Source organism: Scophthalmus maximus, chromosome 2 (assembly GCF_022379125.1).
Source record: "Scophthalmus maximus strain ysfricsl-2021 chromosome 2, ASM2237912v1, whole genome shotgun sequence".
NCBI classification, from domain to species: domain Eukaryota; kingdom Metazoa; phylum Chordata; class Actinopteri; order Pleuronectiformes; family Scophthalmidae; genus Scophthalmus; species Scophthalmus maximus.
The window spans coordinates 28295001-29285000 of record NC_061516.1 but is presented as its reverse complement, the minus strand read 5'-3'; the positions used below and the strand labels follow the sequence as shown (position 1 = coordinate 29285000).

General features: G+C 43.8%; 28 protein-coding genes, 5 long non-coding RNA genes and 1 other non-coding gene across 75 annotated transcripts in view; 17 read left to right on the top strand and 17 right to left on the bottom strand.

Annotated features, from left to right (window-relative positions):
* Window positions 1-34230, top strand: part of sema4f (sema domain, immunoglobulin domain (Ig), transmembrane domain (TM) and short cytoplasmic domain, (semaphorin) 4F) — a 45898-nt gene extending 11668 nt beyond the window's left edge. For both annotated transcript variants that reach the window (XM_035624072.2, XM_035624071.2), the window contains exons 2-15: window positions 24765-24910; window positions 25598-25657; window positions 29394-29492; window positions 29685-29796; window positions 29910-30029; window positions 30144-30298; window positions 30392-30573; window positions 30873-31014; window positions 31127-31340; window positions 31531-31640; window positions 31757-31908; window positions 32126-32181; window positions 32366-32556; window positions 32690-34230. In XM_035624072.2, the coding sequence (XP_035479965.2) occupies window positions 24765-24910; window positions 25598-25657; window positions 29394-29492; window positions 29685-29796; window positions 29910-30029; window positions 30144-30298; window positions 30392-30573; window positions 30873-31014; window positions 31127-31340; window positions 31531-31640; window positions 31757-31908; window positions 32126-32181; window positions 32366-32556; window positions 32690-33412 (2462 nt within the window). In that variant the 3' untranslated portion in view covers window positions 33413-34230. The remainder of the gene's footprint in view (window positions 1-24764; window positions 24911-25597; window positions 25658-29393; window positions 29493-29684; window positions 29797-29909; window positions 30030-30143; window positions 30299-30391; window positions 30574-30872; window positions 31015-31126; window positions 31341-31530; window positions 31641-31756; window positions 31909-32125; window positions 32182-32365; window positions 32557-32689) is intronic.
* A 5395-nt stretch (window positions 34231-39625) lies between these two features.
* On the top strand, window positions 39626-46579 carry tm4sf5 (transmembrane 4 L six family member 5). The gene is made up of 5 exons (XM_035624073.2): window positions 39626-40059; window positions 41101-41181; window positions 41659-41801; window positions 44704-44896; window positions 45336-46579. Exons 1-5 carry the CDS (start codon window positions 39886-39888, stop codon window positions 45351-45353), a joined length of 609 nt encoding a protein of 202 aa, XP_035479966.1. The 5' UTR covers window positions 39626-39885; the 3' UTR covers window positions 45354-46579.
* A 462-nt stretch (window positions 46580-47041) lies between these two features.
* LOC118300029 lies at window positions 47042-49677 on the bottom strand. Its single transcript, XR_004790036.1, has 2 exons — window positions 48585-49677; window positions 47042-47363 (listed from the first exon to the last, which is right to left on the bottom strand). It is a non-coding gene; the product is annotated as an uncharacterized LOC118300029 (long non-coding RNA).
* A 1-nt stretch (window position 49678) lies between these two features.
* Window positions 49679-54284, bottom strand: LOC118300028. 2 transcript variants are annotated; one of them, XR_004790035.2, is made up of 4 exons: window positions 54143-54284; window positions 53182-53255; window positions 50076-50208; window positions 49685-49737 (listed from the first exon to the last, which is right to left on the bottom strand). It is a non-coding gene; the product is annotated as an uncharacterized LOC118300028 (long non-coding RNA). The 2 variants fall into 2 exon arrangements; XR_004790034.1 differs by lacking the exon at window positions 53182-53255 and having other exon boundaries at window positions 49679-49737.
* A 2949-nt stretch (window positions 54285-57233) lies between these two features.
* Window positions 57234-64662, top strand: syt4 (synaptotagmin IV). The gene is made up of 5 exons (XM_035626999.2): window positions 57234-57623; window positions 58918-59537; window positions 59697-60020; window positions 62831-62951; window positions 63373-64662. Exons 1-5 carry the CDS (start codon window positions 57590-57592, stop codon window positions 63690-63692), a joined length of 1419 nt encoding a protein of 472 aa, XP_035482892.2. The 5' UTR covers window positions 57234-57589; the 3' UTR covers window positions 63693-64662.
* Window positions 64663-78768: 14106 nt separating this feature from the next.
* Window positions 78769-97783, top strand: si:dkey-183c6.7 (urea transporter 2). 5 transcript variants are annotated; one of them, XR_004790176.2, is made up of 9 exons: window positions 78769-78980; window positions 79390-79579; window positions 80212-80340; window positions 82288-82477; window positions 86333-86480; window positions 93380-93514; window positions 93764-93878; window positions 93973-94022; window positions 94309-94400. XR_004790176.2 is itself a non-coding variant. In XM_035625754.2 (9 exons), the coding sequence occupies exons 1-8, from the start codon at window positions 78854-78856 to the stop codon at window positions 94489-94491; spliced, it is 1152 nt and encodes a 383-aa protein (XP_035481647.1). In that variant the 5' UTR covers window positions 78769-78853; the 3' UTR covers window position 94492; window positions 97645-97783. The 5 variants fall into 5 exon arrangements, 4 of the variants coding, with proteins under 4 accessions (XP_035481647.1, XP_035481646.1, XP_035481645.1 ...); XM_035625754.2 differs by lacking the exon at window positions 93764-93878 and adding an exon at window positions 97645-97783 and having other exon boundaries at window positions 94309-94492; XM_035625753.2 differs by lacking the exon at window positions 93764-93878 and adding an exon at window positions 94650-95296 and having other exon boundaries at window positions 94309-94492.
* si:dkey-183c6.8 (protein O-GlcNAcase) lies at window positions 95561-113089 on the bottom strand. The gene is made up of 18 exons (XM_035625741.2): window positions 112610-113089; window positions 111802-112073; window positions 110314-110365; window positions 106980-107077; window positions 106638-106768; window positions 106350-106521; window positions 106156-106254; window positions 105552-105821; window positions 103320-103406; window positions 102653-103083; window positions 102328-102502; window positions 101552-101608; window positions 101059-101144; window positions 100823-100927; window positions 100219-100310; window positions 99520-99709; window positions 98248-98407; window positions 95561-97772 (listed from the first exon to the last, which is right to left on the bottom strand). Exons 2-18 carry the CDS (start codon window positions 111839-111841, stop codon window positions 97636-97638), a joined length of 2382 nt encoding a protein of 793 aa, XP_035481634.1. The 5' UTR covers window positions 111842-112073; window positions 112610-113089; the 3' UTR covers window positions 95561-97635.
* btr33 (bloodthirsty-related gene family, member 33) lies at window positions 112575-118418 on the top strand. Of its 3 annotated transcripts, XM_047329823.1 has the most exons (10): window positions 112575-112712; window positions 114996-115112; window positions 115665-116237; window positions 116347-116442; window positions 116580-116813; window positions 116984-117131; window positions 117282-117308; window positions 117581-117726; window positions 117834-117984; window positions 118171-118418. In XM_047329823.1, the coding sequence occupies exons 1-10, from the start codon at window positions 112623-112625 to the stop codon at window positions 118263-118265; spliced, it is 1677 nt and encodes a 558-aa protein (XP_047185779.1). In that variant the 5' UTR covers window positions 112575-112622; the 3' UTR covers window positions 118266-118418. The 3 variants fall into 3 exon arrangements, with proteins under 3 accessions (XP_047185779.1, XP_035481637.2, XP_035481638.2); XM_035625744.2 differs by having other exon boundaries at window positions 112580-112712; window positions 117834-118418; XM_035625745.2 differs by lacking the exon at window positions 114996-115112 and having other exon boundaries at window positions 112581-112712; window positions 117834-118418.
* A 145-nt stretch (window positions 118419-118563) lies between these two features.
* On the top strand, window positions 118564-129726 carry rpgrip1 (RPGR interacting protein 1). Of its 2 annotated transcripts, none has more exons than XM_035625740.2 (30): window positions 118564-118947; window positions 119463-119657; window positions 119998-120051; window positions 120270-120387; window positions 120524-120729; window positions 120847-120949; window positions 121244-121381; window positions 121609-121714; window positions 121844-121867; window positions 121970-122116; window positions 122245-122318; window positions 122575-122795; window positions 122961-123067; window positions 123194-123244; window positions 123332-123511; window positions 123610-123727; window positions 123919-124082; window positions 124188-124533; window positions 124747-124907; window positions 125051-125283; window positions 125411-125526; window positions 125782-125990; window positions 126724-126920; window positions 127096-127174; window positions 127336-127393; window positions 127631-127725; window positions 128225-128414; window positions 128489-128573; window positions 128688-128815; window positions 129393-129726. In XM_035625740.2, exons 2-30 carry the CDS (start codon window positions 119570-119572, stop codon window positions 129641-129643), a joined length of 4047 nt encoding a protein of 1348 aa, XP_035481633.2. In that variant the 5' UTR covers window positions 118564-118947; window positions 119463-119569; the 3' UTR covers window positions 129644-129726. The 2 variants fall into 2 exon arrangements, with proteins under 2 accessions (XP_035481633.2, XP_047185760.1); XM_047329804.1 differs by having other exon boundaries at window positions 121241-121381; window positions 129393-129725.
* Window positions 127188-128176, bottom strand: LOC124849754. The gene is made up of 3 exons (XR_007030277.1): window positions 128055-128176; window positions 127624-127705; window positions 127188-127356 (listed from the first exon to the last, which is right to left on the bottom strand). It is a non-coding gene; the product is annotated as an uncharacterized LOC124849754 (long non-coding RNA).
* A 733-nt stretch (window positions 129727-130459) lies between the features above and the next one.
* Window positions 130460-136564, top strand: fam113 (family with sequence similarity 113). Of its 4 annotated transcripts, none has more exons than XM_035625749.2 (9): window positions 130460-130538; window positions 130911-130992; window positions 131576-131655; window positions 131922-132154; window positions 133245-133395; window positions 133852-134098; window positions 135327-135383; window positions 135606-135740; window positions 135847-136563. In XM_035625749.2, exons 1-9 carry the CDS (start codon window positions 130515-130517, stop codon window positions 136023-136025), a joined length of 1188 nt encoding a protein of 395 aa, XP_035481642.1. In that variant the 5' UTR covers window positions 130460-130514; the 3' UTR covers window positions 136026-136563. The 4 variants fall into 4 exon arrangements, with proteins under 4 accessions (XP_035481642.1, XP_035481641.2, XP_035481644.1 ...); XM_035625748.2 differs by having other exon boundaries at window positions 130500-130641; window positions 135847-136564; XM_035625751.2 differs by lacking the exon at window positions 130460-130538 and adding an exon at window positions 130545-130721 and having other exon boundaries at window positions 135847-136564.
* Window positions 136565-136782: 218 nt separating this feature from the next.
* Window positions 136783-149596, bottom strand: LOC118301254 (dynactin subunit 1). 11 transcript variants are annotated; one of them, XM_035626560.2, is made up of 32 exons: window positions 149458-149596; window positions 147528-147593; window positions 147211-147405; window positions 146991-147072; window positions 146853-146884; window positions 146621-146641; window positions 145987-146010; window positions 145082-145165; window positions 144421-144573; window positions 144179-144202; window positions 143508-143705; window positions 143100-143304; window positions 142934-143012; window positions 142395-142554; window positions 142177-142281; window positions 141708-141899; window positions 141493-141609; window positions 141218-141370; window positions 140968-141128; window positions 140632-140800; window positions 140289-140357; window positions 139959-140171; window positions 139590-139751; window positions 139262-139393; window positions 139016-139141; window positions 138783-138925; window positions 138514-138680; window positions 138129-138250; window positions 137848-138043; window positions 137670-137743; window positions 137489-137578; window positions 136783-137368 (listed from the first exon to the last, which is right to left on the bottom strand). In XM_035626560.2, the coding sequence occupies exons 2-32, from the start codon at window positions 147567-147569 to the stop codon at window positions 137231-137233; spliced, it is 3828 nt and encodes a 1275-aa protein (XP_035482453.2). In that variant the 5' UTR covers window positions 147570-147593; window positions 149458-149596; the 3' UTR covers window positions 136783-137230. The 11 variants fall into 11 exon arrangements, with proteins under 11 accessions (XP_035482453.2, XP_035482449.2, XP_035482450.2 ...); XM_035626556.2 differs by lacking the exon at window positions 149458-149596 and adding an exon at window positions 148503-148619; XM_035626557.2 differs by lacking the exon at window positions 149458-149596 and adding an exon at window positions 148503-148619 and having other exon boundaries at window positions 138129-138247.
* Window positions 149597-150487: 891 nt separating this feature from the next.
* On the top strand, window positions 150488-167937 carry tdrd7b (tudor domain containing 7 b). Of its 5 annotated transcripts, none has more exons than XM_035626550.2 (22): window positions 150488-150627; window positions 152219-152425; window positions 152613-152757; window positions 153984-154093; window positions 154345-154378; window positions 155282-155489; window positions 159041-159123; window positions 159447-159655; window positions 159997-160365; window positions 160468-160775; window positions 160856-161048; window positions 161323-161434; window positions 161543-161745; window positions 161828-161962; window positions 163504-163587; window positions 163737-163871; window positions 164033-164143; window positions 164247-164395; window positions 164499-164731; window positions 164880-165063; window positions 165241-165401; window positions 166076-167937. In XM_035626550.2, the coding sequence occupies exons 2-22, from the start codon at window positions 152219-152221 to the stop codon at window positions 166294-166296; spliced, it is 3594 nt and encodes a 1197-aa protein (XP_035482443.2). In that variant the 5' UTR covers window positions 150488-150627; the 3' UTR covers window positions 166297-167937. The 5 variants fall into 5 exon arrangements, with proteins under 5 accessions (XP_035482443.2, XP_035482444.2, XP_035482445.2 ...); XM_035626552.2 differs by lacking the exon at window positions 150488-150627 and adding an exon at window positions 150932-150999; XM_035626551.2 differs by lacking the exons at window positions 153984-154093; window positions 154345-154378.
* A 79-nt stretch (window positions 167938-168016) lies between these two features.
* si:cabz01076231.1 (calcium-binding protein 2) lies at window positions 168017-172409 on the bottom strand. Of its 2 annotated transcripts, XM_035626572.2 has the most exons (9): window positions 172289-172382; window positions 171329-171342; window positions 171046-171111; window positions 170622-170742; window positions 169792-169822; window positions 169204-169347; window positions 168896-169005; window positions 168446-168593; window positions 168017-168299 (listed from the first exon to the last, which is right to left on the bottom strand). In XM_035626572.2, the coding sequence occupies exons 3-9, from the start codon at window positions 171108-171110 to the stop codon at window positions 168271-168273; spliced, it is 648 nt and encodes a 215-aa protein (XP_035482465.1). In that variant the 5' UTR covers window position 171111; window positions 171329-171342; window positions 172289-172382; the 3' UTR covers window positions 168017-168270. The 2 variants fall into 2 exon arrangements, with proteins under 2 accessions (XP_035482465.1, XP_035482466.1); XM_035626573.2 differs by lacking the exon at window positions 171329-171342 and having other exon boundaries at window positions 172289-172409.
* Window positions 172410-172499: 90 nt separating this feature from the next.
* Window positions 172500-189175, top strand: LOC118301257. Of its 3 annotated transcripts, none has more exons than XR_004790272.2 (9): window positions 172500-172638; window positions 175243-175553; window positions 177340-177461; window positions 178189-178398; window positions 186309-186377; window positions 186454-186496; window positions 187606-187721; window positions 187826-188010; window positions 188387-189175. It is a non-coding gene; the product is annotated as an uncharacterized LOC118301257 (long non-coding RNA). The 3 variants fall into 3 exon arrangements; XR_004790270.2 differs by having other exon boundaries at window positions 187606-187727; XR_004790271.2 differs by lacking the exon at window positions 172500-172638 and adding an exon at window positions 172755-172882 and having other exon boundaries at window positions 187606-187727.
* On the top strand, window positions 173809-173972 carry LOC118301660. The gene has a single exon (XR_004790350.1). It is a non-coding gene; the product is annotated as a U1 spliceosomal RNA (small nuclear RNA).
* tmem88b (transmembrane protein 88 b) lies at window positions 174898-181530 on the bottom strand. The gene is made up of 3 exons (XM_035626568.2): window positions 180982-181530; window positions 178184-178597; window positions 174898-175501 (listed from the first exon to the last, which is right to left on the bottom strand). The coding sequence occupies exons 2-3, from the start codon at window positions 178589-178591 to the stop codon at window positions 175217-175219; spliced, it is 693 nt and encodes a 230-aa protein (XP_035482461.1). The 5' UTR covers window positions 178592-178597; window positions 180982-181530; the 3' UTR covers window positions 174898-175216.
* On the bottom strand, window positions 184759-279922 carry kdm6ba (lysine (K)-specific demethylase 6B, a). Of its 2 annotated transcripts, none has more exons than XM_035626549.2 (27): window positions 279703-279922; window positions 276484-276682; window positions 276083-276124; window positions 243545-243611; window positions 212301-212362; window positions 198776-198862; window positions 196727-196846; window positions 196280-196403; window positions 196027-196116; window positions 195626-195905; window positions 195433-195510; window positions 195044-195217; window positions 194736-194915; window positions 193919-194446; window positions 190279-193787; window positions 189992-190118; window positions 189689-189794; window positions 189391-189596; window positions 189186-189289; window positions 189025-189093; window positions 188587-188735; window positions 188378-188492; window positions 187839-188026; window positions 187591-187732; window positions 187332-187458; window positions 186513-186683; window positions 184759-186374 (listed from the first exon to the last, which is right to left on the bottom strand). In XM_035626549.2, exons 8-27 carry the CDS (start codon window positions 196396-196398, stop codon window positions 186351-186353), a joined length of 6486 nt encoding a protein of 2161 aa, XP_035482442.2. In that variant the 5' UTR covers window positions 196399-196403; window positions 196727-196846; window positions 198776-198862; window positions 212301-212362; window positions 243545-243611; window positions 276083-276124; window positions 276484-276682; window positions 279703-279922; the 3' UTR covers window positions 184759-186350. The 2 variants fall into 2 exon arrangements, with proteins under 2 accessions (XP_035482442.2, XP_047186414.1); XM_047330458.1 differs by having other exon boundaries at window positions 194727-194915; window positions 279703-279921.
* Window positions 279923-282471: 2549 nt separating this feature from the next.
* On the bottom strand, window positions 282472-342102 carry dnah2 (dynein, axonemal, heavy chain 2). 2 transcript variants are annotated; one of them, XM_047330456.1, is made up of 88 exons: window positions 341836-342102; window positions 339561-339617; window positions 339250-339414; window positions 338730-338964; window positions 338408-338518; window positions 338058-338296; window positions 337743-337934; window positions 337082-337239; window positions 336517-336604; window positions 334807-335012; window positions 334377-334506; window positions 333450-333632; window positions 333131-333345; window positions 332704-332850; window positions 331707-331863; window positions 330621-330730; window positions 330095-330224; window positions 329603-329791; window positions 328797-328941; window positions 328371-328563; window positions 327843-328043; window positions 326824-326980; window positions 326189-326363; window positions 324967-325130; window positions 324479-324640; window positions 324051-324154; window positions 322836-322992; window positions 322120-322202; window positions 320964-321144; window positions 320331-320469; window positions 319399-319616; window positions 318905-318997; window positions 318626-318751; window positions 318090-318200; window positions 317662-317904; window positions 317280-317383; window positions 316909-317098; window positions 316549-316729; window positions 316272-316399; window positions 315555-315707; window positions 315278-315403; window positions 312892-313110; window positions 312328-312445; window positions 311010-311146; window positions 310106-310243; window positions 308440-308598; window positions 308135-308287; window positions 307772-307863; window positions 307412-307607; window positions 305765-305989; window positions 305479-305583; window positions 304737-304925; window positions 304304-304389; window positions 303969-304099; window positions 303624-303773; window positions 302827-302994; window positions 302459-302619; window positions 301684-301823; window positions 300352-300484; window positions 299547-299686; window positions 299096-299306; window positions 298831-298947; window positions 298560-298701; window positions 298201-298370; window positions 297850-297966; window positions 297504-297668; window positions 297185-297307; window positions 296912-297060; window positions 296646-296712; window positions 295294-295444; window positions 295025-295173; window positions 294739-294872; window positions 293797-293941; window positions 293492-293691; window positions 293086-293212; window positions 292696-292882; window positions 292160-292308; window positions 291711-291894; window positions 291262-291452; window positions 290823-291014; window positions 290241-290425; window positions 289228-289462; window positions 288060-288211; window positions 287642-287756; window positions 284441-284617; window positions 283776-283850; window positions 282827-282977; window positions 282472-282705 (listed from the first exon to the last, which is right to left on the bottom strand). In XM_047330456.1, exons 1-88 carry the CDS (start codon window positions 342085-342087, stop codon window positions 282551-282553), a joined length of 13653 nt encoding a protein of 4550 aa, XP_047186412.1. In that variant the 5' UTR covers window positions 342088-342102; the 3' UTR covers window positions 282472-282550. The 2 variants fall into 2 exon arrangements, with proteins under 2 accessions (XP_047186412.1, XP_047186413.1); XM_047330457.1 differs by having other exon boundaries at window positions 317716-317904.
* Window positions 342103-348188: 6086 nt separating this feature from the next.
* LOC124849821 lies at window positions 348189-485859 on the bottom strand. 2 transcript variants are annotated; one of them, XR_007030395.1, is made up of 26 exons: window positions 484993-485859; window positions 482279-483416; window positions 478569-478798; window positions 475184-475322; window positions 474109-474251; window positions 469123-469256; window positions 465154-465261; window positions 457803-457979; window positions 448355-448469; window positions 437004-437251; window positions 435920-436065; window positions 429982-430060; window positions 427613-427762; window positions 398455-398607; window positions 394873-394998; window positions 379612-379720; window positions 378257-378285; window positions 366847-366973; window positions 366490-366588; window positions 365704-365812; window positions 360448-360555; window positions 354043-354361; window positions 351652-352377; window positions 351034-351309; window positions 350575-350632; window positions 348189-350485 (listed from the first exon to the last, which is right to left on the bottom strand). It is a non-coding gene; the product is annotated as an uncharacterized LOC124849821 (long non-coding RNA). The 2 variants fall into 2 exon arrangements; XR_007030396.1 differs by having other exon boundaries at window positions 348189-350632; window positions 351034-351185; window positions 352300-352377.
* Window positions 485860-487016: 1157 nt separating this feature from the next.
* serpinh2 (serine (or cysteine) peptidase inhibitor, clade H, member 2) lies at window positions 487017-591969 on the bottom strand. Of its 2 annotated transcripts, XM_035625392.2 has the most exons (7): window positions 591831-591969; window positions 588112-588287; window positions 524582-524649; window positions 504469-505124; window positions 499778-499870; window positions 499059-499291; window positions 487017-489466 (listed from the first exon to the last, which is right to left on the bottom strand). In XM_035625392.2, the coding sequence occupies exons 4-7, from the start codon at window positions 505115-505117 to the stop codon at window positions 489161-489163; spliced, it is 1281 nt and encodes a 426-aa protein (XP_035481285.2). In that variant the 5' UTR covers window positions 505118-505124; window positions 524582-524649; window positions 588112-588287; window positions 591831-591969; the 3' UTR covers window positions 487017-489160. The 2 variants fall into 2 exon arrangements, with proteins under 2 accessions (XP_035481285.2, XP_035481286.2); XM_035625393.2 differs by lacking the exons at window positions 524582-524649; window positions 588112-588287; window positions 591831-591969 and adding an exon at window positions 505585-506092.
* A 21005-nt stretch (window positions 591970-612974) lies between these two features.
* Window positions 612975-688966, bottom strand: efnb3b (ephrin-B3b). Its single transcript, XM_035626493.2, has 5 exons — window positions 687414-688966; window positions 649915-650204; window positions 622776-622868; window positions 620041-620100; window positions 612975-616141 (listed from the first exon to the last, which is right to left on the bottom strand). The coding sequence occupies exons 1-5, from the start codon at window positions 687554-687556 to the stop codon at window positions 615708-615710; spliced, it is 1020 nt and encodes a 339-aa protein (XP_035482386.1). The 5' UTR covers window positions 687557-688966; the 3' UTR covers window positions 612975-615707.
* Window positions 688967-698116: 9150 nt separating this feature from the next.
* On the bottom strand, window positions 698117-711157 carry wrap53 (WD repeat containing, antisense to TP53). 2 transcript variants are annotated; one of them, XM_035624313.2, is made up of 11 exons: window positions 710943-711157; window positions 710061-710514; window positions 709730-709925; window positions 707538-707663; window positions 707191-707299; window positions 706043-706131; window positions 703781-704004; window positions 702073-702284; window positions 701061-701164; window positions 700677-700820; window positions 698117-699785 (listed from the first exon to the last, which is right to left on the bottom strand). In XM_035624313.2, exons 2-11 carry the CDS (start codon window positions 710341-710343, stop codon window positions 699560-699562), a joined length of 1713 nt encoding a protein of 570 aa, XP_035480206.2. In that variant the 5' UTR covers window positions 710344-710514; window positions 710943-711157; the 3' UTR covers window positions 698117-699559. The 2 variants fall into 2 exon arrangements, with proteins under 2 accessions (XP_035480206.2, XP_035480207.2); XM_035624314.2 differs by having other exon boundaries at window positions 707538-707633.
* Window positions 711158-715281: 4124 nt separating this feature from the next.
* gigyf1a (GRB10 interacting GYF protein 1a) lies at window positions 715282-737245 on the bottom strand. 2 transcript variants are annotated; one of them, XM_035624311.2, is made up of 25 exons: window positions 736664-737245; window positions 732031-732641; window positions 731866-731929; window positions 729120-729249; window positions 728891-728986; window positions 728588-728705; window positions 726757-726865; window positions 726162-726367; window positions 725063-725292; window positions 724840-724960; window positions 724502-724681; window positions 723583-723737; window positions 723298-723466; window positions 722933-723156; window positions 721867-721967; window positions 721598-721698; window positions 721409-721482; window positions 721055-721186; window positions 720530-720745; window positions 720180-720400; window positions 719891-720048; window positions 719523-719686; window positions 718565-718609; window positions 717939-718083; window positions 715282-717027 (listed from the first exon to the last, which is right to left on the bottom strand). In XM_035624311.2, exons 3-25 carry the CDS (start codon window positions 731898-731900, stop codon window positions 716960-716962), a joined length of 3198 nt encoding a protein of 1065 aa, XP_035480204.1. In that variant the 5' UTR covers window positions 731901-731929; window positions 732031-732641; window positions 736664-737245; the 3' UTR covers window positions 715282-716959. The 2 variants fall into 2 exon arrangements, with proteins under 2 accessions (XP_035480204.1, XP_035480203.1); XM_035624310.2 differs by having other exon boundaries at window positions 721055-721195; window positions 736664-737241.
* si:dkey-85k7.11 (endonuclease domain-containing 1 protein) lies at window positions 736026-741996 on the top strand. Its single transcript, XM_035624312.2, has 3 exons — window positions 736026-736256; window positions 740093-740396; window positions 740997-741996. The coding sequence occupies exons 2-3, from the start codon at window positions 740103-740105 to the stop codon at window positions 741615-741617; spliced, it is 915 nt and encodes a 304-aa protein (XP_035480205.1). The 5' UTR covers window positions 736026-736256; window positions 740093-740102; the 3' UTR covers window positions 741618-741996.
* Window positions 741997-742056: 60 nt separating this feature from the next.
* LOC118301409 (endonuclease domain-containing 1 protein) lies at window positions 742057-743807 on the top strand. Its single transcript, XM_035626897.2, has 2 exons — window positions 742057-742668; window positions 742843-743807. Exons 1-2 carry the CDS (start codon window positions 742375-742377, stop codon window positions 743422-743424), a joined length of 876 nt encoding a protein of 291 aa, XP_035482790.1. The 5' UTR covers window positions 742057-742374; the 3' UTR covers window positions 743425-743807.
* Window positions 743808-744523: 716 nt separating this feature from the next.
* Window positions 744524-746171, top strand: si:dkey-85k7.10 (endonuclease domain-containing 1 protein). Its single transcript, XM_035626896.2, has 2 exons — window positions 744524-745036; window positions 745363-746171. The coding sequence occupies exons 1-2, from the start codon at window positions 744710-744712 to the stop codon at window positions 745942-745944; spliced, it is 909 nt and encodes a 302-aa protein (XP_035482789.1). The 5' UTR covers window positions 744524-744709; the 3' UTR covers window positions 745945-746171.
* Window positions 746172-746731: 560 nt separating this feature from the next.
* On the bottom strand, window positions 746732-748659 carry ufsp1 (UFM1-specific peptidase 1 (non-functional)). Of its 2 annotated transcripts, none has more exons than XM_035626898.2 (2): window positions 748516-748659; window positions 746732-747457 (listed from the first exon to the last, which is right to left on the bottom strand). In XM_035626898.2, exon 2 carries the CDS (start codon window positions 747420-747422, stop codon window positions 747003-747005), a length of 420 nt encoding a protein of 139 aa, XP_035482791.2. In that variant the 5' UTR covers window positions 747423-747457; window positions 748516-748659; the 3' UTR covers window positions 746732-747002. The 2 variants fall into 2 exon arrangements, with proteins under 2 accessions (XP_035482791.2, XP_047186418.1); XM_047330462.1 differs by lacking the exon at window positions 748516-748659 and adding an exon at window positions 747982-748184.
* A 56-nt stretch (window positions 748660-748715) lies between these two features.
* On the top strand, window positions 748716-750880 carry pop7 (POP7 homolog, ribonuclease P/MRP subunit). Of its 2 annotated transcripts, XM_035626902.2 has the most exons (3): window positions 748749-748867; window positions 749425-749489; window positions 749719-750880. In XM_035626902.2, exon 3 carries the CDS (start codon window positions 749808-749810, stop codon window positions 750252-750254), a length of 447 nt encoding a protein of 148 aa, XP_035482795.1. In that variant the 5' UTR covers window positions 748749-748867; window positions 749425-749489; window positions 749719-749807; the 3' UTR covers window positions 750255-750880. The 2 variants fall into 2 exon arrangements, with proteins under 2 accessions (XP_035482794.1, XP_035482795.1); XM_035626901.2 differs by lacking the exon at window positions 749425-749489 and having other exon boundaries at window positions 748716-748867.
* A 146-nt stretch (window positions 750881-751026) lies between these two features.
* epoa (erythropoietin a) lies at window positions 751027-768918 on the bottom strand. 2 transcript variants are annotated; one of them, XM_035626895.2, is made up of 12 exons: window positions 768473-768918; window positions 768132-768259; window positions 767923-768026; window positions 767612-767789; window positions 767234-767300; window positions 766894-766985; window positions 766665-766771; window positions 760912-761022; window positions 754148-754278; window positions 753937-754023; window positions 753568-753732; window positions 751027-752436 (listed from the first exon to the last, which is right to left on the bottom strand). In XM_035626895.2, the coding sequence occupies exons 1-12, from the start codon at window positions 768878-768880 to the stop codon at window positions 752284-752286; spliced, it is 1731 nt and encodes a 576-aa protein (XP_035482788.2). In that variant the 5' UTR covers window positions 768881-768918; the 3' UTR covers window positions 751027-752283. The 2 variants fall into 2 exon arrangements, with proteins under 2 accessions (XP_035482788.2, XP_035482787.2); XM_035626894.2 differs by having other exon boundaries at window positions 767234-767351; window positions 768473-768917.
* On the top strand, window positions 768912-777808 carry si:dkey-85k7.12 (up-regulator of cell proliferation). The gene is made up of 4 exons (XM_035626889.2): window positions 768912-769830; window positions 770556-770618; window positions 770741-770792; window positions 772610-777808. Exons 2-4 carry the CDS (start codon window positions 770613-770615, stop codon window positions 777325-777327), a joined length of 4776 nt encoding a protein of 1591 aa, XP_035482782.2. The 5' UTR covers window positions 768912-769830; window positions 770556-770612; the 3' UTR covers window positions 777328-777808.
* Window positions 777809-779162: 1354 nt separating this feature from the next.
* nlgn2a (neuroligin 2a) lies at window positions 779163-944428 on the bottom strand. Of its 4 annotated transcripts, XR_004790306.2 has the most exons (11): window positions 943712-944428; window positions 943405-943578; window positions 878382-879289; window positions 853828-853881; window positions 834086-834235; window positions 789705-789890; window positions 786205-786470; window positions 785658-785811; window positions 784459-784825; window positions 780815-784138; window positions 779163-780726 (listed from the first exon to the last, which is right to left on the bottom strand). XR_004790306.2 is itself a non-coding variant. In XM_035626890.2 (10 exons), the coding sequence occupies exons 3-10, from the start codon at window positions 878887-878889 to the stop codon at window positions 783304-783306; spliced, it is 2520 nt and encodes an 839-aa protein (XP_035482783.1). In that variant the 5' UTR covers window positions 878890-879289; window positions 943405-943578; window positions 943712-944428; the 3' UTR covers window positions 779163-783303. The 4 variants fall into 4 exon arrangements, 3 of the variants coding, with proteins under 3 accessions (XP_035482783.1, XP_035482786.1, XP_035482785.1); XM_035626890.2 differs by having other exon boundaries at window positions 779163-784138; XM_035626893.2 differs by lacking the exon at window positions 853828-853881 and having other exon boundaries at window positions 779163-784138.
* A 14034-nt stretch (window positions 944429-958462) lies between these two features.
* On the top strand, window positions 958463-961736 carry tmem256 (transmembrane protein 256). Its single transcript, XM_035626534.2, has 4 exons — window positions 958463-958642; window positions 959143-959180; window positions 960012-960092; window positions 961160-961736. The coding sequence occupies exons 1-4, from the start codon at window positions 958561-958563 to the stop codon at window positions 961301-961303; spliced, it is 345 nt and encodes a 114-aa protein (XP_035482427.1). The 5' UTR covers window positions 958463-958560; the 3' UTR covers window positions 961304-961736.
* Window positions 961737-968275: 6539 nt separating this feature from the next.
* Window positions 968276-988486, top strand: tmem102 (transmembrane protein 102). Its single transcript, XM_035625131.2, has 6 exons — window positions 968276-968711; window positions 970232-970446; window positions 981468-981809; window positions 983397-983590; window positions 983786-983998; window positions 984188-988486. The coding sequence occupies exons 2-6, from the start codon at window positions 970245-970247 to the stop codon at window positions 984785-984787; spliced, it is 1551 nt and encodes a 516-aa protein (XP_035481024.1). The 5' UTR covers window positions 968276-968711; window positions 970232-970244; the 3' UTR covers window positions 984788-988486.
* The last annotated feature ends 1514 nt before the right edge of the window (window positions 988487-990000 follow it).

The following is a 990000-nucleotide window of genomic DNA, read 5'->3' as shown; positions in this document are numbered from 1 at the left end:
CACAGCGGTCTGCATCTTGGGGGCAATCTCATCAGCTTAAGTGCTTTTATATAACGGCGCCCTTGTCCGCATGGGGCGGAGTGAAATCCCGGCAGTCCAGATTAGATTAATATCACGCTGACCCACACAAAGGCACAGAGGAAACGTACGCACATCATCAACATGGCAGACATATAAGTGCATATGGTCGCACAAATCAGAGAGATGCAAGAGACGTAAACATTGGTGTAGGGTTAGTGAACAGCTCTTCTTCACGTTTCCTCGCTGTACAAAGAAAAAAACCTGCTCTCCATCTTTATTGAATCCGTATTTTTTATATGGCTTGGGAAAAAAAGCCATTCTTTTGAAGCCGAATGAACCTTTTAAAACGAGGATTATCAGAAAAGGCATTTATTAAAATAGAAGGATGAATGTCTGTTTCCATACTTGCTCCATTCTCAGTTTAATATTGCTATAATTTGTAAGTTGACCATTTTAAAACTTCGCCTTGAGCTCTAAGAAATTGCGTGGGGGCATGTCATTACTATTTTATAGAATACATGATAATTTAGTAGCTGAGAAAAAAACATTAAGATGATGACTTGAAATTGAATAATTGTGTAATTGCAAGTATATAGTGTAGCCTGCTGTACAAGGTTGAATATCATATGTAAATGATCTTTACTGGATGAAATAGAAACTTTACATCTGTGACTTCCCGTTTACGGCCGTTTACTGACCTCACCTGTTGTTTCATTACTCTGCTGTTGAAATGCTGTGCGAAGGCAGGTTCCTTTCCATTTGCCCGTGCCCGCCATTTACACTCTGAAACTTGATTCAGGCTTAAACAACGCCCGCATCAATTTTAGTTCAGCAAATGAAGGTCTTCATTTATCAAACTAAGTGAGAATTAAAGAGACAGCAATCTGTTAATGGCACTGCTTGTGTGTGTTATTGTGCAGAGCCTGCACAAACAGGGAACTGAATGAAAGGCCTCAAGGCATTAACGCCACTAAGGGGTGATGCGGACTTATCCCCCTCAAACATATGGGTTAGGTCAAACCCCCTGTGTGTGTGTGTGTGTGTGTGTGTGTGTGTGTGCGCGCTTAAGAGGGAATTTAGGAGTGTGACATCTGCTAATAAGCTTGTAGTTCGGAACTGAATGTAATTTAATTTGATAGTTAGTTTCCTCAGACTTGTGTGTGTCTGCGCATGTGTTGTTGGTGTATGTGTGCTTATTATGACTGTCTGAGGGCGCGTATGTATGTCCTGGTCTCACACAGGCACACACCAAGCGTTGTGCTGACAGGATCTGTGTGTGTGTGCGCGCGGTGAGTGAGTGAGTGAGTGAGAGAGAACAGGTAGTCAGCCTTCGTCAGGTGACGAGTGAGTGAGTGAGTGAGTGAGTGAGTGAGTGAGTGAGTGAGAACAGGTAGTCAGCCTTCGTCAGGTGACGAGTGAGTGAGTGAGTGAGTGAGTGAGTGAGTGAGAACAGGTAGTCAGCCTTCGTCAGGTGACGTGGTTACACACATGTCAGAAAACTCACAACAATCGGCCGAGCTATAAGGTTTGTCGCGTCTCACAGATATGATTAGACTGATCATGTGTTATTTGCCTCAGGTCTTCAGAGCTGATGAATGATTCACATAATTAACGGCTTCTTTTAAAGAATCCCAAGGAGCTCTTATGTACATACCTGTGCAAACAGTCTCCTCAACGCCAAATAATGATCTGCACCGTCCTGTTTATGTTCTCGCCAGCGACTGACTTCAGTCATGTGAAGAAATTGATGTAAAAAGCAGAAAGGGCATTGTGGAAAACACATGTGATACAACGACCCTCTAAATTGTTTTATATCCTCATAATCCTCATAACATTTTTACACTTGAACCCGCAACAAAGAGTTAGAGACTAGATTCGATTCCCACTTGGGGATGCACCATGTTTTCCCATCATTTGGGGGCATTAATACCGTTATAGCCCTGCATATGGGTGGTGACGACCGCTGAAGGTGAAAAGCACGGCTGCGTTCATCTAGCTGTAAAGGCTCCGTTTCCATTAATAACCTCAATAAATGTCAGCGAACACAATGTAGAGAGAAGAGTTAGAGAGATGGGGCCAACATGCCAACTGAAGGTTGTACGTAACATGCACCAACTGAAATTAGCAGTTGAGCTGGTGCATGTTATGCACCGATTGCGTGAACACTTCAGATTTACAGATTTAATAGTTTTTCAAGCAGTGAGATAAGATAGGTTAAGATAAGATATACCTTTATTCGTCCCACAATGGGGAAATTCGAGCATTACAGCAGCAAAGTGGACAGAAGAATATATAAGAAATTTACAAAAAAGGGTTAGTATGTACAAAATTTTACAAAAAAATAACATTAAATAAAAGGTATATAAATACTATATACAGAGCAGGAGCAATAGTTGCACGTGGAATATTACAAATATAAAATATAAATATAGCACAGTTAGTTATTGCACTTTAAATGTATCCTTGAATTATTTCCTAGTGGTTGAGTAGGAAGGACACAGCAGGAAGTGTCCTGAGACAGTGTCCTGCATGGGGTGGGAGTCGTTGTCCATCACTGATGATAGCTCTGCTACCATCCTCCTCTCTCCCACCACCTGCACTGTGTCCAGGGCAAAGCTCAGCCCGGACTCAGAGCAAACCAAAGCTGGGCTGTAAATTGTTTGGGGACAGTAGACGGGGTCAGCTTTTGTTGGGAGATAAACCTCTTGCAATAAGCTCCTTGTTCTTGTGGTTGTTGTCAGCGTGGTCTTGTTCTGCCGCTTCTGTTTCTGTCAGTGCACAAGTGTACACTCCGGATCACGTAGAACCTCACACTGGAGGTTTGTTTGGTTAAGTCGCCCTGACTGCTTTGCCTTATTAATGGGCGGTGAGTTTGCATGTCACCATTGCTGCAGTTCAAACAGAGGCGCAGCTCAGAGATACAGGAAACGACTCAGAACAAGAGTGAGGCCACGCCGTTGTCAAATCAGTGTTTAAGGTGCAGAAGATCATTCGGTTCATTCGAAACGGTCGTTAGTCAGTCGTTACAGTGCAAACGTAGCAGAAAGTGGGTGACTCCCTGAGCAACAGCTCTGGTTTCATACAAACTGCATGTTTGTCAGAATGCGCAGCCACAGGCCGAGGAGCGCGTCCACCGCAAGTTCAACCCTGAAAAATGTGCCAGTCTAACAACTCAGCCGGGCAACTGATGCAATATTACAATATTTGAAGAGAAATAAAGGATTTCAAGCTCCAACGGATAGCGAGCTAAAGTAAGAATGAATTGTGGATTTGGTTAGGAGAGACATGGGGATGAGGGACACAGTGGCGAGAGAGTTAATGGACTAGTCAATTATTCACTCCTAACCTTTTTACCGTCTGTTATTTTAGTGGGTCGCTTTGTACGAGCTTGAGTTGGGTGCTGAAGTGTGTGTGTGTGTGTGTGTGCATGTGCGCCTTCACACATGCTTTATTATGAGTATTTGCATGCTGCTGTGTTCTAATGTAGGGTATGAAGAGTCCTTATGAACGCTACACAAAGGAGCGGGAAGCCCATGCTGTGAATTTCACACTGGCCTTGGTGTGATGCGTATTGTGCTCATGCTTTAAGTGTGATGTTTTACACTGGACACACATTATAGTGCATGTTCATGTGTTTCTCCTCAGGGTTTTTTGTCTTTAGGCCTTTGCTTATCTGCCTGTGTGTGTGTTAGCCGACGGCTTGTCACCGGGCCAACCCGACCATTGTGAAGCAGTCAGTGCCGTTCTATTGGCCTTGTAGCTATCAACCACTGATAAAGATGTCAAAAAGCATGCACGGCTAATGTTATGAAAATAGCTGGGTAGACTGGAGAGGAAACGGTCGGCAACAGGCCATTTATTTTAGACGTGGTCGGCTGAAAATGAATTCTGGGTCACGTCCTTACAGGAGCATTTAATCCTGTATTCATACGCTTGTCAGAGTATCCCCATCCTTGTTAAAATGCTTGTTACAATGTGAACACTGATGAAAACATAAAGTAGTTCTTCTCCAGTTAGCTGCAGAAGCGGATCAGCTGGTTGAGGTTCAACTACAAGCCTTTATATGAACAAAGCCTTCCTTGTTAGGTCACACGCGCGAACACATGCGCACGCACGCACGCACGCACGCACGCAGGCATAGAAGGATCTTGGCACTTGCCAGGAATGAGCTAAGGGTCATCAATCTTGCTTTGCTTTGGAGAAAGCTGACCAAATTCACCCTTACACACACACACACACACACACACACACACACACACACACTGAACTTTCTCTCAGTTGAAAGTGGCTCCTCCCACCAGGTGTGTGCGCACACACAGGTGAAAACACGAGTGTGCTCTAACGCGTGAAGAAATAGGCCCAGACTGGGTGGTGCAGCTGCTCCACTTGAATTCCGCCGATCTTCTCGCTCGTGCGAGTGTTTGCTCATCTGTATGCGTTTGTGTGTGTATGTAAGAGTGCGTTCGGCACAAACATATTAAAAAACGAATCCGACCTGCCAGCTGATTGTTTGGCTGCTGGACAGGGATTTCGAATGCGGGGAGCCTCTGCAGTGAACAAGAGGATTTGAGGTGTTTTAGTGATTATGAAGGCAGGGGGCACAGAAGATTAAAATAGTTTCCCTCTTACTGTTACTGCCGAAGTGAGGCTTTTATCTCATAAGCTCAGCTTTGTTTCAAAAACATTTTTTGTTATGTATTAAGGCTCTTCATTGGAACTTGATTGGTTTAGACACACAGCATTCTAATAAAATTGTGTAAATTAACTCGCAAAATAAACTAGTAGTAGAAGTATCAGAAGTAGGAGTACATGTACTAATAATGCAAAATATGTTCTTTTGGAGGATTAGATTTTTATTAATGTATATGCAGCATCTTAGAGTAACTTTTGTAAAGTTTACGTATCTAAAAACTGCTGCACTTGGAATAAAAACCAAAGTCGTACGTAAGAAGGTGGACTGATGCTGCAAACAAGTGGAGATAAAACGATGGCAGGGGTAGTTGTGGACATTGTGTCCATGGAAAGAAGCTTCGGGAATCAGGCGTAGAGAATGTTTTGTCATAACTGGAGGAAAAAGAAAGTGGATGGGGCGAGGGCAGGGAGTCAAGACGAGCCGTCGTGTCCTGTAGGCCGATGGCAACCTGATGGAGAGAAGAGTCTCTCTCTCTCTCTCTCTCTCTCTCCCTCCCTCCCTCGCTGTCTCTCCCTTTGGGTTTAATCAAGCAGACAGTTGGTTCGACCCGATCCGGGGGGGGGGGGGGGTTTCTCATCAGCGGGCATTAATCTGTGTGACAGGAGCCTATTAGGTGAGAGAGCGACCACCCCTGCTGCCTCACACAGTGGATGGGGCCAGCCCCTGTTAGAGAGACAGAGAGGTGGCTGAGAGGAAAGTCACAGTGAGGGGAGGGCGGAGGAAAGAGAGATGAGAGATTTAACTTCAAGAAACTACCTTTTATCCTCCATGGGAGATGAGAGAATCGGCCGAGGGCGAGGGACGTTATTTTTATTTGCGCCGACATGAAGGGAATTCAAAAGGACGAGAGCGCTCCACTGTCTTTATTCGGAGAGTCAACATTAATTAGACATCATAGCTGCGTGTTTTGTAAAGTATTTGCACAGCTTGTTATGTGTGTGTGTCTATTTTTGCTCCCCGACCTGACACACTGTCCTCACACAAGAATAACTGGTCTTTAGTGCCGATTATGTAACGACAGCAGCAGCTCTCCAGAGCTTTTGTTCCAGCACGGTGTCTTCTCAGGCGAAGGGAGGACGGAACGAGACTCATCCTTTTCAATACTTTATAAGGTCCTGACTCCCGCCTCTATTTTTTTCCTCCCGGCTGCAGTCGGATGAGCTCCCTTCACTCGTCCGGAGTTCTAGCTTGCACTTCTGCCGCAGACGGAAGATGAGGCGACGGCGGATCGCCTGCGGGGGCCAATTTTAACAGCGTCTGAACTGATTTATTCTCCGATATCTCCCTTCACAATGTCCTCTCACACTGTCCATAATCCAAATGGGAGACACCTTTCAGCTGGTGAAAAAGCTCACATGCTTACCTGGCTGCATTCTATTATTAGAGTCCCCTTACAGCTGTTAGCTTTACAAGTAAATGCTTTTTCCAAACTTATTTTTATGGAAATGTAAACCACTGATCCATTGCACTGGCCGAGCACTAAGAGTGTGAGCGCAGGTTTATGGGATCGAAAAAAATTATAATAAAAGCAGCACCACCAACAAGCTGAACTCAACACACACACATTAGCAGTGTGGTTGTAGAGCAGGTCAGGCAGGTGTGTGATTGGCAGGAAAGTGTGAGGGGGCGGATCGTACCTGGGGACACGGCTTCTCCATAACAGCCTGAAGGCAAGTGTGGAGTGTGTGTGTGTATGAGAGAGTCTTCCTCCTCGTCCTGGTGAATACGTTCTAGCTATCTCTGTGTGCACAGGATACTAGAGATGTGTGTGTTATTCTAGTTTTCAGTTTAATACATTTGTAATATCACAATGCAACTCTGCAGTTCCGCCTTTTCATTTTTCTTGAACTTCCTGGTTTACTAATCAGCCGCTCATTTGTGTCTTCTCCCTTCTTTTCTCTTTTCTTCTTGTTCCTATAGTGGATTTTGGGAGCTGTTTAGCATGGTAAACTATTGCGGTCAGCTTCGTCCAACCGCAGAAAACACAGCGAGGTTTGTGTTTGAGTGTGTGACCGTGTGCGCGTCGGCACCCCCCGCACTACAGAGCTGGATCGAACGCGTGTCAAGAGCAGCACAAAATGAGCAGCCAATGTTGCAAATGCCGTATTCATTCAAAATATGTCCATTTTTCCGCATTGGACTTCAGAGGACATGTCAGTCAGGCGGTGCAGACAGTTCAGCGATTCCCTTTCCTTTGCTTTTGGTTCAGTATTTTGGTTTCCCAACAGGTTCTGAGGACCTGTTCATAATCCAAAACCAGAACCTTAAACTTCTGCTTACTGACCTATTTCTGTAGCCACACGGCCTCCTGTGCATCAGATTTAGTTCTACTTCCTGTTGCATATGGAAATGAAATTGGTCAGTTTGGAAATTGGTCTGTTTGTTAGGGCTCCCCCTCACAACATGAACAGCAGAGTGAAGTTCATAAAGCATGGGAGACACACATATACACACATTTCCATACGCCCAGTTTTTGCATAAATCCATCTGAGAGCTTTTCCTGTACTACCAAGTGTGTGTGTGTGTGTGTGTGTGTGTGTGTGTGTGTGTGTACGAGTGTGTGTCTCTGTATGTGTGTCTCCATTGTATTGGAGATGGTGTCAGGAAGGAAAGCCCCGCCTCTTTATTTCCCCTTGTCGCCCAGAGTGACGATGACGTCACAGAGGAGCGTGGAGCTGCAGGGCATCGTGGGAAATGACCTTAAGACGGACGCACACACAAACACAATCACAACAGTGTCTGTGCATGCGTGCGTGCGTGCGTGCGTGCGTGCGTGTGTTAGACCCTAGAGAGAGGTAGAAAAACAAAAGGAGAAATATATGAAATCTGGTTAGGGAGCTGGACTCGTGAGGTGGGAATCTCATCTTCACACAGGGAGTATTCGACCCATGTCAGCAATTTGGCAATGTGTGTGTGTGTGTGTGTGTGTGGGAGAGAAGTGTTGAGGGGGTAGATAAATGGATGGAGGCAACCCCTCTGACATGATTAATGAGTAGACATGCTGTGTGAGCGTGCCAGGATTCTATTAACATTAACTGAAGCCCATGACGATAAACTCTGCTGTTGTGCACAGTGAGCACCATCGACTGTGCTCATCTATTGTAACTGATCCTCTCCATCTGTACGAGCCACATCTATGTGATAAATATACGCACAGATTTACCACCTCAGTTGTCATTGTGTCTCCGAAATGTCATAGTATTAAGATATGATTTTGTAATGACAGTGTGAATATACACAGCCACAGCCAGAGTGCTGTTTGCTTAGCATGGAGATAGGATGCAAAAATTTAACAAAATCCAGTTACCAGCATCTCAAGATGTGGTATTAAAGGGGCTTGTGTTCCAGATTCAATTTTGGGGTTATGTGCCCTGACCTCCCGGATTCGCTTCTCCAACCTCATGGTGATAACATGACACAGACACAGAAACAGTCCAGACCCCCGTTAGATTTCATTTGAGCTTTGTGTACAACAGGCTAGCTGTTTCTCAACGCTTAACTATGTGTCTCCTGGTTATGAAACAGCAAACATTTCTGAATTACAAGTGCATTTTCACTTATCTACTGCCAATAGAAGCATTTTCAAGCCTTGATAATGTGAATCAAGCAGAAGTTGAAGTTCCAGCAGGGCGATTGGATTTAACAAAATGTAGGTGAGATGTCTACAATTCAGTTTTTTCTATCAGAGTTATAAGGAATAGGATGAGATGAGCAGTGCGATACCATGGGATTGTATAAACCATTTGACTGCGGGGGAGGGCAGTAGTTTATGGGCCTCCCAGGTGAAACCCACCATGCATCCAACACATCCCTGTGTAAAGCGTGTGTGTTAGTATGTGGTCATTTGTGCTTTTCTCACTTCCACACAAGTGATATTTTTCTAAATGTCAAACCTACATTATCTGGACCCTGCAGGCGAATTCAGGATTGATTTTGCCTAACGTGTGTGCTTGCGTGCGTGCGTATGTATCACATCAGTATCTCTCATAGGAGAATAGGCTGAAGCAGACGTGTCCTAAAAGGGTGTTGGGGACAAGCAGCTAAGTGTCTGTGGTATCTTCCAGCTCTCGCTGTCACATTCTTGTCTCGGACTTACAAACATTTATCCAAGAATGGAGACAAATGCACATGCAGGCAATACATGACAAAAGCCCTCGTGCTCTTCATCCACCCACACGCGGGAGTGGAGAGTATTGACTTCTGGTCAGGCATTAATCATATGAGGAGGAGTGAAAGGTAATGTTAATCTAATGATTAATGGGATTAGTGAACATGTATGTATGTCGTCAGGCTTCAGTTCTTTGTTTTTAGCGATGTACAGTCGATACATGAGCGTTTGCCGCAGCAACCAAATGCAAGATGTTCCTCACTTTAGATTCTAAAAAGGGGATGGATCTTAAAAACATGAAGCTGCAAGCAGGAATAGGAGTTTAAGGGCTACAGCTAATGGTTTTTCAACACAGATTAAACGGTTGATTCTTTTCTTGAATAATTGTTAGGTCATGAAATTGTTTTCAGTTTACAGTCAAATAAGATAAAAGATGGGCCAAACTCCACTGGAGAAGAAACCATGTTCACCAGTGAAAAAAAAGAACTGATCTAGACAACAAAAAACAAACTGGTATCAGACAATTTTATTGATTTGCTGAATGGTCTTATTGATGAATCATTTCAGCTCGACAATAATTCACATTTGTGGAAGAAGAACTGGCACGTGTTTTGATGGGGCAAGAAAAAAATCCAGCTGAATGAAAAAGGGACATTATCAAAGACTCAATCTGTTGACTTTGGAAATGAGAGTGCAGTTGAACTTGAGGACATGCAACATGAAAGATATTGATGTACATTTATTTCTCAAGCAGGTGCCTCGTATCTTTTACAGTAGGAGGGGATTCACAGGAGACAACAAAAGCAGCAGATGAATGAGATATCCTGACATTGTGTCCATGGGCAAAGCCACAAAACTCTGGATCCTACAGTTCTCATAATATCATCTCTGGCTTTGTGTCTATAGTCTTACATTTGTATTATTCACAAAATCCTGATAGGCTCGTCTCTTATGTCACATGTTATGATGTCATTATTTTCCAATGATATTTTTTGCACAAAAAAATATATATATTTCTCAGGGTAAAACCTATATACTGGTGCATTTCTACTGTGGGAGGAATCAGTGGGTTTGTGACTGTCAAGCTTGGGAAGGTCACATCAATAGTGACACACAAAACCAATGAGAACAGAACAGTGTGAACATCAGCAGACTGGATGCGGACATCTAATCAAGATAAGGGACGAGTGTCAACAATAGGAAACATGGGATTGGTCCAACTCAATATGCAGAGTACAGAAAAAGTACAGACTGTGCCTCGACGTTACAGTAGAATTTCTCTTAAGTGAACTTGATCCTTACCACACAGAAACAGCCCCGTGTTACTCAACCCACCACTTGTTTCCTGTTATGTGAGCACGTCAGGAGCTGGCGTGACAACTTTTCCACTGAATCTCAACCAGCAGCCGCTCATCACATGCTGGAGCGGCAGCAGGCCTGGGAGCTGCCGCGCGGTGGCCACAAGATGGCTGAACTTTGTGTCACCCCTGATCCTGCATCACTTTAAATGTTCCACATAAACAGACTGACTCCCCCCCCCCCCCCATCTCTGTGTCAAAAAGCTCTAACTGCCTTTAACATCAGAGACGTAAGCTGAGGAAAGCATCATGCTTCATGTTTGCTCACGTGTCAGTGGAACTTAATGGTGTGTGCGCATGCAGACTGTGTGTGTGTGTGTGTGTGTGTGTGTGTATACACACACTCACTGACAGTGCAGTGAATCAGCACAAGAGCTTCAGCCTTGTGGAAATAACGCAGATCATTTATTTAACGTGGACCGGCTGGATTGAGTGTGTGTGTTCACGACGTGAGGCATTTCAAGGCTCACAGGCTCTCAATCTTAAATGTGTGTCTGACGCGCATGTATGTGCGTGTGCGTGTGCGTGTGCGTGTGCGTGTGTGTGTGTGTGTGTGTGTGTGTGTGTGTGTGTGTGTGTGTGTGTGTGTGTGTGTGTGTGTGTGTGTGTGTGTGTGTGTGTGTGTGTGTGTGTGTGTGTTATGTAAAAATGTGTTTCTCTCTCTCACCTGTCTAAGATTACCTTCTTTAGGACATAATGGCTCCATCAACGATAGCCATCACTGTCACATGCCATCTCCTTGGACCGGAAAACACTGGCACACATACACACAACGTGTGACTGACGTCTGTTGAAAAGGATCGTGCTGGTGCACACACACACTCTTGTGTTTTTTGAAAAAAAAATGTGTCTGTGGCTAACATATACAGTTTGCAGTTATTTCAACGTGTGCTATATCCTGGCAATGTTTTCAGTAATTGGTTGAGCTACTTGAAATTTGAAAAAAGTTTCTAGTTTCATCAATTGATGAGTTTGTCCTCAGGCTGCATCCTCACCAATACATTTTAGTTTTAAAACACAACGGAGTTTTCAACCCACTAAAACTGACATGTTTCGAAAACGCTGCTGCTCCTGTTTTAGTTTGAAATCTCTAGGGTTGCGTTCTGGTCTGGATGGGCAGAGACTTTTGGAAATGCTGATGTATGTAACCGCGTTCACAATCCTGATACGGTCTCATCAGTCACAACGTATTCTTCCCTGATTCGTCACGCTCCCGTCACATGACCCTTTGTCTGGAAGGAAACAAAGCGATCTGCGACAATCCCTGTGGGCACGCGCATGCCCAGTGTATGAGAATGATCATGTGTTATGTGCTTTCAGTAGTTTCACTGTGGACAGAGTTTATTTCTGATACGGTGCTGAAAACCCTTGTCTGGATTGAGATCATTTTCACTTTAAAACAAGGTGAAAAGGTTTTGAATGAAAAGATATTTGTGTAGAAGATGTGGTTAGTCGACGCTGGGGTTCAGTCTCAAATTCTGACAGTCCAAGCTTTGGGAACAGAGGTCTGGGTTCCGATGCTGTTAGACAAATCCAACCAGCACTTGACACAGCGAGGCTGCTGCAGGTCTGTCGCAGCGGCGATGCCTTTAACCATGGCGCGCCGTGTGTGATGAGACACATTTGAATGCGTTGGTCCCACGTGACTCTTGGTGATCTATTGTTTGTGACATACAATCGCACACGGACACACGCCCTCAAGTCTTCTAACGAATGTTTAATTCATGCGTGACTGTGTGTGTGTGTAAGAGGTGTGGCTCGGAAGGCATTCAACTCTACAACAAACCAGAGAGTTCCGAGATTCAGAACTTAGCTATACATACACCGACAGATGCTCATGCAGCTTCTGTTTTCTTCTGCCGCAAGGCATATTTGTTTTTTGCTTTTCTTCCCCTATCCCTCTCTCTCTCTCTCTCTTTTGAATATCGTGAATCTTGGAATACCTCCGGCCTGAACTTTTAATGTGTTTTTTTATTGCTTTAGTCGATGATTTACATGACAAAGGTCAGAGATTTTGGACTCTTGGAACTCCAACAGAAATGACATTTTTAAAGAGCGCCAGCTTTCCAGACGCATTTGAAGGCTGCGTCTCATTCATCTCCTGGAAAACTGACATTTTGGAAATGCAAACAACGCATCATTCATCCAGGCTGCACAGGACATTTACAGTAAAGCATTTTCAGTGCATTACTAAACAGGCTGGTCTCTTGTAGCCTCCCTCATGGGGGGGTGGTTATTGACGATTGATCATTATTTTCTATGACTCCTGGTTCCAGGATTTTAGTGTGTGAAAGTCAACCTGTCTGGATAAATAAGTGGATCAGGACTGATGGCTGGAACAGGGATGTGTGGTGCACATTGCTCCGTCTGCTTTTTCAGTTTGGGCTCTTGATCCTGAGAGTTGCCTGCAGGACAGATAAAGCTATCAGCTGGGCCGACACACAGGGACCAGTGGCACCCATTTCATATGAGCAGAGCACTTAACCTGTCGACCTTTACTGCTATATATCCCCTTCGACACACACACACACACACACACACACACACACACACACACACACTGAACCACCGCAGCCCTGTCTGTTGGCAGAAGCTCAGAAAATGGCCCCGGTTTCCCTGCAATGCTGCATCTGCCCACCTTGACCTTTCCATCTCTCTCTCCCTCTCAGGTCAGTGAGTTCAGGCCTTATTGTTTCATATGAAGAGAGAGAAGAAAACTAGACGGGAGAAAATCAAAGTCTTGATTGGTACAGAATTCTAGAAATATGTATCATGCACGTACATACAAAACTACCTTTTATTTGCTATTTTCATGAACAGCTTTTGACATGATTATATGAATATAGTGTGAATCAGTGCACTGGGGATCATTAATTATTTAAATATAGGATTTCCTCGCAACTATGGACCGTCATATTAGATGCTTCAAATAAATGGAACACAGACGTCCAGTTTGATAATTGGTGTCACCGCAGAGCAAAGACCTATCAGCACCTATTCATCCGTTCTTTCTGTTTGTGCCTCCTGACATCAGCTCGACAGCTGACTGGCTGCTGTCAGATACCAGCCTCCCCATCCCACAGATGCCTCCGTTTGATGACAGAGAAGTTGTATCAATTTGAGTGTTGTTGTTTTTTTTATCTAACCTTAATATATGATTATACCAAAAATAATGGTAGCACTTAAGGCACTATTGTGACCCATAACAGACCTTATTGCAATATATTTTTATCTGGTTGCAGTATGTCAAAATACTTTTTCACTGGTTATGTAGTGTTTTCTCATCACTACATTGATTCTCCACCCTCTCCATCTCCAAAATGACTGCCCCCCTCAACATACACACACAGACACACACACACACACACACACACACACACACACATTTGCTCTCCTTTACTTCCTTCCACTCTCCCACAACCTTTATTTATTCTGATTCCAGAATGCCTCTCCTCCTCTCGTTCTCTCTCACCCCCGTGGGGTTCCTCTTGTGCGATTGCTAAAAGTAATCTGCGCATGAACACACACACACACACACACACACACACACACACGTACAGTGAGGGAGTTGAGCTGCTAACAAATGCGATTTGAAGGTGCATCAAATCAGACTGCGATCCAGCTGACCTTGATCAAGCAGCCAAGTATGGAGGGAAAGAAGGATAGCAGGGAATAAAAGATAGAGGTGGAAAAATTGAAAGGAGAAGAGGAAGGGCTGAAATTTTGTTTTTCTCACCAGGAAGATTCCATTCCCCCCCCCCCACCCCCTCCCCCTCCCTCTCTCGATCTCTCACTTTCTGCCGCTATGTTTTGGAAACTGTCCATGTTTTTTATCATGTTGTTTGGTAAGACTGGCTTCTGCAGCTGCAAGAGCATCAACCATCCTCATACCAATACACACACACACACAGACACACACACACACACACACACAGACACACACACACACAGACACACACACACACACTCCAAAGTGTTATCAGTTCCTGTGGCGCGTAGAGTGTGTGAAAGGATCAGGCCGCGTGGAGAGAGGGGGTCACAGGTCAAAGAGGGTGTCATGTTCGTGTCAGTGTCTGGTGAGAACTGCCGGAGTGGAACTCTGAATGTAAATACACCGGCCGCCTCGCGGTGAGGTGCGCGTGCTCGCATGAATTTGGCTGTGACAGGCGGCAGCGGGGTGGCAGCCCGGACTCTGCAGTGCGGCGGGAGGCAGAGAGAATTTCTGGCAATGTGAGAGTCGCTCTGTGTCTCACTGACAATGCGCTCATTGTTCCGTGCACGGAATGAAACTGAAAGGAGAGGAGCAGAGGCCTTGGGCGCCGGGGGTGGCGCTGAGAGCTCCTGTCCCCGCTCGGGGCGCAGCTTCCCTGGGACACACAGTGCCAGTAGAGGCCCACGGATCTGTGAAGAGCACCACCTGCCGTACCTGGAGCACGGCCGGGCAGCAGAGAGAGAGAGAGAGAGAGAGAGAGAAAGATTTACACGCTCTGGTGGATAATAAGAAGCAATATTATAGTGTTGATAGACTTCTGAGGGTTGTTCAAACTGCTTGTAATTCACACTAAAACACTGAACTTGGGCACTTGATGAAGGCTTTAAGTATTTTATCCACCCCCCCCCCACATATGCACATCCCCTCATGGTCAGTCAGCTGCCAGTGGTTGGGTGCTTTGATCTGTGGTCTCTTGTCAGTTCAACACACTGGCGACTTTGTTCTGTTTTCGACAAGACACCCGTAGACATCGTGACAAAAAATGGGTGTGATGGAGGAACCAACGCCACATATCCATCATTCCCCCCCCCCCCCCCCCAGATGGGAGGTAGAGCTACTCATACTCATTTATTGTTTGCTTTTGGCCATTTGTCATTGATGTTTGAACTCTTCCCGCTTGCTCTTGACACCTCCACGCCCCACTCCTTTCCTCTCGACTCCTATTTCTTTGCTTCTGTCTGAGACACAATCACAGTGCTATTAATGACATGACCTTTAACCCCTCCCTCTTGCCTTGAAACACTAGTGAAGACTTGATGAGTAGGACAGAGGTAGGGAGGGGAGGTTGGGAAGAAAGGGCCGAAAAGGAAAAATGGGGAGATGATTATGAACCATCGCTGTGTTACGAGAGCAACTCCTCTCCTCTCCTCCCCCTCTCTCAGCCATGTAGGCCAGCAGGCCGCTGGTCTTTATCTTTTATTGATTTTCTCAGTTTCCCTTCCCTATTAGCCTCCATTACTATCTGGTCTACTAATGGACAAGCTGCTAGAACTTGCTCTCCATGTCTTCTTTTGTTCGGATACACATTTTTGTATCTTCCCTTCCCTTCTTTTTTGTCCTTCATTTTAGTAACATTAAGTGAACATGTGAGAGTCATCTTTGTGTGTGTGTGTGTGTGTCTGTGTGTGTGTGTGTGTGTGTGTGTGTGTGTGTGTGTGTGTGTGTGTGCGTGCGTGTGTGCGCACGTGCGTGGGGGTGAAAGGGAGTAAAACTGCTGGTTGGCTGTCATCGTCGGCACCAGGAAATCGGCTTTGTTAATTATTAAACTAGTGTGTTCCATTGAGGCCCGTCATGGGAAGTGACGCACAAATACACACACACACACACACATACACACTCATACTTAGTCATCATTTGACCTGTCAGTTACAAGCCCCTCAGTGATGGTATCACTGCTGTCATCAAAATGGGAGTGCCCGGTCTCTGCGGGTCTTTTTTATGACGCGGCCTGTGGCGACCAGTTTCAGTTAAAAACCCCGACTGTGATGGTTGTAATGTGGAAACGTACGGATTAAAACCAGAGCCACAGCATGACTGTGCGCATGCTGCATATGGGTTTTGGTCCTATTGATCCGGAACAGCGTGTCAACTCTGACCTTTGGCTTGTGACCGCCGGGGTCGTCAGTGACGCGCATGTGAAACTGGCCGGCTGTTGCTTCAGCACTCGCATGTGGAAACAGTCGCGAGTGTGCGAGCGAGAAGTGTGTGGTTTCTGCTGGTTTAAATGAAATAATGTGTGGGGGGTCTCCGTGTGGTCGTCTGAGCACCGGATACCCTTTTTTTTCCACATGCCCACATGCTCACATGCTCACATGCTCACATGCTCACATGCAATGGCGGTACACCAGCCTATATCCTGTGCAACGGTGTGTACTGGCCCAGAGCAGACACCCGCAAATCACATCAGGTGAAAAGCATGTGTGTGTGTGTGTGTGTGTGTGTGTGTGTGTGTGTGTGTGTGTGTGTGTGTGTGTGTGTGTGTGTGTGTGTGTGTGTGTGTGTGTGTGTGTGTGTGTGTGTGTGTGTGTGTGTGTGTGTGTGTGTGTGTGTGTGTGTGTGTGTGTGTGTGTGTGTGTGTGTGTGTGTGTGTTTCTGTTCCTGTGGTGTCAGCACCAGTGGGTTAATCTCACGGCAGTTGCTCTCGGCCCAGTTACCTCTCTCTCTCCCGCTGTCTGTCCATTTAACTCTGTTTCCTTCCCTCTCCTGTTGTCCGCTCTGCACCCCCCGGGGGAAACATCTGTAGCAACAATATTACACAAGTGAACACATCACACACGTGTCCGTTCAGTCAGACAAAGATAAAAACCTCTCTCCCGCTGTAAATTTGAAATTGACGTCGTAGCTCATTGCAAGCGCTGTCGCTGATTCCCGAGCCGGCTGCTTTAGGCCTTCAGCACCTTTGAGCGCTACCTGCGTGATAGATCCCTGTGGAGAGATTCTCTCTGTTCTATTCATCCCTCCACAGGGAGGTCAAATGTCAGGCTCAGCTATGGGAGAGCAGACCTAGCGATAGCTTTGCACTTGGCACGGCGGATGCTGCGGATTATGGAGTCCTTTAACTCTGGTCCGCCAATAAGGCATTACTTTATTACCAGCCACTTGGATACACTGTTTTCACCAGAGTACACCAAACATGGGGAAATACATCTTTGGCAATGAATGCATAGAGTTGAGTTGTAGGTACCAAGGATGGAGGCCATTTAAGTGAGGGTCATGAAATAATCAAAGGGAACAGAGTTTTAATTTTTCTTTGCAGTTTCTTAGTGTTTTGTCCTCTATGCGAAAAAATGAGACTGAGAACTGCTCATAATTCATGACTTTACTAATGGTTTCTTTTGCTCATATTCAGCCTCGTTGTTAGCGATAACAGGACGGTGTGTAGAATATAGGGGCCCTAGTGTGACAGATGTTGTGTCTGTTCCTGCTCCGTTTGGCTTTCAGAGACACGGACTGTTTAGTCTCCATCCACCAGCCAGAACCTAAACACAGTGAGGCAGGTGAGCACGTCCGTGTGACTGTGTATGAAATACAGTACGTGAATGTACTACACATGCATGTCACAAAGGTTTCCAAACAGATTCACTTACAGTTCTGTTGTGTTAACACTATTTTTTTTCCTGCATTGAAACATAATAATTTCATAATGGTTCAAAGATTTTATGTTTTTTGACAGACACATATTAATTGATTCAACACTAATTTCTCTCTGGCCTTCAGAGGTCAACACTGTGAATGTACTCAACATATATGAATATATTTAATGTATCTCCATCCGTCCTGCCTCTTGCCAAATACAACAAAGACCTGAAGGGCCCAGTATTCGTTTATAGTAAAAGATTGTTGAGCGTGTAGCATATTATGCAACAGGATTTATTGTACCTAGCAGTACAGTTTTACTGTAAGATAAAAAATAACAGGATTGCATCGTCTCAATGACTCATTCATACAAAAACTCTTTTACTCTCTGTCACACACACACGCACACACGCACACACACACAGACACTCGCAGGGTTTCATGTCCACACACCTCCTGTGTGAGGGCTGGTGAATTCTGCAGGCAACCAGCTTCTAAACCAACACACTGACACTCACAGCACACACACACACACACGCACGCGTGCGCATACATACACACGATAATCCTGCAGGGCATGGGCGAATTTAGGGCAAGCCTGATTAGTAGTGCTACTGCTTATCACCCAGAGCCAGAGAGAGAGAGAGAGAGAGAGAGAGAGAGAGAGAGAGAGGGAGAGGGAGAGGGAGAGGGAGAGAGAGAGAGAGAGAGAGAGAGAGAGAGAGAGAGAGAGAGAGAGAGAGAGAGAGAGAGAGAGAGAGAGAGAGAGAGAGAGAGAGAGAGAGGGAGGGAGGGAGGGAGGGAGGGAGGGAGGGAGGGAGGGAGGGAGGGAGAGAGGTTGGGGGTGGGAGAGAAATTGGGGAAGAAAAAAGGGTTAGTGGGAGGCTGGGAACTGGGAGAAGGGGGCGAGAGAATTGAAGGTAGAGCTATGTGGATTCACGCATAGGAATTTGTTTTTTTCGGTATCATCATTTATTCATCTGAATTCCTCCCAAAAATAAACACAACCACACTGGACTGCACACAGCCACACACCTGAGGAGCAAAAGCAGAGCAACAAAAAAAGACAGAGGACGATGAAGAGGGGCAGAGCCTTAAGCAAGGAAGTGGCCAATCAGCCTCCTCCTCCTCCCTGAGACCCTTCTCCCCTTCATCTGGTATCATTTCCTCTCTGATGCTTTCTGTCCCTCCTTCCTCCTGCATCTCCTCCAGTCCCACCCTCCTCTCCTCTATCAACCTTGGTTCTTTATGTCTGATAATCCCCCCACTTCCCCTCGGGACTTAAAAACTTTGTGTGTGCATGTGTGTTGATGCAGAACCTCAAAGGAGAGGCCAACATTGAGTGTGGGGGTCATTTGGCGTTTGTGATGTCTTTACCTCCGAGTGGAGAGGACGGTCGGCCACTCCCTCTGACGAGACACTCCTTATGCAGGGTTTATGAGCTGTGACTCATTACTTTCTTTATGCCTAAGCCCCCCCCCCCAACAACCCCCCGCTCGCAGAAGTGAGTTTTTTCTTTTTGTTACTTCACATGGATGTTTGAGCTTATGCCCTACACGGGATTTTTCTGATGCCTGCGTGACTCCGAGCTAATCCAGATCCAATGTTCAACTGACACAAGTTTGATGCGGAGCTGCCAGATTTAAAAACACGCTAACAATGAACTTTTCAGAGAAGTGAGCGACAACGCAACTTATATATATATATATTTGTATGGTCATAGATTCTGGATGAGAGAATAGATCTGTTATTTTAATAACTGTCGATGAAAAAACTGAACTTATATTGTATTTGCTTAGTATTGTTGTGTCTTAAAACATGTCTGGATGGTATCTTCAATAATAATTTATTAATGCTTCATAGATAAATGATAAGGTTTTGAGTTGTCAGATTGTAATGAAATATTTCCTTTGTTTTGTTTTTCACTCTTTAGTTCACCAGAACAATCACTACATTGGATCAAATTCCTGATAATGTATTAGCATTTATAAAAGCGAACTGAAGAATTACCAATATTTTTACATAAACAACAAAGCTTTCCATAATCCCTACAAATGCTCTGAGCTCCTAAAATGTTTGCACTTTAATGACATCAATTTAAAACCACCTCCACTTTTGTTAAACACAACCTTATGTGCTTAGGTCCTAAAAATCATGTGGTTCCTCAGTACCGTGTGAAATCAGCTCAGTCGCACACACACACACACACACACACACACACACACACACACACACTGGCACTTTGTCCTGATAGGTCAAACTGTTTTTGCATTTCGACGTTCATTTCAGGGGTGAAGTTGGTTGTATATTTTATCAAAGCTACCATAAAAGCTTTAAAAAATTATGGCAACTGACTCAATTTGCAGACACACTGGCTCACAGGCAGAGCTTCACTGTGGACCAGGCTTAGGGAAGGACCTTGCTACAAGGACTCTGATGTGTTGACATGCTCATTTGTGAGTTAAGAGGGACCTAGTTGTTCTTCATGGTACGTCTGTCTCGTATCCTGTCGTTTATTTGTTACATTACACCACGTTGTTGCATAGAATCTAGTGAGGTGGGTGCATCCATGTAAATTGAAACGAACCTGAAGTGTTAGAATGGAGCACAGGAGTCCAGTAATGGCCACGCTGTCTTAAGGGACAATGTGCTAAAAGCTGATTATTCCCTTAACCTGTGGAATACAATTCAGAGGAAACAGCAGCTGGACAAATGGCATTGAGTGGATGATTTGGTTATAGATGTGTGTCTCTGCAGAGTGCGTGGATCATGCAGCTGTGTCCTGTCTCACCATAGGGGTTCTGTGTGTGTGTGTGTGTGTGTGTGTGTGTGTGTGTGTGTGTAGGAGACTGTGGGGGCAGGAGCATGTGTGTGTGTGTGTGCCCTGTCTTTTCTCCTCATCCCGTCAGTTTTGATTGACAGAAGAAGGAGAGAGGTGTATAATTTATCACTTCCTGGTTGGTCCAAACCCACAATGCCCTGCAGCCAGAGACAAGGATGGTCCCCCAGAGCAAAAGCCGGTTTATTAAACCCTTAATGGACACACACACACACCCTCTGTTGGTCTCTCTCCATGGCTGCCTCTCAGTCATGTTTAATGTATAATGAATGAATGATTCATGGCAGGGGAGAGGATTTTGTATTTTAGGACTACTTATTCATTTATACTCACACCAGTCACTTTTTTTTAAAAATTATACCCGCCGTGCAATTTTTATTTCAGAATGCCTAAGGTCACCGGGGTTTTCCAGATTATAATTATCTGAATCATTTTGGACCGTTTTTTTTTTTTGAATGTGCATTTTCTCTACGTCTATTGTTCTGTCACACACAAACACTTAAATTCATGGCTGCTCTAATCCATATTTAAGTTAATAATTGATTAAATTGCTCTGTGTAATGTGAAAGGGGACTCTGCAGGGACTGTTGCAGGGAGTCATTTTGTTTTTTCCAACTCTCATTGTTTGAGTTTTCTGGTCTGCAACTTCACTGTTTTTGACCCCGATAAACCAAGTGCATATTACTTGGAGCAGACAGACAAAGTTAGTGACTGTGGTGAAGCCAGTGGAGCATTAAACCGCTAAAGAGGCAAATGCTGTATTTTCCTGAGGAGTCTTTAAAAGCGAAACAGTGCTTAAGGAGAGGGAACATTGAAAAAAAAAATAAAACTAAAATAGCACTAATGCTCCATTGTATTGGCTGGATGAGTAAATAGGCAACTGTTTGCTGATATATTTGCCACTTTATAAAGTAATGATATGTAATTGTTGCATTTACAGCTTGTTGTGCTGCCCCCATGTGTCCAAATAATCAATGAAGGCAGGTTTAATATAATAATAAGGATTTGACTTTAAGGATTGTTCCTTTGCCATTCAATGATAGGAAATTAAAAAATTTAGCCTAGGTCAACTGTGCTTTTCAAAGGCGAAGAGTCATTTTTAGGTTTGACCCTGGCTGAATCATTAAATCCATAAAAATATAAAAAGCTTTGTTGCAACTTGCAACACCACTCATACACCCACACACAAACACACGGACAAACACGCAAAGGAACACAGGCGGGAGGTGATATTTGATACATGGTGAGATGCAGGCTCCTGCTGTCAACAAGGAGGCCATCGACCCAACCCGCAGAGCATCCTCTCCTCCCCTGTGACACATGCCAACGCAAATGTATTCACCAAGTGCTTCTGACAAGCAGCTATGTTTGTCATCAAGGAGACGAAGAAAAAAGGAAAGAGGGTGATGTAAACTCGAAATTAATTGTTCTTGTTTTTCTGAGCCGTGCATCAGGCGCGTGCCCGGATGTGTAGGTTAAGAGGTGCATGAGTGTGTGTGCATGTGTGTGTGTGTGTGTGTGTGTGTGTGAATAGGGCAGATGGTGTAGCTCTAGGAATCATCTCTCTACATTAGGGTGCACAGCAGGTGGTGTCACTGTGTGAGTGCGTGCGTGCATGCGTGCGTGTTGTCATGTCCTACACAGCCGGGCGACGACCAGTTTGTAAGGACATCTCTCCAGACCTTGCCTTTGGCCCGTGTCAGTAACGCTCACGTCTGCTTTGCTGCACGTGTGTGTGTGTGTGTGTGTGTGTGTGTGTGTGTGTGTGTGTGTGTGTGTGTCTCAGTCCAGCGTGAGGGAAAACAGGCTGTAAAGTCGGTTTGCAGAAGTGACGGCTCTTGGTGATGTGAGGCTGCGGGGTGATGAAAGGACGGATGGATGACATAATGAGAAGTGACAGAAGTATAAAAAGAGGAAGAAGAGAGAACGAGACTAAGGGGTCTCTAATGTTTTCATCGCCTCCCGTCTCATCTCCTCTGCTCACTTTTGAAGTCAGCTTTGATCGACAGATTGAGGTGGAAAGGGTTCATTTCATTAGCTCTGGGTTTTTTTTGTGGGGGACGGATCCGAAACCGCAATCACTTTTAATCGAGGGCAACGCGGACACACCTCGCAGAAATGAACAGCAGCTTTATTGTATTTGAGAAACAGCAAAACAAATTCGACAGAGGCTGAATTTCAGGAAGTGGAGGTCCTCTGCGAGCAAATCAGAGCTCCCTTTGAGCGCTTCGACGACCTGAGGGCTTTCAGCGGAGCAGATGGCTTCTTAGTGAATGAGAGATGACATTCATGCGGAATGTTACAGCAAGCGGATGAGGGGAGGTGGAGAGACACTATCTATGATTTCCTTTACAGACACACAGTCAGTGTGTTGGGCCTCTTTTTTTCATTTTTTTTTCATTTCACTGAACAGCATGGCCGGCTCTAAGTGGAAAACCGTGTCCACGCCATGCCCCTGCCATTTTTATCAGAACATCCCTGACGCGGTACTCTGAGTCGCAGCCTCCACAAGAGGAACAGAGGATGATTGTACTGGTTTGAATCATTTAGCTGCCAAAGTGGAGGCCACGTGCCTGCAGAGTCCATTTATGTTCCTCCAAAGATTTTTCCCTTGAATGCAACTTGTGCAATGTATCGCGTTCCGACGGTGTTGGTTAGCCATCTTCCTTTTAGCAGTTAATCTCCCTGAGGTCGGACACATTGGTGTTGTTTAAATGCTGTTTCCTTCTTGTTACTGTACACGAAACCTCTCTTCTCTAACCTCTTCTCTGTTCTGCTGTTGACTGTTAGACTTCACCTTTACTACATTACGTAGAGGAGGGTGTGTCTGAGTTTTTGTATTTATCAAGCGCGATAAGACCTCAAGAGATGAAGATTAAAACGTTTTAAAAGGGAGCTGTGTAAGCAAACAAGGCGATATGTTTTCCTCTGCAAATGAAAGGTTGAATTTATAAGTAAAATACGCTCTTGCCCCATTTAACACACTCCAGGTTGTTTCTGTCATTGCCTTAGATGGTCTTATATGACCAGTAGCTCACTGTGGGTAATGCTGCGCTACATAAACGCCGACTGTCCTGAATCATCATAGTTCTGTCATTCACAACTGATTATGGACGCCCAGGAGTTCACGCTAGGAAGCGGTAAAAATTTTGATTTCAGGAAATAAAAAATCACGCAATCATTTAAATTGCTTTGCGGTAAAGTTGGAATTAGATTTGTATCTTGTATACAGTTGTGAGTCTACACTAATGTGGATGGAGGCTCTGTTATTGTCATTATTCATGTTACACAAATTGATTAGTTAAAAAGTAATGAGTAATATGTTTTCGTTTCTCTTTGTTGGTTGAATTAACATGGCAGGCTGCACACGTTGGCATTAGTGTTTATTCTAACCCATGATGAATTAATCGTTTGTCGTCTGTGCCGAGATTGAGTGTGTGTTTGATTCGGATGATGTGCAACTCGGGAACCAATCGCTGGTTCCACTTTCACTGTGTCTGTGAAATTTCTGGTCTCGCTCTAAGAAGGTCTGGCACACACACAGACACACACACAGACACACACACACACACGCACACACGCACACACATACACACAGACACACACACACACACACACACACACACACACAGACACCGACACACACACACACACACACACACACATACACACATACACACACATACACACATACACAGACACACACACACACACACACACACACACACATACACACATACACACACACACACACACGCACACACAATGGAAACACTTTTTGGGGTTTGATTCATGTGATAGTTTTTGAAATTGAAGCGATAAATAAATACTGCCGAGATTACACATCATGTAATATGTGAAAGTCCACTTAATTATTCATCCTAAATCATGATTGTGCATAATTCATTTTATTGTATTTCTACCCAGCAGTGGATTTGACTAAATGATTTAAAACAGAGGCATATGGAGAGAAATGTGCGAGGACTTTTCAGATTGATACATCTGGTGTTGGTTGTGGATATGATTGTAAAGAGAGAGGGGGAAAAGTCAAACAGAGTGAGAGAAAAAGGCGATAAAGAGATTGACTGAGGGATTAAAACGAGTTAATATGAAGCTGTGATTGTGTGAGAGGGCAGGGTGAAACGAGGGTTACTACCATCCCTTTGCCCCTCATCACTTCATCTCTTAAAACCTCTTGCTGGGAATGTGCTGTTTGCTTTTTTCTTATCCTGTCAACCATTTGTTCTCACATGCAGTGAACAGGTTAATCTCATCTCGACTGTTTTCTGAATCTGAAGGCCTCTTGCAGAATCCCCGCTGCCTCCTGTGATTGAAAGAAGCATCGCCTTACAAAAATAAATCTCACAACCTCCCTCTCTCATTTGTATTTTTCACAGACGTCATTCTGGATCCCAAGAAGTTTGGCGGCGTGAGCAACTTCAGCACATTTCTACTGGACCGCTCATCAGGCATGCTGTTCCTGGGGGCCAGGGATGCCATCGTGTCCGTGGACACCAATCGACTGGACAAGCCCCCTCGCAATGTAGGAGGACTGTGTGTGTGTGTGTGTTTCTGTAGAATGAGAGAGCGGGAGAAACAACTACGTCCTCCCATTAATAACAGCATTTCAGAAACAACGCATCCCATAAAAAAAAACCATCATGTGTGTCATATTTCACTACACAAGCTGAATTGTGTAAAACGGCGAGCTCCGAGGCAACAGGTGGTGCCACTTTAAACATAAACAGAGATGAAAATGTCCTTACGGTATTATCACTTGACTTTTGAATGATGTTTAGTCTTTAATACCTCCGCTTATGAGACTTGCCCCTTCTGCAGTGTCCCCCTGTCTTCTCTCTGTGTCCATGCATGAATACTTTTTGACCCGGGTGGAAGAGCTGGCGTACCAGCGAGTGACACGGTGCAAATTTAAAAAAGACATGAAGTGAATAAATCATGACATTCACAAAGCATTATTTGTCTCCCACACAAAAAGAATCTGTAGACTTCCTTTTACAATATAGTTATTGGGTCAGCCTGCGAAGTGATGTTTTCAGATGTTTAAAACGTCAGAGGCTAAGGACTCACACAGTGATCAGTCCTGAATGAATTCATCTAAAGAGCATAGATCTGAGCCACTGCTGTAATAACTCTGAACATTTACTACTAATCACCTGATGGACAAGCGACTATAACATAATAAAATAATAACAATTTTCTTTTGATCCAGATTACTTGGGACGTACCGGAGGAGAAGAGAAGGTCATGCGTGGCAAAGGGAAAGACAGAGGTGAGACCTTCTCCTTGTCACAATACAAATGGTTGTGTAACGTCCGTTTGACCAGTTAATGCCTTCACATGGAGTGGAGAGATTAACAGTATTTACCGTAGCTGTCTCTTCAAATGATCTCATTGTGATGAGTCTGTCCAGAAGCATCCAGGAAAATCCTGGAGAGCACAGCGACCGCTAAAATCACTGTGTTCACTCCCTGCAGGAAAGAGTTGTTTGACTTACACATTGAGCTTCTGTATTATGACTGTTAGAGTTTCAATATCTGGTTCCATTTTTGGATCAGTGACTATCGAATTATTTGCTGAAAGCTTACCTGACTTGATTGGACCATGTCCTGGAAAGATTCAGACGCTGTAAAAAGCATTAAATTCCCAACCCTACAGTTGTACAGTAATATTCCCCAATTTATCATGTTCAAATGGCTTCAGACATTTGAAACGTGTGATTCCACGGACCTATATTTTGTGCTGTGGCCCGCATTTGTGTGTGTGTGTGTGTGTGTGTGTGTGTGTGTGTGTGTGTGTGTGTGTGTGTGTGTGTGTGTGTGTGTGTGTGTGTGTGTGTGTGTGTGTGTGTGTGTGTGTGTGTGTGTGTGTGTGTGTGTGTGTGTGTGTGTGTGTGTGTGTGTGCGTGCGTGCGTGCGTGCGTGCGCGTGCGTGCGTGTGCGTGCGTGTGTGCGTGTGTGTCACAGCCCCTTGCTGTTGGGCATCGGATGGGAAGTTCTGGGACTTGTGCCAAGTTCTCATCAGGGGTGGGTGGGTGTGTGTTCTTGTCTACCTTTGTGCAGTGTGTGTGTGTGTGTGTGGTTGTGTGTGTGCGTGTAGACCTAAAGAGAGAAAGTGTAAGAGAGCATGTGAAGTCACAGATGTCCAGTAACCGTCTGTGGAAACTGATTAAATAGAGCGTAGTGTACACTCAAGCTGTACAGTGCATGTTACTGTTGCAACAACACAACAGGGTACAACTGCTTATAGTAAACTAACTTTACAATGGAGCTACATTTGTTGAGTAATGTCTAACTGAATCATTAGTTTGAACAATCTGATTAGTAGTACCAGGCTCAACTAGAGATTCAGCATCACAGTGCAGGGTCCTGAATTAATGTTAAGACCCGGTAATACACAGACATGCCTGGGAAATGCCGTCAGTCCAGGAAAATGAGGTCAAACCAAAAGCTAAACAAAGCCGGTGGACGGTCGGTGTGTTACGTTGAAGGGAAGCACAATTACTTTTGACCTATTTTATACATTCATCATCAGCGCAGTTTTCTCCTTTCCAGTGTTAAGGGGGGGGGGAGGGGGGACTGATAAAGGCAGGAAAGAGAGGGGTTGTTTTTTTTTCTGCTGAGGCACTGATTACAAGATTACATGTGAGTCAGAAGGATTAGGAAGAGGAGGGGGGGGGTTGGTGCAGAGAGACGGAAGGTAACAGGAAGGGGAAGAACGATAGACCGGGAGACATAGAGGGATGAGGAGCAAATGTGCAGGAGAGCAGAAAAGGATGATGGTATAGACTCAACAGGAAACCACCATGAAGCTGACTGAGAGAGACTGTTTTTCCTCCACAAACCTGTCCTCAAAGGGCCGGTACACACTCCTCTGCCGCAAACTTACCATGACAAAATTGCTAAATTCTAAATATCTGGAAGCTCCTTCATGTGATGATGACCGCCAGTCCTCTCGTATTCTGCTCACTGGGTTTTCATGGCTCTTTAGAGCGTCGGCACAGTGAAAATGAAATGAACGTGGTGAGTTTGTCTTGAAATCAATGCTGACTATTTGATGGGGTAGGATAGAGTTAAAGTTGAACCAAGATGATACAATGTGTGAAGAGAAAACACAGGGAAAAAAACAAAGTCTGATAGAAATAAGAACCTTTATCCTATGAAGTGCCATTTCAATTTGTATCACATCCTTCACAGGCCACACAAGATGATATATCATCGCAGGGTTCCGATCATAAAACTGGCAACTGTTTCCAATATCTTGTGCCATATCATTGATCCAATCTTTAACGGTTCCTCAAGACACACTGGAACAATTTGTCTTTTCTCTGTTTCTAGGAGAAGCAACAAGGTTTGTTCACAGTTTTTCCTTCCGGGTGAGGTTTCAGCTACATGGCCATAAACTTGCTCAACACAAAACCTCTCTGCATAACATTGTCTCTGTCAGAATGTGCATCCGCACTCCATTAAAGGGCATTTAGCTTAGCCAAGAGCATTTGTCCTCACCCCCCGTCTATCCGCCGGCAACCTATTCCTGTTAAAAGATGATAATGGAGGGATTCGTCCTCACAACTCGTCCAGCGGAGCTGCGTGACTTGAGCTGCACTGATGCTCAAGGTTGGCCTGGTTCATCACTGCGAGCTTCTCTTTCACGGCAAACCACGAATGTTTATTTTGTCCATTTCTCTTCTAGACATTCTGCATCTCTCTCCTTGACAGTTGCCGGGATGCTTGTCAGCAGTGACACGTAACAGCTACATGTTTCGTGTTTCATTCACCCTGGTCCTGATATGACAGGCATGCAGCCAGAAGGGAACACCCTGAAGGATACTTTTGTTGTCTATTTTAATGTTATTTTGTGTCATGAGGATGTTCCCCTCCCCGGGAGTAAAGCATGAGATAAAAGGGAAGACAAAACTCACACTTTGAACTCTCTGCAATGACATCAAATTTGCTAACAGAAGGTTTTATCATAAAAAAAAAAAAATCTAATGGAGTAATTATAACCAATTTGAAAATAGAATCAAATTGAATAGAATCAAACAGAGTAGAATAGAGCCATTCGACCCAGCCAGTGCCATAATGTTAATGAAGCTCATCAGCGAGAAAGAGGTTAATATGGGCCAATGAAATAGCTAATCCCATTGATACCAGCCAGAGCGCTCTCTCTCTCTCTCTCTCTCTCTCTCTCTCTCTCTCTCTCTCTCTCTCTCTCTCTCTCTCTCTCTCTCTCTCTCTCTCTCTCTCTCTCTGTGTCGGAGCTGTACCAGTGAGGGTTAGTGTGTGAGGGCTGGGGTGTGAGGGTTAGTGTGTGAGGGTTAGTGTGTGAGGGCTGGGGTGTGAGGGTTAGTGTGTGAGGGCTGGGGTGTAAGGGCTGGGGTGTGCGGCGGCAGGCGGCTGATTTGGGTGACATGATCTGGACATCGGAGAGGATCAGGTCCCTGGGGAGGAGGTGACTCATCCAGAGGATAGCACGCACAGTCTCACACACGCACACACAAGCTTACCAAAAACTGCCTGTGTCATGGTTTCATGGTAACTGGGGATGCAAAATGGGCGGGTGTTTCCATAGCAGGTGCAGACATGATACGCGTTTGTGAAAAGAGGCGAGATGAAAAGTGAACGGGGTTCATCGAATAACATCATCTATGGTGTGTATTTAAGAGATGGAAAATGCAGTCTTGGGTTTCTGATTACATGCCTGTGTGTGTGAGTTAGTATGGGTGGTCTCTGCTGATACCAGTTAGGGTCTCAAGTATCTCCACCAGCAGTGGGGGTCTCCAATTTCCAATCTGAATCATTCAGCGGTGTTCGGTCCTCTCCAGGTTTTTCTCCTAAATTTCACATAAACAAATTTTTTCCTGAGCCAGGGGCTAAGCAAGAAACAATCTCATGCAAAATGCAATACATGGAGACAAATAATAAACTGTTAAAAAAAGAAGAAGTTTGTATTCCACTTTCAACAGTTGAACCTTGATGTTATCTCTGGGTCTGTGTCCCCCCCTGCAGGTGGACTGCCATAACTACATCCGCCTGCTGGAGTTCCTGGAGGAGGGACGCATCTACGTGTGTGGCACCTATGCCTTCGACCCCCAGTGTGCCTTCCTGGTTAGTGAGTGTGTGTGTGTGTGTGTGTGTGTGTGTGTGTGTGTGCTTGTGTGTGCACGCACCTTTCAGACAACCAATGAATGCTTAACAATCTTAACTAAATGAGTAAACTGCTGTAACAGCTGCAGTCATTTCTTTGCCAATCCACTATTGCCCTCTAACTTCTCCTTCTCTTACCCTGTCATCCCGAAGGAGCTCTCCTCCTTCACCCTGGAGAAAACAGAGGACGGAGGAGTGAAGATGGAGACGGGGAAGGGCAAGTGTCCCTTTGAGCCCAGTCAGCACTACACAGCTGTTATGGCTGGTAAGTACCACGACTGGTGGTTCGTTGCCCGTTTTGTTCAGTTGTCAGCCTACCCCACACTGTTGTTTTCAGGCTGCTGTGATATTTCAACTTGCGCTGTTTAAAACTTGCAGGTGGTACCCTATACACCGCAGCCACCAGTAACTTCCTCGGAACGCTATTCGACATCTCCAGGGCAACAGGTCCTGAGCACGAGCGCATCCGAACTGAACGATCCATCAATTGGCTCAGTGGTGAGACACACAAGCACACTTTCACACACACTTGTACATCACCCATGTCCGCACATCGCTGGGTCATCATACTTTCCCACAGGAATGAATTGTGTGTGTGTGTGTGTGTTTCAGACCCGGAGTTCGTGAGCTCAGCCTTCATAGAGCAATCTGCAGACAGCAACCCGACCGGGGATGACGACAAGATCTACTTCTTCTTTACTGAGGTTGCCAAAGAGTACGACCTCTACACCAAAGTCAAGGTTCCGAGGGTGGCACGTGTCTGCAAGGTAACCCGCCGTTTTAATCCAAGGATTTATTCAATCGCCGTTGGCCTTGATTCAATTCCCAGTGGACTCATCTCTCTCGCCCTGTCTGCTCAGTCTGATGTGGGAGGGATGAAGACTCTGCAGCGGCGTTGGACCACCTTCCTCAAGGCCCAGCTAGTGTGCGAGGACAAACCCAGCGGTCAGCGCTACAACATCCTGACCGATGTTTTCACCATGCAGCACACACAGGGCGACCCCAGCAGCACACACTTCTATGGACTTTTCACCTCCCAGTGGTAAGCTGCAAGGAGCAGAAAAAGAAAATAAGGGTTGCATGTAAAGCGAGGGTAAGGATGCTCTGAATTCATGCTATGCAGTGAACGTCCAGTGGGGGGAATATAGTATAAACTCACTTTGAATTTGTCATCAACAGAAAAAGACTACTGATAATAAATCTCAAACTTGAAGTACTCTACTTTAATATTGATCATCTTGAGATGTGATTTCTTTACATCTTAACAACGTTTTTCTTTTTTTTCTCTCTCTAAAAAGCAACAACGTCAGTGCTAACCATTCTTTGTTCCTCGTTTCACAGGGAACGTGAGGAGTTGTCAGCGGTGTGTGTCTTCAGTTTGTCTGAGATCAGCAAAGCGATGGACGGCCCCTTTAAAGAGCTGAAGAAGACCTGCGAGACCTGGATCATGCCTGAACCTGTCCCCACTCCAAGGCCGGGCCAGGTACTAAACTTGTCTACTGCTTAGCTGCCATTTCTACTCACTATCTCACACAGTGCCTTCTGCTACGTTCAAAAATACGTAACATGTTCTCCCTCCCTCTGCATTGTGTCAGTGTTTGAACCATGCATTGAAGGCTGAAGGATTTGAGTCGTCCCTAAAACTCCCGGACAAGGTGCTGACGTTCGCGAGGGACCACCCTTTGATGGAGAACAGTGTTGCTGCAGCACCCCTGCTGGTCCGCAAGGGGATCAGATACACCAGGCTGGCTGTTACCCGGACAGGCAGCGCAGTGGAACCCCGAGGCGTGGTGCTGCACATCGGAACAGGTGAGGAGCCATGAGCAGCAGCTAGAGGGTTGTAGAGAGAGAAAAAACTGAACAGACGCGACTTTCTGGAAATCAGCCAGTTTTGTATGACCTTACTCAAATGATCTAAATGACATAAAATCGTATGAAACAAAAAGGGTTTTGATAAAGGTTGATGATGTACAGTGTCGTGTGTTTGTGTGTGTTGCAGATCGTGGGGAGCTCCACCAGGTGGAGGTAGTGGGCCAGAATGCCACCTTACTGCAGGAGATCCCTCTGTTCACCTCACACGAACCCATTAACAATATACTACTACACAAGGTAGGAGTACACGCATCCATGTACTATGACTTCACACACAGAGTCATTCACCTGCAGTGCCGGGGCATATCTGCTCCGTTGCTCAGTGTTTCTGTAATTGTTCCTTGTGTTTCCAGGGCCAGGCTCTGGTGGGCAGCCCTCTGTCTCTGGCTCGTATCCAGGCCGAAGGTTGCGCTCTGTATCCCAACTGTGAGGTGTGCGCCGGGGCCAGAGGACTGGGCTGTGTGTGGAGCACGAAGGAAGAAGCCTGCAGGGGCACAGCGGCAAAGTGAGCACTACAAGAACACCCCATTTTAAGATTATGTCGAGAAACTACCAGAAAAAAGACAGAGAGAGAGAGAAAAGTGATCACATGACACTTAATATGCTATCAATGGACTAATGGATTATTTGAGGAGATATAGGGAAAAGTGGGAACCCGGAAAGACCTCTTCCTAAAATGAGTTTTGATTCAAAAGTTTTAACGACATTCTGTGTGTTTGTAGGCCTGGTCCAGAAGATACGGTAGAGGATGCCTTGAAGAAATGTGATATAAAGGAAGGTAAGTGTACCCCATTGTTATATTTGAATCTGGCAATCACACACGATGTCAGTGTGGCAAGTGTTAAGTCCTTCATTGATTTCAAATAAGTGGGGGAAAAAACCCCTGATATAACTGCGAAGTCTGTGTCTCTGGCTCCTGTCATTCACCTCTCTGCCGTCTCCCTGCTCGCTCGCTCCTCCAGGCCGTTGCTCCCCTTCCATCAGGGAGCTGCAGGTTTCCATTGGTCTGCGCCTCCTGTTGCCATGCGTCCAGCTGTCTCCCAGGCCCTGTAGCTGGGAGCATCCTCTCCACAGACACACCAGGCAACATCACTCTGACCTGGAGGTGACTGTCACCGAAGAGACCCTGGGCAAATACATCTGCACATGCCAGGTACACAAGTAAAACCACTGATAGCACACATGTTGTTATTGTAAACACTTATCTTTGTCTAATTTTTACTGCACAGACGGCTCACTTAACAGTAAAACTTCAATATCTCTTTTGTTACTTCTCTTGAATCCAGGAGGTGGGACCAGGTATCAGAGACCACACCCCCTGTCGCAGGGCAGCCTATCAGCTGACACTAAAAGGCCCCGTTGTTGGAGGAAAAGTGGCCACAGCCGGAGGTCGGCACGTCATGGCTATCTATGTCCTTTTCTTCTGCGGGGGTCTCGTGTTGGGTGTGTTTCTCCTGTACTTCCTGACTCGGCGGCGCATCACTAGCCGCCAGGGCCACCAGTTGCCGGACAATTCGCTGTCTTCGGGGAAGGGGCGGGACTTACTCGGCTCCTCAGCCACTCCACAGTCCCCGAGCAGTGCCAGCTTGCTGTCTGAGGGATTCAGGCTGACCGAAAAGCGAAATGGGACAGCGACCACAACTACAACGACGACCCTCCTCAGCAACCAGGGTAATGGCAGTCACCATGGTAACAGTTACAGCGACAGCCTGATCCACAGCAACTCAAACAATGGCCACGGGAATGCCTTGTATGGCAACTCCACCACAAGTAGCAGTGGGCTGAAGTTTGCCTCCGAAATTTTGGCGGCAGACCTGCTGGCTGGAAGGACAGAGGAGAGGGTGAGGTCCAAGGGGGGAGAGAGGGAGTCAGCGGAGGGGGACGAGGTTGACGAAGGGCTGGGTGATGGGTTAGGAGAAGGAATCAGAGGACTAGAGGAGGAGCTTGCCAGCTTCCCCATGTTTAAATCACCGGCACCACTGGCTCGATGTGAAGAAAGTTCAATATGACAAGGTGATAAAAAGCAATTATTACTGATTACACCATTATGCATCCTCCAAATAAACTGAACACTGCTGGGAGAAATGCAAAATGGCTACTGCCAAATGCTTTTGAATGGGAGCCCTGGCATGAAGAGAGACTACAGAGATGTGAGAAAATATCTGGGAGTGTGGGAGAGACGAGAGAACTGTGAGATAGAAGGTGCACTACAGTGTCGGCTGGCATAGACTGCTTATTGAGAATATGAGTAAATGTATCGGATGTAAATAAAACTGTAAATATAAGCAGTCGGAGGTTGACCTGTGGACATCAATTCAGATGTCACAAAGAATCAAGGATGAAATGTCCACACGTGTGACCAAAAGCCATACTGTCTTTCCCCTCGGCGTCTGTTGTCGTTTGCTCTCTCGTAATTGGCACTTTGAATCTTTCAGCACCTCGGTCCGTCTCTCTGTATTTCTATTACTCTCTCTGACACGGCGCTCAGATCCCAGACCCCCAGGGGTCCAAAGGCACCAAAGGACTGCAGAGCCCCAGACTGCCCAGTCCGGGGCTTCAGACAAAGAGACGTCCCTCTCAGAGGCTAAAGAAGCATAACTTCAGTGACCACGAGCCGGGCGTGCTCCTGCATGAACTGCCACAGCCGTCAAGAGGAAACTGGCGGCCGCCCAGATGTGTCGCTGTCGATGAGACAGTAGGATGTGAAATGCATTCGCAGAAAGGACCTCGCCAGACACAACCACCTTGTTTGTGAGCGTGGATTTCAACTTAAAAAAATTATTGTTTTTGTCATGTTTGTTTTGTAATAAAGCCTAAAAAAAACCCAGTTGTTTTTAACATGGTGTCACTGTTCCCATTCGGATCTCGTCAAATCTCCTGCCTCTTTTGGATGGAGCAAAACTGTCAGCGAGTTGTTGAACCTGTTACGGTGTGATTGTCCTCACAGTGTGTGTGTGATTGTGTCTGTTACAAGGACCTAATGTATAAAACAGGTGGATTATATCTGAGTCCATTCACATGCACTTGCGGTTTAATTTTTGACTGCTGAGCATAGGAATATATAGGGAAAGGCCCTATGTGAGCTGCGCATAAATACCGGAAACAGCTGCTACTATTAATATTGTTATAGCTATAGCTCTATTATATTTGTGAGCCTAAGAGCTGCAGGTAGCGCCTGTTAGACTGTTTCCAGCCAACTAATCACATGCTGCCTGCAGAGTCATGGTTACTGTAAAACAAGATTCATATTGTGATATGTGTTGTGACTGAGTGGCAGACGGAGCAGTTCCTGTTGTGGTTGTGGAAAAGTTTTGAATTGGTGATTTGTAGCATAATCTGGATTGTGCCACCGGCTCAGAGTGGCAGCTCCTCTGAGGATGAAGACGTGAATGTAGATTGGACAAGAATTGTGGGTAATAGGAGAGGAGGGAGGAAGAGGAAGATCATCAGTTCAAGATCATCCCTCAACTGAAGACAAGATATGAAATATGGTCTGTAAGCCTGATGGCTTTAACAAATGGATTGAGGGCTTAAGTGTCACGAGATGGTAGTTTGTAATGTGCAAATGTGCTCAGCAAAGAAAGAGGTAGCAGAGGGAAGACTCCACTTGGAGAACTTTAGGAGGAGCTGAGGAAAATACTAAAAGGAGGAAAAGAAAGCATGAAAAAGTTGACAGTCCATCGGTATTGCTGGAATTCCAAGATGAAGTTCTCCCAGGGAAGTTGATGATTATATTATATGAGCTATAATCAGAGAGCTTATGTTCTTCCTCTCCATAGATATCATACATGTCAGGGGTATGGCCACGCTGCTACTGTGTGCAGGGGATGTATTTGTATTTGAATGTATTTGAGACAGGACGTGATGATGGTAAATCAAAATGTGGTCTTGAGGTAAAAAAAAAAAAGCTATGAAATCACACTTTTTTGCATTTTCAGAAATGGATTAAAGATTTCATAAATCTGAAACTATGTTTTAAAGAATCATTGACCTCCCTGTGACACTCTAGTCCAGATTCGGACTAGTCTAGTTGGTTTTCTGTTAGGGCCTGGTCCAATGTGCCCCATAGGGGAAAAAAGCAATGAAATCCCCCCTTTTTTTGGATTTTCACAAATAGAATAAATGTTTCACAGATGTGAAACCACCTTTTAAAGAATCTTTGGCCCCTCTGTGAAAATCTAGTCCAGATTTGACAAGTAAAATACTGAGGTCAGGTCACTCAGCATTGTGAGTTAAGTTCCCCCTTCCCCTGATATTAGTAATTGAGGACGTGGCAGACAAAGGAGATCTCTATCAAAGTAAAAATGTATCACGTGCTTGAAGTGAACGTCACTAGGAACTCATGAGTTATTTGCTGCAGCATTAATAAGTATCTTTTTTTGACACAGATATTGGGTCTTGTAAATCTCCCTCTGACTTATACATACTACCTCACCTGTCCCTGGCCGTAAGGTCATGCTTGGCCTTAAGGTCATGCTTGGCATTAAGGCACTCAAACACTCCATCCCACCCCTTCCTCTCTCCAATCTGTGACGCCCTGCTTGGCCGCACAGATCTGACTGGCTGCAGGAGTCCAAACTCCGGCCGAGCAGGGACCACTGGGGACGGAGATTGAGATTGGAGTGCTGCCACTGCACTTTTAATCACGTCGTCTGCTTTTCATATCCGCCTGGTCAGAAGGATCTGCCTGGCTGTAGCTGAGAAGGGGCCGCAGCAGGAGATGGAGGGTGGGCTGCGCTCTGTAAAAGTTCATCCACCACTGCCTGTCAATCACGTTGTGCCACTCCATCCCCTCAAATTGTCCCACATCGTCCGTCCCTGAAATTCCCTCAGCATGCAAAAACACCGCTTACATGTATGTTATGAAAAACGATTCATATTCTGTATGAGGATACAAACTGAGTGCTGATGGAAACCAGCACTCTTGATTTTAAGCAATTTTGCTGATAAAACTACTTCTAGCCGAATGAATGAATTGAATGAATGACGTGTTGAGTTTACGCATCTGTGGTCCTAATACTGTCACTGTAATAGTCCATAGAGGTTGTGTTAACAGTAAATTCTGAAACATAACTCTAACTACAATGGATTTTCGCCTTTTCTGCATTTGAAAATGACACTTTCAAACCTGTATGGAAGAAAATTTAAAAAAGATAAGCCACAAACATCTTACCTGTTGTGTTCAAGGACATTTCAGTGAGATACATTTAAAATTACCAACTAAAGTTAACTGAAATAGGATCTTTGCTAATCGCTGTCCTAATTGCAGTACGGTCATATTCCAGTCTTCCGGTGTCTCCAACGAGGAGGTTCCGCAGGTGAAGTGAGCAAAAGTCACCACATGTCCAAGGCTGTTCCATCGTCCCAAAGAAGGCCCGTGGCTCTGATGTCTTTGACGCAACAGTCGGCCTTATCCATAACCAAAATCATACTGTTCGCTGGTAACCATTATAATCACTATCAATGTCCCCTTGTATTCTCTGCCCACTAAAATACTGCTTATTCACTTAGTGGTTGGAATATGATATTGTACATTTTCCCCATTTTCAAGTAGTACTTGTAACTACTGCCGGAAAGTAATCTAATTATATATAATCATATATATTAGAAGTAAATGTTATTTGCTCAAAAATCCAGCTCCGTACAAAGGGACATGATCCAATTGTTTCTATACAAGGCTGAAACCAACAACTACAACAAGCAGAGTGCATTATCATCTTTATATCTATAAAACGGGACTAACAGAATCATTAGAAACCTACTGGCAATATGCTTCGCCGTGTGGCTCCCCCACCATTTGTCACGCAGTATGAAACATAAAATCATATTTAGCTCAACAGAGATCCAAGGATAAAATACAAATATGTGGCAATTCAAACTCTAATGAATAGATGACAGCTCATGACATTACAAACAACATACAAAGGAACGACTGCCATTACAGAGGAATATAAAAAAAAAGAGGATTTTATATTAAATTATCCTAATTTTCGCGGCGTTACAACGAAGTCACAAAGATAGATCCATCTATCGTTGGGTCAGGCAGGACTTCAGGAAAAAGGAAGCCAGACGACAGCAAAGCATCAAATTGAGTGATAGTTTATCATTTGGGCCCATTGGGAGAAGAATGTGTAATGTGTGTATCCAGAAGGCACGACGTTTATACAGAAGATCAGGATTTGCCCCCTCTTTGCTGCATGCAAACCTTGTCTAAACCAATACAAACTAAATTGGAACCATCACAATGGACCGCAACGGGATAATCCCGATCATTTCTGAGAGGACAATGTATATCAGATATACCACAACAGTAGATGTACAAGTGATCATACTTTTGTAAACCTTTTCCCTGTTTGCGGACGTAGAAAATATAATGGTCTTGGCAATTAAAATGATCTGCCACGTGCTAATCCCGATCCTTTCGGACCTTTCCTCCTGCCGCTTCATTTTGTGCCATTGTGCCCTCATTGACTTTAGCCACACTTCTCCCTAGTGGTGAGAGGCTCACAAAACAAGACCAAAAACAGACTCTGTTGAGCCGTGGTCCACTTCATACTCCCTGTTCCCTTGTGTCTCAGTCCAAGTCCAGATCAGATACAGTGGAAGCCCCCAGAAACCAACCAACTACTGCTATAGAACAAAAGCTACTCAGTTTAATTTATGGCAATCTGATTGAATACTAATCTGATTGAATGGAATTAACAATATGAACCGTGTGAGCATACCTGCAAACAAGATTTTTACACTAGGGCTATCCCTAAGCATCTTCTTCTTCCTTTGTATTAAACATCCCGTGGTCAGTTTTCTATTAGTTATCGTGGAGTGGCCTTGTACAATGAAAAAATATAAATTAAAAGGATTCTTCTGTCATTGTATAAAAAAAAAGACTTACAAATGCTCTGCCGCTTAATTGTTTGATTGAGAATGATAATACGCACTCTTGAAATCGGTTGAAAAGTTATTCGTACCGTAAATTTGTTGTATATTCTTCACTCTGTATTTTTTTTTCAGCTAACATATGTCCAATTTGATCTCGAACACTGACATATCTTATCTTATATATATCCTTTAGGTGTGGTTTCCACATAAGCCAGTACAGGTGTCTAACTCTACCACACCCTACACTTACTTGTACACACATACTTGTACATTTCATTTATGTATTTTGAATTTATGTTGTGTGAGATGATCTAAACTAATACTAAATTAAATGAAAACACTGGGTCTCTGCACAGGGCAGTCTCAGGTTTTGCATTATGTGAAAACGGACACTTGTGTCACACAAAAACAAACAATACAAACTACAGGGGAACTCAGTAGAGCACAATCCTACACATGATCGGCTAGTTCTGATAGTGTAAATATGAAAATAGGAAGTGGCCCGATAGCCAAAGTTATTTATTAGTCATAAAACATGGTCCTAAACAGTGGACACGGAAAACCAATGTAACGTACACTTCTCTCTTGACGTTGTATATCTGCTCAAGAGAAATACACTTAGTACAGTATTATATATAGCAACAGAAAAAAGGCCAGAAAGGCCTATATATATATACCTGATATTCCCTGAAAAATAAATCCCAAAATGTTGTAAAAAACCTCCTATGAAAGAAAGTGGAAATTTTTTTTGTCTTCCTGGATCTGTCCCTCTGTCCCGCACAGCTCGGTTTGTACCACTGGGGTTCACTTGTGCACTAATCGCAATGAGAAGTTCTCCAAAGCTCCGACACTGGATTCGCCAATCCTGGAGGGGTTTGTTTGTGGGGGTTTTTTCAACATTGATTTAGTGCACGGACTGTGTGTGCAGTGGGCCAAGCCCTCGCTTGTGTTTGAACAGGCCATAAATCGAACAAACAGAGCGGTATCATCATCATCATCAGCAGGTATCAAAGGGCAGAGGCGGAACACACACACGCCCCATCAGTTGAGCCGGTGTGTCTCGGAGGGCGGTTGACGTCATTCCTTCCCTCGCCCCGTCCATCCCGCCTGAACCCCAACACTGACCCTCACCCTAAAAAGGAATTCCAAGCCAAACCTTTGAGGCTCACCCGTCCTTCACTCTTGTCAAGGTTCATGTTTGTTTCGTTCATCTGTGAGAAATGAACGTCTTTCACATTAGGATAATACAATTGGGGGTTTTTCTTTACGGCCTGCGGGAGTTTGACCTTCATCTGAGGCCAGTGAGGAGATCTGCGGGCCTGACATCAGATGGCAGGCGGCCACACCGACACGTGGCCTTTGCTCCCTCTCTCCTCCCTGCTGTAACCGCCACCGCTCGTGTTTGACTTTCACTGTGCGCGAGGGAGAGCTGTCAGCAGTGAGCCTCTCGCTGTCGTTCGCCTCTCCTTTTCCCAGTCCCTGGGGGTTTCAACCACAGCTTTTGCTCACTTCCGTCCGACTTTGAGAAGAAAGGTGAGATACGCGGGGCGAGAGGCGAAAAGGGACAGGGAGCGGTGAATAGGAGAAGAAAAGGTAAAGAGCCATGTGTTGTACGGGGAAGTGCTCCCGCCTGGTGGGCCTGATCCTGCTGCCTTCGGCCTTCATCTGCATGATCGCCAACCTGCTGCTCTTCTTCCCCGATGGGAACACTCTGGAGAACGACCAGATCTCCCTGCAGGTCTGGCTCATGGGGGGGCTCATTGGAGGAGGCCTCTTTGTGAGTACTGGGTACTGATCTGTTCACAGTGGGGCTGGGTCTTTTATTGGGGTTTTCTGCCATTGATGTAATTGCTTGAGTTTTATCATGAGTATTATTATTGTTGTGGGATGTCTGCGTTTTATTGGATTCTTTTTTTATTCATCTAAAATAATTCTTGTGTGAATCTTTTGTTTTGGTTTGAACTCCTGCCCTGTCTTGGTTTTGACTTGTGCACTATACTTATTTGACAGCCAGATTCTTCTAGATACCTTTGTACCTGTGTCCGTGGTGGGTTCGGAAAAGCAGCAACGCACAAAACTTTATTTTAAATTCTAATCCAGAACATTAATTATCTATAATGAAAAAAAACTAAATATGAATAAATGTTTATGTGGACAATACTACTTAATATAGTGGTATAGTCATACAAGAAAACATCTTCACATTGAGGAATAAACTCAACCTAAGCAAGATAAAGATCAAAGTACATGAACTCAAGTACAGTTCCACTCGCCAAGTACTTTTCCTCGAGCATTCTGATTTTACTCATTCAAATTATATGTTTTTCAATACAATTCGGAGAGGAGGAGAACCTTTTGGGAAACACTGAGGGTTAAGTGATAAAAACATGGTCTCATCACCGAAGACAAACGCACAAAGACTTGATTGTGAGAGTTTCCACTCACACTATCTTGACATTCTTGGTTATGACAAGGGCAATAAATAATTCATAAATATTTAATCTTATAAATGGATCAGAGAGACCTTTGAGTCTGGTTGAAGGACACGTTTATTGCGGTGATATTATCCTTTGGAACAGCGACAGGTCGATTCGGTGTCTTTCCTTTCCCACCTCTATCTATCATGGATTCACAAATATTTGGTTAAAGAGATAAGACAGCACACACAGAGAGACACACACATGTTAATGCAAATGTGTCGATACATGTGTGCATTTATGTAGACACAAGCACAAACACACCAAACCTACACATTAAATGCTTTGGAGAAACTCAGGCACTCAAAATTAGCCACCATTTTATATTTTCAACTTTCCAGATGCTGTGCCCGAGCTGTTCGTCTATCAGGGCCGGGGGCAAGGGTTGCTGCGGGACGGGTTGCTGTGGCAACCGTTGCCGGGTGAGTAAAGTCATGCGGAATATTTAAATGTGTACATGGCGCTGTTGGGACTGGACTGATTAGGATGGGTGTTAAGAGGCAAAAGGTGGAGGAGATATCATATAAAGGAGCAAAGGACAAACTTGAATCGGGTGTATTTTATCAGCGGTACGCCATAAGGCTGGTGTACTGCTGTTATTAAAGGATTTACTGTTACCGTTCATCAGTGTACTTCCACATTTTAAATGAACTATTCAAAGTAATTAACTATGTCAAGTCAAGGTATTTGTGTTGCGCTTGTTGGTCACAATGGCAACCTCGGAGGGTTACACCAGAAAGAAAACATTAACAGGTGGAGAGAAAAATCAATAGGGACCCGGTTAAAGCTCCCAGTAAAGTGAACCCATTTTAACAGCTAATAGATAATAGTCCAGTAATGTCCATAGTCAGCGCAGGACAAGGCAGTAAAATAATGATCAAGCTTGTTCTCGTCTCCAGATGTTGAGCTCCGTGTTCTCCTCTGCTTTTGGCCTGGTCGGAGCAATCTACTGCACCAGTGTGGCCTCGGCAGGTTTGGCTATTGGACCCAAATGTCAGTTGGCCAATGGCCAATGGGAATACCCTTTCGAAAACCTCGGCACGTGAGTGTTCTTCACATCATCATGCTTCCAAATGCACTTTTCTGAATTCTGGAAGAGACACACACAAAAAAAACACTCCCCCATTGCAGTTCCTCATCTGCAATGTATCCGCTCATCTCTGTTACCTATGTGTTATCTTATCATCAGCTACAGCGGAGCAAAAAAGTCTGAGAGCACAAACCGGACCCCACTGTATGAGCAGCTTCCTTATTTTTATTTGAGAAGCAGAACAGCTTTAGTTCATCATTATAAAAAGCTAGATATGTAATATTCTTCAAGTCCGGTAGGTGGCAGGCCAGCCCGTTCTGCAATGAAGCTGGGAACTCCCACCTCACCTTGTCCTTGTCCGTAGACCTAATAATTGGAGGGGAAATATTTTCATATTGATAATGAAAAATGATTGTTGATTAGCAGCCATCTAAAAAAAGAACCCCATCTATTCAAGATTCAACACGAGATTCAAGATTCCTTTTATTGTCATTCAGCAAAACACAGAAATATGTGAAGCATGAATGAAATTAAGAAAATGGCTCCTTTAAAAACAGTTTTTGAAAAACAGGGTTATAAAATAGAGTTCTATGAATAAATATATATAATATATATATAAATATATATTATATATATTTATATATGTGTGTGTGTGTGTGTGTGTGTGTGTGTGTGTGTGTGTGTGTGTGCGTTTTTATATGTGTGTGTGTGTGTGTGTGTATGTGTGTGTATATATATATATATACATATATATATATATATATATATATATATATATATATATATAAGCCCAGGAAGATACATATCTGTATCGGCTTACATGTTTGACGATATGCTCCGATGTGATAACGTTTTTTCAGAACATATAATGCAGAAAAAGATGCTCCGGGTGATAAAGGGTGTAATTACGCAATTTGTCCAGCAGAGCGCGCTTCGACTCCATTGTTTCCATTATTCTGACAGCTGCGCACTGCGGACATGGTGTTAAGTCAGGGGTCTGCAAGCTTTACTATCAGAAGAGGCATTTTTCATATTTTCATCTGGAGCCGCAAAACCTATTTGACCCTTGAGATGAAGATAACGCAGCATAAAAAAGTGTTATATGTATAGTTAGAGTGTATCTGAAATAACTATAGTTTGTTCAGTTTTGTGAAACTATAGAACAAGAAAAAACTAAACTGTTGACATTTTATAGCTGTTTTGTACTGTAACAAAGGGAAACACCAAACTCTTATGAATAAAAGCACTGGCATGTGTAGGCCTCCTTTGAAATAAAACAGAGAACTATGCAGGCCCAACGCCGTTGAACGAGAGTCGTGACAACGGAAGTCCAAAATGTTTGCACGTCACATGACTCATTTAGACTTCAGATAGTTCCCGGAAGTTCTTGGCGCGCAATTCGAATCCATTATTCAGAGCGACAGAACTGCAGTTTTTAGCAATTAGTAATCAATAAATGTTTTGATTTACAATAAAGCCGACCGACATGCCTATGTAGTTACTCTATGTAGTTAGTCAATAAGTTTTCTGAAATCATAAATAATCATAAATTATAATCCACTAAAATGCTTTTAATGCGCATGTTGATTTGATCCAGATGTGCTGATAATGTACAATCGGATTATTTAAACGTCTTACCCTTCATGAGTGCAACACAGACATTGATCCATTCTGCTGCTACTCTGATGCGCTGCTGCTCACTTCCGGGAACTACTGATGGGCTCCATGATCCGACTGCTGATCGGAGATGTCGCTACTCTCTCTCTCTCAAGGGCTCTGTGCAGGCCCATATGAGTCCTTACCTTATTTGTGGAAAATTAATAAAACTCTTTTCTTTTTTGGGGATTTCTCCATGGTTAGATTACCGGGGGTCGGAAGTCATTCAGACTAGTAACTGTGTTTTTCTTAGTGGGACTGGGATGAGAGCTGAGGTTTTGAAGCATGATGGTACAACGTCTTGCCGCGGGGAGATGTTAAATATGTCTCTCAGGACATGAGGCAGCAGGTCCACGCACCCCTTGAGCAGGACCTGCAGCTTTCCGTGGGTTGATTTTCCTCAGGGTCCGTTGGTCAAGACTCAGCCCCTGGTCGTCGCCAAGTGGAGACGCTCTCATTGCTGGTGTGGTGTTCAGTGCTCCAAACCTGCCAAAGTCATTATTGAGATGATTGAGGAAGTCAGCACTGCTGGTGATATCATTTTGCATAAGATTGGACATTTTTCTTAATACTCTCAATGGACTTCACATCCATGTTGGCTTCAAAGCTATGTGTTAAGATAAAGTGTAACACATTGCATCATAGCTTACCCAACTGTCCAAAGCAGCAAACAACTGTAAACAAATGACCTTGAGTTAAATGTCCGGTAGTATTAAAAAGTAGGGTTGGCTGTGTTACTAACAGTCAGCTTCTCAAGGTCTCTCCGCGGAGTGAATGCCGGGCCTGCTCTTGTTTCATCTCTTTTTCCATCACTCCCCTTCTTTTTGCCTCTTCTTCTCTTGTAAGGTTGAGTTGTTTTTGTCAGTGTGGCTGTTCCACCATCTGCCGTTTCCACCGCTGGACACAGATACCAGGCAAACACTATATTCTCTGCCTTGTGTTGGTCACGCGCTGGGTGACACAGTTCCTTTGTGCCCCATTTCGAGTAGTCATCAGTCCATAAAAACTGCGTCCCGCCGGGACTTTAGGCCAAAAAGCCGGCACATGCTACAATACTCTCCTTTTTATTTCCCACTTTATTTCCCCCTCAACTCGTCGTATCTTTCCATTTCCGTCCTTAAAGACACGTTTCCTCGACCCAGTCATTGCAGCTTTTTCCTCGTGCACACCAAACTTAGCCTACTTCATACCTGTATCCCTCAGTGCTGTGGGCGTCCCGTGCAATGCGTGTGCCCTGACCGTCTGATCTCGCTTGCAGAGGTAACGGCAGCTACCTGGTAAACCAGACCCTGTGGACACTCTGCCAGTACCCTGCCAACGCCGTGATGTGGCACGTCGTCCTGTTCTCCATTCTGCTGGCCATGGGTACGCTGCAGCTGGTGCTCTGCGGCATCCAGGTGGTCAACGGCTGCTTGGGATGCATCTGCGGGGACTGCCGCGACAGCAAAGAGGTGGGCGAACAACTTCTGTACAACAATTAAAAAAAAACACAATTCCATTCTGAAATCCGTTTCTCAAGCTGAGATAGAAGAAGAGGAGAGCTCGCAATCCTTTTGCGTTTCTGAACCCCAGGTCATGAAATGTACACATATCGGTCCGGGTAGGTTATAATAAAAAAGGAAGCAATAACACTTTAAACAGTTGTATCAAACAGCGACACAGATCAAAAGGAAGTGCACTCCTTCAAACATAATCCGAAACACACTTAACCACATTGTGTGAATTTTTTTTACCTTGTAATGCCCTAAAAGTCAATATTGAAGTTGATTTAAGAAAAATTAATCTTTTTATATTCCGAAAAATACTCTCATATGGATAAAAGGATAAAAACATTATAATCACACGTTAGTAAGGGAATGAATTTAACGTGTGTCTTCTGTCCCGTTGCAGGATGAAGGTGGCTTGTGAAAAGTGAAGATCACCCTGCTGTAATCTGTGTTTGCAAGGGGCAGAGATTTAGCCTTGTTAAGCAGGTTGAGATTTTAGGTTGATACTCCGTTGATTCTTGTGTCTCTAACACAACCTTTATGAAACGTGTTCGAGCCTTACTCCATTATTGTGTGAATTTATATTCTTGCTGATGGTTTGTCTTTATTTCTCTCTTTGGTCGAATTGAAATAAGTATTGATCTGATAAGTTGCGTCCGTGTTGGGTTGGTTCAATAGGACTGATATGAATCAAACGTTAATTGTAAATCATTTGTTTGTTTTTGCTTTATAGACATTGATATACATATCAGGTGAATGTGATGACACAATAAGCACTGATGAATTTGAAAATGAAATTCTTTTGAATTATTTGCATTTTTTTTTTTAAAGAATAGAATTTATGTATCATGCGAGTAAAATTCCTCCGAGGTGGTTAAGACATATCAGTTCTGTCTGACCTTCAACATTAACCCCCCACCCCTTGTGAATTTCTCTCTCATTTTTATGGCTCCAACTGAGTTATAGACCACTTCTTATTATCCAGCTGAAGAACTTCTGCAGAACCGCTGACTGTGGCAAGACACAGACAACCGCTCACCGGTAACTCTTTCATTAATGAAAAACACGAAACACAAACCAACGTAAATGCAGTGTGGCACTGACCGGCTTCCGTCCCACTGCTCCTCGTTGAAAGTTGAACAGGCCCGATGAGTCCAAAGTGCATTCATTGAGTCCTTCAGTTGTTCACACAAAGTCCATTCCCATTCAAATATTGAAGGTCTTTACTTGGAATATGGAATTTACTTAGAAAGGTTGAATAATATAAATGACATTACCATTCAATCCATTGAATACAAAATATAATATCACATCAGAAACACTGCTTTTTTTTACATTAGTAGCTATTTTCCTAGCTTTTGCACATCAGACCAAAGGGAATTTTCACAGGGAAAGCATGAATGAACTAATGATATTTGAATTGCAAAGTACACAGATATAGCCTATTGAATCTCTCAACATTTCTTTAACACAGTAAATCCTGTGTCAAATTTGAAGCTTTCCACTGTAAATCGCCCATGACGATGACACCAAAAGAATTTTGCTGCCGGATGTGAAACCCAGTCCAAAGTAACTCGAATGTGTTTTTCACTGCATGGTTTATTCACAATATCCATATCTCCAATAAAAATGTGATTGGTGAAAATAGTTACTTTCTGTGAGATTGCAATTATTAAAAAATTGAAGAATACCTGTTAGGATTGAGAAAATATTGCACAGGTTATCTAGCAGAGTTTGACGGAAACACACCATTTGTATTGACTACTTGACTAACAAACTAAATTCCCTTGTCAAACCATGAGCGATAAAACAGTGATTTGTTTTTATTTAAGACATCCTTATTATTCCAGATTAAATAAAGGTATGACTAATTTAGTGCATGCAGAGATTTGGGTATATTGCAGAACATTTGTGCTGTATATTTTCATTATAATTAAGAATCGTGGTCTGTATAATGTGTTATATACAGTGTTTTGCATAGCTAAAGTCATGCAATGATCTGCTTCATAGACTGGATTCACATTTCATCATGGCTTTAAAAATGAGATGGCTGTGTAGGGGAAACTTCTGCACAAAAGGGTCGAAACCAACAAGCAGTTTGCAACTGCAGAGGAATCAGTGACGGGAGCAACAGCACCAGTTTTTAATGCACGAGAGCAAAGAGCCAATGGTTACAGTCATTGGACAGCAGTGTGGACAAACATGCACAAAGTGATGCTGGGTGAGATCTCCTCCTGAGAAGACTCGTCTTAACAGTTTCTCAGGGGAGGATAGACAAAATTCCACGACAAGTTACACCATCAGTAGGGCGATGCATGCATAGGTGTGGGCCAACAGTTGCTGCAAGTCAGTTGTCTGCATCACGCAGAAGGTTTTCCACACGAGGTGTTGTTTGTTCTCTGCTGCTGAAGTGAAACTTCTGTCTGGTACACTGCGGAAGTGAAACAGAGAGCAGCTGTCGGGTACATCATGTTCTCTGTTGTCGATGTTCAAATGGCAGATTTGTTTCAAACAAGCAACAGTTTTTCCTTTAGATGAATTTAAAAGAAACCCCTTGGAGGTTTCTGTCAATGCTAATATGATGTTTACACACCAAAAGGGCATTTAATTCTCTTTTTTCGAGGGGAAACTAGAAAGTAAACCGCTCTGCGTCGTGGAAATTCTTTGAGTTTCCCAGTGAGAAATGAATGTGTCACCAATCACATTGTCTTTGCAAGTTTATTCCTCAGTTGGGTCTAGAGAACATAGGTTCCCGGCTAGAAAGGACAGAGTCAGCACCCAGAAGTTGGTAACGGAGTCTGACCCTGCGTAGCTTCTGCAGCTGCATCTCAGAGGCAGACAGGATGTTGGGGGTTTCACAAATGCACATGATGAGAGGATGACTGTAGGTAAAAAGGACCGAATGGACCACCGGTGGGTGTCTCTTGTTGAGTATGATCTCTTGAAGAACACAGGTTGGGAAGGTTTTACACGTCCCATACATGGCTCATATGCAGTCGAACAGGCGACAGTCGCATGTTGGAATGTACTCACCATGTGCTCGAAGCTAAAAGGAAAACTGCATGTGAAGGCATACCAATGTTTAGGTTGAATATAGGCTTTTTTTAAAAATTACAACCACTGATGGTCAAGACACGGGTAGGTCTGAAATTAGAAAGGCAATAGTGGAATGTCAAACCAATCACAATGTGTGGGAAGAGGTCCAGGGGCGTGGAAAACCCCTGGACCAAAAGTATATAAACTGGAAGATCAGAATGTGTACTTCAGTCCACCCTGGGGTAACTCATGGTGCTTGTGTCCTATTTTGTGAAATAAACACCACTTGGCTCGAAGACCGTCTGCTTCACCTCTGATTTGTGACTCCGTCCGGGAGTTCTGTTTCTACCATAGTTAGCGAGCACCAGCACCGAACGGAGAACAGTAGTTTAGCCCACTACACTCTAAGATGCAGACGTGGATTGCTTATACATACGCAGATCAAATGTGCGCGCGCGCAATACAACTCAACAATGCGAGGACGGTAAACTGTACTACTGTAAGGACTCAACCTGATTATGGAAAGTGCCTTGAGATCACATATGTTGTGACTTGGCGATATACAAATAAAAATTGAATTTTTCCATTCATCAGATGACATAAAACCTTTATTTACCTGTTAGCGAGACTTTTTTTTTTCCGGCTCAGCTACTTTTTTTCTTGATGTGTGATGGATATTTGTTGCCCCCTTCAAAACTCATCACGGCGTTAAACCGACATTTATAATCTTGGAAATGTAGCGGTCAAAACGTGAGCCACTGCACGCGGCACCATGAGGGTGAGTTCAGACTAGCCTACTAGGTCCCTAGAGAAAAGGGTCGGAAAGATGCAGAGGAATAATGGCAGTTAATACTGGGTTATATATGTATATGTATATCAGATGATAATACATGTTTACCACTACAGAAAACACTACAGACGCACAAGTATCAGGGAGATAAAGTAACAATAAAAAGCGAGGGGGACACACCCTTCGACTGAAATTTGTGGCACTTTCATGTCCTTTATTGGTTTAAAGAAAAAGTATTCCTTGGAAATGAATGATGAGCAGTATTCTAAAAACAACAACAACAACAATAAGATAAAACCCCAGCAAGTGAAACAATCATAGATACATAAGTGATAACAATGTAAAAGATACACCAATGAAATACAACACCTTCACACCAGCACTCACACACCCGTGAGAGAAAAGAGTCCTTGTGTGTAACATGTCCCCACATATATGATGTGCTGCAGCAAAGCTTCGCCGTGCAAAAGCCAAGATATGTGAAAATAAAGCTCTTAAAACTGAAGCTCTAGAACAGGTACAGGTTTTACACACAGGCTACATACACGTAGGCCTCAGAGGGTCCGGCTGTAGCTTCACCATCCTCTCCATAAACCTTACACTTTCTTTCAGTTCCTCCCATTTCAATTCCAAATCATCCAACGTTTCGGCCATGTTCACAAATGAGCCTCTCACGCGACTGTCGGTTCTCTCCGTGTATCTCACCACACTTTCCAACTCAGATGCCGACAAGGTCGAATATTTTTTCAAACAGTTCAATTTGGCCATGTTTTCATTCAGTATCTTAAAGAGGCTTCGGCGTTGTGACTCAAGGTTTGCCTGTAGGGTATAAAATGTATGACAAGGGGTTTAAAATGTTGTGGTTGCAGTATTATTCTTTTCACAACTTTACAAGCAATTCAATAAAAGGGATTAAACAACTCGCCTTTCCAGATTCTATTAATTGCTTCTCTCTCCAGAGTTGCTCCTTCAGGATCCTCTGTGATTTAGGAGGCACAATAGATATACTGTCAAATTCTTTGGCATACAGTCATATCCTTTTGCAATAAAATGAACTTAAATTTCATCTTCTGTCCATCTTGTTTGTGCTGCCACATCACGCTGTATTACAAAATATCCCTTATCAATGAAAACTCCCACTGCTCCACTGAAAAACAAGCTGTTTTCAGACATGAACTGCGGAAAATGTCCAGAAATTTGAGTCCCCGACAGTTTCTCGCACACATCCTCTCCAGAAGATTTAAGGGAAGTGCCAGAACTTCGCTGCACGTCTATAAGCCACTTTAGACTCATGAAGGTCGCCGACGATGTATTTACCAGTTTCTCCTTCAGTTCGTTTGAGATTCCAGAGCCAAATAAGCACATCATGCAGAATGTTAAGCACAGGAGCCTGGTGCCTCTGGCCAAGGCTGCTGCTGCCATCACTGCTCTGGGAGAAGGTTTAATTCAACTGTGGGAACACAGGGAATGAAGTTTAATAATCATGTTTATATACTCTTGTAAATTATGATAGTTATCGTCTTTTTTCGTATTATAAGACAGGGCCCCACTCAAGGTTCATCTTATCTCACAAAACAAAGTTTTCCTGCCAAGGCCTTTTGAGCCCTCAGGCCCGCCGCCTGTGAAACAACACTTTGGTCATGCATCATGACATCCTTCAGTCAAAGACTGGAACAGGAAGTGTGTCAAGGCCGCGCGCCATGCCATCGGAACAAGATCGCTACACCACTCGGGAGCGGCAGCGGCAGACCATTTGCCCCCTTTAGATCTCGGCGTCGCCCTCCATCGTGCTCTGCTGCGCGCGTCAACCTGATGTGGCGTGGCTGTGAAACATGGATGGAATTATTTCTATTACATTCACCCTGTCTTCTTTTTCTATCGAGGAAAACTTATTTCGCGATAGTTATCTCTATCATTTTATCACCCAGCCCTAGCAGCGAGATCCTCCGCGTGACATTGGCACCTCAATGGCAGGCGTGTGGCGGGTGTCAGAGAGAATTCACTACCATCATGTTATGGCTACACGCTTGGTTTGAGTCTCAAAAAGAATTTATTTTCACTCTTACTGATTATTATTATTATACTTATTATCATACTTACGTTTGGTGAGGTTTAGGAAAGAAAAAACTGGGTGCAAATAGCATTGTTGGCTACTGACACATGGGTGCCTATAGCATTTGCCAAAAACAAAACACAATGGTGCATCAAAGTAGCTGCTAATAAACAAAACAATTATGGAGAGAAATTTAACCAAATCGGCAGACACAAATCAAATAATGACAAATCAATCTGCTTTTCTATATTTTGATTCCAGTATGAAGATACAGATATGGCTCTTCCAAGACAGACATTTAGGCCTACAGACAAAGACAATTATAAGATAAGATACGCCTTTATTGATCGCCAGAATGGAAATTCTGAGTGTCAGTGTTACACCCTGAAAAGGGGAGATGTGATTAATCTCACGACACGATGCTTTCGCTCTGGCAGCGTCATGGAGAATTGTGTTTTGATTCAAAAGGGTTTACAAAATAGTGCAATATATACATTGATACAGAGTTCTTCTGTAACATTGTTACAATTCTCTGATGTTCTCTCTGATAGATACACACAAAATAGCCTGTACTTCATAAAACTGTCTTGAACAAACAAACTTAAATGTACTTCTGATAGACGAAAACACATTATAAACAGTTGTACTTATATGTCTTTTCATGTTACATCTTTCTTTTATGCACATTTACTTCTAGAGCAAACACAAATGTATTGAACATTCTTCAAACTCGATCATCTCAGATGTATTATTATTATTATTATGATCTCTCATCAGTGTCATGCCGTGTGCCGCTGGGCAGCAGCATATTAACGTGCAGGTATCACGTGACCCCTTCGTCCTCCTCTCGGCCACTAGGGTGACCACACTGAACACGTGGAGCATCGAACTCTGTCAGTAATGCTTTTAAAACAGGTCACACTTATACAGAACAAAGCCAAAAGTATTCAACAATCACCATTGAATTTATACCAAAATGTGGTACCTGAAAAGGGGAGATGGGATTAACTTCACCACACGATGCTTTCTCTCTGGCAGCGTCATGGAGACCGAGCACAGACTATCGCACTACTAACTAATCAATCTGGAGTGACATCTCCAAAGACTGAACAAACAGATAACAGACCAATACTGTCGAACAGATAACACACTAATACTGTCAACCCTTGTGCAACATTTCTGCCTGTTTGGTCCATGTGATTTTAATACTCATGGAAATATGAATACTGTTTTGTCTATTAGAATCCATGATCAAATGATACTAAAACTCAATCTATCACATCAGTACATGCTCCTCGCCCTCGCCCCCCTTACTGCAAGCACTACATCGGATCAAAGCCCCAGGGGTTTCAGGAGTCAGGACATGCCACGAGCTGCCAATTATTTTTTAAAATTCAGAGATTCTATGAACAATGTAATTCTCAACGGAAGTAATACAACCAAGCCTTACGTGTCCAATGCCACACAACAAACACCCACAAAATTCTTATCTAAAGTTGGATTGTGGAACTGATTAAGTTGGCCTGACGTTTTACAAGGGTACAGGATATTTATTTAATAAACAAAGGAATTGCCCTGACAACACACTATGGGATTCTGTCACGACCGGCCATCTCCCGTACGTCAGTTTTGTTATTTTTGTTGAGCCAACCACGTCCAAATTTTTTTCAAATCTTTCATTCCTTTAATTTAATTAGGCCTACTTCTGCCAAGGAGGTTAGGATTTCGCCCGCTGCATTGCACATGTACCTTACTTTTTTTCTATTTGTACCACTGTTTTTAAAGTATCGGAAGCGGCAATCTTAATCTCGTTACTTTTAAATTGACGATAAAGATATACTACAACATTTACTTTAAATCTGTTCTGACGCCTCTCTGACACCTGCCACTGGGGGGCCAGTGCCACTCAGAAGATCTCGGCCCTGCTGTCTGCAATGTTCTTTACCTATTCCCCTGAGTTAAAGGGAAAGTTCAGTGATTTTGAAGTGCGGTTGTATGAGGTTGATAAGGTAACATATTGACTATGCATAAGTAACTCATATCACCCCACTTCAAAATCACTGAACTACCCCTTTAATATAGAGCTCGCTCTAGATCCAAACACGTTCTGAATACTGTGTGGGAGTAACTCATGATATGCTTTCTACATGAAAAGTACTACTCCCATTAAGTCACAAGTCGGTGTACTTGCAGCGTTATTACATTCCACATCTGACTGGTTATGTCAAAACTACAAGGCCAAAATAGATAACGGTCTGGGGGAAAAAAGAAGGCGAGGAGCAGCAGTGAAGTAGAAATTACAGATACGCAGGACATGTTAGAGGTTGAAGTTAAGTTTCCAGTTCAGTAACACAGGACATGCACACAGACCTTGTCTCCGGCCTCGCCTTTATCGCTGCGATGCCTCTGAAGAAAGCAGCTGTTTCTGCAGAAACTCGAATAACCTTCAAAAGTCAGGAAAAATACTCGGATAAGAAGTCCACCATGTATCACAGCCTGTGATTTCTGCAGAATACTGTTGTGTACGACACTTGACAACTGTTTCTACATGTCCTATGTGCACCTACCAGCTACCATGTCAAGATATCTGGTATGATGAGGCAGATGTGTACGTGTGTGGACAAACGTGTGACATCCCACGCTGCCAGTTTCGTAGATAGTGAGAACAAAAGAGCTGTACGCCCACATGTGCTGTGAACCACATCTCGAAATAAACGTCTCCCGCTGAAACTGCTCATCGGCTGCTTCGACTTGTCTTTCTGCAAACCTCCTGAAACCTGAAATTCCTTACATAATTGGACTTCTATGAACTACTGTCATAGTCCACTATATGTATACAGCTGACCAGCACAGTTTTGACACACTGCACATGTAAAAATCACACAGTCATTTTGATGAGCCCCATCTGAAATAACAAGGGGGACTTTGAACTGATATATTGTACACTTGACATAAAGGAGATATTCAAATCATAAGACAACTTAAACCGACCAGACGGACTGACAAACCACCGCCCGGGGCCTTGTGTTGTGTTCTGTATTGTGTTCTGTGTTGGGTTCTTTGTGCTCTGATCTGCCTTTTGTCTTTCGCATCAACATACAACACAGTACAGTGCAGTGGAATATCTGATTACAAGCTGAATGAGGTAAAAAAAAAAGAAAAAAAGTGAAATAAAATCTGGAAGCGAGGTGCCAAACCCTCCCGTGTATAAAGCTGAAAAGCCAGTGCTGTCTGAAGGGAAGTGTTTGAATTGAAGCTTGGAACCTGCGTATTTAAAAAAAAAAAAAGAAAAAGTAACACAGGAAAATTAAATGTTGCAAGTGACACGTACCTTTCGTCGATGAAATAGTGGACAAGATATAAAGTACATCTGAGGCAGTCTGTGTCTGTGTGAATGTGGAGATTAAAAGAAGGAGAACAAAACTTGACAAAAAAGAAAAGGAGGGGCTTGGCTCCAGGCCAAGTGTGTGTGTATGAGAGTCAGGGAGAAAACTCTGAAGAGCTGCGGCTCTCGCCTGAACAGGGGCGTACGAAAACCAAGCGGGGGCCAAACCAGAATAAATCAGTTTTAATAAAACATAAAAAATGAAACTATAGGCAATAAGTAAGATCATGTCAACAGAGTCCGTGCTTATGCAGAAAACATAAGCAGTGTTTAAGTAATTATTTAAGAGCCGTAGTAATCGAGTAGCAAATTCAACAAAGGGGTTTACAGCGTTGTGTTAATACATAGCGAGTAGTTGATTGGTTTCCCAGTGTTTTGGTGATACAAAGTGATTAGTGATTGTTTTACGGTGTTTTATTGATGCATAGTGATTAGTGATTGATCCACAGTGGGTTATTGATCCACAGGGTATAGCCTGACTCACAGTAGTTCATTGGGTAGTAGAAATTTGGGTTATTTGTTCCACAATATTGAACATCGAGGCATGGTGTAAGGGATTGAATTAATTATTAAAATTAATGGTGAATTAACAAATTGCAACCATATGGTTTGACAAATTGTCTTAAAAACGTAATTGAATAAATCCCAATTATAAGACATTACTTCCTGCTTCTTCAAGCTGCCAAAGAACGGACACGAATTAGAATAATAAGATCCTTAAGCAACCCAGGAAAATGAGTGTAACACCAGCAGCCATTGTGGAGACTAAGCACCCACAATGCATGAAATACATTCAAAGTGGACTAAGGGATTAGATCCCTCCTGGTCCAGGGAAGGCACGTTCGATGTAGGTGATTTGACACTAGAAATTATAAAAGTGTTCAAAAGCGAAGGTCAATAATAGAGAAAGAACGTGAGGGACAGATTGAATGATCTTAAAGACATGAAAACAGAATCAGACAGAAAATATCAACAACAGGAACTTCATAACGCCGCAGGCCTTCATCCACCTCTGACAGAAACTGTGAAGATAAATGGCGATTTTGAACTCATGGACATGATATTTAAAATGTCATGGTGTGATTTAACATGAATATATATAATTAAATGGGGGAAATGTTATGGAAAATTGTAACCTTTTCATGTATATGTGTACTTAGGCATTTGAACATCGACAACAGAGAACATGATGTACCAGACAGCTGCTCTCTGTTTCACTTCCGCAGTGTACCAGACAGAAGTTTCACTTCTGCAGTAGAGAACAAACAACACCTTTGTATGGAAAACCTTCTGTGTGATGCAGACAACTGACTTGCAGCAACTGTTGGCCCACACCTATGCATGCATCGCCCTACTGATGGTGTAACTTGCCGTGGAATTTTGTCTATCCTCCCCTGAGAATCTGTTAAGACGAGTCTTCTCAGGCACCAAGCGAGGTCGACCTGTCTGTGGCAGGCCACGACAATCATCGTGCAGCTGAAGTCTCTCTCTCTCCCAAGGTGTCATAGTCGCGGGGAGATGACGACATTACCCTGAACTAAATACACCACAGAGACCGGGAACAGGCAGATTGTCTTGGGGCACCATACACCGACCACCTTGTTTATCTGTGTAAACGAACCAGAAATCTCCTTGATATATACATTGAGCTCTTATCATAAATACTTCTGCTTGAGACGTCCACGGTCTCCGTCTCCCTGAATCAATTATTCCTTTTCATAACTGTCCTGCTCACTCCCCATTCTGCGGAGATCTCACCCAGCAACACGTTGTGCATGTTCTTTCATCACTTTGTGCATGTCCTCTTGCAAGATCAATAAAACCAATGCTTGTGCTCCAGATCGACAGACTGGGTCTTTATTGCACAGACAAACATAGATCATTTCCATCTCAACTTGAATTTCCATCATAACACACACACACACACACACACACACAAACACACACAAACACACTCCTTTGAGATTTATCGTATCCGAAGAACATTAAGTAAAACACACTAATCTAAAGGCCTCTCAGGTCGACCACATATGAAACAAAACATGTGACAAAGAAAGACTGTCATTGAGAGTTCTATTTCGCGGTTGGAGTTACTGATTATGAGCTTCATCTAGAATGAGTCCATACACAGAATGTGATGTCGGAGTCTGACATAGAGAGGGGCTAACACAGCCACTTTTTATATGCACAAGAGGCGGATGGTGTGACCTGGTTTAACCAGTAGAAGTGGTAATCGAAAAAAAATACATTCTTTACTATGGCCACTAGGGGTCCGTATTTCATCATATTAATGTTGTACCAATGGGTAATTCAGAACACTTATATTTTTTTTTTATTTTATTCAAGGGACAATGCAACAAGAATTGTCCCAAAATATTACAAACCCTTTTCTTCTCTTTTCCTTTTCTTTGTTTTTTTCTGTCCACTCCTTGTCTTTTAGCTGTGTTCGAGAACAGCGCAAAGAATTACTAACACTTTACACGTACACTGTCGGATGTTATACTGTATTTTGAAAACAATAAAACTGTTCTTAAACGTGATCATACTGGACAATGCAACTCGGGATACAGTGGTCCACGTGATGTCTGCAGGCAACATCCTCGAGCAGGATTGGCTTCAGTCACCTGTGAGCCTAAAATACTTTGAGTATGAACTGTGAAATGTATTCTACAGCAATGTGCAGGCGGAGGACTATTAAATGAAGTGGTCCTGGGGAACTGACCTGGTGTTCTGTTCCGTACCAGTCTGTATCAGACCAAAGCATCACTGCGTATCACTCCATTGGCCAAATTGCCACTGGACAGGACCATGGCAACACGCGCGCGCACAGAAAGGGACGCAAGGGACAGAGATGCCGACCCAGTCCCCCCCAGCAGTCAGTCAGGGAGATTGGCAGCAGCCTCGTTGTGCTGCTTCACCGGGGGTCCTGATTTCACGGACCGCCTACGTCACGACTGCGTCAGCACCGATGACCTCAGCGTTACCGGTACGGGAGGAGGGGGGGAGGGGGGAGAGGGGGGGGGGGGGAGAATAAGCAGGGTGTTGCCGCCCCTGAGACACACTCACGCATCGCAGAGCGTTACAGCAGCAGGGTGGGAACAGGGCGCCCCTCCATCTCTCTTAATCATCGAGCCTTTCGACCATTGACCCTCATCGGAGCCCGCCGACAACCTCACGGAGATACACCGCAGGGAGAGAGACAGACCGACGGGGAGAGAGAGAGACACCGACCGACGGGGAGAGAGAGAGACACAGACCGACGGAGAGAGAGAGAGACACAGACCGACGGAGAGAGAGAGAGACACCGACCGACGGAGAGAGAGAGAGACACAGACCGACGGAGAGAGAGAGAGAGAGAGAGCGCAGGACCGCGTCAGCACCTCGGACAGCGACATGGCGCCAGTGGCGGAGGACGGAGCTCAGCTCGGTGAGTCCCCCCCCCCCCCCCTGACCGACCTCCCATTGCCACATCCACCTGTCTGTTGTTGTTGTTGTTGTTGTTGTTGTGGTTGCTGCTGTTGCTGTTGTTGTTGCTGTTGCTGTTGCTGTTGCTGTTGTTGCCTTGAAAGTCAGGACATTAGGCTGAAATATTGCTGAATGGGAAGTAGAGATGACAGAGACGGTAAGAGTGATGTGATTTAAAATCATCCTGAGCTGACTGCCCCTCCCCAGTATTCACCAATGGATGAGAGGGGGGGGGAGAGGCATGTCTCTTCACATACGTTCGAGATGGATGATGCTACACCTTCAAATATCGCAGCAAAGCACGCTCAGAGAATACACACAAAGGCTTAGTGACATCTGGAGTAATACTGTAGAGAATACAACAAAGAAATATGTTGTAAACAAGGTGTCACCCACCCTGAATACCCCCCCCCCCCCCCCCCCCCCCCCCGAAAGGGTGTTAACCTGAGTGCTTTTCCACTGAGCCGCCCTCCTAACAGCAGGAAATGGTCTGCGTTTCCACCGATGAAACAGACCTATTAAGCTGCACAAGAAGGCGGCATTGCTGTTGTCGTCGAGTCACAGTTCAATGCCATGAAACAAAGAACTTAAGCATTCAGTGGCAGATATCCCTGTAATATGGCTCTGGCTACAGACAGGCTGGTTCCTGTCTGTACTGTGGTAAGGTATACAATGCTTTGCACAAAACATAATCTTTAAGAATCTATTTCGCTGTGGAAAATGTTGCTGGTTCTCAATTTTGCTTTTGTTTCCTTTTAAAAGTCTGTTCATCAGTCAAATAAGGCTTCCCTATCCTGCACTGCAGGTCTGCATATCATCGCCTGATTATGGTGATGCTCCTTGTCATTATCAAATTGAATGGAGCAAAAAGACAGTGGCGTACATCTGTTTCTCCATTTGTGCTAGACCTGTCATCCGAAAGTCAACCAGTCACTCGATGACGTTGTGCCGTTACTTACACCATCTGTTTCCTGATGAAATGCTGTGGCCATGCTTGGAACACAGAAGTGATGATTCTTCTCCAGGGTTGGACAGATTGATTGTTGTTCTCATCTCCATCTGAGTCAGGACTGCAGCCTGCGTCAGTCAGAAACACCAAACGGACTCAGCTGCGTCAACACAACAAAATCTCTTTAGACTGCAACATGAAGAACAGTTTTATGTGAGACTTTTTTTCCATGGGGGATGTAGTTAGATGTTTAATTAACATTATTTCCCCCCTCTTTCCCCCACCCACTCCCTCCCTCCCTCCACAGTGGCAGTGCCAGTAGGTGTAGCTGTGGTGAGCGTCTTTGGCCTTGTCTTCACTGTGTCAGCCTTTGCGTGGATCTGTTGCCAGCGTAAAAACACTAAATCCCAGAAGACACCGCCTTACAAGTTTGTTCACATGCTCAAAGGGGTCGACATCTACCCAGAGAGTCTCAGTGGCAAGAAGAAGTTTGCTGCACCGGCCAGCACAAAAACAAACGACAGCAGTAAAACCGATGTTAACGGAAACTGCCACACTGCGACACCGATGAGTCCGACCGGCACCAATAAACTGGCATCAAGTCCCAACGGTTCCAGATTGGCTCTCCATCTGGATCTGGAGAAACGGGATCTGAATGGCAACTTTACTACCAAACCATTTCACCACCACCACCAGAAGGTGCGGAGCTCCCCGGACCTTGAGCTGCCGTCTCCCCATGCAGGGTTCACCCAACATGGTTTAATGGACCACGGTGACCTCCCTTCACCATCCAGCACCCTCTCCAGTCAGGCGCCCACTCCAGCTGTGGACAAGCCCAACAGAGAGGAGAGGGAGAGTGGGTTAGGGACACTCCACTTCTCCCTGGAGTACCAGCCAGAGAAGAAGGCATTCATTGTCCACATCAAGGTACTGATTGTGTGTGTGTGTGTGTGTGTGTGTGTGTGTGTGTGTGTGTGTGTGTGTGTGTGTGGGTGTCTTTGCAATCTGTCTATTGATAGAAATTGAAATTGGCTCCCCACAGTCTTGAATAATTGATTGATTGGTTGATTTTACTTTCTAATCCAGGAAGCCCATGGGCTGAGCCCAACTGATGAACAGTCTATGACCTCTGACCCCTACATCAAGCTGACCCTGCTGCCAGAGAAAAAGCACCGCGTGAAGACCAGAGTCCTGCGGAAGACTCTGGACCCTGCCTTTGACGAGACCTTCAGCTTCTACGGGATCCCACTGGCCCGAGTGTCGGAGTTGGCCCTTCACTTCATGGTGCTCAGCTTTGACAGGTTCTCCCGGGATGAGGTCATTGGGGAGACCCTCGTCCCCTTGTCCGGGATTGACTTATCAGAGGGGCGTGTCCTGATGAGCCGAGAAATCATCAAGAAGAATGTTAAGGTAAGATTTTTTTTCATCAGATCCACTTAATGATTGTTTTGATAAGAACATCTCCAATAATAACATATCCATCAATGCAACATCAGCATCTGCATCTCAAGTTTCCAAATGAACTGCAACATGGCAGTTTAAAGGAAAGATATATAAACCAAAACTTTAATTACTGATTATAAAATCTGCATCTTAAATGAAAGTTACATTTTTTAATGTAATCTGTATGTCTGCAAATACCTCAAATTCACTTTCATTGTCGCTGTCTGTAGTTACGTTAAAAATTGTAAATATGAAATTAAGCCAAGTGGGAAAGCAGATAGGAAGTGTAGTTCTCTGTGGAGACAGAGGGAGATGTGTTCTCACACATGGATACTGAGGTCTGGGCTTGTGCTTAGTTGGAATGCTGTCAGTGTGAACCCATGGTTTTCCTTTTTTTTTGTTTAATATATATATCTTTTGAATTCTGAAACAACTATTTGTTCTGAAGTCCAGGAAATATGTCGTTTAGGTCTGCATGATCAGTGCATTTCAATAGCCAGCTTATATTGTTTTTTTTATTTAGTAATTTTATTAATTTCCAAACAGCATCTTATAATTGAAACAGTAATGCAGGATGTCTGACTCACATGGACATTTACATTCTGAGTAGTGTACAGAATATATGGAGTGATTTCCACACCATTATGGATCCGTGGGTTTGTGGTCAATAATCTTCTACTCCAGACTGACTGTTCCTGGCAACCGTGAGCACCACAGATGTACTGTTGCTCATTTTCAGTCAGACATCTTTCCTCTTAGAGGAATGCCATGTCACCATACCTGGGAGATCAAATCCCCACATGTACAATACTGTATATCCATTTTCTGTAAAGGCACTGGACTGAACTCAGATTGATTCTATGTCTGGTGAATTTAAATGATGGAGTGTAAGAAGATATCTACATCCTGTTTTTAAGGTCTTGGGTCGAGTATACAACAGCGCTCTATACACTGTTAATAGATGGTTTGGCTGAGCATTTGTCCATTTTCAAGTGGAATGTGAGAGAATATCAATGTAATTATAGGCGTGTGGGCTGATATTGTACTTTGCAGAGCTCTGCCAAAATTGAGGCTCTGTGCCTACCAGATGGAAGTGGATATGTTCATGTACATTTGTACCTTCCCCGGAGGAATATGAGATATCTGTTATTTGTATAAAGATCTCTGAGACGATGCAGTGCTGGGAAACATGGCTCCAGTTCATGGAAATATAAAAAGGTTGATTGCCTCTCCGCAGAAGTCCGTATTTTTATCATCAAGAGGACAATAATTCTGTTTCTCCCCACATATAGAATAACCATATTTTTTCAATTCCATTTCTCATTTGGGTCCCAGAAGAGAAAAATTGAATGAACCTCAGCTGTGGAGACGAATCTGTACTGCATTTTTGGGAAAGGGTTTTTGTGAATTAATCAATAGAACATTTGTTTCAGAATCCAGGGTTTGCAGAGGTTTTTTCTTTTAGGTTCTTTTATTGGATTGGATGTTGGCAGAGAACAAAAATACTTGACCTCTTTTAGTCAATTGCTGTGTATCGGCTGTATTGTATAGTCTCTTTATTCAAAGAGAAAGTCCTGACTAGCAAAAATGTAGTGCAAAGATTTTTTGCTGATGGTGTAGCAGAGTTCATATTGACACACTTGAATTAATGAATTGACTCTATTCAGTGTTATATCTGATTCTTTTTTTGCCTAATCTTCATGTGGTTATATGTATGAAATTTAGTTGCTCATTGGCTGAATTTTCTCACTATGTGACATCGCTGTTGTTCTCATGATTGGAGGCACCTCTTTGATAACAGGGTGGTGGCTCTCTTTGTCTGCATGGCATAGATTGTGTCCTAATGCTTTGTGCGAGAGAGAGAGAGAGAGAGAGAGAGACGGAGAGAAAGAGTTGAGTATGCATGTGAGCACGTAACACAATGAATTGATAGAAATTGTCACAAGCGGCGTCGTTTTTGACCAGTTTTCACTCTAGATGAAGATAAAAGCAATAAAATAAAGCAAAATATGGGCACTTATTCTACACAATAATAAATCTATACAATGTCCCCATGGGAGTGAAAGAGAAACACACTGGCAGCATATACGCATTATGTAGTTTCAGAGAGCAGAACATCGGGTCAGAGGTAGAAATCGTCAGGGTGCTATATTTCTCACTACCATGGCAACCCAGAAGCAGAGGCGTGATATCCTGTTAGATGTGATCGCAGTGTCAATTCTCTTAGGTGCGGACACAGGCGTGGACATGCATTGTGGAGCAGTTACACAGTGGAAGCTCTAATGCAGAGAAGAATTAGGGAGCCTCTCAATGATACACGTCTGTGCAAGTTAAGATATGAGAAACATTCACTATAAGCAGGTGGTGGTTATTTAGTTGACAACCATTTAATCATCAGCACCGACACCATTTCTCGTACGTCTGCATTTGTCATACAGCACTGTTGATAGGAAATACTTATTTGCTGTTTTTCATTGTAATGTAGATTCAGCAGTTTCCATAGGCTTGTTTAACCACGGATAAAATAAGTGTGTGTATGTGTGTGTGTGTGTGTGTGTGTGTGTGTGTGTGTGTGTGTGTGTGTGTGTGTGAGAGAAGAAATAGGTGTGGCTGTAGACAATGAGGATATAATGCAGTGATGACTACTCAGTTCTTATGGTTGGAACATCAACATGTTGAAGGGCAGCTGGGCAAGTGTGATCGCAAGACGATCTCTTATATGATTTTCATTTCCACTCTATTTTGCTCCCACTCCCCCATCCCCCGTCTCTCCACAGAAGTCCTCAGGCCGCGGCGAGTTGTTGCTCTCCCTGTGTTACCAGTCCACCACCAACACTCTTACTGTGGTCGTCCTCAAGGCTCGCCACCTGCCGAAGACTGAAAACAACGGACCCACAGGTACGTTTACTTTAAGCTGAACCTTTCATAGGGGATCAACACAGATGCACACGAATGCATGTGTGCACACACGTCATTCTCATAACAATAACCAGATGCGAGCAAAATTATTCTGCTCTTTCTGTCCCCAAATGACTTGGGGGTGCATAGTTGCTATAATGATGCCACCATACTGAAGTAATTTGATCAGGATGTGATAGAGAGTACTTAAGTGACAGCCCCACAAAGACAAAGTGTTTACATAACCAGCCTATTTTGTCCTCATTTCTATCATGCATCATTTCCGCTCTATCGATTACCGTATTGATCTGGCTTAGGAATAATATGCCACTCTGCAAACACTGCAGCGTTGGAAATTCAGCGTGCATTTTTCCCTCTGTCCTCACTTTCTTCATCTGCTCTTGTCATTCTTCTTCTCCAGATCCGTACGTCAAGGTGAACATGTACCACGGAAAGAAGCGTGTGTGCAAAAAGAAGACCCACGTGAAGAAGTGCTCCCCCAACCCAGTCTTCAATGAGCTCTTTGTCTTTGATCTGCCGTCCGACGAGGGCCTGAGGGACACCAGTGTGGAGCTGCTGCTACTGGACTCAGACACAGGCAACTCACGGAGCCCCAACACCGTCCTCGGGCGCCTGGTGCTGGGCACATTGGCAGCTGGCACTCCAGGCGAGCACTGGAGGGAGATCTGCGACCACCCGCGCCGCCAGATCGCCAAGTGGCATGCCATGTCGGAGGATTAGAACGCCAGGGTGTTGGTGGAGTCTGGTCTGGTGTCCATATCCTATCAGGCCCAACTACGAGAGGGATGGAATGAGGATGTGCAGGATTTATTGTCCTGCTAGCCAATACCCATTGGACTTTCAGTAAGGGTGGGTGGGAAACAAGGGGGAGGGGAATTTGATGTTTTGGGGAGGGCAATTTGACGTGATGTCATCATTCAATCAATCATTCAATTACTTATCTTTGAAGTTATTGGGGTTCATTAGGGAAGGCGGGGCAAGACAACGGGAACCCCATAGCTTGAATCAATCCCAAAGACTGTCACCTGAAATCACTTGGTAACATGCAACATCATCTCCATGGCAACAACCAATTGTCACGGTCACCATGTGCAGTGCAGAGCGTCTTAAATGTCACTATTATTCATCTTCTCTTCTTCTTCCCCTCCTTCTTCTTTTTCTTCTTCCTCTTCTCTTTCTTCAGCTCATGCTTCTATAAATAGTAACCTAGGCCATCGTATTAAAAAAACACACCAACAATACAATGCTGTAAAAATTGTTGATTATTACAGTTTATTTTATAATAACAATGCTTTCTTCATAAAGATGTAGATTGTTTTTATTTATGTTTTTGTTTTGTACTCCTTTGGTTGATTTGTTTAACACATTTTGTAAGTATAAGTGGTATTTCATATATCATTACAAGAAAGCCTAAATTAGGTGGTTTGAGTAAAAACTGGAATAGACTGAGTGCAGATGGGACAGTAACTGAGGATGCATTTCTGTGTGTTTCAATATGAGAGTGCTTGTGCTGACGCAACCGTGTGAGTGTGTGGGTGTGTGGATGTGGATGTTAGCTCTGAAAAGACGAGAACCACATAATGTTTACTGTTGGTGTTTTGTCCCCTTTACTGTGAGCACAAAGACAGCTGAAATGTAAATGTGTGTACCTTACTATAAAACATGGCAAGTTCTGAGAAAAAAAACGTAATTTGCTGTCTTATTTTCAAATGACTACATGTGACCTTTTTGTGTGTGTCTTCAGAAGTACACTATTACCACTGGAAACAAGTTGCAGCTAAAATATTCAAGTTCTGGACACCAAAATCTCAAAAGTTTAGAAGAGAATATCTACACTGCTGCCAGGCTGTTTAAGGAGTCTGGCTCATAAAAGCCTTTACCAGCAAACCTTTTATGAGACATATTTTTAAGCATATTTGAAATCAAAATATTAGAAATAAAATACATACCATTTCTTTAAGACTAATCTCACTCTTATTTCATTTGATCATTTTTAGATATTGTAACATCCCATCATGTCACTTTGCAGTTGCACTCTCCATGAGGTAAAAGCCTCTGAGGATAAAACAGCACAGTGTCTGAGCATTGACTCGCGTATGCATCCTCACCCCCTGCACACTGGGGATGACATCATCGGGCCCCTTTCCAGGTCTGATGATGTAATGACTGTCGAATGGCTAAGTGCTTAGGGATGAAGTCATCAGGTCTGAATTTGATATCAGCTAAGTGGTTCAGTGAGGGAGGGCAGCTGGCTCAGCATGATCACTCCCCCCGTTTCCTTCTCTCTTTCTACAGATCTTTTTATCACCCCTCTCCTTTTTCGGCCTCTGTCGCGGGCTCGCCCTTCGTTCCCCCCTTCCTCCAGTCTCTGGTCTTACACTGGCACTGTCATCCTTTGGAGCAATGAAATAGACCTGTGCAATGTGCAACGTCCCTCCCATCCGCCTATTCCTCGTCTCCTGCAGCAATCCAGTTGCGATTAAACCATTTAATTGGAATGAATTTGAAAGATGGTGGATCAGGGCACTTACGCCTTTCTGCATGCGCACGCGCACACGCACGACCTCCGACTTGTCACAACGTGGCGACGTTGCCCTGACGTTTTCGTTAGCATACAGACAGCACACACGGCTGGAGTAGGTGGCAACAGCACTTTGTGTCAAGTCCCCTTGTCAAGTTCTTCCTCAGCTGTTAGCTAGTTTAAGATGATTGGCTTTCTACCTCATGAATTCCATGTCTGATATAGACTCTAGTAAGTTGCAAATCGTTTCGCTGGAAATATTTGTTGCAATGTTCAGTCGAGGTCGTTCAACAATGTAAAAAGTCACTGGAGCATCACAAGGTGTACGATTACTGTCAAAAATAAAAAATAACCATGTAAGAATGTGCCCACATTATTTGAACAATGTGCGTACTACATGATGATTAAAGTCAGTGAGAAATATCACTGTGTGCCGAGAAATCCCTAACAGCATAGTCTTTTGCACAGTGATTTTTTTTTAATGAATTTCTGTTTGAAATCGTAACCAGTTTGCATCACTTAAGCAGCATTTTCAGATATGTTATCCATATTTAATAGTACCTCTTTTGCTCTGCCCCTTGCTCATTTACATGCACACTTATATGTGGCAACAAATTGTTTGTTTAATTTTCCATTGGACTTGCTGCTCCTGGTCTTACATGGAGCGTGGTATATATTGCAAATCAGACCTGTAGGCTTGAAGCACAATATTCCTCTCCTCTGAAGCTTTGAGAAAAGATCGATCTGCCGATGGAGGTGATGGAATGGGAGGCGGAGAGCTAGACTGGAGAAGAGGAGCGGGGAGTAGATAGATGGAGGGAGGAGGTGAGACAGGAGTTGGAGGGAGGTGTGGGGAGGAATGGCATAGTGCCATGCTGAGACAACAAGGAGAGAAGTGACAGGGGACTGAAAAGAAAAAAAAGAGGAGCAGGGAGAGAGTAAGTGTAGGGCATGGTGAGATGAGTCAGCAAATAGCCTGATGGGTGTGGGTTTTGCAAACAGATATCTATTTGGGTGTCCGTCATTTACTGATGCTGAATCAACAGCAAAGGGCTGGGCTGAAGAAGTTGAAAAAACACTAAATGCCTGAGAACTGAATCTGAAGACTTACACATGCCAACTATCCGATGACTTTTCACGATTTCCATCCATCCATTCATTCCTTCCTTGTCTACATTTATTTCTTCTCAAGGTTAAGGAGCATCACAGCTTATCGCATCATTGTGAGAGCCCCAGCCTGTCGCAGGGCCGATGCATATATAAACGGACAACAACCAGAGACACCAAATCACTTGACCTACATGTCTCAGGAGAAACCCAGCACCTTCGATCAGTCTCATGTGCATAATATTGAAATATTGTAACATTATACAGCATGATGTTTTTCTACCTCCACATTCCACATACGCTAATTTTCAGTTATACTGTATTTCGAAGGAAGATTTCAAGATATTTTCTTTATTCCTCAATGGGTGAAATTCTGCAACTCTTCCTTACTCTTAGGTTTTCCATCACCTTCTGTCAATGAACCTGACATTCATGATTCTGACCAAACATATTCTATCATTTTGTCTTTCAGACCTTCAGTTGCGCACACACCTCCTTCCCACCACTACCATGTGCTCCAGCTTGTTCTAGTGCATACATCTCAGAGTTTCCACCAGGCTTCACTTCATAACCAACGGTGTCTGATCTTCAGGTAGACCCTGTTCTTTCTTTTCGTATGGTCCGTCACTGTTAATGCATTTTACTGTTGTTAACCCGAGTACCTTCAAATTGACCTCTCCTTGATTTGAGGTCAAATGTAGAGCTGTAGTGACAGTGTATAAAAGCTCCTTTCTGTTAGCATTATTAACAGTGATGTATGCTACTAGAGATGAGCCATTCTACTTTGTCAGCGAGCCTCATTTTAAACTGTTGTCCGTGTAGAGAGATCTGTCCCCTCTGGACTGCGGGATGGAGAGGATGAGTCATCGTGGAAATGACCTTCACTCAGGCAGACAATTAAACAAGTTTCCCTGAGATCTTTACGTTTTGCACAAACGTGCGCGCACGCACACGCACACGCACACACACACACACACACACACACACATAGGGGTACATCCAGCACATTCGTATGCATATCTCATAATACACCGATCAGCCACAACATTAAAACCAGTTAGTGGTTTTTATGTTGTGGCTGATATTATTACAAACAATTTCCGTGCATGTTTCAAACAACCCTGATCTCAACTTTAACGTGGCGATTGCAATAAACTTCTGTTTCACACCACACACACACACACACACACACACACGCAAACTAATGACTTCATTTTAATGGGGATGGAAGGCTGCCTATTAGTCAGGTTGTGAGAGCAGAGCACAGAGAAATACATTAGTTCGGGGTTGAAACCATTAGGAGGGAAAAAGGCTTGCAGTGCATTTGTTGATGAGAGCAAACTGTGGCTGTTGGGGAGTTTCAGTAGCTACTTAAGTGATGAGACTAGAGCGTGTGGCAAACAGAATGTCGCTGCACAATAAAAAAAAACCTAGTTTTAGACTCTTTCTTTAACTTTTTTTTACCCCCACAACATTTAATTAGTCAGTCTGAGAAACCCTGAATGGAAGTGCTTCATTTGATTACACCATTAATCTGGGATAGGCAGCCATTGTGGAAGTCTGGAGGTCTGCAGACCTTCATTCCAAACAGCAGGCGGTCTCACTGATTAATAGCCCTGCAAGGAAGAACTACTACTGCCTTTTGAAATGAAAGTCTGCAGATTCCGGGCAGTCAATGCCCCATGACTGGCAACACAATCTATTCAACATAGAATATTCTTCTATCAATCTGCCATTTATATGCAAAATACATAAAGTATGTGCAGCTGTATAGCTGTTAAAAGTAATACTTAAAACCTTAAACCAAAAGCCAAAGTCAATATCTAAAATTCATATCAAGCATACATTTTCTTTGGTTTACAAACATCGTCCATTTGTCCACATCTTTCAAGGTCGGCCTTAGTTATGAGTGAGTCAGTAGGTGGCATAACATGGACGCTATTTGAAAAACAAGTGTTTTTTACATTAATATTCATATATAATAATAACAATATTACACTGGTGTCTGCTGTCTATAATGTTTCTACCATTTGACCTTACAGACATGTCTGGACCAGCCACTGGACTCATACAAAACATTCTGTAAGTCTCTGTTCAAAGGTGGGATTTTTAGATATTGGTATTATTATCGTAATTTTAACCAGGTGTGATGTGCAGCACTGTTAACAAATCTATCCAATACCTCTTATGCCTGTACGGTCATATCCAGACAAATTTTTATGTTAATAAATTGTATACTGCACTCGTTGGAGACACAATATGAAGCATTGCAACCAATGACAGATCGAGTAAATGACCCATCTGAGTTGCCATAGCAACAACATGAAGACAAGAGGTGTCTATCCTTGCGAGAGGCGGCAAAGGAGTCAGACAACAAGATACTGTTGGGTTTATGAGACAGAGCCTGTAAAGCTTCAGCCACCTGAGGACTGGAGTGAGTGTGTGTGTGTGTGTGTGTGTGTGTGTGTGTGTGTGTGTGTGTGTGTGTGTGTGTGTGTGTGTGTGTGTGTGTGTGTGTGTGATTTCAGCTTACGCACACAAACAAAAGGTTAAAAGCAGGCTCGCTGATCTCTTGCTCCGACATCACCTTTGCTGTCATGGCAACAGAGAGCTGTAGTGGTTCCAAGGTGGGAGGTCGGTGGAGAGCATGAGCTACCAAGGGAGAGGATAAGAAAGGGAGAAAGAGAATTGAAGGAGAAGCAGGATGAACCTCAGGCACGAGGCAGAAGATTGATGGAGCAGGGAAACAGAGGTGGGGTGCGAGAGACTGTGGGGGTGGAAAGCTCGCCCAGCCTGAGCGGTCTTGCTCTGCCGGCCTGGCGAGAAGGCTGCCTGAGATGATGGGCATGAAAGGAAAAGGTTGGAATGAGTGCACTGATAAATTCCTTATATCGTATTTGTGCTGAGATCTAAAACTAATCGAAAAACAGACGGGAAAGGTGAGAGGTAAATTTAAAAAATAAAAATGTCTTGGGTTCACCTCGTTTCTGTCTGTGTCTCTCTTCAGGGACCAGAGCTCATGGGACTCAAAAGGAGGTGTAAAGTCACCATCACAAAGCAAAAGCTCAGATGGCAAAATAGCCTTAAGGATGTAAACAGATTTGATGGATTGACCATTAAAGGCAGTTCTATGAGCTGTTTTAAATGCTGCGACAGCACTCCTGAGGATTGTTTAGCATGAAAGTAATCAGATTTCCAGAGAATAAATGATGGCAAATATATCAGTATTTGCTGTTTAAAAGCATTTTTATCAAACCCAAGTTAGAAACCGGACAAATTTCCCATCTGTGAGTTGTTCCCTGCAGTCACTGACAACTTTATCTGAGCCAAAATGTTTCTCCATATCTAATCCAAAGCACAGACATCTTTTCTGTGATTAGCCATCTTATCACAAAAAACAATAAATAAAGAGCATAAGCAGCAAACCTTCAGGGGGTTATAATAATACCTAAATCCTCTTGGCAAATATCAGTATTTTGTGTGAGACTGAATTGTCTAAGTGAGTCACATTCGTGACCTCAGTGTAATGGCCTTTTAAATGAATAGTGTTTCATTAAGGCTTTAAAGTAACCCTAACCCTAGTTTGTAGGATTGCTTGCAGCAGATGCATTCACCTGGCATCTTCATTGCAGTCCAAATATTTTACCAGACTTGGTGAAGTCTGGACTTCATTTGTGGGAGTGGTGGGGAGAGAAAGTTTCATGAAACAGGCAAAACGGTAGAGAATCTCTTCTTGTAGAAATAATGGTCAAAGTCACATAATTTATATTAGACCGTACAGGTGCTGATGATCAAAAACCCTGACCTGACCCACTGGTTTACCTCTCTTTATCTAATATTCACATACGTCAACTATCCAATCAACACAGTCTCAGTTTAGGCTTCTGATCTGCAGATGATTACTTTAATACCTGCAAGTTATGATGTGATCATGCTTACATATAGTCTTTACATTCTTTCAATTTGTCAAACAAGGGCTTCCTCACAATTTTATACGCAGCTTTCCAATTAGAATGATCCAATGATATGTCCAGATGAGAAATCGTGCAACATTTGGCTCTGGTCCTCAGTTAGAATGGATGACTGTAAAACATCCACAGCATGATCACGGATCTAATGCTACATTTGTTCCTCAGATTGAATCTCCAGTTTGACAGACTGTCATCGTCTTTATCGTCTTGTATCTCCTCAGCTGCTTGCGAAGACAGAGGGATGCTATGGCTAATGGTCTGCGGAGAGGAACAGGAGGACCAAAACGGTGACCGAATCTGAACATGTAGGTTCTCTGTGAGCGTGTGGGACTGCTGTGATTTGGTGTGATTGGTTTTAAAGCTGCCGATGAAGGCAGAGAGCAACTTCCTTTTGATCTCCCCCATACCACCGCCTCTACCCTCACTTCCTGCTCTCCCTCCATCCTCATCTCTCTCCTCCTCCTCCTCCTCCACGTTTCTTCGATTTTAATTTATCACTCTCATTCAGCCCCTCTCGGTGCAGTTCTCAGAACACATCCTCTCCTCTGCCTCACCGCATCATCTTTCAGATGCAGCTCTTGTTACCGCCCTTTGCTCCCTGCTCTCTCTGCCCTTCTCACCGCAGTCTTTGTGGTCGGTAGTGGCCTGCCATGGAGAGCCGTCAGTCACTCACAAACACACACACACACACACACACACACACACACACACACACACACACACACACACACACACACACACACAGAAATCATATATCCTCCATCAATCGCCACTCAACTCTCTTTCTTCTGTCCCTCCTAAGTGTTTCCCTGTTGTTTCCTCCTGAATCTCTGCTCGACTTAGATGGGGGAAACACTGACATCACTGACGTTAGCTTCTATAACATGACTCACTTGCCAAGGCACTGCATAGCATGCCAAGTGACAACATGGACGCACATGGACGCACACGTATAATCGCGATTGTCCACAATGACCTTAAAAACGTAACAGAGTACGATACCAATTATTGCAATCATGCAGATGCACGAGCACACACACACACACACACACACACACACACACGCACACACACACACACACAAATATATTCTGTCCATGTTTCAGGCTAAGCTCGGTATAATCACATGCTTAACCTTTTTGCTGTATGTAGCAGGGCAACTGCTCCTGGTATTATTGTGCTCTTCAAAGTGATTAGGGGGGTTTGAACATTTTTGCAGGTCAGATCAGATCGGGGAACACTTCAGTTCTCGAAAGACTCTTCGGGGTTCACTTGCTGCCAGGCCCACTGGATTACCAGTTGACGTTAAAGAGGCAGTTTGCATGCACAGTGCTGTGTGTGCTGCAACTCAATTAGCGTAACATTCAAAGTCAACAAGACCAAACTGAGGCACAAAGAGGCACATAACACCCTCACTAAAAATTATCTGTGAAGTTAGACAGCTCTTACTTGTGTTTTACTGAGACCCCCCCCCCCCCCCCCCCCCCCCAAAAGCTCAATCTGCATGTGTGTAAATTGAGGCTACAAATTAAAGCCAGTTTACGTCAGCAGAGGAAACCTGGATTTGAAGGGGTTAGTCTTGTCCGAAACCTCAGAGACAGGAATCTGCTGTGGGGTTTAGTGGGGGGTCAGTGCTGGTTCGTCTGGGGTGCGCATGATTGAGAGTGCAGGCATGTGCCGACTGGCATAGCAGAGACAGAGACAGACGGAGCGGCTGACACAATGTCCTAGTGTGAATGTGCTGATGCTGCATCCCAGAGGTGTTGAAATGACAGAAATCTGCATTTCCCTACTACATTAACATGCCGCAGACTGAACCCTGAGGATGCCGAGCAGCATTTCTCAACCTCGCTTTCCTGATGCAGCCGTGTACACAGTATTGAACTTTGAATTCAGCGTAATGAATGAGTTTCCCTCATGAATTTGCATAGGATCCAGCCTTGCATCTAACAAGAGGTGGAGGAGGGATGGTGAGTTTAAGGGCCGAGGTGTAGAGTCAGAAAGGCAGAGGCGGGTCTAATGATTTTCTGTGTCCACTGCAGCACAACCTACATGTTTCCTGGCACAGGAAGAGATTCACGAACACAGACAGCAAGCTGACAGACTCTCACTATCACACACGCACGCAGATTTGATCGTTAGAGCTTAGCCTTCCGTAATGATCACTTGTCTTCATCTGCTGCTGCTGCTGCTGCTGGTTAATTTGCTCAGCCGCTGGAGGGAAGATGGGAGCTTATCGACCGGCCTGACACAACAGTGTCACTCATCCCAACCCCACATCTCCCTGAGGGAGCAAAAGGTCACTGCAAGATTAAAACGTCTCCTCATTGTGTTCTCAAGGAACTGACATGGTCATCTATAATAAAGCAAGGTTATGATGTGATCATGCTTTTATAAACCAAATCATGATCTTTAGATCAGCATGAACAGCAGAGTTACATGCATCTGGAGAGCATGTTGCTTTTGAAATTTGAGATTTGCAGCGGAATGAGGATACGTGGGTAGATAAATTCCCAAATCCCAAATTTTCCCATTGTGGGACGAATAAAGGTGTGTCTTAACACAAGCTGACGTTGATCAAACATGTAACAGAGATCAGTTTGACTTCAATGAGGTCTTATCTTCAAGGGAGTACAAAATATATGTGGATGCTGAAAGTATATGGACCAAAAGTATCGGAAAAGGGTTTTCATTTTATTATGATATTAATTCGAAGGCTTGAGTTTACGAAGAAGTAACCAGAATGTGACATATCCTAATCGTGAAGACTATCAGGATATTTGTTGTGGGGTTTGGTTGTAGGAGCTGTGGCTACAGTTTAATTGTATTGGCAGTCCAATAGTTAGATCATACAGTGTGTATTGTATAAGAGCGTCTTTCTTTCTCTGGCAGGAAACTTAAATGAAAGAAATAGTTTTCTGAGTCAAGAACGTAGTCTCTCTAGCCAGACTCCACAATATTAAATTGTTTCCATTCAGCTTCATTTTTTCCGAAGCAGCTCTGAGGAAAGGCGATAAAAGGCTGATCTTGCACAGGGCCTTTTGGGGGAAAGCATCCCAAACTCCCTGTCAAGCTCTCACTGAAAACTGCTGTTTTCTCAGGCTGAGATCAAACCGCTGACATCAACTCAAAAAGAAAAAACTATTGTAAGATCAAGGACTTCATATCGTGGTGCTGAGCTTTGATGGGACTTATAAAAATGGCTGGTTATTTTTAACACAGCATAAACAGTTTAGACTGAGCAAAGTCTAAATTCCTAAGAGCTCAGATTGCAAATCTGCAAAAGTATTGTATTGTTATGATACCAGTAGTGGCCGTAGTGATTATGACAGGACTTTCACATTTGGGAACATTGTACGTTTCTTGTGTTAAGCCGATTGTCGAAACACTGATTCTTTTATCCAAGAGCATTCCACATCCGCATCTGAGCACTCGCGTGTGCGTGTTGCTTCAATGCTTGACAACGGGTCTGCCTGACGCTCGGTGCTGGTGCGATCGTCATAGCGACAACATCCAATCACAGCTTCCAACTCGGGCCACACAGCATAGCCACCTTCTTGCTAATGTTCTAGCTGTCCATGCAATGCTAAAGGGAAGTACACAGGAAATGAACTCTGCCTGCTCTCTCCAGGCTAATCCTGAAGTGTGATGTAAGGTAGGACCTGTATTTGGATTCATGATTTGATCGGCTAGCAACTGCACTTGTATATTTGCTTGAATGTGAATTGATTGGCGGTTCAGCAACGCCTGACGTGAATGATTTGAATGAGCGGCGTTTACGTTGAAGCCCCCAACGCGTATGTGTGCGTGCTCCATAACCATTATCTGATTTATAGTTAATCCTTGTAACCATGACGACAAAGGTTCGCTAAGCTTAGTAAAGTACTTATTTTAAACTGAACCACAAACCTTTTCATAAACCTTGAGTAGGTGTACCACCTTGACCTTGTGTTTATAATTGTTACCACTGAAAGTACGCCAAGTACACCTGCAGCAGGTAGGCTCCTAGAGGTCGTGTTATTGTTACCGTGACAACACAGGTCTGCAACTGTTAAAGTTGGTGTGCGTAACACAGGCAGGCCACTGCGTTGGAGAGGTTTTAATAAAGGAAAGCTTAACACAAAAGGTGCCTGGGATCAGGCGGGAAAAGAATAGTTAAATATTAAAGCAAATGCTGTAGGAGTGAGACTGACAGGGACAAAGGGGCAGACAGGGCAACGTTAACAGGACCAGGGCAGGGATAGTAACGTGTACACCTGCCACTTGCACGCTCCTACACGCCACATTATCCTCATGACAACTGCTGCTGGTACGCCATATTGGCCGTTTTGTACAGAGCGTCCAACATTAATGTCTGTCACTGGGGAGGTCAGAGTACCTCTGATTTTCAAGGACACGTTAAAAGAGATGGAAACTGAATCCACTCTGGCCACCCCTTGTGAGGGAATGCAGAGAGATCAACCTGAATATCTCTCTGGCTCTTTTTAAAATGTCAAAGATGGTAGATCCCCTTGTCTGGACCAGAACAGCATAGTTTATATTCATCCTACTTTTATTCACATTAAGGCTTTATCGCTGCCTTGCCTGAAAACAAAGATGCGAAGATCAAGCTGCCCTCTGCAGCTGGGGTTAAGTTGGTGAAGATTAGTTTGTGAAACAGGGAAGAAAGTTTCTGGTTCAATTTGACGGCTGTGATTTTGATCTAGGGAAGTGAATTGGAGCCTTGAATTAATGTTAACTTTGAATTTTGGGACAGAAACTATTTCAACACTACTTAAGTCAAAAACAGTAGTAGATTATTTCTCTGAGGGTCAAATTTTGTTGTCACATTTGTAATTATTTCCTTTCTAATCTTTAAAGCGCATTCCTCCCGTAAATCTACAAGTTGGTGGAAACACAAAATGGAATAGTTGTTTTCTTTTTTCTTTTGAAAACTACATTAATGTCAGTTCTTTTTGAGGCATCGTTAGAAACTGAATTATTATTACTGTATGGTTCAACAGGTTCGTGCCAATATAAAAGGGCCAGCTAATCCATGCAGCTATGCGCACCACACACAGCTGGAGCATCGCATCCCGCTGAGGAGCTCAGTCGTCTCAGGTGGTGAGTCATGATGAACACACATCAGTCACTCACCACCTCCATGCTGTCTGTTCTCTTTTTCCTCTCATGCCGTGTATCGTTTTGATTGGATTAGGTTTGGTTGTCCTCAATTCTGCACGGTCCAAACAAGGAAACAATGGTGGATGGAGAAGTACAGAGCGAGGGAGGGCTATATTTAAAAGCCTCCCCATAGTTTCCAAACCAGAATACATTTACTGTGGCTGTTGACTGTTCTGGGCTCCCACTGCAAGATGCACTCAGACTAAAACCAGACAAGGAATTATCTCGCTATTGATAGTTATTAGAAAAGCAATCAATTCCAAAAGGGTGCTGTTAGGTGCAAGGTTTCATGTTTGAAATATTTAAAGCCTGCATCTCAAGGTAGTACGACACTACCACCACACCTGAATCCGTATCAACCCACGCTGTCTGACTAGGTGAGGTCAGCCAGCACAAGATATGTGAGAAGATGAAGGAGGAAACTAGTGATTTAAAGGAATAGTGAGACGGTCACAAGGATGGATCACTCTCCATGGCAGCAGCAGGAATGATCCTTCCATCAGTCGCCCTCTCCCCTTTTCTACTCTCCAATGCTTTTCCTAATAGAGTGTGAAGACCCCTTACGATGATGTTCTTGCTCTTTGTGCGTGTGTGTGTGTGTGTGTGCACCACAAAAGGAAAAAACATCTATATCGTTGATCATTGCCTTGTTTTAGATTCAAGAATATGGTTTGTAAGATCAGGATGAGGATGCTGGTAGAGTAGAGGTAAACATAAAGCTTTAGAGCTGCAAACCTGTTTCCTTAAATATGAAATTGAAAATATGAACCTGAAAATATATATATATATATATATATACTTTTTTATGAACTACTGTGTCTTTGTGGTCAAGACAAAAACATACATAAAATCAAATGATATCCTCCTTTAAAAGTATGAGGTGACGCTCATGTATGCTTGTATGTTTGTATTTATATATATATATATATATATATATATATATACACATGTATATCTGTGTTCGTTAAAGTGGAGTCCAATCTTTGCAATTTAAGTCGGCCTATTTTACATTCTACATGTTTTTCAGCAGCTCACCTTGATACTGGTTTAATTATCAAGTACTATGTTGGTGAGACGAGTGTGCACGTCACAGTTTTCCTACTAACAGCGGCTTAGTGTTGCGATGTGTTTCGCAACAGGCGGGGGGAAGAGAGAGAGTGACTGAAAAAGAGGTAGAAAAAGAGCAATGACAGAAATGTCTATCACCATGGTAACAAGGGAAGATTATTGCCCATTTTCCTCTCTCCTCTCCTCTCCTCTCCTAGATAACACTGTAATCTCTGTTATCATTGTGTTTCATGGGTGCTCCTCTCTTGCACCTCCACTTTTAGTTATTCACTGTTTACACAGCTAGTCAATATTAGAATATTTTAAACCATCAGCCTTTTAGCATTGACTTCTGGGAAAACTCTGAAGTTAAGTACCGTGATGAAGAGTCCAGATGGGCTGTAATTTCTGCCACTCATTTGTGACGTGATCAGGGCCTCACGCTTCATTTGCTTTGGAGATTGGATTTCTTTTCTTCAGCAACTTGAGTAATTAGATATTTTAGTAGCTTTGCTGTGTTACTGTGACCTGCCTTAAGTGCTCACTTAAGTTTTTATTGTTATTGTGTTTTTTTATTTGCCTGCCTAAGGTTTATGGCATAATTCTTGCAAATAATATTGATCCCCGATGTTCTTTTGCTTCTTTTCTATCCTCTTATTCATGTTACTCAGTGGACATTTTTGTGACAGTAGATTGGTAGATTGCAATATTTAAAATCTGGTAACATGCATTAAATTCAACCAGTGTGTCACAAAATAAATGTCCTGGTTTAGCTCAGACATTCAGAATTAAAATGTGAGTGAGGCTTCATCCCCTGTGGTTTGTTCTTTGCATGGACAAGGTCCTGAGTTCCACCTGCAAAAACAAGGCTTCTGAACCCCTGCTGCATTTGCTCAGGCAGAGTGAAAAGTATTCTCCATGTGATGGTGTCCCACTGTTATCGCCTTCACTTGCTGCAATTTGCTAATGGATGTGCACCAACAGACATGCATGCACATAGACTTTGGGGAAGTGTGCGCACAGAAAAGCTTAACTTTTACAGTGTAAATGATATTGTATGTTATGTGTAATGGAAAAATTGTCTTAAGCAGAAGTCCTTACTACAGGAGCCCAATATATTGAGGAGACTGTTTGTTACACAGATCAACAAGTGATCCACTTGGGGTCCCAGAAAACCTCCCTATCCCAGTCAGAGTGATGTATGAAACTCATCAAACAGACAGAATGGCTCCATAGTATTTCCTCTGATAAAAGATTTCTTTCAACTGTAATCTAAGACTACGACGCCCAGAGGCAGCCTTCGGCTAACCATCGACTGTCCCGGCCTGCCAAAGATAAGATGACCTTGCATAGCGAACCAAACACTCATCTTCACAGTCTCACAGAGATGAGAGCGTTTCCTCAACAACAGGGATCATTCAGTGGGTTAGGTGTTGCTGCAAAACTGGAAGAAGGTGACTGCAAAAGGTATGGTTCCGGCTTATGTATCCATGCAAACACGTAAACGGCCTTTTCTGAACTTTCTTTCAGCTGTTCTTGAAATGAAAACAAAAATGGAAGAATATATTTATATATATATATATATAAGTCAGATGCAGTAAAACTGATGGCAACAGAGAATCTAAAGTAAAGTAAGCGGATCTCAGAAGTTATAGTATAATCTGCCGTCAACAATGTAATCCTCCTCTGCATCTCAAAGAAGGAAGAGCAGCACAGATAGCTGGTTTATACATTACACATCTTCGAAAATCTTGACAAGTGAAGGAAAGGCAAACATTCATGCTCTGGCAGCAATAAAAGGTGGCTGAAAGGCTGGAATGGACAAACAATGTGTTACCCGGTCCCCCTGTTAATACGTCACCCGCCTTAAGCCTCACCAGAGAGGGAGGGAGGGAGGGAGGGAGGGAAAGGGGAGCAGAGACGAATGAGAAGGAAACGGGTGAAGGGGAGGGGGCGGGGGGCAGAACAGCAGAACGTACTGGGGGAGTGAAAAGAACGAAAAAGCACCAACAAAATAAGTCCCAGTATCATTATACTTCATGTGACGGCGGCGTGTTGCGGCGGACTCTGCGATGCTGAGGGAAAGCAAACCAGAGGTGGAGGAGGCCAGCAGGAGTCGTGCCAGCCTCAGCCGCGCTGTGTGGGACGCTCTGCTGTTGTGCACTGGGGACATGGAGCACTTGGATGACTACGTGCAGGGTAGGAAGACTCCACACTGCCACGTCCTGAAAGTCTTTTCTTGTGTCTAGTCTTGAAATAGAAAATGGGTAATTTTTCCTTCTTTCCATAATATGATTGATGACACACATTTGTGAAAGTTCTCAAACACTGGACGTGGGTCAATCTGCTGTAAGCCCAGCAGTGAAGGCTGTTGGGTGTAACATATAAACATCCTTGAACTCCCCTCGGGATTCTCTGACAGAAGCCCTGAATTGGCACTAAGAAATCTGCCTGAATGAAAGTTTTGTGCTGCAGTTTACCTTTTTACTTTGACCTTTTATTTGAAAAAAAAACCAAACAACCAATAAATATTGATAGTCTCAGTAGGTTTTGAACAAATTGCCGTTCAGTGTTGTTGTCAGAGACTGTGTGTTCTCCCTGTCCTCAGACAAGTCATTTGTGCTGCAGCTGGCGGTGTGGGGCCTGAGAGGGGTGGCCCGGGTGACCCTAGCCAACAACCCGCTGACTGGCGCTCTCATCCTGGCTGCACTGTACTGGGCTTCCCCCTGGCAGGGCCTGCTGGGAACTCTGGGCGCCTTGGCCTCAACGCTAACAGCTGTTATCATGGGACAAGACAGGTGGCGGCCCATGAACAGCTACACAGAAATAATACCTGACTGAAGCAGATTCGGTCTGCTGAGTCAGTATTAAATCTCTTCTCGAAACATACTTTTATTTGATTTCTTTTGAACTGTATTTTTAAGGTTCCTATATTCCATTTGTTTTTAACATGTTCTCTTTTAAACCTAATGATTTGACTGTGCCTTTCTGAAGCACTTTGTAATCTTAACTTTGAAGTGCTCCAAAGATAAAGATTGTACAACATAAGCTCAGAATTACACATAGTTAATGACCATTAATAGCCTGTTGCTAAGAAGCACACCCTACAACACAAGTCTATTAGTTACAACTAAAGTTGATTGTGGCCTCTACTTTAGATGAATGAGAATTAAAGCTTCATGACGCATACCCCTGTGTGCACCCGCTCTCACCAACAAGCAATTTCTTATTCCTTATTCCCTGACAAGTTGAATATCTTTAGTGTGTCTCTGGGGCCTTTTCTCATTAAAACTGAACTGTTGCTTTCACAGGGGCCCATAACAAGCTATGATAGTTTCAGAAAGGAAATAAAAAAAATCTGTGTGTGTGTGTGTGTGTGTGTGTGTGTGTGTGTGTGTGTGTGTGTGTGTGTGTGTGTGTGTGTGTGTAGTGCTGAGGTGTCAGGAGGTCACCATGGTTGTAACGGCATGTTGGTGTCTCTGCTGATGGGAGTGTTTAGCTCGGCTGGAGACTGGTACTGGCGCCTGCTGCTTCCCGTCTGCCTCGGATCGGCTACCTGGTACACACACAAACACACACACACACACACACACACACACACACACACACACACACTCACACATTTCAACATATACCTGTGTTCATACATTCAAATAAGAGTCATAGATACTTTACAGCTACTGAGTTTAGTTGCGCAGAAACATCTTGAGGCGGCTTGACATGTGACTCCTGCTCGCATTAATGGAGGATATGAAGTGTTTTTCTGACTCTGCTTCACCCCTCCATATTTGTCTGCTCTTCTGTTTAGCCTGTTCTCCTGAGAGTCCTACAGACTGGGTAGTCACACACTTTGCAAAGGCATGTGGACGTTTTTAACATTTCAGGTTGAAGCATCATTACCTTCCTTTTTGTCAGACGTGAGGGTCAATGGCACAGCTAGTATCCCATTGAGCAAGTGTGAAGCAAATAAGGAACACACACGTGCTTACATACAGTGACTCAATGCCGTGTCTTTACCGTTTGCCTTTTTTTTACTTATACTGTAGCACAACAGTCATGGCAGGTCCTACAACTTCATCAAACTAAATGATCAAGTAGTCAATTTTACTAAGTAAATGACTTGAGCTGTGGCCCTTCAGGGCTCCAGATGGCGTTTTAAACAGTCGCCAACGTGACTCACTTTTTGATTTTGCGTCCTGTTTTTTTCTGCCAGTCGCCAATGGCGACCATCCAGACGCAATTATACAGTACATAGAAATAAATGATTAAAATAGAAATTGCCATATGTTTTGTTTGTGTTAAACTCCCGTCTCCTCCTGCATCTACCTGTCCCGCCTGAACGGCTTTGCTTCCGGTTTCACATACATTACGGTCGATCTGTAACGTTTCCAGCATGAACTCAGAGGAAGACAGAGGAGGAGAACGAAGGAAGCGGTTAGGAAACTGCAGCAAATAGAAAAAATAAGGCACCGCGATAAAAACTCCTGATCATGCAGCAGCACAAACAGCAGCCGCTCTTATGTTGGCTTCGCCACTGAAATCACATTTCATTTTACAACTTTGAAGTTGTATCATATGTGTTTTATTTAGGTTATTTCGATGTCATTTTGATCGACGGAGTTTTAATTTACAAGTTAAATGTAGCTGACCACATAGTTACCACATAACGTTGGCAATAAAAAGAAATGCGTAAACGAAAAGTGCAAGAATCAATAAGGTACATAAACATTTGTCAAATGGGCAAAAACAGCTTCAAGTGCAAATTTGAGGTTGGATTTTTTTTTTTTCATTTATGTATTTATAATAACATGATTGAAGCATATTTGTCATGGCACATACTGTGCAAAGAATACATTGTGCGCACTATGGGATGCAGGGCAGACGAAGGCAGGCAGTACAGAGGGGAAAAGAAAAGGTAAGGGAGACATTGTACTCTGACATCGATACATTTTGCCTCCTGAAAATTTCATTTGGCTTTTGTAGCCAATGGCTCCTAGACTTTGTCTGGAGCCCTACCCTTTCAAAAAGGCATTTCAACACGACAAAGATGGTTCATGTATTTGTTTTTCTGAATTTCTGCCACTAGAGTAAATCTTTTATTAGGTTTAGCCACAGAAACTGCATGATGTAGGTGAGGGAATGATTGCCATAATGATTTGATTGAAAACAAGATTAACTGTTGGTCAGAAGTGGGATGAAAATCATACATGTAAAGCATTTTTATGACAAATAACAAGTTTGGATCTCCAGAGGTTAAACGCTGTGATTTATTTATAGTATAGTTTTTCTCTTCAAATTAAAAAAAAATGAACACACTAATAACACTGAACGATATGAATAATACAATTGAACAAGAAACAATAAGAATCCCTCTCTCCTCTGAATGAACCAAAAGACACTTTTGCTCATGCAACACTTTTGTGTTAGAATATTTTATGTTAGGACCCCGTAGACACATTTCAAGACCATAACCAGTCCATCCATTCTTTTCTCCCCCTTTCGTCAGTGTCTTTGTGTCCAGTGGTCTCTCCTCTGTGTTGGCCCGCTGGGACTTGCCTGTCTCTGTGTTTCCCTTCAACATCATCATCATCCTCTACCTCCTTTGTGTGGGCCCAGACAATCTCGACTTTCCGCACCAGCCAGCTTTGCCACCAGGGGCGCTGGCGCCTAATAGCACCAAAGTCGTTGCAGTAGAGGTAAGAGAGCCTCTGAACAGTCAGTTACCTCCCCCAAGGAGGTTTGGTGATGTTTCGGTCTGTCTGTCTGTCTGTTTGTTTGTTAGCAGGATTACTCAAAAAGTAAAGGATGTGTTTGAATAAACATTTTATCAAAGATGGGTGTCTATATTTTGGGAGGGATCCGGATATTGTATATACATTTAATTCACTATACCTATATTCCAATCCAATATATGTGATGTATGTGGTGGTCAAATCATATGATCGCTTCATAAATGTGGTCATGTTCCCAACCTGAGAGACAAAAGTGGAAATGGGACAAACAAAGAAAAAAGACGGGTTTTATCAGATCAATATACTCATTTTGTTTTGTTGGGAGTTGCTTTAGGATGGAGTTTGTGGTGCTGTTGAACTCCTGCGTTAAACAGAGAGATTTAAAAGATTAAACTTTTAGACATGAATAATTCCCTGATTCAAAGTGAACCTGGGGTGTTGAACCTTGCCCAGAATTTCATAATAATAGTTGTGGCCGTTGGGTCCAGTGCAGCTCGAGGCCAACCAGATTGGATGGCTTCTTAAAATGCCTTATACCTTCCACACGTACTGACAGTTTAATGGTGCCAGGAGTCTGGTGTCAATATTAAGAAGCTGAAATATGCTGCCAAGGGCAGATGATGTCTATTTTTTATGAATTCACGATTTGCTAGTCCATTGGTCAGATTTTCAGCGTGCAATGGTGCAGAATTTTCACCAAAACCCAGTACACAGTACGACCCAATTTGCACTTAATATAATCTATGAAATTGTCTTATTGTTTTGCAGATTGCCCACTGCAGCAAAATATTTAAGATGGGGAGAAAGCAGAGGGGAAGGGGGAGTCTTAATATTTTCTTCTGTGAGTTTAACAGTTTTCTATTTATTTTATTCTACATAATAAAGTGATTGGATTGATCTGTTTATAAAAACTGCTTAGGCAACCGCGACACTTTATATTCTAACATTTTACATCCTGTTCACCAGGATGCCACACCTTTAAATCTCACCAGCATCTTGGGTTTTGGAATTTGATAACTGATGGCTTCAACGGCAAAAAAAACATTTTTTCAAATCATGTCTGTAAATTATTTTGTGGTGATTCTGCAGAAAGATGTTTGCACTGCGTCTCTTTTATCATAGATAGTTTGCCAAGTGCACTCAAGTACTGGGTATATAATGACGCAAGAATACAAACAGACAAAAACCAATCAGGCTCAAGGCCTGACTTGTCGTCTGTGCAGCTGCCATTTTGCAGCTCAGTCTCCAGGGTGAAGAAGCAAGTGATAGGAGCACAGTATGTACAAGATCAGCCAGCTATGACTCACCAGTAACTAAGCAACAGTCTCTGTTGGAGCTCCTGTTATGAAATTATAATCAGCTCATACTGTTTTAATTAACAATCATTCTGATGATTGAAACTCATTGCGGAGGAGCATCTATTGCTTTCGAGATGCCGTGTTCATTATGTTTTGTTTGTGATGGACACGGTAGCTCAGGTTCAGTGTCAGGCAGCTTTACAGGAAGCATGAGTTGAATCGGTATTTTTGCAGTCAGCTGTAACCTTTGTAAAACAAGGGAATAAAAAACAGCAAACAATAGCAATACGACCTTGGGGCCTAATTTCCTGTGCAGATGATTGGAACGCAAGCTGTCGCAGAGTGCACTTTGTTAAGAAAGTAGTTTTCCTTCACCTGTGAAATGCACTTGCCTTGAACTGCTTCTCACGAGATTTTGAGAAAGGAATCCAGACTCCCACCACCTGCTGCATTCGGCTAGGATCTCTGAGAGCCAGCTAGCATTTGAGTGCTCATTTTATTCTTCATGCCTTTGTTTAAAAATGGAAAAGCTCTATGTGACGAGTGTTCCGAAAAATTCCTTGTTAGCTTTTGTGTTCATGTATTGGCAACTTAGTTTCTATCAGCGTGACAAATTGTACCAACAACATTGTATTATTTCCATTACATGACACAAATTAAAGCTACATCAATGAATATTTTCAAATGAATGGCTCAGATAAATATGTGTATTGTGGAAGAGCTCATTCATAGTAGAGAGATATTACCCCAACTCTGTAATTCCCTTCAGGCCAACAGAGTTAAAAGGCAAGTGGATGTTGGACTTGCTAATGTTTCTCTGTCAGCTGGATGTGGAAATGTAAATAATTTTGTCAACATTGTCACCTCAACACACTGCTCCCAAGTGACCAACCAAATCAAGCATATTCTTTATGCATATAAGGAAAACAAACTGCCTTCTTGTGCTACATAGCTTCCCCCTAAAATGACCCTTTCCATGGAACTGTTTAGGTTATCTACTTACTCCCATTTTCTATCAGACTGTGTCTTGACCTTGACCTTGGTGTTGACCTTTCAAGGAACAAAATGAATAAAACATTAGAGCCATACATTCTGCTTAGTGGAGGCATCCACTGTTTATTTCATATTCCCTATTTACATTTCTATGTGTTTATTTTTGGATTTGGTAGTCCAGGCTGTATCTAATTACTAGCTACGTGGGTGGGAGCTACACGACCACATCTGAGGTGTCCCAGTGGTGTTTGATACATTCCACCTAACCACCATGCACCTAGTTTAGTTCCACCCAGGAACCAGTGCTGCTTCAAAGCTGAACGTATTCGTATATTTCTGATCGGCTGTGAAGTTTTTTAAAACTAGATTATCTACGCTGCCTAAACCCTCTCAGCGCAGTTAGGTGTCCTGAATATAGAGCTAATATTTACACTCTTCTCTGGCATCACGCCCTGTGGCATAGTATATCCGTAATGCTAAATAATTGCTTTCCACAAGTTTCAGCTCCCTCATCTCATTCTCTGTCCTATTTGTTTCTCTATTTCTGAGTCTCTCCCTCGTTTCCCTCCATCTGTCTGTCTCTAGCCTTCTTAATAATGCCTCCCGTTATAAATTTTTCCTTTGGTTTGTTATTTGCGAGATTTGAAACCTCTAAATCCTTCTTTTCATCTCTCTGATTCCCCTCTCCCCAGTCTCAATCCATCTCTCTTCTGTGCAAATCTCCTTTCTCCTTCACCCACTTTCTCCATCTTCCTCCATTACTCTGCCTTTTTGTCCATCTTTCTTCTCCTTCCTCATAGTTCAGTTTATAGTAAACAATTTTATTAGCACATTTTCAAAGGCATCATCAAAGATTTAAGTTAGTCCTTGTGAAACAATCTCACCGTCTCATTCTTCTCTTTCTCTTATTCTTTCTTTTAATGTCTTTCTTTTTCCACTTTTAAACCCATGTTCTTCTTTTTATCTCCTCCTTCCTCTTCCTCCACCCATCTTATTTTCCTCCTCCTTTCCTCCTGTCGTCTTTTCTATGGTTCTCTCTAGAGATGGGGATGACGTCAGTCCTATTTATATTTAATGTCTTCAGTGTTCCCTCTGCTGAGGATGGTGCTCTGGCTGCACTACCACATCACTCCCTTCACGGAAACAGAGTCACATGCACATGCACAAAGTGTGGCAGCGAAATCCGTGAACAACATCAATGACACAAATATGTTATAGTCATTGCGTCATTTTGAAATACAACAATACAGGACCCTATTTCTCTGAGATAGAGAATTTAGAACATAGATGTGATGCTAACCACCTCATTTTAGTGTTTATTAACAAATGAATACTAGTATGTGGTTGAGTTGTTACATGTCTTCACACTGTACGTAAAATGTAAGATGACATTTGTTAAATGCAGCCACACTAGGCTGTGGAAAATTTCCCAAAGGGAATATTTTCTTGTATCGCGTATGCAATATGCCTCATCATATTGTAAACAACTCCCCCGCCGTCTTCCAACTCCTGCTTTTTGACAATGCAGGTGATGCGTGGCATCCCTCTTGGTGTGGGTCAGATCTTTGCGTGTGCGGCGCTCGGGCCGTCCCTCCTCATCCTGGGAGCTGTTGCGCTCTACTCCCCGCTGCTGGCTGCCCATGCTCTGCTGGGATCAGCAGTTGGCTCGCTGGCTGGTGAGTCTCATTCTCTGTGCCTTTGTGCATCTGTGTGGGAGGAGTGTATGTTAGTGCAGTGGGGAATGTTACTGGATTTGCTATTGGATCATACATGGTAATGTAGTACACGCCAACACCTGGGTACATTTGAGTATTATCACACTGAGATTTTATCTAGTGTCTAATTATATCACACGTTTTTACTGCCAGAATTGCTCTGTATAACACTCATTACTTAAATGAGAAAGTGTATGAAAACAGTGACTGGTATACAATATCTTGTGTGGCTCTGGAGGGGCGTGAGTGTGAAGTGACAGACGTTGAAAGGCGTTGCTTTCACCATGCAGAAAAGAAAGATGGTTTTGGTTGCATAACGATCCAGGATCTTTAGCGCTTGCTTTCATAGCTGCACATGTCATTTTACATGTGCCAGTAGCATAATGCAGTGTCATAAACTCTTGTAAACAACATTCAAATTACAGTGTTTTTTATCAAGGTTAAAACCGGGGTAAGGGTTTATGAATACCAATGGCGATAACACAAAAATGTCAGCATCGCATATAATTATGAAAATGAAATCCTGTGGGCAGCTGCTCAGCTCCAAAAGACACACAACAATTGGCCAAGATGCTGCTAGCCACTGGCAGATAGAAACACAGGCCTGTGGCTATGTACACCTACTACATCTGCCTCTGTGTGACTATTAGGGGGGAGGGGGAGACTGCTGCTACACGTACTATACAGCCTCCCAAAAAATTGTTTTGTGTCTGTGTATAGCTGAGTCATACCGTACAAAAATGGAGGGGTGGGAGTGAGCTTGTACATGTACACACTTGCACAAAATCTTGGACCAATGCTAACAGAGGCAGACACACACACACACACACACTTCTGCTACAATAATGAAAAAAATGAGTGACAAAATGATCAAAGAAATGTGGTTTTAATGAGTTTGTGTAGGCAACAGAGCCGAAAGGAAACATCCTGCTGTCGCATGGCAACTAAATATATTAGAGGAAAGATACCAAATAGGGTTTCCATTGCTGCTACTTGTGCATTCTCTCCTCTCCTTCACCCCCTCCTCCACCCCTTCCTCGTGCAATCCTGTTTTTTCCATCTTCTTACCCACAGTTCAATTAAGAACGTAAGGAGATATTAATAGCCTACATTGAGCTTGACAAGGTCTGCCATCCATTTTTATTTCAACACCAGGGTTCCACCAAGAGCAATCCTCTTGAAATGTAACTTTTATCCTTTTTTATTTTAAGTACGGATGCCAGCGCATCAAACTAAGAGTTCAGGTGTAAATTATAAGATCTCTGAAGAATAATGTCAATATTCTGTATTATTTTTTTTAATTATTATTTATACTGTCAACAGATTCGATAAAAAGATCAAAACACGTGATGAATTGAACCTATACAATGTCTGATGAAGTTTATTCTTCTGTGCATTAAACGTTGCCCAGAAATGACTAAAATCACATGAAAAATTCCCATTTTTCCACTGTTGACATGGTCAGTCACTATGATGGACAACCAAATTATTGTTGACAATCATGTAAATTGTCTCGCTGTATAACCAATGGTGTTGTGCATTGACTTCCACACACAGGTGAACTTCATTGACTGACAAAGAGCCTGAGCTCTGCACTGCTCATTCACAGCATCCCCGTCACAGACCCACTCTCTCTCGACCCCTCTCTACGCACACGACTTACACACTTGGCTATCCATAAAAGCAGCTGCACTACTTACATCGATCTCAGACCTGAGAAGTTGAGTTCTGCTCACGTTTTACCGCACGGAGGGCAGGCAAAGCGAAGCAACGGAACCACAATGCAGTTTAGCAACGCACGACGTCAACCCATTCAAAGTGAATGAGCAGCGTTTCCATTGAAGCCTCCTGTAGAATCTTTTGTGACCGATGACTCAAGAAAGGAACAACAAGTTTGACTCTTCGTTAATGGCTGGATTTATTCATCCCGCGACAAATAGCCCAAGAATACAGGCAAAGCGAGCAATGCAGAAGGAGATCTGTGCTCTGTCCGTCCTTCGTTCAGCCCACCATTATAAAGGGCGGTATATATTCTACGCCCTTGGGCGGGTTTTGCCGTCCAAGGGCCTTGTCCTGCCCCCACCTGTCTAATCGGCAACTCTGAGCTCCTGGTCAGTCAAAAAAGGGCCTTATCTGTCCCGCGTCTTCTCAACTTCTTTCCAAGATGTGGTCAGTGTTATTACTCCACATTCCAAAGATTTATCTGTTACATAGGCATTGACCCCCAGAGTCCAAGATGTGTCCATTCCCTAAGGCCACTGTGATACCACAACACATATGGAATAAACATTTGTCCCTCACTCACAGACAGGGACATTACTACATCAACATTTCATACCCATACCTCCAATGTGTGTTTGTGTGTATGAGTCCCATGTTACAGAGACGACTTTGCCATGTATTCTGGTGAACCGGTTGCCCTGAATAAATGTTAATGCACTAACACACCCACGCACAGCGAGTGTGAAATAACGCTACAAAGTCATATTCAAAACTTAATAGTCTGACAGAGAACAAGAGGGGAGGAGAAGGATCAGTGTCATGAGACAAAGAAGAAAAGTTTCAGATGGAGAGAAGAAGTATAAAGAGCTGAGGAGGAAATATAGAGGGCGACGTTAACTGAACGAAAGTAGCACCTGAGAGAAAAGTAACAAAGAGAAAGAAGCTAGTGAATGCTACACAGATGAAAAGAGGAGTCGCAAAATAGTCAGGAGATCTTAAAATGTGTGGGTGTCTGTGTATTGAGACGACACCATGTTCTTAAAAACTTCCGACAAGAAGTCCTGCCCCCGGCTCTGTCTTTCATCTCCTCTCCCCCCCCCCCCCCCCCCCCCATGAAAAGCCCTTTGTATTTTCTTTCTTGTTCTCTCGCCTTTAATCCTTTCATTTTATCATCCTTCAAAAACTCATCATCATTCTTTTCACTTTCATCAGTCTCCCCGGTGCTTCTCCGTCAGTGCCGCTGAAATGCTGAATATGAAAAGTATGAATGAGAACATTCATACATTTATTCATTAGCGTGAGCATTAACTGACACGTCATTTTCATCATATCATCAGCAAATTTAATGTGATAATCGTCACCATCAATTTCCAACCACTAGGCCGCTGTTGCCATCATTGTTTTTCTTCACCATGAGCATTAGTCTCCCGTGTCATTATTGTCCTCGCCGTCTCATTCCTCCCCGAGGTGCCAGATGGGTTTAGAGACGCGTGGGTCCCTGACAGAAGGCAGGGGAAACCACTGTAGCTGTCTTTGAATAATCAGCTCCATCACCTGAACGCCTATAGTTTGTCTCTGAGAAGGAACAAGAATGAAGGGGAGATAGAGCGCAGCAGCACGAATCAGATTTAGAGCTGTCACTCAAACCTTTGTGGTGAAAACTGTTCCCATGGGCTGCATGTAGGCCAGAGCCTCTGCCTTCTGCTGCGTTCAGGTTGCAGGAGAATAATCGTAGAAACTGTTCAATGTGGGATGAAAAACCTGGGGGTGAGCCACAGTTTTACCCCCAGTTTGTCAAGTCAACTGGGTTTCAATGTACAACTCAAGGTTTTGTTAGGACAGTTATTTTCAAAAATGTACACTAAAAGTCTTTAGTTCGACCTGTGGGTGTTACATATGAGACTTCAAGAAGAGCTTATGTCTATTGTGGGTATGAAATGTTTATGCAGTGGTGTCCCTGCCTCTGAGTAAGGGAGAAATGTTTTTATCCCGTATGTTTTGTGGCACCACAATGACCTCGGGAACAGATCTTGGACCAGTGACCTACGTGTGGCTGTCGGGATGCCGTTCAAAATATTTGGTCAATCTGTCCATGACTTTGGCCCAAACTGAAATATCTATCGACTTGATTTTTTATACATTTTTGTTGTTTTAGTTATTCATGGTCCATAAAGGATGGATCTTACTGGCCTTAGTGATCCGCGTACATTTCCTCTAGCGCCACCGCGACGTTGTCCTCTGTGAAATGTCTCTAACTATTGGGTAAATTAAGTTGAACTAAAGTTCAGAACCTCAGAACAATTATTTTGGAAATATGAGAGTTCCTTAAGAACTAAATGAACCTAACATTAGTAGGATAACTGTTTTGCACACTTGATTAAAACCATTAGAAGCATTCACAAATAAATAGCTATAGAAATGTTGGCGTTAATACACACACAAAACAGGACTTTAATTACCAACTAATAACACTGGAAAAGATATAACGTTTGGCTCATTTCAGTTGTTCATTCCAACCTGTGACACTGTCCTCTGTTTAGTCTGCGGCCAGTCATTGTTGTGGGAGAGGAGCTATTGAGTTGACATGAGCTCTCTGACTCATTCTATCAGCATAAACTACACCCTACTGGTAGTGACACACACACACACTCACACACACACACACACACACACACACATACACCTGTACAGAAAATGGTTAAAAACAACAACAACAGTTGTGTGTGTTTTGGGGCCTCCCTCCCATATTGCCTTTTGTCTTCAATGACACCTTTATGTGAAGAGGTGTCAAGGAGACCAGAGGGGTGCGTTGAAGAAGAGAGGATGCAAATAATGGAACAAGGGAAGTACTGTGCGGTTGAAACAAAGGTGGAAGATAATGAAGTGTGGAAGGAGGAAGAGACGAGTGCAGAGGGAGCCAGAGGGGGTGGCTGTGAGAGAGGACAAATAAAAAGCGACTGGATGGCAGAGTTGCCCACACAGAGGGAGGAGGAGGAGGAGGCGGCAGCAGCACTGGGGTGTGGTCAGTCTGCCTCAGGACCAGACTTCTTATCTGCAGCCCACATTGCCTGGTAATGAGGAAATCAATCACAGCACAGCCTGAGGATAAGGTAACTTACAGGAGAGCTTCTGGAATTTACAGCTAATGCAGATGTAAATCCTGCGGTGTTAACACAATGGATGATGCGGGGGGGGGGGGGGGGCAGTGTGAAGGGAGTTCTTCTGTAAAATAATCTCAAAATTATGATATAAGACAGTCAGCAAAGTGGAGGTGACAATGCACACAGGTTAGGGAGAAAGGACAATTCCTTCCAATACACCCATTTCCACATTTAGCTGTCTGCATGTGTGTGTGTGTGTGTGTGTGTGTGTGTGTGTGTGTGTGTGTAAATATTACAGTATATAGGGAGAGCAGATGGGGAGATAGAGGGTCACTCTGCACTGCAGTCAGGCACCGTTCAGTAATTTTTTATGATATTACTCTTAGTCAAGAAGATAAAAATACCCAATTTCTGTTACAAGTTTCATGCTCCACAAACAAAAGTATGATCAGCGAAACGGCCAGTAAGCAGGTTTGAAGCCTGTTCCCCTCCACAGCTAAAGTGGCAATATATTATTAACCCAAGTGGGGCAAAAGGACTGATGCAGACACACACACACCGATGCAGGTTTTTCCCTTGCGACTTAGTGTGCAGTAAATGCAAAAAAATTGTCACAGAGTGACATTGCGGACTGAAGCCGTACCTGAAGTCACCAGTGTCCAGCTGAATGCAATTCAACTCTGCAATGCACCCCATCTTTGTGAAGTGTGCAGCGGGTGTTGTTGATGCGGTTGCTGTGCGAGGGAGGTGGCTGCATTTACACTGTCGAGCCACAGCAGGAGCAGCAGCAGCAGCCCGAGGGATGACAACATTGGGTGGTTCACACTGAAATACCTCAGCAACAATTTTGATGGAGTTTGTCCGGACGAGAGTTTTTTTTCTCTGTATCAGAAGTAATCTCCATCCACACTATATCGTAACCATTTGCATACACTGGGCATATGCATGCTGATGTTATCAGGAAGCGGATTGTCTACTCTGCAGTTGGTTGCTCAGAAACAGAAAAAAACTCACAACGAGAAACAGCAGCGGTGAAAAATAAGAGCAGGGATTTCTTTTCTTGGACAGATGACGAGGTGCTTCTCCGCTGGTTGCAAAGTCGAAAGAACCAGTCAAGAAGTGAATGCAGGTTACTGTGCGTTGTCTCAAACCTCTGTGTGTGGACGGTAGGTGTAAACGTAGCAGCTGTGATGCGTTTTAAAAACTAAAACGTAGTAATATGGATGCAGCCAAATGATTTGAAGCTTGTTGGCATTTGCAGCTGAACTCGGTAGCCTTTGTCTTCCTGATGTAAGTGAGACCTTATAGTTGTGGTCTGAAGGCCAGCAGAGGAAAGGTCAATGCCTCTGACCCTTCTGAGATTTATCTTGGTCATTAAAAGCTTCCTCTGCAGTCGTCAGCATCGCAGTGTGGTGTTTTGGTGGTGGTTTGCTGTGGCATTGACCCAGTGGTCATCCACCAACAGAGGGAAGGGATAGCAGGATTAGAACGTTTGTCATTGATCTCTTGCTATTAAGAATGTACAATGTCGTGTAACTCAAGCAAACTGGGATCTAGCTGGGTCTTTGTAATCCCTTTCCCCTTTGGTCCAGCCCTTCTTACCATCATGGCGTGACTACTGGTTTGACGGTTGATCTCAAACTGGACAAACCCTATCCCAGAAATATAACACTCAAAGTAGACAACTTAGCAACGGTTTCCCTGGTACACAGTATTCTGTAAACACTGTTACACAGGACTCAACAAGACCTGGAAATAACAGACAGACGTCTGGAGCAAGTATTGCCAATATCCTCCATGTTGGAGCAGGTATTCATATCCCTTCTGCGTAAGATTGGGGGAATTGGAAAGGAACATTCAAGAAATGTCCTCATTAGGTTGCACAGAAATGAAATACAGCACTGAAGGCAACTATACAACTGTATGTGTCTACCACCACCGTATGGATGATTCTAGTAATGCATGTGTGTGTGTGTGTGTGTGTGTGTGTGTGTGTGTGTGTGTGTGTGTGTGTGTGTGTGTGTGTGTGCGTGACAGGCTTATCCATGGCGGTGCATCATCATTCTCTGTACTCGGGTCTGTCTGGGTTTAATGGAGCTCTGGGCTGCATGTCTGTTGGAGGACTCTTCTTCACCTTCAACTGGAGGACCCACCTCTTGGCCATTACCAGTGGTAACAAAAAACAACAACAACAACAACAACAACAACAGCACAAACATAACCAGACGCACATGCTATCTGTTGTTCCAAGTGCGCAACGGCAATTTTAGTGATTCAACTGTGTAGTTTTCTTCGTAGTATACTTCATCATACTGATGATTTGATCATCATTTTCAGGTCTTTATCTTCAAAGCTTGCTTCAATTCATCCCGAATTCTTTCCTGTCTCCTTCTCCCCCTCTGCTTTCCCTCTTGACTTCAGACAAATTGACTAAAGTGTATGCACACACACTCACACACACAGTTGAAATTGCAGTTGGAGCACCATGGACATTAGCGCTGACATGTTTGGCAGGCTGCTAATCTGTTCACATTAGGTAAATTGGTCTTAATTTGATCTTTTTATTGTGTCTATTATGTGGACTAACTGCAAGATATATTGAGTGTAAATGGCTTCTCCTCTGCCTGCAGCCTTTCTCTCTGCATATGCGGACATCGCCCTGGGGAACCTGCTTGGAACTGTGAGTACACACTTTTAGATTTCATTTTAGCTTGAGCTTTGATTTGATTTTGTAGACTCTTGTTAGAATAGCATTGTTTGCAGAGCAATGTCAAGCTTACAGTTGACAAACACTGTGCACTTGTGACCATACACAACGTGATGTCCAGTCGATAAATACAGTATATACTGTATTGCCACACACACACACACACACACACACACACACAAACGATGTACTTGAACCCTTTGTGTCACTTTTCACTCCTTCTTATTCACTATTAAAAAAAAACTCTCTCCCTGCCTAGGTGGGTCTCCCAGCATGCAGTTGGGCAGCTACTCTTACAGCCACACTGATGCTGCTGCTGACCGGCAGTTTAGCGGCATACCGCATCCCCACTGGTCAAGTTATGGCCCCTGAACACAACCTGCACGCCTGCAGCCAACGGGCAGCTGGGAACACCACGGAAAGAGAACGAACTGTTGTGTAGTGTGAGGAGACAGACACACACACACACACACACACACACACACACACACACATAGCCATGTGATCATGATTACACGGACTAGCCTTAACCAGAACTACAAGTAACATACAGCCAAACCTTAATCTAACATTAAAATCACAATTAATTTGGTTTCACAGAATTTGCTCCACAACACATTTACAAGAAGCAATAGCCACACGATTGGGGTCTTTGTGAAAGGGGCTCCTGTGCATCCTAAGGTGCATCAAAAACACGATGCAGGCCGAGCTCGCTCCCACTCCCACGAAGCGCAATCACCCCGCTTGTAATGAACATGTTTGCATCAGAGGGAGAACTACCCTGCTGGACCGCTCCTGGATGACTTTCCAAAACTTCTGTCTCGAGCAGCAGCAGAATACACCCAGACACTGGTGGTGACGGTGTTCTATTGACTTGCAGAGACTGAGGAAGAGATGAATCTGAAGAGTCTGCGAAGACTGGGTGGTGAAGGGGAGGTGGACGGTGCGCGTGTTACAGCAAAGGCAGGGAGAGAATTCATAGAAGATATGGTGATAGGCTAACAAGGCAGGTGTGTAGCAATGCAATTGGATAGATGAGACCAGCTGATGAACAGCTGATTGCTACAACGACAACATGAATCTTGGAGCGCGCACAAGTGAGAGGAGAGGAGGCAGGATGAATGAGAATTCAACTTTGACTGAAGCTTGCATGAGAGTAGTCTTCTTGACTGAAATTATGCCAGAGCTATATTTATGTGTCAAATTGTTTAACTACCTGAGTTATTAAAGTGTGTGTTTCTGCATCAGTTTCAGTTGCATATTGTATTTCCTACTTGGAAAAAACAACCAACCAAGTTAAAGGGGAAAGAAAACATCTTTTAATTGGCATGAAATCAACAAGTCAGTTCGATAAAATCCTTCATCTTTAAAATGACAGTTTTACTGTTATCAATAGAAAAGACAATGAAATTTACAGTTATTAATTTTAACCTTCATTAGTCTGCATAGACACACTAAGTAACACTCTACTGTATTTCACTGTGAAACAAATGTACATGAACCTCAGTACAGGCAGACGACAAGTCATGTGTTTCTAAAATGGACGGAGTGGTCGGCTACTTAGGCCTAGAGTTTGAAGGCAACTCATTATTGTTATTATTATTGTTCTAATTATTATTTTAATGTTTTGTTTTTCAGTGCTTCATGTTGCCTGTGTGTAAAATTTTCGTATATTCCTCATCACCAGACCTATTTGCAAACACACACGTACCCACATACACACACATTTTTAAATTAGACTTTACCTCATGTGGTGTACTACCTGCTGTAACAAACAATGACATCTTGTCTAAAAGTTTTTTTTACATCATGCATTTCTATTTCAGTGCTTTAAGAATCTTTTTTTTTTAAATTATATATATACATAATTCTGGGACTAGACTCTTACCATGAACTACCTCACAGACAATGGTGATGAGGTCGGTAACAAGAAGAGACGTACAAAAGTGCCTTTCAGTCAGTGATTGGTAAAGCTTAATTTTAACCACAAATGGTGGTTGTCATTTTTTCAAGCTGCATTACAATTTTTTTTATAGAACATTCATAGTTCTACATACTTTCAGTTGAAGATCTGATTGTGAGTGCTGTTGTGCTTTTATCGTGTGTGTGTGTGTGTGTGTGTGTGCTTAATTTGTTTGTTTGGTTTGTAATAAAGGCAGAAGGACATACAGTAGCTGTTTTGAGTTGGTATATTTGGCTCACACACACACCATACAAATAAACATATAACATATTCACACTTGAAATGTATCTGACAACTGTGTGAATGTTGAATGAGGGAGATGTATTTATTATTATATCCAACTGAAACAAGTGTAAACTCCAGATAAGTGTGTATGTGTTTGTCTTTGTGTGTGTGTTTTTATGTATGTGTGTGTTTCATGTGTCTTATATGTCTGAATGATTGCTTTCATGCACAGAAATCTGAAAACTTCAATGATTTTTCTGTCTGTTTTCTAATGTGCATGCAGTTGCGTTTTGTCGCATTTTCTCCTAAAGACTTCATAGCTATGATGGACGAGAAAAGCCCAGTAACACATACTCATCAATATTACCACCTTAAAGCATTCCATTGAAATGATTTATGTTGGTGTCAGTGTCGGCACACGTTATCGTACACGCCATGTTTCGTTGATCATGCATGTAATCATTCATCCAAACTAAGCACTGAGTGTAAACAGTGACGTTGTGCCTGGGTCTGGTCTGGTGTCTGCAGACTATTTGGCCAACAGGACAGGAGCAAGAAAATAAATCAATCCTAACTTTTAAGAAAAAAATAAAGTAATTGTCTTTATGAAGCAGTGTTCTTCAGAAGTCTGCTTGAAGAAACAATTAGGAAAGCCCACATTCACTTTCTTGCAGAAAGTAAAATGAGAATTTTGTAGCCATTCTTATGTCTTTCAATGGTTTTTGTGTGTGTGTGTTTTTATGTATGTGTGTGTGTTTCATGTGTCTTATATGTCTGAATGATTGCTTTCATGCACAGAAAACAACCGCGCGCTGCGACTGGAAACGTCACTAGTAAGAGCGCTGACGGTGACTAAAACGTGAAGTTGTAGGTCAGAAAAACAAAACGATGAGCTGAAAGATGCTAAAATGCTCCATGGAGCTGAGGAGAGCTGCGGAGACAAAAACGATTTCTCTGTGGATTCACCTGGTCGCGGCAATCAACCCATTGCAAATGCCAAAATCCATGATCATAGCTATTTAAAAAGAAATTAAAATGATTGAAGATACATGTCGCACAGAGGGAACTTGGGTGCTGCTGTGTTCTCACTCTCTGCTCCCACATCAAATTAGACTCAGGCTCGTAATCCTCAGTCAGGGGCAGAATCCCAGAGGGATTAGCACAACTCTGCTGAAGGTTTACATTCAAGGCTTATTTTACGTTTTGTAAATCCCTCAGAAATATCTGGGTTCACCCCCATTATTGCAACTCAGACTCAAAGAAATCCAGGACTGTCCCATCAGAAAATGAAATAAAAACTTTTGGTTTGTGTAACTGCCTCTGTATCTACTGCAAGTGTCTTCACATATGTGTGTGTGTGTGTGTGTGTGTGTGTGTGTGTGTGTGTGTGTTTTATGTTCAGAGCAGCCTCCCCAGCACCACTCCCTCTCGGCTCCGGGCTTCTCCTCTGAGGATCTCAACGAAGCCCATCTTTGTCAAGAACTCCAGCCTCTGACGGTCTGTCGGCTGCACTTCACAGAACACACCCTGAGAACCTACACGCACGCACACACGCGCACACACACACACACACACACACACACACACACACACACACACACACACACACACACACACACACACACACACACACACACACACACACACACACACACACACACACACACACACACACACACACACACACACACACACGTTCATTAAAAGTTTCTTGCTTTCCAACTTCATCAAAAAAATACACAATATATACTTGTGTTCATACATTTAAATAAGAGATTCATAGATCCTTTACAACTACTGAGCTTAGTGGCGTGAACACATCTTTTGGCAGCATGACATGTGACTCCTGCTCGCATTGATGGAGGATATTAAGTGTTACTTTGACTCTGCTTCACCCTTCCATATTGATGCATGTGGACGTTTTTAACATTTCAGATTGTAACATCATTACCTTCCTTTTGTAGGAACACACACACGCTTACAAACAGTGACTCAATGTTCTGTCTTTACCGTTTGCCTTGAGTGCAGTGAGAAGGGCCGTGAGCAGGGTGCGGCTGACGCTGACGTCCACCAGCTCAGGCAGGGCGTCCAGTCGCAGCTGGGAGGGGAAGTGATAGAGAAGCGAGTCGGGGTACTCGCCCTGGTCTTCCTCCATCAGCTGGATCAGATCCTACACAGAGGACAACGGAGACACAAGCACGTATTCACACTGCGTTGCTGATGATGCGGTGGAACTTTGTCTTGTTGGTGCTTGTTTGAAGGAGAGTTGTGGAAACTCGCATTTGAGTGGATATAGCTATGTTGCTGCAGTTTCCTTCAGTGGCCACTAGATGATACTAATGAGCCATACTTGACCGACTGCACCATACAAACTCATTGGATCAGGGTACTTTCACGTTGCCAGGCAATGTAACACCAACAATGACTTTCAGACTTTCTCCATATTACTTTTATGTATACATTCAAGGCATTGTAACATCAACAGTCTCTGACACATTAACTGTGTTGACCCAAATTGCCTGTCTTTCCTTAATTTCTTTAAAGGTTTTCATTGCATTTGCATTACAGTTTTTAGGTGAGTAAAAGACACATAAGTGCAACTATATGACTAACAAAATACTCATAGTACTTTGTGTTTACTTCAAACACTGGTGTTATTTTCCTATGTGCAGTCAAGCAGGAACAGATGCCCTTCAGATACTTACTAACTCTGTTGCCATTTTGACTTCTGACAAACGATAAGTCCTTCAACTGTGAAGCTTGTTCACCTGTGGCTGCAGCGTGAACGACAGTCATCCAAAGTGGGACTGTCAGCGTGCACCATGACGCACAGAGTGGGCAGATAAATCCTCCCCGCGTGTCAGGGAGTGACTCGCCACCAGTTCCGTTTGGCTCTTTGCCTGAGATCACTGGACCGTTTGTCACGATGGACAACAGCAAAACTGTAACCAACGCTGCGTGTTGCATGTGCGTTATACCGCCCACGCTCAACTACAGTACTTTAATGTAAGGTGCTGTATATTCTGTATAAATGCGTAGTAATCCCTAATCCACCTGTGTGTGTTCCTGCCTCCCAGTAGGTTATTAAATAATCCATCACAGAGGGATCCAGATGGCCTGACTGCAGGTGCTTATATGTCTTTCAATTTGCGTGCATAACTTTACACGTGTGTTAGGTATGAGTGTCTTGTCTGTAAAATGACCAGACTCTTAAACTAAATAGTGGAGTTGAAAAAAGGGTGTTTAATGACTTCTTTGGCCCCTTCCACTCCTCACACTCACCTGTGTGTAGGATTGTGTGTTGCCTCCTTTGGGTGGGTATTTGTCCCTCATGGCAGGGATCCAGTTGGCCTGGCAACGCTTGGCAAACGAGCGGACATCTGAGATGCCCAACACACAGCCACACACACCCAGCTCATCCTCCAGGATGAAGCTATACTCGGGACAGAGCGCCAGGCACGGTCCAAGACATCTACATGTATGGAAATGAAAAGACGTTGCAACTTAAAAACTAGAATCACCGCCTTTTGGTTGTGTCTCCGCCAACCGGTCAAGTTGCAGTTTTACATTAATGTCTGCCCAGATTCATACAGTATATGTAAACAAGACTTTTAAGGAATTTAATAAAAGATATGATTAGATTACGTTTATTTTGTCATAAGGCTATGAATTCTGTGTTGTACGGTCACAGTGGCCTTTAACGACAAAATTCTAATCTGGGTCATCCCTGAGTCGAAGTGAACATTTGTACTTAGTACAAAGAAATTGCTTCACAGCCCTGCTGAGATATCCCGTTGATGAGAGTTGGATGGGTGGACAGACAACCCAAAAACATAATGCCTTTCAGCTCCAGCTGTCGTCAGTGCATAGCATGAAAATATGTGAGTATAGCGATCTAATGTGATATCTATGGTGGAAATGTTGTGAAATGCAGATGACTTTGCCTCACGCCTCCCCTTTTTCTCTCTCACAAACACCTACCGGTCTCCAACGACATCTGGGTGAGCAAAACTGGACTCTTGGCCACCCTGAGTCCTCAGGTGAAGTTGGCGGACCATCCGATACAACTCCAGCTGCACACACACACAAATATACGATCAGTTTGAGAGATTGCTGTGATTTCATGTCTCCGGTTACCCACACCACAGAGAGTCTTGAACAAAAATGTACAGGTGAATGAACTATCAGGGTCCTTTAAAAACTCAAGTTTAATTTTGCATAATTTTCCTGTATAAGGATCCTACTGTGTCGCTGACTCAAAAATCCATACATTTTCTATGACTTTCCATCATCGAGTCGGAGCGTCTGCATGACCTACAAATGTTCTTCCTCCCTGGATTTATGCTGGAACTGTTCAGTTGCCACAGGTGTGTGTGTGTGTGTGTCTGTGTCTGTGTCTGTGTGTGTGTGTGTGTGTGTGTGTGTGTGTGCACGTGTGTGTGTGTGTGCACGTGTGTGCGCGTGTGTGTGTGTGTGTGTGCACGTGTGTGTGTGTGTGTGTGTGTGTGTGTGTGCACGTGTGTGTGTGTGTGTGTGTGTGTGTGTGTGTGTGTGTGTGTGTGTGTGTGCGTGCGTGACTACACACCTTGTCCTTGTTGTGGTAGGGCCTGATGTTATAAAGACGAGAGGTAGGGAAGAGAGGAGGTGGGTGACTGAAGAGTTCACTGCTGCTGCCTATTGGGAGAAGCATCTACACACCACACAAAAACAAACACACCTACATGAGGGAGTTGTGAAACGATTGAACTACCAAGTCAATTATTTGACTTAGACATTTTGAAAAAGATCCATGGAAAATGACATTATCCAAACACGTCCTACCTGCACCTCCCCAGAAATGCCCCCTTTGAACGCCCATGGCTCTGACTCCACGCCCAGTAGGTCCGCTCCAGTGGTCTTCCCACACCCTATCACAGGCAAGAACCAATCAAAGACAATAAAATGCCTGGACAGTTATCAGCTGACATGGAAAATAATCACAGTTACACCTGCTTTATATATTTATGGCAGCATAAAATGTCAGTGTTTTACAGCATTACAGCTCTTTGAGAGATGTTGAAATGCTGAAATGATTCATTTTTTTCTTTAATGCTGCTGCCATAAATATTGGAATCATAACTGTTGGGTTGGTCCCCACTGCACAATTAACAATGGCAGCTCCACTGAGCTGAGAAATGACGACTGAATGTTGAGTGGCAATTTGTCGGGCCGGATTCACGAACTGAGGAAGACTTTGTGCAGCAGAGGCTACTTGCAGTTAGTTTATCCAGGCGACGACAAGGAGACAAAAAGTTTAAGGGTCACGACTACTCACAGTGGAAGCAGTTTCTCCAGGAGCCCAGGGTGGAGCTGTCACTCAACACTCGCCCATCTAAGACAGGGAAGTGAGTGGATGGGGCGGAGTGTATGGCGTCAAACAGTGATTAAGATGAGACGGCAACGCCGAACTAATCTACCTATCCTTTTACATATACTGCGTTTGTAAAGTATACTAAGTTGTGCTATAGTATACTATACTAAAATTCAGTATACTAAGCTATGACATACTAGGAGTAAAGTATAGTTAGTAGGTAGTGCAGTACTACTATAACTATAATAAGCTGTACTATGTTATACTATACTGTACATCCTATACTAAAATTCAGTATACTAAGCTATGACATACTAGGAGTAAAGTATAGTTAGAAGGTAGTACAGTACTACTATAACTATAATAAGCTGTACTATGTTATACTATACTGTACATCCTATACTAAAGTTCAGTATACTAAAGTATACTAGATGTTTAGTACAGGTAGTAGCTAGTATAGTATGACTGGTTAGCTATACCATTGTAAGCTGTGCTATGTTATACTGTGCAATACTAGAGCATTGTATATTGTAGTATACTAGTACTATACAAAATATTATAAAGTTCAGTATACTAAGCTATGATATACTATACTAAAGTATAATCGTAGTGTAGTAGGTAGAACCTAGTATAGTACGACTGGTTGGCTATACCATTCTTTATTATTATTAAACTATACCACACCCCAACACAGTATGCAGCAGGTTAGTACAGTAAAAGTATTGCAGTATGGTCCCTACCCAGCCAGCATATGAAGGCCTTTGCCACCAGAGCCGTGTTCCTCAGGTCCCACACATAAGGGTAAAGGTCATAGAGCACAGCTCTGTTGGCCCCACCCACCACGCTGCAGTGGAGCTGTGCTACGTCCTCACACAGAGACAGGAACCTGGAGGCCCGACCGCGCCACTCATCAACCTGGCGACATGCATACACGCACAGGACAAGGTAATAAGGACAATGCGATTGTGAATTTCGGGCCCTCACATACCGCATAAGTTTATGTTTGACTGAGAAAAGACCCCGATGTAAAGATGTCACATATGCTTCTGCAGAGCAGACACCAACCTTCAGAGGTGCCTTTTTGCTGTTGGCGCTGACAAGGTGGCAGTTTGATTTAAGCCAGGTCAGATCCTGGAGCAGTTTCTGGGCAGACGGGCCGTGTTCATGGGGAAGATAGTGAAGACCAACCAGCAGCCGCACCTGGGACTCACTTAGCAGGCCCTTCCCACCACACAGCGCCCGACCCTGGGCCTTCTGTCCTCGGCATCCCCCTGAGGGTGCACCAGGTCTGGATCCTGGAGGTTCGTGATTGCTTAGGCCAGGCTCCCTCTCCCCCTTAGTGGGTGATGACGGCGGTGAGCTAGAGTTCAGGGGGAAGACGGGGAGTTTGGCCACAGACGAAGTTCCTCTGAATGTAGAGGCCCCTTCAGATCTGTCAGGGGTTTTGCAGCGGGACTGAGCAGAGGAACGATGGTCTGCTCGTGTGCACTGCCGACCTAAAACAATTAAAAAAAAACATACAGTACATTGTTTTAAAACACAAATATAATACTGTGGTTAATAGACTTTTTGTATGGTTGTTTGCTTTGCTGTCAACGGTGCACTGAGAAAAAATGAAGGTATATATTGATTTCATTGGTCCGTTCAAAGATCATGAAAGTGACTGAGCAGCCGACGTGTTTGAGTTCCAAACACACAGGTACAAGCACAGATCCAAATCACAGTCTTTTACCTGCTTGCAGCGGTTGGTTGAGTTCCTCCATCCAATCGTGTAGTGCAGCAGACAGAGCTCTATCAGGACAGTAGTCAGACTCTTCATCTGGAGCAATTACAACATGTGGTTATTATATATGACGATACTAAATTACATTTATTCACACAATACAGAAAACCACTGTCATTGTCAGTCAAGGGGGCAAAACTACCCACACATACTTTTCTTCTAACTGCAATATTCATGCACAGGTATAAAAGAAGAAATGCACCTTTTTTCAGAACACAACTTATCTTGAGTTTGCTGTTTTTATGTTCAAGCTACAGTCAATGGATAAACCGAACTGTGAAAATAACACTTCACACAGTTTCCACAATGTTAAATACAGCACCACACAAAAAAAGAGCCCAGGAATGCAAGTCACGTAAACAAAGGCTGTTCAGAAAAGGAAAATGAATGATCATCTTAAAATGCTGAAGATAAAAGCACTATTGATTGATCGCCAACCTACAACCTCCTTGCTCCAGAGAGAGTGGTTCCCATCATCTTACAGAACATAGGACCCCTCTCCTCTGCTGCTCGCTCCAACCTTCGCAACTTAGGTGTAATCTTTGACCATTCAACACTATTTGACACCCATGTCAAGCAGCTGACCAGATCCTGTTACTCTCGCCTACGCAACATCAGCAAACTAAGATCCATAATCTCGAACATGGAACTTGAAATGCTCACACCTGCTTTCATCTCATCTCGCATCGACTACTGTAACGCTCTATTCTCCTCCCTCAGTATATCTTCTCTTGACCAACTTCAGGTCGTCCAAAATGCCGCCGCACGTTTGATAAGTAAGATAAACAGACGATCCCACATGACCCCGGTGCTCGAATCAATTCACTGGCTCCCTGTCCCATTCAGGATCCAGTTCAAAATTCTTACTCTCACCTACCAAGCTGTATATATCATATATATCTGAACTGCTGCACCCGTATAGTCAACCTCAATCCCTCAGATCAAACTTAATAACCTGCTTTCAGTTCCATACACTCGCCTTAAGACTCGTGGTGACCGAGCATTTGAATCAGGGGCCCCTAAGCTATGGAACACCCTACCAATCGGCCTACAGTCTGCTAGTTCCGTGACTTCTTGACTAGCTTTAAGGTAACTTGGTATGTAACAGCCCCATAATTTTATTTAATTATATTTTTTTATTTCTTTTTTTTATTTTCACTGCTTTTATTGTGTTCGGTAATTGTACAGTTTTTATTACTCGTATTACTATTGCTGTGTAGAGCACTTTGTGACTTGTGTCTGTGAAAAGCGCTATAGAAATAAACTTATTATTATTATTATTATTATAACTCTTCCTACTCCAGACAGTAGATGTTACTCTTGTTTTGTAGTATTTTTGTCAAATTTGAACCACACTAGAAATCAAAGTTAAATCCCGACCACACGAAAACACTGCATAAAGTAATTAGTTCTCATACTACCAACACTCTGTCCTCCTCCCTCTCGTGGAATCATTAAAATGTATTATTAAATTATTCCTCCATTTCCATCCACATCATGCCCTTCATCAGTTTTCTCCTCCCCTAACTGACAGCGGCTCTGCCTTGTTTCTCCGCTCTTCTCATTTCTTCCTTCATCACACAACACAATCACTCCTCCGTCGCCGTCTCTCCCTCCACTTAGTCTTCAGAAAAACATCACACGCCACAGTGGTTTCTCCTGCACTTTTCTTTCTTCTTTCTTGCTCTGACTGTATTTTCAAGTCTGTTTTACTGTCAGGGTAAATTAAATACAAAATAATATGAACCAAATGTCCAATTGAGGTTATGCAAGGGCTCCATCATTATAGAAGTCTGTCACAAAGTCTCACAGTATGCCGTACTTTAAACAATAGGATTGCACTTTTAACTGTTTCTGTCACTTCACTTTGAGAGAGGATGAAGATGAATGAAACTGGTGCAGCTCAATCACATCGAGAGGCTTTGTCCAGGACAACAGCTGGAGCTTTTAATCCTCCGAAGTTCATTTAGACGTTGAGTAATATTAGATACAAATTTCGTCTGGTGGTTAAAATTGTGTTTGCTGCCCAGCAACGCTGGCTTATTAAACATTTCTGCGGAAGCAACGAGACTAAATGTACATGGCTGTTGTCTGGCAGAGCCAATATTCCTTTATTAACTTGGGACATCTCCTGTCTCATACTCCCGCCTCCCATCTGCCTTCCTTCAGGGCCCCCCTCACCTTTCCTCTCCTCCTCCCCAGCTCTGTGCCAGCTCCCCAGCGTATGCAGCGGGATATAGTTGGCTTCAAACTCGCAGTTAGGGTTGAGCAACAGGCCCCTGAGGTGGCTCTTCAGCTGAGGCTCTCGGCCCTTGAAAGGCCCCAGGAAGAGACGCCTGGAGTCATAGTCATTGGCGTGCAGATTGTCCCAGATGAGCGGAGGGCGCTGCAGGACAGACTCCACCTCCGCCAGGCAGTCTGCAGACAGCTTCCTAGAGATGACCTTACTGCCTGTGGGACCAAGACGGGGGGGGAAGATTTTGAGATACAGGCAAATCTGCGAGAGACAACATCATGGAAGTACTTCTGTTTTCCTAATTCAGTTTCCTACAGTGAAAACCTTTCAGACAGTTGGGAAGACCCAGTCCATTACAAAAAGGTTGCAGATCTGAAGAAATAAAGGTCCAGGTACAGTATAAGACAACAATGCCAAAGTAGTTCAAAAGTTTGCCAGCTAGGTCGCAAAATTTGCCACGTGACATATTTTCCTCTGCCTTTATTTTGACATATTTTACTAATCAAGTTAACTTCATACTGACCAATTAACTTTGTATTCGTTTCTCACCTGTCCATATTACTGTGATGTTGTTCAGAAGGTCCTCTCCAACAGTCTGCAGGTAGGGAGACTTAGACACACTGGGAGAACACAGAGCACCACAGTATTCTATAGGGAGAGGGAGCGAGTCACATTTATTCATGAGGATTAATGAGCAGTTTTATGAAATCCTGTAGATCACACATTTCCGCCTCGAGTCCTACCTGTCGGGCAAAAGAGGAAGACGGGTGGTTCCCCCAGGAACCGATAAATCTCATTGGTTACATTGACCTGAGCATGGGCGAATGAAGAGAAGGCCTCACTGTCGGCCTGACACATGGAGTGATCGATGTCGTCAAACAGAATGGCAAAGGCCTGGCAACCCAGGTCTGATACCTAGAGAGAGCGAGAGAGAGAGGAGTTTATATATGAGAGATTGAAGAAACAGAGGGTCAAACCATGAAACGATTACATTTCAGTTGTATCGATTATCTTATTGCATGTTTAAATACCTGTCTCAGCTTGCGTTTGAGCAGTGTCAGGTCACAGGAAGAAGAGAAGACGATATCCTGACCAGGAGAGAGGGCGTAAACAAACCTCAGGCCTCGAGACTGGGCCTCCACTATGAGAGTACGCAACTGAACTGAGAGGAGAGAAAGAGTCTTGGATTTAAAATTCTAGGTGAGACAAAAATGAGACACTTTGGCATCAAATGAGCATAAAATGTAAAAAAAAAAAAATGTATTGCACTCCTATAACATTGTCAGACAAACAGTTTGTTAAAAATTTGCGTACACAGTTGGATGAATGCTCTGATACAAAGATGGACAAATGGGTGAACAGGATGTCCTTACCCTCCTCTTCAGGAGAGTAGACTTCTCTCCACAACAGTCTGTGCTTTAGGTCATCTTTGGGACCATACAGGTACGTGTTCAACCCCCAATGTTGCATCCTGGTGGACAAAGACGAGGACAAATTGCTAAATCTGTGAATCAGGAACACGATGTCTACAAAAAGACATTAAAAGATGGTTTTCAATTTCACATATCAAACTTTCATGTAATGACAACTCGATGCAAAAGACGCTTTGTTGAAATGAAGCTTTGGTTTCTTTTCTATTACAAAATCATTTCTTTATCAAGATCAAAGCAATATTCAATAATTTATTTGATTATAATTTTTTATTTCATTCATACATTTCACTTTTGAATCAACTACAGTTTTTTTTGTAGGAAAAAGTTATGAGAACCTGAGGGAGACAACAGCCTGGAAGGACTTTTGTTTTCCCTAATTCAATTTGCTAAATTGAAAACCTCTTGGAAAGTTGGAAGGAAGAACCAGTCCACCATGAAAAGATTGCAGATCCAAAGGAACCATTTACAAATGAAGCAAAGTAAACTCCAAGTGAAGTATAAGAAAAGAATGCCGAAGCAGTTTAAAGGTTTGCCAGCTGGGACACTAAATTTGCAATAGAATTTGCAACGTGACACATTTGACTAATCAAATGACAAGTGACAGAAGAAAGTGTGCATGTCTGTGTTACATTCTGCTTGATTTAAATAATATATCATTTGTTCTGTAAATATTTTTGTAAATATTATTTACTTTGATGCAAAGTAATTATATTACTTTGCATCAATTATATCACTTGTCAGGTTCGACTCCTGGAGAGGCAGTGAATGAATGAGGCAAGGGGGGAAAAAACAACAAGCAGCAAGAAAATAGATCCAGTGTATCGATCGTGGCGCTCCATGGCCAGTTCAGTTACAGGAAATGACCTCCTGAATTATAAATAGAGCATACTACTAGGAGTGAAACAACAGCTACATCAGCAAACACGCATGCACGCCCGCATGCACGCACGCACGCGCACACACACACACACACATACACACACACACACTCTCTCTTTCTCTTTTTCTGGACATGGACCAGGTCTTGTCTTTCGTGTCATTTATGGGAGGACTGTGTTCTCTCTTTCTCTCTCTGCTTCATTTCCTGGACAGATGGTATGTAAGTCGCATCCACACAAATTTTTCACACACACACACACACACACACACACACACACACACACACACACACAATATAATAATGTACTGTAGACACATCCACAGCCAGCACCACTCTTCCAAACTTATGCAACACTCAGTATATGAATTTTGCCTACACCCCACACTTGAGTCGAAAAAAGCAGATCTATAAATAAACCTGGAGCCCACACGCTCAGCTGCTGCCACACTAACAAAGTTTGGAAGTCCGATTCATCCTCGCAGCATCTTCATGAAGCAGCTGCATCTGTAGCGACAGACAACACGCACACTGAAGCGCACGTCTCGTGAAAAGGAAAACAAGTTTAGGGACATATTATAGTGACTTTATCCTGGTTAAAGACTGTATGTTGGATGTTATGATTGTATAAAATTATGATAATAGGAACAGAAATGCTGCAATGTAACGTTTTGATCTGTATATTTAAGAACAGAGGAGAGCATAAGGCAGAGGGAACATCTTATCTCTGGGGAGGACTCTGGGGAGGACGACTGTTACTATTGGCTGCGGAACTACAAAAGTGTGTCACAGTTCCCAACGGATTTATGAGGTTCCACTCGTAGATCAGTGTATCACCGAGAATTAATTGGTTCCTTTATAACATTAAGGTATAAACATGACTCAATGTTAATGCCTGCAGATGCTTTAAATGGCTCGTTGACTGAAATATCTCTTTGTACTTCCCTGTAGTTCACTGTGATGGAGATGCCTGTGAGCTGATTCAGGCTCAAAGAGTGCGTCTCCCTTTGTGAGCTGGTGAAACTGTTAATGGCAAATGCTGCAGCGGACTCAGTGAATAGCTTCCTTTGTGCTGTTGGGTCAAAGGACCCTGTTTGCTTTATACGTTGTCATGATGCTTCGGTGGCTGCACGGTGGTGTAGTGGTTAGCGCTGTCGCCTCACAGCAAGAAGACGTTAGGTTAATTGGAGACTCTAAATTGACCGTAGGTGTGAATATGAGAGTGAATGGTTGTTCGTCTCTGTATGTGGCCCTGCTATAGGCTGGCGACCTGTCCAGGGTGAACCCCGCCTCTTGCCCAATGTCAGCTGGGATTGGCTCTAGGCCCCCCACGACCCTTAAATGGATAAAGCGGTAGGTGATGGATGGATGGATGGATGATGCTTGGGTCCCATCTGCAAAAGAGAGTCCAGCCCTGAACCAGTACTGGTGAATAATCTGTGGCCAACACTGACTCAGCAGCTCCCTGGTGTGAAAGTCTCTACATGGAAAAAAAACAAAACAATGTTTTTGCTATGTAAAGGATATAAAGAGCTTGGAGCTCCGCGAAACTTAACTCACTAAATGGTTAAGTGGACACAATTCTCTACAAACTGTTTAAATAAATTATCTACAGTAGAGCTACAACAGTAAATCGATTAGTAATCGACTACTTAATTAATCGCCAACTGTTTTGATAATCGATTCATCGTCTCAAGTAGTTTCTATGAAAAATAAAGTCAAAATTCTCTGATTTCATCTTCTTAAATGTGAATGTTTTCTGGTTTCTTTGCCCCGCTATGACAGTGAACTGAATATCTTTGGTGTGAGGACAAAACAAAACATCATCTCAGGGTTTGGGGAAACACAATCATCATTTTTCACCATTTTATGGCAATTTTTGGACAAAACAACTAATCGATTAATCGAGAAAATAATCGACAGATTAATCGATAATGAAAAAGTCATAAGAATTCATTCTCTGGGCACCATGAAGCTCAGCACAAAATTTCAACACAATCTGCATCAATCAGATTGCTGTTCAGACACTTCCGTCTGGACCAAATTCAAACAATATCTATGGCATACTGTATTTGATCCTCTGTCTCTGCCCTTGCACCATGACAAAATCTGCCCCCTCCCTCGCCCCCTCCTGTCATCCATGGTCGAGCCACAGGGCTGAGGATGAGCCTGCCCTTTGCTATAGTGTCATTCTGTGTCAGTGATCTTTCTCCCTGCTCTGCCTGGTGCTGAAATAAACGTGTGCTCTGCGGACACAAAAGCATCCGCTCTGACAAATCTAACGATGACATGTGCACCTGTGGTCACACAACGCACATACAGAACAGTACAGTGCATGCAGGGTTGAAGACGAACGCCAGGTTTACTAACAGTTTATAAAAGTGGTGACAGACTTACCATTGGAAGAGGACTTTCCTCTGATCCATAGACCAAGGCCTGCCATAGAATCCTGGAGTGTAAAAATAACAATCACATGAGTGTAGACATGTCACATTACTGATGCAGTGGCTGAAGCTGCAAATCCCTCACATAAAATGACACCTTATTAACATCTCTTACAGTACTGATTAGTTCTACAAAGTCATGCAGGGGATCTGCTTCCATAAGTTACTATTATAAACCGTAATCCTTTTCTACATATGACATGGTAGGCAGGTACGTGTAAGCCCTGAATCAGATATGAATCTTTTACTCGAAATCTTATCTTTGCAGCAAATGTTAATTTCCCATACTTTTCATGTTCAGTTCAGACAGATATATGCATATTCACTGACGATGCACTTGAACAAAATGCATCCACCTTATTTTTGAATGGATAATAGATGCTCCGCGAAACAATGATGGCCTATACTAGCATTATGCCTTTTACAGTTCCATGTACTGTTTTTCAGTTCATATGCCGCTCTGGTGCATTTATGACATTACAGCTACTGTACTGTATGTATGGGCATATACGTAGAGCAAATGAGCTCTGCTCTCAGCTTATGTACTTGGTCACATGCCCTCTGTGTTTGGCAGAGACATTATTCATCTCCAGCTGCAGTCTTTGAGAAATAAGAGCCATCCCAGGGTCCTTCTCCCACCTTTGTGTTTTTGAATAAGTTAGCAGTGCAAGTGTGTGTGTGTCGTCAGTTTCTATTTCATTTTCGGCAGTAATTATTTTGTGTGTGCCGCTCTGTTATTATCTTGGCATTATTATTATTATCATTATTATTATTATTATCATCATCACTACTGCTAGTGTGGTCATTTTCCCCTCTTCACTACCACATCCAACATAATCATGTCCAATGTTAATACTCCGGAATGATATTTATTGAGGTCCTCAGATTGTCTTCTTCTTCTTCATGGTTTCCTCGCATTGTTTCATCATCATTGCAGCCTCCTTTATCACATCCTCTATTACAGTAGCGGTTTCCAACTACATTATCATCATTACTGCCATGTAATCCCAAAAACATCATCACAGCCTACAGTCACATCATCATCAGCATCAGCATCATCACAACCATCTTCACCTTGACGGTCATTATCATTCTCAACATCATCAAAGCATCTTTGTTTCCAATCATAATTCTATTCATCACCATTAGAATCATCATCATCATCTTCTTCTTCATCGTGCCTTCGAACCCAGACATTGCTGGATGCTTTTCAACGCCTGATCTCCACTTCAAGCCTGACTGATCACCACCACATCATTTCATTAAGACCTTTCCATCCGACCAACGTCAGGCTTCATGCACACATCAGCACTCCCACGCCCCTTCTTACAATAGGTGGCAAAACGGTGGGTTGCAAATGTAGGTCAGACGGTGGTATATTCAAAATCACTGCGAGGTAAGGTGGGGGGGGGGACACATGAGCAGACTGGAGGTTACGTACCTTCCACTACCCCACAAAGAAACGGATTCCTCTTCTCCATCCTGTCCTCAGCCCCCGCCGCCTCCGGTCGGCCCCTAAATGAGCGAGGGAAGACGAGATGCTCTCCCCGTCCGTCAGCCTAGATTCCGGGGATATTCTTCATGCTTCCCCTCGATCTGCCTCCTCCTCCTCCTCCTCTTCCTCTCACTCAAGTCCCTCTCCTTCGCTGGAGTTCTCGTGCTGCGTTCAGGTGCTCAGCGGAAACTCCCAATTGCGAGCACCGCAGCTGTAAACTGCGGGTACAATACGAACGAGTCATTTCTTTTGCCAGAGTTACTTCTCTTTGAGTTGTTGTTGTTGTTGTTGTTTTTCAACAACATTCTGCCAGAGATGTGCATATTTGTTGTTGCGAACTAAATTAAGAAAGCTCACATTTTTTAAAAGAAGGGTTCAAATTAGGTTTGAACTATAATAATAAATAGGGCAATAAAACAATACAGCGTGCTAGAATAAAGACACAACGTGTACATTTTAAAGACCTCTTATGAAATCATTGCGTTGCACGAATATTACTACAGCAGAAATCCTGTCAAAATCGCAAACCACCGTACTCCACAAAAAGCAATTTTGTGGAGTACGTTCCATACACAGACACATCGCTGCTATTTGGACACAGCAGGGAAAAGGCCCGGATGTAGCTCGTGTTGGTATTAACAAGGGCTGAGTTCCATTCATCTTGTATTAACAAGGGCTGAGTTCCATTCATCTTGGGCCTGGTGTTGTGCCCCGCTGCTTCGTGGGCCTGGCTCGCCTGGCTCGCCTGGCTCACCTGGAGCGGCATAATGGAACAGCGCCGACGGTGTGACGGGGGGAAATGGCGCCACGATGCAACTCAACGTCCTGGAGGAGGATTAAAACCTTCAGTTGTAAAGGTACAGCGTCGCCACGCACCTCCACCTGCACAGACCGTCCTCCTCGTGCCCTCCAAGTCGCGCTCCGTCACCAACTCCTTGGCTAAGGATCAGCTAATGGGTTTCCCCCAACTAGCTTAACATAGATGCTAACTTTGTGAGCTATTCAGTGGCGTACCTTGGTGTAGAGGAGTTACACGTAGTAGTTTCATTCTGTGTTAATAGAAACATTTTGAGTAATACAACTAATGTTGTTTTCTTTCTTTAATATGCATATTTCAAGGTTTTTCTTTGTCAAAGTTTGGCTTGATCTTATCCCATATTTGTACTCTGGATTTTAATTGGAATGTTTTTGGTTATGGATTGTTACTGTCCTATATTTACATTCAATGGGCATAGATTGTAAATATACTATAGGGAGCCATTGAAAAAGAAAAACTTATAAACTTAAATATGCATAATGAAGCAAAAATGCTCACTGATGAGGATGCAAAGGGATTTGCCCATCTTTTGCACAAAAAAACAGCTGTGAAAGTTGGGAGAGGATTTCACAGACACATGAGAGTCGGTGTGGTGTCAGTACATTTATAAGTGAGTGAGCTATTGAGAAAGAAAACCTTTAAAACAAATATATTGTTTTTTTATTCACTGTCATTCTGTATAATGGCAGTGGTTTCAATTTTTTATTTGTATAGCGCCAAATCACAACATACATTGTCTCAAGGCACTTTGCCTAGGTCAATACCATTGTGTGTAAACAGTGTCACAGCTCGTGTCAATCAGATTTGTTTTTGACATTCATGTGTCTAAAACCAAAAAGTTATTGATTTCAGATTTTTTCCGGTTGCCGTGAAGGCAACCGTGCTCTCTCTGGGTCTCATGCCATGCAAGATGGGCAAGGTGTGTGTGTGTGTGTGTGTGTGTGTGTGTGTGTGTGTGTGTGTGTGTGTGTGTGTGTGTGTGTGTGTGTGTGTGTGTGTGTGTGTGTGTGTGTGTGTGTGTGTGTGTGTGTGTGTGTGTGTGTGTGTGAGAGAGAGACACACACACAGAGAGACAGAGCACAGGAGTGAGTGGCTTGATAATCCCACTCTGACTTAATGTGTCACATTATGTAATGAATTCACTGCTATATTCATAATGCTTTCCAGAAAACCATTTCAAAAGCTGTCAGTATAATAAGCATAACTCTGCATCTTATGCTCAGGCCAATATACTAATCTGACCTACTTTCTGTCTGGTTTATTGTAGTATTGCGTTGAAGCACTTTTTTGTTAAGACCTGTTGCTGTTGAGGACTTAAAATTATTTTGTGGACTTTTTAATATTCAGTTTGGACTTGTTTTTTGGATTTGAATTTAAGTTCTTTGGAATTTCGGGTTTGTAATCTCCTTGTTTTGGGAAATTTGATTTGTACGTTTGGATTTTTGGATTTCTATTACAGTTGTTTGGATTTTTACCTTTTTAGTTCTTTTTAGTTTTAGTCTTTGGTCCCCTACTTGAGTTTTTCCTATTTGCAACTTGAGTTGTTTTTTTGTTTGGATCCCCTGCGTTTCTTTTTGCCTGACCATCTGCCTCAGACAAAAGACCATAAGCTTCTTTTTTAACTCACCTTTCTTTCTACCTGCATAGTCTGTGGTCTGCAATTTGGGTCCTGTTAACTTTAAAGCTCAACATTTTTAAACACAATTTAAACTTACAATGATATTGCGTTGTAATATTTGTGATTGTAGCCTAACAAATACATTTGAGAATCATTGAGAATATTGTAAGTAGGCCACTGTGTAAATCTGACTGTGAGCACCCCTTGCTGGAATTAAATTCAATTACAGTGGGTGAAATGATGGCAGGTCAGCCATCAGGTCTGGCCAATGAAACTGAGAAAAAGTTTTCAGTAAGTCCACAAAACAACCTTATGTGTTCGGCAACATGTGAGATTTTGAAAGAAAAAATTTACAGAGAACAGTTTTACTTAATGCACTGCACGTAGCTGATACAGTTGCAGGGATCAGTCTCTCAAAACCAATATGCATATTAAGATGCTTATCTAATGCTGGTCAAATCCTGTGTGCAAATACATACTGTGCATCGTGCTGTAATTTGTTTATGTCAGTATGAAATAAAGGAGTGCTGTCAGTGTCAAATGTGACTGGAGTTTATTCAGGTACTTCCTTGTTGTCGGTCAGTGCATTTCAAAGCAGCACACAGACCATACTATTTTACAATACAAAAAAAAGCTGGACAAAACAAACTGAGTAAAGGTAAGACTTTCTCCTCCCACCTCGGAAACACCATGTTGGTTATAAAGCTCCATGGGGGAATAAGTCCCAGAGGGAGTGGTAACAGCAAAACCAGGAGGACTTCGGCGCTATACCAGTGTTTGCCTTTGCTACCTCAGAGGTCAAGTTTCACGTTGAGCAACAAGGTAAGTGAAACAAATAGATGTTTAAGCCTTTTTATTAAACAAAAAACTGTTACTTCAGGGATGTTTCTGCTTTGTCTTGTGCCAGGCCATAGACGGTGGGGGGGTGTGTGTGTGTGTGTGTGTGGGGGGGGGGGGGGGTGGTATATAAGGGAGTCATTTTTGAAGCCATCTCCTTCTGGGGTGCGCAGTCATTCATCACAGACACACTCAGGTTGACGAATTACTCTGGGTGGAAAGTAGCATGCTTGTTAGTATTTGGATTTTGAAATGAAGCTTAGAGTTTCTGAGAGTGAATGAGAAGCTGAGTCATGACCATGCAACTGGACTTTGGCCACCGGGCTGCTGTGAATTGTTCAAAGTTAATGATAAAGTTCAGATGTTTCTTGCTGTCACACAACTACTTTTAGTGCCTGCATTAACGAGAAAAAGATATTCAGTGGTTATGCCTTTATATAATGTGATCGATAATGTTACCAAAATATATTTCCTCTTTGACTCAGAATGTAAATAATGATTCATTTCTCCTTCATAATCCGCTCATGTAATTCTCAGGTCATGGCTTCCCCCAGTGTTCTCCTGTCAGATGTGCAGTTCCAATGTTGCATCTGTCTGGATGTTTTCTCCGAGCCCGTCTCCATCCCCTGTGGTCACAGCTTCTGCTTCACGTGCATCACATCACACTGGGGTGAAAGCGTTGCCATCAGCTGTCCCAAATGTCAGGCGGCCTTCGAGGGCCGTCCGGAGCTTTGTGAGAACTATTTTGCCAAGGAAATGTCTGAGCAGATCCGAGTAAGAAGGCAGAATGGCATCATGTCAATCGTGGAAAAAAGCATATATTGTGATCCTTGTGTCGGGAAACAAGCAAAGGCCTTGAAGTCCTGCCTCGTGTGTCTGACCTCATATTGTGAGAGTCACCTGGAGCCTCACCTGAGAGTTGCCACCTTGAAGGCTCACAAGCTCATTGAACCTGTCACAATGCTGGAGAACAGGATGTGTAAAAGGCACAGTCGGCTCCTGGAGCTGTATTGCAGGAGCGACCAGAGGTGTGTGTGTGTGCTGTGCACCGAGAGCGACCACCGCTGTCACGACACCGTCCCAGTGGAGCGTGAGAGTCAGGAGAAGAAGGTGAGGTCCTGAACTCCTCATCATCATCACTGTGACATAATTGTGACTGTGGCAGTTTTTAGACGGGGATATCAGTTTTGCTTTTGATTCCTGTTGTTGGGACGTTCAGGCTCAGATGAAAAGGATCGAGGCGCATGTTCAGCAGATGATCCAGGACCGGCTGCAGAAAGTGGAGGAGATCAAACACTCAGTGGAGCTCAGCAAAGTTAGTTGACATAAGGTCACAGAAGAAATGAACTGGATGTTTTCTGTAAGACAACTGGGCAATTGTGACGCCCAATATGACTTTTGGACCCCATATGCAACAATGGACTTTAATTTGTCCTTATTCATTGTCTCCAGAAAAACTCAGAGAGGGACATCAAGGAAAGCGTGGCGGTCTTCTCTGCCCTGTTTCGTTCCATGGAGAGAATCCAGGCTGAGCTGGTGAAAATGATCCAGGAGAAGCAGACGGCAGCAGAACAGAGGGCAGCGAGGCTCTTCACAGAGCTGGAGCTGGAAATCACTGAGCTGGAGAGGAGGAGAAGTGAGATGGAGCAGCTTTCTCACTCTGGGGACCACCTCCATCTTCTGCAGGTCAGGATTCGACCCACCGCAGCATGATGGGCAGTCCGAGTAATTGTCATCATGAGCATGGACAAATATTAGGAGATTTTAGTTTGATCATTCCTCATTCATCTCCTGTCAAATTGTCTTGTCATCTCTGCTTTTAAGCCCATTCTATCTTATTTGACCTATCATGTCAGAGGTTTCCAGCTCTGAGTCTTCCTCCCTCCGCCAAAGCCTGCTCCGACGTCATTGTCCATTCACACACATGTTTGGGGGATGTAAGGAGAGCGCTGGCAAAGTCTGAGGAGCAGCTCCGGTTGGCTCTGAAAAAGCTTTCCATTCAAGGTCAGCTTGTAGAAATATTCCTCATTCCTCTGCGCCACAGGACCACACTCTGTAACAGCAGCAATTAAATACTCGCCGTCACCGATCACAGCTTGAATACATGAATGCTGTTTTTCTCATTTTGGTTCATATGTTCTAATTATCTCACAGAGCACGAGGAGATACAGCAGTGTGCGGGTATGTCTGACATCAGCAAATGATTTAATTTTATATTTATTGCTTAATGAATTTCCAGAACAGTTAATTCATTACCACAATCTAAGTGATGAATTGTTTCAGTTATAGTTTTGGTTTATTGATGGATTTATTTTGTCAGCCATAAAAACATAGCAAAATTTCACTTCATCCTTTCATAATTTGTCTGTGCACCTTGTTTACTGCGCATGATAGTTATATCGATGCAACTGGATATTACCTGTATTACCTTATAAACTGTGTCTGTCTACCAGTTGATGTTCATCTGGACCCGAGGACAGCCAACCCCTGGCTGGTACTGTCAGAGGATGGGAGACAGGTCTGTGATGGAGATGCTGAACAGAAACTGGTGGACGCACAGGAGCGTTTCGACACTGCACCATGTGTCCTCGCCACCCAGGTACATAAAGATGTGGCTCGGACGTGTTTGTCCCTGTTTGAATATAAGGCCTCTCTGTTTCACATTCTCAGGAATGACCAGTGATCTGACACGATCTTGCTGTACAGGGTTTCACCACAGGGAGGCACTACTGGGAGGTGGACGTGGGAGACAAGAGTGCGTGGGACTTGGGTGTAGCTCAGCAGTCAGTCAACAGGAAAGGTGTGGTGACCCTGTGCCCAGAGGACGGCTATTGGACTGTTTGCCTGAGGAAGGGCAGTGAGTACAGGGCATGTGCGGGAAAGGCAGAGCTGTTGTGTCTCTCTCAGAGGCCGCAGGTGGTTGGGGTGTTTGTGGATTATGAGGATGGGACGGTGTCCTTTTACGATGCAAAGGCCCAGTCACACATCTATTCCTTTAAACAGTTCCAGTTCACTGAGGCCATATTTCCATTTTTTAACCCAGAAATGAGTGACAGCGCCGACAACAAATCACCACTCATCATCCGTCCTGTCAGTGGAGTCGAAGGAAGCCGGGATTTAGATGCTGTAACCATATGATGTAAAATGTATATTCACTGTCTTGTTTTCATCCCAAGATTTTTCTATTTTAAACAATTTAAAACTGTTTGTGTCATCTGAAACACTGTCCCCCATAATCATTTGTACAGAGATATGATCCCTCCCTCAATAAACTTTTAATTGTTTAATTGGTATATGTCTCTCATCCAATTCCTTATTCGTCTTCCCTTTGTTCTCTTAAAAAGCACAAATCATAGACCTGCCCCTTTCAAATAATAACTGTTAGTTATTACAGGCCACAAGCTAGAACCTAGTGGTTGCTAATCAGATTAGCTAAGAGACAAGATTATCCTCAAGGCAGATGGGGAACTGAGACAGACTTCAAGATTGAGTCCTGGAAGAAGGAATTATGCACACTGCTGTTCACTCGCAGGTATGCATGCACACAAACACGCAATCACTGCAAGATAACTGAACACTGGTGTTAATTGCTGAATGAATTTCAACCAGGAAACATGTCAATAAAGGCAGAGCTAAGAAAGCCTGGGAAAGAAGAAGGAAGGAAGGGATGAAGAGGGATTAAAACTGATATCCTCCCTACACAGGGCGGAGACGCACACATGTAGAAAGCCTCCAGATTACAATGGACAACAGGATGAAGCAGCAACACTTCACACTTCTTTACTAGAGGTAAACTACTTTGGATGGCCAGCAAACAAGGGTAAGTAAAATATTAATTATTGTAGTTTTTTAGTGTTGGTGTGTCCCTAACCCATACTGTAGGAGTGAAAATCAAAATGTCCCACTGTCCAACCAGAATGAATCCTTCTGTTAATCACAGCCTAAATGTATATCAATGTAGGCCTTGAAACAGCTGATTATTAGCTGAAGATGTTATTAAATTTTATAGTAAAGCTAAAATTGTTGGGGTTGACATGTTTTCCTTGCTTGTACAAAATAAGACAAAGTGTGTGAGATATAATTGTATGCCATTTTGAGAGCTAAGTTTGAAAGCTCATCTCAGGGTGTGTGTGTGTAATTGAAAGCATTTCTTCCAGCACCACAGTGAAATAGATGATGAAAAATCATCCAAAAAAAAGTCACCATAAATCCAAAAACTAGGAAAGGAATGTTATTTTAAGGCTCCACGATTACCAAAACGTAATGCGTAAATTTGGTTTCTACGCTGTGCTTCCCTAACAATCTTCACCTCACACATTTTCATCCACATTCCAGTTTCACCTGAATGGAGGCCCGTGAACCAACGGTTGATATCAATTTGACCAATTTCCTGCTGTGACATGTCGACGACGGAAGCTTTCTGATTGGATGGAAGAGGTGTGATGTCATCTGTCATGGACGAGACAGCCGGGGATCTCCCAGTCAGAGATGTGGGACTGATGAGGGGTGGGCTCATGCCAACTGTCCCAGGTTTGTGTGTCAGGGTCTGTGCATGTGTGTTGTCTCAAATCATTAGAACATTTTAATATTCATCAGCACATGTAATGCAGAAGTTTTAGCAGAGTGAAACAGAGCCAATCATCTACTACATCTCTACATCCTCATCAAAGGTCGAGTGTTTTCTTACTGTAACTACAATTAGCTTTAGCTTTAAGGTTAAGATTAGGAATTGACATTAATGGTGAAAGTGGAGGTAAAGATTGGGGGGGTTCATTATTGTAAGTCTTTGTGATTTTTGCAACAGAGGTGCATTAGTTTACATTTGTAAATACAAGTTTTGGAGATGTCACCTTCCTGGCATTTCCCCCAGATACTCTTCGTGACGTGAAGCCATGGAAGAAGCATCATGTCATGAAGACAAAAGGTAAAAACCATGTTACAAAACTCCTCCTTTCAGATTTCAGCTCAGACTGTAGACGTTCCATAGAAGGAATAACAAAACACTGTTCCTAGTAAAATAGTTATTGTGTTGGGATCAATCACAAATAGAAAGAAAGGGCTATTCTTTATTTTTGGCTGCTCTCTCACTCTCTCTCTCTCTCTCTCTCTCTCTCTCTCTCTCTGTCTCTCTCTCTCCATCAGATCCTCAGCGCCTGTTCCGGTTTCCCAGAGAGCACCTTGAGGACCTGTGTCTGCGACTGCAGGAGGAGAACAGTCTGCTGAGGCAACACACACGAACACAGGAGCAGAGACTACGCAGGTAACACCCATTAATACAGAAACATCGGTGCACACCATGATGAATTAGTCCAGATATCTGGGCCAAGGAGGACAAATCCAGGGCTTCCCGTCATGATTGCAGCACTGGAATGTGTAATTTCTCCTCCTTGTCCCAGGGTGTCCACGAGACTAATGCGTCTTCGTCAGGCCCGTCCTGGGTCGGCTGGTGTGAAGGAGAGGGACATGGAGGACACCATACAGGAGCTGGAAGCGCATGTGGCGATGCTGGAGAGCCAGAAAGGGGTGCTACAGAACAAACTCAGCCTGGCCAAGCAGCACATCATGGACCTGGGGGGACGCACACCTTACAAGTTCAGCAAAGGTGTGTGTGCTGTGGGAAAAAAAATTAGGCCCAATGAATAGAGGCCAGGGTGACTATTGCTTTCTCTTCTATCTCTGACCTTCCTCCCCTCTCTTCTTCTTCTTTTCTTTTTGACAGGTAAAAGTATGGAAGTGGAGGGCGCAGTCAGGAGGGCAGCCCAGACAGCCCCTGCCCGATATGGCCCCATGATGGAAGACAACAGGGCAGAGATGGAGAGATTGTAAGTGTCTCGTGAGTAATGTATTGAATGACCAAAACAGAAATGCAAAAAAACTAATTCTGGAGGCACCATTTCTCAATATGACACTGATCTCTTCTACAACTAATTCTTAAAGAGACATTCTCTGCTCAGGTCTGTGAGTAAATATCTGCCAATGGATTGTTAAAATAACTAATAATAACTAATTTCAGAGAGTGATGGGCCTCAGACTGTTTTACTTCTGATCACACAAAAAATCACAAGAACAACCAATGATGCCTCCGCGTTGACCTCACCACCTCTCCCATCCAGCAGGTCCAGTGTGACAGAGCAGGTGAAGGTGGCAGAGCTGGAGCTCACTGCCCAGACCCTCAGAGACACACTGAGAGACAAAGAGAAGGAGATGGAGGGAACCGTTAAAGAGATGAGGAAGCAGCAGGCCGACAGACACAGGTTGCTACAGCAGAGATACTACTGCCAGTACCACTATACTATTCACCACTACTATTAATGTTACCGTTGCTGCTTTTCTTTCTGCACCTTCTCTACGCAACGAATGCGTTGTTGTGATCTTTCCAGCCGTAGCCGTTGTTATTGCAGCAACCGCTACAACGTCTTGTACAACCAACGTTGCGAATAAAATGTCACATTTTGGTCGTAACATGTTGTTTTCCTGTCAGAATAACTATCAGAGAGAATGTGGATCTGATTCGTCTACAAAATCAGCTTTCAAACAAGAGCACCACCCTGAGAGTTACGCAGGAGAAGTTCAACGACTTGCAAGAAGTAAGGTGGCCTTCCTGTCTGCCTTCTAGTCCGTACATTAGTCGTTTATTCTTCTTAATCTGTTGCTATTTATTAGTCCATAAAAGATAAACAGTTTTCTTTCTTTCTTTCTTTCTTTCTTTCTTTTAGGCATATGAGAATCAGCTAGAGGAGGTAAAAACCTTGGCACAAATTAATATTTTACTACACAAGTAAGGACTCGTAGATTGGTTACTGGTCATCTTTATTTTTGAGTGTGTGATGTTTTCACCCCAGAGTCAGAGGTCGCTGAAGGAAAGCCAGGGAGCTCTGCTGGAGAAAGTTGAGGAGCTCACTGAACAGCTGAAGCAGGAGAAACAGAGCGCGCTGGCACTGCAGGGACAACTTACCACTGCTGCCCTGTCTCTGCAGGGCCTGGACAAGGTACTGCGATGTGTATCTGCATGTATAGCCAATTAAGAGGCATGGAGAGATAAGAGCACAGATGAAAGAGATGGGCAGAGGTTTCATTCTAAAAGACAAGAGATCATGTAATATTCTTTTTCTTTCAGCTACAGGAGAGGATATCAGACCTGGAGGGGGAGAGGGACACAATAAAAGAAAACTACGACACTCTCCTAGAGAGGTAAGGGTTCAAGTTTTCTATCAAATCAATCCCTAAGATAAGGAAGATACCTTTGTATTTTGGCAGATTGAGATGAACATGCATGCGTGCATAAGACGACCATTTGGTTTGGTCTAACTGTCATGAATCATTGTCTCCATCTTAAAATGACATCATCAAATCAATATTTAAAAAGGGCAATATTAACAATATAGACCACAACACACTACATGCTGTTAAGATGTTTTTTTATAAACATGCCTCTTCTCTTTCCTAGTACTTTATCTGCCCAAAGCAACCCCGACGGCCATGTGGAAAAACGTAGCAAATTGGACCGGAATAGTGAGGACGTGGGGCAAAGCATCTGCAGGCTGGACATCCAGAGACTGGAAGAAATACTGCAAGCGGAGAGGGAGGAGAGAGACAGACTGGAGCGGGAGAAAGAGAAACTGAGACAAGAGAAGGAGATATTAGAAGAGCAAAGAGACCGAGAAAGAGGTCGGGGTCTCAGCATGGTGACGCGACTTCTGCTGCAGTTTGATCAAACAAACCAATTTGTCTTCTTGACAAAGAGGAAATAAATTCCCAACAGAGAAGTTTAGGACAACAAATACATGTACAATCACATTTATTCACCTTTGTATCCTGTGTCGTTTCCTGTAGGGTTTTCGGGGGTGACGCGAGACGAACGGGAGCATCTAGAACAGGAGGTTCTCCAGTACAGAGAGCAAGTCTCTGCTCTGCAGGACAGACTGGACTCTGTCACTAAGGTCAGAGAACTGAATAATAAACTCCTGAATAGATGTTCCACACATCAGCCTCTGATCTTCTCTGTGTTATCTTGCATTTGGCACGTATCCTGACACTGTTCATCCTCTCTTGTGCCTCTCTTTCAGGAGTTTGACATGAGTGCTGAGGATCTCAGTGAAACTCTTTTGCAGATCAAGGTTTGTTCTCTCTCTTTGTCCTCACTGTTTTAAATCACTGAATAATCTGCTTTTACATATTTTGCCACGGTCTCCTTCCACTCACAGGCATTTAGGATGCAGCAGGAGAGCAGGGAGGGTCTGAGTTTCCTCTGTGCCGACGGGAAGGTGGAGGATATGCCCCGTGAGCTGGTAAACATCCAGGCAACACATGCAGAGACTGTGCTGGAGTTACAGAAAACCAGAAACCTTCTACTGGTGGAGCACCAGATCAGTAAAGACCTGAAGGTAGAGTCTAAATATATATATAGTCAGCAAGAAGGTATTCTTCCAGATGCTAACAAGCACTTTCTCTTTTTTTTTTTCTTCCCTATTTCATCCCGAAGGAAGAGTTGAAAACAGTCGGTCAGAAGATTGAGAGAGAGAGGGAGGAGAGCAGGAAGAGGATGGCAGAGAAAGACAAGCTTTTATCCAAAAGAGCTCTTCAGATCAACACTTTGCAAGGTATGGACAACAGCAATAACAAAGACAAGATCACCCTATATCTTAAAAAAATTCTGTTATTTTACTGTTATGTTATCGATATGCAGGAAGTTTTTAATTCACAGTTTGATTAGAAAACACAACTAGGTAGTTAGCATTAGTGGGAGAAAAAAATGCACCCTCAAGAATATTTTTGTATTTGTGCTCAAAAGCCCAGTTGAAAGAGCTGGCATACAGCCCCAGGAACTACAATCGGACTATACCAGTACAGTACACCTGGCCAGCTGGAGATCAGGAGGTGGTACAGCTCATTGAAGACGACATGTGTTTTTCTCAGCTAAGGGGCGGGGAGTCGCTGCTGGAGATCCACCTCAAGGTGAAAACTCAGACCTTGTACCTGAACTAGATAGTTTTAATCCAGAATAATTCCGCTCAGGTCTCCCAGGATGCTGATATCTGTTTGTTTTTTTTGCACCTCCAGGCTGCAACATTCACCCCAGCAGGGCTTCGGGTTATGGGCAGGATCAGTGCAGGGGTGGACAGTGGTGAGGACATTGTGACTTTCTGCACCTACAGCCTGTTGGACTTTGAGGTGCATTCCACTCCTCTAGTGTCAGGCTGTCAGCCCAACTACGGCTTCACGTCACGCTATGCTCTAACAGCCCGCGACCTGGGCAGGCTGGGAGGTCAGGGGTCGAGGGTCAGAGTGGAGCTCCACCAAGCCTTAGGAGGGGTTCAGTTTGTGACTCATGGAAGTGGGCAGATGTCTCTCGTGGGCGCCATGGAGAGGAGAGGGGAGCGTATTAATGGGTGTGTCAACGTCACAGGTGAGGAGTTTTGGAAACTTTAACTGTATCACAGAATTTGATGCTTCTTCCCCTGCATACTGTTAACATCTCTTATATGCTGTAATAAGATGATGTAATATAATCTATAACTTACTAACCTACTTATGACCTGTGTTTGTGAATCTTTATTGATTTTAGAAATACAGGCATCCACTCATGTAAAAAAAATGTCTTTCTCTGTCTCTCATCAAGGCCCTGAAGCTGAAATTGTTGGTGTTGTGGATTTCTGGGTGCGCCTGTTCCCTGCTGCAGAGCCCATGGACACTGTCTCAGCCAAACCAGCTGAAAGGAGGACAGCAGCATGGAGGAGTCCTGTGCACATCTCTCATGGCTGGCAAGACAGCGGTTGTGAAGTAAGACAGAGACAACAAGTTCTAAATCTCAAACGGTATCTTGCAATACAAATGGTCTCTGTTATACTTTGCCCCAGTTTTTGAAATTTTTTCTTCGCGTACACAGGCCCTGTGTTAATGACATAATGTGTTTATCATGACAGGAGTTACATGACTACGGTGGAGGCATCCCCAATCAGTTGGTGGTTATGTTGGAGCGCTGCGTGGGCCTCGATGCTCGCTGGCCAGGACTACTTCCTGACGCCTACCTGACTTACAGGTTCTACGACCTGCCGCCTCACGTCTCTCAAACAGTCCAGTGCACGGCTGACCCGGTGTTCAATGATACCACCAGCTACCCTCTCGCGGTAACGGCTGATGTGTTGCACTACATGAGGTATAGTGTATATTTTTGGAGTTTAAGTTGCCTTTAATTGCAAAGTCTTGCCCCAAGATGTTACCAATAATTTATGGAATCACTGTTTGGCAAAATACTTAAGAGATTCCACTGCTCCTGTGCCCAGGTCTAGCAGTCTTTGGGTGTATGTGTTTGATGACAGCGATGAACAGATGCCACCAGCTTATCTGGCCAAGACCCCCATCCCACTGCGAACCCTGGCTACAGGCAGGGAGATCAGAGGTGAGGGAGAGAGAAAAATAGAATAGAATAAATACTTACCAGTATATGATTTCATATTCATCTCCATCCCTTACTTGAGTCAACTTATATAAAGGTGAAAGCCAATATTTAGTTTTATGGTCACATGATGTAACTGATCCTTCTTGAAATGAAATCCTCTGCATTTCAGAATAGGCACTTTAAAGAGCCAGAGTAGCTGCTCTCAAATGACTCAACTCAGTTTTTTTGTTCTAATGTTTCTCTCTGCCCTGCCAGGTGACTATGTTCTGAGGGATCCAGCCGGTGGACCTCGGGGCATGGTCAGGGTCATGATAAAATGGAGGTACCCCTTACAGACTCCGGTGGACGACTCGCTGGGTAGACAGGGGAGGCAGGACTCAAAAACAGAAAGCACTGGGAGGGAGGAGAGGAGGAGAGAGGAGGCTGAGGGGCCACAGAAGCCCATAGCAAAGCCCAGAGTGAAGGTAATTCTTAATTCTGCTGTGTCGATGATGGATGTATGATATGTATGAACTGATAATTAGCAATGACAACCTTAATCCCACCCTCTAAAGACAAATGTTTGTAAGAAGTGTTCAGTTTGCTGACATCAGGTCATGGGACAGGTGAGGAAGTCCTCAAATATGAATATGGATTTTTGGGGGCCAATGCCAATATCGATATTAGGGAGTACAAGATTCCTGATACCAATACATCGGCCGATATAAATATTTATTTAAATCTGTCAATGATTCTAAGATGTCGCTATCAAACCTTTATGACAAAGAAATGTAATTGAGGCTTGATATTTTAGTGGAACCATAAACTTTATCATAAAAAAAATAAGAATGACAAATACAACCAAATAAATAGAACTTGAATTAAGAAAATTTAAATACATTTAAAGGCTCATATCGGTTGGCGGAAAATATCGGTCGGGCTCTAAACATATCAGACAATATCGATATGTCTGTGAAAGGCTAATATCAGCCAATATTATCGTCCAACCAATATATCGGTCCGGCTCTAGTTTAAACATACCCTATGGCTGGATGTCTGCTTTTTTTTTTACCTACCAAAGCAGTGCAGAGAGAAACAAAAGCCTTGGTGGGATTTAAGAACCTATAATAGTTGTATATTCACTGCTGAACTGTGTTTTCTGTGAAAATGTGGTTTAATCTTCATTTTCTTATTGGCTCTTTATTCATCTCTTTGCAGCCTCAGCCTCCTCCTGGCAAACAGAAAAGCCCACAGAACATACGACCAGAGCTGAACACCCATGTGAAACCTCTGGACACACGTCAGTCAAAAGACAGAAAGAGATCCACCAGGAGGTCGCCTGACCTTCACCAGAGCTCAACCCATCTGAGACCCGAGCCAAGACTGACCACACCTTCACACGTGGCAGCTCGGACGTATGTTGTTGTTTTTTATTCCATGCCATTTCCTTGTTACCGTCATACTTTTTGGTGTTACGTTCCTAAACAGGAAGACAAACGAGGAAATAAGATCCCCACGCAGCCAACTGTGTTGTTCTTTTCTAGATAAATTAGGATTAAATAATCAGAATTTATTAAAAATCTTTTGAAGCTCTTCAGAGGGAACTTCTCCCAGACAATCGCTGGCCACTCTGTCGAGGGGAAGTTCTGCGAGCGATGCCAGGACTCAGGTAGGAGCTTGCTCACCGTCTCTCAAGGAGCCTTAAAACAACATCTGGTAGAGATGTGCTCCTGGAAAATATATATATGTTGTGAAAGGAGACTCAGGAGTAATTAGAAATTAGGCTACAGCATTTGCAAAACTGGCCGTTGTCTCGTTTCTTCTTCTCAGGACCTCCTCTCTGTGGATCAGCTGTCAGTGGATGAAGAGGAGGGAAGGAGGGAGAGTGGTAAATATTCAAATACACACAACAGACCTCTGATCACCTGCTTTATACATAAAACACATAATATATTAAACCATTTGACCTCAAATCCTTTACTAAATCCGGACATTATTTATACAAATAATGCATGGAAAACATATGAAGCTGTCACACACCGACATGACTTTAATTCTCAGCTCAGCCAGTCGAATTTAAAATGAAATATATCATGTTTTTCTTGTTTTTATTCTTACTACACAGCTGCTGCAGGAGACAGTGAAGCCCCTGATTCCTCAGAGTCAAGTTCCTCACAAAGCACCTTAATCATCATTCCACCTAAACGCAAAATAAGAAAGGTACAACTTTAAAAAATGAATTAACAATGGAGAAAAGAGGGAAAAGTTTGGCTTTCTTTTTATTGTTAGATCTATTATGAGTTTGACTTTTATAACTGGTCAAAATGTATGACATAAATAGATACGTCAATATAAAAAGATATATAAATATATGAGTCAGATGTCTGTTTTTCATTTGCTTCAGTTGAAACACATCAGATTAAACATTGTTATCTCTCCATCAGACACTGCTTTTTTCATAAATATTTTAAATATTCTTATTTTGTTGATGTTCTCTGTAATACGATACCTATTGCTCTACTGTCCGTCTTGGGAGAGGGATCCCTCACCTGTGTCTCTCCTTGAGGTTGCTGCATTGTCCCCCTGTTAGAAGCGTCTTTCTGTAGTTTTTCCTCACTCTCGTAGACGGTTAGGGACAGAGGATGTCGGACCTACAGATTGTTAAGCCCTATAATTGAGATTTCGGAATTATTATAAGCTTAATTTTACCGAGTTTCAGAGAGACAAGCTGAGAGTGGAGATTCTGTCCCTGACGTTTGAACCATCCTCACGCGTGGCACTGGACAAGTCGGTGCAGCGCGTGTATGTGGAATATCGGCTGCTGGGTGTCCCCATGGAGACGACAGAGACGCCCATGTCCCTTCGCAAACCCACAGAGGGGGAGGAGGTTCACTACAACTTTACACGAGGTGAGAGTTGGTGAGCTCTTTAAGTTTTCTTTTCATAGCTCCTTTATCTCAAATCTCTCTCTGGTCTGTCTCAGTGATCTACGTGGATGGTTCACAGTCTGCTCCACTCAGACAGTATCTTTATACCATGCTGGAGGGCACTGACCCCAACCAGGGCAGGTACTGTGGCATCATTTGTGTTTTTTTTGTGTAATTTCACTCGCTCTGTCCTCTTTCTTTATAGATGTGAGTAGAAGCGAATCACAGTATTTAAACAATGATCTGTCACGGCAGGTTACAGTTTACAGTAGTCAGTGAGCCGATGGACGACGATGAGGAGTGTGTGGACGTCGGACATGCATCTCTTGACCTCCAAGAACTGCTGCTCACAGGAAATAATGTTATTGAGCAACAAATTGACAGTAGGTATTATTTGTAGTGTGTGACATGTTGTGTGTGTGTTTTTTTTAGAACAAAAACGCAAAAATCCCACACCCTGTCCCTCACTTGAACTCACATTATTATCAACATTTCACTCCAGCTCTTCACTGGGAAAATTCCACTGCTTTTTTTGTTAATTATTTTTTCATCTTAAACACCTTTTGCTGAGACTTAAAGGCCTAAAAATAACTTTTACTGTAATCATGCAAAAAAGTGAAAGCTATGTTGGGTGAGTTTATTACATGCCATACTAAACTCCACTAAATTGAAATACCAAAATGTTCTCAAGCAATAGTGATTAACCTATGCGACCAGACAGATGACAGCACTTTCACCTATCCATGTCCATTATTTTGCATTCTATGATTATTGTATACTTGATTAGTAATGTAAAGTCATAAGCAGAATGATCTGACTAAGCAAACTGTAAACATAGGTAGAAGCAGTGATTTATGTTTACAGTTTTTACAATGTTGTGTATCATTGCACTACTTCAGATTCAGGCTGTGGCAGATAATGTGTAAAAACACTGAGCTCTGTGTGTCTGTTTCCCCACAGTTGTGAGTATGGATGAAGACAAGGAGGTGATAGGAAATCTGAAAGTGTCTCTAGAAGCAGCAAAAGCTCTGACGGGGATATACCAGGAGTTTCACCAGCAAGATGAGACAAAGGAGGAAGACAAGACAGAAGGAGAAGAAGAGGAGCTGGAGGAGGATGAGAAGGAGAAGAAGGAAGCGGACGAGCAAGAAGAAGTGACAGAAAAAGATCAGATAAAAGTGATCGATTATGACGATGACAGTGACTTTTAATGAGAGTGAAAAGAATGAGATGAACACATGATTGATATAAAGAATTGGTTTTGAAAGGTGGTTGTGGCTGTTCTTTTCAGTTTATTAGTTTATATGATGTCCAGTGCTTTTCATCTTCCAATTCATTCTGTACATTGTTATCATTTATCTCATTGACATTATCCTTCTGAGTATGCTTAGGAAAATGTGTTCCTGCATGGATGGCACTACTTTTTGCACCAAACAGAACAAATAACTCAAAACAGGTTTGTTAAATATTGATCTCCATTCATACAATTTAAATCTTAATCCTAAAATTGAGGGTCACCCAAGCATTGTTTGCTGTTGAGTTTATATACAAGGGCCAATTCTTTTTCAAAGGTGTTGTCTCTCTCTAAATGGTGTCCCCATGCCAAAGTGGTGCTAGACTGACGATGCTCTTTACTACTGCTAAATTGTTGCTATGTTATTTCAAGAGCTTGACAACAATATTTAGTTTTACCAAATCAAATCAGCACAAACCCAGCTATTATGATAAAATATATGGGCTTTTTGATGCAAGGGGGTCAAATTGACCCCAGTCACTTAAACCTCCAAAAGAGATTATTGATGAATGATAGTAATGATATGGTTTGGCACAGGCATGTTGTGTGTTATTGGGCTAGCTTTGGTTGACCATCGTGCTGGGGGTTTTATTGCTTTTCTGTTTTGTGACACTGACCTGGCAACCCCTACCTTTTGAAGTCCGCCCTGTTTTTGTGTGTGTGTGTGTGTGTGTGTGTGTTGTTTTTTTAATCCCCGCCCCTCTCGTTCTGCGCGCCCTTTAAAAAGTCCGACATTCCCCACAGTCAGTGAAGGCGTCACCTAAGTGGCTACACCTGTGCGTCGCGGGATGATGGCAGAGTCGAGGAAAACTGTGAGTCACAGCTCCGGTCGTCTGTCTGCAAAGAGAAATGATTTCAACTTTTAACCTGCTCCAGTTGTCAAACAACTTTTCAAGTAGAACCGGGGGCCAGTTGGTGAGGACCTGCATCCAAAAACTTTCAGACTAAAGGGGGGCGGGAAGAAGCAAATATCAGCTAAATAAGTTTGAAACGATGTGCGTAAGTAGGAATCTCCATCAGTTCAATTTGTGCCAAAATTTAACAAAAGTACACCAGAATTCAAGTCAACGCCAGGGTCAATTTGAGGAAGTTCATTAATATGCTAATGCTAACTGAGTATTTACAATTTGGGCCTCCCACTTCCGGAGAGTTTTCCATGAAGGAATGTCTGCTGTGATTCCCAGAGAGAGATGGTGAAGTGTGTGAGCCACCAGCAGGCCAGCCAGCTGCTCCACAACAAGTTCATCGTGGTGCTGGGAGACTCCAGTGAGTAACGTCCACCCTTTCATTCCGGGAGCCTGCCTGTGTTCCCACATTCTACGATTATTTTCAAAAATTAGGCCCTATGTTCCCACATTTCCTTTTTCATGAATTTGTATCAGATTTTATCCCCCTTTCTCCCAATTTGGTAGCCAATTACACCCAACCTATTATCCAGTAGCCCTAACCCTAATTTTGAAAATGTCCTAGAAATGTGGGACCATAGGGCCCTTTGGGACCATTGGGCTGTGGGACCATAGGGCCCTTTGGGACCATTGGGCTGTGGGACCATAGGGCCCTTTGGGACCATAGGGCCCTTTGGGAACATTGGGCTGTGGGACCATTGGGCTGTGGGACCATAGGGCTGACCCTTAATTCCAATACTGCTTGAACAGGTGTGCCTATAAAGGTTTGTTGCAAACGAGAATGCAATCCATGTCGTTTTAAAATGATTCCTCTTTGCTCTTGAATAAGCCGGACAGGGGTTTTCTTTTTGGGGGGGGCGGTTACATTGACTTTTTAACAGTCTGGTGAATTAATTTTGAACCTGTAGACTGCCTGTGATTGATTGCCACAATTTCCTCTTTAGTCCAGCGGTCTGTGTACAAGGACCTTGTTCTGCTGCTCCAGAAGGACAAACGTCTCACCTTTCAACAACTCCGGAGTAAGGCAAGGACCAACATTTACCACCCGGTTTACATGCTGAATAAAAAAAGAAGAGGAGAGTCCTGTAACTGAAAAAAATATGCAGTCCATAGGCATGACAAGAATGTTTTAGTTTAGCTATAATCTCAAAGAGCTCAGTGTAGCAACACTTTTTTTTTTTATATCACGAGACTGTTCTCAGTTGTTCACCTTTTTGATTTATTGATTTTTTTTTTTTTTCCCCTGAAATTGGATGTCTCTCTTCCTATTTGTCCCTGTTTTCTTTTCAGGGTGAGATGAGCTTCGAACGGGACTGCCTGGTAGAAGGGGGTTGTCTAAACCAAATGCACAACGGAACAGAGTACCGAGAGGTCCGGCAGTTTCAGTCCGCCCACCACCTGGTCCGCTTCTACTTCCTGACGCGCATCTACTCTAGCTACATGCAGAGCATCCTGGATGACTTCCGCCACGGCTTGAAACCAGATGTAGTCATTGTCAATTCCTGTGTTTGGGATATTTCAAGGTGCTTGAGCCATTCATTTGATAAATTGCAAAATATCACTTGTACATTAAGGAGCGTCTGTACAGTAGTTTAAGATGATGAGAGGTTGGGGGAAACTGCAGCAGTTTCCTGCTTTTATGCCAGTTGAGGTTGATACACATCATACATTACTTTGAAGACATAGAGAAATTTAACACAATCTCAAGTACTGATGCTGCCTTCACGTGCTAGTCGGAAGATCCTACATCCCATCTGTGAAGTTGCAGTTACGAGATGTCACGTTCAAGTGCTTTGCTTCGAATTGTGATGAAATGACTGATGTAAGGACTTTGAGCTAGCAGACTATAGTCAATTCTTCATGGATAGAATGATAAATGGCATTGGTTAAGTGTACATAGATTACGGAATTTCAAATTATGTACACAAGTCAAACTAATACTTGGATTGCGTACCATCCATTACTGAAGCCTCTTCTCTGCCATGTTAAAGGGTTCTGGTCACCCCAATTCGGGTGTCAAAATTATGTCTGAGTTTCCCACTCATAATTACGACTTGAGGGGGAATTCATGTGCAATCTCCATTCTGCAACTCGTATTTACCATAATTCCGATACCACGGGAAGGCAGCATTATCCTCAGTTCGTTGCTCTCTTTTGGTGTATCTATGGTAAATGGACTGTATTTATATAGCACTTTTCTAGTCTTATTGACCACCCATAGGCGCATTCATATAGTGATTCTATACACAGAGTTTTCTCTACCTCACATTCATTCACTACTGGCACAGCCGTCAGGGACAATTTATTAATGTTCAAGTATCTTGCCCATGGACGCTTCGGTAAGCGGACTCAAGTATCTGGGATCAATATTGTTAAAAAAAAATGTATTTACCTGAAGACATGATTTCGGAATTTTCTTGCACATGGAGAATATCTGATCCAATATGATTGGTACCTCCCATCATATAAAACTGCTTTTTACCATAACTTGAGGGTGGTGAACTAGCACTGTTTGAATTGGCAAAAACCTTGTTTCAGAGCGCAGTCGCTGAGGACAAAGCAAAGTGTAAATGTGTTTTGCCTGTATGTGAATATATGTGTTGGGGATTGTAGGTACAGTTCCACTTGGAAGGACGACTACAAGGAGAACTTATCTAGGTTCTTTGACAAGCTGAGTGGGATTCTTCCTGAGGAAACCCTGGTCCTATGGAGCCTCACCATGCCCTTAGCAGAGAGGATCAAGGGTGGTTTCTTGGTGCCTGAGGTATGTCATCGCAAAACACCAAGGTAGACATGGAAATATGGTGTTGTTGGGTCAATTTAGCACAGTCTGTCACAAAAGATCTTATCATACTGGGAATGTATACAGCATTGCTATGTTACCTCTACTGAGACGCTCAGTCCTTCAATCCACACTGACTTTAACCTCAGTAGTGTCATTGTCCTCAGAACGAGCTATTGAGTCAACAGCACCGCTCCTAAGGACCTGAAAGGACCAAAGGTGACGAACTTCACCAGGTTAACAGAGGATAATGACAGTAAAATGTTTGACAAAATGCTGTTTCACTGACAACTTTCTGGACGGCTGTTGATAACCCTCTGTCCATGCTATCGATGGTAACAACCTGACCCAATCTTTTTACTGCAAGAATGTTTCCTGGCAGATTTTTGGTGCGATTGCCCCATTAGTGCTTTGTCCTCTGTCCTTCTGTCGCCTCAGATTGAGCACAAGGCCCCAAACCTGCGTTACGACGTGATCGAAGCTAACTTCTACAGCGGCTCTCTGGCCGACGCCCTTGGGATCGATGTATTGGACCTCCACTTCCAGTTCCGCTTCGCCCTGCACCATCGCACTAACGATGGAGTCCACTGGAATGCCCTTGCCCACCGCAGGATGACCTCCCTGCTGTTACAGCATGCTGCACAGGCCTGGGGCGTCAAGTTGCCCTGTCCCCTGACTGCTGTTGGTGAGGAGGAAGACTCCGCGCGCGCACACAGGAATAGCAAAGTCAACGTGATGTCACAAAACCCCCTTTTTTTTTTTTGGTGTTTTTTTTCCATGAATGTGATATTTCCTACTTGAATGATTTCAAATTTGATTGTCATAGGTGAAAGGTCAAGGTCATTGTGACTTCAAAAGAATTATAATAATAATTATAATAAATTTCATTTATAGAGCGCTTTTCATTGCTAAAAGCAATCTCAAAGTGCTCAGGGTAGAAACAAGATGAGAAAAGAAAAAACAATGGTGGAAGAAAAAGTACCAAAATTTAGGGGAATGCTTGTTTAAAAAAGGTTTTCAGGCCCTTCTTAAAAGAGAGAGTGCTTTGTGGAGCCCTCAGGTGGTCTGGAAGGGAATTCCACAGGCGAGGAGCGGCTGAGCAGAAGGCTCGATCCCCCATGGTGCGCAGCCTGGTCCTGGAGGGGTGAAGGTTTTGTTTCCGGAGTGGAGGTTGGGTGAGGAGGTTTGTGGTGAGACTAGATCTTTGAGGTAGGGAGGGGCATTGCAATGGATGCACTGATAGGTGAGTAGGGAGATTTTGTAATCAATCCTGAAAGAGACAGGAAGCCAGTGGAGTGAGTGAAGGACGGGTGTGATGTGGCCATATTTTCGTCTCCTCATCAGGATCCTAGCGGCGCTGTTTTGGACGTATTGAAGCTTTTGAATGCTCTTGCCAGGAGTCCCGATGAGAGCGTTGCAGTTGTCCAGCCTTGAGGATTGATAGGCTAATCATCACAAAATACACTTTATTAATTATAAGCCTAGGCAGTAGAGCTGCAACAGTTAATCGCCAACTATTTTGATAATCGGTTCAAGTAGTTTTTATGAAAATAAAGTTAAAATTCTCTGATTTCAGCTTCTTAAATGTCAATTTTTTCTGGTTTCTTTGCTCGTCCTTGACAGTAAACTAAATATCTTGTGTTGACAAAACTTCTTGGGGTTTGGGGAAACACAACTGACATATTTCACCATTTAATGGACAAAACAACTAAACGATTAATCAAGAAAATATCCTACAGATTAATCGATTGTGAAAATAATTTTTAGTTGCAGCCCTACTAGACAGACATGGATGTAAACTGTTGTTAACTGGTTGTTGGAGGTATTTAAACTGCCTGTCAACTGATGGCCAGTATTGCTAGTTATTTATAATTTTTTATTAATTTGGGTTAACATGAGTTTGTTGTTTTCAGAACATACTGAGGTTACTGTTAAGCAGCCAGTCTATGGAAATGCTTCTTACCCTACAGGTAAGACATCACACTTAATATCACACTGATGGACAGTTTTTTGTTGATATTTGTGATACTCTATTGAACGTCTGCTCTTTTTTTTGAACAGGGTTCTTTAGACTTTCGAGTCACATTAAATTGCAGGCGGTGTGTCGAGTAGCCTACCTAACTACCACTGCCCTCCTCCCACCAACAATATCCCTTCCCCTCTCCCCTTCCACTGTCGTCTCTCTTTCACAGAGATGTGTCCAACCAATCGATATAACAAGGGGAGACCACATAACGATGAGACCACTGGAGGCTGCAGGCCTGCCCGCCGACCACAGCGTCCATTCCACAGACGCAAGTGTGAACAACATGGACGGGTTGGAAATGGTAAGTGTATAATACTGCAGCAGAAACATTTCTTTGTCATTTCAATACAGATATCTGTGGATCTGCTGATCTGGTAATTGAAGGTCTTTGTCATCATTTAATGCAGGTTACGACTACAGAGCTCACCACCACCAACACTACGTGCCCTACCATGAGCACCAACCCCACTTCGAGCCCTACCATGAGCACCATCATCAACACGTGATGCGTAGCCGACAGCACAGACACCACTACGCTCCATACTACAGACCAAATCCTTATGCCCATTTTGGCAATTACTACTGATGTTGTGTGTTATTTACTTCCATCTCCTGCATCATCCTGCAGGACGTTGACAGCAGTAGGAAGCAGTAAACCTCACCCTGCTCATTTCACATCTAGATTTGACTTCATTCTGTGATTGTCTTCAGTCATGACGCCAGTACAGTTTGATGGTACTGTTTGTTCTTTTGGCAAAAAATAGATTTTTAAAGGATTTTCCTTTACTTTTTAAAAATTCTGCACTTAAATACATATCAAGTGCTTTGTTCTATTAAAGCTAATGCTAAGATTTCAATAAAACGTTAGGCTTGTTTTAAAATTAATTGCCGACTATAAATTAACAATTCTTCTAATGTCCCATAGTTTTAAGCTTTTCCTTAAATGTGATCTGTTGGCTCAAACTAACAGTGTAATCCTGATGCATCTTGATAACATGTTCCTTGTTCCTGTTGTTATTATAACAAACTCATGCTTAATGATGCTGGAGGGAATGTCTTTCTACTTAATAAACTGGGGTCAGCAGCAGATTTAAGTGATTACTTTGGCATTATTTGATGACTCTAGCATGTAATCGTGTCACTAATATGTAGGTTGCTCACCAAGATCTTTGTAGCCTTCCACTGTAATCTTGTCCACATCTAAAGTTTTTGCTATTAGAATGAAAAGAAACAGGTTCAGTACCTTAAACTGTACATGATTCACCAACACCTCCACAACCACAGCTGGCAGTGGACCTTCATGTTCAGGCATGTCATAGGTCAAATGAACACTGACACATTCATGTTACTCTGACGTGAATGTCCTTATTTATTGTCTGAATTGGTACAAATAAATTGTTATACCAAGCTGCAGTTTGTGATGTAAGAGGGAAAAACTTGGTTATAAATATCTTTTATTACAAATACAAAGAGGAAACTAAATAGGTGTAAGTACAGTAAAAAGATTAGTTTTACCAATTCCCACATGCTTGGCAAAATTGGTGCATACAAACTGTTTCACTGATTTAAAAAAAGTCAGATCCACTTTGGACTTTATATTCAAACACCAGTCACTTGTATGTGGCCTGTGCCTTAGTCTTTATTAGTGCTCTCTTAACTTTTTCAACACTGGATATATTTTCCTGAGCATAGTGAAAAGCAAAAGGGGAAAATAGAGGAAAATGTTGAAGTCAAGTGGAAGCTGGAATGAAGATAAAGATTTTCTTGGCTGTGGGTCGATGGCATTCCCTCTTATGCCATGAGGAGGCAGTGCACCTGCTGCAGCTGCTGCTGTGATAGGACGAGGCGGTGAACCTGTTCCTGTCCGCGGGTGCATGGGAAGGAAACACGACCCACGAGCACAGTTCTTCCCTGCTTCTCTTCCTTGGCCTAAGAAACAACATGATATAATCTTATATGTGCAAGTGTGCCACTTCTTTTGAGCCATTTCTTTTCTTTCAAGTACTGAAAACACTGATAAGTCTTGTAACTGATGCCGAATGCTTTTACCTTGACAAAGGACGACACCGGGAAAGTGGCGAAGTCAGAGGACGCCTTTGCTCCACGCTGGTGTGTGACTACATGTTCAGTTACTTCTCCCTGAAACAGAAGTTTACAAATTGTTGGTTTGCCCGTTGCTGTTAACTTACGGTCAAGCTAAGGAGAAGAGGTTAAATTCTGAAGTCGTCACCTTGAGTTTGTCCAGGGCATCACTGAGGTTCTGCAGTCGAGCCGTCTGCTCCAGCAGCTGGGAACTGGCACTAACTGGAAGAATCACGAGAGGGGAAACAGATAGTGAAGCCAAACAGGCAGGAAAAAAAAAATTTAACTAGGTTTTACTACAGGTTAAAAAGTGTGCGCGCACACACCTGCTGTCTTCCCGGTGATGTCTACCACTTTAAACTCTGCACTCAGCTTGAGCAGCGTTGCCAGCAGTTGGTCAGTCCTGCGATAGATGCCAGTGTTCAGTCCCACCGGAGGCATGGAGCTTTCTTTGGACACTTGTGGCAGTTTGGGAGGGCAGAGTGGAGGCAGGGAGGCCAGCTGGGCTCTAATCTTCTCCGCCTGTGATTAAACATACTCTCGGTCAACATTACCAGGGTTCAGACAGCCAGCAAAGTACAACAGTACCAACATAAAACCAGCGTACCTTGAGTCTGTTGTTCTCATTCTTGAGGTGTTTGATGCCCAGTCTCTGAGCCTCAACCTGCTGCCTGAGGAGAGGGGAGTCCACCACCTCCAGTGGCCCTGCCATGGATGGAGCCAGACCTACTGGACAGAGGAAGGGAGAATGATGACGGTCTTTAAGTCCCTAGATTTGCCTCTGACATTTAGTGTCTTCTTCCTCCCCGAATTTATAGACAAATTTTGTCATTACCAACATCTGCTCACATTTACCATTCTTGCAGTAGTACATTACACGTTCTATAGGCAAAACATTACTTTATTATCAGCTGGTTGAAACTGCTTTTCAGTAAAATGCAAAATTTCAATCTGCTTGCAGAAAAAAAGTCTGTGACCACAGAGTAATTTACCTCCTGTGGATCCTTGAACAATGGAGGCAATCCCAGAGGCAGGTGGGCCTCTCAGTCCTTCGATGGTCATCTTTGATTGGTTATTGATGCGTTGTTTCAGCTCTGCCTTCTCTGCCTCCAGCTGGTCGATATCAGCCTGCAGGGCGTCCATTGTCTCCTCAAACTCCCTGAAGGGGAAGAGAAAAGTGGGAGGAAAATGAGAAGAGCGACTAAGAGAAAGATGAAAACTCTAATGTGTTAATGACATGTTTGCATCTCATGGTTGTTACTTTTCTTTCTTCTTCAGCAGGGCGAGATTCTCGTTGAGTTTGGTCTGAATCTTCTCCACCCGTTCATCTGCGTCTTTGGTGGAGGTGTCCAGCTTCTTCTCCAGCAGGCTCAGGCGGATGTTGGCCTCGCTCAGCTCCTCACCCTGGGACACACAGGTTTCTTGTAATTTCAAACTGGCATGCTTAGTAGCAAAACTTGATTTCTCATAGTAAAAGTTTTCTTCACTTGTTACCTTGATCTTGAGAGACTTCTTCAGCTCCTTGATGGCCGTCTCTCTGTCTTCTAGTTTAACTCCGAGACCCTCAGCATCGGTGATCTCAGCCCTGACGGTGGCTGCTCTCATCTCCACAGGAGGAGACTGAGGACGCGGGGAATATGATGGCAAATTGAAATGAATGTGAATTGGGAAGAAATAACAAAGGGCATAAATATGCTTGATTTCAGTGTCTGAATTATGTGATACAAAGCCTACAAATACCATGCCCTGAGGTTTGTCAGCATCATATTCTCCTTCCTGCATGGCCGTAGCCATCTTGTTCATGGTAGCAACGACGGAGCAGCAGGACTGACGCAGACACTCTGGGCCACTCAGGCCATGGGAGCCATATACCTTGGTGGGGGAGAAGAGGTCTTTAGATAAAAAGAAATGGAGATAAAAAACAACTATCCACATTAACTTGCCCCAAAGCTATGATAAATCATTTTAATTCCTAAAGCAAAATTTAGTGTTAAAACTGCTAGTTACTTTAATCATTCATTAACTCCCTACAGAGTGTTACCAAATGGCACATGATCATTCACAGTACCTGCTCCACAGCCTTGCAGGCAATATCCTCCAGTCTGAGAGCGTTGAGACCCTCCTGCTCTGCCAGCGGAGCAACCATCTGAGACCCCGCTGCAGCCAACTCCTGCAGCACGGCCACAACGCGAGTCAGCTGGCGCCTGCACTCTGTCAGCGACTCTGACACCTTCCAGATGAGACGAGACATGGCGGTCAAACATGTGCATTAGAAGAAAGTCAGAAACCAAAAGGACTGTGGGGTAAACTTCAATGGTTTGATAATAGAAATGCACAAAAGGAAACTTGCTCAGGTCAAAGCAGATTAAGCTCAAGCTTCATACACCCACTAACATATGTGCATGTTTTTGTTTTGTTTTTTCATGTTGACCCATACCTGTGGTCCAAAATTGAGAGCTGCGGGTACTCCGACCACATCTGTTCCAGGCATGCGACGGCGGATCTTCTTACAGAACTGTCGGATATCAGAGCAGGACGTGTCCAGGTCCTTCAGAAGCACAGCAAGGCCGGAGCTCTCCTGACCTGCAGTCAGGAACGCCCGCAGACGAGCGACCTCCACCCCCATACAGTCCAAGGCACCCTGGGTAAACTGCGGGTGAGAGTGTGGCATGGATGGAGTTAGGAAACCCTAATGTTAATGCTTTACTTTTCTTGGCAAATTTCCTCATCAGAAAAAGAAATCCACCACTGGAGAAGCTTCAAGTACCTTGATGTGGTCGGCCAGCTGCACGGTGCAGTCCTCGGTGTGATCTGCCAGATGGACGCTGTACAGTTGCTTGAAAACAAAACACCTGTGTTACAAATCTAATTTTTTAAGTTTACATTATGTATGCATTTAATGCTATTTACAGTGAATGGATAGGAAAGACTTTTCAAGTTATGCAGCTCCTATGTAAAAGCACAGATGTCCTATAGAAAAGAATATTATGGCAGTAACAAGTTGCAGACTAATGATTTGGTAATACTGTTAGCCTTAAGTGAAAGATAACAGAATTCTCTGTATTTTGGTAATCCTGCATGTTTAATGTAAAATCCCTAGTTTTTCTTACCTGATAGTACTTGATGGCCTTGGTCAAAGGTTCCACCTGCACGGTCTCATCTAGCTGATCTTTATGCAGCAGGTCGATGAAATAATCCAGGGAGCGCTCATGGAAATTCATTTCAGAGTAAAGTGTCCCCATGCGCTTAAAAACTTCTACGCTGCAGGTGTTCAGAGCCCTAGATCCACGGCAGGGAAGAGGGAAAAGAATAGACGGACCAAATGTTGTTAAACTGAATAAGGTTTATGTAATTACAGCAAGAGATTCTAGTTATTCAAGGCTATAAAACTATAGTACATTTGTTTTTATTTTTGGACACATAAGTGATGAAGCTGCAGTGCGTACTGTTCATATTTGTGCAGGGTGGCCTGCAGCAGGCTGAGGGAGTAAACCAGTCCCGTGGCAAAGCTACGCTGTTCTCCAGGAGGCCCTCTGAGCCCCGTCCCCTGCGTCACGTTCCCATTCAAGTCAAACTTCTCCTGGGCTTGTTTGCTGAGGAGCTCACCCTGCCAGATTGGAGGATACAGACACACCCAGTACATAAACGGACCATGACAAAAGGGATTCAAAAAAGTAGTGCTGCACAGCGCCGTACCTTGCAGATGAGCCTGGGGATGAGAAGAAGGACCAGTATGCAGTCATGATCTCCACCATGGCGGAGAAAGGAGTCTGGCATGAAGGAGGTGAGGAGGGACACCTGTCTGTTTGACTGGGCCACTTCCATTTTCCTCAGCTCCATCTCAATGGCCTGGAGACACAGATTTGTGTGTTTTTTTAAGTGAGAAAATGAAGAACAACGAACACACTGTTCTCAAAGGTTTAAAACTGATAAATTCCTCTCCGTCTTAATGCAGGCCTCTTGCCTCCTACCTTGGCGTATGCTTTGGTCTCTGCAAACTTGATCTTGAAGTCAAACAGATCTGCAGGTGGTTGCTGAACTTGTTCAGCATTGGCATTCTGCTGGCTGATCAGCTCTCTGTTGTCATCCTATGTACAGGAAAAAAAAGAAAAAAAAGCACATCCAGCTTTAGGTCGTCTACTTGCCCAACATGTGGGGCCAACTGTTTTGCCTTCTTTCCACCCACCTGCAGCCTCGTAGTGAGCTCCCTGTATTTGCTGATGGTGTGCTGGTAATCAGCGACAGTCTCCTGGGCAGCCTCCACCTTTTTTTCAGCCTCTCTGACCTTTGCGCCACTCAGGTCCAGCTGCTCTCTCAGCTCCATTTCAGTCTCCCTGCCATTCTCCTGGAGCTCGTCGTTCATCTCGTTGATCGACTCCTATTGGTGACCACACAAAAGCACAGACAAATTCTGTAAAGGATCGAAGGTTGTGACCACACTTTTCTTCCGGTTACTAACACTGTAATGTTTGGGATTTAGTAAATTACTCTAAGTAAGTACATAAATTAATGACATTAATTCTAGATCTATTTTTTTTTTTCGAAAATGGAAGACAAACTGAATCCTTTACTTTTAAAAACAAAATAATGGATAAATGTTAGAAACTTCTCACGTGTTAATATTGAAGATGAATTCTGAATGTGGCTGCACTCACCAAATCAGTGACTGTTTCTCTCAGCTCTCGGACTTTCTCCTCCAAGTCAAGGTTCCTCTCTGTTAGAGTCTCAACCATCTCCTCTGACCCCAGAGCAGCATCCACCTGGTAAAAGTACACACACAGACAAGCATATATATATATATGTAAAAATTCTGGAAAAAGTCAGAGTGAGCCCATATGAGAATACAGCAGACTCAGGCAATCCCTGACTTTACCTGCTCTTTCAGTTCATCGACAGTGGCCTCTGCCTGCGTGACTTCTTCCTGCAGTTTTTCCTTCTGAGTCCTCAGAGTCTCCAGCTCAGTGTTCTTCTTCTCCATCTGCTTCTGCAGCTTCACATGCTCCTGCTTCTCTGAAGAAGACAGGTCACGCATCCTGAGAAGGAAACAGGAAAACAGGAAAATCTACACATTTTTTTTCATTGGGTGCAGACCAAACTGCTGACAACTGCAACCCATGGGGTCATGAAAGTTACCTGTGAACTGCTGAACTATTCTGTACAGATATTTCACAACTACAGTTAACTGAAGGTTTTCTGGGGATACTGATTACTTAACATTATCATTAACATTACCTGTCCCCTCTCTCTGCTTGTTTCTGTTAAGGGATAAGGTGTGTACAGTTCTTACACCTTGAAATTAACATATCATGCACTATTAATGTTATCATAACTACAGTTAACATGCCAAGGCATATTTTTGTTTAATTTTTAGAATTTAAACAAAAGGAGAATTTTTCAAAACTTTTGACCAACCTGACCAGCGCCTCCTTCAGTCTGCCATTTTGCTCCTCCAGCTGTTTCACATGGTAACTTGAGGCAGCTCCATCTGAGCCTGCAAAAGAAAAAGAAAAGGCAACATGTTGAGGAAAAGCAATACATGGGAAAGAAGCCTTTTTGATTTAGTGAGTAGAGTATAAACCTTTCTCTGATATCTCATGTCTAAGGATCTCCAGGTCCATGGAGAGCTCCTCGACTTTCTCCTTCAGTGTGTCCACCTCCACTTGCAGCGACTCTGCTCGCTCCTCGGCCATCTCTTTGTCCAGTGTTGCCATCTCGATGGCATCCGCCGTGTCTGCCATCTCTTCCATGTAGCGGTCCTTGGCCTCCTGTGCCTCACGGGCTTCCTGGAATTTCAAAGTTACAAAATGAAGCTTTAGGAAGGTTTGCCTGACGACAGCAGATCTGCTCCTTTTATTCTCACACGTTTGAAGAAAGTAGCCATTTCATATTCTGCAAAATTGTTTGTCATAATATATTGTAAACACCATGGCAACACTGTAGTTTAGACTTCAATGATTCATTATTACTACTTAATTTCTCTTTGTACCTTCTTGACTTCTTTAAGTTGTTTCTGCAGATCAGTCTGCTGCTCCTGCATTTTGATCTTCCATTCCTGAAGCTGCTCCAGCTGGATCTTGTGTTTTTCCAGCTCCTTCAGTTTGGCCTTGTCCTCTGTCCTCTTCATCTTCAGTGTCTCCAGCTTCTCCTCCAGGTCTTTGACCTGAGCTCGCAGTGAATCCTCTTCCTGAAAACGTAGACGGGTTAGAGCAGGAGGGCACAACCAATCGATGAGGTAAAAGATGATCAATGTTCTACCTTTAGCAAGGACTTCATTTATTTCCCAAGATTTAATTTTGAGGGACTAAATAACAAAAAACAGTCGATCAAGGCCCACCACCAAAAACTCAGTAGATTATCAAAAAAAATAATTTCCTCAATGAAGTGATGTCAACCTCTGAATTAACGGCATCAAGAAACAATCATTAATGCACAATGTAGAGGATGAATCCATATCCTCCAAACACAACGGTTGAGTATTTCATTCAATGTGTCACAAAGTTAAACCATGCATCATCACCACAAAATCCACTGTGAGGAGATTATAAAACCATCAGGAATTATCGAGAAGATGTGCCGAGGGTCATTTAACCCACTCATGTTATGAGTTTGTTAGTAAACTCGTGCCAGTTATCACCAGCATGCATGTAGCCACTCTACCTGTTTGGAAATAGCAGGTTCCACCTGGTCAAACAATGATGACATGGATGAAATGGGACACGCTCATCATATGATTGAAAAATGAAATGCAGATGTGACATTCTGACAAAGCTGGGGGTACTGAAAATCAACCACATCTTTTGCTGTAGTGATGTTTAAATATTTTTTTATCATAGGTCTTTATTTGCATATTTTCCCCATTAGGCTACTTAAATGAGCTCCTCTGATTGTCAGTGAACTACCTTGCTCGGAGTAGCCGGGACTGGGGCTGCGGCTGGCGCAGGTGACCCGCTGGGCTGAGGCACGACAGGAGCTCCCAGTGCACCCTGGTGGGAGGACAGACCGACCTCACTGACATCACCAGACAGAGAGGACGAAAGGCTCTCACGAGATGCCTGTTGACAAAGGACGGCAAGGTTCACATGGTGTCAAGACGGGAGAATAGGGGAGATTGAGGAGGAGGAAAGTGTGAGTGAAGAGGTGAGTTAAAGCAGTGCAGTCTTACAAATGACACAGGCATCATTAATATGGTGTTAACTATAACGTCACAAGTCAGTTGACAAAACAAGAGCTTTTCCCACAGTGACCACACACCTTCAATGAACCCAGTGGAGGAGTGAATATCCCAGGCTAGGCTGCGCTGCTGTATTCATCCTACCGATCTTAGCCAATATGATAAAAATACAATAATGTATATTCCTGGATGAAACATTTCACCACCCCACCTTCCGCAGGAAATGTTCTCCAATAAGGTCAGAAAGACAAGAGTAAGAGTTTGGTGAACTGGTAGAGCCCTTTATCTGTGCAATGAAGGAGTAGAAAGTCCCCACGTTTTCTGTGACCAAACATTTCACCACTCCCTTTGAGGCGACAGGTGAAGTACTCGGTCATGACAGAGCGTACCATCAGCTGCAGGCTGGGGCGGCCGGTTGAACGTACCAAGAGGGAGGGGAGGGAGGTGGCAGGCGCCAGACGTGGCATGCTCCACTGCCAGTGTGAACATCAAGAGTGTTAACACTCAGCAGTTATTGCTTTTTTAAAACTCAGCTAGTGGTACTGTTTATTTATTCTACACAAACATTTCTGAGTCAGTGTTTTAATTATTCTCATATTATTAAATGTAATGTGTACAAAGGCACAACAATCACTTTCTCTACAAACATAACAATAAAGAAATAAAATACTCAAATTTTGTAACATTTTGATCGTAATATTAAATGAAAAGTACATTCTTATTCAAAGGGTTATGGAAAACAATGCACAATCTTTTTGTGGAAAATCTGATCAAATGCTGTTTATTTATTCAATAAATAAATGTAATTTACCTTTATCACGAATTACAAGTTACTAACGTCTAAACCAACGACTGCCTCTGCTAAATAATAAGAACGATATCATTTATGGCAGCTATCTCTTCAGGTGTATATCAGCTGAAAGAGGGAAGCCTACGCCTTCCAGCCGTGCAGCCACGATGAGTCTACTGCTACAGTGAAATCTTGCAAATGCAGGTCAACAAAACCTGACTGTGCAAAGGATCATCATTCAGAGGCAAAAGAGCTGAGAAAACGCTCACAATATACGCACATCATAACTGTAAACACAACATTATACTTGGTGAACTAATATAATCCTCATTTTATTCTCTAAGCATGTACTTCTTATCATACTAGTTGAAAATGTCCGGCTCAACTTACTCAAAGCCCTCAAAATGTTTTAAAGAGTGAGATTACAAAGCTTTTCAGAACTAACTACTGTTTTTAAATCATTGTGTATTGATGTCATTCTCTGTCCACTGTAGACAAGCTCACCTTGGCAGAGCGGCGGGTAGAAGACTGGAGAAGAGGAGGAGGTAAGTTGTAGGGAGAGGGATTGGCACAAATGCACAACAACACACACACACACACACACACACACACACACACACACGCACACACACACACACGATACGTGACCCAAGATAAGAGACAAGCAGCACATAAGAAGCATATACTCTGTTAGTTTATAACCACTGCTCATAGGTTTGATGGCTGCATGCACCATTTCACACTACTTAGTACTTAGTAGTTATTCTTCACGACTCAAGGCACAGGAGCAAATTCTGAATTCATGCAACAAAATCCAAACAGTGGCAAAACGTCACTGAATTGTGAGGCCCAATGGAATGACAAGGACACCGTCACGATGACCTTAAAATGGTCACAGTTTTGGTTTCTGGATGCTGGATGATTTCACCAGAATAAAAATGTAAGTAAAATGAAGCGAGGAAACAAAACATCAAAGTTTCGTGCACAAAAAAGAAAAAGAGAAAACCGTGACAATGACAGAAATAAAGGCCGTGCGGCAAGTGAAAAGGTGACTTAAATAAAAAAATGGGAGTTGGCACATTAGTATTATTAGCAACAACAGGGACAAAGAAAATATTTTCAATTTAAATATTACTACCTTCTTAACATTCATTGGTGTCTGCAAAAAGTATTCAGAAAAACACAAATGAAACATCAACCAAAAGGCAGAGGTAAAACAGAAAAGAATTTCTGAAAGGGCAGGCATTAGCCTCAAGTGTCCCAAAGGAATCCAACAACCATCAAAGCTGAGTCATGAAAACAAAACAAGATTATTACAGTGTGAAATAAAACAAAGGCAGTGGGTTGCAGGCGATGGTTGCCTACTGTACCTGTTTGGATGTTTTCGGAGTCTCAGCAATGTCTGGAGGAAACAAATTAAGAGATTATCATTTACAGTTATTAGTATTTACTTTGAGTTGCTAAATTCTTAAATATGAATTTCAGACACAACCGTGCTCAAGGCTCACCTTTTAGTTTAAGCATCTTGGCAGTGCCACTCTCAGGAGTATCTGGTGAGGTGGCACTGGAGCCCTCTTCCACCACCTGAATCTGTACACACAGACCAGAGGGGTGTGATCAGGACAACATGCATACAGCGGCAGAAGGAGAAACAAAAACATTTTCCTTTTACCCTCATGTGCACAACATATACTCACCACTGCATCTAAACATATTGATGTGACTAACCTGTGACTGTCTGACAAATATCCCATGATTTTCCTCACAGGTGAAGTAGCGTTTCCCCTGCACGGTGCCATCATTCTTGCCTTTAGGTTCATCTAGTATGACACCCACCCATTTCCCAGAGGCAAAGAGGGTGGCGCCGATGTAGGCAACAGTGCCACGCTGACCCTTCCCTGTCACCTCTACTGTAGAGCCAATCTGGGAGAAGAAAGAGGAAAAAGAAACTGTGAATCATTACACATTAATTGATAGAAATTAATATATTTCCATTTATTTATTCTCTTTTTGCTCTCCTGGGTCTGTATTGGAAAGTGACCTACCTTTGGAGGCTTGCTACTCTCCACCATTCCTCCGCTGCTCATTTTGCTGATCAGTGCGCTGGTCAGCTGACAAGGAAGGAGAAAGTAGAAGGACATTATTTACTAATGAAAATGAGGAGTGTGGGGGAGGAAGGTGAGGTCATCATCTACCAGAGAAGTTCATGTTTACATTTCATAATTTAGACATGATCTGTTTTCATCTTAATTAATATTGATTTAAGATATTAAGATAAGTAGGAGTGTGTATGAAAAGGTTTTTTTGCTAATATTGTCTATCAGACCGGCAAAATTCCAAAACAATGAGCATTGTTTTATGTGTTACAATACCCCATAATTCTAATAGCTCTCTGAATCTTTTGGTTCAGCTTTCACTGAACCACAAAGATTCAGTGAAAAGAGAGTCCTAAGGCCACAAAGCACAGAAACACATTCATGCACCCAGTCATATGTCTTGGACCACAACAGACCTCCTAATAAACAAGCCATGCTCACACAAAGATGCTCATTCAGGACAAACTAGGACTGTGGTAGAGTCTAATCCTTTAGTGGAACTGTGGGAACATGTGAATTCACGCTGACTCACAGTTTTTAACTACAGGGCAGAAAACTGCACAGAGAAGGTTTTATCAAAGCTCTGCGATAGAAGCTGTGACATAGGATTTAGTTAGTTATAAAGAAGCAAGAGATAGTTTTGCAGAATGCTCTAGAATAAATACAGTCCAAGATTAATGGGAACATAAGGACAGATATGTAATCTTCTATACATGTTAATCAAGGCTTGCCATGATTTCATTATTACACATTTTATCTGATGAAGCAAGGAGTAACCTACGCCCTTTCCATGGTGAGTTTAACAAAGCCTGACTTCTTACATTACAGTCGCATACCCCCTACTGATCAAACGCATGAATCAAAATGAGCATTGACGTACTAATTTTAAAACGTTATTTAATGTTTAGAGGCCGCGTTACTCACCCTGGGGGTATAAGAATGTCGCCTGTTCAAAGCCATAGTGAAAAAAATTGTACGATTTCACCTCCAGTACAAAGATATGATTCAAATGCTGCTTTTTCCTCTACTTTCACATTCCTCCCTCTATCTCCGGCAGAGACGAGGACAGACCATGAGTATGATTTTAAGGAGGGATCCTACTGGTCCATCACAAAGCGTCACAGCTGGTTTGATCTCCAAGAGAAGGGAGGGGGAATCTAGCTGCTGTGTCTCCCCACAAGAACGACACATGGACGTTAGCTGTACAGTTTACATGGAGCCACTTGTTCTGCACAAGCCTATGTATATACAGCTTAGTCGAGACGTAGTAACGTGTCATTTAATGACTGTCTTTCCCTTTCGTTGATTTATTTGTTGTCAGATCCATAACGTAACTTTTAAGGAATCAGCAAATGTCAACAATGAACATGGAACTACATCAAACAATCAAACTACAAGTTACCAGCTGACAAACAATGGCTAACGTTAGCTATTACGTCCTCGCTTGGTGTGGCCAGGAAATAATTACATTAGTTGTTTTTGTTCCGTCATAAAAACAAAAATAATATATAAATATATATACGGTAAGTCTGCCACCACAGGCTCCAACAGCTTCATGTCAAATGAAGATGGACAAAGCCCAATAGCGAGAGATTGGACATATACAGTCACTGCAATGAAGCTAGCTCGACTTGAACGCAAGATTCTGTTAAGTTAAAACAATACTGAGGACCAAACGCACGAAATGACTTTAAATCAACTTTGTTCAAGCTCTGCTTCGCCATGTAGGTTAAGCTTAACACCATCGTTGAGTCACCAGCCAGGTTAGCCTAGGGGCTAACGCCAACCACTGGCCAACCGGGCTTTCAACGTTAGCAAGAAAGCTAAAGTCAGAAAGAAACGTCCTGTTGAAAACTGCATTTCTGTAAATTTGTCTTACCTGGCATACACAGAGATTCCCTGTATTTATATAAACCTCATCGGGGTGCTCATGCAGACAAACAATAATCCTATGTTGTTGTTTTTTGCCAACCTAGCCGGGAAATCCACCAGTGTATTTCGTTTTTTTGACAGGTCACTTCCGGTTGCCTGCCTGACCAAATATAGGAGGGACAGGGGAACAGCGCTCCTAGTGGCTGCACGTACCAATACAGTTGTTGCCTTTCTTCCGCAGGTTTTAGCGATTTACTTTTTCTTTGCTACGTCTTCATGTAAAGTTGCCTTCTTCTGCCTCTTAAGGACCAAAGCTTGGGAGGTACATCAAGAGCTGTACAACAACAAGCTCATGCTGGCAAAACAAATTGAGTTTAAATTATACATGTACAATAAATGTGCAGGGAAACATGTATCAGCTGGAGGGTTTGAGTGTTGTGACAGACGTTTATGCTCAATAATCTATAAAGCACAGCACAGAGGGTGTCATTGGTGTTTCTAACATGACCAGACCTTCAGCAGTTAAGTAGTTGTTTATTTAAGTGAGATTTGAATTCAAAAGTTGATAAGGATGATTGGGCAATAACAGTGTCTAAAACAAGTGAGCCAATGGGAGGAAAGGGTCAAAGTAACACAATAAAATACCTAATCAATATTATCTAAGGTTGTTTAAACCAGCCTTTGTTTTAAAACTAATTATTTAACAGAAAAGTAATTTACTTTTACGGAGTGGAATAAGTTAGTGACAGACAATGCCTCATGTGAACATTTTTTTATATAGTTTATTGAGTGTATGTTGCCAAATAAAAAAAACAACACCATTTAATAAAAGTTAGGATATGCATAATTAAGGTTCCAGCTTCTTCCAGCTATATTTTTTTCTCTCTTGAATCATGTGAAAATGTAAGCCCAGAATACATTACCCCACAGAAGCAGTGGGGTAATGTCTCGCTGGGGTTGGACAGGAGATGTGTCCTCTGGATGCATATTGACGTGTAATCAACCGGGGGCCCACGCACTGTCGACCAATCAGGTGGCGGAGGAGAGGCTGAGTCTGAACCGGCTGGCAGACACACCGGGGACGGAGCTTCGGCCGCAGCCCAGTCCTGCGGCGGTGACAGCACTGGAAGCGCCTGGACCACGTCCGGACCTCGCCGTCCCGTCTGTTTGGAGCGAGGTATAAAGTTTCTAGAAGCTTTCAATCGAGCCTACGTGGACTTTTAAAGCACCCGCTCCTGGCAAAGTTTTGCCGGGTGGATATTTTTCACCCTCTTCCATACTCCCGGATAGGATGGCTCGAATATTTTCAAGATAGCTAGGATACTAAAATGTACTTCCGGTAGGGACTTTCAAAAAGAAGTGTTGTGTGACCGGTATGTATAGCAATATGCTTTCTGTGGTTTTATCATGAAGACAAAGTGGAACTGCTTCCGGTCTTTTGGTAGCGCGCCATCGCTAGCTTGACGAGCCACTGGCGCTGCGGTGGCAGCAGGATTTAACTCGATGTCGCGTGGGATCGTTTTGCCGAGAGGACACTCCATCGAGTCCGGTACTTCTGTGGGCGTTGGTTCATCTGTCCGGGCCATTTATTGACAGCTTGAGTCGGAAAAAGAAAAAGAAAAAAGGCGGCTGAACTTCATCCAAATAGTTTAGGGCCGGTGGAGGGTGTGGAGGCGAAGTGTGACGCGTGACGTCATTCATAGTTTCGTTTGTCCAAATCAACAAGTGGCACTAAACTCACCTCATGCTGAAGTATTGGCTTGTTTGTAAATCTGACAAGTAACTCAAAGCCTTCACAGATACTTATTGAAAGGAGACAATATTTAATGCTCCATAATAGTCAATGATGAGATGGACTTTTCCAGTAGCACTTTGAGATTGCTTCTAGCAATGAAAAGTGCTCTATAAATGAAATTTATTATTATTATTATTATTGTTATTATTATTATTATTATTATTATTATTATTCCTGTGTGGGATCAGGGCAGAGCACAAATACCAAACATTATTTCTGATATTGAAACAATGTTGTACTTAAAGAGTGTGGTCATAAAATTGGCCACCTGGTTTTAAAAACTGCAGTGTCCCACTGGACATATCTCTTTGCTTAAGGCTGATGCTGTTTGTAGGGAGCAGGTCTGCAGTCTGCCAGAATCCAGATCGTTTCATTACACCGAGCATATGTGCTGCAGCCTTCATCACACTCTCCTTTGTACTTTGCACTATTTTCACATTTCCCTGTAGGCCGTTTAGGAATAAAAACTGAAAGTGTTTCACTTTCAAGAAGTTTTAGAATATAAGTGGCTGTAGAAAGAAAAAACAGGAGCATCTTGAACTTGAAACACTGTCAAAAAAATGTCTCTCCAGGACGCTACAGTATTTGCTGCTGACTCAGGAATTTGGGAAAGCTAATTCACCAATAAATGCCAAATTATCAGACACATGAGTGGAACAGTAATTCATAATTAACTTTCATTTCCTGAGAAATCTTTTGTGTTCATCCTGCTCTCTGTAACATTATTTTATCATGACTGAAACACATTGTTTGCTTTGGAAAGCTGATCAACAGATAATTAGAAAAAACTTGCATAACCAGTAAGCCGTTGGCCCAAAGGCTGAACTCTTAGGTGCGCGTTGATGGAAGCTAACACTGGATTCTTTGCATTGTCTTCCTGTCGTTGCTGTTTTGTTTACATGCTTTATGTGAAGCCATTAGGAGTTTTGGTTTGTGAATTTGCTTGAATACTATGGAGCGTCTTCTTTTTCAGATGGCTGACGGGGAGCTGGTGAAGAAGGTGCTGCGGGCCATCCTCCAGGCCAACAAGGGTGGAGTGTCACTGTCACGTCTCCAGTCAGAGTACAAGGAGCTCAACGGAGAGCAGATACCACATAAACAAATGGGGCACAACCACCTGGACACTCTGCTAGCCAGCATGCCCTCTGTAGTCCGCATGGAGCGCAACCGCTCTGGAGAGGTGTGTGTGTGTGTTTCACTAGTGCCACAAAAAACTGTATTCTGTGTCCCAGAAAAGAAATTGTTCATGTAACTGAAAAAAAGAGACTGATGACATGGGTTGCATCAGTTCAGATGACATCAGATGACATCAGTTCCAGTTCCATCTTGACCATATTATATATTATTATTTCCCCTTTTCTCTTCAGATGGTTTATTTCGCCTCAGGGGCCAATGAGACGGCCCATGTAGCCAAGGTGGTGGCTCGCCAGCGCAGCTCCAAGAAGACGGGCCGACCCCACATGGTCAACACCCAGATGAGGGTCAAACCAGCGGCACCACTTGTCCTCAATGGTAAGACAACGTAAGAAAAGAGACGTCAGCATAAGTACAAGATGTTTTAGGGTGAGGATCGATGCTGATATACATGTGGTGTGACACAAAATGCCTCATGACCTCCTGTCGTAAGTCCGGATATCACTGTAATAATAGAAAGAAAAAGTAAAAAGAAAAATCTCATATAAGTGCATCTAAGAAAGCTCAATATTATTACAGTAAGGGTTTAAAATGTATCAATGGTTAGTCCCTGTGTATATAGTTGCATATAGCGCATTACTGGAATCAGCCTACATGTAAAAGCATCCATCAGGCATTTTAATTGAGAATGAAAACTCCTTGTTGTTTCTAAAACAACAAGGACCTCAAAGAAACTCAAATCCAGTGCCAGTGCCCTCAGTGGAAGCTACAGCCCTGTCCTGTTCGTTATTTTCTAAGAATCATCTCTTTTTGAAATGCTCAAAGGCCTGGATGTGCCACTGACAACATGTCCTTGCTCTATAAAATCCTTCCTGTCCGCATTTTCATGATGAAAGAGCAGTTTTGCTCTCTGTCCATTGTTTTTAAAATGTATGATTAACTAATTATTATGAACTATTATGCTGTATTTTTTTCATCATACATTTACTCACAGCAAAATATTAGAGTTGATACCAGTGTATCCCCAAGTACACTTTGGCATGGAACTATATATTTCTTCTGTTGCTTCTTTTTGAATACTTCCCAACCTTTTCCAGACTCCTCTTGGTGCTACAAGGCAGCTAGTGTGTGTGTGTGTGTGTGGGTGTGTGCGTGTCGATTCTGTGACAATGCAACATTAGCAAAATGCTGCATGTCTGACAGGATGTGGATGAATGACTGACCTGTTTTTGCTGTTGCTCTGTGGAGAACTGCAGTTTCTTTGGCACTAAGAATATCACACACACCCAAGCAGACGGATACACAATGTTCATGGCTGCTCGGGTATCAAGCTAATATGTGTTCAAAGATGTCAGCACGCACACACACACACACACACACACACACACACACACACACACACACACACACACACACACACACACATACACACACACACACGCACACATACGCATGCACACACCTCTAAACCTTTTTCCTCAATTTCTGATTTTATATACTCCATACAGTCTTGCACATATGCAAACATACAATCATACACACAGAAGCGTGTACAAAAAATTCCCCTGCAATGCACACACCTCCGTTTGACTGTGATGCTGCAGAGTATTCCCAGGGATTCGGAGGAGGATGCAGGGACGTGAGAGAGGGAGGAGAAGAGGAGAGAGGAGCACTGGAAGCAAGAGTCAATAAAAGGCAGTGGGATGGTGAACTGGTAAGGAGGGATGGGGTGGACAGATGACAGGGAAGGAGGGAGTCAGAAAGAGGGAGAGTGGGGTGGGGTGTTGAGATTTTAGCCTAATAGAGCCTACAGCAGTTGAGACTCAGCTGCAAGCGAAAAGCAGCTGATTCACAAATAAACCTCTCCCCCTTTCTCTCTCTCTCTCTCTCTCTCTCTCTCTCTCTGTCTCGCTCCCTCTCTCCCTCGCATGCTCTCCTCCACCGTCTGGGGATATTGATATTCAGGCAGAGACAGACCAGGGATTGTGTGTCCGAGCCGGTGAGGTGATGCTGTGTCTGCTCTGATGTGTGTGTATTTGTAAGTGTGTGAGTGCTTGTCCTCGCCTGTATATGCATGAGAATCGAGCTGCCTGTATGAATGTGTAACTGCTGTGTTTCCGTAACATGTGTGAGTCTCTGGAAGATTTGTCGAGTAATCAATTGATGGATTTGTGAACTGATCGACTGCCAGTAGCTCATAGGGTATATAGGGGAATTGCCTGTTTATGAGTTTTTAAGATGTAGACTGATGAACTGGCTTGTTGTTGTTTTGTCAGTGGAAAGATGTACTGAGATTCAACAAGAGGACAGGATGAGAAAGCAGGAGAAAGTTCTAGACCTTGCTGGGGGAAAAAGAGATGGAGAAAAGAGTAAATGTATAAAGGAAACAAAAGGAGGAAGAATGGGTGAAGAAGAAGAAGAAGAAGGGGGAGTGTGGAGTGGAAATGACTAAGGGATATGCACAACAAGGTATATTGGTGATGTCACAGTGGAGAAATGTGATGTCATCCTGTGCTTGAATGTAACAACAAAGCGATAAATGGCTGGACTGGTTTGTACTGTGTTAGGATAATTGCACTTTGACTTTTGGACTTTTTATTAGAGACAGTTACTATCACTCATGACAGTGAGTGTGCCATCTGTAATGTACAGCAATATTAATATTGTCATACAATGTAATATTTTGTTGTTGCTCCTTGCTGGCTCGCTAATTGGAGCTATGATGTAATTCACCACAGCCACTGTGTATACAGATATCTAAGATCTATCCACAATATGGCACAGTGCCTTTCAGACTGATACGCTGCTCTCTCTCAAAATCAGGTTAAACACTGGGTTTCCTTAAAGTCCATAGTTTTACTTGTCTTGTCCCCCCCCCCCCTCTCTGTCTCTCTCTATGCAGCCAAACCTCAAACCTCACTGAGGCAGCCGAACCACCGCGGGCGAGGTGGGGGTAGAGGAGGAGGCGGAGGCCGAGGGGCAGGACATGGAGACTTCAGACAAACCAGGGATATGAGGGATGGCCAGTCAGAGAGTAAGACTGGGGCACATCCGAACAAGATGTCCAATCAGAACACACCCAACAGGAGAGGGAACCCACCTGCAGAGAAGTGAGTGAGGGTTTAGAAGTAGATGGAGCTGGATACATGGGGAATTTAACAGAGTAGAGACCTATTTATATAAAATCTGATTTGAAACAATTTGTTTGATCAACTTTATACCGTTTTGTGTTGGACAAAAATGTATTCTCATTTTACAACAAAATATAGATCTTGCAAGTGCAAATTAATTTCTACAGGCTTTTAGTTTGAATAGACCAACTTCCGCTTAGTTCAATTAATTAGACTTGGCCTTTCCACAGTTTGGGGAATTTATGGTGCAATTATCCGTGGAAGTCACCAACCAGGTTCCCACACTGCTTTGGAAATCCAAGTAGAGGAATGTGCACATACTCAATTTCCTGTAGACTCACTGTGCAGTGCAACCTGCTTTCAAAAATAATTTCTTTGACAGACTAAGATGGTTAGTCAGATGATTGAACTGAAATATGTCTTTGGGGGTTATTATAGATTTAAGAGTGGAGAATTTCATATCTCTAAATGGGCTAAGTTGTCTTTGCCACACGTGTGGTTTTTTTCACCCCGGGAGCGGGTGGTGGTGATGGCCACTTGCAAAGAGATTTAGCCATTGTTGTGTTTACAATACAAGAGGGTACAATAACTCCCTCTGAGCAGCGCTGCTTGGCCAGGGCAGACTGTATAGAAGAGTAATAGATAGAAGCCATACATGAGTTAACATGACCACCACTAGCTCTTGGCAAGTAAAGTTTGATTCAGAACTTGCAATGTTCCTGCTAAATTTTTGCTAAAGATGAAGCTATGGTTGTGGCCACAACATGATTGGCTGTGCAGTAGATTTGTATTTCCGTTGCCTCTGACAGTTGCAGATATTTAAACATGGCGGGAAAGCGAAAGCGAAAGGACACATTGAAGTTATCAAGATGTAGGGATTAAAAAAAAAAATCAATATATTCTTCATTTTGATAGGTCATGGAAAGTTGCAACAAGTGCTATCCCTAACACAATTTAAGTTAAAGACAGTATAAATTCCTATTAAATCCATGTTATATTTGTAGAAGTCCGGGAGAAACATGACAGTACGCATGTGCAAGCAGTGAACCAATGAACGACCTCATCGTTATGGTGATGTCTGTACCGTGTTGTCGGCCTCAGACATACCTCTAACGATGGCTATGTAGCAATAGCAAAACTTACAAATAGCTATGTTATGTGTTTTTGCCATTCTGTTCCAACAACAGCCAAAAATCAGTTTTAATCTTTCTTTCTTTCTGCCTCCCCCTACTCTCCTCCCACCTGTGTAGCCTGACCTGAAACAGAATAGTTTGGTGAATGGCAGCCTGGTTGAACTTTGTTGGTTAGTTTATGAGAGCAAATGGCCTCTCTGCTGCGGCGGCTGCTTATTCAGCACAGAGCTGATGATGTACTCTCTAATTTATTCTGGTTCTCGCTGTCTTTCTTCCCTTCACTCTCTCTTCCTCTGTACAAAATTATAGTTCCTAAAATCAGTACTCATTCAAATGGTCTTTGTCTTAATACTGCAACTGTCATATACAGTGACGCTTGAATGAGTTTAACACCTGATTCATTGTTGTTAAAGAAGCTGTCCAATATTGCTTGAGATCATCTATTACAATTGCTTAAACAGTTAATCAAGATTTATTCAGCTCATTGACTCATTCTCCAACTTCCATCCATCCATGGCTCTCTTCGTCCGTCCGCTGTGAAAACAACTGACATCAGTCCTCTGTCTGTCGCCATGGGGGTCCAGTGGTCCACTGGCTCTCTGCAGCACAATGGGGCAACAGGGTGGGAAGCCTTGTGTGTTGGCAGTGGACACAAGCCCAGAGCAGGGGGGTTGTGAGCCCTTTTTAATCCCCGCTCTATTCTCTGGTAGATTAACGCTTCTAAACCGACACAGAGTGAATCAGCACATCTCTCTGCATCCCTCTAGAACTTCCATTGGACTGCTTGTGTTTGTGTGTGTGTGTGTGTGTGTGTGTGTGTGTTCGTGTGTGTTCGTGTGTGTTCGTGTGTGTCCGTGTGTGTCCGTGTGTTCGTGTGTGTTCGCCACTACGGGATGCCTGGCAGTGTAAGTGGTAAATTCAACAAAAGAAATGAGACAGCATCAGTGAATTACAACAACTAACTTCTATTAAAATAACAGCAGGGGAGACGTGTAGAGGAGGCTTGTCTGTGCCCGGATAGAAGAGCAAACGTTGGCTCCACTTCGGACTATTCAAGCCATAATACAGAAAAGTTGTTCACACTCAAATCAGTTTACTTTGGCAAACTTTTTACAATAATGGAAGCAATATTTTAGAAATAAAAGTGCAGCTTTCAGTGTAACAGGCTCCAGAAAACCACTACTTAAACTAACAGATGCTGGGTGTGCCAACTGTAATCTAATTCCATTCAGCTGCATTGAGTTACTTTTGTTCCCTCAAAGTTGCAACATGGAAAAATGCTAATTTGACGTCTGATAGAGAAATTCTTCTATGAATAATATCTAATAATATTACCATTTTGCCAATATATTTTTTTAACTTTGCAGTGGCACTGCAAATTGTGGAACACTAAAGTTATTGGTCATAGTTTAGAAAGATACAAATCTACTCGAGTGGCCCAACCAAAGCCCATAAATATCTGAGGAGAGACCAGAAGACGTCAGTTTAGAGACACTGCCCATCCAATCTGAGGGAGCTTGAGGGGATCAGTCAGGTATAATAGGGTTAATTGACCAAATCTGAGTGTGCAAAGCTCGTAGAGACTAATTATGATTCTACCATGTACAGAATTATGGGTCTGAATAATTTTTGATTCATAATGTATGTACTATTGATTGTAGATTGATGGACAAAAAAAAATTGCAATTCTATCCATTTACAATTAGATTTACAAAACAATAAAGTGTACAAGAAAGTGCTTCTCTTTTAATTTCCCTTGGTGAGCCAGACGTTGTGGTTGAAGAGATAGAGGGGAGATAATAGGCTTAATCAAGAGAGACGGTTGAAATGTTCAAACAAAGTTGTAACTGTATCATTTAGGTAACTGACCTGAACAACAGGTGTGTTAAGGATGGGAAGAAGAGGATATGGGAGGGCTGGCAGAGGTAGAAGATTGAGCTTTAAGATAAAACTACTGAAAAAGTAATTGTTATGAGTACGAAAAGAGCTGGATGTTTGACATAATATGGAGATCTTTCCCTGTAGTCTCAGGAGCACCTAATATAACACATACAGTGCAATGTAGTACCCAGTGTGCACTATCCCAATAACCATTGTTCTAAACCAATCAGGGTTGGAGACAGTTTGATTAATGGGCGTGGTTCTGAAAACAAAACCAAAACAATACTCTGAGTCATTTTAGAAGATTTCAGACTGTGCTTTGAATAATAAGAGATGAAGTAATGGTTTGAGATGCAGCAAAGAACAAGACCTAGCCAAGCCATAAACTTAGTATTTTCTTTAACTGTATGTCACTATATGGTATGGAGGTTCAGAAATTTGGGGAAAAAATGTGGTCCCAGTTTGTCTTCTTCTCATCCAGAGCCCTAAGAAAGAAATGTGCTCTATTTTGTCCAGGTCAGACAAGAGGATGACCCTGCCATCACGGTTTCACAAGGAGGTACAAGCTCACCTTTCCAGGAACCCCCCACAGACTGGTCGTAAGTAGGACAGGTTGCTTTTTTATTACTCTCTAAATACATTTTGTGTCGCCTGTTTTGTACCTCGAAATTAACAGAAATGTTGCCAAGACCTGTATGAACAATTAAGTGGTGACTAGATCCTCTAAGAGGAATATCTTGGGTTGGGAATATCCCTCACTATGGTTAGACATTATGATTTTCCATTAGGTTTTTCTTTATTGATTCAGATTGCGTACTCTCAAGACGCATGCTGTTGTTTTTTGGAGAAAAAACACACTGTGCAATCCAGTAGTTTCAGAGGCACACGTGTGAGTTATCTCTCTTATGTTTTGTTTCTCCAGCCCCCTTGAATCTGAATGAAAACCTCAGCTCGGGGAAAGGAAAGCCCTACAACCCTCAGCAGGTCCAGGGACGCATTAGGGAGATCCTGGGGAAGTACAGTAACGGGTTCTGGGTATCGAAGCTCCCTCAGATCTACAGAGAGCTGTACAAACAGGACCTGCCCACTGAAGCCATCAAAGACCTGGACACCTGGACTCACATATGCACTGTATTTATTTTTATACTTTACTCTACGCTTTTCTGTTGCCAAGTGATAATTGCAAATGATAAGTTTTGTGATAAATTGGTAAAAATTGAAATATTTAATTTTAAAATGAAATTTCACATGCAGTGTGTCCCCAAACACAATACTAGGTTATCTTCTACACTGACACAAATATTGTTTCAAGTTTGGATGAGAGGGCAAGAGAAAGAGAACATTTTGAAGCTCTCATGACCCAGGACAACAAATGTATACCAATTCTAAAAATGCATTATTGTAAACAACAATAACTTGTTTGTTGCCATGTATGGTCTTTTATAATGTGTCATTTCACTCTCCTGTTCTAGGTAGAGAAAACCTGCAGCAGCAACCCAACAGAGCTGCTCCTCTACCCTGCCAAGGACCCAACCAACACATCCACCCCTTCACCCATCCTTCGCCCAAACTCCACCACTGCCCCTGTCCCTGCTTCAAACGCCCCTACAGATAAACCCTTGCCTTCCCCTGCCCAACCGAGACCCCCCACCGCCCATCTGACTCGCTCTGGTTCTCACTCTCCTCCGTCTCCGCCATCGTCTTCCTCGTCCCCCAGCCCTCCTTCCTCCCCTGCCACCCTCAGCCCCGACCTGAGGCTGAAACTGGAAGAGCTGCTGGTGAAGTACTCCAACGGCCTGTGGGCACACGCGCTGCCAAAGCTCTTTCAGGACACCTACAAAGTCAGTAACACTTTAAAACACTATCATATACATGTCGTATCTTAATTTTGATGCAAGTTGCATTTAATATTTGTTTTATATTTAACTTTATTCATTTACAAGACCAAACTGCCCAGACATGTTCTGGAGAACCTTCACCTCCTTTCCGACATCTGCACTATTGACTACCCGATGCCCGACAACCCCAAGAGGGCCATCCTGTACAGGAGGAGCAGCACAGGAGATGGAGGAGGAGAGGATGAGAACTGCACCAGGAGGAATTCCTCGACCAGTGAAGAGGAGCTGAGGGTGAGGCAGGAGCTGGGGAGAAGGCTCAGTAACCAGGCGGTGCCTTCTCTGCAAATACCCAAAGAGGAGTACCCCTCTGTGCTGGTGGTGGAGGCCACCAACACCAATGGCGTTGTACTCAGGTAGGAGAGAACTGTGGGTATGAACGTGCTGCAAGATTTCACATATCCTAATTCTCTCACACTCCCTCGTCCTCTCTCAGGTACATTGGTGAGGGTTACTCCCAAGCCCAGGAGTCCATGGAGGATGAAATGAGGGAGTTTTATGGCCTGGACAAAAGCACTCTGCCTCCTTTGTCATCTCCATCCTCAGGCCAACTTGTTGCTGTCAGAGCGGAGGAGGAAGAGGAGATCCTGAGGGCGCAAGTCTGCGAGGTCGTGGCCGACAAGGTCAAGGTGAGAGAAAACTGAAAGTAAGCAAGGATACTGGTGATGGAAGATTCATTTTGCACAAATGAAAAGTAAATAGTGAGGATGAGAATGACTTTGACCAGATTTTGGAAAGGTTATGATGATTTACTCTCAAATTACTTCACAAGGTTGTTGTTGGTTGATTTTAAATCATATTATTTAGACAAAAAGCTGCAGGCATTTTATTTTATTTGAGTTGCCATCATTGGAAGAGAGGAAATAATTATGATCCCTGGGTTCTTTGCCTGTGGCTCTGTAGGTGTACTATGTGGATCACGGCTTCTCGGAGGCGATAAGTAAAACCAAAGTGTTTGAGCTTCACGAGAAGTTTTTCAAACTGCCTTTCCAGGCAACCAAGTGTAAACTAGCAGGTGAGTCTGAATCAGCACATCATCCGGCCAGACGCTTCTCCTGATTTCCTTTTGTCACGAACATTTGGTTTCTTGTTCAAATTGATGTAACCGTGTGGGTGTGTCCAGGTCTGGAGCCATTCTGTCAGGAGCCTGCAGTGCTGAAGAAGTTTGAGATGATGGCAAGTGGTAGGATCCTGCTGGCTGAGATCCTGGAGAGAGGGCAGATCCCTCTGTCCGTCCTGTACGACACGTCACAGGATGATGATGTCAACATCAACGCTGCCTGCATGAAAGCTTTGCGGGACAAGACGCTAGCAAGCCCGTTACAGGTACAGAAGACAAATGTGTGTGTACTGTACGCCTGTGTGAGCGCATACAGCACACTAACCTTCCATCAGTTGCTCTCCTCAGGTGAACAGCGCTTATATGAATGTGACTGTCAGCAGCGTCTGCTCAGACGGGACCATCTACTGTCAACTGCCCTCCAGAGGCCTCGCCAAGCTGAATGAAATACTGGAGAATATAGAGACATACTTCCACTCACAGGTTAGCACCATGCTACATTTGATCTCTGAATATATTGTGTAGATCAAAAACTTTTAAAAACCCATTAATGAGCTTCGCTGTTGCACTGGTTGACATGTTCCCTCATTAATACAAACATAGTCACTGTAGTTTAGATTGAGTACATCCCACAGCCCTGTCCTGCTGCTGTTAATACTCATTTGAGCACCAAATACTTATTAATCCGGAGCAGAAAGTAGTCGCCAATAAGTGCTCTATTTACTCTTATTTAACTTGTGAAACTAAAAAAAAGTGTTGAGGAAATAAAAAAAATATTTTTGAGCTTTAGGTCTTAAGTGGAATTCAGTGAGCCCAGCTGTGTGTGTCAGTGAGAGGTTTTTAAAACACCTGACAGCCCTTTTCATTGGCTTCTGTATTCTCTCGCCATTTTTTTCTTTCTTGTCAGCCTTTTTTTTTGTGTAGCTTCACATGGCAACCTTGCGTCAGGCGGTCCAGTAATTGCATCAGTGTCTATGTCTATTTATGTATAGTTATTTATATAGAATTGGTACATGGGGTGCACACAAATGTGTTGCGCACTCCTGACTGGAAATGAGATAAGAAAAGTATTTCCCCTCCTTCCCACGTGCTTATGCATCTGGAAAGAAGCTGTGTTTGTCCCAGCATGTATAGTCAGCCTGCATATTATCAGGAATTGAATGTAGTAAGCTCCCTGATTCATTTTAAAAGCCTTTTGAGAATGTTTTCTGTGTTGCTTTTGTCAGGCGGAGTTGTGGACAGATTGAGATTAGGTTGATAATCTGGAGTTAAGACATTGCCAAGCCACTTAATCTGTTGGCAGCACAGTGGAGCGGATGCTTTTTCTAGATGTCCCACTGCTGTCCTTTAAAGCTTGTAGCTGGAATCTCGATAACTCTTTACGTCAGTGTTTAGGTACAAACACAGCGTGGAGTCTGTTAATGTCTTTTACCAGCACCAGTGCCCAGGGCCAAGAGAAGGAGCACAGGCACCCGAAGGAGGCACTTTAAGTTTTAGGATACTCAAATTGAATCTTTGTGAAAGATCCAGGAAAAACACCAGTTCTGTGGATGGTAAAGATAATCTCTGGAGGATCTTCAACAAAAATCATATTCTTGTGTGCTTTAAACCTAGTAACACATTAAGTCAAAGACTGGTTCACCCCTAAAACCACACACCTTGTGGATAACTATGAAGTGGATGAATGAGAATCTCCACAGACTTGCTGCAGAGATAGGTCTATGGCATTGCCATTCATAATTCTGACATATGCTATCAACAACATTTCCAATTTCACCTAATTATAAATCTTAATTCATAGTAATAGCTGTGTACACCTGCAGTATACTGGGTGGACCTGTAGAGAATGTTGTGTGAGCTTTTACAGTATCATTTTTATTGCGGCCATAAAGCAGCAGTTACAAATTAGACTCAGTGACCTCACCAGCTCAGGGGAAATATGGCCAGACTTATCTGTGATGCCAACTCAGGTTTCTTGATGACACATGATGATGATATATTGTTCCATTTTTATTTTGTTCAAGGTAACATCAGAGTTCCTGGTATCCAGACCTTTTTGTGGGAAAATATGTATGTCTCGCTACAAAGGCAAATGGTCTCGTGTAGAGGTGAGACGCCACTGTCCCTGCAGTTCAGACTGTGAATTATTAAACATGTCCAATTATGGTTATTCTTAGCCTGAAAAAAGAAATAAAGTCACAAATGCATTTGCATCTGGTTCATTGAGCTGAGATCAAAATATTTTTTCTGTCTTTAGATCACCAACCTGCATGGCACCAGAGTGTTGGACATCCTGTTTATCGATGTAGGTGTCCAGGCATCTGTAGAGGTGTTTGAGCTGAGAGAGATCCCACCGCTATTCCTCCGTGACCTTATGGCGATCCCGCCACAGGTCAGCAGCTGAGTCTTTCATACACATTCATTGAAAAACCGCCAAGTTAAACCAATTATTCAAAGATTTTTATTTAATGTACTACTATAGTTGTGTGTAATTCCTCGCTTCCTGATACTGCACATCCTGTAACCAAATGACATCCAACAACCGGTGTTTAGGCTGTGAAGTGCTGTCTAGCAGACCTGAGTGTCAGTGTTGGATCCTGGACTCCAGATGTTGTCCAGTGGCTTCGAGAGAAAGTGCTCAACATCACTGACTGTAGCATGAAGGTAAACGTCTGTCAGCCCTTCTTAAAAATGGTTGCAGCTTCACTTCCTCTGTCTTCCTCTTACACACGTGTATTTCACATTAATCTTTTTGTTGCCCCCCAAGGTTGCGAAGGTGGATGAAACCAAGCGCTGCATCTACGTCCACTTGTTCACTGATAAGAACTTCCACGACACAGCCCGCAGCCTCAACTATCAGATGGCGCAGTCGGACCTGTTCAAACAGCAACCAGATGTTTTCCTGACCAGTCACAGGTTTCTGCTGCTTTTGTTTATCTTTTTTTCTGCTTCACTGTCTAGCTTCACTTTCTATCTATTACATTAAATCTCTTGTTTGTGTGGTAATTTCATTTCACAGCTCTGCTAAGATCTTCACAACCACTTCATCCTCTAAGACAAATAGTACGAGTGACTCCACTAATGGCAATACAACGTCAACTACTGTCCCAGCAAAGCCTAATCTGAGAAGGGCTCTACCAGGACCCAGAGGAGGTGGAGGAGGAAACACAACCAGCAACACTCCACAAGACACACCATCACCCCCCTCAACCTCTCTCCAGCTGCCACCACTACTAGAGCTGCCCCCAGCTGGTAATGATGATAGAAACTACTTATCATCGTGTAGTATCTAGTTTTTAATAGATAGTATTTTATATAAAAAAGCCACGTATGCATCAGTGCAATTCAGCAACAAAACACGTAAATTGAAAGAGGTTTAATTGAATCTTCTTCTTCTCAGGAAACAACATAGACGTATATGTATCAGTGGCGTGCCATCCAGGTCACTTTGTGCTGCAGCCCTGGAGAGATATGTACAAACTGGTGGTGTTGATGGGAGAAATGATTCTTTACTACAATAAAACCGAAGAGAAATCGCTCAACATCGAGAAGAATCAGATTTATGCTGCCAAAGTGGACAACAAGTGAGTGAAGGAATGTCATTTCATGAAAACAGTTGGCACAAGTGAAATTTTAATCAAAGCTGTTAAGTTTTGGAACAGACTAAATCCTGCTTTTGAACACTGAGACTTAGGCCTCAAAGCTAGAAAATAATGAATGTTTAGTAATGGTAACTACTCTTCCTCCTTTTCTTCTCTCAGCTGGCATCGTGTGTTAGTGAAGGGAGTTCTGACCAATGGCTTGGTGTCTGTCTATGAGTTGGACTATGGTAAACATGAGCTGGTGAGCTGCACCCAGCTCAGACCTCTGATCAAGGAGTTCAGACAGCTGCCGTTTCAGGGAATCACTGCTCAGCTGGCTGGTGAGTGGAGTCGAGCTACCAGAATACAGTCTGATGCTGTCACTAATGTCATACCCGAACCCTACTTTATTCCATGACGTTGTCCCAAGTGTCAAAACAATCTTATTAGTCAAAATTATGAATTATGTCACTTGTGGTTCTCTGAAGGTGTGAGGCACTAACCATGAATCTCAGCACCTCCTGGGTCGAGGATGAATGCAGTGCCATTCCCCATCTCTCTCACTTCTCTACCGACGCTCTCTGCTGATGAAACTAATATGCTATTTAAAAATTTAAATGGAAAATTAACAAATAAATGCTAATCATGATAAAAATACAAGGCTAACTAAACTTAACACTGCTTTGCTTACTTTTGAAGCAGCCTAGAAAAAAAAGTAGCATTTAATTGTATTTAATGTCAGTTAGACCTTATTATGCACTGACAGTGATAGCATCCTATGACATGCCATTTGTAAATGTCATATTACTACCATCTGATAATTAATCTAATAATAATCATAGAAGGTAATAAAGAAGCATATTCCCATTCTTCTACTTTCTGTTGCTTTTGAGGAAACGTATGTTTGCCTACTGTTTTCTTTTATGTAGTGCTGATATTAACATATCATCTTTGTCATTCATGTGAGAGTGAATTTGATCTCATAACTGAAGTTTTCCTCTGTCACCGCTCACAGGAGTGAAGCCGAGGCAGTGGTCAGAAGAAGCCTCCATCGTTTTCAGGAACCACGTGGAGAAGAAACCACTCGTGGCCCAGCTGGAGGCGCTACATGAAGCCACCAACCCGTGGGACAGAAAGTTGACAGTCTTCCTGGTCGACACGTCGCAGGAAGAAAGAGACATCTGGGTGCATGACATCATGGCTGAGTTTGCTGAGGAGATTACCAATGAGTTGTAGACAAAAGGAGATAGTCAACAAGTCTTACTGGTCAAGCAGTTGTCCTCTTGCGCAATGAAGACAACATGAGATGTGGACAGGTGAAATAGGAGAAGCTTATCCATATTTATCTATCTAACATTTAGGGAGACTAAAAGTAGAAGGAAGAAAAGAAGAAAGGAATGAAATCATGAAGGAGAAGTTAGAGAGGTTATGAGCAGAAGGGAAATTGGGAGGTTTTATAGTATGTTGAGACTGGCATTGACTAAAAGACAAGAAGTGTCGGCGTAGTAGCCACTTTCTTGTTGTTAGGGGCTGTACAGTGAAGGATGTCGTGATGTGATTCTTAGTGACTGCAGTGTGACCCTTGGATAATACACCATGCATGATGTTAAGTCCAAACTTGCTACAAAGACATTTACAGTTAAAATAAAAAGAAACTGTTAAGTCTATCCATTATGATTCACCATACATTCTTATAACATATGGTATGGGCTTAAATCCGAAGCAGCATCCTAAAGTAGCGTGAGCACCTTCAGTTTCAGTGTGTGTCATTCTGAGGACGCCTGTATACCTTCAACCCTGCTAATGTGAGCACCAAGCAAAGGGGACAAAATATTCCAATGTACTCACATGCAAGGAAAACTTTTATGCATTTGGATTTTATGCAATGTGATTGTCGTAACGTTTACAAAAGCTACAGAGCAGACATTTCCCCAAAGAGGGGGAGAGATTGACGAGTCAGTGAGTTATGGGAGATGGACAAAGGGAAAATTTGACCTTCTTGGTAATTGATGGGAAGTGTCTTGTTTTAGCAGTTTGGCCCTCTTTAGTACATCCATGCTGACACATATTCTGCTGTGCTTACTGGACAAGCAAGACAAAAGTTAATAGGGTTGTGTTATATAAAATTCAGATTTTAGTGGTGAATCCTGCACTGTCAATAAGTTGTGGTTTGGGATTTTCCAGTCGACTGAGAGACTGAACTGAAGGTTGAAAAAAGCATCACATTGGTTACATCGTAACTTCTTGTAAACAATATAAGTGTGACTTTTTCAAAATAATTTTTTGAAGAAAAAAACAAAACCACTAACATAACAGTAAAACCCAGGTCCTAGCTCATCCATCTCCTCTTCAACTGTGAAACACTGACGCAGTTACTTTCAGGCCATTATGGTTCTCTCCTTTCTTATTCCGTGACATCAGTACTCTCATTTCAGTAGATTTCATGTGCTGCATGTTGCAGATGTTTCTGAGTTGTGTGCACATTTGGTTTGATGTTATAATAAGAAGAAGATTAAGTTGCCAGACATTTTATGCTAGGAGATATTCAAATAGAAGATAATTTAACATTCTGCTCATGGCTGGTTAAAGTGACACCATCAAATGTTGGCCTGATGTGAGATTTTAATCTGAAATGTGACACAACCGCACCATGTTTTTGGATGTGAAATTGCTTCTCCAATTCTTTGACAATGAACTTGACAAAGCTCATAGCTGCATTGTTGTTAACAATTGAAAAGTGACATGAATTTAATTTATATTTAACTTATATTGGCTAGATGATAATTATTACGTTACCATCTCCATTTTCTTTAACATTGACCAGGAGGTAATAAAAGAGATGTTTTTTTGGAATAAAGTCTGTATGAAAGGTTTAAATGTTGTCAGTTCATTTTATTGTCTCTTGCACTGTCATTAAAGTGAGTGTCATGTTTTTGGTTTCAGTGAAAGACAAGACTGATTTTGATTTCTTTATTAAAATAGCAAAACATTTCAGTCTTATTTACATGATTTATAGGCAAAACATTCACCTACCGATGACAGCTTGAACTTTATTTTAAGCCGCACAGCATCATTCTCACTATTCAAGCAACCAAACACTGGTTACCAGAATGTGAATATTTGGTAAAGAGTTGTATTTTCTATCTGTGGAATGATTCAGAAGCGTTAGTGCATTCTGTCCTTGTGGTCACTGGTCAGTCTTTTCAGTAGCTAGCGAATGGAGAGCATCATTACGAACTCTGAAGGAAAGGAGAAAGCAAAGAAAGTTCAGTCAGCACTGAGTTTATCTGACTAAACTGCAGCCAGTGGTGTAGTAATAGTACATATATAAAATGTAATCCATAATATAATCAGCATTATGAAATGCTAAACTGCTGATTCCCACCTTCAAAGTCAATGTTTCCATCTGCGTTAATGTCCAGCTCCTTCAGGATCTCCTCCAGTTCTCCTTTCTTCAGCTTCTCTCCCAGCATTGTCTTGACTGCCTCCTTCATCTCATCCAGGTTGATCATTCCATCTCCATCCAGGTCAAACTTTCAAACAGATAGTGATGAAAATGTCACTGCAATGTAGATTTAAACATGCCTCGCAAATAACTTTTAGATTTTGATGGTCTTGCATGGAAGCTCGCTGGTCTGTGTACTCAAAGGATGACGCTAGAATTTAATTTGCCATAATCTATCTATTGAAAAAATAAAAAAGGACTGAGATTTAACCAGACTTAAGGTCTTCTTATATGTCCGCTCACATTGATAAAATGTACCTGACTGATCCTTTGCTTCAACTTGCCCTAATTTTAAAACTACAATAACCCTTTCACTGTTAACTGACTGACCTGTACAAAGGCAGATTGGAGCTCCTTGAGTCCCAGCATGTCAGCAGTCTCTCCCATCATTCTGGGTCCCATCAGTTCAATAAAGTCCTCAAAATCCATTAGTCCACCCACTGTGGAGAGGAAAGATGCCAGAGGTCCAGAAATGAAAAGAAAAAAAGGCTTCAACATTTAAAAAGAGCCAAACAAAAATGCATATGAGTGAACAAATGAAATATTTGATTTCCCCTTTTCATGTTATACTGAATATAACTGAATATTTTACAGCCACCATTTGGTCGTGCTCCATATTTTCAAAATGATTAGCTCACTTCTCATCTTAATCTGTTGTACAATCTCCAGCAGCTCCATTTCTGTGGGCATGTATCCCATCGTCCTCATGCATTCAGCAACATCCTTGTAGTTCAGGTAGCCATCTTGGTCGTAGTCAAACTCTTTGAAGGCCTCTTGCAGCTCTGTGAGCAAGGTAAGGGGATCGCAAAGGTCACATCTGTGATCCGAGTTTGTTCATCAGGACAAAATGGTTGAGGTGGCTTTTGTCATCTCGAATATCCCTATTCTAAAAAGATATATTTCAAAGTATAGCATAGCATAGGTGAATATCTTACATATTATGTCATAACTACTTTTATAAACTTCATAGAGTCTGGAGTTTCATGATGTGGAAAGAAATGGGCAATTTTAAGAGAGACTGGAATGATAAAAATAAAATAAAAACAAATTAAGTTTGGTTTGGTAGTTACATTAGCAATAAATTATCGTTGTACATGATTATGTCCTTGTTTATTGTAGCGTAAACATCATGGATGGTTTTAGGCCTCCAGATATGCAGCTATTAACATAATTGATGATTGTAATGTTATATGACATAAACATTGAGCTGTGGCAATGAGACTTACCATCTAACTCAGCCTGAGCCAATTCTCTGTCCTGCAGGAACAGCAATCACACACAATTTACTTTAATTTAATATAGTATAATTTAACATAATGATGAAATATCTTGACATCAAGTTTTAATGATTCTTATAGATTGAGTCTAACTAGTGTACACATTTAAATGTCAAAAGTATTTATTTGAATCACGCGACTCAATATGTGGACAAAATATGATAACAGGGAACGGAGGATAATCCTCTTGTACGCAGAGGAGAATCGCAGCTACTCTCACTCGTTTCGTGCAATACATACGTTCAATGAAGAAGCGGCACATTTTCAAGTTGAGTCTACCATGTAGTTCAGCAGAGCTCATCAACTGGATGAACCTAATGAAATGTGACATTCATCCCCAACTAATGAGCTGCTAATACTGTAGACACACCAGGCTTAACGGTAGCACCTCCAGGAAGATCAGGAACAAGACTATAAGCACACTGCCTGACTTCCACCACACTTCTGAGTGACTGCATTGTGGAGATCTATGCCTTCAGATCTCAATCACACAAATAGATCATCATAGAGATGTTTTGACATCTGCATGCTTCTCTCACTGTGTCTGTTATTAAAAGGATCAAGGTGATTTGAATTGTCAGTAAGGAAACGCATCATATTCAATTGTTTAAATTTTAGACTAGGGACGTGGGAAAGTAAAACAAGTTTCCCCACATTATTTGAACTGTCTAACTCTACAGCATCTTGTAGTTACAGTTTAAATGTGACAGCAGAGGAAAAGGATCCAGTTCAACTATACAGTACATGTAAATCACAAAATGTGGGTGTCAGCTACTTACCGCCCCAAAAACAGTGTGGAGTACAGAGTTATAGACTTTGTTCATACTCTCATTGTTTTTCTTGGACTTCTTTGATGATTTCTTGGGTGTATCAGAGACTGAACCTGTCAGGGAGTCTTTGCTAAAAAAACAAACAAACTATAAATTAGGAAATAAAACTATAATGCAAATTTGATATTATCTTGAAATTTTAGGTAACCTTGATTTTAATGTTGAAAATAGACTAATACCCCTAAAACTGAAGAATATTGTAACTTTTTTAGCCAGTGAGCAAGTGAACACACCGAGGGTCACACATTAAAAGGCTTACCAAAAGAACACTTTTGGGATATGGATGTAATACTTGCATTTCCAAAAAATGGCCATTGTGTCAAAAAGAGAAATACGGTGAAATTGTTGGGTGTCTGTGTGAGTCTAAATGTACCTGTCTGTTGAGACCACAGAGTTGACAGAGGTTGTGGAAGGGGTCCTTTCTCCTGCCTTAGGCATGCTGTGGATGAACAGAGGCACACACTGTGTATGCAAATCTTGTTTTCATCATGGCAAAGACATATTTCTGTAACTGCTTCTTTGGGTGGAAAAGACAGCGTGGCAAGAACATTTAAAGTATGTTTATAGAAAAACATTATTGGAAATCTTTCATTTACCAGCAAAAATACACAATTTTTCAAAATAAATCCCGTTACTAGTCACTGCAATTTGCTTACCTTAATTTCCTCTCCTAAATGGTGAGAAAAGAAAACAAGAAATTGAGCAGCCCAGCCCGTTATCCTCCGTGAGCAGTGCTTCTCTTGTGTTACGAACGCCTGCACACTATCCTGTCCGCTCTGTTTTTCTTTCTTCTCCTCTCTTGACCTTCTTCCATCAGAGAGGCTTAACAGGTAATTGCCTGGCTATGTTTGCAGCCAACGATTAGAAAGCAAAACGTGGAGCGGCGTTGTGCCTGACGTGACCTTTAAGAGGTTATGATCTTCCACTTGGTTCAAAGGTTGCCGCTTGGTTGGAAGCAAACTTGTTAATGTCTTTATTTGGAGGCTCTTGCAAATGCAACACAAGTTTTCCCATCAGCCCTTTGCACCTTGCAGACGTGTAAACAAAAAAATGTCAACAGTATTTCAAATTATGTCAGTCAACTTTATCAAACAATTGATGATTTATCAATCTCGATTTGTAGAGCATTACCATCTCTTGAATTTTTTGCGACCTCCACCCTTGACATCACCTTTCCTGATAAATGTGTTTGAATTATGATTTATGCTTGTTTTGAACATAAGACTTTAAAAAATCATTAATCATTTCAGGTAAGAATTCATCACTCCATTCAAAAAAAAAATTCCAATCAATTCTACTGCTCCAATTGATTACCTCCTCCCCTCATAGTACAGTAGATATCGTTCACTTACTTCTGCCAAGACCTGGTATTATTTATTCATATTAAATCTGCTTTGGGACCATATTTATGTACGTATCAAATTATTATTGTTGTCGTTGTTGTCTTAAAGTTTGTTGTTGAACCTGCATCTGGGTGATTATCATCATGATCATAACTGTTGTTGCTGTTGTTGTGTTCCTGTCTTTATCTTTCTCCTTGCACTTTTTGTTTCCCTACTCAATGTTTCCTTATGCACCAAAGCACCGAAGCAAATTTCTTATGTATGTAAACCTACTTGGCAATAAACACGATTCTGATTCCGACTCGGATTTTCCTCTTGAAGTTTGTTGTTCAACCTCCATCCGGGTACCTGGCCCTACGCACTGTCCGCGCGACGCACGTGAACGTTGCACTTGTTTAATTAACGGTTCCTCTCTCCGTCGCGTGGCCAATGGCCAACAGCGCTAACGCCTGGACGTTTTCTTGTTATTTGGTGTGTTTTTTTTAACCCAAACTCGTGTGGAATTTATCGAGCAGCGCTTGGGGAATACCCGTGACCATTTAGGCAACCCAACACTGGTTCGGTACAGAGTTTTATCTGGACTAATATGTCAATGGCGCACGTCGTCGACCGTCAACTGTGAGGTGAGTCTGCTGCGAAGAAACTCGACCGGAAACTTTCACCGACGTTGACACTTCAGACACAATTTGTCCGTTGTCGCGTTTTTTGCTGCCGTGACGTCACCCATTGCTTTGTGAACTGCCTCTTTTAGTTCAGCATTTTGACCAGCGCCATTTCACTTTTTTATTATTCAGTCAGGATGCTGTAGAATGGCGACTCTGGTTTCCCAGTGATCTGATTGGTCAGTAGTTGGACTGGCCGGTCCGCGTAAGTTGAAGACTTGAGAAGCTGGTTCTCTTCTAATTTACAAATCGCATCATGCTGCATTGAAGACTTGAAACTAGCTCATCAGAAGAAGGTTTTCTGACGTTACAAATCAAGTGAGAATTATTTTCCCATAGACTTCTACAGAAACGGACTTATTTTTTTGCAATCGATGGAGTCGCCCTCTGCTGGGGATTCCAGAAAATACAGGCTTAAGTCACTAACGCATTGGCTTCATTTTCCTGACCCGGTCCATTTTAATATACAGTCTATGAGTAACATTAGTCTGTGTCTCCTAAAGCAGTTGCTGGTGAATGGTGTGTTGGCAGGATTACAGGCTAATTCAGTGTTTGTTTGTATTCCACACTCCAGGCCCCTCTTGTGCTTCACAAAATGTGTAATTCGTGTGATTTCCCACCAGATGTCGCCATAGTTCCTGCTGTGTTTCTGTTGTCAGAGAGGTGGTGTGTTTCTTTACAATGGTTCCCCTGTAGTCGGTGTATCAAACTATACGCACTTGTCACCGTTTGTTATGTAGCATTTACAGCGAGTGATATTTGTAGTCTAAAACATTTAGGACGTTGTTGAACGCAAACGTCGATATGAAAACGGGACTTCCGGATGTAGAATATCACGTGACTCACACAGTGCGACTCAAAAGTCTGAAACCCTTTTCCGGACCGCTTCAATGGGAAAGTGGTCTCAGACTTTTGAGCTTCCGCTGTAAATAGTGCGACAAAGCATGATGGGAGAAATCTGTTAAATGTACGAACCACTCAAATTCCACGTTTTTGTTTCGAATTATACGACTGAGTTGCGGATTTTAAATTCTTTGACCGTCGTATTCAACATTGTACGGTATCACTGATCACCCTAAGTCTGACTCGTATGCGGCGGAACGACCTCCCCTCGCCTGCCGTGTACAACTCATACTTACCTGGCAGGGGAGATACCATGATCAAGAAGGTGGTTCACCCAGGGCGAGGCTCAGCCATTGCACTCCGGTTGTGCTGACCCCTGCGAATTCCCCAAATGTGGGAATCTCGACTGCATAATTTCTGGTAGTGGGGGACTGCGTTCGCGCTCTCCCCTGTATTCATGTAAATATAATCTGTCAATCAGACTCCTCCTATGTGGTTATGGCAGTGGGTATGGTGGTATCGGCGGAGTTCATTGTTCGTTAGTAATAGCTTGGTACTATTGATTGTATGGTATTATTAGTAGTTATAGTGATATAAGCATATAAAGGGATTTTTAGCATGTAGTGTTATGCACTGCATGTTCATGACATGATACTGCTGTCCCCTTTGCTGTCTGCATTGCCCATTCATTCAGTCAGGGATGATGGTTATAAGCAGCACTGTATGTGGGGTATTATAGGGGAGCAAACTATTTCTGCTAATGTTATTTAATCTGAAGTTGAAGTGCCTTCAGGGCTTCTTTCAATGGCTGCCTGCATTATTCATCACTGAAGACTCCTGGGATATTATTCTTTGCATTTCTACCTGCCTCATTAAAGAGTTTCTTTCCGATAAATACTGTAACTAAAATACATGAACATGCTTTGAGTGTTTGAATGGGGTCACAAGCCAAAAAGATTGACAACTACAGTACAGACTTATAATGTACATATTGTATTGAAAGGACTTAATTTAAAAACGTGTAATATACAATTTATGATACATGTTCGTTTTATGAGGACAGCCTGCTTTGTCCCAGTTTTTTAGTCTCATCTGTCATTCAATCTTTTGCCACTTGGGGGGGGAAGTTAACCCAAATTGAAGTTTTATCTGCTCAGTCACATGACTGGCTTAAGCTATATGCATTTTCTAAATTCCACTAATTATTTTTCAGACTTGAACTCTCCAGGGCCTTTTTCTGACAATGGTGACTGTGTAGAAAGCTGTGTAGTTTGTGTTTGTAGGCTCTTAACTGGGAACAGTCTTACATATTCCTTCCCTTTTCCTAGAAGTAGACTCATCCCATCACACCCCATGTTACTACAGGGCAGACATGACTGTAGCTGAATCCAAAAACTTTATTTATAAAAAAGGAAATAACACAAGAAATTGCTGTCACAGTTTGCTTTACGTACAAATACAATTATGTTTATCTAGTGTCAATATAACCCTTTCTGATGTGCTGTTTTCATTTTTTCTGGTTCCTTTGACTCATTAATTAAGAGTCCCTCTTACAGTAAATTGACATAAAAATACTCACAACACTTACATTTTTTCTGAACAGTCAATTATGTTGTTTTGACATGGGAGTAAGTTAATAGTAATTATATAACAATGTAACATCCACATCTTATTTTCTTCCCTGTTTTTTCCTCTCTCACACCCACACCTTTCCCTTGCCAGTGCCATCGGCTCCATCTCGGCCACCGCAGCAGCCAGTGCCCAGCCCACGGTGCTGCGCGGCTGGCAGGTTCTTGTACACAGCCCGGCTGTATGGGATGAAGCACAGGCCCAGCTGGAGGTGTCGGGCCAGGCGACAGTATGCAGCCAGTGCCAGGACCAGCAGAGGGGTCACTAAGAGGAATCCCACTACCAGTAGAGCCACGCAGCCTCCGTCAGTCAGCAGGTCTGAGCAATACGGGGTCGTCCCATGAGGGCGGACCTGCAGAGACAACAGGAGAAAGACGATGATGTCGAGAAACGTTTTTTCAGAGGTCAGTTTGTCAGTGTAAAACTTGTGTCAACATAGCTTCACTGAGAATAATTCTCTTTCAACAACGCTCCAATCTCACACACTTGCACACACTCAACCATGGAAGTTGCCCAGTTATCCCCCAGTCTGGTAGTAAAGACCTTGCTCAAGGGCTCCCCTGCAACAGTAATGAAGGCGTGTCAATAACTGTTTCCCTTTCCCCGCCCAAATTAATTTTACTCGTTCAAGTATCAAACATTACAGTCTCAAGCATTTTTTTGCAAATGAAAATGTGTTATTATCTTGTACTTACCAGTGCTTGGAAAAAAACAGATTTCTTTAAGGTCGAAGGTCAGGGGAAGCTTAAAAGCAAGTCAGCCTACAGCTGGCAGAGATTTAATTGTCTGACTTAGGGTAACTACTGTAATATACAAAAAATTATGATCTACCAGTAATGCAGGATAGAGATGATTTATACTTCTAATGGAGAAATATTGTATTTGCATTAATACATTGAGTTATCAAATTTATCAGTCAGGCAAAGTTTATGTTTGATTTATAACAGATTTTGCTTTTGAAGTTTTCCTGAGTTACGTTATTATATATAGATCATCAACTATTTAAATATTTGTGTGAAGTGCTGGGAATAACGATAAAGACAGGAGATGATGTTTACTGTGTGGTATGTGTGTATGAAGTGAGGACAGACGCCAGATGGTAGTTGTGTGTGTGTGTCTTACACTTGAATGCACAGAATAAGTATTGCACTTCAGACCAATTTTGTTTGAAAGTTTTAGCATCTTTTTCAAACCATCAATTCCATCACTGTGTCAAGTAGATTCAAAGACGCTGATCAGCATATGCTCTGCATGTCAAAGCACCGTCAGAGTACTTGTTGCTGAGCAGTTACTCTGGGGGAGTAGGAGAAGAGGTGGAGGGGTCAGGATTTGAGTGTGGGGGAGGAATGGGAGAGAGCAGGCCTGGCTCATGTTATCGCCCCATGAAGGATGAAGTGAACATTCGAATGCTTGAGGAAAGTGCAGGGAGTAAAAAAGGTTTGCAGGACTGAGGGAGCTCTGGAGGGAGAACAGTATAAATTACAGCAGAGTGCATGTTGACAAGATAATAGTTCCAAGATACAAAGTTATTATGTATCTTGAAAATTATTATGCATCTTTGAAATCTCTGATCACTAAGATAAATGTTCAATATGGATAAAGTTATTTTTGATTCATCAACTTTTCTGAGAAAAAATTGGAAATAGATATGTAGCTGATAGTTGACAGGAATGTCATACAGTTGTGAAAGGTCGGTAATTTGCAGATCTAATTTGCATAGTTTTTACAAGAGAACAGAACTTAAGTGAGGCTGTACTAATAGATGTGGAGTTACAGCTGGCCAGAAAGAAATACCAGCCGCAGAGAGAATGTAAAACATTAAGGGGGGAGGGAGGGAAAGGGTAAGCAAGCAAGGGAGATGTTTTAAACTGTAGAACATAATAAAAATTGAAGTGTAAAAGGAGAGGGCAAGGGAGATTTTGGGGTAGGAGTCGGAGACTCGCACAAGTATTCCCATGTTTGTTTGTACTTGGTGAGGCCTCGTCTATGTCTCTGGTTCTGAGCCAGTTTTTTTTGCTGGAAAAACCTCAGGAGTGTGTTTTTACTTGTAATGTTGCTGGTCCCAACATTACAAGTTAAATATGTAAAATGTCTGATCAATGTAGCCTGCTCAAGCTGAGGATCATTCTCGGCTTTTCCTCTCACCATTTTTCCCCTTTTTCATTTCTGCCCCTTTCTCGATGCTCCCAGGTCCTGGTTAATCCCCCTCTAAGCTGCTGTCACATGAGGTCTAACTGTGAGAGAGCAGGAGAACACAGAATCTTGATCTCTCTGGTCATTAAGGAGGTCCTCGGCCTACAAATATGCCATTGGTATGCATTAAAAGTCTTTGAACCATGATGACTTTCTGGGGTAGTCCAGGATAGTGCTTACTTGCCTATATTAGGTTGTTTTGTTTAGAGGTACATACACATTCATTAGATTTGTTACATACATTTTCTCCTTAAGTGCAATTTCCTATTTTGTCTCTTCTCAAACGTTCTTTTATCCCCAACTAGCTACCAAGTAATCTTAATAGTTTTTCATGTTTGGCTCCCTGGACTCCTGACCCTTTGCCTCCCTCCAGTTCATCCATCTGTCAACATCTGAGAAAACCTCAGACTTATCTGATTATGAAACCCCTCATCACTGACTGAGCCAAACCCCACCATCAGCCCCCTGGCAGAAATATTTCAAACTTTTGGATCAAAGTTATGAGATTATCTTGAAAAAGATGGATGTAGCGATCTCCCTGTTCCACCCCTCATTTGTTTAGATGTAGCAAATGTATGTGTAAACATTTATTCTGACTAACATATCACACTGCAAAGGGCACTGTGTAGGTTTTGAATGTCTGTTGGATATACACATTTTCCCCTCGCTGCTAGTCAAATAAAGGCTTATTAATCTTTTCTGAGAGCAAGATCAATTGGCCAGTTTTATACAAGTCTGAGGCAGTGTCTCAAAATAATTAAACTGAAAGTGAAGTATCAAAAACCATTTACATGCATAAATTCAACTCATCCACCCTCTCCCCTGCCTTCCCCTTTCTTACTGTAGAGTGGCAGAGGAAGCCAAACACCACCATGACAGTGGCTGGTGTCAGGATGGTACCAAACACCAGTCCAGCAAGGCAGGCGTTGATCGTGGCAATCAGCAGGTTCTGAGCTGTTACCAGTACTGAGCAGGCCCAGCAGTCCAGGGACCCCCTTAGCTCCAGAGGAGCGTCGCTGCACCTACCACCACTCTCTGCTGCCGAGTACGGAGGAGGTACGACCACACGTGAGGGTGTTTCTCTGCCTCCGCCTCCACCCACAGCAGTGGTGGAGGCCAGAGAGTGGGAGTGGTGGAGATGGTGGTGGTGGTTGGTGTGATGTTGGTGGTGGTGATGTGGCGGCAGTTCCTCAGACAGGTCCAAGGCCTGATGATGGGCCCCCTTCTCTAGAGTATCGCTCATAGTCATAGTAAACTGTGGGCAGAAAAATACAGTAAACGCTTTAGTGATATATAAGATGGAAATACTTTAAATCAATGAGAGGGTCAACAGAATGACCATTGGAGATGTTTTGAAACTGTCGATCAGTCCTAATTAGTGTGTTTGACTCCTTGCGGATAACACATTTGAAATGATTGTGGTTGCTACACAGCACTTTAAAGAGAGACCTTGAGGTCACGAAGAGTTTTTATCTGCCATGATTTAAGCCCTGTGTGGTGTAGTCTGGGAGGTGATGATTATCAGAGCTGATTGGCTAAAAGGAAAGGGCCAATAATTGCCCTGACTGGCTGGCATTAGTCTGTTTGTGTACAAGTTATCCGCACATGCAATGTTTGTATGTGTTGTCGTGCCAACATATTAGATTAGCTACAGATGATTTTAAAATTGTGCCACCACTCCTCACCTCAGAATTGAATATATATATATATATATATATGTAACGCTGAACTTGCACAGCCTTAGTACACAAGCTTAGTAGATTAATGTTTATTTTTTTTAAACTGTAAAACAATTAACACAGTACCGTTCTTCATCACATGTTAAAACAAAGCAATTCAAGTGATACTTAAGAAAGGTTGATTAAAAAGCAGTATATATTTTGTAATTTAATTTTTTTTCCCTCAAATATTGCCATCAGCCCAATAAAAATTCAAGTATCGCTATAATGTTAAGAAATGTCATAGACACACTTGATGATTAATTTAACAGTGTAGAAGTCTTCAATTTATAATGGAATTGTTACAAGTCATAACTTGGCCTTTGTGATATAAGGTAACATTTTCTGTTTGCATCATTAAACAATCTTAAGTCTATCACAGTTCATAATTTCATTGCCCTGTTCCTCCATGTATGGTCTGCTTTGATCCAGTCTCCTTTCATTTGCATTAGTTTTGTGCGATGACAGATTAGCAGCGATGTATAAAAGTCTGACATCACGTTGGTGTCACCATCAGTGGTTCACAGCTCTGTCTGGTACAGGATATCCTCACAGAGGGACAGAGTAACAGAGCCAGGTCAGCTGTCAGAAAACCTGCAGCAGTTAGAAAAATCCCTGTACAGATGACCTAGTCAACATGTCGGGGTTCCGTTTGACAACAAAAAAGACGGTGATGTGTGGTTTCATTGGTGAAATAATCTTTTAGTATCTATTAGGTAAATGTGCACTTGAAGTTGACATGGAATGACTTGACTGAGGAAGTAAAAATCATGTGATGCTTCTATTTTACACTCACTGAATATTGGCAACAGTGGAAGACATCATTTATGACGCTGTCCTGGGTGGGTTAAAGTAGTTTATTTTGTGTGTCTCCCCCCCCATTGTTGTCCCAAGTGTTATTGTAAGGTGGAAGGTCACACAGGAAGGACTGGCAGGAAAGTGTGTATGTGCGTGCATGCATGTGTTTGAGATGACTAATTGTGACCCGTACTGAAAATACAGTACATTCAGGTGCTCCACCCATTTTACTAACTGTTCTGGTCATTGTTTCATTTTTTTCCAGAAATTTTAAATCTGGAATGTTGTGCAGTGAAGTTAACATGGTTATATGAAGTTACCCAATACATCTTCTTGATTGATTTTTAACTCCTCTGTCATGGTTTGCATGTCTTCATGTTCATGCTCAACTAGTTCTCAAAGTGTTATTATCATGCTTGGGTTCCTATTGTCCCGTCATTCTATTATTCTGTTGTCTGAAACAAAGCAGCTGCGGTAATTCATTCTGTTTCTCACACTTCTTGGAGTTCTGACCCTTTAGACTTGTTTGGGAAAAAAGCCATCTGTCTTTATTGTGCATCTTATTCACTGTCATTTTATTTTTGTCTGACCTTGTCATTTTTGCGGTTTGTTTTGTTTTAGTTTTATTTCTATATTTGTCTTGCTTTGTTTTGTTTTAGTGTGATTTTAATATTGTTTGTTTTAATTGCTGTCGCTTTCTGTGTTGACCCCAAGAAGACTAGCGACCACTTTGTGGAAGATAATGGGGATCCAAATAAAGAATAACGAATTATCCACTGTATAAGTGCATGGTAATGTGTTAATGATCATCAGAGAAAATTCTGCTTTACTTCCCAACCGGACAGAGTTTAGTTTTAAATGGATAATGTCGTTTTTTTGTGTTATCTGTCCCTGCTTGTGTTTGTGTTTTATGGCTCCCTGTCTTGACCAGGACTCCCTAGCAAAAGAGATGTTGTATCTCAATGGGACCTTGGTTAAATAAAGGATGAATAAAATAAATTCATTCATTCTCTCATCAGAAATATTTTATAGCTTATGCTCATCAGTTGTGTAAAGATGTCTGATTGATCGAGTCAAAATAACATGAAACTGATTTGAAGGATGACGCTGTTCTTGTACTCACATTGTGCTGTGGGGCCCGGTGGACCTCTTGCTGCTCGTCCTCCAGGTTGTTGCTGCTTTTCTTACTTCTTCTCGAGTCCACTTCTGTCCAGTCAGTCCTCTGTGCACACGTTCTCCACTCACACTTCAATAAAGCTCTCCTGGTTTTCCCTTTATCCTTTCGGCTCTCGTCTCCTCTACCTATAAACAGGTTTACTTTTCCCCTCCTTTACTTGTGTGAACTTAAAAGAGCGTTAAGAGTGTTTTTGGAGCCGTATCTATTTAGTGCTGGTATGTTGGCTTCCTGCTGTCGGCTCTCCTGCTGCTGCTGCTTCTCGCCACTATCCAGAGTTGTCAGTGGAACTGATAGGGTCTCTGTTTTTTTCTCTCTTACACATGCAACATCAAGTTCCTTTTCTTCTGTGATGAAGTTGTGGCTGTAGATGTTCCTTCCTCAGCCACTGAAAACCATTCCACTCACAATTTCTGTGGTCTTTGTCTTAAGTATGTCAAACTCTGTTTAACCTCCTCTTTTTTACCCCCCTCCATCTAATTTGTGTCCACAGTGCTTTCTCTCTTTCCCTCCCTCCTCCCACACTCCCTTTATCCATCCCACTTTCTCTCCACCCACCAGGCTTATCAGCCCCCCTGGTTTTCTCCAACAACTCCTCTCAGCACATGTATTCCACCACTCCTATCCAAGACAAGTTATAACCTCTTTACCCAGTCCCTGTTGCAGTGGGGGCTGGGTGTTGCATGTTGGGGGTCAGAGAGAGGCGGCTTGTCTGATAAGTTGAGGTTCAGGAGAGTAGAAAATGAGGGGGAAGGGCAGCACAGACAGACATTGTGTGTTAAGAGTAGTAGAGAGGACATACAATGGTTTCTGAACTCATTATTCAAGTTGTTATTCCATTTTGTTATGTTTGGTTACATATGTGAAAGTGCTGACTTGTGGCTTTTATTCATCCTAACATTTTGAGAGTCTACAAAAAGTATACATGTAACATGGCTAAATAAAAATAGCTTATTGAATAAACAGGGGAAAAAAAAAAAAGTATAGAACCATATTTCTAAAATATTGTTTTACCTGTTACGTTCTCTTAATATTTGTCAGATAATCATGGCAAATTTGGTTACTTTGGACATTATTTAACCTAGATATAACATTATTGGAATTATTTAACCCAAACTGACACAAGTGAGAGGATTCTGGAAGAGGCCGTTTGAGCCAGTCAAGAAGTGTTTTTGTACTTGTTTTCCAAAAAACAAATACCAGGTAACACTCCCACAGCGAGTAGATAGGTGGGAACATGTCTTCTTCCTTGTTACAACATTTCTTATTTTATGTTATGACTGTAAATAATATTTATGTCCTGTTTATAATGGATGATTTAATTTTTGTAGCCCAGCCTACATTTGAGGACGGAGCCTGCCATAAATCTCCCCTAATCTCACTATCAAGACCCTACTGCCGTAGCAATCTCAGGCTTTTTTTTTTTTTTTTGCAGAGGGTAATAAGTGAGGATAATTTAAAATGTTCCCTTCATTCTTCAGCCCAAAGACAAAGTCCACACTGTTCCTCTGTTGTAAATACTTTCAGAAATCCTCTTCACTAGTTGTCTCTATGTATTTCTTTTGCCGGAAATTGATCCCATAGAATACAGAGTGTGAGGGGTTATTCCCTCTGGAAGATAATGTAGTTTATATTTCAATATTCCCAAAAATGTTCCCCCTGTGATTGACGTGAAAATGTCTTCCTATTGTCTGATCTGGTCTCTTTGTGTTAGTACATTAATAATAACCCTGACATTTTTATGCCTGATTTTATGATGTTTTTATGCCGAAAAATGGCAGGGGGTTTTTCCACATTTTATGCCATAATATACTGTGCCGTTTTTCATAATTTATGCCATACTATACTATGCCGTTTTCACATTTTATGCCATGATATACTATGACTTTTTTCACATATTATGCCATACTACACTGTCGTTTTTTTCCCCGCATTTTATGCCATACTCTACTATGCTGTTTTAACGCATTTTATGCCATACTATACTATGAGGTATTTAGCAGTTTATACACCATACTATACCATGCCGTTTTTATGCCTTCTTATATACTAAGACGTTCTTTCACATTTTTAGCCATACTAAATTACTATGCCGTTTTGTCACATTTTAGGCCATACTATGACATTTTTTTTATGGCAAAACATCATGTCTGATGGTTTTAGAATGTGGGGTTTTGGGCACAGTCTGAAGGCTAGCAGATGAGAAGTGCTTTTTAAATTGGTGATTTTCTATATCAGAGGTCAAACATCAGTAAAGTAAGATAAACAGATGACATCTTTACAGGAGACGTCAGTCTGCATTGTTTACCATGTATGATGACAAACATGCATTATCAGAAGATGAGGTTCAGATAAAAGTTGGATCCTCTGGAGTGCAGGATTAGAAATGTAAGATGAACTAAGAAGAACAAAGATTGAGGAAGAAGGTAATTGGTTAAATGATAAGAAAAGATCAGAGCACAAGTTAAATAATTAGTCTTGTCTGATCCTGATTTTCTACCCTTTTTCCTCTCCTTTGAGCTTGCAGTGTTTATTTACTCCCAGCCCTTCTTTGGTCCCTGTGCAGTCCTTTTCTTTTTTTTCAGACCCATGTGTTAAAACTAAACCGTTTTTTTCACCACAATATTCAGGCAGAAAAAAACAATACGTCTATATTTCTACATGTACCATGATAGTTTACAGTAAAGTTTGATATGTACTTATGTTTCATCACAACATCAGTCTTTGTGTTGCTGTTATGTCAGAAGAGTTCACATGGCCTCTCCCCCTGGGAAACCTTTGATTACAGATGAACTAGTTGGTACATAATCTTTCAACTCATGCTCCACAACAGCAGCACAGATAAACTCCAAAGTTTTGATGGTCATCATGATTACACCATGTGGTTGTGATTGGACTGCTGAAGTACTTTGTCTTTGCCGAGGGAAAGGCTCACATCTGTCACCTGACTAGCAGTGTGGATAGACAGACGGAAGGTGCTGGTCTTCCTTCCTATGTGGTTTGAAGCAGGATTTCCTTCAGTTTTTTTCCAGTAATCCTCGGTCCCTCTCCTGGGCTCGTGACCCCTAACTTGACCTGAGCATGCTTGTCACTTTGAATATAAATATTTAATGTTCTCAGCAATCAGGAAAGAATTAATCTGTTAATTGTCATACAGGCATTGAGCTTTTTTTTGTTTCTGTAAAACCATTCACCATCAAGAAAAGTATTTGTGATCCTGATTTGAATTATCATGAATGAAACTTAAGTCTGTACAGTCTAGTTACTGCTCCCAGCTATTTCCTGCTCTGCCATCTGTGAACTTCAGCTGCTTGTACAATCTCCTTCCTTAGTTTACCCTGGATGCTGGTGTCTAAATGGAAACTTTTCTATTGACTTGACCCTTATCTCACGCGTATCTAACAATAGCAAACTCAGCATTGAGGATACAAATGACAAAACGGTGCCAAACATTTGTCACATCTGATGGATATGACTTGTTATTGTAGAATTAGAGTTTAGCTGGAGTGTAAAGGTAGGCTGTAAGCTGACTGTTGGCGTCTGGGTGATGTGCTGTTGAGAAAAATCTTAAAGCAGCGAGTTGAGTTCAGGCCAACTTTGGTGCCTTTTGGAGAGGCTTTGCTCATATTGGCGTCTCTGACGCGAGGTGGATCTCCTTTTCTACTGATGTTGGTGGCAGATGAGATCTGAAGAAGCAGGGCAACAAAAATGCTGATGATTCACTTCTGGATTTATCAAAAAGCGTTTATTAATAGTCATAGTAATGTCACACAAATTCACAAGTGTTTAAGACATGTCTGGCTCAGTTTGGTGTGTGTGTCTGCAAGTATGTCTGTGAATTCTCTAAACAGTGCAGTTATAAATAAATGACCACAAAGAGAAGGAAAAGGTTAAGGTAATATTGCAACAGGAAAAATAGAATTCTCATTTTAAGAAGACAAACAGAAAAAAGGTTGTTCAAAGAGAACATTTAGCACCATCTATCCCGTTATCATATTTAACAGATATCATAAAATCATTAAAATCTTGTCTAAAAGCCCCCTACGTAATAAAAAAATTAACATTTCTCAAAACACTTTGGAAAAAGTTGTTTTGTTTTTTTCCTTAATGAGCATACAAACACAGCATTCCATTAGTCATCGTCTCTACATGAGCAGTGTGCCTATCATCTACAGGAAAGGTGGCGTTATATTCAAGATAAAGATATCATTTAATATATATCAGGAGAAAAACACAGGACTCGTGTGAGGCAAGCACCAAAGAAACAGCAGCCTCCACTCCTGCACACACACAACCCCCACATTTCAGTTCTTACAGAGCAATCGGTCACCATAAAAAATCGCAAACTTGTACAACCCTATCAAAAAAGGGAGAACATTGATATACAATAAATAGAGGAAACTTTTTAAATTAAATGTACAATGCCAAAAAGAAAAGGAAAAAATCCAGGAAATACTAAGTCTGCATATCGGAACAAAACAATCAGAGGTACAACACACAAACACCAGATGACAAGGAGTTTTTCTTTCTTTTTTAAAGAGATCAATAGTTCATAGAGAAATTTAAAAAAAAATGAACACAAAGACCTGATGATGTGTGACAACTGAATATTAATCTCCAAAGGGAAATAAAAGTATAATTGATAAAAACAAGATTTACAACACATACAAGAACAAAAATGAAATCCCCCCCAAACCACCGAAGTCGTTAAAACCCGTATGTTTTGAAGCATTCCAAACAATTTAACTTTTTAAAATTCTTAATGCTTTAGAAAAATGTTCATATCTTTTATTAGTATTTTTTTATTTTGTCTCTTTTCTAAATACAAGGCCAATGTGGTATATATCTAGGCTGATCTAGTTTAGAAAAACAACAATAAATTATTTAAAAAAAGACAGCACCCCACAAAAATTGCAAACGGCTTGTACAAATTTCAGTATTCAAGACGACAACAACAACAGAAAGAGTTTGTTGTGGTACTGACAGAAACACGCCATTGAAATCAACTACCCTCCACAGTTTCTTCAATGGCAGCACCAACTGCCCCCTGGTCCTCAACTTCAATGTTGCCAGGATTTCTGTTTCAAAGCACCATCTGAGAGTAAACTGGTATTTTGATTTATTGGCGGATTGGTTTTTCTTTTTGTAAACAGTGATGATAAGTAAACGTATTCAACTGGCTGTTCGGCAAGTACTAGCAGTAGTAAAGATGATCTTAAATAATGGATGGTTAGGTTGAAAACCAAAGTGAAACTGTGTCTTGTCCTGACTTGCAGGAGTTTTGGTTATGGCTGAGGAGATGCAGGAGGGGAGCTCTGTCACCGGGAGGAGGCGGCGGCAGCCTGGTAAGAACAATAAACAGAGGATAAATGTATTAATATATGACAGGAATAATTTCACTGACAGGTATTTTTGTTTCAGGTTAGAAATGAAACTGTGAACAAAAGCCTGAGGAGTGAAAGAGGTGAGTGTTTGCTCACCATGCTGAAGGAGTCGTATGTGCTCATGAGCTCCTCTATGCGGTACTGTTCCAGAACCACCACGTTGTTCAGGTTGGGGCTGCGCTGACGTGCGCAGTCCTCACAGTGAACCACGTACGTTTTCCTGCTGCTGGTCTCACTTGTCACAAACAACAAATCGAACACCTCCAACTGTGACGGGAGAAAAAGTAAACCAAACATTAGGTCTTCAGTTAAAGAGAGAAAATATCAAGAGCAAAATTACCATGTGTGCTTTTGTCTAACCTGTGTAACCAGCTATAGGAAAGTTGCATATTTTCATTTAGACTCATAAACAACTGCTTGGCAATGAAATGTTAGAAGCTGTAGCATAAATATTGATCATCTTATTTCAGTGTTTCCTTTAGAATGTTTGGGTCAGCAGCAGTAATGATAGCGACCATTCATGTTTTGTCAAGGTATGCAATGTCATCACAGATTTATTTCAACAGCTTTTATTATAAGTAGATTCACACGATCATTTTAGTAACAAAAGTAGTAAAAAGTGCCATAAAAACAATGAAGCATAGATGAGACCACTTTTAGTTACTAGGATATTGATGGGGAACTGACATGAGGATGAAAATTGTTGAAGGATGAAAAACAGTTCTCCCTTTAAAATACTCAGGGTAGGATTTATTGCAGGGATGTTATATTAAACTGTTGAGGCATGCTCTGCCAAGGCTGATTCCAAATTGTCTGGAATCAACACTACACTGCAGTAGATTGCCAATTTATTAGATACTATTTACTTAAAGCTACACATTCCTTAATATGGATGTTACACTGAGATCAACTTACATCACATTCGTTGCAGTAGTAGGCAGGCTCATCCTTGACCCGACTCTGATAGGAAATCTTCTTGCCGCCAGCCACCAGTTGGTCTCGTAGGATCTGGATGTGCTTCATTGACTGGAGCAGGCAGTGTCTGATGGGGGGTGGAGTGGAGAGCACTATTATTATTGGCAAAGACTAATGCCATAAAACATTAATTTTATATATTATTAGAGTTGTCTGGCACTGTGAATTAACAACTTCCTAAAAAACTGAGTAAACTCACTTGAGCATCTGGTAGGTGTCTGGGTCTGTGATCTTGACGGTGCGAGCCGCATTCCAGGACACATGAATCATGGGGACGATGGACTTCACCTTCTTGACTTCATTCCACTCGAACCTCTCCAGGGCCAGCTGGTACTGGTATGCTGCAGGAACACATGAAACGGTGTTGATGATGATAATAATAATATTGAGCTAAGCACCCTACTAATAATCCTCCGTCTGCATTGTGTCACTAGGTGGTGCACTCACCGTTAAGAGGGCCGACATTCCAGGCGATGTTGTTGCACCAGCCCACAGCCTGAACCCAGTGAACAGTTCCAGCATTGATCCAGACCAAGTCTCCAGGCCGCTGGATGAAGCGGTACACAGGGATGTTGGCCTTGTAGAGATCCTCCAGCACCGGCCACCAGGACCCCGTCAGGTAGTCCACTCCATGTCTGGAAACACAAGATGAAACAGTGGTCATTATTTGTATAAAGGTAATTAGGGCTGAACGATTTTGGGAAAATATCGAATTGGATTGCACACTGAAAGAAAGCGAGACCAGTGAATGAACACACTGTGACGGTGTAGTGAGGAGAATTGGTAGTGTTGCCCCGGGATGAACGACTTAATGTTTGCACAATACCTTCTTTTGTTTAACTCGTGTGTTGTTGGTGGGCATGACTGTCAGCAAAGTTTAAACCCTGGGTCAGATGAGCTGCATTACGCATTCTAATAAATGGCAGCCTTTTTGGAATTGAAAACGATTAATTATTCGTCCCTAAAGTAATGCTCCGCCTACTCACTTTTCACAGAAGTCGTTGATGGCCTGCCAGTAGTTCTCATGGACAGAGAACCACTCACAGTCTCCAGGACCGATGTTGATGTTCACAGAGCAGAAGTTATTATTCTCCTGGTGACCTGTTGAATGAAGACAGAACATCCTCAGTTGTAGTACGAGATTTGATTTTTGTTGTAGTTGAATGAAATCTTTATTACAGAAAAAGTCTCTTACCTGGTGTTCGGCTCCCTGGAACCTTCATGTAGAGCTGCACAGTGTTCATGCCTAAGATCGTATGTCCCACATGACTCAGCATGTTTCCACTGGATGCAACACGCATAAAAGCCGGCAGCTTCTGCAGCTCTTGAAGCTGGGACTTCCACCTGAGCAGAGACAATAGGGTTAACTCTATGAACATCCTGCCGTGTGGGGATATAACCACCAGAGGGCAAAGCAACATGTGGAGCGCTATTTAGTGAGTCTCAAACACTGTTAGGTCATGAGTGTATTTCTGTTATAAGAGCTATTTCCACAGGCACAATTTAAGTAATGAAAAGTGGGTAGAATTAACGGAACTCAGTATTTATGTTAGCTGATTGTCTGTCTTGTTCTGTATTACTTGTACTTTGACAATAAAGTAACAAAACTATTGTCTATGTTGAAGATACTCACCTCTTGGGATCAGACAGGTCAATGTTTGTTCCAAATTTAATGATCTTTCCTACTGGTTTCTGTTCACCACTGAGGAACAAAAAAAACCCATTGAAACATAACTTCAAGTCCCCAAACACAAGTGTAATAAAAGACGTTTGGCTATTGGAAACTGTCTTTACCTGGTACTTTCTTTAGAGCTGTCTTTCGTGGGAGAATCAGAACAGTTGGATAGCTTCTTCTCCTTCTCATCATCTTCCTCCTCCTCTTCACTACCTTTCTCCTCCTGAAAACAGAAATATACAAAAGGATACAGGTTACATGAATTGTGTTTAGAAATCGAAGTTGTAATGAGAACAATATCGGTTACTGGCAGGCGTAGTGTACCTGCAGACTCTCCTGGAAGCTGGAGGCCTGGTACTGGGCGTACTTGGCGATGGTGGTGTGGGAACGGCTGCTCTCACAGGGCCACGTCTGACCCGTCCCACTGGGGTCCCAGTTTTCATCAGCAGGCTGTTGCACCTGAGTCCTCACCTCCACCGCCTGCTCTGCATTGGCTTCCACCAGTGACTTAGTAGAAAACAGCCCCAGGTCTAAACACAATGAAAGGGAACATCAGGGATGTGCTCTTGTGACACAGCTAGAGTCACTTTGCTTCACTTACAGGGATTTACTATAAACTTACTTAGTCGTAGAGATCCAGCCAGGCCTCTGATGACGGTAACAGGGTTCTTAGGGTCTGTGCAGAACTGCAGCAGCACAGGGGAGAAGGCATCCCTCTTACTCTCCAACTGCAAAGGAGAAGAAACATGTCAGTGCGAAGTAACAAACTGTTTGACCTTGTTTTCTTCCTCCAGTGATTCTCCACAAGAGGCTACACTGGCATGTTTATGTAAATTGTCTGCACTGAACCGTAACTATTAATTCAACTGTATGTTCTGCTGCCTTATAGAGTCATTTAAGACATGTAATGCAAATAGTGACATACATAGATACTGGGTGTAGGGGGGTTGAGTTTCTCTCGCGGAATGGGCTCCTCTGAGGTCATGGTGGGCTTCACGGAGAAGGCTGGCAGCAGGAACGATTCTCTGAACTTCCCTTTGACTTTGGCCCCCCTGGAACAGGAAAGAGAACATTAACAGAAGAACACATAAAGGTGCAATGCACAGATGGCTGTTGCCATCTTGTGGATCATTTTACTCCAACACTATTCTGACATGGCAGTCTCACACTACGATATCCAAAATATAAAGTCTTCCTCCACAATGCACTTACTTGCAAGACCTGATGATTTCTCCGGCAGTGTTCTTGATGCTGATTTCTTCCAGGGGGATTCTCTTTTCCTCCACCTCAGAGGCGATGAACGTCTCCCTGTCGCCGCTCTCCACTTTAATCAGGCGGATCTTCAGCTCTTTGGGCGGCCCATCCGACAGTGCCTTCAATTTCAGGAAGTCCGTGCAACCTAACGAAGACCCAGACTCGGAGCCTTTTCTGTGCTCAGAGCTCCTTGAGGTCCACTCTGCAGGTTCCTCTTCGCTGGCGGAGCTGGTACCGGATGCTTCCTTGCGTTTCTTTTTATCCGTGTCGTAGTGACTCCGATTCTTCTCTGAGCCCTCTTTACTCTGGAGGTTGAGGTCACCAAGGATTCTCCGATCCTTCTCCTTATGGCTCTTGCCATCCTTGTGCCGTTTGTGACTGGAGCTGGAATGAGTGGAAGATGATGAGGAGGAGGAGGAGGAGGAAATCACCATCTCCTCTCTTTTTTCTCTATGCTTCTTCTTTTCTTTTCTATCTTCATGCTTTCTGCTGCTACTGTGGCTGTGACCATGCTTCCTCTTCTTCTCTCTATCCCTGTTTCTGTGTTCCTTGAATTTCTCAGGTTTGTTGCTCTCATCCAGTCTGACATGACTGTCAGGTTTGTCGAGGGACTTCTTGTTAGTAAGCGACTGCTGGCTGAGTATGACCTCACAGCTCTTACCCAACTCTGCCAGAGAAGACTCTGAGATGGTCGTCAGCTCTTCCTCCTCCTTGACCACTTTAATAGGCTTAATGGTAGGGGTCCTCTCCATTTTGATGGCGTTTATGATTTCCTCTGTTGTTTCTCTATTATCTCTCCAGATGTTGACGTCCTCTATTTTCAGTTTCTTGTCTTCCAGCAGAGGAGGAGAGGACTTCAGAGCTGGGACAGCTGGACTGAACGGTGGATTGGTTGAATCAGATGTGGGAGAAGAACTTTGCTGCTGACGGCAGATATCAGGTCCTAAAGACAGTGATGAGGAATATTTGACCCCGACCAAAGCAGATGGAGGTGGTCTCCCAAAGGGCCCACCTCGGTACGCATACTTCTGGCTCTCCAGGACCGTTGCTAAGGACTTGAACATGCTGTTTACGCCTGTTTGGTGGAGGTGGGGTCTCTGGGGTGGTGGAGAACAAGACGGAGTTTCAGAATCCTCTTCGTCATCGTCCTCATCAGCCTCACTTTTAGTCTGCTCAGGGAGGCCGTAGAGTTTAGCCAGGTCACTGTGGCGGTAGTTGGTGTTGCCTACTCCCATCCCCATGTCCATTGGGTGTTTGGAGACATTCAGAGAGGGTTTAGGATACTCCTCGTCCTCCTCGTTGAGAGAGGACGTCCGGCTGCAGGGGGATGCCAGGGAGCCTTGGCGGCTGAGCACAGGAGGACTAGCGTGGGGATTAGATCCAAAGTCTTCCTGGTTGGGCTGATGCTTAGTTGCTGGAACGAGGTCTGGGGCACACAGGTAGCTATTGATAGGCTGGACATTAGGAGAAAAGTTGTCCAGCAGGCCAGAGGAGCCGGTCTTCTCACTGTTATACATCTCCTCTTCCTTTTTGATAGACTCATCCAGCATGGCCATAATGTTTGCCAGACCATCGGGGAGCAGTGTGGACATCTCTGAGGGCTCCTCCTCAAACTGAGCGGTGTCGGAGTTGCTGCTGCTGGCGTTTACCAAACCACTTCCTGTCACCCGTTTGTGGAGAACTCCCCCCATGGAGCTGGAGGATAAAGGTGGTGGTGGAGGGTTTTCTCTGGGAAAAGCCTGATACAGTTTGGGGGGCTCTCTAAGTGCCATGGTGGGCAGAGGGTGATGGCTGCTGCCGTCTCTCTCCCTGGATGTGTCTTTGGATTGGTTGGGTGCGGCTTGCATTGCCGGTGGCTTGGTGGGGTACACCGGCTGGTTCATCCCTGAGGTATTGTGTGTTGATGAGGGACTGAATGTTGTTCCGCCATTGTTGCCCCACATCTCCCTCTGCCTCTGCTTTTCTCTGGCATACTCAGTCTGAGGAGTAAGAGGAGGCGGCCGCAGCCTTTCTACAGGAGTAGTGGTGGGGGGTGTCTGGCCAGATGGACAGGGTAGAACGCCACCACGGCTTAGCCAGGGGTACATGGGTGAGGCCTGGGAACTGGGGGGTGGTGGACCTGAATGAGGCGCTGCGACAGAAGAGAGGCGAGGTGGTGGGGGTGTGAGGGAAGAGTTGCTGGAGAGCAGTCTCTCCAGATTTTCAATAGCAGTCTGCTCTTTGCCTTTCGCACTGCATGCTTTCTGTTCCATCCTCTTTTTCTCCTCCAGTTCTCTTAGTTTTTTCTTTTCTTCCTCCTGCCTCTCCAGTTCTCTCTTCTTTCTCTCCTGCTCCAGCCTCTCCCGCTCTCTCCTCTTCCTTTCCCGCTCCTTGTTCTCCCATTCTTGCCTTTTCCTCTCCTCTTCCCGTCTCTCAAACTCTCTCTTTTTCCTCTCCTCCTCCTGCCTCTCCTCTTCTTGCCTCCTCTTTCTCTCTTGCTCCTGCCTCTCCCATTCTCTCCTTCTCCTCTCCTCTTCCTGTCTCTCCAGTTCTCTCTTTTTCCTTTCCTCCTTTTCCAGCTCTTTCCTCTTTCTCTCCTCCTCCTGCTTTAGTCTCATCTCCCACTCTTTCTTCCGCCTCTCCTCTTCTCTTACTTTTCTCTCTTGCTCCTCTCTCTTCCTCTTTTCCTCAGCTTGCATGTGTCCCTCTAGCTCAGCATCAAGCTTGTCTAGAGCCTCCTCGATGGATTGGGTTGGAGCTGGTGGATGATTCTGGGAATGAGAATACACCTGAGTCGAGGCAGAGTCTGGCTGATGACCTCGTCTGGAGGAGAGGAGGGCATTGGAGGGCTTAGGGGCAGAGTTGACAGTGGGGCGAGGAGGTGGATTTGTAACTCTGCTTGTTATTACACTGTCTCCTGACCTCTGGTGCCTTGAGGAGAAGAAAGATGATGAGGAAAATGCAGGACGCTGCTCCAGTTCAGCCTGAGGATAATAAGACATCTTGCCCTTCGTGGGCTGGGACTTGCTGGGTACCTGTTGTTGTGTTCTGGGCAGCCCCTGTGGGTGAAGCTGGTTGGCCATGGGAGCTTGACCTCTCTGAAAACCAGGTTGCAGCAGAGCATCAAGCTGAGAGTTGGAGCTAATGATGGCATTGGAGGAGGTACGGTGTACCGGCTCTCGTCCTCTCTGCCAACTGTTATTACTGCTGCCATTGATCACAGAGCAGCCAGCAGGGGGGGCTGTGGTTGCTGTGGCTTCACCAGCCATCGTTACGCCACTGGGGCTGCTGCTGTAGCCGCTGATAGAGCTGGAGGCCTGGGATCTGGGAATATTAGGGATAATGACGGGTGTTCGGGTGGAGCTGGTTTGGGGCAGGGGAGGACTTGTGTGATGGTGATGCTGCGAGGGAACCCGACTGTCCACGAGCTGATTGTGGTTTTGCTGGTGCGGAGGTAGCAGTCCTGGAGGCCTGTAGATGCCCGACTCCTGAACACGTACATACAGAACAATTGCAAATCACTTATAATGGCCGCTCAAATTTAAGACCTCAGAAGAAAAAAACCTTCTGCCCATTAAACAATATAAATATAAACATGGTATGAATGACTTGTACTCACCAGAGAGTGACTGCTGGGCCTGCCCTGGTATCTCCAGGCATCATGGGGCCCACTTCGCTGTTGCTGAGATACGGAGGTGCTGCTCGCAGGTGGAGGACCCTGGTGCCCCAGCCCTGGATGAGGCTGGAAGTGGCTGTAAGGCACACTGCTGCCGTTGCTGGTTGCAGAAGGGTTTGCTGGTGACGATTGGGCATGTAGGTGTTGATCTCTGTCCCCCCTGGTTGGGGTAGACACTGTGTAGGAGGTAGCTTGGCTGCCACCTTGGCCCCCAATGAGAGGGACCCTCTGGTTGTGAGGACCACGAGGTTCCACCGCCTGGCAGGGTGGTGCCAGCCCCAGTTTGGAGCCAGGGCTGGGGTAGGAGGAGTGAGGGGACTGATGGTTTACAGCCTGAGGTTGGAATGTGTCTTTCTGGAGCTGAGGAGCACATCCCTGGTTGTAGCTTCCGGGAGGGGAGTTTTGTGGAGGGGTGGAAGAGGCAGGAGCGGACTTTTGAGTGTAGCAACCCATTCTTTGTTTGTTGGCGTCCTGTTGAATCATAACAAAAGAGCAAAAAGGCAATTGAGGATTATCCGTGAAAGAAAAAGAACCAAAGAGACTGATCACTGCTGCACTTTACAAAACAGGGGATAGGAAATAATTAATGTGCTTGAATACTCTGTGAATCTCTGACAGCTAATAGAATCAATACATCATTTTTATGGCACTACTCAATCAAATTAGGGTTTTCCAATTGATTATGGTCAATAGTAAAATAATAACCCATGGCTACAAAAACTGAATATTCAATGAAGTGATATTTTCTTACTGTTCGGACCTGGAACTCCTGTGATGGTGGGTTCTTGCGGTCAGAGGTGTGGGGCTGCCAGGGGGTGTTGTCCTTGTGAAGGGGGTTCCAGAGGGCAGGTTTTGGAGGGAGGTGGTGGATTGATGACTGCTGTTGAGACAATAAAGACTGGCCAGGACCGGGGAAACGCTGCAGTCCAGGGTGGGATACCTGCACATGGAGTGGGCATTACGATATTTCGCATGACAAACAAACTTAACTGCAGGGACTTCCAACAGCTGAGGTTTTTAATAACCATTGGTATTAAAAGAAAAAATGTGTTTGTTCCAGTCCCATACCTGGTCCGAACTCCTTTTCCTCTTGCTGGGGCTGGGACAGTCCTCGGCAGCAGGAGGGTGGGGTGGTGGGTGCAGGGATGGCGGAGGAGTGTGCTGGATAACAGAGTGCTCTCCCAACGGAGGGCCCGGTCTTTTCAATTGACCTCCGAGCATCTTCCCTGGGTAGCCCCTCTGCTGTGAACAGATAAATTGAAGGATCAGTAAAATGGCAGTTGAAGACAACTAGAGCTACTCCTGCATAGTGAGTCCAAAACCATCCCTTCTAAAGCTCAGAGAGAGTGGTTGACTTTCATCTGTCTGGTTGAAGCACAACTGACAGCTAGAACATGGATTGTTCTGTGTGTACGCGTATGATGAAACATGATCGTAGCCAATTAGAGAGCTCTTACCTGGTGCACCTGAGCCCACATCTCATCTCCCAGCAGTGGTGGACCCCTGGGAACATGCTGCTCCTGAGGACCCCCAAACTAAAGCAAACAGCAAAGACAACATAGTGGGTGTGAATATTGTCATTTTTTTCATCCTTGAAAAACTCAAACTCTGGCACACAAGTCTGCCATGATGTGGCACTGTGTTCCTCACCTTCAGCAGTTGATTGGGCCTGGTGTGTGGAATATGTGAGTTGGGGGGAGGTCCGCCACCACCAGCATAGCCTCCACTATGAAGGCGAAGTGTGTGCTCATTGGGCAGGGGCACAACAGGATGTCCTTGAGGAGGGAGGTGAGATTCATACAGCTGGCCTAGTTGCTCCCACGCTCTGTGAGGAGGTGGAGGATGGAGATGGGGAGGCCTCTGCTGCTCCCTCTGCAGGCCTGGTAACATTGGCTGATGGAGCTCAAGCTTCTCACCTCCTCTCATGGGCCTGGACAGCCAAGAAAAGACAGAATGACCTCTAAATGACACAAGCTTCATCACAGCCTTTAAAAAAACCCACACGCTTTCTAAATGAAGGTCCATCACTGATGATTTTGAGCATGACTTACCCATTACTAAAGAATTTACTGGGGTGGTTCAGTCCGCCCAGAGGACCAGGAGGTAGATGGGGAAGGTGTTGGTTCATTCCAGGCGAACATCTGATGACGAACAGACACAATGCACACAGTTCAGTTAGGTGACATTTCTTCTCCATGGTTGTTACGAACATGTGAGCTTTAACTTCAGATGACAGATTCCACCTGATGGATTTAAGTTTACAAAGTTAAAAGTTTGTGTGTAGGTGTTGTCATGGCTACAGACCTGGCAGGTGGCTGCCAGGCGCGGCCGCCCACGGGAGCCCATGGTCCCCGGTGGAGTCCGTCCAGAGGGAAGGAATCCCGTGTGCCACGCCCGCCAAACTGCTCTACTGCGTGATGCATCCAGCCTGTGGATATTAGTAATAGAGTCATAAGTATTAATGCGCAAAAACATGGACATAATGAAGAGTAATATACTTGTGTGTTACATCTTAAGAAAAATATTTACAAGATCTAATCTTCTTCATAAAATTGTGTTTTAAAGATGCAGCATTTTAACAGACCTAATTTTGCAGGAAAACTCCATGAGGACTGACTTTATTACGAGTTAGCCCATTAAAATAACAGACTGTAGCCCGAGGTTTAACCAGACTTGGCAGTGTAATTACTTTTACTCTGACATTTCTGAGTGCTCCATAGTTAGAAGTTACACCAGAGTGCTCCTACTTACCAGAATAGCTGCGTCTGTGAAGCCCTCCACTGCAACACAGAGAGGGCCTCACTCCAACACTGAGAATATCTGTCCTGTCACACTGCTGTTTTCAGCACCAATAGTCCAAATGCCTATTGGCTGCAGACACACAGAAGAACAGGAGAGACACTGTGAGAACAAGTGAGAGAAGGACACACTGAAAAGTCACTTAAGGGCAGAGAGGGGAGGGTGTAAAGAGAATATAGGACAGGGGAGATCTTCATCTGCAGAGGAAAACTGAGTAAAACTCTCTTGCTCATTGATTTTCACTATTTAAAATTTCCGCTCACTCTGTTATAGTTCAGACATTTACCCAAGAAAAAATCAAGCAAGCAAAAATTGAATTCACTAATTTACATTGCTTCTTTGTCTGGAGCTGGCTGCTATGCATCAGTCAGCATGTAGGAGGCGCCAGTAAACCAGTTGGTACAGAATAGGATTATTACTGAGGCCCAGATGGCTCAATGGGGAGCTCACCTATGAGGAAAGACCTGGGGTTACTGTAATCCTTACCAGGGGCCTCCTGATAACAAGAGGGAAAGACAAAGAGTGAGAGGCCTTGGTCATGTGCCAAGTCACTGTGTGTTTGTGCACAAGAGTGTGTGGTGTTGGAAGCAATGCCAAGTGTGCAAGCTGCAGTCGTGTCAGACTTGTGCTTGTTTAGTGCATGTGAGAGAGAATAGTGTGCTCTCCTTTAAGTGGATGATTGTGTGTGTGTGTGTGTGTCCGATGGATACACTGAGGTTTAATCTCATTACGGCAGGCGTGATGGAGAGGGAGAGGGGGGCAGCAGCGACAGACGGTCTGAACAGGATGGAAGGATAGATTAAGGAGAAAAGATAGAGATGGAGAAGAGGGAAGGGATGGAGGGAGGTGGAGTGGAGTGGAGTGGAGACTCGGAATGGTGCCATGAAAACGCCCACACACCTTCCCACACAATCACATATAAACTGAGACGACACAAAGGAAACGGTAGCGATGAAAAGACATAAAAGAAGCTGAGAGATAAACTTGCTCCCCTCCCTGCTTTCTGACACACATACACACACACTCACACAAAAAGTGTCAAGATACAAAGAAGCCCATGTTTCAAAGTACCTCGATTCAAAAACGACAAACCTGACAAAACCTGAGAGGATGATTTGACAAATATTCACCACTTTGTAGAAGACTCAACAAGATCAAATCACTAAAAATCTTCTGTTAAATATCAGGCAGGAGCTCAACTATCCAAAAATTAGAATGGCACTCAATAGAGCTCATACCGCCACCAAGGCCCAACAGTCCCCAAACATTCAATCAAGCTGCACCAAATTACACTTTTACATTACACACACACACACACACACACGCACACTCGTACGTATACGTCTGTTTTGGATGTTTCATCAAGAGCCGTGCAATATTCCCTGGGAAATCAGTGGTATATCAAAAAAACACTCACACAATACAAAAGATAGAAGGTGCAAAGACACAAAGAATTCTATGTGAATCTATATTTGATTCATTTCAATATGGGAGTCTTAATTAAAAGTAACAACCCGTTCAATAAATTGAAGACCCAACTGTTCAGGAAGTGTAATGATAATACTTTCCAGCAAGTGAATAGTCAAGTGTAATGCATTGAGGGACAGTGCGCACACACAGCGTATGATTCATTTCTCTTTCTCAGCACAGCACTCTTCCACTGGTTTTCCCAAATTAGCTCTGGTCATACGCAGTCCTTCCACCCACCAGTTCCTCTCCTCTTCTTCCTCCCACCAACTCTGGATCTCTCCCTCTATTTAAAGCCCAGTAGGGGATATTTTGATCGCTGTATACTTTTAGCTCGCCAGAAGGGGTGCAATACAGTTACACCACACACACACACACACACACACACACACACACACACACACACACACACACACACACACACACACACACACACACTTTGCTATGTGAAGATAGGCTGGTGTTAACTGTCAAGACTGCACTCGACATGCTTCATGACAGACTGATACAAACGCGCTCTTATGCTGAACATACCTTTTGGAGAAGCACCGACTTATTGATTCACAGTTGTGTTTCGTCTCAGCTTCGGCTGTCAATCATCTCTCTGGGGTCTCCTCGACCCTGAAGACAGAGAAGACAAACACACTTCTGTCAAGCTGTCATTAGAACAACATGAGACCACACTAAGCATGATACTCAGAGATATGATCAAAACTGTCATCGACCTAACGTCTCAGAGCATATGATGTAAATCAAGGTGGGTGGTCTTTGATTTCAGAATATTCCAAAAGACAGTGAACCATCACCCCCCCCCCCCCCGGCTTCCCGACTTCTGGTGTCAAAGCAGTGGGTAAAACCTGAGGGTGACTCAGAGGCGAAGGTGTAAATAAGCAGGGAGGCCAACAAAATGCGGGGGTGGTTCCTTGTTCACTCACTCTCTCTTTCTCTTCTCACAGACACAATGGTGAGACTGACTATGAAGCATAACAGGCAAGCAGAGACACAAACAAGGCTGGTCTCACTCTAACAGGAAGAGCTGGACAGGCTAAGTCAACTATCATGTGAAAGAGGAGCGCTGCAGAAACATAGTAAAATAATAAAACATGGCATTATGGGAAAATAAGAGGGCTGAGAGTGTGACAGAATGAAAGGTTTGAAAAGACATAAAGAGGCCTGGCTGTGACTGCAGAGAGCAAACAGGGACACGCTGGTGAGGTTGTAATTACCACTTTTATAGAGGGTGTGTGTTTATGTCTGTTGTAACCAAATGGTCGTCCATCCAGCTGCTCTCCTGGCTATCATGTTGCTCACAGCCACTCCACCAGCACAGTGTGAGAAACTACTCTGAAACCAGATAGTGTACACAGATGGCAGACGGTGTTCCACACCAGCTCAGGTTCTATCAGATGATACCAAAGCCATGCGATGTGGTTATGTCAGCTACGAGTTAGGATTCATTGTACGAAAGGAGAAAACAGTCTCTGTGTGGGCATTACGCATTGCATTTTTGGGGGAAACCCCGCTGACTCAGCTCTCTGGAAGAGGGCTTACCCCAAACCGCGGCCCTAAACTCCGCCCTCCCGGGACACCACTGACACTCAGGTGACCGGGGGCGTGTTTCTGCACCATCCCAGATGTGACCACAGCGGTAACTTCTCGGACTTTTTGATATAATTTCTGCTTCCTTTGCAGCGCACTGCGTGTTTGTGTTTAGATAAGCAAACAGGATGTGATGATGAGCTACAGGGGGTTTCATGGCCGAGGGAGGAATCAACCTGCAAGTTCGAGAGATATGATGAGGCAAACTCTACAAAGACATTGATCACTTTCACACAAATATTCAGGTAGCAGTGTTGATAACTCCTGACCAAACTATCCTGAACACAAACTGCTCTTTCCCTTTACTGAACCCTAAAACCCACTGAGCACAATACAGTAATTGAATCTAGGTTAAGTGAAAATTAATTTAATGATATTAATGATAGCCTTTTTTTTTTTACTCAACACAACTAGTATATGTATCATTTATTACCAAACAGATGACTTAAATTCACTGTTATGTCAAAAATTCCCACGTGGTACATCTTTTTCACGTGAATTCCCCACATCAGAATCAGACATCAAAGAGTCTGGTTCCTGTCAATGGCCTTGTCGTCATAGTTATGCAAGTTGGTTATCGTCCTGGCAACAGCATCTATCAGCTGGGAGGCGGGGCCAAGCAGGAAGCTTTGGCAAGCAGACAAAGCCGTTCCAAATGTTGTCAACCACACCAACCAAGAGGCTAGAGAGAAAATAAAGGAGCTCTGCTGGATCCTCTGTGGCATTATACCAAGACACAGACACACACGCCAACACACAAAATAAATAAATCCACTATAATCCCACGTGACACACAAACCAAAGTCACAAGCTTGTGGCTCAAAGCAGGGAAGTCTGCACAGTATGTAACATGAGCCAGGGGAAACGAACGGTTGAAATTAAGACGTTCAAGTGACGTCCGTCTTGGTGCAGCACCCTCACCCTTCCCACCCAACCACTGGCCTGCACTGGTCCCCAGCCAGACAACCACACTGAGGCCGTCTGCAGAAAATAGACTGGACAGAAGAGAGGAGCCAGTGAGTGCGCACACTTCAAAAAATATCCATCTGTTTGTGCCAAAAATTCTAATTTCATTCCTGCCTTGTGAGACATGAAGAACCTGAAAATGCAGGCTTCTCTCATCCTGGTAGATTTTTCTATTTGCTGTAAGAAAAATAAAAAATAAAAAAGTAAGATTCAGCACCATGGTTTGAACCACAGTTATGTTTACTAATATAGCCTGGGGGAAAGAGCGATAAGACAGGTTGACAAGAAGACCGTTTAAACTGAGGGTTGGAGAGCCCATATGAACAATGACAGAGGATAGCGTGTGTTACTGTCCAAGTGAAGTGACTACAGAGCCTGTCTGATAAGAAATTACCAGTTAAGGCTGGGAGGAGTGGCAGAAAACAGACAAACGAGCAAGGAGAAGGTTCTGGCAGCGATGGGTTTCTGGCCGAGGATGACGGAAAAGGCCATGCATGGTCCGGCCTCTCTCTCTCTCTCTCTCTCTGTCTTGTTCTGTCCTCCCTCGCCCTCTCTAGTCCATTTGGCCATTACATAATCTATCCCAGATAGAGATCATGTTCGGGAGGAAACACCAAGCATTTGTCTCCCTCTCGTACACAGAGAGGAACAGCCAGCCCCTGCATCCGTCCGCCTCCACCTCGTTGCCAGGCTCCCTGTGTGTGTCCATGTATGCATGTGTTTATTTGTTTGTGTGCGCAAACGTCAGCGCATGCCGTTCCAAGACGGTGATGCGGAATAACTTCTTCCCATTCACATCCTTACGCACATCCGTGTACACACAAACACACTCTAGCCAGCACACACACAGGGCAGTGTAGGGCAGCCAAGGACACAGCAAGCAGACATTCTTCCTGCACACAAACACTGAAGCATCTGACCTGATGGACCATTATCTCCTGCTAGCACACTTCTCAACAACACCACCCTGCATCCTGGGGACAGAACGCTGACCTCACCCTTCACTCAGTTACACCCAGACAGTCTATGCTCAGCAGCAGCACTCCATCCATCCATAGCAGACGAGATAAAAGCTCCTACTTGTTTAACTGTGTCTCCTTCTGGCTTATATGTGCCCCCCCCCGGCATCACCACCTTGTCACCACCTCTTTTTCCACCCATGTTTTTATTCTTAAGGCCTGCTTTGGCTGCAAAACATTTCAACAAGATGAAACAGTGGATTTCCGGACCCTCAGTGACACGCCGACGAAAAACAGTTAGCCTACATTTCATCTGCTTGTGGAAAAAAAGACCAAAGGCGGAACAGCAGGGGGTGGGGGGCTGCTAGAAGAAAAAATAGAAAACATGAGGGCCCTTTTGTCTCGTGCAATCACCACCCTAACATCTGGGCTGTGACTGACAACACACCACTGGGTTTTGTGGTGCATCTCTTTCTCTCTTCTTTTCTCTCTCACACACACAGACAGACCTGCCCATCAGGGAGGCCTACTTCCTGTGGTTGTGACGACAGCTTCCTCTCCCTGAGCTCTGTTCCCCTTCTCTTCAACGTCACACACACACACACACGTGCATCTAATTGTGTGTGTGTGTGTGCGCGCGCCTTGGGAAATTGTTTTAAGGCTGTGGCTTCCTGTAGAAAAAAAAGGAACTGTATTTTGCTTTAGTGTCTATAAAAGCCTTTTGACTGTTAAAAACATTGAAGGGATCTTGTGTGACTAATATGAGTCTATGAAGATGTGAAACAAGAAGAGTCAATTCAGAAGTCTAACCCATTTCATTTATGGCTATGAAGACACACCTCAGACACAGTCATCTTGTGAGAGTCATGAGTTGGACCATAGTGCCGTTCACATGTCGCGTCAACAAAAACAAGAGTCAACTGACTTGAAAAGCCAGTCTGTTGGTTCTGACCTTGTGCAAAGCTTTGTTTCCTCTCTTTATTTAGCTTCTGGTAAAACTGAGTGTGTGTTTGTGTGTGTGATGAATAACTCTTCCTCTCAGCCACTCGGGCTCCCTGCTTCATTTCCACACTTTACATCTGTCTGGATTTCTCAACACTTTCGCTCACTTCAGCATCTGAATCCAGAGGTGTGTGTGTGTGTTCGGTGTGTGTGTGTGTGTAAGAGACAGAAAAAGAGAGTGAGTCAACACCTGGCTTGTGACTCTTGAGAAAGGAAAACAACAAATAAATCCCATCAAACTGGAAACCTTAGAGAACGTGGGCGTATCTTTGAGAAGTGAGAATGTCTTGAACATTGTCACTCTTGATTTCCACCCTTGAGCAACCTCAAAATCCCCAGAACATTACTCTCTGCTTCTCCGGTTGATTGTTTTTGATAACTCATCAAAAAAAAAAAAAAAGCTTTAAACAGAATAGATCATCACACGGCATCCTTTAATAGGAAAAGCTGCCTCAAGTGAAAATTCCCCCTCCCTCATACTGCCTCGTCTCTCGCCAAGTGCTTCTATTCCACATCCACCAACAAACACAACTAGCTCACAAATGTTCTTAACAAAATGAGAGACTCTGCTCCCTTGGTTACAGTTGCCAGAGGAACCAGTAGCGTCTTCACTAATAGTTCTGAAAGCTAAGCTAGAGAGGCAGAGACAGACATGGAAAGGAATTCATGATAGGACAGCATAGAAGATCACATAAGATCACTTTTATGTTTTCAACAGTCAAAAGCCTTTTGTAGACACTAAAACACAAAAAGGGGGCGAATGATGCACGTGGGCCTGCTTGCTAGCCAAGTCATCATTTCTTCTGCCAGCGTGGTCGAGGTGGGTAAAAGAAGTCACAGGAGGTGAAGGGAGGTAAAAACGGAAGGAAGAGCATTCTTTCCAGGGTGTAAGGGGGTGTTTAATTGTGTGTATGAATCACACATGCACGCACAAACAGCATGTAGGTTCATACACCTTCCTTCCACCGTGGCAGCATCATCAGGGGCAAAGAGCCAGAGACAGGAGAGGAACTGAGCTCGGAGGGCAAACTTTCCCTTCACTTGATTTAAACAGAAAGTAAACTCCCTCTTTGTCTGCAACCCAGGCATTTTCACTACGTATAAAGGAGTTTTTTTCTCCTGACATCATTGTTGATTCTCGGTTCCAAATGCTGCCAAGTTCTACGTTAGCTTATTTGCTAAGCTTATGGCTGCATCAACATCATTGGCTTCTGCTGTAAAAACTCTCAGTTAATTTATTCCTCTACTTCTGGATTAAATTATACCAATCTGTTTTGTCTTTCTGTTCTCAGTCCAAAACAGTGTCAACAGAACATGAAGACTGGCTGGTCCATAGAAACTACTGAGAAATAAGGACCATAACTTCATTCAAACATGTTACTGATTAATGGAACCGAATTAATGGTGTGTACGTTATTTTTATAGCTTTTTTGTAATTTCACCTTTCATTTTCAGTGATCATGAAAGTTTCATCACATTCTATGCCGCAGCATTACTGTTGTTATAAATAACCCTTTTCATATGGCGGACCTGAAAAGGGTTGGACCTGCGTCCTGTTTTTTGGCCCCTGGCCCCACACCAGGCAGTCTCACAGTGCCTGGTGGAATTCCACACTTGGTTGACTGAGTTTTTGCCCCTTCTCCCCGACTACACTCACCCTGTTTGGACAACCTTAGAGTGCAGTAGTGTTCCACAGGAGCCTACATAAACTAACAGGTATTTTACTGCACCACCGGGGGCAGACAATCAGAACTAAGCCCAGTTATGTCACAATAAAATCCGTTAGCACTGTTTTCAAAGAATAAATATGATGTACTTAATGTCAATCACATAAATGGAGGGGTATTGGAATTGCTATGATGGGGCTCCTTTAAAAATTCAGCATCTCTGCTCACCGGAGGTGATGGGAAATTCCTCAAAAGCTTTCCAACACGTGTGCCAGCTAACACGAAGCAGAAGTCGAGTTTTAACGCCTGATGTGTCGGGGTGTGTGGGGAGTGTCTGAGAAAACTGTCAGCAGGGCAGATGTTGTCCTAAACTCCCTTCTCTCCCCCCCCCTCTTGTTTTGTGCTGCTCTCTGGAGGAGAAACGACACCCTTTACTGGAAAGGCTGCAACAGTCAGACTAACAAATGTTAATCATGACATCCAATAGCTTCACCCACCTGCTTCCCTTTAAAAACACACATACATGTACATATTTGTTTCCTGTGAAAAAAAGTTGTCTTGAGTCAAAAGACACCCCCCCCCCCCCCGCACACAAAAAAAAAATGAATCAGATGGGACTGTCACACAGCCAAGACACACACACACACACACACACACCTTGTTTCAGCACGTTAACTGTATGATGAGTAAGCACTTTAAGCCAGCCTACTGACCCATTTCCCATGCCGGCCACACACATGAAGGAACAATCTTAATTAGATCACAGTAATTCTGAATTTGCTTAAGACACCCCTGGACAGCCCCCGTCCCAGCTACATGTGGTTACTGGGGGCTGGAGAAGTAGTGACACACACACACACACACACACACACACACACCTCTTGTGCTTGCTCAGGGGTTGTGACTCACTCGCTATTGTTGAGTTCGCCACCGTCATCTCTGCCTCCTGCAGTGTGAGTGTGTGTGTCACTTTAATATTCCTACATTTTCGTCATCGCTCATAGTAAAATGGGCGGCGATTGTTCATTCACACACACGCTCCTGTTGAGATCACGGGACGGGACGGGACGGGGGGGGGGGGGGGGGGGGGGGGGGTGGAGCGATTTGAAGCGTTGACTATTTTACAACCTCCGACATCAAACGACGGAGACAAAACGCGCCAGTTGATGCGAGTGGTCGTGAGGAACTTCAGAGGCTTCTTCTCTCTTCTCTTCGCGATCGCATGCCAGCACACTCGGCTCTTCCTGGCCATTTATTGCGGCCAATAAAGTCACCCCCCCCCCCGCCCCCCCGCCGGCCACAGATCCAACTGTTTGTCCGACGGCCGGTGGAAGCCGAGGCGACACCAGCTCCACCATCAACAGCCAGTAGTGATGTTCCGTCTCGACCCTCTGCGTTCCTCCAGAAACAGAGATGAGTGTGTGGTGCTCCCCAGGGCGAGGAGGGGGGTGAGCCGCCGCCAGCTGACTGGGGGGGGGGGGGGGGCACGTTGACCAAACAATACAATGTGGTCAGACTTCAGTGCACTGACTATCCCTGAAACCCACACCCAGAGAACAGCCCCCCCCCCCCCAAAAAAAGAAAACACCGCCCCTCCCCCCCGAAAAAGAGAGGTGATGCAAATCACTTCCTTTCAATCCGGCTCTTTGTATGTGGAAGGATTGACTGGGGGTGATGGGGGGTGGCAGCGATCCATTCACTTTGTACGGCGGCCGACCTCAGTGATCCCGCCCACCCCCCACTCCTACTCCAGCAGGCCCCCCCCCCCCCCCCCACACACACACAATGGAGTGAGATCTCCTCACACAGGCAGTTTTCTCTCCCTGTCCTTCAGCTCTCTCCCTTTTCTAGCCACGAGTTGAGTTTGACCAGACCAGGAGCGGGGGGGGGGGGGGGGGGGGGGGGGGGGGGGGGGGGCAGCAGGACGACTGGTTTGTACCGAGGAGCGTCGTCATAAGTCATTTGTGATGCGATCCGCACTGGGGCAGCACCTCGCGAGTATGGGGGTCGTTCGTTGTACCCATGAACCACTAACTCCCATTAAAGACAATCTACAGGAATGACTCTGATCCACGTGCATTGAATGACTAAACATGTCCGGTAAAGACGACCGGTGGTTGATGTGAGGAAAACAATTCGCCGAATTGAGACACACACACACACACACACACACACACACACACACGTGGAATTTAAAAGTCACCTGTGGTCGAGAAGAAGAAAAACCTCATCGATTACAGACGATCAGTCCATTCTCATAAGTCACTCATTGACCCGACAGCCTCGCTTGGACATTCAAACACAATACAAACAGCTGAACCACATCTGACGGTGTTCTCACTCTGTACGTCCACTTCATATTAAAACACAACCGAAACAAAGTCGCCTGGACGTTTGAATGCTCGCGGGTCCCGCGGCAGCCACTCACCGTTTCGTTCAAGTCTCTCGAAAATAAATAAGATAAAGAATAATAATTCCAAATTGAAATCTGCTGCCAGTCCGGTTCCTGGAGCTCCACGGCCGCCCTCACAGAGAGACTCCCGACGAGCCGGCGGAGCGGAGCGCAGCTCCAGCCCCAGTGATCCCGGAGTCTCTGTCGCTTCCTGTGTGCTCCGCGAACGGCTCGTTGCTCCGCGTCCCCTGCGTTCTCTAGTCCGCCTGCCTCCGGCGCGCCGCGACAGCCCGTCTCTCTGCGTGTCTCGGCGTCGAGCTCCTCTCGGCCCCCGGGTCTCCGCTCACAGAAGCAGCCAGACACGGAGCGTGTTGCGCCGAGCTCTGCTTTAAAGGGACAGAGCCGCGCGCGCACGCGCACAGCGGAGCAGGCGCACACTTGTGTGACGTCACCGCACGGCACCCGGAATCCCCTGACAGCGCAAACTGGCACCGAGTCCAAGTCCCGGTATCGGAGACGCCCCCTGCCTCCTCAATGCTTTTCTTCTCCCCCCACATCACACACTGTTTTAGGAAGACTCGTGACCGACTCCAGGAGAATATTTCCGTTTGCCCTTTTATTTTTGGACGAGGAAGAGTATGATGCCACTGTTATAGAGTTATCACAGTTTATCGCAAATCCATCTGCCACTAAATCTAGATATAGGCTGTAGAGGTGAGATATTATAAGCTCATGAAGAGGCCATGAACTAAAAACAATCTGTGGAGTGTGTCTTTGTGTGTGTTAATGCTGCATATACATATTGTATCACTACCTGATAATAACAAACAAAAATGTTTACACAGTTTGAAACAGCTATAAGTTAAACTATTCATATACCTAAATCAAAGTTTTCTTGGAAGATATTGAAAAAGCATTTGTCATATTATTGTTTTATTTTTCTTCCTGCTGTATCATCACATAACACGCTCTACACAGGCACTTTTATGGAATTTATGAGCTGTAACAAATGGCTTAATATAAGATTAATCAACAATTTACTCATGATTTATAGATCAGCTATTAGCCATTTTAAGTATAACTTTTAGGATTTGAAATATCAATGGAATTTGGCACAGATTCTCTCCTCAACCTTTCCCACAATATAGTGATCACATGGACCAAACAGTCAAAGGGAGTCTTCAAAACCTGCCTGGCCACCAAAAAGTTGGTCTAGTTCCTAATAAAGTGATTAGTTACAGCTTATAAACCATTTATAAAGGTGACTTATAAAAGAGAGGTATACATTAAAGACTACCCTGTTTTACTCTGTTCAGTTTAGTTGTTGAAATATAGACTTAGACTGTATAAATATACCATATATATAACCCACTGTGAGGTTTGTGTGTTGATTATACACAACATGTATATATACTACATGAACTTTATATAATGTTTATACACTGCAGTCTTGGTTAGGACTTAAGTTTGCATTATGGCTGCCTGGCATATCATCCGTACGTATGGAGTGTGTATGAAACATTCGGTATGCACATGAACGGTAGGGGAAGTCCAAGTCCACAGTTATGTCTGAAATATCTGAAATGTTACGTTCAATATGCAGCTGGTTGTCAACTTGAACGTGTGCTGACACAGCGAGTTCATCTCCGACCTAAGATCATTTTGAGAGTATACAGTGGATAGACAGATAGATCGATGAAGGCTGAACTATATCTAACTAACGTGTGTATTATTGCAATACAGCCCACAATGCTCAGCCTATGAATTAAAGCAGTTTTGAGGCTAATGATAGGTGACATTAACATGACTGAACACTGAAAAAGAAGAAATGTGTGCTTTGAGGCAGGCAGTTACGATCCTGAGTGAGGTAAACAAGGCTTTAAAATACACAAATGGGTCTCTGAGGCCGGAAACATTTGTTCCAGCTTTCCTCGCCAAAGTAACCATCCAGCACTCTGTAATAACGCCAAAGAGACGCACACACACACACACACACACACACACACTCAAACACACACACACACACACACACAAACACACACACACACGTACGTACGTACGTACGTACGTAGAGGTTATATTTAGAAAGCACTGCTCAGCAGGACAACAGGAGGCAAAATTAGCCAGCACAAGGAGGACAGGAGTGTGTCATGCATGATGCTGAGAAAATGACATAAGTATTCACACTTAATTTATGGTCACAAGGGTTCTTAAAACAACAACAACAACAAAAACAACAACAACACCATCAGAACATGAAACCTCTCTTTACCGCAGTACAAATCAGTGATGGTGATGCCATCAGCCTTTCACCATCTGTTCTCCACTCTCACATCACAGCACAGCACTCATAGAATAGTTTGAGACAGAAGGTTTTTTAAAAACTTGTGTGCGTAAGCAGTGCGGGGTAACAAGAGGTGTATGTGTGTTTGTGTGTGTGCATGCTAGCTTCAAACCCCTAATTGAATAAGTGCAAGGAATGTGTGATATGTACCACTAGGGTGGATCTAGAGTCTATTGTGAAGTGACAATGAATGTTCAATAATGTGTTTTGTGTTGAGGAGGAGGAGGGCTGCAGCATACAGTGGGGGTCTGTGACACTGCCATTGTATGTGGATGTTTTGTTTTTGTTTGTTAAAGGCTGTGTGGAGAAATCACCCGCGTGCTACGACAGATATGGTACACAGCGCTGTAGAGGGAGCTTAACTATAATGAACGCAAACATGGACACATGAACCAGGCTGCTTGCATTTCTAGGCAGACCACCTCAGAACTGCTAGAGCATGTCCATACATAGTACATTTCTCTCTGAATGGATTGAAGATGCCACAAACTGTCTAGATCATTAAATTCCAGATGATGTAATTAAATACTCAGGAAACCTGCACCGTTATTGTCATAATAATCTGTATGCATACGATTATCATATCAAATCAGCTGGAAAGACATTTTATAACACCATCTGGAAGCTATTACTTCCTGGATTGCTAGTTTTTAATCAGCTGCCGCAGAACTGTAAACTAGAGCATCCTTTATGAAGACTATATATTATCTGCTTCTAACTGATGCGTATATTTGTCCATTCTCCTTCTACAATGGTTTGTCATGTACAAAGACACTATTACTATTTATGTGAATGTTAAGTTGCTCATGCTGCTTGTTTTTGGCTTCTGTGTAGCCAGAAAGTTATTTTTAGTTTGCCATTCTACGCACATCATCTGAAGTCATATTGTATTTTAATATTGCTCCCAGTGAATGTGTGATTATTAAACCATATTTTCCACTAGGTGTGTTGTGAGTGTCTCTGTTGTCTAAGTGTCATGAGTGTGACTTTGCTCAGCTTTGTGTGTGTTGGTGTGTGTAACTGTAAGCTGTAAGGAGTGTGGTGGGAGACCATTAGCCCTGCCAAGTGATCAAGAGGAGGACTGCTGATTGATGTGGGTATGGGTGAGACTACACACTGTAACAACCCCCCCACACACACAGCTTTTTCAAGACTGTTTCTGTCAGGAATGTGCTGTACTGTATGTAATATAAGTCAGCACAATTTCTCTCCTTCCTCTCATACAACAAGGGAAGCCAGGGCATAGTTGGTCCCAGGGGTCCTAGACTTCTCTCTCTCTCTCTCTCTGTGTGTGTGTGTGTGTGTGTGTGTGTGTGTGTGTGTGTGAGAGAGAGAGAAGGGACAATGAGGGGAATTAAGATTTGTGAGGCACTGTGTGTTTAAGTTCTTATGGCACTTATTCATGGCTAGTGTGTGTGTGTGAGGAAGGGAGGCAGTCGTGTGTGCGTGTGTTGGTGGGGACTTTGTGTGTGTAATTAAAGAGTTCAGGGACAAGGATGGCTCAGTTCTCACACTCCAAATATATATATAGCAGCTCTCCCATGAGTACAAGCCCCAAAGATTCCTGTCATACCAGCCACACACACACACACACACACACACACACACACACACACACACACACACACTTAAAAAATAAACAGCACGAATACTGATGAGGTCCAGACAGAGCAACAGTAGAGGAAATAAGATGTGTGTGTGTTCTGCACTTGTAGGAGACTGTATTCCTGGTACAGATGGTGCTTCTCAGCCTGTAATATGTAGGATTGTGTGCGTGGGTGTGTGTGTGTGTGTGTGTGTGTGTGTGTGTGTGTGTGTGTGTGTGTGTGCGTGGCATACCGTGAGTCAGCCTTTTGGGTACACTGAGAGACCGTGAGACATGATAATAGTCACCTCCACGCACATACTCACACAGTGTCACACCACGAGGAGACAGTGAACCACACAGTCAGACAGACTGGCTTAGCACACCCACATATAGCAGCCATGTCGCCGGCTGAATGGTCTGCTACAGCCCTGATAATTAGGGCCCTTATTCAAGGAGAAGAGGGCCAATAGGGAACCCAGCTTTCCCTCTAGTTCCTCAAACAACTGCCTAATCCTGACTGTAGCTCTATGATAAGCTTAGTACCCCAGTCCTGTTTAAAATGCTAGCTATCCCAAAGTTATACAGTGAAAGTAAACCCAGCTTAGAGGGGCTTAAAAAGCTTGGATGGTTCTTATGAGTACATCATGTTTTCAGGAGATTTTCTAATTGATCAATTTTCCTCTTCAAAGGTGAAAGCATGATAAGCTAATTTGACTAAAACAGTAACAGTTATTTGTGAATTACATGCTCATCTAAACTAACATGGATGATTGTGGCATCTATTACTCTGTTAAGTAAATGGGGAAATCTAACACTAACCCATGCACAAAAACAGTCAGAGTAATTGGTGAACACTGGTTGCAAACAGAGAGTGCAAACAAATCATTGACCTTTTTTTACTCTAATGTGGCTTTGAAAAGCGAGCGGTTGAAAGGTTGATGTCTGACCCGGAGGCCTTGAAAGTACACAACTCCTTGAGGACTTACACAACACACAACTCTACACACAACTCTACACACACACACACACACACACACACACACACACACACACACACACACACACACACACACACACACACACACACACACACACACACACACACACACACACACACACACACACACACACACACACACACACACACACACACACACAATTCAAGTTGATTAGTGAGATAAGGATGTCAGAAAAACCCGTGCTCCTCTCACACCCATACTTTTAAAAACCTCTACCTTCATGAATCAGTGTGTACATAATGCACTCCCTCTGTTTAACTCCTACTCCGGTCTTACTCACTCTCTTTTGACACATCTCGTCCTACACCTCTACCTGTGTAACCTACTTACTGAACAATGGTGCTTGTTTCTACATATTATACCGCATTTACCTGTATGTACATTTGCGTTACGTATGAACACAAATACAATATAGTATATATGTGTAGGCAGAGTGCAGCATATTTGTGGATGAAAGAAATTTGTGAGACTCAAATCAGAGGAGATGAAGCTATATGAACTGCCAGCTAAAAGGGAGCCTTACCTGATGATCATGGGCAATGTAGTCCTTCTCTTTCAGCAGGCAACCATGACACCTCCCACCTCCTGAAACCACAATATGGAGGAACATCGGTCAGTCTCATAAGTCAGAGGTTGAATATACAACAGCGGGAGTCAGGAGCTTGACGCAACATTTAAAAGGAATCTGTTGCATTATTTGATCAACATTCACACACAAAGAACAATCTGTCACTAGAGACTGAAGTCAACATCAGGTCAGTGTACCCTTTTCTATTCATCTAAATTCAGATTGATAACAACGATCAGGCATTTTATTGAACCACTTGACCGAAATTGGACTACAGTCATGTTTGTTGGGAATCTTAAACAATATTATTTGCACCCTTTTTCATCTGTGGCCCTGTTCATACCTGGCATTGAAGTGAGTCCTGGTGATACATGATTTGAGAACCAACTGAATTGCTACAAACTTCTGGCTATACAGATGGCATCAGTTGAGTAAGCTGTCCTTCAGGACACATTCACATGCACACTGCTGAGAGAAAGTGTCCGGAACACCTCCAAATGTGGTCTTAGCAATGGAATCTGAATGATTCCTCAATGTGTCCTATGTGGTGCCCAGTTGTGATCCGATCATTCACATCATGTTAAAGCCAGGGGCGAACAGGACCGGAGACATTCCAGTGTGAGTTTAAGCCGCAGTCAGCAAGTCATTAGCACTTTAGTCAAGGGTTTAAAAAGACAAGACACAAAACATTCAGAGCTCAGAGCTTTCACTCGTTTCATCATGCATATGTGACGTCTGCTGACTGTTCTGTGGTCATGCTGTTGTCGATATGTCATTCGGTGTGGCTTATGAAACCACAAAGTGTGTGTCAGCCAAAATGCACAGCAGGGCCTGGACCAGCGCTTGTGGCCATCTGTGTGTGTGTGTTCCTCATGTGCCGCCTGTTCAGTGATTCACAGTGTCAGTGCTTGGCCACGTGACGTAGAACAGGTGGCACACGCACACACACACACACACACACACACACACACACACACACACACACACACACACACACACACACACACACACACACCTTAAGAACATATAGCACCTGTGGTGTGCTAAAACATTAAAGCAAGCATGGTTACACACAAAGCATCACATACACATAGCAGAAACAGCGAACAAGCCGAACAAATCATCACACACACTTTCTCTCACACACAAACAGAATATAACCTTTTAACAAATGCTTGTGTTTGACACTTGCTGCACCATAAATATTAGCACCTTTCTTGTCTTCCTCCACATACTTCACATATAACCTATCAACCTGTCTTCACCTCCGTCCTCCTTTGTTCCGTAAACTCCATGTGACCTTTGACACACATTGTGTCCACTTTGCTTTCAGTAACAAATCACAAACTGTATAGTTGGTCAAGTTCCTTTAAAAAAAAGTTAGTGTGGAATAGCAAAGTGAACAATCTGCCAGACATCTGCGAATGATTTTTCTCTCGATCTGATATTCTGCCGACAGGGTTGCAACATGGAGCGCATCTACACAGGGCAGCTTCAGATCATGTACACACACACAACCGATGCAGGATACAGAGCACTAAGGCAGGTTGCATGTGTATGTGTGAATGGTGTGTCAATATGAGGCAGATCTAGCTGGCTCAGCCTTCACCGATCTTGCAGCCTGGTGGTTAAGGCCTCCAACCTTTGAGCTCAAGGTCAAAGGTCACACCCCCTGAAGGGCCACAGCTGGTCACACTGTAAAGGAGTAAACCTGCTGTGTGTGTGTGTGTGTGTGTGTGTGTGTGTGTGGTATGTAGGTGGGTTAGAGAGAATGTCGGTGCATTTTGAGTAGGGCCACCTTCAAAGAAGGTACTGGAGGAAACTCAAAAACAATATTTCATGACACATTAACTAAATGTCACAAGATTTAACATAATCGTTTGACCTTGATCAATATCAGGACTGTGAGGAGAGAAAAGAGGGGGAGGGTTTAGATAAAGACAGTGAATGAGAGACCTTGAGAGGGGGAGGACTGCAGGGAGCACGACAAGGCATATAAGAGAATGACAAAATTAGAGGAATAGGTACATAAAGACAGAAATTATATTTGTAAAGAGCTAGGAAATGACAGATGAAGACAGAGACCTTGTGAGAGAGAACCTCAGGGAAATAATGAAAGGGTGAGCGGGAGAAAAAAGGGTACTGAAAGTGTTTATCTTCTGTATGTAAAGGTTAACCAGTGGGAGCATCTCTCTTTGACATTAACCAGCATACAGAGAGAGGGGGGCAGAGGGGTGGAGCAACAGAGACTCTGCTCAGAGGTAAAGAGCAGAGGAGATGAAGAGGTAGAGAGGGAAGGGTAGTGGAGGATGGATAAGAGGCCTTGGGCCACACAAAAGATGAAAAAAGAGAAAAAAGATATCTCAAGAGGGCTAAGGAGGGAGTGAAATCAAAGCAGGGTTGGTTTGACAGAGACAGATGGGGGGGAAAGGAGGAAAAAAAGAGAAATTAGTACTTGTGTTGTACAGAGTCATCTAAACTGCTACTAAGACTAAAAACACCATGTTAAAAGCAAAGGGCTCATTTGGAAAAGGGCACAGTGAAAATACAATCAGGAATTCGAATCTGAGCACTCGGTGAAAATGATGGTTCACCAGTCGCCAACATACCACAGAGTGGTTTTACAATACAAAGCAGAAAAAGATTTGACATCACCATGTAAAATAATGTTCACCACCATGACAGTCACAAAGTTTACAGCAGAAATATCCAGTTTACGTCACAAAGTTATCAATGCACCAATGTAAAAACAGTATTACACTCTCTGGGGCCAAGAGTGTGTGTGACAGACAGAGCTGGAGAGTGGTCTGGCAAGCCCTGCCAAGTCCACATACCTGTACATACACTGTACACAAACTTATGGACATATTATAAACCCATATCCACATGCTATACATGTGCAACTAAGAACACACACTTCTGTTGAGTTGCCGCAAAGGCAAATGAACAAATAAGTTCCTTTTTAACTGCATGCTGTCCATACTTAACCTAGTGCTTAGTAAAATCAGATTAACACATTCACTTTATGGCAAAACACACGTGTATGAGCCTGCATGGCGTGAGTACAATAGCCGCGCTTGGGCTGCTCCAGTCCTTAGTCACTAGTGATTCACTAGGTCTCTTCATGTCAGGGCAACAGGTTTCATACCTGTGCACATACACATGCACGCACGCCCACACACAATAGTGGCCTTCTGCACGAGTGGTGGTAAATGACAGGTTTTCTTCTTTATTGTCTTACAGTAGATTCACTGTCTGCCTGTGTGTCTCTTTGTGCCAGGGCCATTTGTCTGCTGTGCTGACTGATGTATTGTATTTTCAAAGGCAGTCACTCAGGACAGTTTAAATCCTTAAGTGAACTTTCAATAACGTCACTTGACATGTGGGGTGGCGGCGGCGTTAATTGCTGATCAGCAGGGCACAGATCAAGGCACAAGTCATGAACAAGGACTCTTGTTTTGGAATAACTTTCAATCTCCTTGGAATGCTGTCACACTGCCTCCTGAACTTGTGTCAAATCAGGATGCGGTTAGATGAGGACATTTGTACGAGGGCACTGTTTGACTCACAGAGTGGGGTGGTTACTTGCCTTATTGGCTCACTTTAGCCCAGTTTAGATCCCGGGAATTGCAGTGGATAATTTTGTTTCATTCGGCTGGTTTGTTAAAACTGTTCCGGCAACGGTTTATATATCTCCTCTTATCTAAACTGAAACCGTTATTAACACTTATCTGTCTTTGCAAATACTAACAGATCTGTTGGTATATCAAAACATATATATCTCAAACATCACCCCACTCAAGCCCAACGTAATGGATTCAAACTGGTAGGAGGACACATTATTTCTTTGTGAAAGCATGAGAGACGCAGTGAGTCTGCTCTCTGCCTGTAAACATACAGTACATGTGCATGTGAGGCCAGAGCTGGCAGAGCAACAAAGAGTGAGGAGGAGTGTCAGGTTGACTGCGGTCGGGACTGTTTGGCTCTGTGAACTTATGCCACATGGCTTTCGCGAAAGGTCATGGTAAAAACCACGCCTGGCTCACAAACCATCACACCCACCTCCAACTCCCACACGAGACAGACACACTTTAAGGACACAGGAAAATGACAAGCAGATAAAAAGGAGTGTGACAGACAGGCTAACCATCTACAGCCACAACACACACACACACACACACACACACACCCCCTGAGAATGTCTGAAAACCAGCAGTAGTGAGCACATAACCAGACAAATGGGAGGATAGAGAGAGAAGAAGGGAGAACAAGAATGTACAGTTGATAATAAATCGTGTCTAGACAGCAGCTAATGAAAACACACTGTGGCTGCTTCCAAAATCAAGACCTGAGAACATGATTGTGTGTGCGTGTGTGTGTGATGGTTGTTTAAGCAAACACCCGTGCTTGATGAATTAAACCCTTTTAACACTTGCCATGCGCTGTTTTCACCTCCATTTCCTTTCTCTCTTTCTCACTCACACACAAACCAAATCACAGCAGCCGAGCAGCTGATGACAGCGTTCAGAGTTGCAGCAGTTTGAACCAGGGGCTTCACATGGCTTTGTCGTCGAACTCTGAATCCCCGACTTGTCAACTTCCCAAAAACACACACCTGGGTGCTTAAAGTCTGTGCAGAACAGAAACATGTTGTTACGACAATCTTTACCTCATGGATGTAACACATACTCTATTACACTATTAAAACTGTAACTTGATTGCCAACAAAGGAACTCCTAAAATGCACATTATCTCGAGCTACCAGCACAATGCCGTCATCATGACATTTTGTAAATGCAAAATAGTCACTTTCAATTAGCAAACAGACCTGAAGAGACACGAGTTGTGCTGATCACTCAAGCTTATAACATGAAAGTTACACCATTGTCAGCAAAACAACCCAGGACTCTGAGAACTTTAGACTGCTTATTCTGATACACTCCAGGTAGGCAAAAACAACGTCAGACTGAGGAGGGGCGTGCTGTTAGCATGCCTAAACTCGCTTCACACATGCAAGCACACACACACACACACACACACACACACACACACACACACACACACACACACACACACACACACACACACACACACACACACACACACACACACACACACACACACACACACACACACACACACGTTTGCTGTCTGAGAAATGTAGCCTGCAGGCATCCCAACAAAATAAACACTTCAAATAAAAGGAGAAAAAAGGAAAGTGATCTCTTTGTTAAAAGGTGACAAGTGGTAGGACCCTGATAATGAGTCATAACAACAGTGAGTTCCTCACCTCTGAAAGAACTCGGTGTGTGTTGTTTTCTTGTGAGTGTGATAAATGCTGTAGGCTTTAGCCTCGAAAGCCTCTCTCACACGAATACTACAATCCTGAACGTTTATAGACATTACATGGAGGAGCTGTATGTGCTAGGGAAACTCAGTTAAACCACACACACTGAAGAGACTTTTCACTGCCAGCTCCAGAGTACAAATTCCGTGTAATGTCCGATTGGGCCGATGTGTGAATAGAGCAAGTCATTGTCTGGAGATTTCACAGCGAGCGAGTGGGCATGGTGATGACGTTTCTATTCTGCCTCCTGCACACTCTACCCAGGCTCCACCCATCCAGTACACCAGTAGGTGAGAACACGTCACACATGGACAATAACCGGTTGTGTCCAACATGTGTCAAAGGGCAACTCCTGACATTGTCTGGAGTTTAAGAGTGAAAACAGTGTTACACTTTCTGAGGCCAAGTGTGTGTGTGTAACAGAGTGGTCAGACAAGCCCTGCCAAGCCCACATACCTGTGCAGATGTTCTAAACTGTACTATCCAATTGCACAATGCCATTTAAGTTAACCGTCACATACCAAAAAGAGTGACTCAGGCCTTTATAATTACACTGCTGTGTGTTTGCTACGACAATGATTTCATACCTATTAGATATAAAAGGCTGAAAATGATAATGTCTTATTTGCAACCCGCCACATAGGTTGAGTTTAACAATGAGGACGTGTGTCAAAATGAAAGTGAGCTGAGGTGCTGCAAATTAAAGAGCAGTCGAGTGTGTTCATATAGGTCAGTGTGTTTGTGTGTTTGTGTGTGTGTGTGTGTTTGTGCGTGTGTGTGTGTGTGTGTGTGCGTGTGTAAGTGGATGTGTGCAACTGCATCTTCTGCATCTGCTCACAAAGACTTCTTTATCCGACTGTGACACACGTGATCGCCACATGGTGGCTAATACCATTTTCACAGGACCACACACACGCACACGCACACATACACGGGCATATGTACCAACACACTATGACAATCAGTCACAGGCAAGTAAGCACTCAACCCTATGATACCAAACCTCCTCCCCCCGGTCGTCCCTTGAGTGTGTATGGTAAGTCTCTTCCTATAGGCTGTGGTTGTGTGTGTCTCTCTGTATCAGAGTTTTGGTATTTAATAGGGAGGGAGGCCACCTGGCTCCACTCCAGCCGGACCCCACACTTCCTGAGCTAGGTGGGCACTACTGCGCACGCACGCACACGCACACACACACGCACACACACACACACACACACACACACACACACACACACACACACACACACACACACACACACATACAACAGACCTCAACACATGAATATACTGCACAGATACTACAGACAATAGGGTGTGTGTGTGTGTGTGTGTGTGTGTGTGTGTGTGTGTGTGTGTGTGTGTGTGTGTGTGTGTGATATCTATCAAAGTGGAACTGCCAGTACAAAGAAACTAAGTCAAGCAAGGAAACGGAAAGCAGAAAATGTGAGAAGCTCTGTAGAAATCTATTTCACGGTGTGGATGAGCATGACACACATGACACATCCTCTATCTCACCATGTGCACATAAATATAATTTTGTTCAGCTTTCAAACAATTTTACGTATCATTCTTAGCCACATTGGAAAAAAATGTGCCCCAATGATTTTTGACCATGCAGCCTTTCTACCTCATGTTATTCTATTGGACACCTTAGTGGAAACAAAGCAATTTGCACTCTTTACCATTGTCTGATTGTAATATTGATGATATAGGATTTAAATCTCATGCCACTGTTCAACGTAACATTGATCAGCTAAATGCCTGATCAATATGAAAAATTCCAGTGTTTAAAGGAGGTTGGAGTGTAAGAATATTTTGATGGCCAATGACCAGCTCTCTAGAGTCTAACAAAATTTTGCATAGTAGACATCGACATGAGAGCTGCTGATGTTAGCAGGGAGTGGTGTTGTGTGTGTGTTCATGGGTGTGTGCAACAATCAAAATGTTCCTCCACTGGTGATATGTTTTATACCAGCATGAAAAATGGACAACCAATTTTGGGTGCTGTCATGTAAAAAATAAATAATAAAAGAGAGAAATAATCAAAGCTGGCTATACCTATTGTAATGGTGAGTTTACTGTAGTGTGTGTGTGTCTCTGAAGTGTTTATATTAGCATACATAAAAATATAAAATTAAGTTGCCAAGGACTTCTTTCATTCGCAAATCTGTCAGCGCGGCCATGGAAATACTGTCAATCATGATGTAATTATTGCTTTAATCGTCCATATGAATTCCAGTGGAGTCTTATGAACAGAAACACACACACACACACTACATCTTGTTTTTTTATTTCAGGCGTGTGCTGTATGCATCCTTGTATTTTAAGTGTGTTCATGTGTGCATAACCATGTGTTGAAGACATGACTGTGTGTGTGTGTGTGTGTGTGTGTGTGTGTGTGTGTGTGTGTGTTTGTGTAATTGTGTGTCCTTGACCAGCTGCACAGGGCAGAGGAAATGAGGCGGAACTCAATCTGGTCCACACCTGTCTGTCTCTCTCTCTGGAGGGTGGAGCCTAGGGCCTCACACACACACACACACACACACACACACAAATGCACACACGCACGCACACACACACAAGCGCACACACGTGCACAAGCACATAGCTTCAAGTGTGAAAAGTGCTCTGTTCACATTCTGTATGAGCAGATAGATTATGCATGCCGCAGCCAGCTCAGGATCTTGGATCTATTAATGCATGCACCGAGACAGTTTTATGTTTGGGTACGCTTCATAAGGAAGAGGGAAGAAGGAGAAGCAGACAGCAGTGATGTGTGTGCTTTTTTGTGCTGCATGATGGGGTGAGGGCGAGTGGGATAAATTAAAAGCGTGACACACATTAAGTAAAGAGACGGAGAGGACGAAAGAAAAAGGCAAAGCAGGCAGAAGTGAGTGATGAGGTGGAGGGAGAGAAGATGAAGAGATCGGGGATGACAGTCTGAGCCACACAAGGCCAGAGAGGGAGGGAGAGAGAGAGAGAGGGTTGGGGGGGGGGGGGGGGGGGGGGGGGGGGGGAAATCACATGGGAGGGTGAGGAGGGGGGGTTACTCCGGGACGCTAGAACCCAGTGACATGACACAGATGCACTGTGCTACTGTGCAGAGAGCAAAGGGGATAGAGGGGTAGCGGAGGAGGGATATAGAGAAGAAGAAGAGGGGGATGGGTGTGTGAGAGATCACGGCCTCTGTGCTGTTTCCACACCATTATGTCGAGAAGATGATGGTTGGCACAGTGTGGAGATTGTGGAACATTAGAATAATTGCTGAACAGCTGGTAAAAAGGCTGCTAGGTTGTTTTTTTTTCAAAGAGCGAAGATCATATCACCCCTGTTATGGCCTCTGATCAATGGCCATCGTTTTATTCCAAGTCAGATTCCCCAGGAAAGGTTATTGTAACTGTTGCTAAATCCCATTAAAAGGGATGCATAAATTATACTTTCAACAGCTGCAAAAGACCTCTGTCCATGGACTGTACACTGCCTGTGTGAGGAACATGTTCATACATGTAAACCATATGTAGACAAGCATTACACAAACATTTTTTTTCTTTTTAACTCTAAAAACCCAGTTATAATAAGTTCATCTGTATTCTTTATATCATTCTTTTTTTGATTTACATGTATTTCTTTTAAATGTATGCACCTTTGATTGTTCATTTATTTACTTTGGCTTCTCAACCAGTTCAATTTGTAGTTCTCTTTGTTTTCGTTCTCATTAGTGAATGTAAATATGGCCACCAGACAGTCTTTTACAATGTGTGTCACTCGGTCAGATTTCGCAGGAAAATTGCTGGATTGTTTTACAGCAGAAATCAGAAGAAGGCGGTGTACAGGTAGAGAGTAAGCCTTTTTCAGTAGAAAAAATATTGCCTCCAACATGATTATTCTGTTATGTAAAGTGAAGAGAAAATCACAGTAGGAATAGGGGAGCAGAAGAAACAACATTCATCAACATCTTTGTGTGAAGGAAATGTTGACATAATGGTAGTATAACGGAAATTCTATGCTGCCAATCATCTCCACCATTACTATCATTGGTTAAAAGTATTTATACTGAAATAATTCAATGTGACAATGATGTTTAAAAATGCTTCATGAAACCAAATAATGTGAAACAGAGCCAGATGCACATATTTCAGCATAAAGAAAATCATATATGTCGTTTCACTGAATAACACATACACCCACGCAAAGGATTTCATTCAAAATTGCATGCAGAGGACCTCACAGCAGACAAATGTGTTTCCGTGCGCGCGCGCGCACGCACGCACATACACACACCCTTGTATTTCTTTTCACCACTGAATGTCAAACATTACCATACATATATGCATGCAGGCAGGCTATCAGGCTGCCAACATATAACATTACAGCTTTCCATCCATCCATCCATCCATCCCTTCACACTCTCCCCCATTCATCTCATCCCCTGCCTCCCTCTATCCCTCTTTTCACACCTGCCAGGCCTACAGCAAGGTCACACACCTCAATTACCCTGTGCGTGCACACGTGCGTACACACACATACAAACACACGCACACACACATGCACAAAGAGCCAGAGAGGGAGTGTGATGGGAGGGGAAGATAAGAAAGGAGGGGGCAAGAGCAGATTTCACGCTACCCTGAGCACTGGCTAGCATGCACCAGTGTTTGACATTTTATTTATGATGTGCAATGTTCAGTACCTGCCCTCTTCCTTTCTTCTCTATTTCCCTCTTTGTGTCTCTGTTTCAGACGACCACATCAGCTTTACTCTACATAACCAGTCTTCCACATGGAAGGTAACATAAGTGGCAGGATATTTAAAAAACGGTATTTAGCAGTATGATTATTATGAAACCTAACTGAAAAATTATTTTTTTCCTTAAAGGAAATACATTTTAAATGTCATGTTTCCATTTCAATATTTTTTTTAAAATGCGACCCCCCCCCAAACAATCACAACTTCCTGTAACAATGTAATGTGGGGGGTTGCTAAGAGACTCAATAATTAACAGCTGAACATCACTTATAGTCTGGGTATCATGCTGCATCATTGACACTAATGTGCCTTACAAATAACACCATGAATCCCAATGTACCTAATAGCCATATTAATGTACTACCGGAGAATGTGATCCTCCTATTAGGGCTTTTTGTGTGTGCAGGCGGCTGCTCTTCACCCGTGCAGCCACGGGAGGCAGCCAGCTGTGTTAACACTGTGGGATAATACAGTCGCCATATGGAAACAGAGTACAGGAGAAAGGCTGGATGCCTGGAAACTGCAAACACACTGCACAAACACCACCCAGTGCACGCTCAGCCCCGTGTTTCTGATCTACGGTTTGATTGGAAAACTTGAATCAAAGACCCAGAGGGACTCAGAGTTGGTCTGAGCCTGATCTGAGATCGGATTTCTGAGAGAATAATTTGTAGCACCGATGGTGGGAGGGTAGAGGGCTCCAGTTTGGGCTGTAACACTGGTTAGAACAACACTGCTCCAATATATTAAAAACACCTAAACACGTCAACCTCTGGCCATTAGCTGATGAGTGTAGGAGTTTTTAATGTCTTGACTGCCTTTTATTAAAGGCTATATACTCAACTCTCAAAGCCTCTTGGACACATGGACTTTTTTAATGCCTCAAGAATATATTCAGGGTCATTTTCCCCTTTTTTTAGAGTTTCTATATTTCTGCAGAATGAATATGGAGGAGGGAGAATAAATATGCAGTGACGGTAATCTGACAGAGAGGGGATCAAGTACACAAACCGTGATGCTTGTAATTCAACACGCAAGTGACAGAAATCCTGTGGGAGTCAGCCTGTCTCATGACCTCCTCCATCACCCTGCCCCACCCAACACACACACACACACACACACACACACACACACACACACACACACACACACACACACACACACACACACACACACACACACACACACACACACACACACACACACACACACACACACACACACACACACACACACACACACACCGTATCAGCACAGTACAGTATAGGCAGCTTCAAGAGTGTGTCCAGACATCTAACACTAGTCAAACAAAGGAAACAGAGAAAATCAATTACAACACTGATCCACTGATCCACCACACACACACACACACACACACACACACACACACACACACACACACACACACACACACACACACACACACACACACACACACACACACACACACACACACACACACACTCACTCACTCACTCACTCACTCACTCACTCACTCACTCACTCACTCACTCACTCACTCACTCACTCACTCACTCACTCACTCTTCTAATCTTTACAATCAAATCTGTGTGTGTGTGTGTGTGTGTGTGTGTGTGTGTGTGTGTGAGAGAGGTGTTTTTCTAGTTTTTTTGGACAGATTAAAGAAATTAAGGGTTAAGAGATGAGATGAACAAGTGAACAGAAGGAGGGAAAGGAGGATGAAAGACAGGAAAAGGGACAGACAGAAAGGAGAGAAGGCTGTGAACGGATATGGAAGGACATCGGAGAGAGGGGAGGGGGGAGGAGAGGGAGGGAGGGTGCAGACAGACCATGGAGGGCTTGACTCTTTGAGACAGATCATGTTACTGGTCTGGGGCAAACACACACACACTTACACATTTACACACTCAGAGCCATAAAGGTCACAGTGCACTCGCTGCCCTCCAGACACACTCATGCAGACACGGATATCCTCGTAAACACCACAAAACGACACTGTGATTTCTCACTCTCTTGCTTGTTTTCCACACACTGAACAGACCTGCCATTTAAACATATCCAAGACCAACACAATTGCACTTACAAAACAACATGCATGAAAATGCAATCAAAAGAAAGTGTTGAATATTACAATAGCCATATAAAATGTGCTAGTCATTATGCTCCAAATTTCAAAGCCTTCTTACCAAAAAGAATGACTCCTGTGAGCCTCATCTGTGACTTGTGACTCGCATATTAAGACCAATTGGAGCGAGAGGCACTGTGGGACACACATGCGCACACAAAAGCACAGTTATCACAGACGTTACACAAGTGAGAGGGGTCAGAGTTCAGTGTGGAACTGGGTTAAAGAGACAGTCGATGTAACACAGGGAAGGAAAGAAAGAAGGGAAGAGAGGGGAAAGCATGGAGAACAGGGAGTAAGAGAGGGAGGGCTTTGAAAGACAGAGAGTGGAAGAGGAGTGTAGACCTCTAACTAAATAATCTACAAAAAACTACTTCCCTGTCCTGTCTGATCAGTTCATTACAGCTGTCAGAGCCTCCAGACATGCAGTCCACACACACCTTCATCTTCCTCCTATTCCTCTCTTATTAACCCTCCATCTGCTCAGAAACATAATCGGTTTAATGCATTACTGTAAGTCTATCAGCTGGATCGATCAAGGTCATTATGGGGTCACACTCACGTCATGGTTGAAGTGTGTTGCATGTGTGTGCGTTTTTTGCATTTGTCATTAATGAACAACCACAGTCGCGTACTATCGGGTGAACTAAGCTGATAACTAGAGTCTGATGCAGAGTTTAATTTGTGTGTATTGCTGCTTTATCACAGACAAACACACACGATTCATTAGCTGTTTTTTTTGCGTTTGTTATGTCAAGGCGAGTCGGTCGACTGACTGTGGTTTTGTTTCGGGATGTAAATTGCCACAATATTTAGTCTCGATAATCTGATTAAATTTGAAAGAAGTGAAAGTACCATTAAAAAATGTCCCTGTAGAGTGAAAGCTTTGCTCGTACTACTGATCTCCATGAGCATCAACTCCCCCTGCAGTGTGATCTCACAGATGCTGAGAGCAAAAAATGGGAGAAACCTCAAGATTATTGTTTGATAATGAAACTTGAAAATCTAAGAATCCAAAAATATTTTTTTTTCATTTATTGTGGGATTATGATCAAGCTAAAACGAATTTCAGTCCAATGGGATGACTCAACTCAGACTCAAAGTTTACTGGCTTGACTACATCATGTGGTAATGAATTAAAAAAAAGAAAATCAAAATATTGAGATTAAATAAAATTCTGATTAATACACATCTTTATGAGTGCAACCCTGGAGTAAATAGACTCATATTAAAGTAGCAAAACCAGCGAGAGAAGACACAATTGAACACAGTCTGGTGTTTCAGTCTGGTAACATTAACACAAAAACCAAAACAGACCTGCAGGTAAACCCAAATCTCCGACAGACCCGGGGTCTGTACTACGAAGCAGGATTTGTGGTTATCGAGGAAACTTCCGGTTTAACTTTGGGGTTTTCTGTCCTACGAAGCTGGTTCTCTTATTAGCAGGGTAAATCACCACGGTATCTTATGCTGAACGGCTGAACTGCTCCGGAGCAGGTGAAGTTCGAGTAAAGAGATCACAGCCAGTCACCAGTCCAACTACTGACCAATCAGATCACTGGAAAACCAACGTAATCATTCTACAGGAGCCTGACCTAGACAAAAGAGTTTAGAGTAACGTTGGGCTAAGTCAAACCAGATAACCAAAACATATCCTGGGTATGTGGAATTCGCTTCGTAGTACAGGCCCCTGGACACACTGCCTGTGTCTACCTGCGAGTGGTTCAAGCTGGTGCACTCACTTCGCACACATTCCCCAAACTCTAATGCAGACACAGGCCACATTACTTGATGAGAAACATAATCAAATGGAGAGAAAACAGATGGGAACAACATAAAAGAGCAGAAATCTTCAAAAGGACTAAAGAGTGCAATTACAGAGTGCAGTAAAGACACAGGGCCAATTGTCCTGTGTTTGTGTAAATCTGTGTTTCTGCACTTCAGCAGCTGCTTCTGCCCAGTGAAACAGGACGATGAGCTTCAGTGCACATATCACTTACACAACAAGCAGCTGATAATGAATACAACCAATACAACAGAGGAAGAATCTCAGGGATCTCCATGCTTCATTAACAGGGAAATAAAGACGTACTTAAAACAGAAAAGAAGCAAAGACAGACTCAAGGAAAAGTTGCAATCATGGGAGGTTTTGAATTATGAAGAGAAACACCCACTCACTACAGGTTTTCAACCATAACACCAAACACACTTTCTCGTGTTTAACCCCGATAAACACTTGTCCTTCCACTTTCATCAAGAGCTATTAGGAATTCTCTCTCCTTCATTACAGAACTAGCACACATTATGCAAGAGACGCAATAAAGATACACACATTTCCACTGCTGACCTTCGCCAAACTGTGATAAAATCAAACACCTGTATCAGTCAGTCACAACCTGCGTGGCACAGAGGTTAGTCACATAATCTCTGTGTGTGTGTGTGTGTGTGTGTTAGAGATTGTCTTCAGTCAGGCCCCGTCCACAGCACAAAATATTTCAAAAATGATCTCACCCCCCATTTTCCTCAGCAGGGGGCCCTGAAACTTCTCTGTAATGATGAATTCATTGGAAAGACGCATCTAGCAGCAGAAACACTGTAGTATCTATTCCCAGCCTATACGTGGCGCTGTTTTCTGCCACAGAACTCCACCAAAAAAGAAGAAGAAGCCGAACAACAACAACAGTACGAAGATGGCGAGTGAGAAGGGAAAAGTAGACTCCTTTGTTTGGTCCGATTCTGAATGCGAACTGTACTCGCTGAGTGGCGAGTTCTGTGCTCCGTGGCTGTGCGTGTGTGGCGTGCAGCGCTGGCCGTAGCTCGCACTTTGCCGATTCTACTTGCTCTGTGGTCTCAGTGAGGAATCCTCACTCTGAGCAGTTGCCACGTGACAACTGTTTGGGTTCTCCCCTCTCCCCGGCCCTATGGAGTGACCGAGCAATAGTATATATTGCCCTAGGACCCAAGAAGAGTCAGCATCTGATGCAGCACCGTCACAAGCCTGTAGTCCGCCATTGTTGTTGTTGTAGATGCCGCGGACGAGGGGCGACGGTCGGGGGGGGGGGGGGGGGGGGGGGGGGGGGTATCTATCGTATGCGTATCTGGCATTCACACAAACTGAAATACACAAACGCAGGGGAGGAGATTAATCTTCTCCACCCTGGGACCTGGATTCAAAAGAGTGCGTTTTCAGGCAGCGAAAACTCCGGGTGCGTCTGGACGGGAGGCGCATACGTGCGAGACTTCCGCGTATTTACAACAAATTCGCATTCGTGTAGACAGGGCCTCAGTCTGCCAATCCCCCGTCTGTCCCTTGAAGTGACACAGCCTTTTTCTGACTGAGACAATTGGGAGCCATTACCTTAAATCAACAAAATCCATTCTATCCCATTCATACAAAGAAACTATTTGCACACTCAGCATGCTGCCTCTGCCAGTGGACGTAAGTGCGTGCGTGCGTGGACGTGTGTGTTTGTGTGTGTGTGTGTGTGTGTGTGAGCATACAAAATGTCTCAGCTTGGCTTTTTTTCTAACACTTTCAGACATCTCTTCATCTCTAGTTTTTTTTTTCTTTTCTCTCTTATTACTTTTTCATTCTCTTGTGTGCCTGCGACTGAAGCTCTGATCCAGACCAACCTGAATAAATAAGGAAGTCAGGCTGCAGCACGTGGACCTGACCCTCCACCAGGCCGCCAGGCCTCTGTCTTTCATCATGTCTCCATCTCTCTCTTTGTCTTACTCTCCGCTAATCATATGCAGCTCCTTCTCGTTTCTATGGTGGAAATTATCTCCAAAGCCAAAGCTAATCTGCCTGAGCCTTTTTACCCTGCATAATAGAATTAACCACCTAAGCCTTATCCCTCTGTGCCTTAACGAACTGTGCTTTTTTACAATAAAACTACAGTGTAGTCATAGATAAAGTTTCAGTCTACACCATTAAGCCAAAGAATAAAATGCAGCTCCTGTATTTATTTATGTATGTGTGAATATGTGCTGCCGTTAGCTCAGGAGCCTGGATACTAAAGGAATTAGGACAAATTCTGGCAAATATGCTCTCTGTCGTGCAAGAATAATACTGTTAGAACTTGCACCGATGTATATGCACTATCAAACACACCAGACTGCACCCTGGAAATGCTGTGGAGACAACACAAGGCCAGCTGGTACCACCCACTACATATACACAGTTCAGTTATGCTTCAGTAACTACTAATACTGAAACCTTCTGAAGTATTTCTTCACCACAAACCATCATCACTGTTCAACATACATCAAAACATGCATCACTCTGGACTCACGTGCACATTGTTCTCAATATTTTCTATAAAAACGCACTCTTTAAGGTTCTGGCCATAAATGTGTGAATGGATTTAACTCCTTGATGCGGTGCTGCCAGCGAGGAGAAAGTTAAGTTACCACCTTTGATAGAAAACTACATGGATAGACCTTCCAAAGATTAAAAGCATTTTTTCAGAAAAACCATAGAAAAACTGTGTCCACTCATTAGAAAAAGTTGTTGCCATAATTAAGAAGCATCTGAGTTGTTGATCACTTCAGTCACTTTGGACAAAAAAGACGAAACAGAGACCAAAACTGAAAATTCTTCAAAGATTTAAAAATATCTGTGCTGACTAGACAGTTTTTAACAAAAACCGTAGCACAAATCACTTCAATCAAAAATACACAAGTTCAGATGTAAAATCTTTTCGTGAACTACGTAGGTTCAATTGATATGAAATCTATTTACAGGAAAGTGTCTCAAATTATTACATTGACGTGAGTTGTTATTAGCCCGACTCCAGCCCCCTCTCTTCACAGACACAACCCAGTCATGGCGCCAGCCAGCTTCCCCTCACCTCCACCCCTGAACCTCTTCTCCTGCCTGTCTGCTCCTCTCTTTCGCCTCCCCCTTTCCCCCGTTTTTAAATACAAGGCAGCCCACCCCTCCCCCTCTCCCTCTCTTCTTTCTGTCTGCCTGCCTTTTTCTTCTCCAGGCAGCACACTCAATCAGCCTCCTCCTCCCCCTTGCCATCTCAGCCTCCATTCCAATGAATGCACAATCTCCCCCCTTCAGGAGTGGGAGGACTGCCCTGGGGCAGAGGAGGGGTAAAGAGGAGAGCAGTGCACATGCACATACAAATTCAATCACAAAAACACACTCCCCCTCTCTCCCCAACTCCTGTGTGTGAATGCATGTGTGTGTGTTTGTGTGCACATCTGCAGAGGCACAGGAGCACGGTGGGTGACAGACGGGAGTGGAAGGATTGGGTGGCGTCCTAATGGCTCTTAATGCAGGAAATGGCTTGTTGCTACACAGACAGCTCCAGAATCAACTGTCATTACAGGCAACATCCCCATATTTTACATGTATCAGCAAAACGCACACATTCGTTCACAGCTGGGTTGGGTCAACCCCTCCCCCAACTAATGACTATGCAAAAACTAAAGAGAAAAAAACAGCTAGAATAGAAAGTAATGGAATCTGTCTCCCCACATTAAAGATGCCATGACACTACATTTACCCCGTTTTGAACATTTTTATCACACATTAAATAGCTTTATAAAAATGGACGACACACAAAGTCTGACCTGACAATTGACATTTAAAGCAGTTAAGTTGCACAGTTACCTGAAGACAGTTTGGGAGATAATGAAAAGATCCACTTAGGGCATTTTTTTTCATATATATATCGTTTTTTGAAATTGAATGGAATAACATACATATTATAATTGTTGATTTGCTTGTGTTTTTGTATTTTGTTTGATATGCAGCTGTGTGGAACTAACTAAACTCACAAAGTTCACAATAAAAAATCCAGTTGCATTGATTTGTCAGTTCAATTACATAGATAATGTTGTGTAGTATAGCATGTTTGTTCACTGTACCTTGTTCCCTTCTAAACCAAAATACATGTCTATTCTGTTAAATCCTCTTAATCTGTGTTAAAAAATTGTTTTATTTATTATTAAATATACTATAAATTGTTCTATTTGATCTCATACAACTAGATTCTATTGCAAAATAATCCATCCAAGCATAATCTATTCTGCCATTCAATAATGTAATACATAATGCCATATGCTCCTGTTATACATTATCTTCTGTATCCAGTATGGGAACTAGCAGCACAGTATAAACAGATTAGCGCAGCATTAGTGCTGGTTGTGTCCTGTGTACAGTATTTCCTAATAGGGCAAGGCTATGTCAGTGAGCCTGCAGCTATGATGTATTCCAGTCCACAGCAGGCGACCCCGGCTGAACCGCGCCTGGCACACCACTACTGGATAATCGCAGCTGGACAGGAAGTGGTGGAGGAATAAAAAAAGAAAGAAAAAAGAGGGAAGAAATGTCAGAGAAGATGCTCTACTTCCGCTGGTAATAAACTAAAGAAAAGAGAGAAAGGAGGAAAATCCCCACGGGTAACAGGAAGGGTGGGGGCGGCAAAGGGAATAGTAACTGTGATTTTGCCGTGTGTGTGTGTGGAAGTTTGTGTGTGCGCATGTGCGGGCCGGGTGCTCACGTGTGTCTGTGGAGGAGTGCTGTTGGGATCGGTTTACACTAGTATGCGTGAGATGGCTTTCTAGTGAGCCTTTTATTCTAGGAATGTTTGTGTTGGTTTGAACACTGGGGGGGTTTAATTAGGACAGGGACCGGCACACACGCACACAAAAACACACAGGCACGCACACAGCGAGCAATACACACTCACGCATGTGCACAGTCACACACTGACACCAATATTAGCTCCAGGCAGACGCCGGCGCAAGTGTTGTATTTCTCACACACTCGCTCAGGGAGGAGCATGCGCACGCAACGCACGCACACACAACGCTGGATCCTATTAGTTCTTCACATCTGAGTAACACACACACACACACACACACACACACACACACACACACACACGCACACGCACAAGCACGCTACTATTAGCTTCTTACACACTGTATCAGTTAGTGTGTGTGTGTGTGTGTGTGTGTGTGTGTGCCTGTGCGTGCACCCGAGCGCAGAGGGGACCGGCATTCACTGATTAAAGCTGAGACAACAAAGTCACAAGACCCATGTTCAATAGAGTCACCTGCTTATTTCACGATGCAGAGATGAAGACAGGAGAGGTGGGCAGATGAGGAGGAAAAAATTAAGACAGAAAGCTTTTGTGCAAAGTGGCATTTAAGTCAGCGTGGAGTGAGGAGTGACGGTTGAAAGACAGAAAAGACATGAGGGGAAAAGAATGGAGGAGTGAAAATGGATAACACGACAGGAAACACAGAGGTAGAGAAGTAAAATGAACTACTTCAGTGTTTTGTTTTGTGCGCCGGGGGAACCAGCTGGCGGTGGAGTCATCAGGGGCATTTAAATCTCCCTGCTCCGACATGAACCACTGTTAGACTCTTCCTCACGGGGTTGTCACCGGTGTCCCAGTAAAAGGACAATTCGTTTAATTACAGAATATTCCCTTTCAGGTGAAGCACTGACAGTCACTATGTATAATGACTTGTGATAGAAGCTTTCAGTCTCTCCACCTTCCGTACACAATCATCCAGAAAGCTTTGTCCAAAAAGTGGCTCTGTAGTCTGGTGCTTGCCTATTTTGGGGAATCCTTCACAAGCAAAAGTTTAGGAAGCCCCGTGACATAAACATTCAAGACTGTCCACAAAGACAAGCACACATACACACACAGTCCCAGCTGGAGCACACAAGCTCCCTTTGTGCTGCATTCCTCACGCCTTTTAGCCTTAGCTTCAGCCTTTAGCTTAGCTCCTCTCCATCTGCACACATACACACACACATACACAGCAACTTTCTCCTGCTTTTGTCTGCAGAGCGGCAGCAGCGGAACAGCTGAAAGATTGTGGATAGGAAGCTTGTCTTACCGTGGCCAGGCTCAGGCTGACACAGGGTCGGCTCGGTGGAGTAAAATCCAAAGGAGGGTAGGTGGTTAAAGCGACAGCCAGCTCAGCAGATTCCCACTACCTTTCCTTTCCTGCCGCCTTGCCTTCCTGCCTGCGCTCCCAGCTTTGTACAGGCAAATTGCACAGGCTGCCTCCCCCCACCTCCTCAGCACACACACGCACCAAGCCAGCACACAAAACACACACTGCCCCTGAATATGACACTGTTGTCAAAAGCATGCAGCACTGTTGTTGTTGTTATTTATATATATTATGTGTGTGTTTTTTTTTAATCTTATTCTACAGCCTGCAAGGGGGGGAGGAAAAAAAGAGACCAAAATAGAAATCCTCTTTGTCTTTCTTCCTCTCTCCCTCTCTAGAAAAATAAAAGTGACTCTCCTTTTAGATCCTCTTCTCTCTGTTCCTCTTCCTCACTCTCTCTCTCTCTATATATTCTGTCTCGCTTTTCCCCCCACTCAGTAGTCAAACAAAGAAAGGAAAGGAACAGAGTGAGCGCACACACACACGCACACAAACATACACAACAGACATTTGCCTCTGCTTTCTCTCTCTCACACACACACACACACACACACACACACACACACACACACACACACACACACACACACACACACACACACACACACACACACACACACACACACACACACACACACACACACACACACACACACACACACACACACACACAGGCTCGGAGCCCAACCCCCCAGCCTGCCTCCCTCTGATTTTTTTTCACTCCCTGCCTTTCTCTAAACAGCACCTCCCCCCCTTTACACCCCCCACCCCCACCCCTCCCTCTGCCTGATCTGGCCTCGTTCTCATTCGTCTACCACTCCTCCCTCTCTCCTCCCTCCCTCCCTCTGTGTGTCAAACAGATGGGATTGGAGAGCAGAAGGAGCCTGTGTTCGCTCTCCACCTCGATATCTCTTCTTCGTTAGTGTGATGTAAGCCTGATGGAGAAATGCTTTGACCTACAGTGCACACACATTGGTGATAAAAAAAAAAAAAAGAATCAATACAGATGCAGATAACCTTCGATCAGGGATATAGAACTCTACAGCATGTGTTGTTGCGGAGATGTGAATTTACTACACCAACATCTTTGCACCAACAGATGTGTGATGCCGGTGACAAATCCAGAGCAAATGACCACTGGAAGAGTTAGTGACTCTTTTCCTTCATTTCCTGACTTTTGACAGCATGCGTTCAGTGTTTTGAAAGAATCTACTACATCTAATTTCTGTTGCGAATTAAAGCAATTACATGACCGCTTTACTGCCGTTTCCTCTGTGAACTCAGTTCTGTGACTTTTTTTTTGGATCAATTTTGAACCTTGAATAATCAGACAGTTTAAAGCATAGCATGATCGTCTAAACTACTTTTCTTGTAGGTAAAACCAAAAATGTGTACACCTAAAATAATCCCTCATTGCACGGAAAACAAACTGCATGTGTACAATTACTGAAAGAATGGCAGCACTGTTAAACCAGGAAGTTATTTAATGCATTATTAAATAACTTAATGCATTATTAACAGTTATGAATGTTTAAAATGGTCAGTTTAGGTTATCATTTCTTAATCTAATTGTCTGACATACTATGCAATACCCCTTTATTACTGTAAAAAGTTTGTGATTTTACTTTTTTTCCATAAGGAAATCACGTCGAGATCAATATAACTTATAAATTCAAACTCACACACACTCATCTTGGTGCAAAAAGGGGGGATTGTCTCCTTTTACTAAACAGATTAATGCAGTTAAGGCAAATGCAGTTGAAAACATGGTTAACACGAGCACTCAGAGCACAGTCCTCCGCCAAGGCTTAGCAATCGCCCACCTTTATACGGTTTCCCCCAAAACGTGCAATCCCATCTCCATCAGACCTGCATATTATTAAAATGTAATGCATTTGTGAAGATACTGGTGGAGAATCTTTCAAAAACATTCCTGGATCCCTAACAAAATGTAACCACATTTTACCATGACTGAGACATATCTTTAAAAAAAATGTCAGGCAATTACATTAGTAATCCTGCTAACAAACAGACACAACCAATCAAATAACAGCATTGAGGCCAGTGACTATGTCATAGTGGCTACACTATTTCATATCTCCTTTGCCAAAGTTGTATATTTGGCAAAGTTGTATATTACAGCAAAGCATAGGAAGAAAAAAACCTCTCTCCCTTTCCTTACACAGTAAAAAAACAAGAAATGTTCTTTACACGCCAACATCCAGAACTTTGATGCATGTCATAGCGTTGCGCTGGGAAAGTCAGTGTGTCCAACTGGGGTGTTGTGTTTCTATCACTGCCGATTGGGAGTGGAGCCGATAAATACCCGTGACTACTGCAGACTCATTTGACCCGAGAATAAATGCCAATTGTACCCTGTCCCAGTGAAGACAAAAGCCAGATGTTAGTGGGAGCTGTGGGTTTTTGTCCAGTGTGAACGGGGATTTAGCATGAAACTTCAAAACAACATAAAGGAAGTCTAACATCATATTTTGTTCAGAATACATTTCAGTGCTTTGTAGCTTATTGAACAGGTCAGTACAAAGTGTACAGTGAGCACAGTAACTTTTAATTCTACAGAGCTTACAGGCTGGGACAGTGGAACAAGTAGTGCCCACTTGTTGGCATGTTATACACACACACACACACTTGAGTGTCAGCCACGTGCAGGAAGATGGAATTCCAGAGAGGAGAGAAAAAGTACAGTCGGAAAGCCGGGAGGGAGAGGGAGAGGGAGGGTAAGGGGTGACGGTATGGAAAATACAGCATAGAGCCGCTGCACTCTCTGACCAGGGCATAGGCTGGAGGAAGTATAGGCTCTGCTAGTGCACTCATTGACTCCTATAGACTGCTCCCCCACTCTCTCCCTCCCCCTTTCTGTACAGAAGCCAGGGCAGCAGGAGACACGGCTCTCGGCTGCATGACCAGAACAGAGAGGTTACGGAGAAACACTGGATGTAAACCTGAAGACTTTCCATAAGATCAGCAGATGAGTATGTGCCAGTCGGGGCATGCACAGTTTCCAGATACAGATGTTGCATGCAGTATGTGTGTTGATGTGTGCATGCATAAACTAAAAGCTGCAATAGAAACTTATGCAGCTGTCAGATGTTAGCTCATAACCAACTCTAGTTTGTTTTATCTACAAACAAACTCAATCATAAAGCATGTTCTCTGCATAGTTTTTTTGCTTCTTTGTCCACGTTGTGCTGTTTATACTGATTAATAAACAGTTTGAAGGAAAATATTTCAGAAAATTTCCATTCAAGTGAATGGGAGAGTCGTCTCATACTTTTTGACCCAACTGTCAATAAACACACCCAGTAATAAACAATGCCTTCAAACTTTGACCTGTTCCTCACAGCCCTCAACCACAACACAGGTGTGCTAAAATCAACAGCAAAAGAGGTAGAGCCTTTCACACAAAGTAAATGAGTTTTGCAGAGAAGTGACCAATCAACGGAGGGGACCATCAGTCACTGATCCCGCCTCCAAAGTCTCACAACTCTACTTGTCGAGCACGCGTGTTGTGAAGTCGAGCGAGCGTGTTCAGCAGTTGCGAGTGAGTAGGGGAGGGGTTAAGTCCCGCGCGCGGAGCACAAATGCTCGCGAGCATGATTTTACACTCACGGATGCCATTCTGTGCGTGTGAAATGCTCCGTCGAGTGTGTTTTACGCTCTCCACGAGTTTTGAAACTTAACTAATGCTATAAACTTAACAAAGTTTAAGTATGGGAAGAATGACGGGAGTAATTTTACCTCCGGTACAGTAGGTGACGCTATGCCAACGTACAACTGGTCAAAAAAAGGCTTTTCTTCCGGTTGTATTTTGTCAAAATCACAACAACTTGGAAAGCGGGGAGAACATGGATGACTTTTTCAGCAGCGTACATCTCGTACATTTGAAATTGGTCTTCTTGGTAGGAATGTTACTTGCCATGGCAAAGTCATCCGGTTTAAAGGTAAACCTTGTGTTGTTGCTGTTGTTTTTGGCGCCGTTGCTTCCTGATCTCTTCTATTTCTGGGTAAAAAAAACACCACAGCGTAGTTACGGAGCATGTGAAGACACGTAACCTGAGCTTACCCTGGTTAAGGTGTATACATGCAAGAATACCCCGGTTACTAAAGGATTTATCTAGGTCTGTTAACCGGAGTATGAGAACTCAGATTTTAGCCGGGGTAAAACATGGCGTTTGAGAAACCAGGGTATTGCCTTAAACCGAATATAATCGGGTTTTTAAACTGCATGTAAACACACTGACTGAGTGGCTAAGCAGGGATAGATACCCAATATTATTGGAGTCTGGCCAACACCAACAAGGAACTGAAACATGACACCGACAGAGAATTTTACGTTACTACTGTGTCTCGATTTAGTCAATGTCCTGCTGCACCTACTGCATGATAACAGCATGGACACAAAACTTGACAGTGCAAACGTGCTATTCAGCATTAAGCCAAAAAATCTTTCATTTGCCAAACAATTGCTTGGACAAACTCCTCGATAAAACATCAAACCCAAGATTCAAGCATTGCAAAATGTTTCTTCAATGAATCCCCACTGGGCAACAAATGATTTTCCCCAGGTGAGGCGTGAACACACATCCTACCTTTGTAGATTACCAAGTACTCCATTAGAGTATATACACCAGACAATAGTTCTTGCATGTTTCATTTCTTATCAACCGCCTGGGGTGCTGGGTGAAGTGTAATGACACTGTAATTACAATTACAAGCCCACACACAGAGAACCCCTGCATGTAAAATCAAACCATGGATGGGGAACCTCTGACCTCTGGGCCGTATATGGCCTATGGGGAAATTCTTGAATACAAAATACAGAAAGTCAAAAATCTTCTTTTTTTCTGTGGTGGTCGCTTCTGGCTGTATGACTGTGGGGGCATTATGGAAAGCACACTGATAGCTGTTGCGTGTCATCGCTGACGAGCATTATGGCGACTGTCAAGAAAAGAAAAGTAGATGCTGAACGTCGAGCTTTCCAAGAGAAATGGTCAAACTATTATACATTTTTGTTGAAGTAAAAGACGTAGAAAAGCAGCAGAAAAATTACAATAAAACTATGGAAAGAGGAGACTGCGGTGGTGGCATCCTAGCTGAGGATATGGTGCAGATCAATGCTGTGGAGAACGTGGGTTTTTACACATCAATGTACACTTTGATGCATGGTTTGACTTTCCATAGCCTTTTATGCAATATTGTCTTTTTAATGGTGCAATTAGATCCACAGTCTGGAAAATCTGTCTGGATTTTCTCAATATTACATTTAGTAATTTGATGGAAAGAAAATCCGCAATTCAGGTTGAAAAACTCACCCTGAGACCAATGATGTGAATAAGACTTGGACAATTTGTCTGGTTAAATAGGGGTAAAAATCAAACAAAGGGTAGTAAAACAAGGTGAGTCGATAACGAGAGCAAGGAGCAGAAAAGGAAACCACCCAGGGAGGAGGAGAGAAGACCAGTCAGTATGGTGGTATATTACATAATTCTCTCACCATATTGATTTATTGCCTTGCTGATTTGGCCCCTAGCCAGCATGCAATAGCATTTGTAATATTTGAGTTGGAGCCTAGACTGGGGGGGGGGGGAGAGAGATAGGGGTAGATGTGACTGATAGAGAGGACAGCGAAAAAGAGGTAGAAACACAGAGAGGGTGAGTAATAGTCGGGAATTTTGGGATGTGGCCAAAGTGACAATGATAAAGAGAGTGGTGAGGGAGAAAGCAGCAATGGATAAAGAAAAGAGAGAGAGAGAGAGGGGAAACAAAGCATTAAAAAGAGCGTTTAATTGTGCAAGCAGGCCCGAGAAGATAGTGACAGATCGAGGGACCATGGGAGACAAAGGATGTGTGTCAGTGAGTGCACTGCAGGTTATACTAGTTGCTGTAATCTGTTATATAAGAGCCAGTGGCACCGGGCAGAACAGCCCAACACAATGGACATGCAGGAAAGACAGGGTTTACTGCAAACACAGTCTACACACACAGTATGTCTTCAAAGACCACAGTGAGAACAGAAAGTGCCTGTGGCCACATCTGCTGGATATAAACTACCGCAGCATTCACAGGTTGCTCTCTGGTTGTACATCCGCTCTCGCTGGCTAAATCCAAGAATACACATCTTCTCTCAGGTTTTGCTCTCCATCCACACTGAACAACTTGACAGTGCAGCTTCAACCAAAGTGCTAGTAGGATGGTCCAACAGCACCTGAAACCTTCTCCATGTGGATGTCACAACTGGGGTGGGCCTGGCGGTGGACAGCGCCGTCAAAGAAAGACTCACTGAAAGTATGCATGGTCATCCCCATTTGATCGATTATCGCTTCATGCCTCTCTTTGAGAGCAGGCTTTTCACGCCGCCTGCGTGTGTGACATTTTGCTTAACAAATTAATCGCACAATTTGCTGTTAATCGCATTTATTTTTCTTAAGACAAGTTTGTAATAATGGATATTTAAATGTAAAATGATGGATTTGATGTAGAATCAACACAAAGGAAGTATTTAAATTCAAATACTATTGTTTAATAGCCTCTTTTTTAACCTTTAGCATAGATTTTCTCCTGTGAACAACAGATTTCCAATAAAACCATCAAGGCCAAAGTGACTCAAAGAGGCCTTGCTAACATGTCCAGATATCTATCAGCTAAATATCTGGACACGTCGAGGAACCATCTCCTGTGTGAGCTGTGATGCGACAGACAGTGAGTGTGTCAACCTGGAAACCACAACAACACTCTTCACTCATATTCTCTGCCTTTCCGTGTTTCTGAAGAAAAACTTTGCGCAGACTATATGCGGGCCGGGTTTCTGTCATGTTGAGCATTTTCACTGCAACAGATGACGAGCGTAACCTCACAACACACAGAGCGTCCGCTCAAACAACTTCCTGTCTCTTTCAACATAAGAGTATCTTGCGACATATTTATCGCTTTTCTTTTTGGCATACATCGTGAAAGTGACATTTGCTGTTTCCCGTGTGTGTGGCTTTTCTCGCGTTATCGAGACAAAACGAACTTTAAACTCCTTAAACTCCTTCCTTGTCCGTATCAATCTTTAGCCAGGATGGCTAATGGATGACGGTTATGCAGCACACGTTGTCAGCTCGACAGGAAGTAAACAAAATGTGTCAATGGCGTAAAAAAAAATGTATGCGTTAAATAGTTAACAATTAACGTAAAGATGAACTCGTTAATGTTGACAGCACTAGCGTGAAGCGTCGTAGAAAACTTTACGACAAAACTTTCTATGGAATCAGACCCTCTCTGTGATCACTAATATTCGCAAACACTAGTCAAACACTTGACACAGGCTCCATGGTTGATTATTTTGTCACATAACTATGTGATAAATGGTGATTTGACCAAAGTACAGCAGCGCCAGTGTTATTCTCCTGGTTTGCAGGTAGCATTAATGACCGGTTATTAAATCAATATCTTTGCCCATTGACTTCTCTGATAACAGAAACAGAAAACTATTCACTCCTTGCCAGATGTTGGTTTTGATGCACAAACTTTCAGTTTCAATATCACAGTAGGACAAAAAAAACAGATTAAGTAGTTTTCCTATTGTGTGATGACCATGTTTACAAAAACAACCCAAAAAACCTCTGTGGGTGAACGTCATTCTCATGTGTGAACAGTATCTTCAGGTTAGTCGAACTTAAGTGAGACATTGTCATAGGTTCTGTTCACTTTATGATTTGAGGAGACATAGTCATAGGTTCTGTTCACTTTATGATTTGAGGAGACATTGTCATAGGTTCTGTTCACTTTATGATTTGAGGAGACATTGTCATAGGTGCTGTTCACTTTATAATTTGAGGAGACAGTGGCTGTGTCCGAAATCACCCACTCATTCACTACCCCCTAATCACTATAAAGGAAATTCGTTGTAGTGGGCTATATAGTCACTCACCAGCTACGATTTCGGACACTACTTGAGTAGCGATGGTAATTACGTTTTTGTCGCAGGATTATGACGTAACTACAATGATGCCGGGCGGTGGACGATCCTATTATATTTAAAATATTTATTTTACACTTGAATTAATACCTATTTATACCGCCGTCGTCTCGTCTCTTCCCTCCGCCGTTTATCAGCGCAGCGAGCGCAATGCATCATGGTATATTTTGCTCGGTTATTGACCATCGGTTGTCCACTACCTTTCATGATGCATTCTGGGATACATTCAGTGCACTATATAGGGTATATGAAATTTCACTAAGAATTCGGACACCACTACAAAACGGCGAAGGCACTATATGGTGCACTATATAGTAGTTAGGGGGTGATTTCGGACACAGCCAGTGTCATAGGTTCTGATCACTTCATGATTTGAGGAGACATAGTCATAGGTTCTGTTCACTTTATGATTTGAGGAGACATAGTCATAGGTTCTGTTCACTTTATGATTTGAGGAGACATAGTCATATGTTCTGTTCACTTTATGATTTGAGGAGACATAGTCATAGGTTCTGATCACTTTATGATTTGAGGAGACAGTCATAGGTTCTGTTCACTTTATGATTTGAGGAGACATAGTCATAGGTTCTGATCACTTTATGATTTGAGGAGACATAGTCATAGGTTCTGTTCACTTTATGATTTGAGGAGACAGTCATAGGTTCTGATCACTTTATGATTTGAGGAGACATAGTCATAGGTTCTGTTCACTTTATGATTTGAGGAGACATAGTCATAGGTTCTGTTCACTTTATGATTCGCTCCATACAGAGGAGCATCAGGGCCTCTCCTTTCTCCATCTCAATCCCTTCTTTCCTCTCTGGCACTTCCTCCTTGGTGTGACATCTCTCTTTCACTGCCTCACTCTCCATCTTTGGATGGACTACAGATGGATGAGGGGAAGGAAGCGGAGATAAAGGCAGAAAACTAGATTAATAGACTGAATGGAGCACAGAGAGGGAGAGGAACAGGGAAAAGATGCGGGAAAGAGAAATCGGGGTGAGAGAGGGAGGCTGAGCTAGAACAAGCTTTCCTTGTGCTACCGTGAATAATTTACTTTACACCCCGCCCCCCAGTCCACCCCAGTGTTTTTAAAGATATATTCAAGATATATTCTACTGAGGGGGGGTGGGGGGGTTGTGTGTGTGAGCTGATTAATTGTAAATTAATGTTTAACGAGGTACAGCTGTGTTCAATTAACACTGGTTTAGGCACTGTCTCTTCTAACACCCCCCCCCCCCCCATCACATATCATACCCTCCTCTTCCTTCTGCATTCAATTCTTCAAACAGTAAGTAGTACTCGAGAGAAAAACTGAGGCGGATGCATTGAAATTAAAAGCTGATTGGAGACAGCGCTATCTGATAATTCATTGGAACATCTGGGCTGTTGTGCCACACCATTTCTTTGCCTGGGGCAGTAAATACCTGAGGAAATTGAGATTTATTATCAGGACATCAAATGAATGAAGACGTTCTAAAATCTGAGGGCTCATTATAATAACATCTCTGTCCATTGAAACATTCAACAGCTACAGCTAATGAATGAAATCTTAATCACTAATCTGTAAACATTTTTAAAATCATTTTGTGACTTCTTTTCAGATTTTAGTTTTATTCACAGATTAAGTAATTCAATTATTTTATAGCTGTGTTTTGCTGCAGACTTCCTGTCAGTCCATCTGATGCCTCTGTAATGTGTTGGTTTAAACAACCATGGTTGTCTTGTCTGATATATAAAAGACTGTGTATTGTTTGCTGGTGTCTACAAAATGTCAAGGTGGTGAAGTTCTTTAATGTCAAACTGTTACTTCTCATTTGGAGCTGCCTGCACGGAGCAGTCCCCTGAGTAGCTTTAAAAATGTAACGCCACATGACATACATTTCATCAGTTCCAAGCACAAGCAGGGAGCATGTTGAGTGATGTTCGATGGATCCAACACAGACTGCTGGTGAACTCACTGGCACCGAGACATTTGAATTCTCCACCATGCTTCGATTTCCCCAGCTCCCACTGCAAAGACCCACAGGGCTCCCAAGTTTGATGCCTTCTTTTCCTCCTCCCTCTCACCCTCCTTTTTCTTTACCCTGCCTTATCTCTTTCTTCCCTCTGTTCATCTGATTCATCATCTGCCTGCACCCTCTCCCTCCCTCCCACCCCCCCGCTCTGTGCCTGTCTCTCTGTCCAGGAAACAGAAACATCACTGGTCTCAGTTCAGATTTGTTGCATTGTCTGTGGGAACAAGATTGCAGAACCTGTCTTACCTGACTAGTTCATGACTGCTGCACACAAAACACACACACACACACACACACTGATCTGTCATATGTAAATATGAGAGTGGTGGAGGGTGAGGACACAGAGAGTAACAAGGGACACAAAGTATTGTGTCTGTCTGGTGGAGCGAAAGCGTGTGTGTGCAGCCATGTGTGACTGCCATTCTGCATGTACTGCATGTATTTGTCTGTCTGTCTATTTTTTCTGTCTGGCTTTGATTAAAATATGATACCTCCACCCATCTGTTCACGAAGGAGAGTGAGTGAGAAGAAGGGAGGAGAGTTTGGAGAATGAATACCTGCCTATCACTCTCTTACCTGCTCCTCCTCTTCGTCTTTATCTGTTCTCTTTCTTTGTCCTTTACCTCCCTGCCTGTCTCCCTCTCTCTCCTCCTCTGCTTCCTTATCATGGTCTCCTCCTCTCCCTCCTGTCTGTCTCTGCTCTCCACCTCTCCTCCTTTCATCTTCAGATACAGGCAGAATGGAACTCGGCATCCTCTAAAGACCCAGCAGGTGTGCAGTGTGTCTAATTGTGCAAAAGTGTGTGTACATGTGTGTGTATGTAAAATGTGCTTTAAAGTCCTGCGCATGAGAGCTTTTTTCTCAGTCATTCTGCCTGTGCATGAAGCTGCTGTATGTGTGCTAGCTGTGTATTTGTGTGTGTGTTTAAGATATCTTGTTTCCTCAGGGGAATCCAGGCCCATTTTCACTGTCTGCTGTAGCCAACCAACTCAGCAGTGTATCGATAATCTATTAGGGTAGAAATACACACTCACACACACACACACACACACACACACACATTCTTCTTACCTGCCACTACTGTGCACAGTCCGGGAGAGTACTGACTGTGACCTGGTGGGCCAGACATCGTCTGCACCTGAAAAGCAAGCACACCACAGAAATAAGACATGATACACAAATACAGTACTTATAACACTTAAAAATACATCTGGCCATATTGGTTAGATGTCACAAGCCAGCAAACTCACAAATGTATGAAACTCTAAATCATACATATTGTGCTCAATAATACAAGGGAACATGTTTCCTTCAATCCCCTTTTCTGCCGCACTCCTCAAAAATACTAACAAATGACATTGAGGCAAAGTTGTTCAGGCATCATAATTCAGATTCAAATATATTTGTGTCAACAGTTACAATCAACCACCTTTGCAACAAATATGAACTAACACTTAAATGAGAAATAATGAGATCATTCTTCTTAATGTTTAGCCTGTAAACAGATATAGCACAAACACATACACAGAAGCAGAGTAAAACACAGGCAAAATTAAACCAACAACAAAGACAAGAAGACAGCAGGGCAGAATATATGAAAAGACATTTTAAAAATACACAAGATCTGATGTAAATCTCCCAGTACATATGAAAACACACACGTGAACAGAACCCGATATACTGACAATCCTCATGGAGTGATTGCAGCACATGCACCCACTGTTATTATATCCTCTGCCATCCAAAACTATACACAACACACACACTTGGACAAATATTGATGGACACGCAGAAATAACACACAGCCAGACAAAGTACATAAACAAGATACCCGCACCAGCATGATGTAAGAAGGCGCAATATCAGACATCACTATATTTAAAGCTAAAGCCTGTTTATCGACCAGTTAAGTAGGACAGGAGGAGCTAAGCCCCAAAGACGCTGCTTGTTTACAATAACACAGCCATAGACAGATAGTGTAGCAGCATCTTAAACACCATTCTGCTACCAACCTATATTTATTATAGTCACATGCACAACACCAACAGCTTTTTGTGCCATTTAAAGGGGTCAAGTTAAGTTAAGGATCAAGAAAGTTGTGGTAGGCAGAGATACGACATGCTAAAATATTGACAATCGATTATTTTTTTCTTTATTATTATGTGTTTTTTTAATACATTTCTCTGGTCTGATATCAGTTAGCTATCAAAGCATATTTCACTTTTGCACTATAATTTTTGGACTGACCGAGATGAGACGAAGAGATGATTGTTGATAAGTTAACAATACATTTCTAAAACACTTCTGATTGGTGAAACAGGATATTGGATTTTTGATACGTTATACTGACTAGAAACCAACCGATATATCGGTTGGCCGATATGAACCTTTCACAGACATATCGGTATATGTGGCTATGTTTACTGTTATGAAATATTTTATTGTACAGAATAAACAATGCAGAAAAAGATGTTGATCGGCCGATGTATTGGTATCAGAAATCTTGTACTCCCCAATAACAATATCGGCATCGTCCCCCAAAAAAATCTAGCCTGGCGCAGTCAGATTCGTACTCGAATGAGTATTAGTCTGGGACTTCTCGATTAATTTTCGATTTCCAAGAGGCGTTACCAATGGACGCAGAGCAAAATGCCACGAATCATGTGACATCTGTCGAGGGGCGAGAAAATGTCAACAGACTTGAGCAGTGAGGAGATGTCTGTGATGATGATTCTACAATGATTGTGATGAGTGTTGCCGTTTTTGTGTGAGAAATTTGAAAAATATCTTTTGCTGATATTAGGTGTTGTAATGCTGGGCCACAAAGCTACGGCAACTTAGCGGGGCATAACAGAGGTTACACACAACATATATATAACAGAAATACCCATGAAATGCATCACAAAATTCATTCTCTTCACAAACGCATTCCCCGTAATAATGAGAGCTACGGCCGCCCTGTAACATGTATAAACATACCCGGAAAATGTAAACAAAGGTCAGGACCAGTAGCTGCCCTACACAGGCTGCCAAAAAGGTGCCTGAGCAAATAATGACAACGTAGCTAAAAATAAAGGGGAATTTACAACAATATCGGGTACTTTTAGTCAAATGCTCGTTCATTAGCGGCAGCCTTGGTTGTTTACAAAAATCGCTTCTGTCCACGTCCTGGTATTAACCCCACCCATTATCAGATAATCGGTTGTGATTGGATGGGCAAGGTTTCTGCTGGAGAGAAATCACTTCCCAATGGAGGGGATCCAAACCGTTTTCTGGCAGAACAAATGAAATGAGCTCCCAGAATTCCTCTGGGTCCCAGGCTACCAAAAATCCATATCGGTCGGGCTCTTATACTGACCAAAGCTAATAAAAAACGCATTCTTACTGGCAGCACACTGCTACAGGCTAGTGTTGCTTCACTACCAACTAGGTGAGTATATAGCTTTAAGAAGACTCATTTTACATTGTATGTTTGGGTCCAACTGGCTGACGAAACATATCCGAGGTCCACAGGTAAACTAGTATCTAGAATCAGGGAGAACTTAACCTAAACAGTGGACTCTTCACTACGTAATTGTTTTTGGAAGAAATGTTGAGGAAAACCCCTACAGTACATATCCTCTTTCTACAAACTTACTCTGTCTGGAGGTTTACTACTGCAGACACAGTCCATCACTCCATAACTGCTGTAGCACACACACACACACACACACACACACACACACACACACACACACACACACACACACACACACACACACACACACACACACACACACACACACACACACACACACACACACACACACACACACACACACACACACACACACACACACACACACACACACACATTAATGTTGTATGGTTTGGTCAATTTAACTAAAATCAGTCAATAATGTCAAACCTCACAGCACAAAACTCAAGCAATCATTTCAGGTAAACCCTGAAATATTCCATCATCTACCATTTTCCTCTTCGGCTAATCCCTGGATTCCTGCCTTTTTGAATTCCTCCACAGATTATCCCTTCGCTTGAACCACTCCAGGGCCAAGGAGAGGGGGAGGAGGGGAACGACGAAGGGGAGGGGAGTCTTATTTTAAGACGCTGGGAGTCTGTGTGAATCGTGCTGGGCTTGCAGTTCCCCCTGCGGACATGTTTTGTGCATGTCGAGGAATGCACTCGCTCCATTACTCTATGTTGTAGCCCCCTCCTCCCATCCCCTGTCTTTCTCCTTTCCTTTTCCTCTTTTATCTCCCCTTTTTTGGGGGGGGGATAGAGGTATGTAGGTAGACACAGTCAGCTGGGCTGACTCGCAGCAGCTCCCATGATCTGCTTGACAACAGCCTGAGGGCCCACACAAGGGCAAACATACAGACTCACTGGCAAACAGTCACAACAGAGTGAGAAAAAGGAGAGACCAAAGAGGGGCCCTGGGACGGAGCCTTGAGGCACTCCAACCTGGTGACACAGCAGCTGTAGCTTCCCTCTGGTCCCCATAGCCGGGAAGCCGGGCTAACCATCGGCTGGAGGCCGCTCCACTCATGTTGGCCAATTGCCCTTTTTCAGGAGAAAACAATGAGACCAGCCCCCTTCTCTCTAATTTATAGGGGAGTTGTCTCATTCCTCTGAGTGGAATGTACAGTAAGAGTAGCTTGCATTTCATGACAGTGTTGAGAGATCAGTAATTGGGGGTGGGGGGTGTTATCCGGCCAGAGTGGGGCTGCGTTGAAGGAAGGGTGAGGGAGTTAAGCATCTATTTTTAGATATGTAATTTTAAACTCGTGGACCGTTTCCGTGGTCAAGGAATGACACACTGGTAGGGATATATGCAGACTTGTACTGTACTCACGCATCCGTACAATAAAGTACAACCTTGCAAAGAAGCACTACAATCATACTTAAGCAACCAAACCTGATGTACTTTGGCAAAGCTGCAGTTTCACCCAATGAACACAAAGGAATCCACAATCAAACAATAAGCAATGTCAACACAGGACAAGCTAAAAAAAATATGCACAAGACAAAAATTGAAATCCAATCTACAGAAGGTACAGCAAATAGAAATCCCCAACAAAGAAACCAAATCATAGCAGCTATTGAGGCTTAGCAAAATCCACATAAAGCATAAGGCAACAGTCACACAATCAGTCCGTCTCCGAACTACCACCCACTCAATCCCACTGTCAACTCACTTAACCTGTTGTACACCACATTAGCTGCTAAATACACTGGGAGACGTACAGAGAGGAAGAAGAAATGCAATGGAACATCAGCTTGTCTCAGTGAGCCAGTGCAAAGCCTGAAATGAAAGGGAATGAAAGAGTGTCAGAAGAAAGAGGGGGAATATAGAGAACATATGGCGTATGAAGACCTAGTTTCCTCCCCCCCTCCCTCATTTCCTCTGTTACCCCTCATCTCACACACCTGGGACCATTACTCCTCATGGAATCAACACCCAACTAAAAGTCTACTTTCTTTAATTAGTTCTCTCTCGCTTCCTCCCCTCTCTACTCCATCCATATGCTCTCATCTCTGTCTTCACCCCTCTGCTCTGTCTTTCTTGTCCCCTGTCGTCATGATGTCGAATGTGGATTTATTTTCCTTTCAGACTCCTGTCTCCACACATTTTCCTATTCAACTACTCATACAGATTCACTATTGGACAAAAAATAGCTCTCTCACTTTCATTGTCTACTGCTTCTACGGGTCTGTTTGTCTGGGTGTCGTATGGAGGCTGCGTGGGAAACAGGATTGGGGGTTTTACTATTTCAACATTGTACTGCTTATCAATCTAATCAATGACAAAAAGATGGGAGAGACAGTTTACTGCTCTCAAAATGACTTTAGTGTAAGTCCAATGGTGTCAAACATTATAAATATAACTTGAAGCCTATTCCAAGAGAAAATCTCCACTACAACTTAAAACTGGCTCATTTGTTTTTCACACAATATATGAACGTTTAACCTTATTTGTGTTGTAGCTCCTACGTAGTTAGATTGTCGGTGTGACTTATCGATAAAATTAAACATAAAAACATGAGGTGGACATGAAAAATGTCTGGCACATCTGTGGTGGAAAGTGTATGTCTGAAAGTGGCTTTGACTTGGCTGTCTGCTTGGCTTTGAAGTGTGTAACCCTGACCTCTAAAGGGACGAGTCATTTTATGTGCAGTGTCTGAGAGGGACATGGCCAGGGCATGGAGGAATTTATTGCTTACTTAAACCAGCGTGACCCTAAACCTGTAAGCCCACATCAAAGTTGTCCTCATGCTATGTACTACATGTACCAACTTTCTCTTTAAATGGGAAAACAGAAATGTACATTATGAATACCATGTGTTAGTTCCCCAAAGAAAGTGTACAAAAAATGTACATTCAAATCAAAGACGTACAAAGGAGGAAAGTAATTGGAGAAAGGAAATTCAGATAAATGTCAAAACTGAATAAGGAAAAATTAAAAAAAAAAAAAATAGATGTCTCAGTATGATAGTAATACCATAGTAACACCTTTCCTAACAAGGCCACAGCTCATTGAGTTCATGACAGTCATTACAATGACTTACAGTCATTTGAATAAGAGCCGTGGCGCAGTCACTTACTCATGGCCCAGGTCTGAGAGAGCGAAATAATGTGGACAAAAATTGAGAGGCGAGAAGAAGAAAAAAAGAAAAGAGTCAAAGACCAGACTTTCCATCACAGGGACTATTACAGGTACGCAGATGACCCAAGCTGACCAAGTCATGATGGAAGTAAGAAGCTTATAAATGTTTAAGTGCAGGCACTGAGTCTATGTAAAAAATAGCAACTCTGCAGATTAAATGCTGTATGTAACTTTACAGAGTGTGAAGTTACTCAAAAGTAATAATGATACAATGTAAAATGAGTTTCTTAAAAGAAACGAATATTGAATTAGATGAAGATGTGTTTGTTTTGGAGAATTTCGGGGCTGCATGCAAATGTGCCTTTGAGTTAGTTTTGTCACATAATGTATTATGGTGTGTCATGTGACTGAATGAATATACAGTGGGTGATGTTGTTCTGCGAATAAGGTCTTTTGTTATACTAATTAGAGGATGGAATGAAATTCCGTGGGTGGAGACGACCAAATGACGCAAAAGCCCTAAATCAGACGGAGATGGAAAAGCCCACAACTGTGTCCAATCTGCTGCAGCATGTGTTGCATGAGACTCAAAAATTTGTGTTTGACTTAGAAAGGATGTTTGACTCCTACTGCTTACGTGGACTTCTGTCACTGCACATTTGTAAACTCCTCCTCCCTCTGCCTGGTTGCTAGGACACCTGCTTGGGGCACGTGCTGAGACCTTTGACCCAACAGAGCCTTAACCCTCATGACCTCGGCAGTGGTGTGGCACTTCATCTTCTGACCACTCCCACCGCACAGTTAGTGCGTGTGTGTGTGTCTTTCCATTTTCTCTACATGGCTTCTCCTTGCATTTAAGTCCTTTTTATGGACGCCAAAGCTTTGATCTAAGTTTTTTTTCTGTTGCTGAGCTGAAAACGTCTCTGAACAGACACATCCACAGAACAATAGATCTTACACACACATGGGAAGGCCCCAGGCTTTAAGGGGCCAAGGGCAAGATTTAGCTCTGTCCATATTTCAAGACAAATGTCATCAACTCAATCAGTTACACCTGTAAACCAAGTTATGAAAATCCTTTTTACTGTATTTACAGATTCAGATATATAATTTTTACTTTAAACGTTTGATAGTTTATCCAGAAAAGCTGACAAAGTTACTTTACCAAATTAAAAGGTCTATTTACAAATTTACTGAAATAAGCAGTAAAAAGTTGTAAAAGAACTGAAAATATACAGCCCTTGGTGAGAGTCTATGGAGAGCACAACACAGCCTGAAAAGTGTTCAGATCTTGAGTTATGACAACATTTTCCTGCAAGTATGTGGCGCTGCACAGTGTTTAACTCTGATCGAAAATCTGCACCAGGCGCCTTGGGCGCGGGTGAAAAAACAAGTGGGTTATAACACAAAACAAGCTCCACACATGGGGGCCACCAGTGAAGGGTGGGAGCCTGGGCAAGTGCCCCCACTTCACTCACTCAGTCGCACACATGCACACGAACACACAGCTATATTTGTACAGTGGAATAATGTTGGTCTTCTGTGATACTGTGACCCAGAATTCTACCTCTTCTTTGCCTCTGCATTTGAGGGCATTTCTGTGTGTGTGTGTGTGTGTGTGTGTGTGTGTGTGTGTGTGTGTCTTGGTGTCATTCTGTCTTGCTAGCAGCAGACACAGGCTCACTGGGGCGGCGTCACGCCTTTATTTATTCATCAACCTTCTGGGAACTGGCAATGAGAGACAAGGTCAATACATTATTGCATACATGTGTGCACACAAACGAATGTACGAACACACACACCTCATCAGTCCACCTATAGAATCACCATATATATAGTAAATATTTTTGGGATACCCCTGCCAACACATGTACTGCAATGACTCATGTTAAACTGTCATCACAGTACGCACGCACGCACACAAACACACACACACGCAGACGCACACACACACACACAGTGTGTGCCATGAATTGGAGCCTAGAAAGCACATAGACCCTATTAAATGCCGTGCTGCAACACACCCTATTAAATGCACCAGATCAGCTGAGTCAGCAAACCAAGAGAGAAAAAAGACAGAAGGTTTAGACAAATAGAGCCCCATAACCAGCTGACATAGTGCGCACAGACACACACACATATATAACTTTATCCATGATCATGTACAGTATGCTGACATACTGCAAGCCCACATGTATAGACATGTGTGTACAGTTACAGAGAGACCAAGATACAAAGGAAACACAAAGGAACACACACACACACACACACACACACACACACACACACACACACACACACACACACACACACACACACACACACACACACACACACACACACACACACACACACACACACACACACACACACACACACACACAGCAAAAAGATACAGGGACACAGTTTGGGGGAACATAAGCATGAGCATGTATTACTTTGCATCTGGCTCCTCTTAGAGCCATACACAAAAGAAGTAGTATTTGTAGTGAATGTGCCATTGTGTGTGTGTGTGTGTGTGTGTGTGTGTGTGTGTGTGTGTGTGTGTGTGTGTGTGTGTGTGTGTGTGTGTGTGTGCGTGCGCATGTTTTATTTGTCAGTGCTTTGATAGCTGGCGAATGAAGATGAGGGCTCACCCATGACTCCAGACAGGATAGTGGGGCCAGCGGCTGTCAGATACTCAAACATAAACCACATGCAGCTGTTCAGGGTCTGCCTGAGAGGCATGTGACACACACACGCACGCACGCACGCACGCACGCACGCACGCGCACACGCACACACACACAAACAGACACTGTAGCAACAGAGGAAAACATCTTTGTTACTTGAGCAGTGGACAAGTGTGTGAGACTTTTTCACCAGCACGTGCATCTCAATTGAAATCCTCCCGTTGTGTGTGTTGGTGTGTGTGCGTGTGTGTGTGTTTGTGTGTGTGCATCTGGCTCATAGTGACTTGTGAGTCATCTAGTGGGTTGTGGGTCTGACTGTGGGGTAAAAATAGCACTGTGTTAAACATGGTTACAGAGTGATGATGAAACAACTGGCTGTACCAGCTGCGCGCACGCACACACACACACACACACCTAAAGATCTGAGGAGTTATTGTCGCAACTCACTGCACAAACACGGTTATGCCTTGGACACACTTAACGATTTTCCAAGTGGTCAGATCGCTGTACCGTTCATACTACACAACGTGCTGTCTTGTAACCGCAGGCTTTCAGTCATTGTGCTGTTCACACTACAAAACTCATCTGCGACGGGGGGTTCACACACTACACGATCCTTCACCAGGAGGAATGTCTCCAAAGCACATTTGTTTTCGTGAAAAAACGTGCTTTGGAGACAGGAATTGTCTGTTGCTATCAAGATGGATGTCAAAAAGAAAAACTGTTCAATATATTGCAGGATACTCTTATGTTGACAGGTCAGAAACAGGAAGTAGTTTGAGAGGAGTTTGTGCGGACAGAGAGAAATAACTTTACGCGTTAATAAGTGAATCCACATTAAAGTTAGCTCGAGGTTACGTATATCATCTGTTGCAAGTGAAAATGCACAACATGACAGAAAAAAGCCCCGCATATAGTCTGCGCAATGATTTTTTTACTAGAAACACGGAAAAGGCAGAGAATATAGGGTGAAGAGTGTTGTTGTGCTACAGTGCTTCTCCTGTGTTTCCAGGTTGACGCACTCACTGCCTGGCACATCAGAGCTCACACTGCTGAATATGGGTTCCTCGCTGGTTCCCCGACGTGTCCAGATATTTAGAAGGCTAGATATCTGAAACGAGTCGGCAGGGCCTTGGTGAGTCACTTTAATCGTGTCATTGCAAGTTCATACATGGCAATCGAGGGCCGTTGTGCGATCCCCAATTTCATGCTGATTTCCCTCCGATTTGCTGCAACTACAGGATTTGTCGACAGGCTGAAAATTGGGCTTAAATCGTCTAGTGTGAACTCTGTGTTACTTGCCAGTGCTCTCTCTTTTCTCTGCGATGGGTATGTGTGAGTCAGGGCGTCAATAAAGCCCCTTTCACACTGGCCAAAAAACCTGTTTAAACCCACAAACATCCGGCGTTTTCTGCAGTGTGAAAACGTTTAATCGGCATTCAGCCCCAGGTCAAATGACTCTGCAATAGACCCGGGTAATAATCGGCTTCACCTCCGATCGGCATTGATGTGAACGTCACACCCGGGTGAACGCCCTCATTTGCGCGATGACGGAGGCAACGAAGGCTCGATTCCTCCGTCGGTAACTGCTGTTACCTCACCAACTGTAGTAAAGAGACCTCGCATGTAGCTAGCTCGCTTAGCCTAGATTTGGCTCGCTGGTGGTAACAACTAACACAATCCAGATCATCCATGAGGTTTAGAACGGCGGCCTCATCAGGCAGTCTCTCATTACACAGTGGCCGTAAACTGTCGGCAACATGGATGATGTGCGGAGCCCGTTCTGCTTGTGGCTGCAGCTACGTACACAAACACAGCGTGCAGCGCCAACCTTCTTCTTCTCTCGTACACACACTTCGAAACCCCATAGTGCCACCTGCTTAAAGGGCCAGGCTCGGCTCGTAACACTGTGCTGAGTTTGTAAACTTTGAAAGAGTGACAAGTACAAGATATAAGGTAGTGTTGACCACCGGCTCACTGGCTACCATGCTTTCTGTTGTTTACTACACTGTTCTTCTTCTTTGTTTTATGGCGCGCAGCGCTCTCTACCGCCACCTATGGCCGCCAAATGTCACTACACGATCATCAGCCCCTGCTCTGCTCTCAGTGTGAATGTGGCCAATTGTCGATTAAATGCGCGCTTAAAAAACCCGGGCCTACACGGTAATTTTGGTGTGAAAGAGGTATTAAGTCTAATGTTACTGGCCCCCGCTCTATCTGCAGGAAACCCCTGTGCTGGTCTCACCAGATCACAGAGAGAAAGAGAAAGAGAGAGAGAGGAGGGGGGTGATGGGAGGAGACGACACTGATGAAGGGAGGGAGGGTGACCTGAGCGTTTGATGTTAAAGTTTGGAGCCGACCAAGGAAAAAGCTTCAAACACTGTATAGAATTAAAAAGATTATCTTCCCTGTATTTCCAGTAGCATACACATGCACACGCACACACGCACACAGAGCAATTTCAGTCCACAACAGGTCGGCATGCCCTTGAGTGAGACACAAAGAAGAGAGAGATAGAAAAAGAGCCATTGTCTGCTCTGTAGTCAACCTCTCTTTTGTCTGTAAAACAAGTTGGAAACAATAAGTCAGTGCAGTCTCAAGTCTGCTTTGTAAAGAAATACTGACCTGAAGGGGCAAAAAGATTTTAAAAAAAAGATTAAGACTAATCTAATATCAATCTCTACATCAGCCTGAAAAGGATCCAATTGAAGCCTGTAATACACTAGCATGATGTAATTCCTTTTTAATTATTACACATTTTTACAGATGTATATGGTGAAGTTGCTGGTCTCTGTGTTTATATGTTCAACAGGCATGTTGTGTCATGTCTTGTACAGCAACAATGCCAGAAACTATTCAGTGTCCAAGTGTGACTGAGTTTAGTATGGATTGTGTTTTGTCTACAGTGGTAACTTTATTACAACTGCTTATTCATGTAATTATCCTATCAGTGGGGTCAATAGTGCAGTGCATGACATCATGCAGATACAGGTCAGGAGCAACAGTTCATGCTTACATCAAACATCAGAACGGGCTAAAAATGTAATTGACATGCGTTAGCAATAAATGAAGTTATCAAAATCACAAATATAACTTTCCATATAATAGTGTAGACACACTTTTGTTTAAAATATATGTTACTAATACATAGTTAATATGTTACCTTATGGAGATGGTGATCAGCGATGTCATTTAACGGAGTTTGGAGGGGAAGTGGAAGTAGAGTAAGTCTGGGTCCCACTGTTGCAGAGTGGACCACCAAAAAACGTCTTTTTGGCCACATTTTTAAATGCTTACCTAAACTTTTTCAAGCGTATTTATCGGCCAGGTATGGTGCGCCAACTCGCCGCGGTAGCTTTGAGTCGAACAGCTGATTTGCAGAGTGATACCCTGCCAGGACAAGTTGGCGCAGTAAATACATGGCCGAAAGACGCTTGAAAAAAAAGGTACAAACTTAAAGGCTGTATGGCGGCAAACAAAAGCAGTGAAAACAATATATCCTTAAGCGTACAATTGAACGGATATAGAGGTAACGATTTAGGTAACGTTTTAAAATGTGGCGAAAAAGAAGTTGGTCCCTTCTGCAACAGTGGGACTTGCTGATCCCACGTGTGCGTGTGTGTGTGTGTGTGTTTGTCTGTGTGAGGTGTGAAGGTTGTGGTTTTGAGTCATTACGAAACAGGCAGAAGGAGTGGTAATTAGAAAGATGTGGGAAAGAGAGAAATAATGAAAAAGAATAAACAGAAGGAAAACAAAAAGCTGAGTATAGCAGAACGAGTAAGAGGCAGAGAGTTGAATAGTGAAAATAAGACGGTGCAAATAACTTAAAGTTGAAAATCCGATGAGGGTGTAGGGGGAGGAGATTGATAACGACTCATCTCTCAGTGAAGTCAGCCAGAGTTGTTAGTGGCAGCACCATGGGTGGCTGTGGAGGATGGAGCACACACACTCAGTGAGTGATGTATACTAGCCAGTCTGAGCTTGGTGGCTAGCGCTAGCCTTTATTGGTTAGGCGGCTGGTTTGATGTGGAGCCCACGCACAGCCCACACACAGCGACAGGACGACAGACACGCTGTAACACACACAGACCACAGAGGGAGCGGGGGTATATCTGTGTGGGTGTGGGAAGAGGATGTGTTGAGTTGGGCTATATGTATGTTTAAATGGGAAAACTGCGATAGTAGTCTGTGTGAGGGCATGACACGATGCATGTTTGAATGTAAAGTGGGTCGAAAGTTGTGTGGGAGAGTATGTGGGAGTGAGAGTCAACTATTTTCCTTGACAAACACTCCATCTAGAGCAAAACAAAATCCACTTCCCCAAAACACTGCATTACTTATACAACAATCAAACCTAGATTAACAAACATGTACACCAAACGAAGAACGGTCAGATATTTGCATATGTCACGTGACAAACACTGCGCAGTTTAAATATTCATGACCCAGGTGTCAGGATAACAAATACCATTTCACCATGAATTTCTTTTCCTGGAGTGACGACAAAGTGGAACCGTTACTGACAGTGAGTGTTTCAAAAAAACTTTGAGCTCTATTATGAAATTTATTATTATTATTATTATTACAACCTTTTGCCTTCTCCTCTGGTAGTTGAGTCGTGACTGATAAGAACCAATAATAAACCGAATACGGGTGACTGCGTCATCGGTTCCAAACGTCTCACTTTTTGCCTGTCCACACACTACAGATTCAAACTGAAATGGGTCGGGCAGCGTTTCGAAACTCTTACGTTTTAGGATCTCAGGAACTCCGGAGTAATGCAGACGGTAGGTACGGTACGTAAATGCAGCAGCAGTGATGCATTTAAAACGAGAACGTAGTAATGTTGATGTAGCCATAAGGAGCAGTACTGACAGGGTGAGGTGAACAAGAACAAGGCCTGAAAGCCGACATGATTCAAATTGTATATAAACTATAAAAAAAGAAAAATAAAGAAAGAGACTGAAAATTGGAGAGAAAAATCTAAAGGAAGAAAGGGGCGGAATAACCTCTGATGATTGAGAAGAGAGAAGGACATGAATGATGGAGAGATAAACAGTGTGTGTGTGTGTGTGTGTGTGTGTGTGTGTGTGTGCGTGCGTGCGTGCGTGCGTGCGTGCGTGCGTGCGTGCGTGCGTCTGGCCCTGACCCAGCTTTGTCTTTGGTTTCAGGGGAGGGAGGCTGGCATAGGAAGGCAGACTGGCTGCTCTGGCCTTGGTCCAGGCCACACACTGTGCCACGCTGCCCAGGAAAAGCCCAGGCTTGAGGGACAGGGGGCTGCGGGGGCTGGGTACATGGATTCAAAGTCTAGCCTCCCCCCCAGCCACTTCAACAGGCCCCAGGGGGCACATTGTGCTCCCAGCTCAACCACTTGACACATCTGGTCCCCTCAGCCTGGTGAGGACTAGTGTGGCTACAGTGCTGTGGAGTTTACAAACCTGGGCTCCAACCTGAGTTGGAGTGGCTTGGGGTAGACTGTACAGGCACATGAGCAAATAGTTGGACGAAAATGATCTTTTCTTTTGCCATTGCCTCGACAGCACAATATCACACCAAACAAGATGTTAGACAATGTTCAGAAAAGTCGAAATCCCAAAAATTGTAAAATGATATCCTGTGGAATTATCTGGTAAACAAACACTGTTATGTTTGGATTCAGTGTTACATGTCAATGGAGCAGCATAACATATTTATTGAATCACTTAGACACAAGTTCATGTGATGCAATTCACATTTTAAACTAAACAGAGACAAAATCATCAAAATATTGATTCATGGTACCACTAGTCGCCAAAATCTCCACAGCATTGTTATTAATGGTTTGTAAAAAGTCAGAAAGTGGTAAACAATATCCATCAAAAATTCTAAGAGCTCCACATGACAAATGCAAATGATTTGTTTTGTCTCAGTGCCAGCACAAATCAAAAGGATATTCAACTGACAATGATTTACTAAAAGAGAAAAGCTCGGACCAGCAAATGTCTGGCAATTTAGTTTAGTAACTAACTTAAATATCAATTGATTATTTAAAAAAGTTGCCAGCATATTTTCTGTCGATTGATTGATTAATTGGCAAACAATTTCAGGTCTACATTGTACAATTAAACAGGGCAAATACCTCCAACAGTGCATCAGCAGTTAGCCTGGAATAAACAAAAGAATTGGTAATAATATGAGCAGTTGAAAACCAAACCTGCTGATCTCACAGAGAAGTCCACCACACACTGAGGTGTGACTACACTACAGGTGTTTTCCTGAGTTTGACTTTCACATATGTAGTACGCACCAGGAGATTGTCCGAGTCAGACGAGTTCACAAGAGCTGGAACATTTCCAGCAACATTTTCAGTCGAGAGGTGGTGCCTTGGTAGCGTGTATGATCATCTGGGTTTGCTTGAACATTTTGCAGGAGTAATACTGGGGGGCTGGCAGGAAAAGTTCTGTAAAATGTCATGCAGACAAAGCCTATCTGGAATAAAGTTCAGGCAAATGTCTAGACTTTTCTGTGTCTATGTCTGAGAGTAGCTTATCAGAAGATGCAAGTACAGAACTGCTACGGTAATGCCCACGCTGGTTGATTAACAGGTTATCTGTGGAAATCACAGTACAGAAACAACTAGAGGACAAAACTAAAAAGACATATGAGCTTAAAAACCAGCACTTGAAACATTAATGGTTACATCTGCTTGTGAAGAAACATGAGTGGGTCTACCGCAATGAGCATGATTCAAGATTTATATACAGTCAGTAGTGTGCACATCAGGTGTTTTTACTTTATGTTACAACGTGTCACTGCTAAATAAATTAACTGTTCTGTGATCATAGGTGCTCACTAATTGGATACCTCAGTCAATGAGATCTCATAAACTCAGGTGTGGTGTGTTAAGTGAAAAAGAATTAGGCCAGTGAGTCCAACAGGTCTAGAAATCAAACTATCTCAAGGGATCAGGACTAATTTTCTAAACTTCACATTATAAACCACTGCAAACGTGAAAGCCAAAAGTCTCTGAATCGAAACCAAAAATATTCTGACTGGGATCAGCTCAGCAGCTGTATGAGAGGCTGAAAAGAAAAAAGCTGACTTCAGTGAAAAGCAAGAAAGCCAGAGCCACTCACTAATGAACCTGTGTTCCACCATCACTTTCCATGACTGATTAAAACCCAAAGAAACCTCCCTTACAACCACCCAATTGCTCTTTTGGAGATTTATAAAAGCAAAACAATGAATTTTCCTTTATTTCCTGTCTCTTATTCTATTCCTTCTAACATCCGTGGCTCTCTGCTATGCCTCTGTATCTTTCTATATTTCACGTTTCTGATAAACATACTTGAATGAAGTCACCTCACTAGTATGACCCCTTATAAGACACAATACTCTGCTGTGTACAGACCTTCTGAAACTGTCAAACAATAGTTTAATCCATTCAAACCACGCTGAAAAGATTTATCATTTTATTTCAAAACATGCTATAGTGCATTATCCTCAATAGCCATAACAGCAAAACCCAGATCATGCTTCCAAAACTGAAACATGTCCTCCACCCTTTTGCTTTGTGTTTCTACTCTGAATTAATCGACTTCTCCATTTTTTACTTCCCCTCTCATCAGTCTTTCCAGCTCCTCTATCTGTGTGCACTACAGTACATGGTGCAGTGCATGTACTGTATGTAGTGTGTGTGTGTGTGTGTGTGTGTGTGTGTGTGTTAGAGCATGTAACAGCCTGAGGGCACAGAGCTGACTAGACTCCATTTTCCAGCTGCCTGGACAAGCCAATCAGCTACAAATCTTTAGAGCCTCTGTTTCCTGAGGATGGGAGAGGACAATCGCCATGGCGACGTTGCACTGGAATTACATCATTGATAAGGGAAGATAATACTGTATGTTCTTCATGTGTATTGTTAGATGTATATATACATTTTGACAGCGGATGGAGACTATGTGTGTGTGTAAGTGAGCGTTCACTCATATCCAGTGTCTAAAAAAATGACCTCTGTGTTCGTGTACAATCACTTAAGCTCACGTTACTACCAAACCCTTCCCCTGTCTGTGTCGCAGTGTTCAGCTATAAGGTTACCACTGGCTCCAGACAGTGAGGCTCATACTCCTTCTACTCGCTCACCTGACTGGAGGAAGGGAGGAGGACAGGGAGGCTGGCACTGAATATCACGATGAGAGAGCAGAGGCAGGCAGGTGGAGAGGAAGAGGTGGATAAAGAGACTGAATGGGAGGGAGGGGAAAGGAGACACACAGACAGGCTGAGATTTATACAGAGGTAGAAAGAGAGTGATTGTCTTGTCCACCTGCAAGATTGCACGCTACGACGGTCAATAGAAAGAAACCTAAGATGGCGGATGATGGGAGGCCCATATGACCCCTCCCATATGACCCCCCACTTAATCAAACTACGCTAGGGGCTCCATCAGGGTCAAGCAGTCACACACACACACACACACACACACACACACACACACACACACACACACACACACACACACACACACACACACACACACACACACACACACACACACACACACACACACACACACACACACACACACACACACACACACACACACACACACACCTGACCCATCCCTTCCCCCAAACGAGCCCCCTATTGATGAGTTTACTGGCCAAGAGGTCAAATCCAAGGGACAGAGTAGAAAGACACAATTTTGGAGAGGAAAAAAATAAAGGTTAGCAAAAGCTGTTTTTGTCAAACCATGAAGTACATTTCATGCAAAATGTTTGCTTTTGCATAAAAAAAATTAAACATGGTCTTCAATAAACTGGGCATCAGAAGTGCAGATCCTGGCTTCCTACATCATCTGACCCTGACATTAATAGAAAGTACAGAGTACTGAGCAGACATTGACAAATACCAACACCTGACCAATTCCTTTAAATATAATTTTGCGTAAAAGTTTTGGGGGAAAAGCCTTTTGCTTCAACCTACATATCCACTGATTACAAGAATCAACAAAGGAAACTGATTTTATGAGAATAGGTTCCGATTTCCTGTCTCTCATCTTCTTACCCACATACACATACACACAGACTGAAAAACTGACATAATGTCTACTGTATGGTATACACTCATACAGTGTGTGTGTGTGTGTGTGTGTGTGTGTGTGTGTGTGTGTGTGTGTGTGTGTGTATGGGTAAATGTGACTCATAGTTTAAAGCAATATATACTGTAATGCCATTTACCAACCCTTTAAAATTTTGGTCCATTTTCATCAACATCGAGACAAAAATATGTCAGGGGAGAAAAATAACTCCATAACAGAAGAAGCATCTAGAAAGCAAGGGGAAATAAGAGATTGAAGTGGAGAAAGACATGATGCAAGTGAAAGAACAATAAAAGAAAATTCATCTTTGTTCCTTTCTTTATCTCCCTTCAGCTCCCGCTCTTCTCTTTTGAAAGCTAGAATCTCTTTCTTTCTCTCTCTCTCTCCCCCTCGTCTTCACCTTTCTCCTCCCTCTGTTTCTCTGTCTCATACATTTCTACTTCTCCACCACTCCTCCACCTCCTTCCCCCTCAGTGGAGGGTGGGATAACTTCCACTGTGCTGCATGGAAAACACACACAAACAGAGGTGGTGAAGGAAACTTTCCTGTGTAAACTGCTAAAGATTGGCAGCATCAGTGTGTTCTGTTATTCACCATGACACCTGCTCTACCATTGCACTCAGTCTTTTACTCTCCTCTGTTTTTCTTTCTAATTTTTTTCTGCATGAGTCTAACTTGTAACCCGTGAAGCACAGAGAGATTACTAACTGCCAGATATTTCAATATATGCTTTTTCTAACACAAAGAAACATGTAGATGGAGCATCAAACACACACATCCGCATGCATGTGCATTACCCAAACACAGGCCGTGGCGCTGCAAACTTGGCTTGGTTTGATTCCTGAGGAGGCTCCAATGCTCACTTTAATTTTAACACCTCGCTCTCTTTCCTTCTTTCCCTGAGCCCTTTGCTCATTCTCCTTTTGCGTCTCTCTTTGTTTTCTGTCTGAGACAGAGAGCAGCACACAGAGGGAGAGAAGGAAAGAGTCAGAAAAGGACAGATGAGACATAGAAGGAAAAAGGAACAAAAAAATGGAAAAAGAGACTTCGCTCGGCCACTCAGATGCTTTTCTCCTCTTCTATTTCTGAGCTGCAACCCGAGTGTGTGTGTGTAAATGTGTGTGTTATTGCTATTTATAAACTCCCACACAGTGGCTGACTGCTTGCTTCTCTTCCAATAAGTCTCACTGACTGCACAAGTGCACACTGGGAAACTTTCTGAGTGTGTGAGCCTATGCACGTGTGAATAATGTTTTCCATTGTTAAAGAGGTGGAAAACGTGCACGTGTGTTTTCTTGAGAGCTAAAACATTCCTTTATGCACTTATTCCTGGTTATATTTGATATTTGAATGTGAATACTTTTTTTTCATGGAGGTAACACACATAAAAACACACATACACTAACTGTAGAAAAACAGTATCAATAAGAGGACCATGGTGATAATCCAAATGAAAACAGTGGAAGAGCTAAGCCCAGCTGGGGCTCCTGCACACACGCACGCGCGCGCACGCACGCACGCACGCACGCACGCACACACACACACACACACACACACACACACACACACACACACACACACACACACACACACACACACACACACACACACACACACACACACACACACACACACACACACACACACACACACACACACACACACACACACACACACACACACGACTAATAATGCCTGTTAATTGCTTTGCTTTCACATGGAGTGAGAGAGTGCAACCTTCTCCCTCCCTCTCCCAATTTTTCACTCATCCCTCTTTTCCCTCCATCACTCATTCTGAATAACTGGTTGAGACAATTATTATGAATGAATGATTGGGGGCTATGGGACGGTCACGAAGTTTGCGCGTGTGTGTGTGTGTTATGTCATCTCAAAGGCAGCCATGCTCTATTAGTGGAGTTTGATTCATAAGGAAGATTCACTGCAGTGATTCCCCTGTCAGGACAATAGCTCCATTACACACATACAGAGGGGGAAAAATGCAAGAAACGACAGCGGAAGGACAAAAAATGTGCCCCATGAGAGAGAAAGCTGAACAAAGAGAGGATGAGAGCCAGGAAACAGGAAATGTAGAAGGAGGAAATGAGAGGAGGAAGGGACTGGGGGTGGATTCAGAAAAATGTAGAGAGAGTGGATACATTGTTTGGGCTTCTGTTAACTTGTGGGATGACATACAGTATTCCTGCCTTCCCAAAAATGAACAAAAGGGTAATACTCTGTGTGTCAGTACACTGCCTCAGCTCTCCTTATCTGTCTAGCTTGATCTAGATATTAAACTCCATTTGCCTGGAGACCATCTCATACATATCAAATGCTGCACAAATAATGTCTGACAGTTGACAACTCATCCAGTAAGTCCGTCATGAATAAATAATTTATGACGACTATGTGGGGCTGATGCTAACCCACATTCTCATGAGTGGATGCACGTGCAATAGCTTAGCCTACTCCTACACACAATGTGTGTCAATAACACATCATGCTACTGGAGGCAGACAATATGTGACATTAAAGTGCAATAGGCAGGTGTGCTACATGTTACAGTGACATAGAGGCTTTACAAGAAAAAAAAAGATAAATATGGTGTTTCAGGCTGTTCATGAAGCAGGTTTTTGTTGGAGTGATTTGTGATTTGGATTCTTCTGTTTTGCATCATTCTTTTTTAATACTTCTAATTGTTTTTTTTATTTTTACCACTCTACGATTGATTGCATCTTGTTACTAATTGCTGCTAACTCTAACACAAAGTCGACTCAGATAACTAACTAGTTGGTTAAGCACTAAGGGTTCTGGGTAATAAGAGGGTGGAGGTGAGGTGGTGGAACGGGTTCAGTCCTACATGACCCCAGGCACATACCCAACACTACCTGGCTCCTGTTCAAACACACCCCACTTCAGCTGGGGAGCGCCATGTCTCTGGAGACAACTGCACGAACTCCCAGACATTAAATACACACAACAATACACAACACACAATAACAATACACAGCCCATGTACACACCTGAAAGACAAGAAAGATACAAACACTGACAGAAAAGACAGCATAGGTACATGAGATTAAATAAAAATATGATCATGAACAAAAACACACTGACAAGGACAATCACTGACCGACAAGCCCAGGCTAATGCATATTCTCAGAAAACACACAATAAAACAAACAAACAGACAAACTTCCACACACACCACTTTATGTGCAAAGCCTTTTTGGATACTGCCCGGCCCCACACAACAAGCTGCATGAAATATTCTGTGAATTTTTCAACATGTGCTCTTTCCCCCTTTGCACGTGCAGAAGTGAAGAATAAAATGTAGGGGGGTGGGCGCAATTGGGGAGGCGGGAGGGAGGGAGGGTGAGAAGGAGTCAGTGAGGGCAAAAGCAGAGCGAGCAGCAGGAGAGAACAGACACGCCAGCCAGAAACTGACTGGGAGATGCAGAGAGAGAGAGGGAGAGAGAGAGAGAGGAAGAGAGAGAGAGAGAGAGAACCCAGCTGACTCTGTTCCAAGCTACTCCCCTTAGCAACAGCCCTGGCTCAGCCAGCTCCCATTGGCCAGCTGACAGCATGCATCACAATCCCATGAATGGCTGCTTAGCCAATCAGGGGTTTCCTTGCAACTCTGCATTTTGGATTTCATTTTCACCATGGCAACACAGCCCTGTTCTTGGCCCTGGATAGGGGTGCGCACACACACACGCACGCACGCACGCACGTATGCACACAGACAGACAGACAGACAGACAGACAAACACACACACATACAGCGAGCGAGAGCGCGCAAAAACAAAAACATAAGGTAAAAAGTTGACCAACCCTTTATTATGAGCTCAAGTCAAAGCAATTAGTCCGAAAACCACAAGCCGCTAACTGCTGACTCCCCACACCTGTGCATGTGAAACTGAATGTGTCCAAAAGGGCTTTCACATCAGTGACCCGGGCCTTGATCTGAGTACACTTGACCCCTAGGTCCAGTTTTTTTGATTAATGTGAACATTGTGCAGTGGTGTGGGCTCACAAACAGTAAAGCAACATTGAAAAGTTGGAATAGGAGTTCATCCAGCAGGGGTCTGTATGCGAGAACCGTGAGAACGCAAATGTCCTCAAAGGTTGCTGCAGACATTTTCAACCGGAACCTTTCCGGTCAGCCCCCTCGTAAAAATTTTAGGAAAATGTCAGTGAGCCCATGAGAATACATCATGAAAATCTCCAGAAGATTCACAGCGAGCTAGTGGGCGTGTTGATGACTGTCAACAAAAAGCACTGCTCTCCGCAGCGGAATATTCGGCATGTCTTGCCTCCTGCATGTGTAACAGCTGTAGTATGGTTGCTCAAAAACTGAAGAACATCACTCAGACCAGGAATCAGGATCTGGACATTTAATTCCTTTAGGAGTAGCGAGGGACACAGTCAATACACACAAGCTGTCGGGCACTGTCTCTCAATCCCCAGCACAAAAGCTTCCCAAATTTTTTCCAAAATGATACATAAAACATTAAAAATAAATAATTAAATTATATAATTAATTAAAAATAAAACAGCAAAATTTTGTAAATTGAATGTCTACTGAAACTAAATGTAACATTTTCACAAGGTGTCTAACACTCCAATTAAGATGAAAATTTAAAATAATGTGCACCTTTAATATATGGCTTATTCCATGTTATTAAACTATGCAGTACTCTATAAATGTACATATGAAAATGACAAATAACAATTTAATACCATAATGCACCTATAGGAGTAGCGAGGGACACAGTCAATACACACAGGCTGTCAGGCGCTCTCACTAAGTCCCCTGCAGCGGGTCATAAAATATGCCAATGAGGGTGAAATCTCAGACAAATTTAACAAAAAAAAATGGCTGTTTTTTTCCGCTTTGTTATAATGATGCCGCTGTATTTATATACAGTGTAAGACAAAATAAAAACACCTCCAAACATGCTAACTTAACCAGCAGACAGAGAGCGTCACAACCCATCTTACCAGCACAAAAGCTTCCTAAGTTTTGCTGGGAAGATACAGCCTCATTTTATGTGTTGTTATTTAAAGTGTCCCCCCCCCCCCCCCCCCCCGCTACAACAGGTGAAAAACCTCACTCATTCAAAATAAAGCTGGTGATACACAGAAATGTACATAGAGGCAGGGAATATTACACACAGGTTTTGAGAATGGTCACCAAAATAAAAGTTCCACAGTTTTTTGGGGGTTCATCATGAATGAAAACCCCTACAGTGAGTGTGACGAGTGAGAGGAGCAGGCGGTTTGCAGTGAAGACAGCAACATTTTGCCTCTACCTTTCTTTGCTCATCAGTTGCCATGATTTTTGACTTTTCATGACTGTAAACCTCCCCCCACCAAAAAAAAATACTGTCATTTTTCTTTTGGGGTTTTTGTATTTAGGAATTGTCTCGTGAACCACATCAAATGGTCTCTGATATCTTATATGGCCCGGAGGCAGGTGGTCTCCATCCCTGGTTTAGACATCATAAAGGGACATATAAGAAGTTGTATGACTGGTTTAAATGTAGTCCATTTTCTTACATAAATACAGTGTAATCTGAGGACTGTGTCAGTGGTTCAAGTTCTTTGTGCTAGTATCCACATTATAATGAATGTAAGCAGTCATCAAGTGAGCTGATATTAACTGAAGGGCTACAGAAGGGTTGAAGCTGATGGACCATGTTAATGGCGGACACACATCACAATGTTGACGACGGGATCATGATTCAGATCAGACATATTCATATAACAATTCGTTAGTCTTCACCCAACCCTGGGCTCCAGATGGCTACATACAGTAGCAGGTGTCTGTTGGAGATTCTTAGCCCCCAGTAATACATAAACCACTATTAAATGTTCACATTTTTTCTGTGTCATCTGAGAAACTAGCTTTGTGAGATGATTCCAGAACATTACACACACATACAGAGGCAGGCAGACACAGACAAGGTAACTAGCTATGTCCTCTTTGTTCTCTCAGTGAGGCGAGATGTACTAAGGGTGTGAGAGGGAGGGAGAGTATCAAAGATAAAAAGACAGGAGGAGAGAGATGACAGGGGGCAGAGAGACAAAAAGAGAAGTAGAGAGAGAGTTTGAGGCAGGAGAATAAGCAGGAGGAGAGACAATGAGAAGCAGCTCCTTCACAGTAGGACCCATGATGAATGGGTCTGCTGCCTAAAAAGCTAGAGCACAGAGGACAACAAGGGAAGGGTGTCTGTTCACCCCACAGTGTGTGTGTGTGTGTGTGTGTGTGTGTGTGTGTGTGTGTGTCTGTGTCTAACTAGTGTGTGTGTGTGTGTGTGTGTGTGTGTGTGTGTGTGTGTGTGTGTGTGTCTAACTACAGGAGCAATCTGTCTGGGGCATAGGGGCAGTGACCACTCTGGAGAGGAGGGTGATATCCAGTACGCCCCCCTGTCCCATAAAACGAAACAAAACCTCCAGCTCCAAAAACAGCACTAAGGGTGAGATGTCAAACTTAACAGCAGGTAATTAAAAGTAATAGCAGAGTTTCCCCTTGGGCTTGACGATAGGCGATGAATGTATCCCACCAACAGCAATTAGTCAGCCAGTTACCCCGGGGCCTAATTAGAACTGCTGTCCATAGGAAGGCTTTGGGAGGGACAATAATGGGCTCTTATGGTTGCCTATGTTTATCTAAGTGATCAATGATTAGCATGATCACTGGGAAAGGTCAGCACCTCACATGAAAGGCGGACTGCCTCGATGACATTTGTGCTTTTCTGTGGTTAATTGGTAAAACAGAAACAAAGTGCTGTTTTCTATTAACGCTTAACTTAATATAAGTACATATTAGGATGCCATCTCGGAGGCTCAATTTTAAAACCTACACACCCAACATTCCTGAAGACTTAAGTCACATTTTTATGGTCAAATGTTTCTGAAATGTAGACAGATTGGCCATTTTATGGACACCATTATATGGCCAATATGGCCAGCCAGGCTATGTTTTATTTAATTCACTTGAATAATGCTGGGTTGAGCTTTTGTGTTTTTGTATAAGTCTTAGATCTATTATTTGTTGGAACATTTTTGAACTTAAGTTAGGCTGGTTCAATTAAATCTAGAATAGAGGTCCTCTACTGTGTGTGTGTGTGTGTGTGTGTGTGTGTGTGTGTGTGTGTGTGTGTGTGTGTGTGTGTGTGTGTGTGTGTGTGTGTGTGTGTGAATGTTGCAGCTCTACGAGCAGAGGGCTTGGCAGCAGAGGCTCCTCTAATCGAGTTAGCTGTGATAACAGGAGTGGCAGCTGGCTTTCCAGGAATATACTGTCCTACTGAGCATGCATTCCCTGCAAGTGGAGTTCAAACACAGATTCACTAACTCGCTGAGAAGCCTGCACATACACACGCAACTGCACACTGCGAGGCCAACCTTTCTATTTCCTGGGTTTAAAAAATGCATGTCAGGTACTGTGGGTCTTTGGACAGTAAATGCATAATGCATGCACACATACTGAGACAAGCTCATTAACACATTCAACTGTACATTCACACGCCGGCTTCACTAGCTTGCTCTCTTACACACTTACAATCACTTGCAGGCCCACACATGCTCACTTTTCTTGTGTGTGTGTTGTTTAGCTGCTGGCAGCTCTGAGACATTTTGGTAGGTCGTGGGTTAAATCACACCTTCAGTGTCTGGACACTTTGTTTGGTTTACTATGAAAACCATAACTTTAAAATTCTCTGAGCCACATAATGGCCCATTTGCAGCTTCTGAACTCAATGACCTCTTCCACTGTTAAGTTCGGATTTGAGTGGGACACGTGATTTTGGATAGAGCTCTCAGAAGCTTTTTTTTTTGTAACAGGTGATACAGAGGCTACATGAGGTCTGACTTCTAGGACTGATGACCTCAAGTATTTGTACATCACATATAGGTAAAGTATACTGTATCGATATACTGTAACTGTGTCTCTACTGCTCTACATTGCCCTCTATTGAATCCTCCTGGGGACACACTATAAATACTCTAGATTTATAACTACAGCTTGTCCATATGTTTATTAAGGCCAATCAACTGTGTGTGTGTGTGTGTGTGTGTGTGTGTGTACAGCTCTGTCTCACATTGCTTAGCACAAGGCACAGTAAGAACCTTAAATGTTGCTTTTACAACGTACGTTTTACTACCTTAGGGCCAGTGAAATCTATTCAGATTGAGTAGTCACATACTATACTGCAGACTGTGTGAATGTTTGCTTCCACACTGGTTTGTCAAAAACCTAGATTTCACAGTCGAACCTCTTTTTCTTAGATATTTTTGTGATAAGTGTTGTGTTAAGCATTCATAAATTCATAGACAATTCAAAAATATAAATAAAGCAAATCGGAAATATATATATAAAAAATTGAAATCAAAACAGCAGTTATATTTTTCTGCAATAAAAGAAAATAGCATGAAAGAGTAGACTAACATGTCCTTCTGATTAGTCACTCCTGGTTGTATATGCCTGTCAGGTCACTGACAGTGAACGCAACACAGAAAAATGATTTTTGTTTCTCAAGTAAAAGACAACCCAGACTAACGATTGAGAAGCCGAAACCTCATTCAGAAGGAGAGGTTGTTAAGGAGCCTTGTTGCTTCTGTGGAGCTGCTAGAACCAGACAAAGTAATATCGTTCCAAAGACATAAGCCGTTTTTTCAACGTGCGTTCTTCTCTGTACTTGCGTTCTCGTGTTCTCGTGAACCGTCATCAGTCTCGGCCAAAGTACTGTTCACATACAAAGAACGCGTCGAGCCAAGAACGGACCACATGCCCGGATGTTGCTCTCGCCGCGCCCCCTTTACCGAGGATGCATCGGAGGAGACCTGTGTGTTCTTGGGAGAGCCAAGTATCCCAGAATGCATTTCGCGACAACCAACGGCAGCAAGGGGAAGGAGAAAAGTCTCGGCCGTAATTTAAACATTTTGAAATAAATCTGTTGTTGTGTCCCGAAATGTACTTTAAAGTTGTTTTGAGGTGAGAATATAGTTGTTTTGACTTTATATCTATGGTTGATTTATCAAGTTAGAGCCTATTGAAACATTTGCTCCGACGTTTTCGGAGTTGATAAGCAGCCTCGTCGACCATCCAGATGACCGGGCGGTCAGAGCTCTCGGTGCCCGCCGAGAGCAGCCTCATCTTGGCAAGTCCTTGCAGAAGGTCCCGCTGGCTTTGTCGCGGTTCAAATGAGCTATTTTTCCGTTTTGGGTAAATCGAACACTCAAGCGCTCGTCATTTATATATATATGTGTGTGTGTGTGTGTGTGTGTGTGTGTGTGTGTGTGTGTGTGTGTGTATGTATGTAGACAGTATTTAACTGCATTCGTTTTTATATTGGTGTACCAAATGAACTGTGAGGTCTAAATATATGGGTCTACCCATATATTGTTTAAAAAATGCATATTGTTTAGTAATGCTATAATATGTAAATATATCACATAATATCAGCATTAAAAATAATGCTATATGTAGATATCGTATATTTGTATTAAAGGAAATGCTACAACGCCGCATCTCTCCATTCTCAACTGCATCCTGGCTGGCTGTTCCCACTGCACAATGACCGAACTGCGTTCTCCCGTTCTCGGGAGAATGTTCTCCCGAGTTGAACTCCCAAGTACGTTCTTGGAAAGAACACAAGTAAATACTTGCGTTCTTTGGTATTGAGAAACGCCCTCAAGAACTGTCACAGAGAGTCAATTACTGATATGGCACAAGATATTGAAAATCGCTGAGGAAATTTACAGCTTTTCTCTCTCTAGACAGCGATGAAACAAGATTCATATCAAAAACAATACAACAAGTCTTTGCAAGCTATGCAGGCAAAGATGGAGATTTGTTTGAGCAAGCTGGGCTAAAACCAGCTGTGAAAAGCATCATCAAACCACCACCATCATCTGACCTCACCAGAGAGAAGCAGTTCCAGCCATCGCATTAGAGAGGTTAGCGCGATACATGTGTTCAAAAATCAAGTATGGCCCGTGACTGTTATAAAAGACTGTTATAAAAATTCAAATGGCAGTTGATGGGAAAAAAGTTTCCCTCCCCAGGTGTAAATTATTGTAAGACCAATCCAACCCATATCATTTGAAATTACTAGAACTCGTAAAAAAAACAGAAATGAGCAGCAACATCAATATACTAGAAGTAAGTGTACTAGTGTAAGTATACTAGAAGTGTGCTCTATTCATCTATATGCCACTATGCTGTTTATAGGATATTACTTCTCAAGAAGGGACAAAGTCACATCACAACACTTCAGCAGGTGAACACACGGCTCTCACTCGATGTGCAAATCCACCAGTCATGTAAGAGCACGTAAAAAGGCAGCGAGCTCTAGTTTCACATCTGATCTATAGGATCCCTTTCTTCCAGCCTCCCTCTTCTCTCTCCCTTCGCTGGCCCCTCACACACAAAGGCAGGGGGAGGCAGTGGTGGAGGAGGAGGGAGGGGAGGGAAGGCACAAAGGGCTGGGCGCTGTGGGCTTGCCCTGGGGAGAATGAGGTTGAGGGGGTGGATGGGGGTAACAGGGGGTCAAAGGGGGGCCACGGGGGTGTATAGAGCTGGAGGGTGGGGGTGAAACCTGAGAGGCAGAAAGCCAGAACAGGAGCAGGGGAGAGACGGGGGGAGGGGAGGGGAGCACAACACAAGACAGCTTTTAACTGAACTGATTGTTTTGTTGGAGGGGGTTTTGCAGTGGATTTGTCCAAGAAAGGGATTTGATTTGGGAGAGGTGGGAGAAGTTAGGATTTGATGAGATTTAAATTTTTTCTACTACAGACATGCACACTGACTATCCACCAAAGCCTCTGTACGCGTTTGAGCCACATCACTTTTTGTGTCCGGCTCAATGTCTTACACAAAGCAGCAGCAAAAACTTAAACTAAATGTTCCTCCTGCATCACACCATGTCAGCTGAAGATGGTGGTACGCTTACAGTGAAAGCACTGTTGAAAGTCTCAACAACAAAAATAAATGTTTGGCTTATGGATTTGTGCATCAGAGCCCTGACATCACAATAAAGATATGCATCCAAAACCACTGAGGGGCCACTAGCAAAGATGCACATACCAATGCAACAAAGGTACAAGTATATACATAGTACACACATAGTTATGCACACACTGGGGAAGTGCCAAAAAAAACACCTGGTAAGCACATACACACAAATACACAGCATACCAACAGAGGCCTGTGACAGTTGGGTAAGACCAAACAACAACCACAGCAGAGAATAGGAGGCATGCTTGGCATCTTCCTCTTTGCAAACTATGTCACCCTGACTTTGACTGTGTGACAACTGCATAACTGCTCTAACACACACACACACACACACACACACACACACACACACACACACACACACACACACACACACACACACACACACGTGCACACACACAAACACACACACAGAGTCTGCAAAGAGAGTTCACATGAGAACAAGCACGCACACACACAAACCCAATGCCCTCTTTTGCAGCAAAGTTATATAACCAGATAGGCAGAGGAGCATTTTTTTCATCACATCTCTCCTTTCCCCTGATCTTGAGCTGTGTCTCTTATTCCATCCCTGCCTTGCTCTGTTCATTCTTATTGAGAGTAGGTCTTATTTTCACAGACTCAGCATTTTGTTCCTCTCAACCAGCAACTCATTTAGATACATCAAAAGCCCTTTGATGTCATACACATAAAAAGATTGAATATGGAGAGTTTGGTTATACACCCTCACAGAGCTCCAGGAGGGTGGATGATGTCATCTCCACCTCTCACTCCCCACGCCACTCCTCCCTCAATGAAACCGCTGATGACGACAGAGGAGGGGTAGGAGTAGGAAGAAGAGGAGTGTCTCTCCCTCCCTCTGTTTCCTGTCCTCCTCCTCACCTACTGCTTCCTGCCGTCCTCCCCTCAGGCATCCTGACTCAGCTCTCACCACCTCTTCCTGTCTCTCTCCCTGTATCCTTCCTTCTAGTCACTTCTCATTTGAACACATTATAAAGTTTTAAGATACATATACATATATATATATATATATATATATATATATATATATATATATATATACATATATATATATATATATTAATCCCATGTCCTTCACTCACAGAGTCTGAGATGTTTCACACTTCGGTAGAAATGTGATCAGAGAGAATTTAAAATCAAAACACCACTGAATGTCATGAAAGCATTCATCCTTTCCTGTGCTCCCTCCATAGGTATGTGGCACATATGGATGGCACATGGCCTGGAGCATTTAGAAGAGAGAACAGGAGGAGGAGGATATAGACAAAGCTGATGTAAAATCTTTATGTCCTGCACCTGGCACTGAACACTCGCCAACTGATGTTGCCACCTTAAATAAAAAGATGCAAAGTGGACAGTTGGTATACCATGGAAGGTTTTATGTGGAACTGGCACTTCTGCTTATTTCAAAGCTTAAATCACTGGTGTGTTTATTATTCACTTCAGTTTTCAGCAAACTTTTAAAGACCCTGTGAAACAAATGTCAGAGCGCTATTTGAGTCAGCATATTTATGTGTGTAAAAAATAAATATGCAGGGTATTGTCATGAGTACTGATTACTAGCATTTACAGTAGCTATTAGCACTCAATGTGCGAATGAGAGAAACTAGAAGCTCAAGATGGAAAGTCGTGACAACAGCTGGCTCTCTTCTTGCAAACAACCTTCACTGCCATCTATAAGAATTTAACTGATGCATTGCTCAGCGTATCCCCGTGCTTCTATCTGTAACTGTGATTTATAATCACGGGCAGGGAGTAAAATATTTAAGAAAGCATCATCAGTGGATGTAAAACTAATGAACAGCCCCAAGTGCAGGATGAGTCAAACAGTTGAAGCCGTTTTGCAGGAAGAAAATTCTGCAGCTAAACCCATGCATATATCCCTGTCCAAATATAATTGGTCCTAGGTGAAACATATGGAATTTTCCTTACAACCAACATTAAAACCCTGGAGTAAAACAGTGCCAAGCTCTGCCAATCAAGTGGGGTGACAGCATAGCTATAGATTTATTATTAGTATTAAAATTGGCTTTTTGGATTGCAACCCTGGAGGGATGCCAAACAAAAGGCTGTGAATCACACTCAAACCTACAATAGTTTAGGTGCATAAAAAGCAACATATCTTATATGGCCACCGGGATACAGTAGGAGCCTTGCGGCATTTAGCTAGCATATATATCTGTAGCTCAGTATAAAAAAGCTAGACGCTTATGACAGCAGATCAGATTTAACATGACAACCCCCAAAGGGAAGGTGACACAAGGAAGCCACCGTGTTTTTAAGGGTGAGACTGTGCACATGTCTGTATCTCTGAGGCAGATGCAGGCTGATAGACGAGGCTGCTATGATGATTGATGTCAGCACTCACAAAATGTAGAGTAACACACGTCTTTTCTCTCACAGACATATTGAGACAGTCACTCAAGAGTCAGTAAAACTGATGTGGTAAGCCCACGAAGCAAATGACCACAAACTATTTGCGTCAGAGAAAGTCGGTAACAAAAGATGATATTTAAGAAACTAAGACCAATCACTCTTACAGCTTTTTATGTCCCCATATGAAGAAAAACACAGTCAAAGGAGTAGTGGTGTTTTCTGTTTGAGACAACTGGTCATATATTATTTAGAGAAGGACTTTTTTCAGAAGACATTGTACCGGACCATGTGAGATCTAGTTCAGAACAGAAAATCAGAAACAGACAATCCCTCAGAAACTGTGGATGGCAAACACTGCCAAACTCACTCATACTCTGACCTCTGGTTCAATGCATGTAGTATAAGCATTTGGCCAAAGGCTATCGTGAACAGTAACAGTGAACAAACCACAAAATGTTTACATCCACATTACAATAATCATGACACTGCTCAGGTTTTCATTGCTCCACTGCCATTTCTCCCTTTTTCAATAATCCTTCCTCTCCCTTCTTTCTGCTTCATAACCTCTGTTTCTTACAGACAGGCTTGCAGCCAGATTGATGGATCTGACTCATGGCCAGCTTTAAATGTGTGTAATAAAGCTGAGCGGACTAAGTGATGGAAAACCCCAGGTGTGAGAGACTTGGCAGGGTCCTGGGAGACGCCGGCATTAGAGAGTGTGTGTGCGTCTTTGTCCCAAAGAGGTAGAACAAAACAGTGTAAACGATGTTTGGTCAGAGTGTGTTTGAAAAAGTGTGTGAAAATGAAACAGAGCCTGTGTCACGTTTGGGGTGTGTACGACTAAGTAAGGATGTTGAATGTGTAAAGCTCAATCAAGGTGTGTGTGCGTGTGTGTGTGTGTGTGTGTGTGTGTGTGTGTGTGTGTGTGTGTGTGTGTGTGTTTGGCTATGGCCCAATCCCATTGGGATTACTAGCTGTAGCGAAAACGGTAACTCCTACAAAACTCACATCTACAAAACACTGAGGTAAACCTTTAACATAAAACTCCTATGGTCAGTATGTCCTGAATTTAATCCAACACTGCCGAGCTGGTTGATCGCTGATAATGTTCAGGGAAGCAAATAGCAGGCCAGCGCAAACAGAAAATAAAGAAAAACCTTTAATGAGGTGAACAATTTTCAATGCCTGGCTCAGTGAATATGGCAGGCTAATACATTTCTGGTCTAATATATATATATATATATATATATATATATATATATATATATATATATATATATATATATACTTTTTTTTTTTTTTTTTTTAATCTGTCACATTGACTCAGGTTCAAACCATGTGAAGCTACATACTGTGTCACAGCCCAAAGGCTTCAGAACTACCAGACCATATTACTGATAGAATAGATAGTAAAAAACACAATAGTGAAATACAGCGCACAATCATTGGAATTTCAATTCCAGCGGTAACAAGTAGAGGATTTTTATCCTTTGGGAGAAAAGGAAACAAAATCCTTTTGGCTGAAACGGTTAGGAATTCTGAGATGGAAAAGTTCCATTGTTCAGTGTGTCTACAGTTAACCAATCCGAGATCAGCAGGGTTTCATACGCTCTACCATTTCTTCACTCTGAAATGCTTCTCAACGGTTGGCATTCACAATTAAATGAACAGGAACATATACCCACAGATTGGGTATTTCAATACACCTGAGTCAAACATTCCATTGCTCTGAAAATACCTCAGACAAACATATGTCTACTGGACAGAAAGAAGAGAAATGACAAAAACAAAGACATGCACATGCAGACCGTGTGCAAGTCTGGGTAACACGTCAAAATCTTACCTGAGAAGGTTGGGTGCTTGCAGCCAATCGCAGATGGCTCCTCTGTAGGGAAAACAGTTCTCAGTTATTTGCTGCAAATAAACATTGGGAAAACCAAGTAATCAACACAATAGCACAGTATGGCTGCAAGAATTTCCCTGAGATACCTATAAATTTCTATGAATTGTGAAGTTGACCATGTTCGGTTTAATAAAAAAAAACAATGAAAACAGCTGTATTTATGGGTAAAATATTTTCTGTTAAATACTGGGGAAAATGCAGTGCCTTTAAAGCCCACATAAGAAAAGAGAAATATTACACCCCACCAATTCTGTTGGAAATAGAATAAAGTATAGCTATGTTTGAGCCGAGCTCTTACGTAAAACATTCATGCATTAAAATATGACTTATGTCCATCTTACCATAATGGAGTGAGGGCAACTGCACTTTTCCATTCCGAGACTGTGCTGTCCATCTTCACCGGTTGGGATTTTTCTCTTACGTTTGCTCATTCTGGCCTAGAGCAGGTCACCCAGTCAGACATGCCACCTCTGGCGCGAGTCACGGTGGCTCTTCAATCACAGCGAGACAATGCTTTGCCATTTTCCTCACTCCATCTCTCTGAATGGAAAAAACACATTGACTGAGCTTTATTCGATGAGGGATTTTAAATAATGCCACAACAACAAATATAGAATTTGCATCTGACAGCATCTGATAACAATCAATTTGTCACATACATTTGACATGGCTTTTTAGGTGATAAAACATGGATCATAATGGCAGTTAATTTGGTGATTTCATGTACTGGTCAAAAGTACATACTACTTTAATGAGATAATGTAACAACAACATGTATTGAGAGACCCCAGTCTGCACTGTGAGGAAGCGGCAGCTGTTCACAAAGGCACAGAACAAGTTTGGACTGCAAATGTGTCGCCATCTAGAGGACAATACACACTCTTGCACTTCAGCAATTTGTATTTAATACTGAACATTATTATACATGTAGCAACGGTAGCAAAAAGTGCTGGATACACTGCTTCAGTGTTGGTATGTAACAAGCCCTTTACTGATATACGTAGATAAGGATAATCTGGGTAAAGCCTGTTGTCTGAAATGAAATGACATGTCTGTCATACAGAGGGAGATAAAGACAAGGAGCAAGTCAATGGCATTTGAAGGCATTAACATAATGAGATGAAGGGAAGGGGAAGTAGCTTGGCGTTTAATTGGGAGTACAAAAATTATGCGTTTTCATACATTTATAGAACTGCACTTTCTAACACAATGTCAAAACCAGTGAGGGAATTCCTGCCAGAATTATCAGAAATAATAACACACAGGGAGAATTGGCCCTTCATCCTGTGTGAAAAGAAAGAGTGTGCAGTGACGGCAGCCAAATATGTCACAACAAAAGAAACAAACCGTGGGACACACTGGAAACTTTGTAAGAACGTCCCCATTTTATCCTCAGACGATGTTAGCTTGATGAACCAGACTCATACTTTATTTTTCACTGAGTTAATCATTTCCATTAATTATTTTTGTCTTATTGACTGTTGCAGTTTTTAGTCTTATTGTTGATTTGATCCTTTAATTCTCGCTTATACTGTAAATTGTATGTGGCAACACACGTAAATGTCATGCCAATAACACTTATTGAAATTGAATTGGTGGCGGGTCAGGAAGCGGTTTCGCATATGAGACATCCACACTTACAGTTGAGGACAACTGTCAAGTTGTCATAGCATTTGATTAGTTTTAGCTTTACTGTAAATATGGTTAGGTGGTTCATATTCACCTGGGCCGGGGCTGTGTTGTCATGTTTGCCGTCCCATTATCTTATCCGTTTTTATATCGCCACAGTTTGGACCTGACAAATATAATACGCCGTACGTGTGTAAACTTTGTAAAATTAATAACGAAAATAAAGCAAATTATACGGATTGTATCCAAAAATGATATTGTTTTTGATAGGTTTCGTCGGCGCGGACACTTCCCACCATCACGAGCTAATTAGTGTAAATGTTGTGCGGCTGTGAGCGCCTCCTCGAGCCGCACTGCATTGTGGGACATTAGTCTGTCAACGGCGGAGTCAGAAATTCAAGGGAGGTATTCTTGTCGCTGACACACTAACGTTGATTAGATTCGGTCACTTTGGAATGGGTACACAGACAGCGAGCTCAAGCCCTTCTTAAATACGACTTGAAATTGGTCTGTAAGGCGGAATTGGGACGCAATGCACATCGCAGCTGAGAGACGTTTGAGGCCGCAACATAAGAGATCGCAACGTGATTTGAAAGTTTTTCATTTGTCAACTTTAGTCTGCAACGCCAACGAAACCTTACATTGGCCATTACCCTGACCATGACCTAATCCGATTGAAGTAGAACGCAGCATTTAAATGCTTTGGTGTAAAATCTGAGAAAACATGATGCTACGTCGTTGCCCACCATGTTTGGAATTTCAGGACGGGTGACAACACGCATGCGCGTGGTGAACCAATGAACGAGCTCAATTCTTACCGCGTTCTTGGTACCGTGTTGTCGGCCTCAGACATGCCTCGCAGTAACAACATACATTATACATAAATAAAAAATAAACTATGATGTGGATAGGCCATCAAAAAGATGGCTACTGTGAGCTAAGTCAACCCGATGTCAGTGTCGAGTCAATTTGTTCCAGTGTCCAAAAGAGAAATGTGACATCTGAACCTGAGACACGTATTGGTAAGTGACTTGGGTTCGTGGCCCTCATGCAGTTCCACAAGTATATTCAATGGCGACAGTTCACAGTCCTGGGCCGCCGCCCAGTGGCGAACTGCCGCACGTGCAACAGGAACAGCGAGGAGAGGGGTGGAGACAGCAAATAAATTCAAGGGAAGAGGATTCAAACGCTCTTCCTGGAAATAGTAGAGAACCCGCCACAACTTCCACCACATGACATTTCTGAAAGAAAATGCGACACTCCTTCCTCCGACGCCGAGCGAGCCCGCATTTCATCCAGTCCGCTGCTCTCCATCCACCACTCGATCGGTGAAATGTCACGATCGCACGTTGCACATCACACGCTCGGACGCGATCCGTCGCCCACCCCTTTTTCTGTGCATTTCCAAACATGCAGCCGAGATCGACAGTGGGCGATTGCGACATCGCCAACTCCAGACCTGCCTTCCCGTAAACGACTCCTTCCTGACCGTAAAAAAACACATGACATCACCAGCGCCAGTTTGGATATGAATGTGGGAAGAACCGATGGAACATCTGCCAGCGGCACAGTGGCACGGAGCTGCTGCAGTGTCCAAACTTATCGGCCGCATTCGTGTAAAGTTAGACATGTGACGCCCAATAATACACGGTATTGGCAGCCGTGTTATACAATCGGACCGAAATGTGTTCGTTTCTGGCGAAAATAAAACGATGGCTTGTATTCTCTCTCTCATGTGGATCGCGTCATTTAAGGTGTAGTACAGGCTAGATGTTGTAGTTCAGGTTGTTTTCAATGGAGTCTCATTGGTTCCCCTGTTACAGTTATTAGGTAACAGAGGCTGTGCCGCCTCACATGTCAGCGTGCATGCCCGCAGATATATCATATCCACGTGCATGCCTGATAAGAGTCATGATATGCATCACGCTTACCCTTTTATCATGTACAATCCGCTGGGGAGGACCCGTGCTGACTGCCAAAACAGTGGAATAGTGGGGAAATCTGCAAAGTAGTCCATCTCCTTCTCAAGCCGCGGATGACGCAGCACCCTAAAATCCCTCTCCCCCCCAAAAAAAGGAAAAACATGAAACCCCATTCAATATCCATAACGCGTTTCGGCGCAAACGTCGCCACTGGGAGCAGGAGCGCTGCATACGCAGATAGATCCAAGCCCGGGGGGGGGGGGGGGGGGGATGTGGACGCGTTCGCCCATGGGCAAGACCTGATTGATAGACTCATCACTGATCTTGCATCTCTGCACAGTCATATCGCCTTTTCCAAACGATTGCACAGCCCCCCCCCCCCCCCGCCCCGAAGTCCATCTGGTAAAACATCGCCAGCTCCTGTTCTGTCGCCTCAACGGCAGCCTGGTTGCAGTGGGCACGGACCCCTCGGATCACCCCGAAGACCCCCGCCGCTGCTGTCCATTTCAGAGGGGAAGGGTCCGCCGCGATGCGAGCAGGCAGTCCTTAAAGAAATTGCGCAGTTTTTATTCCATTGAAACGGAGACTCTTTCCCCTCTGTCCCCGCTGAAAGGCTCTTTCCCTTCCTCCTCCCTCCCTCCCTCCTCTCCCTTTCTCTCCTTCCCTCATGCAGGTTTATTTTCGGTGGAAGAGTCTTGGACATTAACTGCCCCGCCTCCATAGTCACTGCCAAACACACTGTACAACTTGCCCAAATTCCATTATTAACTACTATTCAGCGGAGAACAACTGGACCCCAGGTTCTCCTCTTATAACTATTTGGCACAAGAGTCGAGCTCTCAGTTGGAAGCAGTTACTGTACTAAAGGGGCCAAGAGCCGCTTGACGAATCAAAAGTTGTTACTTGGAGATGTTTGGTAATCTTCTCATTTCCCATGAAACGCAAAAACTAGCGCAGGAGCTCGCTGGGATACGGAATTAACGCACAAGGCGAACCCCTGGAACAGACAATCTGTTGGATTTCAGGGGTGCTCCGAGTGTCATCAGGGGATCCCCACCTGCAGACTGGTTTCATTCAAGTCATTCATGTCCATTAGGAGACATTATTATGTCCAGATGACATTTTCAAACCGAGAGCCTTTCCATAGTAAGCCTGTGTTTTCTCGTCACAGACATTCAATATATGTCCACAACATTCCTACAAAATGTAGGAATTTTCGAAGAGCATGTGTCTGAGCGGATAAACAGATGGAAGACGCTGGCATGCAATGACCTCAAGAAATGAATGTTTCTGCGGACTGGGAGCTACCGAAGATCATGGCTCTATACTAAGGACATCCACTGTTGGAAAACCGTCACCACCTAGGATAAAATTATATCCATTACAAATCTGTGTGATTATAGCAGCCATTTGGAGACACCACAGAACTCTGGATACTGTATTTCTGTACTGAAATACGCAAATCTGACGTATTCGAGGGGAAGGCTAATTAATGCCACAACACAAATACATCTAAAACATTTCCACACCACATTTACATTGTAGTTCATTTCAGCTGGGAATTTTATCCATAAAATAACACCTTCCAAGTCTGATATTTCTGTTACAACCAGGCCTGAGAACTAGCCAATTTGAATTTAAATTCAGTATGTTGCTGTGAGTGGCCCCCTCCATCTCCCACCCAACTGGAGACCACCAGAGACACACACAGACCTGGGCCTGATAAAGAGGCTCTTAAACCCTGAGGAAGTCTGTGTTCAGTCTTTCAGGGGGGACAATCCTTCAGTCTGAATACAACCTTGAACTCCGCCGCCCCTCCCTCTGGTTCCCCTCTCTCATTACTGGACCATTCTTCCTCCCGGCTCACTTTCTGCAGGGTCCTTCTCTTGTTTTTCTCTCCCTCCCTTTCAGGAGTTTGGGCTGAGTCCTCTCCAGTGGGGAAGTCCAGGCCTTCTCTCTCACAATGCTGACCGACGCCAAACGTCTTGTCTGCGAAGCTTCATTAGAATTCATTTTTGTATAGGTTCATTTCTGCTTCAGTCGCTCCCCCCCTCTGTCCTATTTTTCTGCTTGGGGAAACACATATTAGCATTAAAATATCCTTTACCTCAATTTGATTAACTGCACTGTTTGCAGGTGTGTTCTTACTGAGGGAAAATGTGTATATCTGATGGTGCCAAACTTGGACTAAATCAAATTTTCATGGTTATTCTTTGCTTTTAAAGATGTGAAACCACTGGTTACTTGGCTACCTGGTAAATCTGTGCAAACTTCATAAAAATACATTTGGAAATTGCTAATTTACAAGAATTTAGAGCATTTTTGCACATTTCATATTCATATCACCGGGCAGTCGACAACTCAGGTGCTATTTCAGTTGTTATTACAAAATAGATGACATTGCATAACAGCTCATCAGATGACCAAGGAATTCAATGGGCACCACAGACACATTACCAGACAGACACTTGAACCAGAAGTTACAAGGAAGCAAGTTTCCAGTAAAAGTCAACACTTCACAGTTGGAAACTATTCCCAGTGTATGTTTGAGCAGGACAAAAGGGGGTCAGCATGGAAAGACTGATGCAGGGCTGTGGAGGGGAGTGGATAATCGGTCAGCTCACAGCAGAGAACAGAGACGAAAAGGAAAGGGAAGAGAGAAAGAACTTACCGTAATCGTGTCAGGTCAACTTCAAAGCGTCACAGAGTGACCATTTATTGCTAAACCCCAGGTGTGCTAACCAGCTCGACAGAAAGTAATAGACTTGAGAAGTAACAGAATGTTGAACATTTTAATATGTATAAAAAGTATTAAACAACAAAAAGCAAAGGGTACTATGTGTGGGTGTGTATGCATTTAGCTGTCCAGACTCATGAGAAGAGCGGTCCCTCTCTTGATCCAGTGGTCGGGGGTAGCAGCTCCGGATTTGAGCTTCACGTCGATCACAAAAGATGCTCGTCCAGCGCCGCCCGAACGCACGGGGAAGTAGTAACACGGACACAGGTACATAACTGCACTCACACGGACAAGAGACAGAGGAACCGAGGTCAGACAGTGGAACCACAGGGCGAAAAACAAAACAAGGAGAGGAAGATGGAAACACAGTCAGAGTAATTGTCCCAAACAACTCACTCTTGCCCATCTTCTTGCGGTTCTCCACAGGTTTGAAGTGGATGGTAGGGATGGGACAGGACATCTGCATGGGTTCAGCTTCCACCAGACAGGAGTTCTTCTTGTCCCAACCTGCCCCCTCCAGGTACAAACCTCGCACAAACACTCCATCCTTGAGGGGAGAGAGAGAGGTAGGGAGGAGAAGGGATCAACAGAGAAACAAGCAAGAGGACATATGAACACTTGTTCGGCAGTGACATTTTGCATACAGCTTTGAAAAAAATCTGTTTATGAAAAACAGCCATGCCAATTAGGTAATGCAACTGAGAGGGGAAATGAGAGATGGGGGGTGGAGAACAAGAGACAAGGGGAGGGCTGCAGGAGAAAAGAAGGAAGGAGTAGAGAGTGAAGAGGCCAAGATGAAGATAGAGGAGAGAGGGTCAAGGGAAGGAAACGGGAGGAAAACAGAAGCAGCCCAGAAATGAGAAAAGAATGGGAAGCAGGAGGTCGTGAGGGAATGAATGGAAGAGAAGGGGCAAAAACTGCCAAAGGGAAAGATGATGGAGAGAATAGAAAGAAAAAGGGAGGGCATAGAAGAAAAGGCAAATAAGGAAAGAAAAGTTCAGACAACGTAAACAAAACAATAATATTAAGCCAGTGAGAAGTAAAAGGTTACAGTGACTGAAATTCTGGAGTGGGAGCAACATACAGATGAAAACATTCTACCCCACTGTCAACAATTGAACTGTAAAACTTCTCTGTATGAAATTAAAATGTGTGAGCAGATTTGTGGGATGGGAAGCGAAGAGGCAAAAAAAATGTTTTTCAGGAAAAACCGCACTGTCAACATATAAGTAGAAATGAAAAATTAGATGGAAAGTGGCGATGAGGCTGAAATGATTTAGAAAAAGTGGCGTGATGGCAGGCTCATGGAAACCTTTATGGAAATGTGTGTGTGCAGGGGAGTCACCTTGGGCGGGTGGAGGAGGTTGCTGTCATCTACAGTGGATACTATATTCTCCCAGGACAGTGTGTCCACTGATATCTGCAAAAACAGTTACATGGAAAGTTAACTGTTTACAGTAACTGGTCCTGATGTCAATCAAGAAGATCTCCATTCATTAGAATACAGCCATATTAGAACAGTTTTATGAATACACATCTGTTGGATTAACTGCTCGTGTTAAGTGTGGTGGTTGTGGGCTGTGAGATGGTGAGAGGCAAAGATTAATGTATGGACTCAGAGGAGTCAGGGAAACCAGTGTTGAGCACAGAGAGGGACTTCAGTGTATGTCTGAAAATGACTGCGTGTGCATCAGCAAGTCTTTCCCAGGCTGTTTTTATTTGTGTATTATATATGCTGTGTACAATAAACAGAAAACACATGAACTATTCATTAACTGATTGAATTGAACACTGAATTGAAGATGTTGTCTGGCAAAACTATTGTAGTTTTGATTTTGTTCCTTTTTTCAGTTTAATCTCCAATTGTAAAATCACAAAGTTAACTGGATTAGGCTTGCGAAAAACCTTTATAATGCGAATTGCATAATTTCAGAAATATACAATCACAAGCAAGACAATACAAGCAGTGTAACCTAATGTGAATGTGAATGTGGTTGTGCCAAATCTCACCTTATGTTGCCGAGCATAAGACTGCAGCACGGCGGTCAGGAAACCGTTGGGAAAGGTGAAGCCGGATAGCCAGAACAAGTTGGGGGGCTGTGCCATCTCTGTCCAGCGTGCAAACTGAACCACCCGCTGGCAAAGATCCCTGGTCCACGCTGCCAAGGGCTTCAGTGAGGGGTATGTCTAGTGGACAGAGAGAGAGTAGGAGTGAGAGACACAGACATGGCAAATCTAGTCATTTCATGCTTCCAGCTGTTGGCAGCTCCACAAAACAGGAAAAAGAAGCTCAGTACAATACAGTAGAACTGTTGTCTTTACAACACACATTAAGCAACGCAGAAGTGGTGTGTGGAGGAATTGTGAAGACATTTTTAAGATGTGAACCTAGTTATGTCAAGATTTTGACATGACAGCCTTTGCTTCCTTTGGTTGATTTTGATAATGCTTAAGGAACAAACGCGATTAGAAGAGAACCACAGGAATCTACAAATAATCTACCGTTACATATCACAATCATGCTGAAGGTAAGTATTTTCACTGTACGGGAATTCACTTTATCAAGAAATAAGTTAACCATGTGGTCTTAAATACATAAAAGCAAGATCACTCACAGAGCGCTAACCTCCACCAAGGCTAAGTAGTTTTGGTGAAGAATCCCTCATAAAGATTCCTGGATCCCGATGTGAATCCCTCCCAAAACCTGTTACCATGAGTGAAATCTATCTTTCATAAAATGTTCATGCAAATCCATCCATAACTTTTTGAGTAATCCTGCTAACTAACTAACTAAACAACAAACTAACAAACAAACAAACAAACCAAACTAATCATATAACATCTTTGTTGGAGATAGAAATGCAGAACTGCAGTTTCCCCACAACTAATAAATCTAAACAGTGCAAGACAGAACATCTTCATCTGTATACGGCCTGGTAGGTGGCTTTACATCGGAACTTTTGACGACTGTGAGCTGGTCCACAGCAGGAGTGGACAAATTGGGCCTCAGGTCCCTGGAATGCTTGTTTGTGCAGATCTGGCAGGCTTTGAGTTTTTTACTTTTCACATCTTACTTTTGCTTAGAGAGACTTTTGATCATTTGTTTCCATCTGCCGAAGTCACAAGACACAAGCTAAATGGGTGCACAGCCTGGGCTGGGGGCCTGGAGATGCACTGACTGTATATATAACTTTTATTATATTTTTATTTTGGAATGTGCACACAAATATGTGGACTAGGGGGATGGAAACCCAGGAGGGAATCCACCTTAAACAGAGATACTATGTCTGCATACTGAGACATGTGCATAACCTGTATATATTCACATAACCAATATGCACATTTATTCCAAATCTTTTATGTGCACACATTCTACACACCTTGTAAACACACACAAACAACAAGAGCCTTGTGAAGAAACCAGATACAAAATGGCCGGAGACAGAGAGACATTCAGGCCAAAATTAAAGCCATGAGTCGGTGAGCTCAGAACTAATGACAGGCTGCCATGCCAAGGAGGGGCGGGGAAGAGAGGGATGCAGGGATGGATGGATAAATAAGGAGGGCAGGGAGCCTATGAGGGCCTGTTGTTGCTGCTTGGAACAGATGTGGCATGAAGAGATAGAGGGAGAAAGAAGAGAGACGACCGGCGAGAGCAGCAGATGGGAGATGCACAAGGAATGAGAATGATGAGAATGAGAAACCAAAGTACACAAAAAGAGAAACAGAGACAGAAAGACATAGGGAATGAGAAAAGGCAGAGAGACAGATGAGAGCCAGAAATAGATAGAAATACAAAAAAAAGAAAGGCAGAGTCACGCTCACACACACACACACACACACACACACACACACACACACACACACACACACACACACACACACACACACACACACACACACACACACACAGTACATCCAGCAGTAATAAGCCCCTGGTCAGAGCACAATGAGCTCAGGGTGTTTTGAGGAAAGTGGAACAGACCTTCGAAGCTTTACTTTGCCTATTACACTGCAATCGGGCCACAGACACAGGCTTTGTTCAGCCACCGAGGGCCAAGGTATGCTCCACCTGATGAGCAGCTACTCACAAACACATGCACGTGCACAAACTCAAACATGCACACACATATGCTTATATGCTTTCATGTCTGTAATGAGGACAGAATGAGGCATTCAAGATAAAAACTAAATACCCTAAATGACTCCTGCTCAATGGGGAGACACACACACGCACTTGAACAGCAGCCAGAATCTTTTCTAGCCCCTTGACCCGAGCTGACAGCACCCTGTGTTCTCTCTCCACTGTAAAGAGAGGTCCAGTGATAATGAAGCCAGAATGGAGCATTTGGACAGAATGACAGCTGGAACGCTACCAGAGCCCCATCACTGTGTGTGTGTGTGTGTGTGTGTGTGTGTGTGGTTGGACACAGACAGAGGAGAACAATAGATGTGTGTCTGTGCAGCCAGACAGAGTGATGGATAAATACACCTTTAATAACTGACCAGTGAGTCAGTATAGAGACAGGCCTGCAGCTGCTGGACTGGCTGTAGACAGCAGAATGTATTAGTGATGATCAGAACACAATCACAAAGATCAATACACAAGACTCCTGAGTGTAAATCAGGGTGGTCTCTGTTAAATCTGTCATACCTGTTGTAAACACAACAACTAGGATGAAAATGTACTCAGAGTTAGTGATGGTAATGTAAAGATTGCTGTTTGTCTGCACTGAAACAATATCTGTGACCAGAAGGAAATACTTGGACAATACTTGATTGTACAGTAAAGTGCAGCCAAGTCAATACAGGCTACCTTTGTTTTGTTGTTTACCTTGGCTATTGTCATACATTTAAATCCTTTATCAAAGCGTTCTTTTTCAAAAATGCAATCCTTACTCAGCATTGTCTTATTGTCTTATTTCAGTGCACTCCATTTCCAAAGAGTGTCCTCCCACTTCATGAAAGTGAGATAAAAAGGACGGCAGCAGGTTTCACTTCTCATGCTGCATGTGCATCACATATTGAAAGTTTTTATGTACATTTTTTATGTATCATAACAAGTGGGAAGTTGACAACGCCACAACCAGCAGAGAAAATGAAATGAAGGAACGCAACATATTTTTGCGCCTCAAAAGATCGCGTGCTGAAGTAGAATTGAAGAACACTATTGGTTATTGTGGGTGATCTGTGTGTGTGTGTGTCTGGCACCTTCTCCCACAGCGGTGGTACACGGGCGTCATAGATGCAGTTGAAGGTCTCCTCCAAGCTGGGTGACATCACCACTAAGCCTTTGATCCCTTTCTCCAGCTCCAGCAGAGACGCACTGACACACAAACACACAGTTGCAGCACGTTACCCCCTTTTACTGTAAGTGTTTAGTCATCACTGCTTCCTCACCTGGGTAATTGTACAACTGTAGCGTATTCATTTCATGCGAGATCCAACTCAAGCACAATCATTTGGCTGCTGGGATATTTCAACTAAGTTTAACTTTTCTCCCTGTTGTTGTGCCGCTTGTTGCTGAGTTACAACTTGGAGGATGCTAGTGCCGGATTGTTATCTCTCTCATATGTATGTATCGCTTAATTAAACTGGTACAATGCACAGAAATAAGCAGAGTTCATACATGATGGTGTCCAGCAGCGAGTTGTATCTCTGGACCTCTTGCAGCAGGACCACATTAAGAGGCGAAGGGTTGTCCTGGAGGAGGGACTTTGTGCCCTCGTAGTCAATCAATGCTGGAATCTTCACACGGACGTCTGCCAACAGCTCTAATACCTGGAAGCACCAATTGAACGTTGTACAAAAGCAGATGAGATACTGTTAACTTACAAAGGCGAGTCCCTTTGGCTTTGGCAGGGAAGAAACTGCAGAGACAGTCAGATCACGGAGCTGCATAAAATCAGAGCTCAGGCTAAAGGCTCGTGATGGTAATTCTTCTGACAGACCCATACCACCACAAGAAACACTATAAATAAACTGGATGATGACATTACATTACTGACAGTCAGTATCATAACACTTACTCCTATTTGTTGGCACTATCATACTACCAGAACACGTAAAGCATTTTACAACACAGTGAAAAGTACTGCCATAGTCAAACAACAGTCAAGCAAACAACAGAAACACAGAAATGGCAGATGGTGCCAGAGGAACACAAGATGATGCTCCTTTTACCTTCTAAAACAAATTTTTCTTGACCTCAGAGGCTATAAGCTATAGACACATCTTAAACTGAATGTAAAACATTTTAATAGGTGATTACAAATACATTGGCATCTGAGTGCGATGTTCTTGCATGACTTTCATGTTCGGTTTGATACAATTATAGTTTTGTGGTACATTAATAAGCATTCTTTGTATTGGGCTAACAGAGTCTCTCCATGTGCCAGGCCAAAGGCCCATCTGCTTTTCAGCAAATGGTGACTGGATATATAAATACTCTTATTATCCAGATTGGTGGACTTGATAAGGTATGGAGAACTGATCACATGATTTCCCAAGCTTGTAGAATCACAAGGTTCTCCTCACGGCTTGTTATACAGTACTGTACGGAGTTGACAGCCCCTTTCCAAAAAAAAAATCCATTTAACGTGAACTTTTAGTTTGTCCCACCTACTAACATGGAGGAGGCGGGTTTACGAACTTATACTGCAGTCCGTCACCAGGGGGCGATCCAAATAATTTGGCTTCACTTTTGGGAGCTGTCATGTCATTCATCTTTATATACAGTCTATATACTCTACTAGTCATTTTGACCCTCCCCTTCTCCGACCTTGTCTCCCGCTCACCTTATCCTCTCTACTCGGCCTAGCCCCCGCAGCGGAGGGGCTGGTGACCTGGGGCTGCAGGGAGAGCAGGGTGTCGAACAGCAATCTGGTCTCAGCGATCTGACTAGCAATGTCGGCATTAGGGTGCTGGCCAAACACCTCAGGGTGCTCTGCGGGAGGCATCATGCCAATAAACTCCTTGAATGAGGACTGGGGTCCATCACGGGGGATGTAGTAGTTGGCTAAGGAGGACAACCTGACAGAGAAAGGTGGTGACGACGAACAAGGTCAGTGATGTTAAATGGTATTTAAAGACGGTGGTACAGGAAAAGTGTGTGTGTGTGTGTGTGTGGGGGGGGGGGGGGGGGGGGGGGGGGGGGGGGGGGGGGGGTGTGTGTAATCTGCCTGTTCTGGATATGGAAGCTGAGCAATATAAAACCCTCAGACTATAAATGACAAGCTCATGTTTTTATGTAAGCACCAGGGGCAGCGGCAGGAAGTGATATTCACTCACTGTCACTCACCACAACCAGTCTCTCTGCATGACAGTAATGATAGAATAAATATACATTTATGTATCGTCCTCTTTTATGGTCTTTGTTTTATTTGAGCTGATGCACTCAATGTTTTTTTCCATAAAGTGGTTGATGTGAAATTAACTGTGCAAGTAATAAGACAAAAAAAAAAAACCCAGCTGAGGGCTCTTGTCAGTCATTTAGTACCACAATGTGCCTGCATTTCATACACTGTAATAATCCGATTGTCCACTTGGTAGTGCTGGTACTCTGTGAATTTAAGGCGCTTTAACAGGGAGTTGAAGTGGCCTGTTGCATCTTTGTGCAGTCACATCTGTTATTTTTTGAAGATTAAAATATCTAAATGTCTTGTGAGCATCCGCAGAACTTACTGATCTTTCTTTTGTTGAAACTTTGACATTTTTAGCAACATCCGTTTGAATTACATTTATTTTCGTAGCAAAAACAAATGTGTTTGTGTGTGTGTGTGTGTGTGTTTGTTGCGTTACGGTGTCTCACTTGAAGAAGGGCTGGGTGACCGCAGCCTCGCAGAAGTAGTCATTGATGTATGTGGTTAGAAGACGTCTGTCCCAGTCATCTGTCACATGACCTCCATAGTTGACCCCAGCAATGAGGTACCTCAGTGCATCCCAGGGAATCTCCTCGTACTCGTCCAGGTAGCGACTGAGCAGATTCTCACTCACCTGGGGGAGCATGAAGAAGATGATTTGAACAGACTGACTTTGAAATGCAAGTCAACACGCTGAGGACAGGTGAAATGGTTCTTCTCAAGGGAGTCGACAGAAACAGTAAAGACAGTGGAGTGATATTTTAACAAAGGCCTTAAGTACTGTTTAGTCTCATGCCCTTCAACTAGATCATCATTATCCATCAGTCTCATCGGCCTTTACTCTGACACAGTACAAAATGGCCTTTCTGCCTGATTTAAGTCTTTATCTGTGGTTTAAAGTAGATTACTGACAAGGCAAAATCCTCCTCATCCACTCAGTCACCAACACAATTACAACCGCATCACGATCATCTCCACTGCATCATTCATTCGTTTTCAGCATCTGTCAGGGTATCACATGAGGGCCTGACCTCAAAGTCGGAATCGTTGAAGCCATAAACAATGTTCCAGCCCAGCTGTAGGAACTTCTTCCTTTCCAGCAGGATGCTGTGAAAGAAGCAGAGGGAGAAGAGGAGCTTCCGGTAGAAGATGGGTCTTGAACAGCGGTTGAACTGAGCCTCCGTCACAAGCTGGTACAGACGCTTCATGTTGGATTTCACACCCTGAGGACAGTGGGCAGAGTCAACACAAGAAGTATTTTCTGTAACTAAGCGACCGACTGCAGAGTAGACAATCTGCTCCCTGTTTGCACTCGTACACACATGCTCAATGTATGTGAACGGCCATGTGACATACATTTTCAGGTATGTTATTATGGACAGAGGTTACTCCTCGCTTGACTGTACATTTTATTTTTAAAATGACAGCGTAGTAGAATGGTCGTAGCCTTAAGTATAGGAATTACATTACCTTTGGTGGTTCAGTGGTCATCTTGATCCCACCTTGCAGGATGGTAATGGGAAATTCGGGGTGTGGCGAAGAGCTGAGCCAGAGTCGGAAGTTGGGGTGGGGCTCCTGCACTTGTAGCTGCTCCACCAGCTTGTCCAGCTCAGGCATCCATGAGAGAGAGAGGTGGCAGTTGGCAAGGAATACCCAGTGACCTGGGGAGAGAGTTCTTGAGATAAGCGGGCATAATGCTAATGCATAATGTTTTTCATGTCATGTTTAGCTGTATATGTGTGTCCGGGCAATTTTGGGGTGACCCAAAGAATGAAAAAATGAATAGAAGGCATACTTCAAGCACTTCAGGCACACTATCCAGAACAAACAGTTGTGGGGGAAAAAACTAACACTAAGCAAAAACTAAATTAATCTGAGACAGAGGAGCAGGAATATGAACGGAGCAATTTATTTTGTACCATTTTTGACGCCCTCTTCAATCATGCTCTTTGCGATGGGGGCCTGTCCCTGGCCAAGAGAGAGAGCGTGGAAGTTCTTGCTCATACCAGAGTCTTCGGCCAGATGCAGCAGGGCTCCAGTGGGGTCCACCCCAGGAGACAAAACAAAGATCAGAGGACTCCTGCAGGTGGATTCCTCCACAACCTGAGCCGAGGACAGAGAGAAGAGTTGGCAACAAAAGGAGAAAGAAAGTGAGAATGGGTGAGCCAACACGGTGTCACTCACTTGACACCAAACAAAAACTCTGTGATGTGTTTTTGAGAGATTACAAGATGTCAAATGAACCCTATTTACATCAATGATGCATGAATCACATAACTCACTCACGTCATTCAAATTCAAAGCCTGCAAACTAATACTCAAGGCAACAGAAACAACAGGGGTTAAATTGACAAGAGCCGACACTCACAGCCTTCATGTCGAGAACCGGCGGCTCCACAAAGCGAGAGCCGAGGTTGTTAACGATGAAGTGGGTGACACCCAAGGAGACGCGGTCCTGACGCAGGGAGCGCACGACCAACATTTTCTGGAGTTCATTACAGTTATTCTCCCAATCACCTAAAAAAAAAAAATACAGAGAAGAAAGGAAGGGGTGAAGGACAGCATAGGAAAAAGAAAAGAGTTGTGAACAAAGGATATAATGAATGATGAAAAAAGCAAAAGAAGACAAATACGAACAAACACCTCTTTGTCTCCGGTGAACCAACCATTATTAGATAATCAGTTGTTAAATATAGCAGAGGAGAAGATATGTTTATTATGAACAGGGTACAGTATACTGCATACACCCATAGCATTAAAATGTACTAATGTCTCGAACACCAACAAGCCCTGCCTTTTGGCAGATTATACGTCAGCAGGATTTTTCCAAGTAGAGAGAATATTCTTCAAAAGCAAATGAAAAAGCAAAATAAAAATGAAGACCTCCCCCTTACATATACAGACCTGGTAATGTGGCATTCTCTGGCTCAGCACTGGTGAACCAAAGGTTCCACTCTCGGGGGTACTGTTCAAAGGAAACCATCAGGCCATGGAAGTTGGGCAGCTTATCAAGCTCTGTGATGTTGTCCCAGCTGGAGTCTGCCAGCCAACTGGTACAGGGGTTGTCCATCTGTTCCTCCTTATCAAGTACCTAAAAACACACAGCAGTTTTTTCGGTCGTCAAACCATCCGTCCATCAGCGGATCAATACATAACACACCAATACGTTACTGGAATGTCTTGAATTGTGTTTGAAAATAAAATGTTTGTTGGGTCGGAGTACGCAACATCAGATGAGACAAAGACAGGATGTTTGTGTGTGTGTGTGTGTGTGTGTGTTCTGTGTTTTCTTACGAGTCCTCCTCGGAGGAAGAAACTGTACTCATCCATGTTGAGTTTCCCAGTCACCTCCAGGATTTTGGCACACATCTGGAAGCTGAAGAGAAGCTTGTGGACCTCGAACAGACCACGACATGCGTACCTGGAGAGGATAACACACGGAGATGGTTAGGCACGCGGAATAATACAGCCCACAGACATAGTGAAAGACTAATAATTTCAACTGATATGTGAACTGATTAGTTATAGTTTCAACAACTTTATCAAAGACACAATTGCAACAAACAAAATTTTGAGTTTAAGTTCGTCACTTAGTAAATGACTGGAAGGACTCCAGCTCTATTACACATCACAGTGCTACATCTTTAGCTTACACAGCTTATTGGTACATCACTGACTGAAAAGGGCCTCTCTTGCTGACCTGTACACTGCGTATGTGTGGTAGTCATTGAGGTTGGTGATCCTCTCCTCCAGCTTGTGACTGCGCTTGCTCTTCTCTATGCTGTGGTTGAAGAGGTTAATGTAGGCATCCAGTGAGAACTGGTACATGGGGTCAATGAGGCCCATGTTGTTTAGGATGAAGAAGAGAATGGAGGCTCGCTCGGCACATGGACGGTAGCCCTGTTAAGAGAGAGTACATCAAGTGTGAACAAACTGACATGCAAATGCACAGGGAAAACCAGAGTTAAAATTTTGATTTATTTATCCATTGATCTGACATCTGACCTCTCTAGCAGAGTCAATCTTGATTTCGGTATGTTCACTGCTCTCCAGCTGCTCCGAAACATCAGTGGACGTCACTTTGGATGTCTGCAGCGTGTTCACCAGCTGCACATCGTCCAACAGGGAGCCAGTTGCATCATTCAGCAGCCTGGTCAAGTTGAAACATGTAAATACGACACAAAAAAAAAACAAGACTGCGTAGATAACTCCAACAAACACTGCCAGTGAAAAAAATATTGTAAACTCAAAAGCCTAAGGGCTAGGTATTGTAATAATTAATGTTTAAAAAGAAAACCACAAGATACATTAAAGTTGTGAGTATGCTTTGAGAACTTCCTGACAAGAGAACATGATTTGCTTTAAAAGACAAACCGTTGGAGAAGAAAGACAAGATGAAAACACCAGCTCAGATGTTCTGTGCTGTTGACAAGTCATTACTACTATTTCATTATTTATTATTCCTGTTTCTGAGACATAATCGGATCACTGCAGAAGTACAGCTGCTGTTTAATCTGGTTGCGGTGGTGCTACTGGGTGGCTGTTAAGTGACTTACAGAACAGATTCATATGTACAACTCGTGGTCTCTGAAGTTCTACTGTAAAGTTGCTAGATGGGATTTTATGGTAAATAGGATGTTGTTAAGTGGTCCCTCTGTCAATTCCTGTTGCTACCTAGATGCAAATTTCTACTACTTGACAAGTAAACCATTAGTTACTAAAACGACTAAAATAATTCTTTATTGTTTTGGGCCTTCAACTAATAAATACCTTTAATCACTGGTTCTGAGGGAGATAGGTCTTGCTGCAATGTTTTTACAACTACAACTATTACAGCTGGTAGTACTGTACTACCACTATTATTACTTATAGACTGTATATTTAACCTAAACTTCATGTGTATGCATGTATTAAAGAAAAAGTGTCCTAAACAGTCAGCCAAACAACCTGAGGATCTCATCTTCCAGTTCCTGCAGTTTTGTCTTGCCAGCGGCAATGCTGATCACCAAAGAGTCCTTCTGTTCTTCGAGCTCTGGACGCTCCTTACGCACCACTGTCCCCAACAGTTGCGCTTCCAGTCCCTGCAATCACACACACACACACACACACACACACACATTAAAAATCCCATCCATATAAACTTTTGGCCAGCATCACATTCTTTCAGCTGCCACACCTATGAGGATATACACACAAGTAGAGAGGTAAACAATAGTAAAACAGAGCCACACACCTGTTCCTTGACAGCGAAGTTGACTATGGTGGTCTTTGCAGAAATCTCTGGCGTGTAGTGGGGGTTAGACAGCTTGGTGGTGATGTAAAAACGGAACTCTGGACAGTACTCCACCTCCTTATCACCCAGCTTCAACATCAGCCTGCCGCCTGGTAAAAGCCCAATTAACTGTATGCAACACTAAACACTGATATTTATCTGAAAAGTGTCTTCAGAAAATCCCGAACAGCTGGTATGTTGTTGTGTGAATGTGCATGCGCGTGTCTCACCTATTCGCGTCAGAGACTTGTTGAGGATCGGATTGAGAGATGGTTCCAACTCCTCCTGTACGTTCTGCAGCAGAACAGGGTGCCCAAACTGGATGGCACTCTCCAGCACGCGCAGGTAGTCTGGCATTTGGAAGTCTATCATTTTCAGACCCTGCACATATGCACACAGAGGACAGTGAGAGCAATTAGTTACATATACTTCTGATGTAATCAGTTAGTCAGTATATAAAGAGCTCTTTGATAAGAGAGACCTGAGTACAGCTGGAGAAATAGAACAAGAGATAAGACACAACCAAAAAAAACACAGCTTGTCACATTCAAGCACATACCATGAGGAACAATCACCGGCATATCTAAAAATGTTCTAAGTTTAAATTCATCCAATGAGATGAAACTTTGATGTGTCAGTATCATTTACCCCATTTATATTGTGCGAAGCACTGCAAGGCAGTTTTCACAAGTTCAGCATTTATCATGGGAAATATAAATTCAGCCAGTCCTGGAATCATGTCTCAAGAAGTGATATAATGAGGTGCCTGAAGTCGGAGACATTTATAAATAAAAAGTGTGTAGTTCTATTCTTGCTTCTGGTGCACCATCCCTTATTTTTTAATATATATTACACAGTGATGAGTACCACATCATGCATCATGTAAGGTCGAATGAGCAGCGTGAAAGTACAGGACAGTGTGGCAACACAGTTTCATAATGATCAAAAAATGTTTCTACACTTCTCATCTGATATCCAGACAAACTTTAAATATGACCAAAACACATCTAAAGGTCTGTTAGGAAAAAGTTTGGTGAAAGATGATTGGAGGAAAGACAGAGAAGTTTTTTTCATGTTAATTTGTAAAAGTTTCTGGGAAAACTTTGTGTGGAATCACAAATTGATTATAAATTTAATGTATTTCGTTGGGCCATTTCCAACAAGTAGATTGCCGAATGAAAACCTTTCCAGTGATTTACTCAACAAATATATCATATATGTATATATATATATATATATATATATATATATATATATATATATATATATATATACCTCTGGATAGACATTCATATTAAATATTTAAAGTTGAGGTAGCAACTTTCCTAATGCGTGTGGTGGCGTAGCATCACCTGTGCTGCTGTTTCAGACAACTGTATTTACTACAACTACTTTTTAAAAATTTTTATTTTTCATTATCATCAGTGGCATTAAATGGGAAGCAACGTGTGAAACTGTGAATAGTTTTAATTGATTCATTTGTAAAATCCTACCGCATTCCCTGTCTGAAGTCAAACTTTCTACCAGTAAATACCCCAAAAGTTGAATTTAAAAAATCAAGATTGGCTGAGCCAAGACTTACCCTTTTCATCTCCATATTCTTGATCCACTTCAGAGCTTGGCCTTGAGGGTCAACCATCAGTGGCCATCTTGAGAGAAGGGAAATAAATACAACTTGCATTTACAGTATGAAAACCATTTTCATACATTTCATACAGTGAACACAACCATATCCAAAATGTGCAAATCCCAAACCATTTAACGTACTATCCTTACTACATCTAGTCCGGAAAGAAGTACAGACTCCTCAGTTATTAAACCATTTGATTAAAAAATTGGTATACTGACCTGTTTCCGCGGGTAACGATAACTCCATTCTCAGTAGAGAATGCGTCCGAGGGCAGCCCCTGAATGTTCCAGTCCCTCACTGCCGTGGGTTTGGACAGAAAAGTCGCAAAACTGAACCCTGGTGTGCACAGGATTTCTGCGCCCTGCACCTGAGCAGAGGGCAAATCCAGCGATAGAGAGAGAGGAAAAAGTGGAATTTAAAAAATGGGATGTGTTTCATGACTAGCTGGAAACAGCAGAGGGAGTACAAGTACATGCCAGGCTTTGCCTCACCTCCTTCATCCAGATGGAAAGCAGCTCATCTCTGTAGTTAGAGAGGAAGGGTCCCATGTAGGATAGGAAAGACGCTGCGAGCAAACAGTCTCCTACAAGGTATCCCATGTTCTCCTCAAGACCCTGAAGCACACACACACACACACACACATACATTGGTAAAATGTGTGTGTGATTTATGACTGATGTAATGATCTGTTTTTATTTTTTTAAGTCCTTACAAAGTTTCAAAGGACCAATTTTTGGACCTGAAAAGGAGGTTTATTACTGCTGTGTATAAGTCTGTGTGTGTGTGTGTGTGTGCGCGCGCAGGGCCTACAGCAACTCTCTCTTCCCAGCGAACCCGTTCTCCAGCAAGTCCAGTCACCAGTTTGTCAGCTCGATCCAGTTTGACCTCCATCTCCTCTGATTTCTTCCTCAAACTCTCCTTCATGTCCAGCTTCTCACCGTGTGACCTTTTCAGTTCGTCTAGCTTCTCTGCCACCTGCTCTCACACACACACACACGCATGCTCACACAATTATATTGGCCCTGTTGTACATAAATTGGACTTACAGTAATGGCTGAGGCATTTGTACATGAATATAGTATATACTGTAGTATATGAACCAGGCTAACGTCTCGACATCTGTCAGACTGGCTGCCAGGGGCCCTGAGGTCCATACCTCTCGTAGTTTGTTCTGGGCCTCAGCCAGCGCAGCTTGTTTCTCCGCCAGCTGGGACATGGCAGCGTTCAGTTGGGCCCGCTTCGGCTCCACCACCCTGAAGATACGTCCATACTCCTGGAGAAACAGTGACCACATCCATGGATTTAGTTTTGCATCCTATTTTCCTGTTCATATTTTCATTCAACAAAATTAGCATGCATTAAATACTAACTATCAAAAAAATTATTAATTAGAAAAACATTATGTATGCATGTGGGTTCATGGTGTCTATTTATAGCAGCAGGTGTGTAGGTGTGTGTGTGTGTGTGTGTGTGTGTGTGTGTGTGTGTGACCCTGACACCCTCTTACCTCCATGGCTCTCACCCACATGCAGAGGGACTTGGCAGCCAGTGACACTTTGCCGATGATCTCTGGCCGGAAGTCTACGTGTCTGCAGTACTGACCGATCTTCTTCAACACACGGTCCGGTATATTGTCCTTGTCGAAGTTAACTAATGTTTTGATGAAGTTGGACTCACCTGCCAGGAAACATTTCAAGTTCTCACAGGTCAGAAAAACATAAAAATCACATTGGTTGTGCCCAAATCTGAGGGGAGGTCTAATAAAATATCTGAAATCCCCTTATTCAAAGTTTTGGAGCAGTTCAGTTGTCCCAGTTATTCTGTTTCTTTGACAAACTTGAAATCTGCACTGTTGCCATCTCTCACCCAGCTGTCTCTTGGCCTCTGCCCAGGTAGGCTCCTTGCCCTGAAGGGTCATGACAGCCGTCATGACTGTCTCCACCAATGCTGGGGGGCAGCCATATGACTTGATCTCCGTCATGTCCTTCTTATTCAGAGACTCCAGAGCCTAGAAATGAATGAGAGAAAGTGAGGAGGTAAAAAGACAAGGGATATTGCTCGCTGGGTCATGTTTCAATTAAATTTTAAAACAATCAACATGACAAAATGATCATAAAATGGTCATCAGGACATGTACCTTCATAGCCTCCTCCAGGGCAGGCAGGGCCTCGTCCAGGTCTCTCTGAGCATTCTCAGCCAAGGCTTTACACTGTAACTCTTCAGCTCCAATTTTCTCACTGTGGGCACTTACCGCCTCAACACAAACACACACACACACACACACATAAACCAATGTGTTCCTGGCGATCATATGCCTTTTCCAAACATAATTCACCAAATGACTGGGTAATTCAGGTGGAATCTACCCATGTTAATACCTTAAAAAAACCAATTTAATTTACCTTCTTCTGCTTGTCAGCCTCTCTTGTCTGCTGCAAAATGACGGACAGGTACTCGTCACACTGTTTCTGGAACTCTGCCACCTGCTTCTTGGCCTCCTCCAGCTCCAGAGACATGCCCTCCACCTTCTCGCGGGTGTCGCTGATCTTGAAAAGGCCGTTGCGCAGCTTGCTCACCTGCTCCCCCAACTCACTGCGTTTCTCTGCCAACAGCCTGGATGGATGGACGGACGCACACACACACACGCACACACACTAGCTTTATGCTCCTGCTTGTTCGGGTTTAACTTAAACAGAATAACACCCAGAGAAACACACTCTTGCACCACATGTATATGTATTTATGTACACATGTTTTTTGCCCCACCAAAGCAAAGATGAAGCACTCGAAGGTAGTGTGAAAAGAGATGATAAAAGGAGAATGAGTAAGGAGAAGGTTAGGAAAGGTGTCTACTTCTTGTATCCAGACACAAGCTCCAGGTAGTTGGTGGGTGTCACATAATTATGTCTTTTCAGCTCCAGCTTCATCTGTTGGGAGACCTGTGCCACAGACTGGTGTGTGGTCACAAAGATGCTGGCAACCTTTGTCTGGATCTGGAAAACATCCGCAGCACATGTAAACATGGTGATGTAAAGATTAAACAGTAAAAACGCAAAGTCAGGGGTCAAATCATTTTGTTTTTTCATTTGTGTGGTGACTGATATAGTCTGAAGTGAAAGGGCAGGGTTTAGTGCAGTTTAAAGTGACAGATTTCTGTTTTCTAAACTTAACATTTTCAGTTTTTATTCATCACGATTACACTTCTTGGAAAGCGGTGCTTTGCAACAATAAGGGATAAGCTTTTTTTGGTGGTATTCAAGTGAAATCAATACTCAAGAAAAGGATTACAAAACCCAGAGTGATTAAAGTTTTAAAGCTTGTACTGTAAGTGAAATTAGTCGTAGACATTGTTTAACAAGCACAAACATTAATTAACTACTGTGGAAAACTGAAAAATAATGTTCAATTTCATTATTTGAATATTTCTTATTTAAACTTTCTTTATTTGAGTCATATTCAGGTGACTGCCTTCATTCCACACAGATATCCCCTCCCCTCTATCTATCTGATTTAAAGGCTGACACCATAGTCATGTAATTAACTATACAGCTATATTCATGTGTGAGAATGCATCAGGATGGGCACCAGTTTACATCCATGACCATGTGAAATCAAGTGCCCACGTGTAAAAATGTGTTTATGCGTGTGCATGCCTCACCTCCTTCATGGATCCCAGCTCCAGGCCGTCCAAGTACCTCTGAGCCACCTCCAGCAGAGCTTCTTTGGGCCACTCACAGAACCAGTCAATGGTGGTGCAGTTGACGAGCGCAGGGTACTGGAGAATGTGGTTCCTGTTGGCAAATGGCAATTTATGAACTCTATTCATATATAATTAGTTCATATAATGATCACAATCATAGCCCTGTCCACATGGGGTCTGTAAACTGGTGCAGGTACATTTGGCAGAGCACTGTAGAGAATAATAAAGCTCCCTGGATAAGCTTCAAAATCATTCGAACTAATGCTGTATTTCTTTGGCTCAAAGGCTGTCTTTTCAGATGGATCTAAACACCACAGGCTAGTTTAATGCAGTATGACTCACAAGCTCTTAACACACTCATTTTAAAAGAACCTTCCACAATAAAAAATGCTCCAGATCTACAGTGTGAGTAGGTGAGTTGACATGGTTAATTGCTGCAGCAGGGCTCCCTCAGCTCTGGCAATGAGATATGAAACCTGCTCGCAGCTCGTTGGTCAGAGGGCCAAGGATGTCTCGTCTCACAGAGGGTGGTGATTAGCTCTAGGAAATGCTTCCTGCCAGCACAGTTAACAGCTTTATACGTGACCACTACCCTGTGCCACTAATCCCAACCAGGCCATCGGTGCTTGAGGGGGAGGACGTGTTTTTGGGGTGTATGAAAAGTAATGTGTGTGATGAGGGAGACAGAGAGTGAACAGCAGAAAATGTGTGTCCATCTTTGTGTGTACTATGTCTGTATGTGTGCAGAAAGCTGACCCTCTCTGTCACAGCGTCCGCACCAAGTGTCAGTCAGCCATTATCACACTGTTTCATAGCAAGACATGACTCTCTGTCACCAGTATAATTTTGAGGAGCTGCAGAGAGACACTGTCACGCTAGAGAAGACTACCAGTGTATCTACATTTTCTTTATCCACAAACTCTGTCTGTATGATTCTATGACTAGAATTTATTAGCAAAGACACTCTGAGATTGTTTTTTGGATACAGGCGTATTGAATATGGCAACCTGCAGGGATGAAAATTCTGTGACACAAATGTCAGAAAACTGTCTGGTTATAGAAATACAGACTCCTGGACACTGTGAAGGCCAGTATTTAATTTGTGTGGAAAATAAAATGTCAAAAAAAACAACATGTTTTACGTAATCCTGTGTTGTAAGTCAAGCTATGAGTAATGCTCACACAACGTGGCTCTTCATCCTATAGGGATTGAAATGTGATTCATACTGTGCTAATTTCTGTAAATGTATTGCCTGACAGTGACCTGCAGGCAGCAGTGTCGGTATCTACCTGAAGGGCTCTCCCACTGGGCTCATACACAGCACTATGTGCAGGTTGTTCCTGACTCGCTCTATCAGGTAGCAAAACAGGGAGTCAGGAGTCTCCACCACCTTGTCTTTCCTGGCAGAATCTGTCAGAGCACTGCAAACCTGAAGGCAGAGTCACATGTTATGAGAACTGGAATAAGGTTTCAACTGACTTGATATGTGTTTTAATCAAAAGATTCAATGATCTGCAGATGCACATGAGCTCGCAGTAGACGAGTTCAACACATATTGGAGGCTGTGTGTTACTCATTAAAAACTGACTTAAAAACAAAGTCAGCCCCTGCAGTCTGATTAGTCTTGCACGATAAAGAAATTGCATGAACAGAAACTTCCTGCTTTGTATCGAGGATAATTTGTAAAATGCAGTAATAATTTACGAAGAACGAGGTTCTTGTGTTAAGAATTTGAACAACTGCGAACATTTAGAATTTGGATATTTAGGCAAGTGGGGAAAGCTTTTATCCATTATAAAAATCAATCTTGCATTTACACATAATTTAGAAATGATAGGGTTTACCGATTGGTAGACAGTACAGACAAAAAACAAGAATAAATGTCCTGCTTTGACCTAAATTTGGTGTACTGATGCATCCAATGCTTCCCAAGTGGTTTACATCAAACAAGAATGCAAATAGACATGAAAAAAGATGAAAGAAAGAAAAATAAAGATAGATGCTTCAGTTAGATAGATGTACAGACATATAGACAGACAGGGGGACAACAAGGACAATACAGACCTCAACAAACTCATCCTGCTTGTAGAGGTTGGGCACCTCTCCAGAGCTCAGGATGTTATTGATGTCCTCTAGGAATGATTCATCTACGAGCTGGGTGTCGCTGAACAGGAAGACTGTGGGCTTGTTGTCCACACCAGCCAAACGGTACAGCCTCTTAATGTCTGAATGCAAGGACAGAGAAAAACTCCCATTGAACTGTAGCTGACTGAAGAGGGCATGGGAGGGAGTCACTGTACAAAGTGAGTGCATGGTTGTTCAAACTTTGTTTTGAACTTTCCTTGTTTTAATTTCCAAGAAGTGGGACAGCGCAACGCTTTACCTTTTCTCTTGAAAACACTTTCATGTGACAGTGACGTGCTTGATCTCACCTTCTCTAAACTCCTGCTTGCGGTACTGCTTGGTGACTTCCACCTGGAATACCTGGTACTCACAGATGGAGGCGGCCATCTTAGACAGGCTCTGTCGACCGGAGCCCCCAACACCGACCAGCAGCATGTTGCCCCTGAGCTGACTGATCACACGTACCACACGGGTTACTGAGGAGTGAAACACAAAAATATTGCACATTTCATAAGTTTCATCCGAAAGTTCTTAATTTACAGTATTGTTATAATTATTATCTGAATGGCTCTTCCAACTGGCATGTTGGAGATGTTTTGACTTCACATCAGAAGACTAAATTGCTAGCATTGCTAAAACATCATTTTGCATGTAGCACAGTGTGCAATTTGTTCTAAACCAAATCTTAAAGGGGCTTTTAGTGTGCCAGGTGATCCCTGTCCACACGCACAAACCAACTATACACACAAACTAGTGTCAATCCTGCTACCTCTACTGATTTACATTGGCATGTGGTGAAGTGGCACATTAACAGCAGTGTGTGGAGAGCATAGCCTGGTAGTGAGAGGCCTTCTCTCTCTCTGAGCTTTTAGTAAAAGCTGTGTTTTTATTTTCATGCTGTGTTTCAAACTGGGCCAGAATCATGGAACTGTTAACAGAGCAACGACCCATCAGAGTGCAGCAGACGAGGAACTCCTATGTGGTAACAAACAAGATTGACAGGACAGAATGTGATGAATGGAGACTGGGTTGAACCATCGGGTGATTTCAATGTTTCGTGTGTTGCCCATTGAAGTACGTGTGGTTGTTGTGCACTGAAACGCACTGTGCTCGATGGCGTCTCGGAAGAGCACCAGGCTCATGGGCACTACGCCAGGCGTCAGGTTGTAGTCCTCAAGCTTGGCTTCCATGAACATCTTGAGACCGCTCATGTCCAGTAGGTCCTGATACACATGATACTCACTCAGGAAGTCACCTGAGACACACACACACACACACACACACACACACACACACATAAAATGTAAGGTATCAGTCATGAAATGATTAAACCATGATTATTTTTTAACTCTTAACTCTTTACACTCATTTTAAATAGCCTGAGTCAATGTGATCCTGACATCGCTGCATGCATTTACTGTGTGTGTGTACAGTAATGAATGTAATCTACCAAATATTGGTTTTTGTTTGTTGGGGCACATGCTGCTGATGGTGAGGTCAAAGTGTGAGCCCAGTTTCTCATCCATCAAAGCAACAAAGGCCTCCATGTCACCGTGATCCACAAGCCGGTCGGAGAAAACCCTGAAATCAGCAACAACAAATACTATCCAGTTGCTCTAATACATAACAAAAGCATCCATATGTTTATATATTTACAAATTCTACACCTTAGATATGGGATAGTGACAAATTATGACCCTGTCACCATCAGGCTAGAGCTATGGTAAATACGCTATTTGACTATGAATCATTAAAAGATTTGATGAAAGAAAATTGGTTGCTTACCTGAAGCACTCATGGGTCCAAAGTCTAGTGACGTTGGTTTTGGTGTCATGGTAGTCTGGGTGAGCTCTTAGCAGGCCCTGGAACACCTAGCAGTGGTGGAACAGAACAAAAAAATATTGTATAATATAACAATTTTAATATGCGGAGCATAGAAGTAAATAAATAACCTCATAACCATTGTTACTGAAATGACCAAATAGTTAAATATACATAAGGTTAATTTGAGGAAAATCTTTTACCATAGCATGTGATGCTGGTTATCCTGAAACACTAATTGAGGCTAAGTGTATAGATTCTTCCTAAGTTAGACTCCCTTATTTGAAACTCCTGTTGTAATATTCTTGAAAACATACTGCATTGTCAGGTGGTTTATTAATGTGTTGTGGGACACTTGTATCAATCTAACCCATCGACATTATGTCTTATTGTGTACCTTGGAGATATCCCTGAGATTGAAGAGGTAGTGTATCTTGGCAGGAGTGGGAAGAAATTGAGCTACAATAGCATAATATAGTTCTAAAGTGGCCGTAGTCAGAATCTCTCCAATGGGCTTCAGCTCCTCTTTAAAGCTCTCGAGTTTTTGGTTGATCATGGTACTGTAGATCCGCCTGATCTGGGACTCCTGCGTGCAGAGAAGATGGGCTTGTTCAAGTTTGGGACATCTTGTAAATTATGCAGTCATGGCAATAAAATACAAAGATTTCAAAGTTGCTGCGTTCAAGAGAAGGGTGTACCAATTCCATTTCAGGTTGCCCACTTCACAAGAAATATTCGAGAGGCAAGGCTACTCAAGTGAAAAGCAAAAGAAGGGAACAAAGAGATGTAAGGTGGTAAATTAGCAGGGGGGAAAATAGTTGCTGTCAGCCATTGAGTCAATCACAATCTCCTGGGTGGGTTATCATTATCATCACAGCAATTATTGTGTTTAAGAGCAACCTCTGTATAGTAAGACAAAAAGTGGTTGTGAAATGGACACAAAATGGAGGGAAGATACACATAAACTAAATAACAGAAGCTGTTTAAATGGGTGTGGCTCATTTCACTACACTACATGAAAGAACACAATTTATAAATCCTGCGTAGTATAATTTCAGTTTTGATTCATTTGAGTGCCTTTTTGCTGTTTATTTAATATATTTCAGTGACTATTTAAGTAAGAATCAGAGAGAACTTACATTCGGGAAGGTCATGTTGATGAGGCTGAATCGACTCTGGAAGCGGTCAGAGATGTGGGTCCTCCCTCCACCAGGGGGCCCCATGGACGCCAGCAAGACCATGTCCTTACAAAGCAGACACACACCCATACACACAAACACAACATTAAAAAATATATTCCACATATTGAAAAATACACTGTATTTTGAGATCATTATGGGGGGGGCCCAAAGAAAAAAATTATAATATCTTAATCTTGCACTGTGCAAACCTCACGCCTGCCCTGATCTGACTGCCCTTTCTCACCTTGACAAACTTTCGGGTCTGTTTCTCGCGGTCATACCAGAAGCCATAGTCGATCCAAAGGCGCAGCAGCTCCAGCGGCGGCTGGGAGCCAAAAAGGTCATGGGCTGGCATGTTGAGGTCATCCAGGAAACAAAGCAGTCGCTTCCCACCTGTCGGCACAAACACGCTCTTGGTTCTCTTTTCTATTCGGCTCTCCATGATGGCCTGGATGTTATTAGAGGTGGTCTGGACAGCGGTGGAAACAGAGAAAAAAACAGAGATGAAATGATGTTTCATTGTGTTCATTACAACTGTTTAAACCCTCAGAAACGTCATTCACTATGTGGAAATACTGAGAAAATACATTAAGATGTTTAATGTCAGTGGTTCATCTCTAAGTGTAGCTGCGTACTTGTGTAAATGACTTCAGCTTAACAACCAAGATAACAGTAATGTGGTTCATTTACCCCAGTTTACTTTATTTGCTTTAATATTCTAACTTACTTTTATATTAAACAGTAGGGACAGCTGTGCATAATAATGTAATAATTGCTGTTACTCAAAGAAAAGTCATGGGAGTTTAATGGTAATAGTGAGGAGGACGTGCTGGAGGGTGGAGCCGGAGCATGGTGATGATGGTATTGGTAGTAAAGGTGAATGAGTGTCTCCATCCTCCAAAGCTCACTAATAGCACTTCATCAGAGTTATCCAGCTCTGACATGATTCAGTCAAATTGCAGCAATACGTCCCTTTTATATTAATTATACTGTCACCACGAGCCACCATGTGGGGGCACACTGGTGGCTCACCTGGTCAGGCCATGTGACAACCCACAATGACATCACCAATTGGTTTGTGGACTGTTGTTTTGAAGCCTTGAGTTTACCATTTACTTGAGTTTACCATTTTGGCCGGCGCCATTTTGTGTTTTACGACCAGAAGTAGCCATATGTGGAGGACTGGGGAGTGGGGCCTCACTGAGAGCTTGTCCACTGCACATCCACCTACCGCTGCAACCATGCACACATTGGATGGTACTAGCTGTCAATCATGATGTATCCATGCCTCAATGCATACTCTGCTTTATCATCTATTTCATTATAAATGGGACCATAATTTACTAAATGAACATTATGGTGTATTGAAGAAGACTTGAAACTAGAAATTGAACCATAAACTCCTCAGGAAAATGTTTACTGACGTTATGAATCAAGGGAGAAGTACAGTCATTTTCTCACAGACTTATATTGAAACTGACTTCTTTTTGCAACCAGTGACTTTGCCCTCTGCTGGTCATTCAAGAAAATACAGGTTTTAGACACTTCCGCATTGGCTTCGCTTTCCATTTTCTGCACGTCATCTCCTGCCTTTCCTGCCAGTAAACATATAAATCTGCCTCATGCTATTCATATTCTAGCTTTGATGAGACGAGGCTGAGGGGTAGATACGTCTGCCACAGCAGAACAAATTAGGCCTATTCCAATTACAACATTTAGCTTTGAGGAAAATCAAGAGGGCGGACATGTGAACAGAGAGAGACACTCTCCTGTTACTAAGTACATATTTACTATATTTTTAACAACCCCTTATCTTATAAACGGGTTTCTACAATGACAGAGGAACAGGAACAACGAACAGACACACACAAGAGCATGCAAAGGTCCTAACCTGTGACGACATGTTGATAGTGAGGGCAGTCCACTTTTTATCCAAGCTCTGCAGGACACTCTGGACCACAGAGGTTTTACCGGTGCCCACTGGCCCAGTGAGTAGCACTGGGTACTGACCCAACACCAGAGCCTTAACCAGGAAATTGTAGCGCACTGTGTCCACTGTAGGGACCATGATCTTGTAGAATGGAGCACTGCAGGATGGGGACAGAGGGAGAGATACACCATATATGTAATATCCATTTTATGTGGGTCATGTCATGTAGTTATTCAGTGAAGTGAATTGACTTGACTGGCAGAAAGTGAAATGGATAACACATCTACACACACAGGAACATAGGACCACCAAGTTTCCTACCTGGCATTGTAGTGCCAGTCCTTTGGCAGCTTAACTTCAAATGAGGCCCAGTTTTTGTGCTTGGTGTCCACAAAGTACTCATAGACTGTGTCCTGAAAGAGTTTACATAAAACGTTCAGTGAACTTTGCAGCCTGGAGACAGATTCATTCAATTTTCAGTATCATCAGTATTGTCAGTATTATTCCTGTGGTGCATTTAAAATGCAGACATCAATCCAACCGAACCAGGTTGTCATTCTAAAACCACGTGGACATCATGCTGATATAGTGTAATATTAGTGTAATGACTCTCATGGTCTGATTTGGCAGAGAACAGACATTTTTAAACTAGTGTATAGCAAAAATGACGAATGGACGGAGGACCTTGATGGGGAAGTTGCCCTCCTGCCCTCGAAGGAAGATGTCCATCTTCTTGCGGCCATCTTCGTCTACAGAAGCACATACAGACCAGATGAGGCTGAAGATGAACCAAAGCTCCACCATCCTACCCAGGTCTTCTGTGTTTGAGGTATTCACCTGGAGAAAAGGAAAGAAGGAAAATGACATTGGGGACGCTTAGGACAATTACACCAGAGGAAGAATCAACAGTTAAGTATGTCTGAAAAAAAATGTTGTCCATCGGAGGGATCGCAATATGAGGTGGAGGTCACAGATTGCACTTTACTTACCCCATTGCTTGGTGTGGCCAGGGAGTCATAGAGGCGGCAGAGAGAGGTAACTCCATTCAGCTCAGTGATGGGGATCAGCTCCTTACAGTTAGTCTTCTTAAAGTTCAGTGTGCTCTCCACATACTGATCAAACAAACGCTTTAAATGTTCCACTTCAGCCTGTGGAGACATGGGGAAATGGAGTGAGATGGAAGAGAACTGGTAACAGAAAATAAGGGAATTAAATTGCAGTCATTCATAAATTTCCTGGAAAAACAGTGCAGATGCAAACAAGAGCAAAATGTCCAATGTCAAACACAAATGAGTGTTGACTAGCTATGTTTTTTGCAAGTTCTAAAGAAATACAGAACACCCCAAAAATGGTATAACTCGCCGCAGATATGCTGTCAATGTTAGAATTAACTGGAAGCTGAGGTATTTTGGTGCAGCAACTGCCGTGATATGAGTGGAACTGATTACAGTTGTGCAAACAATGAGATTACAGGCAAATTAATTTCAAAATCTTAATGTTCCTCTCCTTCTGTGTATATTTGCAATCCACCATTAATGTCTTTAAAGTACAACAAATAGGTTTTTGCAAAGTGTGGAGTGTATTTGCAAAACTTACATCCTATTTATGAAACAGACTGCTTCCTTACATCTTGAAACAAACAAATACCAAATCGAGTTTGAAGATTTTCTAATTACAATTTTGAAAAACACACTAGGTTAGTTAGATTAAATCCCTGTGTCTCATCAAAATATTTAAATAGTTAACGAAGCTATCCACACTTTGCAAGCAGCGAAATTAAATCTGCAGGATTTTGGAGAGGCGCGAGTGTGACCTTGCTCTACTGAGCAGAAGATAATCCACTCAAATTACGGAGGGAGTTTGTGCCTCCTCCTGCACATTCAGTGTGCCAGTGGGCGCCCTGAGAGTATACTGCACCAGGAGCTTTTGCCATCACTGCTCTGCCACAGCTCCGTGCCTATATCATATTATGGGTCACATCTTGTCACACGTATATTTGCGGGTCAAGTTGATTTTGAGATAATTGTAGGTAACAGATTGAATGAGTTTCTGAATGTGTCTGTTGGGATTACAAAAAATCAACCCCACACGTGTGAACTGGTATAAAATATATTCTTGCTAATATGATTTATTTGTGGCATATAGAATGGATAATTTCACGTGTTATATATATCATTTGGATATGCATCTATGAGCATAAACCACAACTGCAAATATTTTTCAAATATTTTTCAATGGAAAACTCACTGTAATAATCCTTTGCGCATGACAGAAAAAAAAAACATTGTCTCAAAGTGTGAACTTTGATTTTTATAAATGTCATGACAAATTTGATGACACTCATCATTACACTAGATAGTTTTACCGTAAAACTTCATCTGTCAATAAAGGCTTTCTCCTCCAATTTGCAGATAAAAGACACAGAACACTATATAATGTTAGATCCAATCCTGTTGCCGTGAATTACGTTTTCTGATTTAATGCTGTTACACTCATGTGGATGATTTTGTTGGAAATCTTTTAAAATCTCAATATGTATTTTGAGGCACATATCAATTTAAAGCTGTTTACGTGGTAAATTACAGGAAAAAGACTTGCAAGCAATGAAAATTGCATAACCACTACAGTACTTTTGCTTGCTTTTGTGCATTGTACCTTGTGTCGCTTGTCCAGCCAGGACTGAACAAAAGGCTTCCAGCCCAGGTCAGTGGAATCATTGTAGACCATCCCACAGCGAGACACTGTAGCAGGAGAGGCCATTGCCAGGTTCTCCACTTCAAACAGCAGAGACACCTAGGACAAAAGCATTTACATGTCAAGATCATTTTACTGCACATAAATTGAGTACTATGAATTAGATTCTATGATGTTAATAGTATATTCAGTATAAACAATACAGTGTCACACAAGAGTACAGCTATTGTAAAAGATATTCAAGATTTCATTGTGTTTTCAGTGTTCTACACACAAGAAAAAATCAAGATAAAAACAAACAGCAAAGTCAATAAACTTTTCGCCTCATTAGTTTGTGGTAAATTTCATTTAATTTCTCCCTCTTTAAATCATGTAAAGCACACAAACCCACAAACACAGTGCAGTTTTCTTGGCTGTCGCTTTATTCCAGTTCCTGCGAGAGCCAGAATCTCGTCTCAATGGATCAAACCAGCTGAGGGGCTCCCTCTCAGGTTTCAGCTACTCTTATTCCATATTTGTGCTTTTGCTTTGTCAGATTTACAAGACAGAAAGCAAGACAGCCCAGTATGTTTTCATTCGGAGAACCTTTAGCTGCTGCCCAGAACTAAATTGAGCAAACTACTTCCCATTTGGAAAATTGGTGAAACTTGGCAATGTCTAGATGTGTGTTGTTTGGAAAGATAAAAATGATGCTGTTCACATGTGCACACAGGCTTTCTAAAAGTCATGGTGACATGTAACACAAAGACAAACATGTGTAAATATTCTAATTAAAGATGGTTGAATGTTAATGTTCTCAGCAACACCCATGCTTTCCCTGCTATGACAACTCCAAATGTCTCCGGTGAAAGGGCTCTGTCCTCACCTGCTCAGGCATGGAGATTCTCTCTCCATTGATGAGTGTGAGCACCTTGTTGTCATCCATGACAGAGTTCATGCTCTCTATCCACAGCGTGTCAACAGGCCCGTCAAACACAATCCACTTCTCATCTGGTTTCTCATCTAAAGAATGGAGAGGAGAGGCAACAGACAGTGACAGAAAGAAATCAAGTGATTTATAATATGCTAATATAATAGAATATATATAATATACGGTGGCAAAGTTCAGACGTGTGATGCTTTCCAGTTTATAGTTTAATTAAAACCTTTAGGTTTTAGATTCTATACCTACAGAAATATTGATTCCACAAAACCTGAGTCAACACTAAAAGAGTTTGTGTGGTGTTTGGTAATCAAACTGCTTTCAGACATTCAGTGAAGCCCAGACATTTTCCCGAACTCATCCAGAGGAGTTGTATGTGAGAACGCAAATGTCCACAAATCCGTACAGTGTCCAGAACTTTTCCTGTCAGCCCTCTGGTCAAATGTCTGGAGAATGTCCGAGTGAGCCCATGTGAGAATACAGAAGGAAAATCTCCGGAAAATTCATAGTGAGTAACAAAACAATCCCGAAACAATTCCGCATCCCAACTATCGTCATGTCCTGCCTCCTGCTGCTCTACACAGCACGCCACAGAATGTTCCAGGGATTTTCCTGCTGTTGTGAACTGATTCGGACAATCTCCCTCTGCGTCCATCAAACTCCGGAAAACATGTTCCAGAGTTCACCGCTTTAGTGTGTATATGCATTACTATTCTAAATATGTTCAGCATCATTTGTGTTTTGTGCAAGGCCCAAAAAATTTCTCTTTGGAGCTTTACAACAACAGCCTTACAGCCTGGCAAGGAAAAAAAGCGGCCTACTATCCCAGTTTGGTGGCTGGACTCCGAAAAGAGTTACAATGACATCCATAAGGGGCCTGCAGGTCTGTTGCCATTATATCTTTTGGCACTATTTGTAAATCAGTAAATCGTAGATAAGGTTCCCTGCCCTCCATTTCATCAGATTGATGAATAGTGAAACAATTTCAGATGCACTCTCACGCAACTGAGTACAGGCTGCAGACTGAGCACAGTAAGCTGCCAAAGATTTGATCCATGTAAAGATGCCGAAGGCCCTTTACACACTACATTTTGAGGTTTAGTGTAACAACTTTAAATCATTTTGTGTTAAAAAAAAAATAAGGCTTGTGCATAAATGGATGATCTATGAGATTACAAAAAGGAATGAATTGTCGGTCCCTACTATGTGCTCACTAATACTACATGCAGTGTTTACAGCAACGTTATTTGAGTGTCAGCACCTGCGCAGGCGAATCTCATGAGAGACGATAGCACTCCGTCAGTCCACTCATTGGTGGTGAGGTCATTTTCTCCGTAGAGCTCTCCCAGACTCATTGCCTTGGGGTTCAGAGGATACTCCTGTTGGGCCATAAGGTGCGAGGCACGAGAGAGAAGACGATGAAACAAACGTGAAAGATGGAACAAAGAGCATTTTAGTAAGGGATCATGACCGTCCAAGACTGTTCATACAGAAATCATGATAGCACTTGAGAACAGTGGCTTTTTCTGCAGAATGTTCTGAGGACTAAATGGTAAAAATAGGAAAAAGGCGAAAATAATTTTTCATTAGTCAAATCTGCTTGCGGCTCTTTCCAATGAAATACTTATGAATTGAGGTAAGAGAGAAGGGAAGTCAGTCTTTGGCCACGCCTATACTCATACTGCAGTTATCTTTCTGAACTGTTTTACTGGAAATGCTTAACTAGTGACTTTCTGCTGGTGAGATATACGCATTTTCACCAAACCGGTTTCAAAGCAAATAGAATAGAACCCTCAAACTGTACTTCTTTTCCAGTCACACCCACCTGGACATGCAGGAAGTCGGGCACTCCCTTGTGGTGCAGGGCAGTGATGGCACTCTGCAGGGTCTTCCAGGTTACAGTCTTAGCGCTGCCGGTCTTGCCCACCAGCATGGTGGAGTGTCGAGAGTTTTTGGTCTCATAAAGTTGAATGACTTTGGTCACGGCGAAAGGAGTCACCTGCAAGCCGCACCGACGAAGCTCCACCTCTATGGCCTCCTTCAACTGCAACAAAATGACAGGTCGTCAGCGATGGTGATACCCTGACTGATCTATGATATACTGGCTGTGATGTCTTATCCCAAGACTCCAGTCCATCACCCATCCCCGCCAGGGAGGCGACTCATTCGATTCGTTTTGAAGCATGATAACATCTCGCGACAGATGATCTGGCCTAAACAAAGCCCTGATCTTAACATCATCATCATCATCAGTCTGGAATTACACGACAAGACAGACACTACTGAGGCAGCCTACATCAGAAGAAGAGCGGTAGCAAGTTCTCCAAGATGCATGGAACGACGCAACTGATAAGAATGTGCAAGTGTACCGGGAGAACTGCTGAAGCTGTGGACTAGGCAAAATATTCAATCCATTTAGTTTTGCTTTGTTTGCCGCAATTTGTATGAATTAACTCTATTCATGATATTTGAAAGCAACATTCTTACTATATCCTGAGGTTGACAGAAGTAGACTAAGGTGAAGACAGACGGGTGGATGACGACAGTAAGCCAGACAACAGACAGGAAGAGTTGAACCTCCTCCCACAGCCTTCACACAGAGAGGACGGATGTCTCCACTCTAGGCATCAGAGCAGATGGCTTATAGTAGACACTACCCAGCTAAACATAGCTGCATAAAACACACTCCTGCCCAACTAATGGAGTCTGGCTGGGCCTTCGTCTGGAATGGGATGCATGACCAAGAGCACGCACGTGCACAGACATTTAAGGCAAATATGCCCTTAGATACAGTCATGCACACAAGTTGCTGTGATTGCTTGTTTTTTTGCTCTTATCTTCACTCCATCCACGGGTGTTTTATATAACATTCGGGGGGAGGAGTTAACTGCACTTTCTCGCTAACAGCTACTAGCTGCTGCTGCCTCACTGGTTTGGAAGCGTCATGTAAATTTTCTATTTCCGCTCATATAGTTGTCTGTGAAATGACTACGCAACTGCATTTATACTCCGCTCACCCAAAACAAATGTGAATGCCAGGTGGAGATGGGGTAAGAGAGACAATGATTACACAGAAGCTGCAGTGACAGTAATGGCGTCTAAATGTTGAGTTCCAGCTTCCGTATTGGTAAGAGCATGTTTTTGAATGTATGTCAGCGTTACATTTGTTTGTGTTGCTCTACATAAAAACCGACCCTGTCTCATCTGCAGCCTCACTCTCATGGTCATCATCATCACTGAGCTCCTGCCTTGAGGAGATAAAGGCGTGGATGACAGAAAACCTTCTCTGGTCAAAATATACCCCTGTCATCAACAGTCACCAACCTGGGTGTAAGATTTGACCCTAATCTTACATTTGACACCCACATTAAACATCTGTGCAAGACCTCCTTCTATCACCTCAGGAACATTGCCAAACTCCGTCCCACACTCTGTCTGTCAGATGCCAAAAACCTTGTCCACGCCTTCGTCTCCTCAAGGCTGGACTACTGCAACGCTCTCCTCATCGGGACTCCTGGCAAGAGCATTCAAAAGCTTCAATACGTCCAAAACAGCGCCGCTAGGATCCTGATGAGGAGACGAAAATATGACCACATCCCACCCGTCCTTCACTCACTCCACTGGCTTCCTGTCTCTTTCAGGATTGATTACAAAATCTCCCTACTCCACTATCAGTGCATCCATCGCAATGCCCCTCCCTACCTGAAAGATCTAGTCTCACCACAAACCTCCTCACCCAACCTCCGCTCCGGAAACAAAACCTTCACCCTTCACTCCTCCAGGACCAGGCTGCGCACCATGGGGGATCGAGCCTTCTGCTCAGCCGTTCCTCGCCTGTGGAATTCCCTTCCAGACCACCAGAGGGCTCCACAAAGCACTCTCTCTTTTAAGAAGGGCCTGAAAACCTTTTTTAAACAAGCATACCCCTAAATTTTGGTACTTTTTCTTCCACCAATTTTTTTCTTTTTAAACCTATTTTTTATTTGTTATTTCTTGTTTCTACTCTGTAGCACTTTTAGATTGCTTTTAGCAATGAAAAGTGCTCTTCTTATTATTACGATGAACATTAGAAGCTGACAGCTCTGAAGGGCTGGGACATGAACCGCTTGCCTAACTCTGCTTCGTCTTGCAGCTACTTGACTGCGCAAGGAATAATCTTGTTGATATTTTGCAAACAATGAAAAGGGAACACGGCTGACCCATCAACTTACCTTGCCATAATCTGCAATGGGTGTTTCCATGGCAGGGAACAAGTCCTGGGTGATACCATTGAACAGTGGCAGGTCACTAGTGGTCAACTTAGCAATGTTCATGTCTTTCATAGCCATCAACAGGATCTGAGGAGAGAAGGACAAATGGTAAATGGACTGTGTTTATCAAACAGCATTTGCTGAGTTGCTGAGTTGTAGAGGAGGGACAGTAAAACAAAGTCCTCAAAAAACAATATTTGTGCATGAGAGGGAGTAACAAAGAGAGAGAAGGACCTACGTCTTCATCGGGAACGTTGTGGCAACAACGGCGCTTCTTTCCAGCATTACGGAGCAAGGAGGTGAGAGCACGCAGGCCAAAATCATAGTGGTCCTGTTTAGACAGCTGCTGCACCGCCAGGGAGTACAAGGTGAACACCTTCTTAGCCAGGAGCTGTGGGAGCAAAGATGGAGGCAGACGTGGAGAAAACATGAAGACCGAGACAGAAAAGGAAGAAGCAAAGAAGGAGAGGAGGAGGAAGATGAATGTCATCCCAAATATGAATGTTTCATTAAGGCTGTGATAATTCAACAATATATACATTACAAATCAGTGCATATTCGGAAACTAGTTTCCTTACAGTTTCCTAAAAGCTGATAAGAATGTGCAAGTGTACCGGGAGAACTGCTGAAGCTGTGGTCAAAGCAAAATATTGAATCCATTAAGTTTTTCTTTGTTTGCTGCAATTTGTATGAATTAACTTTATTCATGATATGTGAAAGCAACATTCTTACCATATCCTGAGGTTGACAGAGGTAGACTAAGGTGAAGACAGACGGGTGGATGACTGACAGTAAGCCAGACTGTAAGTGTCTACTTTTTCTTTGTCTACAAATTTTCAAGCGCAGACCCCAATTTGTTACAGAGCAGACAACAACACCCACAGCAGTACCTAAATCAACTGCCCGGTTCATGTAGAGCGCGATGCTGCTGTCACCTTTCACTGAGTGGTAGTACCTTGCAGTTGTTGAAGCCCTCTCCAAACAGTATGATTTCAGCAATTAAAGTGGAGTCTGGCACCACCATGGAGATCGGTCTGAACATGGACTTGAGGTTGTCTGGGAGCTCAGTACGACCAGCGTAACCTAGGGGAGGGGGAAGTTATATTTACAAAAACTGAAAGAGCCAATTATGGACAGGAAAAAAAATAATCAAAACATTCACTGAAAATGTCTCAAAATATTGCATTAAAATAACCCACTAATCCAGTGCTTGCACATTTGACTATGCTCACCGGGATTCATGGTGATGAAGATGCCGCATGACCAGACCAGACGTATGTGATGTCCATCAAAGTGGAAATTGCATTGTCCGGCTGCGAGGGCAGAAAGGATGGAGAGGATCTGCTGGGCCACCACCGACAACACCTCGATGTTGATACGGTTGAACTCATCGAAGCAGCCCCATGCTCCCGTCTGTTCAGGGTGGACACAATGAAATACGCACAAACCTGAACAGTAGGTTACCCAGAGAAATGCAGTTTATTTTAAAAATAAACATACACACACTGACATATGTAAACAACATGTTCCCTCACACAAAACTAAAGTTTCATTTAGGATGACATCGTCATCGCACTCCCCTTCATCCCTACCTGTGCCAGGCCAGAGTACATGCGTCCCATGGATTTGTAGTCCAGGCCTTCAGAGCAGTTGACTACAATGACATACATGCCTAGGGCTTTGCCTAAGTCCTTCACTGTCTCGGTCTTCCCAGTACCAGCTGGGCCTTTAGGAGAGCCCCCCCGGTGGAGGTAGAGCGCCGTGGTCAGTGTCATGTAACACCTGGGCAGAGTCAAACATAGAGCTTCCATTTGGTTGTCTGTAATTCAGTGAGAATATCAAAAATGCAATTTTGAAGAAAAAAATATAAAATACTGAGACTAATTACAAATGAATTGATTAACTGATATGTGACAGATTGATTGATGCTGCTGCACTAATTGACTGAATGGTTGACTGTGACCTGTCGGTAAGCGGAGTGATGACGAGCCGTCCAGAGTTGCCCAGGTACTCGTAGCCATATCTGAAACGGGTGTTGGTCTGGCGGATTATGCAATCATCCACATCCTGTTGGGAGAACGACCAAAACAAGCTTTTTATCGGGGGGCTGTGGCTCAGGAGGTAGAGTCGGTCGTCCACTAACCCAATTGTAAGAGGTTAGATCCCAGGCTTCCCCTAGTCCACATGACTTGTCCTTTAAAGCGGTATTAACTTGTCCTCTGCAGATATTTTAACCCCCATGAAGCAAACCACTTTTAAAAACTACTAGAAAGAAATAAAAAACAGAGAAGCTAAACAATTACTGCTGAAATTAAGGATTTGACAAACCTGCTCTCTTTCCCTACCTCTTCACCCTTTTTCTTTTTTGCTGTTTTCGCGTCCGCAGTCTCAGCGCATACCTTCTCCCAGTACAGTCGCAGCTGGCTGAGCCAATCAAAGGCGTTGACATCATTGCAGCCAGTCTTGGCTAACTTGTCGATGACATCCCGAGCATGAACCTCCCCCGTGACCAGGGCCACGATCTTGAGACGTAGCACTTTGGACAGGTTGCCCCGGATGGCCTCCGAATAGCAATTAAGCATGTTGACCTGAGAAACACGGACGGTTAGAGCTAAGGCTCAGGGGGCGGACATATTGCATGCATGCTGGGTACAGAACAATACGCTTGATGAATAAATACATACTAGTGCGTTAACAAATCATCACAATGTCCCATTTTCACACAAATTCCAGAAAATATTATTTTAAAAGAACAAAAAATGCCAGTAAAAACCTGCTTCTTTTTCAGGGACTTCAGGGCGGACCTGTCAGCCCTCTCCTTGCAGGTAATGAGAGATTTCGTGACGTCAGTGGTCCACTGGATCTGACTGGCAGTGATAAGCATCTAAAAACAGGAAGAATGCAAATTTCAGAAAACCTGAATCCTTCAGCAGAGAACCTGTCCGCTTTAATGGTTTATTATATCTTAACTCCACAAGCAGGACAAATCTGATGTTAGGCAACAATGCAATATATGTCCAAACGACAAGGATTTAGTAAGAACCCAGTTGAAGCGGAGAGGGGTAATTTTGAGCTCATCATCAACTGGAATTTGTAAATTGAGTAAAATCATTGTGTGCAGTGTATCAGGCAATACAGGGAGAAATCAAGCAAAGAGTAATCCCCCCCAAAAAGTCCTTGATGTTGAGTCTGAAAGTCAAGAGCATGTCAGTGCATCAGTGTCAGTTCGTCAAGCAGAATACCAGACAAGTGAAGATACCAAAGCAGGATATACATTACAAATGGAAAAAACAACAAAGATATATGTACCTGTCCGGGCCAATCTTTGACCCATTTGTCTCTGTGTTGTTTCATCCTCTTCAGCGCTACAAGGCAGTCATTCAGACTATTCTTCAGTGTGATACGCATTGTGTACTCAACATCACACAGCCAAACCTACATGCACAAAAAACAGAAATGGCACCACACATTCCACCATTAAACTCTGTAATATTCCTTATCAGATCTTTATGATCTTTAGATCCATCCACGTGAACACTTTTGACATCATGACCATAATCATAATCATAGTCATCACCACTGCTGTACCTCCACAGCTTTGTCCAGGTGCACCGAGTGGATGAACTCAACATACTCCCCGTCAGCAGAGAACATCCCGAAGGCCTCTGCTTTAGTGCCCACCTATAAAAGACATGCATAAACAGAATGTACTGGTCCATTCAAATCTACATCACTGTGATCAGATAAACAGGGAATTAAATGTAGAAATATGCTACCTAATATTTGCAAGATAATTAGAATTTAGGATCTTCTTATCATGGCGAGTGAACCAGTAGAGTATTCACCTCTGTATAACATGTGTAACCACCTGTTGTATAACATTTAGCCTTAGAGTAAAAATACGATGGCATAGTTAAAGCATTTCAAGTATCCCTCGCTGCTGCACACATTTGCATTAATAAAATAGACCCTGCTTTCTGTTGATGGCTTTTCTGACGATGTTGTGTTCTATAATATCCATGAAAAGGAGGAGGGTTCGAGTACTGAATGCATGTGTGCCTTGAATAATCCAATTTCCCTGCCTTTTCAATGCGCAGTTTATTGATGTTGTCGAAACACTTCTTCAGGTGGGGTTGCATGGCCTCCGCGTTCTGTGATTGCCCCAGGATCTCCAGCACATCGTCATTGGACAGGAAGTAGAATCGTGGGAATAGCTGCCTCTTGGTCTCCAGGTACATGTCCAAGGCCTTCTGGATCTCCTCCAGCTTGGCACTCATATCTGACAGCATATCTAGCAAGCCTGGGAGACACAGAGGAGAGGCTGACTGGGATTCTGTTAATTCTGAATATTAGTTTAATTCGTATAATTAAAATAATAAGAACCTTTTTGGCCGGACATCATCACAATTTTGATTATACTTTATTTTGATAAAACATTTATATTTATAACTTTCAAATAGACACACATTTTTGACACACTACACAAGATTGTACTAAATCAGGTAATAGGCCCATGTTGATATTAGTTCTTCCCAAAGGGCACATTTGTATTCACTGAGGAGCCACAGCCCCTTCCTGTGGAGAAAAGCAACCCTTCTCAGCAGAATACTCCTGTTGTATGAAATTTAGTAACATGAGTAAGTTTGTAGTTTATAGATCCAGTTTGTGAAAGTGCTTCCTGCCATTTAGTTCCTGTCGTAAAACTCTGAATGACCTCGTGAGAAACCCTGTTTTTTTAAAATCTCTGATATTCATATGGTCTGTCATTTGTCTCGCTTGCTCATTTAGACTGCATTGTGTTATTTAGCCACATGATGACGTCGTATCCTGGGAGCAGGCATGCTCTTGTTGAAGAGGAAGTCTGATCTGTTTAGGCTGTGTAGTGAACTCACCATGTCCTACTGAGCAACCCGTTTTATCCTTACATAGGCCTTAAAGACAAGACATTTCATGAAAGAATTGAAAGATACATTTTAAAGAACATTTTATGCGTTTTGAATGTATGCTGTCATACCAGGGTAGTGTGTTCCCTGTAAGGCGTTGTTATCCTCATAAAGTCGGCCCATGATGATTTTCCAGTTAGAACTAACATCTTCAAACTCTTCGCACTCCCGCGGCAGCTGCTCCCTGATGTCTTTTCCCTGGAAAATGTTCTAGTGGGATGAACACAAGGTAAAATGGACAGAGTCAGGGAACGACTGAGGTAGGTAAGAGGTTATTGACAAAGAGACCCCAAAAAAGAAAGCATAATGAATTGATGAAAGAAATAAAACAGAGGCTAGAAAACCAAAATCAGAGATACCATCAGTATGAATTGTCTCAAATTAAATTATACTTTAATCATCAATTACTTTCCAATCTATATAAGCTTCAGGTCATGTCAATAGTACTGTAGGATGCAGAGATAACAGAGAAAATTGCATTTTTTTAAACAATGCATGGCAAAAAAGTTTGACTTCTTCATGAAGTCACTTATCATGTCATGAAGGGGAATGTATACGATTCTGATCAATATAATATGTCCTATTATAAGCTGAGATTTTTTTAAAATGTATGTATAATGTATAATATTCATAGACAATGATGAAAGGCCAATCCTAAAACTAAAAGAAATCCTATGACACAGTATACCCAGTGCTTCCTGTACCTCCAGATAAATCCAGTGGCGTTGCACATTGAGGATCATCTCAATGACTTCCAGCACCTGCGAGAGCTGGCGTTCCCAGCGGTCCACCACCGGCTCAAAGGCTTTGACGAACCGAGAAGATTTCATCGTGGACAGAGTGACCTGGTTGTCCTCCAGGGCCTGGAAGACCTCCTCTGTGCACCTGTGAGACACGCGGGGGAAATTAAACATGACTGCTAATGTTTGCCTATAATGGAATCAAATGGCGACACATTTTCACAGCGCGAAATGTTCGCAAACTATGCGGTTATTTCGTAAACATTTACAGTTTAGTGTAATCCAGTGCAGTTGCATCGTTTCCCTTCTTTATGAGTTTACTTTTTTCTCAAAACTGTGCCAAAAAGGTGTTAATTCACCCTGGTGGAAGTTTTTCAGGTTAAAAAAATTGACTGTAAAAGATTGAGAGTTGTTGATAATGATCAATCTCCCTTAAGAAGATAATGGGGTACATTAAAGAAATCATCTGTTTATGTATGCATATGATATTTCATTGATGATTCAATTTCTCATTTGACCTCAGGCATAAACCCAAGCAGCCATTTTGTTTTTGGAACTTTATGTTAATTGTTCTTCTCTTTTTCATTAGTGGTTAACTTCTTGAAATAATTAATTAATATGCTTTTCATATTCTATAACCTTCATGCATCATTACTTTGCTCTTCTATCTCTCTCCCGTCCTTCCTTCATGTTTACTGTGTGGCTTACTATGGCTTTGCCACCTCTTCTGTATCAGAGGCAATGACCTGAGCTTCCAATTAGACTGTGCCTGGGGCCTGGCTCTACTCATTTTTTTATGCAGCAGATGGCCATGTCATTCCTGCTTTCATAAACCAGGCTGTAATCGTTTATGATGAACAAACACACTCACCAACCTAACTCTGACCTCTTAACTGAGTCATGGTATATCCTTACAACTATACAGACATACAGACATTACAATCACCTATATAAAAACAACTGACTGAGTCATCACTGGATGGCAGTGTTGAGCTGTACTGAGCTATGGTCTGCAGCGATGCAGACAAATAAAGCAAAATGAACACAGGTTTCAGCCTGGATTAAAAAGGTAACTTCCTGAAAATTCAACCCAACCGGCATTCAAGCATTGTTTTCTCACTTCAGCTGGTAGTGGCCTTTATCTTTGTAAGATGCTATGTCCAGGAACATTTTCTCCCATGTCTTGGTAATATTCTCCAAGCCCTGAAATATCAAACACAAAGAGTGATGATAACAGACAAGAGCACACACCACTGAAAGACTGAGAGGTGGAGAAAACCAGGAACAACATTGTTCTTTTCCTTTTCCACAAGCTCAAAGATACATTTTCATGACTAAATGATTGATGACAGAAAAAAACACGAATCTTGGCTTTGAGTTTGACTTTCTAAAAGGGATAGTTTTATCAGTAAAATCAAAAGGCATTTTCTGAAAGGCACAGATACAGAAGATACCTTTTGTACCCTCATGGAGAGTTTCAATTTAAGAATCAGACAAGTCAATTATAGTCTAAATGCAGAATTTCCAGCTGTTTTTGTAAATGTGCCGCTAATTTGATGCAGATTACATGTGCAATCTGAGCAAAATTGCAATGTGCTTCCATGCATATAAACCTGGATATAAACCTGGAACTGGAGCGGAACTTGGGCAGCATTGATGTTGACACAGGTCCATGACCAGGCTGTGCTGTTAAGAACAGCATGGGGTGAAGACAGGGCCGAGGGGGGCTAATTCACTACACTTCCGACTTGGTGATATCCTGGTTAGACTGAATGACAGAAAAAGCTACAAAATTGCTCACTAAGTGTCTGTCTAGACCAGAGGAAAAGTGTGGACCTGTTCTATGGAGAGTTCCTTGGTGGCAGCTCCAGTGATCTCAGAGATCTGGTCAGTGTACTTGTCCAGGTCCAGAGATACGATCTTCTCCAGGGTGAATTCATCACTGGTTTGGTCAAGAGAGCAGTTCAGCTCTTCACAGATCTCCTTCCAGTGTCTGGAAGAAAGTTGGCATTAAAAGTAATGTAAAAAATAGTGTTCGTGGTAAATGTTTTAGGAACTGTTATCAAGTTTCAGATCCTGTATCTGCAGACAGTAGCCGGGAAGGGGACAAGGGAGAGTCTTGTCACCTGTCAGATCTGAGTCATGGTCTAGAAATGGAGAAGGCGCTAAACCACAAATGTTTCAGTACATAATGACCTTTTGCCACATTCTACTGTAGAAGAGGCATTAATCAATTCCCCCTCGCTGTGTGTCTATTTGTAACTTGTGTGATTACGAATGATTTCACCTTTTCAATCACAGCAACAGGGTTCTCCCAGGGAACGTAGCTATACTTGTTATCAACCGTGAAGTGAATACATCCTTATTATTGCTCAACATGTTTCTTTTCATCACCCGCACAAAATACTAGGCACAACTGCCAGCGTGCTGTGTACAGGATGTGTTTGGCTCCTTTTTGTTTCCCTTGCCTGTTTTATGGTAATGTGTAATCTGTGCGTATTATCATTTATTACCCAAGCACAGTGAAAGTTACTTCCATGATGATAAAACCCATTCATGGTACCCACTCGTCCTTGCTGGCTTTTGGCTTCTTCCCAAGTCAAGTTGTGCGTCGCCCAGCTAAATGCGTTTTGGTGGTGCAATAACAAAATGCACAGAACAAGACAGGAGGAGATTCTGGTTCCTTTACAGGCACCATCTTTGCATTCAAATGTGGTACCACCATCTCAAAGTGAGGACAGAATGCAGTCAATGGATGGTCCTCTGAGAGCGGAGCGACAGACACTGATGTAGGACTGTGAGGTAAGGACAACAGGCTGGACTGAACACTGCAATATGCTTATTCTGTGGGAACATGCTTAATGACACTCCTCTGTACAAATAACTAAGCATGAAAATCACTTATCCCAATCACTTTAGAGCATTAACTATCCGACTGATGTTTTGAATCCATGTTCATGTCTGGTCTCTGTGTACCTGTTGCAAGACAATCTACATCTAATGAAATTTCAGATGTTATATAATACTTAATACTCTAGTTTCAGTCAGTACCTGTCTCTCATGGCTGGGTTCCTCATGTCAGCAATGAGAGGGATGATCCGCTGGAACTGGTCAATCTTGTTGTGAAAGACATCTACTATGTCCCAATCCTTATCCTGTAATCAGACAACAAATACTGTGTAATGTAGGTGGGGGGGGGGGGGGGGGGGGGGGGGGGCGGCATCCTGAGGGAAGGCCATTAATAAAGTCGCTTTTAAAAATCATTTAAGTTGGATCTGATTTTTCCCTTTCAAACACAAAGTGTTACTTTCCTCCAGAGGCCATGAGTAAAATACAGATTCTAGATCAGATTTAAGTACTGTTTTGGCATTGAGGTACAATTTACTTGTATGAAACCAAACCTAAGCCGACACAGGTAACACCTAAACCATGACCGTCTCCCTGTAGCATGAAGCCAAACTGACTGTGGCTGAACTGACCTTTAGTTCTCTCTTGAGCTTGCAGAGTTTTTTGAATGTGTCCTGCGCTGTGCTCTCCATGTTCTCTGTCTGCAGCGTAGCAAACTGACCAACCTTCCAGATGTTCCACCTGGAATTCCATTCCTGTGCCATCTCCCAGACCTGCTGCAGGTGCTGTATGTCCTGTACAACACATACAGATACAAGAAAACATTGCTCAAACAGAAGCTCAGTCATTAAACGCTGCTTGCATTAATGTTACAAGGCCAGCAACTCCTTTAAAACCTGTGTTTGAATTCAGCGTGGGACCTTTGTTGCATGTTATCCCTTCTATTTATTGTCCTGTCAAATTCCTGCTACTATTTTCTAAAATATTTGTTAAACTGCCCCAAAAACCTGCATTGACACATGCTGAGCCAGTTTATCGTAATCACAGTTCACGGTAGCCTCTGGATTCATTGTGTCGTAGTAGTAATCCTATTGCAAGAAGACAAAGGGTTGAGTCAGACCTTCTCCAGCGTCTTGATGCATTTGGAGCGGGAGTGTTCTATTTTGAAAAAGGCCAGCCAGTAAATGATGTTGCTCTCTTCCTCTTTTAGGGCCTCCAGTTGGCTGCAATGCTCTGCTATTTGCTTTAGGGCCAACTCGGTTTTCAGTGCACTGTCAAATGGACCTGGACATTTACAAAGGAGGAAGATACCGGTAGATGAAAAAGGATATAACGAACATTTACATGTCCACACACAAAAGCCCCCAAACAAAGGGCAGACATATTTTGTAACGCCTACTATATGGCAGTGGTCAGCAAGAATACACACAGAGTTACAGATAATGTTAAATCATCATAACGTGGCCATCAAAACCATGCATGATAAACTAACAGCTGTCTAACACAAAGTTAAATATTAAAAGAATATAAACCAGAGGTAATGTCTCCCAACACGCTTAGGTTGGTATATACGTTGTTAATCATCAAATATCATGTGTATCAGTTTAATATCTAAATATGCAGTCATGTAACCAAGTACCTTTGTTTGTCAGGTATTTAATTAACTGTACTTAGCAGAATTCCCATATTTTCTTGTATTTGTTTATCTATAAACTCTTACTGTATATTTTAATTTCAATAAATGCCACGATAAAAAGTTAATCAGTTAAAGAAAGGAGGAGGAGAGAAGAGAAGTGAGGGAGGCTGATGGGGCAAAAAAATCAGACACAGGGCTCCAGACTAACTTTGTTCATTGGTTGCACTGGAGCACCTAACTTTTTCATTTGGGAGGAGCCGGATAACCTACAAGGCGCAGTTTCATACATAGTAAATTAAGGCTTATACAATTAATCATCACCCACCAACATTCAGCGAAGACGAATACCAGGGTCAGAGCCGATCAGAGACAAAGGTCTGCCCCTACTCTGCCTCTGATATGCTCAGACCGTGGTATTCTTCTTCACTGCATGTTGGTGGGGGGAAAAAACAACGCTACAGACCAGGAAAATTTCACAGATTTTTGGTGGCATCACTCTGGAGCCCTGAGTCATGATGTGTCCTTTGCTCAGGGACATCCATGTTGTCAGAAATCATCAGGAGCAGGAACAGATCAAATACAGGCTATAGGTTCAAAGGAGGTTTTGTATAAATGAGTAACAGCTCAGTAGAGACAGATGGAATGAAAGCAGCAGTCGCATGTGAAACACTTGGAAAATGTGATAATGAAAGAGAGAATGTGTGACCTGTGCTGCTGAAGTTCTGCACAGTGCTGTGGATCTTCTTATTGAGATCCTCAGATTGGACCAAGAGGCTGTTCTTGAATTTTTCTCTCTGCTTCTGCAGCATGTCTTCACTGTCAATCAAGACCTGCTGGAACCACACCCAATCGCCATCTATAACCTCACGCATCTCCTGCACCTGTGGGTCAACCAGTTGACATCATGTAATGTTGTCCACGTGTAGATAAACAGCACCAGTAATTACCAAAGAAGTCCTTGTTTTCGATCATGTCTGATGACACTCTGAAGGTGTACACAATCCTACACGTTTCATTAGTTTACTTTAGGAATGATGAACAATGAGCATGTTGAACAAGCACGACAACTCTAGCCACTGTGTTATTCATTCATGCCTAATCATTGTAGCTAGTAGCATAATATTTGACAGATATTTTACTTGGTACAACATAAATAAATCACAAGAGTTCTCTCTCTGGCTGAATGTCTGGGAGAGAAAATTTGAGAGTGTTAAAGTAAAGTCGATTTTTTACTACAAACACAGATACATAGTCACAGTGTATTCATTTGTGTATGTACAGTCCTGTATCATGTTCAGTGTCTATGTGTATTTACTTGTATATTAATCAGGATGTACTTACAGCCTCCTCCACTGGGACCTCGTATTTGTCCAGGATAGTAAACTGGTCATGGATGAGAAGAATCTGAGCTTCTGTCTTGGCCAGATCTCCCTGCATAGTCCCAAAAAGCTTAAGGCTGTCACGAAGTTCGTCCAGTGTCTGCGGTGGTTGACTCAGCCTTAACACATACATACAAATAAAAGACCACCTTTAAACACAATACATACTGTATCTCAAATGTTTACAGGATCAAAAGCTTCTCCCTTTCCTTTCCAATCTCTTCATCTTCTTATTTCTCTCAGTGACTGAATGCATCGAGATAGGCCACAGCAATAATCTATGATTTTCATCTGAATCTCATTTTGTTAGTCTATTTCACAAAAAGATCGGTGTCTGTGGTGGGACTACAAGCCGGCCAACAACAGCTGATGTGAGTGGAATGGGCTGATGTGGGCGGGACATCCCACCGTTTCATAACTGATTTCAATTTTACTCATTGTTGTATTCTCTTCTCAATTTTCCAGAGGGTATGTATGAGAAAACGCAAACGTCCGCAAACGTTGCTTTCCTCCCGAGTAAAATTTCAGGATAAGGTCCGAGTGAGCACATTTAAGAATAAAGTAGGAAAATCTCTGGAAGATTCATGTTGAGTGGCCGCTCTACCCAGGCGCAAACCCTCAATGTCCCAAAAATGTTCCTGCTGCCTCTGATGCAGACAATCTCCTGCCACCTTCTCATGTGAATGACAGAAAATGTCCGAAACCAATTTTCCAGTTCTTACTCTATATCTTCAGACGGCTTATATAAAATGTTGTAATGTGAAAATAGTACAAGTCACTTACAGAGCTGCCCAGAGATAATGAAAGGATCCAGTGAGTTGCCTTGTCATTTTTCATATAACCTGCCACCTTAACAGATTCATCCTTCATACTTCCATCATTACTTAAGACCCTTAACTGCAGTGCCAAGGTTCTCAAGGTCGGCCAGGGACCTTTGTTAGATTTCTACTAGCTGTGATTAACAAAAAAAAGTCTCTCCACCTGTCGGCATTGGTTTGCAGGGAGGAATGAAGTTCTGTAAGGTTGGTGCTGGCAATGTGGCTGAGCAGCTGAGTGAACTTCTTCTGCCACTGACAGCAGTGCTGCACCAAGGAGGACTTGAGCAGTGAACAGTCCAGTGTGACAAACCCGATGTTCAATACTGTCTCTTCCTGTTGAACACTGTTGGCTTTCTCTGTGTACCTGGGGTTGAACAAGAGATAAGAGAGAGTAAAACATCAGCATGCTATTAAAAGTAAATAAAAAAAAACTTTTAAAGGATTTTTTAAGACAAAAAATGAAACAGAAGTTCACTGCCGAGAACTATAGTTGCCACAATGTACATTAGCTAGAAAGGTAAGGGGTTAAAGTTGGTAGTTTATGCCAGTGAATGATGATAGAAATCAGATTTAATTCATGCCACTTAAATACATGATCCAAAGCTTTTTTCAGCAAAAAGTGTCAAAAGGTCACTGGTAAACTGGTCAAGTGAAGAATGATGTTTAGAAGTGAATTTTAACTGCACAGCACCTGTGTACATCTGCGTCAAAAGAAGTGACAGGTGGGTTGAGTCTCTGATAGCGTTGTATAAAGGAGTCCTTGTTGATCTGCCAGATGTCCCTGTATTTGTCCCAGTTCTTCAGATAGGCCTGCAGGTGGCTGGCATTGGCTGACATCCCTGTGGCAACTGCAGCCTGGATCTCCTTTATCTCCTCGTCTTGCTCTGAAGGACACGTAGACATGGTCACATATACATAAATATATAACTGCTTAGCAACCAGTCTGTAATTCCATAATTAAAAAATGATTTAAGTATACTTCCAAGTCTGCACTCGCTCAGTATCCTGTGAAAACGGATGGATGCAGTTTTCTTGTAGAATGTAGATGTTCTGAGGAAAACTTGCTAAATAACATGAACGGACATTTTAAAAAAGGAAATAAAAAAGGAGTTCTAACCTATGTTGGTGTATATGGGATTCCCCTGTGAATGCTTGCATTTGACAAGTTCAGGCAGTCGTTTAAAATCTGCGACGGCGCTGATGAGCTGAGGCATAATGTTCACTATCTGTGCGAGCTTTGTGAGCGTTGGGGAGAACTCGACCTGTCAAAACAGAGAGACACAAGCACTCGCACTGCAGTCAAGACAATTTGTAAAAAATGTGTGTGGGTGACAGCGATAAAGCAAGTGTGCACTAGCGATGGCATGGTGTGGAAATGTTTTCACCGGATAGTTAATTGCAGACAACACCTGTGTTACCGAGTACACCAGACATTCTACAAGAAAAGACTTGTCACTTTAGTATTTGTAATTCGATATCTGAAGTTAGATTTCACTAAAACCAACCCTGGGTCGTAATTTGGTCGCTTGGCAAGCATCAGCAAGTAGAGACACTCAATTTGTACAGCAGTAAGGCTTTTTCTGAATTAATTCCCCTCGACCTAGACATAACAAACAATTTCACCAGTAGTGCCTATGCTATCACAGTCTACATGTGACAGAGAAAAGAGTATGTGAGAGAGGAAAAAACATTTATGTCGGTGACTGTATCTTCTACGAAGAGCTCTGAATATTGACACATTCGTGTGAGTTTGTTTCGCCATTCGATCAGGACATGTAGCTATTTTCTGGCCCACAATACTGTAAACAGTATGGGTGTTGTCCGGTTTGTACGTGGACAGATATCCTATATCACAAATATTAGACACAGTGTAAACAAGTCATGATCACATGATGTAATTGGATCACGGGTGGTTGATGGTACCTTTGGTGTGGTTTGGGGAGTCGCCTGATGCAGATCCAACATGACTTTGAACAAGGGATTGGGTGACGTCTTGCCCTCTCCGTTGATGGCCCTGGATACAATCTTCATGGAGTTCTTGATGTTGCTTCTGAGAGCTTCCTCTACCATTTGGTCCATTTTCTCTGTGTAGGCCAACCAGTTCTCCCGGACCTGAAAAGACCATGGTAAAAATGTACACGCATGACATGGCAGTAGCATAAAAATGTGCTGTACCTGGTTTTCAAGAAGGAAAGAAAGAGATCCTGGCAAACTGATACAGCTGTTTGCTGTCATGTTTCTTATCTTGAGTTAACTTATGTACAACAGCTTCAAGTGAAGAATCTTGCTCCCCTATCCTCTAACCTTGTGAAAGTCAATTCACTCCTAATAATTTTTATAAAGTAATGGATCGCAATTTTCAAAGAGTTCACGAACATCTCAGATGGAATGTTACCAATAAAACAAAGCACAGACCTCAGGCCCATCATTAGAGAAGGTGTTGTAGACACGGGTTATGATTTCAATGATGTCCCGGTGTGCTGAGAGCAGTATTTGACGTTGGCTCCGCTGATGAGCCTTCTGGTTGTCCTCAAACTCCAGGTCACTACAAACAACAAGATTCACATAAAAGATGCAACCAATAAAGGAAATTGATTTGTGCATCCATGCCACAATTACGATGCAACCCATGTGTATCTCTTCAGACAATGTTAAGACATGGAGGTGCCAAATGTCTTCTTGGAGTACATGAGTGAAAGAATGAACAAGTTAATAAGACGAACACTGTGAAATGATATACTGTTTGAAATATAATAAAGAAAACAACTTTACACATGGTTTAATGTACTTAAATGTGTCTGAAAAACAGTATATCAAAAAGAGTGATTTAAAACATAACTAATATCTTTTCATTTTCTGTGTTTACAGGGTTAGGCATTCAGAGTTCCGAATTTGAGCAACATACCACACAGTGAGGAAGGAATCACGTCACTGTTGTTACCTGTACACATTCCTTCCATCCAGTCTGACCAGCAAAGTTTCACTCATCTGGGAACACAGGCTGGAGATGGATAGGTTGGACACTTTGTAAGAGTCAACAATCACCTGGACCTGGAGTGTAAAAGAAGAGGGAACGAGAGGAGCTGCTCAGTGACAAATACTTTTTTTTAACTGGTTCCAAAGCAGGTTTTAGTCTTCTGTGGAACATACTGCCTGAACTCAGATCTGTCAAAACAGTGTCCATCCTCGAAAGTAAACTGAAAGTGACAGTCAGGAGATCTAAACCACACAACCCTTTCACCCTTTTTTCTAACGCCAACTCTACTGTTCGACTGATCTCTGTAAATAAGACTGGGTCAAAACATACTACTGTATATGGCTGGATCTTGTAAGGTCAATGTGTGGAATTAAGCTGTAGGATGAAATTGGAAATCGTTGTGGAACCTTTGTACAGAACTACTTTCATTGGGAAGCAGGTGAATGCTCCTCAAAAAACATATTCAATGTCGCACGATCATTTAATACACTAATTAGCAATTTGATGGTACTAATGTCCTATTAGCATTCATCCTAGCGTCAGTCAGTTTCAGGTTTGCTTCTCTCATACACTCCAATCACACATACACAGTATTTTAAAACAGAAAAATCCTCAATAAAGATGTTCTCATTTACATGTTCTTGCCTTGCTGTTCTCACACCCCATTATCACAACATGTTAGCCAGCACTCATTTCCTTTCCATGCTGCTGCGTGGGAATATGCCAAAGACACCAGCCGTGCTAGGAGTTCTGCTCTATTCGTATCCTTCTTATTATGTCTGTCACACAGTCACCTAGGTAACAAAACTGCTGCTCCACCTCTCTGCCACTCACTGTAGTAAATTATGAAGGAGCGACTTGAGGAAACCCCGGCACTAAGACTGCTTTTTTAACACTGCATTGGGCTGACCAATGCTGTAACTTGATCACTCAGTCAGAAATGCATTTGTAGGACTGGCCCTGCTGTTGTAGTCCAGACAAAAACAATTGATATTGTTACAATAACAATAAGTGTACAAACACCCACATTAATTGGTGAACTGTTACAACCTTTTCAACATACTGGAGACAGTCACGGATGAAGGTGTTGGCCGCTGTCTTAGACGTCCATGGGATCTTGGTCAGACCCGGGTGAATCTTCTTATCCATCAAACGAATTCGCTCCCGAAACAGACCCAACTCCTCAGGAGACAGCATTCTTATGACTCTGTAACACACACACACACACACACACACACACACACACACACACAAACACGCGCACACACACACACACACACACACACACACACAAACACGCATACGCAAACACGCGCACACACGCGCGCACACACACACGCGCGCGCACACACACACACGCGCGCACACACACGCACACACACACGCGCACACAAACACCCACAAACACGCGCACACACACACACACACAGACACACGCACACACGTTTACTAATCAACTTCTACAGGAACAAGCAAGATTATGTGTGTGTGTGTGTGAGTGTATGTACAGTAGATGTTTACTTTTATTTTGAATCCCCTGTAAAGTCTCATTTTGGTCACTTGCACTTTACAGACTTGGCATCATGATGAAAAACATGTCAGTGTTTGTAGGAGAATTCCCATTTCGTTAAAATGCATTTAAGGATTTATGCAGGCTTGCCTGTCCTACATGTTAGTTCTAAATATGAGGACAGGACTCTATCTATCTGGGTTATTAAGTGCAGAACATTCGAAAGCATATGTTCGACGTGCAGCAAAAAAAATGACCAAAGTCATAATAGGAATCAGTGGAAAATAAGGACTTCCCACTCACACTTTCACAAAATGTAAAGTGTGTACACGATATCCATTACCCACTGTCAGTAAAATACAGATGCAGAGCCATACTCCACACAGACACTCACAGGGGTTACTGTGATTGTTGCCTGACTCATTCAATCATAGGCACAGTATCCTCCAAAGAAAAGAAATCTGATGACACAATATAAAAATAGAAATCCCTGTTCAGTGTTGTATGCATGCATGTATGTGTGCGTGTGTGTCAGACCTGTTATAGCTCTTTATCAACAGCCGTGCTCTCTCCCGCAGGCATCGGAGCTCCTCCCTTTCCTGGTAAATGCTATACACACACTGGGGGAGCTCAAACCCTTGTTGATCCCAGTAGTCCACCTCAGAGAAGAGGTTCAACAGTCCTCTGGACAACAAAAAGCATAAAAAACAAAAATATTGAGTTTATGTCAGACTTGAGCTTAATGTCTACTTAATTATGCTGTTGAAAATGAATATCTCAGTATCTAACGAATGATGGTAAGAGTGTATTTATCCCTCCTGTGTGGTCATGCACAGTTCAAATATATAAGTATGGCTGTGGGTTTGTGTGTCACAAGTACAAAAATGACAATATACACGGTGTGAATGTACACTTGTACATGATCTGTGCTCTCTGTCTTGAGAGTTGAGTTTATGTTACCCACATGTCAAAGTTAACGTCCAGCTTGGCGGGATTTTCCTTGCAGCGCACCAAGAGTGGGTTCTGCAGTCTCTTGAGGTACTGTCCATCCAGGTTATGGGTCCACTCACTAAAGTTCTTCAACACAATCTCATCCATAACATGCACCATTTGGCCATAGGTGAGAAGGACCTGCTTGCTGCTGTATGACTCGGTTATGAAGTGGGCCTTATGAAGCACCTGGGGGGCAACAAGGGAGTCAAGGAAGGAGGCACTGAGGGGACACTCGTAGTTATCACTCACACTAGATAATAATAAATTACTGTGTAATCCAATTGATTCACCTCTATGGGTCTGTCTATGCGGTGTCTGAGGGCCATCACCCATTGGGTGTATCCTGCTATCTGGGACAAGTGGCCTGGATAAGACACTCTCCTCTGGTTCAGCTCCTTGTTGACCAGTTGGAGCTCCATGTTTATGACATTGTACACTTCCTCTAGCTTCTCGTCTGTGGTGCTCTTAATGGCCTGTGGTGGAGAAGATTGGATGGAAAGAGAATGAGCACAACAATTTCATGGAGGTAAGGGACAGGGTAAAGACGGGAGTTGAGCAGCAACGGAAATAGAGATTGATAGCTTGAGAATGAGCCTTGTACAAACTGCTACGTGCCCTGAGAGCGGAGACTTATTTGGGGGAAATGAAGAGCTCTCAACATAACAAGGAAAAACTACGCATCAGGAAAAATGTGGTCTTTTTGCTCTCAGTGCATTGAAGTGATAAAAGAGACAGTTCTCTATTAAGTTATAGGAGGGCAAATTGACTTTGATGTGGGTTAACCAGAACAAACTGTAAATAGCATCCAACAATGAATCTATACAGCAACATAATACGTAAAGATTTGATATGTAGAAGGCCAGAGAATGTGTTTAATTACATCCATCATCCATCAAGGAGGTTATGTGTGTCTGTCTGTTTGTTGGTTAGCAGGATTACAAAAAGACTACAGAACCGATGGGACATTTGGAGGGGAGGGGCATGACCCGAGGAAGAACCAATTGAATTTCATAGCAGATCCGCATAAAGGGGCTGATCCAGGAATTGTTTTTCACTTTCTTTAACATGGTGACATAGGATGTTGGCCTTGGCGGAGGCAGGGGTGTAGCACCAAATCCTGGGCCCTAAAGATAAGCTGTCTCTGTGGAGGATTTAAATCACAGAGCGCATGTGCGTGTGTGCGTGCGTGCGTGCGCTTCTGTGTGTGTGTGAGACACCTCTCGAGTAGACATGGGTCTGAAAATATCCAGAAGCCGAACCCCTTCCTCCACTGAGTACACCGTCTTAAACACCGAATTGATCAGGTTCTGCGTCATAATTTCCAGATCCTTTGTCAATGAATGAAACCTGTGTATACACACAAGAACACATCCACACATGAAAACACAAAAAGCAAACACACCCACTTATATCCAGAGACGGAGAGAGAGATCTGCTAAAGAAAGTAAAACTCTTGCTAGATATATATATATATATATAACAGTGAGCATGAACAGGTAACACACCAATTTCAGTTATAGTTGGGTGTTTGTGTTTGTTATTGAGTAAGCATGGAGTAAGATAGAAATACCTTTGATTGCTCAACACCTAACAACGACATTTTGCTAAATACTTTCACTTAGCTTAAATGTGAAGTCATAAACCTACTTGTTGAATTCATTGCACCACGAGTTATTCTTGACGTCAAGGATGCCCTTGCCAAGAGACTGCAGCTTCTGCAGGCCACGGTGGAAGGTGCCCTCTATCTCCAGGAGGGACTGCGTGAACTCTGGTCCATGGCAACCGCTGAAGCATCGCAGGGGCCTCTGCTGACCATCCTCCCAGCGGGCAAACTGTTGCTGGCAGTCACATATCTGAGAGACGGCAGAAGAACAAATTATAATCCCAAATAGCAAACACTACATACCGTATCAACACATAAAAGTCAGACTACATGGCTTTCAAAGTCGTCGGATCGCTGTGCAGTTCACACTACACGGCTTGCTGTCTTGTGATCGGGAGTCTTGTAGTCATTGTGAGTTCATACTACATGACAAATTGGTGACAGGCGGTCACACACCACATGATCTTTCACCAGGAGAAATCCATGACAACGCTGTGGTGTTGTCATGGACTACATGCTATAGCTGTCAGGGATTCTTCTTCCTATGTAGGCTACCCGAAATCTAGTCGAGGAGGTGACGTGACACAAGCCTCTGGAATCGCATCTTTAAAGAGTTCATATATTGCAATTGGTGACTGTAGATGGAATGCAGATTTCAAAATAAGAGTTCCGAAATTTGCTGGCAAGTGGAAAATGGGGTTAAAATCGTGAAGTGTGAACCAGGCATGGACATATTTTTCTTGCAAAATTATTGTAGAACACTGACGAAGATTAAATATATTGGTGGTCATGGTGATATGCACAAATAGGCTTGGCCAACAGCAGGGATGGAGGGCAGATGTAAAACATAAAGAAACGTGGAAACAAAATCAGAAAAGAAAGAAAATAAAAGCAAACACTGTGTTTGTTAAAATCTCAATGAGAACAACACGTTACATTAAATATGACATCTCCTACCGTGGTGCATTCTCAATCTGATAATTTATATCAAGAGGAACAACACTTCAATAAATCCAACCGAACATTTGTCATTGAACAAACACCGATGGAAAGATATTGTAAAGGAGGTGTTCGGTGAAGAAACGGTGATTGTAGACTGCATCATTGTTTGTAATGTTGAGCCTGTGAAAGTCAAAGTGAGCGAAACACTGATACAAAGTAAGTAGTCTTGACTTTTAGAAAACTGAAGCCTCAGGTAACAGAGGCAGTTGTGATTGGACTGGCCATTTAACAGTGACCTAACCTAAACTGATGGGCTAGGGACCACGTGGCCTCCATTTCATTTGCAAATGACTGTATCACACTCTCTTTAGTCTTGATCTTTTGGTATGTATATAGGTGTGTTGACACAACAGTGATATCATTCATTGACTAGAAGGGCACTTGGAAAACTTATACCTCAGCCAAGTCTAAACTAACCTGTCTCGAAATTTTTAATTTAAAAAAATCAAAAAAATCCAAGATCTGTCCATTTATCTGGATCCACTTCATTTAATGGGTTGTTCCTTGGGCCAAGACCCACCCCTCCTCAAATTTCCAGTAGTTTTTTTTCTAATCCTGCTAACTAACTAACTCGATAACTAACTAACAGACAAACAAACGCTGATAATAAATGAACCACTATGTTGGAAGTGACAATAATTGACTCGATCATCATCTGGAACTTTTGTGATCACTTTCAAAAGCGTGAATTCATAAAGAGACGGCACATGCGTTAATGTCTGTGAATGTGTGAGTGAGGGAAATTGCTTTACCTCAAGCAGGTCCCTGAACCTCTGAATGAAAGCGTCAACCACCACAAAAAAGTTGGAATGATCCAGGTCCCAGCCTTTTGAAGAATTCCTGGAGGGCAACAGGAGAGAGAAAAAGAGGACAGAGGGGGATACGGGATAAAAAGACAGAAACAGAAATTAAATGTGGTGAATATTGCACTGACAGCAAAAAATATCTCACAGGATTTTTCTCAGATGTGTGACTGAGTTAAAAACCCTCCGGATTTCAAATGTTGTGTAGGAGCTGTTATCTGACCATTGCAAAGGTCGAAGCACGGTGAAACATGTGCAAACTTCCAAAAGGCATCTGCGACCTAAACACTTTTAAATCATGGCTGTTCTGTTTGTCGTAGCTCATTAAGGGTCAATTTTTGTTTTTTAAAGAACACCAATAAAAATGACACTGATGAAGCTTAAAAAGAGTGAGCGAGACTGTGGGTGAAACAGCAGTGAATTTTAAATCATATTTGTTCCCTTTTGATCGTTTAAGACAAAAGAGCTCTTGGGAGTGAGATGACAGTGTGTAAACATGCGAGGCTCCTCCTACTTGTCGTGAATCTGCGCGGCTTGCAGGTATATTTCCTCCCAGGACTGGCAGCAGTGGATGCAGTCTCTGAGATTTTGTTTGCTGGAGGTCACGTGGCCCTTAAAGATCTTGTCCAGAGAGATGCTTTCGCAGCACAGGCCCGTCATCTCATTACTCACCTGCAACACAGCAGAAAACAAACATTACATTCAGCTTTTATTTATAGGCCCACAAGAAAGACATACCATTCATTCAGCATTGTGACTCCGATTGACTGGAAATTTGCCAAACACGTCAAGTTAAATTTTCTTTACAAAAAGCCTCTCGGATCACTAACTTGTCAGGTGACAACATTTTGCGCTAATTAGAAAAACAGTAATATGAATAGAACTTTTGAACTTTTTTATTTTTTCATTGGTCTGTGGATCACATAATCTTTTATTCTGCAATTGTCACAGCGCAAGGTTTTCTGCTATTAACTTACCTGTGGAATAAGTTATTGTTATTGTGAAGGACCTTGAAGCAGCTCATCTATTAATTTTCTACAAACAGCTGTTTATCACAATAGAATATTTGTGCTGGATTGGTGTGTGTGTCTGGATCCGTTCAGTGTAACAGGGAATGTGTGTGAGAGTAAAAAGACCTACATCCCACCACTCCAATATGAAGGGAACGCTGGTACCTTGTGGAAGAGACCAGAGATCTTCTCAGTGGTGTTGTAGTGGCTGGAGTTGAGCCAGATGATGCGAATGAGACTGACAATGTGTTTCAGTTTAGGAGCAACTTGATTGGGCTCGAGCCGGGCAAGCTCTTCACAGGGCTCCTTCAGTATGGACAGGAAGGACAGGTTTGATTGGGCCTGCAGAGAATAATCCTGGGGAACAAGAAATTATATACAGCATTTTCATTGCATCAGTTGTGTTAACAAAAGATTGCCCAGATTCCTTTGTCACATTCAGAGGTTATGTCAGACTTGATGCTCGCACACTCCCTGTACCTGTATTTCAATGGCCAGTTTGAGGAAGCGCTCTACATACAGAGACTTGGAGAGCCGCAGGATGTCCTCGATGTGCCTGACACCAGGCTTTTGCAGCTGCTGCATGAGGTCCAGCAGCTTGACAGAGTGACTCTTCCAGCAGGCTATCTCCTGCAGCAGACCACAGTTGTCCCAATTCTTCATTGTGTCTTGGCCACGCATCTGCTCCTTTATCTGATCTGTCCAGTTGATGATGACGGCTGAAATAGGAAGAACAAGTGAGTGCAAGGAAGGGGAAATGTACGTATGGATGGATGGGTTGATTCTATTCAGATATACACACACAGACAGAGAGAGCTCCTCAGACTTACTCTCCATTCTCTGAACCAGCTTCTTGTCATTCTTGGCCTCCGCAGGGCTGCACTGTAGGCCTTCCATTGGGATGTATAGGACTGTTTTGCCAAACTTCTTATACACATTATCTGTTTAAAAAAAAAAAAAAATACAATATTACACTCAAGCATGCCTGCCTGCCTGATATCAGAAAACACTAAATGTATTGGTCATCTAAATGGACAGATATAGTTTACTTTCAACTAGGCTGCATTAAAAAAGTCACTTTTTTCTTTCTTTTTCGAACTAGTGCCATTTAATGGTCAACTGTCTCTGACTCTTTTCCTCTGAGGTACCCACCAGTGAGGCTGGCAAGGTAGCTGTGCATGTGGCTGGTATAGTTGTCCTTGAGGCTCTTCTCTCTGAATGCGCTGAGGGCAATTTGGGGGGCATGCAAACAGGTCATCTCATAGAGCATCCTCTGGATGGGGTCACCCCGCACTGTGGCAAACTGTACGGCCGTGTCAAATGACTCCACTGTGAGTATGGCTCCTGGCATGCGGCCAAAATAGCACAGCTGATCTACCAGCTGTCCCTACAAAAACCAATGCGTGGTGGTTAAGAGAAACAGAAAGAGAATACAGAGAGGGAGTTAGAGGAGACGAGAGTGCCTTGGATTCTCAGACAAGGTGGATTCAAAGGATTCAAACACCTTTCTTTGCTGAAGAACATGCCCTAAAGGATGCTACTGGAAATACTGAAAAACACAGCTCATCTACAATGATTAATGCCTTTAGATAACATGAAAACACCTTAATATTAAACAGTGCAATTAAAACTGATCAAGAATGTAAGGTGGAAAGAAAAAAGCGTACTGTACCGGTAGGGGCATGGAGTACGCCACCTGCAGAACATGGCTGGTGTCCTTATAGACCACCACGGTTTGGATGGATGTGTCCACAATAAATTGATCCATCGCCCTTTCATTCTCCGTTGTCCACGACTCTTCTGTCACGCCGGTAATAGTCGTACAACGAATGAACAGCTTCCAGTGGACGACGAGATGAAAAAGAGGGAAAAGGAGGGAGGGAAAGAGTGAGAGGCGGTTATTTATCGGGTAGTCTGTGCATACCATACGCTGACCAAAGAAGAAGTAAAAATGACAAATTGCAATCAATGACCCAGCTTTACCAGGCGGATGGTCTTCAAGTATTCCTCTTCCATTTCTTCCAAAGATTTCTTCTTTACCTATGAAGGGCAAAGACACACACACAAACACACACACAATACATTGAAATTCTGTGACAATTGAGAAATCAATCTATCATTTCAAACTTTAATGTTAACTAACTGTCCTGTGTGCTGTTCAAATAAACTGGAACATTAGGGGCAAAGGACTTTCAGATTATAGTTGAATGCTTAACTTACTTTTTATATTTGTAGCTTGCCAAGTGTGAACCACTTTACTTACAACTAAATTTCAATTCAGTATGCGTTATTGGCACGAAGTCAAGGACAATACTATTGAGAAGAGAAAAAATCTGAAGTAAAATCAAAATAAAAGAATAGATTAAAGTCAAATATGATAGAAAAGAAAAAAGAATTCCCCTCTGATACTATTTGCCACATCGATAGAGGAAGTGCATCACCTGTTGGGCAGCCACCACAGACTCTTTCTCTGCTGGCAGCCACCTTGTCCTCCTTTCTCTACGGTTAGACTATACTCACTGAGTCTGTATTTTGTCAAAATCTGTCTCTGCTTTGCCTCCCTACCAATTTGTATCCATGGTTTAGGGCACGTAGCAATTAAGATTGCCTTTGAGTTTTGATTTGAGTTGCTTCAATTTCTCTTTTGTGCTGATTTGTGGCTGGGAAGTAGTGCTGGTCTGAAGTTTAACATCCAAAGATCAACACGAGTCTTCCTCTGTCTCTTCTTTCATATGGCATAGTTCATGTCCAGCAGCTTTCTTTTTAAGCTCGTTCATAATTTCTCTCGTGACCAGCAGTATTACAGGCTTCTTCTCTGAACAGTTTCAGCTGCTGAGCTGCGTCAGACTCCTACAGCTTGTTCTCTTTGAATCCTACAACTTCCACTTCTGGAAGGGAGAGCCACTCCTCAAACACTGGACTGACACTGTGCAAGAGAAGCTGGAGGCTGTGTGGACACGGGTGGTTGCAGTAATAGTTCTGGGAGCGTAAGGCTGAGCAGTAGTATCTGATGTTACTCTTGATAACTGAAGGTGGGTGTCTGAGTTTGATTGAGCTGCAAGTGATGTTGCTGAAGGCGCCGAGGCCTTTTCTTTTTACCGTCAGTGAGGATTTCCAGTCTGCGTAAATCGATCAACAGTCGTCCAGTTGTCTGAGAACATTAAACCATCACCGTGCCTGAGTTGTAGAGACTGATGCTGAATTTCGAGAGAGCGTCTGAGTATACGGTGGCTGTCAGGTCGAATGGTTGCCAGTCATCTTGAGGTCGTCATACTGTTCACTAGGAGGGGATGCCAAGCGTCCGACCAACTACTGCATGAAAGCAACATTTTAAGCAGGTAGGCAGTAACCAGCTATTAACGAGTTGTCAGCTAATCCTCAATACTATAATAACAACAATATGTTTTAAAGGCCTTTGTCATAACTCCATTGCTCGAGTCCGACTAAGCCAGCATTAGGCCAGGTAATTACAACCGTTGTTTTACTAAGTCCCATTCATACGGACTGCTATTGAATAATGTCCTTCTTAGGAGCTATTTCATATATCTGCTCCCTCTGCCATCTCTGCAAAGTCGGCAAAATTCTCCCTCACCTTCAGCTGATCCCTGACTCAATAGGTTTTAAAGAACGAGGGTTCCTCCAGAAAATTCTGCTTTTGTTTCCCGGATGGCGGTCACCGTTGTGGTTTTGTATTTTCAAATGTGGTCAAGTAACCCAGCGTCTCGCCGCGGAGTCTGCCCAGAATTCAAAATGGGATTCTGAAGGGATTCACTGTGGATCACAGGAGCGCCTGCCTTTGATCCCTGCATCGACAGGGGTCACATCACATTCGCACCATAATGATTATTATTGGTGCATTCACAACATGCGATTCCTCCAACTAATTTCAACCTGTTTTTTATTGTTGTTGTTGTTGTTTTTTTTGGGCCCTTTTCTCCTTCCAACCTTTAACTTCATTCAAGCATCAATTAGGACACTCCGGCTTATATTCAGCTTTTTCACAAGTTTCATACTTATTATATATTCAACATTTTCCACAATTGTTGGAGTACTTACTAACTACCCACCTCCCCTCCTCCTCACACATCCAAACGCGAGTCTTTTTCTAGTTTGCATGTATGTGGTTCTCAAGCTATCGAGCCTGGGAGCTCATTTCCTGCTTCTGAGTATTATGGTCTGTCGCCGCCAGGCTGCAAACTGTCCATACTGGGGAGTGAATCACCCGGGCCAGGTATATCAAACCGAGAACGAACCTCACCTCGTCCCTGTTTCTCTGCCGGCGTGGGTTGGGTTTTTTCTTTGCCTTCCGTCGAACCCGTGTTGAGTGCGCACGTCTCCATGGGAACGTTAGGTTGCCTGGGGTAACCGCGCATGCGTCTGTCGCGCTCGCTCGACGCATGCGCGGTGGTTGTGGTGAGGACTTCGAAGGACGTGTACAACACTGTTTGCGCGACGTCTTGGTTTTCTGACGGTAGTCTGTAATATTACAGAACTCATATCTGCGCTTCATGGTCACAAACGGTCATATTGTCAAACACGTGGTCTGGTGACGTAACCTGCAGCGTTCAGGCCAAACAGGGCCGTTTCTAGCTTTTGGGGGCCAAATGCTATCAATCATATTCAATACACATGTAAATGAAAGGCAGTTTAAAAACCTTTATCTTTTCATAAATGAAAATATAAATTAACATAATCTTAAAATTCCCATTTCCCCTACCCTGTATAAATACCACCAATTTAAAACACACCATTCTATATTAGAAGGTACAGTGTGTGTGTGCCCACAGTACGCATCCTACTGTATGTTAATAAAACACAATGCTTACTTTCCTCATGATGGTTTTGCAGTCACGTTAACATAGTACATTTAGACATTTGTCGGGTCCCGTCCAAAAGTGACATACAATCACAACAGAAGAAGAATTGATTGGGGGGAAAAAAAAAAAATCAGCAATTAATGCAAAAGAAGGCAGAGGTTTAAGAGAATCGGAAAAACCTTCAAAATAAGATAACAAAAATATAAAATAATGGAATAATGAAATAATCTTAGACTGAACAACACGCAATATAAAAAAAGTTAAGTAACATTTGAAAAGTGGTTATTTAAATGTGTGCATGTGGGAGGGGAGAGAGCCTGGGAGGAGCACAGTTGTTTTGGGAACTGAAAAGATTTGTTGTGATGATGATCTACGAGACCTGTGGGCAAAATATGAAATTAGAAGATTAGTAATGTATCGTGGCGCTAAATCATTAAAGACTTTATAATTCAATACAATTTAATAGCAGAATTTGACAATCAATTATTTATTTTCATAGATAACTGAGGCACGTGTGCAATGCGGTGTGCCAGAAACTGGAGTGATATGTTGCAGCTGCAAATTCACATTATGTAATGGCACAGGAACCAGAGTCTACAGAGAGAAGAATGAGACTGTGCTGTGCTGAGCTCTAAAACCAGACTGGAATTCATTAAAAGGTTGAAAGTGTTCAAGTACGAGTAGACCTGGGAGAGAATAAATTAAAAATATGGAATTAAATCTGTTGAATTTTCCAGTTATCGTGACCTTGCATTGACTTTGCTCCGACGTGACATCTGTTTGCTTTCTTCCAATGTGGACTTCACCAAACAGCAGCAGTCACGGGTCGCCATCCAGTGGCACAGTGACTCAGCTGCCACATGAAGGGACACTAGGGGAAAGAAGTGTGGAGTTCTGGAGACATTCCTTAATTTGCATTATCACGAATTCTATACTTTGAAGAGAAAAAAATCATTCAACATAAATCGGTGTAAAAACTGAACCCCCCCCACCAATAACATAATAATAGTATAAACATGACATTTTGCAGTAGTATGTGGTATTTAATTAGCGCGATAACATAATCTGAAACTGCAAAATACTGAAATCAAGAGACAACAGTACAAGCTCGTCTTGCTTCACAGTAAGATATTTCTGCTCCGCTTCAGATACATTATGATTTCATCTAACCTTTTTATGTAACAATCCCAAATCTGCTGAGGAGGTGCCCTGTTAAAAAACTGTGTAATAGTGGAAAACCTGCAAAGTAGTCCATCTCCTTCCCAAGCCATGGATGATGCAGCACCCTGAAAAACATTAACACAGGGAGCAAGAGCAATGTATACGCAGATGGATCCTCGCCCAGGCTGAGAAAATGTGGAATGGGTTCGCCCATGGGCAAGAATTGATTGATGGACTCATCACTGATCTTGCATCTCTGCACAGTCGTATCTTTCTAAATGGCTGTTCAGCTCTTTTTCCTCCTCTTAAGTACGCGTCTAATCGAAGGCGAGAAGTAGCCGAGAGGCATCTATAATAAAACAGCAGATCAAGTCGAACTTAGCACTCAAAATATTTCAGTAGTGAAGATTTCTCACAGAGGAACGGTCCGCCTTGTTCAGAGCCAACGGTCAATAAAAACTGTGCACGTCTTATTCTGTAACAAAAGGCAGATTCTGTTACATCTGAAACCCCTTGAATGGCTCTTTCACTCTCTGCTCCGTCTCTCCTTGGACATAGCCCGCATATCCTTGCCCACATTCCGTTATCAATTACTATTCAATAGAGAACAACTGGACCCCACATTTTCCAAATTAGGTTCATGAGTAAAGAAGGCCGTTAACTGAGAGCCGAGAGTCACTTAAGGAATCAAATTGTGTCCTCTCAAGCTCTCTGTTAATTTTGTCAGGTCAAGGTCATTTCCCCTGACACTGAAAACTTGGTGCAAAAGCATGCTGGTTTAATGAGGTTGGTTTGCAGTAGCTCTGAATCAGAAAATCTACAGGTCTGCAAAATGTCTTTTCTTTCACAGGCCTGTTGCGTTACAAAAGTTTGCAAAAAGTAATGTTTTTGTGTTTATGTTATATGGTGTGTTGTCATGTTATATATAGTTATCTTTCATTTTTCATGCTCTCTGTGTTAAGCAAATTGCCCCAGGGGCAATAAAGGCTCCATTCATTCATTCATGGACCTAAGGAATTGACATTTTGATGCACTGGGGTCTGTGGAAGTGTAAACCAAAATGACACATCCACAGGCTCAAGGAATTCTAAAAAATCTGTATCATTGACACTTTTCTAAAGCAACCTATCTACAAAACACACAGTGCTCTCGTACCATGATAAACAATTCTTATTCGCTTATTAGACGTGGGGGGTAATTATTACCCCATTATAAATAACACATCAAAAATGTTTTCATACTGCATTTATACTCTGGTTCAAATCAGCGGAAGATTTAATTCATAAAAACATCTCCCCTGCTGCAACCTGAACAGGCCGATTTGAATATAAATTCAGCATGTTGCAATGACTGCCCCCTCCATCTCCCCCCCCGACTATAGACCACCAGTCACTCACTCACTCACTCACTCACTCACACACACACACACACACACACACACACACACACACACACACACACACACACACACACACACACACACACACACACACACACACACACACACACACACACACACACACACACACACACACACAGACCTGGGCCTGATAAAGAGGCTCTTAAACCCTGAGGAAGTCTGTGTTCAGTCTTTCAGGGGGGACAATCCTTCAGTCTGAATACAACCTTGAACTCCGCCGCCCCTCCCTCTGGTTCCCCTCTCTCATTACTGGACCATTCTTCCTCCCGGCTCACTTTCTGCAGGGTCCTTCTCTTGTTTTTCTCTCCCTCCCTTTCAGGAGTTTGGGCTGAGTCCTCTCCAGTGGGGAAGTCCAGGCCTTCTCTCTCACAATGCTGACCGACGCCAAACGCCTTGTCTGCGAAGCTTCATTAGAATTCATTTGTTTGAATAGGTTCATTTCTCCTTCAGTCGCTCCCGCCCTCTGTCCTATTTTTTTCTGCTTGGGGAAATGCATATTAGCATTAAAATATCCTTTACCTCAACTTAACTGCCCTGTTTGCATGCATATGTGGCTGCATGAAAGTTTTTGTTAATCTGGGTGGGTAAAAAAAACAAAACCTCACATGAAATCACTGTTCAGCGACATAACTGTTTATCCGTTTGATGACAGCTGCCATATAGTGAAGAAAGGATTGTTTGAGAGTGGAGTAAAAGTAGAATAGATGCCGTTTGCTGAAACATGACTGGACAGATGCCCAACCTGGACTTAGCTACGCAAGATCCATGAACATATAAGATGCTACCACATGCACTCGTGTGGATTACAAGGATGACAGCACCACTGTGGTGCACTATGTGGCCTTAATCTCCAGTGGTTATGCCATAGAACCACTAAACACACACATACATGCAGAGCCTTGTGGAGTAACCAGATACAAAATGGACAGAGAAAGAGACGCACATCGCCAAAATTAATGTCTGAGTCTGTGAGCTCAGAAATAATGACAGGCTGCCAATGCCGAGGAGGGGCGGGGAAAAGAGGGCTGAAAGGATGGATGGATAAATAAGGAGGGCAGGGAGCCTGTGAGGGGCTATTGTTGCTGCTTGGACCAGATGAGGTCAAAGATATACAGCAACAATTAGTGGATGAGGGCCACAAATAATAACATATTTTAAAAGAGACAAAGAAAGAAAGATGTATAATTTACAAGTGCTAAGAAGAACACGGAAGCTCAGCTGGAGGCAGCGGCCCTAATAGCTGTCTAATATTCCAATAAATGGACAAAAATACACTAAACACGCACCCACATGCACACTCACTCATTTACGCACACACACACACACACACACACACACACACACACACACACAGTACATCCAGCAGTAATAAGCCCCTGGTCAGAGCACAATGAGCTCAGGGTCTTTTGAGGAAAGTGGAACAGACCTTCGAAGGTTTACTTTGCCTATTACACTGCGATCGGGCCACAGACACAGGCTTTGTTCAGCCACCGAGGGCCAAGGTATGCTCCACCTGATGAGCAGCTACTCACAAACACATGCACGTGCACATGCACACACTCAAACATGCTTTCATTCATTCGCGTAATAAGGACTGAATCATACAATTCAAAATAAACAAGAAATGGCCCTGATGATTCCTGCTCAGTGGACACGCGCACACGCACACACACACACACACACACACACACACACACACACACACACACACACACACACACACACACACACACACACACACACACACACACACACACACACACACACACACACACACACACACACACACACACTTCCAGCCAAAATCTTTTCTAGCCCCTTGACCCGAGCTGACAGCACCCTGTGTTCTCTCTCCACTGTAAAGAGAGGTCCAGTGATAATGAAGCCAGAATGGAGCATTTGGACAGAAATACAGCTCGAACGCTGCCAGAGCCCCATCACTTCGTGTGTGTGTGTGTGTGTGTGTGTAAATACAACTTTAAGTAGAATGGCAGTAGAGCATATCTCCACCAATGCCAAACAACCCTCTCCAGCTCTCTTAATACTGTAGAAGAATAAAAGGAAAAAGGGAAGTCGTCTGAAAATCTGCTCCAATTATACAAACTCATTGATCTCATCACAATAGATTTGTCCAAAAAAAATTATGAAGATCCATAAATTATTGCATCTCTGCACAGTCGTATCTTATAGAAAATGTTGAAAAAGCTCTGTCTCGCAATGTTTTGGAAATGGATACAAATTCCGAAGTCTGACCCTGAGACCGGATGTGCACCGAAGTTTAATGAGTTCTTCCCTCCACCAAGTTTGGTGCAAACCTTTTGTTACTTTTTGCGTAATCCTGCAGACAGCTAGACAAACAAACCGGCGAACAGACGCGTGGGAAAACAGAATAACAAGCCGGTGAGTCAGTGCCGAGGCAGGCCTGCAGCTGTTGAAGTGGCTGGAGAGGGCAGAAGAGATGAGCGTTGATCAGTAGATTTCTTTTAATACCACCATTTCTGACTCAGCATACCTTCTGTCTGGCATTATTCAAGACTACTCGCTGTATGAGGCGGGACCAGGCGCACAGCAAGTACAGAAGTGCATCAGTGGAGAAGTGAGAAATTCAGAATTACATGTTGTGATCTGGGAATGAATGAATTTGGAGCCTGGACAGAAAAATGATGTTAGAGGAATGCGGTGTGTGTGTGTGTGTGTGTGTGTGTGTGTGTGTGTGCGTAACCTTCAGAGGTCTCCTTCAAACTCGATGACATCACCACTGAGCCTTGGATCCCTTTCTCCAGCTCCACCAGGGCCAAACTACGACACAAACGCACAGTTTAAGCTGGCAATCTGTCATCCAAGTCCCAGTTTACAGTGGAAATTTGATTGTCCCTCTAATTTAATCTGGGTTTACTGGAATTGTACAGCGTTTCATCCGTGTTCTAAGGATAAAGAAGAAAAATGGAGCATTCGGTCTCTGACACTCTGGTACAGTAACTGCCAGCAGTTCTCACTCACATATACAATTTTATACTTCATTCCACGTCATGGATTATTAATGTCGTTTACTTTTTTCCCAGAATTCCATCAACCTTCAGATTGACAGCATGTGGCGCACACACAAACACAAACTAAAAAGATTTGTAAAAAGTATGAACTTGTGCATGTGTAACAACCTTAGACACAAATAATTTGTGGACAAAATTAATATATTTTTTTGATATATTTTAATAATTTATTCATCATTGCACCTCAATGACTGAAGAGCTCTGCATATTTTATCATTTATTTCATTCTGGTACAAATAAGTCAAAATAAATATGTAATAAATTAAAATCAATAACTAGATATCATGCTTCCATCTCAATATTTTGGTTGTACATTAGACATTTTTAGAGGTTTTGGAGCTCAATATGGCTTCACAACTTCATTTCATTGTAGCTGGACCAAGTGAAAACAAAAAAGTCCTGACGACTGAAAATGAGAAACTGTTCCATCTGCTCAATACCACCAGCCTTAAATCTTTTCAGAGTGGTTGCTTAGAAATGTAGTTAGTGGACACGAGCGCTCGTGTGGATAAGTGTAAGTGATTAAATGAAAAAAAGCAAGGACTTAGTGTTCCTGTCAGAGTTAATCAGGGTGCCACTGTGTCTGTATTTCCCAGGCTAATGTAATCCGATTGCCCACGTGGTGGTGCTAGCACTCCGCCTCCTTGAGGGTCTTCATTAGGGAGTTGTAGTGGCCTCTTTCGGCTGAATGCAGCCGCAGTGCGCTTTCTCAGCAAAGGTTTTTTTTTTTTTATGTCAGATACATACATTGGTTAATTTGTGTAAAGCTGTGTACACTTTAAATATAGCACCTTTGCAGTGGGTATTTATGTTGCAGCAGAGTTGGAGTTGATATGAAGAGGGACGGACTGTTGCATTACACAAATATAGAAATGACATCATGCCTATACAAGGTACATGATGTGGCAGACAAATGTGTGTCTGAACGTGTACAAGTGTTGCACTTGAAGAGGGGCTGGGTAGACGTCTGTCCCAGTCACCTGTGACAGGACCTCCACACAGCAGTTGACCCCAGCAATGACGACTCCAGGGCGTCCCAACTCAGCAGCTTCTCACTCACTGAGGGGGGCGCGCATGAAGAAGAGGATTTGAACAGACTTTCAAATGCAAGTGGAACAGCAAAGACAGAAACAGACATTCTAACAAAGGCCGTAAGGACTGTTCAGTCTCACGCACTTCAGCTAGATGGTCATTATCCATCAGTCTCATCGGCCTTCACTCTGACACGGTTGCAGAGAGACCGCAGATTACTGACACTGATGCATTCATTCTACTCAGTAACCACCACAATAACCGCAACCACATCGCGGTGACATTCACTCGTCAATATCCTCACTGGACTGATGGCGGTCCACCTCCTGGCTGCCGCTGTTTAACTGTAAGACTTTAGTGTGAGATAATGGCAGCAATGATTTTTACTTCTTTCATACATGTACATGATTTGATTTACATTAATGAATGAAGGTTTTTATTTTGGGCCTTGACTTATTTCTGACATGTGGCGCTTTATCTTAGGTAGGTTTTAGCTTTGATTTAATCTGAGCTTAATGAGAGACCTAATGAATCAATCAGGTTTCTAGATATAGTGTAGAGGTGGAGGAAGGGTTACTGCACATGCCTGGACTTGTTTTCTAAATCTAGCCATTTTTCTTTCAAGCAAGGAAATGGAAAGAATTTAAAAGTGGCTTTTGGCTTGGTTTTAGTGGGATGATGACCAAACCCACACTTGGTACGTTCAACAGCAACACTTCATTAAATCTGCACAAAGCATCTTATTTATAATCACTAGTCTGTTAAAATACAGTTGGTAAGAGAAAGTAATAAGATACATAAAAATATAGTATAGTATAAAAATGGCTGTTGGGATTTTGCCACTCGTACCCAAGGCATTGTAACTGTTATGCATCAGAGGAATAGAAGAGGGACATGGAGGGGTGAAAGTGAATCAGAGGAAAGACAATAAAAATTGAATTTCCCAGACAAACAAATTGCTTGATGTATAAGCGTGACATTTCCCTAGTTACAGAGAGGCGTGTCGGAGAGGCAACAAACCATAGAAACTGACAGTGAGGCCTCCACTGGTATAAGGAGCAGCTGCAAATCAAGTTGATGAGCATGAGAGAGCCGGTAGACCGTGGGTCGATAAGGGGAGTGAAAGATTCATCTGAATAAACCAAATCAATCAAATATTCATCAAGTATTTTGTGCACTTTGTCAACAACAAATGACACTTGAGCCTGAAAAAAAGAAAAAAAAAAAAACACGGCAAAGGAGCAGAAACAAAAATGGGAAGAAAGACAGAGCAGTTGGTGTTGTACTGTTATTGACGCCCTCTTCGATCATGCTCATGCTGATTGGGGCCTGTCCCCGGCCCCGGACAGAGAAAGCCAGATGCAGCAGGGCCCCCGTACGGTCCCCGGGAGACGGAGCACAGATCAGAGGAGTCCTGCCAGTGAATTCCTCCACATTGTGGGCAGAGGACAGAGAGGAGAGTCAGCAAACAAGGAGACAGAATGTTAAAATGGATGAGCCAACACTGTGTAACTCACTTGACAACCTAACAGTAACTATGTGTTGGGGTTTAGAGAGATTCTGTTTTCCAGTGAGCTATAATAAAAAAAGAATTAAACAAATTAGATGTACAAAACATTAGTTTAAAGTTGATACAGGTTTCAAAAGCAAAAGAGTCAATCAAACATGGGCTTTTGGTGGTGTGTGTGTGTGTGTGTGTGTGTGTGTGTGTGTGTGTGTGTGTGTGTGTGTGTGTGTGTGTGTGTGTGTGTGTGTGTGTGTGTGTGTGTGTGTGTGTGTGTGTGTGTGTGTGTGTGTGTGTGTGTGTGTGTGTGTGTGTGTGTGTGTGTGTGTGTGTGTGTGTGTGTGTGTGCGTGCGTGCGCGTGTGCGTGTGTGGCTGGGAGGGCTCACCCAGAGAGACAGACAGAGAGAGAGAGAGATGGCCACACGGAGTAGAAGAACAACAGGGACTGATGTAAAAATAGCTGACACTCACAGCTTGTAGAGCGGCAGAGAGCGGGCGGGCTCCACAAAGCAAGTACTGAGGTTGTTAACGATGACCGAGGTGAGGCACAAGGAGACGCGGCTCGGACGCAGAGTACACCATCAACAGCTTCTGCAGCTCATTGCAGCTTTTCTTCAAATTCCCTTAGAGAGAGGGAGTGAAAGGGAGGAAGGGCAAAGGCTGGGAATTCAGGGGTGAAGGGAGAAATGGATGGATGGTGTAATGAAAAGGAGAGGAGAGGGCAGGGGAGAAATGACAGAGAAGAAACTAAGTGGAGAGAGTTGGGAGTAAGTGTAAGGAGAAAGAGGAACGAGGAAGAAAAGAGGGTTTCATTTTTGTTTTCATTAAGGATGGGAAACTTTCGTCGAGCTAACGCGACCCATGAATCATGGCCCCATGCGCATCACTAACACAGCAAGATAAACACTAGACTCTGCTCTAAGCAGAGCAGAGAAGAAATCTTGGCAGCAGCAAAATCCTCCTGTGATCACATTAATATTGAGCTCAACTTTGTCAAATCTCATTCCCACTCATGGAATAAAGCAACAGAAGTGAGTGACAGATACCCACCCCCCCCCCCCCCCCCCCCCAAAACCCCCACACACTCACTTGCTCTCTGCTCTCTTCAGTGAGTCAGCCATGAATAGATCCTCAGTTGTCAGAAAAAGGGAGAAGACACATATTCATCATCGCCAGGGTGTAATATAAACACACGGAAAGCATACAGTTGTTTCTCAGCTGTCAGTGTCATACTTGAGCGAAACCTTGAAAACTTTCAGTACACAGCAGGAGGAGCCTGATGAAAAACACCAGCACACGCAAGCTGCCTCTCTCAACCACTTGACTTCACTTTAACTTTATTGTCACTAGTGGGAGGAATATTCTCACTGCAGCGGCAAATCAATAAAAACCTCCAATAACAAACACAATCCGCGCGGCAAAGCAAAGGTTCCTGTCTCAAACGTGCCACCTGAAACAAGTGGATGGAAGTTGGGCAGCTTATCCAGCTCTACAGTGGTGTTGTCCCTGTTAATTGCTACGACGCAGAAAAGAACGGTGTGAATGAAGCAGCAGTGTTTGCGTGCAAAGGCTCAACTTCTACAGAGTTCAACATTGGGGATTTCCCAGGGAAATGTGTTCTGGGGGCCCCAAGTGTGTCCCAGGCCTTTGAAAAAGAAAAACGATTTGTTCCGCTGGCTTATATAAAATCAAATAGGATGTGAACATCGTGTTTGTGAGCGTTCTGTGTTTTCTTACGGATCGCCTTGGACTCATCCAAGTTGACTTGGCATTTGGAAGCTGAGCAGCAACTCAAAGACACCACAGCACTTGAACCTGCAAAACATAAATGCACACACACAGCATTACCCACAGTTACTCCCAAATATCACGAGGAATCTTCAAAAGCTGTGGTTACCAAACTGGCGGCTGGGTAACCCGAATCTGAAGGGTCGTAAAATATTTGATACCATAGGCAAGTACTCCTCTAAACATTATTCAAACCACTCTTCAGTTGAAAAGCTCTTAAATCATCAACATATTCAAACAGTAATGGCGGTTGAAAGCAGATATTTCTTCACTTGAAGGGGACACAACGCAAAAAACACATTAATAAAACATCTAGTTATGATAAAAATATCATAATTTATGCAAAACTTCTTCAACAAAGACACAATCCCATCTAAAAAGTCAAAGTGAACGGGAAATAAATGTTTCCTAAAGGTGGTTTCTGTCATTTTAGGTAGTTCTAACCACACTGATGATGTATGGTCAAGTGTTTATTTTTCCAGGAAGTTTGCTTTTAATTTTAATTGATGCTATAAAAACGAGTCAAAGCGTAATGATTGACAGCTGACACTGACTCGCGATTGGTCCAACGCACGTATTGGAGGGATCTCGATAATGCGGCTCTAAAACACGTTCAATACTGCGCAGACTCTGGCTACGATGGTAGCATTTACCATCCCATATCCGGGATGTTTTGGCTTCATTTTTGTACAATGGTTGGAAGTGGAAATTTTAAATTGTATCAAACTGAACCTAGCCACCCAAGTCAGACGAATACAAATAAATCAACCAAAGTGGAAATTACTCACACAGACCAAACAAAACGGGAACAGTCACAAAATGTCTGTAGCATGCGGGTATGTCGCAGCCGAAGGGCAGGAAGCTCTTCTACGTGTGCGTGCTTTCAGTGCACAGCAGATGGAGGGTAGTTCATAAGTACTGTCCAGGGATTCATAGTTGTGGATGCAGGTTCATATTGAACGTGTCATAGCTTTAGCTGCAATTTTGAGAACAAGCTGACTAAGAACAAAGTCTGAGCTATTGCAAAAGTTTGATCCCAGCAGAGAGCTTAGGAGAGGTTGAGTGAGGGGAAGGAAATAGAGGAAGAGAGGGAGACCAGAGGAACAAAGGGGGAGCAGTTCATAGTTTGGAGGATCTAGAAATAAAACATTTATAAGGTAAAATAAGGTTCCTTTAGTCCATCCGTCAGCATTGCTGCAGTGAAATCAGTCTCTGCTCCAGTCAACTCTCCACCTCCGCGGTGTACTTCTACAATACCCAGCTGTGTTAAATAGCCATCTTCCTCTCAGTCTTTGGTCTGTATTCTGGGGTTGTTTCTATTTTGAATAGTCTATAAAACAATGTACCACTCTGGAACAAGGTATCCTGCATGTACAGTCTTCATTTGTACATGTATGTCTTCCAAATCCACTATCGAATGTTTACTAATCCTCCCTCTGCTCTCCCCTGTGTAAATTTAAATAGATGACTATGTCTCCATCTTTAAATTTACACTGACCTCAGCACTCCTTCTAATCTTTAATCAGTCCCCAATTCTCCACTTCCTTCCCTCCACATCCACCTGCTATGACTCCTTACATTCCTCTCTGTCTGATCAGCGCAGCTTTGAGACATACGGATTTTGTATCAATGTTGCAGCTAATCATCACACAAACTGATTTAAACACTATGTTGTCAAGCACATTAACATACTCAGCTGCTGTCTCTTCTTCTTCTCCGTCCTCTCATTCTCTGTGCATCTCTTTTTTCGAACTCCTCATTCCCCTTCCACATCCCTTCCTTGGTGTGGCACGGTGGAGCAGTGGCTTGCACTGTCGCCTCATAGCAAGACGATTATGGGTTCGACCGGGTTCCTTCGGTGTGGAGTTTGTACCCTTAACAGGACGAGCGGTGTAGATAGTGGATGGATCCCTTCCTTGTCCTCCTCCCTCAGACCCTTCATCCGTACACGTGACATCTCTGGTAGCCGGGTGGGGTCAAATTTTGTTTTTGCTGTTTTACAGCTCCTATCCTTGATAAACATGCACCAGAAATGTAAGTTTCAAAATGTAACACTGCACGCTTTGAAATGTACAAAGCCCAACAAATATACAAACAAAAAAAGAATAATTAGAAATGATTATTTACTACTGTTTACTTGAGTTGGTAATACGGAGAAAATCAGGATTACAGGATTAAAAAAACAGAGCTCAAGTGAATACACAATGGGACAACATTTTTTTTGATAGAACTCACAAACAAATTACATTAATTATGTAAATATTGGGTAAACATGCTTTTCAAATAGTTTTTGTTGTATTTTATGAAAGTTGTATGGTTCCACTACTTCTGCTATGGATGGGTGGATGGATGGACAAAGGGCCAGAGAGGGTCACTGATTATTGGCAAGTCAGAGGGAACGGGCGGCCAGGCTATTAGACAAATATGTCACTCTGAAACACTGCAGATGCAATCCATAACTGCCACAACGCAATTGTCCCTAAATGTCACGCTGTGGCTACATTGTGAACCGGCAGCAACTGAATGAAGTGGGGGCAACGAAGCAGAGCAAAGGACCATGGAGACAGAGAAAGAGAGAGAGAGAGCATGAAAGGTCAGAAGGACCAAAGAGGGAGAAAGTGTCTGAATGGCACACACTGGGAATAAATTGGCCAGAGAAAGGAAAGGCGAGAGAGGAGAGGTCCTGTGGAGACCGAGGACATTTTGAAAAGAGGGAGGAGGATAAGAAAGATTGAGACCTAAAGATCGGGGTGGACATATTGTGAGGTGACACATACAATCTTACAGTGTTTTTACTTTAAAGTGTGTAGTCGATCACTAAATGAATCAATTATCTTTATAAGTCATTATTTATTCAAACTTCGGTGGTGAGATGACATCTTTCTTTAACTCTGGATCACAATCTGTGCCTTGCGAAAATCCAGTCTATTTGCTCCACAGACAGTAATCGGAAGTTAAGCTGACATGCATGACACCAAAAATATTCAGCACATGGTTTACTCCTTTGGTGTCTACAATCTTATTAATTGTGGAGACATCAAATAAGAGAAACACCAACCGTAATATGGAATATTCAGAAACGTGACAATGGGAACATTAACTGAATTGGTGTAAAATCTTAAACTTGCCATTTTATTGTTATTGTTATTTGACAAAGCACTTTGATTGAGCGCTCATTACAAATATTGCTGATTGAACTGCTAAAATAAATGCAGCTACAGACTAGTGCAGAGGACACAAAACGCCACACAGACCATATACACACACACATGAAATGAGTTATGTTCAGAAAGAGTTCAGAAGGCAAAGGAAAACAGAAGTCACAGTCATTTTGGAAAACAGGAAAGATATGTTAGCGGCTGTAAACTTTCTTTGTAGCTTTGCCTAGCTTTCCTCCACTGATGTCTTATCTGATATCTAGTCAAAGTAAATCCCTTCAAATTTCAGGAGCCTTCCTCGGAGATGACCATAATGCACTCCACTGCAGTGCCTCGGCTGATGGCGGCTCAAGACAATCTGGTCTCCATTACAGTCAAAAAAAAAAAGCCTGAGCACGGACTGGTGTTCTCCAGTTGAGGCACACGATGCCTGTTGATGTTTGAGGCTAAATTGCTTTACAGAGACGCAGTGGAAAGTTTGGGGAGAGAACATGGGAGGTAACCAGCGGCACAGGCAACATGTGTGACTGCCTCGCGTGGTATGGCGGTACTGTAGGACAGAATGGCGCTGCGGCACTCCCACAAAAAAAAATGCATAAGGAGTCAATGGAAACAGGCAATCAATAACAAACAGCCACAGAATTGCCCCATAGGAGGCACTCATTGAGAAAATAAATAATTACGTCTAAAATAAAAAAAGTGGAAAGAGCTTTGACAGCAATGTGACAGAGCAGGCACTCCTGATGATCAAGTGGTCAAACGCTGTCCACCAACGTCTTCAAATCTTTACATCAAGTAACCACAATAAAAAAATATAATGATATATATACACTGTATATATTCATATTTTGTATACATTTCACACAAGTTATTGTAAGCTGATCTACACTATCACAGAGGGAACCAGGGACCAAGAGATACAACAGGAAGACAAATTTCACTGTGCATAATATTTCAATACTGACTTACGTGAGGGAAATATATCAAGAGAGAACACTCAGACTCTGACTTTCAAAAAGCTGCTTCCAATCCACACTGCACAGGTGTTCCTTTTACAAAAACCCGATGGAATCACCAATTCAAAAGTGAATCTGTGAGCTCATTCATTTCTTAGTCTGTTCATGTTAATATTCCAGCCTCAGTGTACACCTCACCTGCGCTGCTGGAGGTGCAACACTGACTGATGGTTATCACCAGTGGCAATGAATGTATGACATCAGCAGGTGAATACCGAATTACATTGAATCATGTCAAATATTTTAAAAATTCTAAAAGGACTGGATGCATGGTTTTGCACCAGAAAAGGAACTATGCAGCAGTAAAGACAAAACTTGTCTAATGAGAGCTCGGGCTAAGTCAGATATTTCACATGCACTTCATCTACAGTATGCATTCTTGATCCACTGTAATGCTCGTCTTTGAGGATCCACCACCAAATGCCATCTTGAAACAGGAGAACGCTACATAACCTGATTTGAAACCCTAAATGCACAGGAGTTATACTACTAGAGAGAAATGAAACAGAAAGACAAATGAAGAACAACTGTGCACCAGACCTGAACGTAGAGAGGGAAAGACACTCAGAGGGAGATGCTGGAAGGAAACGTGCTTCATATTAAGAGCTTTGAATCTTCTTGTCTGTTCCCTCACCTCTCTTCACTCTTCTCACTCGCTGTGACTTAGTGAGACATCAGTGCATATTTCTGTGACTGGCCTCCGGGATTGTGAGGTTATACCTGTGCTTGCCTCACTGCTGTCTGTCTGATGTGAATTAAGTCACACTGTCGCCCAGAAATGCAAGTGTTAGCCAGAGTGCAACTGTGAAAGCCTTCGTTCGCTTAATTTCAAAGTGCCTTCGCCTCAGTGTGCTCGCAGGACTGCAGCTAATCTCGGTCAACAAACCCTCGGTAACAACTCGTGTGTAAATGAACTGACCGTCGACTCAGTGGAGATCGCGTCTCCGAGCAATGCCTGGTTTGTTTCCAGTCCCTCACTGCTTTGGGGTTTGGACGGGAAAACTGTATAAATGAACTGCAGTGAACATCTGTAACTTGTGATCCTAAGGAGAGCCCACGCAGGGCACAGGCAGTGGTTATCTATAATCTCACTGGTTGTCCCATGAAAACAAACAAAGTGCGCCTCATCACCAACATCAACATTTTGCCCTTGTCCAAGTTTTCTTTCGACACTTTGATGAAGTTACCCCACAAACACCCCAAGGACACAGAGCAGGCAACAGTGGAAATATGGTTTTCCTCTGTTACTTTCCTTCCTAACTATCAGCTTGATTAATCTCCTACTCGGAGTCGTACTCATAAGGACATGAATGGTTTTGGGTCTTGTAACCTTCTTTGTGATCTCCCCAAATGCCCGCACAGCGTTGTGTTTTATGTGTTTTTACGGGGGCTCTTTTTCCTCTCCCCTCCAGTGGCTCCATGGTTACAGTATTGAGATCCTTGAGCTGAATATTTAGCTCAGTGAGTCAGAGGGGAGATATTTCACCTGCACGCTAGCGAACTCCATCATATTTTAGAGCACTTGAGAAAATTATTTTCCACAAATCACATCTTCTTTTGTAAGCAGCATCTAATTAAAAGAGGAAACGTCAACGTGATGTTATTGAGAATGTGTGACTTTAACTCTCGACCTCTTCACAGTCAATTCTGCCCTGCTGTAATCCTCTTTGAGAAGCAAAAGATAAATAATGTAATGTAATCCATGAGCAAAGGGAAGGGAGTCAAAACCAGTAGATGAAAAATACAAACAACACGTACTGTATGACATATATGTCAGAGGTATGGGAGTGTACAGGGAAAGAGAAACTGCCTAATACATTAAATCCCATTCAAACCAAATGCCTCTTTAATCGTTTCCGTTCAGTTTTGGTCTTTGATAAACTGACTGATCTATGTCCTCATGAAAACTGGCACTTAAAAAAGCTGGTGCATTGTTTATTTTTCGGTCAGTACAATGGCACCAATATTCCAAAGTTCAACTCACATTCTAACCTGCAACCTCTACAACCTTTTCATATATTAAAAGATTGCTTTTTTTTTTTCAATCCCTCTTGCTCGGGTTATGAGAAACCTAAAACTAATTTAAACTCATCCTTCAGCTGACATGTTTGCTTATAACCCTACAGAGACAATGGTATCAATTCCACAATTCAGCCTTGATATGTGATTGCAAAAAAACCACAACCCCTTTGGGCACCAGGATAAAGAAAACAGAGCAGGTCTTCCTGTCCCCGCCGTTTCTCGCTGTGCATGGTATGACTGCACACAATCTCTGCATGTCAGGTTTTGCTCCGCTCATTTTTTAGGGCACTTTACTTCTCCCATCTTCTCTGTGTTTCTTTGCCACACTCCCAATCTCCTCTCTGTCAAGCCCAAATGGCTCTGTCTCCCTGCATCTCTCCTTTCAATTTCCTTCCCTTATTCATCCCTTCATCCTGTGCGGCTGCTGTCTCCCCCCCAGCTGGCTCTTGGCCTCTGCCCAGGTGGGCTCTTTGCCCTGGAGGATCATGACAGCCTGCGTCAGTGTCTCCACCGGTGCTGGGGGACAGCCATGGACTGGATCGTTGTCATGTCCTTTTTATGCAGGCACTCAATGGCAAATAAAAAAGGACATAATAAGTGAATAGATGGTGACAGGGTATACAGTCAGCATACTTGCTGAGCCACATTTTAGTATATGAGCTGTTTCCGGAAATGGAAAGCATGACATTTAGAGATTAACAAATTCTAAATTGCCTTTTCTGACCTATAGGCTACAACACTCGCTTGTCTGAAGTGCAGTAAGTGCAGTAATTTCTTTCCCCTTTCATGATTGTATGTGTAAGACTTAACTTTCTGAATGCTGAATGCTCTCCTTAAAGATGTGACAAAGACTTGACCAAGGACAGGTACCTTTCTTTACTTGGTTTTTCATTCAGAGTTGGCCACATTGGATATATAGATCTTAGAGCATCTCAGTTTCAGTGGCTATGCTATGTTCGAGTGACGGGCCAGAGCAGCTTGGTGAAATATAGGAAGTGCTGCTCTACGTTGGGCTTGGACAACACGCGTGGAAAACAGGAGTGACACCTTTTACAGAGCATGACACAAGCACGTCTACACACTGACGCCGCTGTCATTTCCCATCCCGTTCCCACATTTTCTAAACAGCAAATCCAATTGAGCCCCCATTGGTCTTAACTTGAGGTTTAGTGCGGCGCACTGTTGGTGCACTGATATCCTGAGGCACCAGAAAGCGATTGTGCTTTTGACCTAAAACAACCTGGTTTGAGGTCAGTGGCAAAGTATTTCATAATCATTTTCAAGGGCATATTATCAAGATCACACCTACACTTTGCTTGTAACACAAACAGATGATCTGGTTGCAGGCTTCCACTTTGTGCATTAACAGATTGAAATTTAAAGATCAAACCCTTTTTTCTACTGTTATTTATTATGGTCCGTGGAAAATAAATGTAATTTTTACTTGTATAACTTATCATGACATATATGGAAAACTGTAATCCCATTGTGGAACTACATTTTCATATTCAAGTTTACTTTATCATTTTAATATAGTCCTCCACAGGCTTCCATACTTTTCCCACCCACAATGTGAACGTTTAATGGGTGTGCTCAGTAAAGCCATGAAAGATCATAGTTGTGTTCCGATCTTAAGCACATTGCATTTGTCTTTACTTATGACATAAGATCAGATCACATTTAACAACCAATCACGGCAGAAATTCAGGTTACCTTAAAGGGCTCACATACTTGTTCTTGCCATTGTACAGTATAACTCTGAATAGCCTTGTCCGATTGTGTAAAAAAGCAGTGTCTTGTTTCTGTAAGTCTGTTTTTGGCACAAAATTGTGTTTAAGCTGCCACAGCAAAAGTATTTAATGTCAAAGCTAATAATGGAAAAGTCCTTTCATAGAGCTTACCTCCAGCTGCTGGTCAGCCTCCATCTTCTGTTCAATGACGGACAGGAACTAGTCACACTCTCTATGGAACACGGTCACCTGTTCTTGGCCTCCTCCTCCCATGTGTCACTGGCACGCACACACAAAATTAGATGAGTAATGTAATGTATTAGTAAAAGTCAGAAAGCTGGCAAATGTAGAGCGAGTGAGGAAAGTCAAACAGCGAAAGGGCAAAGTATTGCAAAGAGAATTGGTATTTATGCCATTTTTCTTTCAGAGTTTGCTATAAGAGCATTCCATTACCTACAAATGATGTATAACAGCCACATGAGAATTGACAAGGTAAGCTACTGTATATGCTCTTGTATACTCCATTTTAAACCTCAACTGCACAATCACTTAATTTTTGTTTTTAAATTGCACAACAGCTACAATGCACATTATTGTATACAGCATTTGCTATTATATTGTACTTCTGTTTCATTTTATGTACAGTTCCTTAGATTCTATTTTATATTCTTATTTTATGTTATTTACTTATTACATTTTCCCCTTGTGCTGCAACACTTCTTTGCTGCTGTGTCAAATTTGAATTTCCCCTTATCTTGTATTATTCTATTCCATTATCACCTTAAAGTACAACACGGAACAAAAGGTGGTTGAACACGGAGGACCTTAAAGAGCACGGGCCTTTGTTCCAAAACCTGAAAGACTAAGACGATCCTTATCCATTATTTATTTTATTTTTTTTTACATCTTCTGACATTTGCAGGGTTTGAAATGCACTCAGATAAAAAATCCTGGTATTAGAGTATCTTATACCATAGGTTTGGAGAGCTAACAGTAAGTTCAATTAGCATGTTTACTTTAAGATCAATTCATTATCTTTTCCAGCAGCAGGGACATGGCTCTTGGTGTAAGACTGGTGTAAAAAGAGTGATGAAAGAGTGTTAAATGAGTTGAATGATTGGGAAGCAGGAATCAGGATAACTTGCTAGTTGAGGTAAATCAAGGCATCATTTGGTTGACAGCAATAAATTATAATAAAAGTGGACGTAAAAACAACACAGTAGGTTCCCAGTAAATTAACGTGTTTTTGCAAAGAGCTTGTCAAATTATGCGAACAATAAAAGAAGAGAGCTATTGCTCTTTGACATTACAAAACAGCCACAGCTAAAGTCAAGCCGTGTGGAAAAGGGCTACAAAAAACCCCCTAATTTTAAACGAGCTCTGGTGGAGATGAGAGCCTTGCAAATGTAATTAAAGTCAGGTCATGTTTAATGGGCACGAAAATGAAAGCCTCCTGTTGTGGAAAGCTGGGGGGAAAAAAGCTTTCTGTTCCTCTTCAGCCATGTTCAGGTAACTGCCTTCACTCCAGACAGCAACCCTCTCTCCTCTCTCCTCTCTCCAATTCAGAGGCTGCTGGACTTACGTTGGTTCGCCTAAATCTCAGGGACGTGAGTCAGACCTCACTGAGCCGCTCTCAGAGCCGGTCAATGAAGAGCACCGAGTCCTGAATGAGGACGTACAATCAGGCAGCGGCAAACAAACTAGAGATTCATGTGACGGCGCCCATCATGGCCACGTGAACACAGAGTCTGTCAAGCAGAACAGGTAGAGATAAGGAGAGGGTTTCACCTGCACATACCGTACGAGCACTTCCTCAGATGTCACAGGTTAGTAGGAACATCAGCGGGCCTTAAATTCAAAAGCACTGCCAGCAAATAGGGTGAGGCAAAGTCTGCCTGAGACCGACAGGGTGGGTTTAGCTGGTTAATTGGTGTGGCGGCAGGGCTTCCTGAGCTCTTGCAGTGATACGGGTGCTGCTAGCAGCTAGTGGTCAGAGGGTCAGGATGCCTCGTCACCCACAGAATGGTGATTAGCTCTGTGTAATGGTGCCTGCCAGCCCAATTAGTGGCATTATGTGGGACCACTACCCCTGTGCCACTAATTACAACCAGGCCGAGAGTGTGTGTGAGCGAATCAAGGAGACGCAGAGGGAAAGAGGTGTTTTGTGAATAACTGTGTGTGTGTGTGGCATGCATGAGGAGGAGTGGAAAATGTGTGTGCATGTGTCCCATGTCTGCGTCAGTGTGTGTGTGTGTGTGTGTGTGTGGCATGCATGAGGAGTAGTGGAAAATGTGTGTGCATGTGTCCCATGTCTGCGTGAGTGTGTGCGCGCTCTCTGCCACCCTGTCACTTACAATTAGAGCGAGCCTCAGGTCTTTGTTACACCATCACCTGGCTTACGAGACCTCATTTGCTCGACACCAAGCGCCAATCAGCCATTAATGCGTTGATTCATGGGGAGGCATGACCCACCGTCCTCAGTTGTAATATGAAGGAGCTGTTGAGGGGTACAGTCCTCTGGGGAATAATTTCATGTATCTGAGGGATGTTGGAACACTGACATATTTCAATTGAATCTCTTTTTTCATTTAGTTGGTCCCAGTGAACAAAATACACACGGGAGCAAAATTAGAAACATTAGAGAAGAGTGGTCCCAATACAGAAATGCTGCAAATATCCTAACAGACAAAAGGTGAAATGGAAGTTGAAATAAAGCAGGTAGCAGAACGTTCAGGAAGCACTGAACACAAACATGTTGCAGTGGCTGTATGAAGTAAAGAAGAAAAGAGTAACTGCACTGTATTCCGCCTAATTCAATATCTGCATTAAAATAATTGTATATACTGTATATATATATAAAAAACTCACCATGACGAACATGAAAAATCAATGCCAATTGTAATTTCTGAAGGTGGTAAAATTTTAGAGGCATTGCAACTCTTTCACTTTAAATGTCATATTTTGGTGTCACCTTTTCAAATTCCCTACATGGAAAATAAATAAACAAACTAATCAACTTATGAAAATGCAACTAATTGTATAAATAGCTACGGTCTCTCTTAGTTTGCTGAGGATCAGAAAATTGAATTCACAATGGGACCAAATTCACCTCCACGTGGCTTCTAAAGTGATGTGGCAAACGTCATTCAACCATCTGAGGAAAACAACTGCGGAGGTGTGTGGGCTTTTGTGTTCTGTGTTCTACTCAGCAGACCCTAATGGTCTGAACTATGCTGAAACAAAGTTCTTTAACAGAATAAGTTTTTTTGTTTTTTTTACGATATTATAAAAAAAACAAATCAGACATGTACCTGCATTTCCGGCACCAATTTACACACAGCTGCTAGAGAGAAGCTGAAGTGTGCAGTTAAGTGCTGAGGCTCTTCAGCCTCGAAGCATGGCAATGTGATTCACACTGTGCTTTTTTTCATAAACTTGTGTGTCGACGGCTGGGAAGTAGGTGTGTGCACAGTGAGTACCAAGCCAAACACATTAGCAGATGAAATTTTCTGCTCTGATTATGGTTGAACACGCAGGGCTATTCGTCTGTGTTAATGTACTTATTGAGGACTACGGGTCAGAACAGTGTGAAACAAGCGAGAACACGGATTGTCAAAGAGCGGAGAAGATAAGAGGGGAGAGGAGAAAGGAAGGGGAGCCAGGAAAATATCGTGTACCAGCTGATATAGGACACAGTGTGCTGCAGGAAACAATGTCAGAATGCCTCCTACCGGAGGCGCACACTGTGGAGGTTGTTCCTGACTCGTTTCATCACGTAGCTTAACAAGGAGTTTCCAACACACCGTCTTTCCTGGCAGACCCCGACAGAGCATCGTAATACCTCCAGGTCGACAGACAACAGCTTCATGTTATATGAATTAAAATGAAAAATAGAAACACGTACAACAAGTCTTCAGTCAGCCAGTAAGTTCAATTATTTCAAGCTCTCAGACTGTACCCGCACTGATGGTGCTGATGGGAGAAAAATGCATCATCTGCCGTGTCGAAGCCTTGGCAGTGAAACATGTTGACCGATCATAAGTTACTCACCACATCAAGATGAGTCACACCTGTCACTGACTATTAACTTTCATCACTCTGTATGGTTTACTGCTTTTACTTTAAGGATCTCTGGGAAAGCTGTTAAATAAAGGCTATATGAAATAATTGAAGTCACACTGGAAATCTGCCTTTGTCTTGTACAAAATGTTATCTGCAAAGAAGTTTCTCTTCTAAAATTACTATGTAGTCTGTACTATACCTGTATGCTGCACGCACGCGCACACACACACACACACACACACACACACACACACACACACACACACACACACACACACACACACACACACACACACACACACACACACACACACACACACACACACACACACACACACACACACACACACACACACACACACACACACACACACACACACACACACACACACACACCTTGCCTTTGTCACTTTGTTCATTCAAACATAAAACTGACCACAATTGCCAACCTCTCTGCTCTGACTTAATATCTGTATGAATTAACAATTTCCATGGTTATCCAAATGAAAAGGAATTGGAAAATCACACTATTGGAGAGTCGATCTGCCACATAAATTCAGTTATAGGGATGAAAGAAACAAAAACTGGTCAAGTGAGAAAATCTAAAACCTTGATTAAATGTTTGTCCAATAAATTATCACTTTCAATTAACACAGAATTTAAATCTTGATATTCTGGAGGAGCAAATATTTGGAATAAAATATTGTGTCCCCAGTGAGATTTTTTGAAGTATTCAATTAAGAATGAAGACAAAAAACTTCTTCTTGACTCCCTCCCAAAGACAAGGACAGAAAAGTCACTTTAATGGAGCTGAGTGAAGAGGATGACAGGGACTAACAGTACAAAGGCAGAGGTGATACATCAAAATGGTAATTAAGGTCATTAAAGCAGGACCCAAGCTTCTTTATCCTGTTTTTCAGTAAATCATTAAGAGAGTCATTAACTATAAATTGTGTCCAGTATCTGCAGAGCAGGTCTTTCAAGGACCTTTCTGACTAGAGAAAAAAAATCTATTTGAGGTGTTTGGAGGACACAGTTCGCTCTTGCTGCATATACTATGGTGTTGAGTTTTTGAGGAAGGCACTTCATCTTCGACTGCCCTAGCAGAGTTTGTCATCACTAACAGTAGAAAAGTTTGGATGCAAAGTTCTCAGCATAACTGAACTAAGCACCTGCTCAGAGCCCCTGTGTCCACTAGACGGCTAGAAATGTCTCTCAAGAAAGATCAATAGGTTATTTTTTATATATATTATGTCAAATGCAATCATACAAAAACACAATATGTGAACATGCTGGCAGGTCAATACTAATGGGTGTGTGAGATGTACAAAAGGTGCGCTCCAAAAGGTATGATCAAACACTTACAGTAGGTATTTGAGGCACCTAGGGGGTGGGGGTCTTAACGTAAGATTCTGCTTAGGTCAACGTAATGCCCCCTCTGGCCCTGTGTGGCTAGGTGCTCAGTCAACCTTTACTGGATAAATGAAAGTTGAAAGAAGACAGAAAGCTTGATTGAACCAGATTAATAAATAAGAATTACCTCTGCCTTCACATTCAAAATGTCTCTGTCGATATCGGAGTCCTAAACAAAGATGCAGATAGAAGGGGGGCGACTTTAAGCAGGCGAACAAATATGAGATGACAGCAAATTATTGTGACAAATGGCGACTGTGTAAAGTGTCCCGTTTAGTGGGGATCAGCAACATAAGGGCGGCAGTCTGAGACAATTAATATTTAATGTCCAGACAGTCACAGCAATATAATTCACTGCAATTATGTGCGAAATGAACTTCTCCTACAGAATCGGAGACAAAACAGTCTCCGTTCCTCTGCTTTATTGTGATTTTGATAATTCTACTCATTGTTGAGAGAACTACTGCAGTTAATGATGTCGTGAAGCAGCAGCAGCAGCATGAAGAGTGTGCGAGAGGAGCTATGGTCTGTAACAGAAGACTGATGGAGGCTATACGAGCTCGTGGTTTAATCTAATCTTATTCATTTCTTTCTTTGGTTCCAGTAATCCTTGTTTTAATTTCTTCATGGTTACGGTGGTTTCCTTAGCAGGAGGCATCAGATATAGTCACGTCCTTACATATAGTCAGTGAATGTGCGTGCCTCACATAGTACGTGTGTGTGTGTGCGCGACCTCACCTCGTTTAAATTCATGCTTGCTGTACTTTTTGGTAACTTCCCCCTGGCACAACTGGACCTCAGATGGGACGCAGCCACACTGTGATTGGAGACTGAATACTTAAAGGGCACAAAATACAACTGGAACTCATTCACAGCCCACATGCATGGACAACAACATAAACATTTTTTTTTTAAAATCTGCCTGCACAACTGTCGGAGGACTCTTGATAACATCACAAGGATACAAGGCAATTTCCTGTCATTTCACCACAGTTACATTTGTACTCTGACAGTATACATTCACACAGAGATTATTGCACAAGTAAGCTAGTGCTCAGAGGCACAGCACTAATTATATTAAAAGACCATACTAACTTGAGATTGCACAATTCCCTTTGTGAAGGGAATGGGGCTGTTGTGTGAGAGTGGGTCTCTGTAAAAGTGTACGTTCACATTCACAGCCTGTGGGAGGGAAAAGCTTTTCCTTGTGCAGAATGAACACCTAGAAAAAGCAAGAAAAAAAACCTAGATTATTAATTTGCACGCGATAAAATCTGAATTCATACAATTCTGATTAACTGCAAAAATCCTTCATCAGTGGAGCATCTGATTAGTTTGTCATTTGTAAATGGAAATCCATTCACACCTACATGAATCCACAATACCCACGCAGACAATAATGTTCAAACTAAATGTAAAACACAGAAGCACTATATACGAAAGCCATTAGTGGAGTGCTGAACCACGTTGTTTCTACAGTAATGTGCTGCTATTGATTGGCATTGGCGTGTGGTGAAGTGGCACATTGACAGCAGTGTGTAGAGAGCGTAGCCTGGTACTGAGCCGCCTTCTCTCTCAGTTACAGGGCAGCTTTTAGTTGCACCTCATGCTGTGCTTTTCAAAGGAGTTTCAAACTGGGCCTGAATCATAAAACTGGCAAACAGAGTGAACGCAGCACAGACCCATCAGAGGGCAGCAGATGAGGACCTCTTATATTGATAGTTGTAATGTACGGGATTGACTGGACAGAGTTTGACGAGTGGAATTGACGGTGTGAGTTGATCCGTCGGGGGAATTATGCACTGCGTGTTCTTTTAGACGTGTATGAGGTGTGCGTGTGTGTGTCGTGATGGCGTCTTGGAAGAGTTAACTAGGCTCATGAGCACTGTAGTGTCAGGTTGTAGTCCTTCACCTGAGTTTTCCTTGAATTTCTTTCCTTATGTCCATCAGGTCCCCAAACATGAGACACACTCAGGGAATCCCCTGACACACAAAACACTGTCACCGACACACACACACACAAATACATACATACATATAAACATCCATCTCTCCTGCTTTATTCATCAATCTGTAAGTTAAGATAATGCCATCGATCGACTCTTAAAATGATTATTAAATCACAGTCCCTCCCAATCCATCATCTTTTGTGTGAGGCCATCTTTACTATATTATTATCTATATTATCTTTAGTAATAAATGTGGCAAATACTGGCGGTTGTTTGTCGGGCCAGCTGCCGTGAAGTAGAAGAGTGAGCCCCGCAAAAGGCCCCCACATCACTGAAATCCCTGAAATCAAATCATAAACCAAAGATCATCCAGTACACTCAAAACAACAATGCCCATGTTCTTTGAGGTATGCCCCAATGTTGTTATCAGCTATGTCAACTTGGCTGGCATTGTTTTCACCTTGCCCATGGAATAATGTAGCAATGACTATTAAGTAATCACATATAAATGTAGTAATGAAAAAAGGGTGCTCATGTAATAATATACTAGTAATGAAAACTGTGTACTCATGTAATAATGTACTAGTAATGACAAATGAGTAATCAAGTGATAATGCTGCAATGTGTACTCATGGGTCAGAACATTGATGTGGTAAAATCTACAATGTTGCATATTTACACAGAACTACATTCAAATGTATTATAGGGAGTACAATATAGTATAATATATCATAGATATAGGTGAATTACTGTATATGTAAGTAAATAAAGTCATGAAACAAGAAATCAGTAAACTGCACACACCACAGTTATGTTTTTCCAACTGATCTGTGTAGGAATCACTTTTGGATTTCACTGTTTCACACCAGTAAAGATCGTCTCTTCGTTGCAACCTTGTTTCTGATTCAGGCTGATGAAGTTGGTTTCTTTTTGAATCAAGATCTTGCGGCTCGAAGTTTATTTGCACAACATTAGCATTTAACTGGAATTTTTAAAATAATATGACAATGAAAACAGAGGGGAGAGATGCTATCAATAAAATGCCAGTGAGATAAAATATTGTGCCTAAATAGCTTTAATTAACTCACAAATAACAAATTAGAATGAAAAGCTAAGTCACTACTATCACACAACCAAAAACAAATGACAAAAAAAAACAAAAAACAGGAGGATAACGACAGTGTCTATAAAACAGCCAAAGAAATAATAATTATTTGTCCATCATGAAATAAGGGAAACTGACCATATACGTGATTCTGCAAGCTTTTACCAAGCATGCAAAAACACCTGTACAGCCCTTCGACGATTTGGATGGTTTGAGAACAGCAGGCACATGCATAGCTAGATTAGTCTGTTTGGTGGTTTGGGGATATTAATAAACCAGAATAACACACTCGAGGAGGAAAAACATTCATATTCCCGCTTGAAAAACAATCTGACATTTTCAAAAATTGATAATCATCTTTCTAGTTGATAATAGGAAGCTATTCTCAGACACATTATTGTCTCTGCAAGAATAACATTCAGTACGGAATTTGAATGCAACAGAAATATTAAGATTCAAAAACAGCCTGTGTTCAGTTAAAGTGAGAGCTGTGTTGAAGTGACCCCTCATCTCTCCAGTGACCAGATCCAACCAGGTGCAGCTGGACACATTGTATTAACATACACTGAATCTGACAGTATTATGGGCTTCTTTGTGCTATACCGAATCCGGTGTGACCCCTTTTTTTTCTCTTACACAGAAAAAGCTTTCCAAAAAGGAACTGGTGAATTGTAAAAACAAGGAAAAGACAGTTACTATATAGAGTCTGCCTCTTTATTGCCATTGCTTTGGTCATGACAATGTAAGCTTTAATGGTGATCAAAATTTAATAAGTTCTGCAATGGATTTCAATCGCGTCCTTAGGTTTCAAAAGGATCCAAAGGATTTTCCATGAAAATGTCAGCGCAGTTAGCTGATATCTTCTCTACATATTGGTCAATAACACTGTTATGCATGAAAAACCTCAGATGAATATCATGCTCATATTAAGATTAAGATGTGTTTGTGCTTATAGAGTGAATCATTCCAAGGAGATTACAAGCAAGGGTGAGCTGAACTGTAGTGCTTACAAAGTATTGATAATATTCAAATTTCCAGTTGATAATAATCAAACATCTGGTGCGAAAAGTGAGTGCAAGAAGCACTAACACATGTAAAAGAAAGACGAGAGAGAAAGAGAGATGCAGGTTACCTGAGGAAGTCATGATGAAGTCTGGTGATGGGTGAAGACCCTGAATCACCCAAAAGGAGTTGGAGGAGGTCACACACACACACACACACACACACACACACACACACACACACACACACACACACACACACACACACACACACACACACACACACACACACACACACACACACACACACACACACACACACACACACACACACACACACACACACACACACACACACACACACACACACACAGTTGTGTCTTCTGACATCTAGCCATCATCTCAACCACTGTGCATATCAAAGTAAATACCTTACTTAAATAGACACGGTTACATTCAGTTCCTTGTTATATACAACTTTTTCTCTGCAATGGTTTAATGAATCGAAGAAGTGAAGACTGTGTCAGGTTAAGAGTCTCCAAACAATACACTGCCGCCACAGAACAAGGAATCATTTAATTAACCTATGATGAAATAGAAAACAACTGAATTGAAATCAAATGTTGTTGCTTTTATTCTTTCAAAAAGCCCCAAGGTTCTGTGTGAGCCCTAATATCACACTATTGAAAACTACAATTACTTAATTATACAGGGAGTAAAAACAACGTGATCCTGGGTTTTAAATGGCTACAAGCAGATATATTTATTGAGACATGGTTTCCTGATGACTGTTTCAGAAGTTTGAACCTAAAAAAAAAAATCAGCTGAAATTAGTGAATTGGGAACTGCAAAGCTAAGGAAAATAACTACCCTAATAAAGTCTGGGATAGTAGTAATATACTGATACAGGCTAGGGCAGACTTGAGTTCAAAAATCCTTTTGGAAAAACTATTTTATATAATATACTCCATTTCAGTAATTACTGAAATGGAGTATATTATATAAGATATTTTTGTGATTTTGTAATCTCACAAAAAATGACTGGGATTGGACTGAGCTCAAATTGTCAAGATTACTGTAATCGAGTGCATTCTGTTTTCTTGGAACAAATTTTTGTGGCCCCGTCCAGAATGTGTTTACAGTCGATAACTGTGACCATCTCATCCATCATCATGTGTTCCTGTGTGAGATACTGTATCCCTGAGGTTAGGGAGGTGTTGTATCTTGGCGGGAGTGGGAAGAAATTGAGCTGTAACAGCATAATACAGTTCTAAACTGGCCCGAGTCAGAATCTCTCCTATGGGCTTCAGCTCCTTAAAGTCTTTGAGTTTTTGGTTGATCATGAACTGTAGATCTGCCTGATCTGGGAGAGGACGGGTCTATACAGGTTTTCTGCATCTTTTTTTATGTTCCAAATCCCCGACAATGTGATTCATAGATATTTCATGTTCTGAAAGAAAAGAAAGAACAGGAAATGCATATGTAGATGGAAGATGAAGGAGACTAATACAGCTATTTCATGTTGTCCACTTCATATATTTCAAGAGGCAAAGCAACTCTGTAATTATTTCCTGAATGCAATACGGCTAAAAAGCAAATCTATCTTGTTCCTTTGTGGCAGTAGAATAGGCAGGCAGAAGAGTGGCGAGAGGGAGACGAGAACAAATAAGGGCTGAAAACCACGAGCGAGAGAGGAGAGCGCCGGGGACAAGTGGCGGAGGTAAGATGGACAAGGAAAGGTTGAAAGGAGCACAACAACAGAGATGAAAGACTGCCAGAAAATTGAAAAAGACTGAAATGAGACAAGAGGTGAGGGGGAGAGGGGGAGAAAAATGAGTCGAGAGAGCAAGGAAAGTACAAAAAAGCCAAATAACCCCCCCCCCCCAAAAAAAAGAGAAGAAGAGGACGAAAGAAACAAAGGAGAGATTGGTGCAAGCAGAAAAATGAGACGGGGGAAACATTTGCAGGCAGCCATTCAGTCAGTCATAATCTCTTGGGTGTTGGATACGAGAGAGTGCAATTTTGCAGTGGTTATCATTATCATCACGGCTATAATCATAATCAGGGTAATTCCAGTGTGGCGAGATGGAAAGGCGGATGGCAAAGGGTGATGGAAGAGGATAAAATGTCAGATAGGAGGAACAAGGACATTACTGGGTGTAACCATGGTGAAATGCACAGAGGCAGTGAAACAGTATAGGTGGAATAGAGTAAAATAAGGAGAGATATAGAAAACAGAGAGATGACTAAAATGAACATGTACCTCTTTTAATTAATTCAGACACTATCACAAGGTTAAAATTGCCTGTTTTGTACTAAATAATGAGTTTTCGGGACAAAAGGGAGCAATTGCAATGTAATAAAGGAATATTACAATAAGGATTTTAGTAGGATGCAGCTGAGAGTGTTATGAAACTCTTTAAAAAAATTATACTTGTGTAATTATTCCCAATTAACAAAGCTGTGGCTGCCTGTTTATATTCTCTGTTTATATACTGCTATTACTACCAACCCTGATAGTGGTAGTAGTAAAAAATAATGTTGATTATAACCATCATCCTCATCATCATGATTAGAGCCCAAAGCTCTTTATCTTTATATACAAACATAAGGGATGCCTGTGAGACCACAGCAGTTGAGATGAAAAGCTAAAATATTGATTTCTATCACAGATTATACAGCAATGACAAATTGTACTGGAGAACTTTCAGAGCCCTGACTTTATATGCAACGTCATGAATAGTAGAGTAACAAATCTGAATTCATGGCTACAGTACAATAGTGCACATGGCTTAATCAGAAGAGTGTGGATTGAAATGCAAAAGAGAAGATTTAAGTGGCCATGTTATGCTTTTACCTTTTTTCTTCTTCTTTTGCATTTCTTTTCTCGTAAAGCACGTATATCACCAACTAAATCATCACAAGTGTATTGGCAACGGACATTATGTTGCTGTTTGGTCTGTTGAGGAGCTATGATAAATACCAAAAGACTTACGACAATTCTCTAAAACGAACCAATATACACCATGCATCTATTCTCTCTCATTTAAAATAATACTATGAATCTCTAAGAGTGAGATTTCCTATAAGACACTCAAAAATATTAATTTTTAGAGACAAATAGAGGCTTGAGACTAAGGTATCAAAACAGGTGAGAGAGTAAAAGCATGGAGGTGATGGATTGATACAGGCAAAATGATTCAAGCCAGGTGAGATGCATCAAATTGGAGAAGATAAAGGGAAAAAAGAGGAATTGAGCTATTAAAAGAGGTGCATGGCTCTGAGGGGAAAAAACGGAAGGACGAGGCAGAGTGAAGCACTCGGAGAGGCTGGAGAGAGGAAGATGAATAGACGTGCAGATGAACAGAAGGAAGGAGAGTGGATGAAGGATAGAAAGCTGGAAAAGGCACAGTGAGAAAGAGAGAGAGAGCAGGTGTAAGATTCATGGAGAGCACTTATCACGAAATATATATGAATCCGTGGCAGGAAATGAGACAGATGCAGAAGAGGAGGGAGAAATGGCGGGGAAAGAGCTGCCAGGTTAGAATGACTCTTTCTCAGTGTTGTTGCCTGGGAAAGTTTGGTGGGTAATGGTGATGGATGAAGAAATACTGGAGGAGGGTGCAGAGCCATGCGACCGGGGTTGTGGTGACGGATGCTGATGATGGTGATGGTGGTATAGGTGGGTGGGGTGGGGTGTGGGGGGAGGGGGGGTTGAGAGCCTCCATCATCCCTTGCTCTCTAATAGCCCTTCATCAGAGCTGTCCAGGACTGACGTTACTCAGCCTAATTGCGGCGCCTTGGAGCAACGCATCACTTTTCCTCTAATTGCAGTGACGCCGAGACGGAGGATATTCAGAGCCTCAGTGCGGTTGGATGGAGATGGATGCTCTCTTGCACACACATCCAAAAAGAAGTAGCACGTGCAACACCTGTATCCATTCACGTTTACATGGATGCTAGTCACGTGGCGAGTGAGGATGGCTTGTGCCGAGTTATATTTATCTGACCGGTGAGAAACGCGTGCTGGCCTGTGCATGTATGCATCTATAGATTTAATTATCTAATACTACTTACAAAAACACTTTAAAGGGTTATTCCAATTTAGCATTGCATGCCCATTTAGTTGGGGTACTCACAAGATACAAATATAATAAAGAATGGTTGATCCCCCTTCCTGGTCATTGCCCATTCTCAAAGATGTTAACATATATATATTCTTATTTTTATCTCAGTAAGCAATTAATGACATCAGCTGGATTCCTTTCCTAGAATATAGAGTGCTCCCTTGACAGCAGAGGTGGAGGATCTTCGGCCTCCGGAGTTGTATATAAATTAACATGAAGAATGTCGAAATGGCCAGAATATGGACACTTTTTGGTAGAGTTTGGTGCCCAACAAGCAGCTCTCACAAGACCTTATTCTGACAGAGACAACGTTGTGCAGGCAAGTTTTATGGTGAGCGAGCCAAAAGTTAAGAAGCTGACACCTGTGTGGCTGCACAGTGGCTGCTGTGGAGCTGCTAGAACTGAATGACGTAAAATGAAGGGTCAGTTTGTCTTGAAGAACTGTCGCAGAGTGGATTACTGATATGGCACAATATCTGGCCTGCAGAAACAACGAAAACAAGGGACATAGAAAATACAGCCCAACTAGCCATTTTTGTGCGTGGGATCACTGCCACCATCACTGTTTAATACGAAGGAGGAAGTGCTGTCTTTTCGCAAGCCATGCATGCTGTGACAAGTGCAACTGGGAAACGTGTGTGCGTTTTCTTACTCTGCAAGAACAAAAACGTGTAATGACATCTGAATGTGCTGTGTGAGCGCGCTCCTTCGGGCATTTGGTGAGAGGTTTCAGGAGATGAAAATGAAACAAAAGGAATGGAACACATTTGTTAAGCCCCTTTAATGTGGAACCAGCTGATGTGCCTTACTGCCTACAATATGAAATCACTGAGCTGCGAAGCGACAACGAGCACAGAGCGAAGTACAACAGCGCTGCCTCAGCTCAAGCTTCATAAACTGTGTGTACATCTTGAGGATGCACTCAAGTGTGCATCTCTGTTCGGGACAATCTTTGCTGTGAGCAGTTCTTTTCAAAACTGACTCTTGCAAACACTCAAAACTGACTGATCCAAACCCCTGTGCTAGAGAGCTACATAATCATACATTACACAACCTCTTTCAGAAGTTACTAGTAGTAATATTAGCAGTAATCTGCAAAATGACTAATCTGACTTTATCAACCATGCACTTTCGAATTCAGCTTCCATCCATCAAAGTAGTCTTCGTTTGTACTTCTTTTGTTGGCACATTGATATATTTGAGGGCATGCTATCATCACCATCTGTCGATAGTGACAAGATGTGAATTGTGCCGTCCACATAATCACACGTGTGAATGTGTCCTCAAGCATCATAAGAACAATAAGGGAACCCGCTCAGTAAACGCCTCATAGCGCTAATAGCGGCCAAAAACACCATAATGGTGTACTTTGTACACTCCAACTGGTGCAATACAGCTAACAGGAGAGTGTGGGACACGTCTGTACACATCCACACAGACTCAAGAAGAATAAGGGCTTGCATGTTGACAGTGAGGCCACTTGGTTCCCAGGACTTGCAGCACTGGGTCCTGACCCATACTGCCATTAAAAACGCAACAGATAGATTCCGATCCAGAAATGTGATATAGTATTGGAATTTCAAACAGAAATTCAGCGTCGTGGAATAGATGATATCAGGCAGGCAGTTTGCCTGTGTGATCCTATCTCACTACTCCTGAATGAGCAATAAATACAGCTACAACCGCCGCCGAAACAATAACGTGAGCATTAATCCCAACTCAAACCCCCCCAAGTCATGTTTTTTTTAATCAAAATTGTTAAACAGCAATTACCTTTGTGTTTTTAATAGCACCTATGTTGGACTACAGATTACTCACAATATTAGTGAGCAGAGGGTATAGAGTTGTGTAGATTTTATCACATCAAATGTGCAAGTTCCATTTCAATTTGAGGAACCTGGTGCAGCTTGCCTGCAGAAACTGTGGCTTGCTGGGTTTTTAAAAGTGATGTTTTGTCCACTTTTTATGGCAAAAACGGTCCCTGATAAGCAGCCGGTAAAGTCACTAAACTGACAGAGGAGGAAACAGATGAAAGGATGAGCGGACAGTGGGATGAGACATGAAGGATGAGAGGGGAGGAGGGGGATGAAAGCAAGACAGGAGAGAGAAAGAGATAAAGGATGAAGGGGAAGAGTGAGATGGATGAAAGGATGAGGGGGAGGCAGGGATGACAGGACGAAGTGAGAGAGGAGGGTGGAACAGAGACGTGTCTCACTGTCCTCATGCAACATAATGCATTGACCGAATAGTGTCTGATTTAGCATCAACAAAGAGTTACATGCGCAAACATACACATGCATAAAGGTCATGAAACTGAGTATGGAGGCGAAGTGGGGGGCAATCCTGGCAGCAGGTGTCTGGCAGGTTGTATATGGTGTCAGGTGCGCACACACACACGTACACCACCTGAGGTCAGGTACACAAGGCCAGACGGTTACTCACTTGGCAGCGTAGCACCAGCCCTTTGGCTGCTTATCTTCAAAAGAAGCCCAGGTTTTGTTCTCAGAGTCCACATAGTGCAGGTAAAACAGTGTCCTGAATAAAAGGGTTCGATGCATTACAAAGTTCAAACTGCGTTTGGTGCCTGCCAAGAAAGGGATTTCAGTTTGTTGAACAAATAGGCAGCAGAAAAGTTATATATTATTCTCAACCCGTGGTGTGCTTGCAGGTGCTATCAGCAATAGTTTGCAGTTTAGTAATTTAGTGGCAGCGGTGAGAAAAAACATCAAAACATTCAAAGCATAAATGGTGCGTTTCTCCACAAACCCAGGTCACGTGTGACGGTGATTTTAACTCATCGTCTTCATGCTGCGCTTAGTAATGTTTTCGCTTGAGCACCATAGGAGGATCCAGCCTCTGAGGTCGGTCTTATACAAAGCAGGCAACATAATGAGCAGACGGGCCAGGACTACAGGCGGTTCAAGCCACCTAGGTTACTCATAGCACACCTTTCGGAAGGGAACTTTCCTTTTTTTGTCATAATTATGATTATGGCAGCTCCTGTGTATTAGCTCATTAACTTGGCCTTTGTGTTCTCTTACCAGCGGCAAACCCACTCGCTATAGTTTTAGTGCGATGCTTGAAGTGTGGATCCAAAATTCCTCCCTGCCTAGTACTCTACACTCCAGATCTGGAGGGGCTTTGTAGGCTCTTGTTTGAGTCTGTAGATTTTTTAAGTTCATAATATACAATACGACACTCATTATTAAATAAAAAACAAATGAAGTTCTGTCTGTAGCGCCGCTGCGAGATGTGAACCCGTCGTGAGAGCCATGCGAAAAGAGCAGCCGATGCTGAGGGAAGAGTAAAGGCAGAGAAGTCTTAACATGGCTTTCTTGTGCACCCACAGCATGCAGACTTCGACAAACCCACTGATGGAATCAAAGACACACAACACATGGAAACAATGAAATGCATGACAATAAAGAAAACCGTCTCCTCATACTTTCTGCTTCTATCAACCGCACAAAAGTTTGAACTTCCCTCCAAGTTCTCAACTAAAGAAAGCAGTGATATGAGTGACAATAATAGCATGAAAGCTGGATTAAAAAACATTTGAAGTTCATGCTATTTCCACTTCACAGACATAACAAGGGAAAGCGATTCAGCATGACGCAAATGATAAAGTGATGTGGTTGCACGGGGTGGAGGCTCGACATTTTATGTTTCTGATTCAGTTATATGAAAAGCTACCTTGGTGGCAGACAGAAATGACTCAGAGATGGGGACGTTGTTAAAGTTTCGGACTATTTCTCAAACATTTTACACGGTCAACTCCAATCTGTAGAAAGATGAAGTAATTGAGGGGGGAATGCAGGGTGACCATGGGTGGAAAAAACTAAAATGTAATATACTGAAATGCATTAGTATCTATATGCTACGTTTTTATATTTTACAAATAATATGGACTGAAGTAAACAATGATTAATTTATCTCTCGGACAAATCGCGGAACACAATTGATATTGCTCTTTGGAGAAACTCTACTAATTTACTGTAATACACAACATTGGGAAATCTATCCGCCTCAATAAAAACAAAACAACAAAACACAAATTTTGACATAATCTGGAATCCAATCATCCGTACCCTCATTTATCAATTTCCCGCATCGATTACACTCATCGTCTCTTTTTGCCTGTCCACAACAAACATCCACTCCTTCATTCACACACACAAATCTGCCATCACAAAAACACCAGGATCCCTATAGATTTTGAACCGGACATACACTCGCGCACACAAGTGCATCACACACATACACACCCCCTACCTCTTAATAAATAAACAAACCACGAAAACTAAGAAACAAAGAATGTCTCACCTGAGTGGACAGACTGCCTCCCATATGGTCTGGGCGTGATGTATCAAGGAGCAGGACCCAAATGCAGGGTGCAAAAGAAAACTATTTTTAATTAAACCAAACAAAAACAGACTTAGTCTTTCAGGTAGACAAACAAAAGAAATCCACGATCAAAAACCAAACTCACTGGGAACGAGCACGAGAGACATCACAGGAACAGATTGGAGGAATAATCACAGTCACCACGGATGGAACGGAACTTCAAACATCACAGGTAGCAAACAGGGAACAATCAGGACGAACTGACCCAGAGGACTGGGAGCACAGAGACTTAACACACCCAAGGTGGGCGGGGCAAATTGAACACAGGTAGAACACATTGGGAACAGGTGCAGACAATCCCAGGGGCAGGAGACACAGGAAGTGAACAGAAACAAGACAGGAAAAGGAAGTGATGCAGCACGAGGAAAGGGGCAACAAAGTAAAACAGGAAATAGAAAACTAAATACAAAAAAAAAACAAGGGATGACAAAAGTAACTTGATAGAGATACACAAGGATGGAAAATAAATAAAAGTCCACTAGAAAACTAAAGTTCATGGTCTTCAGAGTTCATTGGGGCAGAACCATGACACTGGGACTGGTACGGGGCACATATCATTTTTTTTTACATATTATATTTATCATCACTATAAAATTAACATTATGTCTCTTTCTTCTGCTCACTCACAAATGCTATATTCCTTACTCCACACCAACCACCTGTCTTGCACGCACGCACGCACGCACACACGCACACTCTTATCATATTATTACATGCATCATTGTACCAGCTACTCTCTGTCCACGTTTCTTATGCGCCATCTTATTTATCTTCTCACCAAGACCAAGCATCATCAGCTGGGAATAGTGTAATTATACCTGCTATCAAATATGTTGAATTAAATTATTACATAGTGGAAGTATAGAAAAATTAGTTGCTTTAAGCCAGTGAGTTTGCAAGGCGAGCTCGGTTTTGATTTAATACCCGCTCCGTCATCTAATCATGTAAAACACACAAAAGTGGTGGTGATTTGTTGGCTGTCACTTCGTTCCATTTTTAATGTGAGCCAGACTGTCACATAAATGGATCAAAGCACTTGGATGTTGCGGCTCCTTCTCAGTTTTGCACCTATTCCTCTTACCTTGTCTTTGTGCTTTTGCCTTGCTGAATTTGCAAGACAGAAACTAAAACAGTGACAGTTTGAAAACAGTTTGTCTACTTTGGAGAACTTCTAGTTGCTGCCCAGAACAAGACAACTTTTAGTCAACAAACTGATTTCCAGTTGGAAAACCGTGCTTTTAACACAGCAGCCAGGTTTCATTCGTCAATCTCACCTGTTGCCCCATTCACAGTGTAAGAACCCTGTTGTCATCCATGATGGGGAGGTAACAACCATAGTGTCCCTATAGTTCCACAAAATCCACTTCTCATCTGGTTCCTCATCTAAAGAATAAAGAAGAAGCAGTAACGTAAAATACATATGCCAGTAATGACTACACCTGAATGCACTTAATGACCTTGCAAACACTTAAATTAATATTTCTACTAATTCTTCTTCCTTAACCTAATCATTCCAAGTTGACACACATTTTGTACAGTATGTGCACTATAATTTGACTGTGTTATTCCTCAGTATTGATTTCTTGCAATACTATAAATCTACAAATTACTAAAATGTAAATTTAAAGCATCTTCACAGTCTTGAAGTTCATCTTAAATGTCAACTCTTTTTTAAAACATGAAATGACATTTCCAAATATTAATATAAAGCAAGTCCGGACCAACAAGTTATTCTCTTATTGCCTATCCTTATGTACTTGAGTTATAGTAACACATATATTTTTATCCTTCATTCCCTTCATTTTAGGCTTAATGGTTAGTCTCATACCAGCACTCCCAGTTATTTCCAACAGTTGGAGGAACACATGTTACAGTCACTCAAAACCAACAATAGGCAGACACACAACCACACACACACACACACACACACACGCACACACACACACACACACACACACACACACACACACACACAGTACATTCACATACAAGCATGCATCTTCTGATGCACCTGCATGCATATTCATAACCAAACCGTACACTGAGGAGACCAAAGTACTCCACAAACCCTAACAGAGCTAGAAATGAATGAAGGGTATTGAGGAAAAATTGAGATAAATGAAAGGCATGCTAAATTAACAGAAGAGCGCACACACACAATCACACGCACACACACAGAAGTACAAGCAGGTGATAGCATGATTGATTCATAGATAGATGGGTGGTTGTGTCTCAGCTGTTAGAGCCGTCTCATCGCAGTGCGTGGCCTGCGATGCACAAACACAGCTGGGAGCAGACAGAGGGGAACAGGTGATCAGAGCGAGAACAGTGCAGAGATAAATATCAAGTCACTGTGATAAGAGGTGGAAGGTGTGAAAGGCAATGAATTTAAAGGAAGGGAAAGCGGCAGAGCAATTAGCTGTGGGGAGATGGAACAGTGGGAGAGAGGGAGGAATTAATGGCTGTTACGGGACAGAAAAGATGTATGGATGCAGTGACAAGCATGGGGCTGTGTGTGTTCATGACTGGGTGTCTGCAAAGAGCCACGGAGTGTGTCCTGGTTGAGCGCTTCGCATGAAAATACCATAACCAGAAGGCCTTAATTGCTTTGAGTGCAGCATACGGTATTTGACTATATGAAAATAGTGCCCCATGTGTCAGGAAGGAAGCAGGCACATGTCTGCTCCCCCACAGGACGACAGTGGAGCCATGTGGCAGTGACAGACCAGAGCATAGAAAACTGGTAATTCCAAATTGGAAAAAAATGAAATGTAAAAAATTACAAACTGAACAAACCCTGTATAAAATAGTTTTTTGTAATTTACATATATTATTTGCAAAAAAAGGGCACACGTTGAATCCACCTCATGGCGTGAGAGTAAAAGTGAAGATGAGAATCTGTAGATGTGATTCAGCAATCATACCGAATGATATGATGATGAAGAGCGAACATTAGTGTGCACAATTACACTATAAGCCTTTACTAACTACATTCAGGACACTTAATTAGTTACAGACAAATATTGCAGTATAATGCAATTCAACAAAACATTGATTGAACCAAAATCTACAGCCCAAAAAGAAAGAGCTGATTAATTGCTGCAATGACTCACTGAATTTATCATCTTGATTGACCTTAGTAACATATTTACTTGGGTTGTAGCATATCTTCAACCTCCAGTGCATTTTCAGCCTTTTCTGAAGAACCATTTAGTGCAGTTCATTTACATTGACTTCATTACAAGGGCCCATGTTGTACTTGTGATGTGATCTGAGTCACTGGTGGAGGGCACTGGTAATGAATACATGGTAATAAAAGTAGGAGGATGTCATGAAAAGATGGAAGGGAAAAAGCGAAATGTTGTTTTAACCTTGGCAGGATGATACAGTGATCTGTAGCTGTGAGGCGAGACGAATGTAGACCGCACATAAATGAATACAGAAGTATATTGTTTGCTGATAGTATGCAGACTTAACTCACCTCTGAGGTAAGGTTCGGCTAAGTATCAGTAATGTGTTGAGAAGGCCGACCAGCCAGTTTTGAGAAAGAGGAAGTGACCTTGCGTAACCCGGATATTTATATGTATTGTACTGTTCTAGTTTTAATTGTACAGCTTGTGCTTATACATGCACTGTGGATGGAAAATTGCAGCCGGGAAAAGGAAGCAAACATGGTAAGAGCACATAGGTCGAACGTCAGAAAACACTGCCGACAACATCCAGGTAAAAGGTGTGGCTTCAACAAACCAATGTGATACAAGCGGAAAGAATCTCTACCAAACAAAAGGGGGAACAAGAGGAACTGAGAGATTAGAGCTGCTGTCCCAAAGGTGAACTAGTCGGATGAATGCTTGATGAAAAAAGGCACATGAAAAAGCAAGAGCCGCGTACATAAACACACACCATTTTTGTCCTCAGCGGCCCATGCAATCATGAGTGTGTGTGCACCTGTATATTGAAAGATGGAGTGTGGGCAAATATTTGGCCATAGCGAAGTAGTAATTTCCTAGCAGACGAGCATGGTGTGACAATACTTCCCTGGCTGACGAGCCTGGGCTGCAGGGCTGCAGGGGAAACCCTGGATGGGAGGGAGGACTAACTGAAAGAAAAAGGAGGAGAAATAAATGTTAAGGTGCATAAGAAGGGTGTTTTGGGAGATGGAGAATGAGGGAAGAGGAAAATAAGTCCAAGAATGACAGGACGACTAGGGCCTCAGCAGACCAGGGTGGATGGGAAGGAAAAAGCACAGTCGGTAGCGGATGAAAACTGTCTTGAGCTGGCTGGCTTGGCTGTCAGGCACCTGCTTCTGACACACCAAACTCCCGCACTCTGTGCAGCGGGGGAGAAGTGAGTTTGGGCAGGAAGAAAGGCTGTTAAGAAAAGAAAGGACTCAGGGGAAAAAAAGCAATGGGCTTTCTGGATAATGATGTGTGAGGGCTAAACAGAGACACGGTTTTAGAAAGAAAGAGATCGGGAGGGGGCAGATAGCTCTGATGGTCAACAGGACACGGCTGTATGAGAGACGCCTCTCCTCAACACACTCTCCACCTGATTGTCTGATAGTGATGTTGTGTGTGTGTGTGTGTGTGTGTGTGTGTGTGTGTGGTTGTTTGTGCGTGTGCGTTCAAAGTGCTGCGGATACTTCACTTCCAATTTCAGCCGACATGCCACTTCTATCTTGTTCTGTCTCTCTGTCTGCCAGTTTCCACCTTTCCCTAAATCTCTCAATCTTTTCACAAGAGCTCCTATCTCTCTCTATTCCTCTCAAATGTCACTCTATGTTCCCCATAGTAATATGCACTAACAATAAAAGCCACTATGAACACAACTCTATTTGAATTCTGTTCTGCCCGTCAACACGTTAGCTATGACCATGTTCTCTTCAGCACTGAGTCAAGACTTTGAACATTTCTTTTTTGGGTTTCTTTTTTACGCAGTTGTCCTGAAAAGACTGAAGGAGCAGTGTATTCAATTTCCATCCCAACACTGCGGTGTGTATCCATTTCTCAAGCGATGGGGTGCATCAGACATCAGACAAGTGTTAGAAGTATGGAATGAATAGAGCAGTGTCAGCATTTGGGAAATTAGTTTTCCACTGGAACGAACAAAACTAAGTGAGACCTAACTTTCTGCTAGTTTTCCAACAGTGAGTGTTATCATGTGACATGTCAAACGCCTTTAAAGAAATACATGTCTAAAGCAGCATTTTTTGATTTTCTTGCCACTTGCTGCAGCACAACAAGCTCTAAATATTACAGTACATCCACATACTATCCTCTCATTGAGTTGTCACGGTGAACCTGTTAGAAAGACGTTGCCTGTCAATAGATCCAGCAGATGTGGAGCAAGATTAGCATCCGCTGTGACCAATATTGACTCTCTTTTAGCTCTGATTTGGTCTCCACACACTCCTGAGGTAAATATCAGGCTCTTTATCTGCTAAATGCTCCACTGTGTCCAACAGCTAGTTGCTAAATCTGTGGATTTATCTGAGCTTTTCCTGCTGGAGACAAATGATTGCTGTAGATCCTATGTTTTTGATGGCATCCCATTCATGCAGAACTCACTGCTTATAATCGAGGTCATATATATCTATTTTCTCACACGTGGGCTCTCAGCTGGGTACACCACAGTCCCACGGGCATTTCATATGTGCACATTTCAGCACAGACCGTTCGGAAATCCCATCTCTAAGCCTGCACAGCAGATGTTCTTTTTCAAGAACACGGAAAAATGAACGAACGGCATTTTTTTGTGTATGTACGACGCTGTGTGGTGAACTTAGTGTAAAAACCATATTGGTGCCATAATGTTGTGCACTGGATCAAATCAATCCGTTTTCACAGCAGCTTTACCACCACATCCTACAAGCCTGACAAGGAAATGCTACTGAGCCAGTAGCCCACTTTGCTGTCGGGACTTTATTCTTTACTACTGCAATTCTGAATGGAGGATAATAGCAATAATACCAAAAGCCCTTTGGCTCTGGTGACAGAACCACACTGTTATTCCAGTATGGATAGTGAAAGAAAGAAAGTGAGATGCACTGACTAAACAGTGAAGGACGACGTGTCCGAACATTCAGTAAAGTCCCTGCCCCAGATGTTCGACTTTCATCGCTTTTCCTGTTGGCGTACCAGACAGGGCCCAAGGACACCCCTGAGACAGTCCAGCACATGACAGCGGGGTGTAAGATACAGGTAGGTACGGCGCACATGGAACGCCATAACCATGTGGCTAGCATACTGCAGACTATAGGCTGGAAATCCCATGGTCAAAATGGAAGCCACCCCATGACTGAGCTAAGATCCTGTGGGACTTCTAGATTCGGACTGATAAACTGGTGATGGCTAACCAACCGGAAATCGTGGTGGTCAACATACAGCAGAAGAGGGCAGTTGTGAACGATGTTGCGATCCCAAGCTGCAGCAGCATCAACAGTAGAGGTGATAAACAGGCCAAAGTCTGCCTACTTAAACAGAGATAGCGACGACACGTGCAGTAAATGTGGGGCGTTTTTTAGCTGCAAGTCGAGACGCATCTGGAATCTGGACAAACATATCAGGCAGCGGGACATTAATTTAGGGCAATGTAGCCTGCACTGTTGGTTGTGTGACTGTCAGTCTGTTGATCAGCAACCGCTCCTCCAGTAAAGATCTTTAACATGCAGATGTTGCGCACTGATGCACTTTGGTTATCACATTCTGCCCCTATTGCTGCTTTGATGGAATTTGACTATCAGATAGATATATACATGAACTTTATTGGCCTGCCCTCGGCCTGCCTAGAGGAAACACTGAATCTACATGTGCACATTTAGTACATAACTACAAATGAATCATTCAATCCATCAATCATTCTGTTCTGAACCAATACAATAATGCACACATTGTTATTTAACAAATTATCAAAAGGTATTTTGTCATTTACACATATCACTGAATCGATATTGAAGCATATTTGTTCGATCTTGAACCAAAAAGCGAATCAAATTGTGACCTGAAGAATCGGAACTGAATTGAATTTTGAGGTTCTTGACAATACCCAGCCCTAATCAAGAAGGAACACAAGAAGCTTGAAATATATACCAAAGGGTTAAAGAGGAGCAAGAAAAGACGTGGAAAGTGAATGCAACAGTGGTGCCAGTGGTGATCGGAGCACTCGGAGTGTAACCCCCAAACTGGGAGAGTGGCTCCAGCAGATTCCAGGAACAACATCTGAGATCGCTGTCCATAAGACAGCAGTCCTAGGAGGAGCTAAGATACTGCGCAGAACCCTCAGGTACCCAGACCTCTGGTAGGGGACCCGAACTTGAAGGAGGAAACATAAGCTGTGTGTTTGTCGCATCTCAACCTGCACATGCTGATCTCATGAGGGTATAAACTCAGCCAGTTTACTCACTGGTGGAGAGGTCACTTCCTGCATACAGCTATATCCAACAGTCATTTTCATGGAGTTCAGTGAATATGTCCATTGCCCCACTGGGAAACCAGGCAAGAATGAGATGGAGAAAACAACAGTGCATGTTGAAACTGTGTCAACAGGAGGGAGAGCGCAGAGATAAAATCAGAAAAAAACCCAGTCTAGAAATAGACTAGAAATGTGTAACTGTGGACACAATGACGCGAATGCCCGTAACTGGCAAATCATATCACAAATGTCTTTCTTGTTAATCAGCTTTCAAGGTTTGCATGACAAAAAAAAAGCATCAAAATTATAATTTCACAGTTGCTTTTCAATGAACATCTGTTCCATTTTGTTAGAAGGTGGCAGGGGTGTGTGCATCTTTCACTTCAAGTGACAAATAAATTAGGTCATGGTAACAATGTGCATAACAAAAGCATCGCAAATGGAGTGAGAACAAATGTCAAAAGTGAAGCAGCATTTACACAAATGCTCGTTATGGTCTGATCTTACCACAGGCTTGTTTGTTCCCTGCCTGGGTTTCGAATGACAAAAAATGCAATGTGCCATAATTTAACAGCAGTTATCTGAGAGACATCTGCTTTGGTTTGTCTGGAAGTTGCACTGAGTCGAAATCATTATTAACAACATGAGCTTATGGTTAAAAAGGGGGGAAAGGAAGAAAACTGTTTTAAATAGAAAAGAGGGCGGCAAGATAGAAAAACATATCAGGGGGGAAGGTTTCTATCCGCCTACAAAGTTCAAATGACAAAAGACTTTTAGGGTTAGATGCTTGTTCCTGTGAGATGTTAAGAGTTTTCTGGTTGTTTTTTTTTACAGCTGTGGTTGCTGCACTACATAAAAAATGAGATGATATTGCAAGCATCGACGTCTCATGATGAAGCGATGACATCCGTCAAATAATTGGAATAGAACCAAGGTGCAAGTTTTATGTCCCATGATTTCTGCAACAGTCCTTTCATTACCCTTGTTTTAGCCTCTTTACACTAGCTCTTTGTTTTAGGGTTGATATAAAGATAAAGCTGATGACCTTGAACGCCCTTAATGGCTCCTAATTATAATTTAGACCTTTTAACCCGGAATTAACCTTTGTGTAGCTTGAGCTCCTTTGGCAGATCTTCTCACAAGCCTGTCCTCCAACTCATATGACAAACTATGTCGTTTTTGAAACAGCATTTTGCGGATGCATGTGGTCGTTTTAAAGGGCGGAGTTGCTGTAGTTATGTACACGCCAGTTAGAGGTCAGTGGTGGACCTGGTAAGTCTGTCAAGTTTGTGTATTAAAATGGATTTCCTTATACTCTGTAAAGTAATCGTGTTGATTGTCTGCCATGTCACCCATGCATAACCAACACCCTTGCCTTTACAAGCTAATTAAACATGCGTTGGTGAAGCCAAGTACTTCCCGTCACCGGTAGAGGCGTGACTTTAGGAAACGGTCGATATGGTCGCCCACATACGACATAGTTTGTCGTATTAGTTGGAGGACTTCTTGCTTCTCACTGTTCCAGACAGGGTTGAATACTAAAGGGAGCAGAGCCTTTGTGGTCAGGAAGGAAATCAGGCCATCAGAGAAGTCCCTTCTTAAAACATACTTCCACCGGATAACATTTCCTGACTTTATCCAAGCCTTTAATTAATAAATCTAATTGATTTGTTGTGCTTATTGTAAAGCCCTTTTTAACTGTCTTTTTAAAACGGCTATATAAATAAAGTGTATTATTTATTATATATCATCATTTAATATTCAAGTTTCAAAAATGTTTCAGGCCTCAGCGTATGATTTCATAGGCCTCCCTGACCTCTGGCAGCATCAAGTGAAATCCTAGAAGAGGGTGTCTGGGAGGTAAGAAGCCAGTCTTGATACTGCAGTTACTTTTCCTTTTAACAGGCTGCTTTAGCATGTTCCTCATGTTCCCAGAAGTGCAAAGAGAATACAGAACTAAATGATTGGTCTGATGAGGAGCCTGTCAAACTGTGTAGCTTTGTGTGCGAGTAGGTGCAGGTGTACGTCTGCGAGAATGTACGTGTGCACAAATGTAAATGTGGGTGGGACGGGTTTCGGGAATAGAAGGTAACTTAACAGAGGCAGAGGCAGGAGGGAGGAAGAGAGAGAGACAGATAATGACAACCAGGGGGAGGTGATGCTGGCATGGGGAGAGGAAGATAGAGACCAGAAATAGACATGCAAAGAGCAAGGTGTTGAGTCAGAAAATGAAAGAAGAGATGGCAGGCACGGAGGTAGGAGGGGGAGAGAGGGAGAGGGAGAGAGAAGAAGGCAGAACGTGAGGAGGGGAAATGCATAAGAAAGATGGAGTGACAGAGAGAGAAGGTAGAGAAGAAAATGTGAAATGAAAGGTGTTTAAAAAAAGAGGTGGAGTAGGAGAGTGGGAGAGAATACGGGACAAAATTGTTTGACAAAGAAAGCAAGGGAGAGTTACAAAGAGCAAGATGTGGGGAGGACGGAAGACTGAGAGAGAGAGAGAGAGACAGGGACACACAAATAGACATGTGAGGCTGAGTCACACTGGGAACCTAGAACAAGCTGGAGGCATGCAAAATTACAGCAGGAACAACAGGGAGCATCACACACACACACACACACACACACACACACACACACACACACACACACACACACACACACACACACACCACCTTTGCATATGCAAGGGCAAAGAGCACTTATAAAAGGAACTACAATAGGAATGAGAGGTGACAAAGATGGAGTTGGAGGTTAAGCAAGTGAAACACAACAATGCGTAGGGAGAAGAGCATTTAGCTTGGCATGCGCAGTAGATGTATACAACCACACATACATACAGACACTTTTAAAAGGAGGTTAATCTTTCCTTTTTTAATCGCACCCCCCCCCTCCCATGATGACCGTGGAGGGATGAGGTATAGAACGTAGCGTGTGTGTTTATGCCTCAGAGCAGTATCAGCCAGTACCAGCAGCCAGCGGAGGTGACATCAAACGACAGAGTTCAGTCTCACGAAACAGACACAAACTTATTGTCACTATAGGAAACATCAGTAAGCAGTGGCAGTTAGGACTGCCATTCTCTGTCTGTTTCCCTCACACACGTTCACAGGAGGGTGTGTGTGTGCGTGTGTGTGTGTGTGTGAGTGAGTGAGTGACAACAGCCTTTCAATACCGTAATAGGTGTGTGACAGTGAGAAAGTGAGAAAGCGTTTCAGTGGATTCATACAGCACCAGTGCACAAGGATATATGTGTATGCATATTTACAGTCTTTGCTTCAGTGTGTGGATGTGTGTGTCCTTGTGTGTGCATGATAATTGGTAAAGTGCCTCTGCCTGTACTATATCTCTCGGGTCCATTTAAAACACTGCGAGGCGTCACCATTTTCCATTCGAGTGTATCTGTGCGTGACGTGATTGTCTCTAGGCCCACAGAGACACAACACCCAGATAAAGCTGGATCAACATATGTGACCACCATAACAGTGAGTACGGGGGGAGAAGGGAAGGACAAAAAACGACAGAGAGACAGTGAACATGAAGCATTTTCATCTGTTTTTTACTATGAGTAAATTTAGAGTTCATTAGAGTTCGAGCATTTTGGTCACATGCGACCAAAAATTTGTGAACTGCAACTAAAAATTTTCTTTGATCGCAGCGGTGCACCTAAATTAGCTATTCTATTCTAAGAATACCATGGTCTGAGCCAATCAGAGGCAGAGTAGGGGTGGGCCTTCGTCTCTGATGGGCTCTGACCCTGATATTGTTCTTCGCCTAATGTTGGTGGGAAATAGAAATCAGGCATAGTGTATACGCCTTAATATACAACAAATTGAAACGTTAAAAAAACACGTCTCTAAGAAACACAACCTGTGGCTTGACAGGTGCGTGGTCGGCAGAGCAGCCCCCTTCCCTGCAGCGTTTCAGCCCCAGGCAGCGGCAAGCCGTAGCAATGAGGAGTCAGAAATGATTAAAAAAAATATAACACTGATTATGATGCCACCAAAGAAGAGCTACCATTTACCAAATTTAGGTCCCAAATCATCCTCATGACAAAGCACCTTTATTCCTGTTGACAGTCATTTACATAATGTGTTAAAAAAATTACCAATGTATATGGGAACTGTCAAGAAAAGGCATAATAGGTGTATACATAGGTGAGTACAAAAGGCGGCGCGAAAATTTTGGGTGCAACCAATGTAAAAAGTTAGTCTGGAGCCCTGGACATGGCTAACAGTTATGAATACATATAGACTTTAAGAAGTCTATTAACTCCTTAAAATATGGAAAAGCCCTTCCTCTCACAGTTGGAAGTGCATTGTTGTCTCAAGTTCATGTCAGGGTGTAACACTTCTTCATCCGTTTCTCTCACTTCGACTCTCTTAGACTCAGTGTCCACAAAATGATTTGCATTGGTGCTTTAAGCACCAGTGTGTAGTGGGGATCAGCCGATTTTTTTTCATCAGCCTTAGCCGATGACCGATACGGACTGCCGATTTTCTTGAGCTGATATTTGGAGCCGATACTACTTTTGCTCCCTCAATTTCAATCAGTTAAATAGAATTAAATTCAGCGGGTTGTCTCGTCTGATCTGAGGTCTTAGTCAAAGTGGGGTTATGGCCAAGGCCGTGGCTCGCCTCCCTGGGTAGAGGGAGACGAGGCTCACGTCACTCTGGAGCAACTCGGGAGTTCCCACCGCACCGGGACTCGTCCGCCCGCCAACGGGATCCCCTGCGCAAAGCCTGCGGCGTGGTCAGCGCGGAGACTCAAAAAGTCCAGTTCCAGCCTGCCGAAGCAGAGAGGGGTAAAAGAAGAGAAGAGATGGGGAAAAGAAGGAGGGTACGGGGGGAGAAGAGCCAGCCGACGAGCAGAGAGAGCGCGAGGACGTGGAGGATGCGGAAAACAGCAACCACGAGCCTCGCGCCCGGCCGTCGGCGGCGCTGCGCCGCCCCTCTCCCCCTGAGATCAAAAAGTAAATTTCCACGAGGCAAAGGGTTTGGAGAAAAAAGAGAAAGACACAAACCAACCGGGTGCTCCATCCACCGCGATCCAAGACTAAGCATGCCGGAGCCAGCGAGAAGTCGTAGGAGGAGCGACGGCGGCGGCAGAGCGGGGTGGGAGACATCGAATCCCCCTCCCGCTCTCCGGAGGAGAAGGGAGAGTTGGGTACCCCGCGGGCGTGCAGCGTGGCAGCCTAGGGCAGAGGCACCGCGACGGCGCTGGGTAAATGGTTCCGGAGAGAGCGGGGCCGGGGCCGGGGCCGGGGCCGGTAGGCGACCGGATCTGCCCTCCCAAAAAAACTATTGGCGAACGTAACAACCGCCCATCGGCCGATGCCGATACACGTAAAAAACGCAAGCATCGGCCGATATATCGGTCGAACACCTGTGTGTAGGACGTAGTGACAAAAAGCGTTGATGTTGCAGATTGCGAATAACAGAATACCCCTCCACTTACACCCAAGAAAACCAACAATGGATTTCAGGTAACGTGAAAGGGCCTCTCTAGAGCCGGCGTTCAGTTTGCCCATTCTGAGTTCCTGAAGAAACATGTTGGCGAAGGTGGGCTCCGTGGAAGAGGACCTGCTATAGTTATTAAGGGGTTCATTCTAAGCTAACAAAAACTAGATTCTTAGATTTAGGAGATTATACGTAAAACATAATTAATATGCCCCCCAAATTCCTACTGACTTGGCCCACACCACCCCACACTTACACACACACACACACACACACACACACACACACACACACACACACACACACACACACACACACACACACACACACAATAGTGCTACAGTAGCCACCATTTGAGCGTAAAGGGTGATACAAAAGCAAAGAAGCTTTTAAAACTGATTAGAGGGGGAAGGCCCACTGCAGATGATGAGATACACTCAATTAAACAGGATAGGGTGATACTGTTCCGAAGGGAGCCATTCTGAACCCGTAGGAAGAGAAAACTATAAAAGAGAGAAGATTTGCAACTAGGTTGAGTGTGTTTGTGCGTGTGTGTTTGTTAGTGTGTGCCTGAGAGATAGAGAGATTTTTTTTTGATTTTTGAAAGAGATGAGTGTCAAGAGTTGACATATATATATGTTTTTTTGTCAACATGTGTGTGTGTGTGTGTGTGTGTGTGTGCTGGATGAGCTGCAGCCCCTCCAGAGACAGCGGATGCGATCATATGTTGACGACGCATCCTGATAGGTGTGATAAATGCTCCAACACGTCTGTGTCAAGGCAAAGGGTGATAATGTGTAATTTCTTGGATGGGCCCCTTGGGGAGGGATGTTGTGATATCCATAGTAAATGAGAAATGGATGGAAAGTGTACAAGAGAAACAAGGAGGTGAAATCTGCAGATAGAAGCAAACAGAGACTATTTGTCAAACAGGCACTTGCACTGAGCTAATGACAGATTTGTAATCTACAGCCAATCTGAATGGCAGAGTGGATGCAGATCAATATTGAATGTGTATGTGCATGGTGTAATGATTTGTACTGTCTAACACTGTTCCTCTGTCTAGCTGTGACCTTTCATAATATTTAAATAAGCTATATTTCCCGGAAGAGCTGAACAAAGATGCTTTTTAAAAAACTGGTACACCAGGTACAAGACAAGAATTCTGCAGCAGTGAATTTTGATTGTCGCTAAAAATGTAATTGAACTTTTTTTTGAAGTTTTTCTATATCGGCTTTGTATGTAAATACAAGCAAACAAATACAGTAGAACACAGTGCACAATAAAGAGACATTAGAGTAATTGTGGCAGCACGTATTAGGGCAAATGATATGCAAAAAAACAAACATCATGCAATTATTTTGACAGATATTGGGATTTGTACTTTTTGCATATTAGTTTTACTAAAAAAACGTCAAAAGATAATGATGTGATTTTTGCTGGAAGTACCCATAAACTGTAAATGAAGATGGATGACATGACAGCTCCCACAGGTGAAGTTTGGTGGCTGACTGCAGTATATGTAATAATTAAAAAAAAAAATCTGCATAACCTTGAAATAGAAATGAGTTTAAAGATTTGACAAATTGCCCTCATTTTTGTGGCTTCCTAGTCCATATGGATGAAATCCAACACATGTTAATGATCTCTCATATTGTGTATCTCATCCCGGTTCAGGAGCTGACATTAATGTGATGACATCGAGATTCTTTCATTTCTGCCCTCTAGTGCTCAAAGGTCCCTCAGCTTTAAAAGAAACTGTTTTGTTTGACATTCTGTTGAAGATGACTCATTCAGTTCAGCCAAGCTGATGGAAAATGGTTATGTTTAGTGACATTTTCAAAAAAACGTGACGAGTGACTTTAAGTTGAGAAGCAGAGCTATATGCTATAGAGAGAATGACGAAGAATAGTCAAAGTGGCACACAGCAGGTAAACAGATCTGATTCATACACATTTTCTAAAAGGATCCCCGGTGGCAAGTTTATTCTCTAGCCTTGGGAGCCAGTCTGTTTAAAATCTATTACAGCTTATGTCCTGTTGAGACCCACAAGCAATAGGCCCACAACCTATTTCTGAGCCTGAGTGGAAGAAAGAGGTCAGCTCCCAGTGAAGCTGACAAGATAGGTCACACATTGTCTTTTCCAAGAACTTGTTGTTTACCCTCAGACAGAAATCTTGGCTTTTAATGCCATTCTAATGGTGACTGTGGCAATTATTTGGCCACCACACTGCATTTCATATTGGTGTTGCCTTTTAAAATTTACGATTGCCGTTTTCCATGGAATGGTGAAATGGGGACAACAGAGACAACATTGTAGCCATGGCCGCGTGAGTTTGAAACAGTTCACTGGGTTATAGTCCTATTTATTGGGGTAACTTCTGCGATGCTGTATGCGCAAAGGGCCCAAACTACTGGCTGACAAACAAACCAAAGAGAAAATGTGCACTGTGGTGAAAACAAAAATGGTACAGATGCTGACTGAGGTACAAAAAGGACCAGAGAGACAGATTGGCAGATGCCTTAGAGCGGCCAGACACACAGGAGGAGTTGAACCTCACGGCGGGAGGGGTCCAGCCACTCCCCGAGCCTCCGAACAGAAAGAGGAAAGACAGCTCCAGTACTGTATTCTGATCAAGGTGGAAATGAGTAACCAGTGGAGTCTGTCAGAGCAGATGGCTGAGAATCCATTAGCTAATAGCAGAGGAGTCTCCCAGCCAAACTAATGACGCCCTCATTACTACGCTGCACGCGCTCCTACCCAGCCAATGGACTCTGGCTGAGTAGGCCTTTGTCTGAGTGAGCGAACGCACGCACACACACACAAATAAGCACACATCTGCACAAATGTATACAGACGTAATCACACACACACAAAAAAACTGCATGCCGTCAAACAAACTCCAAGGAGCGAGTGCAAAAACAGAAATACACACCAGTAATGTGACGGATGAGGAGGTGGTACATTTGGTGAGTGATAATAAGACAAAAATGTGTGGACTGAGAGACTATGCCATCCATCCATCCATCCATCCATCCATCCATCCATCTGCACACATGACTGCCACCTCTAAATATGCCATCTGCTTTTCACGCCATGGAGAGATGAGGAACGAAGCAGAGATGAAAAACACAATATAACAGCTGCATAAATAATTTAGCCTGTGTGTGCTCTGCATGTGCTAATGCACAGGGCTCCGGTCATTCCTCTATCACCTACCTTTATTAAAACACACTATAGGCACATGAGCATTCAGACATAGTCCTCAGTGTGCAGTGTTTTGCAAGCTTGAGAAACAACCGTGTAGAAAACAGGCAAAAAGATAAAAAACAAATGTTAGACAGCAGATGCAGAGACAGGGGTTGGCGTCTAAGAGTTGTCTAACAGTGCTGAGCTTTCCATATTCTGCAATGGTAAGAGGTGTTTATGTGTATTTTTTAGTGCTACTATGAATATTAATAGATGCTGACAGATCTCAGGTCAACCTCCGGGGGAAAATTAACTAGTGCAACTCTACTGTTTCATTTTCCATCTACCCAGTCAGAAGAGGATTCACCCTCTTATATTTAGCAGAAAATGGAAATAACACTGGCAGACTGTCAGGGCAAAACAAAACACTAGTTCTCTGCAGGAATGCTGATTTCAGATGCTGACCTAGATCAACCTACCTTGCATTAATGTATAATCGGTGTTTCCACCGCAGGGAACACGTCCTGGCTGATCCCACAGAACGGCGGCAGGTCAGTACAAGTCTGCTTGGCAACGTCCATGTCCTTCAGAGCCACTGGCGGTTTCTGAGGACAGAGAGACAAGTGCAGAGTCAAAAATAATTTTGCTTCTCAATGTCTGATCTTTGCCCGGTTTGTTTGTAGGACCATGGGAGTGGTCAGTGCAGATACAGCAAATTTAAGGCTGCTGGTTCACCTATATTTGCATTTGGCGGAGTAGACGGACAGGGCACTAAAAGAGAGATGACAGCACAGCTTGGGTTCACCTCCCAGCTAAAGCAGTCACAGCAACTGTCTGCTATTCCCATGCAAGCTTGTCCTAGACCACTCAGCCATCAGCAGCAGCACACGAAGAGAGAGTTGACAGCAGCTTGCATGACTAGTAATACTTTGAAATTCAGGCTAATAGGTTTTTGAACAACGGCGACATTTTGGGGTAAAGACGGGAGAAAGGGGATGGCTGGTAACTTTTATCAGCGAACGGCTTACAATGCACCCCCTAACCCCGAAAAAACCTGTAGAAAAAGGTACAAAATGAGGAGGCCTTTTACTGTTTCAAGTTTTATCCCCTCTTTGTTGCATTTTTGATCACAGACAGATCCCCTCTGGGGTGTTAGACACACATTTTCCTGGTGCTCAGCCTTCATCTACAGTCACTATCTCATCAGCTCCCTGCACGAGTGCGTGAGAATTATTGTGTCTGCAGGTGTGTATGCTTGTGTGTGTGTGTGTGTGTGTGTGTAGAGGTGGGCCACTTTCCGAACAGAGCCTGGAGGACATGCAGAAGCAGAGAGATGGGATGGTAGTCCTGTTGTAAAGAGTCTCGCACGCAAGTGATCAGAATATAAGTTCACGTACGAGGGGATTTTGTATTCTGCTGGTGTCAATTGCCCACAAAACCGGGCATGCAATCTGAATGACACAGTTAGCTAAGCCAGTGGGGTCGAGGCAAAATAGAAAGATAGAAGAATGACCTATAACCCACTGCTGTTAGATAGAACACAGAGCACCACAGATTAATTTGGATGGCATGAAAATACATAAGCGCACACAGTGTTTTGACATGAGAAGCCGAACATTTCCAATGACACGGGATGGATTTTATGGATGAGGAGGAAGTAGGAAGTTCGGAGGCTGTTCCAAGCCATCTGGTCCTTGTGTAACTGGAGGCAAAGCTGTGTCCTTAACAGAAGGTCGAGTGCATTCTCAGTTGTAACGTGGCTCTGACAAGGCTACGTCTAGTCACAAATTCAGTTTGGGATTTGAAATGTAGAGTGTCCTGATTTCAGTGCTGAATCTTGTTACTGGTATTTTTTGTCAATTTTGCCGGAGTTTACAGTTGTATGTACTGCCTTCAGGAAATAGCCCTATGCCCGACGTCGACAACACCTCTCACCCTCTCCTGCCTACTTTACCGAATTAAATGAGAGCCATAGATCATGACCATTACACTTACTGTGTGACAATGTTTAGCTCTAAGCAGTACAGGTGGTGAGTGACTGAATTGGGTTTTCCCTTAGGGCTTAGTTGCATATGCACGCTTCTGAGACCGTTCAGCACTGCAAACGTGTACAGACTTGACTCGCTGCTGATGCCAGGTCTCGTACAGACTGACTGCCCTTGACACTTTTGCTGCATGCCAAACTTCAGCTAGTGCGCCAAAGTGTGCCTAAGCATGAGTCAGAAAGAAGACAGTGCTGATTAGCCTTTTAGCCCGCAGATATTATTGTCGCTCCCAGTCTGATTTTGGGGGAGGGCACTGAAACATACTGTTTTACTTCCACTCGATACCCGCATATCATTGTAGAGTGTCCTGCACTCTTGAGGCCCTAAAAGATGGTATATACCGCGAAGAAAAAAGGAACATCCTGGCACTAATCTCTGCCCCCCGCTGATATGGTGGCCCTGCTGGGTTTGTCAGGCTGTAACAATCCGTGTGCTGTGGAGCACTTTGCAGCTGAATTTAAAGCTGAGTAAAAGATGACAGTCGGCACCTTTAAATTGAGGACAGGTAGATTTTACGTTCATGCCGTGAATGGTGAATTGCCTTCACAGACAGTGTTTGCATTAAAAGAAGTTCACGAATCTTGGGGATGAGTGGAGGGAAGACGGAGCATGAGATCAGCCTTTTGCTTTTCCTGCAGCCATGCACATGTTCTGTGGATTACTGTGGTGAGGAAAGCGCTGAGTCTGAATGCGACTGACTCTCAATTTATCGGTTTATCTCTCACCGCTGGCAACACAATTTGGGTTGTGACCAAAAGAATAAGATCATGGATAAACGCAGCTGTACTCTGTTTCCGTGGCAGGATGTCTGGGCATGCCCCTCAGGCCTAAACATTACCTACGTCATTTCTCAAACACAGGCTGTTGATTGTGCTGTTGTTGCATTCCACAATGGCCCAGACCAAATTCTTGGGATATTCAGTATGTAACAAGAACAGGATAAAGCTGTCTTTGAGAGGTATTAGAAATTATAGTGAAGTTCTCCAGAAAGTAGTGGAATGAAAACTCCTTGTCGGCCAGCGCTACATGCCTATAGAAGTGATGGTGGTGGTGGTTTCAATTTTTGTTCGCTTCCACTGTAAGCTGATGTTCAGACCGACTTGACAAACACGGAGGCCTGTCATTAATTTGAAGGAACCCTGCCCATCACACATGGCAACAGCAGAACATAGTTGGGACAAAACAATGCAGGGTCGTATACAAATATATATGTAACCCTTTAAAGCACATCATTTGAATTGCTTGCTGTGACATGATTTTGATTTTACATACTTGTATGTTTAAGCCATTAATGCTATGGTAAATAAGAAGCAGCTTAGTGTAGGGCTGTTGCTTCTTCACTTGGTAAGAAGTGTTCTAATGGTAAATTAAACAAATATTACACTATTTTCTTTAAACTGTGGTGGAAATTGCCAATAAGTATGTGTCCATAGGGAAACTCCTAAAAACTCCCACAAACCATCAGTTCTGTCTGAGGCGGGGCAGGACAGTATGACAGCCAGTGTTTTTTCTGAGAGTTTTGAGAGCTATTAAAACATAAAAGTTGGAGAACAACTGCTGTTGAGTCACAGTTTTTTTTTTTAAATGAATAAATACAGGCTTCTTGCCAAACGCATTTGCAGATTTGTCAGCTCATTGACTGTAAATAACATAAACCCAAAAGATGAATATTCTGCTGTTTTCGACCTCTGGAGTGCTCCCTTTTTTCCTAGATAGTGGGAAACATACACGTAACAGCTTTAATTAAACTGGTACACAAAGCCAGGAATGGAACACAGGAACAAAACCTGCCCCGTCGGTTAAAGCCTGACCTCTGTCAGCATGTTTTCACATCATAAACAAGTATGATGACAAGTATTAAATAATCAAAGTCTGCTTTATTTTCACTGCGCAAGTAAATCTCAACCTTATTTTAGTAGTGACAACCTTTATTCCCCTTATGCATATTGATAAAGGCTGTAATGTGCCTGTTGCAACCGTTCAAACCCCCATTACATGCAGAATAGAGAGACTGACCTCTTCATCAGGCGCACTGTGAGAAGAGCACAGCTTCTTTCTGGCACAGCAGAGCGGAGAGGTGAGGGCACACAGGCCAACATCATAGTTGTCCTGTTTAGACAGCTAGCACACCGCCAGGGAGTAGAGGCTGAACAAGATCTTTGCCAGGAGCTATGGAGTGGAGAGACAGATGAGGGAGAAAGTGAGAGGAGGATGAAGACGCACGCGGCAGACAGAGGCAGAGAAGTAAATACAACCTACAAACGGAGACAGAAAAAAAAAGGAGAATCAAGAGAGACAAAGACCAAGTGGAGATGTGGGAATCATACAAGGTTGTCAGCTTTGAATAAATAGGATTAAAATGTGCAGTGCACGCCAGAGATGAGCCGGGGTGACTGAGAAGGGCAGTGTGCCAGTAAAGCATGTCATGACACATAAATCCATCACTTCCCATTCCCTGCCTCAGCGGACTTCAAAGACAGGTCTCAAATCATGAATCCATTCAACCATAGCGCCAGCTTGCATTGCGGCATGAGGAGCATAATGTGCATGTGAAGTGTGAGTCCGTCTGAGCGGTGTGAAGACACGCTTTACACGCTGTAGCTGTGTAAGGCCTATTCTTGGCAGGGTGAGTATCTATACGTCTGTGTTTATATACCAAGTACATGCTCCACTTAAAATATAATAATCCTGACAGTATAATGCACAACAGTCAGCCACAGCATAAAACAGCTAACTGGTATTAATATCACACTATTAATTGTTCAATAAAGGTTCATACACTGGGTATCCATGGATGGTTATTTTCCACAACAATGCTGCAAATATTTAATTAGCCGAGTATCACATACATAAATTGTCTAAAAACTACATTTTCCGTCAAACATTATACTATCAATACATATTTTGCTCATGTCAACAGTTCATTCGAGGTAGAGGGAGAAGAGAGAGAGAGAAAGGGCACAGCGTTGGACTCACACCTGCATGCATGTCAATAAGCATGCAGGACTCCTGGGCCACCATGCTTCCTCCGTTCACATCAAACCCCGGCGTCACGCAGCTCATGAGACATAGCAAAGTGTGTAGACGCACAGTACATGTACACAGGAACGCACGTACACAAACACAGCCGTCATATTAGGCAGCGCAGATGATGGGCTTGTGGGAGGCAAATCCACCTCCGTTCTGCTCCTATTCAAGGAGTCGTCAGAGAGCTCCCAACCCAGGCCAAAGCAGGCTGAAGTGGGCCAATCCTCTGACCAAAGTCTCCTGCCGCGCCAGGTGTGGGGGGGTTTTCTTTCTACCAGCAGTGGCTTAATCTTGTCAGTCTTGTCAGCAAAGGGCAACTAGTTTGCCTGAGCACATTTAATACTTATTGTGCAGCTTTGGATTGAATTTTGGAACAATAAATTATTTTTTGCAATTTTAAAATTGAGGCTAAAATAATCATTAGTATGATTTAGGTTTAATTAAATGTTTTTGGTTTAAGTTGAAATAAGGACAAGGTTTAGCTTTGGCATGCATTGTGAGGGTTGACTTTCGGGCCAACCAGAGGAGGTACCCTTGTAGGGAGGGGCCAATAAAATAATCAAGCTCAAATACACCAGTATTCCGCTAACATTGGGCACTGAGTGGCGGTGTTGTGTCAGTCTGTTGTTGTTTGCACTGCTGCTTGGTTAACACTCCTAATTCTCTATCTGGCACATAATTACGGCTCCTAACGGCATCCAGCATGGCAAGACTGCTGCCGCACAGAATTCAGCCAAGTATATTTAGCAGCCGCAACAGCATGGCTGGTATTGTGTGTGTGTGTGTGTGTGTCTGTGTGTGTGTGTGAGATCATGGCAAATTGTGGTCCTGAAGACCCCTACTGTAGCAGGAACTATCACAGAGGCAGCTTTGAGTACTTTGGCTGATGTTTATGTGTCTGTCTGTCTGTGGACTGATTTTTTCAGGGTGAATGCATCATAAGATACACTCCGAGCAAGGGCACCACTCTAACACATCCCATTGCAAGAGGGTCTGACGAACTGATGTCTATAGTTAGAACTGACATCACTCAAAAGTTTTGCAGAAGCCTGGAAAGAAACAATAGCAGTGAGTGAGTATGTGTGTTTGGCTGTGTGCATGGCACTGCAGGATTAAGCTGGAGTCCTCAGGGAGCAAGAAAAGTATTCATGTTCAGGTGCAAGACAGAATTAGGATCAGGTTAAACACAGGCTGGTTAGAAAGCACACATCCTGCCACATACTTCTCACCACCCTGTGGCAAGCAAATACAGCAAACTACTGTACACACACAGACACACACAGACACACAGACACACACACACACACACACACACACACACACACACACACACACAAGAGCTCCCTGGTGAGTCAGCAGTAATCCTGCTCCAGTGCTGGTTCCAGAGAATCATGCGGCTAATCATCACACAGACACAGACACAGACACGCACAAGCACACACACACACACACTCTCACACATTAATCCTACCACACCTTGGCCTTGCACCAAATCCCACATTGACACTGATCCCAGACCAGCGTTCAGTGCTTTAAGGAGCTACAAATCAGTGGGGAAACAGATGGATCAGCTACCACCACTGATATATGAGGAGCTAAGGAGCCAGCGACGACAAATAATTTCAAATTCTTAATACATTTTGATAAATGTAGCACATTTCCTGTTCAGAATCACTCTCATGACAGGGATTGCACTTGGAACAATGACAGCACAGAAATTTGTCAGTTAAAACCCCTGTCAGGAATCTATATTTCAAAAAAGTATGTAAATTCATTTATAAAAAAAGACTCCAAGTCTGTAAGTTTGACATGAAAAGCCAAGCAGGATATTTTTAACTGAATCCATCAGATTGATTTGATAATATTGCATCTCTATCAGTGTGGAAGATCTCGGTCTCATCTGCTGATTGCCTGAGCTCTTCACATAAAAGAAGCGGGGATGTTTCATTAAGGCTACGATAATTCAACAAAATATACTTTGGAAATCAGTGTGTATTCAGAACTGTGTACAGGGTAAAAATAGATTGGGATACATCCACTGTATAGACAAGGCCGTGTTACTGACAAGTGAGACAGATGCAGTTGAAGTGAGGTTTTTCTTACACAGTATTTACGCAGCATATGACAATCTTTCTGCGTTTCCAAATAAATTATAACTCTGTCACTGGCCAATAATCAGCAGACCAAACCAGGCTTAACAAGTCTATACTCTCCCAGCATTGTTCCAACAGAATGAATGAGGAGCCAAATTGGGGTTTTGTTGCAAAAGAATCACTATGGTGCTTGTCCAACAACTTAGAATGGAACATTTTTTCCACACCAGAAGTTGTTGGCAGACTTGTCAAATGATTCTGCACTTACATTAACATGCAATGATCAGGTGACAAAAGCAAAAAGTGACTGGTGTTGGAGTTAGCTTCAAGTCTCTGCTCGCTGACTTTTCTGTTGTTCTGACATAAATGCAAACCAATGCATGCACGCAAACTATACTTCCATCCAGCAATCTGCAATCTCACTATTGTTATTTTAACTGCATTGGAGAAAGTACTGAAATGGAAAATCCCCCCAAAAAACATCTGTTGGCGAAACACAAATTCACAGTTTGATATCAGTGGCCTGTATCTCAGCTTTCCCTCATTCTCATTGCAATGAAATGTAACAAGTCTGACTAGTGCTATCATATAAAATGCATAACATTCGAGAGCAAAGTCAGTCACTACTGTACTGTATGTCGTCACTTAGAACCATGAGCCTGACCATTTATACTCAAATCAATTTCCTCTGTCATCGATATCACAATTCTCCATCCCAACCTGGGCCAGGCCAGAGTGAACACATTGTCGTTCTCCCTAATATGAACAGATTTTGTATATTGCAATTACTACTCTACCCAGTGCAACAGCTAATCTACTCATTAATAGCGCAGCGTATACACACAAGGCAGAGGTGTGATTATACTGACAATGCTAATACTAGTTTTTGCCGGCTCAAAAGTAAATGACTAATTACACATGGTACTAATCATAGTGCAAATCACACACACACACACACACACACACACACACACACACACACACACACACACACACTGCAACTCACACACACACTGCAACTCACACACACACTGCAACACAGCACAGTGACTCTTTTAGAAACGTAATACAACCTGATAATATCCATTTGCCTGACAAACTGTACTGACACAAACACGTGGGGTCCATTCATTGAGTGATATGTGACAGACGGACCAAAGGGCTGACACCTGTCAGTAAATAGAACAAGGACAAGTAGAGCCACGAATGACGTGCGTGAGTGTGTTTTGCCTGTCAGTTCTTTGCCTATGTTTGGAGAGCTGCACACATTATTTCGTGATGGCAAAAGATGCCACTTGGATTGGTTCCATGGATTAATTTCTGGACGGTTACAGTCTCCTCGTTGCTCCACACAGATTTCATGTTTTTGTCTGCCTCAACTTTTCATCCCCTTCATTGAAGCGGACGCTTCAGTGGATGTTCAGGTCACATGCCTCATGTGGTATTCTGAAAATGTAAAAAAAAACAGTGGAGGGAAACACATCTACAGTCTTCAGTATATATATATAGGTTTTGATTGGCTCAATTATTTGTCTGGTGGGTTAAGCACATTTCTCGTTATGAGTACATTTATTTTTACATTGTATTGAAATCGTTGACTCTGGCTCATCGATAGCATTAATTTCCAATTTTCGGGGCACCTTGTCATCTGTTATTAATTCTGCCAAGGAGGTTATGTTTTCACCTTTGTCTGTTTAGTTATTTGTTTATTTTTTTGTCAGCAGGATTATGTAAAAAAACTAAAACTGGACAGATTGCCCTGAAACTTGGTGGATTTTGGCACGGAGCAGAGACCAAGAGGCGAAACCAATAATTACATTGTGTGATTGTTTTTTTTTAAATTTCACTAATTTCCCTGGGAATAGTACATGGATCTTAATGAAGAAATCACGCATATTAAGGGGAATTCGATGCAGAGCCAAATAAAACTGGATCAAGCAGATTTAAATGTGGTTTCATAGGGGGTCTGTTGGGCGTTGGCCATTCTAGTTGGGCGTTGGCCAACATTTAACAATGATAGCGTGTATTTCCACAAGTGACTGCTGCTCTGTTAGAATACATAAAGTATACCTAACTCCCCAACTACCTAACTGCACAGCTCTGATTGAAAAAGGGTTTGGATGTGATTGGTTATTGGTTGAGTCATAATCAAATCTCTAAACTGCAAATGCTAACAAGGCTGTTTCAAAGTGAATAAATGAATGCAATGCAATGGCTATTGAGTTGAACATATCCTCCACTCCATCGTGTTGGGCGAATAACAGCTGAAAAAGGAAATGGGCAAGTTGAGTGCATTTTATTTCCACCCAACCCAAAAGCTCTGCTGTTAGACAGGCCTGAAATGTAATGGTGGAGAGTGAGGAATTCTGATAATATGGGGTACAAATGTGAGGCAGAGAGAGGGTGTTAGTGCTCCAGTATTCTTTCTAAGTGTTTCTTTCATTGCCACAAACTGTTGAGTGCGTAAAAGCCATTCATCTGCATCCCTTTTGTTCCATCACACCATTGGTTTCGGCTTTTAAATTTCATTGAATAGCAGCAGTGGAAAGTCACACAAAGATGTTTTAGGCCTCATTTCCATTGCATGGCTTTCAGCCGTCGTCCCATCAGACAAACCTTTAAATGATTTGTCTTTCTTCTTCACACTATTGGTTGGTTCTGTTTTGGTTTTTTTAGATTGATTTTTATGGCACTTTTTCAACTTAATTGGAAAATTGGTGATGGACAGTCAAGGGGAGAGAGAGGTTTATCATTCTGGCAGATCATTGGCAGGAAGCAAACTATGGATGCCATGACAATGAGCCATGCTCTGCAACCATCAGCTTATACCTGGACATTTTCTACTTTCTTTATTAAAATTTTTTATCCTACATTGCATACCTTCTCCCAATACACCACCTTCTCAAAGGCTCTGACATTATTGCAACCTGCCTTGGTGTGGCTGGGCATGGTGAAAGCTAGAACTCTAGAACTCTTTCAAATCTTTTTCAAAGCGTGCAGGACCACGCATTTGGCATTCATATACATTTTGTAGTGTTGATTCCAGAGACTTGGGATCGCAGAAAAAACTTATGTGATGTGACTTCAGGGCAAAACAAACAAGGAGGCGCACCGTTGTCATATGCTAATTGCACTTGTGTGTTGTCTGCTTTACAACCAAAAACTAAATATGTTAAACACAAGCTATCATGAATCAGAAGATGAAATCATCATGGCTTAAACATTTTGCAGTGTGAGCTAAAAATGAGTTGGAAATAAAATTGTATTGTAAGTCTTAAGTGGGGCTAGTGCAAGCTAACATTGTTGTTTTATGTACACAGGTGGAGGGGACAGTGAAACTGTGAACGTCAGAAATATTTATGCTATATATTAATACTTCATACAGTCACTGATCTTCCAATGCTGTGTAGATGCCGTACAATATTGTATCCAGTTGGTGACATCAGCTCACTCTCATTTGCTGTTGAGGTTTTCTGCTCAATATTCCATCTCTGTTAGTTTCACACTACAGGATCTCAAGTTAATCAGGAAGACTCCCCTCCTGTCTGTATCATTGTGCGTGTAAACCCCTCACACTACGGGATCATTTGGACCAATAAGCCTTGACTCGGGAATAAGAAGGAACCAAAATCTGCCCAGTTATCCTCCAGTGTTGGGCCAACATTATTAATGACAAGGCAAATATGAACCGCAGGGCTACTGTACAAATTCCATATGTAGGATTTGAGGAGGCTGCCCAAGATACCACTTGGTTATCACAAACACACCAGTGAGACACAGAAGTCTCGTAAAATCATTTGTTGTTGATTACCCGCCGGTGCTTTCCAGGAAATGGAACATTTTTTGAGTTGGTATTTTTAACTTCTCACAGAATGTTGTTCAAGTCTTTGTCAGTTTCAATTTGTCTTACAGTATAAAGGACTTCTATATAATATCTATCAGTGTCAACATTTTGTGGAGAGGGAGAAGGGCAATATTGAGTTCACCAGGGATGAGGATTTGTAATTTGAATAAAACATTACAATAGGCTGTCCAGCAAGGGAGAAAAGATGAAGGATAAAAAAAATAAAATACTGAATATCAAAAAGACATTAAAACAGGGACGTTTTAATCATTTTAAAATCAAGCCTATTTTGTTTGACCGTCAGACACAGTAGGACAACAGCTTGCTCCTGTGTCAGTCTCAGTCAATAATGTCAAAATGTAAAAAATACAAATGCAGCCATGGAGTTTAAAAAGGTAAAATCGAATATATATACAGAACCTGTCCAGACTCATCTCTGGCCCATCCATCTCTCTCTCTCGCTATCCTGCTCTTTTTGCTCAGACTATACTCTGGTTTCTTCTCAATACCACACAGGCTAACCCACGAGCACGCCAATTGAAAAATATTGATCGTATTCACCACAGCTGTTTTTATTGTGTTCATTACCACCAGTGTCATCATGATCACATCCTATCACCACGACACCGACCTTATCAGAATCTACAGCTCTCTGGGTGTTTTTTCTTCTTCTTTTTGCCTTTTGTCCTATTTAGTTCAGGCCGTGAAAAATAAAGCGCACTTGATCTTAACTTATCGCTGCATCTCTGTCTCATTCTTATGATCCCACACATCAAAAAAGACATCAAATGATTCTTGGATGAAAAATGTATGCAGGAGTCTACAGTGCATCTTGCAGGGGATTATCAGAAGAAGGTGGGTGGATGTGGGTTAAGCAAGGGTCACATTTGGCCTTACGAATCTTTTTTTGATATGTCTGTGCTGGTGCATCAAAGGTCCTTCTCTGAGATAACTCATTAAATCCTAATAAATGGCGTCCATGGGGTGACTATTATGTACTTATGTACCGTCTGAGTCTTCCTGCTGATCCAGTATCACAGGCCAGTTCATCCTGAACGTCTGATTCATCATGATGTAAAATGCTGAAAGGGGGCAAGATCAGCAGCCCCGCTCCTCTGACACACTCAATAAATGTAGCCTTCAGGTGGAAAATCAGATAAATCCTGGCAAAGAAACCCTTTGAGAAAAAGACTCATTTAGCAAAGGGTTGGATATGAAAAGATGATTTTTCTTATATTGGGTTATAAATGTCACTTGGACAGCATCATTTTGTTTGTTTCTAATCCACATGAACCTGGAACTTAACTTATATTTTACATCTATGCAACTGGAACATGCTTCTGTCCTCAGTTTATCACTGTGCTTCATCCTTTGTGTTTTAAAGGTTTCTGGATTTAGGTAGGGTAAAGGGTTTTCCTAATTTAAGAAGACTTTGAGGTTCAGTGTGTAGCATTTAGCATTGAGCAGTGAAGTTGTTGAATACCCCTCGCCTCTCCATCCCCTTCAAAGCTTGTAGGAGAACTAACAGAGGCCGATAGTTAACATAAAAAAGTGAAAGGCCTTGTGTCCCTTCTGGGCTCCTGTAGAAACATGAGCGCACAACATGGCAGACTTCATGGAAGAGGACCATAGACTATATGTAAAGTCACAGGGTCTTTACCAATGGCCAATGTAAGTGCCTTAAGCCTGTATTCTCTGGTATCACCAGCAGAGGGCAACTCACTGGTTGCAAAAAGACATCTGTTTATATAGAAGTCTATGAGATACTTCTCACTAGATTTATAACGTCAGTAAACATTTTCGTGAGGAGTTTATGCTCTCAAATCTGTAATTTCAAGTGTCCAATACGGCATGATTTTCATTTTTTAAAATTGTTTATACAGTTAGAGTAAAATAGATGATAAAGCACCGTATGCATTGGAGTGTGGATACAGCCTGATTGACAGCTGGTACCAGCCAATTGGTGCATGGTTGCAGGTGTCGTTGGACACAGAGCCATCTAATGAGAGTCGCGACAACGGAAGTCCAAAATGCTGGCTTCAGACAGAAAATGGTCCATTGGAGTGAATGGAGTTGTCGCGACTCTCATTAGACGGCACTGGGTGGACAAAGTGGACAAGCTCAGTTACACCCACCCACTGCTCCTATATGTGGTTGCTTAAAAACCAAGATAGCGCAAGTTTCATAAATAGAGCTGCAACAGTTAATCAATTAATTGATTACTAAATGAATCGCCAACTATTTTGATAATCGATTAATCGGTTCAAGTACTTTTTATGAAAAAAAGTCCATATTCTAAGAATTCAACTTCTTAAATGTGAATATTTTCTGGTTTCTTTGCTCCTCTATGACAGGTAACTCAATATCTTTGAAAAAAAACCACTTCATCTTGAGGTTTGGGAAACACGATGGACATTTTTCACCATGCAATGACAATTTATGGACCAAACAACTAATCAATTAGCCGAGAAAATAATCAACAGATTAATCAATTATGAAATGAATCGTTAGTTGCAGGCCTACTTCAAAATAGTTCACACATCGATGGGTTTTGTCACGGTGGTTTGTCACATGAAGAGGACCTACTCCAGATTTAGGGCTTATTTTAAGGTAATGAAAACGAAAAATGATAATTCTTAGATTCACGTGATAATACCCTATAAATAAATACTATATTCCATTTTTGCTGATTGATTTCCCCCCAAATCCTACACACTGGACTTTAAAGACACCTGAAGGCTTCATAGGAGTGAGGTGGATTTTCCAAGAAAGGTAACGTTATCAAAGTCTTATCTTTCATGAGCGGCTGCTCCCTGACGACTTTTCTTTGGATAAATGTTCTGCAAAGATGAAGAAAGGAAGGGAGAATAATGACAGACAGATTGAGGTAGGGTAGCGGACATAAAGACAGAAATATTATTAACGAATGACAGGAAGAAAATTGAGGTACGGAAACTATAACAAGATGGCTGTCACAAAGATAAGAGTTCACCGTGTGCTGGTCTTTCACAAAAACAAGCACATACAAAGTTTCTGAGACACTTTTCCTGTTCATACGACAGAATTGCAGAGAGAGAAATGTGCTTTAGGACGCTGCTGGGCAGATTACACAGGGGCTAACAGCATGTTCACAGGATTAACTCAGTCTGCTCGTCTGCAATATGTGTAAATATTTTGTGCAACCTGGGATGGAGTAACATGTTATAATGGATTATTTTACACATTATCCACGCACTGTCTCAATGGAATATGGAGTATCGAAAGCCAAACTGTGCGACATGGATGGAATTAACTTGGGGACGTCACCAAATTTGATGTATGTAGAGTGTACGATGATAACACTGAACCATACACAAGTCATTACACAAGAATAAGACGTCATCAGCTCGTGCGTCCTCCCTCTGCCCTGCTGAAATGATAAACAGCTAAACTAAGCAAAGATGAAATAGTGGTGTTTATGTGTATGACAAAAACATCCAAAGAAGAGAAGGAGGAGGAGTAGAACGTGGACACCGTGCGTCATTCCATGCATCATAAAGTCTTATTGGTTTGTTAGTAGATGTATCTGTGTCATTGCAGTAGTCACATTGTGACAGTCTGATTTTCGTCCCGGGCCATCTTTGGTCGCAGGACTGTGACAATAACAACCTTCGAATCTCTCTTACAGAGCAACATACGACCACTGTTTTGGAGCCACGGCCAGGTTGATCATCATTTGTCTGAGACAGCCCAAGATTAACATAATCAGTTATTAATTATCAATATTTATTCATCCTTTTTAAAAAATATCAGTATTAAAAGGCAAAGTCAGAATACTCTGCACAAAATAACAAGGATGAGGGAAGGATGCTTTTAATATTGCCGCAACATCTATAGGAGCAGCATCTACTTTGTCCCTGCAGGTTAAAGTAATGACTGGCGAGCTACTTATTGAACATGTCGTGCCGTATTCACATGCAGCAGAGAGAAGGGTAGAAGAAAAATAATGAAGAAAGATGGTTGTACATTGATGTCTCAACTCAAAACGAGCCACAGTTAGTATAGTGTAGTATCTGAGACTGTACTCCAATAGAGACAAGCTTAAACTAAAATACATAAGTGTAGCAGCTGTGTACACTGTGTATTCCTGCAAGGGGAAGGAATGTCATTGATTATTTGACCATTTAAACAACAGCTACAAAGCCAAGAATATATCTTATAGAATAAATAAGTAGTAAAGCCAAAGAGATAAATAGGAGACAAAGAGCAAGAGACAAAGAAAGAGCAAACAGACCATTAATCAGGCACCCAGGTAACGGGCATGCTCAGATAACCTCAAGCCAGCTGCCATAGCTCCGGGCGGGGACGCTCACCACACCACGAGTAAAAGCGGCTCCTCGCTGGTTGGGAGACAGGCCTCCTTTGTAAATATCTATTGCTTTTGACATTGACTGCCACGTCTCGTCGGCTCAAAATTATCATTTCAATTCTCAGACAGAAAAAAACAACCAAACCTTTTGAAAATGCCATGGCATAAGTCAAGGACAAGAAAAGAAATGTATTTTGTACAGTTGAGGGCAGTTACAGACTGACCATAGGTGATTCAAATTTTTTTCGGATAAGAAGAAGAGTCCTGTATTGCTGTGTGATAACAGTTGAAAATAAAACATTTTTAAATGAAAATTCTGCAGGATCTACTTCAAATATTTTTTTTAGATGTGAGTGCATATGCAAACAGATGCTATACATTCTCACACACACTCATGCAGAGGAATAGTCATTATAAAAAAACATTCACCACATCCCAGAGTAGAATTCAAAGGCTAAGAGCACAGTATGGCTTTCTGACTTGATTTGTAAGGGAACAAATAAAGATGCACACACGCTGACACGCACACACGCACACACACGCACAAACAGGAGGAAGGAAGGGAAACATTTAGTGATGCAATACCGGTCCTCTCCCTCCTGCTTGGCGTGCTTGGAAACCATGGCAGCAGTCGCCATGCCAACAGTGGCGGCAGCCTTCTGTAAGGGTCAGACTCAATGGGTGACACCTGACGAATGCACATGCACGCACGCACACACACACGTATACTCATATACACAGGCAAAGGGCCACTGAGGGAAAAAGGGAACAAAGAAAAGTGAGCAGGGAGCTTTGCGCAGGTGGGTAAAAATACATGCTGAGATGCACACAAGGGCATGTTCATGTACATGAGCAGACAGCAGGACATAACCCCCCCCCAACGCACACAGACACACACACACACACACTGACACAAAACCCTTCACACAGTGTAATGCTTTCAGCAGGTGTACAGAAAGGCAACCTTTCCTTCATCCCACTCCACCTGCTCTGAGTCTGTGTGCTCCGCTCTGTCTATCTAATTAGACAGCCTGCCTGAGTCGGGCTGTCTACATGGGGGCACGCGCACAAAGACAGACACACACACACACACACACACACACACACACACAAAGAAACACACACATACACGAACGCACGAACACACTGACACACACACACAAGCATATTTTCATTCGTCTTTCAACACAAATCACACAACATCTACAGCACATAAATGACAAGAGTAATATATCACTTTGCATTGCATGTACACGCACAAAGACACACTCACACATGCATGCTAAAAAGTCACAAAACATACACACAGACACACAGACACACACTTACACACACACACACACACACTTACACACACACACACACACACACACACACACACACACACACACAGCCACAACCCACATATTAATAACCAGGTCTCCAATGTCAATTTGAGCTCTCAAGGACTGTGGGTGCCGAGCGAGGCAGAGGCCACACAGAGAGACAGAGTGAGACAGAGAGAGAGAGGGAGGGAAGAGTAATAGGGTAATGCATTCAGGCTCTTATTCATGCTGATCCCCCCACTGGGTGCACAGACTCATTTACCTAAACAATACATTTCAGACAGGGCACAGAGGACACAGAGGGCTGGGTGAGTGTGTGCGTGTGCTCGAGGGTGAGTGATAACACGCCATTGCCCTTTGTCTGCTCTAAAAGGCGTGCGATTTTTTTTTGGTGTGTGAATGAGAAAAGGTTTTACGTACAGTATTGCCTGCATGTGTTGTAGAGTAAAGAGGGAAGATAGCAGCCACTGACTCCGAGGAATGTTCAGTCGACGTTTGCCGTGGCACTGAACACCAACGGTCTGCATCTGATAGAGAAGAGAGAAGGCATGAAAAGGCAGTTGAGGAAAGGCAAGAGAGGAGAAAAAAAAGAGAGAGCAAGGGAAGAAAAAGCGAGAGGCCCTTGAGTGAGACAGAGGCTGAGAAATGTGGTACTTGACCTCCAGTGTGTGCTTAGCATGAAGGAGGGAGGATGAAGTCTGCCTCTCTTTATCTATCTCTGCCTCCCTGAAGGTCGCCTGTGTTCATTCAGTCCGCCTGATACTTGACATGAACAAACACTCACACAACACCTACACACGTATACACACATGGCGTATACGTGGTTGCTTAAAAAAAACCAAAGTGTGAAAGAGAGAGACAATTCTTCTGGTCTTATATTTGTGGTTTGGGCCATTTATCATATCATGAAGAGTTGTTCTCACAAAGTGATTTGCTGAATCCAGGGAACACAGTAACAGCAGAAAAGTCAGAGGGAGCAACATCAAGCTCAGCCAAACATATGAGTCTGAGTGGTTAAATAAAATCATTATTCATGTTATATGCAATGAAATATTGTGATAGTTATATAAACTGTGCCTAAAATACAAATACAAAGCAAACTTGCTGACTTTTTTTGTTTTCTTGTGAACACAAAACAGTTTTTCTCACCAAAACACATTTGTCTTGAGAGCATTTCCCCTTTTTTCTTATATATTTTGAATTGTCTTAGTGTTTGTCTTTCGCCCCCTTGTTGGTGCATTGCTACATTTGTTGGTCAGTGGTACTCTCATTCATTGGAACAGGAGCGAAAGCAGTGCACGGAGGGTACGTTTGGTTTACCCTCAAACAAACAAAACAGGGACCCACATTGCTCCACAGCGCTTCTAGTGGTCATAATCTCTGCAGGAGCCCTTGATTCTCTGGAAAATCAGTTGAGAAATTGTGCATGGATATAACAACCAAATGGGAATGTCTGTTTTTGGCTTAAACTGCAAATACAATACTCAACTAATCAACACCTCCTGCTTGTGTTTCTTGCCGTGTAAGACTTTATTGTTGCTATTTTATTATGATTGTAGTACAAAAAGTGATCATCCATTACCAATGATGGTCAAAACTATGTGAGACCCACATTGCAAGAAAGACAAATTTTCTTTTACCAGTTGAGCTGAAATGTGCACATGGGGCGACACTATGCTGATACACTGACGCACGGCATGTTCTGAATCTGCACACATTCTGAACATATGCTCAGAGGTGTAGGCCTGAAAGCACAGTCATTAACCCAGCCCGACACTAACACACACACACATGCACACACACACTCAGAGTTGTAGCAATGAGATGCTGACTCAGTGCAGTGGCTCACTACATTGACCGTACACATAGTGATGACCCACAGCACGAGCACGCAATCGTTCTAGCCACATTAACAACAAGCACAACAAGTCCTAATGATGTATGGTAATGTATTTATTACATAGGCTGACAGACATGTTTCCTTAATGAGAACGTGTATTTGCACACAACAACACAAAGGCTGCAATCATTTCAAATGGAGAAACTACTGGGAGATGCTGACACCACAGACTTATTGACCTGAAACCCTCTGCACCATGTTGTCGGATTCATCTGTCCGGCTTTGAACGCACGCACGCACGCGCACACGCACACATGCAACATTTCTTTAGCTTCATGTCCCTCTTTTTGTTTTTTTGGTGTTCTTTTTGGTGCACTTCAAGTGTAAGGACATTTTTAGAAGTTTCCTGCCCTGTGTGTATTTGCCAATTTTGAAAAGTTCTTGTGTGCGTGTGTGTGTGTGTGTGTGTGTGTGTGTGTGTGTGTGTGTGTGTGTGTGTGTGTGCGTGTGTGTGTGGGGCCTGCCTGAGGGTATGTTTGCACAGTACGGTGTGCTGGCCTGCAGGGTTTTTTGGGTGTGAGGAACGGGTGAGATACGACAAAGGGGAGTCGACAACATGCCCTCCTTGTACACATCAACTGAATCACATCCTGATACACACACAAACCTACACACGGTGGTATGAGGGGAAAATGAGCTAGTGCAAATACTGCTCAACATATCTTGCTTTTCTAGCACAGGAAGAAAAGAAAAAAAAATGCTGCTGTGCGGAATATTTGCTAGAGCAAAATACACAATCCCACAATTGTTTAAAAGTCTCCGTTTCCCAAAGATGCCAGTCTGGCATGAGTTAAAAATCAGAGAAATATGCAGCAGATAATTGGGAACATATCCACACAGCACACTGTTTATATGAGCCAATGTTTTTGTGCATTATGTCTCCAAGGCCTCTGAGCGTATTTGACAGCATCGAGAACATATGAGAGAGTATGTGCACTGGATGTATGTGTCCCGCTTCCACCAAGTGCATGTGTGTATGTTGGAGATTAGGCAGATTAGGCAGGTAGGTCTGTGTAGAACTATGTGCACTCGTGTGTGTGTGTGTGTGTGTATATGTTTGTGTTTTGGGGGTGAGTAAGCTGCTGTTATCATCACATGCAGGTGTGTGTGTGCGTGCGTGTGGCTGTCTGTCTGTCTCCCTGTGCTCTAAAAATCTTATACAACCCCAGGCCTGATTTCCAATTAGACCGATGTTTGAGCCAGTAGATTATTCACATAATATGAGACTCACACACTCTCAAACACACACACACACACACACACACACGCACACACACACACACACACACACACACACACACCGTTAAAATCACTCTAATAAGGAAAAAGGTCAAATAAATGAATAAAAAACTGCATGGCTGATTTTTAGTGCTTGCTTTTTGGATTAAAACCATTACTGACCCAGGAAACACTGATTACAACAGGGGACGATTATGACTCATTAGAAGTAGTTTGGCCCATTTCACGAAACATTAATGTTTTGGAGAATTGTACTATTTACACTGAAAAATTATAACTCGTGTATGCTACGTTTGTGTGTATCTCAGATGTGTAATTTGCTCATCAGAGATGGGAAAGTTGTGGCAACACTCAAGTTTTGCTTTGCATGATGACAGGTTTGTTTCCATTTGTCTCAGTCGGAATATTTTCAAGGCGATCGAGATGCTTATCTGCGGGGCCTCTTTCCCTTTATTCAATCAGCTTTGTCTAATTCCTCTTGTTTTGCTCAAAAGTTGGCAGCAGTCTTGTTTTGTGAGGCTCTTTGTTTCTTCTCTCACCACAGTCACAGTTGTTGAACCCTTGTTGGCATGATTTGCAAGCGCAAAAAAACGATGTACTTCCAACTCACAGTCTTCTTTTTCAAATAATTTTCTCTGGTGGGCGTCGCCATGGACTGATAAATTGCTGACCAAACATGTGGCATGACCCCAGGCATATCCACCAACACTCACTCGTTTATGTTTCATTTTCTAAATGTTACTAATTACTGCTCAGATATTTTCCACCCACGATTCATTTCTCTGTAGAAGCGTTGGATTTGTTTCATCTCCTTTTGCTTTTGCTCACTCCGAGATCCCTCTGCCTCCGCCACCCTCCCCACCCTTACTCCATCATGTTTACTGTGGCCCGGTGGCCGACTGTAGCCTTAACCCCTCGGCCCAATCAGTGGCACTGGCTTGGGCTGCTAACTGAATTGGGCCGGAGGTCTAATTCTAATGTGCAGCAGATGGCTGGGGCATTCCTGCATTCAACCGGCCGCGGGCCGCCATTGTGCTCCACTCTGCTCGGCCCAGCGTAATGTAAACCACCATAGAGAGTCAAATAAAGACAGAGAGACAGACACCTCACTCAGTCACCTTGAGGTCCCACAACTCTGAGTTGAATTCACAGAGATGTCTGCAAATGTGTTATATAAATACATACACATATATATATTGTACACTGAATGAACACGGCAAATAAAAAAAATCGATCTCTATTTGTTATGCATCAATGGATTAATCCATCACTGGATGGCAGTGTTGAGCTACACTGGGCGTCGGGTTCTGGTGATGCTGGTGAACAAGGTTTGACTGAAGACGTAATAAAGACACAAATCAATGGCCATAATTTGGAGAGGGGCTCAGCCTGAGTTAGAGTTATAATTTCCCTGGTTTCTGGAGCTGCATTGGAGAGTAAACATTGTAAGCACTAAATCACAACAGACAGAGCGCGAAGGAAGGAGGAACAGAGGGAGGTAGAGAGAGAAAGAGAGGAAGGAACAGAGTGACACGAGGCAGCGAGGTGGAGAGCTTAAGAAAGAGAGATAGGGATACAATCAGAGCTGCTAATGTAATAACAGCACAACACAGAGATGAGGGAACATTGCTCCTCACAATGGCTACTATCACCCGCTATCCAGTGCATCAGGAACGACGCGTTGGGGAGCGCGCGTGTGTGCGTGCGTGTGCAAACACTGCACACTTTATGGCTGCGCTTACTGTGTTGAGACGGCTCCCCAGAGTGCAGCCTGAGTGCTGCGAGGACGATTATGAGTAAGATAGAAAGCACACACGAATTTGGGCTTTGTTGCGCAGCAAGATAATAAAAGATGGAACTCTTTGTCAGTGCGGGTAAGTGTATGTTTTGGGAATAAATGACTGACAACACAAAACAGCCATTTGGGCTGTGGGCGTGACAGTAGCTCTTTCTACAATGATCTTAGATTTGTAAGCAAATGTGCTCACACACTTTCTGTCCAAATGCGACGGGCAAGTTTTGGTTTTTTAATGTTCTGTGTGCTTGCGCGTTGGTCTGGGAGAAGTCAGAGACAAATGGCAGAGACTGTGGGTGGTAATTGCAGGTGATTTTGGCTTGTACACAGTGTATCCTGCCTTTCTCTTATTATAGACATGCTGAGGCAATGCAGTGTCAATGCAGCTAATTACAGACAAGGTTTGAAGCCTTAAACCGGTACACAAAAAATTGGAGCATCGACTCACTGGAGTATATTCTGCTACATCACACGTCTCCACCTGTCTGATCGCCGCCCACAGACTAAGCATTTACAGCCTGCCATGGCGTTGTAACACACTGACCAATGACGTAACTTTATCGATAAAGCCAGTGGTCACATTATCTTTGCTCTCTCTGCGCTTTAACCTTTGTCTGCGGAACAAAGGACCACGTTTTCTTGCATAACCACTGGCCACGGTTTAATTGTAAGAAAGCCAGAGTCTTGTTCATCTGCTAATTAGCTGTTGTAGCTGGTGTAACTTAGACTGCAAGCTACAGAGTTTCAAAAGATATAGAGAACAATTGATTTCCTTCTGTTTCAGTCGTTGATTATCTGGACACTGGACAGGACAGAGACCCAGGTCCCCCAACACGTGTAAATTGATGCTTAACAAATACGTTTTTAAAGTCTGAATATAAAAACTTGATTGTGAGTATTTTGTGTGATTAGCTTAGTCTAAGACTTTAAAAAAAGAGTTAATGCTTAGATCTTGCATTGTTTCTCTACTAATGCGGTGAACGTCACGGTACTTCAACATTGGGATCCTTTGTGTGCCCTCCCTTTCTATCTCAGAGCACATGCATGCATGCACCAAGATCTGCAATGTGATATAATTATAACTGAAACACTACTACATGAACCAGAAATTCTGTTTAATTGATTCATTAATTCAATTTCCCAAATATATGGTAAATCATTTAAATCATTTATAACTGCTAATAATAATTATGAGGCTGATCTGAATATCCTGATTGCACCTACAATCAATGTGTTTTATTCATTGACATCCAATAATTCTGTATCTTGTGATACTGTGAAACTCTAAACCCTGAAACTGTGCTGCTGTCACTCAAGCCTTTTGCCACTTTGACTGTTGTAAAAGTGAATGAGTTCATTGCTGTGCCCTGAAAAAAGTGACCCATCCAATAGTTGCAACTTGGAAAGTGTGTTAAAAATGTTTTGCATTGTCGACCATTTTATCCAAATGTGTAGGGCCTCTAATTTCATGATCTCAGTGCAGAGCCTAAAGTGAATGTACATTAGGGGTGAATCCAAATCAACTTTTGTTAGTTTAACAGCAGGAAAAAAAAAGTTGCAGCACCAGATGGATGGTTCAAAAAGGTTGTACTCTTGTCTTTTGATTCATCATGGGTGTGCTTTGGGCGTAACATGCAGTAAACCAATCAAGGGTGCCATCTCCCATTAACTGTAAAGGCCAGGTGACCTTGCACCTTGGCAGACTGATAATAATGTATAACGGCAGATTTTCTTGGTAGTTAGAGAGAACGCTTCCTTGCAGAGGAAATGCTTTCACTTAGCGCACAAGCAGACCATCTGTGTGTGTTCTGCCACCAGGGTGTAGGCGTTGTGCACTCACTTATGTAGGTGCATATTACGATCTTGATAATGCAGCCTGAAAATGAGAATAAAATACTGCGACGCTGACTTCAGACCAGGTGTCTGCTGGTCACTTTCCACGCCCTCAAGATAATGATGAGCCACCCATGTGCCCGACCACACCTCATGTCAAGACCTACATGCCTATGGGCGCCTAGATGGGCTCAAGCTCATTTTCTAGTCAAACAACGTAGGTGCTGGACAGAAAAATGACACATAACTGCATCTGTCTGAAACCAGCGAAAACACCTGGTAGCTCTCGGTGTAAGGCAGGGTTTTTGGAAATATCATGGGAACAGAATCAATTGTTGTTCAAGGCAGATATCCAGAAACTGTGACTTCAACGTGAATGCACGAGAAGCACAAACGGATGAGCCCAGACTGCCTCAACGATTATCAATTGCTATGAAATTTGGCACTGACAATAATATTTCTCCGAGACTGAATTATGATGACTTTTGAATACTTTTGTGCTCCCCTTTATTTTCACCTAGCGCTATGTTCAAATAATAATACCGTTCCGATCAACTGCTGTAGGCTACTTGGTGTTTAGTGCTAATTAAGCGTGCTAGCACATAGCCATCAATAGTATATTAGAATACTTAATACTAGTACTCTTTAACTCAAGGCAAAATGCTTGAGGCTCAGCAGCATATAGTGACAACTGACGGCTGTTTGGCATTTCTTTTATAATAGACTACTTCAGCGATAAATTGCTTTTCAGAATGATTGATCTCGACTCATTATAAACAGTTTCCTCGAACGACTATTCATTTCACCAACTAAAACTTTCTCTCTAAAGTACGGCGGCCTATGACTGATTCCTGCTTTGTTAGAACTTTTTTTGGCAACTCTACGGGTATTGATTGATATCTTACAACATATTGTGTGGAGAACAACCACCGGTATTATGATGGCACTGTGTGCTGCACACAATATCTTGATAGTACTGTATAGCCAGCTAACCAGCAATTTCCACCCCCACTCACCTGCTTGTTCTGCTTTTGTACTCTCACAAACACAGACATACGCACACACTGTGAAGCGTCTACCCCTCAGCAGTGATGTCTCTTTCCCCTCGGTAATCACCACCAGTTCCTGCAGACGCGCACACAGTTATATCTTCGTGTGTGTGTGTCTGTCGGCATGCAGCAATAATGTCTCAATGTGCGTCTTACTCATATTGTCCATAGTATCATCATTAATCATTTCTCCTTGGCCCAGACATAGCCATCAGTTATTGAGAGGTGCAATAATTTGGAATTGATTTAGCCCCCCCCCCCACACACACACACACACACACTCTGAGCCTGGCTCAGAATATAAAATGCTCCTTTGGCAAAACAGAAGAATGAAAGCTAATGATAAAGGGCTGTCAGCGTCTGAAGCTCTGCAATTCTGCAAATAGCTGCGAGAGTCGTTCCTTCCCTTCTCTCGCGACACTCCTCTTATTGTCTATTTTCTGACCCTCTCTCTTTGGCGACAGAACAACTAGGTGGCAACACCGTAGGGAAATTGTTCCTGTTGTGTGCGTTCACTTGTTTGTGAGTCGGTGTGAGAGAGGAGGAGGAGGAGGAGGAGGAGGAGACAGGAGACAACCTGACGGTCGGAGTCTCTCCCCTCCCACACAAACCCCCTTGTGTTATCAAGGATACAGATATAGGAGAGAGAGCGTGTGAGAGAGACAGTCTCAGAATCCTTGAGAGATAGTTAGAGAGAGAGAATGAGAGACTGAAAGAGAGAGAGAGCGCCAAGCTGAAGAGCAGACAACTGAGTTTCTATAAATAGGAAAAAGAGTTGGGCTGCTCCTTAAAACTTTGTTCTCCCTGTCTTTACTTACCCTTTCTATTCGGAATTTCTCCCACTGATTAAATTCAAACCAAAGCAAAACTCCCACGATACATTTATCGTGTTAAAAGTAGACACCTGTGTGTAGTTGTTGTGGCCCTGCCAATACGTAGGGAAATTAACAGTGTGGAAGCAGCAATGGAGCATTTCAGAAGATAAAGATACTTTTATAAATTCCAATTATTTTGACACTATTTCCAAACGTGAATTCATTTTTGACATGAAACCCCTCCCTCCTCTCATCCACTGCTGCCTAATCTCTGCCTCCTGCTCCATTGTTCAAACATATACTGTACACAAGAAGACAAGTGTGGTAAAGCCTTGTCTCTCTTCAGTATTTGCATGCAAACCAAGAATTTGTTTTACTGTGCAGCTTTTTAGATAGCTGCACAACGGAAGTCTAAAAATCAGTTTATGTCTCTATAAACTCAACTTCTCCTGTCATAACTGTGATAAACAAAGGTTCTGCTATGGGAACCAGGGGCAGAATAGTAGAAGCCGAGGCTGAGACCTTTATTCACCTCCACAACAGAGATACAAATCACTGTACAGCTTATCTCCTAAACCTGATCATGGTTATGTAAGAAGCCTCGCCTGATGTTAGTTCTGCCCCCATTTACCATGTTCATTCACTGTTGCTGAGGTTTGCTGTTGATACAAATTCAACATTTCCGACCTTAGAGCAATTCAGAGAACACTCTCCTTTCCTTTTACAGGCAGGCTTTTATTGTGAAACATCTGCAGGAAATGTTGAGTACTGACTGAAGTTCATCAGTGAGCGAGGCGATTACTTCTGTTTAGATCAATTTTGTTCTGATTTATGTTCTGGACTAATGCTATACGTTGAAGCCATATGGTACAGTACCTATCTATTTATGATGGCAAATGGTAAATGGATGGTGTTCATATAGCAATTTGTCTAGTCTTATCGACCACTCAAAGCACTTTACAGCACAAGTCACAGACGCCCATTCACACAAACATTCATACAGTGCTGCTATTTACCGTGCTTTTACTCTCACCTTCATACACTGCCGGCACAGCTGTCAAGCTGCCCAAGGACACTTGGGCATCCGGACTGGGAGACGCCGGGATCGCACCACAAACCTGCTGGTTAGTGGGCGAACCCTCTCTATCTCCTGAGCCAAAGCCGCCAAATCTTCTCTATCGCTGCGTCTGTTACTTCCCATTCTTGCCTAGCTTTTCTTTTTCCTAGTCTCAACCTCATCTCGTCACCAACATGAACCTTCAGACACAGACACATGATATGCCACAAGAATAATTAGCATAGCTAAGCCTCTGAATGGGCAGGTGTCTTGTAATCCCCATGTTTGTATCTAAAGTTTATACTGATACGGTGACAGCCTAAAATAATAGCTCCTGTGAAGAGTTAAACTGTCAAATTCAAAAATGCATTGATGATATTGAACTGGTCAGAGGGGCATGTATGGGAAAAGAAAGCACTTTTAAAGTGCCTGCACAGAGAACAGCTTCCATACACAGGCGCAAGATGGGAGAGCTAATACTAACCCTCACCCCAACGAAGCAACAAGTTTAACAGAGGTTTTGGAGGGGATGAGGGACTTTTGCAAAGACACAAGTTAACAACTGTGCAATAATAATAAATCTGAGCTCGCTAACGTTGACCAAAGAACAGAGGAGGCTGAGACACAAATTGAAATGGGGTCGAGTTCAGGGAAATGTCCGGACTTCAGTGCATGTCTGAAATCAGCTTAAGAAGGGAACATTTCCGAGTATATGACATTCCTGAGCAAAGGGGTCGTCTATCATGAAGTTTGTGGAGAAGTTACAACATGACCTGCCCGATACCGCAGACAACAGACATTGACGGAGCATGACATCAAGTGGGGACACCGGCCGCCCGTCCCAAGGCCCTCTGAGGACAGGAAAGACAAGCTACCGTCAATAGGAGTCAATATAGAACCAAAGAAGTGATTCTGGACAAGGCCTGGTGGTTTTGGATGAGAGATTAATATACTTTGATCAAGATTTACCTCCAGCAGTACTAGCAGAAGAATGAGGTGAGAGATCCACTTTCATACGTAGGAACAGACTCGCTCGACAGCACACACGAAGGACAGAGGACTGCCCATCTGTGTGGAAACACAGAGGGAGGGCCAGGCTGAGCAGCTCTCCCACCCGGCCCAGGAAACAGTGGGAGGACTGAAACAGCAGGAGAGGCAAAAAGAGCACGAGCAAACATCAGGGAGATGCAATGCTCTCAGAAGACAGCTCATATCTGTAAGATAGACTTTCTATCGCTTAAGTGTTTGAATCCACCTCTTTTTGCCATTTAAAAAGGAAGATATTCGTGGGAAGAATACACAGGGAAGACCCACATTTTTTCTTTTAGTGTTTTGGGTGGGCCCTCAAGTGTTTTCCCCCACAGCCACAGATTATTCTCTAGTTCAGGCCAGGGTCATCAACTGTCTCAGTCTTGGAATCGCTTCTCTTTTACTTAGTTCTTAGCTAATGTTGCATAGTTTTTGCTTGGTCAGGGAGTATTCTAGTTTTATTTCACAAACTTTAACTTTGGGGAATAATAACACAAAGCCAGTAATAAAGTAAAATCCAATTCATTTCAGTTCAATGGGCTGTTGAATCTGATCAAAACGAAGTAAGATTTTATCCGAAATGAAGATGTAAAATATCGACAGGAAATTCACTTAAATGATGAGGAGCATGAAAAACTGGAGGGAGAATGGGGCTTCACTAATCAGTTTTTTCCCTCATAAATCAGGACGCAGGAGAAGAGTTGAACATGAGCGTTAAAGAAGGCAGATAAAATCCAGTGAGGGGAGGAATAGATGGTAATTTAGTTACTCTATTGAATGTACTGTATCCATGCACTCCCTGGAAGTTTGGTTTATAATATTGGAAATTATATTAAAAGGAAATTCATTATATTTAAAGGAAATTATAATAAATATAATTACCAATATTTAAATATTCTCTTAGAACAAACATTTGACTCTGAAAAACCTGACACTTTTTGAGGATGTTGATCTCATGAACAGATGGAAGGATCATTTCCCTAACAGAAGGGATTGCACTCTCTGTTCCGCCCTTGATTATAAAACAAGTTAAATTCTCTTATACTCTCCACACTGAACTGGGCTTTTAAAAAAGCGACAAAGCCACCACGCTGCACGCCAATAATCTGAAATGTGGAACATTCAGGCTGATATCTGTTCTATAACTATGACACATGTGTAAACGTTATACGTTATATAAAGAGACACATAAAGGGCATTTGTCTCAGTTAACAGATTTCTTTAAAGAGTTCTACTTAGATTTGGTAGAGACGACTCAATTATTAAACATAAACAGGCACAATATGTTAATCCAACTGCAATCATTTTAACAATATGTTCATTTACAGTACAGATTAATAAAAGGAAAACCTAACTACCTTCATATAACTATGGCCCATCTAGAAAAATTTAAACCAGATACCTTTTGGTAAATAGAGTCTTTTTAACTTTTATAAAATCATTAAAAAAAATGTTTTACCTAAACATAAAAATAAGGACATAATAGGATAAAACTAAATTCCTTTCTTTCATCTCAACTCAAGGACAGAATTCTCAAATTAATATATTACCCAGTTAACATAAAAAATATGTTAACTATCATCTTGCAACACAGATGAGAGTCATGATGCACCTCATCATATATTGCTGAATTGAGAAAATACCTAACCATCCACATACAGACAATCTTAGCTGATAACAACTTACAGCGTTTCATAAATACGATCAATAATCGTTTGGTGAAATGACTCGTAAAATATGGAAACCTATGATAAAATAATATAGGAAATATAAATGCTGTGCATTTGACTCAGATTTGACACTAAACAAATTGAATAATGCAATATATAGAAAAACATATAAAGGAAGTTTTGAAATGCTTGATGAGAATCCGTTATTAGAAAACCAAGACTTTTATCAAGGTTTTATCAAGGTTACGACATTGCGTTAATAGGATGGTGGGAAATGTTAATGTAAGGTAAAATAGCAAACATTACACTTCATACATTAAATCAAAGTGGGAGAAAGAAGGGAGGGAAGTTATATCTCAGGGAGAAAAGACAACCATATGAAGGTATTAGTTGAAGTGAAGCAGCTCACAGAAATGGAGGGGAGCTTGGTTGGACAGATCTCATAAGGTTTATTGCACACAGTTAGAAATCCAACTATGTTAGTACCTTCCTGTTCCACTATCTCCTGGGGTGCCCTGTCGTCAGGGGCTATTCGAGAGGGATACGCAATACCCAACACGACATTTCAATGTGAAATGCCCTGGAAATGAAGACTATATATTTACATGTATTTCGAGCATGGTTGAAAAGAGATCAATGTCTGATGAATATACTGCTGGAATCTAGTAAAACGGCTCTTAACAGGAAATGGTTATCACAGGAGAGCCTCAGCTCTCCCATGGAGAAGATAACAGCATTTGTCAATCATAAAGTGGAACAATTTACTGCATACTGGGCAAAATGAAACAACTACTTAATGGCCCAAAGGCTTGATTTTATTTTCACAAATCAGTAATTTGGTTGCAGGGAAAGGATCCCACCCTACTTGTTCAATGGTTCTTTTTCATCGCTGTTGAGTTCTTTCCTTTATCAGTGTAACTTTGTCAAGATTTTTTTTGAGAATCGGCAAACATGAATATAGGCTAAATACATTCATCATCTCAACAAAAATTTGACTGCGGTGCTTTTGTGTGGTGATTTGGCTGATTCGTTACTGTACAATTGTGAATACAAGATGTGTATTTAATTTTTGCATAGTTAAGGTTAATTCTACTTCTGCAAAAGGCAAAATCAACCACAGAAAAAATGGGGAAAAAATACCAATGTGTGTCTGTGTATAATATATGCAGCACCTCCCACAACTTAACTCCTCACAATACATTACAAAAAAAAACATGGTGTATTTTTTACTTAAGTTAGACATAATTAACAATCCCACAGATAGGTGGTTTTAGAGAACAACAGCAGCAACAGGGCCTCGGGCTTGTCTGAAGCACTAAGGGAGAGTTCTGTTTAAAGAAATCTACATGCAAGTATGTTAAACAAACATTTGGTACCAGGCAAGAAGGTTTTTGAATTTGCTTGTCTCAAAACTGCCTAGAGGAACAAAAACCTCACTGATCATGACTTCAGTGGAAACTGTGGGAATGTACAGTTTGTTCATTGATCTCTTTCAATTAAAAAAAAAATCACAATCAGACCACCAACCTAGTCCCAGATGCCACAGATGCCCTGTTGCTGACGAGTAGTGGAGTCTGCCTTTGTAAGGCCCAAAGCTTTCAAAGGTCCTTGCTTTTCAGAATTCTGAAATGCTCAAGATTTTTCTCTGATCCCGTCTTTTTTTACTCTCCGTTATGTTCTTTTTCACTTCATCCCCAGTTCCTCACAGCGAGTGAGGGACATTAATACAGCAATGGCACCAACATAAACACTTAAAACCAATAGATGGACTAGCACCCGAAGGAGCTACACTCCATCAGCCTGAGAAATGGACAACCTGCTGTTTACTCCTGCTCAGGTATAGCTACTGTTTTTTGCCCAAAATTGCACTCATTGGATTCATTTTCTAAATGAACTGAATTTGAAGGTGCAAAAACGACAGCCCCGTTCACAGACATGCGCAACTGAAAGCACTCTGCACCAATTACCCACAACCCCGTCAGCCAGGGCAAGTTATGGTTCAATTAGAATAGAGGGTACAAATAATCTAATCCATAAATTAGTTGAAGTCAATTAGGACAACTCACCAATTAAGCACAAATCTGTTACTTGAGGGCACAGCTATAATGAGGTTGCGGGAGGAGCCACGCTGAGGCTGTGTCCTTGCTTGTTTGTGTCGCGCTCAATAAACACGGAGCTTTGACCACGATTTTGATACGGAATTAGAAGGAAAATTGAATTGGCTGGGAACCGAGCCCATGTCTGGCCACATGACGACGCAGGAGACGGAGAGTGAGAGTGAGAGAAAGAGAGGGGGAAAAAAAGGGAAGGACAATGAGAGTGTGTTTGCGTGACTATATTTAGATGCTGTGTCAGTCTGAATACAGTTGACGTAGAGGCTTGTGTGTTTTTGCAGTGCAAAGTGTCTGATTTTCATCTAACTCAATAATAGCAAAACCCCAGTGATTTTTTTGCAAGGGCAGGAGTATTTATAGACGGCTTATTTTCATTCCAGAAGAAAAAAATCTGAAAGAGACAACTACTCCAAACAGCATTAAAAAATCAGCACGCTGACAAATACTTTCAATTAATCCCAGAGAAAGGAGCTTAACACAAACCCAATCACCTGACTTTCGACACATTCTTACAACCACTGGCCTCCTCTGTCATGAAACTTGAGCTTTAAAGCTGATTGACCTCTGACACCCCTGACCCTCCACCCAGCGATGCCTTAAAGGCTCACCTTTCTTTACAGCCAAACTATAACATGAATAGACGGAAAATATATCGGGTGCAAACGGTCAACACAGAAAAAAGGCAAAGGGAGAAGACGTCGAGTTTTCTTCTTTTCCACTAGATAGTATTCTTTTGTGATGATATGAGGCAGCACTAGAGGCAGGATACCATTGATCTCAGCAACTGCAGAGTGCAGCAGTTTGGGCACATTAGAGACCAAAAGCCTTTTAGAAACAGGCCTGATGATGACAGCATGTAACAGTGTCTTTTTATGTGTTCTCTCTCGTCTCTCTCCACTCCCTCTACACAACATGACTTGTCAGTGAACTGTGGTGAGATTTGTGGGGGCGAGTGGGGCTACTGGGAGGTCTGAATCACACACCTTTGACACCTCCCCAGGCCCTAGGTTATTCATACACTAAATCTGCAGTCATGTAACCTTTGTGTGTGCTGGGCCGCATGATGGGGAAGAGGAGAGGGGCAAGGGGCCACACTGATGTTGACATAGGTTGACAGGCTGCTCCATGAGCTGGCCCTGCTGCCCTAGGAAAGCAGGCCGGAAAGCAAGTAAGAAGGGAGCCGAGGCGCCAGTCAACCCAGCGCCTCTCGCCTCCCCGGGCCCACTTCTGGTCTGGAGGAAATTAAGCATTGTCTTCATTTCCCTCACCGTTTGCTGTCTGAGCTCTGAGCCTCATCCACACGGGTCTTTGGAGATGTTGGGGAATAAGCTGATGAGCCGCTGCCAGAGGCTATGGAAAACTGTGAGGCTATAGCTGCCACAGCCAGTTAACCCTTTCACTTCTCCCGCCAGCAGGGCTAAAAGCCCTTACCTCAGGTGATTACCTCATGGACATCAGCACCTGGCAGCCATTCATCATTCCCAGTAGCACTGCAGCCTTTGATACCCTGATGTGGCTCTAATGGCATATTCCAGAGGTAGAGGACTCACATACACATATATGCAAACAAACTTGTGGGTTGTAGGGTAAATACAATTTGAAAGGATATCCATTTTGCCCTTTGACCCCTGGAAGCATAACAAGAGTTTCATGTGGCTGACCCAGGAGAACAGCACTGTACTGACACATGGCAAGGTCAAATGAATAACTTATCGATGGAGAATTCAAACACTAATGCTGGTGCCCTTTTGAAAGGGGTGAAGGGAGGGATGAAGACAAATGGGGAAAGGTGATGGGAGAACACGCACAAGAGGAAAGACGAGTAAATCTGTGAGCCAGTAGGGAAACACAAGCTTTAAATAATCACAGGCAAAAATAATCCTAAAAACAGGAAAACAAGTGAGCTACACATCTGCTCCTATCTGCAGTATATCAGCTGTCTCTGTTACCCTTTTTCAGAGGACAGGGGGAATGAATACGAGGAGGACAAGCATGACATAGCAGACAGACTGTCAGTCTTTAGGAAGAGCCCAAACCTGTTTTGTGGCGAGCTCCTTCCTGGCTGCTCCCAAGATCCCCCAGATGTAGTCAGCCAACTTCGTCCAGGGTCCAGAGATGTGATCTTCTTCACTGGTTTGGTCAAAGAAGCAGTGAAACTCATCACAAGTCTGCTACAGTACCAGCACCTGAAAGAAACAAGGCATCAGACGCATGGTCGTAGTGTGCATACGAACCCAGAGCTGAAGCCCACAGGGTGTTCGGAGGGTAATGTCTAAAACACATTTTTAGTAGAATTTAAGTGGCGCTGAGTCATTTCCATTTTGATGATCATTTCACACACATGAACGGTTAAAAGACTCAGACTATTTAGTACAAATGAGCTTTAATCAGAGTTTGGTCTAATTTCCAAAATCAGGCTTTATAACAACTCTTCATTTCATATTCAAGATCCTTTGACTCTGTTGATTTCTGGATCTGAGTAGCACTGTGTCTCTTTTCTTCTTAATTATTCGCTTCCTTGGAAATGATCAGAGCTGTCTAGCACCCTACTTGATCAACAGGTCTCAGTGTAACACATTATCATAGATTTTATTGTCTTAATATCCTAAATCGCCACGATGTGTTCTGTTCTTAAGCTTCTGTTGCTCTGTTTTAACATCTTTTTTCATGCAACGCACCTTGAGCTGCATTGTAGCTATGAAAAGTGCTATATAATTTTAAGTTTAAGTTTTTATTAATGCTTTTCTCGCAGTTTGTTCTTTAACTGAATATTAAAAAAGTTAAATGTCATCATTTAAATTAAGACTAATAACCTGTAAATACCCTATTTGCCAGAAATGAAGTGTAAATCAACAAAAAGCAGATGGGAGAGCTGACGAAAGATTTGTGTGAAAACTTGCAGCTAAGGTGTGATGTTTATTGACACTCTGACCAGCTTCTTGTGCATTGGATGCTACTCACACACACATGAACACACACGCGCACGCACACACACAGAAAGCAGCGGCACTCTACATGTTCACTATTCATAGTGATATATCTGGACCTAATATGGCACATCTGGCTTTTGTTTGGACATTGCCCTCCCAGTGTTCACTTGTCGGCATAGAGGCAGGAATGGGTCACATGTGGGTGAGCACAGGTTTGATATGTTGCATCAGACACATTAATGACACAGCAGGCCACAGAGGAAACAGTAATGTACTAAAAAGTAAACATTTATGGATCACAAATCGCTCATCATGTGTAAAAACCAATGTACACTAATCTAGGCCATTTGTGGACAGCTGACATATGAAAAGAGAGAGATATTTGGGCATGACAGAAGTGTCACTGTGCTCTGAGCTCTGTAAGGGAGCACCATTAGCACACTGCTTGATAACTGACAGCTGGCACGGAGAGGAGAGGGATGGAGGGGTGAAACAGAGGGGGAGGAGACAGAGCAAAATCTGTGCCAACCATCACCCTCTGGCTGTTCTCCTCTGTTGTAATCACAGCAATAGTGCTCTCACTCGGCAACCCCTTGGAGACCCAGGTACCTTAGCCACATTTGACATTAACCACAAGGCGAATACACCCATGTTTAATACAGATTCCTTTACCATCTTCCTAAGTGTGCTTCTTTCTCTTTCATTACTCTCATCATAAAAACAAGTCCACACACTGAGCAAAAGGATACGTATTTTCTATCTCTCTTTTGTGCCTTCCTCTCTTCTTCCCTCCTGCTGTTTTGTGGTGTAGCTCAAGATCTAATCCTTCTGTTTATTTTCATTCATTCCCTTAGTGCAGTGAGCTAAGGAAGCCTGTTTCCGAAAGTTACATCACTGACAATGACACCCATCGCCCTCAAACGTCCATATCTGCTTGCCGTTCGCTTCTTGTGAAAACGAGTCATGCTGAGTGTGAACAAAACGTATTTTTGGCAAAGCCAGTGCCAGTTCTGACAAAAGTGGAAAGGATGAGTCAGGAAAGGGCTGTTGGTACTAAAAGTGTTGGAGTTTTTTCTTTAGAGTCAATGTGCATGCTGTTCCAAAGTGGCGCCACTTTGCCAGAGTGCCACAAAGGTCTGGACCCTCCTATGGGAACAGAGCTGCAGACACTGATGAGGGGAAACAAGAGGAAAACCCTGGACAGAAGGGACCTCAGAGAGATTCCACTGGACTCACCATTGGAATATGCTTATTCTCTGGGACTTGGTCATTTGCCAGACCATCATTATTCCTTCACAGCATCACAAGGAGTAATTGCGTAGATGTGCGCAGAAGAATCTAATTCACCATTTAGAGTGGGGAAATTAAAGGGAGATTTTCAGTGCGCCCGAGACAATGTACAGCAAGGATAAGATATCTAGACAAAAATGATAAAAACATGATATGTTAATAGATATTATGATAGCAATCAGTACCTGTGTCTCATAGCTGAAAGGGATGATCCTCTTGAAGTGTTCAGTTGTTGAAGAAATCTTCTGTGCCACACTCCACTTTCTGCCATCACACAAAGAACAAGATTTTCACACCGTTTGAATATCAAATTCTAAGACTTTTCAAGGTCAATGCCTTCAAATTCAAGGACCCATAAAGACAGAGTTTGAAAAAGGAATCAAGGTTGATTACCGTTACAACACCAAAAAAAAATTGTAATCAGAATCAGCAGACTTAACAAAAGACAACAATTGGTGTGGTTTGAACGTGTGAACACTCCTCAGTTATGCTGTGTTACAGTGATCAGAATTGTGTTTATTAAGGAATTTGCTTGATCTAGTGCATAACAAACATAGTAAATAGAAAAATAAGAGGAATGATAAAGCAAATTAAAAAAGAATTACTGTGAGTGAAATAAATGAAACAAACAAAAATAAAACAGTGTGTACAATATGACTAATAGTGCAATATGTTGCTAGGATTTACAGATGCACAGGTTGTTCAGGAGAAGACGTGCAAATATCCAAGAGGTGGATGTGAGTGGGGGAATGGTGATGGCAGATTATATGGTCTCTTGCACGCATGCACACAGCGACCTATTTAGTGGCATTAAACAAAAAAAATATCAAAAGAAGTTCACTTTCTATTTTTGCGCGGAATATCTGAACTCAAACACGTTCAATTATCTATTATGAGTACTTTCAAAAACTTTCAGAGCCTCGATATTTTTCCATTCTCAAATTGGCAAACTTTCAAGGATCTCAAGGACCCGTGGGAACTATGAAAGACCAAGTCCTCACAACTGAGTTGCATTTATGTTAGAACTGCTGAGGTGTTTATTTTAGTGGAACTGTGGATTTGTGATATGAGGACCAAGTTGTGTGGATCCTGGGGGAAGGCCATAAAATATTTCAGCTGCCACAGTAAACTGCATTTTAGGTAGAGTCCATGGGTCTAAAGCTAAAAATACTTCTAATGATGTCCCCTGAGAGTCTGCAAACTTTGTATCCATTATGAACACAAAGTGTTATTCTTAGTTCTTTCCACAGAGACCACGATCAAAGTAGATTAAGATGAGCAAATTCATTTATGTTTTATTTGCATAAAACAAAACCTAGCTTGACCCAGGAAAATACATCCCTAACAGCTAATCTGTGGCTGTCACACTGTAGCAGGAAAAAAAGAATCTGCGGCAATTTCATAAACTCTGTGTGGCAAGAGCTGACCCTGAGTTCTCCCCGGAGTTTGTGGGCTTTCTTGAACATGCCCTGCACTGTGCTGCTCTCCGTGTACAGAGTACCTGACCGCCCAGACGTTCCATTTGGCATTCTAGTGCACACGCAAACACACACATACATACCAAACACTCATTCACACACATACAAAAGCTCAATAACATGTTTTAGCTCTTTTGTCCTCTTTTGCTCCATTGTCAAGCCACAAACTCACTGATATTCTTTTTCACAACACTTTAGAAATATGAGTCTGGTAGTAAAACCTTAATCTGCATAATTAAAGCGGAGGAACAGTAGGATGTTGAAGAAGGCTATAGCCTCCATTTCTGCAGAGGCCCGATATCTGCTTTAAGGCTCCTCAATATGCTGTCAAACATAACTTGCAATTGCAACACAAGTACATGTAAGCAAGTGCACTGTGCAAACATATTAACAAACATTGCTGAGGTGCAACAGTAACTCATGAACACCTACAATACCTAAAGGAGTCAGAAACAAAACACCCACTTCTGCATGTATTACGGAAACCTCCAAATAGCAGCACAAATTAACACAGAAGAGAGATGGTGCAAAAATAACTAATATCATAATACATATTAATTAAGTCACACCCCTACTTCATTCAAACACACAAACACACACACACACACACAAACTCGCACACAATATCAAACTCATCTGACACATTACAAGTCCTTGCGACATTAAACTGAATCGCTAATTTAAAACCTCTGTGACAACTTGCTCGGAGAGTTGCAACGTAATTAGACAGTGGAGGAGCTGGTACAGTGTGAGTGGAGATGGTTATCTATGTGATGTGTAGTTTAAATGGCAGTCGTGTGTGTGTAGGGAGGGGTGTAGGGAGAGGAGGGAAATGAAATGACAGGAAAGCGGCGAGATTTTGCTAGTGCAGTGTGAGGAGAGGAGAGGCAGGAGAAAGGGGCGTGGAGGGGAAACAGTTTGAAATTAAACATGGGGCAGAAGTGTGACTTGTGAGGGTGCAGGAGGAAGGGTGGAGGGATGTGGGGAAAATAAAAGGAGTGAAGAAGGGAGAGGAGAGACGAGGGGCACAGGAGGAGCTGGCCCGGGCCCAGGCATCCTCTGTGGGTCTCCACTCGGGCCAGTGGCCCCACGAGCGCCAAGGGCTCCCACGGCCCCGCCCACCTGCGCTACAGCTTTGATTTACGAGACATATGATCTTCACAGCTTTGCCTCCCCCCCCCCATCTACTCTTAGTCTGGACCCACGGTCACTGCACACACACACACACACACACACATTACTTAGCAGCAATGTCCAATCTCCCAAAAGGGAGAAGTCAGTGTAGTCCTTAATGAGGAACCAATAACCTGCAGTTGCTGTTAAAGACGTTAATGTAATACATATATGATTAGCTGATGTATCTTAATTATATGAGCTGTATGTGTGTGTGTGTGTGTGTGTGTGTGTGTGTGTGTGTGTGTTTGTGACTGGAAGAGTAGCAGAGAGTCAAAGAAAGAGGTGAAATGAGCAAAATGAGAAAAAGAGAGACAGCGCAAGACATAGCTAATGATTAGCGAGAATGAGGGGGTGAACATTTTGTGAAACTATATTTCTATTAAACTGAGGGGTTTCTTTCCCGGTGCGTGTGTGCCCTTCACAGAAGCACAGTGATGTGGCCGACCCAAATGACTGGGATATTATTGGGAGAGCGAGAGAGGGAGGCCTTTGTTGAATACCGAGCACAAAGCACAAAGCTGCCTCCTGGCCTCATTAACCTGCCGAAGACTGGCTTTGTTTTCCTCTGCAGTGCTCCAAACGCTGCCGACATCCTGTCCGAACGGGGTTTCCGAAGTCACACCGTGGACCAAGAGGAGGCAGCCTTTAAGAACCTCAGGACTGGGGAAATCAAATACGGGGGGAAAAGAGGTGATCTTTGTGTAAGAGGAGCAGTTGGGTTCTTTCCTTGTGCTAAATGTTGTCACAAGAAAAGGAAGACTCGGAAGGAGGAAATTACAGGTGCAATATACATTACAGTATATGAAAAACTTTTGTAAGAAGGTTAAATATGTTGCAAAGTGCCAGACAAGGCACGGTTGAAAGTCAATTGTTCTGTGCTGAAGGAGAGAACAATATCAAACAAAATACAACTTAAAAACAAAACACAGATCACACTGTCTCCCTTTGCAGTTGCAAAAAAACTACAGAGGAAGGAGAGGAGATGGCGGCGAGGGGAGAGAGAGGGAGGAACTGGAGCGAAAGGATGAGAATACGGTAAGGCAAAAGTAGGACGGGAGGTTTGTGCTCTTTCATATGCCTTGGAACAGCACGTTGTTGGTGTTTTTGTAAGTCTACGTGTTTGGCAGTGTGCACAGTGATGCCTGTCTGCGTGTGCATGTTTGTTTGCATGTGAGTGCGTGTGTCGGTGCAGGAGATTTCAATTTCATCTTTAATGGAAACAGCAAATAGGGGAACAAATAAAATACGAAAGGAGAAGAGCAAATCCTCCCAGCAGCAGCCCAGTCAGAATGGATGATGAGAATGACATGAAGTAAACATTCAGCTGTTCACAAAACAAGGTGGGTATGTGAGGACACGGAGGGAATGGACAGAAGACACAGAGGGAAAGGGAGGGGGAGGGGGGGCAGCAAGGACATGAGGAATGATGATGGGACAAGGGGATCAGTCATGGTTTGGCTTTAACTGTGAAAGGGAGCAGCCATGTCGGAAGAAATAGGGAAGCACCAATCTCAAACTCATATCAGATATCAATCAGATGCTGACATAAATAGCTGGATTGGGTACCGTGACAACAGGGCTGATCTATTTAATTCAATTCTATGCTAACGTCTAATGTGTGCTTAATATGTCAGGCATCAGCACTGCAGTGATAGACCTGTACACTGTTTGCCCTCATGGTGTTAAAACTGATTGCAGTGTCATGGGGATAGAAATACAACACTATCCGTGCTTATATTGGCCCCTTGTAAGCCTTGCTTTCACCTTGTTATTCTATATCCAAAGGGATGCGGTTTTCGCAGAAAAATGACAACTCGATTTACGGCGCTTAGGAACTGTCACCCATTGCATACCCAAAACAAGGAGGGAAAGAGCGTTCTCACGAAACCTATACCCGGTGATGGAAATGGCTGCGGCAGACGGTCAAAGAGCCGAATTGACAAAAGCAACTCAACCACGCAAGAGAAGAGATCCTGTTGACTGAGGAACAAAAGCAGGCGAGGAAGGAGAGTGATAGAAAACCAGATACAACAAGAGTAAACCTTGGACGACCATTCGTATCAGGTATCAGTAGTGGTATTGGTGCATCCGTAAACAAGAAGTCATCCGGAGCAGGAACAGTTTAGATGCAGGCTATTGGTTCTGATGAGGCCTTATAGATCAGTAAGAGCTCAGTAGGGACAGAGGAAAAGAGAGCGGCACACGCAGTCAGAGCTCCAATGAGATGCTGGCTTTCAGCACTGGTGGCACTTTTCCACCCAAAGTAAATTCCCTGTGCATGAGGAAATTTGAGTTCATGGTGAAAAAAAAAAAGTTGTAGGAAAACCCAGTTCTATAGAGAAAAATGTCTGTAAAAATGATCTGTGTGTAATGTGGAACACACCAACTGAATTCGTCGAATGGGAAAGTATTTCACTATGTGTGTGACACTTGTTAGTTCTGCCTTTCCATGTTAATCCACTTGGCAGTAGAATGAAAACATTGTAAAACAGAGAGAGGGGAGATAAAGAAAGGGGTGGAGGAGCGGAGGAGTGGAGGTGGAGAGAGATGCCTTTAGCCTGCTGCTCTGCCATTCAGGGACATGACCACCCGCCGGGCCAGTCAAGGCTGAAGCCTTGCATCATGTCAGACATGCAGATCACTGGCTGAGTCATCTGGTCTTTTGGGGACAGGACAGATGGACAGATACAAAAACGTGCGAGTGCTCACACACACGCACGCAAATGTGCCTGGGTACTTTTAATGAAGGTTGTTCAGAGTCTTTGTTTGATTTTCCTTTCACCTATTTAAACTTCACTTTTGCAGCATAAAATGTAAATGGAATGTGTCAAAATGTAATTAATATGCGTGACTCATCAAATCTCTTACAGGTAGGACGAGTTTAACATTCTGGAAAAAAAGACCACGGGTCGAAATTAAGTCAATCTGTGCACACGGAATGTTGAGTGATGTGCACTGCCCTTGACAAATTGATACAAATGCATACAGAAAAAGTGAAATACATGCAGACAAAAAAATATACCATGTGTATATAAGGAAATCAGAAATCACAACAATGTACAATCACTATAAGGGATAATATACATACAGCTGCCAAGGTAAAGGGAAACACAGCTAAATGGGAAACATGATTTCAGACAATCGCGCACACGGCATTAGGGAGATTTATATGAATATATGAAAATGAGTCATGAACTTGAGCTGTAATATTTATTAGATATCAACCCAGTGTAACACCTATAGGTGATTGTGTTCCCTAATTCCATTATTAAAACAACAAATGAAGAAATGTCTTTCGGAAGAATGATCCAGTGACGTGCTAAGGAGCATTGAAGCTGTTCCGGGGGATCCTGGTGACCCAACACCTTACTATGCCTATTTTATGTTCTTTTTTTCTTCTGTCACACATCTATGAGGGGTACATACTTGTGTGGGTGTGTCTGAGAGAGAGGGAGAGGTGGTTTGTTACCTGTGATCTGGTTTTCTTGTTGAGGAAGAGACGACAAAGCTGTTTTTTGAACTTCTTGTGTTCCTTAACATGACGTAGCTGTCAATCAACACCTGCCGGAGCCACACTAGCCGCTCCCCATCCAGCACCTCACACGTGTCCTGATCCTGCGAGCGGGGGTTGCAATCTTAGCGTGCAAATTACATTTTCAAAAAAGTCCTTCGAACGCTTGTTCCTGATTAAGAGGAAGGTGAAATGATGTAATGTTTACACAACAAATGATTGCTACTGGGTCACATCTCTTCTCTTTTGATCAAAGAGCGATTTCCCTCCCTGCATCCATGCACAATCATCATGCTCAGCAGCACGAGGTATGACAGGCATTTTAATCTGCCCTCTGCAACTAATATCAAATGGTAATGCAGGGCGCCTCCTCCCACTAACTGTGAATGTGTAGAAGACATAGCATGCAGTCAGTGTTCGGCATCATTTCAGTCAGTAATCTATAACCAAAGCATTGTTTGCTGTATAGTGCACACGTGTTTATTCATCATCGAGCTGCTTACAGACTGCTCCACTGGGACCCCATATTTCTCCCGGTTGGCCTACTGCTCATGGATGAGAGGAATCTGAGCTTCTGTCTTGGCCAAATCTCCCTGTAGATACTCCCAGAGCTTCAGGCTCTCATCAGGCTCAACCAGCGTCTGGATGGGGCGGCTCACACTTGTACTGAAGGGACACGGAGTGGGTCGCCTGCCTTCATCCGACAACACGACCCAGACACTCTATTTTTGTTTGCGATAAGTCTAAGGGGAGCAGCCGTTAATTAGAAAATATATTTGAAGTTTTTTTTCTTCTTCTCCTATTTAAACAAACAGGATGCTAATTAGCTGCTAAGGCTGTCACCTTTTCATTATAAACCACTGCTTATCAAGATCGTACACAAAAAAGAATGTTTGGCATCCTAAGCTTTCAAATACTGATGATTAGAAATTATATTATTGTGCATTCATCTCCTAAACATCAAGAGCAAGCTCTCCTAAAGTAATGCCTCTATCCCCTTGGTACTTTGACTATTAAGGAACCACATGCACACAGACCTCACCTGAAAAAGCTCAATGACAACAGTTGTCATTTGAGCTGTGGAATCCGTGGTCAACCATCACATGACGTTACATTCTGGACACGGGTGTCATTTCCCATCTGCGTTGTCTTGTAAGTGTTTTAAGGCAGGCGCCAGCTGCTGAGTGAACTTGGTTTGCCGCTCACTGCAGTGCTGCGCCAAGGGAACGGTGAACAGTGCAGCATGACAGTCTGGTGCAGCTCTCTCTACCTCAACACTATTGGCTTTTTCTGAGGACGTGGAAAGAGAACAGACATGACAAAAGAGGAAGATCAGTGTCCACAGTGCCAAAACAACAGCTTAAAGGTAAAGATATACAAAAAAAACCCCACTTAATTAAGGAATTTAAAGAATCAGAGCACCTAGTTTATTAGGTACACCTTGCCAAAATCAATTCAGTTTAATACAAAATTCTGTCAATGAATCCAACCTTCATGAAGTTTTGTTGAAATGGTTTGAGAGAGTTGATGATTCGGCTGTATGATCATTTCGGAGGCTGCAGCCTGTGGTGCTGTTATTATGTTAGTGAGGTTAGGCTAAATAGCATACCACAACCTACATCCTACAAATTGATCACTCAGTTGAATAAACACCTCACAGCACACTTCCAGTAAAATAACTATGCATTGTATTCTTCATACAGGTGAGATTAATGAAATAAAATGAAATCGTAAGTTTTAATAGGTGTTCTTCATAAGCAGGCATGTTACGTGTAAAAGTATACGTGAATACGCTGCTTTCTCAAACAAAAATAGAGACCAGTGCAGTCTTGGATGTGAAATCTAATTGAATCTTGGTTCTCAAGGCATCTTAAGATCCCGAGTGTAGATGTTGTGACTTTTTCAGTACCAGAGGCCTTTTGGAGCAATTCACCTACTGCGTGAGAGGGTTTTGTAGATGGAAATTTTAGAAATCTAATTTAAGAGGAACCACGCAATAAACACAACCACCTGTGCAAGCCCTCAATCGTGTATAATAGCATGAATACCAGGGGGAAAAAAGGACGGGGAGCAATACATTGCAAACTTCATTTGTGCAATGGGAGAAATCAGATCAGGTTTATAGATGGAGGAGAACTATTGACATGGATGGGGAATCCAAAGTGCTGAGATAGGCTACTGAGTGTACACACAAAGAACAATGTTGACACTACAGCGATTTGCATGGCAATGTCTTTGACCAATCCATAAGGGCAATAATGCATACTTGCACTGTGGATGTACAGCGTGCGTGCGTGCGTGCGTGGTGCCCAGCTTAATGTTTGAAGAGCTTATGTGAGTGGACTTCACTGCATAGATTCCACTGAGGTCACAAGGACAATGTTGTTTGCTTTAGCCCCGCCGTCACCTCTCTGCCTAACTCATCTGTTTCTTTTTCACTTTTCATCACCGGCTCTCACTTCCTCTCCTCGCTGAATCATTAAGGCGGCTGCATGCTTCAGAGCACAGCTCAAAACATCAGACAGAGTCGGAGTGCGCTGAACACTGGAGTCATACAAATATTTTTGTAATGCCCTGAGAATGAAATCCATGGACATGGACACTGCGCCAATACACTGTAGCTGAAACGGGCCCACGACTGCTGCAGAGTGACTACAGGCAGGGCTCTGAGAGAAAGAAAAAAAAAGACACTATTCTGTTCATTCTTCACACATCTATGTCTTCATTCATTTTGACGGCTCAACTGCGTTCCACGAATAGCTCTGCATACAAAACGATGCAAGTGTTCTTTTCTCATTTGAATTCGTATCACTCTCCGCCTTTTTGAATCAAAACTCACGCTGCATGTGCTCAACAGCAAACACTGAATGGACAACAGTGGAGCTGATGCTTCAGAGTTTACTGGCTGATTTTGATTCTGACAAAATGCATTCTGTGAAATCATTTTTTTAAACTAAGATTTGTATTTTTTTTTGCACAAAATGGCTGAAACATCATCAATAATAAACAGTCAAACTCAGTAGGTGCTCTGTAATCTACTGTTTAAGTGCTTTTATTACATAAATAAACATATTTTCAATGACACTAAAAAGATGAAGCCAGAACATGGACTAAAGTGAATATTGTGCAGATCAAGAGCTTGACGACTCTACCTCTGACAACCTCTGCATTTAGCTAGTGTGGATGTCATGAAAAATTTGGTTGCATTTCATCTTATGCCTGCAAAATAATTCATTCCACTAAAATAATGTAAGACAATCCCATCTAGCATTTTATGCAATCCCCATTCTCAACGTCTAGTGTCATTTTCTGACAGACATTACAATAACAAGAGTGCGGCAGGGAAAATAAGAGAGGGAGAGGAAAGAACATGAGAGCGAATGTCAAATGTTTTATGGGTTTGGGATTTACTGCACACCGCCTGTGTATATTTGAACCGATGGAGGAAAAATGGGAACTGGTGGTTCTCCTCTGTTTGTACAGAAGAACAGTTAAAGGCAGCATTTGTTAATCTGTCAGGTCTTCCCCTGGCCAAGGTCTTAGACCTTCATAACAGTGGCCACTGCAGTCTTTCATCTCCTCGTCGGGCTCAGAAAGACAGAAATGCAAAAAGAACAAAAATGCGATTATTTTTGGCTCTAAGGAAATGCCACTGTAATTCATAAAACAGTCAGGCAATACACAATGATCTCTCTCACACACACACACACACACACACACACACACACACACACACACACACACACACACACACACACGTCTTCTTTCAAGGTAGCTGGCAAACCTCTGTAAATGTTGTTTAAGAAGCTTGGATTGTGGCACGACAGTGGAGCACTCGTGAAACAAGTACATACTCAATACTCAAAGCACAATTGTAGATGTGCAATACACCACGTCTTCTTTCCTGGCCCAAACGTTTCCTCTGAGTTTCATTAAGGCAAAGCAGTGTGAACCAAGAGCCCCTGCTGTCTGTCAAACGTACAGCACACAGCATGGTGGTGTACGTATCCGCTCTCTCTCCCACACAGGCACATCTGCTTCCTTGGCTAAAATGGATATGCGGATGGACAGATGAGAAATGAGACGGGAGATAAAGAGAAAGTGGCATTAAGAAGGGGGTAATGCTCGGGTTTGAAGATGAGGGGGATAAAGAGGCGAGGATCAGCGGAGGGAAAAACCGGCCTGCTGAGGTTCCAGAGGTCACAGAGTGAATATTTCAGAGGGAAAAGAACGAAAAACCCGACTGGGGAGACTGAAGATGAGATTGCCTCAATCCAGCCTCATGAATTTTTCTGACTATATTTTCAAAATTCGGCACTTCAACCTCATTTTAACTTTTTGTGATTTTTGTGGGGTGCATTTACTTGCTCTCTTAAAATTCACCAGATTGTATCAGAATGTTCATGATTGAACGTCTACTCCTATTCACTCACAGTAGAAAATAGATGTTTGACTTGCGTGTCTGTAATAAAAAAACAAATTCTAAAAGGGACTAAGCTCAAATGCAACATAAATATTTGATGCCAACAGAGGTAGAAGGAATAACAATATTCTAATCAACAGAATCAGTCTAACCTTTCTTATATTTGACTAATATTAAGTACTTACTTCTCAGTAAATGTGGCACATAATAAGTTTTACAACGCACAATTTGTACAAAAGTGCTTTCCTGAAATTTCCCAAACAATACTTAAATGACAGTTGTGAAAAGGAGGGAAGATTGAAAGGAGCGAAGGATGAGAGGGAAATAAGCCGTGTTCAGACCTGGTATAAACATAGTTCGTCTGTTCACACCTAGCGTCCTGAATGCATCTCCTGTAACCACGTCAATTCTGTTCACAAAGACATAATTATGTTGTAAAAAAACAAAAATCATCATGTGGTGGACCATGTTCATATTGTGGCCGTGGCCAGTGTAAACATACTTTTGGTCGGTTATGAAACGGTAGCGGGTCAGAGGACGTCAGCTGAGTAGGCGTTCCTTCAATGTAGGCCACGGTACACAGCTAGAAGAATTTGGCCACATGCAAATGTGTTCTGAATGATCAGATCTCAAATGCGTCATTGCTCGTTCTCTCCTGTACTCATCACTGTCCACTTGTGACCGGGTAACTCATAAGGGTAAAACCAGGTCTGAACGGACGGGGTCAGTGATACCTGTACAGAGATGTGGTTTTTAAAACCAGTGGAAAAAAAGAACAAGGTAAAAGTTGTCATATTTGTTGCTTTCAATGACTTTTGAAAAATCATCTGAATCAAACTCAACGTTTAGAGAAGGCAGAGAAGGGATCACTGTGATGATTTGTTAAATATGTCTTCTCAACATACCAATAACTGTGATAGCAGTCTGCCATTGTTACATTTGTCCAAGTTTTTTCTTTTCTTTTTGCCTTCTGGCTGCAATTATATTACAAAAAAAATCCCGAACAAATTCCTGACAGTCACATTGCGGGATATTCTTTTTTAGATTCAAGGTTTATAAAAGTCATGAAAGAATGTTACGATCCCTGAGTGATTCTACTGAAATAGTTTTTGACAGTTATGAGCTAGATTTTTTTTCTTCTAATGGAGACCTTTCAGATCCCAACATGAAAGCTAGTGAAGACATTTTTTTTGTTATAATTGAGGGTTTTGTTTCTAGAAACTGGAGTCTGGAGGAAACTGTCTTAATGTGATGATCAGACATGTGACAAATATATCTGCACGCTTGAGTCAAACTCCCAAGCCTTTTCTGCTAAGTTACATTTTGATTTGCATGATAAAAGGCATTGTTCATCAAAACACTGTAACTAAAGACTGGGAGCTTGGATCCAGAAAGTAAATTCCTTTTTTTTTTCCGTTTGTGTTCTGGGCTTGCTTTTATCCAGCAGCCAGCCAGAGGAGCCTGCTGTGGAGCTGCACACTGTGAATCTCTAGTGAGGAAAGTTCCTGAACAACAACAACAGAAAAACATGTCTTCCGAGTTATTTTCTTACTCTAACAGCGCGGATGTGGTGAATGGGTCAAGGAGCCATTAAGACTCTGAGAAGGTGATTGAAGAGTTGAGCTGGCTTCAGACAGATCAGGGAGAACTGGTCCTGTGGACACAGAAAAAAACCCCACTGTACGCCCATGCATCACACACAAGCACTTGCCCCATTGACATTAATATTAACCTCAACTGGATCAATATTTTCCTTCTTTTTTTTGCTTTGAGTCAGACAGGACTATTCAAACGAGTCTCAGCTTTCTTTTTTTCTACACCAGAAAAACGCAACGTACTGTAAAATCCAAAACTGCAGCTTCTATCTCTGACAACATCATTGATTTTTGTGACATCAAGATTCATCAGGTTCCCTCTTCTCCGAGCTGATATTGTTCCATCAAGGCTCGCCTGTCCAGAACACTGAACACCAAGCTGAGTTAATATGTTCTGATCTGTGCCATAACTTGTCTCTTTAATGCGGGTTACAGTCAACCTGTGTATAGCATGAGTCACATGTCAGACCTGATTTATACCCAACGACAGTCTAGACAGGATGGCTCTGTGATCTATAATGCCCTTAAAATGTTACCGTGTAGGTGAGTTCTTTACTTACACAATATTTTCCGTATATGTATCTAAGAACTGTGAGCATTTTTGTTGGGGTGTCTGTGTGTTCAGAAGTGTTTGACAAGGACAAATGGCCACTCTCCTCTGCTATCATGCTCGATACAAGGTGTTGCCCTGTCTGCATGGGACCCGCAATGTGACTCAGACCTTGGAAATGCAACAAAGCTGGAGAATCACTCGGGGAAGATGGATGACTTTGTTCAGACTTTAAAAATATGAAATTCTTCCCTTTGTATATGTGTTTGTGTCTGAGAAAGAATAATACTGGTGCAACTCCCCTGTCTGAAATAAATGTCAGTGCAAGATAAATAAAGATCTCTCCACATGCCTTTATTGCCTATTGTTGTTTTGTATTCCTTATGCAAAACCTTCCTGCTGCGGAGACTATGTATATGATAATGTGTCAGCATGTCTGGAATTATATCAGCTCTTCAAAATACAACATTAACACGTGCTGTGTAAGCTTGTGTGTGTGTAAGCCCTCTGCCGCATCTGTCTATCCAATCAGCTCAAAAACCCGAGGCCAAATGGTTTATTATTTTCCTGGACGCAAACTTTTCCTGGAGGAAAATGTTCCAAACTGATATCTGGGAAGATGTCCACTTCTCTTTTCATCTCAGTCTGGCATCTCCTGGATATTATGAAATGTCTCATTAAATTTGGGCCTTTTTTTCGGGTAGAAAATAACATGTAATTGACAGTTAAATGAGACTCCTTCAGCATTCGTATGATTTCCTTTCAAATGCAAGGTCATGCGTCAAAGCTAATTAAGCTTTACAATAATTATAGGACACCAAGTACGGGTTTACAGTAACACTGCTTACGTTAACTCTTCCAGAAACAATAGTTGTTATGGGTTTTTGTTTAATGAACCTTGGTCTGTTGACCATGATTTATCCTTCTTTGACAGAGTTCACACATTCTGCCTCAAAATGTTACAATGCTTTCATCAAACTTACTGCGGCTAAATAACATGGGATGGATGGGAAACTGCTGCTTTGGAAAAATTACTTGGTCCAAACAAGGAAGGGTAAAGAAGAAATGTCTCACGGTGGGGAGACAAATCACTGCTGATAATGATGAAATGTAATTTAGAATAGAAATAGCAAAGGGAGGAAGTTGGGAAAAAATTGTAAAACATACTGTGTGTTTTTGGAAATTCTGGTAAGTCTGCTTAGTGGCCACATACTACAGCGGCACACTATAGAAAAACAAATGCATGCAACATGCTCTTTCCACACATTAATACAATCTGAACATACTTCTACGGTCCCCTAACCTAGCTGGACTAAAAAAGAAGGGTCTCTCTAATGCTGAGCCACCAGGATGCTGATGACGTGCTGTCCTCTGTCTGTGTGTGGCTCACCGCTTGCTCCCGGGGCTTAAACACAGTAAGGCAAAGGAAAGAGAGCCAACTCATTAGATATAGCTGTAGACTTAGTTGGCTAAACCTCTTACAGTCCTCCCGGAGTGGCACAGAAAAGACACGAAATCCTTAATGACGCTAAGAAAACGTATTATCTGCATTATCCTGATTTTTCTGGACGGCATTCCAAACAGCTGGTAGAGCCCTCGTTCTTGGCCCAAATCTGAGGCACTGCTCTCCAGTGTCATTCCTCAGAACAGTCAGATTCTTCACTCGAGCGTGGTCATTATATCCAGGCAATACGCACGCGCCCGCCCGCCCGCCCGCCCGCCCACCCACCCACCCACCCACCCACACACACACACACACACACACACACACACACACACACACACACACACACACACACACACACACACACACACACACACACACACACACACACACACACACACACACACACACACACACACACACACACACACACGGTTCTGATGGTGAGCCTTCTGGTGGCCCTCAAGCTCCACGTCCCCATAACAACAGGAAAACCAAGTAGTGTCACCGCTGTGCATCACTTGCTATCGAAGTGCAGGCAACCAGTGTGGAATATGCATCGCTTCAGTCAATTTTTCGAGATGAAGAGACACCTCAGAGAGAGCTGAGCTGTAACTAACATAAGAATCACCCCTTTCATCTCCTGTTGGTGGGTAAGAATGAAAAAAAAAAACTGACTTTAACTTTAACTGACTTGTTTTGTGCTTTTTGCACCAGTTTTGGAACCACCAACCAACTTTGATACCAAAATGTTACATAGAATACACAAAATACATTGAAGAAAATAACAACCAGAGGATGACAAAGAAAATAAAAGAAATAAAATGTTAAACCAAAATATGTGTGACAGGGTATTTGTTTGGCCCGTTTACCATATTAGCCACAGGTTGTGGTGAGCAGGACACTGAATGTCAAATGTTGTTATCCATCAAACAGCAAGACTTCACAGATCAGATGAAAGAGGTCAGTGAGAGACATCTCATCAGCTGGACCTACACTGTAAGAGTGTGAGTACAACATGGGAGTCTGACAGCGCTGCATCTTTTCTTCCTCCCTTCCATTCCTCCAGCGTCCCTTCTTCTCCATTTCCCCCTCCGGCATCTAATTGTAGTGCTGCAGTTTAGAGGGGCGCTCGTTACATAGGGATATTAGACTCCTAACATCTCAAAATACAACGAGAATGCCTCATTACCTCAATCTCTGGTTTGAATTACTGCAGATTTGGCCTCATCCAGACAGCATCAAAACACAATACACAACCAACACTTCTCTATTGAGATTGTGGGACCAGAGAGCACGTTCCCACCGAGGTCCAATATGCATCACCGACTCCTCCTGTACAAGTTTGTCTCTATACAGCATACATTACTCCTCTCTCTCTCTCTCTCTCTTCCTCTGAACATAATTCCTGGGGAGAGTAATTTTGCTCTCACTCAAAATTCCAGATCCAAGCGCCAATCTACGGATTTTATGGCTTTCATGGGGATAAGGCACAGTGTGCAGAATAAGGCTCCGGGAGGAATTTTGTTGGTGAAGAAAGAAGGGCGACTTTTCGGTGGCAGTTCAGATCTCTTTTGCAGATTCATTCTCTCTCTCTCTCTCTCTCTCTCTCTCTCTCTCTCTCTCTCTCTCGGTCTGTGTACCTAGAAACGCAGAGACACACTGCCAGGTTTTTGACTTTGGGCTGCACAGATCTTGACATTGGCTTGATGTCGGCGTGATCTTAAATCCTTGGAGAGAGCTTGCAGTGGCAATCCCTGCCAATGAGCATTAAGTTTTCATTAGGCATGCTCAACCTGCCGCAGCTCCAGTTGCCCCCTGGCAACCCATCCCAAGGCTTTTATATTGTTTTTGAACTGCAGGCCAACCGCAAACCATGCGTGGAAGCTTTACAGTGCTTATGTGTGTGTGCAGCCATGTACTGTATCTATATGTGTTAATGTGTCTGTCATCTACACTATATTTACCAGCGGTAAATACATATTGCTCCCTGATGAACCATTAAATAAGTACAGATAAAAAGACAAACATATTCACACGCATACAACTCAAACATACATTCTTGAACACACACACACACACACACACACACACACACACACACACACACACACACACACACACACACACACACACACCCACACACACACACACCTTTCCCTCGGGTCATAACTGAGTGCTGTGCTAAAAGTCAGCACTGCATCCATCTTTCCGTTTTATGACCTCTGTGGGGTCTGACACCAGATTCCCCCCAAAACAGCCTATGCATCACGGCTTGGACCGCGGCCAAGCTGCCTCCACTGCAGCAATTATTTCCAACACAGGCCTGAAAATGCAGATGACAGAATGATGATACCTCAGCAGCCAGAAAAACCCTGGACAGGGGCGAGTGAACGAGAGACCGAATGAAAGAGATAATTGGAATAGAGCAGGCGGGGAAGAGACCACGGCAAGCGCCAGAGCAAGAATGTAAATAGATGGAGGGGATGATATAAATATTGTGTGAAACAGAGTAATGGAGGTAACAGTGAAGGGCGAGTGCAACTCTATCCGGTTTGTGTTCCTACTTGTATATGAACCTCCAGCTGTGCTCGGGAACACAGCAGAGCAAGGTCAGAGAGGTTGCACACATGGCTTGAAAAATACCTAACCTACTGTACATACAGTTCAGTGCAAGATGACTTGACTTGAATTCATCAGCTCTCCTGTATCTTGTGCTCTGGAATCTGCTGGGATTGAATCTGTGTTGAATGTGGCCATTTTTTACAGCACCTGCACTCCCAACTTGACAACTTTAATGATAAATGCTTAACGAAATATACTTAATTTATAATAAAGTGTGGTCGTCATGAAAAGAGCTTACCTTGTGTATACACTTGTCTCTTATTTTATAAAGCCATTGTGTTCAGCACACTAAAACCAATACCCCTCATTAGGCACACGTCTTCACAGTAAACTAGACTTAATCAACTTGTCCCACTTGTTTATTGAGCACAAGAACACAAAGACACTGCCTCACACACGCCTATGATTTGCCACACTTAAGAGGACTTCATCTGAACGTTATGTTAATTTTCATGGTCATGATGGCAAAAACAATTATGAGACAAAATTATTTTGAACATTAATGTTTCCATGGAAGATTAACTTTACTTTGTTTCCCCCCTTGTTGCCCTTTTAATGTTCATAGCGGCACACAAATTCTAATGAAAGCCACTTTAACAGAAACACAGTTTTCTCCTGATGCACACTTGGAGATCCAGTGGACGAATTCAATTTCTGACCAGAAGTTAAATGATTTCCTCATCATATAGGCTACATTTGCCCTCAAGTCTAGATGCAACAAAAAACAATAATCCAAACAGTGAAAACGTGTGTGCACGTGTGGCTTCAAAAACCATGTAGGTTCTTGTACCACCAACTGCAGTGAAGAAAAACTGTATAATTGGAAATGTTTGACACACTAGGCACTGCAATAAACCATTACAAAAACAATCATTTTTTCCCCTCATCTGTATGTACAATCTTATTCAACAAACGTCTCAAAGGGTATCACTGTTTAATTCATGGGGAGATATTAGGCAAAAAGCCTGCCGGCATTAGCTGTGTTTGTGCTTCCACTTGACCTTAGACTGGAGCTCTTCCTGGGTTATGAACATTCACGGCATGAATGGTTGGGCAGATTTGCATCAACTCGCTCACAGAGACAAACGTATACGGGAAAATACACTTTTCACTCGTTCATGGGGATCTAATTTCCAGGTGCGAGCGTCCAGAGCCCCGAGCTTAGAGGCCTTGTGTACATGCAAGTATGAGCTCTCGGCTGACACTTGCATTGTGCTGTCAGACAACACTGTGACCTTCGTGTGATGAGGGAGTTAGTGAATGAGTAGAGGAAGTTTGCCTATTTTAATAATAATAATATTAATACTGTTCATGTGTTTGGTCTTGTCACCCACTCTCCTGTACTCAGATCTGCCTTGTGTTGTTCAAATCCCCTGTGCAGAAAAGTTTTGTGATGACAGCAGGGAAGAGAAGGAGTGTCGTCTGCCACCGTGTCCCTTTTGATACATCCACTGGGAGGAAGTCAGACATTTCCTTTTCATATCAATAACCCAAGTGATATAAGGATAAAGTTAAACATACACAGCTAATGTTCTAGTATTAAATATGATCTACAACATAACCTACTAATAAAGTTACCTTTTATAATGTTCATGCATGATTGCATGTATAAAGATTGTGACCTTGCCACTGATGCTTAAAACACAAGGAAGCATGGAGAATGCGACAAACACCCAAGGGACAGGTGTGTCAAATAAGACTAAAGCATTTCACACCTGATCATTGGGATGTTGTATGCAGTTGAAGAGTCCCCTACCGTGCGTTGCTGTGTTGTTTGAAGTCTCTGTCGGTCCAGGCCTCCTTACCAGCTCCCCCTAAACGTGGAACATCTGGCCACAGGCCAACACCAGCTGCTTGAGTGTCTGAGTCACCTGGGAGGGGAAGTAAATGGGGACAAGATATTAGAAGGTCAAGGAAGAGAAGATCTGGTTCAGAGCATAAATAGTAATTGCTCTAGCTCAGCTCTGTTTACAGTATTATGATTTCACCAAACTGCTGTTGATTACAGTACATTGACGTGCATATAAAGGAGCCACAAAGCCAATGAAAAGCAGGTGCTTCGGAGCAAAAACTGTGCCTGGCTTCTTTCTTAACGGAGCGATGTGCTTTCAAGTTGAAAGTAGTTTTTCGAAGGGCAGACCAGAGCTTTGATTTATTGCCAACACCTGATTGGCCCTGACCCAATGGCTAGGGTACAGGCCCGACTGGGCTCCATCGCCGAGTTGAAGTGCCTCCGGCTTGATCTAGATGGGATTTATGTTATTCTTTTTTTCCCCCCTAAACAGGAGCATATGAAACAACTCATTGCAATAACATCATCAATCTGCCTCCGCCGCATTACCAGAACTACATGTTTCGTTTAGGAGCTTGGCAGCTTGCTGTGAGTTTAAATGCAAGTAGTTAAAAGAAGGTGAAGGAAAGGGGAAAAAGTGGTAACAGGAGATTTGACTTGATCCTCATAAATGAGAAGAGATCAACATTTACACGTTTTCATTTTCAACACTGACAAAATCTGAGGATGTTTTAATGTTGACAGAGGAAAAGTCGTGCCCGTCAAATCTGCGGAATGCATTATATATAAATATATATATATATATATTTTTTTAGCAAACTAATGATGAGGAAATAAGGTTATGATAATCACCCAATGACAACTAAGACATGCAAAATAAAAATAGCAAGAGAGTCAATAAGAAGCCACTGTGTGGTGGAAGCAACCGGGATGGTATATAGAAATATTACATATCTATCTGCAGACTACTAAACTGAAGTTATTCAAAGAAAAAAAGTAAGAAACAATATAAAACACAAGCAAAGCAGGTTCAGCAAAAATAAACATCCCAATGCTGTTTGTTAAAAGTAAAAAGCTCTAGTTGCTCACACATGCACATATCTTATCTAAGTGTTAACTTCTAGTCTAATGGTCAGTTTTGGTATGTCATCATCCTTTGTTCCCACAAGTCTCATGCAATCAAGTTAAACAGATGTCTATTGTCTATTGAATTATATTACCCTATTACCACTGAAGACATTATTATTTCACTCAAAGCCTGAAACAGTACCCACTGTGTACAGTATCATGACCCTCAGAAAAAAATAAATGCTGAGCTGTGCAGTACTATCTGAGAGAGAATCATTGCCTGGGGCTTAATAAATCATCAGAGGGTGCTTCTCAGTTACATCCTCAACAGCAGAGAGCAAAGAAGTATGTGTTTTTATATATATATAAGTATATATATATATATATATATATATATATATATAAATAAAAGTATATATATATATATAAGTATATAAGTATATATATATATATATATATATATATATATATAAGTATTCAAGCTCCACAGTCAAACACAGCAGTATACATATATTGTATATTTTATTCTTCACAGGAGACATGCGACTGTTATCCCTGTGGTCAGCTATGAGGTCCCTATGGTCTGGACCTCAGTTATTTTTCCCTCTCATGCTGAGGTTTTGCTGTGTGTGTGTGTGTGTGTGCGTGCGTGCGTGCGTGCGTGCGTGCGTGCGTGCGTGCGTGCGTGGTTATGAACAATGTTTCTGTCACAAAATAGTCGGAGGGAACAACAACAGCCAACTAGCGCTGAGTGACATTTTAGTGTCGACAAAATTGTCCTTTTTTGGGGGGAAAACCAAAATATGGTCACCTTGGCAATTGTCTGACATCAAGATTAATGTTAGCTCTGCAATGTGGTACAACAGAGTAACTATGTGTTGCCCCATCAGTTGCTGTATGAGTTGCTTCCAGCACCGAAGATTAACTGAGATTGAGTAGGTTAAATAGGTCACCTAGGGCTGCTGTCTTTTTTTTTAACCCATTTATGTCCATAACAGAAACATCACAGCAGGCTTATAAACCGAACTTCATTTAGCAAAAAACTCTGAAAATAGGTAACACCATGAGTTTCGGAGGCTCAAGGCTTAAATTACATGTATTTTCTCATTACAAACCTGAGTACATGAATAAAAAATATAGAGTTCATAACATTACATTCATGAATACCTCCTCTCTTAGGCAGGCAAAGTTTGTAAGTCAAGGAACGTCTACATGAAGATAAAAGAACAAGCAAACTTCTACATGAAGACCATGAAGTGTGTCCACTGATCTCAACCATCAACAGAAATAAGTCATAACTTGAAGTGGACAATCATTACCCTTAAAAAAGCCATAAAAACATAGTTTTCTCTTTATGAAATGGCTTAGCTGTGAACATGACATGCATGTTAATTAACAAGTATGTCAACCATTTACTAATATTAGTTAGTACCTTAATTAACATGTAAACCCTTAATAAATGTTAACAAGATATGTGTTATTATTGTAAAAAAAACTAATGTTAATAGCATCTTTGTAAACTTTTAACGTTAAATGTATAAATTAATACCTTAGTTAACATGAGCACCATTTATAAATGAATACTAGACACATCAATTAACTTTTAATAAACTGTCAATGCTTATTACTGCATTAACTAATGTTAACTAACAACCCTTATTTTAAAGGGTTACCAATGATCAGAATGTAAAAGAATGATCTCCATTATTTCTGCGAATCAAATTCGATTCATGTTCACTGATCTTCTGATTAAGTTAAGTTGTCCAGATGTTTTTCAAGCTTCACCACTCCACAGAGACATTTTATCATATAAACCACATGGATATTTACAAGTGATAATACATTTCAAAGTCAACTTTTTGCTCATGTGTGGATGACTCTAAACATAGTTTTAAAGGTATTGTTAGACAAAGGCACAGTATCTGCAAAGACAGTTCTCATTTGGTAGTAGACTTGAAATGGTCTTTAAATATTGCCGCCAGCTCAGGTTCTGTTCTCAGGATGTGCTGGTGTTCTAAAGAAATGCTATCAAGCAGACTTTAATTCAGTTGATTTGAATGCATTATCAATCAAAAGGGTAACAACCATATCTGTGTACTATTAAATCTCCCCTACTGTTGTTTTTGTTGTGCATCCGGATGGAGATAATAATGTTAAATACAGTCTGAGCTCTCACTATTTTTATACTTCAGAAAATTTGTGTGTGTGTTACCAGAGGCAAGGCAGCAACAGCTGTATTTAATAGTGACCAAGCCGCCAAGGCCACAGCTGGACTGAAGCCACAGATGGAGAACACTGCTGTTGAGGAATCGGGGTTAGGTTTGGTTTGGCCTGGCTAAGTCTGGTTTAGTCTGGGTAGGCACAACCTTTGGAAACCAGAGCAGCTCTGGTCTGCGGGCTGACCTGGTTCACAGAGGGCAGGCGAGAGTCAGTCTTTCTTTGGCCTTTCAAACAACCATCAGCAAATTCCACTCATTGAATAATGAGTAAACAGAAAACACATTCAATTATTGTGTAATGCGAGTAAAAGCATTTTAGTTTTTTTCATTGTTCCCAAATGTGGCGGTCTGGCTTTAATATTCTATTAAAGGGTAAAGTTAAAGTGTCTTATTGTCCGCTGGTGTGAAAAGACCCCTGCTTATACTGATATTACTTCATCTCATTCTTTATTCACATTTTAAACAGTTCACAAGCAAAAGTGTGACCTGTGTTGGCGGTCGAGCAGGCTTTTGAGCCATCAAACTATGAACTACACCTCGGACCATCCTGGGCATCGCATTGCAACTTTGAAAATAATCGACAGTTAATTATTCTAAATAGCTTGTTATAGTTGGGTATAGTCTAGGTAGTGTTGAACAGATCAGGGACATTTCAAGGAGAAACTTGTTGATGTGAATATAAAAATACCAAAGAATTTATTCAAAGCCAGGAGGAAAATGTTAATATGCAGCAGGCATGGCAGCCAGAACTGGATATAAAACAAAATGGAGTGGTTAAAAAGCTTTAGGGTGGGACGCCACATGGTAGCTAAATTGATGGAATCTAGAAAGTCAAACATTATATTGAAATTATTTGCACCTTCACCTAATACCACTATTCTTTAACTTTAGTATATTCTAATAGCAATTGCACACACACACACACACACACACACACACACAGGTCACTTTTGGGGAAATTGCATTCCCTTTCGACTATTATTAATTTCCTGGAGACTTACCCTAACAACTGTTTGCCCAAGCCTAACCCTTACCCTGACCTAACCCAACTTCAACTCAATAACCCCACTAGTCCTCTCCAACACACACACACACACTATTTATTGTGATGTAGATTTGCATGTGGCGAATACAGTAAGCCTGTCAAACGTCAAGGCTCGTGGTCTGAAATGTTCTATGTCAAGTTTACACTAATCACCATAGTAGCCATGGCAACCAATATTTATTGACACTGGGGTTACTGACAATTTATTTGCATCTACTAAAAACATTGCCTTGACACAAGCCAGAGTAAACTGGGATCATCTTTCAGTATTATCATGACTTGTGTAACTTAAGAGTCTTTTGTGAACGTATCCCATGTTGGTGTGATTCTACTGACGATCTGCTTACCTGTATCCCTGAGTTTTGCAAACCTGCTCTCTACGAATGAAGAGTGGATGTGAATGTTTATGAACTAGTTACCTACTAATGCTCGTTTGCCTTCTGTCATTAATTTTCTTCATTCCCTTCCAGACATGAGGCTGATAAAAATATATCAATGGTGTCTGTGTTTGTTCTTGGCAGACAAAGAAAACAATTTGTCTGTTGTCTCTATGCTTTCCGTGATACCTTTAGTTTGTGTTTTACTATAGCAAACCACATAATGTGGATATTGTCAACCATAATTTCTGTTATCAGATGTCAAGCGAAAAAAAAAAGGATTTGATTCAGGGTCTCAAAATGATTAATTGGTTAGCTGACCCAACACAGTCAGGGTTGACCTCTGAATCACACAGGACACAAGCAGAGGTGTTACCACTCGAATGCTGTGATGAAGGCATGAATGAAGAGGTGAGTTCAAGCGGTTCATTGTTTTTTACCTCATCTTCGTCTGGCCTGCTATCTCGGACCAGGACAGGATCTTGCCCTCTGGTGTAACTTCGCAGTGACCATTATAAGCTCCAGATTAATAAAGCTGTACACCGAATCCACCCTCTCCTCTGTGGTGTTTGATGGGCGAATGGAGAATGGAGAATTTAGAATGAGCAAAAATTAAAGCATGGTTTGGGGGGAAGGGGTAGAGATGTAATTGGACAAATAGAGAATCAGAGAGTATGAGTGAGTGTTAGGGATGAAACTACGGAGAATAAAAAGACAATGTAAAAAAAAAAAAAGAGCCTTTACTCAGGAGAGTAGTGTTTATATCTATGAGTGAATACATAAAGTTGGTTGAGCGTGAGAAAGAGGCTTGCAGTGAATGCAGCACACACTGGGAAGCTGAGACACACCTCGGGGCTCTCAGAAAGCTCAGAAATCAACGGAGGGTGGATAATCTACACACCAAGACTATTGTGGGAAAAGTGCTTTTGCTCTCTGAGTATTAAAGTGATAGACTGGGCAGTTCTCTATGGTCCATTTGGGAGGGGAGGTGAACTTTGGGTGTAGATGGGCCATTATAAACTTCAGAGACAATAGGCATTCAATAATTTATAGCCAGGTATCTTCAAGTACAACAGATCGAGGGAGAGGGAGAGAGGGAGAGTGGGAGGGTGTAAGTGATGTAAGTGTGACAGCACCTCCAGACTCTTTACTAATGCACAAATCCTATGAACCATTTTCTTACGCGTATGCACATGGGGGAAAAAAAACAACGATAAGCTGAATCAAGGAAGCGATTAAATAGATCAAAAGCACACATCTAAAGCAGGTATGCATACACACACACTCACACACACAAATATGCATAGAAGCGGAAGGGGAGTATTGATTTGACTAATTTCAATGTGCTGAGTCGCTATGAAACACCTGCCCCAGACACAAGCGCAGCTGTTTGTCTTGGCAACAACATCGAAACCCTGCAACCCCCCCTGACCCCAATCCATCATCCACACACTGCACACGCAAGCTGCCAGCAGACCCCTTTCCCAAGACCGTTAGTGATGTGTCAGATGACTGGGGGAGGTACAGGGATGAGTGTGAATCCCTGGAGGGGGGGTCAGGTCTTCACCTTCATGACTTTACTGAAAATCTGCATCTACACACACAGCCACACACACACAGTGATGTCAGACAAACATGCACACACGTGAATATATAAACACACACAAACCCATACAGTATGGTACATCCACACACATGCATGCCACACAGGAAACGCATCCATCTTTTATCATGTTGTTCAGATAAGAAGCCAAGTGACCTCTTGTCATTGCAGCTCTGCATGACAATGTAAGGGCGTTTCTCACATCATGCTCCAGTGGGAGAGACCAAAGGCCCCAGCACAGATAATTTACACGTGTGCACGCACGCACGCACGCACGCACGCACACGCACACGCACACGCGCACACACACACACACACACACACACACACACAGATGTGTGCACTTTAGGATCATTTATCTGGCAGCCATCAACTAACAACACATTTAATGTCAATTTTATGGACACACACATGCGTGTGGACAGCCAGTCTAGACGCAACACTAATTTGATGCACTTTGGTTTCAAGCGATAGACAGCAACCATTAGTCCATGTGGAGGAGCTGCAACATCTCAGTGCTGTGTGCTCTATGGGCGTGTGTGCCATACAGGGCTTTGGGGATTATTTTTTGCGGCTTATTAAATATGTTACGTTACCAATCTATCAGTTAGAAAACTATTGTTAAACTTGTACTTTGCTACTTTTCTTACAATGTTTTAGGAGACAACGTTTCTATTAAAGTAATGGCCACTAGACCTGATTGTGCTGCACTAAAGGAGCACTCATTACAACACGGTGTAGGCTTTGAAAGGGGTGACATCATGCATTACTGAACTGCATTGTGGTTCCAATGATTCGCTTTGCTTGCTCTGCTTATAAGTTGAGAAAAATACATTTTCAGGTGACAGCGCAGGCACCAGCCAATCAAACTGTGTTACTGTAATGCTGACAAAGGCCCTGTCTGGCATGTGCTGATGTGGCTGTGGAGTTTACTTCCCTGTGCTTGGCTTTAGCATTGCATGGATAGCTAGCATGGCACATTAGCACAAAAGATGGCTTGTGTCCCAAGCAGGAAACTGATTATATTGTTGCGTCACACGCGCCCATACTTGTGAGTGCATTGTAATTTCATCTTTACTGTCACGGGGAGTCAGGTGGTCTAATGTTAAGGCACATACCATTCAATTCCTAGCCAGGGGAACGCCTGTTGCGTGTCTGTATGTCAACTGTCAAATTAAGGTGTCTTAAAGTTAACTTTCGAAAAGACACTGGCATACATGACAAACTGCTGCATATCTAAATCAACAATTAGTTTAAAACACACAAAATCGTATCAATTAATCAACAAATTGTTGTTTATTGTTCATGCAAATATATGCATGACAAGGAATAAGGCTGACTCCTGTCCTGTCTGACAAGTGTTTACAGCAACCCATTGTTAATTGAAAAATGACACCCCAAAATTGACAAAGTACCCGTTACTGAATGTGTGTGAACTAGCATAACCGAGGAGATATTTCATCCTGGCTTACTGGAGAAGCCACTGAATCAGAAGGAAGAAAGAGGATAGATTCTCAGCCACGGCGCATTTATCTCTATTACCTCCAGCAGCACCAAACATCTAAATTCTGATGAGAGCCTCGGGATTTTACACCAGTTATCACATCAACCTCTCATATCAAAGGTGCATTTTTTTCAACAGCGTGAACAGAACGGAGGACATGGTCTTCAAGCCTGCTCTTAACGAAAAATCTGCAGACGAAACGTTATTTACTCGCTAAAATTCTCCGTGATGTGCACTTGAGTCCGTCCAGCTTGTACTCTCACTGACCGAACACTTGACCACCTCAAAAAATCAAGCGCATAACAAGACAGTGACTTTGAACTAGAACTAAATCCCATTGAAGCCATTGATCTTTTATCTGCAAGTGTGACCTGTTGTAGGACTACAACTATAGAGCAGACACCAAAGGTTAAAAATTGTGTTGCATCGCAAGTACGATCACGGTCATTTAAAGGGGGACAAACATTACCACAGTGCATTCACATAAAACAAAATTACAATAAATATAGATGGAGCTGCAGAGTTGAGTGTTTGTCATGCATATCACGTACACATTCATCTACATGAACCTCATTGCAGCAACCTTAACACCTCAGCGCTAACCATTATGTTTAATTTCCAGCTAATTGCACATTGCCCTTGGCCCACTGAGAGCTCACCGTCTTGTTTAACACTTTACGGTGTGTTTTCAATACTTCCTGCTTTAATAAGACGTGACGCTTAGGGCCACTGTTCAGCGTGTTTTCCTGTGATGATGTGTGGAAGTCTAGCACCGCATACACAATCGCTTACATTCATATTGTTTCACGCACATTGAGACACAAATGCATAGTTAACTTTACTCAGCCATAACTTTGACATCATTTGTATCAGTGTTGTCACTGATTTAATCCAATTTTAGTCGTAATCTATTTTAGTCTAAGTTAACTTATTTGGGTTTGGTTTGTCTTTTGTTCAGACCTAAGAGGAACAGGTGTTTATCCACAATGTTGGCTTCTATCCCAATAAATTTTGAAATCTGTACAAGAATACACAAAGACCATCTGTATTTTCATCTATGTATTGTTTTTGTATTTAAGCACACAGCCAAAAGCTTGTATTATCAAGCCATCATATCTTTTTATTCTTGAAATTTATTTTCAAGTTGTTTTAGTTATTATTGGTAAATAATGTCTTGAACATTTTTGATTTAACATGCTTTCAATAATATTATTTATGCTATGAGACCCTTGCACTCCAGTGTTATAAGACACTATCCATCAGTCTGTAAAGAAACTATTTTCACACTCTTGAACATCCTTTACTCTACAACAGAACCTGATTTGAATTGGCTGCAGTAGTTTATTATGCTAATCTAAAATGCTGGTGGTTGTAGATTGTTTTAATGGCTTTTGGTTCAGTTTAATACCAAATATCACTCAACACCATCAGTTTGAGGGAAGAAGCTTCCATATGAGCTCTGACAACTTTTAACAATCTAGTACTAGTACTGACCCCCTCCAGGCCCAGAAGGTCACTGGAGGCCATATAGACATGAGAAAGAATACACTTAACAGGAAAAAGGTGTCATTGTCCTTTAAAGATAAACAGCACTACCTGTTGCAATCATTGAGCCAGGTGGTGTTTTGACGTCAAGGATGCCTGTGCCAACAAAGTGCAGAATCTTTAGGCAGCGTTGCAATGAATCTTCAGAAGGCAGCGGATCACCTCTGGCCCCTGGCGCCCACCAAAGCATGGCAAGACCCTCTGCTGACCCTCCTCCCAACAGGCAAGCTGCTAGTCATATGGGCAACAGAAAATGATACAAAGCTGTTATGCAGAGATGGGTTAAGATAAAGACAAGTATGAATACGATTTTAAAAAGCATCACTGCTCAGCATGGCATAATGCAGATAAATCTATGTAAAGTAGCTACAGGTTGGTCATACAGATGGAGCAGAGGGGAGTCAAGGCAAAGTGGAATAGATGTGAAGGAAAAGAAATGTAATGTGCCTGTATATGATAAAAACTGAGAAAGTACTGTACAGTCTGAAGACTCAATGTATTCAAGGTCACATCTCATGGATTTGTTAAGGAGGAAATCTGCATTCAAGTGCATCTTCAGCCAAAGTCCACAGAGACACTTGGTCAACGGAGGCAGGGGTGGAGAGGTGATGTGAAATAAATGAATAGAATGGGGAAATAAAATGGGAAAAAGCAACCGGAGATTAAGGTAAAACGTGTTAAATGCCATGGCAATTTGTGAGGGGTGGTGGTGAATGGAGCTGCATCATAACCCTGCAATCAATTGATTCAAGCCTTTTTTTGCCCAAGTGAAAACCAATGTCTTTTGACATCTTAATTCAAACTATATGTTGGTTGTTTGATGTGAAAGGGGCATCTTTAATTCACACTGAGCAATCCCGAATTAGACTTTTTTAGTTCATGTAATTAAGCTGTACAAGATTGCCAGTTCAAAAAGAACCACACGGAACCAAAGCAATGTCATGGAAACAAAAGGACAATAAGAGGACAAATAAAACAGACAATGCATTCCTGGGAGAGACATGAAAGCCAGAAGCAAAAAAATCTAACATTCAGATAGTGTTTCAATTAATTTCAGGAGTTTTATCACAAGTTGCAGACGCAGCAAGAAAACAAGAGCTGAAGTGGATGGAGCTTGTAGAGTTGAGAATATGGACTCGCTGATATGTCTATGAAAGGCTCATATTGGCCGATTTAACAGGCCAAACTGTAAATCAGTCGTGCTCTAGTTGGAATGTGTGCTCATGGTTTGTGTGAGAGGGCAATTCAACTCAAGCAGGTCTCTGAACCCTCGAACCAAAGGCATCAATTAGGACAAAAATTCAAGATTTAGTCCAGGATCCAGCCTTTGGAGAATACCTGATAGAAATACAGATGGTGAAGAGACAAAGAGAGAGACAAAACAAAAGATACAGCAGAGGAGAGAGAAAAGACGTGGGAGCCGAGAGACTGATAAATAATGAGAATGTTACACTGACTGAGACATACAACAAAAGTAAATAAAGAGTAAAGGAGAAAGAGCGGCACAAAAAGTCAAGGACTCTTTCAAACAGATGAGTACCTCAGCATTTTAGAGCCCAGTCTCCAGCTGTCACAAAATGTCTGAGTGCACGAAAACAAAAAGTGCCTGTCACAGTGGCGAACCGCCATCCACACAGGCTGAAGGATAAAAGTCAGAAAATGATCAGTCGTTGGTATAATTGCATCCACTGAAGTTGTTTATCGGCGGCCTGGCGATTCTCAGAGTCCTTTTCGCACTTTGTACTTCCCTGGATGGAGACGGGCCCGTCTCTCTTCCCTGGAGAGAGACGGGCATCGGGTGAAGCAATGGCCACACCGGGTAAACTGGAAAGGCATGTGACCTCTGAAAGTTGCAAGAGTCATACTTTCCCAAATACATCTAAAAAAAATAGTAGAATTATCCCTTTACAGTTAGTAGAATAATAGTAGCATTATCCCCTTACAGTTACACAACATCAGTGGTTGGCAATATTCGCACCATGGGCAAAACTTGCCCACCAGCAGTAAGATCTGGCTTGCCAGATAATTTTGATAGTATAATATACTACATAATTTTGATATGTTTTGCAATATTGGACTAGACACACATTCTTTGGTGTGTGATCTCCGTCACGGCACCAACAAATATAGAATAACTTTCCCTTTAGCAGTTTTGTCTATAGAGTAAAAGCACAAGTGCGTTTTTTGATGCAATGCTTTATTTCAAGATGAATTACAGAGCTGAAAAGTTGTGAACTTCAGTCTGAAGATTGTGTTGCAGTATTTTGTTGGCCTGTGTGAGAAGGGGTCACTAATGCCAAGGAATAATTCTGAAGTATAGGCTATGTCAAATAACTATGAGGACAATTAGCTTATTACTAATAAGTCAGTACATTCTTAAAATTACAATACACATTTATTACTCACAATATGAAATGAAGAGAGATTTGTGATTAAGAGAATTTCATGACTCAAATAGACCATAAGTGGGCCTATCCATTGCCTCTTTTCATTTTTGAGTGATCTTTTTATCCGTTCTCTGTGTAACATGATGTGTGGACAAGTACAGTTCCGCACCTGACTTGGAACCTCGGAACTTGCAGCATGGAAGTTGTGCTAGCAAGGAGGCTAGAACCCATAGGTGCTAGTGTCTGTAGCACATCTCTTACTCGCTGCACATCACCACCTGCTGTTTACTGTTACATCTGCATCTCCCACACATCAGTGAAGCAGTTCATTAAGGAGACTGTAACGGTCTGTTGCAAAATTCCAGGTGCATCTTAAAATCAATTTATTAAAATTATTGTTTGATTTTGTGCTGGCCTGATATCCACTGGCTTTGGAAATTTTTTTTCCCTTGGCCAAACCTTCTTGCCGACCCCTGCTCTACATGCTTACACACTGTAATTGCAAACTAGTGGATGACCTTTTGCCCGCATATTTTTCTTCACATACCAAACAGTTTATGTCCCCTGTTCTGTCTAGCTAGATGCGACATAAGCACAGGACTGAAACTTTTTTTATATGTTGAAGCTTGGTGGCATCTCACCCCCAAAAAAGAAAAGAGAACAAAAAGGAATATAAATGTGTGTCTCTACATGAGACACAAACACAGCATAGTTTGCATCTGCAAGCAAAACAATTACCAGGCAAGCAAAGCAGTAAATGGCCCTTTAGATCACACAAAGGCAAAGCACCATTGGTTAAGATATTCACAAAATCCAAAGTCAGTATGATTAGCGAGGGCAGACTTGTCTCTGGATAAAGGAAGCTTATTAAGCTGGTGATCTAAGTCCAAGATGAGCATCCTGCTGCCTCCCACCACACAGCTTAAGCCTTTTGATGGGTTGCTTCTATGTGGGCAAGTGGTTGGTGTGGTTGGCTGACAAGTGTTGTGGTGGGATTGAAGAGTCACTGAGGCATACAACACAGTATGTCAGCTGTTCTAGAAACCTCACATACACAAAATAAAGAACCTGTTAGAAATGTCTTCAACATATCTTGTTGCATTAGAGAGGTCTCCTCAGGGTCAGCCCTCACTGCTCCCTTCGGCTGATCACCGGTTCCTAGTAGCTACCACGACACACTGCTGCTGCTCTTCTGGTTTTACCTCCCAGCCTGCTGTGGTCATGTGACAGACACTTATCGTCACACATCTTCCCATGTGGGCATTCCACTCTTGTCATTCTCCATTTACACTGCTGAGACAATTATCGTTGTCATGGTCACCATCCTCATCATTTGTTTTTGTAATCTTTTCCATTATCCGTCACCATGGTGGGGAGTCACCATGGTCATTGGGCTGTTGTGCTGGTCTCCACTGTCTTTTTTCCTTTCCTTTCTGTTGGATTTTATGTGATTCCACGGGATTATTAAAAATAAGCAATTACTGCTGAGAGGTGGCGCTATCTACGGCCCGGGTAGAAGAAAATAGTTTTCTCTCTTTGAACACAAAGACAGAAAGCGAGAAGGTGGGAGGATTTGGGAGACCATGGGGACCAACAGCCCAAAAGCTTGTGTGTGCCACAGGCCCCAATGACAGATGATTCACGCAATTATCTTTAATCGATTTAGTAAATGTGTGAAAACATTAAATAAAAACCACACCATACTCGTTCACTTGCAGTGGATGCTTTACTTAGACACCAGCACAGCTAGCAGGAAACACTTGACTTAAGCAAGCGTAATATAATTAGTTGCTACAATATGTTTAATTTGCTCAGCAGTTGCTCTATGATTCACTTTAAATCAATTCAAGAAGCAGTTTTATTAGCCAACCAATAATGAACATGCCATGCTTATACGAACACACACACACACAGACACAGGAGTGCTGCTCATACATCCATTTAAGGTCGAGGTGTGAAGGATGGGGACCGGCATTCGTTTTAACAGTAGAAAATAGATGCGGTATTAAGGAAATGTGCAGGAGAAATGAAACAAGGAGATGGGGAGTGAGTCCACATCTGTGGCTCCCCGTCTCTAACCGCAGATGAAAGGAAGTCGTTTGAAGTTGATGTGGTGCTATTTCTCCAATGACTCCCGATTAAACACTGATGCCCACGCCGAGCAGCACATTCATCACTTCGGTGATACTTTTAGTGGCCGTTCCCCTGCTCGGGCGGAAATTAACAGCACCCCGGTGCCCTGCGCGCGTGCACAAAACCTGCTCTCTCACTCACTCACACACACACACATACCCGTGCACAAAGATTAACACTCAATTCCTCGCATACACACACGCACAAAACCTGCAGGTGTTTGGGGTATATAAAGGCCTTGTTTATCATTGCTTCCACAACTCTTTTACACTTAAGGGACATAAGATGAGGCTTTTTTTTTAACAGTGGCCCTTTAACTCATCAGACTCATTCACCAGAGGAATCTGGTATTAAGCTATTAAAACATTTTGATGAATCATTCATTTACCAGGTAGATTTTAATTTAAATGACAGATGATGCGAATGAAAAATGTAAACGTTGTTATGGTGAAAGAAAATGACTTCCTGCATGAGTTTTCATTATGTGGGTCTAAATAGGGACGTACTTACATGTGTGCGCGTGTGCGTGTGTGTGTGCATGTGCGTGCGTGCGTGTGTGTGTGTAGAGGGTAAAGCTACAGTAAAATGCCTCAATTAACTTACAAACTACTGTAAAAATACAGCAAACAACATTGATACTGCAATTTACAAAATATATATGTTGAAACACTTTTTAAACCATTTCTCCTTACAACAGGGCTTGGCTCAGTGTAAGGTAGTAGACAGCAGAAGAAAGTTATTTACCGACAGCCGATTTGATTTGGTCTAAAAAAGAAGCCTGGCGTCTAGGGGTCTCTAGTGGTGTTTTAAGGCCCTTAATGTAGTTTAATCAAATACACATTTACATTTTTACCAAATGATGGGCTGATATGGGGTTAGGGTTTGACTATTTATGTGTAGAATGTGTGCGGACTATTAATTTGCCCCTGCATACCGAACACAGTGCTTAGCAGAGTAGTTAGCCATGCAGTAGTCTGAATCAGTGTAATTTGATCAGTGTGGCCCAAACCTCATGGGATGAATGCCCAATAAAAAGACATTTTGGCGTCTGGATGAGTGTAAATCCATCCAATTTGGGGCCTAATTAAGTGGGACTTACACTGCACACAGGGACAGTTGGTTATAGGAGACAGAAAAATGACCAGAGGCATCAACGTCTCTGCAGTCTCAGGAGAGCACTAGATCCAATAAGGATGGAAATAAGAGGGAGGTCACTGCCGTGGCTTATTTGGGTATGGAAGCACATCATCATAGCTAACTAACATGCACACATGCGCGCACAAGCACACGCACGCACACACACACACACACACACACACACACACACACACACACACACACACACACACACACACACACACACACACACACACATATTACGTATGGCAAAGGAAAGGAGACAGACCTTAGAATGAGTCAAGGGTGCAGGATTAAAGCTGCACTGAGGGAGTTTTGGCCACTTATTGACCTACTCCAAAGGCATCACAGCAGCTGGCTGACCTTTGAGCAGTGGGTGAAATCATAATTTCCCCTTCAAAAATATTGCTTTACACTAAGAAACAATTCATCCCTCCCATCACTCTACATTATCACACCTTAAGCTGCCGCGGCCATTTAACAGACTTTAATAAAAGATTTCTCACAGGCACAAAAGCACAGCTTTTCTCGTCCGCTGTAAATAGTTGAGGTTGCACACAAACACAAACTCCCGTGATAAACGCTATCTCACCATCATAAAAGGGTTGGGGCGGGAAAAAATGTGCCTGCCTCTATGTGGACAAAGATACAGATAAGTCACGTCAGGCCACAAAACAAATTAGTCTCTGTCAGAAATCCTTCAGATGTCTTCTCGTGTATTTCCAGATTTCACGGGCAGAGCGAGAAAAATAAAGGCCTCCTGTGATATAGAGACAGAACGCCGTATCGCGAGGTCATCTGTGCTTCAAAAGGGAGATATATTAAATTCATTCATCTCAGTCAGTGGGAGTGCCAGTACTCTGGCTTCCATGTGATGAGGGATAGAGAGATCTGCCCCCCTCATTGGGCCTGCCTGGCTTACCGCCTTCAGAGGCATTGTCTGGGAAAATATCCCCTGTAATAGAGCCAATGATTAAATAAAGACAGAGAGGTGTGTGTGCATGACTGTATTTGCGTGCTTGGTCTTGCCTGGATGCTCACGCAACAAGCCCACAGTGAATGGCAGGGTGCTTGGAAATGAAAAGGAAAAGACGGAAGGAGGGGAATGACGCACGTTGAAAACGAGAGGGACAGTGATGAAGGGAGGAAGAGCCAGAGGGCGAGGGGGAAACAGAGAGGCTGGCGAGAGGACAGAGAGGAGGGAGGGCACGCTGCGGCCAACCTCACATTCATCATGTGTCACCACGCCATGCTCTTACAGCCCTTACATGCACATACAAGATAGATCTAGTACCCCACATTCACAACCACACACACATACACAGTGCACAGAGACAAACCACATCAACACCTGATGGTTATATAAACAAAATATAAAGTATATGGAGTGTTGCCGTAGGCACACATTCTGTACGGCCTTGTATAAAAAGATATGTTCTAACAGTAAAGAGGAGGTTATAGAGAGCAGAGGCCGCTAACTGTGATTCATAGAAGGATCCGCAGAGAAGTCTCAACTTTGATCGATCTGTGAATGTGTTTTACACTCCTGTGTCTCCTTGAGCTGCTAAATTGGCTGTTGAGTGAGAGACGGAGAGCAGGGGCGTGCGGGGAGGAAGGTGAAGGGAAACGAGCCGAGAGGGAGGGGGAGAAGGCCAAGGAAGCAAAAGGAAATAGAGACAGAGAAGAGGACATGAACAGAGGAATCAGCTTGAGCCAGATGGAGGGCTCAACACCTGGTTTATTACCTTATGAAGGCAAGGTGTTGTGTGATGAGGCTGAAAGCTATTGTCCAACAGCCTGCACATCAGGAACACGTCTGGAGAAGAATCGCCAGCTCCTGATTGTCAACATCCCTTGATGGTCATAATAAATACATTAGTGTCCATTACCCAGGTTATTCAGTATTGTATCTGTGATTGCACACAAGGATTCCTTAACTGCTTTGTAGCATAATGACAACTGACTAAAGTGAGCTAAAATGTCAGACATTCAGACAGGCTGCTATGTCAATATGTGCTAGAATCTCTTTAATGCACTATATTCTGTGTGGGAGTGACCAATTTATCACCTTGGCAACATGTGAAAAACGATGTTTGTGTGAGTCGGAGCTGCGCCTTAGGAGCAGGGAGGTGAGGAGGACACAAAAGCTACAGGCTGGCTACCGTGGTGCTGGTGACAATTTACCAGTAGACTTTCAATTCTTGACTTTATTCTGCAGCTTATTCCATTTGCCACAGAGGAGGCCAAATTCCCCGGCTGATACCTAATTCTGTGACAAATTCGGAGATAGCGGAATCCTTGGGGGACTAATAAATGAGTTTTCCAAGCTGTCAGTATTGTTGTGTTGACATTGCATTTCACAGCACTTCAACATTTTCCCTCGATCGTGCTTTTCACAGAGAGCGAATTTGCGCGGGTTCTCCGGAATCAGAGCTAGTGAGGTTTGTTCTCATACAAAAGTAATCTTTTTCTTATTCATACTGCCTCCCTTTGATGCCATCTTCAATAGCATATCCAACACTGCTCCACTAGTCCTCTCATCACTTCAACACAATTGCATTTCTCCTGATTCTCTTCTCCCATTCATTTCTTTTCATTTTTTAACTCCCTTCTCCTCTCTGTCGGCAATGTGGCACGGACGACTTGTCTATTTATTTATTTTCTATGTATTTACTAGGTTATACACAGGAGGAGAGTCAGGGAAGCTGGGGGAAGGTGCGTAAACACACATTGTGAGCACATGCCATGTGCCCTATTGCTCTGAGCCGCCAGGACCCGCTACAGTCGCACATTCTTATCCCTGTTGACTTCTCCCTTCCTCTTCTTCATCCTCCCTCCCTCTTGCTTTCTCTCCCTGCCCTGTGACTGAACCCAGTGTGTGGACTGACTGTGATATTGGCTGTGGGTGACAGGCTCACTGGTGTGATATCTGAGGGAGAGGGAAACAGATCAGCGTCTCTTTACTTAACACCCTCTCTCCTTCACCAGCCACTGATGAAGGAAGGCCTGACTGGAGATAGCAGGGAATGCTATTCATTTATTTTTCAAAAGGTGGCTATCTCTCTCCACGAGCCTTTTTGAGTTCAAGGTCCCCTGGAAATTCCATCAATAAAGAAAACTGATGCAGTAGAAAATAATTTAGGTTTTGACTGTTTATTTAAAATGATCACTCTCTCTCTCCTTCTTTCAAACTTAAGTATCTCTCCTGCGCATAATTACATACAGCATCTACCAGGAATTCCTTCATACAAACTGTGAAGCAACAACAGTGATAAAAGATGATCTACTCTCTGAATTCCTCTGCATGCGACTACAAAATAAACTGCGGGATGACTCCTGGGTCAGTAATGCATTGCAGCATGTTTCAACTAACCATCAGTAGAGTTCACCGACTCGGAAACCTTGTGATAACTTTAGGGTGGGGAGCTTTAGATATAGACACCGAATAAAAAATACTCCCATTGTGTCTTGGAGCGGATCTTCCTGAATAGCACCCCTCCTCTCCTGCTGTCCTCATCCTGCCCCACCCCAACCTCAGCCATCGATCAGGAACTAAGCGCTGTCTTTAATTGGTTGGACGAGGTCGATTGCCCGTGCAGACAGCGAGAGGCCCGAAGGGATATTGGAGAGTCTGGAATGTGTGTGCATGTGTTTATGTGTGTGTGCGTGTGTATGTTCCAGCAACACTGGCAGCCCTTCAGACTCTCTCTTAGGGCAATCATAGTAATGAAGTGAAAATCTGCAGTTAAGAAACCCACTGACCCACTGATTAACTGACAACTGAAAGAAACAAACAACTTGAGGCATAGTTTTTTTTTCTCCTCCCTCCCACTGACCCAATTAAAATATACAGTTGTCTGTGTGACGCCTGTGTTCGTCTTTTGCAGGGAATAATCCAAGTTGTTACATTTGGGCGTACAGTTTGTTCTAAACCAGCCTGAGACTGTGTAAATTCATACAAACACAGAGTGAGGAAAGTAACTAGCTGACAGGAAAAGCAGATGTTTGCAGTGATCTGCCGTCACTGCATGCAATGCCGCACACCTTTGAAGTGAGCAGGCGTTTGCATCTTTTATCACTTTACACAACAGTTTGCCGCTGTTTGCGTTTAGTGAGTAGAATCATCATTAGCAGGAGCATCAACAGCACAGGAAGTGCTGCGATATCTGCCTCTTTCACATTTTCCACAGAAGTGATTTATTTCGAAAGTGAAACGAGTAATCACGGTTCTGTGTTTACATCTGATGATTAAAGAAGAGATTCAGTCAATAGTTATTCTGGCTGCAGCATTTCTCCTTATTTCTAAATGCACATTAAAGACCAGACCCGATAGATAAAAAGTATCTTGGATGAGACCACTTCGGTCTCCACTCTTAACAGAATTCTACTCCTACTCGATACTTCCACTTAACCCTTCGTCTTTCATTTGCAGGCAGGAAAGTATTCTATTCAAATGAGAAAAATACAATTGTGTCTCATGTTGTAAATGACAGAATTTGTTCTAGATAATTAGTTGAAGCTGGCTAATCCAACACACAGGTTTACTCCCTGTGGCACCTCGTGTTCTGATGGTAAACTGATCTCATGGACAATCTGATTGCTTCCAAACCAACACAAAAAAACAGAGCAAAATCTAATTATTCAGGAACAAACACAGCTGATGAATGTATTGAGGTAACAATTCAACCGAACAAAAAAGGTTAGCCTGCCCTGCCTGAGCTCATCTAAGCTTTGTGGACTGGATGTGCGTGTTAAAGTTAACAGTAAATGCAGTGCAGCTGGGAACACACACATATCCCACTGCAACCTGAATTTGGCTATTATGGTTTTTTGGATTATAGAGTCAATACAGGTCTGCACTGAACATGGTAAAGGATAGTCAGGACACATTAAGACTGACTTTTGATTCAAATACGACCCCCCTTCCCTCCCAAAAGAGCCTTAGGGCCAAATCCACCTCCCAAACTGTTTTGTAAAGGGGTTTCTGAAGTGTCGTAGTCCGTCTAATGAACAGATACATGTTATACGAATGTAGTAGCCCATAAACAAGTCATCAAGGTTTATGTCTTTACAGAACCCCTCCACTTTTTTATCATTCTAAAATGTGCCCTCTGTGAAGACAGCTGGAAAAAAAACAACTTGCTCTTATAGAATTTCGGACATTTCTGAGCCTGAAAAAGATTTATTTCTTAATAAAGACTATTCAGGATAGTGTGCATGCTCCTGATGAGTGGGGTCAGACCTGTCGAAGCCTTCATACTTGTGTCAAAAACGTTATAGATGTTAATTGGGTGAAAATGGACAATTTGAAAGTGATTGTGTACTTATCTAGTTTGTCTACCACTGTAATTTGCAAAGGACAGTCATAAAATGTGATGTTCTGAGTTGATTGGGGTTGTAAAAGACTATTGTGTTTCCAGCCTAATAAACTACACTAAAACATGAGAAAATACATCCACACTACAGCCACTTCCATTGATTTACAATTGGCTTACTTGGCAACGCAGCTTCAAGCATCTATCAAATTTTACAGTTGTGTGAAAATTAAATTAAATCAAATTTATCCGCATAACACTGTGAAAAATTAAGAACTCTAATTACTTTAATACTGAAATGCTCGATATGGCTTTAAATTAACATGATTAAATTTAACATTTTACAGCCCCAAAAATCCACAGTCTGTTAAAACCCAATAATGGTGATATTTTTCTTACTTGTAAATCTGCGAGTGCGGCTGCATTTCTGGCGGTCGCTGGCTGGGGCTTTGTTTGCCAAAGATCACGTAGCCCTTAAAGATCTTGTCCAGAGAGATGCTTTGGGAGCAGTGGCGAATGATCTCATTACTCATCTGCAACACAGCAGAAAGCAAACACTGTCTCACACACTTGTCACAAATAATGAGCTTCGGGGGACCAAGTTACAGACACTGAGATTTACATTTATTACACGCTCAAGTGCTGAGCTATAATAACAAGTCACTGCTATACAAAACCCTGGATACGAAGTAGTCTTACAGTACAAAGTCATTAGCCACAGAAGGAGACAAACAGCAAGCAAAACCAAGGTATTAGCTTATTCATTACTCGCTCCAGAGCACACGTTTGGTTTTTATAATGTTCAGCTGAAGAGAGAAATATTAAACTGGTTAGAGTGGACCGGCTCAGTGTGAATTCTGTGTCTGGGTCTGGTAAAGTTCACCCAGCGAGTGATTAGAGTTCTAAAGGTTGGCTAAACTGACTAAAACAAATACACAAACAACAAAAGGACAGCAAAACCAAAAGCAAAATTAATTATTAACTTTTAGGAAAACATACAAACATAGATATATTCAAACTTAAATTATCTGCTGTGTACCACTGTTAGTTATTATTAATAATTTCCACCAAGACTTATGTGTATGGAGAAGGTAAGAAAGAGTTTTCAAAAACTCCTCTCAACCAAAAAAAAACACGAATGTCAAAGAGCGGCTTCTGTCTGTTAGATTTAATATAAACCAGAATTATCACATCACATTTGTTTGCCTTTACCAACCAGTCAAGTTACAGTTTATATCTGACTGTTCAGACTTATAGTATATGTAGTGAAATCTTAAAAGGGGGTATTCTGTGTATTTTTTTTCTCATGTTTAGCATATGGAATCTTGAGTTATGGACAAAAAATTGTTTTTGTGAGGTCACAGTGACCTTGACCTTTAACCACCAAATTCTAATCAGGTTATACTTGAGTCCAAATGAACGTTTGATCCAAATTTGAACAAACTTCCTCAAGGCGTTCCTAAGTTAACACGTTCACAAGACAACCTGAAATAATTGTCAGCACAGAAGCCTTAAAGGGCACTATTGGTTTCACTGGCCACAAATTATATAACAGTTGAACTGTCCAATTAAAAAGTATGCTAAAACTTCAGTATATCCAATTAAAAAAATAAAAACTAACTACGATGGAAAAACACAAAAATTAAATAAAAAGACAGGTATAACTCTGCAACAAACTAAGATAAAAAATGTAACTCTTAAGCCTTTCTCAGTCATATGTTGAATCAAGACTTGGAAATGGAAATTCTATTAAAAAAAATGAAAGGATCATTCTATGACAACTTGGATCTGGTACCTCTTGACTTTCACACCTAAGGTCACATATGGCATTGACTTAAAGTGACAGACCTTAAACTTACTTTACACTTGAGACCTTGCTGTGTAACACTTTGCTTGAACCGAATATCTGATCACATTCATAAGCTTAAAGCCCCAGATTGAAGTAGTTAGTTGCATATATCCCCTGCAGGTTCAGTCTAACTGCCAGATGTGGGCCGGGCAGTGCTAGGCACATCTGTATCAATTCAGAAGGGGACGCTCACACATGCATGCTCATGTGGGCACTTGTACGCACGCACATACGCACACACCAATACAGGTATGGCTTTATACTACATGGTAAAAAAAAAGAGGCTTAAAGTGAGTGTAATTCAAGCAGGCACACATTTCATAAAAGCTCCTATTTGATGTGCTGGGTGTCAGTCAAGCATGCCCTCTGTAACACACACACACACACACACACACACACACACACACACACACACACACACACACACACACACACACACACACACACACACACACACACACACACACACACACACACACACACACACACACACACACACACACACACACACACAGACAGAGAGACAGGTAGGAGGTTATAAGATGGGAGGAAGCGAGGCAAAGGAAGGACAGGGTGTAATTGTTCAGGATGATGTGTATAGAGGCCTACGAGGAATGACAACTTCCCTTTCATTTCTCTGATCACTGGTTTAATCCTGACAGAGCTACAGCAGGCCACGGAGCTGCTCTGTCTGCCTGCCTGCCTGGGCTCAAACACACTCTGTGTGTGTGTGTGTGTGTGTGTGTGTGTGTGTGTGTGTGTGTGTGTGTGTGTGTGTGTGTGTGACAAGATACATTTACAAAATGCATGTAAATGTGCACATCTCTGGATTTGCCGGCGTCAAAACATCACTGTTTTTCACGTGTGCCAGTGTGTTTTTTTTTTGTGTGTGTCTGCGTGTGTGCAGGATGCGTATGAGTGTGTGCGCTGCCAAGGAAAATGTGTTGTGCAGGCTGATTGCAGTGGCAAGCAAATGCTGCTTTTAATGAAGGAGGGGGAGAGAGGAGAGGGAAACACAGGAAATTAAATTGATATGTAAATGACGGAAATTCTCATTTGAGCTGAAGGTTGAGAGTGCTACAGCATTAACCAGCTTATGAGTTAATAATGATTTTTTCCCCCCCTCCCTCTCTTCTTTTTTTCCTCACTCTGACTCCCTCCCTCTCTCTCAGAGAAGAAGTAGGAAATGGAGGAGGGTAAAGATGAAGACAACATATGTCCCTGAATCTTAACTCTCCAGAGATTTTTCCCTAAGCTCTTGTATAATCAGTTTCCTATGAATCTGGACCTCTTTAAAAAGACGTGCATTACGACAGCCAGTCTTTCCTTTAAAAAGTACATATCCAACGGATTTTTCTCTTCTAACAGAACATCTCACTTTTTTGTTTGTCCCTTTGTAATAACAACCAGATGGAGTTGAATATATCTCAGATGGACATGGAAGAGATGAAGAGCAGCGGACAGCTTGTAATAGTGGTGCAGCTCCTTGTAGCGGGCAGTAACAAAACAAAGACAACATAAGCTGTAGCCACAGAGAGCACCAGAGGCAAATGACTGCAGAATGATCGCTGCAGCTATTATCAACCACTAGCGTTATTATTTTCTCTCCCCTCTCTTTGGTATTAGCTGGAACGAAGCAGCCCAGTCAAAAGTCCTTGCCCTGCAGCCTTCAGTGATTGGAAAATGATATTAAACCAGACATTGTGTTCCCCAGTGCAAAAAGAGAGGAGGAGAGGGAAAAAAGAAAAGAAACACAAAGCTGCAACAAATGAAGAAACTGGTTGAGGCCCTGCAGGGAAGAGAGGGGGCAGTGGCAAGTCACACACATACAAACTTGGAATACAATGCAGAACGCACACAGAACACAGAACTGGACACACTAAGTGCATGGATTACACATAATGCACACATGAAAGGAGGCACACAACCGCACATGCTAGCATGATATAAATGGACTCTGATTAGAAATTATTAGCCAACAAACATCAGACACAAATGGAAACCACATCAGTGATCTGGTTTCGCTCCAGAAAAGAAAGAGGGGCCACTGTAGCCTGGCGGGATCCCTTTTTTTTTTGCAGAAAATAAACAAGACATTTTCCATCTACGTTATTTTGTACAACTGGAGGAAGAAGTAAGCCTCCCAACCATGAGAAGAGATGGAAAGCATCAAGTCAGCAGCGCTGCAGTAAAAGGCTGTAGTCATTTAAGCTGCATAAAATATCAAGAGCCACAGGTGTCCAACTTCCTCCACGGTCAGTGGTAACATGCAACGCTGCAGAGGGAGCAGGTTGCTGAAAAAAACACACGCAGGCCAAGATACATACATGTTTTCTATCTCTCTCACACACACACACACACACACACACACACACACACACACACACACACACACACACACACACACACACACACACACACACACACACACACACACACACACACACACACACAATGCCTTTATCCGGCAGCACAGCCTGAGCAAGGCACCTCAATGGCTGTAAAATGGTTTTCCTCCAACTCAGGTATCAAAAATAATAAATAAGTGAGTAAAAGGACCCAGGTGGCACAGAAAAGCTTTTTTTGTGATGACACTGGACTGCATTGAAAAGTGTGAAAACAAGTCAGATCATGAAAACGTAACCAGACGTATACTTGCTCTTTTATCAAACTTCAACCCAACTAACTCGGCTTGTTATGAAATCCATGGTGGCAGAACTATAAATAGGGTCCTTATCACTGTCATTTTTAAAAAGATGTGCATTTAGTAGTACAAAATGTTTAATGGCGTCAGTCTATGCTTGGTCTGTCAGATCATTGCAGCCAGAAAAATAATTACACCTAATGTTTCATTTGAGCCACTGCACCTTGATGTATTATCAGAGAGAGAGAGAGAGAGAGAGAGAGAGAGAGAGACGGGGCAGAGGGGAGGAAGATGAGGAAGAAATGGAAGCAAACATAAAAGACTAAGAGGAAAAAGTAAAGTCAAATGACAGGGCAGCAAACGATTGTAACAATGAGGGTTCAAAATTAATTATTTGAGGTTAAACATTTTTTCCCTTCGTCTACGGTGCTGTCAATTGAAATGAAAAGAGTTGCGGTAACGAAAACAGCGATGGGGCCTTTTCTTCGGTGCATTCAAGTCTCAGGGAATTGTAACTCTGGTGTCTGATCACCCTCGCTGAGTGGGAGTGGGCTTCACTGGCGACAATGCTTTATCAGAGCAAGACAAAAAAAACGAATCCAATCGGAGAGCTGATCGACCAATGAAAGGACACTGACAGAAAAAGGTGTCTGAATGTATCCGTTAATGTTGCTCCACTGACTTAACTACAGAATAAAATGATTGCTTGTGAAAATGACCTTGCAATTGCACATGATTTAACGGGCAACAATAGAGATGCTTGAAATGTTAATACTGGATTGTTGTCCAAGGCTGTAGTTTGTAGCTATGGAAATCTGTGAGTAAAGGGAGTAAAGAAACTGAACAAGGGAGAACAAAAAACATCAAGCTAAAATCCAGTAAGTGTAGGTACCTTGCAGAAGAGACCAACTATCACTGTTGTAGTGTGGCAGGGGTTGATCCAAATGCTGCGAATGAGCCTGATGCAGCAGCAGTGTGTCACAGTTCCAACATAGATGGGAAGGACATTTCCGACTGTGCTTGCCAACAGCAATTCTGGGAATAAAATATAAACACACAGAAAAGCATTAAAAGCAGAGTGTTGACCTATGCATCTGTGGGTAAAAGTTAACAGTGAGGTATAGCATCTGAAACAATCATCATTGTCAGTTGCATACAGATACAGGCTGTACACTAAGCTACAGATATTTACTTGCTGCACTTCTGGTGATAAATGCAAACGTCAAGTCAGGAGATAGTGTGACAGGTTGCGGTCGTGTGATCCTGCCCCACAACCCGCTTTGGCTCCCGAACGGCAATCATACTGAGACTTTAGCCAACATCCTTCAGCGTTTTCCAACTAAATACATTCAAAAGACTCGTAAACTGGCTTCATTCTTTTGTAAACAGCAAGGTGACTGTGTGGTTTGAGCATTAGCCAATGTCATCAGTCATGGAGTGCCTACATTTCACACAAGTAGGTTCTGTTGGGCAGAGTTGGTTCTACAATGTTAAATGGATTGTTAAGCTGGCCAAGCCAAGTCTGAGCTCTGTTTGCCCATTATTAATCATACTGTACCTCCATGGTGGCTCTATACCAGCCAGTGCTCTAAGCTAGATGCTCTGTCACACTGCACTACTCTGAAATGAGTTTTACAAAGTCATACAATATATGGGAGATGGTCTTAACAGTAACCTACAAAAACACACCACACGTATGACTGCAGTAAATTCACATGTTTCTGCATGTAACAGTAGATTGAATTCAATGACAGCAAGAATAAAATTCACAAATGCATTTCTAAAGAAAAAATGTGTATAGTGAAAATGTTTGCTTTACCTTTGAAAAACAGCATTAAAACTCCAGACTGCGCTATAGACCTTTTAAAGACATTGTTACATTATTCATGGTTTCTGCAGACTTTCTGTACCTGCATCTCCAAAAAAAGAAACTTTGAGATGTGTATGATTCTCTCCATCTGCTTCACCTCTGGCTTTTCCAGCTGCTACCTGATGTGCCCAACAGATTGTCACAGCGGCTTCTCCAGAAGGCTATCTCTTGTAGGACGCCTGCAGCCTGCATCCTTCAATCCCATCGTTTTCTGGGCAATTCAGAAGCTCTTTGGTCTGAAGTGATGGAGGAAAGGGAGGATGAAAAAAAGGAAAAACAAGGTAGGACAAAGGGAGCTTTGAAAAAAATCCGGAAATGATATTGGAAACAGGACACAAAAGAAGGTTAAAATAAAAGCATGGATTGGAGGAGGTTGTTTAGAAATGGAAGGGATAAAGAATGTGGACAGGTGAAGGTGAGAGGTTGCGAGCCCAGTGCCTCATTAAATAAAAACTCTCAAGAGTTGGCGTCGGGAAGCACATACAGTACAGAGGCTTCAATGGTGGTTTGAACAGAGAATCACAGATCAAAAGAAAAAAGTCTGTGTGACCTTTTAGGCAGCATCCCCAGAGACGCACACGCACACACACGCACACGCACACACACGCACACACACACACACACACACACACACACACACACACACACACACACACACACACACACACACACACACACACACACACACACACACACACACACACACACACGTCTCTCTATAATTTTGAGGACCCCCATTGACATAATGCATTCCCCAGCCTCTTTCCCTAACCTTAACCATCACAACTAAATGCCTAACCTAACCCACACCCTAACCTAGCCGTGAGCAATGGCGAAAAAAATGTCCTCACAACGTCAAAGTGTCCTCACAACGATGGTGTAGAGCCAAAATTGTTGCTCTCAACTATATAAAGACATGCGCACACACACACACACACACACACACACACACAGACTTTTGGCTTGCTCTCCATCCTCTGTACTGGCTACTCCCTGTTGGCCTCATATTTAGGATGTACAGCCATACACCGGCCATATTCTTAAACAAATTATCTGTTCAAAAACAACATTACATAAGACATTACATATCACAAAGCCACACCGAGGGTTTTTACTGGATTACACTTTCGTGCAAGATGCAGAAAAAAATAATATAAATTTGTGTTCCTTCAAAAATACAGCAGATGCAGGGAAGTCGTATACATCATCTCAAGAGAGCACTGCTCTCTGAGGTTTTTTATGCCTACAAAGTGCAAGAATAGGAACTGCATAAAAGAGTGAGGAGTATCGAGAGAGTGGCACACTTTAAGGTTTTCTTTTTCTACAAAGCAAGGAAACAGTAGTGCTTTCCTTGGAATGGAATGAAAAATGCAACTAGCTCTTTGCACTGAGATCAAATGGATTTCAATCAAAAGTGTTTACGACTTTAGCAATGGACAAGAGAAAGCCAAAAAAAAAAAAACTTCCCTCCGAAGAGCCTCACATATGCAGCACTTGGGATTGAAAAAAAAAAAGGTGCATGAGGTGAAAAAATATCATATAGGTACATGAATAAAACTGTTTGTCTAAATGGAAGAACAGGTATGAGAATGAAAACAGAGGGAATACTGAGCAAGGCCATAATGAATAATAAGGGACTTTGAAGACCAGCATGTTGGTAAGAGCACAGCAGAGCTATTACTGAGGGAACCGTTAGAATCAGCATGAAGGAGATAGCTTGGCGTCATCAAAGAGGTACTTTCATACCCAATAGCAGCAACATGCAGCTCTCCATTAGCCTTTAAAAAGAGGAGTTAAATACGACAAGGACAGGAAACCGGCGAGAGGAAAACAGAGAAATAATGAGGCGGCTCAGCAGCACAGAGGGTGAGCAAGACAGCTGAGCACACAACATACATCTCTGTGTTTGTGTTAATTTTAGTTTTCTCCTCATACACTCTGTGATGTATGTGGACACGTGTATGTATTCCAGTGTGTGATTCAGCGTGTATGCCAACGTGCAATAATTCTGGGGCCCACGTTGACCTCCGTCCGCCTGAAGTGAATGGATGAAGACATTGAGGTGATTGAGGTGCAGCCTTGCTCAGAGCCAAATAAGTGCTTTACATGATTGCTAAAACTCAGTCTGACATGGGAGTGAAATCTGTATACCCAGGAGCTATGATATAACTTGTGTTCTCCATTTACATGCATATTTATGGCATAAACCTCCCACCTGCAGTCACAAAGGAGCAGATCATTATGACTTCATTGTTACTGAATCTGGAAAGTTCAGAAAAAAAGTTTCAAGAAAGCATTAAAAAACATTTACCCCACAGGCCAGATTTGAGAGTCTAGTTTTAAATCCTGGAAATGCATTTGGTTATTGGTGTATGGACTGAAAATGATATTGCAAAATGAGAATTTTGCAGGGGGCAGAGGGAATGAAAAGGATTTCTGTCAGGATTATCCAATCTTTGAATGATTATCCGGGAAACATGGAGCCTTGTCAGGTAGAGGAGGTTGTAATTGTGGGTACGCAGTTTCTGTTTACTCCCATTGCGGCTGTGTGCACTTGCATAGTGTGCCTGTGCATCGCTGTGTGTTGCTCCTCTGAAAAGCAGTGGCATTTTGTTCACTGATTGAGATAATTAGCATGAGAATTGAACCATCACAACGCACTAGTACGCAGTATGATTACCCCTGTGTATCTTTCAATTCAACTCGTCTGTCAGCATTTACCTTTCTGGCTTTGCGAACACAGGGCATCTCTTTGGCTGCAACATGAAAGCACTAGTCCAAATTGTATAGGCGTTTGTTGTTCCACATGAAGCACATCAATGGATCAATTTTGTCAGAGGATAAAACCATAACCTTTATTGTGATGCCCTCTCTTCTTTCAACAGGAATGTTCTGCACTTATGACAGGGTAATTTTTAGGCAGCTTTGGTAAAACTGATTGAAAAGTGCTGCTGTTAGGGAAGGTTGTGGCTAAGACATGGAATCTCCTAAAAAAACTGAAGGAAGGAAAAGGAAATTATGTGAAAGATTCAACCTCAGTTAGCATTATGGGTTTGAAACCAACCAGGAACGGGTTTAAATTGAGTTCCAATTTTAATTTGGAAAGTCAAACACATTTTTATTTCATAGCTTTAAACTGTTTTTTGTTTTTTTTTAAAACTGATGAACCGTAATCACAGGGGTATCTCTCAATATCTTGTCCAATTAAGTGTATATGTGCAGCCCAACATCAAAGCTGAGAGTAGAAACCTGCATCAGGCCAGCAGGGCAAACATCAGAACACAGCTCCACACAAGTGGGCCACACTGCAGGAATGAGCTGAGCAAATGTTAATGAAGGTGATGGATATCTGTGGTTAGTTAATGTGAACAGAGGTAATCCTGACACACGGTCCATACAGGATTTTTTTTTTTTAGAACTACTTGCATGTGTAGTGTTGTTTGACGGTCAATTGTCTCCTTCCCTTCAACTGAAGTACCCACCTGTGAGGCTGGCGAGGTATTAGCACATGTTGGCGGTGTAGTTGTCCTTGATGCTCTTTTCCCAGTAGGTGTCGTGGGGCAACCAAGGGGGCAGCACGAAAAACAGGTCATCCTGCACGGCACCGGGTGAGCTCGCCCTGCACTGTGCCAAACTGCACGGCCACATCAAATGTCTCCTCTGTGATTACCGTCCCTGTCACATGGACGTAGTAGGCCAGCTGCTCTGCCACCTGGCCATGTAAGAGAATGAGCAGACGAGAAATGAATCAGAGTGGTGGTGCAGAGGGAGAGATACAAAAGAGGACGTGGGGATTAAAGGAGAGGGGGGTAAAGAATTACATAGGCAAAAAAAGAGAGAAATTAGACGAGAAAAGGTGAAGAAATGTGTGTTGAGAGAAGGAGAAAGCTAAATAGAGATTAAAGGAAAGGAGTAGAAAAGGGACACAGGGGAAGGACAAGGAGCATGGCCATAATGGGGACGCACAATTTCCAAAAGGCGCAATGCAAGCAGAGACACCCCGAGATACATAATTAAATTGGGGCATTCAGTGATTCTCTTTTGTGATCTCTCGAAGGCAGGAAACCACTGCAGCCATGAAATGGTAGATGTTTTTATTAATTCCTGTGGGCCTCTTTAGATGCAGCTCACTTGGTATTCAGGGACATCATTACCAAAATCTACAAAAGCTCTTATCAGTTATAGTACTGCACAGCACTGAGTGTGTGTGTGTAGAGCTGTGTGTGGCCCTTTCACAAGGCTTAGCAGCAATCTCTACTTCACATCTCTTGGCTTCTGAGGAGAATGGGCATCCAGCTTGTTTTTTTACAGTGTTTCTGACATTTGCATTAGTCAGAATGAAAGTTAAACAGGTATCAGACAAGCTGGACTAAGGCATTGGCACACCTCTCTCTGATGGGGCCACGCTGGTACACGCATACCCAACTAACGACACATGGCCATCTACAAAAACATAAAAAACACAGCTAAACATCATCTTGTCTATTATTACTTTCAGCCAATATGTACCTTCTTAAAACGTGTTGGCTGCATGAACCTACTCATAGGAATTAAGCAGCCCTCCCTGGGATTTCCAATGTCAGAACATTCATTATAGGGCTCAATGGGGCACAACTCTTTCATTAAGGGCTCCATAACACAAGTCTCACTGGGGTTCCGTCATTATCTGTGGGTGCAGCACCTCACTGCAGCTACATTTCCTCTGTGGGAGGATGGTGGGGAGGGGTCGGCTGCACCTGTGAGGGAAAGGAGGACCCCGGCCGCTGAAGTGTCGTCGGTGGAATCATACAGGGTCCTCTCTGTGACCTTCATCCGCAGGTCCTTGGTTACACAAGGAATGATCCACAGAATGAATAACTTTTTGGTCCAAGGACAAGGGACAGAAAGGTGGTGATTGATTCACTGTGATGATGTTCCCATGCTACTGTGCGCACCCAAGAGAAACGGCAAGAAAAGTTTGTGCAATTACACCCAATGACATGTATCCCCCAATTATAACGATGTATATCATAATTGGATAAGCCTGTGTTCCGACTCTATGAAGACCATCCCCCGCATCCCCCAGCCCACCTGGCCCTATTCCTCACCATCAATTTAAACACACAAGCAGGTGGTGCCAGAGCTACCTCCAATATTACCAAAATGATATCACTATGCAGATTATACAGGGAGCTGTCTTGTCGGATAATGCAAACAGGCAGGTACAGCAAAATGTGCGTGTGCGATTGTGTGTGTGTGTGTGATCACTGCCCACACTCAGCAGCTGTTATTTTCAGGGGGGAAATGTGTGTGTACACACACACGCGCGCACGCCTACATAAACACTGCAGAGAAGGGAGTATAGGTCACCGCATGTAAATGCCAGCAGCGCGTTCCCAGGCAGAGAGTGGTAATTAATTCTAGTAATTCAATTGATGAGACGACAGTGACGGTGCAGGTTCACTGAGTGCATACCAGCAGTCTCAACCTGCTCGCCATGTTCTCCAAAGAATTGGCATTTTCATTTTTCTGCTTTTTATTGCACTAAAATTTGTTACGATTGATGCCCGAGTAAAAAAAAAAGGGAGGTATGTCGGATGAGATTAAAGGGAAAACAACAGAGAAACAGAAAACTACTTTGCTGTATGTGATGTAAGACAGTCACTGTGCTTCAGTAATTTGATTTGTCCAAGTTTTCAGGCTTCACCAGATTTCTGAAAGCAGAAAGGTTAAGATTTAAACCAGGTAGCACAACTTTGGAGCGGCACAGTGTCAGAATTGCAAAATTACTGGTGTATTAAATATACATTAAATATCATATGGTAAACCCTATCTGTAGCACTATTTCTACTTAATAATTATAATCTAAAAATCCAACAGAAACAAAATGCATATGTGTTTATCTTCCTTTAATGAAGTATATAGTTTAACCATTAAACAAACCAACGTCATTCAGCACATTATGGTCCTGTGCAACAGAAAAGTTGAGTTTGTATTACTGAGAGGTTAATGGGAAAGAATTGTTTTAGATTTCAAGGAATAAGGGCAAATGTTGTGGTTCAACACTGGTATTATCACTACTAGAACAAAAAAAAATATCATGGTTCAAAAGCTTAAACAAACATCAGGTGGCTCCAAAAAAAAACTTCCACTCAGTGCAGAAGGAGCACTTCTGAGACAGTCTGGAGGACACAGCAGTCTGCTTCTTGGCTTTGGATGAGAGGAGTTCATGTTCACAAACATAGTAGTAGTAGAACACAGGAATAACATGCCCAAATTAAACGATGTACCAGTTTAATCTCCGTCTGCAATGTAGATAATGTAGTTCTAACCCTGCAGAGTCGCCTGTCAGTGGTTGAGAGACCATGGCTATCAATTCTGCACTGCTGACAAGGTTTCCATTAAGAAACTGATGACTTTACCAGGTTACTGGTGCACAGGAAGGGTCTGCCACTTCTTGCTCCACCAAAGCCTTCTCACGACATTCAACAGGGTTTTTTTCCCCCAGTAGTCTATAGTATGTTAGCACAGATACAGACATATAGCACTGTATATCCAGTGACATATACAGAAAACCATTTAACAGATCGTTGAAATACAGTAATATATTGAAGGACACCAATTTACATAATTTCATCTGGTTCACATTGTCAGAATAATCTCGCCTTACTATTCTCCCCTTTTGTTACGTCGAGCACTGTCATTACTTCTGACAGTAGTCTGGACTTCAGGGTTGATGTAATTGTGCAGAGACCAACTATTGTGTAAATGAAAATATGCATGTCCAAACTCCTGAGGGGGAGAGAAAAAAAAACACAATTTCTTCCTCCCAGAGGTAATCACATAATTGTATGATTAGGCATTTTAGAGGAGAGTGATACAGGATAATTACGTGATGCCTTGTCATTTTAAAGATTTGCTGGACACCACATCAAAAGGAAAAAATACATTCTTGGGATAAAGCTGTGTTAAAGTGTAGGAAAGGCATTGGACTGGTATTTGCACAATAACATGATCTAAAATAACATAACTGAATTGGAATTAATTCTAATACACCAAGAGCATATCACTATCATGGAACACATCAAAACTCAGAGGGTCGCAGTAACTGAGAGTGTAATGTTTGAGGACTAATAATCACTGACAAGACGTGCGTAATGTTTGCACACATGGAGCAGGTATGTCCATGTGTGTAGCCGTCATTAGTGTTTACCTTCAGGTTAGGCCCCTAGTGGTCAGCATGTGAGACTGGCTGTTGTGCAAAAGGGCTGCAGCATAGCATACATTATCCTGACAACACCACCTGGATCTGTTTAAAAACAGAACAGAAACAAAAGGTCAAAATCATCTAAGTGGGGAAAAAAAAGGTAAGAAAAAAAATTAGGTAAGAAGCAGGCTTGTCTAGCTTCACAGACTTCACTGCCACAGCTTTGCCTTTCTTCTAAGTAAAGCTGAGATGATTGTCTGGTATTGTGGTAGCTGTTATAGGGTTATAAAGATCCTGGCAACTATGCAAGCACCTGAGCTCATGACAAAACGTACAACTCCCATCTTCCCCACCAACTCCAGATCCGGAGATTGACAGCTGGGGCCTGTGGGGCGCACGATGAATAATTCGTGGGCAAAAAGAGCTGCAGGCAGGCGGAAAATTCGGAGACAAAAGTAATAAAATGGCGAAGTCAACAGATTCATGAACTATTTATCTCTCTGGAACCGATATGTCCTCCTTCAGTCTCTGGCTGTACTGTTCCACTTCAGCCACCTCACTTGTCAAAGCCCACAGCAGTCCAGGCTTTATTGAAACTTTGATTCAGTTTCCCAAGTTGTCACTTTCTAAGGACTGTGTGCAATAAAGGAGACAGGTTATTGGGGGAAAAGAACAGGGAGAGGGACTAATGAAAAAAGAAACCTTTACTAGTGAGGGTGGAAAAAAAAGAAAAGAAATACCATACTACAGTGAGATCTGAGGGCTGGCGGAAGCACAAAAGTTGACAATGATCAATAACATTAATATAGGCTGCTGCAGACAGCCTGCTTCAGGCAGAGTAACTATCTGCAGCGGAACAAGACAGAAGTGACAAAGTAGAGCTACTGTGTGATATTAAGCCTTCAATAGATTCTGTAGATTCTGGCGTGTGGTTTGCCAAAAAGATCCCACTTATCAATTAGGGGTTTGAGGTTCCATGCATTTAAATAAACCTAACAGTTCAAACTGTGGCACATGGGGAAAAAACAAAAAAACAACTTGATTTACAGGTGCAAATTCCTCCTGAATGGTTTTCCAAAAAAGAGGTGTGCTGGCTGGTGGCCAAACCACGCCGGTCAGTTCGGCCGCCAGCCTGTCGTTGATACTGTAAAAACAAATGAGAAGCCTTTATATTAATGGAAATAATGTGGTTTCCCACAAAATTAGCAAACAACATGGGACAAATAGTAGTCAGTACCTATGAGAACAGTGTTGACATGGCTCAGTCCAGGGTTAGTAACATTACTGTAGCTACTACACGTGTTTGAAAACAATGATATCAAACACAGGTTATTGTGTATTTTGCACATTTTCATGTCATCGTCTACGTCTTTCTGACTTTCTTGCTGCTGTAACGAGTGAATTTGCCCCCGCGTGGGATCAGTAAAGTGTTATCTTATCTTATCGCCACGAGTCGTCAAGTACCTTCTCTCTGCAATAATAACACAGACGAAGTGCTTCACTATCTGGACATGGGACCATACGCGGTCGTAAAGAGCACCTGGACCCCAAGTTATTTGGCTACAGAATTTTCTCCTGGATATTTATCCAGCAACTTAACTACCACGCCATGATACTGCGTCGGCAGTTGCAGGGACAAGACCTAGGCCCTTTATCACGGCAGTGACTTTAGCTCGTCACAGCGGCAACCGCACAGATGACACTAGATTGGAGAATTCCAAGAACCTGGTACTGGCTCACATGAACATATTTCTTTTCGCTAATACCACTGTTGCCTTTCCAATAATGGCACGAGATGCCTATTGCGAAAAGAAGGAATATTAGTGACCGCTCGTCATTGCAACTGTCATGGACACACAAATGGTGCAGAACCAGGTCGAGACAGATGACCGCCCACAACTGAGTCTGGTTCTGTCAGAGATTTCTTCCTGTTAAAAGGGAGTTTTGCTCATTGTGGGATTTGTTGGGTTTTCCCTGTAATATTGACCTCACTATGTAAAGTGCCTTGAGACAATGTATGTTGTGATATGGCGCTATACATATAAAATTGAATTGAACCATAATCAATATGTTCAGTCCCACCTGTGCAATTTCTGCCAGGAGAGCGAAAATGTCTGCCGCGTTCCTCCTGTACTGTCGACATCTTACCTTGTGTTAATACGAATTCATTTCAGGAGACCTCGTTGAGAGTAGCAGGCAGCTGTTTGGTCAAATGCTTTATCTGTGTCACTTTTTTTAATGGCTAGTTCTTCCGTTAGGTGCGCACTCGATATAGCATGGGCCTGTTATGTTAACTTCACGTCCCGTCAATTCTTGCATTACACATTCAACTATCCATCACGTCAAATGGTCTATTGACACATGTAACGGTAATATAATACGCATCATTTTCACTATTAATAATGACCTTTTCGTGTGTGTGTGTGTGTGTGTGTGTGTCGGCCTCCTCCTCCACGGACTCCGCCATGTGGCGCCACCACCTGTGTACAGTAGCCCGGAGTGGACAAACCAAACGCCGGCTCTGGAAGCGTTTTTATTTTACCGGAACACCTGCGCCCTCACCTCGTCCTTCACACAGAACCCCGACGAGTGTTTAAATGGCGCACAAATTAACTTTTGGTGCGCTCACAACGTTAGCGAGCATTAGCTCACCTTTACAGGCTTCACCTTTGCGCAGGACAACTAACAAATACCGTGTAACAGATACATATATCACTCACCGTGCATATAGCTCCTCTGCACCATTCATTGATGTAAACCAGAGCCGTCTTATTAGAGTCGCGACACCTCCGTTCACTCCAATGGACTTTTTTTTTTTCCTCCAGCGGTCGGATCATGGAGCCCCTCAATAGTTCCCGGAAGTGAGCAGCAGCGCATTAGAGTAGCAGCAGAATGGATCAACGGACCGTCTGGTGTTGCACTTAGGAAGGGTAAGACGTTTAAAGAATCAGATTGTATATTATCAGCACATCTGAAACAGATCCAAGTGCGCATTAAAAGCATTGTAGTGGATTATGATTTATGATTTATTTATGATTTAAAAAAACGTATTCACTCACTAAATAGAGCAACTGCATAGGCATGTCGGTCTGCCATATTGTAAATCGATACATTCATTGACTACTACTTACCTAAAATCGCACTTCTGTGGCTCTGAATAATGGATTCGAATTGCGCGCCAGGAACTTCCGGGAACAATCCGGAGTCTGCATTTTGGACTTCCGTTGTCGCGACTCTGATTAGACGGCTCTGGTGAAAACTATAACTGTGTAAATGACGACTGTTGCATTTTTCCCTGTGACCACAACAAAGATGTCGTCTGAGACAGAATTCATGTAAACTGTCTACTCCAAGCAGGCATTGCTCATTAAGTCAATGCTGGTGCTCTCTCAGTCAGCATCAGTTTACCTTTCTTACATCTTATTTTTTGTACAAGGCCCTTAATTCATTAATACATATTTACTTAATTATACCAAGTCATACAAAATTAACTAGGTTTGTTTTAATTAGCTTATTAGCTGTGTGCTCCCAGGCAGGAGGCACATCCCAGCGCCTGAGAGATAGCCTAACGTGAACTCCTGCTTAAGCCATGTAAACACGTGTTAGTTTAATTTATGTCTCAAGGCCATTTTGTTATTTAAATTGCTGGGAACAAGCATCTTCATTACAACTGAGTCCTACGCACCCCATCTCCCAAAGTCTCGTTCCCCTTGCAGGTTTGAAACCACGGCCGAAATGAAAAAAAATTAAGTTGAGTGTTTGTGCAGCCTTTCAGTGTTAGTACAGTAAGCGATCCATTTGGTAGGACACCAGCGTGAAACGATGCTGTTTTTCATGTATCACATGCCTTTTCACACATCTCACCAACCTTAAAAAAAAAATCAAGGTGAAAACGGTTGGGCCCCTGGAGCATCTCTATCAGAGAGTTGACCCCATAGTCGACCCCCAGTTGAGCACAGGCACTTTTATGGTTTCCTCTAAACCCACTGTGCCGTAACCTGGAATGACTCTGCACTGAGTGCTCTTTTGCAGCCTCACACTCTTTTCAGCCACTCCAATTGTCCGACAGTTGAACCGACCACAGAAAGTGGCAGGGATGACAGCAGGTTCATGGTCCCTCATTCACATCACCAATCTCAATGAAAACAGAGATTAAACATTAAATTTCCTTCACACCTTTTCTTTTTTTTTTAAATGCGAGAGCCTGACGAGAAACTCTGTTGGCGATAGTGTCATGCCATCATAGCTAATATAATGCAGTTCACCTCACTTACCTGTCCAAATGATTGCCGCTTACTCCTGCCAAAGACAGCTCCCAGACAGTGCACTGACGATAGGCAAACAAAAAATATAATAAGAGGCAAAACGCACACTGAATACAGCACAATTTCCTCATTGTCCCTTTGAAAACAAATTTAAAGTAGCAAATCAGACACCAAAAACCGTATTTTTGAGCAACTGTATTCTAAATTGCAGTCTTGTATAAATCACCTTGGTTGGGGATTATATAGTGCTAATTAGTTGTGAAACCTTTTCTTAAATGCTGTCATCTACAGAAAACTCAATACCTGCAATGAACAGCTCAGTGATCAAATTTAAATTGTAAAAAAATATGATATATATAAAAATGTTAACTGGCCAATTGAGAAATTTAGTGTTTATGTATGTTGTCTTTGCACATTGAGAAGCTCCTGCACAAAATAAAATGTTTGACAATTAAAAAACACAAACCTGTCATGACCAGTAAACTGGCAAAGTTATTTTATTGGTGAAGTGCTTCTCTGAAAAAGCGAGATAAATGATTAAATGAATTTATTAATTACCTTCATTGTTGGATACACTGTACATACAGCTACTCCACACCACCGAGAAGTAGCGGTCTTAAGTTTCCCTGTCAGATAATGGCTGGCTACCTGTTAGCGGATGTGGACATGCGTGTGTTGGTCAGTGTTCTGGACAGAATAGAATGTGAAGGCGAGTCAGCAGGGAGCTGGTGTTGGAATGAGCAGGATTGATGTGCTCACAGCAGACGGCATCGGATCCGTCCTCGGCTTGTCTGAATCGAGCTCCCGGGTTTATTCAGCGTAGGGCAGCCCTGCAGTACGGTGCCCTTTACAAGTCTCTGCTGCACAGGAGGCCACTACAGAGGTCATTGAAGTAGCTTTAGTCACACACAAATGCACAGGAGAGCGGGCAGGCGGACACGCATGCACAACACACACTGTTGCCGAGCAGACCTGTGCAGAGGGCTAAATTAGGAACAAAGCTACAGTGTGACACACCAGCTGTGTGTCTAGACTCAGTTACTTAGCACTATAACTGGGCTGACGTAGCACACACTTCCATTTTACCCTCACTGCACTGCTTCTTTCCCTTAGTTTGTCCCCACGTGTTCATCACATGTAAAGTCCCCATCTCATACCACGTGTTTTGTATGAGTGTATGTGTATGTACACTCATGGACAGCCAGTACAACACTGAAGGTAACGCTATTGAACCCTTTTTTTTTTTAATAGACTCATTCATATACTGTATTTCATTCACTCATTTATTCACTGGTGAAAAGCAAGAAAAACATTCGACCGTGTTTGTAAGCCTTGGGTGAGTGTGTTGACAACGTTGCTACTGTATGTTCCAGGCAGCGAGTCTATCATGTGTTGCCCTTAAAATTCAATAAATGATGCGAGTTCAGAGCTTTAAATGTGCTTCCATACACCCTTGAGGCTCAATGTCAGCCAATTTAGTTCAGGGAAGAAGTAAAAAAAAAAGAAAAGAAAAACGGAATAAAGGGCTGTCAAGAAAGATGGAGCTGTGGCAGCTCTAAATGTGTTTTATACTAATAGCACGTTTGATTGATTGGTTTGTATCAAGAACATGCAAAGATATTGATAAATATAGTATAGCTAAAGTGGATAAAAAAGCCCAGATATATGAATTTTTAAAGAATTTTTTAAATACACAATCCAAAGGTAACAACTGTTGTTCGTTTGTTCATCGCTTCATCACCAATGGTGCTCAATAAAAAGCGCAAGTTGCAATCAATGCCTCTTTGACGTGATCATGGGAAATATTAAGCCGTTACATTTAAGTTGAGCGGTGTCAGTCATGTTTGTTTCCAGCAGCATGACGGTGTCATTGATCCCTGATGGTATTAAGAGATTAAAAGGTTCCCTGTCCTCTCTGTGTTGTTGACACGCGTTGTGACTCATTACGGCCATTAGCATTAAGCTGGCTCATCAATAGGTACTTGGCTGATCCATCAGTCTTCCTCAGATCTCGCCCAGCAGACCCCGCCATAGGCCGCATGGGCATCCTGAATGTGTCGGCCGCCGCCGCCGCCGCCACACCACCCTTACCCACACACCCACACCCACACACCCACACCCACACCCACACCCACACACACTCACCTGTCCTGTTGTTTGCCTTACAGGGAGGATTCAAGTGGGCCTCTGTTCGTTAAAGTTCTTTGTTGATGCTGCTGTAAGTGTAGCCACTTCTGCTTGTCAGCATGTTAGTGTTTGTCAGTGCACTCTTGCTTGTCATGTTGTTTTGTGTTGACTTGTTCATCGATGCCTTGAATGTTTGCCTGTGTGTGTGCGTGTTTTCGTTTGTGTGTGTGTGTGTGTGTGTGTGTGTGTGTGTGTGTGTGTGTGTGTGTGTGTGTGTGTGTGTGTGTGTGTGTGTGTGTGTGTGTGTGAGTTTCAGGTAAGGCAGTGTCAGCGTCAGTCAGTGCGAGAATATGCAGTGTCAATGCATGACAGCCAGACATGGTCTGATGTTTTAGAGTGCCATAGAGAATGGCAATGTTGTGACTAAGAAACCAGTGAGAGAGAGTGTTAAAGACAGAGACAAAAAAAAAAGGAAATGGATAGATGCTGGAGGACGTTACAGTTCATCATGGAGGGCTTCTCCCTCTGCGTGGTCCAGAGCGCCCATCAGCAACAGGGCTCTGGTAACGTTGTCTCTGACAAGGATGATGAAGGGGTGATCTGCGTAGAACAGCTTGGCCTTGTCTATGTTCTCCTCCTCTAGATCCGCCTGTCCCTTCCCAGCTTCAGCAGCCAGCTCCAGGTGGGCCCAGTGGAGGACACCAGCGAGATGAAGCTTCCCTTTGCTCTTGTCTGACACACCGGAGAAATCGGCCACCTTCGGGTCCCACGCATCGGTCAAGCCCAGAGCAAGCAACTGTTTCTGGAATGGGGGAAACACAAGAGTGATGGGATTTAAAGGCCGGCTTGAATTAACGTTTCCCACTGCTAAAGGCCATCCGACATGGAGACGTCCTGCATGTGTATGCAAACGAGCAGCTGCCGGAGCACTGATCAATTATGCACGCAAAGAGACCAAACAACGAGTGGGAGGGAAAGCACATTTTAAAATTTCATGATGCTGTAATACTCAAAAAGTGGGAGACATGCACAGGCCTCCCAGAAGCTCGCCACATGATTAACGTAAACATAAACATTCCCTCCCTAACAGCAAATCATTAACTTTTCTGAGGGAGTTTTTCCACCATAATGTTTATTTACTTTCTATCTCAAGAATTGGAGATGGGAAGAAGCCTGACAGTTGCCCTTGTTGCGAGCTGGCAGAACAAAGTGGGCGACAGGCAGAGAGGAGACGGAAGGAGGAAGCAGGGGATGAATAATTTAAGAGTGATGCCCCGTGACCTCAGCACCCCCTTTGTTTTGCCCGATATGAATTCCACAGAAAGGCGCCGTCATGACAGGTAGTTTATCCTCCCATGGCAGAGGGCCACTCACAGTGACAGGCTTCACCAGGGGCCAGATGAGAGCATGTGTGGGTGTGAGCGCGGGCCTGTGTGTGGATGTGCGGAAGGCACCGGCGAGAGGACAAGTTGCGAGAGACAGATGAGTGGGAGACAATCTTGTTTCCTACTGTAGCATTGTTTTAACTTTAGCTGCCGAGACTTTTATTGGACAAATCTTCTACGGGCAGAAAAAGACACAAAATCATTTGAATGAGTTGTCTGCGTAAATGTAAATGTCCTGCGCTGCGCTGCCTTGCCGACTGTGTCTTTTTCTTAAAAACCGCATTGTTATAGCTCAGCATATAATACTGCTTTGTTCCTTAAACCACATGCTAATGGAGATTTGTGATTATCCACGCATGAATGTCTGCTTTGCTGCTTAATATTTGAGACGTGCATGCAAGAGGAAATTAAACTGGATCATGTCAGCTTATGCCTCAACATGAAGTAAGTAGATGTGTATACAGTTGTAGGCACCTGTCACTCACATTGTAGTGTTTTCACGCATGCACGTACGCGGGACGCACGCCACCTCCTGCTCTAATGCACTTCTATTGTCCTCATCCATTATTCCTCCACTCTTCCTCTCTTCTTCCACCCGCTACCACTACATCACTGTCTTCATCCGCTGCTCTCCCAATTGCCTGGCATCCCCATCCCTCATCAGCCCCACGCGCCTCTATTGTATCCCCGTCTGTTTCTCCCTCTCCCTCTCTTCGCTCCTAACTCAGTCTTTTTCCTCCTCAGCCCATCCTTCTTTTTCTTTGACAGGCCATACACTGCTCTCCCAACTTCTTGATCTCCATTGGCGATCATTAGCAAAGTATTTTACTCATTTTTTTGCTCCTTATCTAAAGAGGAAACAGAAAGAGATATAAACTGGTGCCACCATGATGCATTTAAAAAGTGACAACCAACCCGTGACCTGCAGTAGCCTTCCCCTCGGACTCTCCCACTTTGCTCGTCAAGGCAGACCCTGCTTGGTTATTACGTTTTATTTTTTAGTTGAAGCTCTGAAGTGTTTAAAAATGAAGGGACCCCATTGCAGCATGCCGGGAAACAGGCTGGGGGTATGAGAGGAGCCTATGAAGGACCCGTGCACCACAGAGGTGTGGCACTGCATTATATGGAAAGAGAAACCTCTGGGAAGTGCTCTTTGGCTGCCCTTTCTCTCTGAAGCGCCACATGAATCTTAGATGGAACAGCACTGGGCTGACTTTGCTGATGCCTCACATACACCATCAATGAGCTATTTGTCTGAGAGTGAGAGCCACAGGCACTGTCAGCTGGTGGTTTCCTCTGTATGTGTGTGTGTGTGTGTGTGTGTGTGTGTGTGAGTGTGAGTGTAGCTTACTTGGCCTACAGCAGTGCAATCTAACCAGACCTGAGGTAGGATGGCATCAACCCTGAGGCATGCAGCCCCTTTGCATCACATTATTTCTGCTTGATGGTTGAGCCCACTAAGTAGCGCGTTGGAAGTAACTGCAGGGGGTTTTAAAGGCAGAGGCTGGTGCAATAATGACAATGAGAAGGAAGGAAGGAAGGAAAGAAGGAAAGCACCAAAAATTCACATTTGAGAAGCTGGAATTAGACATTGTTTGGCATTTGGACGACCTCAGTGATGAATCCATTATCAAAATAGGTGCATATTAATTTTCTGTGAAATGGATAATTGATTCATAAATTGTTCTGGCTCTAATTTTTACAATGTTCCCCAACACATTTGTTGTGTTTTTTTTAATTAATTAAATGAATTATTATTCCACCCACTATCTGTGATGCAAATGAATCAAATAACATTGGCAACTATCAAAAGAAAGTTTAAACAAAAGACGTTGAGTGGATAAAAGCTCATTTTTGCTGCCTTTACGTACGAAAAGAGATACATTAGTTTTAAACGATGTAACCGTCATTGCCCACATATGCGTCCTTCAGTTGGCCAAGTGTCTGACAGCAACAAACATGGCGACTCTGGAAGAGGTTCTGATAATGTACATCTAAAGAAAGTGGCAAAAAAGGCCGTGTTGTAAACGGCAGTGGTGGTGGTGTTTGTAGTTTCTTACCAGCTCACAAAGTCTCTACTCATAAAGTTCCTCAATTGTTGAAACTTCTCCCTCATGTCTAGAGCTGCAACAGCTAATCGATTAATCGATTACTAATCGATTACTAAATTAATCGCCAACTATTTTTTAATAATCGATTAATAGGTTCAAGTAGTTTTTATGGGACGAATGTGAATTTTTTCTGGTTTCTTTGCTCCTCTGTCACAGTCAACTAAATATATTTGGTGTGTGGACAAAACAAAACATCATGTTGGGGTTTTGGGAAACATTCTATGAGATTTTATGGACCAAACATCTAATCGATTAATAGAGAAAATAAAATTGTCTTGCTTGAGCTATTGGCTTAACTGCCCCCCAGGATTGTCGGTGGTACTTCTCTGTTTCTTCCTACCCGTAAGCTTTCAGAAGACATGCACAAAGATGGACGAAACTAATGCGGACTGCAGACAGGGGTTCCGTCCATCTACGTACACGTATCTAATGTTGAGCATAAATGAGCCTTTAGGAGACAAAAGATTAAACTCACTGCCCTTTCAGATCTCAAGTTTTAACCGCATTATTTCTCTGACCATTAATGTGCTTTGCTGCACCTGTAACCACACCCAACGGTGATGTTATGAGTCCTGGAAAATCCATGTAACACAGGAAGGTGAGATTTTACACCACTTGAGGTCAGCAAAACAAAATGTTTGTGGTATGAAGTCACTCTTTAAATCTAGTTGAGTTTTTGATCACAAGAAAACACCACAGAACAATGATTTAGCGTGCAGGTCTCACAGGAAAGCCAGTGGTTTTTAATGTTATTCTGTTGATTGACAATTGGTGGCAATGGTACGCCAACAAACACAGAAGCGGAAGTCGAACAAGACTGCTGGCTAGCATACACAGATCTGAACATTACGGGTTATAAATAACTAACACAAATTTGACTGATTTGCAGTTGTTTAAGGCAAAAGGAACTTCTTTTTTTTAAATCACCCTTTAACACTTAGCACTGTATTGACAAACAATGTCCAATTTGGTGCAACTAGTTGTGACCCTTCGAATCATGACCATCACAAACCCAACAACTGTGCAGGACCGTTGAGACCTCCTGTTCCCTCTGGCTTGCCAATAAAAGCCACCAAATGGTTCTTTTAGGCTGTCAACACATTAAACAACTACAGACGTGTTCTGCCTAATTCAACGCTGCCCTCAACATCGTGCGTGGGTGGTTTTGAGCACTGGCATCGTCACACCTCCATTTCACAGATGCATTCAATGCTTAGGCTTTCTCTCTCTCAACAGCATTTCTCAAGGCTTCAAAGTCCCATCAGCAACACTCCTGTTTGTATCTTATTTACATGGGCTTTTACCTCTTTTGCACGGTCAATACACTCTTTGACTCGTTCACTTGCTCACATACAGTATACACATGAGACGGTTTTTGCTCCACAAGGACGTTTAGCCACAAATGAAGGGAGGGGAAAAAAGGCCTTGGCTTTTAGTGAGATATTTCACGAATGACCATGAAACACAACTGATTAATTCATATGATGTGGGGCTGTGTGGTAGCTGTGTTAAAACAGCCGCCCCCTCGACGCAGTATACTGCGGAGTGTGCTCTTGTAAATATTTGATGGCCCTTTTGACCTCATTAGCCATGATTGAGTGAGCTATCCGGTGCACACTCATATGTCTTAGTCAGCGACTGGAGATACAGTTCAGTCTGAATGGAGCTCAAGCTCAGCCATTAGTCTGGATCTGTGTGTGTGTGTGTGTGTGTGTGTGTGTGTGTGGGGGGCCTGGTCAGCGCTGGCTCAGAGACAGAGGAGAGAGCAATGAGGGTGGTTTCTTCAGTAACCTCTGGACCAGGCTTGTTAAGAGGGTCCTCCACGTCTCGCCTACAGACTCCAACAGAGCCTGCCCTCCACAGGGGAGAATACCACAAATAGGGTGATGCGGGCAAAAAGAAAAAAGGCAGAGTTCTGCAGCTTTCTATAGTTCTCTTTGACACTTTCCACCTTGTCCCCAAGCAATCATTGACCCCCCCCCCCCCCCCCCCCCCGCGCCCATCCGTCCTCCTCCACCTCTCCAGTTCACTCGCTCGCCGCATGTCGCTCCTATTTAGGTCAGCAGATCCAAGGTACTGTCGCTGACTGATGGCGTATTAGAGGCACATGTGAGACCTACAAAAAGGAATTAGATCCCTGGGACTGATGTGACGGAGAGGACAGAGGTGAGCAAGGGAATAGCTGCATTTGGATGTGGCAAATCAGTGCAACGTGACTCAGAGGGGGCGTGATTTTTGTTTGCTCTCATTTGCAGGAGGACACGAGCACCACAGTCGACACAGACACACACACACACACTCTGCCATGATCCTCTGTTTGTCCAGATGCTGCCCTCTAGTCTCACGGGTCGGCAGTTGGCTCAATCGCTGACAGATAGAGTGGTAAACAGTATTAACGCACGGCGATGAGCAATTATTTGCCGGGACCAATTGAAAAAATGATCGTCAGAGAAGACATGGCTGGCTGTCAGTGGCCAGACGTGTCGGACAGACTGACGAAATGAGATCGGAGTGGCTTGAGGGTTTGTTCAGAGCTTTAGCCCTTTCATAATGATTCCTCAAATGTGCTTCATTTTTCTTGAGAGAGCAAACGGAGCAAGACAGCTCGTGACAAGTCAGAGGAACAGACGCCAAAATATCTAAGTGTTCATCTATAATCATGTTAAGTAATGACAGCTTCTTTTAGTTATTTTCAAGAGTACATTTGTTTCCGTCTTGCAGAGAGGATTTGTGCAACAGTATGTTTCCTCTTTTACTGGCAAAGTCGCAGCCGTGTCAAAAGCAGTTGTTTCAAGCTTTAGTTCTAGATTACCGCCTCTTCCCCAGTGTCCTGACAAAGTTAATGTCAAAAGTTTGTTTCCTCAGGGCACAGCTCGCCAAATAACATGGCAGTACAGCTCTACAGAGAGGGTTTGTTAAACTAGAAAGAGGGCAAAGTGGATTTCATCAGTCCGTGATGAGGTTACAATGTACATCTAAAGAGGACATGGTAATATGTTCCAGTCAGTGTAGCATGCCCTGGGGAAATGGGTTTTTCTGGCATGCCCTCTGTATCTGTCAGGTTCGACTAACCCCTTTCTTCCTCTCTCTCTCCATCTTTCTCCGTCATCCAAAACTGTTGTACCACCGACTAATGTACTTCTCTACATCTAAGTGTGTTCAGTCTGAAAACAAAGCGGCTGCATACGACGTCAGTGGCAGGATACAAGCGGATTCAAACAGTTCTGAATTCACTCCGAGCTGTGGGAACGGAGGTGAGGATGCATCCGTGCAATCTGAAAATGTTTTAACTGGATAAAATAAAAAGAATTATGCTAATCCCAAGGTTGTATGAGTCAACCCTAATCAGATGAGACAAAATGAAATAGAGGAGCCGTCACAGTGAAACACAGAGAAACTCTCCACATCGCAGTCAGTGTGTGCAACAAGTCACAACGAGCTACAGTCAGTGCACTGCCAATGTACTCTATCGATGTGCTAACTGCAAAGTGAAAATTTGCATTCATTCTGAACGCATCTCTGAGGATTACAAATGTGCCAAGCCATGCTGTGCCTGATTCAATAAAATAAAAAGGGATCAGAACGTGCTCCTCAGTATCAGCATTTTTCTTGCACATGCCATTAAAGGTAACAAATCTGTTTCAGACAGTAGCGAAACGTGGTCACTTATACTGCCATTTTTGAAGCAAACTTCATTTAGAATCAGCCAAAAAATTTGAATTAAAAGAGATAATTATTATTAATTGAAATATGTTAAATACGGCATTTAAAATGCTAATATGATGGCCCTTCTCGGAAGTCCTAGAAGTCCCTAAGGGTTCCTCTCTGGTTTCTTTCTCTCTCTCTCTCTCTCTCTCTCTCTCTCTCATATTAGCGAAGTGCAGGGTAAAAAACATTCATGTAGCAGCATTTCATCTTCAGCCGCCACTGACCATCACTGCTCCCTTGGAAGCGGTCGTTGGTTTACATGAATTCTGTAAAAAATACCTTGATGACGGACCAAAATTCAAGTAGACTGGTGTCAGGTTTTTAGTGCTCTCTGAAAGCTGGTGGCTGGACTCTACCAAGGATCATAAATGAGGGAAGAACCTCCACTCTGCAACAACCCTGTGGGATCACAAGTGTGTCTGTAGTTCCAAAGTGTTATCCAATAATCACCATAATAGTTTTGAACCAGAGGTGTTTGGATCCTGCAGCCCTTGCAAAAGAAAGTGTGCCAGATTTAGTAGATAGCACGTTTTATTTCACTGTGTCATATACAACTGCTTAATCTAGTAGGCACACCCACTTTGGCAACTGCCATTAAATAAAGTTGACCCTGTTGAAATGTCAGTAAAACAAAAAGGGAACTCTCTTTGCATCGTGACACACAGCAGCAGAATATTCTCAAAGATGTGGAGACCTGTGTGATTCGCGTCTGCGCCCTTGCCCCTGCTACAGACCCTGTGGCCTGGTCAAGTACGTGCTCTTCCACCAGCCTGACAACCCTCTAATCTCCCAGTCGGCAGCCTGACACAGCCTTCGGTTTGGCCTGTATGAACCTCAACAACCCCCATGCACTCACATTAGCATCAGCAGCCACTAACCTGCTGCCTGTCTGTCTGCCTGCTGCTTCTCCTGTAGGCTACATCTAACGCGTTTTCATTTTTAAAACGCTCTCCGACCGTACTGACATGTATGCAAGAGCATATCAAATGACCATTCACACACACTGGGCATGCAGCATTATAAGATGCAGAATCTATGTTGCATTCAGCACTGGTAGTCAAGGCTGATGCCACGTGTTTGCTTCTGGGAAAGGGTCAGGTGACAGAAGTGTGACGAATCAGGGAAGGGTACGTTATGAATGATAAGATCCAATCAGTAAGCAAACATACATGTCTTGTGTCCTATTTTCCAAATCTCTCTTGTTTTTGCCTGTCCTGACTGATGGAAAGCCAGGAAATGGGGGCAGCAGCTTTTTCCGAAAGTCTCTGTTGTTTGGATGTCGCTCCAGTCTCCCCTGTCTGGATTCAGACCAGCTACCTGCTGGCTCTGGGAGTAAACGGAGCAGAGATCCAGACCACCAGCTGGGCTATGGCATGACCTTGCAAAAGAAAAAAGCCCACCTATGAGCGGCACGTTATAGTCGTGCTCAGGCCCATCTTATCCTCTTAGCATCCAGGGTTTGATTCCCTGCTGAAGGTTGTTGCAGTTTGATGAAGAGAGTACAGCTGGACACCCATCACCTCAAGGAAGCAAGGAGACGAGTGGGAGGGGGGTTGACATTTGAACTCACCTCAGTCAGAGTTTGCATTGAGTTGGAAAGGGTAAGCCGGGCCACTGCTTCAGTTACTAACAGCACTAAAGAGTCAGGGGAAGGAGAGGAAGACAGAAAAGCAGGCAAAAAAGAGAGGTCACATGTGAAAATCTAGGGAGGAAAAATTACAAATGAGAAAGACTGCACAACAGGGAGGCAGAGCAGCTAGACCCAGACGCAGAGAGGGAGGAGGCGACAGAACCAAGTAAAGAGGAAGAGGAGAGGGGTAAAAAATTACTCTCAAGGGGGAAGAAAAAGATGAGGCAAATGCATGTCAGGAAGAAGAGGTGGCCAAGGCTGATGAAAAGAACAGAGAAGAGGAGACATGGTAAAACCAAAGAGGAGTATGAAGGGGATGAAGAAACAATGAGAACGATGTGCACGTTTCCGGGCAATATGAGAAACTGTATCAGGTGGAGTGAAAATTACACAGTGTGTGGGTACAGGAAATGAATGTTAGAAACTAAAAGAACAAACTATGTATGTGGCCTCATGCAGGGATCCACTCAAATTGCACTCCAGTATTAAAAATAAAGGAGCAACCGCCTCTCCGCTGCACATTTGATGTACTGTATATGCACATGACCTCAGTCGGCTGTGCTGAGTGCAAATGCAAGAAACGCAGATCAAAAGACAAACTAAAAAGCATAAACCAGCAATACACCCTCAGAAACACAGACAAAGAAAAGACTATAAACTCCACTGCACGGGCACATCCACATTACTATGTTTTCCTTTTAAAACCTGCCTGCTGTCCACATTACTCCATAGTTTTTGAGTGCCTAAAAGCTTGGAAACGCCGCTCGCCCAGATTTACCTGGAAAACTCCAGGTGAGCATTGTAGTATGGACAGGCGAAGACCGAGACAGTTGGAAACAATTTCACAGTCACCCACATTTGCTCCCTGGTTCTCATCAGTCACGACACTACCAGCAACATGTTGTTGGCACTAACTTTAAAGTACTAGTTTCCCTCTAGACTTTGCACCATTGTTGTTTCTCGTCCGTAGTACTAAGTAACCAACTGCAGAGTAGACAATCCGCTTCAGGTGTAAACCGGTACGCAAATGCTCAGTGCACGTGAATTGTCACGTGATATACATTTTCAGGTGTGTTAGTATGGACGGGGATTAACACTGATACGGAGCTAAAACGCTTGTGTGTGCAGAGACTGTTTCTTTTTAAAATGCTGGACACACAAAAATGGATGTAGCCTGAGCCGGCTGTGGAAATTGCTTTTAAAATGCTCTTTACATAGCACTAGAGTGCATCATGAAGTATAACCTCAAATGCTTAACCTAAGCAGGGTCAACTACTAATTTGAAGAGTAACTTATCGCCCTGCTACCACACTTGGCTTGCAATACTTTCCTCACTGTCAGTGGGTGTGTGCGTTGAATGTGAGGTTGACATGACTATCCCTGTTTATGTCAAATACTTTTTCATGGATGTTTTTTTCTTGAAACCTGAAACTAACAGTTGTTGCAATTAATACTACAAAAAGCGTACATGTTATTGTACGCCCTCTTTAGGACATACAGATATTATTCAAATGTGTACGTTAACACGTGTCAATAAAAGCAGACGTTTGCTGTACTAACCTGCAGACTGAATGCGCTGCTAATGTTCGCCTTGGGCAGCGAGATGGCCACGCTGGTGACGTTGGTGTTCTCGAGCCACCTGGACAGCAGTTCCAGGGTCAGCAGCTTGTCCAGCCTGGCCAGATCCTCGACGTGGAAGGGCAGCAGGAGAACCACGCTGGCCTTGCCTCCCCACAGGGGCGCCTCCAGAACCTGCACCATGTTTTCTACGTCTTCATGGTGACGGTACAAACCTGGAGGTGAGGACACAGAGTTGAGGAGAGATCACGGAGACGGAGAGCGAAGGAGACCTTCTGGACAGCAGCTGCTTCAGACACCGGCCAAATGAGCTGATCTCAGGCAGAAAACACTGCAGAGTTGGATCAAAATCATTCAAACTGAATGTGATTGCAACCTTAGACAGAGTTAGGTTTGTTTTTTTCATAAAATTCTAAATGACATTAAAATAACATTAAATAAACTACAATATATCCCTCTGATGTTTTTTTACACTGCTTCTAAGGCAGAAATTCACTTTGCCTTGTTGCTGTTTTAAGACAATACATAAAATATGAAAAGCGTGTTAAATAAATTATAAGGTACACAGTGATAAATAGGAGGGAAGCGGATTGGACCTTACGGACGTTAAAGCCATTCTGGAGTTAGATTCCTTTTTTCGCTGCATTTCATTGCTTGCAGGAGCACAGCAGTGTCAGACAGTGTTTCTTCTTTTTTTTTACCTGCTCTATGCAGCATCATTACTTTGGTGTATTTCTTCCCCAAGAAGGTACGGCGATCAGCACTCCCCTCGCTGAACTCTCTCTCCCACAGCCCTGCACAAAACAGCCAAACAAACACACAGCCACGGACAGCCACGCTGAATACAGAGTGTAGGTAAATGCTAAATGATTGAAAGGGGTGAAAAGGTTAAACAACGCCTTGTTCATAAAATACATATAGACCTCGTATGCAGTGACACTGGTGTGACGCCCCTCATGAATCCACGATACGTACTGCCTATTAAAAAAAGGTCTACTCTTCTCAAAGCCGTGGAGCGTGAGTGCCAAACTGAGTCGGTTATGAGGTCCTTCAGGCCACAGCGACCCATTCAGTGTTCCACCACGTCCTACTTGGCCCTGCTAACCCCCTGACAGCGGTCAATTTAAGGAGGGGTGGGTGTGAGTAGTGGAATTACTGTTGTAATAACCTCACAACATATTGCCAGAGCTCTTGGCCCTTTAATAGAGCAGGGCACAGGGGATGGAGTGAGAAGGTCGACAGATTATGACTTGCACTTAGGGCATGTCACTCTTTGGGAATGAAACCTACGGCTATAAGTAATGATGATTTGATTGATTGATCGTTTTCAATGGATCAGTGCACTCATGTCACAATGCTCAAGTGCAAGGAGGAAAAAAAAAGAAAAAAAACCCCCCATCCAATGCCTCATTTTCCCTGATGAGAGTCCAATTGCTTGGTTTTATCATTAGATGCTTGCACTGGACACGGTGTGCAGGGCATGGGTTTATTTGTCTATAAAATGTCAGGGAATAATGAAAAATACTCATTGCAAGTTCCCCCTGGGCCCAAGGTGACATCTTCAAATTGCTTGTTTTTTGACAAAACAACTGTGCGACAGAATTAAAACAACTCAATGTAAAACGCAAATTGCCTCATCTGACAGAGACTGGCCATTTGCTTGACAAATGATTGAAACAGGTACTCCAGATCAAGCACTGCGCATCCATCAAGATGAGGAACATGCAGAAGATTAAAAACACGACTAACAAATTGCTGCCATGCTAGCAGCTCTGTGAGACTGCGTTCAGTTACAGCAGCGCTGTGAGCTCAATGCTAACATCAGCATGTTAAAATGCTGACAATGATAATGCGACCATGTTCAGGCTAAGCAGGTATAATGTTTAGTGTGTGTCAGCATGTGCCTTGCAACCACTAAACACGCCTTGGGCTGATGGGAATGCCTTGTTTTGCGGACGTACCTGTAAACCGAAGGACTGGACAACATTTAATTTAGACCAAAAGGTCGCGATAGATGCAAAGTTGAGGGATGATTAAAGTTATTTCAAATTATCCGAGGGAGTCAACTATATGTCTACCTCATGTCATGGCGATACGTCCAATAGTTGTCCAGCCATGTCACTCAAAAATCAGAATAGTCAACGCATGCAGGACTGCGACATGAAAAGGTCTGGGACTCCTCAGAGCCTTTAAAGGCCATTTTCATACCTGAAAGTCTGAACCAAGGGACATGTCTTTGTTACACTGTTTACATTTGTTATAGCTTCACATTGCAACTCACATGGGTGCTGGATGAAAAAGAAGAAGAAAAAAAACTCCTCCTTATGAGAAGTGAAATGTACTTCATGCGCAAAATTTGTGCTGCTTTAAATTGATTATTGATCTGCAAAACTGATGCAAATTCATTTTTTGTGTGGATCAACTAATGGTTTCAGCAGTTGGACCGGCTTTCCCGAAAAACCACCCGGCCTCAATCGGACCCCGGCCAATCAAAAGTCACAGCAAAGTGACACGTGATTCTCTTTCATCAGAGAGAGAAATATGATCGCACTGGAATTCAAAACCAACTGGCTGGAGGTTACCTAAAGAGGCAACCGTGTTGTTCGAATGATGTCATGATGATGAACAAGTTCCATGTAAATACTATGAAGTCGTATCGAGCATGAGTTGTAATGAATTACATCATCAGGCCCGCTCAGACTTTTTTGATCTCTGCTTGCAGATGTGTGGGCTTGCGTCTAGAAAAGCCCGGCTCTGCTTTGGGTTGGCACGTCTCTTTCTTTTTCACGGGACAGCACTGCGGCAGGGAGACCTCCTAAAACCTGAATCCATTACTGTCCATCAACAACAAGCAATGAAACAATTGCACAGTTAAGAAATCCAATCACACACAGACTTACTGTAAACGTCAGGCTGCAGAATCAATGAGAGCGACTGGCTCCCTCTCCGCCTCCATTAACTTTTTGGGAGTCGGATTACAAGCAGTTATAGTATTCTATAAGCTATTATTAGAGGTTCAATACGAAGGGAATTGTTCTCTCTGGGCTTTTGTTTTTCTCCTAGTTCTCCGTGTTGTTGGCGTCATCTTGTGTATACGTTTCTCTGTACTTTTTTTTTGTCTCTCTCGTTTCGCTCAGAATCTTATTTTTCTTCTTCCGTCTCCAGTGTTTGTTTGTCTAAAACAGGAACAAAGCCTGGATTAATTAGCGAGTGTGGACTGGAGCTCCCAAGGTAGGCCTTCTACATCCCTCCACCATGTCTGTCAATCTCTCCCACCGTCTCAGCGGGCCACCATCTCTTTCTTTACTTTTCTCAGTTGTCGCTCTCTACTTTTCTCCCATCTCCTTTTCTCTGCCTCTCTTTGTCCCCTTCCCACCCAGAAATCTCCCCTCACGCTGTTCCGTCTCTGCAGTCCTCTTTGCTTTTACCATCTCTTGACTATAAACATGTTCCACTACTAATTGCCCCTGACCTTCCCTTTCTTTGGATGCTGTGTTCAGCCCAGGAAAGGAGGGACAGCAGAGAGCTTTTTAAATCCCCCCCCCCCCCTTGAATAATTAACGAGAGGGAAAAGGAAAATGAAACAAACAAAACGCAGGCAAGGAAGGAAGGGAAGTTCCGGCACAGTCTCTGAAACCATTACATTATCACACACACTATGAACTGCCTAAGGGCCCTGAAATCAAAGTAAATTAAGAAAAAAAAACAACAACCAAGAGGTGGCTTGTCGCGGCAAGAAGCAAACTATCGACCACTTTTAAATCATGAATCAAAGCTAAAGGAATCAGATTTTCCGTAATCTAATTTGGGTGCAGCAATCTGCTGTATAATCTAATTTGTGGATTTCCTCCACAAAATGCACCAACCGACGAGGGTCGGCTCACAGAAAAACTAATTTAGTAATGAAGTCAGAACATCAAACAAAGCAAATTAATTAAATTGCTTATCAATGTATATAGTCTGTCAGGGAATGTAATTTTTCCGAGGGCTGTCTTTCTGCTGGCAGCCTGTTTTCACTTCCTTAGCACCTAATAAAAAAAGAATACCTGCAGGAGGAAACAGAAGGAGCGGAGGCAGATGGACACAGATAAGGATGTGAACGGGAGACATGTGGGAAGAAGAGAGAGAGGAGACAGGGTCGATTAGACACGCGATAAACAATCACAAAAGCACAAATAACAAGAGACAAATGCCACAAAACAGAAAGACCGAGTGAGACAGAAAGATATATTTAACACACCCTCATCCTTTTTTGAGGCGACCGCAAACAAAAACGGGATTTTTACGTCAGCAGCCACACACAAATGTTGGCTGTGCTCTCCGAGAAAGAGGGAGATTACATTCCTGAAATTACTCTACATCGCATTCATGAAAATGAAAAATAAGCCGGTGACTCATCATGAACTAAAACCCACTTGTACAAACACTGACACCCTATAACAGTTTAGTAAAAGTTAATGAATCCATCTATATCCTTTAAATTGAACTTTTTAAATAAGGCCCTATGATGAACAATGAGCTTCAGATAAAGATTAGAGGGATGCAACTGTTAAATCACAGATGGAGCCTCATAGGGACTGAGTTCGCATCGAAACATTGACTGGCTTTCACCCCTGCAGCCCCGTCACAAAGAAACAGATCCGAGGCCAAGCTGTGCCGCCGCAGACTTGGAGCGCTCCGAGCACAGATGTTAGGCGTGACACTGAGGGAGAGAGTCTGGACACTTGTTACTCAATTATTTAAGATGACGCATCACCCCCCAATGGAAGATGAATAAGCTCTCAGTGATAGACCCCGGAATCATCCTTTATCTGCTGTGTCCACCAGCTGGAGTCCACCGCGTGCACGCGCGCTCAAAGAAACACACACCAGACATGCACACTGCACACAGGTGGGCATGCTGGCACACACCATGTAGCGGGTGAAACTGGCGCGTGGGCTCTCTGTGCAGGCAGAGCACTGAAAAAGGACCATGTGCAAGGCCATATTAATATTCTAAGACAGCGCATCCAACGCAGCAAGCAACTCCAGTACGGAGACATTGCATAATTCCCAATGACTCCACAATACAAAGCTCACCAGTCTTTTTCAGCACAGCTCCTTCCGGCCAAGCTGCTGCTTTATGTGTCTACATGCAACATGGTGTGAAAACGAATGAGCACAATGATGAAATATTTAGTTGGCCATGTAGTTGCTCTATTTCGTGTCATGGCCAGTTTCAGACTGTTTTGAACACACTGAATATGAAATGATTGCATACTACTCTATTACAATAATTTCCCATCGCACAATCAAATGTCATATTTTACACAACTGCAAAGTCAGCGTGATGAGTACGGACAAGCCCACTTGTGAACTACTTGTGTATCTAGTGTGCACTTTTTCTACTCACCTTTAAAATGCAGGGCATTGGCCAGTATCAAGGCTCCAGCCTTGACCTGGATTTCTGCCTCCATGGGAGCTCCCTCCTGCCCCCCGAGCCCACCTTCAGCCCAGTCATGGAGCTGCTTCAGGTCAGCCTTGGAGTCTCCCTTCCCCAGTGGCCGATGCTGCAGCCTGAACTTGGCCTGGCTGCCCTTCACAAAGGCCTGGCCGAGCGGAGGGGCCTGCTTGGAAAACACAGCTGAGGATGTGTGCAGGTGAAAGGTGGTCGCGTTGGCTTCGGCGAAGCTCTTCAACGCCCCTGACAGAAGGCCCCCGGCCTGGGCACCGGCCTTGGAGGCGGAGGGAGACTTGAGGAGGTCCCGGAGCTGGCTGGCAGTGGTGCCCGCGGCACCCCCGCCCAGCGCGCCGAGCGAGGAGGCCACAAGCAGAGGGGAGAACAGGGTGTTCACTGGGCCGGGCTCAGAGCGCAGGGCCTGGTACAGGCGCAGACCCAGGGCCCAGCTGGGGTCACCCAGAGGAGGAGGAGGAGGAGGAGGCGGGCGGCGGGGAGCGCTGGCCGGGGCGCCGGAGCTCTTCCTGGATGAACTGGTGGTGCTGCCCTGCGCCAGGAGAACTGGCAGAGAAATTAGAAGAAACACTGGGGGCCTCGGCAGCATGGTGGATCTGAGGGGGGGGTCATAAACAAAGCAAAGACAGACATTACAGTTATTGGGCCAGAATAGCTATGCGTGTTGTTATTGCACTGTTCATGTTTGAAATGAAGCAATAAGCCCCGCCCCCCAACAGACGCCCCTCCTCCTTCACTCCACACCAGTCCACTGTGTTCCTCCCGGTTCTCATCTCCCCGCTGCGCAAAGAAACAACGATTAACTGACAATTAACTCTGATGACGTTTCAAAGGGAGTTTCTTTTAGTGTGAACAAGTGGGTGAAAAGGAGAGAATTAAAAAAGCCTTTCTTTTTGTCTCTCTTGCCTTCGACACTCGACTCATTGATTTTTGCCGAGGCGGTGACAGCAGCGACTGGAAACATCTGTCGTCGACGCTGTTATAGTCCCCCCCCCCCCCCAAAAAAAGCCAAAAAAAAGCAAAGAAGGAAAATAATTCGTGTGTTCCGAATTTTACCGTGAATTAATTTTCAAGTGTGTATCCCTCGGCTCCGCTCGGCTCGGCTCGGCTCGGCGCTCCAGAGGAAGTGGCGCCGGGGAAGACGTGGCAGCGCGCACAGGAAGTGGGCCGTCACCTCTCGGAGCTCCGCTGTGCCCCCCCGGTGAAACGTCCCCCGCAGCGGGCGGCCACTGTCCCTACTATATGTTCATTTTTTTTCGTGTAGTTTCACCGTACTGTGAAGAGAAGGCTGCGGGTGACGAAGCCCCCGTGGTTCCTGGGCTCAGTTCGGGGGCTGCAGTTCCACGAGCCGTTCAGGCGGGGTCGCTGATGGTCTTCTCATCGCCCCGGCTCGGTGACCCTGAGAGAGGGGGATGTAGACCCCGGTGACAGCAGACTGACCGATTCGGTCGAGGAGCCTCCATCTGAGGGCGTTTTGTCATAAAACTGTCTGCATTTTGGGTTTTTTTTAATTAGGGCAGGGGTATTTATATTCAATGTTCTTGTGTAATGAAATTAAATTTGCAGCCCCAAAGCCCCCCCTCACACACACATTCCCTGTCCACGGTAACACCCACCCCACCTCACTATGCAGCAGTTGCAATAATGTAGTCCACCGTCAAGGAAAAGTAGGGCAGACCATGCCTGGGTCGTGTCTGACCCTTCCAAATGTCCTCATTCTGTATTCTCCCCATTTTCCTTGTTATTTTAGTTTTTTCTTCACCTTCCCTAAATTGTACCTTCCCCTCTCCCTACAGCAGGACAAGGAGCCGGGAGCAGATAACTCGTAACGCGGCGCTCTGGGACTGGGATTATTGCCCAAATTGAAGGATGGAGAACGGTCATATACGGTCCTGATCAATAAATGTAGAGATAGACTAAGGAGACTGGAGAAGGATCAGAGAGGGATATGGAGGGAGATAACTGCTCGAGACCACCAATGCTCAGCAATCAGGCCGAACATGACAGCTTGTAGACCCAACCAATTATTTACCCCAGCCAAATCAATAGAGCACTCTCCGCAAGATAGCCATCAACAGCACTATCTGCAACACATTCACAGCAGAGAGCACAAGCACACACTGCGCACTCTGCCCACTGCCACTCTCGATCGCCGTCTCTTTTGCACACACACACACACACACACACACACACACACACATTTACCTAGCAGCCACTTAGTTGGAAATAAGATACACATCATCTAATTACGCGACACTGAAAGGAGAAATATAAAAACAGGATGTGTCAAACTACATAGACAGCGAACATGAAATCACATCAAAGGGACACTGAATAAACCACATACATAATTTTGCACACACACACACACACACACACACTTTCAGCCAGGCAAAAATGTTGTCGGTTATGAGTCAACGTGTGCGACATCAGAGGTCATAACGCTCACCAGAGGAGTCCCCCCCCCCCCCCCCCCCCCCCTCCTGGGACCACGGGCTCCACATCACAGTGAGTCTTGTCAGTAATGAGCAGTGACACGCATTACAGTGCAGGTGATTCATAAAAAGATGGGGCTTGCGCCGCGGTTAAACGAGCCCCCGGGGAACTGGTCAGGAGCCCGAGAGGCTGCCTACTCAGAGGCTTGTGCATCTAGGGATTTATAAAAAAGTTGCACTTTAACCGCCGCGCACCTCCACATCCTTCCTTGTACTCCGCCCCCAGAGGGACTCACCTGCACGCTGCCTAACTCGCTCCATCACTTGTCTGCACCAAGTCTCATGCCCCCCATTCAGTGTTCCAGCCGCAGAGGTCATTGTCTTAGGCAGTAAATGTTGTATCTCACCTCACATTTGATCCCTTTATGTGGCTATTAGCCACTGCTCTTGGCTGTTATCGAGCTCGGGCTCGGCATCAACAAGGAATCAACAACTCGCAACAAAAGCCGTTATGGTCACTGCCAACTGCCCCAAAGCTGCATCCACTCGCACCGTACCCTACTCTTGCTCTCAATTTCTCTCAGTTTCGCTTCAACCCACATTCGATGGCTCACACATTATAGTGTTTATTTTATTCTACCCCTCTCTTCCCCTTTTGCTTTTTTTTTCCGGCAGGGTGATATTTCACTTCATACTACATTAGCACATTCTTTCTCAGTCTCCTTTTCACTCCATGACTTCATTTTCTTTTGCCCTTCCTCTCCTTTTGCATCCATCCCTCTGTAGCACTGCGCCTGAGGTTTCAGCAGTTCCCTCTGTACTACTCCAACCAACTCATCCAACTAAGACAGGACATAAAGCAGAATAGCTTCTATACCTTCAACATGAACATGAACTTTTGAATATGTGAAAATGCTTCTCCAACGTCTTCTTCCTCTGTGCCATCCAATTTCCTCTTCACTTCTCTCTTCCTCTCATTCCTTCACCCCCACTCCTACTCGCTTCCCATCTTTCCTCGGATTTTGTTCTCCCCTTTTCCTAACGCCGTTCAAATCTCTCCGCATCCCTACTGTGTCTCACAGATTTTTGGAGTCTTTGCAGAACAAACAGCGTGTAAGATGTGAGCTCCCGTTCTTCGTCAGTCTTGGCCTGCGTGTCTGCCATCAGCTCTGTCTCGTTCGGACCCCGCCTGGACAGGTCCACTGGGTGCTACTGGTTTCTATCAAGCTCCAATGTGGTCCTTTCAAATTAAAACTGTTACTTAATGTCTGGCAAAGCTGCTAAACACCAGTTTCATCCTGGCTTGACATCTTGTGCAAAACCTTGACCTAAAATACAAAAGAAATACATATTTGTTGAACAAGATTATTTTAAAGGTCATCAACACCTTGACCTTTTTTGCAGTTTTCTTTTTAAGAAATTTACTCATAAAAATCAGTCAAAGAAAAGAAAAAACATACAGGGAAGAAATGGAGACAAAAGTAAAAATCAAACAAATATAAACCGATCATTTCTCATCAGAGCAGAACAGAAGACAACAGCTGAAAGGGATGCTTCGGTCTGCCTTACTGAAGATCTAAAAATACACATTTTGGATGGGATTTGGGGAGTGGGAGATGAGTGTCCCCCGACTGGGATGTTTTTTTCCCCCACTTTGAATCTAGGGCAAAACTCTACGCGGGTACAGGAGGTAGAGGTGGACAGATGGAAAGGAAGGGAATATGTGTGTTCAATCAATGCAGGGAAAAGAGAGGGGGGCAGCGGGGGAAAGGTGAGGAGGGGCACTGGCGGCCGGGGTCAGGGTGAACATGTCGAGCGGTGCCAAAATCAGAGACACATCTGCTGTTCACCTCGAATGTTTCCAGTAAGCTTTAACTGTTTCCTGCAGCCCTGTGAAAGTGCACAGAACTGCCAGGGCGGGGGTGGGGGTGAAGTAATAGGTGGTCTCCCTACTTTCATTTCTATAGCCATATTTTTATAAACTATCCAAACCTCAGCTAAATGCACAGAAGTACAAAAGCAAATAAGGGACACATCTCAACGGGCACACATCTACAGAGCAAGGAATGCAAATAAGTGGCTTTTAATGCGTTCAGTGAGTCAGACAGAAAAAACGAACGCCAAGCAGCGGCGAGAGCGCACTGCTGCTGCAAGCAAGTGTTGACAACTCTCTGTATAGGAATTAAATATTGCTCTCCAACCCCCCCCCCCCCCCCCACACACACACACACACCTGTGAATCAGATCACTCAGGGCCCAGACTCCATGACATTAAATCAACTTGTCCGCCCCTAAAGCGTCCAACTGAAACACACACAAGCTCATATATAATGTGCCTCGACATGCATCCCACATTACACACAAAAGACGGAGACGAAATATGGACACACACCTTCAACAGACAAATATGTTGGCGCGCGCGCACACGCACGCACGCACACGCACACACACACACACACACACACACACACACACAGCTTTAACAGTATCCTCTGGCTGTGGGTTTGCCAGCAGCCAGCTGGTACTGTCATGTCTGATAGGCTGGAACAGAGAAAGAGACAGAGACGAGGCCGAAAGAGGGGAGAAGGCAGGAGGGAGGCAAGCTGGTAAAGTGTCTACAGCAGAATGCATTAGTAAGACCCCTGTCTGTCTGCTGAGTGTGTAAGCGGTTTGGGGAAACTGTATCAAACCCTGGCAACTCATTAGACTATATCTCATGTGGGTCCACAGGGACTTTTCCCACTATCTCTCCCGTCCCAATCCTCTAAACTGCCGCACATCTTTGTTTTTCTGCAGCTCCCCTCCACTTCATAATATTTAAGTAAACTAAACACGGCCATGACAGTGATGAATGATACTATTTTTGCATTTAGTATCTAGTCGTTTTGTACAAATAATCTTTGCTGCTCTGTGAAGCAAAACAATCTTAAGATCTAGACAAATCACTCAGCAATGTGATGTCTGGCTTTCAAATATAAGATCACACTTCAAATCGTCAACAAAAAAAACAATACATAAAACAAACCCTGCTTCACCATTAAGCCAGTATTTTTTTTTTTTGCAATGTCTCAATTTTCCTCCAGAGCAGACAGTTTTTGCTTGGTAATATGAAACATTCACTGTTGGTGAAAATTAATGGCCACTTAGGTAGAAGCTGAGTAAGGTCATGGATTTTCTTTATGCAAAAAGTGCCCAATGAAGACAAATGGTCCTTGAAATTCAGTGTCTAGTGTAATTTTCCTTCTTCAATCTATAACGTTCAATTTTCCAGGGAATTTCATGACCCTGGACATGCAGACTGTCTATGGGTAAATATGGTTATCGCAAAACATAAAGGTTCCTTGCACACCATCGCTTTAGTTTGGTTTTCTATGGAATGTCGAAAAGAAAATGTTGTCACTTTTCCATCAATAAGCTGTAGGTATTTATATATATGTTTCTACAGCTATGTTAGCAGTGAGCTTGGAGGCTGTACATTAGGCACAGCAGTGCTCTAAGCTACATGCTTACCTCAGCATTTGACAATGCATTAATATGATGATGTTACGGCAGGTATACCACTTCAATCGTCTTTTTGTAAGTTGTATGTTTGCTCATGGGCACTGATGGACACACCATTCGTTTTGGACGTCACACTCACTTAAAAACAGGTGTTGCGGAGCAAAATGTCAAACCCTCAGATGTCCCACTGGCAAACAGCAAGAGGCAGAAGCAGACAACTGATAGCAAACATCATTCTTGGGGTATTAGCTTTCCATGGGTATGTATTGCATTATAAAATGTGGTTTATTTTTATTTTTGTTTTCCTTTACTAATTATGCAGTTAGTCCATATAATCATGAATAAATCATGTTTTTCAAAGCTGAGAATAGAGTTTACAGGCATTCAACCAAATACGAACCATAACCACGAACAGCTGGGTGGCATGTAAATGTCAAAGCAAAGTTTAAAAGTTCTATTAGAAGTTATGGGTGCTTTTTAATTATGGTGAACTGAACTTGCAATGATCTTAGTTTTCTGTTAAATTATTGTATTTTGTGGAACATGTTCAACTCTCCCTTATGTAGAGAGAATATTCATACATTTAAAATTGTTGTTATTGTAATGGAATTCCTTTCAAGGATCAGTCATATGGGGCAAATTCGCTCATGCCTGCATAACCCCCAGATTGCAGTGACATTTGAACAGGATATTGTGAAGTCCTCACAATCACAGTCAGATAACAGCCTCGGAGATTAACCATAAAGAGTATAAGGCTACCATCACCTGTTCCCATGTTTTATTCACAACCTGCCCCCCGTTCATTACCATACATATTTATAGACATAACTGCATTTACATGTACATGGAGACCCTTGAGCATGTGCACGCACACGCGCACACACCCGCACGCACGCACGCGCGCACACACACACACACACACACACACACACACACACACACACACACACACACACACACACACACACACACACACACACACACACACACACACACACACACACACACACACACACACACACACCATGCACACAGAAGTTCAGCCTTTCCCCGAGGGCTGAAGCTGTCATTTTAGTCCTTCACAGCAGTTACTGTACGCGTGTGTCCCATGGAGCACACACAATGCTCCATTGTGTGTGTGTGTGTGTATGTGAGTGTGTGATTTGGATTGACGGATAGATCATGGCTGCGGGGCAGGTGGGCATTGAGTCATCTGCGGGTGTTGGGAGGTGGAAGGATGGAGGGGAAATGGGTGAAAAATTTGGAGGCTGGAGGCACAGGGGGGAGGGGGTGGATGAGATGAAGTTAGTTAGAGGTAGACTGTCGGTCAGGCTGCCAATCAGCCTCATGGGAAACTGGTTCCACTGACGCTTAAGGGCACCAACAGGGAGGGAGGAAACCAAACTAATGTGGGAAAAGGAAGCAAGGCAGGAGGGGAAAGGGTAAAAGGTCAAAATATGGGGCACAGGAGGGGATTTGGGTAAGCGAGAGATTCAAATGACTGGTGTCACTGCTTTATTAATCACTCTGCCTCGGAAAGGTGGCGGGTTCGTGAGACGCAGGGGAATCACGGGAAAAGATTAATTTTTTTTAAATAGGGGAATTCTGGTAAGCAACACGCTTAAAGAAGTAGCAGATGAGTAATGCCAAAGGAATGGAAGATGAGGGGGAGTGGCAAGCACAGTCAGAAAAAAAAAAAAAGAGGAAAAAAAAGAATGAGGTGTAATATATCACCTTGGTTGTGCTACCAAATCAACAGGTGATGTCATCTGGTTGAATGCAACGCTGACAGGCTGGGTTTGGGGCGACAAGGTTGAGATGGGAGGGGGGGTGTGACTGCAACCTTGTACAGGGAGGGGGGGGGGGTCTCGCTCCATTCTCATTATCCCGTCATCACTCCCTCTCTCTCTCTCCAGTGTGTATCAAAGCTTCTCTGTCTCTCTCTCTCCCATTCCACCCGCGACCCCCACCTCCTCTAAGCTGCTCTGCTATTCGCTGTGGCGGCGGCTTAAGACGGAGGGATTTGGCCCTCCTCTCCCTCCGTGTCAGTTCATCTCCAGTACAGAGCTCTGCACAGAGCCTGCATCTATCAGCAGGGAGATATAAGCTGCTATGAATGTCAAGGGTCAACTTGTGATATTATTCTGCTGTTAATGGCCCACCATGTTATAGGGCCTCTAATACCCCTGGAAATGACTGCTCAGACAGCTACAGAGAGAGAGAGAGAGAGTGTGTGTGTGTGTGTGTGTGTGTGTGTGTGTGTGTGTGTGTGTGTGTGTGTCACATCATGAGGCTGGGAGACCACCTTGCAGAGTCTCAAATGACCAATGCTCCCATAGCCACGATCGGGATTCTAACTCAGAGAAGTTTTCTTTTTCGTGGACTCCAGCGACACATGCGCGTGTGCACACGTACACAAAAACACTTTTGACCATTCATTTGCACTGCAGCCACCCTCTGCAGTGCTGACCTTTAGTTAATAGTCCCGGTTTGGCCCTTCACTTTCGTTAAAGCCCCACAAACACACCACAGTAAAAAGAAAAGAAAGAAAGGCATTTGATGGCATTTAGTTAAGTGTGCGTGTGTGTTGGGGGGAACGCATTAATTCACTTTGAATTCATCAGAAGTACCTTTGCTTCAGCCTCAGCCAGTGTGAAGTCAAAGGATGGACACCGAGAGGTTTGCAAATATGACTTCACTGGAATTCCAAAGCGGCCACAGGTGCAGCCGTCATGCATTTATTAAAAGCACATTTGAATTTTTGAACAGTTGAATTGCGTTGTGTTGTCATGCTGATCTGCGGAATCCGCTCGCATCTCTACGCTCCTGCTGCAGTGAGTCACAAAAGACTCACGTTCAGGATTTTTAAGAGGGCACTGTCCACCGCAACTAAACTTTTGAGGATTCCCACAGAGAAAAGTAAAGTATAATTTTGGTCTAACCAATACGTTCTGTTCTTCTTGGGGCTGATGAGACTAATACTGCAGGGGTTTAAAAACAATCAGGGTAAATTAAAAAGGGCCTACTGTCCTCCGTGCTGCACATGAACACATCATCTCTGAAACAACAACAAAAACTAAAGGCAATTGTGGCAAACGTGGACTCTGACGGCCGAAAAAAGCTAATCGCATTAGATGGAGGATATCATCTCTTCCATTGCCTTAACTGATTACAGCCTTTATCCCAAGGTACTGTACCCGTAATTCAAAATGCATATATTAATAAAAAATCATTCTAGGCATAGCAGTTATTAAATCTGTGCAAAGAAACTTTTTTGGGGGGTTTCTGTATGACATTGTTCAACCAAGCAATAACAGATGTGACAAGAACTACCTGATTAGGTCTGACTAATTTATTTTTGCCTGAAGTGGCCCTACATTGTTCTCCATCCAATTCTAATTTTCAAAAGGTTCTGTTTTTCATTTTCTTAATAAAAGCACCGGAGAGAACAGTGGTGGGAAGGGGGAAAAAAAATGAGATCCTTTCACTAAAAGTAATGCCACAATGCAAAAACACTCGATCCCAAGTTCACGTCCTGCTCGTAAAAACTCGAGTAAAAAGCGTAGATGCATTTTCAAGATAATTCATTTCAGTGTAATAAGTACTTATTCTGAGGAACGGCCCCTTTCAAAGTGTTAAATTAACCGTTAATTAAAATGTAAGCAGCATTTGAATGCTAGACGGTCAAGGTGGAACTAAGTGGAACTACTTTACACTCCATTGCCAGTTTATTATGTCCACCAGGCTAAAACAAGGGTCCTGCAATAAATCCTCCTTTCATGAAGGTTATGATTATACAGGGAGGTGTTTCTGTCACTTAGCCAACCGTCATGGACTATTGACAACAAAATAATAGAAGACACGTGTTGGAACAACAACAACAACACAAGCTGCAGCCCACCCCCCAAAAAAGACCACTTGTACGCCTCCCTGAAACACTTCCCACAAAAAGCAAACATTACGAACGTCCAATGAACTGTCCGCGGAGCAGGAGGTTTCACCTTATAACATTTATTAGACATCCCAACATGTAAAATAAAAACCTTCATCAGCCACGAGAGAATGTGGAGGATTAATGTTATTTCAAAGTGAAATGTAATGGGGGCAGAAGTATCTGGGAACGCTTATTTTTCTACTCCGCAGATGACAAAATGGATATGGTAAATTTGAAAAAGAAAAAAAAGGTGCACTTAGTAGATTTGGACTTGTCAGGGGCAAATAATGGTTTTCATTAACTAAATAGAGTAAGTTAATGCACGCTCACACACGCACAAACCTTCAAGGACAGATACTTGAGTGGGTCTTAAAACAACACTAACATGCCTGTGTACATTAGTATGTACATTGAACATTGAAACCTCTAATGTAAGGAACCAGGCACAAAATCCACAGTCCTCATTCCAGGCAAACATGTTCCTGAGGCTAAGAACTAAAGCTGCTTCAAAAAAAAAAAGGTGAACGAATAAAGAGGGGCTGATGGTGACTGTTATCTTCAAGGTAATGGTTCCAGCCACCTTGATCTTTCCTTGGCTGTCCACGCTCTCCTGGTCGATGACCATGACTGCTGTTCATGGGACGGCTGACGTTATCTGCTCCTGGCGTTTATGAGGTCCAGGGGTCCGCGGCGTTTCCCCCGATGCATCGTTTTTCCATTACCTCTAAAAACGTGGTTGTACACAACTTCTTTTGTCCTTTCCAGGTGAAACTTTGTCCTGTCAGGTTTTGTAAGATTTAGTTCGAATTGCTCTTCTTTTGGAATGGCTGCACATGGACCTGCAGCCACAAAATACAGTTACATGGAAACTAAAGCTTAGATGTATTCAAATATTTTAGCCACTGGCTTTCTGACAAGCTAACAGAACGTATAATAGATTTAAAATTTTGGTTATGCTATACCAAACTGAATAATCAAAGGTGCGTTTGACAGGCTGTGTTTTTCTTTTCATTTAAAGGGTCTGGGTTTAAAGAAATGCACGCAGAAGCTGAGGACCACCTTGCAGGACACCACACGGTGCCCGATCAAAAGGCAACCTTTTCAAGAAAATGACGGCAATTCTACTTTTTCTTTGCCCTCGATAACCCTCGTCCTGCTGCACTGCCCGGCTTCACGGTCGTCAAGGTAACCACTCCATGACGGGCCTAATTGCTCGCACAGAACAATGCATGTCATGAATTTGACAGAAGTCTGTGTGGCTTGCTGAAAAAATCATTGTCATCATAATTACCATTACGTGTACTGTACATGAGCACGTACCATGGGCACCTGGTGTGTATATTGTGAGAAGTCTGCTTTTTTTTAACAAAGAGGTTGAACACACACACACACACACACACACACACACACACACACACACACACACACACACACACACACACACACACACACACACACACACACACACACACACACACACACACACACACACACACCTACTGTTCGCTGTTTTCTTTGTGAAGGCGATTTGAATTTCTTATTCAGACCGTGGGACGCTGACACAGGAGCACGAGAGAAACGTTACGCACAGTCAGGACCCCTCGTGAGCTACGATGATACACACCAGTGAAACTCAAAAGGAGCAGCTCCTCTGGATCCCACTCTTCCTTTCGCAGAAGTGATGAGAGCAGCACAGAGACACGGTAATAAACCGAGGGGCCGTAGTCCCAGCTGCGCCGAGGCCTTTTGCATAATGAACAGTGTAATTATTTCCCGTTCCCGCGCTGCATTGTGTCGGGTGTTAATCCGAACAGATGAGAGCTCAGGTGGACAGAAGGCAGTAAAGAGCGGCGGGGCTGTTGCAGGGTTTAGTGTGCTGCGGCCTCAGCTGTACTGAAGCAGGTGGATGCAGTGGAGGTAGAGGAGGGAGCTGTAATCTAGGAGGCTGTCTGCTTTATTACTGTCTTGTCATGAGGGCACCACACACACACACACACACACACACACACACACACACACACACACACACACACACACACACACACACACACACACACACACACACACACACACACACACACACACACACACACACACACACACACACACACACACACAGGAGAAAGAGCAGAGAGATATGGGAAGAAAAAATGAGAGAACAAATCTGAATGTGTGAAGTGGGGAACCAGAGGGCAAAGGAGGGAAGGAGGGAGGGGAAGCAATCAGCCGCCTGGTCCTAATCACGTTCCTCCCTCTCTCCTTTTCACTGGAGCCCCGCTACCAGCTCCACACTCGGACGCGTTAAGTTGCCCGAATTATTTCATAAGCATCTCGGCCTTCACCACCAGCGACGGGCGAATGCGAGGGATTGATGTACAAGGAACTGATTAGACCTAATTATGAATCCTGATTAAGGCTTTTAATTAGTCGAGCCAGCACTTGAGCTGGAGAAGGCAGCAGAGATGGAGAAGACAGTGGGAGGGAGAAGGGGGGGGGGGGGTTTGAAGGAAAGTGGAAGAGGAAGTCCGCGGCAAGGACGAAGGTGGAGCGCAAAGTGGAGGAATGCAAAAGAGCAAGGACGAGAGATGGGCTAGTGGAATTCTAATATCTCACTGACAATACTGAATATTATTTTTTTAGCGATACAATATTGAAGAGCAGAGCCGATGTGACACAGGGGGTAAATTAGAGACAGGCAGGACAAGAGGTGGACTCCACTTCTGATCCGACACGAGCTCCGAATATTTCAGTCTGAGCCAGAACGGACTCAGCAGGTTAAACCTTTTCTTTTTCTTTTTTGTGGGCTCCCACTCCATTTAAAAATAGTTGACACCGACTTATGAGGGACACTGATGAATCTCTTTCAATAACACTCAGTAGGCAATTACTGGATGGGGGTGTGCAGAAGGTGACTCAGTTCAATGTCAAACCAGAGCAATGATTCAAAAAAAAAAAAGGTGATATCATGGCGCAGCTATTCTTTTATGAAACAGCTGTGAAAACTAATTCCGACAGTGGAAGTTACACTGAAAAAAAAAAACGTGGCTAAGCTACACCTCAGTGGAAATAACTTAGCTACACCAAAGCTGCCACTGATATGAGAAGAGAAAGAAAAGAAGGAGAAGTGAACGCCAATTATATTGCTGTATTGAATCTGAGCTTGACAGCCCATTCTTGACCTTGGAAGCAGCAGTTGAAAAAACAATCTCAAGGTTCACTTAATGGCTCATTTCTAAGCATTTAACTGTATCCCGAGGCCTCGAGGAGTAGATGCTGTTTGCTCCGTGGTCATTAAGGCCGCCTGTCACACTTTGGCGTTTGAGGAACCTGCTGGGCTGCAAGGCCCGGCTCGTAAATTCAGACGGATCGCGCTGTACTTCAAATTTCTAAATCAAAAAAAAGTGAAAGTCGGAGCCGTCATATAAGCAGCGAACGGGAACTTCTGACAACTGCAGCTCCATGATAATTGAGCTGATGAGGACCACGTGAAACAATGAAGAGGCCTGAGTGAAGTGAAGTGAAGTGCCGTCTTGGTTTCAAAAAAACAAGAAGGCGCCGTCCAAAATGCCGAGGACTGGAAGGCCGCGTTATTCCAAAAAAGAAACCTTTCAATAAATGTGAATTAGATTTACAGAAATCCAAAACACCTACAGCTATACATTTCTAATGAAACGCTGAAATGATCAAATTGTCTAATGTTAATCTTTCTTTTTATAGATTATAAATGCATGTCTCTCCTGCGTGAGTTGTAAGTAAGTGAAACAGTTAATTAAAATAAAAGCCTGTTTTTGCTGCGAGGGCTGTGTAAATTAATGAGTAGGTTTAATAGTTAAACCACCACATGCTAGTGGAAATTGCCGCTAAGCCGCACGAGCACCTCTGCTAATCATCTGAATGGGGAATGAGACGATAGTTTCATAAAAGTCTTTTCTCGGTCTTCATTTTATGGAATATATTTACTCAGGTTTTTTTCACATCAGTGTCTGTGCATTCCAGCCTGACCCCGTCGATCAGATCTGGTGGTCCTCGCGGGAGTTCTCTCTGCGGAGTGAAGGGACGTACAGTATGTTGAGTACGAGAAACACATCTGTGCCTTTCACCAGAGAATAGCAGGGAGTGCTGACGTCTCCCTTTGACTTTTCCACCAGCGTTTGCATCCATCCTTATGATCTTCCTCAGTGCGAGAGCCACGATTTGCCTCCACACTGTTGATCTCCCACATTTTGACAGATCCCCGTTACAAACACAACCTCTCAGCTGTTACGTTCTTCGCCTCTCATCTTCCTCCCTCCCTCGTTTTCTTGCGCTGTTCCTTTGTTCTGTTTCCCATCTGGCTTTCTTTTTTTTCCTCCCCTCAGAGTACTTCATACTCTCTCTCCCCCTCTCCTCTCTACTGTAGACCATTTGGCACAAACCTCATCTCTCCTCCTCTCATCCCTCGTTCTCACCTCAATTTTCGGCTGTTGCATAATTAATTAGCAGCGCTGTTCACTATCAATGCAATTACTCCAGAGAATGGAGAAAGGGAGAAGGGGAGACAGAGGAGAGAGAGAGAGAGAGAGAGGGGTGCGAAATAAAATGGGAGAACAGGGCCAAAATGGAGATGCAATGAAAAACGTGGACTAAAAAGGAGGAGAGAGAGCAAAAGGGGAGAGTGGCTTCAGCCCTTAAAGGGATGGAGTCAATATGGGCTCCAATCAAAGTGGTAATTTTGACAATGTGAAATCCATTTGGAGGCTCAGGGAATCCAGACAACACAGGTTCGGCTCAAAATGGAACATTATACACCTCTTCATATATTAAAATGGACATTTCTGAACATTTCAGACGGCATTTATCTATTCATTCGCCCGTATCACAGTCACGTCTTTGGATTTGTCTTTTAAATAGACAAACACCGCACTACCGTGTTTCTGGGGCCAGATGATTAAAAACACCAAGCATCTGCACACGCACAAAAGTTGAGATCTTCACGGCAGATTTGCACATCTGAGTCATTGTGAAAGTGTCTGCATGCACGCGGGCCAAACGCCCAGTCCCAAAATTATTCATGGCTTTATGTCAACACTCCCATGTTTAATCTTGTTTGAACATAACCCAGACTCGTTCCATTCCTGATCTGGCACTGGTAATGTCGATGGTGTTACACGCTGCCATATGTATCGCAATACTGTGCATCGTGTCCCATTACAGCCCACTAATAAAACTAATGACATAAGGAGGTCGAAATTTATGATTTTCTTATTCCCACCATACTTAATATTTTGGGTGGGTGACCATATAAAATGATTTACACATGCTGGATAGTACTGTAAAGCGTGCACAAAGAGATCTTTTTTTTCACACAGCCATGATTGTCACCGAAACTGCTGTTGAAAGCGATGACGTAATGAAAAGACCAGTTTCAAATGAAGTGTAACACATGGGCGCAAAGCGCGCGTGAAGGTATGCACATTTCTCTTTTAACAATAAATACCAGACTTTGTGTTTATCTTTTGTTGAGATCCCTCAATTATGCATCTGGGGCCCGGCTATTTCTTCTATAGCACAGTGACAGGCCCGAAGGGAGGCGCTACGATTACAGGTCAAAACAAGGTGACATGTTTATCAGCGATTGACCCACATAAGTTCAGCCGCATTTGCTGGAGCTGGCGTTTCTGCTGTTGTCCGGCCTGCAACCTATCAGTCGGTGGGCTGTTACAGCAGATAAGACATTTCAGTTTGCCCACGGTAAAAATCCCGGAAGATGACAAATTATTTTAAACACTTTCCCTGCATGCCAGTTACTAAAGCCCACTTGTTTAACGGAAGACTGAATGTAAAAATAAAAAATACCGGCCCAGTTTCATCCCAAGCGAGAACTTTGATCAGTAGCGAACAAATAGCCTTTAGCAGAGATTTTGCCAAGACCTATTACTTACTCCGCGGCTCTTATCACAAAGCCAATGCGTGCAGGGATCGATGCCATTTGTCTGCCTTTAATTCGTTAGCCAGACATCATTTCTACACTGTTTGGATGGTGGCGCTCAGTATTTCATCCGTGACTGAGGGATCTGGGGAGTGCGATGCATATGGAGAGGCTCACCACACCAAATCACCAACAGAGAGAAGACGCTCTCTGGAGTCTGACAAGCCCTAAATGACAGATGGACTAATACGACTTAATTCCTTCTGCCTGTGATTCTTGGTCCCGTATTTTTAACAATGTGATTGCAATTTGAAGGCTGTAAGCACTTTTTTATACACAATGCAACTGGTGTCATTGTGTGCTGGTGTTGGCAGTCTGCCGTACTGTATTTCTAAGCCCCCTACGTCTTGAACCGCCACGTCTATTTGATCCAGTGCAGATACTGATCTTCCTTACATTGAAAATAATAAACAGGATGTTTTCTTTAGAAACAAGTCAAGTAAAGAGAGATAGACACGCAGAGAAAGCTATTTGAGTGGATTCCACTTCCCTATTCATCTGCGGCCCATTCACACTCATTTGATTGTAGTTTCTGTGGCTTTACTTTCAATTACTGAAATAGCAATTCTATGAGCAATAATGAGTGAGTCACACAAAAGGCCAGCAGAGTGGAAAGGAAAACAGTTTTAAAGGAATTTATTAAGACAACACTTTGCACGCAGGCACACGCACACACACAAACACACACAGCCACACAAATAACCTGGCAGGTATTTCTAATTACAGGCAAACGTATTCATGGATATTGTTGCAGCACTTTGTCATTGAAGGATGTGATTTGCATTGAAATTATTTATTCATTTATTATTAGTTTTTTTTGCCGGTGTGTTAATTGTTTACTGTGGGCTAATTAAAGCCCGCTGTCATTAGCGATGATCACTGCTCTCAGCAGATGGAGGCAATGGTGACAGACCCCGACAGAGGGAGGATGGGAACAAAGGAGGCTGACAGAGGGAGAGAGGGAGAGAGGGGGAGATAGAAGGAGAGTGGACATCGTCAAAGGGTCCATGTGAGTTTTTTGTGTTCTTTTTTTCATAAGCCTCGCTAGCGGCATGGCTTTAGGGCTGGCAATGTCTGACTGTCAGTCTAAAACTTTGGTCCACACTGATACATCACAAACATTACAGGATGCATTGTCCCCAGAGGATGACTCTCACCGACATTTGTGGTTTTGAGTGAAATGTATTGAAAACTGGGGGATGAGGTGCCATGAAATTTGTCTATATTCATTAATTTACCCGTCTGGGTGAAGTGTTATCACTTTGGTGATCACTTAATTTTTCATCGAGCACAATTAAATGTTTTCCCGAATCATTTGGTTTGTGACCAAAGAACTGGTGAAACTATTGACATTACCATCTGCCTCGGCTGTATTATGTCTTTAGTCCTGATTATCAAATATACTAAGATGGTGGACGGATTAAACACCATACCTGCTAAACTATCAATATTTTGATATTGTAAATGTGAGCATGTAAGCCTGCCAATGAGAACGGCTACCATTGGCCACCACTGGCCATCAATGCAGTGAACACTTATTCCTGTTAAATCAAAAATTACATCAATCTATCTTTAAAACTGAAAAAGATGCTAGTCAATTGATTCACTGTTTGAGGTCATTTAGGGTCCTGAAAGGGTCATTACTGTACATGTATTATTATCTATATTTACCATACTATCAATTTGTTTGTCATATTCACAATTCATTGGCCACATGGAGTCGCGGCACAGCTTTGATAAGTTGCCTGTTATACATTTAAATTAGCAATTTTGCATATCTGGGTCATAGCCTCATTTGGATACATCCAAAATGGATATGTACTATATATATTACTACAAGAACACATACAGTACGTAGAAAAAGAGGATGAGTGAGGAGACATCAAAAGCGTCTGTGTATGGTATGATATGAACTGGGAATCATGTCAAAATGGCAAACTAGTTATCTTTTAACATCTTCAAGCACAAGAGGTGTGATTACAGCTGTAGTAATAAGGGGTCTGTGTGTGTGTGTGTGTTTGCGTCTGTACGTGTTCCTGTGCTAGAATGTTTTTGCATGTTTGCCTGTGTGGGTGACCGTGTGTAAAAGACAGAGGGAGTTTTGTGCAGGCTTGTGTCAATCACCGTTAGTTGGAGTGGATGTGTTTGTTAGTGCGGGTCCCGCTCTATCACTGTGTGTCCATCCACATTAGATCCTATGGCAGGATTAAGTGGCACTGCTGAAGGTACATGGCGGCCAGGAGTGGTTATATCTTCATTTAACGTTGGCAGCTGGTGATTTGTTCCTGTGCACATCTCACAGGTCTGAGTGTGTGTGCGTGTGTGCGTGTGTGTGTATGCATGCATAGACACAGACTCAGGAGTAAATGGGGAGTGAAGAGATTTCAACTCAAGCTGATCGACTGTGTGTATATCACGTGTGGCGATAAGTGTGTGTGTGGGTGCGGGTGTGTGTGTGTGCGTGTGTGTGTGTGTGTGTGTGTGTGTGTGTGTGTGTGTGTCTTTGCAGGTGTTTGCGTGAGGGAGACAGAGACTAGATGGAGTGATAGATGGTAAATAGCAGGGGAAGGCTAATCTCCATTGATAAGGGAGGAAAGATCACAGATGAAGGTTGCCGATGTTGGATCGATCAGTAGAATGCAGACCGGGTCGGTTTCTTAAAAAACAATCCAAGTGAGAGACACATGGGAATGCAACTTATAAATGAAACCCTATAAAATGAACTCTACAGCGAGGCAAATTGTTGAACGTCGGGTGTGTAGATTGGTTCTGCCCTTCAAAGTAAGAAGACTCAAAGACGCATTGGCAAACATAGGCCTCAATCTCTAAAAAGCATTACGCTTGCCCTTACACAACTCAATAGCATCTTTTCAAAGCAATTGCCCGTGTTCCCTTTCACACTTTATAATGGACTTGGCGAATTTGTAGTCTCGAAAAGGCCAAGCGTATATAACTCCTGCTGACAAAACTCAGATGCGAGGTTTTAATTTGTCGCCCAGGCTCAAAGGTTTGTGTGAATGCAAATGTGCTCTTGTAGCGCAATCAGGAACACTCGCATAACAGGCAATGCAAATCAAATTTCAGTCGTCATATCAAAGACAGATACTCTCTGTGATCTAAATGTTCAGCAAGAGCTAAAACATTTGGACACCAAACACTGACAAATGCTCAAATCTCCTTTTATCAGAGAACAATCAATCACCAATGTATCAAACACTGTTTCTCGTAGAGTCAGGTCATATGAAACCACAACTTGTTTTGACACTCTTTTTGTACAAATGCTACATATTCTATTATGATTAGGGAACTTTGGAGATGCTGTTGGGCAGATTTTGGTACCTTGTGATGGAGCGTCACTCGCTGGTTCCCCCGTTTGCAGCATAGATGGTAAACAAAGATGGGCGAAATGACAGCTCCCCAAAAGTGAAACCAGATGAACATGAATCCCACCTCCGCCACGTCAGCAGGATGGACGCCGCACCTCCACTCTACCATCACTGCTTGCACAGATTCGAGCTCTAAATGAGCACAAAAGTGCTTGATGGCAGCGCCCTCATCCAGGATATTTTTGTTTCATTGTTGTGCAATGTCCATCTTTACATAAAATCTATGGTTTGCAGTCTTTATGCTAAGCTAACCTAATTTAGTGCTGGCTGTCACTTCATATTTACTGTACAGATATGACAATGGTATGAATCTTCCCATCTAACTGAGCCACTGAGCATATTTTCCAAAATGTCAGATTATTCCTTTAAAGGGCAGACAAAGTTTTTAATTCACAGTCTAGGCAGGTCTTCCTCAGTCTGGGTACATCTTGGGGATCACAAAGAGCCATAAAATACCGGCAGACTGATACTGCACTAAAGGTTGTGTCGTTCCAGGTCTGGGTATACTAATATTTCTTGAACAATTTGAGGTATTACCTATCCAGCAAGAAAAAAAAACAGCCTCTCAAATGGCTATAATTGCTCCTGTACTGTTGTATGTCTGTGAGCATTATGCGCCTTTACGTGCGAGACCCACAGACAGACGCGGGCTTCGTGCCTTGCATGATTTGTTCGAAGCCATCTGCCAATTTTAGCATCCCACGGCAAAAACAAAACGGCTATACATAAAATAAGTACGAAGGAATTAGACTCAGTGATGTGGGATATAAATTACACAGTTTGCAGTGGGTGAGCCAACCCATGTTAATTTGGACCCAGCCATGCCTACCCATGTATGTCCTTCCTCTTCCAAGCTTCCAATGCCAACTACAGCCAGCACCTGCTTCCTCTCAGCTCCTGCCCGAACAAACAAAAACACGTTCATATCAGCATCAGGTTATGCTTGACTTTTTCTTTTAAAGAGAACAATAATTGCATGTTGCAAACATGAGGTTGACAGCGATTGCAGAGAACTTATCTTTAAAAACACAAAAACAATTTGCTGTTCAAAAATAGGTGTGCGCACCTAATTTCCTGACTTAAAAGCTGGGTAAACAAAGTGTGTTTATCCTCCAACAGTGCCAATCAGCTCTTTGTCTATCTCGCTGCCCCCAGGCTCCTGGCCCATATGCCTGCCTGGTCTGTGAGCCTGGTCACGCAGGTCAGGACCCTGCCAGGCTCACTGGGACACAAGACTGTGTGTGTGTGTGTGTGTGTGTGTGTGTGTGTGGAAGTGGGTGTGTGTGCGCGTTCATCTGTTACAATCAAAGTGCGTCGTGTGACAGATCACCCCTGACCCCACTCCTCTGGGAGAGAGTGAGTGTGTGAGTGTGTGAGTGTGGCTGTGTGTGTGTGTGTGTTTTGCTGGCGTTAAACACAGATGTAGCATGTGCTCACATGCGTCTGCCTATGAACATGTACACATTTCTGTGCTTCCATCAGGCCCCTTATATCTGTATCTATTTTTATAAGCAGTAGGTGTGCCTGACCCCTCAAACTCCATCACCGCAACCACTATTTTCAACACACACACACACACACACACACACACACACACACACACACACACACACACACACACACACACACACACACACACACACACACACACACACACACACACACACACACACACACACACACACACACACACACTCCTCTCCCCTATCAGTGAGTTCTGAGCCAGATGGGGTGCCAGGCCTCACCTCTGACCCCCTACCGCACTGTGACTGATGGGACAGCCCAGTGCTGTCAACACCCCCTCTGTTGTACCCTGATGGGCATCTGACACCACCCGGGCCCATTCATTAAGCGGACTACTGCCACGCACCTGAGCTTCTTAATAAGTCTGCCAATCAGTGTTATTTCTATAGGCAATACGTTTCAATAACTCTTTGTTGTGGCAAATGTATCGGAGGACTGTAATCAGTCATTTGTCACATGGCACCTGAGCTTTATAATAATGCTGACAACCAGTGGCTTTGGCAGTAGAAAGTAACTGACCTGTACTTAAAGGGTCGATTCACCCAAATTACAGAAAGAAAATTCTCATTTACCATGATTGGTATCAAGCCACGCTTGAGATATCTGTCTCTGAGAATTCAGCTTCTGCCCTATGGGGTGACTGAAATACTGTTTCCAGAGCTGTGAGCTGTGTTATAGTCAGTAAGGGTAACTTACAGATCCACAGGGGTCTATTCCCTCATCAGCAAGTAGTTTCGATTAATATAGTCAGGTCTTAACACACTTTTGAAAAAAAAAATTCACGTCACTTTTCATTCATAACATTTCATTCACCTCCATTGTCGTCAGACATCTTAGGTGTATATCTTAAACCTCAGCGCATCAAACCGAAAATAATCTGCATACATAGATGTCAAAGACAAAATGTGATCTTTAATAATACCCATGAACTGACCATTTGAAAAAACAAAACACAGCACCTTCCTCTGCGGGTTCACAACATGGACAAATATATCAGATAAAAGCACTTTTATGGTGGTTTGTAGCACACATGAATACATTTTAATCAAAGACGCACACTTCAGTCCGTTTTTGATGAGTCACTGTGACACTGTATTCATCTCTGCATTTTCTTTTATCCAAGCGTCTTAGTTTGTCCTCCTCTAGCTCACGAACTCTTACCGGGATGCGAAGGGTTGCTATTTTTATGATGTGCTGTGTACATCCAGGCCATCGGGAGGAGGTGGATGTTTGTCTCACAGAATCTGTGGGAATGCCTTATGCGAACGCTGCGAAACAAATTAGCATACAGATTCGGCCGTGGCTGTTTTAAATCCATTTTTCTCCTTGCATATCTGTTAAAAAACAACCTTCTTTGCTCATGAGACTCACTAGTTATTCCTTCGTGATGATTGCTTTTTTCCCCCCAGTGTGGGGAAAAACATCTTAAGAGTATTATGCGATTGCTACAGCATGCTGCGAAATTAAGTGTAATGTGTTTTTTTAAGGGGGGATTGGGGTGGTGATACTTATCAGTGTATCGGTTGAGATTGAAATCATATGGTTGCATGGGCCCAGTGGCATGCAAATCTCTCCAGGGCAGATGTGTTAGGCTAAAAAGTTATTTCTTCATGAAAATGCCAGGGAGGGCTAAAGAGGTCGACCTGTTTTCCAAAAAGAAAAAGATTATCTGACTTTGAAGAAAAAGGATTCCACGTTCTGTCCAGTGCAAAGGCATTTTAGCCTCCCTGTGGCCATATCCAGTACAGTGTGTGATTGGTACACTAGTTTTTGTTTTATGATCAACTTGAGCAGCTGCAATGACATTACAGGAACAAACACAGAAAGTAACACGAAGAGACAAGATAAGACAAAAGTGCAAGTAGCACATACTGTGTGGGAAGCTGCAAAAGCATGACCATGTCGCAGTTGATAAAAACAACATGTGGAGTGATTTCTTTTTCAGAATGATTTGCACGCCTCTTACCTGAAGCACTGAAGGCACGGAAAAATGACTTATGAGTTTGAATTATTTTTGGAAGTTAGAGACGTCTGCTTTCCATTTGTCTTATTTTGAAAACGGTAGGTTACAAATCAGGCTTTGAACTGGACTGAGAGCACTGGGGAAAATCTAAATGAAAACAATCCAAAAAGCTATTTGCCATCTGCAATCCATATCCTTTGGGGAAAAACGTGCATATGCAACAGTGAAATAACTGCGGGAAAACCATTTGGGGCTTTAAAGGTCAAATGTTGACTGTGAAGCGCCATCCGTACTCAAATGAGGCCCCTGGGGCCATGTTTTGAAGTGAGCGTTTAAAATGAGTACAGTGAATAGCACAAGCAGTCACCTCTCACACTCGGAAGGTTACATTGTTTAAAAAGGGCACCCTGTCCCAGAATGAAGGGCTTTCTGGACTGCATGCCACATACAGTTGTTCTACATTCAGCCAGAGTCTAACCAAAGACTTGTAGCTCGGGCTAATATTGGAGGTGTCGCTTCAGGAGTGCTTCTTCACTTTGCCCATCCTCTGGTACACTTTGGTGTTGACTGTTAATTCTAATATTGGCGTGTATTCCAGCACACATTTTACTCATTAGAAGTCAACGGAATCCTCCAAATGAGAAATGCTATTGTAAGCTATGTTCCTCTACTGTGACCGTAACATGCCACTTGGGTGTAATTGGAGCTGCAGGGACACTTTCACAAGATAATCCATCATACCGACAACTGATTTCTTGCCGAAAATCATCATTGGCATCCCACATCCTCAATTTAGTAACATTTGGATCACTTTGCTGTAGTACTCTGCCTCGCAAAAGTTCACATCTGCAACATAATGTGATTACTTTCCATTTGTTTGATTTTATGTTATTCTGGTGGACCTGGGATGATTTAGGAATCTATTCCACATCCGTGTTTCATTTTTTATTTTTTTTTGCTTTTACACTAGGTAAATAAAGTCAGTGTTTTGAAGCAATCTAATCCCAGGTATTATTTCTGGAGGTGACGGAAACATATTTGGTCTTCATTCTGTAGCTAGATGAGGCTCCTGAGTTTGCGTCCGAATTACTATCAAGCTTTCATCAGGAACTTCCATAGCAGCCTTTGGATGAAACTACACAAAAAGAAAAAGTGCGAAGGAAGATCAGGAAATTCTTAAGGAAAAAGTAAGACTTAATGATGAAGTTGTAGATTCACCTTTGTCAAACTGTCAACCTATCGTTGCGTTTGGCAGAATATGGTAATGCACAATTGGATTTTACAGATTACAGACAAAGCAGACTCATACAGGATTAAGAACCCAGACTTGTGCAATTATTTTGGATCTTACGGTGGCCTGAGGTGACACAGGTCCTGTGGAAAAACCAAATTACTATAATGATAAATAGGCAACATGTTATTACAAACACATTTGCTTGAATAGCATGCTAATTCTTATCTACAGCCATAATTACCCTTTATTCAGGTTGTGTCGAATGACTGCCACTCCAATCTCACAATCAAACGCCTTTGGTGTTGCAAGAAGATTGTTGCCTCGGTGACAATCAACACCATTGGGTTTTTTTGTGGCCTAATTGGGATCTAAAGGCTTGACTTCTGAATGATGAAACGGTTGGAAGAGCAGTTGCTATGAAGTAACTGCTGATACTCAAAATGGTGACCACCAAGCGGTTAATAATTTGACCATTATAAAACAAAGTTTAAACTCCACAGTTCACAAATGAGCGATAAAGGGTCTTCCACACAAGCTTTATTACTTCTTCCCGAGTGGTTCTTTTGCCTCAGATAACTCAAACTATCTTTCTAAATGTCGGCCCAGCGCGAGAGGGACACGCAATTATAGTAGGCATTGGTTGTTCCCACTGTACAACTGCGGCTGACCTTAACAACATGTGTCTCATTCAATATTCCAATGGCTGTAAGCATTGTCAGATAGCAGTGCATTGATTTGTAAGTGCTGTTTGTAAGCTCAGAAAGCATTTACAAATTGTGCCGGATAGGAAGGGATGACTGCCTCGGGCCAATTAATTAGTTGGCGTCAGAACCGTCATCAATCCTGAGAATGACTTGTAAACTCTATTCAACGAGCTCTGGGGCCTCGTGTAGAGTAGTGTGTATTAACATAATGAAATATTGAGTGTGAAAGAGTGAGGTTGTCCATTTTGTTGCTCACAGGGCTTCAGCCAGCTTCGCTCTTTGCAACCCGTGTCCAGGCTGGTAGATGAGAGAGTATGCATGATGTGTTGGGGTTCAACGATTTATGGCTTTGGTCCTATTTGCTTGGCCTAAAACTCTGGTGGTGCTTAAGAACCACAAAAGGCACCTGGATAAAAACCCCATTCCAAACAAACTCTGTTGCACTTTTTGGAGCACCCAGTATGACCTCTGGCTTTTAGCCAAGCTAGCAGTGATGAGCAATTTTGGTATGTCACGCAGTCTGTCCACAGCTATGGTCCCAACATAAATCTCTCAAAAACTATTGGACGGATTACAGAGGATCAATCCAACTGACTCTGATGACCCCTGACTTTTCCTCTTGTGCCAACTGACATTTGTGGTGGAAAATGAAATATCTTTACAACTTTTGGATTGATTGGAATGAAATTTGCGACAGATATTTTGAATCCCCAGGGGATGAGTTCTAGTGAAATTGCTGATCCTCTGACCTTTTCTCTACCTGCAAGTCAACGTGAAATACAGATGAATGCAAAACTTTAGGGAGAATTATTCATTTTGAAGTAAAAAGATTAAAATCATAAATATTATATGGACTGGCACAATATTTATGGTTCATGGTTCCCTGATGATGACCCGAAGGATTTTTGTGGATCCCAAAATGTATCCTCTAGCACCACCACGAGGTTGACTTTGTGGTTTCGAGTGAAAAGTCTCAACTAATATTGGATGCATTGCCACAAAGTTGGTACAGTCTTTTCAGGAGGGATATAAATTCATTTATTAACTTTAGTTGATCACTCTCAAGTCTAATGACATTCCCATCAGCCTCAGCTAAACTGTGTTCAGGGCCAGTGTTAGCATACCAATGTTAGCATGTAGACTGTAAAGGTACTTTATGTTAAAGGACACAACTGGAAAATAAATTTAGAACTGACACTGGTATCAAGCTGGTTCACACATGTTTTCAGAACAGGTGTGGTGTCACTGCAAAGAATGATCTGGTAAAATTATGAGATTAATTTGGATGACGAACTGGTAAAACTATCAAGTCTGTGTGACGTGTTTTCAGCAAGAGAGAGGGCTTCTTCGCTGTACTTTTGCAAATGACACCGTTTTGTGGGTTTACTTGAACACGCAGGTTAAATGCAAAGAAGAATGATTTAAGAGGTGCACAATGTCTCTTTTCAAGACACAGCTTACTGGTAATGATGCACTGTCAACCTTAATAAAGCAAATGTAGCAAAGCAAACATTCCTACTGTGGTTTGAGCCAAAGACAGCAACCATAGCTATGAAAATCCAACATCAAGTGCAGCAAATTATTTCTGTTCATGGCAGTTTCCTTGCAGAGTACAATGAAAAGAAATATTTATTTGTATAGCCGATGCAATTTCCAAGAAAGGGAGGGTTTGTGGTTCAATAGCAATAATTGCTCATATGGGTGATACAGCCTGTAGTCAATGAGATGGAGAAGTAGTTACTGGACAGTGATTTGACTCATTGTTTGTATTCCAACTCCTTGCTATGGGAAATGTCCACTCTCTCCTGCTTCTCATTCTGTGGCCTTATAATCATTGTTTGTCGGCGTTAATCATCCTCCCACCCCCTCTCCCCTACACTCATACCTTTCCTTGGTCACTTCGTTCACCATCCCACCATGTCCGCTTTCTCCCAGGCGACCCCCTGTTCCCAAACAAAGGTAGAGCTCTTGAATTGGCTTCAGGGGGGAAAAGACTAAGAGAATGTAATGTATCTGTTTCTATCCAGGCAGCCAGCGGGTACAAATATTGACATATAATTCTTTTTTTTTCTTTTCTTTCTCCCCTCTCTGTCTGTGGCCAAACCTTCACTTCCATTACAGCTGTGAGGGAGAGTGGGAGGAAGAGTCCGTGTCACCAGGGAGACCGGCATGAATGATATATTTTTCAGCCTTTTCTCCCGTTTCTGCCCTCTCCTTCTCGCTCCTTTCTGTGCACTTTCTTTGAGGCCGGCTCGCCTTTTTGCTCGCGTCCTGTTGTCGATCTCTCCGGTGAGAAAGCGAAGCCCTTTCCAACAAGGTAAATAACCATTAGCGAGTGAGTGAGTGGGAAAGAGGGAGGTGGCAGAGGAAGAAGCAGAGAGTGAAACGCACAGAGCAAGGAAGCCGAGGGAAGAGATGAAACTTGGAAAAGGTCATTTGTAGCTTTTTCAATATCCTTGAGCCCCCCCCCCATTACATCTTTTATTTCATCCGAGTGCCTATTTGTCTTCGCCCAAACTGTGTCTTGACTACAGCGAGACAGCAAAGTCCTTTTACTATTCACGACTTGCAATATAAGAGCACAATGGCTGCCTCTCACAAGGTTGTAAGATTTCTCATTACATCTCTTGTATTTATCTTGCCAGCACAGACACAGAGAGACGCATGAGACAAAAAGACGGAGTGATGTGATGAGAAGGGAACATAAGTGATTTCTTTTATCATTTAAGCACAATATTCTGTTCCAGCAGGCACAGTATGTGGCCGTGGCTGGCAGTGATGAAACATATCCAAGGCCTATAGCCCGGCTGGTGCTCTGCTCTGCCTATCGCACATTTGGTACATATTATTGATCACAGATGCTGCTGGTTGCCTCGGTTACATTAACTCAGTTTGCCCTCTCACTTGCCGTCTGCCTGTCTTCCTCTTCATCTCTTTCCTTTTCCCTTCCTCTCATTTTCTCCCCTCCGCCATCCTTCTGCCTTTCCCAAGCGCCCCACTTCTCATCTTCCTCCATCTGCCACCCTTCTCCGCATCCCCTTCTGCTTCTGCTACCATCCCTATAACTGTGTCTCTTTGTCTACGGCAGCCCTCTCTCCTGTCAGACGTCCCTCTCGCCCCCCCCTCAGTCTCTCAAAGTGTCCTTAGGAGACACTTGTAGACGATGCAGGGGCTCATGTACTTGGAGGTTATGAAGGAGAAACAGTGAATCAAGTTCAGGGCTGTCCAAGTGCTTGCTCGGCATCCAAGCACCCTTGCTCGCTTGTGGATTTCATGAATAATTGATTTAAATAATGGAAAATGTAATGAGGGAGATGTTTTAAAATTCAAATTTAAATCAAACAACTGGCCGTGGCATTCGCCCGCTCCCCGACAAGCAGATCTTGGCGGTGATTGGCGAGAGGACGGGGCTGTGTCACTACAGTGCGCATTGAGGCATGGAGGGATGAGATTAATTTCAGGATATTTTGGGGAGTTGCAAACACACAGGTGAGTTTGTGTACGTTGCTCAAGCATCCGAGAGTAAATTCCAGCGACGCAGCTGCCCGCCTTTAGGTCTCCCACGACCTGGATGCATGTGTGCATCATGTGCGTGAGCATGTGAGGGAGAATCTGTCTGTGCTCCATCTAAAAAATGCATCTGCATGTCTGTTCATGCAGCGCCTCACTGGCTCTGACTGCATGTGTGAATGAGTGTACAGGTACGGCTCAATATAGGCTCTCATGTGCCTGTCTGTACCATGCATGTCGATTTGCGTCACGCTCCAGTGGGCTCCAAGTATGTGACAGGACGGCTCAGACGCTGGCGTTGGCACGGTACAGAGGCAAAGACGCCACATTAAGACAAGCCGTGCAATATGGAATATGCATGTCACATCCACGTTCACTCAGTCTCCCTGCAGCGCCGTCCTTCCCTCTACTGCACCGCTTCTTTCATTTACCCCCCCCCCATTTTTCCACTTACTTTTCTACTACTTAGTCTTTTTCTCCTTCTCCTCCCCCATCTTCCGTCTTTACCTGTTTCTTTGCCTCTCCATCACTCACTCCATAATTTCACCTCCTCTCTGCATCACTCCCCGAACTCGCTCTCCTTTCCCTCAGACATTTTGGTCCCTCTCTCCGACACTGGCATGACACAAAGCAGGGATCATTAGTGACTTAATGGAGGTAGCCATTTTCTGCAGGGGGGGAATAACAATGGCAATGAGCAGTATCCACCACTCCTCTGCCCTCCCCTTCCTCTTTGCCTCTGTCCTTCCCTTTTTCCCCTGTTTGAGGAGTCTTGTTGACTCTGCGGTCCTCACCCTCTCTCCTCACCCTGCACTGAGAGTGACATGGAGTGCTGTGTGTACCCAGTGTAAGACTGGTGCTCCTGTCTCATTTACACCGATATTGGACTGGGTATCAGGTATGCATGTATATGTATGTTTGTGTATGTGTGTGCACGTGTGCCTGTTTTGACATAGAAGCGACAATCACTGCCAAATGACTGCATAAGCGCACCGTGGTGTGACACGTCGGTTTGAAACAACCGCAGGTGGGACGCTTACACACACACACATGTACACACTCACACTCACGCGCACATTTTCAGTTCATATTTCTTCATCTGAGCAACTCTCTGACAGTTTATTTTTCGGTGGCATTGCTGCATAGATAGTGGAGGAAAAAATGGTATTCAATGACACACAGCCAGGGGCCCCTACGGGAAAGAGCAGGAAAATGTGATAAAAAACCCACATGAGTATAAACACGCATGCACACAACCTACAGATGGACACAGAAATCCAGTGCTGTAACTAAACCGATCCCGTACCTGGTCTTTAAAGTTTTCTTCACCGCTCCAAAACTGCAGTTGCGCAGTAGTGTCAGTGCCAGTACAGGTTTTTAGAGCAGCAAAGAAGAAGTGGTTTCCTGTAACCTAGCGTTAGCCAGAGCTAGCTGTCATTTGGCAATGTGTACCATATTGTTGTTTTAATACTGTTAGTGTAGAAGATACAGACGGAAGGCATTTTACTTTTCTAAACTATGGCTGCAAGTGAAGAGTTTTTAAAGGAATTGTTATTTATTACTAGATCATTTATTTTGTTTTGTAGTTGTTGCTGCTGTATTTATTTATTTGTGTTCTTTTTCAGTCATGACTGTCAAACTAGATGATGACAGAAGTTCCTTTGACATTCATTCCATGTTTGGTTTAATCTGAGCCAGGCCAAACAACAATGATAGCAGTCATCACTTCCATACCGGGTTTGGTAGCATACAGCTGTTAAAATAAATTATTTAAGTTGTTTGGTTGTTTTTTTCTAAATGCACTGGTATCAGATCTGTACTCGGTAACGGCCAATTTGCAAAGTCCAAGTGTTGGAATCGGTATTGGAAAGGGGAAAATGGTATCGGAACATCTGTCCAGATAATGATGAGGATTTTGTTTTCTCTGAATATATGTGGCCACTTCCTGAGCTAAAATAATGGTACGACTAGATTTCAGCAGGAGGCCCGCTAGTTGGTGCAATTAAGCTACATCTATTATAACATACTGTATAGGTATAATTACTATTTATTTTCCTATGTCCTGTCTGTATTTTTTAAGGGGCTGCAAATCCAGTTCTGTCCTGAGGTATTATGTCTTACGGTATCTGTGGCATATTTTTTGTGGAGGTCTAAATGTGACCAGTCTTGAAATGTTTATATATGTCTACTGTAAATTTGAAACAAACTTTTGAAACAATAACACTGACCATACAATGCAGTTCTGCGTCATGCTGAAACAACTGCAACATGTTAAATCACTGTCAGGTGATTCCTGAGCGTTAACATCCATTTGGGACAGTGAACATTTGTGGGTAGAATTAAATGACAGAAGTCATTATTTATTATGTTTTTTCTTTCAGTACAGACCCAAACCGATACCTCCACTAATTGTGCACAGTGATGTATACTGGGCATCCCCTGTTACAAATAGTTGCCATTAAAGTTTTTATTGTATAGATTTGGCTCATTAATATGAATGAGGTTTGCTGTGTGTTTGCAGCAGTCCATCTGTGAGGATGCACAGCAGAGCCGCGCACACACACACACACACGCACACACTGTGGACACACACTGCAGACACGTAAACACACACACACACACGCACACACTGCAGACACACACACCAGACACATAAACACACACACACACACACACACACACACTGCAGACACACTGCAGACACACTGCAGACACGTAAACACACACGCACACACTGCAGACACACACTGCAGACACGTAAACACACACACACACACACACACACGCACACAATGCAGACACACAATGCAGACACACAATGCAGACACACTGCAGACACACACACACACACACACACACACATGCACACAATGCAGACACACACTGCAGACACGTAAACACACACACACACACAATGCAGACACACACTGCAGACACGTAAACACGCACACGCGCACGGTGTGTTTGGCCTGACAAACTGCTACTCCCCAACTCATATCCCTTTATTTACCAAGGGATGTGCCCCGTTTCCCTCTATGCCTCTCTCTCTCTCATCCCTTCTTTTTCTTCCCCTCCTTTAATTCACGTCTCCCCTGCAGTTACCTTCTTCCCTATCACTGCCTCTGCTGCCACAAATCACAGCAGCAGAAAGACTCAGAGGACAGAGGAAAATGGTAAAAAAAAAAAAAGAAAGAAAAGAGAAACGGGAAATGTTCAAGGGGAGGGGGTGTGATAGTCGAAGGGGGTCTCTCTGTGTTTCTTTTTTCTTTTTCTTTCTCTCCAACAAAAGACCAGTGGGCATTCATCTCAGGCCTATCTGTTGACACAGAGCCACAGAATGAGCAGCCAGCTGGCTGGATCAACATGGATGAAAAATAGCGGAGTCAGAGCAACAAACAACCACCACCACCACCACCACCACCACCACCACCTCAGCAGTGACAACTATGACAACAGTTGCTCCAATGAGAACAACAAATACAAACAACCGCGATATCGGCACAAAGAGCAAAGACCACCAACAACCGCGCGCGAGATCGTGGGCGGCAATCACACAAGAGCATCCGGCAAGAACCCGAATCACGCCCGCTGCAACATCAACGAACACTTCTCAACCATAATTACTTTATGTAACCGTGATACTAGGAGGAATACTGTCACACTCTTCCAACGTCAACCACAGCAACAGCAGCAGCAGGAAAAAATGCTCCCTGACCTTCACCACCGTCTCTGACAATTTCAGTGCCTGCTACGACCGTTATTATTTTCTCCCACCAGTCTCGGTTTTATGTCAGCTTCTTATTTCTTCTCACTTTTCCATTCGACTCCACCGTTTCTCTCCCACATCTCTCTCTCTCTCTCTCTCTCTCTCCCATTTCACAGCTGCGGTGGTGTGAACATCTGAAAACCCCCAAAATCCGACATTTGTGCGATGGGGCAAACAGCACCCCGTCATTTCTCTGCCGCGCACCCGCTCATCTTCCTCCTCCATCTCCCGTCTTTGCCTCTCTCCTCGCAGCCATCAACCGCAGCAATCGGGCGAGATCTTCGCCGGGAGCCGAGAGGGAGGCTGCAGGCAGCGCGAAGAGGAGGGGAGCGGGAGGAAGATAAAGGAAGTAGATGGAAGAGTGCAGCTGCTTGACATTTAAGACATTCAACTGACTGGACTGTCTGGGTACTGGAGGCCATGGCCTTGATTGGATTCTGGCTTATTTTACGTTTGCCGGTCACGCCCACTGTAAACACTGCGGTACTGTTCATGTATTAATCTGCAGCAGGAGAAAAATATAATTATTCACAGTTAAAATCTCTATTTGTTATTAAAAACACCAAAGGTGAAAAAATGGGACTTCCTTGTCAAAGCCTGACTTTGTACTGGAGCTAAGACCGGTTTCTTGGAGGTAAATTGTGAAAAGTTACAGTATAGTTAATAAACTACATCCACACTATGATATTTTCATTTTAAAACGCGTCACTGCTGCTTCATTTACGCCTGCCGCAAACAGAGACGTTTGGAGAAGCTGCTCGCTCCTCCAGGGCTGCGTTGTAGTATGGGCGCGATGGCGCAGTCGCCCGCATTTGCTCTCTGATTGGTTCTTTTTCAGTCATGACTCAACCACCGGCGGTGAAGGCAAAACGTTGTTAACACTCACTTTAAGTACTAGTTTCACCTCGTCCTCAGTCCAAGAAAAGAAATCCCTGCTCTTACTTTTCACCACTGCCATTTATTGCTGAGAAAAATGGAGCAGTATTACTCTAAATTGACTCTTTTTGGAAGTGAAAAGACAGGAAAGTTCATCTGAAGGTACAGCATCCCTTCTTATCACTTCAGATCAAAGCAAGACATTATTAGCTGGTTTACTTCACCCCGAGTCAGCATAATTCCTCCAAACTAACTGTTGCTGTTTTCATTTCTTGTATTCTTATCGTGCTCACCTCCCAACATCAACAATGACTTCCATGATTACCACATCAGAAACGCCACCATTGCCAGGGCAGCTGTTTCGGAAAAACGGCCTCAGCTCTTTTATTCTATGTTTAGTTTCATTCATTTGGGCAGCAAATAGATAGATAAATAAATAAATAAATAAATAAGGCCACACCCCTCGGACAGGAATATCCCATTGCAGTCTAGCAGGACCAAAACCTCCCAAGCCCATAGTGTAGGTGGGGACGGAGGAGGAGAGGGAGCGGAGGAGTGAGGAGGTGCAGAGGGGGAGCGAGGAGGGAGGACTGAGATAAGACGGGCGAGGGGAGCAGAGAGAGGGTCTGAGCGGCGAGAAGCGACGGGAGCTGATCTCTATTGATCACCCCCGACAGCTTCATTATCAGCACTTACTGGACACATGGTGAATTCGCAACCACTTCCGTCTGTGCGTGGGCGGCTGTGCATGTGCGTGTGTGTGCATGTGCGTGTGTGTGTGTGTGTGTGTGTGTGTGTGTGTGTGTGTGTGTGTGTGTGTGTGTGTGTGTGTGTGTGTGTGTGCGTGCGTGCGTGTAGTATTGAGCACAATACTTTCTAAACGTGGTCTGGTGGAGATTGTCAAATTGACTATCCATCTGGATTATTATGGGTTTGCTTGCAATCAAAGTCCCCTCTCTAGACAAGATCTTACTTATTTCAACGTGGAAACTACTGAATGAAGTTGCTGTAATCCCATCACGTAGATTTGTTTGTCTTCACCATGTTTATTTCTGTGTTCTCATGTTTATATGTAATGTACCTGTTTTCACTGTGGATGTATATATCTTCAGTCTTCCATAATAGTTACAGCAAGCGCTTTCACCGGTAGCACATTCATGAATTAATGACCGAGGCTGTTGAAACATCTCTCAGAGAGCTGGATAATGTATTGAGCGATCGAGGAGGATCGTGAGAAAATAAAAGGATGCAGGGGAGGGGGGAAAACAATGAGAAAACAAAACGGCCTTCTGTGAGCTACAACAGTGAGGCCTCACTCCCCCGATAGCAAAATTGTTCTGGCGAATACCACATATTTGTGTTTCTCTTGGCTTCAATGTCTGCCTGGTTCCTCTACCCGCATGCAGCATGACTGTAGTATCTTACTTCCACATCTGGAGCAATTCTGGTGCATCAGGCTCTGCAATATGGCAATATTTACAGTGTGATGATGGAAAAACCTCTATCGTTTAATATTATGTTTTATCCTTCATTTACATGGATGCCGGCGGAATATTGACCCAAAGGCAGCATAAACAAACATGGAGGAGAGTGAACATGACACACAACATGGTAATTCCGAACAGAAGGACTCCAACCTGTCAGGGAAAAAAATGAGGAGCTTGTTTCTAGAAGGTAGGGCTACAGTACTTCTGTCACATGGACTTGGTCTGGGTGGGAAAAGTCTGACATAAGACCAGACAGCTGCACTTTGTATATAATGTTGCAGACCCCGGTCCCCACCACAGACTCAAAACACCAGTAAACATATTTTACCACCTTTGCTGAGAGAGTCGACAGATACAAATACAGCCGAGAGCTTAAAACAAATCCCATATTCAGACGTCAGAAGAGTTTGGTGTAAAAAACAAAACAACCCATCTTAATTGTACACGTCAGACAGGCTGCCCAGATGATAGGGGTCCGATGTCTTGCTCAAGGACACTTTGCTGGAGCGAGACTGACCATAGCACAAAGAGGTTGATTGACACGATCTCGGTTGGGAAGCGGAGCCTCTGGCCTTAGTCATGCCCCACCTGGCTGCCTAGTGTCTGGTCTTGCTGTGGTGAGCCTGGCTTGGCCCTCACCTTGCCGGGATACAAAGGCTGCGGTTCCGTTGATGCTCATTTTGACATCACACCGGCAACAGAACACCTTTCACAAGAGTTGGAATGTCGTTAGCTGTGGGTCAAGGTGAGAGGGTGGAGACTGAGCCGCCGAGACAACACATAAATGAAAAGACACACTCAAATAGTATATATATATATTTTTTAAATATTAGAATTGTTTTCGACTCACACAATCCAACAGCCCGACTACATATCACAGTCTGAGATTCCTGGGAGGTAGCAGGACATCGTAGCCAGCCTCAGTGGTGAAACTCGCTCTGAATGTCTCCATCACCCACAGCTCTTTTCAGAGGATCTAAAACTTGCAATAAAGTATATTTCCACAGAGGAATGAAAACTTCTACTTAAATATAGGACCTGAATACCTCCTTTACTTGTGATAACAACAACTGGACACAGACAAATGGGCGTAGTCAAGCATCGCATGAGTCAACAGGTGAAGTAACCATTATCCGAAAAAAACATAGCCCACTCCACATCCAACCAATGGGTGCACCATCTGAATGCATTGAAAAGTCCAAAGGATACAGCAGTAGATTACATGGCAGAGGAAGGGAAACAGGGTTTAATGCATGTTCACTTCAAACCCCCACCACAACCACACACACACACACGCACTGCTTCATATCTGTCTTTCATTACCTGGAGAGGAAGTGGCAGAGGAGGGAGGGAGGGGCTGAGATTGAAGGTAGTTAGTGGTTGCATGAGTTAGAGGTGTGTGTGTGAGTGTGTGTGTGTGTGCGCGCGCGCGGGTGCAGGGTTTGTGAGACGAGAAGCAAAGAAAGAATGAGCGAAGGTTGGCAGCGAGGCGTTTCCTTGGCAACGGGGTGCGAGGCCCTCGTTAGCCCAGCAGGTGCTAATGGAGATAACAAGGGGGTGTCGATGGGGGGGGGGGGGGGGGGGGGGGGGGGGGGGGGGGGGGGGGGGGGGGGGGGGGGGGGGGGGGGGGGGGGGGGGGGGGGGGGGGGGGGGGGGGGGGGGGGGGGGGAGCAAGACCACTTTACCTCTCCCAGCATCCTTTGCTGCTCAACTCCTCATGTCTGCTCCTCGCCCTTCTTTGCTTTTGCTCCTTCTCCTCTCTCCTTCTTTTCCCCTCTCTGTCCGTCTCAAATCCCCCCCCCCCCCCCCCCCCCCCCCCCCCCCCCCCCCCCCCCCCCCACCACACTTCTTATTCTTCTTCTCCTATTTTTACCCAGCTATTCCACTTTAACCATCTCTTTCCATCTCAGCTGCACCGGTTGCACTCATTTCAACTACTACCGGCCCCATTTTTCTCGCTCGCCGTCTCTCCATTTCCACTTTTCTTCCCCAGCCCATATTTGCCTCCGTCTTTGAGCCGCGTCCTCTTTTCCAACCCTCCATCCTGTCCTCCATCCATCCTCACAGCACTTCAAGATGGATAGAAAATAAAGTCCTCCAGTGGCTCTCTAGACGAAGAAACAAAAAGGCGGGGAGACAAGGGAATAAAAGCTGAGGGGATGGCGAGGGCAAAGGAGAGAAAGGGGGAAGAGAGAGATAGAAAGAGAGACAGGCGGAGGACATTCAAATCAATACTTGTGTTTGTCAGGTTGTATTTTTCTGCAGCCTTGTGTTTAGTCACCCCCCCCCCCCCCCCTTCTCTCTCTACTACACTTTCCCAGTACCTCTCTTGCTGAACACACACACACTCTTGCTCTGGCCGTGAACCCAGCAGTCGCCGCCATTTCAGGCGGTTTTCTCCTGCTCATAGCTCTTTCTCCTTCAGCTGCCCTGGCCATTTTGCTGTCTCTGACAAAACCTCGTTGTGAGGCATTCAGAAATAAAGGACAGATCGTGCACCGTCGTTTCATACATTTCGAGTTCGCACAACCTGATGCTAATTAAAACACAAGTGCCCACGGCCTGGCCACTTATCGGCACAAAGAAAACAAGGGGACTCTACTCAGCCACTCCACATGAATGCAGCCACGCATGCGCAAATGTAATGTTCTCCGCAATACATATCGCCACAATGTAAATCTTGTGGCGTCGTAGTGCTGTTTGCTTCAAGGTCCCATTTTTTCTGTGAAAGAGGCAAATCCATAAACACCAGACTCATTCATGTGTCCAGTAAATGATCAGGCCTGGTGAAACCTGCTAAAACTTGAGCATAAATGATTGTAACACAGCAGGAAGGTATTAAGTAAGGACACTGACCTTTTAGTAATTTAGTGTATCTGATTTAGACTGCGTACACAGAACAGACAGGATGGCCTTAGGTTTACCTGCACCTTTATTCATAAGTAAATCTGCCTCTTGCTCTATTTCCTCTAAGGCAAATCGCAGAAGCAGACGCTCCCTGTGTAGACATATAAAGTTGTCCTCAGTACCCAACAAACCATCCCCCCATCCCACACACACACTCTCACATCCCCACGTCTTACCGCACCTGTCGAGTCACTTTATCGAACCAGGGAAACTCACATTTTGTGACTTTGCTGGCATTTCAGGGCCATGAAATGAAAATCTCATGGATCGTCACACTACCAATCAAAATTTGAAAAAAAAAAAAAAACAGAAAAAGAAGGAGCCTGTTGCAATCCCCGGCTCAGTGATTCAAACCTGGCGCACCGTGAGTTTCCTGGCGTCAGTGTTCTCGGGAGAGGTGGCAATCGCAGAGGGAAGCAGTGTTGCGAAATAATTTCCATTGTCTGCTGTGTTTCAGGTGGCGTATGGCCGACCCTTGAAGTGTTGTCTGCGGAGCCGAGAGCGGCGGTGCCTGCAACACTGGGAATCTGATCGCAGGTTACACGCTTTCCTCCAGGTTTTACATCAGCCCGCTCCCTATTTCTATTGAAGGTGTGTTGACAGGCTGTCTGTTATGTGGTAGTTAAAATGTTCAGCAAACCATTAAAAGGAAGCAAGCCATTGATTACCAACTCAAAAATGGATTAAAATAGATTGGCTTTTTGGGTGGGTGGGTGGGGGGGGAGGCTTCCATTACATCACAACTCTGGGTAGGAGTAAATTCTAGCTTTTGTAGTTTTAGGCTGTTAAATGCCAATGGAGAACAGAGACATGGAAGCAGGTAGGCCCTCAAGCTGGTATTCATCATTATTTTTTAATATTTAATATTTAATAATTTAAATTAATATTGGACCCCCTTGAAAACAAGATGGTTCACCTCAAGGGGCTATCGTTCAATAAACTTCAATGTATATTGGTTGAGTCTGGCTTGGCACCTTTGTTGCATTCCTCTCTCTCTTATATATTCTGTGTAGATATATTGTAAAATATCCATCAGTATGCTGGACTATTGTGAAATGAAAAGCAGCACATTAACCACAAGTGGAGATGTCCTGCAGAAATGTCAAACCGGTTTGGTGGGTCCCATTTGTCACGGGCGACTCTCCAGAAAAAGAGTTGTTTCAAAACAGAGCCACCATCTTTGCATATATACAGTAGTTTGATTTTAACGTAGGAGTACTCTATTACCTTGGGGTCTTTTCCTGCGTTGTTTACAGAAGGAGAAGTGAGCAGGAGCCGGGGGTTTACCTGCAGATGTGCTTTACAAAATTCGAACTATATCCTTCAGAATTGTGGAATGAATTCCATTAATACTTTATCAGCCGCACCTCTACTTCACCCATCCACCTGTAGGCTCTGATTGTAGTTTCCCCTGAAGGGGGGGGGGGGGCATTTTATTTATTTTTGTTAAACCCTATTCAGACTCTGTGCAGGCTTGGGAGGGTGATGAGCACACATGCGAAACAGGACCTACTATTTTCACAAAATAATGAAACCTTCCCATTCAGCTGGCATTACGATCATCACAGCCACTAGCCACACCTCGTAGATAATTAGAATAGCCCATTGTCACTGCCATAGTGAAATTGTTGGCCTGCTGCATTGCGACAAACAACAAGTATGTTCTGATCATTTTATCGCAAATTGATCAGGCGGATGTAAACTCCGATCCGATGTCTCGACTCAACTTAAGTGTGCACTGTTCTTCTACCTCATTCTTAAAATGATGGGAAATTGTATGCATTCATAAAACTGCAAAGCACTTTGGAGGAAAGTGTCTCACCAAATGGCATATTATGCATTTATTGTGTATGCATGCAAGCTAGAGGACACACAATAAGTGCAGTGATGCACAAAACAACAAGGACACCGAACACACACACACACACACACACACACACACTTATGAAGCAAATCCTGAATGAATAAACCACTGAAGTAGAGGACTAACTCAAGGACTATTTCTCTCCTTTGTCCATCCTTCTTTCTCTGATTCCCTCCATCTCTCTGCCTTCACAAAAAATATACCAGGTGTGCGGCTGACGTTTCCCCCTCCCTCTACCTGTCACCTCAGGGATGATGGAATGAGTGAGAGAGAGAGAGAGAGAGAGGGGAAATGAAAGGGAAAGGGTGAGAGAAGAAGAAATTCCGAGAAGAGTCAGGAGTACAGACATTCCTGGGGTGTGAATTGTAACAACCCCTCCCTTTTCATCGCGCCCTGGTAGAATCAGGTCCAAAATGCCTGGAGGCAAATATGACCCTGACCCTGACACACACACACACACACACACACACACACACACACACACACACACACACACACACACACACACACACACACACACACACACACACACACACACACACACACACACACACACACACACACACACACACACAGTCTTCTGAAACAGCTGGATGAAGACATCACCTGTCACGGTTGTCAGCTGACGCCCCTCACAACACCAAAATGCACATTTACACCGGCACATAGGCATCCCTACAAACAAGCTGGCTGAAATGTTTGCGTGTGTCCGTGTGTGTGCGTGTGTGTGAGAGAGATGGCTGAAAGCCACCCTCCCACCTCCGGTAAATCACATGGACAAACAAACATTTGTCCTTCGCTCTCATCTCTCTATAATGGTAGGATAGAGACATCATCTGTCACACTCAACTGTCAACTGTCCAAACACAGCCGCCCACCTGTCCACGCAAACACACATTCTTACATGCGCGCACACACACACACACACACACACACACACACACACACACACACACACACACACACACACACACACACACACACACACACACACACACACACACACACACACACACACACACACACACACACACACACACACACACACACACACACACACACACACAGTTTCTTTCCGTAAACACTCTAATTACCTGCGAGCAGCATGGGGTCTGGGGGAAATTGCCGCTTCATTATCATAGCAGTTATTATGTTAACCCACAAGTCAGGGCCACACACACATTTGTAATGGGAAGGTTACGCCATGGGGCCGACAGTGTGCGTTATGAGGACATTTCGGCCTGTCCCTCAAAACTTCAGAGGACTCTTTGAGGGTTAAGACTTGATTTAGGTTTAGAATTAGGTTGTGTGTGTGATAACCACAGGGGGACAAAAAGGAAAATCCACATACTTGCAGACATGGTGGACAAGCTGGTGCCATTTTACACAAAACCAATTTCAGACCCACACAGTCACTGCCCTTCTCTGTAATGTATTGTCCAATATTCTGTAACTATGTTAAAGACCAGCGCTCGAGCAGCTCAGCTATTACTGCAAAGTGGTTAAGTGCTTCCCAATACACCTCATCCTGAGTGCTGGTTGTTTACGAAAGAAAAATCTAAGTAAGTAAAAGAGAGAAGCTTCAAAAAGCACCAGTGATGTCCTGTGTCTAAACTGACTTTTCTTTAGCTTTGAGAACTAAGACCTTGTTTATCATAGGTGTTCACACCATACGCTACAGTGCAGCATCCCACTGCCAAGTCAGTCAAAAATTAATTCCTGTGAATGTGAAATATTGTTTGGTTGCAGCATCCACGTGGCCAACGTCATTGATTATGACAATAGCGCGTCGCAAAAGAAGCCTGTGCCCAGTCAAAGCACAGATTCTTTGGAATACAAGCTCCAGCACGAAAAACCTACACGGGATCATCTGAAGTGTGACATTATTTTAGAAAGAGACAAGGGGTGTCACCATTCTGAAAACATCCACAATCTCATATCAAGATACAGGACGATGGAATCCCAACGGCCCAAATCTCTGCCACCTCTGCAGGCGCAGCCTTTGTTGAGCTCTTATTATTTCATGAACATAAACAAAACTCACTTTTTATTTCACGATTAACACTATAGCACACGTTTATCACAAAGGAATTCAAAGTTAGGACAAATGTGTAGCTAATTTAGCTGAATGTAGCTGAAGAGGGATAAAAAAAAAAAACCGAAGACTACTGACCCCCCGGGCACCTTCGAGTCAGCAGTGTGGGAACATTTGTCAACTTAAGCTCATAAAATATGATGGACAAACATCCATCCCACACAGTTCAACAGCACCACAAATTACAGTGTCACAATTATTGAATAAAAACTAAACTGTATCATCCTTAAGAAGGGAGCATTTACTGCAGACCTCTTCTATTATACTGCATTAGAGTTTCCTAAATGTAGCAAGCTAAAAAAAACAGTTACAGCAATTTAATTTGATGTCCAGTATTTTCTAACCAATTACTATAATTATTATTAATATCATTAACAGCAGCAATGTGTAAATGATGTGGTGACGGGCACGTTTTTAACAGTCACTGCAAATACAGTTTGAAGCAAAAATAATTTAAGAAAACCTCCTAAAGTTTTTAAATAATTTGACTTGTAAATGACTGCTTCTATCCACTTATGAAGAAATATCTTTTGATACATTTTCAATGCACCTCTAAAGTTCTTTATGCGCTCCTAAATGTTTCCACCCAGGAGCACATGTTCTCCTCGGGGGGAAAAAAGGTCAGCGACAAGCGCTGCAGGGTGTCTTTCTCTATTTTCTAGCCACCACATTCACAGCAACCTGCCTGGACAGCGCAGGTTCAACAGAGGTTAGTTTCCCAGAGACTGTGCTCATAATGCGGGGAGTTTGGGAAACCTCCCTGGACTGCGACTGGTTGGAAAAAATTGTACTCCTGTACTCCCGCTCGACAATGACTTTTCAGTTGTGCTGGCGCAGCTCTAAGATGAAGTGAAATTGAGTGTAGAGAGAGAGCCATGGCTCAGCAAGATCTACTTCTGAGCGGCGTTTAGCCCTCTCTGACGGTGTTGGCTCCTTCGTTCAGTCAACGGATTTAGCGTGATCACCGTCAAACCCTAATATGGGCTCCATAAAACGCTCCACTGTGCCAGCCCAGCTCCTAACGCTCAACATCGCCAGAGGGAGGAGTGAGTAACGCAGGGATCAAATATTTTCATAGTCCCCTGACCTTGACGGTTGAAAGTTATTTGTTTTAGGATAATTCTCAAGTGTATTAACGGCCCCAGCATTTCGCGAGGCGGCTGGTATAAACACAAGCTGTGTTTAAGTTTGAATGGGCCGGAGCATTCCTGAATGACAGGGAAATGCAAATAGCGTGGTCAAAGTGGCTGGCAAGCGAGACAGTAGAAGAGAATATTGAATCTGCCCAAATATGGAAACAGCCATAAAACAATCCCATCAACAGCAGGACTCTTCCAGGACAAGCGTTTTTTTGTGGGCGTCCAAGTGAGGGGATTGAAATGGCACTCGGGCACACACTCATTTGCACAGGCCGACATGCACACACACTCACATAGTGTTGGACAGTATCTCCATTGAAACAGGGGAGTCGAGGGAGAAAGCACATAATGGCAAAACAAAAAGCACCAGAGAGACAATTAGCCCCTGCATATGAAGTCACAATGGAGAGTGTGTGTGTGTGTGTGTGTGTGTGTGTGTGTGTGTGTGTGTGTGTGTGTGTGTGTGTGTGTGTGTGCATGCGTGCGCCGCGTGTGTTCATGTTTATGTGCTGGATGTGTGAGTGTGCATACATGTGCCAAACTCATGTGTGTGTGTTTGTATGTGTCAGACTGTGCATGCTCTGCAGCAGGCTGTATGTATGCATGTCAGTCTGCTTGTTTGCTTAACAATCAGACACATGCCACTTGTGTGTGCACTGCGGCCGTCACTCTTCCACCTGCTCAAAACACACACACACACACGCACACACGCACACACGCACACACACGTTGGCATCAGGGGTGGCATTTGCATTTGCAGTATGGGGCCCGTGTCAGGTATCCACACGTAGAGGGAGAGAGCTGTAATCCAGACCCATCCCATGGCGAGTTTGTGTGGGTGTGTGCATACGGGTGCGTGTCGTCAAGAGACACGGTCGCCAACCTTAGTGGTGATGCGTAATGGCACGCTCCAGCATCGCTTCCCTCTTTCTCTGGCGCAACATGCCACAGTGACAGCAAGACTACCAGCACTCAGGTCCTGGAGCGGTGCACCTGGCCAGGATTGAGCATGACTGTGTGTGTGTGTCTGTCTCCATAGTTATGGTGTGTGCATGTCTGCCTTCTCTGTGATTGGGTGTGTAGCAATGTGGAACAACTGTATGAGTCTGAAATCCTCCCAGGTGTGTATAATGTTTTCCAGCTCAGACTGTGAGATATCACACGCAGAGCCACACAACAGCCCACGTAACACAGGTGTTGCAGTGCTGATATGCTTTTGTGCTCTCACACAAGGAGAGATTTATACATGTTACATATCTTTCACGCCTTAAAGCATTCACTATGAGATCTGTGTGTGTGTGTGTGTGTGTGTGTGTGTGTGTCTGTGATTGTGGGCGGAAGACTCAGGTGTGGATTAGCAAGCTGGGGCTCTGGGAGCAAGCTCAGCCACTCCAGGGGGGTTTTGGTTGGGGTGAGAGGGGTTAATTAACAACACACACACACACACACACACACACACACACACACACACACACACACACACACACACACACACACACACACACACACACACACACACACACACACACACACACACACACACACACACACACACATTCATAGCAGCAGGGCCGTGTGTGGTTTCATCCCCGGCAGAAAATAGGTGTAGGGCATGTGTGATTGTGAAGGTGTGTGATTGGATGGCACAGATATAGGAAGTAAATTGGAGCCTGACAGAGAGGAGGAGAGGTAAGACAACAAGCGTGGAAGACAGATGAGCAGACAGACGAAAGGCAAAGGTCAATAAACAGAGAGGAAGAATGGCAGGATGCAAACAGACGGGGACGCCAAACTTGACTGAAATAAAAAAAGATGGAAACTCGAGGGTTTAAGGTATACCAAGATACTGAAAAACGTCCGACGCCAAACTGAGGAGGGTCAGTGACGGGAAGAGAGCTTGGCTTTGCCGAGGTCTGACTGACTATTGGCTTTGAGTCAGTCCTTCCAATGACATCTTTATCGCACGCTGATGCACTTTGATTGATTAAAGATTTGAATAATTGATTACACATTTCTGTTGTTGACAACAACATTGTCAAGTCAGGTCTATTTTATAGCCCTGCATCTCATGCAGTGTCTTGATGGGCTTTGCAGACCGAGCGCTTCTGAAAGCCCTTTCACAACAGCAGCTATTTGTATGACGCAGGTGAATTGAATGCTGCCGTCAGAGGTAAATCTTTTGTTTTTCAGACGTCTGTCTGCATGAAAAAAACTTCTTTTCATTTATTTCTCAAGATGATTCAACAGAAGAAGAACAGGAAAAATACACCGTATCTCCATTTTCCACTTATCAACTCCATCTTATTGTCCATTTCCTCCCGAAAAAACTGCACTAAAATGAGTATTAAATTAATGAATTAATATGTTTGGGTTTTTTAAAGGAAGTTTATTTTGTCAAATAACAAACAACGGCAATGGTCAATGTGTGATGTACATGGCCAAAAAGTAGACCAAATGTTAACAGATCCAATAGACTTCATATTCTGTATTAAACATGCAACTGCAGTTAAACACGATTCACTGTTAAACCACAGAATTACACAGCAAAACAATTAAATACTACTAACAAATCTCTCTTTTGAGGGTGGTGGTTAGATAATGTCAAAATGTCAAAACCATCACAAAAAAGTTTTAATCCCATGTTTAACACACATTGTGTCAGCAGAGCTGCTTTAATATTGCTTGCTTTGGTATGGGCTAATAAAGACAGCAGCTGAACTCTGCTCTCTTGCTTTTTTTCATATTCAATCATTAATGGGGAACTATTGATTCCTTTCCATCCAGTGACGCCAGACTGCCGGCCTCTGTCTGTAAAGGTCATCAAAAGTAATAAATTGATGAACGCTCATTACCAGTAGAGACAGAGATTATGGCTAGACAGCCGGCTAGAGTGACAGACAGACCTGTGCTGTGCAAACAGGAAGGCCAGCATACATACAGACGGCAAGAAATATGGGAAACTATATTGAGGTCATGGCGACAAAATGGAGGTGATTCAGGCATACCGCCTCATATAGGAGAGCAGAGATAGAGGAAGAGAGCAGGGGAAGGCACAGACAGGCAGATAGCAGACAGTCAGTGGGGAAATTACTGCTGGGTGCAGCGCGAGAGATGCCGGCCGGCACTGAGAGAGCGGTAAAATGTCAACTCAACACACACATTATGGAAAACACAGATATTGGGGGGAATGAAAAAGTGTGGAGTATATGTCTTTGTGTCAGTGGGTACATATGTAAATGTTTGTGAGTGTAGCGGTGTGGCTGTGATTGCACAGTGTGTATTGTCTACATGGAGAGACAGCAGTGAAGCAGCAAAACGCATGGACGAGGAGGGAAGAAATTTGAAAGTGACGATCAATGCAGGAGAGGTCATTGAATGGCCTTAATATCATTCTAATGGATATGAGCAAGCACAAACACTATCTTTAAAACAGTGATACATTTGCAAAGTAATATGCTAAATCTAAGACGATCCAGGCATGAACATGTATGTGTTGGCGTGGGGGCGTGCGCACCATATGGGACACATGTCATCATTAAATATTCATGCATTGGATTTGTCTTGTTAACTATTTCACAGATCAGCATCAACATGAGCCTACACACAAACACAAACGTCATAGTCATCCTTGATAAGGTGATGCCATCAATTTGAGTTATGGGGGGTGTGTAACGTCAGTCAAGACATACTGTACTGCAAAGACACACACTGACACACTCACACACACAAATCCTGTACACTCACAAAAGGAACCTCCAGACGCGGCAAATGACAACGTCAAGAGCGCCCAATTACCACAGCGACTGATCTGACTACCATTATGCCTGCCTCTGTCAAATGCACTGCACACACACACACACACACACACACACACACACACACACACACACACACACACACACACACACACACACACACACACACACACACACACACACACACACACACACACACACACACACACACACACACACACACACACACACACACACAGAAAAAGACATGCAAAGATACACCGATATGCGACAGATATCTCCTTCTTCTCCTTTCTTGACGCACACACACACACACACACACACACACGTGTGTACACACAACACACACAGGAAACCCTTCTCCCTCTTTCCGCCCACCACAGCAGCCTTGGCATGCTGGAGAGAGAGGCAGGAGGCCACATTTAGAAAACAGAAGGGGGCTGTTGCTCTGCCTCGATGGAGAGCTCACACCAGGAGACGCCTGCAGCTTCAATGCAAAATCCAGGATGAAAGAGGAGCAGAAACTCCCCCACACTCTTCAGTACACATTAGCCAAAATTCCACATGTCTTGTCTTCTCTTTCCCATACCATAATGTGCTGCTTAGGGGGTTTCTGTTGTACACTGAGTTGAGGGGTGCTGTGTTACACGGAGAGGCAGAACATTTTTGGCGAGCAGCCCTCGTCCTGATTAGGTTGGTAATACATGATATTTTTGTTTTGTTTTGTCCACATTTTCTCCATCTTTGGCACTAAAACTAAGAGCGCTGTGCCGTCGTGGCGTTAGATTTCTTGCTCGTCTGTCAGACAGCGTTGGCAGTTGTCGACTGCCATGCCGTTCACCTTGGAGTTTCTATTCATGAAATCTGAGATTGTGTAGTGGACGTTCTTTCATTCTTTTCTGTTCAGCCATGGCATTTATCACCACTCATTCCTACCTCTCAGTTTTTCTTTTTTATACAACAAACTAACCGCTGCTACATACTTTCCATCATATCTTAAATAATTTCCCTACTGCAAACTGAAATACCTTGACAAAGCATGAAGTGGCTACAGATTCTATCAACAGGTGGTAAGAAAAATAATAATTAATATACAGCAATATGAAATAATGATAATATAAAATCAATATAATAAACATGTGTTTGTATTAAAAAATCAATTGATAATTAGGGGTATTTAAAGTAGGGAATTAATGACTCTACCCCAGTGCAATTTTACTTGTGCCAATAACTAACGCTTAAATCATTCAACAGCATATGTCTTAATCCTGCCACTTTATAATCCATAGAAAATATAGTTAAAAAATTCATAGGTACTATTTCTCAGAGCAAAATCCAGTCACCTCCATTGCAGTGGAATTACACTAAAACAATGTGCCTGGCTTTGCATGACCAGAAATTTAGCGAGACAAAATATGGTTTTCTTTGTGTCAGATAGACCCAGTGTGCGTCCTTTTTTGTCTTTATGCATGAACGAGCAAATCATACAGTATTCTAACTTGATACAGCACTTCATCATGAAAAAAAGAAGTGAAACTATGAAGCAGTTTCCTGGCAAATGTCAACATCCAACCTGATATATACAGCATGGAAATATCTCATAATCGACATAAGGGATTTGCAGGTTATTGTGACGGAGATTTGGTGCTTACGAATGTGAGCCAACTCGCAAAATTCAACTACTTGGATTTCATGAATATTAACGAGATGTTGGTGGGTGCGAACTCAACAAGCATTGTTAAGGAACAGGGTTCAGGGGGAAAAAAAAACGTGAACATATGGCGAGAAGAAAATATGCCAGAGACTGGAGAATTAAATGGACTTAACAATGGCCAGGGGTGTCATTTGAGACATGCACCACCATCCACCCCCCCCACACACACACACACAAAAGTACGAACAACACACAAACTTGTAGGCTGGCCTCAATTCAGTTGCCCGCCTCATTCTCTCTTTTCCTCTTTTCCACACACACACACACACACACACACACACACACACACACACACACACACACACACACACACACACACACACACACACACACACACACACACACACACACACACACACACACACACACACACACACACACACACACACACACACACACACACACACACACACACACACCTCGCCGGGCAGTCGAAGCTGGGTCAGAGTTCAACTTGGTAATAGAGTCTCTCCCACCTGGCAGTGTCAGGTAATACACAGAGGGGGAGGTGTGTGATTGCATGTGTGTGTATGTGTGTGCCTGTGCGGGGTCGAATGAAATGGGGCCGAGCTGAGTGACCCAAATTGTGGCGGCAACCTTGAAGAGCTCAGGTGGTACACAATGAAAAATAAAAAAGGAGTTTGAGAAAGACAGAGAGAGAGAGAGAGAGAGAGAGAGAGAGAGAGAAAGGGTGAGGAGGAGGAGGAGGGAGGTACACAAGGAGCGCTGCTGTGGTAATACATGTCCTTAAACTGATTTCAGTTGTTTTCAGAACGAGGTGTGGTCCGCTCATCTCTGCGTGGAACTGCTGCTGATTGGAGGCTGTTAGAGGTCCGCCTGAGTGTGAGTGTGTGTCAGAGGAAGAGAGAGAAATGCATAAAAAGGGAGAAATAGGTAGGATGTGTGTGAAAGTCCTGTGTGTGCGCACAGTGCATACACCATGTGCATTATTTTTGCTTCCTTACATAGATGCAATCACGGTTCTAGGGCTGTGTGTGCGTGCGTGCGTGCGTGCGTGCGTGCAGAAAGCTGTGATAAGCTGGCTGTTTCCTCAGTGTCTGTGATTAGTAATCAGTCGGCATTGTGCCTGAACGGGGCTGGATGCCGAGGAGGCCCCAACACCACGGACCTCATCAGAGCCCAAATCTGGCCCTTATTTGACCTCATAAATTTCTGCTCGGGTTTATTCAAATATGATTCAAACAGGGGGTCACATGGTCGTAGGCAGGTCATTGATGCCTTATTATGTATTTCTCTCTGTTATAGGTCGCGTCATCAGAGCTGACACTTAAACTTGCACTTTAATTAGTGACTGTGCGGCAGTTAAAAAGAATCCCTGAAAATCAAACATTTAAAATAAATAGTGTTTTCCAGAGTTCGCAGCGCGAAACAACATTTGCAGACATCTGCGCTCTCTCATACAGTCCCTCTGGAAAATTTTATGAAAATGTTCAGACTTCAGTGTATTTGTGAAAGCAGTTTAAGCGGCCACCTTCTCAGGCTTTTTTCAATGTAATCAACAGGTCTGCCACAATTTCTACCTTTACAGTGTTTATAATGCTCAGTTTTTTTTGACAGTGTGTAAATTCAAACTGATTTATGTCATAATTAAAGGTTATATTGTTTCATACATTATCATATTGAGGCGTTTCTAACATGTTTTGTCCTCTCTTTGTTCTACATACATAAGGGGGGCAGATTATTATAAAACACCTCTGATGCAGTCAAGTACAACAGCAGAACAACTATGACCTAAATGCTAATGACTGAATGAACATGTCCATAATAGATTTAATTAAAACATTACAGGCATCATGTATGTAGTCTTAATGGCAGGACCGATGTACTGGAATCCATTAGATTTTATATACTTATATATGATATAATATATTAATTATTTTCCTGTATATCTTAAAATGAATGCTATTGTATGTCTCCTGTTATGAATGACATCTGTTGCATATATGTCCATCCTGGAAGACAGATCCATCCTGAGGTTTATTCTCCTTTCCTGACCCACACTGAGGACAAACGGGGGTCCAAAATTGCAAGGATTATGTAGCTCTTTATAGGGCAAGTCTGTGATTTTAGGCAACAGTAGAACAATATAACTCACTTGACCTGGGTTGTGCAGATTGGTGGTAATAACAATATATTGCAGTTGAGCGACAGTTTTATTTTGTAGCTTTTACCGTTGCTGAATTTACCGAGCTACATCACTGACATTGACTCGAGGATATTTAGTTTGCAGGTTTTATGGACCAGCTTTTTCTTTGGATATCATTAATTGCTTGATATCCCATAACATTCTTTCTCCAGATGGCAAATTTTTGTGTTCTCTCCAAATCCTCACGGATGATTCTGTTTTATTTTGACTTGGGCCTTACTGTCACAGTTTTTGCCTTCAAAGTGGCAACAACTTTATTGTTTTCTTTGGTTTTCTCTCCCAAATACATCTGACTAGGAGGGTTCTAATTGTCTGACTGCTCATATTTCTTGCCCCGTCTGGCATTTTTTGTAATGTTGCTGCTTTCCCACATCTCAGCCATTGACTTGGGGAAAAGAAGAGTGAATAGCAAGATGAAGAATGCTAAAAACAAGAAAACAAGACCCATCGTCTAATAAACTATATTTTAAAAAGCACAAATTTAAATGATGTGAAGCAGTTTACATACCACAGACCACAGCTACTGTACAGGAAAATACGAAATGTATGGCTGCCGACTGCCAGAAACAGTCGGCTTCAATTCAAGCTGATGAAGTTTTTCAAACTATTTGTCATGTGCATTTGTTTTGAATACGCTTTGATCCATTATTTCAGCATTTTTCACTGTTGAAAAACATATGGCCATATTGATGAATAGGACCTATTGTTGGAGGTATTATTTGTCATTCTGACTCGCTCACGGTGATGGATGTGCGCGTGAGTGTGGATGTGATTTATGGCGCCCGCGGTACTATATGGTTGTGTGAGTGAGCATGTGTGAGAAAGCAAAAAGTCTATTAAGATGACCTTGAAAGGAACTCCCAGGACTGCTTGTACATAAACTAGCAATGAAAACTGAAGGTGACAAGCCGACAGAGTGTTTACGTGTGTATTTGCGTTTTGTGTAATATTTGGCTGTATTGTATTCCATGCATGGTGATACCTCCTATTCTTGCAGTGATATGGAAACCTTCAAAAGTCATGCTGGATTCTGGACATTTGTGTTGGACACTGCCTATATCCACTCTGATTTCTTCTTCTATACCTACATTCTTGCCCTTCTTTTTTATCTTTACTCGCAGTGCCTTGCATTTGTCTCCCTCCTTCTGCCTGTCTGTGGTCATGTGCTCTTAGAACATTGCCAGAGGAGGTCTGTCCGTTAACCACTGATCACCAGGTAATAAACACACTTCATTAAACCACAGACTCTCATTCATCAGTAGCCTGCTGCTTGCCTCCCCTATAGGACACACACAAATCATTTACTGTTAGATGTCTGTTCCTCCTGGTGGGACGTCAGGGCCCAGCTTGATGATTCATTATCAATTCTGACCATGTGCTGCTCTAGTTAATGCTCGACTTTGAAGGGAAGGATTCTTTGTTTTTTTTTAAGCAAGGGCACTGGGCAACAATCCTGGGTGTGACTTGGCAAACAACAGATGATTTATAATTATTCTTAATAATTAGAATCTTAATCTGAATATGAATCCATGAATCATCATGAAAGGAATTTGACTCTACAAGGGATTTTCAACAAGGGACAATAAAAAAAACCCTGAACAAATAAGTAAAATAATGGATTAAATATGCCTTTGCTCAGTTGCTAGACACTTTATATAAGCACACATTTTATATTGGATCTACAAAACAATACAGACATCCAAAAACGACGTCTGTTCCCAGAGAAATGCTTCCCGCTGAGGCCACGGAAATAAAACCAAGCATGAATTTACAGCAAGGGAAAAATTACCTTAGAGGAACTGGGGAATTTTCCGTCAATAATATAGGAGCCATTTAAGGCACACAGATGGATTATTGGCGCGAGATTGACAAGGACGTCTTTCAGCGGTGTTATTAGCTTAAAAGACTATACTGGCAGTTTTGCACATTTGAGTCCGTTAAGTACAAATCACATATTTCACATCGATGCTGACCATTTTCCAATGAACAGAGTAAGGTTGAAAATTGATTTCCCACCTCTCTACCAGTGCCGGTCTGCTTTTGTAATTTTTCCCTTTAGTACATGGAAAGACACTTTTATTTTGGAAATGTTGAGTGTCTAGGCCATGTCATACAGTTTAAAATCTTTTCCCCTGTTGTCCATAGTTACTTTTTGTTTATCTTTTGACAGCAATGCTTGTGAACATACAGATTTTCATTTTACTGATGCGCAGGTTTTGAAGGCATAGCTTAAATCACTGAAGTGCATCAATCTGGCAGGTTTATTTTTTTCAATTTAAGTTTTAATTGTTTTGTCCATCAAAAGTCTGGAAATTCCAGATGTCTTTAAATGTCTTTTTGTCTGACCAACAGCTCAAAAACTTAAAAAATGAGTTTTGTTTTTTTATTGTTCTTTGAGGGGGCATTTCCCTAAAATAAAAAAATAAAAAATGATTCATCATTGATTCAAATTTTCCAAGGTATATTGCAGCTTACCAGAATCTATATTTGAATCGAGCGATTTAGTCCTTTTCAGTCATAAGTAAATTTACTCGTTGAGTAAATGTCATTGCAATTTTGTTGGTCACATGACATGGCATTTTGGAAGTCGGGTTGGACATTTCTGTGACACTCTTAACACGGTACAAGTCTGACTTGAATGTCCTCACATGAACGTGACTGCAGCACAAGCTTAAATGCAAGCCGAGAGTTCAAACATGTGCCGTACATCTGAATAACAATAAGCCATCATTCTACCAGACAAATTAAGTATGAAATTGTTATGTATCACGTGTCTGAATAGGGCTTTAGGAAGGGAATTAATATAGAGAATGATGTAATATAACATTTAAACAACAAGAATGAACTTCTGCTGTGAGCGGCGCTTGGAAATATGATGTGCCTGTTTGTGCACTGTTTATGACTGCTGTTTCCAAGTGCATTTTATTATTGTGTTGGAACTGTGTCAACGTTCTGCTTTGCATTACTGGTAGGTGTATTACGGCGTATGTCCAGATGGTCTCTGAACTTCCCTCGAATATGTTTGCAAAGAGCTCGGGACTTGTCTATTCAAACCAGGCTTTCTGCATCATTCACGCCCCAACATGACACATAGGCCTGCTTTGATTGGATGGAATCTGGCTGAATGGAGTCATTGATTGGGTGGGAAGATGGATGGTGGTCAGACAGCCATTAAATGTGACCCCCCCCCCCCCCCTCCCTCCTCTCCCCGGCCCGTGTCAGAGTCAGAGCTTGTAGTAAATCACGGACTCCGCTGAAGGCAGCATAGATCACCGCTAACAACACTGCATCAACAAGTGACAAGCGTAGAATAAATACCGCAGGAGACAGAGAAACTTTAATAAACACGTTTTTCCTTTTTGATTTCTCACTGTGCAAAAAGTCAGTCTCTAAAGGTCATCAAATGTTTGGATGAGATCGTTTCACTTTATTATTCTTTAGGTTTTATGTACTTCTCTAATAGAGTTTTGCATTTAACGTATTACTCTTTCCCGTTTTTTCCGTCGCAATCCATTCTGTGAGCACTGGTTTTCTATAACCTCTCTGCTCTGACTGACAAATCCCATTCTGAATATTTGGCTTTGTGTTCTTCCAAGACTTCTACGTCTGTATGAAACTTTTCTGTCCATCATAATAAACTATTCCTCACAGCAAACGTCCCTGGAGTGGTCAAAGATGAGGAGACAAAGGAAAATTAATACTGGTTAGGATCCATCATGTTTTGTGTACCTGAAGCCCAAAAAACAACAAAAAACTGTAATCAAATCATATTGTAAAGACGCAGCTTTCTAAACCTAACTCATTGAATTACATCCCTTTTAGTTTGTCCTCAGCAACATGGAAGCAGACTGAGGAGAGAGAAAGCCTCACGATATAGGGCAAAGCTGCTCATACGAGACAATGGCATCAAATGCTGCCACTCATCCATGATGCCATTGAGAAAGCCAGAGAGGGCGGAGAAGGAATATTTAGCGGAGGGCTTCTTTTTGTTTAACCATAGTTGGTTTCCATTCCGTTCTCTTGGAAGGCAATAAAAAACGAACTGTGGAAGTTAGTGGGCGGGGGGAGCGCCATCAATTTATCTTGTTTATGGAAGCGACAGGAGACCACTCAGCTATTGTGTCTGCCTCTCTGCCACAATTGGTACAATACTCAGGACAAGGATTTAACCAGCTCCATCTGCCTCCTCCTACACTCCACTCCGTCTCACTCTAAAACTCCCCATCTGACTCATTTCTCCTGCATGACTGTCGGTGTACGCTGTAAGGTTTATGACTCTCTGCAGTCGTTCTGTGTCTCGTCTTTGCATTCGTCCTCCTTCCTTCATTGACTCCAGGGGCTCCATCAACGACGTCTCTGACCCTCTGACAGACATGACTTGACATTCAGACACTGCGCTCATCTCCTGTTGGTCTCAACCCAGACCTTGGTGTTTGATGCATACACAACACAGCATGGTCTGACCATCTTTTTTTTTAGGACCTTCCACTACTGCTGAGTATTTGGACCAGTCATAAGAAAAAAAGAGGAACAAAGTCGAACAAAGCAGGATGAGGAAGATTTTAAAATGTTGCTTGGTTGGTAATGTCAAGGTTGAGAATAAACGGATAGGTTTTATGTTATTGATGTGATGCAGCTATAAAATAAGAAACTCACCTCCAAGGATGTAAATCAGTGGCAGCTTGCACAGCTGCCAGTCGCTCCTCTGATTGGATTTGATAAACAAGAGTAGTTTTTCAACATTAGTTTTGAAATGCAAAATAATAAACATCTACCTCCTCTCTCTTTTTTTGTTTTGTTTTATGCCTGGCCCTAATACTCGTCTGCACAAATGCTACACTGTCAAACAGACTGAAATATTCAGATATTAACTGAAAACATATTTTCCGGTAGTCCAATAATTTAATTGTAGTAGCTCATTATAGATGATTGCAAATTATCAATATCTCAATGTATGGAAAATACGGGCCGCAAGATTGGCAGGATTCGAATGCAATCTGGATGAATCTTCCAGTGATTTTCCTTTCATATTCTCATATGGGCTCACTCTCACACATTTTCTGGAAATCTTACTAGTGTGCTGGCCGGAAAAGTTCTGGATAATGTGCCGAGCAACATTTGCGGACATTTGCCTTCTCACATACAGCCACTTCAGAAAGGTTCATGAAAATGTCCGGACATCAGTGCACGTCTGAAAGCGGCTTAACAGACATGATCGAGCACTACATTCGTCCTCTCGTCTTGCTGGATTCTTTCCCGTTCATGACTTGCCCGCCTGCTGCTGCGCACCAAGAGGAAAAATGAGAGACGCTATTGACTCAGACTCTCCACCTACACAACAGACTCCCACGTTACACTGTTGACTGACATCATCATCAGCTAAAGCACCACAGCCGCAAGTGCTAAATAGCGGAGGTAACAGGTTGCAACACGTGGCACGATCTTGGCTTTCACCTTCAGCCAAAATATACGGGAGGGATCTTGGTGTGTCTTTTGTGAAATGCTGTGTCTGAGTGTGAGACTGACAGTTAGTCATGGCACACGGCACAGACAGCAGAGTCTGATGATGCGACCTTGTTGAACGGCTGTATATCTGGAATGACCCACCATATGACCAGACAGATGGTTCATCGCTAACATTTCTTTTACATTGCTTAAGGTATCATTAAGTTGAGGAAACAAAACAGCTTGGTTAGGCTTGTGAAAAGATTTAGATTTTGTGAAGCAAAAATATTTCTCAGTTCTCTTGCATGAAGGTCAGATGCATTACGTACCCCAACCTCCACACCCCGACATCATCAGGCCCCTGAGAGCACATGGCCCGCTGCTCCTGCACCGGACATTGGCAGTAAATTACGTGCTGCGGGATCGTCCAGTATGAACATTCTGCTTACATCTGCCGTCCCTGATCAACTTCTTTTTCCCACTGAAAACGCTGGGGATGTGTTTCACAAAGCAGCATAACATGTAGTTTTTTTCAGAATTATAAACTTCAAGCTTTAAAAGTTGTTGAAATTCATGTCAGTGTGGTATTTAGGTCAAAATTTCACTTAACAATGCAGAGAGCGTCCAAAAACCCCAGCTCCTATTTTTTCTGTTCAACATTGCAGACTGTCAGATGTGAATTTACTCCACGCTGAAACAATTCCTGGGAAACGCTGCAACTGTCTAGAACATTCAAACAAGTAGCTGTGACAAAGTGACCTGCATGACAACAATTGTCCATTCTATTCAAACTAAAAAAAAACACCAGTGCAAATTCAAATGTAAACCACAACTCTGGTGGTGATTAAACCTCCTGAATTCAGATGTGTGCTGTACATCTTAAGCAGGCAGCTTGCACTCTGTCTTCCCCATATGATTAACTACAGAATGATAAACACGTCGAATCGCTGACTGACACAGCAGATCAGTGGCGAGACGAAAAGACATCTCTGCCAAACAGCCACAAGAGCTACAGGTAAATACATCCAAGATAACAACCTCCATCTCTCTCTTCTTTCTTTATTGCCAACTACTCTGCCCCCTCCTCTCTCCCATCTCTGCCTCGATGTCGCCGTATCCCCCCTCAACCTCCCTGTGTGTTGTCGTGGCAACGCCGCGGCCGCCTCATTATAATGCCTGCGCATTTGTAAGTGGAGTTGCTGCTTTGCCGCTGTTGGTTTTCTCCCTCTCTCTCTCTTTGTCCCTTTGAAATAGAGAATTAAAAAACGGGGGCCGACAGATGGGGGAGAGGAGGACGAGACGAAGAAGGAGGAGGTATGGTAGGTAGGTGCGGAGGGAAGGGGTTTGGTGATGCAGAAGCTCTAGCAGTCATTTAGCACTGCTTTTATGTGTCCTTAGAGCAGCTTTCTACATTTCCTTTTGTCTCGGAGGTTAGAGGCTGCTCGCCGCTCCCGTAAAAGTGGCTGTGTGAGAGAGCAGCTGTGAAGTTTATTAGGTTGATCGTGTGCGCGCACACACACTTTTTTCTCTCTCGTACATTTTCCCTTTTCTCTTCGTCACCCTCAAACACACATACACAGGGCACACACCCCGTTACGGAAGAGAGACGGAGCGCATAGTGCCATTAGGTGCATTGATGAGGACGCCCGTATGAAAGAGAATCCACAATGAGAACAAACATAGAGCACATGAAACACCTCCCTTTGTGTGTGGCTCCAGGAGCAGAGCACCTTCTAATGAGGAGCTGCGTGAAAAGGTGTGTGCACACGCGTGTGAGGTAGTAAATGTCTTGTCCTCAATTTTTACAAAAAATGTGTTCAGAGACGTGTCTGGCAGTGCGTCTACACAAGCAGACTGACAGGTGTGTGTGTGTGTGTATAATCTCCCAGATAAGGTAGGCAGATAGACAGAGCAGATAGACAGGGGCGTTGGGGATGAGATTGCAGGAGGGGCTTAAAGCTGAAGCTGTAAATCACTTAACCTGGGGCTAATGGGCTTATAGGCTGTTCTACAGTACACACACACACAAACTCAATCTCAGATGACTGTACTAACTAACGCACGCATGCACGCACACACGCACCCACACAAAATAACTACATTTCTGCAATGCTGGGCCCCAAGGCCTCAATAAGTCCAATCTGAAATGTTAGCTATTAAATCATGTCCATGCAGAATGTGAAATTAAAAACTCACTAATTTAGAGTTTGTGTGTGTCGGTGATGTATCGCTCCACAATGTTTTTAATCAGTTCAGGTATTTTTAACCACTTCTAATCCATTTAGATGCATGGTTGTGTGCCTGTGTGTGTGTGTGTGTCAGTGTCGATATGTCGTTTTGTTCTTGTTGTGCCACACGTTTGTTCATCGTGGTTGATGAACGTTGTGGGCGTTGATGAACGTTGTGGGCGTTTCACACGAATATGCTAAATAACATCATCTGATGGACGTGTGAATCACCGTGAAGTTCTTCCAGGAAATATGAAAGACGGGTCTGATGAATTACTCAGTGATTTTTAGGATCAACATGACTCATCAGGTTTCTGCATTCTTCCTGGAGCACTCCTGAATCATTTGAGTGGTAGTTCAGGGTAGTTGCTTTAAATTTCGAGAATCAAGCTCGTGGCTGATGCCGACGCCAGGGGGGAAACACACACACACACGCACACACACACACACACACACAAAGAATATAACATGAAAAAGTAAACTGTTGTGAAAATGCAAGGGCTGTGCGTGTGCAAGCTGGGAAACAAGCATGCCATCTCTTGCCTTTCATTTAAACACACACACACACACACACACACACACACACACACACACACACACACACACACACACACACACACACACACACACACACACACACACACACACACACACACACACACACACACACTTCCTTCACGCAGGGTCACATATGGTGGGCTATTCTCCTGGTCAGTAGCTCATTACATTTCTCATTATGTCTTTACACACATTTGGCCGAACCTCTGCACCTGTTGAGGTGTGATATACCAGCTCTCCGTTTACACCTGCTCCTCCTCCTCTTCCTACTCCTCCTGTTCCTCCAGCACTCCACCACACCATCCTTCCTTCCATCTCACACTTCTCTCCCTATCACTCCATCTGTCTACCTGTCTCCCTGACTGCAGGCCTCATCATACTCCCCGTGTATCTGACGGAGACCACGCTGTTGCCAAGGCTACAGCAGCCATTGTGTACCCGGTTGCCAGGTGACTGGTCGCTGTGGCGATGATCAAGAATTCTGAAGCGCCGCCGCCACTGCCGCTACTCCTCCTCCTCTCCTCGCTAGATAAATCTTCACCATTTTCCCCCTCCTTTCTCTGGCCTGTCGTTGTCCTTCCCTCCCTCCTGTCGACACTCGTAGAAGAAAAGCACGGCGACCTTTAAGGGAAGCTGAGCAACAATAGACGGATGGCCTGTTTGTTTTCATTCCCTATGTCTCTCTCTCTCCCACTTTCTCTCTTTCTCTCCCTGCCCTCAACTTTATTCTTCTTCTCTCATCGTCCATCTAGACTCCGGTTGTCCAGCCTGCCCAGTTCAATAATGAATTGTCTCTGCTTTCCATCTAATTTCCCTCTCTGCCCACTTGTTTGATCACCCCTCCTAATTCTTCATCTCGCTCTTTCTTTCTCCATCCATGTGTTTTATATCGCCAAACAGTAGACCGTGAATGGCTCTCACTCGAGCCCTCATCTTTGTTCGTCCTGGCACCCGGGGTAATTCAACCTTCTTCAGTCTCGTACCTCCTCCTTTTCTCCTTCTGCCCCCCGCCTCCCTCCTTCTTCATCATTTTTACAGCATTCACCTTTTTCCATCCTCTCTGCTCCCTCTGTCCTTTTCTCTCCTCATCACTGGATGATTTGTTCAAGCTTGTGGTGACTATCTTATCCTTTTTAATATGCTTACTCTAATTCCTGTTCCCCATCACAAAGGACAGCAGATGAAAATTGGTGTGCAGTAAGGTTTTAACATTATGGGTTTAAAGATGAGTGGTTTTTTTTTTTTTTTTTGGCATTTCTATTAGACGGTATTTGGGATGATTTGACAATCCTCAGGCCAGAAAATTTTAAACCTGTCCTGCTCAAATAATTGTATTTGTGGTTTGGAGATGATGTGACACTAACCCCCAGTCCAAGCAAAGAAGATGGCGGAGAAGAAGAAAAAGAAGACGACATATCCACACATGTGAAAACTAATTAAAGCATGAATCATATCTCTCATCAAAGGCCTGAATTGTTCTCAGCAAGCTGATGTACTTGTCCATTGCAAGTGGCTATCGGGCAAAGAAATGAGGGCAGATAAAGCAAGCCTTGAAACAAACTATATTAACTGCATAAACAAGACATACTTTCATGGCAGATCCCATTAGGAAGAGGTTAGAAAAGGCCTGTTTTGTGTTTAGAGTATATGACATAGTTTTTGGAAGTAAGGCTACATCCAAACTACTACTAAAACAACTAAAATGTAATTTTAATACTGAAATGGTCTCCATCCACACAACCGTTTCAGTTCCATATCAGAATTAAACCCCATCTATACTAACACACCTGAAAAGGTATATAACACGTGACTATTCCTGTAAACAGGAAGCAGATTGTCTACTCTGCAGTTGGTTACTAAGTTACAGAAAATACTACGAACGAGAAACAACAATGGTGAAAAGGTGTTGGACCGACGGCGAGGTAGAACTACTACAGTCGGTACATGTTTACAATATTTTGCCTTTACAGCTAGTAGTCATGTCATGACTCATAAGAACCAATCAGGCAGCTAATGCAGGTGACTGTGTCAGTGCTACCAAACGTCTTTGGTTTTTGCCCATCCATACGCCAACGCATCCCCATAGTTTTTGAACTAAAACTGGGCGAGTAGCGTTTCGTTCTCAGTTTTAGGCGCTCAGAATCTCCGGAGTAGAGTGTTAAAAAGTCTTAAACGTAGCAGCAGTGATTTGTTTTATATCGGAAACTTATAGTAGTGGATGTATCCTAAGAGTACCAAGTGTACACAAACATAAAGAGAAGGCTGAACATGTCAGCTGTTTGCTTACATCCACTGACAATGGAATTGCCACCATGCAAAAAAAAATTGGAAGCACACTACCGTCTGAAATATCTGTGCGCGTGTGTGTGTGTGCTGTAGAACTACGATTTCTAAAGAAGAATTCAACATTTCGGGAAATATAAGATATCAGTCTTTTAATCTAAAACTCCAAGCCAAGCAAGAAAGAAAGCAATTAATTGAATCCCCCCCAAAAAATGATTAACTCTTACTTTAATAGGAACAAAAGGGCCCTTGCAAAACCAATATGAAAAAACACCACAGTACGCAGATGGAAGTGTGCAGATACTTTTTTTCTGTACATACAGTTAGGTGCAACTAAACTGGATTCTTCTTTAAAATAAACCCTGACATGTTCAGTAGCAGCAGTCGGTGCAGCAGATTTTATTATGGAAGTAACCTTGTCTGCACACCCACCCTCTGGATGTGCTAACTCCTGCCAGCTGGCTGCCTGTGTTAGTGTGTGTGACGCAGTGTAAAGGGTATGTGAAGCTTCATCGCGTGTGTGACCAGGCTTGTCCCCTGATGTGTCCCAGAGCTTGGCCTGACGCTCCATTGATTTGTATGGAAATACTGCCTGTTCACACAGCAGGTCGAACGCCCTCCCTCCCTCTCTCTCTCACTCATCAGTGTCCAGCTGTGGGACGCTCGCTGTGTTCTTTCATTTGAGTGAGGGTATGTGTGTGTAAGTGTGTGTAAGTGTGTGTGTGTGTGTGTGTGTGTGTAAGAAAAAAGAAAGAAAGAAAGTAAGAGAGAGACAGAGAGAGAGAGAGAGAGAGAGAGAGAGACCTTTGTGATGGAGTGAGGGCTACAATATGTGGCTGGAAGGATGAGATCACAAGATGGTGTGCGCGTGAGCTCATAAAGTGTGTGTGTGTGTGTGTGTGTGTGTGTGTGTGTGTGTGTGTGGCATACAGATTCAGCGTGTTGGTGTTTCAATATATGGGTGTGAACTCACATCTGTCTCTTGATGATACTATCATCAATCGATCAATCATTGCGCTGTTAATTCACAGTCCCTATCATTCCCACCCCCCACACACACATAAATGCTCCGACTTGCCCAAACAGGATCCACGGGGTGAAATACAATGACCAGAAGTACCATTCAACACTCTCATATCAACACCATCTATCCTTTTGTTTACCATCCATTCTTCCTCTTGTCCTCCTCTTCCTCCATTGCAATATGAGTCATTCCTGCCCTTTCCCTTTCTATTTTGTCATCCTCTCCACATTGCTGTCCTTGCTCGCTCTCTCTCTCTCTCTCTCTCCTCCCTTTCTTTCCCTCCTGCTCACAGCCCTCTCCCTCTGTCTCCATCCTCCCTTCTCTCCAGCTTTCCTTCCATCCATCCATCTCTCTCTCTCTCTCTCTCTCTCTCTCTCCCCATGCTCTTCTGTCTGTCTCAGTGCTCAGCTTAAGTCACGACCCTATTCTGTTCACGTGCTCATCACTAAATGACAAACCAGAGACAGCTTCCGCCTCTTAAAGGCCAAAGCGAGATGTGTGCAAAATCTATCTATCCCTCGCTCTCTCAGCCCTTTTACCACTCTTACAATGTGTTTTTTTTTAGCCACCCAGGGCCTCTCTCTGTCTAAAACTGCGAGTAATGGCACTATTCAATCAGAGAAAAGACCACACAGGCAGGAAAGGTCTTGTTGTAGCCTGCTGGAGCCTTTTTTTCCCCCGAACATCATTTTCCATGTTCTATTCTGTGGCAGAGTGGCAGCCACTTCACATTTGGATACATTTTGCACGCACCAAAATAGACTTGCCTAATCTTGGTTTACAATTTTTGCAGAATAGACTTTACCCGCCTTTGGAAGCTGACGTGGAATATTTATGAGGTAAATTCATCACTGACATCATTAAGAGCATCACCAACAGGAGTGAGTTTTATGACACCAGTTGTTGTTAGTCTCAGGACGCCCAGATTATTCCATTTTCCACTACATCACTGCATATATCGTGTTATAGAAACTCGACTTTCACTGTTGGTTTGTTTTCCTTTTAACTTCCAAAATGAAATCTAAACCAAGTGGCACAAAAAAGTGCCACGAAAAAAAAAGACAGGGAATCTGTGGAGTAATCGGTAACTTTTCTTTCTTATTTGTGCAGTTGTTGGTTCAAGCCATTCACTGCGGGCAAACCTTTGAAGACGACGGACCAGCGCTGGAAACTAATAATGGTTTGCTGCCGTGCTTTGCAATGAGGCAACAGTTTGATATGACTTTACAACTATGCCGTTATTAAACAGGAGAGAGTGACCTCACAGGGGCTGTCACTGCGATTCAGAAAGCTGTGCAATCTCATAAGCCTCATGTGGAGTTCAGACAGAGAGCTTAGAGTGTTTATGATATCGAAGATGAGATAACCATCTCCTACTGCCCTCATGAAGTCATCACAACATCACGGGCAAAATGACCGGTCCTTCAGATTCCCTCTCCAGCCTCATATCCAAGCAACATTCCTCTGCCTCTTCAGCTACAACCGACCACATTCACGAGAACGTAGCATGACATGAGAGACATATTCACTTTATGGCTCAATTTTATGCTGCTCCTCCTCTACAAACTGTGAGGTGAGTGCAATGGGATGAAGTATGGGACAAATATGACCCTGCATGGAGCCGTGCGTGGCTGTGCGTGGAACTACAGCATAAAAGGCACCGTCATAAATCTGGTTTTAAGGTGCAGTGTCTGTGGATGTTTGTGTAAGTGTGAGTGGACCAGGTCTTTACTCTCCTATGACGCCAAAAAAGGCCCCCCTGGGAGTGGATAACCCTAAAAAAAAAGTGGTCTCCGGGGAGGACTCTGTCCTGCAGTTTATTAGGAAAATGTCTGTTTTTAGGATTCGAGTGTACAAGTTCAAGTTGAGGGTGAGGATCATTTTCACTGGTGAATTAAAATGTGTGTTTACTTTACTTGAACACAAACATGAGGGATGCAACCATTCCATTCGATGTAAAAAAACAACATCGAGAAAACGCAATACCAAATTTCACTGTGGCCTTTGGTGTGTGTGTGTGTGTGTGTGTGTGTGTGTGTGTCAAGTATTACTCAGTACTAGCTGGCAGCCATGTAGCTCAATAGTGGAATTAGGGTGATATTGGATATTGGATGGACTACACCACTTCACTGTCATGGACGGCTGAGTGCTTACAGCAAACATCACTTACTGCACACATTCACTCCCTCACACATACACACACACACGCATAATCCAACACATGATAACATCTATGTAAGACACACATACGCACGTGCCTTTTATGATATTTGGAGCCTGAAAGTAAACGACATAAGTAGAAGACGTTTAAAGAAATGTCTTGGTTGTTTTTTTGGATCGGGGGGGGGGGGGGTTTCAGGGCGATTTAGGGAAGGAAAGTGCGGTACTGCACATTAAGCGTGTTCTTTCCTTTATGTGAGCACACATAAAGCTCTTTTATATCATTTTAGATAATTTCTCGGTCGCACAGGCTCCAGCTAAAGCATATTTCGCTCCTTTTATCAGCTTTTTTTATCGCCCCATCCTCTTAACAAGCATTTTCCTGTCTCCTTTTGCTAAGTACGTTCTTTTTTCACACCCTCTCTCCTCCTTTCGTCAATCTTCCCATTTTGCCAACTCTCATTCACAGTCATCACACACACACACACACACACACACACACACACACACACACACACACACACACACACACACACACACACACACACACACACACACACACACACACACACACACACACACACACACACACACACACACACACACACACACACACACACACTCATTTCGTCTTTTCTTTTATCGTCAGTCCACTCCTCTCTCAGCATTTATGCACTTATACATTTTGCATTGCAGACGTGATAAAGTATATAGGTGTAGCCAATTTCTTGAATCAATCTGGTACTTTGGAGTGCATAACATATTCATTGTAATGTTTTTAGTGCATTTCTGCAGTCATTGCTTCCTGGGGAGGAATAATGTCGATTCAATTGCAATGTTTGAAATAGAATCTCTCCTGTTTGTCTTCTCATTTCTCAGACTTCCATCTATCTCTAGAGAGCCCCATCTTCTTTCTCTGCCTTCTCCTTTCTCTGTCCTTCACTAATGTGTCTTCACTCTCTACAGCGTCTTTGTTCACCTTTCTGTAGGGATGCGTTCAGATAACTGGTTCCATATTAGATCTGGCTCCAAGTTGTCAAAATACGTAGATTTACTGTGGATGTTCTAATTCCGATACCAGTTTTGGAAATTTCTACGGTATTGCTGAAAATTCTGTGTCGGCCATTGGCAAGTAACCAAATCTATGCACCGATCCAATACCACGTCTTTAAAACAGTTTCACACAGATAAAACTGAACGTTTATTTTTCCACAAAACACTTCTTTGCCACTCCAAAACAGCAGTCGTGTCTTTAGAGCGGCGAGGAAGAAATGATTTCTGGTAGTATAGCATTAGCCAGAGTGGGTGAAAATGTAAGGAATTGGCAATAATTCTCCTGGGACAGTCCCACAAGTAAAAAGGCTATATGTAGCGGATTGTTGTTTTATACTGTCACTGTAAAAGATATAGACTAGTTTCGACTAATATCGATTAATCTGTCATTCATTTTCTTGATTAATAAATTGTTTTGTTTGGTCCATAAAATGGTGAAAAATATTGATCGTGTTTCCCAAACCCCAGGTCAATGTTTTATTGTGTCCACAATCCAAATTAGTTCACTGTCATAGAGGAGCAGAGAAACGTGAAATTTGGCTGAACCAATTAATCGATTGTCAAAATAGTTGGCTATTAATTTAGTAGTAGATTACTAATGGATTAATCGATTAACTGTTGCAGCTCTAATAGAGACTTTAAGTATTTTATTTTTCTAAATTCTGTCTGCATGTTCACAGTTTTTAAAGGAATTGTTATTTATTCCATGATTTATTTAGTTTTGAAGTTGTTGCTGCGCTGTTTTATACTGTTACTGTTTCAAAATCTAAAGGTCTTTTATTTTTTATAAGCTGTGGCTGCACTTTGAGTATAAGTATTTTTTCAAACGCACTGGCTTCGGATCAGTACTCGGTATCAGCTGACACACAAATTCCGGGTAGATTTACCCTAAACTTAACCTAAAGCACTTTTGTTGCCTAATCCTAACCCCAAACTGGGCTGGGGATGCAGACTTCTGGTGGCACAGTCACGCACTTCCCACGACTACCATCCACCCCAGTTACCTCCTGGCAACGCTGCTGTCATTTATACTGAACATGTAGCGCTTCATCAAAAAAACTTAATAGATAAAAAAAAACCTGCCTCTTGAGGAAATCCAGCTACCACAACGCAAGTGGGAAAACAGTTGCAGTAGATCATTTCTATGACAAGGGGCTGCATGAGATTACATATAGAGCATGTTTGAATTTAGTCACTTTCTTAAAGGTCCTGAACGTAATACCATTTTATATCATTATATAGATATCAATCTAGTCATTATCTAGTGGCTCTGCTTCTCCCCAAACTCTTTTTTTTTTTAAAGTGTCTTTTAATTCCTCCATTCTTTCGTCCTTATGCACTGACCTTGTTTCCAGTCCTGGATCTATTGCAGAACTTTTTCTCATTTGCCTGCCCCCCTTCTCCTCTCTATCAAATCACAAGCACGGGGAAGAAATGGGGCAGACACTGCATACATTTACTGTACTGGCACACACCCATAAATACACACAGGAAGTGACAGACAGGGGAAGCATGGCCACAAGGGATGGGGAGAGAAAGAAAGAGAGAGAGAGAGAGAGAGAGAGAATGAGAGAGGGGGATAGCTGACACCAATATGCTGTTCTATTTGTCTGTTCATATTGGTAAACACCACCTCATCTGGCTTTAACGCCGTTTTCACGGTGACACCCCGAGCGTAATTGTGACACATTGTCCCGCTTCTTGCCTTTTTTTTTCAGCACCTACCGCATGCTTGTCACGTGTGCACACGCATATACACACAATCACACACATGCGGTCAGACAGTGTTGCAGATCTGTACACAGACACAGTTTGACAGAGACACACGCACACACACACACGCATGTCACACTTGTCTTGCATTGTGTTTGCTTACTGGCTTTGCTCCATCCATCACACCACGACAGCCAGTCGCTGTGGATTAGAGCCATGTCGGCCTCAGCAGACAAATCAATGGTGAAATATATAAATAACAACACAATTAAACCAATTGAGTGATGGGCAGGCAACAAGTGGCCCTCTGTAGTGACAACTCCTGGCAGCAGGGGGCGCTGGTGAGCTTCCAAGCCAGTGGAGGGAGAGAGGGAGGGTGGGTGGTGTGAGGTTTCCTTTGTTAGTTCCCCCATCAGTCTCCCCACTCCTTCAACTACAATGTGTGTATGATTGCAGAGGAACACAGTAGGCTTGTACGTGTGTTGGCAGTGCAGCGGCTGGATAATGACCTCACCCTCGCAAATTATTTTCATCTGAACTTGAAAATAGTTCAAGAACGTACGTTAGGAAAAAAAAAAAAAAACTCAAGCCTGTTTCTCACCATCGATCACTGCACAGAACTCAGACGCACAGTTGGCCCCTGGAGCCCCCAGCAGCATCATTCACAGGCCTGTCTGATCATGAATAAAAATGATTCATGTGTTGTGGGGTGGGTGAAAAGCGAAGTGCCTGGCCTTGGAACTTGGAGAAGCCGGCGAACCAGGCGGGAAAAAAAATCCAACAGAAAAGTAAAGAGAAAGAATAAAGGAACAAAAGAGAAGGATGTAAACTGGAGAAATGCACAAATGAAAGCAGGAAACTAAAAATAGAGGAAGAGACTCATGAAGAGGCAACTGGAGTTGCCTGAAAAGGAGAGGAAAAGACAAGGGAAAGAAAAAAAGAAAATGCCGCCAGCTGCTCCCGATTCCTCGGCGGAGGAGTTGAGTGGCGTTTTTATGAAGAAAAGACAGGACGCCGAACTGCACCCACTTCGCGACAGCCTGGCACACACACTCCAGGGTAAAATGCCCTGCACCGCTGCACACACTACGACTTCTCTGTGCCGGTGTGTGTGCGTTGATGTGTGTGTGTGTGTGTGTGTGTGTGACTAGGAGCAGGAATGCACTCAAAAATGCTAATGCAAACCACATCTCCATAACCTGCATTTATGCGTGTTCATTTCTCGCATTTCAGAGTTTCTTGCTTATGGCTCTTAAGTCACTTTCATGTCAAATCTCAAACGGACACAAACACACACATACACACTCACATCCCAGCGTGATGTAGCTAATAGCAATAATTAATAGGCTAAATTCTGCTAATTGAACTCACTTATGCTGAACCTCTCTCTTCCTCCCACTCCTCCACTTCACTTTCATTCTCTCTGGACTCCAAGACAATGCTTTTAGTTTTCATTTTAAATCTGCATCTGATTACGTTAACGTAAACCCATTTTCAATATTCTCTCATTTTTACAGCATTAGCTGCACCTGTCTTTATTCCACGGTGCCATCCCCCTACAATGCATTCAAACCTCCTCCTCACACACACACACACACACACACACACACACACACACACACACACACACACACACACACACACACACACACACACACACACACACACACACACACACACACACACACACACACACACCTCCTTCTGTTTGAAGCCTTGAGGAGAGAAGAGAAGCAGAAGAAGAAGAAGAAGAAGAAGCAGTGTTCGGATGAGTGTGCATAGTGTGGAACAGAGGATGGATCTGGGAGGGATGTGGGGAGGGACAGCCATTAGCCACGCCAGCTGTTTCTCTTGCATATTAATACACAAGCAGGCAGGCAAACACACACACACACACACACACACACACACACGTGAAACATGCAAACTCATGTTGGGAAGACAAAATCTAGTGAGTCATGCAGAAATTTCAGATACACATAATCTACATTAAACATCAAAGTCATGCAACATAATGCATTATGCAGATTCATCACAGGTTTCTGTAGACATGCACACACAAGCACATACATATTATAAAAGGTGTGTGGGGAAATCAGAACTGCATAACATGCAGATAAAAGACATGCAACAGATCTCCATATTCATACACAGCAGACACAAGTAATCAGAACTAGCCCAGGACTCATGTGGACGCACAAGATTTACAACGTCAAAACATTCCATCCAGATTCTTAACAGATACGGTGGTGGACAAATTCACATGCACACACGAACCCAAACCATCAAGAGAGGAAAAAAATCAGACAGTTAAAATATAGATATGTGCATAAAACACACTTCCACAGGAGATGCACGCTGTGAAGATAAGTAGCAGATGTGGCGGCACAGGCACACACAGTCTAAATCAAGCGGTTCAGTTTGATAGAGGTATAGAGAGAGGAAGAGAGACAAACTGTGGAGGAGATAGGGAGGTGATGATGTCAGCATGCACAAAACAGGACCCTGAAACCACCAAACAGAAATCTGCCAACATGAGTTGTGCTATTGACACGTGTTTTTTCTCTTTCATGAAAAACCTCCATAAAAATGTTGAATAAATTTCAATATTTCTTCTCATAAACTCAATAACTGTGCAAACAATGATATTTTTAGTCTCGGAGCCAAGTCAACTTCACAAAGTAGTACGATAATAGCATTGGAGGCTGGTGTGACGCTATTATGATCTGCTTTATCCTTAAGGAACTATATATGTTCAATTATAATCTTAATCTTAACCATAAATGCTATAGGGAGTTGTAAAGTGCCTTATCAAATGAAACAGACATCATGCTCTCTTTGGGAAATCCACATGTGGAACTCCTCACCTACGAAAACAGTTCACAAATAAAACAGTTGTAAACTTAAGCTGACCGTTTTTGAAAAGAGGTCAGGCTTCTGGCATCTAGTGATGGGTGGTGAGGTTCTCTTCACAAGCTGTTCTTTGTGGCATTACGACTCTTTTTTTTTTTTTTTTCTTGTATGTGTTTTTTTGTAGAGTCGTGTGTATTTTGGACCCATTGTGGGACAAGCAAACTAGGCTATGACTGCGGTGGTATGTGGGACTGGTTGATGTTAAGATAATGGTATCAGCATATATGTCAGCCCACAAAGAATTGCAGTACAGAGATGCCAAATGTTGTGTTTAAAGTAATTTAGTAAAACAGTTGATAGGTATTTTTAAATTAACTTTATGCCCCACCCTACATATCCTAAGGACAAGCTAAATACTGTATAAACTGGTAATACCATGTAAAGGGTTGTTATTATGAATTAGGTGACATGTTTATGTATTTATTATTGATGGTTTACTGTATAAACTGGTAATTACAGTGGTAGAAATCGCACTTGATGCATTTCTCACGCATCTATAATACATCAGGCCCGCAGACATTTCTTTCTTCCCTGTTGTACAGCAGAGGCAGATAAGTATATTGAAATATAAAACTGAAGCTTCTATCGGGCCCTTCCTTGTGACAGCTGAAAGGAGAGGCAAGCCTGTTTTTACCAGGCATTTGCTCACGGGCCTGGTACTACAGTGCAGCATTAGTTCAAATATCATGAGGCAGATAGCTACAAGGCCGTGGAGACTGTGCACCCTAATGGCACCGATGCCCGGGCGAAGCAAGGAGAAAAACAACACCTGGATAAAAGACAAGAGTGAGGAAAGACAGACAGATAACTGTGGGAAAAGAATGTGTCTTCCAACCCCAGACAACACGCAGACAGTCTTATAAAACAAAGGACAAACAGAGTGACAGGGAGAGGAATTCAAAGGAATTCAGAGACAGATGCACGCAAAGACACATACACACACACACACACACACACACACACACACACACACACACGCACACACACACACACGCGCGCAAAGACACACACACACACACACACACACACACACACACACACACACACACACACACACACACACACACACACACACACACACACACACACACACACACACACACACACACACACACACACACACACACACACACACACAGCAGAAAGTAATAAGTGTTGTGACATATACACTGAAACACTGAGACAGGGAGAGAGATGATCGTAATGTTAGTAGATACACACACACACACACATGTATGCACGCACATACATCTCTCTTATGAAAAATCCTAACTGTGGCTCAACACCGCAATATTGTCTGAAAATGTCAAGGCTTAGATGAAAGCCCCGCTGGGACAAAATGTACTGTCAACACACACAGGGCTCAATCTGTTCTCGCAAAGACATATGGCTTTCATTTATCACATTCCATGCCGAGACAAATTGTTTTCCCAAAATCTCGACGTGCATCACAACAAGGATGGTAAAGATGACGCAAAGACAAAATGTCACCACAACGGAGAGGCGGACGGAGAACCTGAGTCAGAGTTATATACAACTGCAGGACCCGTATATCAAGGTACATTCTCTTAAAGCTGCGGTGCCAGATTTGAGTTTTGTTTGGCTGAAATCCCGTCAAATTTCATCTGCTTTAATAACTAGACTAGATTTTATCGGCTGATATTTTGGCCCATCACAGATTTATGGGTATGGGCTTATATGTTGTCCGATATTACAAACCATGATGACATTATGAAAAAAGATCGCAGACAAAGAGAAAAGATTCTTTGTACAAAATTTTGCAACTTGCTTATTTCCATTTATAGACCTGAGGCAACTGAACAGAAACAATAAAAACCTCACATACACTCAGAATGGATCAACAACATATAACAACAACCTATACACATGTACAGTATATCTACCAAAATGTTTTACTCTTTCCAAAATCTTCAGAATCTGCTCCAAACACCCTGTATCGGTCGGGCTCTATTGCAAATTTGTTTCCTAAATACAGGTGAACCAAAGTTCAAAGAACACAGAACCCTTAATATTCTATTTATTAGACTTTTGGTAACTTCCCCTTTCCCAAGGGCCAAATAAACAACCTATATTCAGCCCTGGGGAGGGGGTATAAAACAAAATAATTCCTTAAACTTCAGCTTAGCATAATGGGTTTGTGCTCTTATAATTAACCTTCTCTGCTTTAAAAAATATATATACGAAAATAGAATCCGAGCATCAGCCCAGACTGAAATCTGCCCTTGGTTATTTTTTTCTGTTATGCTTTCCAAGCATCAGTGACTTGGCTTTAATACGTTATAATCTGTCTCTATATACCCATAAACCCTTGCGTTGCGGAGCAATTTCCTGTTCATATTATGTTCTCACTGCTACCACAACATGCTGCAGTTGTCTGGGAGGAGTGCAGAGAGGGTTGCGTTCACGGTATCGCTGTAAAGTCGAACGCTCCGCTCTCACCTGGACAGATGAAGGACGCAAGGCAGCTCCGGAGTTCATCGAAACTGCTGCAAAAATGTTCGATGCGAAACCACCCAAACCACCCCACCTGAAATTGAGGCTTAAGGCTTACTCACAAACAGAAAAAAATCCCTAATCTTTCACTTGATTCCGTACAGAAGGCAATGGGGTGTGAATGAAATGGTACAACATATGCACACTAACTCTGACAGGAGTGATAGCTTTACCTGAAAAACCACAGGGACCCAGACACACTGCACACAAAAACACACATTCGCACCATATGTGCAACACACACATCTTGAGCCCCTGCTTTAATTACAGTTGCCTATACTTTTTTACTGTGTTTCACGCTAATTAGACAGAAGTGGTGTGTCGCGAGATAAACGATCCCATGTGGCACCCGTATTTGGATTTTTATCACAGCATCACACCCACACATTGCACACACAAACAGACATGCACAAGGAAAACACACCGGTGTGAGCATGCATGCTGGACGCGCGGACCGATGACACAGAGGCGGACGCATTTACGCTCGCACATGCACAGCCACTCAGATATGCATACGCACACGGGATACTAATTAGGACATGCTGCGTTTGATGTTTATAAAAAGAAAAGGAAAAAAAATCCCATCAGCAAACCTCAGTTTCCTGTTGAGTAGGGCTGTTGGATTTTAAAAACGTCTTTACAGGCTACCATGGCAGGGAGGTGCGACTCGCTGGGTGCATGACGCCAAGCTCGTAAGGCTTTACCGCGGCGCTGCCACTGTCGCCACCAACCTCTAACCTGTACCTTCTCCCCCTCCAAACACCACCCCAACGCTGGCCACAGGACCGCACCCTGTCCTGGGCCTCTGTTTATAGATGGGAGGTGAGTTCTATATGTGTGTGTGTGTGTGTGTGTGTGTGTGTGTAGGGGTGGAAAAGTTTTCACTTTCTTCCCTTGGGGCGCAGTCTTGCATTGTGACTCCCAGCTTGTGAAAAACCTGCGGTGTAGCAAGCGGGACACTGGAGGCCAAGAAATGGACCTGGCACTCGGATTTTATTTACCCTTGAATTGATCCAAGATGGTAGCGGAGATTCCTAACTAACAATGCAGATGTGGGCCACTTTTGTTCATTAGCAGAGGCCATATTAGTTTAGCCCGGGGTTAAAGCACAGGGGATGGCGAGGGATATTAACTTAGGGCTCTTTTTCAGTTGGGGTCTTAACCTTCCTCCACCTCTATCTCCCTTCCTTGTATTCTCTTCTCTTCGCTCTCCTGACCTCTCCCTCTGCCAGTTTCACTTAACTTGACCCCTGACCTGTGAGCTCCGCCCAGCCAGTGGTAGGGTCCTCCGTGTCAAACACCGTCTGTGAAAACACTGCTGGTCAGATAAGCTAAAGAGAGAGAGCTGGGCCAAACAGGAGACATGATGTAGGTGAAACATTTAAGGGCAGCAGGGCTCAGAGACCCAGCAACCCCACCCCCTCTTATGTGGACAACACAATGGGATACGCAAAGTCAAGTATCAACACTGTGGCAAAACTGATTCCGTGTTGAGAAAACATTACACTGAGATAAGTGGAATAAAGTACCACACATTATGACTGCTTCTATTTCCAAGTCGTAGATAACAAGATGCTGCTAGCTGGAAGATAAGCTGGTGCAAGTAGTCGGGCAAACATACTGTACAGTTCCCAGCCTGTATAAACACAGAGCACTGCAGAGGGGTGGTCCGGGCCCGTCACGTGACACAATACACTTCATTACAGAGATTAATCAACATTTTCAATTTCAGTTCATTGTTTTTACTTAAAGCATGACTTTGCCAAACTGTGGTGGAGAAGTGTTTCTCTACTGTTTCTCCCTGATGTTTTAAAGTACAGCCTTGGGAGGAAAGTCTCCACGACAGAGATGTGCAGTGTTGAAATTGAGGATTATTTTGTTGACAAAATAATCTCAAATCTCAAGTAGCTCTTCACCCAGTAATGTAATGATTCAAATTGGGTGTTGATTTTCTGATTTCCATTCTTGTGAACACTTCAAGGACCCATCTCAAAGATTACCTTTAATAATAAAATTAATTTAGACTGAAATGTCAGAAAATTGTGAGCGCGAGGTGATGTCCATAAAGTGTTTTACTTAGTCGGACCAACAGACCAAAGCACAAGATGAAATCAGTCGCTTTTTCTTGCATGTAAATGTTGTGTCGGCGTCAATAACATTCATTCAAACAATCATTAGTTAATGCAGCAATTCTTTGATTAGCCTAGTGGTTCAGTAGTATATCAACAGTTTTCAATTTCAGGTTATTATGTTAGATTTAAGATTAATTATTGCTTTCATTTCCTTCCAAATGGAATCCTCTGCTGGGTTCTCTAAAAAAGTTGAATAAAATATATCCCTCAAGGCTGCACTGGGAAGAGAAATATCACTTCTGAAATGAGCAGCAGAATGAGCCGCATGACACTTTTTCAGATTTACAAGCCCAACTCTGCTCCCTGCTATCCTCTTTAAAAAGGCAAAAATGTCCAACTCTTTCATTCTGAATAAGGAGACTCCAACAGGTTTCTGTCACTGGGATGAAAAACCAAGCCTAGACACTCAGCGCTCTCAAAGAAAGAGCCTTTTAAATCCTCTGACAATGAGCGAGACGGATAAGGAGAGGGAGAGAGAGAGAGAGAGACACACACACAAACAGAGAGAGAGACAGCGATAGAAAGGTGTAAAACGGAGAGGATAACGAATGAGTGCGCTGCTGAGAGGGAGCCTTAATGATGTCAATGTGATAAGTCTAAAACGAGGTGGAAATTGAAATGAGTGCTGCCACGGCGGTGGTCGGCGGGGAGAGTGAATAGGAGTTGTGCTGAAGCCGCCGCCGCCGCCGCCGGTACATTCATTCGCTTAGATTAGCTGGGGGAGAAAAAAGGGAGGAGTTGAGAGAGAAGTTAGACGGAGGAGAGGAGGAGATATCTGAAAACCTGAAAACTGAAAAAGCAAAATGGAAAAGCAGGTGACAAGGAGGGGACAAAGCAAGAACTAGCTAGAGAGGGAGAGAGGGTTTAAAAAAAATAGAAAACCAAGTGAATGAAAGAAAGAAAGAAAGAAAGAGAACATGGGGGAGACAAAGGGGGAGTTCAAGCCAAAGTCAATTGAACAACTAATGTGAATCGATTTGTTGCCTCTGCTTTTGCTCTTTTGGGAGCGAGTGACATTTTAAAGGCATATTTTATTATTGGGAGGGGGCGGGGCTGTTTGCCTGGCAACTGAACACACTGACAGCCTGCTGACAGCTGGACGGCATACACTGAATAGAAGAAATACTGCAAATGGACCGTGTGTGCCCAGGGATCCATTGTGAGTCTGGTGAAGTGTGTGTGTGTGTATGTGTATGTGTGTGTGTGTGTGTCATGTGTCAGATAACATAGAGCAGGAACATGGAAGTGTGTGGGAGTGTACACTTGCTTCTGTATGCAGGTTTGTGGGTGTGCATTCTTGCGTAAATACTGTGTCTGAGTGTTTACCTAAAGGATAAGTACTGTAAATGGCTTGTGTTTTACTGGATGCATTGCATCATCAGGACGTGTGTGTGTGTGTGTGTGTGTATGTACATATATATGTGTTTACATATTCTATTAGGGAGGTGAGCGCACTTGCTTGCTTATGGCCACTGTGGGGTTCATCCTTCAACGTGTGCATTCTTGCAGCCGTGTTTGTGTACAGACATGTATATTGTATTGGCGCACGTGTGTTTGTGTGTGTGCGTGCATCCGTGCGCGCGTTAGAATAATTCATGGCAGTGAGTGAGTGAAATATGGTGGCCATCCAGAGGGCAGCCTGGAGTTCTGCCAATATGGAGGGCCAGCATTAATAATTAAAAACACTTTTACATGGAGGATCTCTGTGGTGTCTGCTCCTCTCTTCAAGGGCACATTCAGGACAATCACAAAGAGAAAAAGTTTGGAAACATTGCAAAAATAAATATATTCCAAATATAGCTCTGTGTGATACAGAGAGGTCATCACAAGGCATGGCTGCAAAACATCCATTAGAAAAAACTATTTTAGAGTCTGTTTCCTCCACAGCTGTCTGGCCAACTGGGTAATCTAGTTTCTTTTTTTTTTGTCTTTGTAATTGATTCAAGGTGTTTAGTTTGGTCTGTTCTTTTCCACTGAGCATACAGTCATTTTTGGTTCAGGACAATGAAGAGCCAAAGAGGCGTCTCAGGAATTCACTCAGTTGCAAGGACCTACATCCAAAAGCAGGGCGCCAAAATAAATAATTGAATCTGAGTAGTCTTAGCAGACCTCAGCAGACCTCAGACCTCAGCAGTCGTTGGTCGGAATCCAGTAAGTGTAGTAATCTACTTTTCATGGTATATGTAATCCTCGGGAAAGTCTTCCAAACAGCCTGCTGTGCTGAGGATTGGATCAAAACAAACAAACCAACATAGTTGTTCACCAGCGTGGCCATGTTCCAACCCAAAGGAGTCATCCTTAAGCCCCAAAGGCTGGCCAAGTATCTGCACAGGGCCAATCCATGGTTTATTGGAAACACTAATGACTAGCGAGGGAAATCAGCTTTTGCATATGAGCAATTCTGAGCCACATTATCACACATTGCGGACTCTGGCATATTATTTTTGAGTATGCAGCGTATCAAAAATGAACGCATATTGTTATTAAAGTCAAAGGCATACAGCTTTTCAGTGCCGCTTGGCCTCTGTAAGTCAACACAATTTCATCTGAAACAAGATGTTGGGGCATGACACAATGTGGAGTGTGGCCCACCAAAACAGTAGCTGGATAGAAGTACATGATAAACATTAAAAGGGCTTTGCACATAATGTATCCTAATCCAATCTAAAAGGATTTAACCAACAAGGTAAAAGGTTTAACAAATACCAGCTTTTTTTAATCTTACAGAGTCCAACAAGCTATATCAATCTTATGCAAATGCTCAAAAGCTCACTGAGGTCTGGAGACATTCTGATTACAACTTTAGTTAGTTTAATGATGAAATTGGATAGAAACCTAGGATACCATAGGTTAACGAATAGAGATGTTTCAATACCATTTTCCCCTTCCGATGCCGATTCCGATACCTGAACTTGAAGTACCTCTAATACCAGTGCATTTTAAAACTGAAACTTATATAACATATTTTAACAGCTGGCTCAGATTAACCCGTTAACTGTTAACGTGCAGCCACAGTTTAGAATCAGTCTGTATCTTTCACAGCAACAGTATAAAATGACAATACGGTACACATCGCCGTTTTACTTGTGGTACTTTCCAGCGAACTTGCCGGTGACAGTACAGCGCAATTGCCGTTTTGAAGCAGCAAAGAAGAAAGTGATTTCCAAAAGTGTAGCGTAAGCCAGAGCTAATGTATTCGCTGATGCTCAATCCAGCATTTTCATCAGTATTGGTGGCATTTCCAATACTGGTATTGGAATCAAAACATCTCTATTACCAACTATTATCTACCGTTAAAGTTTACTTGATCACATTTTCATGGGATGACATTTGAGAGGAAACTAGCCGTCCTAAAACAACAGAAGATACAGGAGATATTTTAACTCGAGAGAAGTAGTTTTACGTAGTTGAGACTTCTTTGCATCAGAATCACACTTTCTGCCAAAAAGGCAGCTTCGGTTCAGGCAAGAACAGGAGGTCATTAGCACCACTCACATGAGTTTATCATACGCTGATGTGGGTGATTAGAGGAGATCATCAGAGAAATCAGCTGCTCATCGAGTTATCACTTTGATCAGAACTATGGGTCCACAGTATGTACATACGCCCTAAACACAGGATCGCTGCTTTTGGTCATACAGAATATGACTGTCATTCAGCATAAGCTGAAAAAAATCTATCCACTCCCTAAACCCTCAGTCATGTGATTGAGTAAAAGATACTGACACTCCTGTTGTTATCTGTTATGCTGTTTATCCAGACATCTCAAGACATATTCCATTAACGGAATAACACATTATATTGGTTTCTTTTAAACATTGCTGTTGTACTGCACAGTAAAATATTGCTCTGTGATTTGACAGTAAAATTACTATGAATGGAGCCATTACAACAAGGTGCAATGTATTCGCTACAATTGGAAACAGTATTTTGGACTGAAATAACACTGGTCCCACGGCTAAGGAGCAAATCCAATGTTTCTAATAGGATGTTAGAATACTAGTGCCATGCTTCTCCTTTCATGTCCACCCCTCACTAACTACTCTGCTTGATATTCCCCTGATGTCTGTAATGTTGAGACACTGGTGTGGAGTTTAAACATGTTATATGTAAGTTTTCTCTGCCACAGTTCGCAGGTTCTTGCCGGAAGCGGTCAGTGATGCCAAACACCATTGTTGCGTTTACAAGACAAGGGATTATAAAACGCCGTCTGAGCCGAACTACTTCCTCAGGGCGGACTGGAGTCTACAGGGACTCGCTACTGGAAAGCGACAGGGCTAGCTGGTTAGCGTACTAACTTCAGTCTAATAAAATATGTGATTGCCATGGAAGAAAAATAAGCATTAACAATGGCGGTGCTTTCCACTGCAGGAGAAAGCTGTAAGCGAGTAAAGGGTTGTTTGATGCTTAACTCGTGTGTCTGCCAAATTTGGTAATGTAGCAATAGCAAAAATTTACATATAGCCCTTTAAGGTCATACTGACCTATTGTCAGTATCAACTAATCGATATCGGCGGAACTTGTCTCTGATAGTTGCTTCATGGGTGAAAACTAGAAAAGCATTACAATAGCTTATTTTCAAGGTGTCATCAGGTGTCAGTATTTTTCACCTTTCACACAACCACAGCAGGCTTTTAGACTAATAGTGACTTGTTATATGGCTGAGAAAAAGCTGCTAAAGTATTTAGACAAAAGGTTTGTTTAATGTACTAAACCTACAGGCTGAGACAGCTGACCCTCCTCAAAACCAGCCCCTTCCTTCTCTTGCAGTGAATCCACTTTTGCACCAGCAGCAGCAGAAGGACGACAGAGGACAAGATGACTGATAAGTGACTGATATGTGTGCTCTTAAACCTTTCTAAACTTAACTTAAAATTTTGGAGTCAGGAAGGAAATGAAATATAATTTGCATTCATATAGTGACATCACTGATGCTGCTCTAGTTCAGTATTTTGCTACATTCCAAATGTAAGGATAAAGGTCGACAACAACATGTAAAATTAAAAGAAATTAAAAGTTCCTCAACAATTTCCTACCCTGCAACCGCTTCCTACTCCTGGAACCCAGAGAGCACCCTTAGCCCCTAACCCCAGGAAAAAACCCTGGTATTGGTAATGTCATTGAGTAGCTGATATAATTTACATTTAATGAAAGAACATTTTTTAAACCAAAGCTTTATTTGTCGATAATGGGCATTATTTCGTTACTGTAATATGGCATAATTAGTATTTTTTCTGTACAGGGGTGTTTCTCCCTATCGTCAATCTTTTTGCCATTTCCTTTCCATGTGTCTTCAAAAATCCACTATCGGTGGACTAATTATCAACAACACATCAGTTAGCTAAACAAACTACAGTCATACCTTGACCAGTGCCTTTCTGCAGCATCAACATGATGCTCCTCATGATGAAGTTAAAAATAAAAAAAAACTCTATCAGGCCTCTAGTTGTGTGTGTGTTCAGTAACAGGCACAGATGTTTGTCGAATGTGAATCTCGGGGAAAAGAAAAAAAAAGGAAAAGGAGAACATTGCAACGTGTCAGTGCTCAGAGGGGTGTGATAGAAAGGTTGAAAATGAATCCCTTTTGCACAAACACACACGTGCACACGCGCACTCACATCCATTACCCCCCCGCCCGAGCCCCCACACCGCCACATCCCACCCACCATTCTCGTGGGTGTCGGAGTGAGAAATTAAATTTTTCTGATGAGAAAGTTTTTCCTTCCCCCATTTCTCCTCCTCCCTCTCTCTCCTCCCATCCATTCTTTAATTAATTCGCTTATTTATGAACTATTAATTTATGCACTGAGAGAGAAATTAACAGTGGTGCAGTCAAGTGTTCGGGCTGCCGCAATGCTTACAATAGATGATCATCGCAGAGGGACTGGCAGGAGTCACACACACATGCGCATGCACGTGAACACACACACACGCATAACAGAAATCCATAACACCATACATTCACTCAAAGGTAACTCGAGACTGGTGCTGCATATCAATGGGCAGTAAAATAACTGTCCGTCAGTTCTGTGGAGGAAACAACAAACTTCCATTTGCTTTTAATTGTTACATCTAAGCCTGAGCACTCCCAACCATTATCTTGACACAGTGTGGGAACAGGTGGTGTGTAACATGTTTTAATGTGAGGAAAATTAAGTGAATAATCCATTTTTTACTATACAGATCTATTACATTCTGCTGACAATGCGTTCACTATCACACTAAGCACAGTGTGGTGCAGAGAGAAAGTTGCTACGCCAACACTTCCTAGGTGAACGAAAACCAGGGGAAAAGTGAAGGTCAAAATTCACAAATATGAAATCCTCTTTGTTGCCATGAAAACGGCATTGTTTGTTTTGTGAAGCGATTAAAAAATGTTTTTGAATTGATCAAGATCAATTTTAGAAATGGTTTAATGAGTCTGATTGAAAAAGGCCATACAGACAGCAGTTGGTATGTAGGGGGCAAAAGGCCATCACCCATACAGAAATAATAAAATAATATATATTTACGATCCCTGGCTCTGGCCAAGACTTTCACAGCTATATGGCCACTCTCCATCCCTTTATGCTCCAGTCTACATCTACACGCTTCTCCTCAAGTTCCCACGCCCACACTTTCGCAGCATGCTACACATTTATCCAGTCTGTCATCCAGACAGTCGGTCAGTAATTCAGCCAGTCAGTCAATTAGGCAAGGCAGTCCATCAGGCAGTCGGCGTGGGCGGGAATAAAGCCGACATGCAGACAGGCCGGTCGGCCCCACGGGGCTAACGGAACACAACAAGACCCGTGCCGCCTCATTAGTAGGTTAACTGGCACGTGTGGGCGACCAGTGACTATTTACGTGTGTCTGCGTGTGTGTGTGGGAAGGTAGAGCAAGACGGGCGGAGCTACTAGTGAGTGACAGCGGCGTGGGCGGTGGGCTGTGTTTCGGTGGCCAGAGAGCGCACTCCAGGGAAGGTGACAGTGTGTGTCTGTGTGAAATTGAGTGTGTAGCAATGTGGTCAGCTGTGGTGGCATCTAAAAGGTTCACAGAGAAAAAGCGCCTGTGGGTGGACAAGCTGTTTGTCAAACACTCTGTTTCCATTTAGCGTGGACAAGCTGACCACACGGGCGCCGAAATGATCACGGGGGAATGAGCGCCACAGCATTTGTTGACCGGAGGTCGCCTTCAGACGGGATGAATGTGCACCCCTCAGGTTAATTTTCAAACATGGGTATATTCATATAACCTGGAAAATCAGTCCTCAAAAATATGATATTACCTAATAATTACCAATTTCTGCCTTACATTAGATCTGCCTTTGCACGATGTCCCCTTCTAATGTGGACTCTAAAAAAGACTGAAAGTTTTCACCAGTGGTCTACCAGTGTTACAGACTCGGGCGATTTTCATTATCTATTAATCTGTCAATAATTTCCTCAATAAATAGTTTAGTTGTTTGTTCCAAGAATTGTTATAAAACGATGAAAAAATGTGGATCATGTTTCCCAAACCCTGAGACGATGTTTTGATTTGTTCACAAACCAAATATATTCAGTCTATTGTCACAGAGGAACAAAGAAACCAGAAAATATTCACATATTCCATAAAATGTGCTTAAACTGATTAAATGAACATCAAAATAGCTGGCAATTAAATAAGTAGTTGATAACTAATCGATTAATTATTGCAGCTCTATAATAGACAGTGAGAAATATTAAATGAATGTTTCATCTAATTGAGAAATTTGCTGTTTTAGTCTGCCAGACTCCTACTGCACCAAGCAATTACAATCAACCCCACATATAAATCACTGATACTTCTAGACGCACAGGATGTGGCCATTTGTTTGCCTTAAAGGACCCTCAATGGTGAGTTTGTTTTGAAGAGCAAAAAGAAAGACAAATGGCAACAACGGCCCTGCAGCTTGTGACAGTGAATCTTTACACAGTCTGAACAGTTGAGTCAGTGTCAGGCTGGAGATCCAACAGTGGAAGTGGAATTGAGTAGAGCCCGACTGATATGGACTTTTGTGAGCCAATGCCGATATTGATATTAGGGAGTACAAGATTTCCGATACTGATACATCAGCCGATCTAAAAACACAAATAAAACCAAATATATAGAACTTGAATTAAGAAAAGACACATTTATTTTACGTCACATGTAAACATAAATGCAAATGTTTTCCGACATTGTTAATTCCGTACCATAAAAGATATCATATAGGTAAACATAGGCAGTGATACCAATATGTCTGTGAAAGGCCCATATCGGCTGATATTAAATTTAGTTTTGGCTTATTTGAAATTTTGGTAAATGTGCTCCTGCTTTGTGCCATAAAGCATTCTTACAAATCTGACCGTATGTCATATAACTTAAGTATTGATGATTTGCTGTTGTTGAAATACTTTGTGCGTTCAAACTTTCTAGAAAAAAAAAAGGACTTGAAGGATAATTATAACACAAGCCTTTGTTCTGTTTATCTGGGTATGCAACATGGACTGTTGTACTGCTGTTTTCATTATTTAATGTCTTTTATCCACTTTATAAAGCTGCAGGTGGTCGCCTAATGGTTCTTTTGTTCCAACTGTTCCAGTTACTGGACCACATGGGAAAATGTAGATGATACAATACTCTAACATCCCTCCACAATTAATGTCAAAGTGCCCTTGAGCAAAGCAGTTAACCTAATATTCAGTGGCAGGGGATTGTGGTTGTATTGGGTAATGACATCATCCAGCCTGTGTGTGTGTGTGTGTGTGTGTGTTTGTGTGTGTACACTGTTTTCCCATTAGTTGACCTACATGTCAAATAAGTTTGTTTCTTAAAGTTATCATAAATGAGGATTAAAGGGAAGGAAAAAAAATCTGTCTGATTTCAGGATTATTGACATTGACCCACATGCTGATTTTGGCGTGCCATTAATGGCAGGGATAACAAGGAACGTGAACTAATTGGTACTCGCACACACACAATAACACACACATGCACAAGACAGATGGACCAAGCAGACACATTATATCTCACCCACATATCGCGCGCGCACACACACACACACACACACACACACACACACACACACACACACACACACACACACACACACACACACACACACACACACACACACACACACACACACACACACACACACACACACACACACACACACACACACACACACACACACACACACACACAGCCCCCTCGAGCGTCCCAGATCCCAGATAGGCTGGTCCAGACTGGACCTCTCCACGCTCTGATGATTGACGGCTTGGCCTAAATGAACTGCAGCAGAGCTTTGTACATGTGTGTGCGTGTATGTGTGTATTCAGAGCTGAAGGGGGCTACCAAAGTCAATTATTGATCTGCAGGGGCCCCTAAAGCTACTAATCAAATGAAGCGGACGCTGAGGGGACACAAGAGGCACTTGAAAGTTTCTCAAGTTTCTTGGGTTTGCGCACACACAGCCACACACACGCACACACACAATATGTCAATCCGTTGTTCAGTATGCTTCCGTATATACGTGTGTGTGTGTGTGTGTGTGTGTGTGTGTGTGTGTGTGTGTGTGTGTGTCTGTGTGTGTGCGTGTGTGTGTGTGTGTGTGTGTGAGCGCGTGTGTGCGTGCGTCTACACGTACCCCAACAACCTTCCTGTCTGTCTGGGCCATCCATCAGCCTCGGTGACTGATCGGTTAACTCCAGCAGGTCCAGCTCCACAGATGGACTTTTCCCTGCCGCTAAAGCCCAGGGGGAGAAGCCATCACAGTGCCAGTGCCTCTCAGAGAGGCTTGGCGTCTGGACAGAAGCCCTGGAGCTTTGAGGGGTGACACAGAGAAGGATCAATGGTAGCCTTCAAGGATCTCAGGCCCTAATAGAATAGATGTGTATGTGTGTATAGGAAAGGCTTGAGGATGGATGAAAATAAAGTATGGAATGGGAAGATAGATAAGCACTTTTTGAAAGACAATCTATGAGACAAGAGGAGGATTTTTACTTTAATAGTACCAACATACAGTCCATATGTGGCGACAAGGTAAATAACAAACAACACCAGTCAAAAGAACAGAACATCCCAGATACAAATGTCACAGGATCAAATTTAGCTCATGACTCAGCTCTGTGTCACTCCATTTTCTCCCAACTGCTCGGCTGCAGAATAAAGAAGAAAAGATTTACAATATTCTTCCAAGAAGAATAGCAAATTGCAGCCATTTGGAAAAAGACTACCCAGCATGTTGCAATATGCCTTGGTGCAGACCAACAATACAGCATAATCACTGTTCCCACATCTGTTGACGGGGTTAATCAATGACTATACAGTGAGCGAATAGACTGCTGATTCCATATGCCCGGCAAAGAATAGACAATCATTGACTAATCAGAGCTTGATAGAAGCCACCTACAGTGCAGAGCAGCTGCTGTGCACAGTGAGACCAACTGTAATCACATTATATATTATTGATCTGCAAAACCGAGGATTAGGGGTTCAGATATTTCTTTCTATTTCTACTGGGAACCAGATCAGACACAATTTTCAAGGTCACGGGCGGAAAAATTGCAACCAGCAAACTTTGGGTTTATTGATATCAATCCATAGTTTGATCCATGGAAAAAATCAAAAAAACATCTATTTCTGTCGGCATTGTGAGGACGGCTAATTTTAATGGCTTTTTCCTCTCACACACATGTTCAAGCATACACCCCGTGACACACACACACACACACACCACACACACACACACACACACACACACACACACACACACACACACACACACACACACACACACACACACACACACACACACACACACACACACACACACACACACACACACACACACACACAGACACTCTGCCACTCAGATATTAGAGGTGGTGCTTCAGGCGTTGGAGGAGTAGCCGCAAACTGTCCGCACTGCACTGTGGAGATATTGATGTCTCAATACAATAAAAAGCAAAATAAACATTATTATCCTGATCGTTATAATTATCTTCAGCCCAGAGGCTCAAACTGAATTATTCATAGAGTGCTTAATTAAATGGGTAGACTTGGCTGTGTGTGCGTGTCTCTGAATGTGTGTTTGTGTATATGTGCGCCTCGTTTGCGCGACGCATTTTGGACAGTAACATTAAATGAAAGTAAATATTCAATCATTCTGGAGGGAATGAATGAGAGATGATGTTGTGACAGACTCGGCTAAGGGGGGGGGCGATGGATTACACACACATCCACATTCGCCCTTCACTGCGGTCCCCGTTGAGGAAAAGCAAGACAGACAGCCGATTAATGTTTCAGAGGGACAGGGCTTTTTTGTACACTTCTTACATTTAACAGCTGGCACAGTAAACAGCCAGTCACTGCACTACACAGCACTATAGCTATAAAACACACACACACAGACACATACTCAGCACAAAAGTGCGTAACAAAGCTGAATGAGACACCTCAAACGCAGTCAATAGGGAAGTCAAGGCCGCAGTGGTTAAATGGCAGCACAGCAGACAGTTATTACTTCTCCCTCACTGTGATTACTTTATCATCCACTGAATGAAAGCACATCCTTCGGCCCTGCCACTGATATCTCTTGGAGAATGTAGATGGAGTCACAGAGCCAAGGGCACACACATACACACACAGCCTTGAATAGAGACAACAACTTTTAGATGCATACATATACACAAAGTCCAAACAGACCATCTGCTAGCATGATATCTGTATATATATGTGCACACACAGCAGACATCTAAACACTGGCCTGTGTGTGCACATACATGACGAATGTACATGAAACACATGCACCTATATCACACAATTGCAGGCGTGGAGAGTTGTCCACATATTTCTTTCCCTCTCCTGTGTCAGTGCTTTACTCTGTTTCCGTCATCTTTTCCTCAGCTATTTGATGTGGGGCTGCAACACACACGCTCACGCGCACACACACTCTCTCACACTCTCTCACACACATACATACACACACACACACACACACACACACACACACACACACACACACACACACACACACACACACACACACAGACACACACACACACACACACACACACACACACACAGGCGTAAAAACCAACGACGTGCTGATGTGCCAACAGTCCTAGTCTGGATGCTGTGGTAATGTAACAGCCCATTCGCTTTACCATGCATTAGTAGCGGGGCTGCTTTTTCAATACCGCCTAATGACATTTGGTAGGGTCCACTAATCAGCCTCGCGGGACGCGGGACACCCCCCCCCCCCCCTCCCTCCCTCCTACAGACCCCTGCTGTCTCACAAACCCAAACCTATTACACACACGCACACAGTCACACTATACTGTGTATATGTACTGTATATATAGAAAATATATGTTCCTTGGAGACTCCAAGGATGTGCTGCCTGTGCAAGAAGATAAAGACAAGGGGATAGGCATTTGCCGTGTGTATGCTTCAGACAATATATAGCTATGTCACACAAATAGCAATGTTGAGCTGTCCGACCAAGGCTAAAGTGAACATACTGTACACAATGAACAGAACCAGACGCGGGCGGGGGGGGGGGGGGGGGGGGGGGGGAGCTTTACCAACTGTACACCATGAAATAATATATTACAACTATACTCAACTATAAGTTGTGTCTTGTGGACACTGAGCAGAGAGAGATAGCAAAGTCAGACAATATGGACAGTCACCAAAACATCATATAATGCAGATTCCTAGCTAAAAAAAATTTAATGTGTCATGCTCCACAACAACAACAACAACAACAACAGCAGCAGCAGCAACAACAACAACAGCAACAACAACAGTAACAACAACAACAACAACAACAGTAGCAGCAGCAGTAACAACAACAACAACAGCAACAACAACAACAACAACAGCAGCAGCAGCAACAACAACAGCAGCAGCAGTAACAACAACAACAACAGCAGCAGCAGTAACAACAACAACAGTAGCAGCAGCAGTAACAACAACAACAACTGTAGCAGCAGCAACAACAACAACAACAACAACAGCAGCAGCAGCAACAACAACAGCAGCAGCAGTAACAACAACAACAACAGCAGCAGCAGTAACAACAACAACAACAGTAGCAGCAGCAGTAACAACAACAACAACAACAGTAGCAGCAGCAGTAACAACAACAACAACTGTAGCAGCAGCAGTAACAACAGCAACAACAACAACAACAACACTCATGGCAAGTTAACCAGGATGTAACATCCTACAATGTGCACTGAGGGACAGTCTTACTCTCTAAAAACATCATGATGGACAGAGTAATAAAGAGAAAGAAGGGGCTGAGTGAGTAGAGAGTATGGATGGAGTGATAGTACAAGTGATAACACGGGGACTCACCACGATTCACTACTAGGCAAAGTGAAAGGAAGAAGAAGAAACAAACGTCCGCGGTGGTTTCACGTCGTCCCCTCTTCTCCCTCCTTGGTTTGTGTCTGCCTCTCCTCCTAACTATCAAATAAACACGAAACATGTCAAAGGATACTGATTAAAACATTTTTTTTTAAAAAACGCGCACACACACACACACATGCGCGTGTCTAAAGTAGCCCCGCCGCGTCACCGCGCGAGTGTCAGAGAAGGGCCCGGACACAGCAGCTGTCCAGATGCCGTTCATTAAATCACTTCCGGCGCCCACCTTTTACACCGGGTGTAGTCCAGGTATTCAGAGCGAAACAAAGCTTTCTCTTTCAGTTGGGAGACGGGTGGGGGGGGGGGGACGTGTTTTTTTCCGCGCATGTTTGCTTCTTCTCCACAAATCCCTTTTGTTTTTGTTGATTTTTAAGGATTTGTCCAATGTCCGCCATGGTGACGGCACGAGCGACGTCGTTGTGACGTCGTTAGGCGCCCACGTCAAACGACGTCACACCTTGATGACGTCCACCCTCTGATTGGTTTACCAAAACAAAAGCAAAAAAAACCCACACTGTTTTACAATAAATCATTATTTTCTATGACCCTGGATTAAGTATTGACCTGTTATTACTTATGATGATTTTAAATTGTATTTATTCATTTATTTATTTAAATCTTGTTATCTTCTGTTATAGCTGATTGTCCATCTTGTTTCTGTATTATGGTTTTTACTTTGACGATAAAAAAGCGTTTTAAAGGTCAGATAGGTGATTATCTAAGGTCTGAACAAATTAAAACATAATGGTGCAAGTTTTTACTTCATAAATATTATATATAAATGTATTTCTTTGTTTTGGAGGCAATTAGATTAATTTTTTTCTGCTGCGTTTGCTGTAATTATAAGAAAATGTCACACTTAAAAAATAACCGATATGAATACTGCACCACAATTAAATATGTTAAAGAAAATATGAAATTTTTGTTGGCGGAACAGATCTTTTTTAAAGCAACTTCATCTTCAAAATATTTTTCTGTATCACCGTTATATAGTTTTATTTCTACATAATATATTGTGTACTCTGTTCTAAAAAATTCTCAAATTTGTGTTTTTTTGATGACATTTACTTTGACCTTCCCCTCTTGTAGACACACAGACGTAAAACATGTACTGCAAAGACACCTACACTGCAAGTTTAACCCATTGGATAGCACATGTATCTGCATATGAATCTACATTATATATACATACACACGTATATATATATGGCTACATATATAAATATATAAATATATATATGTATATACATATCTATATACTTATATATATACATATATGCAAAGGTATGGGGCATCTGCTTATATGCAAACATGTGCACACAAGAAAGAGAGAAGAGAGATCCGGTTGGCAGGGTGCAGGAGCATTGCCTCAACTGAATACTGAGTGATTAGGTTTAGAGTTTCAACCTTGGGGCAGCAGTGGGCAGAGAACATGGGAGAGTCCATGTGTGTGTTTGTGTGTGTGTGTGTGTGTGTGTGTGTGTGTGTGTGTGTGTGTGTGTGTGTGCATGTGTGTGTCTGAGGCCAGAAGCATTATTGTACCCATCCTGGGAATATTGTTTCAGCCCTGAAGTGTGTCTGTACACAGCGATCTGTTGACCCCAACCTGAATGCTCTGAAAATTGTTTTCACCACTAAAGCTTTGGCACACTTTCCCATAATCACTTAGAGAGAATGTATCATTTTGAGGGCAATTTCACAAACAGAGAGGAACAAGGACAATCTTTCATTTCACTCTTATTTATCTTCTGTCCTCTTTGTTGTTATTGTGATTAATTTTGTCTCTGTCACTAATGCACGTGCACACAGCAAATTTTGCACTGTCTGTTAACTTTATGACCTTATCAATTATTTTAAACAACAAAATAACTAACAAGTACCTATACTGCATCAGCAATTAACTTTATTACGTATGTTGTGGTAAATTAAAACGCAGATAACCAACAACATTTTGTTGGTCATCATGAGGAAAAAAAGCATACAGTTTTTATAAAGGATATCTTGATTATTTTGTATATCAATGACAAAATGTGCCATTACTGTCCTCTATATATGATAAAATATGATAGCCGTGTATTTACCTTGGCCCTCCTCACAGCACTTACTGTCTTCATTTTTCTTGCCGAATATTCCTTTCAAAATAAGTCACGGTTGTGAATTAAGGTTTGTTCGATGGCTACCCCCCAAGTCAATATAATATCTACATCACAATCCACCTACAATGCCCTTTCTTTCTTCTTCTTTTTTTTAAAAAGCATAGTGCTAGAGCTAATCTAATATTAGCTCGGCTCAATGGAGGTAGATGACCTTTGAGTCAGGGTACCTCTTGGTCCACCATGGCCTGAACAACTAATGGTGTATGTATAGTCTAAGCAAGCAAGCACAGAGAGCTTCATTGGCTACTTAATGGGGGCTGTTTAATCGAATACCCCATTTCCATTTCCTTGTTTCCTTTTTTATTGGTGAGATTTTTAAAGGGAAGAATCCACTTGCGTGGAGAAGAAGGCAGATGTGTGAACCATATGTACTCTATGAATCAGTGTGTGCGTGTGTGTGTGTGTGTGTATGTGTGTGTGTGTTGGCGTATGGGGCCCCATTTCTTAAAGAGAAGAAGACAATGGTGTTTGCTGCTGGCACCAAAGGCTGATCACCGGCCACCACTCCTCAGCTGACTCACCCAAACACAGACTTATATACACACACACAGACACACACTCCAGCTGGGACGGTACCCAGTGACAGGCACTAAGACTCACAGATGCCCAGGTGGTGGTGCAGGAAACCCTGGAGCTATGCCCAGACTGGCACAGGAGAGACTGCCTACACGCTTAAAAGAAATGAGCACACGCACGCTCACACATATAGAAATCCAAACCTATACAGTTGCAACGGCTTACACACACCTACTGCATAAAGCTCATGTTCCTGTCTACTGACACACGCACGCACACACACACACACACACACACACACACACACACACACACACACACACACACCAAAGCACACCCTTTCTCACTCCCAACCTTCTCGCAATTAACACTGCTCCTATAGCTTGAGGCACAGAGGAAATGAGGTTTTGGTTTTGTAACTGTGTGTGTGTGTGTGTGTGTGTGTGTGTATGTGTGTGTGTGTGTGTGTGTGTGTGTGTGTAAGAGTAAGTTGTAAGAGTGTAGAAGGATTACGGAGGAGGTGTGCGGAGGGTTATGGTTGGTGGAGGAAATATAATGTGTGGCATGGAACTATGTACTCAGGGTATGGTAATGACTGTGTACGAGAGTCTGTGTGTGTGTGTGTGTGTGTGTGTGTGTGTGTGTGTGTGTGCGCGCGCGTGTGTGTCTGTGTGTGTAACGGTGTACACATGTGCCCGGATGTGTGCACGCCCGTGAGTGTGCATATGTGCGCCCACATTAAGTCATTCCCACCCATTCCTTCTCTAAGTATCATGTTCAGAGGCTGCAGTTCATTCCTGTCTGTCTGATTGTGTTGTTGTGCAGTCATGGCTAATTACCTTGATAGTCTGTTGACAGCGTAGAGACAATTAAACAGCCAAATGGAAAACAGGAGGGGGATCTTGTCTGAAATGTCCTCTCTGAGAGTTGAACCAAAGAGTGATTCATCTCCAACATGTGTTTATAATAGGAAATCGTTCACAGGCAAAAGGGATGGAGTTTGTTTAGCAAATTGTAGGATGCCCTCTGCGATGTTAGCTCCAGCGTCAAAGTAATTGCAGCTTTGTTTGTCTTGCCGTTAAGGCATCTTAATGTATACATCTCAAGTTTGCAGAGGAGTGTTTTCAACATAACCATGAACTCCTGTATAATACAATGTCACCAAATACATTATACCTTGTGCATTCAATCACCACATGAGTTAGATACAGGCTAGAGTAGAGGCAAGCCATAACTTATTTTAGGTAGGCTGTCAACATCCAGTTTGCTTTGATAGATTTTTTCTGTCAAATAAATGAAATCAAGACCCGTTTCTTACATATGGACTGAAGAGCACAAGCGTTGCAGCGCTGTGTTCCAAGCAGTGCAACATGTATTAGGCAGTTCACTTCAAGTGCATTTTCTGAATGTCTGTGCAAACACAAGGGATAGATCAATAAAATTGTATCAAAAAACAGAATCAAAGAAACACATGCTGAAATGTCCTATTTCATTAGTATGCATCAAGCTAAAAAATGATTATGTGTAAAGATATTTGATTAAAAGATCTTACATTAATATCTTAGATCACCCATGCTTCTTACATGCTGCCAGCTTGTAAAGCAGGCTGTCTGTTAAGTGTCCTCAGTCCAGGCCAAGCAATCCATATTAATAGGTATCCATTAGTCTTTATTTTTATTTTTTTTAGGGACAGTCTCTTTAAAGCTCTATAGGACATCCTTTTCACGAGTAACCTGAACTTCCTGTTTACAAACTGTGGAGTGCTCCTTTAATGACAGTCTCCTTATCTGAAAAGCAGCTTTCACTCTTTTTTTGTGTGTGGAAACTTTGCCATGTATTCTTCTGACCTTGTATTTCTGTTGCCCGGTCTTTATTTACCTCCACACCCCTGCGCTCTTTCTCAGACCACCATTTGAGACCGCCGCAACCTTTTTTAAACATCTGAAAGCAAGTCAGTTGTGAGTGAGAAGAGTAATCACAGTTACAGATCCCACCCACACAGTTTGAAGAATTGTCTTTGAGCATGATATTCTGCACCTGGTTTACATAATCAGCCTAGCTTTTCTGAAATATATATATTTTGGAAAACAAATTTCTTCCATCTGCAGATTGCAAATATAATCCTCCCTGTAACAGAGAAATATGCATTTATATAAGGCAGGTCTGTCCCATAGGTGATAGCAGCATCCATTATGTACACTCGGTACATACAAATGGAATTTGCATAAACATGATTAGGGAATTAAGAGGGTTAGGGGGGTTAGTGACACTTGGAGGCAGGGGGTTGAGCTGAGAAGAGCTTTAAAGATGCATTATGGGATTTCTAACAATAATTCAAGGCATTTCTCATTAGATAGAACGCTTTTGATGCAAACAGAGGAAAACAGGAGAGGGGATGACATGGAACAAAGGTCATGAGCAGAATTTAAGTCCACAACATCGGTTGTAAATTGTACTACATGCGCCAGCTGAACCACCACTTCACCTTAGGGAGTAAATAAATCGTGAGTATGTACACAAAGGCTCTAATTTTTGGAGATGAAAAACAACCTCTTTGCAACTTACTGCTTGCAGCATCATATGACACCCAGGCTGATTTCGCTCAAGCGTTTGAGAAGCATACAAATATTCCCCCCCCAAAAAATACTCACACAAAACAACGCACAGCTTCAAAATGCATTTCAGCCTCTAATCACTGTGATGTGTGATCAGTCTGTGTCGAGAGCTCCATCAACCAGAGTCACAAACTTGGGGAAACAGCAGGCACCGGAGCTGTCGTTGTAGACTGGTTCCAGATTGGGTCCTCGGGGGTTGTGGCGGGTGCGGGTGGATGGGTGGTGGTGGCACAGTTGGCAGGGTTGGCACACACACCCTCAGGCCTGGCCCTAAGTGTGCGTGTGTGTCTGGCTCCTGGCGTGTGCTGGCAGGACGCGTGCTGGCAGCAACCCCGTCTGACACCACTACAGTCGGCCCCCCTCTGGATATCCTTCACACACCCGGCTCCCCTGCTCTTCAGCCTGACCTCCTTCCTCCTCCTCTCTTCCGGGGAGGAAGCATGGGTGCCGTCTTCACACTTATCACCTTCTTCTGCGTCCTCCTCCATCATCTGTCAATATCCTACTTTCCATCATCTTTAAAAACCTGATTCTGCATATATGAGCTTCTGAAGGCCAATACAGTTATTTTGATACTAGATCAATATTTTCCAATATTTTGTTGGGTTATAGCAGGCATTTAAATGAAGAATGAAATCACAAAAAAATTGAACTGAACAGTAAAATAATGGAACATAGACTGCACAGAAAATGAAACTTTAGTGCTGGTTTTACAGGCTGTTTTCAGGCAGTTGTGGTCAGAGAGGAACTGCCATCATATTGTCAGTGGATACCAATATATGATATGTAATAAAAAGCAACGACTGCCCAATGTTACTGCAGATCATATATCTGCCTAAGTCTAACCATAGTTGCACAACATGACCCCTCCTCTCCATCTTTGTTTCTGTGTGAGAGCTGTACACCAAAAGGTTTTCATTAAACAGATTTTTATATTAAGTTTCCACATGAATGTAAAGCTTTATATCCTTATATATATTATATTATATATCGTTTGATTTATAAAAAAAAATAATTTGATAAGCCTGCAGAATCAAGTTGAGATGACCGTGGGTGTTCATTGGCGACAGCAAATTCCTGTTTCTTCCACCAGCCATCCCAAGCCTCTGATCTCTTAGTTCCCTCTCTGTTCCTCATCTGTTCTACATTCAGGACAGTAGTCAGCCCGAGTAGTTTCTTTATTTACCATAGGAAGCCTGAGACGGCTCCAGTTTAAAGGAGACAGCGGACAGGAGGTTCTGGATAGATCAGCCCCAGGCTAACAGAAAATATATTTTGTGTGTGTGTGTGTGTGTGTGTGTGCGTGTGTGTTTTGTATAGGGGAAATAAGGGGGGCACAGAAAAAAACCTAGAGGGGGGTCTGAAACCACTAAACCATCTTTGAGCAGCAAACAGCACATCTGTGCAAAAAGTGGACCCTGAAATTTACCATGAAGACACATTCTTTCCTTGCTGTGTTCTGTTCTAAGTTGCCCGGGAGCCCCACCCCCATGGTGCAGCCCCCCCCTTCCCAAAATCTAACCTCCCCCTCCCTCAAGACACCCCCCACCCCACCCTTGTCCCCTCCCTCTGTGCCTCTCTGTGGCAGATGGGCACTGTGTGTGACAGCAGGGTCATTGGGTCACATCCACATGGGGTAGGGGTCTCCCTCCGAGTGTGTATGTGTGCGTGTGTGTAATGTGACCTTTTTACATCCACACATGTATTTGTGTTATTTTTCATATATATTCATGTGTGTGTGTGTGTGTGTGTTTAACATTTTATTTTGTTCTACTTTTTGCATTTTCTTATGTGTTTTGTTATGTGGTTTTTTTTATGTAAGTGCCATTGTATCTGTGGCAAAACTCCAACAATGTGTGTGTGTGTGTGTGTGTGTGTGTGTGTGTGTAGGGGTGCAGCCATGAACAAGGGAATTAGAGGAAATGGTTTGTAACCCCAAAATTGTGTGTAACCTTAAACAGCCTCTTCTACCCTCACCACACACACAAGCCTCTTACACCCACACACACACACTCCCCCGCTGTGCCTCCAGACTCAGACATGATATGCGTGACTGTGCCTCACAGACACAGTCACGCATGTTTTCGTGAGCATGTGTGTGTCTGGGAGTGTGTGCGGGTGACAGAGACACGGACTGCATGGATGCGAGTATTTATATGCGTGCGTGTGTATCTGACAGAGGCAGAGTGTTTGTGTGTGCGTGTATGTGTGTGTGTGTGTGTGTGTGTGTGTGTGTGTGTGAGTGAGTGTGTGTGTGTGTGTGTGTGTGTGTGTGTGTGAGAGAGCCATTGTGTGAGACAGAAGCTTGAGGGCATGCTCATCAACAGAGAGACGTTGATTTGCATAATGAAATTCCCTCTATCGCACCGCCACAGAGGACGAAATAAAACAAGACCCTTAACAAACCCTTTAAACACCTAGGTGAATACAACAAACACACACACACACGCGCACACATGCACACACACTCATTTATCCTTCAGACCATCAATTCCACCTCACGCCTCACAAGAGGCCGTGGGAGTGTGTTACTATAGGTAACGCGGCTCCTGTTGTTTGATCGCGTCCCCTCTCTTCTGCACCATGGCACTTGTTTTGCTCTGTGACAATAACTTTCATGCCATTCTGCCCCACAATTGTTCTCCTCTCCAGAAACTGTATCTGAAAAGCTATTGAAAGGTGAGGTTGTTTGAATCTTTCAGAAGCCAGAGAGACACCTGAATTCAGCAGCACATAAAACCTTTTTGTGGCCGGATTTGAGCAGGTCATTCAGTCGAAGAATCCGCTCTTAAATGAGCATCAGGTGAACGCCCCGATCCTGTCTGTCTTCCTGTGTGTGTGTGAGAGTGAAGATCTGAGTTTTCATGCAGAGAGTTGCTATCAGTGTATCTGTCAGGCGAGATGATAAAGGCAACCGGGGACCTTCACATGTGAACGCCTCGCAGACAGGAAATCTCCCATCACCACTGTTCTCTGCCTGTCTGCCTGAATGTAATGTGGTACACGCTTCAACTGCACACAGAGGGAGCTAGACAGCAAGGGGGAAGGGGGCGCTGGGGGCCGGGGCGGGGGAGCAACTGGTCGATAGAGGAGAGGAGGTGAGGGCACAGAAGGAGGCCGAGTGAAGGTGGAAAAGGAGAGAGAGCGAAATCAGTTGTTTCTGGACACGCATCATTTTTCCTCCAAAGGACACTGGCAGCTGTTGTGTGTAATTGTGAGGGGTGGTGGTGAAAGGGGGGGAGGGAGGGAGGGAGGGAGTGACAGGCGAAAAGAGAGGAGAAGGGAGAATTGGGGAGACGGGGATGCCGTGTAAGCATCAGGGAGGAAGAGCATCCTTTATTATGAAGAAAACGAAAAGGGAGTAGGGGCGTATGTGTGTGCACGTGTGTGTGTGTGTGTGTGTGTGTGTGTGTGTGTGTGCGTGTGTTTGTGTGTGCTTGTAGGAGAAGGGCGGTGGGCTTTCGGATCAATACAGAGACCACCTGTTCCATCGGAGGAAAAATCTAAAACATAGATTGAGCATGTCGGCATACAAGGGTAGAGGCAGCATTGGATTTCACAGGTCTTAAGGATATTATTCCTCTATGTGCTTACACACCACAGGCTGCATTTTACTACCACTGGCAGCTTTTCTGCTGAAGGAATGAATGAATGAAGGAATGAATAGCAGACACACACAGCTGACTGATTTCCGAGTCCCCGAAACATTGCTTTTCAACCAAAAAACACACTGGAAGAATTCACTTTGTAGTGATGGCACTTGTTTTTTTGAAAACAAGTGTGATTATTGGGTATGTTATTGCGTAGAGCCAGGTTGGTGCCACCTCCGACTGTTTCCATCATCACTCATTTTGTGTGTTAGTATAGTCAATCACATGGTCTCAATGCAGCAACCCAGGAACTGCGATTAGGAGCGTTCGCACCAACATTAGCCCGGCATGAACAAATGCAGCCCACTTATTTATTTGAAAGAGGCCACTTTGTGAAAGCAGCAGGGGTCCCAATGCAGAGGGCTCTGGTTGAAAACAAAAACAGCACACAAATTGGCTCAAGGTAAAAAAAAATCTGAACCTGGCATAACTTTTGCCAAACTTGGCCGAAACAACATCGAGCTCGATCATCGTAGATTCATTTGTGACGTAGATGCACACCGTTAACCTGGCGATGAAAGATAAAGCTGCATCTGTGAGATCCAATGAAAATTAAAAAATCTCCAAATTGTTGGAGATCCAGTTCTCTTATTGCATCTATGGTTTTTATTGTGGATGGCGGCCTTGTCTGAGAGTACGTATGCGTCACTTGAAAATACACTCTGGGTGTGTAAAATGTGTGCCTATGTGTGCCTGCATGTGCTTTGTGTGTCATTTTCTCAAGGAACTTTGTGTGCATAATTTGTCCCGTAACATGGGCATGTCGGAGCATGTGCTTACTTTTCCACCATGTGTTCAGTGTGTGCAAAAATGCGTGCATATGTGCAGCCTCCGCAGGTGTGTCTGTGCAATTATGTAAGTACTTTGTACTTAAGCATTTGTGTAGTTTGTTCATGTTTTAGCATAATGCGTTTGATAGCACAGCGGCATAACATTGCCTTGCTTCAACTGTGTGGGGTGCGTGCACATGTGTGCACACTAGCATGTGTATGTCTGTGTCATTACCAACATCCCAGTGTACTTGTATGTGTGTTTAGTGGTTAAGTATGCATAAGTACTTTGAGGAGGTGTATGTGCATATATAAGTGTGCTTAATGTGTGCATGTTGGTGCATAATGTACAGCATGAATGAATGTATACAGTTGCCTCTGTGTGGGTTCACGTGGATTGTCGGCATGTACATTACTGCATGTGTCTGGTCACGGGAACGTGTGTGAAATTCCACATTTTGTTTGTGTATAACAAAGACAAAATGGTGTCTTTCAGTGGTTTTGCACATCTCTCTCCCCCATTAAGAGACATTGGAGTGTTTTCTGACCCCCGTCCATCTCATCCCATCAACGCTGCCCCCGTCCCAGAGATGAAAAGTCTACCCAGCAGCCAAACTTCTTAACCTGCACCACTTCACAACACTCTTCTCCTGCTATTACCAACCACTTACTACACCTCACACACCAGCTCGAAAATCAATACTTTTACTACGTGTGTGGTAGTGGTGGGGGATTGCCATCAACCCCAGTTTGCTTTCAAAGCAAAACACTCTATCATTGACCCCCCCCCCATCTACTCACACACACATTCAGTGTCTCCACTCAACGACAAGCACCCATGCTCCTGCAACTGTTCAAACACACACACACACACACGCACACACTCATGCACCCTCACACCCGCATCTTTGAAACAAAGCGCGGCGAACACCTTTGTCTGCAGCCAGCTGCACAGTCTGAAATGTGCGTAGTTGGAACGTAGGGCACACACACACACACACACAGACGCAGACACACACACACACACACACACACACACACACACACACACACACACACACACACACACACACACAGATAAACTTAATGAGGACTCAGTGAATGTAAAGCCCTAACCTTACTGTTGTCATTGGTACAGTGAGGAGCAGGAGGGCCCCTTTGGTATGCTGGCCACACACACACACACACACGCGCGCACACACACACACATCCAGATACTAGGCCCTGTGTTCTGTTTCCTTTGGCAACGGAAGTTCAGTATTTAAGAGTGCTGTTAGACAAAACAAATATCCTTCTGCACGCCTCCGTCTCTCCCTCCCTCTCCCCCATCATTCTTTCCTTCCTTCTCACCCCCTCATTCTTACGTCTCCGTATGTTTTTCTCCATCTCATCATCTCCCTCTCCCCCATGCTCTTCTCACCTAGCCCGGTTCGCCATCATTTTTTTTTTCTTTTTTCCCTTCCTTTCTCTTCTCTCTTTCTAATGCCCCCTCTCTGCCCAGTTCGCACACTAACACGGCTCAGTGCCTCGCTGGACACACACCATTCTCCATGCTCATTGTTCCCCCTGACAGCTTTTGTCGTAGGGAGAAAAAATGACCTCTTCCCGTGCCTACTCCCTTCTCCCTACATCTCCCAAATTCACCAACTACCCCCCTCCTGCTTGCCTTCACCCCTCTTCTCCCCTTTACCATTGGCCCTAGCCACCACTGGTCCACACAGACACACACACACACACACACACACACACAGATAGATAGGCGCACACACACATTCCACAATCGTAAAGGTTAAAGGGTGCAGCTGCCTCAATAAAGAGATGGGGGAGGGAGAAAGGGGGGTGGAGAAGGAGGCGAGCGACCCATTCAGTTTCCTCCCTTTTCTGCAGTGGGCAGAAAGAGTAAGAGCATCAGGGTTGGGGGGCGTTTTGGAGGGGGGGCTGGTGGGGGTTTGAGGAAGAGGGGGAGATTGGCTCGTTGTTGGGGCTTGTTTTCCAGCATTTGGAATCGCCGTTGTTGTACCTCTTTCTCACACTCTGTTTACTCTCTTTGGCTGCAGCAGATGTAAACACAAGCGGCTGGTTACAGCTATTGACCAGAAAGGATCTCCATTGTATTTATGACGACCAACATGCTGGAGCTGCTGTTGGCTGATGGACAAAATCCACCACCTCTTGATCTTTTTTTTTTTCAACTTACGAGACGGGCTGATGAGGCCAAATTTAGATTTCAATTCATTATGAGAAACTGGTCAGATTAAAATTTGGAATATTGAAAATATCCATAATAATGTAATGGTATTTCCCCGGCTTACAACGAACATAACCCCAGCCTAGGGTCCTATTTATGGGGCCGAACTACCATTCTCTCTTGACAGTAACACCAGAGACTAAGTCATGTTTAAAAGTAAATCCCAAAAGAATCCCTTAAAGCTCTTCTTCAACTTAAAATCCTGACCCGTGCTCTCGTCCCAATTATGGTCAGAAATACCTGCCATATGTGACATTCATCCTTCACGTGACTTATCTTAAAGCAGAAACAGACAACTTTTCGGCATAAACTTGTCATTATGATGTTAAAACTGATTGCAGTCGAATGACAATAGTAAAATGACACCATCCGTGCTTATATCGGTTTCCTATAAACCTCGCTTCCGCCATGTTATTTTCTCTGCCACAGGGACAGTTTGCGTGAACAAAACAAGGAAGAGGATAGCGTTCTCCCCTTATCTATCCCCAGTGATGGAAATGGCAGATGGTAGAACAGCCGAATTAACAAAAACAACTCAACCTCACAAGAGAAAAAGAATCCCGTTGACGGAGGAACAAAAGCAGGCGGAGAAGGAGAGTGATAGAAATAGAACCATCACAAGAGTGAACCCCGGACGGGCATTCACTCTCGGAGAGAACTCCGGGACTTGAGGGGCTTCACTTCGCCTTCTTTCAACTAGATCGGTCATCAACTCAACCAGCCTGCTTTGGACAATGGCCAGGCTGCTGGCATTGAGTTTGCCACGATGCTAACGCTGTTAACACCAGGAGCCAGAGGACGAAGTAGGAGATTCAGTGTACTTAATTCTTTTTCTCCCCCACTGCCTCAGGAGCTCTCTGGAAAAGTACCTCGGTCCATACTGGCGTCTTGCTCCTGCGGCATCTTTATGACGTTGACCAAACGGTAACACCACCTGGAACGAATGGGGTCAAGAAAGTCGTCTTTTTGTCTTTTTAATAATAGCAAAAATTATAGCTTAAAGCTTATAGCTGAGTGTTTTTACTTCAGTCTTTTTCGATCTGCCCTAAAATCTTGAGGGGGGCCTTTTTTACTTGCTAAATGTCACTGTGAGATTCCTTCAGGGACACAAAAAGGAGATCTGTCGTTGTGTGAAGATGACACATTCACCTTTTGTTAAACTGCCACTCTCATATGATGATTGATATTTTCAATATCAGAAACACAGCGGTGTGTTGGTGGAGGTACAAACTATTAGATTTGAATGTCTTTTAAAACACCTGGCTCTGGATCACAGTAGCTGTCCGGGGACTGTGAGTTCTAAAATCAGGAAATGAGCCAGAGAGCCGGGGAGAGAGTGAGAGACTGATGGTTTGAATAATAAAAAAAAATTGGCTCCCTCTGACTGCTCCTACCTGCAAACGCTAATGGAAGGCTCCAAACAGCACAAGTGGTGTGAAATCCCTCTTGATGGATTGAAAAGTGTCTTTAGCGGAATCCAAAAGCGCGCCTTCTTGAACATCTCAAAGGGTGTGGCGCTAACCGGGAGTACTCCGGCATGATCACGTTTAGACCCGACTGAGTGAAAATTCAATCAGATTTCCTTTGAACGGGGTGCGCTTTGAACTCTGCCCGGGCGTCGTTTAGAGAAAGGTCTCATGACACCGTTCGATCGTGGAAATGTGTGCAGGTAGAAATCCGCCTCCCCGTGGTTAGCCCCGAAACTTTGAACATGAAAAACTTCCCAGCTCTTCATGCAACCTGCCCTCTCGTTCGGCGCACTCCTCCTCGCGGCAAAGATGATGTTTTGAAAGACTTGAAAACGGTGTGACATGCACCAATTGGTATGATGCAAACTGCTCTGTTTCTTGCACGTTGTTCACTTCTTTTTTTTTTGTGCAAAATAGAAAAAGTTGTGTCACGTTCATTAGGTTGACTTTACAGTACATAAGGTTCTTGCACATTCCTATCAAATTCCAGACATATTTGAGAAATGCAATACATGAGATGCTGCAGGTAATTCTTGGGAGGAAATTCGGTCCTTTCTTCTGCAGGGAGGACAGGAATCAGGCTTCTGCCACAGTACAAATCAGTGAACCCAGCTGGCAGAAATTCGCATCCAGAATCACCACGAACGCCTCGCGAGGGCTATCTGCATATTTCTTGCGCTTCAGTTGCTTGAACTATGAGCAGAGGTTTTGCATCTCAGGCTAAGAAATGTATGCAAATCAAGTTGTGGCACAAACAAGCCCTCAAAGACGAGCACTGCTCATCCAAAAACCAAGCCCCCTTCATCACCAATTGCAAGAGCAAAGCTGTTAAGACTAATCCAGCAAGTCTGGCACCCATACACCCTAAAGCCCCTATGTAACTGGAGCTTTTTCTGATCTGATTTGAAAATATTAGATGGAAAAGTTCTCATCGGCCTAGGTCTGCAATGTCAAGAATAAACATTCTAAACAGTCAAATTGCACGAGGGGTTATATTCCCTTTTTGTACAAATCAGGGGGAAAATGAAGAAATATGGGGAAATGATGCAGTGTTTGATTCTTGATTTTCTCCCCTTACAGGTAGAAAGTCACAAAGCACACTTTTAGTAACCACTGCTTTTAGTTGTAATTTGAGTTCTTTTGTCATCTGATATTTCCATCTTGTAACAAGGAAATTTTGTACTTTTGTATTCTACTGCTGTATTCTTTTTTTTGTTTTATTGTAATGTACAGTTGGTAATACAAATGTTTATTTTTGTACATTAAATCTTTAACTGGGCTCAATATGCAGTGAGTGTTTCATCATCACCTGACTGGCAGTGCCTCGGGGCTTTGTGTCCCGTCACATGAATTTCCCGGCCCTTTAAAGAGGAGGGAAGCAGCAGTGTGTGAAGCTGTTGCACCAACGAGAAGCTCAGATGCTTCTCACAGGTTCGTGCAATAGTCATGTAACACTGTGAAAGAAATCCGTCTTTGCAATTGATGCAAGTACTCCAACGCCTTCTGATTTGGCCATTTCATGTATTTTCCTCCAGGCTGTCATCAAGTCAGGGCTTCAGTGTCTTGCTCAAGGACACTACAGCGGGGTAGATGTTTGTGAACACGAAGCCCACAATCCCTCAGCTGAGGGATTGTGGGTTTCTAACCACAAGGCCACCCTGATACCAGCAACATAGTTTATTTGTCAGAAAGCAAAGGCGTTCCTTTAGTTTCACCATGAACTTGAAATCTAAGTAAATTTTTCAAATATATATATATATATTCATATATATATATTTATATACATAAATGAGGTTCACAGTAAACCGTCAGCTAAAACAATTGAAGGGTTTCTTGGAAATAAACACACCCATTTGGTGGGTTAGATTGGAATGTCTTTGAGAACGTGGTTTATGTAAAGTTATGCTTGCTTTTTTGTGTGTGTGTGTGTGTGGGGGGGGGGGGGGGGGGGGGGGGGGGGGGCATCTGGGTGCCTGTGTGTGAGTGTGGAGTGCATTTGTGTACAACAGCTTGTTGTGCTGTACTGGTGTCTTGTGTGTGTAATCGTGAAAGTGAAAACGACGCCTGGAAAGGTGCTTTCAGTGTTATCTGTTACCTTACCGAAAAATGTGTAAGAGTTTGAGTTACTTTCAGAGTTTATATTTGAATTCTCCACGTTACAAACCATAATAAGGAATCCAACTACATGGATCAAAGATATGGTGCTTATAACTGCATGAAACTGTACTGTACTATGTCTTTTAGGAAATCCTAACAATTTTAATCAAGTGTGGAGCCAGTGGGGGAATACTCTAGTACTGAGTTTCAATTCTCAACCAGGCGTTTTCTGTTGGCTAAGGAGATAGAGCTGGTCGTCAACTAACCTGAAGGAGGATGGTTTGATCCTCAGCTCCTCCAGTTGGCGTGCCGTGGTATTCTTGGGCACTTAACCCTAAAATTGTGCCCCTGTCTCGGCAGTGTTAACTGATGTGTGATAGAAAGAGCGCTGTATGAATGTGAATGGGTGAATGTGACGTGTGCTGTAAAACGCTTCGGTTTTTTTATAAGAAGAGAAAAGCGCTACGTATATTAATCTTTATGAATATGAATAATAATGATGTGCTCTATGGCCATGGACATAACCCCAACTACAGTTAGTGCTACCGCTGTTTTAGTAGGTCAGTGCCAAATTTGCTGCTTATGGTACAGGACACAAACACGGTGTTCCTTCTGTTTCTCACACTTCTGTTAAGGACTTTGAGAAGGGGAGTAAAAACGAATAAAAACAAATCTATAGATACTCATTAAATATCGAGTATCGCTCTTACCACAGCCCCATGCACATCAGAGAAATCCAAAGCTTGACAAGCCCGCCGTGCCTCGTTACCGTTGCTAAGCCATGATTTGGCTATTGCCGCTCGTGGGAGCGGTTTGACAAATTATGTCATTACTCTGTGTAACAGAATATTGTCTCATCCTTTAATGCTAAATGCAAAGAGAGCACAAACGACTCAAACGGTGAGGAATTGTGACAGGGTCTATTCTAAAGCAGCTGACGATCGGGCACATCTTTCTAGATGAACGCAACGTACTATTACTGTAGCCTCAGTTGTGTGTATGCATATTGGTGTGTGTGTGTGTGTGTGTGTGTGTGAGGCGGAGGGGGTGGCAGAGAAGAGTGGAGTGGTTTGCGTGACAAGCAGAGGCCTTACAGAACTTTTGCTTGTCTCTAACCGTAAGGGCCACAGTGGTGCTATCCACTCAGGAATATTAACAAGTCACTCATCTGAAATAATGCTGTTATATCCTCCAGCCAAACACATAATGTGCAACACCCACCCCACCCCACCCTGACCCCCCAACTGTGCGACCAAGCTATTTTCTAACCGTTTTCCCATCCCCCCCCCATTCTCTAGCTCTCTCCAGCAGCTCTGCATTTGCAGATTGCGGGTGCACTCGTCATCACGCCTGTCATTGACTGTAAACTTTTTCTCACTTTGCGAGAGACCAAAGATGAGGGGAGAGGTCGAGTTGGAAAATGGTGCACGGGGGAGAGGAGGGCAATGAGAGCGATCTTGGGGCAAGGAGAAGTAGCTGCCAGCATCGGCACTGTAAAATCATGGATTTTCTCCTGATGATTCCTCCTCGGCTGAGGTCTAATTCCTCCCTGCCAGTGCTGCCTGTCCGCCTCCGGGTCTGGCCACACACAGAAAGGTGTTTGCATCCAATCAAACAGCTTGACCTTTTAACCCTTCATCTCTTCTCCAATCATGACATGACATTTCAGGTCTGTCAGGTGCGAGCCGTCCCTGCACTCTGTGCCGCTCTCCCCCTTAGGGTGTTCAGGCGCTGCACTACATTAATCACAGAGACATTGTAATCACAGCAGTTTCATCCTGATTCCATATGCAGATTCCTGGGTATATTGCTTTGATTTAGAGCGCCGTCTCCCTCTCTGCCCACTTCTCCCTCACTCTCCACTTATCCTTGACCTAAGCTCATTCCCATGGTAACCGCATCCTGCTTGAGGATTGTTCCGATGGTAAGTCGAGTGGGCCAATCCTTGGGTTTTAAGTTGCGCATCAGCGGCAAAGCTTTTCAAAATCTAATTTAGGGGATTATCTCTCTATTGATTTCACTTAAAACTGATTATTTTCTCTTTCCATCCTTCTGCTGCTGCGATGAAGTATCAGCGAAGGAAAGCATGCGTGTTTCTGTGTGCAACTTATCAAGCTTTCCCTCCCTCCATGGACTTGAAGGGGAGGCTCAGTCGTCTCACTTGGCAACGCACAGACAGCGAGCGAGACAGTGCGTGTTCGTCTTTGTGTGCCGGCGCGCGTGGCGCTCCAACTTTTGGCGCCTATCTGCATCTGTCTGTGTGCGCTCATGCGGCACACACACGGCTATCATCCTCCGTGGCATTAATATTCATCTGTGTGTGCATTGAGCAGAACAGATTAGCAGGAGTAATGATGAGCATGTAATGATAAGGGGACCACAGCAATCCCGATAGTCTAAACAGGCCTACTTTAAAACTGACTGCAAAGCAGCAAGCAAACTCATTACAGCTTAACAACCATTAGATTAGCATTAGTTCCTCTTTGAAGGGAATATGGATGCCGGGTTTCCATGGATTAGCAACAGTGGTGAGCGATTCAAGGAACATTACCACTACTGTTTTGTATTAGAGTCAGCAATTTGTTGGCAGCTACTAGCATCGTCATTTATAGCCATTTCCTAATGCAATCCAATGATGATGATTGGGTTCTACCAACAAAGGTACTGCATTGGTAGAACTAATAAGCTAGTAACAGAGTTTAAGCGAGTTTCTATCCTGATTTTAAGAGGGCCGTGACAAAAATAAGACAAATAAGATTATTACACACACATATATACAGTATGTTTATATCACTAAAGTAATGTAGGTTATACGCCAGCACAGGCAGTGTAGAGCTACCTTTTTATTACCTTTTTTAGGGAAAATATAATTCCTTCTTAATATGTTATGAAAGAAACATTAGTTATTTGACGCCAAGAGTGAATCTTAACTCATATCTTATCATTTTGCATTCCCCTTTGGAGCATAATACCGATTGAAAGTCAATTAAACCATCATCAATGCTTATTAATGGAGACTTTAAAGAGTTTTCGTTCATTCCACTTCAATTGCCATTGTCCATTGTTTTGTTCACCCCTCTGCTGCACTGATTTTTGAAAAAAGGACATGCTTATTTAATGGTGTAGAGACTGTGCATTGCATTGTGTTGTGGAGTTGGGTTGAGCTATGCAGGGTATGTGATGCCTGCAAAACTCCAACAACTCTAACCCCCACATGAGGGAGGTGGGGGCTTTAGTGTGTTACAAGGCTTATGACAGTGCATGTGTACATAATATAATTAAATGATGGCTGCCGAGCAGAGCAGCGACACCGGCTGCAGGTGTGCGGTAGATTAGCAGCATTAGCAGGCTGCTGGTGAATGGATGTTTACCGTTTTGCCGGCCTTCATTGTGCTTGGCCTCAGTTACAGTGACAGGTTGTCATGACAGAGGCAGTGACGAGTGTCGACCAGGATCAATGTAGTGCAAAAAAAGGTCACATTTGTGTAACGGCCTGTGTAGCTGTTTGTGGAGTTGATCAATGGATGTGTGTGCGTAATAGTATCCAAAATTTGCTGCATCTGTGTGTGTGTGTGTGTGTGTGTGTGTGTGGGTGGGTGGGTGGGTGGGGGGGCATGTAATCTACTCTCACACATCACAGATCAAAGGCAGCTGCCTGGTCATCGCACCGTAGGCCACCCTGGTGGCACACCATGCTCTTGGTTGGCTTGAACATGCACGCACACAGACACACACACACGCACACGCAGATGAAACAAATTTTAGACAAGATGCTAACAGTTACCATAGAAACATGCCACAAAGCTAGAGGCAGAGAGGGGGAAATAGAAGAGGAAGAGGGGTGTGGAGAGGGAGACAGCGAACTAAATCGGCTCTGTCAATACGTTGCCAAGCAACACTCAACACTAACGAAGCCGGGTTTGATAACTTGTTGATAACGGCAGTGGGAGAACCAGTGTGTGTGTGTGTGTGTGTGTGTCTCTCTTTCTCTGTGTGCATGTGTCTGAAATGGCAGGGTTATTAGCAGAGGAAGTGAAAGCGCCCCTGCTGAGACAAGCCCAAAGCGGAGATAAGGGTAGAGACCTTCTATTAGAGGCAGGGTTACCAGTGGGCCTCAGGAACTCGAACTCACACACACACACACACACACACACACACACAACAAAAGGCCTCAGCAGACCTTCATACAATAATGAATCACACAACAGAACCAAAGGAGTGGTGCTTAAACATTTTTGTTTGTTTTTTTATTCAACCTTTTTTTTTCCAAACCAGGAATGTACTAGTTTTTTTCCTCTCTGTAGAGGTGTGTTTGGGAGGGGGTGAGGGGGGGGAATGGGGGAGGGAGGAAGGGGGGGGGGGGGTTGTTCTGGGGTCGCCATGATGAGGAGACGAGGGATAAGGTGGAATGAGAGGAAGAGGAGGAGAGGACCACAAAAAAAAAAACCCTTCTCACAACAGAGTTGTCCCAAATACAGAGTCTGGAAACATCACACACACGAGAGTCACCTTGCTCCATGGCCTCCGCTCGCTGTCTATTGGCACAAAGAAACACACGCACAGACACACACATTTACACGCACACACTTTCACCAACAGGGAGGTGAGGGAGCTCGGCGGTGGCTGGTTTGTTTTCCTCTCTCTCTCCCCCCATGTTTTCCATAGAAACAGCACTCTCTTCTCTTTACAACATGACAACCAGTGGCCGTGTCCATGGCTTTTTAAGAAAAGCCAACACGTCGAGTCGGCCAGTCAAACACAAACAGTGAGAGCCAGAGACACTTTTGAAATAACATCGACATGAAAATCAAACAATAACATGAAGAAAGAAAAGCTGAGTCCGAGAGATGCGCGACGTCCTGCCGAGAGGGAGGGGGGAGAGGGAGCGAAATGGACTGAACACAGGGCAGTGGCTTCTTCGTCGGAGTCGCCGGCGAAAAGTCCAAAGTTTTCTTTTCCCCCTGGCGGCAGCAGCCGTTTTAGCATAAAATACTGTCCTTTTGGATCTGGAGTGCCCCAAAGAGTTGCACAAGTTGTCGAGGAGAGAGTAACAGACACTTCGTTTTGGCTTGGAGGATTATTTTAGGTACTCTGAGCATGTTTAAATAGACATAGACTTAACAGCTTACATAAAAAAAAAAAATCCAACACAAGTCGGTAGTTGTACAAAAAGAAGAATTTGAGGTGTTTTCCCTCTCATTTCATCTTTAAAATCAGTCGATACAGTCAAATGCAATCCAAACGTCTCCGTGGTATAAAAACATATCCGGACGTCACCATCATTATCATTGTGTGTTGAACAAAGTCAATTTGGACGAATGTGACACGCAAGTATGAAAGAGATCTCATTATATGATCTTAGATACTGATACAAAACACAGCTGAGAAATGTCGAAAGGTCCAGATTCAACACTGGCTTCGCACAGAAAACATGGCTACATCACTTGAGGCCTTACATGTGTGTGTTTGAGAAGAAATTCTCTTTTTATAGCAACAACAAAAGCTTAAGCTCTCCACTGCCACCCGGTTTACACAGAAGCCATTAAACATGTTTGAGCAACACAAAACAGCTTTTATTAGTATGCACATGAGAACATATTGCACCTCTGAACACAGTGTTGTGTTATTGCCCTCCAGGGTTGAGGTGCTGGGCACTGGTGTGTGTGTGTGTGAGTGAGTGTGCGTTTTTGCGCGAGGGACGAGAGGGTGCGCGAAAAAAGGAGAGGAGACAAAAACACACGGCACACCGGCCCTCGCTTCATCCCTCCCGTGTCCATTGGGCGAGTCTCGATCGCAGAAACACCGAGTCATGTGAAAGAAATTGGCGTTTTTTTTGTCGCGTGTGTGGGTGAAGAGGGTGCGCGCACGAATGTGTCTGTGGGAGGGCACGCGGGAGCAAGAGAGAGAATGTATGTCGTCGAATGCAATCACGAGGCATTTGTGACAGTCATTAGAAGGTGTGAAATTTGTGTTGGGATGCGTGGGAGGGTGTGTGTGTGTGTGTGTGTGTGTGTGTGTGTGTATGTGTGTGAGTCAAACAGCCTGGGGGTTATCTCTTGTGTGGGTCCGCAGCTCGCAGTGTACTGTGTGTGCTTTTATAATAAATGAGAGGGTGCGTGTGTGTGCGTGTGTGTGTGTGTGTGTGTGTGTGTGTGCGTGTGTGAGAGAGAGAGAGAGATACACACAGAGATGCATTTCAACACAACCAATTTTGGCCAAAACGAGGATCAAATCTGAAACGTGCCACCTCGCGTTAACGTAAAGTGTGACAGAGTTTACCAGGAGATGTGTGCGAGTGTGTGTGTGTGTGTGTGTGAGAGAGAGATCTCTCCTTTCCACGGTTAGAGTTCAGCTCCTCCGAAAATCCCCTTTGACCGCCGTCCCCTCACACCCTCCATTTGAAGAACAGGTGACTCTCCTTCACCAGCCACTCTTTAATCTGTGCTCTCCATCCTTCCTTCCTTCCTTGGGATCCTTCATCTCTCACTCCTGCCGCTCCCATTCTCCCCTCCCTTCTTCTTCTTTTTCTTCAGTGTGCAATTCCTTCACAGTCTTTTCTCTCCTCGCCGCCCTCCCTTTCTCTCTTTTTATTTTTTAAAGTTCTGCATTCAGACGCCGCTTTATTCCTCCTCCCCAGACAGCACTCTCTCTTGCCCTGTTCCTTTTCCTTTATTCTTCTTTTTTATTTCATCCCCTCTCGCCGCACCTCCCCCGTGCCCCTCACTTCTTTTCACTTCTGCGTTTCAAAAAAAAGCGTTTGAAAAAAAAAAAGAAACAACTTTCATAGATGGTTCTACCTCAACACTTCCACAAACGAGGTCTAAACTTCAAAACTACAGCATAGTACAAGGAGCTATAAAAATATACACAGAGTTCAGAGACCCTTGGGGGGGGAGGTGGGGGAGTGAATGAGAGAGGGAAGAGAGGAAGGGAGAAACAACCTCTGTTCGCCAGGTAAAAAAAAAAAGGGATTAAATTAATATACAATCGAAGGGAAAAGAATAGAAACAAGGTTGTTCTAAGTTGTGAAAAAACAAAACAGCAGATAAAAATGTCTATCAACAGAAGTGTAGAGGGGGTAAAAATAATGAAACGGAAAACTGAAGAAACCATCTAGAAATTATTCACTGGATATTCATATATATAATCTATAAGTGTTGAGAGCGATAAAAAAAAATCTCACTTTTTTTTGATATTCGCTCACTATTTTGTGTTTTGGTATTTAAGACAAGTCTAAAGAACGCGCCGCGTGCGCACAATCACCCACACACAAAGCTTACACACACACACACACACACACACACACACACACACACACACACACACACATATGCAACCTTCTATACTGAAGCACGCTAACTGCACACACAGATCTAATGTGGAGCAGCAGCGCCATAATTATTATCCAAGACCTATGCACACTCACTCAGACACACACACACACACACACACACACACACACACACATTATTAAAATATACAAGATTCTAAGTGTCACCACTTGGTCAGATCTCCTCAGGCCTGGGCCTGGTCATGTAACCGTCGCCCAGCTTGCTGATTGGTCGAGTCCGAGGCCCCTGTTTCCTCAGCAGAAACAAACACAGACAAACTCGAATCCTACTGGTGAGTTAGTGGCAGGGGCCGGTCTCTTGTTGGCTGATGGAGCTCTGAGGGGCAGAAAGGTGAAATAGGCAGGTGTGGCCTCCGGGAGTCCGAGTTCTCCGACGCTAAGTGGGTTCAGGGGTGAAGTTTTTGTTGTTTTTGCTGTTGTTGTTGTTGCTGCTGCTGTTACAGTTCTTTTCTTTTCAATTTTTTTTCTAAACATTTTAAGTCCCAACACCGGGTCCATACTCCTAGAAAAAGAGTGCGTTGCGCACATACACTCTGGCGTTTTTGGGAAACAACTCTTCTATTCAGCACGGGCGGGGCTCATTTGGCTCTGAGTTAACGCGAAGGGGGCACTCAGAGGCTCTTGCCCATTTGTGAGGGCCTTGTTAAGGAGGGCTATGTGCGGCTACGACATTGCCCTTAACACACACGGTGTGGCCCAGTTGTGTGAGAATAGGGGTGGGGTGCTGTAGTCAGCTAGAAGCACGACCGGGGGCCAGGGCTGTGGGCTCACGGGGCAGTGAGTGGGGTCCACGTGGCAATACTGGTAGTATCGAGGGGTTCAGGGTCGGAGCTGTGGTGGCAAGCTTTGCTGTGGCTTCATTTGGAGCAGGGAATTTGTTGTTAATGGGTGGAGGGAGGTGGGTGTGTCCAGTCGGCCGGAGTAGCGCCCGTCTCATACTTTGTAGTAGATGTTGGCTGGGCTCTGAGGCGGCATCTCCTGGACGATGTAGACGGGGTGTCCATAGTCCCCGCTCACTTTCTCATAGTGCGGGCAGTAGGCTGAGTCCGACGTCCGCAGGGGGATGATGATGTCGCTGGGCTCGGAGCCATTGTTGTTGGAGCTGGAGAGGCCCCCGCCGCCGCCACGCTTGGGGCTGGTGAGTGAGGACAGCGACAGTGGAGGGTGGTGGGTGTCCGAGTGCTTGGCGTGTCGCCGCCTGTAGCACACAACGCAGATGACGGCAGTCACCAGCAGTAGAAAGGCGGATCCCCCCGCTGCGCCAGCGATGAGGGCAATATTGGAGGGTTGAAGGGGCCCATTCTCATCACTGCCCTCACTCCCAAAGCTGTTGGGCCTTTGAGACTGAGTTGAGTTCCCTGCGGCGCCTGAAACAAATCAGAAAACCATTTCAGTCCAATAGACGCAGAATCACAAGTTTTCTCTCAGCGTTTCCCTTCGATTTATATGATTTAAATATGCATATTAATCATCGGGACTATAGCAGGCTAATAACACAGCTGGCTTTCACAATTTGTGTTTTCACGAGCCTTTAAATAAACATACCTATCCTTATGGCTCCGTACCACAATAACATGAGTAATGGTGCTGCTTTAGCGCCGCCTGTGAAGACTGCAGAGACTTAACCCGTTGGAATGCAGCGAGCATGCAGCACATCTCGCAGCAGCTTATAATGTGGTTTCTTTATTGACGTGATGGAGTGGACAGCAGTGCATATAAAATGAAGAGGGATATCCGCAGACTCTCTGCGTGTGAGTGTGAGAGTAGTGCACAGCGTATGCTCCTGTGGACAGGCTGGCTAGGCCACAGCTATGTATCAAGGTAACACACTCTATTTCCTTAACCCTAACAACTGTATTTGCTTAGCGTTACAGCCAGCCACATGAAGAGGGCCTCCCCGCTCTGCTTCTACCAGCAGACCACACAGGCCGCCTGCCCGCTGGCCTTCCTGTCTGCCCGCCCGCCCGCCCGCCTGCCTGCCCGTCTTTCTTTTTATCCGTCTGTCTGCTTATCAAACTGTCTGTCACACTGTCTTTATGTTTGTCAGCCGACTGGGCCGTCTCTCTGCTTTGTGTCTGCCTGAAACCTAAGATCCTCACAGCCTCCAAACTCACAGTTTCCTCTGCAGGAGGTTGGGTCAGAACTCAGCAGGTGGATGATGGTCCGGAGGCGTGTACGTGTGTGTGTTTGTGTGTACGCATTTGTGTGTATAGTTATAGAGTCAGTGTGTGTGTGTGTGTTTGTGTGTGTGTGTGTGTGGCGGGGGATCTCTGGCATCAAACCGTGTGCATGTGTGTGGCGAACTGGTTAAGGCCGGTAATGCGAGTCCCTGCTATACAGAGCGTTTGGATTGGCCTATCATTATTCTGGGCACACATCCTTTTCTTTTCTCCCCGTCTGCCTCTCTCTCTTTGCGTCTCCTCCGCTCCCTTGCGCCGTGGTTCTCTCCATCTTTGGGTTATTGTAGCTGTAATGGCCTACCTTGCTCTGAGCTCAGTGCCAAGCAACACAAACACACGTATGGACACATCCACACATGGATCGGGACGTACACAACCACGCACGCAAACACAACTCATCCCTCTGCTGCTATTGGCCCCCCCGTCGCGCTGGACTGACTGGGAACAAAGCGCTAATGCCGGACGTCGATTACACTCCCCTCTCCTCCTCTGCTTTCTTCCTCCCTCCATTAACCCAACATCCCTCATTCTCCATCTCCATTATGGCCGCCGCCTTTCACCGGTTCCCTTTATTATGTCCTCTTCCTTCACCTCTCCTCCTCCCGCGCCCCCTATTTCATACTTCTCACGCTCTCCTTTTTTGTCAGACAAGTTCAGACTTTGATGCCTTCTTTCCCCCTTGCTTCCCTTTTGTAAATCTTTTAGACTCATCAGAGGATTTAACCTTGAAGAAGGGAGAGCAGCAGGTCAGAAATGAAAGAACAGGTCAAGGTGATACCATAGTCTTATCCTTGTTTTTAGGCCAGCTGTGCTTGCCTTTCTTTTTCCTTGAATATAAATCAAGAAACTTGGCCTTATAATTGTTTTATAATCCTTGGGACACTATTATGTTTCCATCCTGTGCACACAACATCTATCACATTTCTGTCCGTTCCTGGAAGACTTGTCCTCCTCTCCTCCTCCTCCGTCGCTCTTCCAGAGGTTTCTTCCGTTTTGTCCCGTCAAAGACTTTTCTCGGGAAGTTTTCCCGTTGTCCGATTCAAGGCTCTCAGGACCGAGGGTGTTGTTGACGCTGCACAGAGCCTTGAGGCAAATTTGCAATATTGGGCTACGTAAAATAAAATTTGACGTTAAACTGTTGCACATGTTCCGTGCAACAGAGTGAATCAGTGAGAGTTTCCATCAACAATCCATATACATCCTAGAGGACGTGACAAGGTTTCATAATCAGCACCAGTGGCTCTGATGGGTCAGGGCACTTCATTGCTGCTTCCCACATAAGGTGGCATTTGTGTTAAAACATTTTATTGAAAGGGTTAGGGTTTAATACCACTTTGTCTCCAGTAGAAGATGCAGAAGCATTTTATTTTGATTTGATCAGCCAGCTTCCTTTTTTCTATCTCATAAACTCAAAATGAGCAGAGTAAAAAAAAAAAAGAAAGGATGAACAACAACCTACCATCATATCATTAACAGTGGCAATAGCAGTTGAAATTCTCATCGTAACATTGTCTTGGTTAGTGACAGTGTTGTGTGGGTAGGGGTGTAATGGTGGGGTTGTAATGCCAAGCTAGTATCTCTAGCTGTATCTATAAAAGTCTTTTAGACGGCTTCGTTTGCGGGGTGTTATCTAGCCATTTACATAATTGTCTTATAGCTGTCAAATATATCAAATCATGAGGTGAGAGTTAGAGCCGTGCACGAACACTCATCCTTACCTCGAACTGCTTAACTAACCTGGTGAAGAATATATTGAGAACCAACTCTGGCAAAAGTCTGAATATAGAACCTAAAACTTCTTTACTTACACTTCAGTGTTTTAAGCTCTCGGGATATTGGTTTGCATTTTGCCAGATCCGCACAAAAAAAGTCCTGCTACTTTGATAATGACGGAAAAAGGCTGAATCTAGTGATTGTGAAGCGTGGATCCTACCTGTTGAGGAAATGCTCTCTGATATTTGTTTACATCCCGAGAGAGGATGAGACGAGACGAGCGCACAAAAAAAGAGGCCGCGAATAACCAGCTGCAATCTACTGGCTGAGAGGATTTCAAGCGAATTCACAGGAGGATAAGAAATTCTGTCATAACCGTTGTCAGGAGTCAAAATATGTGGTAACGCGCGTGTTAATATGCCCTTGTCTGGGTGTAAAAAATGTGTAAAATCCCTTATTATGAGTGTGATATGAATCAGTCTTATGAAGTGTGATCTCGTTCAAGTAAAAACAATACATACTCCTGTTGCCTACTTCGCACGTACACTTCTCACCTACTCGTATGTGAGGTATGGACAAGTAATTGGGCAATTGTGCCAATGCCCCAATTCACACATTTGGTGTTTTAGTACCCCCAAATTCACGGCAGAAGAACACAAGAGAGAAATGAACACAACTCAGAGTGAATCCTATTCTTTCTCCTCCACTGAATGACTTTGAGGTAGAAGCATAAATCCGGCCTCCCTTCACTTTCGTCTCCTTGTTCCATTCCCCTCTCCTCTTTGCTTTTCAATTATTCTTTTCTTTCTCTTCCTCGTGTGCCTCCCGCCCCTACCCACTCTGTTCCATCGCTCCCCTATGTCTCTTCTTCTCTCCCCCCTCATCTTTCTGTAATTCCCCTCTTTCTCTCTTTCCATCTTGCTCTCTCTTTCTGTCTCTCTCGACAGAACTACAGAATCCAGGCCGCCCAAACTAATGACAATAATAACTCTCCGAAATGTCGCCGCCGGTCTAGCCCTCTCTCCCCCGCTGCCCTCTCTCCCTCTCTCATTCTCCTCCATCCTCTTTCTTCCTCCCCTTCCCTTTTTCTTGTCCTTCTCCCAAGGTAGCTATTAGCCATCCATTCCCCGCCTGCAGCACTTAGCTCGGAGGGCCGGGTGCAGAGATGAGACGAGGGATAGAGAGCAGGGAGAGAAAGATATGGAATTAAATAGAGAGATCCACAGATGTCACCGCTGCACATTCTCCATCTGTCGCCTCATCCCTCCCTCTCCCTGCTGCTTTACTTTTTTATCTACCAGTCTTTGCTTATTTCCTCCATGCATTTGTGGATGGATCCGCCACGGATTATCTCCATTTGGTCTCCCGCTTACCTGGGTTTCTGCTGGTGGTGCGTCCTGCTGGCTCCTTCTTCGGAGGCAGTCCATATGGGCCTGGGGAAGAAAAAATAAGGGCGGAATATGAGCAGAATGGCAGCGATACACAGACAGCCTCTGCTTCTACAACAGCCAAGGCCCTCGGAATGGGAACCAATGAGTGACATTCGCATGGAGAGAGCCAGCCGGAAAGCAAAATCGAGACAGAAGAGGTTTAATAAAGGCTTCCCTCCCTTCCACTCCCATTATAGGAGAGCACATATTGATCGGGCTTCAATGCACTGCGTACGAGCACTTCTCCATTTGTTTGAATGGGAAACTAAAGAGAGGCTGTTTGTTGTTCTGGCCAGAGTGAATTTACACAAGGCCATAACGGCTTGTAATCTGTAGTCGCTAAATCAGGCCATCTGTCTAGCAAGCCCTCAGTAATGGTGATGGCATTAAAGAGCGTTTATGTGACACATGCAAAACGCACGCACGCACACACGCACAGATGCAGCTATTGTAAGAGGTGCCACTCCTCACAGCCGAAAGAGGTGGTTCAAAACATACGGACTTTGTTCCCTCCTGAGCCATCTGGCCAACAGTAGGCTGCGAGGATAGTGATTTGTGCGATGGTATGACTTCTTCATCCCTGCAGTTTATCCAGCATTTTAAAGAAGGTCTGTTATTGGCCATTGCAGTAGCAGGGGAGTGCAAATATAAACATAGCCATGGGGCGTTCATGGTGACACGCACTGCATTAGGGCAATGCACAAACTGGTGAGTGTGTGTGTGTGTGCCTGCAGAGCCATCAACCTATACGTGCTGACATTTGGGGAAGTGTACGGCTATTGGCCGACGGCTCCCTCATGACAGCTCCACCTAACAGAAGTTAGGGGTGGTGCTGTCTGGATCAATAGGAACTGCTGTGTGGTCAGCAGGGGCTGGATGACAGAGACAGAGGGCAAGCAAGATAGATAAAGAATAAAATAAGAGAAGACAGGTCATTGTGTGTGTGTGTGTGTGGGGGGGGGGGGGGGTGTATCCTGATTGTGTGTGTGTGTTCCTCGGAGCGGAGCAGAGCGCCATATCTCTTCTGAGATCACTCCGAGGCGGCACGCCGCTTATTTAGACGACAAACAACACAGACGTGACCTTTCAGCCACGTAGCAGATAAGACAGAGAGACAGAGGAAAGGAGAGAAAATAACAGAAGGGGGGATTTAGAGGCAGCGCTGTGAGGAGCGATGGCCAGCATGCAAAGTGAGAGGAGGGTCGGGGGGGGGGCGATGAGGACAGGGGAAAAGGGACTTGGAGAAAAGGAAGCAAGCAGTGTAACTTGAATGGAAAGGGGTTAAAATAAAGAACAAAGACAAACGCAGGGGGAATAGAGAGGAAGTCAAGGAGGGACAGATGAGAAAAGAGAAAAAGACACATGGAGAGAGATAAAGGGAAAGGGAAATTAAAAATAAAAAGACGCCTGCACGTCTAAGAACTTCATAGAGTCGTGTAAAAGTGGCAGAGGGTTCATTTGAATGTGTGTGTGTGAGTGTGTGTGTGTGTGCATGCCGCCATTGAGCGTGTGTGTCAGGAAGGTAGCATTTCCACTGCTCATTTGGTGAAAAGAGCCGGGGGAAACAAAGTGTATGTGTGGCGGTATTTCTATTGAGCTGAGCTGACTGTGCTGATGTTATGGGCTGATAGAGCCACAGCAGCGCCACTTGGCTCTTTGCTGAAGAGCACCTACAATACACAAGGCCTGATAACACAGCATAAGCTAAAGAAATAGAAGTGAGTGTGTGTGTGTGTGTGTGTGTGTGTGTGTGTGTGTGTTTGTGTGTGTGTGTGTGTGGGGGGGGGGTCATGTGAAGGACAGGTGCCTATTATGTGTAGGAATGCGCTGGTCAGTGAAAATGCGTAAATGGGCCTTTTTTTTTCCTTCGGCCTTTTTCTGAAAAGCCTGCACGTGACGGTCATTACCTGTGAATATTTTCCAGACAAATTAGAAGTGTGTGCAGCTATGAGTCATTTAAAATCACGGACTGTGTGCTTTGACTCTGAATGGAGCCATTTTGTTATCGCACCTGAAGCCGGTAGGTCTGCCGTGCGGGGGGAATGTGTGTGTTCTGGTGTGTATGCACACCAGAACACTTCAGGTTGTATGGCTGTGTCCATGCTATGTGTGAGCTTTCTGCCTGTAATGTCTGCACACCGCACAGGGGGACTCGTGTGGGTTTCAATGTTTGTGTCTGAGCGTGTGTGTGTCCAGCATGAGTCAGTAGGAGTTAAAAGGCAGAGTGAGAAGGGAGTCAACAGGGCTCATTAGAGATGACTGATCCCTCACTTCTACGCTGTTCGCACCACTTAATGTACCCTAATAGGCTTGGCTAGATCACACAAACACACACGCAGGCGCACGCACGCGCGCGCACACGTACATCACTTTGTGATGTGTGTGTGGGGCATAGGGACATAAGAGGGATGATTCAAAAGTGTAAGCGGCTGCACAGATGTCAGATGAGGAGCAAAAAAACTAATGTGTGGAGCCCTCAGCACTGCACAGACGTGAGACGCGGTGGACTGGAGTCCGAGTGCGTTGGTGTGTTAAGTGAGCGATTTGTGTGTGTGATGCGTGCATAACAATGTGCGCTATGACGGAGCAGGAGGTTGGGGCCGTGCGTGGCGGACTCCAGCAGATGCACATATGGCAGAGATCATGTGTTGGTGCCCGAGTGCGTGAGAGAAACTTACTCTGTCCCACTTTCAGGACCACCTTCATGCCTTGTGTGACACACACTCCGCCTCTCATGCTATCCAGGCCTTGGCGCGTCCCGTCTGACGTAGCTGTAGGGATGGAAACACAAAATTACACAATTACCAAAGTAGCTGGGTGGTACAAAATCGCACACAAACGCACGCACGCACGCACGCACGCACGCACGCACACACGCGCGTATTGGAAACCCATCTTAAAGCCACACAAACTCACTCCCTCCCTCTCAATCTACAGCCGACGCCAACAATAGATCCTATTCATACGGTCTGCCATTCCAGAGAGTCGGCAAGTGACATTTGCAGAGGCAGCGATTTAAAACTCCACCACAAGCTCTGAAATGTCAAACTACGAGGCGGCAGCCCTTTAATACGTCCTCATTTAGCAGTCCGCTGGAATTCATTAACACCCCTGCCGCTCTGCATGGACTCAACCGCTTTCATTCGACGGCAGTAGCTGCTGGGCCTGGAGAAATAGCAGGAGAGGGGAGTAATCAGCAGAGACTGGTTGATGGGGGGGTAAATCCAATCAAAGGCGCCTATGAAATAAAATGGAGCCCCTGAGACCCAAAACATGGTGTGTAGAGAGAATCTGGACCAGACTGGTTAGAATACAGACTGTCGTAATACCCCATTACTAGCTCCGCTCATGTTATAATAAGGTGAATAAAAGAGAATTGTTTTGTCTCATATTAAGGGACTGATGCGTTAGTACGGTTAAAAATATTTTAATATGAGTGTGCATGTGGCGGTGCAGTGTATGACGTTAACTGAGCGTCTTCCCCTGCTCAGGGATCAGACAGGTTTCTTTCTTGTGAAGCTTTAAGTTGGGCCAAAGGAGGTCAAGCAGTGCTGACAAAGTGCTCAGGCAAGAAACGGTGTCTGTCTGTGTGTGTCTGTGTGTGTGTGTGTGTGTGTGTGTGTGTGTGTGTGTGTGTGTTACACTCTGTAACTCTCTTCTTCCATAAAGCATGTGAGTGAATGCATTAAAGATCTCTGGTCTGCAGGTGGCAGAGGCTGTCGGAGGAGGAAGGCACATGCGCCCAGAAAATCAGGGTGGAGGGATTGGAGAGAGAAGCGGGGAAACTGTAAAAGAAATGAAATAATGAAAGGATATTAAAAAATGATGCAGAGACGGTTTGATAGGAGCAAGAGGACAGAAGACGGAAAGAGGAGGTGACAGGTGAAAAAGGTGGAGAAGGTCTTCAAGGTGAGAATCACACCTTAGCAGCAGATGCACCATCACTTGTGCAGCCGGTCTCAATTATTCATATATAATGTTAAGTCTCTACAGCTGTGACCTTACATAACACTCCAAATCACTGCCTCTTCGACGCGACACAAACATCGATCTTTGTCTTTAAAGTTTTGAGCTGGTCGGACTGGTGAGCAGCCATAATTTCTTCCTGCTTCCACTAATCCACCCAAACACCACCCATCTATCCTCCAGCCCCAGGAGCTGACCCTCACCTTTTCTCCATAAAAAAAAATAAAAATGCACATATACACACACGAATATAAGAAATAATTCCACCCCCCCCCCCCCCCGCTACTTCCCTTCAGGCTGTAGATTAGCCCGTCTGAAGCCAAGCAGAGAGGGAAGGATGGCGGATGGCTCAGGAGAGAGGGAGGTGTGAAAAAGAGGCAGCTTCACTTCTAACACCTCCCTCTCTCGTTCCCTCCATCCCTGCAGGATGCAGAGTGTGAAAGCAGGAGGAGGAGAGGAGCAGGCGGAGGTCAAGGCGAGCAGCAGTATGGCGGGGAAGCCAGGAGACAGGGATGGATACAGTGCTGTGCAAACGTTTGCACATCCCTCCAGTTTTCCAAATTGTTGAGCAAAAAAATATATTTAAAAAAAAAAAAATCATAGTATTTCTCTCTGTCTCTGTAACCTGTGTGACATTTTCTATAACACCATGTAGGTGGACAGTCCAGTTTATTTTAATGAACCCGAATTGCCAAAAACAAATACAACTCTTGTTTTTATCAGAGCTTAATTGTGTCATTGAAAAATACTTAATATCTTTATCTAGAGATAGCAAAAACATTCCAGTGGATGGACTTTTACAGTCCACTTCCCTGTCAGAATTTATTTTACATTAATTTTGTTGCATAATTTCCTCGGAATATGTACTCTTGAATAAGAAAACCTAAATAGAATCTAAAGAAGGTGACCAGAGAGAGATTACATGGTTTTACCCTCCACTTCATTCCAGGAAAGCGGTGACAGAATGTGATAAAGACGGGCTGTCGGGCAAAAAACGAATATAACAGCTCTGATTGGATGTAAGATGCAGTAAATAACCTTAACTGGTCCTACAGAGAAGGGGGGGGGGTATGACTTTGGAGAGTAATAACTACTGACACACAAAAGAGGACAAGAAGGTAACAGGAGACGAAGGAGGTGAGGAAGACGAGGGCGAGGAAAGGAGGAGGAGGAGGAGGAGGAGGAGGAGGAGGAGGAGGTCGTGCGGGGAAGCGAGTCGGGGAGACTGATTGCCTGTGACAAGCTGTTGGTGATATGATGGGGACAGGAGACTATGTGAGCCGATAGAGATGACCTAGAGCCCAGTGGACACAGAGCGGAGGAAGAGAGCCGGGAGGGGGAGGAGGGGGGAGGATGACAAGATTCATGAAGGAGGAAGGGGAAAGTGGTGGAGCACGGAGAAAGTAGAGAAGTTAAAAACAGAAAGTAAGGAAAGAGTTTGAATGACATGATAGATAGCGGAGAGGTAAAAGACTCTAATGTCTCCATTATGGGAAAGTGGCGCAGTAATGGATACAAAGAAGGGGGAGACACAAAGAGAGACTGAGACTAAGAGCCAAATTGAAACAAGAGAGCCTCCATAAATGTGATTTTGCAAATGCAAGCTATTTTTTTTAAACCATCATCAACGGGTCACAAATATCACAAAGACCATTCTTTTGGTGAAAAGTGTTTCCCAACTAATCCTCTTCAAACCATCAGACATGTTTCAGGTGCCACTTTTTTCTGTGCATCTCAATTTCACAGGCACGGAGTGAACAAAGAGATCATTGCTGCTTTGTCCTCGGATCGAACAAATATTCCCCCTCCCCAGTCTTGGTTTGCAAGACACACAAAAAAACCTGCACCTTAGGGGGAGAAGATATCTGCACATCACGGCCGAAATAATCGCAGAACAGCTGTGAAACTCCTGATGCGATGGCAGGGACGAGAGCAGGAAAGATGGGGAGATGTAGGGATTGGCGCGCCTCAAATCTCTCCCACCTCACTTAGGGGAGGACAGAGGGACAAGAGCGAGTGGGGAGCGCCGCACAGAGCAAGTTTGGGGATGAGATAAGAGGAGAAAGGAGGACGCGCCATGAGAGAGAAATGGGGAGACACGAGGGGGCGAGGAGGGATGAGTAATTGATACAATGATCAGCAGTGATGGGGGGATGTGAAGCGCCAGAGGACAGAGGAGAGGAAGGGCGTCGCTCTGCCACCCTCGCTCGACAGGAAGACAGGAGGGAGAGGCGGCGGAAGTGGACAAACTTAATTAATGAAATAATACTGCAGTCAACCTCAATCAGGCCGCACAGTGCCGGGCCTCTGCACACAAGGAGGCAGGCGGCCAAGCAGGCTGGGAGGGGGGAGTGTATATCTAGCTCATAGAAAAGATCACACAGTGGGTGAGAGTCTCTCTCTCTCGCTGTCTCTCTCGGTTACCACCAAGGTCAGTGCCGGGCCAAGCCTCTCCTCTGCGTCATGCATTGCTGCTGAACTTGGCCCGCCGTTACGTAAGAAGTGCACAGCGGCGCCACTGGAGTCACATCACACATTGTCCCTCGGGTCGGGCGCTTCAAGCCCCACGCCAGGCGTGCCCTCAGCTCCACATTGGCCGCCACTCGCTGCGGCGGAGTGTGCAAAGTTATTTCATTTGCGTTAAGACGCAGCCTTATAGAACAGATCTATAACCCTCTGTGTTTGCCCTCCCACTCTATCAGGCCCCACCTCTCCCGGTTATATATTCCGCACATGCTGAGTGACAGCTGGCCTCCCGCAGCAAAACACTTGCTCCTGTGAGTGATGTGAATTTGTACATGCTGAACTTGTTATTTCCATCACATCCTCCGGTCTAGTTTTGGGACATGACTCACATTTCATTCTGCTGAAAAGTCCGGAGAAAACATTTAGCCCACCCTCAGAGACCTCGTGCTTTTAAAATTAATGTTATTAAAGTAATAGTGAAAACTGATGCCCAGTTCTAGCATTTATGTCCAATTGTGGCAGTAAATAAAAACTAAATGTGTGGGTTTTTCTCTTTTTAAAAGGTTTTCAGTATTTTGTCTTGCTCTGCCTTACGCCTTCCTCTCAGGGCTGCAGTCCCCAGAGGGCAGGACTGTCACCTGTTTGTGGCCTCAAAGGCAAAAACCCTGGGGCAAAGATCATCTGTGTATCAATTGCTGCTGCTTAACACTGTGAGCACAAGTAAATTACACTTTGAAGTGACACAGAGATCATCTCAATGACGATGGAAGATTCTTTACAAAGATTTTTGTATAAAAAAAAGAAAAAACAATAAACAGAAAAAAGTCCATTTCAAACGTCTTGTGCCAAATCTGATTTTACACAGTGCAAACGACAAAATAAATGTTTGTTCATGTGTTTTATTTGAAGATGACACTTCAAGGTCAAAAGAGGCCTGAGGCCTGCAGCTCAACTCCCCCCCCCCCCCCCCCCCCCCCCCCGGGGGGCCCCAAGTAGATTAATGTCCCTCATATCTCTCTTTTTATGATCGGTGGGACTGATGTGGCGCTGCTACAAATACAAATTGTATACGCTGCTAAGCTAAGCTTTTGCAACAAGCTACCTTTGAGTGTGAAGATTGACCATCTTTTCCCGATGAAGGGAGCGAGGACGGGAGACAGCAAAGAGCAGATTAAACAACAACAACAACAAAAAAAGGTGTGCCGTTTTTTTTTTAACTATCGCAATAATCACGAATGCAAATGCCGCGTGAGAGGCTCAAACGCGGGTGGGCGTTTTTGTTTTGCTGCAGGCATAGCCTACCGGTGAATGCTTAGGCTGGAGAGGTTTCAGTGTGTCTCTGTGTGTGTTCGTGACAGTGTGTGTGTGTGCAAAGTGCTCCCATCTGTGCAAATCAACCTAAAACCAACGTATTGCATCACAGACACTTTGCCTTGAAAATCCCCCTTTTAGTTCCACTTGTTTGGATTTCCCCAGAAGACCCCCAAGACCCCTGCGGGTCTTCCGGGCACGTCCAATGGTACGAGACCCTGGATTAGGCCGAGAACGCACTGGAGATATCATCTGGCCTGGGAATGCCTCCGGATCCCCCCCAGGAAGAGCTGGGCTCCCTTGCCTAACCTGCTGCCACCACAACCCCGGCCCCGGGGTAAGCAGCAGAAAAATGGACGGACGGGTGGATGTTTGGATTTGGAACCACAGTCTCCGAAAAAGAACCACAAAACCAAGTCTGTCACTTGGGTGGACTCGGGAGTGTGTGTGTTTGTGTGCGCAGGGCGCAGAGGGGACTTTCGGGGTGGGATTCACCGATTCTTCCTGTTTAAATTTGTAGCCCCGACTTTCCAGAGGCTTTATGAGCTCCATGTGTGTCATCTAGATGAAGAAGAAGATATAACCTGATCCCCTCTCACTTGACGCCGAGCTGACGGATACATTCCCTCTCCCTCCTTCCTTCTGTGTGCCTGACCCCCCCCCCCCCCCCCCCCCCCCCCAAAAAAAAACTCCTGGATCTCGCCATCCAAATTTCCTGTAACTAAAATGTCTTCATAAATCTCTTATGGCGCTTTTATGACCTGGCTATGACGCATTAATGAAGCTATCACAAGCCATTACCTCGCCGCGGCGGCAAGGAGGGGGAAAGGCATTAAGATGTGAACTGAGACAGAACAGCCATTATTTTAGCTCCCCCACCAGCCGAGTATTATTTTCACATTCCACCTCCAAATGCACAATACACCCTTACGTCCAACGTAGCATTAAGGTTTTCCAAACTTGTTTTTCTGCAGAGAGTGCAGCTCTTCTGTTCAATTGTGGCAGACAAAGGCCCACTGTTGACTGTGTTGCGGTAACACTTGATCCACAAACGGGACCGGCTACAAACAAGGACAACACAAAGGCGTCTGCGTGTTTGGCGCCTCTGCTGCACCGTGACATGGCGGTGTGTGCACGGTTTGGTGACGGGACGAATTTGAGGAAATGCAAGAGACGGGAAGAGATTTGTGCTGATTAAGGCTTGTATTGATGGAATGTTGGGTTGGTAAATATAGACCGCATCCACTTATTCACATAGCAGCCAAAGTTTGTTTGCGATACATGCTGCTGCCTGTTCTGCTTTGAGTGGGAAGCGCACGGAATTATAGCTTTGGAGGATACTTTGGTTACTATGGCTACAAATGACTGTTTTAAAATCATTTTTATAGCATTTAATCTGGCCCATGCAATACTGGGGGTAAGGCAAGTCAAATTACTTTCCATCCTAAAATTCATAAACAAATTAAAGCAATATTTCTCATTTCCGCTGGCAGCAAAATTGGCTGAGTTCAGAGGGGAATTCTCTGTCATTTGCATTCTGTAATGATAATGTGATTTAAAATGAAGACAAGTGTGACATTTAGATAAAACATGACGAAACAAAAGTTAACTTGCTGATGCAATCGTTTAGCATATTTCTTACAAGCTTAAGTACACGTGTGTGTTTCTGTGTGTGTGAGAGAAAAAACAGTGGAGGAGACAGGGCCTGGACAGGCCAACGTTGGGAGCCAAGTCACGGTCACAGGTTGAACTCACATGATGTGTCACATGCTGACCAAACACACACAAACACACACACACACACTCACACACACACACAGACACACACACTCACACACAAATTCACAGAGGAGCGTGTCACGCAAGTCCACAGACACGTTACCTTAAAACTTAGACATTAACTCTCACTAACTAACTAACTAACTAACTAACTAACACACACACACACACACACACACACACACAGAGAACAGGGGAAAATGATCTCAGTGTCTTTGCTTGCGTGTGGTTGATCTGTACTCTGTGCTCGCTGACATTTTAATTCTCAGCAGTTATTTGGTTTCCATCCATCCTGTTCCATTACAATCATAACCCCCCCCCCCCCCATTCACTCTCCCTCGCTCTCTCTCCTCTATCCCGTCTTTCGCTGTCCTGCGTGCTCGGAGGGTGGGCGACTCCGAATCACTTCGCATTAAACTCCAGCATCCAAACACACACAACAAAGTGGGCCAATGCTCAGCAGCCTCCCCCCCCCCCCCCCCATCAGAGTTCCAAAAGGGAGGACTGCAGGGAGGGACGCACCTGATCCCTGCATCTGACAAACACACGTGCGTGTACGCACGGCACAGAGAGGGAGAGTGTTATTGCTTGTGACAGACCCGCTGCCATTTTATGGTTTAGTTCGGAGGCAATGAGTGAAAAATAAATATAGCTGGAGGCCTGAAAATGCTGCTGTTTGCTGTCACATCCATATCATCATTTAATAGAGACACGCAGCTTGGACCACACTGATCATCCAGTTGTACATCTATGACCTTAATTGGGAGATCTCGTACATCTAAATGTTTCAAGGGTACATGCAAAGGTCAGGAATGTTAACGTGTGTCACTGCATATATGTGTGCGTGGCTGCAATAACACAGTGTAGTGTCTCTGTGCATTAATAAATGATCTACACACAATCGCTAAAAGCTGCTTATAGTCTCCATAAGAGATTGATGTATACGGGCCTGGGGGGCGGAGCATAAATTAGGTCAACAGTAGACATAAACACAGAGGCCGATTTCTCCCCCATTCATTCTCACGTTAATTAAATGACAAGAAACCAATTGCGACTGGGCAAACGTAATAAGTCGGACTGCCCAGTTCAGAAAACAATCCACGGCAAATAAATGTGACCGGCAGAGCATGGACATGCACAATGGACCAAAAGAAAGACAGGCGGGAACAAAGCGAAGGAGGACGAAAAAAGCCAAAGCAAAAGAAAAGAGGGAGCGGGGCCATTAGGAGGAGGCCTAGTGACTGGGTGGATGAGCCTTGTGTAACGTCAGCAAAGTGCTAGCCATGTAGGACAGTCACGACCAATGTTCCTTACAACTGGGTCAATGTTCCCATCCTGGGGCAGCGAGGGCATTCTACGTGTTTTTGTGTTGTTTCTTTTCTCTCTCTGTGTGTGTGTGTGTGTGTGTGTATCAACGCATTAACTTCCAGAAACCTGCTTGAAACTGCTATCCCTGCAATCCCTGTCAAGTGTACCTCAGAGTGGACCCGCATGCATATTGAATGAAATCTTCAATGACTACTTATCAATACTTAATGAATACGTATCAGTGAAACCCTGTGTGACTTCTACAGCACAGATTTTTTTTTTTTTTTTTTAAAAAGGGGAGAAAAGCCTTTTTAAAAAGCTTGCAGAGCCTTTTTTAAAGCTGCGGCGCGGTACGTAACGCGCTCCGACGCTGGCGGGGGCATCGGAGGGGAGGCCGGCGAGTTCGCGGCCGCGCTTGAATGTCTGAATGCGATCTATTTTCCAGTGGCGGCTGAGGTGAGGCCAGATTTGCTGCAGCCGCACAGGATGAGAAGTAACACTTGAAGCTATGGTGGGGACTGTCTGAGGACTCCAGTGTGTGTGTGTGTGTGTGTGTGTGTGTGTCTGTCTGTGCGTACTTGTGGGCAGCCGTCTTCCATTATATCAGCCACTGGATTGGAGGCCTGGAGAAATGGGTCAGCGGCAGCCTTGTCGTACCTTCTCACTGTCTCTCCTGCTCTTTGCTCGTGCAATTTTTTTGTCTCCCAGCCTCTCTTATTCCCAAGTTGCTCCCAGAATAAGAAATGAAACACCTCCGGTTGTCCACTGCTGCTGCGGCTGCCTGGATCTGGGTTAAACCAGAGAAGTCCATCACTCACTCCCGCTATCCCCTCCTTTTACTCCTTCCCTTCTCTTTCTTTCCTCTCTGTTGAATAAGAAAATCTTAGAAGTCTCAATTTATGCATTTTAACAATCTTGACCGAGAGAGAGAGAGAGAGAGAGAGAGAGAGAGAGAGAGAGAGAGAGAGAGAGGACGTGGTGTGATGATAGGAATGTTCAAAAGAGGAAATACAACATCTAAAACTTACTTTCATGTTTGGAGTGACACTTGCTGTCCCCAGATATTTAAACTTAAGAAGTCATGAGCACAAGCAGTTTTGATATAATTATTATCTATCTATCGATGAGTTTGATAAAAAAACAACAACTTACTTCTGCAGCGTTGCTTTGCAGATTTATGCGCCTCAACTTTTTTTGTTACTGAAAAATCTCTCCTCCTTCTGTGTCTTCATTCGGTCTAGCTCAAGGGCTGGCTCATGGTGGACCCCCCCCTCCCCTCACACACACACACACACAGACACACACACACACACACACACACACACACACACACACACACACCTGTTCCAAAACCAGTCGGAGGCGATGAGACACAACACAGGTAACAGGATACCAAAGTCATGACTAATAGGGCTGGGGGGATGTGTCCCTCTCTGTCTCTTACATTAATGCCCCCATCATTCATCCCGTAGTCTTTTTTGGGCCAAAAAGCCCCCCCATCCCCCCTCCATCCACTCCACTCCCCACCCCACCCTCAGAAACCCATGTGCTCACACACCGACACACGGGATTGCGCATTCACACACCTGTGTGAGCACACGGTCTCCAAATAGAAGCCCCCAGTCTCACATTAGCCTGATTTACTGTCTCAATTTAAGCATGAATTCTGTGCAGTGAGGAGGAAAACAGGAGACAACTACACCTAAGTCGCGGCTCCGCGTCTCCCGTCACTTTGTCATACTTTCATCAGAGGAGGAGAGGGGGAGAAAAAAAATAAGCCGCGTGTTCCAGCAATCACTCTCTTCACCAGTAGCTCTCGCTTTCCCTCCTCTCCGACATTTCCCTCTCCCTCGCCTTTCAATTATTGCCTTTATGCTTCCAGCCTTCCTGCCGTCCCCGTCTTTGTAGGGGCTTCCTCTCAGGCAGAACCTCACTGTGACATTGTCTGTCATTGCAGGATTACAGTGTTGGCGCCTCGCCACCAACATGCCCAAGACGCGGAGGAGGCGACCCTTCGCCACACGCGTTCTGCTCCGCCACGGGGTACAAACCCTTCCACTGCAAACACAACTCACGGAAACGCCGCATGTATTTGAAGCCAGAACTTCCCTCGGTGACACCGGGCTGTCAGATTTCCTTCATGGGAGTGACTTTGAGGCAACTTTGTCGATGAACAAACAATCGAGAAATTGCAACAACAAAAAAAAAATTGGAATCATACTGTTCAGGGATCGCTGGCAATACAGTTTGATTCCCCTGGTTATTTTATGCATTGAACCACTATTTTTGGATCCCTCCATTAGCTGACATTTCATGACCCTATTATGTATCTTTCCATTTCTCTGGAATTTAAAACAAACCCCAGGATTCAGTGTTAGCTCGGAAATCGATGCATGACAAAATTGTAAAAACATTTGGAACAACACTTTGAACTGCATACTGTCCATCCGACACATCCATTTTCAATAACATTAATCACCCAAAATTATAGAGTAAACCCCCAAAAAATCCTTTCGAAACACTTTACAAGCCAAGTAATTATGTAAAGACCTCTCTATAGAGGACAGGCAGTCAAATATGTGGGGCCTATTCTTTGCTTTTTGGGTTTTGAGATGTAGGTAATGCGACTTTTAGTAAAATAGGAACAGGGGAACAGCTAGGGGAGAGAAGTTGCTCGACTGAAGGACAAACGTCTGGTGAAACAGGAAGCTGGGAGCGATGCAAAAAAAGAGGGAAGTGGGTCAGCAGTCTGAAGGGAGGAACGTGACAGCGATCTGTGACATGTAGCAGGAGAGACAGAAAGCAAAGGCAAGGAGGAAGATGGCGGCGGGGAGAAGGGAAGGGTTTCTAAATTAAGAAGAAGGGAAGCAGAAGGGGCGAGAGGGAGGAGGAGGAAGAGCGAGGGTGAACGTGTGAGAGAAAGACGGGGGGGGGGGGGGGGAAACAGAATCCATGGGAGGCAGAAGCCGCTCGCGAAAAGGACCTCATAAATGTCACTCCCTTCTGGGCGATATTGATGGCAAATGTCAAAAATGCGGAACTTACAGGAGCTGAGGTCTCCTCGATACACACAAACGCATGTGTGAAGCACAGTTTCGTCCCCCCAGAAAAATGACTTTAGAAGGGAGGCGGTGAAGGAGTGGGCCTGCAGAGGAGCTGCACATCCTAAAGACTGTAATTACACATAGCTGTCAGTCTAATTAAGGCTTTTAATGAACTCTACGAGAGCTAAGGAAGGACAAAAACTGCCAGCCGCCGGAACACGTGCGGGTTTGTTTGTGTGTCTGCGTGTGTGATGAATTATGCACACAATCACACAATCAAACATTTTAATGAGCCTGAGTGCAGATTTGAGGTCCGCCATCTCATAAACATGCATACCTGTAAAGGTCTCCCTACTGCACCAAAAACACCCAAACACACACACACACACACACACACACACACACACACACACACACACACACACACACACACACACACACACACACACAGGTTCCTAACGAATTGTTCCCGTCATGCTCTCTATGGTGATGAAGTGTAAAAGCCCCGCCCACTGCAGAATCGTGACCAACAGGAGAGAGGGACCTTTGAAACCATTGGATTTCCCATTAAGGAAAACTTTATTCAAGGTTTAGCTGAAATGCTTGGCAATAGAGGCCTAATCCACACTATACATCATTAAGCTCGGCTGCTAAGACTCTTGGCAGCACTTTCTTGCCGCCTGGCCTGGTATAGGATAGGGTAGATTGTAATCGAAGACCGGAAAAAATTGTGAGGTCTTGATTAAGTGGCAGATGAAGAGCAATGACCAAAATCAAAGAAGATTTGATTGTGGCTGGGCCAGCTCAATAATGTATAATGATGGCACAGGGTTCACTCAATAAACGTAAAGGTCCGCATCTTGTCATCTAGGATGAGTTAGTCTGTTCTTTTCTGCGACAACACTGTTTGTGCAGGACATCCACATGAACCCAAAAGCTGCGGAGCAGTGGCGCTACGTGTAGTTACACTCTTCGAGTTTACATGTTGTAGTAGCTTTGGGGTAGCATGGGTGTTTTCACAGTCATGTAACATTCCCATTAGAAAAGCTATTCCTCTTGCTAAGGGGTAGCATGTTTGAAATTATTTCATTTTCGGTCAAAACACAGCAGTTTTAACATGTTAGAACTAGTTGTCTGAGTAGCCTGCAGTGTGGCTTGCCACTAAAAGAACTACTTCCATTCAGCGGCAGGGACAATAGTCCCAAAGAAGCTTCCTCCAACACTGACTAACGTCCGTTTGCTTCTCAGCTAAAGCTCTCTTTTTTTCTCCACACGAACCAGATGTGTGAAAGACAGACGCCGTCACCACATTGCCGTTATTCTATAACTCTTAACATAGCCATTATTAATTATTTCCATTTCACCGCCAACATCCACTTTAGGGCCCCGACTCATACATCGAGAAAACACTGGAGACCATAGAAAACAGTCGCTCTTTTCTTTCTCTCTCCAGTTTCCTTCTCTCGCTGCATGCCGTACACTGTAGACACGCACGCACGCGCTTCAAAACCCTGGCGCAGTTTTAGTGTTTAAATGCACCGGCCAAGACTCGGCTAGAACGCAATCCTGACGAGCATGGAGGTCCTTCTGATGGATTAACATAGATCCAACACGAGCACCAGTGTGAGTGTGTGTGTGTGTGTGTGAGTATGCTTGCCTTTTTAATGTCCTTGAACAATGCCTGCAATACTCAGGTACACCGAAGTCGCATGTCTCCATGCGTATACATCGGAATTCAGATATGTTTAAATAATCTTTGCCAGTACACCTTTGTCTTGTTCACCACCCCCCACTGTTGTTGCTTGTTTCCAAAAGAGGAATGCAGGAGACGTGTGCGCGCGCACCCACCCACACACACACACACACACACACACACACACACACACACACAGAGAGAGAGAGAGAACATGGGAGCCAGCGAGCTGAAATAATACATCTTGACATCTGTGCCTGCATACTGCTCGAGGGAGAGATAGGAGTGAGAGAGAGTGGAAAGAGGGGTGAGATAGAAAGGGGAAGATGATGGACAGCAGAAAGCATAGGGCAATTATATACTGTTTGTGTGCGTGCGTATGCGTCTATGTATTTCTATATGTGTGCTGCAACAGTGAAAGGAAGAGGGTGATGACAGTCGTGTTAGTTTAGCTCCTCTCTGATTAAAGCAGCCTCCTAGAAGCTGTGTGCTTAGCTGTATGGCAGTCTGTCTGGTTTTTTTTTACGCTGTGTGTGCGTGTGTGCGTGTGTGTGTGTGTTTGTGTGTGTCAGAAAGGTGGGTGTATTTGCACTCCGTATACGTCAGTCTGTCTTCAGTTTGGAAGTTTGTTTACGGGCGAGCGCTTGAATCAAATGTTCACGTCACGAGTGTGTCTTTAGGCTGCTGCATTTGAACACGTGTGAGAGTGTGTTGCGCTGCAGTCGGCCCGCATCTCCTCGCCAAATGTGTGTTTTTAAGCATCTAATCTGCCGGCCTTTGTTTGTTTAAGTGAGATCACTCACGGATGTCTGGTGCACGCGGGACTGGAAAAACCTGTGTGTGTGTGTGGCTGTGTGTGTATATGTATGGCGCGTTCATTATACAAGGTAGTTCTCCCTGTGCTGTCCTGAGGTTTGTTTGATTTAGCTTATTTCCTCTGGCAGCTGACAGATATCTGTCTGCCTCTTTCTGCCACCTCGGTTTTCAAGTTCAACAAGCTTGATTGCCTGATAAGATCGCTCTCACACAACCAAAGAAGAGCACACAAAATGGGAGATAAAAAACAACAACATGCGGAACACAAAACCTGTGTAACAGCTGTAGCTGGAAAAGTTCTGACTGTATTGAGTCCTTCTCAAGTATTTCACAGCTACAAAATTATACTGAAGGGTTGTAGATTCTGACTGACCCTTAACGTAAAAGGTCACAGGTCCGACCCATGTGTCCGTGAGGGAAGATGCTGAACCTGCCCATCCACCATAAAGATAAAAAACAGAATTACCGCCTCACAGCTGCAGCTTGCACCACGACTCCTATGATATATGTAGTGAAGACGACTAAGTGAATGGACCAGCCGTACACTCCAATACACAGCTATCATCAGTGTCATTGACGATCTAGTCAAATTCAAAAGACAGGTACTTAAAAACACTCGACCGGAACACGTAATTTATGTAAGAAATTTGATTTTGTGAAGTTTGAGTCTAATATTCTCTTTTAAGTAAAAAATGTTTTGATCTGGAAACCTATGGAAACAGAAACATTTTTAGATTTCATCTTGGGACTTCATCTTGGAAATTTGGATGAGGAAAAGTCTGCCCACCCCCCCTTCCATATCCGAGAGCCAAAGGAAGGCATGTATCTCTGCACGGCTCCCTTTTTCTTTTTCTTGCTGTTGCCGTCTTCAACTTAGAGCAGGGAACTGAAAGAGGGCGAGAGAGCACCTAAAAGAAGGAATACGTGCGCCATGCAGAACGCGAGCTGCGGACAGAGTGGCAGACATGCAGAGCGACAGAAACAGACTAACACAGAGGTGCGCAAGAGAGACACAGGGTTTCCCGCCCGGGTAAAACTTTTAACGGGGTCAAGTGCGAGGTTCTAGTGTGAAAGCAGCTCAGGATAATTCATATTTTAAATGTGCCGTTCACACACCCCCCCCCCCCCCCCCAGGACCGACAGCGCACACACACAAACAAGCCCAGCTCCCGCAGGATCACGAGCGTACTACTCTTACCTCCGAGGACTGCGCCGAGCGGCTCTTTTAAAGGCCTCGCTTTAGAAAAAAAAAGAAAAAAGAAAAAAAGGCCAGTTTGCCAGAACATGGCAGATGGAAGCCATTTTCCACTCGTGAGATCGAACTGACAAAACCTCACCCAACGAGAAGTGATCTGGTGGTGCAAGGATTGACATAAGTGTGATGTGCTCCCTCCAAAAGAGTGCACTTCCACGTCCAGGTCTTCAGTGAGGGGCGCCGAAAATACGAGTTCCACAGGAGTACTTACTGGCACAATCCTAGCAAACAGACAGAATAGTGCTAGCGTCTCGCATAATGCAACAGCCCTAAATAAACTATGACCAATTTCTCACTCAGTGTCACATTTGTGGGCTGAGCGACCTTTTTCTTCCCGGAGCGCCGCCGCCACAATTCCTGCGATTACTTTATTAGTAATCCGTTTCGGGCGGCGTTTTCTCCGAGTGCCGCAAATCTGCGCCGCTCCTCTAATCTTCAATTCATCACGCATTTCTTAATCACACTCCAAAAATAACAAACCTGGAATTACTGACTCTCTCCTTTCTTACAGCAAGAGCCGAGCCAAATGCAAGCTATCAAAGGTTTACGGCGTGCGTATGAATCACTAAAGACCAACAAACTACCCTGTTCGCCTTGTTATATTGTAAAATAAAAGAAGAAAAAAAAAATGGGACCTTACTCTTAATTTTAGCTTCAAATAATTTGAAATGGATCTGCAATAATGTAATAGTGCTTTCTTGGCGAAGTCGGGGCTTGTAAAAGCCAGATCTTAAATCTTCAAAAGGGACAAACCCGGATAAATAAAGGTTAAACCAATAAAACAGGCCCGGGCATTCTCCATTAAACCTCGTCTTTCCTCCCGGCCGGCTGGCTCCCACAGGCAATGACAGCAGAGCTGTTGCTACAGATGAGGTAAGACGCTACTCGCCACAACGGAGCCCTCTTCTATCGCGGCGCCACCCAAGGGAGCAGCGGAGCGCGGCTGGAGGTGCCAATGAATTAGTTCACTGTTTTCACTCATTATACTGAACTGACTGCCTCACTTTTTTCTTTTTCACTCTGTCTTTATTTACGCCCCTTTCTTCATCCCCGACTTTTCTGGCACCACCCATGCACACACACACACACACTCAACAAAGACCCCGCTCATAATGAGGGCCAGTGGTGTCTGAGTGTGTGGTATTCTTTGTGTGGTGTGTGTGTGTGTGTGTGCGCGTGCGTGTGTGTGTGCGTTTTAGGGAGGAGGATTATGGCAGTTCCAAAGCTGTGAATAGGGGCCAGGCTGGGCCTTGGCCCTGGCTGAATTAATTACTCTAATTAGCTTCTTAATTGCATATATTAAACCAGTGGTTAGCAGGGCTGGAGCTGTGGTGAGGGCCCGGATCTAAAGCTGGAGCTGGGGGTGGGTGCCGGCGGACAAAAGGCCATTGGACACAAACATTTGAACACACACACACATACACATACACACAGAAGTGGCAAACCCGCTTCACCTTCCCCCACCCACTTGAGGTAGTCTGAAGTGGAGGAACGAGACCCTCCATGATGGGGGTATTCAATTAAATACCCCCCTCAACCCAATCCCCCTCACCCCATCAATATGTAATCGGCGAGTACAGCAGCAGCCGATGTGTGGCACTAATATGGATGATAAGCCCCCCCGGAGGGAACAGAGAGGATTAATATTTGAACCGCGGGGACTACTTGATGTCGTCTCCAGCTGAAAGTCTTTGCCGTTTCACTTGCTCGGTGCTCCCGCTCCCTGTGACATTCGACACGCTACACCCTGCCACTGAGTTGTGACCATCGCGCCTCGCCCCCGTCTGGCCCTGCAGCTCGCCACACGGACTTGCACGGACCACGGCAGCATCGGGATCATTAGTTCCACTCGCTCGTTCCACCTCCCAGCTTTCTTGGCTTGCACGACCTGTGCATTCTAAGTCCTTATAAAAACGCTTGGCTCTCCTGTGCGGACAACACTTTTATTTTTGGGCTTCAGTTGACCCTGGAGGAAAAATAAGTAAGGATGAGAGAGAGAAGGGGGGGGGGGGGATTATGGCTCTGACAATTAGAGGTTGGGGGTAAAAAACTACAGAAAATGCCTCGTTGTATTTGTGAATTGCACCCAAAGTATCGCACAACAATGACGATTAGTCAAGAACAAGTAAACAGCCAGTCCGCTAATGAATCACTCTTCAACAAACAAGCGGAGCGCACACACGCACGCACGGACACAACAGGCCCGCGCACGAGCGCTGAGCGATAATGATGTTCTTTGTGGAGTTTTGGGGGGTAATTAGGGCTGCTTAAAGGGTGGTTTAAAGGGATTTGCAGCTGATTGTTTGTCCTTATATCTTTGAGCCGTGGGCCCTCATGCTCTGCTGAGTGTCAACACTGTTTTCTACTACTGTCTCCTCGCGGCACACAGGCCGACCCTTCCTCCGCTCCCCTCTGTTTCTCCCCCTCTTCCTCCGCCTGCTTAAGTTATTCTAGCTCATCTGTAATTTACTCTTTCTCTCCTTTCTGTTCTTTCTGAACAGCTGCCGGGTCCAATCTTGCACCATGGAACACCATAATCTCCCTGACACATGGCAAAGATCATGCCTGCAACTTCCAGAGAAAACTACTGGAATAAAACGTGCCAGCAGCGGTGTACATGTGACTGCTTTGTCCTTGGGACGCGCATACATTTTCTTTCCGAGAGTTAGATGAGAAGATTGATGCCTAAAGACTGGAAGCGAGGGGAAACAGCACGCCTGACTTTGTCCAAAGCCCAGGCACACACCTGATGACGTCCCTAGCATTGGGACCGAGGCCAGAACCAAAACTTGTGCCCACCGACTTGTTTCTAACAAGAAATAGGCCTGTAGCTCCACCTTGCAACTCACAACTTGCTGGTTTCCATTTCTGTTCATGCACAGGTTAGGCAATTACCCAAATAACATCATTGTAATGTTAGTCACTGCTGCCAGTCTTTACGCTAAGCTAGACTAACCAGGGCCTTGCTGCAGCCATTTTTTAATTCCCCTATCACAATGGAAGATAAATAAGAATATAGCCTAAGTCATTTAGTCATTCCAATAAACTCAAAGGGCAGAGCAGATGGAAAACTTTGAACACAAAGTTTGTCAGTATGTATAAGTAGAAGACACACGTATCACGTCTGCCTGTCCGTGTGTGAGGCTACGCATCTGTCCATGTGAACACGTTCATTATGCTGATCAGGGGTCATGTTTGCTTGAACCTGGGCACTAAATCAAGGCTATATTAGCAGGCTAATGGGTTCTGCTGGTGGCAGAGGTCAGCCGAGAGGTGCGCTTGTTTTGAACTCCCCCACGTCTGACTGTCGGGAAACACACATCCTTCTGCAAAAAGGGTCCTCGGCGGACGTCAGCAGCACAATGGCGCCTTTGTGTGTCGGGCTGCGACGGGGAACGGGAAAAGTTTGTGTGTTTGTGTGTATTGGCGTGTGAGACAGACAGCGTAGGAAGGTTAAATGAATCATACAATGTTAACCAGGCCCAATCCAATTAGGGAGGGATTCTTCTTGTCCGACCTTTAACAGGAGAGACGTATTCACACTCGCTCACGCAATCTACCCCCACCCCACCAACACAACTACAAACACAAACTCTCCACACAGTCGGCCTTCCAAACACACTCACACACACGCACACACACACACACACATACACACACACACACACACACACACACAAACATGACACACAACCACACACCAACACCCACAAATGCACCAACTACAACCCCTCCCGCCCACACACACACACACACACACACACACACACACACACACACACACACACACACACACACACACATAAATAAGTATATAAGCAGTCAACCAACATCAGACACACACACACTCACACAACCAATCTCGTAGACAGTAGTGCGGCTGATTGCTGACCTAAATCGGCCAGGCGATCTGTCACTTTCTCTTACTCACACCCAGCACACATCTTTTTTTTTTTTCAGCTTCACCCTCCTCTTCTCTCTCTCGTCTTTTTCTTGCCAAAATATCCCCCGCTCTCTCCCTGTGTCACTTTACATCAGCTCACTCTCGTCCCTCTCCTCCGCCCCATTATCTTTGCCAGAAATGCCTTGACCTCATTTGTAATCCCACAATAAAGATGTCAACATACAGTATGTTGCGCATTGGTGGCTTCCAATGTATTTAAGTGTACATATCTTATTCCCATGCATATAATGAGGATGTATACGGCGAAGATCAGGGGATTCTCCGGCCTAATCATTTAAAAGAACACTTGAGTTGTGTACTATTCTTTAAAATAGTCATCTTTTCCTGTGTTCACTTTCACTTATCCATTGAGAGATGCAGATATACTTCATCTCTAGTGAGGAAATTAGTTGGATTCATTGCGCCAAACCCCTGCTGACCTATTCTATTCCATTTTCCTCTTTTGCACTTTATTTGAGGCTATTTTCACGCATGAGAGTTTAACTGAGGCCGGTCGCCCAAGGAATTTGATGTGTTTGGTGGAGTGTGAAAAATGTGTTGTGGGCTAGAAAAGCAGTCTCAGGTCCAGCTCAAAATAGTTGTCAGGGGTTGGCTTGGAGCAAACTCTCGGCATGTCCCGCGGGGGCCACAACAGATGTGAACGCCTTGAAGTTGAGAAATGTGTAACAACTTTTCGGTGTGTTACTACTTACGGCGAGATTCACGGTGGTCGGGGAAGAGAGCGGGCTGGTCTGTAGGTGTTTTGCAATTTTTGTAATGGAGAATCTTGCCAGGTAAGAAGCTCAGCAGTCACAGCACACGGGTGGGCAGGTCCAAAAACCTCAACTCACTTTGTTACTTAACCTTCATATTCCTTCATGAATTTTACCAAATGATCAAAGCCCTAACTATTATAAATACATAAAGTCAGAACAAGTAACGTTGTGTGATATTTCAGGTTAGGGGGGGAATATTTCTTTAATTGTGATTTAATTATCACAACAAAACAACATACCAAACAAACACACCCGTGACAAGTTGCCATCCTGATTTGGAATGGCATCTGATTTCACACAACCTTCACAAACATATATTCTTTCAAAGCACGAGGCCGCAACATTTTGCGTGTAACCGTTTTAACAGCTCAAAATCACTGCAACAGCATTTGCTTGGATTGGAACAGGAATGCATACAAATGAAAACATTAATACAAGAATTACTTTCTTTCTGTCTTCTTCACCGTGCCCGTGTTTCTCAGAACCTTGGAATAGTTTGGGATTTTTTTGATACTAAACTCTAAAGTGATACCATTCAGAAGTGACCGGGATCCTTAATGGAATATAAGGAGAAATCGTGATCTTTCTGTGTGTGACATTTTTTGGGCTGGTGCTTGTAAAAGGGGTTTTAGGGCACTGGACAAAAAAAAAAAAATAACGATAAAGGTGCTGATGTTGGCATGAGCATTTTCCCAACAGGTATCTACGTTTTTACATATACCCGAAGTGAGGCCTGGCAATGTAGTGCCACACCAGCATTTCCATTTCAGCGGGATTATTCAGTATAAAACAACCCCGAGCCTTAATCCCTTCACCGTGGTCATCTTGTTTCTCTCTCCCTCGCCCGCTCCTCTACCCCCTTCCTGCAGCCCTTCCTCTGCTCTCCCCTGCGTCTGTGGTTGCTTCAGAGCCTGGCAGGAGGCTCAAATCCGAGGGCTTAAACTTGATCAAATATTCAGCAGATATAGATTTCTCCGAGTCCCTGGATTCCCCATCTCTTCCACCCAGCTGCTTTCTATTCCTCTATCCTTTTCCGCGAATCTCACACGTTGGCCCTCCCTCACTGCAGTCACAAACAAAGTTGTGCACGTGCACGGGCGGCCGCGCACGTATGTACATGGGGGAATCATAAACTAACGCAGAGTGGCAGGGAGGTGCAGCTCATTTAGGCTGCAGTGCAGCGTTTCTCTCCGCTTCCTCTCCTCCATTGTCTCTTCTCTCTCCTCTATTTCACTCTGTTTCGCAGTCGTTCCATCGTTTTGCTCTCTTCATCCGTCTCTCATCCCCCCCCCCCCCCCCTCTCCTCGCCTTCTTCTGTCCTTCCCACCTCCTTCATTTGGATTCTGTGTCATTTATTTCAGCTTAACCCTGATAAATAAACCAGTGAATACCCCTGCATTATTGAACACATTGATGTCTGCACGCGCTGCACAGGTCCCCGTGATGCCCAACAATAACTACCCATACACACACACACGCATAACTGCACACAAGTTGCAATTAAAGATGAAAAAGGCGACACACAATTTAAAGAACACAGACACATACATAAATACACAAATGAGACAAAGGAGAAGGAGAGAAAATAAAGTTAACAGAACAGAGAGTGAGATGCCAGACAACTGCAAAACACGCAAATGCACCAACATAGCGGATTGACTTTCCGCTAAAACGGATAACCTTACCCAAAGACACAAACATGCACACACAGAGTTATTTTTCTAGGTGTGCAAGCTGTAGTCAGCTCGTCTATTATTCATATTAGTGAGGGGATGGTGCGGGTGTGGGTTGGGTTGTTTATCTCTGCCGTTGAACAATAGCAGGCACTAGGCTCTCAGCAAAGCCCCAGGGGGCCCTGCTCCCTAAACACCCCACTGGGAGTCGTTCATCCCCGCTCGCAAAAAAACACAGTTCCTTCACGTCCATCCTATATATCCATGCGTGCACGTCGGCGCCGCATGGCCGCACACAAAAACGGACTGACGTACCTGTATCTGCCGCTCACGTGCACGCGCACACAAACACACTGCCATATGGCTCAGTGTGCAACAACAACAACAGCGCTGCAGTCCCGCGACGACCGACCCGTCGACCACAACAGATTTGACCAATCTTTGTGTGTCCTTTGGTGTATGCGTGCGTGAGCTATTTTGAGAGCATTTAGTGCATGTTTACAACCACAGCCCAGCTTTGAATGCCACAGTGCGTGTGTGAGTGCATACATTTATGAGAAAGCCCCTGCGTATGGCGATGTGAGCATGCATATGTTAGTGTGAGCACCAGGGATGATTACTGGTGTGAGTGTGTGTGTGTGTGTGTGTGTGTGTGTGTGTGCGTGTGTGTGTGTGTGTGTGTGAGGGGTGGACACTCACATATGAGGTCATATGTATGTTGACTGTGAGCCTGCAATCATTCACTGCTGGCGTGCAACTTGGTGTGTGTGTACAAACATGTGCGTGTGTGTGCATTCATTTATTCATGTGTGTGTGTCTGAGTCCTACTGCCTTGACGGCAGCAGCGGTGATTGAAAGTGACCGCGTTGCTTCAGTGTCAACCGTCAGATGAAATGCTGTCTGTGTGTTTCACCTGACACTCACCACCCATTCAAATCAGTGCACACAGCGACAGACCTGCCTCTGTCTGTTGTCATCTCCTTCCATCTCTTACTTCCTTTTTTGTCTCCGCTTCACTCCTTTCCTTTCCTTCATAATTGTAAAGGCATCTTTGGACCCCCCCCCCCCCCCCCCCCCCCCCCCCCCACACACACACACACACACTTGTTGTGACTCAGCTCCTAAGCATATTTTCAGCTTTCTCTTCCATTATTCAATCTCCAAAGAATATGGCATATGTTCGACTGCTAGCCAGGCCTATTACCTGATGGGTATTTAAACCCACTTTCATATAACTTCGTTGGTGTTTGCCACTTTGGGTCATAAAGTAAACAGGATTCCCACTTATTAAATGTTTTGTTTGATTGTTTCCCCCCCCTCATCCTGCTCTGCATATTTATTTTAATATTACATTAGGTTGCATTGTGAACAAATATGAAAATAACTGCCCCCTGTGCCTTAGAATTAATCTCCAAAACGCTGCAGGGTTATGGACATGTTCACCAAAATTACAACAGCAGAAAAAATGTATACATAAATCCACATTACATGTTTTCATCAGATTTTATAGCGACTATTTCTCGGGTGTATAGTCCAGACTAAGAAGGACATCATCTGGAGATGTTGCTGTTTTTATTTACATTTTTTGTCATTTTCTAAATATCTTTAAAATCCTGGGCGTATAAAACTAAAAACCATGTACACGGCTTGGATACCTCTCAGATTAAAAAAAAAATTCCTTTTTTTGTAAATGTGGGTGAACTGACCCTTTGAAAGCAACTGATCCTGGACCAGTTTCAACAGCAGCTCCTCTGTTCTCCCCATGTGTGCACTGTCTTCTAAAGCTGCAAACCAAATCAGCTGCATGGAGACAGTTTCCTCCCGCAGTTCTCATTAATAAGACACGCCATCAAGACCGCACTCTGATTGTCAATGTACGTGTTCTTGTGCATGCATGCAAAGAGTGTGTGTTACACAAGGCCCTGGCGCCTGCTTTCAAAGGATTCATTAAGAGCAGTGAAAGGCTTGATCTGCGGTTTTGGGTTGATGTACTGAGCATGTCTGTGTCTGTCTGTGTGTGTGTGTGTGTGTGTGTGGTGGGATTTGAATGGCATAAGAGATGAGGAGAAAATAGAGAGGGAGAGACTGAGGGAGAGACATAGACGAAACGGAGGGTGAGAGAGAGTGAGAGCGCAAGAGTGTGTGACAGAGAGACGGGTTTACATAAACTCTGACCTCATGTTATGAATGAAAACATCAATCAATGAGTATAACTAATCAATTTTCCCCACCCTTTCTCCCCTCTCGCCAGGACACGGAAATTTTGAATTACATTGAATGGGATTCAAGTAATCTGATTACAGAAACTGCGGCATCTGTGATGCATTAGTGGGTGCAAAGAATACAAAGGGAAACTCTGGATTTTTTGTTTGGATTACTTGATTCTTTCTCAAGACACGAAGATTATTTTCTCTTGTAACGATCTATAACTCCACTTGTTGATGGTCCCAATGTGAAAATCGAATTATATAGGAATGTTTGTGCGGCGGAAACAGATTTCCACGGTGCACTTGAAGCGAATTACTGGCAATCTGTAATGGGTTTAACTTTGAAATTCACCTCCGCCGCTTTGTTTCCTCCTTCTGTTCCACCATCCAACCACTCACGTACACTTTTCCGCGTGTGCCCGGTCTGCACTGTGTGCAAATTAAATCACACTGTGCTATAGGTTAATTAAACGAAGATTTCCCCGAGGCCTCTGCATACATCGGTGCCCTTAACACACATGCACAAACATACGTGTACAGGACCTACATTCGGGGACGCCCTAGTCCACAGCGTGTGCAGTAAGTATGATATCCTCCCTGCAGAGCCGGTTCAGCTCGCACAAGCTGCAGCAGATACGTGGCTTCAAATGAGCAGCAGGATTAACGGTTATTAATTATCTCACGGCCTCATTAAGTACACAGGAGCTCTGGTGAGAGACTCGATACAATTCTTCATTAAGGACGCACGATCAAAGACACGCTGCTCGCCACGCACAAAGATATCTGGTGTTGTGATCAATGAGTTGTCAGTACCGAATACTCACTACGATCAGCTCCTCGTCCGTCTCCTCACTTCGTCACTTCGCCAGCCATCCCTCCCTGCAAATGTGTGAGGTAAACCTGTATTTTTGTGTGTGTGTGTGTGTGTGTGTGTGTGTGTGTGCGTGCGCGCGCAAGAGAGAGGAAGCGCGCGCGCGTGACCTTGCTGCTGTCATTGATTGGGCTGGGGCTGTCAATCGATCGGTCTGGCCTGGGTGTGGAGATAAAGGCGTTTCTATCTCTGGACACTCCCGTGTGCCAGGTGGGAGTGGAGGAGGACGGGAGACGGGCAAGACGGAGACTTTGGACAGCATCTGGCCTTTCTGCTCACATGTTTTCGGCCCTGCGAGCGTTTCAAGTGTGTATTGACACCACCGCAGGGCGACGCAATTCATGTTTACGGGAAATATTAAAAGAAGGAAAAGAAAAAAAGAAATGCGTTTATTGATGGCCGGTCTCCCATGTGCACTGGCTTTGTGCATGATAAGAAGCTGACTGGGTGCGTAATTATCGACCGGGTGTGTAATCACTGTGTGCACTTGTGTAAGGTTAAAACTTTGAACCCCGGGTCACTTTGAATAACTTGAGTTACCCGAGAAGAAAAGCAAACAGTCAGTCCCTTAACACTGCAGAGCTCGTGGTACTGGTATGCTGTTTAATACCTTGACGCATACTAGTCCAGAGATATTTTGCAGCACACTGCGGTCCATGAGCTGGAAATTACTAACAACATCTCTGGGTGATATAACTAGCTTCAAACCTGTTGTGTTGCAATAGTAATGTATTGAGCCGATTTCCCAACTTCTGGGTTGAGTTTTGGGGTTTTGTGAATTCTGAACGAGAACAACAGCAAAATCTGTCAACCATCTATCACTTACAAAGTGCACGTGCTGCATCTCTAGAGAAGGAAGACGTTCTGAGAAATTGCGCTAAATGAGTGTCTATTTGACTCTAAACGAACATTTAATCATATAACAATTTAAACCAACTGTGGGTAGATGCATGTTAATGTTTCCCAGCGATACATCTACACTGTAATATGCCGTATAGTGTTACAAACAAGCATTAGCTCGCTGGGATAATTTCACAACAGTGACAAATATATTAAAAAAAAACTCAATCTATCAACACACATAAAACAGATTTTAAACCAAGAGGTAGTTTTATTTAGCTATCAGGGAGTCTGTTCAATGTATCGCACACATGTCGGTGACTTGCAGCTATATTTGATGGCGATTTGCATTCTGCCCTTCAATATCTTAATCAGGTATCAGCAGGTGGCATTAAGTTCTCCCCTGTACTTATCAGGCCAATTTTGGGCCAAATTCCTGTTTCATTCACACACACGTACACACACGCACACACACACACACACACACACACACACACACACACACACACACACACACACACACACTACATATCTCGTATCTAATCGGAGAGAAATACTTGTATGTATGCTGATAATGATACAGGGTGCAGGAGAAATAAGCCCAGGGCCTCACCTCTCTTCACAAACACGCCGGTTACGAGGGCTGATAGTGAAACCCCCCCCCCCCCCTCGGTGCACCTGAAAAGTGTGATCAAATATAGAAGACAAACAGACGCGTGGGACTTCACAAACTTCGAGGGATCTTATATTCTCTTCGTTCGGCCTGTCGCTCCATGGCTGTCCCGGCTTCCTCCTCCTCCTCCTCGTTTTTAGGGTGAGTGTGTGTGTGTGTGTGTGTGTGTGGGGGGGGGGGGGGGGGGGGGGGGGGCAGATAAAAAGAAATGAAAAGATCATTTGCACACCTGAGTGGATACAGCTTGCAGGTGCGCGGGAGGAGAGCTATGGGAATCAAACAGGGTCTCGCTCTCTCTTTGTCTCCCATGCTCACTCTCACTCCCGAGGTGTTTTAAAGCTGCTTGTGTTTACACTGGAAACTTGTGTGTGTGTGTGTGTGTGTGCGTCAATGTGTGTGTGCCGCGTGCATTGCTCTAGTTGTGCACGCTGAACTCTCTTGGCTCTCAGTCGGGTATTTAAAACACAACCCCGCAGGTTTCGGTTGACCCGACCTTTCCACGCCGATTGCTCTGTGCGATACAAACGTTTGGCCGAGCTCGCCGTGATGACCTCATCAGGTCCTGACACAGCCTAACTGCAAACAAACATGCGGAACGCTGCAAAACAAACTGCGCTTCGCTGTTTGCGGTCACTGCGAGGATGGTGGGAGCAATAAACAGGCCCGGGGGGGGCCCAGCGCGGCAGCCGAGCAGGACAAAGAAACAGCAATGACACGCATATGTAACCGTATTCCACTAGACACAACATCCCAGTCAAGTAGCAAAGAAGGACACATGAAAAGAATGTAAACTGTTTTGTTTCTTCTTCTTCTTTTCCTTGACAAGTGTACCCAATTCCATAGAGGAGAAATAAGTCAAATAGCGTACGGTTACAGTAAGGTTTGCATTTGAAGAAGACCCCCCTGGAATGTCCGGAAATTACATGTTCATCGCGCCATCATCGTTCGTTTGCGGCGCACGTCCTCTACTGTATCCAGCCGTGGACCGGATCACACACACAATTCTCAGAGCTAATTACTTCGAATACACCCGCCCAATCATCACCACCATCAGTGAAATAAACAAACACACTCGGGCACAATCAGAAATCAGTCATGCAATCATAACAACCCCCCCGTCGCCTCCCATACACCGCAATAAAGCGCAGGCCCGTAAACACACAATCTCCCGTGTTGGTTCTGCATCCTCCACTCACCGATGATGTAGTAGTCGTGCATGCTCTTGAACTCGTGGCCCCAGAGGTTGGGCGAGAACTCCTGGAACTTGATGGTGAAGCGGCGCTCCCGCGTGGGCTCGTCGCACGTGAGCACGATGTTGGGGGGGCCCATCACCTCGCAGCGGTCCGCCTGCTCCCGCGTCGCCACGAGGTACAGCTTGTAGAACTCGTAGTCCGGCGTGGACCTGGCGGTGTCCAGCGGGGGGCAGATGAGGTCCAGCCGGTCCCCGATCTGAGGGTACAGAATGTAGCCCTTATCGTCCCTGAACCTGGAGGGAGGAAATCAAAAGGCAGAGAATCAGTGACCAAAGTCGTTTGCGCCCAGCAGCAGCAATATACACCAGTCTGCAGCCGCCTGTCCCTGCTGCTGAATGGGCAACAGACGGGTCCTTTACCTCTCCTAATTCTACCACTTCGTTATTATTTTCTCGCCTTCATGGGCAACAGGTGCCTTTACAGAGGAACTGCTGTGCAGTCGACTGCACAGATAAATTTTTACCGCACAGGCTCACGCAATCCCCTGTTGACCCCCACAAAGTGGCAGCGGGAAAATAAGGAGGGGAATTTAACCACCAGTTGATGATCCGCCTGAGGAAAATAACCACCAATCTTCAGCCAAATGAGAAGGCATTAAGTAAAGTTCTTTCCTGAGAACTATCCCACAAAGAGGGCCTTCTGTTCACAGCCACTTCCAAGTGATCTTGTACATTTTAAGTGCAACATTTACTTCATATGTATGCAAAGGCCAAGTGTAGACGCAGGAGTAACACTGCCATGAAAATAAAAGGCCTGAGGTTTACTTGCGGCGACGTGGAATCCCAAAAAAACAAACAATGAAATTGTGCAAAAGAAATGTCAAACGATAAAGTACGCAGAGACTGTGTGATGCATGCAGAAATGCAAAAAGGTATGCATGGAAAAATGAGAGTGAAACATCGTAAACAGCGACAAAGCAACTCTTTCATTGCAATACAAATTTTCCTCGCAGAGCTCTTTCTTTTTTTTTTCTTCTTTCTCCCCTTCTCATCCCTTATATTTAGCAGTGAGAACTGAGGCATGTCCACAGAGGAAGAACCAGGCAGACAACCATCACTGAAGATGCCAACGCCACATCACAGGTAGGTACGGTTAATTAGTTTGCTAATTAGCTGTCTTGATATCAGTCTGTCATCCTCTGATATGGAGGATGTGCCCTTTACTTGTCTAAATGGGTACGATTTGACACCTGTCATCTGAGGGAAACCTGCAGCCTGAATCTAAGGCGGCGTTTTGATTCAATTTAACACAAGTATGCTTCCAGTATGGTTTATCTTTAATTCGTCATTATATATATTTCCCTGGCTTTCGGTGAAACGGCTTTGCTGCTACAAGGTCATTTTCCTGGAGTAAACACAGGGGAGGTTTGGTGGAAAAATGTCACATGAAAAGGCAAATTAAGTCTGCGTATCTGCACAGACCCAACTGGGTTGGACAGAACGCAGCTAGAAGCCCACATGAAGAGTGCTGTTGCAGTATGGGGGGGGGGGGCGCACAGCTTCCAGAGGTCTCTCCGGACCAGGGACCATGAAGTACAGCAGACAGAGGGGCATCAACTCGACAAATGACTCAGACTCTCACATGCCGAATGTCCCTTTGTCAACTTCGCTCCTGAAGCCCTTGACGACTTTCACTTTGACACTCCGCTTGCATGCTTGAATAGCAGAGGGAAAACAGAGGGCAGTCCATGCACACCCATAGAGACTGCCCCCTGTGGAAAGAGATGCCACAACTGATCGATAGAGAGAAAGAAAAAGAAAGACGGTGTTCAGAGGCGTTAAAGATAAAAAAATAAAATAAATGATTGTCACACATGGATGTGGAAGTGGGACGAAGCCAATGCCTGTAATTTTACGAGGCCTAGTTTCTGCTACCTCGGACTCAAACGCCGTTTCTGTTACGAACACCGGGGAGTCGCAGCACTCAGACCTGCTTAATTATTCTCTCTGTTCCGCTGTCAGGCAACTGTTTGACCATTAAAAAATGAACAGCACTGGATCACAAAGCGGTGAGCAGGCCGAGGATTTTGTTGCTTAATTGTGCTGTACTGTAGTGGGACAAATCCTAACAACGATAACCGGCAACAACTGATTATTATTATCATTGGATAGATTATTTTAAATAATTCAATCCACCTTTCAGCGACAAACAATTTTCTTTCGGGCCTCCCCTGAAAAAAATTAATTTGAATTAATCTTTTACAACATTAGGTAGTAGCAAGCTGATTTTGATGGTAGTGACTTCATTTGGATAAACAACTTCATTTTTAATCCGTGTTTTCCTGTATTATTCTGCATCAATTATGTGAATGCTTCCTTAAAAATATGAGCCAAACTGACGCGTGGCTCACTAAAACCTGCGAACCTGTATCTTGATATTCTTGCAAATATCAGACCATCATTGTTCTGGTTCCCACATGCAATATATATTGTTCCTCTTGGCCATGCAGGCAATACAAGCTGTGATGTTTAAAACATGCATTAATGGTCAAAAATGGTTGCATGTTACTCGGTGACGTGGCAGGTTTTTAAGTGGGAGAGAAGAACTCATTTTTTACATACTGCACACACAAAAATCAAGAGCATATTCCTGCCAGCGCAAATACTGCGGAAAATACTAGGTAAGCGATTTACATACATAATCCTCCAGAATCCAAAATTTTATTCAGGATAAAACAGTCTTACAGCAAACTATTGATAACGGAGTGTTCGTGCGGCCGGACAACACTGAAGGTGTTTTCTAAGGGGAACAGTGTGTGAGAGAGGGCAATATTGTGGTTTCACGAGTCATCACCAACAGAAAGAGGTAGAGGGATTTTATGAGTCTCTTAAGTTGTGCCAGCATCTTTCCGACCACATCCTTTGCCTCCATGCGGGCTACATCTTCCTCCTAGCACTGTGAGCTAACAGCCTTGCACCTGCAGTAAATTGAGATGTGAGCTTTATCTGTTGGTGTGTTTGGCCGGCGGCGCACACTGAGGGGAACTCGAGAATGCAGACTGAAAAGTGGAGGCGCCTCGGCTGAGGCGGGCCCAGAGGCCTGCTGGGAAGCCACTGTTCAACTTCTCATTACCTAGGTCACCCCGGGTTATCAGGCCGTACTCAGACTGGAGAGGTAGGCACTCAGCTTCACTCAACACACACACACACACACACACACACACATATTTCACCTTCCTGTCTGCCTCACACAGGCGAGCACTCACACCATTTATGGAGTATGAACCGTAAACATGGTGGTGGTTCCTGCGGCAGAGCCCACACAGAAAAATCTATTCAAAACACACACACACAAACACACACACACGCACACACACACACGCCCATACAAATGCTCTCCTGCTAAACACAAAAGGTTTGCCCAAACACATCCACCCACATCCAAACAGACAGGTTTAGCTTTTCCCTAAACATGAACACTGAACCCCCTGACACACACACACACACACACACACATACACACGCACACGCGCACGCACACGCGCACACACACACACACACACACACACACACACACACACACACACGCAGGCACACTAACACACACACACACACACAAACACACACACTTGGAGAAACAAGCACCTTTTGCTTCCTGCATGATGCATTGTGCGAGTGGTATCTGATGGTACCCTGAGTCACAGTCAAGCTGCATTGCAGAATGGCAGAGCAAACACACGCACAGACGGAAGGAGAGGGAGAGGGGACGGAATGGGTGTTTAAGTAAAGTGCCACTGGGCAGGTGCAGTGCTTGAAAAAGAAAGAAATAGAAATAGAAAGAGAGAGAGAGAGAGAAAATCAGTGATGTTACAGGGGGTTGGGTGGTGGAAAAATATGGAACATGTAAGGCAAGGAATGTAGCAACAATAAAAGAAAAGTGGTGAACAAGCAGAGAGGAAACACTAAGACAAAAAACACACACAAAAAAACCGTGGTAAAACATTTGAGAAAGGGAACAAAGGAAGATGGAAAGTTAGAAAGTGACGGTGAATTCCAGCACATTCCTGCGACGGAACTCAATTTTTATGATAGGTCCCATGTTGAGGGTGTCAGATTTGCGGAGTTAACCCGGGTTAATCTACTGTGTGAGTGAATGGTGTGTGTGTGTGTGTGTGTGTACTGTAAATGGGATGGGGAAGGGAGACCTTGCCCCAATCTAATCATATGGTAGAGCAGGAAAAGTAGTGTGCATTTATCTCAGAATGCACAGTTTATCTCAGAATGCACAGTTTCCCTCTTCTCTGTGCAGCGGCGCCAGTGTCGACAAACCTGCACTGCACTCCACTCATATACTCTGCAACTGCTGCATTGAATCCACCTTCGGGTCTGGCCAGTGAATGGAACTCCCGGCGGAGACGTGCGGTTCGAGGGGACGGAGGGTCAAAGTGCAGAGAGGGAAAGAGCGAAGGGAGGCGAACCTACAACTTCATAGAGTTCATCTGCAACCACATCTAAATAAATCATCCCATCAGACACAGCCCTGAGCAACGTCACATTTTGCCTTTGCTGTTTCCTTTTCGGCCCCATTTAGCTCCCAGACACATTCTCTCTGTCTCAGAGACTGTCTGTTTTGTTTTCTCCTCTCCCTCACCTCTTTTGCTGTCCACTCCCCCCCCCCCCCCCCCCCCCCCCTCTCTCTCTCTCTCCCCCTCTCGTGCTCCTTCCCTTTTTCTCAGCCGTTAACAATGGAGCAATTCATGTGGCCACACTTTGGAACATGGCGCGGGGGGGCTTCACTCTCTTTTCTTCTCCGCAGCTCTTTTATGAAAGCAGAAACATCATTTTCTCAACCCAAGCGCCGCCCCGGCATGACCCCCGAGCTGAGCTGAGAAGACTCAAGTGTCATTCTCGATGACCTCCCTGCAGACCTCTTACACCTCCTGCTTCTCACCCTCCACTCGACCCCCCCTACCCCTTCCACTCTATCAATGCAGTCGTCATAAACCTTTTACATTGTACACCACTCTGTGATGGTTTCGTGTCAATACCCAAAAATGAAAGCTATTACTTCTGTGAAAAACTTAAAAGCTATCAACTGCGTCCCAGACGCCGTGTGTCCATCTGCGTGTTGTCTACCGTTGTACCTGCTCTGGGCGGCGGATCGGACGGCTCCAACATTTCCCAGATTCCACAGGGGCAACCCGAGCCGCGCGCGGACCAATGCCGGGCACACAGGTGCAGCCAGGGGGTGGGGGTGGGGGTGGGGGTGGCGGGGGCAGACAAGGGCGGGTGTGTGTGCAAGTGTGTATGTCTGTGCGAACATGAGAATATTGAGCGGAGGCGGGGGTGAGAGTGTGCAGACGGGTGTGAGCGCCGCGGCCGTGGGAGACGCGACGGAAAAGGAAAATGGGGAGATGGAGAGAGCGAGCGGGAGACAAAAGGGCGAGGCGGGATTCCAAGTGATGAAGCATCGAAACAAACACATAAGGACAAAGAGAGAGCCAGAACATGGACAGATTGCAACTGCACAAATGTGGAAAAAAATGAAGTGCAGCATAAAAAAAGACTGGAGGGTGACTAAGAGGGAAGGACAATGAAGTTGGCTGAGAGTACAAACTACACTAACATGAAATCAGCGTGAAGGATTCGCTCAAAACTCTCCTCAACTTTGACCGACTCCGTCCTCTGAGGGGGCTGAGGTGTCCTTGAGCTAACCACGACCTGGTGCGAGCAGGAAGCCGAGGGGAGACAGCAAAGGACTGATCTATTAGGGAATAATAAACGACGGCGGCATTCGGTTCTGTGGCGGGGGAGATTTATCGCGGGCCTTGTGCATAAAGCTGTCTGCACTAATCTCATGGTATACACAGCATAATCACACAGACAGGGGCCCTGAGTCCACCCACCCCCGCCGCCTCGCTCGCCTCTTTTTTTTAATGTACACACGCTGTCAGACGCACGGCAGGGGAGCACGCACACTAAAGAGTAGCAAACCGATCGGCTACGGGAGGAATACATACTCCATAGGGCAAGCGAGCACGCACACATACACACACACACACACACACACACACACACACACACACACACACACCCGCTGAGCGGCAGCACCTGCAGGCCATCTAGTAGCTGTCTAAAGCAAATCCGCTGGGTCTCATTTGGTGGAGAGGTGCTTTCCAAAGAATGCCACAATGAGCAAAGACACGCACCCACATACTCAGCGGAAAACCTCCATTTTGAACATGTCACTTAAGCCCACATGGAATCTTTAAACAAGTGTGAATTTCAGCCAATTCTGCACCATAAATAACCCCCCCCCCCCCAATGCATTTCATGCCATTGACTTGCTTTAAGAGTTTCTCTGTGAGGAAAATAGATCTAAAGATTTGGAAATGTAAAATCATCTCACCCTACTGACAGGCCGTTTTACCCACGTTAAGGCAAATATTATTTCAAGCCGCAGCGCTGGATTAAATCACTTGCTACGATGGACATTTTTTCACGGGGCACCCACAGAGAAGGGGCTGCAGTGGCTATCATTTTCCAGTGTGCTGCTGCAGCAATCAGCACCCCTGTATGCTGTGTCGCCCAGAAACACCAGAAACTGAATGTAACGTAAAACATATGGTCAGAAGTGTATAAAACATGAATTCCACTCGGTCTTTGACGGCGTATTTGTCTGAGCAGCAGCTTCATCGAGTTGACCCGCTGCGCTCTGAACGTCTCGGCCACATCTTCTGTCTGCCGCTCCGTCTGATGGGATCATGATAAAGGATTCAGCTTTTAAATTTGACTCCTGCTGTGTTCATTTTTTTTCTTGACCCGATCTTTGATCAGTTCTGTAATCGAATAGGGCTTTTTCAGAGCTGGTGCGAGCCTGTTTGAAGCCCATTTTGCAGGTTAAACTTGAGCTGTTGCGTTAAAAAAAATTCTATTATCATCCGTAATGATGGTGTGAGGCCATATTTCTATGGAAAAAAACGGAATAATTTTATTTTTAATAATCCCCACTGATTTTAGTAACAATCAAAGTCTAAGGAAATTATCTAATGCCCTTATTATCTTTGGCAGAGTATTTGTCACTTTAAACTGTTCTAGGAATTAATAACCAATCTGTCATAATTTATTTGAATCTTGGCATTATCTTTGCATGATCCCATCAGTGCAAAGGGCGGACAGACCGTTTTAAAATATCCATAATCATTATTACTGTCTTCATTAAAGAACCATACACCCTGGAGAAAGTGGTCTTTGACAGTGTCTATAGAGCTGCAGAGAGAGAGAGAGAGAGAGAGATACATTTGTATGAGACAGATTGAGGCGGCGACAGAGGGGTATAGACCGAGCTTCAATGTAAATTGATGAGAGTTTGAGTCTCTCTAGAAGGCATGGCCCAGATACCTCTGAACATTTCCTGTTACGGAGGAAATGGTGGAATGGTGTCCAACCTAAAACCTCTGTTCAGTAAATGAGCATCGCTTTAGTTAGCAGAATAAAAAGCTGCTCGCAAACATACAATTTCCGTCAACGTGTTTATCCCCCTCAATGCCGCTGCAGCACGGATAGGTCAGACTAATGCTGTGCACTGCAGCCAAACCTTCCACAAATATGTCAGAATTGAAATGTCAGGTTGAATGTAAAACGCCAGGCACTTTAGTTTCAGCGAAGTGGCGCACGTGCCGCTGCAGTGACTTCCAAGCGGAGAAGAAAAATAATGAATCGAGAAGAAGCTCGGCCTTCACTTGCATGTGGCTACGTTGAAGTAAAAACGGAGGACTTTGTTCAGGTTAGGTGAAAAGCTCAGGCTCCGTCCACACTTAGATTCAATTATTAATCGTTTATGACCTTTTCGTGATTGACATGATCCGGACTTATTTATCTATTTCCGGTCAAAGTTACTTTTAGTTGTATCATTCTGCTTTACTCTACTGCACTTACTTATACCATGGAGCTGGCAACCGTGCTAGGAAAAGACAGCAAGGGAAAGAGCGTCACGGGTCCAGTGGAAACCCCATGCCCTCGCCTTGCAAGAGCATTGAATTAACTAAATTCCGCTTAGGGCTCCGATTTGGCCAGAGGCGGCACAGAACATGACTTCAAATTAATGCTAATGTGGCTCCGTCTTTGCTGAATATGGTAATTGGCAACTCTTTTGCGAACATGCTCGCCATAACAATAAGGAGATAAAACTGTGCTGCGAGGTTTACATGGGTTCTGTTGGCCAGAAATCAATTAAGCGGCTTTAAAGCCAAATATGTGAAAAGGAAAGGAGGGAGAAACCAAGCGTTAAAGGGTTACACAGGACCAAAAAAGAGGAGAGACAGGAGGAGAGATAGGCCGACTATGAAGAGCATTGTGAACAAGGAGAGAGGAGCAGAAGGTTGACGTGAAGTCAGCGAACACTGGAAAGCCCTCAGGAATGTTGGTGGTGAGAAACGACAACAGCGGTAATGGTTTCCATATGATGAGAGAGGGAGAGAGAGAGAGACAGAGAGAGACAGAGAGAGAGAGAGAGAGACAGAGAGAGGGAGAGGGTTGGGGATGAGAGACAAAGGAGGTGGGGAGGAGAAAGGTAGAGTGACACTGATGAGGCTTAGGAGGCAGAAAAAGAGAGAAAGAGAGAGACGGGAAGTGGGAGTCAGCAGGTAGGGATGCTGCAGAGCCTTGTTTGAATAGTTAGTTGGCATCGAGGGACTTTGAAGGTAACTCTGTCCTTGTCATCACACACACACACACGCACGCACGCACGCACGCACGCACGCACGCACGCACGCGCTGCTGTCCGGAGGCGGTCCAGAATGCTGCAGCGTCGGTGTCACATCCAGTACATATCACAGCCGGCGTAACCGCAGAGACACGGGATGGAGGCACGCTAGATGCTTTGGCATTTACAAATAGCACACAATCGCACACACGCACACACACGCACACACACGCACGCACACAGAGTGAATGTCCCTTGTTGCCGTGCTCTTGCTGTGTTCAATACATTCCAATACAATACAATGCAGCAGATGAGCGTATCACATTAAGCTGAAACTTAGCTGCACCATGAAGACAAACTAGAACTGACTAACCAACTATGGAGACAGACTTATTCTCCTCTTTGAACAAAGCTGAACAATGCAGCCATATTCAGGTCAACAGAAACTTTTCTCGAGCAAACACCTCCCTCCCTCCCTCTCTCTCTCTTTCCTCCCCGTCTTTCTCATTTGCATCCTTGTTCCTGTTTCTTCCTTCCCCCCCATGTTTCTGCTCCTGCATCTCCAGCTCAGAACTTTTGTTTGCAGCTTCTTTTTCGACTCCTCCAAACATTCACCAGAAGTCCCTTCTAGACATTTTTCCTTTACATTCGTTCACTTGTGTCTTCCCCTTGCTCTATTTCTCCCTTCTCCACCCCTGCATGCCTTTCGTCATTACCGCCTCAGTTTTTTCTAAAAAACAAATCAAATGTCAACTCCTCACTTGTTCAAAAGTGCTACAAAAATCAGACAACGCAAAAACTAACGCCATGAGAATTGCACCACAATCACGTATTCACTTACAATGCACTTTAAAAATGCCCTTTGGTCAAGTGTTGTTTATTTCAAAAATGTGTTTTAATATTTGTTCAGGTATTATATTTAATGTTTTACTTTGGATCATGTTTGTTTTTTTATAATAACTATTACTCAACAGAATCTCATGGTGTTTTTCAGCTTCGTAACAATGCAGATTTTTTCAGATTATCTCACGGGCTGTTTAATTGTTTAATAATCAACCCATAAAGAAATGTTTAGTCAAAGACAACAGAGTTGGAAACTGGTTTTCTTTTAACAGGCATGATGCATTAATCACAAAACCAAGTATTCTTTATGTCTGCAACTATTGGTGAGTTTCATTATTGATTATTTCAGTCTTTTAGTCAATAAAAAGACAGAGACTAGTGGGCCATCCAAACAGATTTGTGCAACTAACAGGTCAAAAGCCAAAGAAAAAAATATATGAACTACATATACGACATTGTTGTCTGTTTTTGTGTCTGAAACCATTGAAGGGCTAAATTGTGGCACGTTGTTTTTCTCCTTGAACATTTTTTGCAGTGTCTTCAACCGGTTAGTGTTGCCAGTGCTTTCATGCTTCCGTCTCAAAATGAACTTGTTGACATGCACTAACCGGCAGCCGTAAAAGCCACAGTGGAGACGAACTTGATGGCTTGCTCCCCAAAGCAGCCAAACCATTCCTCTGGGTGACCATGTGAACCCAGGATCATACTTCTGACTTCCTCCCTCACCGCTACAGCACTCCCCCGTCTCTTTCTTTTTTCCCCCTGTCCTCACTCCTAAACCATCTGAGGCCATTATTTCTACTTGCTCCTGTATCTCTTTTCCTCTCACCTGCCCCCCACTCCAACCGCCTTCCTCCCCCTGTTTTCAGCGTGTACTCTGGATGATTTGCGGCAGGCTGGATTGGTCCCATTAAGGTGGTGCGAGTGGAGGTGTGTGGCGATGGAGCACCGCGGGTCCTGACAGCTCGGTTTGTGTGCATGTGTGTGAGTGAGAGAGAGAGAGAGAAAGAGAGAGAGGGGGAGATTGAGAGCCCCTCGCCAAAAGACCCAAAGACCCTTGAAACACACACACACACACACACACACAGACACACACGCACACACACACCGAGACACACACACACACACACACACAAATACACACAGACACACACACACACACACACACACACATACACACACACACACACACACACACACACACACACACACACACACACACACACACACACAAACATACGCACATGCTGAACTCCTCCCTTTAACTCCCAGTGAGGTCTTTAGTGGGTTTAAATATACAACTTATGATGACATGTATATATATATATATATATATATATATATATATATATATATATATATATATATATATATATATATGTATAGACACACACACACACACACACACTCACATACATGGCTAGTGGCAGCTGGTGTGTATAGCTGCTTTGTGAAAAAGTCTTTGAGCTTCAACTCATTCACTCCCACTACCTCACTAATTTAATTAGGTCACCCAGAGCTCTGGAGGAATGAAGGTTATAACGCATGCAGTGGCTCTCATTCACATTCTTTATGCCACACACGCATACGCATACGCACGCGCACGCGCACGCACGCACACACACACACACACACACACACACACACACACACACACACACACACACACGCACACACACGCGCGCACACACACACACAGAGAACGAGCACCATCCAAGAGTCGCCCCTTGGGGAGTGAAGGCGTGAGGTGAGACACTGACCTGCCACAGTGTGGGTCACTTACATTTCCAAAGGCTCCCCGTATATGTGTGTGTGTGCATCCACATGAGTTCATGCATGTAGACGCTCTCCCGAGGGCCCCCCTCCCTCCCCATCTCTGAATGTGTGTGTGTGTGTGTGTGTGTGTAGGCTCAACTTTGCTCTGGAGGGGCCACAGGGAGTCCTGAAAGTCTGAAACTCTAGCTAAAGGTGACTCAACTTAAGCTCAGTCAGGCCACAGTGTCAGGAGAGCAGTGTAATCCATAGGGGGCCCCTGGGGGCCACCAAGTATGCAGCGCACTCCTGGGACATATCTGCTTTTATCAAGCTGCTGAGTGTGCGAGCAAAAGAACATGCAAATAATTCTTGCATCTATCTAAGACTCAAAGGGATACGACCGCAGTTACTCTACTGTCGATCCCTCTCACTTGTGAGCAAATGCCATGAAAACTTCTTTCGTTTCTCTAAACATGTCAATCTTCAGAAATATTTAGTAACCTTGGCTCCCAAAATTAAAAAAAAAACAATCTGTTGGAGAAGTGACTTTGTGGAGACTTGTAGTCACTCCGAGGTTACCGGACAACCAGCAGAGACTCGTCCAATAAATAATCCAGCATATAACCCCTTGTAAAACTTCCCGCCTTATAGATAAGACTACTTTATCTATACTTTAGCTTCATATTCGCTGTACAGTCATCACAGTGGTATGAATTTTCTCATCTAAAGTAAATAGCCACATTTTCCAAGGCGTTCCATGAATCGCGGTTGTTTATGTTGAAGAATTCCAGTTGAGGTTGTTTTTTTTTCTCTCCTTATCCTTATCCTCAACTTTCAATCGTTCATTCCTATGTGTTCGAGTGACATAAGAAATTGCTCCAGTATTTGTTTGGGTTAACGATGAGGTTCATTTATGTTAAAGGAAATATTATACCCCAAGGAAGGTCTTCAGAAGGATGTTAGTCCAAGAATGTGTGTGTGTGTGTGTGTGTGTGTGTGTGTGTGTGTGTTTGCTGTGCGTAGCCCAATAGGGGCCTTGTGTATCTGTAGCAGGGCTTAATCCACCATTCGAAATGGGAACCTGGCTTCCATTCGGTTTCCCCACAGGCTCCGAGCAGCGCTACCCGACTCCCAGACTGTCAGCTACTCCGACTCCAGTGGAACGCATCTTGAAACGATTTGGGGCTCAAACCCTTTGCTGCTCCCCCCCCCCCCCCCCCTTTGGCTCTCCAAAGCCCCCCCCCCCCGCTTTCGGCTGAAGGAAGCTTTAAGGGCTTAGGGGAAAGCGCTGGAGCGGCAGTCCCGGCTCGACCCAGGGGTTGTGCAGCCCCGCGGTAAAATCAACAGTTAGCCGCCGGAGGACGATAGAGTCCGAGCAGCCGGGGAGGGAGGTCCGCGTCCAAGAAAGTAGGACAGACCGGGTCTAGGGCGAGCTGATGGCTGCCTCAATTGCAAACAGACACAGATAAATGCAATCACACACACAAACACACACACACACACACTCACACACACACACACACACACACAAGCCCCCAGGTCATCAAAAATCCTATTCACTCCCGTCAGGATATTGAAGTGTGTCATGCCAATATTTCAGCGCTGATAGCTTTGCCAGTGTGTGTGTGTGCGCCTGTTGCAGTGTGTGGGTGTGTGCTTGAGCACATCCTCGTGTGTACTTCGCCACTTCTCTCCCACTTTATTTTCTAAAGAGTGGCTTTTTCAAAAGTCACCCGGGTATTTTCAAGGGGGCCCGTCTAATTCATGCCGGTGAAGTGTTTTAAAGTTCCATTCCCCGTTTACCTGCGGGGCCTGAAGAACACACAACGCCTCCTCCCCTCCCCAGTCCCCAGCCTCCTCCACCCGTACTTTTATCGAAACTTCTTTCCTTTTTTTGTCCTTCACTTTCCTCCTGTCCCCCCCACACCTGTCTCTTTCCTGCTGCACTCTTTCTTTACATCCTTTTCTTATCCCTTCTCCCTCCCCATCTCCCACCTGCTCTCCTTGCTTCATCCATCCCTCATCCTCTGTCACTCTTGCTCTCTCTGCCTCTCATAGTGTTTGAAGCAGAGTGTTTGTCTCTAGGGCTGGATGATTGACAGCTGAGAGAGAGCCAGGCAGCTCTCTGGTGACAGATAAGGACTTTGGCTCTATTACTCACTGGGTCCCACACGCGCGCGCGCACACACACACACACACACACACACACACACACACACACACACACACACACACACACACACACACACACACACACACACACACACACACACACACACACACACACACACACACACACACACACACACACACACACACACACACACACACACACACACACACACCATGGGTCTCATGATGCTCCCACAGTTCAGCGGGGAGCAGACAAACCTATTTGCATTAGGAAGCAGCGTGTAAAATAAATAAAGAATCGGATGAATCGAGGAATAAATAGACAGGAGGCACTGCTGGGGATGAGTATGACTGATTTGCAGAGTGTGTGTGTGTGTGCGTGCATGTGTGTGCATGTGTGTGTGCGTGTGTGTGCGTGTGCATGTGTGTGTGTGCGTGTGCGTGCTATCTTTTTCAAGCTCTGGGCTCCCGAGTGGGGAGAGCGGCAGTGCAGCAAAAGTAACACCCTGCACACCCTGTTGAACACGCACACAAACACAGTCAAATATACATGAAAAGATGCTACAAAGCCCAAATTATTATGGTAATGAAAAATGAAAGGATCTAAAAATACGGATTCCATTCCTCCCTTTGTTTCGGGGGAACTCCGGAGAGACCGCTGGCTGACAATAAGAGAGGGAAAGAGTGAGATGGAGAAAGAGAAGGAAAGAAAAAATAGTTTTTCCTCCTCCGCTACGCTGAGGACATCTCCCTCTACAGCCACCCAACTATCTGGATTGCAACATGCTGCTGTCTTCAAAGGAAGAAACTGGATTTGGTGCAGCTGGTTCAGATTGGGTGCATGTTTTTATGTTCTTTGTGAAAAAATAGAAAGACTTGTTGAGTGACAGCTAAGAGTGAGAGGAGGATGGCGGGAAAGAGAGGCAGCTGGCGCACAAACAGGTGCAACATCTAAAACTGAGAGGAACAGCAGTGCAAGGACAGGAAAAGAGAGCAAACACAGAATTAGAGAAAAACATGGAGAGTTCAGTACTTATATAAGTTTGTGCAAAGGTGAAAATTATGCAGAATTTTTTTTTTTTGGGGGGGGGGACTGAGATGCAGAGCTGGGATCAGGGAGCGATGAAGAGATGGAGGGATGGATGAAAGACTGTAAAATGTCTTGCTGAGTTACAGGTGTGTGTGTGAGTGTGTGTGTGTGTGTGTCAGGCAGACACGGGGAGAAAATGGTGGGAGAGACGGAGAAAAAGACGCGCAAGAAATAACTAGGCCGACCCCCGGCAGAGGAGTGTGGCAGGTGAGGGGACGAATGGAGGAAAGGCAAAGCAGAAAAGATGGATGGACGGCGAGGCAGGGGGCGTGGGGATGAGGGAGGGCAGGATTGGAGGCAAGGACGCGGTGACATAGCAGGGAAAAAGGAAAAAAGAAAAAGAGAGAAAAGGCTAAGGCATGACTAAAGCAATGGCAGGCTCAGCATGCGGGAACGATGGAAGAAAAGAGAGGAGGGCAGCCCGGAGGACAGAGGTTTAAAAGTGAGAGAGGGGAGGAGGAGGAGGTGACAGAGATAGACGCAGAGCATGAAAATGGCCTTTGTCATCGCTTCTCAAACACAGAGCCGGAAGACAAAGGGAGCGTGAGTGCGAGTTGCTTTCTCCAGCATCTCTTAGATGACAATAGCCAATTGTCTCCTCATCAGAGAGAGAAGCGCGAAGAAAGTACAGAACATAGTGTTCTTCATGTCTCTCCCTCCTCATTCAGTCCCCCCCATATACATACTGTATATAGTATATATATATATAGTACAAACCCCCCCAAACACGGTCTCTCTCCCTCTGCATGCCATGGATCTAAACCCCTCTAACTCTCTGTTAATGGGAGTCCAGCTGCATGTTGGGGACGGGACCTCCGTACCCTTCCTCCCCATTTCGGGGTTAGAGGTTAAGGGTCACGCTTGAGTGCTGATGGTGCATCCAGCCGCACAAAGCAGATTAACACAAGCGTAGATACAGGGGCGAGCAGTGGTATGTCGCCCCGCTCGCCCTCCCTCCCAGCGTGCTCCCAGGCCTCCGCCTCATTGGCCGAGGCAGCATCATATGTTGCAGGTTGCGCCAATGGGAGGTCACGGCCTCCATTGAGCGTGCGGTCAATGGTCAAACCACCTCTTGCCACGGGCAGTGATGTCACTGGCGAGTTGGTATTCATTGCGGACTAATTGCAGAAAAACGTGGCCGTTATGGCCTGATTCTTTGTTTGCTGTGAGACTGTTATGTTTGCCATTTACAGTAGTGGATACTTCTCTCTGCCATATACACATTTATCTTATTATCCATTGGTAGTGTAGCTGAGGCACAGTGGGAAACTTGTTCTACTCACTGATCTTAAAAATCTGAAGAGTGTTTAACTCATAATGAATATCATTCTGTCATCTAGTGTGACCACACCGTGGCATCAGATATAAAGATAAGACTAAAATCGCTTAATAGTCTGTGCTATCAGCTTAAATGATTCAACGGTTTAATATTTTTTTATCTCCTTGTCCTATGACCTTGCCAACCTGGGGCCACAGAGGCTCAATGCTGTTCAAAAGTCATTTCATAAAATGATGTGTAAAGAGGATTAATGTGAAGGCTACTGTTGAATAATCTGATTTTTTTTTATTAAATTTACAATCCCAAAAAGCAGGAACTCATCTAGAACCTAGCAAATGAAAATTCACTAAATTGTACATAATCCAAACTGTTGCTGGTTCAGTTTCACCTGACAAATTAATTCATCAGTGAAATATTTCAGAAGCACAAATTTGATTTTAAATTAACACGACACTCCTCATACGTACAGTGAGTACATCAGATCAAAACTTCAATCTTCTTTCACCCCAAAAGGTCCATCTCGTAGCTGTCTTTTGATCATATCACATGGTCTTCAGCATACAGTCTTTACCTATGGAAATGTAGATATTTCATTTTGTACTCTAAGGGCTTAAGGAGACTTGGAAATTTGACCTTCTTCCATCATTCATTTGATCTCCTTAATCTTCAAAAAATATCAAATTTCATTTGAGCAATTTCTGTCAAAACTGTCCAAACAAATGAAAAAGCATCTGCCAGCATGGTAAAAAAATATTTCAACCCCTTTCCAATAGAGATTTGCCTACAAATGTTTTTACTTTTATAAGAATTTTCTCTGAATTAGTGTCAGTATCTTGTAACAGGAAAGGCTGCTGCACTGGAGTCAAGAAAAATAACTTGATTTTGCAAAGTAAGTGAAACAAGTCCATTTTTTTTTTATTGGAAACTCATTGCAGCACTGGCAGACTGTATCAGAATGTATGGACTTGATTAGAGACACACACAGAAAATCACTTCATAAGGAGATTTTCTTCGTGTTAAAAAAAAAAGTTCAAAGAAAAAATGCATCCAAAGAAAGAATGCAGAACAATAACAGACGAATTTTGACGTCCTTCATTCCACTGTTGATCAGTGTGTGAGGTCCTCCTTCTGATCTGGCATCCGTGGGCCGCTCTGCCAGTGTGTTTAGAAGTGTTAAATGCCCCCCTGACCTGCTGCAGTCTGTTATTAGGCCGACTGAATGCCAGGTCTGCTAACACTGTAGTCAACACCCACGCATGGCAACACACACACACACACACACACACACACACACACACACACACACACACACACACACACACACACACACACACACACACACACACACACACACACACACACACGCACGCACGCACGCACGCACGCACGCACGCACGCACGCGCGCGCGCACGCACGCACACACGCACACACGCACACCCGACGGGCACTCAGCGGAGGGTGAATAGCCACTGATCCTTCTCTTCCTTACGCCTTATCAGTGAGTCGCGTTCCGCCTTAGCCATGCATACTGTACAGTCATTAATCATGATTCTCATTAATTATCTATGCACCCGGCTGGCTAATTAACACATCAGCTCAAGCAGAACTAATGCTGCATGCTAGTTCACCTCCCACTCACGCCCGACACTCGCCAACCCCCCCCACCCACACACACACACACACACACACACACACACACACACACACACACACACACACACACACACACACACACACACACACACACACACACACACACACACACACACACACACACACACACACACACACACACACACACACACACACACACACACACACACACACACACACACCCTGCGAACCACCTCCGACTGGGGCTTCTTCCACCAGACCTCGGCTCCAGTCGGCGACGAAGAGGGAGCAGATCTGTGAGGCGAGGCTTTAATGTGACAATATCATTGGAGGAGAGCATCAAGAACAACCGGCAGCTGCAGATTAAATAGAACAAAAAAAATCTACAATACATTACTGGTCTGTGATGTGTTAATGTCTTGTGTTGCGATGTTAGGCCGAGCCATTTTTCCGCCTCTTGTCGCGTCAACATAAGTCAGTGGTTTGTGCCGGTCCATCTCCCTGAATGTATATTCGACGGCGACTAATGAATGGCCATAAAGCTGAATTAGTCCGTATGTGCAGGTGGGTATTCACAGTATAGTGTTGGAATAGGCTGAATGGTCTTGCAATACAATGATTTGCCTCTGACAGATGACTCCCTCGAACACATCCTCAGATCATTCATTGAAGCTCACTGACGCCAGGATTTGTGCAGTTGACCTTGAAGAAATGTCTTGACAATGCTAACCTTCGAACTTTGGTCCTGGCTGGCCGGCCTGCTAGCCCTTAGCCTGACTATTTTGCAGGAGTGCACTGAGAAACTTCTTCTTTGCCACTCAGGGCTTAAGGAAATAAACATCACTATTAGGGCTGCTACTTAGAACTATTTTCATTACTGATCAACTAATCAATTGTCTTTCATAACCTGTTAGTCTACAAAATATATGTGATGTCTTCAAAAAGCTAATTTTGTGCGATTATCAGTCGAGAAAGCAAAATAATTTCAATGTACAATTGAAATTATTTGAAACACAACAGCAGCAAACACGTTTCAGATGCGAGGATCAGAGAATTCTTGGCCAGTTGTTTATTATTTGACTATTAAAATGTGCTGTCAGCACAGCATCTATTTATCATTTCAGCACTGGTTTACATCTGGATCTCTGCAGTGTCGTGTTTCTATCCTGATGTGTCTGCACTCCACTGCTCTACTCATTCACTTTTCTTCAATAACTTGTATTGCCCGATATCACCGATGACGGATACCAAGAACTAAATATTACATTTTTCATTGGGGGTGCCAATAATGAAGATGTGAGGTGATGGACGAAAACACACAACATCCCAGTGTGTGGACCCTGAAAAAACTAAAACAACTTTAACCACCTGACATTTTTTTGTTCTTGGAGAAGACTGGACTAACATGCGTCCCCGGGTGACCGGATACAAATTTTGCAAAAAAGAAATGACCCTGGTATTTATTTGCAAATAAAGTGGGTGAGTGAGATCCGATCCCAAGTGGTCACATCAGATCCACGTGGAGATGAACTCCAATCGCGGGTGGGAACTCATGTACTTTGAGCTGACCACTTGTGATCGGCTCTCCGGAGACACGTGCCAGCGTCAGGTACGAACAGGTCCGCAGGTGACGAGCAGCGAGACAGGAGAAGTGCCACGTCCTGCTGGGATATCTGGCCTCTCCGTGTGGTTTATATGCTGGTCCAGCTCCCACAGTATTTACTCCACTTAATCTCCCACAAGGCCTTGGGCGAGAGTGAGATATGTGCCTGGGGGTAAAACGGAGGGTAATTCACACCCAGACATGGAATTATTATGTTTCCATGCATGAAGCATCTGAATAATTTACAGCGACCAATGGCTTAACATTACTCATCCACCAAATCCACACGTGTGCGCGCACGCACACACACACACGCACGCACACACACACACACACACACACACACACACACACACACACAGGTCTGGAGCCGCCCAGGCTGTATGCAGAGATTTAGTCATCGCCCTCGCCTCACCAATCTCTCAGTGGTGCATCACTGAATACAGCCCCCCTCGTCTCATCCCTTCTGACAGGCTGTGCAGCATATAATTATGTCCCCCCTGAAACCAAGGCGGTAATCTCACACACTTGTCTGGCCATTATTATGGGGGGCTCTGGCTTCTTGCTGCCCACACCCTGCCTTCCCTCAACCTCTCTCACGCAGCAACTTGTCCTTTCAGCTGAGCTCTGTGGCCCAAAATCCCGGATGAAAGAGAGAACGAGAGAGAAAGAGCCGCCCTGACATTCACGAGATTGCTCGTTAAGAAAGAAGGGAGGGGGGGGGGGGGAAGGAGAGAGGAAGGGAGGTGAAAAATGGAGTAGCTGTAATTGGGAGGTTTTTGAAAAGGAGAGAAAGAAGAGACAGAATTAGGTTTCCATCTCGGGGCTGTCTGAAAGTGTGCGTGCGTGTGTGTGTGTGTGTGTGTGTGCGTGCGTGCGAAGCAGATACAGAAGGCACTAAATATAAGGTGAGAAAATGACTTGCTGGATTACTCAGGAGGTGCTAAGGTCAGACACACCTATCAATCAGGTTCAAACAAAGGGCCGAGTCTGGCTACCTCCACCTTCATCCCTCTCCTGCAACAGCTCCCTCCGTCTCTCCTCTGAGACAAAGAGAACGCTTTACAGTTACAGGCTTCAGGAGACTATTTCCTCCCAGTGCTTGTAGCTGCTGCTGCGCTGTCAGCAGGCCCATTATAGAAATGCATTTCATTGGCATTTCACTTTTTGTTGGGCAGGGAGGCTCGCGAGCGGCTTCAAAACCCCAGACGCGTCCTGCTGAGACAGCTCGGTTCATGGCAAGTGTGGACTTCTTTCTGCATGTGGATGAAAAATGTTTACCCTTTTCCCCCCACAATATTCAGCCTCGAGGAGTGAGACGGAGCACATTTTCAAGCGTTTATTTTCTCTTTGAGCGACTGGAAACTTTTTCAGCACATAATGCATGCTAATAAATGTACAGAAACTGATATCCCAGTGTCTGAATGAACAAGCCACCCCAACTAAGACCGTGTGTGGCTGGAAAGCGTGGGGCTTTGCATTTCTTAATGTGCAACTATGTGCCAATAAATGTGTGTATGCGCGTGTGTGCGTAAGTCGGTGTAATCCCTCGCTATGGGACGCCCTTCCTTCTTCCTGTGCCAGATGAGGAGATATTCTGCCAAAATTGACGGGCAAGTGGGCTGCCAACTGCGAACATACACTCTCAACCATGCACCGAAATCACACGCTGGCATGTGATGCATACATATAGGACACGACACAAAACACACACACACACACACACACACACACACACACACACACACACACACACACACACACACACACACACACACACACACACACACACACACACACACACACACACACACACACACACACACACACACACACACACACACACACACACACACACACACACACACACACACTTGGCTGAATGTAATGCGGGCAAGTTTGTTCTAGTGTATAGGTCTGGAAGAAAATGGCGGGGGATTAGGGAGAGAGCCCACAGAGAGGTAGATGGAGGAGCTACGGGAGGGATGGGAGGATGGAGATGAAGAAGGAGGGAGGCACGGAAAGAAGAAAAAAGGTAAAGTAAATGAAAGCGAGGGATAGAGGGAAATAAGATCAAGAGGCACGATGATGGAGGAATAAAAGCAGGCCAAGCTGATACGAAACAGTTAACTCCACGGTTTATGCAGCAGGATGGATTATCGCTATACCTCTCTGTTTCTCCCCCCTCCAGTCTCTCCATTGTGTGCCACTATAGAGCACTATGGAAGCAGCAGTATGGGGGGGGGGGGGGGTTGAAAGAAATTCCCTCTCTTTCTTTTGCTCCAGCTAAATTAATAATATGAAGCTCTCTATCCCTCTCAGTCTGCTTTATCCCTTTATTCCCCCCTTCTCCGCTTTATCTCAGTATTCCTTGATTCTATTATTCCCTTGGCTGTATGCTGGAGTTATAGCTGCTGGTGTGTGTGTGTGTGTGTGTGTGTGTGTGTGTGTGTGTGTGTGTGTGTGTGTGTGTGTGTGTGTGTGTGTGTGTATTCAAAGCAAGCTCGACAGGCTGCACACCCAAACTGAGCACGAGAAGTTTTTTCTTTTTTTGTAGCTGGTGCGAGACTGCGGGGTATGAAAGAGAGAATGAGTGAGAAACGGAGAGGTAGATACCAGTGTGACAAAGGGAAGGCGGATGGTAAGAGGGAGAGAATCGTTGAAGGTGGGAGAGAGAGAGAGAGAGAGAGAGAGAGAGAGAGAGAGGGTGGGTTAGAGAAGACGTGGGCGAGAGAGTGACGAGGTGTGAGATGAGACCAAAAAGATCAGAGTCACAGTTTCTAATAGGAGGTATGACACGTTCTCATTTCCCACCTACCCTTTTTTTTATTTTTAACCCTCTTCTCCTCCCTCCTCTCTCTTTCCCTTTCTCCTTTTGTCTTTGCTCCTCACCCGCGCTTGGGCTGGAGAGAGAAAAAGGATGCCGCTATAGTCTCTCACCACGCACCATTTGCGGGAACAGATCGTGCACCAGAACTATCAATTTGAAGGTGTAAAAGACTAATTCCCCCGTACAAAATACACACATTCATCTGCACAGAAGACCCGCTGGGAGGTGCCTCGCAGAAATCCTGAAGAGCTCATCCAGCGGTGTTTTTGGCAGAACTCGACCACACATTGAACGTCACACGTTCCTCTCACCTCTCGCGGCTTGACTGAGCAGCCGAGAGGCCAGGTTTGTCGGATTTCTTACTTTCCACACGTTTGGGACTTCCCTTCCACCGAAGCACCGCGGCCTGCACGCGCAGGGGACAGCTGCACTAAAGTAAAGTCCGTCCACGATGATGCGGCCCTCGAACAAGTGGTGTCCTGCACTAAGCCACGAGTGCACGAGTTGGAAGCCAGAGCGCAAAGTTTCTCTTTTGTTCAGCCGCCAGTACCTGTTGTAGTCTCCAACTGATTCTCTGTGGTTTGGGGTTTTAGCTTCCTCGTTGTTTCAACTCGCTGTTTATTGATGATCAGAGCTGGCTTTACGTTAATCCTGGTTCAAAATGACTCCACGTCGAAACGAAGAATTCGAAAGGGCAATCCGGCGGCGAAACCCACGGCACAGGTTGGTAATGCGAGGAGACGTGGGTTTTGCAACCGAGGCGCGCAAAGCTTTGTCACAATTGCTGCGCCGTCGACGCGCCGGCGTTCAGATTATCGGTCAGGGCTGGCGACCAGATGGCGTCGTGATGCATTGCAGCAAAGGCATTTTTCACTCGATGTTGGCACCCCTGCTGTGCTGTGCCACTGAAATGTTGTGTGACATTCATCTGACAGAGGAGACTGTCGCAGAAAACCCCCGTGGTGAGCCGATGAGCTGCGGGCAACAGGCTCCACGGCACCTTTTTGCCAACCAGCACAGCTCAATTCATCAGGTTGAATCTGCACAGGGGAAAAAATACCGAAGCGGCATGGCTCGACGGGTTGCCATTGATCAGCTAAGTGCAACTTTCCACAACCATACATATATATATATATATGGGTTTTTTTTTTGAAGTATTTGAATAACTGCGATGACAACCTAAATTCATCCATTAGACAGCCGAGCGACTGACTAACAAACAATGACACGCAAGCCAGTTAAAAAGTGGGTGCCGGAGCAGCTCAAGTGCAGCTCCTCGCCCTCTTTCCCCTCTCTCCCCTCACTCTCCTCTCTCTCATTTCCCCCTCCCTCCCTCCCTCCCTCCTTGTCTCTGCAAGTGGATGTCTTTAATCAGAGCGTCAATCAGAGTGCGGCGCGTGTAAGAGAATGAAGCTTAATCCAATACGAGATACACAAGATAACACAGCTGTTAAAACCATCAGCCGCCTGCCAGATAACAGCGCTGTCACCCACATTAAGTCTCTCTCTCCCCCTTTCGCCCCCCTCACCCTCACTTTCGCTCTTCGTCTCCTCGTCGTTGTCTAATCTCGTTCTCTTGATGGTAAAATGAATGGTTGCTAAATCTCAGCATCTCTCATCATTTTTTTTTTTTTTTTTTTCAAATTTAAGTCGCTTTGCATCATAGCCTCCTTCGGGGTTATTATTGTTAACAAGGAGTCGAAATCTAGCCATGGAAAAACCTTTCGGATGGAACTAAAATGAGAATTGAGGAGAAGAAAAAGTGACTTGAATTTGTAAACGATTTTTTTTCTTCCTTTTCTTTTTTTGCCTGGAACAAAATTTCATAAATGAATAAAAAAAATACTGTTCTTTTGCCAAAGTACAGGGGGAATCCTTGAATAAGTCATCCCATGTAAAATGGAGCACTGTTTTGTGGAAGTTTACACAACTAAATCATGAATTATGAAAGAGGGAAACTAGGCAACTGATCTAAAAATGAAAACAACATAGTCGCAACCTGAAATAAAGCAGAGCTCTAATTAAAAGTTGCACCAACCTGTAAAAAACCTTGACCCTCTAAATCTCCTTTTCACTATCAACCAAGACAAAACTTCCCCTTTGTGAAGCAGTGGAATTATTCATAGGATTGTGGCGGACGAACCAGTTGACGTCCTGCAACGAACCGTGACCTGCAGGCCAAACTGGTCGGACTGTCGGGGAGCCGGCAAGTAGTGCATGAAGAGGGAGAGAGGGAGCGAGGGAACGAGAGAGAGAGAGAGAGAGAGAGAGAGAGAGAATTTAAAGACAAAAGGAGTCAGCGAGAGATAAGACAGGACCACAGGTGGGCAAACCTGTTAGGGGAGGCGAGGAGTGAAAGCTCGTCTAAACACTGACAGACGCTTAAACTAAACAGACCTTTAACAGACAGATAGATGGAGAGATAGTCGGCGCGGAAAGAAGAAAAAAAACGGGAAATTAATGGAGGGTGACTGCAGGAGGAGGGGTTTCTGTCACCACCTGCAAGAGCCGGTGGAGGCGGTGGCTGGGCTTCGGACAGCGTGGTTGAGGACGGGGAGATAAGATAGGACTGCGAGCTATTCATCACATTTATGGGAGGGGTGACATTTAGCCAGGCGACAGCTTGGCGCGCGCGCGCGTTTCCAGGGGTGCAAAGGGCACAAAAGTAGAAGAGACCAGAAAAATGTGAGGGTTTTGTACAGAACTCTGCTCGTCCAAAGTAACTTGAAATGCAATGTTCATTTGCACTATTTCCCTTTGGAAAGCAGATCCGTCTCAGTGTAAACTGACAGAATAACCCCCATCGTGCGAGTTTGGGACAACCGTAGCCACCGGGGGGGGGGAAAAAACGCGCGCAGAAACACCAGATACGCACAGAGGGAACACCTGTCCCTCGTCTAGGTGAGAAATAACACACGGCTGGGATGAAGAGATGGAAAAAAAAAAGAGAGGGAATGGCTTGGGGGGGGGGGAGGGAGAGAGAGAGAGAGAAACGGGGCTTACAGAGGACAGAGGGAGGACGGATGGAAAGCTGAAGATAAACTAAGCCTCAAACAGCAAAGCGAAAAATGTGTAGGGAGACGGACGCACTTTGTTGTGAGAGGACAGTGGACGGGGGGAGTGACAGGCAGGCGTGAAGGTGGAAGACGGGGGGGCGGGGGGGCGGGGGGGATGCACGAGATGGCCTGGGAGAGAGGGGGAAAACTGAATGGAGAGGAGGAGAAGAAGAGAGAGGGGAAAAGGCATTGGGGGGAGAAAAGGAGAGGGGTGAGGCAGAGAGGGGAGGGTCCATGGGTTCATAATCCCCTTACAGACAGCTTTGTTGAGTGATTGACAGCCCAGCGCGCCACGTTAGAGCCTGAGCAAAGGGGGGGGGGGGGGGCGCTGCTTCGACTGGAGGGATTATCTCTCCCCTGGTTTATAACCCCCCCAACACACTGCCTCAACACCCCCCCCCCCCCCAACCACCACCCCCTCGATAGGGTCAAGTGGTACAGGCCAGTTTTCCCTTGTTTTCACGCTCTCTTTTCATGGTTGCCCACATACCTTGCTTTGTCTCTCTCGCATGATTGTGTTGTTTTCGCAAATAATGGTTAATGCGGCAATGTTGGAGGGGTGGTAAGCAGGAGGGGGGTTTCCAAGCCCACGCAGGGCACGTCCACAAGCACATGCACCCACGCATGACGCATGCCTGACATCCACACAATCGCACTTGCGCGCAAAACGGGCACGCGCGCACGCACGCGCGCACACATAAAAACTCACCCTATTCAGCATGCAAGGGCACCATGAGGGTACAGGAGCACTTAAACAAGACCTTGAGTGAATTCTTTTGTCCTAGCTAAGTACCGCCATAATAGAGTTAGCTCGCCCATCACAAGAGTGATTAAATTTAAGAGGAAACATAAGGAGAAAAAGCAAAAGAGATGACTTTAAAAAACACTGCTGAATTACAGCACTTATAGGCATGATCGCAGCGTTGCTTGGCTGCTCCACAGCGGCGACGTTGAGGCTTTGCGAGAAATCTGATAATGTGCATGCATGGCTCTCCAAGTGCCACAGTGCACGCACCTCAGAGATTGGACATGTTGCAGTGCTCAGCTGTGTACACACACACGCCACACACATGCATAACGGCCACCCAGGACTTAGGCTCCAGATGGGCTAGGCCCGACTGGGACCCGTGGCTTTACCGAAGCACACAAAATAGGGAACCAAGCACAAACACCAAAGCAGCTGTGTGTGTGTGTGTGTGTGTGTGTGTGTGAGTGTGAGTGTGAGTGTGTGTGTGTGTGTGTGTGTGTGTGTGTGTGTGTGTTTGTGTGTGTGTGTGCGACCACACAGCCAGAGGGTTATCAGCGTCCACATAACGGAAATAAGCATCGCGCCAAAATGTGCACATACTCACACATTAAAAAACAAGGTACGGGGCTGCAAATGCTCGGCACAGTGTCCCGCAGCCGTGCCACCCATCCATCAAGCGGAAAACCAAAGAACACAAGAGAGAGACTGTCTACAAAGGAGGGCTTTTGTCGTCCCCCCCCCCCTCCTTACGCACCAGCATTCTTCTGGCTTGATTTTCTTTGTGGGGAAGGAGGGAGAGAGAGAGAGAGGAAAGGAAGAAAGGGAGGATGAAAGAAAGGAAGAAAGGAGGGCGCTCCATCTGTTTCCCCCCCTCCTGTGGCTGGCGACCTGCAATACAGCTGCACTCCAATAGAAAGCAAGACTGATAAAAAAAATAAGAGAAAAGTAGGAAAGAAAGAAAGAAAGAGATAAAGCCTTTTGAAATGAAGGTTAGAAGACATGGTAGGTGATGAGGAAAGGCTTCGTGGTTTCTGGAGAAATTTGACCGAGTGGTACATCTGCTCATGCATGCATATATGTGTGTGTGTGTGTGTGTGTTTGTGTTTGTGTGTGTGTGTGTGTGTGTGTGTGTGTGTGTGTGTGTGTGTGTGTGTGTGTGTGTGTGTGTGTGTAGGCTGAGCCCTGGTTCACAGTCACTCCCAAATTACTTTGACACCACAGTGATAGGCAATCATGATTATTCATCCTGTCGTCACTACACAGGACCTATTTACTGCTGGACGTTGATGAGTGAATGAGAAGAAACTGGAGAGACTGCACATCAAAACCACCCACAAAGAAGAAGAGGGACAAAAGAGGCTGTTGATGGAAAAAAAAAAGAAGGAGAGAAAATGATGAGGGGCAATTTAAAAAAAAAAAAAAAAAAGAAAGAAAGAAAGAAGAAGGAATAATTTTTTACTGCCTGCCAACTAGCTGTAACATGATAACGGCTTGGATGTGTAGGGGAAGGAAATTTACACTGGTGGTAAGCCAGGCAAAGAGAGAGCAAGTGAAAGAGAAGACAAATGAAATGAAGGGGGGGATTAGTGCAGAGAAGTGGACCGGTTTTTTTTTTGCAGACGACGAGAGGGGTAAGAGTGCGTGTGGGAGAGTGTGAAGCCAGCGAGCCGAGTGTGTGTGTGTGTGTGTGAGGGCTTTCAGTAGAAGCGCTGGGAAGGGGGAGCTCTTTTGTTCACAGGGAGCAGAGGGAGGAGGATGAAGTTAAGGAGGGAGAGTGAGGGAGCGAGGAAGGAGTGCGAGGAAGGAGTGAGGGATATGCTCCTGACAGGGAGGGAGAGAGAGAGAGAGAGAGGGTGTGTGTGTGTGTGTGTGTGTGTGTGTGTGTGTGGAGTGTACCTCTGAAGAAACTCTACCCCTCCACTTGGACTTTTTCCAGCACTGGGAGCAATAACATTTTTCATCTGTGCATGCATGAGTGTGTGTGCACGCGAGTGTGTGTGTGTGTGTGTGTGTGTGTGTGTGTGTGTGTGTGTGTCCGTGCGTGAGTGTGTGTATGTATACAAGCTCTCTGCTGTGTGCATGCAAGCCTGGCTGTGTGTATGCCAGTGTATATGAATGCTGGTGTGTGTTATCGTTGACTGCAAGACGTGAGGACAAAGGCAAAGAGGGAGAGACACAGGGTTTACCGCCAGAGAGCCGCTTTGCCGAATCGAGCGTGCACCGAGTGTTGTAGTGTGTGGTGTACTGTGGCCAGCACATATCGGATGATGGCATGTGGAAGGGGCAGCAACAGTCCACTTCACTCATTTCTATACAAGATGGATCTTATTTCAGTTACTTATCCTAGACAACAAAGCACTGCGCTGCAAACAGAATAAGGAGGCAGTCACATTATTTTTGCACTCGGCCATAAATCATCACTTCAGGCTGAAATGTTGCGTATTGGCTAAATGTGCAAGTTTCAGGGAACCGGCCTAAACAGCCTTGTTGAAGTCTGACAACCATGATTTCTTGGCTTCGTGGTGTCCATTGGAGCTTTGAAAGCGCTTCACAATCCCCGGTGGGCTGGATACTTTTCCGCCGTCCGACTCCAAGCGAAGAATGCAACTCTGCAGCAGAAGTCAAAGTGACACGGCATACCGAAAAGAAAGAACATTTTATCTGCGAGCGATCATAAGGGCCCTTGCTCAGCGCAAATACACTCGGGGATCTTGTTGCCACGGCCTCTCTTGATTCGGTACGACCATTAGTTGGCTAATGCCGGCCAACTTAAGATACATCATTTAGCCAGTTTGCCGACTTTATGATGCTAACTTTCAACTTTATGTTTCTTCTCTGCTTCTCTTACTTACACTTGCTATTATCCTTTAATTGCCACTTGTGGGCACAGTAAATGGTAAATGGACTGCATTTGTACCGTGCTTCTCTAGTCTTAACGACCTCTCAAAGCGCTTTACGCTACCAGTCGCATTCATACACCGCTTCTATATATAACATTTCTCTAACACACATGCATGCACACGCACACACACACACACACACACACACACACACACACACACACACACACACACACACACACACACACACACACACACACACACACACACACACACACACACACACACACACTGACGGCACAGCCATCGGGGGGGTGCAGTGTCTGGCCTGGGGACTCTTTGACATGCAGACTGGAAGAGCCGGGGATTAAAACCACAACCTTCCGTTTACCGGACGACCCGCCACAGCCACCCACAGCAGAGGCCTGTGTTTGACGTTCGGAGAGAGCCAGGCTAACAGTTTCCCTCCGCTTGCAGTCTTTATGCTAAGCTAGGACGATCACTCCCCGTCTCCGGCTCACGCTTGACACAAAGACATGACTGAGGATGTTATTGATCTTCTCGTCCAACTCTCGGTGCGAAAGTGAATTTGACAGTTCAAAACGTTGAGCTGCTCCTCTGAGACTGAAATCAATAAATGAATAACTGTATGTATCTGTATACACAAGATTGTATCTGTGAGACAGACAGACAGACAGATAGATAGATAGAGCCACTATGCAGAATATTTTTTTCCATGTTAATCTTGCATGTCAATCCTACTTAAATGATATTTAATGTAGAACCCATGAAATGGAGCATGATTTTTTCCCCTGCACTGTTAGCCAAGGTCAGTTTCCCCATAGACTGCAACAACGACGGCTAATGCCAAAGCCAGATGGACTATTTCCCTGTTCAATCTTTTAGCTCCTAATTGGAAGTATGCGTATGTGCACGTACGCACGCGTACACACACACACACACACACAGACACACAGACACACACAAACACACATCTGAGGAGAAGAAAGCGTGAAGCCTGGAAAAATAATCAAGGTGGCGAGAGTTGGGCACGGAGAGCATTACAAAGGATCTGAGGCGGAGGAGCCGGCCTGTGCAAATGTGTTCGTCTATTGACAAGCCAAGTTCCAAGATGACTGGCTGCTATTGCAGTGGGGCAGAGCAGGACAGGGTTCCCCACCAAAGCCTCTTAGCATTAGAATCATCTCTGACCAATTCTAAGTCAATGGGTAAAGATTATGTTACAGCTAAGATGCTTTGGAGTAACAGGTCTCCGCACCCCACGCACAAAGAGAGAGCAAGCATCTACTGCAGCAGCCAGAGGATCCACTCCCTCACACAAATGAAAGTCGTGTATCTCTTTGTAGCTGAGCAGTGAATAGTTTGCTCCGCTTTGTTGCCAGGCTCCTCGCAGGCAGGGTGATTCATGTCTGATTACTTTAGCGGCTCTGTGCGTCTCTGCAAATCTCTGGATGAAAGCTTCCCAATGCCAAATATATAAATGCAATGAGAGATATTTAAGGAAAACTCCGAGAGAACTCGACATTCATCGCCGGCGCAGGCAGCTGCCGGCTGTGAGCCTTGCATTTCGAAGAGCGACATCGTTGTGTGGCGATGCATTTCGGTTATTTCTTCTCTCGTGACGCAGCAAGACTGAATTTCTTCCTCATCTACAGTGGCATGGAGGGAGGGAGAGTGTCCCCATGGAGGTCAGGGTTTTCGAGTGCGTGTCACAAGAGCAAGGGCCCCCTAGACTTTATAGACCAGAAGGCAAGTTGAAAGAAAGCGTGACTCACACGCTGTTTCCCAAATAGCTTACAATAACACACTATACTATCATCACTCTTTTCATATTCTTCTTTGTGAAACTGAAGTAGGAGACAAGGTGGGTTCAACAAAAATATTAATTATAACACTTCCTGGAGTGGAGCTTTCTCTTAAAGGCATTGATTCTCTCAATTGGCAAATTCAACACGCTGCCCTGCTAAGAGTTAGCATTATTTCGGTCTCTGCGAGGCCTCCAACCCCGCGTCTCAGGTTTAGGCACACCGTGCTTGCAGCATCTCGTCTTGTTATACTAAGTGCGGAGAGGGGAAACAGCCGCCGGTCTCTTAATCGCTCTGCGCTAAGTCGATCAAAGGGCTCATTCTGCCCAAAAAGTCCATGAATTCCTTCAAAGCTTACCAGGTTTCACGCCGGACTTCACAGGGATAAATATTATGGGACGTGTCAGCAGTGAGGAACGAGGGGCCGGCTCGGTTGTATGTGAGCAGGAAGCAGCTCGTCATGGCGGTGACCTATGGATCATCAGTCACCCTCCCCGACTGGGCCGTGTCACATCAGCCGGTACCAGTGTCAAGCCCGGCCTCGCTCCCAAAAACCATCCATCTCTCTTTTAACCTGCCTCCTTCCCTCCCCGTCTCCCATGCTTTTTCGGTTCCTTCTGTTTCTCTTCTCTCCTCTATCTTTCCCTCATCTCGACCCCGACAGCATCCACTTCTCTTGCCGCCCTCTTTGCTCATGTCGCTCGGAGATGTTCGCCAAAACTTCCGCTGTGACGAGGCGCAGCTGTCCGTCAGCACAGCCACACATTTTGCTCTCTTGTGGAGACACACACACACACACACACACACACACACACACTCTCTCTTTAACATTCAGTTGGGCCTGTGTCCCATCACAGCAGCCCGTTGACGCCCACTGGCAGACGGTTAGGGGGAAGCGATGGCGTTTCAGCGTTGATCAAAGTGACGGGACGCAAAAGGCTGAAAACTGGAATGGATTGTGGCGTGCGGAGGATGCTACTGGAAGATAAGTAGACACAACATTTGACTTTGGTTTTGCATTTTACAAGTTCTGCTTAACCGTGCGTGTGTGCTATGCAAAAGAGGACTCCACCTCGATGCTGCTTAGGGTAAAAGCGGGTGTGGAAAAAACAGCAAAAATCCTTTTTTCTTATCCATTCACTTCTGTCCTAACATCGTTAGTCTTATGCAAAAAGTGACAAAAGGAATTCTGCTGAGACGTTAGGAATTATTAAACTTGTTTCCACTAGAAATCTACTTTTGTTCAACAATTTTCCAGAACTGAGCGTCTGTGTCTTGAGGACAATGCAAATTGCTGCAAATACTTGAAACAAGTTCATTTGTATTGGAGACGGGCTAAAATAATCTTGTTACAGTGGCATGTTGGTGGCACATTTGTTTTTGAGAAAATAAAGACTTTAGCACTCAATTACACACCAAAAACGGTTTGGTTTGAAGGACTTTTTCTTTTTGTGCAGCGCGAGTTCACGTGACATACGCAGAACGGCTTAGCGCCCGGAGATCTTAACACACTATTTAGTATTCGAGGCACAAACACACACATAGCAGCACATTCTCTGTCACAAACCAGAATAAACACAACACACACACACACACACACACACACACAAAATGACAACAGCGTCAACTCCCTCCCACTGCTTTCGCATTTATCTGGAAGGATGCCAAAGCCACAGCAGCCACTGCAACATGAGCCCAACCCAGTGTCGTGGAGATGTGCCGAGCAGCAGCGGAACTGGGAGTCTAGTGATACTGAGCTGGGAGACTCGGGGGGGCGAGTGGATGAAAGGACCGGGACGGACAGATGAACAATGTGGCAGAGGTGGTTGCCCCTATATTACACACCACCTAAGGCCTGCAACGTCCACACGCGCTCACTTTTAATACTGACTTCCCACCGCGCCAGTTCGCCTCTCTATGTCACACCCGGGGAAGGAGGATTGACCTGGCCCAGTCCAAATGCTGCCAGGAGGATTGGATGATCCTGCTTAGGCAGGGTGTGCTGTGAAGCAAGCTAATGAGAGGCCAGTGTGTGTGTGTGTGTGTGTGTGTGTGTGTGTGTGTGTGCGTGTGTGTTGGCTGGCTTTGCCTAGGGGCTCTGGGTTCAGCCACCCGGGGCAATCTGCCCAGTGATGCTGGGACACATGTGACCCCCTCAGCCCCGCGGCCTGGATTACCGTTACCACTACTACCACTGTGCATGTTGTTCGCTGGTGTTTCCAGCGAAAAGAAAAGTTGCTTGGTCCCGCGTGGGTTCCAACACACACTCTGGACCGGCCACGCGCGCTTAATCTCCTTCATCCTAATCATCGGCACTTTTAACAATTACCGAAAATGCCAAAGTCACTTCGAAAAAGCCCGAGGGACTGGCGGAAGTAAATGAGTTCTTTAGCCGACCCAACATATTTACAACACCGCTTTACGGCTGTTATGGTGTTGATGAATGCGCACTGCCCCTGCCAAATAAACTTATAATCGAGTGATAAAATAATGAATGAATTCTGAGTGGAACAGCAGTCCGTGACGCCTGCCAATTTCCTCACCTCTCCTGTGTACGTCTGTTTGTGTGTGTGTGTGTGTGTGTGCGTGTCGGCGTACATCTGCCCTCCTCTGTTTACTGTCTAGCGGTAGCCGCGTGTGCTTAATGCTCACTTGCACATGCAACACAGGAGATACATTAGGGCCCACACACTCTTCACACGCGTGTCCAACAGGGATGGGAGGAGAGGTCGAGCCCCCTGAGGCTCGTTTATGTGTGCGTGTGCAGGCATCTGTTGAGAATGTGCGGCTGGAATAGACCTGTCAGTTCACATGTCTGTATTTTCACAGTCCAGCTGCACACCTGCAAGTCCATCTGCCTGCCTGCAGCACAGACAGGCAGACAGGCAGACCGACAGACAGACAGGCAGACAGACAGGCAGACAGACAGACAGACAGACAGACAGGCAGACCGACAGACAGACAGGCGAAGAGAAGAATAGAAACCAAAAGGAGACAAAGAGAAGCCAAGAGCAAAGCCTCTGGCCGGATTGGATTCCTTCTACCTCTCCTTCCCCTGGCCTTTTTATTCTACCACATGCGCTGAAACCTCTTTTCACGGCTCCTGTTGCTCTCAGCTCATAAACTTACACACACAGGAGGGGAGGAAAAGAGAAAGAGGGAGGGAGACCGACGGTGGAGGGAGGGAGGGAGGGAGGGGGCCACTTGCTTTAACAGGCAGCTCAAGGGAGAAATATGGTTCATATTCTTCCCTTCGCTGGTTCCCTCCCCTACACTCCTCTTGTTTTTGCACGCCCTCGCCCCTAAAATAAAATTTAAATAAACTACCCCTGCGGATATTCTCTAATCATTTGCCCTAAGGATGCGTGAAGGCTTACCAGGCTCCTGCTCGCTTGTCCACGCAGCCCAGAAAAGCCTCGGTGCACGCATGCATTATTCACTGGGGGGGGGGGGCTCTACGGGTTTTGGGAGGATTTCACGTCGGTGAAACTGGGTGTGGCGTTTCAAACATACAGATAACCACTAAACGGGTTATAAAAATGCTGCTCCTTGAGTATGGCATCCCCTTTTGACCTACTGACACTTATCCCGCTCGCCACGCTCAGTCCCAGATTGCACTCACCAAGAACATTTCCAGTGATTTTTTTTTTCTTCTTTTACGGAGTCTTTTTCTCTGGGGTTTTTTTTTCTTTTTTGTAGTCGAAACACTTAGCCTAGTTAGCTGGTCTTTTATCCGGCGCCAATTAGCCGGCGATTAATGAATTATTGAGAAACGGGAAGGGGGATTAAATTTTAATGTGGATCTTAGGGGGAATAGTTGTATTACAAGTCACCGCGAGCGCCGAGCGCGGAGACGCCCACCCTTGTCAGCCGTTTACAATAATCTACAGCCGTTTATGAAAGTATGGAAAGAGAGGTGGAGGAAGAGAGAGCGAGAGAGCGAGAGAGAGAGACTGGGGGCGGAGGGAGGGGTGAATGGGAGGCTTTGGCCTTAAGAACAGACACTGAAATCAGGCTTGCAGAAGGGCCAAAATCTACAAAACTCCATATGCTGCGATCGGAGGAGTGACCCAGGCCAACATTCCCTCCACTTTAGTTCATTTTCTATGGGTCGGGGTTTGTGTGTGTGTGTGACTTACAGTGTGATCCACAGTGTGTGGGTCACCTGCCCCCCCACCTGCATCCACTTCCCCAGCACCCCCGCCCCCAAACTCCTGAGCAGTAACGCCCGATTCGATCTTTCATTAGCGCGGCCATGTAAGGCCAATAATAGGAGATGCTGAGATAGGGATAATGTAATTCTCCGGTTGCTCTTCCCAAGGTGACTGTTCCGGTTCAGTTCTCTCTCCCTCAAGCAGAACCCGTATTGGCACTTGAGTCTTAACTGGTATCGATTTACCTAGGGTTAGGACAGTCTCGACCCCCCTCCCTCTGTTTCTCTTTCACCTCCTGCCACCTGCCTCTGTTTATGTTCCTCCCCTGAACACCTCTGCCTCTTCTCTTTCAGGCCGTAGTAATTTCAGCAGGTGGAGCAGCCAATAAAAGGGCGGATGCAGCATTTGTGGGTTGTTGTTTTTTTGAAATACTATATTTAACTGTTACTTAGGTCAGCCAGATCATTATATTTGATACGTTTTCCAGGAATTGAACAAGTAGAGGGGCGAGCCAGAGGCATCGCCGTCCTCCACGACACCCGTGGCTGCCCCCTCCTCCTCCTCACCTCGGTCACTCCCGACACATCTTTGGGTGCATCAGTGGCTGCTGTAGCGCCATAATTAGTGGCTGGATGTGACACATGTTTCCAATTTGCTACGTCTGTTCGCCGCGCCGCGGGGGGGGGGGGGGGGGGGGCGGAAGACGGACCGAGGCGGAGATGGAGACAGACGGAGGGTGACAGCAGGGAGAAGAGGGAGAGAAGGATGGGGATGGAGGAGGACGCGGGGACGGACGAGAGAACAGAAAAAACGGAGCCAGCACGAGAGGACGGGAAAATATAAGAAAGGGGGGTGAAAGCGGCTGAGGGGGCTTAGAGCTGGGGGTTGCTCACGGAAATGGAAAGAAAGATGGGAGGGGAGGTGGAGGGAAGCTGCAGGTGGACAGTCTACACTTCAAAGCGTTACATCCAGCAGAGGTCTGGAGGTTAACAACGTGACAGTCCATTTGCTACACACAGAAGATTTGAACCGTACATGCGCTCCCGGCACCCGATTGATTCAGACAACTGCTTCTGCAAACTTCGCCCCTCATTTCAGAAGAACAAACCAGATATGGGTGGGCTCTGGACATTGGCCACGGCAGATGTGCACTCCTCAAACAAGCGCGGGCTCTTGTTTCAGCCCAGGGGCCAGGGGCCAGGGGCCTCCTCTGCCCGGAGGCAGCTGCAGCCAGCGCGCCGCTCTTGTGGTGGAGAGCGCGAGAAGAAACAAGGACATGGAAGTGTGCGAAAGGGCCAAGAAAATGAAATGGGGGGGATGACTAAGCTGATTAACTATGCATAGTCACGAATGAGCTTCATACTATACAATAAGACTTTGTTGTTTGGAGCATATGAGTGAGCAAATCAGTGAAGATGACTGTGGAGTCTGGCGTCAAAGCCGCCACCCCTCTAATTGCCAGCCACGGGCCCATTCACTAAGCCCCGACACCCACCTAACACCAGACTCCATTAGGAGACAATGGCGTGGCTTCACCTGTAAGGCCTCAAAAAGCCTGGCCTGTTAGCCTCCCAGTGAAAATTACCCTGCCGTGTCCAACTCCCTCGTCGGGTGAATCCACCCACTGCTGACGATAAGCCCTCATTAAGGGCTTCATGCCTGGCTCCACAGCGGGGGGGGCCCACGCACAGTCACATCTGTGCAGAGGGGAGACGGCGGGCAGGCCGTAGCCCCGAGCAGCACACGGACCCATTAAAAACCTGTTAGTCTCCGGAAAAGAAAAGGCTCCCGGCGCGACCTGGGTATGGGGATGGTTTGTGCGGCTGCCGCCGATGTGAGTTTGAATTTGCCCATGTACTTCATGTACTTGAAAATCTCTAATGTAGGCAAAGTTACATGGAAAAAGGGGGGATTGTTCAGGATGAGTGTCTCCAAGCAATTTGACAGTTTGATGGGCTATTTGTTCTGAAAAAAACATCACTGTTCCAGTTTGTCCCCGCGGATGCAGCGAAGATTTGTAAATTTGAAGGCTGGTGTCAGTAGAAATCTCCCTGCACCAACCACACAAGCCGCCTTGTTATTCTCCAACCCCCTCCTCCTCCTTCCTCTCACCGCCGTGCAGGCAGCCCATTCAAGAGGCAGGGAAAATTGGCAGAGGTGCGAGAAAGGGAGTCGGTCGTTAGGGCCGGACGGCCCGAGAGGTGTTTAAAATGACATTTCCTCAGCTAATGCCTGACACCTTCTCCAGAGGCATGGGGGGTGAGAGTGGCCGAATGGGCCACACCAGGGTGTGGGAGAGGCCCGGGGCCCGGGGGCCTGGAATTCAATCAAGGTCATCCAGCAACAACAGTTTTGAGCATCACACGCGTTGTTTTTTTTCTTATCACACACACACACACACACACACACACACACACACACACTCTCTCTCTCACACTCTCTCACACACACACACACACACACACTCTCTCTCTCTCTCACACACACACACACACACACACACACACACACACACACACACACAACTTCCACCGGACAGACTTCACTATGAGGAAGAACAATACGCACGGCTGGATTACGCACAGCAGCCTCATCACAGGGTGTTCACGTTTAACTGGTTCCAACTTCTGCTCCGCCACAAAGGGCCTAACAGTGATGGCGAGCAACGTGCGCCCAGTTGGTCAAATGGGAACATTTGTAATTACAAAAATCAGACATCTACGAGGGGTCGTGCGCTGAATTACAAACTTTTTTTTGTGTGTGTGTGTGTGTGTGTGTGTGTGCGTGCGTGTTTTCATTTGTTAAATTTCATATTGCATCACTCACAAGGCGACTAATTCGCATCCATCCATGTACACTCTGTCCTGACCCCCATCGTGTTGCACAGAAGTTGCATTTCACGCTTTCGAAACGCGCAATTGAACGCATCATTCCACCAGGTTGCTCCTCGTGCCCGCGGCTGGGAGCTCCATGTTCAAACCTGCAACCGGCAAAATGAGAAAGAAAAAAGAAAAGGTCCGCTCTTACCGTTCGTTCAGGGAATTCCAGTAGATGGGCTCCATGTTGCTCGCCGTCGTCCCCAGTAAATCCAGTAAGAACACCAGCAGGATCCCCAATCCGTTCCCTCGCCTCGCCATCTCGGCCCCGACACCGAGCGTGTGTGGCCCCATTCACAAACAGGGGGGTGGGGGCAATGGGGACTCTCAATCAAGAAAAGAACCAAAAAAGAAGAAGAAGAAGAAGGAAAAAAAAAAAACCCCAACAATGCCGGAGCAGGCTTATAGGTGGAGGCAGTCAGACCGCATGGATCCAAAATGGGATGAAACCGCACTGGGTCCAGGGTCCAGACCACGAGACGCGCTCTCGGACGTGCGGGGCGAACTTGTTCAATCCGCGCGCCTGGATCTCCCCAAAAAAAAAACCCCACAACAAGGACGGTTTGTCTGCGCGTCCGCGATCGTTACTGTTTCAGTGCCAGCCACATGACTTTCCCCTTAATTCGTCATTAGTCCTCCTTTTTTCTTTTTCTCTCTCTTTGCAAATCGTCGCTCCTCGGCACAAGTAGAACTCCGCGGACGGAGTCGATTTTTTTTGTTTTGTTTTGCGCAAATGGAGCGCCACTCCAAGATCTATTTCTGTTGCCTCTCGCTGCGCCCTAATTGTCTCTTCCCCGCGAACAGTGTTCCCTTGTTCTCGGAGTCGACTCTCTGTGATTTCTCTCCCATTACCGTGTTCCCTCGCCAGAAGATCTGCGTCCCGACATGTCCGGCGGGGACCGGGGCGACTCGCTGTCGGTGCGTCGGGCAGGGACCCGTCGAGATCGGGCCCAGGACTGGGAGGGTGACGCGTTTAATATGGAGCCGATGTCACTCGTGTCCACAGCTCCATCCCCATAAAGACATGTTGATGCTCGGTGGGCTCGGTCAGTGCGCGTTCTATCCTTATTCTCCTCCTTGTAAAAATATATATATATATATATGTATTATATATATATATACAGGATGAACACGGTTGGTAAATCCGTAAATCCTTCAGCAACGGATTCGTTGAAAATTAAAAATTAAAAACAACAACAAAACAAACTTAAAAGAAAAAAAGGGCAAAAATATGGGTCCAAATCGACGATAGATCCCAGAGCTGCGAGAGGAACAAACCGCAGAAGCTAGAAAAGCATTTTCCACTCTCGTGTCGCCAACGTGAAACTCTGTGTGTCGAAGGCGTCAGTGTCTGCCGGAGGTCGACGCGTCTCTGGTGTCTCTGGTGTCGCGCATCACTCGGAGAGCTGGAGAGCTGGACGTGCCGCGTCTCCGCCGCAGGAAAGCGCGTTCATTCGTTATCTCGCGCGTCTCTCCGCCTCAGAGTCCCACTGGTTTGACTTGCCCTAATGCTCGCAGCACGTTGACAGACCGACTGGCTTGTCTGAGAGAGGGAGGAGGGAAAAAGGGGACGTGGATGAGTGTGGGTGGGGGGGGGGGGAGAACAATCCCCATCCTCCGACTGGCAGGCAGGGCGCACTGGCGGAGCGCAATTCTTCCAGGCGTTTTCGGAGGGGGCGGTATGGAGTCCCTTTCAGCACCTCCTCTCTCCTCCACCTCCTTTCTGGGGTTTCGGGGGGGGGCCGACTCGGACCTCTGGACTCCCTGGCGGTCTTTTCTGCCTCCTTTCAAACGGTGAGGAAGAAACAGCCCCCCCCCACACACACACACACACACACACACACCACACCAAGCGCGCACTCCCACAACTTCATGACAGAAGAGCAAGAGCGCCCTCAATGCATTTACTGGGCATCACACGTGGCAGTGGAAGTGGATTGCGTTGAAGAAGGGAAAAAAAAGAAAAAAAAAATCGGCCAGAATTTTATTATACTAATGTCACAGTAAAGTTAAGTTCCTATATGAATATTAAAGTTTATTGTAGATGAAATGTGCGAAAAGGTCGAATGTGAGCTCAAATCACAATCCCATTGAGACCGTAAAGGGATTTTATGGGACACGATATGGTTACATCTAGTCACATCACGGATAACTTGAGTGTTTGAGGAAAATATTGCAAAACCGCAGTGATAAGGAATAAACTCTCTGAGAGGAACCACGGTGACACTCGGGATCATTGGACTGGAGTCACCCAAGTCTGCAGCCAAGTCTAAACCAAAATAATCCCCCGTGTGTGTGTGTGTGTGTGTGTGTGTGTGTGTGTGTAATAGATTGTGGATAAATTTGTGTCAGTGTTCCCGGGCCCCAGCGTAAACACTACACTGGTGTGTGTGTGTGTGTGTGTGTGTGTGGCCCTCAGTGGGGCCTGTCACCCTGCTCGTCCTGCACATCATCAAGCTGACCGGCCAACTTTGAAGTGCTGGAGGCTGGGAGTCAACTGTCGACACACACACACACACACGCACACACGCACGCACGCGCACATGTATGAAATAAAATACAAATAAAAATGGAAGACTCCAACAACTGTGGCTGTACTGCCCCCGTGTGGTAGATAGGGTGCATGTCCGTCAGAGACACTAGATGAAGTAGACTGTGAGATAGTTTGTCCAAAGCTTTACACATGAAGTTCTGCTCACTCACATCAAGTACAACTCAGTCTGTGAAAACAGGAGGGAGCTTTCAAAATGAAATATGATTTTTAAAAGAACCCAGATGATGTCATCAGGGTCATCTTTGTGCTGCGCTCGACTTCACGTGGCTCCGCGCAGCGCTGACCCAACGTGGTGCATGTTGTTTAGAAATGTTGTCCTACCGGAACCAACTCTTGGACGAAAGAACATTGCCCTGGTTGGTTAAAGGCTTGTGATGATGCTTCTCGTACGTTTACTTCTCTCCAAAGAGGATGTGATGCATTTGATCCCCTTCAGGCAGTTAGTTATTTATTTACACATGGCCACTTTAGTTTTCATTTTCGGCAAGGATGCCATAAAAACAGTTTAGCCCAGGAGTTTGTTGGTAAATAAGTTATGTCCTTGTAGGTTCTATTTCTATCCTTTAGTTTTCTTTTCACCCAGCGTATTGCATGTGTGACCTCACCCCGATACATTAACCCATCAGCCAGTATTTTTTTCATAAAGCAGTACTTCAATTTAACTGACATGCCAAAAAGACTTGGCACACGCTACAGGAAGTAGAAGGTGTCACATGGACGTATCAAGTCAGATGAAGTCCATTCTAAACGCAGCTTTGGACTGAGACAGGTTAGTGAAATGCATTGTGGGAAATGTGAGACCTAGCCTTTGTGGAGCTTGACCCATATTATAAACTGCATGATTCTTCTCCAGATCCGGTTCTCGTGAGTCCCCAAACTCTATGGAGGTGCAATGCTCAGTCGTTGCATTTTGCTGCTCATTTCCTGGAAATGTGAGTTTTTCCTCTTCGAAATTGACGTAGTTGGACGAAAGTAATTTCCGATGGAATTAACACGATGCTGTGATTTCACCGGTCAAATAGTGCGTGCATGACATTCGAATCTAAGGAATTGATTCAAAGCATAGGCCAAGGTGACTTTCATCGCTAGCCGCAACACTTTGGTGAAGCAATCCGTCGGTTCGCCCAAAGCGTACACGGCCACAGGTACACACCGAGAGAGACAAACGAAGAGGGGAGGAGAGCTGTGATATCTTTCATTGGAGATATTTCCCTTCAAAACAACACGAGCGAGGGAAAAAAAACCTGATGCACCACAAACACCTCCTGCTGTTCCGGCACAGCCGGGGAGAGAAAGGAAACAAATGAAAAAGTGAGACAGAGGTAGAGGGGAGCACGGGGAGGAAGGATACAAAACATTACGGGAGAGTCGTGTCTCCACTAACAGCAGAACCCGAAGCCGGCAAGGGTTCAGTGTCTTGCTTTAAGGCAAGTCAGCCGAGCGGCCGAGTGATCTTACTGGGGCTGAAACCAGTGTCTTCGGGCTGAAGCATAATCTGCGAGTAACACCAACAGTTCGGAGAGTTCCTCTTGCGTTGCAAAATTACAGCACGCTTCAAAAAAACAAGAATCGTAATTGCAGGTTAGAAACTCCAAACGAGGAACAAATGCAGCCGGGAGGTTTTATAGAGCTGGGCAAAAGAGAGAAAAAAAAGGAAGAAACAGAGATGGAGCTGCTTCTGTTGCACTGACCTCTGCAAACCTTGGCAGGGGCACATGACAGAGCTAAATGTAGAGGAGGAAGGCGGACTGCTTTAGAGACAAGGTGGAGCTGGCATGAAAAACAGACCTCTTGCTCTGTCTGGGCATCGATCTGTGTGGGGAAAGCTGGATAGTTTGTTGGCGGCTCTCGCTCTGCCCGCGTAGTCGAGGATGACTCCGTTTTTTTTTTCTTCAAAAAACTGCAGAGCTGTAAGACGCCACCTACATCAGATCTCTGCCACGCCAGTCGCCGAGTCACCGAATGCACGATCTGGAGTGATATACGTGTGGAAGGTTGAGATGTAGTCGTCTGCATAATGTGCTGTACACTCATAGCTGCCTGTGTTTTATCAGCGCTCACTTATTCACGCTGACCTCATTTACTGCACCGACCTTCAACTCTTCTTCATATGACTGCATCCTCTCCCCGGTGACTCTGACTGCAGTCTGCTCCAGCTGCCTGATATCACCACACAGACACACGAAGACACGCACGGGCATCACTTTTCACACCGCCTGCACGCTGTAGATGCAAACATAAGCAATTACAGTAAGTGCACGGCTGACATTATGCATGTACCTTAAGGGGCAAGCTTAACGTTAGACACAGACAGACAGACACAGACTCACAGACGAGCGCAGACACCTGCAGTGGAGGCAACACAAAGACCTCAGACAGGAAAACATGCACCCTGATGGGGATGAAATTAACGCAGAGGGTGGTACAGAGATGTGTGTGTGTGTGTGTGTGTGTGTGTGTGTGTGTGTGTGTGTGTGTGTGAGGATGCAGGTTGGTGTCAGAGCATGGCACCCCTCGCCCACCTTGCAGGTGATAGATCTCAGTTGCACATCTTTATCCTTCAGCATCTGTCTGTCCCTGAGATTCCTACCCCCCCCCTCTCTCGCTGTCTCTCTCTCTCTCTCACACACACACACACACACACACACACACACACACACACACACACACACACACACACACACACACACACACACACACACACACACACACACACACACACACACACACACACACACACACACACACACACACACACACACACACCTCCACTGCCAGCACTGACACCTTCTCATATCTTCTGAGGACAGAGACAGACGCAGATGGTGGGGGGATTAAATGAGGAGAAGTGAGGGTTTGTGACGTGCAGATCACACGTATGGATCGTTCGCGGTGACTCGCTGATTCTACATCAGTAAATAATTTGTACCCGACAGTTGATCTCTCTCTCGCACACTTAGATTTGCATACCTGCACGGTCTGCGTTCATGCTACTTTCGCTCTACTTAGGAGGATTTTCCATTGACTACAATCATTCCCGAGCATCTGATGTCAGCGCCTCTCCTAATTAAGTAGTATTCTAAAATCCCATTGATATGATATCAATGTTAACCAGACTGATAATAACTGCCATATACTTTTGGGCATATTGTGAAATTGGGCGACTGCACATATTTGCTGTCCAACCAGACACTGTTTTGACTTTGCATCCCAGTCATAAATGAATTTCATATTTAAACCAGTAAAGGCTGCAAAGCAGGGCTAAAATCACAGCTTTGAAGGGAAAACAAAAAACCTTTACACTTTAAAGGACAACGCTGGGGATATTCTATATTTGTGTCACAGTCAGCAAATCCCACAAATGGATCAAAGCCAAAAATGAACTGGTCCTACAAACCAGTGTTGTCTGCGTATCGGAAATCTGACCATTCTCAGATTATTAATTTCCATATCACAACGAAATGAGCCATGCTATGAACATGGACACTGCAGTTTAATTTGATTCAGTCCCACTGTCCTGCCGCACTAGATACTCACTAAACTGCACCAAATGCTAAGAAATGCGCTGCTGAAAATAGCCCCCAACAAATGCACGGTATCCTACTGTTGAGTAATGTAAAATTACAGTGCCTGTTGTTGTAAACTTTTTTTTTTATCACTTTGTCACCACTTGAGAGGTTTTTCTCACTTCATAAGGAACACTCTTGCACACAAACATACACATATTTCAATACTTGGACTTTCATATCCCTCCGTGTGTATTCGTGTCCCCTGCTCTGCCTCCCTTTGTATTTCATCAACAGGACGCCTTCTTGCTCCTCCTCGTCCCCTCCTCCATCTGTCTCCTCAGGCACCTCGCAGAGCTCATCCGACCTGGCCCCACCGCCCCATCACTGCTCCCACTGACACCACTCCGCCTCCGGCTTTTCCCAACCGCTGACGCCTCCACAAGCCGCGCCTCCAGCCACTGCGGAAAAGGGGAAATGAGGGAGGTGATGGTGGTTACGGAAAGGTGTAAGGAACGGACAGATGCATGGGACAAGAGTTGTCCGTGCAGCCTGGGGGCGGGTAGGGGGATGCATTTAGGCTCTGCAGCTCTACCTTTCCCCAGGGTGCAATTACACAAGCAATTACTCCCCCTGGGCATGGCACACCCTGCTAAACCGCCCAAAATCAAATCCAATCTGTCAGGGCCGGCTGGGATGCTGGATACTTAATGTACATCAATAGGCTCACCCTCACGTTAACTAGCTACGGAAAAATCGCCAGAGGGAATGTGTGGAGAGCAGGAAGAGGAGACTGCGAGATGGTGGGATGATGGGAAGAAGATGAGATGAAGGTTAGAGGGATGGTGGAGGCTCACACGGGAGTACGTAGGCCACCTTTCATTGATATTCTATATGTACGAGGGCTTATACATCAGTGAGAGAAATCAGTCCACAACCTTGTGTCAGCAACCGCAGAATATGATGATATGACATATCTTTACTCCGTGTTAATCCTGCTAGCTTTTTGAGATAGGTATCCATGTGCGCGCCTCCACATCTGGAGCTAATAAGGAGGGATCATACTCCAGAGTGAAATAAAACCTCTGCTGCTGTGCTTTCCCTCTGCTTTCAGAGCATGTGCAGGGATACAGGTGCCAATTATTTCCACATCTAATGTAAACCAGAGAACAAGGACGCGTCAATCACCACTGCCGCCTTTTGGAATGGAAATGGAGGGGTGGGGGGGCGGGTGGTATTCATGGGAACGTGGTTATTTTGGCAGCTGATGAAATGGTTTGGTTGGGGCTTACAAAAATATTCCTGCAGATTTTGGCTTTGTTAGAAAAAAACCTCAAGTCATCTGAACTTCAGACTGGTCTATATATATATTTAATGAGCAGAGGAAAATGTGGTGATGTGAAGAGTGACATTGCAATCGCGACTGCACAACAATTTTTGACATGCTCATGACGAGCTCCCATCCTAACTCGTGTTAATGGGAGAAGCCATAGGAAATCACCACTAAAGAAATCCAAAGGACAACAAAATGCAGTGCTAATAATAACTAACTGTCTGCAGCCATGCAGCCTCCTCTGCGATGTATTTGGGAACAGTGGTGCTTTGAGCTAAATGCTAATGTCAGAATGTCAGCATGCTGATGTTGAAGCGAATATAATATTTACCATGTAACTAACTAAACACAAGGAATAGGTCATTCATTTTGCAGATATTTGGTGACAAACAAAACCATTGGACAAACTGAAACGATGACCTGATGATGGAGCCTCACGAAAAGTTAAGGGGCCGACAAGTTACTACTATTCTTAGTTGAATATGTGTCCCACATTTTGCGCCACTACATCACACATTTCACTCAAAATCACAACTGTCAACAATTTTTTGGGACTATAATGTTATTATAGGCACGAAACCCCACAGTGTATTACTGCAATATCATCACTTTATAAAGATTATTTTGATTTTCAAGTCGAGGTGAAGCTAATCTTAATTTGTAGGTCAATCGAGTGCATTTTAAGATCCCTATGTTTTAAGTGTAAAATTCAGATCTAATGATAGCGATCAGGTTACTGTGCTGGAGCAAAAGAAGTACCTTGTTACTACACTGTACGTAAGTTGCAACAATTGAGTAGATGTATTTTTTTTATTTTTTTTTACTTCCCACCACTTTTGGGGACTGAAAGTCAGGATGCAAACCATTTCACCCAGTTCCTCATGTGTGTAATACTAAATAGGCTGGAGTACCATCTTGTATTAGCAACCTCATGCTTCTCTGACTAACAGGCTGACAACCTGCCTCATGATGACCTGAGATTTCACAAGCCACCAAAAGATGAATAATAAAATGAATAATAAATAATAAATCCATTTCTAATAAATAGAAATAATAAATCAATAGATAAATGCATAGGCTACGGTCAGTAGCCAGGTCATTAAGTGACACTTAAGTGGGAGGTATTTGTCACCAATAAAATTCAATCTGGCAAAGCGTGGATTCTACAAGATCACAGTACAATCCACACATGCATTTTTTTCGGTAACACAAGCCGACTCTCAAGCGGCCTGCGTGCGTGGCCCTCAAATGACACGCATTTCCTAAAGACCTGAGCTGTGAAGTGAGAGGCGTCCCAAACACGGTGGCTGTTGTCAATATGCAGCGCCTAATCTATTAACTGTAGAACAACTCTGCCACGCAGGGGATGTCAAGAGTCGGGTCAGAGTGGAGCCCGGCGCTAAGAGCCTGCCAAACACATTGAACGCCTCGCGGGGATAAAAGGAGCCATCCCTTTGACATTTCTCAGAAATGCCATGTACGACAACCTGTTAGAGCTGCAGGCAATCTGCTGGCTCCGCTTCATGTTCTAAAAAGGCTTTTTTCATTTCAAAGGCAGAATGAGAGTGACAAACCAGAGGAACGGTCTAGACATTTCAGCATCTTCATGACTGCACGTGGCCCCCCTCCTTTTCCTGGCATGCTGATGCAGGAGGAGGAGGAGGGGTGGGGGGGTGCTTCACTGTGGGATTAGGAGATCCAACAGACAGACAAGCCATTTGAATAATTGTTTTCTAATGTCTTTTTCTTAATATCAAGATCCCATTAATTACCATTCCGCACACTTCCTGGTGATGAGCGCGGGGGCTGATAAGTTTGTTTGCGTGTCGGTCTAATGGAAGGTACTTATGCAAGGCCATGGAGACTCACCGAGGACGATACAGGGACGGGAGCGCAGAGCGCAGAGCACAGAGCACTTGACGTGGATTGGCTCATTGACTGCACAAGGGTTAAGGATACACACTGCAGCCGCCTCGGGACGAAGGTAATGGCTCCGCTGTCATCTCTGTGTGACAGCACTCGGGCTCAGTCAACATGGCTTTAGGAAGGCAGCACAGACACCCGTTATCGAAACACGTGACACATTCAATTAGATAAAGGAACCTGGAACATGAAAGTAAAATATTGAAATCAATATCCATCATATGCAATTTTGTGGTTTTGCCCCAGGGGCTTTTGACAAGGCTCAATTTAACATTTACGAGTAGGTGTACACTTCAGAGGTCCACGGTAATGGTTTTAGCAAGTGTTGCAGGGTGTGGAATAACTGGACTGTAAAATAGTGGTTATAGCCTCGAGGAAAAGATTTTGAGAGGAACAAACAGTGCACACCATGATATTACAGCTGACCAGCACTCACTCACTCACTCACTCAAAGGAAGGCCCAGCGGGCGGTATCACTCCTGCGCAACTGGCATTTTAGAGTCGACACATTTTTTGGTATCACTCTTCATCGCATATTTACACACAACATGACAAGCAAAAAAGATTTCACTTTAAGGTCAGGGTAAAAACATTTTCGTTGCAACAACCACCACACATGACACTGGTCTCCAAATGCAGACTCCCCCATTAGCTCTGGTTTGCTCTCCACAACTCGTGACCGACTGACACACACAACATTCTATTTTACATTCTCTTTGCTCTAACACTTCAGATTTAGTGGAGGTGCATGGCTGCTTTGGGTCCTTTCTGAATCAGGTGACTGGACACGAACTCTTGCGATCACTGACAACTTCTACAACATAGACACAGGAAAAATAGGAAAATCCCCCATCTTCCTGTCAAAGGTCTTTTTTGGTCATTACCACTGTCTGCCTCTGATGGCCAACGGCAGAAAGATGGAGATAATAAGAACCTACATATCTCACACACACACACACACACACACACACACACACACACACACACACACACACACACACACACACACACACACACACACACACACACACACACACACACACACACACACACACACACACACACACACACACACACACACACACACACACACACAGGCCTGAGATTTTTTCAATCGTCCAGAAATCAAGACAAACAAGTAGCAATCACTTCACCACTGGATTATTTATTATACTCGGTTGGCGTTCCCCCCCCCTTTCTCTTTCTCTGCCCCCAATTTTCCTTCTTGTCGTCCTCCTACCTACTTTCCTCTCCCAAGGCGGAGATGGTCGCTAAGCAACCTGCGAAACACAACAACGCGGCTCTCCAACTTGGCTCTCTGCTCAGCATGCCCCTGTGGTTTTAGACAATCAAATACATGAGTGTACGCGCATTCATACCGAGTGTGTGTGTGTGTGGGGGGGGGGGGGGGGGGGGGGGGGGGACCAACAGTCCCTTCAGCTTCTTAGAGCCGCCTCTTGACTCGAGTGCAACATCTCTTACACCCCCCCCCCCCCCCCCCCCCCCCCCACAAAAAAAGAAAGGAATAACAGCATGAATTTGTCTGGGATGAGATATGCTTTTAATTCACTCCTGCTTGAATAAAACCACCAGTCGCAGACACAGCTATGCACCCAGAGACGTATGCGACATCAAGGCCTAACACTTCCTGGTTGAGCATAAATTTGTCTTGTCTAATAATAGCAACCAGATCGCAACTACTATTGCTTTGCAAACAATTTGAATCAGAATCAGAATCAGCAGAGGCATCAAAAATAAATAAGATTCATCAGCGTCTAAAAAGATAAGGCTTTTTTGGTTGGAGCGTGCTGAGCCTCTGACCAACCTGCAAAGAAACACACCGAAGCACACACACCACAACAATGGCAACACAAACACAAGCATAAAGCACATCATTGCAGTACATTATTAATGCGATTATTCAAATGCAACGTGTTTTGTGCTGCCACATTACCACTCACACAGGTACAAATACAATCTGAGCACATTCTGTAGAAAAAAAGACAACTGACTATGCTCATTTTCCACGTGCACCCGTTAACGACAGACTTTCACAGATAGTTATGAGGTCACGGTGATCGAGCTAGCTGCTTACAGAGTTAAACATTCCAAAGATTAGAATCGACATAGTGGCTTTACAAAAATATAAATTTTGTGGGCACGCAGGGACGACTTGGTGCGTCCACGAGTTTAAAAAAAGAAGGTAAAAACTGGAGATTGGCATCGGTTTACAAATCAAAGCTGGAGAACAAAATGGCACTTACTGTGATGATAGCAGTTGACAATCTCCGGGGGCAGAGTTACAGCCCCACACACTCAGACACATAAACGAACACTGCCACAAATACAAGAGGTCAGTAGGTAGACACTATGCCCTGCCGCACCACCATCACGAATTTCAGTTCAACCCCACTTAATTCTGTCCCAACCCCCCAAAAAATCCAATGAGAACAACAAAAACAGGCAAACAAGAGTTTCATGAAAAATTCAATACTTTTCCTCCAAAAAAAATTCAACAATGATATATCAAGCCCCAATAGACTACATAAGCCACCCACTTCGTGTCTAAACCTGATTAAGGTTTGAAAGAAAAAAATACCTTGCTTCAAGCATTGACCGGTCGTAGCATATATCTCCAATTCTTATTTACCAAACTGGCCAAAAACTAAAAAATATCTTCAAACAGAGCCCGAAAACCGGTTCTGTGCTATGTTTCATTATCCTGTCATTCTTTTACTGTATTTCTTGTAACCTTGCAGGTGATATGTTAAGATTCAATTTCAAAAAAACTATTTGCGTGTACAAGGTGTCAATGCCTTTGACAGTAAAATGCTTAAAAATGACCCAGTGATGCTTTTCCACCTCACAACTTCGTGTTGCTGATGGGGGGGTCCATAATACGTTTTATCCCCAAATAAACGTCACATGGCAGGTGTAACTCAATTTGTGTCCGCTGGCTGAACTCTGGCGGTGGGGGGGCTTCAAGCCTCCACCGCCGCCGCATTAGGCTCCTCGCCCCCCTCTGGGGCAGGGCCGAGGGGTCCGGCCCACCACAGAGACAGGGCGTTGTCTTGACGCATCTCCTGCGGTGAAGCTGCGGCTTCGCCTCCCTCGCCGTCAGAGGCTGATTCACCCTCACTGTCCCCGGGCCACGGGAACTGCCTCTGACCACTGGAGGACGCCAACAATGGCATGAAGGGATGAATACTGTAGAGGGGTAGAAGAACATGGGGGGGGCAGGAAGAAAAGGAAGAATGGGAGGAAATGAAAAATTGTGCAACAAGAGTTAAAATGGGGAGATTTAAGATAAACAACATCTTGGATAGTTTGCCCTGCAGCTGTAAACGTGGATATACAATACAAGTCAGATAGTTATTTCACAACTCTTAAAAAAACCCTGAAATTATAAGCAGTAAAAATTTACATTTATCACCCACATTCTCCTTTCTGCAGAGAATACACTAACATTAAATTATGTGAATTGCTTCTCAGCAACAGAGTCATCTCCTGGATTTTTCAAAAATAACATACAGAAGCTGTGGTTATTGTGCTCCGTTTTCACAAAGCAGTAATGCTGAGTATGGTGCAATATCACGTCTCTGTAATTGGAAGACGTGTCTACTCTTATCGGAAATATTTTGGATGATTTGTTTGTTCTGTATTTCCTATGCTTGTGTGTAATGATTGTGGGACCTGAACAGGAGAACAAAACAGGACAATCAGGCCAGAAAAACAAACACATTCACTAAAGATGAAGTATCTGAATTTTATGCTTATGTTCTTACTTTCTTTCCTCTATTCATAGTAATTGTTCTGTAGGCATTGTACCACGTACAGTGGGAGATTAGAGCAGGGGCGATATATCTGTCAATAATGGTCTATCATGTATATATTGGTATTGAATGTATATTTTTTCCAATATGTGCCAATAAGAATATTTTGTTTCTATTTAAAGAACATGCAGAGTAATTTACATGATGGTGTGAACAAATAAAAACATTTGTCTTAAACATAGAGAAAGGATGCTTCTTTAATCTAATTTCAATGAATTGAACAAAAAAACAAAACAAGAAAGCCTACATCATTTAGCACTCATACCTGATGCCATTGGTGCAGTCCCAGTGGGCCTGGAACCTCAGCTGGGGCTGCAGTAGCTCCTCGTTACCATCAGGTGGAGCTGTCTGGGTGTCCCACACTGACACCACTCCCTCTGTGTCACCGCTGAGCAAGTACTTGCCTGAACTACACACACACACACACACACACACACACACACACACACACACACACACACACACACACACACACACACACACACACACACACACACACACACACACACACACACACACACACACACACACACACACACACACACACACACACACGTCAGCCCAACAGACCGTATGCAATTGAATTGGTTGAATAACAGTATTCTCAACACACCAATGAGCAGAGTTATAATTAGTAAGGTAAACTTACAGGTCCAGGTCAAAGTAGATGCGCTGGTTAGTTGCAACGTTCCTCTTGAGTGAAAACACAACCTTCCCCGGCTCTCGTAAATCCCAGCACAGGATTTCTGAATCCTACAGACACATACAAACAAACACAATTCACCAGAGCTACAGAGGCCAGCAGGTATCAGAAATTGTGCAAATGAGTAATCAACACATGATACATTAATTAACGGACGAACAAAACCAGAGGAAGAAGGAAAGTGATGGAAACAGAGATAAAACAAGAGTGAGCCTCGTACTCACTTCCATAGAGAGATGAGAGGCTTCCAAAAAGCCATGCAGCTTGTCTTCTTTCTACTAGACCAGCACACAACCAGCCTACTTATTAATTCTACCGGATGTTTAACCCAAGGTTGTTTGTTCAAATTTGGATTTTTACCGTTGTTTTCTGCTTTTGGACAGTAGCCAGGCTGCTGGCATTGAGTTAGCCATGATGCTAACGCTGCTGCTAGTTAACACTAAGAGCCAGAAAACTAAATAGGAGCTGTGTTGGAAGGAAGCTCAAAACAGTAAGAAATAAACTTTTGGTTTTTTTTGGAACAAACTTAACTCACACCTTCCCTACCATGTCAACCGCATTTTTTTATTGTTTTAATTGTTTGTGCAAAGCAATAACGTTACTCAAACTAAAAGTTATTATGCAATGCACATCATTATCATAGCTTTTGCTGGTTCGCACTTTCAGTAAACCTTCTGAAAAGACGGAAGTTGTCCGTTTACTTTGTAACCAATACAAAAATCCTGTAACTAGTAAATTCTAAGTGAATCGTTCAGGTGCTGACTTTTTCATTTTTTGGGGGGGCGCCAACTCCTGCCTTCAGGTAGGAAACTAGAATTAAACTCTCATCCATAGGCTTTGCCTGTGTAAACATCTTCCTCAATGCAACAGACCAACTTGAAACACAAAGCCCATTGATGCCGTGTGTGATAATTCAAAAGAAGCAGTGTGAAGAGTGTGCGCGTGTTCATGTGTTCACCTTGCGCCCGCCGGTGTACAGGTAGTTGCCGTCAGGGGAGAAGAGCAGATGGGTGAGGCCTCCATGGTGGCGGGTCGGCAGCAGAGCCAGCAGGGTGCCGTCTTGGCAGGAGTAGAGGCCAGCACAGCGGGAGTAAGAGCCACAGGCGTAAACAGACTGGCAAGGGCTGAAGCCAAAGCAGGAGATGATGCCACTTTGGCCCTGCTTCTTCACTGCAGCCGAGAAAAGAGAGTGACATTTTGCAGGGCTTTCAAAATGTAAAAAAGGGTTCACAAGACACATCTCCCAATCACGTTTACTCCCAAGTGGACGTTTTTTGGCGCCTCCAGCTTACATCTTTGAGAGCTAAATAGTTCAGCAGTGCACTCAGTCATATTTCGGATCATCTGGTTCTTTTTATGGTTTACTCCTTTCCAAATCATCCTTCTAACTTTTTCTTTTTTAAGAAAAGACACATTCTTGGCACATAAAAGGGTTTGGCACGGTCCTCACAAGTATCACATAACCAGCTCCTTTTTTTTTGACCATACATTGCTGCATAATTTGCAATTATTAGTTATCAAGCAAAGATGAAGGAGCCAAACACGCAAGAAAGCATAGACAACGTAATCTACTAGAGCAGGGTGTTGAGTTGCCATCACATCAGGTCTGAAGATTACTCATGACGTAAAAAAAAATTAAAAAAAATCCATGCACGTGTTAAAACCTATGTGCAACTAACAATTTAGAATATTTTAGTCCATAAACTACACAACAATACTGGTTCAGTTCATTTCAGTGAACACAAAAATCTTCCAGTGAACAGAAATGATGTCAGAGATACGTTTTGTCAGAAGTACATAATAAAAATTCTTCTTGTTGTTTTCTCAAGGAGATTTCAGCCTTCGAGATGTGACAGTCGGCCATCAAACAGCGGCACGGAACAGCCAACTTCAAATTATCCTTTTCACAAGGTCCCTTTTCACTTCCCGTTCCTCATGTTGGCTGGATTTTCCAAGAACACAGGTTATAAATGCAATTCTTTTTTTAAAATTATTTTGCGTGTTGGAGGATCCTTGAACAGCAGGGAGAGTTTAGAAAACAGTTTCTCCTCTTGAATGGTAAAGCACATTTTTCACAACCCCCAATCCGGTACTTGCAACAAATAATTAGAATTAAGGGCGCTTGACAGCTACCTTGTTTAGTCCAGACCTTCGGATTTTGAGTTTAATCAGAACCAAAATAATAGGACCAAAATTTAGTTAGAGCAAAAGAGGTGGTCCCGGTCTTGATCAAACTGAACCATTGTCTGGTTCATTTGCAGTGTGAACAATTTTGTTTGCATAATTTGCAGCAACCAATTGCAGGAAGTTGAGACAGCCCCCCGAATTGACAACATGGCGATGTCAGATGCACGCCCTCAACAAACTTTCTATGTCACTCCCTAAATTACAATGTGAAACCAAAACGAACCCGATCAAATGTAAACAAGAAGCAAGAACCTTGGTTCTGACTTTGGTCCCGACTTTCAGGTGTGAAAACGCCCAAAGATAAACTCCATCTTAGTGTATATGAATGTTGTACCACTTTCAAAAAGCATTTAACATTTATTCCTAACAATGAGAGCAGGAACAACAAATGTCTTGCAGATGACCCCGCGTACTGTGAAGCATAAACCACCATGATGATGCCTAAAACCAAAAGTGTGCAAGAGCAGTGGATGACTGACCTACTGTGGGCCGCTCCTCACAGTCTCTGCCTGGACGCTCGGTGTAGAAGATTCTGACTGTTTTGTCGAAGCCGCAGTAGAGCTGCGTCCCGTCAGGCGAGAAGCAGAGGGAGTGGGCTGCTGTCAGCTCATCCAGGTGATTATAGGGTCGGAAACTGGCTCGCACTTGCCCATAAAAGGCATCCCATATGTGGACTGGGTTGTCACGGCTACTGCTGGCCAGACTGCGGAAGGGGATCGAAGGGTGAGACAAAAGGAATGGCAAAATGTGAGAGTGAGCAGTGGGGAAAGGATGGGCCAACCGGGAATGGAGAGAATGATGTAAATTATGACACAAGGGTGAACAAATGCTGAGAATACTTAATTGAGTCAATCTTTATTTCCCCTGAGGGCCTTTTTTTCTTTACAGCTAGTGATTAACAGATGACTCACTTCAGAGTTTCAAACCAAAAGAACACATTTATGTGCAGTAAATGGACCAAACACTGTTTTCAGTGAAATAATTGTTATACTTGCATCTTGGAAGACACAGATTCAAATGCAAAATAGGCTGCAGAGATTCTTGAGCTATAGATTATGTATGACCATAACACTTCCCGATTCATTCGCGTTTCTAGCCTAACCACATCCACCTGAGCGTATCAATACATCAAAACAAATGCGCTGCATTGTGCTACGCCTCAGTATGGAGACAAGACTGCATCACGCTCTCAACGCTTCAAATCGGGACCAAAGACTAAGCCATTCTTTTTAAACTCTAATTATTGGGCGCTGAAAATAAAAAAGCCAAAACATCACTGCGGTTCAATTAGACAAAGGAAATTAGCCCCTACCGGTGCTGCCGTGTTTCGTTATAGCCCCTCTGAGCCGCAGCTTTATTCCAGAGCAGGGAAATGCCCAATTATAATGCTAGACTGCTGCTAGCTTGGAGCAATGCCTAGAACTCAGTGCAACTTAACCAGGCCATAACAGGGGCCCTTATTCCCTCTCCACAGGAGGGGCATCAACAACAAATGGCCTTTGGCAGACGCAGAGTTCAAGGAGTGCTGGGGGGGGGGGGTCTACTAGCAAAACAAAGTTTGCTGTAGATGTGTTTAACCATTACAACCGTAACCTTTTTATCTGGCTGCCTCAGCCTTTAACAATCTACCCTGAGTCCGACCACCTGGGTGCTCTGCAGAAGCTCCTCTCTGATATGTGGCACGTATTGAAAAAAAGATGAAGAGTATCTGCTGTCAGCTCCTCCTTGCATCCTCATCCTCATGACAGGCAGGTCTTTGTTCAGCTTTGGCAGATACACACACACACGGGCCCCTTGAAGTGGTTCATTGTCCGCACAAATCGTTTGTTGATCGCTTTTTGCTGTTTACACAACTCTCATCTCTGGACATTCAGATCCTGACCCCCGCCCCGCTCCTCTCACTCGTCGAAGGCCGTCTGATGTTGGGGTGGAGGGGAGCCAACCCTGGGCCTTGATCATAGGGTTCTGTAGGAGGGAGGAGGCTACAACCAGCCCAACCTCTCTCGCCAACAGACGCGCTTGCATTCTCCACAGTGATGGGGGGGGTGTTACTTATGTTGGCCGTGCTTCACAGCACATCCACAAACACACAGTGATGTCATAATCACCACATTATAAAAGTCTGCAAATGGCGTGCGCCTGCACACACACACACCAAGAAAAAAGGCGAACGAGATGAAAAGAGAAGTCCCGGAGTCAGGGGACCGTGAGGCCCTTTAGGTGTTGTCTCGGCTCGGGAGTGCTGTTAGTGGGCTGAATCATGCCACAAAGCACCGTGGGTCTCAAACAGCTGAGCGGCTTGCGACGGTGGCAGAGGCAGACAAAACGAAGGCCAGCTCTCCACTCGTAATGAGAGACATCAGAAAGCTTTTAAAGCTTCTCTCCGCGCTGGCAGCCGTCTCCCCCCAATGAGTGCAAATACCACAGGGATGAAAGAATGAGTCACAAGCATACAGCAATATCTTCTATATTCAGGAAGTCCATTACACAAGGTCACACACATACCTTACATAATATCTTACTCTAACACAAACGCACACAGGATCCTGGTCTAACCAGCTGGGATCAGGATTAAAACGATCAGTCACTGACTGACATTTCCCCTTTTTAGACAATATAGCACCAATTCTGTGTAAACATTGCTCACCATCTGGCAAGGCAACCTTTAAAGTGAACTTTTAAAGTTTCTGTTGAGCGCATAGGCTTAGAGAACAGTCTGGCAAAGTTCAAGTTCAACTCACAAGCATGTGTCCGGATCCAGAGAGTTCATCTTGGGGTACCAGCAGTAGTCGTAGACGGTGTCTCCCTCCGCCATCCTCAGCACTGGACTCTGCCACAGACGGACAAGCAGACAAGTATGCGGGTCAACTGACCATGGGATCTACTTGTGCTGATGCTGGTACTGTTGGTAGTAAAATATCCTATTAAAAAGCCAATGGCGTGATGTGAGAAATGGCACAGTCAAGGCTCAATTTTCTACTCTTTTCACAAATACTGACATCTCTGTAACGAAGGAAATGGATTATATTTCAATAATTTTTTTCAGTGATACCAATCTTCCAGCAAGCAAGAGAGATTTGCCACTTGATATTTCCCAAATCCTGAAAGACAGAATTCTTAATGTATTCTAACTGTTACATATTTAATATTAAGCAAAATATTATATAAATTGTTGTTTTCATGGATTTTTTGATGTTGTGACACAGCATACATCCAAAAACAATGTCCAACAACATTTACATTTATGTTAAAGCACAGAAAACGCACATTTTGATGGCCTTCGTTAACTGGAATGAGTTTGCAATTTCACAAACACATGGCAGTTTGAAACAAAGTTTGAAACGACCAGTAAAATAAAAGATCTAAAATAAACTAATAATAAAGGAAAAACTGTAACTAAACCCTGAAGAATGGACCGATGTGGAAACAGCTAAATGAGTCTGAATCCTCAAACGTGTAGGCTGACATAATCATTTTATTTTTCAGTTACACCCACGTTTGGAGAACTAAATTGAACAATAATTGTTTTCAAAGATGTTCTATTTCACACGATTTGATCCACTTTGCGACAGGAGTTTTTGATGTTGATTTATTTAATTTACTGAAACTGAATAGGATGCATTTGTTGCACTCTCGTATAGAAATTGCTGGACAGAAAAGGGTTTTCGAACACTGCAGACAAAACGTGACCTCAGCTTGAGGCTGATTGGGGGACTTCATAAACTGAAGCTATGATTTGCACAGAAGTGAACTGACTTCTGTACACAGTGGCTCTGAACAGTATCACATGGGCTATTTCGGTCAAAATTAGACTCCATCAAAAACCATTCCTTTAGATGGCTATTTTTTCTTAGGAGAGGCACTATTGGAAAGCGGTCCCTGTCCTCACCATCTCTGGAAGCAAGTCCCAATTGTAGCTGTAAATTTCTGGAGGGAGGTTGTACACACGGAGCACATTGTCTGCACTGTTGGTCAGGATACAAGAACCATCAGGGGCCCTGGGTGAGGAGAGGAGGATGAGGAGAAAAAAGGTACACAGAACACATGAGATCACTGTAATCCATCAGATCAATAGTTGTCCTTGATCTCTGCCAATACGTACACAATGTATGCGGGAGTAGTCTTATTTATTTATGGTAATCAGAAAAATGACTTTTCAATAAAGTTTTGTATCTAACAACTTCAAAACATCATTCATGGTGAATTTTGTGTCACGCTGCTGTGAGAAGAGATTACCATTTGCAGCCTTTAAGGTAATTCTCTGGGAGGCTGGAGTACTCAGTGCAGGAACCAGTCAGCATTTGGGGGTTCTGGGTAAATTCCAAGCCAAGGCTGGAGGCAGGAGAGAGAGGACCACAGGTCCTTGGTCAAAGAATTGTAAAGTGAAAACAAATAAAATCACTCAACAAACTCATCCAATCCGTTGAAAAATTCTGAGCTGCTCCGTTTAGACACAGTGCTACTAAACAGTAGTGTTAATTAAATTTCACACTCCTACGGGTTCTTTCCATCACCACCTACATCGCCCGTTTTCATCTTCACCAAATTCTGCCATTATTATGATTGATAGTGTTAAATATTTAATCTGTTAATGCTTTGCCATTTTTGCTGGCCCCCTTCAGCACAAGTGCTATTATAAAATGTGCAGATGGAGCAGAGCAACGTGTCACACAACCAATAACACTCACAAGGCAATTACACATGTTCAAATGGCAATTATCATGATATTTGCGCTCACACATTTCCTTGCAATGTCCTGCTGGGATTTGGCTGCTGAGTCGCATTACGCTGAGATTTCTCTTTACATGTTTTATGTGTTTGAGGCCTACAATAGCACCATGTTCTCATTTAATTTGAGTGGTTAATCAGTTTGACTAAAATTAATAATTTTGCTATTCACTAAGACACACATAAGCTGCTTTAAGATATGCACTGAAGTCCAGACATTGTCCCAAACTTCAATGAAGGGGCTATATGTGAGAACGCAAATGTCCGCAGATGTTGCCCCCGACATTCTCTGGAGTTTCTCCTGCTAGACCCCTAGTATGATCTACGGAGAATGTCCGAGTGGGCCCATGTGAGAATAAAGCAGGAGGATTCACAAAGCGAGTTGGTGTGTTGATGACTGTAAACGGACGTGTGAGGGCCAAGCTGGCGACAGTGTCCAGGGTGTAACCTGCTTCTCGCGCCAATGTAAGCTGGAATTGGCTGCAGCACCCGGTGACCCTCAGAGGATAAGCGGCACAGGATGGATAGATTAGATCATAGTGCATGAGCTGTATTTGTTAGGGGTTTGAATCTTCACTGGTCTCACGATTCGATTAGATTACGATTATCCTGTCAACGATTCGATTCAGTTTCACGATGCATCAGGACGCATCACAATGCGTAGCATCTTCCATTTTTGATATTACTGCACATCATGGCTACGTTTTCATCAATGAATCAAAGCAGTCAGATATGTATGAACTCCCTTTTTTATTTTATTATTTTAACCTAAAAAAGTACACCTAGTAAACAGCAACGTAGTGTAAGCTAATTTATTTATGTAACATTACATTTTAATTGGAATCTGTTTTTTGGGTTGCCTCAGCAAAATGCTGAGTGATTTTAAGTTGAGGTTATATTGTGAAGGGCAGAACGGAAGAAAGGAGTGGATGCGCTGTAGTGTTTGACGGTGATAAATAAAGTTGTTGTTGTTGTTCCTTCTTTGATCACGCTGGTTCATACGACGTTCTCCATGTCATTATTTTGTATAAATGATACAGTACAAGCGTAAAAATAATCGCTCGGTTACAGCATCAATTCCTGGCTGAGCTGGGTCCGCTATTTCCTTGACAGGCGCTACTATTACCAGGAAGTAATTTTGAACTCTAAAAACTTTATTGTCTAGCTGCGGTCAGAAAATCAACAAGTAACGGCAGTAATCTATAATCGATTATTTCCGTCACAGCATCGTCTACTTCCGCATCATGATGCACCGTAGAAACGATTAATTTGAACACCCCTAGAATTTGTTATATTAAATTTGTCATATTAGACATATCCAATAGTGCAATTATGAAATTTTAGGATCTCATGACATGTGCCATTGTAGGTCGGTTTGCCCTGAGTGTGTACTGAGTGGTAGTAGTGGTATTAAACAGAGGGTATGACAAGTATTAAGATATATAAATGAGCAAAAAATAACAGCATGATCTTTCATTTTACTGTACTGTCATCTTGCTCTGCAGTGCACTCAGTAGAGCACTACTGTCTCCATTTCACAAACATACGTCACACTCATCTTCATAGTCACTGAATAACATCGCCACCTGCCACTAAATTCTGCTCGAAATAGCTCACTTGATGGTCTGCCTGCAGTATCTTTGCTCCAAGTCATGTGGAGACCGAGGTTAAAAATAAACTTGACTTCTTCCTCCACTTACTGCTGTCCCCCACTGGGGCTGTCCGCAGATCCACTAGCATTGCACTCTTCCTCTGGTTTTGCCTCTTCTTCTTCTTCTAAGGCGGCATCATGCACTCCATCCCCATTCTCACGGCATTCTTCATCACCTCCTGGGCTGATGGGCACCTCTTCCCCTCCTGGACCCTTTTCCTCACATTGTGGTGGTTCTCCTGTGCCTAGCATCAATGAGTAAAATTGGGAAGATTAACGCAATAATCTTCAAGTTAAACCTGAATCATAATTTTTGACTTGAACAAATTTCCCCGTCTTTTAATTTCATACATGCAGCCTCACTGAAACAAGTACTTTACTTTGTGCTGGTGGGGCTGGGTCTTCCAGCAGCAAGCCAGCCTGAGCTGGTGTTTCTCCAAGGATCTTGACAGGCTCCGCAACCTGTTCCGTAGCCAGGTCCTCCCCACTCGTCCTGACCCGCTTGGCAGCTGGAGGGGCCCCTTCCTCCGAGGTCTCCCTGACCTCTGGGTCAACACCTCCGGGCAGAGATGTGGCCTGCTGAGGGGGCTCACTGTCTGCTTCTGCGTCCTGCCCTGCTCCCGCCACGCCCCCGCTTTCACCACATCCAGCAGAGTCGGACATCTCTCTCCGTGTGTCTTCTTCCTCTGTCAAGTCCTCTACCTTGGGTCAAAGTGCCTTGTGTCGGTGGGCTGTCAGACGTGGGTGAGGTAAGTGCTACTGGGATAGTGCTTCTTCCTGCAGTGTGGGTGTTTGAGTCTGCTGGGGGTCGAGGACATCACAGCACCCACTAGCCTGGAGAAGACAGTGAGGCCGGCAAAGATTAAGGCCGGGGAGGAGGACAGGGGGTGAGAGCAATGGTAGAAAAAGATGGGAAAACACACGTCAGAACAATGTTAAGTATGAGAATAATTAGACACAAACATAAATTAAAAATAAATAACTCACAGCCCAAAAGACACCTGTTGCTAGTGACGTCCCAACCACTCCGAACTAGCACTAATGCTGCTAAGTTAACTCTAGCCAAGTGCCAATTACATCACCAAACCTTTCGTTCTACTCCACGCATGCCATGCTCCCGTTATACAAGTTGAAGACGCGTCTGGGGACCAGGGCAAACTGCTTGAATTCCCTCTCACCGTCCGCCAACGACGGAGACAGCGACCACCTCGCGTTAGCGCATGTTAGCATTAGCCTAAGCTAACTCGTCTGACGCTACATACCCGTGTTGCGGCTCCCTTGTCCTTGTGTTCCGCTCGCCGTTTGGCTGTACACTCGCTTCTCCCCGACGGTATCAACGTTTTGCCTCAGTGTATGTACGAGTAGCACACACGACTATGCGACGTCCTTGTTTTGTGTCCATTTACCAGCGCATTACGACTTGTAAACAATGTGGGCGGCCATTGATTCAAACTATCGCGACAACTGCGTCACTTCCGTTTCGGCTCGCGTGGTTCGCTGGGGCGTTCAGCCCAGCGATGGGTTTTCATGTCACGGATGGTTTTGGTGTCCTTCGAACGGCTGCAAACACAATTCATGGAATTTGACAGTAGGAAGTATTAAATACAGAGTCATTCACTGCTAAATGCTATTTATTTAGTATTTATTTTGTTCTTCAAACAAACAAAAAGCCAAACTATTTACACATCTTTCAGTTGTTCTTTTCCAAAAGAGTTTCATTACATGTATGCTGTTATTTTAACAACATTCAAAGGCTTATTAAGGAGCTGAGCTGACTGGGGCGCAACTTTCATTACTATATCTTTTTCGGACAACATTGTTGGAACTCCAGAGCGAAGATAAACCAGGTGATCAACAGGCTGTGACAGGATCTTTTCAAAACTCTACAACCAAACATCTGGGGCTTTTTTGACAACACAATAATGCAGTTTATCTAATCATAAAAGCCTTTGTAGTTCAGTAAAAATAAACCGCAGACAACTACAGCTTACTTTTTAAGACAGACCGACTGACCAAGAATTAATACCACACACTGTCAAGCTTTTAAAATTGTCAAACATTGGTGATTTTTAAAGTTAATCTGTATCAATTCAACAGTTATGACATAGAGTAGCCTACTGTGGCCACCTCAGTTAACACAGTTAGCTATGGCAGGTAAATATGCACCAACACCTCAGCTATTCAAAATCTTCAAGTGTTTTACAAGTCAAAGCTGATGGTACTCAATGAATCAGTAGCCATTTCGATTTAAAAACTGCATATTGTTCAGTGATCAAGAATACAAAAGCGAAAAAACAACTACCGGTTGACTAAAAGCATTCATCTCTCAAATCCAATTAGATATACATGCGCAGAACAAGACCATATTCACACTTGCGAGACATGGAATTTCCTTTCAGATAGCACACAAATGACTGGTCGGATCCACCTATGTCCAATTGCCACAAGAGAAGGTCAGCAGCACTAACAGGGGCACAGACAGAGCCAAGGCCACCTGGACCAAGATGTGACCCACTTTGAGGTTTTAGTGTCACAAATCAAGCTTGCACGCTTTCTCTAACAATCATGTTTCTTATAGAGGCCTGAGCTGTCATCTCAAAACTGTAAAAAGTACCTTGTAGCATCCAAATCATTAAGTCCCTGGAGTGTAAAAAAAAAAAAAAAAAGCCCCTAATCTAAGGATGACCTGCCGCTCTGGTTCAGTTTTGCCTAGAGCAGTGTAACCAACAATAGTCATTGGACAGCAACACGTCTGTGGGTTCCACCCCGATCAGCTCAGCTCCAGAAATCAGCCTGCACTTTTCACAATTATCTAAAAAGAAAATCTAAAGAAATCCACTCCACAATTTTGAAGGAAACCAAAAGGGCAACATTAGCCAATCACCAGCACAATCAGATTAACAGGCGACCAACGCTTTGCTGCTCTATTCTGTAGCTAATTGGTAACGTTCATGATGATTTGATCAGATGTACATTTATGAGGATATTACAGAATAGACAGCTCTGGTAGCCAACAGAAAAGAAACGGTCTTGTTGAAAGCTCTTCTTTCTTAAACTTTAGACGACAGTAAACAAGGTAGTTTCAAAACAAAATCTTTTAGAGAATATCTTCAGTTAGCCGTTCAAGACTGAACTATAGAATTTAAGGCATGTTGAACAGAGAAATAAAGCAAAAAACCTATCAAGGAAAATCAAAGCACAAACGTTTGTTTACATTATTTACAAAGCCCAGCATCTATATTGATGAGCGCTGATGCTCGTGTGTCTGTATTTGTCTGGTGTGATCTGATATTGATGTAGCCCTGTTGTGTGTGCAGACGCGGTTCCAGAGGAGAGCCAATGTAACTGAGTGTACGTTGCTTTTGCTCTATGTGCATGTAGTGTCTGCCACTCCTTTGGACTCTTGAATCTATGTGACATGTAACTACGTGTTTTTGTGTTTTGTCATGTTTCAAAGTCTTTTTGTTTTTTTTGTACAATTCTTTTAGTTCATCCAGTTCCACAGCTGCAGGGATTTATAGTGGCATAGATGTCATTTAGCCACATCTACCGAATACCCATCCCAATCTCTGTTTGGTCTGGTGAGAAGACCACCGCGGAACCACCCAAGAGTTTCAGGCTGAGGTGGATGATGCCGACATCTGGGCGATTAGTGTGTCATTCATTCTCTTGCTGGAGAACGCCCCGTCAAATGCCCAGCCTAACACTTCCAACACAGATGGAATCCATGGTTGATAAACCTGTAACTTCATCTGGTTACTGTCCAACTGATAATGCCAAAAGGCCTGGCCGGTCCGAGGTCGAGACAGAAACGTTTCTTAGGTTTTCGGTTCAAAGGCCAGGTTTCGGGTTGATTTGGCTTCATGGGTCGGCTACAGATGAGATCCTCCCTGTAGAGGATAGCAGCTGAAGCACAGCCAGAAGTCTGTGAGGAGACAAGACAAAAAGAGCACAGGACATTGTCATTCCCACACAGCCCCAACGAACCCGCTAGAAACAAAGTGCCGCAAGTGTATCTGGGAGTAAATTACATCATGAATACAAGTTAGGGGAAGAAATTAGGCAGACATATCTCACCAATGCCAAGACGTTTCCACCTGAAGTTATGCTACAGCTCTCAAGGCAGTCGCCACGTTGGGCGACAAAAGCGAAAACATCCATGTCGACAGCTCTTTGAACAAATGTCTTCCTCTTTACGGTGTTGGCAAACACTCTTAGTGGGGCTTTGCAACCACTGCAACACCCACTTCCGTTAGTAAATATCAGTCAGTCTTGGAGACACCGCAGCACGTCCAGCGCCTCAGTCCATGTGGTTTTCCCTTCCATCCCCGGTTATTTCAGGGTTACTGGCAAACAATTGGGAAACTCACGAGTCCGTCTCAAAGCGATTTTTCAAAAAGATTGGTTTTCTTGAAGAACATTCACTCCATATAATCAATGTCTCATGAATTTTCCTTCATCCATTTGTAAATTTTCTTTCTACTCTGAAAGGTAATACAAAAATATGAATATATACAGGAGGTGAGAGAAGACGTACTTCTCGAGTCTTTTTTTTTTTTCAGTTTGGGAATATCTTTTCAGTGACTTTGTCAAAGTCATAGCAATCCTCCTGTTGTAATTGTGCTCCCATCCCCGAAAATGGTACCTCACAGCTTGAATGAACAAAAGTGCATAGGTGAGTTGTTGAGGGCAGGGTGTGAGTGCTTACGAGGGTTAAGGTGAAGACAAGTGCACGAACCAGGTGTACTCATATCACCCTCTCAGTTCCCTCGAGGGTTATGCCACCCTGCACTCCGTTCTCCACAAAACGGAGCAAATCCTTGATTTTTCCAGCCTCTGCTCCATGGTTGATCGTCGAGTGTCAGGATCCACCACCACACACAAAGGTCCAGTTAAGAGGATCTTGTCCATGCTGTTGTGATGCCTGCCACTCTTCCTCGAAAAAAAAATCTGCCACTCAAGTGTCCATATGGCAGAAGCGTACTTGCAAACCCCACCCGTCTCATTTTAGAACAACAACAAAAAAAAAAAATTAAAACAACAAAAAAAATCAACTGCACCCACAGATATCCATGTGGTTTGTAAACAACCAAATCTCCAGTATGGAATAGAAAGAGTCTTTCTTTGAGTTCTTAGTCACCATTTGTATGACCAGGATTGTAGAGGCAGTGTGTTCAACTGTTTCCATCCCAAGTTTTTTTCTTCTTCTCTACTGTGAAAATGTAAAAAAAAAAAAAACCTCGCTAAACTCTGAAGCTTTTTCTTCTATTGTTTCCATTTTTTTGAAATCTTCTGAGGAAAAAAAAATAATATCTGGTATCAGCACGGGTTTCTTGTCATTTTTTGGAATACATTCAATATTTTCTTAAGAAGAAATAATACACACACTTCACATGGCGATAATGAAACAAAAATTGAAAAACAAATTAAGGAAAACAATTTTTTTTAAAACAACAAAAATAGCAGCCCCAAGTGCTCATTATCTTAGTCCAAATACTTTTTAAACTTTGTATATAATGTATATATTCATATATATTTTTCATTAAAAAAAGAAAACTCGTCATTATCAAATTGCAACAACGAATAAGTAACACAATATGCTAACATTTCATGCACCGTCTTGTGCACTTGCACATTAAGATGCTATATATATTTTTTTTTTCAGAGTCAGAAACTCGACACCTTTCATTCACAAGTTCGAGAGCTGACAAAAGGCAACGTGATCACACCCCAGGAAAACACACTGGACTAAACTTCTGATGGATCACCCCTAGACTGAACTAGAATTATTTACGATGCAAACTTACATACTTTACATACACTGTGCTGAGCACTGACGCACGTCACACCTGCTCTCAAAAAAGAGTTAATGTCTCAATGGCCACGCACTCGATCCAAGTTCTTAGGCACAAATGTGCATTCATACACATACCAAAGAAGAAAAAAAAAGCCCATGTATTCAAAATGAGTACCTGTAGTCTCAACTCATTTCTATGAACAGTAAATGAACATGCACTCTGAAAAGACACACACACACAGTCTCATTCGGAAGCACACACAGTAATGTCCCTCATGATTCGCCCTGTCTACAAGTCCTCACAGGTCTAGAGACAGCTCCCCATGGGGAGAAGCTAAGGGAAATAAACTAGTGGTGGTCATCATGTTATGAGCGCAAAAGCTGACATTTACAAATGTATGCATTTCTAATTCGTCTATCTGGGGATGAAGAGCTGGTGAGAGAAAGGATGTGTTGTGCAATTGCCCTCTCTCTCTCATTCATACTCTCTCAAAACATGGAGATCCGAGTCCCTGTTTGGAGAAGGGACGCACGCGCACGCACACACACATGCTCTAAACATGAGAATACAAAATTACCATTTAAACAAACAAAAAAAAAGACAAAATGGCCTCTTATGTTTCATACATCTTGGTAAGCAACAAAAGAAAAAGAAAAATTGTGCAGGTATATCACTGACACAAACCATCCATCTCACGTCAGTCACTCTCGCCGCAGTCATTCATACACATTCACAAAAAAATATTCACTTCTATAACTATCCCCATTTGTTTGATTTTTTTGTTGTTTTTGTTATTTCTTTTTTTAGGCAAGTGCAAATCTTCAAGTTTTTTTTATAATCCATTTTTTCAATAGCTTTACTTTTTATATAAACGTAAAAAAATGCTAAACAAGAGAAATATCAACAGTGTTTGTCTTTCGAGAAAGGATTTGCTCTCTGATAAGGTTTCAACTAAAGGTCCCCCTGACTTTGAAAACCTAACAACCCGACCATTCATCCCACCGACTGTTTCACCGCCCCCTTCCAGTTCCGATGCACATGCACACAGATATTGTGTATGCACACATACTGTATGTGCACTGATTCCAAACACTCTCACATACACACACGAAAAGAAAAAAAACTATTCAAATCCCATCTCAATAAAGTGCATTAGTTCAGTATAAGGTGCTTAATCTTTTGAGTGCCAGAGGATACCCATCTTCTTTTTAACCTCACCCCATTTCACCACCTTCCCCCCTGCTCAAGTGATCAACTGGTGCAGCAGGGAGCCCTTTTCTTCTTTCCAGAGGGAAGGAAAGAGTGGGAGGCACAGATCCAGGCGCCTCCACCCTACCCCTTCCCTCTCACATACAAACGCTCCCTTCCTACCCCCACCCCCCCCCAACCCCGGTTCCCCCAGCAGTGCACATTCGTCATCAGGTTTGTCTGATTAAAAGACAGAAGGCCTCAGGTAGCTATTGCTGCTGCGCTGCGTCACATCAGTAATCCTCCACCATCTCCATCTCATTCAGGCTCAGACACTCGCCCGTGTTGTGGAATGAGTACCCTGCAGGGAGGAGGGGAGGGCAGAGAGAGCAGAGTGAGATCAGAGACCCGATGGGACACGGGGGAGTTTGAAGGGCAGGCTTTTACGGCGCAGGCAGGATAAAGATACATCCAGAAATTATATGATCCTCTCAATTTAGGAAGTGTTAAAACCGTATTAAAAATGTAAGAAACAACTATCTGATACAGTAACGCATCACAAAGCATTTATATTTGTTCATATACCTTTTCTAAGTAGTAAAAAGATAGAAAATGTAGTTGAAATGCACATCCAAGCAAAATAGAGTGACATTTCTGGAGGAATATCTGTGTTTTAGCGTAAAAAATAAGGTACATTGAATTTGTAATTTAGCGAGTAATAGAATTGGATTTCATTCAGATGAAATCGATTGTCATTAGGCATTTTAGGTGTACCTAACTGGAGAGCTTACAGAACTCAGCCTGCAGAATGTTGCATCTGAACCAGTGACTCCACTTTAATCGATGGCACATTTGTTTGGCCATCTGTTTCCATCAGGGAGCCACATCCCATCTATGTGTTCGGCTAAATAAATTAACTTCAGACATAAGCAGGCACCTTTCCCTCCCTACAGCCTACTCACCACCTGGACTGAGTGCAACCAAGTCATCAGGAAGATGTATTACCTTCTGTTGCTGCTTCAGAAATGCAATTGTTGCTTTGGTTAGACCCCATTTGATTCTTGCCAAGGATTTAATTTTCCTCTTTGGCTTTTTTTGTGTGGTTGGGTAAAATCTACTTTTGATGTGGAAGTGTGTAGCTCGTTTTTGTTGGCAGGTTGCGCTCTGCATAACCACAATGCTAATCAGTGGGCAAAGTTCCTTAAAGAAACATTACATTTCCAGATGAATCAAGTAAAACGTAGGATCCTTAAAATGTAAGGAGGCGCATACCTAAGATGCTGGGGTCTGAGTGCAGCATCATGGGCTGTTTCTTTTTCATCTTTCCCCCCTGGTTGTCGTAGAGACCAGCCTTGCCCATGTGGTTGGCTTGAAACATGGACTGCAGTGTGCTTGGGTTCATACCTCGCATCGACTCCTAGAAGGAGAGAGTAGAGGAGCGGATTTAGCCAGGGTGGATTATGCAGGTATACAACTACCTGTTGAACTTCAAAAACAGATTAACTAACACTACAAGGATAGTGTGACAAAGATAACTGCTGAAATGAAAACCAACTTAGTTTGCTTGCCTCATTAGATTTAATATTCCATGCTATCTAGAAGAGACTGTGGTAAATGAGAAACTGGGGCAATGTAACAAGAGGAAATAAAAACAGACTTTTCTTTGTCTACTTAGCAAAGAGCAGCACCTGGCCATTAACAATTATTTATGAGGGTCAAATAATAACAGGACTGCTGAAACAGCAGGAGACAACAACAACAACAACAACAACAACAACAACAACAAGGACAATGACTTCCTCCACTAACCCAATCAGCACCAGTGTTTACGGTATGTGTACAAGTGTATGAGTTGTACGAGTTAATGTGCATGAGTATACAGACACAAATGGGTTTACCTGCAGAGGGAAGTTCATGTTCAATCCAGCCACTTCCTTTGATAACTGGGATTATAAAGAAGAGAGGGTGAATTTATACAGGTCACACCAACAACACACTCAGCTAAGAATTAACAAGACTGACTCTCGAGTGAAATCAAGTTTCACAAACATGTGAACTCCTCTCGCTCACAATATAAACAGGATCTAATCTCTTCATTTGTAAATCTGAACATTACAGGTGCACAGTTCAAGTACATGTTACTGGAAGGCAGCCGCATTCTTCAACTTTTTTTCGGAAATAAATCTACATTCCCACCTTGATTTTCTGATTAATTTTCTGGTTAATATCTGCCACCATAAATAAAATTAAATGACAAAGAAATAAGTAACATTTGGCACAGAGTACTAAGTAAATGGTGTCATTTGTAGTTGCCCATGAAAAGGTGATATATTTAGACACTATGCTCTGACAGCAGCCATCAGAGGACATGGCAACTCCTTGCTTCACACAGAGGGAAGGTCTGTGTCAAAGTTTGAGCCAGTTAGTGGATTATTTTTATTACTCTCTAGTTTTGGATCCGGAGCTGATGTCATGTTTCTAACACAACAAGACCGAGAGAGCAGATCTTTTAGTGCTATCACAGTTACACAAAGTCGTTATATTTTCCTCAATGATAAAAAAAAACAGACGATTATTTTTTTTTTTACAAGTCAATCCATATCCATACCCTGTAAACAGTGCACTGAGTGGTGTCTTTTCTGTTGCTTACTGATGAAAAGTTCTGAATAGAGAGCCTGCTCTCCATTTGACCAAGACCCCAAAAATCAACCTGATTAACATTACGGTAAAGTTTCATGAAAAAAAATCCAAATGTGTTCAGAGTTCTGCTTGGAAACAGTCGGTCGAACATACTGGTCAATGTATCCCCCTGAATCACATGCCGGGGGGATAAAAACTGTATGAGCTCAGGCCTACCTGCTGTTGCTGTCTCTGTTGGTTGGCTTTCTGTTTGGCACGTCGCTCCAGAAACTGTTTGGCGAACTCTTTGGCTTCCACTGTGTCCCCTAGGTAGGACCGGATGAAGTCCAGCACTGCATAGGGAGACTCCACCTCCTTCAGGTATGCCACAATTGTGGCAACTAAACAAAGACAAACACAGTTTAAATCTTTGGTAAACCTGAAACTGTGGGGGCAGAGGTTAAAGTCAATTCCCTCACGTATATATGAATATATATATATATAAATGTATGTCTCATTTAACACATTTCAATCAACTATCTAAGGTGAGGGTGAACTTTCCTCACCCTCGCCACTGCTAAATACATAAAAGCTGAGCGACCTACCATCCAGAGAGGAGCTGGAGTTGTTGGCAGAGGTGTTGAGAGCGTGCAGCATCTGTTCACACCAGGTGGTGAAGCCATCCTGGGGCTTCATGCCCTGCAGCAGCTTCAGCAGCTTGTCCTCCTCCTCCGTCCGCTTACGACGCATCATGTACTGCTCACTGCACGGGACAGACAGGGATACACGCATATTGACCAATAGTGTGCAACAGAAAGACATAAGCACAAAGTATAGATTCAGCAAACATATCATTTTTTTATTTGATTGTTTATGTAATTGGATTTTATCTACCTCAGTGACGGGCTGCTGCGGCTGTTCTTCAAGCCCATGTTGTTGTTGGTGTTGCCACGCAGGCCGGCCTGGTTCTTCACAGCCTCGTCCCACATGCCCATGCTGCTTGAAGAGCTTCCACTGCCACTCTTACCCTCCATACCTCCAGGCCCACCCCACATGCCAACCCCATCCACCCACTGCCCTCCCATGGAGGAGCTCCCCATGGACATGCCAGAGTGCTGGAAACACAGACACACATCAGGCCGGTTAAGACAAATACAAATATGGAATTTTCCATCCTCATTCCTGACAACATACTGACAGCATCTATGTACGAACCCTCAGAATTTGAGAAATATGAAACTCACGCGCTCTCTCAGCTGCTGGGCTCTCTGTTGCTGCTGCTGCTTCAGGAGCCTCTCTGCCTCCTGCTGCATTTCCATCAGAGCCATAGCCTGGGACTTCCCTGCTTTGGTGAGCCCAGAAGAGGAACCCCCACTCCAGCCCGAGCCGCCTGCCCCGGCAACCTGATGCTGGGGGGTCTGCTGCAGCAGTTTCATTATCAGCTCCTGCTGCTGACGACACTACAGGAAGACATGACAGTTGTTAACATTGAATAGCTGGAGGTGAACTACATGAAATGGCACCTGACAAATTTACACTTGGACCAGTTGACTCAGTATACATTTTTGCCCCTTAAATCTGGGATAATATGATAACGAATCTGTATTTAACATAGTGATGACCCACTTTAATCTCAAAATTAACAACACAGAATGTATAAACATAATTTATCTAAGCTTTTACTTTTTAATTTTGTAGGGATATGAGGGTATTATTGGCAGTTATGAAAAAAATTTGATAAAAGTGGAAGAGAAGATTCTTCAACACACCTGCTTGCGTCTGAAGAGCTCCTCCTCCTCCCTCCTCTTCTGTTCCTCCTGTTGCCTCCTCTTCTCCTCCCTCCTCTTACGCTGCTGCTCCTCCTCCTCACGCTTCGCCCTGAGTTCAGCGTCTCGCCTCTCCTGCTGGAGCTAAAGCGTAAATGGCAATGTCTGGCTTCAGCATTTCTCAGAAATGAATATGTAATTTGTACAACTTTCCTATGGTTATTGCTGGCTAGCAGCACACACAATCTCCTTTTAATAATTTTCCTGTGAGAGCAGAATACAATGAAACTGACATAGATCAGCAGTGTGAAACGTTGCAAATGTACACAATACATACACGCTTGTGACTTTACCCACCTTTTGAAGCTGTTCGAGAGTTGGACCCTGAGTAGTAGGATTCATTGTTATGTCCCAAAGACTGGCTTCACCGCCTACAGGGGAATGAAATTGGATCATCTAAGTCGCACATGATTCAGCATTTGAGTTTTTACTGCGTGAGCGTGTGTTTGTGTGTGTATGAGTAACCAGCAGCAGGCGAGACAGTACCTGACGGCTGTGAAGCTGAGGTATGCATGTCCCACATGGACCCTGTATCTGGCACTGACATCGACCTGTTCATCGAAGGCATCATACCCTGCTCACTGCACCTGCAAACGCGCACACACACAAACAAACCAAGACCAAAACGTAAATTTAAGAAAAAATAAAATAAAAAATCACTGCCGATGTAAAATGACAGACACAAGGACAAAGCCAAATTAATGAAAACTAGTCCAGATGTGAGGTTAAACCGTCATACCCCCCCATGGGCCCACCTGTTAATGAGCTGGAATAGCTGCTGCTGTTGGAGCTGCTGATAAAGAGCTGCTGCGGCAAGCTCCTGTTGCTTTTTCAGGCGCTCCTGGTCCAGGTTTCCCTGAAAAGGAAGGAGGGAGGGAGGGAGAGGAAGAGAGGGATCTCCAGTCAGTACGATGCATCTTCAAACTCAGTTATATCAAACACAATTAGCCATATATGGTGGGCAAAGTTCTTCCAATGGCATTTATACATACCAGCATTTAACAGTTAATTGCCCATTATTTATTACCACAGAAGTTTCCTCTGCCAGCAAACACATGCTCAAAATTGAGCACCAGGCTGTCATTGCTGCACAAACATCGACCATGCCACATATTTCTGTTGTGTTACGGATGGTATGGAGTTTACATACAGCCAGTGACTTTTACTGGAGGGCATTGAAATGTCATTCTAGTGACAGAGGATTCATTTTTGAATATTCCTCCACTTCTTCTGGACCTTTCCAATTCACAGACTATAGAGAGTAATCAATTTAGGGCTGCAACTAACGATTATTTTCATAATCGATTAATCTTTCGATTATATTTCTCGATTAATCGATTAGTCGTTTGGTCCAAAAAATGCCATAGAATGGTGAAAAATGTTGATTGTGTTTCCCCAAACCTCAACATGATGTTTTGATTTGTCCACACACCAAAGATATTCAGTTTACTGTCATAGAAGAGCAAAGAAACCAGAAAATATTCACATTTAAGAAGCTGAAATCAGAGAATTTTGACTTTTTTTCCATAAAAACTACTTTAACCGATTAACCGGTTATCAAAATAGTTGGTCGATTTATTAAGTAATTGAATACTAATCGGTTAATCGTTATAGCTCTAAAGCAATGAAGTAATTAACATGACAGCAGCAATTTTTGTGTCATGGGGGTCATTTCAGAAACTCTGAAATAAAGCCCTGCATGTTGTCTTTTGACTTAAAATTTATTTTAATTAATTAACTAATAACATAACAGTGTATCAATATTTATTCTCCTTCTTGGCATCATCCCCTCCCCACCCTCTCGACTGAGCTCTGACTCACAGTCCCGGTGGGCACCCGGGTGGGCTGTGTGCGCTGCGCCGGTGGTGGCTGTCTCACAAGCAGCGGCGGCGGGGAGGGCCCTGGGGCGAAGGGCACACGGCCCCACATCTTGATGACGTCCCCCAGGGGCTGAAAGCCCTCGTCACAACCCCGCTTAACCAGCAGGGTCATGGTGAAGTAGCCTGCCTGGAACCACTCGCACATCTCCACTGTGGTGAAAGGACCTGGTAGCGGTAGGACCCACAGATGAGTTTACAATGCAAACAAATTGCTACAATCCAGGAGAGCAATATTTATGAATTAATATTCCATACTTGCATGTGTGATTGTATACAAGACTAAGTTTTCAAAGTTAGTGAGTGTACCCTGGATTTCCCCCTGTGGGTCCTTGTAGAACCACTTCATGGCGGCCTCATGAGACAGTGGTAGAGCGGCTGCTGTGTTCCTGCTTTCCTGCTGCTGCTGCAGAGCCTGGGTGAAACACTCCTCCTCCAAAGAGGTGTCCTGCAGTGACGCCACCATCTTCTCAGCCTCCTACACAAACAGAGTTCACAGATACATTGTGTATCCAACGTAAAAGAGATTGCTCAGCAGCATAAAGTGTAGTTTCTGTTATGAGCCACTTGAAATGTGCCTCCTGATGTTCTTACCTGCTGCAGGTGCTTCATGCCCTCGTCGTCCTCATTGTCTCCTCCAGATGGAGGGAGGAGAGGAGCAGCAGAGGAAGGGGGTGGGGGAGGCAGACTGGAAGAGGTTGTGGCGCTGGGGCTCAGCTGGGTCTTGATGCCCCCTAATGGAGCCACATCTGACAAAAACAACAGCAAGAACAAAGATTAGTGAAACAATGGGGCCTATTTTTAGTATTTCTATTAATGGGAGGGTGATGTTGGTTGTCGGGGGGTAGAGCCACCTACAGGCTCTGTATCTGATACAGCAGGAACAGCGAATTCAGTAAACAAGATATTAAATGACTGGGGATAAACATATTGTATATCAAACCAAAATATCAACATGGCTGAACTACCAGTCGCTCACACACCCACCCACACATTTGCACGCACGCACACAAGAATAAACCCTCTAAGGTAACAGGGTCAGCACAAGGCTCCTTAAGCTTCACAATATGTATAATCAGGTTTAGACGGTGAAGCGAAAAAAGGAAACATTCATGTATAGTGCCAGAAGAACTTTCAAGTAAAGAATACTGCATAATTTGAATGACAGATTCTTTTTCAGTGGCTAACCACATTTTCATTTTGACAGTGCTGCTGCTTCAAAAGGTATAACCTTCAATCACACGGCAGAACTTGACAAAAAGACGACATGTCATGAATCATAAAACCATTCTGGAAAAATCTAAATATTTCTAAATATACAGCGGATCAAAACAATGTATTCATAAATGCATACTGCAGCATTGTCCAATACTATACTAAACCTGCCATAAATGTGGGATCCTTGAACAGCAATAACACTTATTTTTTTTAATTGGCTCGTCAAAATAAACTTTGTGTAGTCAATAGCACATTTGACATAGGGAAGTACAGGGAGACTGGGATCTTGATATACCTTCACCAGGCATGCTGTTGGCCTTGACAGGGAGGCTGTTGCTCAGCTGAGTATTCTCCACAACTGGGCCTGCGTTGCTGGGTTGAAGCTCCAGGGATGGAGGGGTACAGTGTGTTGGAAGAGAAAAGGAAGGGGATGCTGGCTTTGCCTCACCATCAACCACAACAGAGTTATTACTCTCTGTGAAAGGGCAGCAGAGTAGAAATGAAAAAAATAAAATAAACAGCCAATGTTATAATGTAACATATTTATTTTAATGGCCAGTGACCAACTAGTATGGAACAGGGTGCAAACACACTCTAAAATCATAAAAAATAAAAGAAAAATGATTTCCTTACCTTTTTCTCTGTCTCCTTCAGCGCTGTTCCTCTCGGTGTCAGTGAGGCTCTCCTCCTCTTCCTCTTCCTCGATCCCCTTGAACTCAAACTCATCCTCCAGGATTGTCTCCTTGCCACCCTTCTGAAAGAGGAAGACCGTACGTAGATTTAGAGGAAATGAAAGTGTAACAAATGCTCATGAAGACCCATGAGGGCAGGCAATACAATTCAACCCCACACACACCTTCATAGGCATGAAAGCTCCAGAGGAGTCAAACGTGCCCATCTCCCCGTCCTCCTCATCTGTACACCACTCAGGCAGGCCGTCCCTGTCGTCCTCTAGTCCCTCACTGCCTGCACGGCGACGACCACCGACATGGCCCTCCGAGTCCCGGAAGTCGAAGTCGAACTTCCTCCGACGACTCTCGCCTGGACCGACGTGTTCCCGCCAGCCTGCTGAGCGAGGACCACCATCTGATGGAGAGAAGACACCGAATACCATCAGTGACCATGATATGAAAAGCAATAATCAGGAGTCATCAAAATAGAAAGTAGATTCCCTCTTAAAATAGCTTCCTAGAAGAAAAACATTCTTGCCAAGTAATGGCAGTAGCTCAGGCAGTCATGTGGATAAAATAGCTACTGTAAATGAGTTTAGACATGATGTTTGCAGAAGGTCATCTGATCTCATAAACCTTTACCTGTCACATCCTCACAAAATGAAGAAGCCTTCGCGTGAAGCTCTTTTTCGAGCCAAAAACACAGCTTCTGTGTCTTGTAGAAAATACTGCATTATACTCCTATTTTTTTCTCCCTGAAACCCACTGTATTGCTGATTACACCAAGTACCAAAAAGGCTGGTGTACACCTATCGTAAGGACAAAGGTTTAGGCTCTCAAACTGTTTTAAATATCATGTTTCTGTCTGCCTCAAAGGTTGAGAATTCATGGTTTTAAATGCCCTGCAATGGCAGGGTCAATTTTTCCCTCTGGCTTGCAGTGATACTGGCTCTTCCTCGCTAAAATCCTCTTTTCTCCCCTCTTCCTCAAAAACAACAATCACCCTGAGGCTACATTCATACCAACACATTTTAGCTTTAAAACAGATGAGAGTTTTCAAACAAACACAATCTCAGTCCAGACATGGGTTTCAGCTACGTGTCAGAAATAATCTCCATTGATAGTAACACACCTGAAAACAATATCACATGACCATTCAGTTACTGCGCCTGCCGGTGTTAACAGGAAGCAGACCGGCTCAGTTGCAGGAAATACTATGAACAACCAACGGCAATGGTGAAAAGTAAGACCAGGAATGTAAATTAATATTTGTATTGATCATACCATCTCTGCGGGGTCCGTTAAGTCTCCAGCTGCTACCTGGTTCCCCTCCCTCCTCCTCCTCTTGTTCCTCCCGGAGGGTGCGCCAGTTATCACTGTCAGCCCTTGTGTACTCCTTCCTCCCTGGAACCGCTGGAACTCCAGCAGGGTCTTCAAAGCCAGGACGCGCGACCTCCCGCCGCAGCGGCTTCTCAAAACGACGCTCACCCCTGAGGAAGGGAAGGAAATGGTGAGAAATTGCACCAGTGAATTGATTAACAAGAGGAACACAATCTCAAATCATGATCTAGTTTTTATATTTAAGATAGATGGCCACTTAAACACTCGATTTGGAAGATACAGATTTACGCATTTTATCCAAGTCCATGCAGAAAAACTACTTAAGAAGTTTGTTCAGTTTACGCAGACATGAGAAGATGCCCGCAAAAGCAAGACATATGAACAAAAACACACCAGAGCAGATTATAAAGTTAAATACTCTTGATGACAGCTCCTCTCACCAATGACGATATAACCTTTTATCATGGAGTATATGACCTTGAACCCTTCTAATGACACTTCTTGAAGTTCGGTTGTGTATGCAGAAGGTTCTTCTTACCGGTCATCCCAGCTCTGGCTTCGGTGTATCTCTCGCCCACTGCGGCCGAAACCCACCTCCACCTCTTCAATACTTCTTTGGTAGAATCCACCTTCACCACGACCTCGTCCTGATAAAACACACACACACACACACACACACACACACACACACACACACACACACACACACACACACACACACACACACACACACACACACACACACACACACACACACACACACACACACACACACACACACACACACACACACACACACACACACACACACACACACACAGAGAGGGAGATTTAACATTTAACGAGGGAATAGTCGTGGTGTTCTTTACCTCACGGTGCAGCTATCAATTATTTTAGTAATAGAGTATTCTACCGATTATTCTATTAATTTATCGAGTAATCGGATAAGAAATACTTTTGCTTAATTTACAGTAGTGTTGATCTTTTATCCTGCCCGTTAAACAGACACAGACTTTTGTGTGGAACTGAGGCGTTGCTGCATTTATTACTGGAAATTTAGCTGCAACATTTACTGCATATCTGCTGCTAGCATACACACCGGACTTCTAGCTGCTCCGCTCTTTTCACTCTCTCGCTGCACGCACGTACACACACACTACGCACATCCTCCATGAACTGGCCCATTCACAACAGAAGTTACGCCACTCAGAAGCAATAGCCACCTCCACTCAAAGCGCCACACCTCCCGTCGGCCTACTCCGAGGACAACGAAGGACCGAGGTTTTGTTTTTATCAACTTAAAATGCTCCCACACTTACTGTACTGTACACTTTCTGTCATTTTCTACCGCCTGTTTCACTGTTTTCGGTCTCTTCATTCATTTTATAATCTGCACCGGCTCGTAAATCTTTACTGCAGCATCCACAGCAAAAGGCAGCGGTGCTACGGTAATAATCCTCCGTGTGGAAACACAGTTCATGCCACAAGTTACATTGATTAAACGAAGCTTGATGACTTTTTGTAATCAAATTACCCTATGTATCGTTTCAGCCCTACCTACGTGAGACATTTACATACAGAGTAACAGTCGCAAGCAACTCTTGCTAGATGGGGCTTCACTACTTTCACTGACTTATTGGCCGTACACTCGTCATGTAGCTGCCTGTGGTGCTTTTTGAAGCGCTGATACAGGTTGGTGGTGTTGCCTAGGGATGTAGTGACTATTACACAACATGCTTTGCACAATACCCTCTTTGGTTGCACAATACCCTCTTTGGTTCCACATCTGTCGGCTCAAACCCGAAATACCCATTTCTTTGGGACTTAATTGTCAAACGTTGCTTCTGGCTCCGCAGAGGCTAGTACGTGCGCAGCACGGCATTTCTGATTGGTGGGCATGACTGTCACACTGATAGGGTGACAGCAATGTATAAACCCTGGGTCAGATCCGCTGCATAACATATTCTAAACGGCAGCCTTTTGCGCTGTTTCAAATCGCGATTTCCATTTGAAAACAATTAATCCTTCAGCCCTATCATAAGCCCAGAGGTTTAAGACAGGTGTGGCTGGTCAAAATGAGGGCTGTTTAGAAAGGCCAAGAGGAAGTGTGCTGCATCAAGATGGTGGAAGAAAAGGGGGAAATAAACACTAAAGAGGTTGGCTTGAATAAACTCTTTTGCTTTCCCTGGATAGGAGCCATTGTTATAGTGACATAGTTTTAGCCAAGAGTTTGAGCAGCATTTCTGTTGCTGTTGGATTCATGTTAGTTTCAGAGCAAGTGGATTTAACATGAGTCTGAATCAATGCAGTTCTTTATTTGCAATTTTTTCCTTCTTCTAATGAGTGTATGGGATTCTTTTTCTTTTTACCTCGACCGCCTCGTGCGGCCCCTCGTCCTCGGACCACTCCAGCCGGGGCAGCCCCGCCGACCCCTTTTCCCATGAGCCTCAGCACCGCCACACTGTTCACAGACATGGAGAAGTTCCTCTGCGCAGAGAGAATGGAAAGAGCAAAAGGGAGGAATGTAAGGCATGCGAGCCGACAGTCACATTTGTCAAGCAACGGCAGCTCGCTCTGGAGCTGATGTTGTATTGCGAAAGCCATGTAATAGGTTGATCCTGTCCTAAATTGGGAGGTATCAGTGTGTTTGTGTGGGCAAGTTTGTGACAGACCTGCTCCTCCTCAGTGAGAGGCACCAGTGCCAGGGGCTGCATGGGCTCATCTTGCAGAATAGCAGCAAACTCCTTATCCTGCATGTCCTCTGGGACCTAAGAAGAGCAACAACGAAAAGGGGTGTAGGGGAAAAAGTCATCCTTAAACCTTTAACCATGATGTAAAAAAATATATATATAATATTTTTCTTCTCCTGTGATTCCCGCGCTCTCAGAGAAACCTACTGACCTTGTTGTCTTTGATATAAAGTGCTAACATCTCCTCTCGGCCGTAGCGGTACTCGGCCAGCTTGTACTTTGGCATGGCGGGGGAAGGAGGGGGGGACGTCACACTCCCCCCACTGGACAGTGCACGGAGCCTGTGTGGGAAAGACCATGGCATTCTGTAAGAGCTGGGATTATGTATTTTTGACGTCAATGTTTATTGCATGAATCTCAAACAGACCACAGGACGTCCCAGCGTTGGATTAAACAGACAGGACATGGGTGGAAGTTTTTTTTCGCCACAGTAGAAAATGCTATCAACGCATGAGAAATCAAACTGGTGACCAGAGCTTTAAGTTTCCGAGCTTCCGAGTTTCAACAGGTGCAACCGCACACTGATAATTTAAAGCCACAGGTTTGCAGCACTTTTTCCTTGACTGATGACATATACTGGAGAAATATCACTTAACAATTTGGTGTAAATTCCGCATTTGGCAATTGGAACAAAAAAAGGGAGAGAGCCATTGTACAAATTTTCATCGGAATTGGAGAAAAAAAAATGTAATAGCATCCATCTTGCAGCAGGGAAATAAAGAATTTACTAAATGTTCTGTAACAAATCACCCATCCTCCTACGCAGGTCGCCCTGAATTGTCTTGGCTCAGCGAGAATGATGTATTAGCTTTCCAATCTCAAGATTTCATTTTAAAAAGCTATTACTCGCAGACCGGCTTCCAAAGCTGGCTGTTTAACAATGGCTCCATTCACATGCCTCTACAAAGTGTGTGAACGACTCACAGCCACACATCAGAACCATATGTAAGTCAGAGACGCGGAGGTAGGTGGGGGCTGTTAAAGGTAAAGGAAAGCACCATGAAAGAACGGTTGGTAGCATGTGGCATATCAAAGAGGATAAAAAAAAAGTGGAGCAGCGACTAATATGCATAATAAGAGGAAAGCTGAGAAACATGCCAGTGGGTGGAGTGTGAAGTAATATTAATGGAATATTTGTATCGACATAACATTTATTACCTTAGCTATATTTAGCTAGCCTCCCTAATAAGACAAAGCGTCAAATCTCAAGGATTGTCCATACACTAGAGCAAACGGTTTGTGTCATAAATGCTACATTGAACTGAACGAGTGGCAGATTCATTTCACTTTTGAATTCCGTCATGATGACTAACATACTTGCAGACTCCACTGCCAACAAAACCTCTAATGGTCCAAATAACTTTCTGACGCTAACAGGCTTTAAAAGACGTGTTAACATGCTGGCCAGACAGCTGTGTGTGATGTGCTCTATAGCGATGTTAAAAAGGGCACAAGGATAAAAAAAAGTGGGCTGGAGGGGCCGTTGAGAGGAATGCAGCTGCAGATGTGCAAAGAGAGAAATATTCTGCGAGGCTGGCACTGCACCAAGAATGCACACAGCAGTCACAGGCTGTTAGAGATGGAGCGCTACCAATCCACCCTCCCACCCCCCAAATTAAGCACTACACAAACATTGACTGAGGAAGAGGAGAACCGACAAAGTGGTAGAAAGTGAGGAACAGGACACGGCTGTGACGGAACCTACATTCTGACATCGGGTAAAAACGGTTTTGCCCTAGTTAGTAAAGGAAACAGCTTTTGAAAACTACAACCAAAGTCACTAAAGCTGTTTTCATGAACTTTCATGACATGAACTCTGGAAAATGTCCAGAAAATTGGGCTGGACATTTTAAAGAGTTTGACATCCACATATGAAGAAACGCAGCAGGATATTGTCTGAGTCAGGCAAGTTCACAACAGCAGGAACATTTCCCAAGCATTCAGGCGAGGGGTGCCACCTGGGCAGAGCGTCCACTCGCTCATCGTGAATCTTCTGGACATTTTCCTGCTGTATTCACACATGGGCTTGCTAACATTTTTCACACATTTTACTGTGGGGCTGGCAGGAAAAATTCCGGAAAACGTCTGGAGCAACATTTGCGTTCTCACATACAGCCCCCCCAGAAAGGTTCAGGAAAATGTCTGCACTTCAGTTCATGTGTGAAAGCAGCTTAAATGGCATAAACCCACTGAACTCTAGACAATCACTGTTGCTTCCATGTGGAGGCTTAGTCAATAATTGGCGTACATTTCTTTTCTTGTTAAGACCAGTAATGGTGTTCAGTCCAGAACAATATATGCAAACATTCTTTCAATAATTAATCAATCCATTCATTATTTTGGTAAGTAAATTGTTGACGAGATGTCAAATAGGAAAAGAAGAAAATCGGTTTCCTCCAGTCTTCAAATGGCGGAATTTTTCCAACCAACTGTTAAAACCCAAAGATATATGGTTCACTATCATGACACAAAAATGCCCTCTCATATTATAAGCAAATATGTGGCATTTTTGTGTTGGTTCTAAAAATAAATGCAGATTAATTGTGTCAAATGGCAGATGTTTTCAGCTCTAATCTACACAACTATGGATTTTTCCTTTGGTACAAAAAAGGTAACTCAACACTTCCATATAACACAGTAGATACTGAAGTTCCCATAGGTAAATCCCAGCTAGTAATTGGCCCCATGACCTTTATTTTAGCGCCACCATCAGCACAAAATGTTTTGAAACCAACTTGGAAGAAAAGTCCTAAGAATACTCAGAATGATGAGAGATTTGATGTGACCTTTAATTACTGTTAGCTCGCAAAACTCTTCTTTAGGAAATTCTTCTAAATGTAGTTCAGTAGTTTTTTTAAAAACATGCCAAAATAATGAAAAGAAATCAGATAAGTTACCATTCTGGGCCGAAGTTAAGAGTCTCAGCAGTCATATTCCTCACGTCCACACAGAACTGAGTATCTGCAGAGAAGCCAATGGCTGGTTAGTTTTAGGATTTAAAAAAAAGAAACACTTGTAAAGACGTATTGGCAGAAGAATAAATGTGCCCCTGGCTGCCTTACCCTGTCCAGATGATCGGAGCAGGCTGGACCAGGCAAGAGCTGGCTGGCTTTAGTTAGGCTTAGGTGACTAGAAGGCTGAGTGGTGCTTAAGCTGTGGTCACAGAGCTCCCCAAACACACAGACACAAAGAGAATAGCTGCCAGTTTCAGGTGCTTGAGGAATACCAGGTTATCAGGTCCTAACTAAGTAAGGAAGGGAGTTCGACGATAGTTTGTGGAGAATGGAAGCTCCTGCTACTCACCGCCGAAAAGGGTTGTTCAACATAAAAAAGAAACAAAAAAAAAACAAACTCGGAAATCAACGATGGAACGAAATAAAAACACTCTTGCTAGTAATATTTTCTTCCTTTTTTTTGTTTTACTACAGCAGTTATAGCTCACATTAAAGTTAAAAGTATGAACTGATTCATCGAAAAGGTAACGCAGGAACGAAATAACAGCCAAAACAATGAAAGCGGCTGCTGGAACAGCTGCCAAGAGCAGACGCGACACACTCCTCTACTCCTTTCTCTCTCTCCCGCCGTGCCTTTTCCTCTCACTCCAACTGAAATGTGGATTGACGGACACCCTCCAGGTAACTCCTTTATTTCCTGTCCTCCTCCCTTTGCACCACTGGAGAAAGAAAAGAAGAGAGAAATCAGATTAGAGAAATCAGACAATTAAAAAGAAAGATAGAAGTAACAATGTTGGAAGTGTGCGCCTGATAAATTAGCTGCTGGAAATGTTCCTGCTGTTGTTGAATGGTGCATTTTCAGAGTTTGGCAGTCTGCCTCTGCTGTTATAGCAGAGGAAATGTAATTTGATTTTGTGTTGTGTAGCCTTGACATACTATTTATGAGGCAGCGCGCCTTGGACTCGCTAAAATGTACCGGTCCAAGTTGATCAATCCGTTACAGCACACGGAGCAGGAAGAAAAAAACAACAGTGTGCTTTTCCTTCAGTGAATAAATAACACAGCAAAACTATTTAGAGTTTAGTGTTCCTCTGTGGGCAAGTGTTTCTGCTGCTCAAAGGAGATTTTCCATCCAGAAATGTCTATTTCAGTGATGCTTTGAACCAGCTGCTTCTAAATGCATGCAGTCGGTTGGGGGACAGTTCTAGAAAATGTGATGGTAACTAAACCAATAAGCCAGGAAATTAATTTAATATTAACACATGTATGCGGGCCAGGACCCTTATGATATTAACATCAGATGTATGTTCATACCACAACACATGGCTTCAAGTGCAGAAAACAGTAAAAGGTACACGTTTTCTCAATGTTTCTTTGACTTTATTTTCATTCTTTACAATCGTGAAAATTGTGAGGTTTTACTTTCCATTTAATGGTGCTCTGCTCATAATGCACAAGCATCACACCAACACCATCTCAACTAGCTGAATGCAAAATGGGATTTAACACTGTTGGAATGGGGGACATGCCCTCATATGCAGTGACACTGATATTATTCCCTAGCAATGAGTGGCATTAGCTTATGCTATTTTTTCAGACTTTTTGGCGAGTTTATGGGTTTCAGGTTTTAAAATTTGTTTTACAATCTGGTTCTAGGTTTCTGTGCATGGCAGTCTAATCAAAGAACTAAACAGCAGCAAAAAGGTAGAAAATCCCTTTTATCAAGCAAGGTGTTAGAGCCCCCCCCGGTTTGCATGAAATAACCTTCAGAAAAACCATGTGACAACGTCAACGCAAGATAGTCCAAATTATAATTGGAGCATAAAGCGAGCAAGCTAAGCACGTGTTCACTAGTATTTGAACTGCAGTGTCTTCGCCCTTAGGATCGATATTGAGACGGTATCAGAGGACCATAAATTCAAAACATCACTCGCAGATTTAATCAAATGCAGTGAATTGCAAACACTTTTTGCGCTGATAAAATATCCCCATTACTTCTAGTCTGGTGACGTGGTCATAAACAATATGAGACGATACAAAATTGTTTACAGTCGGTCATCATAACTTATCTGAAGGCATCTACTCCCTTCTGTGGTTGCACTAACCCACTGTGTGCAATCTTGTAAATAGGCAAGACTCTGTGGAAATACTGGACTTGCAGGATGTTTGCACACCTTGATTCTAGAGCTGCAACAGTTAACAGTTAATTGACTACTAAATTAAATGGCAACTATTTTGATAGTCGATTCAAGTAGTTTTTATGGGGGAAAGGGTAAAAATGTTATGATTTCAGCTTCTTGAGAGTGAATATTTTCTGGTTTCTTTGCTCATCCATGACAGGAAACTAATATCTTTGGTGTGTGTCAAAAAAACAGCAACTAATCGATTAATCAAGAAGATAATCGACAGATAAATTCGACAATGAAAATAATCGTTACTTGCAGCCCTACTTGATTCAGGTAATTACGGAATCAACTGAAGATTTTATTCACTTCACCTATCTCTACCGTGACACTTAAAAGTCAAAGCCTCTCAAGAGTGGTATTTTTATTTTTTTATCCTGACAAAAAAATTAATTTAGACAAAACTATAGAATCCTACCGCAACAGAGGCAATTTAAGAGAGAGGGCCAGGACTTTAGGGCATTGTAACAAATTATTTGCCACCCCCTGGTGCCACGAGTTGAACTGCACGATGTGAATTTATTTTGGTACAGTTCATACTAGCAATTCTGATTTTAAGAAATGCTAATATAGATTTCTAGTCAACTTCATCCACACCTTTTCTGTTTTTAAGGAATTACGTAGCTTTCCTGCCTCCAACTTAGCGTCACCTCCCTGTGGCTCGATAATGGAAGACCCTTGTGCTAACCATGTCGGCCGTGTACCATTTTGCATTTGATACAGGTTTTTTAATCATGCACACTTATGTAATGCTAATGCACCTGAAGATTGCAGTCTGTGGCAGAAACATGTTAAACCTTATTTAATGGCCATAATAAAGCCAGTAGGGCAATACCGAAGCCCTAGTGAATCCAACTAGTGATAGCTTAAAAGAACACTGAATAAACCGGGGGCAAATGTATATGTTGTGCACTCCAAATTATGTTGTTGTTTTACTTTACAATGACACCTTCTTTTAGCATCCCGTGTGCTTAAGAGGAAGGCGCAGTGGAATTGGAAGGTTTGCGGGTTCAAGGTATTCATTTAATAAATATAAAATTAAAATAAGAATTACATACACAATTTTTTCTGCTAGTGATGAAACTTCTGCAAATCATTATATCCTCATTGCAACCGCTGAACACAGAGTAATCAAAAAAAAAAATCCAGAATGACGAGATTGCAACAAACAGTCAACTTCTAGGCAAAGCAAACTAACAGTACTACTACATACACATGTTAACTGCAAAACTGATTGCTGACGGGTCCAGTTTACATCCCACTGAAGGGTGGGTTTCATAAATTTACTAGTTTTTCCCTTCAATATTTTCTTAATTTGGGGTTTTATTTCAGCAGAATATAGTCCAGGGAATATATGGTGAAAATTAGATTAAAATTCTCATCAGACCTGGTTGCCGCGCTCATCTCCTTCAGGGCAAAGATGACAACGTCTCATACACACCTTTGAATTATGTGACATTGGCAGTCATACTTTACGTAACGATAATTGGATGGCAAATGGGATTTAAAAGCAACGGTTAAAGAAAAGCAAGAAAACATGTAACACTGGGATTCGTCTGTAGCACAAATTACAGTGAGGGCAGTTGCGATTTAAGATCGAGCAAAATCACAATATTGGAGGGAGAAAAAAAACCCTGCAGGAATAAATAACTTAATCCCACTCACTCAACTCTAAACTTTCGGGGCCCCAACAGACAAATACTTAACGTGATTGTCGTGTAGTGCCAACTTTTGCAGTGGCGAAATTTAAGGAATAACGCTGCTTACAACAACAACAACAACAACAACAACAACAACAAAATCAGCGTATTGTGCACGTGAATGTTTGCTGATGTTCAAAAACGTGGCGGGACAGCGGGATTTCAGGCTGGGGGGGGGGCTCGACTGTAGAGCCGGACGGTCAAGCTACGTTAACGGGCACGTCGGGCTCGAAACTCGCACAAACTGAACAAAGCTGGTCGTAAAGATGGCTAACGTGTAGGCAGGAGAGCTCGAGCTGGCGTTAGCTCCGCTCGGCGGTGTGCGAGCGTACACGCCGCCCGTCGCCCGAGCCAATCGCCGCGGCTCGGTGTGTCGGAAGGGGTTAGACGGATCGATCGCCACGGGCACGGCGGTGGGCCCAACGCACAGCACCGGCGCCGTGTGGCGGAGGTGGATTTTTCGCCAGCGTGCTAACTGACCTAGCCCACGGTACGCGTTGATCGCGAGGGCCTTGGCTTGTGGGTTCGAATGACACCAGATATGCGATGGCGGAGGGGGGCGGAGTGTTGGGCTCAGACTCCCCGGCCTGCTCCGCCAATGTGCGGGCGGCCACCTCCACACCGCAGTCGGCGAAGGCAAAACACAATGCCCCCCCCCCCCCCCCCCCCAGAAAAAACAAAACCCAATTGCGTTATAGTGGCGAAACAACTCGGTGAAGGCGGCTTTTTTTTCTCGCTACGAGACGAGCCCGGGGAGCACTCGAGCTGCAAGAGCCGAGGCTAGCCCGTTAGCTCGCGTTAGCCAGCTAGCTAGCTAGCTGGCTAACAGACAGGCTGCAAAGAGGAACCACGGCTTACCTTCACTGTTTGTAGCTACCGGGCTGGCTGTCTGCACGGTGCGCCTACAGCCAACGCGTCGCTTGCACTGGTCTCTCGGAACCCCGTAGACGTACTCATTCGACAGAATCGCACTTTCAGAAAGTCGTGCTCTGTGTATTTCAATGTATTATTTCGCCCTCGCCTCCGACGGTCGCTGCTGCGTATATCAGTGTGTGTCTGCTGGCTCCCAGTCGCTGCTCCTCTTGTTTGTGTTTCGGAAACATGGCCGTCCGTGTGACACCACGTGACTGGACATTGACAAGCGGCTAACCAATGTTGTGGCGGCGCAAACACACCCCTATTTAGCAGCTCGGACGCTGGTGGCGCCTGCGTTGCGCTCCGCTGCGGCGATTTTCAACGCGCACGCACGGCGTTCCTCTTTAGGTGGGGGCGGCCGCGACTGGCCACTTTCCGAGCGCGCCGAAGGCATTCACCGAAAACAGCGGGGCTCAAATCTCAGTGGCGGGGGCAGCGACGTGTAGTGACACAATAACGGCATTGACGTCCCGCAAAGTTGTGTTTCCCCCCCCCCAAACTTTGCCGTCGGCAGCTTGGAATTCGGGATGCGTGACATATTTTTGAGCTATTTGCCAATCACCCCTGAGAGGGACCTGCTTGAGCTGCCGCGCACGTTTGGCGGCGGCGAGGACTTGAGCATGTGCTTGGGGGAGACGGTTGCAGGGGCTTGTCACCAGAGGGCGCTGTTGAATAATGCTGTCGTCATATGAGACGACTAGTAAATTATTTTTGAACTGTGCTTTTTCCGCTCATATTGTAACCATGTTATGGGTGAAGAAAAAAATGCTTGGAAAGAGGTGAACGTTATTGATGGGATTATAGATGCAGATAGGGAAAAAAAAAACCAAATACTGTCCAACACATTTGCAATTTTTTAAATAATATGTAGATATTAAGTCTGCAATTAATTGATTAGGTATTGATAATATGGTCATCCTAGTTTGTCACTGAGGGTTTAAAAGGTACAGATACATAATCTGCACCTGAACAAACCAGCCAAACCAAGTCGCCAAAGTGGAGAAAGCTAACACCACACACTTTATAGACGACAAATGAATGAGGCAAACAGATTGCAACCAATTCAACTGTCGTGTGACCTGTAAAAATACATGTAAATTAGTTACATATTTCAAATCAAGATTTGTGGATGAGATAAGGGAATTGGGAAGAAAGAGTAAATCAAATTTGATTAAAATCTGTTTCCTGTATACTTGAAGTGTACCATTAGCAATTTTGTAAGTAAGGCAGTACTATCAACAAAGGAAACCCTAAAAGCCCACGTTATTTTTTTGTTTGAAAGTTGGTTTTAGGTAATAATATTAATTGCAGTGCAACCTCAACACCAACTGAAACAATAACAGCCTTAAGGCACATGCTGTGGTCCTTTGTCAAAATGCAGTTCATAATTTTAAAGCATATTGCTCCTACATTGTGTGGAATCTTTCCTTGTTTCTAATTTTACTTAAATAATTGATACAGCCCATACACAGTGCAGACAGTGGGTGTGATTGGCCACTCAGTTTTCGCCTAATTGCCCCCAACTGTTTTTTTTTGGTCCCTTTCTTTTGTAACTCGTCCACCTTGGTGCTGGTTGGGCCAGGGTCTTTTGGGAGACTGCTTAGGAGCTGGTTTCCTCGAATTGTGTTCACCAGAGTGGCAAATATCTGCTGTGCTGTGTTTTTTGATTACAGGTTTGCAGTGATTGAAGGGTCCGTTTGTATTTATTCACAGAACCTTAGCTTTCCTGTAAAAATTCCTTCCTATCCAAGGTTGATGGTTACAGGAATTGGTATTCGTGCATTTATCTGTTGACTGAACAACCTATTCACAGACTTCAAAATACTTTTAATAAAGATTGTATTTTTTATATTTTATAAACCTGTGTCTGTGATTTCTTGAAGTCGTTACAGAGCTCCCCTCTCTCTGATAATAAATTAAGGGGTGGCGTAGTCTGCTTCCACTAGGGGACGCTACAATCCCAGCCATGGAGGTGTTTCTCATATTTTGTCCACCCATATGTATGTAATGAAGTGGACAAAACAATCAGGATGTTTCATGTACATCATGATAGAGATACTGTTAAGAATGAAATGCATACTGTATATACAAACATTATAAACCAGACCAATAATATGATTAATGATATCTGCAATAATACTAACAATGATTACACCTGTATATTCTTGAGTACACATGGATGTGGTGTTGTAGTTACAAACTTACACTTATGGCCAAATTTCCCTTCTTTCTATCCTGTGTTCCATTACAATGGTCAGGGTGTCATCTTCAGCGGGGCACGGCATGCTCAAGAGATCTAGGAGGTCCGTCTTGACAGTCAGGGTGTTGCGGGATGAACAGAGATCAAGGAGTTCCGCCTTCATCCTGATGGGATGAACAAGTGGTACCTCTCAGGCCTGGGGAGTACAGCAGTACTTGCAGGAGAAGTACAAATCGCCATGATTCATGGGAAAGGGACACACAGAGGTGAAGGCCCCAACTCCGGAGCTAGGGCAAGGACCCCTGTCTTCAGGGGCAGCTGAATTGTAGCTGGAAGTCTTCCCTCCAGCCAATAGTATGCAGCCATGTTATCACAGAACTGGCACCCTTCGCCCTGCCTTCCATATCGACTTTGTAATGTGCCCCCCCCCCCCCTCACTGTAACTGTAGTGAAAAGAAAACAGTCTCTCAGAGCAAGCAAAACACACATTAAAGCCAAAAGAAATGAATACTATGATATTAATGATTGATGATGAAGTATTATATCTGATGACAGTTGTGTTATAAGATCTAATCACTGACGTTATCTATTTATCTATTTATCTGAAATTACTGTATTCTTTATTAATGAATAAAGAAACATATTCATCGTCAGACATCGCTCAGACACAAAAAAATTGCAAAGGGATTTTATTTATATTTGCACGTTTATACAGTTGATACTGGCACAAAGGATCCAAACACAACAGGAGCTTACGTGCAAAGACAAAGCAGGTTTTACAATAGATTGTGTATACTGCATACAGATGCAGTGAGTGGTGGTTACTAGTGCATTAGCATATTGTCTCAAATGAGGAAAATACAGTGAACAGAATGACTTTGTCAATTGAGAGAGAACATGGACCTGACAAAAGTCTGTGCAGAGATGCATGGCTGCACAGACATTGTAGAACCAGATTAAGCCAATGATTCAGCCAATCGGTTCACTCCGAGCTGCTGCTGCTTTGCATACTGAGACTCTGTGCAACAGCCCTTACACTTCACCAACTTAGGGCCAACACCGATACTGGACGAAATGTTAAACAGATAATTCCTCATCACCATGCAGAATTTCTTCATTCATAATGCAGGGAAAATAACTTGGTTGCCTATTGTTTCTCCCATCTACTCCAGCTGAGTGAGGATGCCTCTGCTTTTCACCTGGGTCCTGACGTCCTCCCTGTTGATGGCTTCTCCCCTGGTGACTGCCACTGTGTCACGCAGCTTCAAAGACTGCAGCCATTTTTTCTACATGCAGACCCCACCTGCAGGGATCGCAGGGACCAGCCTTAAGAGGATCTGTCAGATGTATGCAGACAAAGTGCGCTACGCCACATTGTATGACTGTAGCCTCCGCCTGCCCCTCTACTCAGCCTACATCTTTCAGAAGTCTGATGGGAAGAGGAGGATGGACACACCCTGGATGTATGAGCCTCAGGTAGGGAGATTAACATTGCTTTGTACGGGTCAATGACTATTTTGCTCAAGATAAGACTGTTTTTTGTCTACTTGAGTGACTCTTGATCGGCCAATGTATGTCTGTTGTTGAAGACATTTATTTAAAAAAAAGAGGAAAAATAGAAATAGCATTGATGACATTATCCAGTAGGTTGTGAGGGGATGTTTTGAAACTTCGTCTTAAGTGCTCATTGCCATTTGGCCAGTAACTGGAGTTGGAATATAGTAAAGAAGACAAAACCAGTATAGAGTTTATACAAGACAAAGCAGCCATGACCACCAGATCAGTCCTCAAAATATCTTCCCAAACACATCATGTCTCTTCAGCTTTAAAAACAGTGATCGGACAATTATTTCCAAAATTAGGGGAGGAACATCAGTTGCTGAGATCATAACTTCTGGAGAAACATTCCTTACATTATGTTTTCAGAGAGAACCCAGAACTTTTTCAATCAAAGACAATGCAGATGTTGCATATTAGAGTTGTTCAGCACTAGCATCAGTATTCAGTCATGACCTTTGAGCTACAGTCACTTCGAAAATGAATGATGCCTCCTTTTCTCTCCGATTTTCTCTACAGTTGCTTACCGACGATGAAAGCGGACACATGAAAGCACTTCCCCTTAATGAAGACTCTGCTCCTCTGATTGAGGACAGCCAGGCTGTGTTGGAGGACTATACAGATGCTATAGGGTACAGACGTGGCCCTCTGAATCCAGACTTGCACCAGGCTGACCTCGATGACAAATCCTCCACCTATACCCTGACCAATGTGGTCCCATTAATCACAGACTTCCTGGAAACCTCCTGGAATCCATACTTAGACAATGTTCGCCGGCGCCTAAATAACTTCTGCCATGGCAAATCTTTCATGGTGACAGGGGTGACTGTCTCAGGGGCGACCTCCCGGCGAGATAACCGGGACCGCCTAGCAATCCCAAAATACTTATGGCTGGCGTACTGCTGCCCACGGTTTGACCGCAACTCACCGTATGAGGTGAGGTTTATGTTCCCCAGCTATGGGGGCTATGCACTGAATGTACAGACTGGCCACAGTGTGGTGGAAGTCTCTCTTAAGACTCTGGAGGACTTCCTGAAGAGCCAGAGTGACACACACAGTGACATGACTATTTTCTATAAGGGCTGTGTGTCAGAAAATCCCTTCAAGAAGAAGAGAGACATGACCAGTGTTTTAGGGTGAATGACCAACTGGACACAGTATGGATAAGACTTTGTGATTTTGTGCTTAAAAGACCCAACAAACAGGCCTCACTTGAATTGACTTTAATAGAGACAGTGTTATGTAGCCCTGGCTTCACGTGATTTTAAATACATTTAATTAGAATTGCACAAGAGTTTAGAGGAAGACAGACTACATAAAAGGGGACACCCAGTGGTTTAGTATTACACTTCCATAAAATTGGCTGGCTGACATGAGACAAAATTAAGCATCAGAGCCGCTAAAGTCCTGACCTTAAAATAAGGTGCACGTCACGCAACTCAATAGCATCTTACATTAAAGACTTCCTTTGTGGTATTCCATGACGTTTAATTTCCTCATCCCAAATTTGTTAATTGTTGTTAATTATATATATATATATCTTGGATGGATTATTAATCCATCCAAGATGCTGGTGTTTAAAAAAAAACTTGTAATTCAGCATGATATACAGGTAATCTTTAAAGCCCTATAAACCTTATTAGAACTGTTTATGCGATGTTGCATATTCAAGGATTGCTTGACTGCATGGCTACGTACTGTAGTAGTTCATCAAGCCGTAGGTGGATCGTCTGAGGTGTAAAAAGTGCATTAGTTTGCATACTAAACCCTGATTACAGAGAGCAGTGTGAAACCTGTGTTGGCTGTTTAACTGAGCACCACGGGCAGACTCAGGGGAGACATTCAATACTTTGTTGCGGCTCAGAGAGGCATACCTGGCATCAGGGACGTCCGGGCTATGGCACTTTGGGTACAGGCAACTGTCCTACTTGTCGCCTTAATAACATCAGCAGTAAGAGGTAGAGTGGAAAAAGAGCTGTCTCCAGAGTGCAGAGAATTCCTCTACATGGGAACACCACCGACAGGGCTGGAGCACCACTCCCTGCGGTTCATTTGTCAACGTTACAACAAGAAGGCGCGCTATGTGACGCTGTACAACGTTGTGGACCATATACCCATCTACTCTGCCTACACCTTCAAACGCTCAGAGGGGGAGAAATGTGTGGATGTGCCTTGGATGTACGAACCTCAGGTAAAGAAAACTAGAAGGTTGGACATGAGGTGGTAAGAAAGTCTTTTGACAGGAAAAGCATGCTTTTTTTATGTACTGAGATCATTGAAGTATAGTTATGCAGAAGTTCCCGAACATGCAGATGGTGTGTAATTACATTCTAATGTTACATCCTCTGTCTGTCTGCCTACACAGCTATCCACATCCTCTGATACAGATGAGATGCAGCCCTTCCCCCGTGGCTACATGCACATGAATTTTGAAGAATCCCAAGCTGTTCTGGATGATTATACGAATGCCATCCTCTACGAACGTGGCACCCTCAACCCAGATGAGCATCAGGGCGAGCCTGATGACAAGGCCTCCACATACACCCTGACTAACGTCGTGCCCATGGTGCCCGACTTCAACAATGGAGTCTGGAACAAACAGGAGCACATCATCCGCAAACGGCTTAACAACTACTGTCGTGGACCAGCTTACATTGTTACAGGTATCACCACCTCGGGGAAGATGATCCACCGTCAAAACATCAACCGCATTGCAGTGCCCACATACCTGTGGTCAGCTTATTGCTGTGTTGACTTTGACCACAACGCGCCTTACATTGAACGCTATAAGTTCCCATCTTTTGCTCACTATGGCCTCAACGAGGGGAGCAACGATGTGGTGGAAATCTCTGTCCAGAAGTTGAAGGAGTTCCTCAAGAAGACCACCTTTGTAGACCAGAACTTTCAGATCTTTGTCAGTGACTGTTTCCCACCAGCATCGAGTTAAACCACATGAGCAAACACTTAGCTATAAGGCAGTTATGTGCCATGGTTCTGTTTCTTCTTGTTTAAGGCCTTGATCACAGCAGAGTTTTCTTTACTTGCCATAGTATGAAAGGCACAGATTTTATTATAAGCATTATTGGCTTTGTTCAAGTGTCCCAGTAAGTCATGACAGTGTGAAAGTGAGCCAGCTTGCACAATCAATTCATAGAAAACATGGACTTTGTATCACTTGTAACAATCAACACTTAGAGACAGTGCAAACATAACAGTGCTTTTACTGTATTTTGAACACTTGATTAAATAACTGAAGACTAATCTTGCCGACTGTGAAAAAAAGTACATGCTTTGTCTAACCTTGCAAAAATAAACCTGAGCAATGTTTTACTTAACTGTCTGTAAAGCTTTATTTCAACACATTCAAGAGCAATTATGTGACATTCTATACACTGTTTATTAGTCACAAATGTATCACATTAAATAAAATAAAAAATGGATGGCTTAAAGGAAACTTTTAGTAGAAATTTCATACTTCCCACCTTATATCTGGATCTTTTTCCTTTTGGCCTTCATGAAACAATCACATCCTTATCCTATAGTGTATGAATGTGTATGAATGTGACAGAAAAGGTGTGGTAAATAGCAGCGCCGCATGAGTGTGTGTGAATGGGTGAATGTGACTTGTCCTGTAAGGAGCTTTGAGTGGTCAACAAGACTATAAAAGCGCTATAAAAATATTGTCCATTTTGTCCACTTATACAGCACCAGCAGTGTACAGTAATTGCATTCAGATTTACATTTACATTCATGGGTTAATGCTTTTGTAGACAAACAAGCTCTTGACCATTGGTATTCATACTGGGTGAAGAGATTTGACTGAGCATGCTCTTGCAAAGTGCCACACTACAAAACTGAATAAAAAAAGGTAATTACGCACAACTTGAAGGAAAGGTCTGGTTTTTCATGTGACAAAGTGGTTGCTTTCCTCTGCAGTTTCAGAAAGCAATAAAATTCTCTTGAAAGGTAGATAACATTCAGCACTTTTGAATTACTGCTACGAGACTCGTGGCACTTTGAATACATGTAAAATGCTTTACAATGGGAGAGCAGTTTGCCCGAGGTACTAACGAGGCAAGAAGGGAAATGTTGCGTCTGATAGAGCTGGGACAGAGGCTGTATTTGTTAGACAATAGTGGATTTGCAGTGGTGTGTGACAAGTGAGAAAGAGACAAGGAGGAGTAGAGACATCTGAAAGGACATAGAAGTTGAAAGAGGAAAAAGGAGCTGCCATGATTCTACTTACAACTGCAAACGGCGCCTTACCCCTGGCAGCGATTATGACTGTGCTGACCTGTGTGTTGCTACAGGGGGCCCAGGCAGGTGTGGTAGGGGACTTTAACCATGTGGAACGCTGCAAGGACTCTCTGTACATGGGCACTCCACCTCGAGGCTACCTCGGCAACTCCTTTAAGAAGATCTGCCAGAGGTACGAGGACAAACCCCGTTATGTCACCCTGTATGACCCCCACAAACACATTCCCATCTATTCCGCCTACACATTCAAGAAGTCAGACGGGGAGAAGAAGGTGGACTTCCCTTGGATGTTTGAGCCCCAGGTGAGTGTTCTTTCCATGTCAATCTGAGACAAAATGTTAGTTTAGATCCAATGTAGACTGTGCTTTGTCTGTTCATATAGATATAGTATACTAAATATTTCAAACATACAGTTTAGAGAGCTGGGGGCAACAATACCATTTTTGCTACAGGCCAAAAAGTAAGCTTGAAATAAGCTTCTTCATTGGCTATGAAACTGTTTTTTTTTTCATTCTAGTTTTTTGCAAATTGTCTAAATGTGACAAACAAATATGATAAGCAATGAGTAAATCATTCTCTTCTGAACTGATAAAACTGTCAACTAGGCCTTCTTTGTCTCCCTCTACAGTTGGCCTCAGAAAAAAGCAGCAGTAACATGGAGCCCTTCCCACAGTCTTCCAGCATGCATATGAACTTTGAGGACACCCAAGCAGTCCTAGAGGACTATGCTGATGTGGTTCAATACGAACGAGGCCAACTAAATCCCGATGAGCATCAGGACGACCCTCTGGACAAAGCCTCCACCTACAGCTTGACGAATGTGGTACCTCAGAGTAGGGAATTCAACTTGGGTCCCTGGGCAGAACACCAGGAGCTAATTCGCAAACGCCTTAACAACTACTGCCGTGGCAAAGCCTTTGTGGTCACTGGGGTGACCACCTCCGGGCACACGATACGGCGCAACAACCTGGACCGGGTGGCTGTGCCGGAATACATGTGGTCGGCCTACTGCTGCACTGAGTTTGACCAAAATGCACCATACTTTGTGCGCTACAAGTTCCCCGTGTTTGGAGCTTATGGGCTGAACGATCATGTCAACAACCATGTGGTGGAAGTTCCTCTCAAGAACCTGGAGAAGTTCCTCAAAGGGAGGATGGATGTGGACACAAACTTCCAGATGTTCTACAAGGACTGTGTGCCAGATAACTAAAATAAAAAGGGTGTGACGTCTCTTACAATGGAAGATTAGTGTATTAGAAATGTAGCACTTGATTGGCATTCTTGCAGCTCAAAAATATACATGGAACTGAAATGTGTTGCCAAATGTGTAAGCTATAAATGAGGAATTGCAGAGTCTGTCTCATTAAGTCAAATTTTTCTGCATTTTATTTGCTGTTTGATCTGTAAAAAGTAAATAAAATGTCCATCAAAATGTGACACAAAGCAATGGTGATGTTTGTAAATTCATGTTTTGGTTGAAAATGCAAAAAATACTCAGTATATCATTACAAGAGACAAATATATGCCACAACTCCTCTCATTTGTGAAGCTGGAACCATCGAATCTTAAGCATTCTTGCTTTTAAAATGACTTAAACGATTAATCAATGACCAGAAGACAAATATATGCCACAACTCCTCTCATTTGTGAAGCTGGAACCATCGAATCTTAAGCATTCTTGCTTTTAAAATGACTTAAACGATTAATCAATGACCAGAAGTCAAATAACAAATGTTGCAAAAATACATTTGCAATTCCTAAAGTGAAATAATATTGAAAATACCAGTATCGTAGTGTTACAACCACTCTTAACAACAGCTGTGTCTCATTTAAATCCTAATCCACCATTTAAATAAAAAACTAAAAAATATTTGACTCCATTTACACATTCACATCATGGAAAGAATTTGAAATAATACAAATGAATATAAACTAAACTAAACTAAAGCATTTGGTTTAAACTCAAGGGGAAAATCCACTAAGGAAAATAGTCAATGTGTGTCAAAGAAGGATTTTAATTGAACAACAAATCAATTGATCATCTTTTTCTTTTTTTTTCCCAGTGTTCTTTAAATACATTGTAATTATTAATTTCATCCACAGGATGGCATTGCAGCTACTTTTCCAAATACATACTGACAATATCAATATTGTTCCGGTTCCAATAGGACACGATTATATTCAAATAGGATATCCCACGATTTGCAATAGTTCATCCTTACAACTAATGATTGACCTGTAGGTCTGACACAGACATGGGTCTGCCACTTAATCTTTCGTTCCCTTTTTGGCAGTCTGAGGCATACACAGATTATAAAACGAACTCTGGTCCAGAGATGACACTCTCTTCCATGCCACCCACCCTCGCCTTTGCAGCTCGGACATCTCCAGCTGACATCCATAGTAGTGGGGGTCAACGACAAGCAAGTAGCTCCCCTTGTCCCCGGTGCACACCCCTACTATGCCCTTAGAGGAATTGTCCCTGTCCCCTCCCATCATGACCGGTGACCCGTGCTTCTCAAAGTGCTGATGGAGCTCTTCCACTGCAACGTGCTCCAGCTGTGCCTCTCCGCCTCTTATGTGTACCAGCTTACAGGGAACATCATAGAAATGGTCAAGGACCAGGGAGGCTTCAAACGTTCCGATCCACTCCCTGGACCCTACGAAGGAGTCAGGCTTGTCCCCCATTGACACCAATGCTTGGATAGGGTGCTCTTCTTAACCTTAAAAAAAAGAGAAAGAAAAGAAAGGTTTGCATTTTCAATAGCTCACTAATTTATGAATATGAACCTCTCATTTGTCGGGGAAATTCTCTCACAACTTCTACAGCTGATAGTTTGTGAAAAAGGCCATAGCAAATCCCTTAGCATCCTTATCAGTGATCATTTGCCTAAATATGAATCTTTCAAGGTTTGCACCTTTCAAGGTTTAGGGTTTCAGTAGCTCACTCATTTATGAATTTATTGACATCAAACCAACTCTTCTTTCTTTTTACTCTCAGGTGTGAAATACTAAATGGCTGTCATTCTGTATAATGACAGTGGTTTGACATTCCTATGTTTTAAAACAAAAAAAGTTATTGAAGAAATGGGTCGTCCCTGACAACGTGCGCAGTGGGCAGACATTCAGTGCTTTGCGCTCTCCAATGCATCGTCATCTTTGGTGATCTTGATTTGATCAAATCAGTGAAACATCTCCCTGAAAGAGCTCTCCAACATATCCCAAAACGGGCACAGATCGAGGTTACCTTGGAAGTCGGGTTGGTTCCATTACATTTGCAATTTCCGACTGGGTAGTCATAATTCTGAGTTCCAAGATCATACAGGGCTGCACGGTGGTGTAGTGGTTAGCACTTTTGCCTCACACCAAGAAGGTTCTGGGTTCGAATCCCAGAACCTTCTTGCTGTGACACACAGAAAGGCCCAACCAGTGGCTGTGGCTGTGGCTTTCCCCCCCCACAGTCCAAAGACATGCAGAATGGGGTTAGGAGACTTGGAGACTCTAAATTGACCAGTGAGAGTGACTCTCTTGTGAGAGTGAATGGTTGTTGGTCTCTGTATGTGGCCCTGCGATAGGCTGGCGACCTGTCCAGGGTGCTGTCCTCTCGACCAATGGGATAACCCCCCCCCCCCCCCCCCCCCCCCCCCCGCGACCCTTAAATGGATAAAGCGGTAAACGATGGGTGGATGGAGATCATACTGATCATACTCCGAGTTCCGGGGTAAACTGGATGATAACAGCCGCGAAACCTGACGAATGTCAAATGTGAAAATGACTTCACCCCGGTCTCCTCTTCAGCTCCACTTCCGCCCCAGTCAATCTCCCCACATCCCGCGGCTTCGAGCATCTTATCCATAGTTTAGGGGGGATGGTGTCTACCGAGCACAGACACTCACACATTACAATAACCCCAACGACGGGGAAAACGAACTCCACGGCTCCTGCGCAGGAAGGAAGGAAGGGGGGAAGGCGGCGCCGCCGCGATGTTTCCTGTGCTATCACTTCCGGGGCACACGGAAAACAAAAACAGTCCGTGTTGTCGGAACACCGCTGCTACGGGGAAACCGTGCGTACTGAGACACTGGCTCTGACATAAGGCAGCGTTGTCACTTGGCGCCTTCAACCCTTCGAAGGTAAGCGAGCCCGGCACGGCCGCGAACAGATCAAAGCGTGGACAATTCACCGTAAATGAAATTTAAAAAAAAAAAACTAAAAAAAAAAACACGCGGCTAATTAGCATTAGCTGGGCAGCTGGTGCAGCAGCGTTAGCTAATGCTAATGTCGCCTTAAGCCGCAGCACGGTCACTCACCCAGCGGTGCGCGCGCGCGCGTGTGTGCGCGCCCCCCCTCGGTAACGACGGTGTCAGAAATGAGGCTATTGTGAAGCTACAGTTCTGCTCATATCCTCAATTTTAATATTCAATCCTTTTTTTTTGGAAATGTATTAAAAGTCTTAGGGTGGTGGGTGTGTGGTTTACATGTGTTATCACGTTTGGGCAGTGTCGCAAAAGTAGACACATTTTTAGATTATTACTCTTTAACCAGTTATCAATTAATCAAAACGTAGAAAAGAGGCAAATAATAACTTTGCGGATGATGTCACTTTGAAAATATACCATATAAAAGTTGTTGTGTGGCCGTTTCTTTACTGTTGATCCACTCGCTTTCTGTTCCCAAATGATTGCTGCAGGATCTATAGGATGTAAAGCTGAAACTAATAATGAATTGTGAAAAAAACCACAGCTGTTGTCTATGGTAAGCGATAGTTGGTCGTCGTTGCTCAATCATCAAATGCCAGACATGACTTTGTAAAGTCGGTCAGTTCTGTGAGGCTCTGTTGCTTTTCCTTGTGCAAACAGTTCATCAAAAATAAATCAGATATCATGAAAATAAGTTAGTTGAGGCCCAAATAGAACTTGCGAATGTTTACTTGAATGTATCTTATGTATAGTTTGACCATTTTTCATTATTTCTCTTCTCTAAGATTGTTCCCTCCTCTTCATCATTTGGCCCCAGCTGCTGCCTTAACAGACACATATTTATATATATATATATCAAACAACACACCAAAAAATGACAGAGCCACGCAATCCAGGGATGTCTTCAACAGCCCCAGTGCACCCCGACGCCACCTCCCCGGCTGTGGAGATGGACCCAGTGGAGTACACCCTGCGGAAGCGCCTCCCTCGCAAACTCCCAAAGAGGCGGAACGATGTCTATGTCAACATGAAGACCGATTTCCGCGCTCAGCTGGCTCGCTGTCAGAAACTTCTGGAAGGTGGCGGTCACAGGGAGATCTGTGTGCACGGCCTGGGCCTCGCCATCAACAGGGCCATCAACATTGCCCTTCAGCTGCAGACCAGCAGCCAGGGGGCGCTGCAGCTGGCAGCCAACACCTCGACAGTGGAGCTGGTGGACGACCTGGAGCCTGAAGACCCTGATGAGGCCGGGGAGCCCATGACGCGTACACGCAACAACTCGGCTATTCATATTAAGGTTTTCTACCCTGACCCTCAGTGACCTGAGTGGATGTTCATCCGGTGTGTCCTGCAGGGACCCAGTAGTCCAGAAAACATTGTTTGGCGCCGTTTGTGTGGTGACCTTTAACGGCAACGCCAGAGCACTGCAGAATGGAGCAGACATGCATACACTGCATGTCTGCATCAGTTAACTACGTGGGAATGGACAGTCTTACTTGTGTGAATATATATATATTGCTACTTTTGTCATGTATCCTGCCTTTTTTAGTTTGCATGTCTTGAAGCAGCAGTGGTGTTGTCCAGGTCAAACCTCAATGTAATTTAATACTTGGAAGACATTAAGTGTTCATGTCATGGACATATGGACATTTGCATGGCTGTGTAGAATGTACATGTACCAGTGTCTTTTTTTTTTTAGTCTGCAAGTGTTTTTGTTTAATTTTTGTGTTTAAAAAGATACAAAAAAAGCAGAAAAATGGAGAATTCCAAAGTTTATATTTCTAGCAGGTGTTAATGTTGTCCACTAGATGTCAGTAGTTGGCTGCACAGGCATGCTAGGACGTTACCCCGAAAACTAACTTTAATTGCACAATGTCGCAATGTTCTATTCTGAAAACTGGCCTATAGCATGGGAAAAGACAAAAGGAATGAATGAAATGAACAGACCGCTTGTTGTGTTTCCATCTATTCCTTTCTTCATCCAAGAATAATATTTTGTATTTAAATAGCACATTATACAGTTACGGGACAAAACAGCACAAAAAAATAACAGGAAAGAAAACATGTACAAACATCCTTAAAAACATCTTGCACTCGCACAAGATATCAAAATCCGGGGGGGGGGGGGGGCAAGGAAGAACACTTAACCAGGCTGAAATAGATGAGCTTACATTTCATAGAAAACCTCAAGTTCCCAGGACTAACTGATTGCCTGTCTGCTGTTTGATGACAAACAACAGATGGCGGGGAGGAGACGGCATTAGCGTCACATTTCTGGAAAACCATTTGCAATTAGAGCCTCACAGGATGTTAATTGTAAAAGCCAAACACCATTTTTTTCCCAGGCATTCTCGCCATCAGTGCGTAGAGGCTGGTTGAGTTAGGCAGCAACAAAAACACATAACGACAAAACAGCTTCACAGTTCTCATGTAACCCTCCCACTGACCTCTCGCTCCCTGTAACTGGACCTCTGCAACAAAACCTTTAGGCTTTAATTCTGTCATCTTTGAAGGAACATGCAGTGAAAAACTAACTACTTGTCAGGTACACACAGTTTATAAAAAAAGGAAGACAGCAGCGTGCCAAGGCAAATTATGTCAAACACCTTTGCAAATGTGTTCAATATAACACAAAGAGAACATGGCAAGGAGGGCCCGACTACAATCTTAAAGATCCGACACCAAAAAATACCAAGACTTGAGCTTTAAAGTAGAAAATCTATAAATAGTAAATTACACAACTGTTATTAAAAATATATATTAAAATATTCATTGAAAAAAAAATATGAGAAGAGTATTGTTTCTGTGAGGCTAAAGGATTGTGAGGTGAGGCCTCGTGAATTTTGACATTTTGCAGCGGTATTCCAAATGGATAACCTGTCGGAACCCTCACAGTCCTCCCAGTTTTCCAGGTACAATCAATATTTTCAGGGTCTTTCACTCCAGGGGGGTCACTGAAGACAAACACGTGTGCACACTACGTGCAGATTTAAAACTTGCAGTCTTAATTTACACAAACAGAAGTATATCCACACACACAAAGTGCAAGAGAGCGCCAGTAGAACAGCTATTGGAGCAGTGCTTTCCCAAAGGCCTCCTTTTTTGGTCAGTTTGTTCTTCACCATGATCATGTGTCACAACTACGTTCCAAGGTGCAATCATCTCCCGTCCGTCTGCCGCCGAGCTCGGACTGTCCTTTCCTTTCAGCTTCTTCCGCTCGCGTGAGGACGGCCGTGTCTTTCTTTCCTTACCACACGCAGCCAGCCAGGGTGCAGTTCAACAGTGTACAGTCCCTCCTCTCGCCTTTGGGAACACAAATTCGCTTCGCCCGGAGCAGGGAGATCAGCCGATCAGCTGACATCTGGCTGACATGCCTGTGCGTCCAAAAGGAGGAGGCGTACTTTGCCTCGCAAGAAATTGACATAGACTTGAAACAAATCTGTTGCGGACGACACACTCCATGTGCCCTCAAGCCCGGCTGCACTTGCTGGTGGGATATATTCCTGAAAGAGAATACAAGGGAACATGTTGCTCTGGGTATCGACGAGGTTGTTCAGTTTGGTTCTTATTTTTTATCGGACATTTGTCTTGGTTTTCACGGGCGTAACTGTGAAAAGCTTCAAAAGATGACACTTTAGTTTCCAAGACTCCTGAGCCGGGACACAGACTGCTCATTCATATTTGGTTTGACTGTTCACAAGACCTCAGCCTGGACCTGACTCAAAGGCTGTGTTGTCATGACTTCAGCGATCTACGAAGCTGGCACAGCCTTGTCCTGAAAGGCTTATGGATACACTTCTAGAGACTGTCCCATGACACCCCTGTGTTTCTCTATCACCAGAGAAAACAGCACTATTTCAGTACAAGAATGAAAGTATGACTGAATCTTAAAATGAGGGCAAAAAAATGTCTATTGGCTGTAATTACTTGGGCCATTCTTTCTCATAATGAATTTAGATAGACATATTCTCCTTTAAATGCTTACTTTATCACTACATGGAATGGTATAAGACAAGGACCTAGGAACATGCACGTCCACTGTATGTGATCAGAAAGAACCCAGCTATATTTTCATAATTAAAAAAAACTGCTGGGTGCTTACAGGTATTGCTTAACTGCACTTCCTGAGCACAAATCCAAACTTTTAGTTTCACTGAAAAGTGAAATGACTGAATAACTGCCACGGAGGTTTTGTTTTAGCCCCCTTACGTTGGTTTGTTTGTGGGATTGTTAGCAGGATTGCGGAACAACTGCTACGAAACTTGGTTGGGAATGGGATGAAACAAAAAAATTACTTTATTTTTTCACTTGAATATTAGGGCATTTTTGAAGGAGGTTTTCACCATTGTCCCAGTGAATAATGCATGGATCTTGATGGGAAAAGATAAGGAATATTAAGGGGGCTGAAACATATTATTGTGTGCAATTTGCTGCAGCTGGACAGCTGCTGGACCTTGGCGGAGGTTTGCGCCCGACTGCGTTCCATTCTAGTTCAAGCTTAGGAAGATGAACCACTTATAGAAGCGGCAAGGTGCATCTTCCCAGGGGAAGTGGGCTAGATATAATAGCTTATATGACATTTCTATAATATTCGGCTCCTGTCATACTATCAAAGTGACAGCTGTGGAACTCACCTGGATGTTGAGACTGCGCAGCACGGCATTGATGCTGACCAGGTTTCTAATGGAGTTATCTATGTGGCTGTGCAGTGCTGTGTTGGAGACGGAGGTCCGTAGCGAATCCAGGGCCTGTTGTAGAAGCCACAAGCCGGACTGCACCTCCTTGGCTTGCTCCAGTGCCTTGGCGAAAAATGAAAGAGAGGAAAAGAGTTGAACAGTCATCATCGTGGGAGAGACGAGGAACCCAGGAAGAAGGTATAGGTCCTTGAAAACAAACTTGCAGTACAGAAAAAGAGAAATATCAAAAACCTTCTAAGATGGTTATGAACTTCTGAAGCTGTTGTCAGCTGTTTTTAACACACTGGTTTTTCAGTGGTTACTTACGTTTTTCTTCTCCCACACATCAAAGTCGACTCTGGTCTGGGGAACAGTGACAGAGTCTGACAGGCTACATCCTTCTCTGCACGACTTCTAAGGAAAAACCAGACAGTAATAACATAGGTAAATGTGCAGGTTGTGTGATTCCAGGGCCAGTGTCTCCTGCAGCGTTCACCTGCTCTTTTGTCTCAGTGCATGCACAAATTTGTCCTCTCACCATAGCGACTTCAGCGTCTCGCACTTCCTTGATAAAATGGTTCAGGACCCGCAGGTCACAAATTGGCCTCAGTGGGGACGGTAGGCCTGGCCGGGTCCACTCCAACACCACCAACACCAAGGCAAGCAGTCCTGCACATCACAGACACACAAACACGCTCAGAACAAGCTTTTCATGCCAGCAAGTACGCAGCAGTCGTGAGAAAAAATGTGTGTGAGACCACCCAAGACTGTCTGTATTTACTTGGACTGACATGTGAAATAAGGAAGCAAGACACTTCTCATGCTCACCTTGCCACGCTTCATAATTTGGACATACCTCAAATTTCCTCCAATAGAGATGTACCCCGGGGCCTCACGGCACAATGATGCGGCCCTGGAGATGTCTTAATTTAACCTTTATTTCTCATTTTTTCATAGAATGCTGCTCAAATATCATTTAAACGTTTTTTTTTATGTGTAGTTTCACACATGAGAACTTCTTCAATGACATTCTTATTGTGGCTTCTTGAAAACACATTATGACAGAGATATTTACAGAGCTGCAGTTCTTGAGAGCATCTCAGCGCCGCACTGACACTTCAATGGCTCTCCACTGAACTTTGCGCCACAATCACATTTGTTTCACTTCTCTGCATGACTGTCAACAGAGCTTCAACAACTCTTCCTCAGACATGTTACCCTGTACCAATACAGAGGCAGCGGTGATGACCACACTTAAGGGATTTTAACTAGGCAGGACCCCAAAGCAGAGCAGACGCAAAGGTTTTACTGTGCGTGCATTCTCTCATTCAGATTTATGCTGTCATAATAATACACCAAAAAAACAAACAGCTACTGCACATGTGAACTGTGATATTACAGTATTTGACTGTTAAAAGGCATCCCAGATCTCATATTGTGTGGAGATTGAACGAGTTACCCCGGTGACTGAGGACAGCCATGATATTAGAAAGACATAAAAATGGGATTGATTTAAATTCCACGAATTTAGGAAAATCCTGGAACTCCTTCAGTGCAGTTGAAAGAAAAGACTATCCAGCAACCAAAGAGAGAATCAAGCTACAATGAGTTCATTTTTGTCAGGATAAAATATCTGACTGGGGACAATACAAAGCAACTCACTTATCGTTTGGTGAATGTGCCTCAAGATCTTAGGAACAACTGTTTCCTTTTTCTAATGACTTGCATGACCCACCCTCAGCTCATCTGTGAAAAAGCATCTGGTGACGCATCCTTACGTACAGTCCGATTTTTAAAAATCCTTTCACTCATTTGTTTGTGAAATACTGGACTCTCACCATTTACTGCCCTATCCCATCTTTATCCGATAACTTAAAAGTAATAAAAGTATGTGTGAGTGCAAACACTGATGTTGTAGGTTATTGATCTTTTTAACAAAGCTTCATTTTCCAAGGTATGTCTCAAGTACAGAGCAACCGAGGATGAATTAGTTTCGCAAGGATCAGTCTTTAATACAGATTCACAAATGTAAATGCAGAAATTGCTCACTAGCTGATGGTATTTAGGGAAGTATCATGTAGGAAATAAAACTCACCACAGGAGCATGATTCAGCATGATTAGGCAGTATCTCGTTCATTTTTTTTACATGAACGAGATACCATGTGTTATCCATGTGTTATCCCGGACGACGAGCGGAAAGCTGAAAATAACACGACAAGGCAGAAATGACTGTATCCGTGTACAACCATCATTCACATTCGGGTTGTTCTATAATTGGGCCTTAAGTCAGCTTATTCAGGAATGATAAGATGTTACTTCAAGCGTTTTCCCACTGAGCATGAATCCATAGCACACTCTGAACTCCAGGGATGTACTTGACACAACCAGAGTGGTTCTCCTATTCATGTCATGTCATGTGGGCATCCGGCCTTGTTCCTCCATGCCACATGCTGAATGCACCCTTTCACTGCAGCATGGGTGTGTGACGCAAAAGGATGACAGAAAATAGAGACGATCTTCCGAAGCAGACAGGGTCAGATCCCGGCTAGATTAAGCTCCAAGACCACATAATTAGCACAAATTGAACCGACCTGCTACTGAGGGATAAGAGGAAATGATGTCAGAATTTTAATACCATTCCTAGTAGTACATTAGTAGTGGACCTGAAAGAGGTCAATAGTTTAACTAAATTTAAACCCAATGCCCCCTTTGCTGCAATTTAGCGTCATAGACGAGACTGTCAATGACCGCTGTGTCTATAAAACTGCACGTCCAACTCATACCACTCTCCATGTTTCACAGAAACTCTTCTCTACATAGCAGTGGTAGTGCACAGCAACTTCCCCAGCAACTGATTGCTCCATATCCATTAGTAATTGTATTGTAGCCTCTTTTTTCCTTCCGAGCAAGCTTGTCAGCTTGTAATCCCTGCAGATTTACAGTCCAGTAAATATGACCACACATGCACCATGACATGCACATGAATGGTATCATCAGGTGTGCACCATTCACTAGCACTTACGGACGAGCAATTTTCAAAGAGCCATTAATAGGCTCATTGGATGATTCTGTTTACTCCCGAAAACAAGCCTCGGACCTGTTTCCATCTTGTTGGCTGCAAAGTGGCTGCTACACTTAAATTGGAAACAGGTACAATTTACTGTGCACGTGACCACGACAAAGTAAATCATGCGTGTCTCTTTCAGTACTCCTATGATACTGTAAGTTTATACAACCCGCGCAGGTCTTTCTACATTATCGTTTCAAAAGCAAAACTTCAGATCAACATTGTGGTCCCATGTACACATGTGAACCACGCACACCTAAATAGTTTGTACCAGTGTGGTGGAAGGTTCAAAGTCAACGTGACGTGTGCACAGACAGAACTACTGGCCGCCTTTCTATAGAGTTTGACATTTGTCATTTTGCGAACAAGTGCCACTTGAGTTAAATGAGCGCGTGTGACTCGAGCTTGAGGATTAACAGTGACCCTTTCACCTCCGCCATTGCCTACGTGAGAATGCATCAATCTACATGCACATGCGCACACACTCTCACTCTTTCTCTCTCTCTCTCTCTCTCTCTCTCTCTCTCTCCATTCTCACCATGGTGGTGGAATTTGCGGTCCAGCACTGTGGCCACACTCAAAGTTAACAGCTTTCTCTGCAAACATCAGCTGCCAAAACCTTGTTGCTATTTTGAATTGGAAGCAGTCGCCCACAAGTAGCAGTGCTCTGGATGTTGGCACGCTTCAATCCAGATATGTGACAGATACTTTGGAAAGGTGACCAGATGCTCACGTGAGATGATGCCTTTGACCGATGCTATTTTAACTCGTGTCAAACAAGTGCACAAAAGGAGCTCGGCAACTTCGACCAACTAGATGGTGTGTCACCATCGTGGTTAAAGAGATACTATTGAAACTACTTCTCATGGAGGAGATGACTCCCTGAGTGACCGAATGCCAGAATGCTCCCGCTCATTTCGGACGGGTCTTTCCCGTGAGAAAGTAGAGAGCTGTAAATAAGTAGCTATCAGGTGGCAGGTGTGACATAATTTCCTGTTTCGCCTCCGCTGGAGTCCCTAATAGCTATCAGCCTTCAGTGACCTTTTTGCTCTGTTCTGCTGACACAAGTATGTGACGACCATGCCAAAAAACTGCAGAGTCAGCTTTCGCCTTCGGCACCCTCAACTTGGCACACACTGCTGTGTCATGCTAGGGAGGAATGACTGGAGATGGAGAAGTGAGCAAGCCAGAAAAAACAAGAGCATTTTATCTTCAGCGGCTTACGGGAAATACTACATCTGAAGTTTGCGTGCGTGCGTGCGTGTGCATGTGTATGTGTGCTCTGCTTGGTTCGGGACCAGCGTGATGCCTTTCATCAACTCCAACAGCAGCTTCAAAATAAGTCTTTTTGAGAATGAAGAGGAATTGTTTAATGCTCTTTGGTGGGGGGGATTAAATGATCAATGGATGCTGAGAAGTTTATAGTTTTGAACTTAAGCCTAATATACAGCAGTTTTGTATTAAGTGGAGCAGCCTACACACACTATTTCCATTAACTGGAGAACAAGAAGAATGTCAAATTCTCAATCCTCCAGAGGCGCCCAAAAACGTCAAGGCTGCTCACCAACAGAAAAAACAACAACAACAACAACAACAACAACAACAACAACAACAACAACTGTAAGCCACATCCATAAACGTGTTCTCAAGTAACAAACACACAGGCGGATGCAGCAGCACAAGTCAAATGCAGACGCAGTAACGCACCGTACTGGATCACATTACATGCGCTCTTACCTCGACCCGTTTTCCGCAACATCTACAAACGGGTGGCGCATCTTTCAAGAACATCGTGAAAGAAACGAAACGTCCGCACGCGCGCCACGGCTCAACGTTCAAGGGGCGCCAGTCGAAATCCGGGAGTGAGTCCAGCATGCGAGCGAGTGCGCGGGACCCGGCGCGCTCTGGTCCGGTCGGCGTGCCGCTCCGTGTCGGGGCAGATCTGCGCTGCTGGCGAGAGCGGGTCGCCCGACAGACTGCGCATCACTGCCGTGATTCAGGCAAAAAGCTCTCTATTTACCTCCCCCGAAGGGTAGTGCGATAACGTGATATTCCGCCAAGGACGCGGGCGCGCCGCCGGGAGCGATTAAACATCAACCCGCGCACGCAGTCGCCCTTTGCGCAAAGCGTGGAAATAGCGCGGAATGACTAAAGCCGGGCTACGGAGAGAGGGAAAAATCATGCAGGCATAATCCATAACTCACTGGGAAACTCCATAGCGGCATCCGCATTGCCCTTCACAGGCTCCTCGTGGTTTGGCCCATAGGTCCGTCTATTGCCCATTAATTGGAAACGAAGCTCTTTTGTGGATCTCTTGCACTTATCCGGTAGGTGTTTCTAAAAACTGATCCTGTGTGATTTTTTTTATTTTTTTTATTGATGACTTTGAAAAAATAAGGTTGCATTGTTTCTATGATGACAATCTGCACTGCCCCCCCTTATGGCAAAACAAGTTTTCTTTCATTGTTGTCCAAATAATAGTCTATCCCTGTTTATAAAACATTTGGCCTAAAAGGTAAATAATGTCTCCCCCCAAAAAAAAAAAAAAAAGAGCCGCGCGGAGACTTCCCATCCATTGTTCGGATGATTGTCAGAGACAGTCATCCCGGTAGTGAGCTATACGGAAAGAAAGAAAACCACAGGTGTCCTACGATGTGACACACACTAAGGTTTTAAAATAAATCCGTAAAACAGTCTGATTCATGTCTGTGAGATTCCTTTTTAATTTAGAGACCATGTGCACATAGGGTGACCAGATCCAAACAAACCAAATGTGGGGCAAATAATACTTTTGTGTGGGACACATTAACAAAGATGATATTCTAATGTTGTGCCTTTGAAACATCATACATTTATTCAGACTTTTGTAGTATCACAATCTACCGAACCACATACAGAAGTAGAACCATGTTTATCAAACAGAAGGCATCATTCACTTTTAGCCTTTTAATCCTCCAGATCAAATCACTGAATTTCGAAAGAAATTAGACACCAAAAATGTAGATAAAATCTAAATGTATTAATACAAATCAAAAGCGACCAGGAGGTAACAAACCCATGTAACCCACTTGTGCACCATTTGATTGACATCAATACACAGCCCCTGAATGACAGCTTTCCCTGCTTTCCGTACAGCCATTGGGTAAAAGCCGAATTTAGAAAAGCGTCTGTGAGAAGCGTCTGCCAATCAAAATGCGCGACATCATCTCAATTTGTGGGACACGGGAAAAGGGATAAAAATGCTGTGCAGTCCTGCATGAAGCGGGACACCTGGTCAGCCTATGTGAACATCGATAAAGATGGGTATGTAACTGATGAGATGCCACCAGTCCTACAGTAGGCTGCACAACGCACAGGTATGAGTTAGGTTTTTTTTTTTTCCATTGGCCAGACAGTGGAGTGAGAAGATGTAAGTCACAAAGTAATCATGCGTCAGGGCACATGAAGAGCAAGAGCAATAGGTCATTTCACTTTTCCGTGCGCCACCTGTCCCAGGGAGGCCTCCTGTTATTATTGTTATCATTTGTGCTAGGAACTGTACATTGTGGAGCAGGCTATACCTGCGGGGCAGTTTGTGAGAGTTTCTCCTTTTGAAGAATGGCGTTAATCCGCTCAGTAAAGTCTGACTTGAACAGTCTGTGGCAACCTGCCGTGACTTTTTGAAGCCTCGAGTTTATCATTTTGACCAGGGCCATCTTGACTGAGAGCTTGTCCACTGCACGTCAACTTTCACCTTCGACCTGCACCCATCGGACAGTAGCCTACTAGCTGTCAATCACATGGCATCCTCGCCCTAATGTATACAGTGCTTTATTGTCTATCTTACTTTTAAATGGGACCATCATTTTTTTTTTTTAAAGAAAATGCTGTATTGAATAAGACTCAAAAAAAGCGATTGAGACAATAACATCCTCAGGAAAATGTTTACTATTTCCTTCTATAGACACAGACAACCTTTTGCAACCAGTGGAGTCGCCCTCTACTGGTCACTTGGGAGAATACAGGTTTTAGGCACTTTCCCATTGGCTTCACTTTCAGGACCCCGTGACCATGTCCATTTTCTAAATACAGCCTACGTACAATGAGCATTGAAGCTGGAGGCTTGCGGCGGAACAACTCCTGGCTAATCATATTGAAAGCGGCTAGATTTAAGTTTTGCTATTGCTACAGAGCGGGCGTAAGCACCAATCTGGCTGAAATGTTGTGAGTTCATCCTCAAACCTCATTCCTTTACTTGCCAACAGCTGTCCCGTCTTGTCCCTTTCCAGTAGTGAATCACTGCAGCGTCCGGTCTGCCCTGAAGAAGTAAAGGTGACTGAAGCTCTGCACAGGGACGGGACTGATGCTGATGAAATGAAACAGGAAACAGGAAAAAGGACAGCTTTCAGACATTTTCATCTAAATCTGATTTTAACTATCCAGGTTCTGCACATCTCATCACTTCTCTGCTGAGAGCACTCCTCCCGTGACCCCTTCTGACACATCGGTGATCAATATCAGACATGCATGACACAGCATATTGGTCACATGAGCTGAGCTGTCCCTCGGCTTGAAATATGATTAAGATGTTCTCTGACGCTTGGCCTGAAGGCCCGCAGAGGCTGGCTCCAACAAATATTTGTTTCAAGTTGTGAGGATGTCAATCTTAAACCTCAGGATGATATGAGTGCCTTTAGTGATGGAACTGCAGTCCGGCCTGAAAAAAACCTGAAGTAAAATCTAAGATAGCACGTGTGACGAACGATGCTATTGGCAGACTTCCATGATGAATCTTGTGGAATACTTACGGTAAAATAATAATTCTAGAGATCTATATATGAGGAAATGAGATGCTGAGGATGAGTGTTTCCTTCCTGGTTTCCATCAATCATTTTTTTTCACAGTATGGCTCTCACGATATGACTGAACAAATAGACCAAGAATAAACAATATGGGCCAAGGTACACAGTATTCCATTCTATTTGGCATGTTGAAACATGAGTCGATTAAAAGAACCACAATATTATGTAATGTAATGTACATTTTAAGCATCCAGAAGGGTCTACTCATCAGTTCCGTGTAGATGGGTAAAAAGATGTCTTGAAGCATTTCTATTCTCTGCACAGGCCTGCTTATGTCCCCTGTTCTCATCCTGACCATTTACGGCCACTTTGGAACCAGCGCGAAGGAAATATATTGAAATTTCCTGGAAGTCTCTGTGTGTCGTGGGGGTTGAGGTTGGGGGGGTGGGGTCTTCCAGGGGCGACGGGAAGTAAGACATGTTTGCATACGCATTATCAGGGACCTACATGCAATGTCAAATGAAACACCTTGAAACTAATTCTTGGAAATGCTGATAAACGCTTACATATTATTATTCTTACTCTAAGCCTGTGTAAGGTGCTATATGGCACGCATGCATGCACAAATTACTGAAAATATTAGAAATGATGAGATAAATAACATTGTAATCTGACTTAACGTCAACCAAGTAGCCCAAACACACACACACACACACACACACACACACACACACACACAAATTCTTCTGATAAGAGTCAGCTTTAATACTACCACAGTACTATGCAAAGGACAATGTTGACAGATTGTCACACTGTTTGCTCAAAGGGCTGTTTGCTTATGTCTGAGCCAACATGAGAGAGAGACAGGAGAGAGGGAGTCAAGGTACGTGCTGCAAGCCATGCTTCATGACCAGGGCAGGGGATTGGGGCGGGAGGTCAGGGATGTGTGGGGAGTGCGGGGGCAGGGGAGTCCAGTCACAGTGACTCCTTGGTTGGAATGGGATACAGTTATTGACTTTAAGATGATTTTAATGAGGGAGGATGCAAAGATGGGGATGAATACAAATTACCTTTCCCTTTACCGCACTTGTTAATAAACAAACACGGCCACGGGTGATAGAGTCCTATAGAAGGCAGTGAAAGTGTACAGCTGTTTACGCTGGAGCGTGTGTTTTCATGCTTGTGCTTTTCGCTTTCTCATCCAAGTTTTGGGCTCGCAGCCAGCTAGGTCCATTTCTCTGGCGCGACCATAGACTGTATATGAAAAGGGCGCGACACAAGACAGGAAGCTGACATAAAAGAATGAGAGACCGACTGAGAGGGACACAGGAGCCGAGGCGGCAGCCAAGACAGAAGCCACTGGCGAGGTCGGAAGTTATTGTTTCAGCTTGCAGGCATCCACGGTGAAGAATCTTATCACTCCATTGAACTTACGGTGATCCCATGGTGATGGCCACAAGTGTGGAAAGCATTCCAGGACAGTGGAGTTGATAGTAGCGCTACTTCCTGGCCAACAACACAGCACTGTAGTTGCAAATATAGACCACTCCTCTCGCAACATGTAGAGACATATGTTTCGCTAACAAGACTAAGGTATACTGTATATCCCAGGACTCAACTATGAGGCTGTACACTGGCACAACTTTGCTTTGAGCGACATGCTATTGCCTCGATACTCACATTGACAATACCAACATGCTGCTGTTTAGTGAGTACACTGGGTATAACCATCCTAGTTTGGTATTACTATTGTGATAACAATTAGCAGTTATGTACCCACAAGGCTGGTGGGTATGCCATCAATTCTGCAGTCATAAACCAAAAAACTCGTCAATTAAATGTTGACTGACTGGAGGAAAAAAAGTCCACCTGACAGGGAAATGTCTGTACCAACTATTAAGAAAATCCATCCAATAGTGCTGGCGAATTTTCACTCAAAACCCCCAAAAGTCAACCTGCTAGTGGCACGAGTAAAAGTCAAGAGATAGCCACTTCAATACACGGACTGCATGTTCTAAGGACCAGTAAGTAAGTAAATGAACTTTTCTTTGACTATGTTCCCCCACCCTTCTGTTACACAATTGGCCTCTCATCACTTGTCATTTCCACCTTGATTTGAGTGACCCCAGTCACAGCAAATCGGTATGTTTGGGTGAGGTGTATTTACCTCATTGTCATGCGAGAGTCCATAGTCACATTAGGGGACGTGTGAATGGGTTTCAATCTGTTTGGTAATAGTTATCAGAATTTCAGAACAGCCTAAGATGGCATGGCCAGATGGACAGACAACTTTCATGGGTGGGGGACTCCCCACTCATCAGACTTATGAACGCCTTTTGGATAAGGAGTTTAATGTCTTCAAGAATCCTATTGCCTTTGATTATACCCTCTCTGGTATACTGCAGCCAGGACGACAGAGAATATGCTTAAGTGAGATCAGTGCTCACAGTTTCAAAGTTTGGGACAAAGCATCATGTATGACAAATGGCAATTATTTTTCTGATGATAATTACTAGATATTGTTTATTAATCCAACCAATTTCTTTTGCCAAACGAGTAACTAAGGAATCAAAATTGCCTCCTTGGATTTTTCTTGGTTAAGGGAGGACGTATGTATACTGCACAGGAGTAGTAGGAATATGGCTGGGATACTGTATATGGCATACACACCTGGGACTTCGACACTGGAGACAGAGGGTGGATTCGGATTGTCCTTCCTATCGTCTTTTCCTATCTACTATTCCTTGACCTCAAAGGAAAACGTCATGAGGTCAAGGAAAGGTGTAAAGCAGGATTCATAGGAGAGAATCCAACTCTAATTACACCATACTACGCCATTATGCGACGGCAGATGTTATTGACGTGCGTCTGTTGCGGTGAAACTACAACTTTCCGAAGATGGACTACAAAACACGCAGTGGCTCCACCCAGCACTTTTCAGTGTGTATTACCACCGTGTGGGATCAGCCATAAATGCTTCATTATGTAACGGTAATTTACATGATGACGTGCATCCCTTCTGGGTCATATTCATACTCTTCTTCGGATATAATCGTAAATTTTGCTGCTGCAATGAATTGTGGGGCGTCTATTTCTCCTTTCCTTTTGCATAGGAAGCTCCAGTGTACCCTATGCTAAAGGAGATAGGAAAGGGAGCATTGAAGCACATTTCCTAAACATTTAAAAAATTCCGAACAACTCTTATCATGGCTGCCGATGCAATACTTCCGGTGTCACTTTTTAAGAGTACAAACTTCCTAAACAAATTTGACAATCCGACCATACCCAGAGGCTCACAACTTGAGTAATCTGAATCACAAAAAACAAAAAACCACACTGACACTTGTCACACTAACAGCTCAAAACAGATGCCAGTTAACTAAAACTTGTGTTGCGCTTTAAAAGATTGAAACATAAAGTGTTGATGGCACTATAAGAAATTTGCTATGAGACTTGTTCAAGTTCCCTACTGACAGTACATAGAAGTAAAACACTGTTTTTTTGCTACATCAAATATTTGAGGTATCTCCCATTTTACGACATAAAAACAGAATCATCTGAACCATTCACAGATCTTTATTCTGATCTTCTCGAGAATCACATGGCTGTTAAACAGAAAGCCAAAACAGCACAGGTGTTACTGTAACTGCTGTTGCAACTGTTCCATTCACAAAATTCCTGATCTTCTAGAGAAAAAAAAGAATTTTACTGATCTGTGGATGAGGGGAAAGGTCAGCATATTCTTGGTCCAGAAAGATCCTTCTCAAAATTCAGTTGCTAATTACATTCCTACAATGGCTTGTTTTCAGAGATAAGATCAAGAATGACTGTCGTCCTGATGTCATGGAATAAGACACTGCGCCATGAAACCTACCAGGTTTTCCATTTGGTCTGTCACATTTCCTCTCACGGGACTGGATAAGAATTTCTACTGCAGACGGTGGACGCACATAAGCTCCGAAGCTGTCCCATTCTTACCCCTCTGTCTGTTTATTCTAGTATGCTTGTTGCCTCCGAGATATTTTAGGTTCCATTGTGGAGCTTCGGCCTCTTAGTGGAAATTCCTCATGGGTTTGTTTTCATGGCTATTTATTTTAATGGCCACGTGAAAAACGACTTATTCTTCAGTCAGGGTGAACCTTCTACTTGTCTGTTGTAGATGAGACATATTTACAAAAAGGATTTCCATCTAGGCATCTCGTGGATATGTATAGTGCCGCACTAACTAAATAACCACCAATTAAAGCCCCAACTCCACCTGGAGAATGGTAGCTTCACCATATCATTGGTAGTCAAATCAATTATAAAAGTAATATACAAAAATGTAATTATCACCATTTTGTTATGTTTATATCTCTTGGGTCTAGATACAACTTCCTCGAAATATTCATCCTCAGTCAAAAAAGGAGCAGCACTGGCGCACTCCACTGGCAGACCTATGAAAGTGTAATACATGTAGAAATATTCACATGTGGTTTACAGAAACAAAACTAGGTAAGTATCTTTTAACTGACACTGAGATGATGAACAGACCATTTGCCAAAGCTTACCTTTTCATCTCCTCTGCCAACATATATTGTCAGCTGTGGTGTATGGCTAGAGTAAAACATTTTTGTAAATGGCATCCAGGGTTCAGAGTAATCAAAAAAATAAATCCTCACATGAAGGGGCTTTAAGTGTGTTTTGTAGATGTCTCCAAGTATAAATCAGTGGAGCCCATTCTAAAGCGTGAGATTAATGGCTTTCGGCTATAAAGTTTTCTCAGAGAGATAAGAAACAAGAAAAATAATGTGATGAATATTTTATTGGTAAAATCCCAAGGGTTTTGGTCTCAGCAGTCCCTTTACCCACCTAATTGTAGGAAAAGTGCTCTTCAGTGGTTGACTGACAGACGACCCGTCCAATGGGAGTGTGGCAGGGTGTGAAGTGGCCCAACTGCTGTGACAGCCTCATGCTGCATTTCTGACACACACACACACACACACACACACACACACACACACACACACACACACACACACACACACACACACACACACACACACACACACACACACACACACACACACACACACACACACACACACACACACACACACACACACACACACACACACACAGCCATGTAATTGCATAGGCTGTGCATGATTCAGCAAGACTGCTAAAAATAACCCAAAAAAACTTGTAAGGGCTGAGGAACCTGTACCTGGTTGAGTTGTGACAACAATGTGGCCACGATTCTCCTCTCCAGTCAAGCAGTCATCAGAGTCACAGCATTCACACAGAGCATTGTCTCCCTCTGTGGAATGCCAGCTGAACGACAGAACAAAAAACAAAAAAAACATACTTATAATATGTCGCAGCTCTGGTGCATCAGTGGATTTTAAGCTCCGATAAATGTAATTATCACACAAGACACCAACAGGCAGCCAAACCTAAATGTGGGCCTGTGGAAGAAGCAGGCTTTGTGAAGGTGGCTCTGGGAGCTTTGTTTCAGAGTGGCCCGAAGGTGGCAGTTGATGAACATCTGGAAGAAGAAGGCCAAATAAATAAAGTATGTTTGATCCAGTATTGATTTCAGCAATATGATAAATATATTTTAGCACAATCAATTTAAATGCAAATGTAAAATGCCTGGTAAATAACATAATGGAGTTATAATATAAGTGCGATGAACTACACAAACAGTTAATGTTGTGCTAATATGGTGACTAATGACAATTATTATGACTCAGAAAGTAATTAAGCAGCTACTGTCCGGTGAGAAGTTTTTACCTGTTCCCCAGGCTCCTGTTTGAAGTGGAAGGCTTGGACGCTGAAGCATAACTTGTTGTCTTGCTCCCTAAGGAGAAATTTCGATGAAGACCTCGGTAATACACTGTCCACAAGACACCTGTAATGGAGGAGCGACACATCCAATTTGCACACGAGGAGTCCAACCTAGTCAGAAACACTGAAAGATGACCAAACCTGGCTGAGGATCCATTCAATTGGGTTAATGTTACATGAATTCTTGGATTGAGCCATATAAATTCACTTTTGTTGTGATGAGAGTTTAATGCATTGAACTATGCACAAATGCATGTTATCTCATTAAGGTACTTGTTTCTTTGTTTGTTTTTTTATTCATTAAAAAAAAAAGGAGTGACTGACCCATGTTTGGTGATAAACTTGTAGCTTGGCAAGGAGAGAGGGTCGGGCGTCAGTGTAGCAACACAGGAGTCCACATACACAGTGAGTGGAGGGTGCAGTGGGGCCTCCACACTGGCCTCCAAAAACACTGCTTCCCCCTGCTGGTAATCCGAGGAACTACGTAGAGAGGTACAGTCATCTGTGCAAGGACATAACATTTCAAAAAAATAAATCCTATGACATTAATTAGAAATAAAAACTATTGCAACATACAGTTAAAGGGGGAAATCTGCCACTCACACAGTGTAGATTCAGTGAGAGAGTCGTTTCACCTGCCATGGTATGAAGGGAGAAGTGCAGCAGGCCAAAGACACTGACGGTGGAGGTCATGGGTTGCCAGGTTGGGGTTAACGGTTTTGCATTCACTGTCTGCTTTCTGTGCTTACACAACAACAAGACACGGGTAATCCAATTGTTGCAGCTTTTTTTAAAGCCCTCGACTTTGCTCCTTTAAAAGTTTTCTCTGAGGCATGAACCTTACCTGCTATAATGGCACTCGACAGGTATGACGGTAGTTGCTCCTCGGACTATTACACTGGCCGAAGAGGTCGGAACCACAGCGGGAAATAGTAACAGCTGGTTTGAATACACAAGCCACTCACCACGAACCTGCAGAGTAGAAATAATGAAGAAATCAAAACATTCCTTTGAGTCACTGCAAAATATTGTGTAAATTCCTTCTGCCTTTTGACCGGCTAATCAAAGGGTATTTTGAATTATATTTTTGTTCTTATGTGAAGTGAGTTCAAAGCTTCACTGAGACACCGGCTCCTCAATTCCTCCACACAACAGAGATGGTATTTTCCCTCCAGCTATTCTTACATTGGACTCAGTCCCACATTGCTGCAGACCTGCCACGATGACCATCGCAGCGCCGCCGGCCACGTGTCCCTTCGGCGCGCACGACTTCTCCGGCGTCGAGTGCGCGCCCAGGCGCAGTCGCGCCGGCTCGAACGGAATCCGTCTCTCCTCGAGGAACCGCCGCGGCACGGTTATTCTCACCTCGACGTCTCCGCACAGCATCTCCGGTCCGGCGCTCTCCCGAGTTCTCTCCGCGAAGGACACGGCGCTTAAGGACAGCGCGACCATGACGCGGGAGACGAGGGTCGTGTGCTGACGCAGGGTGGCCATGTCCATCGGACTGCTGGTGTCATTAACGTCGTGACAGTCAGGTGTGGAGAAACGTGTACGCAGGCGCGCGCGCCACACGGCACTTTGATGTGTCCACATGCTGGAGGGAACATTCAATCAGAACTATTTAAACATCAATGGATAATGATATGACTTCGGTAACACATTAAGATGAGTCATTAATCAGATCTTTTTTGATCTAAGATTTAAATTAAAATAAAAATGTTTAAAACATAAACTTCCAAACGGCTAAAACCGCCGACAAGTTATGTTTGCAAGAATGGAACGGGGCAAGAGAAGAGTTCTCGAAGGCATCGCCTCACAATCTGTGGTCAGGGGGAGTAAGGCGGAACGCAGATATCATTTCAAGAGTTTCATAGGGACCATTATGGCCGTTACACCATCTAATGACTCATGGCTGGCTGTTCAGCTGTTGGTTGGACAACAGCTGAATCCCCTATATTGTAACATCCTGATCAAAGTCTTATAGGACTTGGAGCTTTAAGATTTATACATTTTAAAGAGTCCAACGACACGCTCTGCCATCTCCAAAAGAGAGAATTTTTGGTATTCCACCTCGCCATACAGGAAATGCTGTTACGACCGGCCACTGGCACCTCACTGCACAAAAGGAGTGACAGGATTATGAAACCCAAAAAAAGATCATTTATCACGATTTTGGAATAGCAGACTTATTCGGAATATGAATTGTACAGCATATATATTTTCTGACATTGCTGTCTTTTAAAACCCCTATGTTAATAAAAACAAGTGTTTGAGAATGTGAGATGATCACGTGTTTTATAATGAGATACAAGTTACTGTAAAGTGTTGGTTTCTTGGAAACCACGTGATCCTGAAAACAAAAGTGAAAGTGGCTTCACCAAGGAGGATAAAAGGAGGGGTCTGTAACTCAGCACTGCAGAAGCATGGAAGGAAGTACGGTGTTGTACTAACAGCAAGAGGACAAGTACATAATCTACAAATCCAGCACAACTAAATTCCTTGGAAAAGAACTTTGTGGTGCCATGGGTAAATCTCCTACAAAGGTAGGTTGCATACCACAGAATAGTGGTAGCTTTGTTGTTTAATTTACCAAAAAAAAGCAATGACTTTTGTCATCGGATGCCTTATTCATCTATTCAACCTCTCATACCTTTGTCAGAAAGTACTATTCAAGACTATGGCAATGCATGTAAATGTGTTGCAAAATGCAAGCGCTTGTAAACTTGATTAGTGAACTTGTAGAATACAATGTGAGAACTTTTAGAACAAAAATGTGTGTTACAATTTTCACAAACCTGTGTTCTGAATGTGAAGTCACAGAAACAATAATTCACAAATGTGTAGATTGATGTTTACATGAATACAATAGTGACTGCAAACTTTTAATCCAAAATTTACTCATATAGATATATTTTTTATAACTTGAAACCATTTTCACTACAACCATAACTCGCTCATTACAACCTCTCGAATCTGCCACTGCAATTTCACAAATGTGCTGTCTTGCTTTACAAGTGACGAATCTGCGCTTTGACCTTTGCACTTTTGACTTTTGAATTTCTTGCAGTAAATGTGTAGCAGAACTGAGTTGCACTTGTAGCTAGGGGCCTCCCTCAAACCCAGCAGACACATTTTAAATTCTGGTTGGTGTACTGTAAATTATTGTTGTGATCCATCCTGAAGGCCTGTAGGCTGTAGCCTGGGATATTTATAGCACTTGGGGAATGAAGCCTTATAGAGTTATATCTCATTGCATCTCTCATTTCAGTGAGAAGCTGTTTGAATAACCTGGAGCAGGAGTGGGAGGACTGACAGTAAACCAACAATGGAGGTAAAGAGTTAATTGTAAACCTTGTAAACATGTATAAAATTACAATGGAAATACTTCACTAAAATGTATGGAATAATGAGTTGATTCATTACATTTGCAAATGTGTTTTCTTCTTTTTCAAGGGAACCGGCGATGGAGAGCCACCTGTTGACAGCAGTGGTGACAGGAACAAAGGTCAGCCTTATTCACTCTTTTGTTTTAGAAAACTGAACCCAAAACTGCAGCCTGAGAGAAACGACACTGGAACAAATAGCACACATAAGACAGGGCTGTGTTTAAATATCCTCACTTGCAAAGGTAATGGTAGAAAAATGTCCAAAGGCAAGTCACTGAAGACATCTAGTGGACAATCAGGCTGGCCTGTAAAAGTACAGCAAATGCCCAACCTGACCTGTCTCTCATCACTCACTCCATATAGTTGGACTTTAGGCCACAGAAAGTCCCTGTCTAAGAAACACTAGTATTTCGGGCTGAACGTGAAAACAACAGAACTTGCTCAGATTGTTTCCGGAGGACATCACAGATGATCAGTAAATTGGAGCATCAACAGCAACATGCTGTAGTGTGCATGCAAACCAATATTCTCGATTTGTCCGTAAGTACATTTGCAAAATATTGGTTCTTTTTCTGATAAATGTATTATATTCATGGTGGTCATATGTTAAATGAACTGCTAAATCTGATTGCATAACTCTATTTTCAAGGTTTTAGGTCACTTATACTGCCATTTCTAAAGCAAACTTGATCTAAAACCAGCCATATTAATTGAAACATGTTAAATATGACATTTAAAATGCTGATATGTTGGGCCTTCTATGAAGGCCTAGATGTCCCTAAGGGTTCCCCTTTGCTTACCTGCAATATTAGCCTACTTGGGAAGGTTAGATTTCATGCCCATACAAGTAAGTGAAAGAAAATCCTAATTGCATTAAAAAAAAAGAAAGAAGAAGAATTCAAAGTCAGAACTAGAAACACACTCAAAGAGGTGCTACACCAACCAAGCATGCAGCCGTAGATGTTCAATATGTGCTACATTATTGAAATGTTTAAGCTTTAACCTTAAGCATAGGTGAATGTTACTGATTGATCAAATTTAGATATTATGATAACTTGACAAATATAATAGAGACAGCAAAATAATAATCCACTGAATAAAAAAAGTTTTTTTATTAATTTATATTTCTTGTTACTGTATTTGTGTGGTGTAGCTATTAATATAAATGCTGTGGAAGAACATGTAATTGTAAATGTAACAGCATAAATTAAATTAAATGATTATTAATAATTATTTCACCCTGACAATGTGTATAACATTTCATTAATAGTGCACTCAAAGTTCCATCATTTGTCTCCCCTTCATCAGATGTGAAGGAAATAGCACAAAGGCATCTTCAGTTACAACAGCAAAGATGTGCGAGGCCATGCTTACTTGCACTTAATATGATAATCCAGATTTTGGTCAATATTTGTGTCCAGAGCATGCCCATCTAATTTTGCGAAATTTTGATCAATGAATACATGAACGCATTGTAAAACTGGTAACACAGACAACAGTCAAGAACATCTTTTGGTCCCATAACAACTTGAGTTAATCTAGTATTAACTAAACTAGGATAGGTTAACATTAACCAATTGTCCAGTTTAACTCCACAGTGCATGTTGTTGATACAGTTTAACTGCGATGTCATAAAGTTCACTCTGCTCTGAGTCCAACATCAGTTTCTCCACCTCTACCTTCTCCATGTTGGTGGTTATTATGGAAAGTAAAGCCGATAATTCCTCCCTCACTGACGGAGGGAGGAATTATCAGCTTTACTCTCTATCTACGTATCTTTTCATCTCTAAAGGAAACTGAGTTACAAAATTAAATTACAGATTAAATTCTGATTTTATTACTGCAGTTTGTGAAGAAGAAAAAAATGAGGTTGGTTTAGGATTACCACCTATCATGAAAATGATGGGTTCAATAATCATTCTTTCCATGCCCACAGGCAAGCAGCTGGAGAACTTGTTGGTGGATCTGGGTTTGGAGCAGCACTACACAAAGAAGCTATCACTGAGCCAAATACTTCAGATTGATAAGAAGAGCATCACTGATGAACCTGCCAAGTGTAATTCAGATCTTCCATGGTATTTTCTGAAGAAACTGATGATGGTCAATGTGACAGCTAGGAATCTGAAATCAGAGTCAAACCATGGTGATCTGTCCGAGAATGCAGAATTAGATCTTGATGATCTGATGAACTGTGATAATTCAGATGACATGGTAAACCCACTCGACATAGTCACTGCTCTCTTTCTATGTTCTGATGGTTTTGTGCGGCAGGAAATGTCACTCAAAATGTCCATGTGCCAGTTTTCTGTACCACTGTTGCTTCCTAATTGTGAATCAGAAGGGTGCACATTCATGCTTTGGGCCATGAGAGACATCGTTAAAAAGTTCAGACCTCAGTCACTTTCACAATCCAAGGGCTTTGTTGAAGACAGGATTGTTCTTTCTGAACTTCCAATGATATCTTTTGTGAGACTGGGGGAATGCTCCTTGTCCAAGTCAAAGATCCTCAATATGCTTCTGAGCAATTCTCAACAGTACCATGACACTTTTGTTCACCATGACATGGAGTGTGGCGATAGTCCAAGAAGAATATCCAATGGACTGACTGAAATTACTTGGTACCTTCCTTGTGGCAACAAAAACATTGATATTTTCAGTGAGCCAGTAGCTGTAGCTAACCTTCGTGGGGACATTGTTTCATTTGAAACACAGTTTTCTTTTTTGTGTCAGACATCAGCAGCGGTTTTTGTGTTCTTTGACAATTTGGACCCTGAGTGCAGGCTGCTTCATAACCAACACCTCAAGGCACAGATCTTCTTGGTAGGTAACTCCCAAAGCAAGTGCTTCAAAATGGAAACTGTAAAAAAGGTAGCAACAAAGCTGGGTTTGACTAAGAACACCCTTATTAAGACCAAGCAGATAAATGATGCAGACTTTGTCAAAGGTTTGCGGAAAAAAGTCAACAATGTGATTGAAAACACAAAGATGAAGATGCCAATTGAGCAGATGGCTGACGTTGCCCATGAACTGGGAATCTTGGTTGATGAAGACTGCTCAGAGTGTCAGACTGCCAAGGAGAATGCAGATGCCATTACTGAAGAAATTCAAAACACCCTTGAATACAAAGAAACTCAGCTTCCCCTGCAAGGTGACATATGGAAGGAATTGTCACGCTTAGAGAAAGAAGAATTTCGACTTAAAAATCTTGGGTCTGAAGATATTGAAACATACAAAGATGGTCTTCAGGAAGAGAAAAGAGAACTTCGGAACAAACAGAACTCTCGTGGCATGTCCGATGCCATGATGTGCTTCATCAAAGCAATATCGAGCCCAGGGATTGAGAGATCTTATTTCCTGAAATGGATGCGAATGAACCTTGATAACCTGTCTCGAGAAAAACAGTCTGTCCTCAGGAAGCAGTACAAAGAAAAATGCAAGAATCCTGAGAACAAAGATGCGATCAAAGACATTGACAGAGAGCTTTCCAACAGCTCACTGGGAACTGAACACTTCTTCCGTGAAATGGGTCAGATTTACGAAGCTTCAGTTTCCCTTCCAGAAACAGATCTGTCACGGACACAATTACAGCAATTGCCTGAAATTTGTGCAGGACTGTTACTTGATGGATTTCCCCTTGAGCTTGTAGATGGAGATGCGTCCAACATACCTCTCAGATGGGTGAAAGACGTTCTCTCTCAGCTCAATCGATTGGTGTCTCCCAAGAACAAGATACTGGTAGTCACAGTTCTTGGAGTTCAGAGCACAGGGAAGTCCACTCTGCTGAACACCATGTTTGGAGTGCAGTTTGCAGTCAGCAGTGGTCGATGTACTCGAGGTGCTTTTATGTTGCTCATCAGAATCAATGACGATGTCAAGAAAGACCTCAACTGTGACTTCATGGTGATCATTGACACTGAGGGCCTAAAGTCACCAGAGCTTGCACAACTGGATGATAGCCATGAGCATGACAATGAGCTTGCAACACTTGTTGTGGGGCTGAGTGACATCACCATTATCAATATTGCAATGGAGAATTCAACACAAATGAAGGACATCCTACAAATAGTTGTGCACGCTTTTCTCAGGATGAAAGAGGTGGGCAAAAAGCCCAAATGTCAGTTTGTTCACCAGAATGTGTCCGATGTTTCAGCTGATGAGAACAACTTGAGAGACAGGAGACTGCTCTTGGACCAGTTAAACGAGATGACGCGGGCAGCAGCCAAAATGGAAAAGAAAGAGAAGAACAAGAGCTTCACTGATGTGATGGAGTACAATCCAGACACTGGGAACTGGTACATTCCTGGACTGTGGAATGGAAACCCACCAATGGCGCCAGTCAATGCAGGCTATAGTGAAGCGGCGTATGAGCTCAAGAAAAACATCATCAAACTCCTGGGAAATTGTGAGTCCTCTGCTAATGACATCATGAAGTTAAATGAGTGGATATCAAGCCTGTGGAATGCAGTAAAGCATGAAAACTTCATCTTTAGCTTCAGAAACAGTCTAGTGGCTGATGCCTACATGAGGTTATGCACAGATTTCAACAATTGGGAATGGACATTCAAAGAGTCCATGTACAAGTGGGTAACATATGCTGAAACAACAATTTCAAATTTTGGTACAGTTGCTTCAAAATCTGAAAAAGATAACATAAAAGAACTCGTCTTGAGTTTGAAAAGCGACGTCTCCACAAAGCTGAACATATGGGAGAATGAGCTTCTCGAAAAACTGAAAGAGTATTTCAAGCAAAAAGAGGGTCATGTCCATCTGGTAGAAGGATACAAAGAGGAATTCACAAACAGTGCAAAGAGCCTGCGAAAAGAAATGGAGAGCTGTGTTTACAGTCAGCTCACAGCAGCAGCAGATATCAAACAGGGAATGACAGAACTTGACAAAATCAGAGAAAATCACACAAAAGAAATTGAAAAGGCAGTGTGTGCTCTGATTGATGAATGTCGAAAGAACAAAGTCCAGATGACAGATGAAGAGCTGGACAAAGAATTTGATAAGATGTGGAATGAAACTGTAAAGAAACTGTCTTTTCCTGAACAAAAGCCAACAAATGTTTTCACCAGTGTCTCCCACTACCTCAGACTTAATGTGTCGCCGAAGGGGAGTCTTGCATGTCAACTGTTGAATCAACAGAGCCTGAAAGATTGTGGTAAAATGCCCTTCAAATATACAGCCAAAGGAACGATGGAGAAAACAAAACACAGAGTGAAGTCATTGGCACAGTGGTTTCCCATTCAAGATCCCGTAATGATGGTACAAGATATGGCTGACAGAATCATTGATAAATGCATTCAGTATGTGACTGAAAAAGCCCCAAAAGAAGAAGAAACAAAAGGAGACGAAACAAGGAAAACAAGAAAAACCAAAAATTATTCTGAAGCTTACATCCAGGAGATCCTTCGCATGATTGACGAGAGCCTGGAAAAGAATCAGGATGTTAAGACGGACACGGAGTTTGAAGTCTCTCTCAAACAACACATCTGTGGAGCTGCAGCCAGACACTTTCAGGAAATGCACGACGATTTCCTACAAGAGAATGATCCTTACAGATGCCTGAACAAACACAAAAATAAGTTCTGTGAGGATTTCAAAGATGTGTTCCATAAACGAGACCAGTGCCAGAAGAAAGCAGAAGAGTTCACCAACCGATGCTTGAAGCCCGCAGTTGAAGACTTTGTCTACTCCCACCTGGGTACTGATATCATTCATGAAATGAGAAGTCAACCGCAGTTCATTGCAAGAATGTACTCCCAGCATAAAATATTACTGGATTTGCTTTTACAGGATGACTTTGGAGAGTATGTGAGATATATTCGCTCATATGAGAGCTATGTAAAGAAGTGGATACTCAACAAAACAGTTCAACACTTCTCGGATGGTTCTCGAGCATTTGAGTTAGAGGAACGTCATCTTGAGTCAAGCAGCAGCAGCATAAACGATGCAATCAACAAGGCCAAAAAGGAAACAAATGGTGACTTGGGAACATTCATAAAACATTTCTGTCAAGAACTTGGGGATACACTGGTCATTTCCCAAGACGCTCTCGCTGCTTTCATGATCTTGAACGAAGCAAACCAGCAACAGTTTGCTAACTGGTTCACAGAGTGTGTGAATGAGATGCAACAAGCTCTGAGACAAGAGTTTCAAAAAACAACTTTCCAGATGAAACTGAAACGTCTTCATGTCAAGCCTCAGAATGAGCTTTTCACTCAAGTGATTGGATGTGGCAAACAGTGTCCCTTCTGTGCAGTGGCCTGTGTGAGAGGGGGTGCTTCCCATGCTGAGCACGAGGCTTCGCTGCATCGGCCCAAGGGTCTGAGTGGATACAAGTGGCACGAAACCAAAAAACTTGTCACTGACATATGCTCGTCGTCTGTGTTCAGTGACAACCGGTTTGGCTGTGGTGCAACTGGTGGTGAATGGCACCCTTACAAGAAATACAGAGACATTTTCCCGGACTGGAAAATTCCTCCAGATCCAAGCTATGAGGCATCAGACTACTGGAAATATGTAATGGCAAGATTCAATGAGAGGTTTGCAAAAGAACACAATACAGAGCCTGCTGATATTCCTTCAAGCTGGACAAATATCACAAGCGAGCAGGCAGAAAAGAGTCTCAAAGAGTCTTTTAACATCAAATGAGAGACTACTGTACATAATGTCTGCTTACAGAAGCACATTCTTCTCACTACATTGATTTATTCATTTTCCTCCCATGGATATTTGCTCACGTTTATCTGATATCGTTTTGTGTCGTTGAGCACACTTAAATATATTTTATGATTTCATGATAGTCAATGTGCATGCTAGCAGCACATGTTAAAAAATACACCAGTTAAAGTTACATCTAACTTTGATTTTAATAATTTTGTGTGACATATCAACTTCATTTTATAGCCACTAAAGATATCTACGCATATAATCAAAGAAAGAAGTTGTCGGAGGTTTTTCTTTTGTCAAATGTTATTGTGAGATGCTCTCACCTTTTTGTATGCTTTGTGTTGACATTGTGCTTTTCTTAAAATCAACCAGCATATCCATCTTTCTGTCCAACAGAGGGAAAAAAAATGAATGAAACCGTTGCCATTGAAACCATTGTAGATATAAATTCCTGGATAATGAAGCCATTTGCCATGGAATCATTTGTTCCAAAGGTAGATGTTGAAGATGTGAAAGGCCAGGGGGAAAAAGTAGCGCCCCCCCCCCTGCCGCCAAAAAAAAAATTAAAACCAAACAAACAACAAAACACAATTAAAAAAAAAAGGAAATCATAGAATTATACATTGGTAGAATTTTTTATGCTTTTCAAAAGAAATGAGTTCCTCAGTTAACCTCTGGTCAAAGGCTTTTAAATTGTCTTTGGCAACTTTATCTTTCAATCTCATCTTGAATGCCCTGTATCTCATTGTAAACCTCTGGCGACCCCTACAGAGCTTCTCTGGAACTATCACAACAAAACACAATTAAAAAAAAAAGGAAATCATAGAATTATACATTGGTAGAATTTTTTATGCTTTTCAAAAGAAATGAGTTCCTCAGTTAACCTCTGGTCAAAGGCTTTTAAATTGTCTTTGGCAACTTTATCTTTCAATCTCATCTTGAATGCCCTGTATCTCATTGTAAACCTCTGGCGACCCCTACAGAGCTTCTCTGGAACTATCACAATTGGTTGCATGATGAAAACAATTCTGTCAGTAAGCAAAGACAAAAGGGCTAAAACTGAGCGAAAACTGGATACTCGAGTACAAGAGGCACAGGATTTCACCGACTAGGGCTTCAGAAACATCAACTCCACAGAGAGCTCCGGTTCTGGCAGGTTGTTACAAAAGGCCACTGATGAGGAAAGTGAGGATCAGCCAGTGTTTCCCATCAGTTACCTAGAGGGTGGCGGCCCGGCAAAGTCTAAGTTGTCCCGCTACAGTTTCATAATAAACCAAACATCATTTTTTACACTTCTCATAGTAACATATGAGGTCGAACTACAATTCCGTAGCGTATCTACTACACTATTACAACTGGACAGAGGCCGTCTCCCTCCCGCAAGATTAAAAATACAACATAAGAAAAAGGCGGCTAACAAGCCTTGACACATGGAAACAATCACCATTTTTAAGACTGTTCTGTGTTGCTATACAAACCAAGGATAGTCAGTGTGCTGCACGTCTTCAGGTGGATTCAGGTGGAGATCTCAAGCGGAAGTGATGCAAAGGCCGCACATTACTCAGTGAATTACTGTCCATGTGGGGATCTGGCATGAACTAGGACAACGTCATTAGAGATTTCTTTGTTTTGGGGTTTGTAAATTAAGATGTTCCTTTATTGATCCCCCCCACTGGGGAAATTAAAATATCTGATACCAGTTACAATGGCAAAAATAATTAGAGGGCTATTTACAGTGTCTATAAATGTTATTTTCAACATGTATGCATTACTTCAGTTACTCCAATAACTAACTGAATAACGAAGCAAAATCGGCATTCTGGCTATGAATGTCTTTAATGTTTCCCAGATCAGAATCACAGCATACAGTGTATAATAACCTCTAAAGTAAACAGAAATATCATCACCTCATTTATTTATATAGTTTTACTTTCCTTTTTTTTTTAATAATGATCTTTTTTTTTCAACTCCATTATTTAACATTTTTCTTCATCTCAAGTCTTGGGTTTCTGAATTCAACAAAGAATGTAAAAACAAGACAACAGGTGCAACTTTGCAGGCTGAAGATTTATGTGCGAGTGTATATGCCGCAACTCCCTTGTGTACGTTTGCCATAGTGGGTTGTTAGTCATGTGCTTTCCGTGCACCACTGACATGACACAGGATCTGGAAACAACGTCGCTGATGTGCAGGAGGTCACTGCGTTCCAGTCGGGACGGCCGCAGCTTTTGAGCGTTGACGGTGTGAACCACAGGTCTGCAGTGAGTTACTTTGGTTAAGTGTGAAGCACACGCGCTCAGAGTCTGACAGACTTTTCTGATTCACCTCATGCCATTCATCCGTCCCTCGGGATGTGTGGACCATGAGATCATGTTCTGCTACATTGCATCAGCGTAAGAGCAACATCACTGTGTTGGAGGGGAAAAGTCAGAGGGCATGTGTGATGGCGTCACTCTATGAGGATATGAGGCATCTAATGGTATCAAAGCCCTCACGTCTGTCCCACAAGTGATTAAGTGGCAACATGTAAACATTGCTACATGTGAAAGTGAGCTGACATTTTCTTGACCGCATTTGCGTTTGTGGTTTAAAAAGTCCTGACCGTGAATCACTGGCCAGCACCGTCATTACATTAATTAACTGGCAAAAGGCAAAGCTGGCTTTTATCAGTACTTTAAGCCTCTGAAAGTCAGACTGATCATGCAGCACAGATTCATCAGAAGTGTACTCAATTTCAAAATAAAGCTCTGCCACGGTTTGAAAAAAAACAACAAAAAAAAAGGAAAAGCAAGACGAGCTGATGTTTTCACTATAATCCCATAACAAATCACAGACTTGAACAGTCATTTTCAAATTTCAAAAAGTATTGTTCATTGGAAACAAGCAAACGCTTACTACAACATCTCAGGTCCCCAGTCATGTTGGCGCAGCGGGGGGATTCTGCTACAGACACTTCAGATCAGGAATCATGATGCTACAGAATGCCCATGTGATAATGGGCAATGTGAGAAGAAGACAAGGTAAAGAATATTATTTTTTGTAATTAAACGAAAAGTGATCAGAGGCCAGCAATATTGACTCACCAATGAATTTGAAGCCTTAAGCTCGAGGCCTTTTTTGTGTGTGTGCAAACTGCACCTGTTGTCTTTCGTTGTCACAAAATAAGCATTTCATTCATTCACTCAAAAAGAAAAAAAGAAAAAAAAAAAAGAAAACCAAACAGGAAACTTAATATTTACAAATATTTTGTCTGTTTGATTCTTACGCTTAAAAATGTACAGTTAAGATCCTCTTCCAGATGTTGTGAGTCTCTGTCCTGCCACCCAGTTTGGTATTTTTCTGCACACGTCCAGTGTCCTCAGTGGGCAGACTGCAGTGAATCTGCCGAAATAGCGCCCTCAAGTGTTAGTTTATAAAATAGACAAAGAAATTGAACAGACCAAACTGAATACCTTGTTTGTGTTTTCACCTGCAGTGGTGTCATTGTAGCTGTGTTTTGGCGAGGTTTACTTCACAACCCCCTCACTGTCTCCTTGTCCACAGGAGTGAGTACAAAAGGGTTCATACGGATCGGATTGGACAGATCCTCCATGGACATATGAGCAAGGTGGCAAACTTTTGTCGGTAGAAAGATGGCCATGCCTTTGAATTCCCTCATTGGCTTGTGATCACTGCATCCCTTCCTTTGATTCCTCGGATACTGGTTAACTGATACATTTAAGGCTGTGAGTCTTTTTCCAATCCCCTCCCGGTGTCTCCTCCGCACAGTGGTGCACCCTGCCTTGCGCTACTGTCCGTCATCTGTGCCACAGCCACACCTGAAACACACCCAAGTCAGTTGTCTCGCGTTTTACATTGTGCACATTTCCCTTTCAGGAGGCTAGCAGCCGGTGACTGTATATGGCTCCCCGTCCAGCCCTCCCCCACCACCCTGTTGGGCAGTAATATAATAGAAAACAAACAAACACGCTAAAGCTAGAGCACAAGCAAAGACAACACAGGTGACTATCTTCTTCCATACTGGATGTAGGCCATAATGGGTTCCTGTGGGCTCAAATTACAGCACATTGGTGCAGTCAACATATTGTATTAACCAGAGTATAACCCATGATCCATTTTTTTGAGACAGAGAATTGGGTGGTGGTGATGGTGGTGGTGGGTGGGGTCCATTGCCTGGTTGTAGGCCTGCGCATCCTCATCCCCAAAACGAGAGGAATCAGAAACAGAAGTTCCCAAATATGTTGCCATTACCCTGTCAAGGAGATCCGAGCCCCCCTATTCACCCGGCAGCTCTGGGCTGCAGGCTGTGAAGGCCCACCGGTTACCCTCAGTGTGCTTAGGAGTTTCATTTACAACCGATGAGCTCGCCTTGTGAACTAACCCTTGAGTGCGAGGACAATAGCAGAGCTGGGCTGAGGTCAGGAATTGTGTGGTATGGCGCTGACAGTGAAGTCAGGTGTTTAGTCAAGAGTGTTGCGATCTCAGTGGGGTGGTTGTGGGTGATCACTGCATCGAGGCCGCCAGTCATTACTGCAGAGCTAGAGAGTACTGATGTAGAGAGGAGGTGGGATAGAGCGAGTGATGCTGATAGAGAGGGGCTGTTTGGGTTGACAGCAGGACCAACCAGCCAGTCGGCCTTTCTATCTCCTTGCTGTCTAATTTATCAGTCCTGATACTACATGCATGCACGCAGGCACGCCCACCCGCCCGCACACGCAGGCACACACGCACACACAACAAACACACCCATAAGAGAGAATAGGAATGTGCTGGAAATAGGGGTGCAGACAGGAGAGGGACGGTGTAAGTAAAAAGAGCAGAGGTTTTCTGTCTCTGCTTTGTTTCTCACCCTCACTGTACCTAAAGTACCTAAAAAAAAAAGCAGATAAAAAGAAGTAGTAGTTACAGTAGGATGGTGGGTTAGCTGCTGATGAGTGCTGGCAGGTGAAGAGGTGGATTTGTCGACTTCGGGGTTTTCTGTGATGCTCTTATTCCGTGACGTTCAACAGACCAATATCCAATTGGACCGATATGATTTGAGAAGATTTGGGAAACGTGCATTGACAGATACAGTGTCCTATCCCCGATCATCATCGTAAAAAATAATTCATGCATAGATCCCCACTGAGAAAACCCATTTATATACTTTCTCCTTTGTACATTTATATATAACTATATATAATATCATTTCTCTATATTTATATTTTCAGCAAAAAAATCGCTCCACAAAAAAACAACAATTAAACAAATGATTTAAAAAAAGAAACAGAACATGAGAAATAAAAGAAAAACACAATCGAGGGCCAGTTTGGCACTTTGTCATGAGAACACACAGCATCTGTTAGTTGACAGTAAATAGGAATAATCTAGAATTTTCCTCATCCCCCCCTCCCTCGATGAGAAAGCAAACACAGTAGTACATACTTGGCACCAAGAATGCTGGTAGAAAGTAGTGTTTTCATAGCTTTATGCCTACTGTATGTACTCCATGTCCCCTCCTAATGCGCAGCAGATTAGAACAAAAGAGTACTGGGGAGAGAAAGACAACCACATGTTGAATGAGAGGACAAACAAAGCAGGGAAAAGACACAGATGTAGAAAAGAGAACAGTATATCTGCACGTATTACACCAGTGAGAGGAAAAAGAGATGACTCCAAAGTAAAAGCATGTGTCCCTTTGGCGATGTCAGAGGGTTTTAGTCTGGAAACAGCAGGCTTTATTTGAAAACAGTATCTTTTAAAAGATCTAAACCACCCCAAACTGATCATCTGCTGCCATGCAGTTCAGGTGCATCTCCACGTGCCACCAGTGGAGGGGGCTGCTAAGTTTCACAGCACATGAGGAAAAAGAGCATAAGAGAACAAAACAAAGGCCCACATCCAGAGGCCTTCCTTCTAGATCAGAAGCACAGCCAGTCTTCCTGGTCTTTGTGTGGTGCTGTGTCAGGGCAGTCCCTACTATACCCTGGTTGTGGAGTGGGGGTGAGGCAGGGTGTTGTTGTGGCCAGTGGAGGGGAAGGTGTTGAAGGCATGAAGAGGCTGCATGCTGGTGATGGTACTGGGGATCATGGTAATGGTGTTGGGCGTCATCAGCGGCACGTCGTCTGGGGCACGGCGTAGCGCCAGTGTGTAGTCAGGCGGGCAGGCGGGCCGCAGGATGTCATGGGGCCGGAGAGGCTCCATGTCGTGGTGAGAATCGTGCTCCGAGTGCTTCATCTGCAGAGACATGATCTCCTCTTCCTGACTGTGAGCCAGGTCGTTGGCGGTGCCACCCCGCTGCGGAGACAGCCGGTGGCGCCGCATCTCGTGTCGCTTGTCGCGCTTGTAGTAAAGGGCGGCAAAGGCCAGGATGTTGAGGAAGAGGAGCGATGCCCCCACAGCGACTGTCACGCTGAGCTCGGTGGAGTAGTCCCGTGTGTCCCCAGGGAAAAGGTCCTGGTGTGGACGTTCCGAACCCTCAGGCTCCGGTTCAGAGGGGAATGTAGGGTAGGGGTGACGAGTGGTGCGAGGGCCCGGTGTTCTGGGCCAGGGTCCGTAGGTGCCCGGGCGAGGGCCTGGCGGTGAGCGGGTAGTGGTGGGGAAGAGCACCTCATGTAGACTGTGGAGGTGGGGAACTAACTCCAGCCAGAAGGCCACCTTGTTGGCCCGGTAGTTGTCTCTAACACGAGGTTTTAAGCCAATGTGGAGGTATTGCTTGTCCTTCGAGTTGAACTTGGTCCAGATGACCTCTTCAAAGCGGTTGGGCTTGGTGTGAATGAACTTGGTGTCCTGAGGGACTGGCAGGTTGGGATCCCTAGTGGACAACAGAGAGGGGCATCTCAGTTATAGATTTCAAGTCAAGGTTTTAATCAAGCTGGTTTGTCTTCATACACTAACAGCCACATGATACAGAGCTAAACTTTTCACAACTCTGCTAACGTATGGTTTGAGAAATCCGCCCCCAATCGCGGATACACATCTTGTTGAAAGAGAAGTCAAACCGTCAGATAGACACATCACCTTTTACTGCTGATGAGACGCTACACTAGCTGGTCAACCCTGCAGTGACCACACGGAGCAAAAAGTTCATCCAAAATGTATTAATATGGAAGAAAATGATCAACAAAGGCCTACCCGGTCTTGGCAAAGTTGGTCCAGTAAGTCATGACCACGGCACTCAACATCACATCATTCTTCGAGAAGTTGCATGGGAACAGATCTGTGGCACCGATCATGGGCACACCGAACACGTACGGTATCTCGTCTCCATGGGCAGCGTCAGCCCATTCGGGTCGCGTCTCAGTCTGGCAGTGGTGGTAGAAGGTGTAAAAGTAAACCGGGGACTGGAACTCAGCATGGAGCTTGGCAGTGGCCACTGCTGGCGCCACCCACTGGTGGTCTGTAAACAGAGCTAACAGGGTCTTCCTCCGCATGTCGCCATTGTCCCTGTCTGCCCAGTCTGTGTACATGAACTTAATTGTCTCCCTCAGGATGTCTTTGCCTGGAGGATAAGATGCGGGAGAGTAAAAAAATGATAAAGGGAAAAGGGAATAAGAGAAAAAAGGTGGTAGATTTAGAGGAAAGCAATGACAGGGATAAGATATTTTACGAGATGAGAGTAGCCAAGGGATTTGAAACAGAGGGTGGAGGAAGATAGAAGAACATGTTGCAAAGATGAATTGGAATGACGGAGAGGACAAAATCAAAGAGGTGCCTGTGTTTGCGTGTACTGTATGTGTGCGGCACGGAACAAGGGAAAGGACAGCCCGAGCAACGACAGACGGCGAATAAGCCTGTCAGAGAGCAGAATGACTGACAGGCACTTGAGATGGAGCGTGACGGCATTATCCAAATGTGCCTGTATTTTGACTGTGGCTCGCTGTGAGAGGGGTTTGCAGGTTGATCCGGTAGGAACAACGGCACTGTGATTGGGAGCTGGCTGCCTGGGGGATGATGAGAGACAGCATTAATTCCCACAGAGCCTCAAAGGGCAAAGCGCAGACCCACCACGGTGAAAGATAATCTCAGTGGTAGGCGGCCCCTTTAGTATGCTTGTCTTGGTTGATACATTCGCCGCGCTCACATTTTGCCTCATCTTATTCTTTGCCCACAGGGTTTGAAAGACTTACATTTCCAATGGGAGATGTCTTTTGGATGAGTTATTGTTGATGCATATTTGTTGAAAGCGTGTAATAATGTAAACTGTATTTATAACATAAATACAGTTTATAAAAAAAGAAATGAAGCTCTTCCTTTTTATGAATCCCAAAAAGTGGAATTATATAACTAACACCGTTCACCGTTAATAAATGGACACAGGGGGAATTCCTCACCTTCAGGGTATCCGTAGAGGTTATCGACAAAGTTAGAGATCGTGTAGTCGAACGCTGCCGCTGAGATCCCGTCGTTGTCCTCGCTGTCATCCACAAACTTCAGCCCCTCTCCTTGGTTCACTCCTATTAGGATGTCATAGTTGAGGAACTCCCCCTGGTGGTGCAACAAGGGAAGACTGAGTGCTGAAAATTGCTTTCACAGGTAGTCTTTCTCCATATGCATCACAAATCTAAATTCACATCCCCTCCAAAAGTCACCTCCAATTATTTCTTACAAATTACATTTTTTTTTTGGCAGCTATGGTTTTGCCAGCCTAAAAACGCAACGTAGTAAATTAGCTGCGAAAGGCACACTCCATGTATGTTTTCATCTCATGGGAAATTAGAATAAAGGAAAAATTCTCCTTTACCAAATTCTTTGGAGTTTTTGGACCATTTCGTATCTTTTCTTCATTCTTGAGAAATAGCGAATAGTTCTACCCGTCTGCTATTAAAAATCATTTGAGCGAAGCTGAGAAGAGAAAATCACTTCGAAATGTTCCCCCACCTGCTGCATAAGGATCTCAGGATCATCGGGCACCACGTCGCCATCCACCACGGGGCCAAAGGCAATGTGGTAGCGGGCTGGTTGGATGTCCTGGTCCACAAGCTCCTTGAAGTTCTTGCGTCTCAGGCAGTCAACCAGGTCGGCCGTCTCTGTGTAGGTGCAGCCCACCTTTCGGGCCAGGATCTTGGTGTACTTGAGGGGCTGGTAGTTGACGGACCAGCTGGAGATGGCCGTTCCACTCTGAGCTATGGCCCTGTGGAACAGACCTGAACGCACAGACAGACAATAATCTGTATCACTCTACGAGCGGATACATTTGGACCTAGTAGTACTGCAGGCAGGATGGAGCTCTGTGAAGTCGTCTGACTGGGGGTCAGTTCCCTAACGGGACTGGTTGCAGAATGACGAAACTCTCATTTCATCATTCTCAGAAAGGGAACTTCAGACCTGAGACAACACACGGCAGAACTTGCTGTGGTGCTCGCACTCAAGAAATGGAGGCGGGACTAGGAGTAAGCTCATGTGAGATTTTGAAAAAGACCAACTTTTATTCTCTCAGCCTCTCTCTGGCTACGGTTCTCCTCCTCTCTTTGTCTCTTTCTCCGTCTCCTTAGTTCTGCCTGTCCTGTGCTTGGCTGTTCGAACCCCCTAGGCGGGTCGTTGAGGCGCCGACTGAATCGCTTCTGCTCGCGCTCCCTTTTTCTTTCTCTACCCTCTCCGGGGCTGAAGATTGGTCAGTTAATTATTAAGCAGAGCCGCAGAGCTCCCCTTTCCCTGGGAAATCAATTACAGTAAGAAGGAAACAGCTATACCTACATATGTGCACTGAGACAGACACAGAGATGCGGGAGTTGGGTATTATTTCGTTCAAAATAAGTTTCTTTGTCGAAGTGCCTCGCTGCTCAGTACTGTACCGTCCTCTATTTGGCTACTTTGCTGCTTGTCACTTTTCCCACCATGCTTTTCTTCCCCCAGGACACCTCCACCTATCTTTGTTTACCTCCTTTCCTTGTCATCCCCTAAACACTGTCATCACATCAGTGTCACGTACACCCCCCCCCCTCCATCCCGTCTGCCATTTCCATCCTGCACATGTCTGCTGTCGGACTTGATTTGTGATGCTGTGTTGTTGACATGATTGGTGTCCCTTAAGGGTGCAGATGATAGACTCCTTACCTGGCAACACTTGCGGGGTAGAGGGGGGAGGGGCGGGGAGCATGACAGACAGGCGGCGTCTAGTGGGCTGACGTTATGCCGTTAGATGCTGATGACGACGAAAACGATGATGACGATGGCGTGATGGCAAAGCGGAGGCATGTGAGCGGCGGGTGGATGGGTTGGTTGTCAGTGGCAGGAGACAAAGGGTTAATACAAGCTTGCCCAACCATTGTGGTTCTGATGCCGGTCAAGTTCTCCTCTGAAAAAGAGTATAGTTCTTTGTAGCCCCTCAAAAAATAAAGACACATTTCTTTGGGACAGAGCCAGTGTGCAAAACGCCTGGTCATCCGAAATCAAAACAACTAAAGAATACGCTTCATCACTTGCTTTTCAAGACTTGCTTTTTGATCGCACTTTTGCGTCTGCCCTTGAAGCGGGAGCTGGGAGGTAATTAGCCAAGCGTAGCATATTGACTGGAGGCAGGGGCAAACTCATTGCTGAGTTAGAACACTCACTTACCGACACCTCTCAGGTATTAACACACATCTTGTTTGTTTGATCCAATGACCGTTCTGCAACCCTAGCCACTTATTTATCACTGGTACCATGACAACAGCATGCTCTGACCTTAAGGCAGTTCTTATTTTAACCAAAAGCACAATTATTAATTGGTTTTTATTTTCCCTCCATGATTTTGTGCGGAGCTACATTCCTCAACATTTCTCGTTCCAGAGGTGCTCAAAGTGTGGACAGAGCCTGGTCAGAAGAGCGTAATGTTACTCTTCAACAATGCATTGCTGTACTGAAAATATTTTTGTAACGTTTTTCCTCTGCATATAAGCAATAAGCAGTTTGTGGCCATTGTCATCATGGTGCTCTACATGCATAAAAATGTGAGGTTTCTAACCAATAAGGGAAAAAAAGGTTGGGTGGGCCTGGGTTAATATGAAGGGTTAACAGACATCAGTATAATTACAGAGGTTGTAATAAATGGACACCGTGAGATGGCACTCAAGCTTGGACGACACTTTTGTTTTCAAGGCACATCTACGCAGACAGAATGAGTCGAAATGAGAGAGACACACACACACAGGCACAGAGAGAGAGAGAGAGAGAGAGAAAGAGAGAGAGAGAGAGAGAGAGAGAGAGAGAGAGAGAGAGAGAGAGCGCAGTGATTGAAACAGATGTGCGGCTGTGTGAACATGCTCTCTCTAAACTCCCTCTTTCATTTCACCCACCACTTCTTCCCTGTTTCTGTCCTTTGCAGTTTGTGTGTGTGTGTGAGATGGAAAATGAAAGGAGGAGAGAGATACTGGGGGGGGGGGGGGGTCCTCGAGCAGCGCATGAGAACAGAGAAGTTACGATCGGAGCAGGACAGCTTCAAGAACGCCGTGATCAAAGGCGGCGAGTGCGTGACCATTTGGCTGCGGGTCGTCAGCCACGCTGATCTCAATTCTGATCAAAGTCAACTGGCCCGCAGGCCTCTCCTCCTTTGGTGGTGCAATGTTAACACTTAGCCCTCAGGGTGTGTTGTTGATAATGGGGAGCATTAGGTCAGATAGATGTGGCTTTTTGATGGAGATTAAACCTCCCAGCTTCAGAGCAGTGGACTGCTAACAGAGCCAGGAGCGCTTGTCAAATCAGGTAATGTGGGGGGGTGATGTTGGCGCCCCCGTGTCATTCATCCTCCATTGACATAAACCTGGATCACATTTGGACTCGCTCATTAGCCACATGGGAGATTAAATTCTACAGTTCGAAGGATAAGCGGTGTTTTCCTCCGAGGGCGGAGGTGTCAGGCGAACGTCACCGGACTGGGCTGGATGCTGCAAGCTTCCACTTGATCGTGGTTCATGTCATGGCAGCAGTAGAAGTAAAGATATAAAATGTAGTATAAACTATACTGAGATTAACATACGTAATTCCAACAACATATATATATTGTTGAGGGTTTTAAAAGTTACATCAGGACAAGCACCGGCATCTGTTTCAAACAAATACTGTATACAGTATAGAACAAATACACAGAGACGTTGTGTGAGCATGGCTATTCAGGGATTAGTGAGGAATAATCAACGCCGGGGACTGAAACCACTGGATCACAGTCCATTAGTCCAGAAATTTGTGGTTAAGGAGTTATTCATGCCACTGGATCCAGGCATATTCCTGAAACTCCAAGGATGCCAATGCAATGAGTTTTTCTAACAGGTGCTGATGTATCTACTAAATTACATAGATACAGAAAGAAAGAAGAAGAAAAAGTCAGTGGACGGTCGAGGTGACAGATGAATAAAAATGGAGGCTCTACCAGGACGTGCAAATAACGCTTGGTTGTCAATTACCCTCTGAATGGTGTGAGAGGATAAGGAGGTTGACGCAGGACGCCCCGGCTCCGGAGCCGAAGATGGTGATCCTCTCTGGGTCCCCACCAAAGTGGCCGATGTTCTCATTGAGCCAACGCAGGGCTTGGATCTGGTCCAGTAGGCCATAGTTTCCCTTTGCAGACTGATCGCCAGTGCTGAGGAAGCCTGGGTATTTGTGGGAATAGGGTGAAGGGGGACAAAGAGACAAGAGAGAAAGAGAGACAAGATGACATTAGTGTTATGGAAAATCTTTATGGTTTAGATCTATTTTGTTAGTTTATTTTTAATTCTCTTTTCCTTAGTGTGCATTGTCTTACATCTTAGGCCTCTCTTAGCCAGTGTGAGGTCAGAAAAACATTACCCAAATCCACCACTCATTAGGGTTCTAATGCACAGTTCCTTGTTCCCTTTTGCAGTGTCTGTTTGACCCCAGGCTGAGCTAGGAAGCCAAATACTGTAGATAACAACTGGAGGAAGGTACAAAATGTTTCTGCGAGAACGCACTCAGACAGATACAGAAGACAAAACATTGGTAAGGCGAGACGAGCCAAAGTTTTAGATGGACATAGACGTCTACATAGAGTAGCACCACATATAATCTAATGGTCCAGGACCACCTTGTAAGATCATAATACACCTTTTTGTCATGACAGCTCAGATTTAGAAATGGCAAAACAAGTTGTCAATGTCTGTACGGCTCAGCTGCCCGATGCACGAGGTATTGACAATAAACATTTCTGACATCATCCTTTGCGAGATTTCCCTAACAAATAATATAGGCTCCTTCAGTGCTTATTATCTTTCTTGCAAATGTTCCACACTTTTTCTTGAGTATGTGTAAAGCCATGGAGCAAGGCATTTTACAGAAAGCCACAGTAGGTGACCCTAATATGAATCGCCCCCATAACATGATTTGTAAATGATGTCACATAATGCCTGGAATTTCGCATTGTGCAATGTCTTTCTTTTTTCAGTTAACAAATCCCATATGAAGTCTACAACCAAGAATGAACTGATTCTATTGACAAGGGTTATGTGTGTGTCAAGCTAATTCCTCTGTGCCACTGTCGTCCCACAATGAACAGAAACACATCAGAGACATGTTCCGTCATTACCATGAACATGTCATTCGCCTCTCATGATTGCTGCTGAGCGTCTTCCATTCTTCCACCAAAAATACCTAAATCTTTTCTATTTAAGTACCCATTATCTGGAAGGCTCTCAGATCCTAATGGGACTTCTATTAGAGCTTAGTTAAAGGCAGGTACACTGGAAAGGTCATCCATTAAGTCTATACAGTAGAGGTTAAACACTTGCATGAAGTTAGCTTCCAGGATCTGCTCTAACAGAAAATATCCAGTATGTTGCCTGCCATGGGAAGTTCATCGAGGTCCTGGCTATTTCCGAATGGACCAAAGATGTATTCACAAGAATTTCTCAGTTCACTCTACATCTATGTCACATATAAAGATATATGTCATAAAACAACATTTACTGTACATGTGTGGCTGAAGGGAAGCGAAGCAAAAATGCTATGCAATGAAAACAGACCAATAAATCACATAGAGATTGGTTGTAACCTTCCCCCAAAAAGGAGCAACATTTGCTGACATTTGCATCCTCACACACAGCCCCTCTGGAAGAGTTCAGGAAGATGTCCGGACTTAAAAGAAAAACCCCATTACAATTAAAAAAAGTATAAATCTTCCACATGGCAGGGTTTTTTCCCGCAGTGGAAGAGGGGATGGCTGATCATTAGCCAACTGAAAGTGGTCCATGGGAACGGAAGGAACATAAATGTTAATTTAGGCCTATTCTGCATTTATGTTAAGGTTCTTCTCACACCGACTGAAGTTCACAACATTACGGACAATTACTCTTCATCCTGCAAGTGCGGCCAAAGTCAGCTGATAGTCACCGTCTCCAATGATCCATAAAATCAAAAGGGGCCGAAGCGCATGTTGTAAGCACATCGTGCATTTATTAACACACAAATAAGCTGCATGTTTGGGTGCACTAATAGAGCCAAACACACAAAAAAAGAGGCAAATAAGCTGCCTTGGGCCGCCAATGTAATCACCATGATATATTAAACATAACCGATTATGCTAAAGAGGTCATCAACTAAGTAAATGAATGTAACTCATGGCAATATTTCTATCTCAGCGTAGTTCCTCCCTTAAAAAAATAGGAACGGTATTAACAAGTCCACATATTTAAAGGGGGAAAACATGAAAATTCATTTTTGTCATTATTTCCAATTATTTTCATCAAATTTATGTGACCAGATTATCTATTGCTATACTTTGCTCTTTGGTTATTGTTCGCTGTGCTGGTGGGACATCCAAATACCGAAGCGACTGCACAGGGGCAACACCGACCCAGCGGAGATGCAGGATCCTGTCTAGTTGCGGCCAAGGCTGTTGGCTTTTCCTGAACCTTCACGCCGCGTCCATCTGACTGTGAGTCGGTTGTACGGCAGCAGCAGGGCCACTTCACCCGTCCCTCCCCACAGCTCTATAATCTGACAGAAGGCTTGAGGAAACAGAGGAGCTGGTTAAAATGCAAGATGCAAGATGAAAGCACAGGCCTCTGCTTGAATAGCCTTTAAAATGGCTGTGGTGAGGAATGATGGTTAGAAGGGGTAAGGGGGAGAGAGAGTGAAAGAGAGAGAGAGAGAGAGGGAGAGAGGGAGAGAGAGAGAGAGAGAGAGAGGGAGAGAGGGAGAGAGAAAGGGAGAGAGAGAGAGAGAGAGAGAGAGAGAAAGTAAAGGAGAAGGAGAGAAGGATAGTGGGTGTACTGTGAGTCCCGGATAGAGGCACAGTGTTTCATCTGCCTCCAAGACACCAGGGGTTGGTGCATGCATGCATGCACACACACATGCGCACACGCGCACACACACACACACACACACACACACACACACACACACGGACACTGATCAAAGGCTGAAACTAGAGAGAAGACTGCCTCCCTTTCTCTCCGTCTCCCTCTCTTTTACGCACGCACACACGCACACACGGGAACAGGCACACACAACACACACATACATGTGCACACAGGAAGACGGAGGAATGACACAAATACATACTTGCACATGTAAACAGCACACATGCATACACAAACAGCTCACGCATCCACATTCGTCAACATGCCAGCGCCCACACGGACCTGATGCCCAATCTCCTGTCTATTTTGAGCAAACACACAGATGCTGGATGTTAGAATACTGTATGTGCATCCTTCCTGCATTCACAATGAAGCAGCGTTGAGCCTCGAGATCATACTTATGGAACCAGTGTGCCTGCACAGGTTTGTTGTGCGCGTGCAGTCGTGCAGAGGGATGTGTGCCTCTGTGGCTTTGAGTGCGATTATTGTTCTGTGATTATGATTTGTGTGCGTGTGTGTGTGTGTGTGTGTGTGTGTGGGTGTGTGAACAGTGCGGCTGCTGGATGATAAACGGAGGTTGCACCACACTACGTCCCATGCGAATTTGTTGTCGGGGGTCGACATGGACGCCGGAGCTCTCTGCGTGCGTGTGCTCTTGGCAACACGGCGATCATTGTCCGCGGGAGCAGCGGGTACGTCGTCCAGAGCAATGAACAGATGTGAACGGCTCCAAGCATCTGAATAATGTAGGACACACACATTTTCAACACGGCGCGCACACACACACACACGACTCGGTTTGCGCCAGCCAAACGGCGCTCAGGAGGAGAAGAAGGAATTGGGAAGCAGGCATTAATGGGGGGAAAGAGAAACATTCCCTCTTTTCTTCAGTGAGCTTTAAAAGAAGAGGCATTTTTTTTCTCCACAAACACCACTCTGGCTTAGACCCAGCGATTGGCCTTGGGTGATTTGCTGGGCCCCTCTCCCTCTTTCCCTTTGTGCTCTTTCTCTCTCTAAAGTTGTTATTACTATTGCCTCACTGTGACGACCACATTAACTGTGAAATTATTTAGAATTTATGCCCTCATCCTGGGCAGGAGCCTGCTCGGCTTGTGTGTGTGTGTGTGTGTGTCTGAGTGTGTCTGTACGTGCAACGCGATCCATATCCTGAGCAGAGAAACTGTGACAACTGTGTCAAAAGCAGCCGGCACCTCTGCCCCTAATCGCTTTCGCAATTTCTCATTTATTCTTTGGATTCCTGCCATGGTCCTTTTGTCTTTCATCTACATCCTTCTCCAGCAGTTCCCCTCTGACTTCATGTTTAGCGGAGGAAATAAATTAATGACTTATGACATCCTTAGGCGAGACCAATCCCCCATTTTTGATATTATTGATGGCTGTCTATTTTTTTTGGCAACATCCATTGAATGGTTTTCATATTTGCCAGTGGAGTCTGCCTTGCCTGTGCTGGATTTTAAAAAAAATATGTGGGAGGGATTCACAGGAGTGAATTAGCTTTCATGATTTTATGCCACTGTTACCCCCCTCTTTCTATCTACTTTGAGGTGTTAAGGTGGCACCAAATCACCCAAGATTGAAAATGTAAGAATTATGGAAAATGTGCCTCTCTCGTTCTTTCACTATTTTATCGTTTCGTGGATGCTCCCTTCATTTATTCTTTTAATCTTCCTGGTCTCCTGTTGGCCAATCGCTCCATCTTTACCTCAGGGTTTAGTCAGAGGCTTTGGCTGCTAGCATCTGTAGTCCTCTCCTGCATGTGTGTGTATGTGTGTGTAAGTGTGTGTGTGTGTGTGTGTGTGTGTGTGTGTTTGAGGTTAATGGGTGCACTGTCACCTTTCAAGCCTAGTCACTCGCTCGCTCAGTCTTTAATAAAGTCACAGGGCCAATACTGCGTGTGTGTGTGTGTGTGTGTGTGTGTGTGCGTTTGTGTGTGTGTGTGTGAGTTTGTGTGTGTTTGTGTGTGCTTGCGTCAGTGTGTTTTGATGTTGTCTCGAGCTGTGTGTTGTCATACTGTATGGCCTGTGTTTGGGTGGTACAACAACACAGAGATACCACAACAGCAAAAGACGAAGTGTGTGTGTGTGTGTGTGTGTGTGTGTGTGTGTGTGTGTGTGTGTATGTGTGTGTGTGTGTGTGCGTGTGTGCGTGTGTGTTAGTGTGTGAGGACGCCTGTGAAATAGAAACCAGGCCAGCTCCCAGCAGATTTGGGGAGAGACTTTCTCAAAGCCTCAGTTTGCACATGCATGTTTATGTGTGAGTGTTCAGAATGGAGGAGTGGGATGCTCTTGTTTTTGGCACCGGCCAGTCGAAGTGTGTCAGAGGGGGATGCAGTGCACGCACACACACACACACACACACACACACACACACACACACACACACACACACACACACACACACACACACACACACACACACACACACACACACACACACACACACACACACACACACACACGGATAGGCAGGATGGCAACGAGGGAGAAGGATGAGAGCGGCTGAATGAGTCACAAAGGGACAAACGCGGCGAGAGGAAGCGAGATGATCGATTGTCAGGTGTGTGCGTGTCCACACGGGGATGAGGAGAAGGACTGGTATCTATTTCACCCTCCTGCTTTAACTCGAACCTTTATAGAGTAGAGGTGTGTGTCTATCGATCAAGTTTTGTTACCCTGTGAACACTTTTACAGCCCCAAGGAACAATACCTCACAGGCCCGATCACACACTCCCATCACGAGCCTTTTCATGCCAGTGTGTGTGTGTGTGTGTGTGTGTGTGTGCTCAGAATTGAAAAGCCCTCACCTCTTTCCGTCCTCCTTTTGTGTTTCCACACGTCTTCCTCAGCCTACTTCCTTCCCCCACACTCCTGTTTATCCATTATTTTGGCCCTCTTGAGTGTTATTCTCCCTGGGGGTCTTCTATCCAGTCAGAGGGTAATGGCGGGTGAAATGGGGGTGCCGTGGGCCAGATCGGGCACGCTGTATGGCGTAATGTGTGTGGTTGTGTGGAGAGCACTTGTACAAGGCGACTGTAATTGTTTGTCCTTCATTGCTGGGTTCGACATCTACTGAAAAGACTCGGACTCCTGTGATCAGAGCCATTTATTAAGGTGCCCATTCACAAGCGCCACGTGCCATGTTCCTAATGTGCTCTTTTGAACTGATTTTAAAATGTGGGCAATATGCACATCTTCTGACATAATAAGTGAGGTTTGTTTTGGTTAACTTTTTCATTTGGACTACAGCATTTATTACTGACCTCTATGCTTGCCAAGAATACTTTTTGAATATAATGTGACCAGCGCAAAAAATAATATATTATGTTCAGGAGCCAGGGATTCTCCAAACTGACCAGCTAATATCTGACTTTTACAGGGGAGCTACCAGTCACTTAGTATTGCACTTTCAAAAAGCTGGGGTACGGGCTTCTCCAGTAACAGCTACGCGGTGGTATGGAATATATGTGTGAGTGTGTGTGTGTGTGTGTGTGTGTGTGTTGGTCTTTTAAGTGTATGTTTACATGCATTTGAGGCGTGTACATGTGTGCAAGTCTATTTCTGAATGTGCCGCTTGAACCCGTCTCTTCCCTTCATGTTTCTGCCTTTAAAGGCTGCCGTAGTGAAATAAAAACAACAACAACAACAACAACAACAACAACAAAAACAACGGCTGTTGTGTCTGTGCACCTCTGAAGCTAAAAGTAGTCCTCTGCCGCTCCACCACGTGCTGGCAAACTGCTGCAATACTTGCAAACACAGCCCCTGCTGGGTCGGACTAGATACTGCCACTCCTCCTCATGTTTGCACTGGAGTGAAGCCAGTGTGGTACAGTTCTGCTGAGCTTGGGGTTTTCTTCATCTGGCATGGCTTCATGCTTTATCAAAATTAAATTCATTTGACCTTTTTTTTTCTACATATACAGTATATAAAAATAAAGCATGAAGCCTGCCATGCGTTTTACATATGAATATATATTACATAAAAAACCCCAACAGTTTCAAGTGCTTGGATTAGCTGTACAGCTTCTAAGCTCCCTCTCCACTCCCAGGGTCGGCCTTACAATGGGGGAGTTTCGATTCATACTGAACCGTAAGAAACCTAACCAATATATAAGGTATCTCATTCTCTCTCTCTCTCTCTCTCTCTCTCTCTCTCTCTCTCACGCAGGCATGCACGCACACAAACACACACACTAGCATACACACTGAATATGTAGATGAGTGCACAATTTTTGCAGAAAGTTGGTTCTAAATTGTTTACTCAATAGACATGGAAGGTCAAAATAATCAGTGCTTGTGTGTGTGTGTGTGTGTGTGTGTGTGTGTTTGTTTGTATGTGTGCGTGCAGGGGTGTTTTGATGAAAAATCAAGAGGGATCTGAGAAATTGCCCTCCGCACACTCTTATGAGGCCGGAGTCAGATCGGTTTCTTTATGCGCTGGATATGAATCTCACAATTCCACTTGTCTCACACACAAACACACACGCGGTGCGCCGTGGCATCCACACTTTTGATGTGAAGTGGCCGTATCTGACAACAACACTGAGGGCATTCGGCATGACTGCCGTTGTCACCGTCAGAGTGAAATGCATTTTATTCTATCCTTTGCATATTTTAATTACACTGCCATGGAAGCAGAAAACATCAGACATCTGGATGATTCTAAAGGCGTGTGTGCAGTGTGCAGTGTGTGTGTGTGTGTGTGTGTGTGTGTGTGTGTGTGGTGTTGTGCAGGTCAGGAATTTGATTTACAGTATTTGATCCCAGGTTCAAACCATGGCTGACAATGTAACATACATGGAGCATAGAAAACATACAAGCAGCTGGTTGAGATTGAGCAGCTTTGAGCTACTTCATCATCTGATACACTGATTGTGTGTTTCAGATCATAAAAAGTAAAGTGCATGTGCAATGCAACGATTGAATCAGATATTGGTATCCAAGTGCCAATATCACTCAAACCAATACAGAGAGTCTGTACCACTGAAAATATGTACAACACTTCCTGCACCATGAATTCATGTGCCAAGTGGTCAAACGGCATTTTGTATAACTGATATACATAACTGCCTAACACCCAGTAAAAACAATTGCAATCCCAAGAGTTTAAACCAAAGTGTAATCTAGTTTTTAACCTTATATGTTTTCTCATTTGGCCAATTGCAATGTATCATTGTTCACCCTCTGGTGAATGGTATTTCTTTTACAGATTTCTTTTCTGGCCATAAACTGTCAGTTTTCCTTGTTCGGGTACACAGTGATGAGCAAATCATGTCCCTGCTATCTGCACATATCTAATACATGTAAAATTAAAAAAAAACACGCCTGTGACATGCTTACAACCAAGCTAAGATCAGGGCTAGTTAGTTGTCGTGAGCATCTGAACAGACAAAGAAAGAGAGGGACGTACAAAAATGCAAAAAAAAGAAATGTCTTCCTGTCGTCTCTGCCAACAGACTACAATGGAAAGTGCTGAAAACATAACAGTGCAGACAGGCACAAAGACAAAACACCTGTCAGGTACCCAGTGTACCTTGATAGGCAGTGTGTATCCCTTCCTACAAATTTTCCACCACTCTCTCTCTGTTAGTGTATGTGCATCCGTCCCTCGCTACCTTTCTCCTGTCTGATTCATCCAGCTGTGCCTGGACGAGTCCGTTGCCTGAGCGCGAGTGGAACTCTCGGCTCGTGTGTGATCCGGCATTGCGCACGTCCTGGTGGTAAATCAGAGACTGTCCCCGAGCCCCCTTGCCATCGCAACTCTGGTGACACACGTGGGCTACATCTCAGCTACCCCTCCTCTTCCTTCATCTCGCTGTCCATGACTCCTCCATTCTGATCTTTGACCCCGACTCAACGGTGAGCCTGTACTGTACGTGAGAACACTGCGAGTTATGGACTCTCAGAGAGCACGACACAGGCTTTCACCTAAAACGAAGATGGATTTGTGAGAGTGTTTAAACTGGTGAGAGCCATGAGACTGGTATAACACTTGACATTTCATAAGTGATTAACTAAATTTGCCTTAAAGTCCTTACCTTCAAAGTTTACAGTAGAAAAAAAGAAATCGAACCAGGTATCCCTGTCTAATGACATATCTTATACATTTTATTTGCCTCATATTATTAAACCTAAGAAAGCAACCTGGATATTGTGTTCCAAGATGACAAACCCATACATCCCAATTAAAGATGGACTTCTACATATTGGGTCCCATAGCAGCCCAGAGGAACTCGAGAGGAACTCCAGGGCTGAGCCAAATCCAGATGCATGAACAGCATAAAAATAATAAACTGTTATGGTTCTTTAAGAGTCGTTTTGTGTAATGATTTCTAATGTGTCCTTATATATTTCGGATTCTTGTCATTTCACCGTGTGTGAGTGTGTCCGTGTCAAAATAACTCAACAACCCATGGACGGATTTTCACGAAACTTGGTGGGATTATCACTCGGAAGGACTACTCCAGATGATCAATTTTCGGAGCTAATTGGTCAATGTCAAGATCAACCAAAACATGGTCGTTAATAGACATTTTCTAAGAATATTGCGAGATAATGTCAAGCTCCATACGTACAGTCGTTAAAAAAATGCATTTTTCCTGGTATCTCTGCATCCTACAGGACTACAGACACAACCTTACAACTGAAATATATCCCCCCAAAAAATTTCGACCATATGGTAGGAATGACTTCATCATGATGTCACTAGTAAGTCAGAAGATCACGTCATATAGCGAAGCAACGTATTCATTTACACGATATATACAGTTTGTTGGATTTACCAGTCATACATCATGTTAGAGATAAATGATGTCATGATGATGTCATTATGAAATGGAATGACTACAATATAAAAAAGTTGTGTCAAAGTGCATTATTGGGGAATATGGGTATATACAGCTTGTGTGCGGGGTTTGCAATGTCCCTCCAATGCCTTTCTTTTGTAATGGTTTGTGAGAGTCTCTTTTATTGCCATTGATTTTCTGGTGTGCCTGCCACATGCTGTTCTGACAAAATCATTAAGATATGTAAGGCAGATATTAGATAGCTTTTCCCCACCAGATTGTCGTACACGAGTCCATTCGAGGAAACCAACGAGTCTCAGCTCACACAAGAGCCTCAGAAAGAAAGCATTCGCAACCCACAACGCAGGTTTGCTGATTCCAAAGGAAAAATCAGGGATATTTTTGCGAATGAGAAAAACTTTGAATGAGAACAATAGGTCTGTTTATCCTCACTCCAAAGGACAAAAAAACACAACTCCCAAACTTTGTTTTCAGTTCAATTCATAATGGAAAAAATACAAAGTAAGATCGTTAAAGACAGGGCCTTATTTTAAAATCAATCACGAGTACGGAATAGCATCAGAAACATACCCCGTCAGTGTCACTGTGTAGAATGAATATGGCTTTGGAGAGAAAAAATGTCAGCAATAATATGTCGAGTCAAAGTGGCGTGAGCAGTGTGGTGAAAATGAGTGAGATAGAGAGAGAGAGGAGTCAATGTTTACGTGCGCGTGCCGTGCATCTACACACTGATATGAAAGGCGTCCAAATGCCTCGATAAATAATTCATACAGCGACATAAATGGATGCGAGGAAACCTGGAAAAAAAACGGTGTAAAATGTTCTTTGCAAAACATTTGACGGTTCGGCGCACGAGAAATGGCCATTATTCAGATGCTTTTTTTCCCCAATCGCCACAAAACATCCACCCGAAACCAACGAAGTGTTTGCGTTTGGCAGACCATAAAGGAGCCGAATGAACAAAAGTGCGCTCACAGACTCCACTCGGCTGCACTCGGGGTCTTTGGCAATTACTTACACTTCAGCACAAAGTGGAGGGATTAAATCTCCTGACCCGTCCAAAGTCCCAGTTTGGCCGATCAATTTCCCCCTTTATTTTTTTGTTTTACGCCTGTGGAGGTGTCGCCCACCAAAGAGGATTACCACATGAATGGCGATTTTAAATAAACATCATCTTTTCTTTTCTTTTTTTTACTTCTTCTTCCGCTGGCAGAGAAAAGTGCTCCGCGTTCGCCGTGTGCACTGTTCTCCAGCCAACCTGCGATGTCTTTGTGTGCAGCTTCGAAGCGCGGCATGTGTGCAGAGTGAAGTCTCCCCGGACAAACTTGCAAAAAGATGCTTGCAATTCTTCTGCTTCCTTCCTCGCACCCCTTTGCTTTCTTCCTCTCAGCCCTTCGCCCCACAGCTCCGACCCGAAGCCATCAGTCTTTCAGGCGAGCCGCACTCTATCACCCCCCCGCAGCGTGGGACTATTAGAGTTATCTTAGCCCGAGTTGCTCCTAATTTGGCAGCCTCAGAGGAGTGGGTGTAGTGTTTTGAAAGTTATCAGAGTGAGGCCAGCTCCCTATTTGGCAGGCAGAGGGGCAGTGCCACCGCTGTCTGTCTGCCAGGTTGATTAATAAGCGGAGGCAGAGCGGCTCCGCTAACAGACTGGCCTGCCTGGGCGCTTGCAGAGGTCTAGTAAATTAATGCCACACACAGACACACAGACACAGACACAGACACACACACACACACACACACACACACACACACACACACACAGTAGTTGTGCTTCACATCACACATATACACACTGGTGCTTCTTTTCTCTTTCTATCTCTCTCTCTCTCTCTCATTCTCTCTCGGTGTAGACACACAATTGCTCACACCTACACACACTCCATACTGCAAGCAAAACTGCACCACAATACAGGTTAGCTGATAACACACAAAAGACTTCCTGAGTTGTAAATTAGCACACACACACACACCCGCACGCACGCACGCACGCACGCACACCTATTCAATCCCAAAGAATAGCAAATAGTAAGATAACTATTTAAAATAGTAATTGAGGCTTGATATTTTACATGTTTACCACAAAGAACTATACATTAAAAAGAAAACACAATTCCAAATACCAATACCAGATACATAGAACTTGAATCAAGAAAGTAAATATGCATTTTCACTATGTAAAATGTCCACATCTTTTCTGCAGGTTTTTCATATTGGCTCGGTATTATTAGCCGACCGATATTCCCACCGAGTAATTAACCCATGAGAACACTGGTGTTACTGTTTGCACCAGACATTTCACTAGAAAAAAGACACAAGTCAGCTCAGCATCTGTGGAGCACTTACGGAAATCCTTGACGATAGATCATGAAATCGCAATGTGCCTGAACACCAGTAACACTGACTACCACGGGAACCCTAGCCAGGCAAAACAGTAAACTGCCTCTCATTAGTTCCCGCTGACATACACAAATTGGGGCATGTTGCACATGTGTAATATGCAGTATGACTGCAGAAGGATACATAAGTAAAATTGATCTGTAAAAAAATGATTTGTTTGGTTTCCTTTGCTCTTGCTTTTGTCCCCCTTGGTGACTCTGGTCTGTCCGTTCATTTGTCTGTCGGTTTATCCATTCATCTGTCACACGGCTAACTCAGGCAGCTCGGAATGGATGAAACTTGGTGAGGAAATGAGGCATCTGAGCACTGCGTTCCAGCGGGGGGGGAATAAATAACAGGTCAGTGAAATTCGTCAGATTGGTAAATGAGCGGCGACTGAAGAGGAGCAGAGCATGAATTCCCAGGACGACACGCTCACGGTTGACTTAATCGTCTTCCTTTTGGGTGACATTCACGCCGTTATCGCAGTTACACAAACTGTGTAATGTTCAATTGTTTAGGAGAGAGAAAGAAAAAAAAGGAAGTTCACATATATTTTTTTCAAGTGTGTAATTTAATTTGTGTTCTGCTTTTTGTCCGTTTGTTTGGATGTTTGACTTCCACAGTGCTAAACGATGCATGTGCACAATTGAACACTAGAGGGATGTTTTAGCTTTTCACAAAAGCAATAGTTATCCATATTATAGCAATATTGCAAGCTTACTACACATGTATATGTGAACATTAAAATCTTTAGAAACAGGTCATAAATTAATTGTTTTACTTCCGAAAAATTATTTTTCAAAAACAGCTGGGATGCCTTCTCATGTTTCTTCCTCTCACTACTCTCTTAATCTGCAGCTTTTCTCTCCACTCCCTCAGAGGCAGCAAAACACGGGCAGGTGGGCTCACAGGCAGTTGGATGCACAGGCCTTCGCTTATTTATGGCCACAGCATGTGGTAGTGTGTAAGAATACACGTACGCACGCACGCACGCACACACACACGCACGCACACACACACGCACGCACACACACACGCACGCACGCACGCACACACACACGACTGCAAATTACTCCCTCCATGACACCAATGCCCCCCCTTCCTGAGTATGGTCACATGGATCATGCATGATCATGCATTTTTTTCTATTTATTTTGGCGTGTTTTTCTGACCGTGTGTGTGTGAGGGCGAGTGTGTGCCTCACAGGTGGAGCCTGTGAGAGCAAAGTCATTCTTGACACGTACACCAAAAGGCACACAACTTTGCCGTGCTGTTTTTCCATTGTCAAAAGATGAGCGCCCTCAGACTGACCTCGCGTGTGTACCGGGGTGAAGGTTGTTTGACACTGGCTGGTTGTTTGACTTCCTTGCCGTGAAAAGGAGAGCCGCAGCAACTCATCCTCTGCTGCTGTCAAGCACACCGTTGCCCGGCAACTGGACGAAGGCAAAATGACGCTGGCGAGACAACGACCTGTCTGTCTGTCTGTCTACTCATAATTTGACCTCCTTTTTATTCCTCATTTGTTTTTGCCTTCTTGTTTCCATTTAATCATCAGAAATCTTTTTTCCTCCTGAACTTGTTGTTGTCAAGCACTTTCCATATAGCTCAATAGCATCTCTCTTTGCCTCTGGTTCTCTCACTTTGTTTAAGAAAATGCTGAGTTCCACGGATACAACAAAGGATTTGTCGGTACGTGTCAGCACGGAAACCTGCAAGTTTCACCCATTTAAATTCACAACCTTTTAGAATAACTATAAACGTGTTTGTGTATAATTCAACACAGTGATAGCTGGTCACCTGTCAGAGTTCGACCTTTACTACGAAGCAGGAGCACATTTCATTCAGCCTTTTTAGAACAGACGGACATTCATATAACTAGCAAAACATGGGAGACTTGAATGTGCCGACACTGTGACTCATGTTTGTTGTTCACGTACAGTGTATTAAATGTAAACTAAAAGATGAGTCCCATCCAGAGAAGGGATGTGATAAATCACCTATACACTGCTGGTATAACTGATTACACATGAGTTTAATTTTTTCTCTTTTTTGGTTAATTCGTTTTTTAAGGAATCATTTGTTCATTGTCTTAGTTTTCATTCCTTTATTTCTCTTTTTTGACATTCATCACTTTTGTTTTTCTCCCCCCCCCCCTACCTGCCAGACCCAAATACTCCTGTGACAGCTGGTTTTGCATTCAACTGTTTCGAGAATCAGGACGTAACAATTGAAATACCGTGAAAGGACTAATATTTTGGCAAATAGCAATTCATGGTCGGTTGAGGCATAGGCATATCTGTCCACCGTGATGAAGCTTTTCAATGTCAAAGCAATTTTGGTCAAGGGGATCTCAAAACAGACACAAAACAAATGTAACAGCAACAAAAGTTTTCCTGAAGAATGCAACTGTTTCAAATAATCAAGCTCTCTCCATTTTGCCTTTCAGGTCCAGTTTAATTTTGCTCTGTGAAAATGAAGATGTTGTTTCTCTCTCCTTTGCGTCATTGCACTTCCTACAAACTCTATCCATCTGCCTGTGTCCTTCGATCCCTCTCCTCTCTTCCTTTCCCCATCAACTTACCCTCTGCATGTTACCGATTAGACTCTCTGTGTGCCTGACTGTGTTTGTGCTGAGGGCAGCGCTTTGTCATGTCCCTCATGCATATGCAACGGACGAGAACGGGAGAGAGAAAGTGAGGTAATGGGGAGATGGAAAAGGTAATCGAGGAAACAAATGGAGGAACGGGAAAGGAGAGGCACAGAGGGAGAAGGGGACGTGGGCATACGTGGAAGTGAGGAAGACCGAGAGAGATTAAGATGGAGACAGCAAACATTTGACTAGGACAACAAAATGACAGGGGGGGGGGGGGGATGGAGTGGACAGGAGTCAAAGCCATTAACCTGCAGGATTGGTGCTGCTGCTGCTGCTGTGTGTGTGTGTGTATGTGTGTGTGTGTGTGTGTGTGTGTGGAAGGACACATAGGGTGGGCCCGGCCACCCAGGTCTGCCGTAAGCCTCACCCCTCCCATCCTCCCCACCAACCAAAACGGATGGCCGGTGGCGCTGGCTAATCAAGCGCTCCGCTGGCCGGGACACACACACACACACACACACTCACACACACACACACACACACACACACACACACACCTGAGGCCGATGGACACAAACAACCTTACCAGGTGCCACACAACCCCGAGGACAAGTGTGCACTATTCACTGAACGCCACCTAAAGTGTTCATCGCCGGGGCTACTGTATGAATGCACTAATGTGCCGAAATCAAGTATGCAGGGAACATGCTAATATTTACACAAGTATGTCAACTGGCAAATGTGGCAGAAAATACCACGGATTTCTACTTGTTGCGTAAAAGAAATTGTCGGACGGTTCCTAAACCAGCCGAATTCCGACATCGCCAGCCGTGAATGGATGTTTTCCTTTTGTGTAGCGACCTTAAACCAATAGAGTTCAAGGTCTTTGGATGTATGAGGCCTGCGTGAACAGTTTTGAAAGAGGGTGTGAAAATGTGTGAACCCAATTGTGTTCACACATTTGTAAGAGAAGACCTCCGCTGCGCTAAGAATCGGGTGACGATGTAGATCACGTGCATCCCAGTTTTAATAATAAAGCCTTAGCAATTGAAAAAAGTAACATTTAACCACGAGTGCTTTGGTTGCCTAAGTCTAACCACCTACAGTACTAACAATGCATGACACAGCATTCGCTTAACCGGAATAAAAACAAACAAACATACAGCTACATCATTACATTCCCCGAGAATTAAAGATAAGTAGTGTATAAATGTAATTACTAAGAAGCACCCGTCATCCCCAACAGTCTTTGCAAGGTTCGGAAATATGAAAGACTGCTCCCAGCTTTATTTGCGACAGAAATTCCAGAAGAAGACTTTTACATTCCGACAAACGTGCCTTGTTTTCTCCAAATATATCCACTCACACTTCCCTTCCTCCTACTTCCACCGAATAATATTGGGCTTGCCACTGACGAAACTGTGCGGAGAGCTTTCAGAAGGTGCTGCTTTCCCCCGCCGCCTCATCCTCCCTGTACCTGCTCTCGTCCACGCAGAGATTCAAAGTCCCTCCATCCGTCTCTTATTTCGGCGTGTCAGGACTCAGAGTTATTAGTCTGCTAATTACCTCTCAGAATCCCTCATTTACCCCCAGAATCCAATCACTCTCTGATTATAATGAGAAAATTATGATAGACCGCATTAAAGATAGAATATGGGATTGATTGGTCCGCAGCGAGACCCGGGGGTGGGGCGAGACAAGAGCGGGAGACGTGGAGGGCCGGAAACAGAAGCATGGGACGGAAAAATCGTAATCAACATATAGCTGCGTCTTCGATCTCGCCATGGGGAGGAGTATTTAGCAAAAGAACGTGACAGAAGAATTAGAAGTCACCAGGCATCAACATCAAACCAAGACACAATACAGTGTATGAATGTACAGTAGGTGTGTGTGTGTGTGTGTGTGTGTGTGTGTGTGTGTGTGCGAGTGTGTTCAAGCCTTAGGACTAAGTGGCAGCGGATTGGTTGTGGTGATTTAATTGCAGCGTGTAATTCTAGAAAGTTTTTTTCACACATGGCCCTTTATCCTGGCCATTGGCAGGGCTTATTTACCATATTCATGAAGAAAGGGGGGGTATTCTCATACACACACACACACACACGCACACAAAAGAGCAGCCCACACACACCTTGTCTTTATCTGATGGTATCAGGCTAATGTTTCAACCACACACACCTCGCTCCCCGAAGGTCCAGGTTTCCCCATAAAATAATGAGTTTTTTTAATCTCTGAATACTATAATTCACGAGGTAAATGTGAGCGGGGGAGTGCACACATGTGAGCCAGGGATGATATTTTAATCATGTTTTTAATGACAGCGTCCATGTGCGGAAGCAGTTAGTCGGTAGAAATTGGCGGAGGTTGCGCTGGTGGCGATGGTGGTGTTAATAGAAACGAGGTGTGTGTGTGTGTGTGTGTCTGTGTGTGTTTTCAGGAGTGATAGAAGCATCAGAAATTGTATGCATGTGTGTTTTCAGCCCCGAATCGTGCAAAATAAGCATGACGACTTTATGAACTCTTTCTTGTCTAAGCTGTAAGCACGTAAACTCACAAGGCGGAGACTACACTACTACTATAATGTGCACATCGCTCTCCTTCTCGTCATCTTGCTGAAGTCCCCACATTAGCAGCAGCTGATACCTCAGCCTTATTCTCCCGCTCCATAACTCCTTTATCATATCACATCTTGACCGCGATTGAACAAGAAAATGACAAAATCCTGCAGCTGCGGACGTGTTGCCAAAAGCATGGTGGGCCGGCAGGCTCGGGAGGGAGGGGGCCGATGGAAGTGAGTGAACCCTGAGATGACATTGGGAAAGTTTGAATGCAGTGTAATTTTTATGGGGCTGGGGGGAATGGGTGGGTGGCGGACGTGGAAAACGCTGGGTACTGGTCCTAACAAAAAGCTTTGTGCTCTCATTGTTTTCCTGGCAGGGCAAACCGGGTGTCTGTAGAAAGGCCGATAAGCGCAAGAAAAAAACCCAGCATGATTCCATTAAATAATATCCCTCTTCAACTGGAACTGGAGGTGGTATGTGTGAGTGTGTGTGTGTGTGTGTGTGTGTGTAAGAGACAGAGAGAGAGAGAGAGAGAGAGAGAAATGAGAGCATTAAGCATTAATCTTAATATTGTTGTTTTCTTTAGGGAGTTTGCACCGATACAGAGAACATCCGCATTTCCATTAGCACATACGCAGGATTATGTGTTGTGCAGGTGGTATGCCACTGCTGATAAGATGACTTGACTGGCGTGTTTCACAGGATTACACTGTGCGCTAGTATCAACCTTGTTCAGATAACCTGCGCTTGGGTGCAGCTTCTTCTCAATATACACAGTGGGGCTCCACTTACATTACACACAACACACCAACGTGAGGCCAAGGTGTGGCAGATGATATATATTCTTTATTTCCTGCCTGCAAAATGATTTCCTGCCTCGGAACAGTTGCGCTCAGCGTGACCGCGTAGGTGCAAAGATCAGACGGCTAGTTGGCGCCCGGCTGCTGAAATTGCCCCGTGCTGCAGCGGTTATCAGCGGCAGATGACCGCGAGGATTGAGATGCTAATGATAGTCAAGCCATTTGTTGGCGATGCCCTGCGACAGCAGCCGTTAATCTCGTGCACCGCCAGACGAGTGCCCCGTAATCCACGAGGAGTTAGGATGAAACACTCTCTTGTGTTGTTGCCTGACACCGCGGCCAACGGGTGTTGACCTCGCTGTGTGGACGGCCGGACGGTGGCCTCTCGTGATGTAGAACAGAGGGTGCTGAGCCAACGGAAGGACGCACAAGGCAGTCAATTCGCCATTAGACTTGCTAATTGTTATTGTATCCACGGCTGAGTTATACCACAGCAGAACAGCACACGGGATCACACACTGAACAATTCAAGGGGTGTCTTTGTGTGCCTAAGTGGTTGCTGCATCAAAAAATGAAAGGTATGTGTGAATAGTGTCTGTAAGCCTGTCGTGTAAACAAACTCAGCGCACTTATTCACGTAATAGCTACTTGAACTTCACTCAAGTGTTTTCCACTACTTCTACTCCACTGAAATTCAGAGAAAAGGTAATGTGCTTTTTTAATCCACAACGTTTAAATGACAGCTAGGATACGGTCGCAGAATGAGTATTCATTTCCTCTATTCAAAGGTTCAACGTGAGAGATTTAGTGGCATCTAGCAGTGAGGTTGCAGATTTCAACCAGTTGAAGACTTCTCGGCACACCTTCCGCTTCCAAGCTTGGCGGAGAGCCGACGGTGGCCTTGAGGCATCATAGACAAGTGAAAGGCCCGATTGGGAGCTACTGTCATAATAACATGCATATGACGCTCGCTCACTCGCCCCCTCTCCAACTCTCTCCATTGGCAATCCCTCCCACGGCGGTGTGCCATCAAAACATCCGTCAAGCATTTACCATCCTCGCAGGCCGCCTTCGTCATAGTTTTGGTTGCATGTGTGCGCCAACTGCATGTACTTAATTATCAAAAGTTAAGGTACTCCTGAAGAAATATGGTCCCTCTAATTTGGTGTGTCATTATTGTAGTATTTGATTCATAAGGAGACATACATACGTGCACGCACGCACACAAGGGCGGCTGTGGCTCAGCAGCTAGAGCCGTTTGTCCACCAACCCGAAGGTCGGCAGTTCGATCCCAGCTTCCGCCAGTCCACATGCCGTTGTGTCCTCGGGCAAGACACTTAACCCTAAATTGCCTCCGACAGTGTAAGAATGTGTGTGAATGTGACTTTCCTGTAAAGCGCTTTGAGTGGTCTATAAAAGCTCTATATAAATACAGTCCATTACACACACACACACACACACACGTTTATCTCCCTGAGAGATAAACTTGCTTCCTGGAGCTCTAACTAGATAACCAAGGTGACGTGCAACAACACAGAGCCCATCGATGTGCAAATTGCTTTTGTCGACTTGTCTCCTCATTCCCAGCATCCGATCTGACATTGCAGGCCAATGGAGAGTAGACTGTTTTGTAGGTGTTGTTTTATAAATGACAACAGCATGTCGCAACATGGCTGGCCTCAGGAGGGGGACAACAGACAGAGACGGGGGGGTTAAATGACAAAAGAGTAAAGTGACATAGGGAGAACTCGTCGGTTAATGAGAGTACCTGCCAAAGCTTTCATTAGTGAAAGGGTTAAGAGGCGGAAGTAGAGTTGCGTCTCATTAAGAGAAGCCTCATCCGGTTCACATAGAACAAAACAAGACGGGCTGCTTCGGAACACTGTCGGCTCCGCACTCGCATGGGGTTAGAGAATTTCTTTGGCAAAACAGTTTCAAACGCGGTACATCAGAGGGAGAGAAAAAATGCGGCTCATTTTTTAAAATCACCCTCTCTGAATCGGAGAGGGGTTTTATACTGGATTGGGGCTTAATTAGGAGAACATTCTGACCTGAAAAGACTTTCCCTGTCGTCAACTCGAGGAAACATTGATGGCCAACTTGTTGAAGATGTCCCGGAACATTTTCCCTTTTCAGTTCTCCCGAGACCAACTCCCGAGACCAACTATATTCATGATAGACATCAACTGCTCTGTAATATTCTTCTCCAAATACTCTCCCCCTCAATTTGTCGAGGCACACGGCACTGCTCAGGGTGACGTGGGGCAATCTATTGGCTGTTTTTCAGCGACCAGTGATGGAATTTGGCAGATAGCGCAGGCCGTTTCCCACCCCCACCGGTCTGCACTCTCTGCCTTCGTTACAAAGCAGTCATCTTGTGGAGCAACACACACGCACCACACACACACGCAAATGTCAGAGTGCACACTGGTCACGATCAGTGGATTGCAGTGGACAGAGTACAGCGTTCAGCCTCAACCTTGCTGATAACAGCTCTTTACTAAGCGGGTCTCTGTGATGCTATTTTGCCAGCAAACGAGAGATGCAGTCACGTGGAAGACGACGAAGGGGAAAGAGGGTGGGAGAACGTGAATGTCACATGCCACTCAACCAGCCAGCCAGCGGAAAGTTTTTTATTATTATTTTAACAGCCCACGTGACAAAATGAAGCGTTTTTGTCGTTGTCTCTTGTTTAAAAAAGTAAGTTTGTACACGTGTTAAAGAATGAAAACCTGTTATTCCTTGATGTTCTAGTTAGTGTGCTTGATTGTATGTTCATAGTTTTGAGGTTTCACAGCCTAGTTGACTACCTAACCAGTTTTAGTGGTATAGATTTGTCATCCTAAGCATTTCTCTGAAGATTTCTTCAGACTCTTCTTTTCAACTCTGACGGTAAGGCTGGGGGGCAAACAAATTCCGCTCTCTCAGCAATACCATTATCGTTGCTAATAATGTGGGATAATTATAGTTATATACCATCCCTCCAGAGCATCCCTACTTCCTTCCACCCCTCCGTTCGCCGCTCAAACTTGAGCGACCTGAATTGAGATGCTAATCAAACTTGAGCGACCTGAATTAATAAATTGTAAATTAAAAACACGGTACTTCCGTAGGCAATGTCAACAGCTCAGGAGTTTTCCAGGTCTGTCTGACGCCCCGGCTGGATTCGACAGTGGCAGCAGCCTCGCCCCGTTCATCCAGGGCCTGATTCATAATTAATGGGGGTTATAATTGCAAAATGTGAGCATGAGAGACAGACAACGAGTGAGAGACGGCAGCAGTAATGGAAATTGAAAAACACACTCACACATGCAGACACACACACACTTGACATTTTACACAGAATTCATTTCGCCATCCTTCTATTTCTTATATAACATTAACATTTACACACACGCGCGCGCACAAACACACACGAGAGAGAGAGAGAGCGCACGCAAGCACGCACGCACGCATGCACGCACACACACGCACACAACAGAAAACCAGCGACCAATTTCTCCTGCACTGGGTCATAGAAGTTTGTATTCCTAATAGGAAATTACTTTTGAGGATTTTTTTCCACCTCCATCAATAACCTTTTAAGAAGGGGGGTATTTTTATTTACATTATAAGGAATTCACAAACAGTATATTTTCCAAGGATCCTGTGATGTTGACTGGCTCAGTGTAAATCTAGAGGACGTCATATGAATCTGGCTGAACTCCATGAGCCCACTTATGACATCTACTGTAACCAAAACTTGACCTCGTATCCATACAGAACAGCGGGACTTAAAAAGGTTCATTGAGATTATAACAAACCACTGCTTCTTTCCATGGCTGCAGCTATTCTTCTTTGAGTCCACAGGCAGATAAAAATGAATATTCTTAACAAATCTGCACTGGCGAGTGTGACCCAATTCTTCTGACGACATGCTGTGTAAGGATCGAATGCCCGAGAGGCCTGGTTTCCAATTCATGTTGTCATGTGAATACAGCGTGTGGTATGATCACCGTGTCTCACTCGAAGGTGGGCTACGAAGTCTTCTTGCTGTACGCATGGAAAGTGACACGAGTACATGTGAAGACTGACAAGATAGCCTGAAAGTTCCGAGAGGGAGAAATCAGATAATGTTCGACCAGGAGACAAGCACTTAAGTTGGAGCTGATTGACAAATTTTAATTAAAGGAATTTGGTGACCAAAATATATCAGCATTTTGAAAATGAATTCTCCATTTACAAAAGAAACCCAACACAAACAAACAACTTATCTCAAAAGCAAGTCACTGCTGTGAAAGCATGTCCAGACAAGAATAAGGAGGATTTGTTAATTATCACCGCAAAAGAAGGCGTCGTGAAATTAAGCAGCGCTCCAGTATAAAGGCAAAATCATGAGTGTGAGCAATACCGGAACAGTAAGTCTCTTGAAAATCCACCAACATAGCACTTCAACCTCAGTCTCCTTTTCCCGACACACTCCATTCAGATTTCCCAGTGACTCACTCTATTGGATCTGCATCTGTATTTACAAAATGCCAAAAGGGACAACAATGAAGTAACCTTCGCTTCCCCCGACTTCTCGGCCTTCACTCTCAGTGAAAGCGAAACGGAGCCATTGAAGCTGGGGAGATGCAGGACTTTGCTGAGGATATGACTCAAAGAGATTCATAATTCATTAGCAACCTTGAGAAGGGTAGACGGAGGTGATGGGGGGCAGCGAGAGAAAAGGGAGACGGACGGTGGAGTGAAGAGAGGGGCTAGAGGACATTGATTTGCGTCATGTTGGGGTCAGCTGAACACGAACGTGACCTGGCCATGGCTGGTTTACCTAACATCACGGCCCCGTCTTTGTGTTTAGACGTCAAAGGAAGAACAAGGAGCCAGAGGTAAGAATGTGCACAGGATGGGTGTGTGTTGGGAGACATCATTTCGGTGCACCTCTCGGCGACGTAGATCGAGTACCTCACGGCGAGTCCAAGACAATGTAATCAACGGGTACACATAATTGGGTCAATCTCTCTTTATTGCGCCGACTCTTAGCATGGATGACTGAACTCTGATTAAGAAGCACTTGGAGGCATGTCTCAGTCCTTTGAATAAAATGGGCCCAGTCAAACACTCAGCTGCTGGTCTTTCGGATTCTACACCCTTAAACTGTGCGTAAGGGCTTCTGGTGTCATGCATGGTCATAAACAGGCCTTGCACTCACCTGGGACTTTCCCTTGTAAGTTGCAAGCACTAAATGGATTTGTAATTTTTGTTTTCCTGCACCTCATGAAAAAGTCCAACGTAACACGGATCTATGATCACATCAATCACACGTGACAAGAGGAGAGGATATGCAGGTAGAACAGTGGGAGAAGTGTACAATGGAAACCGAACAAATATGACTGCATTTACACAACCCCAGGGTAAAGGTTGCTTTGGAAGGTAACTTGCCGAAACTGGAAGTCAATTTTCATTGACGTCCTTGTCACACCGGCAATCTGTGATCATTCTCCCATCCTTACACTTGACTTTTACTTTACTTTACTTGAATTGTATTTGGTTTAGGTGATGAGTTACACAAACAGTGAGTGATTGATAGGCGGACAGTCTGACTTGTCGAACATTTGGGAGACGAGTCCCCCCCCAGCATCTTCTCTGCTCCTTCCCGTGCGGCCCTGCTGAGAGATGGTGGGTCGGCGAAAATATCCTTTGTATTCTTTCACGAGTGTCTGGAGCGGTTATCTTTCCGTCCTCCGACCCCTCTTTCCTCCCCTTCCACGCAGATCGATCCCTCCGCTGGGAAACCTGAGGCAATCAAGAGGTGTAAATTGGTGTCCCTTTCGCTTGCCCGATCCGTCCTTTCCATTCGCGTCAACCAAGATACTTCATGTACACTCACTTGCTCTCCAAATCTCATTGCCATCGCTCATCAACCCTCTTCCCCTTTGCACTCTGATAACTCACTCCAATGCTCTTGTCTCTCTCTGTCTTTCACCACACCCTGGATTTCTTTATCCCATCACTGTGTGGTCTCTCACGTCCTGCGGCCTTGCGAGGCACAAGGACCATTGAGCACCACTGACTCATTCCACAAAGCAGAGAGCTTCTGCGCTCAGTAAATGTATTTACAATTATTGGAAAAATACAGGAAAGATTTCTTCTGGGTCCATGAATTTTTGTCAAGGCATATTGTTTTATCCAAGTAACTGTAAATTATTTTTACCATCATTGAGTATTAGTCAGGTGTGGATTTCGTTTTAGATTCAGTAACACAGTATCCCCAAAAGGCGCTTGACACAAAAATAACAAAAATCTTTGAACATGATTTCAATAAGTGTAGTCACAAGGGCACTCAATGCGGCAGCCAGTGCGTCAGGACATGGGGACTAGAGGCATGACCCAGAAACGCTTGACAAAGGATACACTCTGCCTCCTGTGGGCTCACACCCAAGCTCCACTGGTGACTATTGATCTGGTGTGTGCGTCAGCGTGTGCGTATGTAAGCGCCTGCCTGCTTGTAGTAGCCGTCGAGAAGGCCATGAGACTAACAGAGCTGCTGGGAAACATTTGAGAGGTTTCGGGTGATAAGGTGCCATAAATCTCTACAACAATCAGAAAGTCAATGCATGAAGGGATAAGGAATCTAGTAATTGAGTGTTGAGAAGGGATGCAAGTATTAAGTACTTGAGTGTCAAACAAATATGATCTTGGTTTTCTATTACTACAGCAGTTGCGTCATCTGCAAATGTGGCGATTCTGCTTGGTCTGTGGCTGCATAAGCAGAATCGCCAAAAAATGTGCACTACCCTTTTGTCCTCCGAGCGCTTGGCTCCTCTCCACCCCTGTCAGTCACAGTAATGGGAAGGGAAGGCGGGGGCTAAAAGGCTGCTAATGGGAAATGACTGGGAAAACCTGAGCACCATTTTCGCTAACCACTAATACAAACCAATGATGCTAACTACTAATTCAAGGTAATGAGGGGAAAGGGAAAACTCTATGTTAACTATTCATTCAAACTTAATTGTTAATTTGAGCATGCAAACTAGTGAGACTGCAAAGACAACAGTACCACTGTCCTTAATAATAGCTGCTGATGACACCAAATTAACGTGAAATCAATCAAATTATGATGTGTCATTGATTCCTAACATGAGGTCAGAGGTCAGGGTTAGGCACAAAGCATTTGCACCCTCTGCATTTTGATCACTTTATCAAGGTGGACGTTTAAGGAGAAAGGAGGATAAGACTTAACAGAGGTTGTTGCTTTGGTTGGATGAACATGAAACTTTCCTTGTTGAATCATCAGGGTAGAAGATAAGAAATTTTGATTTTTTGTTCTTTAATAAACATGCCCGTGTAGATAAAAACCAACTGTTAATTATGACGTTGAGTGTTTTATGTCCACTCAACAAGTCCCTTGGTCAATTTTAAAAGATCCTGGAGACTGCAGTGTGGTGTTCTCATTCCCATAATTGAATTTATTTTTTAAGTATAGTTAAAACAGTGGTGACATTTTTGTGAAATATATTTGATTTCTAGCTGAAAGTTAGATGAGAACATCAATAGATGTTAGCTTGGTTTAGCATAAAACTGGAAACAACCTGGCTCTGGTTAATAAAGGTAATAAAAATCACCTATCATCACCTCTAAAGATCAATAATTAGAATTATAGCTCGATTGTTTGAAAGAAATTCACTGCTCCTGGCCAAGAACTAGCACAAAGCTCACCTTTGTGCTAAGCTAACTGTCTCCAGCCTGTAGCTGGAGACAAATATGAGAGTGGTATTGATCCTTACATCTAACTCTTAGCATGAAAGGAAATGAGCACATGACTCCTTTAAAAACCAAGAGTCATCACATAAACCCTCTAGTACTGTTATACTTCCCAGGAGTCACTCGTGTTTCTGTGCTGAGGATCATTGAGGATACCATTAAAAGAAAGCTCTAAAATGAAAAATCACACTGGCGAAAATGCAATCAGTGCCTTTGACCACCTCGCATCCCGAACAAATACATTATTTACTCATGTGAAAGTAAATTAATCACTGATATTGTTAAGGTTATGACTAATCAGTGGGAACTAAATGCTATATCCATCATGTTCTCTACTTTACAGTTATTAATGCCATGTAAAGGCATTCTCTTTATTGGATGTAATTATATGTTTCATTGTCACATTGATTGCTAAATGCTAAGCAATTGTAGAAAGCATTAGTGCTTGGTAGGTGAATCAATTGAGAATATATATTTCAGGTGGGAATGAGTTTGATCTGAGAAGGACTTGTTTGAAGTTTGGAGGAGCTAGATATAGAGACAGATAGATGATAGATAAGAGAGGGACAGACAGGGGGAGTGCTACAGATTAATGAACAGACGTGCTGCTTGTAACGCAAGAAAATGAAGATGGACGATCCCCAGGTTCAGAACGAACTGATCTTTTCATTAGGAGAAAGTACAAAAACAGGAGAGAAATTGAGGAGAAGAACAATGAAGCAAGTGACAGATGAGGAACAGAGGAAGGGTGGTGGTGGTGTGTGCGGTGTGGCGCAGAAGCAAAGAAGAGGAGACAGATGAACTGATATAGATGGAGACAGAGGGACAGCTATTAGGGATTTGAGACATATGCATGGCAACGAGAGAGGACAGGAAGAGCCGGTGATGGATGGGAGGGCCAACGCGGGGTTACAGGGGAGGGGGAGATGACAATAGCTGGACGGGAGCTTGAAACAGAAGAGGAAGACGATGGTGACGAGGGCAGGACTGCGATCACACTGAGAGAGTGAGGGTGGAGGGACTGACAGTTGAGGGGAGCTGCCTCTTAGAGAAACAGAGAGGATAAAGGTCGGTCAGAGGAGGAGGAGGAGGGGAGGAAGGTGTATTCAGTTGGACAGGCTGTCATAACGGGAGCTCGCTGCTCACCCTGATGCTCTGAACTGGCCTGACCCACACCACTGAGGACACAGGGGGCGGTGGGATGAAGGGAGGGCATGGAGGTGGGGGATGAGATGAAGATGAGGAAGGAAGAAAGGCGGGATGGAGGCAAACTGTGAGCGATCTGCATGGGTGAGGATGCCGCAGAGACAGATAGAAGTGTAGAAGGGTGAATAGACAAAGAAGTGAGGGTGGGCTTCTCTGAACTGATTTTTCCTAACTTTCAGGTAAGGAGGGCGATGGAGTGATGGAGCAATGAAGAGGAGAAGGGTTAGAGAGACGCTGCAGAGAGTAGTGGGCGGCTGGTCTGATCTGACTCCTGCCAGATTCCTGTTGAGGAGAACGTTAAATCAAATGTAACTCTTACTTACAACTCTTACTTACATGAAGAAGAAGTGCCAGCATTATGCTTTCCAGGTTGTCCCCTCCCCTCTGCCCCCAAGAACTCCGAGGAACACTTGTCACTTTTATCAGTGCCCTCTACATTTATTACATTTAATCTGCACTCCATATCCTTTATATTGCACCTTTTCAGTTTCTTTATCTTTTCTATCCTGTGTGGTTATGCCTTACTCTTACTTTTGCACTATTTAGAATTTATTTATTGTATATATTACTTATCTTATTTTCTGTTTTGTTTTTTGTTATTGTACTATTTCACCGTGGGTCCGAGATGAACGTTTTTTCAATTCCTCTGTATGTCTGGAACAATACTGCAGGAATTGACAATAAAGTTGACTTGACTTGTGCATTTCTGTGCATGCAGAATGTCTTCTAAGCCTGCATAAAAGGGGAGTCCTTCTCTCCCACAGAAAACTCTGCTCCTGAACAGACTGAAACACCTTGTTTGCGTTCACGGAATTTTTCCAGGAATGTTTCTACATCACAGCAACGTTCCCGCCTACAGGCTAGTTTGGCTCGAATTTGGTACGGCAGGAACAACGCCATTGTTACCGTGACTACAAGTGTGTTTACAGCTCATCAGGAAGCCTTTGGGCAAGGGGTGCAACATTTAAAATCAGCATATGACATCAGCTATGTCAGTTGGGCTCAAAACAGTAATATTGATGCTTGTTTCTAATTATCACTAAGAGTTGCAATGTACTATTTGTTTTAATACAAACACTAATCAGCAAATTTAAATTGTATCTTTTTATCTTTAGCCCAAAAGGCAGATCTATGCTATAAAACAGCTACTCCAGGTGTTTTGACATATTTTTCAACTTATCAAACATATTTTTTTTTAAATCTTCAATTAACTGACAAATAACAGCCACATTGCTGTGATCCTTTCATTAGATACAATCTATTCAGTACCCTCAATTCTGAACTTTCCCATTTTTCTTTCATTGAAATCTCTTTGCCGCATCAACTAAATTATCTTAAGGATGATGAAAGCGGGGAGTAATTGTGGGACATTCTTGTTTGCTATTTCAAATTTAAATCAGCATATTTTTTTTTGTGGCTGATAACAACAGTAACAACTTTTTATATTATAACAGCAACTATTTTATATCTAATATCTGACGTAGAAATTTCACAAAAATTCAATATATATCAATAAATTGATTATGCATTGTCAAAACATGAAGGTAGAAGGTATAATACATACTTAGCTTGAAAGAAAAAATTATGTGACATTTTTCGTGATAATTATCAATATTTTTATCTTGATAACATGCTTTGGCCATATGGCCCAGCCCTAACATACATACTCTATCCTGCCAGAAGATCTGCCTCAAGGCAATATTGTGTAAGCGTGTAAATCGACTTTTTGGACTGTGAATACTGAAAACTTATGGAACAGTACATAATCATAGTGTTAGATGTCGCCCCCCTGCAGTTGCATCCATCTTCTTTGGGAGATGCAGAGTAAAGAGCTGTGGGGGATGATCAAGAACTGCTAGGAAATCAGTTCGGGAGTGAAGAGGTTCTCATAGAATGAATGTTAAAATGTTAACACACGCGCACACGCGAAAATAGGATTAATATTGGAGGTATGGGAGCTTCTTAAAGTATTTCATGTCATGCATTATCCATGGTATATCTAATGCATAATTGAAGAGTATGTAGTATGCTATAAACAAGTCAAATGTACTGCATGGCAACTAAATGGTTTATGTCATGTCGATTTTGAATGTGTTGTGTGCGTGCATGTGTGTGTTTGTGTGTGTAACATGTCTTGTTTCCAATTAGCTGTCAAAAATGCATTCCTTCACCTCCAGAGGTCGTAGTATTTTGAGGCTATGCTGCCATTTACAAACCTGCAAGCGAGCCAAGGAGGAGTTTTTAAAAAAAAAAGAGGAATGAATAAACAAATCTTCCCATCTTATTCCCATATCAGGCTGCACTCGATTTACCGCACTCATATTGAGGACAGGAGGTAAGAACACTGCCAAGTTGTCAGATCAGGCGCCAATTCCAATTTGCTTCTTCCGCCACTCACATCTGCTCAAAGCCCACATGGGGCCAGCTCATTTGCGCAAAGTCACCCAGACATCCCATGTTTACATGTGTAAGGCAACGCCCGCCGATTGGTTCTATTCTGTTTTCTAAAAAGATACAACAAATGGTCTCAACACTTTGTTAATTTACAAGGATATCTCTGCGTAATATTTTATTCATCTAATTTCCCTCATCAGTAGCACTGAATGTTGTCCTTTTTTTCCCCTTTAGAGTCCACCAATTAATGACCACATTTGTTTCTTTGTAATTAGGAAGCAGAGAAACGCGAAGTGGCGAGGGAGGTCAGACAGAGATAGGTAAAGCTTCGAGGGGGTGATGTGAGGAGGAATAAGAAGACAGCCAGAACAACATCTAAGAGATTTCGGGGGTCGGTGTGTATTCTGCAAACATATCTATACTTTTGACAAAGGATAGCAATTTATTCTGCCTTCTAAAAAAAAAGAGAAGTGGCTTCTGAGGAAGGGCACATGAGGACCAGCTAACCATCTGTAGGCAAAGATCAGAGCATGAACATGGTTAAGAACGTGTGTCAAAACACTCACGTTCATGATTCAGTTCCATGTTGTTGTGATGTCCTTCAGAAACACGCTAAAACACATTTTCACTTTTTCCAGCGAAAATCAATCTCTTCTCCATTTCGGATGCTACTCTGGGACCAAATATTTGGTCTTATATTGAATCAGGTAAAAAAAACTCCCACAGAGAGTGAAGCTGGTGCCGTGTCTCGGCCGGATGGCGTGGGAGTCAGCGAATCATATATCACACAGGCTCCTCCGGAGTTGGACCCCAGGGTGCATTATAGCACTAATGCTTCAGACGGCGATGTATATGGATGGTCACATAGCTGCAGGCGAGAATACATCACAGACAACTTTCCGCTGGGTCTCACTGGACAGTTATGAATCACAATAAATGCGAGAAAGCAGCGTCGACATATACATGCATTCATTGCGTGTTTTCACGGCACCGTGGATTGAAATCCAAGGCACCTACAGTATGTACATGGCATGAAAATTCACGAAATGTACAGTCAGGCATTAGTTAAGTTTAACTCACACTAACACATCCTCATCGGCCTATATGGGCCTGAGAACCTGGCTTTGGACAATGCTAAATGGACTGTATTTCTATAGCGCTTTTCTAGTCTTACCCACCTCTCAAAGTGCTTTACACTACACAGACTCTCACACACATTCATACAGTGCTTGTAGTGCCAACACATCATCAGGGGCAATTTAGAGTTCAGTATCCTGCCAAAGGAAACTTCAACATGGCTGTTCAGGGGACAGGTTTCGCAAACAGTCATCCTGCTGTTGCAGGATTTCATCCACATTTGGTTTGGGACCCCGAGCCAAGCACTGCGCAAAGTACGGGCGCATAAAGCCACACAGACAAACATTGAGCATTAACAAACAAGGGACAAAGTGGCCTCATAGGTGTGTTGATTACTAATTCAAAAGTCAGTTGTTAAAGGGAGATTGTTGTATGTACAAACACTGACAAAACCCATGCACAGGCCATAAGCGAGGCCATGGAATGCTGTATCGGTACAAGCCTGCAATCATGTGCAAATGCATGCACATGAAACACACATTTGATCATTCCTTACTTTCCCTCTGAGCCCGAGTGCAGCACACGCAGGCACGTTCAGGGAGGGCTTCATTCGAGCACAGAACACCTCCTTCATTAAAATGGAAGCTTGTAATAACATCTGTGTCTCGTTCACGTCTCACAGATGGTAGTCATTGCACAGTCTTTGTGTCATGATTTCAGGCAGTTATTCATTGGATGTACCTTGAAATGTGTTTATGTTCCCGAGGTGTTCAGGAAATAGCCTCACATGGAGGAAAAACGGCCACATTTGACACAGTGGCAAAAGCTTGTCGCGGCACCACTTTAGAGGCCCCATCTGCCTCATTCAGAGCTCAACAGATTACAGGGCTTTCCATACGAAAACGTGTACTACTTGCAGCGTGTCAGTGTGTGTGCGCGCGCCACATGCCTCTGTCCCAGAGACAGCGCCGTTTGAGGAACAATTTAACATTCATTATCATCGCCCCTCATTTGTTTCAGCCATGCTGAGCGTGATTGGGCTGGCGAAGGTGGCAGGAAGCAAACGTGGCGAGTGGAAAGAAGACACTCAGCCGGGCGCAACCATCCCTTTAGGTTAGTGAATGCAGCTTGCTGATTAGTCAAAGGGTCGGTTCCTCGGGATAGGCTGGTTAATGGGTTAATTATTTCCTGCACCTTCCTAATGAGATGCCTACGCGGCACTATCCTTCATCAAAGGAGGAGAGCTGGATCCGCATATATAGATAACAAACATACACCATCCCCTTACACATTCATGGCCCATTCCATCACCATCACATTAACTAATATGTATACACGTACACAAAAGCTTTCACACACGTCAAGCAAGGTTCTCAATTAGCACAGCAGATGTTAAAACAGGTAGGAAGTGAGGGAAGGTTTTAAGCTCTTAAATCCACTGCCTGGCTTAAACCTTGTGAGGTGTGAGGCCAATTTTTTAGATGATTACTCGAAGACAAATTATGTAATGAGTTACTATTTGAATCCGACAATCAGTGGCTCATTTTCTGTGGAAAACATTTAAAAGAACGTTTTCACCGAGTCCAAACCCCTCCAAAATATGTAAAATGGCATTCTGTACAATGACAGTGGTTTGACATTCCTATGTCTGAAAACAAAAAAAGTTATTGAAGATTGAAATGGGTCATCCCTGACAACGCTTATAGGGACATGTGCTCCGGGCAGATATTCAATGCCTTGCGCTCTCCACTGCATCGTCATCTTCAGTGATTTTGATTCGACCCCCCAGTGCTACGCTGGCTCTTCACCCCCTGCAGTGAAACTACAAATTGTCTTTCCTGAACCTGCAAGATGTTGTGCCTTGATTATAATTTTTCACTTTTTCCTTTTGCACTTTTATTGATAAATGTGAAGCAGCGGTAAACCGCAAATATCAACTACACATACTGTTGAGTATTCCTTAGATTCATTGTCATTATGACAGCATTGTTCTAACATCTGAGTGATGTTGTGGGTGCACCCAACCAGTGTGTGTGCGTGTGTGTGTGTGTGTCTGTGTGTGCGTGCGCAGGGCTGGGGAAGGGGAGAGGCAGGAACTTTGGCTGCTCTGGATCTGGATGCGGGGGCAGTGGACGATACAGAGGGTGGAGCACTAGAGGAGAGCAGGTGTGGCCTGACCCTCTCACTGCTCACATCATCTATTACTGGGCCAGAGTGTTATTACGGCCAGCATATGTGTGTGTGTGTGTTAGTGTGTGCACGCACTTAAGTCAGGTGTCCTTTCGCCTCTGTCATTATCAAAGCTCTTCCTCCTGTCAGTCATTGCTGCCCCGGCCAACCATGTGGTTGACACCAAGCAGTCCTGTCCTTGACCTCAATGGCTGTAAAATGCAAATGACTTGTATTACCATTCATAGTGCATGTGTTGACGCGTCTGTGTATAAGATAGGAAAGGAGGTGAACATCTGACATGAGTAATGTAGTGCATACACACACACACATACACAGACACACACGCACACGCACACACACACACACACACACACACACACACACACTGCTGGCCCCAGGTGCTGTGTTAGTCAGGCTTGATGGGTTAATGTAGCGGTGATGCCAAGGTGGGTGAGGGACATACAGGGGAGAACGGGGGAACGGGGCGGTGATGCCCAGCTGTGCCCCAGCGCAAAGCCTCCTCCTCCAAGGAGGGTTCAACAGCTGGAGCTCCAGGATGATCCATTCTTCGTAGAACCAGAGGCGTGTGGCAACAGAGTGGGCTGGCATGGACAGGCACAGGCTAGGGAACTGAACTGAGGACGTAACAGGCAGTGAGTGAAGCAAAGAGGAAATGATCCAAAGAAAAGCAGGGATATCTTCCAATTACACATGTGGTGTGTTGTCTCTGCATTTGTATCTGGCTCCCTTTAACACTTCAACTGATACATTTAAAGCTTTAATCATTGATGTTTGGCTGCTTTGGACCAGTGGAAGATCAACCACAAATATCCAACTACTTGTTAGCATGTGGAGTTATTCACGTCTCTATTTAACCAGCCATTTTCCCACCTGCTTTAGCAACTACTTAAAACAATTATGAATGTATGAATGCATGATGTATGTTTCACACACACACACACACACACACACACACACACACACACACACACACACACACACTCACACACACACACAACCACGAAGGCGCACACACACACACACGCACGCAGACACACATACACACACACACACACACACACACACACACACACACACACACACACACACACACACACACACACACACACACACAACCACGAAGGCGCACACACACACACACACACACACACACACACACACACACACGCATGCAGACACACACACACAGACACACACACACACAGACACACACACACACACAGACACACACACACACACACACACACACACACACACACACACACACACAGAGAGATAGAGAGAGAGAATAGTATGTGTCCATAGTAGCAGTTGAATCTTGACATATTAGTAGGCAAATCACCAACATCATGTATATAAAAAACATGAAAATACCCATTTACATAATTCTAAATATTGTTGATTTAAATTCAGATCACTCTGGACAATGTGACAACTTAAACAAATTTAAAAAGAGAGACAGCATGGCAAGCTGTCCTTTAAGTGTCCCTGGCTGTCATCCTGTTGGCAGGCTGTTCAATTTATATACCGTCTTCACAGTTCTTTACCTTAGAGATCGTTTTGTGACAGTTTCCACCCACCCATACTAGAATTCAATCCAAATTATAAGGACGGAACTGAAATAAAATGTCATCACTGAATATATATATATATTTTTAGTATAGTTTTACCATGCATTCTAGGTCTGCACGGCTTGATGAAAATGGCCCCAGATGTTGGGTCTTTCCATACTTATTAGAGGGAAGTAATATTTACTTCCACTGCAGCAGAGGCAAAGAGATTGACTGACTGGCAGCCTCAGTAGACTGGGATGTAATGAAGCCACACGACATGGCAATTTTTGAGAGGTATGAAACCAAAAAAAAGAAGAAAAAAAAAAGAAAAGAACTCAATTTACTGAACTGACGGACCACTCCCCTCTTCCTCTCCAACATGTCACCACCTAACAGGTGACAGCATCGACTTCACACCCTGAAGAACCGGGAAGGCTGAGCTAAAGTACACAAAGCAAAAAATGCAATACCATGCTATGTATTGATTAACATGTATATATTTTTCAGCACACACACACACACACACACACACGCGCACACAGGTCTACACTAAAGTGCCGTGGAATATTCAATTCACAACCCTGTGTGCCCTATGTTGTTTAAAAAGTATTTGTTTTGACTGCATGTTAGTTTTAGTCCTCTTTCCTCCAGCACAAATACTAGCTACTTTTTAAATTTTTGCTGCACACACATTCACACTCGCCTAACGGCCCGTCTTTATGGGCGTCAGTCTGAACGCAAAGACGCATGGGATGTTATTTTGGCTCCCCAAACAACTCTGCCGTCCCTGCGGGAGAAGTACGTCTCTCGGCCCCAGCCGCACACAGCACGGCGCAGTGATTCAAATGGCTGTCATCCCTCCATAATGATGATCTATCCCTGGCTATTATCAGCACATGGTTCCTCACTTACAAAGCTCACTGTTTGACATGTGAAACATACATCAGCATTATCTGCCCCATAACTCGTTTTTCCCTTTAAAGAATTGGCACGAAAAAGAATTAGAAAAGAAAGGGTGGGGGGGGGGTCTTCTCTCACATAACATTTACTTTACTTGAAGAGCCCCCATATTGTCCAAGAAAAGCAGGAAAACATTTAAAATGTTTAATAATTTATAAGATTAATATCCATCATATTCTGATACAAGCATGTAGAGGTGGTCACGACAACTTGCTGAAGTCCAAACCGAGCATCAGCATGGGGAAGAAAGGGGATTTAAGTGACTTTGAACTTGGTATGGTTGTTGGTGCCAGACGGGCTGGTCTGAGTATTTCAGAAACTGTTGATCTACTGGGATTTTCACGCACAACCATCTCTAGGGTTTACAAAGAATGATCCGAAAAAGAGAAAATATCCAGTGAGCGGCAGTTGTGTGGACGAAAATGCCTTGTTGATGTGAGAGGTCAGAGGAGAATGGGCAGACTGGTTCGAGATGATAGAAAGGCAACAGTAACTCAAATAACCACTCGTTACAACCAAGGAATGCAGAATACCATCTCTGAACGCACCACACGTCGAACCTTGAAGAAGATGGGCTACAGCAGCAGAAGACCACACCGGGTGCCACTCCTGTCAGCTAAGAACAGGAAACTGAGACTACTGGGACTTGTTTCAACGGTTCAGGCTTGTGGTGGTGGTGTAATGGCGTGGGGGATATTTTCTTGGCACACTTTGGGCCCCTTAGTACAAATTGAGCATCGTTTAAATGCCACAGCCTACCTGAGTATAGTTGCTGACCATGTCCATCCCTTTATGGCCATAGTGTACCCATCTTCTGACGGCTACTTCCAGCAGGACAATGCACCATGTCGCAAAGCTCATATCATCTCAAACTGGTTTCTTGAACATGACAACGAGTTCACTGTACTCCAGTGGCCTCCGCAGTCACCAGATCTCAATCCAACAGAGCACCTTTGGGATGTGGTGGAACGGGAGATTCGCATCGTAGATGTGCAGCTGACAAATCTGCAGCAACCGCGTGATGCTATCATGTCAATATGGACCAATATCTCTGAGGAATGTTTCCAACACCTTGTTGAAAGTATGCCACGAAGATTTAAGGCAGTTCTGAAGGCAAAAGGGGGCCCAACCTTTTACTAGGGCGTAGAGTCGTTCGTCCACCAACCCGAAGGTTGGTGGTTCGATCCCACCTCCCGCCAGTACACATGCCGTTGTGTCCTTGGGCAAGACACTTAACCCTAACTTGCCTCTGACGGCTCTTCCGACAGTGCATGAATGAGTATGAATGTGACAGAAAAATGCGTGGTAAATAGCAGCGCTGTATGAATGTGTGTGAATGGGTGAATGTGACTTTCCTGTAAAGCGCTTTGAGTGGTCTATATGACTAGAAAAGCGCTATATAAATACAGTCCATTTAACATTTACTAGCAAGATGTACCTAATAAAGTCTGACAGGAACTAGAAAAAGAGATCATATTTCTCCAGTGTTAGAATCTCTGCATTGGCTTCCTGTAAGATTAAGAATAGAATTCAAAATACTGCTCCTAACCTACAAGTAAGACATGGAGTACGACAAGGTTCTGTACTGGGACCGATACTTTTCACTTTATATATGCATTCCTTTAGGCAATATTATAAGAAAACACCACATCAATTTCCATTGCTACGCTGATGATACCCAGCTGTATTTATCTATAAAGCCAGATGAAACTAATCAGGTAGACAAACTTCAGGATTGTCTTAAAGACATAAAGGCCTGGATGGCTTATAATTTTTTACTTCTAAATTCAGAAAAAACTGAGAGCATTATACTCTGCCCTAAACACCTCAGAGAAACATTATCTGATCATATGGTTAATCCAAAATGCCGCAGCACGAGTTCTGACAGAAACTAGAGAAAGAGATCATATTTCTCCAGTGTTAGAATCTCTGCATTGGCTTCCTGTAAAATTCAGAATAGAATTCAAAATACTGCTCCTAACCTACAAAGCCCTTAATAATCAAGCTCCATCATATCTTACAGAGCTCATAGTTTCATATTATCCGAATAGATCACTTCGCTCTGTAAATGTAGGACTACTTGTGGTTCCCAGAGTCTGTAGAATGGGAGGCAGAGCCTTCAACCACCAGGCTCCTCTCCTCTGGAACCAGGGAGTCAGATACCCTGTCTACATTTTTAAAGTTAAACTTAAAACCTTCCTCTTTGATAAAGCTTATAGTTAGAACTGCTCAGGTGTTTAATAAAACATTCCTTTATTATGCTGTTATAGGCCTAGACTGCTAGGGGAACTTATATCATGAGCATCTTTCTCCCTCTCCCGTTCTCTCCTTCTCCTCTCTCTCTCTTTATATCTCTCTCCTTCTCCCACTTTTTCGATCTCTCTCTCTCTCTCTCTGCCACCATGTATCTACATTACATGTCACTAACTCTGTTTTCTCTCTCTCCTAGTAGATCTGACCCCAGAGCTGCAGGATCCAAACCCATCATTATTATTATTAATATCATCACTAATAAAATATATATGTATATATATATATATATATATATATATATGTATATATATATAAAACTTTTTTTTTCTTCTTTCCTTCATGTGTTTAACTAAAATCTCTATATTTAAAAAAAGTCCTGGATCTTCTTTTCAGAACTGAGGCCGTCCTGACTGAGCCATGACAACTTTGCACTTTTGACAAAACAGGAACCAGGAGCCAATTCAAGTTTAACGGTGGGGTGAACCAAAACGGCAAGAGTCTATTATGTCAATACATATATAACATGTTCATATTTGTGTAACGTTTCATGTATGCAGACAGGCTGAACAGAGGGCGTTAAATTTAACCCCATCCTTTCAAACTGAAGTTCACCTCTCTACATTCCAAGGCATTCGAGGGAAACAGAGGAGGAGGTAATGAAGGAAAGCAAGAAGGCAAGGAGGGTTGTCAGGTGAGAGCTCAAAGCCACGGACAAACAGAGGGCAAACAAGGTCTGGGGAGCGATTTGAGAGAAGCTGTGAGAGCTGTCTGAATTCATGTCTGCGAGTGTGTTAATGTGTGTGTGTGTGTTTCAGCGCAGGAGGGCGTCTGCTTGCATCTCACCTGCCCATGGGAATGTGTGTCGGTCCCTGTGTGTGTGTGTGTGTGTGTGTGTGCGTGTGTCCGTGTGTTTGTGTGTGTGTGTGTGTGTGTGTGCGAGGTGCTAATCCCCCCACAGAAAATAGTGGACCAGCCTGTCCTCTATCGCAAAGTCACCGTCTATATCAACCGACACACAGTGAGAGTCTGTGAGGCAGAGCCTTTTTTAAGGAGAATTCCTCCCGACCGCATGACAGCCAATCCTGTGCGCGCGCGCTCGTGCGTTCAGTCATTGCAATGAAGAGATGGCTCGACATAATGCGTGTGCGCGGAATTGTGCTCTAGATTAATGTCTGCTCTAGTGCACACTCAAAAGCAGCTCTGCCGGTGTTATTTTTAGCATCACGGGCGAAACGCATCCCCTCTCCCCCTCGCTCTTTCCTCCCCCCGCTCCCTGCCCTCTCTCTCATCTCTCTCCCACTGTCACTTCTCTCATCTCTCAAAATCTCTCACCCTATTTTATGTGTGTTTATGTGTGTATCTTGGCATGCACGCGCACGCACGCGCGCACACACACACACAGTCCATAAGTTTTGCTCCGAGCTTTGTACTGCTCTCTTCCACCTCTCTGCTCTCATCATCACTGTTAATATCTGAATGAATGCATTGTCTCCCTTTCATCCCTTTCTGTCTCGCTCTTGTTGCCTCCCTTTCCCCGTCTGGCGCTCTGGCCGCAGAGGGATATAAAGAGCTCATTGAGGTGGAGGTGATGCATGTACTGTGAGCATGTCAGTCGCCGAGGCATCCGAGGCAAGGTCGAGAGCTCAGTGGCCCGGCGAAGCTTTTCATTACATATTTAACTCCACAGAATTCCCCGCCGAGACCTCGCTGGCGAGTGACTGCTGCTGCGTCCTTCCCCTCCGCCGCCGCTTCGGCCTCGTCTGCCTCGTCTGCCTCGCCTGCCGCCAGAGAAATTTTGCCTGTCTCAATGCGGACAGGCAAATTTCCATATTTTTGCATATGGATCATAGTTAGTTAGCGTTTGCGTTGCGTTAGCCGGGCTGCAGCAAGTCAGTGCAAATGGAGAGAGAGAAAAAGATCAGATCTCTCAATCGGTCAGATGGGGGGAAAAAGGATTGAGAGTGGACGTTTCTTCCCTTGACCTCTATTACTGCTATTCCTACCTGTGTGTGCTTGATTTACTTTTGGTTTTTATTTATCAAATGCTTCCATATCAAATCTGTGAATGACACGCAAAGCCTGGAGGAGAGCGATTAGCGGCGAGAGTGCAGGAGACAGAATCATATATCTTCCATACATATTAAATGTAAAGTAATTAAATATAACCCCCGATGCTTGTACTCCTTAATGTTTTGAAAAAAAAGGAAACAAGTAATACAAAAAAAGTGAATACCTTAACTCAATACATGATTTTTGGACAGAATTCAAAGGGACTCTGTTGTCCTGGCTGGGATTGTATCGTACCAAAATGTTTTGTGCTGTGGAGGGTTTCGAATGACTGGAGTGATGGCCAAGCTGCCACAGGGGGGAACACAGATCCAAACAGGCAGCAGAAAAAATAGCCAAGCACATGAGCAGGGGGAGTGGAGCTGCGAGTGAGCGGTGAAGGAATAGTGGGGCAGCTGACGTAGTTGCCTTGTATGCCAACATCGGGGCTGGAAGGTGGAGAGTCGGACCACTTTGTGTGGTTTTCACAGGGATAAAGGAAGGGACATGCTGCACAAGGTGTGTTCATTGCATTGCATTGCTGTATGCACATCAAATGCACTACTCACATAGTAGTTCAATAAAATTGTGGCCGTTATGTCCATAAACTACTGTACAATCCAATCCATTATGACATAATTCAGGCTGTTTCAGGGATATCCAGTCATCCAATAAACTTAAAAAAATGTAAATAAAAATCTTCACTCCATGTTCAGTTACAGAACAGGAGTTCTGTGCCACGAACGGCAGCTTTACAACGGGGGGTTCCTCCAGCCGCAACCTATATGTACAGCAACCCTCGCTGATATTTTAAGGACTCGCATGGCTCCATCCTACACTTTTTCATTTCCAAACAAATTGTTTGCATAAAAAGACTAAAACCAACAATGAATTTGGCAGCAACGACAAGTATCGTCTGCGCAGGCAAAACCCGGAGTGCAGCATCTTGTACACCGTGGTTTATTTTGAGCGAGTCTCACGCAGCTGACCTAGTGCTGTAAACGGTAGAACACAGAAACAATCCACAGTTGAGAGTCCAGAACAAACGCTTAGTTTATTATTTGTAAAGTGGCCCTGCTAACCCAGGTTCCAGACGGTGGCTTTAACCCACTGCCTGACACACCACGACACAGTCATCATCTCACATGTACAGTGAGTAATGTGTATGTGTGTAATGTCTGGCCAGTTGGCCTCCTCTCCAGAAAACTGGAACCATGAAACCAATGCGGTCACTGGCTTTGCAACTTGAAAATCGCTGATTTCTGACCAAGTGCACTCCCGCATTTCTTCAATTTGTTGTTCCTTTTCCTCGTCCAACTAGCGCGGGAGCAGTGTTTTTCTGACCAGCCGCGGAAACATCGTTTCAGACAACCAGAGTCGACATGTTTTAGAAGATGTAATTTTTGCACTTCTGACTGAGTCTGCAAAAGACCACAACAGTCAACGTAAGCTGTTTTCCAGACATGAACTCTGGAAAGTGTTCGCAAAGTGTCAGCCGTAAACCCAAACTCTCTGCGGCGTCTGGATGGATCATGCAGGGGGGCAGGACAGGATGATGATTCCGCCATTGAGAGCAGTGTTTTTGTTTCCAGTCATCAACTCACTCCGGCATTTCTCCGGAAACTTTACCAGTGGTCTGGCAGTTGCGTTCTCACGTGCCGTTCCTCCGGAGAGGTTCAGGAGGGTGTCCGGACGTCAGCATAGCAAATGGCTATACCGTTCAATACGTCTGCGTCGGAAGAGAACGAGTTTGAAGTTCATATAACCCCACGTAGCCTCCTGTGTCTTTAGAGCATGCATTGCCCCTCCAAATCAGCATGTGAGACCGCTGAAGCAAGAACATGAACACAACTGGAACCTGCACAGTGTATCCACGGAGCAGACACCAATGTGCACGAATGCATGCAGCCACACATGCTGGACTAACACCCCCTCCCAATACACTAATGCACATTTCTAGCCCCCCCCCATACTGACTCTCTGATGGCTGGAGCTTTGTCTTTGGACACAAATGACAAAGACCCTGTCTCAGTTCGCCTTCTCCGTGACTCAAAGAATGCGATTGGACCATCACAGACAAGGCGCCGGGAGAAGAAAATGCAAGAGATGCCAGCCGACTACAGAAAGGAGAGAGATGTGTAAAAATGCTAAGGGAAACAAAAAAATTCATAAGGGGAGATTAGAAAGATCCAGTCCTATCTAATGCATATCCAGTGAGAGGCAGCAGTGGCATTGTAACAATCTGAGAGAATGTAATACCTCGCTGATACCAAACATTTCAACGGTTTACTTCTGGTCTTTAAAAATAAACTTCTGTTGGCAATCCACTTCTTTAGATTCCCTCTGAGCAGGATTATTTTTATCCATCTATAACTCTTCACACTATGCTCAGGCTCGGATAATAAAGTCTACATTATGTCTGGGTCGTGCCTTGAGCTTTTCTCTTATTATTTAGCCCATTTTATTAGCAACTGTCACAAATGGATTATATTATGACGAGATCTGATGAAAAAAACAAAACAGCACAGTACGCGATGCAGTCCCTTAAAGTACAGTAAAGATGAATTGAGGTGTTTTACATCTTGGGTCTTGTTTTCATTGTTTGGGCATAAATCCAATCAGTTGATTAACAATGTACTTACAAAAGTCTTTCCTGAATCTGGGAACTATCCCTACGGCACCATCACTTCGATTGAGACAGGGAAAGAAAACACAGGAAGTCTGATGTGTTGTATACAACCCAACTATTTAGCCTGATTATAGAAATCAGTTCCTCTTTGGCGTTAGACGCATGCCAGCGAGGCCGACGGCAATTCCCTAGTTGCACAGGAAAGCTGTGCAGCGAGTCTATGGCAAGTCCCACGGACAAACTTGAAGCATGAAGTAAGCTTTTCAATTCAAAATAAATGACGTAACATCGGATTGGATTCAGTTTGAAACAAGGATTTCCATTTCAGGAATAACATCATGTTCCCCACTCGATCGTTATCTTTATGAACAAGAAAATGTCACAACAACACAACGATATATACACACTGTATATATATATATATATATATATATATATATATATATATATATATATATATATATATATATATATATATATATAACGAAATATAAAAGCAAAGAAACACACTCCTGTCACTCTTCGTTTTTCCTGAAAGCTTCATGGATCTGTAGTAATAGTCACAATATAGATTTCATTATCCGCTTGACGCAAAAATACCGATGAACTCAATAAAGATGCATTGAAAAGGAAACACTTGAAGTAATTATTTGCAAATCTGTCACCATTGTAAAGGCCATGTTAGTGCTTTGCAAGGCGACACTGTGACGTCGGTAAAAAGAAAAGAAAAGAAAGAATAGGAAACAAATCAAATCGGAGTGAAGCAGCATGTTATGATACAGCTGTCAGAAGCTCTCCGTCTCTTTGGCTAATGAAATATCCAACGCACTTAGGTCGCCTTGTGTTAGCACCTGCCTCCTCGTCTCCAAGCGAAATGCCTTGGTCTCAATGGGGCGAGGCAGAACACGGTGAGTAACAGAGGGGAGAAGTGGAGTGCATTTTCAGGGAAAGGTTGACAAGCTTGTGCTAGAAAGCTGATGTAACAGATGATACCACGCCCCCCCCCCCCCCCCCCCCCCCCACGTTACGCCCAGTAAAGCCGCTATCTTTTTTTAATAACCTTGTTCTTTGTGGAAAGATTGTGGAAAGAAACGACGCTTGCCGTTCAAATCAAGAATTGTGAGGTGCAAGGGCTTTCTCGGTCAGTTATTGGCAAAGTGTAATCAGTAGAAAAATAAATAACAGAGCTGTGGTCACGGGGCCAAAAGAAAAGGTTAAAGGTGGTGAGATGTCAACAATGTGTTTAAAGTCTGTACCGTGTATATGTACCCGGCTGAACTGATATGACTGATCAAATAAAAAGATACAGATCATGCACAAACCCACTTATCGCTAAATAACTCGTGCTGCTTTGTGACCTTCGTCTAATTAAATTTTAATGACCGCGCAGTTACTTGTGAAGGGACTCAAGACTCGTAAATATCCACACAACGAACTAGCACTACTAATTATTAGAGCAGAGTTATTCCTTGAATCAAAATAAAACATAAAGAAAAAAAAATCTACTATTATTTATCTTGGTTGATCAGGAAAGCCGTTACAGGGTGCCAATATTAAAAAAAATATATATCATGTTATGTTTACAGATGTGTTTGTTGTTTTGAGCTTTTCCAGTTTCCAAATCAAGGCATTAACAATAAAAGCAAAGCTCTCGAACAGTTTTTATTCATCAGGTTTTATCAGGTTTTTCAGAACAGCCCTCAGGTTTTAGGAGGTTGTTCTCCAACTGGTTCTTGCTTTTTTCAGAGGGCAGCGTAGGTCTTTATCGATAAAACGAAAATTCCCAGACTTACTGTTATTTTGTGTGTGAGAAATATGGGAGACACATAAACATAGTGATTTTTTTTTGGGGGGGGGGGGGGGGGGGGGGCGGATGTATGTTGCAATGTGAGTGTTTGTGGGAAACCCCTGCATTCAAAGAAAGCTAAGACCGTACTACACAATCAGGGTGTTTAGACTGGAGTAATCGACAAAGGAAATCCATAAGAAAGTGAGCTCTCGTGATCAACGCACGCGCCGTCTGCCATTAGATTGATGAATTCCATCGACGTCATCCATCACTGACTCAATCAATTCAGAAAACACAGTAGAGACCGCTGAGAGCAATCGACTTGCACAAGCGCACAAATGACAGTCGCGTGGTTGGTGGGACGGTGGGGGAACAGTAGCCGTGTCTTGTTACCGCGGGATAAGGAGTGTCCCTGCGACGGCGTGTCTGAACGCATTTGTTCACATGAAGAATGCGCGCAGGCCACTTACCGAGTACGCCGAGCCGGTAGTTCATGGTCACCACAATCACGTTGCCGTACGCGGCTAGGACGCTTGCATCGAACATGTTCCCGGTGCCTTCCATGTAGGAGCCTCCGTGAATAAACAGCATGACGGGCTTCTTCCTGCGGTCACGGATATCTGCCGGGCACAAACACACACGGATACACACGCAAAGATTAGAGAGAAGGGGATGGAGAGCAGAGAAAAAAGTCAATAACTGTATTTATGCTTCTCATATTCTCTTTGATCACATATTGTGTTAGCCCATAATATACTGAGCAAACAGCAAATCGCTCGGCTGGATGAGAACACAATAACAGCGCTGTTTCCTTGCAGCTGGATGTCAGTTTGAGGTCATTTAGATTCTCAGGCGATGATTCTCGTAACAGGCGTCAGCAAGAGACACCCCCTGCAAGAATCTCATCAAACACTCGCTGGCGATTGGAGCAATAATGCCTGCAAAAATATCACTGGGTCGCGTTGCGTTTCAGAGATTACTTGTGGTATCACGGCCTCGGACGATCTGAAAGTATTTCATGGTGACCAACGCCGATGCAGCCCGAACACTGGGGGCAGACACAGGCAGTCGGCGAAAACAGTGAATGTAAAGGTAAAAGGTAAAAAAACAAAAAACACATTGAAACCTGTAGGAGTAATGCTAATCTCTGAAGATCATGATGTGCACGATCTATAGATACCAAAAAAGCCACCTGCTCTGACTACTCCATGCCTGGGATGATTCTTTTTTTTTTTTCTAATTTCCTAATTTCCTAATTTTATTTTTGCACCTTGAAACTGGAAAAACTCCCATGAATGCAAATTGCCTGCGTGCCCCAAGCTGCAGGGACAGCTATGGCAAACAGATTTCTAGGTCCTAACTCCCCTGGGGGGTTGGGGATCTCTCGAGGAAACACAGCTTTCTCGGATGCTTTCATTTTTTGCACTGGCACAAATTGTTGGCACATCCTGCCTTGAGGTAAAAAGAAAAAGAAAAGGAAGTTTCACACAAAAATGTCGAGGTTTAGATTGCTTCCTGTGAAAGACACTGCCAATCTCACCAACAAGTGCCAATCTCTCTAACAAGTGAGTACATTTGTATAATAGATAGATAGAAGTTTAGATAGGTACTATGTTTATCTCAAGCTGGGGAATTCTGGTGTTACAAGCAGCCACTTTCACACACCACACTTATAAAAAACAAATGGAATCATGTTTCCATTTCAACAAATAAACAAAAACGCCTCACAAAAAACACTTGGTAAATATGGACAGTTCTCTGAGCGCTGAGGGCGTTTAGTCAAGCGCTTATTGAAACTACAAGGACAGATTCTGACGTCGTTCCTGAATAAATGCATGCGGCCTATTTCAAAACGCACCCAGTCAACATCAGTCACGTGAGTTTTTCAACATACGCCTGCTCTGTGTGAGTGCAGGAGGGTCCCTGGTGGGCCCTCGTTGGCCTCTGAACCAGTCTCTCCTGACTGGGAGCAGCGATACTCCTGCCTGCCAGGAGCCCTCGGCGGCATATGGCACACAGGACTCAGAACTGTGGCACAGAGACAGCCCCTCGTTGGCTTCCTTTGAGTGTGTGTGTGTGTGTGTGTGTGTGTGTGTGTGTGTGTGTGTGTAGACCTGGGGATATAAGAGAGCAGTAGCGCACAACAACCACATAGATATCCACTACAGGATCTGTTGGAAAGGGAAGAGAGATGGAGAGCGTCTGGCTCCCATTTGAAACCTGCTTATGTACAGTATATACATATAAAGAGTGTATATATATATACAAACACCAGTTATTCCACAAGGCCATCACACGAACGCAGTCATACATCTTACGCAGCCGTGACGCTAAAACCGGCGCATCATTCAGGGCCGCACTGGGGAGAGAGAAATGCAAAGACAGCTGCAATGGCGAGTCGCTATGGTAACTGCTTCACTCCAACTTGTTTCCACCCCTTCCTCCCTCTCTCTCTCTCTCTCTCTCTCTCTGAGTCTCACACGTGGACAAAGTCTCATTGACGGTTGCCATGCCAACATATTGCTCTTGTGCATCTCTAACCCCGTGGCGCCCTCCGCCGCGTCTCCTACCTGAATCTCATTTCTTTAGCAGGCCAATGACCACACACTTTCCCACACACGCACACACATCCCTGTGTTCTGCGTCAACGGATGGAGACTGACAGCCACTGGCATCGCGGGAGACAGGATGCAGATGCACCGATGTGCCCACGCACACCCACCCACACACACGACACAGAGGCTCACACCAAGCAGCCTGTCACAGTTGACCTGCAGACTCTGTGTCCATGGATCAGTTACAGGGCGAATCGTTCTGGCACAGTGACAGATAGGACCGTGGCCCCCGGGGGCTACAAGCTTCCTCTCTCTTCCTCTCTTCCTGTCCTGTCCCGGGCTCTCCGTCTCCCGGGTCTCTGCCTCTGGCTTTGCTGTGTTTCCGTCACAACGACACTTTTTGCATGCGATGCCCACAGATGGTCCAGTGTTTAGCCACACTTTATCCCCAAGTGGGATAAACTCACAAAGCTTACTAAAAATACAACACAGACACAAAAAAAAATCACTAACCAAACAAATTGTACCACCCCCCCTTTTTTTTTTAAGAATTAATATGTATTTATTTTAGGCAGCAAGCTATTCAGATCATCAGCTCTACTGGGACAACCTGTAGTGTATGTTTAACATTCGTGTCATTTTTTGTTTGTTTCGTTTTTTTCTACAGACAAACGATGTGACAACGTGACGTCCTCCATAACGTGTGCTGTGGCAAGGGAGGCAGTGTGGGACATGGGAAATGTGTCGGGAACATACATACAACAAAGCCTCGACAAATCCTGGACATCCTGAGATTATCGGCAGATGGTAAACACTTCCACACAGACATGAGCCTGACACAGAGAGGGGCTTACTCATAGTGACAATGTTATTACTGTTTGCATGTCCAACTGCAGCAGAACAGCAGAAGTACAGCAGCAAGTCAACATTATAATGCTGGTGGTAAAGTAAGAACATTTCTGCAAAAGCACTGTGCCTAATTCCATTTACAATAAAATGTACTTATTTTGCATTTCATCCCACTTAACATCTACTCTACATTTGAGATGAAAATAGCAGTGGCGTCGGTTTGGTTGAGAGTTTGGTTGATGTCTGCTGCATCATTTGCATCATCTTTAACAGTGTTTTTGTGCAGCACCTCTGATGATGTAATTTGTCAAACAAATAATCTTGTATAATCTAATAATAATGCTAATTCAAAACAGACTCAAGACTTAAAAGATAAACGTGCGCCATGGCAGCATCTCTATTTTGCCCAATGACTGTAGATGGCCGACATGGCAGCTCCTAAAATTGAAGCCAAAAAGATCTGGATCTCCCCCTGATAGCTGGCTGCACTTTAGGTCATAAACCCAGCCTCAGCAGTTTTAGTAGATGGGACAATACATTTCCCAAAAGATGGTTTACGTAATTTGAAGGTAGATCTTATCACAACGATGTGTATCAAGGGCTCATGTGTCTGATAGGTTTGTTTTAAATGAGTTATTTGATGCTATAGAAACAGGCCGGAGACTCCATGATTGACAGCGGAGACTGACTCGTGATTGGTCGAGTGCATGCATCAGCAGGACTTTTGATACCGTGGCTCACTACTACGCAGATGTTTGCTCCAAAAATCATCACCAGAATAAGCTGGCAGCTTCCTTTTATTTACGGTTTGGAGGAAGTGGAGACACCTTGTCCGTCTTTATATATTGTTGGAACCTTTTCCATTTTGGAATGACAGTGTCTCCTAAACTTAATACAAATGAATGCGAATCACCACATGCTGACAGCACCTCAGCAACCGCACAAACAATGAAAAAGACTAAATAGAAGCAAAGATTAATTAAAAAACAAACACTTGAAAAGCTGAACAACACAAAAGTACGTGAACAATGCCACTGGAAAAAAAAACCTGACAACACGGCTCTGTTCAGCAAAACACAAACAACTGTGACAAACACAAAGCAAGATGGCAAAAGAGCAGCTGAGGACCGGTACCCCGAGGAGCTTAGCGCGGCTGCCGCTCCTTTCAAGCAGAACCGAGACAATGAGATGATTAGGCCCCAAACTTGTGTCGAGTGCTCCAGTTTACCACCGCCACCCGCCGCCCTCTGCGATGCCACCCTCTGGTCTCCTGATGGGACGTGGGTCTTCATCTCCGTTTGCATTGTCGGCGGGCAGATTAGGCACGGGGACGGAGCGGAGAAAAGAGATGTTAAACGGGCTGCATTTATACAGCGCTTTTCTGGTCATATAGACCACTCAAAGCGCTCTACAGGAAAGTCACATTCACCCGTTCACACAGCACCGCTATTTACCGCGCATTTTTTCTGTCACATTCATACGCACGGAAGAGCCGTCCGAAGAGCCGTCCGAGGCAAGTTAAGGGTTAAGGGTCTTGCCCAGGGGACACAACGCACGTGTACTGGCGGAAGTTGGGATCGAACGACTCTACGCCCTGAGCCAACGGCCGCCCATGAACCTAGTGCTACAGCTGAACTTCAGCGTGCAACCGAGTCGAAATGACTGGGACGATGAAGATAGCCGGGGGCCGAGGGATGCTTGAAGGCCGAGCGTGGAGGTCACGGGATTTACAAAGCACACATTACTCCTTAACAGAGCCGGAGAGCGCAGGAGCCTGCGGAGATATCGTCTTCCCATACTGCGCGTGGTGAGATGGGGGGGCGAAGGGGCCTTTCCTTACAGAGAGAGAAATTATTAAAAAGATATTAAATCACGACTCGGTGAAACGACAACACAAGTGGGAATAACATAGCATGCTTCTTTTTTTTTTTTACATCCGACAAATGAGCATTTTTCCCTTCTCCCCTATAGGCTCATATTAGTGCATTTCCCCACCATTTCTATTTTCATTTTCATTACTACCGATGGGCCAGTGAGTGTGTGTGTGTGTGTGTGTGTGTGTGTGTGTGTCTGTGTGTGCACAGTCACGTGCGGGCGTGAGCTAGATAAATATCGACCTTTTAGCTCTGAGGTTCCAAGCCGTAATAATAAGGAAATTGCTCTCAGCAAATGGTGAACTGTCACCCGTGTGCAAATACACACGGACACTTTGTACCAGTCGTCCAATTAACAGAAAGGTTACGGAGTGGCGAGAATATAGTAACAGCGTAACGGAGGGAAAATACATTTGTGGATTTTTTTGCGACCTGTAATTTCACGTCACGTTGGACTAAAATTATTAGAAAGAGCTCATCTGCGACGTACAAATGAAGCCGTGCAAGAAAAATGTGGATAGACATCCCAAATTTATATGGCTAAATATATTCTGGACTGAGGCTTCACTCCAAATATGCGACACAGCTTTCGCAATAAGAAAACATTTATTGAAATACATATGGAAAAATATTTTGCTTGCGTAAAGCCCCGAAGCCCGCCACCTCTGTCCATAATATGTAAATGTTCTCTTCTGCATATTCAGAAGGTAACTGCTATATGTTTGTGCAAAACAGGTTTTCTTTTAACACCAGATCTTGAGTGGGCAGAAACGTACAGGAAAGGACACAGCAACTGCACTTTTTTCTTTACACATCTGTCAAATATTAGTGATGGATCTCTTCAATGGGTCACCTTGCTGGAGATATTTTACTATCATTCACATTTATTCTGCTTCTGCTCAAACTGAATGCTGGTGCGGAAAATATATTGTTGCTCGCACAGATTTCCTGCTCCCAGCTTCAGCTCCTCTCCTCACACTGCTTCTGCGCTCTCGAGTTGGCTGCTTGGGGATTCCTGCTGCGCGCTTGGATTCTTTCTCCGACAACCCTCTGAAAAATCCTCAACCAATAGGATTCCAGCTGTAGTGTTGACCAATGAAATGATAGCTGTCTCCTTGCGGGTGCGTTCGCTTACTTCTTAGAGCGTCCCGCGCGGGCTACTCTTTAATCCGGTTCAGCCACTGGTACTGGTAGTCAAAGGGAAGTGTTAGCCTCCCTTCAAATGGCGGTCTGAAGGTGTTTGGCTGGTGATTTTAATCAAGAAAACAAAGCCAGTGGCCGCCAAGCGTCTCATTTTTCAAACAAGGATTTGTGCGTTTGTGCGAGTGGGTCTAGAGTGTCAGAAATGAACTGCATGCAGAAAAAAAACAACCTTACAAAAGGTATACTTCCCATCTGACTGTGTGGCTGCCTGTCGCACACGTGATAAATGTGTGAGTGTGTGTGTGTGTGTGTGTGTTGGTCAATAGGGGGTCAATGGCAGGCCGATGTGATAGAGGTGCTGGAGGTTAAGATAGACGCGCGGTGATGAATGGGAGACGTGATGAGATGCACAGCAGCCGAGCTGGCCTGTAGGCCGGCGGGCAGGGCTAAGGCTTAATCGTTAGAGCACTACGGATCAGACAAGGGCCATACTGATTTCATCTGGGACGTGTGTGTGTGCGTTCCTGCACTGGCATTATGATACTTGTGAGAAGCAGCAGGACAGGAGTAAGAGCTTTTAGTTTGTTCCCAACTTTGAAAAGTAAGCCAAATGTAAAATCTTATCCCTTATGTTAATGGGGTTTTGGCATGTTTTTTTTTTTCGTTCTCATTAACAAAATTCACTTGCACTAATCGATGAATTTGATGCGTTTTCCCCTTTTGTTACTTCCATGACTCCAGGTTCCATATCCTACGCCAATACACGATGAAAATCAACTAGCAGAGGAAGGAAATTTGCTTTTCCGGTCATTCCTCACTGCTGACATCATGTCATTTCTATCTATTCGTCCTTTTCCCCCCCTCTTTTTATTAACTTACAGTAATACACCAGATAATATAGATTTGAATACAAATGCACGTAATGCCAATTGACGTGCTCTCAATTGCTCACATAGAGCTTCGACATTCAAGACCCGGTAGTCGGCCGCTGGACAGCGTTGCGTTCAGAATAATGTGCTCTCCGAGAAACAAACCAAGCGTTGAGACAAAGGAACCAAACAGGAACCTGTCCGCAGGGATGTGTTGAATTCCTTCCATTCAAAGGCGGCTGTTTGGCAGCTGCCTCTCCAACGTCAGTCCGGCTGTGATTAAAGTGTGCATGATTATATGAAGATAATTAACAATTATATTGCCTTTGAAATATTTATTACATTGTCAGGCCTTTTGATCAATGAGGTCTGTGGTAATTCAATCGCGAAGAAAAAAAAAACCCTGCAGAACACCTGCTTTGACGTGTTATGTGAAACTACTGGAGCAAATGTATTTGTTTTCCATCGTGTATATATGGAGACTCTATGGACACATGGTATGTGTTCGCCTCTGGGGTTTATTGAATAGTAATATTATACATACAGGCAGTGAGAGAAGATGCTCTGCCCACAGTTTCTGTCCTTTAGAGAGTTTTACATCGACTCATGGTTTGTTTTCTTGACTGACATTTGCACATTGCGTGTCAAACGTGGCCAATGCAGAGCAATGACGTGGGCTTGTTTTTTGTGTAGGTGGTACATCTGCGTTAAAAGTCAGAAAACCTCATTTGCCGTGATTGAAGTGCCTTTTTGCTGATTCTGCAAAGGCAAAATCGCAAATCAGAGCTCTGGAAAATGCCCGGAACGATTTGGTCAAGTTTTCCGTTCACGTGCGACAGACGCAGCAGGAGCTTTTCCAAGTCAGACGGGTTAACAGCAGCAGGGAAGTCTCCGGAACGGTCACCGGCAGCTGGGTAGAGCAGCGCTTTCCTTTACAGTTATCAACATGTCCTGTTTGCCAGCTTTGCATGTTTTCCATCGATTCTCCTGCTGCGTTCTCACAGCGGCTGACTCGGACGTCCCCCGGGGAATTAGTTGGACTAGTTGAACTAGTTGGGGGCTGGCAGGAAAAGTTCCGGACAACATCCTGACTGGCACGTTTGCGTTCTCACATACGGCCCCTCCGGAGGAGCTCGGGGAAACGTCCGAATTCAGTGCATGTCTGAAAGCAGCTATAGACACGCTGAAAACTCCACTGCCCATCTGTTGTTCGGTGAAGACAGACTGACGAAACACAAGCGCGTGCACGCACGCACACACACACACACACACACACACACACACACACACACTGGATGTACAGTGTGCACACCGACTTCTCTTCCTGCAACAGTGAGCAAACACAAACCACGCGGCTCAATATGCTTGTGGGGACCAAACCAACACACCCTGTAGCTTCAAAAATGAGCAGACAGCTCTGGCTCACGTGTGTCTAGGGCATCCATCTAGTACTGTACGGGGCCATAGATAAATATTGATCCACGAAACCCCCCACAAAAAAATGCTCTTTGTCCAGCAATTAGATGAAGCAAGCTGGTTATTGTTGTGGCTGCAACAACGTGCCGAGCGTCTGCTTTTACTCCCTTTGTATTTGGAGCTAAAAACGCCTCCTGCGTCTACTCTCTCCCCAATCTGAAATCAGACAGCAGCACACTTAGGTGTTGGTGAGGTATTGAAAAAAAGAAAATGAATGGAAGGAACCAAGCAAAGGAGAGAAATAAGAATCTGCCGCCCTGGCCTCTCTTGCAACAACTCGCTCTTATCCGATTCCATAAGATCGAAAAAAAAACAAAAACAGGTAGAGGCCCCTCTCTAATTTTCTCTGGCTGCATCCACCTGTAGCTCCCTCTTCTCCCTCGGTTCACTCTCACGTCCCCGCTCCCTGTTGCTCTCGATCTCTCTCACAATCTTCACCTTTCCCTCTTCGCTCTCGTCCACCAGCAGCCACCACCACCGGCCTCCTGTCCACTTGTTTGTGTCACGATTCTCCCCCTCTCCCTGCGACACCCACACCCTTTCTTTTCCTCCTCTCGCCATTTCCTCCCTCTGTCTCAATCTACCGCTGGCGAGGCCTCTCGCTGTGAGAGTCTGTTCGTAAGCCCTCTCTTGACTGGGCTACAGGCCCGGCGTACACGAGCTTCCTGTGTAACTCAGCTTCCGATTGTCCTCCTCCTTTCTCTTTCCCTCCGTCTCTCTCGGTATCTATTTGCTGTTGATCTTTTTTTATCTCGTCTCTCTGTCGCAGGCTTTTGGAGCACTTCTACTGTTAAATCATAGCCCTCCTCTCTCCAGTCCGTGTTATAAATAATGGTCGGATTAGGCTGACTTTTCGTTTTGCTCACTATTAGGGAGAAGATCAATTCCACAAATTGAGGGGATGGGAAGGCAAACAAGGGAGAGGCGCGCGCACGCAAACGCACACACACACACGCACACACACACACACACACACACACACACACACACACGCACGCACACACAAAGCCCTTCTGTCTTCCAAAATGCCACAGTGACAAAGACGACACAAACGCAGGCATTGTCCTTGTTGTCTCCCTTTTTTATTAAACAGTCTTCTTCTCCACCTCCGTGTTCCACATCCCTTTCTTTCAGCCTGGAGCCCACTGGATTTCACTTGACCCTCCCCTCCCCTACTCTCCCGTGTTTTACTTTTATTTCCCTCTTCTTCGTGCTTGACCAGTAACAAAAAATCCAAATTACTTTTCGTGCATCTATGTGGGTGTATGCGCGTATCGAGTCCCGCCGATTACTGAGCCTTGTTTGAAGAACTATGTAAAAACACACGCACACAATTGTTATTAACAATTGCAATACCCAAATCAATAACCTAAAATCACATCAATCTCTTCATTAAAACGGGGTTCATTTTTTAAAATGTGTTTCAAATTTACGAGTACCGCTTCAACGGAGTATTAGTGCCATATTGAAGAAAAACTAATCTGAGAATTCGAGGTTTAACTGTGATATTGCAAGAATAAAGTGGTAATTTAATATTGGAACAATAAAGTCCGCCCTTATTGCCAAAAAAACCCCCCAAAATCCTTATTCCTTAAAGTTTACAGACGACCCTGGCTGGTTATACGTAGACTATAATTGCGTCTAATTGCTTCAAGTGATTGTTAAAAGACTATCCCTGCACATCTCGCCCTTTTGTTGTGCTCGTGTTAATAATGTCCCTCTACCTCTTGCTCAAAAGAAAATGAAGCAACCAAACAAATGGGCGCAATAAGTGGAAACAGCCATGGAGCGGCCATATGGATTGTTATACACTGCATGTAAATGTATCATGCGGGTATCTAAATGCACAGGCATTGCTTTCCTTCTGCGTATGAACGTTTGTATGTCTACGATCGAAATGGAATCGACCGCGCTGTCCTCATTCTTCCCCAGTCCACTCCGCTCTGTCTCTGCGCTCTCTGAGGCGATCTGGCCATTGGCGGGGCTCCCGTTCCGACCCTGGTTTCACAGGGGGGGGGGGGTCTGGGACGAGGAGGGGGAAACTATTGCTCAAAGAGAGTGCTCACAAAATTTCGCCTTCCCCGCTGGTAGTCGAGCCGCGACCGAAAGGAACCAATCGGAGAAGGGGATGCGGGGGACCGCGTCATCGTTTCCAAACGTCTCCGTTCTTGCCCGTCCATACGCAGAACGCCCGCCCCCCCCCCCCCCCCCCCCCCCCCCGGCATTTTCAAAATAAAGCCCTCGGCAATTCCGGACGAGCGGCCGCAGACGGAAGGTCGCTGACGTAGCAGCAGCGATGCCTTCTACGACGAAAGAGTAGTCACGTACATTTAGCCTCAGGCAATGAGTGTGTGTGTGTGTGTGTATGGCAGTATGCTACCTCCTGAAAGTTATATGTTCTTTTTTCCATTTGTGAGGGTATGAGGTTGCTACAAGAAGAGCAGAGAAACAGTAAATCGGGTGTAGAGGGCCACCGCTGCCGCTTCCATTCAGACACCAGCATTCCTGTTAGGTAATGCCGTCAGCTCCGCCACTACCCACTGCTCTCCATCTCATACATAACAATGCCCCCCTAATTGGAACGCCACTGCCGACAGTTACAATCAAGGTGGAAAAACACACAAGCGCGGCGGGTGCAACGTGACAAAAGGGACGGCGTGAGCTGCGAGGAGCGCCGGCTGCGAGGAGCACCGGCTGCTCGAAGCGGTTGCAATTTCCAGAACTCACAGCAACACAGCCCCCCGTGTAGACATACCTGCGCGTGTGCGCACAGCGAGAGACACGATTCGTCATTTCTGGGGTGTGTGTATTCATGTGAAAATGTGTGTGTGTGTGTGTGTTCAGCCTCTCATCTATAATCAGACTTTTTTTTACATGCATGGAAATCTTCCTGTTTGTGCTCCATGTTACCCCGGGGGAGGGGTTACGGCTTATCAGCAGCCCACTCATCTCGTCGGTCCTGACAGATAATCCGATGGCGGAGTTGCAAATTCTACTTTTTCCCTCCAGAGCTGTCGAACCCTCTGCTCCGATTGGTTTTCCGACGTAGCTTCACCGCACACACACACACTCTATTCATGCAGCAACCGAAACCAACCGCCGGTTAACTTCAACCCACTTCACTAACGCTTTGCTCCACGTCCGCAAACTGGGAAATAAATGTACCTGCCAAGCATATCTGAAATGGCTAAACTATTTATAAGCGTCATAAAAATAAATGAAAACCTGTTTTCAAAGTATATGACTTGAGCTGATGTTGTATGATGAAATATAGATGATAAGATGAAATAGGGAGGAAACTGTTACCAGTTTCACAGTAACTCCTTCACTGACACATCTGTAAGCAGTGAAGGTTTTACTGATGGAAATTCACTTTCATGAAAAATTCTTCCGAAATATGTTGATTAAAAAACATCCAACATTTCTCGCAAAACATATTTGTAAATTAGTAGCACATAAATGAATTTCTAGTTTTAATGTTAATGTTCCAGGGTTTGATATTATTTTGACTGTAGTCCTTTCTGTGAGAATAAAACCCTTCAAATAAATGTGGAAAATGTTCTTTAGTCATATTCCACATTTCTCATAATTTCTAGGCCGCCAATCAACTCTTCATTAACTCAAGTTCTAGGATTTAAGCATAGGGTCAGACGTGAGTTGGATTATTCACCGTTGTCCCGTCTCATCCGTCTATCCTAACAGAGCAAATGTTCCCTTGTGTTTCCGATACGACATAACGGGGAAGAGGGGCGTGGATATTAACAGTAGAGAAACTCCTCCTGTAGCGGTCATGGATTATCATCTATCCCGAATTGGTAGTGCAGCCTGTTTCCTTGGTGTAGTATTAAAGTGGGCGGAGCTACAAGGCACAAGCCCCGTTTCACAATGTGCACACTGCGTCGACAGCCGTGTATTTGAATGCTCCCTTGCTCCCATCCGATGCAGCGTGCTTGAATGTACAGTTTAGGGTAATCCGGCAACACTCCTCCAGTATTGCTGGCCTCAATGTAGTGCCTGCTGGGGCGGACTTCTGTGCAAGGCAATTTGACAATTCCAAAACTTTCTTTGTGTCAGTGAGCACACTATTATTGATTCGGATTCAAACAGACCCAGAATAGCTCTTGGCTGGCTCCAAGCCGACACTGGGGTATGCGCTGAGGTCCGGGGGTGAGAGGGGAGCGGAGCCTGCCCTCAACCTTGCCTCCCCTCGGCCCCATGTACACGGCAATTAACCCAGCCTGTGCAAAAACAACAGAGAAGAGAGCAAAACCTGCGTTGAGCCCTTTCCCCAGTCTCCGAGCGAGCCGACAGGCGACGCGGCGCCAAGTAGCTCTCTCCCATCCCCGTCCCGTTCATTTCTTCCTCACCTCGCAGTCCCGCTCCATCACGCGCTACCTTCCCATCCTTCTTCATCCCTGCCCTGTCCCCTCCTCTTCACTTTCCTTTGTCCTGTCAAAGCGTTTGCAAGCTCACTGAAATATGATCTGTCAGCGTGCAACGTGGAGTAGGTGTATTGCGCGCGATATCGACACGGCCCTGGCGCGACGCGGGCCGAGCGTCGGGGCAATGGCAAGGCCTGGGAGCCTCGGCGGAGGATAACTGACAGGTTCCACCGGGAGACGGCGAGAAAGAAAGAGACGAGAGACTTGAGCCGCTGTAGTAATGTTAAAATAAAGTTGCTTTGACAGGACCACGGATCACTTCATCGGAGAAGATTCTGTTCTGTTCTGGGGTTTGTTTTTTTTTTGCACCGTGCTTTCCTTTTATCACGCTAGTGTGTGTGGTTTCCTGCACCAGGCTGTCTGGTTTGTCATTTTTTTTTACAAAGCGAGCTGTTCAGTTCTGCTCCTTAGTGGATTTTTTTTTCTTCTTCTTTCCATTCTCATCTTCTTTTTTTTTTTCCTTCAATATACCACTCTATCTTGTCACTGTGCCACCTCATTCCATTCAAAATCCTCTTATAAAGTAATTTGTACGCAGCACATAAGGATGTAGAAATTGTGGGGGACAGTCTGTACATTCTCCACTGCTGATTGCTCATGGTTTCCTTGTCCTTTTGTACTTCACAATTCAGGGATTTGGCTTTTAGAACGTGTATTGTACATGTCATTGAATATTACACTGTGTCCATGGTGGAAAAAGCCTACACAGGAAATTGAGAGATTTGAGCAGGAGAGCCTCCGCCCCCTGGACGCTCCTAATTATACGAAAAAAAGATGAAACGGGCCAAGTGTCCGTGCTCGCATGGCGCCGTTTTTCCAAAGCGAGGGCTTGTGAGCGGGTGCTGCAACATGGGGGTGGGGGGGGCATAGTGTTTGAGGACAGACGTGCACCTCAGCGCAGAACTCTCAGAGCTCAGGAACAGAGACGCCGATATGATAAGATGCTGCATTGCCCACGGGCCAGCGTCTGTTAGCAGAGTTATAGCCACAGCCGGAACGCCACATAATACAGAGAGACGGAGAGAGGAGGAGCATGAGCAGGAGGTGGGGGGGGGGAAGCTTGTGTCTGGCTCACACAGACGACAACAAACCCTTGTTATTCCTCCACACCATCTACCAATGTTGCCATCCGGGAGAGAGCATTGAGAAAGTGTCTCAGTGATGAAGCCACTTCGGCTCTCCGGCTCTCGCCATCGACAAACACACATAGTCTTGAGACGCGACGCCGTCCGACGTCGCCGTAACTCCGCCCGACGTCCCTCCGCGTCTTTCTGTCCGTCGTTACTTTCGCCTTCTCTCCGTCCTCCTCCCTCTCCGTCGCTGCCGACGGACCCCATTCTCAATGTTCACGTGAAGTGAACAGGCCCCAGCTGCTAAAAATAGTCTCCGGCAGCCCGAAACATTTCGAATTTGCTCCCCCCCCCCGCCTCACGATCACCGTCTGACGTCCGAGTCATTCTCTGCCATTATACGCGACACGCTCAGTTAAAACGGCGTCAATTAAAAGCCGGTGCGGCCGGCGGAGGAGCACGTTGCTGCAGAGCCAGTGTTACAGGCCGTGGATCAAAAGCCTGTTTGACGCCGACGCCATTGTTTTGCTCTGAGCAGACGGCGGTCGGCAGGGACGGTAAATTCTACAGATACGTTTTTACAAGCATTCGGCGCTTGGGCAGTTTTCATCACAGACGCGGCACGCTGTGTTCAGGAATTAAAGCACATTCCGTGTACAATATATAATTTCATTTCATGAGAGAGAGTGCTAGAAATGACTCCCACTCTTAATGGCTCAGTCTTCTTCCTTCTTTCTTCTGCACACACTGTGGCAGAGTTGTGTAACATTATTGCTGTGGGCTTTTGCTACAGATGCCGCACACACAGTCTTATTGGATTAATATTTTATTGCCTTAGACAGACTTTACTGTCCTGGCATGATCTAATTTCACCGAAAAACAACGCGTCTCGAACTACACTGCGACGTTCCGCTTGTAAATCAAAAGCAATAATTACAATACTGACTAGATAAACAATTAGATACCGAATGCAAAACTAAGTCACGGTGGATTGTTTTTGAAGCAGTTCACGTCGCAAGTACAACAATTGGGTAATTTCTACCTAGAATTGGTAGTATGCACAGTAGTAATCACGATAATGCAGTTTGTGGTGGGTACAGTAGACAATGTTTATCTGCAGCACGAATGGAAATCAAAAAGAAATCATGGCAGAAGAAACAATTTAAACTTTCTTTTTCTTTAGAATGACATTAATTTGATGTATATGAGTGGAGCATTTAAATCAAGTACAATTTAATTCAAGTAGAATTTAATTTGCTTTTTGTTGTTTCTTTAATAATTATGTTTAATGTTAAAGGGGTCGCTCGTAGTAACAAACCCACAGGTAATACTTACCTTTATTTTAGATGAAAGTTATGGTTTTCAACAAAGGTGTTTTGAAAGAACAACACCTTGCACTCCCCGTTCAACACAGACCAATGAACAAAGTTAGCAACAGGCTGGTGATTTCTCTCAGGAGTCGGTGGAGGCCAAACCAGAGTTAGGAAAGACAATATTTGACCTTCTTCAGGTGTCCAGAAACATTGCTTAAAATGAATGCTAACGTTGCTCCATGTCTGCTGGATGTGTAAAAAGACGACTGGTTGTCACACGTAACAACTTAATAAGGTAATAATTCGCCCATGTTGTGTTTACAGCTGCACCTAAGTGGCCACAAAATCAATTCATGCAGCTTTAACAACAGCAAAAGGATATTAGTGATAATATTTAGTTGGTATCCACATTTAGCCATCATAGACACAGCATTACGATTAAGCAAATCACTTTATCTCAGTGCACTTTACTCAATCGTACAGTCCCATGAATTGTAGAAGCCTAAATGTACATTACCGTTCAACAGATGTGATTTCTTTCCATCATATAAGAAATTTCAATTCAGTGCGAAATTGGTCATAAAAACATTATATTTCTGTCAAATTACTTATTATTAGGAGCTGCTTGTAATATTACAGCTGGCTGGCATTACATGGCGGATTTGTATTCATGTATTAATGTGGATGTAGTCGATGCGTGTCTAGTATTTATCATGGATGTATTCATCCAGTGAAGTGAAGGGTTTATAGAAAAAAGGGGCTCAATAAAATCTACAAACTATATGCCTTACTATTTATGTTCATGTGAGCAATAAGCTAGAAAAAAAAATCCCTCTAATTCCTGTAGTCGAGGGATGTTACAGCACCACTACACAACCTCACACTGCTTTGTTTGATTAATGATACCCAATATCATACAGTAATTAAATAGCCAGCTGGATGGTTCATATTCTTATCACCACTAGTCATGAAGAAAATTGACTGCATTATTGGAAAAAGCCAAAGCCTCTTTCGATCCGTTGAATAATCTACATGCTTAATGTTTGAAAAACGAGCGGCATTTTGCCTGGAAAGGTCGATAAACATTTCAATCAGGTGTGGGGTACGGGAAGAAATAACCTTTAGGATATTAAATTGCCGGCAGTTGCCGTGAACGCAGCAGCATTTCTTTCTTTTTCTTCCCCTGTTTGGTTCCTCATTGTGTCATTATTTGTTCCAAAGAACAAGAGACCAGGAAATTATAAGATCATGAAAGTTAATTGACTGGCTGCAGATTGGAAATCACCAGCTTTTTAAAGAAATTGGTACATAATGCTTATGTAAATATATATATATATATATAGATAAAATGTGCCAGAGCGAGTTGACGTACTATATTACAACGTATTACAATTTAAGTAATGTAATGCTGCTGGAGTCATCAAACAAAATGTTTGAGAATGTAAAATGTAAATCAACAAAGATACATGTGATTTTAATTTTTTACATTTTGGCCACTTGTGTGTGTGGTGACATTGTTCCCGGTTTGTAGCTCAGGTGGCTCTGGTTTGTCTCTGATATTCAACCCACACTCACCATCTCTATCTTGATTTAGCTCAATCTCGCTCTTGTTTGTTATCCCCTCCTCTCTGAACACACACACACACACAAACGCACACACACATGGCTACGGAGCTGTGCTGTATGCTCCATCAGTCTTTTTAAACATGGATGCTGAGCGAGCGGCACTGTGGCCCAACCCTTTGCTTTCTCACACCTGATGCAGAAGCAGAGAGCAAGCCGCTCTTTTTTTAAAAACTTGAATAGAACATCTTCTGAATATGTGTCTGCATGGCCTAGATTATACGGCTTAAAAGCATGCCAATTTGAAAAGGCTGCTGATATGCAGCTGAAAGAATGAGGACAAAATGGATGAACTGACTGTGCCGGCTGTGGCTGTTATCAGATAAAAGCTGGCCATGTACTTTTTTCCACTTCTCTGTCCAGCATGTAAATTATTTCTTGGTAATGAAAATAACGCTCAAGAAGCCAAGTGAGGAAGGTTTAAATCAGGCTAACAGACAACTACAACTGTGACTGCAATGTAGTTTCTCACACTAGAGAGACACAAATATTGAATCTGTGCAACAATTCAAACACGTCAGGTCATTGACAGCCACAGTGCTTTAGCTCGGGATGGAGCGATTCACAGGTCAGGTGTAGCAGCAGCTTGGAGTCAGCTGCAACAGTTAATCGATTAATAGGTTAGTTATCCACTACAAAGTTACTCGCCAACTATTTTGATAAATCAATTAATCGGTTCAAGTGGTTTTTATGGAGAAAAAAAGTCCAAATTCTGTGATTTCCGCTTCTTAAATGTGAATATTTTCTGGTTTCTTTGCTCCTTAACTGAATATCTTTGTTGTGTGGACAAAACAAAAACATCATCTTGGAGTTTGGGAAACACAATTGACATTTTATGAACCAAACAACTAATCGATTAATGGAGAAAATAATCGACAGATTAATCGATAATGAAAATAATCATTAGTTGCAGCCCTAGAGTCAGAGAACATGTAGTTGCCACAGCCTGGAGTATGGGTTAACATCATGCAAAGTACTCTTAATGTAACCACTTTAGTAGTCTTGCACTCTTGCATTCTAACGAACAATTGTTTGGACAATCATTATTTCTATCCATTTTCCGATGTTGCAGGTTACAATTACCATTATGTTGAATTCTCAGTTGAAACACTGGAGTTGTGTTTACTTTCACTTATCTGTTTTTATTATACTGTACAAGACTAGCCACCAATGTGGATTCAGAGTAAGAAAAGTTTCTGGAAATTTGGGGATTTTAACAACTGAGGAGCAGTTTATGCTTCACAGTTACACATGGCAGGTTTGGAAGGCTAACTCTGATCATCTTTTAGACTCAATATATTCAAAGAGTCCCTCCAGAAAATGTTTTACGACGTATAAAATACACTTTATTGATAAACATTAAAGTTTACCAGGGTCAAGATGTGTCCGACACAAGCAGCAACCCACCGTGACGTCACCCATTGGTTTGTGAACGGCCATTCAAAAGCCTCGGGTTTAGCATATTGTCCTGCGCCATCTTGGTTTTTTGGAAACCAGAAGTAGCCAGATTTGGAGGAGTGGGGGGGAAGGTCTGACGTCAAGCTACATCTGCAACCATGCACCTTTGGTCGCTTCTAGCTGTCAATCACGCTGTATCCATGCCGCAATGCTTACGGTGCTATATAGTTTATCGTTACTCTAAATGAGACCATATTTTACAAAATAAACATTGTGCTGTATTGGAGAAGACTTGAAACTAGCGATTGAACCATTAACTCTTTAGGAAGATGTTTACTGACCTTATACATCAAGTGAGAAATAGATACATTTTCTCATGGACTTCTATAGAAACCGATTTCTATTCTCAACTTTTGTAGGGAAATTAGTGCTCCCTAATTACGTGATTGACGTTAATTATTATATCGTCACCCTGAGCGAGGAAATACATATTTAAGATTGGGCGGGTGTCTTGACTGCCTACACTGCTTGCTGACTGCGGCAGCTCCAAAAGTTGTGTCTGTGCCACGGCGTTTGATCACCAAGAAAAATCCTCATGTGTCTAACTTCCTCCGACTCCCAACTTCAAAAAATACCCCAAATCAAAGAGCATCATGGAGCGAGAAATAGAGAGAGAGAAAAAAAATCACCCGCACCACCCTCAAAATAGCATAAAGAGAAATATGTATCAAAATATCATCAGTAATCTTTTTCTCCAAGAAACAGGTCCAAAAGAACAAGGATGAGGAATGGGGGGAGGGGGGGGGGTAGATGAAAGTACAGATTAAACCTCCACAGTGTATGTGCTGCAGGTAGGAGATAAATTAACAGACGTTTGTGAGTGTCCTTCTTCTAGCAGACGATCACACTCCAATCTTCCAGAGCGGGGCATGAGTGTCCTTGGATGCCCCCCCACACACACACACACCCAATATTGTCTTTTTGTTTTGCCTTACTTAAGTTGATGTTATCATCACTGACTTGGGACAGGGCTATCTTCATATTTGTGTAGGGCCTTACTTGATACCAATTCCATCCTTGAGCTGGGGATTGAGGGGCAATAACAATGCACCTCATTGTGTGAGCTGCTCTCAATAGGTGCTTTGTTGCTCAAAATCCTGACAACAATTTACTTTCTCAGACAAGGCTATTAGTTGGCCAGTGTGTTTTTCCAAGGGCGCAGGGTTGATGATGACGATGTCCAAGGCTCTCTTTTATTTGAGAGTGAGATGAGGGGCCTCTGGAAAACACACTTACACACACACACACACACACACACAGCAGCCTGCAGATTTCTTCATAATGAAGGGTACCTGGGTTCCATGAGCCAGGTGTTATGATCATCCAAGGTTACATAAGGCTAATGATTTCCACAGGAAAGGCAGATTTTGAATTGCAACGGTCAGCACATACACTTACAAGAACACATCGGTGTGTGCGTGTGTGTGTGTGTGTGTGTGTGTGTTCGTGTGTGTGTGTGTTTTCCACTCAACTGCATGTGTACACATCCCCCAAAAAGACTTCAAAACAAGAAAAAAGGAAAAACATGCAACAAAAATACCTTCGTCTCGGGGCTTGTTCATTGAAGATTCATCATGTTTTTTTGTGAGCGGACCTAGGGTTAAGAAAAAAAGGGGGGAAAAAGAGAAAAGACAAAATTCAAAAAAGATTACTGGCAAAAACGAAAAAAGAAAAAAAAAGAATATCAAAAAAAGAAAAGAAGCAAGAGCAAAAAGGACAAATCAGCAAGAGTTCAAGTGTTCTCAGTTTTTTCTTTTTCTCTCTCTGTTTTTTTTCCCCCTTTTCTTTAAAAAGAGCACAAAAACAAAAGGCATCACAGATACAGATTTATCACAAGAAAAGACACAAGATCAAAGAAAGCTGGTTTTCCGTCTCTCTCCCCCCTGCAGAAGAAAACGGCTGCCAGTGTCTGTGGTCCGTCTTTGTCTCTCTCTCCCCCTCTCTCACTCTGTTCAACCCCCCATTTGTGTCCTGAGTCTAGATGTTGTGTGACCCGGGTTGGCTGGCGGTACCGTGGGTGGGGTTAGAGGGCATGTGGAGGACCTCCGTGGTTTGAAGAACAGGACCGAGGCCTTTCCTCCCCATCACGTGACCAGAAAAAAGACAGATTTAAAAATTTTTTTTTTTTAAAATGAACAGGCAAAGACGAGGACACCTACAGGAGGAATGGAAGGTTTCGGCTCCGGATGCCCGAACCGCAAAATCTGGGCGGTGACATTTCAGCAGTGAAAGCATACAGAAACGCTTAAAGGGCTGTTGGCCGGCAATTAGTCGAGTAGACCTTTTCTTAAACAGAGACACACTGCACGTTAAGACACCTTTAATTAGACGACCGCTGAAACGCAGGTAGAAAATGACCCTGTAATGGTAAAAGGCATGTTAAACATGTTTCAGATGAAATAGGGGAAACGGGTGCTTTTGTGTTGTGGATTGTGTGTGTGTGTGTGTGTGTGTGTGTGTCATTATTTAGTGGTTAAACTAGAGAGCTATTCCCCGGGCGGGTAAATAATTACATAGCACAACAGCAGTGTGTCAATTTGAAATGACAAGTGCGCGTGACGCTAATTGTGCAGAGGAGTGCAGGTAAAAGGTGAATGCAATTTGATCCCCATCTGCCCACTGGCTGTTTTTGGTCAATTTAAAGAGTGACAGGGAGAAAGAGGGGAAGGAGACTGAGAGGGGGAGAGAGAGAGAGAGAGAGATGGAGAGGTGCGCACCAGGGGAAAGGGAAGCAGAGAAGAATAACCTACTCTTATAGTCCCCTCATCCTTTCTAATTTTTTTCTTCTTTATTTGTTTGTGGTGTCATATTCGAGGAACCGGACCGTGAGAGTGGTTTCCTTCCCGCCTTCATAAGTGTCTGTATCCTTCTTCTGATAGACTCCTAATCAGGGAGTGAGGCGCTTAAAGAAACAGGCCACAGAGTCAGCTGAATACGATTCATGTACACTGTTCACCTCATGCTTCGGAATAAAAAAAAGGAACGTGCATAGAAAAGTGCTCTTCACTTCAGCTTTTCAGAAAATCTGTTCTGCGGCAAAAATACTCCACCTTTCATCGCTTTCATCTGATCAATCCACTTGAGGCTTTGGCAAAGAAACTGGATAGCTCACACAACGTAACACTAACTGACTCAATAAAAGTCAGCTAATAGATGTCTGCTTCTGTGCCAGGGCACAGTACAGAATGGGGAACCGCCTATGCACACTGCGGGATGGCTGGAGATATTATCCAATGAGAACCAGACGGAGAAGACAGACAGCACAATGGGCGACCTCTAAAAGGGATCGCCAACGACAAAGACACTTCAGAACAAAAGTACAAATCAAATTTGTTACATTGACTCAAAGAAAACACACCCTTAATCCCCAAAGGCGATGGAACTCAATGCTTACATACTGTATGTGAACCCAACCGAGGCTGAAAGCTCTGGCTTGTGAGTAGCCCTTAAGTGTTTTTTTAAGAAGGAATCACAAAGAGCACATGTGAAAATCATGAAAAAACATAACTTTGCATTCATTTTGCTGACGCTCTTGTCCAAAGCTGCTTACAATCATCGAGGCAGATAGCATTAAAGGCCTTGCTTAAGAGCCCCACACTGGGATGACACTGGAATCGAACCCGGACCTTCTGTACCGATGTCAGGGGGGGTAACCCACTTAGCTATACCAGCTGCTCACACTTATAGACGAACAGAAAAGATGGGCTTTAATCCACACGTATATGGAGATTTTTCCAGTCCAGGATGTGTTCAAAGTAGGTATTTCACCCATAATTCATAGGGAGATGGTAATGTATGGGTTAAATGGTGGGCCTTCGGCACAGGCACCAGAGATTGGGCATGAATTCATGGACATGGTTGGGTAACACGGAGACGACTGTGGTCTTGGTTTTTTTTAGAAAAAGACTACAGTCAGGCTCATGACTCTGTGAGCCTGTAGTGAGACACAACATCTGCATGCTAACATGACCACATGTCGGTGTTTCACAGCGTTTACTGTACCCCATCGCCACTTATAGTTTAGCACGGTAGCACGCTAACATTTAGCATCAAACAAAGTGCAGCTGAGGCTGACAGAAATGTCAAATGCAAATGTTTTTGCCCTTTCTTAAAAGTTAAGGTTTGCACAATTTCCTACTAATTGTAAGAACCTGAAAGCTGAAATCTATTATATTTTCTCTGGAATTTGAACATCATAGTATTTTCCTTGGTATGTACAACCTGAAGGCAGAGGTTACTCAAACTTTAGAGCACGAGAGCTGAGGTTTATGGTATTTTTCAGTGTACCACTTAAAGAAATCAGATACACCTTTTTCAGGGTCGAAAGTTCACTCTTGACCTTGAAGACGGTAGTTTTACCAAAAAAGGAAAGAAAAAAAAAACAACTTCTTAGCTCAAGGTCCACATACTGGATTTTTTGGAGCTTGTCCATAATTTTTCACAGTTTTCACCTCCGTTTGCTGAGGAAGACTGTGAGGTCAGTTGAAAGTCATGATGAAGGTAGTAAGTGGACCTTGGGTTGATATTTTTTTTTGTCAAACAGGTAAAGGGAAATATTCATTATACATATCTATTGTAATTTCTCTGCAGCATAACTGTCTTTTAGGTGAAACCCATGGAAATAAAAACTGTCGTTCCTCATAACTCAACTGATTGTTACATTGGGTTAATATAATAATAGTTACATTAAGCACAAAACAACTATAGATATGACGATGATTGGAACATATCAAATCCGTTTTTTACGAAAAAAGTGTGGAAGTGATGGAAAAGTTTAGATACTGTTGTAACCTGCCGCACAAAGACACAAGGGTACGTTTTTTTTGGAGCGGGAGTGATAAAATGGGGAAATCAAAAAAAAATCAGGCAACCATTACTGGGCCCGGCAACATGCTGAGGGAAAAAAATCAGATTGATTGACATCTTTTTTTTTTTTTGCGGTGAGCGGGCGAGGAGCCTAGTGGTGTGAATCAAAAGAGAGCTGGTTGTCTAGACATATCAAGATTCTTTTCCCCAATCATAGGAGCAGAGGGCATGGGCAATTTGATTGAGAACACCAGTTCCCATTAACCCCCTCCACACACAAAAGACAGTTGACCAATGACCAATGTACTTTTACTGATGTTATAACCAATCACCCCCCGTTACATCGTCCATGTGTAACGTAGCTGCACACGCGCGCAAAAACAGACGTACGTGGTGGATGTATGAGGAGATGGAGGTGCCCGTATGTCCGTGCACAGACAGACAGAGCATCATAGGTATATGATTTTTCCTTCATTGCTCTGGTGTGTGTGTGCTACTGTGTGTATATATGTTTCTCATTCACTATTCATTTATCATTCGCAAAATAAAGGTAGAGTTGATATAAAACATTCTGGTACAGTGTCTGGCCAGTAACCATATTTGGAGGAGCCTCAATCACATGGTATCCACAACCCAGTGCATACGGTGCTTTATCATCTTTTTTTACTCTAAATGGGAACACAATTTACTGAATGAACATCGCGGTGTATTTAAGAAGATATAAAAACGAGAGATTGAGACCATGAACTTATGTTTACTGAGGTTTTGAGTCAAGTGAGAAGTAGTCATTTTCTTATATACTTCCATAGCGACTGACTTCTTTTTGCGACCAGTTGAGTCGCCCCCTACTGGTGATTCGGGAGAATACAAGTTTTAGGCACTTTCTTTAAATCAAAAATTAGCTTTCACTGTTTTGTTTTTTTCAATTTTTTGGTGACAAGATAGCTTTTCGGAAAACCATCAATTTTGGAAATTTGTTTAAAAAGTATTATCTTGTTCAGAAATATTATATATTACGCAATATCTATTTCCTGAAAAATAATTAAGGGAATTGAATGCAAATTTCATTGCCGTGCGCAATTTACTACATATTCTCTTCAAACACATTTTTAACTATATCAGTATTTTGTTTCATTGACGCAGACACTTGGACATAAACACACACACAAAAAAGGCTACAATCGTCTTCGTTTATGGATATGAGCCAGTGTGTGTTTGAGTGTAACAAATGTTTGTGTTCTGGCACAAAAGTAAGTAGGTGTTGAGTGGCTCGTTTGTGCAATGTGAGCCAGTCTGGCATGATCTACGAGGAAATGCAACTGTGTCTGACAGCTTGTGAGTGAGCGTCGACCGCGAATGACAGATGCCTGTTCAATTCCGTAAAAAGGATTGTGTGTGTGTGTGTGTGTGTGTGAGAGAGAGAGAGAGGGAGAGTGCGAACATTGTCATTGTCCTAGAGCTTAAATATCACAGCAGTGAATAACTCAGCAAGAGTTGTGTGTGTGTGTGTGTGTGTGTGTGTGTGTGTGTGTGTGTGTGTGACACATGTAGTTAGATGCACAGACAGGCAGGCAAGCAGACAACTGCTGCAATGCAATATCTCACACCGTCACTTCTCCCTGCACGCGAGTGTGCATTCATGTGTGTGTGTGTGTATGTGTGTGTGTGCAGGTCAAAGATGAGTAGTTGAGATGAGTAAGCTGCTACTAAGCTGCAAACAACCGTGCCAGTTAGAACAGGGTCCCGCTCGCGCCGCTCCTTCTCAGGCGATGTGAAACATTCACCTCTCAGAAATATTCTAAATAGTCGTCATGAGTCACCCTGTCGCAATTAGTTTTTTGCTGCTTGTGTAGTGAAGTCTCTTTTCACGTCTTTTTGTAAGAAAATATTCCCATGGCAGAATAAGAAATGGGAAGATTTAAACCCTTTATTTTAAAGCTGCTTTAGCAAAAAAATGTACTGCATATGGTCACTGCTGTTCTTTCCAGAGTGATTTTTGTTTTTCCCCCACTTATTTTTGTGTTCCTGTTGAGTCACAAGACTACAGGGACTATTCCCCCTCCCCTTCCGCCTCCTGTCCATCTCACTCACTGCACAGTGACCTTGCCTGGAGCAGCATTAGGTGAATAATCGCCTTTTTTGGGGAGATGTCAAAGTTAGGGACAAGGACAGATGGGACTGTCACGATGCCTGTTCGAGGTCAGCAGCTGGGAAACGACCAGCACCCTAAAGTTTACCAGCCTAAAAGGTCCACCACAGGGCGACGCGGGCATTATAGGGGCAAAAATAGCGGAGGTCGTATAAACTTACAAGTTCTGTTTTGTCACTTTCTGGGGGTTCTTGTCACGTGGAGCCTCACAGGAATTAAAGTTTTGGCTCAAATATATCAAACTGTTTGTAACACCATATTTGGGGTGAGAAAATATAGGAATGAACTGCGAAAATGAGGTGAAGTTGTGTGTATATATATATATATATATATATATATATATTAGAAGTGCTCTCTAACGCTTTGGGATTACGCTTGCCCATCTCTTGATTTCAAACGTCCAAATTATTCATAGGACAAATGCAATCTCAGTTCTGCTTCCTCTCTCCGTTCTTTATTTGGGCTGGAAGAAAGTGATGTTGTTGTACGTTCTTCTCCGGGAGATTACATATACACGTAAAAAAAAAAGGGATAAATTAAATATGTGCGGATGGTTCTGCAAATTTATTAGAAGCAGTTGAACCTGTAACCCCGCAAAGGGTTCTTTTAGAGGCATCAACGTGGTGGAAGAGAAGCTGTATTAATTGTATCAACAGCTTTTTTTCCCCACCAGCAATTTTGTGTGTCTGACTTTAAGGGGACTGCTGCAAACTACTAAGTGCAATTCTAGTTGGTAGTGTATAAGTAAAATCACATTATTGACGTCTGACAGTAGCTGGCCATGACACTAAAAAACCAAACATGAAAACATGTATTGAAAATTTCTTACGGATGCATCAAAAAGGGCAAATTCCCTTTTCAGTCTCAAGTGTCACATTAAACGTTGCTCCATGTCTTCGTCCTCGTACAATCCTCCGTCTCGACTTAGTTATCAAATCAGGTTTCGCTCGCATTCGGGATGCCTGTGCCTCTGACGCAGCTTCAGAAATACTATGTACGCGGTGGTTAATGTACACGCTGGATCGATACAGTGACTTATTCCCAAAGCCAACATCTTTGACCGCTGGTTGACACCGACTGCCACCGTGGTGTTCATTCAACCACCAACTCAAGCTAATGTAATTCTCATTTGGATGTTTACCGTGCGCTCATTCGTCAAAATCTTAATTTATTGGCTCCTATTAATCCGCTGATTCTGCGCGGCTTATGACATCTGTGGCCATTGACATAGTAGGTCGTTGCTAGGTTACAGGTATAGAAAACAGAATAAGGCAAAACAGTGTTCAGTCTCAATATGAGATATTAGGGGGTTATTTGAATATCTGTCAGTGCAAAGACAGAAATGACTGTGTGCTATAAAAACACATTATGCGTATGTGTGTTATTGCCACGTTTTTTTGGATTCCACAGCAATCAGAATGTTTAATTTTAGTGCTCATCTTTTCTCTCTCCCCTTTAATCTTTCTTCCTCTCACTCTCACTCAGTCCTCCTCTTCCTGACTTGCCTTCCTCTCACCGTTATCCCTTTTTTTTTACTCTAGTCTCTCTCTCTCTGTCAACTCTCCCTCCCCTTTCGGTCTCCTGGTGCCTCATTCTCAAGCCTCAGATTGAGAGTCTGAGATATATTGATCCAACCTAGCTAAAGGGGCAGAATCAAGAAGACGAGGAGAAAGGGGGAGGGGGGGGGGGGGTAGAGAGGGATGCTGACGTAGGATTTCCCACCCCCCAAAAAAGAGAGAGAAGCCTACAAAGAGAAATAGAAAGAGCGAAAGATGCCGTTATTTGTACAGGTATAGAGGTTGGAAGAAAAATGAGGATGAAAGTATTTATACATGGGGGGATAGAATGTTGTTAAAAAGAGCAGAGCGAGATTAAAGAAGAGGAAAAGGAGAAAAATGGATAGAGGAGGTAAATAAAGGATGGGAAGGAAGAGGAGGAAATTGGGAAGGACAGTGGGAGGAATATGGAGGAAATTAAGAGAGAGGGGGGGGGTGGTTGGAGATAAACAGTTGAAAGTGGTGAAAAAAGAGATTATGTGAAGCAGAGAGAAAGACAGAGGTAAACAGAGATGTAGAGAGTGGCAGGGAGGCGGATGGATGTGACATTTACGAAGTGGTGATGATGGAGTAGGCATGAAGGTTAAAGCCATTTTCTCCCCATGCAGCAACACACACACGCACACGCACACACACACACACACACACACACACACACACACACACACACACACAATCTGTTTGGGCATTCATGCAAACACCTCATCAACAAATGTGGGCTTTGGAGTTTCAATTTTGAATTTGAATTATTTGATTTTATTACTACACCGTATGAAATTATGAAAAGAGTGTCAGAAAACTCTCGAGCTGTCGACTACTAACTCCGCTCCGCTCAACCACAAACATATTAGACGTAACTGGAGACTGGGAGCTGCTGCTGCTGCTGCTGCATTAACTTTTCATAAGGTGGCCAAATAGAGAAAAAGAAATTCAATAGTTACATTAGTTCATATGTCAGTTGAATCCCCGGTGTAAACACGGCACTAAACTTTTAATGAAAAACACCCCGCAGTTCAACACACTGATTTATATTAGTGTGTTCCAACAGTGATGAGTGTGTCTGGTCTCCAAGGGGGACGGCCCACGTGTCTACATTAGGTAAATGCATGTCGCTCACCACGGCCACTGAACACATGCATAAGGCACGAGGGTGTTTTTCATTTTCCTGTGAGATAGGTGGGTTAACTGAATAATCATTACTATATAAAAACCATCAATTTCGATTTAGTTAATTTAATTTAAATTCAATTTTAACTTTTATGCACACGTCTTTACAAACTGTAACAGCTTTAATCTGGAGAGTATTGATTTCACCAGCTTCACCAACTATAGCTGCAAATTTAGTGCGCAAAGTGGAAGTGGATTAACGTTAATCGTGTGAATTTGCAAAACAAAAACAAACAATTTCTTTATCCATGTCTGGTTAATTTTGATCTTTCTTTCCCCCTGAATGACATCTGTAAAATTTACACGACGGTTGTTTTTTCATTTTTTAAAGAAATATCTCTTCTCTAGAAAAAGGCTATTGCCACACATCAATTTCAGACAGCAGCCCGTTGGGAGTAGCATAGAGTAAATAGCAGACATTAGGTGAGAGGAATTATGTGAATCTCCCAGTTTAACCGTTAAACACATCAGTCTATCCATCGCTATGCTTTATCCTGAAGTTCAGAAATGGGAAAGACGGGATTCAGGGATGTGAGTCCGCTGCCAAAACAATACAGAATGACACTAACATACAGTTAGTCATTTCTTTAAATATCATGATTATATGATATATCATGATCAATGAGCTAAATTCAAGTGTGGCCATTCCTAGAATTGACAAGTTGACCACCACAAAATTATAGTTAGTTATAATAAGTCCTGTAGTTTCATTTGCTAATTTTTACAATCACAATTTCAATAACAAATTTCTTAAGTTGATATTTTTCAGTTCAAATTGTTGAGTGTTAGTGTCCGCATGTGTGTGTGTGTGTGTGTGTGTGTGTGCGCGCGCTCTGTGCCAGTCGATTCCCAGTCTCAGTAGGCTGATTCCCTCTGCACCAGAGGTGATAAGCTTACTGGTGAGACCCCTACTCCGTCTCCCACGATCCCCCGGGTCCGTCAGAACAGCGGCGCTTTCCACGCAGGCGATAAGTTCAGACGGGGCCCGCTTTTGAACCATTCTGACATTTGCCGTTTTTTTCAGCGGAGCTGTGTGTGCTCTTCATCGGGCTAACCTTTGAAGAAGCAAAGAGTCTTTCTGTTGTCTGACATGTTGGGGGGTAGTGGGGGGGGGGGGGGGGGGGGGGGGTCAAAGGGAAAACGAGAAAAATATGGCGGGAGGTTGTTGTGTTGAGCCATCAGCATTCCGACAGGCTCAGCTGCTCTGTCGCTGTTTCATGTATTACTTCATCTCTGAGGTAATCTCTGCGAGGTATTGCCTTTTCCTTGCCGTCGTCCATGAAGGAACACAAAGGAACCAATCTGGGGGGGTTTTGTGTGTTTGAGCCATCATTCAACCCCTGGGCTACAACTGCCCTGAACAAAGGCTTGTTGGTGATCTGTGCACAGACCCTCCAGCACGACCCGGGATCACGGTCGCTGTTTATCGCTCTATCGGGGGGCTTTGAACTCATCATGATGCTTTAACACCAAATCAGACACCGAGGATCTTCTCCTATATTGACAGTAGCAGATACTGACCGGACGCTAGTCTGTCGCTGCCCTAAAATGCCACAATATTTACGTTTAGAATTTAATAATCGGCTGATGACGTAAGCCATATAAATATGAAGATTTGCTGATTTGTAATTCTTATGTTTTTGTCAGAGAAATCGCGTTGGGCTTTGGAAAAAGATCTTTACGTTTAAGATCTAATGTAAGCGATGACACATGCCGTTCGATGTTATCAAAAGCTTTAACACTCCAAGCGGCAGTTTCAGCGTGTCTTGGTACAAGAGTGTTTTCGAGGTCGGCACTGGGGTGCGCGGACACAAACAAGTGAAGCACAGACTTCCCTCCCTGCCTCCATCTGAATCCGTCTCCTCCTCCACGACCAGCCTGGTAAGAGTTAATCCCACCGCGGGCTGCGGCCGACTTGCAGCGCGGGGAACGCCACGAACCAGTGAGCTCCGAATGCTGACGGAGCGAAGGCGCCGTAGAGAGCGCCAAGACGGAGCATGGGGAGTAATTCAGGTCAAAAGGCCGGAAGGGACACCTAGCTGCAGCAACAGGCCCGTATATATTTTAACTTCTAAAAAGACTCTTCCTCTTTCAGGCCCTTATGCATGCCAGCTGTGCGTGCTCCAATGTAGGAAAAGAAATCCGCTCTAATGTGGAGTTGTGAAACCATGAGAGACTTTCCATTTATACTAATTTGTCCCACTAAGGTCTTCCAAAATGGGATTGAAATCCTGTTGAAGGCTCAAATAAAGGAGACCCCAGGGAAATAAGGCCGCACTGACAGCAGTGATAAAACAGAATACATGCTGTTTTAATGCTTTTGGACAGTTCAATTGGCATCTCTCTCTAAGCCACATTATCTCCTCCAAGCTACATCATAACACAAACGCCAGGTCTGGCCCTACTGCACTGACGGCAGAGTCAAGTGGGAACCAGTTCTGTGGACTTATAATAATAACAATAATGGAAACATAGAGTACAGTGGATGGAAAAGACTGAAAACTACAGTAGCTCGCCTATTGTACATCACGCTCTATCAGGTAAAAGGAACAATTTCTTCAAAAAAATGTAAATAAATAAAATTTCTTGTTAATGTTGCCGTGAAAAAAGTAAATGAGAGAATCATTTTAAACGCAGCCAATGAGCGGCAGGAGAAATGCACGACTCGTTCATGTGTCGGGACTGTAGTCTGTGACGCTGGCCGTGGTGCTGAAATGTGGGCTGCTGTTAAATGGTGGGTGTTTGTTTTTCTTCTTTTTTTTCTTGCGTCATGTGAAAATGCATCACATGCAGACTGATAGATTGCCATGATGCATGATGGGTATGCACTAACGGTTTCCAGAACTACTAATGATACACTACTTGAAGTTGCACTGATATTAAAAGTGCATGATCCGCACAAGAAGAGTTCAATAACATATTAAGACCGTGTGGGCTTATTAGAGGAAAAACTGAAACATTTCTGTTAAAGAGATGAACACTGAGGATACTCTTGTTTGGTTTGTTATTTTTTGGGTATCTGTTCATAATATGAACGAGGGTGTGTGTAACTACAATGCCCTTACTTTCTAATCTGTAGCCCCTCCAGTATGTTCTAATTTTTGTTTTCTGCCTGGGTGTTTTGGACTCATTATTTTGTGGCTGGGTACATTCTGTAAGAGCTCGGTCACCGTACATTTCTGTTTCCAGTTTCTATATTTGTTTTTGACTTAAAGACTAAGATAAAGGCCCATCAGTCCCAAAAAAATGCTGACGATGTTTCCTGTTCAATTTATACAAGCACTGTTACCAAAGCGTTTATGGAATTTGTGAATCTCTCTGTAGAATAGGGCTATAATGTGCGCTCATTGGTACACCATTTTCCCTGTAGTTTATTGTTTTGACACCAAGTAAGATGGCATTGCACACACGCACGCACGCACGCACGCACACACACACACACACACACACACACACACACACACACACACACACACACACACACACACACACACACACACACACACACACACACACACACACACACACACACACACACACACACACACACACACACACACACAATGGTATGCAAAAACAGGATACAGACTCATCATATTGATCTTGAGTCACCAAACATATTTTTGTTGTATGCCTACAATGAAATACACAGTGTCTGATGTTTTCCATTAAGTGTGTGAACATGTGTGTGTGTGTGTGTGTGTGTGTGTGTGTGTGTGTTTGTTTTGCATTGATTATACTGAAGTTCCAGTCATTTATACTCGGCGTCAACTTGAGCCCAGCAGCAACTGGTGATGAATTGTGTTGCTCTGATGCATTGGCTTTCTCCTACGTGAATGAATTTCCAGTGGACCAGAGGAGGAGGAACTTACCTCTGGATAACCTCCTGCTCACTCCATCTATCCCTTCATTCCTTTCTTTCTTTGAATCTCTCCTCTCCTTCCCTCCTCCTTCTTTTCTGTTCTCTCTGCCCCTTACCATTCAGTGTTGTGGGGGGCACTGTTAGGATCTGGCGGGAGGGCGCCCTTTCTCCATGTGTGTTTGTGTGTGTGTGTGCGTTTGTGTTTCCGTGTGTCCAAGAGGGGTAATTTGCATTCACTGCCACTGGCCACCTAAGCTTCAGAGGCCCTGAAGAGACGGCCCTTTCAGCTGCACTGAAAGAGATAGAGTGTATGTGTGTGTGTGTGTGTGTGTGTGTGTGCATGCGAAAAGACGGGGAGGTGAGATGGTTAAAGGAAAAGCAACATATCTCATAGTGCAGAACAAACAGTGCATGTACTACATGTGTCCATGTGCCAACAAGTGTGTGTATGTACCTATATGTGTGCGTGTTTGCACTTAGCCTTTCAACCATACCAGTCATTATTAATCCCCCCCCTCCTTTGATCTTCCCATATCTTCTTTTCTCAAGGTTATTTACTAACAAGTACGCTTGCGGTTTTGAGAACACAATCCTTTTTCCAGTTTCCATGAACGCAGGACGCACAGGTAGATTGGATGGCCCGCTGAAGGCCCAGTCTACAGCACTACATCATTCTCTTTCTCCGAGGGGTTCTTCCACTCAAGTGAAAATGGTTTATATTAAGTAAAAGGGCATACAAATGATTCCTGTTTAGAAATTAAATAACAATGTCTAATATCAATTTCACTCGCTGCAGTGACACAATTCAATAAATTCTTGCAACACTGCACTACACTGCTTCTATACTTGAGCTTATCTCCATTTCACAGCGTTGCTTGGTCATTTTCAAAAGCCGTTGGTCTCACCGAGGTCACGGTACCAGAGTCGCACCATTTTGCTGACTCGGCAGTCCACAGTGTGAACACTATTAATAAACTGGAGGATTAATTTAGTCAAATACACTGAGGACTATATTTTATGACTGCCTGTTCCCAGTATACATAATGTACATTATACCTGAATCCTGTTACATAGTTAAAGTTGTAGAAAAGCACCGCTTTAGCATAACCCTATAATTGTGTTAAGAAAAACCAATACATAAATAGAAAGGTTAGAAATTACACTATCCAAATAAACCATCACAATACCATACTAATATATCAGTACATCTCTGAGTATAGTATTGGCAATAAAATTACAATCAAAATTTTGCATTTCAATTTATGTTTGAAGCTGCAATCAATTTCATATATATTGGACATACTCAACATAGAGATGAAGTAGTTTAAGCCATTTGTTTCTGGCATGAAGAGAAATAGCTGTCAACAAATAAGGTCATGTGAACCACACTACAACCAGCATGTGTTTACTTGTTGGCCACCAGGGGGCAGGAAAAACAAGTTAACACCATATTGACTGTTGTGTTGTAAGCCAGAAAACCGAAACATCAAGGTTAAAATGCTGACAAAAAAAGGTCATAAAGCTGAGGGGAGCTGCATACTAGGGCAATAAATCTTACATACTGTCATTTGATCATTTGTTAATATCAAAATATTGGTAAGTGGAGCTTTAGACTTCACCAACTAAGCCTGAAATGGCTTAAAGGTTTGAGTTAACTTGTCCTTTTAACACATTTCAATACATTTAGACGTTAAAAAAGAAACTGGAAGAGAAAGTTCCAGAGGTATTTTCGTCCCAAAAGCGCGGGCCAGGAGACTCACATTTTTTAGCACGACTGAGGGTGGGAGCTTATTTTAGATGGCTTGTTTAATTGATGGGACAGAGTACATCAGACTTCATCAAATCCAATTAGATGTTCTTCATCAATCCCTGAGTTAAATCAGATGATATCCCAGATAGTGCTGGAACACCGCTACTGAGGCCAAGCCAAAAGAAAATGGATAGTCAAAGCCTGAGAGCTTGTTATTTAAGTACTCCTGTAAAGTCAATTCACTCAGGCGGAGATCTTTAAAAACGGTTGTCTACAGCTAAATACTCTTTCTGGCTTCATTGCTCATCCAAAACATATGGTGACGTCTTGGAAAGCTGTGAGAATTCGGGGCGGGTGAGGAGGATAAAAGAATGAAGGGAGAGAAAAGGGCAGAGAGGTAAGAACGGTGGGATTGTGTAGGGTAGGAGAGGGAAAGAAGATTGGCAACGCAAGAAGAAGCATGATGAAATAAGCTGAATAAGAGGAACAGAGAGAGAAAGGGAGATAATTGGAGGACAGGGGAGTCGATCAAAACGATGGTCCACATGAATGTGGCCAAAATGCATAAAAACACACCGCAGAGATTATAGGGATCATGTGATGCACACACACACACACACACACACACACACACACACACACACACACACACACACACACACACACACACACACACACCCTGCCCCTTTCTTTCTATCCATCTCTCTGGCTCACAGGCTAAAAATAGCTGGAACGGAGCCCTCGCTAATTCCTTCATTCGGAGTCTAGTGGGAGGCAAAATGCATGCGGCCTTTGATGCAGGCCCTGACAGGAGGATGCAGGAAGTGGTGCATGGTTGCCAAGGCAACCCCTCTGCCCCACTTCTCCCCTGTCTTGTGTCTTCTATCTAAATTCTCCACTCCCATTGAAACTCCCTCCTCCACCTGGTTCTCATCCTCTCTGCATGTCAGTGCCTGTCACTAACTGTTGCTTCAGAGGAGAAGTGAAGGCTTCAAAATGTGATCAATATCATAATCTGGCAGCGGACTCTGTCTCAGTCATGTAATCACATTAGGACACCGCTGCATTCGCTTGCATCCACAATAAGTAAAGCTGCCAATTGAAATATGCAAATTTTGTCTGTAGTTACACTAATTATCTGCACAACACAGACATTAGCCTTCACTTGTGACAAATGTTCCAAACATAGGAGGCACTTGAGCAAAAAGCAGACACCCCAGTGCAAAGTCGTCTGAGACAAAGTTTAAAATAAAAAGACGGTGAACGGTCAATTCAGTTTTTGTATCGTTTTTTTCCCCTTCAGAAGAAGACAAAAAACGAGGATGCTCTGAAAACAGGATGAAAGAATGACAAACAGCCTCATCAATATGAAATGACTCAGTCACCCAGATTTAGACATTGAGCAGTTATTGTAAACCCCTATGTTGTATCCCTTTTTAAAAACATAATTTGAAAATCATGAGCTGCTTTTACTTTAACAAGAAAATGAAAAGACACGATCTATGTTGTGATCATGCACTGTGCATCTCGCATTTTGTCGTGTTAAACTTTGTCAATGTCACACGAGTGAGCGATTGCACCGTTGCGAAGGTCAGTGTATCTAATGTGAGTGGGGGTGCGCGGGCTCGGGGTGTCTCTGAGGAGCGCAGCTCGGGGAATGCTACGGGGGCAAAAGCCCAGCCGCGGCAGCCGTATTTGTACTAATTTACCGGAGGCTGAGCGCCGTTCGCATTGCCGTTTAGGGCTGCCGGCTTCAATCAGAGTTTGTTTTTATGGGTGACCGCCGGCCCAGCGACAGGAGCGGTTCATCACCCGGCTGAAGAGCGGACAAAGGCCCTCCCGCATCCTTGCCGTCACCTTCCTCAGCTCTACGGCACACTGGATCATCACACGCAAGAAAACCCGCTGCCTATCTTGGCCGCCGGCAGCCCTAAACACGTTGCTCGGCCCGGCTTCAAACGGAACATGCTTCGGGGCGATCCCAGGTCCAGTGCCGTGACGCGTCTCCACCAGCTAGGTGCTATCTCCAGCTCTGGTCCTGACATATGCTGTAAAGCATTTCGCAAGTGGTACACCAAAGATGCAGAGTGCAGCTCCAAGTCCACTGGGGGAGATTTGGATAGATATTCTCCCTATTATAAATTTCGGCATCATCAAAATTATTTTGGAGATTAAAGGTAAAAAAAAGTCAAAATGAAGTTTGAAAGCTACCATCCCCTCATACTCTCTACTTTTCCCCAGGATTCTTAAAAAAAAAATCACCATTGCAGTTTTATGTTTCAAGTAGAGTGCTAACTGCAAATTTGAGACTGTTGCACTATACCTGCCAACAAATTGATCACATTCCTGAACTGCCGAGCAATGTCCTTGTCCAGATTCCGGTTTCAAAACGTTTAAAAACCCCAAACCAATTATAAAACTGGACAGCTTCCCACACACCAGAGGAAATCTCACAGATAATCTGCTCCCGCGTCCAAACACACCATAGAAGGTTTGAAAATAACACTCCATCACACACTGCACAAAATTAAGATGACCTGTTCTCGACGGAGCTCTCTGTTCCTACACCCACAGAAACATACCGACTCCCTTTTACTCACCGGATGTGGCTTCTCTTCTTTTGCCTGTAAAGATTTTTCTAGTAACACACGCTAGCCTCAGTAGTTCTGCACATGTCTGATAACATTCCCTCCATTTTAACAGACACACACTATGCCAGCTAAGCTCTCCACTCCTCTCCTCCTCTCGGCACACGCCTGATATTGGATACTGTAGGTCTGTGCTGTAAGGAGCCATGTTACCGCGGACCATGTTATCGGAATGCTTTCTGTCCTAAAATGAAACTACATTTTTTTTTCATTTTTCATGAATCTACCAATACCAAAGTCAGTAACATGTCATACATTGCTGTTGAACCCTGTTGATCACCATATCAACTCTCTTTCCCTACTCTGACTCCCCAAATGTATAAATAAATATGCACTTTCTTATGTCCTGGTTCATTTTGGGACGTCGTTTTTGGGACATTTCAATCCTTCACAGTGCTAAACAACCCTTTGATGCGACCTTGTCAATTCAAGGACCAACCAACTAACTAAGACGCCAAGTGACCAAACAGGTTAAAAGCAATGTACAGTATCAATGTGGGTTAATGGTGGGTCAATGGGAGAAATCCCAGGTAATCCAAATGGTGTTTATTGAAGCACATGTAATCAATACAAATTGTATTTGGTATTTGTTAGCCAATAATCCTGTGTCATAAAACCAGTTTGCCAATTTTTAACCTGTGACCTATGTTTCAGTTGTAAAGAGGCATAAAGTGGCCTAATAATCCAACTGGACAGCCATCTCCTTTCATTGTAATCATGCAGCCCGACTCAATGTTCATGTTGGAAGGGGGTAGGGGGATATTTTGTGTTGTTCTGCCCCAACCAGACGTATCCAACCTAACCTTGCCCATTTTCAGTCAAAGTGAAAGCTTTGATAGCAGCTGCTGGCATAATTTCTTCACACTAATAGCACCTCCAGCCTCAACCAATGGGAGCATCTGAGATGCTAACATCTACATAGTGTCGAGGAGTGGTTTTCTCTTGAATAACCCATGGGAAGAGTAGATATGATGCTGACCTGCTGACAGATAAATTGCTTTACTAGATATTGCATATGATTATTAAAGCAACATGCTCACTGGTGAGGATGCTAAGGGATTTGCTAAGGCCTTTTTCACAAACTAACAGCTATGAAAGCTGTGAGAGGATGACCCAGACACATGCGATGTGGTTTGATGTCAATAAATCCATAAATGAGTGAGCTATTGAAAATGCAAATCTTGAAATATGCATATTAAAGCAAAATGCTCACTAATGAGGAAGCTAAGGGTTTTGCTATGGCCTGTTTCCCAAACCAACAGTTGTGAAAGCTCTGAGAGGATGTCCCAGTCAAATGAGAGGTGTCTTGATATCAATAAATTCATAAATGAGTGAGCTATTGAAATGAAAACCTTGAAATATGCATATTAGAGCAATTGTCACTGATAAGGATGCTTAGGGATTTGCTAAGGCCTTTTCTCACAAACTAACAGCTGTGAAAATTGTGAGAGTATGTCACAGACAAATAAGTGGTGGTTTGATGTCAATAAATCTAATGTTGTCTTATGTTTAGGGCCCAGAATTTGGTATGGGTTTTACTAACCCTGTTTCATGAGGGCCAGAAAAAGTTGATTGAAGACTTGCAAGTTTTGTCTTGTCACTGCTTTTATTAAACCTAAGGCAGATGTTAATAAAAAAAAAAATGGAGATGTGCGTTGCGTTTCAGACATGCGGAACAAGAGTGGACCTAGAGACTAGTGCTGAACAACCCCCAACATCAAGTGTAAGGCTCTTTTGGTCGAGTTTCATCATTTAGAATTTACATACACTGTCACTGGTAATACTTTCGGTGTCCTTGTCTGGCTACAGTGTGTTCTGGACAGACCTTGATGGATCGATGGAAAAGTTCTAAGCCGGTGGACGACCCTGGCTGATTTGACTCTCCTTAGCCCCTCCCGACCTCCCAGTCTCTGCCCGGTCCAACGTGCTTCAGGACATACCACCAAGCAGATTGCGGCGAGGTAGGCAGGGCGAAGTGAAACATGAGAAGAGGCGCAAGAGCAAAGAGGGAGTGTCAGATTTAGTTTGTAACGGTTGCACCACGGGCTGGAAGGGGCCTTTTTGTTCTGACCTCTGTCTACCATAAAATGACAACTATGAAGAAATGCCTAACTTCCAGTCTGACTTTTTGCCTCGCACTGTGTCCTTGTCTTTTTTATTAGTGGCTCTGTTTGGTCTCCTTCTGCTCTGGCAAGCATGCTCACATCAAAGAACATTTTCGGGGGTGTGAGATTAAGGATATGTGTGTGTGTGTGTGCGTGCGTGTGTGTGTGTGTGTGTGTGTGTGTGAGGGGGAGAGAAAGGCAGTGGGTATTTCATGAGTCCACTGGGAGCTACAGGCGCCTATACTGTATGTAACAGCAATTGTTAATTCTGGGGGAAAGTGCACTGTCTTGTGTCTGCAGAAAGATGGTAAACCAAACAGTATTTTGACCCCCATCATCCATTTTATTTTTGTTCTTTAGATGGCATCAGCTGGGGCTGGCAGGAGAAAGAGACGACGTAAAGAAAGAGATGGAGCAGGATGTGGCAATACGTTTTTCCACTGCTGCATGTCATGCACCTCTCTCTCTCTCTCTCTCTCTCTCTCTCTCTCTCTATCTCTCTCTCTCTCTCTTTCCATTATTTATCTGTTTGTTTTCATCACTTTTATTTATTTATTCATCTCTAGCCCTTTGGCGATGTCACAGCGCAGCCCTCGGCCACCGTGCACAGAATTGCGTTAGTATCGAACCCCACCCTGATGAATCTCCTTAGAAAATTGAAATATTGCCGAACGGGGAGATGTGAGACTTTGAGTCTGATGCATGGAGATAGATGAAGTATTGGATGGAATAATTTATGGGGCACCCTGAAGCGTAGCCCACGAAGCACAGTGCTGACAACGCAGAGGTTAGCGGTTCCAATCCCCGAGGATTATCGAGCAAAACCGATGTATGCGCTCCTAGAACAGGATTAATTGAGTAGAACTAGCATCTTAAAAGGCACTTTGTAACAGCTTACGAGGGCGAAACCCCAGCCTATACCACCAATACAGTTCTTTTAAGAGCGATGGTGTCTATCTCAGTTTATTCAAGATCTATTCTTTTGTGATTGCTAAACGCTTGTCTGAGGCAACAGCCCTAAACCAGTCAGAAAGCATGGGCGGCGCCAGGGGGTTGGTGTTGCTATACCAAGCTTTGACATAGCAACACCAAGAATTTTGTGAAAAGAAAAAAAAAAGACTATATATTTCAATCACTCAATTTGATCATTTAATGATGGTATTGGAAAACAATTATTTCATTGACTTTTAGGAAAAACAACATAAAACCTTGTGTAGTTAGGGGTCAGGGGTACTGACTGATAAATAAATCAGCGCAAAAGACCGCAAAAGTAGTCCACGGACAACCCGGCCGCTCTCCCTGTGGTGTGCAACGCGGAGGTGACGGAGCAAAACAGAGAGGATCATTATCGTCGGGAGCTGGATTCTGACAGGTGCCCGCATCACGTGACAACGGCCCACAGCAGCTGGACCAGCTTGCCTCTACACCCTCACCGAGGGGCCCGGGGGCAGGGGTGCCCATGTCAGAGAGGGTCGCACGGATGGATGAGAAGTGGTTTGAAATGGAAAAATGAGGTTAAAACACTCACTTCCCATCAGAGACTGTAATCTCAGGTCGGCTTCCCTCAAACCTCGGTCAAATGAGGAAAAATAGAATATTTTCGTGGATAATTAAGGGAAAATGGTTTGACCAGGTAGCTGGGGGGGGGGGGGGGACGACGACGACATCAAGCATTTATATGCAAGAGGAAAAGAGTCACAGACAGTGTTTTCATGAGACACTTCACAGCAGAGTCGGTGAGGGATGCTTCAGAAGGGGGGGGGGTGACGGCTCGAGATAAGCCTCCTTCGCAGAAAAACCTGACACCCGTGTATGCTGACCTCTTTCCGTTAACATCAAAGCAAGAGTTTCTCCATCGCATCTGCAGTAAGCCCTCTGCCTATAGCTGCGTAAAGTACAACAACGCTAACAATGAGTTGCCATTCGGAGGGGCTGCTGAGTCCAGTTACTCCGACTCATTCACCCTGAAGTGTGGCGCTCCCTAACCGGCTGCCGACTGCTGAGAGAGGCATGTGGTATGTCTGTGGGCCTGGGGCAGCGGCGGCAGCCGCAGGGGCCCAGTCCTTTCCTTGCCTCCCCCTCCTCCATCGATCCGGCGTGACTCTGCAGGGGCCACATGAAAACCTCTCGCTATGATTTATGGGATGTCATCTCCGGCGGGAACCAGCTGGGCACCTCCCTCGCTGTGTTTGTTAAGGGAGCAACCTGCTGGAGGGCACCCGGATCCTAAGGCCTGATATTCTATACTACCACAGGCTTTATACTCTACACTCTGCATTATGGTGACATTCCAATGATCAGTTGAATCCAGCTATTTTTCGAATAGTTAGTGTTAGTTTATCAATCAATGTATCTATCCCTGACCTCTCACACGACCCCTAGGATCATTTCCTGAGAGTACAACAATAGCCGGTGTACTTTTATCCTTATCGTTACATAGGGCTGGGCGATAAAGCGATTACGATAATTATCGCGGAATAACTTTTCCTCGACAGAAATTTAAGACACAGTCGATAGAACGTCGATAGAGTTTCGACAGACAACACGAACAGCCATTGATAATGAGAATGGCGCCGTGCCGAACCAGTCATGTGGCTGTAATTAGAGTTACGGCCACGTCAAGTTACGTCGATGCACGGTGTAGCAGAAGCAGCCGGCAGCAGCTCTGCACACCAGTCCGTCAGGAGTGACGGACTGAGATAAAAGAGAAAATGACGACAGGAAATGTTAACTCGAGGGACAAGCGCTGCCGAAGAAGACGTCCCGACGGACGCGGCCCAAGGCTCGAAAGACGAGGACGCTGTTTAAAAGAAGTGTCCAAGGAATACTTAAAGTCCGACAAGAAGCAGAGCTGTAGCGTGCGCTGGAAACTGTGTCAAAGGCGTTTGTAGCAGTTGCAGCATTTGTATTTGTATGAGTGCATTATACAGCAGCAGTCGTATGATGTTCGACAGTAAATTTGTCACGTTCAACTTCTCACAGAAAGTAAATACGCAAACCAAAAATTTACTTTGGTTCAAATATTACATCTTTACTAGGGATGGAACGATTCCTCGAGTATTTCAAATAATTCGGTTACTAAAAATCATCTGAGCCAAATGACTTGGCCCAAAGGTTCGTTTAATCAACGTAACTAACGTTGTACCGCTCACTGTGTCTCCGCACGGACGATTATTACCGTCACACAAGATCTACGAGCCGGCGCGCATTACAAAATGGATAAAGAGAGTGAAAACTGTGAAACGGGCGGAAGAAAATGAGAGAAAGTGTCCAAGCTTTGGGATCATTCTAAGAAAACTCGTTGTGGCGTTACTCCTGCCGTGAATGGGGCAGTGCCTGGTGTGTGTGCTATATGGTGTGTGTGTGTGCGTGCGTGCGTGCGTGGAGTGAGAGAGAGAAAAGGAGTGGAGCATCGATATTGGTCAATATGAAAACAAATTATCGAGATAAGATTTTTTTCCATATCGCCCAGGCAAATCGTTACAATAATAAATATGTGCAGTTAAGATTGCTGAATAAAAAGAAACAAGAATGCGTTTTCCGTCATCCATTCCAACCCTCTGCCTCCTCACCTCCTTTAAAGCACCATCACCTCACGTACCTTCGCAATTACCGCAGCCACCAGAGGTCACCTCGCATTAAAACATAACTACGGGTCATAATGGGCTGGCGTCTTTTTACAGGACAGTAACAGAACAGGTCCCGGCAAGTAGAGAATGTAATGCATGTTTAAGGTGTCGCGGGGTTGTCTATTTTAGGCTCGCACGCGTGCGAGGACGTTGATGGCAGAGTTAAGAGTTCGAGGCTGAGCAGGAACCAAGAAATCTTATTCCTCGCTCTGAAATGTGAACATACCGGAAGCGAGCGAAACACTGAAATCGTCTCAGGTCATATGAGGTCATGTTAATTAGATAGTAACAAGTTTGATTTCAGTGTTTCCTCTAGTTTTTTCCACTCTCTGTGGTGTGTGACAGTGAGTTGAGCTCACAGTCCAAAGACAGAGCAGTAGGTAATGGTTTGATCACCCCCCCCCCCCATCTGTTGCTCATTACCTCCCATCTTTTCCTCTCCCCTCTTCTCTTTTCCTGGTCCCCCTCCCCATCCAATTCTTGTTCGGCCTCTTACTTATTCCACTCTTCTTTTCTCCTCACCCGGAAAAAAAGAAAATCAATGCAGGAGGAGAAGAAGAGGAGGAGGAAGGCGAAGACAAAGACAAAGACAACCCGCAGGGCTGCTGGAGGAATGCTGAGGTTAGCAATGTCTTGCCTGACTTGATCACCATTAATGTGCCAGCAATGATGATGAGGGATGAGGAAGGAAGCAAGTTCATACGTTGCCTGCTTTTTTTCCTTTCCAAACAAATCAAGGCTTATACTATATATATTTTTTTTCAATTAAATAAAAAGTCAGACAATGATTGTGTATCATGATGTCAATGTTGGGTGTAATGCTGTTACACTGTGATGAATGAAGGTCACTATCATGTATGTATTTTAAACCTGTGTGACATTTCTAGAGTACACTGTACACCAGAGGGACAGTGTGTAGGCAAGTATACGTAGTGTGTGTGCGTGTGTGTGCGCGCGCGGCGTGTTATGGCACTTGCATTTCCACAAAGTCGTACATCTCAGGGAACAGGGAAAAAAACAACCCGTGTGACAGTGTGAAATGACTCAAGACCTGATCTATTGTGTTCTATATATGCCCGGGGAGCTGTAAGTGGCAATGATGGGGTGTTGAGGGCAGAGTCAGCAGCCGCAACCCTCACCGGTGTTGGTGAGGAGAGCTGGAAGGAAGGGTGTTGAGTTCTGAGGGGGGGAAAAAAAGAATAGAAAAGAAAAAAAAAAAAGTAAAAATAGTCCAGACAAGTGAAGAAAGTGCTGAAAGGGAGACCAAAATGTGTTAGAGTGATGGAAATGCTTGAAAAAGGAAATCAGTGCCTCATCACCGCACTGACATACAGACAGAGAAATAGTGGCCATACGTACATACACATTAGGCACCCACAAGCTTATATTGATATTTCCCAATGCAAGTGTCTATTAAAAAAAAGGAAAGAAACACATTTTCTGTATGTGAAACCCACCTTTTCGCTGTGAAAGGTGCAGGCTTAGTGCAGCTCATATTAGAGATGTCGAAATGAAAAGACAAATGAGAAAACACGTTTCACGACACCCTGGCCAAGGAGAGAGAGAGAGAGAGAGAGAGGTGGGGGCTGGTGTGCGTGTGTGTGATGGGAGTCTCAACACCTTCCGACAAAATGGGAAGATTTTTCTTTTGTTGCTCACACACCCAACAGGGCCCAGGCAGACAAAAACGTCCGCGGTATGATCTGAGTACAGTGAAGAGGGTTCTTGAAGGACAAAAAAGAAAGTAAAGAAGAAGTAAAGTAAAGAGGTAAAGAAGTAAAATATCACCTCAGCACCTGGAAACGGCCTCAGTCCTGACTTCTTGCCTTATCACGCATTGAATGGGATTGTGTGTCAAAACGAGGGAGGGGTGATTGAAAAAAATCTTGACCGTCCATGAAATGATTTGCATGTTGTAAACGTCCAAGAGTAACTGAAGCTAAGGACCTACATACGTTTGTGTTAGATTGAAATGATGGTCTGGTTTTACTTTGCGGAGCAAACTAACTCCACACTTCCATACGATGAAGTTGTTTCTTGATTTTTTTCTCTGCATGGATTAGCGGAGGTTTGTCGCCCGTTTGCCGAGGACATGTACAGTAGTGTTACTCTCCGTCTATCGCCACAGCATCGTGTGTGTAGACATCGAGTGCATAGGACCCATTTACACACTGTGCCTTTTAAAACAAGTCACCTGGAAGCTCAGTCAGTGACGGACATTACCCCTGTCCGGGACCTTTCCGGGACCTTTTTTTTTTATTTATTTTTTTTAAGATGAAGGATTTAAAGTAGATCAGCCCTCGTGGAAAATTTAAACTGAATATTTGCTGTGCACTTGACAATAGTAACTCAGTAACTCCTTCTCCCAAAATCCCTCGACTCCCGCCCTCCACCGTCCCTACATGTAATACTGTCCACTCACCATCCTCCGTGGGTACGTAGACGTTGAGGTAGAGGCAGTCCTCGCTCTGGTTCTGGATGTAACCCGCCGCTACATCCAGGTTGTCCGTGAACCACACGGGCAGCATTATCTCTGGCAGCACGCCGTGGACGTTCTGAGGGCACACGGGGGCAAACTGCGTGGCGTTGCGGATCTCCTGCCAGGATCCCGGGGCCTCGGGCGGCTGAAAGCGGCGGTCGCCGATGGGTGCCGTGGCGTACGGCACGCCCAGGTACTGTTCCACGGGGCCGAGAATCTCATTGTTCAAGTCTTTCTTGATGCCTCGGATCTTGCCATAGTTGGTGGTGACTATGGGGTGTTTGGAAGGGTCCATCTTCTGGCTCGCGGCCAGGCTGAGGAGCAGAATGAGGCCTAGTGCACCCATCAGGCACCAGTCTGTCATGAGAGTCAGGTGCCGCGTCCCGGACGACAAACCCCGCCGACTCTGTTTGCTTAGAGCAAGCGGAAGGGGGTACATGACTGGATACATACTGTTCGGCCACCTGCCTATAGTCTGTTTTGGAGTAGTTCGGTCTTTTTACACGAGAACGTGGATTATAACCAACAACGTGGAAGACAAAGCACAAGAGAGGGATTAAAACAAGAGCAGGCAGGCCCTCAAAGACTGAAAGGAACCGTTCTGGAGGTTTAATCGATACCAAGAGCGCAGCGTGAAGGTGTGATGGAGGACAAAGCAGTGGCTAGGGTAAAGAAGAGTCCTTGGGGCGCCGGAGAAGGAGGTGGAACCTCAGTCTGGGTGCCAGGTCAATGCTGACTCTGAGCGATGGCGATCCGAAGCGCTTCCCCAGCCATGGCTCTGTTGCGTTCCATCCCTATTAGTCCTCTATCATCCAGATCATTTGGCCGACGTTTTTAACAGCCACTGAATCCTGCACAAAGAGACAGAGAGGGGAAGAGATTTAAAGATGGACGGTGATACACAGGGAGAAAAACACAGAGATAGAGAGAGAGAAGGAGGCAAAGGGGGAGGAGGGAGGGGGGAGAAAGATAAGAGCGATTATAGCTTATCTGAAACAGAAATATATTCCATTAAATGTTGTCAGTGTAACACTTTTTCCCCTTCAACTGTTGCCAAGTGAAAAATATTTCCTGAAATGAAAAGCAGTGGAGATGAAATGACACACTAAATCTAAAGACAGCGCCGTTGACATCAAGTCAATAGGCTCAGTTTTTTGGGAACATTTCATGTGGTGATCAATGTGTTTTGCTTCACTTCAGCGCATCACGCCTTTAAAAAAAAGCAGCCGTTCGGCACCAAAAGCCAATCCGTGTGATCACATTTTACTTCCTGTGGTTAATCTCAACTGAACAAATCTACATTTTTGTTTTTTGCCTGAAAACCCTAAATAGGGGTCTTCAGGTGAACTGTGTTTATCACCCCGCTTACTCCTAACACCCACCCACCCACACACACACACACACACACACACACACACATCTAATAACGCCGCCACTGATGCCTCCATATTAATGCCGATAATTTCTCAAAAGGCCTTGATGCCGACCATTCCGGAGATGACGGTGCAGCAGGCAGTGCGGATGAAGAGTAGGGAGTAGTAGAGAGATTAGGGTGAGCCTTTCACTGCCCAGTAAAGTCAAAGGTCAATAATGGGCATCTGTAAGCGGCTTATATCAGGCCGGAACACTTTCTGGTCACATTCAGAAACCAAAGACACACACACACGCACGCACGCGCACACTATAACTGTCCCATTTTGAGTCGTCATTAAACCGTTTTACTGCGTGGCCTGCACCCACCAAAGCGCCTCTGTGTTTTTGTTGTCTTTTTTATTCATGTATTTATTTTTCATTCCCCTCCACCCCCACTGCCGATGTAGCGATTTGAATTTAAAAGTACGGGAGTCCCGAGGCAAGACGGCAGATATAATAAGAGCGCGGTATCGCTCACGACGACTTAACAAATATGGAGACCCGCACATGTAACAATTAACTTTTCTCGGCCCAAAAAAGCTCTTTGAGGGGGAGGATACGCTCCCGCTTTGTTGGGGAAAAGTGTGCTGGAAACAGATTTGTCTTCTTCTCAGAGAGAGGTAATTGCGGGCGAGTCCGTACGAGCGTCTGTAATAGCTCACTGTCTTCACTCGGTACAGTGTGTTAAGCCTTAATATATTGGTGGCCGCCTTTGTTCCTCTCTGCGCGGACTTTGTTGTTCTGCCCACGCACGCACCCAAGTGCGCGTCCTCGCATGGAGGAGCGGAGCGGCACAACGTGTGCTCTAATTAAACCATGCAGAGTCTAGGGGCCTGCCTTCTTTGCACTGCACGCAAGGGCGAGCCCTCAACCCACCCACACACACACACACACACACACACACACTAACACAGAGATATAAGTGGGAAAATGGCGAAATAGAGAGGCGGAGATTAAGACAGAGTGAGGGGAAAGGAGTGTGGATAGTGAGATGAAGAGACAGAATGCAAAATGGAGAGGAAGCAGGCCCTGGTGTTAATGGAAGCTTCTCTCAGGCTTGCTTAGACTCTTTAGAGACAGTCCCTTTTGGGGGGGAAAAAAAAAAGAAGCAACATGAAGCGCTGCTTCGCTGACCCTGGAGTCTCTCGGGGGGAAGAGGGCATCTAATAGGCCTGCATCCACAGGGCCCGGGTCAGCCCGGGTCAGCCCGGACTACGCCCGCCCCCCCCTGCTTGCACCTCCAGCCGCAGAAGGCGGCAGAGGACCGCACGAGTGAGAATCCCCGGGGAAAAAATCGGAGCGTCCGGCAGGTGCGAGTGTGTGCGAATGTGATGGGACCTCCAGAAATTCGGGGCTGCATCTGACTGTCTAATTGGTAATTGGCTTCATTAGACGACCTCATTGGCGCGGCTCTGCTGTGAGCAGTAGGGGGGGTTAGGTGATGATGAAGTGGAGAGGCAGAAGCGATGGGGACAGCGATTGAAAGGTTGTGTGTGTGTGTGTGTGTGTGTGTGTGTTATTTCGAATGCAGGTAGCACACACAGTATAGACACAGATTTAACGGAACAGGTTTTCAGAAAATGCAGCACTGATGCACACTCATCCATGATTCATGTCACCGGGAGAATGTTTCTCCTCCAGTCCTATGGGACGCAGAGAGCGAGAGACAGAGAGGACCATGCAGTTCGTTCAGTGGCCGAGCATTCGTGTAAACCTCATCTCTCTCCGCACCTTTCCTTCATGTCCCGTCCCCTACCACTTGTTATTTCTCATCTACATGTGCACCGCTTAAAAAAAAACCAACCTCTTTTGAGTCCAACGCGCTACGACAAAATTCTATTTTCCAATCTCTTGACCGACCTTGGTTCGCTGCAGAGTGTATTGCTGCAGGGCCTTGTGACTCTGCACCGGTGGGGAAAAGCACAAAGAGAGGTGCACAACAACGGTAAAACAGTTTGCCATGACTAAACGTTATTCAAATTGGGTACTACAACAATTTTATCCACTGCAACGAATACTCTGCGGTGTTTGGTGTCGTGCTTTCACGACACTGGGAGTCGTTAAAACAAGGCAACCTGTTCGCTTTCTCAAACCCCTCTGACGTATCTCCGTCGGCCATTCACCTATCAGCTATTCATCTGAGTAGGAGGACACGCTGAGAACATAAACCGTGTCCCAGGCCGGTCCCGTCGGCACTTTCATTTGTCCGACGAACCCGGAAGTGACGCTTCATTGTCCGGACTTGAAATGAATCCCCCCCTGCCTAATCTGCCAGGCTTAAACAACCTTTGCTCAGTAGAGTCGACAAAAGAGGAAAGTCGACAGAGAACGGGGAGCGGAATACATCTCAGTGCTGTGGAGGAGGCCGCAGAGCGACTGACCTGTCAGGAGCCTGCTAAAGACGGGGACCCCATCTTTCCAGTGTCTTCGCTGAGGGAACCCTATTAACCCTCTGAAGAGGAAAGGGAAAACTGACGCAGCCAAGTGTCTCACTGGCTTGCAAGCTCAGCGGCTTAATGTGCGTTCACTACGCACTGCACAATGCAAGTCAGACCATATTCTCTCTCACAGGATAAGCGAGTAACAAAGAAAACAGTCACTGGCTGGGAAGTTAAAACAGACCAGTTCTTCATCGCGCTGCACAGTCGCTTAGCGCAGATTTGATGGAAACAACCCTCTTTTTTTTTCTCTTTCTTTGTCAGTCGCTCCGGATTTATTTGGAGGAGCCGTTTAGAAACTCCTCTTCACCGTCTTGCAGAGTTACGTGAGCGGATTCATATTGCTGTATCTGTAGGCGAAGAAACACTCCACCATATAATTAGGGACGGAACTGATCATTTTCAACATCGACCAATCTGACAATTCGTTGATTGATGAGCTCATTGTTTAGGCCATGAAAGATGTCCAACTGGTGGCATTTTCTGAACGTCTTGTTTTGTTCATCCAACAGCGCAATACAGGGAGGTTTTCACATTTGAGAAACAGATCAGATAATGTTTGAGAATTTTTCTGACAACATTTTCTTTTTTCAACCAATCAATGAATCAGCTTATTGTTTCAGCTTTACGAACAATCACTTGAAAACCACAACTCCTCTTCCACTGTTATGCAAAGTAAACACAGGATATATGCTAATTACCTTTAAAATGTGCTGGCAGTTGTATTTTTGTTACAACTAGCCCAACTAGGGCTGAACGATTAATCGCATTTGCGATTATATCGCGATATGATAAAACGCGATTTTCGACCCGCAGGGGACGCGATTACACGGGTCACGTGATACGCGAGCGAGTGGCGCGCTCAGTGAAAGGAAAAACAGCAGTCACGCTGCACTTTAACCTGCTGCGCATTGGCCACAGGCTCGACAGCGCAGTCGTGAAAATGATTCGCGGAGACTTTAGTGTCGAAGAGGAGCGCCACGTCGGTGGTGCGGGAGTTCTTTGGTTTTAAAGAAAGGAGGATGCCGCGCAGCGTCGGTTACCGTAGCGACCTCACGGGGCGACACCGCCAACCTGTGTCAGCGCTTGACACAGCGCCGCTGCCACCGCCGCGGTTGTTTGCCGTGCCGCGGTGTACGGCCAACAATACTCCGTATCCGTCCCACCCCGTTTTCCATGCGTCTATAAGCTGAAGCTCTTCCCATCGAAACTCTCGGCAGGAAAGCAAATATGATTGATTTTCTAAAAAAAAACGCCAAACCATTCCGTCCAGGAAGGGATCGCGAAGGACCCCGCTCGGCGTAACGATCGATCAACAGTGCCTCAGTCGCTGCAGCGGGAACTCACTGCCGTCAGGTTAATTATGCGGGGTTAGATTTATTTGCCCGGAGCTCGGAGAAAAAGAGAGAGCCCTCCGAGGGCGGGGCGCTGTCACAAACAAATGGGGGTCACCGAAACAAACGAGAGGGACACCACCTATTGACGAAAGTACAAGACAGTAAAAGCGAGTGGGAACCGAAAAGGGTTTCTTTCCGGGAGCACTGATCGGGAAGCTCTGCGGGAGGTGTGTTGTGAAGGCCGCGTGCAGACGTAGACGCCCGTTCAACAACCGCAGCCTGTGGCCCCGGAGATGTGTCGCACGGTTGACAGTCCGGGCTCCAATTGACTACTATGAGCTTCACAACTCGCCGTGCAAGACAATTAGATCGCTTGTCACTTTGCAGGCGCTGTTCATATTTTTTTGTCTTTCTCTTGCATACGTGTGAACAGTCTTCTCCCTCATTAATGGCAGCGAGTCTCCGCCGAGATCTTATTGCACAAATTGTTCCTCGTCCTTTATTCCGCAAATCTCGACTTCAGAAAACCCGACGGCCGACTTTGATGTCGTGGCCATGAGCGGGGGGGAGCTCTCTCGCCGCGCATGTGTTAAGGCGAGAATTACACGAAATGCTTGTGATTTCGTGCTTTTCAACGGCAAGGGGCTACTTTATTATCTGTAATTGCTGCGAGGCGCGTTCGGAGACACTTTCATGCGCTTTCGACAGAGGTTTCCTGCAGTTAATCTATACGAGGGCCATGTCTCCGTTTGTAGTGGATGGAGTGAGATCAGTGAGAGCGGTAGAGGAAATTAGCATTATTCCTTTATGTATTGTAAAGGCTGGGTAAGGCTCTGAATTACAGTGCTTGAGTGTGTGTAGTTGACTCGTGTACACATCAAAAGGGAATCACTACTGTACTACGTTGTGTTTGATAGTTAGTTTTTCCATCCCTGATCCACGCCGTCGAACGCTGGGGACTGCGAGAGCTGTTTGGTGCCTTCGGATTGAAAGACTAACGTCGCGGGGTGTCTTTTAAAACCGCGATAGCTGTGCTCAGTTCTGGTAGCACTACTCATACACTAATTGTTTTTCTATGAAACAGTTTTAGTTCATTTAACAACAGAAGGCCAAAAAAAAAAAGTGAATCTGAATGAAATATTAAAAGAATTAGAAGTTTAAAAACTCTCGTCTTTTGCAAAATGGAACAAAGATCATGTGATCAAATGAAAGGCACAGCACAGATCTGATCAGACGTCAAGGTTTTCAGGATCTCAAAATTTATGATTGAAAGATTGCGTGAAAATCCTAGGACTAGCAGCAGCATGTGCCACCAAATAACCAGCTTTGATAAAAAATTTAAAAAAATTGGAGAGATCCTTGTGCCAATACAATGAATTCAAATACTGACACCAAGACCAATGGACAAAAGAGTGTTGCCTAAATAAAACTAACTTGCAAAAAAAACATGATTTGAGGACCATTGCCAGACATCCAGTGCCGTTTAAACTTGTCAATAATACTCAATGCTCCTGATACATTTCTTTGACAGTGAGCAAACGCATCATGCCGTACACTTTCTCACTGTGGTAGTTAAGGCTTTACAACGACCTGGCAACGACAGACTGCTGGATGATTCTCTGGGTCAGACTGAGTAGAGATGGTTTTCTGCCTCTTCAAATCTCATGCATCATCCCCAGCAGGACTTGAAAGTGCCCCCTCCAGACACCTGGAACCGGGGCCATGTGGCGCTTCAGTATCTGTACGAGGCAGTGGAGGAAGAGGGCGAGATCACCGGACGACACTGAAGTCGTCGGTTTTTTCTTCTCCTTAAAAGTGACCTCATGTGAGGCTTCTTTTTTTTTAATTGAATAACTGTCGCACATTCACACTGCTTGATGATATATATCTATACGCGAGTATTTCACACTTCCATGTTGTTTATTCATCCCATCCCTGTTGTGTAAAGGCCTCAACGCTGTTGTGTTTCTTTCTTACATTCACACAGCGGCATTCGGCCTCTGTGCTGATTCGTACGTTCAGTGAGACTTATGAGCAACGACAACAACAAAAAAAGAAAAAAAATTCTACCTGGATCAAATCTGTCGCCATTCTGCCACACATAGCTTAGCCGGCACAATCCAGATCCCGCTAAAACCAATCCCACTCAATTGGACTCCAATATAGCCGCAGAATCCCCGACCACGACCGTGCCTGTAATTGCCTGCCGCCTCTCCGTCCGTGTTGTGTTGCCAGTCGGTCGGCCAGTACACTGGGTTCAACTTAATGACAGATAATAACCTGGCTCTGCCAGGCCCGAGACTGCAAGCTAATGGCCGGAATTCATCGTGTGATGGACGGACAAGGTCAAGTCGCTGCCTTAAAATTAGGCCGAGGTCAGGAAGAGAAGGAGGAGGAGGAGGAGGAGGAGGAAGGAAACGAGTGCGACGAAGACAATGCACCCACGGACACAAAAGCGTTGCGCTCATTATCTTCTCAAAGCTGTCGCAGTCTGTCAGTCTTTGAGCCGGTAGATCTCATTCGTCTTCACATTTCATAATTAATACATCGAGACTGACACCATGGCAACAGGCATTGTAGCACCAAACACGTCCTTGTATGTTTGTGTACATTCCTTTGAGCGCATGCACACGTATTCATCTGCGTAAATACATTTTGCAAATACATGAGGCTGTTTGGAGTTCCTCTGCCATGTAAGAATTCTGAGAGCATGGTAGAGTGGATGCAGAATTGTTCAGCAGCAAAGGGCTGTTCCATCTCTGCGGATGCCACGTTAATGACAGTCGAGGATGTGAGCGCGAGTGTGCGTGGTTGTTTGTTTGCCGTCCTTATGACGGCCTCAGTGTGGGCTCTGACCAGAGAAGAGCCGACGGGCAGGTCACTGCTCGTTCGGGATCCTGTCAATCCCTTATTTATTTTTCTCGGGAGAGAAGGAGAGTTGGCCCAGAGTACGATACAGTACATATAGCTGAGGGGGAAAGGTAAGTGAACAACACAGAGGCATGTAGAGAGCAGGCCAACCAACTAACATACAAGTTCATTAGGAAAGCTGCGACATCAGACCTTGAGTTGTTCAGCCTTAAAATGTCTAAAATGAATTCATATTAATATTTTGAGAGAAAATAGATCATTTTGGTTTCACTCTGGTATAACCTCCACAGGGTGGGTGTAAAGCTGCAGTGTAGGACGTAAGTCCTAGCTTACTTTTTTCTATCTTATTAATCAATAAATACATACCTGATTTTATTTTTTACTTTGAGTTCAATCAATTCATTTAAAATATATAATTTGATAAAACCATAACTCTATTTTGCAGCCAGGAAGTTGTGCGTTATCGTAGAGATGAACAATTTTAAGTAAATAGAATTAGTTCATGCAGCAGGATAAACTGCAGAACTCCACAAGACCAGTATACATTGCATATATAGATTACATATATCCAAATCACATATATGCATGTAAAGGGCCACAGGACAGTTGTTAAAAAGCTGAATTCTTTACGTACTTTACAGCATTATCGTTTGGATGTGAGATTCCACCACAGCAATGGCAGCTCAACAACGCGGCTTAGTCTGTATGTACAGATATTTTACACAAACTTCGGAAGAATCCCAAATCTATTAAAAAAAAAAATTCTTCCTCACAAAAGCACAACCCCCCCCCCCCCCCCCCCGCGTCAAATTGAAGATTTAATATCGAAATTTGCCGTTTTTTCCATTCAGCCTTTCTATCTTCATACAATGTGCATTGTCTTCCCTTGTGGCCAGACTCGATTCACTCCTGCCGGAGACTGGTCTGACAATAGAGCAATGGAGGAGAATGGGCTGATAGACTGCCAGCTACAATACAGACACAATGGGAGGATGCAGAGACAGAGGGAGGGGGGTTGACGGAGGAGGAGGAGGAGGAGGAGGAGGGGGGGGGCTGTCAATGAACTTGTTGACAACACAGAGATGTACCCACACACACAAACACATCTGAGGTGGGTAGCACTGATATAAATGTGGTGCCTGCATACGTGTGTGTGTGTGTGTGTGTGTGTTTGGAGGAGGGGGTGTTGGGGTTGCGGACCACCAGAGCGCAAAATTGGAAACAATGTGTCAACGAGAGTTTAAAAGCAAATATTTACAGGGCTTTAATTTGCATTGGGAGCAGTGAGTTTCCGGTGTGGGTCAGCGCGTCCGTGGCAGAGCGGAGGAACACGCAGGGGCACGGGTGGTAATTAGACAGACAGTGGCAAATTAATCACAGGCTGACGGCGCGGCCCCTCGCAGCCACACACAAACACATACACCCGATATGGTAATATGGTGATATGGTACACGGCCATATCACCTAGTCTGGCTCGTCTGTCGTATCCGGCTCTGACGTGCATACCTTATCCATCTCGTACTCTGCTGTTTTAAAAACAAGCACACACGCCGACTCGTAACTTCCCCCGGCGCCTCGCTCTGATTAAATGCTGCCCCCTCTCCCCGGGTCTCAACTCTAAATCACCAGCTCTAAATCTCCTCCGCTGCGACTGGCATTGAGGACATATCCTGAGCCGCTCGCCTCCACCGCGGATCCTCCAGTGGGCCCGTCCAGGTGAGGGAAAGGGGCCTGCATTGGTCCTGCCCCCGGGGGAGGAAGAGCCTCTTCCGGCAGCCTGGGGGGCACTGCCAATGCTCAATGAAACGTGAAAGAAGGGGTGGGCTATAACACTTTGCTGATGGTGTCGGCATTAAACACGCTCTATACATCATAAATATTTTACCGTCTCCTAAGTGGTTTTGACCTTGGATCGGAGTACTTTAAGGTTACGCCGCAGTATAGGCGAGACGCAGCAGTTTTAAAACTTTTAAGAGTTTCTTACAGTTGTAATTAAAATCGGGTTGAAATGGGACTTTTAAAGGTCTTTTGTAGGTGATCAAAAGAACTACTTCGACCTCACTTTTTTTTTATCAGGGGCTAACGCAAAAACTTCTTCCTAGTCAAACACCATTAAGACACACAAACCACCCTTTTTTTTGAAATACCTGATGTCTAGTGAGCAGATTTGAACAAATACAGAGATTTTAAAGTTGTGCGGTTAAGCAACTGCCTTTAACGTGCAGGGCCTTCAAAGTGATTTTGCAATGATTATTGCAATACAGCTCATAGGGGTCCGTCTCTAAACCTGAAGCTGTTCAGTACAGTGACGTGGTGAGTCAAGGCCCGTTTGGAACAGGGAAATCCACTGATCGTGATCATCACTGACTCTACAGGCCGATAGTCTTAGTTTACGCCGCTCACTTGGCAAGCAGAAAGGAACTTGGACTTTTGTTTACAGTCAGACAGGGACTCGCAAACCTGACCGAGATAAACGCTTTCCATTCAAATATTGACATAGACGATTAGGGAAGTATAGGGAACTTGTGTGAATGAACCGGCAATATTTTCAACTGAGATCCCATCAAGGCTCTAGAGGAAAGAGATAGTGAGACGTCGACTGATTACTCGAGGCCTCAGAACGACACGTCACAAACCGATGACGTGACGTCACGGCTGGTTGACGGATGGCGAAGAATATAGGTCATTTGCTATTGTATGTTTTTCGGCGGATATTGTGGGTGGTCAAGAACCAGAAAAAGGCAAGTCTCCCCTGAATATTAATGTGATAGTTATCCATTTATGTGGCAAAACTTTCAGGCCCTTTAACGGACAGCAGCACAGTGGTGGGCGTCACAAACTCCCGCTGTGCAGCCAAATGCGGTTTCAAACCTACAGAGCTCAATTTCAAATTATCAAATTGTAATGTGTATAAAATGGTGCACAAACACCGCTACTACACCGCCATAAAAACAGTCTCAAAAACCTGAAAACTACTTGGACAGAGAGGGGCCAAACATACTGTATGCTAGGCTGTTGAGGGAAACACTAGGGGCCACAGATTATCGCCCTGGCCAGTTATCTGTGCGAATATTCAACATTTTTATGATTATCTGTATCAAGCATTTTGCCGAAAAGAAAATGTAATTTAAAAAATGTGCTACAGTCTCTATTCTCTGGACTTTAGCAATGTCCCATCCATTTTTGTTTGTTCAACTTCATAAAATTGCTGCTGACAGCTCCCTGCACTTTGCAAGTCAAAAGGTTCTGTGAATTGAACATATGCTTTAAGGCATTTCAACAAAGTTTTGTGTTAAGAGTTAAGACTTTTAAGACAATTTTTTTACTGCATACAAATATCGGTGTCAAATATCGGTTATCGTTCTCTTAGATAAGCAATAATCGTCATGGGCCCGGAAAAAGCCTTAACGTTCAACCCCCTTGTATGTACTGGATATGGACATCCGCAGCACTGTAGCTGTTTTCAGACATGAAAAATTCTGGACGATGTCTGGAGCGACAGTTGAGGACATTTGCAATTTTCACATGCAGCCCCCTCTTCTTCCCGTGCGTGTCTGAACGCAGCTTGTGTTTGGCAATAGCCCGATGCTACACTCACGTATCTATCTCTGGAGATTAGTGAGGGTCCCGGGGAAGGCACCAAGATCGTTGTAAAAGCAGAATGGCGGCGGCCAAATGGGGACACGACGCTGAGAAATGAAGTCGCTGTCATTTGACTGGTAACGACCTGCCGTGCAACTCGAGTGAGAGTGACGTGCATGAATGTGAAATGCCACAGCGAGTGAGGGAGGAGGGAGGGAGGGAGGGAGGGATCGGAGAGCCGCCACCCGGATCTCGTCGTCCCTGACAGAAAGCCAGTGAGACACATGAGCATCTGACGTTTGTGGTTGTCCGCCACACAAACAAGCGGACACGTCAGCAGCCGTTGCAACCCCCACCCCCCTACCTTTTGTCGTCCTCATCCTCTGCCACCCTGTCTATTTTGGTCTTCGATTAATTTAATGCGGTGCCGAGTCAGAGTTTGTGCTGCATCCTTCAAAAAAGCCAAGGAGAGGACAAAGCTTAAATATGGAAGGAAAGGGCACAGTGATGATAATCCTCAGATTATAATCAGCATTATTATTACCAAGTAGCAATGGCACTTGCCCCCCCCCAAAGTACCCCCCCCCCCTTATCTTCCTCTTTATTTCTCTCTCTCTCTCACTCTCTCTCTCTCTACCTCCCTCCTCCTCTCCGCTGGCTATTAATAAGAGCGATGAATATTCACAAAGTGCTTTAATCTATAGCCGAGCTCATCTGGAAGAGCTGCGATTGTTTTGCAACTGGGGGAGAGCTGGAAGAGGAAGTTGCGCTCATAAATATACTCTACATGATCAGCACCATAACAGAGTACACGGGATGTTGGTTTTTCTTCTTTTTTTTTTCGTTTTCCAACCACAGGACCTGATGTGCATGATGATGTTAGCATGCTGTATGTGCAGTACAGCCTGTTCTACACGTGTACGGATGATATTTTTAAACATCTCAATCAAACCCAAACGTCAGACTCATTATAAAATGAAAGAAAACAAGTTAAATAGTCTTAACGGCCGCAATGTAACAGACTTGATGCTAGAACACTGAGGCTACATCTCAGGCAAAGAAGTCAGCATCAATCCATGCAGAAGACATGGCATTGTTCCGAGCTGGTGTTGTAAAGTATGATGCAAGGGGGCAAGACGACTTTCATTCACGCCTCTGGCAAATACTGGGTTTGTTTTATCACACTATCCGATCATATCAATCTCAGCATCTCTACCGTTCTCTACATGTGAGTATAGGTGCTGATGGAAGTATATGGACTTGGATACCTGCAGTTCTGAGTGACTGAATGAGGTCTAGCAAGTTGGGACTGGCAGGGCTCGCCCGAAAGAGAAGAAAAAAGTTTCCCTCGCTCCCTGCCTCTCCGCCTTTCTTCCACGCCGTTCCTCTCGCTCGCGCTCGCTCCTCGGCCGACACGTTCTCCCTCTCCGGTTCCATCGCGGGCGGGTTGTCTTTTTCTGCCGCGCTATGACTCCTATAATCTGTTCTCTCCCCTCCTCCGTTCTCCATCCCTCCTCCTCTGCTGCTACTGTACTTCAATCTTTGTGTGTGTGTGTGTGTGTGTGTGTGTGTGTGAGAGAGAGTCTGAAGCATGTTTGAGGTGTCGGAGCAGTGTGGTGCAGCACAGTGGGATGTCGAACACCGCTGCCGTCGCCTCTCTCTCTCTCTCTATTCTTCACTCTTTTCTCTATCTCTGCATCTAAGGAATCGAGAGCTTTCGCCAATTGGGTCCTGAGGCAATAACAAGGTGCCAGCGGAGAATGGCGCTGACTGAAGATGAGCGAGGCGTGAGCAAAAGGAGGAGGCCTGCGAGAGCTGTTCCACTTGGAGTTCGGGAGGGGAGGCGGGTCACACTCCGATCCTCGGTGGCGGCGAGTAATGACACGAGTCCCGATTTCTTTCCCCTTTGTTTCTCAGCCTGCCGCATGTGGCACCTCTGGGACGCGCGCCGCACCAACTGACGCAATTACGAGCAAAGTGTTTTCACGTCCGCACGTGTGTTTGCCTCTCTTGCACATAAGCACCCGGGGAAAAGAAAAAAGTAGGTTACTCTGGTTGATTTTTCTTCTTCCATTCCCCCAGCCTCTCAGTTTCGTTGCCTCTCACTCTCTCGTCCCTTTGCCTCCTCAGTGCGGCCGCATTAAAAAATGAATAAGACGGAGCAGCTAGCTTGATCCTTTCTCGCAGCCCCCGTGCCGTAATTTGAGATGGCAGGGGTGAGGGGGGTGCAACGGGCTGAACACATGAACCCATTTTTTAAAAATGACGTAAATCCTAACAATGGCGACCGCAGCCATTGAGCCCTGCTTCTTTCTTTTTTGCCTTGATTTTAGTCGGCTTCCTTCATGCTGCCTTCACTTTACCTCTCGCTCCCTATTTTTCTTTCTCCCCCGGGTGCAGTTTTCATTACGATATATCCCACACTCAATACTCATCTACCTTCCTCCTAAATCTTGGCGCCTGTGTGTGTGTACTGTGTGAGGCCCCTTTTAGTGTGTGTGCAGGGCGGCAACAGCCCTCTGACCACATGGAGAGGACAAATCCTCTGCTCATAAACCCATACTCTTTACCGCTCCCAACATGAATAACTGTTGGCGCTGCCGCTGACTGTAAAATGTGATTCCCCATACTTGATTGCATAGTTTAAATTGACAACTTAATTACGCGGCCAAATAATTTGTTTGATGTAAAATCGATGATGCATCAGTCATTTTTACCGCGGGCCATATGCCAGTCTGCAGACTTGTACCAAATCAAGACTGGGCAGAATCAAATGTTTAACCGCGGCGTCTCCCTGGTAAAAAAAAACCAAACCGTGTCTTCTGCGGACGAAGACCGGAAGAGCCGGTCGGAGGGCGGCCACGCGGACAGAGTCCGAAGAACCAAATAACGCCACTGAAGTCGGGGCCAGTTAATCCCGGCTCCGTGGCTGCTGCTCGCTCTGAGGCTCCGTAATCAATTACAGCGGCCAGTGATGATTAGGACCGGGCGCCGGCAAGCGGTTGCCACAGAATCTGGAAAAAACTGGCAGCCGATCTGGTCATCCGTCCATGGCCTCTGAGCCCTGTGGGCGCCGCCATGCCACTCTAGCACCTGCTCTCAAACCGCGGCATCGATCATGTTGGGTGACACTGGCTGTTAGGAAAGGAAAGGAAGAGCGCGAACAGTTTGCTCTGGCAGGCTGGTTGATTCACTACATTACGCCAGCGTCCGCCACTAGCCTCTTAGGCTCAGCGAAGTGCGGAACTGTGACTCAACTGTGAAAGCTTTGCGGCTGGAACAAAGGCGCCTCGGGGCCGGCGTTGAGGCTTGTTCGAGACGTGGATTTTTTTCTTTTTTCTCGTAGGGCCAGTGCAAGTGAAGTTTACGTGCCTCACTGGAAAATGAAAAAAAGTCGTTAATAAACAACAACAACGATAAAAAAAAATGTGTCTTTACATTAGGTGCCGCTCGCTCACGGACTTACCAACCGTTCGATCGAATGGTCTCGCTCTTTACTTTCTTTGATTTTGGTCGACAAACTGGAGCGGCGGGGGAATGGAGAATGAGTCTTTTTGAGGTGCTTGTCGTTAAGTATCTCACATCCCCAGACGTCCTCTGAACTTTAGCTCCTGAGTGCCCATGCCTCATTCAAAAGTGTCCGTCCGTCGCCGAGCCGAGTCAATCGAGCGAACTAATTAGTTTGCTTGCTAATGTTAATTTGACAGAACAAAATTGAAAAGAAGCACAATTTAAAAAGAGGTCCCACTATATATTTCATTTTCATTGTAAGATTATCCTGTCTATCCAATGTTTGCACGAAAATATCTACTGAGCCTGCGTGCAGCTCCTTCAGTGACACACGCCGAAATGAAAAGACTGCATCAATCAAAGTGAAGAGAAGGAGATGAAAGTAGAAAAATCTAAATAAGATGATATATAAATCGAAAGACTTTTACTTGTCCAAGCTGTTCAGTTAATTTGTATACACTTCCTAATATAATATATTACATTTTCCCCATTTTACTGCAGAACAAGTTCAAGCGTTTAACCCGGGAAGAACGGTGGCACCGATGTTCATTCAGGCGCCGCAGCGCAGCAAAGTGCCAGGGAGAGCACCAGAAAGAAGAGGAAGCGTTACGACTGCACGGCACGAGACAAAGGGAGAACAAACCTTTGTGCGCGGCGACCGTGTGTACTCACCAAGACACGCGCATTCTTTTCGTCAGCTCTGCGAAGCTCGCATGGATCTCAATCATTGTCTAAACAGGTTTGCACGTGCCCACGCTTCGTTCCCGCTCATAATTATCCGTGAATAGATGACAAAACGCTCTTGAATGCGCCTGTTACGCGCGAGTGTGGCACTTTATGGCATCTGTATTCGCTTGTTCATCCCGTACCTCGCTGCAGAAACATCTCAGTCATGATAATTAAGTGTCTGAAGGTTATCCGCAGAGCTCATTGTGAAGCAGACTTCAGAAAAAAGGCTTCGCAATTCCGGATCAACTGGATAGGAAAGTAAAGTAATTTAAATAAAAAATATATTTTTTTTTCACTCATGAATAATAAAATAAGAGGTTTATAAATAGTGACATTTTACAGAAATGCTGAATCAATAACGCAACCTGGGAAAATGGCAAACAACCTAAACAAACCACATGTTACCCTGGCCAATGAAGATCAGAAATTGAATTATTAACAGTACATGCTGACACAGTTTAGTTGCTTCCAAATGTTTGTTCATTTGAATTCTGCATTCACAATCAAAATGAAAATAACGTTCTCATGCACATGAAAAGCGATTGCATAGTTGCACAAATGTTATGTAAATTCTTCATATTAATATTCCATTTACTTGTATAGTTGTTACAGCTCTTATATTTTTACATTTGTATTTCTTATATTTATTTATATTTTGTAAGGTGTGTTGTGCGACGGAATGTCCCGGTTTGGGATCAATGTAATCTGAACCTGTTCGTTCCAGACACGGGCGCACAGCCGAGATGTGTGACTGATGCACGAGACACACACACACACACACCAATGCGTTAAATGCGAGCGTTCAAGCTGCTCGCGCAGGCTTGTCGGGCGGTGGCGCCGCGTCGAGCTCTGTGAAAGTGTCGAAAAATGGTGCCGTTTGTTCACGCGACGGGCAATTGCCAATATGCTCACTCCGTCTGACGTGCATATGATTGAGATTAGATCCAATTGATTTTAGCTCGGGCAGATGTGTGTCTGCAAATAGGACTGTTCACATTCGATCATCTCGTGAGCCAATATACTCCGGCTTGTGCGACAGCAGAATGTGTTTATTTCAATATTTATTTGCTCCGTCTAAATATCTGATGGGGAGCCGCTGCAGCTCACTGGGCAGTTTGCACATCTGCACACTCTTCTGTTTATTCCCATGACACCATCTGTACATTTAATTATGTGAAGAGCTAGTAATACACACACACACACACACAGACACTGGCACTTTTGCTTGTAACCTGTAAACCTGTCACAACTAGGCTGCCTTTTTTAATGCATTCATTTACAGCACTTGTTTGTGTGTCTGCTTCTTATTAGTGCTCTTCCAATCTGTTTTTTTTTTGGGGGGACGCTGATTAAAATTGCCAGTTTTTTGTTAGCCTGCAGCCAATTCGGGATATTAATTAAACGACAGTGTACATTTGTGATATAGTTTTATCCAAGTATAAAGGTATATAAAGGGAACACCTTTCCGAAGAGGTGTCAGCATCAGTACAGATGTTACTTGGTCAGAGTAAATCAAAGATTTCATGTCTGCCTGAAGAATAAAAATGTACTTTTAGAGTCAACATCCCCTATTTAATAATGAAGTTGTAGCCCAAAACCTGTAGGACACAAACCTGAGACGATTCTAAAAGCATTGAGCGCCAATCCCACCACATTTAAACGATCTCCCCCTATTCCCCCCCCCCCCCCCCCCCCCCCCCCCCCCGCCGCTCTTTGTGAGGTCTCCCCCCCACGACCCGACCACCGGGCTGGGCTCACCGGCATCTGGCAGGCTTGCTCGAAGGCACACGAAGCACTCGCTCGCCTGATGTGCCCGCAGTCACGAGGGTGCCCGTTTGTTGGGTTCTTTTCTCTCTGCTTTTTGTGCCAAATCAGGAGCTTTGTTTTTGTTTTTTTGGATTCTGTTTTTAGCCCTCGAGCTGTGATCGTACTGTAGCATACTAAGTGAGAGAGAGAGAGAGAGACAGAGAGAGAGAGAGAGGAGGGGAGAGGGGGAGGATTGTGACCCAGAGACATTTGGAACATTCGGTTTGCTCTGTGAACGCTATTGTGCAATAATGTCATTCAGATCGCGCCTTCCTAATAAGCAGTGTGTGTGTGTGTGTGTGTGTGTGTGTGTGTGTGTGTGTGTGTGTGTGTGTGTGTGAGTGTGTGTGTGCGTGTATATATCAGTTGGAGCACTTTTGCCCTCACTCCACCCACTCACATATGGCTACCTTCTGCTCCAAATAATTCAGTCAGGACTCGGCCCAACGTTCACACACTGTAGAGCCGTGAGTGTATCGCTGTACACATTGCGTATTAACACACTACTCTTCTGGGATCTTTTGGTCAGTGTTAGCGAACGTACATTACCGAAGCTTGCGCAGGAAAACTTGCTAATAAGCATCTAAATTGATAATAATCACAAAGACGTGTGTATCGTGTCTCATTGTCGGTCATCAGTCTTGAGTGTATGGCCGTGGGAGACACAGTACAGTAGCTGCTTCCATCGCTCTCACAAACTGTGTGGTACAGAGAGTACAAATAATTAGGGCAGCAACTAACAATTATTTTCATTATGGATGGATCTGTCGACTAATTTCCTGATCGATCAATTAGTTGTTTGGTCCATAAAATGGTGGAAAATGTTGATCTTGTTTGCCAAAACCCAAGATGATGTTTTGTTTAGTCCACAAATCAAAGGCATTCAGTTAACTGTCATAGAGGGGGCAAAATAAACCAGAGAATATTCACATTTAAGAAGCTGAAATCAGAGAACTTTGACTACTCTGTCCATTATCAAAATAGGTGGCGAATTATTTAGAGGTGGATTGATAATGGATTAACTGTTGCAACTCTACAAATGATGATTCATCAAATGTGTGCAATTATCAAAATTCTGTCAGATTTCAAGTTAACTGTAAGCATTTCGTTTAACTGCTAATGTACAAAGGGCGCCTTTAGATGAATAAATGATATAACAGTTTTAGGTCCATACTATGCTGTATACAACTAGACTTCAGAGGCGTTCGGTATCTACTATTTTAAAATCTGATGATATTATATCAGAAATGTAAACATGTTAAATGTTAAGTCAACATCAGTAAAAATAGTGATTGTAAACAAGAATAATCTTCCTGTAGAACTTGTGCTTAGCTGCAGCAGTATGGTCTCTGCGATGCTCACAGATCTTTTGCACATATTATGCAAATTGGAAATTGTGACGATCTAGCTAGTACATTAACTGTGATATCGGGGAACAGCTTGATATTCAGAGAAATGATCAGTGAAGCTGAGGTTTTGGAGTGCAGCTCGACACAAACGACGACTGCAGGATGAATTAAACATGTCACATGCTTTACCTTAACTGCTCAAGTCATCCAAGTCAAATAGAAATTTGAATTTTGTATTCTTCAATCGACGTTTTGTCATTCCTTGACATCGACATTTGCCCGAGGACGAAGTAATACAAGAGGAAATCCTGGTGAAGCAAAGGTTAAAGGGAAAGTCATCCAGCTCTCAATTAAGACCTTCAAGTCTGCAGCTCAAGGTAATTAATGTACGACTAGACTTTAATTAGCAGGGAGACTGTCTCCCATTAGTCACTGTCATTCATACTCAACTGCACAAATCCATACATTTAGTACAGGGTGTGACAGTGGTGGGACAATATACACAGTATGCATCTAAGACCACTGGGTCACCGGAGCGTGTGTGTGTTTTTGAAGTGTTGGTTAAAAAGACTTTTATCAGGTCAAAGCTGGGAGAGTGTGTGTTACTACTTTACATGTCTAGCTGTGACTGCATGGGTGTGTGTGTCTGTGTGTGTGTGTGTGTGTCTGCGAGTGTTCCGACCAGCGCTGAGAATAATTAACTCCGCTGACCTGGTCACTGCAGGGATGGGGCAACCACTGTGACTGAAACGACTGTCAAGTAGACACTCCTCAGGAAGCACCCGATGAAGGGGATGCTTCACACACACTTTCACAGAAAACCTGCACGCGCATGCACGCGCATGCACACGCACGCACACGCACACGCGCACACGCACACGCACACACACACACACACACACACACACACACACACACGTCAGACTGAGGCGCATAAAGAACACACAACTGTCATGTATTAATAAACACATTTGCCACCTTTGCTGGCTGATTAAACACTCTCGCACACACCTGTAAAACCGCTCTATAGCTCTCTACACTCAGCAGTTATATATACACATGTACTTGTCTGCTTAGTATACTTGGCACACTCATTCACACCATGCTGGAGAGACAGTACGGACGTGCTCTCTTTGCTTCTCTCTCTTTCACACACACACACACACACAGAGGCATAAGGCAAGAAGCTGCCTGTTCGTTAGCACCCCTGACATCTCTGACAAATTGACTCCTTTATGCGAGTGGAAGTGTGCGGCAAGGGAGGGGCTGCTGGGGAGGGTGGAGGGTGGATCATCTCATTCACACGGTCCAAAGGAGAGCGATGCCATTCTGAGACGTGTGCCCGTGCGCGTGCACACACACACACGCACGCACGCGCGCGCCACCTGTGACATCACCGGCATTCGAAAAAAAAAGAAAGAAATCTGCTTCTTCTGCAAGGACGAGCTAAGATGGAGGAGCTGGAGAGGGAGGGAGGTGAAGAATGAGAAGAGAGGAGGATATGAGGGAGGGGGGGTAGAGCTAGCCGATGGAGGGACAGGAGGATGGAGGGCAGGGACAAATGAAGGACAGGAGGAGAAGAGGAGGGAAGATGTCAGAGAGACAGACTTGAGTTTGGAGTTTGGAGGCTGAAAGGAAGGAGGGAGGTGAGAGCGAAATGGAGAAAGCGCAGGAGAAAAAGCGGATTGATAAAGAAGCTATTGAGAGGAGATTGACAGGGCAGAGCAGCAGGGATGTGCCGGAATAGTGAAGGCGTCTCAGCTCTGTTCACAGTGTTTCCAAGTGTCGCCCTCGTAGACAAAATCAATCGCTTTCAACTTGGGATAAGTCTTCAATTAAAACAGCCTTATTTCATTCTTTCCAAACTCATATTTTGGCCAGACACCTGTCTGAGCTGCATGCACTGTAGTTACTGAGTGGGCACTAAAGGCCCCTCTGTGCGCATCCGATTAGCTAGTATCCAGTCTGCATGTGAGGCGTTCAGGGAACACCGGTAAATTTGAACTACAGGAAATAACCAGTGGGTTGTTTTGTTTTTTAAATTCCACATTTCAGTGACCCATGCTTTTTACAACCACCCCGGGGATATATGGTGGATATGGCAAATAAACGACAGTTAAGACATGTTTAAAATGAACACTTGGTTCAAAGTTAGAAGTACGAAAGACACCGATTTTTTAAAAATGAACTGTTATTCATTCCAAGATTTATTTACTTGTGTTCTAGATAATATAAGAAGTTCTATGACACCCATTCTCTGTATGTATTTGTTTTTCAAAAGGTTTAACCTGAGCCAGGCCAAACAGCAATGAAAGCAATCAGAGCTTCCATACATTTTAACAGCTGTTAAAATATGTAAAATTAGTAGTTGCTCCGATACGCAAAGTCCAGCTATCGGAATTGGTAAGGGAAAAAGGTATCAAAACATCTCTAGTTTGACAGTCAATGTTAACATTGATATAGTTTATCAGATAGTAGGAACATGTGTTAGACACGAGGCACTATGTGCTTTGGGTTGCCACGCAACCGTAATCTCCCCTGAAGTAAAACAAATGTGTTGCAAAGATTGTCCTATGATTCACTACCTGAGTAGCTGTCAAACAAATACGCAACATATTTCTGATACATAATTCTCCAGAGCTAAACACATTTGCAAGTTCTTGACCTCACGACCGTGATTGTGCAGAGGATTTTCGCACAAATGTCCAGACTTTCTCACGCACGTTCACCCCCACACCAGCAGGTGGCGCTACTTTGAGCAGACCTGATTGAACAGTGGACAAGAGGACGACGTTTTTCTGTATAGCTATCATAGACTGATATATCACATAATCAAGTTGTTTGTTTGTCAGAAGAGAGAGTGAACCATTTAGATTTCACATATCTGGTGAGTTTATTTTTCTTGCATGCTGATAGGTTTTGTATTTGCAAAACGAAATGCATTCGTTTGTTTTATATTTGCAATCTGTTTGTGAGTGGATTGTATGACATTTGCAAAATGTGTTTAGTTTGTTTGTTAAAGTTTAGCATATATATATGTTGAAGCCTGCTCGTGTACTGTAAATTGGATATAAATGCCTGGTTTTGGTTTGAGAGGGGCTTGTCTGTTGTTTCCGCTGATGTTCTCATTTTCCTCTCATAATAGGCTCAGCTGTCTGCTCCTCCTCTTTCTGTGCCTTAATCTTGGTCTTGTTTGTAAAATGAGATATTCTTTGCACGTCCACGCTGATGACAATAAATTTGAGTGTTGTAAGGAAAAAGGGGAAAAAAACAACGACCTGAGGAAGACAGAGATAAATGGGACAGAGGAAATGGATGGGGAGCGGGACAAGCCTCACAACTCTTAACTAATTCCCTCAGTGAGGGACAACACTGGGAGCGTGATTCATATCCGGCATTATGAAGAGAATGATGAATCTACTGCCGTCGGCAATGTGTTGTCTTCGGCTCGCCGTAGAAGAGTATTTCCTTCATCCAAAACAAGCAGTACAGGGGTATCCACATAAATGATAGCACAGGGTTGACACCATGCCGTAGAATACGCAGGGATTCCAAAAAAATAAGAACCCATTACGGAGCAGGCGCTCTGTGTCAAAGTGAAAGGAGACACAAAACTCACTGGATTACATCCCATTTAGCTGGATTGATAATCAAGAGGGAAGAGGGTGATAGAAATTACCAGAAGCTAAATAGGAAAAAAGAAGGAATTTGCCTTGCCTTACTACAGTCGTTAATTACTTAATAGCAAACGGATATTTGTAAAAGCATCTCTTCAATAAAATAAAAAAATCTGATCTGGGAACAATTCAGGAAAAGATGGGAAGGAGACATTCGGAATACCCCGCTTTGCCTGCTGCCATTAAGACAGCAGAAGAACATGGACGGATGTCGAGGAATCGAAATATCCTCGTGCAATTTCAACCTACGATCAAACAAACATAAACGCGAGCTGCCGGAATTTTGTCCGCCCTCGCGCTCCACGTCAATATCCTTTTCGAGATGTGTGAACGGCTGTTTGGTGTCTACAGGAGGAGGGGAAACTCACGCTTGCTTGAATCAAAACACACTGTGGCCGAAGATTCGCGTGTTCAGGCGTGACCCAGCGGTTCATGGTGGACAAGATGTTCTGCGTTTTTTTTCCCCCACCTGCACGACAGTTAGCATTTTAGCATTATCCCATAACTGCCCGGAGGCCACAGTGGCTGAAGTTTAACAAAGTATTTCTTTAAGAATTGGCATTTTTATCAGTCGTGCAAAAAGGTTCATTGATAACATGGAGAAATCTTACAACAGTCATGTAAGGATATGAATTCCTAAGCAGTGCTGCTGTTTAAAAAATATTTAGCAAAAAAAAAATGTACTTGTGAATATCTTGGAACTTTTGAAAATATATAAACTTCTATTGTAGAACGCCTTAAACGTTAAGCCAATATTTTTCTGCTTTCTGCTGTGCTTTTTCCATCTCGGATACAGAACTAACTTTTTACACATCCCCCCCCCGGGTCGTCACCTCTAATTTGCCCTCTGGTAATGCAGCAGAAAGGCAGCAGAACAATGATGAAACGGCGAGCAACACATTCATTTGCTCTTCTTCCCCCATCGCCGTGCCCCATCGCACCTTTGCCAATTGCTGCCCAGACAACACGTCAAATACATTAAAGCAAACTCTCCGCTGTGAGACAGACGCCTCTGCATCTCCTCTCATTTTTTCGATAGCAGCAGCGTGTGGTGAGGTGAGGCCGGGTGCCGTCTGACGTCGCGTGCCCCCACCCCCTCACCTCCAGAGGTGTCCCGGGGCTGCTCAGTAGAGGTTGGCGAGGAGCCCGAGGCAGGCCGCAGAAAGGGCTTTGTTTGTGACCGCTGCTTATTGCAGATGCCGTTTGATATCTTGGCTGGAGTCTTATCTATCTGGTGTCTTCTCCTTCCTCTCCCTCTTGCTATCTATCTCGATCTCTGTCGCTCTCACCCTTTTTAATCAATCATTCACATCAACAAAAGAGAAGGCCGGAATCTGATAGTAGATCATTGCAATTTTTACGGCTTGTACTACCCAGTTAAATGTGTCACATTTGGGGGGGGGAACAAAAAACAACACAAAGCCCCCCAGAAAATGTTTGAATCTGGATATAAACGGAAATGTGAGGCATGAATCTTGCATTTAACAGTTCACATTCTTGATGTTGGTCCCTATCTCGAAGCTGCCTCTTTGCCACATTATCTAGGCTTGACCAGCTGTTGCCATTCCAACCTTATCGAGATTTATCTATTTGAGGCTTTTGTTTGTGCCGACTCAGGAGGTTTGTGACAGCTGCTGGCGAGCAGGGAGACACACTCTCTCTCTCTCTATTGAATTTTTGATTGTAGATTTTGTGGCATACAGAGGGCGGATGCTGCGGTTGCAGTCACGCCGCGACCGATATTACCTCTGTTAAGGTGAAAGCCCTCCGCTGAAGCGAATAATATAGACCTTAAACAACGCAGAGCTAATTAAGCCTATGGCAGAAATTGAGCAAGCATGTGGCTCGCATGACCTGACGGGGCGATGCAGAGTGACAGCAGTCGGGATAAGTGCTGCAGACTGCGGCAGAGAGCAACGGGTGCCAAATTTCAACGCAATCCATCCTGGAGGCATTTCACTCAAAACCCCCAAAAATGTCAAACTCGTGGCACGGAGTGTTAGACAAGGAGTCGGAGGAGCACCAAAGCCACTAGGATTCATCCTCTGGGGACCATAAATCAAAAATTATCAAAATGTCATTACCAATCCATCCAAGAGGTGTTGAGAAGCAGCAAAAGTGGTGAACAACAAACTGTTGACGTGATTCCAAAAAAAAAAGAGAACACGTCACTTCCTGTCTTTACAGAAAACACGGTGTGACGCAACTGTACATGATCTGATCATCACCGTGTTGCAGCTCCTATCTTTTGCATATGACCATTATATTCAGACGGAACATAGCAGTTCAACCGACGCATGATTACATGTCGGCTGCTCTGGCAGCTCTAAACAGAGCAATCAGCCGATGAAACGTTCGTCAGCGCACCTTCGACAAAATGAGCGGTAATGCCCCTTACATTTCCTCCCCTTATTTCTCCCTTCCAGCTGATCAAAGAGCCGTCACGCCACATTGCGCTCGGTAATGGTTTTTCTTTTTTTTTGGGGGGGGGGGGTCCCTCCTCCTTGGTATTTAAATGACCAAACGGAAATGCCGCACCAGACTGTGACGCTGTGTCCATTCTGTCGGTGAGCACTCACGCTAAAGAGAGAGAGAGAGAGAGCGAAAGAGAGGGAGGAAGTTGCAGCCAATCTGAAAGATCGACTCATCCAGATGAAGACAGACGGGCAGAAGGGGGGGGGGGGGCACTGATCAGGACACATCAACAATTATCTGTTCACGTGCTGCAGCCTCAGACTTCAGTTCAGTCCTCTTCATCCCTCCAATATTCGACAATTACAGGTTATTGGATATCAGCTTATCGTTGTTTGTGAATGTGCGTGTTTATGAGATACTGCAGATGAAAATATTACACACACACACACACACACACGTACACACACGCAGGTTGATGTTTTTGCGTCTGTGTGTCGTAGGATTTGTTCCATCAAAGCGTTTCTATAAATAGCAGCAACACCTCTCGCCAGCTACGCGGCGTGATGCGTTACATAACCTCTTCAAAATGCAAACTGTGAACACATCAGCATCTGCAACTGGGCTGCTACCTGTTCTAATGCTGCAAGGCTTTCTCTCTCTCTCTCTCCCTCTCTCTCCATCGCTCATGCACGGACACACAGATTACATGCTCCTCCTCATTATTCATGTGGCATTCCTGCCTTTACTAGAAAGTCTACAGGAGAAGAGGAAGGCGAAACACTGTCGAGTGTGAAATTGGCAAATGCTTACTAAATGTTTACTGCAACAACTCTCCAGCTAACACTCTTGTTTTAATAGCTAACTAGATGCATTTAATTAGCAATAAAAACCATTGCCGTTATCATTTAATCTCCCTCTATTCATTTTGCCAATGGGAAAATCCTCCCGCTGGCTACCATAGTTGATATAAGTCGTTTAATGGAAATATGCCACCACATGAGATCTGAACTGCAACATGGATGAGCACCAACCCAACTCGTGTGCAGTTCATTACCAGGCCATCAGGAGTTGGTAGGGATCAGCTAAAAGATTGTGAACATTACTACAAATGACGATGTGTAAACAGGCAACTGTGTACTAAGCAACACAATTATCAATAAATGTAATCAATAACTGCAGCTTTTAGAAGCAGAAGAAGGATCTCAACTCAGGAAAGGACATGAGGGATCCATTATTCTATCTTCGGCCTACTAAACAAATCATTTTATACGTAGAAGCTGTGCAGAAAATGTTTACCACTACGGGCTCACTGTATTTGTATGAACATAAGTTAGTATGCCTTAGTCAGAAATTGGCAACTGTCAATTTCCAAATATCAATAAATTGTTGGTTTCACAGGCGTTGGGAGCAAGCGGCCCATTGGACCACATTTGAACCTGATCCCCAGCGTTAGAGGGCGCTCCCTCCAAATGCAAGAGGCTTATTGCCAAGCAACTGCGCTCTCGTCAGGTCTTGCACGCCATGCCGACGACACACGGCCAAGAGAGACACAAGCGGCCAAAAAGGAGAAACTGGGCCGAGAGAAATCGTCACCAAGCATACATATTTCGAAAGTGTAAAAAAGAAATCTTGCATGTTTTATTTTGTTGTGCACATGTAAAGCTGGTCGGCCAGTGGTGTGCTGTGAACCCCACTTGCCAACACATTAACCAAGCTGCTAGTGCCAAGCACTAATGCCTCACATACTAGAGGTTAATGAGTGCGTAGCCACTCATTAACCTTAAATGATTGGCTCTACTTTTGTCGGAAAATATTTTTGTTGTTTTCATTACTTTACTACTTTACTTGCTTTGGCTTGTGGCCGAGGATACATTTCCACCCAAGTGGACGATAAAGACTTCTACTCTGTTCTGTTCTATTCCATTTAGTTTTCACTTTATGAGAACAATCTCCAAATTGATAGATTTATTGTTTTTACTGCAAATGGACAGAATGCTTTGAGGGGGCGAGAGATCGCAATATTAATTTTGTCCATACGGCCCATTCACCCCACCCTTTAAATTTTGAGATCCCTTGTGGTTTTCAGAGTTTTTCAAAAGACAGATTGGAGCTGTTATTATCTTGGCCCATCGGGGAGGCCATTTAATGTCTTTTAAAGAAAAACATTTTGAAAAAAATATTTCAGGATTCAGTGACTTTCATCTCGTGTTCTCAGCGAGCCAACACACAGTATGTGAATTAAACTGTCCATAAAACATTCCGAGGCACTCACAAACCACACGGACGTGGGGTGACGTACACATACATGCTGACACACAGCCCCCCCCCCCATCTTTATCACGCCACTGGCCGCTGCTTGCTTTTAATCCAACGAGGTGTGTAATGGCTACGGTGACGGGGGCTGTTCGAAATTACTGCTGCGGTCACGGCTCAGGAGAATACGGCTCATCGGCAGGAGACGCAGGCTCCTGCGACAGCACCCGGCCTCTTATCTCCAACCACTTAGCACTGATCTAAAACAACGTGATAGGGGGAAGCTAATTGGAGCAAATGTCACCACTGGACCATTTAGAAGCCAGAGAGAGCTGATGTAACTGTAAGCGGCTGGGATCAGCCGCTGTGAGCAAATGCAATGTGGAGTTGTGTGTTCCAAGATGTGTCCATATGTCATTTTTACGAAAACTATCCATCTTTTCCATGTGCACTTGATCGAGTATGAAAACCGACTGTATGCAATGTGACATTTACAAGTGTGTGTTTGCACAACATATGCAACTTGGGTCAGGGTAGTGTGGGCAGACGCCGCAATCTAATTGCCCCACCCCCACTCTGTCTGAGTGGGTGACATGGCCTGTTGACTCAGCACACACACACACACACACACACACACACACACACACACACACACACACACACACACACACACACACACACACACACACACACACACACACACACACACACACACACACACACACACACACACACACACACACACACACACACACACACACACACACACACACACACACAATTAGAAGGTAACTGTCTGACAACAAGTGGTTGGATTATTAAGTGTGTGTACTGACGTGTTTGTACCCTTATCTTAATTGAGATTTCCATATCTATTTTTACGTTTCTCCAAAAATTAAATCACATCATTTTATTTACCCTGGTGCCTATGTTTGTGTTTTTCTATCTGCACAGAATGTGTATGCATGGACTGCAAATTGGGGGAGAAGAAGAAAAAAAAAGAGTGGACAATATTGAAATCTCTCTTTTTTCGGATGTCACTCTCGCTGTATGTGTCTCCTCTCAGTGTCTCCTCCCCATTACTTGCTTGGTGCCTTTGTGTCCTACCTCTTTCTTCACTGTCCACCTTGTAGTGTATTGTAGCCTTACAATCTCTCCGTGACTGCTTTCATCACTCTCTGTCCACCACCTCGACTTGTTCCTCCACCTTTCTCTACTTCCCCTCTCTCCCTTCCTTTTCCATTTTCCCGTCGTTGTGGTTCAGAAGACGGCTATGCCAAACCACTGACTTCTGGTCAGGGAGGGACACCTCGCACTCACGTACAGACATGTCCGACATCGCACACATCTCAAACCCAGTTCTGCACCCGTGAAGGACAAACCGGGCAGCCCTGCACTGTTAAAACCATGGCAACCATGTTGTGTTGTAATGACTGACAATCACACAAACACAGGCACAAAATACAAAATGTATGTTTTTCCTGGAATGATGAATGTCTTTGTTTTTATATATATATATATATATATATATTTCCACAACACAACCTGAGCGCACTACTGTAGGTTTATACTCCTCTAATGTTAGAATCATGAATAAAATAGACAAGTGAATTATTGATGATTTAAATTTGAAATAATAAATTAACAAAAAAAAACGCTGTTGCCGATTCTGCTCATCTCCCATGTTTTTTTGTGTTAAAAGTGTCAAAACACAATTATACGTACAGTATGTGCCGGACCAGCAACGTTGGCTCTAATGATGATACTTACACACGCAAAGATATTTAAATTTCTTCATTAACAGTCATTTCACACGCACACATGAAAAAAAAAAACAACAAGCCAACAATCCCCCCTCCTTTCATAGCATCACAACAAATCAGAGATCAAATACAGTACCGAGGGGAATGCCGCCTTTGCAGACAAGAGGAAAAGAGGGAATGTGTGGATAAAAAAAAAAAAAAAAAAACATGCAGGAGTACAGACTAGATCAATAAAGACATGTGTTTATTATCGAGGCACGCTGTGACAGAGCCAGGCCCGGGGAGTGGAATGCTAGCATGTAATGTTGTACCGTTTTCTCTTCTTTTTTTTCTCCCTGCAGAGCGGCAAACTCACTCACTCACGCCTTGGGTCATAAAGAAGCGTGCAATAAACAGACGCCAATCCAGTTTGGGACTATTGACTGGGGAGCGGGGAGACAGCGGAGACTGATGGAGGCTGATGGAAAGAAAACTGAGGACCTCAGTGCTTTGCGTTTTGCAGGTGGGCTGCAGGAGTGCACTGCTGCGGTTATTGGAAGATTCAAACGCAGTTTGGGGAAGCTGAGACACGCATGGAGAGAGTCTTGTACCCATCTATTGTTGGCCGGCCGTTTGATGTGTCGCTCTACATCCCCTTCAGCTACAACCTTTTGACTTAAATATCCCACTCTTGAGCAGAAGACAGTTCTCAGTAGTACGACCGGCCAATTAGTGCAGTGCAACGCCTGTTTGTTGATGTCCACTGACCATTCGTCTCAATTCTAGTATAGATTGCTTGTGATTATTCCTCAGCTAAATGCACTGTTGGTCTCTTTAAACACAGCCCAAGGGACATTTGTATAGAAAGAAAAAAAAATAGAAGAGGCTTTTGGCATGAGCATATCTCATATTTTATTTGCGCAATGAATATGGTGTGTTATTCATTTGCTATGCTTTGGTAAGGTTCCCAAAAGTAACTGAGCTGGAATGATAATAAAAAAAGAATGTGGTGATTGAGACAAATGGAACTGCAGCGCACGATGTACAGTAACAATGCATCAGCCACAAGCAGCAGGCGCGTTGGTCCAAACAAGGACTCATGGAGAGAACGGTGTTGAATTTGTTCTCCCCCCCTTTTTTTTCAATTACAACGTCTATCCTATACAGCAGTGTGTCATCCTGTCGGACTCGGAGAGTGAGTGAGGACACAAGCCCGCTCCTCATACGCAGCCCTGCGGGAGAAACTGGAGCTTGTGACACCTGCTGCTGTTCCCCATCGAGTCTTACCAACCCACACACAAAGGTCTTGATAAAAAGAAAAGGGATCTGACCCTTAACAAAATTGCTGCATGTGCATAACGACTGCTAATTCAGCAGGTGCTTTAAGGTAAAACGGTCTCTGTCGATGTCCACCTAACCAAAATATAATTATGTTGTAAATTGCTTCCCACATTCTAAATACAATTACATTATTTAATATCAGACTGAAAGGTTAAGGACTGTACACAAACTATTGGCGTGGCTAAACTTTTTCAAAAGCAGGATCCTCCCTCAATGTGACAGGATTGAAGGCAATCTCTTTCACCATAAGTAAATGAAAGACACCTTGATTAAAACATGTAATGTTAGTGGAACACTATTTCCACTATGTCCATCACCAATACACATAGTGCTGTATATAATCTGATCTCACAACGAAAGGCTGAATTGAAATACAAAAACAAGGGAATATGTATTTATACATGTGCAACACTTTTGGGAGTACTGTAAGAAGAGACAATTTCACCACATTTCTTTTTTTAATGAAATGCTAGTGCACAGTCTTACTAATGAACATTAACTGCACAAAACAGGTGCAGCTCTACTCAAAGTCAAGGCAGATTGTATTTAGTTTTAAGTGTAAGGAATACAATCAGGCTCCCTCTACAAGACTAAAGGACTTCTTATTGTGCAAATCTGTTGCAGGCACAGAGTCAATGTGCATAGATTTCATTTTTTGTTGTGGACTGTGCGCTGCTCCCTTCGAACACATTGACCGCGCTCGAGCGGTTAACAGATGTCACTCGCTCAGCGGGCCGAATTACGAGTTACATCACCTACTGCGACGATATGATGCAATTTTTACCATTACTCGTCTGCTGTGACAGGGAATCTGTACGAAACTGTCTCTACGTGAGCAGAGGCGAAAGCCTCACAGGCAGAACGCTCAGCATAATAAGCACATTCATTACGGACTTGGAACGCTACCGGTGATCTGGATCCGTTCGGCATCTGGTCCGTCTGTCAGAAAGACATGACGTGACCGAGGAGCCATGTTGTCAGTGATTTCAGCTAATGGGCGGTTTCTCATTAACAGGGCAACTGGGCAGGTGCCTAACAACCCCATCTGCCCCATCTGTGAGTGTAGGTGTGTGTTTGTTCTGTTCTTTTACAGCACGGTAACCAGCGCTGGAACAAAGGCCCACGCAGATACACCTACACACTGACTTTTCCTCGCTTCTCGAAAACCTTAAAAAAAAAGTTGCAGTGTGTTTCCTGAGATTTGAATAGGTCCATTCAAACACAGAGGTCAACACTAGAACCTATGATGATCCTCGAGCGATGCCTGCTCTATTCAAGTTGATATATAGACGTTTGAGTTAGGACAATTCAAGTTGCCCGCCGGTTTGATTTGATCCGCTTTTTGGGCCTGTGGCTTGCCATTAGCCTTGCTTATGTTACTTAAAGCAAGTGTAGTCCTCACCATTCCAATTCTTTGCCACACTTTATGTTTTTGTTGATGTTGATAAGAATTTTGAAAAAATGAAGTCCTGGTTTGGTTGAACTGTCATTATGATTAGGGATTGAACGATACCACTTTTTCATGTCCGATCTGATACCGATCCTGCAACCTTGAGTGTCTGCCGATACTGATCCAATACTAATCTGACACAATCCTTTCCCACTCGTAAAATGAAATATTAATAATGCATTGTTCAGGATGCAGATTGCTTAACCTACCCATCTAAAACCTCATATTCAAATGTAAAACAAATAATCATCTCCCCTAAAGGAAGACATGCATAGCCAGCAAAATGACTGAGTTACAGAATACTGCTGTTTAATTTCTCACAGAACATTTGGCAAATTTGTTTATGGTCATCACCATTCAAACAAGCACAAAACAAATTGAACTGCAAGCTGTTAATGAAATAATAACACATTAACGTAAAAATATGATGCCGTTCAAGGCTTAGTAGATATGTAAATAGGCATTGACTTGGCATTTTTTACTGTAATGTATTGGATCGGATTCTACTTCCGATATCCGATCCAGTCATTTTATAATACAGCGTCTCTTTATGTGCACTGATATCTTCTAAAGTCAAGCTCAGCCCAGTGCCTCTGTAAGCATAGCCCACTCAAGAAAAGTCTTTGCCTGTACAGTAGCCTATGTCCAAGCTAGTGCCCGCGCGCGCGCACACACACGCGCGCACACACACACACACACACACGCGCACGCACGCACGCACGCACACACACGCACGCACACACACACGCGCACACACTGTTACATATCTCACATGACACGTCCTCCAGCGATGTTGCCCTTTCCCCCTGCTCCCGTGCATGTCTGCCCAAAATGTCTCATTGAATATTTAATGTGTGCACCAATCTAATGATGGCAGAGACCCAGAGCACAGCTCTAATCATTCAGGTCCCCACTGCTGAGTCATTGAGGCAACCACAGGGTCTGTGCACCCCCCCCTTCCCCCTTCATCCCTTCCATCTCTGCTGCCTTCAGTAGTTGCCACTCGTGACCTTGAGCTCTACCTGTCGCTGTGGCAGGAAACCGCCTCCAACCATCTCCCCTCGCAATCCCCTTCTCCGTCTCTTTCAGTCTGTCTGCCTCCGCATGACATTAAACGCTCATTCCATGTCTATATATAGTAAATTGGTGTCGGCAGAAAGCAGAGTGTAGTGCAGTATGGGAGAGCAGTATTTAAATGACTGTGTCACCCTGCTGTTAGATGTGGAATGCCGCCACGGCTTTGGCACAAAGCGGCTCTATGAATATGCAGAGCAGCTACGATGATGTGTAATTTACACAGAGTGTGTGTAGAGCGAGTGTGTGTGTGTGTGTGTGTGTGTGAAAGGGGCAGTGAAGGAGAACATTTTGCTGAAATGATCCCATTCTCCCAATCTTTGCTCGAGAGCAACTCAGCAATACAAGAAAACACCACGAATGCAGGGACGAAAATAGACACGTGGAGCTGGCCTGAATAAAAGATGGCAGGATGGCACAGCCTTGCCCCACAAGAGTGCAGGCGTGCACAGTGTGCACATGTGTGGGTTGGTGCTCATATGCTAGCTCACATAGCTCGTAGCATGCCTAAGTGCGTGTTTCGACATGTCCCCGGTTGTGTGCCCCTGAGCAAGAGGTTCCCTTTCTTTGCCCCTTCTATGCACGGATACACTGCGTGTAAAAATAGACACGCGCGCGTCTCAAAAAGCATCTTCCGTCCACATTAGCGCGCATGAGTAGTTCCCTTTCATCTCCTGCCCGCCAATCGAGTGCAGCAAACTGGGGCAGCATGATGACAGGTCTCTAATGTTTCCCTCCATGGCTTCTTTAAAGGTAAAAAGCCATAAACGCGACAGCAAATTAAATGAAGCAACAGTGTATTCCCGACAAATCTTAACTCACTAATTCATCTGGACTTCTTTCTGTATTTTTTCACTTTCTTCGTTCCGAGACTTTTTTTCTTTTTTACTCAAACGCAATACGTTGGTTTTTTTCTTCTCTCTGTTTCTCCACTCATCGGGAGCCATTATGAAAAACTATCAACTGTTTATCCTCTTTCTCTCCACACATGGACGGCCTCAGAGTTGACCATGCCGCAAATTTGAAAAAAGGAGCGAGCAGTCTATCTCAATCTCCCGGCTAATCTGTATGATTTCAAATAGGGAGGCTTAACCCCCCCCCCCCCCCCCCCCGTCTGCGTACATGCCAGGGAAAACAAAGCCTTCACCTAAAAACATCTCAGCCATATTTCACGCAGCACTTTGAATTTGCTTGTGTTGCCCGAGCACGAACCCTGCTGGCGCTCGTTGGGGAGCGAGGGGGGATTGGAGTCAAGGGATGCAGAGAATGTGTTGGTTTACTGGGCATGAGTCACGCAGTTAACTGCCCCTATGTGTATATAAACACACACACACACCATTGGTGCATATATATATTCCATTTCGGACTTGATGACCTCAGTTTGACTTCAGCTGCATTGAAAGAACATATTGTTCAAATGTTTCTTAATGGGGGTCAATTTAAGGGGTTTATTATTACAAAAGGCCATGGCCGTGCCACCGTGGTCCCCTGCTCCCTGACAGAATGCGGAATCAGATTATTTTTTGCCAGCCAGCGCACAGCTCTTGTAGCCAGTGACAACAGCGCTCATGGATTCACCCATCTCCGAGCTTTTGTTTGATTAATTTCTGTTTCATTTCTCCGAACCATTTAGGATTAGTAGGACCTGATAAGTATAAAAAAAAAACTAAGCATTGTCTTTGAACAGTAAGTCGTTTTTGAAAAAAATGATGTCGTCATATGAGGACAATCGGTTTGTTTTACTAAATAAAACAATTAAGTCATCAGGCGGTAATCAAATATAAAACGGTTTTCTTTTTAATGCCTCAACATTGGTGTGCAAAAACAAAATGACAAACAATGTGACGTGTTTGTTGTTTTTAGGAACTGTCTTCCCGACACCTATTGGTCAGTGTGAAATGCTGCAAAACAGCTGTGTTCACCTAAGCATAGGAACAGATTACAGTCATATGTTGGTGATAAAAGTATAAGACAGTTATAGGACTGAGACATGGGGTACTGGAGTGCCATGATGTTTATTGCCTTGTTGCGCATGGAGTGCGTTCTCTTCCTCTACATGTACAACATCAGAGTCACACTTGGTCAAGTATGCCTGGGCCACTGTCTGCCTTATGCCCTTTCTTGGTCTACCACATGTTATCTTGGCAACACAACAGCCAGATGTTTGCTAAAGCGAGATCAGTAAAGTGCATCAGCATCCGAATTGTTCACTTCTTGGTGCGGACACTCGTTCGGTAGTAACTCATTATCCTTTCCATCATGTCAATCCCATCTTTCCTAAATTCTGGCTCATCACCAGTGTCAGTGCTTTTACCATACTGATGTTTAGGCATAGGTATTCTTGATCTCTGAACATCTCTATATGAATGTGGTCTGAGTTGTGGCTCACCATCATCACTGCTTTGCTCATCAGATTCTGGTGAATGAGGGGGGGGGGGTGTCTTTTTCACGTTTAGATGCATGTGTATGGAGTTGTTGTTCACTGTCACTATGATCACTGCTCTGCTGATCAGAATTTGATCAATCAGGTGGAATATAGTATTCATCACCTATTGTTCCATGCCAGGATCATCAACATACCCATCAGACAAATCCCCAACCAGAGAGTTGTCTCCTACTAATGTATTCAGCAATCTTTCTGCTCATGACAGAGAAATATGCCCTGGAGTGTTTCACGTAGAATAAAAAATGTGAAAATTAAAATATAATATTTTTTACTCTTGTAAAATGTTGGTTTCTTTCCAAATGTTTTCCTTACTTTTACACTGTTTTCCTTACTTTTACACTTTCGCTATGCATGAACGATAAGAAAGTCCCAATGTCCTCAAACAAGTAATTCCTGCTTAGCGACGTCGTAGCATGTTACAATTGTTAGAATGTGTCAAATTTGTTTGTCATATCATACTCCCAATGTTATTAAGGATAAATAATCAAGTTTGAATCACACAATTTGATGAGGCCTTGTACCTTGTCCACTGTTCTCTCTGGGTCGACTGTAGAGCAACTTGGTTTAGATGCATGCCATCTTGTTTTTACACTGATTGGTATACTGTGATATTGCAACCGCTAGAGGGCACCACAAAGTGTCTACTACCGAGGACAACGGGTCTTAGGTAAGCAGAATGAAGTAAAAGGTGCAGAAAACCCTAAATGTAATATCCCCATATGAGGAGGCAGGGTCGCAGGAGCTTGATGGACAAATGAATTGTTGCGCCCCAAAAACCGTTATGGGAAAATGCAGAGGATCCACATAGTACAGTTGTGGCAGTTGTCTGCCGAGGACTTGAATAACCTCACTCTGCTTTCCAAATCCCCATTTTAAATGTCTGCAATCAATTATTTAGCCAGCGGGATGTTCCTTAACCTTTCAAGACCCATATCAGCAAACATCTGCTGGATTGTCCTTGAGCCATACACTGTATCCCTACATGCCTCAAGATGTTTCTTTTCTGCTGTTGATCCTAAACTCACCCTGGGCATCAAGACACAAGAGTGTTATTTGTTTCTTCGCCTTCCTCTTTTCTTACTACTTCCATATCTACATTTGGTGGATATTTCATTTTGATATACCTGAAGTCTGGAAATTGGGGACGTCAGTTCACCATTTAATATTGCCAGCTGTAATCCAACAAGAGAGCCTGAACTACATTTTTCTAAGCACTTACTAATAAATGGACAATCCTCCGTTCCTTCCTCTCCTCTAATGCAGCTCATTGTGGCGAGTGAGAAAGCCACGTTAAGAAGGAAAAGAACGCACCGTCAATCTATTATTCTGGGAGAACATTTTGCTCGGGGCAAACGTGACTTCACAAAAGCCTGTTTTGAGAGAGGCTGGCGACTCCGAGCTATTTTTAGTTTCTACCTCTCCCTCTTTCCTCCTCCTCCTGCCCTCCTCTTCCTCTCCTCTTCACCTCTGTCCATACTTTTATTATTCCGAGGAGGGCTTCACTCACTGCTGAAACACCCCTGTGCACACAGGTATTACTGAGGCTTCACAGTTCACCTCAACGCCCCTGCTTGTGTGTGTGTGTGTGTGTGTGTGTGTGTGTGTGTGTGTGTGTGTGAGAGAGAGAGAGAGAGATGGAGTGATTTAGTTTGACAGAGAGGTTTTGCAATCCAGTCCTTTAAATTATATTCCCCCTACACGAACCTGCCCAAGCCACTTATTTGCAACTGCTCTTGCACTAATTGAGGCTAAAGCCAAGAGGTCACTCTTGAAACGTATCTTTACAAAATGTCTTGAGAGGCAATATTCCATGCTGCATTGTTGGCCAACAAATTTACAGCCATGGGAGCTATGGTTGCATTTGTGTTGCGGGGCCTCAACACAAACGTGATAGGTTGCTTCTTCGTTTTTAATAACCGTTGGCCACCAGTGGAATAGGTTCATTATCGGTACCTTCTGCTCTGGACTTTTCCCTTCCCTCTGACAGTGGCAGAAATGAAAATCTTCATAGCTAAAGAAGAGAGTTGTTTAAGTTGATGTTGTAAAGATGTCGTGATGTTTTATTTTTAAAACCAGCTGTCTTTAATTTGATAGGTAATAAAAACTTGTTGATGATGGAACCCTGACCCTTACTCTAATCCTAACCCTAACCTGATTGAAGTTCAATGCAGCATTTAAATGCTTTGAATATGTTGTTGCCACCATCTTTGGAATTGCAGGAGATGTGACGAAAGCGCATGTGCAAGCGGTGAACCAATGAGCGACCTTGTTCTTATCGTGTTGTCGGTACCGTGTTGTCGGGCCTCAGACATACCTCGCCATGGCAGCAGCTCCGAGAAGCACAGTGAAGCTTTGAGCTAAATGCTAATGTCAGCATGCTAATAAGCTCAGAACAAAAATGGAAATGTACTGATGTTAAACAGGTACATTCTTTCCCATGTTCACCCACAAAAGTACCATTGAGGTTAATTGGAATGCCACTTGTTCTGCAGGTATTTAGATTACCGGACAACTGGAATTTTTAACTGATGATGGTGCCGGATCACCACAGTGTTCACAATTCATCTAAGCACTGTGACTGCCACTAGAATGCCAACAACAAATTTCCCATCTTGCACGGGGGCCTATTTTATTAGTTCAACATCACACATGGTGCTGTGACCTTTGCTGTTACTCATCCTGTTTCATTGTGAGAAATTATTTCTTCCACAAAACATAAGAAAACTCCCAAACTCCGAAACTGGGGCGGGCTAAACAAAACAGGTAATGCTTCCAAATCCCTTTTCTTGGCTCAGCCTTTGGAAACATGTAAGAGTGTGTAGCATGTGAAACTGACACAATGCGCTAGTTGTACAGTCCAACAGAAATCCTGCGACAACCGATTGGTTTTCCGGCTTAATATATCAGACTACAGCCGGTGTTCAGCTTATGGCGGGGGAAGAACATGACAGTGGTCATGATTAATTCATTCCAAATCGCCTCAATTACTCAAACCTTGCTGCACACATAAAAATGGCCATCACACATCGTCGATCAATGATTTAATTAGAAAACATATTAAACTTCAATCGGCCCTGCTGGGGACATGTGTATGACAACACTGGAGGGGATGCTGGAATTTATTCAAGTTAAATATTCATGACTGAATTTTTTTTTCCGAAGTCAGAACGATCCAGAATTGAACCTATGAATAGAGCAAGTTCAAAACTTATTAGGTCAAATAAAGTCTACAACCAAACAACCCACAGCAGCATAAAGAGACTTCAGACTGCAGTTACAGCAGATAATCAGGTGTGGTTGAGCGGGAAGGAGAAGGGGAGGAGGTGAGGGGTTAAGGGTGCTATGGGAAGAGAGAACCCAGGGGAGGGGAGGGCGGTGGTCATAGTAACAGTTCATGAGGCGTGTGAGGGAGTGTGAGGGAGTGTGATAACGCCATTGGGAGTTGTTTAGAGGAGCGAGAAGGTGGGATGTGGGAGGCAGGGTGCAGGTGTGCCGATGTATTGGTCAGGCCCTGCTGCTTCCTGAACCCAGGACCCCTGCCATCAATGCCACCTGAGCCAGCCAACATTACGCTCTCTGCAGCAGAGAGCCCCCACCGGCTCCCACCACCTCCACCACACCATCCCTTTCCCTCTCATTTACTCCGTTTTATTTGCTCAGAGCTAATTTCAGCTCTGTCCAGTGGGGTGGAACACTCTGTACCTGAGCACTGCCAAACTTCATTGTGGGGGCCGTAATGAAGGCCTCTAAATCAGGTCCTTTGAATATTTGCAAAATTTGCTTCATATTTTCTGAAGATGCAAATAATGCGAGCAAAGGACTCAGACAGTTGAGATTTTTGTGCAAATGTGACTGGAACTCCAGTGAGTGGGCGTATATAACTTAGCCAGGAGTGACAATTATGGGATAATGGTGAATGCTAGGATTTAATGTGGCACAGAAAAGACTCTTGAGAGTAGTTAAACCGGCGCAGTGATAGCATTTTAACAGTGCTATAGCTATCTATCTAAAGTTTGCTACCATTAGCTAATATTAGCTACTTGTCATACCAGAGTACGGAGCCAGAATCATTAAGTATGGCCGGAGCAACAAAACCTCTGAGTCTACAAAGTTGAGAAAGAGGTATTTGTGGTATTTATGCTTTCAGAAGTTCCCCATTTCTGCTATGAACATGAACGTTCTCATCAACAGCAGCTTTACGCAAGCTTGATAATGCAGATTGTTAGTCGCTATACTAATACGCAAAATGATTTCCGATGACATTACATGTCAATGGAACAAACTTCCGCCTTGATCAACTAGTGTGGATTGCTGCAATATACTGTATAGCTGTTCTATTCATGCTTTGCTATAATGTTGCAGTGCCTAAGTTATGAAATAAAGAGGATGAAGACATCTGATCAGGAGGGATCTGAAGCAAGTCAATATCTCTATTGCACCACGAGTCGTGCAGCATCTGGCCTTGTTCACATCAGCCGCCCCAACCCTTCCCAACACTCATTTACAGCCTCCGAGTCGATTCCGTCTCCTGTTTGCTGTCCTTGGTCTCTCTCTCTGACTCACTTTCCACTTATCTTTCGCTCTCTTCTCTCTCTTTTTTATCTAATCCCTCTCCACATGCACTGCTGCACTGGCTCCAGCCTTCTTAGCAGCAGAACAGAAAAAGGGAAAATAGAGGGTGAGAGCGAGTGGGATAGAATGTGGTGGGAGAGAGGGGAGGTGCAGCACAAAGAGCAGGGAAGGAAGGGGGGGGGGTGGACAGAACCGAGGGGTAAAACAAAAAGGCAAAATGATTGCGGTCGAGCAGAAAAAGTAGCTAGTTAAGCGGGCTGAGATGGAGGCTGGATGAGAGGGGCAGGTTGCGCCACAGCTCCAATCAGATTTGACAGAGAGACTCGGGGAAAGAGAGAGAGAGAGAGAAAGAGAGGACAGGATTGATGGGTTTAGGAGGCGGAAAGCCATAAAGAGGCAAAGGTCTATTAAAAGTGGAGTGTTGGGACGGACGCCGATGCAGTGGTGATTTAAATTAAATGTGTGCACGTGTCTTTGGGTCACCATGGTCTGTGTCAATCAGCCTATCAACTCAAGAATATTTGGTTGTGGATGTGTGTGTGTGTGACAAGTAGTTCTCCTGCTGATTAAGTTCTTATTTTCAATAAACCGATGGTACGGGCTTCTGTACCTTAGTATATAAACGTCCTATCCATCAATAAACCTAGATAAATATGTTTTCCAGATTAGACAGAGCTCGGTGAGTCTACATGCCCCATGTTGTCATTGTGTATAGCAGATATATCAGTATCAGAAGGAAAGTTGGTCGATTAATAATACGAAATGCTGGTACAGACATTTAAAAACACATTTTTATGCAGATGGTGTGGTCTTTTAATGCACACGACTCTTGTCCAACTCAAGCCATGTCTAGATTTCAGTCGGCCTACAAATAATACCCCATATTTTAGATGGCGACTCTGTATATAGATGTCTGAGGAAGAGCCTATAGTGCTTGAAACGTTACTATGGCATATACAATTCTTTAATGGGAGCTTTTATTGTAGGTGTGCACACATTTTAGATTTCCTCAACCAGAGCTCCAGACTACTTTTCATTTGCATCAGCACATAATTTTGGTGCACCCAAAAATTTTCGCTGTGCCTTTCGGCACCGCAATAATACACCAATTATATATTTTCTTGACAGCTCCCAATTTAGGTTGCTAATTTCTTAACACATTATGTAATGACTGCAAACAGGAATAGGTGCTTTTTTATGACGATGATTTGGGACCTACATTTTGTAAATGGAAGCTTTTCTTTGGTGATATTATAAGCAGTGTTATTATAATTTCTGACTCAAAGCAGTGCGGAGTAGAATGGAAAAATGTTATTTTTCTTGTACTGTACACATTCCACACCGTTGAACATTGTTGAGCACTGAACATCTCCTTTGTGAACCAATTACTGATATAAAGTACATGATGTTTTGTGTTGAGTGATGGGACCAACAAAAAGCCTGGCAGAGAAAATAAGTAACAAAACTCAATATGTTCAGACAGACTGTTGGACTCTACTGTTGTAAAGGGTTGTAGGCCTTTCACTATGAACCAGGTCAGAGCGAGGAGTCTCTTATTCACCCTCTGCTCAGTCATCCCGGTCGTCGAAGAAAAACAACCAGACTTCCGAAAGGTTCATTCTCTGTGACATCGCCACACGGATCAGGTCTGCGTATGTGACGGGCAGTGGGAGCTGGCGCCAGTGCTGCTAAACCACGCCGACCTTAGCAGCAACAGCAACGTTGGAGCTTATCGATACTATGGTCTTTCATAATTTAGCCCCAGGGCCCGCTTAATACCGGATTTTGGTGCCCATCGCTTTTCTGCCTCTGATTGGCTCAGACCGTAGTTTTCTCCTTCACTTCATGAGGGTGGGGAAAAAAACATATCGCCACACACACAGGCGGACCAGCTAAATGTCAGGCGCAGCTGTGCGACCAAGGAACATTTTTAGCCGCACTGCACAGATTTATTTTTTTTCGCACTTTGGAGCCCTGTCAACACATTTTCTTTGGGGACCGCAAAATGGCAGCCAACAGTTGCTTTTGACCTGGAATTATACATGTACTGAACTGAAATGTCAAAATCAGATAACCTATGAATCTGCTGTAAACTCTGACATCATATTTTCACAAACATATGAATCCGACAAACCATCTAATCCTGCATTGACAGAATTATTGTAAATTTGGCAATTCATAAAGGTTCCTCTGATCCCTATTATCCAATCATAAATCAAGAGTAATTACAAAGACCATCTCAAATGCAGTAGAAAACAAAACCTCTACTTGTTAGTTAAAATGCTTCTTTCTAGTCTGATTACCTTTGCATAGAATTGATTACAGATCAGCAATCAGATTACTGTCGCCTCAGTATATGACGTGCGATCAATTTCCTCCCCGACCTGGCAGACGCAGGTCTCAGCTGTCCTCGCCAGTGTCTGCCCTTCACTGCCTAATGATGCCCGGCCAAGCCCCCCCCCCACTGCTGATGGCAAGGCCGTCTAATATCTCCTTATCTCACTCCCACACTGCGCTCCGATACAGGGACCATTGGTTATATCTGGCCGGGAGATGCCGAGTCCGGAGAAATGGAAGCCATGGGCGAGAGAGATGGCTGGCAATTTAATAAAGTCATCCAGAGAGGAGGAGGAAAACTTGAAAGGTGGTGTGGCAGTTTGCACTGAGCTCCTAGCTAATATTAAGTGTTTGAGATGTCTAGTTTATTAAGGGAAATGGAGTGGCACCCTCTCTTGCACAAACATTTCGCAGTGTGTTTGAAGGGAACGGCTAATATCAAATGTCAAACATAATAATTAATTTTTAAAAAGTCAATCATCTCTTATAATCAGGCCATGGTTAAATATAATTTTTCCAAATGCAGTCATGTCAGGGAACACATTGCTCTGGAGGTCATGGGGCGGGAGTGCGCTGCCAACTTTGCGGGACTTGCTGGAGAGAATGGCCAACATTTAAGCAGTTTGTTTTCAACACTGGCCAACTGCGCATGACTTGATGGTCAACATGAACAGCCTGTGACAGCAAGGGGTGGAGTGCAAAAGTCAGACACATTCTACTTCCTGTAGCGCCAACAAGCTCACAAACAATGACTGATCGTGTGGCGTTCACAGCTGTTCTGTTGTGTGTGGGTTTTTTTCTATTTCAATGAGTGTTACCCTCAATATGTCAGACTGCTTTGAAAAACCAATACACATTGTTTTCTCACCCAAAATGATCTGGTTCATATTATGGAGTCATTTGGAGGATCATTACACCCCCTCGCCAGACACAACTTTGCATGAGTCTTTTGACATCTGTATCTACGACGGTGGGTTTAGGTGCGTTAGGGCAAAGTCGCACACGAAATCTCTGCTGGAGCATCACTTTTATTTCCTTCTGTTTTATTGAGAGCCATAAACTTAAGAATACTACCAAAGAGGGGAAAAAAACAGGGCCATCGTCTTGCCAGGAGGGTGAAAATAAATTTAAAGGATAAAAAATGTGGCCTATAAGGACATCACTTCTTTTACAGTAACTCCAGAACTAAACAGCTAAAATGGCTTTCTTGCTGGAAATTAAAACTATGGTGTTGGTGCCGGTATGTAAAAAAAAAAAAAAATAATAAAATAAAAGAGAGCGGGAGATGCCAGAAGGAGGATATCAAATAAATTGTATCCCCTTTAGGAGAGATAATGGTAAGAGATAATAGATCACAAGTTCTTAATAAAACCGCATCGCACATCATGCATGTTAGTGAGGCCTTAAGACATAATTTTTTTCGAACATAGGTAATCTCCCTCCAGAGGCACAAGGGATATTATACAACTACTTCCCCAGGCTGAGTTATACTTTCCGTGAGGAGTAAACTGAACTTGAGACGAGTGCTCCTTTAAATTACTTGTTATGATTGCATACAAGCGTCTGCCGAAACTGCACGTGAGTGTACAGTAAGCCATAATGCACTCGGCGGCTTGAGTATTGTCGTAAATACACTGCAATCTAACCATCCTCATCAGATTTCCATCACGCTTCCATCATCATCTCCTCCACGCTCGCTAGAGTGGATGGACCCTTGCACTATTCCCAGGACGGTCCTAACAATCCAGAGTATGTTTAACAGTGAGTTTGTATTCTTTCGGAGTCGCTGAGTGTCCTTAAACCTGAAGCGCCAGACCTCCGCCCACCAGCCAATCTGACTCCTCTCCTCACAGGTCCTCAATACCGGTCCACTGTGGCCGAGGGGCTGCTATAGCCGTCATTATCATCTTTACACGAGGAGGTAAACGCCTGATACTTCCTAATCAACCAGGGCCGTTCTTGACTCCTCTGGCTCTTTTCTCAGCCACTTGTGGAACGACAGGTTCGGCATGAAGAGCAGGGTAAGAGGTAAGAGTGTGCGTTTTGGTGGGTGTCGTGTTTGTGCTGTGTCTCCCTTCCGCCACATTAGGATTTGCAAGATTATGCGTCCATTTGTACGCGTGACTGGACACGTGTTTCTTGTACCTGGGTGTCCATGTACCCTCCCCCCCCCCTACTTCTCCCCGATGTGAGGGTCATGCTGCAGGAGCTGAGGGCCACGTAGCTCTGGGTCTTCTGGTTAACGAAGAGACTGACAGTTCCATGAGAGCACTCCCGGTCACTACACTGCAATTTGCAATTTGGAGACATCTGTTTTATCTGGCCCAGTTTTAATCACACAGCAAAAGTCAAACGTGATATGGCCAAGAATAGACCAAGAAGACATTACACACACAATTGGCTTTTTATGTTCCTCGGTTCAAATTTGTGTGCGTTTTGTCCGTACATAACCACCTCCTCCTGAGCTGTCTCCGTCCCCGAGGGCCGTGATTGACTGTGAGGTTATTGTGGGAGCCACCAGCATTCCGTCTACCCGGCGCCACAGCGACGATGAGCCGGTGCGGCCGTCTCATCCACAAGTCATAAACAAAGCACGCTGCCCAATTACTTTAATCGAGCAGAGCCACAAAAGGCCCTGCAACTCGTAAAAACAAAAAAACAAAAATAGAACAATTAATATCAGCGATGATAAAAGTGTAACGAAGAAGCAGGCCCACCTGATGAGGTCAACCATAAAGCACCCTTTTTTTCCCCCTTCTGTACCAGTTCAGGAGACAATTTTTAAGGTTTATAAGTCACGGTTGCTCAGTCCATCACTTATTTACATTTCAGCGCTATACTGCAGTGTTTAATTTCCAAGCGCACAGCACATGACAATCAACCTGTGTGTTGCTGAGCTGTGTCACACTGTTCAACCACCAGCTACACTGTGCTTATGATCACAGATGACAGCATGTTCAATCTGCTGTTTTCATTGCACCCAACTTCAAAAAACTCTTACCTGCAGTTTATTTTTTTCTCCTTCTACGACATCAATCAAATAAACACCGGTCATCAGAAATGCGCTTCACGTTCCACGTGTTCCACTTCAGCGTGAGGGGTTAAATGTTCGCATTAATACATTCACTGTGGCCTTTCACATCATGTACGTGCACTCCACTTGATATCTCCATTTATTTTTGATAACATTTACATTACCTGCTCTCTTTGCAACAATTTCTGTTGCGCCGCAATCTCACTAGAGATGGTCTCCCTACTAAATGTGTTGATGCACTTCATGTAGAAAAAAGAAAGAAAAAGGAAGCTATGTCAAAAGCAATTTAACCCCCCCCCAGTATCACAGTCTCGCCACTCCTCGTCTCATCTTCCACTCTTCAATGTTGAATTGTCTCCTGGGAAATTAGCAGCTAAAAAAAAAAATACACTCAAAGTGAGATTACAGAATGGACTTACTATTATTCGAGTTACAAAACTGGACAGAATTGTGTCGTGTACAGTGTTTTGTGTTCAGACTTTTTTCACTTCCTCCCACTTTTCAGTCTCCAGTCAATCTCTACCTGGCACCATCAGCTTGCTCTTTACCCAGCACTGCCCTTCCCCCCGGAGACGGCCCGCTATTTGGTCCCTTAGATGGCTTAATTGATCCACTGATTGGCACAAGTGATGACGCTAATTGTGTAAACCCCATTGGTCGATGGCAGTCCCAGCATCATCAGCTCCGTATCGACTGGCCGGGGCCCTTCCCCTCTCACTGCCTCTGTGGGCAGAAAAGAAATGACAAAATTCTCGACTGGCTGACGTGCGCTGGCCAGGAGGGATAGCGGCGTCCTGCTTGGCAGTTACTGGACTGACAAATGGATGACATGTGGGCTTCTTTTTCAGAGCTGCTACTGCGCGTACACACGTCCGTTTGTGTGTGCGGTTCAACATGCAGTATTATGACTGGCACGACATCTGCCACATGCTCTTTTTGTCTCTCTGTCATCAGCACTCTCTGACTACTCAGCACAAATCCTGTTTACAGCCAACCTGCACATTATAGTCCACTTAGATGCGAGGTTCCGGAAGACAAACTGACAGTTGTAATATTCTGTTCAGGCCTATACAAAGTTCACATTTGCCATTTCATCAAATGTCATAGTCCAATGTAGAGTGGCTAGATAAAGTATTCAGCACCCTTCACTTTTTGAAATCTTCACTCTGTTAGAGATTTTAATTTGCGCACAGTGACAAAGAGTGTTGATGTAAATCTTTGCAAATGTTTTTCAAATCCCGGCATCTCTCATACCCGATGGTTTTCAGCCTTTTTTGCCGTTGCACTCCACTTGTTTGCTTTAATTGTCCTTGAAATGTGTCTCGAATGTGAGCGGAGTCCACCTGTGGCAAACAGAATTGATCGGACAAAGTTTAGAATGGCACGGACCTGTGCGTCCAAGATCCCGCAATTCACACTGCGCGTCGGAACAAAATCCACACCATGAAGTCCACGGAGCTCTTTGCAGACCTCTGCAATAAAACTGTGGCGAGGCAAAGATCGGGGGGTGAGGGCGATGAAATAATTTCTAAAGCTCCGGGTGTTCCCAGGAGCACAGTGGCCTCCATGAATGTGAAATAGAAGACGTTTGGAGCCATCAGGACTCTTACCAGAACAATGGAAGTGAATAACAGAGCTAACAGAGCTTCTGTAGTCCCTTGCAGAGACGGGAGACCCTGCCGGAAGGATTACCATCTCCACTACCACTCCATTAATCAGGCCTTTACGGAAGAGTGGTTAGATGGAAGCCACTTTAAGTAAAAGGTATACGACAGCCTCCGTGGAGTTTTGGCAAACAGCGCTTAAAGGACTGAGAGCACGAGGAAAAAGATTATCTGGTGGTCTGATGAGATAACAACCCCTTTGGGCAGAACTCTGTGAACACTATGTCCCGCCAGGCACTGCTGATCGCCTGGCTAACACCATCCCGATAGTGAAGCATGGTTGTGGGAGCATCATGAGATGATGGCGAGGCAGGGACAGGGAGAGTGGTCGGAGTAGAGGGCAGAGTGAATGCAGACAACACACAGCTCCAACGTGCACGTGACCGAAAAACTTGGGCAGCGATTCACTTCGACAACGACCCGGGGAGTATAACAGCCAAGACAAGGCTGGAGTGGCTTCGGGTCTCTGACTGGCCAAGTGTCCCAGGAAAAACCCGACTTGAAGATTCACAGACGTTTCCCTTCCAATCTTAGATGGAGAGGATACATGGGATAAACTGTCCAAATCCAGACATGCAAATTAAACATTTCTAAAAACCCGTGTTTCACTTTGGCATTATGAATTACTGACAGTAGACTGATGAGGTCAAAACGTTGTCCAATATTTTGTGTTGTGTGCTAAGCCAGTGGTTTCCAATTTAAAAGATCAAAAGCTATCGATGTTCAGACTCAACATGTATTAACATTTTTTTTCAACTGCCAACCGGGGAGACAGAGGTGAGCTGTTATGCTCTACGGTCGGGAGAAGGAAAATGTTGTATTGCAGTTTTACAGTATAAAGGAAGAGGACATGATCTGTTTCCTGGGAAAGGGAGGAAGACGGAGGAACCGAATTCTTTGACTGTAGTGTTAAGAAAAAAAAAGTGACATCTAACATTTTATCTCATTGCCAGACCTTAATACATTATTTCAATCTACAGCTCTGGATCTAAAGTTTGTTTTTAAAGCCCTCCAAATTCAAAATTTCACAGTGATCAAAGTCACAGAAAGTTAATATAATAACAGAATCAATCTGATTGCAATTATATTCCGTCACAGCTACTTTATACGATGTTTTCTGTGCTCTGTGACTGTTCAACTCACCTAACTCCCACTCATGTCTGGGTGGTCGCTTTTGATTACATTCAATTCCTTAAGAAATCATCAGAGGAACAGATGTTATGTAATCCCTTCTCAGTTTGTCTTATTGTATCTATTTTACTGTGTTCACTTGCTGTTGCTGAACAGCCGCAGCCTGCTGTATACGTTTTACCTGCTCTCTGTGTCTGGCACAGGCCCAACTCCCTCAAGTCAAAACAACAAAACTTAGCTTGCGAGTGTGCACTTTTAACCTCCAGCACATCCTATACTGTGACACCAAAATAATGTAATATCAAAATCAGAGTGATATTTCCAACGGTGGCGGAGCCCAATGCCACTCATCATTTCATATTAAGTGGTAAATTAATGGTTGTTCTGGGTGATTGTTATGGCACCAACTGAATGTGACCGTCAATTGAGACCCGTCCTATGACCAGACAGGCTATATCTCAACATCCATAACAATAATTTGTTTTGTAGCCTCTTTATGTTTTCAAATAGTTGAAGTTTGACCACCGGTTTGTTTGTTTGACTACTGATTTTACAGTCTTTCTTAAAATTTATAAATTCGGCAAGGCTGATAGAAGGTGTTTGCGATGTGGACACGCTCAAGGGCAATGCTGGAGTCACGCTGTAAAACCACAGTGCTGCACGTGTGTGTGTGTGTGTGTGTGTGTGTGTGTGTGTGTGTGTGTGTGTGTGTGTGTGTGTGTGTGTGTGTGTGTGCACTGATGTGCAGTATACAGTACTCGTAAACAACAAGGCAACACAGGACCAGACAGGACCCCAATCAAATCAATGCAGGTGTGTGTGTGTGTGTGTGTGTGTGTGTGTGTGTGTGTGTGTGTGTGTGTGTGTGTGTCTCTATGTGTGTGAATGAGTGTGTAGGCGAGCCAGATCACTGGATCAATCCACGGGGGGGTTGACAGAATAATGACCTGTCCTCTGTTTTCATCAGCCTCTCTCTCTCTTTCTCTCTGTGGACATATTCTCTACTTCTTTGCATGTGCCCCCTTTGGCTCTTGGCTTTTTCTGCTCACACACACCTTCTTCATTCATCTCATTTTTTCTCTCTCTCTCTCTCTTCCTGCCACAATGGTACAGGAATAACTCCCCTCCGTGTGCCTCTAATCTCACACATTTCCTCTTCGTTCCATCTTTTTCTTCGTCTCATCCACACTCATCCTTCGTTTCTCTTTTGTTGCCAATCGCCTTTCTTTTATTTTTTTCTTCTTTTTATAAAATTCTCTTTTCAAGCAACCCCCGCTCCAGCCGCAATAATTCAAACAGGCCTTTCTTTGATGCATCATTCATGGTTTTGTTCCCTAATGCACCCTGGATCTCTTTCACAGCCACACTATCAAATCTTCATCATCAGCTTTTATCTGGTGTTCCAGCTTTCCCCTTCTCACTCACCCACCCCCTCGTAATGTCTTGTCTTGGTTTCTCTTGCTACTGCTGTTGCTGTTGCTGCTGGTGCGTCTCTCACTTCATCCCCGCTCTTTCAACCCTTTCCTTTATGTCCCCCCCACCCCATCTCATTCTCATTCCCTTTCCCATCACTTTCACTTTTCTCTTCCATTTCTTACTCACTCAGCCACCCCTCCTCATCTTTTTCATACAACAGCAGCATCCCCCCTCCCTCCTCCTCCCCGTCCCACATGTCCCTCCTTTTCTCTCCCTTTCTGTCCGTCTGTCGTTCCCTGAGGTGAGTGGCTGAGTGCTAATGCCCAGGTCTCAGTAATGGGATAATCCTTTACATCCAAACGGCAGCATCAGTCGGTCTACAAGTCACTCTCTAAAAGCCATCCTTATCATTGAAATAGGGCTCTAATCGCACACCATTCACACACCAAAATGTACACATGCGGACACCAACCAAATGTCTCATCGTCAAGGCCCATGCAGCTGTGCTCCAGATCCCATTTTGTTTCTTATCGACCCAGCGCCATTATCACAGAGAACGTTCCTGCGCTGCATTTACCTGCAGATAAACATGTAGCCTATGGGATGTTTATCTTCCCCACACAGCAGTTCAGAAGCATGTATGTTGTGTGGCATGTCGGGGGAAAATGTATATACTGCAGAAGGCAGATATCCGGCCCAAGGCTGTTAAACTACAGTCACATCGGGCTTTTAGTGCAAGATGTATGTTATGTATTGGTGACAGTGCGTGCACAGAAACAGTCCAGTTATTTTGCTGCCGTGCATTTGTGTTTTTTCCGCAGTGTCAGTGTAAGGTGTTTGGAACCCTGATGCACCTATGCTGCTATGCAGACATACTGTATAAACACACACACACACACACACACACACACACACACACGTGCGTACTTAGGTCTATTCCTGCCCGGGCCTAAAACATCTGGGCTCACAAATGGCAGGAGCGTCCGGGGAGCGTCGATGTGTTGCTTTGCCTGTCCGTGTCCACCTGTGCCCAGGAATAGCTCTAAAAAAAACACAATCTCTCAGCAACACCTGCTTTGCTTACATAACCTCAAGCAGAGACCACACAGACACCAGCGGCTAGAATGGAGGAAGAAGAGGAGAAATGGATCAGGAAGTTAGGAAGAGCTTGATCCTGCGTGTATGTGTATATAAGTGTACATGTGACTCGGACTGTGCAATACGGGGATATATAATAATGTGGCTATAAAAAAATTATTTATTATTGTCTATTATTTCATATTTATCTCTATTATTCTCTATGATTTTGCCTCAGATCCCCCTCTTAAAGGCAATATTTTTCATCATTTTCCAATTTGCATGAAAACGGGGGGGCGGGGAGGGCGGGGGGGAGTGAACATGACACAGATCAGAATCATTCTGAGCAGAAGGAGTCACGCAAGGCAAGGATTCCCTACCTAAAAGAGGGGCTACTTCTAGCGGACAGATGTGTGGTTTGGGTTTAAAATCTGACATGGACCAGAAAACTGTACTTTGCAAATCATGCCGCAGAACAGACCCCACAACAGACTCATACACCACTAACCTATTTTACCTATAGACAAGAAACGTCAGACAGTGCAGAGATAGCGGACAGAGTGGGGAGTTCCAAACAAACCCCAACCTCAGACGTTATAAGAGGCACTGGTACACCACATGGCAAAGAATCACATAGATGGTAGGGGATAATGGCTGCAGTCACAACTTCCAACGACAAACGTCATGGTCCCGAATTTACAGGTCAAAAGGTATGAGTAATGCTATGTGTCATTATTTCAGTATGAAATGACCTCTACCGGAAGGAATATGAGATTTTGTTCATATCACACAGCCCTAGCTGGCAGGAATGAGAGGCAAGGACTGATGGCATGACTTGGTTTTGGCAACAAAAAAACTGTTTAGTGCAAATAAGCAGTCTCCAAGTCAGACCAGAATAACTCGTATGACCTTTCCGAAAATGATCCATGTGAGCCTGAACACACGGATAAGAGCTTTCATTTCAGGCAAAAAAAAGGGTAAGACTTGTGGTCTTCCTTAACCTGGTTATGCTTATGATACAACAATGGTCGTGGAAAAAGGAAATCCTACATTTATTGTCTGTAAATATTGAGCAGTGGACTGAAGTGTCAAAGTCAAACACTCTGTTACAATTCAAGCGCACCTTCTACTTGAGTAGTTTGGAGATAATTCCGGCATGCCATCGCTTGTTTATATTGGCTTGAGGTCACTTGCCAGGAAAATTTAAACATGGGTAATTGAGAGCTAGCTGAGACAAAGCGTTTACAACTTTCATCACACACACGATAACATTTCTGCACAATCTGTTCCTGTATTCCTTCGCGGATGGTTTGCGGGGAGCTGCTTTGTCGATTGCCAATCGACATGGAGTACAAACAAACCACGATATTAAACACAGATGGATAAAGAGCGGCGATGATATGAATGCACACAGTCAACCAGAATTAACATGTGTGATTGTATTATCCCACTTCGCCTCACTTCAGGTAGAGTCTGATGTGTTTCGATCCAACAGGGTACGATGCGACTTTTTTAAGAAACACAAAAAATGTCTCCTTGAAGACAGAGGTACTGAGGTGTAACGCCCTGTGAACTTGTCAATGTGCCTCACGCAAGTGATTGGTAAGTCAGTTATTGATGTAGCATTTTTCAAAACTAAATTGTACCACTTATAAACTATTGAAAGGAGTGTGTTATGTGATGTGGTTAAGTGTGTCAAGTGTGTTACCATGAGCCCTCGAGGTAGATTGCTTTAACACACTAGTCAGATATTTGCTGCCCGTTGTTCGGCTGACATGACCAAAAATCACATCTTTTTTGGCTCGGCCATGGAGCTCTGGCCGGGTATGAAAATGAATATCTCAGAGCTCAGATCTCACGACTCTCACTTTCCCCATGTACTTGGCTCTTCTTCCTTTGCATCGATCTCACCAGGATTCTTTCATACATTTCTGCGTCACAGTAGAGAGCCTCTTTATATGTTGAGGGGGCTTCACTTGTCGTCCATAATAGGGTGGAAAGAACCGACAACAGTCCCGCACCAGCTACTCCATCAAGTGAATGACGATGCCAGGCTCGTGCCAAGGTCTGTAACCATCATGCATTAGTTTGAGATAACATGGTAGGGCGGATGTTGGATTCAATTTAGTAAATAACTCTTCAACAGAGCATTGTGGCAGCAGGGAGGTGGTAGAGGCTAAATCTACCTCAACTCCTACATAACCATACAGTGAGTTTGTCTGATGGTGATTTAGGATGAAAAAGTTAAAACTAATAAGTTTTCTGAAAATATGGAACACCAGGAAAAAGACTGCAATAAAAAAAAGCCCTTCCCCATGTACTGATGCTGGGCGCTTACAGCTGGGGTTGTGTGGCTGACGTCAGCTGAACAGAGCTTTATGATGATGACTGGCTGCAAGTCATAATTTACCACCGCTTCACTGCTTCCAGGTTGAGGATAATGGCGGGGATTAAGGTACACTAGATGGAAGGGGGAAAGGTTTTCGAAGAACGTTGCTTCCTGAAGCCTGATCTTACAATGTACTTCGTACAGTAGCTCACATATGATATGAGGTCTTATTGGAGATAAGCTCTTCATATGCATCATCTAGCAGTGTGACAGTATGTATGGTCTTTTCAAGGTAATGCTTTCTTTACTAAGAATATTGCTTTCAATTATTTTAGATTTTTCAAGGACAAATAAATGATTTCAACTGAATGCACTATTATTTGATATATTAATAATCAATTTCAACAGTGATCATCATTAGCATTGCTGTTCCAACACAATTTTCATTAGATCAAGCTACTCCCCGTCTGATTGTATTGTCTGAAACGATGATACTTTCTAGGTGGAGCTCACATTACTAACAATTTTACAACAATGCAAACTAATAAAAATATTTTTTTTTCATTACAGCTCTAGCATCCTTAAGTCAGTGCAGAGGGAGAGTTTAATTTCCATGGAAACCGAAATGTAGAGGTGATGAGAACACTGGGTGTAATTAAGTTAAGGCTTATTAACAGTGTCCTGGTAATTAATAAATAAGATTCTTTATATATTATTATGAATAAAAACATGCTGACTAAAGGGCTGACAGGTATGCTAATCTCTGTAGACTGTCACTGACGGGATGAATTTTGGTTGGTGTTTAATGTGGCACCCACTCCTCCCAAACCAGCCCCATGAGACACTGTTGTCACTGACCTTGACTTGTAGAACCCTCTGGAACCATTTTACTCTCATACGCAAAACCACAATGTTGAACTTGTTCTCTGCTCAGCTCTGACTCTAAATCCCTGTCTGTCGTGACCGACCTTGAAGTCTGGCTTTGACAAGACAAATTATTATAGCATTACAACTGTTGTACAGAGAAGACTCGTGGGCTAGAGGGGGCACTTGGGAGATCAGATTTATTCCCAAAAACATATTTTCCCATTTGTAAGGTGCAGTGACAGCTCTAGAGAAATATGCCAGAGGCTAGTAAACCTGCGTGTGCCCTTGCGTGTGTGCATGTGCATGACAGCGCTGAGCCATGGGAGCCACAGGAGTCAAAAGTCCTGCAATGTACAACACAGTGTGTGCAGACAACAATGAGGACAACTCTCCTCTACCGAGCTTAGGGATGTCAAACTCCCCAAGATTTTGGGTGACAAAAGCCACTGCTCTGCCTCATGCTAAAAAAACACAAACATTTTGACATTTTGGATTAGGGGCATTGCCGTGTACTATACACATAGGGTTTATATTCTTTTCACCTGCTAGTTAACAGCTTAACCAAAGTGTGCTCCATGGTTGACAACGTAAGTTTCCATCACACTCCAAAGGTACTTGTGGAGTCACATCTGCTGTGCAGCAAAGCTATGATCCCTCACTGGCTTCTCTCCCCTTTAGTCACTTACCAATGTGTTGATGAAGCACCCAGCATAGGTGGATGGACCACAGCCGAGGAGTGAACCCAGCTCACTATGGTGATGGGTAAGTAAATTTCCTCTGTGCCACCCAGGCCCTACCTCATGTGAACTTCACCGTAAATAAGTCCTTGTCGCACTCTTAACAGGAAATATTTCTCTTAGATATGCATTCCCCTCTGCGGTTTGCCAAAGCATTTTGTTTTTAACTGACCTCCACAAGCACAAACATTGCTTTTGGCTCAGCGCAAATTCCCGTCCCTGGCTGTGGCCCCAGCAGGACACCTTGGGATGTGAATGAATTATGTGCCAGTGAGCCGAGCCTTTAAATCAAACCATCCAAGCACCCCGAATCAGATCATTGCTAGCACATGTTCCTGGTTCAGATCCATTTAGCTCCCCTAAACACTCCGTTAGGCGAGGAAAAAACCTGACAGGGGCCAAAGGATGTGACGCACCATGAGGCAAGGCTCAGATAAACATTACAGACACGGCAGAGGATAAGGGTGAAGAGGATTTACAGTGAGTGCAGGGGGAGTACAGCAATGGCTGCCAAAAGGATGAAAACCCAGAGGCTGAGAGGGAAACATGGAAAAAAGGAGGGTCTGGTAATAAGAAACGCAGTGAGGGGGCTATATGAAAAGGAGGAACAATGAGCACGGTTGTGGTAAAGGGCTAAGCGAGGACGGAACTTTTTAAGTGGTACAAATGATGTAAACAGGAAAACGAGTACAGAGGCAGGACAGAAAGGAATAGGCTAGAGGATGCTGGGGGAGAGGTGGGGGGTGGGGGGTCGGGAGGCCTCCTGCAATAATGATCTCTGAGATCCTCCTAATTGGGCAAATCTCTGAGCAGGAACCCTGCACCCAGCTCTGGAGAACAGGTCAGACGGAGAGCAGGAAGGGGAAAACATTTACAGACACAAGGGGGGTGCCATGAAAAGGTTAAGCTTTGTGAGTCTAATGAATTGAGGGGTTCTACAAGAGCAGTATTGACCTCCACCCAACTCCTTGCTCCCCACTGCCTTAATTCCTCTTTCCACACTCTCGGGTTTTCGCTAAACTGCGAATTCATGGGAGCTGAATCTACAGAAATTTCTAAAAAATACCTTTGGCTTAGGGTGGCCTGGGACCTTGTTTGTAACAGTGAGGCCAATGGAAAAATGGCTCTGGGTGAGGGGTGTGAGAGAAGGGGCAGAGTGCTCTATGAGGGCCAGTCCACTGGACTAATTTATGAGCATCCTGATCAATTGGTTAATTAAGTGGAGAGGAGAAAATTGAGAGGGCAGGGGCCAGTCTGAGCAGTCAGTGGCAAAGAAGAGAGGGGGTTGAGATGAAAGGGCAAATGAGGGGAGGTGAGGAGGGTGACAATGAGAGAGGTAAACAGATTTTGGCAACTGTAGATTTGGAGGATGTGGTGCCCACTGGGAGTCAAATTCCCTTAAGTGTGCCTAAAACAAAAATCGATTGACTGACCATGCAGTAATCCTCTGATAAAAATTTAGTAATGATAATGAACTACTGGCTCACCCGCTACTGGAACCGATACAACCCCACCTCTTCCGATTTGTCAAAGTCTTGCAAAATAAGATGTCAAGAACACAATCTACGGGTCAGTCTAGCAGAGACCTTTGGAAAATCAATTCAGATATGTACTTGTCAACAATTTCTCGATACAGGGAATACATGTGCTTGGCACATATACCCATCAACCGTACTGACTCAACACACACCTTTGCAGCCATTCTGTCTTCCAGAATGCGAAGCACGTTCTCGAATGCGGTGGGTAGAACTCATCATTTGAAATGTATTTATTCCCCACAAAAGGAACGAGAGAAAGAGGCCGTTGAACGAAAAAAGATGCCAAGAAATTCTGCTGACTTGCAGCCCTCTATATCAACTCCCCCCTTCTCCGATTCCCTGTCTTGTTTCCAAGTCCCTGGAGTTTCAACCCAAATGCAAAGAGATTGTTTCATGTAGGTACCAGGGGAGCGCCGGTTGCTTTCTTCCCAGGTCTTTGTCTTTGCAGAAACAACTGCACCCCACACCATTCGGACATCTAAAACCAACACACTCCATATATTCCAGCAAAGCAATCTCACCACTCATTAGCCGTTAGCACTAGCGTGTGATCAAGGTTACACTCCCTTACTCTGGCTAATTAAAGTGACAAGACCCTATCTTTCTTCCTCTAATGGTGAGCTGCTCCCTTCTTTATTTCCCGCCTTTATCTTATCTTATCTTAACATCCCTGCACCATTTAGTATGGTAGGGAGCGGTACATGCTCCTGACTCGTCTTTGTATCTTCTTTATTCCTACTGTGATCTCTCTTGCTTCCTAAATTCTCACATCTGTTACCACAAAAGTCTACATTCTTGTTTTGTTTGCACTTTTATTCCATTTTTCTTACACCTTAGGTAGATTCCAGGCAGTCCGAAGGGACATATGAAGGGCACTGCACAGGGAAGATGAGTCATTTTCACCGAGATACTGCAGCCTGAGGGTGCCAGATAAGTGAACTCAATAAAGTTCGGTACAAAGGAGAACATTGGCATTTATGTCATTTATGTTATACCCTGGTGCTGTGAGCTGGTGCCTGTGAAAGTATAGCCTGTGAAAATCTGCTCAAGTGGGGTGTCTGGTCTGGGAGTGATCCACACAGATTGGAAATTAGCCCCTCTATCCTGCAACCATTTGTCAGCAGAAGAATTGCTTCAGCCTTGAGAGACAGTGTGAAGAGTCACAGATGAATGATTCAACCAGCGTTGCATTGTTTTCTATGAAGGATAGGGAGGACAAACGCTGCATCCTTAAATATCAAGAGAAGAAAAAAAAAGACAGTGCCTGTACTTAAAATAAATCAAAGGAGAAAGGCGTGGCGAAGGTTTGGAAGCTTTTGCTCACCAGTGTTTGACCCTTTTACTGTGGTGTGTGTTCACGTGCACGTGAGCGTGTGTCGCTCTTCATCCTGAGGGTTGGTGTTTTCTTTGTTGATTGCGACAGTAACAGGGACAATCATTGCCTGCTTGGCATCATCGAGCGCAACAGCGCCGGTTTGCTGCTCATTCATCACTGTCGCACCTCTGCTTCCGTTCCCAACCACCACGTACACACAAATACATCCATAGTCTAGCAAGGACCTGTCAAATAAGAGACATCCTAATCCACAATATAACAACAGCCTTATTCTTTTCATTAGCATGCTCCATGACGACAACTATAGCGCAGCAGCTTAACAATGCATCAACCGGAGCTAGACAGCACACGGAAGTACTTGAAACGCTCCATTTGTTTAGAGGAGGAGGGGCTGGGACTCAATTCTTAAGGCAAATGAGGGGGTGATGTGCAACTGTACTCAAATGCACGCCTAAATGTCTGCAAAGGAGAGAAGGTAGAGAGAAGTATGCTGCTGAAAACAGCTCAGCCAACCCCCGTGAGATCGACAGCAGCAAGTAGTATCTCAGCATCCTCAAGTGCTGCCATTAGCCAGCAGCTCTGGCCATGCCTCAAACCGAAACAATGCAACCCACCGTCACTTATGTCAACACACGGACATCAAATGGATAACAGCCGAGCCTGTACTGTGGGACAGCCACTGGCTATATCACCACGGAGGCTCATTATGTTTGACTGACTGAGACCAGGGCTCTCTGTGTGTGTCTGTGTGTGTGTGTGTGTGTGTGTGTGTGTGTGTGTGTGTGTGTGTGTGTGTGTGTGTGTGTGTGTGTGTGTGTGTGTGTGTGTGTGTGTGTGTGTGTGTGTGTGTGTGTGTGTGTCTGTCTGTGTGTCTGTCTGTCTGTGTGTCTGTGTGTGTGTCTGGAGGGAGATACCCATGTTTTTATAACAACCCTCATCATTATACAGTGCAGCCACAATGATAGCACTTCAGCTTGTCGGCCAGCACAGCAACTACTTCTGCTGCTTCCTTTGCCAGCATTACCATTCACCTGGTCCTTTTCTAGCTAGTTGTTAGGGCTTCCGCTGACAGCTCATACTAATATGTGTGGTGGTGTGTCAGCCCATACTAATGTGTGCGCAGGGAAGCGGTAGCGTACAGCAGATATAAGGATTGCAAAATAGAGATGACGGTGTAATGTTGTGGATTCCCTCTGCCTTCTCTGTCTCCCCGTTGCGCAGTATGCTCCCTCACAGCTCGCTTCTCTGAAACACCCTCCTATTTGCTCTCCGTTGCGTTCCAGCGCTCTTTTCGATTTCTTGTGACACCCGCGGTCACTTGACTTTCCGAGCACATCCTCTCCTCCTCTCTGTGTAAGTGTCTGGGGGTAAGAGGGCAAGAATAGTGGCTTTCCAGGCGGCCTGTCTCCAGCCACGCTGACCCAGAGCTTGTTTGCAATGCTGAGGGGTTTACTGCGGGGTTCTCGCAAGGATGTGGACACTCCTGACCTTGAGATGCTGTCAATACTATAACTCACTCAATTTGTCTGCATTTGGCCATCAATCCCTGTTCATGGCGAAAAACGTAACACGGGTGAGGGGTTGTAAAACCGACAAATGTCAAAGATGCACTGCAATGTTGTGTTGCGGGACACTGTAATGAACAACAAAGAGAAACAAAAAAAGATATATTTTCCCCACAAACACATGTCCTGATGTTGCTGTGAGCTTTGAGTAAAATCCCTGGTCTATGAAAAGGACTGCAAAGGGGTATTAAGGGTATAAAATTAAGCACACAGGTACAATTCCCACGGATGCACTGGAGGAATGCAGCAGAGACCCCCGGCATGCCAGAGGGATGAGCTGCACCACTCAGGGCAACATGGATTCTGACTGTCAGTCAATTTGACTTGCCAGAAAGCAGGATATATTTAATCCCGGCTGTTGCTGACTCCAGCACTGTTGATTCCATCAAATCTATATCTCGCTTTCTACTCGGGGCCCGACTCCGCAACTCAGAAGCATGAAATCCCATTGTAGCCTTGCACCTCTATTATGAATGGAATTATTTGTTTAAAAAAAGAAAAAAAAGAGAAAAGAAAATCACCCAGCAGTGATTTTAATCTTTGCAGGGTTTTTTTCTGTTGTCAGAGCACAAAGCTGGGGAGTGCAGAGCTACATGCACCCTCACGCAATGTCAAACTTAAGAAGGGAGCTAGCGGTGCTGAGCTAGCCGATGGATGTTCTGGATGGTCTCTTCTCACCGTCTCTGTCTTCCTTTGGCTTTTATCTCTTTGAAGAAAAGAGGAGCAAGTGTTCATTGATCTTAGGTGGTGGTCAGCCTGGTTCTGGCAGGGGCTGGGAGGAGTGGTGAAGGGTTGCTGCTGCAGTTGGTTGGAGACGCTGGAAGCGAACATCAGGGTTTATTTATTTATTTATTTTTAAATTCTATCAAAATGTGTCCGAAAGTGTTCGACCTTGATCTAACCTTAATGAGCCCACCGGGGACGCCACAGCACTGTTCGCCCGAAGACAAAAGGAGAAGACGGAGGAAGAAATGTTTGGAGCGGGTCCAAAGAGAAACCGGGAGAGACAAGCAAAACAGTAGAAACTACTGCAACATGGAGAACAGAGACAGACAAAAAGAGAGAGCAAGGAGGAAGCTGAGACAAGTAATGGCTCAAACCCCTTGTCTCCATCTTGCACCCGAGAGAGCAAAGATCGCATTCAATGGGCAAAGAAAAAGAAGAGAGATGGGCCACAGTGGTGGGGCTGTGGGAGACGAGCGCTCTAAGAGAATCGCAACAAAACAGACGCACTGACAGGCTGTGCAGGGAAGATTGAGGAACTCGTCTCAGGGAACAACCCGCAACCATATAATATCATCTTTCAGCTTCCCTCTTTCAATAACTCTTAAGGAAAATAGCCAGATCAATAGCATTCAGCTCAATATACACAAAGACTACATGACTAAATGATAAATGGAGTGCATTAATATCGCACTTTTCTAGTTTTATTTACCACGCAAGTCACATTCACCCATTCACACACATTCATACTTTAGCATGATTTTCCTGCCACATTCATACTCTGCCATAAGCAATGGCAAATTAGGGGTTAAGTGTCTTGCCCAAGGACACATCGGCATGTGGACTGGGGGAAGCGGGGATCAAACTGCCCACCTTCTGTACACTGAACTGATGCTTTTTTTTCCCACTGCAGAAAAAGTAAAAAAGACATCTTAAATGCTTAGGTTTGCAGATTGTGACAATAATAATAAAATATTTGATCATAACGATTTCATGTCAGGATTCTGCGCAGCACCCGAGAACATTGTTTACTGAGCTTTATCATAAGGGGGGGAAAAAATGCATCACACAGCAATTTGGATGTTGCAGCAGTCGATATGATGATGTCAGTTCTTCCTTTTTTGCTTTTTGATTAATTCTGCAGCTTTGATATAAAACGCACACATGCCAGCCCAATGAAAACAATACACGAAATTGAGGTTTAAAAATCTTTGCGGGGCCTTATCCGTCTAAAAAAGATGCTGCCATGGCAACAACACACACTCCTTGCTAAAATAGAAAAAGAAAAAAGAAAAATGGAGCCAGGCTTCCTTTGAACCGAATGAATGAGTCGGCTACAAATGAATTGAGAAGAGAGACAAATGAATACATGAATGAGGAATAAAGGCAGTACAGGAGTCATGCAGAGTATATGGTGTTGGCAAAAGCGTACACTCTTTTTGCAGTGGAGGAACGAAGTCCAAAAGTCAATTCAATTTAATAGTGGCGAGCAGTTGCCTGCAAATACATGAAAACAACTACATGTTAAAGACTCTGTGATTGCATGGGGCCGCTGGGGCCAAAGGAAGATACATACATATATTATAGAATTATTCCAGTTAAAGGTTGTATGCATGATATTTGCTGCCACTAGATGTCTCACTACACCACCATCATCTCGGAGCAAATCAAATTCTTCGTCGGCCACACCTCCGACCTCTCTAAACGCACAATGACAAGCACAACTGAATTAAGTTCCCATGTGTACATGAGAGCCAATAAAAATAAGCAATCCAGCCCATGGCCACAATGCCGTGCCATGTGCCGCGGCACCGCTGGCAGCAGGCCAGTTAGCAAAGGCAAGATTTGCAGAGCAAATTCATTTCGGCAGCTCACTCAAACTTTGTCACACCTACAATAACCGGTCACTAATGAAAACAGACACGTAACATTATGTACCCATCATAATGTAACCATACGCACAGAGGAGAAGACAATATTTACACTGGTCTTTCTTTTATAGTTTCTTCGTTCGAGGAGATTTGGAAGGTCGCTTTCACCCGCGGTCCTGCATACTGGACTCGTACGAGGGAATGGGACTTTATTCTCCTTTCAGGACACCATTAATCTACTATATATTTAATCAGATACTAGTTGTTTACTGCTATATAATTGTTGAAATCTCATTTATTTTCTACTAGAGAAGCAGGTGATGGAGTTTAGAGCTGCAACAGTGAATCGATTAATTGATTAGTAATCGACAACTAAATTAATCGCAACCTATTTTGATAATCAATTAATCGGTTGAGGTAGTTTTTATGAAAAAATAAAAGTCACAATTCTCTGATTTCAGCTTCTTAAATGTGAATTTAGTTTCTTTGCTCCTCTATGACAGTAAGCTGAATATCTTTGGTGTGTGGACAAAACAAAACATCATCTTGAGGTCTGGGAAACATGGTCGACATTTTTCACCATTTTTTGACATTTTATGGACCAAACAACTAACCGATTAATTGAGAAAATAATCTACAGATTAATCTATTATGAAAATAGTTGTAGCCCTAATGGAGTTTATTAGTAACAAAAATGTGGTCACAGCAAGACTAACATGTCATAGATTAAAATGTTGAGCATATACTCTGAGCCAACTGATATATATTTCTCTGTTACCTCCCAAACGCAGGCCTTCATTAAGTGTGTGTCTGTCCGACCCGGTCAACTTTCCTAAACAGATCCATCAAATGTGAAAACAGGGTTCCCCACAATTATTCAATATCCTGCCAATTATACAACTGCTAACTGTGCAGTTTGTCACACTGGAGCCTTCAAGGTGAGGCTGAAAAGTAGAAGACAAATTTGTGCAGTTTGGGGGGGAACATTAAATTCCGCCGGCAGTTCTGGAAATAGATTTATCTGCACCTTCAAACAGAAGTAAGGTATGAGCGACAGCATCTCCCTGAGGACTTGTATGTTCACCCAGCCTTGGCTTTACTGATTTTAAAGAAAGAAATTCTCCGGCTTTGTTGAACAAACATTACATTTCAGCCGCATTCCTCGCATGAGTCTCCACAAAATTCACGTGAACGAGGCATGTTGACAGCGGTGGAAGCGGATCGTTGCCATGGCTACCGGAGGAGCGGAAGAACTGGAGAAGCCACCCGCCTCATTTAAGTCTTGTGTATGGGAGCATTGTGGCTTTTCTGTAAAATTCCTGTCGGGAATGGAGCGGTGTGAGAGAGAGTGAGAGAATTCACCCATTATGTGCGGTGCCGCTTGCAGTGTCTCGATTTGATAAGTAAGTGTAAAGACGAAGTCTCCGTGTGTTCTTTGCTTGTGCGACGTGAACATCTCGCCCTCCCCGTCTGATTTCGTGACTCAAGCCTCGTTTTGCACTTTAAATTAGTTTTTTTGCATGTTTTATTATTTTTTTAAAACACATTTGCTCTTTTGCAAACGGAAATGATGCACATGTCGATTTACATGCAGAGCGGGTAAGTGAAATCAGTGCACAAGTGTTCACTGAAGACGCACGTGGAGGCACATTCTGCTGCCAGGTGAAAACAGACGTTCTGAGAGCTGTCCACTTGTGATCCGATCACTCAGCTCGCATGTTGCTGCCAGTTGCAAACTGGGGGTCAGTGTCGCTGATTTACCCGCAGTTAAATATAAAAAAGTGAGGGACAAAACGAGCCGCCGTTCAATGGAAAAGTGCGTAGGACTGTGCTGGCCATTCCAACCCAACCCTGTCACAACGCTGGCCGGCATCTGTTGACTGCTTAGTGACCCACACTGGGAGCCATCAATCTACCCAACAACACGCTCCGAACTCCTCAGTCCCCATCTGCCGTCCAGCTTTGCTGCACCTTGCCTGGGATGAATGGCACCAAGCATTGGTTTTCTACATTCTTTCTACACGCTGCATGAGCGCTCTACCTTCCAAGGGTCTTCAGTTTCCAGCCCACCGCCGTCAAGATGAATAACAACTCCTCTGTGGCAACATCTATTTAGCGCAAGGACAACCATACATGTTTCTTCATTAAAAGGCTTTCTACCCACAGAAGAGATGTCCCTATATCCTATGCTCTATAGGGCAGGCTAGCTGCCTGAGCCAGGGGGAGAGGGTGAGCTGAGCTGAGCTGAGCTGAACTGAGCTGAGCTGAGTTTTGTTCGCTTTCTCGTCGCCGCAGATAAGAACAGAGGTCCTCTTGTCCCTGTTGAATTCTATCATCTAGCAGGGCCTGCCGATCCGAATGCCCCACAACACCAGCCACAGCATATAAATGCTCCCCATTCTTCGTGCTGTGTGTGCATGTGTGTGTGTGTGTGTAGGGGTGCTTTTAGGGGAATATGTTCTCATGGCCATGGCGTTTCCTGGGGTCTTTCGAGTATAAAGACCCCACGAAATGACGCTCCTATCAAGTTGAAGGATGATTTCACCATTGAGGGGGACCTTTGTCCGTGTGCATCATTCAAAACATCCGTCTGCAACACAGGCGGGTTTTGCCTGCTAAAATTTCCCCTTTCACTCGTGTCCATTTCACCCCAACGCCAGACAAATGCGAGACAACGCAAAAGCGAAGTAATGACCGCCACCAGTGGCCGACAGCGGGGCCCTCAGATTGAAAGGCTTCACAATTCTGCACGTTATAGGGGGGTCAGAGAAATGAGCTGAGGGTCACTGAATGGCAGCCTCTGTTTGTCCCCTTTCGCCAGAGGAGCTCTGCGTCCAGGTCCTCATTAACGGTACAGGGGACGCAGCTTCTCCGGTGGAGAGGAGAGGCTTCATGCCCCGCACTGAAGCTCCAAATCCCTCCCGACAAGCTCGGACAATCGCCGCTCAGCAGGTTCACACGCATGACACACGCACCAACACGCACATGCTGCCAAAAGAAAATACAACAGATTGGCCAAAACAAATGACATGTGATGGGCCCATTTCGACTGTTGCTAGTGACAACACGGCATCTGAATTAATTCCCCCCCCCAAAAAAATATTTCTTCTTCTTAAGAATTGCATGAAGGAAAACGAACAAAAAATAATAACGGCAGATTCTAAGAGAAATGCAATCGACATTTTAGTCCCAATTCGCTGATTGTCGCCTTCCTTTAATGTAACCTTTTTCAAAATGTGAGACTAATGCAAATCAGGAGTAGCTTGGATTTTGCAATAATAGTAAAAAAAAAAAATGTCAACGAGATCAGAATTGACCATGCAAACCTCAGCCTACCTGTTAGATGTATGGCTCCAGATTCCCACTGATGACTCTCTTTTTTTATTTGGTTTTTGTATGCTGTTTCCTTTCCTTCCTCTCTCCTCCTCCTCCTCCTCTCTCCTCTCTCCTCCTCCTCGTCCCCTTCACTACACCTTCCTCCAGAGCCGTAAAATGTCAGGCGAGCAAAAACTGTGCCAACGAAAAACATCAATTTAAAATTTGAAAAAAAAAAAATAATTAAAAAAGGGATTACTAAAAATAAAAAAAAATAAAAAAGAAAAGCAGGAGCCCCCCCTCCCCCTCCCCTCCCGGTAAGCACTACCTCGTTCAGTCCAGCCGGGCCGGCAGGTGGGTCCTCATGACCGGAGACAAGGACCGTGGAGACCGACCACCAACCGGGATGGAATGGAGCTGCATCACACACGCGTGCGGCGGGATGTGGCCGGAAGCCCCCATCCGGGCAGGCGGGCTCGCCTCGCTCTCCGTCCACGCAGCGGAAGGAAATATAGGAATTGATTTGTCGCCCGACAGCCCGGTTCGCCTCGGGAGGAGAGTCGGCTCTTTTTCAACAAAAAATAATAATAACCCCCCCTCCTCCCCCGCCAAAAAATAAAAAAAAATTAAAAAAAGAACCCGGACGTGTCTGCGGGGCTCTCGGCTGATTTGACAGTTGCTGTCACCTGTGTCGGATCAGTGGTCGCCGGGTTGTTGTTGTTTGTTTTTTGGGGGAGGGGTTTTGTTGAGCGTTTAGTCTTGTTTTGTTTTTATGTTTTGTGGTCGATAAATCCCCGATAAGTCCCGCTGACGGACGGAGAAGATCCGGGCAGAGCCTCGGTGACGGCGCGGTGCTCCGGTGTAGTCTTCGCGGGACGACGCTGCTGATGCTGCCGCCGCCGCCGCTGCTGTGCGGGTGCCCGTGACCGCCTCGGCTCTCCGAGGCGCGCGCGTGCGCGCGCACGCAAGCTCGTCGTCGTCCCGTCCCCCCCGCCGTGTGACGCGCGCCGCAGTGTCCTCCCCAGCAAGCCGGTCGCCTTGGCAACGCTTTCTTCTGACCTCAATATGGTCGCTTCTCTTAAAAAAAAATACCCCCCCCCCCAATTTTTAAAAATTAGTGCGTCGCGTTCACCTCAGCCTGAGCCGCGCCGACAGCACTGTCGCGTTCACTCGGTGGAGAAAAAGAGATATTAATCCGCTCTTCCGCGCGTAGGGTGTCGTGAGGTGGGTCTCCATCCTCTCCTGCAGGGGACGGATGTGGGAAATTTGTGCTGAGGAGTTTGCATTTTTTCGGCATCCCTCTCCTCCGCTCGCGTCCGGCCGGCCAGCTCTGCATCAGCATGACGTCAGAGGACGTTAAAGTGATACTAACCCTCCTCCTCCTTCCCCCCATCCCTCATCCATCTCTCCTTTTTTTTCTGCCCTCTTTTCCCCCAGCCAGCGGGACCACCTTGTCACCCAAGCGTCCCTCCATCCGTCCGTCCTTACCTCCACCTCTTCATCCATCATATACTTTAACCTCTCAACACGGAGAGTTCATTCTGTATTTCTGCCTGACTAATCCCTACAGTAGGCTAACCGTGTTAATCGCCAGGGGATAAATATCACAACAGTATTTTGAGTGCCAAATGGGGCATTAAAAGAATTTTATAGTGATATCATAGAAGATTAAAAATATGATTAGAATATACAATAACATTAGGATGTACACCCAGTTTTATAGGCCCCTTGATTTGATTTTTTTTTTTTTTTTTATCGGGTGGGGGTTAGGTTGCTGACTTGGCCAGCTTGCACATTTATTTATGTTTTTATTTGAAGGGGTACTAGCCGACTTACAACCAGCAGTCCCCGATCTCATCAATGCAGATGGTAATGGCTGTGTGGTGGCAGCACCTGCTCCCCTCTTGATGCGGCACAGCCACATGTCTGCCTTATTATCGGGGTCGTAACACGGCCAAACATCTGCCTCCGTCACTCTCCTGCCGCAGAGCCATGTATCTGCGGTCGGTAAGGGAGGACGCCTGCCAGGAATTCCCAGCTCGCAGGATTAAAAAGTGTCTTGAAAAAAGACAGGGGGGACAGGAAAACATCTTTGCTTGTTTTCATGCCGCTCTCACTTAAACTGAAGTATAATGAGTATCCATCCACGGCTTATTGTGGAGACGATTTACTGCCTAACATCCATGTGCCAGTGTTATATCCTCAATGGTATAAAAATTTAAAAAACAGGCAGGGAAACAGCCTGTTTCTGAACTCACATGGGGGAGCCGGGCTGTCGTCAATCAGCCAAAACACTGCATCGGCCCGTTCCTGCCTTTTTTACCTTTCGGGCACCTCGGACCACCCGAGGGACACCTGATGAGGCGGCGAGAGAGACGGAGCGCTGTGGGGCTGCGATATCCCAGCTATCAAGACAAATGGTCTTTGGAGGTGGATGTACATTCCCCAGTGATGTCCCATCAGGCCAAGGTGACGCGTGTGTGTGTGTGTGAGTACAAGTACAGGGGCGATGTTGATGTCCTACACTTGATAGACCCCTGCAAAGCATCAGAGGTAATCTCCTACAATGGTGACCTGACCACCTGAGCCCACAACAAGACATATACATTCACATGAGTGCACTTGCTCGCTCACGCGCACACACACACACCTCAGTGCCTTTTTCACACGACTCCCTCTGGTTTGTCACTGAGGCACTACGTTGCACACACACACACACACACACACACACACACACACACACACACACGCATACACACAAACACAGACAGACATGATGTATATTGTGTTAGAGGCCACTTTGCCAGAGTGTAGCCCCGGGGGGGAGCTGCTGGTCTGTGCTGGAGAGTGCCTCTGCAGTGTTTATGTGGGTTCTAATGCCCCCCAGAACACCATTATGGTACACTGTACACGCTCTACGCATAAGTGACCAGTCAAAAGGCCCTTTGATGGGGCCCCAGAGTCCCGGGCCCATACAGGCAGCCGGCCTCAGGCTCCCTTATTCTAACTCACTATACTTTCTAAGGAGAACTGCTCTGAAAGGATACAACATCGCATCTGAAGGCAAGGTGGTACAGTACGACTTACATGTGTACGCACAACATGTACATGAATAAATATCATGCCACGTGTTTGAATGCAAACATAGGCATGTGAAGTGCATGTACACATGTCCACGCCATTGTCAGACACATACACAAACAGGCCCGTGGATTGCATATTCCATAAAAACAATAACTGCGTTCTGCAATCGCACAACCAAATTATTTGTTTGCTCAGAGGTGTTTGCGATAATTTGTCATTGCAATCTAATAAAGCCATTAACCTTCCTGTCTGAGGCAGCCACTGTATGCAGAAAGGCCATTTTCTCCGCCTAATTCACTTCCCGGCAACCTGATCTATTGAGCATGCCCACAAGTCCCTTCTGCGTTTGTACTCTGTGAGAGTCGGACACTGTTACAGAGATTAAAAGGGGAATATCAAGGAGAAACAATTATTTGTTCATTTGTGACTAATCACAAGGACTGTGGTAATGCATACACTCACCTGTGCATATGTCCTCATTATATGCATAATTACAGACCATTATTTCTCTGTGAGAGAGTAAAGATGCCATTCCAAATAGCTGAGGACAAACTCCAGCGAGCGAATGCCAGGGGCTTTTAATTTGCAAAGCTGTTACGGGGGAAAAGAGAATGGGTTTCATCACAATTGGACTGTAAACGTGCCAGGAGAGGGAGAGGAACTGCACGGCATGAACACACGTCACATGGAATGCGCTCGTTCCCGGCCGCTCCTGCACCGGTGATTATCCTCTCCACCCTAATCTTGTCCTCCGTGTTCTCACCCATTACACCTTTCAACCCCTTCCCCATCGCACGCCTGTCTGAATCCCTCTTGCTGATTTCCCCTCCTTCACTTCTGAACATCTTCAGCGAGGATCTTTCTTGACTTACGCCTGTAGCTTCACATTTATACTCCCTCTCTTCATACCTCTCTGCCCCACCACGAGGCACCGTGCCCCCGGGGTCAGTAACTGGGGCTATCCCAACATCATTCCCTCCGCCTGTCCCGCTCTTTTTCCCCTCGAGGCGTCGTGTTCTGTTTCTCACATACCCACTTATCATTGTAAGGTTGGATTTATGTTTGAACACGGTGGTATTTATTATCCTGCTCGCCAGCGTGGGCACGTAAGCAAGGTGCAGTTTTTATCCCTTTGTGTCTGTGTCTCTGTGTGTGTGTGTGTAAAATAACAACAGCAAATGGACAGATTTTCACCAAACTTGGTGGGAATGATGAACTTTTGGGGCTGTTCAGTCAAAGGTCAACCTCAAGGTCAACAAAAATGTGGTCCAAAATACACAATTTCCAAGACATCTCTGCCAATAACAGGGAGACATTCTAAAACTTATATCAACCAGAAAACTATCCCCCACCATAGGATATCATGAAATAAATGATGTCATAAAAACATACAGTACATTACCTTGTTGCTCAGAAGGTAGAGCAGGCCGTCCACTCACCAGAAGGCCGTTTTTTCAATCCCCAGTTCTCCTCCAGTCTGCAAGTGTCCTTAGGGAAATACTTTGACCCGCAATTTCCCCCTGACGACTGTTCTGTCAGCGTGTGAAAGATGTTTGCTTTAAAAAAAAAAAAAAGGCACAAAAATTAAAGCACTGCTTGTGAATTTGAGTCCCGACATACCCAACAAGCATTTTTCTATTTATCCTACTTTTCACTCAATATGAGAGTGCGTGGATGATCAACAGAGCCATGATGTCCAAAGCCTCCGTCACTCGGGGGGGTTTTGGTGTCATCCCCGGTATCTACAAATCTGTGACTGGAAGGAGCGGACAACAGAAGACTGTGCAGCGTACAGTTTCCATTAAAATGGCTCAATTTCTTCGCTTGGTGCTTATCTTTAAGCAGCTTCAATGATAGAATTTCTTTTTTGGTTGCTTTTCAATGAGATAATCCTGGATCATTGTACATAAGTATCACTTGAAATGATGAAATAATTATAAAAACAATTTTGCACAAAATACAAGAATTAATAAAAAAAAAAACAATCTCTCACAGGAATGGTCGGACATTGACATTCATCTTCACACCTCCTTCCGTTCACCTTTATTCCTTGGTGGAGCGGGGCGCATAAGGAGAAAGGTGCTGCTGGATTTCCAGTCCATAAAGTACAGACTTTGCTCAGTATGGATATACTATCGTTTGTGGTGCAGCTTCCCTGAAGTGCCTCCCTTCAAGTTCATATTTCATTCTACTGTTCATTGCAAAGTCTTGTGCAGTAGTAAATCCCTCGGCTGGTGTTTGTCCTTCCTCTTTAATTATAACGCCGTTAAATGTCAATAATGCATTAATAAGGGTTTCCCACTTTCTATTAAGCCACCAAATGAACGGCAATCCTTCTTACCTGTGTCATGCGGCTGAAGTCGGTCAACTCCTGCAAAATATATTTTTTTTACACACCTTGTCTATAAGTGATCAATTCAGTTTAATTTATTAAAGCGAGTTCATCACTTCTGAGGACCTTCATATTCAAATTACATCTGTAAATGATCTGTGAAGCTACAGCCAGCCGGAGGTTAGCCAGGCCATCCTCCGAGGTAAGAGAAAAATCTGCCTACTAACACCTTGAGTATTGACTCTCCGGACTACAGATACAGATAACTTCAACGTTTTGGTTCACTCAAATCATAGACTGTTTATATAAATGTGCCAAGTTCCAGAAAGTGAAGCCAATGCGGTAGCAGCTGAAACCTGTATTCTCTCAAATGACCAGCAGATGGCAGAAAATGAATCTAATTATAACTCAGTAAACATTTTCTGGAGGAGTTCATGGTCTCAATCACTAGTTTTAAGTCTTCCTCAAGTTCATTTTGTAAAACATGGTCGCATTTAGAGTAAAATAGACGATGCATTGGAGCGTGGATACAGCGTGAATGACAGCTAGTACCATTCAATAGGTGCATGGTTGCAAAAAAACAAGATGGCGCTGGTCAAAATGCAAAGCACAAGGCTTCAAAACCAATGGGTGAGCTGTTCAGCTGTTCTCCTTCACAAAGCTCTAACCAGCTGTGTGCTACTCGGCCAGCACCAAACAGCTGACAGACAAACACACAAACCGCCTAATGAACACTTTGGAGTATTTGGCAGCTGAAGAGTCAGATGTTTCACCGTTGGCCAACATTGCTTCACATCCTTGTGATGTAAGTGTAACGGTTTGTAATAAGCAGGACACAAATAGCAGGCAAAGGGCTATGAGCAGGTAGAGAAGATAAGACGGAGGGAAACAGAAAACACAAACTGAGTAACTACAAAGCAAAACAGGAAATGGTAAGCTCAAGGTTTAAAGTCCCTTCAATTGCAATACCAATCCAAACCAGTTCAAAACTAAGAAACAAAGATCTTCTGCTTACAATAGTCTCTCGGAAGTTCTTACATTGAGAAGACCATGACTGTAAGTTGATGTGGCGTGTTATCCCCGTTATCGTTGATTTCACATACATACGCGTTTGACGCATTGATATGATCAAATATGAATTTAAGTCACACTCTAGAGGATTATAGTTCTGGGGGATGAAAAAGTCCTCCATTGAAAATGGAAACAGGATGTTGGGCTTCTCATTAATCAGTGGATTAAACCCCTTTGCTGCTACATTAATAAAAAGACATAAAAGTGACGCACAAACTTATTCTCTCGGTGCGGTCAAAATGAAACATCTAGTCAGAGAAAAAAAAAACTTCTCCAGACTCTCCAGTTGACGTCTTCCAACATCTTTTCCCACTCGCTCTCAACCTGCCCTCTGTTTCCAAGGCTCGCCCCGAACTCCCCCTACCTCACACCGATAAGTCTGCCCACCTCCATCCCTCCCTCCCTCCCTCACTCCCGCCCATCACGTTCTCCGGTATCTTATCTGCTCCTCAGCAAGCCCCCTTGGGGTAGGGCATCGCATTCCTCTCCTCTGATCTGTCGCAGCAGGGTGCCCTGCCAGATTAGCGCTAAAGTAGCTCCACTTGCATCGGTTCCCAACATATGCCACCCCCTCTCTCGCTGTCTATATAACTCAGCATCTCTGAACCACACACACACACACACTCGCACACACACATACACACACGCACGCACACACACACACACACACACACACACACACACACAGCCCGTTAACTGGAGTGGCATCTGCTTTTAATTGTACCCATCTGAGAACTGGCGTAGTCTCCACATCCATGAATCGGCCAGTGTTAATTGCAGCACCACATGTCCCTTCGTTACAAGCTGCCACGCCGAGGTATAAAGGAAGCTTGAGAGAGAGAGAGAGAGAGAGAGAGAGAGAGAGAGAGAGAGACCTGCACAGAGTAACTTTGAATTTTACATCACTTCTTCAGCCCTCAGAAAATTTGGCTTTATGGCCATGTAATCATATATATATATATATATATATATATATATATATATGTATTTTTGAAGTTAAGACGTTCATGTGCTGTGTCTGTACTTGTTCTTGTGTGTCATCTGTATGAGTGTGTGTGTGTGTGTGTGTGTGTGTGTGTGTGTGTGTGTGTGTTTGGGGGAGGGTTAGGGAATGCAGCACAGGCCTGATGTATTATTCATGGTAAGGAGGTGTTAAACTCACATGAAGGGGAAATATGTTTATTTGATATAAGCATGTATGGAGGAGCTCTCCTTCTCTGACTGGTGATGTACCATTTGCACACACACACACACAAACACACACACACACACACACACACAAACACACACACACACACACACACACATAAACACAGAAAGGTTTGAAATGGCACCCCCTCCATGAAGGCCCACAGCAATTCTGTTTAATAATCAGTACATTCTGGAGGAATTAGCTCACCAGCAGCCAGTGGCCTATTCTCTCCAGCTCTGGATAAAACCCAGGTAATTCACGAACTTCAGCTGACTGGTGGCCATAGCAAGGCTGCGACTCAACATGTAAGTAATAGAACTCTGGCGTTACCAGTGGGCACATTTCTCTCCCCCTTTAGCAGAGGCTAAAAGACACCCCCTGCACCGCTGCAACAGGTCCTTACCGTGCAACTGACACACAGAGGCGAAACTCCAAATCTCAAAGCAATAAGAGTGTGTTGGTGGGATGTGCAAATGTAATGTAATCTCAGAATTTCAGCTTGAAACCCCTCACTCCCTACCTTTAGCTGGAAAAAAACCAAACAATTCCATAATATCAAGGCTTTATTGCCCAACACTGTCTATCGATGAAGTGCTGAGGTCTGGTAAACCAGTGACACTGCTGACACAACGGAAACTTGAGTAGACGAACATGCTTATACAGATTTCTGAACAGGACTTTCATGTTTAGAAGATAAAACAAAAGTCCAAAGTATAAAATTATCCATGTGGATCGTAAAAAACCATGAGCTCTTTGGTTGACCTGCTGTACTTGCTCTATGTGTCCATGTGAACAGCTCTACTGTGGAACAACAGATTGAAGTCGCTGTGATTATATCGCCAATGGGTACGACAACCAAAAACTACAAAAATAAAGTTGTAATGAAGCAGAATTGTCCATAAACTCAACGCCCACCTTCACACTTTGCCATTATCTAACTCACACAAATGAGCATCAGCGCAAACACTTGCGAGTGTGCCTGAAGTTCTCGGTGTCCCTGGGTGCACGCGCATGCTCCATTGTGAGTAATAAGACGAAGGAGACATCATTTTACAGGTTATTAGGCAGACCTATCCTGGCTTGACATTTTGCTGACTGTAATTATTTTCTGATATATTTAACTCATCCCGCTGTTCGCATTCCCTTTGTTTTCGGTTGCGGCCCGCCGGCTTGTGGGCAAAGCGTTTCCAAAATAGAGACAGGGCATGAGGAACAAGGAGCGAAATCAACATAATGAAAATAGAGAGTGGCTCCACTGGGAAGAGTATCCGAATGACAGACGTCTCTTTGACTCTGTCACGAGCAACATCAGTGTTCCAGATGGATGACGCAGAGCGGCACTTTGCGTTTCAATGTGCGGAACACTTCAACTTTTCAGCGTTTATTTGATTAGGTGATTAGATAGAACCTTAATAGTCCCCACGGGGAGAACTGGGCATGTGGCATCAGCAGGAGCGAGGAGGATCTGGATAAGAATAAAACAAATAGAAGGTACTGAAGATGATAGCACATGTAATTTGTGCACGAGAGCACGCTGGCTGACTGATCACAGTTGATTTGCAATGGGCATAGCGAGATGGAGAACCCGCCATAGTTCATTGAAAAGCGCTTAGATGTGACGAGCACGGATAGTTCTCAATCTACCAACTTCCCCTCGGGCTTTATTCCACTTTAATCTTTTGTTCAGCAGAACAGAAACAAGCCCTCCTCAGTGTTCGCCAATAAGTTTTTCAAATGAAATGTACAGAGGCTCATGGCACCACAGATTCCATTTCCCTCCAACTCACAGAAATCTCAGAGAGGGACGCCTCATAATTTTGAGGAAATTAAAACAAACGGCCGCACATGACTTTGAGAAATAGATCTGTAAAATTAGGAAAAATATGTCCGGGGGGGGGGGGGTGTACTTTCATGTCCCCGAGCGGTTTTAGTCACAAATGTAGGTATTGTGGTCGCAGCTTTTCATGCTCCGGCTCTGTCACTTACCCTTGTCAATTCACCCCTCTCAGCGAGGAGATGAATGATGTTGATGATGGGCATTGGATGTTCCTCCGAAGGGGAATGGCAAAGAGTTAGTCTTCATGGCAGGTTTCATATTTTCCGCAGGTATACAGAATTGAAAATTGATGAAAAAAGGTCCAGTTACTGTACAATACAATGCAAACAAACTTTAAACAAAACAACAACACAACTCTTAAACTCACAAATCTGATTGGTTGCTCAACAATTTTACCCCGTCTGCTTTTCAATAACACAATACAACACATTTTCTTCCCCTTTAATAACACAAATAACAAAACTCACCCGTATGTCCTCAAAAACAAGTCCAACTCTGTAAATATTACTTTCAAAAATAGTATAGGAAAAGTCTCCCATTCAAAACTTGGCCCCAGTAATTGTGGGGTTTTTTTGTTTTTTTTACCCTTTTGCAATTATAGATAACGGTATTTATTTATTTATTTATTTATTCTTAAAACACCTTACTATGAAAGTTGCATACACATTAACTTTTCCAGTTATGGCAGACTGTGGGCGCACTGATTTGAAGGCGAATGTTTAGAAAAGGAAAAGAAAAACAGTATTCCTTCAGCGTAAATCATGCCCATAGAGCCGTTAAAATAGACGAAGATGGATGACCGTTCTTGCACGTAGCTGGAAATGTAAGAAATGGGTTCATTCCACTCTTTATTTTGGCGAGCAGAGCAGCATTAAACGAGGGACCTGCCAGGCACCCAAGGATCTGATTCATTCATGTATGAATGCATTCCTTTGTGAATGTTGCTCCTAGGTACTGTGCTAATGACTAAAGAGTGCCGAATTCCATAAAACCAGCTGTCAGGCCCTGACATCTTTACATTTCTCACTGCTGCTTCCGTTTGTCCACTGGCATACTGCATGGACTCGCAAAACCCTCAGAAGGACCAAGCCACACTCTGGCCCTTTTGGCCGGCATTTCAGCCCTGTTAGATAATTTTTTTAAAACTGAACTTATGGACACAAGAATTCATCCCTCCCTTCTGCTCTCTGCCTTGGATTTAGCGGCTGCCTTGGTCACAGTAGAAACACAAGCATTCAGAAGGCGGCTCATCAAGGGCGTGAAAGGAGACTGACGGCGCCCGAAGACGAGGAGGACGTCCCGAGCCGCAGCAGCCCCCGTGGACGACGCCTGCTTTGCGACTGGCGCGCATGTTGTGTGACAGCTTGGATTAGGACGCTCGCCGGGGCTCCCTCCTCTCCCTTCTCTGTCTCTCTCGCTCTCTCTGCATCTCACTCTCTGGCTCTCACACTCACGAACGGAACCTGGGCAACATGGGAGAGGTGGATGTTCCAGCCGCCGGTCAGAGTCAACCCAGTTCCAGCAGCGGCCGCAGTGCACATGCAAAGCTCATTTTCCGCAGGCACGCTAGAAGCTCCGTGAGGCCTTGTGGTGCTGAGGTCGGCATGCCAACATGCATGCAGCGACGGACTTACCGACTGACATTATTCATGTTCATGACTCATGCCTGTATGTTTTTGCACGTTTTAGCTCTTTAACTCTGCATGAGGTTTGCAAGCTGCTGACTATCTCAGTAGCCTCTCTCAGTCTGGATCATTTTCATGGTCAAAGCCATCTCCCAAATCCCAAACAGTCTGTTTGGGATTTCTCCTCCTAGGATTTAATAACAGTTTAAGACCAGTGTGGGCTCTAAATGACCTCAAATACCTGCACTTTACTTTGCAATGCAAGTTGCTTTTTGACTGCCAAAAGGAAATATATATTTCTTCAGACATGCTATATTGAAAATATGAAATGTTTCATTACTTTTGTTTTCCTTTTTTTTGCAAGCAGGAGGCTTTCCATTTCAATACTTTTTCAGTATTGTTTTTTTTTTTTTTAGTGAGGTCATATTAAAAATAAGAAAATACCAAACGAAATTAAATAGGCAGATTGTGTAGCCTATTTCGCTCTGTGGATAAAAACACTAATACATTAATACATTTGCTAGTTTGTATTAACAGCTGCGGGGCATTGTGTTAGGGACAGAGTCAAAATAAACTACAGAGCACATGTTCACGGTAATGAAGGAGCATGTCACTCGATATAACAACAGCTCGAGGGCACAGAGGAATAAGATACACCAGGATTCGGCTACACAGGCAACACTTGTTAGTGTATTAAACTGGTTGTGGTGTTAGGTTTTTTAGCAGTGACACTTCATTGTTCCTGCTAAAGTCCCGGGATTCACCGATAACCAGGAGGGCTAGCACCGAACGCGATTAAACGGAACCCGATTTGACATGACGGTAAAATGAAAGCATTCGTTTTGGATTGTCTACGTGCTCAGCGCCGGGGCGCAGAAAAAATCCATTTGATTCCCCCCACGAGGAAACTGAATTTGCCTCCGTGAAACCAAGTTTCTCCGGATGGGATATTTTTTTGGGCCTAATTGCTGCTGGCGGCCAAATCCCAACCATTTGCATCGATCTCCTTTGAAGAGAGATGCAGATGAGCTTAACGAGTGTGCTAATTATGCTCGCTTGTCGTGGGGAGCCTGCTGTTACCGCAACGTCTGTCTGTGTGTGTGTGTGTGCGTGCGTGCATGCATATTTGAGATTGTATGCTTGAGCATGCTTGGGTGTTTGTTTTTGTGCAGGCATACAGGCTGGGAACAAACAACACTGACGTAAAAAATGTGAGTGACTCGAATTGGAATGCCATTTAACAAGGCTGAATGTGCTTGGGCTGTATTGTACCGAGCTGCACATACAGTCATCTCAGCATCAGGGACGACCTGCCACGCTGTCAACGAAAGAAAGCAAATGGAACTGTTTTGCAGAAAACATCCGCGGAACAATATTTTTCAGTGTTGACATGTGAGTGGAGACAAATACTTTTGTGTGTGTGTGTGTGCGTGGACCACTCTGCCAGCCAGTGTAATGGCAATGGCTGGTGTTGTCTCCCCCCTAGCACAACAACAGCCTGTACGCCCAGACAAAATGTCACTGGACAGGCCTGCCTCCTCCATCCCTCTCTCTGCCCCCCCTCACTCATTCATCTCCTCGCTGAGAGGGGTGAATTGACACGGGCAAGTGACAGAGCCGGAGCATGAAAAGCTGCGACCACAATACCTACATTTGTGACTAAAACCGCTCGGGGACATGAAAGTAGGCCTATTACCATTCAAAGTTTTTCTTGCTGGTTTTTCCATCCCTCTTGTTACCAGTTAAAGAAAAACAAAGACGAAGCTTTATTTTCACGTTGATCACACGGTTTCCACTTTATTGGCCACGCATTAACATTCCCTTGCAGAACGGCAATGCATCGCCACCAGATATACCAAACAATATCGCTGACAAGAATTGGAAATTGGATTTTCACAACAACCCACGGCAGTACATTAAGTTGAAAGAAAAGCGAGATCACAGGTGTGAGCATGGATGAGAAGGAAGTTTTCTTCTGGGTGAAAGGCGTCTTTCTTTGTCATTGCCCACATTGTGCCATCTCCTACAAAAAAAAGGTTGCACCGGGCCAGCAACTGTTGTGCAAATGTCATGTAAAAATTGTAGGTTGCAGGACAAGCTACCAGCTCCCATGTTTGCCTTGTTCGGAGCGCTTCGCAGTTTTTTTTCCAAGAAGCGGATGTTTCTGTGGGGCAAACAATCTGAGGGGATCATACACAATACATGCACACTCTTCCACTGAAACAACCGAGAGCAAAGCAGTCACCAGAGAGGAGGGGAGAGGACAGGCAGGCAAGCCGATTGAAGTGAGATGGATGTTGGCTCTTGGAGGAACCTCGCGGCACACAGCTGCTGGGGCTTTGAGATAATTTGCAGCTTGTCTGCGAAAACAAGATGTAAAGCCATACTTTATTGTTGTCCTTGCCGTCCCATCTGCCATGGGCCGGAATGAAAATGTCCTGTGAGTGTGCGTGCGTGCATGTGCGTGAGCAGATTCTGTGCAGGGTAGGCAAGCATCCCTCTGCATGCCAGAACAGAGTCGGCACCTGCACGAGTACAAATGATGGTGGCAGGCTTGCATCACCACACACACACAGGGACACCTGCGCACAAACACCAGACCCACACTGGCTATGGGTTCAGCTCACAGTTGATGACGAAGTCTTGACTCATGAAGCCTATTTTTAATTAGCTGCACGGCCATTCAAAATGTGTTAATTGTGTGCAATGTGTTAATGCAGTGTCAAAGTCAGGTAAGGACGAGGCTCGGCAGAAACTGTGCTTTAGCGTTTTTGCAGTAATGCAGTGTGACCCTGTTTAATTTCAATATGATAATTGGAGGAAGTCCCTCTGCCCCCTCCATGCACTCACACGCGCGCACACACAAACACACACACACACACACACACACACACACACACACACACACACACACACTCTCTGGACAAACTTGATGAGAAAGCAATACAGCACCCCCTTTTGGTGGGCTGTGCAGGGTTTAGTGTATTTGCATCAAAGGGGAACTCCCCAACACATATGCTGGCAGGAAAACACATCAAATGAACAATGAGAAGTAATTCACTGAATCCAACCAGAGCAACCCACCAGCGTTTCCCAAATTGCGGTGATGGACAAATTGCAACGCGCTGCACAGAAATGCAACCTCCGCAGCACCAGGCTGATCAACCGTTACGTGTTACGTGACAACTTGACGCATGCAATGTTGTTGAAAACCAAAGCCAAGTCCCACTGACCTGTGTTTAGCAACAATAACGAGATCTCAGTATCTCATAATTACAAGATCAGGATCTCGTAACTATGAGATAAGATGTTTTTTCTGTGAATACAATGCACTTACACGTAACAATGGGTTTAACTTTTGTTTTTTACATTTGCAAATGGGCGGTCAGTAAACAAACCATAATAACACAAGATTCAACACACAAACAAACTAATATAACTTTTTTTTTTTAAAAAGTGATTTTTTAAAAAAACTCTTTCTTTAAAATGCCCACACTCACTACGCCTAAGCAATACAGTGATTTCTAGGGTGGCATGTCAGCGTCACATCTATTTGGTAGAGCTATGAAATTCGAATTGGCCCGTGGGCTGAAACTGTAGAACGGCAATCACCATTTTGGATCAAGCCTCCGATTCGATAACGGAAGTGGCAGGCGGCCCGGAGCCCTGACAGAGCGCAGTTTCATGTCCCGGTGCTGATGCTTTCAAGTACTGTAAGGAATGTCGTAATTTGGACAGCGCTGGGACGACTGAGGGACTGTGATGCTGGGGAGGTAAGAGGGGGGGGGGGGGACTTGGTAATGGCTAATGTTATTTTATGAAGCCTGACTTGTCACTATATTCAGATTTAAATAATAGGTCGTGTATTTTTTGTTGTTGTTATTTTCGTTTAGTCATAATGCGCGGGGAAGACATACTACGTGACACCCAACTTCACCATAAGAACAAGACAGTGAAGGCAGCACAACCCCTCGTCTTCCGGCTGTGGGACACTCACTCACACACACACACACACACACACACGAATCAACAAAACATGACCGCCTCCGCTATCGTCCGAAGACTCGCAGCTGTGTCCGGGGCTTCGGCGGTGGCCGCCGGGGCATACGGGGCTCACGGTAGGGACTGAACATTAGCTCATCCCGGGACTGATGTGTCAACGCTGAGTAGTCCAGCCTCCGTCCCAAAAGATGCCAATTTAAGACTTGCTCCCTCACCAACGAACCCGCGTTATTCGAACAGAAGAAGGAATACATGCTGCCGGTGTTGAATATGGTGTTTTTTTAATTCGGCATTAATAAAGTCGCACTTTGCTGCCGTTTAGTCTCGTAAAATGAGCTATTTCCCAATCAAGGTGACCCGCCTCCACAGTGTCATGGTGGAGGAAAGGCTTATTTAAGCTGTGGTGCCACTGGCAAGTGTGCAGTCAGATGTCCACCTGAATACTGAAATAGTGTGTGAGAGTGTGAGGATCTCACCCGGATCACACAAGCAATATCTTTATTGCCACTGTAAATTGAATGCCATAATTCAGTTTATAAACGAGACTAGTATGCCATATTACCATGAACTGCATACATCATTTTTTTCTCTCCCTCTCCCATATCTGTCATTTTAGGTTTCAAAAACAAAGATCCCGACGATTACCAGAGAGTGGTATGTAAACTGTAAACAAAAATTCTCATGTATAAAGATTTTTGCTTCTTTGCTTTGACCATACCAGTTGTACGGCTGTCTCGTTGCACTGTTCAATTGTTAACAGTTTTGAGATCGGATTTAGTTTTGTGTGAATTGTATCAAGTTTTGGTTTTTTGAAGCACACCATGCTAAAAAAAATGTTTTTTTGAACTTGTTGTATACTAAGTAGCGATGATGTGAAGATGTATTGAAGAGAAGTCCGCCGACACCGTCTTGATTGTATATAAAGGTTTATTACAAAAAAGGACAACCCTCCCGACACTTCTTGGGGGTTACATTTATAGGTCCATTGTTGGCTTGGGAAGGAACATCTGGTTCGAATCAAGTTATGCTATGTGAGACGTGGAACGATCAGGGCCAAGAAAAGGAGTGGTAAGGGTCCTCAGAAGACCCATTGCATAACATTCCAAAGTAAGAGATGTAAGCACATATTCCCCTCTTATTCCATATATGGACAAAAAGACACTACAAACTTTTTTTTTTCTTTAACTGACAGACATAGCCGACAGGTGTGTCAAGAAAGGCGTGTGAATGTTCCAAGGTTTTCCTTCCCGAATGGAGAAATGTCTCTGTCTGATCTGATGCACCATCCCTTGGGCAATCAGAGAACTTGACGTGGTTGACGAAAATGATGCAGTAACACATTCTCCCCTCTACCCCTAGTGCCTTATGAAATATCCTCTAGCCACATCAAAGTCTTTGATTCCCTGAAACGAAGACTGATCACTTTGGACCAAAATCACTTTTTTTTTTTTCCTTTCTGAAAGTTCTGTGTGTCTGCCTCTCCAGCTCTTTGAAACAGCCAACAAGTACCATTTCTACCACAGCCTGGCCCTGCTGGGTGCTGCCCACTCTGGAAAACCTGCCGTGGTGAGTACGGACGCTCATTACCAACTCGCGGGGCTTGATGCACTCGAGTGTCCTTTGAAATTAAACAAGTGTGATGTTGTCATTCTGCTATTCCCTCTCCGTCCCACTCAGAAAATCATTATTCTGTAGGCTATAATTACAGAGAATGATGTTTTGGAGAAAAAAACAACAACTTTGCCTTCTAGCCAGCAGCAAAGCACTGAAATTGTTTAACGTGTGTGTGTGTGTGTGTGTGTGTGTGTGTGTGTGTGTGTGTGTGTGTGTGTGTGTGTGTGTGTGTGTGTGTGTGTGTGTGTGTGTGTGTGTGTGTGTGTGTGTGTGTGTGTGTGTGTGTTGGTTGGTTTTATTACATTATGACTAATAAATCTGTCAGGGTTCGTTTTGCATATGTATTTGCTTGTTCTCAAACCAAAATCGAATGTGTGTGTCGTCGCTGGGAAAAATATGGCTTTAATTGCTCGATTGCTGCAGGTGCACAGTAGGGGTGTGTGATAATGACTAAAAAAATGAAGTGGTATTTTGTCAATAATAATAAATAGATCATATTTTGCAACCTTCAAAGTCTTGTATGGTACTAGCTTGCTTATATGTTTTCTAGTTTGGCAGTTTAGGCAGAGCTATTTGACTGAAACATTTTCCCCATCACTTGAATTGACACCATGTCTTTTGCAATGTTATTTTATGGCAGTGTTTCTTACACCTTGCCCATCTGCTGCCTTTCTTGCCATTAGGTAATTTTTCCTTTTTGCAGGATGATTGTGCGGCGGTGAGTTAACAGATGGAAAAACAAGTTGGTTGTCAAGCTGCCTTTTAAAAGCGTCTTCATTTTGGACAGCTTACTGTCTTTCAGGCAACATGCGGCTTTTAAAAAAAAAGCCAGTGCACCTCCACGCTAGTTGAGCAATTTTATGTTACCGCACTAATTGTGAGGCTGGTGTTACAATATATGTGGTAACACTGCTTCAGACTTGTCAACATGGCCGAAATGTTTGAACAGCCTCATTCACCAACAGTGAGTGATGTTGATGTAAATTCTCATGTGCCTCTCCTCTTATGCATGTATACAGGCTGGCGCACTCCTTATAGCCGGCATGGGGATGTTCTGCGGCTCCCTGTACCACCAGGCTCTGACGGGGGACCCTGGTCTACGCAAGGTGGCTCCCATGGGGGGCATGGCTATGATCGCCGGCTGGCTCGCCTTGATTCTCTGAACTGTACCGGCTCATGGCTACATGGAAGAACTGGAGAGCCTGGAGAGACAGTGGGCTGAGTAGTTGCGCTGAAGTGTATGATAGTTCTTATGTCCCCCATCTAACTGCTCCCTGCATCAGGCTGTGGGTGTCAGCAGGTGATAAGGTCACAACAGGATTATCACTTTTAAGCGGCTGCTGCCTGTGTCCGACCGCTGCCCCCTGACTTCTTCTTTGAACTGAATATTCAAATGAGTGCAGTGTGTAGTGCATTTTGTCACCACAACAATTTACTGATGCAACATGTGACTAAATTTTACGGCATTTCTTTATTTTTTGCAATATTTCACCAACTGCAGTAAAACTGTTTATATATTGCTGCATAGGGCAATTGTAGTAAAACTGAAGAAAGGAATATGAGGGATTTAAGATAAAATAAACACTCTTTCCTACATGCTGTTGTGTTGCTAAATTCATTCACACAACAGATTTTTTCAATTCTTTAAATCTGCACATACTGTGTGTGATTAGCTCCATCCATTCGATTGTGTGTCTGTCAGTATGAAGATGACTGAATCTCAACAGCTGCCATGTCCACAAATTTTTTAACCAGATTCAAAGTCTGCCTGGTCAAAGCTCTGTGGTATGGTTTCTATAATTTGGATTAACTGAGAATAAACATGATTTCTGGCTGGAAACACTTGAAATAAAATGATGGAAAAGAACTAGCCAAGTTAGCGACCCATTCAGTTTTAAAGTGACTCCTTTTGTCTCTTAACCAGACAGATGACAAGCGTTTGAAAAATAATACAGATGAAAGAAAGGGCTGCAGGATTTGCTATGGGGATCAGGCTGTCCGGTCATAAATCTACCGGGCCCTTTGACGGGCAACGCCATTTTCTAACCCTGAACTAACGTACCTCTAAGCGGCCTTTAGCTTAGGGCAAAGAGAGGACGCTTGGCGGCATAACCCGGCCTTATATCTTCCTTGCATGTGCAGGTTAAACTGCAGTGGCTGATCCAACTAAATGGCAAGCCTCCTCATCTGAATGCCATTGCCCGCTCAATTGTCCAGCTACTGTACCATCACTGTATAACCACAAAGCTTGGCAATAGCCACTAATTAGCAACCCCTCCGATATAAGGAATTACATCTCTTGAATGGTTCCCTTGACCTCAGCAAATAAAGGAACATTTAGTAAAATGAATCCATGCGTTGTGACATTGTAATGGCAAATTGCAAATGGACCACAATTGAATAAAGTCAATGCCAGACGTGGTTTTCAGTGAAAGGGTGAATAAACCCACAGGATTCACCACCTATGGCGGCTGGAGGGAAATCATCTTCCTTTCAGCTCTGAATGTTCTTCACAGCCTCAAGCATTTGATCCTCTCAGTGGCAGAACACAAAGGAGTTCATTACCCATGGCCTCCCATCAGCCAAGGCCATGTTCCAACCACTCGGCATTCAAATTGAAAGTGAAATCCATTGAGACACTAATTCACCTTCCTGACTGTAGGCCCACAAATGGGGACCTTTGGAAAAAAAGCTGTATAAATCTCCGGGTCAATTTGCCTGGGTCGGCGCATAAGCCCGCGGCTCTGCTCAGGGGAGAAGGCGCTATTGACTGATCACGTTGCCAATGAGCTCTTGATCACGACTCATAAAACCCCTTATTAGAATTAAGTAGCTATTGGGGCGCGTTCTGCCACACCAGGACTAAGCGATCACACAGCACAGTGAGCTCTGACACCTAGTCACACATCTCTGACTCTCAACTGCCAAGTTCATGAAGGAAAATGAGGTTACAGGGCGTTCCGCGCGGCTGGATGCATATTTAAAGCATCGTCATCATCGTCACGTGATTGTCTGACAAGTTGTGAGGTGCAAATGATTTATTTCAGCCAGTATAGGTGACAGTCAGATGTCGCTGCCAGTTCAGCACGTCCATGTAAAATTCCATTAACTGGATCACAGTGTTCTGCTCTGGCAGACCACATTATGTGTGAGCACGTGAGAGACAGAGAGACGGAAAGTGAGATAAAGGGAGACACTCGTGTCTGGGCCCTAATCCTTTTCTTTACCATAACTTGAGGTAATTCAGACAAGGCTAAGTTAATTAGTCCCCTCAGGATTGTATCATCTCGTATTCTCTTTGCATCATATTTTTCTCGGCACTCGGGTGCCTTCAAAAAGATTTAATGTAGTATTTTAAACATTTGTTTTACCCTCAACCTTCACAACATTGTTGCATTCATTTCAAACAAATTTATTGAGGAATAATGTACCAGATAAGCACAATATAAACGAATTTACTTGAAAATATTGTTTGACAAAACAAAGTGAACTCCAAGTCTGCTTACTAGCTTTGTCTTGTGCTCCTCAGCCATATCACGTGATCTTCATCGGAGAATGGAGACTGACACTCCAACTAACAGCTAACTGCTTTCGTGGATAAAGACTGCGATGTAGTGAAAAGATCTGTAAAAAGTGGGCTTTCAAGTGAATCTTGGGCCGAGATTGTTTTGTCAGATTCCCATAGTCAATGATATTAAAAGGAGTTTTTCTCCTAATTTTAAACGATTCCTTTAATGACTGTTCTAAACTGCTGTAGTGACATGGAAACTTTCTCGTATCTTTCCTCTGACTCGTGCGGTCCAGTCGCAGTTGCTTGGAGTATTTCCATGTGACGTCTTCACGGTGTACAGTAGGTGTTGCCACGATACTAATTCAACCCAAAAGTGAACCTACCAAGAGCGGGAGGATTTATGCCTCAAGATAAGCTCCTGGACTACACACCATTGGTCTCCATTGAGCGAGTCATGTGACTCCTTCAGCTGTTTGGCCTTTTTTGCTGCAGACATTTTTGACTTGTCATAGCAGGGAAAGCACAGGTGCAATGACTGCATGTGTCCTGGTGAGCCGTGACAGTGTGACAGTGAGCGACCCTGAAGTTGAAGCATCTTTTCCTATTCAAAATATATTTTTATGAAAAAAGGCCCAGCACCAGTGGTGACTAAGATGTTTATTATTGAAGTGGTGAGTGATTAGTGTAAAAAAAAAAAGATAGAAGACACATTAAATCTATGAAACTATGAATGAAACATGGAAACTTTCAAGTGGGTTGAGTACTTTATATAGGCACTGTGTGTTGCTGTTTAATTAAACAGAACATAAAGCAGGATGGCCTTACAGGAGCAAACCCACTGGCAAAGGAGTCGTCTTGAGGTTTTGCTGCTGCCTCAGTCTGCACCGTTGTGAGCCACAGAGAAAGAAGAAGCTCCGATACTAACGGTAGATATTGTTAATTATACCTCCAGGGACTTCCCCTGCACTTCACAAGCCTTACTCTCCCTTATTTCTCCACTTGAGAATATATTATTTAGCTAAAATATCCCCCTCCTTTCCATCTCTTGCCCTTTTCTCGTCCTACCCGGCAGCCGGATTTAATTACATCACCTTATTCTATGTGGGGGGGGAACAGCTCCTTGATCCAAACATTTCTCCGGCTGAGTCTGTTTTAGGCAAAGATCAAGAACATGGTTGCGCCAGAGTCATTTTGTCATGAAAGAGAAAGGTGATAGGGAGCTTGTTGGAGCTGATGGGCTGACTGTGGATGGACGGGATTCTCCACGTCCTCTCCTGAACACCTGGAATGAAACACTCTGCACAGGGCCACCTTACATGATTACCCAGCGCTCCCTCCCGCTCAGAGCAGGTTATGCACAGATATCTACCCACAGACACTCACACACACACACACACACACACACAGGCAATATATTAAAGTGCACGCTACACACCACGGCAGCGTCGAATCCCCTCTCCGAGGCATCAGACAGGCGGTGGTGGCTCGCACGGTGAAGCTGAATGACTGTGATGGCCGTCCCACGCGCTCCCACATCATGGGTCCTCCCGCTGACCTTTTCAAGCCACTTAAATAATGGTCAGTGCTATATGACACCCTCAGACAGATTATTCCCTGTACTCCGATGGACACCGAGGCCCAATCACTGCAGGAGCCTTTCTTCGCAGCTTCACGCCCAATCATTTCACTTCAATCTTCAGCACCGGCGCCGACGGCCCCGTGCATCAGAGGGGCTGAGGCGATGACACCTGAGGGAGCTGCCATTGTTACGGCATCACCATAACCCCTCTCAGCAGCAGCCGTCTCAACTGAGTGATGTAATGTCTGAGGATTGTTATTAGTCAGCTGGGAGATGGTAGACGGTCGTACAGTAGTGGCTGGGGCTGGACCGCATGCTCGCAATGACATGAAGCAAATCTGTTTGTAATGACACTGAACGTTTACAGTAAGGGATAAATTACCTTTTCTCCTGTGCCTATAACAATGGCATGTGTGGTGGTGCTCACTCATCATTGCTAATTTGTGACTTCGAGAACAGTCGCAGAAGCACATGCACAGTGTTAGGGTCAGTACAATTCCAGTGACGGAAGGTACGTTTGGTCATTTTCCACACAAACAGTATGAACATGTCAAAGGGCATTTGTATTTTACCTGATTAATCCCATTCAAAATGATGATGCTTTTTTTTTTAATCCATATTTGTTTCACAACTAGCGATACAGTTTTTTTTTATCTGTGACTTAAACAAGAGAATCATATGATGAGCTTGTGAAATACTGAGCACTGTTGAAAGTCAGACCAGTGGTTTTCAACCTCTTTGTCTCGTGGTCTTGTGACCTCTGGAAAAAAGTGTCCCTTGTAAAATTTAACATAACATGATCACATGGCAGCTTTCTTGGCTGTTTTTGAAACTAGTTTAATACTATACTTTTGTATCTGAATGCAGGATTTAAGTAAGTAAGTTTATAGTAAGTTAATAGTACATTTTTACCTGTGGTAAATTTAGATTTCTGGGTAGATATTGTGTTCTGTGTTACCAATTTTGAAGCTTGATGGTAATGTATTTACAGTGATTTACATTTCACATGACAAAAAATGCTGGAAAAGAGAAACACCCTCAGATTATACCCTGGCGAGGGCAAGACAGCCAAAAGCCTGTGGAGAATAAAGATTGGCGACCTGTTTAATTTTGATGAACAGCTTTTATTGTTATCATTAGCGATCAATGAAAACAGATTTCTGCATGAGTCCAATTTTTTAATTTTTTTAATTCATAATTAAATTCCCTCCCGTTATCTCTCCCCTTATTTATTATTCCCTTTGCAGTCTTTGTTCTAATTTTCTCTTATGCATTTTATTCTTTCATCACCATTCCTTTACTGACTATGCTGAACAAGTGCAGACTTGGTGCCAGAGATTGAATCTTTGGATAACAGAGCAGCAGGCCATCAACTGACCTGAAACATTTAAACCACACAGCTGCAATTTCAGCCTGATCTGACTTGCAGAGGGTGACATTTTTTTTTATGGTGAAACCAATTCTGAGAAGTGGGTTGATGTATGGCAGGATGGGGAGAGAGTGGGATTTTTCTCCCCCATTTCTCCCATTTCTGGAAAAAAACGAGATCAAAGAGAGAGAAGAGGAGTTAAAGCGCTCATTTTTCCAAAGTGTCTCACTTTGTCTGCTGAAGACCGCAGTTGTCTGTTACATCTCATTTGGCAGACGGGCAGCGTCACTCCCTCAACGTGCTCATTAAGGGCTGTTTGGTGCAGCGTTATCTTGATAAATGTCCCACTTATTCCGCAGGATACGCTGATGAATCAGACATTGTATGTCACTGTGGACAATTCTTCACACAGTCAGTGTGATTGCCGTGTGTAAGGCAGCAATGAGCCACCGATGGGTCTTAGAAGGAGGTCTGACAGTTCAAAGCAATATGGGAGTGATGCAAGACATGAATAACTTTGATTGTAATCATCAAGAAGGTTTATGCACATATATTAAACCGCAAATGGTTTCTGTACAGTGGGAAGCATTTGCTGTGTATTCCAGGGTGTCCAGGGAAAATGGCAAGTACCACTGTAAAAAAAACAAAAAAAACGGGGCACTTTGTTTTAGTTTTAGCAAGTTTGTAAGTTATGGGCAGTTTTTGTCTTTTCAGCCCATATCATTTAAATGGTTTAATTTTTATAAAGCTCAAAGACGTTCATAAAAAAAAGATAGTGTTTTACAAGAGAGGATAAAAGATTGGAGGAATGTCAGAAACATAGACACAAATTGGTGTAGCAGAACAGTAGGTTGGACACCAGATTATGAAAGGTGTGACTGCATTAAGTTTGACTCACACTTACTTTATGAAAATATAATGATTAAATGCTGTGATACACCTTTGAAAAGAAGTGGGCACACGTGGGCAGGATTAAAACCATGCACTAGATTTAAGTTATTTCTTTAGTAGAGTGTGTAAAACTTTGTATTTTTATCTCTATGTATATTTAAGCAATAAGTATGGGGTCAACTGTAAATTGAACGAGAAAATACTTTGGGTTGTCCATGAATGTCAATGTTGGTTATACTTTATTTTGAAAAAAAAACCTTGAATAAATATGAAAGAATAAAGTACCCAAACACAGCAACTAAATGGTAAAGTATTGTATATATGTATATGTGTGTGTGTGTGTGTGTGTGTGTATGTCTTTGGGAATTAAAGCTTGCTTTACTGGATAAGTGTCATGCATGATTGATTTGACTTGCAGTGACCAAATTTATAAAAGAAATGAGAATAATAATATCTAATAATGATAAAAGTCGCACACTTAATTCGATTATTCAAATCACCACCGACGAACGAGAGATAATATTTTTTTAATACTAGAACCAACGGATAGGTTTTTTTCATGGCCCCTTACTTTTTTATATGTGGCTGTAAACCTCAGCAGCATCTCTTTACGGACTTTGTGAAGTATCTTATTATTATTATTATTATTATTATTATTATTATAATATTCAGATTTTCGCACCGGCCACTATACCAGCACCCGCACTCTCCCAGCTGGCCGTGCATAACCTCTCTGTGGCCTCTGGTGTTATTATTATGGGATGAACAAGGCCAGGGGACAGAATCAGTGGGCTGCCCCTGTGGCGCAAGGACACCACCGCCACCACCACCACCACCGCCGCTGTTGGAATTACAAAGGACTGCCTCCACGCTCGTCGTCCACCTAAAGCCCCGGCTGTGGCCCCTGCTTACTGCTCCGCCTCACCATCTCCGTGCGAGAACACGGGCACAAATTGAATCACACAACCCGACCTCGCAAATCCGTTTGTAGTTTTTGCAATGTGGGGCGTGCGTGCCACACACACACGCGCGCACGCGCCACTAATCCCTGGATCCTCTGAGTAGGACCATGGATTCTGGGACGGTGTTGCCAGGGGGAGAGTGGCGCCCGGGACCTGTTGGAAATGACGGCTGACGGAGGAGGACTGAAGCGCGGGGAGCACGACAACAGTGAACGTAGAAGATAGCGGAGGAGAAGCTCCTCGCGACGCTGTCGAACGGGTGTGTGTGTGTGTGTGCGCGCGCGCACGCCCGCGCGTGTGTCTTTGCGATGTTTGACAGCATTTTAGCCCGATAGCTAAAGGTGTAACGTGCAAGCTAACAAGACTCGAGCTGAGTGCGTGTGTGTGTGTGTGTACACACGTATAGATTGCAAGCGCGTGTGTGTGTGTGTGTGTGTGTGTGTGTGCGCGTGTGCGCGCGCGCGCGCGCGTCGCTACACTTGTCTTCGCCGTCCCCTCATGCAATGTTTAGCTAGCGTGCTAATCTGTTAAAGCTAGTTGGCCAATAACGGCTAATATAAATAAATTAGCTGGCCGCGGGCGAGGCGCCTCGCCGACCTCAGCCGCCGCCAAGTCTAACGGCCTGTCGCGCAGCAGCAGCAGCCTCGGCCTTGGCCTCGGCCCAGTGGGGTTTTTGTTTCTTTTTGTGTGTGTTGGCAGTGAACGAATAATGCAATTATCCAGCGTTAACTCGTGAGGGCAGGCAGGCAGGCTAATTTGCTCGGCTATTAGCTTAGCGGCTAGAAGCAGCGGCGCTCGCTTGCTAATTGGCCTAGTTTGGTGGTGGGGGCAGAGGCCATGTCGTCGTTCCACGCCGCCGAACTTTGTGTACGCGACAACTCTTTCCCCCCCCCCCTCGTGTCCTTTAAGGCACGGTGTTTTATTCAACTATTCAAACGCGTAAACCAAAGTCACTTTATATAATCTGTTTACCAACCAGTCCCCCCCCCCCGACACTGATGTGATAAGCGTGCACTTAACACTAAATGCTTTTAAACTCAGGTCCTGGTGTGTAAAACATTACGTCAAGGGACGTTTTGAGCCCTTAACCATCGCTCGACTCGACTGACACAAGCGCTTGTGAACACGTAAGGAGACAAAACAAGAGTAACAGACCCTTTGGTAGCTGTGATTCAAATCCGATCACGCGAAGGATCCTTTTTGTGATCATACGTTGTCCGTTGTGTGAACAAACAAGCGCTTTGGTTTTGTTTGAGAGTGTCCGGGTTTATTTATATATATATATATATATATATATATATATATATATATATATATATATATATATACACACACACACACACACACACACACACACACACACACACCATTATGGTGGACTCAGTAACAGAATGGTGGCATAATACTTTCAAGCGCTTGACCGTGAATGGATCACTGTGTTTCTGGGCTTTCACTGGTTCTCCTCTGAATACTTGGAAAATCAAGTCGGTGAATTTCGCCACATCAGCGTCACATATTTTCTGCCATCGTCATTGAGTTGGTTGTAGTCTCATGCCATGAGCTCCTGTTCCGAGCGTCCCCACAGAGTCTCATGATTCACGTAAGGTTGTTGTGAACGAGGCAAGTATTATTTCACAGTGAAAACATGGGGGCTCGGCAACCAAACCGGCAGTTGTTATTGCCGCTGTGACAGCATAGCTCCTTTTTGAGTGAGCTTGCATTAAAAAATAGGGCCGACCCGTAACCCTAATTTTCTCTCCCCTTGGCTTCACCCTACAGGTGTTTTGTGGAGATGGAGTCGCTGATGAGTGCGGTGGCGCCGCGCTCCCCAGCCCCCGCCAAGAAGCTGTCAGAGGTGGACTTCCGGTCGGGGGCCACCCTGGAGCAGCTGTCGGCACAGGTGTCCGAGCTGGTGGTGGTGGAGCAGGGGGAGTTTGGAGATCAGACCGCCTTAGAGGTCCACACGGCTAAGGACTTTATCTTCAACATGCTAGGTATGCTCGCAAAAAAGAGAAATCGCACTGCATAACCGCCCATTCACTTTATTGATGCCACAGAAACCCCTGGTTGGAATTCTGTTGTTGTAGGTGCAACGTTAACCACGGACACTGCAGTGAAGTCTATGATCAGAGTTGTGTAACTTTGTACACAATACTCCCTCACTTGGAGATGGTGAAATAAACTATTCATTTTGCGGCGGACCATCTGCAATGCCCTCAAACCTCACAGCTTTAACCACATGCTACTCAGGCTTTGGGATAAAAAAATCTCGTTAGTTATCATAGTTGTATTGCGTGATGATATGCCATGGTGTGCTTTGGAGATTGGAAGTTAACGGCGTGTTGCAGTATGTGACATGTTCCATTTTTATTTTTCATGGAATGTGATTTTAATGCAGCACAAGCCTGTGGGATGGTAAATTATTTATAGCCTGAAGTAAAAGTTACTATCTTTTAATATACATGATAGAGTCTGTAAAGGCAGAATTGCATCGTGAGAGTTGGGGGGGGGCATCCCACTGCACAGCTGATGCTTCGTGCAGATATATGTATTTGTGCCATTTGTAAGGCAGTGCCCTAAAACAGATAAAACTAAACTCACTGCAGTGTGAAGCACTTTTTATTTTTTAACTTTCTTCTTTTATAGTTTTGTCTCTTTTGCTGTCAGTGACCAATTATGCATGCCTCAACATCCAGTGCTTGCACAGAACGTTTAATTTGACACAATGATTAGAATGAATTTTAGGACCGAAACCAATTGTTTTACCAAATCCAAATCATTCTCTATCATGATATGTTTTTTTTATAATGGTCATACTTCTTCATATGTGTCCGCAAGTGTAGAGGACCCTTTACTTAGTGTCGAGTAATTGATGTGATATATCATGCAGCTTTTACCGTCTGCTGAAATGAAGGAAACACAGGAAATAATGATGCTCAATGCAAATTGATGCCAAGGGGATGAGGGATGTTGATGAGGGGGCATTTTTGTACACGTGTTTTCATTCCTGACATCGACTTTTACTCTTGGCCAAAAGGGCAACTCTGCAAGATGCCATTTAACTGTGATGGGACACCATTCCCTTTAACAGACCCATTTCATGACTCAGGTTGTGAGACAGCATGTGTGACAAACACGATTGAATTTAATCCTCTGACAGACATTATCACGCCGTTATTGTTTTTTTCAGGTCTTAAATGCAAAATTAGAGGCTTCTAGTTCTTGGCATTGTGGATGTAGCGATTTGTAACTGGCATATTTGAAGGCTTTCCAATTCTAAATGTTGGGAGTTCAAGCACATCTTGTACATAATTCATATATTCATTCTGCATGGCACTACTGCTGACTTACATGAGCAATCTGAAATGCAGAGGATAAGAGTGACACACAAGGCCGGATCAAAACCGATCGCTGTTTTGTTGTTGTTCTCTGAGCAAAAACTGAAGTGTGTTTGTTTGTCCAATAGGTGGCACCCTGCCCCCTCCCTGGTCCCTCACGTCCCCATCAGTCCATCCCAGCATGTTTGGTTCCTGTCCTGAAAATTTTGTGTACTTTTTTTTTTGTCCCCCGAGCTTCTTTCCTCAACTCCCCTCTGTGATTTCATTTCCTCAGTTTCACACTTTGGCAAGTCCTCCTTCTGTCTGGTTTTCTCACACAGTTTTACCCTTCCTGTCAAACTGGTATTCTTGCATTGGTTGACATATGGCTGATGCTTCTCCTCCGCTTCAATCTCCTCACCACACTGCAATAGCTCCCGGAAGGAAGAATTCACATAATTCAAAATGATATCCAGGCCTTTTCTCCATCACCACATGCAAGAAGAGATTTCCTTTTCGGTGCAAACTTTTAAGTTGTTTTTTTTTTTTCCGCGCCCCTCAGCTTGGCTCTTTGTCTGCTTTCGCTCTCTCTTCGTGGAGAGTCTCCTGGTAACTTTTTCAGTGTTTGATGCTGCCTCTGCCGGCATAATCACCAATGGTTGGCTGGTACTTTCATACGCTGTGCCTCGCCGCCTGCTGTGACAACTGTGAAAAAATAAGAAAAAAAATCAGTTTGTCACTTCGAGCAGAGGGAAATGGTAAGCGTTGGATTTTAGGTATATAAAGTTAAGTATGTGGTGTGGTCGTAGCTGCATTAGCGTCCCTGTGCCTCTCAAGGCCCCGAGGAGGATGAAAAGGCAGCACTGAAAAGCAAATATCCTCCTGGTGAAGGGGCTTTGTTACGGGAAGCCTCATCACTGCTGCGTGCGTGCGTGCGGGTGTGTGTGGGGGGATGCTGAACACGAGTGACTGGCTGTTTTTGCCAGGCTTTTATAAAGTTTGAGCTGCCGAGGGATACCCACTGGGCTTTGCACACTGTCAGGAAAAAGGAAAGAGAAAAGATTAAACTCTCACGCACACGCATACAAGTGCACTAGATCCAAGAAGAGTCTCTTATTTACTCTGCCTTTGAGTAAACACTGGTTTGCCTTCAGGCAAGCAGGGTGGGGTGTATGTACCCTTTGAAAAACAAAAGTCTGATGAAGGCAGAAATGGATACCCTCTGTCGGCGAAGCAGAAGATCCGGTGCTAGGCCCAGATATAGCCTCAACCCCAACTTTTCAGATCTTAAAAGTTTCTTAGCCAGCCTTTGAGAGTTGAGTTCAGAGTTCATCCTCTGCCTGTTGTCAGAGAAAAGGGAAACTTTTGATCCAAGTTTAAGGAGTTGTGAGTGCTGTTCAGTCTCAGCTCAGACTTTGACATTTTTATCTGTGAGACACGGGGAAAAAGAACAACAACCTGTTAAAGTATTTCACTCGGGTGTCAGATGCAGATCAGTGAAAACGGATATGGTTAAAGATGCTCCTGAGCATGTAACTTTTGCCTTGCTGTTGAGCTCCATTCGTGTGTTATTTTACTACCACTTATAGTCAAGTAAATGGTAAACTCTTGTTTAAGAACTCACCAATAATCACACTTCCAGGAAGGTTAAACCAGAGATATGAAAGCTTTAGCTGCCTTGGGATAAATGGTACAGATGTATTATATTATTGTCCTATTGACCAATCCTGATACATAAGGCCACTGTAGTGATAAATACAATTTTGATTCAATCACTCAATTATAAACCAATGAGCAAGCCAAAGCCTTTGAAAGTGCCCAGAATTCCTACAGAGACACTTTTGTTTTCCTTTTGGCATAAAAAAATAAAATAAATAAAAATACACCAGTTAGTCCGAGTTGGCCATCTAAAGTTTTCTCTGCACTAGAAATTTAATATTTGGTGCATTTCTCACTAAATTACCCAAACTTGCTTACCTTTCTGAGGTTGCACAATCTCTTATATGTCGTGATACATATTTTCATGTGGGCGAGCAAAAAAATCCCTCTTGGTTAAATTTTAACCATCAGAGTGGCAACTGTCGCCTTTGGGAAAGCAGCTCACTCGCTGGATGGACGCGGTGTCTGGCTGGTTTCTCGCTTCAGCCCATTAACACTATTGGACTTGTGTGTGACTGATTCGCAGCTGGATACTGTTTCCGCATGCGTTGACTCCCTGCCTCATTGGACCCCCCCTCCCGCTCTGACGCTCAGAGCTGACTTGTAGTTTTCAGCCGAGGCTTTGGATTCGGGGGCCAACATGCCGGCTGCTCTGGCTGACTAATTCTCTGTTGATGCCTGTTTGGATTTGGGCGAACTGTGTTCACCTGGCAGCCGGGGGCCAGATTCGTGGCACCGCAACAGTAGATGAGTGAAACGTTTTCATTACTTCGGCTCCGTGTGCGTCTTCAGTTTTCATCAGTGCGGACACACACCAGTGCCAAGCAGCACAGATGTGCAGCATCACCGAGTGATGGTCATTGTTGTTCACAGACACCTTTTTTTTCTTTTTGGCATTTAGCTGCATTAAATCGTAATTATTTGGAAGCTGGCACATGAGTGAAAATTAGGGAAAACATAATTTAGTTGATGACTATTGAACCGAGTTCACAACCTCCGTCAGAGCAGGCTCTGTAATAAATTAACCAATGACTGAACATAGCCGCAGCCCGACATCACGTGGCATCATTCATTAAGTATCTTTCGCTGTATCTAATTAAATATGACTTGGTGCATTTGCCGTGTTGGATGAGAAAGTGTTTTGACATTGCGTGGCATGTTTTCTACCATCCTGCTCATTTTAATAATAATAAGGCTGACATTGTGATTTTTCTTTTTTTTGGTATTTCATAATCGCACTTTATCCGTTCCCGAGGCAGAAAGGGAGGAATCATTTACGGTTGCAGCTGTCAGCTGATAACAGTATCTTATGTGCAGGCTGTAGCTGTCGTGAGTTGCTGGGGAAGGGAAAAAAATATATATCTTTGACGAACACCTCACTCACAGGGTGACACATTCAGTGATCTGTTAAAAAAGTTTTTTCTTAGTGTGTTGGGGACTGCTGGGGTGCACAAACCGACACACATTTACTTCAAACTCTTTCTGTGACATTTTTGAAAACCTACTCTTCACATTACTCCCTAATTACTATTTTGACCAATTTATTTTCTGCGTTCATTTACTGACTGAAAACCCAAAGAGCCTCTCCTCCTGCTTCCAAATAAGACAAATTGCAGCATTTACAAATGCCGGGTGTAGTAATGGGCGGAGTGCCTAATCTTAAATATAAAATTCAGGTATGATGAATGCATTTATAATAATTAGCTGAACTCGTTCGGTCTGTACCTGCTCAGCCAGTGAGCACACACAAAATGTATGCGTTGAACAAGTCGAGCTTTAATATTTTGTTCTCCTTATCCTTTCTGTTTTGAAGAGTAAAGGTGTGTTAATAGGTAAAATTCAACTCATCATAATTAAAAAAGGAAAACAAATATGATGATGTAATACTTATTCCAGCCTTTTATATGCAATAAGGAAGCAGAGCGGGTAGAAAAGTTGCTGTTCAAAGTGCATATTGGTATAAGGGGAAGGTTAATTACTTAATAGTCATTTAATGTGATGATGAGTTGATCTCTTTGCTCACTTCTTTGGCCTCTCCCTAATAGGAACATGAACAGTCAGGATCCATTTTCACATGGTTCTTTGTAAAGGAAAAAAAAAAAAAGACTCGGCTGGCCCTGAGGCCCGAACAAAGTGAAATGTGGTGAAAGCGAAACTGTGGCGACAGCTTTCTCTTTAAGTGATAATTGCCTGTCAGTTAGCGGAACGTGGCATCGCAGTGTGGCTGGCATCAAAGCAAGCAAGCAAGCAGCGAGGAGTTGGAAGACGCTGAAAGCTTCTTGCGTCCTCTCCCTCTGCAGGTGGTTTAGACACAAAATGTCTGGCACAACTCAACCCAGTTTCCTGCTTTAAACACACACACACACACACACACACACACACACACACACACACACACACACACACACACACACTCACACCTTTGGCTGAGTGTTGTGTAGCCTCCGCTCAAATCAGATTAAATCGGAACTTCTCCATTCCCCCTCTTCTAAAAAGCCGCCCTTTTTTTCTTAGCTAATCTCCTGCCTTCAATTGAATTCATAAGCAACGGGCGGGCGAAACGTTTCATTTTACAGCAGGTCGGGTCGACTGGGATTAATCTTGCCATGCGTGCGAGGTGAGCCTCAGAGAAGAAAAGCACCGATAACATCCAGTTGAGACGACATTAGTCAGGAGTCATTTGTAACGGATTGAATTGCTCCTTTTGGGATGAGGCGGCTTTTAAAGATTATTGTCACGGCTGCCGGTCTATTCAAGAGTTGTATTGTCTCGAAAAAAACCGGAAAGGTCATACAGAGGTAGGCAACGTGAAATAACAATTTGCGGATCTCATTTTCACGCAGACTGCGCCCCCGCTCAAATGCAAGAACTTCGCCAGTGAGGTTAATCTGTAAAGAGTATCTGTTTTTGAACGTCACTGCTCAATCGAGAACCTTTAATGTAGATAGGAATTGGAGCTAAAACTGAATTTGAATGTGAAAGCATTCCTTTTGGGACTATTTTGGAATTCGTGGGAAGTCATTGCTCCCAGCTCAAACAAAAGTTAAGCCCATGACCTCTGGTGAAATTGCAGCTTTGTCGCTTTTACACCTTGGTTTTTGTATAGATTGAATAAACAAGATATAGTTTGTGAATTGATGAGCTTTCGAGAAGCTAAGAGGTGTTTTGAGGAAAGCCAGGCTTACAGTTTCCCCCACTGTTTCCTGTCTTTATGCTAAGCTAAGTGGCTACCGGCTGTTGCGTCATAGTTTGCATATACAATAGCACATATATAATCACGTTTATATAATTTTTGTATTTGAGCAATGCATGGAAATTCCAGTAGTTACTCTGCAGCGGGACATTGGGGGGGTTAAAGGTTAAATGTCTGCTATTATTTGACAGCTTTCAACAGGGACTCACTTGCATGGAGCATAAACGCATGTGGGACGGTCGCTCCTCGGTGGTCTCACGTCCAGGGTGAGACGGTGATTGTCAAGACCATCAGCTTTCTTCATGATGAAATAAATGTGAAAAAAATAAATTCTCGCATTATGTGATTATTACTAGCTTAACTTACATCATAGTTTGTGAGCGTAGCCTAACTTTTTGAGAAGAGTCAGGTTTTTTTTTTGAGACTCGCTCCCTCCCTCAGTCCTCTCCTTCAACAGAACAACATCGGCTTATTTGGAGGAATCCCATTTTCCGGAGAGATTTCCAGAGCTATTTTTAGTCTCATCAAACCAGAGGTGTGGGCTGGAATATTCTCACTCTGCTCCGAGAAAGGAGAAAAGACGTCCTCCCCACGACGATGACGCTGCTGCTGCCCTGCTTTAGGGGATTTCTCAGCACTGTCACTTTGAGACTTTCATTTCCAAAGCAGGCATGTTTGAAGACACCCATGAGTGCATAGTGTCGGTGTATGTATTCAATAGAGGCGTGTGCTAAAACGCCTGTGCAGCTGCTTCATTTTCCGTGGGAAGCCAGACTTTGCAGCCAAATGTTCCTGTTTAATATGAGTCCCTGTTGTGTTGATGTTGTTCAGTACATCGATGTGTAATATAACAGTGATGTATTGAATTGTGAACAAACTCCCAAGAGGGATGACAAATTGGTGCTCTTGCGCACACAAACTATTGATTTTTAAAAATGACTTTTTCAGGATGTTTTTTTTTTCTTCATATTTCTAGGCAGTGGAAAGAGCGAAATGATAGCTCTATTCTTCTGAATTTTATGAAAGAGAAAACCCTGCTATATGTATATATTTATATATAAATGCATGTTTGGATCACATTAAACATGACATGGGTATTAAAGAGTTAAAGAGCGCTGTTGCTTTTCTATCCCCTGTTTTTTGCCTTTAATCTCCAAAACACTCTGTAGCATCTCCTGTCACCTGGAAATATGTTTGTTATTAGAAAAGCCAGTCGCTAGAATAGTGAAAACTGCACTAAAGATCTTTTAGATTTTTTATGACTTTGGTTTTCAAGCATAATGGCTTTTCATTTCTGAATGTGAACTACAGCAGCTGCCGATCCTCCTGGTCTTTGCTCATGGTAATCGTAGTCATCTCCCAGGATTTAGGTTGTGATGATTTATTGATGTTAAAATCGGATCATGATTCCTCTTTTTTTTTTCCTTAGGCCTTTCTCCTGGAGCAGGTCATTTCAAAGATCGTGATTGCTCCTGGATTGCAGCACAAACGTTATCTTTTTTTGGAGGCTTCATTACATATACCCACACATACCTTACTTTTTAAAATCTTTGATATTAAACCTAATGTTATAATCCTTTGGCAGATCAATGTTTAAATCTAAACAGACATGGGTGTGAGTTATCGGAGGAATACAATTGCAAGGTGGTAATTATAGTTTTTCAGTTTTATTGTTGCTCGGAGTACTCTCCGACAGATAGCACAATAAAACCCAATCTTTTATTGTATCATAACCCTTGTTTAAATACCCAAGTGATGAACGGGTGAAAGAAAACTGGTCCCACATCTGCAGTATTTATATTTTATTGGAAACACAAAGTTCCACACAGGTGGGCAATTTGTGGCTTTCCTGTTTCCTGCACTGAGACCGATGGAGAAACTAATAGTCGCTTCATAGACACGGAATTTGGGTCTAGTTTGCAAATAGCTCCGAAGGAAAAACGTCCTTCTAATGGAAATATACATTAAAAGACATTTCTTATAGGATTAGGTTTAATCCGTTGCTGTGGAACCGGCACAGACTGTCTCCTCTCCAGCTCTATTCTCAGACTGTGTGTGTGTGTGTGTGTGTGTGTGTGTGTGTGTGTGTGTGTGTGTGTGTGTGTGTGTGTGTGTGTGTGTGTGTGTGTGTGTGTGTGTGTGTGTGTGTGTGTGTGTGTGTGTGTGTGTGTGTGTGTGTGTGTGTGTGTGTGTGTGTGTGTGTGTGAGAGAGAGAGACTACAGGCATATGAGTTGGATTGTCCTTGCGTGCGAGTGTGTGTGCTCGCTGGCGGTTGCCCAGTGAAGTGGCGTGAGACTGCTGATTTGAGGGTTTGGATTAAAAAAGAAGATTGTGTTCCTTGGAACAACCTCCAACTTCCTGCAGATAGGAGGAAGCCTTGCTAATGGATCTAGCAACGGAAGGCCCTGCTGGAGAGATCAAATGCTCTTTATGCTCTCCTTTTTTTCTTTTCATCAACGCTCTTTTCCTCCTCCTCACCTATTTAACTCAATTCATCAGTGGCAGATAAAACCAAAGAAATCAGAGGAGTCGCAGCTTCAGACTCGCCGCCCCCTTGGCTGGCATCTGATCCGTTCCTCGCTCCGACGACTTCTTTTCTCCTCTCGGTCCTTTTCTTTGATCTTCCCATCCAGCTTTTCTCCCCCTCTTACACCCGAGCAGATTTTCAACTTGTTTGCTCGGTCATAATTTGTTCTGCACGCGCCGCATTGCACAATAATCTCACTTAGACGGAGGGGAGAGGAGTTAAACGTGATGCAAACAAATCTGCCTTCACTGTTTCATCATTTGTAATCACATCGAAAACATTAAATGCAGACGAATAAAAAAATATTAAGCCCAAAAAAATTTCACTGGCCACAGGTTTCGAATGTGGCATTCGTAGCTCGCTCGCTATTGCTGATCAGTGAGGTATTTTTCTGATTACAAAAACAGTCCTGTTTTGGTAAACAACTGTCAGTCGGGCCCAACCCCTCGCTTCTCCAAATATGCTTACTTTTGGTTCTTAAAAAAAAAAAGATGGCACTGGTCAAAATGCTAAACCCGAGGCTTCAAAACAGTCAACCAATGGGGTGATGTCACAGTGGGTCGCCATTTGGTCCGTATGTAGTTTACATGTTTGAAGTCCTGAAGGCAGCACTAAATGAGATGCAAGCTTTCTGTACTGTTACCATTTCAGTTAATAGACTTTGATGGGGCAGGGCTTATAGATGCCATCTTAGTCTGATCATTGAGTTGATAATGGTTGTTAGGATCTGGGAGGGAACCATTTTCTACCATATGCCCACCTCATTATGGTTTTCAGCACACTGGTCATTTAATATTTGTTCTCGTCTCAACAGAGGTATTTTCTCAAAAGTATGAAAACTTTCATTTGGTGAAACATTCGTGACATATCCGACGTGGAATGCAACCAGGAACTTCCTGCAGATGTCACAGGGTGGGTTCTCAGATACCGTGCAGTGGGAGCTGCTGGTTTTAAACTGAGCTGCAGCGAGTCTAGTCGGGAGATGAATGGGACTCGTAGAGAGGAGATGAGCGGATTCTACGTAGAAATGAGAAGATCCAAAGGGGCTCTGTCGCCTACTTTTTTTTACTACTTTAAAGCGCTGGTCGTAAGGATGGAGGGGGTAAACAAGCCAAATCAACCACCTCTCATCTGGAATTGTGCTTGTGACTCACCCTCGCAAACTCTCACGTCCAGGCTTACTCACACATGCCCCTACGTGAGAACATTACATTGCATCCTACCATCGAGGTTGGGTGCCCATGTAATTGGATGAGAGGAGCTTTGAACCCCCAGCCATGGCCTGCCGACTTGGTCTGATGCCCCCGCTCCTGCTCTCTGCAGCATTTTAACTGCCCACAAGTGGGGATGAACACCCACACTCAAGCTCTTACAATCTCTTCCCTGCAACAGGTTTTTGAAGCGCTGATGCCGTACTTTTGACTCGCAGTAGCTAGTGGTCAGCTCTGGGCCGGCACAGGCTTTGACTGTAGGATCGGGGCTTCTTCTCGGTTGCTCTTTTTTAAGCTGGCGAAAACATAATATACTCAACTCCATTTGCAGCGGCTCCCTTGGGCCACGGAGCCTGGGAGGTTTACAACACAGCTAAGTAGCCATAAAGGGATTTTTAGAGGCAGGTTTCTCTCACATCGTCTGTTCAGAGAGGAGAGCGAGGAGGGGCTCTTTAGCCGGAAAATGATGGCGCATCCAGGCTTGAAATATTAAGAGAATATAATAAGATGATTGTCTTCGTGCTCGTATTTCTCGCCCCATCAGACTTGCTTTTAGTGATAATGCTGTGTTCCCAGAACGTGAAATGAACTAAACACACTGCAAAACTGTGACGCATGGTGTTATACAGTAAGCTGGAATCATCCTAATTAGTCTTTGCCGTTTGATATGTAACATATGGTGCAGTTGCATTGGGTTTATAGAAAAAGACTTGTCTAGCTACACTTGTACAGTCGGTACTGAAACTATTATTAGCGTCTAGCACAGTGGTCACTGAGTGGTCACTGAATAATTTCACACGCAATGTCGTATCAGTATTCCTGCAGCTCAAACTCATAAATATATGCAGTGTCTCTCAAAAAACAAACTAAGCCGGACATTTACCAGGCGTGCTCGCTCGCGGACCTGCTGCTTCTCGTCTCTGTGCGTTTGCCAGAACGAACGAACGAACGAACGAACACACACACACACACACTCACACTGGAATTTATCTCTGCATCTGAATAAATGTACTTCTGCTGGAAGAAATTTCCACACATCAAAATGGATCTGAATATAACTTTGCTTAGCGTGAATGTTTTTTATCTCTTCTTCACCCTCTAATTCAGGTTTAGTGCAGAAAGTGGACCAGCGCCTCCCGGTCGCCAATGAGTACCTGCTGCTGTCGGGCGGGGCCCGGGAGGGGGTCCTGGACCTCAACCCCGAGGACCTGGGGGACTATGCCAAAGGGGCAGACTTTGACCTGGACTTCACCCTGCTGGTGCCCGCCCTCAAGCTCCATGACCGCAACCAGCCGGTCACCCTGGACATGAGACACTCCCCACCCTGCCACTCATGGCTCAGCCTCCGCCTCTGCGACTCCAACATCCTGTCCCGCTGGAGCGTCTGCTGCGAGGAAGAGAATGGACTTCCCACTGAGGAGGATGAGGACGAGGAAGAGGGGGAAATGGGTCAGTAAAAAGAGTGGGATAATCAGTGCAAGGCCAACAGAAGCACAGTGGAGGAGAAATAGGTAATGAGAACTGGGAAAGTGTGTGGGGGGGAGTGTAAGGATGAGGTAAGAACTAAATAAGCTAAGGTAAGGGAAGCAAAGGACAAAGTGAAAGCTGGAAGGAAGATGGGAAAAATAGAAAGATGAAGAGATTCTTGCAGATAGGAAAGAGGAGTTGAGGAGACAACTGTGAGGGTACAGTAGCAGGGTGGAAGGAATCAGAGCTGTTTGAATTTCACTCCAATAATTTCATGCACGATGTTGTGATGCAATTTTGTCCCGCAAGCTCCCGCGGAGGCCCCCGCTCCCATAACTCCTCCCGATAGGCGAAACAAAAACAAAAAACCCTCCCCGGGAAATAAGCGCGGACCTATTTGTGAGATGAACTTTCCACAATCAAAAAGTTTGAGATTACACGGCGGCTTTGCGATTACACTGCGACATCAATTCGCCACACGCCGGCGGCCGTGAGACTTGCAAAAAGAAAGAAAGAGGGGGAAAAAAGTAATGACATTTATTGATACGTATCTCTTTAATTTTCAGCAATTGGGGAAAATCCATTTCTCACATAATCTTGTGTTGCTGTATTTGTGGCAGGATGGGGTGGCTTAGTAAAGATTAGTAGACAGCGTGTACATGCATCACACCAAAGTGCGATTGAAAGGTTAAAAAGAGGGCAGAGGTGTTATGAAATCAACTTTTTTAGTCTTGGCAGCTCAGCAGTGGCACCTCTCTTCAGCTCTGTAAGTAAAGTGCATACATATCTCCAACAGTCCAAAATCCAATTATAATAAATTTGCAATGTATATATATTTGGAAGTATATATTTAATCCTCCTATTCCCTTCACTTGAATCAGCAACTGTTAGGCACTTAATGATCAAAATTAGTGTTATTCTTATTATTCCGACTAAGCTAATTGATTTAGCACTATTTTACTGAAATTAAAGCGGGGGGTGATGATTCTGAAGTTACTTTTAGCGCCAGCAAGGATTTCCGAATATCCTAAATCCATATCCAAAATGGAAAATGACTGCTAATGTACGCAATAACAAAGAAATATTGATCATCGTTAACACAGCTAAATAACCGTGATAAGATAATGTTCTACATACTGATCTGCAAACCAAACGCTCCACATTTTAATCTTTAACCTACTGTACCTCTCACCCTGGGCAAAGTGTGTTGTGTCTTTTATACAGAAATATACCTTTGAATCACAGTTGTGTTGAAAAAACAAATTAAGGATCGATGGGTATGTCTTTGCATACTTGGTGTGACGGGGGGCATTTTGCTTGGAATTTGTTTCGATGGGGACCCTGAAAAAGTTGCTGCATAATTCATTTTTGGTGTCCTGAAGTGTGTATACACACACTCACAAGAGAAAATACCCACTACTATACAAGGCTGTTTGGAAAATCCCTTTCAGATACGTTACTGTAGACAGGTCAGAATTCAAATGCTGTTATTGCCTTGTGAATATGGTAAATCTGTTTGTTGTCAAATCGTTGCATTCACATCTCCTCCCTCTCTCCCCCACCCCTCAGATAAAGGCTCCATCCCCTCCCTGGGCTCTCCTCAGTCTCTGGATGGATGCTACTTCTCTCCCACCCTGGTGACAGACTGGTTCTGGGCGGTGGTGAGCGAGGCCGTAGAGGAGCTGAGACGCAGCCCCCAGAGAGGCATCCCCACTCCGGACAGACTGGAGAGGAACGGAGCCCTCACCACCATCATCCTCCAGGTACGGATTAGGCAGCACCAACCCACTCCTTTTTTAAAGAGCACATTTTTGTGGAGCCAAATCAATATTGGATTAGATTGTAGTCAGATGTGGAAACATTTTCAAGAAATCACAGTTTGTTTATAACTGAGGAACTGAAAATTCAGCGCAGAGTCAGTGAAATCCCCCCCCCCCCCCACCGTGTCCTCCCTGCAGGCGGGCTCCAGCCGGGTGCTGTACGACCTGCTGCCTGTGGTGTCGTTCCGGGGCTGGCCTGCCGTGGCCCAAGGCTGGCTGACCGCCAACCACTTCTGGGACGGTAAAATCACTGAGGAGGAGGCCATATCTGGCTTCTATCTGCTGCCCTGCTGCTCCCCGCTGGGCGGCCGGCCCGACAGGGAGTGGAGGCTGGCGTTTTCACGCAGTGAGGTGAGGGGATTATTACATTTTTTTGTGTCATGTCTGACAGCATCAGAACTTTTCTTCTTCTTCCTGTACCATTTTTCTCTCTATTCTTCCCATTCCATTCTTCTGTTTCTTCACCTCTCCCATTTTTTACCACTATGTCTTTAATCCTGCTTCTACTTAACTGATTGGTTGACTCTCTGTGATGACCAGGTTCAGTTGAAGAAGTGCATCCCCTTCCCCATGGCCCAGGCTTTCCAAGCGGCCAAGGCCGTACTGTCTCGTATCCTGGCCCGCCCTCGCACGGGCCTCAGCCTCTACCACCTGCGAACCCTCCTCTTCTGGGCCTGCGACCGACTTCCCGGAGCCTACCTGTCCTGCCACGACGCCGACACCGCCGGTCGCCTCCTCCTCGGCCTCCTGGACGACCTGGCTCATTGCATCCTGGGTAAGAACTGCCCAAACTACTTCCTGCCCCAGTGCAACATGTTGGAGCACCTGACAGACGGCCAGGCGCTGCTGCTCGCCAGGAAACTGGCCCACGTGCGCTCAGATCCCAGCGAGCACCTGCGGGCGGCCCTGGACCAAGCCCAGCAGGCGGGCCAGCTGAAGAAGGAGCTCACTGCTAGCACCAACGGCCACAGCTCCCCCGGGCACCACCCGGCCAACGGTATCATTTCGCCTTCGGAGGACAGGCTGGCCCAGCGACTGCAGCAGCTGGTCACGGAGAACCCTGGGAAATCGATATCTGTCTTCCTGAACCCTGACGATGTCACCCGGCCGCACTTTCGCATCGACGACAAGTTCTACTGAGGTGAACCATGCTGCCGCAGAGAAGACGAGTTGAATTGCGTGTGTTTGGCTTATAAAACGCACTCTTGAGACGTCACTTCACTGGGGAGACTGAAAACCAGGCCAGGTTCTTTTCTTGAAAACACAACTGGCCTGAACCTGAGAACACTCCTCCTTGCCACCCTGAGGCTGAACGAAGTCTTGCTGCTCGACTCGACTCTTTAAACCAAAAAACAACAACAACAACTTGAGTCCCGCTACTGACGAACACTGTCCAGTTCAGCGGACATCGCACAACAGACATGATGTCGCTGAGCTGTTGCCACGGAGACGTCCCTCTCCTTACGAGCTGGCCTTAACATGACTCATCAGCTGGTGCTACAAAGACGAGGACCGGCTCGAGTCATGTGAAATGAATCCAGCGTAGATCAACGCAAAAGAACGCGTGTGCGTGTTTGTGTACATTTCACTCATTTCTTACATGTCGAAAGATTGCTGCATTTCTGCCCTTTTTAATTTTAGATCAGATTGGGCTGATGGGAAACCAAGGTGTGGTTGATGTAACTGAATGTAATGTTGTGAGGAGTCTTTGAAAAAGAGTCTCTTCACTCTTTCAACTCAACTTTTGCTCTTACTTTGACCCCACGACTCAAATAATGAGATGCTTTTCTTTCTTTTTTTAGTCTTTCTCAGGTATTCATAACACTTATCATTTTTTGATGTAAATGATTCACTTTAAGTTTTTTTTCCTATAATTCAATGCCGCTTACATTTCACCGGGTGATTGAATGTACCAAAGAGCTGCGTTTGAGCAGTTTTGCAAATTAGACAACATGCGTCTCACATGATCCTGAACTTATTTTGATGAATCGACTGGATCATGGTTCGAATGTTAATTAGCCTTTTCTCCTTCGAGAGGTCCGGTCACACCGACTCAGCTCGGTTCAGATCTGGTGAACTTGACCAATAGGCTGTTGGCCAGTCTGAGACGCCCCCAACAAAGCCAGGTACGAGAGCGGCTGAACATTAGAGCATTTAAACCCAAATTAAGATTATGAACCTGCTATGTCTCCTTTGAGCTCCTCTGTCCGAGGTAAAAAACAAAAGACGGTTTGCAGTTGCGAGACAGAAGTCGATGGTACAAACGTTTTGCATGTGGCAAGCTTGATGTTTTTCTCCTCTTCAATATTGATATGATGTAAAACTATGAGAACAAATACTGGGCAAGTGAAACGGACCCAGTGCCAACTCTCTTAATATCATCAGCCTCGGGCATAATCACGACGCAACCAAGCTTCATGCACACACATAATTTCGCTTTGCCACTTTGGGGTGTGGAAAGGGCAAATAAATTCAACTGGGTGATTTACAGATAACAGAATCATGTGATGCTGCTGTACGAAGATGTTACAGCATTTGAGAAATTTAAAACAATATTTGAAACTTCTGTTTTCCTACCTGAGCAGACATTTTGTGCGACGGTACTGTCGTCCCTTTATAAGGGGTTTGGAACATTTCAAATGGAGCCATGAGGAATCAAATTAGCAGTGTAACAAAAAGTATACATTTAACAAAAAGATGGGTACAAAATAGCTGTCGAGCCGCGACTTTACGGTCTGTTTGTTATTTATCCACCATAGTCACGACCGAGTCACGGTACTTTACCTTTTGAAACATCCCACAAAATGTCCACTTCGTCAAACATCTCGTTGCACGTCGCGTGAGCGTGTCCCATTAGCTGTCCTGTTGAACAAAGTGACACTTCAGTGTGTCTGCTTCTTCACTGATAATTGTCCCACGTCTCCCCTGCCTGGTTGGGCTTTTTTTCAATGAGTTCTGCTAGTACGCGTGCCTGTGGATATATGCGCCTGCGCTGGTGTGTACTCGCTGAGAGAGACGAACCACGCGGCAGGACGCAGACAAAACGCCCAGATGTCGCCCATTGAATTATCCCCTCAGTGGGTGTGTGTTAGTCACTGGGCCCTATCGTTCCTCGGCAGACGGAGGCCATCCACATGGGGATGGAGGGATGGGTGGAGGAGGGATGGATAAAGGGAGCAGTTCTTTTTGAAGACATTTGAAGTGGCAGAAAGGGCCTTGCGGGGCCTGGACAGCCACCTCTCATTGGGACTGCTGCTGTCTCTTTCTCATTTTTTTTGTGTATCTCACAGTTCTTTTATTCCCTTTTTTTCCTCCTCTCATCCCATCCACATTTCCCCACAGAGGGTTGGGCTGTTTTTTTTCTTCTTCGCGTCTTTCAGCACTGAAGTTCCAGAGCCACAGACGAAGCCTTACGTTTACACTGTCTGCAGCCACACTGCTGCAACGCCACTACAGCCGGTGAATGTTGTCGCGGCAGCAATGCGTGTAACAAGACAAGTCGTAACTTTTCTCCCTGCCACTTACATTGCGTCTACGTTGCTTTTACCTTCGCGAAATTTGAGACGTACAGTTGTCTAAACACTTCACCGCGCACTGCGATGCTGCTTCCGATGTTGGTGCGAGGGCAGGGCACAGGAACTCTACAAGCACACGATCCCTTACAGTTACGTTTACATAAATATCAAAGTGATATGGATTCGTTCCGCTGATTTCTCCTTGTTTTGTTTTTTTTAAGCTACTGGTGGAAAGTTTTTCCCTCGAATATTTAGTAGTCTATCACTGTCAGCGCTCAGAGTCTACAAATGTCACGCTCTTACTACTGAATAGATTTTTTTAAGAGTGTCTGTCTGTACTGCTCATGAGTGTGTTTCGCGCGCGCACGTGTGTGTGTGCATGTGTGTACGAATGGAATCTAAAGAAAAACCAAAGTGTGACGTCGAGGGTGTGCATTCAGCTGCCTGTTGTCAGAGGATTGCGCGTGTGTGTTTGTGTGTGTGCTGTCAGCACTTTGTACGAGACGGGGCCCGATTGTTGTTTTTAAAAAGAAATCATAGGTGTTTTTTATTAATTGGAGAGTCCAGTCGATGTGAAGGTACTTTTGGTGTTTTGACTGAGAATGTTTTCGGGTGTGTGTGTGTGTATCTCACTTTGTACCTTAAAGGGGCCCAGTCTGAGATTATTAGACACCGGAAAACAATCAATGTTCTTCTTCTTGAACTGTGCACATGATGAGATACTTTGCGGCGAGTATCCAAATACTGCATTTTACAGCGACGTCAGTTTAGAGATATGCAATCCGAGCCCCTGCTGAAAAGACCCGTCATTTATACTTCAGTGTATATGGTTAAAGTGAGGAGGGGGTTGGGGGTTGGTCACTATCTTTCGTCCCGGACTATGAAACACAGGCGACACACACCCGTCTTCACTCTGTGCTACTCTGTTTATATTCATTACTGCCTCTTTTGTGCTGAAACTTCTGATGAGTCTATCCAAGATTGGCCCACATTGCTGTGGATAAACAACTCGACTGAACCCAGTGAATGTATCCACTTACTGTGAGTCTGTTCCCCACGACTGGAGAAAACGAGTCGACTTTTCATCCTTCATCTCAGCAGATCTGCGCTGAATCACTCCACACTCTGAGAAATGCACATGTCTCTGATTACTTGGGGTCCCTTTTAAAAAAAAAAAGAAGAAAAAAGAAGAAAAATGATGACAAGTGCAAATTCTTTTCTCTATCACAACTGATTTGCTGTATTTATTATTACTGTTTTTTTTCTTGGGGGTTTATATTGATCAAGCTTGAGCATGAAATAAATCACTAAATTTCAAATCAAATTGTGTGGAAATACTTTTTCTTTCTTGTTTTTATTGTCCTTTCACAGTGGCCAACATGCTAGATTACATGCAAGTTGCAACTCCTGTTGAAGCCAACAGAGGGCGCTCCAGGACAGTGTTTGCGCTGCAAATGCATGGCTTGAGTCAGCTCTCCTCTTACACACATGCTGTCAGTATTGAAATAAAGACTCGCTGAGTGTCAGTGCAGTAATTGCCCTGACTGGTGGTGAGTCTATAAACCTTGAAACCTGCAAAGACTGTAGATGCCAGAGTTGATTGTGCGTTTCGCTGTCCGCTCAGATCGAGAATGACCGGGGCTGATGTCTGAAGACACATGAACAGATGAAAAGACCAGTTAAGTGTATAAGTTAAGAGGTGATATCTTATGAATCTTTGTTAGGAAGTACTCTTCTCTTGCCCACAGAAAGGTCATAGGTCAGCATCAGGATTCAAAATGTCTTGTTTGAGGACGACTGGAGTGCAGCTGACTGATATATTTTTAAAGAAATGCTCCCCATTACTCTACCATAATCCAGACATTATCCAATGAGTAATCAGTATTGGACTTCAACGGAGATGTTATAAGAAAGTCCAACCACTTCAATAATCCTGAACAGAAAAGCGTGTAATGTCCCGAAGATGGTTGCTTGGCACATAGCCCCGCCCCTCCTACCGATTGTCTGACTGTCTGAACAGGAAACGGACCAAAGCCAATCATTTCGCGGCACTGCGCGAGCGCACCATCGAGGTTTGCCACAGCATGAACTTATGTGGTGTTTGTTATTGTATCCACTGCGTGAATTAGCCTGGCTTCCGCATGGCGGGATTTCATTCAGGCAAGGAGCCTGTTCCTGCAACTGCTAAGTGAATACACAGATGGCTGCCAAGTGATATAACTTGTCTACATGGACTTTGACCACACTCATCTTTAAACTTGTGACCTTCAGGCCCTCAGAAGTGCGCAAAATGATGTACTGACACATTTTGAAATATTTTTATGTTTGTTTGTATTTGTCTATATAACCGATCACAGACAACTTCACTGATAGGTGAGTTGCAGCTCGCAAATTGCTAAAACGAAAATCTTTTGGTGTTTGGCAAACAATACATTTGAGCATCACCGCCACCGACTGGTATGGAGTTTGGATCAACATCGCTATCATTTACTAAATAATAATAATAATAAAAACAAAAACAACACAAGAAATCTCTCATATCTACTCCATTACATTAGTTTGTCTAAGATACTGAAAAAATGATTTAATAACACTCATTTGAGCTCTTTTGTAGAATTAAAGCTGAAAGCAACCAGCTACTTCACGTGTCACGTATTTCCGGTCTAGCGTGGAGCTCCACAGCTGCAGCTTGAAAACATTTTTTGCTTAGCCACAATCAAGAAGGTCATGAGGAAAGATGGGAAGGGAATCCGTTAGAATTTAGGAGAGGAGACTGCATTGACATTGGGTTTGTTTTAACCAACTTTATCCAGAACGGAAAATACATGCGGCGATGCA

Coding starts and splice junctions, on each gene's coding strand:
- tm4sf5 (XM_035624073.2), top strand. CDS start 39,886: ATGTGTTGTACGGGGAAGTGCTCCCGCCTGGTGGGCCTGATCCTGCTG. Junction 40,060..41,100: donor TCATTGGAGGAGGCCTCTTT/GTGAGTACTGGG, acceptor TCAACTTTCCAG/ATGCTGTGCCCGAGCTGTTC. Junction 41,182..41,658: donor GCTGTGGCAACCGTTGCCGG/GTGAGTAAAGTC, acceptor TCTCGTCTCCAG/ATGTTGAGCTCCGTGTTCTC.
- syt4 (XM_035626999.2), top strand. CDS start 57,590: ATGGCGCCAGTGGCGGAGGACGGAGCTCAGCTCG. Junction 60,021..62,830: donor TCATCAAGAAGAATGTTAAG/GTAAGATTTTTT, acceptor GTCTCTCCACAG/AAGTCCTCAGGCCGCGGCGA. Junction 62,952..63,372: donor TGAAAACAACGGACCCACAG/GTACGTTTACTT, acceptor CTTCTTCTCCAG/ATCCGTACGTCAAGGTGAAC.
- si:dkey-183c6.7 (XM_035625754.2), top strand. CDS start 78,854: ATGCTGAGGGAAAGCAAACCAGAGGTGGAGGAGGCCAGCAGGAGTCGT. Junction 82,478..86,332: donor CCAAAGTCGTTGCAGTAGAG/GTAAGAGAGCCT, acceptor TTGACAATGCAG/GTGATGCGTGGCATCCCTCT. Junction 93,515..93,972: donor CCTCTTGGCCATTACCAGTG/GTAACAAAAAAC, acceptor CTCTGCCTGCAG/CCTTTCTCTCTGCATATGCG.
- si:dkey-183c6.8 (XM_035625741.2), bottom strand. CDS start 111,841: ATGGAGAAGAGGAATCCGTTTCTTTGTGGGGTAGTGGAAG. Junction 106,769..106,979: donor CTACTCTCCTGAAGAGGAGG/GTAAGGACATCC, acceptor CTCTCCTCTCAG/TTCAGTTGCGTACTCTCATA. Junction 97,773..98,247: donor CACTGCACTCAAGGCAAACG/GTAAAGACAGAA, acceptor GCGTGCGTGTAG/GTTCTCAGGGTGTGTTCTGT.
- btr33 (XM_035625744.2), top strand. CDS start 112,623: ATGGAACAGCGCCGACGGTGTGACGGGGGGAAATGGCGCCACGATGCA. Junction 112,713..114,995: donor TAAAACCTTCAGTTGTAAAG/GTACAGCGTCGC, acceptor TTGGTTATAAAG/CTCCATGGGGGAATAAGTCC. Junction 117,727..117,833: donor CATGTGTCCTCGCCACCCAG/GTACATAAAGAT, acceptor CTTGCTGTACAG/GGTTTCACCACAGGGAGGCA.
- rpgrip1 (XM_047329804.1), top strand. CDS start 119,570: ATGTCATCTGTCATGGACGAGACAGCCGGGGATCTCCCAGTCAGAGAT. Junction 125,527..125,781: donor TACAGGCAGGGAGATCAGAG/GTGAGGGAGAGA, acceptor CTGCCCTGCCAG/GTGACTATGTTCTGAGGGAT. Junction 127,175..127,335: donor CGAGCGATGCCAGGACTCAG/GTAGGAGCTTGC, acceptor TCTTCTTCTCAG/GACCTCCTCTCTGTGGATCA.
- fam113 (XM_035625748.2), top strand. CDS start 130,576: ATGATTTCAACTTTTAACCTGCTCCAGTTGTCAAACAACTTTTCAAGT. Junction 130,642..130,910: donor GTAGAACCGGGGGCCAGTTG/GTGAGGACCTGC, acceptor TGTGATTCCCAG/AGAGAGATGGTGAAGTGTGT. Junction 130,993..131,575: donor CGTGGTGCTGGGAGACTCCA/GTGAGTAACGTC, acceptor TTTCCTCTTTAG/TCCAGCGGTCTGTGTACAAG.
- LOC118301254 (XM_035626556.2), bottom strand. CDS start 148,538: ATGGCTTTGAACAGGCGACATTCTTATACCCCCAGG. Junction 146,885..146,990: donor CAAGATGCTTAAACTAAAAG/GTGAGCCTTGAG, acceptor TGTTTCCTCCAG/ACATTGCTGAGACTCCGAAA. Junction 140,358..140,631: donor AGGCCATCAAGTACTATCAG/GTAAGAAAAACT, acceptor TTTGTTTTCAAG/CAACTGTACAGCGTCCATCT.
- tdrd7b (XM_035626550.2), top strand. CDS start 152,219: ATGGCTGACGGGGAGCTGGTGAAGAAGGTGCTGCGGGCCATCCTCCAG. Junction 161,963..163,503: donor AGACATACTTCCACTCACAG/GTTAGCACCATG, acceptor ATTTTGTTCAAG/GTAACATCAGAGTTCCTGGT. Junction 163,872..164,032: donor TTATGGCGATCCCGCCACAG/GTCAGCAGCTGA, acceptor ACCGGTGTTTAG/GCTGTGAAGTGCTGTCTAGC.
- si:cabz01076231.1 (XM_035626573.2), bottom strand. CDS start 171,110: ATGCCTAAGGCAGGAGAAAGGACCCCTTCCACAACCTCTGTCAACTCT. Junction 169,823..170,621: donor TCCACACTGTTTTTGGGGCG/GTAAGTAGCTGA, acceptor CTGTTCCTGCAG/GACAGAGAATTGGCTCAGGC. Junction 169,006..169,203: donor ACAACAGATTAAGATGAGAA/GTGAGCTAATCA, acceptor TCCTCTCCACAG/TGGGTGGACTAATGGATTTT.
- tmem88b (XM_035626568.2), bottom strand. CDS start 178,591: ATGACTATGAGCGATACTCTAGAGAAGGGGGCCCATCATCAGGCCTTG. Junction 175,502..178,183: donor GCTTCCTCTGCCACTCTACA/GTAAGAAAGGGG, acceptor TTGTCTCTGCAG/GTCCGCCCTCATGGGACGAC.
- kdm6ba (XM_047330458.1), bottom strand. CDS start 196,398: ATGCATCACGCAGTAGAGCAGTTTGGCGGGCGTGGCACACGGGATTCC. Junction 195,906..196,026: donor AGTAAATTCTTTAGTAATGG/GTAAGTCATGCT, acceptor TTGGCTGTCCAG/GCCCATGAGAGGAGGTGAGA. Junction 187,459..187,590: donor GACACCTACCAGATGCTCAA/GTGAGTTTACTC, acceptor ACCCCCCATCAG/ACACTGCCTGCTCCAGTCAA.
- dnah2 (XM_047330456.1), bottom strand. CDS start 342,087: ATGAAGCGCAGATATGAGTTCTGTAATATTACAGACTACCGTCAGAAA. Junction 299,307..299,546: donor CTTGTGTCTGGATACAAGAA/GTAGACACCTTT, acceptor CCATCCATCCAG/GCTGTTGGCAGAGAAACGCA. Junction 291,895..292,159: donor CGGTTCTCGACATGAAGGCT/GTGAGTGTCGGC, acceptor TCCTCGGCTCAG/GTTGTGGAGGAATCCACCTG.
- serpinh2 (XM_035625392.2), bottom strand. CDS start 505,117: ATGCTGCCGAGGCCCCCAGTGTTTCTTCTAATTTCTCTGCCAGTTCTC. Junction 499,871..504,468: donor CAATGCCCTGCATTTTAAAG/GTGAGTAGAAAA, acceptor TGTTTTGTGCAG/GGCTGTGGGAGAGAGAGTTC. Junction 499,292..499,777: donor AATGATGCTGCATAGAGCAG/GTAAAAAAAAAG, acceptor CCTCACCTCCAG/GTTTGTACCGTCACCATGAA.
- efnb3b (XM_035626493.2), bottom strand. CDS start 687,556: ATGGGGCCACACACGCTCGGTGTCGGGGCCGAGATGGCGAGGCGAGGG. Junction 620,101..622,775: donor GGTCCTGAAAGTGGGACAGA/GTAAGTTTCTCT, acceptor TTTCTTCCCCAG/GCCCATATGGACTGCCTCCG. Junction 616,142..620,040: donor CACCACCAGCAGAAACCCAG/GTAAGCGGGAGA, acceptor GATTTGTTTCAG/GCGCCGCAGGGAACTCAACT.
- wrap53 (XM_035624313.2), bottom strand. CDS start 710,343: ATGTCCGACTCTGCTGGATGTGGTGAAAGCGGGGGCGTGGCGGGAGCA. Junction 704,005..706,042: donor CTGGATCCGGACACATGCTT/GTGAGTTGAACT, acceptor CCCCTTCCGCAG/TCTGGCCAGCAGTAGCCGTG. Junction 700,821..701,060: donor ATCTACTTTGACCTGGACCT/GTAAGTTTACCT, acceptor GTGTGTGTGTAG/TTCAGGCAAGTACTTGCTCA.
- gigyf1a (XM_035624310.2), bottom strand. CDS start 731,900: ATGACTGCTGAGACTCTTAACTTCGGCCCAGAATG. Junction 726,368..726,756: donor AGCCAGAGCTGGGATGACCG/GTAAGAAGAACC, acceptor TCCCTTCCTCAG/GGGTGAGCGTCGTTTTGAGA. Junction 719,687..719,890: donor CTCCAGCTCCTCTCTGGATG/GTAGGTCGCTCA, acceptor GTCTTTGTTTAG/TTGCCACAATTGTGGCATAC.
- si:dkey-85k7.11 (XM_035624312.2), top strand. CDS start 740,103: ATGCCTCTGCTTTTCACCTGGGTCCTGACGTCCTCCCTGTTGATGGCT. Junction 740,397..740,996: donor CCTGGATGTATGAGCCTCAG/GTAGGGAGATTA, acceptor TTTTCTCTACAG/TTGCTTACCGACGATGAAAG.
- LOC118301409 (XM_035626897.2), top strand. CDS start 742,375: ATGGCACTTTGGGTACAGGCAACTGTCCTACTTGTCGCCTTAATAACA. Junction 742,669..742,842: donor CTTGGATGTACGAACCTCAG/GTAAAGAAAACT, acceptor CTGCCTACACAG/CTATCCACATCCTCTGATAC.
- si:dkey-85k7.10 (XM_035626896.2), top strand. CDS start 744,710: ATGATTCTACTTACAACTGCAAACGGCGCCTTACCCCTGGCAGCGATT. Junction 745,037..745,362: donor CTTGGATGTTTGAGCCCCAG/GTGAGTGTTCTT, acceptor CTCCCTCTACAG/TTGGCCTCAGAAAAAAGCAG.
- ufsp1 (XM_035626898.2), bottom strand. CDS start 747,422: ATGGGGGACAAGCCTGACTCCTTCGTAGGGTCCAGGGAGTGGATCGGA.
- pop7 (XM_035626901.2), top strand. CDS start 749,808: ATGACAGAGCCACGCAATCCAGGGATGTCTTCAACAGCCCCAGTGCAC.
- epoa (XM_035626894.2), bottom strand. CDS start 768,880: ATGTGGACACATCAAAGTGCCGTGTGGCGCGCGCGCCTGCGTACACGT. Junction 754,024..754,147: donor GAGACGCTGAAGTCGCTATG/GTGAGAGGACAA, acceptor GTTTTTCCTTAG/AAGTCGTGCAGAGAAGGATG. Junction 753,733..753,936: donor ATGTGTGGGAGAAGAAAAAC/GTAAGTAACCAC, acceptor TTTTTCGCCAAG/GCACTGGAGCAAGCCAAGGA.
- si:dkey-85k7.12 (XM_035626889.2), top strand. Junction 770,793..772,609: donor CAGTGGTGACAGGAACAAAG/GTCAGCCTTATT, acceptor CCATGCCCACAG/GCAAGCAGCTGGAGAACTTG.
- nlgn2a (XM_035626890.2), bottom strand. CDS start 878,889: ATGTATCCAGTCATGTACCCCCTTCCGCTTGCTCTAAGCAAACAGAGT. Junction 789,891..834,085: donor CTACCGGCTCGGCGTACTCG/GTAAGTGGCCTG, acceptor ACAAATACCCAG/GCTTCCTCAGCACTGGCGAT. Junction 784,139..784,458: donor ACCAACTTTGCCAAGACCGG/GTAGGCCTTTGT, acceptor GTTGTCCACTAG/GGATCCCAACCTGCCAGTCC.
- tmem256 (XM_035626534.2), top strand. CDS start 958,561: ATGACCGCCTCCGCTATCGTCCGAAGACTCGCAGCTGTGTCCGGGGCT. Junction 958,643..959,142: donor CGGGGCATACGGGGCTCACG/GTAGGGACTGAA, acceptor CTGTCATTTTAG/GTTTCAAAAACAAAGATCCC. Junction 959,181..960,011: donor CCGACGATTACCAGAGAGTG/GTATGTAAACTG, acceptor CTGCCTCTCCAG/CTCTTTGAAACAGCCAACAA.
- tmem102 (XM_035625131.2), top strand. CDS start 970,245: ATGGAGTCGCTGATGAGTGCGGTGGCGCCGCGCTCCCCAGCCCCCGCC. Junction 970,447..981,467: donor CTTTATCTTCAACATGCTAG/GTATGCTCGCAA, acceptor CCTCTAATTCAG/GTTTAGTGCAGAAAGTGGAC. Junction 981,810..983,396: donor CGAGGAAGAGGGGGAAATGG/GTCAGTAAAAAG, acceptor CCCACCCCTCAG/ATAAAGGCTCCATCCCCTCC.